The sequence below is a fragment of the Sceloporus occidentalis genome, unplaced genomic scaffold (genome assembly GCF_023333645.1).
Source record: "Sceloporus occidentalis isolate IW3139 unplaced genomic scaffold, rSceOcc1.0.p SCAF_6, whole genome shotgun sequence".
Taxonomy (NCBI): Eukaryota; Metazoa; Chordata; class Lepidosauria; order Squamata; family Phrynosomatidae; genus Sceloporus; species Sceloporus occidentalis.
In genome coordinates, this window is record NW_028316986.1 from 74,570,506 (window position 1) to 75,723,938 (window position 1,153,433).

At 40.0% G+C, this 1,153,433-nt stretch overlaps 3 protein-coding genes and 1 long non-coding RNA gene across 22 annotated transcripts; 3 read left to right on the forward strand and 1 right to left on the reverse strand.

Moving 5' to 3' along the window:
- Positions 1-3,248: 3,248 nt before the first annotated feature.
- PRKN (parkin RBR E3 ubiquitin protein ligase) lies at positions 3,249-941,506 on the forward strand. 2 transcript variants are annotated; one of them, XM_089530072.1, is made up of 12 exons: positions 3,249-3,310; positions 172,340-172,503; positions 280,444-280,684; positions 325,995-326,113; positions 442,001-442,084; positions 473,495-473,610; positions 593,184-593,320; positions 779,762-779,823; positions 790,750-790,899; positions 919,242-919,328; positions 935,023-935,140; positions 939,789-941,506. In XM_089530072.1, the coding sequence occupies exons 1-12, from the start codon at positions 3,304-3,306 to the stop codon at positions 939,896-939,898; spliced, it is 1,395 nt and encodes a 464-aa protein (XP_089386198.1). In that variant the 5' UTR covers positions 3,249-3,303; the 3' UTR covers positions 939,899-941,506. The 2 variants fall into 2 exon arrangements, with proteins under 2 accessions (XP_089386198.1, XP_089386199.1); XM_089530073.1 differs by lacking the exon at positions 442,001-442,084.
- On the forward strand, positions 208,370-233,448 carry LOC149310937 (uncharacterized). Of its 2 annotated transcripts, none has more exons than XR_016281741.1 (3): positions 208,370-208,405; positions 211,960-212,179; positions 233,262-233,448. It is a non-coding gene; the product is annotated as an uncharacterized LOC149310937 (long non-coding RNA). The 2 variants fall into 2 exon arrangements; XR_016281740.1 differs by lacking the exon at positions 208,370-208,405 and adding an exon at positions 208,406-208,463.
- Positions 941,507-974,050: 32,544 nt separating the features above from the next.
- On the forward strand, positions 974,051-1,047,319 carry AGPAT4 (1-acylglycerol-3-phosphate O-acyltransferase 4). 13 transcript variants are annotated; one of them, XR_016281742.1, is made up of 13 exons: positions 974,051-975,205; positions 988,516-988,724; positions 989,535-989,772; positions 1,003,258-1,003,428; positions 1,005,350-1,005,519; positions 1,007,622-1,007,783; positions 1,019,466-1,019,619; positions 1,023,565-1,023,667; positions 1,023,891-1,023,966; positions 1,027,053-1,027,251; positions 1,041,610-1,041,661; positions 1,041,885-1,042,077; positions 1,045,363-1,045,439. XR_016281742.1 is itself a non-coding variant. In XM_089530084.1 (12 exons), exons 3-12 carry the CDS (start codon positions 989,595-989,597, stop codon positions 1,046,967-1,046,969), a joined length of 1,281 nt encoding a protein of 426 aa, XP_089386210.1. In that variant the 5' UTR covers positions 974,051-975,205; positions 988,516-988,724; positions 989,535-989,594; the 3' UTR covers positions 1,046,970-1,047,319. The 13 variants fall into 13 exon arrangements, 12 of the variants coding, with proteins under 12 accessions (XP_089386210.1, XP_089386212.1, XP_089386202.1 ...); XM_089530084.1 differs by lacking the exons at positions 1,041,610-1,041,661; positions 1,041,885-1,042,077; positions 1,045,363-1,045,439 and adding exons at positions 1,046,507-1,046,561; positions 1,046,957-1,047,319; XM_089530086.1 differs by lacking the exon at positions 1,041,885-1,042,077 and having other exon boundaries at positions 1,045,363-1,045,385.
- A 6,535-nt stretch (positions 1,047,320-1,053,854) lies between these two features.
- Positions 1,053,855-1,127,759, reverse strand: MAP3K4 (mitogen-activated protein kinase kinase kinase 4). Of its 5 annotated transcripts, none has more exons than XM_089530089.1 (27): positions 1,127,618-1,127,759; positions 1,102,144-1,102,334; positions 1,098,472-1,099,841; positions 1,092,380-1,092,622; positions 1,091,218-1,091,364; positions 1,088,863-1,089,020; positions 1,086,848-1,086,964; positions 1,086,057-1,086,156; positions 1,085,869-1,085,952; positions 1,084,809-1,085,075; positions 1,083,558-1,083,707; positions 1,079,886-1,080,047; positions 1,079,212-1,079,345; positions 1,077,552-1,077,630; positions 1,077,251-1,077,317; positions 1,074,664-1,074,760; positions 1,072,933-1,073,049; positions 1,071,169-1,071,269; positions 1,069,706-1,069,786; positions 1,068,606-1,068,797; positions 1,065,985-1,066,055; positions 1,064,729-1,064,845; positions 1,063,564-1,063,723; positions 1,061,920-1,062,042; positions 1,060,259-1,060,365; positions 1,057,254-1,057,433; positions 1,053,855-1,054,433 (listed from the first exon to the last, which is right to left on the reverse strand). In XM_089530089.1, exons 1-27 carry the CDS (start codon positions 1,127,647-1,127,649, stop codon positions 1,054,413-1,054,415), a joined length of 4,668 nt encoding a protein of 1,555 aa, XP_089386215.1. In that variant the 5' UTR covers positions 1,127,650-1,127,759; the 3' UTR covers positions 1,053,855-1,054,412. The 5 variants fall into 5 exon arrangements, with proteins under 5 accessions (XP_089386215.1, XP_089386214.1, XP_089386217.1 ...); XM_089530088.1 differs by having other exon boundaries at positions 1,077,239-1,077,317; XM_089530091.1 differs by lacking the exon at positions 1,072,933-1,073,049.
- Between the last annotated feature and the right edge of the window lie 25,674 nt (positions 1,127,760-1,153,433).

Below are 1,153,433 nucleotides of genomic sequence, written 5' to 3' on the forward strand. Positions count from 1 at the left end.
TGGTCTCAAAGTCTTTAGTCCAATGCTCAAACCGCTAGGCAGCGCTGGCTTAAAATGCGTTAATTTATGGAATCCAGAACAGACATGATACAAGTTCTCTTTACTTGTTTTAAAATAACTGATGATTTTCTATCTATCTACAGACACACACAAAAGTTACATAAACACAAATAGATAAAGATGCCAGCCACAGATGCTGGCGAAACATCAGGAAGAAACTCTTCTAGAACATGGCCACATAGCCCAAAAAACCCACAAAAACTACAAATAGATAAATATCAACAAAAATACAAAGCATTGTATTTTGCCTTCTGCCTCTCTTCCTTTCACTGGTATATGGTTCAAGAAAACTATACATCCACTTACATAAAGGTACTGACCAATTTTCTGTATAAGAAATACAGTGTATTGTTTGTTTTGTTTAATTCATGCTCCAGGTATTCTGGTTACAAATTAAAATTGTCTTGACCTCTCTTATAGTTTTAGATCTAATATATATACACACAAAACCCTGAACACCAGAACCTCCCGGCCCTGATCTGTTTTCAAAACAGATTTCTGGCTTCTGATTCATGTTGTTTATGATCTTCTCTCATGGTCTAATCTAAGTAGCATCATTGTTTATGTTCACACATTTGCTAAGTGTAGGGAGGAAAAGAAACAGCAATTCCCTTTTCACCTGCAGGGCCTAGGCCTCTGAGTAATGAATTGTTGTTGTTGTCATCATGTGCCTTCGAGGAGATTCAGACTCATGGCAACCCTAAGGCAAATCCATTATAGGATTTTCTTGGTAATATTTCTTCCGAGGGGTTTTGCTACGGCCATCCTCTGAGAGTGTGTCACTTGCCCAAGGTCACCCAGAGGGTTTCATAGAATCATAGAGTTGGAAGAGACCACAGGGGCCATCCAGTCCAACCCCCTGCCATGCAGGAAATCTAAATAGAAGCATCCCCGACAGATGGCCATCCAGCCTCTGTTTGAAGACCTCTAAGGAAGGAGACTCCACCACACTCTGAGGGAGTGTGTTCCACTGTCAAACAGCCCTTACTGTCAGGAAGTTCCTCCAAATGTTGAGGTGGAATCTCTTTTCATGTAGCTTGCATCCATTGCTCCGGGACCTATTCTCTGGAGCAGCAGAAAACAGGCTTACTCCCTCCTCAATGTGACATCCCTTCAAGTATTTAAACAGGGCTATCATATCACCTCTTAAACTTCTCTTCTCCAGGCTAAACATCCTCAGCTCCCTAAGTCGTTCCTCATAGGACAGCGTTTCCAGACCATTAACCATCTTAATCGCCCTCTTTTGGACACGCTTCAGTTTCTCGATGTCCTTTTTGAATTGTGGTGCCCAGAACTAGACACAGTATTCTAGGTGGGGGCCAAAGCGTAGTAGAGTGGCACTATTACTTCCTTTGATCTAGACACTATACTTCTATTGATGCAGCCTAAAATCACATTGGCCTTGTTAGCAGTCACATCACATTGTTGCCACTGTTTCGTGGCTGAGCAAGGAATCAAACCTTAGCCTTCAGAGTCGCAGTCCAACATTCAGACAACTAACGGATATAGGAGAATGAAATAGTCTTAAGCGCCCACGCAAATCGAGCCAAAGAATATAGAGGTGGTTGTTGCTGTTTGCCTTCAAGTTATTTCCTATGTATGGCAACCATATGAACTGATCACTGGGTTTTCTGAGGTTGAAAAAGTGTGATGTGCCCAGTTCCAAGGCCAAGCGGGGACTTGAACCCTGATCCCTCTGTCCCTAGGCCCTCTATTTCCCCTCCCCCCCCAGTGTTGTCACTGGCATTAAAATAATTTGTCGTCATTTTGTTGTTTGTTGTTAATTTGGTTCTGACTTATGGCCACCTTAAGGTGAACCTTTCACAGGGTTTTCTTGGCATTGTTTCTTCAGAGGGAGTTTCCCATTGCCATCCTCTGAAGCTGAGAGAGTGTGACTTGCCCAAGGTCACCTGGTGTTTTTTTTCATGGCTGAGGGAGGGAGGACTCGAACCCTGGTCTCTTCCTCAATATAGATAATATAAAATGACTTGTTATTTTCATTATTCATTATTATTATTATATATTATTCATTTATTATATTAAAGATTATTTATTATATGAAATAATATTATTTAATTTTATTAATATTTAATATTTAATAACGATTACTTATGGTGACACTAAGGTGAACCCTAAGATAATAATGACATTTATAATTTTTTATTATTATATATTTTTATTTATTATAGTAAAGATTATTTATTATATTAAATAATGTTATTTAATATTAGTAATAATTAATCTTTAATAAATCAATATTACTTATAGTGACCTTAAGGTGAACCCTAAGGTAACAATGACTTGTTATTTTATTATTCTTTATTATTAAAGGTTATTTATTATATTAAAGAATATTATTTAATATTGATAAATAATATTTAATAAATAAATATTACTTATTGTGACCCTAAGGTGAACCGTCAGGTAATAATCTCTTGTTATTTTATATTATTCTTTATTATTATATGTTATTTATTTATTAAATATGATTTATTATATTAAAATATTATTTAATATTATTAATAAACAATATTTAATAAATCAATATTAGTTTTAATAACCCTAAGGTGAACCCTAAGGTAATGATGACTTGCTATTTTATTTATTTATTTATTTATTATTATTATTATTATTTATATTAAATATGATTTATTATATTAAAGAATATGGTTTAATATTATAAATAAATAATATTTAATAAATAAGTATTACTTATGGCAACCCTAAGGTGAACCCTAAGGTAATAATAACTTGCTATTTTATTATTTTTTATTATTTTTGTATATTTATTTATTTACTATATTAAAGATTATTTATTATACTAAAGAATATTATTTAATTATATTAATAAATAAAATATATATTATTTATTATATCAAAGATGATTATTATTAATATAAAATAATATTTAATATTAATAATACTCTTTAATATAATAAATAATATATAATTTTATTTATTAATAATATTAAATAATATTCTTATTAATCATATTGTTTGTGGAGCCCTTATCTCCCCCCCCTCCCTTCCACGTGACGTCACCCGCCTAAGCAACCACGGCTGCCCCTATCACGTGAGGCCTACCTAAGCGTACACACAGCCCAAGGTGAAGGAGGAAGAACTACATTTCCCGAAGAGCACCGCAACAAAGCCCCGCCCCTTCCACCTTTGGAGCCTAGCTGGTCTGCAAGGCTGCGTTGGAAGGTTTTAACACTTCCAACGAGGGTGGACGGGGCCCCAGCTATGATAGGTGAGTGGGACCCGGATGTAGCGCGTTCTCTCTCTCTCTCTCTCACTTCCCCCCTCCCCTCCTGACAGAAGGAGGGAAGCAAAATGGAGGGCGGGGGGAATGAGGCACAGATGGGGTGTCTGCTCCCAAGTAGTCTAAACCCCCTTCTGTGCCCACACACTTGTATATATGTCCACACACGACCTTGTAGCGCCTCAGACCCGCTTTGGAGGCAATGGAAGGTTTCTAATGGCATTCCTAATGAGTCTAGCTGGGGTCAGGGCTGCATCCACAGTGCAGAATCAAATAATCTGTTTTGGCACCACTTTCACTGCCAGGGCTCCAGGCTGTGGAGCTCTGGAAACCTTTGGTGCCACAACAAACGACAGTTCCCAGAATTCCATAGCCTGGAGCCCTGGCAGTGAAAGTGGTGACAAAACAGATTACTTCTACAGTGTGTTCAGTCCCCAGTCAGCCGAAACCCACTGAATGCCCTTGGGCAAGTCACACTCTCTCAGCCTCAAGGAAGGCAATGGCAAACCTCCTCTGGACAAACCTTGCCAAGAAAACCCCATGATAGGATCCCCATAAGCCACAAATGACTTGAAAGACACATAACAACAACAACAACAACAACACCATCCAACCATCTGCAGATACTGTGCCATTTCGGCTTGGAAGAATGTATTTTCTCAAGACAAGACCTTTTATTTGCTTGTTTTCATATCGTTGCAACAAAAGTGAAATATCCCCATATTAATTCCCTGCTTCCCTTGCTCTTGCACTGGCAGCTGTGCTGCTGTCATTTTTAAAAGTCAAGCAGATAATGATTTATTTATTATTTATTTCCAGTATTTATACCTTGCCCTTCAGCCTTAAAGGCTCTCAGAGTGGCTTACAGTTATTAAGGAGAATTGGCTGGCATCTTCAGAGAATGGTGGCATGGAGGTGTGTAAGGTATATATACTGTGTGACCCTTGGTTGAGAGGAAGTGATTTACATGTTAATTATATATATCCCACTCTCTTCCATGCCAGCATTCCCTGAAGATGCCAGCCACAGATGCTGGCGAAACGTCAGGAATAAACTCTTCTAGAACACAGCCGCATAGCCTGAAAAACCCACCCAAAACTATGGATTCCAGCCACGACAGCCTTCGACTTCATATCTGTATATAAATTACAAAGAACCAACCTCGATTTTGCCATTTTATACAAGGGACACCATTTCACTATGGCTCTGTATTTACTGAGACTTGAGCATCCATTCATTTTGTTATCCACGGGGGTCCTGGAACCAAACCCCAGCAGATAGCAACGGGTTTGGCTCACAGTTCAATAAAAGTTCACAGCAAGGGACCACGGTATTGTTGTGTATCTCCAAGGGCAATCCTAAAGCCAAGCTATCATAGCAAGTTTCTCCAAAGGGGGTTTGGCATTGCCACCCTCTGAGGCTGAGAGTGTGTGACCTGCCCAAGGTCAGACACTGGGTTTTATGTTCAAGCGAGGACCTTGATCTCCAAAGTCATAGTCTTAACAGTCAAACCACTACACTATCCTGGTTCTTGTTCCTATATTAATAAAATATAAATATAAATAAAGGATATAACCAATATAATAACTTCCCCACAGCACTGGAAAAGAGTAGAGGGGAGAGAGAAAGCCCTTCCTGAGAGCTGGGGAGGGTGGCAGTCCAAGGCAGCTGTGCCTGTTTTTACCTCTTCTCCCTTTTGTTTTCTCTGGTCAGGACGAGGAGCAAAACCTGACCAACCCAAATGACCTCAGCCATCTTTTTCTCACCTCTCATGGATTATTCTTAACTTTTCAGCAAAAGGGCCCCATATGATGAAAAAGCTCATCCCCCGAGCAATGAGAATTTCCAGGCACTTACACATATTGTGAACCACTTACATTTTATTTCCAATCAGCACACAACAGTCACAAAGCATACAGTAGAAAAGGTTTCTTTAACCCTGGAGACATCATTATGGAGCACAAGACCACAAAGCTGAAACTAACCTGCCACCACCCAGTTGCAGCATATTTGTAGGCCTGGATACTTGAAAGCAAACCTCTCTGTTCAGTAAGGTTTGCACCAAGGAAATTGTGCATACAATTGCAGCCTTAGACACCCCCATACCAGATGAAATAACTAGTATATAAGTATGCAAATAGATCTTGTGTAGCACCTTTGAGACTAACTGAAAGAAAGAAGTTGGTAGCATGAGCTTCTGTAGACTTGAGCCAAAATTTATGAAAGCTCATGGTAACAACTTTCTTTCATTTAGTTTCAAAGGGACTACAAGATCCCTTTGCATACTGATTTTCTAGACCAACACAGCTATGTCTTTGTATTTAGTATAGACAGTCCTAGGTCTCAAAGAAAGTACCTCTTTGTGTTGCTAATGGGATTTAAATTTTATTTCCTGTACTTCAAATACTTTGTCTCCCAGTATCACATGGCCAGAAGGATGAGTGGCCTGCCTGCATGGATATCCTTCCATACACAGAAGAATAACTACAACAACCACACCTTGACAAAATGCAGGCCCATGACTAACATTGTCAATAAAATAAAATAAAATCCCCCCTGTATGATTTTTAACACCATTGCCCGATGAAGAAACCAGTGGAGCTTCAAAAGCTTGTGACATGTATTATTTTTTTTACATTTTGGCTGGTCCCATAAAGATATCATTGTTTTGTGGATTTGTGGTATTATTGTACATTAGTATGGACAGTGTTAAGACTGTAATGGTTCTTCTAGACTGGTCTAAGGAAGTGTGAGTTCTTGCAGTATAGCTCCTCCAGTTTTGTAAGTTGTCACCTCTGCTATTTCTTGTTCAATTCTTTTGGGGTGCTGTCTGTAATGAGAAGAAATTGTTCTTTGATGCATTTTAATTGATCTATATGTTTTTAGGTGTATTTTGTGACTTGATTCATGGATCAGAGCTTCACAAGAAGATTTTAAAGTGGATTGGAATGCCAAAGAAATGTTTAGAGAAGCTATAACTGTTGCTTGTTTTTATTACTTTGTGTGTGTGTCTTTGACAGATTGTACCATATTGGTTTGTTGAACATCCCCAACCCAGAGTAATTTTTTTTCTTTTTATAAGTTCCTGTAAAAGTATTAAGTGAAGCTTTTTTCCTATATAATGGTTGTCTTCATTTCTGTTCAGACTATTGTGTTGCATTCTGGAAGAAATTTGTTGGGAGTCTGGCTTTCAGTAATAAAGCTTTTGTGTGTACTGTATTTCTGTTCTACAGTAAATAACACAGAATAGAGAGGGAAATTATATGCACCTAGGTACGCCATGCATTTGTTGAAAGTTAGTCTTGCCAGTCTGTTGCATCTTCTTTCACTGTCATTTATTATTATCCAGGGTAGAAGCATATCTTCCTTTCTGGAAAGCAATGGAGAAATATCACCTTTGTGGGATATTTTATATTGATTGCAACTCTGATATGTCAGACAAGGGAAACCAATTGCTCTGTAGATGTTGGATTGTGACTTTGCATAACCAATAGTGAGGGATGATGGGAGTTTTGGTCTTTTGACACAGGAGGGCTGCACATAATCCATACTTGTGTTATATGCAGGGTGGATACATTTAAACATAAGAACTGTGAAACAAGTAACAAGGTTTTTATTCATTCATCTCCTGAACAATCATGAATATTGATTGGTTGCTATAAAAATTACAATACATATGTTTGTGTGTGTAAGTACTTTCGAGTTGCCTTGCTGACCTATGGCAATACCATGAATTTCCTAGGGTTTTCGTGGGCAGAGGTGGTTTTGCCTAAAGCTCCTATGCCTGCAACTAAATTTCATGCTGCACAGAAACATGTGGTTATTTGAGATCTAGGGTAGACACACGTCTTCCTTTCCGGAAAGCAGTCTGCTTACTGTTTGCACTACAGAAACAATTATTCCTTTTGAGCTATTCATATGTAAGGACAATACATTGTACCAATTACTTGAAGACTAAGGTTGTTGTTGTTGTTATTATTATTTTCTAATATCCCTCCTTTCTCCCAGTATAGGGACTCAAGGAAGCGAACAGCAGATTTAAAACAATACCATTTAAATACAACACAACATTAAAGTGTAAAATATAAAAATTAAAAAACAATTGCACCATTTTAAAAGTTAAAACAGTTACAAGTTAAAATAGAATATATTAAAAATACAAACCTTAAACTTTATATTGTACAACATTCCCAGTTCTTATCAGTTTGCAAAGGTCTGCCAGCACAAGAATGCCTTTACTTGCCGCTGGAAGGACAGCAGGGATGGTGCCATCCTGGCTTCTCTTAGGGGGGAGTTCCAAAGCTCGGGAGCAGCCACTGAGAAGACCCTCTCTCTTGTTCCCACAAATGCACCGGAGAGGGTGGTGGGACAGAGAGAAGAGCCTTTCCAGATGATCTCAATACTCTGGTGGGCTCATACAGGGAGATAGGGTCCCTCAAATAGCCTGGACCCAAGTTGTTTTGATTCTGTATACCCTTACTTTGGAGTGAGACCCATTAAATTTAATCAGATTTAATTCTGAGTAGACATGCAGAATGCCCTTTTCATGTCCAGAACTTTACAGACACAAAGGATGATACTTTACTGCTAGGACAGTATTTTACCAAAACATGAAAAGCATGTGTCCTGATGAAAATCTGCTCTAAACATTCATAATTGTAATGCATGGTGTATTGTAACTTATAGTACAGTGGGTCTTTGTTATCCACTGGGGTTTGGTTCCAGGATCCTCCTTGGATAACAAAATCCATGGATGCTCAAGTCCCATTAAATGGCATAGCAAAATGGTGTCCCTTATATAAAGTGGAAAATCAAGGTTTGCTATTTGGAATGTATACTTTTAAAAAATATTTTCAAGCCATGGATGCTTGAATATGTGGATAAAAAATCCGTGAATAAAGAAGTCTGACTGTATTTGCAGTGTTAGGATTCAAAAGTAACATTTTTGCCTCTGTTTCATTTTTTAACATAGAAAAAACAGTGTGAGTCATGTTAGACTTACATGAATGTGTAGCTATGTATACATTTAGTATTAGAGTCAAATATAATTTTGGACTGGGTTATTTGGGGACATGTTTACTGGAATCTTACATAAAATATGATTTAAATTAAATAATTTTAATAAAATAATTTGCATTGTGTATGATCATGTGAAAGGTTTCAGCAAATGAACATAATTATAGAGTTTACTTCCTGAGTTTATAGCTACATGTTTGTGTTACAGTTCCAAGCATAATGCGAGTTTCAGGGCAAAAAAGAAGAAATGTATTTGAAATTTACTATTTGAAATTGTTTTTTCCGGTAACCTATTTCTAACCAAAGAATTGTTAATGCTGATGGAAGTTTAACGTATCTTTGTATGTTATATGTATTATAACATACTGTATATTTTATCATACTTTGCCTGTTTCACATTTATTCACTTCCTGCATATAGCTTAAGAGCCAATGTAGTGTAGTAGTTTGAGCTTCAGATTCTGACGCTGGAGACCAGGGTTCAAATCCCTGCTCATTCATGAAAATCCACTGAGTGACCTTGGGCAAGCCACATACTCTCAGCTTCAGTGGAAGGCAATGGCAAACAACCTCTGAACAACTCTTGCCAAGAAAACCCAAGAAAAACCTTAGGGTCTCCGTAAGTTGGAAATGACCTGAAGGCACACAACAGTTATGGCTTCCTGGCCATAGGAATTAATTTCCCAGTTGGTGACATTCTTTTCTATAAAATATGCTCAGGTCCAAATTTAGAATTTACAGGATAAAAATTAATACCTGGAAATTTACTGCACCCAACAGAGATAAATAGGAATGACTGTGTTCAAGGGGGAGTGATATACATGGGGACAAGGTTTGTAAATATGTTGCTTGGACTGTATCTTTTCTTCCCACAGTTGACAGCTTACATGAAATAAACCTCTGGGTAGCTATTATCACTTATAAATAATATTGGAAACATATAATAAAATAATTCGTTGTTCTTTCATTTGCTATTGAAATTTGGCTTTTTCCTTTGCTGAACAAAAACAGAAGAGATGGGAAATATTCAGTTATCGGTAATCCAATTTAAGAGAGAGAGAGAGAGAATTTCAGGATATGAAAAGAAGACATTGGCCTGTTACAGACTGCCAAAATAAAGCTGCTTTGGGTCTCTTTGGAGGTATGCTATTTAAATGATGCATGGGTCCTAAGAGTCCGGAGGTCGCGCCAAAGCCACACTCCATTCCTAAGCACTGGAGTGCAGCTTTTGGTGCAGCTTCCAGATTCTTAGGATGCATGCATCATTTAAACAGCATACCTCCAAAGAGACCCGAAGCAGCTTTATTTTGGCAGTCTGTAACAGGCCATTGTTTCTCAAACTAGCCTTGATGAGTCCCAGCCAAAACAAACAAACAAACAAACAAACAAACAAACAGTGTCACCTGCATTTGCCAGACATTAGCTTTGAAGATATTTAGAAATTCCTGTAGGCCAGTTTTCAAATTGTTTTTCCTGCAGAAGCCCATGGAAATATTTTAGGGCAAAACACTTTGGACTGTTTTGAGAAATCAAATCTTCTGCCGATATTGAGACTGTTTCTCTCTTCCATGTTGAATCTTTCCCTCACTGCTCAGATAGGTCTGCCCCCCACACCTGTGCCTTATTTCTAAAATTGGTTCCTTAGTATTGATAGAGCCATAGCGGTGTAATGGTTTGAGCATTGAAATAGCTCTGCAGACCAAGGTTGAATTGCTACTCATCATGAAAACCTGCTGGGTGACTTTGGGCAAGTCACACTCTTTCAGCCTCAGAGGAACAGGGACATAGCCAAGGGGGGGGGGGTTCTTGGGGTCCGGACCCCCCCCCCTTCCATTAGAAAAATGAATGGTGTGTGCTGCTGTGCCGCTGCACCCAAGCCCCATTATAATGGTGGCACTTAATCTGGACCCCCCTTCCTAAAATCCTAGCTATGTCCCTGAGAGGAAGTCAAAGGCAAACCCCTCTGAACAATTTTTGCCAAGAAAACCCTGTGATAGTGTTGCCTTAGGGTAGCTATAAGTCAGAAATAACTTGACGGCACATAGCAACAGAAAAATTAGCATTGACATGTTTTGTCAGTTGAGGAATTGGTCCTGTAAATACAGAACAGGTGACAAGCCTATTTTTATTATCTTCACTACTCCTGTTAGGTTTGCAGGCCCTGACACTGCAGTCTGAGACAAAACTACAACTGGTAGTATTCTTCTGTCAGCTTCTGTGATTTAATACTAGGAAAGAGCTAGCAAATCATTCTGTTGCTTATCTCTGTTGTTTAATATTTCCTGCTGCCAAGGGTTCACAGCCAATGATCTTTAGGATTTCTGTTTATGTTTCTTTACACAACATGAACATTTTGCTTTTCCAGGCTTCATCTCTGCCTTTCCGTCCCAGAATAGGTTTGGAATTTTTCAATTTTTTTTTAAAATCCTGCTGTCTGAAATGTTTTTCCCTCCGATTGTTGTTTTTGAATTGTGTTTAAACTTTTCAGGTGCTTTGTGTGTCTGTACATCAGAAGTAACATATTTTCCTTTCTGTCGGTTGGTGATAGACATTTATCAAATTATTCTTCCTATAAGAAAAGACTGGAAACATCATGGGTCAGCAGGACTAATTGTATTTGTCTGTGTCATTTCTTGGTTGACACACTAAATAGGAATCATGTATGGAAAATAATTGCAAAGTGCTGCACGTTGCACCTAAATTAACTGCTTAGATTTTTTTTAAAAGTCATTACTTGTATGTCACTGTATTGGGGCATTCATTTTCTGATAATTTTGAGAGCCAAAGCAAAATATTTTGCCACATATTAGTGAGATGTTGGAGGGCTGGCTTTAAAACTTTATACCTTCAGTGAACCAAACTTTTTCTGTGTTAAATGTTTGGTTAGGCAACCCTTGCATGTCAAGTGGGTAAACTTATGATTTTAATTGCAATGGTCCTGGGGTCATGCTCTGGAAACTGCACTATCAGCACGTTGACTGTTGAGCCGTGCATAGCCCATGCAGTTACAGACGGCCAAACTGGAAGATGCTAGTGAGATGCAGTTATAGTTTCTCAATACTGGCTTTGTATGGTTTTACTGAAAAGAGGCATCAGAGGCTGTGATCTGAAGCAGAAGAATGACAGGTGTCTGCTTAATACTTGTCCTTCTGTCATTCTTATCTCCTATTGATAATCTTCTTCCTGGAGCTGCTTTGCTGTCTATGGAATGAAACTATAGGGCCACTGTGGCTTTTCAGTGCCTCTTAAATCCATGAGGAGAAAATCATCTTGGGAAAAGCAGTTTTATGCATCTTGCCCCCCTTCCTGATGTTCTGATCCTGACTGCTGCATCTGGCAGTGTTTGAAAAAAAATATGTCTTCCCCATATTGCTAATCTCTACATTCCTTATCCCTATCCAGTTTGCCCATTACTCCTATCCTGTTGTACAGGGAAATCAATAATGCTGAATATCATGTCTTTTGAGGCACTGTATTTGCTGTAATTGACTTCTTCCCCAATTTGTTGCCAAAGAACGTCAATGATTTCCTGGTACACAGTGTGAAAACACTGGATTTCGGCCTAGGAAGGAGGCTGAAATCAGAGCATGTCCACGACACACTTGATGAACCTCTGCTGCGCTCAAACATCTGCAAAGACTCTCTTTGAGGATTAATTATAAACTGTTTTGTATTCAGTAGCATCCTTTAGCTAAATGGAAGAAAGTGTTCCAGCTTAACTGGTCCACAGCTTACAGTCCAAAAATGCTATGGCAAGTACAGTGGGAATTTTTAAAATGTCACAAAAGCACAAGAAGACTTCAGTAGAAGTTAATCCACAGATATAGAACTCCCTTTGGAAACCTGCTAAAGCTCTGGTTTTATTATCTTCAGTAATTGTTAGAAGACCTTTGCGTTTGGTTACTTGGAAAAGCCAGGATTAAGCTGGTAGAAGTGTAAGGTTATAGTACTGCTTTGTGTTTAATGTTTTATTTGAAATGTCAATGTAATTCTGTGTTTTTCTGTATTTTTATTTCTCTGAACGTTTTGATTTGAGTTAACATGCAAATATAAATCATGTCAGGAACAGTTTATTCATATTTCTTGGCAATTTAGATTACAATTCTGTATCTGCTTGTTGTTAGTTGTTGTTGAAAGTTGTTTCTGACTTATGATGACCTTAAGGCGAACCTATCATGGGGTTTTCTTGGCAAATTTCTTCAGGGATAGAATGTAATAGGATCCAGAAAAATGCAAACCATGTCCTTTCCCTAAATTTTGAAAGGGCAAGGGGCATGATTTAGAACTTCAGCTCATGCTAAAATAATAAAAAACAGTCTTCAAGGTACTGCCACCTTTTCTCCTTCTCCTCCCTTCCTCCTTTTTATGCTGCAAGAAACTAACATGGCTACTGCTTTGAAAGGCAGAATGTGGAATCAAATATACAGTTTCTTAAAGAACTGTATAAAGTAGGCATACACACAATGCATATATAAGTACTTGTGCAGAATGTGCATGGGACTGTTAGTTATTTTAGTCATTCTGTGTAGTAGTTGGAGGTGGAGAGATAGGGATGAAGCAGATGGCTCACCAAGAGCGACCGCACAGCCCTCTTCCAAAAGATGAGAAAAGGAGAGTCTGTAAACTTAGGAAGGAGATAAACCAAACAGATGTGGCGAGGTAGAGGGCATGCTCAGGTTAGAAAACAAGAGACCAGAAAAACATGAATAACATGGCCTATGGGAAAATAACTGTTCTAAAGTTAGGAAGATGAGCAGAAAGCATAATCATAAAGGAAAAGAAAATGATGCACAAATAGTATCTAATCCAAAGTGAAGGAAGTTATTTCCCATAGTTGTGCTATGGATTTCCCAGTGCTTTCCTTTGACATGATGCTTTCCTCTTCAAGGCTCTGGATAAGCCAATTTGCAGTTGGGCCAGAATGACTTGATTTCAAGAGGAGCTTGGCAGAAAAAATGACACTTGCATGTTCAGGAGATCTTATGCCTTTTGCACATAGTGAGAGTCAGTGATTTGTGTTAGTAAAGACAGCCAGGAGCTATATCTGTTGATTTCTTACCATAGAAGCCCAGGTTCTACCTCTGAAGAAGAAAAATAGAAATCTTAGAATGAGGATGTTGAATAAATCCTCAAATTGATTCTGGTCAGCTTGAGAGAACCAACAAATATTGCAGAGAATAACATGGTTGCCAAGCTGTAGAATGTCATGTGCTACTGAACTAATGGTTGCTGCTGACAGGTTGCTCACCTTTTAAACTGGTACAAGAGAGGCTGTGAAAATATTTGGATCCAGTCCCACCTATCCTCAATGAATGATTGACATTGCCAGGACTAACATGGATGGGTAGCTGGGCCTTTGGCAGGGCCATATTTGCAAACCTTCAAAGGATGCAATGTACATGTGGAGCTTTGGCTTTAGGATGCTGGCTTTGGGACTGCATGCATCATATCTAATATGTATAATGTCTCTGGAATTCTTCTTACATTCTTGTTTATTCAGAGTATCTGTACCTGGACTATTGGTTTGTTTGTTTTCATTAGTATTATTCTGTTGCTTCCTCCCCCCAATTTTCCCCTTTAATAAAACAATTGTGTCCATTTGTCAGGACACTGATTTTATTTTTATCCATTGCTATGTACATTGATGCACTATCTAAATAAAAGGTGTTCTGTGTTTGCAAGGCCAGATTTCTATGCAGTATCCTCTTGTTTATGATCAAGATGATGATTAAGATTATCTTTCCATCACTCCTTCTTGTTCTAGTATGAATTTTCCTGTCCTCCTTCTGCTGTCCAAAATCACTGGCCTTAACCAGGATTCCTTCTCACTGCTGCAGTTGATTAAGGACTTTGGGGACAGTGTGTTCAGGTGCCAAAGGCAGTTTCTTATCATCAGCTTTATGTTTGTCCCTGTCCTTCCTCCTACCCCCTCCCAACCTCCCATCTGGGTTCCTTTTAGATTTTAATTTTCTAATGAGTTGAATAACTCGGGGCATATGTAAGGTTTGCATTTCTTGTCTTTCCTAATTCAGTATTCTCGGTGGAATTTATTCAATAGAAACATATGTTCGAGACCTCAGAATAATTACAATATCTCTAAAAGCTTCATAACCAGATTACAGAAACGCAATGTTAAAAAACTTGATTTTCATTGATCCAGTCCTTTCAAATCAGTTTGAGTCTTCTTTTTTCCTTCAGCAAAAAACAAATGACAGTACAGTGCCAAGGAGTATTTTGCAAGATGTAAGCTAGAAGGTATTTTTTCTTGTATTCTTTTATAAGGCCTCTTCCATTATTTTGGTCTTCTTCAATTATGTGGTTTTAATTTATCCTCTTTCCATCAATTTGCATAAATAATTGGTATTTAATCCACTGAAATCTCATGGGGCATTTTTACATTGTTTCCTGACATTGCCTGAGGTGAGCCTGGGGCGTGTGGAAGGTCAGGTCTTTCCAGTGATGGTCCTTGGACTCTAGAGCTCCAGAGTTACAGAGAAGGTAGTAGTGGTCAGTGCCTCACTAAAATAAGGCAGAGTTTCAGCTTGCCAGAAGGAGGCAATTATAAAACTATTGCTAAGAAAGCCTTCACTGGGTCCCACTATTCTGGATAATTATCACCAGTGTCTAACATTTGAATACTCTGACATCTAAAGTGCTTAAATATCCCAAAGGCACCAGATCCCACTGGATCTTGGAAGCTAAGCTTAGTCAGCTCTGGCTAATACTTGGAAGGGATACTGCTATGAAAACCAGGTGCTGTAGGCTATATTTCAGAGGAAGGAATGGGCAAAACCACCTTTGGATATTTGTTGCCTAAGAAATCCCCAAGAAATTAATGGGGTTGACGTAAGTCGACCTGCAACTTGAAGGCACATACTTTCACTCTTTCTCTCCCACTCTCTCTGCCCCCCCCCCCCCTTTCCATTTTGGGATAGTGTTTTGGAGTGTGTGGTGGCCTCCCAGCTCCAGGGACTCCTTAATGAAATGGATTATCTATCTAGATCTATTTCAGTCAGGTTTCAAGTGTGGATATGGGACAGAGATGGCTTTGGTCACCTTGGCAAATGACTTATACTGGGAACTAGACAGGGGAATATGTCCCTGTTGGTTCTGCTTGATTTCTCAGCAGTTTTCAGTACCATGGGCCATGGTATCCTTCTGGCCTGCCTTGCTGGTGTGAGATTAGGGGGCACCTTTTGTTTCTAATAGGATGGTCGAACCCAGAATATAGTATTGGGGTACTCTTATTTGACCCGATGATCATTTGCCTCTGGGGTCCCTCAGGTCTCCATTCTGTTCCTCATACAACTTAATGAAACTGGAGGAGGTTGTCCAGAGTTTTGGAGTTTGGTGCCATCTGTTTGCAAATTATGCTCAGCTCTACTACTTCTTTTCAGCACAATGCAAGGAAGCTGTTCTGGTCCTAAGCCAGTTTTTGTCATCAGTAATGGACTGGATGAGGGCAAACAAATTGAAACTTAATCCAGACAAGACAAAATTTCTCCTGATCAGTTGAGAGTCAGAGAGTGATTCAGCCAGTGCTGGATGGGGTTAAACTCCCCTGAAGAAGAAGGTTCACTCCTTGAGTGTACACCTGGATTCAACCTTGAGCTTGGAAATTCAGGTTTCAGTGGTGCCCAGGAGTGCATTTGCACAGTCAAGGGTTGTGTGCCAGTTGTGTCTGTTCCTTGAGATGTCAAATCTGGCTACAGTGACACATGTCTTTATTACATTCCAGTAGAATTAATGTAATGACTTTGAAAAGTGTTTGGAAACTTCTGCTGGTCTAAAAAGCTACAGCCAGATTGATTTCTGAGAATGGCTACAAAAGGCACACAATTCCTTGGCTGCTGGTCCATTTCCAGGAACAATTCAAAGTGTTGGTTTTAATCTGTAAAGCCTTACACAGCTCATGTCAAAGTTATCTGAAGGACTATATTCTCCTTTATAGACCTGTCCCTGTTTTGAGATCTGCTGTGGAGACCCATTTCTTTCTTCCTACAGGTACATCAAGGGGTCATTTCCACTTGCAAAATGCCTGGTTTTTGAGTCGAATAGATGTTGGATCGCATAATCAATTTGAACTGAAACAAAGTTCACACTACATTTTCCATGACCTCCATGCTCATTTAATGGTTCATGTTCACACTTACTTTTGCACCCCAACAGAATAGATTCTCAGTCTCGGACATGTTCGATCCATCCTGGGGCTTTTTTTTTTTAAAAAAAATGTTAATCATATGATGCACATGTGTGCAGTGATGCAAGCACTCGGAGGTATGGCCGTGTTCATTAGGTGTCGCTGTGTCCATTTGCCTCTCTGTATGTATGTGTTCATGTGTGTATGTGTGTGTGTAAGATGCAAACACTCCTCCTCCACCTCCGCTTCCTTCTCCTCCCCACTTTCCCTCCATGCCTGGGAATGGGCTGCTAGAAGCAGACATTTTTTATTTCTATAGGAGCAACAGGTGATTCAATCAGAAACACATACCACATCTTCCTTCCCACTTTCCCTAGTTCAGCATGCATGCATGCACACACATACACACACTTTCTCTCCCTCCCTGCCTTAGGCCCTTTTACATTTGGCTCCCCCCTACTCTTGAACCCCCTTCAACCACCAATGCCAGCCATGCGTCCCAGGGGAGAATCCCACATGACGCTGACGGATCCATGCATCTCAGGGGAGAATCCTCTATGACACTCCTGGATCCATGCATCACAAAGGAGAATCCCCTATGACACCCATGAATCCATGCATCCCAGGGAAGAATCCTCTATGACACCCACGGACCTTTGCATCCCAAGGGAGAATCCCTCATGATACCATCAGATCCACGCATCCCAGGAGAGAATCCCCCATGACACCATCAGATCCATGCATCCCAGGGGAGGATCTGCCATGGCACCCACGGATCCATGCATGAGAGGAGGGAACTGGCGGTTTGCCAAGACCTGTGGTGAGATGGGTATCACTCCTCTGCCCACCCTCTGTCCATTGTCCCTCCCTCTGGATGTCCCAAATGGGATCAGAAATGCATTCACATTTGTTCACAGTGGTTGCAATCCAGTTCTTTTCAAAAGAACGTGCAAAAGATCTGTATTCAAAAAACCAGGTTCAGGAGGACTTGTGCTGGTTCGATCAGAATCAGCCAGAACACAATTGGATTTGAAATCGACTAGAGTGTGAACGAGGCACATTTAAGCTGGCTTGATTCGATTTGCAAACCGGTTTAAATCATAGTGTGGAACAAAAACAAAAACCTGGGTAGAAGGTTCATTTTTAATAAAGCTATCCTACCCAACAGTGAGAGTTTGTATGTTTTCCAGAGTTTCCTTTGTCTTCTCCCAGTTCATATTTTATTTCATGGAGAAAACAAATAGACAACTTTATATTTGCATTTCCTAAAAATTGTTGATATATGAAATGAAAGCATGGAGGGCTTGCTATACCCAACCTGGAATACTATTTTGCAGCATTTCAGTTAATCCAAGCTATCCAGCTGATTAAGAGATCTACCTCTACACTTTGGATAGAACTAGAAATAAGCATAGAAAAACCTCAATCTGTCAGCCCTTTTTTCCCTAACATCTCAGCCAGAACTCTAAACAACATAGAAAACCCTTTTTTTTTCAGACATCACTTTTAGTTTGGAGGAAATGGTGCTCCTAGCCCTTCCCCAATTAGACCATTCTTACTACACCCTTCCTTTTTTAGCCCAGATAAATTCACACAATTTAAAGGATGGGAAGATAAGGGCATCTATACCATACAGGACTTATTTCAGAATTCTAGACCTAAAAATACAGAAAGTATTTTAAATGTGTTGTTGCCTCTTAGACCCTCTTGGCTCCAAATTCAACAAATTACCTCATTTGTGTCCCAACTAGTATGGTCAGGAGAAACCCCTAGATCAGTTACCATACTTGAACAAATGTGTACAATCCCAGGTCCACCAGTTAAGGGAGGTTCAGCTGCATTGTATAACTGCATGGTTGAAAACCCCTATGGGAGGGGTACTGGAGTTGGATATACAGTCGGTTATTTCAGATACAGAATGGCATCATATGTGAGCATGTCCTCCTTATATGTCTAAGTCATCTGCCCTACGGGAAAACACATTGAAAATGGTATATAGATGGTACCTGACCCCTGTCCAGCTAGCACAAATGACAAAGAAGACACCTTCTTTGTGCTGGAGAGTTTGTGGGGCAAGAGGTACATACATATGGTTGGAGTGCCCAATTGTTCAACTATTCTGGACACAGATTGTTCAGTTGATGTCAGACATTACTAAGCAAAAGGTTCAACGCACCCCAGAGTTGCTTCTCTTGTCAATATTTCAATTTGATAATAAATTTCCCCATCATAAAGAAATTGCAGTGCGCCTGCGTTAGACATGGGTGCGCTTTATGCAGACTTGAGCATACGCGCTCAAGCCGCAGGGCATGCGCAGGGCGCGTGGGGAGGTGCGTCCCATTCAAATGAATGGGTGCGCGCCCATGGCGCCTCGCATGCTCCTGCACTGCCATGCCGCCACACATGAGCCCCATTCAAATGAATGGGGCTCCAGCGTAGGCGCAATTCACCTTAAGTGGGGGGGGGGGTCCGGAACGCATCCCCCCGCGTAAGGCACGGGCCCACTGTATATCCTTTTCAGTTGCTATAGCTAGATTAATCATTGCCAGAAACTGGAAAACAGGTCATCTGTCCATGGATCAATGGTGGATGAAGTTCTGGGAAGGATGGTTAATGGAGAAGCTTGCAGACGATGCCAGGAGAACCTCTAGGCAAGGAACTGCAACCAGTTGAAGGAAAAGTGGTTAGCTCTTATAGAATATATTAACTCCAATTCCCATGCTCATGTTCCACCACAGCACCACAGGAGATTTTGGTTTGGAGTTTTGAATGAGACCTCAGTTTTGTAAATCTGTATTTTAGCTTGTGTTTTTAAAGTAGAATGGTGATATAATTGTGTTTTACCTTTTGTAAACAATAAAATTTAAAAAATCATAATAAAAAAATCATAATAAAAAATTCATAGTGTAAACGAGGCCCAAGTGAGAACACAGGAGAGGGCCTTCTCAGTGGCTGCAGCCAAGCTCTGGAGTTCCCTTGCCAGAGGGCTTAGATTCGCACCCTCCATACTCTCTTTCTGTAAACAGGTGAAGACTGTTCTGTTTTGACAGGCCTTTGAGGACTGTTTGTTTAGGCAGGACGGTCCTTTTACAGTGTGCTGGATTTTCTATTTGGTTCAGTTTTGGTGTGCTGTTGTGTTTTTAATGGTTTATATTTTCAACTCGTTTTAATTCTTTGTTAGTTTAATCATTTCTTAACTTTTGTAGTTTGTGAATTTGTAATGTTGTTGTTGTTGTTGTGTGCCTCCAAGTTATTTTTGACTTATGGCAATCTTAAGGTGAACCTTTCATGGGGTTTTCTTAGCAACATTTGTTCAGTGGGGGTTTGGTTTTTGCTCCTAGACTTGTGGCAGGGGTGGTGAATGCTGAAAAGCTTTTGCTTAAATATACTTTTCTTCAGACCAATTTAAAAAGTTTTGTTATATGCTGCTCCAGCCTTCACACTAGGGTTTTTTTTTAATGTGCTCATTTTTATCTGTTAGGGTCTGAGTTGGTGATGGTGAGAAGTGATCCATACAGGACTCATAGGCAGTGTATAAATTAGTTACCAGAGCTTGGAGGTAGCACGTTATAAGACACATACTCACTTTTGCAGGGGAAAGTGATAGGGAATGATAAATCTACAATTCAAAAGTGACTTAGGATATTACAACACAAGCCCCTTCTCCTTGTAATTGCATCAGTTAATAAAAATGGAAACATGCTTGTTTCAGCGCAGCCACTATTACATATCTTATCAGTCACATGATTGGGGGTCCTTCTGCCATTGTGCTCTCTTTTGCACACACACACCCCTTATCCCCACCTCCCTGCCCTATGGCCTATCCAGCAAGCCTTTTGTTTTGTTTTGTTTTTAGTTTTCTGAAGTTCTGTTAATGTGATGTCAGGTTTGTTTTTTAAAAAAGAAAGAGGAAGGAAGGAAGGAAAAGGGGAAAAAATAGAAAAATTAAAGGCAAACAGCCAGCTTAGGAATAGTTTGGAGGGGAGACAGAGGGAGAGGAGGTGACACTGACACTATGTGATTGCCAGTATTGCAACTGTCCTGACAGTGACATTTTGCAGCTGTGGACTAGTGCTACTGTGAGCTCATTGATGGGTTTCCCCCATCAATGAAAAGGGACACCTTAACCACACTTCAAGGATACAACAGATAAGGGCTGGAGCCCTGGTGGCACAGTGGTTAAATACCTGTAATCCAGCCACTCACTCATAAGGTTGTGAGTTCAATACCAGCAAAAGGGCTCAAGCTCGACTCAGGCTTGCATCCTGCTGAGGTTGCTAAAATGAGTACAGTACTCAGCTTGTTAGGGGAAGTTAGCTTACACTTTGTAAACCACTTAGGGAGTGCTTAAGTGCACTGATAAGCGGTATAGTAATGTACTTGCTATTGCTTGCTATATAATAAGTATCACCAAAGCTACTTTTTTCTGACTGTAATTGGTGTTTAAAAGCCACATGTAGTAATCTCCATAATGAACAAGAATGAAGTTATTTTATTGGTGTTAACAGGAGTCTGTAAGCTGATGCCCATTGACCACATGTGGTCCCCATGCACTTTTTGGGTTTTTTTGTGCAGTTCCCAAAAATTCTGCAAATGCCACCCATTTGAAGACTAAAATTGCCCCAAATGAATGAATGAAAGTTTATTTCTAGACCGCTATTCCTTAGAGATCATAGCGGTTTACAAAATTTAACATCAAAAGACAATAAATCACACAGAAGCAGCAGATACCATGTTTTCCCGAAAACAAGACACTGTCTTATATTTATTTTTCCTCAAGAAGACACGCTATGGCTTATTTTTAGGGGATGTCTTATTTTTATAAGCCATTGTATTCATTTTAACTTTCTAAGAATATGTGAAACAGATGATTTTGGAACTCTTACAGAATGCTATCAAGTACATACAGTATTTGCCCTCACTTATTCTAAATCATTCTAGACTTTCTCTGTGGTTATGACATGCTTTTATCTGGTAATAATTTCACTTTCCATGCTGAGATAAGGTGAGACTGACTTGATTTGGTGACTGCAGGTGGTATATGAAGTGTTTGTAAAGAGAGGAACTTAATGCTAAAGAATATGAGCTAAAGAATTAACATCAGTCAAAGTATAGATTAACTTTGAAATTTGTAAATGAAAAAGTGAGATTGAAGCAACTTAATTATATTTAATTTTTGTTAACAAAAGTAGATTGACTTGTTAAAATTATATTAATGACTCTTAAGAATAAAGTTAATCGGTTATCTTTTAATCAAATAAGCCACAATGCTAGAGAGGTAATAGATTGTACATTGCCCAGTTGGTTTCTTACTCAATTTGTGTGTGCATGCCTTCAAGTTGCCTGTCGACTTGTGGCAACTCCATGAATTTCATAGTTTTTTCTTAGGCAAGGAATACTCAGAGATAATTTTACCAGTTTCTTCCTCTGAAATATAGCCTACAGCACCAGGTATTATTTGGTGGTCTCCCATCGAAATACTAATCAGGGCCCACCCTGCTTAGCTTTCAAGGTCAGATGGGATCTTGTGCCTTCAGGCTATTTAATCACTAGTCTTCCTACATTCATCAAAAAGCCATCTGCAGCTTCTAGGTCTGATGCCATGTGATGGTTTTGTGGCTTCATTGACATCTGAGCAAGTGATTCTCTCAACAACAGCTCCCACCTATATCAGCTTTCCAGTCCAATGCCCATTTTATTCAATAGGTGTTTTTTTTAATTCATGCAACTGTGCATTGTTAGCATTTAAGGCTTCGCAATGGGGTTGAAAATTTATCTATCTGCCATGTGTTGGAATAAATTCTAGAGCAAGTTTCAGCTTCAGATTCCTCATCAGTGGAGGAAGCACAGCAAGTTTCAGCTTCCTCATCAGTGAATCTGCTGCATATTTTAGTCTGAACTTTGAAGAAGCCATCCACAGTTGTGAAACTTATCTCCAAAATAGGTGCAGCACCTTGGAAAGCTTATTTAACATTTGGTCCAAAAACTGGAATTCATTGACTGTCCCACTGTCTTGCCCCCACTGTGAATAGGGCAAGCTTACACCAGCCCTGTTAGGATTTAATGTTTTCCTTAGGCTATTTTAACCTATTTCTCAACCACGTTGATACCTAGATTCACAATTTAAATAAGATCCTAAATAAAATAAGGGGGTGGGAAATTAGGAGCCAACATTAAAACAAAAGGAAAATGTTTTTTATTTTTAAAGCCTGCTGGAAACGTTATATTTTAATATGCCTGTGTAACAGGAGCTATACTGTGGTCCCCCTGATTCGCAGCCTTGGCACTCGTGGTTTTGGTCATTTTGGAGAGGGAAGGAAGGGCAGGAATTTCACAAATAGTCAAGTCCCATTGTCCCCAATGATACCATTGGGGACAATGGGACTTGAATACAGCGCGCCCGTGTCATACGCAGGTGTGCCTTATGCGGCTTGAGCATACGCGCTCAAGCCACGGGGCGCGCGCGGGGCAGAAGCAGCGGCGCGTCCCATTCAATTGAATGGGCGTGCGCGCCCGTTGCGCCCCGTGCGCCACCGCGCCACCATGGACGAGCCCCATTGTTTATAATGGGGCTTGAGCATAAGCGGAATTCGCCTTATGCAGCGGGATCCGGAACGGATCCCTGCGTAAGGTGAGGGCCCACTGTATTTCCTAAATTTTGTACTGGGGGGCAGAACGTATTCCCCATGAATCCGTAGGGACCACTGTATATCCAAGTTCTTTTATACTATGTTAAGAAGCTGCCTAAAAGATGTCAGCGCAAGAGATGGGTAAGTAGCAGCCTATTTGCCCTGAAAATTAATCTGCTGCCTAGACTATCCCAACTACATGCTAGGGACCCCTTGAGGAAGCCTTAAGGTTTTCACCAGCCTGGGAAAATGTTGCACCCATCTAAAATTCAGAGACCAGGAAGATTATGATGGTATCCTTGCCCCATGTTTCTTCCCGAGCCAAAGGAGATGTTGCAGTCTTTCCTCGATCTATGTTCATTAAAACTGAATTAAATATTCACAGCATTCTGGACGTTTCTGTTTCTGGTTTTCGCTGCTTGACTTCAATTGAGAATTTAAGGTTTGCAGAGGCATTGACGAACTCCACATTATTATTTCTAGCAGCATATCTGTTCTGTAAGTCATCTGGTTGTTCTTTGTAACACTAGAACTTGTGTGTTTATGCAAACGTGGCCTTTCCTGACCAAGGATTCCTTTGCCTGTTTAATACTGTGTGGCATCCATCATCATGCACTTGGCCTTCCACTGGTACAATGGACTTCTTCCCTTCCTGTAGTGCTTCAACACTGCCCATCTTAAATTGCTCCAGAGGGTATACCATCCCTTGTGAACGGTTTTTGGGAGGGCCATGGAGCACTGGCACTGAAAAGAGAGTCTCTTCCATCAACCATGTCTTTGGATGGAAGGACAACACTGGATGTCATCTGTTGTTTTTATTTGGCTTTTTCTCTTGCCTTTCCATGCTTCTCCTTTCCGTGCCCCATTTAATTTCCCGAAATAGCAGATTAAGCTAAAAACTTTCTCCAGTACTTTTAACAGTTTTCTCCCAAATTATCTTACTGGAAGAAAATACCCATCTGTTTCATTCCTTAACGTAGCAAAATTCCTAAGTGAGCTGTGTGACGGAGACTGGCTGAGTTCCACACAATGTGGTTGTTGGCCCCAAGCAAGATGAGTACAATCTGCTTTCTTTAGTTCTAATAAAGGCAGAGATGAGTTCCTTCATTTGCTTCTTGATTTTGTGATGCTTATGTTTTATGCCCTCCTTCTTTATAATAGCAGCCTCCCTGCTGCTCACCCATATTTGTATCTGTACAGGTAGGCATCACAAGCAAATTTAAATACCAAGTGCTGCAATGGAATACCATTTTAACTCAGATTTTGAAAGCATATTTATAGGCTTTTTGCTGCTTGACTTCAATTGAGAATTTAAGGTTTGCAGAGGCATTGACAAACTCTGCATTATTATTTCAGCAGCATACCTATTCTGTAAGTCATCTGTTGTTCTTTGTAACACTAGAACTTGCATGTTTATGCAAAGGTGGCCTTTCCTAGCTGACTGTTCCTTTGACTGTGCACACTATAGGGGTTAAGCTCTGTTTAGGCATGATATTTTCTTGCCGCATGAAGATTTTTTTTTAATCTTTTCATAATGTGTTCTCTTTTCATTTTTTTTAATTATAATATTAAAAACAGAGTCTCCAGACTATATGTACTATGCTAATTTAGCATGTGGCATATTAAAACCAACCAAAACACTGAGGTCATTGTCTTATGGGTGCTTCTTTAAGAGATCAATGCCCAGTCTACGTAAAGAATTCCAGGATATTTCAATCCCATTCTTGGCTAATTGTCTTGGGTCTTTCACAGGGCATGAGAAAGATTTTGGAATTTTGGCATTTTACCCACCAAAGATAATACTACTGGTATATCGGAAGATACATCTCCAGGGGAATGAAGCATGGAAAACAGAAACCCAGACACAAATTGGCCAGAATTTAAAAATACTTCTCTAGCTCTGACAGTGAGGAATTATCATTGTCCTCTCCCTAAAGGTATGGGGAGAGGTAGCTGAAGAAGTCTTCTTAAACTATGTTACAGATCTAGCAAGTGTTATTTGCTCCGCCGCCGTCGCCCTTTCCATCTGGGCTGGGCGGCTGAGGACTTTGCCCGCTGCCGCCGCCGCGGCATTTCTCCAGAGGGCGGGGCCGGTGGGAGCGGCCCCTACAAAAGCCGGCCTGCCGGCTCCCCCCGAAGAGGACGCCGCTGCCGTCGCCCTTTCCATCTGGGCTGGGCGGCTGAGGACTTTGCCCGCTGCCGCCGCCGCGGCGTTTCTCCAGAGGGCGGGGCCGGTGGGAGCGGCCCCTACAAAAGCCAGCCTGCCGGCTCCCCCCGAAGAGGACGCCGCTGCCGTCGCCCTTTCCATCTGGGCTGGGCGGCTGAGGACTTTGCCTGCTGCCGCCGCCGCGGCGTTTCTCCAGGGGGCGGGGCCGGTGGGAGCGGCCCCTACAAAAGCCGGCCTGCCGGCTCCCCCCGAAGAGGACGCTGCCGCCGTCGCCCTTTTCCATCTGGGCAGGGGTGGCCTAGAGGACTCTGTCCGCCGCTTACACCATCACGGCGGAGTGCCTGTTATTGGGGTCTTTTTAGAGGGAGGGAGATAGAGAAGGGCTTAGTTATTTTTTTTTCTCATCAGGGATTGATTGGGCTACGTCCTGTTTTTTGCTGCTGTATACTATCTAATGTATTTCTAGATTGCTTTTTTATTTGTTTGTATAGGATGGATTTATTGTTGTATTGTACTACATGCTTTTTATGCTCCTTGTAATTGTATTGTGAACTGTATTGTATTGTATTTTACTTGTTGTAAACCGCCGTGATCGTGGGAACGGCGGTATATAAATAAAATTTCATTTCATTTCATTTCTCCCTTCAGCCATCCCAGTGGTAGTCCAGAAAAGTCACAAAGATGGTCGCGATTTCAAAGCCCACAGTGGCCCTGTATGGTGCTGTCTCAGGGTTACACTTGAATTGCTTAGATTTTCCTAAAGTTACCCTTGACTTTTGTAATGGCCTAAAGTGCCATCAATGACTAGAAATATTAGATTTCTTTGTTTCCTTTTAAATGGAACTATTACACTTATTGAGTTGCTGTACATCATTACTTGAAAATTAAAGCACTTGGAGCTTCAGTACAATTACATCAAGATTTTATATATTTTGTTGTTGTTTTTTAAAAAAAAGCTGTGGAATTTTTTGTGCAACATTTTTTTGGTGCTTTGGCTAAGTGTAGCTATTAAAATAAATGTGCTCATTAAATAGTTCTGCCCAACTTCCATCTGCTTCCAAATATGCTGGCTGAAGCCTTTTACTTGCAACTAAAAGTGTAAAGTGTATAGGATACTGTATGTTCAGGCTCCAATTACATCTTTTAAAAGAAAATCATCTCCCAAAACACAACCACAGAAACTACTTTGTACTGTCCACATCACAGATGCAAACTTTTGTTTTCTCAAGGGACACAGTCTTCTTTAATAATAATATCGGGGCTGGAAATCAGTTTTTGCTAAATAAACTGATGTTCCCATGATTGCTCATGTTGGAGCCATCAAGTAGTGAAGGCTTCCCTGTTATGTAGCATGAAATTTTTTATCAGCAACATGTCTGGAAAAAGCTGAATCACATTACCACGTATGTCAGGGCCAAAATCCTGAGCTTCCCTCTTCTAACTGAAGATGTGTAAAAGAAAAAAACACTAGATATGATAATTGAATCTTATATAATCTGTTGTTTAGTCTCTTTGGTGTGACTCTTAGTCTAAAGTGATGCAAAAAACCTCAAATTGCATACACATCAGTGGTATCTGAATTACTTATGTGTTGAAGTATGAAGGCCTGTATGAGGGAATACCTAGGGAGCACAGGAGAGCAGGGAGATTTTTTTCTTGCTCCTTATAGGCATTTTGGGAGCTTTTCCCTGAAAAATTGTGTGTGAGTGTGTGTGATTTTTAACATGATCAATATAATAATAATAATAATAATAATAATAATAGGATTTATTTATATGCCGCCCAATCACTGGGAATCCGGGCGGCTTACAACAGAGGGGATAATAGATGGTTCCCTGCCCTCAGGCTTACAATCTAAAAGACACGACACAAAAGGAGAAGGGAATGGTGAGGGGGAGGGGATGAGGTCCAGCATTCTTCTCTCCCTCTGAGGCCTGGACCAAGGCAGATGGACTGGAGAGAGGGCTCTTCTTCTTCCGGCTAGCCCTGGTGGACCTGGGCCTGCCTGGTCAATTCCCTCGCAGGCTGGAGGATGGCAGTTATGGAGGGAGAATAAAAAATATAACATTTAAGATAAGTTGTTGCTGCTTTACTGCTTGCCTTGTACATTCACACAGTGTATTTTAAGCATGCTTGGTGTTCGCAAGAAATTTTAAAATGCAGAACATCTTCAGATATTTGGTCCAAGGACACATTGATCCCTCTTGCAATGTGCTGGCAAGCTCTACCCATGATCGTAGCTTCTGATTTCTCTTGCTTCTTGCATACTTTAGATTCTTCCCTTTTACGCACTGTGTGCAATAAATGTGTCTGTGTTTGGAAATGTACTAAATCAACTGGGACAAAAACATGGAAGGATGCACATCTTGGCAAATCTTCAGCATAAAGGTGGAAAATGACAGATCAGAAACAGAAAATGCTAATAGTGATATTTCAGAAAAGGATGCTGATTACCCAAAACTTCAAGCAGTAAAATGACTATTTGGTGGATCTTTTGTCTCTCTAGAGGCCTGCTAGAGAGATGAACAGTTAAAGTTTTAATCCTTATGAAGAAGTAACATTTTATTTGCCATTCTGTGATGTAAAGAGTGTATGATGCCTTGTATACAATGCAGTGTAATCTGATGAAAGCATTGTGTCCAGACATTAACATGTCTGTGTTTTTTTCCTAAGGGAAAAATGTATGTTCGTATATCTATGATTCCGTGTGTGTGTGTGTGTGTGTGTGTGTGTGTAGACTATACATGATGTATCCTAAAATATTACCAGGCAGCCTGCTTACCAGTATTCTCCATTAAAAATATACAGAGATTCCGATTCTTAAAGCTTAAGTAGGGTGTTGGTATTAATTCTGCCTGTCTGGATTTCATCACCATCACAAGTTGGACATCCAGGCAGCCAGAAGGTGATAACAGGACCTCAGACAGAATGCAGATTATCTGATAAATGGAAAGGTCCATCATTCTCCCAGTCTAAAGAGAGAAGGGTGAGAAATCACATCTGTTTCAAAATGAACTCTTTATATTTTGATATTGTTTATGCTCTTTTTGAATCCTTGTTAATTTAATGCTGGCGAATCATATATATTCACATTCTTGTACCTTATTGTGAATTATTTTTTTTAACAGTCATATTTGCTTTGTAAATTGTTTACAGTATTGTGGCTATACAGAGAGTTGTGTATCCTGGTTGTAACTGCATGTTTTTCACTCATTTCCGAGTCTAGTTGCTTTTGAATTATATGGCACATATCACTAATACCTTTATACTGTGACTTTATTATTATATATTTGCTTTACATATTGGTGGGCTTTTTAGTTGATATTCCCCATCTTTAGGATAGTTGACTTAGGTAAGTGACCTTCCTGCGTTGTTGTATTGTTAGTTTCAAAAAGACAGAGAAAAGCATAATAGAAGTGGGAGTTGTTCTCCTTCTCGTTTAACAGAACTTGGAAATATTCAATAAAATTGATAGATAGTAGATTTAAATCAAAGAAAAGAGTATCTTTGGCATAATGCATAGTAACAAAGAAAGTCTGTTGCTTCAAAATATGATAACTACTAGCTTCGCTGCTCTTAAAGAATTAGATAAATTCATAAAGAGCTGGGCCTATCAGTGCCAATTAGCCATGATAGCCAACTGAAACAAATATGTTCACAGACAGCAGATATCAGTACGTTATCATGTGCTATGGATAAAGTCCTGTTGATTTCATCTCTAGTTTGCAGGCTTCCAGAACAATCTAGTTGGTAACTGGAATGGCTAAAATTTGGTCTGATCCAAGAGGGTTCTTCTTATGATGATATAGCATATAATTAACTCTGCTTTAATTCGGAAAACATGAGTAACTGGCAAGCGTATCCTGTGGAATATTTTTCAAGGGGGTGACTTTTATTTCCATGTTTAGAAAGGAATACAGTATTATTTCTGTTTTCTGAGCCATTTTAAAAAACTCACTCATTTTAAGGACTTGGTTTAGGTAACAAAAAGGAAAGAAAAGTTCCATTTAAAGACTAGAAAGCACCCTGCAAAGTATTTGCCAGGTTCATTATGCACATGCAGCCTACAGGAGGGGAGCAGCCAGAATTCACCCTTAAAATGTTATGCACACTGTGTTGACAGGCTGACAGGCTGACATGACAGCATGGGATTCAACCTTGGATTTTCTCTGCCAAAACTACAACTCTCAGAAAATATGAGACTGTCTGTAATCAGTGGAGTGAGTCTTTGAAATCAGGCCTGATCATATATTGCAATAGTGGATGGCAAGAAGACATCTGATAGAGAAGTCATGGTAGTTTTATCCTCAAAGATCTCTCTCCTTCTCCCTCTCAAACCATTAACATGAATGTCTGAGCTGTGATGATTGCGAATTGAAAGACAGACCTGTAATATATTTCTGAGGCAATGGGAGTAGAACAATATAGTAAATTTAAAAAGACATTTTATATGTAGTGTGACCTTTTTAAATTTTTTGGTTGCTGTGGAGATTTTATAGTTTAATCTCTGCAGTTGACAGTAAAGATTGTCAGGGACTTTTATACTGTAAACTGGAAACCACTTGAGCATGACAGATTTACAAAACATAAAACATTTCCACTATGGCTTTCGGATGCTAGATGAAGGTTGGGTGGGTTGCTTCTTGGAGAACCATTTATTCAAATAACAGCAGTTGAAGATGCCCATTCTGCCAACTGGATTAACCTGGATTATCATTTGTTCATTTATCATTCATATCATTGCTCAGTTTCTTAATTTTATTGACCATTCATAGACAGTGCTGTGAATACACTCTTATCAGACATTAATTACAGAAAAAGTATTTTGATAGCTGGTTCGCTTTCTGGAGTTTTTATGTTTTCTAATTATTTGAGGTTCCTATGCTGTACTGTAAAAGTACATTAATAGATTTTTATTGTATTTTCATTACTTGGTTGTGGTCTCACATTATGGTAAAATATTAACATAATTTCATCTTCTTTCAAGTTGCCATGGATTCATTATTTTCATGCACTTTTTAAAAAAATAATTGTTTAAATTAATAAATACGCTCATCAGTTTAGAGAATCTCCTACTCTTGGGGATAACAAGTGCTATTGATTTTAGCTGCTTTTTATTTCCCAAAGCATAACAATTCTAAAATATTTTCAGTTGATTTACATTTTTCCCTTATAGATTATTCTGCCTTGCATTGCACATGGCAGATGTGGATAAAATTAGCTATTATTGACAGTTGTCACAGTTTTACTTAACATTCACTTAAAAGCACTGGAGATCAGCTTTGTACCAAAACAGTCAGATCAAATTTCAATTAGGGCTGCTTGTGTTAGCATGCTCTTGTTGTTGCTGCTGGTAAATATCATACCAGATATAAGTGGGTTGCACTATATCTAAGCATAGAAATGTCTCTTCTTCTCTTGGACAATTATTATTGTCATCATCATCATCATCATCATCATCATCATCATCATCATCATCATCTATTTATATAGTGCCATCACTGTACATGGCACTTTACAAGTAAAGGAACAACAAAACAGTTCCCTGCCCTTGGGCTTACTATCTAATTGAGACATGACACAAAAGGAAAAAGGAATATCAGTGGGGGAAGAGGTTAAATCCAGCAGATACTGCCTCTTCCTCCCTTGACATTCAGGGCAGCGGCAATTGGGATGGAGAGAGGGCCTTTCATCTGTTTTTAGTCCTGGACAAGTTGGATCTGTGCCTTCATCTTCTTCTCCTCTACATCAAGAGCAGTGACAGTTGGGATGGATGGAGGGCCTTTCATCTGCTACTTGGTCTAGCCATAAGAGCTGTGCCTCTTCTTCTCCCTCTCCACATTCAGGGCAGTGGCAGGTCGGATGAGGGAGGGCTTTTCATCTGTTTCTGGGTCCAGGAGCTGTGCCTGCCTCTTCTTTTCTCCCTCTGAGGCCAGGACAGTGGCAATTGGGATGGAGCAGGGTGTTCATCTGCTTTTGGAGGGAGTGGTGCCTGCCTCTTCTTCTTTCCTTCTGCAGCCAGGGAACTGGCAATAATTTTTTTTTAAAAATCTAATCAGCTCAATCAGTCACTTTTCTACGAAAGCACTGAGTATGAGGTTAGTAGTTTGGGGATAGTTATTGTCACAGCAATGCTAGCACAGAATAGCAACTTGCATTTAAATAAAAACTTCAATGTTTTCCCCATAAAGTATTTTGTCTAGGAGTAAAACCTATCTCTGTAAGTGACATTTGATGAACACAGGATTTGTCAGCCCCTTCTGTGTGTGTTATGCTTTAGGTTAGAGTCAAAATGGCTGCCTCTCATTACCCCTACCCCCATATTTGCTGAAGGTGAACTACGTGGGCTCATTTTGGTTTCCAATTTCAGGAGTTTTAATCTTCATTACAACTTCAGAGAGAAATGAATTTAGAATGCCAGAAGAGGTTCCTAGTTGTTATTGTTATTTTCACAGTCTATAATTTGTATCCCTAATCCAAGAAGGAGGATGTGAGGGAAGGAAGGAAAGAAGGAAGGAAGGAAGGAAGGAAGGAAGGAAGGAAGGAGCCTTGCTATTACCCTTAAGTCCAGATGACATGTATCACTTTGCTTTGCCTACAGTATCATTAAGTCCCTTTGTGGCTTGCCAGAAATGTTTCCTGAAACAAGGCAAAGCTCAAAAATGGGCAAAAAAGGAGCCCATACTTTCATAGGATGATGAGAAATCTACTGTAGAGTCTAGATCTCTTTGTTCTTATGTTACCTCTAAGGAATTTACTTAGAAACAAGTCTCACTGAAAGTGCTTCCCTCATCATGCTAACTTAGGAATTTATCACACATGGAAAAAAACAGGGAGCATAGAGGGATGCTCCCATCAATATCATGCAGTTTGTCAAAGATTATCACACAATGTTGCATGACATCGCAAATATCTCACAATTATCTTGTGAATTATGAGCTTGCCAACTTGAGATGATATGGCCTTTAACTGTTGTTGTGTGCCTTCAAGTCATTTCCAATTTAAACAGTCTCTAAGGCAAACCTACTACAGTGTTTTCTGAGGGCTGAGTGTATATGACTTGCTCAAGTTCACCAGGTAGGTTTCCATGGCTGAGCAAGGATTCAAACACTCATACTGCTATTTGGTGTGAGCTCTTTGATAGATTACATGCTAATTAGTGACTATTACTGATAAAGGCTGAAATTGTGCATCTGCTTTGTTTTTCTTTTACTTGTAAAATCCTACATACAATTAAGGTGCTATGTAAATAGATGATGATGATAGATAGATAGATAGATAGATAGATAGATAGATAGATAGATAATTGGTATACATATGTCTGGCATCTTCAGGGACTTTCAGGAGTCCTTGGGAGGTCCCTGCATATGATATCTTTGTATCATGGCCAGCTACGGGAAAACATTTGGAAGTGTCTCTACGAGAGAGCAGTCGCCTTCCAGCTTCAGCCGATCTTGGATGACACCGATTTTCTGGACCCATTTCAAACCGGCTTCCGGGTGGGCTATGGGGTTGAGACTGCCATGGTCGCCTTAGTTGATGACCTCCGTCTGGGCATGGACAGGGGGAGCGTGTCCCTGTTAGTGCTTCTGGACATCTTAGCGGCCTTCGATACCATCGACCATGGTATCCTTCTGGGACGCCTGAGGGAGTTGGGAATTGGGGGCACTGCTTTGCAGTGGTTCCGTTCCTACCTCTCGGGCAGATCCCAGATGGTGGAGCTGGGGGACTGTCGCTCCGATAGGAGGGCCCTGACATCTGGTGTCCCTCAGGGAGCGATTTTGTCCCCTATGCTATTCAACATTTACATGAAGCCGCTGGGAGAGATCATCCGGAGACATGGGGCGTGGTGTTATCAGTACGCTGATGACACCCAGATAATTTTCTCTATGTCTCCGACTGATGCAGTAACTAAGGATGGCATCTCTCCTCTAGATGCCTGCTTGGCGTCGGTAATGGGCTGGATGAGGGAGAACAAACTCAGTGTGAATCCAGGGAAAACGGAAGTACTGGCGATAGGTTCCCCGGTTTCGGGTGGTGAGATCTGTCACCCGGTCCTGAATGGGGTCACGCTCCCCCTGAAGGACTCGGTGCGCAGCTTGGGAGTACTCCTTGATTCGTCGCTCCAGCTAACTTCTCAGGTGGATGCGATGGTCAGGAGTGCTTGTTATCAGCTACGGCTGATATGCCAGCTGCGTCCCTACCTGGACCGAAAGGACCTTGAATCTGTTGTACATGCTTTGGTAACCTCTCGATTAGACTTCTGCAATGCGCTCTACATGGGGCAACCCTTGTACCAAACCCGGAAGCTGCAATTGGTGCAGAACATGGCAGCCAGACTGGTCGCTGGTAGTTCCAGGTCGGACCATATAACACCTATTTTAAAAGACCTTCATTGGCTGCCTATTTGCTTCCGAGCTCAATACAAGGTGTTGGTTTTGACCTATAAAGCCCTAAATGGCTTGGGCCCAGGGTACTTGGAGGACCGCCTCTCCCCATATAATCCGCCTCGCACACTCAGAACTTCCGGGACCAAACTGTTGGAGGTCCCTAGGTCCAACTTGATACGGACCTCACAGAGGGCTTTTACTACTGCTGCCCCTTCTCTCTGGAATAAGCTCCCTGCAGAGCTTCGCTCCGCCGCCTCATTAGCTATCTTTAAGACACAGCTGAAAACATATCTATTCCGGCTGGCCTTCCCACCTTAGATTGTCTGTTTATTCTCCTGCTCTCCTTTTCCCTTTCGACCCCGGACCGTTGTAAACTCCTTTTCTCTTCTCCTTGCCCCTGACATGTATATTTTATTGTCTTCCTGTTCCCGTTTTTGTAGTAATGTTTTTAACTGTTATATTGTATTTTTATCTTGTATTGGAATGTTTTAATAATTTTGTAAGCTGCCCTGATCATATCTATGGAAGGGCGGGGTAGAAATAAAATTTATTATTATTATTATTATTATTATTATTATTATTACTAATTTCCCACTCTCCAATAAAAGCTGATGGGGAGGGGGATGTCATTTTAATGGTGGGTTTGAAGACGATTTTATCATTACATCGGTAGCAAAGGATTCCTGCCTCTGCAACAACCAAAAGAAATAGGTTGTGATAGCTCAAATCAGCCAACATATTTATAGAACTAAAACATTAAATAATATAATTTATCCCTACTAATCTGCCCCTTGGATACACAGCTATCAAGGAGGCTGAGAATCAAAAAAGTAGACTCTGATCCAAAATAAACTGCAGAAATAATCCAGTTTGAGACCGCTCTCACTGCCCTAGCTCAGTGCTAGGGAAGTCTGGGAACTGTACATCTGTGAGATGTTTAGCCTTCTCTGTCAGAGAGCTCTGGCGCCACAATAAAATGCAATTGTCAGGATTCCCTAGCACTGAGGCAGAGCTGTTAAAGCAGTCTCAAACTAGATTATTGCTGCAGTGTGTTTTGGACTTCTGTCAAAAGTCTCTAGACTCATATGGAATCTTCAAAATGGAGATACCAGACTCAGGAGGTAATGTCTCCATAAGGAAAAGAGAACTGGCCATTCCCATGGTAAGGATGATGAAGAAGCTCCAGAAGGGAAGCTACAGGACAGTAGTAGCAGTGGAAGGTGACACTGTTGGTGGGTCTCTTAGAGACAACAGCAGTGTCACTTTAGCTAACTTGATAGTACAGTGCAGACATAGGCGCGTTACACACCGCCATAAGGGACGTCCTTAGGACATCCCATTTTGAAAAAGGGGCGTCTCTTCCAGATGCCCCTTACCCTATCACGGACAGAGTCCGTGACAAATGACGGTGGCCGTTCCACACGGTCGCCGCCATATTGACATAGCGGACGCTGTGCGTCCACACATCGCACCCCGGAAGTGGCACCGCGAGTGCGCGACTAGCACCTCACGACGTCTTTTCCGGGGCCCAGGAAGGAGCACGATTTCCACGCTCCTTCCTCGGAGCATCTGGGACTCGCGCGGTTTGGCCACTGCGGCTCCCGGATGCTGCAAGCGGCGGTGGCGGGAGACCACCTCAATCCGGCAGTATGTAACCCGCCTAAGTCACTGGTAAAACACAAAATAAGTCTTTTGCAGTGCGTGCTTGCCTCTCATGTATCTGTTAGTGATTCCTACCTTAATTCAGCATTAAAATGGTAGAATACAGAGAGTATTAATCCTGGACTTTTAAGAACTGAGTCCTCAAAGGCCCACCTTGGATCATAGAATCACAGAGTTGGAAGAGACCTCAAGGACCATCAAGTCCAACCCCCCTGCCATGCAGGAATACACAATCAAATTTTGGAAAACCCTATCAGTTCTAGTTTCTTCCATATTCACATTTTTTAAAAAAAATCCCATGTTTTTGCTTATCCTTGTAAGAAATAAAGTGATAAGAAACTCTCACCTATCTCTGCCCCTAGCTGATGGAATGCCTTCCTAAGCTAAACTTCCACAGCTATGCCTGGTTTTTAAGAGGCCATTTTAAAAGTACTAGTTTTCCTAGCTTTTGATTTAAAATTTTGTATTGTGTTTGCTTTTGCTATCATATTTGAACTACTATTTTATTGTATTTTAACTTGTTTAATTTAACAAATTAGTAATACACAGTCTGACAATAAATACACTGTTATGCATTGTAAACTACCTTGGAAAGATTACAGTCTTGAAAAGCTGCTAGGAAGTGTGTTAACTGATAAATAAAATATTATTACTGAAATCTGGCCTGCTGAATATCTTCTAGGGCTTCCAGCCTAGGAATTCTTTAGAAACTTACTGTGAGTTCTTCCATGAAATGATCAAAGTCTGCAGGTTGTAAAACATACTCCAGGAGTGGGCAGAATTTCTCAGCAGACCAGTCAATGTGAACTGGCTTCTTGCATTGTGAACATTTGGGAGATCACACATGTAAGCTATTGTAGATACTTTGAGAACAAGAATAATTACAACACTTAGGGGGCAATCTATGCCACAGGGCTCATGGAAGGCTGCCTCGTGTTTTGTTTGGAAAGATGCATTTTTCTTCCTTTCTGCTTTTTTTCCCATGTACAGTTTCTTCAGTAAGAATGGTGTTCCAAGAGAGATGCCCCTGTCATGAACCAAGGAGGTTGCTGTGAATTATTAATAACTAGCCAAGTCTAATGTGGCTTTCTAGTCCCCTGAAGGAACGAAGATTGTAAACACTGTAAAACCATTGTGTTTGCCTGGTCTTGACAAATTGGGAGCATTTAAAAACACCCGCCCACACACCAGCTGCTTGTTAACACTGAAGGGAAGAAAGGTGACTTGGGAAAGCATCAATACTTAGACATCTCTGAAGGACTGGAAAAGCTTGTATCAGAAATATCAGGGAAGGGTAACTTTGAGCTTGAAAGTGTTATGCCAATACAGATTTATCACATTAAACTTTACTGCTCTATTTTTGGTTAAACAGCTAAAAATAAATTCCATGCAATTGTGTTGATGCTTAGACTATCTTGTACAAGAGGACAAGGAGTGAGAAACGTTAGCCCTGCAGCAGTTATCCCAGCAATTGGTCATTTTTGTTCAGGAGCTTAAAACAGCATTAAGAATCATAGCAATACTATGGTGTAAAATGTGAGCTGTAGCAAGAAGAAAGAGTATTGCTCATCCTTGGTATCTGTCACTTGGATCTTTAAATTTGAGAAAGGACAAATAAAAAACATGGTTACCTTGGTAGATGCGTAAGTAAGCTATTCATTTAAAAGATATATGCACCATGTCTCATTTGTATGAGAGAGTCAATATGATGCTGTGGAGAAGGATATGGGTTTGGACATGAAAGCACAGAGTCAAATGCACATTTGATTCTGAAGTTCACCTTAAATAAGCAAATAAAATTACAATTTAAAAAGATCTTAAGTAGCAGTTATGTGCTTTAACTGGCAGTATTGCACAAAAATGGCAAGTAGTAGCAGTCCAGAAATGTGGAAATCCTACTATGTGAAGATGTACAGTAGCTGTTCTCTTTGTTCAGTGTCCATTTATTTTTGTACTGTAAATATGAGCCTTTCATATTTAGGCTTAACACTGAAGCATTTTTGTTGAATTAGCTTGTTTGTACATCTATCAACAAAGTCTTGTGTACTCCTCCAATTTCTAAAATAAAAACTGCTTGGACACCCAGATATAAAAGTCCAGCTCTCTACTGATCAATCTGTGGAGGTGGCTGCACATATTTAATGGAGAGATAAGCATCATCTCTGTACATGCAGCAGTTCAACATAGACTCCAGTCAGTGTGAGAAGATCCAAAGGGCTTCTGTTGTTGTAAATCTGTTTCATAAACATTGGTCCAAGAATACAGCTTTACATATAAATCTGATTTCCTTGCTTAGATTTCCTTAATTGTAACTGTGCATTATGTGTGTGTATGGAGGGGAGGGGAGGAACTTAGGCTAGTCACTTTTGTTTGTACCTCTCTCAGGGGCTGTTCTTCATCCTGTTCTAATCCTGAGTGTCTTGCCCAGCAGAAGAAGGGCTTGGCTGGGTTTGGCTATATGACTTGGTGGCGACTGGATCTCCTCCTTTTTATGCTGACAGAGTAAGGCTTGTCACTGATCTGATGAAGAGTCTTCAAGAGGAACATGTCAGGCTGTTCCCGCTGTCTAAAATGCTGGAGATGACAGTCAGAGACTTAGCTCTTTCTTCTGACCTGTCCTACATAGAGAACACCCTTCCAGAGTACCTCACCCTCTCCTTGCTTTGCTGTCTGTTAGCCACAAAACAAAGGCCTTTAAAAAATTTCCTGTGCATTCTATTCTCTGAGCTTTAATTGTAAAATGTGCTGCTTTTAATGGCTGCTGCTGCTGATCTAATTTTCTAAAGTTGTGTGTGTGTGTGTGTGCGTGCGTGCGCGTGCACATGTATATGTATGCGTATATATGTCTAAGGTATTAATTTTTTGGCTTGCTTATGTGTGAGAGTCAGTATGATATGGTGGCTAAGGAGCTGGGTTTGGTCATGAAAGCCCAGGGTCTTATATGTGTGTGTATGGTGGGGTTATTTGCTCATCTAACCCAATATTGCCTAAAATGATTGGCAGCATCTCTCTAGAGTTTTAGGGTCACTTTGGAGGTATGCTGTTTAAATGACACATGCATCTTAAGAGGCCAAAAATTGCACCAAAGTTGCGCTCCAGTCCTTAGGACTCGAGCATGGCTTTGGCACTGCTTCCGGTCTCTTAGAACACATGCATCATTTAAACAGCATACCTCCAAAGTGACCCGAAACACCTTTATTTTGGCCTGTCTGTTCAGGCCCCTTGTGATGTTTTCGGAGATTGCAAGGTTAGTACCCCTGACCTGCATGTAGAACATCTGCCGTGCCAATGAGCATGCCCTGGTAGTGCATGTTTAATGGATACTCATATCTACATTGTATGATGCCAAGCAATAAGAGATTATGTAGTGAGACACTGATATCTCAACACCAGGTGGCCCATCAGATTTGGCTACCTAATGTTATGGAGGAAAAACAAAGCACTTGCATTATGCTTACACTGGAAGATACATTATTACCACACTAGAGATGCCAAGTCCCTTCTTAGAGAGGTGACCAGAAGGATGGCATGGTTAATGGTACTGAAAGTCACTTGAAGGTGTAGCAGAACCAACAGCAACATGCATAGCCTGTCCAGTTCCCTGTATAGGTCATCCACCAGGGCAATCAGTGCTCTCTCAGTCCTACAGCCAGTCCTGAAGGCAGATTGAAACAGTCTTTTTGTGATCTTCCTGTTTTATTTCTTCATGTTTTGGTGCTCATACAATACTACTGTTCTTTTTACCAGTTTTTTGGTTTCTTGACAACTTGTTTTAAAGGTTACTATAAATCTGAAATGTTAAATGTCACATTGGTATTAACTCTTGCCCTGGGAAATCTTTTCTATTTTTAATTATAAAAAAAATATTTATCTGTTTTTTAAAGCTTTTAGCTTGTCTCTGGCTGGACAGTGGTCTGAACGGGGGGGAAAAAAACCAATCTTTTTTTTTAATGCACCCCTGCAGTTTCCAAGCTTACATAATCTTTGACTATTCTTTGTTTTGATTTTTTAAAAAGTTGTCCCTGTTAATGTCAAGAGTGGAAGCTTTAAAAGTTGTTTTTACAGCTTCGGTTGTAATATCATTTCACAAACATAAAAATGGATCCTTCACCACCCCTTATGTCATGGATGATATTAATTTGCACAGTGTTGTAAATGTATGTGACATTTTTAATTTTTTTATTTATATATCGCTTTCCCAACAGATCAAAGCAGTTTACAAAGATGCATAAATAATGACATAAATAATGACATTAGAAAATATACAACTAAAATTCAACCCCTTACCTTAATTACAGTTAAATTAATCAAAATACAATTAAATTACGAATATTAAAGTCTATTAATATATACTCTCAACTCAATATCAAATATACAAATACAACAACAGCAGCAAAAACTCATTACAATAGAATAAAATATAAAATAGATAACAATTAAGGCAATACTATTAAATATTATCAAATACTATCAGACAATACATTTGGCGTTTTACTATTTGTTTACTAACTAAAACATTTTTTATTGAATTGTACCACGTATAAATCTATTTTGAGCCTGATTTTAAGCCCCCCCCCCCTTTAATTTTAGGAATAACTGATTAGTCTAAACAGCAGAGCACAACATGCTAAAATCAGAGAAGCTCAGCATACTTCATCAAATGCAGTAGGTCTTTTTTAGTGTTTGCAATATGTTACTAAAGTATAGCCCGCTTATTTAAAACAAAGACCGTCTATTCGTTTAAAATAGATTGGAACCTCATCAAGAAATGATGAGAGTAAATCAAGAAAATTAAATACAGCAGGTAATGGAATGCCAGCTGCACAAGATGTTACAGTAGATGAAGTTTCCAATGATGAGAGCATGGTGTATTATTCAGATAAATTCTGTATTGTTAGATGTGAATGTTCTAGTCAGCAGAAAGAAACCATAATGCTTTCATAAGAAAGTTCGTGCAAAAGAGGCCCCCTGAGAGTGAACAGCCAGTTGCTGGATACAATTAAAATGTCTGATCTATAGAATAAGGTACAAATCTTTATTTGGATTTTCATTTGGCTTTGATCCTTTCTTTATTAACTTGAGTTCCCTTTACAGAAACAGGATCTCACCGATGTCAAGACAGTAATGTTGCTCTTCTATTATTATTATTATTATTATTATTATTATTATTATTATTATTTGCATTACAATAAAAGGTGAAACTGTGAAAGGAGCCAGCTTGTCACACATCATAAAATGTACAGTTCTGACATTTTAGATCCAACCAATGTTAGATATAAAGTCCCATAATTTGTATGTTGCTTTGAGCTTTTTTTTTTGCACAAGGCAGAATAATTTTTTTAATAACAAATAAAATGACCAAGGCATTCTATAATTGTTATATAAACATTAAAAGAACAACTAATGGCTGGAGCACATGAACTACCCAGAGCTTACAGATTTAACTAACTGGTTTACAGTAGAGAAAAACAACACAAACATGTATGGTGAACTACAGCATATAAACTTTTCTGGCTCAAAGGCGCTGTCATGGAGGAACTTTTGTTGTTAATTGCTGTTAAGTCAACTTCAACTTAAGGTAGCCCTATGAATTCCAGAGCTCCAACTCACCCTGTTAGCAACAGCCCTCCTCAGGTCATGCACATCCAGAGCTGTGATATCCTTGATGGAACCTATCTACCTGTAGTGCAGTCTTTGTCTTCTTATACTGACTTCTACCTTACCAAGCATTATGGTCTTTTCTACTGCGTCATGTCTTCTCATGATGTAAGGGCTCTCTAATATGGCAATCCCCCCCCCCCCTTCGAGCTTCATCCTTTTCTTATATCTGATGTACCTGAAATGTTTAGCACCTCCTTGCATTCTTTATATTATAAGATTATGTCCATTATAGCTACCATTTTATACTTTCCAAAAGTTTGCATCAGAGTGCACACACCCATTTTAATGCCGCTGTGTTCGTACTCTGCAATCTGAGCATATATTCCAGCCCTCTGGAAACTAACTGCCAATTGATGCCTTCAGTCAATTGGTCAGTCAGTCAGTCAGTCAATCAATCAATCAATCACTTTGCTTTTCCTTCAAGACTGCGGTCCCATTCACATTAAACAGCTATAGCACTATGTTTCCAGTTTAATGGCAGTGGGGTTTGTAGTTTAATGTACTGCATCTGAAGAAATGGGGTTATACACACAAAAGCTCACGTCAAAATAAAAACCAGTTAGTCTTAAAGGTACTGAAATATTTCCTCCCCCTCTCCTTTTCTCCCCCTTTTATGGAGCACCAGAGATCTTTGGATGAAAGTTCTAGGTGCCCCTTCGCAACCCACAGGAGGGAACTGTGGTTGCTAAAGTGGAAAGATAGCTTTATAATTTCTGGAGTGTGAATAGGTGGTAGGGAGGTAGTGTTTAACTCTTTCTTCACTACATTTTCCTCTCTCAAATTGCATCTTCCCAAATGTGCAGATTAGAGTTTTCAAGAATAAGTGCACAACCAGACCCCTAGATGAGGTATAGCAGAAAGAAGAGCCAGTTGGAATACACACACACACACACACACACACACACACACACAGAGTTACAGTTACCAGGGGTTAGTGTCGTCCAGTGGCGGGCAGATGGGCGAGATTGCCTTGGCCTCAGGAGGTCCATTTGGGATCTGGCTTACCTGCAACCATGCAGATAGTCTTTGACAAGCTTAACCATGTGAATGTAACAATTGTATTAATGTTATATTAATATTTTTTAAATATAAATATAAATATAAATGCTTTATTTATATACCGCCCTTCTTCCAATCAGGGCGGTGCACAACATAATAATAACAAGTACAATGTACAAAAGCAATAAAAACACATTAAAATATACATTAAAATCACATACTATCAGCTCATCATTGGCCATCGGGGTGGGGGGACTAACTGGGACTTATATCGGGGAATGCTCGCTTAAACAGGAAGGTTTTTAGGTCCTTCCTGAACTGGGCTAGGGAGGTAGCCGAGCGAAGCTCTATGGGCAGCGTGTTCCAGAGGGACGGGGCCGAGATGGTAAATGTCCTCTTTGCTGTAGAGGCTAATCTTGCCCCAGGTACCCTCAGTAGCTGCTGCCCAGAAGTTCTGAGTGTGCGGGGTGGATTGTATGGGGAGAGGCGGTCCTCAAGGTATCCTGGGCCCAAGCCATGTAGGGTTTTATAGGTTATAACCAACACCTTGTATTGCGCCCGGAAGCGAATAGGCAGCCAGTGCAGATCTTTAAGTACAGGTGTAATATGACTGGCCCTGGATGTACCAGTGACCAGTCTGGCTGCCATGTTCTGTACCATCTGTAGCTTCCGGGTGTGGTACAAGGGTTGCCCCATGTAGAGCGCATTGCAGAAATCCAATCAAGAGGTTACCAGAGCATGTACTACTGTTTCAAGGTCCCTCTGGCCCAGGTATGGGCGCAGCTGGCGGATAAGCCAAAGCTGATAACAGGTGCTCCTGACCGTCGCGTCCACCTGAGATGTAAGGTGAAGCGACGAGTCAAGGAGCACCCCCAGACTGCGCACAGAATACAGTACTTGTACAGTACTCCTAAACTGATAATTGGAATTGCTTGAATCTTGCCTTTGTGTATAGTGTAAAACCTGTCCTTCATAGTCTAGAATTGAGATAATCGAGGCCCACTATGGCAAAATTGAGAACCTTTGGTTTAGAAAAATAATAAGTGACAAAGAAGGAAAGGGAAGTATTATATAGACTGAAGTGTAATAGAACTCAATAGCAAAGGTGGGCAGAAGACTTAAAAGGCCTTATGGGCTTACTGATGATGCAATTCCTCTTCCACTCTACGGTGACCTATACCTTAATGCTGCAGGGAGTAGAGGAGAACTGAGACTGAATATTCTGTTAGTCTCCTATATTATCATGCACTTTTTGTGTCCTAAATTACTGCATTAGTACAAGGTAATACAATGCCTGCCCCTGTGTTTTGAGTGTACATATCCAGATACGTATGGTTACTCAATATTTTTACTGATGGATCGAGAGTCATCAATAAAACATGAGAAAATAAAACAGTCCTACAGAGTCATCTTTCCTGCTACAGAGACTTTTATGTTTCAGCTGACTACTAAATGATTTCAGTGTGTTAGCAATTGTATTTAAAACCCACATTCAAAGATTCTGCTAGTGTAAACCAGTCACTCACCTAATCCATAATCCAGTATCCAACAGTAAAAAAAACAAACCCAAATCCTCCCAGGTAGCCAACCAATACAGTATAAAGGTAGCAGCATCTCTTATGTTATTTATTCCCAGAGCACTGATTTTCAGAAATATACTGCCTCTGAACATGGAGGATCTGTTCACTTATTTGGACTAATAGTGGAGCAGTTAAAGGTATCAAGAACAGACATCACCAAGTTTTGTAGCACATTGTTTATCACAGACTCATAGAATCGTAGAGTTGGAAGAGACCACAAGGGCCATCCAGTCCAACCCCCTGCCATGCAGGAAATCCAAATCAAAGCATCCCCGACAGATGGCCATCCAGCCTCTGCTTAAAGACCTCCAAAGAAGGAGACTCCACCACACTCTGAGGGAGTTTGTTCCACTGTCGAACAGCCCTTACTGTCAGGAAGTTCCTCCAAATGTTGAGGTGGAATCTCGTTTCCTGGAGCTTGCATCCATTGCTCCGGGTCCTGCTCTCTGGAGCAGCAGAAAACAAGCTTGCTCCCTCCTCAATATGACATCCCTTCAAATATTTAATTGTATATAATTTTACAAACCACTTCATAGTCTTTCATTAGATCTTGTTTTAATGAAAAAAATTGATTTGATTCTGAAGATGTTTTTCCTGTTGCAAGGTAGTTGAGGTTGGAGTGTTACCAGTTTTGGGCTTCAGTAGCACTATAGACCTCTGAAGGTATGGGGTTTTCACAGTTGAGTGAACTGTAGACACTATCATCCAGTGCTGCAGTCCTCCTTTTATCTTGTTTTTCCTCATTAAAGGCAAACATGATCCCTATTTTAATGCCCTTCTGTGCACAGGTCCAGTTGCTTAATTCTTTTCTTGATGTCTTCCAGCTGAACAGCAGGGATCTCCCCATTATTAAAGCCTCAAACTAATGTTAAACCTGTGTATTGAATGAAGCAATGATACAGAAGATGTAATATGAAAACTGAAGATGACTGATTTTGTGCAGAGCTGTGGAGTCAGTGCACCAAACTTTGAACTCTGGTTCCTCTATTCTTCTGCTGTCCAACTCTTCATAAATGGCAGATGCATATTAATTGATAATAACAAATTTATTGTAGCAAAATGGTAGCACAAGGAACCTCAACAGCACCATGTGAATCATCAGGCTACTCAGATTGATTGACAGAATAAAAAATAATCATATTTGAGTAAAATTTCTAAACAAGAAAATTTTCTGAATTCCTATGAAACGGAATATGCAATAAACTAGGCATTTAATAATTGTAAGATTTTTTAGAAGTTTTAGCTGGTACATTTCTACCTACTCCAACTCTACCCAAACCTGTTTCTAACTCCTATTCCACAGCCCTGGCTGTGGGGATCTGTAGGGGAAAAATGAAAGAGAAATAGGATCAGCTGTGTTTCACAACAGGAATAATTTGGAGCCCCTTTCCAAAGCCCCAGAAAGATTTGAAATAAAGACTGGGCTAAATTACTCCAGCTTTATCATTCATATTAAAGTACAGTAAAACAAATGATAAATTGGCAGCTGCAGGCACCTGTTGGATTGTTTATTTACATTGACACAAAAGGACTCTAAAGATTAAACAGTGATAGTAATTACTTTGCGTTGAATCTGATGTCATTCTCTTAGCTCAAAGCATCTGCTTCTGAAAAAGCTGTTTGCATTCTTGCAACAGTGTCGAACCTAATAGTTCAATTCTGTTTGTGCTAGTTGTTGCACAAGGGTTTTTATAACTCATTACGATTTCATTACACTAAGTAACATGCCCACTGGTTGTTCCACTACTGTAGATGTGGGAATTTTGGAGACTGCCAAAAGTCATTGGACTCTAGTTCCTGGCCTCTTTCACCAGTAAAGTCAATAGTGAGGAATGCTAAAACATGCAAGCAAAAAGTGAAACAGTAGCACCTCTTTCATTTTCCCGCTTGATTTCTTTTTAGATATGTTGGATTAAACATTGGTGTCTGAATTACATGGTTTACTCTTGGTTTTCCTGTGTGTTATTTAATCTATACCAAATGATAGTAGAAGGCTATCCTCATAGATTCAGCCAATGTGAAACTGCAGTTTAATGCCTTCCTTTTTTACAGGGTTAGTTTCTTTCACCTTCACTGCCTTGTATACTCAGGTAGAGCTGCTGTTGTTTCTTTAATGTGCCATCAAGTTGACTTGGACTTTTAACAACCCTGTGAATGCGAGCCCTCCTAGAGATCCTGATGTTAGCATCTATACTCAGCTCTTAAAAACTCAGGGCCATAGTTTATTTAATTTAGCCAATCCACCTTTCCTTACTGCCTTCAGTGTTTCACAACTTTATTGCTGATTCCAATGAGTCATGTTTTCTTATGATGTGTCCAAAGTATGAGAGACTCAACTTAGGCGTGGTACACACCGCCTAAAAAGGGCGGCCTGCTGGCGCCTGATTTTCCTCCATAGGGAAGCTGCAGCCGCCAAACTATACGGCTTCCCTGCAGAGGAAAAAGAACCCACGAAAAGCAGGTTCTTTTTACGCTGTGGTGGTGGAACCAGTGCACCACTGCCGCATTGGTTACATAAGTGCCATGTAGCACCATGCAGATGCTGCGTGCGCTTATGTGATAATGGCGGTGCCCATGTATACAGGGCGCTACCATTGTTACATCCTTGTCACGTGCTAGGGTTGCTGGGAGTGTGAGCGCTCTGCCCCCAGGCAGCCCTAGCACATTACTCCGACTGATGTCTCTGACTGATGCAGTAACTAGGGATGGCATCTCTCCTCTTAATGCTTGCTTGGAGTCGGTAATGGGCTGGATGAGGGAAAACAGACTCAGCCTGAATCCAGAGAAAACGGCAGTACTGGTGATTGGCTCTCCTGGCCCGGGTAAGGAAATTTTTCCACCTGTCCTAAATGGGGTCACGCTCCCTGTGAAGGACTCTGTTCGCAGTTTGGGGGTGCTTCTGGACTCGTCGCTTCACCTTACTGCTCAGGTGGATGTGGCGGTCAGGAGCACCTGTTATCAGCTTCGGCTGATACGCCAACTGTGACCCTTCCTTGGCCGGGTGGACCTTGAAACTGTTGTACATGCTCTGGTAACCTCTCGATTAGATTTCTGTAATGCGCTTTACATGGGGCAACCCTTGTACCAAACCCGGAAGCTTCAGTTAGTGCAGAATATGGCTGCTCGGCTGGTTACTGGATGTTCCAGGGCCAGCCATATAACACCAGTCCTAAAAGATCTCCATTGGCTGCCTATTCGCTTCCAGGCCGAATACAAAGTGTTGGTTATCACCTATAAAGCCCTAAATGGCTTGGGCCCAGGGTACTTGGAGGACCGCCTCTCCCCATACAATCCGCCCCGCACTCTCAGGTCGGGTGAAAGACATCTTTTAAGAGTTCCAGACGCTCGATATGTATCAGCTCAGAGGGCTTTCTCTATTTCAGCCCCTCAGCTCTGGAACTCCCTCCCCAATGAGCTCCGTACTTCCACCTCCCTCGATGCTTTCAAGAAGAACTTGAAGACTTTTTTGTTCCGCCAGGCTTTCCCCCCGTGAGCCTTGTGGTCATTCTCTTCCCCTTGGCAATGTTTTTGTGTATTCCATTCTACACAGCCACTTGTATAGGGTGTTGTTGGTTTTTACTGTTCTTAATTGTTAACTTTGTATTATTGTCATGCTGATGTTTTAATTGTCTTACTCTTTGATGTACACCGCTGTGATCGCTGGAATAGCGGTATAAAAATAAATTATTATTATTATTATTATTATTACGAGGACGTCACAAATGACCCATGTGTACCAGGCCTTAGTCATTTTGGTTTCTAGGGACATTTGTGGGCTTGCTGTTTGCTCTTTTGTCTTGTCTTGTCTTGTCTTGTCTTGTCTTGTCTTTTTTTTTTTTTTTGTGGTTCACAGTGTATTGAAATTTAAAATGAGTTGACTTTTTCTGTCAGCTTCATTGTCCAGCTTTCACATATGTCACATATGTCCGTAGGAGAACATTCTACATTTTGATTAGAGGCATTTTAGCACAGTAGCTCACTGAAACTGAATCTAGTAGCTTTTAGTAAGTAGTGTGCAAGAGGGCTTCAATGTGATATGTTTAGCCATATTTCTGGGGCTGCATATCGGAATAACTTATTATTTTGGACCTATGGGGCAAACATGCATTACAGTGATATACCATGATAGTAAAGGTGTAGACCTTAATCTCATTCAGTGTATCAGTGGATAGCTGTTGAGCCTAGAACATTGTGCTGAGGTCTTTTGGAGTCTTGACCACTTCTTTGTTACTGTTAACTAGCTCTCTCATCTTTTGCTCCTCCCAACTTTCTTGCTTCTTTTTAGCTTCTCTTGTGTGTCTCCACTTTTCCTTGATCAAGTCTCTTTAGCAATCCTTTCCTTCTGGCAACCAAATTGTAATGAGCTTTGAAGACCCCAATGACAGCTCAGCCAGCTGCCTATGTTGGCTTCCTATAACTGCCTTTTTGTTTTTTCTAGATATCCAAGTATGCCAAGGTATCTTCCCTTTGTCAGGGTGATTACATTATTTTGAGTCCTAAACTGTGTTGGTCAGACTTAAAGCTGGAGGGAAAACATGTTGTGCTTACCCCAAAGTGTGTCTCACCCTCGCACCCTATCCACTCTTTTCAAACCATAATTCCATGCCTCTTGTCTCTTTTTTTATTGTCTCCATCTATAGAAATAGCTTGGTCCAAGTGCTAGGAGACTGTCATGGTAAATAAAAGTTCCTTTGTTTCTGGGAGTCAGGTATGCTTAAAATAAAAGCTATGTGCATCCTCAAACTAATTCTCCAATGAGTTAAACTATAGCATAAAAGTTAAGTAAAGGTAAAGGTAGTCCCTTGACATGAATGTCTAGTCATAACAGACTGTAGGGGGCGGTACTCATCTCCATTACTAAGCTGAACAGCCAGTGTTTTCTGAGGATGACTCTTGTGGTCTTGTGGCCAGCATGACAGCACCGAACGCTGTTACCTTCCCACTAAAGTGGTACCCATTTATCTACTTGCATTTGCATGCTTTTGAACTGCTAGGTTGGCAGAAACTGGGATTAGTGACAGGAGCTCACTCCATCATGCAGCACTCGGGCTTCAAATTGCCAACCTTCTGATCTTTCAATCATCAGAATTGGCATCTTAACCACTAAGCCACTGCATCCCTACTTATAAAATCTAAAGTGACCCCAATATTTCCATGCTCTTTCATCCAAATGTATACATACAAGTCTATGTACATACATGGCAGAGGACAGTAAATGACAATGACAATAATGCAGCCTGACTTAAATTTTAATGGGTTTATTGGTATGTATGTGGAAGAGAACATGGTCTAAAGAGAAAATAAAAAGTAAAGCTATTACAGCTAATGACTGGGCTGATATAACACATAAAATGCCCCTTTAATGCTTTATTATATTGCAAGACAATCTTAATTATAGGAGTCTTTCAGGGATAAATAAAAGTCAGACTTTTAGCTTTATCAGATCAAATACCCATCAAGTCCTGCTTCCCACAATGGCCAGCTGGATGCCTCTGGGTAGCCCACATGGGGCATGCAGACATTAGCCCACTCCCAATTTCATTCCTCAGCAAGGCCCACAATCCAATACCCTTTGAGTAAATATGATGAGTGCCTAAATTCAGTTGAGGAAGTAACAGTGAAAGCACACAAAACCAAGCAAATTCAATTACCAATGGAATTTTCACTGAAATAGTTTGCTTCCTTTTACCATGTAATCCTTTATTTAATACAGATCGGCAGTCCTTTGAGAACACTGTTTATTTTATTTTATTTATTTACTTTGTACAGAGCCAAGCTTTGATGGATACTAAACAAATAACAGCTCAGCAACTGACCTTTTGAAGGACAAAGTTTAAAGAGATACCTTTAGATCTGAGTTAATATTTGTGCTTATGCAGCATATATTTTGTGCTATTAATAACTATTATTATTATATTTTCATCTAAAGAGTGAAATTCTTTCAAAATATCTGAGTATATATTTTATTTCTGCTTTAACATGGTCAACATAGGTGAAATAAGAAGAGACAGACTTTGCTTTTAATTCACTCTGAGGGTGTTTTTGGGGAGATGGGAGGCTCAGAAGAAGAATCTGACCCTTTTGTATTGGTTTGCTGGAGTATTTGTCTCTTATGAAAGCCAATACAATCAGCAGAGCCAGCATAGATAAAGAACCATATAGGGTTGTTTTATAGTGACAGGTCTGTTTTGTGACCATGTTCTGCAGGCAGACTGGAAGTGACAGTATTATTTACTTTTGTTGCTTGGGGTCCAAAGAAAGAATAAATTGCTATTGATTTTTGGAACATTATAGTGAAGTGTCTGAATGCCTACAGAATAGTTGGGTGTCAGGACAACTGGAGAGATTGTATAGAGACTAACTTTTAAAATGAAAATTTGTTTTCTTGTTAAACTGTCCAAAGCTTGACTATGGATATTGTTTCTATTTTAGATGTTCCTATTGTAGAATTTATTTTTTAAAAAACCTTAATACTGTTATGTGTTGTATGTGACAGAATATTCCAGCATAAGCGTGATTTTTAGTGTTTGTGTCATATTAGAAAACACATCTGAGCATTTCTTGCTTAAGAACACCCTGTGTTGACAGGTTACTTGAAGGCACGTTGTTGTTGTCTGTCTTCATGTTGTTTCTGACTTACGACAACCTCAAGGTGAATATATCATGGAGCCCTGGTGGCACAGTGATTAAATGTCAGTACTGCAGCCACAAAGTTGTGAATTCAATCCCAGAGAACTCTAAGGTTGACTCAGCCTTCCATCCTTTCGTAGGTCGGTAAAATAAGTACCCAGCTTGTTGGGGGCAGTAACCTTAACTTTGTAAACCACTTAGGGATTGCTTAAGTGCATTGATAAGTGGTATAGAAATGTACTTGCTGTTGCTATTGCTATCACTGGGTTTTCTAGGGAAGAGAGTACATGACTTAGCCAAGATCACCCAGTGGGTTTCCATGGCCAAGTGGGGAATCAAACCATAATCTACAGAGTTGTAGTCCAGTGCTCAAACCACTACACCATGCTGACACACACAATTGCTTCATTAAAGTATTTTCACCACTGATTTAACAGCTGTAAGAAAAAGCATTTTGAATAAATTAATGCTGCTATTGTTCTGTAGATAGCATTATACTTTCCTAAGAGGCTGATTTCTATAGTAGTTGTTCATTTCTAAGGTGGAACAATTGCATGTTGTTGTTGTTTTCTGTTTGGAGAAAAAAAATCCTGTTTCTTTCTTATTTTCTTGCCATTTTCAATAAACATGTCATTTTCCACACATGCTTTCCTTCCCTCCGCATTTTTAAAAACTACAGTTTGATTTATTTATTTTATAACATTACTACCTTGCAGTGACACCTTCTGGGAGAGGCATAAATGAAAGACCAACAGTTTACCCATGGCTGCTGCCTCTGAGGTCTTTTTCTTAACAGTATGCACCCCATTTAGCAGCTTGGGATGAGTCATGTTTCTGAACTTCCCTTGAGGCTATCTGTTGCCACCCCTTTCTGAAGAAGCCAAATTCTTCATCAAAATCACTTTTTTATTACTTTTTATCATTTTCCACATGTAGACAACATATTGACAACATAAATTACATAAAAAGCTACACATAACAGATACATACACATTTACATATTCACTTACTAAACACCACAACATGAACATAACCCTTCCCTCTACAGAACACTGTCTAAAATTACATGTAACATATACTATACTTCCTACTACCTGTGTTCCTTCAATTGTTACTTATTTTTCTGTTTGTTATATCTTATGTTGTTTTCTAACTGCTTTCTTCACATAAGACAATAATTTCTGTCTATAAGCATCAAAATATGATTTAACGGTTTTCCTACTCTGCTTGACCATCATGCAATATATTTTGAGTAAATTCTTATTTCTCTTCCTTCATAACTCTTATTAATTGAAGTAGTTGAAATCTTGTTGAGAGAACAGTTTCTGTACACACTGATAACCCTCCCAAATTACAACAGTTAAGTCATAAAAATTGTCTGTGCAATCAATGCTTTTGGGCATGCTTTGTCAACAGACATAGGCCTGTTACAGACTGCCAAAATAAAGCTGCTTTGGGTCTCTTTGGAGGTATGCTGTTTAAATGATGCATGGGTCCTAAGAGTCCGGAGGTCGCGCCAAAGCCACACTCCATTCCTAAGCACTGGAGTGCAGCTTTGGTGCAGCTTCCGGATTCTTAGGATGCATGCATCATTTAAACAGCATACCTCCAAAGAGACCCGAAGCAGCTTTATTTTGGCAGTCTGTAACAGGCCAGAGTCATAGAATTATACAGTTGGAAAGGTCCACAAGGGCCATCCAATCCAACCCCCTCCATGCGGGAATACACAAAAACACTCCTGAAAGATAGCCCTGCAACCTCTGTTTAAAGATACCCAAAGATAGATTCCACCACCCTCTCAGACAGTCTTTTCCACTGTCAAACAGTTCTTATAGTAAAGACGTTCTTCCTAATGTTTAGGTGGAATCTCTTTGCTTGTCATTTGAATCTATTGGTTCATGTTCTAGTCCCTGGAGCAACAGAAAACAAAATTGCTCCATCTGCTACATAACATCCCTCAGATATTTAAAGATAGCTATCAGGTCACCTCTTGGCCTTTTCTTCTCCAAGCTAAACATACTCAGCTCCTTAAGAGAAACCCTAGCAGTTGGAATAATTTGATCTGTAGGCAATTCTCGGTAACTTTTTAAAGACAAAATGTAAGTTTTTCTATATTAATTTTTGATAATTGTGCATGCTTCCATTTCTTTTTAAAATTAGGTTAAGAAAATATTTCCTCAGCTGAACTATATTATATGACTGGAGGAACAATCCTTTCAATGCTCTTATGTTCAGAAGAGGGAGGGGGACACCCATTTCAGGATGTCATTCTCCTCTGTGTAATAGTTCCTTGGTACAGGTTGAGTCTCTCTTATCTAAAATTCCAAAAGCTGAAATATTAGTGTCACCTTTGCTTTCTGATGGTCCAGTGTACATAAATTTTGTTTCATGCACAATTTTTAAAAAAATAGTGTGTTTAAAATTAGCTTCAGGATATGTATATAAGATGTATTTGTTGTTGTTAACTGCCCTCAGGTTGGCCTCAACCCATGGCAACCCTGTGGATGAGACATCTCCAATCATCCACTAGTCTGCTTAATTGTTACAAATCCACACCTGTGACCTCTCTGATTGAGTCTATCCATCTTGCATGCAGTCTTCTTTTCTTTCTGATGCTCTTTATTTTCCTGGCATTATTTTTTCTAATGAGTCATGCTTTCTCATGAAAGAAATGTACACAGTGTAACCAACCCCTTGAAAACCATAGTACAACAGTCTCAGTTTGATCATCTTGGCTTCCAAGGAAATTTCTAGCTTTATCTGCTCAATGACCCATTTGTTTGTCTTTTTGGTGTCCATGATATCCTCAGCACTCTTCTCCAACACCACAATTCAAATACATTGATTTTCCTTTTAGCTGCCTTCTTCACTGCCCATACATGGTGATAGGGAGTAAAATGGTTTGGATGATTCTGATTTTGGTGCTCAGTTGCATATCTATGCTCTTTAGGATCCTGCCTCATTCTTTCATAGCTGTCCTTCCCATCCCTAGTCGTCTTCTTATTTCTTGACTACAGTCCCCATTCTGATCAATGTTTGATCAAAGGCACGGGAACTCTTACAAAACATAAATGAATTTCATGTTTAGACTTGAGTCCCATCTGGGTATCTCATTATGTATGTACAAATATTCAAAAATCTGGAAAACTCTGAAATCCATAACACTTCTGGTTTTAAGCATTTCTGATAAGGAAGAATCAACCTGTAATCCCATTTTTTGAGTCTGCATTTGGGATAGGAAGAAGAATGCACATGAATAAGAGAGAACTGAAGCAGAAGGAGACAAGCTAAAGAGTGAAATAGAACAATGGCTGCCATGTAGGTAGCCCATTGTTTACCAACTCATTATTTTAGTCCCTTATCCAGGTATTCACCTGGATAGAAGAGAGTTTAGTAATCCATGTTGGATTCTGTATGTCAAGGAGAGCATAGGTGGGTGATTGTTGTTCTTATTGTATGCCTTCAAGTAATTTCTGACCCTAAGGTGCTTACTTTGCAATATTTTTTTCAGAGGAGGTCTGCCATTTCCTCCTCCTGAAACTGAGAGCATGTGACTTGCCCAGTTTACCCAGCTGACTTCATGGCCAAGCTGGGAATTGAAACCTGGCCTCCAGTCATAATCCAACACTTAAACCATTATGCCAGGCTGGCTGTCTATAAATGGATGTAGGGGTTTCAAAATCATGCTTCATATTCAAGTCATGCTCTGCCTCTTGTCCCCCCCCCCCCCCCCAATTGCTATTATTCCTATAGGATTTCAGTGATTTGTACACTGTCTTTGCTTAAGCATACAAGGTTGGCATACTGAAAGGAGTAAGAATTCTATCAGACCTTTATCAGATCTGTGATGGAAGTTTATCATCATCTGATTGCAAAGAATTAGGTTCTTTAAAACATAGTTCCAACAGTTGCTGGAATCAAATGAGTTAATGTGACTGGTTGGCAATTGTTATGATTCAAAAATAAAATTACTTTGAAAAATGTGATTTAATTGAAATCCCATTTAAAGGGTAAAATTATGTTATTGATTATAATCAAAATGTCTCAGACGCTGATGGATTAATCAATTCCTGTATTCATCGTGTTATAAATCTTTTGGAAGTAGTGGAAGAATATAAATGAGATGAATCTTTTTAAATTATTGTGGCACATTATTTTTTATGTGTAACTTTTTTCAGTCTAGTCATTGTGTCTGAATGGAAATAGCTTTTAAGTGCCACAATAGAAGAATAGCACATAGTGAAACATACATTATAAATCAAGTTGAAATCAAACTGCTTTATGCCAATAACAAGCATGTTTAAAAACATAATGACAAAGTGTTTTGTGGTTTGTTGAAAAATGACTTTGGTAGCAATTTTGTTGGAAAACAATGCTTTTAGTAAACAAATACATAAAGTATATATGTAAGTGAAGAATTTAGTTCATTTTTGTGAAGTTTATTCCTGACCCCATTGCGTTTTTAATGCATACAATAACTTTAATATAGGAAATATTATATAATTAGAATAAGTGCACATCATAACATTGTCTTACCAATAGTCCATATATATTTTAAAGTATTGTTTGTAAACAGTTTTATTTTTGTAATAAAATGAACTCTTTCTATGAATCTTGATACTCCACCAATTGTTATGCTCCGTGATTTTTGAGAGTTTTAGTGGCCTGCTTCCACCTATTGTCCTATGCCAACAGGACTATATTTTGTGTTTTTATAGCAAAATCAGTGTGTGTTGATTTTCTTTTCATAAAACGGGATTCCAAAAAGTAAAAAAAATGTAATAGAAATAGGAACTCAAAACCTAGAATGCTCTTACATACGTAGGTACACTGAAAGCTGCCTTATATCAATACACCCCATTAATCTATTTGGCTCACTACTCTGAACTGTGATTGACAGCACATCTCCAGGAGCTTTTTCTAGTCCTCTCTGGAGGTCTTTTGTATTATCTGATGATTTCCTATCCAGCTCTTAAGATCTGACCCTCGCTTAACTTCTGAAATCATATGAGATTACCATGTTCACATAAGTTTAGTGCTTTGGGCCCCCAATTAAAGCACTCATTACATTTTCACACTGGTCTAAAAGGTGTTACATTAAAGCAAGTCCCACTTGGTTACATTAAAGTAAGTCCCATTTATTTTTGTGGAGTGTATTTCAATTTAGAAAAATGTATCTTGCTGCCTTCTTTCAGTTCAAAATATATTCAGGCATGTTGCTGTGTCCATGTTCTAGAGCTAAAGGGGTTCCCAGAGGGAAGACACAACTGGAGTTTTATGTATATTTTATATGAGATACAAACTATAGTGGGATCTGGAAAGGCAGGCTCAAGAACTGTAGAGCATGAGCAGTTTTGCCTACTGCGCCTGCCGTCTCCTTGCTCTTTTTCCTGGGGTGGAATTATGTATCTTGGATGCACCATGAATTTAATTTGTCTTTTTCTTTCCAGCAAGATGCAGTGAGTCAAAGAGAACAATGAAAATTAATTTCTTGTTTGTCTTGGCTACATCTTAGAAAGTTAATTCTTTTTTGTTTATGGCTCTTTTATGTATGTGAAGTCTATATGTCCATTTACTGAGGATCCTTTATGTATGTTATGGTTGTATGTCATTACAAGTATTTCAGATGTCATAGATGAAGTAGGTCTATTCTGCTGTTCTTTAGTCCTGTTTAGTCTCTGCCATTTACCAAGTCAGAAAAATCATTCAGAACCTGTGGAAAAATGTCAGGCTGAGCCAGCATGTCCCTACTAGTAGCTTTGCAGCTGTTAGGACTACATACTTGCTTAAAGTATGAAAGATTACTGAAATGAGAAATCTTACATTTAGTTCTAGTTAAGGTACTTGGATTATGCTACCCTAGGAATGCCAGAGTTGAGGGAACAACCCAGTTCTCCTTGCCATACAGGAGGAGCATGTAAAGGAGAAGAAAGTCAGAAAGAAATGTACACAGTGTAACCAACCCCTTGAAAACCACAACCATAACCAAAACCAGTCCTTTGCCAAACAGAATGGGCAAAACTGCAAATGCATGTGAAAACAAATATCTTGTAGGAAGAAAATGAAGAACCTGCAGTGTACTTTCAAATGGTAACCAGGGAATTCAATTCTAAGTCATCTAATGCTCTGAGATGATTTACTGCACACTAAAAGAATTTATTTCTATAACATTTTCTGTAATTCAAAAACTAATGAAGTTTTTTTTTTTGCTTCCTCTGGGAAGGTGAATATATTGGAATGTCCTCCAAAACATAGCCTGCGTCTTTCTGAATAAAACTATGTCTCAGTGGATGAATTTTAATTATTTGCTTCTTTCCATGTTAGCGTATTGTTTTTCTGATTTTAACAGAGAATAGAAATTAAAGGTGCCATATCCATATTCCTGCATAATACCAGTGTGAAAGCTATGAAATATAAAACACTATAAGCTGTTGTAGTTCCATTATGTCCATGCTGAATTGAATTCAGACGTTATCTGTAACCTTTGGAGTTCCCTTTGTACTTCAGACATGTGCAGTAGATCCCACTTCCTAACCCTGTTTTTGTTTGTGTATGAAAATAAAAAGTATGTATAAAAATAAACAATAATAAATAACAAAATAACCAAACACACACACACTTATGTAAGTCTCTTTGCAAAATTAGTCATATGTATACTTCTGTCATCAAAGCCTACAGATAAGATGACCAAATTACCATGGAATGAATGCTTTCTGCAATAGAACTGGTGACAAAATAGTTATTTTTTGTGCTTTGGGCTCTTGTGGCATTCTATGGCAGGTATGCAGAGGGAGAACATCACAGTCCAGCAAGTACTGTTCCAGGTGCTGGTGATCAACTGTTTGGGAGCAAATATAAGTGGTGGCCAGTTGGCCAAGTGTAAGTGCAAGTCTGATGTAATACAAGCAGGGCTAGGAAGGAAAGAGGCAGACCCATGGAGCCAAAGAAATAATAAAGCCCTACATCGCTTGGGTCTAGCTTACTTGCGGGACAGCCTTCTTCCATATAATCTGCCCCTTATTATTATTATTATTATTATTATTATTATTATGTTAATAATAATAATAATAATAATAATAATAATATATTTATTTGTATCCCACCTCTTCCTGTATTGAATCGAGGCGGGTAACAACAAACATAAGAACAATAAAAATAGAACACAACAAATCACAAGTAAAAAAACATAGCAAAGCATATAAAATCCAATTCCATATCTCCCTCCCACCTTAAAATAGCATTAAAAACAATAATTCCCAACTGGAGAGCAAACATTCTGAGGAGGTCAATTTGGGAAGGCCTGCTGGAAGAGATCCATTTTTATTGCCTTTTTAAAGGCCTCCAAAGATGTTATATGGCTGATCTCCTCCGGCAGGTCATTCCAGACTTTTGGAGCGGCAACAGAAAACGTCCTGTGGGAAGTCGATACCAGTCTGGTTTTCTTGGACTGCAAGAGATTTTCCCAGAGGACCTGAGAGTGCAGGAAGGATTGTATGGGAGGAGGCATTCCCAGGTACGCTGGACCCAAGCCATGTAGGGCTTTATAGGTAATGACCAATACCTTATACTGTGCCCGCTGTACATACAGACAATAAAATTGATAAAAATGAAACCTGCCCATGGCGTACATTATACAAAATACATATAAAACAATAGCTAGTAATACAAGATAGAATTAGATAAAATAAGGAGGCAACAGATTGAGAACATCAGAGATCAAATAAAATAAAATATCAGATAACAATCGGATAAACAGTCACACAATGCCTGGGAACGCTTTCCTGAACAATATAGTCTTCAACTCAGTTTTGAAACTGGTTAAAGAAGTGATGATCCTTGCTTGTGGGGGAAGCAGGTTCCAGGAGTGAGGGGCAGCAAGTGAAAAGGGATGAATGCGGGACGGGGCAGTGGAGAGCCTGGGCTGGGACAGCAGACCTTGACTACCAGAATGGAGGGTGCGAGTGGGAATGTGGGGAGAAAGAAATTCAGATAAATAAGGGGGAGCCAGCCCATGCAGAGCTTTAAAAGTTAACAACAGAAGCTTATACTGAATACAGAAGGGGAAAGAGCGCCAGTGAAGGGATGATAATAGAGGAGAAACATGGTCAGAGCGGTGAGTGGATGTAATAATGTGTGCCGCTGAGTGCTGGACTGAAATTAAAGGATGGAGGAGAGAGAGAGGAAGCCTTGCCAGAAGGAGGTTACAATAATCTAGTCGCGAGACGACCAGAGCGTGGACCAGAGTCTTGGCAGTAGCGGCCGAGAGAAATGGATGGATTTTAGCAATATTGTAGAGAAAGAATCTACAGGCCTTGGCTGTGGCCTGGATCTGGGGGATACATGACAGAGAAGAATCAGAAATGAAGCCAAGACTGCAGGCTTCCTGGACTGGTCAAATCGAGATGTCGTCAACAGAAACAGAAAAGGAGTATTGAAGGGTGGACTTAGGTGGAAAGACAAGAAGCTCCATCTTGGACATGTTGAGCTTCAAACGTCAATGGCACATCCACTGTGAGACAGTTATGAGACAAGATGAAACTTGTTGTTCAAGCCCCGGAGAAAGGTCAGGGGTGGAAAGATACAGCTGAGGTGTCAAGGGATGATAGGAAAAACCAAAAGAACTGATAAGTTTTCCTAGGGACAATGTGTAGAGAGAGAACAGTAGGGGACCCAAAACAGAGCCCTGGGGAACGCCAACAGATAAGGGAACAGAAGATGAAGTCTAACCACCTGTGACCACTGCAAAAGATTTATCTGACAAGTAAGATTTAAACCAATCAAGAAGAACAGAGTCCTAGAACCCGAGGTCAGAAAGTATATCAACTAGGAGACAGTGATCCATGGTGTCAAAGGCTGCAGACAAATCAAGAAGAATGAGAACAGAGTAAAGGCCGTTCGCCTTGGCCCGCAAAAGATCGTTTGAGATCTTCGTGAGGGCTGTCTCTGTAGAGTGCCATGGGCAGAAACCAGACTGAAGGGGATCTAGAATGGAGTTGGCTTCAAGAAACTCAAAACAGCGAGAATAAACGACCCGTTCCAAAACCTTAGAAAGAAAGGAAGAAGATAAACTGGATGATAGCTAGACAAAGAAGAGGTGTCAAGAGAAGTTTTTTTTCAGAATTGGGGAAATGAGAGCATGTTTAAAGTCTGAAGGAAGGAGCATGTAGAGAGAGAGAGATTAAAGATATAGAAAAGTGAGGGCAGAAAAGAAGGGGCTATAAAGATTAAAAGATGAGAGGGAATTAGATCAAGAGAACAGTTTCCAGGTTTGGAAGAGTTCACCAACGTGGAGAGTTCGTCCAAAGAAACAGGAGGAAATACAGAGTTTTTTGGTTGAAGGTGCCAGAAGAATAGTGGTAGAAGACAAATCAGGAAGAACTATCTCAGATTGAATAGTGTTGATCTTGGTGATGAAATAGTTGGCAAAATTGGTAGGGGAAAATAATTAAGAGATAGGGGGAGAGGAATGTTTTAGCAAAGTGTTGAAGCAGGAGAACAAACACTGTGGGTGCTTCTCGTTGGCGCAGATCAATGATTTGTAATAATTCTGTTTTGCCATGGACAGGGCGCGTGAGAAGGATAAAAGGACGATTTTATAATGAATAAAAATGGCCCACTCCCTGGACTTTTTCCAAAGACATTCGGTTGCTCAAGAGCAGGACCGGAGGAATCTAACAATGGGAGTAAGCCAGGCCTGGGGCCTAGTCATAGAGGAAGATGCGTGTACAGATACAGGGGCAAAGTTGTCAAGAGTTGAAGAAAGAGTGGAGTTAAATAAAGACATAGCTGAGTCAGCAGAGTCCCCAAGAGATAGAGAAGAGAGAGATGAATCCAAGAACTGACAGAGATGGTCACAATTAACAGACTGAAGATCACGAAAATAGCGTTGAACAGTATGACGAGGAGGTGGGACATAAGTAAGAGTAAAAGAGATTAAATGATGATCAGACAATGGAAAATCAGATGTCAAGTAGTCAGAAATGACACACTTAGCAGCAAGAACTAGGTCCAGACAGTGACTGAAAGAATGGGTTGAAGAGTTGGAATGAGGTTGAAGACCAAAAGAAGCTAAAAAGGAGCTAAAGCAAGACTTTGAAGGGTTCTTGGGATCATCAAGGTGGATATTAAAGTCACCTAGGATCAAAGTGGGGACTGCATCTGATAGAAAAATGTCAGCCATGACTCAAAGTTTGAAAGGAACCGGGTAGCAGAACCACGAGGGCAATAGATGACTGCAACCTGGAGCTGTACAGGAAAAAAGAGTCTAATGGAGTGAGACTCAAATGAACAGAAGCAATAGCTAGGGGAAAAAGAAAGAACTTGAGACTGGCAGGAATTAGACAATAAGATACCAACCCCTCTTACTCAACCCTCAGGGCGGCCTGTGTGGATGAAAGAAAGAGCCCCAAAAGAAAGGGCAGCGGAGGTAGCAGTGTCATGGGCCAGGAGCCAGGTTTCAGTAAGTGCAAGAAGATTAAATGATCTAGAGAGAAAAAGATTGTGAATTGCTGTCACATTCGGAGCAACAGAGCGACAGTTCCAGAATGAACAAAAGAATGGAAGCTGGGAGATAGGAACAGGTCGAATAGGGACCCACATAAGGCAAATACAGCGTATGCTTGAGCCCATTGAAAACAATGGGGCTCGCACATGCAGTGCACTGTATTTGATAACAAGCCTGCCATAGCGAGTGGAGATTGACAATCACAGATTTCTTTTGACTCACAGATCTGCCGTCATGCATGCAATATGTAAATTGATCCCCTGAGTTCCATATCCTCAAATCAGACCCTGATTTGGAGACATACTCCTAGTAAAGAAGCTATATGGGTAACATTATTGGTGTGTTAACGTTTTTAAATATTAGTTGAGTTTACTTTCCCACTCTAATTTGAGATTTACCTTTCTTCTGTAGCCTTCTTGGGATGCTACTCATTTTAACTTCAGCAACTGTTCCATTTTATCAGCTGTATGTACGGAAAGTCCCTTCTATGATGTAACAGGAAAGCAAGGAGTATGACATCAAGTGTGTTAAATATAGTCTGCTGGTTGTTTTTTTAAAAAAATGCATCAATACGTTAAGAACAAGAAGAAACACAAGTTGTCACTTGAGGTCTTGCTGACAAAGTCTGAGGTTGTGCTATGAGGAGATGTGTTGTAGCAAAGCTTAACATTAGTCTTTTTTACTAACACAACATTAATGACTTTCCGTCATTATTGACTTGGACTTTGTTTGTAGTGGCTAACCTACAGGTGAAAGGCTCCACATCTTATTTCCAGTCCCTTGAGAGATCTACTCCTCCACAATTTAATTTGATGGAATGCAATTATTGGCCAATTGATTTTCATTGATTGTGCTATGGGCCATAAACATGGTAACGCTCCTGTAGCTGCCAGCCGCCTATTCCTCTGGGATGTTTCCTAGACAGAATCCTGAGCAACCAAACAGCCATTTGTACACATGCCTTTGTCCTGAAAACTGCTGCTTGTACAATTATGTAAGAGTTGTACAATTATGCATGTAGACATGCAAGGTAGAAATGAAGGGAAGGCACAAACCCAGAGGCAAAGGGGAAAGACAGCTCAAAATTGCACAGATGTTGTTTATTTGTCCTAACTTGTTGCAACAAAAGTCCTCTGCAAAATGTATAATAATATTTTTAAAAAATGGCACCACTTAAACAGAGAGTCTTTTTGCACCACCATCATCATCACCCCACCTTTTCCCCAGTTTGTGACTCAAGGTGGCTTGCAAAAGTTAAAACAAATGCAGCTAGAAGTTTTGATTGCAAAAATGTTAAAAATATAACTATCAATAAAATTAAAACCAGTTTAAAAGCAACAATTAAAAAGAAAACAACTACTAGAGAACACAGCACATTATACAAGGACTTTTGTCTTTCACTATTCAGTGAGAATCCTTGATGCTCATTGGCAAGGGGGCAACAGGTTGGATAAGAATGGATTTAATTTCTTTACAACCAAGACTAGTTCTCAGGCAGATTTTTGGTCTTCCTTTCTCCATACTTCCTCCTCAGTGTCTAAGAAAAACAAGGTTGTAAAAAGAGAAGACAATGTACCCTAGCCAAAGTTGGGATAGGTAATGTCTGTTAAATGGACAGAGAAACTGGCATTTTGTCAAAGGAAGGAGATGAATTTTGGAGGTTTTGTAATCTAATAAAATCAGAAGTGTTCTGGTACTTTTCTCTAGAGTTCTGATATAGGAGATTGGATGTAGCTCTATGCTGGAATATACAGGTATACCTCAGTTAATGAAGAAGGTGTGTTCCCGGACATTACTTCTTTAACAAAATATTTGATTCCAAAGGCAGAAATAACATTGAGAAAATATGGATAGGTTCCTACACCACCAAATCAAAAGGGGAAAAAACAAAGAAAGAAAGAAAGAAAAAAGAAAAGAAAAGAAAAGAAAAGAAAAGAAAGGGGGCAGTTAAGTCTGTTTCATCAAATGTTTTATTCCAATATGCATGTGTGAAATTAAACAAAAGGTTCAAATAAGTGTTCCATAAGGATAAAAAAACACCAAACAACCAAACATTTTGAACTTTGAATCTTCTAGACACTACTTGAAAATTTCTTCCAAATTATAACCAGGGCTATTCTGTCTTTCATAGTCTCTGCTTTTCTTATGGTTTCCATTTTGGTGGCCAGCCTGATAGATCTGTATTTAATATGCTGAGAGATAGTTTGTGAGCCAGGCTTCCCTGCTTTTCCATTTTCTTCATGGTCTGCTGTTTATGCCTGCCTCCTCAGTAAGGGATTCTGGAGACAGCTGCTGCTTACTTTCTCTCTTATAGATTTACAGAGTTACAGCAGGACTGGCTAGAGTAAAATCCCATTCTTTCCCAGTTCAAGCTTTTATTGTAGTCTTTAATGCAGACACACCCCCTGCTGCAACCAGACACTGATAGTCTATGTTTCTCCAAGCCTCCTGCACCATCTTCAAAATAGCAATGCTTTAAAAAAAATCCAGCTATACAAAGGACAAGTAAGAAAAGGATGGGCTGGTGGGGCTAACAATGGCCCGATACAAACGGGACTATTGGGTGCCCTTGTCACATGCTAGGGGTTGGCCGAGGGCGCTCTGCCCCCACGTGTCTCAACCCTAGCACGTGATGAGGGCATAACAATGGTGGCACCCTGTACAGTTGGGCACCACCATTGTTACGTGCAGGACACCTAGCGTCCGCACATCGCGGCACCATTATGACATCTCCAGTGTGCCATTGGTGCACTGTGGCATCATAATCATGCCACAAGAAAAACCTGCTTTTTGTGGGTTCTTTTTGCTCCACAGGGAAGACCCGCAATCTGGAGGCTGCAGATTCCCCACGGAGCTAGACACCGGCAGACCACCCTTTTTGGACGATCTGTATCGGGCTATAATTTTGTAAAAAGGAACTTATTTAACAGAGGCTTTGTTAAGTGAGATTGTGTTTGTTGTTGATAAGTTCCCTCGAGTTGACCTTGACTCATGGTGACTCTGTGAATGATACATCTCCAGGACCCCCATCCTCTACTGCTCTACTCAGATATTGCAGGCTCAGGCCTATGACCTCTCTGATTGATTCTGTCCATCTGATGTGCAGTCTTCCTCTCTTTCTACTGTCTTCTACCTTTCTTAATATCATTGCCTTTTCAAATATGTCATACCTTCTCATGCTATGGCCAGGGTACAACAGCCCTAATTTAATTATCTTGGATTCCAGGGAAAGTTCAAGCTTGATCTGTCTAAGGACCATTTGTGTGTTTTTTTGGCCATCCATGGTATCCTTAGCACTCTTCTCCAGCACTACATCTCAAATTAATTGGTTTCCTTTTTATCGTCTGTATTATAAATAATAATAAATAAAAATTTTATTTGTATACCGCCCTTCCAAAGATCAGGGCGGTGAACAACAAATTAATAATACAGAAACCAATACACAAATACATATTAAAATACAACCATATTAAAATCAAAATTAAAACCCCATCAGCCAGCTGCCAATTGCTGTCGAAGGGGGGGAAGGCTAACTGGAGCTTACTTCGGGGAATGCTAAACGAAATAGGAAGGTCTTTAGCTCCCTTCTAAACTGGGCCAGGGAGGTGGCCGAGCGGAGCTCTATGGGCAGCGTATTCCAGAGGGCCGGGGCGGTGGTGGTATATGACCTCCTCGTTGTAGAGGATAGTCTAGCCCCTGGGACCATCAGTAGTTGCTGCCCAGATGTTCTGAGGGTGCGGGGCGGAATGTATGGAGAGAGGCGGTCCTCCAGGTATCCTGGGCCCAAGCCATGTAGGGCTTTATAGGTTATCACCAACACCTTATACTGTGCTCGGAAGCGAACGGGCAGCCAATGCAGATCTTTAAGTATAGGTGTAATATGACTGGCCCTGGAAGTACCAGTGACCAGTCTGGCTGCCATATTCTGTACCATCTGTAGCTTCCGGGTATGGTATAAGGGTTGCCCCATGTAGAGTGCATTGCAGAAATCCAATCTAGAGGTTACTAGAGCGTGTACCACCGTTTCAAGGTCTCTCTGGGCCAGCTATGGGCGCAGCTGGCGAATAAGCCGAAGCTGATAACAGGTGCTCTTGACCGTCGCATTCACCTCAGCTGTAAGGTGAAGCGGCGAGTCAAGAAGCACCCCCAGACTGCGCACGGAGTCCTTCACAGGAAGCGTGATCCCGTTCAGGACAGGTGGAACCACCGCCATTCCTGGACCAGGGGAACCTATCACAAGTACCTCCGTTTTCTCTGGATTCAGGCTGAGTCGGTTTTCCCTCATCCAGCCCATTACCGACTCCAGACAGGCCACGAGAGGAGAGACGCCATCCTTAGTCACTGCATCAGTCGGAGACATAGAGAAAACTATTTGGGTGTCATCAGCGTACTGATAACCCCGCGCCCCATGTCTCCGGATGATCTCTCCCAGTGGTTTCATGTAAAAGCATGGGAGACAGAATGGCTCCTTGAGGGACCCCAGATGTCAGGGCCCTCTTATCGGAGCACACGTCTCCCAGCTGCACCATCTGGAACCTCCCAGAGAGGTAGGACCAGAACCACTAGAGCGCAGTGCCCCCGATTCCCACCTCTGCCAGGTGCTCCAGAAGGATACCATGGTCTATGGTATCGAAAGCCGCTGAGATGTCCAAGAGCACCAACAGGGACACGCTTCCCCTGTCGATGCCCAGACGGAGATCATCGACCAAGGCGACCATGGCCGTCTCAACCCCGTAACCCGCCCGAAAGCCGGTTTGAAACGGGTCCAGATAATCCGTATCATCCAAGATTGACTGAAGCTGGATTGCAACCGCCTTCTCGATCACCTTCCCCAAAAATGGCAATAGCGAAACTGGCCGATAATTATTATGCTTCAGGGGGTCGAGGGAGGGCTTTTTTAACAGCGGTTTTATAGTGGCCAATTTTAAGCTGGATGGAAATTGCCTGTCCCTCAAAGATGTATTTATAATCTGGTGTAACAACGTGGTTACAACTGGGCCCCCCTGAGCCGCTAGCCATGAGGGACAGGGATTGAGGAAGCAGGTTGTCTTCCGAACGCTTCCAAGGATCTTGTCCACATCATCGGTACTTACCAACTCAAACTGATCCAGTTTAATGGAGTCCACGGAGGCTCTGGATGCCTCTACCCTTGGTTCTGTCCTAATGCCGGCGTTAAGACCTTCGCATATCCGAGAGGTTTTATCCGTGAAGAAGTTGTTAAATCGGTCACAGCAGGCCTTAGAAGGTTCAAGGATCTGGTTCAGTGTGGGAGGGAGCTGAGTTAGCTCCCTAACCACCCTGAACAACTCTGCTGGACGCGACTCCGCGGACGCGACACGAGCACCATAGAACGAGTTCTTAGCTGCTCGTATCGCCTCTCCGTAGTCCTCCAAAAGGTGGTCTAGGAGAGCCTTGTCGGCTAAGCGTAGGTGTTTCCGCCAGTGGTGCTCTAGTCGTCGCAGGTCCCGCTTCCTTGCCCGGAGATCTTCCGTATACCAAGGCTTACGTTTGGAAGCAGGCCTGAGAGGGCCCTTGGGAGCGATGCTGTGTATAGCCCTAGAGAGACCGGTATTCCAGATACCAGTCAGGGCATCAACAGAGTCGCCGTCACTTCCAACCATGTGCCCCTCTAGGGCTTCCTGGAACCTTTTGGATTCCATCAGCCTTCGAGGGTGGACCATCCTAATGGGTCCACCACCCCCGGGGGGGATCTGGGTAGAGGCCTTGATTTTTGCCTCCACGAGGAAATGATCCGTCCATGACAGGGGGGAAATTTTGGTTATTTCCGCCCACGGATTTTCCGCATCCATACAGAAAACCAAATCCAGTGTATTACCCGCAAAATGCATTGGACCCGCAATCAGCTGGGACAGGCCCATGGCCGCCATGGTATCCATGAATTCCCGAGCCGCACCGGATGGAACGTAGTTGGCCGCGAAGGGGATGTTGAAGTCACCCAGGACTAGCAGCCTGGGTGTCTCCAGCATCAGCTCCGCGACCAGCTGTGTCAGCTTGTTAAGGGAGTCCGTTAGCGCACGGGGTGGCCGATACACCAACAGAATCCCTAGACTATCCCTAGCCTTTAGGGTCAGATAAATACACTCGATAAAGAAAGTCTGTCGGATGTGGTTCCTGGTGAGAGACAAGGTGTTCTTATGTATCAAGGCCACACACCCCCCGCCCACCTAACCTGGGCTGGTCCTTCACCGAAAACCCGGCAGGGAGGGCCTGTGCCCACACAGCATCCCCCTCAGGCCCGAGCCAGGTCTCGGTAATGCAAGCCAGGTCAGAATCACTATCTTCCACCAGATCGTGGATTATGTGGGTCTTGTTGTTGATCAACCTGGCATTGCACAGGAGCAGCGACAGGGTTTGTGGCACGGTTGGAGTGACCCTCAGGTCCCTTTGGTTGGGAGGGGGACCGGAAGGAGAGATAGATATGACGCATCGATCTCGCCTTCTTCTGTAACGCAAGTCCCTTCTCCCACCGCCATACCTCCCCTTGCCCCACACTACCTCAATAGGAGCTCCGCTCATACAGATGTTACCTTCCTCCTCCCCAGCCAAAGCATTCCCCGCATCCATATCCTCCCCCTCCCCTTCCCTCACAATTAAAAGAGCAGAGGTCAGCCACTTCAGGCATCCTCTGCTCTAAGGCTGACATAGGCACAGCCTCTCCCAACCCTTGCGCAGCCGAAAATGTGCAGCTGCGCAGTTGCGGAGCTGCGGAGTCCTCCAAACAGTTTGTGGGCGGCCTCTCTGGGGCGGTGTGCAGATGCACACCTCCGACACCCCAGAGAGAGCCGCCCAGCAGCAGCGCAGCCCCTGGCTTAGAGTCCGGTAGGATAGGGAGGCGTGGCGAAGGAGGAGTCCAGCAGGCTGGTTTTTCAGCGTGTTGCTGCCCCAACACGCCCCTCGCTCCGCCTTCCCCCCAGGTGTCACAGGTCTGATGTTTATATGCTGTTGTTTATATTTGTAAACTTGTTTATATTTGTAAATAAAGTTTAAAATGAGTGTCAGAAGTATCCCAAGGATCAATTTTAAGTGAAACTAAACCTAGAAAACTACTGCATCCCTGGAATCTCTCACTATTTGAGAAGACAGGGTGAGCAGAATAAACTTGAAACTCATGCAGAATTTTTTATAGTGCAATTAATGGGTTAATTTTTCATTATATGAACAAATTGAGGTCCTGAGACTAGAGCCACTTTAAATGAGCAACAGGGGACCTTCTTCTTTCTCTCTGCTTCTAGGACTTGGAAATGTCTAGGTCTAGGATAACTGCCTCCAAACTGGTATCCTCCAGAGGTTTTTCACTGTGACTTCCCATCATAGGTCATCTTATCTGGGGCTGTCTGTTGTCCAAAATATATGGATATAGCCCAGACTGAAAAAACATTTGTCTAGGTACAGCTTTATTTGGCAATGCCTTTTACAGGCCAGTTTTGTCTGAAAGGTATCCTGCCCCCTCCTCAAATTGTGAGTTGAACACAAGGAGTAATATCCAACTGTATTCTTTCATTCATGGAAGGATCTTTGATCCAGTGGAGGGTTCTCTGTGTTGAAAAGGAAGGAATATGGTTTTTTGTTAATTTATCATCTCCTTTGAAACTTTCTGTACCTCTCCCAATGCTCTAGGGGATGGGAAGACCCTCTCGGATAGTAGAACAGGAATAGAAGGGCATTTGCAGAAAACGAGCTCCTCCCACTCAGTTCATAATGAACTAATATTCTATGACCAGAATGACACCATTACATAACTCAAGCTTTCTGTATTAATATTGGTAGCTGGTTTGGGGTTTTGTAAAGTTACAGTTGTTTCTAATTTGCCTCTTCTGCCCTTGCCTTTACCACCCCAAGATTTGGCAAAACTGAATGCATCCCATCATTTTTTAAAATTTTTTTTTTGACTGAATGCTAATTGAGTGAATTTTCCCCAAGTGTTTGGATACAACTGTGAATTCCCCACAAACATTTTGATAAGAATTTGGCAAGTTGTCTATATATGCTCCCAAATACAAACTTAACACTTCCTTTTTTAGGTGCATATATTACTATTCCACTTTGTGAATATAGTTCTATTTTGATTTTGCATACCCAGTTTGTAACAGATGGAAGAAAGAAAAATTTGATTTAAAGGAATTAAATGATTTTGTATATATACACAAGAAGACAAGTCTTAAATGTTTAGGGATTCTGCATGAGTGTTTTAATGGAAATACGAATTACCATGAGGGATTTTCCTGGCATATCAAGAAATGAGTTGTAGCTTTTCCTTATTAGCAACACCTGAGATCATTTCACATATTGCTGATTAATATATATGTGTGTCTCTCTCTGTGTGTAATTTATCCCTAGTATGTGAAGTAACACCATCTAATTTGAAGTGGGGGCATGATACCATTCAGTTTGTGGAATGTCTATTGAGTGAATTTCACCAGTTTCACTCTGATGCCTTTAATTATTTCCAGCGGATTGAGGCCACCTCTTGAGTAGAATGGAAGGGCTTGTTAGCATGCCCTACACCCCTCTCACTGGAATATGAGGTTTCATATTTTTATATTTGATATTTAGCATCAGTCATGCTTTTAAATGGTCATGATGACCTTTGGAACAGTAGAGGGCTTCACATGTGAAAGCCATGCAGGACCAAACACACGTTAAAGACCTAGACAGCACTACAATAAAAGTTAACTTGGTTTTCTGAGCGCTCCAACTTTCTGAGCACTCCAACCCAGGTTTTCTGCATATCTTCCTACAACAGGGACTGAGTGAATCCATTGCAAACCAGGTAAAGACCATATCTTCTCCCCACCCTGGGCTTTGTCCCTATTCACTCCTTCCTCTCTGACTGTCCAGGGGTAGTCTCAAATTCAACCAAAGTTTTGTCCCTTGAAAGTTAAAGCCATCAGTCGTTCCAGACTCCTATTGTCAATTCCGTGGGAAGACCGTTAAGTGTTTTGTTACACTTTATGAGAATGTTAAATACCTCTCAAGGGTGCAAAATGAGATATAAAAGGCCTGAACAGACAGGTCAAAATAAAGCTGCTTCAGGTCATTTAGAGGTATGCTGTTTAAATGATGCATGTGTCCTAAGAGGCCAGAAGCCATGCCAAAGCCATGTTCCAGTCCTAAGGACTGGAGCACAGCTTCAGTGCAGCTTCTGGCCTCTTAAGATGCATGTGTCATTTAAACAGCATACCTCCAAAGTGACCCGAAGCAGCTTTATTTTGGCCTGTCTGTTCAGGCCCTAAAGTTTCTGGTTCCTGTGCCCCTTCAATTCATTTTCAACTTACGGTACCTCTAAGGTGAAACAGTCACCAGGTTTTCTCGGCAAGAAATTTTTAGAGGGGCGTTCTCTTTGCCTTTCTCAGAGGGTGAAAGAGTTTGGCTTGCCCAAGGTCATCCAGTGGGTTTCCATGGCTGAGCAGGGATTCAGATCCTGGTCTCCAGAGTCAAAGTCCACCACATCACACTGGCTTTTAATGCACATAGGGTTCACTAAAATTCTAATATACAACTGTTGCCAGCTCATTTAGAGGAATAATTGTACACTGTCTTTTGCCAGTTGTATAAGAGTTTAGAAAGTGACTGATATAGTTCATGTCTGCAGTCACTAAATGGATTCCATTTTGAGTGTTTAGCTAAAAGAGTAGTACTTCCTTCAACTGAAAAGGAGTGGGTTATTCAGGATAGTAAATGTGAGCATTGTAGTTGCAAGTGAGGAATATGTATTGGCAACAAGGAAAATGGAAAATGGAAATCCTGACCAGAACATGGATCTTCCAGTTTTTTGTTGTTTTCATGTTGAAGGTATTTGCTACCACATGAAGTATTATAGTGGCCCTTGGTTATTTTAATTTATGAACTGGTGAAGGCTACAATCCTAAAAACACTTATCAACTGCACTGAATGTAATAGAACATACGTTGGAGTGAGCATAGAGAAGCATGAAGAGCCGGCTATTCTATTCTGGATTTAAACAAACAAACAAACAAACAAACAAACATGAAATGTATAATTTCGGATCTCTCTCATCTGAACAGAGGGACAGCATGGGGCTTGATTTATGCACAAGCATAGTATGGCTCAATTAGTTTCATCTTTTGCTAACTCCTTTTAGGGTTTCTAAAGTTTTTGAATAACTGCACAATGTAAAGTGATCAGCTTGACCAGAGAATATCCATAAATCAATGAGTAAAACATAAAATCTTTCCCCTGCCCTCCCCACAGCTCTACAAATATAACATCATTTGTTAGGTTGGTTCCTTTCTTTAGAAGAGATTCAATTTCCAAGCCTGGTCTTCTTTTATTGACAGTCTTGGCAATGAGAATGAAGGCGGTAATTGAGGCAGCAGCTGCTACGGTGAGGTTAACTGTCCACTAGGCGCTCGGACCCCTTGTTGATGCTGATATGTGAGCAATACTGTCACACCATTCTTAAGAATCAGATTGATGACCAAGTCCCTGGGGAAACTCACTGCTAACAGTATTTGACATAGTGACCTATTAAGGGTTTGCTTTGGGCACTTTTCTGTTTCTTTAAAGATACTTATCTCCATGTAGCATGGGACAGGTTGTTAAGTGCAATTATGGAGTTGAAATGGAATCTACTCTTACTGACAAAGTTGCCATTCCTAAAGGCTGACAAAACATTTAGGTTCTGTCATCATAACCTTAACAGTGGAGGAACTTCTTCATTTAAATGATAGTTGACTGTTTATATACAGCATGAAGGGAATTGCCATAGCATTGCAGTCCATCATGACATGATTCCTCCTGGACAGCAAAGACCAATTCTTGTTCACATTTTTACTCACCTGTCCCCCCCCCCCCCAAAAAAAAAAAAAAAAAAAAAGAATTGGCGATCAGGATTTTAGTAAAACTTTATAAGTAGAAAAGAAAGAAATTCCCCAGAGGTGAATATTGTTGAACTCCAGCATTGTGCAGAATGTTTGTATGTAATGCAGAATTACCAGTAGGCAAGATGTGTGTAGATCTATGGGTGCCTTACACAGCAAGCAATTTCTTAAAGTGAGCTACATCAATGGGCCTATGTACTTGTCATAAGGAAATAATCTGACAGAATGGAATTGGAACTGACAACATAGGAGTTATTTTACTCATTTTTTAAAAAGAAAATTGTTGAGTTGGCACATGTTTCTCTGTACACATTTTAGCTACACGTAGATTCAGCAAGCTGTGTCTCTCCATACTGAGGGAGAGAGAGGCAGGCTAGCTCCACCAGGCCTGCCTGGAAGAAGACAAAGCCCTCCCTCCGGTCCATCTGCCTTGATCCAGGCCTCTGAGGGAGAGAAGAATGCTGGACCTGATCTCCCCCCCCTCACCATTCCCTTCTCCTTTTGTGTCGTGTCTTTTAGATTGTAAGCCTGAGGGCAGGGAACCGTCTGTTATCCCCTCTGTTGTAAACCGCTCGGATTCCCAGTGATTGGGCAGTATATAAATAAATCCTATTATTATGAAAAAGTCATTTATGTATTAGTCCCAAAACAGTAAAACTGTATTTTGGAAATTTCGATGGGCATATTTGATATTTAAATGTCTTCAGTGACATATCTCAGTTCCAGATCATCCTTCCATGTCTATATATCACTGTTCAGAAGATTTTAGTAGGGGAACTGATACATGTATAATATGTGGGTAGTATACTGTTGTATCGATCATCATCTCACCCGCAATTAAAGAAAAGATTAGAAAGAGCATTTAAACAGTGAAAAGAGACCAAACTTTCTGCAAAGAATGAAAAGTCCCTGGCCTCCCCTCCTCTCCACTTTTCCCTCCCTCTCTTCCCTCCCTCCCTTCCTTCCCTCTTACCTTTCGGGCTGAGTGCCAGTGCCAGAGGCCTTGGAGGTCTCTGGTGCAGCTGCTTGGCCTCTTCGCCACCATGGGAAAAGCCCGGTGACAGTGGCGGAGGCCAAGCCTCGGCCTCCTCGCCGCCGCCATGGAAGGGCCTGATGGTGGTGTTGGAGGCCTCTTCGCCCCCAACAGCATCGGCACCGGGCCTTTCCCGTGGCGGTGGCGAGGGGGTAGAGCCGCTGCGCCAGAGGTCTTCAAGGCCTCCAGCGCCGGCACCTGGCCTTGCTGCCTCCACTGTGGCAGAAGGGCCGGATACCTGTGTTGGAGGCCAATAGGCTGCCAGCACCGACACCAGGCCCATCCACAGCGGCGGTGGCGAGGATGCTGGGTGACGGTGCTGGAGGACTTGAAGGCCTCTGGCGCTGCTGCACTCCGCCTTATTGCCGCCACCAGCAGGCCTTTCCTGCGGTGGCGGCAAGGAGGCAGAGCGCAGCAGTGCCAGAGGCCTTCTAGTCCTCCAGCACCATCACCCGGTGTCCTCGCTGCCACCGCTGCAGAAGGGCCGGGTGTTGGTGCTGGGGGCCTCTTGGCCTCCAACACTGCCATCGGGCCCTTCCGTGGCGGCGACGAGGAGGACGAGGCTTGGCCTCCGCCACCGCTACCACCACCCGGATTTTTCCATGGCAGTGGCGAGGAGGCCAAGCTGCTGCGCCGGAGGCCTGCAAGGCCTCCAGCATTGGCACTTGGCCCAAAAGGTAAGCAAGAGGGAGGGGAGGGGGGCAGGGAGGAGAGGAGGGGAGGCCAGGGACTTTTGTTCCCAATGGCGGCGCACGTGCACGCGCGCCACCATTCGGAATAACTTCTGGATTTGCTATCCGCGGATGCTCAAATCCACAGATGGCAAATCCGCATATAAGAAGGGCCAACTGTAACACTAAGAAACCAGACTCCATTGGCAGATATCTAGTCCTGCTATTGGTGCCTCTCACCTACTGGATCCACCTAGTGGATCTTAAGATGAAGTTCCTAGAGTTTTCTCTTCCAAATGTGATTCCTGTTCCTGTTGCATGGGCATTTTTAACTAGTCGTTGGTCCTGGGTTTATTATCATTATCATTTGAAGCTTAAATCAAATCTAGCCGGACAAGAAGTCAGCAGTGATTTTTACATGTAAAATAATACCAAATTAGAGAGAGTTATGTAATATTCTTCAAAAGCTTTATTTCAATGAAGAAAGAACTATTATACCAGCACATTATACGAGCACCCTGAGCATTCCTCTCTCTGCCCATACTTTGAAGAGCAAAAGAGGTGCTTTCCTAAAATCAGTCTGATAGTTTGTGCAAGAAACTGTAGGAAGGTGTATGATTGGTACTGGTTTCCCCCCTTAAATCTTCTTTTCTTGCTTGCTTTCTCTTTAAGAAATGCTTTAGTGTGGGATAAACTGCTGCTAGCCTCCTTAGATTTGTTGTATGCATTTGCTCAGTAATCTTCATACTTGCTGTTCTTCTCTCTATTATGTGATTGATGATATGTCTTACAGTAGAAGTCTAAAAGCAGCCTAAAAATAAATGGCAAAGTGATTGACTATCTTCAGTAGGATTTTGCTTGAAGAGGTAAAGTAATTTTAAGAGTAAAACTGAAAATGCTTAATAGTTACTGTTTGTCCTTGATGCGGAGAGGTGTGTGTAGGTATATAGTTTTGAGATTTATATTTGAAAGAAGGAGGTCACTTGCTGTGCACTTGAAATAACTGACGGGCCTGTCCAGTGAGTTCATATAAATATTGTGTGCTCTTGCAGGTCTTTTTCGTCTGCTATACATAGCAACCCATTTCTGCACTCATATTTCTAGTGGTTTTTTTCCCTGTCATTTCTTCTGTTCTCTCCTTGTCCCATCCACAACCTTTCTAGTTCGAATACTTGTGACTCTAGGGTCAAGCGGACGGGCAGGAAAGGGCTGCCCGAAGCTGCTTCTTCCCAGAGCGGGCTGAAACCCAAGGCAGCCTGCATGCATACACCATGACTGCACGCATGACATCAAGCTGTGCTGCTCATTTTTTCTTTTGTCTCCACCAACCATGTGCATTTTTGCAAAAACACACCCCAGCAACTGCCTCCTGCCTAGATGCCATCCCATTGGCTGCCCAACCCCTTTGATAATGCACACAGTCGCACCTACAACCCTCCACTGGGTATTGGAACAGAAGTGTGCCCAGTAAAACACTTGCAATGCACAATCATGCCCCCCTTCACGCCCCCTTCACCACCCCTTCACTCCATGCCCCATCTTGGACTGTCTGGTTTGTGTATGTTTTATTTATAGCCATTCCGCTTGTCACACTTTCACTTTTTTGCATTGCTGCCCTGACTGCTGGCTCTGTCCTTTTAAAATGCACATTTATAAGCCACTTGAGGGTTAGGGTTAGGATGGAGCACTCCTTTGGGACAAGTCTCACATTGCAGCATTTATATGCGTGATCGAAGGTATTGAAGGTGTGCACTTTTCCAGAAAGAGCAGTTTCTTTCAGCTATTTTTTAGTGCAGTTTTTCCCCCCTTAGCACAACCACAGCATGGTTTCTGGCCACTTTGGGGCTTGTATCATCTAAACACCAGGCCCCCAAAGTGACCTGGCCCATCTGTTTGAGGCCTCTATTACCACTGTCACTCCTCTGAGTGGGCCTGTCAGCATTATTTATTTATTTACTTATGCTCACTGTTCTTATGCCCTGCATTTATCACCTGATTCAGGCAACTCTCAGAAAATCATATACACTCGTCCCCCGGGTTACGAAATTAATTCGTTCCGGCGCCATTTTCGTAACCCGGGGGACTTTCGTTAGCCGAATCCCCATAGGCGCTAATGGGGAAAAGCCGCGGCTCCGCCGCGGCTCCATTTAAAACAGCGCCGGCTTTTTTTCGCAAGCCGGGGAAACCTTCGTAACCCGGAAATAATTAATTAATTTTTTTTTTTTCGTATCCCGGGATTTTCGTATCGCGGCGCGTTCGTATCCCGGGGTACCAGTGTACAGTAATTGTGGAATCAGGGCCAGAAGGGACGGCAAGAGACATCTGGTTCAAATCACTGCTACGTAGGAATACACAACTAAAGCAATCCTGAGAGATGGCCATCCATCCTCTTTTTAAAGGATATGCTGCTACCCTCAGAGGCACTTTATGGAAGATGAAGTGGGTTGGACAACAACTGGAGTGTGCCTGGCGAAAAACTCAACTCTTAACTGACAGAACTTGTCATAGGAAATTTCTTCGTGACTATACAGAGGCAATACATGCCGCGCAGAAATCCTTCTCCTCTGCATGTATTGCATCTGCAGAGTCCCATCCAGCAGAGCTGTTTAGGGTGGTAAGGGAACTGACACAGGTTCCATCTGTGCAAAACCAATTACTTAACCCAACAACAGCCTACTGTGACACGTTTAACAACTTCGTTGCAGATAAAATCTCTCAGATAAGAGCCGTCTTAGATGCCAGTATTGGAACAGAATTAATTGACGAGGTGTCCAGCAACTCGGTTGATGTAATTATAATGGATCAGTTTGAATCGGTGAGTTCAGATGACATGGACAGGCTTCTTGGTAGAATTAGGAAGACAACCTGCCCTCTTGATCCTTGTCCTTCGTGGCAGGCCATCCAGGGGGGAGATGCCTTGAGGAAGTTTCTCAGAGACATCATCAATGCATTCCTTAGGGAAGGTCATGTTCCATCTTGTCTGAAGGAAGTGGCGGTTTGGCTGCTCCTGCAAATACCTTCCCTTGACCCCCTGGACATGAATAGCTATAGGCCAGTTTCTCTATTACCTTTTTTGGGCAACGTGATTGAGAGGGCAGTTGCTCTTCAGCTCCAAGCTGTCTTGGAGGAAACCAATTATCTAGATCCATTTCAAACTGGCATTATGACAGGATATGGAGTTGAGACTGCCAAGGTCGCTTTAGCTGATGACCTTTGTCTGGACATTGACAGGGGTAGTGTGACCCTGTTGGTTCTACTGGACCTCTTAGTGGCTTTCGACACATTAAACCATGACATCCTCTTGGATCGCCTGAGAAGGTTAGGAATTGGAGGCACTGCATTGCAGTGGTTCTGTTCCTTCCTCTCGGGCAGATTCCAGAGGGTGATGCTTGGGGACAGTTGCTCTACAAGGCGCCATCCTGTCCTCAATGCAATTTTATAAATGAAACCGCTGGGAGAGATTATCTGGAGGCAGGGGCAGGGTGTTATCAGTACAGATATATTTCTCCATGTCTCGGTCTTCAGCTTTGACTTGAGATGGCGTCTTGCCTCTCAATGATAGTCTTAAAGCACTCATGGACTGGATGAGGGAAAACAGATTAAAAATGAATCCAGACAAAACGGAGGTACTCACAGTAGTGGCCCTGAACCCAGGTATACAACCTCCTGTCCAAGATGGGGTCACACTCTCCTCAAAGGACTGTGTTCACAGTCTGGGGGTGTTCCTGGATCTGTCGCTCCAGATGACGAATCAGGTAAATGTGACGGTCAGGAGTTCCTGTTGTCAGCTTTGGCTGATATGCCAGCTGTGCCCATTCATGGAAGTTAGGAACCTTGAAACTATGGTGCATGTGCTGGTAACCTCCCGTCTTGATTTCTGTAATGCACTCTGCATGTGGCTACCCTCGTGCTTGGTCCGAAAAATGGCAGCCAGATTGGTCACAGGGACAACTAGACGAGACCATATAACACCAATCTTAAGATCAATTCACTGGCTGCCCATTAGTTTCCAGGCCCAGTACAAGGTGTTGGTTATCACCTTTAAAGCCCTAAGTGGCTTGGGTCCAACCTACCTTTGGGACCACCTCCTTCCATACAATCCACCCCGCACACTCAGGTCCTCTGGGAGGAATTTATTGCAACCTATAAAAACTAGGTTGTCTGCAACTGCCCAGAGGACCTTTTTGGCAACCGCTCCCAGATTATGGAATGGCCTTCTGGATTAGATCCATCATATAACCACCTTGAACAACTTTTTAAAAAAGCTGTTAAGACGGATCTCTTCTGGCAGGCCTTTTCTGAATAGATACCCAGCCACCAAAAAGAAAACCTAACTGTTGGACCCTGATTTTTTTCTGCAGTCACTGTAGCTTGTTGTTTATTATTTTAAGTTATGTTTTATATTGTAAATTGTTTAATTGTATTTTAAGGGGGGTAGGATTGGGGGATATGGACTGTATATTTTAATGCTGTAAGCCGCCCCAATTGTGTTGCGTAGAGGGGTGGGATAAAAATAAATTAATCCACTGTCAAACAGTTCTGTCCATCAAAAAGTTCTTTCTAAAGTTTAAGTGGAACATTTTTTCTCCCTATAATCTGAATCCATTGCTTTGTGCCATAGCTCTCTGGAACAACAGAAAACAAGCTTTCTCCATCTTCCATATGACAGTCCTTCAAATATTTAAAGATGACTATCGTATCTTCTCTCAATCCTCTCCAAGCTAAACTCCAGGGAAAACTGTACACTAGCTACTTCTGGACCTACTGCATATTTACTGCTTTGGATACAATGCCAGGGTGATACAAAAGAGGACAAGGTTCCTGTACCATAAATAATTGAATAGCTGAGGTCTTTTGGCTAGCATACTGTATGTCTTTCTTGTCCTGCTATGAATCTCTTCTGAATGCAGTATGCCTCCTCCCCATCCCCGGTGCATCTAGTCATGATAGAATGGGCATTTCAATGCCGCTTTAATGAAAAATGGCAGAAACTAGGAATAGGTGGCAGAGGGTGGGGAGAAAGGGCTAGATTCAACAAAACAAGGAATACAGAGAAAGAGAAAGAATTTTTAAAAAGTCAGCTGACAGATCATGCAGCTAAAGCAGTCATGGTCGGAGGCAGGGATGGCCAATTGTAGTCCCCCAGATGCCATTAGATACTAACTTCCATCAACTTCAGCTAACATGGCCAGTGAACGAATGAGGGAGCTGTAGTCCACCATTTGATGGAACAATCTGTTGGGCCCATTGAATTAATAAATGCCAAGAGGATAATTGTCCCAAAATGTGTACTATTATCAGCAGCCCCAAAGTGTTACAAACTGAGAATCAAGTGAAATATCTGGTGGCCTGCACCTCATAGGCTTGTGGTGTGTGACATGCAATCTTCTGGTGGTCAAGTGTGTGGTGGACCTACTAGTAAAGCCCTCTTTTTCATGACTGTGGTCCACCACCAAATGATGTGTACACACAGGGTAAAGAATGGAGCTGCTGATTACAAATGCTAATGAAGTTGCAGCACTTAATGTTGCTTGTGTACACAGCTGTTTGCAGGATAAGGCACTTGCATCATTCTTTTTCTTTTTTTTACTGCTGTTTGCCCTACTTCTGAAATTACTTTTTTATTATTAAATGTTCCAATTGATTTTTATGTGAATGAAGATAAATAAGGTTGAAATGAAGCTAAAATAATAGAAAATAGAAGATATTAGTCATTTGGGCTACTTGCCTGTCAATACATTGCTTGATTTGGCTCATTAGTTAAGAAAATGGGGATTTATACTGCAATACTTTGTAGGAATTGGAGACAGAGGGCTTGAGGACAAAAGAACAAAATCCTTGTTTTCTGAATTAGTTTTAATGTGCATAAGGCAAGCTTAAATATACTAATGGTGGTAGTTGTGCATGTTAGATTTTTGTTTGGCTATTTCTTTGGGGTAAACATCCAGCAGTTGCATTAACAGTTGGAAGAGGAAAATTCAGATGGTGATAAATGATTGGTAGAGATCATAATACAGTGATAAAGTGCCTGTTTTACATGTATGAGAGTCTTCATTGTTGTTAACTGAAAGGTATTATGAGGAGGGAGTCTGCTTTGTGGTCTTGGAGAAACACTGCCTGTCAGATGGTCTGATCCAATCAGATGTACATTTTGACCAGATGTAAAAATGTGTTTGGTATATAAACAAAATTGGTTTGAGATGCCTGTATACGTAGGGCTCCTCAAGAGTCAAGATGTTGATATAAGCATTTTCTAATGTAATTTGTTTAGTAAAATGTCAGTCAGAGGTGTTTATCTACCTGTTTATTTTGTTATTTTACCTTGCGTGCAGACACACACACACACTCAGGACAACTGACTCCACTCCCATTTTGTCTTTGCAGCAATCATCTGAATTAGGTTAGGCTGAGGGATATTAACCAGCACTTGGAACAGTTATTGATGATGGGCAGATGACTTCCCCCAGCTCCTAGCACCCAGGTTAGCTATCGGTCCCACTAGTTGATGGATTTGGGAACCTATATTTGCACAAGTCACTTCTTCAATTTTGAACTTTTCAAATGTGAGATTTGGTGTTGAAGAAGAGTGCTGAGGATACGAAAAGGACAAACAAATGAGACCTTGAACAGATCAAGCCTGAAATCTCCTTGGAAGCTAAGATTACTAAATTTAGGCTGTTGTACTTTGGCCACATCATGAGAAGGAATGATTCATTAGAAAATACAACAATGCTAGGAAAGGTGGAGGGATGTAGAGAGAGAAAAAGACCAGATGGTAAGACTCAATCAAATCCAATTTCACGGTTTTGAACCTGAAGGACTTGAGCAGAGTGGGTGAAGATAGGGAGTCTCGGAGATGTCTCCTCCACAGGGTCGCCATGGGTTGAATTCAACTCAGTGGTAGTTAACAACAAAAATTTCAAGCTTTTATATTGAGTGACCCAATGTCACTTAGTGGGCTTTATGATTTGTAACCATGGAGAAGAGTTAGACTATGGCCTGAAACAGATGGGCCAAATAAAGCGGCAGGATACTGAGCCGGCGCCATTTGTACTGGGACCATGGCATCCACATGTGACTGGGCTGCTACCACAGTACTGAATCAGACCACCAGAAGAAGCAGATTCTATCCACTCCTTTTTGTCCCAGTTCTTTGCAAATGAAGCAGCTTAAGCACGGGTTCAGGGCATGCATCATATAAATGGCATGCCTCCAATGCAGCCTGAAGCTGCGTCATTTTGCCTGTGTGTTTCAGGCCTATGGTAGCTAAAATTGTCCAAGTATAAGTGTGGCAAGTAGACTAAAAATGTCCTTCGAAGACATCTGCTGAAATGGCAGGGTTGCTGCCATGCAACAGTTTTTCTAGTGTGGGGCTGCATGAACCTTCTGTAATTTGCTGCCTGAAACAACTGCCTTACCTTGTAAAAGGTAGGCTCACCCTTGTGGATTTTAATTTTATTTAAGCAGGTTTTTTCCATTGAAGCAGAAGCTGGATGCAGTTTACAGGGAAGAAGGAAGTATATTCTAAGCCAGATAATGTTTTTTTTCCCCCTAAATCAGTCTTATTAAAATTATGGTCTGTGGATAGTGTTGATCTGTTGATCCACACTGAATTTCCAACAAAGAAAGGAATAGTTGTAGCCAATGGACACAAATATAGTGCTGCTCCCTGGCACACTGGGAAAGAAAATCTGCTAGCTCCCCACATCAGATAGCTTAAGAAGCACTGCTTTGAGGAATATACTAAGTAAAATATGTTATAACAAATCTTTATCCAGTAATGTATGAAGACCCATGTTCTCCAATACCAACTTACCTAGGCTTCAAGATTTCTGTCTTAATCTTTCTGGCAGTGGAAGAATGGGATGCAAGAGAAGGCCTTCTAGACGTCTACTCCAAGGCTCCTGGATGCCTTTCATAGACAGAGCTTCCTCCTAGTTGTCCTTCCCTTGGCAGATGAAGCCCTCGGAGTGTAGTGGAGTCTCCTTCCTTGGAGGTGTTTAAACATGGCCATCTGTCGGGGATACTTTGATTGAGAGTTCCTGCATGGCAGGGGGTTGGACTGGATGGATCTTGTGGTCTCTTCCAACTCTACGATTCTTTATTTTAACACATTTGGGATTTTTTTTGGGAACTGAGTGTTTATAGCAAAATAGCTTTTAATCGTGTGCTGTACTTTTCTCTATTTCTTGTCTTTTTAATAGATATGTCTGATTAAAATTGAATGTCCTGATCAGTCTTGAATACATATCCCATTTATTCTTACCATAAATGTAGTCAACATTAGCTCTTGAGGTTCATGGTAAGAGAGGAGGAAGCAACATTTACAGTCCTTTAATCAGTACGCTGAATTTGTGATCAGTACCATGGCAGATGAAGAAGTCTTGCTGAAGTCTTTTGGATGGCTGACTGACAGATCAATGCTGGAATCAGTAAGGAATTGCCAAAGTAATGCAGTTGGAGTGTGAAATCCAGCTGAAATACTTTCCTGTAGGAATGAAATCAACTTGTTAATGGACAAGCCAGTAACTGTTAATAGATTTGCTAATTAGCCTGGGGTAACCCCTTAATGATTTAGACAGTTTGATGTATTAATTATTTCACAGCACTTGCAGTATACTCTAATATAGTGACTTTTTCTTAACTTAAAAAAATCAGTATGCAACATAGAAAATACACAGGAAAGTTCACTTTTTTATTAGTTTACAGGCTGATATTACCAAATGTAATGGGATGATGACCAGGTCCAGAAAAGATTGGCATTGTTGCATTAATGAGAAGCTTGACTGTAAATATCAGTAATGCCTCTGTAGCAAATCTGTTTTTTTAAAAGAATGTACAGAAGTAGACCAGCATAAATAGCAGTAGGCAAACTGTATATGCATGTATACAAAGAACCATGCACAACTTCTTTCTTCTATTTACAAAGTTTGTGAGTGTTGATATTTACATAGCCCAAGCCACACCACACATATAAGGGTGGTTCAGTGTGGGTGCCAGTGTAGTTCCCAAACCCAGGGATTTGCTCATTCCAATCTAATTCCAGATCAAGGGTGGGCAATTGTTGCCGATCAAGAAGCTGTATTGGCCCTCCAGTGGATGTTGGGAGCTTGCCCACGCTTGAATAAAGTGAAAACAATTTTGCAACCCCCCCCCCCCATTATTTAGGGACAGGAGAGCCATTTGTTTTCATAAGGAAGTGACTTTTAAGTTACTTTCTGATGAAAAAAATTAAAATGTGACAAAATTGTGCTATGACAAACTGTTTGTTCTTTAGTGTGTGTTTTTTAAAAAAATCCAGGCATGTTTTTGGATGGTGGGAAATCCTTAGGGCCATAAAAATGGTATTGGAACCACAAATGACCTGCAGGCTTCTCTACCCCTGTTTTAAATAGAATCATAGAAGAGTTGGAAGAGACCACAAAGGCCATCCTGTCCAACCCCCTGCGATGCAGGAAATCTAGAATTATAGAATCGTAGAGTTGGAAGAGACCATTGATGAAGATGTTGAATAGCACTGGGCCCAGGACAGAACTCTGTGGGACCCCACTGGTCACTTCTCTAAATCAAAGCGTCCCCAACAGATGGCCATCCAGCCTCTGTTTAAAGACCTCTAAGGAAGGAGACTCGGCTACACTCTGAGGGAGTGTGTTCCACTGTCGAACAGCCCTTACTGTCAGGAAGTTCTTCCTAATGTTGAGGTGGAATCTCTTTTCCCGGAGCTTGCATCCATTGCTCTGGGTCCTAGTCTCTGGAGCAGCAGAAAACAAGCTTGCTCCCTCCTCAATATGACATCCCTTCAAGTATTTAAACAGGGCTATCATATCACCTCTTAGCCTTAACCAATAAAATCCTAGTACTACCAATTAAAATGGTATTTAACAGGTAGAGAACCTTCTTGCTCGTAGAACTTACAATTCACTCTTTCTTATGAAGTGTGTACACACATCTACCTGGTTGTTGTTAGGTTACCCTGGTCCTGTACAATTTTAATAATGTTTAATTAAATGTAAGACCACCAAATATAGTGGCACTAACTTCCAGATTCACATGCATGGGACTGTAGCCTTATTTTCCCTTGCTAAAAGTGGGTTGGGTGAGATTGGTGAAAGCTGCATAAAGCTGGCTACTGACTTGACTGGCAAAGACAAAAACAACTGTTTTTACCTACACAGGTAGAGGAAGAGAAGCTATTTTTGGTTAGAAAGTTAGCTTAATAAAAAAAAAGTATACAAAAGGGTAAAATTAATAATAATTTCTTCAGTTAAAATTTTATTTTGTTCATGCTCAAATGCAACAAATTAGATTTAATAAAGATATATGATAAATCAGTTGTAGTGTATTTAGCTGGGTTACAGCCCTAAGAGACACAGCTAACATTTTCTGTTGGATCCCACTGCATGAATTAGTAAGCATGTGCACACAAAAACAAGAAATTAGGTTAATATTCATGTACTTCATAAAGCTTTAAATTTTAAGGATAACAGCTCTTCTAAATAATATAACATACACTCTGTGTAATTAAGACCTATAGTACTATTAAGTTTAGAATCAAAACGTAATATCATTATTAAGAAATATTGTTTATAAATATTCCTTGAGGATAAAGAGAAGTTAAAATTAAGATTCCTTGGACTTCAGAGGCTGAAATATCAAACACTTTCAAAGAGTGATCTTGAAAAGATGCAAAATAATTAATATGCCATGGTGAAATGCATTTTTCTGCTTGGTTATTTTATTAGATATTAAAGGAAGTATTGCTAAAAAATTTTTTAAAAAATTCTCTATTCCTTACCTTTATTTGCCATGTAATGTTGGCTAAAAAGGTATACAAGTAGACATATTAAAGCAGCTCCAGTTACTCTGAAAGGTAAGTTTTGTAAAATGAACACTAGACAAATAATGGTAACATTTACGTGGCTAAGATTTGATTTTATTCCACTAATGAATAATGAAACAAATGAATAAAGAAGGGATAGTTTACGTTTTTGCAAAGGTTGGTGATCCCCACACTTTTTCATTGGTTTTCAGCTGATAACATTTCTAATGTAATCTAATAATATATCTAAATGAACATCAGTTCCATTCAGATAAATACCATCTAATATTTATTTAATAATCAGTCCTATTCCCCTATGTGTGGTCCATAGTTGCCATTCTGCCTTGTGCCCCAAAGACATTCAAAGGAGTTCAATATTTCTTTTTGTGCCTGAATTTGGAAAAAGGATGTTGCGATGATGAAATGAAAGAAAGGAATTTTAATCTGTCTGTCTGTCTAGCCATCTCAGGTTAGAAGGGGGGGAAATTATTTATTTATTTATTATTTAGAAGAAAACTAGTTTAAAATCATATTAAACCATGAGTTAAAATGGTTTTCATAGAGGTTTTGTTTGGCACTGATAAACATTTTAAGCAGTACACAGGGCATTTTAAAAGCCACAGAAATTGGAGAGTGGCAGGATAAATCCACATTTAAAGTACAGTAGTGTGATGGGCCATTACTGTTCTCCTGTAGAGTTCAGAATAAAGTATACATACAGAATATTAAAAAAACAACAACACACAAAACACTGGAGGCAATACACAGAAAAGTTCTACAAAAGAGATGAAAAAACGAAGGACTCATGGGATGAAGAGCCATATGAAGATGAATCTCAAATTATAAAAAGTGAAGTAGAAGCTGTAATAAGAGAAATGGGGAAAAACAAATCGCCAGGAACAGCGAACTACTACAATATACACTGACAGAATCAACTCAAGTCCTTACCAGCATATGTCCCCAGATATGGAAAACAAAATGGTGGCCAATGGATTGGAAACAATCAATTTACACCCCCATCCACAAGAAACTAAAGATGGGAGCAACTGTAGGACCATAGCATTAATCTCTGCTATTCCCTTCCATAGTTAAAGAACACTGAATTAATTCATGTTTTTGTGTTTTCTTCCCCTGCCACGTCTGTAGTATCTTGACTGCCAACATGAAAGATCGCTAAACTGAACAAAGTTTACTGTAAAGTAGGAAAATTTACTGAGTGTTCAAATGAAATATTATTTTTACATACTTGTTTAATTAGGCTGGTCAGAGTTTTGTCTGTAAAAGATTACTGTATATCATGGGCGAGTTACAATTTGATCACTGACAGTTTGATACTGTTGTTGTTGTTGTGTGACTTCAAGTCATTTCTGACTTACAGCAACTCTGATGATAACCGATAAGAACCTGCAAGAATCCTAAGATCTGCAGGAGAAGGCTTTCTCTTGGCCCCATCAAGATCACAGGCTCTCCTGGTGAGGACATGAGAGAGAGCACATTCTAGCACTCCCACCCTCTGGAATAATGCCCTTCCTTGGGAGGCTAGGCTGGCCTTTCGCAACCAAATAAAAAAACATTTTTATGCCGGCAGGCTTTCTGTACAAAATGTATAGCAGAGTGGTTTTAAGAAGCAGGTGGGTATTTAGTCTGTTTTTAACTTGTGTATATTTTATGTTATTTTATATATAGATGTTTTAATTGTTTAAATTCTATAACAATTTTTAAGGTTTTATCTGTGAGCTGCCTTGGGTCCCTCTGGGGAGAAAGGCGGGATATAAATGAAATAGATAAATAAACAAACCTATCATGGGGTTTTCTGAAGCTGAGAGGCTGTGACTCACCCAAGGTCACTCAGTGGGTTTCCATGGCTGAGCCAGGAATTGAACCCTGAACCCTAGAGCTGTAGTCGTATAATCAAACCACTATACCATGCTGGCTCTCACAATCTGACATACAACTTTTAATTTCATTTTGTATTTTTAGTTCTCTGCCATATATATTTTTGCTTAGATTTTATGGGATTAGTATTTGTGTACAATATTCCCCCCCCCCCAAGCCATGGTTTCACTCTTTTTGGTTTTAGTTACCTGAAGTCAGTTATGGTCTGAAAATATTACTGGTATAGGGCTTGGTACTATCTGTGGTTTCAGGCATTCACTGGTAGTCTTGAAACATATTTCCTGTGGATAAAGGGAGGCTATTGTAGATGCATCTATTTGCACCTTGGTCAGTAGTACCAGGATTCAGATAACTATATATAAGCTTATTAAGCTAAGATATACATAAAGTATGACTTGTACATCTAGCATCTTTGGTCCACCCTCACAGCAAGCTGCAACAAGGTTGGACATCTGTGATAAGCTATCATGTTGCATTTAAGATGGACCAGGATGGACTGGTGTTTATTAGCGTTATAAGAAGTTTGTAACCATTGTTTGAAAGTTGCTTTAAAATCAAGTAACAACAAGTAAAGCGAAAGCAAAATGAAGAAAGAAAATTGTGGCAGTTATACACAGCTGTAATGGCTTTTAAACCTAACACTTATACACACCAAGTAATAAGTTTCATAGGAGGAGAAGGGAAATTTAAGCCTGTTTAGCTACAACAAAAAGGCTTTCCAATGTACATTTTCCACGAAGCCTCTTTTGACTAATATCTGCTCACAGTACTATCTGTCTCTATCTCAGAGCAACACAGAAAATGCAGGCTAAAGATTTCCATTCAGTTTATAACAATTAAGCTGTCTCTAGTGTGAACCTCTGAAGAAACCAAAAATAGGGTACTTGTTACTCACATGTTTCTACATATGTTCTACATATTGATTTTTTTTTCTGTTTCCTTAGTTTTTTCCCTGTAATGTCTGTCTGTCTACAAGTTAGGAACACACTCCATGAAAGCTAATAAATTGATGTTTTTCCTTTCTTTTTAATTTTGTTTTGTTTCAAAACTGCTTCTTGTTCTAGTTGGGTTTGAGGTCTATTAATATGCATGTACTATACTTTTATAAGTACTTGGAAGACAAAAGGTGTTCCTGACATTTCTTTGAGCTTTTGCTATGTTGTTATGCAATTCCTATTTTGCATTTGAATGATTTACTTTTATTACAGTTAATTGGTTCCCACGTGTAAAGAAGCTGAATATATCATTACATAGCAAGTAATTTTCTTTCATTTTATACTCTTGCTGTGAATAGCATTTGTTTTTAAAAATCAAAGATATTATCTGTTCCTCAATAGAAAGGCAAAGTTGTTTCCACTGACAGTTCATTATATTGCATTTTACCAATACTAACAACTGCGGGATCAGCTATCACTTTCTAGTTAACCCTGTATGTTCATCTAACATGGTGGTTTGTACTTAAGAGGAACAATGTAAGAGGTAGATTGACTGTCCATGAAAGGGATCATGGGCTGGAAAAAGAAAAAAAAGTTGGGCTTTATTAGAAAAGCAACTGAAAATAAAAGTAGTAATCTCACAGAGCCTTTATACAAACCTGTGGTGGAGCCACACTTGGATACTGTGTACTATTCCAGTTAAAAAGGATGTTGTTAAGCAGGAAGGGGGAAACATATCAACACATATGAGGAAGTATCCATTCCAGGTTGTTTTCCTGGTCTCTACGAAAGGGTAATCTATACAATCTGGCACAACTGTATAATTACTAAACATCAGGGGTCCATGTGTCTTAGCAGTAACTAAGAGATTTACATCCCATGTACCTCCTCCTATGAGAGAACTAGGACTTTGTCAGCTATATTTTACTTCAAGATTTCGAGTTTGGGAGACAAACTTCATGGAACCTTCATCAACCAGTGCCTGCTCTGAATTGATTATATGTGTATCTCACCTACTACAGAAATGTTTAGTACATAAAGGAACACCTAAATAAATTATAGTTGATTTTTCTTTGGCCGTGTGAAAAAACATAAGTCTGCTGACTCAGACCAAACTACTGCCCAGCAGAACATTCTCTTTCCCATAGTTGTCAACCAGATGTCTCATGGGAACTCAGAAGCAGAACATGACGGCAGTATCTTTTTCTTGCTGTTGTTCTCCAGCAGCTAGTATTAAGAAACATGCTACCCCTGATCCTGGAAGCAGTGACAGCCAGATAACTGATAGTCTTACCTTCCATGGATATATCTTTACAAGGTGGCTGGTCACAACATCTTGTGTAGAGAATGCCATAGTTTAACATGCCCCGTGTGAGGATGTACTCCCTTTCATGTGTCCTGAATTACCATCCACCTTTGTTAAATAACCCTGGCTTCCAGTATCCTAGGAAAGGGAGAAAAAAGATCTTTATGCTTTCTCCACACATGCTATAAACCTCTATAAACATGGTATAAACCCCTATGCTATTTTTCCACCCCTTTGTTTTACACTAAAAAGCTTTAACTCTTGCATTATTTCCTTTTGGATCTCCTTTTCAGCAACTTTCCACCCTTTTAAAGATGGAACTATCAGCATTGTATACATTATTCTAAGAGTCTGTCACAAAATATGTACCCAATGGAAACACATACAAACTTAATTTTGTCTACACACCACCCCCCAAAATCTCATAGAGTTGGATCTGGATCTCATTGCATGCCACAGGACTACAGCATTTATTTCTTTATTTTGTTTTTATGCCACGTTTCTCCCAAAAAGGACCAAAGGCAGCTCACAAGATAAACCCATTTTAAAAATGATTAAAAAAACAGTTAAAACAATCTAGTCAAAACAATATAAAGTTAAGATTAAAAAACATACACATAATCAAAAACACTTACCCCATATAAAAGCCACCCTGTCATGATTTTTAAAAGTCTGCCTGAATAAAACCATTTTTACTTGCCGGCAAAAGGCCAGAAGGAAGATAGCCATCCCAGCCTCCCATTGAAGGGAGTTCCAGAGGGTGGGAGCAACCACCAAGAAGGCTTTCTCTCATGTTCTCACCAAGGGAGCCTGTGATGGTGGCAGGACAGAGAGAAAGCCTTCTCCTGGCGATCTTAGGGCTCTAGTAAATTTGTATGGGAAGATACAGTCTCTCAAATACTCACACTCATCCTTACACATGTCCATCAAAGACACTACTACCTAATTCTGGGAGAGCCTTGTGTGTCTCTGTGCCATAGTTTACCCATTTGATGTAGTCCACTAAACCACTATACACAGTGATGGTGAACCTTTTCGGGGACGAGTGCCTCAACTAAAAGTTTTTCCAGCACCAGGTGTTACCTGGTGCCAGGGGTGGGACTTCTACCCTTTGGGGGCGGGACTTCCAGGGTGGGACATCTCTCTCGAATCTTTCTCCAGAGAGACAGTTGGAGGCCGGGAAACATATGGGAGGAGAAGGAGGAACAGGCGCACACACCTGTTCCACCTTCTCTCCACTGGGTGCCAGGCCAAATGGCATTGCATGCCATCTCTGGCACATGTGCCATAGGTTCACCATCACAACTCTATGATAACAATGGAAGGGCTGTTTTGGGAAGAAAGGGACAGGGAAGTCTGTTTGTGCCAAACCTGTTTCATTCCTCTAAATGAGGACCTAACATGCATTATTCATATCACAGAGAAGTTGAAATGTGGAACACAATTGGGTTTAATGTTGAATAGTTTGATCTTCCATTTTGTCCTTCAGGATGATGATTCCTAGCAACTGGCAGTAAATATTGCATAGTATTCTATTCTGAACATTCGAAGAAAGAAATAATTGTAATCTTAAATCTTTATGTGTCATTTAATGTGTCTGTTCACAACTCATGCTGATTTCTGGGGCCATAAAGGAATTCATTTGGGATAATCTCTCCTCCTTCATGGTAAAGGCTCCTTGCAGTAAAGCAGAAATACCTGCTTAAAATATATCACTGACAGCAATAACCAAACCATCAGTAAGAAGACAGTACAAACTTAAAACTAAGAAATACTGCTGTAATGTATCTTGGTGCCTTTAAAAAAAAGTTCCATTCAGATTAACTAAACAATACAGAGACAATTAAGGGAAAACGTGACACCACATATTCAATCCAGAAAGACAAGAACAGCAAGTTTTGGTGTGATCAGAACTTGACACTTCTCATTTTGAAGACAGCACATGAAAGAACCTGTAGCTGTTGTTAGTTTTTGATTTAAATCACCAGTCCAAAGGATAATTTAGTGATGAAAGCAGCAAGGTTTTGCTAAATAACATTAGAAATGAAGTTATTTCTAAGAGCACCATCAGTTGTATGTACCACATTTCTCCACCTCACCATGATTAGATTCAGAAGGAGACAAAGGAACCTGCTGGGATGTTGATTGCCTTGGGACACTTTATTTAATTAGTCCTAGGCAAGGGACTTGACACTTTTTCTAGTGAGAGATTCAAAATGTTCCTTCCCACAAAAGGAATCATTTATGAGCATACTCCTCCATCTTTCTATCATATTAATCCAGCCCACTTTTGTAATGTCATGAAACAGAAAAACAAACTGCTCATATCTCATGCAGCATGTCATGCAGAGTATGGTTTGTATCATCCACCTTGAGGTTTGTTTGTTTCCACAATGAATTGATGATATGCTAGTAGCATCACCAGGATGACAACTGTGATTTTTTTTTTTGGGGGGGGTGGGGGAGACTACATGCATTCATGCTTTTTCCCTTTTAAAGGCTAAAAAACACTCAGTAGCAGCAGGATATAAGAATACACTTTAAATGTTCACCTTAAAATGTACTTTAAAAGTTCAGAAAACAAATACAGAAATAGACTTGGGATAGGATCCTTAAGAGAAAAAAGGTTGGAAACAACTTGGTGTTGGAAGCAGATAGGTAGCTTGGTGATATATAGCTATGCACCTAGATTCATATAGCTATAGATATCAGTCACCTTATAATTTTTGTTGTGATGCAGATAGGGATTGATAGGCACAATCAAAGGCCACCCTTTGTTTGTGACTAAGTGTAGAAGAACTGGAGTAACAAATGGCTAAATAATATCCTGCCACCTCACATTGCTTTTCAGTACATTGCATCCTTGCATCTGTCATGGAATATTTGGATAGGTATCCATATTATTCCACTGGCATAGTAACTTTTTGTCATCTCTTTGCTTTAATTACAGTGAAGAATTAGATCTGCATATGGCTCCCCCTCCCCACTATCAATGTGACTAAGGTCCCTGGATTCACATCAATGGGGGAATGCTATACTATCAGATAACATGACTATGGTGGACCTAAACAAATGGAGGCTTCAGGACAAGTGTTTATAACTTATGTCCCTGTAAATCAGGGACCAGGAACTTCCACAGACCAGGGGATCCTCATTTACATCACTGAAACCTGTAACCAGGGGAATTAATTAATGAACTGGGTTACGCAGCTGGGATGTTATCTCTGTGTTTAGGGAGGTGCAGAAACAACAAGAACTGCAGAGAAAGACTCTCAAGGAACTGTATTTCATGTGTTTCTCAACCTTCCTAATGCTGCAACCCTTTAATACAGTTCCTTATGTTGTGGTGACCCTCAACCATAACATTATTTTCATTGCTACTTCATATCTGTAATTTTGCTACTCTTTTCCGATGGTCTTAGGTGACCCCTGTGAAAGGATTGTTCGACCCCCAAAGGGGTCATGACCCATAGGTTGAGAACAGCTGATTTAGGGGAAAACTTTCACACAATGTACATGCACACACACATGCATACATGAACTGAGAAATAAAGAGATTAGTGTGGAACAGGATGAGGCTTCACTAACGGAGATACTTGCCTGATGAAATGAACTCCTCTTGATATAGTTTTGGAGATGGGGGAAAAGGAACCCTGTGACTTCCATGGGGGAGCAAGGAGGGCTTTTAGAAGGAAAACAGACTGAGCTTCTATCTGAACCCAAGCTAGTCCCAATGAACAAAGGAAAGCCTGGGGCTTAAATAGGCTTTTTGGGCCCTGGAGCAAAGTCCAGAGGCTTCTTGGCCAAATGGTAGGTATCTTTGATATGTATGGTGTCACTTTGATGTAAGGGCTTCTGAAAGGGAATTAGGGGGTGTAGGTGGGCAGATTCCTGCATCCGCTGGCTTACAGGAGGTGTCAGATTGATATGTTTACTTCGATCGGAACCATCCTATTGTTTTCTGACCAGACTCTTTCTCACGTCCTTGAGGCAAACATCCCCATGGTGACTCCTTGTTAGCTACCTAACTTGCTCACTTGTTGATCATGGCATCCACTTAGGGTCATAGAGGCAGATTTCCCATTAATTCTCATATCAAATAGGGAAGGGTAAGTGAGGGCTGATCACCCCTGTAACAAAATTGTTGGGAAATGATCTTTGCCACCATTGAATTATCTTCATTTTTAACAGTTAAGACCTGCTTTGTTGTTATTGTTGTTGTTTGATGAAACCAAAATATGAAATCTTTGTTTTCAAGGATTGTTCCTTGTTTTCAATATGTTTTGTGTAGCTGGGCAGCTGACTTTTCTGTTTCAAAGCTTTTAGGTATTAGGGGACAGGAAGGATTGTGTGTGCCCTCTCACAGCGTTTCCTCTTATTATACATTTCCATTGAATCCTCAAACTGTTTTTGAAACTAACAAATGTATGCAGATAATTTAGGCTGGGGGAGCATCTTTAACCCTGGAAGTGAAATTTTGGTTCTTAGCAATGATGCTGATGGAGGCATAGGCCCAAGCCCAGTTTCTATTTCCAACCAAAGTAGAATTACTGAATTAAGAGAATTTGTGTGCTATTCAGTAGCTGATTCACTGGGACTGCATCCGCACTACAGAAATAATCCAGTTTGACACCAGTTTAACTGCCATAGCTTTATGCTGTGGAATTCTGGGATTTCTAGTTTCATGAAACATTTAGCATTCTCTGTCAGAGAGCTCTGGTGCCACAACAATGTGTAGTTCCAGGATTTCATAGCATACAGCCATGGCAGTTGAAGTGATTTTAAACTAGATTACTGCTGTAGTGTAGATGCAGCTTAGGTCTACTTTAGTTCAGACTAGCAAATGACTTTAGGCTATTATGTGTAGTATAGAAAAATTGTATGGACTGGAATATGCATACATGTCTCTGTGGATCAGGTAATGCAGCTCTTGATAACAATTCCCACTTGATCAATTTTTCACCACTGTGACACCCCTCCTCCCTTTTTAAAAGGTTCTCTAGGTCCTGAGAGCCATGAGATTTGTTTAGCTTTGCTTTTGGTTAAATAAAAGATGGAGCTGTCTTTGACATACAAAACCTTTTTAAAAATTAAAATGTTTAGAAGAACGAACACTTTTGTTAAAATGTTAATTAAAATCTCATTCCTGTTTGTTCTTCTGTGCTGCTTTATCAATTTAGTTTTTTAATGATAAAATGGGATCTCTACAGACTAATTGAAAGTGGCAACAAATTCTGCATCAAATATATTAGTTCATTCAGCTCCATTAGTTCCATTAGTGGATTTCCATTTCCCTGTAGACCTTCCAGAACCTCTGGAGATGCCACTAAATTATAGTTTGCATGTGCTATTTAATAATGCTCTCTCTTAAAAATCATACAGTTTAGTTGTTGCATTATAATAAGAGCAACATCAATGTGTTTCTGAGCTCTCTGAGTTATTTTCAAGCTTAATTAATAGTGCTTCATTAAAGAGACAGAAAGATGGAAAGCTTCTGAATGACTGCTTGCTCTGTACTCCTTCAATAGATAAACAATATGAAACACAAACAGACAAAATCTAGTATCCTAAACCATTTGTTCAGCATCTCACATTTGCCCAAGTGCAAATTTTCAATCTTTTGAATTGCTGAGCCAAGTGACCTGTAACAAATGAGAGATAGGAAAGCTAGTACCAGTACATTACGTTGCCATAATTTTTTTTTAAAAAAAGAACCCTGACATTTACAATGAAAGCAGCAGAATTTAATTCTAAGATAGTGTTGAGATTTGTAGTACATTATTACACTGAAAACGTTGCCTTAAATTTTCATCTTCCTTGCCCAGTTCCTGTTTTGAGGAAAAGACTTTTGTCATCATTTCTATAGGATTGTACGTCTGCTGCTAACTACCAATGCTATATAATATTAAATATCCCCCTCCCTCCCAAAAAATCTAAAGAAGAAGATCTCTGTGCAGAAAATACTTTAGTTTTAAATCTACCTTTACACAAACACATGATGTTACAACATAAAAGTAAACTACCCCCAAAGTTTACACACCAATTAGGGGACAGAGCATCCTTTTATCGGCTATTATTATTATTATTATTATTATTATTATTATTGTCACTACTACAGCAAAAACTCAGGGACTGTGGAAGTTGATTGGGTTGCACTGCAATTTCCAGATCAGATGTGATCCATTTACTGTGCTTTACTCATCTCCTGTATATATGTTTAAATTATGCATATATATTACAACCCATGACTAACCATTAGAATATAGGAAATGGACTACATTAGCGTGTATAAAATATTTGCTAATCCCAACTAGATTTGTTGTTTTGAAACAAACTGCTGAATGGTAAATCAGTATCTATGGAAATCCTAAAGATTCGCATAGGTCTTTCTAGCTGGGACTGATAATTTAGTCAAATGTCTTTTCAGAAGACTATTAATACTACGTTTCAAAAATCCTTTAGGGTGTTTTTTTAAAGTGAAATACTGAAAATTTCAGACTAGATTCCTGATTATCATTCAAAAATTACAGAGGACTATTTTTGGACATAATCCCCCCAGCAGAAGCATAAATTATTTTTAGCAGTGTTTTGAAACAGGAAATAAACTTGGCAGTATGTCATTAACACATCAGTTTTCCTTCACATGATAGAAGTATTTTCATGTTACTAAAATGAAAACCCATCCAGTAATTCAGGTAACAGTGGGGAAAAGTGTTCTTTATTTTTCATTGTTCTTGTCACTATACACCAAGAATTTCCTAATCAATCTGAGTCGTCCAATAAGTTTTGTTCTTAGGTTGCCTTTAAAAAGCCTTGTTTTATAGGTCAGTTGTTCTGTTTATTTTACAACCTGAACTATCATTAAATAATCATTTTATATACATGTTTTGTATGCTTTGGTATTATAGATAAGAAATTTGAGAAAAACTATTCAAAGTACCAAATATAATATTAAAAAATGAACAAAAATATTATGGTATATTTGGCTTGGTTTTCGCTGAGTTTGTTAGGTATAGTTTTGTTTTCTAGATCCTTCTTTGTTTCTTTTGTGTTGGCATATTTAATACCTTGCTTGCATATAGACTTATCAGATAATTAGATTCACATACTGTATGAATAACTTTTTGATGTTAATATTCAGTCAAATAATACCGCAAAATATCCCACAGAGATTGTATAAAACAATACTGATAGTGGACACTACAGTATTATTTTATATAAAATAATTTAAAATATAATTATTAATCAGCATTGCAGAATTAGGTTCAGAGTGTATTGTCACAATTCATTTTAATAACTGTTGTTCAAAATTACTCTAAAAATTTTTTGCAGTAATTTCCATACAAGCCTATCAAACGCTTTTTCAAAATTCAATATGAATGCTGTAAAAAGAGCCTGATTTCTTTCATATTACATTATATTAAGCATTTCACAATTATTAAACAACTTATTTTACGTATCCCAACTGATTAATGACACTTTCCAGCCAATGTGGTTAAACTAAGTGGCTAACAAAACTATTAAAACGTTATCATTATAGTTTAATAAATGAAATTAGTTTGTAAGCTGGCACATTTGATTTATCTTTTCATGTTTTGGGATTTAAAGCATTCCCTGTTTTAATGAATTTATTACTTCCTTTAGGCAGCAACTCTATAAGGATGGCCTGAAATTGCTTATAAATGTCAGGAATGGATTCTCATGTACTAGCATTTTATAAGCATCTTAAAATGGTAATTGCTTGATTGAATTCTTATGAAATAAATCTGCACTATGTTTATCTGCATTGCTTGGGTATGACAATCTTAATGTGTTCTTTACGTTATTAAGAGGGTCTTTTTTATATGCATTGTTCTGTGAACAGTTCCATTCTTGCTTTATTAGAAAAAGTAAAAAGAATGATCTCTTCAGTTTAGGACTGAAGCTGTCTTGAGTTTCACTTTGGGAAAAAGGCTAGACAAAAATTTTAAAAAACAAATATAAATAAATAAAGGTCTTCTTGTGTTTTTCGGGCTATGTGGCCATGTTCTATAAGAGTTCATTCCTGACGTTTCACCAGCATCTGTGGCTGGCATCCTCAGATGCTGGCGAAACTTCAGGAATAAACTCTTATAGAACATGGCCACATAGCCTGAAAAAAACACAAAAAAAACTATGGATGCCAGCCATGAAAACCTTCGATTTCACGTCTTCTTGTGGCCTTTGGTATTTACAGTAAATCTAATTGTTCCTTCTTAATTGCCAATTATTTGTCTAATAATAAGGGATATCTATATGCGCATTGCTTCTCAGGATACTGGTTGGCTCCAATAAGCACACATAAGGGAAAGGAGGAAGCTGACTTCCCAGGTTCCTGAAAAGGCTCTTTGAAGGGTGGAGATGATGCTGACTCAGGTGGATTATGGTGTTGGAAGAATGAATCCTCCGAAAGTGACCTCTATCAGTAGTTATTTACATCTCAAAGAATTTCAAATTATGATCTATGCATAAGAGGCCACTGACTTATGAACTTCTGTGGCATAACAAAGTGTTTTCAAATAGCACTCTATGCCCTGGCTGGTTTAGGATGTGTTCTGCTACTGCCAATTTTTCAACTTAGAATGTTTCGAAAATACTAAACATTCCATTCTGTATTCATATTATCAGAACTGATATCGCACAGAATTCCAGAGGGGTGAAGCAGATGGGCAGGAAAGAGTGGCCCAAAGCTGCTTCTTCCTAGATTGGGCCGAAACACCATTGACCATACCACCTGCTCTCAAGGCAGTCCTCATGCGCATGCCACAGCCACACGGCGCAGCATGAAGGTATGCTGCTGGGTAATTTTTTTATTCCCCCCCATCCATGTGCACAGTCATCCATGTGCACTAGTGACGATCTGCTGCATATATGCCATCCCATTGGATGGCCACTCTTTGATTGTGCACATAAGTCGCACCTGTGACCTTCCACTGGGACAGGGCATCAGAGCAGAGATGTGTCCAACAAAACACTGACAGCGAACAATCCTGCCCCCCCCCCCCCAATATGCCCTCTTCATCCCCCTCTTCACCCCATGTCCCGTCTTCAGCTGTCCGATATATACAGTGCTTTCACTGACAGCCGCTCACCATAAAAGGCAATGGTGCTCGCACGCCGCAGGCACAAAACCCATTGTTTTAAATGGGGTTCAAGCATCCACGGAATTTCCCTTATGTGTGTGTGTGGGGGGGTCCAGAACAGATCCCCCACATAAGAGAAGAGCTCCCTGTATGTTGTACTTATAGCCATTGGAGGTGTCACACTTTCCCTTTTTTGCATTGCCATCCCGACTGTTGGCTCCATCCTTTTCAAATGCACACCTGCATTGGTGCATTTACACACTGCTTTAGGGTTAGGTTAGGATGGGCCACTCCTTCGGGACTGGTCTCGCACCTGAGCATTTATATCCATGATCGAAGGTTCACATAGAGTGGTATATTTCTGCTTCTTTTCAGTTCAACTTTTCTTCCATTACAGTGGGCACAGTACAGTTTTTAGCTGTATCAGGGTGTGCGTCATCTAAACAGCACACCCCCAAAGTGGTCTGAAACCACTTCTTTTGGCCCATTTGTTTGAGACCAGAGTTATATTTCTGGAATACATAATGAGAAGTAGCAGTCCTCACTATGGTACATAAAACAAAAGGAATCTTCTCAGAGAGTTTTGAACTCAAGGAAGTTGACTTTTGGTAAGGAGATTTATTGCTTTCACATTTCAACATTAACTGGCCACTGTACTGCTCTGTATCACCTTAGGCAGCCCTTTCAAAATTTAAAGAAAGAGACATGATTTCCATCTTTGTGGATCCTATTACATTCCGTCCCACTCACACAACTGCATAAATATACTTTATATCTGAGTATTTATTATCTCTCTGTACCACATCTGAGGAAGTGGGCTTATATCCACAAAAGTAAATGTGAAAATAAAAACCAGTTACTTTTAAAGGTAATGCCCTGGATGCAGGTGGCAAGGCAGAAGTGGGTGGTTGGTGGCAAAAAGCTTGGGGTTTGGGAGGTTTTCAGATTGCTGGATTAGTGTCCGGAATTGCTGCCAGCAAACACACATATGCTGATAACAGAGTCTTTAGCCCAGTGACAGTAAAGCAGAACTTACACAGAAGTAGTCTGAATGCAGTTCAAGAAGACAAGCCGAGATCAGGATTCCAGAGATTCACCATGCCGAGAGTCAAGCCAAAGTCAGGATACCAGGAGACAGCGTGGTCAAACAGTCTGAGGTCAAAACAGCCAAGAGATAACACAGGTCCAGTCCAAGGTCAAGGTAACAAGAATCCAGATACTAGGAGCTAGTGCTAGCAGCAATCACACCGAGGGATCATGCAATAAACTCTAGCAACAAACTCAAGCCTCTCTCCCACTTAAATCAGGAAAACTCTCCCTCAAGCCACCTGAGGCTGGTTTGCTAATTGTCTTTCTGCAATCCTTCTGGATCTGCGCCTGCAAGCACTCTCGGCCCTCCTCTCTTGATAGGAAGGCACCTGCAGGCAAGCCTCGTCTCCAGAGTCACCACTAGGCTGTGGCACCATAGGAGGCTTCTCCTCAGCACTAGGACCTGGTTAGACCTCCTGCTCTGGGGCTGGGGAAGCACAGCTGGAACCTGGCAGAGTAGAACTAACACCTGGCGTAGCCTCAATCAGCCCTTGCTCTGGAGGAGGCTCATCCTCCTCATCATCCTCTGAGAGCTCATCTTGGCTGGCCATGACAATTAGTAATGTTCAGTTTTAGAGTTAGCCTTGTGCATTTTTTAATGTATTAGCCTCAGGGCAAGGAGCAGGTAAAAAACCCAGAGCCATGTCTGGGGAGCAAGAAACACTATTAGTTTGAGACACTATTTGTGTAGAATGGATTCTGTAGGCACAGAGGTGATCGGCAGAGCTCTTTGAAGTAGGCTGCCTTTGCAGAAGCCTACTGACCTAATAGGTTTGTTTGGTAACTAAAAAGAGCTCAGTGTATATTGAACTTATTGCATAAAACAGATTTCCTCCTGATTTTTGAAATTTAATTTCATACTTTAGAGGAGTGCCCTGCAGAAGAATCTTACTCATCTGTGTAAGGACAATTCCTAGATGCCAGTAGTACCCTGTCTGTTCATGATAACCCTCCTGAAGTTGTTTAATTTCCCTTTAAAACTATTTAATTAATAACCCCATAGTGTCCTTCAAGCATGGCCAAGATCCACCAGTAAATTTGATCATTTGCAGAAATCCTTGACTCAGTACCTCTCAGTACCTCTCTAACAACAGGGTTTTTTTTTAATCTATATGCTACAGGAGTATACCAGAAATGTGCCTTTCTGCTAACTAAGCCTTGATTCATATATTTAAACAAATTTTACATTATGGTAGAAAGTTGTTCTATGTTTTCTTTCTTTTCATACTGATAGTGCAAGCTGTGAGTTGTTTTTTCCAAACTAACTCCAGCATCTTGTTTACATGAGCTTTTTCTTTCTAAAATAGAACATTATTATTTGTAGAAACAGCCATACAGCACATTTTCACTCCCAAAATGTTGGGGTTTAATTTTTAAAAAGAGACCAATATTTCATCCACTATCTGCATGATGAATATTCAATTCTGCAATTTATTGAGATATGTCTAAGTAAAAATCAAATGGTTGGTTTTCATATTAACCTTAAGATTGGAATATTTCCCTCACGAACAGGGTTGTACTGGCAAATTTTCATGTCACTTTTTCTAGACAACTAAGAGTGTTTTGACACATTCAGATTCCATTGAGAAAATGATCTACTGCTGGAACATTTTAATCATTTGGAATATTTTGTGAAAATAATTGTGCAAAAATCTTGGCCTGAATCCTGTTACATACAAATATATAACCTAGATTTACCTATTAATAACTGTTTGGTATTCATGAACCCTAGTTTAAAGAACATGTAGGGACCATGAAAGTTCCCCAATCCCCTCTTACTGGGGGGGGGGGGGCAGCTGTTGCGATCAAAAGGGGTCCATTCTGCCATTGCTGAGGAAGCAATTGGCTGATATTTCTACAGCCCCCCCTCCCCCGAATGATCTTGGCATGAGGGGGAATTGTGACAGGAACCCTGCTTCTGCCTGTCACAAAAGGGATCACTCATGGGAGGGAGTGGGAATGTTAAATGTCTTCCAAGTGACAGCAGGACAGGCTGTGGAGCTGTCCATCTGTATCGCCTCTGACTAAATGCCAGAACCAGATCATAATCTTTGGTCTTCCCGAAAACTGTTAATTTATGCTAATTGACAAATTTTGCCTTTATAGCCAGATGCTAATAGGATACATCTGTAGTGTTTCTTATTAATAATTACTTAATTTTTAATGTTGTAGCTTTTGAGAGGTAATGACACATCAGAGATTATAAAAATTTCTTCAAAGCCCTCAATTTTAAATGTATGAAGAAAATACTTCATTCAAAAGCTAAATCACCAGCTTTTCAACCTTCTTGAATTTTTTTAGATATTGGTAAATGCAGATCAATTAGATAATAAAAGATAAGGCTAGTTGAAAATTTCATTGCACAGATAAATCCTTTTAAATTAAGAACACTGACAGTGTCATGTGTCCAAAGTGCTCTGATGATAAATTGCCTACTTGCTCTGAATTAAAGTTTGTTCTTCTGTTTTCTTTTGACTGCTTTTTCATACTGAAGAAAATTATAAATCAATAAATGATGATCCTTCTGTAGAAACATTTGCCAATCTACAATAGAAAGTTTGCCATCAGTATTACTATATTAGATATTTAGATGAGTGAAAATTCTCATTTCTTCCTTTAGAAAGATTCCCCCCCCCCTTTGGTCCTAGCCTAAAAATCTTACCTCACAGTATGACTTATTTAATAAAATATGATGTTTTACTGTGAATAACTTTTCAAAATAGAAACAGTATGGTAAAAGGTGTGCATAAAATGATAAGGGTTTGGGAAAACTTGAATAAGAATTTTAAGATACAGTTGTTCAAATTCTTTAGTGGCTTTTAAAGTGATTCAAGCAATGGCATATGTGGCAATGACTTAATTCCAGTTTCCCTGGCTGAAACTGGTTTCAAGGAGATGAAGGGCATACCATTGAAACCTATTCATGTGACATTCCAGACATTTGATCTCTTATTTAAATTGTGCTGGATTGCGTGTCTTGTGCAGCATTAGCATGCTAGGAATTCATGGCCTGGCAGTTAAATATGTAACAGCTGAGGGCTAGTTGAAACCAAAGCCATTTATGTGGATGCTGAATATACAAGCACACCAGGACTAAAAAAGCAGCAGTTTACTACCCCAACAACCCTGAAATATTTCTGGGATAGTAAGAGGAACTTATGGAGGTGATGATATTTTGCCTTTTTTGTTAAATCCTACCCCCATGCTGTTTTGGCATGCCCGCCTTTAGTACTGTAATGTCTTCTTGGCTAATTATCTCTCCTCAGCCCCCAAATAATTCCAATTAACCAGGGTTTGTTCTGTTAAGGAAAATGCAACATGGGATATACAGTAGAAGACATAAAACATGTATGTGAAAGTCACTGTGACTAAGCAAAAGCAATTAAGAAGCCACACAGGTGTAAAAGCTAATGTAATTTAGCAGTCCTAAATGCCAAGGACAGAAATATAGAATGTATAATTGAAAACACCTGAGAATCATTAAGTGTACAAGGTGAAATGATGAAATTCTTAAGTATGGGTTGAACTATGTGAACCAATCAAACGAGTGTACACGCCCACTGGGTGGAAACTGACTAAGTGGGTGGTGTTTGACAAAGGCTATAATAATTGCTATGTTTGCCAATGTATTTTGTGGGTAGTTATGGAGTGTTTTTGGAGTAGTTTGGAGATTGTAGAGATTGTGATTTGTAGGGCATATAGTATTTTGTATATAGTAGAATAAAGTAGATCTTTTGTATAAGGCTACTGAGTTGTCTGGTGTCTTGAGTGAAGATACAAGAGCCAGCAGGATCCTGGAGAAGATTGGAGACTTCTCAGGAAGAAGAGTGAGAAAGCTTGGAGAGTTTGTCAGGGTCTTCAGCCTATTCTCTGAAACTCTGCTGCTTTGGAAGAAAGCATTAACCACTGACCAAAGCTGGTCAGCTCCGCTGCATAACAAGGTGGTGAGTTAGAGCCAGAGGTGAAGAGCTACAACTCCCATCATCCCTGACATGTTCAGGGCCATATTGCGTACTTTGGGATTGAAAGATAAGAATGTTTCAGCTACACTTCTTTCTTGCTGTGTTTTCTCTAGAATGGTGACTGAAAATGCAGCACTGCATCCTTCACTGGGATGCAAATTGACAGATAGGTAGAAGCACTGGACTTCAATGGTGTTAATCAACAATGTAAGTCTTGCTCAGTCAGACCAAGATGCATATAATCTAGCAGTCTGTTTCACAAGCCATGTCATGAAGGCCTTCTCTTCCTGTTGTTTATTCCAGTAAAATGTGTCCTTGGTATCTGCCGGGGTTTCGTTCCAGGAACTCCCATGGATACTAAAATCTGTGGATGCTCAAGTCTCATTAGATACAAAGGTACAATAAGATGGTGTCCCTTATATAAAATGGCAATGTCAAGGTTTGCTTTTTGGAATTTATATGTTTTAAAATTATGGTGGATGCTTGAATCTGTGGATAAAAATATCCATGGGTATGGAGGGCTGACTGTATATGTGGACAAAGTACCTGCCACTATCTCTAAATTTGACTGACCCTGAATAATGGAGAGGGTTCTCCTGAACTTTTCATTTCTTTCCAGAGCACAGAGACATTGAGGTGAAAGAAGTAATGAATTCAGAAAACTAATACTTTTTTTTTTTACCGTACAGTTAGTGGCATGAGTAGCAGCTACCTAACTCTATGGGTGGAAGAGAATGGCTGTCTTCAATTAAAGAAAACTTGCCATGTTAAACTGATTCCCTGGAATACCAAATTGCTGGGGACGGGTGTGATCCCTTAGCCGTATGTGTTCCTGTAAGCAAACATGCTGAGCAAATGTTACATGCTTTGGATGATGCATTAAATGTGTCATTTTTATCCAGTGAATGTTTTCTTTTATAGGAAGAGGCTTTAATTTCCACTGTGATAAGCAGGAAGTAATTTTTTAAAAAATTCAAGCATTAAGCACATATCAATGACAAGTGTGACCAAACTTGAAACTAATCTGTTCAAAGGCCCATTAGGTCTAAATTCCACTGGGATAGTAAACAAGTCATGGGTCTATTCCCCTTCAGATTGGTGAAAAGGGAAGAAATGTGCAATGAATTCTTGTTTGCACAATAAAAAAAAAATCTTTTGAAGAAGAAATGTTTTGTATGAGAGAACATTCAGTCAAATGAATCCACACCCGATATATGAAGAAGAGCTTTTCTGGCTGGGAAATTCTGGGAGACGTAGTTTTTTAAAAAAATCTTTTCCAAGCTCTGGCCCAGACATAGGTTTTTCCATTTTTACAGGATGTTAAAATGTGCAAATGTTGCTACCATATACTTAAAATGGGGATTAAAACCCAGAAGCTTGTACAACACCAACAGTCTTGAGGTGAAAGAACTGCAGACAGCTGTGCTCCCCCCACCCCATCCTCTAGCTTCCTACTGCATAGTGTCTTGTAATCCACTCAGGGAAATCTTGTTACATTTACAGTTATTAAAGGAATTTCCCCAAAGGGAGGACATATTTGGGCTTAGAATCTGTTGTTATTTGGTTCATTCCTGGATATTTGATTACTAAGCTCAAGGGTGGTAAAGTGATCAGCCAAGGGTAAATTATATAACATTTTATGGGAAGTATGCAGTGTTGATAAATTTCTGAGTGCTATCCCTTAACCACATTGTAAATTACCATACAATGGACAACCTATTTGTAAAACTGTCGCTGAAGCATCTTCACATTCAATGTAGGATATGCTTACAAATGTGTTGTATTGAAAATACCTAGGTAAGAATGTTTTGTGCAGAGTAATCCTGCTTTGCTTACTCAGAGCTGGCACTGAGAGCTCAGAGATGGCAACCAGCTTTCCACAATAAGAGATGACAGTATAAGGGTTGATCATCTCTGTTTCCTTCCTCTTTCCTGTGAATTAATGAGCACATTCATCAAGGCATATTAAGCAATTTCAAATTATTTTTGTTGGAGAATGCTTCTCCTTTTCATTCATGGAGCTGAGAATTGACAAACTCATAAATCATGCAGAGAGCAGCAAACACTGAATGCTAGTCAAATTAGGAACTAAGCAATCTCACATAAAAAAATTAATGAAAATAAATAGGATTGTGTTAAGTAAAATAGGTTTGCATTAATAACCAAGTGAAAGCATGTCAGGAAGCTGTACTGTCACAGCACATTTGAAATGTAGCATAAAAATGACATTGCTGCAAGACAAACATGGTCAAATGCAAAGTTATAATTTCTGCCTTATGGCCATGTGTGCGGTCCTTTCAAGAAGTGAATCTGGAATTGTATTGATGGGTTTATCCCTGAAGGGCCAGCCATTGCTACACTTGATTTGAGTCTTACATAGTCTGATTTTCCTGGTCACAGCATTAGAAGAGGAAAAGAGAAGTGGAGGGAAATGAACCAAACAGGGAAATGTATATTTATCAAATTAAAGCTTTAGCATGTTGCAAATCTGTGGCTAGGAACTGGGAAAATTAATTAAATATAAAGCCATTATGGTCCTGAGGACTTCTTTTCCTCACTCTGTATGTCTAGATCTTTTGATCATGTAGTTTGGTTCCAGACTATCTAAAGGACTGTATGTCCCTAAGTACTACTTAGCAAATCCCTGCTTGTTTCTTAAGCCTGGGAGACCTGAGTACCACACACTGCATGTTAGAACAACCAGACAATAGCAGGGCAATTACAGATTAATGTACGTATTAGTCCCTGCACCATTTTGCTCCCATAATTCAGTTGTCTTTTGGAAGCTCTTCAAGGACCTTCCAGTCTCAGTGGGATGTCAGAAAAAATATCTTCACTCTTTCTTTCAGGTAGGCTCAAGATCAGAGGCGTGCAAAATATTGGCCGCCTACGAAGTGCAGTCCATACACATTAAATGTGTCAATCCACTTGTCTACTTACTTGCATCTTAGTGCACTTCATATATGTCATGTCTCCCAAAACATGCCACTTGTATTTGTATTTAAAGATTCATTCCCATTTGCAAATATATCGCTAGACTTTTCAGTGCTTTTTAAAAATGCTCTGTTTTGATTTGGCAGTCATCAGGTGGTGTTAAAAGTTCTTCTTGCAATGAATTTGTGATGTTTCATTCATATACAAAAATGAGCATTTGGTGGAATGTATGTATGGTCTCACATTATAGTGTTAAAGTATAAAACCTGGTACAGGAATCCCCTTGTTCCACTCCTGCAGAAATGTATTCAGGAATCCAGCAATATATGCAGTAACGAGAGCCATTGGTATTGCTAGGCTGGCACCATTGAGAGTAGAAATACAGGGAAAAGGCAGTTTTTCCCTAACAGTGGTACATCCACCACCAACAAGTTACACAAGGGAATTCAATGAATCCTAGAAGCAAGTGGAGGAAAACTTTATTCAGCAGTCTTGCAAAAGATGCCTTTTCAGCAATTGAATATCAAGTACCTGTCTCTCACATTGTTTTCAGCTCATTTCCCCCAGTTCTTTTCACTGTACACCATACAATACTTCTTTCTACTCTATGGAGGACAGTGATAATAATCTACCTTCCTTTCTTTTCTTTTGTAAAGCAGAAATCTAATGTTCCTTTTAAACAGAAGGCGTCCCTTTATGAATTGGAGGGGGGGAAGAGCCAACAAACCCATGCAAAGTCTGTCTCATGAAAACATCTAGTGTTCTTCTTTTACATGAACATTTAATTACTTGTTGGTGATATAGTTTGATTTTAATGTCTTTCATGGGATCATTCCGTATATAAACAATTTTTTCCATTAGATCCTCTCTACTGTAGTTTACCTTTCTTTAATATTTGATTCATAGATGCCCTTAAGTTTAAAAAAATATTGTTAAAATTACGTATTTTATATATTTCAAAATATATTTTTAGAATACCAAAAGACTTTCTCACTGTTACATTGGATTGATGGAGGGGTAATTAATATTTAAAATATTATTTTATTAATGTTTCAAATAAGTTTATATGATCCTGAGACTATCCTCCCACCCTCCCTCCCTCCCAGCAGTATCATTGACTGCACCCAGCTATATCGTTGCCTAACTATCACCCAAATGGTCATCAACTCTCTGCCCTTCGATTCTGAAATTATTTCCATTTACTGTAGTTTTTTGCTTTGTGTCTGAAGAAGCAAAGAACACTCTGGTTCCAGTCATTGGCCATAAAAATATATGGTTTGATGGGAGATTGCAGCCCAGCATACTTGCAAAAATACCAGGAACTGCAAGAATACTTTGAAAAATTTCCTCTGCCCTGTCAGGTAAAGAAAAAGCAGGGGACAGGACCTGCCAGCACTTCTCATTGCTGCATTTACCAACTAGTCTGAGTTTCCCTTTAAACAATAATCCTGGGAGGAATAAAAGGTGCAGGACTACATGCCCTCTAAAGGGATGGTGATTGCTTCTGGGTTCCCTATACTTACCAAAATTCATGGAACCCGCAGGAAAATTTCAAATACAAGTCATAGAAAAAAACATCTACATTATAAACATTTGAGGAAGACTGGGTCAAGTTCACTTCCTACTTGAATGTTTATTTTTTTTTTAAAAAAAACCCTATGGAGATAAAGAAAGAAATGAGCAATAAAGTGAAAGAAACCTGCTCAAGGTTAAGTGAGCCACATTCATACAAGTTGTGAAACTTCTCACAGAAATGCTGTGTAAGGCTCCTCCTGTCTGTTAAAAGTACCTGTTCCCATCTTCTGGAGAGGACAGTACTGGAGAAGTTATTGAAGATCACACATGTGCCTTCTTTGAGAGGCAATTGTTATGAATGGGACTTGGTTTTCCAAAGAGCTGATAACTTTAAATATATTTTGAAATCAAACACACATCATGCTTAATGGTGATTTTATTTTTAAGTTTGTAGTGTTCTCAACCAAAACTGAAACATTTTTAAAGACAAGGAAGTTTATCACCCTGGGGTGGATTGGGAACGGAACAAAAGGGACTGGGAAAGAGTGCAGAACGAGTGGAGGACACATTTTACTGCACACAAAAGTCCCCATTCCGTTCCGTTCCCTTCCGTTTCCCTTCTGTTCTGTTTCCCATCCGTCCCACAGGAGGCAATTTTTGAGAACAGTTACTGAACAGTTCTCAAAAATCGCCTTCTGTGGGACAGATGGGGAACGGAATGGAATGGGGACTTTTGTGTGCAGTAAAGTGCATCCCCCACTTGTTCCAGACCCATCCTGGCCCCTTTTGTAATGCAAAGGCCTGTTCCAGGGGCCTGTGCGATAAACTCCTAAGACTCAAACCAGCATTCATTATTTCAGATCCTTATTTTTCAAAGATGGAGGTAACTTCCTTGAGACAGCACACAGATGGCTGACAACAGAGACTATGCAAGTTATTTCTCCAAATGTCTCACCATCTAGGACAGTGATGGACATCATGTGGCCTCCATACTGTTGAATTGTAGCTCCTGGCATCCCTCATCACTGACTATGCTGGCTAGGGCTGCTGAGAGTTGCATTTAGTAGCATTTAGAGGGCCACATGATTCCCATACCTAATTTAGAAACTTTAGAGCAACATCTTAAAGGCTGTCTCAATAGCTGCAGAATATTCTTGATAGTTGTCCATGACTGAAAGCACAAGGATGATCTGTGGCAAGTAAGCAGAAAAGAATTGTAATCCTCTTTCTCCTCTGCCTCTTTCTTGGGTACAGGAACTCATTTTGGTCCAGCACATTGTTCATTGGGGAGGTATGAATAATTTGGGTGCTTGCCTTACAAAAGCTCATGATGACAAAATATAAGCATCTCTGCTCCAGGGAGAAAAACATACAGCATGAGCTAAGCTTTGTAGCTTAGATGTTTGTAAATGTGTAGTTTACTGTGACATTTTTGTGTGACAATACATAACCTTTCTTCAGATAGTATGAGATCTTTGGCAAAATAAATCATTGAATATTATGAATAATATCTTGTTAGTCTGTCAACTGAAACTGAAAAGATGTGAAAGAGAAGAAGAGTTCTCATGAGGAAACTTACTCCAGTTAATAATAACCAGTAGCTGTAAAATTGGTACAAAGATTTGTAGGTAATTAGCTAAAAGGATGATAAGACCATATGGCCAGGCATTATGCATTTCTTTTTTCATGTAAAAAAAATTGCTACAGAATAGGCTTTCCCCCCTAATTAACTTGTGTTATCCTTTGATTTATGCAGTGTGGTCCATACTAAACTAAAATGTAATTTGTAAATTAATGTAAATATATCAACACTGTTGGGTTATTTTAAGTGGCATTTTTATTTCCAGATGGAAAAGCTGGGGGGAACTATTATTTAATCTAATTGTAGGTGGCAGAAGACCTGCTTATGTGTCATTTTGAGTATGTTTCGGGCATTTTACTCATGTACTGTATCAGTGACCTAAACTGATAAATTGAAATAACATTTTCAGAAGTGAACATTTCACAAAAGCAAAATTTGAGGATCTTTGACTGAATTAGATGTTACGTCTGGTGCAACTTACATTTACTAAAAATGTATTCACATACATGAAATACGTACAGATTTTTTAAATGGCATTCTTAGGGAGTAGTATACTTAGAATATATGCTTGCTCTTGCTCTTTTAGTCTTGCATGAAAGGACAAATAAAACTTTGCTAAAATTACAAATGGGTTGTTTGACTATTTGAAACCCACAATACAGTAATATGCAAGTTTTAAAGTTCTCTAGAATCTCGTCTTCGGGCTATGGCATATGAAAAAGTAGAGAAAGGCGTGTTACAGACCGCCCCTTTTGGGCGGCCTGTAGGCGCGCCTTTCCCCGGTGTATCGGGGCCTCAGCGGCTAGAACGGCAGCCGCTGAGGCCCCAATCTGCTGCTTTCTGGGCCGCGGCAGCAGGAAGGAGGAGAAAGGGGCTGCTTGGCCCCTTTCTCCCTTGGGTAGCTGGGTGCAGCCGTCTGAAGGCTGTGCCCAGCGACGCAAACCAGGAAGGAGCTCCGTTTCGGAGCTCCTTCCTGCTCCGCGGAAAGGGCGCATTAAGCGCCCTTGCACGGAGCGATTGCGTCGCGTCCGCACCGCCTCGTTTGGAGGCGGCACGTTCGTGACGCCATCATAGCTGTGGCTGTGTGGAACGGCCACCACCATTTTGTGCGTGCGGAGTGCGTATTAGGGTTAGGGGGTGCAGAAGCACCGCCCCTTCCTAACCCTAGTACACGCTCTGCATGTACTTTAATGGCGGTCTGTAACCCGCTGAAGAAAAAGAAACAGACACTGATCTTTGTTTTCTTGCTTCCTGCTTGTAGTACCAGTTTGTGATTAAAACTTCTGGGGAACTTGAAAGCCTACATGTTATTGTGACATTTCGGCTGGTTGTAATAGGTATTTCTTAAATGTGCATTTTCTGGAGCTCTTTCTTCCCCCTCTTTTAGCCCAGATCTCTATGGCTGCATCCACAGTGCAGAAATAGTCCAGTTTGACACCACTTTAATTGCCATGGCTCAAGGCTATAGAATTCTGGGAACTCTAGTTTGGTGAGACACCAGAGCTCTCTGACATAGAAGCCTAAATGTTTCACAAAACTACATTTCCTAGTATTCCATAGCATTGAGCCACAGTAGTTGTGTCAAACTGGATTATTTCCGCACTGTGAATACAGCCGATGTGTGTTTAAATTGCTTTAAATATTTGTTTTTTGCTTTTCTTTTTACAAGGGCAATAGTCTAAATTTTTTAATTCTTGGATCAGAAACTGTTTAATTAAAACAACATCAATTTGTTTAAAGGCTAACCATGCATTGTTGTATGGGAAAGGATTTTGTAGCACAGCTGAGACTAACTGAAAGAAAGAAGCTGATAGCATGAGTGTTTGCAAACTTGAGCTTCCTTCCTCAGATGCATTTGGTGGAGTGGAAAGCCCAGGGACAGACCTATATAAGTCATTTGTGTGTGAGAATGTTAATTCAAATTCAAAATCTTGTGGGTGTGGAAATGAGGTGGCAAGTCCAGTTTTAACTATGGTTGGTGGACAAAGGCAGCAAGGAAACTGTTGCCTGCAGGTAAGGACAGTAGATGAGTGTGAGAAACAGAGAGGGATGAACGGGTCAAGGGGGCCCTTATGAGGATGGGGGGTTAGATAATGTTAAAATGTGTGTAGTGTGCTAGGAAACCATTATCTATATCCAACCCATTTCTGATGGACTGTACTCTGTGGATAAATTCCAACTCTGCTGTTTCTCATTTCAGTCTTCCTTTGTAGTTCTTTTGTTCAAGGAACGCTTTCCTGATATCCATGTGTGTTTCCCCATCTTCCCACAGAGAGAGAGAGAGCACAATCTTGCAGAAAATAAATAAATAAATAAATACATCCTAGGCAAAATTTTGTGGCTTTTCATGCAATATTGCTGGGCAGTGGGGCAACACAGAAAACAGTAGTCCTGCGCACACACAAACACCTCCTTTTTTTGTCTATGTGCTATTTTTAGTGCAAGCTTTTAAATGTGTACTCACAAGATTGATGTTTCTTTGCTCAACCTGGAAACAGTGTTTAGTACACCAAATAACATACTATCTATGCTATACTGCCGTAGGAACCCATATGTAGAGATCCCCCCTTCCAATATTTGTTATGTAAACATATAAAGTTACAAAGAATTCACCTTGCATTTTCCTGGACAGTGACTTCTGAATGGTAGATGAAGGATCAAGATAAGAATTCGGGGTCAAATACATGGATAGGAATACTCCTGTGTTGTTTCCTTTTTACTTACATGAACTCATTTTGACATTATGGTATAACTATTACTCTTTGAAATAAACAGTTGCTGACTAAATCAGCTTCATAATACTGAATTAGTCTGCACACACATTTCAGAGTGCAATGGAAAGGTTTCAGCCTCAGAACCTCATGCTGAATCAGTGAACTGAAAATATTCTTCTGGGTACAAATGACAGAATGGAAAAGAGTTCTGTTGATTAATTTTATCCAGTAGAGAAACCACTGAAGAATCATGTCCTCTGTCCTTTCTAACCATTTTTGTTTGAAAATGAAAACAATGGGCAAGAGTTACATTATCATGTGGTTCACTTAATATACTGTTTATGATTTCAGTATGTAGAGAGATCTTGTAGCACCTTAGAGACTAACAGAAAGTTGGTTTGTCAGCATGAGCTTTTGTAGACTTTCATAGACTCTACGAAAGATCATGCCAACTTCTTTCTTTCAGTTAGTTTCCAATGTGCTACAAGATCCCTCTACATACTGATTCCAGAGACTAACACAACTGTATCTTCAAATTCTGCTTTGTTATTGAGTAGCAGCTGCTGGAATATTTTCTCAATGACCTCTTATATACCATGAAGAACTTGAAGGAAGTTCTTACGCAGGTCAAAGAAGAATGGTAACCTGCAACATGGTTCCTTAGGGAGTGGCTCTTTGTGTACTGTATATACTCATGTATACATTGAGAAATTTAGGTAAAAAAATTGATCCAAAAAACCTGGGTTGACTTATACATGGGTCAATATGGTATGTCGACCTGAGTTTCTCCCCAGTCAGGCTGCGGACAGCCCAGCTGAAGAGAGGATGGAGAGGGTGACCAATCACCCTGAAGCCTCTTCCCAGCTGGACTCTCTCCACCACTTATCCTTTGACTTATGCAAGGGTCATATAAAAACCCAGAATGTTGGCCCCAAAAGATGACCTTGACTTATACACAAGGTTGATGTATAGTCAAGTATATACATACTTCTTAGAATTTGCTTTTTTGATAATGTTTTCATTATATTTCTAGAGTGCATAGCCTGGAAAAAAATACTTTTGGGGACCAGGATTCTAGTACTTGCCCTGCTGCTTGGAGTATTGTGGGTACTATAATTGAAAAAAGTCATTTTTCCAAACTCTGAGCTAAAGGAGGAGATGGCCCTGTAACAGAATAAGAACTGCTACATTAGCACAGGTAAATCTCCATAAACACCTTGTAAGCCAGTCCATGGACACTGGCGATGATAGTACTTTGCTGGGTACCTTTTCTTGCATGTTCTGTTCGTACACTTCTAATGTTTTGAACTCTTTAACATGTTTTATTGTTATTTGCAAGTCTCCCCCCTGAGATCTTTGATATAGGTGTGGGGGGGGGGTGCACATGCCTTCAAGTCATCTGATGACTTATGGTGACCCCATTAACTTCATTATGTTTTCTTCTTCTGAAATACAGCCTAAAACACCTGGTATTTGTTGCTGGTCTCTCATCCAAGTACTAACTAGGGCTGACCCTGCTTAGCTTCCTAGTTCAAATGGGATCTGGTGCATTTAGCTTCAATATAGGGCAGGATATAAATATACTGGTGTTGATGGTGGTGATAGTGGTAGACAATACATAACAACTTTTGCATTTTAATAGGTAAGTTTTTTTCCTTTCTATTTTGGTTCTGTTTGAGAACCAGAATACTTAAAATGCTGACTGTGGAGAAGAATTCTACTAAAATCCATATGATTTGTTTTCAAGTACATCCATGTAGGATTGGGATGCCACTCTCAGTAAAGAAAGATCTTTTTTTCTCTTGAAAAAGCTCCAATTATATCTACTGTATCACCAAACAATTACTTATTTCTTGATGGAAGTTTTCAAATAACAAAGAAAATTCTTGACAGAGCTCATATTTCCTTTCTCAGTTTGAAATATATATTACTGTTTGTTTCTATATTTCATGACAATCTTTAGTGATAGCCTTGCATAGAACAAAAATAGTTGTCTATAGAACAAAATATTAAAGGACTATCATCCATAGAGTAACACATATGGCTACGCTATTGACAGACCCTACTGCCAATTCTTCTTCTCTCCAGCTTTTATTATGTTTAATATGCCTGCATTTATTCCTTATCAGGTCCTCAATATAAAGCATCAAGATAGCCCACAAAATCAATATAAAGACATATCTCAAACAGCAAACATCCTCAATGCAATACTTTGAATGGGAAGTGATTTCAGGTGTTCATCTAAGATTAGAGTTGCCAGAACAGCTATTTCTAATTCCCTGAAATTTCCGGACCAAAACCTGAGATGTATAAGTGTGGGTGGGCATGCGTGCATGTTAGTTCTGGTGATGTCACAGGAGATAAACCTTGTAGACTAATTGCAAAGCAGTATACATGTTCATGTATGCACAAGAGAATGAGATAACATAGAACATAGAAGCAGCAGAGGAGAAGATGGAGAGAGCCATGAGCTGGCAAGGGAGGTTAGCTGATGGTGAAAGTGGGCATAGGGAGACACAATTCAGGGAAAAGCCCTGAATTGAGTTATTGAGTAATTTGACAACCTTATCCAGAGCTAACAAAACAAAACCCCAAACTTTTTAGTTGGTGGGAAATTGTGACCAAGAGCAACAGCCAGTTTCTTTGTTCCTACTAGGGCTCTCACCCTGCACCCACATTCAACATGTGGGGAGCTTTTCTAGGCCCTGCACCACTGCTGAAGCTTACAGAAATCTCACACATGTCTTGCTGGGAGATTTTTCCAGGCTGTTGCCACTTGTGATAGGGCTTGTGAAGAAAAAGTTCATGATGCTTATGCTCTGCTCACTGCCTTGCTCCAAAAGGCACAATGAGCCCAAGTGCACATGCCCACAGTTTCTCCTTCACTATCTTGCATGCCAGTGTTGAGCAAGTACAGCATTTTGATATCTTCACACTAAGCTGCTGAGTTCTGGTGCAAGTGGCTGCTGTGGGGGAAGATGGGATTTAAAGTCACTACACAGAGTAAAATCAAAATCTTCCTCCTTAGCACTGCTCAGCCTGAGATTAGTCCCACTGCCTGGAGATCCAGAGAAGCATAATAATGTCCTGAATGTCCAGTGCCCTAAGATCAGCCAGCTCCATCTAGATTGCTTAAACCCAAATTCTGCCCCTACCAGGCAACTGATTTGAGGAGAGACAACATTGTTCCAATTCTTCAAGCATGTATTCCATTTCCCTGATACCTCCTCATTTGCAGACAGTTTTGAACCCTTTCACTAACATGTGCTTGAAGGATACATGTGCACTACTTGCACCTGTAGCAGAGAACTGTACATCGGTTTCTAAGCACTGCCATCACTTGGACACCATAACTTCTTGCTTTCTTGTCAGAAATAGTCATGTTTGTGAGGTAGGATGTTACCTTTCCATTTCCCCATCTTACATGGAAGTCGGAAGGCCAATCCTGTGATTTTGTAAAAATGTACCTGTTTTGTAGCAGCTATAAGAAATTCTGAGCAACCTCAAAGCCATGGGTATTAGGAGAAGGTGAATTCTGCTGTCTGTCTCTGTTAGAATATTAGAATCATTCGACCCATTGTATTCCCCATCACCAGGTATGGATGTGAGAGCTGGTCAGTGAAGAAGGTGGATAGGAGGAAAATCAACTCATTTGACACGTGGTGCTGGAGAAGAGTGCTGAGGCTGTCATGGACAGCCAAAAAGGCAAATGAATTCTTGGACAGATCAAGCCTGAACTCTCACTGGAGGGTGAGGCTTTTGTACTTTGGCCACATCATGAGAAGGCAAGGCTCATTAGAAAAGGCAATAATGCCAGGAAAGGTTCAGGGTGGTAGAAAGAGAGGAAGACTACACACTAGATGGATACTCAGTCAGGGAGGCCACGAGCCTGAGTCTGCAGGACCTGAGCAGAACAGTGGAGGATAGGGAAGCTTGGAGATTTCTCATCCATGGAGTCATATCATAGAAAACATATGTCATTCATGATGTTATAATACCACTGTTTACTACTTAATTTTCCTGGTAACTCTATTGCAGTTATCCATGAGGTTGCCATAGGTCAGGGTCCACTTGAGAGGAGTTAACAACAACAACTCTCTTCCTGCTATTGTTGTTGTTTATGTCTTAAGGCGACACTAAGGTGAACCTATCACAGGGTTTTCTTAGCAAAATTTGTTCAGAGGAATAGTTTTTTGTGGGTTTTTCGGGCTATTTGGCCATGTTCCAGAAAAGTTTCTTCCTGACGTTTCACCAGCATCTGTGGCTGGCATCTTCAGAGAAACATCAGGAAGAAACTTTTCTGGAACATGGCCACATAGCCCAAAAAACGCCACAAAAAACTATGGAAGCCGGCCATGAAAGCCTTTGACTTTACATTGTTCAGAGGAAGTTTGCCCTTTCTTCCCTCTGAGACAGTGTGAGACTCACCAACATCACCCAGTGGATTTCTGTGGCCATATGGTGATTCAAACCCTAGTCTCTTTAGTTGTAGTTCAATGCTGAAATCACTACACCTTGTTATCCCCCTCTCCATGCCAATAGTCCTCATCCCACCCCCAAAACCCCTTCTGAAGCTGCTATTTGAATTTCTAGTGATAAACTCTCTGGCATTGTTCCTTGAAGCCTTTGGAAGATCTGCTTTTGTTCTGGCAGAACTCCATGTCCTATTTCCTGATTGCCCCATCCATTCAGAAATGGAACAGGTGGCTCTGTGTACCAAGTTCTGTTTCAGTCTGTTTCTTCTGCAATCAGAACAAACTTAAAGCTTTTTCTTTTCTTTTTCTTTTAGCAACACATATGAAGTGCCAAATATCTGTTTTTATGATTAAAATGCATTTTCCCCCTTTTGTTTAGGCCAATTTCATTGATAAAGTCTTTTGAAAAGCATTTTATATTTCTTGCCCTGTATTTTTGGAAAACTTAAGATGAAGCAGATGTAATCATCATTGAAATGTAACTTAAAGCTTGAAAGCTTGCTTCACATAAAAGGATGCTAAAAGACACAAGAAAGTGCAGCCATCAAAGTATATTCTTTAGTTTTTAATGTAGTCATTCTGGGAGTGTTTCCCCCTTAAATTAAAGATAGTTAGACTACACAGGCATATGTTGTGCTTGCTTGATTTTCCCCATCCCTCATCTTTCTGTGATAACTATATTCAAATACTTTCGAGAAGCCAATTCTCCTTCTCTTTTGCAGATAGGAATCCATTTCTCATTTTTGCAGATAGCAACATTGAGTGCTGGCCTATGGTCCACTTCTACTGAAGATATTTAAAGATTCCCCCTTTAATTCTCAGAAGACATTTTGCTCAGTTTAATCAGACTATCACTGACAGAAATAAGTCTTCATAAACAGTTTTAGAAATATTTTAAAGTTCCTATGACAATACTTGTTCAATAGGGGGGAAAACAATCACAAAGGCCTTCAAATTTGTTTGTCTCTAATAAATATCAAGATGTAGGAGTTCCTGGCTATTCCAAATGCTTCACATATTTTACCTCACTCAAAGCTGGTCTTGGAAGTTGGTCTTGTAAGGTAATTTCTGGACATCATAGACTAGAAGGGCTGACCACTGAAAAGAATCAGCTAGAACTCTGCCAAGCCCTCTATACACATCCTCAGACATGTACTCAAGTGTTGGGGAAAGTTCACAAAACTTTGGGACTGTTGTGGCTCCATGGACACAACAATGGGTTAGACCACAAATAAGGAACATGGGGATCATAGCAGGACAGAGTCTTCAAATTTGGAAGGCAGCAAGTGCTCAGTTCTCTTAGAAGCCCCAAAGCCATCTGTTCTCTGCTATGTTCTTAGTAGTAATTCCTGTATTGCCATATTGTTCTGAATGTGCAAGGAGTGGGGGAGCCATTGCCAGCTGTAGTAAACCTGCCCCTAATAGGGTAACTCCAGATATCTACCCAATTTCCAGCATTCGTGTGGTCATTGGGTGGCCTATTTGTATGTAGAGCAATAGGCAGCTATTCATTGTGGCAATATTGGGTGGGATTGTGGCAAGTAGTCATGTCAAGATTTGTCTGGTGGCTGCTGTACATAAGCTGCGTGCCTCCTTTATCTCATCAACACTCTGAGGTCAGATATTGATTAGGCATGTTCTTTTGGGGCAACAGGGTGAATGGAAGGCAAGATAGATATTAAACATAGATTCTGCTTTCCTCTATGACCGTACCTCATCCTGTTAATGCCCTACCTTCCATTTTCCTGCACTATTCCGATTGCTTCTCCAAGACTCCCTGTTCTTACTGCTCTGCTTAGGTCCAGCAAATTCAGGTCCATGGCCTCTCTGATTGAGTCTAGCCATCTGTTTTGTGATCTTCCTCTTTTTCTGCTACCTTCTGCTTTTCCTAGTGCCATGCTTTCTCATGATGTGGCCAAAATACAATAGCCTCCGTTTTGTCATCTTGGCTTCCAGAGAGAGTTCAGGCTTGATCTGTTTTAGGATCCATTTGTTTGTCTTTTTGGCTCTCCACGGTATCCTCAGCATTGTTCTCCAGCACCACATCTAATATGAGTTCATTTTCTTCCTGTCCACCTTTTTCATTGTTCAGCTCTCACATCGGTACATGGTGATAGGGAATATAATATCTTGGACAATTCTAACTTTAGTGTTTAGTTGTACAGCGAGCCTGCGTAAAACACTGATGTGCTATACATGGCTTTCAGCATACACTGTGGTGCACGTGTGCAGCTGCACTGGTGCACACCACAAACACAAACCTCATCACTTCTAATGGGGCTCCAGCATACCCGTTTTTTCCCTTACATGGAGGGATCCAGAACTGATCCCCATGTAAGGTGAGGGTGCACTGTATATCTTTATACTATGGGATCTTGCTTTGTTCTTTCATTGCTGCCCTTCCCATTCCTAGTCTTCTTATTTCTTGACTGTAGTCTCCATTCTGATTAATCTTTTATTCAAGGTACATGAAATCTTTAATTATTTTGATTTCTTTATTATCTAGGTTGAATTTATGTAGATCCTCTGTGGTCATTATTTTTGTTTTCTTTATGTTCAGTAGTAAGCCTGCCTCTGCACTTCCATCTTTTTCCTTCCTTAGTAATTGTTTTATATGTCTGTCAGATTTTCTGCTAGTAGTATGGTGTCATCCGCATATCTTAGATAGCTGATATTCCTTCCTCCTATTTTCACTCCTTCTTCCAATTCGGAACCTGTTCATCATATGATATTTTCTGCATACAAGTTGAACAAGTATGGTAATAGAATGAGACCTTGCCTGATCCCTTTGCCCATTGGGAACCAGTCTGCTTCTCCAAATTCTGTTCTATCAGTAGCGTCTTGTTCTAAGAAGATTTCTCATCAGGACTATCAAATATAGTGGCACTCCCATGTCTTTAAGAGCGTTCCATAGCTTTTTGTGATCTATGCTCGGGGCGGCATCTGAGCATGGCATTTAGACTCTGCATGCTCTGACGCTGCCCTCACACCACCGGGAAGTTGTGCGGCTGGCTGCATGTGCAGCAACCTCATGGCATTTCAGCGCCGCAGTGTTTACACGGGCCACATAGCAAAAAGACCAAAAAGCCATGGCAGGTGCCTATTTCTCACCCCCAAAAGGCACAGCATTTTTGGGGGGCTGGAAAAACGCTGGATTGGGGCCGTGGAATTTGGTTGCTATGGCCCCAATCTGGTGCTCAAAGACAGTCATCTGCTTCAGCCCCAAGTAAGACCAAGAGGAGAGATCCCAAAAGAAGTCCCAGCTCCAATCATCATGTCATATCTCCTTGTCTACAAAGATGGTGTTCCTTGTTGTTCATTTGCAGCCATGAGATACACTTTGGAAATGACAAAAGAGGTACTTCTAATGGGCACTCCACATTATATCCTTCTCAGCCTTTCTCAATACTTTAAAAACATGTTTTTGTCCATTTGTTTTGAATATTTTTTAATGTTCTTTCCATCCCTACAGTAAAGGTAGGGACTTAGCTTTGGAATTTTTGTGTTTCTTGAAACATGAATGAATTTACAAAGTTTTAACTTTGCCCTTAAACTGAGCTTTCTTCCAACTTTTATCCTGGAACCTTAAACTACAGATATATCCCTTTATGTCTAGAAGGATCCTTTTAGCACAACAATTGTCTAATCATATTTACTAATCAGTAGGATTATTCCTTTTGCATACTAATTCCAATGCCATTTAAAATATTTTATATTTTCTTCTCAGAAGTCTTATGAGTCATGTAATTTAGCATTATACAATAATTTACAGCAGCATATGCCACAAACATAACTAATGTCAAAAAGATGCCAATCAGCACAGCCAAGTTAAACCTCCTGCTGTGGGAGTACTTTGCACAAAAAAGTAGGCATATTTTATGCATTATGTAGACAATGTCCTACTGTATATTTGTGGTTTGAGGACTTTATTATTAGCAAGAAGCTATCAATTAAAATCAAGCAATAAACCTTGCTGCTGTTCCCTGAGGCCCATGATAATATTTGCAAAGAATGCATTTTTTTGTTTTTAATCATCTCATTAAGATATAATGATCCTCTTGCATTATCATATCAAAATAACTTGTTAATTGGTAGGCATGAAGTAAAGAGTCATCCATTTCCTATCCATGTATATTTACTGTGAAACAATTTGAAGCTAGATACGAATAGAGCTAGGAAAATACTACATTAGTCTTATTGGCTTTGTTCTTGGCATAACAAAAAGTGAACTCAAGACTCAAATAATGGTGGGAACATGTTTTCTTGTTCTTTTGATCATATCTGCATAACACTGAGGTCTTAGAATGTTTTAATTGCAGTAGGAACCCCCCCCCCCAATCAGTATATTTATATTATGAGATTCCATACCCTGACAAAGTGGGATACAATTAAATGCTTTATTATAATAATGCCAAAATCAGATAGAGGAAAGTGAGATTCCACTACATATTTGATCTTTCTGAGGGCTGAGTTTGTTGATGTGTCTATATTTTTTCTTGTTAAAGATAAAGGCCCAGGAGTATAATGGATCATTATTGTCAGATCATCTTGTCTGTAGTTGCTAGTTCTAAGGATTTGAAGCCCTAAGGTTTTAAACTCTTTCTCTGATGATGATGATGATGATGATAATAATAATAGATCCAAATCCTAGGATGAAAAGATAAACTTGATGGGTCTAGACATTTTTCTAATTGCATCGAACCCTCAACGTCAGTGTGAGTCATCGGGTTCTCTCATTGGACCCATCAGGTGCTATTTCCCAACCCAGCACATTCCTCCCCCTATCAGTCACTACTCTCAGGCTCTGCCCCATGAGAGCCAGGTATGAGTCATAAAGAGCTTGGCAACCCTAATATAAGCCATGTAGACCAATAGGCCAAAGTTATAACCCATCAACCTTCATAAAGACTTTCTTGGTCAGGCTTGTTTAGAGCTTGGGAAGTTAGTTTTTCATAGAACAGCCTCAAAATTAATTTGTTGCTATTGCTAGCAATAGCAATAGCAGCTTCATTTATATAGCACTTCATACCACCTAAGCAGTCTCTAAGCGGTTTACCACTGTGAGCTAATTGCCCCCAAAAGCTGGGTACTCCTTTTAGCGACCTTGGAAGGATGCTAGGCTGAGTCGACCCTGAGCCCCTGGATGGGATTGAACTCACAATCTTGTGGTTTGTGAGTGGCTGCAGTACAGGCATTTAACCACTGCACCACCAGGGCATGATGTAGTGAGGTGATTTTAGTAAACCCTTTTCTGACTTGATATATTATTGACTTTCTTATTTATATTTATATCCTGCACTGTATTATTAGTTCTCATTGGTTGTATATATGGTGCACCCTTCCCATCTGTGCAGGTTCGGCTCTGCTCCCCCGATGGTAAATTAGTCAATGGTCGTGACATGCACATGGATGCCTTAGTGCATCTGAATGCATGTTCTGCCATTGAATAATATGGGGCACGGTGATCTGTGGGTACTCAAATCTGCAGGTTTCCAGCCTGCTGAAGAGTCTACTGTTTTTAAAATTAATTTAAAACCATTTAGAGTAACTCAAAAATTAAACAATAAGGAATAATTTTAACAATCTGAAAATTTTGAACAGCTTAGGAAATGTAACACTATGACGTACAGTGTGGCTGTGTCATATGCAGGTGTGATGTATGCGGCTTTCAACATACACTAAAATGTGCGCTGGAAGAAGCCTTGGCACGTCCCGGAAGGAGTAATGGTGCTGCGGGTATGAGCCCCATTATTTTTAATGGGGTTCGAGCATTTGCAGAATTCCCTTTATGCAAGGGTGGGGGGGAGAGATCCGGAACTGATTCCCTGCATAAGGAAAGGGCCCACTGTAGTTTAAAGCCACCTACCCGTATAAATTTGGGTAATACCATGTTTAAAAGATATGTACTAACTTGTCTCTAGAATGAAGCCAGGTTTGGTGCCAGTTGGGCCTCCAAAGGGGAGGGGTCCCCCCTCCCGAATTGGAGTGCTAAAGCAAAGAAGGCTGTTGCTTGTATCCTCACACAACATATTGCTCCTACTAGTTTTTGTTATGTGCTATCAAATTAGCTCTTACTTATGGTGCTCTTATTTCAGGGTTCAGATGAGGTTTGTCATTGCCTTCCTCTAAGACAGAGACAGTGAACTTTATTGCACAGGGCTCCAGGCAGGGACGAGAACGGGACAAAAGGAGCATGAAAGGGAACGGAATGAGTGGGGGACGCATTTTACTGCACACAAGGAAGTTCCTCACTCATTCTGTTCCCCGCCCTTCCGTTTCCAATTCGTCCCCAGAGGAGGAGATTTTTGCGAACTGTTTTGAACAATTCTCAAAAATCGCCCCTTCTGGAACGGATGGGAAACGGAACGCAACGAGTGGGGGACTTTGCATGCAGTAAAATGCGTCCCCCACTCATGCTTCACTTGTTCCTGGCCCCTTCCGTTCCGTTCTTGTCCCTGCCTGGAGCCTGTGGTGCGATAAAGTTCAATGTAACATACCCAAGGGTTTCTGTGGCTGAGTGGAGAATCATACCCTGGAGTCATAGCCCAGCACTACATTACAGTGGTTGTCAATCCTACTGATTATTTGTTACTTTAAAAAATCCTTATGTTTTATTAGTAAACCTAATTTATTTATTTATTATTTTAGACATTCATTTACTCTGGGGTACTTAACAGACAGGCAGCTTGTAGAAATGCAGTGCAGGTATTCCATCATTTTTTACTTTAAGAGAGAAAGTGGGAAGTTGACAAAAGAAAGATGATGACATCTGGACCTTCTGTTAAAATCTGTAAATGAGGGAAGGCAACTGTACAATAAAAGCATCATCTCCCCCCACTCTCTCTCTCTCTCTCTTTCTCTCTCTCTCTTTGGAATTGGAGGGTTTGTGAGAGATGAAAGGAGTAATCCTTCACAAACAAGTGCTTAAGAACTATTTATAAGAACAAAACTTTGTAGAATTTTGTTACTTTTCAGGATGGTCACCATTAGTATTTATAAAATAAAGTAATTCCCCAAAGAAAAACAAGGTCATGGAAGCTGACTTAACTTGTAGCTCATGTTAGTTAAAACTGTCATCACTAGCTATACCTTTTATTACGTCATTTTGACAACATATCCTTGGTTTAGTTGATAGTATTAGCTTTGTGCTGATGCTGGCTTGGATTATTATTGTTGTTTTTATTCATTTAATTAATTATTTGAACCTTGGATTCCACTACTGTTTTTATTGGGTAAATAAATTTTATGGATGCTTTTAAGCAGGAATGTGCTTTCTTAGCTTCTGGAGGACATTACTCCATTAATACTGGATGAAAGACTTGTAGGCCCCAATGTTATTAATGTTTCTGTGGTATTTGTTTGTTTTATTTTGTTTTTTTATAAAGTCTGTATTGTTGCCGTTTTTCTGGATATTGCTGTTTGGCCACATTTTAATGTTCCTGTTTGCCAAACAAAAGCCTATAGTCCTTAGAACAGGGATGAGCAATAGTTCAAGGTTGTGGTACCTTTAAAACCAAATAGTTTTTATGTGGTGGCTCAAGTGACTAAGATGCTGACTCTGTTGATTGCAAGATCGGCAGGTTGGCGGTTCGAGGCCCAGGTGTTGCCTGATGGGGTGAGCTCCCATCACTAGTCTCAGCTTCTGCCAGCCTCACAGTTCGAAAGCATGCAAATGCAAGTAAATAAATAGGTACCACTCCAGTGAGAAGATAAACAGCATTCTGTGCAATCATATTGGCTACATGATCACAGAATAATCTCTGACAACGCTGGCTCTTCAGTTTAGTAATGATGATGATTACCATCGCCTATGGTCAGACATGAATTGACAACCTTTACCGTTTACCTTTTGTGGATATAAACCCACATCTTTGGATGCAGTACCAAGGGGATATAACCCCCCCTTTTTGGATGCATCTGAAGAAGTGAGTTTATACCCACAGAAGCTCATGCTATAACTAAAACCAGTTAGATATTAAAGGTGCTGCCACCACCACCCCTCTCTTCCCTACCTGTATCTTAGAACATTACAGTATTACCATAACTGAAGTACATAGTATATAGTCTGGTGGTTTATAATGTGGCTGGAAAAATAACCATGTGTATCATTTTTTGTAGAAAATCTGACTTTACCAGTTTCCAAGTCTCTCTCTTTACCCATCTGGAAAAGGTGGGAATTAGTTTGTTTCCTGTTGACTGATTCACGTTTTAAAAAGTGATCCATTTAAAATGCATTTCCCAGAACCAATTTACCATGCTCATCTGTAGATCTTAATAGTGCCAATTAGTGGAGAAAGGGAATGAGAGGAAATTCCCTACTTACTTTATCAGACATAAAAGCAAAGTTGTATAGAGATAATGTTCACCTATTACTAGTCTGGAAGAAGTGGAGGTCACGGCTACAGTCTTGCTTCGTTAAAATGAAATGAATTATTCTAAAGATGAGTAGGAAAAAGACTCACTATAGCATCTCTATTCATGCCTCCAGAAGAAGTCCCAAATTTTGGCAACTGTATTCCTGACTGAAATAATGATATGATGCCCATTTATACAATCAGAGTAGCCACTCAATGAAAGGTGGGTATGTTTCTCTTGCTATGCCAAGACTACAATATGTATGTTTAAAAGCAGACTGAGCAAGAGTCCTGATAGTATTTAGCTTTGTGTTTGCAAAATAACCTCTATCACAGACCAAGACAGTTTGCTAAGAATGCTTGTTTCAAAAGCTATATAAATTGACTGATGAAAGTACAATTCTTACAAGATATTACTGAATATAATAAAATTATTTCAGGACTCCATGGATACATTGCATTACTAAAGTATAACCTATAAATACAACTAATTTTATTTATTTAAAATTATGAATCAATCACAAAATCCTGTGTGCTGATATTGTTTTTATATAATGCAAATGCATTGATACTGAGCCAATTCTAACTCTGTACAGTCAGGTAATAACATTTGTTTTATTTATATATAAGGCATACACCCGTTCTTTCTGATGTGCTTTTTCTCCACTTTTTTTTTTAAAAAAAGATTATGGATCATTTACTATTAATTAGTAGTTTTAATGTGTAGGTAATAATATTCTCAAATCAACATGATAGCTGCAAGAACAAAACATCAGTTCCTTTGATTGTACAACACAGCAACCATGCAGTGAGAATAGCATTCCCATTGTTTGGCCAGAGTGTTTGATTTTCCATTTTCAAAAGAACCACTACCACAACAAAAACCCTTTATAGATCTGATGGGTGGTTTTGCATATGTAGTTCCACACATGCTAGGATTCCACACAACACAGTGCTTTGATAGTTGAAGGAAACTTCTTCAAATTTAATTCTCATCCAAGAAGTAAGGAATATTTGGCATTAAATTCAGCTAGTTGGCATAAATCATGCACTGATCTTATCAATGAATTCATCTTTTCAGGACATAAGAAAAGGAAACAGATCTACTTCAAGCTTCACAAAAATTAGAAACTCAATTGTCTTTGTTTCTAATGAAGCACCCACTCCAAGTTTCTCTTCCATGACATATTTTTGTTAATTTCTTTAAAAAAAAGATAAATTGTAAAGAAGTGAGGTCAACCTAAATGATCAAGAAAGCATTAATAATTCATGGTGAATTGTTGTGATAACCAAAACCCCCTCAAAACTGTCAGTGGATAGCCATTTAATGACAATAGATATAGTATAACAGCTATACTATAGCAAAATACATTGGTTGTTGTCCTGCAATTCAAAACAGCTCTTAAGAAGCAGATTTTTAAATTAAAAGCAACAACACTAACCTCATTTCTTTGAATAAACAGATAAGGACCTATTCAATGTGTTTCCTGTTAATTATAAAAGTACATCCCACTTTTTCTATTTGTCATTAGCTTACTTCATTTGCTGAAAACTGAGTTCAAAGCACAGAAGAAGTTTGCACTCAATGAGCTTGGCAGGGATGAGAGGAGAGTAAGCTCAAACAAAAAAAAAAAAAATGCTGCTCCTTTCCCTAGCTTTTGTATTCTTCCCCATCAATATCTTTGCCATCGTGACCATAATCTGATGTTGTTGTTTGACCACACTTGTCTTGGTTTTCACCTGTGAAATATTGGAGGGTATGCTATGTATGTCACTCTTGTCCTTTGTATCTTATTCCAGTGTTCTAGTTTTTATCATATTAGCAGAACATGTTGAGATGTTTTGGAACATGGCTCAGGATGTTTTATACAAGTTTAATTTAACTGGAAATCACTAGGAACTTATCATTTCGTTGTTGAAGCAAATTGTTTTCTTCAACATGTCTTCAAATTGTTTTCTCTTCCTCTTTGAGGCCTTATGGTCACTTTCTGATTTTTCTCCTTCCACTGTAAGTTGCATAAATAAGAAGGTTGGTGTTTTGCCAAGTATTAAACAGATCAATAAAGTCAGATTTGGGTCACAAGTGTATTTTGCCAATTGAGGCTACAATCCTATGCACATTTACCTGGGAAGAAATCTCACTGAACCCAATGAGACCGACTTCTCAGTAACTTGGATAACACCTCAACATCTGTATACAGTAAAATAAGACATCTACTCTCTTTGTTGTAGATACTGAATGCTCAAAGCCTGTTTTACCATATGAAAAACATCAGTTCATTCTGAACCTGCAGCTATAGTCAAGGTAACATATAATAGCAGGGTTTTCCTACAAGCTAGTACAGAGAACAAACATTTCTGTTAGGCAACAGTGATGTTCAGTGAGTACATAGCTTCATTGTAGTTGCAATTGTGCAAGAAGAATATGGCAAAATCTGGCATAAAAATATGCATTAGATATGTGTGTGTAATTCATCATGTCTCAGGAGCTACATGAGCAATCAGCTTTTCCCTTTTGTGGTCTGTATTTATTGAGCTTGAAAGTTGGGTTTGGTTATAGAGTGAAAAATTATGACTTTTATGTGAGAAAATGAAATCTCATTGAAATTGAAAAGGCAGAAAGCGTAGATTATAGGTATGAGAAACCTTAGTTTAATAGACATGGTTCAAAGAACTCTAGTAACTTTTCCACTACACAAAAATTGAAATTGTTGACAGCAACATTTGCTTCCTTATTATAAGTATTTAAAAAGGAGTTGATAAATGCAAGAGCAAGGTGATACAAAAGGGCTTATGGTTGCATGAGGTTGTGAATTGCAGTTGTAGATGTTCTGGGGCCTGAGCAGATGTGGCTGAGCCCAGGCTATCCTGCTTCTGGTGCTCAACTTGGTTAGTCCCACAGTTGGTGCAGGGATGGGTAGATGTTCACACACCTGTCCCCACACCAACCTGGGACTTGGGCTCACCCCTTACCTTGCAGTGTGCAAAAAATCTGAGAAGCCCCACAATTCGTTCAATGTGAAAGAGGGGTGTCTGGCTGCAGGTGCCCTATTTCTGCATCTGCCAGGATGACTACGGGGGCTTCCAAGATGATTCACTTGCTGGCAAGGTAAGGAGTGTGTATGTGTGAGGAGAACTGTCAGGACAACCAGGTTTTCCTGCAAGGTCCCCCCCCCCCCCCGGAAACTCTGTGCAAAACCACCACTATTTTACCCTGGAATAAAGTATGTTTATCCCAGAGTCAGATTGGATCCTGTGGATCCACGTGTGTACTGGTGGGATTGGGCCCAATCCCACCACAGTGGTTTTGGCCTGCATGATCTAAACAAGCTGACACCATGCTGGGGTGAAACTGGGCCATTTGGCCCATGAAGACAACCCACTGGTTCCATGTCAGCAGCATAGTTTCATGAGGGCCCCATTCCCACTTACAGAGAAATCGGTGTGCTACGCGAATCGATGGAGCGATTTGACAGCAGAGCGTGGTTCCCACTACATTTGCCCCAGTCGCATTTTTTCCCACTGCATTTACCCCAATCACATTTTCTCCCTGCAAAATAATCTACTTGTGGTTCACATTCACAAATGAATCAATTCAAAATTATTCGGTTCGAGTCAGCTGAAGGGGAAATTTGAATTGATTCCTATCCATATAATTTTGTAGTGTAAGCTTCTGTCATGCGCAGATTCGATTTATTGAAAAAGAAACAGGAAAAATCATTGTCAAAAAGACATGGGTTAAATGGGTCTAGCGCATGGGCCCCCTCTCAGAATCGCTTCAGCAATTCAGATTAAGTGGGAACCAGGGTAATTTGAATTGGTTCAAACTGATTCACGATCTGGTTTAAAAGGTAGTGAGAATGAGACCTGAGGGTGGTAAAGAGATTCTGGTGAATTATAAGACAAACCCATGGATTGCTTTTGGGGGAAAAAACTTGCATATAGTTAACCCTTCTCTGCACCAATAGTTTGCTTTTAATTTTATTTTGGCAAGATGTATTTTATTAGCATTGTAATTGTATTAGGAACTATTATAGTTGGTTTTACAGTAAAGGAAAAAATAATGCCTGCATATAAATTGGAACAAGGATTGTATTTTTCACAACAGTATTTTTAAAAATATAATATAATGGTAGCTTATTTTTCCTTGCAGCTGTATACTCCAGAGACAGCTGAGAAAAATGTAATAAAGTTACAATTTTTATTTTGGAAAAAAAACCATTCCCTTATTTTTGTACACACACACACACACAATCTGAATGTTATTTTATTCATTTCTTTTTAAAATTAGACATCTAATTTTGTAGTGTAAGCTTCTGTCATGCATACACTGAGAGAAAAAAATTGTCATCTTCTACTTTTTAAAGTAAGAGTAGCAGCAAGGTCCCCAATAAGAGCCATAATACAGCAGAAATTTGGATATATTTTTGTCATTCTTATATTGACTTGTACTTCTTTTAGAAATTAGCACTCTTATTTCTGTTGGAGTTTTAAAGAAGTAGCAGGACTGGCCTTATTTTGATACCAGTCTTATTTTGGTACCTGGTTGGTATACTTCAAAGTGACAGAAAATATTGTAAATATATTTTATTCTTACTTGGAATGCTAGAATGGTTGTATCAAATACGTTTCTAAATATATTAGCAAGACAGTAAATAAAAGAAAACATACAATAAATGTATTATGTGTCTTCAGAAAATCTTAAAATTTTCTCATGTAATTTTGACAGTCTTGTATATGTGCTGTACTTTCAAGTCATTTTCAGTTTATGTCATCCCTAAGATGACTCTGTCATGTGGTTGTCTTGGCAAGACTTGTTCAGAGGTTTGCCATTTCTCTGAGGCTGAGAGAGTGTGACTTGCCCACGGTCACCCAGTGGGTTTCCTGGCCGAGCAGGGAATTGAACCCTGGTTTCAAAAGTTGCAGTCCAACATTATTATAGGCTTGAGACAGACCTCCCGAAAATGCCAAACCGTGTGACGTCCCTTGGGAATAAAAAGAACCCAGTTCTTTTTGCGGTTCCTGGGTTATGTCGCGAGTGTGCCCTGGTGCACTCATGATGTAAGCAATGCGCACCGATGTGCGGACGCTGCGTGTCCCTTAAGTCAACATGGTAGCACCCATGTGGATGGGATGCCGCCATTAGGCCACTGCCGTTACACATTAGGGTTCCAGACCGTGCAGTTGCTGCTCAGTCTGGAACCCTAGTATTGCCTCCACCACGCCGCTTCATCAATACTCTGTGAAGGCTATCTTTTGAAGTTAATATTATACTTAGAGTCTGGTTCCAAAGAAAAAGGAGGAAGGCCTACCAAATGTGGATTATTTATCAACTGAACATAATGTAATTAATTCAATATTAACTATAAACATATACAATAAGAATCTTGGCTCTTTGAGACACTTGACACTGGTCTTTAATATGATACAGTGATCATCTAGCAATAGTGATAAATGACCTTCAACTACCTATTTCTGCAGTCACAGTAAATGCAAAGAAGGAAAATAGCATATTTCCCTTAACTGTCATCTTCAATTTTAATGAGCATAAATACCACCAAAGGCTGCCATATTTAATTTTGTCAGTACTTTATTCTGGCTGCAGGCCTTTAAATGGCTTCACCATTTAAGAGATGAAAAATTAATCTTAGAAGCTGGAAAACTGTAGAAATCTCATATTTCAGAAGTCATAAAAAGAGGTATCACAGATAAAGGAAAGCTAAGCAGATAATGTATTTCATGTATTCTTTCCCCAGTAGGTTCTGACCTGACTTGAACTTTCAGCATTGTCAGACAGTTTTGTTTAGTGCAATGAAATAAAGTGTCATCCATTCTAGTTATACTTTATATCCATCATCAGTTTCCAAAAACAGTTTATCAGTAGTATTTCTTCTAATTTTGATATTTCATATAATCAGTATACCTTATGTTAACTATTGTCCAACGTTTTAGTACTGCTTCACATAGGCCGCACCCAATTTTTGGAAGCAGTCTTTAGTACAAATACTACCCAGAACCTGTGGCCTTGAGAATTTGCAGAGGCTTAATACAAAAGTGAAATGATGATCATAAAGGCTGCATCCTGTCGTATTTTGGGATTTGTAGTTAGGTGCATCGTTAGAGCTCTCTGTCAGAGAATTTTAAATACCTAATGAAACCACAAATACCAGGATTCCATGGGTTTGAGGTATGGCATTTAGAGTGGTACCAAACGCTGTATTTACATAGACTCTGATGTGATGAAACTGGTAGCCATGCGGGCATCTGTAGTACCTAAAGTTGTGCCCCCCCCTCCTGAAGGATAATAATTTCCCACATATGAGCTAGAGAAAAATTGCTGGATTGAACCAAAGAGTTATTTTGATTCTAGCCACTTGTTTTTCTTTTGTGGTCAACCAGATGCTGGGGGTGGGAAGTGGGTACAAACAGGGGAAAAAGACATTAGTTCCCCAAGAACTAGTATTTATATACATACTTCTTGCTTCTTAATTTACAAATGTTAAAATCTCACAAGAAAGTTTTCTTTTTAAATGCCATAATGTTGACTTCAACTTATGGTGACACTATGAGCAAGAGACCCCCAAGTCATCCTATCATCAATAGCCCTGCTCAGGTCTTGTAGACTCATGGCTATGGCTTCCTTGATTGAGTCTATCACCTGTAATGCAGTCTTCCTCTTTTTGTACTGCCTTCTCCTTTATAATAGTTTATTTATATTTTCCTGCCTCTCCCAGATGGATCGAGGCAGGATTATAGTAAAATGCTTTACAAAGCATTATTCTTTTTTCTAGTGAGTCATTTCTTCTCATGATATGACCAAAGTACAACATTCTCAGTTTAGTCATCTTGGCTTCTCAGGAGAGTTCAGGCTTGATTTGCTGTAGGGCCCATTTATTTGTATTTTTGGCAGTCCATGGCAACTGTAGAATTCTCCTCCAGCACCTCTTTACAAATGAGTTGATGTTCATTTTGGCTTCCATGGAGGTTTCAGGTTTGATCTGTTGAAGGACCCATTTGTTCATCTTTTTGGCTCTCCACAGTATCTTCAGCACTGTTCCCCAGCACCATATCTCAAAATATTTTTATTTTCTTCTTATCAGATTTCCTCACTGTCCGGCTCTTCCATTCGTACATAGTAATGGGTAATAAAATGGCTTTTATGATTCTAACTTTATTGCTCAGTTGTATATCTTTACTCTTTAAGATCTTTTCCTAGTTCTTTTATAGGCGGGTTACAGACTTCCCGAAAGAGGCGGCCAGGAGCCGCCTCTTTTTTTCATGTAGCCGCACTGCAGCAACCAAATTGTGTGGCATGATTGCGCGAAAAAAAGGAGCGCTGAAAAGAGGCTCCTTTTTGCATCACCGTAAACAGCTGGCGGTGGCGTGAGCACGTTGCTGCCACGCGGCTCCATCTAAGCACCACGCAGCAGTGACATCATAGCTGTGCGTGCCGTCTGGACGGTGCCACACAGCTATGGCATCATGGCGACGTGCTAGGATTGTGGGGCATGTGCATGCACCACCCTGAGGCAACCCTAGCACGTCGCCATGATGCCGCAAAGGGCCTGTCTGTACAGGGCCATAACTGCCCTTCCCATTCCTAGTCTTCTTCTGGTTTCTTGACTGCAGTGTCCTTCTTGTTTGATCCAAGGCATGGGAATTCCTACTATTTAATGAATATACACCAAAATAAGAACAGTTCCTTTTCTACCCTGTAAAATGTTTTGTGACAAGGTTGCTCCATAGTATCATTGCACAGACAATAAAACTCAGCTACTGATGAATAGATTTCTGGAAAAATGAAGAACTTTGCATTTAATGTTTGTTACCTCTTCAGTTCATCATCTTCATTTACTTTAATGGAAACATTTGGCATGTGTTCGCAGAGCTCCCTACAGTTCAATTGATTTGAAAGAGTCTAGGTCAGATGCTCACTAATTGTGACTTTTGGTCTGGAACACATAGTGTAATTAGAAATTTCCTTAATGTGGTAGTTACTATTAAAGTCAAGCCGCTTGATCACTTCACACTTGTTATATAATTGTTACAGTTCTAAACTATGCATGCAGAACATTTTGAAAACTCCTGTTCTATTAATGTAATTAAAGTTTAATTTAAATTTGCAGCAATTTCCTTTGCCCTGTAGCAAAAGTCCCAGTTTAAGTTTTAAAGTCTCTTAGAGCAGAGGAATTTGTATTTTGCTGCTCATTATTTGCAGTTGCAGTCATGTATGAGAATACTCATAAATACACAAAGGTGACTATTGCAGCATTTTCTCCTGCACAGAGTAACTGATAGCTGAACACTCAATTAAAACTACCATGGCAAAGAGAAATAATCTGCTACAGTACTTCTTCATAGGAGAACATCTTTTCATAAAAGCAACCAGATTTGAATTTATGTATGTTCTGCTCACTCTTATGCATGCTATCTGGAACCACCAGAACCACCAGTGTGACTTCCTTTGGAACTATTATTACAATTTGTTGTTTCTGCCCCATGAACAATTTTAAAAAGTGGCTGATTTTATAGGTTTGAATATGTAGTAAAAATTAACTAAATTCAAGGTTGTTTGCCCAAGTTTTCTAACATTTATTCCATTTGGTTTTATCAATTAGTTGGTTGATTTTTAAATGTGTGCATCTTCTCCAGTAGTGCAAAATCACCATGCAAAATATAAAGAGGTGAATTTACCACCCCCTTTTAACATTTGAAGTGGATAGAATATTGTACATGGACACTTCTTTTATCATAATTTGATTTTGGCATGAAATAGATTTTAATGCTATGTCTTGCAGTTAGGTTCTGTAATCTGATATTTGCCTAGACTGACTTTACAATAACTGTACAAAATATCAAAACGGGATGACCTACAAATTTAGATTTTACTGATTTTTTCACTTCTCTGATTTCAAACTGATGTTCACATCAGTTTGCCAGCATGAGCAAACTGGTCCCAAAAGTCCATATAAAAATTCATCATTCATTATTCATTGTTTTTTATCAGGGAAATGGCACAAGGAACAGGAGAATATTGGTTTCTCTATAGGTCCCATGGTTCAAAAACCTGAAGGAGAAAAAAAAGATGTTGAGAGGACATTTTTTCTTTTAATATCCTTATTAGACAAAATTAATCGTGTGACAAAGAGGGAGAGAAATTCTAGTAGTATCTGCTTCCTCTGCATTTGCTGAAAATCCTCCTCATAGTGTACAAAGCCACAATCATCTGGGCATCAAATCAAATCTTTATACATCCTCCCATTTAAGCTGGGTTTTATACTTAGTCTGTTTTCTTATTTTAGCCTCATCTCAGCTGTTTTACCTTAAGGACTGTGTGTTAACTGCTTTTATTCTATATTTTATTTTTGTATGACTACTCTTGGCCATACTAGTCTTGGTCATACTCTTTGAATACTGCCTGTTCTTTTCAAAGATAAAAGTTCAAGAGTATTCTTAGTAAATAACTATAAACTCCACGCTGTTATGCTCTCTCTTTCTGAGTCGCTTTCTCCTTTCCCCTCTCCTTTTTTCTATTTCAAAAACAAAACAAAAATAAAATCTTGGAATGTATTCAGACTAGAAGAAATTGACAAAAAGAAAATGAAACTAGGGTTATAACATACAGATTATTACTATATAACATCTGTTGGTTAAAAAAAAAACACACATTAGTGAATAAAGCATCCAGGAACAGAAACCCAAAACAAAAGAGGACTCATTGATTTTCTCCAGACAAACAACTCTCTGAAATGAATGGTTATTTTAGATTCGTTTGGAATCTTCTGGAGCATTTGTGGGGTGGAACTGTGTATTGAAAGGAGACCTTCAGTCAGTAAGTGAAGATACTAATAAAAGGATCAGAATAACCCCTCTCTGGAGTGCATAAGGGATGATTAAATACTGTTTTCTCTGCAGCCACTATAGTCTACTTAAATACTGGATGGTGTTCAGTTCTTACCCCCCTTTTAATACTACAGTTATTTCTATTTTATCATACAGTTGATCTCGGTCTCTGCGGACTTGACATCTGCAGATCTGAACATCCATGGACGGCAAGCCCATGTTGTCCCGAATAGTGGCATGTGCCCATGCCTGTGTCACCATTAGGGACATCCCCTGTTGTCCCATTGTGGCGTGTTCATGTTGCTGTGTAGCCATTAAGTTCCATTGTCCCCAGTGGCAGCACAGCTTTCCGTAATGGGGGCACAGCCATGGGCATGCACCAGCATTGGGGAGCATCCATGGATTTTGGTGTCTGCGGGAGGGTCTGGCTCCCCGGTGGATACTGAGAGATGATGGGATTTCTTTACAATGTCATTAATATGTCAGTTTCTCCCCTAGAGTCTGGTCCTTATCATTTAAATGTGGGTCCACCCCAGAGTGAGGCTAAGATAGTTAATCTCTTTACAGGCTATTGATAATAAATAGTTTCTGGATATCAGGCTTTCACTGCAGCACACCATAGATGTCCAGTGATGGAGCTCCCCTGCCCCATGGAGCAGAATGTCCACAGTATCCAGTGACCCCTCAGCTGCCCTCCCCAGGAGCTTATGCTTGGTCCTTTATTGTTACACACAACAAACTTTAAAAAAACTTTCTTTTCATGAAAATAAAATGCCCATTCCTGGAAAACTGAAAACCAAGGAACACCAAAGAACACTGCCATTGCCATTGCCAAACATGAGGAATATATTCATATTTTTTATTTGAAGGATAGATAAAACAAGATAGAATAGCAAGGATGTGAAGAATCATCATCTCTCTTTCTCTCTTTTTCTGTCAAAAAGGCCTTTTAACTCTTGAGATAGTTTGCCAAGGAAAAGGAAAAGAGCCATATTTGGATTTCTTTTGAAAATATAGTTTGTGGGGAATTTCATTTGTTTTTTATTTGCATGGAAAATATATATTGGGGTAGGAAATATGTTTCATGTGCAAAAATATGCAGAAGAGACTATGTATTTGACACAAAATATATTAATTCCAGTGCAAACATATAATTTTTTTGCAGGTGAACATAGGCCCGTTACAGATGGGTCTGTAGTACGGACTGGGTCCGTATTAGGGTTAGAAAGGGGCGTCCCTTCCGGACGCCCCTAACCCTAATACGGACCGAGCCTGTACAAAATGGCGGCGCCCGTTCCACACGGGGGCCGCCATCTTTACGTAGCTGACGCACTGCGTCAGCACGTCATGTGGCGCATATGACGCTGCAAGTGCACCATTGGTGCCTCGCGGCGTCATATCCGCGCCGCAAAGAGAAACGCCATTTTGGCGCTTCTTATTTGCAGCGCGGAGGAGCTTCGCGGTTTGGACGCTGGGGCTCCTCCGTGCTGCAAATGGCAGTGGCGGCAGACTGCCCCTTCTGGGCAGTCTGTAACGCGCCATAGTTTCTGTAAGCAATTTGAACACATATATAAAATCCTGCACAGAACAAATATTTCTTGTGCAAAAAGTGACACTTTGTACAGGGAGCAATGTGTTTTGCATAAAACACACTGTCCCTTGTTAAAAATACTAGATTTTTTTTTTTACATGAAACACATTGGTCCAAAACACACTGCAGAAATAATCCAGTTTGCGACCGCTTTAACTGTCCTGCCTCAGTGCTTGGCAATCCTGTGAACTGTAGTTTATCATGGCACCAGAGCTCTCTGACAGAGATGGCTAAATATCTCACAAAACTACAGTTCCCAGAATTCCCTAGCATTGAGACAGGGCAGTTAAAGCAGTCTCAAACAGAATTATTTCTACAGTGTGTTTTGGACTATTTTCTGCTGCAAAAAATGTTTTCTGCACCAAAAAACCACATATATATTTTTCCACAAACAGTTTCTCACAACCAGAGATCCAAATTATGAATGTTGCTCAAAATTTTCACCAAAGCCAACATATGCGTGCAGAGTGAGGATAAAGTCTCTTGAACTATTCATTTTTTCATGCAGTAATGAAATAAATAATTGCATTCAAATAACACAAAAATTACTGAATAGTAACAAATGATCATATGCAATGAGTTAAATGCCAATTGTTAACAATTTGGGATTTAATTTTCTGTTGGTAGTGGTTTTCTTGTTCACATTGTTCACAAGTTCAGCCAGGATCCCACAAACAGCTTCAGTGTCTTACATACCTCCTTTATGCTTAGGACTGAAACTCACTAGCCACCATTACATTCAGTTATACTAGTTCATGGACATAGTAACTATGTGCAGCAGTGCAAATCACCTTCTGTGTGATGGTGTCATGTGCTCAAAGGGCCTACATTTGTTTAGCACTGTCCATATGGGATGAGGTGAGTCTTGATGCTTTCCCTGATTCATTGTGCATGTGTATGTATGCTTATCATTCTTTCCTCCCTTGCTGCCTCTGTCAAATGTTTCCCCCTCCTGTAAGAGCAATCAGATATTCAATAGCTATATTGGGTGATTGAGGAAAATTACAATATATTGTGTGAAAATTAAGGATGGATGTCTTCTGCTTAGATTATACACAAATTTGCATTCACAAATTTAATATTCATCCATGTAAGAGGAAGAAGGGGAAAGTCACCTTGGGTGCTATGACAATAGTATGTTTTTGACTGAGTCATATTATGCCATATACTTTCTACACAGTCTGATTATTAAAGTGTATTGAAAAGAAATGTGAGTGTAAGTTTTAATGGCAGGAACTATAGTCCTGAATTCAGTCACTACTTCCAACTAGAATGAGACTATTATACCCATTGAATTTTCAGAAAAATTCAATCCTTATTCAGCATTTGATTCAGTGGGACTAGCAGTTGGATTTAGACCCAACGCTCAGGGCTAGTCTACATTAGGGGCAAGAGTCCAAATGGACTCCTGCCTCCTTGCCCCCCTCCCTGCCCCGGAACCACCTCATGTACCCTTTTCTCCGCAGGAATTTTGGGTTGATTGGCTACATGACCTGAGTGTCCTTGTGGGGTTTCCTTGTGGGGTTTCCCCATTGCTCTCACCCCACCATTGCCACTGTTCCAATCATTGCCACTGCCCCATTGCCCCCACCATCACTGCCTCTACTACCATTGCCACCTTGAAACCTTGGGGCCAGTTCCTGGCCCAAATGGTTTCCCTCCTCCTCCCTTGGCAGTGCTGGCTCAACTGGTGTACCCACCAGTCTGAGGCAAACAAGGAGCCCAGTGCTCTGGACACTCCGTTTTGATGCAAATGTCTGAGAGCTGCTACTGGGAGGAGGGGATGTATGAAAATGTTAGAAGGTGGCAATGGGGGCAGCAGAAGCAGCAGAGGTAGAGGTACAAACTGCAGAGAAAACTTGAGATTGTAAAAACTTCACAATAAGGTAGTATACCCCGAATCTAGGGTGGATGAGGCCATGCACAGTGTGGACTGATCACCCCAGATTCAGGGGAAGAGGAGCTTTTTAATGCATTTTAAAGACAATTGTGTAGACAATTCTTTAGATATGTGTTGCATTTTGTAGCTATGCTAGAAGCCAAATATCAGTTACTGAAAAATATGCTCTCTGATAGCTATGATTTGTTAGCTTGTTGATCAATAAACTGGTTGTCTGTGCATAAAATTTTCTCAGTTTTAGAAACCAGTAGGCAAAAACCAATAACAGTAACGCTATTACTGAACTGATGAAATATTCTTATGAAAAGAATTCCCTACATGTGCTTCAAATAAAGATAGCATTATATTTGCCATTGAACACCACTGTTCTATTTATTTGTTTATTCCCTCTAAAACAACACTGTATTAATCTTTGATTGGGTGATATTTTATAGATTTAAATAAATACATTTACTGTCTCTGTTATAAGGTATCTTGCCAGGATGGTGTATATCAAGGATGGTATAGAACTTAGAAATAACAATATGTTTTTGGACAACAACCCTGAGTATCTCTGCTGGCCATGCTGACTGGAAAATTCCAAAAGCTGTAATTGAAAAATATAACTGCTCCAATCTCTGCAAAAGTATATTCCCACATATAAAAAGTCTTAACATTATCAGTTGAATAATCTGAAATGCATATTTTGCCATTTTGTAGCATGCATTGGACAGCTGTATATTAATTATCCCCCAAGCCTACTGTTAAAAATAGGACATGAACATATTGCAATCTTTTATGTAATGCAATTAGTAGCTTCTAAATGCTTAAAGTAAACAGTCATATTTCTCCTTTCATCATCTTTTTTCTTTACTTTTTTTAAACATCATTTTTATTAATATGCTTGCCATACCTTGCTCCCAGGACCTAGGTGCAAAATCTGACACAGAGCATGAAGCAGAAGGACAGGGGGATGTGCCTTGTGCAGACTATGATAACAGACAAGGGAACAGAAGGACAGACTATGATATAGGCAGGGAAACAGAAGCAGCCCAGTGCTTGAAATAGACAGTGACACTCTCCAACAGCCACAAGACACAGACATGGACTCAGTAATGCATATCATAATGAAACCTAGATGAGAGAAGGAGGATTTGAGACATTTGTATCAAAAGAGCTAATCAAACCCACCTCAGCTGTTTTGGACTACAACTCCCATCAACCACATGAGCATAGGAAATGATCGGGGATATGTATCAGAAAATGTATGAGAGTTACAAAATATTTGAATTTGTTCAACGACAGAAAAGCATAGATAGAAAAAAATGTTTGGGGATTGGTTTTGTTCTTGTTGTAACATGGCTTCAGGTTGATTCCAGCTACTGGCAACCCTATCCAGAATTCTTGGCAATACTGATTCAGAGGAGGCTTGATATCATCTTCCTTTAGGCTGAGAGAGTGCAGCTTGCTCAAGGTTACCCACTGGGTTTCCATGGCTGAGCAGGGATCCTAACCCTGGACTCCCAGAGTCCTAGTGAAAAACTCAAGCCACTATACCATGTTGACTCAGATATATATTTTTATCATTAATCAAAGATACACTTCTAAGTAAATGGCAATGCTTTTGAAAATCTTACAGCTTCTTCTGCTTTACATACATTTTTTAAAAAAAGACATTCAATGTTGATATTTTCCTTTCTGTCCTAATATAATTCATCTGATAGATTTGCCACAAAGAAAGACATTCAGTAATCGTTTGGCATGGAAGATATTCTGCCTTCCTAATTTGACTGACAGGAGAAATCCTGTTCTTATATTGCTGTCATGTGGTTTTTATCAGTAAATAACACACATTTGACTGTAGCTGCAGACATTAAAATAGACAGCTGTGTCTTTTAAAATTCTTCTACGATGCACCAGAGACATCTCTTAAAACAATGAGATTTTCATGTGTTCTGCCATTCTGAAATAACCCTTTAAATAGTTTATTAATTGCCGGGTGTCATAATCCATACAGTAGATAAGCTAACAAGGTGAAATGGGGTTGTGGTTGTAATGTTTGAACTACAGCTTTCTGCCTGTTGGGATGGAATACAGTTGCTCTTTCTATACAATACTATTTATGGAGAGTATATGACTAATGCATATATTAGTTGAAAAGTTACTAAAATGTGATCAGTTTTTGGTTGCATCTATTTCTTGTTGGACTTCCTGTCCACATATTTCTGAAATGTCATACTTGGCTTTCAGAAATACACATTTCTGTGTCAAAAATAGCTTGCCATCCATACAGAACGGAAGAGCTCTGTATAAAGTGAGACTCTGTAAAAGGCAGAAATAATCCAGTGCTGCCTGGCAATTCATCTTAAAATTGTCTAAATGTAAGGTTAATACAGCTTGATTAGGCTGAGAGAGGTTGGCTCATTAAGCTGTCAGGATCAGATGTAAAAACAGTGCATGGTTGTCTACTGTTTGCCTGCCACTTTAGTTGCTTTTGCCTGGGTTTCCAAATGAATGTTGAACTATCCTTCACTTGTTTGAATTGCAGTCATAAAGTACCATAGGGTTGCTTTCTCTGCTCACAAAACTGCCAGGGTGTTTGGCTCAAACACCACACTCTACTATATTAAGATAACTTTCCAACTTCTTTCTATATTTGGCAACATTTTGCCATTACCTTTGAGGTACTTCATTAAAAGTTTAATTCCCATCAGTGTAATTTAGGCCCAAAAACCACTATAGAAATAATTCAGTTTGAGACTCAATGCTAGGTAATTCAGGGAACTATAGTTGTGTAAGACACTTAGCTTTCTATGTCTGAGAGCCACAATAAAATACAATTACTAGGATTCTCTAGCCCTAAGCCAGGGCAGTTAAAGCGGTCTCAAACTGGATTATTCCTGTTGTGTTTTGGACCTTAGATTTAGTATAAGAGAACAAAACTGCAAAACTTGTGACTTTTTCATTCAAAGTGGACGTAACCCTCCAGCCATACATGGTGGTCAACTGAGCAGTAAGTTGTTCTTGTTGGACTGGGAAAAAAGTGGGATTTTTAATCTTCAGTGGGAGGGCAAAATTAAACATGTGCCAAAGGACCTCAGATCATGCCCCAGGCATTCAGTGAAAGAATCCAATGCACAGCTTCAGGCTACACGGATTATGGGGCAGTACAGATGGACGACTCCGTGCTGTCCGGTTTTGCCCCGTGTCTGTGCTGCAGCATTCCCATGCTGCAGCACAAACACGCCACAAAAAAAGTGCCGCCTAGAGCAGCATCTTTTTTTGCGATGCCGGAAGCAGGAAGGGGCGCTGCCATGATGATGCTTCCTGCCAGCGATGTCTGGTCGCTGTATGGCGGCGATGGTGGCATCATGGTGGCCCCATATGGATGGAAGGCTGCCATGATGCTGGCATCCGCACATATTAGGGTTCAGGAGCTCATGGTTGCTATTCGCTCCCAAACCCTAAAATGGCGGCCACCACAGCACAAAGCGCTCATGTGTACTGGGCCTATAAGAGTTTGGTAGTAAAAACTGAGCTATTTTTTCCAGTGTATCCAGTGGCTACACTACAGTTTATGATCACACAACCAGTTTTGTAAGTAGAGGTGCTTCAAATGTTGCCAATTGCAGTGTTACAGGTATGTTGTACCTTTGACTTCCTGACTGTGGGACAATTCTAAAGTTACCTATATAGTGTTGTCAGCTTTTCTGCATAGACATGTTTCTTGCCATGTTAGTAACATTTGATTTGGTCTTTAGTTCTTGTGTTACTTTTTGCACTGTTGTTCAAGCATATGTTTGAACACTCTCTGTGTTTAAACACCTGGGGTTCTGTTAAATTATTCAATAGTGAAAAGGACTTCTACTCATGAAAGGTGAATCATCTGATTCTCACTTGTTCTCTTTCCTCCTATAAGCACTGATAACTGACAGAGGTCCAAAACATACTGCAGAAAAAATCCAGTTTGAGACCACTTTAACTGCCCTGGTTCAGTGCTAGGGAATCCTGGGAGTTGTAGTTTATTGTGGTACCAGAGCTTTCTGACAGAGAAGGCTAAATGACTCACAAAACTACAGTTCCCAGAATTCCCTAGCATTGAGCCAGGGCAATTAAAGCAGTCTCAAACTGGATTACAGTATTTCTGCAGTGTTTTGGACCAGAGTAATGGTTACCCAGACAAAGAGAATAGGAGCTAGAAAAGGGAAATTCCAAAACTGATTTTTATTTGACAATGACAATACAGTAACTAGAAGTAAATTTCCCTTGTGGTCTCAAAATAATTTGTCTAAAATGTTTCGGTGACAACAGGGGGAAGTGAATAAATCATGATGGCCCATTGCGCTACGTATTTGGAAAATAATCCCTGCGGTCTTCAGGTAGAAGTGAGATATAGAAAATTTCCACCTGGTGTCAGAAAAATACAGACAATTCCTGAGTTAGCTGAGTTTTTTGTAAGCTTTCTGTAAGCTACATTTTAAATGAACACAATCGTAGTTAGATAGTTCTTGCTGAGAAAAACTATCTATCACATATGTTCTGTTTGCACTATTTTCAAGAAAACTAATTTCAGTTTTATCAGTTTAGCAAAGTGCCCTGTGCATAGTATTATATTTAGTTTTCAAACAGTGTCCTAAGATACATCTGCCCTCTTAGTGACTGCTTATTTCACTTCCTTATGGAAAATGTGTTTTTTCTTTAAAAAAAATAAATTATGATAGGAAATTGTGTTCCAGAAGATTTTCTGCTACCCTTAACACAGCCGAAACTGATTTTAAATGTTTCTTTCATTTCTGCTTACTAAGCGAAATGTTTTAATGTACCAATAGCCCATAAGCATTTCAACTGAAATATTTAAGAAAAAATAAAGCATACTTAATGTGATCTAAGTTACATACTGCAAATAAATTCAGAACTTTACATGAAGATTATTTTTATTAGTATACCTGTCTTGAACTGTTTACAACATGCATTTCCCTTACATTGTTTGTTTAAACTTAAGAGAAGAAGGCACTGGATAATATGATGCAGTTGTCCATTCATCTAGAAGAATTATCTCATTGTCATTGAGGTCATTGGAACACCTCCACTTTCACTGCTGCTTTCTGTAGAATAACTTGCTCTACTGTTCACATCTTCCCAACACTGTATGGGCATCCAGTCATTGCTAACATCATAGAGCACTTTTTTTAAAAAAAGAAAAGACAATTTTCCAAAGGGAAAAAAATTGACTGGAAAATATCCTATTCTCTAGTTTTTTGTGGGATTTTCTGGATATGTGGCCATGTTATAGAAGAGTTTATTCCTGACGTTTCGCCAGCATCTGTGGCTGGCATTTTCAGAGAATGCTTACCTGGAAGAGAGTGGGTATATATATACTGAAGATGCCAGCCACAGATGCTGGTGAAACATCAGGAATAAACTTTTCTGAAACATGGCCACATAGCCCGTAAAACCCACAAAAAACTATGGATACCAGCCATGAACGCCATCGACTTCACATCCTACCCTCTGTTATTGGTAAAGTGTTATGCTAATGCCATGAGCATTTTAATCTTTCTTTTCTTTTCTTTTCTTTTCTTTTCTTTTCTTTTCTTTTCCATATCGTTTCCAAGGGTGTCCCAGCTATCAGGATCAGATTTTCTGAAGGTATGGAAATGATAAAAGGATAGAGTAATAGTTAGCAGAAATGGGGTCCTTGACTTTGACTGAGTAGAGTGGCTTTTTACTAGTGCAAAGCTATTCTCAGATGCTACTCATAGGCTGGGTCAAGAGAAATGAGGGCATTATTTTCACATAGGTGCTAAACCCCTCTGGGAAGTAGGGGTATATAGAGTCCTTATACATACCATGAGACATTAGAACTGGTACTTAATTCAATCTCAGATATGCAGTCATCAGGTTGACAGTTGCTTATGAACACTGCCATATGAGTCTCTCTTTTTGTGACAAGATGTTTCTGGGTTTGGTTGTGGCAGTGCCTTAGTACACTGTTACAGTACATGTGGGGAATCAGTTCCGGACCCCCCTGTGCATACCAAAATCCACATATACTCAAGTCTCCTATGTCCCCAAATGTCCGCCGCCATTGGGGACAAAATCCCTTCCCTCCCCTCCCCCCTTCCTCCCTCCCTTCCCACCCTGCCTCCCTCCCTTCCCATCCTGCTTACTTACCTTCTGCTGCTGCTGCCGCTGCGGCAAAGGACAGGTTGAAGGCCTTGAAGGCCTCTGGTGCTGCTGCTTGGCCTCCTCACCACCACAGCCACCGCCACTGTGGGAAAAGCTGGCTGGCGGTGCCAGTGCTGGAGGCCAGGCCTCGGCCTCCTTGCTGCTGCCGCAGAAGGGTTGAGTGGTGGTGTTGGAGGCCTCTTGGCCTCCAACACCACCACCGGGCCTTTCCTGCGGCAGTGGCGAGGAGGGCGAGCAGCTGCGCCAGAGGCCTTCAGTGCTTCCTGCATCACCACCCGGCCTCCTCACCTCAACCTCTTCGCTGCCTTGGCCTCCTATCCACCACTGCCGTGTGGAAGGGCCAGGTGATGTTGGAGGCTTCCAACACTACTGCCACCTGCCCCTTCTGCAGTGGTGGCGGCGGCGAGGAGGCCGAAGTAGCGAGGAGGTGGCGGTGTTGGAGGCCAAGCCTCTTGTTTCCTACACCACCATTAGGTTTTTCCTGTGGTGGCAGCAGCATCGTCAGAGGCCTTCAGTCCTCCATCAACACCACTTGGCCTCCTCGCTGCCTCAGCCTCCTCGGCACCACTGCAGAAGGGCCGGTGGCAGTGCTGGAGGCCTCTTGGCCTCCAACTCCGCCACCCTGCCCTTCTGTGGTGGCAGAGGTGAAGAGGAGGGTGGTGGCAGTGCTGGAGTCTTTGAAGGCCTCTGGCGCTGCTGCTTGCCCTCCTCGCCACCGCCACTGCTACAGGAAAGGCCCGGTGGTGGTGTTGGAGGCCCTTCCACGTTGGTGGTGAGGAGGCCGAGGCTTGGCCTCCAGCACCGGCACTACTACTTGGTTTTTCTTGCGGCGGCAGCGGCGAGGAGGCTGAGGAGCAGCACCAGAGGCCTTCAAGGCCCCCAACACCGAGACCCAGCATTTCTTGTGGTGGCAGCAGCAGAAGATAGGTAAGCATGGAGGGAAGGAAGGAAGAAGGGAGGGAGGGAGGGAAGGAGAAAGGGAAGAGAGGAGGGGAGGGGAAGGACTTTTGCCCCCATGCGTGCTGCCATTGGGGACAATTGCTGGGTTTGCCATCCTCACATGCTCAAATCTGCACATGGCAAATCTGCGTACAAGGAGGGCCCACTGTATAACAGGGCTGGGTGTTTGGAGTTATATGGGAAATACTCATTGACTGTCATATTTGTTCCTGCAGACAATCAAGCGGATAAGCAAGGAAGAGAGAAGCTAGGTGGGTTCAGGAGCATTGCCTTCTGTCAAAAATGAGAAACCAAACTACACTCAGACTTTTAAGTTCACAGGAACCCTAACTGGCTATTTGTGTCACTTCACAATTGCTGAGAAAGTAGCTGCACTATGACTTTTTATCCAGGTGTGCTGGTGGTGTCTAATAGGAAAAGATTGATGGTCAGCCTCTCTGTGGCGTTTTTGGAAGGAGAGTTGAACATGGGTGATTTTCTGGTTCTAGAGCCTTATGCTTTTGTGAAGGCTGGTCCAGTCATGCAGTCTTCCTGGGATTGCATTTTCAGATGTTTTCATCAGATTGAATGTGTTGATTGCGGATTAATCTTTATGAAATGAAGGGGATTTAAGAATTGCAGATGTAGTTTCAATAAATACCAATCTTCTGAAAGCTCATTGTTCCAGCCTTCTTCAAAAAGATTTATCAACACGTAAAGATTTTGAAGTCTGTCTTAGAAGAAAAACCATTATAAGTAAGCCAAATACATATTATTAATCAATGAGGTTCAATTGTTTTCTTATATGTCTATGTTGTTCAGCAGTTTTGTTAAGTTTGGTAACCAGTTCCTTTGTGCAGAGTAAATAACAGTTCTAGACATACACAGTTTTAATCCACAGCATTCTAGTGATGGGTGATAGCATCATAATAAAATGATGTTTTAATAGCTTTCAGGGTAGGTGGGTGGACAGATGTATTGGCTGCTAGTGAAAAAATTGGTATGGCATTTTTGTCATTGCTAGGTCGTGCTTTGAGAAACAATATGATTTATATTAAAAATTGCAAAAGTCTTCAGTCTTTTAGCTAGAATCATTTTTATTCACACCAAGAGTCAATTCCCCTTTGAATGGTTGTATTTCAATTTTGTTCACTGAGATTCTTAAGCAATTCATCCAGGTGTACAGGCTATCGAAGACATCTAAGAAGCCATAAAGTTATGTTTGTAGTGGAGAACAGTTGTTCATCTGTTTTAGCAACTGACAATAGATATATATCAGTACTGTTGCAACTTTCTGGTAGTAACATGTTAAACAAAAACTTCTCTCAAGTGTCTGCTGCCTTAATGTGAAAATAACACCCATCACACTTGACAAATTAGCATGCAATAATAATTACAAGAGCCAGAGTCCTCTGGCGAGTTAAAAGTAATGTTATCTAGGTTTTGTTTTTTTTTACATAGTGAGAATTACTTTTCAAAATAGTAAGCATAAGGTTAACTACTGGGAGAACTTATGTATGTCATGGTAACTAATACCTTTTTTTAAAAAAAAAAAAATCTCTGTTGCATATTAGCTATTGTTAGCTATGTAGAGCAGCGGTTCCCAACCTTTGTTGGGCCGCGACCCCCCATTGCAGTCAAAAGTCCCGCCCGTGGCCTCCCTGATTGGTTGGGAGGCCAGGAAGTGATGGGACTTTCGGCTGCCTACAAGCCCCAGCAGCCTTTGCGGCCGGTAGTTCTGCCCCTTCCTGGCCTCCCAACCAATCAGGGAGACCACCGGCGAAGAAGGGGCTGGACTTCCAGCCGCAAAGGCCGCTGAGGCTTGCAGTCCCAAGGGGAAGAGGAGGAGGCGGCCCCGTCCCTATCCCCTTCTCCTCGCAGGTGCCTTCGCCGGCACCCGCAGAGTGAAGAGGAAGAGGAGGCCCCACCCCTGTCCCCTTCTCCTTGTGGGTGCCGGCACTGGGGAAAAAGGGAGGAGGGGGAATCCCAACCTGGCGACCCCTGAGAAAGGGTTGAGTGACCCCAGGTTGAGAACCTCTGATGTAGAGGAAGGAAAAAGTTTCCTAACCTTGAAATAAAGGCATGACCACATTTCTCATTTTTGTAACATTTGAATATTGGCTCTATCAAGAATGGCTTGTGTTTTTATTACTGAAAGCAAAATCTTTTTTCGGGTTTTTTTTTTTTTTGGAGGGGGCCAAAACTTGGCTGAAATAGCATAGTGGATTCCTTTACCCCACTTAAAGCCAGAAAATTAAATCTCAACTACTCATCAAATTGATTTTAAAAAAAAACACAACAAATTGATTAATTATGGAGCAAGCAGTACAAGTTTCTCAAGAACATATGATCTTAATGAGAATGATAAAAATGTCATTCTCTCAAAGAGTGGTTAGTGTGTGCATCTGTAACACAATGGGAGACATTTTCTATTTTTTTTAAAAAAAAATTTGGATGCTGTGACTCATTTTGCAGACTTCCAGGTTGGTATTAGCACTAGTTGTTATTTGTCAAGGCAGCTCCACCAAGTTTACAGGCAGATAGCTAGACCTCTGCTTTGAACATTGGGTCAGGAGTCCTATATGGCTGTATGATCAGGAAATAGCAAAAGGCTGTAGAACATTTGGCTTCATAGCATATGGCAGCTTCTTACCCTGCCATTGAAGGCAACTCCTATCTAAATCAGAGGTGGGATTAGGAAAAGAGAGGATACAATGAGATACCAATGATTAATCCTTTTAGAAAAGATTAATCAGAGTAGTGAAATAGCTATAGATATATATTTTTAACATACAAAAATGATATTGTAAAACAAATGCTTATATTCCTTCCGAACAATGCTTCCAGAGATGTATCACAGTATTTAGCATTCTTGCATGTTTAAAAAATGCTTGATGCAGATCCACAAATTACCAAGTTTTATGAACTAAATCTACTGCAATTCTCATATCATTGGAATCAAACTAAATATAAGTATATGGTATGCATAAAGGTGAAAATAATTTTTCCTGTCTTGGTCTTTAGATTTTTTGTGGGGTATTTGGGCTATGTGGCCATGTTCTAGAAGAGTTTCTTCCTGACGTTTCGCCAGCATCTGTGTCTGGCATCTTCAGAGAATGCTTGCCTGGAAAGGAGTTGGGTATATATATACTGTGTGACCCTGGGAAGGCAGGAGTGATTTGCATGTTGATTATTCTGTTGCTAATGGCAGGCCTCGGGGTGGGAGGGTATGCAAAAGAGGATTAGTGTCTGCTTGATTAGTGCTCATTGTCTGCTGGGAAACACAGTATATATATATATACACACACACACACACACCCAACTCCTTTCCAGGCAAGCATTCTCTGAACATGCCAGCCACATATGCTGGCGAAACATCAAGAAGAAACTCTTCTAGAACATGGCCACATAGCCTGAAAAACCCACAAAAAACTATGGATGCTGGCCATGAAAGCCTTCAACTCCACAGTGGTCTTTAGACTTGATGCATTAAACAGCATCTTGAGCAAATGTGGATTTTCACCAACTATCCTGATACAAATGGGCATTGCAAGGGCAAAATTAGACTTTAGACAACACATCTGGGATATAGAACTGCAGAACCACAGGAGTAAAGTCAGGAATATCCCAGTTTTAGGAAATTTGGAAATGACCTTTGCAAGGCCAATTTATTTGTCCAGGCTAACAGTGCTCAAATTTAGGGCAGCCTTTACTGCAGCCCACTTTAACATTCTTCCTTCAGCAGTTTTGGAAGGGCAATATAAGAAGCTCCATTACGGAAAGCGGACATGCTCATGTTCTGACACCTCAGTGGACTCACTCCAGCATATTGTGCTGTACTGCCCTTTCTACCAAGGTGTGTGCTCCTCTTTAATTCACCCAATTCTACAAAAATTTCCAGGTCAAACAGCTAATTATTATTTGATACTATTGCTTGAGGATGCAGATCCACAAATTACCAAGTATATGGCTCAGTTTTGTGCTGTCGACATTGCTACACTCAAACAAATTATTAAAGATCAGTCTGGTGGTTAAATGATGGAATGAGATGTTAAAAGATCATTTCCTTTATGTCTCCTTTATCTTGGTGTGCAATGTTCTTTGTTTACATGCACATTTGGATTTTAATTTGATTTTTACAATTTTATGTAAGAATGTTTATTGATAATGCTTATATAATGTTTATCAATAATATTTATTGATAAAGTTTATATAACTTTGGGATACTTTAGTCAAAGACCGTAAATGAATAAATGACTTGATGCATCAGCATGAAATCATAGTGATACCACAAAGTAAATATGTTGTGATAACCTAGTCCTAGTAATGTTGCTTGAAAAACGGTTGCTCCAACCAGTCTCTTAAATTGCAGAGGTCATAGTGGAAAAGGTATCACCTCACAGGAAGTACTGTAACACTGCACCATATTTTATTTGAAAGAACAACAACCAAAAAAATAGTATAAAAACATATTTTATCTGATAATCTTACAAAAATCAGTCATTGATTCCATTCCTCGCAGTATAAATGTCAAATGTTTCAATGGAAGCGCCAAAAATTGGGCCTTGAGAAGGTTTTCATATCCAAGCCAGACAATCTGCTTTGATAACATGACATTCTACTGTTACTACAAGGATATTTACTATTACAGGAGGATGTGATGGAGAAATAGTGATTTCTTGTCTGACACTTCTTTCTGTCTTCAGTTCCAGTTCTGGATTTTTTGTGTTCATAACAATTAGGAGACCATGAAAGCTTATATTTCCATATTGCCTCTGGGCTTCCACATTTCTGTAACAGGACAGGATTACTATTTTGAAGTCTCCAGATAACGTGATCTGTTCTGGCTTCCTGGATAGCTTCTGTTTAGCAATGTGTGTGGTAACATTAAGGGAAAATCAGGTAAGAAAGTATTACATCACTTTAGAAAGGCATGCACAGCATCTTTTAAGGCTATGAAAATCCTATGGGTTTCTTGGTATCACGTATCCCACAATTTGAAGAGACAGGTTCTTGGTCCCCTTCCTCCACACACCATTTATTTTAAAATGCATTTTTAATCTTGCTGACATTTAAATTGTGCTTCAGGGAAAGTATTAAGAATCACAGTCCCATTGAACTGAGTAAGAGGGAGCATGTTCAGTCCTAAGAACCTTTGCCTCCGACAGACTCACCATGGAATCATATTGCACTCGTTTCATGTCTGAAAGATTTTTTTTTGCAACCATAATTGCTGGAAAGCCATTTAATTTTTATTACATAATTACTGTTATCCCCCCCCCCCCCCCCCCAGTTCTAGTGAAACAGATAGGTCTTGTGTGGAACTGTACTTCTCCTTGTGTCAAACACTGTGTTTGGTTGTATTGCTTAGTTTTCAGAACTCTTACTTTCAGTCAGACTTTACCGTTTGCTCTTTGGATTTATGATGTGATTCTGGAGGTAGTTCTTGTTTTATGGCATAAAGAGAGTGTGTGAACACATTGCTCAAGGTGAGTAAGGAAGAATAGGTAATTATAACATATCAGTAAGGGACTGGCAGACAATTTTGTGTCATATTGGAAACTAGTTTATAAGTAGTGGTTGTTCATTTAAATGTACAGAGTGCACAAAATAGCCATCTTAAGGGTAAATGAATGAAGTAAGAGCAATATTATTTATTTTACTGCTTACTACTTTATCAGTTTACAATAGTACATTACTATATTATTTTTCTTTTTTTTTTTGTTTTTCAAATATATGTATGCATGTCACTTTGCTTTTATTACAATTGTGTAATGCAGGGTTTGATAGTTGCAGCAGAACATATCCCTTTTTGGGTCAGACCAAGTGTCATCTTGTGCAGCTTTCTGCTTCCAGTATTGATCAGCCAAATGACATTGAAAGATCCCCAAGCAACACAGTGAAGATGATGGATCTCAGTCTATTTATTATCTGACTTATCCATTATTGAAACATGCTTCCTTTGAACATGGAAGTTCTGTCATCCTATCATGATTGACCAGAGGGACTTCCATTGGCTTACCTGCAAGTAGGAGGAGCATGTTTGTACATAGTAAGAAGGAGGAACATGTTTTTTTATTTACATTTTTACATGTTGCCTTTCTGCCCACCAAGTTCACCAAGAAAATGCAGGTATTAAAAATAGGCACTGAGATGTTGGTGGGATTTGTAGCACTTCATTTCAAAACTCTCCTCATATCTGTGGGTCAAAAATATGAATCATAACACCACTGGGATTGTTGAAAGAAAAGGTTTATTGATTTCTCACTGGTGCAATCCTAGCTATGTCAAGTTGCAAAGGACGCTGAACAGTAAAGATGGATAGGGCTACAGGGGAAAGTGTTATGGCAGCTGTGTGACTAGGTACAGTGGAAAATGGGCAGGTTTAGGAGTTGACAAGAAGAACAAAAGATTTCTAGGTGAGCGAGAGACGTGTTTGTGCATTGGGGAATTGTTGCATTCCATACATTCCATTGCTTCTTGGAAGAAGTGCTTAGATCTGTTTATTATGATTTATGTTAAAATGTAGCGATAAAAAGTTTGTAAAATGCATCACTTTTTTGCATAATATCAAAATATATGTTGTGAATTTTGAATGTTGCCATTGAAATTGCTTTGGTACCTTCTGGTTAAATCCTGAAACTGCACCCTTGTGAGCTATAAGGTAACCCAAATGCCTCCAATGATGTGCCGTGAAGATTTTACAGGAGAGGCCAGAAAGGACAAATCCTTTGAATTGCTTATTCAGGTATTTTTGGACCCTATTCCATCACCGTGGCTTGGTGGTATTCCTTCGGCGCTGTGGCATATAGACGCAATGCTGGAGGAGTGCCATGACATTGTGCACTGTGTCTTGGCACCCTGGGGGCGGAGTAGTGGCGTGCATCATGACTCCGCCCTCAGACCGGCCTTAATGGCTGGTCTGAACAGGGCCTTAAACCATGAAATGAGAACCCACAGTGCTCAACTTATGCCACTTGTTTTTATCCATGAGAGTACAGATATAGAATATTACTAATTTTGTTTCTGGAAAGTCTTCTTCCCTTTAAGTAAATCTGGATCTAAAAACACCATTTCTCTTTTTTTGAACTATTTATTGTTATTGTTAGAACTTCTTTTTTTTTGGACTACTGCATCTGCCTGGTCTCTGTTTTTGGACTACTGCAGAGATCCAGCATGGCATAGTGGTTTGAGTTTTGGACAATGACTTGAGATCAGGGCTTGAATCCCAGCTCAGCCATGTAAACCTTAGACAAGTCAAACTCTCATAGACTCAGAGAATGGCCATGGAAAACCCCCTCTGAAGAAACATGCCAAGAAAACCTCAGGATAGGTCTGCCTTGGGTTACCAATAAGTCAGAAATGACATGAAGACACATAACAAAAACAACATCATTTGCCTGGTCAATGGGGTAAACTATAGTGAGATTAAGAAAAGTGTTGTATGCTCTTTATTAGAAACAATACAGTTGCAGTTCTTTCTAATGCTTAATCCAGATGCCATCTAAAAATGTAACTTTCTACAAGATAATTTCTCTTTTTCTTCTCCCTATTTCCTGTCATTCTTTTGTTTGGTTTTTTGTTTTAAAAAACGTTCCCTTGCTCCCATTCTAGAAGGAAAGTTCAACTAAAAAATTTCAAAACTTAAGCTCTAAGTTGAGGATTCAGAATAGGATTGAACTGAACATGTGCAGAGGGGAAGCATGTCAGTCCCTCTCCACTGCTCTCGTCTTGTAAACGTCCTCCCCCTCAAAAAAATAGGGTTCTGGATTTCATGGAGAAACTCCATGTGTCGCAGAGGCTGTCCATTTCAGACATCTCACATATGGAAACCTGTTCTCTCTGCTTTAGCAACCTGTGAAGGTGCATTTCATAGGCATCAACTTCAAGAAAATGTGTTTTTGGATGTGTAATCAGCTTACATCAATAAATATACTTAGCTCATGTTTATATCCAATGTCAGGGGTGGACAACTGTGAGAAGTTAAGAGACTTCCTCCAGGAGATCTTGGAGGTTCATACCCCCATTGTATTCTCCCACCCCCCAAAAAACCTTTTTGCCCCAAAACAACCTCTATAGGGTTTGAGGAAATTTTTCACTGTGTTTGCAGCTACCCTGCATCCATTTTAGGCCCAGGGATGGCCTTTTTGATAACAGGAAGTGGGCAAAAGTAACTTCCTGCATTTCCTGTTTTTAAAAAGTCCTCTCTTGGGGGTCTTGGGGACCACAAAAATGTCTCTGGGGGCTGCTTGTGGCTCACATACTGTGCTTTGCCCAGAGCAGTCCCATGTGCTTCTTTTCTCTCTCTCCTCCCACTCTTCTTTCTCAATTCTTCACAAATATGCTTTAAAAATCAAATAAACTATATGGAAGGCCAGGGACATTGCTAATGTGCTTGTTTTGATGTGTTCAACTAAAACCTATTCTGAACATTTGAATACCATATATACTTGACTATAACTTGACTTCATGTGCAGTGGGCCCTTGGTATCCACTGGGGTTTGGTTCCAGGACCCCCTGTGGATACCATAATCTGTGGAGGCTCAAGTCCCATTAAATACAATGGCATAGTAAAAGGGTGCCCCTTATATAAAATAGCAAAATCAAGGTTTGCTTATTGAAATTTGTATATTTTAAAAATGTTTTCATACCGTGGATTCTTGAATCCATGGATAAAAAATCCATGGATATGGAGGGCTCACTGTATAAGTCAAGGACAGGTTTTGGGGGCCAAAATTAGGGATTTTGATATGACCCGTGGCTAAATCAGGGGTTAAACTTAGAGGCATGTAACAAAGGATGTAAAGGATGAAGGAAAGTTAAACGATGCAAAACAGCTTAGAAAATTCCAGCCCGCATTACTGTTTGTGCTCATCCTGAAGACTGGTGCTTCTTTTGGGGGTGCTTGGGACTGTACTCTTGCCTTTTGCCACTCCATTCAGAAAAGGAGATGGTTTATATATGTATGTATATATATAGTACAGTACTTACATTGACCCATGGATAAGTCAACCTAGGTTTTTGGGTCAATTGTTTACTAAAAATTCTAGACTTATACATGAATACATACAATGAGTTCTTAACATTTACAACAGTCCATTTTTCTTTGCTATTATCAAAGGTCGCCCCAGTATTATACATATTTGACTTAACTAATTCTCTCTTGCTTGTCTCACTTTCCTTTCACTGCCTGCCTGTATGTGTTTTTCCACATTTGTGGCAAGTTAGAGTCTGGATTATATTGGCCAGCTTCACCACAGTGAAGCTTGACTCTGAGTTGCTAGACTCTGTCCCAAACCCTGAATTGTTTTCCTCCTCTTGTTGGCTGAATATGCCAAATAAATGGTACAGTTTGCTTAATGAGCAGGAGAATGTTTGCCACTCTGATTTGTGTTCTTGTGACTTAGACAAGGAAGAAATCAATTGGCACCTTAAACAAAATAATATTGAAGACTGGTCTCTTGTAGTTAAGGGCTTATTCAGGGAGCAATAATAAGATCGGCCTTGAGGAAGGAGATCAGAAACCTGTCTAAAATACCTCCTTTTGATGCTTGCAAGCTTTCTGTTTAGTACAATATATAAAATTACAAGGAAGGTTCAGAGCTTTTGATTAACCCATCACTGTTAAACATAATTATTTTGAATTTTTTATTTTATTTTTTTAACCTAACAGCATGTAAGTTTCATTATTTGTGGGTTTTGTCTCAGACCCACAGCCATTATATGCCTATTGGAAAGAATGGGAAGAGTTCCAATCTTTTGTCAGATTCTAGTGTTAATAAGAACATTTTGATTATTATTAATGTCACCATGTATTTTTGCAATTTGTAAATAACACAGGGTGGTTTTTCATTTTTGGACATTTAATTTTTTGAATACTGATTTTGTGTTTGTTTCTGTGTTATAAAGAACATTTTGTATCATCTGTCTAGATGAGAGATGATGGATGGATAGTGCTGGCCACATGGTGTTTTTCCCATCTCTCTCTCTCTTCCAGTTAAGGATCTAAAGTGTGTCTCTTTATGAATGGCCTTAGTGCAACAGTAAATCAGTTTTAACTAAAAGCATTTTTAAAATACAATTTTATGCACCATAAATAGTGATTCATGCCATACTGAATAAAGTTGTAGGTCTTTGGGCAGCAACAGAAAGTTGCATATTTTTTGTAGCTTGTATTTTCTGTGATTGTGGGGCAGGGAAGAGAGAGAAGATATTTGAAGCTCTGTTTACAACTTGGCGTTGCTTCCAGCATAAAACTGTAATTGAATATAAAAGCATTTATTTTTCCACCACAAAGTGTTTCTTATTCAGATAAACCTGTCAAGTTGAGGAAACGAGCAATAATCTTGGATTAAAAGCGCATGACCCAGAAATCTTTACAAGTAATCTTACAAAAGGCTTCCCTCATTGATTAGTGTTTTAAGACACTTATTTTCCCTGAATTTGCTTTCCTCAGAGAACAGTACAAAAGATTTCAGACTCCCAAGTTTATTTAACAGTCATGCCAATTCTAATTAGGTTGTCCTTGTATTCTCATCTTTATAAGACAAATGTTAAAACACAGGAAACAGGAATAGTGTGACACTCTAGATACTGCAACTCCCATTGTCCCTAACCATTGGGTTTGCTGGGTTTGGGTTGGTGACAGTTGCATTCTGACATCTTCTGGAAGGGCACTTGTTCCTCACCTCTGATCTGGATGCATATCATAATATTCTCACTTATGTATGTTCTCCTTTTATAGGTGCAAAATGGAGAGGCAATCCATTGGAGTATCTTAAGTAAGATGAGCACATAGGCCTTCATTCAAGCTTGCATGGGTATGACACCAGTGGTAGAGTTTTGTATCACTGAAGCAAAGGGAGCTTTCCTAAATGTTTTGATAAGGTGGGCTACTGTTCAGTACTTTTCAAATATTCTTTAAAAGGCCACCACTGCTGCATGAAATTGCATTTTTTGTTCTGGGTCATGCTAGATTTTTAATGCAGACACTCTGAAGTGCTAAATAATATTTTTGTTATGCTTAGTCAACAGTCACTGAGTATTCACTCATCAAGGGAGCTGTATTGCTGCAGGCTGAGAAAATAATAGGTCTTTCTAAAACAGTATAATCAAAGACTATTCCTGCATTTTACAAAAAGGAGAAGAAAGAAAAATCCTTACTCTTTTCAGTAGGATTTTTTTTACCCATTTCCGCAAAGATGATTGGAAATCTAGCTGATAATTCAAGTACAGAAATATGGCTTTTTTTTTTTTTTTTTTTTTTACAAAATAAATAAATAAATAAATAAATAAATTTTATGTGGAAAGTTTGGTCCTTTCAGCTTCTTATAGTAGGATCAAATTCATTTTGGGCTCAGCCATACTATTATCATGAATTTTGTAAAAAAAATTATATTTTTTAAAAAAAGACAAACTAGTTTCAGAGGCCACCAATTGAAATAAAGTAATGACGCAGGGAAATGAGTTTAACAACTCTTCTTTCTGCCAATTGTCTGCTATAATATTGTAGGTTGGGGGATTTTTACTATAAATCATCCGAAACTGCTTTTCATCCTTCAGAAGGAAAATGAAGACCCCATATCTTTTCTGTCACAGGTAGGGATGCCATATCCCGCCTGCAGGCGGGGCAGTCCTGTTTTTTGTGGTACCGGCCCGGTCCCGGTCCGGTTACCGCCGATTCACACCTCTTCCTCCTCCTCCTCTGCCTCTGCCTTGGCGCGCTCCCCCTCCGTGCACTGCGGCAGCAGACAGGCAGCCACCTCTGCCTCCTCCTCCTCCTCCTCTGCCTCCACCTGAGCTGCTTCTATAGCCCCGCGCGCAGGCGCACAACTGCCGGCGAGTGCGCACTGCTGCCGGCCGGGGCCAAGGCAAGGTCCCAGCTCGGTCACGCAGAAGCGCACGGAGGCGGAGGAGGAGGAGGCGGAGGTGGCTGCCTGCCTTGGCGCACTCCACCTCCGCACGCACCGGCAGCAGGCAGGCAGCCACCCACCACCTCCTCTGCCTCTGCGTGCTTCTGCGCGACCGCACCAGGTGCTTGCCTTGGCCCCAGCCAGTGGCAACGCGCAGTTCCCCCCGCTTGCGCGCCTGTGCGCGGGGCTATAGAGGCACCTCGGGCCCTTGACGCTGGCTGGCCAATGGCAGAACAGCGGGGGTGGGGCTGTTTCCATCTGCCATCTGTCTAGGAATAATGCCAAAATGTCCTCCATTTTGATCATGCCTAAGAAACATGCATTTATATTAACATTTTTTAAAAAATCATGAAATTTTTTCACGTGTCCTCCATTTTTTTAAAAAAATTTCCTACATTTGAAAATGTTATCCTACATTTGTCCTACATTTGTCCCAGTTTGGAGGTCCTGACTTATGGCAACCCTAGTCACAGGTGGGATAGCTGCAAATAGGGTTAGGTTATGAGCTTCTGCAGAAACTCATCTTTTAGTCGTTTTGTGCTGGAATTCCTTTGTGTAATCAAAGAGACCCAGCATGGTGCAGTGATCAATGTTAGACTTTGACTCTGGAGAACATTTAGCCATGAAACCCACTGGGTGACCCTGGACAAGTCACACTCCCTCAGTTTCAGAGAATGGCAATTGCAAACCCCATCTGAAGTAACTGAGGAGGTGGCCTGCTAGTGAGAAAGCAGAGCAGCCATTTCTTGAAAGGTCAGTCAGCTCCAGAGTCAGATACTAATGCTGGAAAGATGGCAACTTAGGCCCGTTACAGACGGGCATAAAGTATGGACGGGGTCAGAACTAGGATTAGAAAGGGGCGTCTAAATTAACAATTTATACAATAGAAAGTTAGATTCCTTCTTACCTTACATCTACAGTTATTTGTGTGATGAAAAAGAAAATAATATTTGGAGGATGAAAGAATCAAGCCTGATAAGCACATCTTTTAGCATTTGAGAAGGTACTTAACAATATTGTTAACAGAATTAGAAAATCAAGTATGTTCCTTTGTCATCTTCAGCCTGTTAGAAGCCTATAAATGTAGATTTTGTTACAATGTATAACCGGCCTTTGGACTTCTTAGGTTTCACCAAGAAGTTATCAGAATTGAGCAATTGAGCAACAAACCAAGAAAACACTTAAGTAAAAAGAGATAGAAATGTTCCTAATATAGACTTATCACCTTAAGTGGTGTTTATTCAGAGGAAATGTGCTTTCAGGAGGCATTTTCCAGTCCAGTTAGTGAGAAGCTTCTTTCATTTTTCTTCGCCTTTTTTTTCTTTTCCTTGGACTAGCTCCATTTTGTACTCAGCAAATAAGGCACCATCTATTGGGTAATAGTGATAATGATCTGACATTTATTTAGAGCATTTTATCCAATTGGTTCCCAAATGGCTTTATAAACTGTCCCAACTGATTCTGCTAATTGTGTACAGTATATAAGAAGCACTTTACTCAGCATTATAATGTAAGTACTGATGGATCAGTTAAGAGTCTGGATTATTTTCTTTCTGTAGCTTTAACCTAGTTGCTATGTTGTCAAACTCATAACATGATTGTTGTTTTTTCTGCTCCAAAGGAGAAGTAGATATAGACTACAGAGAATTATAGCTGGAAATCCAGTTCTCCAAACATGATTGATAGATTACAATGGAATTTCTGGAATTCTGTTTGAGGTTTTGCCTGATACCTTCTGGAAGGTTCTGTGAGCAGAGAAGCGGGCAAAATGGGGCCCTCCAAATGCTGTTGGATTGTGACTCCCAGAATTACTCACCACTAGCTAGATGTGCTGTCTAGGCCTGATGCAAAATGTAGTACTCCAACATTTGGAGGTCTGCACTTCACCCACCCTGCTCTGGAGGCCTCTCATTTGTAATAGGACTATAGGTATCTTCATGTGCAGGCAGGGTTACCAGTCACTTCAGCTTGTAGCTTGTTCAGCTGCACTTGTTCTAGAGCAGTAGTCTCCAAACTGTTCTCTTTAAGGGATTTTGGACTTCGGATCCCAGAACCCCAGATAATTGGCCAACGTGGCTGAGGCTGAAGTCCAAAATCTCTTAAAGGGCACAGTTTGGGGACCACTGTTCTAGGGGATGGGTGCCTGTCTGTTTGAATGATCAAATGTTCCTTATGTTGGATATCAGTCTTAGTTGCCCTAGAGAGGGTATGGATCGCTTCATAGGCCAATAAATACACTAATCTATATGAACCACCATCTCAACAAAAACATTAGGGTACCCCATCCAACTATAACCACTATGAATATTAGATACACAACTAGATTTCAAGTCAGACCGTGCCAAACATTTAATCTACATTGGATGAAAATCCATCTAGACATTTTAGGATGATTCAGTAACAAACAGACAAACAGGCAGAAACATACATTTGTTTATTTAGATAGATAGAGACAGAAAGAGAGACAGACAGGGAGATTCAAAAATCCAGCTAAAATTAGAATTTCTTTCAGCGACAAGTAAAACAAGTGGTAGACAGTGCATGTAAAACACTGTACTAGTGAGGTGTCAGTATGGTGCCTGGGAGATGGAGGGAATGTGTTGGCAGCATGGCATGTCAGGTTTTCATGTTTGGGGAAATGATGTGGGAATTATGTTCTTATTTGCAAGAAATAAATTTAGTGGAATTCATTTTACAATATTTTAGCTTGTTTTGTAATTTAGTTTGTTTAGAATTGAGTTTATCATTTGAAAGCTGTTATTTAATGCCCGCATTGCCCTATTTTCTGGACAACCTTTTTCCAATGTATGTATAAGAGAGAATTTGCTGGAAGTTTATATAAAACTGTCTTGTCAACATGTAAGATCCATATCTTCAGCTCAATAACATGCCGTGAAACGATGTTATGGGAGCATGAGACACTGGATAGTCTTGGATTGGGGAACCTGTAGCCCTCCAGTTCCCATCAGCCCCTTCCAGCCTGGTTAATGGTGAGGGATGTTGTGAGAAGCAATTCATCAGCATCAAAAGATCACAATTTCTCTGATCCAAGTCTGGAGAGCATATATTATTTGTGCATTGAAAACAAGTAAGATTTGCTTATTGGTAAGTCCTTATTGTGAAAGGAATTATTATTTTGGGAAGTTGTATTATTTACTGGATAGACCTCAGAAAACTTCTGTATGGAACAAATCGAAATGGCACACTTAACAATTTTGCAAATGCATGTTATTTACATAATCCTTTTCACAATGATATACATAATGTTGTCATGATCAGTTTGGGTTTAGTATTAATTAAAAAACCAATTTGTCTTCTAATGGACCTTAAAAGCTCTCAGAGTTCCATTTCCTCCTGTCTTTGTTTACAGATTATGACCCAAGAGGCTGTTGATAATGCCTCTTGCATTCATATAGGTGGACTGCTCAAAAGCCTGTCAGATGTTCACTAATCAAAACTGTATTTATCTGTACTTACTTTAAAACTGCTGTTATTGAAAAACTGGCATCATGCCTCAAAGGTCCATGGAGATTTCATCTCTTCCATATTTTTGTGGAGGACAATTTTAAAAACCAAATAAGATGTGGATATCTTATTGTCAAAAAGGTACTTGTTTTTCACTGAGAAGCTTCCTGCACTTCTGATTTATCACTTTAGTACCAACAGGGAGCTATTCTGGGGCTTGCCTCATGTCTCTTGTATTATTCTTTCAATTGTACAGCAACAAGTTTCTCCTGGAATTTAGATGAAGAGGTTTTGAGCAAGCAAGGCTGGGTTTGCATGATAGCTTGTATACATCAAATGCCTAATGCCCTGCTGCAAATGAGGGAGAGCCAGTTGGTGGATTTCCACTTGGCAGATCCAGGTTCCAGTTCCCAAGGAGGCATGAAACTCACTGGGGCCTTGGGCCAGTCTGTCTCTCTCAGTGTGGCCTGCCTTACAGGGCTGTTGTAAGCTTCATTGAAAGTCATTGGAGGAAAGGTAGGCTATATATGTAAATAATAGCACTCTCTGTGTGTGTGTGTGTGTGTGTTTGTGCATGTGTGTCTACTTGATGGCCATCTGTCAGGGATGCTTTGATTGAGAATTCCTGCATGGCAGGGGGTTGGACTGGATGGCCCTTTTGGTCTCATCCAACCTTACTAGTCTATGATTCTATGCATAGTTGTGCAATCCTCATAATGTGATGTGGTTAACTGACTTGTACAACTGTACTGTCAGGTTGTCTATGATACGTATGCCAGATCCCCATCCCCAAGAGGGATTAAGTATAAGATCCCATCCCACTTTATATTTGCCCTTGGAGGTTATACTCCATTTATCTGGTGAAGGTTTGTACCACATGGTCTAAATACCCTAAAAGCAGTAGATCCCATCTGATCTTGGAAGTTAAACAGGGTCAGCCTAGGGTTGTCATAAGTCAGGACATCCAAACCGGGACAAATGTGGGACAAATTTTACCTCAAATGTAGGACATATTTTTTTAAATGGAGGACATGCAAAAAAATGATCAAAATGGAGGACATTTTGACATTATTCCTAGACAGATGGCAGAAACGTACTTCCCTTTCTGGCCACCCTCCCCCCCATTCCAAAACACACACGACAGCACATTTGGGCATTGAACATGTCTTTATTTAACATGGCCTCTTGCATATTTCAGAGGCTTATTGCATAACCAAACTCTTTGGGTTTCACACTGAACATGGGTTCACATGGCTATGCATATTGAACATGTCAAGGTGGTTTAACAAGAAGTGGATTTGCCCCTGGTTTCAGGTGTCTTGCACCAACTATACTTCTCAGAAGTGTCTACTATGAGTTTGCAAAAATCAGAGCAACTTACATTGGCCATGCCTCAGAAGCTGGCTGATATCATCATCATCATCATCATCATCATCATCATCATCATCATCATCATCACCATCACTATCATTGTTAAAAGAAGGCAGACCTGTTAGCATTAAAAGCACTGGAAATACACAGAAATGCACTTTGGAAAGTCACACTGTCTCACCTTCAGAAAGAGTGAGTGCATGCTTCAGAAGCTGACTGATATCATCATCATCATCACTATCATTGTTAAAACAAGGCAGACCTGTAAGCATTAAAAGCACTGAAAATAAAGACAGACTTGTATACACTGGAATGGAAATGGCCCTGCTACTCCTCCTCCTCCTCCTCCTCCTGCTACTCTTCCTCCTCTTCCTCCTCCTGCTACTCTTCCTCCTCCTCCTCCTCCTCCTCCTGCTACTGTTCCTCCTCCTGCTACTCTTGCTCCTCCTCCTCCTCCTGCTGCTACTCTTCCTCCTCTTGCTACTCTTCCTCCTCCTCCTGCTACTCTTCCTCCTCTTCCCCCACCTCCTGCTGCTGCTACTCTTCCTCCTCTTGCTACTCTTCCTCTTCCTCCTCCTCCTGCTACTCTTCCTTCTCTTCCTCTTCCTCCTGCTCCTCCTGCCGCTGCTGCCTCGCTGGGCCTGGGCTGTCCCACGTGGGGAGCAAATAGAGGAGGAGCTCCTCCTCTTGATGCTGGCTGGCCAATGGGGGCAGACTGGAGCTCCAAAAGCCCTGCCCCTTGCCAGCAGCCATTGGCCATCCAGCCCCAGGAGGAGAAACTCCTCCTACTTAGCCCTGCATGTGGCCCTGCAAGAGTGTGCAGGGCAACAGGAAGTGCCGGCGGGCGGCAAAGGCCACACGCGGTGGCCCTGTAGCGGTGGTGGCACACAATGCACGCGGTGACATGTGGTGCATGCAGAGTGTGCAGCGCAGTGCGCACAGCGCAGTGCAAAAGCCTCAAGAATGGCTACACGCAATGGCTGGTGCAGCAGCCGCCATAGCCTCCTGCAGCAGCGGCCGACCCGGGGAAAACCTGGGTCCGTCAATGAACTGGGACGGGATGACCTCGACCGGTTCAAAAGCGGGATTGTCCCACCCTCAGGCAGGTCATGGCAACCCTAGATCAGCCCCATTTAGTATTTGGATGGAAGATCACCAACAAATACCAGATGCTCCAGACTATATTTCAGAGGAAGGAACTGACAAAGTACATATCCCTACTCTAAGAAAACACTATGAAACTCATGGGGTTGCCATAAGTTGACAGGATACTTGAAGGGACATATTCATCAAGGTGTCACAAAATGTTATCTCTCTCTCTCTTTTTTAGCTTTGTTTACTGTTGCCTCCTCCACTGGCCTCAACTTAGAATTTTAGTTTTTCTAGGCATGGACCTGTCTTTTATTTCATCACTCTGTAAAACTAAGTGTACATTGGTTAGTTCCATGGATAAACATAGAAGTGTCTGTTTTGTCTACTAAGAGTGCATCCAGATCGATTTAAAAGGCCAGGAAGTCCCATATTTTATTCCTGTTCTATCCTATTTTGTTTTGGAGATCCATACACATTTTACTTATCCTGGAATATTTCTGTCACCTCCTGGTATGATCAGAGACTTTTCCTACTATTTCCCCAGGTCAATTTATTTTAACCCAGTGTAAAATTTGAAAGAACAGGGGAAAAAATCTGGGATTTTTCTATCAGTCTGGATGTGCCCTAAGTGGTTTATTTTAACATGGTCTTTCATGGGTCTCAGTTCATTTCAGATGCATTTTTCAATGTGATATCTATGTAGGCTCATGCTAGAATAAACCAGTTAGGTTCTAAGGTATTACTGGAATATATAACTCCCTTGTTGAACTAGCTTCATCAACTATTGATTTGTTTTTGGGCACAATTCAGAGTGCTGGTTATGACCTAAAAAGCTCTATATGGCTTAAATCCAGCCTAGATCCAGCCAAGATCCAGTATAAGATCCTCAAAGGAGGGCTTTTCTTCTGTCCCACCACATCCATGGGCCCATCTGGTGAAACTGGCTTCCTCTCTTTCTTTTCAATGGCAAGCAAAGGCATTGTTATTTAAATAGACATTTGATGGTTGTAATTGTAGGAAGTCTTTTTATGGTGTATGCATGTGCTGTATTTTTATCTTTAAGGTCATGTTTTAAAAATGATTTTTAAAATCATTGGCATTTTAATATGACATCTTGTTTAAAGGTGTTTTGACTTTTTTTTGGTCATCAGTTTATTTTTTTAGCTTTATCTTGTTTAAGCCTTGCAAGATGCCTTGGATTTCGTGCTGGGAAAAAGCAATGCAGGTTGAGTCTCCTTCATCCCTTATGTATACACAATTTCTTTCATGCATAAAAGTATAAAAATATTGTATAAGATGACATTTAAGCTATGTGTATAAGACTATGTGTTTATTTATGAAACATAAATGAATTTTCTGCTTAGACTTGGGTCCCCTCTCCAAGATATCTCATTAAATATATATATATATATAAAATCCCAAAAATAGGAATTCCAAAATAAAATAAAAAATATCCAAAATCCAAAACACTTCTAGTCCCATTCATTTTGCATAAGGGAGACTCAACCTGTATATAAAATAAATTAACTAACTGACTAACAATACAACATTCTTTATGCCTTTTTATACTGGCATCACCCCTAGCATGTGATGGGAGCATCAAAATGGTGGTGCCCTGTACACACGGGCACTGCATTTTGACGCGACAGACACTTAGTGTCTGCACATCCCGGCATCACAAACGCGCCGCAAGAAGAACCCGCTTTTTAAGGATTCTTTTTGCTGTGTGAAGGAGCTGCGCAGTTTGTCCGCTGCGGCTCCCTCGTGCAGCAAAACAAGGCACGGATAGACCGCCCTTTTGGGGCAGTCTGTATCCCGCCATGGTGAGCTCTTTCAATACTATTATGCTTCTTTGTTGCTGTATCATTTCATAGGATCAGGTCAATGTGGAACTATATAGATTTTATTGTTAAAAGACACATTTGGATCTTTATAGGTTTACAACAACAATAACAAAAATGAAATGGCATTCTTCCTATCCATCAAATTTAGTCTATTTTACATTGCAAAGTCTGTGCATGTTAAATCACAAGCTTTGGGATATTTAGGAACTTGATTCATACTCTATAAAATTTAGATTTATAAGGTGGAACAGCTTACAGAGCCATGCACTATTATAATGCCATGGTAAGTTATTCAAAAAATTAAGATTGCATGGCAATGGCATACTAATTTTTTTGTGTTGATAAATTATAAAGTCTTGCTTAGATGGCAGTTTCTTCTTCTCCCCCTCCCCCATCCTAATACATTTTTAAAGCTATGCAAATTTGTGTTGCTGTCAGTTGTATTTCATGATACTATTACTTTCTGTCCTTTGGATGTCTGAGGCATATGGTTGACTGTGTATGGGTAAATGTGTACTATGTTTGTTTTTACTGCTTATCTCACCATGTGGCTTTCTCCTTTAAGAAGCAAATCAAGGTTTTTGAGGTTATAATTGTGCCTTTTCTTTTCAAAGACTACTCAGAACAGCTTGTTTTTGAGTATAAAGTGTTCCATCAAAGGATTTTTGTCCCTTTTTCAGAATCTATTTGTTAAGGTAGGGATGGGCAACTATGTTCCCACAGGTATTTTTCTTCTTCTAAAGCTTTTGTCATTCTTTGCCATTGGCTAAAGTTACATGGAGATATAGGTCAAAAACATATCTCCTATTGCCTATTCCAATTGGCTCTCATAGCATTTCAGCATTGTAGGGTTCACTCTGGTCCCGTAGGCAGTGCAGTTCAGTGGGCTGCCAGTGCAGAATATCCACAGCTAATGTATCCTTGACAGCTGGTTCTGAGATACAGTAAAAACCAACAATGAAGGAGAGTCCACTACCTTCTGAGTAGCCCTTTCTGTTGTTGAACTATCCTTTCCATCAAGTTTTTCTTAATGTTTAGTGAAAACCTCAATTTTTGTTATTCATTCTGTTGGTTTTGTGTCGTAAAGTATGGAGAGAATGAAAACAATCTGAATCAATCATGTATGTGCCATCCCTTCAGAGATCTGAAGATATCTGGCTATCATATTCCCCCATCAAATTGTCTCTTCTCCAGGAATCACCTGCATCATCAGTGCAATAAACATTTACAGCTCAGTCCTATGCATTTTCAGAATCTTTGAAAATGTTGGTGGTGGGGTTGTGAGGGTCCCGTAAGTCTATTTGCGCCAACCCTACATTCAGTGCAGGAAATTCATAGCTAGAACGTTCTATACAGATAGCTGTCTACTAAACTCTGCCTGAGATTCTCATAGAAGGAACAGCTTACAACCATTCTAGGTAATTGCTTCTATTGTTAAACTGTTCTTATCATTTTCTCAAAAATATGGTCCACTGAGTTCAGCTAGAATGATTTTTAGGGCAAAGTACTGTGTAAACTGACTTGGAAACAAGTTTTACTGACTGAAGGATTAGCTATAAGTCTGTAAAATGTCAGAAAACTCTGACCATTTAGCTTTCTTTTTGCTTTACTCACCCACCCACCCACCCCCTTCAAATTTGGCCAGGTGGCATCACACTGAGAACAAACTATTCTGTGTAGAAAAAAGCTACTTACATTTTGTAATATATCTATTGGGTTTTTACAGAATAAGTGTTAAATATCTTGAACGCACCTGTTCCTGGCAGAATAGAGTTACTGTGTCCCAGCAACATCTGAGTAATGTAAACAGGATTATTATGCTGTTTTCCCATCCCTTTGTCATCTACTAGTAGGAAATATTCGACAAAGATGAATATTCTGCTGGGAGTGTTACATATTATGCAAATATGGCCCTTTTTATTTTGCTAAAGTATTAAATCATTGAACAACAATTCTTCTAAATTTGTTGAGCAGCAAAAAATCCATGTACTGTTTTGTGGTACTGAAAGCACAGTAACTCCATTCTGAAAGCAATATTAAATTGCATAATAGATAGTGGTAAATAAGTTGAAAATAGATACTAGCATTGCTAACTTGAGGGGTTGAAATTATTTTGTCAATGTATTTTATTTCTAACAATAGTTGGCATTGTTTTGGGGTCAATGCCCACGTCTGACATTCCAGAACCAGAACTGTCTGAAAAACTGTACCTACAAAGGGAGGTGTGTCCAGAAGCAAAGGAGGCAGAACTATAACTTAGTTCTTTCCTAAACCATAATTTCACTAAAGTTCCTTTACTTATCTATTATCATCAGAGTTTGAAAAGATACTTCTACTGTTAGTCATTACTCAGTTTTCTACCTTAGTCATTATTGTTGCTTCTTGCTCATCTTTCCTTGTTGCTTATTATAGTACTCATTGTTTTTGTCATTACTGTTTAGTTCCTTTTTAAAAAGTACCATTTGCGAGAGTAAAAGAGAGAAAAAAGAAAGGCCTATAGAAAAAGGTTACCAAAAATGCAGCATTCTGGGCATTTTAACTCTCCCAAAGTAACAAGTAAACATTAGTTGTTACACATGGAAACAATAATAGCTTTGTTAACTATTACATTACTTTGCAAATGGAACACCATTATGCTCTCATTACTCTCCCATGACACACTGCATTATGTATTTTTCTAGGTAATGCATTAGTTCTGTGTTCTGATCATTAGTATCCCTATATAGCTAATAGTGTTAGTATTTATATTAGCATTGGCATTAATATTTACTGCCATTTTCATCTATCATCATTATTAATTTTCTTAAATTAGTTCCATTTACCACTCATCCAAAACACAGATTTGAATTTATCTAATCCAACAACAACTTTGGTATTGCTATCAAATTAATCTAGTATCACAAGGAACAGCAGCACAGTCACCACCAATGTTTCCAAAACTGGTATGGCAAGAGTGCCTCAGAGTTATATCCAGCTCATGCTCAGGCTCTTATACTCTCTCAGTCTATCAATTATCCAGAATTCTGAAATTCAAATTAATCTAAAAAACAAAACATTTTCATGGATAGCTGAGATAGTGATACCTTTGCTTTCTGATGGTTCAGTGTCAACACACTTGGTTTCAGGCACAAAACTGTAAAAATATTGTACAAAATCACGTTCAGGCTATTTGTATAAATGTATTTGAAACATAAATAAATTGTGTGTTTAGACTTTGTTCCCATCTCCAAGATGCCCCATTATGTATATATATGGAAATACAGATATTCTGAAATCAACACAAACAAAAAACACCCTCCTCTAAATCCAAAACAATTCTGGGCCCAAGCATTTCCACTAACTGAAACTCAATTTGTATTAAAATCTAACAGAGTTGATATCAGATCAGATGCTTAGATGAAAATTGGTGAAGACCAAAATGGTATGAGAAAGCTAAGTAGAATAAAAATGGTGGGAGCAGAGGAAAATAGAGATCGTGAATGGGAAGAGCAAGTGCCAATGATCACAAAAATCTTGTTTTCATGATATATTAATATGATATAATATAATATATTTAGCTTGTCGAAAAAAAATATTGATTTAAGCCATATAACCTGTTGTGTTAATGCTATTTGTAAGTTGTCCTGAGATCTTTTTGATATAGGGCTGGGTGGAAATATTTTAATTAATAAATAGTGTGAATAATCCATGCCACCTTCATTGTTTGTTCACTCCGTAGCTGAGGCCTTATATAAGGTCTCTGTTGCCACGGAAGGGGATGGATGGGATGGGTGGGATTGACTTGCTGTTGTTCTCAGCATATTGAGCCTACATATTGCTGACTACATAATTTAAAGTATCCCATCCTGATATGGCACATTCTTAATCTTTATAGGCGTTTCAGGATGAATCAATAGTGTTAATGTATTTCCTGTTTTAATGCAAGTTAATAAATATAGATCTTTGACATCTTGTATACATGGAATCCTAGGGCCCCAACGCTTCCTTTTTAGAAGCAGTGCTTTTAATGTTCACAAGGAAATTAATCAAAACCTTGCAGATTTTCATTTCAGTATACTGATTTTATAAAGTAAGGATTAATTTTATAAAAGCAGAATGTGGTGCTTTAAAAATAGCTTGGACTAGTCATGAATGGGTATGGAGGCAATATGTAAAGGATGCTGACATTTACAATGTATCGTCTCTCACTTTGGAACAGCAACTGTTTGGTAGCACATATTGTTTATCATATACCGCTTTCAGCAAACAGGTCATGTCACATAATGTAACATGGCAAAAGTATCCTTAGGCTATTTTTCAGGATGGTGGACTTTGCATCTAAATCACTTCTTAAGAGTTTGCTCCTTAAAGGAATCCTATTATTTGCTTATGAGGAGGATAACTGACAAAGATGTGGCATATAGACTTTTAAAAAAAGAATTGCTGCAGGGAAGACAGTGGCAGGTCGAACTATGAAAAGCTCACAAGGGACAGCTATCTTTGAGATGTGGAAAATCTTTAAGCTTTGCTCTAGCAGCCTTTCTTTAATGGTTCACAACAGAAGTCAAGCAGGCAGGATATCTCTTATGCTAACATCTAAGAACAGATTTGGGGGGGGGGGAACCTGCAATAAGAAATTAAATGTACTTAAATATTTACTCTGTGTCCTAATTTACATAAACTGAAAGCCTAAGTAAGTTTAAATAAGCCAGAGGTGTTATTCTGGATTTGTTTAGACTTTTAAAAATTCAGCACTTTTCATTAATCAAATACTACCTTAAGATAAAATTCTTAACATTAACCCGAAGCAGAAGCACCAAAAGGATCATGCTGGGACCACGCCAGCCGTGATTGTTCCAGTATTGTGGTGATTGCATGTGCCTGGTCCTGATCTAGGTTGCCGTCCTGAATTGGGCTGCCAGAAGGAACAGATTCTATTTGCTCCTCCTTGGCCCATTCTTGTTGCTCGGTGCAGCGTCAGCACAGCTTTAGGCTGTGTTTGAGGTATGTGTCAGGTAAACCGCACACCTCCAATGCAGCCTTAAGCTGGGTCATTTTGCCTGTGTGCTTTGGGCCATTATGATACTGTATTCTCAAAGAGCTGGAGAAAGGAAAAGAGTTTCATGAGTCCTTTTGAAGAGGTCCACCTACAGTGCTGTCTGAAAGCATGTGATGCTACAAACAACAAATTCAGGGATAGCTCTGTTGGCCAGTTAACAAAGTACAATAAGATCCAAAATCCACAAAACAGTGATACTTTTACTGAGCCTAAAAACCAAAAACAAATGTAGCCATGTTGTCCATAAGAAAAAAAAAATCCAAAATAATGCTTTTTATTTTTGGCCAGTCAAAATGGCATCTGAAAAACCTAGCCTTAGGAGGGAGCTGATTATGTATGGAGATGAGTATATGGAGAGGTGATATAGCAGACATCTTTGAATATCTGAAAAATTGTTATTTAGAAGATGGAAAAAAATTCTTTTTGCTGCTTCTGAAGATGGGTCTTGAATCTTTGTATTCTAACTAAAAGAAAGGAAATTTTGACTAACCATTAGGAAAAACTTTCTGATGGCAAGAGCTGACTCCCTCAGAGGATGGTAGTTTCACTTGTGTTGAAGGTTTTGCAACAGACTGGATGGTCTTCTATTATGCTTTGGCTTTGTAAATGCTTTGCAAACCCATGCTTTGGCTATGAATTTCCTGCAGCTGTAGAGCTTGGTTTAGATGTCTCCTGGGATATTGTTTCTAACTCTATAATTCGATTATTATATCGGCAAAATTGATATTTTTTTATCCATCTCAGGGAAAAGTATCTTTCTAACCAGAAAAGTGGTGTTCAAAGGTTCCAAAGATTGTTTTGCAACTCTCCTCTTATATACTGACTCCCTTGGAATACCCTCATTTGATAAAAAAAGAAAATAAAAGAATGAATAGGCTTTCCCAGAAGTTTTTAGAAACAACAATTCATCTTTTAAAAAGGTCCAACAACAAATTCAGGGGTAGCCGTACATTGTTTTAATATAAAATACACATTTTTATTTCACAAACCACAACTATTTCTTGATTTGCTTTAAAAATGTTTTGGGGCATTTTGGGCAGTTTGTATGTTCCTCTCCTCAAGTGTCATAGGGGCAGAAAATTAGACTGCATACACATTAATGCTTTGTGCCACATGCTTGGACAACCTTCATGGTTTAAGCTAAAAAAAGAAGACAAAGCTTATTTTTCAGTAAGACCTTAAGTGTTCACCAATCTTATGCAAGTTACAAGGAAATGCTGTGGTCTGTAAAGATTCCTAATTTCCAGACTGTCTGCTGAGCAGAAACAATGGATACAGCTTTAGGAAGGTATTTTAAGCTGATTGAGAAAACAAAGGATGTGTGGCAAGAATTATGGCCTGGACACACTTTTTGGTAGTCTCAGTAATGATTCTCCAGTCATCTCTTGAATGGTTTATTCTAGAGAAAGCAATAATCATTTCATCTAGTTTTGAAAGTGTAAAATATTTTGCACGTGTTCATATATGCTGTAAACTAGAGAATTCAGCTGGAAAGATTAGCTAGGATCTAGAAAAGCTCATGTGTATGTGTAGAAAGTGCTTCAACCTTTCTCTTCAAGTAGGTGTCCTCTTATTTTTTAGGGTCTTTCTCTGGAGGGTTGGCCAACCCTCAGAGGCTCTTGAGGGTGCACAAGTAGCTCCTACTGGAAGGAGAAGACTGAAAAGTGTCATTAGAAATTATGTAAAAAGTGGTAGGAAAATGGATTTCCTATGTATTGGTAATCTCTAATGATGATGCATCCCATGTTGTTTTATATCTTATGAAATGAGGAGGGAATCATGGCCTGAAATACATGGGCCAAAAGTGATGACTTTGGGCTGATCTGGGGTGTGGTGTTCAGATGACGGACATCCCTGGATTGAGCCAAAGTCGTGCTGCAGCTGTCAAAAGCAGCCTGAAGCCAGTTAGGAAACAAGCGCCCATTTGGGACCGCTCTGGCGCTGACCTCAGGACCATGGCATCAGGTCACTGAAGTCCCAGGCCAAACTACAGTCCCAAAATGCACTGATTTATGTGCAAAGCAATGTGTTATTATAGCATTAACTCTTTTTTTTTTTTTTGCTTTTCTAATGGCCCAGAATGTGAAAAATCTCACAAAAGTTACCTGTTTTTTTAACCAGTTGCCAGTATATCTCAAGACACCTTTTGTCATGAAGAATGAGAAAATGTATAAATATTCCTTTTATCTCTGTTACAAACATGTGTTCTAGGATTGGGTTGTAAGGTGCAGTATCTGCATATAAATAGGTGTGGAAAGGACAGGAGGAGAGCTTCCATGTGTCCCCACTTTGCTCCTATGCTTTTCTATGATTACCACCCATGACATCTATAAACCTGGAAACTATAATACATGCTTATGTATGTTATGTAACCTTACCATGTGAATGAAAGTAGTGAACAGCTTATTTGCCAGACCCTTATGTATGCCCTGGCCAATTGCTATAGCTCTGAGTTTGACAGTAATTTTTGGCACCACATGAGTATGTTAGCAGGAGTTATGTACTGCAGTTATTTAACTGAACTCTGAGAAAGACCACATTGCTCTAGAAAAGACTTAGAAGCTGCAGGAAGCATATAATTTTCTCTCTATCATTATTTTCTAGACAATTGTCTCCTCTCTAGGAGGCCAGCATCTATGAATTGGTATTACTGTATTTTAAAAAGCTTTTTTCTTTCATTTTCTCACCCCCCCTTTCACCGCTCCAAAAGGCTGCTGTAATACATTGTCTCGCAAGCATATTTGTGTTTTTGTTCTTGCTTGATAGTATATTTTTGAGTGGATTAAGAGAGAATAAGGTTGCAGATTATATATTTAGATCTCTAAAGTACAAGAATAGTTTGGCATTAGTGATCATTCTGCATATTGTTAATAAAGCCTGCTTCATTGTGCATAGGAAGTATAAGTTAGGTTGATATCTGAAACATCATGCTATATAATTAGCTACCTAATTAAGTAGTAAAGAAAATTACATACTGGGAATTCTTATTTGGAATTGTGTTTCAGAATAATAAGCTGCACTGTGACACTCTTCTTATTTTTAAAATTACAAAAAACAAAAACAAAACATACCCCACATACTACAATTTTACAGTACCATTGTGCCTGTTGTCCATGTTTAAGAGAAATGTTGTTGCTTGTGCAATTCTCAGGTTATCAGACTTAAAAAATAAATATCCAGGCTTTTAAAGATCTGTCTTTCTGTCTGTCTTTTTCTTGTTCTTGGTCAGTGTTTGTCAGGTTCAACTCCAGCCATGGTTTCCCAGTGGAGATTGATGCAGACACCAGCATCTTTCAGCTCAAGGAAGCAGTTGCTAAGCGACAGGGAGTTCCAGCTGACCAGTTGCGAGTGATTTTTGCAGGGAAGGAGCTCAGGAATGACTTGACACTGCAGGTAAGTCTCCCTTGGTAGTTTTGTTTCTGGGATGCTGCCCGCTTAACTGCCTCTCCTGCGAACGCTGCCAATCTGACATTCACGCCTGAGATCTAATAGAATAAATAGTGCCTGGGGATTCCTTGAACTTTACTCCACACTGCTTCATTAATTCTGACCTTCTTAATTATGCATTAAAACAGCAAGCTGAAAAGACGGGGAGGAAGAAAGACTATGAAAAGGAGGGGACAGAGCAGGAGACAGAGCTGTGCTTAGTGAATAAATGTTTACGGACTACAGGAGCAAGCTATGCACATTTTCTGTATCTGTTCAATTTCTACATTACTTATTCCATTTGAATCTTAATGAAGAAGGATGTGAATAAATTGTTCTAAATCAGTCTGCTCAGTCATCACGTTGTATTGAATTTGTAACCCAATTGTGACCCCTGGAGGATAGTTCTAAGGCTGCTCTTGCTGCTGGGTGAGAGTGTCTGTATAAAGTGCATGTGCTGATGAAATACGACGTTTGAGGGCCTGGTCGCAGAAGCCACTGAGGTTCCCCCTGAGGCACCTGCACAACAATAAACTCGGCATACTGAGAAACAAGCTGCTGGCGGATGGGAAATGTGAACGCTGCTGAGTTTGTTGTAGCTGAATTTTATATCCTTATGATTAGTTACCAGTCGTGACATCATTAAAATGGAGATAGCGGCAGCTTCTGACATAGCTTTGTCCACTAACCCAATCGGAAAAATAGGGATACAGTTGGCCCTCTGTATCTGTGGATTCTTTATCCATGGATTCAATCATCCATGGCTGGACAATATTCAAAAAATATATAAATTCCAAAAAGCAAATCTTGATTTTTGCCATTTTAGATAAGGGATGCCATTGTATATAATGGGACTTGAGTATCCATGGATTTTTTATATCCATGGGGATGGTGGGAGTAGTCTTGGTCCTGGAACCAAACACCATTGTAATGTTAGTGGCCTGACTCACAGGGCCTCTAGCTGGCAGAGTGTATATGAAATCCATGTCTTGTAAATCATGAAGTCCATGTCTATATCAAGAAATGCTGGGAGATGCAGTCTGAGAAGCCATCGTTTTCCCATTTCCATTCTAAGTCATGCTGTGTATTATGACTGCAAAAGGAAGCAGATTGTCAAGACAGATGTAGAATGAGTAGAATTTTTAAAAGGCCAATTAGAGATTACTATCTATGTTGTTGCCTTCATTGTTCTCAGTGTGTGTGATGCTTTGTTCAGTTGGAAGCATCCTTTGATCTGAGCAAAAAAACAACATGTAAAGATTTGGAAATTTCCATAAACCTGGAAATTGCCTGCCTTTTCTGGCAGGGAGGGAGGTATTCTTATATTAGCACCAGGAGTGCTGTGTTATTTTTATTCCACCATCAGAGTTAGGGATGGAAATAATATCCACACTCCACACCCTAGTAGGGAAGAATAATAGCCCATCAAGCATTTTGTACACTTTTCTTCTGCTATTCAATATCCATAAGTCTAGCACAAGTATTATTCTTTAGAGGAAGACACAAGTTTTCATGGAAGAAAAACTGTTTTTTAATCAGAAAATAGATTTCTTATGGAGAAAACGTTCCAGTGCAGAAAATAGTTTTGTTGTACAAAACCCCACATGTTTTTCTCCACATAATAATTCTACACAAGGCCTTGAGGACATGTGAATATGAAGAGTATACTGCAGAGGAATATTAATTTTCTTTCTGCAGCAGGGAAAAAAAAAACTACTTTCACTTGTCATCCTCACATGTGGGGATGAAATAATGGAAGGTTTGCATCCATTATCAAAAAATAGGTTATGAATGGGATAATGAAGAATACAATAAAGTAAGGGACAAGAAGGACAGGGAAGAAAGGAGATGAAGGTAGATAGAGATAATACTGAGCAAATGGAGTTCAGTGGACTTGGCATGGTTCCACTTGAGTCTGCAGCGGGACAAAAGGGCTGAAGGCAGAGGCTTCATGGAGAGGTGAGTTTTGAGATGGAATCCTATAGGGATACTGAGAAAGGAAGCCACCATACACATATAATTCTACTGTGGCAACATCAGTGAACCAGGAATGTTCTGCAATCACCCAGGTAACTACAGTACATATAAAAAAATGGGGGAAGGATTGACCATAGGCAAATTCTTTTTTCTAACCAGCAGAAGTTAATTGGCACTCATGTTTACAGCTGGGGTGGGGGCAGACATTGCTATGCATCAAATGGCTGCTGCATCTGGTTGCAGAGAGACAGGCTTCTTTATTGACATCCTATCACTTCCCTCAAGCCTGATATGATGTTTATCGCTTTGTTAAATGCTTTAGGGAATTTGGCCTCACAAAAGAAACTATAGAAATGCAAATTGCTCCTGTTGTTCTCCAGTGCATCTCCTGCTGTTGAGGCACATATTCCTCCCCTAGCTTTTATGTGTCTTACTTAAACAACAAACAAACAAACAAACATAAAAATCCCCAGAGGCATGTGCTGCCGTGTCCCTGTCTTATAAAACTGTGTTGTATGTAAAACACAATAGTTTTTATATAGAGAAATATATGGGAAGATTTTTGTTGTTGTTGTTGTTGTTGTTCTAAATGCTCGGTTTTCAGGGTGACGTTATTCTTTCAGAAATTTCTTACACCTGTCTCTTCTGCTGCCAGTGTTGGTGTCAAAGTGTTACAATTGTTGTGTAATTGTATTGAGCTGTTTCTGGGTGAAATGTAAACTGTTGTGTGAGTTTACTCAAAATAGAGAAATGCCAGCCTTTTTTTGGTATGAAACAAGAAGGCTAGAGTGGAAAGCTTATCAGCTTTTGAGTGAGGTGGCTCATACCCAGTGAGTGTGCTTCCTCACATTACTTGTGATTTTCTCTTGAATTTATGAGCTTATTGCTTGGTCGATAACATGCTGCACATACACAGTAATAATTCTTTGCAGTAAAAACTACTCCTGCCTGCCTACACACCTGTTGAAGAAATAAAATTCTCCGATATTTCAGCTGCTGCCCTTGCTGACTTTAGCAGTAAAACTTTCATACTTTTTTTTAGAGGCTAAGGTCACAGATCGGGAAGGGGGAGAGTGACTCCAAGCCTCATAGAACCAAACTTTATTGTGCTGTTTTTGAAAGAAGTGGGGGTGGGAAGTCAAAAAAATTCTCTCTAGATAGAATTATAGTATACTGTGCCACATATTTGTAACTTCAAGAGACAGTTGTACTGTTTAGCTGCCATGCAGACTTTTCTCACAGTCAGGGGCAGACACACTTGAAATGACTCACAATAGGAAACAAACTTTATGGTTTGCAATAAGACTTTACACAACATGGCTGACTGAAGAAAGAGAGGCAGGGAAGAGAATGCAGAGAATCATTGTTTTTACAGATGAGCACTATTACCATCTCTGGGCCATAACTCCCAATACTTCTCAGTAAAAGTACCATTAAATATAAGGTCAGTGGGCCCTTGTAGCTAGCCATTGGTTGAGCAGTGTATTCTGTATACAGAGTCCATTCTCTAGGACAGGCTGTTCTTCTTTGTCTTATCCTGTACCCCTGCATATATTGTTAATAATTCATTTTTTAAAAATGCACAACAAGCATTCTCATGTTGTGAACACCCATGTTCTGTATCGGGGATGGGAAAAGTGTAGCCTTCCAGGTATTCTTTGACCGCAACTCTCAGCAGCCATGGGTCACAAGTTAGCTGCCCCAGAGTACACTGGTGCTAAACAAAACAAGTGACCCATTTTGCTGGCAGCCACTTCTGGTTCACCAGTGTCTTGCCTGTCTAGATGTTGGCTGAACATGTTTTAACTGAGTAGTGATGTAAATTTCTCTCTCAATTCTTCCTGTCCCTGAAGAAGAGCGGTAAATTTTATCACTCTTCTTGCTCTGCTGTGGAGAAAGCAATATTTCAACTTGATCACCTCTCACAGATAAGTGAACAATTGCTGAAAAATTCCCAAAGAATGTGGGCTATAAAACACTAAACTATCTTTCCCTTCCTAACTTTTCTTGCAATTAGCAGTTCACATAAAACTCAATTCGCAGTGCCTTAACAAGGAAGGAGGATGACCTGTATGTATTGTTACAGTGGAATTTCCTCTTCCTCTCTCCTCCTAAAGCCTAATGGAATAATTCAAATTATTGTCTTGACAGTTGGTAACATCTTGTAGAATGTAAAACCAATGACACAGAAACAACAACAATGTAAAAAAAATCTGATGTAACTTTAAAAATCAAATTGGCAAATTAACACAACCAAAATGGGGATTATAAAGTTATCTAGGTGATTCTACTGTAGCAGTGTATGCTTATGTACAATGTCAGGTGCTTGTAAAACACACACACATACATATATATATTATGATTTGAGGCTGTAATAGGTCTTTTAGTGGTGACTGGAGAATGCCATAAAACAGGTGTCTTTCTGTTTCACTGTGTGCAATAAGGAAGGATGGCCTGTGTTTATTTTTAGAATTGAATTTCTCCTTCTCCCCCTCCCCTCCTACAGCCAAATGGATCAATTAAAATTGCCTTGACTGAGACATACAATTAATATGAATGTATCTGCAAATTCTCAAACTTTGGTTGAGAAGGAACCAAATTTCAGAGCTCATAAATACTTGAACTGAGATCAACACACACCCCATCCCATATGTTTAACAAAAAGCAATGAGCTTTTGTCACATTCCTGTATCTGGCTTTTCCTCAAGATGCCTAATACTGTGTTTCTTTCCCTCTTCTATTTAGATGGGCTGCACTTCCCTCGTAAAATCTTTTTCTCTACTCCATTTTACTTCTCAACATGTACCCCTGTTTCTGGAACTTGACAGCATTGTTACAGGATGTCTGACATCTCATGCCCCTGAAGGAATGGAGCAAATATGCAGACCTCTTTCCAAACTGATTCTGGGGGTGAGGTTTGGTGGGTTTAGAAATGTGTGTGTGTGTGTGGGGGGGGGGAGGATGTTCTTGCCTGAGGGGAAATCTGAAGAAAGAACATGGTTCTGTGAAGACTTGCATGCTTTGTGTTCATAATGTACTCACCCCAACCCCCTTCAGAGTTTTATTCCCAAGAAATTTGCAATGGTGTTCTACATGAATGGCACGAGCCTTTTCCAGAAGGTTATTGTTGTATATGTTTTCAAGGTAGGAACAAGGTTTCCTTTAGTTTTTCTCCACACATATCCATATTTAGTATCTCCATCCCAAAAATAGTGGGGGGGGGGGGAAACATCTATTATTGATGGGTTGTCTCGGAGCAATTCAAATGGACTGACCAAACATCTGAATGAAATTCCATTGATAAGATCACAATAGAACATTTAAAATAAAATAACATCTTGGAACATGCCACATTATACTTCACAGATTCTTGGGACAGAATCTAAATAATTGATAGTGCAAAACTCCATTGATAACAACTTGTAGAGTGTAAAACCAAGAACAACAACATAGTAACAACAACAACAATGTAGAAAATTCTGTGGGGCTTTAAAATTCAAATTGAGAAACAATTAGAACACCAGACACAATTGTGAATGTGAAAGAGAAAGCTTTTGTTACAGATGTGGCAATGCACAATTGAAAACTCTGGCCCTTTTCATACAGAGGCTTACCGTCGGCAAAACATTCCTGAAGGGTTCCTGAAGCACGAACATGGGATAGCTGGTCGCGCTTCTTAATTGTCATTGAGGCATCTCGTTTCGTAGAGTAGCCATTTCTTGAATAATGGAAGTTCCCGTTATTCAAGAAATGGCTGCTCCATGAATGCTTTGACAACAGGAGAGAAGCGGGACGCCTCAAAGACGACTAAGAAGCACGACTGGCTATCCCACCTTCGCACTTAAGGAAACCTTCAGAAATGTTTTGCTGGAATTTTAGGAATGGTAAGTGCCTCCGTGTGAAAGAGTCCTATGTTAATCTGCACTGATCTTTTGAAAGAGGACTCACTCTGTGTGTGTGTGTGTGTGTGTGTGTGTGTAAGTATATGTATCCAAATGGCTAACATGGATTAGTAACATGTTTTCTTTTCACGTGATCCTTATGGTGATTTTTAATGTCCTCACATGGATATTTATTACTTCCTTTATTTGTTTCTTTAAAATATGTATCATACATACTAATGTACATGTCAACTTCATTATAAGTCGAGTGAAGATTTTATGGCCCAAATCATGGATTTTTATGTGACCTGTGGATAAGTCGAGGGTAAAATTTAGGGGCATATAACAAAGGATGTAAAGGACAAAACAAAAGAAAAACACCACTTCCCACCCTCCTTCTCCCTCTCTGGACTTCTCCTGATCACCAAACACCCCTTCCCTGTTGCTGCAAGAGATGGTTTTAACATTAGCTTGAGAAAGGAGGGAAGTGGAGGGAAATGGGGTGCTCTGTGATCAGAAAGATCCAAAGAAGGAGGAGGAGGATGATGGGGAGAGAATCACCTCTTTCACACACACTCCCTGCCTCAGCAGCTCTTTCGGAGATCATTGCCGAGGCAAGAGAGAGTGGGGCGTCAGCAGTGCTTCTTTCAGAACTTTCTAAGCAGTATTACTACATTGACCTGTATATAAGTTGATCCAAGATTTTATGAGCAATTTTTGGGCATAAATTTCTCAATTTATAGTTGGGTATATACAGTATTCTTATTTGAAATTGTCCATGAGAAAAATAAATGGGAGCTGACAAATTGCAAAACTTTATTTTGGGCTAAGGTACAGATATAAGAGTTTTTCGATGCATTCCTTCCTTTGCTGTTTGTTGTTATGTGACTTCAACTTGAGTCTGACTTACAGTAACCAAGAATTTTCTTGGTCTGATTTTTTTTCAGAGAAGGTTTACCATTGCCTTCCTCTCAGGAGGTGACTTGGCCAAGTTTGCCCAGTGGCTTTCCATGTTATTTCTTTGTTTATTTTCTTGGCTAATCAGGATGAAAACCTTGGTCTCATTGAGTCCTAATCCACAATGGTTCATTGTATTCTTTCCAGAAATAGCTACTCTGGAGGAAATATATGTTACAATAGAACACAGATGCATTATGACAGTAGAGGCTAAGTTAAAGGGAATAGTTTTTGCCACTCAAAAAGTAAGATTAGGAAACATCCAATTATTTCTGAGGAACATAGCAAAAGAATAAAAGAGTTGGTAGATTCACCAGAATCATTATATATATCACTCACAGAAATTTCCCCACTAATTAAATGCCCCTCAGGAAGGAATTCATGCAAAATATATCATAATCTATTTCAGTCTGCTCAAATAAAAACAGTTTGCATTCCTGCTATTTCCTGGTATAAACTGCATATTAACAATTAGGTGTTATTCTGGCAGTAATATTAACCACGGCTAGGCTCATGTTTTACTAGGATATGAAATTTGCCTCAATATCAGGTTTTAAATAATGGAGGTGCCGTCTTTCTAATGCTGTTGCATTGCATCGCATCTCTTGTATTCCTTGCCATTAGCTATGTTAACTAGTTCTGATGGAAGTTACAGTCCAACAATATTTGGTGGACCATACTTGGCTGAACTTGGCTCTCAGCTCTTCTTAACAGGGAAATCTGGCTAGCTTTAACTTTGGGTATCATCAGTGCTGATAAAAAGAATTAAACAAAATTGAAAAGGAAGGGTAAATTAATACCTGGGGGAAAGAGGTGTGTGATTTTACAAACTACTCCCAATTTCTTTACCTCAGCTAAGAAGCAAATTAACATTAGACCTGTTCTTTGTGGTCTTTAGTTGTGTCTAATTTTAACCATGTTATGTGTCACCTAGACTTCCACTCCTGGAAGAGAAATGAACTAAAGGAAAGAAGGAAATGTTCAAAGAAAGGATGGACCAGTTTTGCATTTAAGGAGGTCAGGTATTTTAGTTAATATAGAGGAGAGTGTTAAATTTCTTAACACTTTTCAAATTAACTTTTTTTAAAAAAAATTACAAAACTGCTGTGGGAGAAAGCTGATAATTTTACATTATAAACAACATAATATGGTCAATATTTAACAGAAATCCACGATCCTCAAACAAATACATTCCAGACAGCTGGGTTAGAAATGTTTCCATTATTTCAGAGATGAAATATTGTGCTTTGAGCACTGAGGAAATGAGGTGCTTCCCACAGCACAAGCTGTGGGACACAGGCTCAGGTAACTGGCCCAGATCATTCCCTGAAAACAAAATGAAAACAGCAGTCTAGCATTGAGGGGAGCACAACTATTGAACACTCTCCTTAAATAGGGTGGGACCTCGGTATCCGCAGGGGATCTGTTTAGGACCCTTCCATCACAGACACCAAACTGCAGGATCTCAAGTCCCATTGTCCCTAATGGTGATGCATGCATGCAGCCACACCACTGTTAGGGACAATGGGACCTCAGGTAAGCCTCCATTGTCCCCAATGGCAGTGCTTGCATGCAGTCATACCACCATTAGGAACAACGGGACAAGTTCCATTGTCCCTGGCAGCCATATGCACACACTGCCACAAGGGATAATGGGGGCTATCCCTAATGGTAACATGGCCATGTACATGCCCCTGCATTGGGGACAACAGGCAGCTTGCTGTCTGAGGATGCTTAAATCTGTTGATGGCAAGTCTGCAAATACCAAAGGCCCGCAGTATTGCCTGAGATCTTGGTGTTGGCTGAACTATAAAAGGCAGTTTTGTACACCAGCTAACCTTGCTGAGAACAGCTTCACTTCTCCTTCAAGTACTCATAGAATCACAGAATCATACAGTTGGAAGAGACAACAAGGGCCATCCTGTCCAACCCCCTGAAATGCAGGAAATCACACTCAAAGCATCCCCAACAGATGGCCATCCAGCCTCTGTTTAAAAACCTCTAAGGAAGGAGATTCCACTACACTCCCAGGAAGTTTGTCCCACTGTCGAACAGCCCTTACTGTCAGGAAGTTCCTCCTAATGTTGAGGTGGAATCTCTTTTCCTGTAGCTTGCATCCATTGTTCCATGTTCTAGTCCTTGGAGCAGCAGAAAAAAAGCTTGCTCCATCCTCAATGTGACACCCCTTCAAATACTCAAACAGGGCTATCATATCACCTCTTAACTGTCTCTTCTTCAGGCTAAACATACCCAGCTCCCTAAGTCTTTCCTCATAAGGCATGGTTTCCAGACCTTTCACCATTTTGGTGGCCCTCCTCTTGACATGCTCCAACTTGTTAATGTCCTTTATGAATTGTGGTGCCCAGAACTGGGCACAGTATTCCAGGTAAGGCCTGACAAAAGCAAAATAGATGGGCACTAGGCTATTCAAGTTGATATTGACAGCTTTATGGCCCCTGGACTGTCTAAGGTCCTGGCCATGGCTACTCTCTAGAATCCTGACTCTGATTTATAGCTTTTTTGTTACAGGCTATCAGTTCCCCTGTCAATGAAGGTTACTAGCTCTAGGCCTCTGGATGAGGATGGTTTATCAGTCTTCATCAGCATCACCTAGACTTCATGTTGATAATTGAGAGCAGGACAAAGATGGACAGATTGCCAAATGCACAGCCCTGCTAAATGCATTGCTGGGCAGCAGATGGTCTGGGGGGAATAGAGTAAAAATAAGTAAGTCCATACTCATATGTTGGGCAAATTGAATGGCTTTGGATCTCCTGGGTCCAGAGTCTCCCTGAATGCATCCCTGTTTGCTCCCCGTCCCCATTATCAGTTTTAGAACACCAGTGGCAGATTGGAAAGGATAGTTGGTTTCCATGTCTATCTTGTGGAGAACTGTGAGAATAGCCTGAGGAATTTCCTCTCCTAGGGCAAAAAGAGAGAGCTCTTCTGTCTTGTGTACTCTAAGATACCATCCCAGGTTTATAGGACTACAGGCCTGAGGATTTTTTAATTTTTTTATTTTTTGTAAATTTACCATTTACCTTTTAAATATTTGTGGTGTTGTATGTTTTCCAGTTGTTTTCAATTTATAGCAGCCCTAAGATGAAGCTATCACAAGGGTCTCCCCTCACCCAAACTGTGTTCAGAGGAAGTTTGCCATTGCCTTCCTCTGAAACTGAAAGAGTGGGACTTGCCAGGGTCACGCAGTAAGTTTTCATGGCCAAGTGGGGATTTGAACCCTAGGATTCCAATTCAGCTCTCAAACCAGTACACCACACTGGCTCTGTTTAAATATTTGCAATTTATTGTGTCCCTCTTAATTCTCAAAACAGCTTTGGTACTTGACTAAGAAGAGGAGAAAGGTAAACTATGAAGTTTTTGGTAATAAAGGCTTAGATATTTTCCTTCCATGTAATAAAACATTCCCTCTATGTTTGAGAGGGTGTGGGGAACATATTGTCAAGAAATAACTTGAACTAATTCACCTTCATCTTGGTTTTAATGAAAGAAGTGACATAAACAAGTTCTGACGGAATCCATGTGTGGTAATTCAATTGTAACATTCTGGTGAGAAAACTAGAGGGTTTAAAACAGTAGGAGGCAGTGTGAGTTTCTGCTGTGAGATGAAATTAACATAATTAAGTAATTTGGAAAGTTCCTTAGTTTTTTATGTTTGAACTTTGGGTTGTTAATATTCTTTCTGCATAAACCTCTGAAATAGTTTTTCAGATTGGTCCTTCATTGTTATGAAAAGGAAGGTGCCCAGAAATGTCATATAGACTACACCACCCTTTGCTTTATAGCAGTCCTGATTATCCAGCTTCCTGAAATCCAATATACTGGTCAAACACTATAACCCAGGATCTAAAGAGCTAATTGTAGTTACACTGAAGACCACAGAAAACCCCAGTGAAATCTGTTACTCTTTTTCTTTTGAAAAGCAGACCCCTATCTCCAAATCATGCAAACTGCCTTTGAAATGTCTCTCTCTTTCATAAGGTTTGACAGGAGGCCTAATGAGCTGCACTTTGAGAAACACACAGCCAAAGCTCCCTTGAGCACAGGGAACACATTGGTCTACTGCATTGGATCCAGGCCTATGAATCCTCCAGTCAAATTACGGCTTTACTTCAATGCAAAAGTCTTGAGGTGTCCAGGGGATAATCTGCAGCTCTTTCCTTAGTTACTCATTCATCTCTTTGTCAGCAGCTCTTGCTTTGAAAACAGCCAGAGGACACAGTTCAGTCAGTATGTTGACCACCTGCACAAACCAAACAGCATGAGAGAATCATGCTGCCAATGTGAAGATTTATTTTTTATTCTTTAAATGAGCTCTTTATGAGCTCAGGCCTTCTTGCTTACTCAGTCATCCCTTGCACCAGCAGTGTGGTGTTAACACCTGCAGTCTTTCTGTGACTAAAAATAACAGAATTGGTTCAGATGACTTGTGAAAGTTAAACTCTAAATTCTGAGGGACTGAGTAACTCATGTGTTAGCTAAATCTATATAGGTACTTTAGATGACACATTAGTTAATGTGAAACATTAAGTCTGAATCTGGAATCACTTTTACACTTCTTCCGAGCTAGTTAAGCCTTCCCCTTCTTGGATCCTCTCCAGAAGTTGTAGACTACAATCCTCATGATCTTTGACTACACCATTGTATTCCACACCATCTGGAGGCATACAAGTTGGGAAAGGTTGATGTATTTGCTAAGAATTATTAGTTCTTCCTTTGTTGCCTACCCTCCATTTTCACAAACAGAAAAACATACACAAGCTGTTTCTCTGTAATGTGCTCTTTCTCTCGGACTACTCAGAAACGTCTTGATAATTTAGAGTTGAGGTAGATTTGAGTGAACTTCATATTTTTAGCATGCATTTAGAATATTTGAAATATTAGAATTAGTCTGGCAATAACCACCTATGAGATCACATTGGCCAGTTAGCCAAAGTCCATGGCAATGCTATTACAGTTTTTCCTTGGGAGGCAGTTTATTTAAAATGTAATATTTGAAGATACTGTCCTTAATAACACAATTGTGTGCAATGCACTTTTTCTTGTCTGAAATTGAATTTTACTTTGTACTTGGATGTGTTTCCACAAAATAAATGACTAGAGTCATCTGACAGTGAGCAATCTTGATTCACTGGTGATTTGTTGTTGTTAGCTGAGAGAAACAGATTACAGAAGTTTAATTGAAAGGTTTGCCTAGGAATGGCAGCACAGAACAAGTTCGGTACAAGCTGGAATAGCCCTGATCCATGGCTGATAAAGCCATTAGCCTCCTTGTTTCTTGCTGTATGTGAAGAGGCATGATATGATTAGAAAGTTCGCAGGCCCTTCTCTCTGAGATTGCATGATGTCCCCTCCCCCCAAGGCCATGCATTAGCCATAGGTATCTAATCTGGGCAAATATGTTTTTCTGGAAACTGGAGGAAAGCATCCATATGGTATGGGAAACTGATGGAAATGATCCTCCTCAGTACATGATCAAAATAATTCAGTGTGTTTCAATACTGTAAAAGTTTAATTAAATTTTAACACTTATTTTGAATTGTATTGTTCGTTTAAATTGTGAACTGCTTTGGGTCCCAGTTTTGGAAGAAAAGCAGGATCTGAATTATTATTATTACTATTACTACTACTACTACTAATAAGAAGAGAAATATTGACCTAAGGGCCGAAATCCAGCTTTTGGTCCCAGCTGCCCCAAAGGGGCGGTTTGATGCCAACCCCTGATAGAACTGAGTGGGCACCATGGCAAATGCACACTGTTCATTTTGCCGCTGCAAAAAAGAAGAGGCAAATTGCTGCTCCTTTTTGCAGCAGCTTTTCGTGCCCCACCGGGACTTTGCAATGCTGCAGCAATGCACAGTGGCTAAATGCTAAATGATAGGAAAGAACAGCACTGTGAAGCTGGCACACGTGCAGCTTCCCAGCAGCATAGGCGTATGTGCTTTCTGAACGCCATGCCCCCATGCTGCCATGAAGCTGCCGTATTGTGCCTGCCTGTACCAGCCCTTGGTCTAGTTATTATTGAATTCTCAACAACCTCGTCTTCATTCTGAATATTTGTTTGTGTAGACACTTTCAAAAAGCAATTTTTTTTCAGGCAACAATCTTTATTCTGACAAACTGAACTCAACATTTACCAGGCTAATGCTCTGCTTTTTCTGAACTGATTTTTAATTCAATAGTTTTATTTTCATGGTTTGTTTAACTGTTTAATTAACATTATGATTTGCTTTAAGTGTGGTTTATCATGGTGATCTTTTTAATGTTTTTACCAGTACAGTACCTGTTTTGCATTTTTGTTTTTCATGTGAATCTATTTTAATTTAATTATGAGCCATATTGAGTCCCAGTTGTGGGAGAAAGATCAGATATAAATAAAGAAATATTAAATACATGCATGCATACCTTTCAGTATTTCTTGATGTAAATCAGAGGTGGGCAGAGTTAAGACCTATGGGCTACATACAATCCACTAAGCTATTTTTTTATGATTCCCAGATATAATCTTTTCCCAGACCCCCAATGCCTTCTAGAACATGTGAAGAGAATGTTTGTCATGTTTTTGGGCCCCCTGAGTCATATTAGGCTGCAGAGCCCCCCTTTTTTTGTAAAACAAAAAGTGAATGTAAAAAACAACCCAAAGGTCCAAAATATCGCCAAAATGCATTCTTGTCCCTTAGAGGGCACTTGAGGATTAAACTGATTTTTTTTGTGGGGATGTACATTGGGGACACAGCCCCCAAGGTCTCCTAGATGGGAGCTAATGCATATATGACACTGGTTGTTTCTTTGTTTCTGTGCCTGTGCCAGTATAATGGGCACGATGTGCTTCCTTTCTGGTGATACAGTTATTACAGTATCATCAGTGCCTCTGTTCTTTGCTCTTAAAATATATAAACAGATGAAACGTGAAAAAGTTTTAAAAAATTAAGATATTATTGTCAGTTGTAAGAACATCCAGTTTTTAAAGGGAAGCACAGAAGTGCCAAAGTCTCTTTGTTATACACTCCTGCTGTACCAATTACCCTGATCTCAAGATGTATAATTGGTTATACATTTGACCCACTTATTCTTGAACGAATGAACTCAACTGATATTGGTGAAACTGTTCCATAATTCAGTGGCCTTCTGCATAATTTAAATTCTTCATTTTATTGGTCTATGATCTATTGTTTTCAAATTAATTATTGTCTAACATCAACCATTAGCTTTACTTTTCAGCTCTCTCACTCTCTATTTGAATTAATTACATTATTTTGGATTAAGAATGGCTTTTCGTCTTAACATGTACCACACGAGTATTTCTTTTGTAATATTTAATGGTATTCTAAAATTCATTTGTATTCTTATCTATTTAAATGAATTCCAAACAGGAGTGAGCAACAAAGAAAGCACCATATACTTAAAACTTTGAAATACTCTGGTGTTTCTGAAAATCTGAAATCTGAAAGTTGGACATGTGGGACAGACATTATTTGTAATCACATTGATGAAGACCAGACAACTGAATTGATACTTTCTAGTTGTGCTTTTGACATAACATGAGATAAGAAGATTTAATAAGAGTATTAAGTGGTGCCTCCAGTATCAGAGGAGCCTTTAATATTGGGTGCAATACAGAGCCATAATGACTAGTGACTTCTGTGAGTCTCAAGACTAATTTGCTAATTTGTCTAATTTGCTTTTAAAGAGGACCAAATTGACAACTATCACTATGCTTTGTGATTGTGAATTCTATAGTTTGACTAAGTGTTGTGTGAAGGGTAATTTGTCCTGAATCTCTCACCATTCAACTTCATTAGCTGAACCTGGATTTTGGTATTATGAGACATGGAAGAAACCTTCTCCCTATTCACATCTCTAACACCATGTGCCTTTTTATATACCTCTTCCCTAACTCACCTGTTTCCTGGACAAAGAATAAACAGCCTTTCTAATTTTGGTTAACCAAGCAAAACATTACTACATTGCTGTAATATATATAGAGAGAATTCTGTTGTTGAATATCTTCACTTGGGTTTACTGTGGCATTTCTTGAATTCTTTGTGATTATTTTATATAGCCATTTCTCTTTAAACACCCTTCATGTTTGTTGAAAAATACTGCTATAGTAAAGTCACAAAAGCAGTGTGGGTTATTGCATTTTTTATTATCCAGTTTTTTGCGGTAGATCAACACCATATTGGCAATAAGATAGAAGAAATTAGCTTGACAAGATATGAACCAATCCTGAAGACATATATCTTTGTTCAGTTTGGACAAAGCACAGCCCTTCATTGCTAGAAGCAAGAGATTTTTCTGTTTGTCATTTTGTACAAAAGCAATTCAGAAACTGGACCTCTCTAAGAAGCATCTATCATTTCTTTTCTCAAGTGAAAAAAGAAGATATTTACATTTAACATGTTTGTATTGTTCCATAATAGTTGAATCCATTTCTACAGCCACATGTTCTGTTCTGATTTCAACAGAAATAGTATCTTCACATTCACTTACACAACTATGCTATTTTCAGAAACAGAGTATGTAGCTTTAACCTTTCAGTCATAAACCATAATAGCCTATAGCACAGAATCTTGAAAGGAAAATTATACAACTATGGATACAGAATTTGGTACCTCTTCCCTTGCTGTTAGGGCATAGCCTTCACTGCTTACCTAATCGCAGTTTGTACATATAACAGGTAACTTTACAACAGGTCATGTACTGTTAAGAGTCTTATTGCACGAGAAAACAAATGGAAACAGGGCCAGAGTAGTGGCTTTCTCTGTGCCTTACTACAGGATGTGGTAGTGCTTCAGTTTCTCTACCTGCAGAAGAGGGTTGTAAAAGCACATCTTTTTTTCTAGCTGGAAAATCAAAAGACATGCTTTTACAACCATTTCCTATGGGAAGAGAAGTGAAGCACTGCAATGAATTTGATAAGGCATAGGGAAAGCCACTAGTCTCTGTCTCTATTTTGGCTTTGTTTTCTTATGTGATAAGGCTCTAAGTGTACTTTCAGCAAGAGTCTCTTATTCGAGGCATAACATACTATTGGATATAGCTAGTCTGGTTGGTTTTATTTCACTTCTTTTCTCTTGCACAACCACTCTTGAAGATACTGGTCTTGAAGGGCCTGTAGTTTTGTCCGAATATATGCCCCCATCCACCCTTCATACAACAGTTGGTCACAGAAAGGCTAATCACCACTGAAATGTCAGAGTCTTGGCTTGCAAATACAGTATGTGCTATTTACTTGTATTGCAAAATCCAAAAAAAAATAAAATAAATAAATTACATTCCGAAACATTTCTGGTCACGAGCATTTTGAATAAGGGATACTTAACCTGTGCAAATAAATGTTGTCACAAATATGAAGACTCCTTCGAAACATGCACAGATTATCTTCTCCATCTCACAAGGAAGGAGGAAAAAAATATGGTTTCTCATTTTCACTTGTGTGAATGAGACAAGTCAGGATTTACATCCTTAACAAGGCATAAGGTTATTATTGGTGATACATTTCAATCTATAGAAATGTTTAGTGCTAGTATACTATATGTGCTTTTTGTGTGTGGAAAAATCAGCCTTAACTGTACAAGATACATTAAAATGTGTGTTGTAATTGGTTTTGTGAGTCTCGTGTTACCATTGCACAGAAACAGAAATAACTTTCCTTTCATGTGTTAGAAAAAATAATAATTTTCAGTATTGCTGGAGCAGTTTTGAAACCAGTCCATCTCTATTAGCAAAAAAAGGTCTCCATTCTTAGTCATCTCAGCAGGTGCAGGAGTAAACAGTGGGGAGCATCTTTCTCACAGGGAGCAGGTATTCATGCTGCTACAAAAGAAGACATTCTAGCACTGTCATCCACAAGGGGAAAAAATCCATCTAATCGGTATTATTTTAATCAGTGACAACATTTCATTGGACACAGTGCTAGTTGCTCAGTTAAAAACCTTTCTCAGGAGTGGAATAAAGGATCGGTCTTTCTAGATTTATTCCTTTACAAAATTAGGGGCAGATGTGACTTGATAAAAGTGAATTGTACATCCTTGTCCTTTCTTCACAGAAACTGTACCAGCTTGGTTAAGGAACGTTCTTAGAACCACTGGTAGTTGGTAGCCTCTGTGGTAGTGGGGTGATGAATCCACTTCAAGCTAGGTTTCTTACTGAAGGTAGCAACAAGTAATTTCAGCCATTTTCCTTCCTGCTGCAAAAAAGTCTTCCGAAATCATGCAGATTTTAAAGGCTATTTGCAATTCAGGATTTGTTATGTTGCAAAATTCCACATGGTTGTTTTGCATAAAAATCAGCACCAGAAAATGCTGTAACTGGGGATTTATTCTGCGTAAAATTTGCACATAATTGATTTGTATAGAAAACAGTATTTTCCATGAAGGAAGAAATATATCTGCTTTGAAATATTATTTCCCACACAGAAAAGGCTGTTTCCTACCCAGAGAAGACTGATTTCTGCACAAAACAACCCCATGTGAATTTTGCGCAGAATAAGTCCTAAATTGAAGATTCTCATCAGTCCAGGTTTCTTCTCATTACAGTTTCTCAACACTTAAAAACATGTGTTTCAAACATTTTTTAAAATATTCAAGTATATTTTTCCATCCTTACTCCCAACAGCCAATAATATCTGCACACTTAATTCTCCTTCTTTGCTCCACCTATGTAACTCACACAGAATCATGTAGGCAGGCAGGACTTTGGGATGTAAGAAGGAGGCTCACCTCTGTCTCCTGCATTCCCACCCAGTTCTGATGTCTATAATCTTATTTAATGTATTTATATCATTCCTTTTAGAGCAACCTTGTCACAATTGTTGATTTACAACAGTTACTAAATATAACATTTCAAGCAATAAAATTTGAAAAAACAGAACTAGGGAATTATCAAAAAACTAATATATGAACCTAAATAGATCCATCAATAAAGTGCTTAGCACAATCAAAAGGTTTTTTTTAATCTGCTTAAAAGCTGCCATTGTGTGTACATTTATCATTTTACCCAACAACTTGTGAAGATAGGTTGGTGGTTACATGTTACAGATCCTCTCTGCAGCGGCACCTTGGTTGTGAAACTCTTATCCAGGGTAGTCAAGATGGCCCCATCTCTTTAAAACTTCTCGCAGGCAGATAAAACAGTGCTATTCTGCATGGCATGCTCTTTTAACTTTTCAAAAATAGATTCTAATATTATTTTTAAATTGCTTTTTAAGAGCATTTTAATGTATTTTAAAATGTTTTTATCTTTGTATTGCTTTAATTGTTTTTATTTGTTAATTGCTTCAGGAATCCTTGTGGGCTGGGAGGCAATACAGAAATATTTTAAATAAAATAAAATTAGGGTATTAGGAGGAGATGAACAGATTTACATGCCCAAGGAGTCATTAGGCTCATATGCCTTAAACAGCGGTCCTTCATGCCTCACCTCATTTCCTGTTTGAAACCAAGAGTTTCCAGTGCTAAGTGTGTAAAATATTGAGTTAGACCCTCCTTAGAGGGGGTTTCCCCCCTTTTTTACATCTTTCTTTGCATTCTCAAGTCATTGAGCTACTTTGGAGGTTGGTCAGTATCATAAACTAAATCACAATGAAGACAAGCACAAATTTTAGGAATGTTCCTTCATGCTGCTTTGCTGCATAGAAGCCTGGGGCATGGTGTCAGTACTCCTTGCAACTTGTTGGTGCCGGCAAAGGTCAGGCATGCCTAGAGAGCACAGTACTCTTGAGCAGCTGGTTACACTAGGATGATTGGTGGAAGCAATCTAACCCAGGGTAACAAAGCTATAGTACTCCATTTGTGGCCAGGAAAGAAACACGGTCAAACTTTTTAATGAGTCAAATTAGGTGCTGATCCTAAACACACCTTATTGGAAGTAACCAACCTTCATGGCCTGCTTGTGGGACTCCAGGGGCATTTGGCCAGCTGCTGTATGAAACATAATGATAGACTGCATAGCCTAATTCAGCAAGGCATTTCTTATGTCCATGTCTGCCCATGGATAATGCTTGTCATGCTCTTGTGTGTTATCAGCACCTACTATTCTCTTCAGGAAGGGAAAATGCTGAAATTGCTTAGGATTGTCCTACTGCATACAAGGGTTGCATCCACACTGCATAAACAATCTGGTTTGGCACCACTTTAATTGCCATGGCTCAGTGCCATGGAATTTTGGGAATTGTAGTTTTGTGAGCTATTTAGTTTTCTCTGTCAAAGAGCTCTGGTGCCCCGCCAAACTACAATTGCCAGAATTCTATAGAATTGAGCCATGGCAGTTAAAGTGCTGTCAAACTGGATTATTTACATAGTGCAGATGCAGCCCAGGTGTACAAAGCCCTTTAACATGTTTCTTTAGTCTTTTGCATTATCCTGCTGGATTACCAGAAATGGTCACAATCCAGAGATGGGTAGATGTATTTAAGCCTTCTCCGTGTGTTTTATCTCTAGACTCCTTCCTATGCCTTCTGGCTAGTCAATTTTCAAATGTGCCCCATGTTCCCATATGTCTCTTGTGTTTCTGGGTGTATATAGGCATTTGAGTGAATGGACTATATTACTGAAACAGATACGAAAAACCACTCTTAGAGTATGCCTTGGTATGATCTGATTGGTTACATTTAGGATGGAGCTGTAGAAATATTTGAATTGGTGCCACTTTATTACCCAATTTGGTTTCTTTCTTTCAAATGTTCTTCATGTAATAAACTAACTAACTAACTAACTAACTAACTTGGTTCAGAAGTAGAATTGGAACAGAATCTGAAATCGCACAGGCTCCCCTTCTGACTGCCCCCAAGTCCCCTCCCACCATTTGTATAAACCATTGTTTGCTGTTCCATTTAGTTCAGGCAAACATGGTTTGTACATACCATGTTTTCTTCCCACCTAACACATAATTTGAATAAACTATTATATTTTGAATCTCCAGTTTGGAAATACGTTACAGTTTTCTCAAATAAGGGAAAAATGGAGTGGGGAGGATGCACCAGCCCATTGTTTGGTTATGCTGGCAGTGTTACATATGAACTGATCTAATATATGCTCTTTTAGCTTATTTCTGTTTTATTATCAGATTGCTTAGCTGCAACTTGTAGTGTTTTGAAAGCTGGGCCAGAAGGCATGTTTGCATCCCACTTGAGATGGTGTGTTCCCAGACTGCACAATTAATCATAATGCATCTGTGAATAAACTTTTGATGAAACTGTGGATGATCTGTTAAAATAAATTATAGTACTAGACCATTGCACTGTTTCAGAAAGTTGCAGCTTTCTTTAACTAGCAAAACTGCTATTGTTAGTGAATTAATTGTTACTACTATTCTGCCTCTAACTTAAAATATACATTTTAAGAAATTCTCATGTTTCCAAATATCTGTAAAATGCCAAGATAACTGGAATTGTTGCTTTCTGCAATGCAATAGTTCTGAACCTTTAGTCCTCCAGGATTTTCAACTTCAATTCCCAGAAGCTCCAGTCACTTTGGCCAATGGTCAGGTATTCTGGCACCTGAAATCCAATACACCTGGATGGGTAAATGATGGATTTAACCACTATGTGTTGAGAAACTAATTATCAAATGATCCTAGAGGCCTAGAGATCCTAATAAAATTGCATGATGCTCTGATTGATCAGGCGCTTGCATCATCAGATTATTATCATTATTTTTAAAAGAAGGCATTTTTGTTTTGATGCACGGAGCACAGAAGGATGCTACTGTTTTGTGATTCCCAACTGCATTACCAATAAAATTATATTATAGCCTGAAAAACCCACAAAAAACTAAAAATTATATTATGTAGTTCATAAGCATTTTTTACATTCCAAAGGGCTGATAAAAATGATTAGCCTGGAATGGTGGCTTGTTATGAATGTTTCAAGCAAATAACTTGCTTTGTTACATAACAATGTGGTAATTACATGAACAGATTATTCTGATTGACTCTTTGGGGCATTGAAGCAGACATTAAATAAAATGGTGGCTGCACTGCACATTTGCTCTGTGATTTTAATGTGTAGCAATCTTCATCTGAAACATCTGCTATAATGAACTTGACATTTGCACTAATGACAGCATCAGTTTACTTAATGTCCTGCATTACATTTGCTTCCCCAAAGAGTTGTCCTTTTGTCAAAGGCGAGGGCAGATTTGCTGCTGTTGTTTTTAAGGAAACACATGTTGCTACTTTGGGAAATAGGAACAGGAAATGACAGGATTTATCCATGCAGGGCTCTCTCAAATAAAACATTCTAAATTTGGTGCTGAAATGCTAGACCAACATGCTCTGAGTGCAGCAGTGCGTGGAAGCAATTGATGAAGACAGACTCAAATCCCAAATGCTCTTGATTGATTTCTTTTTTAATGAGAGCTGGAAGAGAGGATAACATTCTTAAACAAAAGAGAATAGAATAGTCAGTGGAAGGAAGAATCCAGAGTTCAGACCATTATGGGTAGACTTTTGGCACCGTCAAGCCAGACTGAAGCCCTTTAAAGTCCCACTGAGTTAAGCAGAAGGGTTAAATCGTGGCACTAACTATGATAGCTAAGTGAAATGCAGTCAGCATATACGAAAATGATAGATTAAATTGGGAGAGGTCTGTTGGACTCATGCCTTGTACTGCCTGGAGCTATCTATCTCACCACTGTTGGAACAGGATATTAGATAGCCTATTCCTTGCTTCAACCTGGGAGAGATACTCATATTTTACATTTCTGGTTACATTTCTACTCTTGAAATTATGTCACTCAGTGATGTCACTATGGTTAGCCTCGGTGCAGTAACTCATAGTGTTACACACACACACCCATTGACTGCCTCCCATACCACAACATACAGAATACTTAGTAATGTTTGTTGTACTAATGCTACTCATAAATTGTAATTCTAGTATATCACTGAATATAATGGCAATTGTGACATAAAGAATTAATAAAATGAAAATTATACCTTTAAATTACAATATCATACAGACAGCCTAAATGTATTTACATGTACATTGTTCCATGTGGTCCAAGTTAAAATTTGGTAAGATATGATGTTTTTAAAAAAAATGTAAAAGATAATGTTTTAATTTTAAATTTTGAATTTTATTTTTTAAAAAAGAATTTAAAAACATGAGGCCTCTCTTTCTCTTTTCTCTTCTGAGCCTCGCCTCACTCACACCATCTCTTCTGCTGCGCTCCAGCATTTTAAAGGGATGCAGGTGAATGCCACAGCTTGTTTCTGCCAGAAGTCAGATGTTTGGGAAGCAGAGGTGTAACGCTTAGCCCCCCCCCCCCCCCCCGCCGCTTAGGGCATTACTTGCTGTGGTCTTCATTCTCTGCACTTCTTGATCGTGATGTCACTTAAATGAGATTAACATTTGACTAAATTGTGGCCTTTAATTCTTACTCATAGAATTACCGTCTTCATGTGTTTTAGAATACTCTTAGTCCTCATTCATACAGGCCAGTTTTTTTTTTTTATTGAACCATTTGTAAAGTACTGGGCCCTCCAAAGGAAAGCATAGCACTAGGTTGCCTGGAGGTCATAGGAAGAAATGTTTCTCCTACGATTGTCTCTAGCCTTATCTCTAGGGAAGAACAGAGATGCCTGGGTATCTAGGCAGTATTAGAGACTTTAGAGGTATTTAGAGGCTTTAGAAGTATTTTAAGTGATGTGTTTCAGCTGATGTTGTTTATCTGTTTATTGTTGTTCTGCGCCTTGATCCATGAGGAGAGGCAAGTGAGCAATTATTATTATTATTACAGATTTGAATTAAACTTCATTAATCCAGTTAATAAACAAAATAACACTGAAATGCATACCACCAGAGTCCCATTAATCTATATGCCATACATGATCTTGGAGCTATATGTGATCTTGGAGATTAGCACATACACCCATACTGTTTTATATTGCAAAGAAAAAAGAGTGTGTATACCCTTAAGACAATTTCTGCTTTTCAGAAAGTGCACTTTTCTTCATTCAGATCCACAATAAAGATATGCAACCATACATTATAGTAGAAGCAGAAAGAGCTGCCTGCTATATTAGTGTTCTATTTGCAGGATTTGTTCGATATAGACACACAGTGATTAGATGCATCTGCATTTGAAAACAACAACAGTGACAGAAAATGTTCATTTTTCTTGGCTACTGAACCAAATCGTCTGACTGTCTGAGAGGGAAAGGTTCGAAGCAGAGAAAACTGAATGTAAACTGATAGACTGTTTTTGCTTTTATTTTTTATTCCAACTTGCATCATGTTTGCATATTGCAGTGCAGAAGAACATAAAGTGCTGCAACTTAACAAGATGTGATGAGGCAAGGGGAAAGAAACAAATAAGCCTTCATTGTGACATCAGTTTGATTGCTTGGATGTTGCATAGAGATTTGTAATTGCAGAGAGCAAAATATTGCCAACCTTGTGCCTAGGCTAGCAAATGTATTTTTAGCTCAAATAACAATTTCTCAAATAACAGTTTTAGCCAGCTAAAAGGCGATTATTTTAGCCAGAGTGGATTTATGCTAATATCTGCATACAAATGTAAACTAAATGCAGTCTCTCAATTTTCTGGGTGATTGAATATGCCATAAAGCAGGAGCTTGTGGATATTAGAGAATATGTTGGGACTGATTCCTGTCCCCAGTTCATAAAACGCTTCCCTCCTTTCGATCAACAGACATTCTCTGTTAGAGATGATGAAACTGTCACTCATAAGGACAACCCATCTTCCTCCATAAAGAATACTTTTTGGAAGGTTTAGAATTGCTGAAAATATGCATAGGATCTTTGTGCTTAACTAATGCTTACACTTAAGGAAACATTAAGGTAATAGTTTAAGAATATTGGTAAGTCATCTTGTTGATGAGATGGACAGTCAGTTAATAAGTCAGATAATTAATAGTGCAGGATATATAAAAATCTACATGAATATGTATCCCTGTAATTTCTCATTTTCAAACATTTTCATGTTGTAGTCAGGAAGGTACTACCAAGAATGATGCAGTGTACCCAGTTTATTTAGGTCTATTAACATGCAAGAAATCACTATGTGAAATAATCTGCATTTTTGTCATTCTTACTGCATGCCTGGAAAGGATTTTCTTATACTCAAATGCTGTTGCACTCCAAACTAGGGAAATGAAGACAATAACTGTATTTTAGAAAATGTTCTAAGACTTAGCAAAGGCTTTTACAAACTGCCCTAATAATGCCCAGGTCTGACATATCTGTCCTAGCACTTGCTTTCCCCTTCCTTTTCACAGCACCCACTATTCTGTTCTGAAAGGAATAAATATATATTAAAAATCAACAGAGACTGACTCTAGTTATTTTTTAAAATATTGCCACAGAAGAAAGAGCTCAAAAACTCTTCATGTGGAATGCTTGTTTTTAATTGAAAAATGATTGTTAATCCATTCCTCTCAGGCTTTAATTATACAGAATGTTTCATCCTCTCACAACAAAGTTGCGACAGATGATGATGTTGTTTCATAACTGAAGAACAACAGGCTGAGAATGATTTTTCAACAATTGTCCATGTGGCCGTGTCAGGATTGTAAAATCCAGCTTTAGTTTTAAAATCTAATCTTAATCCAGTGGTGCAGGCTTTCACAATAAATTGACAAGAAATACTTAAAAGAAATGCAAGCATTGAATCTACTTAGCAATGTCACTTTTTGGGCAGAATGGTTCTATATTTATTGAAAATTTATTGTTGATTATTATTATTATTATTATTATTATTACTGTCTTAAAATGGGAACAAACTATGGTTTTACATAGAATTTCCTGTGTCCATTGATGATGTAACCAACAAAGAGGTTCAAAACTACCAGTTTATATAGCATGGACTAGAGCCAACTTTATGAAAAGCATGAAGGGTTATCAGAGAGTAGAAGTGTGTCAATAAGTACACTCACACATGGCTAGAGAAGAACAGTATAAACAATGAAATCAAGTGACAACAACAATAAGCTTTGCTGGCTCTTAGCTGCTTAGGAGCTAACAGAGCAGTTTTCTCTGGTGGTAAAGTAAGCTTGCTGTGCGATTTTCTGATTGCTTCTACTCAGTGCTACAAAAGTACAGTATAGTGGTATAATGGGCATTATACTAGTTTAACACACCAACAGGCGTCCAGCTTTATGTACATATTCTGAACAACAGAAGTTGATCCAGTTAGAGTTATCACTCACTCACTCATTCATTTATTTATTGTCAGAGAACAAATATGAAAAGAAAATACATAAAAGTAAACACAAATGCAGCTAAAATTCATTAAAATCTACGCTAAATACGAATTTCTAACAGTTTCTATCTAATGCCCCCAAATTAAAAGCTGAAGAAGGTAAAATGTTAAAATTTCATACATAACACACTTGAAAATATAACTAAGTTTTCTACATTAAAAATTTCCCCTGATATTTTTCTGCACAGGCGCAGAGTCTAGCAACCTTCTCTGTAATCTCCATGTAAAACTGGATTGATTAGTCTGGAGTGAGTACCATGATAGAACGAGCAATGCAATAGAACATGATCAATTGACTCTATTGCTAGATTTAAACATGGGCAGGTACGTTTGTCATATGGTATCTTTTAATATTTACTAAAGTTATCACTTGACTTATTTTTTGTGGATTCTGCCTTAAAAAGCAGTATGAACATGGCAGCAATATCTGGAACATTCTATATATTCCATTCTATATATTAATACTTAATTTAACTTTAAACTCTAGACTGCCACACATGGAAATGTGAAGAACATTCATTTGTTTGAGGCTGTTGATGTTTTCTCAGCATTTCTGTAGTTCTTTCAGTGGATTCTGCCTTTTTCCTTTTAAGCACAATCCCACGGTGTGTGTGTCTTGATCTTGCTGCAGAAATCCATTGAATAATTCCTTTCCACTGTTGTTGATAAATTCTTTTGCTTAGCATTGTATTGTTTGTATACTAATTTCTAGTGCTGTCCACTAGAGAACTGATGTTCCTATTTACTGAGCCTGCAGTATACATAAATGGTTCCTAAGCATGCCAAACTTCAGAAATAATAACATTATTTCAACATAGAGGTTATTTGTATCCTTTTGCAATTCAACCCCTTTTGTAGCCCCCCACCCATTTTTGATAGACTGGAAAGCAAATAAAGAGATAACATTTGGACTGGCAAAAACAAACAATGCAATTACTTTCTCTCATTAAAAGTCTATTGCATATTTGACAGGAAGGTCTAAGACATCAAAGAATATGTTAAGGAACTGAGCTAATAGAAAAGAAACCCCAGCAAAAAGAAATCAATTTCATTAATGGCTGTCTTCCATTTTTATTGCTTTCAGTGTTCAGTTTTTAAGATTGAACAATGAACGCTATAAAAATGAAAGACAACTAAGTTTACTTAGCTGATTAAAAGGATACCCATAAATTATTCTCAGTATGTTCCTAAATCTGGAGAAGAAGTGAAAGTATAAAGTACAGTGTATAATGGAAAGTGGAATGATCCTCAGGGATTTCATGGCTTTCTGAAATGCTTCTCCCAAAACAAGAATTGGCATATTGTATTTCTTTTCTCTAATGTGATCTGAAGTACTCTGCAGAGATGATGTGCTTGCATATTCTGGCCAACAGAAGTTGATCCAGTTAGAGTTATCACTTGACCTACTTTTAGTGAATTATATCTTTAAAAGCAATATGAAAATGATAGCAGTATCTGGAACACACTTTATTGTGTGAAGTTGAAGACTTTCATGGCCGGCATCCACCCAGGACAAAAAATAAGCACAATATAAAGACTGGTAGGCTGGGCAATCTGGATCTGTGAACCCTACTTCTTGGAAGATGAATTGAAGCACCTAGATCGGGCTCTACAGGCTAATGGTTACTCCAGCTCAGACATCAGAAGGGCTGCCAGACCCAGAAATACCCAGAGGAGGGAAGACAGACAACCACCCAAAGGGAAGGTATTTTTACCATACATCAAAGGAGTCACAGAAAGAATAGGGAAACTGGTGAGGTGAGGAAACACAACTTCCGAGTGGTTTACAAACTGACCAAGAAAATCCAGCAAATGCTGCGCTCAGCAAAGGACAGGAGAGACCCTCTCACAGCCACAGGAGTTTGCCATATACCATGCAGCTGTGAAAAAGTCTACGTAGGAATCACCAAACGCAGTGTTCCAACACGAATCAAGGAACGTGAGAGACACTGCAGCCTGGGTCAGCGAGAAAAAAAAGCAGTAGCAGAACACGTTATAAACAACCCTGGACATAAAATGCTGTTTGAAAACACTGAAATTCTGGACCATGCCAACAACTATCAAGTCAGAATGCACAGGGAAGCCGCTGAAATCCACAAACACCTGGAAGTGAACAACAGGAAAGTAAAAACCCTTAAAGTGAACAAAGTTGGGCTGCCAGTCCTAATAAACAGCAAAATCAAGATTCAGCAAAGGCAAATGCAAAACTACCCAGGGTCAGGGGTTTCCCTAGCAGACAGTGATCACTAATTAAACAGATACTGATCCCCTTTGCAAATCCTCCCACCCTGAGGCCTTGTCATCAACAACAGAACAATACACTGATTAACATGGAAATCACTCCTCCCTACCCAGTCACACAGTATATATACTGTATACCTTACTCTCTTCCATGCCAGCATTCTCTGAAGATGACAGCCACAGATGCTGGTGAAACATCAGGAATAAACTCTTCTAGAACATGGTTACATAACCCACAAAAAACTTTATCATCGTTGTCTATGGCCCTTCATTTGAGATGTGGTGCTGGAGAAGAGTGCTGAGGATACCATGGACAGCAAAGAAGACAAACAAATGGGTCTTTGAGCTGATCAAGCCTGGAAGCCAAGGTGATGAAACTGAGGCTATTGAACTTTGGCCACATCATAAGAAGGAATGACTAATTAGAAAAGACAATAATGCTAGGAATGATAGAAGGCAGTGGAAAGAGAGGAAGACCATATACCAGATAGATAGACATAATTAGGGCTTGAACTGTCGTAGCTCAGTGCTATGGAATCCTAATATTTGTAGTTTGTCTGTGGTTCTTTGGGCTGATTTTACCATTTTCCTTTTAAGAACAATCCTTATGATGGATGTGTTTCTTGATCTTGCTGTAGAAATCCATGAGATAATTCCTACCTACTGTTGTTGATAATTTTTTTTGCTTAGCAGTATATAGTTTGTGTGCTATCAGACAATGAACAGCTGAACTATTTAAAGTCTGATTAAAAGAAAATGAAGAAAAATAGTGGTACAGAGTCTTGGAGAACAAAAAACTAACTTTGGGTAGATGTCTACTGTCTTACAGGAGAATGACAGAAAGAAGTTAAATTCTTAGCAGTGTATCTCATCTTTAATAAAATACAATGTACAGGAACTAGGTTTAATTGACTTGAGTAGGATCCTATACCTTTAATGGCTGTGTTGAAACAGGAATATCAGAGGATGTTGCTTGTTACCTCCTCATGTGATGAGCATCAGTTGCCAAAAATCTCTATTAGAAACACAGAATCATAGAGTTGTAAGAGACCACAAGGACCATCCAGTCCAACAATCAAAACACTCCTGACAGAAGGCCATCCAGCTCCCATTTAAAAACCTTCAAAGAGGGACTCTACACCACTCCAAGGCGGTGCCCAACAACTCTTACTGTCAGGAAGTACCTTCTATACAACCACTGAAACTACAGGAGCCCTCTCCAATTTATACTCTTGCAATCCTAGAATCGTATAGGAAAGCACGGTACACAAACTTTGCAGAGAGATCACCCTATTTGTAAGCTTCTGTGCCACGTCCCCTACTGAGGTTTCCCAAGCCTTACAAGCAGTATTTGGGAGATGTAGGAATCTGCATTGGATTGGGAGGATGGAAAAAACATTAGGAAACACCAATGGATGTGCTGTTTGCTCACTCCAAAGCAAATGTGAATAAAAGTCACTGTTTCAAAAATATACGGGTGTTTTGTTGTTGTTGTTGTTGTTGTTAGCTACTTCAACCCATAGGATCCTGTACATGAGACATCTCCAAGTCTCCCTGTCCTCCACTGCTCTGCTCATTTCCTGCAGACTCATGCCTGTGTCCTCCCTAATTGAGTCTAGCCATCAGGTGTGCATTTCTACCCGTAGAACGATAGAAGTCTCGCCTCCAATTACCTTTAATTTTAGCTAATTTTATATTGTTGTTTATTTTATATTGTTACTATTTTTAGTTTATTACTTTTTATGATTGGGAGGGGGTTTGGGGTAGGCGATTAAATAGAAATGTGAATTTTAACTGTATATTGTACTTTACTATTGCTCTGTTTGTTGTAACCTGCCTCGATCCGCAGGAAGAGGCAGGCTATAAATATTATTATTATTATTATTATTATTATTATTATTATTTCTTCTACCCTCAACCTTTCCCAGCATTACTGACTTTTCCAATGAGTCATGCCTTCTCATGATGTGGGGAACAGGTGTTGGGGATGCTAGGGTTGTCACCTAAGACAAAAAAGAACAGTAGCCCCCCAAAATTTAAGGACCATTGTGTTAGATTATGAGTTTAACAAATGCCTTGACCTTTGTACAGATAAACAACTGGAGGAATTCCATTGATATTACTTTCATGTTTAAACTTTGAGTACAAATTTTGTAAACAGAAAGCTAAACCATTGACCTATTCCAAAAGTTGGCAGTTAACTGAGAAATTGGCTGTAATTGCAATGCAAGATAATGGCCAGGAATACCTCTGTAAGAAAGAAAGGATATTTGAAAATATTTGAAAAATGGTGAGAAAAAGGTTTCTTGAGTGTTGGGAAACTCTGATCAGGAGAATCCTAGAACGATCAGAATCTTTGCACTTTACATGTGGGAGATTTCTTTTTGTGTGTGTGTAGAATGTTTTAATGCATTTTTAAACAGAAAACATTATTTTTTATAGAGAAAACAACACTCCTTGCTCTGAAAACAAATTTTATGCACAGAAAGCAGTGGAGGAAATAATATTTATGCACAGAACATACTGTTTTCTGTGCAAAAATGTGGTTTTCTGTTACAAAAAAGCTGTTTTCTCCACTTAAATCTTGATTTATTGTTGCAGAAAATTCCATATGAATTTTTAAAGCACAAAATAAGACCTGAATAGTGAATAGTCATTAAAAAATTGCAGTTTTCAATTATTCCTGGAATAAAAAGAAAAGTGGTAAAAATAATTATTTTTGCCTAAGAGAATGAAATTTATGAAGATTTTACATCCTTCTGTATTGGGAACTTGGACATTTAAAATGATTATTGCTTCATTATGATACCTTATACACTGCATCACAAATAGCTTACTTTATAAACAGGACATGAAGGGAGTGCAGTTTGCTGTGTACTGTCTTATTGATACCTCCTTCCTGAATTTGTGGTTGTTAACTGCCCTTGAGTTGACTCTGATTCGTGGTGACCCTATGGATGAGATACCTCCAACACCTCTTCCCTCCACTGTTCTGCTTAGGTCCTGCAGATTCAGGCCTATGTCCACCTTGACTGAGTCCATCCATCTGGCATGCAGTCTTCCTCTCTTTCCACTGCCTTCTACCATTCCTAGCATTATCATCTTTTCTAATTAGTTATTCCTTCTTATGATGTGGCCAAAGTTTGACAGTCTCAGTTTCATCACCTTGGCTTCCAGGGAGAGTTCAGGCTTGATCTGTTCTAGGATCCATTTGTTTGTCTTTTTGGCCCTACATGGTATCCTCAGCATTCTTGTCCAACACCATATCTCAAATAAGTGATTTTCTTCCTGATCACTCTCTTTACTGTCCAGTTCTCACATCCATACATAGTAATGGGGAATACAATGGCTTATATGATTCTAACTTTAGTTGTATTTCTTTACACTTTAGGATCTTGTCTGGTTCTTTGATATATGTCCTTCCCACGCCTAGTCTTCTTCTGATTTCTTGGCTTCAGCCTCTTTTCTGGTCAATATTTGATCCAAGATAAGGGAAAACTTAAATTGTTTCAACTTCCTCATCATTTAGGTTGAGTTTATGTAGATCCTCCATGGTCATTTCTTTGTTTTCAGCAGAAAGTCTGCGCGCTCTCTCTCTCTCTCTCTCTCTCTCTCACACACACACACACACACACACACACACACAGGGTTGATAATCCTGTTTTTTTTGGGGGGGGGGGGATGGCAAAGAATTGCTTCAGTTCCAGTTGGCATAAATATCTCCTCTATTTCAGCTTATAAACATCTGGATATTAGTACCTTTTTCCTCCACATAATCTGTTGCAAGAAAAGACTTTTGAATAGGAGATGTCAATTCAATTAACACTCTTGGTTTGGTGAATTCTCTCCCACTGCTACTCGTGGTTAACAGTGAAATAGAGCTGTGCATATGTACCTAGACATCTTTCCTAACAGGCTTTTCTTGCTCTCTTTCTCTTTTCTATCATTTATGTTTTCATGCATGAGACAATGTGATTTGGGGGCAAAGAGAAATGCAGTTAACAAATATGCTGTGAAATTGAAGTTGGTGTTTAAGTGTTGCAGTGAAGCTGGTAAGTACAGGTACTGGAAATGTTTCCCCACAGAACCATTTGAGCCACATTAGAGATGAGTATGGGTTGTATGTGCATCCAACTCTCACAGCTAATTATGAAACAATAAGTGTGACATTGCAGTATTTGAAAAACAGAAATAGATATATTAAAGTGCCTACTGATTGACATCTATATACAATCCTGCTTATTGGATTTAACCAAATCTTTCTTTGAAGTGTTGTTAAGGGTGGACATGGATGTTTTCATGGAATTTCACATTAATTCACAATTGATTGTTCTGTTTTGGACAGCTATTGAATAAATAGTGTAAACCAGGCTATTTTAAATGTAAATAGACATAAGAAAAAATATGCATGCCTTGCTGCAAAGTCATGCTTCATGATTCAGTATTTTGTAGAGAATTCTATAGCAAAGCATATATAAGGAAAAGTTTCCAAAAACACAATACATCAGGAGGCTGTTCTAAGCAGATATTGACAAAGCTAGAATTTTATCCCTTCTGTGGGACCAAGTTTATGGATTTTTGGCAGTTTCTTTCAGTATATATAGTTCTACATAAGTTAACATTTTTCACTTTTCTTAGTTCTGCCACTGTGTATTATTTGTTATGCATTTTATTGATTGGTTCTCTCTCCTCCTCTTTGTGTGTGTCTGGCGAGCACTGGATTTTTGTCTAGTTATGTCAAATGCCTCGCTTTTGCTTTATCTATGCAGCTTACACTATCGTTTTTGTGTGAAATTTTATCTTCTCATTCCCATAAAAGTTTTATATCTTCTTGTAAATGTGTGCTTTAGCTAAATGCTAGTTTTAGTGATAGTCAGAGTTCCCACCAGAGTATGTCTTTCAATACCTGTTGGTGGGGAACATGAGCAGGAAGATGCTATTTCACTCATGCCCTGCTTGTGGTTTCATGTAGATTTCTAGCTGCCACTTTAAGGACAATAATGCTGGTCTAGATGGAACTTCGTATGAGCCAACATGAATGTTTTCTTCATGTGTAAAGTGAAACATTAGTGCATGAATCTATGGGCTTCTACAGTGAAATGTCTGTGGAACTGGAACACAACTTTGATGAGACAAACAAATTCCTATGTGACCTTAGGTTTCCTTTTTCATTTGGTTAATGCATGTATTTCCCAGCTTTCCTCCAGTCAGGAACTCAAGGTACTATCCATGGTGCTTCTAAGCAATCTCCATTCAGCCACAGACCTGCTTAGGTTTATTAAGGTGTTATGTGTGCCTTCAGCCTGCACCTTAGTACATCAGATTTCTACTAAAGCAGAACAAACTCACTAGCTATTCATCTGTTTAACTTCAGGCAGGATAGAGAGAGTTTTTTGTGGGTTTTTCGGGCTATGTGGCCATGTTCCATAAAAGTTCCTTCCTGGCATTTCGCCAGCATCTGTGGCTGGCATCTTCAGAGAATGCTTTGCCTGGAAAAATTGGGTGTATATATACTGTGTGAGCCTGGGAATGCAGGAGTGATTTGCATGTGTATTGTTCTGTGCTGATGGCTGGCCTCAGGCTGCCTGAGGAGACAATGGTATGATAAGATGTTACCATTGATGGAACTTGTTGAAAACAAGTTCTAGGCTTCTATGAAAGATGATTTATAAAGAGTGCTGTGGCTGATCTTGGGCAAAGGAGTAACTGTCATTTGCCAAATTGGTATGCTAGTGGCCCATCACTTAGCCTTGTTATGAAAATGAATGACATAATGGAGTGTGACTATTCAGCCTGAACATTAGTGGGATGAGTTACAAACCAAAATGAAAAAAAGCAGCAATCAACTGAACATATACAGTGGCTAAAGCTATAATCTTAAGCACACTTGTTTGGAACGAAGTCTCACTGTAAGCAATTGAATTTAGAAACATCTACAGGATCTGGCTGTATGTATGACACATAGGGATATAAGAAAAGTGTCAACACTTTTGAATTCATTAAAACCCAAGGGTGTGTTTTGTAATATAGTCAGTGTTTTGCCTTTTTTTGTAAAAACTTTTTTTGTGCTATGTTATAGCATGACTTTATGGAAGTTGGAATAAACATTAGGAAACAAAGCAGTAAAAATGGAACATAGTTCACTCCTCCAGCATTGTTCCTTTCCATGTCTTACTGCCACTTTCCTTGTTGTAGATGAGCCACAGTTACTTCTTAGTCTTATTGGAAATTGAATCTGAAGTGCCAAAGATTCCCAGAAGCTTGGTTCATATCTCATCGATCACAAATAAACAGGCCAGTTCTATCTGGTTATTCATAGCAGCAACAAACTACCATAAATAAATGTCAGCCTGGATGACTGTGAAAGTAATTCAGAGTATTTTATAGGCATCTACTGTATATTCTGAAATCTCATCTGAAGTCAGAAACAGCTGTGCATGCCAAATGCCATGTGGGTTTTTGATGCTAAATGTATGAATCAAAATAAGGGGAATGGAAATCTCCCAGTATTGCTTGAATGCCATCATTGAAGTCATGACACCTGCCTATCTCTCATATATTAAATCCATAATGTACTTAATGTGAAGTTCAGTTTCCTTGTGCTTTCTTGGCTTGTGTTATGTGTGAAAGGAATCAGGTTTTCCCCACTGTAGTCCCTTTTTAGCATCTTTAAATATTTTTCTCTGACTCCTACTGCTGACATATTTATGTAATGTCAGTACTGTGTGAGATCCTATATAGTAGATGTTTACCTATCTCTACTAACACCTAAACTTTTGTGTGTGTGTGTAAAGAAAGAGAGCCAAGATGACCAAAGACAAAGATAGAATAGGACCTGGATAAGACCAATCAAAGCTTGGTCTTTTTTTTTTCAGTAGTATAAAAAGCTGTTCCTGTTGATGAAGCCTGTTGAAAACAAGTTCTGGGCTCAGATGAAAGATGATTTATAAAGAGAGACATATGAAGTCACTTAAAGATTCTTTGAAAAGCACAAGGAAGAACTTGTAATAGTACTAAGAGGAATAAAACCGGCAGATCTGATATATTAGCTGGCCAGAATACCTGGACACTATAGTAGGAGCCTCAAAACATCATTTAGCCCTACTCTCCAGTAAAGAACGAATGCCAATGCTATCCAAGATACACCAGGTCAGTTGAAAGATAGCTTCTGTAGATGCTGGAATTAAAAGCAAATTAGCACCACCTTGCTTTTGTGGAACAAATGATCTTGAATATGGGAAAAACAAACCTGAACTTCATTTTAGTTTTCTTGTGTCTGCATAGGAGAACAACATGGGATGGTGGAATGGAGTTGGACCACCTGTACTGTCCATGAGCATCAAATACCATGACTGGCGTGTCACATCCCCCTCCCCCATGTTTACATTGTGAATTTTCTGTGTTTAAATGTGGGCTTCTCCTTTACAGACTTCAACACTTGCAAATGGTTGCTCTGCAGATTTGTCACATCCTTTTTGGGAGACAGGGCTATGCATCAGAGCCCATCATGTGTTCAGCTACTCAGGAATAGGGAAATCCCAATAGGAGTGTAGTTCTTTTTAGGCCACAAAAATCTCTGTTACAGTTCAATTTGGAGAATCACTTACTTTTGGGAATTTACTTACTTTAAATCTCCTCCCCACCTTTAAACACAAACAGCACTTATTTTCTATAGCAGCCATTAGAATGCACCAAAGGGCTATTCGGTATTCCTTGGAAGGGAACAGTCTGAAATTGAACTTTGTCAGGTGTCAGGTGAGTAGCAGTCTTGGGAAAGGTAGTTTCAGTTCACTGTTAATGAAAAAAGCTGATAGCTGCTACAGTAATAATAAATAAAGAAACCCAGAACAAAACAAGTTGGAAAGAAGAAAAAGCCAACTTCACAAAAGAAATGGGAAATGGGAAAACGATGTTTAATGTGTACACTCACGAAAATAGCTTCAGCTCCCCCCCCCCCCATTCCTCAAATAATACAGGATGGGAAATAATGCATAAATGACTGATGGAGAGGTAAGGTGTCTTTATGATGAGAAACGTTTTCCTTTTGTGAAAAGACAGACAGCCTGGATCGCAGATCAACCCCCACGCTTCACACCTGGGCATGGCAGAGAGGAAGAATTGTCAGTGATTGCTTCTAAATGTATCATTTAAATCATTATTTCCTTTATGTTCTTTTTTGCCAACAATATAAATGTACATTTGTGGGGAAGAGAAGGGGATGAATGTGACTCCCATCTCTGCTTTTTCATGCCAGCAAAACAAATGAATTCATGGGGAAAAATGATTTAGGACTTGAAAGATGTATTCTCTGTTGCCCTAGTTTATGGAGTAAGAGCGTTACATTGCAAACTGCAAATTGGCAGTCAGCTATCATAGTTGTGGCCTTTGAAAGTCAAACGGCTTTATATCTGAGCTTCAGCTATGTTGGGAGAAATTTAAGCTGCCTTTCTTTTTCAACCCCCCTCCCTCCCCCTTTTTCCTTCCAACTTAAACGTCAGTCATGAGGCCATTTTTTTATTACAAATTATAGAACACATCAGAGAGGGGCTGATTTCCCTGCGTGTTAAGGTAATCCTTTAAAGGTCACCGTCTAACCAATGTGAACTTCCAAGATAAGGTGCTGAGAGTGGGTATTTCTTTTTCGTGTGTGTTATTATGCGATAGGATATTTTGAGAGCTTACTTTGAAGTCTGAAGTCCTTGCCTGCTGGTTCCCTGTTTGCAAATGCTGACTTATTAATGTGTTGTTGGTGAGACATGTACCTGTTCTTGTTCCATTGGCACAGAATCAAGTCTTTTCGGTTTGTTTATGATTGAGATGGATGCAAAGGTAGTAGAGTGTGAGAAAGGAGTAAATAATTTTAATGGATAAAGATCAGATGGCCCTAGCAACACTTGAAATTGCTTTTAGATGAGGAAAAACTTTGGATTTTCTGTTCTGCTATTGTTGTATTGAGTTCAGGGCCATCACTAGGGGGTTGTGGGGGGCTTGTGGACCACACTGGGTGCCCCCTCAAGGGGAGAGGTGAACCACTGCTTCCCAGAAATGGGCTGTAGCATTTGTCTGCATCCCTTTAAAACCCTGGAGCTCAGCAGAAGAAAAGGCATGAGAGGGGTGAGGCTCAGTGGGTGGAGAAAGCAGAGGCCTCATGTTTTTATTTATTTAAAACTATTTTTAAATTTTATTTAAAAACAACACATCTTTCCAAATGTTCACTTTAACCAGATGAAACTATTTACATATAAATACATTTAGGCTATGCTTATGATGTTGTAATTTAAAGGTATAGTTTTAAATTTTCTAGCTGTTTATGTCACAACTATTGTCATTACATTCAGCAATATATGGGAATTATAATTTACAAGTAATATTAGTACAAAAGACATTACTAAGGCTTCTATATGGTCTGGTATGGGACAGCATCAATGGAGGAGTGGCAGCATGAGTTACCACACTGGTTGGCACAAGCCCTAGTGATGCCACTGATTGAGTTGTGTGCTCTTGTACCATGTTTGCATTGCAGTCCTGAAAATAGGAACCAGGCCATCAGACTGCAAGATATAGCTAGATCATATTTTATGACCCCCTGCCCCCCAGTCCTATACCTTTCTAGGAGAGCTAGTCATGTATGGATTAGCAAGCAGAGTCAGTGGGAACATACCTTTTTCTTCTATGTAGACTCTCCAGTAGAATCTAAGTAGAATCTTCTAAGTAGAATCTGGAAGAAGAGAAGTGTTGTGCTAGTAAATTTGCTACCACTACACCCTTAGGCAGATATGTTTTCATCCTTTGTGGATAATTTCTGGCAACACATGGGGAGGGATCACACAAAATGAGAGAGGAGAAAACAGTTGTGATTGGTTTCAGTGGAAGGACTGTCAGGGCAACAAAATCAAAGATATTCAAGGATTAAGTTTTAGGTAAATATTTTTCCTAAGGAATTGACAGTTTTGGGTGGGGGAGTCACAGCAGAAATTGCAGTGCTCTGCAAGATTTTATATTCTGGCAAAAGAAGATAATTTGGAGCAGGGTCTTATTAGCTATCTTAAAGCACATGGAAGTTCATTATATTATTCTATGATGATGTGATCATTACCCATGTAGACAGCATTTGAGCCAGCGAGATGGATAAAAGCTTTAGTGTACTATTACTGATCCTGTGATTCATCCAGTCATTCTCCAATCCCAGTCCTACCCAGGAAGCCCATTAAACAAGGAATTAGGAAGGAAATCTCCTTACACTTATTCTCATCATGGCTAATAAGTGGCATTGCAATAAAAATGAAACCTTATTAAAGCTGTAACATAGTGTAAGTATTTGAGGAAGGAAATGAAAATGTGAAATTTTAGAGCCTGATAGACTTTTGGCATTACTAACACAAAGTCCTAGAGCATAAAGAAAAATGGGGCTATTTAACATCAATTCCTTTAGCAAAAATCAGATTCACTTCTCATTTTATAGTAATTCATGGAGATTAAAAAACAGCCTCTCTAGAATTCTCTGTGGAATGAGATACTGCTAGGATGGTAGACCATTTGGGAGGGAAAATGTAATACATCCAACCAGTCTGGTGATAATGGTTATTTCCAAGCGCACATGTAGTTATAACATGTTCTCTTGACATAGGAGTTTATTGTGTGGTTTAAAAACCTGACTTATCCCTAACTTGTTGAAGTCTCTTTCGGGATAAAGTCAGGTGTTATCACATGTAAAATGTTGTGGATGCTGCCACCTGGCTGAATCCCGGCTAACGTCTGGCTAGAAGCTGCACTCAGCTGGCCGATTTGCAAAGCCAGGATCTTCCTGGTTTTGAAAAAGAGGCTGGCAGAGCACAGTTTCTAGCCAGAGGTTAGCTGAGATTCAGTCTGGCAATGGCAGCGGCAGCATTTTGCATCTGATAATAGCCGACTTTATCCCAGAAGAGTCTTCAGCGCAGCAGGGGTAAATTGGATTTTTAAGCCATGCAATAAACTCCATAGAAATAACTTGATTATTATCATCAGTGATTTGATTTGTATAAATATATAGGATGAAGAACTGTTTTGGCCTAAAGGCCAGACTCTGTCCTGTGGCATCCCCAGGAGCTGGATAATGGCAGGAGACACACACCTTTCCTCTGGAAGCCCCACCCCTTTACCAAACCCCTACCCCTACACCATTCAATCCCTGAAAGGGCTGGTTCCCTATGCCAACAGAGCTTGGAAACTGACGTTGCAAAAGCCCTGGTGCGCTGGATGAGGATGTGATTGAGATCAGAGTTCATTGTTCCTGCAAAATATATTAATAATACTAGCTTGTTGATTAAAAATGGGAGTCCTCAAATGAACCATTTGTTTCAGTAGGACCAATTCATCAGTCATGAGCGTGTTCTTGGAACTCAGTTCCATGGGGATGAGTTGGATTTCTTCAGTGCATATAACAAGTTGGGGCCAACTTCTTTTCCACCAGCAGGAGTGTTTTCTACACTGAGTTCTGCTCAGAATGCTCCTGCTTCATGGAGGCAGTCTTAGAGACATTCTCCTCCACTGTTTGGGAGAATTGGGGAGTGGGCACAAAACATAGGGAACTGCACAGGAAGAGGGGAATGAACAAAGTTTTCCACCTCTTCCATTCGACCAGCAGAATTTGCCTCACTGGTTTATGAAAAGGAGGCAGATTCTTGATTTGCTTAGGATTATGATATTTAAGACAAAAATAAGCTCACAGTGGTCTAAGATCTTTGATTTTATAAATACAAGTTCTAAAACTTCCTGGCTTTCCCCACCCTCAGGTAAGCTGAGTTCAAAAACAACAGTTATTAAGGAAATAGCTTAGAGCAAGAGTGATGTTTACAAGCAATCGTTTTTTCTGTTATTTGAAGGGCATTCCTGTCCAGCTAATAAGATGAATTGTCTTATTTTATAGCTAATGTCAGAAGAAGTAGATGAGATGCCAGAGTTTCTGATGAGAATATTTTACTTGTGATGAAAAGTACTATCCAAATGTTTGCTGCTGCATCTTCTGCTGCTTTTTAAAAAACATTTTTAGCAAAGCTCAAGGTTGTTAGGCTATTGCCTTTTAAAAGTTGGCATTTATCAACCTTCTCATGAAGATCAAACTTTCCATTTCATGCAAAATGCAGGAAAATGAATGCAACTAAAGAAGACGCTGGTTGAAACTAAGCACTACTAATACATTTCCTGACTAGGTGTGGAGCCAGTGGCAGCTGGTGGCTTCCATTTCAATATGGCAGTGCATCTGTTCTGGGTTTTAGTATGAATTTTATTGGAGCTATCCAAATTGATGAACTCTGTCCCCATAACCCTCACCATTTGCTCACATAGAAGCTCTCGTGTACTGAGGTAAGGAACAGTGAATCACTAAATTGTTTTCTGGTCTTCTTCCTTTCCCCATGTGATAAAATAAACTAAGATATTGACACAAATATATACACTCACAGAAAGAGAGTAAACACTTCTACTACCATAATGTTGCTAACTAGATGTCTACTGCAGGTAACATCCTGCAACCAAACATTGTTATTTGGCAAGGTGGCTCCAGATTTAAGAAATTAGTTGAAAGCTGTCAGTTCTTTCAAACTTACAAGAGCTAACTGCAAAGCTTGGACTTGTTGCTTTTGATGTTTATTTGTTACTAATAATTTCCAGCTAGGTCCTTAAGTGAGCTATCACCCCTTTCCTGCTCACATTATGTTCATAAAACTCTATGCACCTGGCAGTTAGTTAGTAGATTCCCTGTCTGTGTGGGGTTGAATCTGGTCCAGTTTTTAGGTCAGACTTTAAAGGAGCTGCTTGATCTGCTGAATGCTGTCCCCCAAATGGATCCAGCACATTGAATAGCTCCATTTAAGTTTAGACTAGAAGCTAGAATTCATTCCCTGCCCCATGGATATGGAAGTCACCATCCACTGCCACTATCTATGAAGCAAGTAATGCTAAGAGAAAATGGTTGTCCAAATGTCACCTGGTGAATTTCATGCCTTAGGGAGTATGTGAACCTCAATTTTCCAAGTTCTAGTCCAATGATGTCAATATAAAACCAAATCACGTAGGCTCTCCAAAAGGTCTACAGTGTGATCCTCTGGTGTTGGGAGTCCTTGTCTGCAGGCCAAGAAAAAGAGCAGCCAATGATTACTCATCCTCAAGTTCAGACTGAAGCTGCACCTACACTGATGAATTAATGCAGTTTAACACTGCTTAACTGCTATAGCTTGTTGCTGTTGAATTCTGGGGTTTGTAGTTTTGTGAGATATTTAGCCTTCTCTGTCCTAGACCTCTGGTGCCACAACAAACTTCAAATCCCAGGATTCCTTAGGATGGAACCATAGTGGTTAAAGTGGTGTAAAACTGCATTTATTCTTAGTTGGCACTTGCAAAATTTTCATAAAGTCTATGTCATAGGCCCCATACAGACAGGCCAAAATAAAGCTGCTTCAGGTCACTTTGGAGGTGTGCTGTTTAAATGACGCATGTGTCCTAAGAGTCCGGAAGCTACGCCAAAGCAGGGATGTAGCCAAGGGGGGGGGGGTTCTTGGGGTCCGGACCCCCCCTTCCATAAGAAAAATGAATGGTGTGTGCTGCTGCGCCGCCACGCCCAAGCCCCTTTATAATGCTGGCACTTAGTCTGGACCCCCCCTTCCTAAAATCCTGGCTACGTCCCTGGCCAAAGCCACGCTCCAATCCTATGTATGGGGCCATAGGTGTTGACCATAAGGTAATATCAATGCTTCTTCATGCACTTATATTCAGGAACTAGCCTGTATTAAAACTCAAGCTGGAAAATACAATACAATACCAGCTTAATGTATCCCTCATTTAGCTGAGGAGGATTGGACATATGACCTAATTGTTGTCAAATACCAAAAAAGGGTAGGGGGGAACACCCCAGAAGCCACATTCATACTTGTGTGCATCCATTTTAGAGCATATATATATGTGCAAGGCAAGAGACAGCAGAGAGACAACTCACTGCATTCCATCCTCCACTGCCTCAAACACACAAATTTCCTTTATGTTACTGTCACTAACTTTTTAAAGAGGAAATGTATGCCAGGACAGAGCTTCAAAAATTGTGGTTGTTTGGCAATTCTCAAAATCCCCAGCAGGCATGTCCACTGGCTGGGGGAGCTTTAGTCCAAAAAGTAGCTTATCCTGAGTCCAGTACTTAACATAGATACAAAAGGGAGGCAGAATCAGAGTGGTACCTTTCTGGTATATTTGTGTATTATCTCAAATAGGATTCTCCTATGTCAATTGTCATATTTTCCTTGCTTGGGTCACTTGCGTTCTCAGCTCTTCATTTTATCTACTCCCTACTCAAGCAATTCAACAATATGACTTCTGTTTCTATTGGATTTCCTCTTTGGTCTGTGTCTCCAAATACTTGAATTCCCATGGGACTATTTTCAATCTCGTTCATAAGTGGAGTCGATATCACTGTTATCTTGCAAATATAAGAAAATTGCTCTGCCTGTGTATTCTAAAAGCTGGAAGTGGCTGGATTTGCCAGGAGAGCTGTCATCTGCTGTGCATTACGTCTCTGTGAATGTCAGCCAGGCCATTTTATAAACAGAATCTTTACATTGCAGTACAAAAGGGAATGAAAACCTTCTCAGAGATGCTTGCATAGCATGTGTACTTGATGATACTGTGTAGTTTTTCTTTTGATTATGTATTTTCACTATTTTTATTTTATTTTATAAAATATGCCATACATATAAATATAACATACAATAAACATAACTTAACATAAGATAAAAATATAAATAAAATCAATCAATCAAACAAAAAAGACAAAACCAACATAATACATCATATAATAAGAGTTTTTTCATTTTCTTAATACAATATCTTTCCTTCTCTTCTAGCTATGCTGTCTATGCTATGCATATTATTTGTACTATTCCTTATCACATATTAATGCTTTTTTATTCTATCTTAAGTATTTCAATCAATCTGAGTTCCAAATAAATATACAATAGTTACTCTTATTTAATCCTGATAACCAATAATTGACATTTCTTCCCACATATTATTCAGATAATTTATTACCTGTTCTCAATTCTTTGCAAATTTACCTGAGCTTTCATATTTCATTAGACATGTCAATTTGTCTAATTCAGCCGTCTCAAATAATTTTAGTGACCATTATTGTATTGAAGGGATTGAAATCTGTTTCCATTTCTGAACTATTATGATTTTGGCTGTCGATGTCATATAATGCAATAGCCTAGCATCTTTATATTTTATTTTGTCATATATCATGCCTAGTAGATATAGTTCTGGTTTCATTTGGATTTTCAAATTTAGAATTTTTTAAAAATAATTTTTATTGAATTTTTTCATTTATATTACATTGGAAAAAACAAAAAAGAAAAAGAAGAAAAGAAAAAAAGAAACTATAAAAGTATGGTAAAATAAAGTAAAGTTTACACTGATATTTGTTTATACACTATAACATGTGAATTCCTAATCTTTAATAAAGAAAAAATTATGTAGATACATATATATTTCCGTGCCTTATGTACCAGCGTCTTCTTCTTTAACTCATTGTTTAAACAGGTCCTACTCTGCAACAGTGCGTCATACCTGTTGCCATAGTCTTTTAACATTTTCCCATTTGTTTTCGTACTCTTGAATAGTTTTTCCTGCTGAAAACATAGCCAAACTGTCCATAATACAGAAATCACACACCCTTGTTTTCCAGTCATCCATGGAGGGGATTACCTTAGATCTCCAACTTTTTGCTAATGAGATACGTGCAGCTGATATCATGTATAAAATTACACTAATCATATTTGGAGTCATTTTTATTTGAATCATATCTACTATATTAAGTAGATTGAGGCGGGATCACATCAATGTCACATTATGTGTGTTTATCCAATATTTCTTCACCTTATCACATTGCCACCATAAGTGGAAAAAGGTTCCGATTTTGTCTTTACATTTCCAGCATTTGTTATTGTAGTGTGCCTTCATTTTGGATAATCTGGATGGGGTTAGACACCATCTGTGGAACACCTTGAGATAATTTTCTTTTAGTGTGTTATTTCGTAAATTTCTGATTATTTTTCCAGGAGTGTTCCCACATTGCTAGTGGTATCGGTCTTCCTATATTCCTCATCCATTTTATCATACTTTTTTTATATAGTTTCTTCCTTCATTTCAATATCTAGGAGATGTTTATACATCTTTTTTATAAATCCTTTCCCCTCCTCCTAATAGAATTTTATCAAATGGCTTCCATTCCGATTCTATTCCAACCTTTTTCTTATCTTTATGGAATTCTTCTTTTAGTTGATGATAGTGTAACCAATCTATTAGTCTCCCCTCTTGTGCCAATTGATCTCTGGTTTTGATTTGGGGGTCTCCTTTTGTGAATGTCAGTAGATCTACATACTTAATCCATCTTGCATTATATGGGTATTCCTTTTTATGGAAGGCTTCTTGTGGAGAAACCCATTTGGGTATTTTGGAATAAAAGAAATTTTTATACTGCTTCCAAACCCTAAACAAAGTTTTCCTAATGTAATGCATATTAAATTCTTTGTCCACACAGGAGAACTTGTAACATAAATATGTGTGCCATCCCTGTTTCATTTTAACACCTTTCAAATCTGTTATCTTTCTGTTTTAGAATTTAGATTTTTTTTCAATTATTTAGTGCATAGAATTCCAATATTTTCTAATTTTAATACATGACCACCAAAGATGATAGAATGTTCCTATTTCTTTTTGGCATTTCCAACATTTAATGGTCACTTGTTTATACATTTTTGATCATTTTTCAGGTGCATTTTGTATACATTTTCTCTACTATTTTTCGAGGATGAGATTTTTACCATTTTTTTCCATACCTTTTCCCACTTGTTTAATTCTGTTGTATAGCCAAACCTTTGGTCCCATTTAACCATTGGATCTTTCATAATTTACTCTTCTATGTCCCATCTTAAAATAATTTTATATATTTTAGATATAATTTTCTTGTCTTCACCTATTAGTACTTTCGCCAGTTCTGCCCTTTTATCTTTGATTCCATGAAATTTTATTTCTATTTTTATTTTCTCTCTGAGCTGTCTATAGAACAACCAATGACATAGAATCCCATTTTTATTTATATCTTCTTGTGTTTTTATTGTATATTTTTTCTCTTGAACTGTAACCATATCACCATACGTAATCCATTTATCTTTCATTATATTTTCTTTTTTATAAAATGCCTCATGGGCAGAAATCCATAATGATGTATATGATTAACATCTTGATCTATAAATTTTCTAGAGTTTCAGCAGTATTTTTCTAATGACATCACCCACAATATTGTCCTACGTTTCTCCTACATTTTTTCCCATTTGTCCCGGTTTGGAGGTAGACAGTTATGGCAACCCTACATAAAATACATTGAATTATTGTTATTTTGCAAAGAATCCATCAGAAATGGGAGGGGCATAAAAACTGCTGGACTTTTCATTCTCATACAAAGGTGACAATTCTCATAGTGGGTTTTTGACACTTATCAAGCACAAGAAAATTGGTGAATATTCTTTCCATCCTATGAAGGTGACAGCATTGCGTTGAGTTGCTAAGGGAAAGCTAACAGATTGCCTTGCTAGAATCCAAGTGCAATGTGAAAAAGTCTTTATTTGTCATTTTAAAAAGAAAATTGTTGCCATCGATCCTGTTTTTGCTTTTAGTTCATTATTTTAGTAATTCAGTTTTCTGTCATTCAAGGCCAATTGAAATGTTAGAAACTGTACACTACATTTAAACAAAATTAATAATACTTGAACATTAAATACAAGATGTTCAGACCTCTGTGAAACTAACATGTGCCTAAATATGAATTGGCATTTACCTTTGTTGGTAGATAAAATTTATTTATCCAGACTTGACTGCTAAAATAGGCCCTCTGTTTTTTAATTTTTTTAAAAAAATCTTTGATGGAATGTATTACCTCTATCCTTTGGCAATCTGATACAAAGATGAACAAAACTCTCCTGGTCTTTGAGGACACAAAGATATGGTAATAAATATATAGGAGATGGGACTTTTGACCAGCCACATGTATTTACAGTAGTGTGGGGTGAGGCAATTTCAGTAGCTGCTGGGGCTGGCATGTGGGAAATACTAATTTTAAACTCACTGATGTACTGTGGTGAAGAGAAACCCAAGAAATGTTATGATTGAAGTCAAGTGCTGTGACTAATCCATATCATACAGTCTGGAAACTGCTCAAAAATAAATATGGTGAAGGCTAATAATATTTTCCCTTTCAGGTGCTGGTGTGTTATAAACACACATTTCTGTTGCTTCTGCAATAAGATCAGTTATCTTTTAAATTCAGGAATCAGGGCCATACTTTGTTGGAGCTCGATTGCATCTCTTATTATAATTTCTCTCTGTCAGAACCAGAGATCAAAACCAATATATTGGTGTTAGTTATACTATTTATGCTTCTTGTTAAAATGGGAACCAGAACATAAAATACTTTCCCCATAATGAAATTAAATAATAAAAATAGTAGAAGTAGTAGTAGTTGTTGTTATGCCTATTTCCAGATTGGGACTGAAATGGCTTCCAATGATTGAAAATAAATTGTTAAAAATCCACAAGACACAACAATTAAATGTAATTAAATTATTTAAAAATTTTTAAACCAGGTTAAAATATACAGCCCGCCCTCTGTATCGGTAGACTTGCCATCTGTGGATCTAACCATCTGCAGCAAGCCTCCATTTTTCTTAATGGCACCATGCTATTAACAAAAACAAGACTGAGCATATGTAGATTTGGGATCCATAGGTGGTCCAGAACGAATCCCTGGTAGATACAGAGGTCCAACTGTATATCATTAAACACACACCCAAACACAATAATTAGTCATATCCAGGGCATTGTGTAAGATAAGCCTTATATCATTATTTATCAAATGTCTGTGAGAATAGAAAGGTCTTTGCTTGTCTGCAAAAAGAAAGCAGGGAGTGTGACAGTCTAACCTCTCTGGGAAAGGAATTCCAGAGCCGGGGGGGGGGGGGGGGCAGACACTGAGAAGGTACTTTCCCATGTTCATACCAGATGTACTTGTAAGGGGGGTGCAACAGAGGAGTGGTACAAACCACGCAAAAGTGCAGTGCTGGTGCCGATTTTAGGGTTAGGCACCGCGTTCCCAGATCGAGGGTAAACTTAGGGACATGTAACAAAGGATCTAAAGGATGAAGCAAAGGAAAACAATGGTAAAGAACTTACAAAATTCCAGCAGGCCTAACTGTGCTCATCCTAAAGGTTGGATGGATGCAAAAGTAGATGGGGGTCAATGCTTCCAGGACAGATTATGCTCTTGCCTGTCACCAAAGGATGTTTCTTTTTTTCCTTTTCTTTTTTTAAAATAAGAGTTAAAGTACAGTATTTACAATATTAACGCTGACCTGTGGATAAGTCGACTCAGGTTCTTTTGACCAATTTTTCAATTAAAATTCCTAGATTCCTAGGTTCTCTACAAAGATGCAAAGGGTTCTTGTAGCACCTAAGAGGGTATACAGACCAGCCATTAAGGCTGGCCTGGGTCAGAGTCCAGGCATGGTGGCCACACGATGCATGCCCTGACTCTGTCCCCAGGCTGGAGTGATGCTATTCACTGCACCACATGGCGGGCGGCATCTCGGTGCTCCTCTAGGGCTGCGTGTAGATGACACAGTGCCAAGGGAGCACCAAAAATATGTGGTGCCGGTGGCTATAGCACCATTTCCATGGCACAGAAAGGAGATGTGTTTGCAGTTTCTTTTTGCTCTGTGAAAAGGCAAGATCAGGGCTGTGTGCTGTTGCCTCGGCCCTGATCTGGCACTAAAAGCAGCGGCTGCAGGCCTCCCCTTGTGATAGTCTGTACAGCCCCTAACTGTACAAAATAAGTTGTAGCTTAAGCTTTTGCAGACTTGGTCTACTTCCTCAGATGCATGGGATGAAGTACTGCCAAGAAAGGACCTTTATAATCAGACTATATGAATATAAAGATCTTTCCCCAGCAACATTTCACTCCATGCTTGTAAGACAGTAGACCAAAGGGCGAAGCAGACACACTGCCCCTGGGAAAGCTGAATGCCACAGCCTCACTCCAGCATTTTTCCACCCCCAAAAGAAGCTGCAAAATGATTCTCCTTTTTGCACTGGAAAAAAGCCACCCTTTTTGCCACTGCCATGGATTCAGTGCTCCTGCAGAGTGCAGTGTCTAAATACTACGGCTCCAGAGCACCGAAAAGCTGCCCCCCATGTGGTCAGTGGGGCAACAGGATGTTGGCTTTGGGCAGCGTCAGGGTGTGTGTCATTCGTATTTCATGCCCCCATGCTGCAAGGAAGCCAGCTTATTACACTGGTCTGTACAGCCCAAAGTCTATAAAAAGTTATACTACAACTTCTTCTACACAGTTTGCCTCAAAGATGCTACAAGATCCCATTGCATACTGACATTCCATACTAACATGGCTGTGTTTCTGAATTTGACCTACAAAGATTCTTATTTGTTGCTTCTTTGGAGTTTCCAAACACTTGAGAAAAATGTTTGGGGTGATTTTGGGAATATTTTTGAATATTTCCCTCCTCTATGAGCACAAGCCTCTCTTTATTTCATACATATCCAGCTACCTCTTTTGGTTCTGACTGATATACCTTCAACATATCACCTGCCTTATTTTTTTTTCTTCCTTTCAACCAATTCATTATACTGACCATTTTCTTAAAATCTTGTATTTAGAATAATAGTGCAACTTAAAAGGCAGCGATTCAATTGGATCAAATATGATACTGGAAATAAAATTGCTTCTCTGAGTTCTGCGAGAAAAATTCTGATCGACTTTTTGCTTGCATCCACTTTGCTTTGTAAATGTAATAGTGAATTCTGCCTGGGTGGATTATCATAACTAGACATTTTTATCTGGTAAATCCTTTGAGCGAACTTAGTTCTACAGTAAGCAATTTCTAATCAGAGCATTTTGATGTCAGCTCAGTGGCTTCTGAATTGGATTTACTGGAAGTGTTATGATGTGATAGCTTTCTTATTTCCAATAAAAATTGCAACAAATTTATGCAGGCACCATTTTATTTGAATAATGAGGACAAAGGTAACAATTTACTTGATTGTACATTAATACTTTTGACTTTCTGGTATTATTCTTACAGGAAAGAAAATGGGTCACAGAACTCCATCTTTGTGCTAAAATGTGAATGCTTTTTTTTTTTTGGTAAAATGTGATGATAGAAGAACAACACAGCAAGAATATTTCCACATTAAATGCCACAATCAGCCTTAGGGGACCACATGCTTTCCCTAAATCTGCCTTATTGGACTACAGAGTCCTGGTCCAGTAAGTGCTGGGTTCCTTTCCTGATTTGTTCCAACATTTATTGAAGCAGTAGGAGCTGATGTCGTAGGCAACAGAATAAATTCTGAAGGCCAGTGTTTCTCAGATAATAGTTGGGACTCACGAGTGGGTTTCACTCCACCTTTGTGTGGATTTTCCTGTTTTGTTCCATTCTGTAGCTTCCCCATAGCCATACTACAGGCTCTTACTCAAACCTATACCAACAGAAGAACTTTATTTGTGGGAGGAAGAGTTGGTTTGAGATCCAGAGTGTTACATGCAGAGGAAGGGGAGGGCTGATTTAGGAGAACTGCTGAGCCAAGCCTTTCTTGGGCATGAATTGGCCCTGGCTGGGTCCAAAACATGGTGGGGGTCAGACATGGTAGAAAGGCCCTACACATCCCCTAGATGACATTTTTGTGTTTTTTTTAAAAAAAATTATTGTTTTTACCTCTTAGGAAGTCTATGTGAGCTAGAAAAATGGCCTATGGGACTACATGCAGCCTGCCCAACTTTGGTTTATGTTGCACCTAAAGAGTGCAATCCTAGCTGCTGGACCCATGGGGCTGCTGAATCTGCAATGAAAACAAATCACTCCCAGACAAGGGGTATTGATAAGTACTTAAGAGTAATCCTCTCCTGGTTTAACTTTGAGCCAGCATTGTGGTCATGTCACCAGGCAGGTTGAAGCAAAGGTAATTCAAAACAATGGAGATTTTAGCCTGAATCTCATTGGAGCTGCCAACAAAAGAAGATCCATTCACACGTAATGCAAATCCTATTGAGTTACTGGGTTTATTCTAGTTATGAGTACCAATAGGATTCAGGCCTTAATATCACAGTCTACTTTTGGTTTCTGTGATGAATTTTACATACTTGATTATATTGGATACAGGGCATTACTATCAACACAGCACATAAATAGCAATAGCAGCTACATACTGCTTCATACTGAACTAAACAGTCTCTATGTTTGCTCTGGGGCTAGAAATATCTTTATTACTAGAATAAACCCATTGACTCAATAGGTGTGCATTAAGTGTTGTACTAGGGGTATGGATCTACATCAGTTTTGTTCTTATGGGAAAGAATGAATAATTTACCATTTCTGCTTGCTGTGAGAAAGTTGTAAAATTGGTAGCTATTGAAGACTATTGATAGTTTGGGACTTGTTCTGTGAAAATTGCATTTTTCTGTACACACAACAAGCTTCATGTGCAGAAAAAAGCATTTTCTGGGACCTGCAGAGAAAAAGCTGTTTTCTGAGATGAAAATAATAATTTCTGTGCAGGATAGTGTAGAAAATATTATTTTCTGGGGGTAATGGTGGAAACACATTTAAGTGCACTATAAGTCTTGAACTATGATGAATCTCATCTAACTAGGTTTCTCTTCATCAAAATTTCCCAACATTTAAAAAATATTGTTTTTTTTGACCATTTACCAAAATGTTTTTGAATGTTCTTCCCATCCCAACTGTGTACACTATGGTGTCATACTTCATACACCAAACATCCACAGTTTCGAAGGATGTTTTAACCAAAGACTTACAAGTCAATGCCATTCTTTTGAACTACATTACCTTTAGTGTTTTTGTAGTGACCTTTCAAGAGTTTACATGCATGTGATTTCAGTGGTATAGGCTGATTTATAAATAAATATAAAATGTTTTGTAAAAAGGGGAAAAAACCAATCCCCCATCATTTACAGTTGGAAGAAACTATTCTTCTGAATTCTTGTGACTTACTTCCTTAGCTGACATCTGATGCTTGCTGAAAAATCAACAGCTTAGACAGAAATTCAGAAGACAGTCTGTCTGCTTGAATTTTTACTTTCAATTTTTGGATAATCAAGAAGTCAGTTATTCTAATAAAGATGTGGTGACAGAAAGCTGGCTGAACATGGTGTCAAGCAATATTTTCTTTGTGAATAAGTAGCACCAGTGTTCATTATGATGTCCACAATGAGAGAATAACTTTGATTACAAGAAGGTTTGATTATGTGGAGTAAATTTCCAAGTCAGTTCTACCCCCTTAGGTAGAAGAAGAAAAGCAAAAACAAATCAGCTTTAAAATAAAACATTGCTTTGCATGATGGGAAATTGTACCGACAGCACATCCAAAAGACTTGCCTGCTTTTCCAGCACTCATTCTGTTTCTTCTATAGAGAACGGTTGTCAAAATAGGAGTGCCCTTCCCAGCAGCATCTGATGACTTCTACAGGAGAGCGCACACTGGAGCATTCATTAGGAAATGATGATGATGATGTGCAGTACACAAGTACTGTAGGAATTTCAGAGACAACAACAAACTGGGATACTTGTTGTAACAGTATCATATATAATAATGCTATTCATCCCCCTAATATACTAATGGAATATAAAAGAATATATATACAATATATTAGGAATATAAATTGATTGGATTGTTTGATACAAAGTGATATTAGGGATATAAATTGATGGGGGATTACTTTGTTTTGAAAGTGACTGAAAATTAGAATTACTCTCCCTTCTATCCCATGTCTGTTTAGATGAGTTGCTTCTGATTAGCATATCTGTGCTTAGACACTGAGTTTCATGTATCTGCTGCATAGATCCTTTTATACTGGGCACAGACTCCATTAGAGTCCAGCTGATGCAAAATGGATCCCTCTGAGCTTTTCCACCTATTCCTTTCCCTTTTCCAAGTTTGTTATGGTACAGCATGTGTATTTTTTATGAAATATGATGATGACATGAAAGTGTTCAGGGATTAAAAGGACTCTGAGATCATGGAGCCACTGTGGTTGGAAGACTGTAGCTCTATGGTAGAACATGTATGTTTTTATGCAGAAAGTCCTTGGCATCTTCTGCTCGTGATAGGAAAGATTCCTGTGTGGTAATGTGGAACACATGTTGCATTCAGTGTCAACAATATTGATCCCAGTTTAACACTGTCTGGGACCAAGCACATCATAAGCCACCTCTCCAAACTAGATATAATAGTTGTTTCTAAAATCACACCTGAAGGAAAATTGTTCCATTGCAAAATAATCCAGACATCACTGCTAACCAGAATGTCTTTTAAAAATAGGACCACAATTTCAAGGGAAAAGTTTGGAGGAAATGATATTTTATAACTTAGGGATAATATGAAAAACCAAATGGTATTAATGCCAAAGGAAAAGGCCTACATACAAGCAAGATTTTTATAAGGTTCGAAAGAGTGGAGATTTGGATCCAAATTTGGAGATACTTAAAAGTGGATTTCATCAGGAATTTAATTGTTTTTGTTACATGCCCTGAAGATGGCTCTCGTTTATAGCAAACCTGTGAATGAGAGACCTCCAAGAGGCCCTTGTATTAATAGCCCTGATCTTGCAATCTCAGGGCCGTGGTTTCCACAATTATCTATTCACCTCTGATGTGGTCTTCCCATTCAGTCATAATTTAAATTCCCTTAAATTGTCTATATCAAGTCCTGAAAGAATTTTTTTTATAGCTTCAGCATTCTCTTTCTCTTTAATACCACTAGCAGTAGGGATGTAAATTATCATTTGTTTTATGCTCATACAAGAACATGAAATGACTATTTTTTGCTTCTTATCAGTGAAGTAGCAAAACATTTCACCAAGCCTTGACAAGAACTTGTGAATTTGCAAAACTGTTTTTTGCAGAAATTGTATAATTGTGCAAACGTATAATAGCTACTGCCTTGTTGCATAGGTTTCTTGAAAATTAGAAATGCATGATTGGTTGGTGGTGTCTTTTTGGTCCACCAGCCAGTTCTTTTGTCAGACAGAATGGAGAGGAAAAGAAACCTTAGCTTTACAGAAATGTATTTTTACAAAGTGATGGAAGTGCAATGAAAAAATTGAAATTTTTGGTTGTTCTCTCATGAGAGGTGAGCAATTTCATGTGAGTTAGTAGGCTCTCAATGTGTCGATTGTTTGCTAACCCTTCCAACAAGAGTAAGACAATGATATTTAATCACATTCATAGTCAGTAGTACTTGTGATGGTTTTGTACATTCCTCTCAATTGCTGCTGCTTCTTTTTTTTTAATGATTTTTATTCCGTTTTTCCACAAGTAAAACACATTATCATGATTTTCTGTTATATATATATATATATATATATATATATATATATATATATATATATATATATATATATATTATCTTCTTATCTATTTCCATATATAGTTATACATACCTATTAATTTTTAACCTCTCGATATCTCTTTTAGTTTTCTTACTCTACACATATTGCTGCTTCTTGACTGCAGCATTTATGTCTACTTTAATATTCGACTAATAAATATGTATTAATTTGAAAAGATGCCTCAGTGGTATCAAGTACTGAGCCATAGCTGCGGTGGACTTTTAAGAGCAAGATGAGTGGGTTTTGAAGTCTGTTCCGCATTAGTACCTGAAATTAGAAATTGCATGACAACTTAACTTTGAAGCTGTTTAGCCTTGATGTCATTTTCAGAAGTCCTGCCAATAGTAACTGATTTTTTCTGATGAGTGCTTTTAATATGGTGAACCACTGAGTATCTTCCTTGCAGCTGTGTCAGCTTGCATAGAAATTAGCAGGGGACTGCATAAACAGGATATAGACCCAGGCTGGCACAATATTGCTGTTGTTTTGGTGTTCTTATCAGACTTGTCACATATAGTATTTTTTTACTCTGATCAAAACAACTGAATAGCAGTTTCCTAGAAGGGCAATCTGGAAATGGTGTTTGTTTTGCATCAGGATATTGGCTTTGAATCAAATAAAAAGAAAGAATCCATTTAAGTACCCACTCAGAATTAAAGTGCTGTGCTAGTACCACTATTGTTAACGGTTGAGAAAACATTTCATTATAAGCTTCTCTTTTCAGATGCACATGGCTTTCTGAAAAATTATCCTTCTAGCTGAAATCTATCATGGTTATTCTCCGTCAGGAGGTGGTTAGACTTCTTTTTAAAAAAATAAATAACGAACGTTGCTTAGTGGTCTCTGGCTGAGAAATATTCAGCATCATCGTTTCACTTATACTTTAGGAAAAAGTATAATTGGAATACAGAAAGATGCCCTTCACACTTAAACATTTGGATAACTCTTCTCCACCCCCATTAATACACTTTGACATAAGTGTTAAAGCCATTATGTGCACATTCATTCATGTATATCTAACCACAGAACTTGTAACATAAGTCTCGCCTCTTAATGTCAGCATTATGGCTGCTTACAGATGCCTGTCTCTTCATAATTATGGCCTCTTTGCTGAAATTCGAAGTAAAATTAACAGTATGATTGGATCAACCAAAATTATATCTCGTCCAATATTCTGTTCCCACATTGACCAGTTCTTTGCCAACGGGAAGCCCACCAGCAGCATATGAATAAAATGGCTTACTTGCTAATTAGCTTACTTGCTGTTCACCGCTATGATCTTTGGAATAGCGGTATATAGATAAAACAAATTATTATTAAATTATTATTATATGAATAAAATGGCCTTCCTCCATTCATGTCCCAGTACACCTGATACTCAAAGACATGGTGTCTCTAAGGCTAATATTCAGCCTTAACAATTAGCAGCCATTGAATCTATCTAATCTGCTTGTAAATTCATCCCAGTTGGTTGCCATACCTACACATTGTGTTACTAAATTCCAGTTTAACTCTGTGCTATGAGAAGAAGTACTTCCTTTTGTCAATCCTGAATCTACCACAACTCTTCTTCATAGAATGGTTCCAGATTCTTGGAAGAAAAAAAAATATCCTTAGCCACTTTCTCTATAGTAAAAATATTCTTTATACATCTACTATGTTGCCTCATACTTGTCTTTTCTCGTAAAGCAAGAAGGCCTGTATATTATAAACTATCCTCACAGGGGAGTGGCACTGTTGGGCACCATCTCCAGATATATCCTTTTCAAGGTGCAGTCACTGAAATTGTAGACTAAGGATGATGTTATGTGGATTGTTCATCTTTTGCACATACTACTGTATTTTGTCCACACTATTTGGTATTACTGCTCCTTGGTGCATGGGATAGGGAGGGGTGAAAATATTCCAATTTACTTGGGTAGGATTTTTTAAAATCTGAATGATCATTTTAAAAGTATTTGCATTTAAAAATTGCTGCCTAACTGCTGCCCATGAAATGTCAAAAATATCAATTCATGTGAGATGTAGTGCTAAAGCAGAGTGCTGAGGATCCCATGGACAGCCAGAAAGAGTCCTAGAGCAAATCAAGCTAGAAATCTCCCTAGAAGCCAGGATGACAAAACTGAGGCTGTCATACTCCAGACACATCATGAGAAGGCATGACTCATTCAAAAAAACAAAAACAAAACCAATAATGCTAGGAAAGGTGGAGAATAGAGAAGGTGAAATAGAAAGCTAGGAAAACCACATGCTATATGGATGGATTCTATATAAGAGGTCACAGGTATGACTTTGCAGGAATGAAGCAGAACAGTGAAGGACAGGGAGTCCTGGTGATGTCACATCCACAGAATTGCCATGGGTCAAAATTGACTCGAGTGCAGTTAACAACAAACCTAAGCTTTAAGATGCCACAGTGGCAGTGCAGTGACTGTTGTGAAGCTAAAAGTCAATCTTCCCTATGCTCTGCATTTTCCACTATATTATATGATAAAGAGAAACACAAATACTGTGTGCCAAGGAAATGTGCAAACAGACAACCCTGAACCTGAGCTCTTTAGCACTGATATAGCACCATGGGAAATAAGAATAAAATAAAGTTTCTTCTGTATGTCCCAAACACAAATACAAAGCAGTTGCAAGTTAGCTAGGACCCAAACTGACAACATTGCTATTAGCACATAAATGTACACAGTGATGTTCTGTTGTGGATCCCTGCCTGAATTTGCTGTTTTCAAAAAGTTGTGATATGTGTTTCATTGTGACACTTGCAAGCTTCTACACATTCCTTAAGCAACATGCTTGAGCCTGTCAAACATGGCGGAAAGAATATGTAGTGATGGCTTCATTAAACAAATGCCCAGTGAATAAACTCAGAAGTCACTCTTCAGACTTGGAGTATTTATTACTTATATTCTCTCAGCCAGAACCTAGGGGAATCATATACTACCTACTCTGGAGCATAACAAAATATTGTTTCAAAATTCACCGCATTGTTAACAAAAAAATAAGAGTGAAATGTTTTCCAAAATATTAATAATTATCAGACTAGCTCTCTGAAACAATGTGCATCAATATGTGTCCATGGCTATATAATTTTTATGATGTTGTTTTATCCAGACCTTTCAGAATGACATAAATGCTCTCCCCATTTTTCTTTACAACAACAATTTTGAAAAATAGTATGCAAAGGGATGTTGTAGCACCTTTGAGACTAACCGTGTGGAAGAAATTGTAGCATGAGCTTTGTAGACATGGTCTGTTTCCTCATAGAGTAAAATGTTGTCCAGGATGGACCTTTATGACTAGACTGAGTGAATCTGAGGAAGGAGACCAAGTCAACGAAAGGTTATGCCACAGCTTCTTCACATTTAGTCTTAAAGGGGCTACAGGATCCCTGTGCATAATGATATTCCAAACTAAAATAGGTATGTCTCTGAATTACACTCCCTTGAAAAATAGGTTAGACATAGATAGAGACTGGCCCTCGGTTAACTTCAGGTTTGAGAAAAATTTTGAACCCTGACCTCCCTGCTTTATATCTGGACTTTAGGCACAGTGCCATATAGATGTTTGTGAATTTTACATCCATGTAGAAAATATCATCTGTTTTTAATCTTTCACTTCAATATTATAAAGCAGAAGTGCAGAAAATTTGTCCCACAGTCTGCATGTAGTGTCCACAGGATGTCTTTAGGCCAGGGGAACCCCAATTTTTTCTTATTCCCTCCAAAAGTTTAAATCATAATGTATCACAATACCACGGGAGGCTGGAGGGCAATTTCTGTTTTAGATTCAGAAGAGACCCTTTTTAAAACAAGGAATAAAACAAGTTCACCTAGAGCTGTTTTGATATACACATAAGGAGATAGGGAGTACAGGGAATGGTGCAGCCTTCCAGAGTCTCTCAACTCCTAGCAGTTGCCCAACCCTTTTCTAAAGTCTTTTTACGACTGTATTTTGTAATGCATATTTTTACAATGTTTAAGAAGCAAAAAAAAAAGCACTGTCACTATTAAATATTTTTGTTTATCTATCATAAGAGAATGTATAAAATAAAGTTTGTCAGCTTTCCAGTTGCTCGAGTTTCCAGAGTTATTGTGAGTCTTTATGTCACAAGATAACTCCTGAAGGAAATTTACTAGTACAGTATATGTTATTAAAAGGGAAGCTCATGAAAGGGAAGCGCATGTTTTCAAAGCTATTAGCCTTTGTGTTCCCTCTGGCAAATTTACTGTATTGGACCACCCAAATAATCTATGTACATTAGCTTCCAGGCGCAATACAAGCTGTTGGATCTCTGTATAAATTGGCATTGCAACCATAGATCACCATCTAGAAATTGTGGGAAAGGGTTACTAAATTACTCAAACACTTATCTTGGGTCACCAGGGGATGATCTGACAATATTATGTTTTATAATAGTGAAATTATAGTAATTATCCAATGAGAGGATAAAAAGAATGCTATGTTTTCTTGAAAGGCTGTTTTCTGTCTTCTGTGCAAAGCAGATAATTTTAAAAGAAACTAATTGTATATGATTGAAAAGATTTGATACTCTTTTTACTAATGCCCTGAAGTGGGAATGTTTAAAGCTGTTAATAATTTATTTCACGATTAATTATTAATCAGAATATGAGACATTTACATTAAACACAACCACACTGTATTCACATTTACATAATCTATGTGCAGCCTACTGACTGTTTGCCCCAACAAAAGGTAGCTTTAGTTGGCCTGAGAAATACAAATATTTGCTATACATTGGTTGCAGCCCTACTCCTGCTCATGTATGCCTTTGAATAAAGCCCTTGGACTGGTTTTTACATACTTATGTGCAATATTTAATAATCATCCAAACTACTGGCATTGACACCCTCCTCCTTTTCTTTCAATGCTGCTGACTTCTAATCCAACAAAAGTGAGCAGAAGGTCGGATGAGAGTTGGTGATTGTTCTCTGCAGCCTGTTGAACTTGGCTGAAGAACTTCAGTCTTTCCAGAACTGATTCTTAACATTTGGCAAAAAGGCAACACATTACAGGGCAGCAAACTGTTATTCATTGTTTTTGGTAATTGTTCAGGGGCTGTACAGGCCACCCCTTTTAGCCCCAGATTGAAGCTGCAGCAACTGCACACTGCAGCCCCGATCTCGGCTTTCTGCAAAAAGTGGCTCCATAGCTGCCTCTGGCGTGGCTTTTCGGTGCTCCTTTGGCACTGCATCATCTAGACACAGAGCCAGAGGAACACTGTGATGCTGCCTACCATGTGGTGCAGTGCATGGCATCATACTTGCCTGGGGGTGGAGTCAGGGCATGAGTCATATGGACAGCACGCCCTGACTCCGCCCCCAGACTGGCCTTGATGGCCGGTCTGTACAGCCTCTCACTTGCCAGAATAAACTGCTCAGCCAGATTGACTTAGGGGGAGAATAGTTGCACTTTTTATTCCATCTCAGTAAGCAAATGTCTTGTGACAGTTTTCTATTGAGGGCCTAGCTTCTGGCTTGTGAAATCAAAAGGTAATACCACATTCTCTTCCAGACTGTTTTTGGTGGGCAATTCTCTGGGAACTCTCTGTAAGAGCCACTGTTGATTCCTGGCTCAAGCTCATTGGTGCCTGTGTCCGCCACTGCTCCATATGCCATCAGTACTCTAAGACCATATCCATAAGGGCCAGAATAGTCTAGGAGCAACCCTGAGTATTTTGGCCCCAGAACTGCCCTGACATCTCCATTATCTTGGACACTCTGTTATGAAGCTGGACAGCTGTTGGCACTCGCATCCCACTGTGCCAGTCAGCATCACTGCTGCTAGTACAAGCCACTCACTCTGAGGTCAGAACCAGGTGCCCAGCTTCAGTCATATGGCTGAGTGCCTTATTCTGATCTCAGAGCAAGTGACTTGCACCAGTGGTGGTGGCGGCCCTGGATAGCATAGTGTGGGATGCATTGTAAACAGCTGTCTGGAATCTTCTGGAAAGATTTGACACAAAAGGTGATTAAAAAAACCTGGCTGAGTGTCAGAACTGGGGCTTGGGTCCTGTGTCATCCAGACTGGTTGTCCTGGGAACAGAGGGAGGACATTTTCTTTGGCCCGTGTATACAACCCTTACGCTACATGTCTGTTGGCACATCTATTCTGACAACACCATTATAGGTCCTGATAATGTCAGTAGTAATATCAAGGGCACATTCACTTGTTCATCCTCCAGTGTCATATATGCCATTTTTTTCTATCAAGCTCTTTACATTTTACATAAGTGAAACAAGACAGTCTTTATGCCAGAGAATAAAGGGACAGAAATTGACATAAGAAAGCACAATATCCCTCAAAACAGTGTCAGACTACTTTAGTCTCCTAGCACACTCTACTAGTGACATCAAGGTGGATGTTTTTTGTTGTTGTTGTTTTTGAAGCAAGGGGATTTTTTTTAAAAAAGCCTGGAAAGAAAGATGGCTGAAGTAAATTACAGGCTGTCAACAGAGGTCTAAACAGAGATGAAGGTTTCTTAACACATTATCCACACTGATATGCTGTTTTCATTAAAGGTTCACAAATACCTTTCTTGAAGAAAAAGTACCTACCTGTTTTATAACTATATTTCGACCCACCCCCCCTTTTTTTTGTTGCATCTATAGCCAATTTTATATATTTACAAGAGAAAGAGTTTTTTCACCGCACTTGCATATCAGGCTGCAACATATAAAAATATCACCCTCCTTTGTCCTCTTAACAACATCCATCTGCAACTCTATTCCACCATTCTGTTTAAATTTCTATCACATCCAACACACGCATGCACACACACACACACACACACACACACACACACACACACTGTTTGTATAAATGTCTGTCTGCCGTGAAGCTGTATTTCATGTATCTGAAATGTCAGCTGTATTACATGAAAGCTTCTGCAGAGACAATTTGGACCCTTTCCTTTTGTCCTTCTGCATTTTTGGTCTGAGTTGCCAGGGCAGTGAGACTACAGTGACTGAATCTCTTAATCAGGTGGTAAAGCCTCAAATACAGTATGGGACATTGCATATTTGTGGGCTCAAACTCCTTCCCCATATGAGGGCAATACAGGCCCCAAATCCTGCATATTTCCATTCAGTGAGTCCAGCAAAATCCTTGAGCATTCAGTATGTAGCAAAATGACCTCAAATTGCACATCAAATGCTGTGGGATTCTTCCTGTCATGAGCAGCTGGTGTCTACTCTTCTGGTATGCAGCTCTTAAGGCCCAGGTGACAGATGTGAGTTCCAGGCTGCTGTGAGATTAGCGATCTCATGGGGACCCAGAACTCTCATGAGAGGCCTTCCTCTCATGAGACTTGAGGCAAACCTTATATATCCTGCCTCATCCAGGCTAGGTTTGAGTTGACATGGAAACTAAGAAGACAATCCTACACTGCTATATGGAAAATCTGTCAACACATGTAGAATCACTTTTCTCCAGATTCTGAAAGGTATAAAAGTAAGTTAACCGCTAACAAAGTACATTCTCAGCCAGATTCAGCTTTTCAAGTAGATTCAAGCTAGAATCAGGCAGAACTGATCAAAACTTTGGAAAAAGCACAGTGTTAAGACTTCTCGCTAAACTTATTTCATTGAGTTCAAAAGTTTTAGTCGAACCTCATAAAGGCAGGCTAGCTAGCAAGATAGTGTTCTTGATGCCAACTTTGATGAGTCAGAGACATCCATTTTATGGTCTAGAAGTCCTGTTTGGTGTGTGTGTGAATGTGCATGCACTGGAAGTGGCTTATGCAAATAATTTTTCAAGCTTGGAGGACCAGGGTTAAACATGACAGACTGTTCATTTTTGGACGTAGTGCAAAGTGGTGGTGTCCACTTTGAAAATGGCTCACATCATCTGGAGTTTATATGTCTGATTAAATTACCATCTGTTGTTTCCTATTCCCTTAGGAAAGGCAAGTACAGCTCTACTTCCCAGGTTTTACAGATCTGAGAACAATGAGAACATGGAGCAGTAATGGGTTAGAACAGTGGTTCTCAAACAGCAGGACAGGACCCTCGGGGGACACATGAGAATTGCTCAAGGGGGACACGAGATTTGGAGGCTCTGTTCCCTCCTCCTCCTCCTCCTCCTCCTCCTCCCAAACTTTGTTATGTTTAAACTTATGCATGCATTGGGTTAAATATTGAATTTACTTAAATAAAACTGTTCTAATTTGGATGATGTGATTTCCTTACAAAATGTTACAGCATCAATGTGCAAATAAAAATACACACACTAAATAAATAAAATATTTTTATTCATATACTGTGTTGGATGTGTGTGTGTGATGTCTGCCTGTAGATGTAAAGGTGGGGTCCCAAGGGTAAAAAGTTTCAGTACCACTGAGCCAGAATGATCTTGTTGTACGCCTTATAAGTTTATTGACATTCATTCTAACATATAGTGATCTAAAAATAATTTTCTGCCTGCTATTACCCTGGAAAATGCAAACTCAGCTCAAAGGAGGGTTTGAAAGACTAACTTCGTCTTCCATCTGTACTCCCACAGTGAACTCCCTCCCACACAGCGGCAATATGGAGTATGTGTATTCCTAAGGATCAAACATTCAGGCTGTAGTGTGCATTTCAGCACCAGAAATCAGTAATTGTGTAGTCTTGGACTTTAAATTTTGCATCAGTCAGAGTTAAGCCCAGCAAGTGATAATAGATGTGCACCTGCTGATCTTCCAGCTGCCAGAAGGACATGATACGTAGATAATGTGGTGGCTCAGCTATGACTAATTTTTTAAAGGTTTATGTGATATTCTTGTGCAAATAATATTTGGAATCTTTCCTTGTATTTTCAGTCCTCTTTGGATATGCTGTAGCAATTCACCTGAAAATGCCTCATAAATTCAGCTAAAACAAGATTGAAGCATATTTCCTAGCTCCTAGCCCTGCAGCTCTGCAGTGGCGTAGTGGTTAAGACACCAGTTCTGATGATCAGAAGATCAGAAGGTTGGCAGTTCAAGGCCCAGGTGCTGCATGATGGGGTGAGCTCCTGTCACTAGTCCCAGCTTCTGCCAACCTAGCAGTTCGAAAGCATGCAGATGCAAGTAGGTAAATAGGTACCACTTCTCAGTGGGAAGGTAACAGTATTTGGTGCAGTCATGCTGGCCACATTAGCACCAGAGCAGTCCTCAGGCAACCCTGGCTCTTCAGCTTAGAAACGGAGATGAGCATTGTCCCCTACAGTCAGTTAAGACTAGACACTCATGTCAAGGGACGACCTTTATCTTTACCTGTAGCCCTTCAATAAATGTCTGAGTATCTGTTTTCTGTTATTTCTTTCCACAGTGAAATTGAAGATTTGAAAATGCTAGAAAACATTTCTTGAATTGGTAACTACTATGGTAGCAAATCTAGGGTATCTCATTTTAGCTCATTGCCTCACTCGCTGATTTTATACATTGTTGTTGTTGCTGCTCCTGCTGTAGTAGTTGTTTTTCACATCACACAATATGTGGCAAATAATCTCAGCCTTCTAATAATATTATCTACTAATTCATGGCTTGTGACAGTCCTTCAGATGTCCTTATAGTTAATAGGACTTGAACAGAAATGTAGTAATATTTTTCAGAGTATCCATAACTAATAAAAATAATGAAATGGTGGCAGTGCTAGATCAACATCATATCTGTGGGGTTTGTGTGGGTTCCCAGTGTAAAAAGATACCTGAAGGAGTCCTGAGTTCATTTGTAAAATCTTTGTTGTTGTTGTTGTTGTTGTTGTTGTTTGTTGTTATGGACCTTTGAGTTATTTTGGATTTATGGTGACCCTAAGGCACTATTATGAGGTTTTCTTTACAAAATTGTCACAGTGGTTTGCCATTGCATTATTTTGAGGCTTTGAGATTGTGACTTGCCTAAGGTCACCCAGGTTTGCATGGCTGAGTGGGGCTTCAAAGCCTGTTCTCCAAGAGTCTTAATCCAGTGCTCAAACTGCTAAAATGTATGGGATCTCAGCTTCTACCTGGTCATTTTCTCCAAATTTGCCTTCATGGGCTCAGAGGGAAGACATTCAGCAAGTGAAATCCTGCTCTGTTTGCCATCCCAGGAAATACCTACCTCTGCCCACTGATATATTACCCCCCTCCTGCCATCTGGGGCCCTTTCACACTGCACAATTATATCACTAGGATTCCACATTAAATGTCATGGCAATATCCTATGGAATTTGGGGATTTGCAGGTTTTGGAGAGTTCTTTGCTAGCCAGAGAGCTCTAATGCCTCACTAAATTACAAGTCCCAGGATTCCACAGGATGTTGTCATGTCATTTAAAATTGAACCATAGTTTTATAGTCAAATAATATGAAAGGGCAAGCGGTTTCTTTCTACTAATTGCCCTCAGTGGCCCATATACTAGAAGTTAAAGCTTGGCTGTATGTCATGGAGGAAAAAATGTGGTCCATAGTCCATATGGGACTTGCTGTTCCATTTTTAATGCCTGTTTCCCCTGAAGACCCTCAAAGGCTCCAGTTCCTTTTTCCCCTTTTTAGGGGGAATAGGTTGGTATTTCCCCTGAAAATCACCTAAAGCACATTAAAAGTGCCCCTAAATATAGCAGTTTGCCTGTCCCCTTCCACAATTACATAAAACCAATAAAAATAGCCAAGAATGAGCCAAACCAAAAGTGATGGCATGTCACTTTTGGAATCTCCAGAAATACACCAATGTGGCCAACTGGGGGTGCATGGGGCAACCACTTGGCACACTGCTGCATTTGTTCACCCCTGCTATTTTGGTGTCATGCAATTTCTTGATGTTCCTCTGCTCACCTCTGACCTGGCAATTTGTTACTCACACTATACCTGATTCTATTGGTCTTCTCAGGATATTACCCTGCAAGCTCCATGGACTGTCTGCATTCCTGGCAATGTCCATATTGTCTGTCCCAAAGTGAATGCTAAGCATCTCTCAGGCTGAAGCCCTATAATGATTGCTTTGCCTGCTAACTTTCCTCTTCTTCTCATCAGTTGCTTTTTCGACCACAGAGTGTCACCCGTATAAGTGAGTGAAAGTCCAAACACTGCTGCTGTCCTCAAAAAGAAGAAAAAAGAAAGACCATGGTTACATGCTCCAGTCCAGCGTATGCCTACATTTATGGAAGACTGTGTCCATAGATGTCTCTTTCTGTCTGCCTCGGTATGAGACAGACTGTGTCCATATGCTGCTTCTGCGGTTGCTACCTAATCAGTAGAAGAAAGAAAGGTCTCACTCCAGCCTCTTAGTACTATCACCTAAGAAAACAGGCTGTCCATTGTGACATCATATTGATACTGTCTGAAGGAGAGAGAAAAATGGGCTCTCCCTCAGTTGTTACGTATCTGGAGAATCAAGCAAAGTATTGACAGCTACTTCAATAAGAAAACAAAATTGATTCCAGCTCCAGATAGGAGTTTTCTTAACTTCCTGCCCTCAGAGTCCACATTTTTAAAAAAGATGTTAGATGGCTTCCCAGTACCTCCTGTTGGCTGTCAGTGAAAGTACAGTATATTCCTGCACATTAATGTTTGCCTGCCTGTTATTTCTCTAATGAATGGGAACCAAGGAAGGACCATCTCAATCATCCCTGAGAGAAAGGGAAGCCTCAAAGTACCAACTTGAGAAGTGTTTTAGTTCTATAAAGGGCAACATATGATTAAAACTATTTGTGTGTCTGTAGATTAAGGAAAGGAATCATGCTGTCCTCCAGATGTTTTTGGACTTAAACTCTGATTACAAGTCATCCTGTCAAATATTAGATAACCTAAGTCCTTGGCATCATTTTCAAAGCACCCAAGCAATTTATACTATCATGTTTGTAGAAATGAAGTGAAGCCTCTGCTTCATTTGCTAGAAGGTATTAAACTGGTACGGTATCTTCTGATGTATTTCTAGAGCTGATTGTTAGGAAATTTCTAGCAAATACAATGAAGGCTTTCTTTTCTTTTTTTCCTGTCTTTTTGAAGAATGGATGTGCTTATATAGCGTAAAACATCTGTAACAAGAAGCTCAAGATCAAAATTTAGACAATTTAAAAAAATTCCATTGAAAAAATTAATACAGTATAGATGTGCTCAGGCTTGAAGCCAAAACAACTATATTGAGCTATCATACTTTGGACATATAATAAGGTGACATGACTCACTAAAAACAAACAGCAGCAGCAGTAGCAAGAGCCACAGCAACAACTATTGTTGTTGTTCTTAGGGATTTAAGGCAGATTACAACAGTTAAAAGAAACATAGGGCCGATACAGATTGGCACAATATGCCTGCTTCCAGGTGGCATGGCATGTGCATGACATGTGACCCGACACCGCTCCGAAGCTGGCATTATGCCACACCACTGCCCACATGGGGGCAGCTTTTTGGCACTCTGGTGGCATGGCATTTAGATGCCGCACACCGTAGGAGTGCTGAAAAGGCACTGCCGTGGCAGAAAACCCACCCTTTTTCCAGCACAAAAAGGAGCAGCATTTTGCTACCTCTTTCTGCACCGGAAAAAAAGCTGGAGTTGCGGCCACAGTGTGCGGATGCCACACCATCCACCCAGCTCTTTCAGGAACGGCATCACACCACCCCTTTGGGCCAGTCTGTTTCAGCCCATTGTTAAAAATAGTTAAAAATTAACAGCATACAAAGTTTAAAAGCAATTAAACTATCATAAAAATTGTAACTAGTTAAAACAAATTCAAACAGTAATATAACAAATAAAAGTCCAGGACATTATACCAACTCTGTTTCCCCCATAAAAATCAATTCCAAAAGGCCTGTTAGAACAAAACGATTTTTACCTGTTTGCAGAAAGATAATAAGGATAGCCAGTGCAGTGAAGAAAAAACAATAGAGGCGGGATACAGACGGGCAAAAAGGGGTGTGTTCATGACGTCATGAAGGTAGAGCCTTCAGACGGCCCTTACCTGAATGCCGCCATGAACACGCCGCCCGCACGCCCCAAGCGGGAAGAAGCGGCATTAAAAAGGTGCTGCTTTTCCCCGCTTCTTTTCTGTATGATGTGCAGCTGCGCAGCTCCGTCTGTAAGCTGCTGCACAGGTACGCCAGAATTGTTACGCTGCTAATTTAAGTTGCCCATTTAAAAGCTCTGTGTCTGCTGCGTCACATAATGAGTCGGGGTCCTGGAACATGCGCAGTTTGCAGTCAGGCTTTAATTGCAGCGTCAGCTGCCATGCAGGTGTGGAAGCTGCAGCACAGCTGCAGCGCATTTTAAGACTCGTAACCCTAACCCTAACCCTAACCCAAGAGCAACATGTACGCATGCGCTGCTAGAATCGGGGAAAGTTTGGAATTTAAAGTGAACCCCTACACACATTCCTGTGCCATTTTCACCTAACAATAAAAACCCCTAAAACTTTAAATATTTACATATGTACAAGGGAGGTGATGGGGGATGGCAGGGGGACAGCAGTGGCAGCGGCGACAGCTGTGGCTGTGCATTGAAGATTCAGCAAGAGCGCGGGGATCAAAGGAGAAGAGGCATCCATGATGCTGGTGACATTGGCAACGTGCAAGCGGACAAGGATGCCAACACCAGCTGATCACCAGCTGGCAGGAGACCACTATTGTTCTTGGGCAGGGCGAGGGAAAAAGTTTTAAAGGGGCTTGGGAGCTTTAAATGTGCACATAAGCTTTCTGCCACCGCTGCTGAGTGCCGCAGCTGCGCAGCTGCGCATCCACCAGCCGGCAAAAGAAAAAAAAAAGCCCCGTTTTTGGCCGCCCGAGCAGAAGCTGCCTCTTTCTTTGCAGCGTCCTCCGAGGCGGCGGTATGGAAACTGTGGTTCAGAAACGGCCCCAGGTGAGGCGTCTTCACTACCCCCCATGTGGAAGCCCCATACACCTGAGCCACGCCCCCGGGGCGGGCGGTCTGGAGGCTCCGTATTCAGCAGAATACACCTCCAAGACATCTTCCCCTGCCCGTCTGTATCCCACCAATGATTAGTAAAGTGGGAGGGAGTAGGAAAAGAAAAAGAAGGCATCACAGATGGAGAGATTTAGTCAAGGAAGCCACAGCTTGGAGTCTGTAAGATCTTAACATAGCTGTTATTAACCAAGTGTCCTGGAGGTCTCTCATTCATAGGGTTACCATAAGTCATGCCCAAGTCCATGATGTCCACATACTTGGATTTTTTTTAAACAACAGCAGCATATGTTCATGTAGACTGAGGTCTACTGTTCCATTTTCTCCTTCAGCTCAGTAAACTCTTTTCTGTCCAATAAGTAAAGCTATTTACATGTTGTTGTTGATTTTAAAAAAACATATCCAGATATCATGCCATGTACCATATTCAAAAGGAGATTTTCTGTAATAGAACTTCTGTCATACTGGGCAGTAAAATTGAGTTGGCTCCCTAACTAGTCTCTGAAATGTTTGGCTTGGCAATGTCTGAATAATCAGCTGAAATGAAAAGTGGGAAGTACTACTGATGAAATGGCAGACATCAGTCATTCCAGCTTTTAACTGTCTGTATATTTGTTTCTTTTTTCCAAGAGAGAGAGAGAGAGAGAGAGAGAGAGAGAGTATGAAAGTGAATTAGCATTTTGTTGTGAGTGTTTGTCAATTTAGTGCTTAACAGTTGGCATAAAAATGATTACCAGATGGGTGCCTTGAAGTTTTAAGGACAGGAAAGGCTGTTTTTATATAATACTTTGCCTTTCTCACAAGCATATCACTTGAAATATACTACAATGCTATGAAAGTATACTGGGAAAGATGTCTCACCAAAATCCTCCTAGTTCTAGAAATTGTGTTTCAGAATTCATTTGCCCAAGTCCATGATTCCCCCATGCTTGAATTAAAGCACTGCAGAACTAATGTAGAATAAATATAATTGCCCAACCCAGTCTTTTTTGACTTTAAGACTGAGGGTTCCTTGCTGTTTATCAGCTAATATGTATCTGTTTGGAGGTCCTTCTCACCTTCTGGTTATCTGGGTTTCCAACTTGTGATCAACAGTATACTCCAGACAGACAGATTTAGCATCAACACTCAACAACTCTTAAGTATTGAACTTTCAGTATTATTAAAATGGAAGAATAAGAGTCAGTTTAATATTCTTTTTTTTTGGAGAGTGGGGTTCCCCCCCCCCCTAATAATTTTATTTAAATAAGACAAGAATTTCTATACTGAAAAAATACAAAACAAAAACCACACATTTTCTCATGTAAAGCAATATTGTGTGGTAATCTGAATACTGTTTAGCACAGTGGCTAGAAATAGCAGTACAACTACATACAAAACGTCTGAAACAATCATTTGACAACTTTCTACAGCTGTATGTACGATATATTAGAGATCAACAACTGCTGGGAAATTTACATAGCAAAGCATTAGCTGTAACATATTTGATTTATTAGTAATATTATTTTAAGCTACAGTATTTTTTAAAAATAGCCATAGTAGTAAATACACAAAGACACACACCCTTGGGGTGGACCATGGACTTTTCATTATCTAGGCACATCACCTGTATACTGAATTTACATTTCTTGTAAGCATCCAGACCTTTAACATTATATTAACATCTTCATCCAAGTCTTCCATGTCTACTGCAGTAAACATCACTATGATGGTACTATATAGAGTAATAATTGTAAAGAATTGAACCTATATATGTCTTCTGTATCTTTGGTAGGCATCACAATTAATTCCAACATGTGTTATATATTACTGTAGCAGGCATTTAGCCAGATAAGAAGTACCTATGTAGTACAGTCTAGCCAATGTAATATAAGAGCAGATGTCCTTCCCTCTTACCAGCATTTTAAGGCTATTTATAAGGTAGGAACAGTATGAGAAGCATGAAAGCTGTCATAGACAGAAAGGTGTGACTATGTTGAAGGCTGTCTAAAAAGCTGAATGTTCATGTGTCAGGAGCTTTTATACTTCTCTTAACCTCTCCTTGGTCTTATCACCACCTATCAAGTGAGCAGTAACTTCTTCTCAGCCAGTGGGAAATGAGATATACTGTTATGATCATTATTAAACCTTATTTATAGAGCACTGTAAATTTACACAGTGCTGTACATACAATCAGGTAAAATAAAATAAAGTAAACCTGCCTATGGTGTGTATTCTACAAAAATAATTTAACACAATACACATTAATGCAGATTAACATTAAATAATGAAATATAGCAAGCATCAAATAAAAAATAAACCTATGATAACAATCAAGTGATGTATGGGAATGCTTCCCTAAACAGCATTGTCTTTAACTCAGCTTTAAAGCTGGGTAAAGAGGTAATGAATCATACTTGGGAGGGAAGGAGGTTCCAGGAGTGAGGAGCGGCCAGTGAAAAGGGGTGGATCTGGGCCGGAGAAGATAAATCCTTGGCTGGAACAACCGACCTTGATTCCCAGAATGGAAGGAGCGAATGAGAAGGTAAAGGGAAAGCAGCTAAGATAAATAAGGAGGGGGCCAGCCTATGCGGTGCTTTAAAAGTCATCGACAGCAGTTTGTAACAAATACAGGACGAGAGAAGGAGCCAATGGAGGGATGACAATAAAGGAGAAATATGGTCAAAGCAGTGAGCAGAACTGATGATGCATGCAGCTAAATCCTGGACAGAAATTAAAGGATGGAGATGAGAAAGATGAAGCCTCACCAGAAGGAGGTTACAAAAATCCAGTTGCAAGACTACTAAGGTATGGACCAGGATCTTGGCAGTGGAGGTTGAATGAAATGGTCAGATTTTAGCAATATTATAAAGAAAGAATCTACATGCCTTGGCTGTAGCCTGAATCTGGGGGATACAAGACAGGGAGGAAACAAAAATGAAACCAAGACTGCGGCCTTCCTGCACAGGTTGAATAGAGATATTGTCAAAAGGACAGAAAAGGAATAATGAACGGCAAGCTTCGGTGGAAAAACAAGAAGCACAGTCTTAGACATATTGAGCTTCAAGAGCTGTTGCCGCATCAACTGAGAAACAGCTTCAAGACAAGAAGAAACTTTCAGTTCAAGACCTGGAGAAAGGTTAGGGGTGGAAAGATACATCTGAGTGTCGTCGGCGTACAGACGATAAGAAAAGACAAAGGAACTAATGAGTTTGCCTAAAGAGATTGTGTAAACAGAAAACAATAAGAGACCCAACACAGAGTCCTGTGGAACTTCAACAGACAACAGGACGGAAGATGAAGCCTGACCACCAGTGACTACTGCAAAAGATCTGTCTGACAGATAAGATTTAAACCAAATAAGAACAGAGTCTGAGAACCCGAGGCCAGAGATAATATCAACTAAAAGACAGTGATCAACGGTGTCAAGGGCCGCAGACAGATCAAGGAGAACAAGAATAGAATAAAGGCCATTAGCCTAGGCCCACAAGAGATCATCCAAGATCTTCAGAAGAGCTGTCTCTAGAGTGCCGTGGGTGGAAACCAGACTGAAAAGGATCTAAAATGGAATTAGCCTCAAGCCCTATTAACTAAGCCCTGTTAATGCCAGCACTGATTCTCCAATCCAATTAGAAATTGTACTGGCCCTCTGTATGAGGCCACTAAGTGACCAATCTGACCATGACCATACTGGTTGTCTGCCAACAAATGATTACGTCATCCTGATTAACACTAACCAATGTAGTCTGCCTTCATCAGACTCTTTCTTTTATCTTTTTTTGTTTTGATTAAGATAGTCCTCTTCTGCTACAAGAAGCCTTGTAAGATTGCACCCATTTAGCAGCTGTAGGGCATACAGTGCCACTGTGTCTCAGTAGTTGTAACTGTTCCTCCTTCTACATATGTGTATTTGGATCACAGCCTAAAGCACATTATAAATGCAAAAGGAGCATACCCCACACTCTTATTTAGTTTCCTTTAACTTTCCTTTCTATAAAGGTTTTTTTTTTTTACTGTTATTATTTCAGAGGAGAGGAAACCAATTGTGGGTAAGGGAGATATTTTTTAATCTCTTGAAGTTTCATTCTAGTGACCTCAGGCAAAAATGATTCTCCCTATTTAACTAGAAGATTAGAGCTGGGGTCTGAAATTTGCATATCACAAAAGGTGTAGCTCTTTGTAAGTAATATTGATCGCTTCCTGTCCTTAGGCGATTAATACAAAAGGAAAGAAATTGTCTGCTTTGGGATTAGCATTTGGGCAATATCTTTTAACACAACAAAGTCTAGAAATGGTATTCCTTTAATTATATTTGACTTCTGTTCCCTGGTTGTTGGTGAATCTCTCTTCCTGAAGGGCCATTATCCAACTAGTATATGAGAATCCGGTTTCTGAAGCAATGCTAATACTTCCACAAAAAGTTCTTGTTACTCCATATGCTTTGCATCTAAATTACTACAGGTTGAGTGTCCCTTATCTGAAATGCTTGTGACCAAAGGTGCTTTCAATTTTGGATATTTTTGGATTTTGGAATACTCATATTTGCATATACATGCATAACGAGATATCTTATAGATGGGACCCAAGTATAGACACAAAATTTATTTGTTCTATATACACCTTAAAAACATAGCCTGAAGGTAATTTTATACAATATTTTAAATAATTTTGTGCATGAAACAAAATTTGTGTACATTGAACCATCAGAAAGCAAAGGTGTCACTATCTCAGTCACCCATTTAAAAAATTTTGGTTTTTGAAATATTTTGGAATTCCAGATAAGGGAGACTCAACCTATAACTGTATTATACTGGATGCGTAAGAGTACAGATTTCTATTTCCCACTGTTTACTGTGGGAAGACTTCAGAAGAAACATATTAGCCATTACTTCCCTGTGACCTTTAATGCAGTCCTCAGTGAAAGGTCTTTGTTTATCTATGCTTCCACAAACTCCAGGTGGTCTTTTCTTTGTATATGTTACAGTCCAGAGCTTGGCATGGTAATAAATACAACATGTATCTTAAAGATAAATTTACTTCAATGTTTTTTGTTTCCTTAATAAAGGAAGAATATAAGCCCACACACACATATATTCATTCTCTCTCTCTCTCTCTCTCTCTCTCTCTCTCTCTCACACACACACACACACACACACACACACACACACACAAGTTATCCCAGGTCTTTGCTTAGTCGAAATCTCTCCTGCTGTTCAGAATAATAAGTTGTCAGCCTGTATTTTCATTTATTCCCAATATCATGCACACTAGCTCATGAATTCTGTGGTCTGCACATTTCCTGGTCATTTGTGGCTACTAAACTACTGAAAATCAATCAATCAATCTAAACTACTGACAAGCATGCAGTAAATAACTTAGCTGTCCTTTTTTCAAAAACCATATATACAGTGGGGCCTTGCTTTATGCGGGGGATCTGTTCTGGGCCCCACCCCCGCGTAAAGCAAAAAACGTGTAAGTTTGAGCCCCATTATATCCAATGGGGCTCATGTTTGCTGCGTGGCTGCACGTGCCATTTGTGAGCCCCATCGGTTATAATGGGGCTTGTGCTCGCTGCGTGGCAATGCACGTGCACAGGGCACTCACCCGTTTCCCAGGCAGCTTCAGGGTATGCTGAAAGCCACCTATAAGGGCTCACTGTACAAACAGGGATCTCAGTTGCTTGAGTGGAGGCTGATACGTAGCCAGAAATGCAACTACAGTGCTCCCGTGCCATATGCGGACGTGCCATACGAGGCTTTAACCTTAACGTAGAAGGTTAAGCCGCCAGGGGATCAATGGTGCGCATGCGGCACCAAACTCAGAAGCGCTCCCCTATTGCAATCAATGGGGGATGAGCTTACGCGTTTTTTTCCCATACGCAGGGGGATATGGAATGGATCCCCGCATATGGAGAGGGCCCACTGTACCTGTAGACAAGACAGAAGTATCAGCAGGCCTTGTAGAAATACAGTAAGTCTTCAGGAGAGAAAACTCTTGTGATGAAAAGGAAAGGAAATAAAAGCTCTTGTAAGGAATCTGAGAATAGCCCAGTGAGAATTGTTTAATGAATCTGGAATGTTAAAATGACTTCGGAAGGAAAATACAAACTGGTGGAATGGAATGGAGTGGAGTGGCTGGAATCTTGAATAACAATACTTGACACTGCAATGACTGAATATTTGAATTCTGGTGTGCATGTGGTAAACTTTCAATTTGTTCCTCTTGCTTATTTAAGGCTCTATTTGCACAACAATCCAGAAGACAGACGTATCTGTGTATATACATCCAAGTATATTGTGCTGGGGGGGATCCTTTCTGATCCTCCCAGACACAAGCCTGCATATTCAATGGTATAGAACAGGGCTTTGAAAAAATTTTTTGGGGGACTGCAATGCCCAATATCCCCCACAGCTCCCGCAGTCTTTCAGCCTGTATCATTTCAATGATCTAATACAGACCTTCATGGTACATGGAAGTTAATAGAAAGTATAGTGCCCTGCATTGGCAAATGTTCTCAGCTTAATGTTTTATATGCCTTTTGATATGCTCAGCTTTGTAATTGTTTTCTTTTCTTTTCCTGGAATTGTATATACAATGTGACCATCTTTTATATTACTTTCATTTCCCCCAGACACTGGGCCCTGTGGAATGTTATTAGAAAATATTAGAATTATGCTGATTTGCAGATAAGAACTCTCACTGCAGTCTACTCTGCTTCAGTGGGCAGGGTGGCATTGAGATCCAGTTGGCCTCCTGAGAACAGTTTTGCTCTTGGTGCGAAATTGCTGATGTACTGGTAGAAAATGGAAGGTAGATATTATCTCTTGCTGTTGACTCATGCTGAGCACAAATGTCAAGGGATTATTCCAATAGTGTGGAAATGTTTCTCGTTTGCCACAATCTGTTTATATGATTAAAACCAAAATGTACTTTGCAGTACAAAAAAAAGTATGTAGGTTTCCACTAGGAAGAGTCAGAATCCATGACAAATTAGAAAAGGTGCATCATCTCTTAGTAGCCAGTATCATGTTGCTTGGAGCCAAAAGTAGTTTAACAGCCTATGAGAAAATTCCTTCTATCTATCAAGACAACAATTGACTGCTATTAATGAGAGTTCTCCCCCTCCCCCTTTATCTTCAGGGAAGTGAAATCAATGCTTGATACCTTAATATATTCTTTTTAGGAACAGTTCTTTCATCTGTTGCAGCTCTCAAGCTATCAAGATAGGGATGGGTTATTAACATCATTTTAAAACTGCAGCTGCTATTTGACTTTGGCGGGGTACAGACCGCCGCTTTGCGGCGGTCTGCCGCCGCCGCCAGTAGGTCCGCGGGGGAGCCGGAGCCTTCAGACAGCCCAACTCCCGCGCGGACCGAAAAAGAAGCTCCAAAATGGAGCTTCTTTTACCGTCGCGTTTGCGACGTAGCGAGGCGCCAGGGGCGCGCTCGCTACGTCACAAGCGGCGCAACGCGTACGGACGCTCAGCATCCGATACGCAAAGATGGCGGCGCCCATGTGGAAGGGGCGCCGCCATCTTGTACGTATAGGATACGTACTAGGGTTAGGGGGATGCGGAAGCACCGCCCCTTCCTAACCCTAGTACGTATTCTATACGTACTAAATGGCGGTATGTATCCCGCCCTAGTATGGTTTTGGAAGGTGTGGCATGTTTTATTTGAGTTGGTACACAATAGCCAGAATCCCCCAAGTAGCAGTCTAATGTAAAAATAAAACCCACAAGTTTTCAAATGTGAATGACTTATGTCATCTGGCAAATCAGAGTGTGCTACTTTGGTCACAGTAAAGAGGAATGGGATCCCTATTATGGTTTGCTTATTTCTCCACACTGGCCCCTTGTGGTGTACACTCTTCCTCAAGGTCCTGGTCTTAGGGTCTCATAAATAATTAGTGCAAATGTTTGTTTAGATATTATCTATGAAGAATTGTGATGTGAGATTCTCTCTCTCTCTCTCTCTCTCTCTCATCTGTCAAGCTAATCTGTCTGTCTGTCTTGCGTATCTGATATGAGCCTGTGAGCAAAGAGGCAAAATGTCAATGAATATGTTATTGTATTGTAGCTTGTATTTTTGTTTGTTTGCATTGGACTACAGATAACACAAATAAATATTTTGGATTGGATAATGTTATCTAGTTTGTGAATAAGGTGGGAAGGACAAGGAATGCATTACTTTAAAAAATAACATTCTAGGCTCTGATGAGCACTGCTGTTTGGCTTACATTCAAGTCAGTAAAGCCTTTTCTTTGATAGGGTTGGCACTCAATTCTGCAATTATCTTGAAATCTGTTGGCACAGCATTTCTGGGCCATCTTGGACTGTTCTTGGGTGATGCTTCCTCTTGGGAGGGGACAGACATGGAGGATTTAGAGATTTTTTTTTAACTATAGGGTTCTTTTAAAATATAAGCCACTTTGAGTCCCAGTTTTAGGAGAAAATGATGATTATCATGATGATGATGATTCAGAGGATTCCATTAAAGCTAAGCTAATAGAGGCAATAAGAAATAATATTGCTGCATTTTGATTCCTATTTAGGTAAAAGGGAATCACCCACATAAACAAAAGAGGTGTTCAAAGGTTTCAGGGAACTCCAAGCTTTGCAGAAATGTAGAAGGACAGAAAGAGCCAAATGTTTTCAGCATTTGGCTAACAGCTGACTACAGATTTCCCTGCAGCAAGACCCAGTGGTGTCCATCCCCACACACATATGCACAAAACAGATATTAATATAGGACATGGAGAAGAGGTATCACTGAGAGGCACACAAAAGAGGTCTAGCATGCACAGATCAGTACCATTGTCATTTTTAATATGTATGTATGTATAGGCCACTGGGTGATATTGCAGGGAAATGAATAGTCATCATTCATATGGTGTTATGCTGCGCTCTGTATTTTTCAAATAGTTCATGCTCTACAGTCCCAATTGATATGTACTATGCTGTGTCGAAGCAGTTTTTGCTGTGCATGGTTGAAGGTGAAGTTCTACAAAACTGGCAGAATGTTGATCTGGATCTTTTGTTATGACTTGTTGGAATTCTTTCAAACATTTTGTGATAATTTTGATATCTTGATCCATTGCTGTTGTTGCTATTGTGAGCCTTCCAGTCATTTTCAACTTACGATGATTCTAAGGAGAACCTATCATGGGTTCTCTTGGCAAGCTTTGTTCAGAGGAGGTTTGCCATTGCCTTCTCTGGGGCAGAGAGCATATGACTTGTCCAAGGTCACCCAGTGGTTTTCATGGCCAATGTGGGAATCAAACTCTAGTGTCCAAAGTTGTAGTCCGACACTCAAACCACTATGTTATTTTGGCTGTCATAGCTTGATCTATTGCTGCATTAAAAACCTTTGTCTTGATTGAAATAGGGAATGTATTTATTTGGAAGGTTGTAGTTGAAGATCATTTGTGTCATAAGGTTATCAAAGCAACTGTTTTTTCTATATCCATCTCCGACTACCAAAAGCTCTTTTCTGAAACAAATCAAAATCAGGTGTAGTGAATTTCTTGGTGTCTCCTCTATATGTGCTGTCACAATGTCTCCCAAAACCTCTTTGGATTGCTAATCGTGTGAGAACCTGTCTTTAGAGATGGATAAATGCCACCAGAAAAATACATTCTTTGTATGCATTAATGTTCCTTTGAGGTATCTAGCCCTTATGCAAGGCAGTTACAGCAATACCTTACTTTACTAGAGGATAGATGCTTCAGATTCTGTTGGTGGTCATTGTGTTGTGCACATAGCTGGAGAGTAGCTGGCATTGATGGCTCTTCCCATTACTCATGGAAGGTGTGTGTATGTGTGTGGGGAGGTATATAATTCTCTTTCTTATTTTCATCACACAACACTTCCCTGTGTCCTGAATTCTTATTTGGATAATTGGTGCCTATTTTTACAAGCTGTTCCTCAATTAGGGACACCAACTCTATTAGGGACTCCAACTTCCTTTTCCCCTCAAGTGTTTGCCAAACTTGGTTCCTAATATGTTGTTGGACCATCATTCCCTGAATCCTTGACCATTGGCCATGTTGGCAGGACCTCATAGGAGACCAAGAACATCTAGGGATCAAGGTTGGAGAACCTCTACTCTAGAGGTTCAATTAATATCTGCCCCATTTGGAAAGCACTGTCCGGCCTTTTGTTCAGAGAGGCTTTCATAGACTGTGGTGAAGCTAGTGGTGTGTCATTTTACTGCATCACATTGTAAATTGGAGTATAATTCTATTCCATGATGTTACAGTTTCAGAACATTTGGACAGGGTATGCTATAAATAAATGAGTGCAAGCATGTGTGTGGTTTTTATTTCAAAGTGTTGATATCAGCCTTGTATCCTAGAAATGCAGAATACCAAAAATGTAGATTGTTCCTTTCTGTTCTGTTTGCTGATGGCACTCCTCATGAATTAGTTCACAAGCAAAATATAGATCTTGTGTTTTGATTTTAAAAAATACATAGCTTGATTATTAAATCATATTAATCTGGAAATGACCATACTGCCACAGTAGAAAGAATCTTACTGTTTGGATGAATGAAATCAATTTGTTGGCTTGGGAAATTAAAGTTCTCTAGGAAGTGCCATAAATCTTCATGATATATCTAAATGCTTTAATTTTTAGCATTTGGATATTAAATTTAGTTGAAAGATTTTTTTTTTAAAAAAAAGCATCTCGTGTAGTTAAATAGCTTGCCAATGTCTGTACTCCGCACAAATTTACATATAAAAGTTTTTCCTATTAATATTAGCAATAACATTCACTGCTTCAAGATGCTTTTTGATGTACTTTGTACAAACAAAAAGGAAATTGGTTTGACAAAAAATGGCTTGAAACTGTAACTAACTGTTCTTTTCCCACAGTACAACATTAAGTTTGCTAGTGTGCTAGATTTTCTCTTCATTTTGCATGTATTTCAATGTGCCTTTGGTATTTCTCAAAATGTTCTTTAACAAGTATTTTCTTAACAGACATTTACAGCTTTCTATACATAAACTAGGGAGTTAAAAACTAACACAGAAACATTGGTCAACCATGCTAATATTCTTGATATGCAGAGTTTCCTCTCTGAGAGACCAACGAAAGACCATACATGAGTCTACAAGATGACCTGCTTATACAGACTGAGTCTCCCTTATCTGGAATTCCAAATTCTCAGTTCCAAAATTGTCCATGTGGGTGGCTGACACCTTTGTTTCCTTTGTTTCATGCACACAAGTATTTAAAAATTTGTATGTAAAATTACCTTCAGGCAATGTGTTTGGGGTGTATATGCACCATAAATAAATTTCATGTTTAGACCTGAGTCCAAGATATCTCATTATGTATATGTAAATATTCCAATATCTGAAAAAAACAAAAACAGAAACCCTGAAATCCAAAATACTTTGGGCCCCAAGCATTTTACATAAGGGAGACTCATCCTGTAGAGGGGCACCAGAAGGGGGGGTGCACCTTTGTGGTTTGAAGGACTACTCCCAGGATTCTATATGGTCTTGTTAATTCATATATTACTTCAGTAGTTTCAACCATGGATAACCAGATGCTGGATTTCCACTCCCAGAATCCCTGACCATAGGTCATGCAGATTAGGGATTCTGGTAGTGGATGTCTAGGTACCCAAAGGTGTACATAGAATCATAGAGTTGGAAGAGACCACAGATGGCCATCCAGTCTCTGTTTAAAGACCTCTAAGGAAGGAGACTCCACTACACTCTGAGGGAGTTTGTTTCACTGTTGAACAGCCTTTACTGTCAGGAAGTTCCTCCTAATATTGAGATGGAATCTCTTTTCCTGTAGCTTGCATCCATTGCTCTGGGTCCTAGTCTCTGCAGCAGCAGAAAACAAGCTAGCTTCCTCCTCAATGTGACATCCCTTCAAATATATAAACAGGGCTATCATTATCACCCTTTAACCTTCTCCTCTCCAGGCTAAACATCCCTAGCTCCCTAAGTTGTTCTTCATAGGGCATGGTTTTCAGAACCTTCACCATTTTAGTCGCCCTCCTTTGGACACACTCCAGTTTCTCCACATCCTTTTTAAATTGTGGTGCCCAGAATTGGATATAATATTCCAGGTGGGGCCTGACCAGAGCAGAACAGAGTGGCACTATTACTTCCCTTTATCTAGACACTATACTTGTAAAATAGCATTGGTCTTGTTAGCTGCCCCATCGCACTGCTGACTCATGTTCAACTTGTGGTCTACTTGGACTCCCAGATCCCTTTCACATGTAGTCTCGGTTCAGTCAGGTGTCACCCATCCTATATCTGTGCATTTCATTTTTCCGCCCTAAGTGCAGTACCTTACATTTCTCCGTGTTGAAATTCATTTTGTTAGCTTTGGCCCAGCTTTCTAATCTATTAAGGTCATTTTGAATTTTGACCCTGTCCTCTGGGGTATTACCTACACCTCCTACATCCCTACATTACTTCTTCTGTGGGGCTACAACTCCAGTTTGGGATATATTAGCATGTATAAGAAATGCCTCTATTGTCTTAATCATTTTAGTAACTCCAGGTCTTTTCATTAAGATGATAATGGCTCTGTGTAGCTATTTGTCTGTAATTGTTCACCTTGGTCAGCATTACTTAATGAAAATTCAGGGTGGTGTGGTTTCAATGATGCACAGACTCTATGCACTGCCCTTTCTGTGGCAGTACTGACAAAAGATGATGTGTGGCCATGAATGACAGTTTGAAGATGATTAGTTTCAGCACATAAATTATAGATTAAAAAATTGGTCATTGCGCCAGGCTTCTTTACAAGCTAAAACTCTCCATCGCAATGCTTATGGTAACAAACTTGTCTATATTTCCCCATGAGAAGATTATTTTCTTTCTCTCATCTTGTTGGCCGAGGGAATTAGCTGGTCCATAAGGATCAGTCAAACTAGTTAATATCCTTTCCTTGCACAAAAAGAAGAAAATGTGGAGGGCCAGATGTTGTTTCAAAGTTCTTTCTAGGGATAAGTAACTGATTGAACTTTGCATCATAACAGCTGGGTATATTAATTTGTCATGTTGTGGGGTTGATAGCTGTGTAATTATGACAGCATCCCACAAGTTGAGGTTTCAGGGGGCTTTCTGAGAATGTCACAGTGTGTAATTGAGTTTGCCTGTGATCCCAGGGCCTTTCTTAGAAGAGGATGAGCTCTCTTAAAGGGTTTATCCTTTAAGACTGAAGTAATAAATAAGGTATTTCAGCATTCATGTCCAGACAGTGGCAGTTATTAAATGGCATGACTGATGCACTAAAGACAAATTAATTTGCTTGTAAGCCTGTCTTATTTTAATCTTTGTACAGCACCTTTCAGTTTTAGATGCTGTGATAAGGCTGACAGTAAGAACAATCTCCTACACTGCACAGGGGAGAGATTTGGAGTGGCCGTGTGTCCTATTTTACTGAGGATCTGCTTGAATGACTCTCAGAGGACAGTGCTCTGTTTGAAGGGCTGTCTATGTCATTCCTTGAATATCACATCTCCTGTCATGTTTGATCTGCTGGTATCTGACCCTGGACTAGGGATGAAAAGAATATTCAAAAATATTGGGGAAATATCTTTCTTGAGTGTTGGAAAACTCTGAAAAGAATCCTGGGCTGATGAAAATCTTCACTCATGTGCAAAATTCACACACATTTTTGCACAGAAAACGATATTTTCTGTCCGGGGAGAAATGTTTTCTGCACAAACTGTTAATTCCAAGCAGAGTAAATTCCATAGTATAGACTTTTATGAATTTCCTGCTGGAAATATGTTGGAAGGGGGTTTACCCCCCCCCCCAAAAAAAAAAAAACCCTCACATGAATTTTGCACAGAATAAATCCTGAAATGTGACTGATCTTCAAAAGCTACTACTGAAAATGAACTGAAAAGCTACACAGTTTTTGAAGATGTCTTCACAGGAGGAAAAAAGATTACTTGTGGAGTTATTAGCAAAAAAATTATACCTCTACCTTGAACTGCTACCTGCCTTTGGCTTTAGGACCTCCTTTCTTGACATTCTTCACTTTTTCATATGCCTTTATTAGGATGCTATATATTTTTACCTCAACACTGTTCTCAAGCACTAGTATTTTCAGTTTTAATATAATGTGCCTTCTTTTTGATAATGTATTTCTTTTTTTTTGGAAACAGAAGGAAACAGGAGTTTCTGCATTGATAATAATGTTTCAGCATAGAAATATTCATTCTTGTGCGGAAAATGTTTTCTATTCAGAAAATGCTGTAATCAGCATTATTCTGTGTAAAATTCATGCATGGTTGATTGCCATAGACGACAACATTTTCTGAACACAAAACAGCATTTGTTGCACAGAAATTACTATTTTGTCATTCTGTTCAACACAGAAAATGCAGTTTTGTATGCAAAACAACCACATGTGTATTTTGCACAGGATAAATTCTGAATTGTGAATAACCTTTGAAGACAGCATGGTTTTTGAAGGCTTTCTCACAGCAAGAATAAAATTTCAAAAATTAACGATTGCTACCTTTTGAGAAGAAACTGAGGGCTTATCTTCCTCACCAGAATACTCAAGGCTGGCCCCAGAACTGCCCTGGATTTCTCCTGTTATCTCCACTCTCTGTAGCAATGCTGGTGACTGATTACACATGCATCCCCCCCACTGTGTCACCCACTGCCACTGCTCATGCAAGTTGCTCCCTTTGAAGTCAGAAATGAGGCACCCAATGTTGCTCACATGGCTTGATGGCTCATTGTCACTGCAGACAGAGTTATTTGATACAGCTGCAGTGGAAGGGATGCCTGTGTAGTCAGTCACCAAGTGTCGCTACAGGGTACTCTGGGTTTTCCTGCAAAATTTGGACAAAAAGGTAAGTTTTTAAGTAGGTGCTGAATTGTAAAGTACTCTGTGACTGTCTTTGCTCTGTGTAGCAATCAGCCTTGGTCTGGTTGCCCAGACTGTGTTTGGGACAGAGGGATGGGGCAGATTTGGTGTGGAACGTACATTGTGAAGCTAGTTCACCCTCAAATTTGGGAACTTGCTCTGCATCATTAAGGCAGGTCACCATGAGTATGAGGGGAGAGACTGTTCTATTTGGCTCATGTAGACAAGTCTTTAGTGAAGAATTACATCTCTGACGAGCATCATCTACCTGGGTTTGGGATTAGAGTTTTCCTTCTCCTAGGATGGTTGCCATAAGGCTAGAGAGCCCATCCTGCCCTTTGGCACTCTTGGTCAGACCCTTCGGTTGTGACCTGTCTGGCATGGGAGGCCCTGCCAGTGGCTATTATACCACCTCCAGCATAGCTCACAACATCATTAGGGTGCGCAAGCCTCTCCCCCACGACAAGGGGGCGTCAATGGTATTTGCCCTTAGACAACTGCAAGAGAAATGTAGAGATCAGAACAAAGGCCTCTATGTAACATTTGTCGACCTCACCAAAGCCTTTGACACTGTGAGTAGAAAAGGTCTGTGGCAGATCCTGGAACGACTAGGATGCCCCCCAAATTCCTCAAAATGATCATCCTGCTACATGAAGGCCAGCAAGATCAAGTCAGATATGGTGACGCTCTCTCAGAGCCCTTTCTAATAACGAATGATGTGAAACAAGGTTGTGTTCTCGCTCCAACTCTATTTACAATCTTCTTCAGCATGATGCTCCAAAGGGCTACGGCAGATTTCAAAGAAGAAGACGGCATTTATATACGCTACCGTACTGATTGGTAGCCTGTTTAACTTAAGCCGCCTGAGGGCCCGCACTAAGACTCTAAACTATCTAGTCCGTGAGCTGCTTTTTGCTGACGATGCTGCCCTCGTTGCCCATACGGAAGCAGCTCTGTAGCACCTAACATCCTGCTTTGCAACAGATGCAGAGCTCTTTGGACTGGAAGTCAGTCTGAAGAAAACGGAAGTTCTCTACCAGCCGGCACCTCAGGAAAAACACTCCCACCCCCACATCACTGTAGGCACATCTGTGCTTAAGTCCGTCCAGCAGGTCACCTACCTGGGAAGCATCATCTCCTCAGATGCCAAGATTGATAAAGAGATCGATCACAGACTGGCAAAGGCATATAGTGCATTTGGAAGGCTTGACAAAAGAGTCTGGAGTAACAAACACTTGAGGCGAAGCACAAAAGTCAGCGTATATAGAGCCATTGTACTGTCTATTCTCCGCTGTGGGTCTGAAACATGGGTCACCTATCGCCAACACCTACGACTCCTTGAACGCTTTCATCAGCGCTGTTTACGCACAATTCTAAATATACACTGGACTGACTATGTGACAAATGTTGCTGTCCTTGAGCAAGCAGGGATCACCAGCAATGAGGCCATGCTACTGAGGATGCAGCTGCGTTGGGCAGGACATGTTTCTAGGATGAAGGACCATCGCCTCCCAAAAATAGTATTTTACGGTGAATTCGCGACAGGTCAGCGTAAGAGGGGTGCCCAAAGAAGAGATACAAGGACTCCCTGAAACAACATCTCAGGCTTGGCCAAATTGATCACCAACAATGGTCTTCCCTGGCCTCGCATCGGGAGGCATGGAGACGCACTATCCATGATGCTGCAGCCTCTTTCGAAAGCTCACGCCAAACGAATCTTGAAGAGAAATGACAACGCAGAAAGAACCGCAACCCGGAAACATCACCCAAGGAGACTTTCCGCTGTGCTTTCTTTAACCAGACTTGTTTATCCCGGATTGGCCTTTTTAGTCACCAACGCACTTGTACAAAGCACGGATGAGTCTTTCCTGAATCTTTGTTCGCAAAGCAAAGCCAGAGAGAGAGATTGAGAGAGAGAGAGAGAGAGACATCTCTGAACAGTATGTGTATGTTACCATTTGAGTTGGCATGGTTTGAGATGTATTTAAGTCTATCTGTCTCTCTATCTTACATTCCATTCATTTTCGAACAAACAAACACTGTTACTGAAGGGGATTTATGGTTGGTTTGTGTTCAGGTGTGCCTTGAAATGAAAGAATAAATGTTTTCCTGAACTGTGCATGGAGATTATTTCAGAAATCAAGAGGATGGTGTTTACACAAACTATCATGCCTTCTTGAAACTGTATGGACAGCTTTCACTGACTGAAAAATTGTTCCCATCTGTCTGTAACTAGAAACTCAGAGTTGAGAATTTTTTAAAGGAATGAACAGAATCAAAGCTCACCAGCTGAAATTTATTATTTCTCTTCCAGAAAAGGTGCAGATGACCCTTAAAGTGGCAGGCTTCAGGGCAGAATGCACAGAGCCAGCCTTGACTCAGATACCCCATAAATAGTATGTTCTCTAGAAAAGATAGAAAGATGTTTTTATCTTGCAAGAATAGAGTGACAATAGTAGTTTGGCAGTGCAGTATAAATCCTTCTTGAACCTTAAGAAGGAGAGCAAGACACAAAACTCATACTACTCTGCATAAAGTAGTGCATTTTTAAAAATGTTGCTAATAGCAACGTTAGTTTGAGAATAATAGTATAATATGTGAAGTGCAGAATAATTTTCAAATGAAAATGCAGTGACCCCCTCTATTCAAGAAGTGTCTGTGTACATGGCAGTACTCTCTCTCTCTCTCTCTCTCTCTCTCTCTCTCTCAAGTACAGTACCTGCTCCTTGGTTTGACATATTCTTTTATTGTTTTACCTTGGCTTTCTGTTGAAAATAAAATAAAATAAAATAAAAGCAGAGCTGAAGTTAACTCTATGAATATGTTATGCAGTCATTGAAGAGTTCCCTCCCACTTAATTTTCTTGCTTTCAGGTTGGACCCAATGAACAAGGAGTCTACTTGGAATGAGAAATGTTACTGATTTGGAAGGAGAGTAATGACAGTTGTACAGGAAGTGATGGTCATTGGTTGAAGTGGCTTGGGAACTGAAGCTTTTCTTTCCTTATCATTGAATAGAGTAAATAAAAGCTTCTCCCTCCCACTTACTAGCTGATTCTTTTTTCTTCAGATTGTCCCAAGATGCGGATTTACTAAAACCTGCCAATAAAAACTGCCTACAGTCAAATCTGGGATTTCTCCCGTATTCTCAGGAAAGAATGTCACTGAAGTCAAGTGCTTAAAAGAAAATCAAATGGAAAGATTATAAATTTTGTTTGCCTCAGGAAGGAATTAAAGAAGGCTTTAAACATGATTCTTAGCTAATGCTAAGATTTTATTTTATCTTTACAAAGGAAAGAAATCTAATGCTTTCTTGCCAGTCTAAACTTAACATCAATCTTAATATACATTATGCCAAATAAGTAAGGAATAGCCTTGGTTAAACAGTTGCAGATCATGCATGCATTTCCTTTTTTCTAATAATTTCTCAGATCCACATTTGTAGAGGAGACTGACACTAATAATGCATTATATTTGATATGTCCATATGGTAGCTTCCTGCATGTTCCATTTAGGGCTAATTCACACTATGAAATAACCCAGTGTGGAAACTTGGTTATTTCCAGGTCATTCATATTTGCACTGAGTGCAGTTTCCATGGGAGGGCCAGCAATCCCCCCTTAACTGAGTACTTTTGAATCCAGGGCTTTTATCACACCTTTTAGAAAGAACTAATCTTTTTTAAAGAGCCACAAATGAGAGCGTGTTGTCTATTTCATTCAGAAAACTCAGGAAGGGAGGAGTTATATGCAGAGGGATGGAACATACACACCTTACTGGTCTTGCCCTGCCAGCAAAGCTCCATTGTTTTTCCCTCTCCGCTCTCAGTTGTGGGGGTGAAGAAACTGGTTCTATAGATGCGGTGGATTCAAACTTCCCATACTTTGGAAAGTTGTCCCTTTAAAGTGCTGCCAGGCCTTTTTCCTCTTCTGCCAGAATATTAGTCCCTTTATCTGCACCAATGGCTAATTCCCAGAGCAAACAAAAGCTGGGGAGGAGGTTCTCTTCCGAACATGATGAGATGGTGGACTTTAAAAAAAATAAAATTTGACACTTATGTGCACTGTTGCTTTTGAATGGCTGCCATTCTCTATCAGTATGAAAGTACCTTATGACAAAGATGTGCATCATTTGATTGACATTTTAAAAAAAACACAACAACCAGAGAAAGATCAAATGCATTCAAAATGGAGGCTCCATTTTAAATTGATACTACGGTAATGTGAATGTCAATAGGATTAAAATGCCACAGAAAATTTGATCATGGTAAATGTAGTGGGAATTTTTTTTTAAAATAATTTTTATTAAGGTTTCAACATTTAAAAACAAATAAAGAAAACTATTTGTATCCAATGCTTATAATATTTAACAGATCACATCATACAAACCTTATCATCAGTACTTCCTAACCATCAGTTCATTTCTGCTTATTTATACATAAATCCATCCTTGCTTAATATATCTCAACCATAGTTCAAAGTCATTATTATGTACATATTTATCACCCTCTATTTATCCTGCCCAGCCATGGTCTTTGGCTGCTTCGCAAGAGGAGGCTCTGCCTTAAGTTATAGTGGCCTTGGGCTTTACGTAACATTTTGTCCCTTAGTTAAGTTCTCTAGTTCATTAAATCAATAACAACAAATATAAAATATAAAGTAGAGAGGGCATGTATCATCTATAATATTTCTACTCCCACTACTACATTTCTCCCCCATTCTTTTTGAAGAGAATTTATAACAACAGTCCAGTCTTCTCTGTACTTGCTTGGTGATTCATTACGAAGAGCATCTGACAGTTTATCCATTTCCATCATATCAAGCAATTTGTGGATCCAATCTTCTTTGTGAGGTATCAATTTGGATTTCCAGTTACGGGCATATATTATTCTTGCTGCCGACAACATATAAAAAATTATTTTGCCAAATTTCTTTTCCAAACTTAAATCTATTATGTTAAGCAGGAATACATCAGGTGAAAATTTAAGCCTTACATCTATAAGTTTTTTAATTTCAAAGTAAATCATTTTCCAAAAGTTAACTGCTTGCTCACATGTCCACCACATATGATAGAGAGTTCCCTGGTTTTTTCCACACTTCCAACATAAATTATTACTACAATTGTACATTTTACTAATTTTTACTGGAGTTAAATACCAGCGGTAAAAGACTTTATAATAATTCTCTTTAATGGTTTGACTACAGGTATATCTAAGTCTTTTTTTCCAGGAATATTCCCATTGATCTAAAGGAATCACCACATCAAAATTTCTCGCCCATCTAATCATATTATCTTTGATTAACTCATCTTCTGTTTGATAACTCAGGATACATTTATACAATCTTGATATTGGTGCCCTTTTATCTGACAAAAGTTCTAACTCAGGATCTGAATCAGTATTGCCTATTCCCCCTTGTTTCTGATCCATATTGAAACGTTCTCGCAACTGTCTATAGAAAAACCATGAAATGTCGAGGCCTTGATTTAAAAGACTTTCATGAGTTTTAATCTGCTATTTCCCATTCCGTAGAACTATTAAGTCTTTGTAATAAATCCAATCGTCCTTTTTATTATTATATTTAAAAAAGGCTTCCTGTGGGGATGCCCACAGTGGGATTTTATCGCAAATTAGCCTTTTATACTTTTTCCATATCCTCAATAGAGGACCTCTTACAAAATGGTTACTGACATCCCTATTTGCTCTCTCCTTATCATAGAAAAGGTACGCATGCCAACCAAACCTCAAGTTAGTGTGTTCCAAATTTAATAAATCCTCATCAGTTAAACTTATCCATTCTTTCAACCACAATAAACATGATGCCTCAAAGTAAATTCTCAGGTTAGGCATAGCAAGTCCTCCTCTATCAACTGCATCTTGTAGGTATTTCATCTTTATTCTCGGCTTCTTACCTTTCCATACAAAATTTGAGAGACCCTTTTCCCATTCTTTAAATGGTTTCTCATTTCTAACTACTGGTATTGTTTGAAACAAAAATAGAAATTTGGGGAGAATATTCATCTTTATAACTGATATTCTTCCCAATAATGATAAGCTCAAATCTTTCCATCTTCTTAGATCTTTTATAACACAGTCCCCCAATTTCCCATAATTATTAGCAAATAGTTCCGAATTTTTATTTGTAATCCAAATTCCTAAATATTTAGTTTTTTTATGCACTTTTATCCCAGTAATTATTTCAAGTTTTTGGGTCTCGCTTAAAGTCATATTTTTCACTATAATTGCCGTTTTGTTCTTATTAACCTTTAAACCAGATATCAGTTCAAATTTCTTAAGTTCCCTCAATAGCTCCAAGGAGTCATTTAAAGAATCACTTAATGTCACCATAAGGTCATCAGCGAAGGCCTTCAGCTTATGCTCTTTTTTTTGGACTTGGATCCCTTTAATGTTTGGATTATTTCTTAAAGTTTGCAACAAAGCCTCGATCACCAACAGGAAAAGAAGGGGTGAGAGGGGACACCCTTGCCTTGTACCTTTCGTAATACACAATACCTCAGATCTTTCCCCATTTATCCATAATCTTGCCCCTTGATCCTGGTATATTGCTCCAACCCATCTTATATAGTTATCACCCAAGTCAAATTTTCTCATTACACATTTTAGCAGAGACCATGAGACATTATCAAAAGCCTTCTCTATATCAAAAAAGAAGGCTGCAAATTTCTTGTTAATATACACTTCATGATAGTCAACTAAATTTAAGTAATGCCTGATATTGTCTCTAATGTATCTTTTTGGTACAAAGCCCCTCTGAATGTAGTGGGAATTTTGATTCAGTATTGCTTCATCAAATCTCCCCAGATCTCCTCAGTACAAAAACATGAGTGTGAATGACCCCTTAGTAAAAAAGAAACTGTAGAGTGCCAAAAGCTCACATACCAGGACATACTGGTGATGCTATTCTATTTTAACCATTTCCAAATGAGCAAAGACCCCCTCATTAGTTTCATCCTGTGGAGTGGATGGGAGGAAGAAGAAGAACACAGTGGAGGCCCATGGTTATCTGGAACATGAGAGATCAGAGATATGAACTCAATTGGGGATTGGGAAAGTTATTCCTAAAGGTATATTTTTGGAAGGTCACATACAGTTGTCCCTTAGTTTCCATGGGGATCCTATTCCAGACCTGCCCACAGATGCCAAAAATTGTGAGAGCTCAAGTTTCATTGGTTTTAAAAGCATGCACACACTGACAGTGGAGTGAATGGGGTGGGACCATCTGCAGATGCTCAGATCCATGGATGGCAAGCTCAAAGTAAGGGCAGGCTGACTGTACTACTTTCTTCGTCTTTGGTTAGTACTGGTATACCTCCATTAACAAACTAGATGTGTTCCTGGGCATTACTTCTTTAACCAGAAAAAAAATGGTATCAGAGGAAGAAATAACATGGAAGGAATAGGGAGATATTCCTGCATCACAAAGTTGATGAGAAATTCAATGTGTTTCAACAAACTTTTTTATTCAGAATTACTTGTATGAGATAAAACAACCAGGTTAGGTAAGGCTTACACAAGATAACAAAAACATGTTGAACCTTCTAGAGACCACTTGAAAGCTTCTTCCAAAATGTTTCCAGGTATGACTTTTTTCTTTTACCACCTAATGGAATAAATTTAACCAGGCTGCTGTTTCCATCATCAGTGAAAACTGGTTGATTTCACAATGCATCACAGTCACACACTGCCTACTACTGCTTTGACCCAGGTGAAAGATGGGTCCATAGTTGCACATACCTTTCATACTTTGGTCAATTCAACTATCTCATTTATAATTTGATTTACACTACAAACTAAACCCAATGTTAGTCATACCTAGGACACCATTTGAAATAAATGGGACTTTTTAATTGCAAGTAACATTGGCTTATTTCAATGAGTCTACTATGGGCAAAATTAATATTGGCTTTAGTTTAACATGAGAAAACAGTAGAATATGAACTATTTGATTGTTTCATTGGTCCATACCATTTTAGTGCCTGAAGTAAAAACATAAACAAAAATAGAACCAAACCTCCTATCTATTTATTTTATAATTATAAAGCCAATTGTTTATCACAACATGAGCAGAGCCATAGAATCAATCTAAAATTGCACTAGCAATTGGATTAAGCCTGTATAATTGACACTTGGCTCTTTAATGGTAACCTGAAAAATCTGCTTAATGGTTCAGGATGATTACCTGAATCGACTTGTGACAGGACTGTTGACCTTATCCAAATGTAATTGGCTTATGAAGATGAGGAATTTTCTCATACTGTTCCTTCTAAATATAAAAGTAACTTCATATCATAATAGTTTTCAATGCATTAGAATTTCAAGGACACGTATGGAAATTTTCACAATTGTATTTTTATCCCCTTTAAAAGCTTGATGGGCATTTCAGGAATGCACCAGGAAATTACGTGGTCTGTAAACTCTTCTGTGTCCTTTCTTGGAAGTGGATTGTAGTAGAGGCATCCCTTGACAGAAGGGGGGAGAAGCAGTGCAAACATATTTGTGGAAACATGCTCTCATGCTTTCCTCTTTTGTCAGTGTATCAGGCACAGTGGAATCATTACATGTGTTTCTGTTGTTTGGAGTTCTGCAGGGTCATGACACATCCTTCAAATCTTTTTTTTATTTTCCTGATCGATGGAAATGCAGCCACAGTGGAGTGTAAAATGATATTCATGTATCTTTTGCCAAGAAAAAGAGGGAGATGTGAGGAAGGAGCTTTTGTGATAAGAGAAAAATCAGAACAAGATTGCTTTTGATAAAAGATTGATGAAGAGGCGTTCAGAGCTTGCAGGAGAAAACATTTGTGAAAACAATTGATGTCAGGAGCTTTGATAAGACATGCAAAAAAATTTCATTTTAATATTTATTGCCTGTTTGTAAATTGATAGGCAGTTGTTGCATGATGAGGTCATGAAAGGGGAGATTGGTTCAGGGAAATTCATTATTTCTGTCCATTGTTTTCTCTGTTTTGATATTAGATGGCCCTCCCATCCCCCATATTTTTCTAATGTAATTTTCTGTCACTCATAAAATACATTGGACACCTCCCTAATGCATAAGGGGAGCATTGCAAGAGTTTCCTTATGAATGTAGGTCTGGCTAATATGTGGCTCAATTCACAGACTCTGCTTAACTCTGGTCTATATTAACCATGATTAGGAAACCAAACTATGCACTAATCTTCAAAACAGCAAAGAGACCATGGTTTAAAGTAACAAAGGGTGAATCCCCCTTAGCTTTATTACACTGGAAATTATAAGAACCATTGGAGAATGGGAGGAAGCTGAGGAGGACCTGGAGCTGACATCTTGCAACTATTTTTATTGTCCTGCAATTCTTCAGGCATGCTCACTTCTTCAGGGCTAAATGGTCCGTACAGAGCTGCTATTTGGGGATAGTAGTGGGGGGATGTATACAAGTGAACAAAAGTTGGGATTTCTAAAAAAACAAACAAAAAAACCCCCACAAAAAAAACCCAGAGAATAAGGTGTCCCAAGTGGTTTGTAAAACTGCCATGCAAATATTCACTGGTCTTGTTTTGCATTCCAGGCACTGTAAGAATTCTGTGTTGTTTGAGCATTATGAACTGGGGGACTTGATATTTAGATCTCATCATTTCTGAACTTTTGCAGCACTGTCAGTTTAGAGATGCTTGACTTTTTTCTCAGTAACTCAGAACTCATCTTTGTTAGTTCACTTCCTTCTCTGTGAGAGAAGGACCTCTGGAGCTGGAGGAAGAGAGCTAACTGGTTTATCAATTTAGATGTCATGCTAAAACAGCTGTTCCACAAACTAGGGTCTTATGAACCAATTTCATACTGTACTTTCTCATTCTGATTTTCTGGCTTAACCATCATTCTCTGTAGTGTCTGAATAAAAGTCTAAAGATCAGTATCAATATTCCATTAACCAAAATTAAGACTATAGTTACAAAATCAAAAGAAGACTAGTACCTGGAAAAGCAGCTGGGAAGGAACTAGATAAAACTTTGAGGTGTAAAAATATATGATTGAACACCAAAGTCGCAATCATCCATGCTACAGCATTTCTAATTTCTGTGTATGGCTGTGAAATTTAGACAGTGAATAGCTGTAGGATGTGGCAGGATACCAATCGTATGGTTCTAAGCATGTCCAGCAATTAGTTTTTATTATGTTTCCCCTGGATCTAATATTCCATGCACCTGCCAGTTTATAAAATAACATAAAAACTATTTTGACTTGAATACTTTGTTAAACTGATGTGATTACTATTCAGGCTGCAAACTACAAAACATATACTCCATAGTTGTACTATTATGACTTCTCCATATTCTTTTGCTATGTTTTCGTTCCTACTGTCAGAGTTCTGAAAATACTGGCAGTCCTGAGCACACATAATTTACCATTATTACAGCTGGAATGGGTAGATTCACCCATACAATTATTGTATAATTTGATTGGGAAAATCCACTTACATGTTAGTAATGACAATGGTTGAAACTAATACAGTCTTTGCTATGTGTAATGCATTTTTATTTTATTTTTTTAGAAGAAGAAGAAGGAAATATTTTTTACAGATACTTGCTGGTTTTCTTGCTTATGTTTAAGGTATGCTAAAGTGGTACACTTAGATCTTCAAATGATGTTTCTTTAAATATAATAATAAGCAAACGTTAAGAATCAAATTCTCTGTCTGATTTCAGCCTCTGTACCATTGCAGTGCAAAACCTTGGACAAAACAACTGTAAAATACATAAATGTATTGTTATGATTTGAACATTGACTTGAGTTCAAGCTGTTAACTAGAAAGCTTGACTCTGTAGTGTGAGTGAGCAACATTTATCAATCTGATTTCATACAGCCTGTCTTTAACTAATTTCAAGACCTTAATTCTAGTTGTTAGTTTAGCTCTCAGGCAAGAGTGAGCTGTTTTTCTTCCAGCAATCCATGGGTGGAGGTAAGTAGGGATATATCAGAAGGACAGAGTCAAAGATAAAATATGTTAGTGGCAGGAAGAGAGATAAAAGAGGTAGCCCTACCTATTTTTTGTTCTGGCTCTGGCCACCACTGGCATATAGATAGATTTATACATGTGTGCACATGCCCATCAATAGAAGAGAAGTTGCATAGTGCTATTCTATTCAGTAGACCAAGAACAGGAATCAGGCAGCCCTCCAGATGCTGTTGGACTCCAACTCCTTGACAGCATAACCACTGAGGAAAGCCAGGAACTATAACCCAGGAACAATTTAAAGGGCTGCATGATTCCTAGCCCTGCAATCAGGTTATTCAGAAATTTGAATTTGAGCATTATCGCTTCCTTCTTTCAGCAGCAATCTTAAAACTTTTATCTAAAGGGAACCTTTTCCACTTCAATCACCTGCTGAAAAACCTCTCAGTTACTACAATAGACATTCAGCATATGTACCCAGTTCCTTGATCTGGTGCTTTCCTTCCCAGCCATTTTGACTGGCAATATGTAAGGTTGTTGGATAATCATGCTGATACAACCAGAGCTCTTGAACAATTTCAACAGATAGAGTACTTTAGAATTTGGGGGAGGGGGGATGAGAATATTTCCTCTCCTATTTTTTAATTGTTCCTTGGGTTTTCTCTGTCATGTGTTCATTTCTGAAGGGTTTGGGGTGAATATCTAAAAAATTAGGTCCAAAACTGAAGCATGTGCAGTCTAATGCAGCTGTCTGTCTCTTTGGTTTATTTATACCTCCCATATTACTTAAATTCATATGTATACGAATAAAACACTTTTTTGAAATAAAAGCATTTTAGGTGTGATTAGATATATTCTGAATTTGGGCACCACCTCCTTACAACATAGGTTATTTAAAACAGAAAACATTTGTTACTGTTATAAGGCTTCACCCCACTGATACAAAGGAAATGGTAAAGAACAATTACACAAAAGAAAGCTCCACATATTTTTCCCCATTTTCCAAATGTAAATATTTCAGAAGTGAAGCTGAGGCTCAAATTGTTTGTTGGTATAATTTCATTTATAAATAAATAAATAAATAAATAAATAAATAAATGTCAATGCTTCAGCCCCACTTTTGCATAATGACTTTTATATCATCATCCCCCCCTTTTAAACCTAAATAACCTCAGGGGAGTATAGCAGGAGAGTTGGAGGGCAGCAGAAATGTTTTCATGGTAAAGCTAAAAGGCTTCTTTCTGTTCATTGGGGTTCCTTTGTCTTTTTATATAGACCATTACTCTCCTGCTCTGATGCTCAAAAGCATTTTTCATGCCTAAATGCCTGAATGAGACTTCCTAAGCTATATTGTGTAACTTTTCATTTAATGTATGATCTGGGAAGAGGAAGAAGAAGTCAATGGGATTGTTTTGTTTTTATAGTTATACTTTCTATAAATGAATCTTGTTTATATTATTTTTATATTATTTTTATAAGTGAAATATCGATATTATTTTAAAATCTGCATTTATCACAGCAAAGAATGTTAAAACAGATTACAATTCCTAGTTGTGCACATGCGTGTGTGCGCGTGCGCACACACACACACACACACAGCAGCAGCAGCAGCAGCAGAAAGAGGATATATAAAGAGGTACATTTTTAGGGATGAAAGTCAGCATAGTGTTTTGATTTGAATGTTGGACACGCAGTCTGGGAGACCAGGACTCAAATTTTGTCACAGCTCCAGAAACCTATTGGATCACATTGGACAAGTCATACTCTCTCGGCATCAGAGAAAGGCAATAGTAAGCATCCTCAGAAGAAATCTTGTTGATCAAACCCAATGACAGCTTTGTCTTGGGGGTCATCACTAGACAGAAAAAAAGATCTCAGCTGCCTTTTTATGGATATTTTTGACTCATAAAGAACATGCTCGAATCAGTCATAAAATTATAGGACTGTGAGAGGATTCTGTCTAGTTTACTCCCTTACATGACTGCTCTTCCTCTCCAGAAACTGCAGTAGATTGGCCCACATAATCCAGTGTACCATAAGCACACACTATCCATAAGCAAGGTTCATAAGCCAGGTGCGAACTGTAGGACCAACAGCTATCTCCCACAGAAGACACTAGATCTCTTTCTGAATTTGGGTTATATAAAACATTAGATATAACTATTGTGACTTTTTCTAATAATGCACACCAGTACAAACTCATATTGTATCAAATACAGAGCTTGTAGATAATTACTTATATATGACTACTGACTTGTGATTAATTGATTTCTTCAGATAACCATATAACTGAATGTAACATAGTGACTGATAACCTTTTGCAGGGTAAACTGTGCTTAGTTACTTTTACAGTTACCGGGGGGGGGGGGGGGGTTGGTCTCTCTAAATGGTAGAGGAGGAATATCACATGGTTCAAGTGTGCTGTCTGGTGGTCTGTTGTGACTGTTCAGGTGATGACTAGGTGAAAAGGAGTGTATTTTGTACCACAGACAAAGTGCATCTAGCATTCAGATTTTTAAAAATAACTGTTGAAATATTTTTTGAGAAAGAGGAAAGTAAAACATTTTTAAATGCAACTATATCAACAACTGAATTGTGTGTGTGTGTGTGTGTGATTGGGTCCAGACCTGTAACTAAGTACTTTTAAAAGGAACATTCCAGTCTTGGAGGAAATTGCAAGAACTGGTAGCATATGTCATGTGGTATTCAAAATAGCACTGCCTGGTGACTAGGTTTATGGCAGTCCTTTTTATGTATTAACTATTGTAGTTGTTATGTTTAGATGATTTAAGTTCTTTGGGGGCATATAGTAACAAAATAAAAGTTATAGTTGTGTTCAGTCAAAATCACAAAGGAAACTGCCTTGATGAAGACAGCATACATCATAGCAATGCAATGGCATTCATTGTTAATTTACTCCTATAAAACTGCCATTGATCAGTGGCCTTCAACATAAATATTGAAATGAGTTAGAGCCTTATGGGTTCCTCTGTGGTATAGAGTGCAGAGACTACCGTGGGGTTGGAAGGGAAGAGAATAATAAGCTGGCTAACTCTGCTGATAGGTTTCATGTGAATTTAGTACTCATTTTACAGTTGTTCTGTTCCTTTTAGTATCAGCTTGATAAGTTGTTAATGTCATTGTCAAAACACTAATAGCTGCCATCATTCTTTGAATCTTGTGGCAGAATGGGGTGGATGATTGGTCTTAGCAGAAGCAACCATAAATTAAGCACACTCAGCTTTAAAGCTGGAAATGTTTCTAAATGCTCTCAATATAAAATTCTTCTAGATTTGATTTTGCATTGTGCAAATATTAATTTTGTTCCAGTCCAAATGCCATCAAAATTTGCTGAGGTTTTCAGAATATAACATTCCAACAGGAAGAAATAGAAAAAGAATGCTGTTCAGGATTTACTTTTCATAAGAAAACCAATGATTGTCTTTTATAAATGCACAGATGCCACACAGGCTTTGGAAGGGGGAGACCTGGGTTCAGGTTTCTGAACAGTCATTTAAAATAACAGGCAAGATAGTTGTGCTAATCAAATTAAGAAAATGCCATATAAACTGTCCTGAATTCTTTGAGGAGGGGATAAAAATTGACAATTATATAGGTTTTATGATTATGACAGAGCCCTGGATACAGAGCAGTGGGGTGAGAGTGAGAAATTGGCTCCTATCCCCAGGCAGTTGCCTGATTGTGGTATAATCTATGGTCAGAGGTTTGTACTCTTTAACAGAACAGTGAATGCATGTAAGACTTTAGGAAGTTCCATCCTGACTGTGAGACTAGAGGTGGAGATATACCTTAGGAGGACCTAAGAAGTACTGCTTCTCTGTGCTAGTGTCTTTCTGCACCACTGATTTGTCATGCCAGTTGAGAGACCACACTGTGCATGAAGAGAATAAACTGTGGGAATCCTCTCCTTACTAGTCTACCTTCTACTTTGGGTTCCAAGCCGGGAATAAGTGAACACTAGGCCTGAGCAGATGGGCCAAGAAAACACGGCCCCGAGCCTGTGCTTTCCTGATACCAGTGCTCACTCAGATTGGATCCTGGATTGATGCAGGGACAGGTGGGTGTTCACACACCCATCCCTGCTCTGACCAGGAATCCAGGACCAGCACGAGCTTCTTGCCTAGAGAAGAGAAGGTTAATAGGTGATATGATAGCCCTGTTTAAATATTTGAAGGGATGTCATATTGAGGAGGGAGAAAGCTTGTTTTCGGCTGCTCCAGAGAACAGGACCCGGAACAATGAATGGAAGCTACAGGAAAAGAGATTCAACCTCATCATTAGGAGGAACTTCCTGAGAGTAAGGGCTGTTTGACAGTGGAAGTTAGAACACACTCCCTTGGAGAGTGGTGTAGTCTCCCTCCTTGAAAGTCTTTAAACAGAGGCTGGATGGTCAGAGCTTCCTCCTAGACAGAGCTTCCTCCTAGTTTTCCTTCCCTTGGCAGATGAAGCTCTTGGAGTGTAGTGGAGTCTCCTTCCTTGGAGGTGTTTAAACATGGCCATCTGTCGGGTATGCTTTGATTGAGAGTTCCTGCATAGCAGGGGGTTGGACTGTATTGCCCTTGTGGTCTCTTCCAACTCTATGATTCTATGATTCTTAACTTACTGTGCAATCACTGTGACCGAGGAGCCCCCCAGTCACTGAATTTAATGTGAAAACAGGGTGCCTAGATGCACCCACCTGAGCAGGTGGCCTGTTTCCATGTCAGACGTGGCAATATGGGAGCTTCTCTGTTGGAGCAATAGTAAGCAAGGTAGGAAGTATGGCAGAAACTCCATGCAAAACCAGGTTAATTATCTCAGGATAAAGGCTACTTAACCTGGGATCAGACCAGATCCTCTGGATCTGTGTCTGGACAGGCGGGATTGGGCTTGATCCTGCGTCAGGGGTTTTGGCCTGCATTGTCTAATCTAGATGACGTCAGGCCAGATGGAACCTGGGCCTTTAGGCATGTGCAGACAACTGCATAGTTTTATGAAACTCTTCATGCCATACAAAACTTGCCTCATGTAAACACACTCATTATTTTGTTGGTAAAGGACTGGCCATTGGATAAATCCATCCAATTTCTTATCATCCTGAGATGATCACTGGTATTTAACACCTTGATCATTTTAATATATATATATATATATATATATATATATATATATATATAAAATATATGAGAAGATTATTTCACTTACACTCTATATGAAGGTTACACATCAACACACACACACACACACACACACACACACACACACACACTTCCAGTGCATGAGGTGGATTAAACCTCCTCCTACTGCATTTTGATATCACTTCGTGCCAATCTGCTGGGCCCAGTGGGATATGTGTGATTTAAATAGAAAAGACAGCATGTGGGCATAGCTCTCCTAGTGACTTCTCCATTTAAAGTGTATTGTTTTGTGGTCTACCAGCCAAAGATTTAAATGACCAATCCCAGTGCTTTGTAGAACACTTGTACTACAAAGGAAAGAGTGTCATCTCTTCACACCTTCTTTCAGACCATTTGTACAATGACAACAGCACTGTAGGAGACAGAATTGGAGGGACGGGTGAAACAGCATGGGCACCTTTAGCAGGATGCATAATAGACTTTAATGAGCTGCAACTTGCCCATATATTTTTGCATGTTTATTTTAATTTTAATTTTTAAAATTTAGCCATACATTGATTATAGTTACCCTCAACCCCACTACTCTACAGTGGTGTCACTAGCGTGTGGATGGTGTGTGTGTGTGTCCAGCACTGGCTGACTCTCCAGAAGGGAAAGTGACACCCAGTTGGACCCTTCCCCCCACATTCCCCCCATCTGCACTCCCCCTGTGCTCCCCCTGCACTCCCCTCTGCATGACATCCCTGTGTGTCTCATGCTGTCCCCTTGCTCCCTCCTCATGCTGAACGCCATCTTCATGTGCATGCTCCCTGCCACACACTGTCTGGGGATGGCTCTGGGGGAGGAGGGAGTGGCACTGGGGGAGGGAGCACATGCAACCCCTGGCAGCTCCACCCCCAGAAACCCCACCCCAGAAGCTCTAGCCTCAGGAAGCTCTGCACCCCACACCACTTGGCACATAGTGTGTGGATACCACTGCTTCTCTATCCCTGCACTGATCAGTCACCATGGACATAGCAAAATTAGTCCACAGCTTTAAATGAGATGTTGGTGGACTTTGTATAGATAAGTGATTAGTGTCACAGAGAGAACTGGTACTTTCCAGTACAGTTTCCAACAGCCTCACATTTAGGTGGCACTTCCAGGAGCCTTTTGAGTCCCATTTTCATTAACTTGTTCTGTTGAAGACTACAAACCTCTGACTGTATGCTTATAGGAAGGGTGGGCAACTGCCTGGGGAAGGGGCCAGTTTCCCCCAGCCTCCTCCTGTGAGTTGCACCTCACACACAAACAGCAAGCACCTATTTTCCTCTGTAGTCCCTCCTCAAAATGGCAACAGGAGGTGCATGCCACTTCCTGTTGCCATTTTGAGAGGGGCAATAAAGGAAAACAGAGGTATTTCAGGGTAGTGTGGAATGTCTGGTACATTGGGTACATGCAGGTGTTTTGACATTTTCTCCCATATTTGGGGAGTTTTTTGTATGGTTTTCAGCCCCCCCCCCCCAACAACAACGAAACAAAACCTGAAAATCATGCAAGAATAATATGGATGGGGGCTGGAGGACTGGTGAGGGGCTTCAGGGACACAAACACAGGTATCAGAGGCCCCATGTGATCCATGGCCCACACTCAGCCCTCCTGGTTTATATAGTTTAAAAAGAGAAGACCATGGTGGTGTGAGAAGTGACATGGACATGGAGGAATGGGGAAAGAGGATGAGCAGAGTGCAGTTGAGTGTTCTGAAATGCTGTTTTAATTTGTGGTGAAGGTACAGAAATTCCAGTGCCAGAGACAGTAAATTCCAGGCAGCAGAGGTAACAACAGAAAAACTTAGATGCGTTAGCCTGAGCTTCAGCTAAGATGGAAATATGGGCAGAGCAAAGATGACAACAGAACCAATAAAGAGAAAGAAGAGGTTAGTATTCACATAAGCATCATGAAAATATACTCTGAATTGAATTTCTGAAACAGAAAGGAGTTCTGGTTGAGCTGAAGTCAGACAAAGCAAGTTCAGGTACTGCCAGTTAGGTATATTTGTTATCTTCAGTAAATGATTATCTCATTACGAAGGCAGTCATCAGCAGAAAACTAGAAGAGCAGCACACGTGCCTAATGAGCAGCATTCGTGCAAAACCTTTGTAATCTGTTACCTTCAGTATTGTGCAGTGGGTTAGATTTTTGTAGCTCATTTTGTTCATTTATCAGTATTAATCCCATGGTTCTTGATACTGCAAGGGTGAACAATTATGCCGGTGTGAATGTTGAAAGAAGGACATTTCAAACTTCTCAGAATCATGGACAGCATTTTTAATGCAACAACAATGAATCCCCCACTGTGTATTCTCCAAAATCATAGATTAGATATAGACTAACCACAGACTCTTTGCCTATAGTTTGTATTTCTGGCCATCCATTTTTTCTTTCCATTATGTTGAATGGTTCTGTGGATTCCCAGGGGTTGAAACTTTATCTGAGAAGATTTCCTTTGTGGTGAAGTAGTGAGGACTCTTGTGTTGTCCTTGTTCATACCTCTTATAATGGTATTGTCCTTGTTCATAGCTCTACAGATGGATTGGACTTTGCAAATATAATTCAGTCCAACTGTTTCTCTTTCTAATCTTCCTTTGTAATTTCCTTGTTCAAGGACTGCAACCTGTAGATCCCTTACTGATCCAGGAATATTGAAATGTTCAACAACTGGTTTGGGGGGGGGGGGTACTGTAATTTCTATTCTCAGATTTGTGTCCATTAATCAGCTTGTGTAGGGACTGTCCTGTTTGTCCAGTGAAGAGTGCAGAGGGGCATTGCTGGCATAGGATGGCATATATCACATTGGAGGAAGTTCAAGTAAATGTACCTGTCATGTTGTGAGTGAGATTATTGGCCCCTGTAATATTACATACAGAGTTTGCATCCAAACAAAGTGAGCTCAAATGCATAAAAGCTCATGCAAAAAAAGCACCCAAAAACAACAAACAAAAATCAAAACACCAGTTTGTCTTAAAAGTGCTACCACATTTCTTTTTGTTCTTGTTCCTCCTCCCTACTTCCTCCTTTTTATGCTACAAGAGATTAACATGGCTATTTCTTTGAAAACTACTACATGAGTCCCAATGTTGTCTGTGTTCCTACTGTCTTGCTTTTGAGGAATGTGCACTTGACTGTTCTTCCACAAATGTGGAGGGAGTTATCTATCTCAGTTTACCTGCTGTTGAAAAAGAAAGAGCATGGGTAAATGACATGTATATATATAGTTGTGCTTGGATTTACTCCACAGGTTTTTTTTAACTGCAATTAAACATACCTCTTCACAGTTCATAGGTTGTTGCAGCAGTGTGTGTGTGGTGAAGTTTGGAGAACAGATGCTAAAGGCTTTGCCTTTATTAGGGTGTATGGCTTTTTCATGTACAATTCTGTAAATTACCATTTGGAGAGATTACTGTTGGACCTACAGCATACATATTCCACACATTGCCCCCCTATGCAAATGGATGTTGTAGCAACTTTGAAACTAACTGTAGAAGAAGATGTAGCACAAGATTTCATAGACTTGGTCTACTTCTTCAGTTTATGCTACACCTTCTTTTACACAGTCTCAAAAATTCTACAAGATCCCTTTGCATACGGATATTCCCGGCTAACATTGCTATGCCTCTGAATTGTCTCACTATTCACTGTTTGAGCCCCCGAATTAGGCTCTTCCTGTATACTTTTAAGATCTCTCCTTTCCATCATTTTAATGCTCAACATATCAACCTCTGGAATCCTATCTTTACTAACAGAGAGTGATTAAAAATGCAGACTGCCTTACTGGTACTTTGAACATCCATATTTATAAGTACTGCTTCTCCTACAACTTCATAATTCCATATGGAACCAACAGGGAGACTGAATGTGCAAATATAATGGGGGAAATACATTGTAATAAACAATACCTCTCATTTGCAGATATTCCTTTACTATGTAAAATCTGGTAAGCAAAATCTCTTGATATAACCTGATTTAACAAATCACTATGTAGTGTTTTTAAATGTATTGTTTAGCAAAAGAGTACAGCATGCAGTAGGCACATTCCACATAAATGTGTAAATACTTTACACAGCCAGTATGGTGCCAGCAGTGGAGGGTTTTGATCCTTGAATGGCAGCTACCTGTGCTCCATGAAAACTCATTTTGAAACTAGCCATTTGGCAGGAATTAGTGTTCTACTGTTAGCTTCAAGTAGATGAACAAGAAGCTGGAGATACCCCACTATGTGTATTTTATTGAATTGTTTGGATCCTTGTCCAATATTATTAGGATTCTACTAAACGAGCAAAAAAATCCTTCAGTCCACACACAGCAAAAATGGATTGCATATCTGTTCATGCATTAGCAATGTAAATGCATCGTATATTGCTAAATCAAACTATGTTGGACTGCAACAGGGGCCTAGCTTCCCTTTACAATGTAGTGTTTCATTCATGAAAATGGTCCCTGTGCAACAGAAACCAATTCTTCCTTCATCCTAAAGCCACTGGCAATCTTTCATAGAGGGTCCTGAAATCCTCTCACACATATTTTTGGGACAGGTTGACCAGACATCCTCCTTTCCCAGGACATATTCTACATTTCAACCTTCTGTCCAGGAGGAATTTCAAAATGTCCTCCATTCTGAACATGACTAGGAAACATCACCACCACCACCATCATCACCATCTTTGAGATATCAGTATTAATTTTGCCCACTGTTCAAGGTTCATTTCTAGTTTCAGTCTTCTAACTTTCTGCAGAAGCACAAATAATTTGCTCCTAAGAAGAGTGGAAAAGGTCTTGATTCTAAGGGATCTATTTGCATATAGTGCCTCTGAGTTATTGAGAGCCTCATGATTGCATGTTTTTAAGGCTTGCATCCTTTAATTTGCTATGAATTGCCATTAGAGCTCCTCAGAAAGAAATCTATAAAACTCTAGTGGCATTTTGAGTTCAAAAAAGCAATGAATAATTTCCGCTCATCAGATATTGCATATATATGTACATTTTTAAAAGTTGCCTTTTTATGGTTTCCTGGCCGACGTTTTAAATAAATGGAAGTAGAGAACTGGGAAAGATTATCCAATGAAAAATCGCATACAAATATGCTGACACATTTCTTGGGATTTTATGGCATGATTTTGTTGTGTTAATAATACTCAGTAAGCCACAGTTCTGTGCCTTCACTGTACAAGCATTCCCTGTGGGAATGTAGCCCACTTAACAATAAATTGACCGTTGTCACATTGGTCCCTGAAAATGTGTTGGATTGTATACTGTGCTAATACAGTAATTTACTGCAGTTTCTCTCTCCCCCCCCCCCCCCCCGCCTCTATATATTAACACTTGGCAAAAAGTGAATTCAGACCAGCTAGGGATAGTATGCACAACATCATGAAAAATAGACTGCATTCAGTGTGTGCTAGGGATCTAATTCCGAAAAAGACTATCTATAATTTGTATAATTAAATCCAGGTCTTCCATTAAATATTGTCAGTAACTCAGCAAACCCATAAAAACACCTGACTTAATCTGAACTTTTGTACTTTGTACTAATAGAATCCGATACTAGATAAGGTGTTCTGTTTGCTTCATATATTTGAGTCAGTGAATGGTTCTTTTTCTCCTTTGGGTATTCTCAAACAGTTGCTGTATATTCACAGTATATATAAGGCTTCTAATGCGTGTAAGCCTCTATTTTAAGCTATCCCATCTTTCCGAGCAAGTGGAAGGGTGTCCAGCCCTGTCCCCTAAGTCTCATCAGTATGTGTATGTGTACATATGTGTGTGAGAGAGCAGGAGAATGTCTTATCTATCATGTTCTTGGTCATTGGCGAGGCATAAAAGAAATCGTAAAAAAATGCTTGCATGCTCACTTTTCCCAATTGATTTTCTTTCTCTGCACACAGTTTCTAAGCTATGACATAGACTCTGTCCTTTAAGTACCAGAGGGCACTAATAATAGCACAACCAGATATGGTGGGCTTTTCTCTCATGTGAAGACTTCATATGTTTGCTTCTTTTTTTACAGTCACCTTTACTGTCTTTGCATTCTATCCCTGACAATGGATTTTCCATTAATATGAATGTGTTGTCTTCAGTTTTACATAAAAACCTATTTTATATGTCACAGCTTCTTCTGTTGTAATAGTTTCAGCTCTCCAGTAGTCATTATTAATTTGTCATTTATTATGTAATCTAATTGAGACATGGAAGAATAAATGTTTGCCTATGCAGTTGGGGAGAGGACAAGAAAAATAAAAAAATGGATGGAGACTGCTAGGCCAGACTTTATGTAAGTTCTACTGCTTACCTGTTTTAATGTGTTTCATTCTAATTTAACTAGCAATGGTGGAACTATTTCCATGCTGTATATTAGTTATTCTTGTGTGTCTACAACAAAGAAGACAAATACTGGGTTTATAGAAGGTTGGTAACCACCCAGTGTTTTACTGCACCAATAAAATGATCTGTTGGGCCAGGTTATCAGTTTTGGAGTCTAAAAAGCTAGTATGTGCCAGACTGATTGAATGAATTTTTGTGCCACCCTCTTCCAAAAAGTTCAGAGCAATATAGGCAATATGTTATTTGTGCTTTGACCTGGCATGTACTAGTTCTCTACTATCCTATTTCCTATTCCAGATTCCTCCGGATGCCCACACCTACAAGGTTTCTGGCTTGGCTTTGCCAACCCATTCTAGCCTTCCACTCTTGGGATAAAGTATTATGAAATCAAAAAGTTGTAATCTTAGATCTTGCATCCTTCCGAGGTCGCTAAAATGAGTACCCAGACTGTTGGGGGCAAATTAGCTTACTTGCTAATTAGCTTACTTGCTGTTCACCGCTATGATCTTTGGAACAGCGGTATATAAATAAAACAAATTATTATTATTATTATTATTATTAGATGGCTTATATTGTCAAATGTCTATAAAATGTAGTTCTTCTTTGTGATCTCTGGGAATCACACAATTGGATTATCCTGTGCCTGCAGAGTGTATCTTCAGAAAATTCTAGAGCTATTGCATGACCATTCCTTAAGTGCATTTTTTTTTGGGGGGGAGGCTGGGGCCTAAAGCATAGTGTGCAGCATGCCATGTACCCGCAAGACGTTTCTCCTTACTTCCCCAGAGTTGAGGTACTTGGCAACACCCCATAAGGCTCCAGAGATTGCTACTACAAAGAGAAATTGAGCGCTGCATGCTCCACAGGAGCGTTTTACACATTTGTTATGTGCCTCTCAGTTCCAGCCAGTATGTGTGGCCTAAGATAGTTCTAGTACTGGCTTTGAGTGTGCATATGCATTATTTTAATATACCCTCTCTATTATTTTAATGTGGGAGGGACCTTCTGATAGGAAAACCCAAACTCCCCACAATTTCATTTTCAAGCAGCCTGGAAAAAGATTCAAGAACTGCTTGCTCCGGGAAGCACCCATGTGTTCATAATGCATGGAATTCACAGGAAACTGTTCTGTAAGTCTCCCCAAAATTAATTGTATTTGGGAAATATACTCTTAGTGGATTGAGTCCAATATCATTAATTTAAAGGTCATTTAGAATAAGGATTCTGTGGATTTTGTATTAATGAAGTAACCTTGAATTTTTATTAATGAATTAACTGATATTGAACTATTTAACTGTGGTGTTTTTAAAAAAGCTCTTTAATGTTAACATGAAGTTTGAAAGTTAAAACTAAGTATTAGCATTATTTGATTAATAACTCAGCAGAGTCATTGCTCTGGCAAGTCTCTGTTGAATGGATTATTACTTTCTTGGGGAAAGAGTTATTAAATTCAATTTTAAGCATCAAATGTGTTTTCATGTTTTAGAACTTTATGTAAGAAATCAATATAAATAGCTTTTCTAAAATAATTGAAAGTGTGGTGGAGGGATGGGTGGGAAAGTTTAAACTCAAAATAAAAACAAAGACAAAATGCCACATGTGTGGTGATGGAGAAAAGCAATATTGCAGAGTGCATTAAAGCATAAAGTAAAAAACCTGAAAATGAGAAAAAAATGGAAAGAGGTTGCCTGTTGGTCATATTGAAAAGGGAACAAACATGGCAATTTGGACAAAAGGCAGAACTCGTTAAAGAATACAAAATGACTACCTCCTTGTTGAGTTCCATGTGCCACAGCATCTATTGGAACCTACAGTATCCTGATGTCATACACGCAATTCAGGTGCTCTTTTTCTGTGCTTAACCAACACATGAGGCTGAGGATAGAAATACTAACTGCACCCCAGTGTATGGAAGGGAACCTAGATGTATAAGCTCCCTTTTAATGATAGAAACCAGGGTATTGTGGTGTGCATTTTCCTGATTCTGAGTGTAGCAACATTAAGTAAATCCTTCTTTGTGTGTTAGTCATGTGTAGACATGTAATCTGGGCCTGCTAATCTAGTTGTGTCTCTTCCATCTTATGAAATTTAGAATTTTTTGTGGGTTTTTCAGGCTATGTGGCCATATTCTAGAAGAGTTTCTTCCTGATGTTCCGCCAACATCTGTGGCTGGCATCTTCAGAGAATGCTTTGCCTGGAAAAAGTGTGTGTGTGTGTGTGTGTGTGTGTGTGTGTGTGCGCGCGCCTGGGAGCCTGGGAATGCAGGAGTGATTTGCATGTGTATTGTTCTGTGCTGATGGCAGGCCTCAGGCTGGGAGGCTAATGCAAAAGAGGATTAGTGTCTGCTAATTGGTGATCATTATCTGCTGGGAGTAGTATCACCAATTAGCAGACACTAAACCTCTTTTGCATTAGCCTCCCAGCCTGAGGCCTGCCATCGGCACAGAACAATACACATGCAAATCACTCCTGCTTTCCCAGGCTCCCACAGTATATATATACCCACTTTTTCCAGGCAAACATTCTCTGAAGATGCCAGCCACAGATGCTGGCAAAACCTCAGGAAGAAACTCTTCTAGAACATGGCCAAATAGCCCGAAAAACCCACAAAAAACTATGGATGCCAGCCATGAAAGCCTTCGACTTCACATATGAAATTTACGTTTTGTACACCTGCATTTGACACATAGAAGGCTTTATTCAGTGCATGAATGGTAGGGTAGGGTAAGGGGACACCCATGTGTATGACACTGGGAGCACAGCTGCGTGTGGGTTTGCTTGCTCTTCTATGAATGAATGTCATCCTCACCAACAGCACATGAAAAGAGCTTGCATCTTTAATAACTGAATTAATTGATAGGTGTGAAACTGAGATTAGAATTCCCATATATTGATTAAAAAGAGAGACTGCAAAAATTAGGAAAGTTTTTTGTACTAATAGTTACACATTCTCTTACAAAGGTTTCTGTCCATGTTTACTAGGATTATGAAAACAAAACTGCACTAAGAAAAATATAGATAGTTTTTTGTTGGTTTTTTGGGCTATGAGGCCATGTTCTAGAAGATTTTTTCCTCATGTTTTGCAGCAGCTGTGGCTGGCAATTTCAGAGAATGCTGGCATGGAAGAGAGTGAGGTATATAAAGTTAGTTGAGAGGAAGCGATTTGCATGTTAATTTGTGTATTGTTCTGTTGTTGAATGGCTAGGGCTCAGGGTGTCTATTTAATTAATGATCCATTGTCTGCTGGGAAAACCCCCTCACCCTGAAAATGGCCTTTTTAAAAATGTTAACAACAACTTTTTTTTCTTTTTTCTTTTTATTACACAAAAATATGATATATACAATATACGAATATGGAAACCAAACAAATACAAACATAATACACAACAACACACGGATACATTAAACATACATGCTTATTCATTACCATTTAAAATTCTCTTCAAGTACTTCCAGCAACCATTATGGTACTTAGCTATCTTAACATATACTATATTCCACCACATCCAGCTTGAATTTCTTAGCTTTTGTTATCCTGTCTATCTATCCTAGGATAGAAGCCGAGTATAACTGTATAACTCAGTTAACAACAACTTTTGAGGGCCATGGAATGGAGATGGGATTGATTCCCAGACTACTCACCCCTTGTTTAGTATCACATCCATTGCAGATGTTTTCTCCTTGTGCAAGATGTCCTGCACAATATGTTCACCCAATGTGCAGTTCAAGGCATTGGCTTCAGCCCATTCTTCCCCATTAAATGTATAGAAGTATCTAGCCCTTTTGGTCCTCTAATTGGCATAAGCAATCCTACTTTTTGCATTTGACATTTGCCACATTTTCTGAATCTCCTTTATTCTTCTTTGAAATTATCCTTGCAATGAATGGGAAGCTATTTAGAAAACAGAACTTGAATATTTGTGGAAATTGTATTCTTATTTTTCAGAGCTGCGACTTACCCCAACAAAGTATTGTTCATGTTGTTCAGACTTCGCAGAAAAGGGATCAAGGAGGGATTGAGACTGGAAGTGAAAATGTTTGTGGTGTTCTAACAAGTGATGGAAGAGAAGCCAAAAGCCTCACTCGTGTGAATCTCAATACCAACCTTCTCCCTTCTAACTCAGCTGGACTTGCTGTGATTTTGGACACAGGAGGAAAGAGCATCTCTTCTCCATCTGACAATTCAGGTAATGTACTGATTCAAGACATTGCAAAATACAATGCAGCCCCTGCCCCAATGACTTTGTGTGTTTGCTTGTTGTGTGCCTTCAAGTAGTTTCTTACTTATGGCAACCTGCAGGTGACCATATAATGAGATTTTCTTGGCAAGATTTGTTCAGAGGAGGTTTGCCATTGCTATGTCCTGAGTCTGAGAGCATGTGACTTACCCAAGGTCACCCAGTAAATTTCATGGCCTAGCAGGAGTCTCCAGAGTCATCATCCTGACTGTACCACTACAAAATTGTAGTCTCCCCTCCTGCTTTTGTGAGCCATATGTGAAAAACTCAGATAAGACAATTTTCAGAGTTCTTTTAGCCTAGATCTTTGCATTTAATCAATACAAGCTATGCTGCTCCTGGATTTCCTTGATATCACTTTTTATAGTACCCAGATTCTGTTTGGGAGCCAGTAACCAGCTGTACTGCTATTCAAGTATATTTATTTGCCTTTTCTTAATTCTCAGTACCATACCACCAGTGAAATGTGTTGTTGTTTTTGTCTTGTCTGTCAACCCTTGTGGGATTCTCACCTTAAATGTTGTTATTAAGTTTGGTCATTGAGGACTGGTCCATTATGTCATTTATTAATGCCCAGTTTTAACTGGCCCAGGGAATTAGAGATATGGAGTGGTGATGTGCATTACATCTGGGGCTACCTTTAATTTGCTCCTTTAATTTAATTTGTAATATGTTTTGCCCATTTATTTCCATTGTTATATTATTATTGTCTAAAGATCTGTCAGTGTTGTGTCACATTTTATGAAAGAACTGCCTACTTTCTTGAAAAAGGCTTCAGATTAATGAGAGGAACACAGAATCTTGGTGGGGACAACAGGGGGCTCATTCCCACTTACATTTAAACTAGTTTCCGATTTGCCTTCGCTCTGCATTGGTAAATTGATTCCAAAAGGTCGGTTCCCACTATGAAAGTGGATCTTTTCATTATCCCCTTATAATCGCTTCTTTTTTGGCATGATTGCCATGCTAACTAGTTTGCGCTGCTTCAAAATGCATGTCAATCATCTGTGCATCATCAATGATGTAAGCAGCAGCCCAGGCAGCACAGCTTGGGTATATATATTAAATAAATTAATAGAAGATTCAGTTCATTGGGTTTGCAACTACTTGCCTCACTGATTGCAAGTAGTTGCAAAATCAATGAATTGAATATTTTGTCAATTTTATTTTTTAAAAAAATTGATAGAAGATTTGATTCATTGGTTTTGCAACTACTTGCCTCAGAAGTAGTTGCAAAATCAATGAATTGAATTTCTATCCATTTTTTTTTTTTTGAAAAATAATCATGCGCCCATAGGTCATACCACAAGCACAAAGGCAGTGCTGGGGGGGGGGGGATGGTGGATCTACCAAAAACTGAGTAAGGATGCTAAACACTCCTCTGCCATTAGTCCCTCCCCTCCAGAATGATGAGATTCAGATCTGTAATTCCCACTTGTTGAACATGCTCCAGAATCAATTGTTCCAAAAAGAAGTGCTTGAAAACTAACATTTGGAAAACCTTTTTTTTTTTTTTTTTTTTTTTTTTTGCATTTGCTTCACTTTATTGTGACAGAAATGGATCAAAGCGGGATCGGAATTGGTTTCAAATGTGAACAGCAGTCATATAAACCGATCAGCAATTTGCTTTAATTCATAGTGGGAATGAGCCCAGGGTTGTTTTATGTCAGGTTGAGGAATGTGAAACCTGCAGGCCACATGGGGCTCCCAAGGTCAGGTTTAAGGCCTCCAGGCCCCCCTCTGCACCCCAAAAGTTATTTGATTAAAAACAGATTTAGGAGTGTGGGGAGGCAAGAGGATATGCATGGCCCATCAAGATCATCTAACGTTCAAAGGGTCTCCACCCCTTGGCCCTTAAAGCAACTCTTCCATATGGGTTGAATTGAGTTTGTAGCACCAAGCGGCTCTGTTCTGATACTCGCTTAACTTGTAACCATGAAACAAAGTAGCAAGATAGCTGGGTAGCTGCAGCACCATGCATAGTTTTAAGTGAAGAGCAGAGGTTCAGATGAGCTGAGCATGAATGGGAGACATTTTAATCCATGCCTCTAGGTTAGACCTTCTGTACTATGCACCTTGGCTGAAGAATTGTACGATCATAGAGTCAACAATCTGTTGTTGACTCAGCAAGCTTTGGCTCAGTACATTGCCTTTCCTGGAGATAATTACTTTTTTAAAAAGTAGAAGATAAATGTATAATATCTACTTCAAATTATGACCAAGTCTAGAAGAGACCTTTAGAGAAACTGCAGGCGGTCATACATAACTGGCCAATGAGGGAATTAGGCAGAGGAATGAGAAGGAGCATATAGCAGAAATTCAACCTGTTTGCAATGCTGTGTTCTACAAATGTCTGGCCCAAAATGGACAGAGGGGCAGTACTGAATTAACTTTCCAAGATTCTGATGTGTGGTTCAGTTTTGTTCCTTTATACACATATTTAGCAACAGAGAGTTGCTATTTCAACTAAAACATCCACAAAATAAATCCTGTTAGTTGTATGCTAGCCCTCCACTACTTGGACTAAAGAGAGACAGGGAAAAGCAGTTCAAAAATAGTACCTGGAATATACGGAGATGGAAGAACCAGAGGTATAAGATCACATTCTTTGGTATGCTTATAAATCACATCCAGTTTTTACATCCTTATAGACAAGAATTGAAGAACAAATATACTTACCCTCAGTTGACCCACTATGGCTTATTCTACAAATCTGACATATCACCATATGCTTAACATAAGAGAGAACCCCAGAAATGAAGGCAACTATCAAAGGCGTAACTTTAAGCTTTTCAAACAATTATTTAAAAATTGCTGCCGACTAGATATAAAGCTGGGGCCTAAATACCCTAAAAGAACCAGATCTTGTCTTACATTGGAAGCTAAGCAGGATCAGACCTGGTTAATACCTGGATGGGAGCCAACCATTGAATTCAAGGAGCTGTAGGCTGTGTGAGAGGAAGGAGTTGGTAAAATTACTTCTGAATACTTCTTGCCTTAGAGAATCCTATCAGATTCATGGGGTTGCCATAAGTCAACAGGTGATTTGAAGGCATGTGTGTGCACATGCGCATGCACACACACATACACACACAAATATAAAGCTGTAGCTTAACTTCCTGGAATCTGGCATGCTAGGAAAATAAAGTGACTATTAAGATATTAAAAAAAAAAATAGACCTCCTGTATAGTTGCCAGATTTTCCAAGGTCTGTTCCAGTAGTTTAGTTTGATCTCCTACATCAAAACTAAACTAAACTAAAACAACCTATTTGTCAAAAGCTAGTGTGATGGAATAACGTTTGTTAGCAATGGTTTTACTTTCTGTTTCACCAGCAGTTCTTTTCTTTTCTTTTTTTAAAAAGAAAAACAAACATTATAAAGAAAGAGAGACCAGGGAGTTTTTACCATGTGATAAATTTTAACTTAAAACTAAGTTCTTACTCTTCTCCAGATCTCAAAAGCTTAATAATGATCATGCCAGTCAGCTTTCAGAATGGATAGCAGAAACAAATTTCTGCGTGTCATTGGGAAGTACTGGAATCTCCATCACCAGAGTTGTAAGAGATGGATAGGCAAAGCTTTTACAGGATTTCCTCCTCTGTCCTGAAGCAGTGATCTATGAAGTGCTATAATCGATTCGTAACAGTACTCTGCAGTGAGGGTGGCAGTGAATTCTCTAGCAACTGCAGATGATCTTTTAATAATTTTTTCAAAGGCATGTAAGAGCCATCCAGTGACTGGAGTAACTGTACATGATTTTACGAGGCATGCACCATGTGTACAAATCACAAGAGGGTCATCGGTTGCTATAATTGAGTTCATCAATATCTTCCATCCAATTAATAACAAGATTTTCATTTAAGTACAAATCAGTACCTCACTTTAAGGATGCATACCTCAGAGACAGAACAACTAATGAAACACCTGGGGTGTCTTATCATTTCAAAAGGAGCATGTTATATTGAAATTTCAGTGTTGAGATTGGGGTGTCATTTTTTAAAAAAAAAGGCTTTGTGGTATATATTCTATATTGTCCCTTTCACCAAATATTCATCCAGCATATACCTGTACAGCTCTTGATTTCCTCCTGAACAGGTGTAGTGCTGGTGATGGATGTTGCTTTAGGGATATAAAATGTTCATAAATTTTCTCATCCTTGGTGAGAACGGGTGCCTTGCTTGAGATGATGAGACCCTCCAACTGAAGCTGCAAGACTTTTCACCCTTTTTCTTTTTGTCAGCCATAGGCAAAGAGGAATTGGGAGAATATCTTGTCAAAACAATGTTTTGTTTTGTTTTTTGCATGAAAACCTTCACTTTTATTTGCAAAAACAAACAAACAAACAAACAAATAAATAAAAATCCCAGCTTGCAAAAGTATATGTATGTTTAAACAACTATAGTGCAAGGATAAAGAAAAATGCAGGAAAATAGAAAACAACAACCAAAAAAGGAAGAATGAGACACTCTTCTAGAAAATCCAGGAATTCAGTGAAAAATTCATACCTAGGCTAAGTATGTTCTAAGCTCAGAAGAGGAGCACAATATATGAATGGATGAAATAGAAAGATGAAGAAAGCAATATATGGAAGTGCTATATGAAATGATGAATAACACATGGGAAAAGGAATCATATGAAGACAAACCTGCAATTTTGAAAAGTGAGGTGAAAGCTGCACTCAAAATAATTGGGAGGAATAAATCACCAGAAACAGATGGCAATCTAATTGAATTGATACAGTCCACACAGAAAGAATCAGCTCTAGTTCTAACTAAAATCTGCCATCAAATACAGAAAACGGGACAAATGTTATGTTCAAAATTCTGCAGCAGTGAATCCTACCATGTATGGAGCAGGAAATCCCAGAAGTACAAGCAGGGTTCAGGGAAAGAAGAGGCACCACATTGCAAACATACACTCCAGAGAATTCCACAAGAAAATCTGTATGTGCTTTATAGATTCCAGCAAAAACTTTGGCTGTATAGAGCATGATAGAAAGAAAATCAACTCATTTGAGATGTTGGAGAAGAGTGCTGAGATTACCACAGCTAGCCAGAAAGTCAAATAAATGGGTACTAGAGCACTTCAGGCCTGAGCTTTCCCCAAAAACCAAGATGACCAAACTGAGGCTGCAATCCTTTGGCCACATCATGGGAAGACTCAGCTAACTGGAAAAGAAAATAAAGCTAGGAAAGGTGGAAGACAGTACAAAGAGAGGAAGGCCACATGTTAGATGGATATATTCAGTCAAGAAGACCAGGTCCCCGAGCCTAAAGGACCTGAGGGGAGCAGCTGAGGACAGGGGGGCTTGGAGGTGACTCATGGAGTCACCATGAGTCAAAGTTGACTCAACTTTATGTATTAAAAAACTGTAGCATCAGGTGCTGCCTGTTTGTTATGATATAATGTAAAGTCGAAGGCTTTCATGGCCGGCATCCATAGTTTTTTGTGGGTTTTTCGGGCTATGTGGCCATGTTCTAGAGTTTCTTTCTGATGTTTCGCCAGCATCTGTGGCTGGCATCTTCAGAAGATACTCTGAAGATGCCAGCCACAGATGCTGGTGAAATGTCAGAAACTCTGCTAGAACATGGCCACATAGCCCGAAAAACCCACAAAAAACTATAGTTATGATATAAATTACATTAATCACAGACAATTTGAGATTAATTCCTGGCAGAAACTAAGAGGAGAAAGAATTATTCAGTGTACACACACACATCAACAAGAACACATTATACAAAAGAACCGGGGGGGGGGGGGAATCATGGAACTTTTCATTCTTGCACATGAGAATAAAACAAGGAGAGATTTGCTTCTTTGTACCAGATAAGTTTAGGTTAGGAATATAAATCTTGATTTGGTTTCTCCTGGCATAGTAAATGTGAAAATGCAAACATTAATTTTTCTTGATACAATAAAGTGAGATTACAAAATGGTGAGCTTGTGGAGAGACATTAGAGAGATTTTTCATAATTCTGAAATTGTGTTTTTTGGCATTTCTGCAAATTTGCAAAATTAAAAACGGAGATAAAGGAAGTCTTGTTGCATGGGCAGTTAAATATACTATATAGTGGTAGTGAGTGGGCTGTTTGCATCTTTTTGACTAATCAGCCTGATATTTTATCCCCTTGTTCTCTCTCTCTCTCTCTCTCTCTCTCTCTGTGTGTGTGTGTGTGTGCATGCATGCTGAGCTACAGAATGTAAAAAGATGCCATTCTGCAGTGCAGAGATTTTTTTGCACAACTCATAAAAAGTACAACAGAAAAAGGAAAGGCTTTGTGTGTCAATCGCACACTGGACGTGAGAACTCTTGTGGGTATTGGACAGTTCTCAGTAGGCCATCTTGCTATGCTGAGATGGCCTGTCTTCACTAAAATCTTTCCAACTGCAAGATGTTTTTGATCCCTAGTCTAGGTTTTTCACAGCACATTCACATTTGGTTATGTCCTATATTTCTTCTGGTTATTTCAGCCATAATGAAGCTCCCTCTGACAAAGCGCGCATCCCAACAGCAGGCTGACAGCATGGCAGATACATATGGGCATTTTCTTCCAAACTGGTTCAGTTTATGATTGAGCCCCGCTATTTCTTGGTTGTCATGAATAAGACAGCCTGCTGAGTGACATTTCTGCCTCATTGGTGGTGGATGACAAGCAGTGTCTGATGAGATGTTTTCTTTTCCTCAGGATATTCCAGGTTTTGCTATGATTTAAGGGAGAAAAACACATGGATTTCATTTCATTACAAAGATGATGTAAGCATACAACCATATGTTCCAATGGTAATTGTGAAATACCATTTCTGGGCTCTCTGGGGTAGTTTAGTGGAGAAAGAGGGCATGGACATTTGATTCCTCTTTTCTCCTTTGCCTCCTGTTTGATTGAAGAGAGGTGGAAAGAAAAATAATTTTCATGGTGCATCCATACATGGAGGAGAATGTACCTGTGGATCCCCATTATGATTATTTTGAATGTCTGCTGCAGTGATGATGGATTATTTATTTATTTATTTATGGAATGTGTGTGTATATGTGTGTGACTGGGATGGATCACATAGGTGTTTCCTTGTTCACAGGAATGGGCAGGAGGGATGGGGATGGGACAGGAGAGTGTGTTCCCTTGCTTGCTCATATGGGCAGGTGGGTGTAGGATATAGGGTGGGAGAGTCAGGAGGGAGGGTGTGCTTTCCCCTGCTGTGACAGGCAGCTTGGAAGAGGATGGGATGGGTGTTCCCTTTCTCCTTCCTTCTGCCTCATTCCAACCCCTTCCCTCTCCTCCTGCCCAAGCGAGCGAGTGAGTGAGCATGCATACAGCCAGGTGCTGCTACCATGCCAGTACAGGTACATTTTGTGCATGTGAAATATGGGGGGGGGGGGGTAGAGATATTCAGGTATTTGCTACTGATGCAGGGGCCCTGTGACCCTAATTCCCGCAAATGGTGTGGGCTGACTGTAACACTTTAACAGAAATTTGGTATTAGACGCTGGACTAACATGGAAGAATAGGAATAGGAGAAAATACAAGCAGTTGAACATGCATCAACAGACTTTTTGTTCAAATTATTACTTTGCAAGTTGTATGTTGATACCTGTATTAAGTATACTGTTCTTAGATTAAATATGTTTAATGACGGGGCCTAATATGTGACAGTCTTCCACAGCTAAGGAGACCTGGTAGTGCAGTGGTTAAATGCTGGTACTGCAGCCACAATGGTGTAAGTTGGATCCTAGAGGAGGGCTCCAAGATCCACTCAGCCTCCCATCTTTTTGTAGGTCGGTAAAATGAATACCCAGCTTGTTGGGGGCAATTGGTTTAGACATTGTAAACTGCTTAGAGCAGTGATGGTGAACCTTTTAGGGACTGAGTGCCCAAACTAAAAAGTGTTCCAGCACTGGGTATCACCTGGTGCCAGGGGCAGGACTTCTGGGGGGATGGGACTTCTGCCTTCTGGGGTGGAACCTCTGGGGTGAGACATCTTTTCCCCGCCCTCCTGGGCCTTCAGCTACCTCCGGAGATAGCTGAAAGCCTGGGGGGGGGGCAAGGGGGAAAGAGGAGAAACAGACTTGCACCTGTTCCTCCTCCTACCCCCCCCCCCAATCCTCCCGGGCCTTCAGCTGTCTCACCGGAGACATCTGAAGGCCTGGGAAGAGGGGGAACAGACGCATGCCTGTGAACATGTAATAGGCTGAGACATATCTCACTCCCTGAACGTAACATACAGGCTCTATAAGCTCCCCCTCCACAGCTATCCCATGCCTCTTGGGGGGTCGATAGGACTGCAGAAGTGTCTGGGTATGGCCCCGTCATCAGATGCAAAGTTAATTCAACAGGTTTCATGGCTGCTGTAATTATTAAATGTAGCAAAGATAGCTATAAATAACTGCTGTTAGATTTCATGACCATGTGTATTCAAAGGATTGTGCACAGAAACGATTGAGACAAATACTGGGCCTGCTCATTGTTACATAATATTTCTATGGCACATTCCTCAAATTATTAGGGACTCTTTAGAAGTACTAAGATCCTATCTTCTCTTATTTAGATTATTAGAAAGCATTTTTAAAAATGTTCTGTGTCTTTCCTTTGCCTGAAGCAAACAATCAACTCAAATTTCTGAACTGGTTGTCACTTTTCTAAAACTTATACTGTCAAATTAGTTCCAGGTCAAGTAACAGAATGATGTACATCTTCTCTTGTCCATTTTAATATGGTATTAGGCTGAACACTCTTTGACTTAAAATAAACAGATGGGTCTCCCCTTTCCTTTCATCACTTTCTTGTGAACAGCATCAAAATGTGAGCACTGATCCATCCAAAATGGCCTCCACATAAGCATCTGTATTGCCATCATGAAACATGAACATATATAAATTTTCATCAAGTGAACCAGACAAATAAGACAATGGCATTGTTATTATTGTCAAAAACTGAACATCTTAGAATTTAGTACTTCAAATGTATGTGTGTGCATGTGCACATGTGGACACAGACACCTGCTTTTATGCCTTTAACACATTAACCAGCTTTTCTTTATGCATAGAAACAACTTGTGTGGAAGCACCCATATCTTTGATAGAGGAACAGTGGCATACATTTTGAAATTAAATGTACTTTTTGTCCATTTTGATCAGTGTGAGTCAATAATGGCATGGGGGATAGCTGTAGCTTCTACAATTTGCATAAATTAATTGGCTCATTTTTGAAAGCTTTATCAAGCTGTAGGCTTAATTATGAGTCATACCAAACGGTTTATCACAAGCCTATATTTTGTTGTTTTCATGAACAGATATAGGCTACAGGTTATGAGAACATGTCTTCACTTTTTTTCTCTTTTTCTTTTAGCATTGATGTAATTCAGGCTTGGCAGACTGCAGTTCTTGTTCCATGTACCCTCTTGGTGGGGAATCTATTCCTCTCCAAATAAAGAGATTAATTAGTTCAGTACACAACAGATTTATGTAATTCCTGTAAGTATAGCCCTTGGGGATCCATGTTTCTCTACAGGGAAGGAGTAGAAAAATCCCTTTTGTCCTGACAAAGTAGCTGTAGGGGACTGAGAAATGTGTATGTGAGGGACAAGCCAAGGCAAAGATGAGAAAGAAGAGGCTCAGATAGGTGTGTGTGTGTGCACATGTGTGTGTGTATACATTACAGTTTTGAATGTTTGTTTTTATATCTCTTATGCTATATAAGCCCCCATGCATGATCAAAAAATCCCCAAACTTCACATATTCTCAAATGCATGGATGACATACAGTTTCCAAGGCTGCTTTCGAGACCTGCAAGAGCACATTGCCTTTAGGAAGAACTTGAATTTATTTTATTTAAAATGTCCCTCTAGCAGCAGCTGGGGGCAGATTCACTATGTTTCTCATATAATTTTATAGGCTGAGCTTAAAACAACAAATAGAAATGGCCCCTGCTTTAGTTGCCAATCTCAAAAAGGTGTCATCAGAGCCTAAAACAGGTGGTGGACTGGGACAAACATGATGAAGTTGCTAGAAGGCATTAGGGCATTTTAAGTGAAACAATTTAATAAATCTTTGGTGAGAGTGGCCCTCCAAGGGCCAGAGATTCATATATGCAGCTCTTGGATCCTAATTTCATCTGATGGAACCAGAATGAAAACTGTAAATGTTTTGGATCTGATTCGTCAGGTACCTCAGGGTGCTCCTCAATGATTACTTGGGGTATTTCCCAAACAGTTTAGATTCTGATATTGTATTGGTGCAAAATAAACCATTTTTGGCCAAACATCATATTGCAACTTAACATCCAGAAACTTAACATTCTGTGCAGGTTCAGGACCAACTGGACGACTTAGGCTTTTGGGTGGGTTTTGTTATTTCATGATCCATTTCGCTTCAAACCTGTTGTGAAATAAACTTTAAGAAACCTAGATGTTACTAGTCAAATTTTTGAGTCGTGAGTGAAATAATCAACATCAAACAGACCAGTCTGAGAGTATCTTAAGATTTTGGGGCATCAGCCCTGTGATTTAAGGCCACATCCTAGTGATATTTTGAGGAGAGTGAGCCAGGTAAACCTATTCTAGAGCAGTCTGCAGCATGGCCAACAACACAAAATAATGTATGTGCATGTGTGCATGTATGCACACACACATACACTGAGTAAAATTCTTCCCAAAGTCCTGTTCTCATGCTGAGTTTCCTCCCCTTCCCTCTGAGGACTGGAGAAGATGTGTCAAGCCCTGAAATGTGTCTGAGTCCTGAGATGTGGAAAGTTTCAGCTCTGAGAAAGAAAGATGAATAAGGGCCAGTCTTATGTTACCTTAGTGGTGAGGAAATTGTCATTGTCTCATCTAAGAAGGAAATCCTCAACTCCTAATTGTTGGATGTGCAACAACATGGCTCATTAATTGTAAAGCTTGCAGTCATTAATGGTATGTTATAACCATCTTCCACGGAAGGTAAACCATGAAAAAGCTGTTAACTTTGCCCTAAGATATCTGGATCTTTTCTACACTAGGGCCCTTTAATACGCAGAGGCAACACACTTCTGCTATCTGCTGAAACTGGAAGTAAGACTTGTGGTTCCACCTGAAAGCCAGAATTGTGTATTATCACACTTCATAACACTTCAGTCAAAAGTAGATGGAATATTATAGGCATAACCACTTTCTCATTTGCATCCTTTCTTTTAACTCTCACTTTCATTTCTCCCATTTATTATCTAGTTTGCTACAATTTGGATAGTAACCTGCTTGAAAAGAGGAAATGGTTTTATTACATCATTCTTATGCCAGATGCATCAATAGAGCTATAGGAGTTTCTGTTGTTGTTAAACAAAACAGCATATTTGTGGCACATTGCATTACATTTGGCTCAGATTACACTTGTAAAATGCTACAGTCACCCCTCCTTATCTACGGATTTTTTATCCACAGATTCAAGCATCCGTGGCTTGAAAATATTCCCCAAAAGTATAAATTCTAAATAGCAAACCTTAAGTTTGCATTTTATATAAGGGTCACTATTTTGCTGTGCCATTATATTTAATGGGACTTGAGCATCCACAGATTTTGTTATCTATGAGGGCTCCTGGAACCAAACCTCAGTGGATAACAAGGGCCTACTGTAATTCTATCCCATTTTGGCTGAGTAAAATACTGGTAAAGGGCATTATCTGCTTTAACAGTTTTTTTTTTTTTGAAGAATGGGAATGGCAACATTGAGTAAAAAATTCATTTCAGTGGGGAAATAAATCTATTCTGGGTTTTAGTCAGAACTTAACTGGACAAATCCAAGGTGCTGAAATATGTACCAAAAATATGTTCAGAGCCATATTTAGACTTCAAACTAAAAACCTAGAATAGGTTCTTCAATCTAATGCCATACAATCTGGTACCCTACCCATTCATCTAAATGCACAACAGAGAGACGGTGTTTCTGTTTTGCCTTCATAAGCAGTCTGTTTACACTGCAAGTTGGGGTTTGATTACCTTTAATGTGTATATATCTGGGCAGTAAGCCACAAACATAACACATTTACAAGAATGGTTACTTTTAATTAACTCATCACTCCTATTATCAGCAGGACACTATTGGGACTATATGGGCATTCTATCTCTTTTTTTAAGTTAGGAGAGAAAAAGAGACAATGTTTTTCTCTAAAGATTTGAAAATAACTTCAGAAACTGTTGCAATCATCATGTCTTCTACCAGACTTACTTATACTCTCCAATGTAATTCTGAATCTAAAATCTGTACCTCCCCTTTCCTTTGACCTTCTGGAAATGGCAGGAAGTGCTTTTATAAGATATAACATAATGGAACCTTTTCAGTAAAGGGGTAAATTGAGCCTATTTCAGCAAGCAAAAAGCATACTTGGCCATTTATTGCTGGGTGTGCCAATGCTATTTACCTTCTTGTTTTCTTTATTTCATTTCTGTCCAGACAGGAGTGTTATTTTCATTGGAGCCAGAAATTCAGTTGGGTATTCCTGACATCATTGCTACACATTCGGTGCCAAATCTATGCAAAGATAACTAAGGGCCCGAACACACAGGCTAAAATAAAGCTGCTTTGGGTCACTTTGGAGAAATACTATTTAAATGACATACGCTTCTTAAGAGGCCAGAAGCTGAGCCAAAGCTGTGCTCTAGTCCTTAGGACTGGAGCGTGGCCTTGGCGTGGCTTCCGGTCTCTGGGACGCATGTGTCATTTAAACAGCACACTTCCAAAGTGTCCTGAAGCAGCTTTATTTTGGCTTGTCTGTTCAGACCCTAAGTTACATCTTAGGGCCACAGAGGCACCTCCAAATAGTAAGAAAATGAGAAGGTCTGTTTATCCTGGGCTTACTCAATGTGATTTTAGATCAAAATGGCCATTCATTGCTGGATTGCAGTGGCAACCATTTGTGAACAAGCTGTCTCTTTAACAGAAAGCAAGTCATTTGTGTTTTTGAGAAGGAAGTGTTTGTATTAAATAATGACTGGAATTGCTATAAAATAAATTAATTTGCAGTTAGAGAACAACTATGTGTAAATACACGAAGTGGATCATGAATTTATATAGATTTAAAAAAAACAGCAGAAAACCAATTATGAGGTGTAAATAGGAACAGATGTTTAGTTGAAAGTCAATTTACATTACATTGGTTATCATTTACTAAGAATTCCCTTGCTTTGTTTTTATAGCACCAGTTCAAAAAATGGTGCATTTTCTACTATGGCTATATATGTACCCAGTGTCATATTATTTATTTATTTGTTTATTTCATTTACATGCTACTTTTCTCCCAGAAAGGGATCCAAGGCAGTTTACAGATAACTATTAGTACAGAGTAAAATTCATTGCACCATTGTTACTGTGACTGAGCAACCCAGTAAACTATTCAGGGCAAGAATAAAGTGTGAATGAGAAATGCAGGAGCACTTGTGTTGAGCATTAAAGAAATTCAGTCACATTTAAGCATTGGCAAATTCTTTATTAGACCAACCAGAAGTCATGAAGAACATTAAGCTAGTTTTCAAAACTCACTTGGTTCTTCGTCAGGCGAACAAAATAAAGCAAAGGATATAAAACTCAAGTTCTTGTTAATTCATAGGTTTGCACATCTGCACCTTGTGTTTGTGGATGTTATGTTATGTTATTTTTATCTTGCCTTTCTCCTGAGATGGGACCCAAAGAGGCTTACAACAAGGCTGAAACAATATAAAACTTAAAACTTGCTAATATGCTTAGACTGTACTGTGTTCATGCAGGCAGAATGTTCGGTTCCCACTTCTCTTTCCACTTCAAAAATGAGATGGAGGAACAGGAACAAAAACGGTAAAGGATGACCATAAAATTTCAGGATTCCACTGCTGCAATTAAGTCTCTTTCTTTAAAATCTGTCCTAACCTTGTCAGGGATCTCAGAAAGATCCAGTGTTGCCAGGTCTGGAGACAGATTATGGTGTGGCAAAGAAGCATACCAATAGAAGCCCATTTGAATTGGTTTTCCTTATTCTTGAAAATCAAGTCTTCATATAAGATGAGCTCTTGCCATGGTAAACATAATTGGAGACATGACTAGGGGTGAAATTTACCCAGTTCACATTTCTTAGAACTGAACACATTTTGCAGCCAAAAATCCATATTTTCCAGAGCTTGTGAAAAGCGTTGTCTGGTTGAAAGTAGGTTTAATGACTTAAACAAACAAACAAAACTCCTGTGTTTTTAAAAATGGATTATTAGAGGATTTTTTTTTTTTAAAATCTGGCTATTACTATTTTGCAACCCTTTTACTGGAACAACAATGATTGTTTGAAAGTAAACATTGGCAGTTTATTGGCAGTTGTTGATTGTTAGACCCGTTTCCAGTGTCAGTTGCTTCTTTTTAATCCCTTTATTTTGTAGTGTAAGGAATGCCATTCAGAAACAAATCCTCCAATTACCACAAGTTCAGCCAAAACAGCTTGCTATAAAAGAATACTTTTTAAAAGAACACTTTTTAAAACATTTGTTATTTAAGCTAATGGCCATAACATCCAAACTGCATTTTTCTACTTAGTTTTTTGATTTAGTCCTATAATGTGACGATCAGGAGCGCCTGTTATCATCTTCGGCTGATACGCCAGCTGTGCCCTTTCCTGGAAGTAAAGGACCTAGAAACTGTTGTACATTCACTGGTAACTTCACGACTTGATTTCTGTAATGCACTCTACATGGGGCTACCCTTGTGCCTAGTTCGGAAACTTCAACTGGTGCAAAATATGGCAACCAGGCTGGTCACCGGAAAAACTAGGAGTGACCGAATAACACCCGTCCTGAAATCTCTTCATTGGCTGCGTATTAATTTCCGGGCACAGTACAAGGTGTTGGTTATAACCTTTAAAGCCTACATGGCTTGGGTCCAACCTATTTGAGGGATCGTCTGCTTCCATATAATCCACCCCGCACCCTCAGGTCCTCTGGGAGGAATCTATTGCAGCCTTTAAAAACCAGACTAACTGCTACCTCCCAGAGGGCCTTCTCTGCAATTGCTCCCAAACTATGGAACGGTCTGCCAGACGAGATCCGTCAAATTGCCAGCTTAGACCGCTTTAAAAAAGCTGTCAAGACAGATCTCTTCCAGCAGGCCTTTCCTGAATAAAAGTGTCTGGCCACAGAATGATTGCCCCTCACATCATGTATTAGCCCACCGCTCTGTCCTCATTATATTTTTATTGTCTCATATAAACATATTTTAATCTCCAATTTTAATTGTATCATGCTTAATCGTGTTTTAAGGGGGGGATTTGAGACATAATATTGAATGTGGATATTTTAACGTGTTGTGAGCTGCTTTGATTGTCTCGTCACAAAAAAGCGGAATAAAAATAAAAGTTTTATTTATTATTATTATTTATATTGGTGTAGTCCTATACATTAAAGCAGAAACAAAAATGTGGTTTAAACAAACAAACAAAGTATACACCCAGTATACACCAAAACAATCCTGTTTGTGAAGTGTTCTGTGAATTAAAGAGGAAAAATGTGTTTGTGGAGACAACAGACAGATCAGAAACTTGGCACTAGCCAATGGGAGCAAAGCCAGGAAAAAGTGGTGGCTGCTCCCAGGAGTGAGTATATAAGAGGCAGGAGCAGATTTGAAAGTTGTTGAAATTTAGTATGCTCTGAGGGGTGGAGAGATATTGAGACTAGGTTAGGCTGCTGTGAGGTCATTTAGACAGGGTTTTATGTACCCAAGAAAGGGACGAAGAGTGTCCATAATTATATTGTTGTAGTGTCCTGTGGGAGACATAGAACTTCATTGCACGGGCCTTGTAACGGGCCCATTGCATGCTGAAAAGGGGGCGTTCTGGAAATGGGATGGGTCCCGGAAAGCATTTTACTGTACAGAGGAACACTGCAGCTGCTGCTGGGCGTTCCAACCATGTCCCCGATCCGTCCCAGGGGACGCGATTTGGGAGAACGCTTTTGAACAGTTCTCCCAAATCACGCCCCCTGGAATGGAGTGGGGACGCGATTGGAATGCCCGGTGGCAGCTGCGGCGTTCCTCCATGCAGTAAAATGCATTCTGAGACCCATCCTGCTCCCAGAACGCCCCCTTTTTAGCATGCAACGGGCCTGTTCCAGGGCCTGTGCGATGAAGTTCATAGTGTTTGGTGACTAGTGGAGTCACAGGTAACCAGAAGTTGAATAAAGCTTCTGTGAGAACTTAATCTGTAAGGGAACATATATAAAATTATAAAGAAACAATTACAAAGGCAAGCTAAAGAAGCTGTTAAACTGTGTAACTAATAAAATATTTATACACTGTATCCATTGTGAACACCATCCACTAAAAGAGATACTGTATTCAGCCTGACTTGCAAATAAATTTCTTACTTTGTTTCAACAAGTAACTATCTGAAGTGATTTCAGAAACACATTAAAAACACTACCAACATTAAGAAAAGTCTTTTAGGTTTGGGACACATTATGTAGTGGGTGTGTGGCTGTCAAAGAATAGTTGGTGCCAAGCTGGGGGTAAATTTGAAAACTAGAGTGCTGGCATCTAAAGAGTGTTATAATACAGGAGACAGTTAAGAGAGACCCGGGTTCAGTGGGATAGTGGCCATCACCTTCGCATAATTGACAGCAGCGGTGGGATCAAAAAGACCCATTGTGTTGCCATCCAAGAAAGTAGTTTGGTGGGTGAGTCTCACTGTGACAAATTGGTGGCAACGGTGGCACAGAATGAAAAGGAATGAAGGGTTTTGAGAGATTTTGGAAGCGCCATGTTTTCACCTTGGCAGTGTTCAACAGCATGTGCATAGCAGAAGGGTATGAAAAGAAACTGTATGATTCAAATGTACACAAGCAAAAGGTAGTCAATAGGTGCATGAGTTTCTCATGCAAACATTTTTTTTTTAAACAAGGTGATCCCTTGAAAATGAGGAACAAGGAGGAAACATCAAATAGAATCCAGGCACAAGTATTTTAGTAGAAAAATGAGCTTCAGAGATCTGCCCATCCGTGATTGAAAGGGGCAAGTCTATAGCTTTCCAATAGTATATGTATGAAAGTGTGACATGCTGAGGTGACACGAAGTATTACCAAGGTGTGTGACAACACAGTTCAATAAATTAAAACGCAAAAATTGAACTTGTTTAGTCATTTCTAATTCTGATCCCTTTCCTTGTCCATACTCTTTAAACAGTGGTTTCCACTACTTTTTTTAGTAACACTGGCAAAGATATAAGGCATTATGTCTTAACATCTGTTCATATATGTTTTCTTTCTTTGCCCTTTCACTGTTATAACACAGGGATGTAACTCCTCCCCTTTTCCATCCTCTGCCATGATTCTTCTCATTTTGGGACTTTTAGGGTAAAAATTATATGAAGTGTTTTCCCCATAGAAATGCAGTGTTTTATACAAAATACATAATTTTAGCACATATCAATAGTAAATGATACCACTTTCTTTTATACAAATTAGATTTGTGCACAAAACACAAGGTTTGTGCAGAATACATTTTTGTGCAAAAGGCTTTTTTTTCACTTCCAATTACTACTACAGACAAAACCCAATAATATTAGTTTTTTTCACTCTCTCACGTGGGCAAAATACGTTATAGTAGGAAATTTTAAAAACATTTTACAGGGTATCAAAGCATATGGAGACAGGAAGATCAAAAGATTGTGAACGTTCTTTATATTCTTAGTATAATGCACTTTCAGGGTGGGTCAGAATACCATGGGCGCTTTCATACTACACAATTATACAACTACAACTGCACTTTTTAAAAATTAATTAATGCGCAACTACAACTGCACTTTAACCATCTTGCTTCCATCCTATGAAATCCAGGGATTTGTAGTGTAGAGCAGGTCATTTAGAATTTTCTGCCAAAGATCTCTAGCAGCTCACCAGATTGCAAACCCCATATTCCACACTGCAGACATGGCAGTCAATGTGAAATAATAGAGATAGTGGTTTTCCCTACTTTTATGAGTAATATGGCAAAGATAATGAAGTTTCTAATATAAGGTGGTGTGAAAGGGCCCTAAGCTGCAGGTAAAGGGACATCTGCTGTTTTCTCACATTCAGTGTAGTGTTTGTGCACAGTTTTACAGTAGTTGCACAGGCTTGCAGAATAAAACTCCACTGATTCTGACTGTATGTTCACATCTGAAATAGCTTGCTGAGCATGATCACCTGCTGAGTAGGCATGATGATTGAATACACAGCATAGATATTGCCAATGTACTTTATCTAAAAATAGGCTGAAATGAAGTCTGTAGGTCTTCTCTAGGTTCTTATAGAAACATTTACTCTTCTGTGCTGTGTCCCCCCCCCTACCCTTTACTCCACATATATGTTCAGATTTGTTAAAAATAATGATTCACATACAAACAATTTAATATTTTTAAATAACTAGCTGGGTTTTTTTAATGCAGCTTGTTCCTCCCTATGAGAAAGCTGCTGTTTTCAGGGGAAGAATCTTAAATGTCTAGACTTGACAAAGCAGTAAATCACTCTAAACTACTATCGCAGCCATGAAAAAAAAAAGATACTTAAACTCAATTTGGCAATACATTTATGTAGTCTGACTGTATCTGTCTGTCTGTCTAGTCAAGAAGATGGTTTTGCATTGCAACCAAACAAGACAACATTGACACACTGTGGCGATATACTATGACAAATTGCCATGACATAGATATAGACATAATAATTTCTGTCTTGCTGGACAGCTATTAAAGTGTCAGCCTACAAAAATGAATGAGATATCGATGGCTTTAACAGGGATTTCTTTATAGAACAGACAGCCCTTTTTAAAAATCTGTGTAACATCACTGCAGATACAGGATGGTTGTTTTCCTCGTCATAGTATAAAGTGTGGCATCGCAAGTGAATTATGGTTACATTTCTCTCAGTTCATTTTTCTGAGCCTCATTATTCTCTGCTGTGAAAAGTAAATAATCTTTAAAAGCAAGTGCCACAGCTGAAGGAGTTTCACTGTTTAATAGGGTATCCTGTAGGGGAAGAAATGCTGTAGATCAATGTAAAGTGCAGCTTCCACCAACTCCATCTTTTAGGATGCATCTACACTGTAGGAATAATGCACTTTGACACCACATTAAGTACTGTAGCTTCATCCTATGGGATCCTGGGATTTGCAGTTTTTACAAGGTTGTAAGCCTTTTAGTGCATCAGAAAACAACAAATCCCAGGATTCTGTAGAATGGAGCCATAGCAGTTAAAGTAGTGCCAAACTGCATTATTTCTACAGTATAGACACACCCTCAGACTATGATCTAGACTTATATTAATGGATAAAATAATAAAATGTTTGCCCAGGTACAGTACCAATGAGTTTAGTGTTCAGATGGGCAGTGTTATTATTAGTATTTTCTTGTTTTTTTGCCCATATAGTAATGAATGTATATTTATTACAGGCCATTGCACCACTCTGAACACACTTATACTGCTCACTTTTGGAAACTAATTGGGATATAGCCTGGTTGGCACTTGGATGGGAAACCAACAGGGATTTCTATATAGCATTAAGAAAGAAGCTTTCCTGATGCCCTTGAGAACCATTGCTGTCACCAGAGTTTGCAATACTAGACAGACTAGTGATGTGCTCCCAGTATAAGGCAACACCCTCTTAGTATTAGTATCCTATCTTTCTCTCTAGACAAATCCAATATACCAAAACCGCTCAAAGCATTAAGATGTAATTTGGCTGTCAGCAGTATAAATTATAGAATTGAAAAAAATAATTGAAAACTCCTGGAGAACAGGAGAAGTCCCAGCAGACTGGAGGAGGGCAAACGTTGTCCCCATCTTCAAAAAGGGGAAGAAAGAAGATCCAAACAATTATCGGCCAGTTAGTCTGGCATCAATACCAGGAAAGATTCTAGAGCAGATAATTAAACAGGGAGTCTGTGAACATCTAGAAAGCAATTCCATAACCACACAAAGTCAACATGGGTTTCAGAGAAACAAATCATGCCAGACAAACCTGATCTCTTTCTTTGATAAAATTACTAGCTTGGTAGATGAAGGGAATGCTGTGGATATAGTATATCTTGATTTCAGTAAGGCCTTTGACAGGGTTCCCCATGACATTCTTGCAAACAAGCTTGTAAAATGTGGGCTAGACAAGGCAACTGTTAAGTGGATTTTTAATTGGTTGACTGGCCGAACCCAAAGGGTGCTCAACAATGGCTCCTTTTCATCCTGGAGAGAAGTGACCAGTGGTGTTCCACAGGGCTCTGTCCTGGGCCCAGTACTGTTCAACATCTTTATCAATGACTTGGAGGAAAAAATTGGGGGCATGCTTATCAAATCTGCAGATGACACCAAATTAGGAGGAATAGCTAATACTCCAGAGGACAGGATCAAAATTCAAAATGACCTGAATCGACTAGAAAGCTGGGCCACAGCTAACAAAATGAACTTCAACAGGGAGAAATGTAAGGTATTGCACTTAGGGCGAAAAAATGAAATGCACAGATATAGGATGGGGGACACCTGGCTTAAGGAGACAACATGTGAAAGGGATCTAGGAGTCCAAGTAGACCACAAGTTGAACATGAGTCAACAGTGTGATGTGGCAGCTAAAAAGGCCAATGCAATTTTAGGCTGCATCAATTAAAGTATAGTGTCTAGATCAAGAGAAGTAATCGTGCCACTGTATTCTGCTTTGTTCAGGCCCCACCTGGAATATTGTGTCCAGTTCTGGGCCCACAATTTAAAAGGGATGTTGAGAAACTGGAGCGTGTCCAGAGGAGGGCGACTAAAATGGTGAAGGGTCTGGAAACCATGCCCTATGCGGAACGACTTAGGGAGCTGGGGATGTTTAGCCTGGAGAAAAGAAGATTAAGAGGTGATATGACAGCCCTGTTTAAATGTTTGAAGGGATGTCATATTGAGGAGGGAGCAAGCTTGTTTTCTGCTGCTCTAGAGAACAGGACCCAGAACAATGGATGCAAGCTCCAGGAAAAGAGATTCCACCTCAACATTAGGAGGAACTTCCTGACAGTAAGGGCTGTTTGACAGTGGAACAAACTCCCTCGGAGTGTGGTGGAGTGTCCTTCCTTAGAGGTCTTCAACAGAGGCTGGATGGCCATCTGTCGAGGATGTTTTGATTTGGATTTCCTGCATGGCAGGGGGTTGGACTGGATGGCCCTTGTGGTCTCTTCCAGCTCTATGATTCTATGATTCTATGAATTTATGAAATATAATTTAAAAGCAGTACAATATCCCCTCCCCCCAAATGTTCAGTTCTTGAAAGCCTGTCAAAATTATAACAATAGTAAAAGTCTTTGCTGATCAACAGAAGGACACCAGGGAGGAGGCCAGTAAAGTCTCCTTTGGAAGGGAGTTCCAAATCCTATGTACCAAGGGAGTACTTTTCAAAGAAAAAGCCATGTTAGTCTCTTGCAGCATAAAAGGAAGAAGGGTGGCAATGGAGAAAGAAATGTGACACCTTTAAGGCTAGTTTTTATTTCAGCATGAGTTTTCATGGATATAAGCTCACTTTTTCAGATTCAGTACAGAGTCATACTAAGGTCTCAGGTATAAAGCTTATTTATACATTTGTGGAAGTGGGGTAGAATGTAATAGGATCCAGAAAGATGCAAACCATGTCCCTTGCCCTAAATTTTTAAAGGGATGATAAGGTAGTCTTCATTTAATAAAGAAGACAGGAGCTCAAATTATTTCAGCAGCATTATAATTACTCAAAACTTTCAGTTTCGTATAAAAATGAAAATTGGGTGTATTTGCTACACTGCAGACATTCTAGCCAGTATTCCTAATTTGTCTTCCCCACAACAGCCTCTGCAGCATATACACACGAGGGGTATGAAAGTTTCACCTGATCTGACACATGTGGGAAATTTAAATTGTTTCCCCATAATTTAGTAATTTCCTTAGATATTTCCACTACTCGCTCCTTTCTATCTTTAATTTCTGCTCAAGAAATTGGTATCTTCCAATAATTTGTGTTTGCAGTGGTATTCTGCTTTTATTTTCTAGAGAAAATTCTTCTAAAGGCACATTACTTCTTTTTTTAATGGGACTGCTGAAATTGAACAAGATTTTTGGTCCAAGTATGTTTGTTCTTCTGCATGGTATTGTAACTCTTCATGTGCGACATTGCTTCACACTATTAAAGAAATAAGGTTTAAACATGTTCTAAACTGTTTAAATTATGTTTATAAAGCTCAAAATAGGAGTTCTATAAATGTATAAATTGTAAAATTATGAATAATTGAATATAACTGTGTATATTGTATACTTGTATAGCCAGTTATACAATATATACTACATTACTTAATATACTTCATATGCACTGTAATAACAAATTTTTGATTGGGGGGGTGACCTTTTTTTTTAATCTTAGGGGAATTAACACCTTTTTATTTATTTTTAAGCAAAAGTTCATCGATTTATGATACAGAAAACAGTTTTTTTTAAAAAGTTGAAATTTCATATGCCTAATACACACTATACCATAGTGGGTATCCAAATGAATTCCTTCATCTTTCTCCATGACTTTGTGTGCAGACCTCAAGATCTGTGGTGAACAGGCACTTCCATTGCTTACATTAATGCCTCAGGAGATTACTACATGGCCTTTTAAACTGAAATTATAGTTATACAGTAACACTTTTGGCAATATTTATCACATGAAGTCACCTCTGACCCATTGTTGCTGTGTGGTTAGGGGGTCCTTGTTCATCGATAAGGGAAACCTGTCAATAACTCCCAATCGCACAGCAGTCTCAGGACCCTCAAGTGCAACACATCACTGCAATGACAGTTGCAAAATTGGCAGTCACATGGTGTCACAATCTCCTCCTCTCCCACTCTGCCTCACTATTCCCAAGCAGCCTGATTCACTTTTGAGGGTTATTTCTTTCCTCCTCTTCTCCTTTTTTAAAACTTAAATCACACTGTTAGAACTATGGAATTGTGTTTTAAAAAGTAAAATAAATAAAATAAAGCAAAAGGCATGCTAGCTAGGGCACAGGGGAGGAAGGTTAAGGGGGAGTACAGAAGAGAGCTGTACTGCAGCAGCCCCAGTCCTACAATTGCAAAGATGCGCAATAATGGCTGCACATGAAACTGGCATGTTTCTGTTTTCATTGATTTGCATGATTGTGGCAAGAACAGGGCTTGTGTGATAAAGTTCTCAGTCACCATATCATTTTCTACTCTCTGTCAACACTGCTTTTGCTAGATATGTGAGTGAGGAATGATGAGTCACATATATACTCCAGATAATAAACTGTGAGACAAGGTGTCTCCTTCTATGGATGCCCAGTAGGATTGATGTGAGTAGCTGAAGATGAATTATAGGATTTTTCTCATGTACCCGTGTGTCTTTATATATACATTCAGATCTACTGGTATTTCCATTTTGAGCACTGTATTTTTGACAAATAAGTGAATTTGATTGTTAGAAGAAGCTACACACACACAGATACATATACACATACCTTTGTATTAAATATTACTTTCCTTTCCTTATGAACTGCTGTGCCCAGGATTGTGAAAAATGCTTCCAAATGCCATTTGTCTCCAAGATCTACAGAGAACGCTGCAATTATGATTCTGTATACACTCTGTGAGGTTTATCATAACAAGTCATTCTAATTCTTGCCTTCTACACCTCTTTCAAAAAGTAACCAACAACCAATTGGTCTTTACCTTCCCATGAATCAGTGCACATATGCAATAGCTTTTGGCTACTTTTCCAGCATTCACAGAATCATTTAAGTTCATTCTGTTGAATTTTGGAAGGAGATATATCAAAGGATGTATATCAGAATATGCATTATAATTACAGTTTTGGTAATATGGGATGTATAGCCCTATTTCAATTTGCTAAGGGGAAATTCCATAAAATGAGGTTTTCTACTACCTGGCTATCCAACCGAATGTCACTGTGGGACTTTGAAAATCAGGGACAGGGCGATTTGGGCCAATAATGACTTAATTCCTTGAACACTGCTCTTTGTGCAAAAGTTCATTATTTTTTATTATTTATTCCTATACCATGTTTCCATGGAAATTTTTATCAGCATTTTTATCAGTATAGATATCCTGGTATTTGTCCACAATAACCTTGATAAACCAAGCAGTATGTCTCTCCGTGCTGCATTTTAAACATAAACACAGATATAGTATGCATCTCAGAAATACTGATATGCAGATGTCCTTCTCCATGACAGATGTCATGAATAATTGATGTTGTCAGTTACAGTTTATTAAGAGTTTATAATACCATTCATAACATACTTACTAATTTATAACCATGTCTGTGGCTTTTATGTTCTATCAAGTATTTATCAGTGACCCTGATGAGGAAGTGTTACAGATTTTTGTGAATAATTTATGTGTTTAATATAAAATTTAATGCTCCAGATCTCTGTCATGGCCACATTAAGCTTTATGGCATTTATTTTGTTTCCCATTTTAATTATTCAGGGGAAGGAATCTTTAAGGTTCACTGAGAGTGAATTTGGTAACCCTTCCCCATCCCCAACTATATTTGGCACTGTGGGTTGCTATAACTTGTATCCCTTAGGAGTTTTGTTTTTCCTTTTAGAACATATGCAGAATTTCCCTTACATGATGCTTTCAAGTAGTGTTGTCTATAACACCCTTAATATTAGATTTAAAAAGTTTAATGGTGTTAGCAACTTGAGGTCTGGTCCACACAGATCCCACTCAAACCAGATTCTGGCGTAACACAAAGCCACTTGTGTAACAAGATAAAACACATTTTATTGATTATATAGCAGGAGTGAGAATGATGCAGCCCTCTAGATGTTGCTGGACTGCAGCTCAAAGTATTCCTCACCATTGACTATGTTAGGTAGGGCTGCTAGGTCTTGTAATCCAACACCATAAAAAGCATCATAAGATTCTTATCTCTGTATGTTCTTGATATGTGGATGAAGAATATGACTGATAACACCTATTCCACAGAAGTGTTCCATAGTGTTGCTTCAAGGATAGTCAGTCCTCCTTTCTTTGGCAGGTAGCATGCTTCTCACCAACACCTAAGTGTGTACTCTTCCTATAGTATTTCATAGGTCTCTCTCTAGTAGTCATGAGAAATAAGGCTGGAAAAAAACTACTTGCTCTAGAAAACAGGGTTTCTACTTTTTCAAGAGAGGGTGAACAGCATTCTTCTCATACGTAATAGTTAGAACCAGTCTTATCAGGAAATGAAGTAAGAAGGCATAATTACTGGTTTGCATTTGTAGCTGTGAGTGCCTGACATCAGCAGGCTTTGTAAAAGTCTTACCTTTGTAATTAAGATGTATTCATGAAATATGGCAGTGCAGGTTTATTCTGTGCCAAGAATGCTGAAGCATGCTGTATAGGATGTCAGCTCGTTTTCCCTGTAGAGATTTGATCCAGGTTATCTAACTGATCATATCTCCTGATATGAGCCTGTCCAGCCCCTGAAATCTACAGGAACGGCCCTTCTCTTAGCCCTGAAACCTTCAGGTAAGGTTAGTGGGAACATGAGAGAAGGCCGTCTCAGTGGCTGCCCCTACACTTTGGAACTCTCTCCTTAGGAAGGCTAGAGTGGCCAGCTTCTTTCTTTCCTTCTGTTGGAAGGTGAAGACTTTGGATACAGTTCATCTGGCCCTGGAGAGCTGAATTCATTTGGTGTAGCTTATATCCCTATACTATTTACCTGTTCTGGGCTACAGTTCCATCATTGCATTGCATCTTGTATCCTGTTTTCACCATATAGAGCACTATTTTCCTTTTGTGAGAAGACTGAGGCACAGAAGGTGTTGAACAGTTACTCCTTCTCTCTGTTGTCTGTTCGCATTTCATTGTCTTCTCTGCACAATGACCCCACTGTCGTTCCTCTCAATCCAAGCATAACCAACTATTCCCACTCTCTTTTATTGGTTTTCATCTCTCTAGCAAGCAAGAGCTCATTCTGAGTTTTGGCTTTTCTCACTTTCTTCCTAGAGGCTTTTTGTTTACATTCTTCTTTAGTGTTTTCCCTCTTCTAATTATTGTATATATCTCTTAATTCTCAAATAATCTAAAAGTTCTTTTTAGTAGTAGTAGTAGTAAAAGTTATTCGGTCATTGACCAGTAGTCACAGAATATAATTACAGAAATTCACAGTAAAAATTTGCGGGTGTCTGTACACGGTTATGAACAGTCACATCATACACACTTATCCAACCATTTAAAATCATAATAAAAAACTCTTGCCACTTCAATAAATAAATAAACAAACAAACAAACAAACAAACAGGCAAATCTGGTGCTAATCACCATCTCTCCTGGAATTCTCCTAAAGTCGTACAAACTACACATGATTATCTTCATGGATTTCCAGTGCTCTTACATTAATCTTTATGTCTATAATATACACAGATTTTAAGACATAAGCAAAGTAAAATAGCAGCCTTATTGGTATACGGTGAGTATAGCCATAATCTGAAATATTATATTCCCACTCTTTGTTAACAGTCATTAAACTCGGGCAAGTCCAGGCCGAATTTCAAAGCCTCCCGGGTTCTTTACCTGAGTGTCTTAATCTAACAGATTTGCAGACTTGCCTATATTAGGTCCCATTTACCATTTGGGATCGGAGTTTACATATAATATAACAGAACTTTGCTACCCTGAATATCACTTTGGGTATCTGGCTATTTAATAATTTGCTGATGTAAAAAGCATCCGGGTGACCAGGGTATTTTCCCAAAAGGGGGGCAATCAACTGGAGACAGATATCTTTGTAAAACTGACAATATAAAAAAACATGTTCAATGGTTTCAATCGTGCCCGTATCGCACGGGCAAAGATGGGATTTATAAGGCACTTTCCTAAACCTGCCTTCCAATACTGCTGTAGGTAAAGCATTGAATCGGGCCAGTGAGAAAGCTCTCCTAAATTTAGGGAGAGTAATTTGGAACAAATACACAGCAGGTGAAGTAACCCGAATTTGTTTGTTGGCTACAATATATTTAGGGAAGGCAGCAGTCTCTAACTGGCCTTCAATGTCCAGCAATCTTTGTTTGATAGTCAATTTTGCAATATCTAGATTTAGGTTCAAAATAGTATCCCTGGAAAACCCCAATGTGTTCAGTTTCTTGTTTATTTCTGTTTCCCAGGAAGCTTTATAGGAATCAGCCAGGACAAATTTGATCAGCCCTCCTGGGTTTTTATTCAATTTGAGCCAGTATGTGAGAATATTAATCCACATACTTGTCTCCAGCTTACTAACTCCCGCTTCCCTTCTAATAACTGCATTTGGTGTACTGCGAGCTACTTGAAATATTTTCCTTAGAAACTTCGATTGAGTTTGTTCTAATAAGGTAGGGTCTTTATAGGGTCCTATTTGCACTCCGAAGAGTAATTGTGGTTTTACTTTAGCCAAAAAAAGTTTAATTGCAGCTGGGATAAACTGGGCTCCCTTAGAGAAGAAGTACCTTTGGATGGCATTTATCGATCTTTGGGCATTTCGGGTTACATAATCCAGGTGAGCTTTTCTGCTCCCTGTGGATTGGAACACAATGCCTAGGTATTTAAAGAATTTGACCTGTTCAATAGATTGCTCTCCTAACCTCCATTTTCTCATTTTTGGATGTTTAGCAAAAGAAAGGATTTTGGTTTTGGTGTAGTTTATAGTTAGGTTTTCTTCCATACAATAGGTAGCTAAGGACTTTAAAGCTCTTTTAAGGCCAATTGGGGTCAGGGATAAAATCGCTGCGTTGTCGGCATATAAAAGTACATTTGTGTGTCTATTTGCAATCTTGGGGGGGGTGGTAAGAGGGGTTGCTCAAAAATGGTATTAAAGAATTTATATAATAATTGAACAATATTGGTGCCAAGACACACCCCTGCCTGACTCCATTCTTGACTTGTACTTCCTTGGATACGTGTCTTTGATAACTACATCTAACCCTCAAATGATTATTTTCGTGCAGCTTAACAAGCAGCAAAAGAAGGTGTTTATCAATCGTGCTGTTCATTAGTTTATCCCACAATTTAGCTCTGGAAACGGTGTCAAAAGCCAGTTTGAAATCTATAAATGCTACATATAATGGTTGTCCTTTACTGGAATATTTCTCAATTAGGTGTTGCAAAACCAAGGCATGATCTAGTATTGACCTTCCAGCCCTAAACCCCGCCTGCTCATCCTTCAGGATCCCCTCTGTTTCCATCCAGACCATTAATTTGTCTTGCAGGTGTTTTGCATACAGTTTGCTAATCTGGCTGAGAAGACTAATAGGTCTAAAATTTGCAGGGTCGTTTCTTTTCCCTTTTTTGTAAATTGGGACTATGGTTGCAAGACCCCAGTCAGATGGTATCCTCCCTGATCTTGTCATGCCCAGCCTGGAAGATGGCTTGGAGGACTCAGAGGATGAGCTAGAGCCTCTGGGATCTGAACCTATAACGGAGGAGCCAGAGCCCCAGGGGCTTGAACCTGTAATGGAGGAGCCAGAGGCTGGCCCTAGTTCTGCTGGAGCAGAGTTTGTGGCCCCTCCAGAGGTTCAGCAGTCAAGTTTGCCTAGTGCCGAGGCTGTGGACATGGAGGAGGATCTGGGCAGTGTGCCTACCTTCAATGAGCGTCGAGCTGAAAGAGAGGGCCTTCGAAGATCTCGGAGGCTTTATCAGAAGCGTCTTCGCAATCAGGCACAGCTGAAGGCCAGCTCCTTGCCTTTATAAACACCTGGAGCATGTGTGGTTCTTTGCCAGTGGATATCTGACTCTTTTAGAGGAAAGACTCTGTCTCTGGCTCCTTGGCTTCTTGTCTTGAATACCCGGAAACCTTGACCTTGGACTGCTTCATCGACCTGCCTATCTGTTGCCCTGAACCTTGGACTGTCTGACAATTCTCTTGGTAATCCCTTTTGGTAAAGCTACTGCATCTCTCTAGGACTGACTTTGCTGTGCTGGGAGAGGGTTGTTTGTTTGGGAACTAGCTGCCTTATCAGCCTTTGGCTGCTTTCCCGGACAGATCTGTCAATAGCCGTAAAAAGTGTGGACAACACCAGGACCCACCAGCTCAAGTTATTTTTTAGTATTTCGCAAGTGATAAGGTCTACACCAGGGGCCCTTGCTGGTTTGAGTTGATTTATCAAGCTCTTAATTTCTGAATGTGAGACTGGCGGCCAGACGGGGAGAATAGTAGCTTCCAACATTTGTCCTATGTGTGATTCCTCAGTGTTTCCATATAGCTTAGTAAAGTGGTTTTCCCATATGCTAGCTGGTATCTGAAACATGGAATTTTGCACATTTTTGGGAAAGGATAATGCAACCTCTTTCCAGAAAAGAGTGGAATTCTTAATACTGGCAACTGTTATTAGTCTGTCCCAGGAGGCTTGTACAGCATTCCTTTTTTCCTCTCTAAGTAATTTTTGTAATACATTTTTTGCCTCAAAAGGTCTGGCAAAGAGCATTGTGATGGGTTCAGTTTATATTGTTTAAATTGTTCTTTCAATGATGCCCATGCCTCTCTGCAATCGGCATCAAACCAACTTCCCTGATCTTTTGTTTTATATCTATTGGTGCTATTTTTAGGGACAGATAGAAATGTTCGAATTAAGCTTGTTAATTTGTTAAAGCTTAGCAGTATATTGGTGTCCGCTTTGCCTTCTACTATATCATTGTGGAGGCTTCCCACTGCATCACTACTGAGGAATTTTGTAAGGGCCTTGGCTATATGTGGAGACCATTTGACCCGTGTAGTATAGATTTCATCAGGCTGGGCCAGATTCTGACATACAGGCAGGAACAAGCAGTCAAAAGGCTTTAAACTTAACTGTACAGGAAAGTGATCGCTTTCAGGGCGAACAACAACAGAGAATTTATGTATAAATGGGACTAGTTCTTGCGAAGTCCCTATATAGTCCAGTACTGAAGGTCTATTGCCCATCCAATGGGTGTATTCTGCTGGATAGTCATCATTTGTGGAACCGTTCAGGATAACTAGATTTAACTCCTCAAAGGTTTTTGCCAAATATAGACCTCTGAGGTCGCAGATTGTATCCTTAGACTGGCGACGTAACAATGGGTGAATAGTTGAAAATGGTAGTGGTTGGCAGTTAAATTTGGAAAATAAAGTAGCATCATTTGCACCAGTTCTTGCATTGAAATCTCCCGCCAGTATAAGATGGGTTACCTGTATAGTGATAGTGATGTTTTTAACAAAACCTCTCAATTTGTCCCAGACCTCTTTTATCTTGCCTTGCCCTTGCAAGGGCGGTATGTAAACATTAATCAGGCATGTAAGATGATTCTTAAATTGTAATACTGTTGCTAAGGCATATTGGTCTAAGGTGGCTATTTTATATATCTGTGTTTGTAATGAAGTGGATATTAGGACACCTAATCCTCCACAAAGCCTACCGTGACCTTTACCTGGCACTGCATCCAAAACAATTGATTTGTAACCCTCAACATACAGTTCTTCTGCTAACCAGGTTTCTTGGAGTAGAATAATGTCATGCTTGTTAATAAAAGCCATAAAAGAGGGATCCTAGATTTCCATCCAGCAATATTCCATGAGATTAAAGTTAATGGAGTGGGGGCCGATGATGTTATCTGTCAATCAGTTGTATTAGCAGATGGATCAATGTCTTTTGACCCACTCGTTGGGCTGGATCTTCTCCTTTTCTTATTTGTAGATGTTACTAAACATCTAGAAGATGGTAATGGTGTTATTGGTTTATCAAGTAGATTTGTCTTACAATTAGGAGATAGATGTATTAATGGTAAGGTATTATCGGCTGCGCAGAGAAAAGGATGTCTAGGGGTCCCACACATTAGCGATATCAGGGGTTCCTCGGAGTAATCTGCAAGTCTTTTTAGATCCTTTTTGGGTGAAGTCAATGTATCAGATACTGGGCAGGTAGAAGGTAAAAGTTCATTGATGGACTTAGTTGCAGCTGCTACTGAGCTTAGTGTTAACTTAACATTTTCTAACTTATACAAAATACGTTGTTGTTCTTCGGGAGAAATTGAGTTGAAAAGTTGAACAATTTCCTCCTCGTCATCTAATATATTAGCGGAGATTTGTTTGTTTGTTTTATTTCCCTCTTTGCTGGTGACTCCCTTGCTATCAATCTTCATTCTTGGTGCAGTTTTCAGTAATGGTAGGACATTGGTGTTGCGTAATACCTTCGTTGGAGTGATTGCAAATCTTTTTAGCAATCTTTTGTTGTCAAGAATCAAAGTTGGAATAAATGAATTCCTAAAAGTCAATACGATTCTCATGGTACTATTCCATGTTGGCAGCCAAAAAATTTCAAGAAGCTCATTGGCATACACCCTTCGTTGTAACAGAGCAGACAGTGATTGAAGTGCCATTCCTTTATTGCGCCATCTGCCACTGTTATATCAGTTATTTGCTATTTGCAAGCCAATCTTATTTTCCTGTATGATTAATTTGTCTTTGGTATTTGCCTTTTGTGATGAGTTAGGTTTCACCGGTTTGTATAGTTGGAGTTCAGGTTTAGAGCGATCGATTACTTCCTCTGCTTTCTCATGTTTGTAGGTTGGTTTGGGTTTGGGCTTGGGTTTAGATTTCTCCAGTAGATCTTTTATCCCATCTATTTTCTGGTTAATACTTGTCAGTTGTTCAAAAATTGCAATTACTGTTTTGGCCGTTAGAAGACAGTTCTTAGCTACCAATTCTAGGTCTGTCTTCGCATCTTTTGTGGCATCAGGGATTGAACTTACTCTATGAGTAGTGCTTTCATTAAGCAATAAATTTTCCTCCTCAGGTGTGGATGGAGCAGGGGAACTTAAGAATGAATTTGAAATATAATCAATAGAGGTACTATCTATATCCTTAAGTAGTAGCAAATCTTCCATTCTCAGTTGTCTGAGAGTGGAAGCTGCTTTTGAAATTTCTGAATTTCCTAATTTCCCCTCTGGGTTTTTCTTAATGTTCCTGCCTCTCTTAGATTTTACGTGTTCAGTTCCTATGGTTGCTCTCCTCTTTCTTTTAAGATTACTTTTCATTGTCATCCTTTTCCTGTCACAATCTTGTTTAAATTTATATACTTATCGCCGCCGCCAAGTGTGCCGCCGCCAAGAGGCTGGGGAACGCTGGGGCTTTTGAGCCCTGGTTGTGCTGCTCCTCCCCTGCCCTTGGCCGCCGCCGCCGAACGCCGCCGCCGCCGAGAGGCTGGGGAACGCTGGGGCTTTTGAGCCCTGGTGGTGCTGCTCCTCTCCCGCCCTTGGCCGCCACCGCCGAACGCCGCCGCCGCTGCGAGGCTGGGGAACGCTGGGGCTTTTGAGCCCTGGTGGTGCTGCTCCTCTCCCGCCCTTGGCCGCTGCCGCCAAACGCCGCCACCGCCCTTCTTTTTATATTCACCTCGGTTTCTTTAGTCACCTCCCATTTTTCTTCCTTTCAGAAATTACCGTATTTGCAATTGTGCCTTCAATACCTCCTCTTTAAGAAATGCCTATGTATCATGAACTGCATTCTCTTTGAACATTTCTGAAAATAGATCCTCACTAACTATATCCCCAAACTTTAAAAAATCAACTTTCTTAGAGTCCAGAGTACCTGGGCCTCGAACTGCCTATCTTGCAATCGTCAGGATCAGCATCTTAACTACGGAGCCACTCTGTCTCTTTTGATACACCCGTTTGATTCATACATCAATAATAATAACTCTCCTGGATGTCGATTCTGTTACTGCTGCTGATCAGAAGATAAATTGGGAATGAGTGAGATAAGAAATAGTGGACATAATTTATACTATGAGTCTAATGGCTTTGACTTTGGGGGGAATTAGTAAATGATTTAAATAATAAGACCAAGCCTGTAAAACTGTGCTTTTGTATTTTAAAATAGTATACTTTGAAACTGTAGAATTCATACTCTGGGGAAAAGCGCTCAAAGAGCATTACTGTACCAAAAAAATGTTTATGCAGTTGTGTGTACAATTCAAATATTGCCAGCAAAGAGTTTGGTGGGGGGTGGCTGCAGAAGAGCAGGTAACCAGCAGTAGTTGGAACTAAAAGAGAGTAACAAATCTGGTTCTGAAAATAAAATTAATCATGTGCATCAGAAATCAGCTGTTAATTTCAAGATGAAGAAAAAACAAAACAGAGGACCAAAGTTTTGCAGCTGAAGATCTTGATACTTAACTTTACTAAAATCTTTTTCAGCTACTATTGGAACTAAATCACATAGTTGGCATGTGATGTATTCTTTTTTTGAACAAATCATGCTCAGTGGTTCAAGTAAAATGTGATTAATCACTTTGAAAAGAATTCTGAATGATTTTAATGTCATAGCAATGTTCTTAATAACTTGGATTCAAAAATTTTATTTAACAGCCTTTTCTCACCATATGGTTTGTGACAGTTTTTCATATTAATTAGGTATCCATATGGAAATAGTATACATTAGTATATAATTAATGTCATTTTAAAAAAATTATAGGAAGTTTTGAACAAGCCTAGCCATAATGGGCTGTCAATCATCCTCATCCTCATCATAATAAGCAGCAGCAGCAACCAAATTCTGCATCAAAAACTTCACATTAAGTTATTATTATTATTATTTTTAATCTCTATGATGATCTCATTCTTCTCTTTTTTGGCTGGGGCCCTGTTGTTTTGTTGTTTTTTCATTGCTTCCTATTGCGTTGTTTATTTTATTTTTAAGCCACCTTCACAGATTATTTGATAAACAGGATATAAATGTCTATACTAAATAAAATATAACCTCTTTTAACAAAGTGTGTTGTACATTTCTCTTGCATTTTATATGCATTTTAAACTGATTTAAATATTTTAATACAATTGTCTTTTTTGTTGTTGTACCTTCAAGTCATTTGTGATTTATGGCAATCCTAGTGCTAACTCATCTTGGCAACATTTGTTCAAAGGAGGTTTTGCCTTTGTCTTCTTGTGAGGCTCAGAGAGTGTGATGAGTTTGCCAAGGTTACCTAGTGGGTTTTCATGGCTGAGTGGGAATTTGAATCCCATTGTCTAGAGTCATAATCCTGGGCTCCTGGGGCGTTGGCCTGGCAGAGGCCTCAAAACCTCCGCTTCTGCCTTCCCCCACCACACACTCCATCGGTCCCTCACTTGGAAGAGGAGGAGAGGAGGCACCCGTGTCGGCTCCTGGGGCGTTGGCCTAGCAGGCAGTCATGGAGACTGTTTTTTTTCCCTTCCTTTGAACTTTGATCTGTTATAATTGTTTTTTAATTAATTGTGATAAATTGTAGTTTGTAATTGTAATTTTTGATTTTTATTATGTTATATAGATTATGGTTTTTGACATATTGTAATTGCTATTTTTTATGTTTTTTCTATTAGGTACTATGTTACGTTTATATTTAATTTGCTTAATATTGTTTTTATGTGGACTTGTGTTGAGAGGTTGGGAAAAGGATTTTCTTGAACCTTGTTTGACTTGTAATGTTCTTATGTTTTCCTATTGATTACCACTGTATGGATATTGCTTATTGTTATTGGCTGCTTTATATCGCTGGGGGGCTGGGAAGGGGTTAGTTTGTTGTTATTGTATTTTTATTGTATCTTCACTGTTGTTAGCTGCCCGGATTCCTTGTTGATTGGGCGGGATAGAAATAAATAATTTATTATTATTATTATAATCTAATGCTCAAACCACTACACCACACTGGCTGTCCATACAATTGTCTATTTAATGCTTTTTAACTTTTGCACCATATATTATTGTATTTTGTTTAAAAGCTACTTGATAAGCCATATGGGGAGAAAGGCAGGTTATACATAAAACAAAATAAATTTCTAATAGAAAAAATAATAGACATCACATTTGAATTAATATTGTTTCTTTTCTCCTTTTTGCCGGAGCATGACACCATACCACAACATACTCCCTCTGGATCTCCCTTCTTTATTTAAACACATACTAAAGATTTTATTTCCATTTCAGTGCATTATAATTAATTCAGTCAAGGAAAAATTAAGTTTTATTAATATAATGATTCTTTGACCTATCATCTGCTATGGAGAGATTGATTCACCTTGGGATGTTAAAAAGCCAAATTAGATTACTGGCCTGAGAGAACTTTAGTTTTGAACTCTTCAGTTTAACGATAGAGTCAAATTAGTTTCCTTAGCTGTTTTAAAACTGATTTAAAAACCTCTCAGAAGTTTGATGGCATGGAAATAACATCTCCATAATTTCTGAAAATCATCTTGTTCAAATAGGGCCTTTTTGAAAGTAAGTGAAAATCTGCACTTTGGTTTCCATATGAAATATAATTGTTGTTATTGCATAAGTGAAAATAAGCCACCTAATACAATGGCTCAATGGCTTATTCTCTATGTGAGAAAAGTTGATTTTAAAAAGAGGAAGAAAAGAGACCCCTACCATATTTTGTCTGAACACCGTAGGGTTACAATAATGGAATGCTAATTATTTGTCCTGTATAAGCTATTCTTCTGTAGGTGATCTCCCTTTTGTTTGAGTTCTAATCTTTCCTAAATCAGGGGCCAAAGGCAGAAGTATGACAACCTAGAAAAGAGGACATGTTTGTGGTGACTTCTTGCTTGATCATCAATCTATGAAGATTAGGTCTTAAGTGTAGATGCCTAAGGTGTTATATGACTCTAAAAGAATTATCTGATGTTTGGTGACAATGGAACCTGGATAAATCTTGAGGAAAGAGATTCTTGTCTTCTTGTCTTTCTGAGTGTAACATACAGAGCTACCAACTGTTTAAACTCGACACTTTGATGCACCTATGGGTTTTCTAATCTATTTATGTGTGAACACAGGTATGACATTGAATGACTGTCCATCATAGGTGATAGACATTCATATAAAGTACAGCGCGCACTCGTCATACGCGGGCGCGCCTTACGCGGCTTGAGCATATGCGCTCAAGCCGCGGGGCGTGCGTGGGGCAGAAGGGGTGGTGCGTCCCAGTTAATTGAATGGGCGCGTGCGCCCGTTGTGCCCCGGGCGCCGCCACGCCGCCATGCATGAGCCCCATTGTTTATAATGGGGCTTGAGCATAGGCGGAATTCGCCTTACGCGGCGGGATCCGGAATGGATCCCTGCGTAAGGCGAGGGCCCACTGTATAGCCATCATGTTGATTCCCAGAGGCTTTGGTTCAAAAGGTCAAACATTTTAATAATGCTATGACCATTTGGTGTCAGTCTTTTATACAGTTGAACCTTAGAAATGGGAGACTCACAGGATGTACAAACTGATCATTAAGGCCAGCTTGTAGGTGGAGTTGGGGTGTGACATCCACACAATGCATGACCCAACTCCACCCCCATGCTTACATGATGCCGCACACCGTGCCACATGGCGGGTGGCAACACAGTGCTGCTCTGCTGCTGCATCTAGATGATGCAATGCCAAAGGAGTGCTGAAAAGTCACAGTTCTGTGGCGCAGAAAGGAGCCGCTTTTTGCAGCTCTTTTTTGTGTTGTATAAAAGACTGACACTAAAAGGTGAGATCGGGCCTGCAGCATGCGGTTGTCACAGCCCTGATAACAGAATCATAGAGTTGGAAGAGACCGCAAGGGCTATCCAGTCCAACCCCCTGCCATGCAGGAAAACTAAATCAAAGCATCCCCGACAGAAGGCCATCCAGCCTCTGTTTAAAGACCTCTAAAGAAGGAGACTCCACTACACTCCGAGGGAGTGTGTTCCACTGTCGAACAGCCCTTACTGTCAGGAAGTTCCTCCTAATGTTGAGGTGGAATCTCTTTTCATGTAGCTTGCATCCATTGCTCCAGGTCCTGTTCTCTAGAGCAGCAGAAAACAAGCTAGCTCCCTCCTCAATATGACATCCCTTCAAGTATTTAAGCAGAGCTATCATATCACCTCTTAACCTTCTCTTCTCCAGGCTAAACATCACCAGCTCCCTAAGTCCTTCCTCATAGGAGATCTGGTGCTAAAAGGTGCGGTCTGTACAGCCCCTCAGTGTTACAATCTCTTCTTGGATAGACTGATCACCAAGAATTGCTTGTTCCCATACACATATATGCATCCAGTGTAACTTTGAAATAAACCTTAACTTTGTGTCTACGTGCATGAATACACTAGAGCTTGCATTTAAAAATAGGATTGTAATTATTTAATTGGCAATTGCTGTATCTGTAGATTTGAACAGAGTACCAGTTCTATTAATGTAAAAATAAAAAATAAACAGCACAAAATCCTATCGTGGTTGATTGAATGAGGGAAGAAGACAAGGTTGTAAGGTTGATACTGCAGTAGCTCTAGTGATTGCTAGCACTGTGTGGTAATTACATTTTTTTGTGTTACTTCCACTTCAGAGTTGGCGTTGTATTTCAGGCAGATTTATTTTCACCTGCTCTCATCCTCAAAAACAAAGAGTGATAATCTCAATCAAGGCTATTTGTGGAAAAATTAATTCTGATGATTCTCAGGAAATTGGGACCGTTAATGTTAGATTGTGATTTGTGTAGCTTGTGTGATATGGTGCAGTCATATATATATATATATATATATATATATATATATATTTTTTTTCTGATTGCTGTTGTGCTCACTGCTGCCATTCTTACTCCATACAGAAGCCCAGCAACATGGCTGCAGAAGTTTGAGATTGTTATCAGCCCATCTACACAAAATGGCAGAATGTTTGTGAGAAATGTCCATTTATTCCCGTTCTGAAGATGTTGACACTCCTATTATGCTCTCAGTATTCTGTAAGAAAGACAATTGGCAAGTTATTCTGGATCTCTGCACAGGTCCTCCTTTTTGCAGGCTTCATCTACCTCTATTCCAGACATATTTCTGCTGTGTTAAGTTTAATGCTTGTGATTTCTTTTTAATAGTATTCATGAAAGAGACTGATAGCACTGGGGCTCAAGCTAAGCACAGTGGTAGCTTCCCCACCCCCCTTTGGTGCCAAGTTTTATGATGTACTGTAAATAGGAATTACTCCACAACTCTCTTCTCTGCTGTCACTCTTGTTGCTGGGAAACATGCACACAGTTTCCTCAACCTTTTCACTATTTCCTTGTCACTTTGCAGTTTAGGATCAATTAAACATTTGGGATTCAAATATAATAGTTGCTTTTTTATGGGGGATGTATAGAATAATGTATGTCACTCATTAAATTGTCTAATTAATAGTGCAATCTTGTCTGTGTTCACTTAGAAGTGACGTTTGGGATTGCAACCCAAAGTGGGTGCATAGAATAGGGGTACATATTGCATAGAATACACTCAAGATATTTTGCTGTCTTAAGCGATGACAGAACCCTCCTTCCTTGTCCATGTCTAGTTGCTTAGTATCCAAAGACAGTCAAGTCATGGGGTGGGGCAAAAATATAGTAATCTGTTCTCATCCCTGGCAATATAATAACAAAAGAAATAACTGAAAATGTGCTGTCCCTTTTGTGTAGTCCAAAATCTGCTGCCTAAGGTATTTGCTGCACTCTGTCTAATGGTGGGGCTGGCCCCACATCCTTTTGGAAGGCATATGTTATACCACTGAGCTATAGTTCTGCACTTCAATTGGGATTAACTCTTGTGCAAATGCACGCTCTGCACGTTGTAAATATTAATGCCATTTTTACTAAGTTTATCTGATAACAGAAAGTTTGGCACTTCTAAAAAAAATCTAAAAGGTTGCATGCGTGTCCCCCCCTATTTTCTCCCCTTTCAAAAACAAGAGAAATTGGCAGAGGTACTTGCAGTTTTGATATGATTTGCAATATTGCTGTTTCTCAGCTAAAATGAACACAGTTGCCCCTCCTCATGACATCTTCTCATTTCACTGTTCATTCCACTTATTGGCATTGGTAAATGTAGTTTATACCCTGAGCTGCAGGTAAATTAATTACAGTAACTCTGATCTGGCACACACAACAAGAACTTGCCAGTCAAATATTTAATGCCATCACATTTTAAATTAGTTCAATAAATTGAAAAACCTGTAACTTGTCAACTTTTCTGCTTTATTCTGTGCCTTACACTGAAAGATTGCCTTTTCATTAAGGAAGCAGTAAATTAACATTTAGTGGCCTGACAGCTTGCAATATGCACAAAAGTGGTCACAGCATATTTTGGGAGTATTAAATTAAATTGGGGCAGTTTCAGCATAGGAAAGCAGATCCCCATTGGAAACTGGGCCTTCTTAACCAGTGAATGGACAGGTGAGGGGGCAAGCAAAGAGAGAGAAACCTGCCCCCCCTCCCAGCTTCTTCCAAGCCTATTCTTTCAAGCTAGCAACATTGCATATGAAAATCTTTTTATCTGTATTTTTAATTCTCATCTTCCAGCCTTCTTCATGGGGAAAACAGAAGTCAGATTCATCATTATCCATGGGAATGGTGCCTGGGGACAGTGCTGGTACTGCTGAAAGGTCTTGTCATGGGCAGCCAAGAGCAGGACTCGGAGGAGGAGGAGGAGGCCGTGGCTCCTCAAGCGCAAGAGGAGATTGAAGCTATACTAGATCCCAGTTCTGCCCTGCCAGACCCCAGCCCTGATCTCCCAGCCCCAGAGGTTGAGGCCAGGTCCTAGCTCTGTGGGGTTCCCTCCTGAGGCTCAGCAGCTTAGTATTGACCCTGTGGAAGAACCAAGCATGGAGGTTCCTTCCTTTAGGCAGAGGAGAGCTGAGAGTTCTTGCATGCATCGATCCAGGAGGCTTGCAGAGAGGCAATCTGCAGATAAGCCACAGCTGGCACAAAGGAGAGTGTCTCTCATTTAAGCAGCTGGAAAACGCTGACCCTTTGTCCGAGGTTATTGAAGAATCCTTCATTGTGATTGCTGTCGGCACTGGCTCCTTGTTTCCTGAACCCTTGTCTGTCTTGAACCTACGACTTTGGAATGAACTGGACTACTGCTACCTTCTGGCTGCCCTGACCTTGGACCAAACTGACTTCAGTGACCTCTGGTATCCTGACCTTGGCTTTGTTTGCGGCTTGTTTTTCTCGGACTATAGAAAGGTCTGTAGACTGTTTCCCAGCTCCTAGTTAGCTTTCTTGCTGAGCCATCACTATCAACGTTTGTTTGTGTGTGTGCTGCCCACAGTCCAGGACAGGTCTTTACAGAAGACCTTCTATGACCTCTTCAAAGCTTAACTATACATTATGTAATCACACAGCATGTTGAATATGTGAGAGCTAGCATGGTGTTGCGATTTGAGCTTGAACTGTAACTCTGGAGAGCAGGGTTTGAATCTTCACTCAACCATGGAAACCAACAGGGTGACCTTGTGCAAGTCACATTCTCTCAGCCTCGGAGGAAGGCAAAGGTAACCTCTGCCCTGAACAAATCTTGCCACGAAAACCGCAGGATAGGTTTGCTTTAGTGTTGCCATAAGTCAGACATGACTTGAAGACACACAACAATAAATGTTGAATATGTGGTGTCCCATTTAGGAACTCTCTCTCTCTCTCTCTCTCTCTGGTGGGATGGAAGCATAAATGGAATGATTCATATGGGGGCCACTGCACGTGAGTGAAAGAGAGTTAAACTCAACTCCGCCATAAACGTTTCTGCTACAGAGACACAGAGACTTAAAGAACAGGAGGAAAACACCAGTTGGTGCCTCAACTGAGGGGGAGTTTTTTGCCCAAAGTCTTTGCATGAATCCAGGAACAGTTTTTCTTTGGGGGGGGGGAGGGGAGAGAAGATGGCTGGGGATTCCCTTCTTCAGCTGGTGGGGAGAACAAAAAAGTATCCTGTTGGTCATGGCAGCTGGACTGTGGAATACAGGGTAATTAAAAAAGAATGGTGCCAAACCAAATAACAACAGCGTTACTTTTGCACCATTCTTTTTTTGATCACCCTATATTCTCTTTGTGGATTCACTGATGTACTCATTAGCTGATTTTAGACATCACTGAAAGCTGGTTTTGGTTCATTTTACCATCTGAATGAGCTTTTGTTCTTTTTCTTTTACAGTTTTTGTTGTTCTTCAGTTATGTTCCCTACCTTTTTGAAATGATTGGCTGCTCTGTGAGTCTGAGAAGACAGGATACACTTTTCATAGATAAATTAGTGTATTTTAAGTATTTGGCAGGGATGACTGTTTTTGTTGTTGTTTTAGTTGTAAAGTGCCGTGTACTCTGATGGAGCTATATTAAAACACTGATGATGATGATAATATTCCCTCTTCTGTATGCTTTGTGCTGTCTACTGGATCAAAATTCTATTTTCTGTGTACCAAGCAATGACTCTGCCTTTTATGACATTCCCCATCAAATTTAAATACTTGAAGGGATGTCATATTGAGGAGGGAGCAAGCTTGTTTTCTGCTGCTCCAGAGACTAGGACCCAGAGCAATGGATGCAAGCTGCAGGAAAAGAGATTCCACCTCAACATTAGGAGGAATTTCCTGACAGTAAGGGCTGTTCGACAGTGAAACACACTTCCTCGGAGTGTAGTGGAGTCTCCCTCCTTGGAGGTCTTCAAACGGAGGCTGGATGGCCATCTGTCGGCAATGCTTTGATCTGGATTTCCTGCATGGCAGGGGGTTGGACTGGATGGCCCTTGCGGTCTCTTCCAACTCTATGATTCTATGATTCTAAATGGTTATTTAGTGAAACTTTTCCTTGAGTCACACTCCACAGACACCATCAAAATTTGGTGTCTTGACAAATTAAAGGGTTTTGTTCAATGTGTTTGGCCTCTTCTGACATAATCCTTGTTTCTTTTTATTCTGTGTTTGCCTCTCTCTCTCTCTCTCTTTTTCTTTCTCTTTCCTGCCCATACAAACTGTAAAACATAGTCAGAAACCTTGTGTCATTTTTTTGTTTTGGACCACACTCAAGCTCAGGGCACCAAATAGATGTATAGTGACTTTGGGCAAGTCACATTTTTTCAGCCTCCAAGGAAGGCAATGGCAAATCTCTAAATAAATATTGGCAAAAAACCTCCAGGAAAAAGTTGCTATGAGTCAGAGCTGAGTTGAAGGTGCAAAACAAAAACTATTAGACTATTCATTCATGCAGGATGGGGTGGGAAGCTTTGTAGCAGGCTTTGCCACTCACAGCTGGTTGCCTATGTCTTTTGATAGTGTCACTTCTTTGGTTTTATTCAAAGCTTCCATCTTGTTTAGGCAGGACTTGCTCATTAATTTGTGGTCAATACATCTGACAACTTTAGTAATCTGTGTATGTTAGTGTACACCTTTCTTTAGGGTGGGAAGAGGCTAGGAGACTTAAGCACATGAGATATATGGTCATTTGTTTTATAAATTTAATTTTCCTTTAAAATAGTGGGGGTGGGGAGTGGGTTGTGATCATGGCATAGGAAGAGGGGACTATTAAATCTTTGCTTCCACTGTGGTCCCAGTTGGACTTTCCCCACATGATGTTGTCAATGAGAGGGAAGATCCTATAGGACTAATGGGAACGATATATAGTTTGGCCCTAAAAACTGATTTGGCTTGTTTAATCAAAATTTGCAAAATCTGACAGTGGAAAAAAGTGCAGCTGACATATTTGTCCATCCCTATTTTCATTTGTCACTTGCCCTATAACTAGTGTTTTAAGCCAATACAGAATCCAGTAAACATCAGATAAAGACACATATTTAAAAGCAGCAGTACAGCAATACATTAAAAGCAGGATAAATATCAAAGCAGTATGGACTAAAGGAGTTATAAAGATGCAGCTTTAGAATTATTTATAAAGCCTGCAGGAGTAAAATAGTGTTTGTGAAGCACTGAAAAATTAGCCAGGTTGGCACCATAGTGACCTCTCCACATGAGAGGCACTCAGCAGTTTGGGAGCCACCAGGGAAAAGGCCTGGCCATGAGTAAACATCTGCTGAACTACAGTATTTCGGGAACTCAGAACAGTGGTTTGGATGGTGATTTTAGGACATGACAGGAACATATGAGAAAATAAAGGTTAATAATAATAATAATAATAATAATAATAATAATAAATCTTTTGTATATTGAGATGCTATCAAAGCTGTGTGTGACTGGAGGTGTGATGTAACAATGAAAGCACTGAAAGTACGTATTGTCACCTAAATTGCCCAGTGTTTCTTCATTTACACAAAGTATTAACATTTACAAAAAAGTTTTTTTCACAGATTGTGTAAATATTTTTGTATGTATTGCAACTGGTTCTGCCTTGCTGGATGACTGTTTGCATTTTTTTAAATCACTAAGCATTTATGCTTGCTCTCTCTCTGTGGTTTGCTTAACAAAAGAGGAAGATATTAGTTTTGTGCAGAGGCTTGTTGGTCAAATTGCTGGAAGACCGCACCGCAAAAGGCACATGTCATTTTACTTCCATGAAGGAGGAAGAAAACCTCATTGCAGTTTCTGGTATTTTGACAGGGTGTCTCATTGAACTGAGTAGAGGTGCAACACATTTGTTAACATGCATATCCTTAATGGAAAAATGCTGTCTTGATACACAAGACACTTGGCTGAGGAAAAGATATAACAGTTGTGAGATTTTTCACACTTTGGACTTCTTGTGAGAAAATTTGGTTGTACAAAAATACTTATTTTCCTTAACAGTAACCGTGTTTTGTACAAAATACACAGTGTCATCAGTAGAAATGCTGCTTTTGCACAGAAAACATGTTTGTGACCAAAACCACTGGAAACCGAAGTGTATTTTTCCACCAGTGAATTCTTCGTAGTGAATCCCAAGAGAATGGGAAGCACTAAAAAAAAACTGCAGAGAAACCTTTGCATTCTCATATAATAGGAAGGATATTGCTGAAGTTATTCATTCTTCCATCTGAGAATGAAATAAATGAGGATTTACATCCCTAACATTGAGCCACCCATTGTTATGAAGGATGAGCATTTTATTGAATATGGTTTACATCTTTAGTGTGAAGATGGTATACTCTGAGCTTATTGCAAAAGGGGTATGGATTTTATCAGAAGATATCAGTATATTTGCCTAATGGCCAAATATGTTAAATAAAAATACACAAAATAACAACATACATTTTTATTTAGTACATATGACCATTAGGCAAATATACTGGTATTTTCTGAAGTAATCCATATCCCTTGTGTATTGTAATTTGTGTATAAATATAAGAATCTGATGAGACTCACTAGGCTAGAGCTTGCTGATGCATCCAGGGGAACCTGGAAGGATAAAACAAACATTCTATGGGTGCATCTACTCTGTAGAAATAATGCAGTTTGACACCACTTTTAGTGCTATAGCTCCATCCTATGGAATCCTGGGAGTTGTCATTTTACAAGATGCTTAGCCTTCTCTGTCAAAGAGCTTTGGTGATACAACAAACTACAAATTCCAGGATTCCATAGGATGGAGGCATGACAATTAAAGCGGTGTCAAACTGCATTATATCTACAGTATAGATCCACTCTATTTCTTTAGATCCAACTGTGCTGAAAAAGAGGGAAGGCAACTCACCAGCCTATTGGCCTCAGCTGGGAAATCTGCAACAGCTTGGAAAGAGTGTGGCTGTAGGAAGCTACTTTGGAAATGAGTTAAAAGGGAGGGAGAAACAAGCAGAAGAAGCCACCATGGGTTTGCAAGCAAATTTGCCACGTTGAGTGAACCCAGGCCCAGCAACCCTTCCTGTGACTACTGTGGGAAAAGCAACTACCGGATACGTAGCCCAGTCAAAGGAGAAGAACCAGGAGTAGTTCTTGTGCCCATTGAATCCAGAGGTCATGGGCTTGGTCAGCCATTGTATATTTAGATACTTGGAATTTTAGAGCCCAGAGGAAAGGTTTACTGCAGGGGTTCTATGCCTTAGAAGAAGAAAAAGGCCAGAGACACATAAAGGGATGTTATGTAAAGGTGCCTTTGCAAACAGGACCCACTGTTGAATGGCTGGGGGTTAGAAAGCCCTCATTGAAGCAACTACAGAAACCTCCTGCACCACAGATCCTGGTATAGGTTATTGATTTCCAAGAGCAAGATTTAATGTTTCCTTATAGGGGAGTGAAGGCCAGCATGATATAGTGGTCTGAGCACTGAGGAGCAAGGATTGAATCTCTACTTAGCCATGGAAACCCACTGGGTGACCTTGGACAATTCACACTCTCTCAGCCTCAGAGGAAGGCAAAGGCAAGCCTTCTCTGAGCAAACCTTGCCAAAAAACAAAACAAAACAAAAACATGTTAGTTTGCCTTAGGATTGTCATAGATCAGAAATGACTTCAAGGCACATAACAACAACAACCCAGGAGGATGCCATATTAAAACCTAAATATTTTCATTACTAACCGCTTTTATAGTTAATTGCGAGAAATACCTTGCTTTATAGTCTGTTTCCTGTCTCCCCCCCCAGTCCAAATTTAGTGTAATGACTCTGTAACGGTTTGCTTCTATTTTTCTTCCCAACAGGGAATTCTTCATACAACAGTTTTTATGTTTTCTGTAAAAGTTTCTGCCAAGCAGTGAAACCTGGGAAGCTTCGTGTTCGTTGCAGAACATGCAAACAAGGCACACTGACTCTGTCCAGGGTAGGTAACAGTTTTCTTCTGAAAAGTTGTTGGCAGGCTTTAATGATAGATTGGAAAAATTTAAAGCTGAATTCAGTGAGATACAAAGTACTAGGTAACATCTTGCATGGCAGCCATCCATCAAGGAGGATCCTTGACATGAAAGGAGTCTTAGCAAATATAAAATGATGCGCTTACCCTGGGGCCCTTTAAATACTAAAGTGTTATAGCACTATGATCCCACTTCAGCTGCCATGGTTGCATCCTATGGAATCCTGAGGTTTGTAATTTGATGATGACTTCCTCTGCATTATAGTTTGCTGGCTGAAAATTCTACCTAAACTGCAAATTGCAGGATTCCATAGGATTTTATCATGGCCATTAAATTAGAGTCATAGTGCTATAACTGTAGTTGATGTTTTCTTGTATTTAATCATTTGTGTTTGGTGACCGGATATCAGTGGTTTGATGAGTAAGCTCCAGTTTTCACTGCAAACTTCTTGTAGCATTGGAAAGAATTGGGTAAAGTGCTAAAGCTATTTGGCAGATTAAATTTGGCACCTTGGAGAGTTCATTTAAAGTCTGAACTAAGACCAGAATGCATTTATTGTTTTACTGCCATGAGAACCACTGACCACCAGTGCATTTAATCATAGGCCTAATTCCCACTTAACTGTTAAACCAGGTTCTGAACCGAATCTATGATTCGTTTCGGCCCCAAACATGGTTCCCACTATCTTTTCACCAGAAAAAGGCCAGTGCCAGAGAGGCTGTGGGAAGGCCTGAGTGGAGAGGCCAGGCCACACGACGGAGAAGGCCAGGCCATGTGGCGGAGAGGCCTGGGGGATAGAGGAGGTAGGCTGGGGAGAAGGCTGGGGATGGAGGGAGGCATGACCGGGGTGGAGAGGCCAAGGAAAAGCCACTGCCAGTGGGAACCACGGCAGATTAGAATCCATCTGGTTCCCACTTGGGCTGGATCTATTTATTTCTAAATAAATCAATTCAGCCCCCAAAACATCTTATTTTACCAGCATCCTTTTGATGCGGGTTAAATGGGTAAAAACCATGCTCCCCCTTTCCAAATTGCTTCAGCAGTTTGAATTAAGTGGGAACCATGGTGGTTTAAACCAAATCATTTGGAATCACGATCCAGTTTAAACCATAGTGGGAATTAGGCCATAGTGTTTTATTGATTTTATATGAATGAATAATATGCTGGTGTTTCTCTCTCTTATAAAAAGTGTTCTTTCTGCCTTATTATTCATATACGTGTGTGTGTGTTGTCTCTCTCTCTCTCTCTCTTCTGTGCCTTCATTTGTTTTTTGTTTTTCTTTCTTTGTTCAGTTCTGCTTAGTGATTGTTGTTTCTACTGCTAATTCTTGCACTGGAAATTTTTAAGATGAGTTGTATTAAACTGTATTGGTTTTTCATTTTAATTTGTAATGTCGTTTTATTGTCAAAACAAGTATAAACATTTTAAAAATAACAATGCTCCAGTGAGATGTACTCGAAAGTTAACATACGTTAGATCTGGCAGCACATGGAACAAGGTCTTGATATGAAGAAAAACCTTTCTGGTCTTCAGTAGATTTGTGATCATGCATCGTTTTATGAAATTCTGGCCAACAATATTTGGAACTAGAGATGATGCATGTGTGTATAGATAGGAAGTCCTCAGAAATCATATAGAGAAAAATCTCTCTCTATTTCTGACATTTATTGTGGCTATTCCACCTTTTTAACATTCTAGACTTTCTTCATATCATTTTTTTTAGCCCACACCAATATGTTTCCTTTTATATTTTTGCTAAATGTGTGCATTGGATTTGTCAAAGGTCTAGATAATGTAGTATGTGTAAACTGGTCATTGATTCTCCTGATAACATAAGACTACAGTAGCCTCTCCTTTTTCATAGGAGATCTGTTCCGTACTCCCTCGCGACAATGGAGTTTTGCATGTATTCAACCCCCATTGTCTTGAATATAGGCATGGGCACATGGTGGCACCCAACCTTGGATCCTCCATATCTTGGACTTAGTTTCCAAAATTTATGAACATTGGCTATGCTGGCTGCTGTTTCTGAAAGTTGAACTCTAAAGCATCTGGAGGAACAAATGCTGAGAACTACTGTGCTAGAGAGATGCTAGACAACATGCCTGGGATCTCAGCTGTATTGTAATTTCTAACCACTGTGACCAATATAAATCAGTCTGTCCACTTAGTTTGACTGTAATGCAAAATCACAACAAATTAAAATGAGTCTAGTATCGTTCCAGGTGTATATATGCCCTGCAACTCCCTTCTATTATGGCCAAAAGGGAAAAAACCCCAAACAAAACATGGGAGCTTTCCATATCCCATTTAGATTGATTATACTCTAACATGCAGTCTGAATCTTCAAATGTGATTAATTTTAACTGTATTAGTAACCAGCTTCCTAAACTTTGGTTTGAAGTTGGCCAGTTTCTAGAAACCAGAAAAAAATTACCACAGTTCATCTAGGTTCAGTAGACATGAGAAGTTGCAACAGGGAGGGTTTCATACTTTTCAGACCTCTACTAGAAGAGGAAGTGGGGAACATGTGAGCCTAAAGCTCCCTGCATCTTGTTCTGAAAATGCTAAATTGTAGTCTAGGTTTAGATACACAACAGTCTATCTTTGAATGTGAAAATGGGCATTGGTATTTTTTTTAAGTATTTCCACAACTGTGGGTCTTAGCAATCCTGCTGTAACTATTCAGCTGTGTCTTTGTAGCACAAAGAATAATATTTCATTAGGGTCGTGCCAATGTAAGCATTAGTAATTTGCCCTCTGAATTAATCGAATAGGAGTCACTGAAGCTCAGAAACTCAAAAGCCATATTTCAGGTCTGTGCATAAAGGTAAAACTGAAAGATGAAGTGCATATTGATTTTCTGTTTCTCTTATAGTTTTCATTGACTGTTTCAACTTTTGTATATGTTTCAGTAATTAGGTGTTTCCACGACATCTAATATATTTATGGATTTACTGTAGTCCTTGTTATGGACCTGTTCTCTTGCCCGAAACAATCTGCTCAGCAGTTTTGGAATTTGAATATTGGCTTGATTTACTATGAAATTGGCATTGGATTCCTGTTTTTTGTATTAGCAGTGAAGTTGATTGCTCTTGCACTCTACATGTAAATGTTTCCTCTGGAGAAAGAGACCTCTGAGGCATTTTTGTTGTTGTTGTTCCTGATACATTTCACTAATATTCTGTTTAATGCTGGCTTGTGCTGCAAGGTAGAGACTCCAATTTCTGATTTGCATGGAGTGGGGAAGGAGGATGGTGGGAAGGTGGCAAGACTCATAGTTTGAACCTTGAACATACTCAATCTTCAACTGGAAATACATCGTCTTTTTAGAGCATGGAATGTGGTTACTTTTTATTCCTAACAAAAAGAACTAAATCTCCCAACGTGTAAGACCTAAGAATAGGCTGAATTACATTATAGTAATTTATTACATATACACATAGAATTTTACAGTAACGTACAAAACCAATGTAACAATTGATATTAATATGAAGTTTCAGACTCATAACTAAACAAAATTATATTGGTATCCTATATGATAAACATATATTTCCTGCCTCTAAAGTTACAACAGTATATCAGTGCCCCACATTATAATTATATAATACCAATTTTACAAAACAAACAAACAAACAAAAACAGATAAGTCAAGTTATTCCTCACAAACAGCCAGCAGAAAACCTCTGTAGGCTGAAATATGGGATGAGGGTGACACATTTCTTCTGTTCTGTACCTTCTATTATTTTACTTGTGAAAGTGGGCCACTCTACTTCGTCAGCAGGAGTGGCTAGACATGGCCTGGCAAGCCACCTCACTTCATAACTGGAAAATGGAAACTAAAAGTGCATGCAAATAAGTAGTTTGAGATGACAATTGAAAAAGTTACAGCTGAATAAGGCACTTTTAAAAAATATTTAACTTGATTTTCACCAGCCTGTTAGGACCAATGCTGTTTGGTAACTCACAGCTGCTCAAGTTCCTCTTATGGCTATTGCTTCATCTGTACTACAGAAATAATGCATTTTGACACCACTTTAACTGATATGGATCAATGCTATGGAATTCTGGTATTTGAAGTTTGTTCTGGCACCTGAATTCTCTGACAGAGAAGGCTAAATATCTCACCAACTTAGAAATCCCAGAATTACAAGGTGTCGAGCCATCACAGTTAAAGCGGTGTCAAACAGCATTATTTCTCCAGTGAAGATGCAGCCGATGTTGCACAAGTAGGATGATTTTTACAGGCATGTAAAAAGAAAATGGGATTCTAACCCAGGGTAAAGAGAGTGCTGTTTTGTTTTGTTTTAACCCAAACCCTCTACTTTTAAAAATCATGTTGCAGGTCACCTTGAGCCCATGTTCTGGCATAAGCTAAGTAAATAAATACATAGTTTAAATAATTTTGGAAATGACATGATAGAAGTTGTGTTCCTGGTCTATATACTCATCCCACTGTTATGCCTAGTTAAATAGGGTTGGGAGTTCTTTGCAGTGTTTCAAAAGCTTGCTGAGTTTGATACAGTATTTGGGGGAGGTATACATGTCCTTCTTATATGACAACTTAACCACTATGATTCTTCTTCAGCCACCATTAAATTTTTCACTGAATGAACCCCCAACTCTTTCTCAGTGCAAGGTGGGAAAGTCTTCTTTAACTATGCAACCTGTTACATAGGTCCAAAACACATTGCAGAAATAATCCCATTTGAGACTACTTTAACTGCCCTGGCTCAATGCTGGGAAATTCTGGGAACTGTAGTTTTGTGAGACAAACATTCAGCTTTCTCTGTCAGAAAGCCCTGATACCACAATAAACTACAGTTACCAGAATTCCCTATTACTGAGACAGGGCAGTTAAAGAGGTTTTGAACCGTAGTTGTTACTTGAGTCTTTGACTTGAATCCTGTGATTAGTCCCAACTAGAGTAGAGCAATTCCAGTTGGATCAATGGAGACTTGGTAAAACTATATGTATATAAGTTCCATTGATTCATTGGGTATATTAGAGTTGAGAGTAACAACTAGATTTAGCATAAAGTGGCCCATTTTCCAGTTATGATAAGCTACACAGTCACTGCTCAACATGGGAAAAAAGATCCTGTGAGTTCACTTTCTGTATGTTACATCCTCAAACACTTCTTGTAAGCTGTTCATTTCATAAGCACCACAGCAGATTGTAAGCCAGTATTTGTTTCGGTGACACTCTCTTTTATTGGCATGAAAGCAAAACCTGTGCAAAATCCACATTAAAAATGTTGGGCAGAATTAACTTGCTTAGGCAAGTTAATCCTTTTTGGGTTGGTAAGCTGGGAACGGACAACTTAATTGAATTGAACTTCATGAACACTCTCTTTCTGGCATGAAGACTGACATTTTAAACATTCATAAGTATCCTTATTTTAAAACCTTCTTTAACTGTCATGCCTATTTGCATATTATTATTTTAAGAGGTGTTGGGAATGAATGTAACATTTATAGAACCAGAGAAATGCCAAAGAAACCTCTCTCTTCCTCCTCTTTTTTTAATAAGAAAAATAACTGTGACTTAAAGCCTGGTTTTATGAGTATTTCATGACCTCCTGCTGTATAAGAGATTTATGCTGAATTGAATTTAATTGTCAGGAAATATCTCTAGCAGTGTACAGAAAGAGACTTACTGTACGTTCTGTTAAGGCATTATAACTATATCTATGCTGATAAATGTCATTGGCTTCCTACTCATTGAGAACAGATTCAGATATGGTATTTCAGAACTGAAACAGAAAATGCATGTGAATTTCACTTAATTGTGCTCAGCTTTGTTTTTATAACATTATTAGCTTAAATGTCTTCCTCTGATTGGATACCTGTTACACTACTTACAAAAATATCCAAAGGTGCTCAAGCTTTCCAGGCTATACAATGAAAAATCAAGCCTCGATTTGGGAGTAGGGAGGTGACAGCCGATGTGGCATAGTGGTCTGAGTGTTGGAGTATGACTCTGAAAACCAGGCTTCAAATCCCGGCTCGCCATATAAAACCACCTTTGGCAAGTTATACTCTCTCAGCCTCAAAGGATGGCAATGACAAAGGTAAAAACCCTCTGAAGAAATCTGCCCCCCAAAAACCCCATGATGGGTTTGCCTTAGGGGTGCCATAAGTCAGAAGTGACTTGAAGGTACACAACAACAACAACAACAAGGTGGGAAATAGTTGGGAAGTGTACTGGTCACAATTCTTATGGTGAGTTTTATAGATACTGGTATGACAAATAGGCTAAAATGCTATGAACATTTGTATCAGTGAGGAACTGAACACATTGGGCTAACATGAGCCATAATGAGAAAAGTGCATATTTCATATGTCAAGCATAAAGCCTAGCTAAGGCAGAAAATGAAAGGAACCCTGCATTAGTTTGCAGCAGGTTCCTCTGCTTCAGTCTTCATTCCTAGGTAAGTATGTAGAGGATTTCAATGTCAATGTACAGTAATAGTTTGTTTGATAGGTAAAGAGAGGCTCTCAAATATGGCTCTGTGTTTACTATCAGTTCACTAGATTAAGCATATAAAGATGAACTCTTGACTATATAACTCACAAACCATAGAAGGTAGTTTTGATGGAGAACAGTTGGATCTAGCTTTATTCATATTTCGAGTAGACCAGTTAAAACCAATGGATTGAATGAGTTTCATGACTAATGTAAGTTTTGCTGACTTGAAAGCTTATTGATTTCAATGGGCCTTCTCTAAGTATAACTAAATCAGGATCCAGACAACCGCATGCACTGCATTTGTATTTATTTTTGTGTGTTCTCTCAAATGTCAGAGCTACAGCCTCTGAATTCATGACTTCAACTAAATAATAGTTAACTGGCCAACAATATTACAATTTATAGAAATAGTTTATTCTATCAAGAAATAAGGTGCAAATACTATTTCTACTATCTTAGAGGTGTTGATCAAAAGAGAGAAACTAAGTGGATTCTGATATGAAGGTGCTCATATCTTTCATCAACTAGATGAAAAACAACCCTTTAAATTGTGCCTCAACATGACTTTGACTGTGTTTGTAGATTTTTCACGCTTCCTTCCCAAGAGACTACTGATGTGTTTGTGCATAATACTGTAGATTGAAATTCCATAGACACTTAAACAAGGAAAGGCAGCCTCTCCTGGCACTATCATTGAAGTGTGAATTACACACTTTTAGTCAGACTAGACTAGACTAAAACATTCTTAGTTGTGTGTGCTGAAGTAATGTTGACAAGTTGTTCAGCATATGATACAGCAGCCACGGTTTTTAAAGAAATGTCGAATAAGGAGCACTGGGGGCTGTGTAACAGGACATTTTATTTGTGAATGTAATTGACAAAAGAGGACAGTAGTCATGCAAAGTTCATTCCATAATACGTTTTAAAACTATTTCTTCTAAAGGGAGTGACACTAATCCCCTACTGTGCCCAACTACACTATTCAGCACAGTTCTCCAATGTGCTGCAGTTCTGGCTAGAAGATTCTGGGAATTGTAGTAAAAAAGGTAACTTTTCCAAGCTCTGATGATAACTTGGACATTGGACTGAAATAATGAATTTTGCAAACAAAAACATGGAGAACATCATAACTGCCATATTTGGGGGCTGGGTTATATGAAACACAGCACATTATTCTAATGAACAAATTCATCTGTTAAAAATCTTTGGAATTCTAAAGAAGACCTGGATAGTGAATACATTATAGAATCAGCAGAGACCAAGACAGGCTGCATCTCAAGATGTCTTAAGGGTGGGCAAAATGTGGCCCCTGGGCTGCATGCAGACCTTGGGACTACAAATGCAACCCAGAGGACCTCCCCATAAGTTCCTAGATTCCCCCAGTATTTTAAAGGTTCTGGTGGATTAAACTCCATTTAGGGTGATTTTGTTTGTACCCAAATTCCCCCAAACATCCCAAAACCACCCAAAATGACAACAGTTTGCTCACCTAACCTTCCCTGGCCTCTGGTCCTCCCCAAAACAGACCCCCCCAAAAGAAAAAAAATCTGTCCCAAATTGAGCACAGTGGTTCCGTTTCCTTGAGTGTCCTGGAATGTGCTCCAGACAGATTCAGGAAGGAAAAATTACCCCTGCCTTGTTTGCAGCTGCCCACTCCTGTGTTAAATATAATACATATAAAGGGAATTTAAACAGGCATTGTTTGAAAAGCTTGACAGTTAGATTTTTCCTAGGACCCAACCCTCCACCCTGCAGAGAGATGTTGTTTTTAGCCTTATCATTTCTATTTATCTATTTTCTAATAATGCTAAATATTTTTAAATGTGTTTGTAAACAGCTTCAATTTTGCTAGATTAAGTTTCATGTAGACTTAGTCATGGAAACCCACTGGGTGATCTTGGGCAAGTTACACCCTCTCAGCTCCAGGAAACCCCATGTTTGCCATAAATAAGTAATGACTTAAAGGCACACAACAACAACAACAGGCATATTGTTGTGTTTTGTTATATATGGGGATTTTGAAACCTATTTTGATTGTGTCTTTTATTTCCTCCAGTAAATAATAAGCCACATGACACTTTAAAAACTCTCCCTTTTTATTATTAAACTCATGCAGTTGTAATTCCTGGATTAAGTCAGTGTGAGGGAAATACTGAGCTTTGTTGCTGGAGAATAATATTTCACCACCATTTTTTTGTGTCTCTTCTGAGCACTTTGGCTCAAAAATCTGTTCTTTCTTTGAGAAAATGAGCTAGCAAATATCTAGCAAACTCTTTCTCCCATTTTCAGTTCCACTTGCAAAGACCCTTTCTTCTCCCCTTTTCTGAAGCCAATGCAAATCCATCACGTAGTCTCATTCTCACTCACTCTCTTCTCTTTAGGCTAGTTGTCCAGTTAACCAATAAAGACACTCAGCCCTCCATATCTGTGGATTCTGCATCCATGTACTCAGCCATCCATTGCTTCAAAATATTTTTAAAAATTCAAAAAGAAAATGTTGCCATTTTATATAAAGGACATCATTTTATTATGTTATTATATATAATAGACTCGAGCTATCACAGATTTTGGTATCCGTGGGGGGTTCTGGAACCAAACCCTAGTGAAAACCAAGGATCCATTGTGGTGTTTTGGTACCAAGTAGCACATTTTTGCTTGTAATTCATTAACCAAGGGAACAAGTCGTGAGGTTTTCCAGTGAATGATTTATCGTATTGAGCAACTGAGTGTAGTGTGTGGGTGTCAACATGATTATATGCTATAAGATGTTTTAAAATTTGGCGCAAAGACCTTTTTTTTTTTTTTTTTACTTAAGGAAGGAGCCTAAGAGAAGACAAATGCATTTAGTATTTCATCAGATCATATCATGCTGTGATGTAAACCTTTCTTGGAGCTCAGAACACTTTTCTCCAGTCTAGGTGGGAACAATAAAAATGGAAGAGCAGAAAAACTGAAACAGCTAATTTATTTGCAGATTATATTTCCCAAAAGCAAATAACATTTCAGAGCCAGATGAATGCCTTGCTAAATAAAATAAGTTTTAAAATACACAGCCAAGAACAATGATGTGTTTTCCTTCTTGAAAACTCTGAAATCCTACCAAAAATATGAGAGTATTGTTCCAAAGCCTATTTCATTTTCATTGACAGTAAACCTCTTTAAAAAAAATAGTTCCCTCTGCACTAAAGTATAAAAATAAGTTCTGATTATATTGATGTACTGTGAGCTAGTTTGTTGAGTACTTCGAAATTTCATCTACCGTTTTGTTGCTACAAACTGGGGTTACTAACTTGGTAGAGTTAACTTTCTTTTAGTGACTTCCATCATGAGATGCAGAAATGAAGCAGGTGCAGCTTTTCTCATCACTGCATCTCTTTGCCTGATCATTAGCACATGTTCAAAGGTGCCTCACTGGTGGTGGGTGGAGAGAAAATGAATGTGTCAAAAAGAAAGATGACAATGTTACTAGAGAGGGATCAATTATAATTGCTGTTCATTGATCAATGAAAGCAGGAACTTGAAGCTGTCTTTGGATCTTAAAGCTTTCCTCTTTCCATCACTTTCACTCTTAAATGAGTTGTTTGCTGTTGAAATACCTGAAGTAACACCACTGTCTTTCAGTTGAAACATATTAATCCTATACCTGGGCAGTTGTCACCATTATTATTATTACTATTGCTGTTGTTTCTGTCCCACCTTTTTCTGAGAGTGGGATCAAAGTGGCTTACAACAGTTAAAATGACATAATGAAAAGTCCACAAGAGAAAAAGTGAAAACAAGATTGAATGATCAAAAAAATTAAAACCAGATCAAAACATATGTCATTAAACATATCTTTAAACAGACACACCAGCATAACAATTAGCTATATTCAGTGCATTGTGTAAGACAGGCCTTATATAGTCACGCATCTAGCCATTCATTATGTTAGGACAGAAAAGTCTTTACTTGTTTGTGACAAGAAAATAGGGAGGGTGCCAGTCTAAGTTCTTAGGGAAGGGAGTTCAAGAGTCTAGAGGAGGCCACTGATAAGGGCTTTCCCCTTATTCCCAGTGGAGAGAAAATGAATGTGTACCAATGAGGGTGGTGGGGCAGAGAGAAGGGCCTCTCCATGGCTGCTACTTTGCAAGACCATGGGCTAGTTCATAAGGAAGAATGCAATCCTTCAGATTACCTAGACGGGAGCCATGTAGGGTTTTAAAAGTCATAATTGGGAGTTTTAATTTTGGCTGGAAACAGACCAATAGCCAGTGGAGCTGTTGCAATAAGGGGGTTGTGTGATACATGTGGCCAGTCCGAGTTAGCAATCTGGCTGCAGTTGTTTGGACCGTTGAAGTTTCTGAATACCCATCAAAGGAAATCTTAGATAGAGCAGATTACAATACTTCCACAGGATGTAAGTAAAGCATGTGGCACTGTGGTCAGATCAGACATCTCAAGGAATGGGTGCGGCTGGTGCACAAGCTTTCACTGTGTACTCCTAGCCACTGCTGAAATCTGGGCTTCCAGGCTCAGAGTTGAATTCAGGAGCACATCCAAGCTGTGAAACTGTGTCTTCAGGGTGTGTGTGTGTAACTCCATCCAGCACAAGATGAATCTTTGTTCCCTGATCTGCCTTTTGACTTTTGGATTCGGTGTCATCTGTATACTGATGGCATTGGACCACAAAACTCTATAGAAAACCTCTCCCAGCAGTTTCATGTATATGTTAGATAGCATAGGGGGACAGAATTGAACCCTGAGGGATCCCAGAAGCCAATAGTCAAGGGTCAAACAGGAGTCTCCCAGCACTACTTTCTGGGTTGCCCCTCCAGGAAGGAATGAAGCCTCTATCAAACAATGCTCTCAAGTCTCATTGTTTTCCCCGAAGCATATGAACATCCAGGTGAACAAAGCCATCAAATCTGAAATGCTTTCTTCCCATGAGTAATCTACACTTCCTCTTGAAACTTGAGACAAAGGATCTCTTCACGCTCAAAGCAGTAAACCAATCTCTCTGCCTACTCCCTGTTGTGTCTCCAGACAAATTTCCATGTCCATTCTTCTCAAGAATATCCTGATCTAATCACTGTTGTTGTCACACTAAAATTAAAGCAATCAACCAGTCCAGAATTCCATTGTCAATTCCTAGGACAAGTTATTCAGCCTTTGTTATCTGGTCAGCTAGCCCATTTGCTAGGGCTAGTTTTAAGGTATACATATGGTTTCAGAATCTAAGTTCTCTACACACAAATGACACACAGCCCAGTCCACATACACACTTGGTATCCCCCTCTGTATCACCCTCGGACCTTCCAGTCTGAGCCACTCCAGTTTTCATGGTCTTCTCATTGGACAGGTAATTATAACCCCACTGCAAAGCCCTAAAACTGTGCTCTCCCCTTTCCATATATCCATTTCAGTTAGCAAATCACACCAGACACAGAATACAGAGCTATCTTGTGTGTGTGATTGTATTCTGCATATTTTCTAAATAAAAAATCTTCTTAATTCACATAAGATCTGGAGTCCTCCTCAGTTAGTATTGATATACACTGGTGCAAATGGTCCAAAGGTTACCCAAGCCTCTTGCAAAAGTTAATTTCCCCAGCATTTGAAATAATACTGACAGTTGGTGGGGACCTCCCAATCCCTGATACCTGTTCTTTGGGTAACAGTAGCATTGAAAGCCGTTGAGCACTCCAGCAGAGCCAACAGTAACACATTTCCCTGTCCAGCTTGTGGTGTAGATCATCCATCAAGGTTGTTAATGCTGTCTCTGTCCTATAACCAATCCTAAAACAAGATTGAAATAGTTTTAGATAATCCCTTTCATTTAGAAAGTGCTGGAACTGAGAGGCCACCACATGCTCCAGAGCCTTGCTTAACAATGGAATGTTACAGACTGGATGACAATTATCCAGAATTGGTGGGATCCAGGGATAGCCTTTTTAGTAATGGTTTTATAACAGACTCCTTCAGGCAAGCTGGAATTCTGCCTTGTTTTATTGAGGCATCAATTACTCCTTGTATCTGCTCAGCCCATCCCCTCTAGCTTTTTTAATAAGCCAGGAATGATAAAGATCTGGAACACATGTGGTGATCCTCATATCCTCAAGAATACAATCTGCATTCTTGGGTTGCAGAAACTAAAAAAACCCTATCCATTACTGCTGGACAAATAGGGGGAAGAGTTACATCCCCTGGATCTGTATCAATTATAGCAGGGGTTGGCAACCTTTTTGACCTGGGGGCCAGGTTGCTGTCCCTCAGACAACTGGGGGGCCGAAGCCAAAAAATAAATAATTAAATATTTTTTAAAAAATCTAAATAAATAAACCGGGACAAATGTAGGACAAAATTTTCAAATGGAGGACACTTTTTTAAAAAATGGGGGACACACAAAAAATTGGCTGATTTTTTTAAAAAATGTTAATATAAATGCATGTTTCTGAGGCTTCTATAGACAATTGCCCCCCTTGTCCCCCGCTTGTCCCCCTTGCCTGCCACTTGCCCCGCTTGCCCACCTCCTCCTGATAGGCCAAAGGCCCCGGCGCCAATCGGTGGCAGGACCGGGCTGGGGCCGGTCCCAAGGCCTTGCCGGGCCGGATCCGGCCCGCGGGCCATAGGTTGCCTACCCCTGAATTATAGCATCCAAGTCAGAACAGATCTAAATGATTTTATTTGCAAAGTGCTGGGCAAGTTGTTCACAGTAAGCTGTCAGATGATCTAGATTTTCCTCTGCTAGGCCTGTGTGTAAAAAACTCCTGACCATTTGAAATAGCCTTACTGGCAGGCTTCCTACATATGCAATAGAGGCAGAGAAGAAATTTCCCTTTGCTTCTTCTATTGCCACAGAGTAGACTCTCAGATAAGCTGTCACCTGTGTTTGGTCAGATGCATGTGTAGTTTTCTGCCAATGCCACTCTAGTCTCCTTCACTGCCACCAACTGCCTGGAAAACTAGGGAAGCAGTTTGGCTCTAGTCTGTGAGAGGGGTCACTCAGGAGTGATCATGACCGCTGCCCTGGCCATTCCACCATTCCAGAGGTCAGCCAGGACTTCAACAGGATGGTTTGTCAAGGCAGCAGAGAACTCCCCAAGAGCCACCAGGACACTATCTGGATCCATAAGTCTCCTGACATAGACCATCTTAATGAGTCCCTCACCATTGCAGAGGTTCTGAGTCCAGTAAATCTGAATCCTACCAGGTGATCTGTCCATGACTATAGACACTTTCTCCACTCCCAGATCACATTCCCAGACATTTCCAGATCACATGTACCCCATCCACTACAGAAAACAAAGTCCAGAGGATGCCCAGCAGCTTGAGTAGGGCCAGGTATCATTTGGGACAGACACATGGTTGTCATGGCAGACATGAAGTCCTGAACTGTCCTGAACCAATGGGGCAGCATGGATGTTGAAATCCCCCAGCACTAAGATTTCACTAACCCCAAGATCACCCTGACTGGTTCAGGAAAGTTGCTTGAATTGGGGGGATTGATTCTGATGGTCCAGTTTGGCAACACATGTCTTAGGAGGCTAAAGTTGAGTGTTTTGAGATGTACAAATCTGACCATAGCTGATCTCTGGGAATCAACAGTGTACGGAAGAGGAGTCTTGGAGCTTTTACAAGCTGGTTGTGACACTTCTGTATGGAAGAATTTGTTTGTGGCATGGGTACTTTGCTGATCTAAATCGTAGAAAATTGATTTGTTCTGTGATGCGTTCCACAGCACACAGTGTGGGATTGTAGTCTGTTGTTGTAGATGATCATTCTAGACAAATATGAGTTGTGTCCCATGCTGAGTTTTATGATTTCCAAAATGTTAATGGTTTATCTGTTTTCAAACTAGCAATAAGCACAGTAACAATAGCAATAACTGCTTTCTTCCATCACTCATAGACATAGGGAGCAATCTTGTTAAAACTTAGCTACTGTATAATGCATTCATCATTTTGGAATCTTTGTATTTGTTGCAGTTTTCAAAGGGACAGTAGCTGTAAGCCTTTTTTTAATAATCCACAAAACAACAAACAGACTTGAACTGGGGGAAAACTTGTATAAACAACATACAGACTTGAACGTGGGGAAAACTTGTATATTTCACTGTTAGCATATTCATTCAATTTTCTTTTCAGATTTTTTTAAAGAGTAGTTCTGGCAAAAAAATAATAATGGCATAATGAAATATTGACTGGAAATATCAACAAACTAAATTTAAAAAATGAAGGCTGCTTCAATGTAGTATATTTGTATAAAAAAGAGCTTTTGTCTTATTTTCAATTTGCTGATAGGTTTTAACCTCACAATGATTTCTAGCATGCATTCAGAATTATTCTCTTGATGTCATTGCAAGCTGGACCTGTTGTGCCCTATTTGTCCAGCCAACCTAATTAAAAGGCATCCGAGAAGCGAATTATTTCAGTGATGCTCAAAAATGACTAAGATGTTCATTTAGTTTGTGGTTTGCTTTCAAAACTGGCTTTTGATCTTCTCCGTCCTTTGGTGCAGAATAGGAATGCCCAAATAGTAGTAGGAATATTAGACTCAACTTCCTTTCAACAAATTAATTTCTAGCAGAGTAATCTGTTAGGTGAGGTGGATGAGAGAATGATGGATCATTAGTCACTTCCAAAGCCCTGCCAGCTCAAGTTACCCAGGGAAACTATTCTGTTTTCTGCATCTCTGCTAGATTTTAAAAATGACTGAGCCAGAGTATAGAAAACTTTTAACTATTTTAGTGTCTCCATCATCTGCTTCGAAGTTCTGTAAATCAACTCTTGTCATATTTTAATGTTCAATTGTAACCCTGCCTTTGAACTTTCATCCTTGACTTTCTTCAAGTCTTTGCTGTTTTCTGCTAATAGCCAAGTGTCATCTAAATATATTAAATTGTTCATCACATCATAGAATTTGAAGGGGCACTATGGACCATCAGGTACAGCCTCCAGCTCAGTGCAGGATCTCCAGCGAGAACATCCTCAGCAGGTAGCTGTCTAGCCTCTTTTTGAAGACTTACAGAGAAGAGGATTCCACCCCCTCTCTAGGCAATTGGTTCCATTGCCAAACTGTTCTCACTGTCAAAAAGTTCCTTCTAATGTTCAGTCAAAACCTACCCTCCTGTAACTTAAAAACATCAGACTTGGCTGTGCCATCTGGGGCAGTAGAGAACAAGCCTGCACCCTTCCCAACTAAATATTCTCTTTTAAATAATTAACTAATACAGTCATATCACCCATAGTCTTCTCTTCACACCCAGATCTCTCAACCTTTTCTCATATGTTTTGTTTTCCATACCTCTTATCATCCTTGTTGCCCTTCTCTGGGCCTGCTCCAACTTGTCCATATTTAAAACAAGGCATCCAGAACAGAACAGAACAGAACAGAACAGAGTACACCAGATGAGGCTAGCAAAGAATATAGGGGGAACTATTACTTCCTTTGACTTGAAAATTAATACAGGCTAAGATAGTATTTGCTGCAGTATCACACTCCTGGCTTATGCTCAATTTATAATCAAGAATGATCCCAAGGTTCTTTTCACATGTTGAGCCAAGTATCCCACATCCTATATCTGTACATTTGATTTTTGTGGCCTAAATGTAGAATTTTTCATTTCTCTCTATTGAATTTCAGTGCATTAATTTCAGCCCAGTTTTCTATTTTACCCAGAAAACTACCACTTCAAGTTAGTATGGAAACAATACTTGCTGTTAATTGGCCCCAAAATGGTTTTCTTGACACTCAGAAACATGGTCAGGAAGAGTACTAGATTGGTGAGAAATTTGCATGGTTTTTACCAGACAGACACATATTTCAAAGTGTTTCCAGAAAATGTTCTGTGCAAAAATACATTTTGGGTGGGGGGGACACTATGTCCAGACAGCCCCATGTCTTTTTCTTTTTAATATAAGGGTGTGTTGTTGTTGTTTTTTGCTACACAAATAAACAATCTTGCACAACTAAAATCTTACCTATTTTTTAAACAACTCAGCACACATGCACAATAAAAATATAACCACATGGTTTTGTTGTGCAAGATTGTTGGTTGTTGTACAGGAAAAAAACAACAACCTTGCACAAAATACATAAATAGTAATCTGGAAAAAGTGGGAGGTTGGTTGTGCTAGACATCCACAATTCTCCCCTGCCCCCAAAATGTGCATTTTTGTGAGTATAATTTCCCCAAACATTCCATGATGTGTTATTACTGGGTGAGAAATGGGCAGAAATATTCATTTTCTTGACATAAGGGAGAAAACTAAAAACATTTTATCCAAAATAGTGAATATCCACATCCTTACCTCAAAGACATCTTTTTATCTCTCTGTATTGGGAAAGTTATGTATGATATTTGCTCCGAAGCCCTGATGAATCTTTTCATTTTTCATTTTATTACCAGAGGCATTCAAAGTGACATAAATGCTCCTTCACTCCCATTGTTATCCTTACAATGATCATTTGAGGTAGGTTAAGGTGAGAGGTAGTGACTGAAATCACCCAATAAACTAGATAGATGAATGGGGTCTTGGGCCTTGGTCACCTAAGGGCTGATGCAAAACACTCTAAGCACAATACTGTGCTGCGTACCATGTGCCAGCTAGGGAGAGAAAATGGGGATAAATGTCATACAATTTGAAATTTCCCTGTTAATCTAAGACATACAGATTAACTATGAACGTTCAATTTATTTTTTAATGTTTAACGACTTAAGTTGGGTTTGCTTTAATGCAGTCTTCATAATCAAATGGCATGAATGAACAAGTTTACTTGCCAAATGAACATCTTGTGCAAAAATATACAGAATGTTATGGTAGCTGGGTTTGACCTAAAAACAAACCCATATGGATTTGCTCATTTTCAAGGGCAGATTGTTGAGACTGTGAGTCTCTCACTTAGTCACAGTTTGTATTCCTGACCATATGGTTGCCAATTCTAGACATAGAATGGGAAAAAGAAATAAATAAATGTGTAGCCTAAAAAAATGAGGAGGGAAAAGGAGATGATTTTCATTTTCTACTCTGTTTCACAAGTGCTTTATCTTCAAGTAACATATTCAAACTTAACAGGGGTTAAGAAAGAATCAGAATGATTTAAAGTGAAAAACATCAAACAGGTTAGGAGGTGGAGGAACCAACTTTTCACATCACAGTAGAATCAGTTGGGTTTCATCTACATTTTCATATAACATTTGGATTAGTTTGTTTTCTCTACCTATTAAGAGTGAAATCATTTTTATATAATACATCATTTGCAAGACCTAGAGCTTGCAAATGTATGTTTTTGGGGCCAGCACTCTCAGAGTCCTCCAGCTGGTTTGGTCATATAGAATGCAGAATTTTGGGAGTTCTAGCCCAAATGCCATTTTTGCTTGCTCTGACAGGAACGTCCAGCTTTGATCCAAAGGAAATTTGTGATCTAAACAACTGCATTACATAATCTTCATCTTTTTATAGAATTCATTTGTTCCTGCTCAAAGCCTTTACAGTCATAACTGAGGTCTAAGAATGGCACCATCCCACATTCTGCTGATTGTATTTTTGTAAGGGAAAGGGAGAAAAATCTTTCAAGGCTTTGATAATGCATCCCCATCATTACCCTTTTGCTGCCTTTAGTTTGGATTTGATGCATGTACCTGTATTCCTCTATGCATAGTTTCAGCTCATAGATATAAAGAAAGGCACTCCAAATATACTGAAGGCACCAGATCCCATTGGAACTTGGAAACCAATAAGGATCAGGCCTGGTTGGTACTTGGATGAGGGGCATGAAGGAATACCAGGTGCTGTAGGCTATATTTCAAAATAATACAATGACAAATCACTTATGAGTATTCTTAAGAAAACTCTATGAAATTCATGGGGATAGCAATAGCAAGTACATTTCTATACCACTTACCAATACACTTAAGCACTCCCTATGCGGTTTACAAAGTGTAAGTTAATTGCCCCCAACAATCTGGGTACTCATTTTAGCGACCTCGGAAGGATGCAAGCCTGAGTTGAGCTTGAGCCCTTTTGCTGGTATTGAACTCACAACCTTATGGTTTGTGAGTGAGTGGCTGCAGTACAGGCATTTAACCAGGGCACCATAGGGCAACCTGAAAGCACATACATACAAGTGACACAACAAGGGGTAAAGGGTAAAGTGAAACTAAAAAAAGAAGACCCAGTTGAGTTGGCAAGGGGGTTCTACTATAGCTCACCATTGTACATGAAGTTGAGATGTGGGAATTGTTGCCTTGGGTCTCCAGTACTAGAATGCCCTCCCTTTGGAGGCCCAATGAGCACAAATGTAGATCTCATTTCAGTGTCAAGTTAAAACTCAACTGTTCACCCAAGCTTTAAAGATTTCACTCATCGTGTCTTCGTTTTACTTTGTAGGCTTGTGGATTTTCATTTAATCCTATCCATTTTTAGTTTATTTTTTTGCTTTTTAATTGTTTAAGTACTGTGTAAATTTTGTTTTCTTGAGTGTGCTAAGATCTGGATTATTAAGATTTAGGACAGGATAGAAATATTTTAATCAAGCAAGCAAGCATGCAAGCAATAGTATATACCGGTATGTTTAATTGTACTTACACCATGCAGCAGCAACCTGAAAAGGTAAAGTGACATACATGGTCATCTTGCTGGGGAGCAAATGGCAGAGGCCTTGAGAATGCCATTGTATATAATAGGCTATGGCAATTCATCCATATTCTAATGTAGAATTTCATGTAACAAGCTCATTGTATCTAACCATGAGGATTTCAGCCCACCTGATGCTTAAGCTGTACACCTGACAATCTTAACTGATGCTGATGACTAATTATTTCTCACTAATATTGAGATAGACACTTTGGGCTGGATCACACTTCAGCACCAGCAGGAGTATTCTCAGTCTTGCTCACTTCCTCAGAACATACCCTAGCCTCTACTTCAGGTGTGGAGAGCCTCTGGCCAACCTGATATTTTTGGATTTCAACTCCCATCTGTACCGTCTAAGGAGATCAGTGGTCAGAGATGTTGGAAATTGGGAAGACCAGTTTTCCCAATACTACTCTATATTATGTTTTCACAAAGGGTGGTCAATAATGGCTTCACTTCATTCTGGAGAGAAGTGACTTTCGGGATGCCACAGGGTTCTGCCTGGGCCTAGTGCTATACAACATCTTTTTCAGTAACTTAAATGGTCGAATTGGGGGGGGGGGGGATCATATCAGATTTGCACATGACACTCAATTAGGAGGAGTAGCTAATACCCCAAAGGAGAGAATCAACATTCAAAATGATCTTAACAGATTAGAGAGATGGATCAAAACTAACAAAATGAATTTCAATAGAGAGAAATATAAGGTAGTGCACTCAGGCAGAAAAAATGAAATGCTCAGATATAGGATGGATGACACCTAGCTTAACAACAGTACATGTGAGTCCTAGTAGACAAGCTGAATATGAGTAGAGTAAACAGTATGATGCAGCACACAAGAAAGCCAATATAATTCTAGGCTGCATCAATAAGAGTGTAGTGTCTGGATCGAGGGAAGTAATAGTGCCACTCTACTTTGTGTTGGCCAGTTCTGGGCACCACAGTTCAATTCAGGAGGATATTGATAAGCTGGGTATGTTTAGCCTGGAGAAGAGAAAGTTAAGGTGTGACATTAGAGCCAAGTATAAATATTTGAAGGGGTGTCATATTGAGGATTGAGCAAGATTGTTTTCTGCAGAGAATAGGACCCAGAGCAATGGATTCAAGCTACAGGAAAAGAGATTCTATTTCAGCATTAGGAACAACCTCTTGATGGTAAGAGCTATTTGACAATGGAACATGCTGCTTCGGAGAGTGGTGGAGTCTCCTTCTTTGGAGGTTTTAAAACAGAAACTGTATGGCCATCTGTCCGGAGTGCTTTGATTGTGGATTCCTGCAAGCCAGGGGGTTGGACTGGTTGGTCCTTGTATTCTCTTCTAACTCTGCGATTCTATTTTTCTAGTTCTTGTTGTTCTGTCCCAAATTTGTCTCATTGAACATTTCTGCATCCAGGGGCACATGTGCCTTTGTTCAGATAGATTCCATATGTAAACCATGGGTAAATAATAATAATAATAATAATAAGTTATATTCTGCTTTTTCTTGAAGGAATCACAGTGGATTTCAACAGTATAAATAAAACATCAAACAATTAAAATTACATTTAAAAAACCCCAAGACCCCAACCCACCCACCAATCATAAAAACAATGATTGACTCATAAAAAGAGATTAAACATCAAAAAATTTAAAACTATCCAATAGGAATACATTCAAATTTTGGGCACATTAGCGGGAAAAAACTAATCTTTCTCTAGAGGAGGGGAGGGGACGGAGTGATAGTATCAAACAATTTTGGTATCAGTAGTAATAGAGGTGTCAATAGAGGGGGAGGCAGGTCTAATGGATCTAACCTAGTTTGGGAAGGCCTGCCAGAAGAGATCCTTCTTAATAGCCTTTTTAAAGGCTTCCAAGGTGGTAATATGGCGGATCTCGTCCGGCAGGTTGTTACTGAGCCTGGGAGCGGCTGATAAGAAGTTCCTCTGGATCACCGCTGAAAGTCTGGTCTTCTTAGGTCGTAGCAGATTCTTCTCAGAGGACCTAAGTGTGTGGGATGGATTGTATGGAAGTAGGTGCTCCCGCAAGTAGTCAGGATCCAAGCCATGTAGGGCTTTAAAGGTTAGAACCAACACCTTGTACCTTGCCTGGAAACTGTTTGGCAGCCAGTGGAGAGATTTTAAAACTGGTGTAATATGGGCAGTTCTGGATGTGTCCGTGACCAGCCTGGTTGCCATATTTTGTACCAATTGAAGTTTCCGAACTTGGCACAAAGATAGCCCCATGTAGAGTGCATTGCAGAAGTTGAGTTGAGAGGTTACCAGTGCATTTACTACTGTTTCAAGGTCTCCCTGCTCCAGGAAGGGGTGCAGCTGGCGTATCAGCTGAAGCTGATAGCAAGTGCTCCTGACCGTCGCATCCACCTTAATCTATCAGTTGAAGCGACGAGTTCAGGAGCACCCCCAAGCTGCGGACAGAGTCCTTCAGGAGAAGTGTGACCCCATCCAGAACTGGCTGGCATAACTCCATTCCCAGATTAGGGGTCCCTATTACAAGTATCTCTATCTTATCTGGATTCAATTTGAATTTGTTTTCCCTCATCCAGTCTTAAAATAGGCATTTAGAGGAGAGACGCCTTCCTTAGTCACTGCATCAGTCTAAGACATAGAGAAATATATTTGGGTGTCATCAGCGTACTGATAACACCCCGCCCCATGTCTCCAGATGATTTCGCCCAGCGGCTTCATGTAAATGTTGAACAGCATTGGGGAGATAATCGCCCCTTGAGGGACGCCCGACTTGAGCTCCCTCTTGGCCGAACAACTGTCCTCAAGCAACACCATCATCTGGAATCTGCCTGAGAGGTAGGACCAGAGCCATTGGAGTGCAGTGCCCCCAATATCAACTCCCTCAGGTGTTCCAGAAGGATACTGTGATCTATGGTACTGAAGGCCGCTGAGAGATCCAAGAGCATCAACAAGGTCACACTTACCTTGTTGATGCCAAGATGGAGATCATTGACAAAGGCGACCAGAGCAGTCTCTACTCTGTAGCCTGCACTAAAACTGGTTTGAAATGTATCTAGAAAATCCATTTCTTCCAAGACCGCTAGGAGTTGAATGGCGACTGCCCTCTCGATTACCTTACCTAAGAATGGCAAAAGTGAGACTGGCCTGTAATTGTTTCTGTCCAGGGGGTCAAGGGAAGGCTTTTTTTTTAATTAGTGGTTTAACCACAGCCTGTTTAAGGCAAGATGGAAGACAGCCTTCCCTAAAAGATGCATTGATTACATTTTTTAACAACATCTTGATGGTATCTCCCCCCTGGATGGCTAGCCAAGATGGGCAAGGGTCAAGTGAGCAAGTTGTCTTTTTCATACATCTCTCATTGATATGCATTCTTTTTTACTATTGGATTTTTGGAGGGGTGGCTGTTAGAATTTGGGCTTCTTTAACAAGGAGGCTCGATCATATTTGTTTTCTGTGGGTAGTGTTTTTGTTATATGCACAAACTTAACCATTTGTGTTCATTTCAGGAACTATGATGGATCCTGAAGAATTTAATAAAAAATGCTACTAGACTAATCTTAAAGTTTTTGCATAAATGTTTGGGTGAGGCTGTGAATGTTTGTAGGTAATAAAATTCCCTCCTCTGTGGGCTACATTTTGTTTAATTTATTTTTGCCTGTTCTTTTTCACATGGAACTCAGTTCAAAAGTGAGTAAGAGGTGAATACAATGACACCAATTATATTACCATTGCCCAATGTCCTAGTTTAGCTTTCCCCTAGTGTTTCCAGCAGTGGATTTCAAACTTGGGAGTGAGAGGTGAACTGCTCAATAATATTCTGCAAAAGTGTTAAATTTCTCACCAACATGCATCTGTTAAAGGTTGTTCTTGTGCTATCTATACTTCTCCCTCAAGACCATGTGCATCATTTCCATAGCATATGCTGTTCTTAACTGCCAAGATGTGACAGCACCAAAGTCATTTCTGAATATGCTACATGTAACTTGCCAAGCCTGTTGTGTTGAAAATTTGGTAACTTTGAAGGGAGATAAAGATTCTACTTTGCAACTAAACTGGTTTCTTATACCGTCTGTACTAAGGCAGCTTTAGGAAGTGCCATATTTTTTACTGTCACTTTCTAAACGATTCCATGCAGATGAGATAGAAATTCAGTTGTATTTTAATGTGTACCTTCCTCATTCTCATTTCCCAGTCTGGTATGCAAATACATATTTTTCCAAATTTTTCAGTATAGTTTTCTATCAGGTAAAATATCTTACAAAACTGTATGCTAACAGAGGACACCACTTGCAAAATGTATACATTGGGCTAAATTGATCCAGTTATGAACATGGAAATGTTAGAAATCCAGATTTGACAGAACCTTTACATAATCTGCACATATTAGATATTTTAATAAACATGTTGTTATTAAGTGCCATCAGGCCGGCTTTGACTTCTGATAACTCTATGAATTACACATCTCCAGGAGACTCTGCTGTTAAGAGCCCTGCTATGGCCTTGGAAATTTAGGATTGTGGCTTCCTTGATTGTGTCTTTCCACCTGGAATGCGGTCTTCCTCTTTTGCTGCTTCTAACTTTCAACTTTATCTAGCATTACTATCTTTTTAATGAGTTATGTCATCTCATAACAGTTCCAAAGTACAATATTTATTTTATCTTCTAGGGAGAGTTTGCTTTGCACTCAATGTTTTGGTCTTTTTGGCTATTCATGTTATCTGTAGAGTTGTCCTCCCTCCAATACCACTCTTCTCTTCCTTCCAGCTTTCACACAGATATATATCAAAAGTACTATGGCCTGGATGATTCTAACTTTGGTATTTAAAAGTTTATATTTGCAGTTGCAATCTTATCTAGTTCCTTCATGGCACTCCTAGTCTTTTTTCTACTTTCTTTATGGTAGTCTTCATTTTGATTTATGACTAAGCCAAGGTACAGAAAATCTTTAACTATTTCAATGTCTTCATCATCCCTTTTAAAATTATATAGTCATTATTTTTGTTTCCTTAATGTTTGACTATAGCCCTGTCTCAACACTTTCTTCCTTGACTTTCCTAAATAGTATTTCAAAATCTTTGCTGTTTTCTGGTAGTAGCATGGTATCATCTGTATATCTAAAAATTTTGATTTTCATTCCCCCAATTTTTATGCTTCCTTCACTGAAGTCTAATCCTGCTTTCCATATGATATAGCATGTGTATAAATTAAACAGATAGGGTGACAAAATAGAGTTTTGTCTGTCCCTCTTGCTAATGGATGTTATTATGGTTCTTCACATTCTGTCGAGATAGTGGATTCTTGTTCAGATATAAGTTATGCATAAGGACAACCAAATGTTGTAGGGTTCCCATTTCTTTAAAGGTGATTCACAGCTTTCTATGATCTGCACACTCAAAGCTGATTTTTATCTGAAATTTTTCAGTGGGTTCATTAGCCAATACATATTTGCAACATAATCCCTAGTGCTCTTAATTTTCTGGATCAACTTTGGATATCTGGCATTCCTTACTCCATATATGGGCAATTTTGTACTAAAATATCATCACTTTGCTTTTATGGAAGACTGAGGCAATGGCATGATGCTTATTAAAATCCCTGGTGAGTACTTTTTTTGGTGGGGAGATGGACAGGAATCCATATAGACCATTTCCACTCCATGAGACTTTTTTGTCTTCGAAATGTGCTGTCAGATTTTTGTTAGAATTTTGATGAATACTATCTCTGTAGCTTGAAACTATTGGTATGCATTGATTCCCGCTGATTTATTTCTCCCAGCTTCTTTGAGAGACGTTTCGACTTCTGTTTCCAAACTTATTGGTTTATCAACAAAAGCTTTTTTGTTCAGGGATTCTCTTACCCTTTCACTCAGAATTCTTCAGTGTATTGCTGCCATCATAGGTTTTTCTTTTTAAAAAAATTTCCTGATCATATGATGTGCTCCCCTTTGGCTCAAATAACACTCCCACACTTTGTTTAAATTTCTCTTTAATTTTTCAGATCTACATTTAATGAATGTGGTGGGTGGTAAATAATTTATTGGTATGTCCTGCCATTATTATATGATTGTCCTATTTTGAAATACTTTTTTTAACTAGTGCAAAAAATCATTATACTTTTGTCCCTCCATATTCATTAGGGTTAGGGGCACAAGACCCCCGTGAATATGGAAAAACCTCAAAAAACAAAAACACCATGTTTTTACCTGAGAGGACACCTCTCTAGGAATCTCTAGGTCCTCCAGCACAACTCTGTGGTCAATGTCCGACAGACACTGACCATAGAACTGTGATGGAGGAGCTACAAATGCCTATCAGAGTATTCTCTCTAGGAATTTCTAGGTCCTCTAGTGTAACTCTGTGATCAACATCTGCCAGATATTGCCCATAGAACTGTGCTGGAGGAGCTACAAATGCCTAGTGGAGCGTTCCCTCTAGGAATCTCTAGGTCTTTCAGTGCAACTTTTAGTTAAAGTTGACCATAGAGGAGCACTGGGGGACCTAGAGATTCCTAGAGAGAACATATTAATCAAATCCGTGAATAATCAAAGCCACAAATATGGAGGGATGAGTGTATATGCAAAGCAACATTTATTCTGATTCATTTTATTGTGTGTCTGTTCCTTTTACCTTTGTGTTGTTGCTGCCACCAGATTTTGAAACCTACCTTTGCAACCAAAAGGGCAAGGAATATAAACATAAATAAAGTGTAGCCTCTACAGCTTTAATAAAATTGCCTTTGTATGACTTGAAGCTTCGTTTTTTTAAAAAATCCAGCCAGTCTAATTACTCCATAACATATTCTTCATAGTTTGAATAAGTCTTCAAAAACTTCAAAAATCAGCTGCCAAATAAAACCATTCATTACTTAATAACAAAGATTATTTAAATGTCTGTCTCCTTTGCCTTACTCTGTCTTTTCTTTCCCTTTCTATGTTTTTCGACCACTACAAATTTTAAAAGGACTGTGTCTAGCTTTTTCCATTAGTAATTTATTTATGTCTACTCTGGGGCTACAGAATATAGTGGGAGGTATGAGAATGATTTTGCACAGCAATGTTTCAGGACAGTAGTAGTATAAATGGCACTAGGGTAGCAGTCTATCTTCCCATAGGCTTTAATTAAAAAGCAATAAAACAGAGAAATGTTTTTTCCCATTTTGTTTTGCTAGTATTTAATATGCTGTAGTTCTTGTCATCATCTTCCTCCTCTTGAATATTGTCACACATTTGAAAGCCCTATAATTACTAAGCAAAACATTGGGGTTTTTTTTTATTTCTCTTGTCTCCAAAACGTATAGAAAGTATTGCTCAAATCTACAGTTTGTGTTTATACATTGTCACATATCAAATGTGTGACAATTTCAACCAAATTAAATCAGCCAGATTCTAATGCTTTGAACTTGAGTTATAATGCAGGATCAAGTAGAGGTTTTGGCTCCTCAAACTGGATGAAGCTGTTGTAAAATTCTGAAAAGCTGTTATTAAATAAATAACTATATATGATTTTTTAAAAAATAAATAAATAAATGCATTTGCTGGATGTAAACAGAGCCTTTAGAGACAAACTGTAATTTATTGAATGAAATGAATGCATTTCAGATGCCACTCTTCCAGTATGCTGATGGCACCCACACTATCTCTCGTTCCAGCTAATTCCAAGGAAAATGTTTCAACATTAAATGAGTGTCTGCTGTCTGTAATGCACTGGATGAGGGTAAACAAAATAAAGCATAATTCATACAAAACAGAGATGCTCCTGGTCACTTGAAAGGCAGATTGGGGAACAGAAATTCAGAGTGACTGGGTAGCCTATCTTCTAATTGGCAAATTACCCAGGAATGAGAAGGTTGGAGTGCAAGGGCTATCGGGTAGTTATTGCAGTTCTGGTCAGTCACAGGTTATCCAAATAATAATAATAATAATAATAATAATAATAATAATAATAGGATTTATTTATATGCCACCCAATCACTGGGAATCCGGGTGGCTTACAACAGAGGGGATAATAGACGGTTCCCTGCCCTCAGGCTTACAATCTAAAAAGACACGACACAAAAGGAGAAGGGAATGGTGAGGGGGGAGGGGATGAGGTCCAGCATTCTTCTCTCCCTCTGAGGCCTGGACCAAGGCAGATGGACTGGAGAGGGAGGGCTCTTTTCCTTAATCGAGGCTGGGCCCAATGGTGTTGGGCCTGTCCTTTCGCTCTCTCCCAGGCCAGAAGATGACAGTTGGAAGGAGGGAGGGGAGGGCTCTTCCTCTTCAGGCCTTATGGCGTTGGACCCTGGGTTGCCATAATTGTCCACTATTACCAGGGACAAAATGTAGGACAAATTCGAGACCAAACTGTAGAACAACTGCAGGACAAAACTCAGCCCAAAATGTAGGACATTTAAGGTCCTCCATTTTTCTTAAATGTCCTGCATTTTGGGCTGAGTTTTGTCCTGCAGTTGTCCTACAGTTTGGTCTAGAATTTGTTCCACATTTTCCCCTGGTAATAGTGGACAATTATGGCAACCCTAGTTGGGCCTGTCCTTTCACTCCCTCCCAGGCCAGAAGATAACAGTTGGAAGGAGGGGGGGGGGCTCTAGGGTGAAAAAAGAAACAAGAGGGTGGTCATCAGCCAGTCCAGATATTGTTGCAGCAAGTCAGTAGTCCAGATAAACAAAGCCAGCAAGGAGTAAAACAGAGTTGTTAATCATCCATAGACCAAGAAAACATTAGCAATAGGAGTCCTGATGGCACAGAGGCTAAATGTTAGTACTGCTGCCAGTATTGCACCCACAAGGTTGTAAGTTCGATCTCAGGGCTTCAGGGTTGACTCAGCCTTGCACCCTTCTGTAGGTTGCTAAAATGAGTACCCAGCTTGTCGGGGTCAATTATCTTACATGTTGTAAACCGCTTAGAGACTACTTGGTTCTGTATGAAGCAGTATAGAAATGTAAATGCTGACATGCAAAGAATACTACCAGTTACCAAGACAGAATGGTTGCAAGCAACAAAGATGGCAAGGAGCTGCTGAAAGATTTATAGACAGCTGTCTCAAGTCAGTGTCTCCTATTTAACTGCCACTGGGGTAGGTATAGTCTCTCCTTTTCTTCTCCAACATCTTATTATCCCTCTTTAAATGACAGCAATGTGTCCTCAGCATCTGCCACCTCATGCTGAGGCACCGCAATGTCTCAGCCCCAAGCTCCTTGGATTCAGTGAGGCCACCATCATCAGGAGCTATGCATTTTTGGAAAACTGACTCCTCTCTGTCTGACTCTTCTGACTCCAGGGAATATTTCCACAGTAAAGATTAGTGCACCAGCTGTGCCATTACTTGAGAAGTCAGATCTGGCTACAGAGAAATAAACCATAATTACATACTGTTTGGACTATTGTAATCTCGAGTGTGGAGACTTAGAAAACTGTTGGGAAACTTCAGGAGGTCCAAAGTGTTGCATCTACTGTGTTGACTGGGGTCGTTTACATAGAACATACAATCACCTTGCTTTACATTTCTCTGGCAACCATTTTATTTCTAAGCACATTTCAGGATATGGAAAGTGTTTCTAACATTGTAAAGCAGCACAATGTATACATTCTAAGCACAGATGTAAATTTTATGAATTTGGTATTGCTGTGATATGTATGGTGAAACTAAGGTTGTAATTTATCTAGCATAACTGTGTAATGTAACAAGACCCAAGGATGATTCAACAGAGATTTTTTTTTATTTACTATAATTTCCACTCTGAAATGAGAGAGAAAAAAACAAATCTAAAATGTCATTGCATGGTGGCTAATGGATACATGAAGCTGACATAAGCCTCAGTTGCTGGTAAATGGCTATTCCTTTCCCCTCCCCTACCTCTGCAGTATTATAAAACTTAAATGCCAGGCTAGTTTTATAACATTCCTTGAAAAGATCTAAGCTGAGCTTTCTCAGCTTCAGTGAAAGCATATTTGATGCCTGTTTTTAAATGCCTGGAAATTCCGGTTGATAATGGAAATGTTGACAGATAGATGACTGTAGCACCACAAATAGCCATCACATAATATTCACAGAGATAAAGTGGTGATGTTCATTTTATTTGCCATCTTGCCAGATCTATTAGTGCTGAAATCCTTTCAGTGCTATTCTATCACTCTGTAAGCTTCTGAAATACTATTTCAATCCCCATGTGGTTTTTTATTTGTTAAAAAAATAAAAAATAGCAGGGGTAGGAGTCGGAAAAGTACCATGCTTCAGAAAGTGTCTGTACCCACTGGGATGTGTTGTGACAAATGTCATAAATTTCCAAGGGTTTATAAAGTATGAGTGAATTTCGCCCACGAATAACATTATCTACTCTGTTCATTAAAGTGGTTTTACTGGATATGTTGAAAAAGAGCTTTATAAAAAGTGAGAAGTTGGGGCTGGGAATACACCATTTCCCCTCCTTCTCCTTCTGTACCCCTATTCAGATGTGCACCAAAATATGTATAGAAGGTAATGTGAGTTCTGGGTATGTGGCATACACATAAGCTCCACTTCCGAGACATTTTTGTGTGGCTGGCAAAAGTAGAGAGTCATGCTTATTAAGGGTGGGGGTTTACAGATCCTTGTAATAGCTTTGGCTGAATGTGGTTAGTGAGCTCTTGTGATCGAGAATCATGATATGGCTGAACAGGGTTACAAAACATTCAACCAAATATAATTAAAAATTATGTGCAATCTTGCACTCAATGTGCATAATACAATAATAATAAAATTTATTTCTATTTTCCTGCCTCTCCCAGGTGGATCGAGGTGGGATTACAACCCAAAAATAACAATAAGATACAAGAATAAAACATATAATTTTCAAGCATTAAAACAGTTAAAAACAGTACAGTCAAACAATTGCTGGTGTTGGTTGCATGGGGACATGTGAAGTTGGCATACATGCTCATATCCCTGTTAAAATATATTTCTAATTTGTATTGAAAATGTTCAGATGTGTCAATGGTTAACTAAGGTTTAAAATGGTTCCTGTTGCAGGCCAGAAAGCCTAGGCCTGGAAGAGCAAGTCTTCAAGGACATTGCCTGAGACATAATATAAACAAAATGTATTATTGTTATGGTCTTGTGTAGTATGGTGACTTCATGAGAAAGAGGTGTGTCCACTTGGAGGGAAAGTTGATCTTGTGAGAGAACAAAGACTGATGTCACATTCAAGCTTCTAGCATGGACTCTGAAAGAGAATAGATGTATAGTAGCCTGCTGTAAAGTGTAAATAGCAACAAAGTCAATAAACCCTCATTTGAGTGAAAATCTGTGTTGAAGTTACTTTGGTCCTGAGTAGCAGAGAAGACTGCATCTGTTCCAGTTGGTACCAGTTCAAACCACCGGCAGCACGAGACATCAACCATCCCAAAGATCTTTTTCTCTAACAATCCCTACCCACCCATGTTAGTGTTCCACACATGCAGGCAAATGCCTGAACAGAGTACACATACAAATTAGTTTTTAAAAACAAACAAACAAAGAAACAAGCCTTGACACAAATAGCACCAGCTTCTAGGGAGGATGCTCATGAATTGTATCCAAATATTCATCTATCCCAGTGTCTTAAATGTCCACAGAATGGGACTGCATGGTTTCCATATAGGAGAAACCAGGAAGAAGAGGGGTGGGACGTATAAGGATTTCACTGCAAGCTGAAGAGCTGAACTTTGCTTTGGTGCATTTAAGTTTAGAAGTATGAAAAATATCTCAGTCTCATTTTCATTGCATTTCCCTGAATTCTACCAGAATTGCCTTCCTTTCCTTGTTTTGCACTTAGTGGCTACACTTCATGTGTTTTGTAAGAAAACCTATGCACACGTGTCTATATCCTTTTCTTGTTTTCATTGCATTTCATTGTTTATACATTTTATTTAAGTTCCACATTTCCCCCATTACGTATTTTCATGCATATTTTTCAATTGTCCATATTTCAGCTATTTGCTAAAACATTTTATTTCATTTTCTTTAAATATCAATTTTTCTTCTATTGTTTTCTGTGCACTTGACTCCTTTGAAAGGCATCATAACCCTCTCAGATGTACAAATTCTTCTCACAGATAGTGTTGAGAGGTGTAAAAGGCTACTTTCACCAAGACTATTGAATCCAACTGATTTGTTTCCATTCTTTTTTTAGGTTATGCTAAATGCATGTAGTGCATTTTTATTTTATTGTTTCTGATTCTGTTTAATAATTTGTACAGTGGGAGGTACATCTTTCAAGATGTCCAGGTAACTTATGGTTTACTTTGTTGATATCCACATGAATTGAAAACTAACTTGCACATTATTTTGTGTGTCAAAGTGAATTCAGTTTGTATAAGAAGAACAAATTTGTTCCCCTCAAGCAAGCTCTGCCTTTCTCATTAATAGCTTTCTGGCTATGTTTGGCTAGTTGATCTTCCAATGATCTAGTACAATGCCACTTCCATTGTCAGTCTTGCTTTGAAGATCTATCGTGGACATCAGCAATCACCTGGTGGTAGAGCAGCAGTAAATGCTGCTGCTGCTTAATTGTGATAGTGGATTCTCACAATGGTATTGGCAAGTATTGCAAATCATCAGAAACAGTAAGATTGGGGTCACACATGGATGGAACTGTTGGCTAACCAGTAGTGCCTTGCATGGCCAGAAGCTGTAGAAATCTGTGAATGCAGGCACAATTCCAATCAAGTGAATGTTTCTCTTAATAATTCCACCTCTTGTGTAGCCCCTAGCATCAACCCAGCCATCTTGTTCTGGACAGCCCTTCTTCTCGATACTATGGAAGCACCTTGCAACTTAAGGGCTAGCCTGGAAGAAGAGACTCCTCCCTCCATAACTGTCATCTTCTGGCCTGAGAGGGAGTTGACCAGGCAGCCCAGCTCCATCAGGGCTAGCCTGAAGAAGAGACTCCTCCCTCCATAACTGTCATCTTCCGGCCTGAGAGGGAGTTGACCAGGCTGGCCCAGCTCCATCAAGGCTAGCCTGAAGAAGAGACTCCTCCCTCCATAACTGTCATCTTCTGGCCTATGAGGGAGTTGACCAGGCTGGCCCAGCTCCATCAGGGCTAGCCTGAAGAAGAGACTCCTCCCTCCATAACTGTCATCTTCCGGCCTGAGAGGGAGTTGACCAGGCTGGCCCAGCTCCATCAGGGCTAGCCTGGAAGAAGAGACTCCTCCCTCCATAACTGTCATCTTCCGGCCTGAGAGGGAGTTGACCAGGCAGCCCAGCTCCATCAGGGCTAGCCTGAAGAAGAGACTCCTCCCTCCATAACTGTCATCTTCTGGCCTATGAGGGAGTTGACCAGGCTGGCCCAGCTCCATCAGGGCTAGCCTGAAGAAGAGACTCCTCCCTCCATAACTGTCATCTTCCGGCCTATGAGGGAGTTGACCAGGCTGGCCCAGCTCCATCAGGGCTAGCCTGGAAGAAGAGGCTCCTCCCTCCATAACTGTCATCTTCTGGCCTATGAGGGAGTTGACCAGGCCAGCCCAGCTCCAGCAAGGCTAGCCTGAAGAAGAAGAGCCCTCTCTCCGGTCCATCTGCCTTGGTCCAGGCCTCAGAGGGAGAGAAGAATGCTGGACCTGATTCCCTCCCCCCCTCACCATTCCCTTCTCCTTTTGTGTCATGTCTTTTTAGATTGTAAGCCTGAGGGCAGGGAACCATTATCCCCTCTGTTGTAAACCGCCTGGATTCCCAGTGATTGCGCGGTATATAAATAAATCCTATTATTATTATTATTATTATTATTATTATTATTATTATTAAAGGGACAAGCTGGGAAGAATTGTCTTCCCCTTTTCTTTCCATGCATTGTACGCTCAGAGGTCTAATCTTGGCAACTCTTGATCTTTGGAAGTCTTGATCCAAATCATTTTTGGTTATGTAATAAAAGGTGCAGGCTATCTTCTTTGATAGTCTTGGAATGCTTTTATAGTATTTGTTTCAGAATCGGATTGCTTGACACTCTGAACATCTTTGAGTCCCACGATTTGAATTCAATTGCTCTTCTATATTAAATATATTTTATTTGTTAAATTTATCAATTTCTTTCTTCTTTGAGAAAATCAGTGCAGTGTTAATAACATGCTCACACTTTTTTTTGTTCCTGTAAAGAGCCCTGGGAATTTTCCAGAACCAGAGTAACAGCTTTGAGGGTAATTTTCAGTGGGAGAATATAAGAAGGAAAACAACTTCACCTTCTTGTGCTGTATTCTGTAGGACTGCTGTTAGTTTAAAAAAAAACAGGGAAGAGGAAGGTAAATCCCAGCCAGACAATGAATTTAGCTCTGTCTGTAGACCATCTCTTATATATTCATATTCATGTGGGAGCCATGATTGGCTGCAACTTTCTCTTGTTGAAACAGTGATCTTGGATTGGTCTCTGTGTTATGTGTGAAATGGCACTGATTGAAGGCTATAGACTATGTACCACATATTCATTCTTCAGTGTGCAACTCTCTAAAAAAGAATTATTTATTTTTTCCATGGTTCCAGCCTACTCCATGGCTATCTATTAGGAATTTATAGGCTGTTTTATTTCAAGCTGCCCCTCTGGGGCTATGCAATAGTTTTAGGAAGCATCCTGTGAGAGCAGCTGTTTCCCCTAATATCCTTGGGACTATTGACTACCTTGAAGAGACATCAAAAATTGCAGAATGCCTCAGTGCCTGCCTCTCAGCGATATGGGACAGCATGGTCCCCCTGGGGCTACAATTATGAATGCTGGCTGGCAAACTGCTCTGTGGCACTTCACTGGAATTGTTGGGGTCTCAGGGGAGTCCTACACAGCACATTGCTCAATTTGCCTTGACAGGTGCGCTTTGGCTTATACAGCTTTTCTAAAGCTTCTCAGTCTTCATCTACAATGGTTTGCTTTTCCTTTGAATATAGACAGTTTTGTCTTCCATTGGGTGAGCAAAGATTTGGTCAACCTCCTGAGCACTTTCTGGCCCAAACAGCATCCCATGCCTATATATAATAATAAATAAAATTTTATTTGTATACTGCTTTTCCACTGATCAAAGCGGTTTAACAACATATAAAACTTACAATATAAAAACCACCAATACATTAAAAACACAGTAAACTTTAAACCATATCTCATGCCAACTCAACAGTGCTGTCAGGAGGGGGGAGGGGCATTCAGGAGTCAGGAGTCAGGGGTATGCCTGCTCGAAGAGGTACGTTTTCAGCCCCTTCTTAAATTGGACTAAGGAGGTGGCCGAGCGGAGCTCGCCGGGGAGCGAGTTCCAGAGCTTGGGGGCCGAGGTAGAAAAGGCCCTCCTGGTGGTGACAGACAATCTAGCATCCGGAACTCTTAACATATGCTTCCCAGCTGATCTGAGTGTGCGGGGCGGATTATATGGAGAGAGGCAGTCCTCCAAGTACCCTGGGCCCAAGCCATTTAGGGCTTTATAGGTAATAACCACCATCTTGTATTGCGCCCGGAAGCGAATAGGCAGCCAATTAAGGTCTTTTAAGACCGGTGTTATGTGACTGGTCCTAGGTGTATTAGTGACCAGTCTTGCCGCCATATTCTGCACCAATTGCAGCTTCCGGGTATGGTACAAGGGTTGCCCCATGTAGAGCGCATTGCAGAAATCCAAACGAGAGGTTACCAGAGCATGTACTACTGTTTCTAGGTCCCCCCGGCTCAGGTAGGGACGCAGCTGGCGTATCAGCCGAAGCTGATAACAGGTGCTCCTGACCGTCGCATCCACCTGTGGCGTGAGGTGGAGTGACGAGTCAAGAAGCACCCCCAGACTGCGTACTGAGTCCTTCACGGGAAGCGTGATCCCATTCAGGACAGGTGGAAATACCGCCATCCCTGGGCCTGGAGAACCTATCACGAGCACTTCCATTTTCTCTGGATTCAGGCTGAGTCTGTTTTCCCTCATCCAGCCCATTACCGACTCCAGACAGACAACAAGAGGAGAGATGTCATCCTTGGTCACTGAATCAGTCGGAGACATAGAGAAGACTATTTGGGTGTCATCAGCGTACTGATAACCCCGTGCCCCATGCCTCCGGATGATCTCTCCCAGCGGTTTCATGTAAATGTTAAAGAGCATGGGGGACAGAATGGCTCCTTGAGGGACACCAGATGTAAGGGCCCTCTTATTGGAGCAGACGTCCCCCAGCTGCACCATCTTGAACCACCCGGAGAGGTAGGATCGGAACCACTGGAGCACAGTGCCCCCGATTCCCAACTCTGCCAGGTGTTCCAGAAGGATACCATGGTCTATGGTATCGAAAGCCGCTGAGATGTCCAAGAGCACTAACAGGGACACGCTACCCATGTCCATGCCCAGACGGAGATCATCGACCAGGGCGACCATGGCAGTCTCAACCCCGTAGCCTGCCCGAAAGCTGGTTTGAAATGGGTCTAGATAATCCGTTTCATCCAAGATCGATTGACGCTGGATTGCAACCGCCCTCTCGATCAGCTTCCCCAAAAATGGCAGTAGCGATACTGGCCGATAATTATTATGCATCAGGGGGTCGAGGGAGGGCTTTTTTAGCAATGGTTTTACAATGGCCAATTTCAAGCTAGATGGAAATTGCCCATCCCTCAATGATGTATTAATTATATGGTGTAACATAGAAGTTACAACCGATCCCCCCTGAGCCGCTAGCCATGAGGGACAGGGATCGAGGGAGCAAGTTGTCTTCCTAACACTTCTAAGGATCTTGTCCACATCCTCGGTACTTACAGACTCAAAGTGATCCAGTATAACCGAGTCCATGGAAGCTCTGGATGCCTCTACTCCAGGTTCTGCACCAATACTAGCGTCGAGACCTTCCCTTATCTGAGAGGTTTTATCCGCGAATAAGTTGTTAAAATGGTCACAGCAGGCCTTAGATGGTTCAAGGATAGGGTTCAGAGCAGGAGGGAGCTGAGTTAGCTCCCTGACCACCCTGAACAGCTCTGCTGGACGCGACTCCGCGGACGCGATACGTGCACCAAAGAATGAATTCTTTGCTGCATCTGTCGCCTCTCCATAGTCCTCCAAAAGACGGTCTAGGAGAGCCTTGTTGGATAAGCGCTGGTATCTCCGCCAGGCACGCTCCAGCCGTCGTAGCACCTGCTTCCTTGCCCGGAGATCTTCCGTATACCAGGGCTTCTTTTTGGAAGCAGGTCTAAGAGGGTGCTTGGGAGCGATACTGTGTATAGCCCTGGTGAGAACAGTGTCCCAGATGTTAGTCAGGGCATCAACAGAATCGCCGTCATTCCCAACCATATACACCTCTAAGGCTTCCTGGAACCTTTTGGGTTCCATCAGCCTTCGAGGGTGGACCATTCTAATAGGTCCGCCACCCCCGGGAGGGATCTGGGTGGATGCCTTGATTTTTGCCTCCACCAGGAAATGATCCGTCCATGATAGGGCAGAAATGTTAGTTATTTCCACCCACGGAATTTCTATGTCCGTACAAAAAACCATATCGAGTGTATTACCTGCAGAATGCGTAGGCCCTGAGACCAATTGTGACAGGCCCATGGCTGCCATGGTATCCATGAATTCCCGAGCTGCACCAGATGGAATATTGTTGGCCGCGAAGGGGATGTTGAGATCCCCCAGGACCAAAAGCCTGGGGGTTTCCAGCACCAGCTCCGAGACCAACTGTGTCAGCTCGTTAAGGGAGTCTGTTAGCACACGGGGTGGCCGGTAGACCAACAGAATCCCTAGACTGTCCCTGGCCTTCAAGGTCAAGTAGATACACTCAATAAATGAAGTTTGATGAACATGGTTCCTGGATAGAGACAAGGTGTTCTTATGAACCAAGGCAACAACCCCCCCCCCCCCCGCCCACCTAACCTGGTCCGGTCCTTCACTGAGTACCCGGCAGGTAGGGCCTGAGCCCACACAGCTTCCCCTTCAGGCCCAAGCCAGGTCTCAGTAATGCAAGCCAGGTCACAGTTGTTATCTTTGAGCAGGTCATAGATAATGTGGGTCTTGTTTTTGATAGACCTGGCATTGCACAGGAGCAGAGACAGGGTTTGTGGTACGGTTGGAATGACCCTCAGATCTCTTTGGTTAGAAGAGGGATAGGAAGGTGAGATAGATATTAAGCATCGATCTCGCCTTCCCCTGTAAAGCTGATCCACTCTTCTACCGCCATACCTCCCCCTGCCCCACACTACCTCAATAGGAGCCCCGCTCGTACCAAGAGAGCTACCCTCTACCTCCCCAGCCAAAACACTCCCCACATCCATACCCTCCCCCTCCCCCCACAGTACAACAATGAAGGCAGAGAGAAGATACTCCAATCATTCTCTGCCGAGTAGCTGGCGCGGGTTTGTCTCCCCTGCCTTCCGCGCAGGCACAATTATGCGCAGCTGCGCAAGTGCGCTGAGGTGGAGTCCGGAAAAGCAGTCCATGGGCGGCTCCTGGGCCGGTGCGCAGATGTGCACCTCTCACAACCCAGGAAACCACCCGGCAGCAACAGCAGCTCCGCACAGCAGTCCAGGGGCAAGGGGGCATGACGGAGGAGGGGACCAGGCAGGCTGGCTTTATACACGCCGCAGCCCTGACGCGCCCCTCTCCCCGCCTTCCCCCAGGTGTACCGGCTTCTCCCTCGGTCCACAGGCAAGAAACGCAGAGGTGGAGTCCGGAAAAACAGTCCGTGGGCGGCTCCTGGGCCGGTGCGCAGATGCGCACCTCTCACAACCCAGGAAACCGCCCGGCAGCAACAGCAGCTCCGCACAGCAGTCCAGGGGCAAGGGGGCGTGACGGAGGAGGGGACCAGGCAGGCTGGCTTTATACACGCCGCTGCCCCAACGTGCCCCTCTCCCCGCCTTCCCCCAGGTGTACCAGCTTCTCCCTCAGTCTGCAGGCAAGAAACGCTGAGGTGGAGTCTGGAAAAGCAGTCCGTGGGCGGCTCCTGGGCCAGTGCGCACCTCTCACAACCCAGGAAACCGCCCGGCAGCAACAGCAGCTCCACACAGCAGTCCAGGGGCAAGGGGGCATGCAACTGCATGAGGTCTTGCTTCTGGGAGCTTTCCAGAACTAGCCACTCAGACTCTTCAGGAAGCTGTTGAACAACAATGCTTCATTCCAGATAATGTCCATATACTGATGAGCAAGATTTTATATTTCAAGAACATTTAAGGAACTTGCCGATGCACTCATAGAACCTCTATCATCTTTGAGAAAATCTGTGGAACAGATGGATCAACACAGAGTGTCTAGAGTGGAGAGGCAGCTCGGGAAGATCAGGGGTTAATTTTCTTGCTGGAACACTATCTGCCCCAAATACCAAAAATTGAAGACACCCCCTCGCCCCCCAGAAATCAGTTCCTTAAATGTGCCCAAAAGTAAAATCTAGCTTTGAAGACTTCAACTGAATTAGGTACTTCTTGATGTCGACCTACTCATCAGCAATCTTGATCCTTAACTATGACCTGAATACAATTTTGATTTTACAAAGCAAGTATTTTATGATGACCAGACTGGTGGTATACTGTAATCTATTTGAACAGTTTGCCAGGAAACAGCTGATCTAGCCATTTCTAAAGGGTTCAAAGGCTGCAGTTCAGCCTTCTGAGCCATGGAGCACCAAGGCCTCATTTTGTCTATCTCTGGTCTAGAACAAATCCTGCCAAACTCTTTTTTATCAACTTGACAGTATAGTGATTGTCATGGTTGGGAGATTTGGGGAGTTGTAATCCCCACAAGTAACATTTCCAAGTTCTGATAATCATTAACATCTTTTCCCCAGAAGGTAGTTGCTTTTCATCAGTGATGTCATTAAAGTTGGCATCATCCCGTGTGGTAACTCATGGTGTCATGCCCCATTGACTTCCTCCTATCTCACACCATACAGAATCATTAGTCATTCTTTTTTTCTAATGTTAATCATAAATCATAATTCACATAGATAACTGAATTCAATGTCAATCATTATGAAATAAACAACTAGTAAAATTAAAATTACACCTTTAAATTACAATGTCATACAGCTTAAATGCATTTACATATACATAGTTTCATGTGGTAAAAATTAAAATTTAGTAAGATTGATGTTTTAAAAGAAAATTAAAAATAATATATTTTAAATTATTTTTTTTAAAAAAAACAACCTAAGGCCCCTCCTTTCTCCCCCCACTGAGCCTTGCCCCACTCCCACCATCTCTTCTGCTGCCCTTCAGCATTTTAAAGTGATGCAAGTGAACACCACAGCCCATTTCTGTCAAAATACAGACATTTGGGGAGCAGTGGTGTCACCATCTCTCAGGGTGTCACCTGCTGCAGCCCACATTCCCGCACCCCACCAGTGATACCTCTATTTTCCAATGTGTTTTGTAAGATCACCATTAGTTCCCCCTCTTCCTTGATATACAAAGAGCTTTATAGTTATAGTTAGTGCCAATTATCCGTGTCCTTTGGTTTCACTCAGATGTTTTCCTATGTATGCCGATTGACACTAGGTTGCAAATGAACATTGCCTTTCCAGTTTTGTATAATTTATTTTCAAAGGATGTGTCCTTGTTTCCTACATTATTAACTGAAAATATGTTGAGCACCCAGCAAAACGGGGAATAAATGAGAAAGTATGCTTTTTGCTGGGTAAGGTTAGCTATACTCACTGCCCACCCTTTCTAAAGGCACTAAGCAGAAGGTATATAAAATTCTCACTCCCTGATAGTGTGTTCTTTGTTGACAGCCCCATTTGACTGATTTGTCTTTGAAAGTATTGTACTGGGTTACTGTGCATGCACTGTGCTGTGTGGACTATGATCCTTATGGATCATTGCTCTGTTTAAAATGACTTCCAAATTTTTTTCTGCCACTATTTGTCTGTGCATCTAGAAGATGTAGTGGGATTTTGTCACTCATCTACTTGAAAGGTTTTCTTCCTTGCCTCCTCTCTCTCTACCCCAGTCTTTTCACCCTGAAGCGACGTCATTAATGTTCCTGCAAATCTTCTTCTGGTGATGGATTTTAAGTGTTATTTTGGCTACAGAAAAGCAGCAGGATATGTACTTTAACAGGATCATCATTAGGAGGATGTGATGGAGGCTGTTGACAGTCAAAACACTGATTTTGATTAATGAGGAATAAAGATGAACTACAGTTCATCATGGCTTCAGCACTTTACCATCTTCTTCTTCATCATGTAATTAATGGTATTTCAGTATCACTTAACAAATGTTACCAACTCACTCCAACATTTCATTTTAAATATTAGAATTCTTTTTTGCTGGATGTCTATTTTCATACCTGCCTTTGCTCCAGTTACTGGGTAGATTCTCCTGAAGATCCACTAACTACCAGACAGATTGAGAAACCCCACCTTTTCCTTCACACTGTATAATAGGAGAGCCCACCAAGAGGCCTGTACAGTCCTTTTGGTGATAGCTGAAGAGGTGCTTGGGAATTCTGACAGCCAAAGCCCCATTAATTCTTGCCATCATCTACCACTGACATGTTTTATCAGCATTGTCATTTTGCCTGCAAGCCCTTTACTTTAAAACAGATTTCACACAATGGGGATTATGAGAGAGGGTAATAATGGATGATTATTCATAATATCTGTATTCAGTATTCTTTCCCTTTCCCTTACTCTGTGAAGTCACACTCTAAGTGAGATGGATAAAGTTCAAGGGTGAGTTGCTCTTAGTACAACAATAACACCCACATGTGGCTTAAAAGGAGTTAGTGTGAGGCCAGATCCTAAGTAAACAGAATTGCAAATGCAGCTATCATGGGAGTTGTGTGTGGGAGCACAAATATTTCTCCTAAGGAGCTACATCTAACAGTCAACAACACCCCTTTCTACTCTTTCCATGGTACACCATTTCTATCATCTGCCCATCCAAATCTGCTTCAGTTTCCCCCAGTCCTGATGGAAACATGGGTGGAATCCATTTTCCAAGTGGATTTTTGTTCTGCTGGTAGATGGACAGCATTGGATACAAGCTGACAATTTATAACCAAGTTCCTTCTGTATTGCAGAAGTAAGTTTCCCATCTCCACAAACAACTGCAATGCCTTTTAAAGATATAGCCATGTTAGTCTGGAAAATCAGTATGCAAAGAGGTTTTGCAGCACCTTTTAAGACTAACTGAAAGATAGAAGTTTGTAGCATGAGGTTCTGTAGACTTGAGCCTCAGATGGCATTTTAATTACCTTTATTGCACATTATATTGTTTCAGTTCTGAATTATTGGGGAGACTGCATTGACAGGTGGTACAGAAATATTTTTGATGGTGGCGGTCATGGTGATGAGTGCAAAAGTTTTCATTTGTTTGAGATGCTGCAAGTCTATTCTGAAATGGCACCAAATGGAACAGCAGCAAATACTGCAGTGCAGAATTTTCAAATCTGTGTGCCTGTCACTTATATCTTTCTGTATGAAGGGTTAGAAAACTTCCTGAGAATGAAAAATTTCAAATGTTTTCTCCTCACTGGGCAAGATTATGGAAATCTATGCACATATGTTCAATAATAATTCACATTTCAGGACTTATTTTTGTTCTGAAAACATGTAGATTTTCAGCAAACCCCCCTCCCCCAATATTTTATGCTAATGCAGTATAATGTTTTGCATTGCATAGTAATACAATGTATCTGTATTACATTTGTGTTATGTTGTCATACAATACTTCTCTTGCGTTGTTGTTGTTGTGTCCCTTCAAATAATTTGCAACTTATGGCAACCTTAAGGTGACCCTTTCATGAGGTTTTACTGGCATGTTTCTTCAGGGGGCGGTTGTCACTGCCATCCCCTGAGGCTGAGAGCATGTGTGTTTCATGGCCAGGTGGGGAACTGAACCCTGGTCCCAAGAATCATAGTTCAAAACTTAAACCACTATGCTATGCTGCTGACCAAAAAAGTATTATTCTTTTTGCTCTCACAAAGGGGTGAAAAATCTCACTGTGGTTGACAATATTTTTTACAGGATGTCTTGAGTGACGAGACACTCTCATTATGGAGAAGAAAGTGTTGAAATGTACAGTCCTACTTCTATGATACTCCATTTGGTCTCCCACTACTACACAATTTACTATTTTTGTCCTCTCAACTTCCACCAAGCATTCCATAACGACAGATAGCACTCAGTAGTTAAGGCTGTTTCTGCAGTCCTCTCCCCAAAATATGTTATTTAATTTTGGTAAACAGTCTCATTCTATGAACCTGCGATTGACTTCCTCTTGTGTGTGGACATTTTGGCTGTATAAATATCAGTATTCATCTTTGAACTTCAGTAATTAAGGAGGTGGTTGCATGAATGTCAGTCACATATTTGATTGTTCAGCAACTGTTACAGGGGTTCATTTGGGAGAAACCCCACTGGGAAAAAAAATGCCAAGAAAACCCCATTATAGGGTCACCTTAGGGTTGCCGTAAGTCAGAAACAACTTGAAAGCACATAACAGCAACAACAGTTCTACATGTACAAGCAAGTGTATTTATGTATATTGTGTAAATCTTTGTGGCTGATGCTTAGATATCCATGGAAGGGCGGGGTAGAAATAAAAATTATTATTATTATTATTATTATTATTAGAATAACTGATAACCGTTTGTAACATCAGATTGATAACAGTGTGTAACAGAAATTTCTTAGAATTAATTCATTACATTGAGAAAGTTTCAGTGGTACTTCCTCCCCATGTGACTCCCAGCGATGAAGTGCTCTGAGACCTGCCTTTGTCATCTAAAGAAAAGCAAACAAATGCTAAGTGCTAGCATATCTAGGAAAATAATCTTGTCAATATGTACAGTAGCCGATGCTATAATTTGACAGCTATCCTTTCAGGAAATACATCTACATCTTTTTATTTTAATCTCTTGTTCAAATTATAAGGCTGTCATTCAGCAAGATCACTGGGATGCAATTCACCTGTTAGAGAACAGTAGTTAAAGGTCAGCATTTTAGCAGACTGTAACAGACGGTTGTGGAATCATTGATTAAATCCCTTCAGATGATGTTCATCTAAACTGGGGTGAGCCTTCCCACAGGGGACTGCAAGACCTGAGAGGGCTACAACTCTTCTCCTAATGCACCACTACCAATTAAAGAAAAAATATGGAAAAGGCCTCCAACTCACTGTAAGGGATATGTGGACCACTTTTACCATCTCTTCCCTCCAGCCTGTTTTAAGATCAGGAGGGGTATTTTTTTAATTGATTTTATATCAAATAGTTTGAAACCACTTCTGGTTTTGGGGTGGAAAGAACTCTCCTGGTCTAAAAGAACTTTAAGTGGGACAGGCTGTCACAAGTGTCCTCCATTGCCCCTAGAGGACATGGGCAGACCTTGGGGTGGTGGGGACATGGGGGTTGGGCTACACAGGAGCCCTGGTAGGGTTCATGCATGCCACAGGCTGCAAAAACAATACACAACTTTTCTGCCACAACTTGGATATTTCAGTCAATTCTCCTACAGATTGTGCAAAGGCCTATCATCAGATATCAGCAAGTGTGGCTTGTTATTGTTATTAGATGTAAACTCTGCAGTCCCCATTGAGAAAATTGTTTGCCATCTCAAAATGTTTTTGGCTTTCCTCACCTTTCTTGAGATGTTTTGCCTTTCAGAGAGATCTGGTGACAAACTAGGGACGTGAGGACCATGATTGAGAAAGGATTCCAACCTTACCCAAATGATTTTCACACTCAGTGGTACAACTGAGAGTGTAACACGTTTTCTGATTTTATCTGGTTTAGTGGCTTCACAGCCTTTTCAAATAGTTTTCATTCAGGTACTTTTGTTAGTTTCTTCCAACACAAAATAGAAAAGTTTGCTGATGGTGATGAAAAAATCCAGCAGCATCTTTGAGACTAAGGCGTGTTACAGACCGCCCAAAAGTGGGTGATCTGCTGCTGCCGTCATTAGACGGTGAGGCTTCCCGGTGCAGCTAAAAAGAAGTGCCGAAATGGCACTTCTTTTTGCCACCCGGAAGTGGTGCCCTGAGGCGTGCACTCGCGGCGTCACTTCTGCCATGCGACGTCCGGATGCTGTGCGTCCGAGACGTAAAGATGGCGGCGCCCGTGTGGATGGGTGCTGCCATTTACTACACGCTCCGCGCATACTAGGGCCGGGGCCGATTAGGAAGGTATTATTATTATTATTACTTAAAACCATAATAAAGCACTACTTAAGTGATACTTAAGAATTACTTAAGCACTACTTAAGCATAGTCTGATGCAATCCTCAGGAAAATTATGAAAGCAATCCTAAAGATAGCCAGTTTCTTGGGGCTGAGGGGAGTTGTTTTGTTCATGATAAATAGTGAAACTCCAGTTTTTATTTCATATATGGAGTGTACTAAGAAACCATCAAATAGCTGTTCTGAATGAAGAAATTACAAGGGAAGATTGAAAAGAGAAATAGCTAAATTGGGATATATTCATAAATTCCGATTCATCAGCAAAGGTATGAACAGAGATAATAGTTTCTTGGCACACCACATATATACATATTTAGATCTGCTCTACTGCTCATTTATAAAACACTTCTCATGTACAAATCACTCCATAATTAATTAATTTAATAAATGATTTAATTTAATAAATTATTTAATTAAATAAAAATAATTACAAGTCCTGTGCATAATTACATAAAGGCAAGTGTAATTACTTAAGGTGGTTTTAACTATATGGCATGAATGAAGCCCTCCAGGAATTGCTTGACCTCCCAGCAGCCCTAGCAGGCATAGCCAGCGGTAAAGAATTCTGGACGTTGCCACTGAACAATATCTGCAGGGTCACATGAATCTCGCTCAGCAGGATGCCTGAGATCCAATGGCCAAAATTCTTAGCAACGAGTTTAGTAACATGTTGAATCATTCCTTGTTGAAATCATTGAAACTGCTTGTAAGTGGTTTCATGATTATAGCCATAATCTTAATTGAAACAGTGGCTTTAATGAGGTTATTAGGAGGAATGGAGGTTGCAGTTAGGACATGTGATACTGCCAAAATTTCCCTAAGCTTTTGGGTGGAATAATTGCAGTTGGCAACACTCTCATTAATCATAGCTAATGGTAATGATAGCTCCCTGTGGTGGCTCATGAAGAGGTGATGGCCTTAATGAAAGCTGTCTTACAAGGTAACAGATGGTGGATACATTTTAGTATTTTAATATGAAATTGCTCAGTTCTTTCATTTGAGAAAACACTCCAAAATAAGAATTTATTTTTGTATACAGTGTAGCAAAGCAAGAATTAGGTCTAACCTCTGTTAGCTTCTTGCAGTACCATTGGTTTAACAGGTATGTTTCTCTCTCTTTCTCTCTCCTCTCCCAAAAGAATAATGGGAGACATTTGATAGCACAATCCTAAGTGTGAATATGTATGTCAGAGGCATTAAATCCTCATCCACTTTCATAGCATCTCTGGTTCTTGTTGACTGTAATGGGAAGAGAGGGCAGACCTAGCTTGCCCTTTTTGGACCATCATTCCACAGCATGCATTTATTTTGTATTTTTTTAAAACTTCCTTTGAAAACTGGAGATTAAGTGGAAAGAGCATATTCTGAGATGCTGATAATGATTTGTTAAAGAGTCCAATGTATTTCTCTCACAAAGAATTCTTCTGGAGTTTTATATGTGTTATTTGAAAAATAGCTGAAGAAAACTCTTAGTTGATGATGGCGAAAGGTCAGGAAGAAACTCTGCTAGAACACGGCCACTTAGCCCGAAAAACCCACAAAAAACTATAAAAACTATGAAGGCCATGAAAGCCTTCAACTTCACCATGACAAAAGCTGGTTTTTATATAGACTGAGTTTCCCCTATCTGAAATGCCTGGGACCAGAAGTAGTTTGGCTTTCAAAAAATTTTCAGATTTTGGAATATTTACATATACACACTGAGATATCAGGGAGATGGGGCCCAATTCTAAACATGACATTGATTTATGTTTCATTTATACCTTATACACAGCCTGAAACTGATTTTATACACAATGTTTTAAACAAAGTTGATGTGCACTGAATCATCAGAAAGCAAAGCTGTCACTATCTTAGCCATCTCTATGTATAACTTTGGATTTTGAAGTATTTTACATTTCAGAATTTTGGATAATTTGGGGTAAAGGAGAGTCAACCTGTATGCATATAGCTGAAGAAGAAGCAAACTAAGCAAACCAAACACATTTCAGCCAGAAGAAGACTCTTTGGCTGAAATGTGTTAGGTTTCTAATAAAGAATATGCAGCATCCTCAGGTGTGTCCTATCTTTTAATGGATATTGGTTACTGGTTCATTTCCAAACATGATTCAAAGTGATGGTTATGGCCTATAAAACTCTATATGACTTAGAAACAGAGAATCTACAAGACTTTGGCGGGTTACAAACCGCCATATAGTACGCGACGAGCGCGTACTAGGGTTAGGAAGGGGTGGTGCTTCCGCACCCCCCTAACCCTAGTACGCGCTCCGTGCGCACAAAATGGCCATCTTGACGTAGCGGACGCACTGCGTCCGCAGGTCGCATCCCAGAAATGACGCTGCAAGCGTGCAACTAGCACCTCGCGGCGTCTCTTCCGGGGCCTGAGAAGGAGCGCGATTTCCGCGCTCCTTCTCTGCAGCGTCTGGGAGCCGCACAATTTAAAGGCTGGGGCTCCCGGATGCTGCAAGAGGAGGCGGAGCCAGACCGCCGCTTCTCAGCAGTCTGTAACCCGCATTTATCTCCGTATATGAAGCTGCCAGAGTCTTAAGATCCACACAGGACAGCTTTCTCTTGGTCTCACCATAATTACAGGCCCATCTTTGTGAGGACACAAGAGACTGCCTTCTTGGCCGTTATTCCCAGGCTGGGAGATTCCCTTCCACATGAGACTAGGCTGGTCTCCTTTTTGTTCTCATCTGCTGATAGGCAAAGACCTTTCTATCCAGACAACCATTTAGTGATTGGTTGCAGGGAATCATTGTCGGGTGTGTGTGTGTGTGTGTGCACGCCGTGTTTTTAACATTGCTTTTTAAAATGCTTTTATAGTTATTAACATTTTTATAGTTATTAACAGTGGCATTTTAATCTGATAACTTTAATGTGTTTATCTTATTTCCTAGGGTTTAGGGTTGGGTTTTTTGTTTGTTTTTGTTGTTTTGTTTTGCTTTTTCTTGGTTTAGTATTTTTGTGAGCCACCTTGAATCTCACACTGGGAGAAATGTAGGGCATTATATAAACAACCTCTTCTTCCCCTTCTGGCCATCTAAAGGGTCTGGAGTAAACCTACATAGCCATGTGGGCAGACAGTCTCACTCTGATTATCTTGGAAAGTAAGCTTTTCAAAATGTGGAGCACAATTTCCTTCCTGCTTTTATTCCATTTCTTGTCCCTTGTGCAGATTTAACACCTTTATTTAACCATTCTCTCCCCTCCCCCCTTTTTTCATGAAGAATGGAACTAAATGAAAGCATTGATGGCATATTATTTCCCTTTTTGAATATTTTTTTTCCAGAGAAACACATTTTTCCTGAATTGTGTCAGTCTTAATTGACACTTGCTTTGCCTTTGTATACAGAAGTTTAATTTCTTCTTGGAGGAAAGTATGTGAGTTGTTATTTATATAGATTGCATATTTCCTTACAGACGCTTCTGAAATTTAAGAATCTAGGTCTAGCTTTCTTGTGTTTTGTTTTGCTTCCATGGCCAGTTGATGAGACAAACATTGCTCGCTAAGTCAAAATTAGCAAATATGACTGCAGGGGCTTGCGTTCAGATCTGTTCAGTTTTATCCCATGGATGCTGCTTATGTTGTTAAAACCTGGCTCATTTAACTGCCCAAAGAAGCTCAAAAGTGATTTTAACATAACCTACTTTGTAAACATCCAATAATGTATTTACAGTTTTAAAATACCTGCTTGAGCTTACTGTTTTATAGTGGAAAGTTAGGTTGATTTAAGAATAAAAAGAAATAATTGGAAGGAGAGGTGAAAGCATTGCTATTGCAAATTGTGTCTTTTAAAGAGTTTCCACTAAGATCTGCAGATTCTTTTGGAGAAAGGATGTGAGAGGGAATGTTAGCATTCAGTTTACAAAACAGGAAGGTGAAGAGCATCCATCATCCAGATGGATGGCATCTCTAATTGAATTCCATTTTAATTTGAGCTGTTCAATAATGCATCACGTTAGTCATCTAAGTTGTGTCTCCACGTTAAGTTGTATCAAGAATAAGATAATAGTTTATTACAACTAATCAAACTATCACAGCAAAGTCTTGGGTCAGGCAGTTGTGAAATGATGGAAATTATAACCCATAGTTTCCTAGCGGAATGCCAGCAGAAAAGCTTGCTGCAAGAGAGTTTTTTTCTGCAAAACTATTTTAAAGAATATGCAAAATAAAAGATCAACCTTTGGATAGGTGTTTATGGTTTTTCCATCTTTTTCCTTACTACAAAAAATCCATTAAGAAGTGGAAGATGAAGTAGGTGTACAATACGTCTTAATTAGTGGCACTAGCAACTGTCATTTTGAGAGTACCTGGTAACATTGTATCAGTGTCTGGTAATTTTCTTCCATATCACCTCTCCACCCGGCTTAAAAAAAATACTGAGATCACAAGTAAAAAAGTGAATTGTGATAAACCATTTTCTAGCTGAAAGCTGTAGCTGTCAATTTCAACCCTTGAAGCATTTTCATCTCCCCTCCTTTCTGCTGACTCCCCCCTCCCCGTGTTATATAGAATATGGAGACACTTAAGGGAGAGTAAAAAAAAAAATGTATTAAATTGCTCAGAAAAAAGGAAAAAACACCAAACAATCCCAAACCCACCCCCCTGATCTCTGTAATGGTTCTGAAGTTCTGGAACTAGTTCAGCTTATGTCAAACCATTTGAGTGCTGACTGACTTTACATTCAGAAATGATCTGGTGAGACCTTACATTCTTGCCCACTACAAAGCCTTTTCACACCAACCCTGCATAGCATCATAGAATCATAGAGTTGGAAGAGACCACAAGGGCCATCCAGTCCAACCCCCTGCCATGCAGGAAATCCAAATCAAAGCATCCCTGACAGATGGCCATCCCGCCTCTGTTTAAAGACTTCCAAGGAGGGAGATTATCTTGCTTCACTCTGAATATAACCATCAGAGCTTGGGAAAGTTAATTTTTGGGTCTACAGCTCCCAGAATCCCGCAACCATTGTACCTAGATACACAGGTGTTTAAAAGATCTGGGGTTTGTAGTTGGGTGAAATTGTCTGGCTGAGCATTCATTGGCTAGCCACTCCCTAGACTTCAGATACCAGAGGCCCTTTCACACTACACAATTCTAGCACTGTGATCATACTTTTAACTTCTGTGCCCACATTCTGTGACTCCCGGTGCTCTTTCACACTACACAATAATTTCACTATTATTTCGACTTTAACAGTCATAGCTGTATCCTGTGTAATCCTAGAGTTTGTGAGACACTGAAGCTCTCTGGTTGAGAAGTCTAAATGTCCTTCTATGTCAGCCAGTGTGCTATAGTGGTTTGAATATTGGACTGTGGCTATGGAGACCAAGATTTGAATCCCTGCTTGGCCATAGAAATCCACTGAGTTACCTTGGGAAAGCCACAAACTTTTAGCCTCAGAGAAAGCAAAGAAAAACTGCATTGTTTGCTCTGAAAACCCCAAGATAGTTTTGCCTTAGGGTCACCTTATGTCAGAAACAACGCAACAACAGACTTCAAATCCCAGAATGCTGTCGGATGTTGCCATGGCAATGACAGTGGAATCATAGAACTTTAATTGTGTAGTATGAAAGAGCCCCAGGATTACATAGGATGTTACCATGGCAGTTAAAAATGGAATCATAGTGCTATACTGTAACTGTGTACATGCAGTGAACAAATGCTAGCCCATATCCTATGCTAGCCAACAACAATAGGATTAATGTGGTGGATGGGCAGTTGATAGATACAGATTCATTGGGATGTATAAAATACCAGGGATAAGAGATGATTCTGTATACATCATTTAAAAGTGCAGAAAACTGCAGGAAATAATTGAGAGTGGCATCCAGTTGTTAGACCCAGTGATTCAGTAGGTCTACTCTAGTTGGGATTAACAGTTGGATTTACCCCTGACATTCTCATTGAAGAAGTATTGTTTTTCGTATCAGCCAGCAGTGGCACAGTTAATGGCCAGGTTTCTGGGGAATCACAGTCAAAATAACATCTGGGGACATGAGCTTGGGAACTATTAAGCTATAAAGGAAGATGAAATAAAAGAAAATGAAGAGTGGCAATACATTTTGAATATAAAAGGCTGTTCTGTTCCATTTATTGACTGTTCAAATAAATATGAGCTCAGGCTTCACCATAGTGTTGTTTTCAGCTGATTTGTAGTTTTGGATGCTTTTCACATGCACATACACACTATCTATTGCTGATCACTAAAGGTAGCCTTCCCTTTAGATCAGCAACATTGATGCTGGTTCCCCTTTTCTTTCTACAGCATTGTGCAACGTACTAACACAGCCAGGAACCAAACAACAACAATAGAAACCCAGGCAGAATGAAGATAATTTTGTGAAATCACCCTTACATAGAGAAAAAACAATAAAAATCAATGAGCCCTCTTAGAGAAGAAAACGATGAAATAGCAGGAGAAGTTGAACCATATCTCATCTATAATGCTTGAATTCAGCGGTTTGCTATAGGTTGGTCCCAGTCTCCCTTCCCCTTTGCTTGTTCCTTTTCAATACTCATCTCTTTGCTGGTGACACTTAGATCAGGCTTGTAATTTTAATGGACAGCAATGGTAAAATCTATGTCACTGATGTGTTTTAGAATCTATACACCTTTTCAGAATGCTTTGAACTTTCCCTCTTTCAGTGTATTATTATTTTGAATTTGATGGTTAGAACTTGGAATTAGTACTTTTAGTTGAATATAAAGATATAAATGTGTTGGCCCCTTTTAAAACTGCTGGTGCATTTGCAGCCCATTCCAATAGCTTTCGGAATGAAGCTCCTCGTACAAATTCTTAAAGCTTCTTGACAAACTTAGTACCAGGCAGTTTCCTAGATATTTAAGGAAACCTTCTCCTCCTTAAGGGCAATACATATAGCCCATGATTAACCTGCTTTCCTTCCCACAACAGGATTTCTCAGAGGAACACGCTTCAGCGAAGGCCTTACTGAAATAAAGATATGTGGGAACATGGAGGATCAGGGACTTGGTTTTCAGACTGCTGCAATTACGTGAAGAGACCGAATTTGCAAAAGAAATGTAAATACGGTAGTTTTGCGAAAATGCTTATTTCTTTAAGTTTACTGAAATCAGCTCTCTTAAGTTCTAGAATGCGTGTCTGACTATGCCTGGCTTCTCCTTTTCACTGTATGACAAATAAAAAGGGCTTTTGGGGGCATGTCTGCAGCAAAAGAAAGAAGAAGGAAATGGTAGGGGCACTACATGGAGAAGATTGTGAAATGTTAACAGGGACAGAGAAAAGGCAGAATTACTCTACACTTTCTTTGCCTCAGTCTTCTCACAAAAGGAAAAGGGTACTAAATCTGAGGAAAATGGAGCAGAGAACAGAATAGGGGAAATTCAGCACAGAATAAGTAAGGAGATAGTACAGGAATAACTGGTTAATTTAAAGGAATATAAGTCTCCAGGACCAGATGAACTACATCCAAGGGTATTAAAAGAACTGGCAAATGTAATATCGGAGCCATTGGCAATAATCTTTGAGAACTCCTGGAGAACAGGAGAAGTGCCAACAGACTGGAGGAGGGCAAATGTTGTCCCCATCTTCAAAAAAAAAGGGGGGGGGAGGATCCCAACAATTATTGTCCAATTAGTCTGATATGAATACCAGGAAAGATTCTAGAGCAGATAATTAAACTGAGAGCCTGTCAACATTTAGAAGGGAGTGCCACAATCACAAAAAGTCAACATGGGTTTCAGAGAATCAAGTCATGCTTCTAATCTCTATAGCTCCCTCCTTTCTGCCCTCACTTCTCCATATCTTCAATCTCTCTCTCTCTACAGGCTCCTTCCCCTCGGACTTCAAACATGCTCTCATTTCCCCAATTCTGAAAAAACCTTCTCTTGACCCCTCCTCCTTGTCTAGCTATCGTCCGATTTCTCTTCTTCCCTTTCTTTCTAAGGTTTTGGAACGGGTTGTCTATTCGCGCTGTCTTGAGTTTCTTGAAGCCAATTCCATCCTCGATCCCTTTCAGTCTGGCTTCCGCCCAAGGCATTCTACAGAGACAGCTCTCACCAAGATCTCGAATGACCTTTTACAGGCCAAGGCTAATGGCCTTTACTCTGTTCTCATCCTTCTTGATCTGTCTGCAGCCTTTGACACCGTTGATCACTGTCTTCTAGTTGATATCCTCTCTGATCTTGGGTTCTCAGACTCTGTTCTCGACTGGTTTAGATCTTACTTGTCTGGCAGATCTTTTGCAGTAGTTGCAGGTGGTCAGACTTCATCTCCTGTTCCCTTATCTGTTGGAGTTCCCCAGGGCTCTGTTCTGGGTCCCCTTCTGTTTTCTCTCTACACACTGTCCTTAGGAAAACTCATCAGCTCTTTTGGCTTTTCCTACCATCTGTATGCCGATGACACCCAGCTGTATCTTTCCGCCCCTGACCTTTCTCCAAGGCTTGAACAGCAAGTTTCGTCTTGCCTCACAGCTGTCTCGCAGTGGATGCGCCATCGGCGTTTGAAGCTCAACATGTCCAAGACGGAGCTTCTTGTCTTTCCTCCTAAGCCCATCCTTCAACACTCCTTTTCGGTCTCTGTGGACAACATTTCTATTCAACCAGTCCAGCAAGCCCGCAGTCTTGGTTTTATCTTTGACTCTTCTCTGTCGTGTATCCCTCAGATCCAGACCACAGCCAAGGCTTGTAGATTCTTTTTATACAATATTGCCAAAATCCGACCATATCTCTCCGCCTCTACTGCCAAGATCCTGGTCCATGCCCTAGTGATCTCACGACTGGATTACTGTAACGTCCTCCTGGCTGGGCTTCCTCTTTCTCACCTCCGTCCTTTAATCTCTGTTCAGCATTCAGCTGCACGCATTATCACTTCCACCCACTGCTCTGACCACATCTCTCCTGTGTTGGCATCCCTTCACTGGCTCCCCCTCCCTTTCCGCATTCAGTATAAGCTCCTGCTGTCCACGTTTAAAGCCCTCCATGGACTGGCCCCTCCCTACTTATCAGGCCTTCTTTCTCCTCACCTTCCCACCAGGGCCCTCCGTTCTGGTAGTCAAGGTCTGCTGTCTCAGCCCAGGATTTCCTCTGCCCCATCCCAGATTCGCCCCTTTTCACTTGCTGCCCCTCACTCCTGGAACCTTCTTCCCCCACAAGCAAGAGCCATCACTTCTTTAACCAGCTTCAAAACGGAGTTGAAAACCATCCTGTTCAGAGAAGCGTTCCCAGGCATTGCATAATTGTCGCTCACTATTTGATGTTCTTGTGGTGCCTGTTTATTGAACCCTTTCCTGTATTGCTATGTACTGTATATGTATTATCCTACTTGAGAGTATGTATTTTCCCTGGAAAATGATTAACCATCCATTATGAAGCCTCCCCCTCCCTCCAGTCCATCTGCCTTGGTCCAGGCCTCGGAGGTAGAGAGGAACTGCTGGACCTCTTACCCTTTCCCTCCACCACTCCCTTCTCCTTCTGTGTCATGTCTTTTTAGATTGTAAGCCTGAGGGCAGGGAGTCGTCTAACTAAAAGATTGTATGTACAGCGCTGTGTAAATTTACAGCGCTTCATAAATAAAGGTTAATAATAATAATAATAATAATAATAAGTCAGATCTCCCCCCCCCCCCCCGCCCTTTGTTAAAATTACCAGCTTGTTAGATGAAGGGAATGCTGTGGATATAGCATATCTTGATGTCAGTAAGGCCTTTGACAAGTTCCCCATGATATCCTTTCAAACAAGCTGGTAAAATATGGGCTAGACAAAGTAACTGTTGCATGGATGTGTAATTGGTTGACTGGCTGAACCAAAAGGATGTTCGACAATGGCTCCTTTTCATCCTGGAAAGAAGTGACTAGTTGGGCCCAGTGCTATTCAACATCTTTATCAATGGCTTGGATGACAGAACTGGGGGCATACTCGTCAGATTTGCAAATGATACCAAATTAGGAGGAGTAGCTTACACCCCAGAGGACAGGATCAAAATTAAAAATGACCTGAATAAACTAGAAAGCTGGGCCAAAGCTAACAAAATGAACTTCAACAGGGAGAAGTGTAAGATACTGTCTTTAGTGCAGAAAAATGAAATGCACAGATATAGCCTGGGGGACACTTGGCTTAAGGCGACTACACGTGAAAGGGATCTAGGAGTCCAAGTAGACCACAAATCGAACATGAGTCAACAATGCGACGTGGCTGCTAAGAAGGCCAATGCGATTTAGGCTGTATCAATAGAAGTATAGAGCCCGAACAGACCGGCCAAAATAAAGTTGTTTCAGGTCACTTTGGAGGTATGCTGTTTAAATGCTGCATGTGTCCTAAGAGGCTGGAAACCGTGCCAAAGCCATGCTCTAATGCTAAGGACTGGAGCACAGCTTTGGCACAGCTTCTGGCCTCTTAAGATGCGTGTGTCATTTAAACAGCATACCTCCAAAGTGACCCAAAGTAGCTTTATTTTGGCCTGTTTGTTTGGGCCCATAGTGTCTAGGTCAAGGGAAGTAATCGTGCCACTATATTCTGCTTTAGTCAGGCCCCACCTGGAATACTGTGTCCAGTTCTGAGCACCACAATTAAAAAAAGATGTTGACAAGCTGGTCCGTGTCCCGAGGAGGGCAACCAAAATGAGGAAGGGTGTGGAAACCATGCCCTTTGAGGAATGACTTAGGGAACTGGGGATGTTTAGCCTGGAGAAAAGAAGGTTAAGAGGTGATATGATAGCCCTGTTAAAATATTTGAAATGATGTCATATTGAGGAGGGAGCAAGCTTGTTTTCTGCTGCTCCAGAGAACAGGACCCAGAACAATGGATGCAAGCTACAGGAAAAGAGATTCCACCTCAACATTAGGAGGAACTTCCTGACAGCAAGGGCTGTTTGACAGTGGAACACACTCCCTCAGAGAGTGGTGGAGTCTCCTTCATTGGAGGTCTTTAAATAGAGACTGGATGGCCATCTATCAGGGATGTTTTGATTGAGAGTGGGCTGAAATTTTGAATTTTTTAAAAAAATTAGTGTTTTTGCATTTTGCGTTTTTGCCCCCGTGCCCAATCCAGAGGAATCGTGTACCCAATCTAGGCATCCCGTCCCTGATCCATACTTCTCTGGTACTTTTTGAAAGAATGGGTATCTCAGAAGCATGGTCACCCCTGAAATATATTGTGGGAAACAGACAGAATTTGGAAATTCTTCCTCTTCCTCTTCTTCTCCTTTTTGAATCTACAGCTTCCAGGATCCCCCAGTCACTATCTTTCAAAGTAAGTCTTGTTTCCAAGTGCTGGTACTATAGGGGCACTGCTGAGGGGGGAAAATAGGTGTATTCTCTTTTATTGGAAGTCCACTAGAGGCCAGTACTTTGAGTTGTGCAAGAGGACTGTTTTCTTGGGCTGTGACCAGTCTGCACACTTTCCTCAGAAGTCAAGCTCATCTGGAACCATGAGCTTTTTTATATGAAAGCCATTATTAGAGGCTTAGCATCTTCTATACTCTTCAGTATCCAGAAAACTTCCCAGATATTTTTAAATAAATAAATAAATAAATAAATAAATAAATGAAACAAAAGTAAGCTGGCATTTTTAAAAAGCATCTTAGGCAAATGAAAATACCTTCAGTATCATATTCTAAGTTGTCCTAGATCCAAGCCACTCATTCCATAGTTCAGAGTCAAAGGAGAAAAACCTCTGCTGATAATTATTTATTTTGAACTGAAAGTTATTTTGGGAAGTGCTGGGGGGGGGGGGGAAGAGAGCAAAAAAGTGATAGCAAATACATAAAAGGAGAGCTGACATATGTTTGGATCATATGTTTCCTAAGTTTGACTAAGCATGAAATTTCCCTTTTGGGAAGGTGCCTTTGGGTACTGAAGAATGAACTGATGTTGCACCTGTTCACTTAAAGGCCACCCACATCCTGAATAACCTGCTGCAGGGTTTGATTTCCCCTAATCTTTTTGTCTGTTGAGATCTCTCTTTGTCTATCATCTGTCTGTCTAAATGGCTATTGGCTTATTTTAATTTTAGCATGTTTTATCATTTTAGCATTCCAGCTATTTTGGTACAAAAATGAGTGCATCCTTTCTTATTCAGAAACGGCTTACATATAGACATAAATAAAAAGAAAATGAGGAAGGGAACATCAATATATCGTCTTTTCACATTTGAGCATTTGCATATATATTTTGCTTTGGGTTCAAATGAATATTCAACATTATTCAAGGACTGTAAGAAGAAAAGAAAACAAGAGAAAATAACTTTAAAGTAGTTTGCTTATAAGCAAGGGGGAAATATTATTAGAGTCTATATTCCAAAACAAAAGGAAAAGTACGTCCTGGTTGGGATGTAAAGAATAATCCAAATATTTGAAAAATGCTTGAAAAATGGGTGTTGGGTATCAGGGAACCTTGCAAAGGAAAATTTTAGATGGGTGAGATGTTCATGTATTCTTGTACTACCTCTTTACTTATTCTGTCTGCATTTCCCCTACTGCATCGTCTGCTCCATTTCCCTCATGTTGAGCACTGTTCTCTTTTTGGAAGAAGACTGAAGTAAAGAGGGTGCTGAGTAGTTCTGCTTTTTCTCTGTTCCCTGTTAGCACTTCACCATCTTCTCCATACAGTGGCTGTAACATTTCTCTGTTTTTCCTTTCATTATGGTCATAACAACAAAAAATCTTTCTCCCTACACTAATTGGCTATTTGTTTGAATTCTTCCTTGGTACTTTCTCTCTTTCTCCATTTCTTGTACAAGTCCCTTTTGAGTTGAAAGTTCTTTAGACATTCATCCCAGTTTCTTTAGACACCTCCCATTTTCTTTCTCATTGCCACCAGTATTTCCCTAGGTTTACTGAAATCAGCTTTCTTAAAATTAGGAATGCATTTCTGGCTATGCTTGGCTTCCACTTTTCACTGTGTAACAAATTCCAGGAGAACATGGTTATTCACATCAAAGGATCCTGCCATTTCTACCCCATCAATCAGTTGTTGACTTTCTAACAGCATGAAGACTAGTGATAAAAATGTTTGTTCTTGCCTTTAATAGTTTAATAGTTCACTAGTAATGGCTGAGTAACACTGCTAGAGCTCAGAACCCTTTGGGGAAGAAGTCCATCATGAGTCATCCTGTTGGTTGTGTGTTTCTTCCTCCATGGTTTCTCTCTGTATTCCTTTCACCCCAGCATATGCCATGCTTTCTTTCTGTACTCTTTTTGTTTTCATCACATGCTCACACTTTCCTTCTCCTCACCGCTGCACCTGTCCCTCAACTTACTAGGTATCCTTTTTTTGTTTATTGTTTTAAACTTAAGAATTGTGGGGGCACACTGTAGTGTAAAGCTATTTGGGACCCTCTGGGCTGTGGCTCTCAGGAACTGCCTCCAGGAATTGAACCTTAGAAGCACCACCAATAATTTACAGAACAATAAACTTTTGTTATTAATAAAATAAAATAGAAAGTAAAATGAACTGGTGCTGAAATCTAGTATAGGTAGAATGTAATATAAATAATTCTCAATAATCTATGACACTGTCACCTTTTCTCATGGTGCAGGGTTATGATTCTCCAGTATAGCTGATAAACACTTTCTGTGGTTTTTCATGCTGGTACAGGTTGAGTCACTCTTATCCAAAATGTTTAGGACCAGAGGTGTTTGGGATTTTGAATTTTTTTGGATTCTGAAAAGGATTCTGGATTCTAGATATTTTTTGGATTCTGAAAATATTTGCATATAATGTATTTGTACATAATGAGATATCTTGGATATGGAACCCAAGCTTAAACATCAAATTCATTTGTGGTTCATATACCCCTTATACAGCTAGTCTGAAGGTAATGTTATACAATATTTCTTAATAATTTTGTGCATGAAACAAAGTTTGTGTACTACTAAACACCAGAAAACAAAGGGATCACTATCTGAGATACTCATGGAAAAAGTTTTGGTTTTTGGAATATTTTGGATTTTGGAATTCCAGATAAGACTCAACTTGTATGACTTGAAATTTTAGGACCTTATTTGCTGATAGCATTTATGAAACTTGCTCAACATAAACAGATGTGATGAGCTGGTAAACCAGTGAATAAAATGCTTTTCCTTGGATATTCTGCTCAGTATGAATGAAGCAATGTAAGCTTCCTCTAGCAATAGTAGTTATATAGCGAGGCAACATTTTATTAAACTATGCTTTACTGTATATAACACATAACTGACTGGATACATACCATTTTTCCAGTCATGTTAAATGCTTATGGAGCATTGTCCTCCATTCATATCAGCTGAAAACCTAAGTCCTTATTCCTTCCCTGTCCTCTAGCTGTTAAAGGACCAGTATGAAAATCCCTCATAAATGTTTCTTTATAAAATAATAATAATCCTGAATGTGCTATCAAATACATATTCCTGAAAACACAATGTAATATTCTGTTTGTTTCTGTTTTTTGTTTTTTTAATGAAGAGATGCAGTGTTGAAAATTCACTGTACATGTGGGCGATGAGAGTATGATGGTCCATTGGAAGGAATTTTGATTCATTAGCCCTGAGCTGAATTTATCTTTCTTCTAGTAATTTTTTGGTTATTATTTTTGTCTCTATGTGGAATATAGACTCTTGGTTCAGGGGCAAAAATAACTTCTTGCTGCAATATATTTCAAGTGACACATTTAATCTCTGTGTAGTGGACTAAATTGCTTTCATTCTGAGCCAGCTGTTTAAAGGTATTCTCTGGAAGGGCTTCAGGATGTTTGGCACCTTTCATAAACAGTGATAGTTGTCACTTTGCTTCCAGTAACAGTGCTTTGCTGTATAAAGATGGCAAGAAAGCAAACCTAGTGCCACTCTTCTTTTAGAAGAGAGCCAAGGAAAGCAAAAACAAACAGCTCTCTGTGTACCCATGTTTGACTCTCCTCCCTGTGCCATTCTTTATCCTTTCACTTGCCAAATTGTTTTTCTTCTCTCTACCACACTGACCACTTCTAAAACCAAGCCCAATTTATATTGCCAAGACAGATGCTATAAAATGAAGGGGGAATATGGCAGATGTCGAAAGAGTTGTACCTTTGCAAATGATTAGCTGTCATAACATGGTTTGGGTTTTGTTTTTGGTGTGGAGTTTTATATTACAAAAATGCTGGATTTGATGGGGCAAGGGAAGCAAGGTGCCTTCTTGCCTTTTTGCAGAAAGATTTAATGCCAGTGAGTTTAAGGCTTTGTGCTGTACATCTGGAGGGTACAAGAAAGAGGTCAAATAATTTAATTCCAATATAGTATGATGAAATCAAAGGCAACAGGAAGTGATTCACTACTGTGAGTGACTTAGTATTTCTCTCTTTATCAAGCTGATGTGACTTTTACTTAAAAAGGTTGCCCAAAGGCATAGGGATAGAATCTCCATATTCAAACTGGATTGTCTTTTTCAGAGAACCTTTTTACTCTATATATGTTTAGACATAAACAAATGCCTGGCCTAAGATGCAAGATGTTACTGATGTTTTAACTCTAAAAAAGAACAAATGTACAAAAACTAAAGTATGAACTTGAGATATAGATCTGTTTTCCTTTGAATTTGCTTAAACTAATAAAAAAAGTGGGATATTTGGCTTAGACTATAAGGTGTAAACTGTTTAGGTGTAAATGGGAATTAAGCTTGTGTGTGTGTGTGTATGTGATTTTTTTTTTCATGCTTTTGCAATGATTACAATCTCCCCATCCATTAGATAAATGACTGAAGCATTCTAAGAAGGGGGGCCGTGAAAGTGTTATCTATCCAGCTTCCCTATTCTTCTTCTTTTTTTTTCAGAAGCAGCACCATATATAAAATAGGGAAATGGAATGTGAGAAGCATGAGCCAAGGGAAGCTAGACATAGCGAAAATGGAAATGCAACACATGAACATAGCAGTACTGGGGGTGAGAAAGTTAAAATGGACAGGAATGGGCCACTTTGAATCAGACAACCACACAGTGTTCTACTCAGGGAATGAAAAGACAAGAAGAAACGGGGTGGCTTTCATACTAAGAAAAGATGTTGCAAAAGCAGTCAGAGGATACAATGGCGGGATACAAACCACCATATAGCACGTATTGTATACATACTAGGGTTAGGAAGGAGCGGTGCTTCCGCACCTTCCTAACCCTAGTACGTATACAATACGTACAAGATGGCGGCGCCCCTTCCACATGGGCGCCGCCATCTTTACGTACTGGACACATAGCGTCCAGATGTGTCGCGGCGCTAATGACGTCACGAATGCACCCTTGGCGCTTTGCGACGTCATCAGTGCACCGTGGAAAGAAGCTCCGAAATGGAGCTTCTTTTTTGCTCTGCGCGGGAGCCGCGCAGTTTGGCTGCTGCAGCTCCCACGCGGAGCAAATGGCGCCGGCGGGGGAATGCCGCAAAGTGGCGGTTTGTATCCCGCCAATGCAAAATCAGACCGAATCATCTCAATAAGGCTCCATGGGAAACCTATGAATATCACCATAATTCAAATATATGCACCAACCACTGAGGCAGAACAAGAAAAAATTGATAGGTTTTACAAAGGAGTATAGGAAGAAATTGACAGCACACCAACACAGGATGTCAAGCTGATCATTAGAGATTGGAACGCAAAGGTTGGAAGTAAAGGAGAATCAAAAACAGTAGGCAGATTTGGACTACGCAAAAGGAACCAAACAGGTGAGCCAACAACCTATTCATTTCAAATACATTTTTCATACAACCAGAGAAAAAGTTATACATGTGGACATCATCATATGGCCAACACAAAAACCAAATAGATTACAAAATTGGAAGGAAAAGATGGTGAAGCCCCATACTGGTGGCCAAGACTAGACCAGGTGCTGCTTGTGGCACAGATCACATATACTCATTTCAAAAATAAAAGTAAAACTCAAGAAGAGAACAAAACCAGTCATCATACCAAAACACAGTTTAAACAACATTTCCACAGAATTCATTGACAATATAATTAATAGATTTGCAGTACTAAGAATAACAGATTGTGAACTGGAAGAGCTTTGGTCTGAAGCCAGGGACATAATAAAAGAAGAATGCATAAAGACACTTCCAACAGACAAAAGCAAAGTGAAGAAACCATGAATGACAGATAAAATGCTACAAGCAATAAAGGAAAGAAGAGAAACAAAACAAAAAGGAGATAGGAATAAACAAAGAACCATGAATCCAACAGTACAACTAGTGAGCAAAGGTAAGAAAAATTACTACAATGACAAATGTAGAAAAATAGAAGACAACAACAAAAAGGGAGATCGAGAAACCTATTCCACAAGATATGAGAAATCAAGGGAAAGTTCAAACCAAGGACCGGGACACTGTATGACAAGAAATATAACATAATTCAAGGCCAGGAAGGAATAATAGGACAACGGATGCAATACACAGAAGAGTTATATAAAAAAGATGACAACATAAAGGATACATGGAATAAAGAGCCATATGAAGATGGACCCCAAATTCTAAAAACTGAGGTGGAAGCTGCAATAATGGAAATGTGAAAAAACAAGACTCTAGGAACAAATGATATTCCAATAGAACTGTTGCAATCCACATTGACAGAGTCAACTCTACTGCTAACCAATGTAGGTCAGCAGATATGGGAAACAAAATGATGGCCAACAGAACTTGGAGAAACAGAATGGTTCCCAACTGGCAAAGGGGTCCAAAAAGGCTGCATCCTATCACCCTACCTACTCAATTTATATGCAGAACATATTGTAAGGAAAGCAGGCTTGGAGATGGAAGAGGGAAGAGTGAAAATAGGAGGAAGAAATAACAACAGTCTGAGAGATGCTGACGACACCATAATACTAGCAGAGAACCTCACAGACCTGGAACAACTACTAAGGAAGATCAAAGAAGAAAGTATAAAGGCAGGTTTACTGTAGAACATAAAGAAAACAAAAATAATGACCACAGAGAACTTACACACATTCAGACTAGAGAATGAGGAAATAGAAATATTAAAAGAGTTAGATCTGGGATCAAACATTGATCAGAATGGGAACTGCAGCCAGGAAATCAGAAGAAGATTAAGAATGGGGAGGGTGGCTATGAAATAACTAGAAAAGATTCTAAAATGCAAAGACATACAACTCAGCACAAAAGTCAGAATAATACAAGCCATTGCATTTCCTATTAGTGTGTATGGATGTGAGAGCTGGACAGTCAAGAAAGAAGACAGGCGGAAAATCAACTCATTTGAGATGTGGTGCTACAGAACAGTGCTGAGGATCGAATGGACAGCCAAAAGGACAAACAAATGGGTCCTAGAGCAGATCAAGCCAGAAATATCCATAGAAGCCTAGATGGCAAAGCTTACACTGTCATACTTTGAATATATCATGAGAAGGAATGAATTGTTGAAAAAGCTAATAATGTTAGGAAAGGTGGAGGGAAGTAGAAAGAGAGGAAGGCCGCATGTTAGATGGATGGACTTTATTAAAGAGACCATAAATATGAGTCTGCAGGAGCTGGGTAGAGCAGTAGAGGACAGGGAGGCTTGGAGATGTCTCATCCATAGGGTCACCATGGGTCGAGATCAATGTAAAGGCAGTTAACAACAACAAAGCATGTCCCACTATTCCAATGAGAAACTGGGTTGTATGTAATTGCTTGGGAAGCCCATGGTTTGAATAGGGAGACTCACTGCAAAATGATACAATGAGGCAACTTTGCCCAGCTAAAGTTATGAATTACTGGAGAGTAGAAATCACTGGGATTTTTGTATGGAGAAAAAGCATCACATTGATTATTTTGTTATTTCTTACAGTGAATGTTTGAATGTTTGTGGAAATCTCCCTTCAAAAATAGCAAAGATGTAAAGAGAGATCCACTCTCAGAGATTATACCAAAAGTGGAGAGAGCTTCAACTTCATAAGCTTCTTCCATGTAGTAGGAATAATATTTTTAAATGGTCAAAAATATGTTTTCAAGTGTTAGCAAACCATGATGAGAAGAACCTTAGACTGACCAGAACCTTTGCAGTTTGGCACTTATTCTGTGCAAAACTGGCATGTGGTAGGTTTGCACAGAAACAGCATTTTCTGTGAAGGAAGAAGCATTTTTTGCAGCAATATTGTTCTCTGTGCAGAAAATGCTGTTGCCTCTGCAAAATAAAATAAATAAATATTTTTTAAAAATGCTGTTTTCCTGCAATATTTTGTGTTGAGTGAGTCCTGAATTGCAAATAGGCTTTCAAAAAATTGAGTGGGTTTTGAAAATTTCATCACAGTGGGAAGAAAGTTGGTTAAAATGTTTATAGCTTCCTTTGAGAAGAAAATCAGTGAAGAAATATATCCCTGCCATGAAGCTACAGAAAGATCTATAGCTGGTGCTACTCTAACATCAGAACTTTAGGGTTAGAGAACACACAAAGCAGACCGCTTTTTTTTTCTTTGCAAATAGGGGGAGAGAGGTGTATCTGAAGATTCTAAATCCTTCCTATGCTCACAACACAGCCTTAGAATGGGGTAGAAGGCCCTTCCATTGGAATTAATAAGTACGTAAGGAGTTACAGGGAAAAAAGAGGTGTCCTCTTTCTTCCCTTCTACCCTGCTAGCATGAACCTGAAAGTATTTGGCTAAAATGTTCCTACCACCACCTACCAGTAAGACTGCCCTGCTCAGGATACTGATAAATCTGTTTTGTATATTGTGCCTACCATGCAGTTATGTATAAATAAATACTGGCTGTATAAAATGTAATCACATTTCTCCCAGTTGTGGTGGTTTCTCATTCCAGCCAGAGTATTTTGGGTTGAGTTCTGTGTCAAAATATTTTATCCTGCTACATGGCAGGCACTCTTCTGAACTGTTTGAAAGCATGCTGGGCAATGGTTTAGTGTTAAGGTGTAGTACAAGCTGTGGGAAAACCCTTCAATTGTTGAGCACACAAGAGCATCTCATTTCCTAATTCAGGCAGAAATCTTTTCATGCAGCTAAATGTAATGCACAGGATAATCATTATACATAATGAATACCAGCAATCAAGAAGAATTGATGTGCCGGGACCTTGGGGAGGTCCACAGGATGCATTATGTAGACTGATCCATCAATCATTCCTGTCAGTGGTGGCTGCTGAAGTATCCATGGCAGTGGATGTGGGAGAGAAGAAAATACTCAAAGCATCAGCTGACAAGGAACAATTCAATCAGAATGGTGGAGAGTTAGTAACGTGGGAATGTAAGAATGGTAGACAAAAACACAACGTTTTTAAAATAAAGTTAGACCAACAATGCCAGTTTTTCATTTCTGTCGTTATGAATGTCCATTGCCAATTGCCTACTTGTGTGGGCTTTTAAAAATTATTTACTTGTTTATTCATTGCAGTTGAGAAAGATAAAAGCAAACAATTGTTCTAGTAATGTGTCACTATCTATACAGCAAGGGAAAACTTAGTGAGTTGGTTTATTTTCTTGACTTGAAGCCCAATGACATTATTCTGCCTAATCTTCTAGTTCTGCTTAGCCAAAAAGTAGAATATTATTTATCAGCCATTGTCTAATGCCCTCATGTTTTGTTTTGTTTTTTTAAATTGCATTGTCCAACATAGCAACTCTCGCGTATCTTTTGAATTCCAGGTAAGTGTCTAGTGTTGGTTTCAATAGTCAGTAGGCAAGATTTCTACATTAGTGCTTAGAAGTTTGCACTTAAAAATAAAAATAAAAATCTCAAATGTCCTCTTGTAGAATTCTTGGTTATATTCAAAGCTGTTTTTACATACAATTGCCATCCAGATATTAGACTGCAAGGTGAGGAATACTGGGAGTCGGGTTCTAATGACATCTAAAGGGATACACAATTCTGACACTTTATGTATATATCTCATATTAGAACAGAAGAGCTGAGCTGGATCTGATCACAGGTTCATAATGAGAGCATTTTGTTCTCATTGTGGCTAACCTGATGCTTACAGTCTCCAAAGTTTGTTATTCAGAGGCTTACCTCTTTTGATGATGGTTGCAAGCTGTTGATAGCCTTCTCTTTATACAATCCATCTAATCTCTTTAAAACTCCCAAAGTTGGTGTGAGACACTGTGTCAGTGAATTCTGTAATTTTGCCTATGTGCTGTGTGAAGGAGCACTGTACTTTTGTCTGGAGCCTAACTTGTGCCCCAGGAAAAACTAGGTCAACAGCCAGTCCTCCTACAAGCACCTTCTTCATCTTACAAGCTACTTCTTTGGCTTATAGACTGCCAGTAGCCAAACAGGGTGTGCTGTCCACACATGGTAATGGAAGGAGCAAACAAAAATAGCTTACAGTACAATTATACTTTCACTGTGGCAATAAATGGGCCAACTGGTGGTGAGAGCAGAATGTTTATTTGTTCTCCTACACCCATAAGTAATGGCAGGATCAGATTTACATCAAGTCAAAACAGCCAAGTACTCAAACAGAAGAGAGGCGGTGGTTTTCAGCTGTATAGTGTGATCTTTAAACCTGCAAAATCATTATCTTTGCCGTTCACCCTTGTGATAGCATGCCAGTCTTGAACACATTGGCATGTAAATATTTACTTTTAAATCAGTGGCAATTGTGCATAGAAATGAGTCTAAATTATGTCAAGAACCACATAGCCTGTCCTAAATGGCACAAAGGCAATGGTTGTACTTTGTTATTGGGGTTTAGTTATAGTGTCGTTTCATGAGGCAGCAACATTACTAAGCCGGGGGAGCCAGCATTGTCAAAGACGACTCCATGGTCATGTGGCCATCATGAGTGCATGGAACACTGTTACCTTCCTACCAAAGTAGTACCTATTTATCTACTTGCACTTTTACATGCTTTCGAACTGCTAAGTTGGCAGAAGCTGGGACTAGTGAGCTCACTCTGTCACGTGACGCCTGGGTCTTGAACTGGCTATCTGCCAACCTTACAATCATCACAGTTAGCATCTTAATGCTAAGCCATCACATCAGTAAGTGTTACTGGCAGCTTAATTCTGGTGTCCTGTAAACAGTTAAGGGATATATAAACACCTATTTACATTTTAACATGACTGAAAATAAAATGATATCACAATTTTTAATCATGAGCAGATTTCATTGGAATTTTTTACTGAATTAGCTTGAGAAATTATCAGACATTGTACTTTGCTAAATGGTTTATTAACAAACTTTGGTGATGGCATACTGTTTATCTATTTTAGGAGTAATTTAAAGAGCTATTCTGAAATGAAACAAAATTATTTAAAAAGTGGAGAGCGTGGCTCTGTAGTAGAAACATATTGCATGTGTTATATTGTTAAATGAGGCAATATAATTAATAAATACTATATTTTGTTGGTGAATATGTCTTTCAACAGAAAAAATATTTTGATCGATAGGTGACAGTTGACTGTTGACAGTAGGGATGTGCAGTTGGTTGAGTAGCAGTGGTGTTTATTGCTGTGTGTGTGAGCTAGGTTTGGAGTTCTTAACCAGACTTTGAATTGATTATGTCATATATATATGTATGCTGTATTATACTGTATATATATTATAATCAAAGATAAAAGCCTCCAGGAACTTTGGATGAATCAACTGTCTGTGATTGTTTACCTTTTAAGTTTGAAAAGTGGTCAGTGCACTGCCAATACCAATAGCTGGGGTGGTGGTGGTGGTTGTTTTTATACTCGGCTGTGTACATTGTTTTTGCCTGTAGCTGGATGATTTTTACCCAGACTGTGCCAGGAGTTGGCCTTGCCCAAATATTATTACTGGCTGACAATTGGCTATGGGCCCAGTATATCCCAGTGTAACACAGTTTAGACCGGTAGATGCCAATATATCCCAGGACAGACTGGAAAGGTCATTCCTGTTTTCTAGCTCAACAAAGAGAGTTCTGATTTTGTCTAGATTATCTTTGATATCACCACCAACTTTCATTTTGGTATTGTACAGTCTTTTGGTTAAAATCAACTTAGATACACAAGAATTTCTCTGATAAACATTCTTCAGACTTGTCCAGCATTCTAGTGCTGTAGCTGTGTTCTTCACATTCACTAGTTTATCTGGTGATAAAGACAATATTATTGTAGCTCTCGCCTTCTGATCAGTTTGATGTTGTTCAATACTTCACAATTGTGCCGGTGGTTTTTGAACGTAGTCCCACAAACTTTCTCTGACAAGAAAACTCTGTATCATAACAGACCAAGTGTGATAGTTTGAGCCATCTAATTTTGCAAAGCTTAATGTTTCTGTGTTGTAAGGCATGTCTGCAGGCTATTTCCCAGCACTTCTATAGAAATGAAAAACACACAAAACGCTTTGTCTTCAGTGAAAAGATAAAGGTCATTCAAAAATAAAATCCAAAACAAGCCAAATATCAGATACCAAATGCCAAATGGCTGCCTGTTTTGTTTGTTTGTTTGCTTTTTGAAAAAGCACTCAGAGAAAAGCAAAAAGCAAACCTCTGTAAAACAGTTTTTTTCCTTCGGTAAAAGCCTTTCCTGTGGCTAAACAAGCTGAAGAGTGACCACCAAGCCTCTTTGAGGTGGTACATGGAGATTTGGCCAAACTGTTCAGGCACAGTGAGGAAAGGGCCAAATACATGTGTGTATTGGTGGTGTATTTCACCCAGTATGTTTTTCTGTATTTGCTAAAGTCAAAAGATGAAGCATTTTCCAAGTTTAAAGAATGGGTGGCAATGGTGGAAAGAAAGTTTCCCTACAAGGTGGTTTGCTTTGTGTCAGATCGAGGTGGGGAATTCCTGCGTAATGTATTCTAACAGTGGTTGAGGAAGAAAGGTATCCAACACAAGCCCACTAACCCCCATAGCTCTGGAGAAATAGAATGGGGCTGTTATAGTCCATGAAAGACTGCATGATGGTGGATGCTGAAGCGCCTGCAAACATGTGGGGTAAGGCAATACTGTGTGCCAATCATATTCTAAATAAGTTATGTAGTCTGAGCATAAATCAGACACCCTACTACAGGCTGTATGGCAGGGAACCATGTCCGAAATACCTAAGGATATTTGGCCAGTATGCAAATACACTCATTCCCAATGCTCTGAAGTGCAAGGGTCAGCCAAAATAGAGAAGGCTGAAATTTGTGGGCTACACAGGGAACAAATACAGGTTTTCCCTGGGCAGTGGACAGGTGCTGTTTTCAAGGAGTGCAAATTTTGAAACACACAGTGGTTGGAACAAGGTCCATGCCAACCAAGAGGTTTTTGTCCATCTATTAGATCCATAGGAACAAACATCCACAAATGGAGGGGTAGAAATCCCTAACACCACAGAACAACAGCAACGTGGAACATCACATGACACACCCGAACCTACAAAGTGGATACTAAAGACAAGCTTAAAGAAGATCAAGGAGGGGAAATGGTTAAAAGTGCTTATTATGATGTTTATTATGTTGATATATAACTATTTTGAATATATTTTTCTCTATATGTGAAATTATAATAAATATTATTAAAAAAATATAGCAGAGACTGCATGGCTGCTTCTCAGGGGTACATTACCTGTGGAAATCTGCATCAACATTGTGTTGAACCAGATGTGGTCCTTTCCAACTATGTTTCTAGTCAGAGAATCATGGAGTTAGAAGAGACCACAAGGGTCATCCAATCAAACCTCTGCCATACAGGAATACACCAACAAAGCTCTCCCAACAGTTGGCCATTCAGCCTCTGTTTAAAAACCTCCAAAGAAGGTGACCCCACAACACTCTGAGGCACTTATTCCACTGTCAAACAGTTCTTACTGTCAGGATGTTCTTCCTAATGTTCAGGTGGAGTCTCTCTTCCTATAGCTTGAATCCATTGCTCCATGGCCTAGTCTCTGGAGCAGCAGAAAACAAGCTTGCTCCATCCTCAGTGCAACATCCATTCAAGTATTTAAATATGACCATCATGTTCCACTTAACCTATTCTTCCCCAGGCTAAACATATCCATGTCTTTAAGCCACTCCTCATATGGTGCCCTCCTCTAGACACACCTCAAGCTTGTCAGTATCCCTCTTGAATTGTGGACCCAGAACTGGACATGGTATTGCAGATAAGGTCTGACCAAAGCAGAATAGAGTGGCATTATTATTTTCCTTAATCTAGACACACTGAGGTTGATGCAGCCTAGGATCATATTGGCTTTTTTAGCTGATGCATCACATGTTTATTCATGTTAAGTTTGTGGTATACTAAGACTCCTAAATCCCTTTCACATGTATTGTTGTCATTCCAGGTGTCACCCATCCTATATTAGTGAATTTCATTTTTACTATTTAAGTGTAGTATTCTCCATTTTTCCCAGCTAAATTCATTTTGTAAGTTTTGTCCCAACTCTTTAAACTGTTAAGGTCATGTTGAATTCTAATCTTGTCCTCTAGGGCAGTGATGGTGAACCTTTTACAGACCGAGTGCCCAAACTGCAACCCAGACCCCATTTATTTATTGCAAAGTGCCACGTCCCTCTGGCTTTCTAGTAAGAAACTCTGGCAAACTCTGTGCTAGGACGACAGCATGTGTGCCCACAGAGAGGGCTCTGAGTGCCACCTCTGGCACACGTGCCATAGGTTTGTCATCACTGCTCTAGGGTATTAGCTATCCTTCCTAATTTGGTACTATCTGAAATTTGATAAAAAAGGAAGAGATTATTCTGGAATAAGGTCTAGTCCTAGCAGAATTGTGAAGATGAATAAGTGACATCGCTCTGATTCTCCTCACAGAATGATATCTTTCAGAATCACAGGCTGTAGCAATGATATCATTATAAAAGTATATGCAAAGGGATATTGTAGCACCTTTGAGACTAACTGAAAGAAAGAAGTTGACAGCATGAGCTTTTGTAGAGCCTGTTTTCTCAGATGCATGTAAACTTCTTTCACTACCAACTTTTTTCTTTCAGTTAGTCTCAAAGGTGCTACAAGATCCCTTTGCATACTGATTTTCCAAACTAACACAGCTATGTCTTTGAATTCTACCACCATTGTAAAGCAGTAGCAGTGATATGGATGTTGAAAAGCCCGTTTGCCTCCCAAATGGAATGGTGTACTTTGAAAATGGCATTGGGCCAAGCATAGCAGGTGTTCATAATCCTAACCAATACAGTCTCATCTGCTCAGGTCCCCTGACATGGTATTCAATTGTACATTTGATTCACTGAATACCCCCCCCCCCCAACTATATAGGGATAGCAATTGGTTGTTTTTGGCTGGAGTCCTAGAGTCTCTTTATCTGGAAACAAACCCCATCAAATTCAATGAAACTCTGAGTAGATAGCACTAGATGGCTCTGCTGTAATGTCTTCTCATTGTTTATTCCCTCTGCAAACCATTACTTGATTTGCACAAATATCTAAATATTTTCACAGTTATGGTCCATGAAAATACTGTCCAGATAAAAGTAAGTTCTCCCAATGCAAAATATTTTAGTCATTTTTAATTACATGTTTTGCCACATAGAATGCTATCACATTTAATTATAGATAGCAGAAGCACAAAACTGGAATTCATTTTGGATTACATTTTACTATGATTCTCAGCTATTATCCCTAGCCAACACAAATATTAAAGGATTAATGAGACTATTCAATATGTAAATTGTTATAAATGCCGGTAACAACAATTAGCCTTCATTGAAATTATATTAAAAAACAAGTGTATAATAACAATATACTATTTGGAGTGATCAAGATTCTGATCTCATTTTTGTTAATTCAGTATCATCCCTTGTAGATTGGTGAAAATAGTTGTGCCTTTGTTCCATTTATGGTAGATGATAATTTTTTTCCATCTTCTCCCTGAGAAGACAGATATTTTAATGGACAGACTGGCAATATAGCTCCCCCTCAGCTGAATTTAAGATGCCACTCTCCTTCCCTGACACTATTTTTTGGAATGGTAGTTTTGTATTCACCTGGGGTGAAACAATGGTTTAAGCTCTTCTAAATCCTCCTTTCCAGTAAATGGTCCAGGCTTCATCTTTTAAAGTTCGGTCATTGTAAAGAATGTATATCCACATTTTAACAATAACAGAAGGAAAGGGTCTCAACCACAGATAACAGATATGCTCTGAGACAATGTTCCATGTATCTTGATTTTCCTGCCAGAATTTGTAAAATTACTTTTAGTAGTGCTCCATGCATGTTTACTTTTTGGTTACAAATTGTGATCTGCTATTCCTTTTTTATTTCTTGTATTCATGATCATTTGTTGTGGACATGGGCTGCAAATATTATTTGCAGTAGTTATTTCTACTTCATAGCATTTTTGATGCTTTGGTTATACATTAGTAATATAATAATATTTATTTACTTATACCCCGCTCTAGTGAGTTGCCTTTATTGCATCCACATTCTAAGACACCACATCTCCTGAGCCAATAGCAGCCAAAGGCTTTGTTTTCCTGAGGAAAATCTTGTAACACCATACAACTTTCTATACTAAAGTTTTGTCTGAAATTGTAATAAGGAGCTAAAGGATGAATGACATGGGTAATCATGGGCAAGGGCTAAAGTTGAGGGGATGAACATATGCTTTGCATGTGCAAGTTTCTAGACTCCTTGACGACTCTAGTTAAAAATCTCAGCTGGGAATCATGAAAGACCTCCACCAAGAGATCTGTAACTCATCAGAGTGCAACAACACCAGACAAAATGAACTAGTGGTGAGACTCAAATAAGGCAACCTTATTATGTTTACCTTGTTGATGCTTTTATTCTTTCTACTACAATTGGGAGCTAACAATGATGAAAGGAGATTCCTAGGATGAATGGGAACAGCTGGGCATAGATGGACAAGGAATGGTAGCTATAAATCAGCCTGTCCTTTGGCTGGTTGATGCACAAGGTAATCAGCCATAGACTGTCAAATGGAAGTTACCTATAAATCAGCCTTCCCACTGGCAGACCAGTAGTACGTAAGAACACACTGGGACTGCGGAACTTGTGTACTTCCAAAGATGAAAAGCTACTCTTGAATTTTAGAGTCCACATTTTTTGTAGACCTGACTACCAGTCCCAGGTCCTGTTCTCTGGAGTGGCTAAAGATGTTTAAAGACCTTGTCCTCATGCCTGGAACCTTGACTGCTTATTTATATCTAGTTGGATTGATTGCTGGTGGAAATCTGGAGGTCTTTAGCAGTATAGGTAGTGAATCCTTCAGAGATTCTGACTCAGTGGTTGTTGCCTTGTGGTACTCCCATGTTTTCTGGAATGAGTTCTGGGCACTTTCTCCTTTTACTTGTTTATTTTTATATTAGCTAAAAACATTAAAACTTCATCTTCTTCTCTGATTTTAAGAGCACCAACTACAAAAATCCTCAAAGGCAGGCAAAGGCAAACCACCTCTGAACAAATCTCACCAAGAAAACCCCATGATAGGTTTGCTTTAGGGTCACCATAAATGGGAAATGACTTGAAGGCACCCAACAAAAACAACAAAACCAAAAACAATCAATTCAACAATTTAAAGCAATAACATTAGTTATTAAGACATAAAAGAGCGCCATAAGATTAATCTACTACAGAAATCAAAACATCTAAAATATTTTTAAAGATGTGGAATGGAACAGAAGATTGACCATTTGTTGTGTTTCTAAAAACAAACCTTTTCTGGTAATTCATTAATGAAGTAAGATAGGCTTTCCCTCTACTGAGATGTGAGTCACTGCTTTGAAGCAGTGAAAACTGGAAGTTGTGTATACTGACATCCTGTAGCCAACAGTATTGTATTGTATTACGATTTTACTGTACACCGCTATGATCATCGCGGAATAGCGGTCTGTAAATAAAACATATTATTATTATTATTAACAGTGGAGAGCCAGTTAACAAAAACCCAGCCTCTGCTAATTTGTCCATCAAAATTATGGACAGAATTAAATTATCTCCTATGTAAACTGCATCCTGTATCTCATGAGTGTAAAAAACAAAAACAAAACAACAACCCCAGAACATTTTACAAATTCAACAGGCTTATTTGGTTTATGTGGACAAATGCTGATTAACATGAAGAGTAGACAAAAGCTTAAATCCTACTGAGAACTAGTGTAGCAGAAGATTCTGCCAGCATAATTTCATAGGACTGGGAAGAGAACATAAGTGGCCAATCTGGTGGGAAGAGATGAGGTGTTCCCTAGTGTCAGACTGGGGGTTCCATGGACAATTGCACTGCTAAGGAACCACTTGTGTGTCCTGGATTTGAACAATACTTTACACAGCATATACGTTAACTATTTGCTTTCAGAAGAGGTGGTGATGACCATAAACCAGGACAGCATTTTTTTAAAAAAAGAAAAAAGATTAGACTAATTATGAAGGATAAAGATTTCACTGAGTACTAGTCATGCTGCCTATGTATTACTGCCAGTAACAGAGGCAAATGATGCTGAACATAATCTATTGGGAAACACAAGCAGAAGAGTGTCATTGCACTCATATCCTGCTTATAGGCCACTGCAGGAATATGATTGGATCCAGCATGGTTGGACTGGATCCAGCATTCCCCACCTGGAATACTGTGTCCTGTTCTGGTCACCACAATTCGAAAATGATGTTGAGAAACTAGAGAATGTCCAAAGGAGGGTGACTAAAATGGTGAAGGGTCTGGAAATTGTACCCTATGAGGAACGACTTAGAGAGCTTGGGATGTTAAGTCTGGAGAAGAGAAGGTTAAGAGGTGATATGATAGCCCTGTTTAAATATTTGAAGGGCTGTTATACTGAGGAGGGAGCTAGCTTGTTTTCTGCTGCTCCAGAGAACAGGACCCAGAACAATGGATGCAAGCTACAGAAAAAGAGATTCCACCTCAACATTAGGAGGAACTTCCTGACAGTAAGGGCTGTTCAAAAGTGGAACACACTTCCTTGGAGTGAGGTAGAGTCTCCCTCCTTGGAAGTCTTTAAACACAGGCTGGATGGCCATCTGTCGGGGATGCTTTGATTGAGAGTTCCTGCATGGCAGGGGGTTGGACTGGATGGCCCTTGTGGTCTCTTCCAACTCTACGATTCTATGATTCTATGACTCTTCATTTGTTCTTTTGGCATAAACTGTAAAATGATGCTAACCAATCTATGATTCCTCCATTTTGCTACTGAGGAAAGAGCTTTTGGAATGGAAAAATAATTTACTTGGGAACTGAAGATAAAGGCAAGGCAAATTGACTCCACAGCTCAATGCCTACTTGTAAATGGATTCTGTGTTGTCCAAAACACAAACGGTTTGACTGGGCAATGGTTCAATACAGCTCTTCAATTCTGGATGAGGGGTAATTTTATTATAAATCAGTGCCATAATTCTAATATGTATGTTTATTTTGAAAAATCAAACCAGTATTTTCAGATTTAACTATGTTGTTCTGTATATGAAGAGGCATAGTTTTTTGTGGAGACGTTAATTGTACCCAGATTTCCTATGGTAGCTTTTTAAATAAAGAAGATAAAGAACAGTGGAAACATGGCTATATGAATGGTAATGCTATTGTGAAAGCTACATTAACTTGCTATTTTATCTAATATGTTTGCTTGTTCACTTGTCCAATTATGCTTTCATTAGCCAGCTAGATAACGTGTTACTTAAGCATTTAATTTTCAGTTATATAAGGCTGCAATTTACAGGAAAAAGCATTTGCATCTTGTCATTTTGAATTCTTTATTTGTTCTCAGAGCAATATCTCCTCAAAAACCAGTGTGTTCCCTCCTTTGCTATTCACCAAAGTCAAAGGAAGTTACATATTTTTATGTTAATCTTACAACTTAGGCTGTAGGCTTTATAGTGCAATCCATGCATGTTTATTTAAAGTTAAACTTCCTCCCAAGTACACATTACAGGAAATCACCTAAATGGTGCAATCCTCAGTGGACTGCAGAAGGGGCAGTGAAGTGTTGCATTATCCAGCCACCTTCAAAGCCTAGCCAACCTCCATCACTGAAGGCAGGAGGTAGCACAGCACATGACAGCAAATAGTTCTGTGACTATTCTCCCCCCCCCCCCCATTTTTTTAAAAAATATTCCCCTCAATTCAGCAGCATCCTGCACCTGACATACTTTTTTCTTAATTTAAACTATTGAGTCAGTAGCGGGGTTGTGGACTGCACCGGGTGACACCACAGAATGGGGGTGATACTCAGCGAGCACCTCCCACCTCCCTGTCATGCGCCCGAGGGAGAGGGCCTAGCTCCCCCCTGTCCCTGTGCTGCCCTGGGAGATATTGCTTTGAGGACAAATAAAGAATCCAAAATGACAAGATGCATGCACGTTCCCCTGTAAATTGCAGACTTACATAACTGAAAATTAAATGCTTAAGTATCACGTTATTTAACTTGCTAATGAAAGCATAATTAGACAAGTGAAGAAGCAAACGTATTAGATAAAATAGCAAGTCAAAACATCATGAACAATACTGCAGAATAACTATAAGTCAATGTAGCTGTTACAATAACATTACCCATTATTGTGTGTGTGTGTGGGGGGGGGGTCAAAAGGACCCTGTCCCAACTCCCTGCCCTATGTGGCTTTACTTGAGAGTAAACTGCATGAGGCAGGGATGGAGGGGCACAAGGCCTTTTTCCTCCCTGACCTGTGTGGCTTTAAATTAAGCTGTGCAGGGTGGGAACTGGGGGCAGCTAGGCCCTCTCCCTTGGGCACATGGCAGGGAGGTGGAAGATGCTTGCCGAGTGTCACCCCCATTCTGTGGTGTCACCCCCTTCAGTGGTGTCACCCAGTGCAGTCCACACACACACACAATCCCTCTAATGATGCTACTGCTTCAGTTGTTACAGTTAAGAAGAAAGTCCTGTATGTCAACTTGGTGCTTGCCTAGAGCCATTTTGGAGCCGTCAAGGGGATTGGAATCCTGAAAATCCAATGATTCTTCTATCCTGTCTTCCAAATAGTCCATTTCAGGGTCTACCCCTAATGAAAACACCAGACTTCGTATTTATACTCTTGGAACTTTTGGTGGGTGTTTTGGGAGCTGTGTGTGTTCACTGGTGAGGTGGGATGGTGAACCCATCCAACTCTCCTGCAGTAGACAATCTGAGTTTAATACATTAATCCCTGTGCTTTCGGTGCCCATACATTTTTAACAGACAAGATTTCTCTGTTGAAATAAAGGACAGAGTTTGAGGGCTAAGAGGCAATTTTCTTCCCAAATCCTCTCAGGTCACTGCCCCCCCCCCCCAGCAAATATAAATATCTCCATTTTCCTTTACAGTGACTTTCAAAATCTCAGTTTCTTGTCAGTTCCTGTTGCCATTTTGCGAGGGACTGCAGGGGAAAGCTGAGGTATTTGGGGATAGTATGTTGTTCTGCCATGCTTGTAGGGGTGGGGGGTATTTTCACAGTGTTTGATATATTTGAAGGGGGATTTTCTGTATGGGTTAACACTAACATTGCCTAAAAATCACACCAAAATTTAAAAAAAAAGGGGGGGGGCAGTTGGGGGAATAGTGGAGGCTTCAAGGGCCACAAAAGTTGGGCCATACATTTCCTACCCTGGTTTAAATGCATGTAAATGGTCTTCTTTCTTGAGCTTGGACTTTTTTCTTTAGGAGTGAGAAGAAAAATGGCTAGATTGCTGCAAAGGTGGAGATAGCAGCATAGTTCATCCATGAGTCTGAAGAAGGTATGTACACAAAATGTGTACATACCTCTGGATTTAGCTATAGCAAAACTGGGAGGACCACCGAAGATCTCCAGCTCAGTGTTATATGGCAGAAGCAATTCTATTTTAATGCACACTTCTGTGTGTTTTAATTGTATTGTTTTTTAATTTGTAATCCGCTTTGTGTCCCAAATTTGAGGGGAAAGTCGGATATAAATAAATATAATAATATAATAAATGTATCCATGCAGTAACCCCTCCATTGCCATGATCACCACCACTATTTTCTGTTTGTGATGAAGAATACTTTTGGAATATCTTCCCCATAAAGCCCTGGCTGTCATGGCCAGCCAAGATCAGCTCGAGGAGGATGAGCCTCCTCCAGAGCAAGAGCTAATTGAGGCTACACCAGGTGATAATCCTGCTCTGCCAGGTCCCAGCTGTGATCTCCCAGCCCCAGAGGAGGAGGCCCAACCAGGTCCTAGTGCTAGTGTGATGCCTCCTGTGGTGCAACAGCCTAGTGGTGACTCTGGGGAGGAAGCTTGCCTGGATGTGCCTACTTACAAACAGAGAAGGGCTGAGAGTGCTTGCAGGCGCAGATCCAGGAGGATTGCAGAGAGGCAATTAGCAAACCAGCCTCAGGTGGCATGGGGGAGAGTTTCTCTTATTTAAGCTGTAGAGAGGCCCCAACTCAGTGCCAGAGTTTATTGCATGATCCTTTGGTGTGATTGCTGCCGGCACTGGCTCCTTGTATCTCCTTGTTGCTTTGATCTCAGAATGGGCTGGACCTTTGTTATCTTCTGGCTGCTTTGACCCTGCACTGATTTGACTACTCTGACTCCTGGTATCCTGACTTTGGATTGGCTTTTGGACTGCTCTGACCTCTGGTATCCTGACTTCGGCTTGGCTTCTCGGACTGCTCTCACATTTACTCCTTGCAAGGTCTGTGTTCTGCTTCCACTTGCTGTGCTAAGCCATTCTTATTGATGTGTGTCTGTGTGTGCTGGCCACAGTCCAGGACACTGGCAAAAAAAATTCCTCATATTTTTAATGCTAAATATATTACAGATGCAAGGTGTTGTTGCGGTTTTGTTGCTGCCATCCTACTGGTGGAGAGAGTGAAGCAAGTGCAACAATTTTGTGCAGCTGCCAGTCTGTCATTTGGGATGATTTCTAGTGCTGGTATCAACCTCTAAAGACCAAGTCAACACTTACTGCAAATATTTTTAAATCATTGCAAAATACTCGACTATTCAGAAAAATATCTTCACTGCACATCACACATCGGTGTGCTATCACCTCTGGTATTAGTGGCAGTATGGGAACTGGAATGCAAATGTTCTCATCCTTCATGAGAAAGAATTTCTTGGCACATCTTGACAAGCTACAAGAGTTTTAAATATTTTTTGCTATTAAAATTCTGGGACTTATCTGCATATAGTATTATCTGATGGGTAAACATTTGCACACAGTATTCACTGATTGGGTAAACATTGTATTTCTCACACAAAATACAATGATTTATGTTCAAACAAAATTTCACCAAAAAGACCTGGAATAAAGGGTGGAGTAATCATTGACAAATGTGCATAATCTCAACTAGTGGGGAGAAAATATTTGAAATTCTTCCTTCTCATATGTAAGAATGAAATAAGCTAAGATAACATACACACTGGGAAACATGAGATAGATAATATAGTTACACTTGAGTCCTACTGGTAGTTTTCCTGTCTCAGGTGGTCCCTTTGTGAGCAGAATGTTGGATTCGATAAACTTTTGTTCTGATCCAGCTGGGGTGTTCTTATGATATAGAAGAATTGGTAGTTGTGTCGCTAAGGTACTTTGGCATGGACACTTTCAAGATTCCATATGTTCTAGTTGTGGAGCATGTGGAGCATCTTCACATTTGCTCAGTATTTCACATCTGAGAGATGTTTGGAATGGAATAGCAATTACTTCTTTTTTTTGCCATTTCTATGAGAGGAGTGAAATATGCCACAGTGTATTATAAAATAATTGACCAGTTCATTATGTGGAGGTTAAGAAACAAAGTACAGACAAACAAATCCTCCAGACAACAAAAATATGGTAATTTATTTAAATTTAATTGATTAAAAACCAGATGATTAATCAACTGAAAAATGTCTAATTAGTTGACAGTCCTAATTAGAACTAGTAACAATAATGATTGTAAGTGGCACTTAAAACAAAGTTTCCTGGTTTTGTTCTGTTTCCTGCTCCCCAAGTAAACCTAGCAGTGGTATTTTGTGTTTTATTTGTAACAATGTCAAGAACAATAGCCAGGTTAGTGTGTTGAGACAAAACAGCAGAGTCAAAGATGAGTAGTGTAATCATGACGTAAGCTTTCATGTTGACTGTAGTCCAGAAAAGCTTATTCCATAATAAAGCTGTTCGTCTTTAAAATGTCACAAGGCTATACTAGCCTTATTTGAATTGCTTTTTTCTTCTTATACTCAAAGAAGTCACATTGTCTGAAGAACCACAGCAGTTAATATACTATAGGTTACTAGGTGAGTCTATAAGGCACTGTTCCACATTCTGTTGTTGTTGTGTGTCTCCAAATCATTTTTGACTTATGGCAACCCTAAGGTGAAGCTATCATTTGGTTTTGTTGGCAAGTTTCTTCAGAGGGTGTTTGTCATTGCCATCCTTTGTCATTGTCATTCCCCTTCCCCCCACCATTCCCTTCACCTTTTGTCTCGTGTCTTTTTAGATTGTAAGCCTGAGGGCAGGGAACCATCTATTATCCCCTCTGTTATAAGCCGCCTGGATTCCCAGTGATTGGGCGGCATGTAAATAAATCCTATTATTGTTGTTGTTGTTGTTGTTATTATTATTATTATTATTATTATTATTATTATTATTATTATCCTCTGAGGCTGAGAGAGTATGACTTGTCCATGGTCACCCAGTGAGTTTTTATGTTTGAGTGAAGATTTAAGCCCTGGTCTCCAGAGTCATAGGAGATTATCACATGGAGGCTTACTGTCTCTGAAATGTCACTAAATCATCCATAAAGTGTGAGGGTGTGACCGCCAGTTGTGCTTTTTCTCCGTGATTAAATCATCATGGAGGCGTCCCATCATTAAAGCGTTTGTGGAGCAGACATTTTTCTGCATAATGGGAACTTAACATTATGCAGAGAAATGGCTGCTCCATGAATGCTTTAATGACAAGATGCCTCCATCATGGGGAAAAGCGTGACTGGTGATCACACCCTCACACTTTATGGATGATTTAGCTATGTTTCAGAGATGGTAAGACACCATGTGATAAAGTCCAACAGTCAAACCACTACACCACACTGGTCACCCCTTTCATATCCTATGCATAGACATTTACCTGATGTCTCTGGAACACTTTCTGTAATAAAACATGTTCTAAATGTCCAGAGGGGCACAGTGTTTCTGGAATACCTTTTCTTCTCAAAGCCCTTCACCACTGCAAGCAGTAGTGATACCATTTGTTGTTGCTGTGTGTCTCCAAGTCATTTTTTGATTTACAGCAACCCGGAAGATGAAAAGGTCTGATTAGGGAAATGTGTTTTGTTTCCCCATGAATCAAATGGGGAAATTTGTTTCCCCATAGATGAAAAGCAGGACATTACAACTGATATCACTAGTTATTACACCATGCCTTATTCTTGAATTTAAACCTCTTTGTATACATAGGAGCTGTAGTAAGCCCGAGGGCAGGGGACCGTCTAATTAAAAATAATAATTGTAAGCCGCTCTGATAGCCTTTAGGGCTAAAGAGCGGGGTATAAATACCATAATACATACATACATACATACATACATACATACATACATACTATCCCCTAAGGAAAGGGACAAAGAGGTCTGAGGTGAGGATTGCTATACCAGTTGATGTCACAAATCACATTGGCATCTGATTTTTATCTCAGCAACACAGTCCTCACAAGGATGAACCACAGCTGAGCTGACTAAGACAGAAGAGATTGTGGGAAGGAGGCAGGACTCAAAAGTCACGTTGAGGCAGCAGACACAACCTAAGAATCAGGATGGAGACCAGAGCAGAAAAGAGAAGGGAAAGAAAAACATAAGGTAAAGCCAGTTACAGTACAAACTGAATTTGACACTCTAGGCAAAAGAGGTTTCCTACCTTGCTTTAAAAGGTCTTGCTGCACCATTTAGACACCAGTCCTCAGGCCCATTAAGATTGGTATCTGAGGCAGGTTGTGCCACCCAGCCAAATGGTAGGACTGGCCTGGCAGCTGAAAGGGGAAAAGAAGGCTGCCGTATATCTGTGAATCTCTGAAGTTATATTTTCATACACTGGGCATAGGGAATCCAGGCCCGTAGCTAGGCCTTTAGGGAGCCTGGGGCCCTCAGTGGGGTGGAAAGTTTGCATGCTCCTGAGTCCTACTGTGCACAGTGGGTGCCCTCTTGGTGCACCGCTGTTTGGGGCCCCGGGACAGTGGCCCGGTTGCCCCAGCCTAGCTATGGACCTGGGAGAATCCTTTTGTCTTAAACATCAAATTCCAGTGGTTGTTAGAGACTTTTCAAAAGTGAGTGGGGCGAAAGGAATGGGGCAGAGCCAAGCGAAGTAGGCAGGGCCCAGTGTAAATCTTACCAGTTTGTTCTAGTGCAACAGCTCAAAGTGGCCAGTGGATCAGCTGGCATTGGTATGCATGTATGTGTATGAATCTAATTTGGATTTTACTGTTGCTTCTCCCATAGGAGCCAAAGGAGCAGCAGTCAAATCCAGAGAGGTTTTACTGCTTTTGAAGCAGTGGATCCACTGGCCACCCCTGCACCTTTCAAGCATTCAGAAACCTCTGTAATAGCAAACCAGTGTTCTTGTTCCATACAAAAATCCTGACAGTCTGCAAACAAGAACCCCTTTCTATAGAAAGACCTTCCAGGATGGAAAACCGAAGCATCTCTCATGGCAAAACTTTCCCAGCTTTAAATAGCTCTTTATGTCTAATTGAAGATAAATTTTATGGCCCAGTGGGGGCAAATTTGGCCTGTAGGCTGAAGCTTTCCTTCCCTTTTCATATTCATTGTCTTAACTTAATGAACATAATACTGCTTTTGAAATAATTTGCTTCTGGTACAGTTTGACCCAGTTGTGGCTTAAATCAGAGCCAAAGAATAAAGGCGGCAGTGTATTATTCTCTTACACTGGTGAAATCTCATTGACTCAGTGTTTTCTGCACAGATAGACTAGATGGTCCTTGGAGTCTCTTCCAGGTGTACAGTTCTATGGTTCTCTGAATACAGATGGACTTAAAGCCACTGCCTCTCCCTCTTTTTATTTTATTTATTGTCAAGCTAAATTTTCACATAAATCAGAAGGCATTCAAAGATGTATGTTTATCTTGGAAGATTAAAATTAGACTCCCTAATGTAAAGTAATGGCAGTTAGCATTTCTGGCCTAATTACATATGACTTTGACTAGCAACCACTTTATTTTTTTCAAATAAATAAATAAATACCAGGCACTGAGGGCATCAGTATTGCCACCTTTAAGCTTTTTCAGTTGCATTGCTTAAGATTTATTTATTTATTTTTGCATTTTTGGAAAGCTGCTACATAATCTTCCTGAACATAATCTTGAATTTTTCCTAAATATAAGCAATGTAAGGGCTTCTGTTACCTATATTCTTTTTATAACTGGAGTGTTTTTATTAGATTTTGTTTGCATTGTATTGTATTTTATGTATTTTATGATTGTTGTACACCGCCCTGATTTTATAGAAGGGCGGTATATAAATAATTTATTATTATTATTATTATTATTATTATTATTATTATTATTATTATTATAACTGGCAGTGCAACTCTTTGCATGTATGTCCAAAGGGAAGCTGAGACCTACTCCACAGGGTTAACTGTGAATAGGATTGTTCCATGTTATGGGATGCTAGTTTGCCAGCTCAAGAAGCGCAAGGCCTTGGAAGAAAGGCAAAACTGATCAGCATGCAATGGCATGAAAAGGCACAGGTCAGCTGGCAGTGGAGGATGGCAGCAACCTAAGTTCCTTTATGATTCAGACCAGACAGCACACCTAACCACTGGGAATTTTTATAGGGATCATATCTTATTACATGACATGTTCAGGGCATCTGTTGCCAAAGTCAGTTCTTTGCTGACTTGGTCTGATATTCCACACCCTAGTAAGTGTTTTATGGTGGCGGCACATGGACAAAATCCTTACATGTTATCTCTCCAGGCCACAGAGCCAAAACTGTTTGTAAGCTCAAGTGCCAATACCTAATATGAGCTGTTGTCCTCTTTTTCAACACAGGAAAGCATCAGTTGGGGAGGAGAGACATGCTTGTGGAGGAGAGATTATAGAAAGCATGAAACAATATCTGAATGTGTGTGTGTGTGTGTGTGAGAGAGAGAGAGAATGTTGGTCATTTTCTATTTTTTTAAATGTCCATTTTCTTTGCCCTTGAAAAAAACAACAAATCAAACTCCAATCAACAAATGAATACATGGGGAAGAAGAAAGTTCGTCTGGACACACTCTCCTTATCTTTGGCAAACAAACACTCAGCAGTGTCTCATGTGCCAGGAGTTATATCCAGAAACTCATGATGAGCTAAAATTTGTGTCTGGCACCAGAGAGCAGAAGGTCTGGGCACCAAAGCAGGAATCTCAAATGCATTGTGCCCAGGTTTTTTTTATTGACAAGCATCTATAGCTGTTGACAGTCAGCAGGGTTGGCTCAAGGCACATGCCCAGGGGAAATTTAATTGCCTCATGTACTTCATTATAGGGATAACTGTGTGTATGGGTGAATAAAACCTCAGCCAAATCTGGTAAACTTATTTCTGGCATGGCGCTAAATTGCACTCTCCGTACTCCATCTGTATTTGGCAGTTATAGAGTCTCAAATGGAACACTTAGAACTGGCTATCTTTTAAAAAACATGAAAAGATGTTTGATTAGAATGTCTATGAACTATAAAGACATGTATTGGATGAGACAGAAGGATGAGAAATGGAACTGGATAGCAAAAAGAAACGTGGTTACACATACTTTGTAACCATCCTACCCATTAGAAGTAGAGTTAGGAAAGTTCCCCCAAGACAGATTTGAAGTTGGATTTGCAATTACAAGCAGAAGTAGAAAACAGTTGTGAAAAGTTTACTTTGTCCCCTGAATTCTGTTTGCCCTCCCCTCCTTTTTTTTTGTGCTGATGGTGAATATCTTACATGTACTCATTCTCCTTCTGTCCTCCCTCTCCATGTAGTAGTTACAGGGGGAACCTAAGACCCTTTACACTGCGTCTTCTTTTCCCTATCCTCCTTTTAATCCTCCTCCCTTCATTTTGTCCAAGAATTCCTGTAAATTAGAGTAAAAAATAAAGCTGGCTTTGGGTGGGGTGGAGGCATGGCATATGACTCCTCACAGTACCTAGTATCATCTTCTTGGAATGCTAGAATTATTGCATCCACTTACTAAACTGGGACAAAAAGGACATATAGAGATCCATTTTTATTTCGCCTCTCTTTCATTCCCCAAATAAAGGCCGTTCCAGGTGATACACTTACAGCTGTATCCTCCCACATGTAACTATCATGACTGGATGCTATGAATCTTATGATTTGTAGTTTGGTGAGGCATTTGAGCTCTCTTCCCTGAACTTTGTAGCCCAAGGTGTTATTTGTACTTCTGAATGGGCTGTTAAATTTGAGACGTTGGAGTGGCTTTGGTGTAAAACACATTCAGCAAATGAAATACTTTCTTTTCATCTTCACATTTAATTGTAAGGATTGAGCAAAATACGAACTTTGGTCATAAAACTGATAGTAAAGGAGACATTACCACCTAATGAAAAATATGCCATGAATCATTCATAATTTGATCGATAAGAATAATTCACACTTGGCTGGATTTTATGATGCTCAAAAGAATGCAATCAGCCTTGATGACCTTTAAGTACTCCTTACAGGTATTTTAGAATGTTATCCGTACTCTACAAGGTCTTTAAATTCTTACGTCATTTGGGCTTTTGAAAGACAAACTAGTGCAACAAGACCTTTCATATCCATTGTGTGATTTATCAGATCATTCTGAAGTTTAGTCTCAGTTTTATGGATTAATACTTTTTAAAAATGATATGCTTCCAGTGCTGAAAATAGTTGTGTTATTCTCTAGGTGTTATTAGGAAGCTCATGATACTAGAATGAAGAATATGCAGTATGAATTGGTGAACAATTTAAAAATATTTTTTGAAAAACCTGTGTAGGGTTTCGAAGGCACATAGGAGTAATCTGCTCAGTATTATCAATTCTCCTTCAAAGGGATGATGGTAGACAATAATGCATTGTTTAAAGATGGAAGAATAAAAATCGAGTTATGTAACTGAAAGGCTCAAATGTGAAACAGAAGCATAGCTGTTTCTCTCAATTCAGGTTTTAGGTATGTTTCAGTGCATTGCATGTTCTTTTTGAATTAGATTCCAGTTGATTAGGATTTCCATCAATTTCATTTCATTTCTACACTGGGTCCTTGGTATCTGCTGGGGTTTGGTTCCAGGACTAGTAATTCCCAAACTTTGGTCTTTGGTGTCCTCTGTGGATACAAATATGCAGGGATGATCAAGTCCCATTAAATATAATATAATATAATGGCATAGTAAAATGGTGTCCCTTATATAAGGTCGGGAAAATCAAGGTTTGTTTTTTGGAATTTATATGTCTTTAAAATATTTTCAAGCTGTGGATGGTTGAATCCATGGATAGAGAAATCATGGATATGGATGTCCAACTTTATAATATATGTAGTCCAAGACAGTATGGTATAGTGGTTGAGTGTTGGAGAAGTACTCTGGGAGATCCAGCGTGGAATTGTCACTCAGCCCTGATAATCCACTGGGTGACCTTGAGGAAATCTCACTCTTTCAGCTTTAGAGAAAGGCAATGCCAAATCACCTCTGATTAAAACTTGCTGAGAAGACCTCATGAAAGGATTACCATAAGTAGGAGTTGTATTGTATTGTTTAGGATTCATCATAAAGACTCTTGAATAGTTTTTGTAAAGGAGACTCAAGAAAGGCAATAGCTGCCTAAATCTGTTTGTTACATAGTGCTACTTATGACTCTGGAAACAGGGATTCAATTCCCAGCTCAGTAATGAAACCCACTGGGAGATCTTGGATAAGTCACATGCTCTCAGTCTCAAAGGAAGTCAATGGTAAAACTTCTACGGACAAATCTTGCAAAGAAACCCCCATGATAGGATCACCTTAGCATCTCCATAAGTCAGATACAATCTGAAGGCACACAACAACAACAAACTGTATATGTATAACACTACAGTAGCCCAATGTGCAGGGAATCCGTTCTGGACCCCCTCCCCTGCGAAAATGGCTACTTGCAAATATTCAAGTCCCATTGAAAACAATGGCACAGGGGCCACCATTTTGCCCCTCCTCACTTGTCCCTCCTGTGAAGAGCGAGACCATGGACTCCAAGTCCACGAAAAGGGAGGGACAACTGTATATGTATATTGATCACAACTAATGTAGGACTGTTTGTAGAAGATCTAAAATGGTCCCACTGACTTTAAAGCAGAACATGCATGCATGAGAACTCCATGGAAAATAAAACATTATCTTGGATATATTTCAGTAAATCAAGTGAAGGAAGTAATAGGCTTTGGGGTTTTGTTTTGTTTTGTTTTGGTTTTTTTTTTGGTTTTTGTTTTGCTTATCTCCTTTTTTAAAAAAAAAAAAAACTTGTGGGTGTACTATCTTTGTGCTAGAAATGTCTGGTTGTGTCTTTAATCTCTCATGAATTAATCTTGCTCCTTTTCTCTGATGCCATGAAATAAGTGTCTAGCAGGAGAGAAAATAAAATGCACAGTGAGCTGCCAGTATCTGTGACTTAGACAGAGCATTACTGCCCCCACTTTTTTTGGAAGGGGGAATAAGGAACAAAATTAATAAAAGAATTCTGAAGCTTATCACAAAGGTAGACACCTGATCAGGCGGTAGAAGCCACTGGTGGGCATAAACCAACTGTGCTGTATAGTCTAGAAGATGCTGTCCAGCTGAAATCTAAGACAATAATTAAAAGTAAGAGGTGGGGGTACTGCTATTGATAACATAATAAGGTGGAAATGCAGCTTCCTTTGTAAGATTGATTTTGGACCTGCATCTAACATTTTCAGGGAGAGGAGAAAAAGAAATCCTTTGAGCCTGAAGTTTCTGATGTCTGTTCTCAGACCAGAAAAGGAATGCTTTGTTGTTTATACCACTTTTTTTTTTCAAATTGGAAGTTAATCAAACAAGTTGCTTTGGAGTTATGGGACTTAGAAAAAAGTTTTCCCCTCTACTTTTACAATAAGTTTTTCTGTTTGCCTCTGCTTGTTCTCCTGCTGATTCTTCCCCAGCTAATTTAACAGTGTGAACCAGAGGCTCAGTATGCATTCAGTCCCTAAATGCACTCTTGCCAATAAATTTGTTGCAGATGTGCACAACTTGACTTGCTTTTCCAGCTCACTGCTAAAGATATACGCCACACATGTATAAAGTTTAGCATCTCCCACTGGGATAATGGGAAGGCAATATGGTAAAAACATACAGAATTCTCCCCTCCCATTCTGACCTCACACTTCTTCCTCCCGTACATAGATTCCCATGTGTCATGAAAAAGGTATGTTTTAATACTGAAATTACATCCACATATTTGTGAAAAATTGCAAACTTTTCTACTTTTCTTTGGATGTACACTCACCCTGAAAAGTCCAGGTATTTGCTACTTATTTTGTTACTTGTTGGCCATTAATAAAGAGATCATCTTGTGCGTGTCTTGATTTTTGTATCCTATTAGACGAGTATAGCATCAAACATTAGGGCCTAAACTTTACCAGCTATTGTATGATAATAAAGAATGATTAGGCCAATTGAATTTAAAACTTTATTTTCTGGCCCCTGTCATTGCAATATTATTAATTAATCCCCACAAATCAATTTAACTTGCAAACTCATACTCAGCAGATAAGATGTATTCTTGCTCCGTAGTAGAAAGCCTGATGAGTGCTAGCTCACTGAAATCTCTTCAGCTTCTGTTGCAGTCAATGTTGTTGTTGTTGTTAGCTGCCCTTGAATTGACATCTGCTCATAGCGAGCCTGTGAGTGAGACATCTCCAAGTTTTCTGTCCTCAACTGCCCTGCTGAGGTCCTCCAGGCTGAGGCCCATGACCTCCCTGATCAAGTATAATCATCTGGCATGTGGTCTTCCTCTCTTTTTACTGCACTCTACCCTTCCCAGCAACATTGACTTTTATAATGAATTATGCCTTTTCATGATGGGTCAACATACAACAATTCCAACTTAGGCCTCAAACAGATTACCAAAAGGGCCACAGTTGATCCGAGGGTGGGTTATGCACATGACACACATCCGATTGCTTGAGGGCAGTGCAGGGGTCGCCAAATGCATCCCAATACTGGCCACAAAATGACCAATTTCTTACCTATCCTTTTCACAGCCTGTTCAGGACCGTGGTGGTGGTCAACCTTGGGACCGCGGCATCTTGTTGCCGCACTCTCACACCACTCAGGTCATGTGCGCCACTGGTCTACTCAAAACCTATGTCACCTGGCTTCCAGGGAGAGATCAGGCTTGATCTGTACTAGAACCTGTTTGTCTGTCTTGGCTATCCAAAGTATTCTCAGCACTCTTTTCCAGCACCACATCTCAAATGAGTTCATTTTCTTCACTGTCCTGCTCTCACATCTGTACATAGTGATGGAGAATATCATGGATTGGATGACTTTTACTTTAGTGCCCAATTGTATATCTTTATTCTGTAGGATCTTGTCCAGTTCTTTCATAGCTGCCCTTCCCATTCCTAATCATCTTCTGATTTCTTGACTGCAGTTTCCATTCTGGTCAATATTTGATCCAAGGTATGGGAACTATTTCACTATTTCAGTTTTCTCATGCTCTAGAATGAATTCTTGTAGATCTTCCATGGCCATTATTTTTGTTTTCTTAACATTCAGCATTAAGCCTACTGTGGTGCTTTCCTCCTTAGCCTTCTTCAGTAATTGCTCCAGAACCTTGTTGGTTTCTGCTAGTAGTATTGTGCCATCTGCATATCTAAAATTGTTAATCTTTCTTCCCCTGATATTCACTCCTCCTGCCTCTGAATTTAAGCCTGCTTGCTGTGCAAACAATAGTTTCTGTATACAGGATGAATAAACAGGGTGATAATATGCAGTTTTGCCTGACCCCTTTGTCATTTGGAAACCATGCTGTTTCTCCATATTATTTTCTAATGTCAACCTCTTATCCTGAGTACAGGTTCAGAGTGGGCTATGTGCAATTCATTAAAAATCTCAATATTGTAAGTGGGAAGTAGTTCATATTGCTTTGATTTGAAAGTAGATGTGAGTATTGTTTTTCATTTACTACAACTTCAGCATCAAGGAAAATTCTCAGAAAGATTGGTAGGATGTTTGTGAAACAGACATTTAGTATTTTATCCTAGTTTTCAGCTCTCAAATATATTATATTGTAGGACTGGATGGAATGTAAAGCCAATGTAAAAGTTAATTTGAATTTGTACTCTAAAGGATAGATGGTATTGTCCAGAGCTGCATCAGAACTATGACTCTGAATTAGATACTTAACACAAGGGATTGCAAATATTAACCGAATAAGCAAGAGCATTTGATATCATGCTATGGTGCTTCACTTTGCCCTTGCCAAAAGGCTCCCCTCTTTTTACCTATGCAGTTTGATAATATAATTTACTTTTTATCTTCCCCACATTCCCTCACCAACAAACCAACACAAATCAGGCCACTGTGTACCATTAGCAGGAAACTGGTACACTATAGAACAACAAGGTAACACAAACAAGACAGTTGAAATCAAGTTCTAAAGGGACTTTGTGAACTATTAGATCCAGGCAAACATTCTACATGGTGCTAATACAATTGTTACCACTGGTTAGACCACAAGCTTGAATAAAAACTTTCAGCTGTTGATTTTGTAAACTAAGCAGGCTGTGCCCTTGAATTGCTGGCTATCTCAGTTCTTGCCAATCTTAGACCCAGTTATGTGACCTTGATGGTGTGTCTGCTATCACAAAAGATTGCTTGGCTAGTTCCATTGTCACTGTAGCATGACATAAATTTGGGGATCAGTTTGGTTTCCAGTGCTAGCATCATATGCACACACATGTTTTTATTATCCACATGATCAAAACATACTGAGGAGTATGGAGTTCAGGAATGGGGTGTGTAACTATAAGTGTGCATCAAATATTGGAATCATAGATATGATCTTATTCCAGATTAGATCTTTGGATATTTTGCAGTACTTGGATTTAACTGTACTGTAATTAATTGATTGCTTATATCAGTCAATGAACCAGAAGCACTTATTTTTTTAATAGGGAAAAAAGTTTGTTCTGAGGCACCCATTTTTGTACAGTCATGAAAAATCATGCTACCAGAATTTTGGTCATATTGTGATGTACCTTTTCTTTCCTTTTCTTTCTTTCTTTCTTTCTTTCTTTCTTTCTTTCTTTTTTTGAATCATTGAAGCACAGAAGTTATCCCTTTGGACATAACTGCCATATTTCTATATAATTGTAGTGGGAAGTGAACTCTAATTTTTGGATGTATCTATTGAGACAATCCATTTATAAATCTAAAACATCTGTACTGTTGAAGGCTATGCAGCTTTAGTGGCACAGATACTTCTGGTGGGAATATGTTGACATGATCACATTATGATGATGGCTACATTTTCTCACTTCTGATGATAGGGCAAACCCTTGAAGGCCATTCTTTGTCAAGATAAATATAATTTGTTTTTTACTATCAGCAATCTCATTGACACAGAAGGCATAGTGCAGGCTGTGAGGACCTCACTTGGTGCCTGAGCAGTATAAATTAGTCAAATATAGTTCAAGTCCTTGACTGAGATCACAGTTTGCACACACGTTTTTTGAGAATGCTATTGAGTTCTGAATAATCACTGCCAACTAAAGAACAGTGATCTTTCTCCATAGCTCACTGCAGGATACTCAAACTTTGTTTCCTGTATCAATAGAATTTATGGAAATAAACACAGAAATGAAATTAAAGTAGTCCATTATGTCTGTAATGATTTGCAATACTGGCATAACAATTTCCCATCCCATCTAGGCCATCTCCTGCCCCATTTTGAAACTAAGGTAATATGGAAGAAAGAAAGGGAGAGTGAAGAAGGTGTTACCAGTAACACTTACCTTCAGGAGCTTGAGGAATTTGGAATGGGCTGAGGAAAAGAGAAACATACCAATGAAGTCAAGCAACAGAAAGTTGGTACCATTTTAGCCATCATAGGGCTGTGGTGAAGAATAAAACTATGAAGCAGTTTCAGAGCCAGAATGGTGTAGTGTTTTAAGTGTTGGACTACAACTTTCAGAGACCAAAGTTCAAAGCCACATGCAACTATAGGAAGCTACTCTGTCACAATCTCTCAACCTCAGAGGAAAGCAAAGGCAAACCCACTGCAAGGGAAGCCATCAGCAACAAATGTTAGTATCTCAGAAAGATTTTGTTTGAATTTTTGGGTGTTGTTCTCTTTGTTGTTGTTGTTGTTGTTGTTGCAGAAGCATTCTTCTTTATTTATGATTCTCTTCATGTACTGGTGCAGCTTCTCCAGTAACTACCCCAAGATCTTCAGAATTAATTATTGTTTTTTTGGTGTTTGCTTTCTTAAAGCACTAACTTTAAAACCCCATTGTTTCCCTTTGAGTAATCCCACAGTTTGTCCCATATTCTCAGCCTTCTTATGATTTTTACAGCTGTCTTACAGGAGCAGGTTGCTATATTTTGAGCTCTGGAATTCCCTCCCTGTTTGTTTTAAAGCAACAGTTGACAGCTATTTGGGATCAAGGGCTTTAAGTGCTTACTAGTGTCCTGAGTCCTCATAAACGCCACAATCAATCCATTTCGATTTGGTTTATCTTCTTTCAGCAACACACAGTCTTTTCTCTATGTGAAAGTGTGCCATGACATAGCTTCATTTGAAAGAATCATCCCATCACTGTTGGTTATTGTCCCTTTCACTTCATAGTGAAAGCTGTTTAGGGTGGTAAGGGAGCTAACTCAGCTACTCACCGCCCAGAATCCCTTATTAGAACCTACTATATCCTGCTGTGATGCATTTAACAACCATTTTGCAGATAAAATCTCTCAGATAAGAGCCAACTTGGACACTGGCATTACAGCAGAAGTGATAGGCGAGGTGTCCAGCAACTCCATGAACAATATTATACTGGATCAGTTTGAGTCTGTGAGTACTGAGAACACGGACAAGCTTTTTGATAGTATGAAAAAGACAACTTGCTCTCTCTATCGATGATCTCCGTCTTGGTATCGACAGGGGAAGTGTGACCCTGTTGATACTCTTGGACCTCAGCAGCTTTTGGTATTCTTCTGGAATTCTTGGGGAGAGTTGGGAGTTAGGGGTATTGCACAGCAGTGGATCCGATCCTATCTCTCAGGCAGATTCCAGATGGTGATGCTTGAGGACAGTTGCTCCTCAAGGCACCATTCTGTCCCCAATGCTATTTAATATTTACATGAAGCTGCTGGGGGAGATCATCTGGAGACAGGGGGCAGGAAGTTATCAGTATGCTGATGACACCCAGATATATGTCTCCATGCCTTGGACTGCTGCAGTTACTAAGGATGGCATCTCTCCTCTGAATGAATGCCTTAAAACTGGATGAGTTAAAATAGACTAAAACTTAATCCAGGTTAGATGGAGGTATTCACTATAGGGGCCCCTAATCCGGTATATATCAACTGCTCCAGGATAGGGTCACACTTCCCCTAAAGGACTGTGTTTGCAGCTTGGGAGTACTCCTGGACTCGTCCGTTCAGTTGTCAGCTCAGATAGATGTGACAGCCAGGAGTGCTTATTATCAGCTTTGGTTGATACGTCAGCTGTGACCCTACTTGGAGCCATGGTACCTAGAAACAGTTGTAAATGCAACGGTAGCATCATGCCTCGACTTCTGGAACATGCTCTACATGGGGCTACCCTTGTGTCAAGTTCGGAAACTTCAATTGGTTCAGAATATTGGAGACAGACTGGTCACCAGAAAATCTAGAGGTGGCCACATAACAGCAGTCTTAAAATCTCTTCATTGGCTGCCTATTTGTTTCCAGGCACAGTACAAGGTGTTGGTATTAACCTTTATGGCTTAGGTTCAGATTACTCGTGGGAGCACGTTCCTCCATACAATCCACCTTGTACTCTCAGGTCCTCTGGGAAAAACCTGCTGCAGCCAAGGAAGACCAAGTTGGCTGCAGCTACCCAGAGGGCCTTTTCATCTGCTCCTCCTAAATTATGGCATGGCCTGCCGGAGGAGATCCTACATATCACCACTCTTGATGCCTTTAAAAAGGCTGTCAAGACAGATCTCTTCCAGTAGGCCTTACCTGAATGATCCTCCTAGTCCACTATCCTAGAGGTCTTGCTCAATTATGTCTGTTTTACATTATTTTAATCTACATTTTATAACTGGGTTTTAAAGTTTTAAATAGGGGAATAAGGGGATTATGTAAATTTTAAGTATGTATGCATTTTGTATTTTATGGTGTATTTTTGTTTTATATCCCACCTCGAACCTTTTGGGAGAGACAGGAGATGATGGTGATGATGATGATGATGATGATGATGACGACAACACAAAAATACACCATAAAATATATAACTGAGGACCATAGCTTCTAAATGACAGCATACCAATTTAGTACATACAGCTACATTTGGGTGTATGCATGTGTTTGTGATGGAATAAGCCCAGTCCTACATATCTGTATGATGTCCTCAGCAGGAAGTGCACAACCTAGATCCCTGATAGATGTTGAAAGGGGTGGGGAGGCAGGAAATGGAGTTCTTAATTTGTAGGTATTTACACCATTGCCAGTTTCTTTCACGGTACAAAGGCATTAGGGAAAGTGACAGGAACAAGTTATGAGCCATTTACTTGGGCTATCTGGAGGGATTTAATCTCACTAGGGTCATGGAGTTGAGTATTCACTGGGAATTGGTGCTACTGTGATAGGCCATATCTGAAGGCCTGGAGTGCAGAGATAAGAGTTTAAGTCTAGCTGGAATTAGAAGCAATAGAATTAGCTGGATTGGCATGCTGTAAACCTTTTGGTTCATATCCTGAAATGCCTCTGGATAGCTGTTCAAATCTCTTCCAGATTGAATGCTGGCTTGGGGACTTATGTGCAAGGCAAACATTAATAATGTCAGGGACTTTCTTGGTGTGTGCACAATAAAATCAGCTGTATGTAATTCAGCATGCATTCTTGTGCTTTATTTTTAAAAGTGTGAATACATTTTTTTTCTTGGAAGGCTCATTTTCAGGTTGACTGCTTCCCTCTTTTAAAAAAGGGTTGAGAAAATGTCAGTGGTTTTATAGCAAGTTAGGCAAGTTGAGAATATGTTTGGCGTATGCATATCACTTTGAGATAACAGAGGTTGTAATCTAGAGAAGTAGGAAGCATTCAAGCTACAATAATTTATCTCCACAGAGTTAAACTCTGTTGATGCACTCTCCCAAGCACACCAAGTATGTGTTTTAAAATGAAATTTGAGCATATGAAGCTGCCCTATTTTCATTGAGACCATTGGTCCATCCAGTTTACTGTTGTCTACTTTGACTGATAGTAGCTCTCCTCTAAAGACACAGGCAGTTTCTGCCACTCTCCTAAATCCTGCTGTTATATATGTTATATATGTGCCAACTAGACTTGCTAGGGGTTAAACATAGGCCCTCATATATTGAACATTCCTGTTTTACCACTGATATGAATGGTATCACGCTAGCTCAGTGCTTAGCAGCTTAGATAGTTTCCATAAACCCATATTGATTTGGTGATCATGAAGGAATATAATTGTGTAAAGGTAATGTTACCTGGGAGAGCAGCATGATGTAGCTGTTTGAGCATTGGTCTATGACTCTGGAGATCAGGTTTTAATTCTCTGTTTGGCCATGGAAATCCACTAGGTGACCTCATGTGAGTCACACACTCTCAGCCCTAGAAAACCGCAAGATAGGTTTGCCTTAGGTCTGCCATAAGTCAGATTTGACTTGAAGGCACACAACAACAACGACAATATTGTATGATTAGAAAGCAGTATTTTACAATTTCATTATGATTTAGAACCAAACCTGGGGGAGGGTGTTCTCTTGTGGTTGCAGTCATTTGGTTGTGTGGTTCATCTCATGAGGAATCTCAGTATGAGGCAGTGGTAGACAACAGCTCCATTTTATCAATATGGTGAACCCATGATGAGTTTTATAGGATATGCTGTGGGTTTTAGTTCTGGGCCAATTTTTGGAATCAGATTCAGCACTTTGGGCAGCTCTTCTAAAATACTGTTGTGAATAGCTTCTGTAAAGTCAGTACACCACACATTGCAGTGGAGCCACCAGCCACAGCTTCTGTGTCCTTTACTGTGGAAGACTTTTTGACTTTAATCAAGCTCAGAAATAGCTAAATATGAGCTAGTTACAAATGAGCAGTTGCTTGTCATTATTTTGTTTCTCTAACAAGTATGCTGTAATTGTATTACATTGATATTGTAACTCATCATGAAAACACTTCCCTTTTTGGAGTAATTATCTTTTTAAGTTATTTTTATAATTACAGGAAAGTGGAAAGGAATATCACATGGTACAACTTCTGGCTTGTGTCTCATGCTCTATTGCAGTTATTGCAGTAATAACAAGGTGGATGGAGAAAGACTTTGTACTATAGTCTTTTCTATACCCTAGAAAATTCAGGTGTAACATTAAACAAATAACTAAAAGTTAATTAGTTTAGCTTCATTAAAAAAAATGGGAAAGTAGCTATAATAATAACTATGGGAGCTCAGAATCATATTTTTAATTAATTACTTCACTCTGTTGTACAAAATATGTTTAATTTGCATATTTTGTATTGGTAGCCTTTTAAAAATTACTCATAGTTCTCAAAAGGTGAGCATAAACAATATAAAAATGGTCAGTGGTCAGTTTCTCACCTGTTAATATATTTTATTATCTGTAGCAATAAAAGCAGAGGACTTTTGTCATTCTGTCCTTCATAACAGTAGAGCATTGATTCTAGGGGGGTACAGCATGATATCCAGAGCAAAGTAGTGACAAGATACTTCTCCTTGTGCTCTACCTCTCTATTTGTGTTGAGCTCAGTGTCTGAAATATTGGGTTACAGACAAGACACAGAAATTGGAAAAGAAGAATATTTTATAATAAAGTGACAAAAAGTTTTTTGCTATGGTAGTTGGCTCATTTACTTTCTGTTTTTGTCTTTAACTGTGGGTGCTTCCAGAATGATTTCACAAAAGAGATCTTAAGAGAAGAGGAGAGGTCGTAGTATAACCTCACATATCATTCTGGAGTGAGTGTTCACTACTCTCTTTCCTAGTTCTTTTCCTTCTCAGCTTACTAATTTTTTCCAAGGGTCTCACAAAGGCTAAAGTTCTTGTAGGGTGTTAGAGCACCACTTTTACAGGAAAAGTTGGATTGTTCTCACATTGATTAAATCTTGTATGTGTCCTGTCTTCAGTGAAGAGAACTTTGCTTGAAATAGTGCCTGAAAATGTTGTGGGAGGATGTGTCATTCTCACTGACTATAATGAAATAAGCCCCTGCAGAACTATCCTTGTATAGCGCAGTGACATGCATCTATATGCTGTGCATCGCTTACATCAAGACAATGGCATAAGACCATGGATGCTTTCATGTATTTGATAATTTGTCTTTGATTCCATGTGTTGAACGAGTTATCCCCTAAGAGAGAATCTGCCACCTGCTTTCAGTAACAGACATTCCCTAGGGCATTTGTCAAAGGGACATTTCTTCTCCTCCATTTCTTTCTTCCTTCTTTAGCCTTAGGGACTGGACATCAGTGTCTTTGAAACAGAGTGTTAATGTGCATAATTTTGAACTTTATTTTAGTTTTAGCTGCCAAAATTATGGTGATGTCTATATTTTATTGAAATATTGGGCTCCGACAAGTGGGATCATGGTTTCTTCAGAGTTTGACAGTTGGAAGCATTTCTTTTAGATACCTCAGCTGAAAAAGCCATTTGGATCTAGACATATATGCCACTGGCCATTATTTTCATTCATATTTTTCTGTCCCCCCCACCCCCCCATCCTTTAGATGATTTGAAAACTGCCACCCACAGTAGCATGGCCTTCAGTTTATCAAGGAAGGGAAATTATATTCTTCTGCAAATATTCATAACTGAAGGGGACCTGCTTGTCTTTCTGGACTGTGTGTTTGCTTGGTAAGAAATGCAACACCTCAATAAGATCAAAATATTCAAAAGTGATATTCCGAAGTGATCAACTTGTATCCCATGTCAAACATTTGTTTTTATAGATTTAGTTTTTCCCTAGGTACTTTCTCCCCAAACTGATGTAACACCATTTACTTACAGAGGATAAATAGGAGTGGTCAAACATAACATTTGAATCTTGAGGTCACATAGGAAAATATCCTTTGTGTCTGCACAATGTTGATGAGGTTATTTTATCAGCTGTCTTCCCTGAATATATTTTAGAAAGCCATGTAGGTTCATGTTGTATATGATTTTTGGTTGTTATTGTTTTTAAAAACACTTGAAGTGTTTTAAATTTAAAAAAAATTAGTCAAAATTTCACAAACAAATGCAATAAAAATACAAAATAGACACCTGAGCAGAGGTGAGAATATATTATGTTCATTGCATTTGGACTTAAGGTCCTCTTCCAAAATATCAATGGCCTGGGACAGATGGGCAAAAAGGGGCGTGCCACCACCGATACTAGGTTCCGGAGCGCATGGCAACCACACACTCTGGAACCCTAGAACATCACAGTCTAATTGCAGCCTCCTGTCCACACGAGGGCTGCCATCTAGATGTCACTGCGCATTGCTTACAGCACGAGTGTGCCATAGGCACACTCATGACATGCGTGCGCCACCCTAAAAGGAACCTGGGTTTTCCAGGTTGTTTTTGGGGTGGGGGGACACTGGGCAGTTTGGCTCCTGCGGCGTCCCTCTGCAGGCAAACAGGCCGCCGCCAGCCCGCCCTTTTGGGGCAGTTTGTACTGGGCCAATGTCAGTGGCAACTATATGTGATTTGCTGAATTCTGCCTAGTTTTGAATGTTTTCAATCCAGTCATTTCATGCCTCCAAAACTGGAAAGTTGGGAAAAATAATAACATACTAGATGTTACAGGGAAATGGCACTTATTTCTAAAGATGCTTTCTATCCTTGAATAAATGTAAAGGTGTTATTATTTTTTTCCACACACTGAAGCCCTTCTCTGATCTACAGCTGGGGAGAAATGTCATGTAAACCAGTGGTTTCTAAACTTTGGTCCTCCAGATATTTTGGACTTTATCTCCCAGAATCCCTGACTGTTGGTCAAGGTGACTAGGGCTTCTGGGCAATGAAGTACAAAACACCTGGAAGATCAAAGTTTGGGAACTACTGATGTAGACCTTCAGTTGCTGTTGGACTGAAACCCCCCAGTACTGAATATTATGGCTAAGTCTACTGAATTTGCATTCTAACAGCATGTGGAGTAAAGATGGAATGAGTATTCAAAAATATTTTTAAATGGTCAAAAAATTATTTCTCAAGAATCTTGGACTGACAAGAACCTTTGCAGTTTGGGACTTATTCTGCACAAAATACAGAAATATTACTTTCTGTATAAAAAATGCTGTTTCCTGAAAAACCTCTTCTAGATTTTGCCCAGAACTGCCACAGTGGAAAGAAAATAGCTAAAATTAGTCAATGCTTGTTTCAAAAAACAATTTAGATTTCTACCTCTGCCCTACAGAAAAAAAGATTATCAAGCTGCCAGTGTAAAACTAGGTTATACTACTAAACCCAGGATTCTTCAACTCTTGGAATAATTCATATGATTGTTTAGGTAAGCTTTTTGCAAGGAAATGCTTCCAAGAGTGAGAAGTAGTTTGCTAAGAACCTTGAGCCCACCAATCCCCCCTGCAAATGGATGCCACTCCCATCTGGTTTTCCATGTAGCTGAACTACTTTCAGTCTCAAAGTTCAATTAAGGAAAAATAGTAATGAACAAAGGCCAAAACAAATCCTCTGGCATATGCACATGTGCATGAACATACATCCATGTACATGGGGTGGGGGGGGGGTAATCACATTTGTAGGGGGCAGGTAGTGGAAAAATTCAGCAAATTTCTTGGACTGTCAAAAAGATATGGTTTCCCTTATAATTCACCCCATTAGGCTTTCCCCCATATTTACTTTATGCATTGAAATGTATAACTGTTTCGAGTTCAATACCAGCAAAAGGGCTCAAGCTCGACTCAGGCTTGCATCTTTCCAAGGTCACTAAAATGAGTACCCAGATTGTTGGGGACAATTAGCTTACAGTTGTAAACCACTTAGACACTGCTAGTTCGGTATGAAGTGGTATAGAAATGAAGCTGTTTTTTGGTTTGTTTTGTTTTTTAAAGTCTTCACCTTCTGATAGAAGGACTAGATGGAGAGATTCTAGCATCCCTAGTGAGAAAGTTTCAAAGTCTAGGGGCAGCCGCCAAGAAGGCCCTATCTTGTGTTCCCACCAACCATACATGTGAAGGTGGTAGGACTGAAAGAAGAACTCTCCTATAGAGTTCAACATGTGGCCAGGCTTTTAAGAGGAGATTGCCAGTTAGCATGGACCTAAGACATATAGGCCCCTTAGGGTTATATCCAGCACTTTGAATTGTGCCGGAAAAAGACTGGCAACCAGTAGAGTTGTATGATCCTTGTAACTAGCCCCTGGTAAAGCCAAGAATACCAATTTTAGTGTTTAAACCCATTTTAATAATTTCATAATATTCATAAAGAGGCTGTAGGGATTGCCTTTCCAGATTTTTTGATATATTGCCTCTTCTGTATACTTAATTGTGGCAGAAATTGTTTACATGGAAGTGAGTTGCAAGTTATTTGTAAGACAAGGTCAGTAATTATTGTTGTTAATAGTATAAATGCAAATTAAAGTTGTTCATTTGTACATTAAGTTGTCTTGGCAAGTTTATATGCAAATATGTCTCATTACAAATGTTTTAAGTAAAGATGTGCTTAAGATTGAGAATTCACATGCAGGGAGAGGGAGGGATTAGTAGCATTCCTCGGGGTTGGAGAATGATTGAAAAATCTTTATTAACAGGTTTTATTTTGTGAGGTTTTTTTCTTAAGTGAATTAACATAATACAGTGTTATCATTAATATTAATATTCTGCATTTCTGTATATTTTTCAGAAGAGTACTGAACTCTATGCTTTATCAAAATAAACATTTACATGCATGTTAATATTTGAAAAAAAATGATAATTATTCATTCATAATGACATGCTTTTTGCTCCTTTCAAGATAGGAAATGGAAAGCTAGTTTTAAACATTAATTAGTTACTATTATACAGTATTCCCAAATAGCACCACAAGTGTTTAGTTGCCACTGTGACTGCTTTTTTTTAAAAAAAGCAGCACTTAATTTTCTAATATCTAGTTTCTCAAAAGTAACTAATAGCTATTTAGTTACTTTTAAAAATCTGAATACTAACAGCTATTGGCCTTATTTGCACTGCAGAAATAATGCAGTTTGACACTGTTTTAATTGTCATAGTTCAGTGCTGTGGAATTCTTGGTTTGTCGTTTTTTGTGAGATTGAGGGGCTGTATAGATTGGCCAGAAGGGCCAGCATCGGGGTGGAATGAGGGCGTGGCAGTCGCACACCACACACCCTGACTCCACCCCCAAGCCATCATCAGATGGTGGACAGCATTGCAGCGCTCTGGCGGGTGGCAACTACACTCTGCACACTAAAAGGAATGCCAAAATGTGCCACCTCAGCAGCAAGGGCGCCTTTTTTCTATTCCTAAATGGAGCAGCATTTTGCCACTTCTTTTGTCGGTGAAATAATGACATATCTGCACTGTGGCATGTGGTTGCTGCTGCCCAATCTGGGGGGGCAAAGGGGTGGCACAGAGCTCTTTTCTATCAGAGCCTAGCTGCCACAATAAACTACAGATCCCAGAGTTCCATAGCATTGAGCCATGGCAGTTAAAGAGTTGTCAAACTGTATTATTTCTGTGGTGCAGATGAGGCCACTGTCCTATACTACAAAACACACTTTCCTACTGTCTGTGTCTCAGCACCCACAATACAGCATGAAGCCATAACACAAGGCACAGCACAAACTAATATTTGTAGATAATAGCATAAGAGATAAGATTCTCTTATGCTATTTTTGAAGACATAGCCCTGTAATTATAAAGTAATATAAAATTACATTTATACCACAAATGAAGTGATATAATCACTCATCGGCCTCATTACCACTTACATCTTGATTTGCTTCCTGCACCGATTCCTGAAACTGGTTCAGCAAACAACATGGTTCCCACTGTGTTTGCTCCGGTTTCAAGAATTGGTGCAGGAAGCGATAGCCGCGGCTTCCCCACCATGTCTCCCTCCATCCTTCCTGGCCATATTGGTGGCAGAGGAGAGGCCGGGGCAGAAGGAGAGAGGCAGACCGGGAGGACAGAGGACTGAGGATGGAGCATGGAGGTATGGCCGGGAAAACCGCTGCCAGTGGGAACCAGGGCAGATTTGAATACGATTTGGTTCTGCCCAGTTCCCACTTGGACTGAATCAATTTCTTTCCAAATAAATCGATTCAGTCCAAAAAATACCCCATTTTACCAGTGTCTTTTTGATGTGGGTTAAATGAGTAAAAATGGGTAAAAACCATGGCCCCCTTTTCTGAATTGCTTCAGGGATTCAAATTATGTGGGAACCATGGTGGTTTCAACTGGATTGAGATCTGGATTAAACCGTAGTGGGAACAACCCCATCAGGTCACAACTGAGAGACATAACTGTGTTAATCTGGAAAATCAATATGCAAAAGGATCTAGTAGCACCTTCAAGACTAGCTGTTCAAAATAAATTGTAGCATAGGCTTTTGTAGATTGGGGCTAAAACAGAAAGCCTGAAAGGAGCCTCTGGCTGCTACAGCACCAATCGCACTGGGACCTCAGCAACTGGATGGCACTCTCTCAAATCGAGCCATGACTGCGGACCCAAATGGGCCTTGGGCAGAAGCAAATTTTAGTCCACTCTTGAAAAGTCTGGCTCCTGCTGCCTTGCCACAGCTTTGGAGAGGCTTCTAGAGCCTTGGTCTATTTCCTCAGATGCCTGAAAGTGCATGGAGCAGATGCAGGGTCTTCCATGCATCTGAGGAAGTATACCAAGGCATTGAGCAGATGTGCTAAAAAGAAACATGGTGGGGCTGTGCTGGTGCTGTTCATGCCAGGGCTGCAGCGACCACATGTATCGGGCACTGATTTGGGCCACTGCCATGGTTTTGAACTTGGCCAGCAAAAGGAGTGGCTTTTGTCTGCTCCTGTTTGGCCTGGTTCTTTGTAAAAGATGGGACCTTGGCACAGTTTCCGGTGGCACTCAGGGCATGTATCATATTAATGCTATTCTCCGAATGCAGCTGGAAACCAGTTTATTTGGCCTGTCTGTTTCGAGTCCAAGTTTATGAAAGCTTATGTTACAATTTATTTCATATAGTTAGTCTCAAAGGTGCAGCATGGTCCCTTAGCATACCAAGTTACAGTTGTCATGCAGCTTGGTTGTGACTTATATTTTACAAAGAAAGGGGGAGTGAATTGCATTTGCAACTACTTAATTTCCTTGTTTTGCTGCATTTAAAAAATGGAAGTTGTGGGAAAGGGATGCAGAATTAGACTGATTCCAAGGAATAGTTAAGTCATGGTCTGTCTCTTCTCCTCTTAAGGAAACCAGTGAATGAACTACTGAGTGAGCCAGTACTATTAATGGTGCGGCTTTTCTTTAATATGTTCCTCTGTGAGAAATTATGGTGACATTTCATTTTTGTCTTATTGCCTAGCCATTCTTCCATATAAATAAATTTACTTGAGTGGAGGAATAACAACATATCTCTTGAAAACAAACAGAATTACTTGATTTGAATATTTATATCTGCCTTTCTGCTCCACTTCCAATGCCCCTCAACAGCTACCAAAAGCTACCAATTCAAAACAAATTTTCAACAATAAAACACAAGCAAGAGGAAGCAGATACAACTTTTACAAAGCAAAGCAGTCAGTTTGTGTGTTTATTTGTTGTTGTTTTTTAAAAAACTACTCACACAGTGATGAGGTCAAACGCTGTTGGAAGCAATACATTTTAACCAGGGTTGGAATGACAGCACAAGAAGTTAGACTGATTCTTTGGACTGGCAGTTTTATGGCCAGGACATCATAACAGAGCCTTTCCAGCTGACCCAAGTATGTAGGAAGAATTAGGTTGGGAGAGGCAATCCTTTAAGCAGTGGTGGATATGCCCCCATACATGCATTTAAATGATCCAGAAAATAATCCAGCCCTGATGACCACATCCTGAAAGATAAAAACCTTCAAAATATTTGTGGTAGTGGAGTCCAAAACTTTAAGGACTGGTTTGTGAATATTAAAGACTGCACAGGTGTATTGACAGCAAAATTTCAGATCAAATGTGTAACCGCTAAAGTTATGCCAATGAGGACAAGTAATGGAGCAGTCTAATGTTTTCAGACTATTCGCTTTACAAATCATTGTTCTAATAGTCTGTTTGCAATTATATGCCAGTTTTGCCCTCTCTCCCCTGCTGTTTAGAGATCTGGGGTGGTAATATTATTTTTACAATCACATTTAAGTATTTTGTAAGCAGTAAGTATGTGTCATGCTATATGTGCACTATGTCAAGCAAACCCCAATGTTTAGCAAAACATTTTTATTTATTTATTTCACCTATGTTCTGTCCTACCTCCAAGGAGCTCAAGTCAACATGCACCACACACACACCCTTTTATTCTTATGATCCCCCTGTTGAGAGCTAGAGTCTGGTCCAATCTCAGCCCATTTCATTGCCTGACCATGGGATCTGAACCTGAGCTTCTCCATTTATAATCTGATACCTCCAGTTTAGTTGGCTTGTCTTTCCTCACAGGTGCTAGGAACAGTATAATATAAATCTATAATGCTCTTCTAGGAATACTTCCTCCAGGGGTATCATGACAGAAACCCATTTACCTGTGTACAACAGATATTGGATAGGCCCATCAAATCATTTTTTTCAAATATGTTCATGGGGTTAGCGTTACCTTGTTTCATCTCAAAAACATTCCACAGGACAGTTTTGTGATAGAAATGGTAGTTTTATCTGACACTATTTGTGATCCTCTCTTTGCTCTGGATAAAACAAACAAGACATATATCTACAAGACAGCTGAAGAGACAGCTTAACATATCTCTTTAAACATTCAAACATAAAATAAAGGACAAGGAATGGAGCACAGTGGATGAGAGCTGCAGTAGTGGTTTCTTTCTCCCTTGTTTCTTGTCTTTTCCCTCTGGTGTTCCTTCACACAGATCCCCCCACCGCCAGCCACCCCTGAAAAATAGCTAGTGATGTTTTTATATATGCTTTGCATAGCTGGAGTGAAAAATTTTCTGCAAAGTTCAGGCAAACATTTGGGAACAAAGATATAATGTTTATACTATGATAATGCACAAACATGCATTTAAAATCTAATGTATGTGTTATCTCATTTAATAAATATAGTCCAGTTGGATTAGCAATTATCAAGATATAAAGGATAGTGAAATAAATGAAGCTTTACATGATAATATCTATTGCTATTCAAACACAGTTCCATGCTCTGAATTTAAATGAGATCTCCTATCATGTAACAGTTAGAAGCCCATCATGTGGTCATTGCTTGACTCTAACCTGGGTGTTGAAAGCTTAATTTATGCTGCAGCGAGATTATTCTTTACACAGGGAATTTAAACAGATGATGATAATCGGTTGGCCCTCCTAAATTAAACCTGTTAAGAACACATAAAAATGAATCACCCCATTTGGAAGCCTAATTTCTTTTTTGTACTGGTATTGTATTAGAAAAAAGTCAGTCTGTTTTTGAATATGTTATTTCTTTACAACTTGGAAGAAAACACATTGTGGAAGTAACAGGAGATTGTTGTTTCAGCTTTGTTGTTGTTGTATGTTTTCAAGCCATTTCTGACTGATGATGACCTTATGACAGGTTTTTTTGGTAAGACATCAGAGTAATACATTTGTGAAGTATTTTGTGCAACATCCCCCAGTAAGCCAGTGGCTGGCATCCTTTTCAGCAGTTACAATCTCATAACTGCTGGGGATTCATGTTTATGGTCATTAATGACCAAATTTGACCACAAAAACCTACCCTAGCAGCCTTGCAACTGGTCTGAAAATGACGCTTGTCCTAGGTTTTCTCTCCTGATGTTCTCTGGAACAGAGCTCAGAATTCCTTGTGTGTGTTCAGGGACACATTTTAATCCTACTATCCTTGCATAATAGTTGCTGGATACCATGTGTACTAAACTCTTCCTTTTGGGCTTCCCACAGGCATCTGTCTGGCCACCGTGGTAACAAAATGCTGATCCAGAGCAGGCTTTGGTCTGATCCAACATTGGCTCAATCCGGCTTCTTATGTTCTTATCCCTTTCATTTAAATAAAATATTACTTTAATAGTTTTTTTAATATCATGCTGCATCTTGATGTCAAGAATAACTTTAATTGTCCAATCTTTCTCTAGCATACTGTCTTGCAATGGTTTCATTTCTTCTGTCTTGACATTCTAGCTTTCCTTCATCTGATGTAGGTACATACACAAGGAGTGCCACCGGAAACTGCTAGATCAGACACCACCTTAAATTCTATTTCAGATGCTAGTCAAATATCAGATGCTTCTGGGAAGCCCATGACGAACACCTGAAAACAAGAACTCCAACATCAAATTTTTCCAACATCAGTTGCCATGAAAAATTCATTGCAGTGTACAAAAGTTTGGTTACCATACTATTAACCAAGACTTTGGATTATTTAAAAGTGTTAGCAGCAGCTTTGGTGTATATACAGATGGAATGGGGTTTAGGTAACAGTAAAATGGATAGGAAAATAATCAACTCATTTGAGATGTAGTGCTGGAGAAATACAGCGTACAGCCAAAAACAGAAACAAATGGGTCTTTGAATATGATGATGAAACTGAGGCTGTTGTACTTTGGCCACATCATGAGAAGGCATGATTCTCTTGAAAAGATAATGATGCTTGTAAAGGTAGAAGGTAGTAAAAAGACAGGAAGACTGCACGCCAGATGGAAACATTCCATTAGAGATGTCATGGGCATGAAGCTGCAGCACTTAAGCAGAGCGGTGGAGGATAGTGAAGCTTAAGGATGTCTCATCCAATAGTGAGTCTTGGCTGATTCGAGGGCAGTTAACAACAAACCAATATGGTAGTTATTTCCATCTTTCTGGAACACTTTTTTTTTCTTTTCAACAATTGCATAAGACTTTTCTCTATTAACTAATGAGGGACTTGATCAGTAGCTTTTGAAAATCCATGTAAACACTGTCTGCTGCTTCATATTTATTCCAGTGCTTGTTGACAATCCCAAATAAATTATAAAAGGTCAACAAGGCAAGGCTGTGCTCTTCTTTTGAAGGAAACCATGGTGATTCTCCCTAAAATGGATTCCTTACATTTAGCAGTTTAGCCTTACCAAAGACTTCTTCTGATTTACTGGGGATAGATGCTAAGCTCACCTCCTATAGCTGATTTTCTAGATTTCTCACACCCTTGAATATGTTTTTTTTTTAAAAAAAATAAGAAGTTGACCTTAAAGCACTGTGTTAAGAGAAAATTGATTACAGTAGTACATATTTTATTTTGTAGTTCAGCAATTACACATTTCATTTCTTTACGGAACTATCCAGTGAATATCATCCATTCCAGTGACTTGTAAATTAACCTTTATAATTGTATCCATTGTCTCACCACTCTTCAACCTAATCCTTTAAAGCAAATTCTAAACAACAGTGGCTCTGTTGTGATCTTTGTGGCATTTTTTGTGCTGTAGTCCAGTTTACACCTTTAATAATTTATTAAGCTTCTCAACAACTTCCCTGACCTAATATACTGCAGAACCTCATTGTGGGGCTAATTGGGAATATTTCCAAACCATTTCTGCATTATTGGTAGCACATGGGCTGATTTTAGGAGTGACTAGCTTGTACAGGCTGTACACATTGTACAGGCTGAGTCTCCTTTATCTGAAATGCTTTGGACCAGATGTGTTTTGGATTTGGTTTTTTATTATTAAGTTGGAATAACTGTATTAGCATATACATACATAATGAGATATCTTGGAAATGAGACCCAAGTCTAAACACAAAATTCATTTCTGTTTTATATACACTTTATACACATTGCCTGAATGTAATTTCACACAATATTTTAAAAAATAACATAAAACATAAAAAAGCAAAGGTGTCATTATCGGAGCCACCCATAAAAAAGGTTTGGTTTTTGGAATATTTTGGAAGTCCAGATAAGGGATACTCAATGTGTCATACCAAGGCAAATTCCCTTCAGTTGGCTATACTTATCACGTTCATCTGAAAGCTTAATTTACATTAAGCCTGTTGGAGCTAGCCTGCCTCTGTAGTAGGATAATACATATAAAATACATAGCAATACAGGAAATGATTCAATAAAACAAGCAACAAAAGAACATCAAATAGCAAGTGACAATTATGCAATACCTGGGAACGCTTCTCTGAACAGGATGGTCTTCAACTCCGTTTTGAAGCTGGTTAAAGAAGTGAGGTATTTTAAAAGGCATTTCTGTGATTTGCACATAGGCTTTGGTTTCCTGTTTATGTTCTCTAATTTCTTTTATACGGGAAATAAATAAATTTCACTAGTTCCTTTGCCTTCTACCGACATCATTTTGGATTTCATCAATCCCTTTTGTAACCTGTGCTGTATCTTTTATTTAACATGCTATCATAGTACTTTTAAATAGACTTACTGAAGAGAACTGACCCTTCTCAGACTTTTTCTTCCATAATTTGGTTACTAACTAATCATCTCATTTTTACTGAACATTTCTCTTTTAAAATTAGATAGAATATAGCTAGACTGGATGGGATGTACCCCACTTCTAGTTTTTATTAATTGACATCACATCAGCTTTGACTTAAGGCAACCATATGGAGGAGAGACCTCCAAGACACCCTGTCATTAACAGCTGTGTTCAGGTCTTGTAAACTCAGGGCCGTGGCTTCCTTCATTGAGTCTATCCCTCCTGCCATTAAAATCCAGTGTGCATTGTTGTTATTATTATTATTATTATTATTATTATTATTAAGCTTTATTTACAAAGCGCTGTGCATACAATCAGTTAAAAATAGAATAAAATAAAATAAAATCAGCTTAAGGTGTACATTCTACTAAAATAATTTAACAAAATATATATTAATACATATTAACATTAAATAATAAAATATAGCAAGCAACAAATAAAAATAAACCTACAATAACAACCAAGTGTGAAAATCCTATTTCCAGTTTCTCAAAGGCCAAAAATAATATCGCCCCCCATTTCTGGGTAAAGAGGGTGCTTTGTTCTTGTGGAAATTCATGTTTCTGGAAGCAGAAATTTCTGTGATAATGAAAAAAAATAATACAGTGATTTTTAGCTTTGATGGCACAAAAAAATCAGCAGCTCATTGTGCCATGTGGTGGTGGTGGTGTGCCTTAAGTCATTTACAACTTATGGTGACCCTAAGGCAAGCCTATCACAGAGTTTTCTTGGCAAGATTTGTTCAGTGTGGGTGACCTTTGCCTCCCTCTGTGGCTGAAAGAGAGTGACTTGCCCAGGGTCACCCAGTGGGTTTTCATGGCTGAGTGAGGATTGAAACCCTGATCTCCAGAATCATAATCCCAAACTCAAATCACTATACCATACCACACGTACCATTGCATATATGTTGACTTTTAATAACCTTATTGTCATTACATAGTATAACCATACACTATGTTTCACATTGGATCTTGGGTAATGCTGAAGATGTTAGTCATATGCCTGCATTTTGCTGTTTTTGTTCTCAGTTTAGATGATATGGATGGGTATATCTTGCAGGTTGGCACTTCCTCCTTCTGGCCATGTGGCTACTGGGAGATTCTCAAAATCCAATAAATTTAACATTCATTTGCAAAACAAAATTGATGGTGATGTTGTTGATGATGATAATTAGCTCTACACTTTCTTTTTAAGATTTTCTCCAGCTCATAGTTCTGTTGATATTTCTGCTGCGTTTAAACAATGTATTAAATTTTTAATTGTATTTTGTCAGAAAGGTAACCCAAACATTTCTGAATAAACAATAAAAATAAATTCGCAGAGCATTTTAATGTTTTATATCTTTCATGTACATCTCCACTGATATGATGATATTTTAAAATGATGTACAGCACTGTATTGTTCACTGGAGAAAACTATCAGGCAGAGGAAGTATGAAACATTTTAAAAGTTCAGTCTTTCTAAATGCTTCAAACTATTTGATGATTCATTGACTTTCAAGTGCTGACCTGAGTTTCTGACCTTTTCCTGGTTTCACAAGTTAAAAAGCTCAGTTCAAGCACTGCATTTGATTAATTTCTCATTCGGCTGAATTTCTTTAGTACACTTCTCCTGTTATTGTTTTCCCCCTTTCTAAAATGGTATCTGAAACCTGCCCAGTTCAACTTCAGTTCAAACACAGCTACTGCATATCATAATGAGTCTAAAAATGTGAGGTGAGTCCTCTCATTGGACTAAGGGCCACATGAAGATGGAGCCCAAAGGTTAGGCATAATTTTCTGAAACAGGTAGCACATTTCTGCTTTATCAACTATGGCCTGGTAATATTGAGTGCCTCGCGACAATACACTACACCAATATACACATTGTTTTTATAGAGAGCAGTGAAGTGAGATCTAGTGTAATTCTGTGGTTAGAGGGGTGGAATGGAGCTCAGGAGATCTGGGACTCATTTACAATATGCACAAATAGCACTGTTATTCCACTGTAACCATCTTGGTTCTGTCCTATGGAATCCTGGGATTTGCAGTATAGGGGAGGGCATTTAGAATTCTTGGCCAGAGAACTCTGGCGCCTCACCAAACTACAGATCCCAGAACTCCACAGGACAGGACCAAGGTAGTTAACATTTTAAAATAGTGCTGTCTTTGTGTAATGTGAATGAGCTCCATGATTTGAACACCTGATCTGCCATGGAAACCTGCTGGGTGACTTTGGACAAGCCACCCTCTCCTTGGCAGGTTACAGACCGCCCATTTGGGGTGGTCTGTACCTGCCCCTTTCCCCGGGGTATCGGAGCCTCAGCTGCCAGAACGGCAGCCGCTGAGGGCCCAATCCGCAGCCTGAAAAGGGGTGTCCTTGGGGCTTCAAGGCAGGGAGGAGGAGAAAGGGGCCACTTGGCCCCTTTCTCCCTTGCTTCGCTGGGCGCAGCCTTCTGAAGGCTGCGCCCAGCGACGCAAAGCGGCGCCGCAAAATGGAGCTCCTTCCTGGTCCGCGCTAAGGGCGCACTAGGTGCCCTGGCGCGGAGCGAGGATGTCACGTCCGCGCCGCCCCGTATAGAGGCCGCCGTCATTTTTTACGTGCAGAGTGCGTATTAGGGTTAGGGAGGTGCGGAAGCTCTGCGCGTACTTTAATGGCGGAGTGTAACCCGCCTTTGTCTTCAACAAAGTCAGTAGCAAACCTCCTCTGGAAAAATCTTGCCAAGAAAACTCTATGACAGAGTTACTGTAAGTAAGATCAACCTGAAGACATGTAATAACAAGAACTGAATCCTTACCCACCCCATTGTGTAATGCTATTGGGGAGAAGGAAGTGTTACATTGATCTTACATTTCCCTGTGCATGGTTTCTGGACAGAGATGGGCAATTAGATGATATCAATTCATGCTCAAATCCATAATTTAAAAAAATTTTGGTTTTTGGAAAATTACTCAAATTCTCCTCCCTGCCACCAGGGAAATGTCAGGAAGCATTTTCACCATTTTTGTTTTTAAAAAAATTATTTTGGGGAGTATTGGTGGCCCTGGGTATATGAGAACCACAGGCTGCACTTTTCCATGCTCTTCTTTTAAGAGGACATAAGCATCCTTCTCCTCTATTCTTAGTTCAATGACACTGTGTTTTGTTTTTTACTGTCCCACTCAACAGATATTCAAACACAAGCAGATAAAGAACCCCCAGAACATGAAGTGAATTTTGAAAAGAGGAATAGTTGAAAACATTGGAGAAACATTTTCTAACAGGATAGAATCAATAGGTCTTTATATATTTAATATTTTGTGTCTTTTATTTTAGTAATTACCTTGGGTTGCAGCTTCCCACTTTCCTAAATATCAGCATTTTTTAAAACTTTAAATAAAGGAAATCCATATTTTTACACAGAAAACCTTACACAGAAGTGCAAAATGGAGTTGAAATGTTTTAGAGATCAGAGGATGAGCATGTCTGTGCTCTTAAGCATTGCATCATTTCCCATATATTTGGCCTGGGGTGTATAATATTTGTTTGTTTGTTTAATAATAAAATATTTTTATATCAAAAGATCTCAGGGTGGCTTGCAAAAAGCATTAGAACAAGTGACACAATTTCAAACAATAAAATAATTAAATTACCTATGGCATATTAAACTTCTGTAATAAGTTAAAAACAGATTTAAAATATTTTAAAAGTCTTTAAAACTATGTACACCATATTTGGGATGAGTTAACGATGCCCAAACGATTTGATGAACAGGCATCAAGTTTTAGCTAGGCACCAAGTTTTGACCTAGTGCCTAAATGACATTAACTTTGGTGCCAGTCGGGCCTTCAAAGGGGAGACATTCAGTAGTTGGGCTGTCATGGCTAATAAAGCCCTGTCCCATGCTCCAACACAGTGCATTGATCTCATGCAGGGGGACCCCTCCTGCAATAGCATTTAATCCTCAGGCAGGCACATATGGGGAGAGGCACCATATGTGAATTTAGTTCTTTGCCTCCCCTATTTCTTCCAGCATGGTCCTTTATGCAATAGAAGTTGCCAACTTTCTATTACACAGAGTTTTTAGAAACTTTTTTTTACAAGTTTTAGTTATGCCAGTTTCCTTTGCAAAACAAAACTATGACATTTTCCTTACGAACTGGAACGTACTCTAGTAGCCAGCTGAGAATCTCTACAAAAGTGGTTGTCTTTTTAATCTTGCAATCAGGAAGCTTTTCCTTTTCTTTGATTAAAGTAAGCTGATAATTGTAAGTCATGTAATGTGCAGTGGATTTCAATAGTTCATTTGACTGGCTGATTACAGGTTGATAGAATTCTCTAAATCTTAGAGCGAACACAATAATCACGCTTGAAGTGCTCCTCTCATGTGGGGAGGGGATGTTTTGTTTTGGTGCAGCTATTTAGTACCAGTCTGGCTGATATAGTGTCATCTTTTTCATTTTTTTTGTCTTGAGTTATTGTGAATATCACACATTTGTTGGTGTTTTGTTCTTTCATTTCAATGCAAACTTATAGTGACAATCTCATAGGGTTTTCTTTGCAAGATTTATTGAGAGTAGTTTGGCCATTGCTTTCCTCTGAGGCTGAAAGAGAGTGATTTGCTCAAGGTCAGCCATTGTGTTTTCATGGTCAAACAGGGTCTCCCAGAATTCTCGACTGCATCTACACGGCAAAATTAATGCAGTTTGACAATGTTTTAACTGCCATGGCTCAATGTTAAGGAATTCTGGCATTTGTAGTATTGTGAGATATTTAGACTTCCCTGTCAGAGCCTACAATTCCATAGCATTGAGCTATGGCAGTTAAAGCAGTGTCAAACACTCAGATCACACTGGCTTCTAATATACACTTTGCAAATCTTCATTATAAAATGGCCTGGTAGGCAGTGGCATCGCTAAGGTTGATGTCACCCGGTGTGGAAACTCATGGTGTCATCCCACCCAGAGAAACAAGTCATGCCAGACAAATCTAATCTCTTTCTTTGATAAAATTACTTGCTTGGTAGATGAAGGGAATGCTGTGGATATAGTATATCTTGATTTCAGTAAGGCCTTTGACAAGGCTTCCCATGACATTCTTGCAAACAAGCTTGTAAAAAGTGGGCTAGACAGTTACATGGATTTGTAACTGATTGACCGGCCGAATCCAAAGGGTGCTCAACAATGGCACCTTTTCATCCTGGAGAGAAGTGACCACTGGGGCCCCACAGGAGTCTGTCCTGGGCCCAGTGCTATTCAACATCTTTATCAATGACTTGGATGACAGAATTGGGAGCATACTTATCAAATTTGCAGATGACACCAAATTAGGAGGAATAGCTAATACTCCAGATGACAGGATCAAAATTCAAAATGAGCTGAATAGATTTGAAAGCTGGGCCAAAGCTAACAAAATGAAATTCAACATGGAGAAATGTAAGATACTGCACTTAGGGCAGAAAAATAAAATGCAGAGATATAGGATGGGGGACACCTGGCTGAATGAGACCACATGTGAAAGGGATCTGGGAGCCCAAGTAGTCCACAAGTTGAACATGAGTGAACAGTGCGATGCGACAGTGTCTAGATCAAGGGATGTAATAGTGCCACTGTATTCTGCTTTGGTCAGGCCCCACCTGGAATATTGTGTCCAGTTCTGGGCACAACAATTCAAAAAGGACATTGAGAAACTGGAGTGTGTCCAAAGGAGGGCAACTAAAATGGTGAAGGGTCTGGAAACCATGCCCTATGCGGAACGACTCAGGGAGCTGGGGATGTTTAGCCTGGAAAAGAGAAGATTAAGAGGTGATATGATAGCCCTGTTTAATTATTTGAAGGGATGTCATATTGAGGAGGGAACAAGCTTGTTTTCTGCTGCTCCAGAGAACAGGACCAGGAACAATGGATCCAAGCTGCAGGAAAAGAGATTCCACCTCAACATTAGGAGGAATTTCCTGACAGGAAGGGCTGTTTGACAGTGGAACAAACTCCCCCAGAGTTTGGAGGTCTTTAAGCAGAGGCTGGATGACCATCTGTTGGGGATGCTTTGATTGAATTTCCTGCATGGCAGGGGGTTGGACTGGATGGCCCTTGTGGTCTCTTCCAACTCTATAATTCTATGATTCTATGACTTCCTCCCATTTCACACCATACAGAATCCTTAGTAATGCTTTTTTGCACTAGTGTTACTCGTCAGTCATAATTCCTATCTACCACTGAATGTAATGCTAATAGTTGTGATACAAACAAGTAGCAAAATTAAAATTATATCTTGAAATTACAATATCATATGCACAACGTAAATATATTTATATATACATAGTGAAGATTTAGTTTAAATGTGATGTTTTTAAAGAACATTTAAAAAGAATATTTTTTTAAAAAATAACAAACATCATTTTTTTAAGTTCAGATTTTGAATTTTGAAATTTTAAAAAACTCTGGGGCCTCTCCTTTCCTGAGACTTAAACAGGTTGCGTTATTTTGAATGACTCTTACCAGATTAAAGACTGGTGCAGGGAAGAAATGGATAAGACCACAAAGAAAAGGCAATCCTTTTATTCCATCACCTTCATTGTAGTAATGAAGAACCAAGACATGGTGAGGAGTTATAATTGACTTGCTTGTAACAATTTAATTTATACATGTATACATTTAGAAACTTGTCTTGTGCAGCAGTTGGGGTGTTTTGCAAACATTTAGATTATATTTATATTTCTTTGTTTCATGTTAGTTGTTTCATTTATACCTTGGCATCCTCTACATGGTGCTCAAGGTAATTAACAACAGTATGATGAAACAGACTATAATGAAATACAACAAACATTAATAAAAATCAGTTTAAAAACAAAACAAAGCAGGCAAAACAACAGAATAACCGGTGGAAGCCTAAAACCGTGTATTTATGGGATAGTTTATGGCCCAAAGATCGCACTAAATAAACATGCTCTTGCCTACAGTATATGGAGAAGGTCATCAGAGGCAGGCCTAGTTTGGTTTTTCCAAAAAAATAGATGTAACTAACAAAACATGGTCTCAAGTGTCTACCAGAATTGTTTCAGGTGATGGATGTTCAGGAAGAGAAGCATCACTCCAGGTTTTTAAACTTCAGGACAGCAATGTCCAAACTCTGGCCCTCCAGGTTTTTGGACTTCAGCTCCCAGAAGCCTCAGCCACCTTAACCAATGGTCTGGAATGCTGGGAGATGAAGTCCAAAACACCTGGAAGGCCAGAGTTTGGACATCACTGCTTTAGGAAGACGGGGTCATGGAAGAATGTAGACTTTTAAATATTGGAGTCCTAAAGTCTGTTGGGATTTGGAGACAAGATATTCCCTCCCTCATTTTTTTCACTAAAACAAGTGAAATCAACAGTGAATATTATCTGCAATGAAATCTCATAAAAACAGCAATTGAAATGCCAAAGCACACAGAAAGATGTATCATCACACAGAAAGGCCTCTCCATGATTCCCACCCGCCTAACCTGCCATGCCAGGGTGACTTGAAGGAGGGATCTAATCAAGATTTTCAAAGATAAGTCAGATTTATATAGGTGAAGCCATCCTTTGGATACTTGGGCTCTAGGCTATTAGAAACTTTAATAAGTCAGATACAGTGCTTTGAATTGTACCCAGGAGTAAACTAAAGGACAGTTAAGGATCTTTTATCACTGGCAAATTCCATTTAGCATGGCAAGTCCTGGCTATTGGATTCTAAACTATATTTAAAACAGGTGGAAAACTGGACTGCAATTCCCAGCATTCCTCTCAATTGGCTATGCTGGCAAGGGCTGCTGGGAATCACTGTCCAAAAACATCTCAAAGGTCATATGAGTTTCATCCTTGATTTAAATAATGCTACATTTGGTTTATGTGGTAGGAACAACTTTGACAATGATACATTTGGATTTGGTTTACATTTTTTATGTTTTGTATTGCATATTTCTATATTATGATTTAATATTTAATGCATCTCATGTACATTTTGTTGTATGCTCCATATTCATTATATTTGTATCTATTCGGGGCTTTCTTTTTCTGTTCCTGTTTTTAAACTATGATGTTTTTCCTTGTGCTCCTTTCTGCCTGGAACATTCAAAAGGAAAATATACAATTTCTTTCAAACTGCATTTTAAAATGTAATTTTCATTTTCGTTTTTCTTTTGGAAAGGGTCCTTCTTGCTGGGATGACGTTCTGACTCCAAACAGAATAACTGGTATTTGCCAATCCCAAAACTGCAGTGGAGAAATAGCGGTAAGAGATTGTGAAAATGTAATGGCTATAAAAAAAAGTAGACTGAATCACTTACAGAAATTAAACACAAGGACTACATAGTCTTGGGTTGTGTGTTTTGATTGAATTGAGATTTATGATCACAGGTCATCAGCTGAGTCAAACATAACATAGCTTCAACATTTTAAAATTACACTGAAGTGAGTTCTGTTGAGATGGAAATCTAAGTTTTCACATATGAGTGTATTCTTGTATTCCTAAACTTTCCTATAAAAACCTCCCAGCATTGTTGGGGTGTGAAAATGATCTTTGAGGGGAAAAATACTAAGATAAATGCCTGTTTGAACAAAAAATTCTACAGATGTCCTTCCCACACAACAACATGATTGAAAATCTCCTCTGCTACATACAAATGCTACTGGTTGGCTTGTAATTTGTATCCCATCCTTGCCTTTGAATTTCAGGACCACCTACATTTGTCCATAGTCGTATTTTTGATTAATTTTTGGGTGTCTTCTTGAAGAAACACAGGTGAGGAATGAGGAGAGGATCTAAGAGAGTGCAGTCAGGGTAATAGCACTAAACAAGTGGTTTCATACATCCCATGTATTACCATTAATACAACCAAATTTACAATGCATCAGGGGAGTTATCTGAGCCAATTCAGTTTTCCTGTTCCTAGAAATATGCAGATAGCCTTTGGAATTTTAAGAATGATGGCCACAGTCAAATACAGAATTAACATCGATGTCATTATATATAGTGAATGCTCTCCCCAGATAAGTATTGACATATATGGTAGGACAAATAACTGATTCTGCACTGCAGAAATAAGACTGTTTGTCACATCTTTAACTGCCCTGGCTCCATTCTATGGAATTATGAGAACTGTAGTTTGTTGTGGTGCTGGAGGCCTTTGATAGAGAAGACTAAATCCCTCACAAAACTGCAGATCCCAGAATTCCACAGCATTGAGCCATGGCAGTTAAAGTGGTGTCAAACTGCATTATATTGCCAGTGCAGATGCAGCCTAAAACAGCTTGAAAAATAATTTTGAAATAACAGCATCTCAACCAGTCCTTCAAGTTTTCCATAGTGTTAAATACCCATAGCTAGTTCTCGCCTATATTTGCCAAAGCACAACAGATGATTTCTCTCTGCTCATACTGGGCCTTGCACAGAATTTTAAGATGTACTGTAATATATTTTAGGGATAGTGGCTTTGGAGCAGCGTTCATCTTGCCTCTAAACTGCCTTTTGCTGACAGGAAATTAACAACTATTGGGTATAGTCAAAAACTGTCACAAGAAACCTGATGGTAGCTAAACTCTTCAAGCATTGTGGTGTAATCATTAGGCTACATAACCCCTAAATGTGTTTTCATTAATGATTTCATCTCCTGATTATCATAAGAGTAACTGGATTTGTAGTGGCTACACATGCCACTATGGATAATTATAGTAGGCTAAATAAGTTCTGACTAGATCTTTCAGCAACATTCTCTTGTGATGATTTATAACTACTCTTAAAAAAGGTTAAAAGCTGTGTTTGAACCTCTTGTGGAAAGGTTCACTTCTGAACTATTCCTGGGTATTGCCTGATTCCTGCCTGATATGGAGAATGAAGGCAGTTAGTTTGTCAACATCTTTCCCCATAGCATTTTAGTGCTTCCTAGCAAGAAGACTTCCTTACAGATAATCCTTGATTATGTCATGTAATCCTAACTTTAATCTATGATTAGAAATAGAAATACATCTCAGTCCAAAGGAATAACCTTACCATGTCATCATAACCAGAATCCAATTGCCATAATCTCCTGGGCATGTGATACCTTTATCCTGTAAGATACTGAGTATTATGAGGGTATGGTTTTTAATATCACATTTACACACTATCATACAATGTTGATGAGGGTGCTGTAAATATCTATAGTAGAGTCTTAAACTGCACAATATGGTTACTGTATTATCACAGTGATCTGGTTTCCTGAGAAATTGTACAGACTCAGCCATCAGAGATGCTACAGAGTTTTTCCTAAAGCAAACTTGGGAACTCAGTTGGGATGTTGCAGCTCAGGCAGGACATTCAGGGAATGTTGAGGGAAGTAAATACAGTGTTGAGATTAAGGTGATGGTTTCTTGGAGGTGGTCTGCACATCCTCAGGTTGCCCTGAAATTTTGCCTAAAACAGATATTTCATGGATAATGTATATGTTGTTCACATTAACCATATGATGTATTTTAAGGGCAGCAAGGAAAAGTATGTAGTGACAAGACTAGTGGGCATTTTAGAGGTATGCCACAATTCTCTATTTGACAGTTAAATAATGTTGCTGATGAAAGCCTGTGTTAAGAGATACCATATTTCTAATAAATAAAGCATTCATGGTTCACATCAAAAAACGAGTTCTTTGGTTAGAAAGAGAAAATCTTGTCCAGGATACCCACTTCCTGCAAAAGAATATACAAAAAAGGTTGTGTCACTCATTTAATGAGAAAAGTTGTCACTAAATGAGTGACACAACCTTTTTTGTGCATTCATTCACATTTGTTTCTCTGCCTGTTTGTGGTTCAGGAAGAGTTCCAATCTCAGATGTACCTCTTGATCACTCCTGTGTCTTTGCTGTTGTTTTTTATCCCATCAGATCAGTTATATCAATCTGCAGCTTTTATTCTGATTTTGAAATACCCTCTCAAATCAGGACTCTGCAAGAACAATTTGCTCCTTTCAAGTCTCCTGTGAGATAGGGAAGAAGGTTGGAAAGAAAAGAGTAGGCAGAGAAAGAAGAAAGAGGTGGATTTGCCTACTTTAGGCTTTGGATTTGCTCACCACGGGCAGTGACCATGACAGATTGCCCCGGGATAATGTAGCTATGACAGAAATAAAATGTTGCCTTGTCCTAGGTAGATGACTTGTACTTGTCATGAATCCAAGAGAGCATGCACAGAACAGTTGTGTGCAGGTACTACTTTAGAAAAAGGAAAAATCATACCAGTGAACTGTTTGGTAAAAATAGGGTACTGAAATGGAGGCACCTGAATTATGTCCTGCCCACTCTTGCTTCTTACTTGTATCTGTACAGCAACTGTGAGGTGGTCTTAAGAGGAGTAACCAACATTCAGGACAACTGCAGAGAGGTTCACAGTGTACAAAATAGTAATTACACACATGGGGGAAAAACCCCAATACTAGTGAAATCCACCCAAAATCCTTTTCTTTATCCTATTAACAGCAATGCATGAACAAAAATCAAAGGCAGCAGTCTCACTTAATGGCAGTAATTCAGATTTGTAGATTCGTAGGACTCACACTCAGAAGTCACATACTTGTAAGTCATAGGACAAATGATCAAAGAAATTTATAGTTTACAGTTGTGTACAGTATTTATCTTCTGTTCCATTGAAGTTTTGCTTCTTCTGCCCTGGCAGGCTATTGAGGATGGGCAAGAATTCCATTCCATTCTGTTTGTTGGTAAGAATTTGTCAAAATTTGTACATGTCTTCATATCTATGGTGAAATAACCTTGAGATTTAAAAAAAATGTGGAGTTCTCAGTCATGTGGAGAGCTCCCATGTGTGGAAGAAGCCCTTCAGACAAAAGACAGATAGGGCTAGCTTAATCACCTCTTCACCTGATTCAAAACTCTTTAATGAATGAGTGCATAGGGTTATTGATGAGAGCCAAGAGGAAATGCATTACATTTTTAAAATGTGCATAATTTGGAATCCAGTGTTACAGGACCCTATTTAAGTATCTACAGGGTGCTATTAAGGTCATAGGATCCTAAATTAGGATGATGAGATGCCTATTTTCTTCATACATTTAACTAAGGTCCTGTTCACATTTTCACCTTCATATAGTGATATGAATTTGTATTATATATAAGACAGTGCATGAAATAAGCATTGATTATTAAGGTGAAAACTGGGAGCAATTATACCCCATCCTGGTTTGAGCTGATAGTATTCACCCAGCAGCTTTTCCATGTCTGTGCAGCAGTAATAATAATTAAAATATATGGTGCTGCTAAAAGTACACAACTGAGCACAATTTTGAGAAGCGATGGCCCATCAGATGTTAGGGATTTCAAGTCTCAGAAGCTCAAGACAGCATGGTCAAGGGCTTGGGAGAGTTGCAGTTGAAAATATTGGCAAGGCCAAAGTTTTCATGCCTTTGATTTGGAGAATTTACGTTCTTTTAACTCAGATGAAACAATATATTTCCTTCATGCTAGTGTTAGTGATGTTCCTAGCTAGAGTGCCACTTGGTGTAGAGGCTGTCACCCAGGAAGGGTGAATGTTCGTCCCTCCTTTCCTCTGTTGCCGGGCTTCCTCCCCAGGGTGAAAACCCAATGATAGAGCAGCCGAGAAGGGTGAATGTTTGCTCATCCTCTCCACTGTCACCAGACTTCCTCTCCAGGGAGGCAGCTTGGCAATGGAGCAGCCAGGAAGGGCAAGTGTTTGTCTTTTCTGCCCTGAAGGGAGAGGAGGACCCAACTGGGTGTCATCCCTCCTCCAGGATGTCACCTGCTGTGATCTGCATTCCTTGCATACTGTCCCAGTGATGTCACTGGCTTCTGTGCTTAAAAATGCCGCTGTACTCCACTACTGAAAAAAAAAATATGCCGCTGTACACACAGAGGTCTCACTTACATCAGAAGGCATGCTTTCTGAGTAAACAAAATAAAACCAGGTTGTAACTTAGACTGCAGTCCCAAGTTTGCTTTCTAAGAAGTAAATTCCACTGAACGTAGCAGAGACTTCTGTGAGAACCTATTTGTGGGTAAGAAAATGATGAAAATTTGTTCACAAAACAAAAGGGATCTTTGGCTCAAGTCTTTTTGAGCTCTGAAATTGCCTGCTGCTTAAGGTGTGATAATTTTGGGATACGTCATTTGCAAATAAAGTAACAGGGCAGGCACTTCAATGAGAAATTCAATGGGTAAGATGTTTTTATTGCTTAAGTACTTTATGTAAACATGGTGTTACCTGCTCAAGCTATTCAGATAAGGTATTAAGTTGAGCAGGTAAACCCATGAAATGTCATTCATTCTGCTTCTATAAAAGCAACAACAAGGTCTCTTTTATAAGAGCAGTAAGATGTTACTTTATAATTTCAGTGTTTCTTTAGTGTGGAGTGCCCTGTCTGAGTAAACTGAGAGAAATGAAATCTTATCAAGACTGGGGAAATCAGTCCCATTATACTTAATGGGATTTACTTCAGAGTAGACCTGTCTAGGCTTCTGTTTCCAGAGATGTATAGTGCAATCCAAACACCTTGTCTATACATAATGAAGCATCTGGACTTTGCCTTTAAGTACACAATTCTAAATACTGTATAAGATTCCACAGATTTACAAGACTTACTTCTGAGTAGACCTATTTAAGATTCTATTATTAGTGGCAGGAGGACAATAGGATTCTACAGATTCACAGACAGTGCATCTACACTGCAGAATTAAAGGAGTTTAACACCACTTGGCAGTTAAACTGGTGTCAAACTGCATTAAATCTGCAGTGTAGATGCAGCCTTGCTTATGTTGTTGTAGCTCTGCATGCCTCCATACAATAACTGTTGCCTCGATAATTACTTACTAAGCATGCAAGGAGCAAAACAGAAAGAAAAGGGGGAAGCATTTCAGCCTGACTGACTAGCTAGCCTAATATATATAAAAAATGCATGGATCTGTAAGTTTGCCACCCAAAATGGAAATCATCAAAAGAGTTGAGGGAGCTGAAAGGAGAAAAAAAAAGCATTCCAGGATTCATTTTGAAAGAATCTTTCAAGTGGTTGGTCTCTAGAAGATTACCTAGCCTGGTTAAGTACAGTGGGCAATGGGAACTCTAAACTGATCTAATAATACAAGTTAATGAATGATAGAGGGAAATGGGGGGGGGGGATTGTTTTCTGCAAGAGAGAAGGGGGAGATGGAAGCTGAGGAGAGAGGGAGGAGGAAATCTATTCTAAAGATACTGGGATTCTCACAGAAGAAGCTCAAATGTTCTGTACACTGATTTGGATTGAGACACTTCCTTATGGACTGGGGATGGGCATGGTGGTGAAGAGATGATGTTTTTCTAGTTCTCAGCATTAACTAGATCCTGATTATTTAGCCTTGCGCATCCCATTGATTTCAGTGCAATCAATGTAGCCTACACATTCTAAAGCATGCTGGACCAATCTTGGTTCTTTATGATTTTTTGCATGAAGAAATAATCATAATGCAAATAAAATAAAATAAAATAAAATAAAAACCTTGAATTACTCCATAGATCCAGAGGAAAGGTATGGGAGAAAGCAGGTGTCTGGTGATGGTAGCAATGGCTCTGATAATCTTGCCCCCCCCCCCCCCGCCCCCATGAGTAAATGTTCTGAGACAGTGTTCTTGTCTTTGTTCTAAGTCTGTAGAAGCCAATAAAGTTTTATGGTTCATGCTGCTAGTTGCAAGAGTTTAGGGAACAAAAGACAGCTGATTATTATATAATCTTCTCACTGCACCACCAAAATTGTGGGGGAAGAGACAGAAGAGGGTTTGTTATGTGATCCCCCCCCCCCCCCCCCAATTATAACTTTTGCTTAAGGGAAATGCCCAAGCCAAACCACATTGTACATCCAAACAAATAACCTCAATCAACCTAGTATGTGAAGATTGAATGTGTGGTCACTGTGATAACCAAAATCTTTAAGAGATTTTGGACTTCAGCTCTCAGAAGCCTCAGCCATGTTGACCAATAGTCTGGGATTCTGGGAGATGCAGTCCAAAATCTCTTAAAGAGCACAGTTTGGATACTAGTATCTTAGAATAATAAATAGCCTGAATACCTCCTTAACCAAATGGCACAGCAGCATTTTTCCAAGCGCTACACATCAGGATTCTGCTTTGATTTTTTTGAGCTTCCCATGGAACTGATTGTTGTTTCTAAAATGTCTATACATATAACTTGCATCTTGTAATTTACACCAGTTCTTAAACTATTCCCTGGAAAGAGATACTCTGCCAAGATGCCAAAATATCCCCAAACCTGATTCAATCCTTACTTTGCTTGAGTATGAAACACAGATTTCATTGGGGCAGAACCCTTTTCATCCCCCACCCCACTCCACCACACCGTGCCATTTGATAAATGAGCTTTTTCTTACAAGGTTCCAATGTTATTTCATTCAAAAGACATCTAAAAGCAAATTATGTATGTGCTTTCACTACAACAAAATCACAATGAAATAATTTCCAGTCTTCACTTAACTTTTCAGAAGGTAGAACAGGACAAGATGAGAGGGACTGCTGCCATCATAAAGGGTGGCAGAACGGGCTGAAAATTTTCAGGGTTTTTCCTTTTCCCCTCTGCTTCTTCTTCCTCAGCATGTTCCTATGCAGGATGTGCAAAAGGCCAAAAAGGCAAGGAGGGACACTTTAGGAACAAGAAAATTGAGGAAATATCTGGGTTGGAGGGTTTTGTGTCTGTTAAAGCCTCAACATATACCAATTCTGTGAAAGTTAAAGGCATCATCTACTGGCTTGACATAACCCACTATCCAAATAGCATTAGTACTGCAACTTGAGCAAATGTTCTCTTGGGATTTTCTGCTTCTCATTCTTCAGGACTTTGTCAGGAAAGGTTCAGTTTCCTATGAGGGGAGGAGGGGGGAAATAAAGGGGGGAATTTGCATCACTATCAGTGAGATCAGGCCTCTCTTTAACTCCTTTGGAAATTATGGGTTCCATAATTTGTATTATGACTAAAATATATGGTGCTTCCAATACAAGCTGTCTATAGCCAGTTATAAATAAAATATTTCTACTCTTATAACCTGATGGATATATTCTTCTTCCTTAAAGTTTAGTATTGCTGCATACATTTCTCGCCGGGTGAAAATGTCACCATTCTAATTTTAAAACTTTAAAATGTGTAATGAGAAATTACTGTATTGTTAAAGGCATTATCACGTAACACTGCAGAGTCCTCCTGATTGTGAAATGAATGAATGTTCTGTATCTCATTTTTAAGAGCCAGGCAATTAAGCAGTCTCTTTTCCATAGCTAAGATGTGATCGCATGAAAGGATCATCAAGAGTCTCTTACAGAATCAGGCTTTTGAGAAGGTGAGCAAAGAGACGAAGCCGTGACCTTGCTGAGAATCACTTTGAAGTAATTCAGCCACAAGGGACTCATCAGCCCAGTGTGACGCACTAGAGAATATATCAAGCTATGAGATTTATCTGGTCTCAGTGGGGAAATAGTAGACATGGGGTTCAGATAAGTCAGAAAGTGTTACATTCTTGATCTTGGGGCTCATGCAAATGGCATTATTATCTAAATGTGCTCTTGATCTGGCACTTAACTAGTTAGTTACATGGGAAGTGCTTTGGTAAACCTGGAGGCTGCTACTGCTCTATCTGTTTTAAGAGGCTGCTAACAAATCTGGTCTTTAAAAGGATGATAATAGTTAGATGTTAGGATCAGGTCGTGGAACATGGAAATGAAGTTGCCTCTTAAGTGTTAAGACTCAAAGAGCTACAACTAGTTAAGCATTTAAATACCCCCTAGACAATTTCTTTACTCTGAAAGGAAACAGTAACAAAGCAGGTACTGAAGCATCACTGTTCTGGACCCAGACATCACCTGAGTGCCACAGGAGGGCCCTCAGTGTGTACTTACCTCTCCCTCACACAGGTTTCTTTCACACTGTAGTTATACATCTTTGATACCACTAACATCCATGGTTCCAGCATATGGAGTCATGGGATTTGGTGGGATGTGAGGTATTTTGAATTGTCTGCCAGGGTCCTTTAGTACCTTACTAAACTATAAGTCCCAAGATTCCATAGGATGCAGCCGTGGCAACTAAAACAGCTTATAATTATGGAATGGGGGGGGGGATCACAGATGGTGTAACTTAAGAGCCAAATGTTCCTAGTAAATAACTCATCATACCATGTGTGTGATTTATTGTGATTTTTTCACATGATCTTTTTCTTTCTTCCTTTCTTCCTTTCTTTCTTTCTTTTTCTTGAACCAGTGTGGTGTAGTGGTTTGCATGTAGGAGATCAGAGTATGATTCCTTTCTCAGCCATGGAAACTTGCTGGGTGATCTTGGACAGCTCACACCCTCTCAACCCCAGAAAACCACGTGATTGGTTCACCTTAGGGTTACTATAAGTTGGAAACAACTTGAAGGCACAAACAATGAGAAGCACTTTCCAAAAGTCTCTTAATTTATTTATGAATTCCACCGGTAGAACTTTAAGAGTTCTGATGAAGGCAGTGGTGACTGGTGTCTCCCATGTCAGTGAAGTGGTGAATCAACTCTAGGTTTTAGTCTGAAGTGTAATGGTCCTTATATTAGGAATAATGCCCAGAACCTCAGATAGCTCCTCTGACATCTGAACTAAAATCCACCCCAATGAAAATAAAGCAACCAGCCACCAGTGATTGTGTGGAGAAGTACACAGTTCTCTATCTATCTCTGACCTCCCCCCCCCCCCCCCGATGAATGTATGGTGAGCTCTTGGTATACATTGGAGTTTGGTTCCAGGACCCCCCATGGATAGCAAAATCTGTGGCTGTTCAGGTCCCATTAAATACAGTGACATAGTGAAATGGTTTCCCTTATATAAGGTTTGCTTATTTTAATTTATATATTTTTTTAAAAAAATATTTTCAAGCCAGGGATGGTTGAATCCATGAATGAAAATCTGTGGATACAGAGGGCTGACTGTCCCTCCATTCTATTTGGGGACATTGGTGGCAAAGATAATACTGGTGGTGGTGGAATCGCTGAGAATTAGTGCTACTTCCTTTCCACTTGCATTCACCAAGACACTTCCCACCATCTGAGTTGTAATTTTGTCAGTGCCGGTTTAGCATTCATCCATGTGTCTTGGTATGTTGATTTTGGAGTGGTGATATCTTTGTTTGTTTGAAAAGGCAATAACTCTCTAGGTATCTGTGGGATTATTACAAGTTGAATTGGTGGTTTGAGGTAACACTCTTAGTAAGGGCCTAACATTATAGTGAGTATCAGTAGGTAAAAATAACCCATCATAACCATTGCAGTGTCACTGAGATCACTTACGTCTCCAGACAAGAAGCTTTGGAGGATGCATGGATGTGTAGCGATTTATGTCCAGTATCAGTCTGTCTGAACACCTCCTTGAAGTGCCCTGGGATGGCTTAAAATGTTATAGTGGGGAAAATAAATAGATTCCAAGTGGCCTGTTATCCACAGTCTATCATGTCAGTGGTCTGTAACAGTGTCTTTCTGAGCCTGGGCAGCCTGTTGTGCCAATCTACAATTAATCTTCTGATCAATGATACAGTTTACTGTAATGTCTCTTTCTGGAGCTTTTAAGGCTCAGTCTGTGAATGAATGCTCTGATAGCTCAGAAGTCATGGTGCATTAGCTGAAAAGCATCTTATGTCCATATTTGTTGATCCGTGTTTTGCAAATTAGATTTCACTACCAAAAAATATTTTTAAAGGTGAGGTAACATAAACCTGGCCTGCTGCAGGGTAGGGATCTGTGAGATTTGAAGACTATGGTGCATTAGGCTAATCTGGACTTCATTAGAGCTGGGCTGCGGTGGGTAAAGCATCTTACCCTATGAAAGGACAGGACTCATTCTGTCATGCTTTTACTCACCATTGCTTACAAGGCTGGTGGGCAAGTCGTTAAGGACTGAAAGTTAAATTGGAAGCCTGTCATGTTTTTAAAAAGAAAGTCTAATTGGTAGATTTGTTTCTGTGTAGGCCTGCGTCTAATGAAGGATTTTGATGTGGAAAGGAATTCGGGATAGAATACCTGCTTTTTTCATGATGGTTTATCTTATGTTGTTGATGATTCTGATCAGCTTCAGTAGTTGTTGTTGTTCTTCTTTTTTTAAAAAAAAAATATTAGTTAGAAACACCAAACAATCTGAACATCAATTAAAGTAGTTGTTCTTGTTCCTCCTTAAAAACCAATCTTCCTTGGAACAGTGTTAGGTTCAAATAGCCATTCACATTCAACTGTGCCTACCGTTAAAATTACCTTCCTCTCTCCTCCAAAAATACTAACCTGTTTTTTTACTCTGAATTGTTGTTCGTAGGAAACAGATGTGGCATGTTATTCCTCCTTTCAAAGTCTCTAGCAGCCAGTTCAGTTTGCAGCCCAGAAGGGCTGTAGGTTGGTGGAGGAACTCAGGAGCAGATCCTGCATCCTCTAAAGGTTGTCTTGTTCTTGTTGTTTTGTGACTGCTTGGCTATAGGCCTACTCTTGGAAGTGAACCATCCTAGCTAATGAACAGCAACCCCCAGCACTACCCACAATGCTAAAAAATGTTGATTTAGTGGGTATACTCAGATAAGGTATTCCAGTAGGATTGTGATAAATGCTTGTCAGAATACAAAGACCCTTACATACTATATAGCAATACAATTCCAGTTTAAAGGATATAGTTCCAACATGTGGAATCCTGCGATTTGCAGTTTAAGCTCTAATGTCTCATGAAACTATGAACTCTGGGATTTCACATGATTCAGCTATGGCAATTAAAGTGTAATAGTTGTGCTACCTAAGTACAGAGTGAAGGGGCTCAAGGTATTGGAGATGGGTGAACTACCTTCAGATTGATTCAAAAATAGGCCAGCCATTTCAAACATCATGAATGACTGAATGAACATACACATCCTCTCTTGTTTACCCCACAATGTTTATATGGCCTTCACCTTTCATGAACTAAATCCTGGGTGCTAATTGCTGCTAAGACAATGGAGTTTATCGCACACATGTTTGTAAACGTTCCGAGGTCTCAATGGTAACAGAATGGAACGGATTTTATCGCATAGCCTCGTTACTGAGACGTTTGCAATGGGTTCCCGTTCCGTTCGCGTAAAATGTCCCCGATGATTTTCTTCCGTCCTCCCTCACCAGTAAACGTTATGAGAACGGAAAATCCTCTGTGTGCGATATCCTAGGCGTTCCAATTGCATCCCCGTCCGATCCCTACAGTTATGACGGGCCATCATGATATCTGGACAACCACCACAACGTGATAGCCAGCCTCTCTTCTACAGAGATTGGCTTCCTCATACGACTGGTGCTTCTCTGTAGGTCGGGCTGGAGTACTTCTACCAGATCAAAAAAAATTGAACGTTTCATACGGAAATGTGTCTCCCACATGTCATCATCCCACAAAGTCATCACCTCTTCACGCCACCAATTCTTCCTAAGAATTGGACGTAACCACCATCTCTGAGGTGATGGAAATGTGGATAGCCATTCAAGGAGATCTGTGGGGGGTGCGTCCTCTACATCCATGAGCTCAGCAAGGGCATGTCTGAGAGCAACTTTTTTAAAAAACAAGCGGTACATAAGTGTCCTCCTTCTCCATTCCTGCTCCATTATCAGGTAACGGGAGATGGTATGGAGAAGGACCAAAACATGAGAATCCATCTTAGGATAGAACACACAGGGAACGAGAATGCCCCAAGCTCCCTTTGAAAACCGCGCACAATTTTCTTTGTAAACTGCGCATGCGCAAAGACAGGGAATGGTCGTGATATCCGTTCACAGCGAGGTCCAAAAACGACAACAGGTCGTTTTCTCCCTTAGTGGTGTGCGATAGCAATCGTTCTTTTTGCATTCACATAACACTAAGAAGACTTAATGCGATAGTGTTCGTCGTCAGCCCGTTTCCTGATCTGTCCGCCTTGTCAACAGGAACGGAACGGGAAAACTGTGAGTGCGATAAGGTTCAAAGCCAAGCAGGACACATTCAAATGGTTTGCTGGCACATGTGAAAGCCCCCTGATCTCCACTTTGATGTGATCATTTTAAAATACCTTTTTAAAATATTTATTCACTACCTTTGTTTTATTGAGCTTCATATGTAGATATTGTAATCTCTGGTTGATATCATTAATCTATTTTGAAAGGTTTTGTAAATGAGACAGTTAACTGTTGCTTGAGAGCAACAAGTGTTGTTGGTGGTCATCTTGAAATTGGTAGCCCTGTCTTGCAGTGTCAGGTTTGTTCCATTCACACTGGTGTCACAGAAATATTCTTTACTCTGAGCAGGGTGTGACCACATAGTGCATGTAGGTTTGCTGTTGCTCTGTCTTCATTGAATTTCCCTGCTAGACAGTTAGTTACTATAAAAAGAGGTACTTCTCTTTGAGAAAGAAAGAACTGAGCAACTTGAAAGGTTGGCTGTGACATCCAAAGACTGCTGACTCATTCTTTGCAGCCAAAGATTTGATGATGGGGGATTTTGTTTCCACGAGAGGATAGCAGTAAGTGTGACAGAGAAAATATATCTCAAGCAATTATACACAAACCTGATAGCATGAGTCTCAGCAGAGCAATGAGCTTATCTGCTGCAGAGAAATCCCCATTAAAATCTAAGCAGCTGACTATATTTACAATTTGATTCTTTAAATGAAGTTAAACTCCTCTAGTAATGCACTTCCTGATATACATGAATGCTTACAGTGTTTGTTTGTTTTTAAAGCAACATAATGTATATTATATAGTGATTTAGTAGCATCTTTCTGTAGGGAAGCTTCTGAAAATTCTCTCATCCATATTGCTCCCCATATTTTTATATGAGATCTTCCTATGACATTAATAAATATTCTGTTGTGTCCGTGGCATGGTGTCATATGGAAATACTCCCAAAACACTCAGCTCAGTGATCAAATTTTCATTGGTTACAGCATGCAGAGTTTGGGGTGTCATAGGCATTGTTTAAATCTGTGGGCATCTTGACTGCTGATCACCAGCAATAAACCAGCCTATGTGCTGGGATAACATTGATAGGAGTGACAGGAATATTGGCTCTCCATGGTGTGAAATGATAACATGGGCCATCTTGCATGATAAATAGATACCCCACCCTTCCAAGCTAGAATGGGGCACTGAACAAAATTCCTTTTGGGGATCTTTTGGTGGGGAGCAGCCTGACCAATTCCTGTTACTCTACTTGCTATAGAGTGGTTCCAGCCCCTATGATATTAAAATACAAGCACCCTAAGAGTAAACTATGGTATTTCATGCAAAGGATTCTTGTAACCCTTCGAGACTAAGGCCTCAAGCAGACAGGCTGCTCCAGCTGTGAACACACCCTGAGCAGCATGGGACATGGTGACCAGATGCCGTGGTCCTGAGGTCAGCTGCCGCAGTCCACAATAAACCACTAGCAAGGACTCCTTTTATTGCACTCCTTTTGTGGCTGGGTTTGGGTCCCCATAGGCGGCTGTGGCGCAGCTTCAACCTGATCCGGGGGCATGGTTTTCAGATGACACACTGGTCCAAAGCCAACATTTGGGGCCTATCTGTTTCAGGCCCGAAGCAGATGGGCCAAACATGCCAGCTTCAGGCTGTGTTGGAGGCGTGGGTTGTAAGTGACACACACTGCCGCCGCCCCAATGTGGCTGGAAGCTGCATCGAGCTGATCCCAACCCAGAAGAGCCAGCACAAAATGGAGTGATGAAAAGCAGCTCCTTGCTGGTGGCCAGGTTGAGGACTGTGGCAGTGGCCCAGACCGGGGCTGGGCACATGTGGTTGCTGCAGCCCAAACACAGTGGACGCCAGTGTGGCCTCACACCATTCTTTCAGACCCATCTGCATGACCCCTGAGTGAAAGAAATTGTAGCATAAGCTTTCCTAGACTTGCTCTGTTTCCTCAGAAGCATGACCCAGGCTGCATCTGCACTGTAGAAACAATGCAGTTTGGCACCACTTTAACTGCCATAGCTCAATGTTGTGGAATTCTGAGGTTTGTAGTTTTGTCAGCTATTTAGCTTTCTCTGTCAGAGCGCTTTGGTGCCATAACAAATTACAAATCTCATAATTACATAGAACTGAGCCATGGCAGCATTAATTCTGCAGTGCAGATGTAGCCAGACTTAACACAACTGTGTGTCTGAATTCTATAATATTGCAATTAGGAAGGCAAATTGAAGACAGCCTTAAATTAAACATATTAATTTAAATATATTTATAATTTTAATGTGTTAAAGGGAGATAGAATAAATTCTGAGGACAGATAAATATATAATAAGAAATCATAAGAGGTTTGAAAATAAAATTAAAATAGTATAAACTCAAGACATTACAGTCCAACAGCACCTAAGGCTACAGTTCCATATTCAACTAGATGAGAATAAGTCTCATTGAATCCAGTAGGATTACAAGTATTAGATCCTGTCTGATCTTGGAAGCTATACTGGGTCAGGCCTGGTTAGTTCTTGGATGGGGAGCTGCTAAGGAGTACCAGGTGATGTAAGCTATATTTCAGAGGAAAGCAATGGTGAACCACCTCTGGGTATTGCTTGCCTAAAAACCATATACCTCTGGAAAAATGCACAAACAGATGTGAGGGTCTCCTTCTACTTCTGTATCACAGCAGCTGATACTGGGAGGTATACTGTGCCTGATCGTGGAGGTAATATGACACCCTCATGAGTAGTAGCTACTGATAGTTTTAAAAGTACTAATATACAGGAGGATGGGATAAAGAGATATAGGAGGGTTATACAGATTGGCACTTTGTGCCGGCCTGTGCGCCGGGTGAGGGCTGAGCATCTGCACACTCCAAGCCCTACTGCCACCGGCGAGGTGGCTTTGTGGCGCGCCCCAGTCTACACGGCATGCGCCATGATGACACACCTCTGGTGCAGCACCTAAACAGTGCAGCATGGAAGAGGCGTCATCATGGCGCACTGCCATGCCTATGAATCCTTTCCAGGGAGCAAAAACAACCTGCTTTTCACTGCTTCCTTTTGCTCCCTGCGGAGACCATGGCATGTGGTTACTGCAGCCCCAGTCCGGAGTGAAAAGGGGCGGTGTCTCACCGCCTGTCTGTACAGCCCCATAATGCACTAAAAGGATCATTTTTTACCCCAACATTTCTCTGTTTGCACCATTGTGTCCAGTATTTGGTGACATACTGTACAAAAGAGAAAGTCTGCTAGGACCAAACTGTGCATATATTTACTGACGTATGGTAACTCCCAGCCACATTTTAGAGAAACTTAGAAGGAAAGTTGGAAAACAAGAAATACATTACTTTCCCATTAAGCAAAACTTTGCTAGAAGTTAAACTCATTTCCACTACAGCAAAGAAATATGACAGAACAAAAAACTCAATTCTGCCTTTCATAAAATATGTATCACCTTTTGTACAATCCTAATACATTTTGAAATGACCCATTTTGCAGTACTCTTTTTAGTTTTAGAGCTTTGCTGGAATATTTGTTTTTGCGAACTCATACATACCACCTGCTATTGTAAATCAATTTTTATCCCATTTTAATTTGATTTTAAAAACAACACTAAAACGGCTTCTATTGCACAGTTAAAATTAGAGCACAAAGAAAAGCTCTAAATTGTGTGGGTCCATGCAAATCAGTTATGTAAGACTTGAACAATTTATCTGTCTCACTATGCTGAATGCAACTCACCCAATATGGTAGTTTATTTGTATCTTATGAAACTCAGATGAAGAGAATCCTGGATTGATAATAAAAAAAAAAGCTCACAGATTGGGAGTTATTCTGCACAAAATCTGTACATGGTTTTTGCATAGAACTATATTATTTTCTACACTGAAGATGTTGAAGTTATGGCGGAATAAGTCCTCAGCTACACCCATTTCTGGGAAGAAATCTCTGTTTTCAGAGCAAAAAGTGCGGTTTTTGTAAAGACTAATTTGTAAAGTCCAGTTTGAAGAGATGTGACTTCACATCCTTTCTAAAAGGAATGGGAATTAGAGTTTACCACAGTTTTGCTGGAACCGCATTCTATAATCTATAAGCAATACAGAACAATGCTCTCTCCCACATGCCCATTCAGTGAGTCTCTTCAGGTGATGGTACTCTCAAGGAGACTTTGACTTTGTCATCTCGGCCTCAGAGGGAGTCATCAGGCAGACCAGCAACATCTTGGACTGCCTGAAGGACGAGACTTCTCCCTCCTTTAACTGTATTTTGTTTTGTATTAAGATTTTACTGTACACCGCTATGATCATCGCGGAATAGCGGTCTATAAATAAAACATATTATTATTATTATTATTAACAAAAAAGACAGTCCCATGGATAGCCAGTCCTTAAGTTATTGAAGGGTTTAAGGATAACATTTCAGCATCTTGAATTAGTTTTGGAAAGCAATTGACATCCATGACAAGTCTTTCTGTTTGAGGATAATATGATTTTGATAGTGTTCACATGTTGCACCAGCTGAAGCTCTCATGCACTCTTTCAAGGGTAGCCACACACAGAACACATGATAACAGTCAAAATGTCATGTACCTAAAGAATAGATATGCAATGGGATTTTGCAGCACCTTTGAGATGAACTGAAAGACACAAGTTGGTAACATGAGCTTTCGTAAAACCTACTTCTTCAGATGCACCAAATGCATCCATTTGGAAGGAAGTAGGCACCAGTCTATGAAAGTTCATGCTACCAATGTCTATCTTTCAGCTAGTCTCAAAGATTCTGCAAGATCCCTTTGCATACTGATTTCACAGACTAACATAGTTATGTCTTTGAATAAAGAATGGATTATTGTTGTTGCCAAGTCAGCAGAATTCAGGTAGTTGCTCACACCTGCCATATACTAAAGGCCACAGGGTTGAGCAGCGACTCCTGCCTCTCCATGCCATCTTCTGACTATGATCCAACAGAAGGATTAGAACAACTAGAATACAATGTATGTAGTTCCCAATCTAGTCAAGTCCCAAAGGATTTCATGGTCAGTGATGATAAAAATGCATTTTGCTATCTACATGGAACTGTGAAGCTAGGATGGGGTGTTAACTGCCAGTAGGGCACAATATCAAAAGCATCTTGAAATTGCAATGTGGAAATCTTGGTTGACTTTTCTTTAAGAGAGAAATCTCCCTTTGTTTTATTTTTAAAGCTGTGCATGAACCCTTGAACAGAAAGGGCAAAGCCTGAGTTTTAAATTAACTTCAATTTAATATCTTTAAATTCAAGATATACTGTACCCAAAAAAATTTAAAATGTGTTCAGCAGTTCTTTTGCACTCGGAGAGGCCTGAGGGAATTGGATGGACTATGTTGAGAAGTTGAAATTTCTTTCCTGGCCTATATACTTCATGAATGTGTCATATGAAGAATATACTGGTGCTAGGAAATATATACCAGTAGCCAAAGTCTCCCTTATCTGAAACCCCCAAATCCGAAATACTCCAAAATCCAAAATTGTCCACATTTTGGCTGAGATAGTAATACCTATGGTTTCTGATGAACCGGTGTATACAAACTTTGTTTCACACACAAATACTAAAAGTATTACCTTCAGGCTGTGTGTATAATGTGTGTATAAAACATATTAATTTCATATTTAGACTTGGACCCCATCTCGAAGATATGTCGCTACATATATGCCAATATTCCAAAATCTGTGAAAATCCAAAATCCAAAACACTTCTGGACCCAAGTATTTTGGATAAGACAGATTCAAACTGTACCTTTATTTGTCTGAGTTAATGTTTATGATTTTATAGAATCATAGAATCATAAAGTTGGAAAAGACCACAAGGGCTAACCATTCCAACCCCCTGCCATGCAGGAACACACAATCAAAGCACCTCTGACAGATGGCCATCCAGCCTCTGTTTAAAAACCTCCAAAGAATAATTCCACCACTTTCAAGGCAGTGTGTTCTATTGTAAAACAGCTCTTACTTTTGTTTGTGATTTTAACTGAAACAGCAGTCTGAGTGGTGCCACCTAAAATCCATAAAATTTGTTTCACATTTGGATCCCTGGAAAACAAACCATAGCCAGCAATGTTTGGGGTAGGAGGAGGCAAGGCTGGAGATTCCAGATTGGTCTCATGTTTGTATGAAAATATTTGTTGCTGCTGCTAACTGCCCTCAAGTTGACTCGACTCATGGCAACTCCATGGATGAGATATCTCGAGACTGTAGTTTTCATGTGGCACACAAGAGGTGTCTGACAGAGAAGGGTAAATGCCTCACAAAACTACACATCCATTAGAGACATTTTCTTAGAAAGTCCTTTCTGAGGGGGTTTGCCACTGCTACAATTTGAGGCTGAGAGAGTGTGGCTTGCTTAAGGCCACCCAGTGTGTTTACATGGCGGAGACAGCCTTTAAAGGAAAAGCGATTCCACCAAAACAATAGGAGGAACTTCTTGACAATAAGGCTGTTTGACAGTGGAATATGCTGCCTTGGAGAGTGGTGGTGTCTCATTCTTTGGAAGTCTTTAAAGAAAGTCTGGATGGCCATCTGTCGGGAGTGCTTTGACTGAGACTTCCTGCATGACAGGGGGTTGGATTGGATGGTCCTAGTGGTCTCTTTCAATTCTATGAATCTATGAAGATCCTCTATCCTTCACTGTTCTGCTTAGGTCTTGTACTTTCAGACCCATAGCCTCCCTAATTGAGTCTATCCATCTGATGTGTGGTCTTCCTCTCTTTCTACTGCTCTCTACCTTTCCCAGCATCATTTCCTTTTCTAATGATTCATGCCTCCTCACAGTGTGACCAAAGTATGACTGCCTCAATTTAGTCATCTTGGTTTCCAAAGGAGAGTTCAGGCTTGATCCTTTCTAGAACCCATTTGCTTGTCCTCCTCACCATCTATAGTATCCTCAGCACTCTTCTCCAGCACCACATCTCAAATGAGTTGATTTTCTATCAGCTTTCTTCATTGTCCAGCTCTCACATGTGTACATGTTGGTGCAATGGTTAAATGCAGGTACTACAGCCACAAGGTTATGAGATCGATCCCAGGGGCTTCAAGGTTGACTCAGCCTTCCAACTTTTGTAGGTAAAATCAGTACCCAGCTTGTTGGGAGCAGCTTAGAGAGTACCGAGTTCACCGTTAAGCGGTATAGAAATGTACATGCTATTGCTGTTGCTATTGATAGGGAATACAATGGCTTGGGCTACCCTCATTTTAGTCTACTGAGTTATATCTTTACATTTTAGGAGCTTGTCCAATTCTAAAAATGTTACTAGCCTGAAAATGTCATCAGTGGAAATAATTAGGTTTGGTGAAAATCATATCAAAATAAATGTGCTCCACAGACTAAAAAATGAAACAAAACTAAATCAGAAATCTGATGCATTTGTTTGGAAGGTACCTCAAGTAATTGACATATTGGGTCCAAACTTTACAGTGCTCATTGTTTTGATCATATTTAGATAGCACACCTAGTTTGGTTTCTCTGTGATCAAGCATACAGATAACAGAGGGACAAACATTTTTAACTTCAGCGTGGCTATGTACATATTTTGCCTTATAGGTCTATAGATCCCTTTCTTTTCAGTTTCAAGATATTTCTGCAATTATGAATCTTGGTGCTGTATCGTTTCCTTGACTATTTGGTTAGCATGTGTGAAAGATGGTGGGGGTAATGAATTTGAAAATAAAGGGCAGTATTTCTTTTCAGCTATGAGAGGCATAACCAGAAGACTCAATCTCTCATTTATTTGAACTTTTCTCCTTTGTGGAGTCCCTTTGGTGTCTTAAATTGGCATAAAAATTCAAATATGATTGCCTATGGAAATTAAACTTGGAGGAATGGGTAGATTCTCTACAGGAGACCCTTGATAATAAATTTGAACAGTTGGATTCTATTCTAAGGACTGAATTGTACATGTAAGACCCAGAAATTAACAGCGATGTCTAGCCTAAGATGATACATTTTAAATAGCTTTTCTGATGCCAGGATTTATTTGTTGCCCATATAAGCACTTCAACCACGAATATCTTTAACAATCTATATGATAATGTAGTGGATTGGGTAGAACACAGCTAGGACGAATTGAGATTTAACATGTATTGCTTGCATGCACCTTGTCAGTTAATTAAGGCTGGATTGAACAAACAATGACCTCTAGCTTTAGTGTTGCAGCAGAAATAAGATGTAGAATGGCCTCATATATATCTGGGAACATGAACAATAAGTAGGCCAATCAAGGTTAGTGGAAGAGACCTCATCTCTTCTTCTAGGGAGAGCTTGCTTGAAGAGGAAGACTAACCAGGCTTACCACACTTAAGAGCCATCTGTGGAAGAGACTGATGTAGACCTGTTACACTAGAGAACAGATGTACCCTCCCATGGGCTGAGGGGAGATTTATTCACAATTTATTTCTAAGCAGCTAGCTACCTATTGATTATTTCTACATTTATTGTGGGATAACATCCCATGCATCCCATTCTTGACAATATCCGGCCCTTAGGGCCTTGGAGGGGGAGGTTACAGTTAACTGGCAGAGTGGCTCAGAAGACCAATTGCAGAGCCAAAGCTGTTAGTCCCAAAATTTGTCTCTAAACTGTATATCACTGAATATTTTTAGGAATTCATTGACTTATATGTCTCAATCCAAATCTTATGAGATCTGATGGACCCAATCAAAAACAGGACTGAGAAAAGCTCAAGAAGTATTCTGTTGAAGTGTGGTCCAGTCTTGGGCCATGCCCTAGATCAGAGAAGAATATGCTTGTGCCGTTTAGTCAGAGAGAGATGTGTGAGACTGAAAGATGATTTTTTGACATGATCTATCATATCATACTCAAGAGCCACAAGTCACAGAGATCCTTAGGCAGCATGGGAGGATACTTGTAGGAAGGGTCAAAGTAAGACAGTAGGAACAATGGCTTATTTTACTTCTGGTAGGTTTGTGGTAGGTGACCCTGAGGTCACTCAAGGCCACAGTTTCTGATGTAGCATTATACAACATCTGTTCATCAGAGCACAAATTTTAAGCAACCAATAACCTTTGCTTTCCATTCCTTTCAGTCTTTAAATATGTGACATCAGAGCTTTTGGAAATGAAGGAAGCTTTGAATTCACAATGTGCTGTTGATATACTAGTGTGAATTTCTGGGCATTTTCTTTGTGAAATGTATCACCTAAATTTTTTAAAGCCTACTTATTAACTACTCAAATTAAGATTAAATTGGATTTACAAGTTTTTAACAAAAAACAAGGGCAAGAAGCAATAGATAAGGGTGCATAGCACTACGGGGTGGAGAAAGAGTTTGCATGCTGCCATTGCCTGTGTCAGAACCTGAAAGATGAAAACAAAGAACATCAACAAGAAGGACAATTAAATTAAACTTTGTCTTCTTTAACTGATTTTGAATGTATGAGTGAAATTGACTTTGTGCAATTAATTCATGAATTTGCAGGGGGGAAAGCGATAGAAATAAAAATTTAGAATCAATTGACCTAATATTTGTAGCCTTATTGTTCTGTTAGAATAAAAAGATCAAGGTAATGACAGATAATCCCTTTATTAGTTACTTAAACATTACAAAATAGTTAGCAAGCTTGTGGGACTTTCAGGCAGAATTGCTATTAAACAAATCTGGGGATATTATTATTATTATTATTATTATTATTTTCTTATATCCCACCTTTCTCCCAATATAGGGACTCATTTTTCAGAAATATAGGCTATGTAGTAGTAATTTCAGTTTTTTAAAAAGGCATTTTTTCCTGATTCATGAAATTGTGTATATGGCATGTGGTGCTGATATGGGAACAGAGCCCATATTGACAAGTGTAGACCAGACCACCCAAAATGATGTTTTGGACCCTGGCTGCAGTCCTTTGTCTTGTACAGATATCTTCCCCTCTTCCCATAATATAAAAGTTACTGATTTTTTTCTCCTTCTATTTTCTTATTGTTCAGACTGGTCCTTCAGCTACAAGGTTTTAGTATAATGGGACACTGTAAGTGGTCTTCAAAAGCAAGTCTAAGATTTCTGTGAGCCATCTATCCACCACAACCACTTTCTCCTGAGCCTATTCACCACTGTGGCCAAAAACAAAACAAAATAATGTCAGAAATATGACAGAGGGCTTGTCTACATTACTGGTAGGTCCTGAATTCCCCCTAGGCTTGCTGCATGCTGCTTGCATTACACAGGCCCAAACCTGCAAATCAGGTTTTTCCAGAAAAGCTTGGACAATACACAGCGACAATGGTGGAACCTATGATCATCCCTGCCAAGTTGCTTTGTGGCTACGAGTTGCTTTGAGGTCAGAATGAAGCTTGGCACCTTTTTCTGGCATCAGAATGCCTGTAACGATGCTGCCAGCTAACTTGCAGACGCCACATGGGAAGGCAGTTGCCCAGAGTTCACTAAAACCCACAGCAGGCAAGGGGAGATTCACGATGGGGATTTGGGGCCAGAATATTCTGGGAGCAACCCAGAGTATTCTGGCAAATGTAGAGAAGCCCAGAGAGGGATGAGAAATATGCCAGCTTTCATGTGAAAGAGACTGTAATCTTTCCCATCATACCCAGTTCTGCTGTCGGACAGGAATGAAAAAACAGATCTGTCATGACCAAAATGAGAGCCGCATTGACATCAGCAAAAAGTAAGCCAATTTTCCCCCTCTACCTTCCCCTCTACTTGCATGTTACGTAATGCCAGGCTCACAGTAGTAGCTGAACGCTGAGAAACCATAACAATTTATTTGATTTTTGCCCCTTTCATATAATATCTTCCTCATTGTTCAGATTTTACAATTCAAATAAACTTTGCAGTGCAAATTGCAGGGTGAGGATGGAGTGTACAAATGGTCTGTGTACTTGGAGATTCAGTAGCATTCCAGTTCTAAAACAGAGGGAGAGTTAAAATAGTAACTTGGGTCTTCATAAATATTATGTAACAAGCTGCTGCTGATAATACCATAGACCTCTCAACATTGAGTCTTTTCAAGCAAACAGGTATAGCGTTAAGCTTTTGGGCTGCTCAGTAGGAAGGTTTCTAAAGCACACACACAAAAAAACTCAATGCAGTCATAGATGAAAAATATATATAAAAAACATAAGAGGAATGTGAGTGTCTCTCTCCACTGTCTGCGTTCTGTCTGTGCATTGACTGACTGAACCCACTGCCCTTTTCAGAATGCCTCTGGCTAAGAAGAAGAAAGACCTACTATTTATGATGAAAAGCTCTTTGGATTCAGTCTCCTTTGCCAATTCTTCTTCAAGGCTGTTCAAATCCAGTACACTTGGTCTCAGTTCAACTTTGGCCTTTGTGTGGAAGAGGGAGAGAGAGATGGGGGAATGTATTTAACACTTTAGAGGTACTTCTGAATGAAATGCTAGGCCCAGGACGGAAAGGTAAGTTCTGTGTGCAATAATTTCACCATATTTCCCTTTCCCAGCAGAATTACAAAAATTGCTAAGGTTGTGTCTGTGGCTCTAGGTAAGATCAGACTTAGTCAAGGGATGTCACTTTGGGGCCTGAAATATTATGTCCCAAAGGTGCAAAGGGGACCATAGCTCAGTGTTGAGCATGTGCTTTTCATATTTTAGAAGTTCTGACTTCAACCCCTGACATTTTCATTTAAATATTCTCTCATAGCAAGTGTTGGGGGGTACCTCTTTGTAAGACATTGGGAAGCTGATTCAAGTCAGCATAGATACCCTTTATTTCATGGACCAATATAATGACTTGGTGTAAGAAAGGTATATAGCTTGGTGAATTAATCTCAGATCCTATCTAACGTTCAAGGTTTGTTTGACCTAACAGCAACCTTTTTTGCAACACTGTAGTACTTTATCATCAGAATGTACTAGGTATCAGCTGTAGAAAAGTGAAAGCCTGGTGGGGGACAGCAAAATATGGGGAGAAGTAATTCTGGTTTTGTCAGAAGGTTTTTGTTTAGAAAAATGGAGAAAACACATTCTGGAATATATTCTTTTACTGGATGACCTTGGGCGAGTCATGTTCTCTCCTCTTCAGAGGAAGGCAAAGGCAACCCCCCTGAACAAATCTTGCAAACAAACAAACCCTTCTATAATAGGGTCACTGTAAGTCACAAACAACTTAAAGGCACACCGTAACAACTACACTACAAATAATATTCCAAACATGATCATTTTATGCCAACCAAAATTAGCTGTACTTGCAGTCATGCTGGACACATGATCACAGTGTAGTCTCTGACAACATTGGCTCTTCAGCTTAGTAACGGAGATGAGCACCACAGGGATGTAGCCAGGATTTTAGGAAGGGGGGTCCAGACTAAGTGCCACCATTATAATGGGGCTTGGGTGCAGCGGTGCAGCAGCACGCACCATTCATGGTTCTAATGGAAGGGGGGGGTCCGGACCCCAAGATCCCTCCCCCTTGGCTGCACCGCTGCCTATGGTCGGACACGACTTGACAACCTTGTCAATGGGGAATACTTTTACCTTTATCTTTTTAAAGAGTGCTAACCTTGCCTTTTTTCATTATTCCCCAAAAATTCACATACATGCAAGAGAAAAATGTGTTTCACCCCATGATTTCAAATGTATGGAACCTATGACTCTAAGAAGCTGTTTTGATGATAAGAAGGCCTTTCAGTGTAGAAGGTCTCTTGGAGATATTATTTTTATGGAAACTGGCACCACAGTGGCGAAGAATATGTGTGTCTGCCATGACTTTCACCACCAAGGATATTGCTACAGCAAAGAAGAAATGCACACACTGCAAATAGTCCAGTGTTGTCTCAAGGTACTTTGGTACTAGAAGTTACAGTTTTGGTATTGTATGTGTCTACTCTGTTGTGCTTTTTGTTTCCTCCCAAACTTGCAAGTTCAGAAAACTTTTAAGCACAATCCCATGTTTATCTTCACAAAAGCATGTTGCTGTGTGTTCAAGGCAGAATTACTCCCAGCTAAAAGCCTCACTGTAACTGATTACTTTGGGCCTCCTCTCACATTCTCTTCTCTTTCTCTCTCACACATACCTGTGACTACACTCTTGTCTCCCAGTCTAACCTAGCTCACAAGATTGTTCAGAAGTTTAAATGAGGAAACAAGAAGAGCATGTCAGAACAAGAGAGAGACAGAAACTATATAAATTTAGTCCTTAGAACATGAATGAGACAGAGGCTGTACAAAATGAAATGAATTTCCTTTCCAGTTTAAGTATGGGCTAATTTCACTTCTCCCCACTTATTAAAACATCCCTTTGAGAAGAGAAAACACACACATTTCTCACTATTCCTCTTCACCAGTCTTGTGGGGAAGGGAATAGACCAAAAAGCTCCATTGTTAACTATGGTGAGCATGAGATGAATTACATTTTGAGGTCTGTTCTGCCAAATACCACACAGAAAACAGAGACTTGCTTCAATTGGGCCCTGGGCTAACACTTCCTACAGATACCAAAAGTCTGATGGTTAGCTGATAAGACAACTGGGCTATACTAGACTAAGTTCTTTGAGGTTTGAAGATAATCTTTTAATCAGCAAACAAATATTATCTAGAATTAATCTACTAGGAAAATGTCACTGCTGTATGTGGTATTCAGATATTTATAGCAACATTGTTCTTTTAAAACCAACCAGCAAACAAAAAGCTGTAGGATTATACACAGAACATACACATCACTTGGCTGCTTGACAGAAACTAAAAAGTGCCTTTCTGTTAATAATTTGAACAGTACTCTAAGCAGATAGCACAATTATGATTGAAAATAATTAGCAATATTCTCACATAAAATGCAGATTAATTGCAAAAGATGCAAGTTATAGTGTCTGGTCTCTGGAGATAAGTACACATCTAGCTGCAGTTTCATAGAATGTTCATGTGATAGAAAAGTGGTTCTTGTTATATACTATTGTTTACTTCACCAACTATGAAAAGCCATGCTGGAAACAAAAGCAAAAGTTCCCTGGGACTTACTTTTCACTCTGCAGCCAACTCATTTAAAACAAAACCCACTTTATACAGATGATGATGATGATGATGAGATTGCCTTGCTCATATCTCAGTCATGATTTTTTAGAAATGTCTGGTGCATCTCTGCAGTTACAGCATGCTCTTCTCTTATAAATTTTGCAAATATAGGTACGTGAATTGAAAGGCCATTTACTTTTCCCTGTGCATGAAAACATATTTATTTAAACTGTGCTTAAGAAATAGATAGTCCTCATCGTCATGAAGACTAAGACCTTGTTTTCATGAGTCAAAAGGCCCATCCTTCCCCACTCCACATTCTGTCAGCATCCTGTTTGGATGGTACACAGGCCAAACTGTTCAGCACCAGAAATGAGGGGGATTAAATGGATTTAAATAATCTACTTCTTACTCCAAATCTTCCAGGAAGATGCGGAGCCCTCTGTTCCTACAATGGGGAGGGGGGTGTCTCTGGAGGCCATCCCACTGAACTGCCCAGTGTATCCACCACTGTCACCAATTGCTTGCTCAGGACAAAGCACATTTGATTGTCACTGGGCTCCTTCTTCTGACCTCAGAAACAAGTGATCTGCCAAGGTGGCAGACATGTTGGCAGCTCAGCAAGATGCCCATGCAGATAACTTTCCTGGTGCAGAAACAGAGGATCATGTAATGTGGGGAGCTTTGTACAACTCTGGGGCCAGGATATTCTAGGCTGCCCCTGTAGTATCATGGCCCATGCCAACAGGGCATAATAACAAGATTGATTTCAATATTTAGATAATGTTTTCTTCTTAAATAATCCAGCTTCTAAAATTGATAACAGATTCATCACTTCTAGAGAGGGCAGTAGGATAACGTGGTACCAAACCCTGATATATTTTGATGACCCTTCCTTATCTATAAGTCTAAAACTCTTTAAGAACCTAAATCTTCTTGGTGGTAGAAAGGGAAACAGCAAAACATAGGTGTTCCTGATGTTATAGCCTACCACCAGGCATTTGTGTATCTTTAGAGCTAAATGTATCCAGAGAACCTAAAACTGAGCAGGTTTATAGCCTTTCCCAACAAGGGACCACCCAGAAGTGTTTTGTCATCCTTCCCCACTTCGTACCACTGAAATGTGTTCAAATATAACCTCCATCACCTCACTAACCATTCCCCAGCACTTCTGAGTTTTATCAAGTTGGGAAAGGCTGTGGTTTGTATTGGGAAATATGAAAGATAGAACTGTATCTCTCAGACATATGAAATTGGCAAAGCAGAAACTGAACAACCAGACCCATGTCCTCCCTTACAGGGACTTTTAGAGAACAAAACTTTAAAAGGATCTAAACTGGAAATACTTGTCCACAATCAAACATATGGCATTATCGAGGAGAGAAAAGAAAATGGCTGCAGGTTAGAGGGATACAGGATGAAAAAGCATGAAGAAAATAAATAAACAGGGAGTCATCATAGTTCAGCTGACAGTTAGTGAGCATAAGCATGAAAAGGTTACTAACTGACACAGTATGGCTGTTATTGTTTCTACTTTTCTAAGACTTTATTCCTGATTTGTGTCACTTCTTATTTTGTGTTTTATTTGCCTGTTTTGAAATACATAATGCTTTCCCGGACTCCTTTGTTCACTCCATATCTTTTCCCACCAGGGTGATTTAGGTAGGGGGAGTAGATCCCATGCTATATAGGTTACTTTTTAAACCCAGCCCCTGGACTAAATCCTGTTAGTAGTCCCAAGTAGAGTCAACCCATAGAATCAATTGTTAAATGATAAAAAAATAGGAATTGTACGCAAACGCCTGTGTTTATCCTGATCTGTATGTGAATATTTCACTACCTATTACTTGTTCAGAGCATATTTGAGAAATTGTTAGTTCTCATCAGAATATTGGGCTTCATACTAAATAGCCTCTGGCTTGATTCAAAATAAGATCCACTATCAACTCATTAGACTGGGAAGTCTGTGGGAAGTCAGGAGGGATATTAGATTTAAGGGTCTTGTGCTGACAAAAGGATTATTTTAGTATCTAATTCTTTACTAACATTCAGTTAATGAAAGCCCCTGTGCCTGTTATAGAACAGGATTTCAAAGAATAAGTCCAGTTCTGCTTGGGTAGATGCATTTGTATATTGCTGTGCTATACAGATGAAAAGTAATAATGTACAGGAATAGCAGCAGTATATGTTTTTCAGTTTAGAACTATAATTATGGAACATTTTTTAAAAATGAAGTTAAGTTGGATGGGTAAGTCTATTTCCAGTTCATTTGACTTTCTAGTGTTGTTATTCACATGTTTATTTTGTCCAATTTCATCATTAATTGCATTTAAAAAAAACCCTGCATTGTCATTACTTTATATTTAGTTTTCCATAAAATGCAGATTTTTAAAGCAAACTGCCAAATTTCTAGCTATTTATAGCTTGGAGAGAATGAGGGTCATCCTTTGGATAAATTTTTAGGTGTCAGGCAAAGCATGTGCCATGCATATCATTAGTCTTTGAACCATAATTTGTTTCATTGGATAGTTGTAGGAATATTTTTCATACCCATATCCAGATTATTAAAAAAAATTAAGATGGGAGGAAGAAACAAAAGATTTGTGAGTTAATTCCTTTCTCTTATCTCAATGGATTCTCACCTGTGTGTCCTTACAAATGCATGCACAAAACACACAAAAATGAAGATAATCTAAGCACTGTAGTCTCTTTCTTTGACATAATGATGATTAGAATATACTGTGAAAAGCACCATAATGCTATAAACATCTTAAAACACTTAATGCATTTTAACATTTAAAAAGTACACCCTCTGAGGTCAGAGAAATTTACTCCCAGTTTCCTAGAGGATTGCAAACTAAACCAATCCCCTTGGAAAACATCACATTAAATAAATCTTACCACATAAAACAACCACAATACTTCCTGAACCAAGTGGTCTCCTATAACTTTCCAAGATGGATTTTAATTCTCAGAAAGGGATTTAACTGCTAACATTAAAACTAATTGTCACATCAACAATTTATTTTTCAGAACCCGATAAAAATGGGCATGCATGAGATCCCAGATATCATCTGTGCTGGACTGGTGGCCCATCATAAGGCAAATGTAACTGTTCGTGCAGTCAGTGTGTTCTACATGACTCTGGCCATGCTGATTAGCATGAGCTTTGATTGAAAGTTGTTCTTGCTGTTTATAACTCTAGCAAGTTTTGAAAATACCAAGTTGAATTAATAGGAGTACATTCTACTTTTTTAAAATTTTACTTTAGAGCTGTATTTTTAATTTGCAGCCCTGTTCCTACTTGTGACAAGCAATATGGAGATTGTAAAATACTTACCTAGTTGCCTAATTTTTCATCCAGAAAATTATATTTCTTATTAAATGCAGTGCACACTGTGTCTTGTGTGTATTCTTTATTCTCGGTTGTTGGGATGTTTATGTGCTGTGTTTGCTACTTGTCATACCCATAGAGGTAAACAAATATTTTGGGTACACTGCACAATGAGTCTTTTTGCACTTCAAAATTTTATGCAGACAGTCTCAAGTGTTTTTACTTCTTTGACTGGGCTATTTTCATTCTGTTGCCATGCTTTTGTCATAATTTCAGTACATTCCTAGGGAGGGAAGGAATGCTCCTCACCAGTATCACAGTAATTACAAAATTGCTATACAAATACCTTTCGTCTTGGCATACAAGATTTCAGCCTGTGTTTGCACATCAATGTTTTTATTCTTCCCTTTAAATATGAGATCGAAGCAGAATATTAACTCTGTGGGAGCCTGAAGGTGGAATTTTGGTGATGGGGATTGATTTCATTGAAGTTCTGTTTTACTCAAGAGCCAGTGTGGTACAGTGGCTTGAGTGTGAACTATGACCCAGGGAGACCAGAGATTGAATCTCCACTTGGCCATGGAAACTTACTGGGTGGTCTTGGGCAAGTCATACTCTTTCAACCTAAGAGGATCAATAGCAAACTCCCTCTGAATAAATCTTGGTAAGAAAACCTTAGGACCACCATATATCAGAAATTACTTGAAGGCATACAACATTTTATTCACTGTGTAGAAAATAGTAGTGAAACTTCCTTTGAAGGCTGGGAATTGTACACTGTTATTTCTGGTAATCCCTGGATGTGGGCAAGTCTGCTGTCCACCAAAGATGTCTATTCATGAAGTGAGGAATGCATAGAATGAGGAAAATAATTTCTCTTTATTACTATAAAAAAATATAACGAGCACCTAGAGAAAAAGAACACAGAAACTAACTTAATATTAATTATTATACAAAATTAAGGGGAAATGTCCATGTTGGTTAATATACAAGTTATAGCACCTCATCATAAAATCAATAAAAGGACACTAGACCTTAAAAAAGCAGGTTGATTTTATCCCCCATCTGTCTTTGTGAGCGAGGAAACCGTTGTCTGTCACTCCTTGAAGGATCAGTCCTTTCGAGTCCCTATCCAGTATTTATTCTTTGTTAATCACCAGACCAGGATCCAAGAAACACAATCTAGCCCAGAATTTATAACCACTGCTACATTTTCTTCCCTCAGATTATGTCCAAAGAAAAACATATGCACCTTGTACAAAGATACTGTGAGGCATTCTTTCTAAAATATCCCTAATGAGTATCCTCTTTTTCTACTGGCAGTAGTGATTTATCTACTGCCTCAGACTTCACTGAGACTAAGATAAAGAGAAGACATGAAGTGCAGGTATGTAATCTTCCTTTTATCTCTTCTTCAATATTGCAGGAATTCTACTTTAAATGTGGAGCACACCCAACCTCTGACAGTGAGACATCTGTGGCACTGAACCTCATTACCACAAATAGTCGGGGCATCTCATGTATAACCTGTACAGATGTTCGGTAAGTCAGTTTGAAGAATGCCAGCCATACTTGGCTAGACAGAAACACTGCATTTTTTCAAGCATTTGCTTTTTATTCTTTACATTCCCACTCCCCTTTTATGGTTTTAATATTATGATGAAATATGTCTGAGAGGTTTAAAAAACAAAAAATAGGGGTTTTTTTTAATAGCAGAAGTGACATCTCTGTTTCTCTCACTGAATGGATGTATAAAAGGTTAAGGTAAAGGTAGTCCCTTGACCTGACTGTCAAGTCGTAACCGACTGTAGGGTGTGGTGCTCATCTCTGTTTCTAAGCTGAAGAGGCAGCGTTGTCTGAGGACTGCTTTGGTGGTCATGTGGCCAGCATGACTGCATCAAACACTGTTACCTTCCCACTGAGAAGTGGTACCTATCTATCTACTTGCATTTGCATGCTTTTGAACTGCTGGGTTGACAGAAACCGGGATTAGTAACAGGAGCTCATCCCATCAAGCAGCACCCAGGCCTCGAACTGCCAGCCTTCTGATCTTCTGATCATCAGATCAGGCGTCTTAACCACTAAGCCACTGTATCTCTTATGAATGGATGGATGAAATGGCTTAAATCCTATTGTTAGTCCCAGACAGAATAGACTGATTGAATCAGTGAGAATTTGCTAAATCAACACTTGTAATTCCACTGATTTACTCGAGTGAAGATTAGCAATTAGATTTTGGGTTATTATGTTAACTTGCTTTCCCAATAAACCCAATTAAGAATAGCAATCAGGATGTTGTAGACCAATGCTTGTCAATCTTTGGTCCTCCAGATATTTTGGTCTTCAGCTCCCTTATGTTCCAGCAACCATGACCATGGTCAGGAATTCTGGGAGATGAAATAACAAACATCTGGAGAAATACAGTTTGAAAACCACTGTTGTATGCATTTATATATGTGGTAGTAATTTTGGTGAATCAATGTGTAGGATAAAAATAGTTTATATTGTCTCACAGAAACATTTATTCTATGTTTGTTCATTTAATACAGCAGGCCCATGTTATCCACTAGGGTTTGGTTCCAGGACCTTCCTATGAGAATCTGTGGATTCTTAAGTCCCATTATATACAATATGTTAGTAAAATGGTATCCTTGTATAAAATGGAAAGATCAATGTTTGCTTTCTGAAATTTTCTTTTTGAGGGGAATATTTTCATGCTGTGGATGATGCTGTTTCATGCCATGGATGCATAATCTGTGGATACAGAAGGCTGACTGTAATAAGACAAGATTTTTGGTTTCTAGTTTAATGTCACTTAATCGGTACATGCAGTCCATTCAGTTTTCTCATTTGTGAGACCAGGTAAATAAATTAAAAATTAATAACAGGTTTGAACATGAGATTCTAGTCTCTGATCCCAAACACTTCAAGGCCAAAAGCCCAAAGGAAGCTGGGCATTGTTGTTGACTTCTTTGGGACACACAAGCTAGGATCTCAGATTCAGATATCAGAATATGTTATCCTTTTCTGGTACCAGAGTTCAGCTCTCCTTTTACTCAGTCACACAAGTACAAGGCACAAATGGATTGCACGCACTCCATAATGCTCATTTTCAGTAATATCAGATAATACAGGAAATCTGGCTTATTGTTATGTGTGTGCAATTTTGTTTAGTATAGACAGCTGTTTAGCTGTTTGTAAATATGTGTGTGTGTGCGTGTGTGCGTGTGTGTGTGTGTTTTATGCAAAATACTATTTATAAGGGATAATTTCAGCTTGCAGACAGTGTGATATTTAAAGGGCTAAATTTGAGATGAAAACTAATGTAGTATAGTGGCAAAGTGTGATGGATTGGAAAGTCCCCAGTTCAAATCTGTCTAAAGTTATCAAGTCACTGTATGGTAGCATGCCCTAATTTACAAAGGCCATCCCTTTGTTTAAAGACACCTTCAGTTTGAAAATTAGCCAAGATCAAGTCCAGTTTAAACAAACAAACAGCTTCATTTATATACCACTTCATACTGAACTAACAGTGTCTAAGCAGTTTACAACTGTAAGTTATTTACCCCCCAACAATCTGGGTACTCATTTTAGTGACCTTGGAAGGATGCAAGCCTGAGTCGAGCTTGAGCCCCCTGAGCTGGGATTGAACTCGCAACCTTATGTTTTTGAGTGAGTGGCTGCAGTACAGGCATTTAAACCACTGTGCCACCAGGGCTCTGTTTAAGGATCATGACCAATATAAAGGGAGATATCAAAGATCTTGAAAATTATCATCAACAGTTAGCAGCCCACACTGAGGAAGTTCAAAAGTCACCTGATCACAGTTTGCCTTACTATGTTGAAATGTAAATTATAGCAATTACATATATGTTTACATTTGTATATAGGAATTATTATATGCAGATTGTTTGCAAATTCATTTCTTCTTATGTCTTCTCTTTTGGTGAAGCATTTACTTTATTCTAGTGATGTGAAAGTGGCCACCATACTAATGCCACTATACTAATGTTGTTCTTCAGGCTTACCCTAGCATTTGCATGATGGAGATAATAATACTGATGTATCCTAGTACTTAGTTGGAAAGATGTACAGATTTGAAAACTCATTTTATCCTGCCTTTTGACCTCAAAAATAGGTCCCAAATTGGCTTACCATTATAATTTTAAAAATGATCAATCCCATCTTTCTTCCAAGAACTAAAGGGACTAAAGAGAGCATGCAGTGAAACAAAATACAATGAAAAGACAAAAAGTATGAACATAAAAGATCAAACAGGTGATTTAAAACAAGCCAATAAAAGAGAACAGCATCAGATTAAAATTGCCTTCTTCAGTCAGTGAAATCAGTTGCCAAAGGGTAGCCTAAATGAAAGGTTTTTGCCTCTCAGGAGAAAAGAAAATTGGAGGCCTGGGGAGGCAGCCTAAATCCCCTAGGTTGGAGAGATGCAGAACCTGGGCACCCCACGTCTTCAAGATAAACCTCCCTCATGTTCTCATTCTAAATGTGTCTCTGTGGGTGGCAAGCCTGAGAAAAGGGGTTCTCTTGAAGATCAAACACGCACTAGCTTGTATGGGGGAATACAGCCCATCAGATAGCCTATAGCCAAATAGCAATGGACTTCATAAATCCTAACCACCTATTTGAATTGTTCCCCAAGCAACAGATCAGTAGCCAATGAAGCTGCCATAACATGGGATTTGCATATTACCTTGCCACCAGCTCCAGTCAGCAGTCTGACTTCAGCATGTTTCTGAATGTTTTTCTAGCCAGCCCCACATGGAACATGGTTCTCAGCCTCTGTAACCCACACTGCATTTGAACCAAACTGACTGTGACAGCCCACATGGTGCCCGCAACTTCCAAAGCCTGAGACATAGCATTGTACCACCATGAGAATATCAGCATTGTTGCCTATGGGTACCGTACTGTGGACTATGGAACAAGGAAAGGGAGGCAAGCACTGGAGTAAGAAACACTGAAGATAACCCAAAGCAGTAGATGCTTTTGGTTGTCATCTGCCAAAACAAGCACACAGTCAAATAAGTTGTTTCTTTTTCAGCCATTTTTAGTTCTTTTGTATTTGTTTCAACTTTTACTATCATTCTTATGAGACAAAGTAAAAATAGACGAAAAAACCTTTTCTTTCCATCATAAAATATGTTTTCCCCATCTTTTCCCAAACATTTGAGATGCTTCCATTAAGAAAAAGTTGAATGAAGCATTTTGATGGCAGACATGAATGGCTACCAGAAACAAGTGAGGATGGAGTGAAACTGCCTCCCCTCTTTCCCCAATACCTTCAACTGCTGTTGACAGCAGAGGTCTGGTGACACATCTCATAACTGATAACACACCACAGAATCCTCCATAAATATTTATCATAGCTCTGTGCTACCTGGCTTGCATTTTACAAGATTAAAAAGGCTTATGTTAAATAAAAACAATGTTTTCCCAAAAGATCAAGACCGCCAGTAATAAATCTAGGAGGAGACAGTTTGTCTACCAGGAAAAGCAAAGGGACTTTGTAGAAGGGTATATATACTTTGAAGATAAATAGATGTTATTTCCCCCCATCTCAGGCTCAACACAATATAGTCCATTAAACTGTTTTTAGTGCCTCTGATGCTGCCTTGACTGTCTGCTGACAGTAGTGTGCTGTAGAAAATGAGCCTTTCTGATAGGTTAAAAGATAAGTCAGCTTTGAAAAGAATGGTGGGATGTCCATCACTTCACAGATATTTGAGAGTTATAAAACTGTCATACGTCTTTTCTACAATTCATCTTTCAGGCACACTATGCTGAATCACTTCAACTGTTGTGCTATCCCTTAGGTCCAAAGTGCCACCCACTGCCTTTGAGGTGTCTTGCCTTTAAGGCTAGCAATATGTTTCCATTTAAAAAACAACAACTGACACTAATCTCCTCACTGAGAAAAGAAATGTTAGCCTCACTATTTTTGTTAAGTGTGCTTTGATTTTATGTTCAGAGTGCCTATATAAAACATCACATCCTTTTTGCTCTGTATAAATTAACCTGACATAACTCAGCCACAAATTAGGTTTCACACTCACCAGGGCAGATTAAATCCCTAGAAGAGAAGGAAATTGCAGACGTAAACTTAGTTTTTGGTGTCACACTAGGAGGTGTGGTAGCATGGGTGTGGGGCCCCAATGCAGGGATTAGTGAAATAACTGAAAATCATGTGACAACAGGGTGTTGTACAGTCGCCGTTCTGTTTTCACGGACATGGAGTTTGTGTCCCTCAGAAATACATGAGGGCCAAACAGAGGGTGACACAATGGGGCACATGCCTGAAGTGCATGCATGGTGGCACGTGCAATAGGAACTCCAATATCAGCAGTTTCCCTTTTCGTGGGGAGTGGCGGTGGAATGGATCCCCTGCAAAAACAGAGGGATGTGGAAATTAAAACTCTCTCTGTTGGGAGAGGGAAGGCGAGAACTTCCTTGCCAACTCCTGAGTTACTGAGAATCTGGCAAATCAGCTATCTCTATTTATGCAGTAGGTTTTCTTTGCCATCCACCCCATTCACTATATGTTATTCCAGAAAGTGCCTGTCACTAGAGTAATGAACTCTTATAGCAATGTTAATCCATGAAGGACTCTAGTCAGTGCTAGAATACAGATGCCCATTTTATTTCTCTCTTATATTTCAGGCTAATATAGGTATCCTCACTAGAAAGGTTTTTTTAAAAAAATGCAGCACCAAACCCAGCCAAAAATGTTAAACGTAAGCAAAATCTAGCATTGGGGAAATCCAAAAAAATCTTCCTTCAGTGTTCTCTTAATCCTTTGGAACAGAATTCAAAAATGCAGGAGAATTGAATGTTTCCCAGGATAGCATTAGCACTTTAATTCTACATCATTTACATGCTGTCTCAGCTAAAAGCCTTTTGAAATATCCTTTTTTATATAGGACATCTATATAATATATAAAAATTTATATGGAACATCTATAGAGAAGAAGAGGGAAAGACAGATACAACTGGTTTAAACAGACCACCACTTTATTGACAAAACCTTCCAATGTCTCTCATAGCCATACTACAGACAGTGGCCCTCTCTTGAGGTTTGGAAGGCATGTGGGAAGGAAGCTAACTATGAGAACCCACAGTATCTGCAATTTTTTTCATCTGCCACCAACAGCTAAAACGTGAGGCCTTCAAAAACAGTTTTATCCCAAGGCCTCTTCTGGTTCACCATCAGGGGAGTCTATCTCAGATCACCTTTACAGTCATAGTCCTTGCCAACAGTTCCAGTGTCCATCAAGCTGTATGTGTGGCATATATTTATTCCTATATGGTGCAAGAAAGCCTGAAAAGCCTGAAAGCAAAGTCTAAAAAGCAATGTAGTTTAAGAAAATTGTTTCTCAGCTCCATCAATTGATGTGTGACAGCTAAACCATAGCAAGGAATATTGAGAAAGATGATTAAGAAAGGAGGGAGATGAGGTTGGAAGGCTAGATAAGATTGGCCTACACTTATTATTGAGCCCCAGTGTGTCATCCAGGAGGGGAAAGAGGGAAGAAGTTCCTTTTCAGAACAATTGCTAGTCTCACTCTCCAGACTTGGAGACAGAAGCAAGACAGGTTTTTTCAGATCTGTTGCTTCTTTTTTCAGGAGGGCCTGTCCTTCTTTATAATAGATAATTTTATGCCCACACATTGAGGGTGGAAAAAGTGCCAGTCTGTGGGATAAATGAAGTCCCACTGTCTTGAAATTTAAAATTAAAAAAAAAACATTTCAATCTCATATATTTCTCTATGCCCTGTACACCCTGTATAGAAAATCCTATTAGGACATTGTCCAGTTTGCTGTAGAAGGCACTGGAATGCTCTCTGCACTTTAATCTGCTTAGCTTCTGTAAACTACCCAGGTTTTAATCCTGGATCATATCTCTAAATCCCAGTACTACCCAGTCTGATAAATACAGACATAATCCAAGCAACCCATACAAAATAAGCAATGAAAATGAGTGATTTGTTGAAAGTACCTTACAGTTATTCAGATTTACACAAAGGAAAAGATTCTGTCTTTTTGGTTTGGTTTGAATATATTTCAACCTGTTATGTTAAATAATGTTAGCCACTGGCACTTCCCTTTGACCTTGAGATTTATTGGTTAGTATCATGACTGGTGGACTGGTTCCATTGATTTCCTAAACTGTTAGTTTCTGGTAAATGTCAGCATCTCTGCTAACTTGTTGAAAGCAAAGAAAGATAAACAAGATCCACCTTAAACAAAGCATGAAGGGCCATTGCCACACTTCAGCTGAAAAATTTATAATTCAATACACCATTTGTCTACCATGGATTTCTGTTTATGAATGTTTTCTTGTAGCTGTCACTGAATTATGCAAAAAGATCTTGCCAGGTTATGCTAAAATGCAGAGTTAGTTTACTACAAAGTAGAGCTAGCATGTAGTGGTTTGAATGTTGGGCTAGGACACTGGGAAAATAGGCCTCAAATCCCTACTTGACCAAGAACATCTTGGGCAAATCCCACTCTCTCAGATGCAGAGGCAGTCAAGGGCAAACACCTCTGAACAAATTCTGCCAGGAAAAGCCTGTGATAGGTTCACCATAAGTCAGAAATGACTTGAAGACACACAACAAAAACTATAATGTGAAATAAAATGCTTTTTGGTGCTTCTTGTTAGCTGCACTACAAGAAAATAAAAAAAAAAAAACAGAGAATTGGTAATTGTTATCACATGTACACATTTTTCCTTGTAGCATTTCAGATAATGGGCTGATATTTTAGGAAGCTCTTAATTGGTTCAGTAAACAGCAGGAACCTAAAACAAATAGTGAATACTGCAGTCCTGGAGGAAAAATGTGTTTGTCAACTATCTCCAGTGTAGTTGTGTTTTATTCTTTTTTTTTTTTAAAGAAAAGCATCAAAAGGGCTTGGCATACCCCCAGGCTCCTGTAAACTCGGCTCTGAAATCACAACAGTGTTAAGCAGCATAAAAATAATATGGGCAGAAGCAAAAATGCATCATGCTGTCTTTCAGGAACCAGGTAGTGTACAATTCCTCAAGGTGCTATTATTTTTAGCATCCCAACAGATGTGCAGGTATAAAAGATATGTAGGGCTTGCCCTTATTTATCACAAAAGAAGAATTCCCCTGAAAGTTGAGCTTTTGGCTGTTGTTTGCTGATCTGGTATGAATGCATCTCATTCTGTTGAGCATGTCAGAGAAGGAAGGAAAGGAAGGAAAATTGTCCTTGTGGGAATTTTTTTTTAAGTAAGGAATTTCTTTTTTATCTTAAAGCACGAGTTGTAAGGGACCTGTATTTTTCTAGCAGTGACACAACTAGAACTACAAATCTCATCCAGATTTTCAGAACCTTTTATAATTTCAGTCTGATTTGTTCCATTCTTACAGATCTGTAAGGACTGGATGCTATTACGACTTTGAAATGAATGTGTGTATATATATTCCTTCAAGTCACCCTTTGAGTATTCCTTGCATAAGAAAACCCTATGAAAAATTCATGGGATCACCTGTTGTTCCCAATGGCAGTGCAAAGTGCACATGGCCACTAGTGAAGCTGCGTGCACATTGAGAACAACAGGGCTTGCTCAGATCCACTGATGGCAAACTCATGGATGTTGAGACCCCACTGTACATGCAATAGGAGAGCCAGCATGGTGTAGTGGTTTGAATGTTGGATCATGACTCTGGAGAACAGGGTTCGATTCCCAGCTTGACCATGGAAAAGTCTTATGCTCTCAGCCTCATGAGAAGACAATGGCAAACCTCCTCTGAACAAATCGTGCCAAGAAAACCCCATGATAGGGTAATCTATTAATGATATTTCCATTTTTCTTCATATAAAGGATTTTTTTTTAAAAAAAAATCTAAATGAGAGGAAAACTGTAATGGAGAGAGCCTTCTGAGTCCTTCTCTCATAAAAGTCTAACACTGAGTATGCAACCATTTTGTACAGAATTGGAAATGCTACTTTTTAAAAGTGTGCTGTATAGTGTTGTATTATTCTCTGCGTGTTCATAGTGTTCTCTGTGTTTGTAATTCTTGCACTTATTAAATTAGATCAATGCAAATGAGGGGAAAATTTTGCTTCAATTAACTTTTGAGGAATTTTCAAACTGCATATTCAGAATGGAAAGAACTTAAGGTTTTAAAAGTTTGAATGTGGGAAAAAGCAACATTGTCATATTTTCCAATCCCTGGCTTCTCCAAAGAATCTCTTTGAACTTCCGTTCTTGTTATCGGCTATATTTTTAAATTAAACCTGATACTTGGCATTTCACTGACAGGCACGAGGAACGGATTTTCTTTTTAAACCACTCTGTGTTCTTTAAGTGTTTTGATGATGCATTTAGCTTCCCATCTGATCATAACTTTCAGGAGAAGATTGGCTACCTAAGAATATATTGTGGGCTGCAATTGCCATATTTTATACCTTAACAATTTATGAACCTTTTTTAAAAAAAGAACTCTTAAATCGACTCAGGTTCTTGAACAGTATTTTTGAAGTGTCTGTGTTTTAAAGGGGTGATTTTCAAATAGCAGATTGAAGGTTGCTAGGTAGATGGATGTGGAGAGATGTGAGAGAGATCAGCTGCCAATCATGGGCCTCATGGATGGTTCCTCAATAAATGTTCAGTGAATTGTCTTAGGCTGCATTTGCATGGGAGAAATAATCTGGATTAACACGATTTTAACTGCCATGGCTTAATGCTGTGGAATTCTGGGAATTGTAGTTTGTTGTGGCACCAGAGCTCTGAAAGAGAAGGCTCAATGTCTCACAAAACTACAATTCCTAGAAATCCACAGCATTGAGTCATGGCAGTTAAAGTGGTGTCAAACCGGACTATTTCTCCTATGCGGATGCAGTTTTAGAGGCTTTGAAAGCCAATGCTTAGAATTGAACCTGCAGTTGAAATCCTGCCTCGTACTTTTTCCTCTTACATGCTTATTAATGTACTCAGACTAAAACTTCTCAGGACTAAGAATAATTATCTACCAAACTGATAATTATAGTGGACTAAGTTATGAATGAGGAAAAACATTCTGTATATATGAACCAATGTAAGCCGGTAAACTTTGAACTAGATTTTAAGTAAGCAAATGGTAAAAAATATATGAATTACATTTTTGTTTTTTGTTGGCGATCTATAAAAACTTTGAAGTTATTTTAATTAAAGTAAAGAAGCATTCTAAGGTATTTACTTTGAGTACTACTTGTTATATGCCATTGTTTCTGACTTATGGCAATCCCAATGGTTTTCTCTGCAACATTTATTCAGAGGTGATTTGCCTTCCTTTGAGATGGAGAGAATGTGATTTCCCCAAGGTCCCTCAGTGACTTTTCATGATTAAGCAGGGATTTGAACCCTAGTATCCTAGAGTCCTAGTCCAGCACTCCAACTACTATACAATACTAGCTCTAAGTACCACTTACTTTCCACTAAATATGAACAGAATTTCAGGCTATGTTTGTAGTATACATTTATTTGAGACTAAAGTAGTTCCAAGTAAAGATGAATAAGATTTGTAGGTCTCTGTAATCTTATACATCCTTGTCCAGACACAGGTCCAATTGACCATAGTATTTCGTTTTGAGTTAAATATGCCTCGAAAGTGTGCCTAAGCATCCAAATTGCTTCTTTAAATGTTGATCTTCATACAGTAATTGCATAATGGCTGAGGCTGATAAAATACCAGCCACTGTATAAAATTCCAGATGTCCCTCTTCAGTCTTTCTGTAGGTACTTTTTTTTTAATGTAGTCTGTTAAAGCTTGGTGCACAACCTTCATTTGAGGGAAACTACAAAATCCATGCACTTTGAGGGACTGCTATTCACATTGCATTTGGATAGCGTTTTGTTGGCTGGTTTGTTTTGAAGAGTACTGTGCCAATTCCATTTTGGAATCTCATTTTTAGTTTCATCAGTTTCAAGACCATATGGATACAAATTTTGCCTCAGGAAATAAGTATGGTATAAAACCTGTTCAAGGCTTCAACTTATTTTTCATATCATTCTCTGTGTGTAGATGAATGTACTTTTTTAAAAAATTGTCCATAAACCATGGTTCATTATAAACTGAGAATACCAGCATGATGTAATAATTTGAGCACTGGACTAGGATTTTAAAGAACAGGGTTTTGAGAAACCATGGATGATCCTGGGAAAGTCACACTCTCTCAACCTCAGAGGAGGGCAAAGGCAAATGCTCTCTAAACAAATCTTGACAGGAAAACCCCATGATAGAGTTACTGTAGGTCAGAAATGACTTGAAGGAACACAACAACAAGCCAATGTACTGTTATGACAGTACCAAAATTGTAGAGAAAATACTTTTTTCTGCAAGTCACATGTATTTATATTTTCCTAATGGATGCGTCCAGATTTTCCAACTTAGAAGTGAAATAACATGGCAGAATCTATGGTCAAGGCTACAGTATCACTGAGTATCTGGTAAGACATGAAACCAGATAATTAGGGAAGTTTGCACAGAGCAACTCAAGTATTTACAATGTGTTAGAGAATTATTATCTCTGTCAAGCTATGAAGTCTGCTCTTGTGTGAGAACAGATAATGTCAGCATCTTGTCTGAATTTTACTTCTGAAAGTGTAAGATCATGGAGCCCACACAGATAGACTGACAGTTGGAATGAACTGTCTTGCTCCATCAAGTGTCTTTATCACTGTGGCAAGTGAGAAGGATGATTTTTTTAAAAAAAAACAAACAAGAACAACAAATCTTCAGATGAAGACATGTCAGTAAACGATGTGCTCTGTGGGCTCTATTTTCAATTTATGATGGAATCAGCCTTCTCTCATGTTGACACTATACAGATGTTGTGGGCTACAATTCCTCAGCCCCAGTGGTTGAAGATGGTAGGCGTTGTAGCTCAAGATATATGGAAGGCACCAGACTGGAGGAAGCTGAATTACCTTATGAAGCCTTGATAAGTATATGTTATCAGTTATCTCACTGTGTTCTAACCTGAAAGTCTGTAATGTCAGAATAAAGGAACACTGCATTTCACTCTCTCTAAGAGGTGCTGATTTACAGCCCTCCCTCCGCTCTCGCAGACTTGAGATCCACATCCCTTGACTATCCGCAGGAGGTGAATGGAGGGGGTTAAAATAGAGCGTGTGCCATGTCACATGCCCCCATGCTTCCACAGGGCTGTGCCTCCATTCAAGGCAATAGGGCTTGGATATAGGCGATTTTCCATTTTTGCACGGGGATGGATCCCCCACGAAAATAGAGTAGGGACTGTATTATGTGTGGATTCCTATATCCATATGCTACATTTCTGTCATGTTGGAGATGTTTTTGACATGTTTTAAAATTTGGGATGTAAAAAGTATTTCCAAACTGTCTTATCCTCAGTGAGAAAAGGTATCAACACAGTTGTCTTGAAAATGGCCAACTGCTGTTTGAGTTTTCAGACATCAAGACCATTGTGGGGAGGTTCATTTGTGCAAAAAACATTTTCCCCCACAATCTTTTTGGTGCTAAAGGCATAGTATCTTCTATATATAAAACAAGTTTTTATGCAAAAACTTTTTTTTCATAAGAAGGTCCTAAAATGTGTAACATTTCTTATGATATTGCCCAGTGGGCCCAAAAGTTTAAAATTAGAGGAGCTGTACATTCCTGCTTAAAATAGCTCAGTATTAGTTTCCCACCTCCCTGCTTCTATGTGAATCACAAAATCACCAGGTATACTTCCTCCCATTCCAATCTAACTACAGCAAGCAAAACTTCCTTCCAGATATTAAAGTGCACACCTTTTCCATTGTGAAAATTCATCTCTACAAAGGAGTATGTCATCTCTGAAAAGAGTAACACTAATAATTTTTAAGAAAGTGACACATAAATGAACTAAATTAGCCCTATTAACTTTTTGTGGCTCAGTGCATTTTCCCTTTTTCTTGAATCAGATTTTGATAAAGCCACTTGCAAATTAATTTGGCTGCAGGCCCAGATTCCTCAGGGAAGTGAATGAGGTGATAATAAGTCTTTCCACATTAATATTGTTTGTGACATATTAGTTCAGATTCAAAAAGTATGAACAGAGGAAGTGAAACCTCTCTTTCGGTAGGCAAATTTTAGTTCATGTGTCTATGTTAATCAATTGTAAGAAACAGAAAAGACAGATTAAAACTGAGATTTTATTGTTTGTTCAGGTTGTACTGAGCTCAGCAGGCTGACTCACTCAGATCTGAGGATTTGCCTGAACAAAATAAAGTCACTGATATTACAAAAGACAGTTTATGCAGATTTGAAAGATAGCAAATGGATGCAGAAATTGACATTAAAAATACCCTTGCATATCCCTTTAGCTGGTAAGCAGACCTTTCTCAACAGGAGATTATAGATATAGATAGATATAAATATAGATATAGAAGTGCACAGGGTAGAAGGAAGAAAAGTCACCTCTCCCCATGAAGTAAGGTCCTAGCTATCTAGCATGGAAAATGCGGAAGATGTTTCCAGCCTTTCAATAAGTGTGTAGTACATCCCTATCAAAGTTAGGCTGGTAGACCAAGGCAGCTATAAGAATGTTTCTCTACAAGTTTGTTTTCTTCATTTTATTAAAGTTTAGCTCATAGAAGAGACCCACTTGGTCAACTGAAAATTATGAGACCTAATATGCTAGCCTACACATGTCTCTATGTCAGGAGTGGTGAACATGAAGTCTGAGCATGATGCAGCTCTTTAGCACACCCTATGTTTCCCTTTATGCTCTTGGAACACCCCAGATATTAAAAAACCTGAAATTTTGGTTACAAAAGCATGCCCCCCCCTCCAATATCAGAACTTTGAGATGTGGCTGTGGTTTAGCACTGAAATTTTTTTCAGGGGAACACTCTGAAACTGTGAAAAGCAGCAGAAGAAATAGTCAGAAAAGTAATAATGTGTCTCATCAAGGATATGGCAGACATAACTGAATGATAACTTCTGGTGCCAAATCTTCTGCTGGAGAATGACAGGTTGGAATTTGATGCTATTTTTGATCAGCAACACTTGTGGTGACAGAAACCTTTATTTTGCTGTTTTTTTTTTTTAATAAGGGACATCATTTTAATACACTATTGTATATAATGGGACTTGGGCATCCATGGATTTTGATATTCACGAGGAGCCTGTAACCAAACCACAGTGGATACCAAGGGCCCACTGTATATTAATTCCACAAAGATGTCTGATGTTGTTTAGTCTATGTGAAGAAAGATCTTAATGCCATCCTAGTGGCAATCCAAGTAGAATTTCCCCCACTGTTAGTACTCTATTTTAAGAGTTAGCAAAATAATAGTAGCTACTGAAGTCACTTAATGTTTTTGCAATCTTTTTGAAATCATTTAACAAAATTAGAATTAACTTTAAAAGAAATATGAAATATGCTGACACTGAGTATTTCTATTTGTTATTTAATCAAGAGAGATTCAAGCATGTAACTTTCCATTTGACGTAAATTGTATTCAATGTTTTTAATAACCATTTTAATCACACGCTATTACAGGTTGTTGAGGAATACATTTTTTCCCCTTTTGGTTGACATTTTAAAAAAAAGCAATGATATATTTTCATTTTTCCATTATTGTGTTGTATAGAATAGTGTGTTCAGTCCATTAAAAAAAATAAGCATAAAGTGGTATGAAGTCATTTTGGGGCCATTCAGACTACCTTTTACCCCAGATCAGGAACCAAATTATGCACGTGAAGTTCATATTTGCCCTGAATCTCCCACAAGCGACTCCGAGGCTTCCACAACAATTTTGTGGCAAATGCCCCTTAGCGCAGGTCATTTGGAATTGGGGTAAAAGCTGTATCTTTTGAAAAAAACTGGGTTCAGCGAATATGAACTTGCCCCCAATCATGATCAGGGCAAGGTCAGGGTCGAAATTTAGGTCAGGGGGAGGGCATTGGGCAGAACATTCCCTCGCATTCATCAGGGCGAAGGAGGAGGAGGAAGAAAGAGCTGGAGGAAGGATGCAAAAAAGGGCAATCAGGGTGACAGGATGCAAAGGGCAATCGGGGTGACTGACGGGGGATGCAAAGGGCAGTCAGAGGGAGGGCAGAGGGCGGAACTGGAGAAAGGGTGGCAAGAGTGACAGAGGAGGATGAAGGAGCTGGGGGGAAGAAGGGGGCCATGGAGGGCAATTGGGTTAACGGAGCAGGAGGAGGAGGAGAAGGAAGGAACCAAAGGGTGCCAAGAGAATCGATGATGGAGGAGGAGCAGGATGAGGATGAGGATGAAGGAGCTGGGGGGAAGAAGGGGGCCATGGAGGACAATCTGTAATGGAGCAGGAGGAGAAGGAAGAAGGAGCAGGACGAGGGATCAAGTTCAGGGGAGGGAATTAGGTCAGAGGGAGGGCACAGGACGGAACAAGCTTCCCTCTCACACCAAGCAGCTTTTTTTTCTCTTTTTTATTTTTTAAAAATTATTTTTGACAGACTATGTTCATGTTTTTTGCTACAGGTAGATAGATATATAGATAGAATGTGCCTGCCTGCCTGTTCACCTTCCCTTTCATTTCCTTGCTTCCAGCAGCAAGGCACTTTGCAGGAGGCTTTTTTTCTGTGTGAATGCTACAATGCGAATGTTACAAACGTTTCTCTTTCCAATGTGACAAATTGATACAGAATGCTTTTGCTACTGTCTCTAAGGAATTCAGGGGTAGCTGAGGGAAAGTAAAGAATGCATGACATTATGGAATGGCCTGCTGGACGAGATCCGTCAAATCACCAATCTAGAGAGCTTTAAAAAGGCCATTAAGATGGATCTCTTCCGGCAAGCCTTACCGAAATAAAATGCTTGGCCACAAATAAGACTTCCCATTCAGTAAACTCTGCCCATGATGATTTTTATTTAGCTTAGTCGGTTTTAATGTGTAGTTTTTAATCTTACATTGTTTAATCTTGTTTTAAGGGGGGTATTATGTATATATGGATGTATTTTAACCTGTTGTACGCCGCTTTGATTGCCTGGCAAAAAGCAGGATAGAAATATCATCATCATCATCATCATCATCATCATCATCATCATCATCATCATCCTTTTATGGCATTCGGAGGTGAGGAATTAATTTATTATTATTATTATTATTATTATTATTATTATTATTATTATTACATGTGTATGAGGCACACTGGGGTGGCAAGGAGGGAGGATGCAGGATGCAGAGATGGCATTAGATTGCATTTTGGGTTTGAAAACAGGGCCAAGGGAAGATCCATAACCTGCAGTGACCCAAATACCCACAACACACACACACAGGAGGTTTTTAAATTTGACAAAATATGCACATACTGGCGCCTGGTTTTTTTTTAAAAAAGGAGGGGGGAAACACACTTCTGATTGCCCAATGGGTGCAGGAAAAGTCACCTATGCGAAAGCAGAAGTAAATTTGATTGACAGCAAAGGTGCCTTCATTTTAAACCAGTTTCTCCTCAGGAGCTTAGAGGGCATTCAGGATTAAAATACCCTGATTCAGGTAGTGAGCACTTGCGTCTGGAGGGATTCAGGGGCTGGAATCTTCCTAGTTCCTTCCAGCACAAAAAGGTCAGTATGAATGGGGCCTTCTTTTCTGTATTGTTAGACTGTTGTCAAAGGTCCATTTAAAAAAAAAAAAAAAAAATCTTGTTTGTTAGTTCACAGTTTGGTGTAACCCACCAAACTATAGTGCAGCACTTCTGGTCAAGTAGCTCCATCCCAAGACCAATAAATTCAAAGTTTCGTTAAAATTTTGGTGGTTTCTTATTGTCTTTCTTTTGATCAGTAGAGTCCAAAGATAAACAACAAAAAGAGATTTGCTGAAAAGTCTAAATCTGTCATTTTGGGGCAGATTTAATTAGCAATCCCAAAATGTTCATGGGTTCTTAAACTGACATTTGTTGTGTGCTTTTCATACAACTTTGATTTTATTTCACTCCTCTCACTCATAATCCTTTCTGTCACAGTAATGAGAAGAAATGATATAAAGGAACTAAGGAGTAGTGTAGAGATCAGATCGCCCAGATACATTTTGCTAACCCTACTGAAACTTCAGTCTCTTTTAAAATGTCTTAGATATTTTTTAGAGGAGGAACTAAAAAAATTGCTATAGATTTTTGCTGTAGGCAAAATCTGGGTGGCAACTGTGGTGATGAGGTATCACAGAAATGTGAATTGTGAAGTGTAATTTCATTTATTTAGATCCCCTAGACTTGATATCATTCCTTTTGGGAAAAGAGAAGCTGGGCAAGGCTGGTTACAGCCAGCCAATCACACCTCATGGAATGCTACGAAGGAGAGCTTATGGGTAGTAAGAATAATAAAAATTGAAGACTGCTCACTGCTTTACCACACTGAACCCAGTGATCAACACAGTCACTTGTTCAGTATAGTGGTCACTTTGAAGCCCAAGTAACAGATCCAGGAAGAAATCCTAAGGCAGTGATGGAGAACCTTTTAGAGACCGAGTGCCCAAACTGCAACCCAAAACCTGCTTATTTATCACAAAGTGCCAAGTCTCTCTGGATTTCTAGTGACAAACTCTAGTGAACTTCGTGGTGGGATGATGATGCGTGTGACCACAGAGAGGGGTCTGAGTGCCACCTGTGGCACGTGTGCCATAGGTTCGCCAGCACTGTCCTAAGGGTTAATAGTGCAAGGTGAGTCATAAGAGCTCAAGGATTGGAATTGCGGGGTCAATCTAAGGAGGGGTTCTGTCACATCTATTTTCCCCATATGTTAAGCTTCTTGGTTCTAGAAATGAGTACATGCCATGTTAATCCTTGTCATATATATCCTACGGACAAATATATGTTGTCTTGCTGTCTATGGATTCCATAGATAGCAAAACATATGTTTGGTACATGTAAACTTCTTAGTTGAACTTGGGTGGGTAACAGAGTACTTGTTATTAATCATTGTTTGCAACATTGCATGGGAGCACTCAGCTCTAAGTCCTGCTGCTTTTGTGCAATCATCTGAAAATGGATTTAAAATGAAAGCACCACATAGCACTTAATATTTAACTGTATTATCCCACGTTGTCTTTTCCCCTAGCCAAAAACCTTCTGTGCTGTTCATTCATAAGTTTGCTTGTTTATTTGTTTTTTTATATTCTGGCCTCCTCTCTATACTGAGAGCCAAGGGAACTTACAAAGCAACTAAAAACAAGATACAATTAAAATCACAATAAGTTATCATTTTAAAGCTCACTTAAACAGATTAGCATATCAACAACATTTCAAATTAAAAGCAATATAAATGCACATAACAAAAAAAAAAGAGCAAGTACGACATCCCCTCTCCCATTATAAGTATCTTTCTCACTAGCCAGACAATTATCAGAAGTATGCCTAAAGTGTTTCCCTGCTGGAAGAAGGACTATGGAAGAGGGCCAGCCTAAGATTTCGTGGAGAGGGATTCCACAACACTGGAGTAGCATTTCCTTACCAAATATCCTTTCCAAATATGTTTATGATGCTAGTGGGACTGAGAGAAGTACCTTCACTTGAAATCTTAAAACTCAGGCAAGCTTTTTGGGAAGGCATGGCCCTTGTTAGAAATTAGAAGTGTTTTATGTTGCTAGAAAACCATAGCTGGCATCCTGGTAGTGCATCATGATAGCATAAGTCCGAACTATGCCTTTGTAGCTCATTTTTTAAAATTTTTTTGTCATTACAGTTTTTGTAATTCTGCATTTGACTGTGAAACAAACAAAATCTTCCCCAAACCCATATTTTCTCTGCTGCATGGCTGTTACATTGTGGGGGAGAGTGACCGTAGTGGCAGAGAAGCATCCAGAGATTTGTATACAGCCAGACACATTCAGGGGTCTCCCATGGATCTTCCAGAGGTCACTGAGGCCAATGTCATAGTGGTGTTTCCAGCTATGAAAAAATAGCTGGATGCTCCTCTGTTGCTCCTCTGCTCTCCATCTGGCAGGAAGTGGCCATGTTGGATGGTGGTGGTGGGGCTGCACATAACAAAAGGGGAGTTTGGGGTAGTTTGGAAAGGAGTTTCATTGTAGTTACACATGGACAATATGTCTCCCAAACCAGGTTCATGGCTGCATATTTTATTATTCCCTTACGCCAGTGGTAGAAATTGTGTGGCTCATGGACTACATACAACCTTTTTTGTGTAAAGAGGTCCAGTGTGGCCTCTAAGGCCATCATACTCCAGCAAACCCTTGTTACTCTCCAAATCCCAACCTCTGGTGTCATATTCTTTTTCTCCAGCTCAACTTTCCCTTCAAGGAAACAAATGTATGTTCCTTGAGAATCAGTTCATTGCACACTCTGAGAACATCTGAAAAAGGCACACTGGTCCTGCAAAAGCCTCCCTCCCCCAATAAGTGCACTTATTTGAAAAATACCTTTTTAAAACAGGATCCTAACACACACACATTTTTCTTCACCCGTTAAATGGCAGTTTCTCTCAGTCAAAAACAAGGGAGTTATTTCACCAAAACTGTTGAATAAATTTGAGCCTAAGAAGAATGTGGAGGAGAAGAAACACTTATGTTTCACAAATGCATACTCAGAGCTTCAGAACAGTTGAATTAAATCTGAATTTAGGATAAGCAGATTCTCATTAAAGTTAAAGAAAAAAGTCAAAAGAGGGGAAAAAATATTTCAAAGCTACCCTCACAACCCCATCCTACAACTCCAAAAGTGAAGAATGAGAAAAATGCCTTGCTTTCAGAAGCTTGAAACAGCAAAATTGCATGTACACACAGAGCTCTTAAGCCTTTTCAATTTCTTTCTACCTAGCTCCCTAGCAGGCCATCAGTTATAAAACAGGGAGAAAGGGAAATGGAGGCATATATAACATCAGTTGACATCATACAGAAACCCTATTTGCAAGTACCAAGACTTAAAGTTTATGAAAATTTTAATGAGATTCTTGCCATCCATTGAAAGTAGAGATATCATGCCAATTCCATTACCCTCATCACATTACAAAAGGAAGAAGCAAAAGGAAGAAGAAGGAAACAGTAGGGTCACTGCGTGCAGAAGATGGCAAAATGCTAACAGAAGACAGAGAAAAGGCAGAATTACTCAACACTTTCTTTGCCTCAGTCTTCTCAGAAAAGGCAAAGGGTGCTCAACCTGAGGATAATGGAGCAGAGGACAGAATAGGGGAATTACAGCACAAAATAAGTAAAGAGATAGTACAGGAATACCTGTTTAACCTAAATGAATTTAAGTCTCCAGGACCAGATGAGCTACATCCAAGGGTATTAAAAGAACTGGCAAATGTAATATCGGAGCCATTGGCAATAATCTTTGAAAACTCCTGGAGAACAGGAGAAGTCCCAGCAGACTGGAGGAGGGCAAACGTTGTCCCCATCTTCAAAAAAGGGAAGAAAGATGATCCCAACAATTATCGTCCAGTTAGTCTGACATCAATACCAGGAAAGATTCTGGAGCAGATCATTAAACAGAGAATCTGTGAACATCTAGAAGGCAATGCCATAATCACAAAAAGTCAACATGGGTTTCAGAGAAACAAGTCATGCCAGACAAATCTAATCTCTTTCTTTGATAAAATTACCAACTTGGTAGATGAAGGGAATGCTGTGGATATAGTATATCTTGATTTCATAAGGCCTTTGACAAAGTTCCCCATGACATTCTTGCAAACAAGCTTGTAAAATGTGGGCTAGACAAGGCAACTGTTACGTGGGTTTGTAATTGGTTGACCGGACGAACCCAAAGGGTTCTCAACAATGGCACCTTTTCATCCTGGAGAGAAGTGACCAGTGGAGTCCCACAGGGCTCTGTCCTGGGGCCAGTACTGTTCAACATCTTTATCAATGACTTCGAGGAAAAAATTGGGGGAATACTTATCAAATTTGCAGATGACACCAAATTAGGAGGAATAGCTAATACTCCAGAAGACAGGATCAACATTCAAAATGACCTGAATAGACTAGAAAGCTGGGCCACAGCAAACAGAATGAACTTCAACAGGGAGAAATGTAAGGTACTGCACTTAGGGCGAAAAAATGAAATGCACAGATATAGGATGGGGGACACCTGGCTTAAGGAGACAACATGTGAAAGGGATCTAGGAGTCCAAGTAGACCACAAGTTGAACATGAGTCAACAGTGCGATGCGGCAGCTAACAAGGCCAATGTGATTTTAGGCTGCATCAATAGAAGTATAGTGTCTAGATCAAGGGAAGTAATAGTGCCACTATATTCTGCTCTGGTCAGGCCCCACCTGGAATATTGTGTCCAGTTCTGGGCGCCACAATTCAAAAAGGACATTGAGAAACTGGAGCGTGTCCAAAGGAGGGCAACTAAAATGGTGAAAGGTCTGGAAACCATTCCCTATGAGGAACGACTTAGGGAGCTGGGGATGTTTAGCCTGGAGAAAAGAAGGTTAAGAGGTGATATGATAGCCCTGTTTAAATATTTGAAGGGATGTCATATTGAGGAGGGAGTAAGCTTGTTTTCTGCTGCTCCAGAGACTAGGACCCGAGGCAATGGATGCAAACTGCAGGAAAAGAGATTCCACCTCAACATTAGGAGGAATTTCCTGACAGTAAGGGCTGTTCGACAGTGGAACACACTCCCTCGGAGTGTAGTGGAGTCTCCTTCCTTGGAGGTCTTCAAGCAGAGGCTGGATGGCCATCTGTCGGGGATGCTTTGATTGTGATTTCCTGCATGGCAGGGGGTTGGACTGGATGGCCCCTGTGGTCTCTTCCAACTCTATGATTCTATGATTCTATGATTCTATGATTACAAGATATCCCACATAAGGAGGAAAACACATGTAGCCATGCATTTACCCCCCCCCCCCCAACATACACATTCATTAAAATAACTAATCAAAACAAAGTAACTTTAGTGAAAACATTTCCCCACAAGATTAATGTTGATATTCACTAGATAACCCTATTAACCACATCATTTGTCACTCATCATCACCATCATCACCATCCTCCTCCTCCTCATCATCATCACCATCATCAGATTGGGATGGTGGGGATGATGATGATGATGATGATGATGATGATGATGAGTGACAAATGATGTGGTTAATAGGGTGAGCTGATCCATCTTGTGGGGAAATGTTTACAGTAAAGTTACTTTGTTTTGATAGCACTTCTAATGTTTTAGGATGTCTGTTGTATTTTTTTATTAATATGTTGTTCTCTAGGCTGAACAACTCAATTTTGACTTTTCCTCATAATAAATGGTCTTGAGGCCCTTTCCTCATAATACTTGGTTTGGTGATCTTTACTGCCCATCTCTTTCACACACTTCCAGTTCATCAGTAAAGATAAAGGGAATTAAAACAAAATATATACTTGGAAAATAGGTCTCCAGTAGCCATATAGCAAAGTCTAGGTTCAGAGTTTAGCTGAAGAGTACCTCTATTTGTAGGATGTTAGTGTCAAACAGAATAGTTATCACCGTAAGTCTCTCCTCCTAGGGATAGCTGACTAGCCAGTGCTGCTGACAAAAGTTAAACTCTGGTTTGATCTAGGAAAGCAATTATTGCCTCTTTAATAAAAAGGCAAAACTAAGAGTCAAAGACTACAGAGAGGTGCACAAAATGAATTCAAAATGCAAAAGATGTGCAAAATATTTTTAATATAATGAATATACCCTGAATAGGGCATGAATTGAAAAAGGCAAACATAAATCAGAGAACAAAGTTTAAAGCTGAATTTTTTCCTCCTCTTTTCTTTTTATCCTGACCTGAGCAGTCAAGCGAAAGTGAAAGGGATGTTCAGGAAGAGAAAGCAAGATTGGCACAAGACAAGCACACAGAAGGGTCAATTGTATACATTTCCGCTTTCTTTCTTGGCCAGTTAGTTATCAGCAGTTTCTTCTGAAGGTCATAGAACTTCATAAAGATGTGTGGATACAGCTTTTGTGTGGCAGCATGATCAGAAAATAACCTGGCACTTATGGGACTGCTTCTAATCACCTTTGTGACTAATGGCCTTTGATTTGCTAACCAAACCCTGTGGATACCTATTTAGATGTAAGGTCCACTGAGTTCAGTTGCTCAACATTTTAGAGAAAAAGGTGTGTTACATCATCTCGGGGATGTTAGAGAATACTTTCTCAATATACTTATGACACTGGGCTACCAAATTACATTTCCAGCTTCTCCATTATGAAAAGGGCATGGTGATTTGGTAAAGAAATTTTCTTACCAGTGTAGAAAAAGTACATTAATAGTCATCCATGGGAAGCAGAAAAATGAATAAGCATCTAGATGAGTTATGGACTAGGGTAGGCCTCTAGCATAATTGCTGGAAAGACACTAGCCTTATTCTGTGGTTCCCCCTTACACTCAATTCAAATAATGTGAGATGGAGAATGGTATGAGTCACTCCATTCCTTGCATCATCTCCCCACTCTTCCATGATCCTGATGAGTTACTTCAATTGCAAGAAAACCCAGATACATTTCTCAGACAGTTAAGAATTTTGATTATATGGTCATTCATTTTCAGGATGTGGCAAAACAACAACAACAACAAAGTTGAACATGTGACTGAGTCATTCTCGGAGATCTAGAAAAAGTTTCTCTCTCTCTCTCTCTCTCTCTCTCATTGTACTAGAACACAGAGTCCTGCACTGAAGGCAAATTTTGGGACTTACAGGCAAAAACCTTAATGGGACCCCACCTCCCTAGGTAACTATTGGTGATTCTCTAATCTGCCCTTTTCTAAGTAAGGTCTTAGAGTGAGTGGTGGCAACACAACTCCAGGCTTTCCTGGATGAAACAGATTACCTGGACCCATTACCTGGACCCATTACTTGGACCCATTACATGATTATGGGACAGAATCGGACTTGGTAGCAGAATGGGGGGGGGGGATTAGGTTAAAAACAACAACCCACTCACCCACCCCCTTTTGAAAACAGTTTTTGTTTTTGGTTTTAAACCACTGTTGTTACATTAATGTATAGGACTACAACAACTAGGACTAAATCAGAAAATTAAGTAACAAAATGCCATTCAGATATTATGGCCATTAGCTTAAATAATAAATGTTCTTTTAAACGTGCTCTTTTAAATTGTTTTGGTTGAACTTATGTTAACTGAAGGATTTGTTTCTGAAATGGTATTCCTTGCACTATAAAATAAAATGATTAGAAAGATGCAGCTGACACTGGATGCTGGTCTGACAATGAACAACTGTCAATGAACTGTTACGTTTAAAAATTAAAATGTAAAAATTTAAACAGTCGTTGTTCCAGTAAAAAGGCTGAAAAATAGTAATAGTAGCCACACTTTAAAACAAAATCAATGTGTTTTAGTGTTGTTGTTTTTAAAATCATTTGGTTTAAATCTGATTTCAACCAAGCCTGTCCTTAGTTAAGCTGGCCCCACTTCTTTTATGTTTCTGGTGGGCAGCCAAACAATGCTATTCAGTTTTTGAAATTACTGTTTCAACTGTTTCAAAACTGGATTCCAGGACTGTTCTTAGATTGCCTTTAGGAATTTGTAACAGATATCTTAATGTGTTTTGAAAATGTTTTTAAACTTTGTATTGATTTAACTCATTTTTATTTGATCATCACCTCAGGAGCTCTTGTGGATTGGGAGGCGATGCAGAAATACTTTCATTTAAATAGATAAATGAATAAATGAATAAACAGACAAACAAATGAATAAAAGATTGTACTTCATAAAGTTCACATTTTAACTGTGGAATTCACTTCCATGAGATGTAGTAAGAATCCACACTGCAGAAATAATCCAGTTTGACACCATGTCAACTTTCATGGCTGAATGCTATGGCATTCTGGGAATTGTTGTTTATTGTGACACCAGAGCACTCTGACAGAGAAGGCTAAATGTCTCACAAAACGCCAACCCCTGAAAGCTGTACCACCCCCCAAACAAGAGTTCCCGCCATGCCACCCTCGTGGCTGTCCTGAGCAAGAGTCCAATCCTGACCAGATGTAGCTGGCAAATGCCCCAGATTTCCACCTTCCCATCTTTTTTATTCAGTCCACTGGCAAGTTGCATCCCACCTCAGTTATGGCAACCCTTTTCAAAGGTAGCTGGAGGCTGGGGAAAGGGTGAGGGGAGAAGTCCCATCCATAAGCCTCACCTACGGAGGGCAGAAGTGCCACCCCTGGCATGCAGCCCCGCCTCCAGAGGGCAGAAGCCCTACCCCCCGCATGCTGCCTGAAAAAGGTTTGCCAACACTGGTATGCAGTTGCACTCAGGTGGTGCTGGTTGAATTTCTTCTCATAGACAACTGGCTACCACTCTGTGAACAAAATGCTGGACAAGATAGGCCTTTGCTTTCATCCAGCATGACTCTTCTTATGTCCTATAGTGAAACAATAGAGAAGGAAGCCAGCGGTGTAGCTCGGCTCTGTAGATGAAATCGCCTGTAGGATATTAAGCTTCTGCATCTATCTGTATTATGATGTCAGAGCACAATCCTAGTTTTATCTATGCATAATCTGTTAGAGAGTGTTGAGTAAGCAAGGTAGGTTAGGTCTAATCTGCACTGCAAAATTAATGCTGTTTGTCTTTGCTTTAAGTGGCCTGGCTCTATCCTATGGAATCCTGGGATTTGTGGTTTGTTGTGGCACCAGAGTTCACTGACTGAGAAGGCTAAATATCTCACAAAACTACAAATCTCAGAAATCCGTAGGCTAGAGCCAGGCCAGTTGAAACGGTGTCAAATTATTTCTGCAGTGCCGATTAGACCTGAGAGTTGCCTTCCCAGCATTTCCTGGCCAATCACTGAGAGGATCTTTCCCCTAATTATCCTTACTTTCACACAGTATTCTCCAGAGCCCTGGCCCAAATGTAATGATTCTCCAGTGGTATAGTGTTGTTTTTATTTAGAAAAAATGATTGACCTATGTTAGCATTAGATGTAGAGTAAAACCCTGGGAAAAAATACTGACTTTTCCTGGTAGACTTCAGCTGTCAGCAGTATGTTTTAACCATTTCTCATTTTGCTGACATTGTGCCACCGGTAATAGAATACCAAAGGACTTCCTAGCCTCTCTTCTTGTTCACTTTGTTTTTAAAAAACTGAGCTTGCATTGAGTTTTACGTGGGGAAATGGAGAGAGACAGACTGCAGAGGAGAATTAATTCCTTCATGTTTTTTCAACAGCTTGCAAATCAGTGTATTGTAACTTTCACTCTGCATGCAAATAATCTAACTTCCACTGTGGCTTCAAGGAACTCCTACATCCCAGCACACCAGGAGATTTCAGTCTGTGCCATTTTAGTATCATTTGAAAGGTGGGAGGAAAGCCTCATTTGAAATGCAATTGGTAGTTCTTGACTGGAGGAAGAAGTTCCGTCAGGCCATCAGAGTATAGAAATGCATCTTGATTCATTCTTATCTAGTTTTTTTTATTTCATCTTTTATTTGGTTTATGAAATACATTTCTCGGTGCATACCATTAGAGTCAAATATATGAATTGAAATCATGTCCATCTGAGACAGTAATACATTAGAGATTGCACATGTCAATCTGTTGTTTCTTGGTCAAGAGAGAATAGGCAAGGGAAGGTCTCTTACTAATATGATTTTTGCGGATATAGTATTGTGCAAGCTTGAGTGTCATGCGAAGAGGGCTTGTATTGAAATAATGCTGGCTGGTCTCTTTACTGTGATAAGGAGATTTTGGAGCAGCTGTAGAATTATTTTCTTTTCCTTTCATTCTCTTTCCACTCCAGCATGAAGTCCCCATCCCACATGCCTAAGCCATGGTTGATCATAGCATTGGTACTCTTATCTAACCATGGTTGATGTTAACTACATGTTTACACAAAGGTCCAGAATACCTCATGGCTAGCTGTCTCATCCTCAACTACTCTATTATAATGTTACATTATACAGAGGTTGTTAACACAACTCAGATTGTGTGGTAAAATGGCCTTTTGCATCCATCCAAGAGTCCCTTTTAACTAGAGTTGGCTGGCCAGTTTCAATGCCTAACTGCTTCATATGGGGATTCCTTCTGCAAAGAGGAAAAATGGAAATGTTTGAATCCGTTCTTCATCTCTTAAGCCCTCTTAACAAGATGCCCAGCAGTACAATTTCATCAACACTGTTTTAAGCAGAATTTCCCCAAATTCTCATCATTTGAATGTGGGAGAAAACAAAGCTGACAGGTTTGTCAGTGTCTAGAGTGCATTTGTGTTTGCCAGCACAATACAGTAAGGCTCTTCCTTCTGGAAATTTGGTCATTCTTGAGTTTGCTCTGAACATGTATAAGGCTGTTACAGATTACAAAGAAAACATAAGTCAGAGAAGTCTAGTCCAATGCAGAGGCGAATGTACAGCACCATGAATGAGCTTTCTACAGTGGCTCCAATTGAAGGATGATGGTTGTTTCCAAATTTCTAGAACTAGTAATGGTCAGGGAAGATGATATAGATCCACTGCTGCTGTGTGAGCTAGCTTGGTGATATTTTGATGGTCCTTCTATTTTTTTTTAATTTGTGCACTCATTTATTGTTAATTATGATGGAAACAATAATGCATTAACCAAACATAAGTAACTTGGATTAATCAGCTGCTTTGCAGGCAGACACTTGCTCAATTCCCCGGAGTTCCCATCAGCAAATTGTAGTAATGATGCTGATTTGCACAGTGCTATTGTTTCAGCTGTAAATACCTGAATTGATTACCCAGGAGCCCCCGCCTCAATGTAGCCTTGTTTTTGCTTTGTTCTTTATTATGTTAGGTATCCTGCACAGCAGGGGGCCTGTAACCACGACAGAGTCACCTTGGGACTTCAAGTATGGTAATCTAAATGAATTCTTTGTTGCTGTAAATTACAAACAGAAAAACAGCCGCCTGCTCCCACATTTATAAATATGTATGGGTTCTCTGCCGTCATGAAATTATTATGGTGAGGGATAGATCAAAGTGAATTAGCACCTGCCAAGTAAATTTGATAGGTCATTTTGCACTTTAATTTTATTCTTTTTCCTGTGCATCATGACACTGAACCAAAATTAACACTGCTGTTCTCCGTTACTGACCTGGATGGCAACATTTTTAATTGCTTAATGAGAAGCATTTTCATGTAAGCCATTTGAGCAGGCAACTAAACAGACAGCAGAATGTGGCTTCCAGAACTGTAAAGGAAGAAATTAATACCTCTTTCTCAGGAATAAGGATAGATAAATCAGTCTTTTTTTCTGGCCAGTGTCCATTTTTCATATGTCATAAGTCTCTTCTTCCCATTTCTGTGTCAGTCTGTAGTGTATACTAATACTAATACTAATATCTTACCCACCTCTCCCAATGGATCAAAATGAGGTACAACAGATTACAGTTGATTAAAATAATCAACAGATTAGGCAAACAACATATAACACAAGTTAAAAAAACAAAACTTATTAAAATAATGTATAAAAACAGTACATATTAAAAAACAACAACAGTCAATTCATACTTTAAAACTTATAATTTAAAAAGCCTTTGGGTAGGCCTGCCAGAAAATGTAGTGGTTTGGGTGTTGGACTAGGACTCTGGAGACCAGAGTTCAAGTCCCTGCTTGGCCATAGAAACTCCCTGGGTGGCTTTGGGCAAGTCACACACTCAAACCCCCTCTCAACAAATCCTGTCAAGAAAACCCTCTGACAGATCTGCCTTAGGCCAGAAATGATTTAAAGGCAACAGGAACAAATGTGATATAAAACAAACAATCATGAAAATGAATGTATATTTGCATATGTAATTTTCCCTACAAGATGCATTTTGTATACATTTCCCCCTGAAACACATTTTTTTGTATTAACTGGATTTTTTTTTAATGCATGGTTTGAGCTGAGAATTGCATAGCAAATTTTGGAAAGGATACAGTTTTAAAGATAATTCTGTTCTGATCCATTGATTAGATTGGGATGTGTGAACTAGGTTGGTTTGTTTAAAATGAAGAGGAAAAAGGAAACTGTCTATTCCTATTAAGAAGGAATAATTTCTAGATCACAATTGTTCTCATCTGCTCACTTTTCTCTCTCGGTCACTGTAATCCAATACTTCTTAAGTTTTTAAAGACACATTTTCTTCTAACAGCTGACCAGACCACTGTGGTTTGATCTTTGACCACAAAATAGAGTTCACGTCAGTCATGAAGTAAGTGGTTTTGTACTAAGTAATTACAAACACAATCAAAATTATATTAAATAATGATAATGATTTAAAACCTTTATCCTGTTCTTTCATTCATCTGAGCACTTAGAGCAACTTACAAAAGAAATAGAAACATAACATGATATTAAATGAAACCACAAATTAACAGAATTTATCTGATGTGTTCCAACGTACAGTTCCAACAGTCCAGCTTTGAAAGTTGTCTATTTATCAAGCATGGGTGTTTTAAAAAATGAAATCTATAGATACCACCCGGTGTTGTATGAAGGGATTCTGCTTACACCAATGAACCTTCTATTGTCCTTGTCTCCAGGCAGCCCCTTGTCGTCCCCACAGATCTACTCCACAGGGTCATCGGAGCCTTTAGAGAAGATTCTGGGAGCAGGGTCTGAAGAAGGGAGTAGGAATTACCTCCTCCCTGTTCCATTGGCAGAAGCCTGTGTGGCCAGTCACATGGGGTGTCCAATGGGATGGTGTCTGTGTGGGACAAGGGTTGTAATGGGCAATCACATGTGTGTGTTCATATGATGGCGTACATGGGGGGGGGCAAAACAAATAATCGTCCAACGCAGCTTGACGCTGCATGGTGCAACATGATTTTTTTCCTCTCTATCTGCTCAGCACCAAAATTGCACAGTAAACTCTTGGAATCTGCTAGGATTTGGTTCCAGAACATCTGTGGATACCCAAGTCCCATTAAATACAGTGACATAGTGAAATGGTGTCCCCTTATATTAAATGGTAAAATCAAGTCTGCTTTTTTGGAATTTATATTTTTTAAAAAATATTTTCATGCCTTGGATGGTTACATCTATGGATAAAGAATTTGTGAATATGGAGGACAAACTGTACTTAATCATTAAAACTAACCATTAGGCAACTCCATGATCTACATTACATATCTCCAGTTTTTCCCATAATATAACCTCAATTTAAAACTCAATATATTTCTTCAAGACAAAATTATTTTCTCCTTTTAAATGAAAGAGTAATGTATGTATAGTGATCATATCAGATCATTAAGATTAATGCATAAAGAACCTACTGCAGCCAAAGAAAACCAGGCTGGTGGTGACTTCCCAGTTTTTCAACTGTCACTCCAAAAATTTGGAATGACCTGCCAGAGGAGATCCACCACATTACATCTTTGGATGCCTTTAAAAAGGCGACAAAAATTGATCTATTCCAGCGGGCCTTCCCAGACTGACCTCAAAAACTTGAAACAGAACTACTCATCTGTCCTTTGCCCCCCCCCCCCCCCCCCGCTAGCTATTCCGGCCAAACATTTGTTCAATTTATTGTTATAAACTTGATAGCACTGTGTGGAATTTGTTGTGTTGGAATTCTTATTGTAGCTGGTATGATTTATTTTTAATTTTAGGAATAGAAGGGAGGGTCAAGGAGGTTAGGGAATATCTATTATTGTTTATGTAACTGTTATATTAGTCTGCTGTTAACCACCTCGATCCTCAAAAGGGAGAGGCGGGATACAGATACATATATTATTATTATTATTATTATTATTATTATTATTATTATTATTAATCAATCCCATATCAGCAACATTTAAGCCATATTTAATCTTTAAAGGTAAAGGTAAAGGTTTCCCCTTGATATGACTGTCTAGTCATAACTGATTGTAGCGAGGAGGGTGGTCTCATCTCTGATATTAAGCCGAAGAGCCAGTGTTGGCCGAAGATGATTCCAAGGCCATGTGGCCAGCATGACTGCATGGAACACTGTTACTTTCTCACTGAAGTGGTACCTGTTTGTTTACTTGCATTTGCATGCTTTCAAACTGCTAGGTTGGCAGAAGCTGGAACTAGTGATGGGAGCTCACACCATCACGTGGCACTTGGGCCTTGAACTGCCAACCTTCCGATTATCAGAATTAGCATCTTAACCACTAAACCACCACATCTATATTATATGTTAATCTTAACATTGCGTGTTTTTTTCGTGAATCGACAAAATACAAATTGAGGCGAACCACTCACAATTAACCATATCTACCTTTGGAATAGTCTTCCACAATCATATCCCCACCTGATTACAACCTCCTTAATGATCAGTTGCTAGTCTTTCCCCTGCAGTCTCCTCCCTGGTCTTTTTCATCACAATTTTGGCATTCTCATTCATAATTTTCATACTGTCATTGTAGCTTTTCTGTCATTGTAGCTTGATCTTCCTCCACTAGTTTACAGGAACCTTCCTCTTCATCCCATGAGTCCATTGTTTAGCCTCCACCATCTTCCTCCAGAAACTTAACTTTAGATTCTTCACTTGATTTCTGATCTGGTTCCTTATCTGATACCAGTACCACACAATCATCTTCTGCTTCTTTTCCATCATTTGGTAATATATCTTCCAATTCTTCATTATCCAGATCTTGAAACGATTGATTCACCTCTTCTAACCCACAGTCTTCAGATTGTTAAAAACATTCAGTGTAATTTTGTACCTCAAGCCTATCATAAAGGGCCTTTGACCTAACCTTTATCATTCTTCTTATTTCTATTATTTCCCTAAGTACTGTTTGAAAAAAAGGTTGACTATACTGAGCTCTGAGGGATTCCCCTCTCATTTTTTGAAACACACTTTTCTCCACATTCAGAGCTGAAGCACCTGAAAAAAGACAAACTTATCAAATTCCTCCCCTTTAATTCAGTGTCTCATTTTGTTGAAACAAATATGCAGTGGCAGGGACGTATCCAGGATTTTAGGAAGGGGGGGTCCAGACTAAGTGCCACCATTATAATGGGGCTTGGGTGCGGTGGCGCAGCAGCACACACCATTCATTTTTCTAATGGAAGGGGGGTCCGGACCCCAAGAACCCCCCCACTTGGCTACGTCCCTGGCAGTGGGCCCTTCTCTTGCATGGGGGATCTGTTCTGGACCCCCCCCCCCCACGTAAGAGAAAAATGCGTAAGCTGAAGCCCCATAAGAAGTAATGGGGCTTGTGCCCGTGGCATGCCATAGGAGTGCACCCCATTACTCCTTCCAGGGCACGGGAGGCTTTTTTCCAGCACACCTTCCAGCGTATGCTGGAAGCTGCATATGGCATTCCTGCATATGATGCAGATGCACTGTAGTTTCTCACATTGTCTCCCTTTTGTAATCCAAACTTAATAAATCATTATAAAAGAAAACCATTAGATATTTTAAATACCATTGTTGCTAACTCTTTTGATCACTACAAGTTTTGCTGTTTCCAGCTCTATTTAAACGTTATGCCAATAAAGAAAATGCAGCCAAAATAAAACTTTAACCTTGTCTTTTCTTACTTCCAAAAGGGGGTAGCTTACTTAGACAAAAATATCCAAGGCAAATCCAAGATTTCTTTATCCAAATATTAAAAAAAACAAGGTCTAAAGATCAGCTGATAAAGAAAAGGAACATTTTGGATACAGTATTCATAAAGAGCTTCTCAACCCTTTAGGTTTTGCAGATGGTGGTTGGGCATGATGGTGAATCCCAGCTCCCCACACCTAGCAGTTTTACTAACCACCTCTTACAGTGCCACAGTAACTGATGGGTAATGGGGCCCTGTGGGTAATCCTTTGATCTTCCCTTGATCCAGGAAGATAAATGGCCAATTAGAGCTTTTGTTATTGTTGTGTGCCTTCAAGTTGTTTCCGACTTGTGGCAACCCTATCATAGGATTTTCTTGCCACAATTTGTTCAGAGGAGGTTTGCCATTGCCTTTCCCTGAAGCTGAGAGCTTGTGACATGCCCAAGGTCACCCAGTCAGTTTCATGGGTGAGTGGAGAAATGAATCCTGGTCTCCAGAATCATAGTCCAACACTCAAACCACCATCCTATGCTGGTTCTCTGACTGGAGCTTACGCTCAGTTAATTACCTCCAGGAAAGCCACTGCCATTTCTTTCCGTGAGAAGCGCTGCAGAAAGGGAAAGTTTCAATCCACCATCTCCCCTTGAAAGTGAAACCTACTTATGTTATGACACACCAGACAAGTATGGGTGGCCAAATGGAACTTTGCAAACCATGTGTTGCTTCCTACTTAGGGCCAAGGGAAATGGGGGGGGGGGGGGTTGAAGCACTTTCCAGGGCACAGGACATTAACAGATAGACTGTGTGCAGTTTAAAAGCAAGACTCTTTCTCTGTCTCTCTTTGGGTTCATAAGCCTAGTAAGAATCTGGATGGAAACATCTGGATTTTTTTAAAGGCACTGGAATAACATTAGTTTGAATTTGTGTGAGCAGCTTTTGAACTTAATCTAAATTATGTTGGACAGCAAGTCCCACTATCTCTTATCATTGGCTATGCAGGTTAGGGATGCTTGGAATTGCTGTCCAGCAACAATCATGTGTCTACAAATTGCCAACACTATGGCTTACATAGTTCATAAAAATATCAGCACTGCCTTGCATAGGGTTTTGCAACAGATGATTTTTTCTTTTCCGCTCTATGTCAGTTTTTGCTTTGACCTTCCCTTTGACGCAGCAGCATATGTAAATCTCTTTGAGACTCTGTGGTGTCTCTTTAAAAGAAAGTTTCTCTCTTCTCTCTGATTCTAAAACAGGACTGTAGACTTTCCAGAGCTTGTGACACCCTGTCACTCATACAGACCCACAGAGGTGTGTCCTTGGGCTCTGTGTAGCCACATCTGCAACAGGCTTTCAAAGGACTTCCCTTTAAAATCAGCTCTGACTTCCTAGGTTTTAAATCACTTTCATTTCAAAGTGAGGTCTCCCAAGGAGACATCTGGTGCCCACCTGCCTATTCTAATTCTTCACTTTTAGTGTCATGCTTCAAACAGGGCTCTCATTCATATCCTGTACGATACTTTCATGATGACATGATTTGCACTGAAACAATCCATTTGACACATTGGTATGAAATTTATTCACTTCAGACTGTCCACTCTAACTAACACAATGTGTGTGCAGAACCCCAAACAAAAAGTATGTGCCTAGTGTGGGGTTGTCTGAGAAGTTTTAAGTAGAAACTTCAATGTGATTAGGCCTGGCCCTTAAGATGAATCATCTTCAAGGATTGTACTCAATAATGTTGCAGTGATTGTGGAGATCAACACTCTCCACCCTCATACTGCATGTTTTTGGTCAGTAAAATCAACCAGGCACCAAAGAAGCAAGAAATGAGTCATAAGGGAGCAAGTGTTACTGCTCACTTCAGTTCATGACATGACATAACATGTGTTTAGAATATTATTCTTCCCCTTGGGTTGGAATGGAGTAAGAAGCTTAAGTTGAAGCCTAGAAATAGATATAACAGTAGCACTATTTTTATATTAGCTGTAAAGTGGATAAATATGACCTTAGTGGAATTGGTTGTGTAGAAGTCATTATGGTTGTTTTAGTTTCATCTGGAAAGAGTAAGACATTGGATAGAAAATGACATGCAGACATCTCTTACGAGTGACAGATTTAAGCTGTCTTGGATATAAACTTTATCTCTCCAGGGTGATAGCCATGATAGTTATTTTGTTGTTGTTCTTGTTGTTGTTGTTTGGATTGTTGGTTTACACATGCCCAGCTCAGAAATGACAACTCCCAGGTTATGGAAGGTAGAGAAGGTAGAATGTCGTCCTCCCAATTTTGTGGCAGCTGAGCTGGGTTTCTCCCAAGAGGCTTTTAAATGAATTAGTACATTGTTTTTATTTCCTTTATTGGAATGGTTTAATTGTGTAAACCAGTGATTCCCAAACTTTGGTCCTCCAGGTGTTTTGGATTTCAGCTCCCAGAAGCTCCGCATAGCTTGGCCAACAGTGAGGAATTCTGGAAGCTGAAGCCCAAAACATCTGGAGGACCAAAGTTTGAGAACTACTGGTTTGAACAAATGTTTTTTAAATGTTTCAAGTTTCAGTTAATTTATTTTATGTTTGTATGGTACCTGCCTTATTTGATTTTACTGTTAAGGCACACTGAGTCTCACAGTCTTTAGACAAAATTGCAGTACAAATGAAAAAAGGAGTGATCAATCAGTCAGTCAAAGTAGTAGACTATTGACCAAATTCAAACCATTCATGCATAAATCAATGATGTTTTTTTTAAAATTAAAAGAAATCTGAGTTTCAGACACATGGAAGACAAAAATGTTTTCCTTTCCTCTGGTCTTCTTGGTGTGATCTATATATCATAACCTCAAGATACTTGAATTTGTAGTATAACATTGCACTAGTTGCTCTCTCTCTCTCTCTCTCTCTCTCTCTCTCTCTCTCTCTCTCTCTCACACACACACACACACAGAAATTTAGAAATTATTAGTGGTGATTTAGAAATTTGTTGGTAAGAAAATTGATTTGGAAAAATGGCTTTCGATCTTAAGGTCTTTTATTTTTGCTGAAAAAGATGTCATCTTGAAATGGAGGCAAAGACATTTGTTATCATAATGGAAAGGATAAATAATATTCTGAAAACAAACCTCATGTGGCAACAATACATGCTCTGATTCATCAGTTAATGTGTCATGTTAGGCTTGGCTGCTTACCCCATTATCATGCTAGCAGAATTTCTAGGCTTTTTAGAAGGCTAAAACTTAAAGTCATCTGCAGTGATGACAGAAATGCAGGAATGTTATTTGTCAGGCTTAGTTTTCATACCTATTGACCATGTGTAAATATTGAAAAAAAATTATTAGTCAGAATTTACTTCTGCTTTGCAAAATGTACACAGAAATAGACCTTCATTGTACAGCTTTGTTACCCGCACAGTGGAATGTGCTGAAATTTCAGCTACTTGCCATGTTTAGTTTTTTTTTCTTCCCCTAAACAGACTAAACAAGAATGTTTGCAGCAAAAAGTGTCCCAGCCAATCTGCTGATTTCTGTCCCTTTGATGTTTTTTGTCTCAGCTAATGTAACACGATGGGACAAGAAATGTCCTGTTCTGGTTTCAAACAAAATCACAATCCAGAGAAGAATAAATGACAAGCCCTGGTTGTTGGTTGGCTGGCTCCATTCAGCAGAAATCAGCATTTTTTCCATGAGGGAGACACTGGAATTAGGGCATTCCTATGTTAGGGCATTTCACACTATAGAAGAAAAGCATGTTTTGTTTTATCCTACATCATTTTATTTTACTTTTCTCTTGACTTGTGTTTTCTGGCTCTTAATATAATGGTAGAACCACTTGATTCAGCACAGAAAAGCAACCTTTGGACATGCAATATTTTTGTATCCTCCTATACTTTAGATTTCTCAGTATGAGTAAGAAAATTCACCGACAATTCACATTCATTTCTCCTTATGCATGAGGTTTATAATAATGTTTAATTTTTTAAAAAATAAATCATGATTTTAATCCAATAAAATAAATATAAATTTGGTTTGAGAAATTAAAAATCTGATCCAGTAGACTTCCTAATCAACCCAGTGGTTTTAAAACAGTGCAAACACAAAACAAGTAATAGACTAACTAGTACATAGGAATTTAAATACCTAAAGAAATCTAGTACTCATTTTTCCCCCTGAGCTCATGTGTATCATATGAGTGTGTGTGTGCATACATGCTACCAAGCTTGGATTGCTAGGAATTTTTCCCCCCCAATAAAATATTCTAAGAGAGGTGATTCAGCCCATAAGAAGCTGAATGGAGAAGCTGTGTAAAGACTGAGTAAACAGCAAAGGTTATGTTTGTATAATTCTTTGCTATGGTAGGATAGTAACTACACTTGACATAGAGCATCCCCTACAGGTACAAGCTAACCCCAAGCATGGCAACCATCCAAGAGGAAACATCTTCCTATTTTCATTTTTCCCCACTCTTTAAGGATTTTAATTATGTTCCTTAATTGTATATATGTGCTTTGTAAAGGGGGAATAATTTTAAAGAATCTTGTCACCCCCACCTTTTGTAGCATTGTCATTTCTGGCATCCATTTTAGTTTGTGTAGAAATGTGAACATAAATATATGTCACCCAGACTGCATAAGAAGCTTTACAATCATGAATGAGTTGAGATGTCTGACTTTGCCTGCCCTTGCAGGTGGCAGCAGTCTGCTGAGATGCCAGATGACAGTCTAAAAGAAGAGAAACGGGAAGGAATTATTAGAATAGAAATAGCTTTTTCCAGGCAGTAAGCATTAAAAAAAGGTCTTGCTAATAAAAAGAAAAATAGTTGTACAGTCTTGTTGCTCTTCAGACTTACAAATATTCAGAATGCTGTGTGTATGTCTGTGCCTGTCTGTATGTCTGTGTCCACCTGTTCATACAATCATCTATGCTGTTTTCTGTTTTAATTGTTAATTTGGGATTGGATGATTTTGTTCAAAAAGCTGCGTACATAATTTTGGTCATGGACGTCATTCCCTGGAGCCTTCACTTCTACCATCCCCTTGAAATAAATGAGAAAATGCACAAGAACAAATGAGAAGCTGCACAAAAGCAACAGCAACCATCTACTTACCTTCCTATAATATGACACACCTTAGCTGCTTCAAGGTGCATTTGTCAAATTTCTTTTCAAAGAATAATGTGAAGGCTAGTACGAAGTCAGATGTCAAGGCTACATGAAATGCAGAGATAATACAGTGTGACACCACTTTAACTGGCATGATTCAGTGCTATGGAACCCTGGAATTTGTAGTTTATTGCCACACCAGAGCTCTTTGACAAACACAACAGTTAAAGGCCCAAAACAGATAGGCCAAATAGAGCAGCTTCTGACTGCTTTAGGGGCATGGTGTTTAGATGACACACACCCCTGAAGTGGCCAGAAACCTAGGGTGGCCTGAAGTCACCAGCAAAAGGGGTGGATTTAATCCACTCCTGCCAGCAGCCCACTTTGGGAGCGGGCCGTCCAGTCATTGCAGTCCCAGAGCAATCACAACCAGAGACGCCAGAGATCACTCCTTCTCGGCAGTCTGCTTTGACCCAAAATGGTGTCAGATTGCATTATTTCAGCAGTGCAGATGCAGCCGAAGTCTTACCGCAAGAGTTTCTTTGGATGCTCCAAATAAGTGTCCAGAAAGGAAGTGTGCAAGGTGTTCTTGAGCCATGTATTTCTTTACTAATCATTTATGGGATTTATATCCTGCCTTTCTCCCAGAATGGGATTCAAAGTAGCTAATAGTCTAAGCTAATGTTTATACTCAGGATATGTGTTTGCTAGTACAGTGCATCAACTTGCACCTTCCATGGAGACCCATAAGTGATGGGAAAGGAAGCTCAAATCACATGTGTTTCTTCTCTCACTTCTGTTTTAGAGAACTTATGTGCTGCAGAAATAATCCAGTTTGACACCACTTTAACTGCCATAGTTAGTTTGTTGTGGCACCAGAGTTCTGCCCTTCCATTCCCAGAATTCCCTAGCATTGAGCCAGGACAGATAAAGCAGTCTCAAACTAGATTATTTCTGCAGTGTGCTTTGGACCTGAGTTGCCATCTTTACAGATAGCCTTAGTATGGTCTTGAAAAGGCTTCATCTTAGTAAAGTATCATTTACCATCCTAATGCTGTAGGAGCAGATGGAGTAAATCTGAATGCGGGTAGGATATGATTATGAGATCTTCATTTTTGTTTTCTAAATCTGCTACTATATTACATTGAACAACATGGACCAGGACAATTGAAAGCTAAACTTGCATTTAATTTTGTTGAATTTCATTTTCACCATGTGTTTCAGAATGAGTAATTACAGATGACAGCAGTTTCAAAGCATGAGTTTCTGCTGGTAAAATGGGAGGGGGGACCTCATCAAGTTCTATTTCTCAGTGTCAATCATAATCAGCTGCTTTCCTTTCCTTTTAAAAAAAAATCAACAAGGAGGTAGAAGGAATGTAAAAAGATACAACCAATATGGTATAAGATCCAAGGTTATCTCAGCTGGGAGCAGATGAGGTTGCTGCAGAACATTCAAAGATTAAAACAGGGGGAAAGGTTAAAAAAGACCAGCTGGCTTGGTAACGTATTGCTGTTCAGTGAATGTTGCTACTAAATTGAAAAACAGGTTCAATCTGCAGGTTTCCAGGAAGCTACAGATAGGAATGCATGCTAAATGTGGGAGCTTTGACAAAGAATGAGAGGACATGAACTGTGGAATGCTGGAGCTGCTGTTAGCAGCTGTTGATCTGCTTTTGGGGCCAGAGATTACATGCAGTTACAGCATATACAATTCTAGAGGAAAACATTAATTAAACCAAAATATACTATTGGCTGTGGATGAGGTCTCATGTTCACCTGGAAGCGTGAAAGCCCCCAAAGTGCTGGGGCTGCCTGTGTCATGGGGATATTGTGAAAAAATGTGGATTATGCAAAAGACGTTCATGCTGAGGCTTTGTCTGACACCTATGTCCTTGGGAAAGAGGATGGGATTTGTTGAAGGAAAATGAAATAGAATATAGTTTTCCCTGAGTTGTTGGAATATCTCACCAGAAGTGGCCAATGGTTCTGTTATTGTTGGACAGGGAGTCCACCCTCAGTTTTTATGGCAGCCCTCACATTTCATAGCAGTGCCACCACAGCTGCTCTGGGGTGGACAGAAGCTATCCAGGTTCTGCACTCTATTCCCAACACCATTTAGCATTTGTTTAGCTCCTGTGCAGACCAGAGCTGCTGTGAAGGTACTACTCTGCAACACTGGAACCACCAGTCACCTTTGAGTCACATATTACCAATAAATAGCGAAGAAACTATGCTGGCATGGCTCCTGTACCACAGGGGTGATGTGAGTACTAAACCTGAAGAAGATTTTGTTTCATTTATCTCATATCTTCATTGCGCATAAGATTAAAAAATCTGCAGGGTAATTGTGAAGGGTCTCATAGCACACTGGTGTATAGGTAAGAAAGGTGTGTGTTTACATGTCTTCTCATGTCCACCCAACTCAGGAAGGTAATTTAAAAACCAGGCATTTAATATGTAGTGGTTTGAGCATTGGGCTACAACTCTGGGAGACTGGGGTTTGAATCCCCACTCAGCCATGGAAATCTAATGGGCTGACCTTGGGCAAATCACGTTCTCTCAGCCTCAGAGGAAGGCAAAGGCAGCCCCCCCTCTGAACATATCTTGTCAAGAAAACCCTGAGAGAGGGTTTCCTTAGGGTCACCATAAATTGAAAATGATTCCCAAGACAAGGAATTATTGGCATTTGATTCATAGGTTTATAGAAGATATCTTCAAAATAAGTATCCCTTTTGAACCAAAATTGTTTTTACTGAACATGACGCATGACATCAAAAACATTAAGATAAGCAGAGTTATTTTATATATGGTTACGTGTGCAAGAATGTCCTTTGCACAATATTGGAAAACACCAAATATCCCACCGATCGAGTAATGGCTGAGCAGACTTTACGAGGCTAAGAATATGGACATATTGTCTGCTTTACTAAAGGGAAAATCTGTAGAAAGTATGGAAAAAGAATGGAGTGTATTGAATTTTATTGAAGGAAATGTGTTACTAAAAAGTTCAAAGAAATAAGGTTGATATATAATTGAAAAACGGAAAGCACCATGCGAATTTAACATTATAAGTTATAGACCAGGAACAAGTGTATAGCTTACAGTATATAGTAACATCCAGATATAAGGGAAGGAACAAATAGAAGGATAACAATATGGATGATCAGATGTAAATATTTGTTATATGTTTAATTGTTTAAATGTGTAAATGTTGGTTTTAGTAGGGGTGTTCCTAGGGTTATGAAGTTTCTTCTTCTTTATTCCTTAGATGTTGTAATAGTCTATTCTAAATAAAAAAAATTTAAAAAAATTGAAAATGATTTGAAGGCACACAACACTTTAAAACCATACATAGCAATTGGTACTTTCTGACATTGAAATTCCTTCTCAGTTCCTTGCAAGTGAACTCCAAATTCTTCTCATGATTTGTTATGTTTGGTCCCTGGAATTTATCTTCCTTGTTCAGGTTTTGACATGTTAGATATGAAGCCCACTTTCTGACAAGGACAGTTTATGGAATCTATACATTTTGCTTTCCAAACAGCTGTTTGGTTCCTTGCAACAGTGTGTGAATATCAATTTGAATATCATTATTTATGTCTTTTATCTAGCTCTGCTGAGCTAGAGGTTCTCTCTTTCTCCCACCTGATAAGTGTTCCAATAACTTGGCCTATAAAACATTGTAGCTATACAGGAATGATTGGTGTTATATAGCCTATGTTATTTTGTGCCTCCTGGAATCAAATTTGAATTTACATTACGTAGCTTGTGACTTTCTCAGCTACAGCTGTGCCCAGGTTTTGGTGAATATGCCAGAAGCATCATAACATTTATCAGTAAGTGCTGTAAATTAGGGTGAAAATTGGCCATTATCTAAGATTTTCCATGAGAGAGCTGAGTAAATGTTTAGCATTTGATAAGATTTCCCACATGCATCATCAGGTTTCTGACAGTTATCATATGTAGTACACAGCAGGTCTGTATATATAGCTCAGAGTTTCAACATCTATAGAATTTAAATAAATATTACATGGCAGACATAGGCCATCTTATTGTAGATAAAATAACAATTGTAGCTTGTTTTTATATAAAAAGTTCCTCATGTAACAAAAAACAGTTTATAGGAGATAGATGGTAAGTAAATAATAATAAATAAAACTTATTTCTACCCCATTTTTGTTAAAACAAAGTGGCTTACAATGTTAAGGAGTAAGGAGTAATTCCACATAGAACTAGACATCTCTGCGTGGTCTATCCTTCTGGATTTGACTCTGTATGCATACAAAGATAGCACATGGGTGGAAAATGCACCCCAGGACCTACAGGTATTCTCAGCACTGAATGGTTTCTGCTTGTGCCTTGTTGCTAGATAAGCTTCACATGAGCACAGATAAACAGATGATCAGCTCAGCTTTTGGTTTTATGCTGGTGTTCCATTTAGGAACTCTCCAGCCTCAGTGGATGATGCTTCCTTGAAGCGTCATATCATGGCCTTTGGAATAACTGGAATAACTTCTCTATGATGTTTCAATAAAACTGTGATCAGTGGTCAAAGTAAAAGAAGCATAATATCATTCAAGCTTCATCCAATAGTGTGAATGCTGATTATGTGGGATTAGGAATAGAAGTGGTTGGGTTTCATTCAGCCACATGAGATACATAGAAGTGTAGTGGAGTCTCCTTCCTTGGAGGTCTTTAAGCAGAGGCTGGATGGCCATCTGTCGGGGATGCTTTGATTTGGATTTCCTGCATGGCAGGGGGTTGGACTGGATGGCCCTTGTGCTCTCTTCCAAGTCTATCATTCTATGATAGAAATATGCGCCCCACAATTGGATGCATGTGAAGAATTATGATGGCCGTTTGGAAAAATGTACAGAGCTGGCAATGGTGTGATGGAGTAACTCCCATTTATCTGGTTGATATTATACTTTTCAAAGATCAGTGTACTGAAATTATAAAATAGGCTTGGTATGCCTTGCATATCTGGCCCTTAGTACTATTATGTTAAATTTAATAATAAATCAATGTCATCCTGCTTATCTATTGGAAGGCTATTATGAAGATGAAGTTTTTGCATATCACATTAATGGTCCAGGCTACATCTGGAATACTTATTGCTCAGTATAACCAACAACACACATAGAAAGACAGACACCAGACTGCAAGTCTCTTTTCAACTGACTTTACAGAAATGAAATTTGAGAAATATAATGGCTAGGTCAACTTTTCACTTAATCTATGAGTTTGCTTAATAAAGAGTGGAGCCTTCCAGACACTGGTATGCAAGTGCCCTCAGCACTAGTCAGCATATTCAATGGTAAGAGATAAAGAAGTTGTAGTCCAGCATTTGAAGGACTACAAATTGCCTGTCCCTTGGTTTACTCTTTGATGCACACCACCACATGCAGTGCTGTGGAGTTGATGTGCAAAAGCTTCAACTCTGACTCCTATATTTTTCTACTGACTAATCTTGACTTTTCATAAATGGCAACTGTATATTAATTAGTAATAACAAATTTACTGCACTACAATGGTAGCACAAGGCATTTCATCAGCAACACATGAATCATTAGACTACTTAGTTTGCTAGAACCTAAAATGTATTTATTTGGTTAAATATAAAATTATGGATTTACCACATATTGTTATAATATTATACGTTTTTGTTTTGAAGCTGGTGCCAGAGTCAGTACATTTCTGCCAACTCTGACTCTGACTCCACCTCCACCCAAAATTGCTTCCATCTCTGACTTCAGTTCCACAGCCATGCTTGTACACATGTAAAACATGCTTTGTTTTATATTCTGTGCTCATTTAGCATTTTTCTGGCCTCCTCATCTCACCCATTTTTCTCTCCATTATTTAGATGCCCTTCCCCCCCCCCCCCCCCCATCAATATGTTTGCTAAGTTTGGATAATAAAGAGCTGTGGAATTTGGGATGTGCAGGGATGAAAAGTACTACAGTAGTCTTGCTTTAATTTACACATAAGACATACAATTCAGTGCACTTTAAATAAAAATAAAATCAATAAATGAGGACCTGAACAAAATTCAACATACTGTATATTACAAAGTCTCTTGTGGCTGCTATATTATAGGCTTTGTTTTCTAATTTTTTTTATATAAAAATACCCAAACAAATATGTTGCCACTAATTTAAATTTTAGACTGACTTTCTGTATTTAAATGACATAGTTTGAAATTATTTAGTGGCATGTTCCTTCCACATCTGCAATAGAATTACATTTAAAAAACCCGTGTCAAACCCTTCCACCACTCTTTCCCCCTTCCTTGGTGGGCATATACTGTCTAAATTAGCCAACAATTTCCTACTTGTGACAATGATTACAGTCTTACTCCAAAGATGGATTATCTCCAGTTCTGTGGCAAGGATCAAATGTGCAGGTCTTGCCCCTTCACTTCAATATAAGGATTCTTCTGTATATGAAATGGTCCACAAGCCAGGCCTTGGTTAAAATGAGGAGAGAAACTTTAGCTAAACAGTAATGCTGTGCATACCTAGGACCTCCCTTGTGTGAGCTGCTCTCCTGAACTGGACTTTCCATGACACTGATAATTCTATTCTCTGTACTCAGTGTACAATGAACAGTGTTAAGTGAAGGCTAATATTTTCATCCAACCTTATTTCTTGACTAACAGCCTCAACAGATCATCAGGGCAGAGTGGGGGCATGGCATCCACATGACGCATGCCCTGACTGTGTCCCCATGCCGGTGTAATGCTGCAGGCCCACCACATCACAATGCTCCTCTGGCACTTCGTCCAGATGATGCAGCACCAAAGGAGCACTGAAAAGCTGTGTCTCCAGCGGCTAGGGCGCCTTTCCAAGGCACAAAAAGGAACCACTTTTTGTGGCTCCTTTTTGCACTACGGAAAGGCCAGATTGGGGTCATTGCATGAAGTTGCCGCAGCCCCAATCCGGTGAAGAAAGAGGCAGCTGCCTCTTGGGAGAGGTCTGTTCAGCCCCCTATTCTGCCATTGTAACAAGATTTTCTTGGCATCTGGATGTCTCCTTGTGTCCTTGTGATTTCTGTTTTTCTTTCTTGAAGCTTGAGAAGGATTTTTTATTTTGCTACAGGATGGGCGATAGGTGAGGGTCAGGAGAAGATTGAACTCCCTCCTTCTTTTCTCTGTGCTTTGAATTTTTCTAACACAAACAAACTGCTGGGGGGGGGGAGCTTTCATTGTAGCGTTCCTCTGAACAGCTGAAATAGTCAGGTTAGTCCCTCAGGGTTTCCATGAACACAGTTGCGATGTCATCAACAAAGGAAAAATAGAAAAGTGAATGCAGTTTTTTTTCTTGCTGTTCCTCCAGCACTGAACAGCTGCCCTTATGCTTCTACCTCACATTTCTGTGTATTTATAAAGCAACTCCACCGATGTCCTCTTAAAAGAGAAGAACCATTTAAAAGTAATTCAATGGAACATTGCTTATTCTTAACATAAACCCATATGCTAGGAAAATTTGGTGTGGAACTTGGACAAGGCAGGCAGGATTATTATTATTATGTTTATTTATAAAGTGCTGCAAATTTACAAGGTGCTGCACATACTAAGTAGCAAAATAAAAATAAAAGCCTGTCAGTGGCATACAGTCTAAAAACAAAAGAAAGAATTTATATAATAAATAACATGTCATTAAACCCTGGTGGCGCAGTGGTTAAATGCCTGTACTGCAGCCATTCACTCAAGACCACAAGGTTACGAGTTCAAGACCAGCAAAAGGGCCCAAGCTCGACTCAGGCTTGCATCCTTCCGAGGTCGCTAAAATGAGTACCCAGACTGTTGGGGGCAAATTAGCTTACTTGCTAATTAGCTTACTGTTCACCGCTATGATCTCTGGAATAGCAGTATATAAATAAAAATTTTAAAAAATAACTGTAAACAATAAACTATCAAGAAGTAGACATCCATACATATTGCCAGCAGCCAAAGATCAGATTGTGAGTTAGACAGCTTCTCTAAACAAAATCATCTTTAATCCAGATTTAAAAGTTGTTAACGAGATAATAGTCCGTAGGTGTGTGGGAAAGAGATTCCATGAGTGGGGAGCAGCATGGGAAAAGGAAGGATCCAAGCAGAGGATTGAGTTAACAGCCCTGAGTAAAGCATGAACAGAATGGTTAGGGGAAACAAAAGCTGAAAGATAAGGGGGAACCAAACCATGTAAAGCGTTGAAAGTTAACAAAAGGAGTTTATAGTGAACTCTGAAAGGGATAGGGAACCAAGGAAGAGATGACAACAGAGGGGTAATGTGATCAAAGCGGTGGGATGAAAAGAAGGCAGCAGAATGTTGCACCGAGGTTAAAGGGCCAGGATGAAAACAGAGGTAGTGTGTGTATGCCATCAGGATGTTCCTCTTAATATTTAGGTGGAATATCTTTTCCTGTAGCTTGAATCCACTGCTTTGTATCCTAGTCTCTGGAGCAGCAGAAAACAAGCTTAGTCCATCCTCAATATGACATCCCTTCAAATATTTAAACATGGCTATCATGTCACCCCTTAACCTTATTCTGGCTATATATACCCAGCACCCTAAGTAACTCTTCATAAGGCATGGTTTCCAGATGTTTCACCAATTTGGTCACCTTCCTCTGGACACACTCCACCCTCTTAAATTGTGGTGTCCAGAACTGGACACAATATTCTAGGTGAGTTCTGGCCAAAGCAGAATAGAGTGGTAATATTACTTCCCTTGATCTAGACACCACACCCTATTGATTCAGCCTAGAAATGCATTGGCTTTCTTAGCTGCTGCATCAAATTTTGACTCATGTTCAGCCTGTGGTCCACTAAGGTCCTTTTTGCATGTAGTGATATCATCTATCTTATCTGTGCATTTCATTTTCACTGCCCAAGTGTAGTATCATACATTTCTCCCTGCCTACTGTTCCATCATCCAAGTCATTGATAAAGATGTTGACTAGTACTGGGCTGAGGACAAAACCCTGTGACACCCTACTTCTCACGTCTCTCCTGGAAGAGGAGAAGCCATGTTGATCTGCAGAATAGTGTCCCAAATAATAAAGCACAGGAATGGGACCCAGGCATGAGCCTGCTGAACATGAAACACAGTGCTAGGATGAATGTGACAAGTTGTTCTTATCATGAATATTATAGGATTTAAAAAGCAGTGGATTTTGGCAATAAAGCACTACAAGAAGATATGGGTGGTTGCTTCTCCCAACTATTCCTTGTTTCAGAGGCAGCATTCTCCTTCCTTACATCATAGGATTTCATAGCCATGCTCCACTAAATTATTATGCCCACCCAGCTTTCCTTTTGTTTTCCTGTGCAATGCATAGTGTGCTCTTTCTTCAGTTCTTTTTCTGTGAGTGTTGTAGCCCTATTCAGACATGCAAAAAGGTGTTAAAGAAACATGGGGGAAAGGAATGTGCTGTGCTCATCCTCTCCATCATCTCCTTAGCAGCATGGAACATGATGGCTCTAAAAGTGAATGACATATCTATAGGGGGGATGTAAGCCCCAAGTTGGATTTTCCAGTGTTCTTGACCACATGGAGACTTTCCATGTATGGGGGAGGCTGTCCTCTTCAGAACCACTCATTGCACACAATTAAAGTGATTGGGGGGGGGGTGCTAGCACACTCCTTTTCTCATGTCTTGTTCTTAACACATTTCCTTATGCCTGAATTAGGCTTCAGTGGATAGCACTTTAATCTTCGTTGATTAGAAATCAATTATACTATAGTTTTTCTAGGAGATAAGATTGTGTATCAATTTTCTCACTGCCATTAATGATTGTTGGAAGCACCCAAAGTCACCAGTCCCCCCATATATCTGGAATTAGGGCTAAACCTCGTGGTCTACTTTCTGGGTGGACTTGTCAGCCAGTCTTTTATGGCCAAAGAGGCCAAAGAATATGCTGATTCAGTGGACAAAGTTCTTAGGATGGATTATGTGAAATAAAAGCATAAGCTGTTATATAAGAATAAAAGAAGAATTTTGCTGTATAAGATCAAAAGTTTTTTAGTCCGGCATACCATTGGCTAGTGTCCAAATTCATTCCTTTGGATTTCCTAGGCCATGCAAGGCCAATAACCAGGGCCTGGGACTAATAGCCATCTCCCGCTGTTCCTGGGGCATTGATCCTGGAAGTAGGCACATACTCAACAGCCACTGATTATCCTCCATCAATTTATCTAAGCCACCTTTAAAGCCAGCCTCAGTCAATAACCCTTACATCCATCTGCCAATTTCACAGTAGTGATGTGTCAATAACTATTCCATTTTGTTTGTCCTGAATCATCCCAGCTTCACTGCAGCTTCACTGGATGGTGAAAGAGAAAAAGAAGAGAAGCAAAGGGAAAGAGAAAGTGAAGGGGGAAAAAACTAAAAAAAACCCTCTCTCTGTCCACTTTCTTTAATTTTTATATTAAAAATGCATGTAGAGGGGGGACAGTGGTAACCTTTCCTCACAGGGGCATTGCTCCTGGCTCCTTGATCATCCCTAATTCCCCTTGTAAAAGTATTTTTGCTTCCTTAAGGATCAGTGTCTCAGTTTCATGTTGTGAGAGGAGTGGTGATGTTTTCTTGAACATTTCCTAGGCATACAAGTAATTCATTGTGTAATTTTTGCCATTTCAGCCCTTCTGTTAATAATAGTGGTGATAGTTCTGGTTTCCAAAGCCTGCCAGCAGATAGACTTGCAGCTTGTGACATTTATATTGAAGCAATGAGAAACAACAAGAAGTGTACTCTCCATCAAAGAGCACAGTGTGTCTCTGCTGTAATATGTATCAACTCTGCCTCATAAAATGATGGATGAGTCTTAAAGATAGAAGTCATCAAGAAATTGAAAAATTCAGTACATACTGAAAAATCAAAAGGGAGAGATAGCTACCTTGCATCCTCACCACAATATGAAGAGCTACACTAGCTTACTAATAAAAAAATTCAGGAATACATTTCAGACAGAAAAATAGCACTACCAGGTCCAAATTTAGGCATATTACCATATTAATCTTTAAAGATCAGGTCTGTGTAATTTGCAAGATCCCTTTCTGAACCTGAGTTGATCTAGAAGAGATCTTATTTCACTTTTTCTTTTATTCTTATAATAATAATAACAGTAGATACTAGTGAAAGCTTAATCCAAATCAAAAAGTCGGGATTACAATAGATTATAAGATACTACAAAGAGTCAAGTCAGCTTTATGTATAATTATAAAAAGCTTTAAAATACTTTAAACATTGATTCTTACCCCCCCCCCTCCAAATGCTAGTATAGTCCATATACAAAACCATCTGCCAGTTTCTCTCATCTCAGTATATAAATTCTTGCTGTGGGATGTCTGCTGGCAAAACAGGACTTAATAAGCTTCCAGAATGGCAAGTGTGCACATGGCTAGACTTAATAAATGATACCATACATCCACTTGAAAGAAAGTTACCCAAGTATGCTGTTTTGGTGACTTTACCTTGATAAATTACTCTGTGATACATAGGGATTTTTTTAAAAAACAAATACCTTCTAAATTTCTTGTTGTTAACATGATCAAGGTGTCTTGACACATTGAAATGCCCTATCAAGAAAAGGTCAAATGCTACAAGATTTTTTATAGTTTGGAGCTTCTCTCCCTCCCTCCCATAAAATAGCAAAAGCCACTAAATTTCTATACCGCTACACACTGAACCAAGCAGTCTCTAAGCGGTTTACAACATGTAAGCTAATTGCCTCCAACAAGCTGAGTAGTCATTTTGCTGAACTTGGAAGTATGCCAGTACTCAGACTTGGACATAATGGTCCAAAACACACTGCAGAAATAATCCAGTTTGAGACTGCTTTAACTGCCTGGCCTCAGTGCTAGGGAATCCTCAGAATGGTAGTTTATTGTGGCACCAGAGCTCTGTGACAGAGATGGCTAAATGTCTCACAAAACTACAGTTCTCAGAATTCCTTAGCACTGAGCCAGGGTACTTAAAGCGGTATCAAACTGGATGATTTCTGCAGTGTGTTTTGGACCAGTATCTAGTATTAAACAGTTCTGATCCCAGGGATTTATTTTAATGACCAGAACAGTATTATATGTAAAGTCCTTGAAATTCCCCTCCTGGTTACCTCAAATTCCTTCTGTCATTGATATTCTTAAACATTTGGGAATAAGAAATCATTTCTATGCACTAAGAGATGTTTCAGTGGATCTAATTTCTGCCAACCCTGGGCTGAATATCAGTAATTCAGAAGTTACTGTTTTGGATGTACTGATTTAATTAAATCAGGTCATAAGCACTGAGGGAGGGAGGGAAGGAAGGGAAGTAGATAGAGCCTAAAGACCTATTCTTCCTTCTGGGCTCTGAAACTGTAGTTTAGAAATCTGGGAATTGGACATCTTGGCTGGTATTGCCTGAAAAGCCAATTACATGTGGATAGATGTGTTGCACTTCATGATGGAAGTTCACAGTTAAGGACAGGTTAATAACAGTGGCAGTATTGGGATGTGATTCTGTTTTTATTCCAGTGTCTGAAGTTTTGATGGATCTCATATGTACAATAGATGTGCTGGTTGTACACTGATGTGTTTTGGGTTGTTCCCCCCCCCCCCCCCAAATATAGGTTCAGAGAACTGAACCAGGCCCAAAGGATGCCTCCTGTTCAGAAAGACTTTATGATATTTTATTATTTTAAAAGTGTATGTGTATATACACACAGTTTCTCTCTGTCTGGTCCAAAACACACTGCAGAAATAATCCAGTTTGAGACTACTTTAACTGCCCTGGCTCAATGCCAGGGAATTCAGGGAACTGAAGTTTTGTGAGACATTTAGTCACAGAGCTCTGGTGCCACAATAAAGTACAATTCCCGAGGTTCCATAGCACTGAGCCAGGGCAGTTAAAGCAGTCTCAAACTGGATTTTTTTTTCTGCAGTGTGTTTTGGACTTCTTTCTCTGCATCCACAAAACAGAAATAATCCAATTTGATACCACTTTAACAGCCATGGCTGAATGATATGGGATTGTGGGATTTGTAGTTTTGTGAGATATTTGTGAGAGAACTGTGGTGCCAGAACCAACTACAGTTCTGAGAATTCAAGCAGTTAAACTGGTGCCAAACTGGATTATTTCTGCAGTGCAGAAGCAGCCCCCCTCTCTCACACACACTCATACTCTATCGTCGTCGTCGTCGTCGTCGTCGTCGTCATCATCATCATCAGAGAATTAAAGCAACAACTATGCTCTACTTTGTGCACAATGAAAGCACTGCTTACATAGGGGCTATAAAGGTGATTTATATTTAAGAGGGTTATTATCATAAGTGAAGAAAAGATAATTGACAATATCTTTTATTTTTCCATTGTTATTTCAGTTTTGACAAAACTTTCTTAAGCGGTGTTATGAGATTACCTCTTAAAGAGGACGCTGAGAATTTAAATCAAGAGAAACTGCCTATTTGATTGTAGTTATCCGTTGGATATGCTGGGGACGTTGTGAACTACCTTCTATAAAGGTTAAAGCTTGATGGATAGTTTAAATGAACAAATGTCTGTCACTTTTGAGCAGTGGGAAACTGTGTGTTGGGTGGATTCATAATGCTGTATCACAAGGACATGGAGAAAATCACCTGAGCTTCAGGGTGAGGAGGTGAACATGTCTGTTGTACAGTTGGCTGTCTGTATCCATGGATTCTGCATGTATGGATTGAACCATTCACGACTTGAAAATATTAAAACAAAATCCAAAAAGTAAACTTTGATTTTGTCATTTTATATAAGAAACACCAGTGTTATATAGTGAGACTAGAGCACCCATGGATTTTGGTATCCATGGGGGATCTTGGAACCAAACCTCAGTGGATACTTAGAGCCCACTGTACCATCCAGAGATTGTTCCACGTAGTTCAATTTGAAGTTGCTGCCATGTAACCAGTCTTGCCCCTGTATTTCAGCACAATGTGACTTCTAAACAGTGGCAAGCGGATGTGGGAAGAAAACAGATCTGGCCTACGATGCAAAATAATGAAATACTGAGAACAGATTGAATAGAGGTTTTGTTTTGTTTTGTTTTTTATGCTGAGTGTAACAGCCCCCTAGCTTGGGATCTTACTTAGAAGTAAATTTCATTGAAATTGTCATGGCTTAATTCCATGTAGTTCTGCTTCAGTCTAATGAGCCAGAGTGTTGTGCCAATGGCATAAAAGCTGGGCCAGGAAGAAAAACAATCGTAGTTCTTGAATGATTGGAAAACAAGTTTAAATATGCAAAAATATACTTTGGTTTTTGTCTTTTAATTGCATTATATAAACAGGGCATTTTCAGGCAAAAGCAAAGCAGCTGAAATAATACTGCAACCATGTTGTATTGTCTCCATATGGATCCACAGAGGCAGACCTGCAGCTGTATATGGCTAGCTCAGCTGTTTCAATTTTATATTTGTTAGCTTGCAGTCAAATTTTAGGAGAAGATCATCTGTTTCACACAGACGATATAGTGTACAGGCACTAATCCTCACCTATAAGAGTCTGAGTGCTTTAATCGGCACTGGCAGCATTGGCCTCAGGTGATTTGCTGCTTTTCAAGAAAGGGTGAATAGCCATCCTTTTCTGTCTTCAGTTACCTGAGCAGTTGCTAACTATTATGGCCCTAAGTGAATGTTCATATAGTCCAGAATCTGTCCCTGAGAGCTACTGCTGTGACACTTTGTATGAATAATAACTGCGTTGGCAGTTATACTCCCTGGAATAAAAATGATAAGGCAGAAACAAATTTCTCCCTGTAGTGCAGTCTGGCAGAACAAGGTGCATTACTGAGCCTTTATACCTTCCTTTCAAACACTCTGCATTTCTCGTCCTCTGTTTTTCTAAAACAGATGTATGGAATATGGTCTCCCCAAGGTAAAACTAAATTGCAGCATTTCCTTATGTCATAATTCTCTTCTGAATTCAAATTAGATTTCAACATTTTAAGAGATCGGTTTATTCAAATAGAAATTTTGGTGTCAGTCCAGCTGAAACAGCAAAAAAGCTCTGTGATGTCTTGTGGACAAACTCATTTATTAAGGTATAAATGTTTGTGAACTTCCATCCACTCCACTAGATCTCTACAAAGAGTTACAAAACTATGTGTTAATTTTGCTGCAAGAGCCCAACACTGGAAAATGACCTTTCTGAAATCAATTGTGATCATATCTTGCTGAAACCAGTAGAGCAAGATAATTCTATTCTTTTTATTGTGATGGCCTGAACTACTTAATTTCAAAATACCAAAATAGGATTATATCACAACTAGTGATGTAAAGCTTTACCTACTTTATTTCTACATGCAAGAATAAATAATTTCAGCAATTTTCAGCCCCACAGAAGGTGCATCCAGACTGCAGGAATGATCCAGTTTGAGATCACTTTAACTGCCATGGCTCGATATATGGTATTCTGGGAATTATAGTTTGTTGTGGCACCAGAGCTCTCTAATAGAGAAGGCTAAATGTCTCATAGAATCATCCATTTGGAAGACATCTCGAGAGTCATCCAGTCTAGCCCCCCTGCAATGCAAAAAGGCACAATCAAAGAACTCCTAACAGTTGGCAATTCAGCCTCTGTTTAAAAATCCTCACCAAAACTGCAATTCACATAATTCCATAACATTGAACCATGGAAGTTAAAATGGTGTCAAATTGGACTATTTCTGCAGTGAAAATAACACAACAATATCATGATATCAATGTAATAAATATTATGATAACAATATCCTAACAACTTTTATCCAAACGATGCATTTAGTCCTTCAGTGTGTGCTTCCAATCTGTGAAATACACATTATATCATTTTAAAGATTGAGCTAGCAGCTACATCTTCCCCCTCTAAAGCAATAGTTCTCAAACTTTGGTCCTCCAAATATTTTGGACTTCAACTCCCATAAGCTCTAGCCAGCTTGGCCAACAGTCAAGAATGTTGGGAACTGAATTCCAAAACATCCAGAAGACCAAAGTTTGGGAACCACTGCTCTAAAGTAATTTAAGGAGACGTGGCCTAGATTTGGTACTGCTTGCCTAGTTGCCAAAGTGATTATGTTGAAATAAATAAATTAATTATTTCTGATCTGTTGAAATAAATGAATTGTATTTTCTCCACCCAAAAAGGCCAGGAATGTTATGTGTTTTCATCAGAACATTATCCATAAAGGTACTTTATGAACTTTTACTAGAAAATTGTCTTGCATTTTTTTCTTATGATCATGTTACCTTAAAACTTGATATTGTTTTTTTCCTATTTATTTAAAAAGCCAAATTATAAAATTCTTAGAATACCAAATGCCAGTTTATATTCATGTGCAAGGAACCCACAGATTTATGGGAAAGCAGTTACAAATTCTCTTGTCATTTCAAAGTGTATGCTAATGAGACAATATGGTAGACTGTGCATATATATTCTGCACACTGGTGTAGTCTGACCTTGAAATTTGATAGGACAGTATTTCAGGAAGGTTAATTTAAATGGTGTTACTTTCACTATCGCCAGCTTGGCACAGTTGAAATAGCATCAAGAGCATTACAGAAATAAAGAAATATGGCCTTGGCCCTATTAGCTACCACATTACTATTTATGGACTTACCTAGTGCCATATATGGAATGTAAGAGTGCTAGTAGAGTGCTAGGAGAAAAAAAGTTAACTGGAATTACAATACACTGTCAAATGCTATTGCCATCTCATTTGCTGCTAAAGAAGTGGGTGTCCTAGACATCACCTTCTTTGCTGGATGACTATCCAGCTATATTAGTATATGCGCTTACTAAATATTTCTTTTCTTTATAGGTAAGTACTGGTGTTTCATAGTTTATACTGTAGTTATGTTTTTATTGTTGTTGCATTTTCTGTTCACGTTTTAGAAAAAAATTACTTATATGTAGCAATAAGGATTTGTCATCCACATAATGTATGCTTGTGAAGAAGAAAAATAGCATTGCTTAAATTTGTAGCAATTTACTTTTAATCCTTTTGCATAGAATGTAGAAGTGCTTCTGCAAATGTGTTTTATGTATGTGCGTGCATGTGCGCGCCTTCAAGCTCTTGACAACTTCTGGTAACCCCATAAGTTTCATAGGGTTTTCTTAAGCAAGGAACACCTAGTGGTAGTTTTGGCAGTTTCTTCCTCTTAAATATAGCCTATACATGTTGAGTATCCCTTATCCAAAATGCTTGGGTCCAGAAACATTTAGGATTTTTTGAAGTTTTTTGGATTTTGAAATACTTGCATATACATAATGAGATATCTTGGAGATGGGACCCAAGACTAAATATGAAATTCATGTATGTTTCATATACACCTTATACACATAGCCTGGAGGTAATTTTATACACAATATGTTTAATTATTTTGTGCATAATACAACATTTGTGCATGCTGAACCATGAGAAAGCAAAGGTATTGCAGAAACCTAGGTGGGCAATTTTGGATTTTGAAGTATTTGTGATTTGGAATTCCAAATAAGGGATATTCAACCTGTACTCACAAAAATTGATCACACATAACTAGTACATTGGCAGAAGTTAATGGAAGCAAGCTGTGTGTGTATCCTTAGCTGGATGAGAAACAGGCTGCATAAAAAGGTGCTGAGAATATGATATGTGTCTAGGTGAGCTTTCTGCCGGGTCTCTGCATATGGAGGCCTGGACAAAAAAGTGGTGATCACACCAATCACTTATGTGTTTGTGTGACTGAAGGATAGGTTTAGCTTCCTGAAACAGTTGATTGGTGCTGCTGCTTGGAACAAAAGACATGCAGGTTAATGGTATCTGCATTTTGAGGGTAATTATATGAAGTGCATAGATTAAATCTAGAGGAAACTCTGCTGATTGTCCAGTCTTGTGAAAGACTAGGACAGTGCTATTCTTACAAGACACTTGGGGAGAAATTAGAGGATAGGCAAAAACGTAAGACAGGTTTCCAACAAAATTGGAATTCCTGAACACAAGGATGCTTGTGGAAGTTTTTCAGGACCTTGGACAGAAACCATTGAGCCAAACAATTGGTGCACTGAAATTCCACTGAGAGCTAACCAACTACACTTCTCATGGATTTTCCTTTTGCCATAAAGTGTAGGGTAGGGGTGTAATTCTTTGCTAATTTTGTGGTTGACGGAATCAACAAATAATTTTAGTGTTTCATAGCCAATGTTTGTGTTTAAATAATTTTAGCGTTTTTCTTCCTGTTGTGAGAAACAGTTTGAAAACTGCAATTGGAAATTGCACAAAATTTGCACTTGGAACTTTTATACAGAAAACAGGATTTTAAGTCTGAAACTACAGAGACTCTCATGAGTCATGAATTCTCCTGTCAGGGTTTCCTGATACCCAAGAAACATGTTTCTTGACCATTTAAAAATATTTTGGAATAGTCTTTCAGTGCCGATTTCACAGCATTAAATGGCAGCCTTGCTCAGGCTCACTGGGTGACCTTGGGCAAGTCACACTCTCTCTGCCTCAGATGATGGCAACGACAAACTCGTTCTGAAGAAACTTGCCAAGAAACCCTGTGATAGCTCTGTGGCCTTAGGGCTGCCATAAGTCAGAAACAACTTGAAGGCACACAACAACAAGAACAAGCTTCGTGGAGGTCAATATACTGAACCCTTGGTGAGGGGCTACAGCCTCTACATGCACATTTTAGAAACTCCTGCAACTTGGAAATAAGGGTCTCTTGTTATGTGGTGAATCTCATCTCCATTGCCTGCTTAGTCAGGTCTGTCCCTGTGTCTTTGTCACTGTTGGATTTCAGCGTCCTGGCAGTAAATATTAGTAGTGATTTTTTAAAAAAACAAATTAAGGAGGGAAAAGGCATAATAGAAACTGAAGACCATCAAGACTTGTTTGTTGTTTAATCACAAAGTTACTTCAAATAATATGTTGAGTATTATGGCAATTAATGTGTGTAAGTTTACTCACATTTTAATGATTGGTGGCAGGGGCAGAGGATTCACAATCTTCTGTTCACAGTGCCACCAGTGGCTGTCAGCTACTAGATAAGGCACCCGGGTCACTTGCTGGGCACTTGTTTGTCCCACAATGACAATTACACCAGCAAAGGGAGGAGGAGAAAACTCATTCAGGCCAGGAACTGGCCCAAGGTTTAAAGGTGACAGCAGGAGTCGCAGACGTAGCCGTGGGAGCAGTGGCAGATTCAGCAAACCCCATAGGGACATTAAGGTAGTGTAGACTATCTGCCTGATGTCCTTGTGGAGAGAAATTACATGGGGTGGCTCCAGGAGTCCATTCAGACTTTTGCCTCTAGTGTAGACTAGCCTTCATTCAGCTTCCCACCACCACCACCCCACCACCATCCACTGCACAGCAGGGGCAGGGGCAGGGGCAGGGGCAGGGGAAAGACAAACAAGGACCATCACAGATGGCTATGTCAATTACAACTATATAGTGGCCAGCAGAAGGGAGTGGGGAAGCCAAACAAGAAGTACCATTGATGGTTGCTTTGGCTTGCAACTGACCTTATCATGGCTATCATTACAGGCTCCCAATATTTTCCCTCTTCCTCCTACACTAGGCCAGGATTCTCCTCATCAATCACCTGGAGGAGCTTCCTCTGATGAGGAAAGGGAAAGATTCCAGATCCCTGGCTCCAGAAAGAGCTGATAGCCCTGCCTTTGAACAAGGGAAGGAGCACAGCCTTGTCTTGGAAGCATCCCATGTGGATCCTGACAAGGAGGCAGAGATATTGTGCCTGTCAGAATATCGGAGATTAAAGTGTTCGCAGGACCTCCCATGGCATCCTTTTAAAAAAGACAGATGAGCTTATGAGTCCAGCTGTGCTCATTTATAGCTGGCTGTAAATCAGCAGAATGAAGGCTGTCTCTTTGCTGCAAGGCAACAGACCTGTTATCTCTCTTCAACATTGGCTGCATCCACACTGCAGAAATAATTCTGCTTGACACCATTTTAACTGCCATGGCACCAGAGCTCTTTGGCAAAGAATGATGCGTTTCTCACAAAACTACAATTCCCAGACCAGCCATGGCTGTTAAAGTAATGTCAAACTAGATTATTTATAAAATGTAGACGCAGGCATTGTGGCACAGTCGGCCCTTCTTATACATGTATTTTTTTATACATGGATCCATGGTTTGAAACCATTAAAAAAAGTATAAATTTCAAATATCAAACCTTGATTTTCCATTTTTTATAAGGGACACTATTTTACTATGTCATTATATTTAATGGGACTTCAGCATCCATGGATTTTGTTATACACAGGGGATCTTGGAACCAAACCACAGCATATAACAAGAGTCCACTGTACTTTACATTCCCTGACCTTCAGCTTGTTCCTTGGACTGTTCCCTTCAGTGGTTTTCTGCTTGGCTGTGGACCCTTCTTGGATTGCTTTTGTACTTACTGTCCATGCTTGTACTGTTTCAAACTCTGTTTTTGACTGTAATCTGGCTTGACTTCTCCTTTGCTTTTACTCTTGAATCATTGGTATACCCTCTGGGGCAGGCACCATTCTGAGAGAGAACAGTTAGGGCTTCCTGGTACTTGAGGAGACCCTTTCCACCAAATATTTTAAACGTTCTTTCTATCCTCATTTGTGAAAATCAGTTTTCCCTGTAAGTTTCATGGCACTGATTGAGGACCAAACCAGCATGTGGCTCTCATATAGGGTGAATCTAACTTTTAACACTAGGAGATAACATTAGAAAGGCAAGGGATGGGAGTTAAATCTGCTCCTCAGACTTTGCTCCTTTAAGATATTTGCCTATTCTCTCTGTTTTTTCTTGTTCCTGGTAACACACAAGGTGGTAATGGTATTTTTCATATTTTCTTGCTATTAACTTACACTAATTTTCTAATACTTGTTATTCTTTAACTTAATTATTAGAGGAAACTCAAACTCAAATGTGAGTTCCTTTCCTTGGTGTTATTCAGCCACAGAGATAGTTAGCTAATTTATTTCAGCCTATGTACTTTCTGACTCTGCATCTAAACAATGCTCCACAAACTTGGTGTCAAATTCTCACTGAAAAAAACCTGACTGTTCCTTGTGGATTAAAGTGTCACCCAAATATAATTTTAAGTGCTATGTATATTACAGTTTACCATCCTCCCCCTAAAGGTCCCATCATTTCCTTAGTGTCTTTCCCCCTCTTGTCTTTTTCACAGACCTCTGGCTTCTCCATCTGTCTTTCACTGAAGTTTCTCTATTTTAGGCCATATATTATTTTACCCCTTCCACTAGTCATCCTATTGCTGGTCTCCATGTTTTTCAGGTTTCCTGCTTTCTCAAACCTTTTAAAATTTTGTCCCTACAGTTCTTCCTGTCCCAGTCCTATTATCATTTAAAACTCAGCTGAACTGTCCTCTCATATGTACCATATAATCCCCATTTTAGATTTCCTGGCAGATATTACGTCAGCTCAGCTAATTGGTTGCTAAAGATAGTGATGAGCAAGCTGTACTCAATTCAGTATTTTTTTAAATTCAGTATTGCAGTATTACTCACACACACACACGGGAGGGGGGAACCCTCAGGAAACAGTATAAAGAAAAAGTCTCAAGAAAATTTATTGTAGTGTGATATTAAATGATTGGTTTTCCTAAGTCCTGGGCCCTAGTTACTGTTCACACAGAGCTAAGCAGTCCTGCTAAACGGAGATTATTATTTTTTTAGGATTGGTGGACAAACAGCAGCTGCTTTGAAGGAAAGGAAGAAATGTATCCCATGTATTTGCCAGATCAAGATCTGGAAAGCTCCGCTACCAAAATGTTTAATATTATACACAGTTTCTTAATTTTAAAAAGTATAGCTTCTAGTAGTTGAATGTCATGTTTTCATGGCTTCCTTTAGCTTTAAGTGAAGGTTTTTTTTTTAAATGCTTAGTTCCCCATGGATTTTTTGTTTGTTTGTTTGTTTTTTGAGTCTGCATGTAAATTGTATGCTTATACTGACCACCAGGATGTCTGGGGCTGTATCTATACTTCAGGAATGAAACAGTTTGACACCATTTTAACTACCATGACTCTGTTCTACGTAATCCTGGTATTTGTAGTTTTGTGATGCACTAGAGCACTAGACCAGACTCACAACTACAAATACCAGGATTCCACAGCAGGGAGCCATGACAGTTTAAATGGTGTCAAACTGCTTTATTTCTGCAGTATGGAAGAGCTGTGGGAGGAAAATCCCTGTGTCTATCAATATTCAACACTGAAGTTTCTCTTTCTTCCTCCTGCTTTCCTTCCACCAGTATCTAGCTTCTGCTCCTTGGTAACTATGTGTGACTTTTGTTATTGGTCTCTTGTTTCCTTAATAACTTGTTTTCTCTGTCTGTACTTTCCTCATGACGTGTGTCTCCCATGTAATGAGATCCTTCTTATACCTGAGTAAACTGCTATCTGTTTCTTTCAAGCATCCTGCTTCTAAAATCACTGTCTGGAATCATGTTGGTCAGACCCATCTTAAGTAGACCCACTGAATTAGTTGCTGAATGGTTAGAAAAAGCTTTAGAAGACTCCTCCAATGTCCAGTGGAGACAGACTACTGAGTAGACTTCATTTTTCTAAAAAACAAACAAACAAAAAAACATTGTGCACCTCTCCTTGATTTTCTAGTTATTGAAACGCACCCACCATCACCTCCTTTTTTTCTGTTAATGTTGGCTCCAAGGCTTGAGATGTGACTTAAGACTTGACTTGAAATTATCTTGCAAGGACTTGAGACTTTACTTGAGACTTGAAGGCAGAGTTTTGAGAATTGAATTGAGACTTAGAGTAAAAGACTTGCATATATCACTGCCGGTCACTTTATTTTCAAATCTGAAATCATCTGAACATTATAAGGGGGGTGGACTGTATGTATCTGTTCCACAGTAGCACATCTCTCAGCCATTCAAAGTAGAGGTTCCTCCACCACTCTCTTAACAAATAACTCCACCTCTTACCATGTTGTTACAGGGGTTTTTTAATGTTATCACATGTATTTGTAAGGGGTGAGGGGCTTGTTATTCTCAGAAAAACCCTGTGAGATTTATTATGAGAGAGTGATTTATCCAAGGAATCACTTGTAGAGTAGGATTATGAACCTGGGTTGCAAGCATTCAAAGTTCAACACTCTTATCATTTATATCATAATGTCATTTTCTTGATCCCTCTCTGTCTGTTGTTACCCTTCATTTATGTATTTTAAAAAAACCAACCTGCTTGTTTGACTTTATTGTTATTTGCATTCAGAAGAATCTAGGCAGAAAGCCAACATTGTTTTATTTTGTGCATCTCTTCTGTAATACCAATCATTTCCTCCCTCCACTGTTTCCACCAGCCTTTCACTGGGGATGTTCTGCATGAATCTCGAGTGAAAAGACAGGGTCAAAAGTGTACATCTATCCCCCCCCCCAAAAAAAAAAATCTCTTTGTTGCATCTGGCCTATTATCCTCTCCATTACATAGGGATATAAAATAGTGCTTCACTTAATCCATGAACAATTCTTTTCTGTTTCATTTATATTGGAGGGTAACATAACTTGGAGTGTGTGTGTGTGTGTGTTTATTTCCTATCTTTGGTTCTTCTTTTCTAATTTTGTTTTAATTTAATTTATTTTATTTTTTTGATGAGCAGGCTTTTTGTCCCACATTTTGCCCCCAAACACTTTTGACAGCCATCGGGATGTTAATCCTGTAATTCCCCCCACACACACACACACAATAGTCTTTATTGAATATTGTGAAAAATATACAGTAACCGATGGTGAAAGCAAAACCATTACCTACAATATAAAACTTGTAAATTATATTATAAACATCTATATAAATCTATCTTCTTCAACAGTCTTCAGATCTGGACTATATTAATCCAAACCTTTCCTTATCAGTGTTATAGATACCACTTAGTTCGAATATCCTGATTTTGTTTATCTTAAGGTATCTATATTTGGTGTTAAACCTTACATTTCTTTATTTTCTTGTCTAATTCCCCCTCTGAACATACCTTGTGATAAGTATACTGTTTCCTTACAGTTTCATTTCCCATCTTTTGGCTAAATTCTTTTTAACTGGGTCCCATTCTTTTTTCCTTTCTATTATTTCCTTAGAATCATCATTAAGTAATCCTGTTAAACAGTCCATATCTTTAACTTCTAAAACCTTTAGAAACCAAGCATCAATAGTGGGTATATAAGAGGATTTCCAATTCTTTGCCAACAGAATTCTGGCGCAAGTTACTAAATTCAGTATTAATCCTGTAATTTAAAGAAATTCAAAATGTGTAGCTGGTTAACCTGCTAATAAAACTTTTAGTAAAACAGGGAGAGTCTTAGGGAGGGATGTAAATCTTCACTATTTTTCATTCACACAGGCAAGAACAAATACTTTCAAAAGTTTTTATCCTACCCATATGGGATTATGAACATTTGAATGCATTTTTGGATTTTTCTCATTTTGGATTTTTCCCAATTTTTTGGAATTCATTGCACAAAATTATTATATTCAAAATATCCTATTTTCTGTTAGGAATTTTGAACAAATGAGTCCCCCCCCCCAAAGAAAGTCCCTTCCCCCAATCTTGCATTTTATTACCTATTGGATAAAACAGACCAGCAGCTTGGAGCTGCTTCTGGCCACTCCAGCCCAGTTGGCCCCCAAAAAGTGCAGGACATTGACAACTGGATGGCCCCTGCTCTGAAACTGAGCCAACTGAAGGGGCCTCTGGCAGGAGCGGCTTTTCGCTGCTTCTTTTTATGCCAGCTTTCCCCTGCTCAGTGCATCCACAGCGCAGTTTCCAACTGCTTCAGGGTCATGTGTCTGCATGCTCCGCCTCACCCCAAAAGCCCACCCCAAAAGCAGCTGGAAGCCACCTTATTTGGCCTGTCTGTTTTGGGCCAGTGTTTCTTAGACTGTTGAGAGACTCTTTCCTGTTTGGTGAAAGAAAAAATGTGTGTATATCCTCCTAGGATTGAGTGCCATGGAATTTGTGGGACTGAAATCCATGTAAATATGCAAAGGACAGGATTGTAAGATAACTTTTAACCATGGAAAACTTGTCAGCATACCAGCTTTCTTTAAAAGCTGCCACAATAGTGGTCTGAGCATATGGATTTGGTTTTTATTATTATTATTATTATTATTATTATTATTAAAAAAAATATGAAACTGGGCTCCTCTGTTGTTTTCAGCCTCAAGTCTAGAGTTAGGTCCAAAGCACACTGCAGAAATAATCCAGTTTGAAACTACTCTAACTGCCCTGGTTTATTGTGACACCAGAGCTCTCTGACAGAAAAGGCTAAATGTCTCACAAAAACACAATTCCCAGAATTCCCTAGCATTGACCTAGAGCAATTAAAGCAATCTCAAACTGGATTATTTCTGCAGTGTGTTTTCTACCTCAGCTGGTGCAAGAGCACAAGCAATGGTTTATACTCAACAGAAGCCAAGGGAATTATATTTCAAAGCCAGAGATCAACTAACAGCGAAACAACTTCTGAATTTCAAGTGGTAGCAATAGAGTTTGGTGGCTTTTTGTGCAAGATCAAGAAAGATTTGGAATTATTCAGTAGGGAGACTGCCAAGGCTCCTCTCATCCTCAGTCAGTCCTGACTAGCTGGACTTGAGCTCATGAGCATTATTAGATAGCTCTAAGTATCTTCACTGCTGTGTGAGAGTCTGATCCCTGCTCTCCTGGAAGAATGAAAATCAAGGTGGACAAATGCTCTGTCTTCCTGCAGAACGGGGCAAGTCTATCTTAAAAGTTGACCTCCCAGTCTGGCAGAAGCTCAAGTAACCTCTGAATACCATATGACAACTAATTACATTCAGAACTTGGAAATATGGCTATATTAAAATATTGTGTTAGTCTTGGGAAGTGAAAAGTAATTCAGCAGTACTGGATTAATTTTTTTTTTAAATGTTAGCTGTAGGAAATTGGCAGCTTTAGTCTTGATCTCTTTTATTATAACATTCCCGTGTGCATTTTATTATTGCATTTGTATCCTACCTGGATACAAGAGGTTTACAAGCAAGTTTAAGTTGTGATGAATAGTAACTTCGTGACAGGGGTGTGTGAAAGCCAAATCCATGCTGCCCCTGAAATGGGCTGACATAGTCATAGTGTGAGACACATTTGCAACTTCCAAGTCCTTTTTTGTTCTTTTTTTTTTTTTTTAAATCCAGACAGATTTTGGGTTACTTTTCATTCAGAAATGGTCCCAGGCACCATCAGCTGCTAGTTTCAATCACCCATACCAGAAACCCCACATTCTACCCAAACAACTTACAATAGCTAAAATTTAAACAAACTGGGAGTCTTGAGCCAGTCATTCTTTTCAATCTGTAATTCCTCACAGACTTTGGAGAAGGAAGGACCCTAGATTCTTGGAGAATGGCAACAGGGGTAGCAAAGATATATAGGACATATAGGAAAATACTTACATATAGGAATATGCATTACTCTCACAAATTCAGTTATAATCTATAATCTAACAGCAGAACATACTGTAGTCACAACATTCAGGAAAACTGAGTTATCTAGTGAGAGTACTTAGATCTGGCTCAGTTTTGGCCTTTGAACTCTGCTCTTGGTAGATGGACTGAATTCTTCTGCCTCCTTGAATTCCATACAGGAAGAAAGGCAGGATGTAATTTAGTTAATAAAAATATAGGGACAATGGCCCAAAACAGAAGGTTGAAAAAGCTCACTTCCAGTTGACTTGGGGGTGTGGCAATCACATGACGCATGCCCCCAAGCTGCCTGGAAGCTGCCCTCAAGCCACCCTAACCCAGAAAACCTGCCCTGAAAAGGAGTGGTAAACCCCCCCCCTCCTATTCAGAGGGTTGTCCAGAACCACAGTGGCGGGGTGGATTGGGGCCATGTACATGCAGTTGCCATGGCTCCTGGGTTAGCAGCTCCAGGGCGGTGCCAATCCACCTTTTTGGGGCGGTCTGTTTCACCCCATCATGAAACAAGAACATAAACCCTAATAATCAATTGTATTTTTAAATAATTAAATAAATTGTATGTATCTGTTATTAAATCTCTTTAATGTTTGCTTCTGTTTGTTTTTGCTAGCCCATACATGTCTCACCACTGCACAACATAGTTAGTTATAGCATTTCCATTTCTCATCAGCTAACTTTTCTGCACAATGAAGTGCCTCTTGGGGCACGGGGATTCTTACATTGCCTTATTCCTCCCTTGCCCCAAGGTCTTTCTATAATATCTTCCTGCCAGCAACTGTTCCTTCCTTTTCTCTGTTATATTTGAGGTGCTGATCTGTGACCATAATAATGATGAACTGAACTACCTATTTGTAAAGGCAGTAGGCTATACATAGCAGGTACTTGGATCTAACTATAGTGGCATTCCACCATTCCTCTTAATCACCTACCCTGTGGTTTTGCTGAAATTCAGACATACCAGCAGAAAGCAGGACTAGGCATGTGGCAAGAATATTAAGAATATTTGAAACCCCCCAAAAAAACCCCCCACGTTTTTCTAATGTTAAGAAACCCTAATGAGAAGAATCCTGGACTGATGAGACTGTTCACAGTTCAGGATTTATTCTGCGCAAAATTTGCACATGGTTGTTTTGCCCCAAACCCAGCATTTTCTGCACAGGAAACAGCATTTTGTGCATGGAAACTAATATTTCAATGTAGGTATAGTAATTCCTGCACAGAAAATGCTCCTTCCTGCCCCAAATCTGTAATTTGTCTCCGTAAAATTTGCATAGGTTGATTTGCATAGAAATCAACATTTTTATGCAGAAATATTTATATGCATTCAGAAAATGCTGTTTCTTGCACAGAGAATGCTGTTCTCTGTGCAAAACAACTACATGTGAATTTTGCACAGAATAAGCCCCAATTTGCAAATCATGTGGTTTTTGAAGACTTTCTTGTAGTGGAAAGAAATTTGCTGAAATTACTCATTGCTATCTTAAAGAAGAAAGCCAGAGAAGAATTGCATCCCTATGCTTTGGTAAACCTTCCCTCCAATCCACAATTCTCTATCCTAGATCACACAGCAATGGGACAGTTGCTGGAAGACAACCCACTTACTGCTGAAATCTCTTGTGACAGCTATTTAACACCTAATCAAGTGCTAAGCTGATAAATAATGCATTTCTTGGCATCATTCAGACCTTAATAAACATTGTAAAGAGTTTAGAGTTCCCAGCTTGTCTTTACAACTTTGCAGCATTGCAAGTCCTGTTAGCTTTAAGTCAGTTGTTGATAAATAGTTTATTCTTTCAAGCAGGATCAGGCATAAACAAGTATAAGCAGCCTGCTGGCTGTGATAAGCAGCCTGTATATTGGAAGAGCATTATTAACAAAAATAAAATCACGAGAGTTAAATAAAGCAATTATATAAAATGTAGATTTTGCCCTCAGAAAACAGCCAAACATTTCCAGTGAAAATCAGAAGTATTTTTCTCATAAGCTTCTAAAGTAGAAATTGTGCACTGGGCTAACTGATACAGTAGTTTTGCTTTGTAAGGCAGCAGCATAATGCTACTCTTTGGAAACTCTTCCAGTTTTCTTAAAGCATCATCAGTGGCTTTTCTCAAGTGGGATTCACCTGCTTCCAGTGTTACTTTCAGTGCAATTTCAGAGTTTCTTAAGGATGTGCAACCTCCTTTTCCCTGAACTTTCTTCAATTTTATTAGAACTTGTTTGACTTGGTTCAACATCCTTCAGATGTGTCATCCAAGTGAGATCTACAGACTTGCCTCTGGTTTCACTGTAGGCAAAACTTGGCAGAAATTGCAAGTAATTTTTTTGCAGGCAACTTGTAATGTCACTTGTAAGCATCATAGCCACAGACCCCCAATACTCTTTGGAAGGAACTGTAGCCCACCTGGTCCAAGGTTCAATCTCCAATTTCTAATAACCCAACTGAAAAGATTTGAGTAGCTGATTGGAAAAACCTTTTTATAAAACTCCATAGCTACCAGTCAATACAATGGTCTGGATGGATGTGTGGTAGTTTCCTTTGTTCAAATGATAGACTCCCAAATGTCAATCATGCTAATTGCTACAGTGAGCCCTTGGTATCCTCTGGGCTTTGGTTCCAGGATACAAAAATCCATGAATGCTCATGTTCCATTATATACAATGACATAGTAAGATGATGTATCTTATATAAAATAGCAAAATAATGGTTTACTTTTTGGAAGTTTTGTTCTGCACATTTTCAGGCCATTGAAGGTTGAATCTATGGTGACAGCATACATGGATATGGAGGGCCAACTGTACTCATTAAAGATCCCAATAAGATACATGCAGCCATATAATGCATATATAGAGTGTATGTTTGCATCACATAATAATAATAATAATAATAATAATAATAATAATAATAATAATTTGTATACCGCCCTCTGGCAAACCAATCCGGGCGGTTAACAACAGTAAAATATAAAATATGACAATTAAAAACACTTTATCCCTCCCCCCCTTAAGACAGTATTAAACAGTATAACATATTAAAACACAATATCAATGCATAAAAACAACAATTAAAAACTAAACTAAAAACCCTGATATCCCTCTGTTGATCCTCAACCATCACTAAGATGGGGCCACGGGAGGAATGAGGGAATCAGGGAACCTGGGCCGAGATGGTTAATGTGGAAAGGCCGGCCAGAAGAGATCTGTCTTGACCGCTTTTTTAAAGCTGTCTAATGATGTTATCTGACGGATCTCATCCAGCAGGTCATTCCAGAGTTTGGGGGCAACAGCAGAGAACGCCCTCTGGGAGGTCGCCGCAAGCCTAGATTTTAGAGGATGTAGTAAGTTCCTCCCAGAGGACCGGAGAGCGCAGGGAGGATTGTACGGGAGGAGGCGGTCCCTAAGATAGCTTGGACCCAAGCCATTTAGGGCTTTAAAGGTGATAACCAACACCTTGTACTGGGCTCGGAAGCTGATAGGCAGCCAGTGGAGGGACCTCAAAACCGGAGTAATGTGGTCCCTCCTAGATGTTCCTGAGACAAGCCTGGCTGCCATGTTTTGAACCAGCTGTAATTTCCGAGTCAAGCACAGGGGTAGCCCCATGTAGAGCGCATTACAGAAGTCAAGGCGTGAGGTTACCAGTGCGTGCACAACCGTCTCGAGATCCCTTACTTCCAGAAAAGGGCGCAGCTGGCGTATCAGCCAAAGCTGATAACAGGCACTCTTGACCGTCGCATTTACCTGATTTGTCATCAGGAGCGACGAGTCAAGGAGCACCCCCAGACTGCGAACACAGTCACTGGAGGAGAGTGTGACCCCATCCAGGGTTGGAGGTTGCAACCCAATTCTTGGTTTCGGGGCCGCTACCATGAGCACCTCCGTCTTGTCTGGATTCAGTTTCAATCTGTTTTTCCTCATCCAGTCCATTACCACCTGAAGACATTCATTGAGAGAAGAGATGCCATCAGAATTCGAGGCCGACGAACGAGACAAGGAGAAATAGATTTGGGTGTCATCAGCGTACTGATAACACCCAGCACCATGACTTCGTATTATCTCACCCAGCGGTTTCATATAGATGTTAAATAACATCGGGGACAAAATAGCCCCCTGAGTAACCCCACAAGTGAGGTACCTCTTACTGGAGCTACAGTCCCCGAGTAGCACCCTCTGAGACCTGCCCGAGAGGAAGGACCAGAACCACTGCAAAGCAGTGCCCCCAATACCTAACCCCCTCAGGCGGTCCAAGAGGATGCCATGATCTATAGTATCAAAAGCCACTGAGAGGTCTAAGAGCACCAACAGGGTCACACTCCCCCTGTCAATGCTCAGACGCAGATCGTCGGTCAAGGCAACCATGGCAGTCTCAACCCCAAAGCCTGTCCTAAAGCCAGTTTGAAATGGGTCTAGATAATCGGTTTCATCCAAGACAGCTTGGAGCTGAAGGGCAACCGCCCTCTCGATCACCTTGCTCAAAAATGGCAGCAATGACACCGGCCTATAATTCCTCATATCCAGGGGGTCTAGGGAAGGTTTTTTCAGGAGTGGCCTAACTGCTGCTTCCTTTAAACAAGATGGAACATGTCCTTCCCTGAAGGATGCACCAATGATATCCGTGAGGAATCTCATCAATGCATCCCCCCCTGGACGGACAGCCATGATTCGCAAGGGTCGAGAGGGCAAGTTGTCTTCCTCACCTTACCAAGCAGCTTGTCCACGTCATCAGTACTCACAGATTGGAGCTGATCCAGTATGACTACATCGGCGGCATCTAAGGCCTGTCGACTCTGTTTCAACAGTGGCATCTAAGTTGGCTCTTATCTGAGAGATTTTGTCTGCAAAGAAGTTGTTAAACGCGTCACAGCAGGCCGTCGTCGGGTTAAGTAAGGGATTTGGCGCAGGGGGCACCTGCATCATTTCCCTCACCACCTTAAACAGCTCTGCTGGACGGGACTCTGCACCCGCAATACGAGCAGAGGAGAAGGCTCTCTTCGCTGCACATATTGCCCCCCGATAGGAACGAAGAAAGTTCCTATGCCGAGTTCTGTCGGATAAGAGTCGAGTCTTCCGCCACCTGCGCTCTAGCCGTCGTCCAAACCGCTTCATCTTCCTCAGCTCTGGCTTGAACCAGGGCCTCCGATTTGGGGCGGGATGGCAAGGGCGCTTGGGAGCGATCGTGTTGATAGCCCTGGTAAGATCGGTGTTCCAGGTGTTGACCAGAGCATTGACAGGATCACCGCCATTCCCAACCATTAAACCCTCTAAGGCTGTCTGGAATCCAATGGGCTCCATCAGCCTTCGAGGGCGGACCATTCTAATGGGTCCGCCACCCCCGGTGGGGCAGATATTGGCTCTAAGTTTCGTCGTGACCAGGAAATGATCCGTCCATGACAATGCGGAGGTACTTACCACCTCCGCCCACGGATATTCCTGTTCCGTACTGAAGACTGCATCGAGTGTATGACCTGCACAATGTGTGGGCCCTTTGACCTATTGGGATAGGCCCATGTTTGTCATGGTCTTCATGAACTCCCGAGCCGCACCTGTTAAACTGGTCTCGAGCGGGATGTTGAAGTCCCCTAAAACTAAGAGTCTGGGGGTCTCCAACAACAGCTCAGAGACCAGCTGTGTCAGCTCAGTCAGGGAGTCTACTAGACAACGGGGTGGCCGGTAGACTAGCAAAATCCACAAACTATCCCTGGTCTTCAGGCTAAGGTACATACACTCGAAATGGACTGTGTTCCAGACAGGTATCCTGGCCAAGGTCAGGTGGTTCTTATAGACTGGAGCCACTCCGCCCGCCCCCGCCCACTTCCCCTCACCTGCTCACTGACAGAGTACCCAGCTGGGAGGGCCTGTGCCCATATTGCAGTGCTATCCTCTCCCAGCCAGGTCTCTGTGAAGCAAGCCAGGTCGGCATCTTCATCCAGGAGGAGGTCCTGGATGATATGGGTCTTGTTTTTTACCAACCTGGCATTGCAGAGGAGCAGAGTGAGGTTCTGTGGAATGGTTGGTCTGCTCTCCAAGCCATTCTGGGAAACAGAGGGAACTGAAGACGGGATAGCTTTCAGACAGCGATCCCGTCTTCTTTTGTAACATCTGTTCCCTCTATCCCAACCATACCTCCCATTCCCCAGCACAACTCCAATGGCCGCCCCCGCCACATTCCCGGCCTCAGGTGAGATGGTAAGAGGTCAAAGCCCACTGAATTGGGAGGGTGGTGGTGTTCCCTGGGCCCTCAAGGGAACCCACTGCATCCGCAACTCTCCCTCCGCCACAACCACCACCGCTGAGCTCTGCTTGAGGAGTCCCAATGGTATGGGGAAGCTAGCTGCTGGCTCTGGCTTCAGGGCTGGAGTAGTGTTCCTGAAGGGAGTGTTTGGGGAGGGTATAAATGTCTCACCCAAAGCCACACCCCCTTTCCTCAGCTGCTGTTGCCTCTGCCTTTGCCTTTGCCTCTGCTTGGAGTCCCAATGGTGTGGGGAAGCTAGCTGCTGGCTCTGGCTCCTGGGCTGGAGTGGTGTTCTCTATAATACCTGTCCACTAACATAATGTCCATCCATCCATCTATCAAGGAAATACATTTCTCAGAAACTCACCAGATCACATGGAGGGTGAGGAGTTGCAGATAACTGGGAGAGAGGAAGGACTTTTCAGTTTTGGGAGCAGAAACACATTTGTGCAGTGTTGAAAATTCATTTGTGTGATATATATTGTGTGTGTAGATTAATAACTACTAATAAATTGGAAAACTGTATGCACTTACCTTGGAGGAGGCCCAGTTGAATTCAGTGAGAGTTCCTGTTTAGATTTGTATTGGAAATCTCAGATCAAGTTCAAAGGAGAAATTTGGTTGGATTTGTTGAGGTGCCTATTGCTGTAACTCCGCTCATTTCTCATTTTGACTCTGCACATTTCTCGTATTGAATTTCTCATATTCTCATGCTGGGTTTCCTCCCCCCCCCCCCCCCCAGCCTTCTGGATGATTTTTGTATTGTATTGTTGGGATTGTTACAAATTTCAATGTTTATTCTAGGAGGCTTGTCTTAGAAGAGAGTTGCTTATTTTCTTATAACAATGTATTATGTAGTCGTGTGCTTAAACATCAAACAAATATATATCATTTGTACAGTGCTGGAAATCCATTTGCACAATATATTATGTATATATAGAGAGATTAATGGCTGGTATATCTACTGTAGTTATATCTATTTTTTAAAAAAATATGTGCTACTTTTCTCCCAGAGTGGAATTTATCAACAAGTTTTGGTAAGGAGAGGCAGCATGGTTTAGTCATCTGAGTGCTGGATGACACTGGAGACCAGAGCTCAAATCCCTGCTCAGCCACAGAAACTCACTTCTTGGGCAAGTTGCACTCTCTCAGCCTCAGAGGAAGGCAAAGGGAAACTCCCACTGAACAAATCTTGCCAACGAATTCCCATGATAAGTTTGTAAAGGGATTGTGATAAGTAAAGAATCAACTTGAAAACACACCTCACAGCAATTGGTAAAACAGAATTTGAACATATAAGCAGAAGAAATAGGCTAATATATTTGATATTTTTTAATGTGTGTTTTTGAAAACCAGAAAACCAGTTAGCATGTCAAGATCTCCATTCCTCATTCAGACCACTCTTTTTGACCTTGAGTCTTTTGATGCATTTGAATAGTTATTACCAATTGGTGGAAATAATGTATGCTAGAATTCAAGAAAAGTTCTTTTCTGAGCAGTAAAGTAAAATGAGCAAACTGTTCTCCTAGGAAGGAGATGTAAAGCTCTGAATAATCTTTTGGCTAAATATTGTGCGCTTAAAGTCTTCCTAGTGAAAAAGTACACAGTTCCAGTTTCTTCACATTCATAAATCTATTGCTTATTTTGCTGTCCAAAATCCAGATAGTAAACTTTAGAGGTAATTCCCCTCTCTTCCTGCATGTATTTCTTTTGCCATTCTGATTCTTTTGAAATGACACATTAGGGCTGAAAATTAACATAGCATGGATATACAAATTCACAGGCTTTCCTTAAATAATAGAAATGACCCCAAATTGTTTTACTGTAAATGTGGAGAAATATTATCTGTTGTCCCTTGTTTATATTCAGGAAATAAATTCAGAGATAGCTATGTTCGCCAAAGCAAAGTACAATAATATCCAAAATCCACAAAAGAGTGATACCTTTATTCAGACAAACAAAATATAATAATAATAATAATAATAACAACAACAACAAGAATAACAATAGCTTACCTCTTTCCCACCTCTTTTCAAGATGGGGTACAACATGTTAAAGCACAAAACAGAATTTCAAAAGAAAGTACATAAAACCAATGGTTAAAATACAGTACTGTGCTATAAAAACATTAAAATATATTCATATAATATATTCTTTAAAATATACCAGTTAAAAAGTCATGATTCAAAAGTGACTGGGTAGGTCTGCCAGAAGAGATATGTCTTTACTGCTGTTTTAAAAGCAGTCAGCATTTTCAGCTGTCGCATCTCCTCCAGCAGACGAAAAAGTCCTCTGGGGAGCCAGTGCCAGTCTAGTCCTGGCCGACTGGAGCAAACATTTCCCAGGGAATCTGAATGTACCGGTTGGATTGTACGGGAGAAAGCGATTCTTTATATAACCTGGACCCAAACTATCTAGGGCTTTAGAGGCAATAACCAACACTTTGTACTTTGCCCAGAAACTAATTGGCAGTCAATGGACCAATTTTAAGATTGGTGTGATGTTATCACCCCTGGATGTACCTGTAATCCATCTAGCTGCTATATTCTGAACCAGTTGGCATTTCCAGACTTGCTACAAAGGTAGCCCAATGTAGATGATACACGATTCAAGCTTTCAAAGCTCCACTGGATTATTCATCAGGCAAAAGTATTAAGAATCATATACTTGCTGCCAAATGTAGTCCCATTTTTTAAAAAAAATGTTTTAAAATGTTGTTGGAGATAGAAACCCCAAATAGTAAAGTCTCAGTCTTTATCCAGTGGAAAGAAAATGCATTAATGGAAAGTAAAGGAGCTAGGGTTAACTGTCAACCCCCGAGGATAGGATGAGATGAGAAGAATAATTGATCAGTCATAGTGCAAGCCATATATTTGGAAAAAATTAAAATGGGAATTAGGATAGAATAGTCTTTTTTTAAAACAAAGTTACTTATTTTCTTATAAACAGCCATAAAAGCTTAGAGCATGGCATAGCATGAGCCAGAACTGTACACATTTCAATCTGCAGCTCTGACAAGATTCTTTCATCTCCTGATGTTGAGGAATCCTGCTGTTCTAGCATTTGGGTCTCTGCTGAATAAGCTGCTAATTGTGTTGAACTGTGAGGTTTGTGTTGTGGTCCTCTAGAGGCTGGACTAAAATCAACAAGCTCATTTTTCATTAGTGACCTGAGCTACTATGGGAATGCAGTTCTGAAGAATGAAAGGCTGTAATGCTTTAACAACACTGCACTGTAGTCAGCCATTCCTCTCCTGCTGCCCTTTTCTTCTTCTTTCCATTTTCCACAAGATTATTTTTGCTCATTCCTGAACAAAAAGCTTTACTTCAAAAAAAAAAAAAAAAAAAAAAAAAAAAAAAAAAAAAAAAAAAAGGGGGGGGGAGAAAAAAAGAATGCTACCTCTTTTCAGAAACAGCATCAAGAAAAACTATTTTTAACCCTCCTCCCAAGAGACTGATATTGAAGGTATGCCAAAACTATAGTATCATCCCACCAAAGAAACTTGAATTTTGTTATACATAAATATATCTCATTTCCTCTTGTCTGTATTTACCATGGCATTTTGTTTTGTTGGTTGCTATTCCTGAGAGAAATCTGCTTTTGGAGAAGACTTTTGGAATATATTGTTTAAAAACACACATGTGAAACTTCCTTGTGTTTCTAGATGTGGGCTCTTCAGTTTTCTGCCCTCACCTCCAAGCCTCAAAGAGGCAAATATCTTGAGCTGGAAGTATTTTAGATCATGTAATCTGCATGTAAGCACAGGGATGCATATACACATACATGTAAATGCAATAACGTTTTAGGAAATTGATCTCATCTCAGTTGTCTTCAGTCATACTCCTAAACTGATACTTGGTTCAGAATATATTTTTCAGCTACCCTGTGTCATGCTAGTTGGGTAACAAAATCAGTCCAAGAGCTATTGCAAATGATTGAGTGAGACTGTCAAGAACTAGGGGGCTCATGGATGCCAGTGTCCATGCTGGTCATACACTGGGCTATTGTTCATTCAGTGTCACAGAGCCCCTTCAGACTGATGCTGTGTGTCAGCCATGGAGGATATGGCCAGCATATCACCATCTAGCAAGCAGAGTTAGTGCATTTGTTCTTGATAAGATCTTACATGCATTCCTTACCTGGATTTCACATTTCCCAAAAGTTCAAATACAGTTCTCAGATAACCCCCCCCCCAAAAAAAAAGTATCAGTATGTATTTAGAAATGTGTATTTTGAGAGAATGCAATTTTTGCATGAGTTGTTTCCTCCAAATTGTATATTTGGAAAACAAACAGAACAGAGACATGTGAATGCAAGTGAAAGTTACATGAAATAGAAATACACTGATTTGCCCATTCTTATGTAATGCTATCTCATACAAACAGTGGCATTTTATAAACTGTTTAGCTGCTACATGCAATGCTGCAAGTGTAGAGCAAATTAATACAACATGCACTAAGCAGAGAGTAGTTCCCCAAAATGGGTTATGTGGCTGAAGACCCCAAATAAGAACTTGAATCCAAATGAAGTTATTACAACCATGAATGTTGTTTTTCCATCATGAAATGTTGATGTGTATAGTATTTTGTGTATTCTAAATTTTAGGGACTTAGGTTTCCAGGTCTGCTGGGGGCTAGGGAGAGAGAGATAGAGAGAGCATTGAATAAGTTCTTCCTGTCTGGCTTTGCCAAGAGATTTCTACTTGCCATTGTGTTGATGTTGCTGTGCAGTTGCAGAGCCCTAGGCATCTGCATGTGTGAACAGATTCAAAAGGGCAGCTCTCAGATTTGGTGAAAACGCTGTCATCTTGGATCAGTCTTCTGAAATCTCAGATATGCCTCTGCCTCTGCAAATCCACCATACAAGGCACAGCAAATACAGCCCAGTGGTTGAAGTTCCATATCTTTTATTTTTTAAAAAAATTAACATGCATGTATCTTGTGTTTTGCATAAAAAAAGTTTGCTGAAATCCATGAAACTGCTCTTCTTTATTATGGTGCAGGAACCCATCTCTATTCTTTCCATGTCATTCCTCCCTATGTTACCAACTTTTCTGTAAGATATAATGCACAGGAACACATCTACTTTGTTGCTATACCTGTAACTTCTTTTGTTTTAAAAATGGATGTGGATTAGAGCAATAGGACATGAAAGGTAACTGAACTAAGAGGGTTTTTTTTAGGATCAATTTATTTTGAGTTTGTATTTTTTAAGCCATAAGAATGCAGGCTGCGTAGAAGCAGAAGTACCATTTCCTTGTGTTTTCTTTTTGAATTTCAGATAGGAGCATACATTAGTATTTAAAAAAATACTCCTAAGAAATTGTTTGTTGGAATAAACTCCCAGCAGCAGTTTTTGCTTTCTAAAAAAACCCACAACAAAACCTCTTTATTTTTTTCCCTTGTACCTTTTAACAATGTCCTAGACAAACTAAAACAGACATTTAAATAGAAAGTGAAGAGGCTTTCCAGGCAAGGAACCAGCATACATTATTCATCAGTTGCTTCCTCTTCTGATGTGTTTGTTATTTCCTTTCTTCTTTAACAGAATAAAGGATATTAGAAGTGGTATTCACATTACCTTTTCTTCTTTAGGAGGCTCAATACTGCAACAGGAAATCCTTCAATGAGGGTGGAGTCACAGTGACATAAGGGGGGGAAAGGATGGGTATTCAGAAGTAACATTTCTTATTTCTGTACAGATTTAAGCCCAACACTCAGTTCTCTCTGTTGATCCTTGGGCATGGATAAGAGCGAACCAGGGTTATGCTCTTGGTTGGCTGTTTGGATGGTTTGGTTTTTAAAAACTTGACTTAAGATTGGAGCAGCAAGATACAAACTTGTAAATAAAACAACACTCTGAAATGTGATACTTAACTGGGAGTAAGAACCTAACAAATCTTATTTTCATTAGATGTGTAAGATTGTACCATAAATTGAGTTGTCATGAAGCTACTAGTTCTGTTGCTTCCATTAAGACTAATGATTATGGGCCCAGACAGTCAGGCCAAAATAAAGCTGCTTTGGGTGACTTTGGAGGTATGCTGTTTAAATGACACGTGCATCCTAAGAGTCCAAAAGCCATGCCAAAGCCACTTTGGTGGAGGTTCTGGCCTCTTAAGATGCATGTGTCATTTAAACAGCATACCCAAAGTGACCCGAAGCAGCTTTATTTTGGCCTGTCTGTTCAGGCCCTATGTTGTTGGATTGTCTCTTCTCAGTCCTCATGAGATCTCATCTGGCTCATAGATTGTCATGCTATCATGTGTGGGTTCAACAGTTGGGGACTGGCTTTGTTTACTGGCTCCCAATTAGTTTTTGAGGTCAATTCAAGATTCTGGTTTTGACCTTGAAGCCCTTCAATGGCTTGGGGCCAGGGTGTTTTGAAATAATATTTCTTGGAAGTAAATACTTGACATGTTTGAATACCCCAAAGTTACCTGCATTCCTTTCATAGTGCAAAAGGAAATCTCATGTTAAAAAACCTTGCTGACATCAGCAACTAAAATCCAAAAATGTACTTTACACATGGATTGTTTAAAAAGAAAAAGAAAAAAAACACACATATCTGCCCCATTTGAACAACAAATTGGATTTTGTTTCCAAAAAAGGATATTGCAGCTAGGAACTGGACAATTTATCCATTTCATTTTCTTTTCTTTTTTTAACAAGTTTTATTTAAAAGTTAAAATACAGAGATGAACAAAACATTCATAAACACAAACACAAATTAAACTGACCTTTCCCCGTTGAAATTCACTTTATGTCTCCTATTGTTACTAATTCTCTTCTCCTGCTGTTATCTTTAATATTTTTGATTACTAAATATAACTGAAATTACAATATATTTCTGATTTCCATCTGTCTACTACCATTTGGAAATAAGTGCATTAATTTAGGTAGTATATTTATTGTTATTAATGACTCTCTTCCTAAGAGAGAGATCTGTAATCTTGACCATCTTGTTAGATCTTTCTGAATTTCCTTCTATATTTTATTGTAATTATTATCAAATAATTTGGCATTTCTTTTTGTTATATATATTCCCAGGTATTTCACTTTCTTTTAAATCCTGAATTTGTCTTTTTTCTCTTTCAGTATTTCCTCTTCTTTTCTAGACATGTTCATTGTTATAATTGCAGTTTTATCTTGATTAACTTTAACCCCTGCTATGTTTCTGTATTCCTGTAAAGTATATAATAACTTATGTATACTTTTTAATGGGTCTTTTAGAAAATATATTACATCATCTGTGTATGCTTTAATTTTCTGGATGATCATTTTACTCTGATTCCTTGTATCTCTCGGTGTTCTCTTATCCTGATGCTTAGTATTTTCTAATATAATTATGAATAATAGCAGTGATATCAGACAACCCTGTCTTGTACCTTTTTCTATGCTAATATGTTCCATCTTTTCTTCGTTGATTATAATTTGTGCTTTCTGGTCTTTGTATATTGTCTGAATCCAACTTTCAAACTTCTCTCCCATATTCATTTTGTTGATAACCTCATGCATAAATATTCAGCTCAATAAAGATCATCACTAGTCATTTTTTGTTATGCTTCTCAAAATATTCTAGAACATTTGGGCCCATTCTCATGTTGTTTTCTATGTATCTTCTTGGTAAGAATCCATTTTATGGATTACCTTGTTTGTGATCTTTTTTAATCTTCCTGCAATGATTGATGTAAAAAATTTATATGTATTGATCAATGAAATTGGTCTATAATTCTTTACTTTGTGAGTATCTCTATCCTCTTTTGGTATTAATGTTATGTATGTTCCTTTCATGAATTGGGGATGCTATTTCTTTGTATGTCATTTAATGTGTTTAATAACAGAATTGTTAGAGCCTCTTCCATTTTTTATACAAGATAGTTGAAATGCCATCTGATCCCAGAGCTTTTCCTAACTTGATTTTTTCTGTTGCTTCTGATATTTCTTGCTCTGTGATGTTTTGATTTAATTCTTCTTTCTAATTCTTTCTAATTTTCCATCAATTGAATTGGGTTTTTTGCTTATCTAAATAATCTAAATAATTTTCTTGTTGTTTTCATCTTTGTTTGCATTTTTAGATAATGTTTCAAAATACTTTTAAAAAATTAAAAAATATTTTCTTGATTTGTAAAAAAAAATCCTCTTTCTCTTATTTCTGTGATTATTATTTTCCTTTCCTTATCTTATTGGCTAGAATTTTACTAGGTTTATTTCCCATCTGAAAATGTTTTTGTTTTATGCTTTGTAATTTCTTCTCCATATCTTTTATTGTTAAGACCTTCAGTTGTTGTTCTAAGATTTGCATTTCATACTTTAATTTTTTGTTTCCTCCATTATTCCACGCTTCTTCTTTAACTTTTATTTCCCTTAATATCTTACTTTCTTCTTCTTCTTTTCTATTCTCTTCTGAGTTGTATTTTATCAAAAGTCCCCTGGTTACTGCCTTTCAGGTTAACCACATTGTTTTTGTGTAATCTCTTCCATCATATTTTCTCTATAGTAATGTTTAAGCTCTTTTTTGAGTTTATCAACAATAGTTTCCTTTTTCAACAGATGTTGTTTTAATCTCCAAGTATATTTGGTCTTTCTCTCTCTTATCTCTATAGTTATGGGATAATGATCCAAGATGATCTTATAGAATATCCATTTTTTGAATTTTAGGTTGGAATGTTTTTGTAATTATGAGTATGTCTATTCTCGACATTGAATTGTGTATATCCTTTAGATTGTTCATATTTTACTCTCCACACATCAAACATTTCATATTACTCTACTAATTTGAAAAATAATCTGGGAAGTTTTCCTTGATTTTTTCTAATTGATTTCTTCCTATTTGATATTCTATCTTGTTTTGGCTCAATAACTGAATTGAAGTCTCCCATTATCAGGATATTATCATTTTCTACTTCTCATGGTTCGTTTGTGATCATCTCAAAGAATTTGTATCTTTTTTCTAGAGGAGCATAAATCCCTACTGCCAAGATATTGGATTCTTTCAATTTTAGTTCCACAGCAACATAAGAACGATTTTTGTCCTTAAAGATCTCTTGTTAGTTATTTTCTTGTTTATGTACATTATCACACCTTTTATTTTCTTTTTCCGATTGCAGATGTGTAACAATTTCCTAAGTTGAGGTTTCTCAAATATTTGATATCTCTATCTCTGAAAGTGCTTTTCAACCTGCTTTCATGTGAAAGTTAGTCACACTATCACTTTCACTAGGGGTCAGAACAGGCCATGGACAGAATAAGGACAAGGGAGCGATCCCTATCCTGTCCCCCATGTGATAAACTCCAGTGACAATATTGTCTCAGTATAGGTTATATTTGGGCAAATTTTAATGAACAACATCTTTTGACTGTACAGTACAGATAATTCATATAAAATAATTTGCTGGAAACTATACATATAATATATTGTTTTTAATCATAGTGTAGCTGAAACTACTCATCCAAAAAGTGAAAATTTCAAATCTACATTTAAAAACTGGGATTGATTGATTGATCAATTGAGTGGTCAGTTGCACTGATTTGTAATCCATATTTTTATACTCACTGAAAAGTACTTGTTACATCCATCAACTCTCTTTGGCTACATCTGCATTGTAGAAATAATCTTTTTTGAGAGCACTTTAACTGCCATGGCTCAGTGCTATGGAATTCTGGGAATTGTAGTTTGTTGGGGACACCAGAGTAGATCTCTGGTGATGTCAAACTGGATTATTTCTGCAGTATTGATGGAGCCTTTGTTGCCTGTTCCATGTTTACATACAGCTATGGTGTATGTGTGTTTATGTGCATTTGCATGTTAAAGCAATTAAACATATTGTCTAGAGTTCCAGTTCCAATCTATTACTTGTTTCAATTATTTATCTTTTGCACAAAAGAGATGTCTATGTCTCTTCTTTACAGTCTTGGAGAGATATATTCAAATATGGTGATTTCATGCCTAAGCATATGAAAAGCAGTGTTGTGCAGTGGACAGACAGGTAAAGAGCTTAGAGCCCACTGTGGACTATAGTCATGCTTTCATTAGGAGATCTTGTACTTGTTGCTTGTTTTTCTGTCATAGCCCCTTAGCTTTGATTTAGCTTTAAACTCACATCATAGCAGACTAGCACTTAGCTTTGTTGTGAGAAAAAACAGTGCAGATACTCATGGGACTTTGATCTATACCTGGTAATGCCCAATTTGATGTGAATTATGTAAGAAAGATGAGCAACAGAAAATAAGGTGAGATGGGTGGCACAATTTCTAACATATTTGCTCTGATGGTGTCATTACTGTGGATGTAAATCTTCAATTATTTTATTCTGAATGCAAGAAGGGGAAAAAATAAAGATGCCTCTTCAGTACATGGAATTATGAGAATGTTTGATGATTTTCCATCTTTTGGTACTGCTTTATGAAATGTTATTTTGTACAAAAAGCATTGTTTATTTTTCAAAACTTTATCCTGAAAGATTTATCTTTTGTGAAAATATAACACAACTTTCTGAGGGAAGACAACAGTATTTTTCACAAGCTACCATGCTTTTTGTATATATTTTTTAATTTTTAAAGTTACATAATATGAAATATTGTTTTAAATGGTGAAAAAAATATTGTATCACATTAAGTCAGATCAAGACACTTCCTCATTGAGGAAAATAAAATTGGGGCATTTTTTTTAATATCCCGAGTCATTATATATAATTAACATTTTCCCTGGTAGTTGTTTTACTCCAAGCCCCACACCATTTTTCTAGTCAACTTCAGTAATATCTTTAATTGTCTACCTTATATTTCAAAGTGAGAAAAGGAACAGAATATAATTTAATTATCTGACATTAGCACAATACTCAGACAACCTGGCCTGGAAGTAATATGAATGAAAGGTGCTTAAAATAGTTCCACAAACTCTCATTGTTTAATTTCAGTTTTCTTATTAGTTTTTTTTTAAAAAAAAGGCACAGTTTCTTGTGGACATTAGCTCCATCTAGAGGTAGATTGTAATGTTTCTGGCAATTTCATTGTTTGCCAATATGGTTGAGCTTACAGGAGGGATGGAGAACATCGAAGGTATCCATAAAGCTGAAAGATTCAAGGCTAAGGCAGAATGCTGTATTTTTTTTTAAAGAGGGGGTTCCTGTGTCTAATAACCCTCAGAATGGTGGATGTTTAACAGGTATAGTTATCACTATGTTAAAATTTAAAAATAGTTGTGTGCCAAGCTACATTTCACTGTAGGCTCCTTTCCCTTTGAACTGTGCCCAATATAATGAGGATCTGAAGTTGAAGGCTTTCATGACCTGCATCCATAGTTTTTTGTGGGTTTTTCGGGCTATGTGGTCATGTTCTAGAAGAGTTTATTCCTGACATTTCGTGAGCATCTGGGGCTGGCATGTTCAGAGAATGCTGGTGTAGAAGAGAGATGTGTGTGTGTGTGTATACACATACACACACACACACACACTGTGTGACCCTGGGTAGGGAAGAATTTCCATGTTAATCTGTGTATTGTTCTGTTGTTGGTGGCAGGGTCTCAGTGTTCTTGTTGCTTGTTTTTCTGTCATAGCCCCCCTGCGGCCCTGCCATCAACAACAGAACAATACAGAGATTAACATGGAAATTCCTCCCTACCTAGAGTCACACAGTATATACAGTCTGCCCTTCTTATATACAGATTTTTTTATACATGGATTCAAGCATCCATGGTTTGAAAACGTTCAAAAAAGTATAAATTTCAAATATCAAACCTTGATTTTCCATTTTTTATAAGGGACATCATTTTGCTATGTCATTATATTTAATGGGACTTGAGCATCCACAGATTTTGTTATCCACGGGGGGATCTTGGAACCAAACCCCAGCGTATAACAAGGGCCCACTGTATATATCCAGTTCTCTTCTATGCCAGCATTCTCTGAAGATGGCAGCCATAGATGCTGGCAAAATGTCAGGAATAAACTATTCTAGAACATGACATAGCCCTAAAAACACAAAAGAAATTATTAATGAGGATCATTTTTCAGTTTCTTTTCCTTCCTTTCTTTCTTTTCTTTTCTTTTCTTTTCTTTTCTTTTCTTTTCTTTTTTTTTTTTTTAGATATCTGGTTTCAGGAGTTACATTCACTCATTGGTTGCCTGCATGCATAGTGTTATTACTGCAATATGTTATAAAAATGAAACGTTTGCTGGTGAAAAGTTGGCATGTTAGGTTAAATTTGTATGTGAAAGCCAGACCGTTCCCCTCCCCTTTCTCCAGCTAGAGTGGTGGGAGAAACCACAACTGGAAGAGTTCCTCTGGCAAACTTTAGGTTTGGGTGGCCAAAGTGGAATCCTCCACATATTGTTGGACAGCAAGCTCCAACCTTCCTCACTATTGGCCATCCTAGGGCTGATGGGAACTGAACTCCAACAACATCTGCAGGACCACAGTCTAGCAAGTTGATGCCTTCTTGAGAGAAAGGTTAAGGTACTTGCAAATTCACTAATAGAATACAAAACATGAAGAGTTGTAAGGCAAGAAGCCTTATAGACTGTTTGTTGTTGTTGTGTGCCTTAAAGTCATTTCCAACCTACTGTTGTTTCTGACCTATCACAGAGATTTTGGGCTGAGCATGTGTGATTCATCCAAGATCATTCAGTGGGTTTCCATGACCAAGCAGGAAGTCAAATTCTGATCTCCAGCATCATAGTCCAACTACTTGCTTAGGTCTAAATCCACCTGCTAGTCATGAGTGGACTTGTGAAATCAATGGAAACTTGGTAAATAAGCACTCTCATAAGCTCCATTGCGAACTGATAAAGAGTGGCTTTGTGACAACTACTGTGAAAGCAGAAATATCAAAAAAGAGTTGAGATCACTATTGAAAGTGAGCCAAGCCAGAGACAGCGGATCAAGTAAAGTCATGCAAGCTTTTCTTTCAGTGCACACATAGTAGTGGATGTATCATATGCAAATATACACAAACAGAGCTGTTGTTTTTGTTTTGTGCCTTCAAGTCATTTCTGATTTATGGTGACCCTAAGGCAACCCTGTCATGGGGTTTTCTTGGCAAGATTTGTACAGAGGAGGTTTGCCATTGCTTCCCTGAGGCTGACAGCATGTGACATCCTCAAGGTCACCCATTAGGTATAATGGCCGAGCTGGGACTCAAATATAGGTCTCCAGAGTGATAATAATATAGCAGGTGAAAACAAATAGACTGAAAAATTCACTGTTGCAATAGCATTATCATAAAGATAAGCTTCTGAATCTTTCTCACTCCAACAAAAGCCATTTTATTTTAGGAAAGCAGCTAAACTTCCAATTGCCAAACATGAATTGTATTTTTGAGCCATTGTTAAATGATGAGTGTTCAGTGGAAACTTTGGGATATGTTATCATTAAGGGTGTGTAACTCCCCCCTCCCTCCATGTCCATCATAAGTCTTGCCATAATCTACTTGGAACTTCTAAATGGAAAATAATGAGGGGGTGTTTTTTGGGTAGGCTGACAGAAAGGGGGCATATACTTTTCATTTGAACATGTAGAGTGCTAAAACTCAATAATTCTTTGTATTGTGTTTTCATAAATTGATAGAGTTGAAACAGACACCAAGGGCCATTCAGTCCAATCCCCTGCCATGCAGGAACTCACAGTCAAAGCACCCCCAACAGAAAGCCAGCCAGTTGTGCTTTTTTTTTTTTTAATGTCCAAGGAAGGAAACTCCACCATTCTCTGGGGCAGTGTGTTCCACTGTCTTACTGTAAGGAAGTTCCTTCTAATGTTGAGGGGGAATCTGTTTTCCTGTAGCTTGAATCCATTGCTCCATGGCCTAGTCTCTAGAGCAACAAAAAAACAAACTTGCATCATCCTCAGTACAACATGCCTTCAAATATTTAAATATAATTATCATATCATCCCTTAACCATCTGTTTTCCTGGCTAAACATACCCAGCTCCCTGAGTTCCTCCTCATAAGTCACGGTTTCCAGATCTTTTGCCATTTTGGTTACCCTCCTCTGGACACACTCCAGTTTGTCCACATGTTTCTTGAATTGTGATGCCCAGAACTGGATACAGTATTCCAGGTGAGGTCTGACCAAAGCAGAATAGAATTGTACTATTATTTTCCTTAGTCTAGATGCTGTACTCATACTGATGCAGCCTGGAATTGCATTGGCTTTCTTGGCTGCCACATCACTTTACTGACTCATGTTCAGCCTGACTCCTAGATCTTTTTTGCATGCACTGCCATCAAGCCAGGTGTCACCCTTCCTATAACTGTGCATTTCATTTTTACTGCCAAAGTGTATTATCCTACGTTTCTCTTTACATTTGGAATGTAGATCCTCTATGCAAAATTCTTCTAGGGCAAATTCTTGAAATGGAAGATATTTTTTGGAGTTTATAATGATGGAATTCTGAAAAAACACTCAGTGTGGCTATGGATGATTCTGTAATTTGATAAGACATGTCTGATTTCAAATAAATGCTATGTTCCTATAATATTCATCCTCAACACATTAATGCCTACCTGTATTTGCATGGTTGTGTGAGAGTCTTATTACCAGTAGCTGTTACTGAAATCTATTTGGAATACTGGGAAAGGACACCTGTGTGCCATTCACAGGTTACTTTGGACATAATTTGTTACTTCCACAAATTAATCACTGGCGGGGTGACATGTTTGGAAATGGTCTTAAAAGACTCTTTCTTCTATTATCATGTTGTTTCCAAAGATGCTATAAATGTTGCAGTTTTGACATTACAATTTCATATTACATTTGGGCGAGAAGCATTTCTATGATGAGAGAAACAGCCCTTCACTTGACACTGGAATCAAGGGTATTCCAAAGCTGACACCTCTGTTATAATGGCACCAGGGAAAGGGGGGGGGGGGAGCTATTATAATAAAACCCATCAAGTTGAGATTCACATGGGCTGTTTCTCACTACTCTTTTCCTATAACATAGTCAAACTGACAGTTTGGAGCTCCATCCTGCTTTTTCAGTATGATGCACAGGGGACAAAAGTAAAACCTTTAGCTTCTGGCTGTCAGAACGATAGAAGCAGAAGAGCATGGCTGCCTAAGGGTGAAAACGAATAGAGGAGGTAAACAGATGCAAATTGGTATTAGCACTTTTCTAGATCTGTTTTTAACAGTGGAGATCAGGATGCGCTCTGTTTGGTTGTGGGGAGAAAGGGAAGTCATATTAGAATGCTAGAGTTGGAAGGAACAGCAAGGGCCAACTAGTCCAAAAGCCTTGCAGGAATACATATTTCCTAGAAATATGTCCATCAAACCTTTGTTTAAAGACCTCTGAAAAAGGAGAGGCCATCACCCTCCAAGTCACTGTCAAACAATTCCTAGAGTAAATAAATTCTTTCTAATGTTAAGGAAGAATCTTAATTTTTCTAATTTGAATCCATTGGTTTGTGTACTTGTCTCTGGAGCAGCAGATAACAAGCTTGCTCAGTCTTTTACATGACATCCTTTCAGATATTTAAAGAAGGCTATCATGTCACTTATCATGTCAGTCAGTCTTTTATTCTCTAAACAAACCCAACGCCCTGAGTCATTTCTCATAAGGCTTGTTTTCCAGACCTTTGATCACTTTGCCTTTTTCTGGACATGTTCCTTCTTGAACTGTGGTGCCTAGTACTGAACACAGTATTCTAGATGAAATCTGACCAAAGCAGAATGGAGTGGCATTACTATTTTCCTTGGTTTGGAGACTATGGTCCTGTTAATGCAACCTAGAATTGCACTAACTTTCTTTGGCTGCACATTACACTACTGACTCATGTTTAACTTTTGGTCTAGTAAGGTTGTGTCTCTACTGCAGATATAAAGCTGTTTGACATCACTTTAGCTGCTATCGGGCAATGCTATGGAATTCTGGGATTTGTAGTTTGCTGTGGCACTAGAGCTCTTACTAGAGCTCTCTGACACAAAACTGCAAGTCCCAGGATCCCATAGCATTGAGCCACCATGAGTGGTGTCAAACTGCAATATTTCTGCAGTGAAGATTCAGCCCAAGACTTCTAGATCCCTTTTACATGTACTGCTTTAACGTCATCTGTCCCCATCCTATATTTGTGAATTTCATTTGTCTCACCTAGTTGTAGTATATTACATTTATCCCTGTTGAAATTCATTTTGTTAGCATTTGCCCAGATCTCCAGTCTGTCAAGATCCCTTTGAATTCTGATTCTGTCCTCTGGAGTAAAATTTGGCGCCATCTGCAAATTTGATAAGGATTCTTTCTATTCCACTATCTAAGTCATTTATAAAAATGTTAAAACAGCACTGGGCCCAGGACAGTAACTTGAGACACCCCACTAATAACTCATCTTCAGGATGAAGTGCAACCATTGATGAGCACTTTCTGCCTTTCATTGACCCATACTTTAGAAGAGATAATATGCTTTCTAACAGCTAATTGTTTGACAGGTGAGGTCAGAGGTAATTTCCAGGACATTGTGAATACACAAATAACATACCACATGGAGAGAGAGTTTGAGCATTATCTATTCAACCAGCATTGTATTTTCCCATTAGTTATGAACTGAAGCAAATGCAACACTTTTGCAGGCCAGACTGCACTACCTATGCAGAACAAGGACATATTAGTATTTTTAGAGCAACCTAGAAATGTACAGGGATAAAAGAAGATGGAAGAGACAAAAGCCTCATAGGAACACATCTTTCTCTGCCCACATCTAAAGGATGCACATGGGAAACCTTTTCAGCCAACATTTCTCTGCACTTGAAACAAAGCTTGTATAAGAAGGAAGTTCCTCCAACCTTCCTGTACATACACTGAAAGGAACCAGACTTCAGGTGTGCCACTGAGCAATAACATATAATAAGATATTGAATTCAGAGACATCGTTGTGTTAGTCTCGGATAATAGTGTGCAAAGGGATCATGTAGCACCTTTGACACTAACTAAGCAAATGGCATTGTAGCATAGGTTTTTGTAGACTTGGTCTACTTCCAAGTCTACAAAATGCATCTGAGGAAGGTATTGTAGCATAAGCTTTTGTAGATTTTATCTACTTCCTCAGATGCATTTTGTAGACTTGGAAGTAGACCAAGTCTACAGAAGCTTATGCTACAACATGTTTTACATAGTAAGACATAAAGCAACTGAACATATGGTAGGAGGGAAAGTGAAAGGGAGAAGATGTGGAGAGAAGGGGTATTCTAGACTCAGGAGTGAGGAAGAGGGAGCTAGGATTGGCATATAATAAATAATAAATAAAACTTATTTATATCCCACTTTTTGTTTAAACAATCATAGCAGCATACAACATTAAAATGATACAACAATATATACAATATCCTACCTCCTTAAAGAGGAGAAAGTAAGATGTGTGAGGGAAGGGAATCTTATGTAGAAATGCTTGTGTACTGGTTCTGTCCTGCTTCCAGTTCACTGGCTCCACTCTGCAGCCAGAAAAGAAGTAAACATTAATTTGGGAGATGTGATTTCCCCACACTGGCCTTTGTGTACTCAGTTCCAGTGGCTTTACATGAAGCAGGAGACTGGGATTTTCTGCCCACAATGAACCATAGGGATAAGTGAGAGATGAATTTTGTGTGTACTACACACATGGGTGTGAATGTACACATACATCATGAACACAAACCTAGTAGCTGTGAGGGTGGAGTACACTTAGGTAGAAAGCAAAGCATCAGGTATATAAAAAAGTGTCCACAATTTTTCTTGTCCTGGACAAGAAAGGAGGTCCTGACACACAGAGGTACCAGAAAATTGAAAACCATTGTGACATTTTCAAGCATACACAAAAGTGAAAATACAGTGCGCCCGCGCCATACGCGGCCTTGAGCATACGCGGTCAAGCCGTGGCGCGCACGCAGGGTGGAAGGGGCGGCGCGTCCCATTCAATTGAATGGGCACGTGCGCCCGTTGCGCCCCGCACGCACCCGCGCCACCGCGCACAAGCCCCATTGTTTCCAATGGGGCTCGAGCATAGGCGGAATTCGCCTTACGTGGAGGGCTCCAGAACGGATCCCCGTGTAAGGCGAGGACGGACTGTACCATTTCTTTCTCAGAAGCAGCAATAATGGCAAATAATTTCGTTTCTGTAGAATTTTTGTGTGTGTCCTGAAAGAGAATTCTTTTTTGCTTAAAAAAATTGGCCAAAACCCTGCAGAAAGTAATGCTCCACATATGTTGGCCTGCACCCTTCTAGCTCCTGGAAGACAAGTTCCAAGAGCCAGAGTGCACTGCTGGAGTCACGTATTGACTTGGGGGAAGGATGGCAGGACACATTCAGATAGCACCCAGCTGCAGTTCTGCAGCTAGGAGAAGAGAGCTGATATAGCCATCCCAGGTCTCCAGCAACTTGCTTGAGATCAAACAGGACATCTGTAGGAGGGCACTATGGTACCATGGGACTGTGGCAGTGCACTCAGGTACTTTGAAGTTGTTTTGGAGGCTGGACATAGCCTAAAGATGTATTAAATGCTAGGGATTGAAAGAGTATTAAAATATTTTAAACATTGTTGAAAAATGTTGAAAATCCTAGATGGGAAAGAATCTTCAAAGTATGGAATTCATCCAGGTAAAGCTCCCCAGCAGGTAGCTGTCCAGATTCTTCTTGGAGATGTCCAAAAAGGAGATCCCACACCTCTCTAGGCAATTAGTTCCTTTGTTAAACCACTTTGGCTGTCAAGAAGTTCCTTCTAATGTTCAACTGAAATATATTCTGCTGTAACTTCAAACCATTAGACCTGATCATATCCTTTGAGGAAAGAGAGAACAAGCCAGAACCCTCCTCTCTGTGGCAGCTCTTGAGATATTTAAAGAATACAATCATGTCATCCCTCAGTATTCTCTTCACCAAGCTGAACATATCCAGCTCCTTCAATCATTCCTCATTTGTTTTGTTCTTCATACTTCTTGTCATCCTTGTTGCCCTTCTCTGAACTTGCTCCAACATGTCTACATACTTCTTAAAACGAGGCACCAGAAATGTATACATTACAATATTCCAGATGAAGCTAGACTAGTGCAGAATATAGTGGGTCTATTAGTTCCTTCTACTTGGAAACTATACTTCTGTTAATGCAGGCTAAAATAGATTTCACTTTCTTTACTGTAATATCACAGTTCTGGCTCATGTTCAACATCTGGAATAACACATACAAGATTTTAACTCCCTCAAATTTCCAAAATGTGAAGAGAATTACTGTATTTTTTTTGAAAAGCAACTAAAGATGTCTTACATGAGAAAATAAAATAATAAAAGATTCACATCTCTATATGGTAATTTGTGTTGGACTCACACTTGACCACTAAGTGCAAACTCAGGTCTCTCTCAGTTTGGAAAGGGTGCTGTCTAAAGATAACATAAAAACAGTATTCAAACAGAAAATACACAGACAAATGTTCATCCAGTTGTGAATATGCAGCATTTATAACTGGATTACCCTTTGCAGTTCTTCAGGCTAAATAGCTATACAGTAATTACAGTGTAGGGAAATTTAGCTCATAAACCCATCCATGTTTATGATGATTAAGATCCTTCTCTTTCCCTGCACCCCACCCACATTCATGTCACTGCAATGAAAAAACTGGAGTCTTGTTGATGAGCAAGTCACAGCAAATCTACTGAGGAAAAGTAGGGAAGGTAGCTTTGGAGTGCTTCTTGTATTTGTCTTTGCTTTGAAAATGACACTGACCATACAGATATATTAATTTTCAGTTCTGTTATTGCACCTTTGTTATAGGAAAGTCAAAGTGTCTGAAAATCAGTTAGTAATAATTCAGAGCAAGGAAAAGGCAGTACAAAGACAAATCGTAATGAAACTGAATTGTAATAGCATGGGGAAACCTTCTCCCATATCAGTTTGCTCCCTTGAAACCCCCAGAATATGACCGTTCTGATGGTCTGATAGTGTGTGCACATAGAGAGAGCCTTTTATGTGATAGCACACTTAGTTTGGAGGGGGATTCCTTCCCTGTTCTGCTCCAGGATGGGCAAGAACCAGTAGCATGGTCTGCAAATTAGGTCCAAGGGTCAGTCAGGGACTACACCAGAACTAGACAGGCCGGCAGGCAGATAGGCAGAACAGAGAAAACCCAAAAGCAGTAGATTATTGCTTGACAAACAAATCTGTGTGTGTGTGTGTGTGTGTGTGTGTAAAGTAAGTCAGTTAAGGAACCAAAGTCAAACAACAATCCAGAGTCTAATCCTTCAAGTTCCAAACAACAAATAAGCAAGGAAATTCTATCCCAGGGGCAGCCTCAAGTGTCCATGAGGGTCTTCAGTCCCAAGAGGCATTCCTTGCCAGTCTGTGGTTCTGGGGATTCCTTCTCACTAGAGGATTTGTCTGGAGAAGCCATAACATTTCCATCTGGAATATGATGGGCACCCAAGAATTAGGTGATAATCCAGTAGTGAGATTGTTTGTCGTACTGTTGGTTATAGTTCTTGTATTTAACTTGTCGTTGTTATAATGAATGCTGTATACTGTCTTGAAATTTGTCCAAGAAGGTTTATTTATTTATTGCATTTATATCCTGCCTTTTTCACAAAGTGGGATTCAATTTTTTTTTAATACATACCTTTGACATTATGTTTATGCTTATGTTTTGCCACAGGTTGCACAGAATAGAAAGGGAATTGCATTTTCTCCTTAAAACTGCCTTCTAAGAACACAGAACATAGAGTTGCAATGTTTCCTCCCACTGAAATAGTGGTGTGTTAAAATAATGAATCAACAACAACATTGCTATGTTGAACCAAACAGTTCTACTAGTGCTTGTTTGAAATTATCAAAATCAGGACATTTATGCAGAAACATTTTTTTAAAAGGAAAAAACAATTTCAGTTCTCATGGAAATTTTAGTAACATATGTGATGGGAGGGGCTATTTTTGTCTGTAGCTCTATTCTGCTGTTCACAAAACAGATTAAAATCAACTCACAACAAGGGGAGTGTGCTAAACCCACCCCCTCTGCTGTTGCTATTCTCAGCAACAGGCTGCACAGGGGCCCACTAGTGTACATAGCAAGACTGGGAAGTATGTACACTTGCAGATAATATTGAACTGCCAGCATTCTTTCATCATTGGCTATGCTAGCTAAGGTAGTTGGAAGCTGCAGTCCAACAACACCTGGAAGGGCACATGTTTGTCATCCTTGGCAAGGTTCATTATTATGATGAGAGGCTCTGTGTTCTCCTCTTCAGACTGTATCTTTCTTCATTTGAGGGATGATGGGATGAGGTCTGGCAAGCTCATTGCCTCAAATTTTGCTTCCCCCCTTTTAAGAATGCCTGCATGCGGTGCATTTGTATGTGTTCTGTTTGTATGTGTGTGTATGTAAAAGAGTTGTACTGCATCCTCTTTTGCACTTTTCTGAGCCTACATCACTGTCATATTAGGCTAAGCAGAATGGAGCAGATTGTTTATTTTGGTTCAGCTGTGCTTCAGGCTGTATCATCAGATGCAGCTCCTACAGTGACAAATAGTAATTGCAGTGTCACAGATTAAACAAGGGCACAAAGGAGTCCCTCAAGCCTTTTTTGCCCTTGTGAGAAGGAAAGGATTTTGTCTTTTTCTCTTTTATGAAATTATTGTTAGTTGCATGACCCTGTGTGTGTGTGTGTGTGTGTGTGTGTATAAAAGCTTGGGTTTCAATATTCAGAGTACTGTTGTTTTTTTAAAAATCCTCAAAAATATGTTAGTCTCCCTCACCTAGCATTAAGCCTTTATATCCTTTAGATTAAAATTTCCCATAACTGCTGCACAGTCTGGCATGATGCATTGTTTGGTCTGTGTTTAATTGTTACCTCATTATGTGATTTCTAATTCATGTAAAATATTTTCAGCTAATGCATCTCCAGCTAAGCAAAATCCATCATAAAATTATAGCAACAGAGAGACCCCCCTTTTTTAAAAAAATGCCCTTGTGCGTGGTCACCCTGTCGGCATCTTGGAAGGTGTTTTCTTCACTCAGAAGAAAAAAGGAATGTCAATTCTGACAATCATAGATAGGCTCCCGCTTTTGAAATATATGTGACTCGTACAGCGAGTGACCTTTTACTGCAAAAGGTGTCAGTATAAATAACTAGAGCAAACATGAAAAGCGGGATGCTTTAGTAAGTTGAAGGGAACGGCTTAAAGGTCTAAGCAGCAGGTTTGAAAAACCCCTGGGTGAGATTGTGTGTTGTGCCTCTCACAAGCAACATGCAGTATTTGCTGTGAAGGGAAAGCTATAGTGGTTTCAGTTGGCGACTCCCCAGGGTAGGCTGTTGAAGGTTTCTGATAAGATTGTACTTGGCTTGGCTGCAGCCTTCCTTTGTATATGGAAAATTAAACCTTATGGACAGACTTGCAGCTCTTGACCAGTGACAGCTGGTGGCTTCCATGCTAGTGGAGGGTACTTCCACTGGGTTGTAATCCAGAGTTTACAGGAGCTGTCTAAGATGATGGTCTGTTTCGAGGATAGAGTGCAGTACCTCAAGGAGTAATTTGCTCCCAGACCTTTTTGAGTGGAAAGCAAAAAAAGTGAAAATTGTTGACACAAATAAAGCACAGAAGTATCTCTTTTGCCTCACAACATTAAAGTAGCCACCCACAGCTTTAGGCCAAAGTCTATGCTTGTCCATAAATTAGGGACGGACAATTTTGGAAGGTCAGGGGCCCTACAATGGGACTCAAGTGCATTTGCTCATTATGGTTTCCCAATAAGCTATGGCAACATCTCTCATTACTTTAAAAAATATGTTGGAGAGTTTAAAGAGATCCATTCATTGGTATCAGTTTAACTTCTTTTACAGCCCTGAGCCCAATGGCATTTAGAACATTCTCAGTGAGGTCATCATTCTCTGAAAACTACAACAACCCTGTTCTTGTTGGCTAAGAAATAGTACTGGCCCAAGTATTTAAATGGTATTTATACCCGAGCCTCCTTATTCCAAGCACAACATTCTGCCCATTACATAAACAGATGCACTTACTGTGCCCATTCAGAAGTGATTTCCATTAACTTCAGTGAGAATTGGTTCCCCATAAATGTGCATACAATTATTTTAAAAAAACCCCACACATATATAGTCTTCTTGTAATAACTATAAGCGTAATTTATGAAAACTGTTTTAATTAATAGTTAACATTGTTAATTTCATTTAGAATTTCAGTTATTTTACCATTAATAATTATCAGTGCTAATTGAGTTAATAAATAATATTTTAACAATATATAATGCAGTGTTGTTGATATTTGCCATCAAGTTAACTTTATCTTAGATTGGAGAACCTCAGCCATTAACTGTCCTGATCTTGCAAACTCAATCTGATATATTACTGTTATAGTACTATATTAATATTATATTAATGTGGTGATGATCGTAATTATGGTTATAGTTTACTTTATAAAATTATTGTACTTTATTATTACTTATCATATGTATTAACTTTAAATGTATGAATTTTAAATTGAAATTATCAAATTTAAGTTTTACAGTTTTCTTTTTAAAAATTCAGTTTTATCAGTAAGTCACACATACTGATATGCCTAGAATACTCTAGGCATCTTCCACAATACTTTTGTTTAATAATTTGATAGCCAACAAATTTGATTTCTGTCTCTGTAAAAATATTTCCCAAACAAAAAAGGAAAAACAAACATACAAAAAAAATCCACACCTGTCATAATAGGTAGTTTGTGTAGACTGTAGGACCAGAGATTAATGGAAAGTAGGAAGAGTTTCATTCAGCACATTTAACACTATACCTCTATTAAACTGAGACACTGAATATTTCAGTAGGATACACCTGCAGGCAAATGCAGTATGCCCTCCTTATACACGGATTTTTTTTATCCATGGATTCAAGCATCCATGGCTTGAAAATATTTCGAAAAAGTATAAATTCCAAATAGCAAACCTTGATTTTCCATTTTATATAAGGGACACCATTTTGCTTTGCCATTATATTTAATGGGACATGAGCATTAACTGATTTTTTTTATCCACGGCGGGTCCTGGAACCAAACCCCAGCGAATAACAAGGACCCACTGTAGATCATATTTTATTATTTCTTAGAATACTTAATACTGGAAGTGTGTTTTATATTTCTTCAGTACCTTGTTGTTGTTATTGTTGCTGTGTGCCTTCAAGTCATATGGTGACTTATGGTGATGGTAAAGTGAACCTATCACACTAAGGTCAACCTATTCTTGGCAAGATATGTTCAGAGGAGGTTTGCCTTTATCTTTCTATGGGGCTGAGAGAATGTGACTTGATTATGGTCACCCAATGGGTTTCCATGGCTGAGTGGGGCTTCATATCCTGGTCTCCATACTCATAATCCAGTGCTAAAAGCACTATGCCATGCTGACTCTAGTGCCTTGAAAACTGGACTATTGTTGTGCAGATGTAAGAAGATGAGAGACAGAGGAGTATAGAGTGCTCACAGGAATGAAAGTATTCCTGTTGTATACATTTTAGAGTTTGCTGCTATGTTAAACCAAACATTTCCACTAGTGCTTGTTTGAAATTATCAAAATCAGGACATTTATGCAGAAACATTTTTTAAAAGGAAAAAGACAACTGTCAGCCGACAAGTTTAGGTAGAGGAGCTTTTCTATTGCTGTCTTCCCAGGCTACGTGACATAGATATTTCTACACTACAGTCACTTCCTATTTGACTTTAAAAGCAATATGTGAAGGGAAAATGTAAGCAGCTGACATGTCATATGTGCTTGGCAATATGTCTTTTATGTAAACAGCATTGCTTCTGATCTGACAAACCTCACATATGTGATCCGCACATCATCAGTTTCATGGCCATCCATAGTAAGGCCAATTGACAAGGACAAGGTTCTTTCTTCCAGAATACAAGGATCCTATGTAGTTGCTATTTATAAACCTGTGCTGCTTCAGTGTTCCAATAATTCCTTGGTGCCTGGTGATTTAGGATTCTTGAAGGCTTCTGTTTCTTGATGGTAACAGAAGAAAGGACATAACTTCTCATTGTTTTTAACAAATCAGGCTAGGGAAAGGGAAGGCAATTGGCTCTCCTCTTATAGGTTTTCCTTGCAGAGAGATCACCATCAGCATGGTCACTGTGCTATTGATTATCATGGAGTGGAGGAACAATCACTGTGCTATTGTATAATTAAAATGTATGGACTTTGACACAGACACCTTGTGAACCATTGCATTAGCCCAGTAGCTTGTGAGAAACAGACTGAAAGAATACAACTAGCACAAGAACATAATAAATGGCATGACTCCACTGTCAATTTATTGATCCCTAGTTGTGATACAGTTGGTTAGAGCAGTTCAAATGTACTTAAAATGTGAACTTGGAAAGATATTTTAAATTTCTCAGTTCCTAAATCCATTTAAGACTAGATCTGTGAAGAGGTGGGAAAAGATTTCTCAAGGAGCACCATGGTCGTTTGAAGATCCTGGTCAATCTGGGTTTCTCAGATCCTTGACCTTCACCCAGCAGAGTCTGGGGAAAGGTGGTCAAGAGGGGTCATTGGGTGGAAGAGGCAGGGCCACAGAAGTCTTTCTGTATGGAATCTTTGGTTGCACTGCTGGAGATGGACCTGCAGTTAATCTGCTGGATTTTTGGTGTAATATTTCACAGAAATGCTAATACAGTGGTCCCTTGGCTTACGCGTTTTTTGGCTTACGTGGGGGGAGGGGGGTCCAGAACAGATCCCCCGCATAAGCCAAAAATGCTTAAGTTTACTCGGGCTTGTTGCACGGGAGAGTGCATACGCCATCGGAGCACTCTCCCGTCACATGGCTTCCACGTAAACAGGAACCTGTGTATGGGGCGCCCACCTATAGCATGGGTGCACTCTAGTCATTATAAAACAGTTATTAATTTTTTTTAAACAATCATTTTAAAGTAGAATTTCAAAGAAAGGGAAAAGAAAAAGGAAGGAAGAAAGAAAGAGAAAGGTACATAGGAAACAGTTAAGTGCTAATATAGGAAGCTTGTTTTGTTTTTAGTACCAAGTGGAGCAGAGCAGTGCAATAATGTAAAATTCTTGTTCTACTTGGCAGCTATAGAATTTAGCCTCCACAATTAGACCAAATAGGCTGATAGGATCAGACGGTATGAATATGTAGAGATTTCTGCTACACATTCTCAAGGCAGGGGGAGACAGGGGGAAACCTGTTTAAAGGTTTAATAAGCCCAAAATGACTCATCGCAACACTTTTACTGAAATGTTTCCTTTACCTCCTTTATTAATTAATTCTCCCACAAGCTCCATTGTCTTTTTAAGACAGTTATTTTGTGTCAAAAGAATGTCCTTTGACATATCACAGGGTGAAATATTCTCTTGTGGCCATCTTCAAATCAAGGAAGGACCTAGCAGGAAGAAAAGTTCAGGAATCACAATAGAAGTAGAATTGAAGGCAAGCTTAGCAGAATTAAAAGGACAGTCTGTGTTATTAGTATTAGTGTTATTCCATATATATCCTGCCTTTTCCTAAATATTCAGGCATAAGACAGCTTACAAAATTTGAAACAAATACATATAGAAGAACTTACAGAGATATAAGCAAAAACATATGCTGAACACTGAATACATTTAAAACAAATCCATTAAAATACAAAAGATAAAAATCCGCAAAACAGCACTCTTAAAAGCCCTTGCACTTATTTCTTTATATCATGTTGGAATAGAAGATCATCCTAGCCATCAACTCCCCACCCCCACCCCCGGGACAGAGTTCCAAAGCCTGAGAGCAGACACCAATAAGATTCTTTTCCATGATCCTTTTGAATGTGCTGAAGGAGATACTCGGACCAAGAAAACTTTCTCCTTCAAAGATCTTAGAATGGGAGGTGGGGAGGAAAGATGCAATTGGGTATTATCAGAACAATGGTAACACCTGACCCCAACATTTTGGACAATTTTTTCCAATGCTCTCCAGGTCCCACCCCAGCAAGCAGTCAAGAAGGACACTGTGGGTGGTGGCACCAAAATCTGCCAAGAGGTACAGCAAGATCAACAAGAGGCAACACATTTAAAATCCTCCTCATTCCAGTCGAATAGAATGTGGTCTGGCCACGTGCGATCTGCAGGAGTTCAGGCTTTTGTCCCCCTCCAAAAAAAAAAACCTTTCTTAAACTCCACAGAAAAGGGGTTTGTGGTTTTTAACCAGGGTATCTATGGAAATCTTCAGAAATGGGCTTTATTACATACGTGGCCATCTGTCTGCTTTGCATGCATTAAGACAGTTGTGCATTTTCAGAAGAGGGGGGGTGAATAGATGTTAATTTGCACAGGAAAGATAATTAACCGTCAATGTGATGTGTGAAAATGGACATCAGTTCATATAGTATGTGTATGTGTAGACTAGCCCAAGGACATAATTTCTTGGTCCATTTCCTAGCATAGGTCATCCATTGAGTTTTCTGTCTTAAAACCAGGTCTGAAGCCAGACTGAAATGGATCCAATTATTCTAGATCCATACAGTCTCATACAGGAATTACTTTAAATTCTCCAGTACTGCCAACCAATTCTGATGACTGGAAGATTGGAAGGTTGGGACTTTGAGGCCGGAGTGCTGCATGATGGGGGTGAGCTCCCATCACTAGTCCCAGCATCTGCCAACCTAGCAGTTTGAAAGCACGCAAATGCAAGTAGATAAATAGGTACCACTCCAGTGGGAAAGTAATAGTGTTTAGTGCAGTTATGCTGGCCACATGTCCACCGGAGTCGTCTTTGGACAACACTGGCTCTTTGGCTCAACAACGAAGATGAGCACCACCCCCTATAGTCAGTTACGAGTAGACATTCATGTCAAGGGACTATGTTTACCTTTACCTTTTATATTTTTGAAAACAACAGCATTTTAAACCCCCCTCTATCATTTTAAACATATTTTTAAAATTGCTTTCTTTTAACTTTTGTTAATAATGGTAGTTTAATTCTATTTTGTTTACTTTTTCTGTGTTTTTAACTATAGACTTATTCACACTACAGAAATAAAGCAGTTTGAAACAACTTTAACTGCTGTGACTCAATGTTGTGGAATTCTGGGATTGGTAGCTTTGTGAGTTTTTTCGCCTTCCCTGTCAGAGAACTCTGGTGCCCAACCAAACTACAAATCCCAAAAATCCATAGCATGGAGACATGGAAGCTTCAGTGGTGTCAAACTACTTTATCTCTTCAGTGTGGCAGCAGCCTATATTGTAATTATTTTAATGTGTGAATTGCTTTGCATTCCAATCTTAGATAGGTTTTGAATAAAGATAATAGGACAGTAATAATCCATGGATGGATGGATGGAATACAGAGGCTTTTCCTATCTACACCACTACCTTCTTCCAAAGAGCCAAAAGAACCTTAAGAGGAGGATTTGTGGTTTCACAACATAAACAACATTCTGCTCTGAAGCTTACACAGATTCGCATTCTGCCATAGGTTGCTGCTCAGAACCATCAAAAATTGTCCAGGACATTATAATTCTTGAAGTAACCCTATAATAACTACAAATTAAAATAAAAGTTGTAGGCTGCCTTTTATTTTTTTAAAGATCCAGATGGAAATTTCTTAAGATTAAATTGTTTATTGTTTATTCTTTTTAATTTTTAAACAATCATAAAGCCAGTCTTCCCCTCCTTTCCAAAGAGCTTTTCTCTGTCTAACAAAGGTTCTTGAGAAAGTAATGCATTACAGTATAGTTCAATTCAGTTTTAATGCTTTAGCCAGTGGCTATTACAACATGCTGCAATTAGATGCTCACTTGTACAATATTGCCCAGATAGCAAAACCTGCTGTAAACTGAATGTCTGAAATAAACTAAGTGAATTATAAATGCAGTAAGTGGATGAAACTGTTTAAATTATTTTGTGCAAATGATCAACAGCATTACTTAAAACAGAATTATGTAAATTTGACCCAGCCCAGGAAACAAAGCCGTTCCAATATGTTATTTTGTAATAATCAAGCTTCCTACAGCTCATTTTGCTGTTGATTCAGTACTTACAAACCACCTGAATGACTTCTGGAAGAAGTGGATTTGGTTTCCAAGAGTTAGGTGCCTGCTTGTAACATTGGTACATATAAGTGGAAGGTGCTGCATATGTGACATTAGGAGATTGCCTCTTGGAGCTGGAGGAGGGTTTCATTTGCTTGTCACTCATGTCCCATGCCTGCCATGGTGGAGAAGCTTTTGAAATTTCACCCTCTCCTCCAGCAATAAATATCACTAAAAATAAGAGACAGTTTTACATCTCATCAGGAGACAAGTAAAACATTTTAAACAAAGTGGGAACTGATCAAATTAGTGAAGATATTCATTAAAAAAGAGTTCCTGTTTTGGGTGTTACTATACTTTATATATGTGAATAAAAGAGAATTTTGAGGGTCATGTTAAAGAACTTTTGTGAAAGCAACAGGGTTTGGATGCTTGGTCTGCTGAATGTTCACTATGTCTGTGCAAAATTGCACTGCATTAAATGGAGCCTCCATATTGAGAAGCAATATGACTATCTTTTTCAGATGCTAAAGATGAAAGTGAGAAAAGGGAGGGTAGCCATTACAGTCGCCCCTTGGAACTCACAGGGGATCCATTCTGGACCCCCCTGCCCACGAATTCCAAATCTTGTGTATATTCAATCCCCATAGGCTTGAATGGGCTGTATGCATGTGGGTTGCATGCTGCGGGCGCATGACCCATTAAGGTTAATGGCAGTCGCCCCTCCATGGATTGTCAATTTCGTGGATTTCTGTACTTTCAAGTCCCAGTTGTAAGATACTACAAAAATCTGGATGCTGTTGGAGGCAGAATGCTACTTAGGTTACATGAATCTTGGTCTAAACAAACAAAGTAATTCTTACGTTCTTTTTTTTAAAAGGTAGATTTTAAAAATAGAGTATTCCCTTGCGTTTTGGAAATGAGATTTAATTTTGCAAGAATCTCTCTTGATCCAAAGATAATATCTAAACGTCTTCAAGGTTTAAAAATTAAAATAAAAGACTATCGATTGATTTAGAAAAATGAAATTGAATTTCCTGTTCTTCAGAAAATAGTTTCAGAAATAATAAGAGCATTTTTTTGTTTCAAAAATGTTATTATTATTTTTTAAAAAATCTTTATTTCTTTTCCAACTAAGTGGTTAAGACGCTGACTTTGTTGATTGCAAGATTGGCAGGTTGGCAGTTCAAGGCCCAAGTGCTGCATGATGGGGTGAGCTCCCATCACTAGTCCCAGCTTCTGCCAACCTAGCAGTTCGAAAGCATGCAAATGCAAGTAGATAAATAGGTACTGCTTTTGGGTGGGAAGGTAACAGCATTTGATGCAGTCATGCTGGCTACATGACCACCAGAGCAGTCTTCGGACAATGCTGATTCTTTGGCTTAGAAACGGAGATGAGATTGCCCCCTACAGTCGGTTATGACTAGACATTCATGTCAAGGGACTACCTTTACCTTTTACTTAATACAACAGTATCAAAACTACACTTCCACAACAAATACATTCATCCTCCTCAACAAAAGACATGAATTTAATAAACATCCCATATAAAGAAAAAAGCCCAACAATAAATATTTACAGGCAGCTTTTAAAATTATGACTTCCTCTCTTCCTCTCAGTTATCTCTGTATTGATCTTTACTTATAATTTTGTGTATTTTTTTACATGAAACTCTACACACTTGAACTTAATATACAAAGTACAAATATAATACAAAAAGGATAATTATAAACCATGTCTTATTGCAGATCAAACTGGTTAGAAATATGCATTTAATTTAGCATCACCTACAAATGTAAATATAATTAAGTTTAACGTACTGTTGTTGCTTCTTGTGCTTCAGAGATATTAAAACAAATGTAAATTCCAAGAACTACATATTTTACCATTTTAAATCAAAGAAGTATTTTTATGTCAGCTTAAAAATGTATGATTGAACATTTTAAAGGGCCTGCAGTATTTTAAGTACATTCCCTCAGCTCAGTTAGAAATAAACTGGGCTCACAATCCAATGATAATTAAGGATGTGCAAGTTCTGTTGATTTCATTAGTGAATTCCTACTGAAGTAAATTGAACTATTTATCAGATAGCATATGATCCAATTTTCTGCAAGGCAAAAGGAAGAGACTGGGTCAGAAGAAAGAATGAGGCTTCTCTTCTACCAGTAACAGAGAATACACAGTCAATTTTGGGCTATATAATAACTAATAATCCACAATATACACAGAACTTACATTTTCATACCTTCATCCTGGCTTTGGAAGTGTGTTAATCTCATAGTTTTCAATAAAACTTCTTCATGAAAAATTGTTTAGTTTCATAGTCCATTTCAGTATTTCCTATTACCTTACAGAAGTTTTATTTCATCATTACTTTTCTGCCCTCTCCATTTTACTTTTGCTTTTGGTCTATATTATTAAGTTTTAACTTAGCTTGTTTTTATTTGTCCCTTTCCAGCTGCTGACCAGCTCTTTTTTCTCTGCCAGTTTCCACACTCATTTGGGCTAGAAAGTTAAATATCTCACAAAAACTACAAATCCCAGAATTCCATAGCACTGAGCCATGGATGTTAAAAGCATTAATTCTGCATTGCAGATGCAGCCAAAGTTTCCTAGAAGAAAATAATAGAATTATCTCATAATACTAAAAGGAAGGAAAATCTGCCATGTTCTCTTCCTGTCTTTACATATCTGTTCTGTGAAGTGCCTCCATTTTTCTCCCCCACACAATACACACACACACACACACACACACACACACACAATAATATGTAATATGTATTATCAAGTTGGACTCTCCTGAAGATCTTAATTGAATGGATTCACACCAAGACCATCAGTCCCTTGAACAGCCAGGCTCTAAGCCATTTAGGGCTTTAAAGACTGAAACCAGCAGCCTTCAGAGCAATCTACAACCAGTGTAGTCTTTCAATATCAGGGTAATTGAACTTGATTCTGTGCACCAATTAGTAGCTTAGCTACTACATGTTGCACCAACTGAAGCTTCTGGATATTCTTCAAAGGTAGCTTGAAACAGTCATGGTGTGATGCTGATAAGGCATGGATGACTTTTGATAAGTCAAGCTGTCTCAGGAAAGACGAGTTGGTGCACTAAGTAGAATTGTTTAAAAACACTTCTCATTACTGCTACCACCCAGGAGTCCAGGGACAGCACAACGTCCCTATGAAATTTCCATCTTTGATGGCTCCTTGATGTTGAAGCAATAAAGTAAAGGGGGTGCGCATTTGAAGCAGCCCTCAAATCAGTTGTAGAATGAGTATAGATATCTCTTTTGAAAGTACTAACTAGAATGGTGAGCAAAAAAGACCATGCTGATGGTGCATATATTAGTTGCTGTTTTGGTAACTGAGAACACACAGAGAAATTTTTTTGTATGTTTTGAAAGTAGTGGGGATTTGAGGTTTATGTTTGCTGTGTTGAAACAAACATAGTTGCCAGAAGATTAGCTGCTTTTGTATGTCATAGAATCACAGAGTTGAAAGAATCACAAAGGCCAACTAGTCCAACCCCCTGCCATGTAGGAATAAACAATCAAAGCACTCCTGACAGATGGTCATCCAGCCTGTTTCCATGTTTGTCATATATTTGTAGCTGGTGTTCCTTGTATGCTTTTCATACATGCTGTTATTATTCATTGCAGACACGTGAGAGAAAAAGGTCAGTTGGATGTAGCTTTGTTAAGAACACTGACAACAGTTTCCTTTTCTATGAACAGATGTATAGAAGTTGAATTCTTCCTCTTCCCTCCCCTTTTCAAGCCATGCTGTGAATGTAGGTTAGTGTGCATCTGTTCTGAACTGTTCATCATCTTCACTTTACAATGATCTGTCAGAAACCAAACATGGAATCATTCAATGAATATGGTATTTTAAGCAGAGCATCTTACAACTATGTGATTGTCCAATGTGCAATGTTAGTAATCCAAGCTATGTTCCTTGTTTTGCTTACTCTGAAGTAATCTCAGATTGGAGTGTGCTTTTTGAGGATTTCACTGCAAGATGGCAGTGGAAAATGAGGCATGTAAGTTTGAGTTGTGGGTAGAATTTGTATGCCTCTTTCAGGATTTTGCTGTGCCTGTGGTTCCTGAGTTGTTTGAAACTGATTCAGATATCCAGGGGAAAGTGTCTGGTCAGTTTTTATGTGACTAGAAAGGGTGTGGGGAACTTTTTCAAAGTTCTTCCTGGTAAAATCTCTTTCCTAGCACATTGGGAAAAGAATTGTAGCACAAGACCTGGCTGTTGGCGCTCATGCTTCTGCAACTGTCCTTCTCAAGGAGATGGTCCATGGACCAGTACTGGTCCAAGAAGCCATAAGCTGATGTTCCTGACTGAGTTTGCAGAAAACAGAGAAAATAGACAAATTGTAGGCAATGGGAACAAATATGGCACTGTTCCCTAGCACACTGGGTGGTGGTGATGGGAAATTGCCAGTCCTTCATATCAGATAGTTTGAGATGCATTAAGTAACCTAATGCAATGGAGCAGGAAGTAAGGCCACCTACCACCACTAGTAACACTCCTAGCTAGAATGGCTAGTTGCAGCAGATAGCCTTATTTCCTACATCATTGTGTTAGCCTTCTAATTATTTCTCAGTGAAGGCAGCAGTGGCTAGGCTCTGTTTTCATTCCATTTCTTCCCTCAACCAATATTACAGACCCAGGCCAAGGGCAAATCTAACTTGGCCCTGGGCAGGACACTTTTTTGATATTCCACTCTATGCATCACCTTCCCAGTGGTCCCCACAGAGCTTCATAAAGGTAAGATGCAAACAGACAGCATGAAGAGCAGTGATGGTGCTGAAAGAAATTCAGCAGCCAGAGAAATAATCCAGTTTGAGATTGCTTTAACAGCACTGGCTCAGTGCTGGGAAATCCTGGGAATCGTAGTTTACTGTGGCACCTGAGCTCTGATAGAGAAGGATAGATGTCTCACAAACACTACAGTTCCCAGAATTCCCTAGCATTGAGCTAGGCACTTAAAGTGGTCTGAAACTGGATTATTTCATCAGTTTGGATTGGACCTTTGTTAACGAGCAATTTACTACTGGTGCTCACTTCAGAACCAGCTTCTGTGTTTCTGCACTTATTCAATTAATCTGATTGCATGAAATTTTTCTTTGCATTTAACCTTTTTAAATGTTATGTTCACATAACAGTGAATGGGCTTCAAGTGGGGTAAACATTCTGTTAAACATTAACGGTTATTCCGTAGGGAGGTATTATAGGGAAACTTCTTTAAAAGTCAGAGAAGTAAAAGGTTTCTGTCAGTAGCAGTAAATTTGCACAAGTAAAGCTAGGATGGGCCCAGGAGGGGGGCACTGAGAGTTCAACTGACAGCTGCCTCATGTTGGTGTCATCCAATAAAAATAAATTGTGACGTGTGGCTATATAAACAGTTATTGGGGCAATATAAGTGCGTATAAAGGAAATAAAGTATTAACTTCTGTTGTTATTACTCCTCTCCTATTTCTCTATAGAAAATTCATGAGGTTGGGTCCACTGTCGAATGCCCATTTATACGATTTGGTGATAGCAAATGTGATTTGGGGGTTATGTGTGTGAACGTAGCTTGCTTGCTTTTCCAGAGTGTGGATGTATTTGTTCATTTGCAGATTTATTTCCAGCAGTGTGTCTCATCTTGAAATATGCTCAGTAACCTCCTGTGGATGTTAACACATAAAATTGTTTTGGAAGAGTATAGAGATCCATCCAAAATTGAAAACGATTTTATGGTGCTTATATGGAAAGCTTTTTAAGCTAGAAGAAGATAGCTAAAACTAATAAAAATACGCTAATGGGAAACTCTGGGGCATTTTAGAATAAATATAGCCCTCTTGGGCGAAGGATGAGCAGCAGGTTTTTATTTATTCCACAGCAACAAACTCTAGGTGCCTATTTCTGCCTCATTGAAAGTAATCCTTGAGAGTCAACCATATAGACATATCCCTCTTTTTTATTATTTTGCTAAGATATTTGATAGAGAGGTGAGAAAAATCCAATCTTCACCTACAAATGACCCCAGGGATTTTCACAGGCTCAAGTACACACATACACACACATGCATTTCCCCTTTACAAATATCTGCAGGCTAGCTAGATCCGAAGTGTTTCAGAAATATAATGTCTGCCTCTTTTTCTTTTTTTGTAATGAAATGACTAATAGATGTGGCATTCTGCTTAACTGTAGAGTGCTTAGTCTGTCCTCTCTTCCCCAGTTCCCTTCAGCAGAACTAAAAGGCTATGGACTAATGAGGAGAAAAACTAGCCCAAAGTTTTCATAAGCAGGCAGTGAAAGATGCATCTTTCAGTTCTCTATTGTGTTTGCAAATCATTCCTTACGCTAAAAAGCTTTTCCATTCTTGGCCACTGGACTGACTCTCAATACATTAATAACACCTGTCACAAGATTTTGAGATGTACTCAAACAATTTATTTCCCAGTGGGGCTCTTATCTAAACAAGATCAGTCTTTGTATCTTTCTACATTTAGTCAGGTTTCTGTTGCAGCATATCTGACTGGTATTATCTATGGCTTGCTATTTTCATTTGGAGGTGATAGAGCAGAATTAATGTATAGAATTATTAATATCTCACATCACAGCTGCTCTTACCTTACTTCTCAACAGGTCCCTACTGGTGATATAAATCTTTACCAAGGTATAGAAATAGGTTTGGGACACAAGGGAATAATGAGAAATCAGAAATATCGGATTTGGGATTTTACTCAGTGAATGAGTAAATGAAAATTTCCTTTAAAAATGGAGTGGGCGGATAGAAGGATTTGTTTACAGGAAGGGCATCTATAACTATTACTCTTCATATTTAGAATATGGGGAGGTATTCAGTGTCTATATTTCCTGCAACTCATTTAATTTATTTTCTTCATTGCACTTTTAAACAGACAAATAATTAGGGCTCTCTGGACATTATGGAACATGTTATTAGAATGACTAAAGATGGCAGAACACAAAGCCACCAGGAAACCAGCAAAACAAAATTAAAATATTTGCTTGTTTTCATTAACTGCTGTGAAGTCAACTTTAACTTATGCAGACCCTATGAATGAAAGTTAACTGAATCACCTTATCATCAACATTCAGGGCTGTGACTTCCTTGACTGTAATGCAGTCTTCTGAATTACTAATACTATCTGTAATGCAGTCTTCCTTTTTTCCTACTGCCTTCTACCTTGTCAATCATTATCAGCTTTTCTAGTAAGGCATGTCAAAGATTTTCATACCTGGCTCCATCGTTGGTTAAACATGGCTTGAACATCCTTAAAAGGTGGAGAAAGGATGCATGCCTGGAAGCCAGGCACACGCTGCTCCCTTCTTAGCATCCCTCAATCATTGCAAAGAGAGCAGATTTCCAATGAATACACTTTGCATTCATAGGAAATCCGCTTCCCAGGAACAATTCAGGGACGCTAAGGAGGGAGCGACGATTCCCTGATGATTGAGGAAGAGCACCTGGCTTTCAGACACATGTGTTTCCTCCATCTTTCCAGGACGTTTGAGCCATGTTTGACCAGTGATGGAGCCAGGTATGAAAATCTTTGTCTTCTCATGATATGTTCAAATACAGCACTACGTTTCTGTGGCAATGGGATTGCTTGCTCTAGTAAGGAAAGAGGCTATGCTGACAGTAGCAGTATCATGGACATGGACATCTCCTGATAATCAATATAGAAATATAATGAGATTGGAAGCAGAAGAAGAGAAGCTTCATTCTCTTTGCAAAAACAATACCAAGAGGAGATTGTGACACATACCATGAACATCCACACACCACAATTTATTTGATCCACATACTTGATCAAAGAAACACCAAACTTGATATGTTACGTATCTTATGAGACCAAAAGTGAAGACTTTGTAAGGTTTTCAAACCAATCCATTTTTATTGCCCCTCTCACAAACATTTTCTCCAAGATTATTTCATGTTGGCTCCATCAGCCGTGCCTCTACATAGTTTAGGTTGATAAGTCAATCAGTTTATCATTTCCTTATGAGGGCAGATCTGGTCCTTGTGACATATGCCTTAGTTACATGTAGATTAGATTGCTAAAGCTGCATCTGCATTGCAGATATAATCCAGTTTGACACATGTGCTATGGCTGAATGGTATAAAATTCTAGGAACCGTAGTTGTGTGAAGTATTTAGCCTTTTCTGTCAAAGAGCTCTGGTGCCACAACAAACTACAGTTCCCAGAATTCCATATTCCAGCATTGAGCTGCAGTGTGGATGCAGCCTTAGTTACAAGTGGATGGGATGACTTAATTATTTTCCATGTGTTATATTTTTAGAAAACCAATTCAGTTTGTAAAATCACAACCTTTGTACAATATGTTGAGGTATGTCTTCTATCATGTCTTCTGTGCCATAATTTAAAGTGATAATAAATTATCATAGAGATGTTGCTAATTTAAGTCCAGGCAGCAAAAGTTTTTTTGTCTGTTTCTTTCAAAGGCCTTGTACACAAGTAGGGGTATAAAGCTTTGTTTATATCATTCTTAGAAACAAGAAGGAATATTTCAACATGTTTGTCCCCGTTGAGGAAGAAAATAAGAAAACATCACAATTTCTGAAGATTATTCACAGTTTTAGCTTTCCCAAATGATTACTGTGTGTGTGGTGCAGGGGGAACAGAACTGGTCAGAAATCAGGGGGAAAAACAGGAAATTTGCATTTTTGTGCAAAAAGTCATGCTTTCTGTGCAAATAAAGTCATATGTTTCCCAGATAAAATTCTATTTTCTGTATTAGAAATAAATTTCCTGCATAGAATATGATCATCATTGGTGCAAATACACCCCACATAGCTGACCAAGGAGGGATTTCTTGTGAAAAAAGACATGATCTGCAATGAACTATTGTTCAGATTTTCATGTGCTAATATTCCTGACACCTCTTTTTCACAGACGATGAGAAAATAGACAAATACTCTTTCTTGCTCTTTCTTTGCTTCAACCAAGCAAATGACATATCAGAGAAACATTGTCCACAGGTAAGACCGTTGCATTGGTACAGTGTAAGCCTATGTACATTTGCTTGGAAATAAGCCCCATTGACCTCAATGGGACATCTTCCCAGATAAGTAAGAGATATGGGCTCATGTTGCTGGGAGTAAATCTAGCTATAACAGCAGCTGTCTGCTGAGCACTTTATCCAAGATTGAATTGCTAGACTCAGTTAAGGGTTCATCAACAATGTAGATGGTTGCCTTAGTTGATGATCTAAAGTGTGATCCAGTTACTGCTCTTGGACCTCTCAGCGGTCTTCGATACCATTGACTGTGGTATCCTTCTGGAAAGTCTGAGAGAGTTAGGTATCAGGGGCACTGCGTTGCAGTGGTTCAGGTCCTACCACTTGGGAAGGTACCAGATGGTGATGCTTGGGGACAGTTATTTGACCAAGAGGGAGCTCAAATCGGGCATCCCCCAAAGAGCAATTCTGTCCCCAATGCTGTTTAACATTTACATGAAGCCACTGGGTGGGATCATCCAGAGACATGGGGCGGGGGGTTGTCAGTATGCCTCAAATATATTTCTCTATGCCTCAGACTGTAGCAGTGACTAAGGATAGCAACTCTCCTCTTAATGAATGTCTTAAAGTGGTAATGGTCTGGATGAGGGAAATCTGACTAAAACTGAATCCAGATAAGATGGAGGTATTTGCTATAGGAACCCTGAACCCGGGTATGGAGATATGTTCACTGGACGGGATCACACTTCTCCTAAAGGACTGTGTTCGTAGTTTGGAAGTGCTCCTGGTCTTGTCCCTTCAGTTGACAGCTCAAATAGATGATGATGATGATGATAATAATAATAATAATACTTATTATTATTATTATTATTATTATTATTATTATTTATACCCCACTCTTCAGTCAGCCTCTCGATTGGACTTCTGCAATGCACTCTACACTCTACTTGTACTTAACTTGAAAACTTCAGCTAATTCAAAATATGGCAGCTAGGCTGGTCGCCAGAAAATCAAGAGGCGACCATAGAACTCCAGTTCTAAAATCTTTATACTGGCTGTCAATCAGTTTCCAGTGATTACCTTAAAGCCCTACATGGCTTAGGTCCAGCTTACTGACAGGAACATCTCCTTCCATATAATCCACCCCGCACACTCAGGTCCTCTGGGACTAATTTACTACAACCTAAGAAGACCAGGCTTGCTGTGGTTACCCAGAGGACCTTTTTCATCAGGCGCTCCTAAACTTAGGAATGACCTACCGGAGGTGATCCATCATATAACATCTCTTGAGGCCTTGAAAAAAGCCATTAAGACAGATCTCTTCCGGCAGGATTCCCGGACTGATAAGCAGGCCCTCTCCATTGTCCCACAACTGTGCTTCTTTTACTCTCCCTTACATTGCCTCGTTTTAAGGGGGACCAATTTTATTGTGATTTTAATAATTGATTCTATGCTGTCATTTTTAAATTGTGGATTAGGGATTGTGTTGATTAATGTATTTGTTTTATTTTGATTGTTACCCGCCTCGATCCTTCAGGTGGAGGCCAGCTATAAATAAATCATATTATTATTATTATTATTATTATTATCCAGTATTTTTAAAATAATTTTGTGTCTGAAACAAAGTTTGTGTACAATGAACCATCACAAAGCAAAGGTGTCACTCTCTCACCACCCATGAGAAAAGTTTTCATTTTTGGAATATTTTGTATTCCAGAATTCCAGATAACAGAGCCTCAACCTATTTTATCATTGTTATTGACACTATTATTATTCTTAATGTTTCTGTTTATTCAAATTGAAAATTTGTCCACTTTAAAAAAAACCTGCCTTTCCTCTCTCTGTTTTAAAAATCATTTTTATTAGATTCAAAACAGCAAGTGGTCAAGTAATAAGGATTAGTAATGGGGAGGTTTTATTTAATTCAGTTTGTAAGCTGCTTTAGTCAGTGAAATCCCTCAAAACACTGAGATTATATTTTTAATGCTACCGACACACTACCTTGACATCTACAGTATATGAGATTTCACTGCATATTTTAAAAGAAGATTATACATTTGTATATGGTATATGCAGTAAATCAGAATATTATGTCAGCTGTATCCCTCCTGTATTTGAAGTTTTTCCATGTAGTATTTTTGGATTAGATAGAAAAAATTAAATGATTTGCAAAGGATTAGGTGGAAGACTTCTTTAAAAAAACAAAACAAAGTACACATGAGGAGTCAAACTGGGCAATAAATACTGTATAGCCTATTTGAATACTGTAGTAAGCATTTTTATTTCTTCCAGATTAACAGGAATCCCTACATTTATTTGCTTACATTCTCTGTTAATTTTACATTTGAGTTACTCATTGGTGCTGTCATTAAGCATCAATAAAGGATGCATGGAACTCTGATTCCAGGAACTTCCTTAGCTCACCTTTGCAGTAGGAAAATGCTTTGTGATTATAGTGAACAAAATCAGAGGCATACATAGAGCATTACAGAATACAAAAAATCATGGTCCGTCAAAATAAGAGGGACTTCGTTGGCAACAGCTGCAGAAGAATTCTTGATACCTTGAGTGAACCAAGACTGAAAAGTCTAATCTAACAGACAAAACTGAAAAGTCTAAATTTATCTTTTCCTGTATTTATTTGGTATTTAAAAGAACCAATGTAAAATTTTAACTATACACAGGCTAGCTTACAGTGTATCCATTTGCTGCATCAGATTGCCTTTAAATGGATTAAAATAATCTTCTGTGTGGTTCATCTGTTTGCTTGCTGTTCCTGAAGTCTCAGTTCAGTCATTTTGGCTTCTAGGGAGAGTTCAGGCTTGATTTGCTCTAGGACCATTTTATTCACGGTATCTGCAGAATTCCTGCAGCACCACATCTCAAATGAGTTGATTCTCTTTCTATCAGATTTCTTCATTATTAAGATTTCACAACTATAGTTGTCCCTCTGTTCTCGCGGATTTGAGATCCACAGTCTTGATTATTCACGGATGGGCGACTTCTGTTATTTTCAATGGGCCATGCTCCCTGCAGTGCACGCCCCACATGCGCTTGTGGGCACATGCCCTATTCAAGCCTATGGGTCTTATATATTGGCAAATCTCCATTTTCGGATTGGGGTCTGGAACGGATCCCCCATGAAAACAGAGGACCAATTGTACATTTAAATCAGAAATACAATGCCATGGACAATCCTGACTTTGATATTCAGTGACATAGCTTTACACTTGAGGATCTTGTCTAGTTCCTTCACAGCTGTCCTTCCAAGTTTTAGGAGATTATCGCATTTACTTTTTTGCCCAATCCAGGCATGGGATGGGATTGGGATGGAATGTGGGAAAATGAGTGTTATCACACACAAAATTGCTACCATGCTGCCAGCCAACCACCACCTGTCTCTGAGCCAGCCCATTTTGAAGGACAGAAAGCTTCAGTACTACCAAAATCGATGGGCTTGAGGAAAGGTAGTGGTCAGTCAGCAGCACAGCAGCAATTTCACTTGCAGTAACACCCATTTTCCCCTGTTGCAGACCGATTCCATCCCATGCCTGGATTGTGCAAAAAATGTGCATGCAATAATCTCCTTAATCTTCTTTTTGATTTCTTAATTGCAGTCTCCATTCTGATTAATGACTGAGCTAAGCTATAGAAAATCTTTCAATATTTCAATGTCTTTGCTGTCTACTTTAAAGTTATGTCAATTATCTGTGGTCATTATTATTTTTTCTTAATGTTCAACTGTAAACCTGCCTTTGCACTTTCTGCCTAGACTTTCTTCAGTAATTGTTAAAGACTTGAAATGTACACCCAAGGAAGGGGTTGCCTTCCGAGTCTGGTGTGCCAGTTGCCACTGCACTGCACTCAGAAGGTGGGTGGCTGGGGGGGTTTCCTCCTGAGTCCAGTATCAGACTCAGAAGGTGGAGAGGCAGCTTCAGCAGTATTTGGCAGGCAAGGAGTTGGAGGGCAAGGCAATTCGTCCCTATTCCCACACCAGCTGACACCAACCCGAGTGTCGCCACCGGGATAAAGACGAATCTGGGGGCAGCTAGGGCCTGAAAGGATGGGTCTGTTTTTCCTTCTCTCTGTGTTGTTTTAGTCTTTCTGGAATTGTGTGTATGGGTTGTGGAAGAGAAAGAGAGGTGAAAGTGAGTGAGTTGTCAAGCACACATAGGTGTGTAAGTCACAGTCCATGTTGGCCACAGCAGCTGCTTTGTGACTGCTCTCTCTCTCTCTCTGTGGCAGGCATTTTGATTGCTTTCATGGTAGTCACTGAAAATACTAAGTGTGCCAGTGAGCTCAAAAAGAATGTGCCCTCCTCACTACAACTAATCAGAAACTTTTAAAGGTGATAGTAGTCTACAATGAATGCACAATCTTAACCTTATGAGTACTTGAAAATCTCCTTTTGTTGTCTTGTTTAAACCTCTTACCAATTCTTTTCTACAACTCCTAGAATATATAAACTCTTCAGAGCCACAGCGTTTGGGGGGGCATGGCTTATAACACAGCGGAACAACTGCTGTGGATTTCTCAGTAAGTGTGCCACCTTCACTAAGTGGTGAGCAGCACAGACTCATCTGTATGTCTCATAAACTGTACAGCAACTGAGAATGATTAAACTGCCCTCAGGCACCAAATCCAAGTGACACTGTTTCAGAGCTATGCCATGACACATTTTAACTGTATTTACAGTCATCGCTGTGCTCCAAGGTGTGAAATACATAATGTAATAATGTGCTTAGAGTGTTGGCTTGTGACCTGAGAGATTCAGTTAGTAGTGTCTACTGAACCATGAAGTGCCTCTCTTTCAGGCTAACTTCCTTCACAGGATTATCATGAGAAATGGGGAGGAGAAGCGCTGTGGACAGATATTAGCATGCATCCTCATGGACCACCCAATGGTTCTTTGGAGGTCCAAGATGATGATGTCATTGCTGAGCATCTAGCCATCTGTATCGTCTGCATCTGCACTGTAGAAATAATGCAGTTTGAGACCACTTTAACAGTCATTGTTCAATGCTATAGAATTCTGGGAATTGTAGTTTTATTAGACATTTAGCCTTCTCTGTCAGAGAGGTCTGGTGCCATAAGAGACTACAGTTGAGCCATGGCAGTTAAGGTGGCATCAAACTGGATTATTTCTGTAGTGTGGATGCAGCCATGGACATTTCACTGCCTCTGTCCCACCTCACCTCCTCTCTCCACTTGCCAGTAAATGGCCATGTTATGAGTCTGCAACAACTTAAAAAGTGTCAGAACTGCCCACTCCATTGAGTTCAATAAATCAGCCCTCTGTATTCCAACAGCAAAACTTTATTCTAGAAACTGAAGAAGTTAACAATATGACTTCTACAGACAGAACCAACATAATTTCCAAAAATAAGCACAGAAAAACCTTTATCGATTGGATTAAAGCTATTTACTTTAAACAGGAAGCCCAGATCTTAGTTAATGGAGAAAAGATTGATAAGATCAATATACAAAATAGCGCAAGACAGGGTTGCCCACTCTCTCTGCTGCTATTTTTAATGGTGGTAGAAATTCTTAATATCAATATTAGGGAAGAAGTCAGACTAAGGGGGTTCAAATTTAAAGGTCAAGAATTTAAGTTGAAAGCTTATGCGGACGACTTGCTTATTATTTTATCAGATCCTAAGACCGACTTAGAATTTTTGTTAAATACTATGACAAAGTTTTGTGAAATGTCAGGATTGAAAATTAACATAAATAAAACATCGGTATTAACTATGAACCTGACACAAGAAGAAAAACAATGGATTAATGAGGCATTTGGCTTTCAAATATGTAAAAAAGTAAATTATTTAGGAGTTTGGTTGACTGTAAAAAATGTTGATTTATTCAAAAATAATTATGAAAAGGCGTTGGGAGAACAACCTAAAGAAATGGGACAAAATGAATTTGTCATGGCTTGGGATGATTGCCATGGTAAAAATGAAATTTTTGCCAAAGTTTGGTTTTTTCCCCCCCAAACTATCCCCATTATTATAAACAATAAGCCATTTAAGATGTGGCATAAAGAACTGTCAAAATTTATCTGGAGTGGGAAAAAACAAGAGTAAGGTTTAAAGTACTGCAAGATTTGACCCCAAGGGGTGGTTTAGCATTACCTAATCTCCAGAAATACTATGAGGCATGTTGTATGGAATGGCTGATGGACTGGTTTTTCTTAAAGGATAAAAGAACCCTATGCTTAGAAAGTGTTGATTTACGTTTTGGTTGGCATGGGTATCTTTTCTATGATAAACATAAGGTGCATAAAGATTTCTTAAATCATTTTGTTAGAAAGTCATTAAAGACTATATGGCTGAAGTATAAATCTAGATTATGTCTGGGGTTCCTGGAATGGACCTCAATCTATGAAGCATTCCATAGAGGGGAGGGAATTTTAAATGATAGATGGACCACATACACAGATTTCATAATTAAAAAGACGAGGGATAAGCACTTGGAATTTAAATCTCTGGATCAGTTGCAAAAAGAAGGCTTTTCCTGTGGTTGGTTGCTTTATCATCAGCTTAAAGAAAGGTTTCTGATAGATAATAAACTAAGAGGCATAAAGCCAGGGTACCACAAATTTGAAGAAATTTTGTTTTCAGAAAATCATCATAAACTTGCTTTATTTTATAAGTGTTTTTTAGAATGGGACTTGGAGGAAGAGGTGATTAAAGAGCAAATGGTTAAATGGTCCCAAGATATGAAACAGAACATTTGTTTAGACCAGTGAGAAAAGTGATGGAAGTGCAGATTAAAATATACTTTATGTAATGACTTGAAGGAGAATTTTTTAAAGATGCAATTTAGGTGGTACCTAACCCCTGTAAGACTGGCAAAAGTCTATAAAGGCACCTCTAATAAATGCTGGAAATGTGGGCATGAAATTGGTACTTTCTACCATATCTGGTGGAACTGTAAATGGGCTAAGAAATTTTGGAGATCAGCCCATGCTGTTATTACGAAAATTACCCAAGGCAAAATCCAGATGGATCCCAAATTTTATTTACTTAGTATGTGTGATAATGAGGTAGTAGAAAGTAAGTTTGGGAAATTTCTGTTTTACGCAACCTCTAGTGCTAGGATTGTTTTTGCCAGTAAATGGAAGACCGTAGACTGTCCATCTATTGATTCATGGCTTACTAAATTATTGGATTTGGTGCGGATGGATAAACTTACCACTATCTTAAGAGGTCAAGATTAGGAAAAATGTGATAAGATTTGGAAACCTTTTTATAACTATATTAATTAATGTAAGGTAAAGGATGACAAAGATGCTTAATTTAGCCTTAAGGGGATGCTAAATGGGTAAGACAGTATATTGATGTTAATATAAAAAGAAAATGGATTAAGTTTACTATAAAGCATTCTTTAAAGTTTGATGTGATCAAATTAACCTATAACAAAGTAGAAATGGTATTTGAGATAAGTTAAAAATGGCTTGGTTGGAATTCAGGAAACCAATTTATGTATGTTTTTGTTAAGATGTATGTCAAGATGTAAATTTATTTAGTGTTTTGTTTAATTTGTATTTTTTATTTTGTCTTCTGTTTTGTCTTAAGGTGTAGAAGAAATGGATGTTTTTTTAATGATTTTGGAATAGTAATGCTATGTATGTTATGTTGTAATTGTTGTTTTAATCTAATAAAAAATTTTTTAAAAAAGCATAGAATAAGTAATGTGCTTCCCTGTAAATTTTTGGGCTTTACCTTGGTTTGTTCATAAATCAATACACTCTTGTACCCATTTTGGTTTGCCCACCCCTCTCATATACTTTTACTTTAATCCCTTTCAGACTGACCTTGATAGAATTTGATACCACGTACACATGTATATATTCTCTAGCCAAGCAATTATTTTCTCCCAGAACAAACACTACAACTCCAATTAGCTAAACATCCTCATTTCTATTATATGCTGGTCTCAATTGATAATACCTTTAACATGTCTAAATATACTTTTATAGATTATATGTGTTACCAATATGAAATAGCAGCGGCAAGCAAAACAACAGCAAACCATTACTTAGGACAGGATGTGGCAGAATCCTGACAAAAGATGGGTTGTTGGGAGTTTTAAATGTACAGAAGCCTTGGGAGAAGGATAATGCAACATTGCATAGGAACCTTCCTTGTGGTCTGCATGTCATGGGGTGGAGGGAGGGGATTGTTGTCGCTGTGTTTGTTGGACAGCTGGCAGTAAAGAGAGCAGACACATTTGAATACTCAACTCTAATGTTAGCAGCTGCATCAAACATGTTCTGTTTCTGGGCACTCACTGAGAATAAATTAAGAAATTATGCTTTAAATAGCCACTTTGCTATTCTTGTTGGCCCAGCCAGGCTTACTAGGCTTGCACTGGCTGTGTACATCCCAGTAAGGCCTCTGGTACTTTTGTTTCAGGATCATCTGTTGGAGCAGATGTTGTTGACAAAAATACAATATTTAGCAATCTAAAGCAAGATTCTGTCTCCCATTACTCTTAGTTTTGCTGCTGTGTCCTTTTCTATTAAATCTGAAAGTACAAATGGCTGTTGAAAGTTTAACCAGTATTTGTGATCAGTAATCAGAGAGGGTCAGGTGTGCAGCTACAAAAGGAACTGTGTTTCCAGTATTGGGTGGCAGTATACCTGAATAATGAGATTAATGGAAAACAGGAAACTTGTCTTAGATGTGGTTGGTGCAGGAGTTGGGAACATTTGGTTCTTCCTATGTTACTGGATTTCAATTCCATAATTTCTCACCATTGACAGTGCTGCTTAGGACAGATGAGAGTCATAGTGCAGTAATACCTGGAGAACCACATATATCCCTACCCATGTGCTAGCAACAAGCACTGATACAACCAGACTGGAACAGGTTTCTTAGTTTACCATATTGCAACAATGGCAGAGGACACAATGTATGGAACATGGGTATTTGGGTATCCTTTGCTTCTTGGTGTAGGGGAAAGTCGGATATTTGGATGTCTTGTTTATGGTCTTCCCCTCCCCCTTAAAACTCCCTAATACTACCTGTGTAATGTACCTTGTCATTAATACTCTGTTGTAGCAGTAGAACTGAGCAGTGGCATGGTGTACTCGTATAATAGAATATCTCTCTGGATATAATTTATTCCTTAAACTGTGTCATGATGAAGGATGGGTGAAATTTTCATTTCAGTTTGTAATTATGATCACAATTTACCAAACTTTGCAAAAATGTAAATGTGCTAGAAGGAGAGACTGGCCCATTCCTACCTCATTGTTAGCTGCAAAACTGCTGGACATTCAGTCCTCTTAGGTAACAGATACCAGAAAAGACAATTCTATTTTTATTGTGAATATTTTGTGTGTTTACATTATGTATTTTTCAGATATAACATTATGCTATTTTTCAGGAGATAAGCTGTCTTCTGAGCAAAGCTGGTGTCCCAACTAGATTCCTACTAAATTATATTTTTCCCACAATACTTTGTCCACAGTTTTGTTGATACAAGAGCTGGTAGTGTAAGCTGCACCAGTGTAGGAATTACTTCAGATCGGTTTGATTCTAAATAGTGTATTTCCAAGTGGAGTCCCTCACATGGATTGTTCTCACCAGTGGAAAAGAAATGGAGGCAGTTTTGCCCAATCCCTCTGCAGCTGCCTACAGCCTTGAAAATCTACTACAGGGGGATAAACTGGTGGGGAGGAGGCTATTTTATGTGTCTTCCAAAAAACCCACCCAAGCTGCACCACCAAAATTTGATGGCAGTTTAGGAGAACCCCAATACATCAAGCAGGAACTTTTCACAACATAGCTGGATGAGGCACACCTATGGTAGTTCCTACGGACGCAAATGGCCCCCAGACCTCTGCTCTGGAAGACATATCTGCTTGACTACAGTTGCTTCTACTTAAAGAGACAGACTAAAAATCCAAGCTATTGTGTCTCACTGATTCTATAGTAGTGCTAATGTGTAAACCTGATTTGTTGCTGTTATTGTTGTGTGCCATAAAGTTATTTCTGACTTATGGTAACCCTAAAATTCTGTAGAATTGAGTTGTGGCAGTTAAAGTGGTGTCAAACTGGATTATTTCTGTAGCTTAGATGCAGCCATGGACATTTCACTATATCTGTCCCATCTCACCTCCGCTCTCCACTTGCTAGTAAGTAGCCATGACATGGAGTTTTCTTGATAAGATTTGTTATATCTGAGGAAGTAGACTGAAGTCTACAAAAGCTCATGCTACCAACCTGTCCCAGTTAGCCTCAGTATACAGGAACCCTTTGCATACTGTTTGGGGGATGGTTGCCTTTGATTTCCTCTGAAGCTGAGAGAGTGTGACTTGCCCAGTGGGTTTTCATGGGTGAGCAGGGATTTGAATTCTGGTCTCCAAATTCATAGTCCAGTGCTCAAACCACTTCACTATACTGGCTCCAAATCTGCTATATCAGAATATTATTTTTTCTGCCACACAGGAGTGTTTATTACTACTGCAGTCTTGATCCAGATTGTGTAGCTCAACATTAGAATTTCACTGAAAGGCATGGAAATAAAGCCATTTTCATGCATTTATTTTGGGGATAATGATTCATCCTAGGGATAATAAATGCATCTCAATGACATGCTCCACTGATCTACATGCATTCATTATCTTCAGGATGAAATACCTGAAATGGGGTTTGAATAGATTTAATTCCATATACTTGTCCTTGGTTGCGTTATGTTTCCAAAAATATTGGGTTTTCTTCCTGCATTACAGTGTAATTCCATCTCAGGTTCTGCATCAATTTGCGGTTTCTGTGATTTTACCCTAGCCCTCAAAAATATGTATGGATTAGTTTTTGAAGATGGTACTATAAATACAGTCTCTATAATATTTCCTTGCTACAAATTCATTTCAACATTTTCCTTAAAAAAAAAAATTGTACAGACTAGGTTTATTGCATTACAGCTCTAAACACTGATGCTATCATGTCTGCTTAGTTAGTATGTAACTGTTGGCCTGAAGCGCATTTGTACTCCTAACCATGGGAGGCCATTGAATCAATGGAGTTACATAAGCATTAACTCACCATTCTGTACTTGACTCAAAGGGTATGTTCTAGTTGAAATTACCAATAGATTCAGATCATTGTGTATAATTGTAATAAATAAAGTTGTTTGAGTAAATGAATTCAGTGATGATTTAGGAATATGAACATATATCAAGACATATATTTAGGAAATGAACATATATAGAGATATATGAATATTTATCAAGATGACTTTAGGTACTAAAGAGTGGTTTTGTTTTCTTGAGCTCAAACCTTGCCTGCCCTGCACTTGTGGTAATGGGCATATAACTTCTTTTTAGCCTCACCAGTTTGCCCTTCTGTGGAATGAACAGCTATTCTATGAATAGACTCCCCTCCTTGTATAATAGTTGGAAGTCATATTTGGAATTTTGCCCAAATGTCAAGGGTATCATCACAAGATACCCTTGACATTTGGGCAAAATTCCAAATATGACCATTGAATCCCAAAAGCATGGGGACACTAATATGTTCCCCATTAAAAGGAGATACATGTTGTCAAAGCAGTTATGACAAGCTCTTAGAATGGAAGCCTTTAGCCAGATACTGTGATACTTATGGTCCATATAAAGTCAAGGACACTGTTATAATGAAACCAGATTTATGTAGGAATAGCCATACTGGAATAAATTAAGGCAAAAGTATATCTTTATAAGATAGCTCGGCCCAGCTTCTGCAAACCTAGCAGTTAGAAAGCCTGTAAAAGTGCAAGTAGATAAATATGTACCACTTTGGTGGGAAAGTAACATCTTTCTGTGCAGTCATGCTGCAGAGTCATGCTGCTGTCTGACAATGCTGGCTCTTCGGAGATGAGCACTGCTCCCTACAGTCAGACACGACTAGACAATCTTGTCAAGAGAAAACCTTTACCTTTACCAACGTCTTTATAATCATTTATCCTTTTTTTTTTTTTTCCTTTCAGGAGTCCTGTGTTGGTATTCCCATGCATTCATCGCCATGTCATTTGCCTAGACTGTTTTCATCTGTACTGTGTGACTATGCTGAACAATCGCCAGTTTGTCCATAACCCTGTTTTTGGCTACTCCCTTCCATGTGTGGGTAAGTGTACCAGCCTGTGTGTGTGTGTGTGTAATTTGACCATACAATAGGGAAAATTATTGGCTCAAAAGTAAATATCTTTGTGTCACTTGCTTTGTATAAATTCATGACCTTATGATTTATTTTAGCTACTGGGTTTGGGGAAAAACCTCTTGTAGCACTCCACTTCCTTTGCAGTCCCGAAACTTCCTTCTAAAGGGCATTTTATTTTATAAGCATATGCATACATTTTTTCACATTAGTCTTTCATCATCATCAAGTGTTAAATGATGATAGCTATGAAGTGCAGAGGAAAAAGAAAAGCTGAATGACCTCCACATCTCTTCTTTCGAGTCAAATAAGTTGTTAACTTCATTGGCCTATCTTCAAGAGCTAATGGGAAAAGTACTGCAACAGGAATTTCAAATAACCTTTCTGGCTTGCAAAGTTATCTCTGCTAATTACCAGTGTGCTGAATGTAAGGCTGATCTCCGAAAGCATTTGTTAGGCTGGGTATCCTTTCTGCTTTGCTAGAGAAAACAACATGGATTGGAAGCAACACAAAGCTGACAATTCTGAAGCAGTATTTGCTGGGCAAATAAATTTTGAAAATTGTGGATATGTCATTTTTGACAGTGGATTTGTTAGCAGTAAATTGTTTCCTTGGAGGACCTGTGACCTTGAGGATGTGCTTAGACTCCACCTTTCAGCATTGACCACACTGCCAGGGGTTAATGAGAGATGGAGTCAGAAATACCTGAAGATCATAAGTTTCACTGGTTTTAACTCAAAAAGGCATTGAATCTAGGGTTTGGTTAATATTTATTACCTTTTATATCACCTCAGGCTGTGTAGTAGTAGTCAGAGTTAGACTTTAAGGCACTGAATAGAAGGGGAATGCCTAGCTCAGGCAACAGTTTATAGGATTTCAAATGTTCAGGACAGCAAATTGTTTAATTTTTTAAAGTACATATAATATTTTTACCAGTCCTACAGAAAATGAAACTACCATCTTGATTGTCTTCCTCATGTACCAAATTTCCTTGGTCTGACAGTGTTTCAGCCAGATACATCATTTGTGTGGTTTCTGTCACATGGGGCATAAGCTCCATGACATAAAAATAACAGTGTATTATATTTTTGATTGAAATATACATTGTTATTGTTGTTGTTTTAGTATAGATCCTCTTTGCTCTGTTTCTTGTTCTTCTGCACCTTCAAGTAAACTCTGATTTGAAGAATCACACATAAGGCTTTCTAGGTAAAACTCATTCAGAAGAAGTTTGCCATTCCTCTATGGCGGAGAGAGTGTAAGTTGCCCAAAGTCACACACTTCATTTCCATAGTTTTTCGGGATTCAAACCCTGGTCTCCCAAAGCACTCAAAATACTATACCACATTGGTTGTTCAGTTGGGTAGTCATCTCAGCTGAGCTTAATCTTTCAATGATGGAATTAATAGTCATTTCTTGTATTTATTGCTCCCAAGGTTTTCCAGACATTAGTAACATTTTTGCATCCCTGTTACATTTTATTTCCAACATGTGTTTAACCTCCAGAACATCTCAACCTATGTGCCTATCTGTTTATCATAAATAAATAAATAAATAAATAAATAAATAAATTTGCTTAGGGTCTACATAGATTTTTATAACAACTTTCCCAATTTTTTTTTTAAAATAAAATCCAGCCTTCTAAGCCTGTGCTTGAAGGAAGAAAAAATGTTGGAGGTAGGGCTATGTCCAGTTAAATTTGATTTGACCATCGCTCCATTCAGGTCCATGAAGTTGATATGTGATCCTGTTATCTGCCACAGTGGCTAAAAACAAATTGTCTTCTTTTTGCTATCAGTACCCAATGCCTTTTGTGGTATTAAGAATTAAATTATGGTGATATCTTATATGAGAATCTGTCAACATGCACCATGGTCAGATTTCTAGGGCAGCAACAAAAGGGACACTGAAGTCCTTTCCAACTGAAATGCATGTTCCGTAGAAGAAGGTTTTCATTTCCATGATTTATGACAAGAGCAAATTAAAATATGAAAAATGCTTGGCATTGGGTTAATGGAATGTTCTCAGATTATAATCACCTCGAATACAGAGTAAGGTCCATAAGAAATGAGGGCATATTATAATATTAATGTAATAATAGTTTATGGTTGCCTCATTTCAACAAAGGAATTAAGTTCCTTGCTAAATCAGAATCACTGTAAGACTACACACTTGTGCTTGTTATTTACTCAAGGGCTTTATGTAAAGATTTACAATTAGCTAAGTATTGCAGAAAAAGAGTATGGATTATATTTTGATATTCACTATGTGTTTAATTGTGTTTAATTGTAATAGATATATAGTCCATGGAGTAAATATTTCATATTATAGTGTGCTGGAGTAATAAGCTAGTTTGTTGTTAACTGCTCTCTAGTCAATCTCAACCCATGGCGACCCTATGGATGAGACATCTCCAAGACCTTCTGTCCTCCACTGCTCTGCTTAATTACTGCAAACCTATCCCAATGACTTCTTTAATAGAGGCCATCCATCTAGCATTTGGCCTTCCTCTCTTTCTATTTCCCTCCACCTTTCCCACCATTGTTTTTTTTTTCAGTGAGTCCTCCCTTTTCATGATGTGTACATGAAGTACAACAGCCGAAGTTTTGTCATCTTGGCTTCCAGGGAGATTTCAGGCTTGATCTGCTCTAGGACCCATTTGGTTGTCCTTCTGGCTGTCCATGGGATCCTCAACACTCTTCTCCAGAAATGAATTGATTTTCTTCCTGTCTCCTTTCTTAACTGTCCAGCTCTCACATCCATGCATAGTAATAGGGAATACAATGGTTTGTATGTTTCTAACTTTTGTGCTCAATTGTATATGTTTGCATTTTAGAATCTTTTCTAGTTCTTTCATAGCTGCTCTCCCCAATCTTAATCTTCTTCTGATTTCCTGACTGCAGTCCCAGTTCCTATCAATGGCGGGTTATAGACCGCCGCTTTGAGGCGGTCTGCCGCCGCCGCCGCCGTTTGCTCCGTGCGGGAGCTGCAGCAGCCACACCACGCAGCTCCCGCACGGACCGAAAAAGAAGCTCCAAAATGGAGCTTCTTCTTGCGGCGCCTCTGTGATGTCGCGAGGCGCCAGGGGCGCATTCGCGACGTCACAGACACCGCGACACGTTCGGACGCACAGCGTCTGATACGTAAAGATGGCGCCGGCCGTGTGGAACAGCCGGCGCCATATTGTACGGACAGAGTCCGTATTAGAGCCAGGGGCGTCTAGAAGAGACGCCCCTTTTTTAAAATGGGACGTCCTGTGGACGTCCCAAGTGCCGGTCTGTAACCGGCCAATGTTTGATCCCAGGTATGAGAATTATTTTACTATTTCTATTTCCTCATTGTCTAGGTTAAATTAGTGTAGATACGCCATCGTCATTATTTTTGTTTTCTTTATGTTCAAAAGTAGGACTGCCATTGCACTTTCTTCCTTGATCTTTCTTAGTAGCTGTTCCAGGTGTGTAAGGCTCTCTGCTAGTACTATGGTTTCATCTGTGTTCTTTAGTTGATATTCCTATTTTAACTCCTCCTTTTGTGTCCAGGCCTGCTTTTCTTATAATGTGTTCTGCATACAAGTTGAACAGATAGGGTGAAAGGATACCACAGTTTTACTTTTAAATAACAATGTTGTTCATAGTTGTAATCTTTTCCCTTAGTGTTCTTTAGAAACACTAACAGAATAACTTCCTTGTCCTTCATGGACTGATTAATTAATATATCTGCTTTGAATGTTTTGAAATGGAGTTATATCAGCTATCATCTAACCACTGTGTAGCCACATTGCTAACATTGATACAGAGTTCAGAAAAGTTACTTTTTTTGGACTACGCCTCACAAAATTACCAAAGGTCATGTTGGCTAGAATTTGGGGGAAGGTAACATCCAAAAAAGTAACTTTTCCAAGCCTTGTTCAATAGGTTTAGGCCAGAGTGACTTGAACATGATATGTCTTAGTTCTCTTCAAGTTTCATATGTTGTTCAAATGCCTTCACACTAGAGGAAAAGTTGTAGTTTTGCCATTAATATACTCTAGTTTTCTTAAGTGTGCAAATTACTGCTATTCATTCTGGTTTTCTTATGGCAAAAATTATGTAGCATAATGATCATCTCCAGCAGTTTCCATTAACATTTAACACTCTGCTTATGATGTTATCAAGAGAATGTACTACAGGGTTTTTAAAAAGAATATCCTTCATTGTATCAATGTAGAGGTCAAAACACCTACAAGAAAAATAACAGGATTTACTCCATTGGATCACTGTAGCAGAGAAGAGTGGTGTGTGATCAGTGATGCATAGTAATTTGACAATAACATGTGCAGTGAAACTGTATTTCATACCAGTAGCATTTTTCTAATCGATGTGCTTTAGTGGTAAATCTGTTGCATGTACACTAAAGGAAAAATAGGCACAGTGTTGCTTTGCAGGTGTTATTAGACTACAGGTGCATTTACATTGTAGAAATAATGCAGTTTGATATCACTTTAAGTGCTGAAGTTCCATCCTATGAAATCTTGAAATATGTAGTTTTATATGATTTATAGCCTACTCTGCCAAAGAGTCTTGGTGTCTCACAAAACTATAAACCCTAGGGTACTGTAAGATGGAGACATGGCAGTTAAAATTGTTTCAAACTACATTATTTGTACAGTGTAGATTCACGCTACATCTGCCAGTATCCCTCACTTATAAACAGCATGTGAACTCCTTCAGTCCTCTACATCTTTGTAGTTCTGGCCCATGTGTTCCTGCATGCTACCTGTTATCTCTTCAGGGTTTGTTGATCCCTTTCTGGTTTCTTATTCTGATTTTGTTCCTTTCAAGAAGGTTCTGCCTGGCCTGCTATTCTCTAGATTCCTCTTCTGTTCTAGACTCTATAGTGTGATCATCTCCAGGAATAACTGTCAGAAATGTTCTCACCACTTCATGTGATATGAGAACAGGTCAGAGACTACACCACTGCTGCAACATCCTTACTGTGTTACATACAAAGCTTTGGAAGAGTTAACGCTTTTGGTCAGTTGCCATACTGGTTTGGGGGGGGGGGGGGCTGTTGTCCAAAAAGTAACTTTTCCAAGTTCTGGTTACAACATAGATTAGCCATCCTTGATCTAGTGACAGTGGTTGAATGGGAAGTTCCTCAAGTTGGTTTTTTGAGAAGAACTCCCCAAAGCTGGCAAATTTTCATGTAAATTCCATGTAAATCCAACTGAAAGGACTTGAGACTAAACATACAATACTCTTATATGGGCTTTGGTTCTCTGTATTCTCAAGGATCTTTCCTCCTCACCTGGTTCCTGATCATTTTGACTCAAGATGTCAGGACTGAACGTGTAACATTGTGCAAGGAAAGCATGTGCCTTGCACTAAGTTGTTGTCCCTGGTTGTTCCTATGATAGAGTAGAATTCGTTATATAATATCTATTCCATCCAGTTTGGAATAGTATTGGTCCTTCTACCTGCTGGGCCATGAATATTTTAAAATAGTTAGCCAGATTCCTGTATGGATCAGGTGTGACTCTAATCCATTGTGTGTATATTGACACCTGAAGTCTGCAAACTAGTTTTATTACAGCGTTTAAGTTATGATCGGTCAGTAGCACAACCTAGATGATGTTCTTGTCTTACAATAACATTATGATATCATATTGTATGCTGCCCTTGTCTATCCCATCCCTCAGAATTAATGAGGTTGCATGCACAGAAATTTCTGTGAGTGCTGACCTCTAAATATCTTTAAAATAATTAACAGGATGCTTAGAGGGATAGTTCTGCATATGCATGAAAGCCCCCCCCCCCCCACCTTTTTTTCTTACATACTTAGCCAGTAGGAAGGGTATTGAAATTTCACCTCAAAACTAAGTCATGTAGAGAAAATACGTAGCATATTTTAACCTGAACTTTAGTGCCTTGGGTACAAAATAGGATGATAACAGTATGGGGTTACAGCCCATGAGGGAATATAAATATATAATAAGCTGGGAATGGCAAGAAAAGAATAGAGGGGCACAGGCTTCAAGATTTTACAATGCTGCAAGCATTTTTCAAAAACAAACAAACAAAAAAAAAAACCAACTTTGTATCCATTTGCTCCTGAAGAATAAATAAAGAAAAAGAAGCCATTCCCATGTGAATCATAACATGCTCAATGTTAAGTTCATGATAGAATGACTGATAATTCAGGATACCTGCTGTTGGAGCTGCTGTCAAAATGTGAGAGGAGGAGCATTTGAAAGCCATGTAAGAAGAACACTGTTGAGAATTGGTTTGGGCCATACATTGCATGTATCATTTTGTGCAGGAACATCTTGGGTCAGGAAGCTATATTTAGTGATGTGTTCGCAAGATGTTTGATCCTTATGGCACTCCAGTAAATGGGTTGGTCTGATTATCTCCCATATTGCAGATTGGGTATGAAGGTTAGAAAGACTGGCTTCTGTAAGGTAGAGATGTGAAGGAATTCTTGTAAAATTACTCATTCTTGATGCGACTGGTTGTTTCAACATACCAGCATCCTATCACAAATTTGCTGACCCTTGCAAGAGTGGTCATTTCTTGAGCAAAGAACAATGGCAGGAGCAATTTTTGTTTAGATTTATACAATTTGTGCAAAGTATATCTATGCAAAACTAGAATAAAATCCAAAAACTACAAAAGAGTGATAACTTTATTGGCCAAACAAAATGCAGAAAATGAATCTTGCAAGCCTTTAAACCTTCATTGGCTTCTTCAAGAGGCAAAGATGTTAAAAATCATACAGGGGGGAAAGGTGAAGATATTAGACTCTCATGCCCACATTCTGACTCAGATGTTATTCTGTTGTCAGTTAAGGTGGTATTGAGTGATTTCAGTGCACAAAGAAGCCACTCCTACAGTTTCAATTCAATTAGCAGCAGAAAAGTAACTTTCCTTGAAATCCAGCTGTCCCTGTCCCATGCAAGGCTAGCTGCTTCTTTCTTAGGCAGAGTACATTGAACTTCTCAAGGAGTTTCTCTACTTTCCATTTGGAAAAAGCTTTTGGTGCTGTACAGGTAAAACTTGCCCATTTTAATCCAATGAAAGAGTTTTACTTTTGTTAGAAGTAGAAACCTCAAAGAATTAAGTCCCAGTTCATTGCTTCCTATTGTTAATATTTCTCCGATTGGGGAAAATTTTGGTATCTTCAAAACCAGGAAACATATTAAGGGATAGCCATATTGACCATATAGCAAAATACACTTGTCCCTCCCTTTTCACAGACTTGGAGTCTGCGATCTCACTCTTCGCAGGAGGGACAAGAAAGGAGGGATAAAATAGCAGCACACGTATGCATGCAGCCCTGTATGTACGCCTTGGGTACATGCACCATTATTTTTAATGGAAGTCAAATATTTGTGAGCCATTTTTGTAGGAGGTCCAGAACAGATCCCCCGTGAATTTGAAGGGGCTATTGTACAACATAAGCCAAAATCTACAAAAGAGCAGTAACATCTTTGCCTGATGACGAAGCTAGAAAAGCTTCAAATGCTTGCACGGTACATTTTCTGCATTTTGGCTGGCCAATAAAGATATCACTCTTTTGAGGATTTTGGGTTTTGTTATATTTTGCTGTGGTTTTAATACTGTACAGTGTGCTTGTGTCATACGTGGGCGTGATATACATGGCTTTCAGCATATGCTGAAAGCCACTCCATAAGGAGTGGCACCATACCCCAGAAAGAGTAATGGCGCACGCCCACCACGCCGCTGCGGGCACGAGCCCCATTCATTTAAATGAGGCTAGAGCATATGTGGAATTTCCCTTATGCAAGGGGGTCCAGAATGTATCCCCGTGTAAGGAAAGGGACCACTGTATTTGGTTATTTGTTTTTGGAAGGCATTGTCCAAAACTTCAGTCTGGCTGAAGGAAGTATAGTAGATACCCTACTTAGGTCCCATTCCCACTTACACATAAATTGGTGTGTGATCTGAATTGATGGATCGATTCGACAGCGGAGCATGGTTCCCAGTACATTTGCCCCGATTACATTTTTCTCTCCAAAATAATACACTTGTGTTTCACATTCAGGCATGAATCGATTCAAAATGGACCTGCTCCAGCTGGACGAAGGACAAAGTTAAATGGATTCTGATCGACATGTGGTTCACACTTGCATAGATTTGATTTATTGAAAAAGAAGCGGAAAAATCAGCATCAAAAAAACGTGGGTTAAATGGGACTAGCACATGGCTCCCTCTCGGAATTGCTTCAGCAATTTGGATTAAGTGGGAACCGGGGTTGTTTGGACCAGTTCAAACCGATTCACGATCCGATTTAAAATGTAGTGGAAATTAGGCTTTGGACTTTCTTTTCCAACTATGAACTTCATTACAATTTTGAAACTATATGTTTCATAATGTGGCTTCCGTTAAACCATTTTTTCCCCAAAGGAGAGTTATTATGTTAAATAAATCAGTTTTTATATCATCTTTAGTGGAACGTTAAAAGAAGATGAAATGTCATTTGGCATGGTTGAAATTGCTTGCATTAAAGTTTCCATCTTAGTGTAGTTTTTAATGCTATTTCAAAACAAGTGTTTCTTCAGTTAACAATCAGCAGTCAAACTCATTTTGAGACAACTATCTTGATGATAAGAAATTGCATTTCAGCATTATGGTAACTTTAACATAACGACTACTTATACATAGGTTTATGTTTTAATGGTGGCCAGGCAAATGGAAAAGGTTGTCTGGGAAATAAAATTTTGGTAGCAGTCCTATAATCAAGTCCAGGGATAAGGTTTAAAAAAACCTAGGGCAGAGATCCTGTTAATTCTTTTGGGGTTTAATATGTTAATATGTTTCCATATGGTTAAAAAAAAAAGTTCAGTAGCAGAAAATTAGAGTTGTTTGTTTTTCAGCACAGGTACAAGAGCACCTGGCTGCTCTGGAAACAATTTCAGTGGCTATATAGTCCATTTTGGATTGCCAGTTGTTTTAAAAGCAGTTCTTAATGTCATATGATTATTTTTGAATTTTTTAAGCTCACTTTAATAATGGTTATTAATGAGCAAATTTATAACTTCGGTAAAAGAACAGCAACAGAAAAAATAGTTTCTCATTGTTGTTAGATTTGTGTTCTTAAATTTGCTAGTAACTCCAACCTCTGGTGTTAGGCTGTATCTGCACTGCGAAAATAATCTGGTTTGGCACCACTTTAACTGCCACGGCTCAGTGAAATTGAATTCTGGGAATTGTAGTTTTGTGAGACATTCACCCTTCTCTGTCAGAGAGCTCTGGTGCCACCACAAACTACCGTTTCCAGAATTCCATAGCATTGAGCCATGGCAGTTAAAGTGGTGTCGAACCAGATTATTTCTGTAGTGCAGATGCAGCCTTAGTCAGAAGTAGATCAGGGAAGCTGCTAAATTTGCATGGCACAGATTTTCTTGTTTAAGATTATAAATTGTCATTCTTTATTCACTTCATGAATAAATGTCCCCTCATTTATCATGTGAAATGCATTTCCTCTGGAAGGCTGAAAGGCAGATCAGGGAATATGGACTTTGCCTCTGCTGGACAGGGTTACACTCCCGCTGATATCACAGGCTGGCAGTTGGGTGTGTTCCTGGACTTAACTCTGACTCTGCATGGCAGCAATGGCCAAGAATGCATTTACACAACAAAAATTAGTGCACCAGTTGCACCTGTTCCTTGAGGTATTACATTTGGCCATGGTGACACATGCCTTGATTACATTGTTGGCCTACTGTTACATGGGGCTGCCTTTGGAAACTGATCGGAAACTTCAGGGGTTCAAAATGTGATGGCAAAATGCTGACTAGGGCCAGTCATAGGGAGCATATAACACCCTTGTTAAAACAACCTTACTAGCTACTGAATCATTTCCAGTCACAGTTCAACAGGCTGGTCATGACCTATAAAGCCCTATGTACTGTAGCTTGCGTCTAGGCTATATGAAAGATCGCATCTCCCCATACAAATCTGCAGCAATTCTAAGATCTTCAGGGGAAGGCTTTCTCTTGACCTTTCCATCATCACAGTCTCAGTGAGGACATGAAAGAGAGACTTCTCAGTGGCTGCCCTCATCTTTTGGAACTCCCTTCCATGGGAGGCTAAGCTGGCCCCCTCCCTGCTTTCCTTTCACTGGCAAGCAAAGACATATTTGTTCAATCAGGCTTTTAAAATTTAATCAACGTCAGAGAGGCTTTTATATGAGGTGTGTCTTTTATTTGTGCTTCTTTTAATAATAATAGGATTTATTTATTTATTTATTTATTTTTATTTTATTTTAACTTTTGTGTGTTTTATGTAATTTTATATTGTTTAGCAAGAAGAGTTTAACTGTTTTTTAATTTTTCTTTCAAAGCTCTTGTTAACTGTTTTACCTATGAGCCACTTTGGGGCCAGGAGAAAGGCAGCATATAAATAAAGAAATAATAAAATATTTTGTTTAGATCATGTGAAATGATATCAAATATTAATATCAAAGTTGAATGTGGCACTTGCTCTTCAACTTCTTTGTACATAGACTGATCGTCTCTTGTTGTTACAGTTTTTTTAAGTAGTGTCTGAACATGTGTAACTTTACATGTACTAAACAGCAGGTGAATTGGAGGTGGGAAAATACAGGGCATCTGCCAGAGGTGGGAATTAGGTGGTCTTCAGGATGTTTTTGGACTATAGCTCTCATCAGTCTAAGTGAGCATAGCTAATACCTTGGAATGCTGGGAGATAACGTCCAACAATATCTGGACATCTGTATGATGTCCAGAACAATTTCTGTACAGAACAATGTGGGAAGCTTTGAGAGAGAGAGCAAAATATTTTCAGAAAGAGACAGAAAAATACTTAAGGTTTAAATGAGAACCTGTTAATCAGCGATTAATGCTCTGAATGTCAAATAATATACTATATTTATGATTTTGGATAGGGCTTGAGTAAGATGTAGTACAGTGATGGAAGAAATGTCCAATAAAAATAAAGGCAAGGCAAGGCAAGGTTTAGAAATTCTTATAACTGTCAACATTATAATTATATAGAGCAAAATACTGCAAGAGTGATCACAATATCAGTAGCTTTAACTAAACAGGGTTAGATGGTATTTCTGATGAAATAACTAAAGGTGTATTGCACTAGTCTATAAAAAAATAATCAATAAATTTTTTATTTATATCCCACTCTTCTGTAGCAAGACAATCAGAGCGGTTCACAGTAAAATGTCCACATACAATGTAATACATAAAATTACAATATCCCCCATTAAAAAAGAATTAAATATATTACAATTAAAAGAGTTTTAAGATCAGTTTATAATAAACATGACATTGGCAGGGTGGTAGTAGATATGTAATCTTTCAATATGAATATTAAGATTCCACCCCAAGCCTCCAAAATGAACTAAGTCAGTTTATGTTTACTTGATGAATGCATGTTTCTTAAAATTTTGCAATCCAGTTCTTTGCTGGGAAATACAGAAGAAAAAGTTTTCTAAGTATTTATAAGCCAATTTTCATTAAGAATTTAATACAATATTTGCAGACTGATTAAGAAGCAACGTGTAGCAGAGTGAGCACATGTGAAACTGACTAATGATATGGAGTGTGATCCATTCATTTCTTTCCATCATCTAACAGGTTGTTGTTGTTGTTGTTCCTTACTAAATTTCTGTATTGCTTCCTATATCCAATAATCTGACAGCCTAGCATAGCATCTGCACTGCACATATGTACCAATGTTTTTTTAAAATGTAATCTGTTCAGACACAAGCAGTGTCTTCATTTCGGATGTTTAATTCAGAGAAGCTCAGCTTCAGGTGTAGTGAAGGTGCCTTTATTTGTAGTTAAATTATCACCTCTAGAAGTTGACCTTAAGTTTGAACACCATATATAAAGGTGGAGGTGAGAAGCATCTAATCTTCCATCAATTAGGGTTCCTAATGAGCTGATTCATATCTGTAAGCGATTACAGTGAGCAGAAGTAGTGTTCATATGGGGAAATCCTCACCAGGTGCTAGCTTCCTCCTGTTCATTTTTAGTAGACAGGCTCCAGGGATGAAATGGGCTGTGTGCATAATCTTGCAAACCCTTGATTAATATTCCTAGATTCACTTTTTGAGCTTTGGTCTCTTGCATGGCATCATTGCTACATCATAGAACTGGTGAAGGATGCTCTCCTTTGACTAAGAGTTGGCTTTAATTAAATTTCTCTGTCTGGAAAGTGAAAATCTAATTTTCTTTTTGACATTTTCTATATTACTACTTAGACAAAATTATGAAAATAATTAATCCCTGTGAAGCAGACTTCAGCCTTGTAAGAGGTATGAAAATATTGCATATAAATAATACCACTAATCACCAATCTGTTATAATTTATTTATGTAGGTTCTTATTACAAATCTTAAATCAAATTTGTTCTTGATGTAGCAAATGATGCCAAACTACTGTAAAGAGTAGGTGTATATCAAGATTTTACAGCTATTTTGAAACTTTTTTGTTCCATCTGTAATAAATATATTGTTAAATGTGACTGATTTCCATCTTTTTTCAAAGTAAGACAGGCAAGATTGACTAGTGGAAGCTTTGGATTATATTTGCACAAAATGCTAAATCTGGAATCACAGAATCATAGAGTTGGAAGAGACTACAAAGGCTATCCAGTCCAATGCCCTGCCATGCAAGAGTGAGAATCAGGTGTCCCTCCTGGAGTTGCTAGATTGGAATTTTCAGTATTTTTCACCAGCATCAGTACTGTCTAGGTCTGCTTGCAGTTATAGTTGTTGGGAAGTTTCAGCATGGCCACACTTTAGCTCAGGCTCTGTGTCAAGAATTGGGCCTCAATGAATAAGCAAATACTGCAACTAAAGAAGCTATCTATTTGGTGAGCACTCTGCCTGGAGTGAAAGTTATGCCACAGCACATCCCATCCTGCAGCTTTCTGATCAGTGGAACTGCGTACAAGTAACTTGTTGTATAACCTCTGCTGAAGACTGGTTTGGACCTTTGGTTTCACAGATAACAATGTCACTATGTCCATATGCTTCAGTAACTGGAAAGTTACTCTCACACAAGTACAGTTTATACTTCTGTAAATGACTTGGCTGTTATTAGAAAACTATAAAAAGTGTGGGAATGGTCTTCTTAGACAGAGGACTTCTGGGTACAGATGGGCTGCAACTCACAAAGACCATGAAAAATATTTCTGGCAGCAGCTTAGCAAGTATGGTCAAAAGGGCATTAAACTAAATGCTTGGGAAGTTGGAGATAATAGTTCAGTCATCAGCCCAAGGGCAAGCCCTAAACATTAGGATGTAAATTCAAGAGGAGAAGTTGAGTGAGAGGATGGGAACCACAGTAAAATAAAAGGTGAGGGCAAGTGAAGGCTCCATACAGACAGGCCAAAATAAAGCTGCTTCAGGTCACTTTTGAGGTATGCTGTTTAAATGATGCATGTGTACTAAGAGTCCAGAAGTTGCGCCAAAGCTGTGCTCTAATCCTTAGGACTGGATCGTGGCTTTGGTGTGGCTTCTGGATTCTTAGTAGACATGCATCATTTAAACAGCATACCTCCAAAGTGACCCGAAGCAGCTTTATTTTGGCCTGTCTGTATGGGGCCAAAGTTTTAGGTCTGTGCATCAATGCCCAGAGTGGGAAACTAACAAGATGAGCTTTGACATCTTAAAGATAAATTACGGCTTTACAAGTATAATTACAGCGCAGTGAAAAATGATGGTATTATCCCTCATCATGTTGCAACTGGAATCTAACGTCCTTACTGGGAATTTCCCATCCTTTCTGTCTATGAGCAACTGAGGAAAGAACAGATTATTCATGGAAACCATTAATCTTTCATTCTACCGCTCAACTACACCCCCAGAACCATCCATATCACCAGGCAACATACCTTGATGGTCTCTGCCTTGAAATTTCTCTGCTTATGATTTGCCTCTTCCATGCTGAGCCGAAAGTTGAAGAGGAATTCTTTTGTATATGGCATTAGAATTTGAGTACCACACACTTTCCATGCCTGCAGTAGTCAGTGACATCTTGGTATTGAAAAGGAAAATCTTCATGAATTTGGTGCAGCTGAGGTCATGTCACAGGATCTTGAAATTGGCTCTCTGGGATTTCATTGAGATCATCCTTCCTTTCTTTTTTATGGTGAGACTGAACAGCATTTGGATTTTTCTGAGGAATGGAGACAGGAATGCCTTCCCTTTTTCCCTCACTGTAATGTCTAACAAAGAACTTGGAAGGGGGAGATGTGCATAAAAGTTGTTCATCTCAAAATACAGTGGGTCCTTGATATCCACTGGAGTTTAGTTCCAGACCCCCTCCCCCATACCAAAATCCATAAATGCTCAAGTCCCAATAAATACAGTGGCATAGTAAAATGGCAAAATCAAGTTTTACTTTTTGGAATTTATATTTTTGGAAATATTTTCAAGCCATGGATAGTTGAATCCATGGATAAAGCATCCTTGGATATGGAGGGCCGACTGTACAGTGGAAATGCAACATAACATAAGAACTGCATAGGTCGATCAGATGTCCCTCTGGTGTGGTATTGAATTTCAACAGTGGTCAATCAGATCCCTTGAAACTTCAAAAGTACACCCATTTCATCTGTTTTGTAATTTCCAGAGTTAGTATTAGATACACAGAAGAGTTGTCAGTTAAGCTTGTGATGATCTAAAATCTACACTAAAGTGCCACAAATAAGAAGCCATTTCGTTTCTGATTTCCTCCCTGTGTATATGATGGTGACTAACACACCTTCAGAAACAAAGAGAGTTGAGCTTTTCAGTGAAATATGGTAGCTTACACTATCAGATGTTGATCTTCAGTATGCAAGTAACATCAGGCTGCAGTAAAGACAGGTATTACAGAAGTATACTTTGTAATATACTGAAAGGGAGATTATATTTGCTAGAGCTACTGTTCGGGAAATAATAAGCATTCAGAGAAGGGGAGATTCTAACTATATATTTAACTGCTTTGAATCATTCCATCCCCTTGGGAAAATAGTATGTCTTTCTTTTTTTACAGGCACTTAATTGTTTCTTTGCTAAATAAAACCAACTGTACTCTGCCTCTAAAAATTAGAGAACTTTTGAAAATTTCAATGTGTAAGAATAAAAAAAGAAACAATTGCCAGATCTGTGGAGCACAACATAAATGAAGGATAATACTGAATTATGCCTGTCTATTCAAATGTAAACCCAGCTGAATTTTTTGTGGAACTTAATCCCAGGAAAATGAGTATTGGATTACATTCTGAACCCTTGAATCTGAGGTATGTATGAAAAAGAGTATTGGGACTGGCATAAGGATTAAGAGAGTTCTGTTGAGAGTACAGTAAATTGTATTATACTGGCCACTGGAAATTCTATTAGACTGCTATAGAATGGTATATCCACATTGACAGGCAGATGAGAACTGCAACATAAGCAACCCCCCCCCCCCCTGGTCTTCCTGCCTATCACTTGTTTCAGTGGCTTTAATTAGCAACATTTTGCATTTTCTTATAGTTATCTGCAGAACTATGAGGGCAATCTTTATTTTATTTTTTAATTTTTAAATGAAAGGAACCTGAGTATGCTTGGTAATGGATCAGAAGATGGCTTTCCTGATTTGCCACTGCAGTTATAGAGTCCCCCTGGACTATCTTACATTTTACTTAAAATTAAAGCTGTATTCATGGAACTGACCCAAAATTAAATGCTGAAAAACAAGCAAACCACCAATATCTTGCTCCAGTTGTGATGCCTAAAAAAATAAATTGGTGGTAGGTGTTCCATGCTCTCTGGGCACTCTGATTTACTGTCCCTGCCCAATAGAAAAGCACACTTTTTCATTTCATATGAAAGGGTACTGTCTGAAACTAGAACTTGCTCTTGAAACTGGAACTGTAAATTGTGGTGTGATAATAGTGTATGTGTATTCTCAGTGGAAGTGTAAACCGTACTTTGCATCTGTGGATGACGACTAAATATGATTTAACTGTGAAAGTGGAAACACCAGGAGAGGGCACAAGAGAAAAGGGAAGTGCTGTTATATCCTTGTTGTTTGTTGTTAATTGCCCACAAATCACCCCTGACTGATGGCAGATGAGTGATGGTGGGTGAGACATCTCTAAGACCTCCTATCCTCCACTGCTCTACTTAGGTACTGCAGGTTCAAGCTTGTGACCTTTCTGATTGAGTGTATCCATCTGGTGTGTGGCCTACCTCTCTTTCTACTGCCGTCCACCTTTCCAAGCCTTAATGTCTTTTCAAGTGAGTCATGCTTTCTCATGATGTGGCCAAAATACTACAGCCTCAATTTCATCATTGTGGCTTCCAGGGGGATTTCAGGTTTGATCTGTTCAAGGACCTATTTGTTTGTCTTTTTGACTGCCCACCGTATCCTCAGCCCTCTTTTCCAGCACCACATCTCAAATGAGTTGATCCTTTTTCTGTCTGTTTTCATCAGTGTCCAGCTCTCGTATCCATACATGGTGATGGGAAATATTAATAAGTGAGTACATAGTGGGCAGCCACCTGCAATTTTTCCTAACAGGAGATGAGTAAACCGTCAAGGTGATGTGAGCCAACATTCTTGTCCAGTCATTGCATCTTTTTATTGTGGACCTCATAATTGCAGTTTCAGTTTATCAATCACCTTTGCTAGATTGCTCTTTAAATTCTGCTATATCATTATTATTATTATTAACCTTTATTTATAAAGCTTAATAATAATAATAATAATAATAATAATAATAATAATATAGCAGAATTTAAAGAGCAATCTAGCAAAGGTGATTGATAAACTGAAACTGCAATTTCAGATAATCATTCAAAAAAGAGTGCAACTCTTTTTTATTCTCTCTTGTAGTTCTGTATTGGCAAAACAACTAGGCACAGGCAGATTTGGGTAATGTGTGGCCTGTTGTTCTGTGCTACAGCTATCCTTCTCTCTATTAACAGTTAATGCAAATAGAGGAAAAGTTCAAAATATGTTAACACCTAATGGTTTTGGATTTACTTTGAGCTAATCAGAATGGCTATTATTTTTTCTGAGCAACTAGCTTCTTAGGAAATCTGCTGAGAGACAAAAGAGGATGGTAATTCTTAGAAATAGATCAGGGATTGTTTTTTTCCTAGTTGGTCTTTAGCATTCTGTATAGCTCAGGTTGGGGAACATGTCACCCTTCAGAGGTTGTGGGACTGCAATTTCCATCATCCCCCATCACTAGCTGTGCTGGCTGGGGCTATGAAAGGTTCAACCCAACAAGGGTTAGAGGGCCCTATATTCCCCAACCCTTGCTTATAGCAGTCAGCCAAGGGCCCATTCCTTCACCTTAAATGGTCCATTTCCTTTTGGGAAAATGCCTATCACTAACATTCATTTAAGCATGGGAAATGCTTGCATGCGAACAGATATTCTGTACCTTAAAAATTATTCAATGCAGACATAATAAATCCTGCTGCATTATGTGATATTGTGCCTGACAAAACGCATCTGTTTTGTGGCTTAGAAAAGATCAAATTAAGAGATTTTTGAAGCAGTTTGATAGATGGTGATATGTATCACTGCTGTAGAGATTTTTTTTTTAAATCTCTAAGTGCTTAGGCGATATAGCACTTCTAAGGTGTGGTCTTACTCAAACAAGCTATTTTGATAATGAATGCTGCAGATTACATTAGAAATCTATTGAACAGCCATTTGAAAACCTCTCAGTAGTTTTTAAAATACTGTTAGAACAGTACTTTAAAGTGTTGCATATCTCATTCTCTTCAACTATACAGTCAGCCCTCCGTATCCATGGATTCAACCATCTCTGGCTTCAAAATATATTTTTTAAAATATTCCAAAAAGTAAACCTTGATATTGTCAATTTGTCACATAGGCGCGTTACTGACCGCCCCTTTGGGGCGGCCTGTAGGCGCACCTTTCCCCGCCAGATCGGGGCCTCAGTGGCCAGAGCGGCAGCCGCTGAAGCCCCAATCCGCTGCTTTCCGGGCTGTGGGGAAGCGGCAAAAGGCCCCTTCCCCGCAGCCTGGAAAGGGGTGTCCTTGGGGCTTCAAGCCCCAAGGACACCCCGCAGCGGCGGGGAGAAGGAGAAAGGGGCCGTTTGGCCCCTTTCTCCTTTGGTCCGCTGGGCGCAGCCGTCTGAAGGCTGCGCCCAGTGGACCAAACCAGGAAGGAGCTCCGAAACGGAGCTCCTTCCGGGGTCGCGGAAAGGGCACCCTAGGCGCCCTGCTGCGACCCCAATACGTCACAACCGCGCCGCCTCGTTTGGAGGCGGCGCGGTCATCACGTATCGATGGCGGTGGCCGTGTGGAACGGCCGCCACCATTTTGTGCGCGCAGAGCACGCACTAGGGTTAGGGCGGTGCAGAAGCACTGCCCCGTCTTAACACCAGATCTCGCTCTGCACGTACTTTTTAGCCTGTCTGTAACGGGCCATAAGGAACACTTTTATATTGTGCCAGTGTATATAATGGGACCTAAGTATCCATGGATTTTTTTTATCCATGGAGGGTTCTGGAACCAAACCCCCATATACTAAAGGCCCACTGTATTTACTTAGGGTTCTAATTGACATTAAAGGTGCAACACATTTAGGATTAATGCAACATCCCTTAGATAACCTCCCCCAATCTGAGACAGCTCTCCCTAGATGGATAAGACTATATTTCCCATCATCCCCAACAATACACTCATTGATTGGATAGGCTGTGGAGAATAGGAGGAAAAAGCTAGTTGTCTTATAATGTGTCAAATTTCACAAAATAAAGTATTAGAATTGAAACTGAGCATTTTGAGTGAGGCATCACAACTTATAGAAAGCATTAATCACTGAAAAATCAGGGTCTGGGATTAGGAAAGCAGTCCAAACAAAGCTATAGGGTGCTAAGAGCAGGCCCAACTTTTCTTAAGGGTTGATTGCAATGCATGAAAACTGCAGTGTCTAGAAACAATGAAATATTGTGAAAAATGCAAAATGGCAGCCAACTATCAATACATTTACGGCTGCTATTGCTACATGCACAGGCAGATAGATAAAGAAAGATATGCATTCCCTTCCCAGAATAGAGAACCCGGCCTCAGAAAAACGTCTGGGTATAAGATACTGCCGCTCCCAATGATTATTTGCTGATGTGATGTTGTTGACCTTCTGGTCAGTTTTTAACTTGTACAGTGCGCCCGCACCATACGCGGGCGCGCCATACGCGGACTTGAGCGTACGCGCTCAAGCCGCAGCGCGCGCACGGGGCGGAAGGGGCGGCGCGTCCCATTCAATTGAATGGGCGCGCACGCCCGTTGCGCCCCGCACGCGCCTGCGCCGCCGTGCACGAGCCCCATTGTTTCCAATGGGGCTCGAGCATAGGCGGAATTCGCCTTACGCGGAGGGATCCAGAACGGATCCCCTGCGTAAGGCGAGGACGCACTGTACGTTTTTTGTTTGTTTTTAATTCTGCATTGGATTTAATACTTTTTTAAGGAGGGGAGGGCACCAGGGATTTTATATGTGTTGTATTTTTAACTTTGTTAGCCGCCCCGATTGTTCTCAGAGGGGCGGGATACAAATAAATTTTTTTATTATTATTATTAGTAGTAGTAGTATTACATAAAAGAGGAAACTAAGAAACAAGCAGTGCCACAACCATCATTAATAATAAACTCTAATCCCAATAAATAGTTGAAAAATTTCTCCTCCCTCCCACTTGAAAACTTTGGTGAAATGTCCTAATTTCTCTGCTCATGAATTGAGAGGACAGCTCTGCTTTGGATTCAGAGAAGAACTTTGGATGTTGTGTTGCATCTGAACTGAACTAGACTTTGCATAGGCAGTAGACTTTCTCATGGATTTTACAAGGGTTTTGCAAAGCTGGTTCTGCATTTGCATGTATACTGAGTATGCCATGGTTTGCCATCTACCACTCATGCAAATATGTGTGTTTGCATGAGTGGTAGATGACAAACCATGGCATACTCAGTATACATGCAAATGCAGAACCAGCTTTGCAAAACCCTTGTAAAATCCATGCAGTAAACAAACTATCAGCCAAACAAGGGATATGCAAACTGTCAAATTGCTGTTGTGTGCCGTCAAGTCATTTCCAATTTATGGTGAACCTATCATGGGGGTTTTCTTGGCTAAGGTTTCATTTAGAGGTGCTTTCCCTTTGTCTTCTTCTGAGGCTGAGAGAGTGTGACTTGTCCAAAATCACCCAGTGGGTTTCCATGGCTGAGCAAGGATCCAACACTCAAACAATTACACCATGCTGGCTCCCCACTTTACTTACTATTTAAGAAAATAACATGCCAGACTCCTCCAGCATAATGTTAAATACTCTTGTGTTCTCCATTTTTTAAAACTGTAACCCTTTTCCCTTGGTCTGGCAGATGATGCAATGAAATGCAATTGCATTAATGCCCAAGTGATTTACTGCAACAGTCATTGTTACGATTATATGTCAGATCCCACCATGTTATGACAGTTGTGATTGACTTATTGATGACTCCATTAATTTAGTTGAAAGGATAGACATTTCAGTATTGACTTTCTAGGATATTCATGTATATGTCTGGCAGGTTGAAAAATATCATCTTGTCCAATTTACAGGTCTTTGGAATCAACAGCCTTCTAGTCATATTAGCTTTACCCATTATTAGGGGATAAAACTCAATTAACACTTCCAGTCTGTACTATGAAAAGAAATTTCCCCAAGGTATAAATGTGTTGCTTAATAGTATTCCTAGCCAGTTATATCCTGTCTTTATCCAGTATGTGAAAGCTTTAGGCATATTTAAGTAATATGAAGAGAATTGGTTTGCACTTCACATTTTGTAACAAGTCAGTGTATAAATATATGGCTGTCCTTTGGAAATTTGGTCAGGGCAGTCAAGCTATTCTCATTAATCATCTCTTGGTTTTAAATAAAGTCAGACGTCTGTATTGAACAAACTTAAAAAATACGGCACATGGAAAGAATATTGTATTCAAAAGAAACTTTACCATTTTAAATATTTTAACACAGTTGAGTTCAAAAATAGGTTTTCTATGAGACTGTCAATCAGCCCAATATTTGCTATTAAGAATAAGATATATTTGAAAAGCTAAGACACTGTGCCTGTTACTTGTAGCAAATCTTTTGCCTCTTTGATGTTTCCTTCCTTTTACCACTTTACTCCTTCTAGGAGTAAAGGGGTAAAAGGGTTTATGTGACTTGGATTAACAAAAGTGTTTCTGTTTTGTGTTGTAATTTGCACCTTGACTATATGGGATACCCATTGTACTAGTGGTCCTGTTCAATATTTGCCTATTGTGAATGATAATTTTCATAGAACACATTCCTACTAGACTCTATTTTGCCTCAAATCTATTAAAAGTGAATATGGGTTGGAAAGGATCAGTGCTTGTTCGGTACTTTGTATGTATGGGGAAGGATGGACATGACTATGGCAGAAATGGAGTAATGTGATCTGTAGATTTAATTCAAATAAACACTGAAAGTCACTCCCAATATCTGATAAAGATGTGAGGAAGAAGAACCTGACTAGCAATCATAATTTTTAGATTTCTTTCTGTATCTTTTCATAAAGCCCTAATAATTTATTTTGCTGCAATTGTCACTGGAGAGCTTCACCAAATTCCATTAAGTTCTGCTATTTTGCACAGTAAATAGCCATGAAAATGCCGTGGTACTTAGTACAAATCCTTTGTCCCCTGCTAACACCTTCTATTACAACCGTCTAATTACCGTGTTCAGCAGTAACCTTTGGGGACTTCCATAGGTAATTAGAACTCCAGAGCTTTCCCACAATAATCCAGGAAGGACCTTTAACTAGAAAGGATTATGTACATCTAATATTCTCACAACCACATGTTCCCTACAGTGAATTGTTTCAATTAATATTTGGCAATCACATAGAAATTCACAAAGGTATATGCATTTTCTCTTCTTAGGGACATCTTGAGATGAATGAGTTACAGCAATAGTCACAGAAGGAATTCCTGGGTGTGCGTTATTTTAAACACAAGTCTACATTTAATTCTAGGAAACCTTTCCTCTTGCATCTTGTTAAAATCACCTTCTGCAATGTTTAGACATGGCCATCAATAAGCAAGTGGAAAGTGCTGTTTCCAGGTTGTCATCACTAGACATGTATCAAAAAGTCTACTCAAATATATTTAATAAAAATTGCTATTACTAAATGGTGCTCATATAGTGTATATTGGGAGCACCATTTAGTAATAGTCCTGACTTAAGTAAATCCATTAAAGATGAGTGAAACTTGTTAGTCTTCACTTACATAAATCCTACTAATTTAAGGGGTCTGCACTTGTGAAGACTAGGATCAGATCTAGCTTGATGTTTCATGAAATGTTGGTTGCATTTCCCCACACCTTTCTGTTGTCTACTTTCATTTTCTTGGATTTTTTATTACATACAAACACTTTTCAGATCTCAAAAATATCTACAGATTTAAATTCTCCCATTGGTGTCTGCATCTCTGCCATGAGTACAGATGACCTTGAGTGTGGACAGCTTTGGCAAGACATTGGACTAATTAATGGGGTATGAGGTTGTATCAATGTCTACTAGTCAAGACAGCATTCTCTCTCTCTCTCTCTCTCTCTCTCTCTCTGTGTGTGTGTGTGTGTGTGTGTGTGTGTGTGTGTGTGTGTAAATTAAACTCTTGGTATTTAATGCCTTATGATTTCAGTACCAGCTGCTGAGGAACACAGATGGAAGGACGGTATTTCACTCTCATCTTGTCTCTGCCTTCTCATAAACATCTGCTTTACCTCTTGTTAGGGCAAATAGTGGAATGCACAGGCCTTGGTTTAATCTATCTTGGCTATTCAAAGTGTAAAGTACAAAGTGTTAGTTGTTACCTTAGAAGAGAAGGTTAAGAGGTGATATATGATAGCCCTGTTTAAATACTTGAAGGGATGTCATATTGAGGAGGAAGCTAGCTTGTTTTCTGCTGCTCCAGAAACTAGGACCTAGAACAATGGATGCAAGCTACAGCAAGAGAGATTCCACCTCAACATTAGGAAGAACTTCCTGACAGTAAGAGCTGTTCGACAGTGGAACACACTCCCTCAGAGTGTAGTGAAATCTCCTTCCTTAGAGGTTTTTAAACAGAGGCTGGATGGCCATCTGTCAGGGATGCTTTGATTTAGATTTCCTGCATGGCAGGGGGTTGGACTGGATGGCCCTTACAGTCTCTTCCAACTCTATGATTCTATGGTTTGGGTCCAGGTTACCTACAGGATCACCTTCTCCTATATCAGCTACTCGCTACCCTCAGGTCCTCTGGGGGATACTTAATTCAGTCAGCCAGGACTAAGCTGACAACTGTTACACAGAGGACTTTTCCTTTAGCCACACCCAGGGCCAGAGCAGACAAGCAGGAAAAATCAACTCCATCCTGCATTATCTGAAAGGGTCAAAACCGCACTGTCTGCACTGCCTGCACCAAAGGTGACCGAACACCCACGGGCAATCAAGCCATGCCATGCAATTATTATTTTTCTACCACCTCTCATCATGCATGTGCATCATCACACAAACGCACCACCAGTGACCTCCCAATACTTCTCCCTTTCGGCCCATATGATCGGCCATTTTGTTAGACACCTGCCCATATGATCAACCACACAGTCACACATATGATGCACTGTCTGTACAGTGCATCAGTGTGCTCAGTGGCAAAGCACAATCATGGAGACTCCCGTCCATGACCCCTTCACCCCATGCCCCCCTGTTGGACTATCTGGTTTGTGTATCTTGTATCTTTGTGTATTCATCACTATAGTAGTGATCACATTTTTCTTTTGCTGCAGTCCTGCACTAATGCCAGACCTTTATATGCCTGTGCAAAGATATACATTTTCCACCTTGAGTTGGAGTATCCTAGCTTCTTTTTGCTCCATTTTTTAAAGCCATGGAGCATGGTTTCATTTTGCTTCCCAACCACTTTCACCTCATTCGTTGTCTAAACCTGCCACCTTCAAAGCGCCTATAAGCTGCTTTATTTTGTCTGTGAGTTTCACACACACACACACACACACACACACACACACACACACACACACCAGACAGTGGGATGACCTGCTACATTCACTGTTGGGGTTTAAAGCAGCACCAAAAACCAGTGGTTTTTTGCAGGTCTTTCCAAATGATTTTTAAATTTAGGAGTTTGAAAGTATAAACTGATTATTTTTAGTATATATTGGTTTCATATGCTCTTTTATGTGTGTTTTTTAACTGGTGTTATGTTTCTTGTAATTTAATTGATTGTTGTTTCCCACCTTGATCCTTAGGAAAAAGAAAGTAAGAAATTACCACTGTTACTACTACTTCTACTAATACTACTACTACTTTATTCTTATATTCTCAGTGAGAAGTGCATGAACTCACTTGAGTTACAATAGGGTATGGCTTCTGTTTTATTTTCTACCTGTTTGCATAGAAACCAATCAAATACTTAATCATACCATCGTGTCAGTCAAAGTGCTCAAAGTGTGCACTTTTCTTTGGTCTTATAGGCTTAATCCTCGTTCCATTATTCCTTGCCACTACCAACATGCATGGATGTTATCATTATTTACTCCCTCCCTGCTTCCATGCACATACAAATGTGGCCATAGCATGTGTATTCTGGTTTGTATGCTCTCTCATTATATTTCATCTATAATAGTAACTCTTGCAGCAGGGATAGGGGAAAGATGAAAAGAAGCATTTAGGAGGGCTCATTGGGCAGGTAGATTAAGAAAGCCAACCCATTTTCTTTGCATTAAACTGTAGAAGAAGATAATATTCAATATCCATTTATCATAATATAGAATTTTTGATTAAACCTTTTTTAATATACCACAGCAGTATGGGTGAATTTTTTGTTTTATTTTGTTTTGTTGTGTTTTATTTTATATGCTGCCTGGCAGATTATGGAAATTACTGCGAACTTTAGCAAAAAGTAAAGTGTCATTTTGTTATATGCTTACTAAATTAAGAGGAAAATCCAATTTGAAATTCACACTAATTAAAGTAAAATAGGCTCTGTTGAACTCCACAGCATTTCCAAAACATTTTAGAGAGCAATACTTCTCTGAAATTTAAACAGACCATAAATTGCCCCAATTTCCACTAGTTAGCTCAACAGCTCCATTTCTTTGAAGCCAAGATTCACAGTGAGATAATTTTTGAAATGTTTCTCTGAAGGAGAGGCTTGAGACCCTCAAAATGCTTATCTTCCTTTTTCATTTAATGACAAAATGTGTCTCAATTAGATTACATGGCAAAAGTCCCAAGTCCATAAGATGATCATTATGGAATTGTAATGGGAATAGGTTTATCACTGTCTTTCTCCTCATCTCAAGTTTCTTGGAGCAGAACAGAAAAAAAAATTGTACTTAATATGAAGATACCTGGGCTGAAAAAACATACCATGCCTGTTACTTAATATGGATATTAGTTTGTAAGTGGGTAGTTATTGGTGTGTTAAGATGCAAATTAGAATCACAGAGGTGGAATGGACTTCAGTGAGGGAGAATCCCATCTCCTGCTGGTGCAAGAATCCTGCTGCAACAGCATGTCTTCTGGGATGACAAGTGTGCCTGTTGTGCAAAGGGAATCAGTGTGACGCTATGCACAGCATTATGGATGGAAAGAATATTTGAAAATATATTTTAAATGATCAAAAATTAGTTTCTTGAGTGTCAGGAAACTTGACCAGAAGAATCCTAGATGGTCAAGAATCTTTGTAGTTTGGGATTTAACTGTGCAAAAATAATGCTCTCTTTTTGTTGCAGAAACAGCAATTTCTGCACAGAAGATAAGTTTCCTGGGCAGAAAATAATATTTCTGCACAGAAAGTGCTGTTATCAACTTTCATGCACCTAAAGGCCAAACTATGCTATAAATTCACACATGTGTCACTAAAGCCCTGGCACAGCACCACAAACAATTTTTAAAATGAAAGAGTGCTTGAGGATATGGGGAAGATATGGGATATGGGTCCTCATCTGGGATAAAGGTGGCATACAAATGAAATGTATTTCTAAAAAAGAGTAATTTAATTCCAAGAAGTAAAAGAAAAGGGTAGCACCTCTTCATTCTTTTCCTTCTGCTGCTTATCTGTTCTAAAAGCCAGCCTCATCTAGATGCTTTTCCTCTGCTTGACTTTGATTGCGTTCATACTTTCATTCATTAAATCATTACTGACATGGGGATCAATGGTTAGTAGTCATGATGAGTTCATATTACTTCTAATGGTTCTTGCTATCAGTTGCTGGGGAATACTAGTCCAGTTTGCTATTGTACTAGCTGTGGTGGCTATATGCTTCCAGTATCAGCAATATGGGTCTTGGGTCAGTTGTTGGGAAGCTCAAGTGTGATGATGCTATTGCACTTAAGTCGTACTTGTGAACTGTCCATTAGCATCTATCTTGTTGGCTACTATTAATCTAGTCCAGCATGGTTCTTTATGTGTTCAGATAAGATGGGACTCAAATGATTGGATGGAGATGTGAGATCAGTGTTGGATGGTGCCCACTAGAAAGGCAACGTGCACAGTATGAAAGTTCTTCTGGACGTAATGCTATTTTTCTAAACACATGTGGCAATGATGCTCTTATTCACTCCAGCTGTTTTGCCAGCTGCATCCCTATTTTCCAGAATTGGCCATGCCTTGATTAGACCCTGATTACATCTTTTGTAAACTGTAATAAAAAGGATTTTACCTTTAAAGATAATGTAAAAGATACTATGGAATATTAATGCTCCAACAAAAATACTGTCCGTATGTTCTAAAACCAGTACTATCCAGAATCCTAGCTCACTTATAGCCAAAGAGTGTGTCGTTACAATTTCCTGCGGCTGTAAAATTAGTGCCAATTTCTTCCCAGGCTGAACTGGTCCTTGGAAATAAGATGGGAGCAACTGTGTTTTGGAGGAGCTGCTACATAGATATAGCTTTGTGAAACTTGCTAAGCACAGTGAATGTCATTCTTTTACCCTCCCCATGCTTCTTTGTTGCTTTCAGAAGTTCAGAGTAAGAGAACTGGCAGCTCCTCAATGAAATAACTGTTAAGCTCAGATCAAATGGCAAAACTGTGAATCTGCACATCCATTGTATTTTCAAGTAACCAGTGAGAATTTGAATTCATCTTGTCTGACTAGCTTCAGTAAGCAGAGGTTCTATAAACAATGTCCATCGCTAATGGGATATTTTGCTTCCCACAAATCTCCTGCCAAATTTATCAGTTTATGAGCTTGGGTGGTCCTCCATCCCAAGTTCAGTGGAGTTTCTTCCCTACCACCACTACCTCAATCAAGGTGGTTCTTGATGGGTTGGGGGGGATTTTCATCTGTTTGGACATGGAGCATAGCCTCTTTCCAAACTCACAATTTAGTATACTGCGAGGAATATATCAGCCAGAACTACTGGACTGTAAACAGCATAGTGTGGGCACACTGGGGAAAGATGTCTGTTCCAAAGTGTGATCATTGAATCCATTTAAATTATGTGGTCCTTTTTAGTCAAATAATAATAGCAATGAAAAGATAATGTGTTTAATAGAAAAGGGCAGAGAGTGAGAACAAAGAAAAGAAAGCCAAAAGGAGAAATTATTAAAATGTACATAGTCTTAAATAAATGTGTATGTGCTATATTGTTTCTAAAAATAATGTAAGGTGAGGAATTAATATGTCATACTCCCCAACTGCCCTGATTTGGAAGGGACTGTCTTAATTAATTCTCTGTCATCACACTATTTAAGATGATTTTAAAATATCCCATTTTCTCTCTCTTCCTCTGACTTTCCCCTTGATCCCTAGCTTACTTCCATTGGTGCAAATTGACCTCAAAGTGCAAAAGCAGTTTGCTTCAATTAACTCAGCCAGGGAGAGAGGAAAGGAGGGATGGAATCTTTGTTGTTGTTGTTCTGTGCCTTCAAGTTGTTTACACTTAATGGCAACCCTAAGGTGATGCTGCCATGGGGTTTTCTTGGCTAATGCCTTTTGTGTAGGCTGAGTGGAAAGCAAAATTGTGCAGCCTCTCCCAGCTTTTGTGTCCTTCCCCACTAACTCACAATAACCATTGTCATCTTGACCACACTCTGATGTTGCTTGACAACATGCATCCCAATTTTCATCTGTAAAATGTGGGAGGTTATGATATATGAACACCTTGCTCTTAGTGTTTTATTCATCATTCTAAAAATATATATTCCATAATCATTTTTTCACTTTTTTCAGAAAACATTTTCCCCCTATTTTTTCCCTTATTTCCCCAGACCTTTGACTCTCTAGTCTAGACTCTAGACTGGGGTGGGAATCACATTACCCTCCCAGTATTTCTAGTCAGTATAGCCCATAGTGACAATTGCTGGGTGCTAAAGACTGTATGATTCTCACCTCTGCTCTCAATAAACACCGGGGAGGGTATATTGGGGTTTTAAATTTGCAATTTTATCTATCTGTCATCTGTCTGTCTATCTATCTATCTATCTATCTATCTATCTATCTACCTACCTACCTACCTACCTATATTGTTTATCTTTCAAGTACAAATTTGTGATGTGTGCTTTATGAAAATACATTTTTTGCCTTAAGAACTTAATGAAGTCTCTCATATATATATATATATATATATATATATATATATATATATATATATATGGGATTTATTGTTGTCTGAATCCCTGCTGTCTAATTTTTTTAAAAAAAGAAAACCAGAAAATATTTCTGTGTTAGGCCTGAGTGATTTGTCTTCACTTTCTTTCTTTGTTTCTCTGACTTCAAAGGACAACCTAACTTATTTTCAAGACCAAGATGATAAAAGGAAGGTGAAACAGAAATAAATATATTTTTAAAAGGCCTGCACAAGCATTGCATATTTAGTTTTTAAAGGAAAGGCACTTCTTCTCTTCTTTTTGATAGAGGTCTGAAATGTATGTGGCTTTTGCTTTGTTACTCACACAAGATAAAAACAATTTTGGATGTGGGTGCTTGTTTTATCCTCCTTATTTATTCCTCAAGTGGGATGAAATGATTTGTATATCCTTTCAGATAAAGCTTCTAAGCCAGAGCTTCCCTGGCATTGATCTCTCTTTTATGATGGAGTTTTCCCATTCAGTCCAGTGGAAATGGAAATTCTGGCCATGAAAAGTGATAAATCTGTTGCAAAAACATATTGGAAAAATTTCTTCCCCGCAGCTGTATAATTAATCACTACCATGATACCAAAAGTATATATCATAAAAATAGATCATAGAAGAGCTATTCTCTCATGAAACACTTACGAAACAAAAATAGATTGGTAAAACAATCCTAGAACAATGGGGAAATGGTAACCTGCTATGAAGTTCTGTAGAAATGTTGCCAAGTCTACCAGTCAGGAACTGGGCCAACATGTTGAGGGATCCAGTAAACTCACAAAAGGAAAGCAACCCATAGACAGCATATCCCTCAATACTTCAACCCTCATGGCATTGGTGTAGTAACACTGATAATACAAATATCTGGCCATATCTACTAGCAGAGGCTCAAGTCCCCCTTTTCCTACTCACTAGCATAATTTTAAACATGAAACACAAAGGAAAGGGTATAGAGATATGAAGGCCGGGGTTGGGGGAAGATTAAGAATTTCCCCCTTAAGCCTTTTTCCCACAAAAAATGAGGAAAAGATTTATGAATATTTTTTTCAGAACAATGAAAAAAAGTTTTATACAAGTTATTCACATATTTAATGCCCCAAATCAAATCTCAAACCTATGTAAAAGGTAGACATTTTGTACAGTATCATATTGTTAAAATTTCTAATCTTTGTTTCCTTTTCTGTCTGTTATGTTTATGAGGATGAATGTGTAGTTTTTCCTGACTCCGTGGAGAATGTGTAGACACAGAGTACTTTTTCTCTATGTTACTAATATTGCTGGTTTCTCCTGTTTTAGTGCTCATGCTGTTTCCTTTTTGCTAGCTCCACAAATTGGCAACAATTGACAACATGTTTCTTATAGAGCCAATTATAACCCAACACAAACTGTTTAAAAAGTAAATTCAATTTATATTTATATTCTGAATAAATCGCACTTTCAATACATCAAACAGAATAATATTATGGCAAACCAAGTACCTGGGGGAGGGGGGCATGTACACATGTGGATGTATGTGTATTGCCTTTTAAGTTCCTAAAGTAACAAAGTGACTTTCAGCCCATAAAGAAAACAAATGGCATTTTTCAATTTTTCAAAAAAAATATCAATTTTTTTGTCTGGGGAAAAATGGAAGAATTTTCTCAATGACTTCAACATTTTGCACAATTTTTACATTTCTAGAAGGGAGGAAAGGCCACGTTGCACATCCTTCTGAGCAGAAGGCCTGGGAAAAGCATATACAGCCCTCCTCAGGATAAGCACTGAACATCCAGTAAAAGGACGTTATCAGACAAGGGAAATTGGAAATATAATCCAATGGCAATCCGAACACAATCATGGGGTTTAATGTTATTGCGTGATAGACTACCACATGCAATTTCAGGCAATGAGAAATCACTCCGAACTCAATCATGAGGTTTCACATTATTGTGTGAGAGGTGATCACACACAATTTCGGGCCATGGCAAGCTATTTTCAGGCAATGCAGTCAGCTCAAATGCAATTCAAATTTACGTAAATTCGCTGAACTAGCGAATTCACGTGAATGCGTTCTGGCCCCACTTTCTTTTTATTCAAAATTAAGAGAAATTCCTCCCGTGTGATAAACTCCAAAGAGAGGGAGTAAAGCCCCTCTTTAGGATTTCCCTGTTGCAGCTGAAATGCAGTGGCTTCACATCCAGAAAAGATATCCAAGGTAGCAATGTTGGCCATACAGCAAAGTACAATGATATCCAAACTCCACAAAACAATAATATCTTTATAAGGACAACCAAAATATGCAAAATACATGTTGCAAGCTTTCAAAGCTCTGCTGACTTCTTCATTAAGCAAAAATATTAAAAATCATACAGGAGAAAGAATCACTAGGTAGAGCCAGGGGAAGCCATGCCTCAAAAGCCATGCATTAGCCATTCCTGATTTATCCATGAGCCACATCAATGAACACCTGTGCCCAACCAGAAAAAGTGGCAGTTCATTTTACTCGACCTCAGGGTGCCATTCTGTCCCCCATGCTGTTTAACATTTACATGAAGCCGCTGGGTGAGCTCATCCAGAGACATGGGGCAGGTGCTATCAGTACGCTGATGATGCCCAAATCTACTTCTCTATGTCTCGGACTGTTTCAGTGACCAAGGAGGGCATCTCCCCTCTGAATGATTGCTTTAAGTCAGTAATGGATTGGATGAGGGAAAATAGACTTAAGCTGAATTCAAACAAAACGGAGGTACTCATGATAGGTAGCCCTAACCAGAAATGGAGTTATGTTCACCAGTCCTGGACAGGGTCACATTTCCCCTAAAAGACTATGTTCGCAGTTTGGGGGTGCTCCTGGATTTGTCTCTTCAACTGTCACCTCAGATAGATGGAACAGCCAGGAGTGCCTGTTATCAGCTTCGACTGATACGCCAGCTGCGTCCCTACCTGGAAGAGCAGGACCTAGAAATGGTTGTACATGCGCTAGTAACCTCTCATCTCGATTTCTGCAATGCACTCTACATGGGGCAACCCTTGTGCCACATTCGGAAGCTTCAACCAGTACAAAATATGGCAGCCAGACTGGTCGCAGGAAAATCTAGGTTTGACCGAATTACACCTATCTTAAAGCTGCTACATTGGCTGCCTATTAGCTTCCGGGCACAGTGCAAGGTGTTGGTTATTACCTATAAAGCCCTACATGGCTTGGGTCCAGCTTACTTGAAGGAATTCCTCCTCCCATATAATCCTTCCCGCACACTCAGGTCCTTTGGGAAGAACTTACTGCAGTTGAGGAAAACCAGACTGGTGATGACTTCCCAGAGGACCTTCTCCATTGCCACTCCAAAAATCTGGAATGACCTGCTGGAAGAGACTTGCCATATAACCGCCCTTGAGGCTTTCAAAAAGGCCATAAAAACAATTCTTTTCCAGCAGGCTTTCCCAAACTGACCTTTGTCCAAACGAAAACAAGTCTGATCCTCTGATTAAATCTCCCCACTGTTGCTTTTTGTTAATTGATTTTAATTTTTTATTGTGATCTGTATTTATATATGGTTTTATTTTGGTAATTTTATTCAGGGAGGGAGAGTGAGGGTTGGGGGGGAGTCTGGGGTTTGCGTTGTTTGATTATTTTGTAGTGTATTAATTTCTGTTGTTACCCACCTTGATCCCCAAAAGGGAAGAGGCGGGATATAAATAAATATTTTATTATTATTACTATTATTATTATTATTTTATTATAATTAATGTTTTATTACCCCAGAGTTAAAGCCATCAGCATTTCTGGACTGCTCTTTTCAATTTCATGGAGAAAACTACCTCTGCAGTTAGTTCTAGTATTCATAGGTGAAAAGATCCCTGAAGTTACCCTCCTATCTCAGACCTCCTTTAGAGCTATAATTTCCCCTCAGATTCAAGGCGGCACTAACTACTAGTGGGGAACCCCTAACATTCCCCCTCCCTGCAGTGTTTAGGGTAACATATAGTGCCCAGACTCATAATGTATGTAAATGCTGCCAGCAACTGCAGCTTAGGCTTCCATGTCTAGAGATGTGATTAATCTGATCTTGGTTTTCTTGTAGAGTTACAGCTGGTACAGATGGCTCAAAAAAGGACAGCTTGAGCGCTGGATCAGGACTGCAGCAACCATATGCCACAGCCTGAATTTGGCATTTTTCTGGCCCAAAAAGAAGCAGCAAAAGAGGCAGAAAAGAGCTGCCCTTTATGCTGCTGTGGCTCTTCTATTCTCCTACGGCGTGTGGCGCCTGAATGCCATGCTCCTGGAGTGCCACAATGCTGTTCATCATCTGGGTGGGTGGACAGCATGACACCGGTTTGAGGGAGATGTTGAAGCATGTGTCATCTAAACGCTATGCCCCCTAACCAGCGCTTACTGCTGATCTGTTTCCATCCATAAAAAGAGTTATTCAAGGTTCTAAGCCTATTTAGGGGACAGGGTTCTGTACCTTGAAGATGTACTTTAAAATGTGAAATAAAACCCAGAGTAGATTTACTATATGACTGACATGGAAGCCAGTGACCATTTCTGAAGTCTACAGATTTCACACATAATCTCATTTGTATTTGCCAGAATTCTGCATTAAATGCCTTTCATGTTTCTAATTTTTCAAAATGGAGGGAGGAGGACTGGTAATACAGTAGAGTCTTGGTTATCCGACATTCAGTTATGCGATATTCTGGAAGGAGGAGGAGGGGAGAGGGGGAGTCTGGATTATTTGACTATCAATCGGCCCATTTGTGTCGGATAATAGAGACTCTACTTTAAATAAATTTGTATTTGAAAATGGATAATTGCATTCTGGAAGAAAGTGGAATATTTCTTTTAAGAGAGGTATTATATTGACTTTTTCTCCTTCCTTCCTTCCTTCCTTCCTTCCTTCCTTCCTTCCTCCCTCCCTCCTTTTTTTTTTTTTGGATAATGTGAAGAAAATAGTTACAAATATTACTTTTTCTTCCTTTGTAGCAGGTAAAGAGGGGTTACCATTTCTTTCTGTATTTTCAGTTCTTTTTTGTGCCACAGTTCCTGCAGAAAATCGACTGATAACACAATAGAGCTCATAGTAGTATGTCTTGTTTTAAGGAGGTAAGTGAATCAGCCATTGCAAACTAGCACCTCTCTTGGCTTGGGACATAACATTTTTCAAACTACTTCCATTTTTCATCCTATCACTGTTAGTAAGTCAAGATATTTATCCTATCATGTAAACCAGCCATGGGAAGTAGATCAGTGAAGTAAACTGGGGAGATTATAGCATCATTCAAGTGATTAAATGGATTTCTCTTCTTCCCACATGTCCCTGCACCCAAACATCCTTATCTTTAGGATTAGATAATATATTAGAACTCAAGATAAGTATACTTTAGTTCGCTGAGGATTTCACACATTTCAGGACACAAGGGCAGCATGTGGTGCTTGGCTGACTTCAGAATGATTCAAACTTTTGTACTGCATATTAAATCACTGGAAAGAGTTTATGTTGTAGTACGGTTAAGAGCATGGTATAAATATTATTGAGAAAGCAAGAGTTGGAATTCTTTTCTTAACTATCTGCACAAGCCAAATACATTCAAGTATATTTGAGTTGCAAAGTAAGTTGGAGATACTGAGCTCTATATATGCTGACCATCCGATCCATATATATGGTGACAGATCTGTAAATGATGGCTCACAAGAGTTCAAAATATATTTTATTGGAAAATACCCTGGAGAGGGGAAATGGTTGGCTGCTGTAAGTTATTCCTGTTTGCCATCCTTCACTTCCAATATTTGGCAACCCTAGGTTCTATCAAAGAGGTTTCTCCAACCCCTAGCCTAACCCACTGATCCCCCCACTCATACCTATGACCCAGCCTTCTGTTCACCCTCTATATCTTTTTTTATTTTTATTTTTTTAAAAAAACAAGATTCAAATTAGCCTGAATCCTAAATCCTTTTGTCAATGCCAAATATTGTGTGTTGACTCATTATTCAATAGGTTAATTGGTGGGTCCACTCTGGTTGAGACTAACTAATAGGATTCAGATTCCTGTGGCTGTATCAGTTGGCTAGGGACAAGAAATTTATGGAAATATAGATGCATGATATACACATACCAAATGAAAGAGTGTGACACTACATTAAATTAATTTGTTTTTGAATACTTTCAACACATGTTGATAATTCATGTTCCTCTCTGTGCATATGCATGCACACCCACATATGTATCATAGAATATAGATTCTATGAATTTATGCAGTACAGAGGCATTTCTTGAATTTACAACAGCATGTTAATGCAGAGTCCAAACTTTTATTAGATCTGAAATTGAGAAAGGGGTAGAATGGAAATGGAGACTCATATAAAAGAAATTGCATTCCTTGTCTTCCTTTCTGTATATAACTACAAAACTTATGTACATTTCCCAAGCTTATTGTTGTACTAGACCGTGATATAATTGATTATTTGCAAAATGGTTACCATGCCCAGACCACATGTAGAGTTAGTAATTTACAGTGGATCACTTATGCTATTTGAAGATGTCTAACCTACAGTCAACTTCAAATGTTAAAGAAAAATCCAAGGGTATAATAAAATTCTCCTATAAAATGGCAATCAGTGCAGAGAACCAGATCACATTGTTACTGTCCTGTCCCACAGGGCTCTGTCCTGGGGCCAGTGTTATTCAACATCTTTATCAGTGACCTTGATGATAGAATTGGGAGCATACTTATCAAATTTGCAGATGACACCAGATTAAGAGGAATAGCTAATACTCCAGAGGACAGGATCAACATTCAAAATGACCTGAATAGACTTGAAAGCTGGACCAAAGCTAACAAAATGAAATTCAGCATGGAGAAATGTGAGGTACTGCACTTAGGGCAGAAAAATAAAATGCACAGATACAGGATGGGGGACACCTGACTGAATGAGACTACATGTGAAAGGGATCTTGGAGTCCAAGTAGACCACAAGTTGAACATGAATCAACAGTGTGATGCGGCAGCTAAAAAGGCCAATGCAATTTTAGACTGCATCAATAAACATATAGTGTCTAAATCAAGAGAAGTAATAGTGCCACTGTATTCTGCTTTGGAATATTGTGTCCAGTTCTGGGCGCCACAATTCAAAAAGGACGTTGAGAAACTGGAGCATGTTCAAAGGAGGGCGACTAAAATGGTGAAGGGTCTGGAAACCATGCCCTATGAGGAACGACTTAGGGAGCTAAGAGAAAAGAAGATTAAGAGGTGATATGATAGCCCTGTTTAAATATTTGAAGGGGTGTCACACTGAGGAGGGAACAAGCTTGTTTTCTGCTACTCCAAAGAACAGGACCCAGAACAATGGATGCAAGCTACAGGAAAAGAGATTCCACCTCAACATTAGGAAGAACTTCCTGACAGTAAGGGCTGTTCGACAGTGGAACACACTCCCTCAGAGTGTAGTGGAGTCTCCTTCTTTGGAGGTCTTTAAGCAGAGGCTGGATGGCCATCTGTCAGAGATGCTTTGATTTGGATTTCCTGCATGGCAGGGGGTTGGACTGCATGGCCCTTGTGATCTCTACGATTCTATGATTCTATAATTCCACTTGCCCACTACAGTCAGCTCACTTGGTAAAACATCCTCTATATTAATCCCAAATACATTTTAGGAATCCTTTATGTACTCTGAGGCTCCTGCAAACCTCAAACCTATAAAATAAGCACCGTTTAAAATTCATCTTTCCTTAGTCCCACATATCATACTCAGCAAAAGGACCAACAACTATAATTAGAGACAACCTTATCAACTAATTTTGAATTCCTGCCTGCCTGTCCTCCCACACATGCTACAGGTTGAGTATCCCTTATCCAAAAGGCTTGGGACCAGAAATATTCTGGATTTTGGATTTTTTTTCTGATTTTGGAATATTTGCATATACATAATGAGATATCTTGGAGATGGTGCCAAGTCTAAAAATGAAATATATTTATGTTTGTATACACCTTATATACGTATCCTGAAGGTAATTTTATACATGATATTTTAAAAAAATTTGTGCATGAAACTAAGTTTGTGTACACTGAATAATCAGAAAACAAAGGTGTCATTATCTCAAGCCACCCATGTGGACAATTTTGGATTTTGAAGTATCTGGGATTCGGAATTCCAGATAAGGAATATTCAACCTGCATTGGTAAATATCTTTTGACGTTTCCTTTTGGTAATAACTCTCAAGACAATTAAGACTTTGTTTAGACATAAGAAAGTGAGGGAGAAGAGTATTTGAGCTGGATCCATGTAGGCTAGGAGTAGCCAACTGTGGAAGGCTAGGGACTATACATCTTATACAGAAGAGAAAAAGCAATAACTTGAAAATACAGAGTGGTAATTTTGAGTTAAATCTCAGGGTAAACCATGTAACCACCAACCAAATGGAACTCCAAATAAAGTTGCCTGGAACATTTGTGGAATATCCTCTTTGAAAAATAGTTGGACTTCTGTTACAGGATCTTTGGATGAAAGAATGCTCTAGAACAGTGATTCTCATACCTTGGTCCTCCAGATATTTTGGATTTCAGCTCCCAGAACTCCTGATTGTTAGCAAGTTGGCTGGGGCTTCTGGGAACTAAAGTGCAAATCTCCTTGAAGACCACAGTTTGGGAGCCACTGATCTAGAGCATCCTTTTATCCAAAGATTCCCTAACAAAAGTCCAACCATCTTCCAAAGGAAAATATCATTGCTCTAGAGATACATTAATTATTTGTCACAACTAGTGTCCTGCTAATCAGTTGGTCAGTTCCTGTGAGAAAGGACCTTTTTGATGCTGTTACTGATTTTGTCTGAAATGTTTTACTGATCAACAGAGTTATAGGAATAAAATATTTCTTCCACTTTTAAGTTATGGGTCCTTTTGGCGTTTAGCATTTGCATTTTGGGATACATACACTCATCTTTTGGTGTCATTTAATATCAACTGCATTGTATGTACTGTAGTGAAGAATACAAGACACTTGCTTTAATATCTGAAAGTAGGATCAAGCCTTTAGTTGATGGGTCAGGACAGAAACTCATGGCTGATTCATAATGTTGCTTCATACAGTCAACAGAGACTAGAATTTTATTCCCCACAATGCCAAAAGCTATGTTCTTTGAATGTTGAACTGATTACATTAGGGCACTGTAGTGTAAGTCAGTAGATAGCATTTTACTATAGTTCTGTATTTTCAGTCCATTGTCCTTCAGACAAACATGTTCATGCAACGATTGTACAAATATATTTTTCAGTGGGAAAAAAACTAACAGTAATAATATTTTTACTACATTTTTTATCAAGTATATTTTATTGAAACTAGCATTTTCTGTGATTTGGAGGTCTCTCAACCCTAGGATTGCCATAAATGGAACTCAGATTTATGGCAGTTAACAACAACAATTTTATGGGATTAGATGCATCCACACTGGATAATGCTAGCACTTTTATTCAACTTAATAGACTACTGGGATTCTGAGGAAGTCTGAAGAATCTTAGAATTCTCTAGCTCACTACACCATTAGAGCTCTCTTCTAGATATCTCACATACTACAAATCCCAGGATTTCATGAGATGGGTCCAGGACATTTAAAGTGGCAAGAATCTTATATAATTCTGTCATGTGGATAAACCTAATGATTTCAAAACCTAGACATACTGTGTAGGATTAGGTATGCCTTTGTAAGTTCAAGTACAGCTGGCCCTCCGTATCCACAGATTCTGCATCCACAGATTTAACCATCCATGGTTTGAAAATATTCACCAAAAATCCCCAAAGCAAACCTTGCTTTGGCCATATTATATAAGGTACATCATTTTACTATCCCATTGTATAAAATGGGACTTCAGTATCCATGGATTTTGGGTATTCATTTGGGGGGGGGGGGTTCCTAGAACCAAATTCCAGTGGATACCAGTAATGACACTATAATGACGTGGATCTAGAGATGCACCAGCAAAAATCTGTTTGTACAGTGAGATCTTCCTGCCTTTTTTTCAATTGTAGCTCAGTGTACTCCCTCAAAATATTCCGAGGGGTTGCAGAATCCTCTATAGTGGTATGAAGATTGTACCAGGGATTGTCAGAACTGGGTGTATAATTTTGTTCTTGCTGAAGTCCATTCTGTTCAGAGAAGAATACTTTTGAATCCAAGCTTCTATAATTAGAATGTGATAGACTTTTTCACGCATGCATTTATTTAAATCTTGTTTCCAATTGCTACTTGTCAGAATTATTACCTATAAATAGAATCTGTCATCCATTTGTAGATAGCAGTTGTGACACACAATCTAGTCCTCAATTATTTGATGATTTTAGAAATGAAATATCTTTTAATACCCATTCTCTAATAAGCACTCTTCTTTTGGCTGCTAAATGCCCCTTCCAGAAAACTGGAAGGAAAATATTATTATGAATATTTCAGCATTGCTAATTGAAGTCTGGCCCCTTTAGAGATATTTGTATACAACAAAGAAATATATAGATTCGAGCCTTTTAGAAGAGTAGGAAGCCATTTGTGGAGAATTAGAATTGTCATTGTCAAGAGGTTAAACAACTATACATATTAAGACCTAGATGGAGTTATAGTATGATCCCTGTTTATAGTTTCTTTGTCATTCTTTAAATACTCTTGAGATTATTGCCTGAGATCCTGCACTTGGAGACATACTACTCGCACATAGCTACGGTATATCTTGCAATGTGACCCCTCCCTACCTAAAAAGAGTCACCTTTTCAGTGTGACCAGTCTCACTAAAGATGGCAATTTCCTTCTTTGTGAAGAGTTGAGGGAGTACCAGAGACGCATGTCACTGTTTTCCTTTGGAGAGTGCCCTGCAAGGGCATTCTCTGGGACCTCCAGGAGGCCACTGGCCATCTCTGAAGATTATATCCTTGCTATTCATCCAGCTAAAAGAAATGGTTGGATTCTTGTTTCCTGCCCTCTCCACAGAGGTGGCTATCACTGTAAAGGTGTGTTGGAGGGATTTTGCTGCTGGAACAGTATTTGGACCTCCTCAACAACCAAAGAAAAGTGGGTTGCAGTGGTGTAAGGTGAACTTACGCCATTGTAACCCACCAACAGGATGCCACACCATGCCTTTTTAAATGAAATGTGTTAGGCAAGAAATCCTTAATGTCTTCACTTCCACTGTTGCAGACATGAACATGATAATTTCAGAGGATCAACCTCTGTCCCTCTTTTCACAAACTGAATTCAAACTACTGTAGCTTAATTGATCTTGCATCCCAGTTTCATCTACTTTTTGGGAAAACATAAATAAGACCAGAGCCAGGTATCATTACAAAACAAAGTGAGAGCGGTGAGCATAAAGCCGGGCGTCCGGACCTTCCTGCCACACCCCCTCTGCCTCCTCGCCGGACACCGCCGCCAGAGCCGCGCTTCTGCCGGGCGGCCTCCTCCCGGTGGTGTCGGGAGGAGCGCCGCCCATGGACTGCAAAAGGGGACCGCTGCGGGACTCCGCAGCGCTACCACCGCGCAGCTGCGCAACTGCGCAGCTCTATTGGGCTAGGGAGGGTGTGGGTTAGCCTTAGAGCAGAGAATGCCTGAGGTGGCTAACCTCTGCTCTCTGAGTTGCTGGAGGAGGGTGGGGGGAGGTCATGGATGCGGGGGATGCAGGGGCTGGGGAGGAAGGGGATAACATCGCCTTGAGCTCCCATTGAGGTTGTGTGGGGCAGGGGGAGGTATGGCGGTGGGAAAAGGGACTTGCGTTCCAGGGGAAGGCGAGATCGATGTGTCATATCTATCTCTGCTTCCGGTCCCCTTCCCAACCTAAGGGACCTGAGGGTCGCTCCAACCGTGCCACAAACCCTGTCGCTGCTCCTGTGCAACGCCAGATCGATTAACAACAAGTCCCACATCCTCCACGATCTGCTGGAGGACCAAGGTTGCGATCTGGCTTGCATTACCGAGACCTGGCTTGGGCCTGAAGGGGATGCTGTGTGGGCTCAGGCCCTGCCTGCCCGGGTTCTCGGTGAAGGACCAGCCCAGGTTAGGTGGGCGGGGGGGGGTGTGGCCTTGATACATAGGAACACCGTGTCCCTCACCAGGAACCACATTCGTCAGACGTCCTACATTGAGTGTATTTACCTGACCCTAAAAGCGAAGGACAGTCTAGGGATTCTGTTGGTGTATCGGCCACCCCGTGCGCTAACGGACTCCCTTAACGAGCTGACACAGCTGGTCGCTGAACTGATGCTGGAGACACCCAGGCTACTTGTCCTGGGCGACTTCAACATCTCCCTCACGGCCAGCTATGTTCCACCCGGTGCAGCTCGCGAATTCATGGATACCATGGCGGCCATGGGCCTGTCCCAGCTGATTTTGGGTCCCACGCATTGTGCGGGTAATACTCTTGATCTGGTCTTCTGTTCGGATGCGGAAAATCCGTGGGCGGAAATAACTAATATTTCCCCCCTGCCATGGACGGATCATTTCCTGGTTGAGGCAAAAATCAAGGTCTCTACCCAGATCCCTCCCGGGGGTGGTGGACCTATTAGGATGGTCCACCCTCGAAGGCTGATGGAACCCAAAAGGTTCCAAGAAGCCCTAGAGGGATACATGGTTGGAAGTGACGGCGACTCTGTTGATGGCCTGACTGGTATCTGGAATACCGGTCTCTCGAGGGCTATACACAGTATCGCTCCTAAGCGCCCTCTCAGACCCGCTTCCAAACGTAAGCCCTGGCATACGGAAGATCTCCGGGCGAGGAAGCGGGAACTGCGACGGCTAGAGTACCGTTGGCGGAAACACCTTCGCTTAGACGACAAGACTCTCCTAGACCAACTGTTAGTGGACTACGGAGAGGCGATACGAGCAGCTAAGAATTCGTTCTATGGTGCTCGTGTCGCGTCCATGGAGTCGCGTCCAGCAGAGTTGTTCAGGGTAGTCAGGGAGCTAACTCAGCTCCCTCCTGCCCCGAACCAGATCCTTGAACCTTCTAAGGCCTGCTGTGACCAATTTAACAACTTCTTCGCGGATAAAACTTCTCGGATAAGCGAAGGTCTTGACGCCGACATTCAAGCAGAACCTAGGGTAGAGGCATCCAGAGCCTCCATGGACTTGGTTAAACTGGATCGGTTTGAGTTGGTAAGTACCGATGATGTGGACAAGATCCTCGGAAGTGTTCGGAAAACGACCTGCTCTCTCGATCCCTGTCCCTCATGGCTAGCAGCCCAGGGGGGACTGGCAGTGACTTCACTGTTACGCCGAATCATTAATACATCCTTGAGGGATGGGCAATTTCCATCTGATCTCAAATTGGCCACTGTAAAACCTTTATTAAAAAAGCCCTCCCTCGACCCCCTGGTACATAATAATTATCGGCCAGTCTCGCTGCTGCCATTTCTGGGGAAGGTGATCGAGAGGGCGGTTGCAATCCAGCTTCAGGCGGTCTTGGATGAAACGGATTATCTGGACCCATTTCAAACTGGCTTTCGGGCGGGTTACGGGGTTGAGACGGCCATGGTCGCCTTGGTCGATGACCTCCGTCTGGGCATCGACGGGGGAAGCGTGTCCCTGTTGGTGCTCTTGGACATCTCAGCGGCTTTCAATACCATAGACCATGGTATCCTTCTGGGGCACCTGGCAGAGGTGGGAATCGGGGGCACTGCGCTTCAGTGGTTCCGGTCCTACCTCTCCGGGAGGTCCCAGATGGTGCAGCTGGGAGACGTGTGCTCTGACGAGAGGGCCCTTAAAACTGGGGTCCCTCAAGGAGCCATTCTGTCTCCCATGCTATTTAACATTTACATGAAACCGCTGGGAGAGATCATCCGGAGACATGGGGCGCGGGGTTATCAGTACGCTGATGACACCCAAATAATTTTCTCTATGTCTCCGACTGATGCAGTGACCGAGGATGGCGTCTCTCCTCTCGTGGCCTGTCTGGAGTCAGTAATGGGCTGGATGAGGGAAAACCGACTCAAGCTGAATCCAGAGAAAACGGAGGTACTTGTGATAGGTTCCCCTGGTCCAGGAATGGCGGTGGTTCCACCTGTCCTGAACGGGGTCACGCTCCCTGTGAAGGACTCCGTGCGCAGTCTGGGGGTGCTTCTTGACTCGTCCCTTCACCTGACTGCTCAGGTGAATGCGACGGTCAAGAGCACCTGTCATCAGCTTCGGCTTATTCGCCAGCTGCGTCCATACCTGGCCCAGAGGGACCTTGAAACTGTGGTACACGCTCTGGTAACCTCGAGACTGGATTTCTGCAATGCACTCTACATGGGGCAACCCTTATACCAAACCCGGAAGCTACAAATGGTACAAAACATGGCAGCCAGGCTGGTCACTGGTACTTCCAGGGCCAGCCACATTACACCGGTGTTAAAAGATCTGCATTGGCTGCCGATTCGCTTCTGGGCGCAATATAAGGTGTTGGTGATGACCTATAAAGCCCTAAATGGCTTGGGCCCAGGATACCTGAAGGACCGCCTCTCCCCATACATTCCGTCCCGCACCCTCAGAACATCTGGGCAGCAATTACTTAGGGTTCCCGGGGCTAGGCTTGTCTCCACTACCAGGAAGACATTTTCCATCGCTGCCCCGGCCCTTTGGAACACGCTGCCCATAGAGCTCCGCTCAGCCACCTCCCTGGCCCAATTTAAAAGGGATTTGAAGACCTTCCTTTTTGGTAATGCATTCCCCGATTAAGATGTCCTATGGACCTCCTTCCTCTTCACTGGCAAGGGGACTGGCTAACTCGGGGCTTTTCTGTTTTTATTGTAATGATATTGATGTTTTTAATGTATTGTTTTAAAATGCTGTAAACCGCCCTGATCTGTGGAAGGGCGGTATATAAATAATTTTTTTTATTATTTATTATTTATTAAAACATCCAGACTATCCCACATGAAGCATGATAGGCAAGTCCCTCTACTCCTTTGTTTTTGTTGTTAATCCAAACTGTCCATCTTATCCTCCCCCACTTCTTTTTTTTCCTGTTCTCCATCCTTTTCAGCTCTGTCTTGAAAGAGGGAAAAAACACACATGTTGATTTGTGGTTGGTATCATCATCTGAATTGCAATGCATGCAGGTTGCTGCTGTTTTGTTTTTTCCTCACCTGACAAAAGATCTTTTTAGTGCAAAAGCAATCTGGCAAATTAAATTAATATGTGCTGAATTGCTGTTCGAGTGGGGGTGGGAGTGGAGTGGAGGAGAAATCCTTTCTTTAGTTGGAGAAAGATTTGACATGTACACATCTTTGTACTTTCTTCCTGACATAAGAGCAGTAAAAAGTTTGTCTTCCTGGTTGACTACTGCTTTATTCATCTGTACCACAGTCTAAGCCGAATCTTACATAGGGGATGGCAAGGAAAGTTATAGGTATTAGTTATGTTGTTATGCATGATCATCAAGTGTAAACCTATCATGCCAAGCAAGCAGTCATTGTTGTGGTCTGAGTGGGGGTAGATAGTCATTTACTGCTTAACCTTGGTGAGAAAACAGTGATTAACAACCACAGATACAGTGTTGAGGTACACATTCACATATAGTTACTGATCTCAGCAGAGATTCTGCCAAAACAAGAAATTCTTAAACAGGATTAAAGATTTGCCCTAGAATATGTAGGCGTTCAGATAAAAAGCGGATGATTCTGGTTATTAACTTATTCTTAATTAAATCCTTAAATATCCATTTTGAACCTGCTGCCCCCATATTCAGAAAATCTCCTTTCCCTTCTTTTCCTCCTGCCTCCATTATTTATAATGGATAATATTTAATGGCTTGATGAATGTGGTGTGCCAGATAAAGGTCAGGAGCTTAGGCTTACATACACATCATAAGTGCTCCCTCTTCTGTCCTAGAAGAGATAATGCCAGCAGTCTTTTTGGGGAAGGGCCAGCAATGAAACAATATCACAGCAGGGTAACTAAGATTTCAGATCTCCTCCTTCTCTTCCTCCTTCTTTCCTTCCCTACATCCCTGCCCCCACTTTTCACTTTTCCTTTTCTTTGACATGAGAAAATAGGCCAGTAATTTAGTAAAGTTTTAGGCTGGCCAGGCTGTGCTGACAGCTTTTTATTCTGCATGGCCATGTGCCATTTCCAGCTACAACTCTGTCTCACAGTATTGGTCTTGCCTTTATAAAGGGAACATTGTGTCCTTTGGAAGTGCTGCTACTGGCTCAAACCCTGCTCTCTGTGTGAGAAGAGGAAATGCACTGTCCATTCATAACTTAGCAACACTTGGCAGAAATTATGCTATGTTCATAGCAGCACAAACACACACACCCATGCACATACACACAAAGCACAAGACTGGATTCTAGACAGGATTTTGCACACCACACTCTGTGATGGCTTGGATAGATTTCAGGAACTGTAAAGCTCTATTCAACCCAGTTATTTTGTTTGTTTGTTTGTTTCCCATGCTGAGAACAAATGAGGATTGTTTAGCATTTAGAAATTGAATTATTCTTTTACATGCTTTCCTTTGAGACATGATATTATGTCAGTACTTGGTGGCATGTATTTGCCATATGAAACAGTTAGAAACATACAAATTCATACAAATTGAATCACCCCAGAATCCTAACCACTGGATCTAGTATACTATGTATTTCCAAAACAGCAAAATTAGATTTTATGTGTGTTCGTGCATAACAGCATAGCTTTCAATGGTTTAATGGTTTCTTTTACTGGGGTGGTCATGGTAGTTGCTGCAGGCTTGATTAGACTTCTCAGCATATTTTCTTGAACAGAAGTATTTCTTCACAACTTAACTGGTACCATGTTGGGTGGATACCAGGCATACCTGGGGCTAGATTATTAGGAGCATCCCTAACCATTACCCAGAGTACTTGAATCTAATGGGAGTTATAAGCCACCACCATCACCCTCCCCCCCCCCCAAAAAAAAAAAAAAAAGGGAAGAGGCTTAGGTCAATCAAAGAAAGATTTGTACTATTCCATTCAAATGCCATAATCTGGAGTGCAGAGTATTAAACAACAGTAGAGAGAAAATGCACTATACTCCAAAGAGTGCTATACAAAATTGATAGTAAATGATGAAGCCATTCAAATAGTTGCTGTTAAATTGGTCATCCCATTCATCTCTGCAGGATTCTGGTTTGTATCCTAGTTTAACTTAATGGGATAAATCTTCTGTGTATAAATAGAAATGGATGGGTAATTACTGCATCTGTCACAGTAGCATTTTTCAGACACAGCTATCCTTGTTTCTGGTTTGATGTGTTTTTAACTTCTTTTCCCCATCACTTTATTAGGCAGTTTTGAGATTTCATGTTTCAGCAGAATTTTTTAATATATTCTTTATTATTTTATATAAAAAGAAAACTAATAACAATACAAGTACAATATCAATGACTCCTCTTTAAAGTCTTCTTATCTTCCTAGACCCACATCGATTCTTCCTTGTCTTCTTGAAATTTTGAAGAACTCACTTTTCTTCTAAATTAAAATACCCATACTCTCTGGTCTGTATTAAGCAACTACATATTAAGCTAGCAGACATAGATAAAACAAGATGCAACTGTTCATCGAAAGCTACCAATTTTCCCATCTATCATATTAAAGTATAATACATATATAACTCTCCAGTTCTCGGCTCCTATCCTATCTTAAGTGGGTGACTCGTTATTTCTTCTACTGACCTGCGTTCACCAAAAACATAAAAAGACAGAATAAAGGAGAACATTAGTATCGTAAATATATTATTATCCAATCAACAGAGAAATCAAGCCTCAAGGAGGTTTAGGTTCAGATTCCATTCCTTTCCCCACCTGACTAAAACCTTTTTCCAATCGTCTTCTCTTTTGGTCATATTATGATTTTGAGCCTTACAAGATAGTCTGTCTAATGCCCTGTATTCATTAATTTTCTGCATCCAATTATCCCAAGTTGGGATCGCATCTCATTTCCACAATTTCGCTATTTCTATTCTGGCTGCTGTCACAAAATATAGTATAATTCTCCAATACTGACCTTTGTTTTGGGGTTTTAAAACTGAGGTCATATTTAATAAGTACAATTTGGGATTCATAGGGAATTTTATTCCAAATATTTGCTGATTTGACTCATGTACTACCTTCCAAAAATTTTGGTATTACCTCACAATGCCACCAAATATGAAAAACGGTTCCCTTTTCACCATCACATCTCCAGCATTTACCCTGTGTTGATTTGTATATATTTTTTTAAATTTCCATGGGGTATAACACCATCTATTCAATATTTTCATATGGTTTTCTTTTAAATCCTGTGCAACCGTAAATTTGTTTGTTCTATTCCAAGCATTTTGCCATTCCTCAATTTCAATTTTGCATCCCAAGCCACGCGGGAAAAAGAGTTCAGCAGAAATTGACATGAGAAATCTTTCCATCCCTACTCATAGTTTTTGTTGTCACTGTTGTATGATGAGAGTTATAATTCATTCTTTCAAAAACAGGGATAGACATGTGAACCACACTTATGCCAGTGCCCGAAATGGAAAATGGTTTTTCAATTAGAAAATGGCAAAGCTTCGATTTACAGTAATTGTTTAAGTGTTTAATTAAATGGCGTACTCCATTTAAAGGTCACAGCAAATTGAGTTTTTCTAGAGAATAGTGCCTTGGAATGTTTATGGAAACAACTATTGATGTGACTGACTTAAAAGATTAAAAAAGGAAGCAAAGCAGACTGTGTTTATCATTCATGCCAAAGGTAGGCCTCACTTGTGCTTAAGAGATAGGCAACTTGGCTTCGTATTTTGAATAAGTACTTTATCTTTTTACTCATAAATGCCTCAGCTCTTATAGTCTTAGAATTAAAACAGGGCTTAACATCCTACACACACACTATCTATCTATCTATCTATCTATCTATCTATCTATCTATCTATCTATGCCAGGGAAATAATTGCCAGGCAAATAATTGGCAAATCAGCTTAGAGTTTTTGATATTTCATGACAATTATTTGCCTGGCACACACACACACACACACACACACACACACACACACACACGCCAGGCAAATAATTGTCATGAAATATCAAAAACTCCACAATTGATTTGAAAACATTTCTTTTAAAAAGGAAGGTGCTTGCTTTTCTGTATGTTGGTGTGATTTTCTCCAGAAATCATGGAAGTGAGAAATGGTGCCTTTTTTTGCATGGGATTGGGGAAGAACTGATGTTTCATAGTCCTTCTAAATCTTGGGCTTCCAGTTTTGTAGCAATTATATTGAATAGAACAGAAAAGGTTTATAATGGTGAACCCAACTAAGAAGACTCTAGGAAAAGTTCTGGAGAAGACTCCAGGAAAGGGAGCATTTGGTTCTGGTTACTTCTTTGCTAGTAATGCCAGTACAAGTTGATGTAAACTTCTTTTAGTGTAAGATTATGATAATTTCTGCTTGTGGAAGCAAGAGAGCTTTCTATGTGAGCTTTTCAAGTTTCCTTTTATGAGTATGAGATAGAGTAGGTTTGTGGCCTTGTTATAGCTTTATATGTTTTCCCCCTTGTATTTTGAAGCAATGCATTTTGAATATGAGTACTGAATGACATTATTTTCCATCTGTCCATGGAGGAGAATGCACTCAACATTATTATTAGCACTTCTTTGCATAATGATATAAGCCTCATGAATGTAAAATATTTACCCCTTTAAAATGTTTGTCATACATTGTGCTAGATATAAAAGCTTTAAAATACAGTGGGGACCTTGGTATCTGATGGGGTTTCATTCTCCCCATGGATACCAAAATCCACAGATGCTCAATTCCCATTAAATACAATGGTGTAGTGAAATGGTGTCCTTTTATATAAAATAGAAAAATCAAGGTTTGCCTTTTTTGGAAATTATATATTTTTGGAATATTTTCAAGCCATAGATGGATAATGAATCCATGGATATGGAGGGACAATTGTAGTTTTCAAATATCAAATTTTGGGTACATCTACATTGTAGAAATAATGCAGTTTGACACCACTTTAAATGCCATCCTATCGAATACTGGGATATGTAGTTTTACAAAGTATTTGGCCTTCTCTACCAATGAGTGGTGGTGCATCACAAAACTACAAATCCCAGGATCCGGTAGGGTGTCATGACAGTTAAGGTGGTGACAAACTGCATTATTACTATAGTGTAGATGCACTCAAAGATCACGTTTCGGTTCTTTATAGTAAAATTCTAGACAGAGCATGAACTATGGCTCTCAGAATCTCTCAGCCAGCATGGTCACAGTCTGGAGTTGTAGTCCCCAATATAACATTTCCAAACAATGATACTAGGATGCTCATATCTATGAACATGTCTAAGATCAGTGGTGCGAATCATGTGACTCTCCAGATGTTGTTAGATTGCGACTTGCAGAATTCCTCACAATTGTCTGTACTGACCAGACCTACTGGGAGATGGAGTCCAACCACAGCTGGAAGGCTTTACATTGCCCATCCCAATTTGCATGATATTGAATACCATACCAAGAAGAATCTCCTTAAAGTCCCAATTGTCCCAACTGCAGTAGACCCACCAGACTGGTTAAAACTTGTTAAATTAACACTTTTATGAATTCAGTTGGTAAAAGGGTCAGGTCTAATTTGCTTTACATCAGTAACAAGAACAAAACTCTAGTTGGTAGTATAGGACTCCATATACCTTACATCTGTTTCATACTTTTAAAATGTAATTATTATATTTACTGGTAAAATAATGCTATTGATTACCTGAGTAGGAAAATGTAAGCCATAGTCTGCAGAAAGCTTTTTCCTGATCAAGTTCTTCTGGTGTGAATGGGGACATGTGGAGCACATGTCATTATTCAGAATCTAGACACTAGCCTCATAGTGCTTAATAGAACTCTTTTCCAACTACTCAGTCTTCTTTTTATTTTGCACACCATTTCTGGATATACTACTGCATAAATAATGACCAATGGTGTTGTTTATAGTAGTCCTGTGATCAAATAGCCATTTTCCTTTTGGGGAGCTTTAAAAAATGATATTTAGGCAGGCTATGATGAGGCACATTTTTTTTTTTTTTGGATACCAACATTTTCCAACCCTAGCTTCTTCCATCATCAGTTACTTTGGCAGGATATAGACCGCCCATTTGGGGCGGCCTGCACCCGCCCCTTTCCCCAATGGATCGGGGCCTGAGCAGCCACAGTGGCAGCCTCAGAGTCCCGGATCCACCGCTTCTCCAGGCCTTAGGGAAGTAGCAAAATGCCGCTTTCCCATGGCCTGGAAAGGGGTGTCCTTGGGGCTTCATGCCCCAAGGACACCCCTACAACAGCGGGGAAAGAGAAAGGGGCCACTCGGCCCCTTTCTCTTCTGCATCACTGGAGCAGCAGTTTAAAGGCTGCACCAGCGATGCATAGGGCAAAAAGGAGCTCCATTTCGGAGCTCCTTCCCACGATGCTGAAAGGGCGCCCCAAGTGCCCTGCAGTGTCACGGGGACGTCACTCCCACATTGCGCCATTTAGAGGCGGTGCCCATGTACACAGGGCACTGCCATTATACCACCCCAGTTATGTGCTAGGGTTAGGGAGTGTCTGTAAAGGACGCTCCAAGGCAACCCTAACATGTATCCAGGCCGGCGCAAAGCACCGGTCTGGATCCCATCTTCGTTTCCTTTCCTCATCAATCACGTGGATGATCACAACTGACCATTTCTGTGGTGCTTTTTGTCTATTAAGGGTTTTGTTAAAACCAGTTCCAGTTTTCTGCCCACCACAGGGATAATAGCAACAAGAAGAACAACTTCCATTAAGATTTTAAATTTGGCAGGATTCTGCAGTCCTGATGAAAACCATCCTCACATGCCTACTATTCAGAACATTTAGAAATTCAGCATTGCATATTGTTTAACTGTAACAAATATCAAAGAATTGGGCAATCTGCAATTTTCACATATCTCATTGAAAAATAAACAAAAATAATGTTTTTCTAGTGTTAATGGTTTACAAGTTTCTCCCCATTTTGGGGTGAAACTGGAAATAAATTTCGATTTCAGATTACAAGTCACATAACTGCCAGGACACAATTCTCTTGAATGTATGATGTTGTAGATCAGTGGTCCCCCCAGCTGTGCTCTTTAAGGGATTTTGGACTTCAGCTCCCAGAATCCCAGACCAACATGGCTGAGGCATCTGGGAGCTGAAGTTGAAAATCTCTTAAAGGGCACAGTTTGGGGACCACTGTTGTAGATGAACATACAGAGACTTCTGCTGGATTGTACTGGAAGCCTCTCTGGTCCAGCTGAATGGAAAGTTCACAAAGTAAAACAGAAGCACAATATTCTTCCTCATGATTTTCCTAGCAACTGGTATTAAAAGATTGAAGGTAATAAATAGTTGTCATGATGACAAGCCACAAAATTTGTCTAATCATCTTTTGGAACCATCTTCATTGATACCATCACTACACCTTCTAGTAGCAAATTACATAGTTTAACTATGCACTTCTCAAAGAGGTACTTCCATTTGGCTGTCCTCAAACTCTTACTATTCAGTGTGAAGTCGAAGGCTTTTATGGCTGGCATCCATAGTTTTTTGTGGGTTTTTCGGGCTATCTAGCAGAGCTTCACTGGATGGTGCATTATTATAAGACAGGGAGAAAAACTTCTTTCTCTCAGTTCACCTTCTTCACACCAGGGATAATTTGATACATATACTATGTTACCCCCTTATTGTTTTCCAATCTATTTTTTAAAAAGAACTTTTCTGTATAGGAGAATTTCTCCAGCAACTTGGAACATTTACAGCTAAGAGTCTAATGTCACTATAATATTATATCTAGTGTAAACCTTCATGACTGCACCTCTCTTCATCAATTGGCACTTCATTAAAATTTGTGTCAAATACAATTTTTTAGTCTTTAGGATGCCAGTGTACTCTGATCCCATTTTGTTTGCTCTTTTCTGCATCTTTTCAAACTCTATGGCCCGTTACAGACCGCCCAAAAGGGGCGGTCTTGGGCTGCTGCCGGTTGCAGCGTGGAGGAGCCGCAGCAGCCAAACCGCGTGACTCCTCCGCACTGCAAAAAAGGAGTGCAGAAATCGCACTCCTTCCAGCAACCCGGAAGAGCCGCCGCAAGTGCCAAAGTGTGCACTCGCGACAGCTCTTCCGGGTTTAGATGTCCGGACGCTGCACGTCCGTTACGTCAAGATGGCTGCGCCCATCTGTATAGGGCGCCGCCATCTTGCTGTACGGAATACACGCGAGGGGCAAGGCGCGTCCGGAAGCGCCGCCCCTCACGCGTATTCCTGGCGCAACGACGGCGCCGCTTAGGCCCGTCTGTAAGTCGCCTATGATATCTTTTCTGATGTAATCAAAACTGCATAAAGCATCCAAAGGTGGACACATCTGATAGTGCATGTAATGGAGGCATGGAAAAAATAGGAATGCCTTTGATGACATGTCTACTTACATTATTATAATTTGAATGAAACTTCCCACTCACAAAAAAGACGCACCATCCCCCAAGACAGAGGACCAGTTTTTACCCTCCGCTGTTTTGTATCCAAAGTGTTAAGAGAAGCCCAGTATTTTCTGTTTCCTTTGCAGCTCTGTCATGTCTGATGCTAACATTCCAGCTACTTTGATTAGTAATATGGTATAGGAAGCAAGTAATGATTCTTGTCTGAAATGCTCTGTAATAGTTTTTCCAAATTACACTGAAGTGATTTTTCCTGCCTTCAATCCCCAAGAAACCTTGCAGATACTATAACGGGCAGTGTATTTCATGATTATTAAATGTTATTTTGTTTCAGAAGTATAGGATTAGGTGTAATTTATTCCTCGTAGATCCTGTCGGACATGACCCTGACTTATTCCTAATCAACAGTCAAGGGCTTTTAGTTATTAACAGCATATTCTACAGCTATTATCTGTCATTTAGAATGAAGAATTCAGTACAATTGAAGAGATTGGAGGCTCTTTGTGTCCTTTATTGCTTTTTCACTGTATAAAAATGAACATTTTGTGTCTCGGGCTGCAAATATTCTGACACGGTTGTGATCCTGAGCACTGTGTTTTATAGGATGCTCAAGGTAACAGCACTCAGATCTTTTTGCTTACTGTCTGTAAGGGTGTCCTTCAGAGAAATGCAAGGACCTTTAAAGTGATTTCCAAGCTTTCAGTCTTCCTCTATCAGCTGCTTAGTGCCTCAGGCTCATCTAACTGTGATATATGGTAAATATTTTCCCTGGCAGGGAAAATGCTCAGCGCTATTTCTGTACATTGATTGAACACATTAGGCTAATATTTATCCATTTGAAACCTGGAGATTTAGCAGTGCATCACTTAATAGCTAGGCACCGATTATACAAAGTAATTATACATGAGAATATCAAAGAATATTAAGCCTCTGGTGGAAGAATCATCATAAATGGTTTAATGGTGATTAAATCTGGGAAAGCTGGAGTTGTTCATGCTTCTTATTAAATTTAAATAGGCACATGATTCCCTTTGCATTACAAATAAATAGGAGTTCCAGCATCAATCCATCAGTTCAGTGACACATGGAACCCTGGAGGGTGGCCTCTTGATTCCTTGATAGAGTCAATTTTATATGTTGCTGATTTGTATGCTTCAGGTAAACCATTCTACATGTTGTTGTTTTAAAGTTTGGATAAAAATGATTGGAAAAAGGTTGACAACTTCCTTTCTATCTTTTCAAGAGATGCCTGCTTCAGCAATTACACCATCTTAATACTGCATTTTCATTGTAACTTTTCTACTTCAATAATATATGTGTGGTGGGGTGTTTATCTGTTGCACCAAAAACAACAAAAAGTTGTGGCAACTTCAATCGTAAAGACTAAAAAATAGTATTTGGCACAAACAGGATTTACTTGACACAAACATGTATGGACTTCAGCACACTTTGTCAGGTAGAACCATTTTCTTTCCAAAACTATCTCACTTTTCAAAAAATAATCAAGTTTTGTTTAAATCTTAGGTGCATGAACAAATGAAGAAATAAAAACTACACAAATAGTAAAACAAATATCAAAAATGTAACAGTTGGTAGCAAGATATACAAATATAACAGATAATATAAGTAGAGTTATCAATCAGGTAAACTTTTAACGCTGAGATAATGGTTACAATCATAGTTTTTTTTTCCTATAGAGATCCACATCAAGCTGGAGGAATATATACCTGTTTATTATCCTGTACAAATGTAAGAATAAGGACTTATTTATGCTAAAGATATACACTGGACTCACCCCACTCCCACTGCAGTCTGTCCAGACAATGTACAGCCACAACCATAGCAAAATGGTTATTTTAAGATGTTAACCTAGTTCTCTTAGCTGTTTAGACAGCTGAGTTGGGTCCAAAAAAACAAGAATGCTAGGAAAGGTTGGGGGGGATAGAAAGAGAGGAAAGCCAAATGCTAGATGGATGGACACTAAGAGGGTTGCGGGTATGACTTTGCAGGAACTACGTACAGCAGAGGAGGACAGGGAGTCTTGGAGATGACTCATCCACAGGATCGCCATGGGCTGAAATTGACTCAAGGGCAGTTAACAACAACAATAAATATGGGCTGGAGAGGAAACACCATACTGTCTGTCTCAGGTTGCAAAATATCATGGCATAACCTGCCACTCGCTCTTGTACTAAGTTCCTTGAATATCAGCCTTTTGGGTATGAATATGAATCCAGCATCCAATGACTTATACATAATTAATTCTCTTGTAAGCATTTAAGTTACAAATGGCAGCATCTATTGTTATTTATTGTCACTTTTAAATACCATATTACCTCCTCCTCTCCTTGTTCCCTCCTGCTGTATCCTCACAAATGTCCTGTGAGGTAGTTCAGTCTGAGAAAGTGTGTTTGGCCCAAGTCCAAAGAGGCCCTTGTTTCTGTTCCTGCATCTTCACTGGTGCATCTGGTGGGAAAACAGAAGAACCCTCTTAGTGGCTGCTCCAAGGCTCTGGAACTTTATTCCTTGAAAGGTTAGATAGGCACCCTTCTTGCTATCTTTCCATAGGCAGGTGAGAACCTTTTTTGTTGTTGTTGTTTGATTGTTTGTTTCTGAAGGTTTTTAAAGGTTGATTGATCAAGGGGAAGGGTCCTTGTATAATATGCTGTATTATCTATTTGTTTTCTTTTTAATGGCATGTTTTTAATTGGCTTTATTTTTATTGGTAGTTTTTAACTTCCACAAGAGGCAGATTTTTATCTTAGTGTATTTTAACTGTTGTAAACCACTTTGTCCTGAATTAGGGGAAAAGGAAGGAGAAGGAGGAGGAGGAGGAAGATAATCTCTCCCAATGACTATTGTGGCTCAGTGGGAAATGGAAGCTGGATCCCTTATGTTCCAATCTAGTCTCTAGCCACAACACTAAACTTATACTCAGTTTTGTGCGCTGCCCTTTATGTCTTTTTGGACAACTTCAGAATTAAAACTAGAATGAATGAAGTCTTCATTCCATACCTACTCTTTGTCCTCTTCTTTCCCACCTCTGAAACACAGCATACATGTTATTTATTACTTAGATGTGTTCCAGTTCATAAATTAATTACTTGACTATTTGATCTTGTTAGCTTTAATGTAGATGGAATGCCATTATCAAGTCACAATAGCTGGCTTGACATATGATAGAATAATTTTACCTCTACAATTAGTTACATTTCCCTTTTGTCCGTGAAGTTAATATTTAAACTGTAGTTCATGTTTGACAGGTGACTTTAAAACCAACTTGGTAAACTTGCCATTTTCTCTCTTTGTCACTCTCTATTTTATCAGTCCTACTGATACAACATGTAACCAATGTGATGAATACAGCTCCTGTAATTGGTGGCATGTTATCATTACTTATAAAATGTGGTGTGGATGTCAATGTACAACAAGGGCAAAAATTATACTTATATATCTAAAAAAATATGAAGTAGCTATGTACAGAGCACTGTAGAAATCCAATATTGATTAGTGCCGAGACTGACCTAAACATAGTTTTGTGTCCCTTTTGAGCAACTCTCACTCCTCCTCCAGGGTCCTGCCCTAGAATCTGAGATCCATAGGCTAAATGGTACAAAATATTATGGGAGAGGGGAGAAACCACAAAATTTATAAATTTTGCCAAATGTCGCAGCCATGAGATCTGCACCACAATTCACTCTAAAGGTGCGTATTGCAGAATAAATTACTGGTACGTGTTCAGATGTCAGTTTACTATGTTACTCAAACTGTGGGGAATTGGGGGGCCCACTGACAGTGACAGCACTTCCTTGGTATTTGGGGGGAATAATTAGCTCAAAAGGAGGCCTTTGAAACACACAAAACCAGTACAACCTGCAAGGTTAGCAGGAAGAACAGTGTGGAAGGCAAGAAAATGAGGGACCAGGAATTCCAAGGAATAATCATTACCAGTCCTGAAGGGAGGATACAACAGAAGATGGAGAGTGGCTCAGACAGAGTCTGAGAGCTACAAAGTGGGTGAGAAAGACCCTCTGTGCACACAGGACCTGTGGATAAACTGTGAGCGCAGACTGCGTGCAAGGAGGCTATTTCTGAGGTTGATATTTATAACTGATTTCATAGCCTTGAGAGGAACTTGGTGCTATCCTCCAATGTAGCAAAGGCCTGATGGATTTCCTATGGAATCAACAAAAAGACTCCAGAATGACTGATGGCTTTATCTCCAGAGTGACAAAACACTGATCAGATTTGCGACATCCCCTGGATAATCAGATAGGAAGGGTGAATAGGGACACAGCCTTAACTGCTTTGCGATAGGGGACTCACTCCATCCCCATTGCAAGAGGATGTGCGGAAAGCTTGTGAGAGGATGCAATGATCAGCAAATCCATTCTGCATTTATCGTAATATTACATAGGCCTTCCACATGTCCTTGGGTTGGTGTGCCTTTCCCACCTGAAACTTCTTAGTTTTCTCAAGGTCACCATGACTACTCAAAAATATGCCTGACTCTCGATATCAAACATGAAAATATGAAATTCCATATTCAGCGAGAAGGGTGTAGGGTATGCTAACAACCATTAGCAGTGCATAATAGAACAAAGGCCATTGGGTAGCCTCCATGCTTTCGTACCATTTCATGAAAGAGGGGAGAGGTAATTCTGACAGTAGCAGTCTTCCTGGTGTAGCTCTGTCTCTTTAGTCCATTTTGAGAAATCATCATAATTGTGCCATGGTACACCTGGCAAAGTCGAGGAAATAAAACTTAAAGGAAAAGGTCCATCTGTGCTTTAGCCCTGCAGTATGAGCATTCCTAAGAAGGGAAATTCTTCACACCACACATAAAATGCAAAATGTACTTTAAAGCAAAATTTTAATTACAGTTGTCACTACACAGCAAGAAAGCTGTCACCAGCCAGAGGCATGAAATCACATAATTTGACAATGACAGGTAGCAAGCCAGATGTAAGAGACTGTAAACAAATTCCCAGCCTGCAAGAACGCTGTTTTAATAGTTGGGTTTTTTTTAAAAAAAAAAACCAGACATACATACCTCTTCATTTTTAAAATTAAAGCAAGTTGGTAAATATTTTAAAAGTAAACTTTCCTAACCGATTAAGCAATATTATGTTACCATGGGGAGTTTATAGCTGAATTTAAGTTTTCAAGATTGTCTGTGCAACAATACAAATGATAGCACCTTCCAGCTGGAAGGACTGTCAAATACGTAGTAACCTACCAAACATTTAACTTTTATTTTTAAATAGATTTTATAGAGTAATTTTTGTTGTGATTTACAAATAGAGACATTCTTCCTCAGATTTTTAACTATGTAAGACTTTCTATTGACTAAATAGCAGCAATACTTATAACATTAGAAAAGTAAGGTTACTGTGGCTGAGATCCATTTGAAAAGCTCCCCACTACAATTAGTAAAAAAAAACACCTTTCTCCTGCAAGCCCCAATGCCTGAAAAAACTGGCTGCATAGGGCTGGAAATCCCTCTAGAGGAAGGTTTTAGTATATTCAAAGGCTAAAAGACAGAGAGTGTTACCAGTTCTGGGTTCTGGCAGTGGGATCCAGCTTAAACATCCAGTTGATTCTTGCCAATAAAATTAGTTATATTTTATTTAGTATTTATCTGATGTTTTTTTTTAATTTAAACTAAATTATAGGTGAAACTAAAAGAACCCATACAAAACAATAAAAACATCATACAATAAATAAGGAAACAATGCCTCACAATGATACAGTCACATACTTGCAATTCAGTGTAAATAAAAGCCATTGGGTCATATTTGAAATGGAAATAAAATGGTTTTGAAGGGTTGTGGTAGTCTAATAGTATTAAAAGCTAAACTACCCACCGCAATGAAACCACATGTAAAGTTAGATTGATGTGCCTCCAGACAACAAAATACCATGGGAAAGGACTGCTCTTCAAAGAAAGAAAAAGGGTCAGGTAAACACGATTCACCTTTCCCATGTTCACTGTATTATTCATTGGCATGCCTCATCCCATCTGCTTCTTTTTTATTTGTTGGCATACTTCATCCCATCTCCAATCCTTGGAGAGGTAAAAGCCACCACATGTATCTTGAACCCTTGTCCTTCTTGGCTTATTAAACAGGCCAGAGGAGGACTGGCTGAGTGGGTAAAAGAGGTACTCAGTGCCTACCTACAACAAGGCAGAGTTCCATCTTGCCTAAAGAAGGCAGTTGTGAGCTTCTGTTAAAAAAAGCCATCCCTGAATCCCACAATAATGAATAATTACCAGCCAGTATCCAACCTCCCATTTTTGGGTTAGGTATTAGAATGTGAGGTGGCTTCCCAACTCCAGGAGTTTCTGGATGAAACAGATTATCTAGAAACATTTCATTCTGGTTTCAGGCCTGGCTATGGAACAGAGATATCCTTGGTCGCCTTGGTGGATGATCTACGCAGGGAACTGGACAGGGGGAGTGCGTCCCTGTTGGTTCTCCTCAACCTCTCAGTGGCTTTTAATATCACCGACCATAGTATCCTTCTGGACCGCCTGTCTAGGATGGGACTTGGGGGTACGGTTGTACAGTGGCTCCATTCCCTCTTGGAGGGGCAAAACCAGAAGGAGGAGCCATTGGCTTGTGGGGTCCCTAAGGGTTCTGTGTTGTCCTCTCTGTTGTTTAACATATACATGAAGCTGCTGGGAGAAATCACCCAGAGTTTTGAAGTGTGGTGTCATCAATATGCCAGTGACACTCAACTCTACTACTCCTTTACACCTCAGTCCAACAAGGCTATCCTGCTCCTAACCAGTGTCTGTCATCAGTAATGGAGGGGATGAACGCAAACAAGTTGAAACTTAATCCAGATAAGTCAGAGGTGGTCTTGGTCAGTCAGAAGGCAGATCAGGGAATAGGGATCCAGCCTGTGTTAAATGGGGTCACACTCCCTCTGAAGATGCAGCTCGCAGTTTGGGGGTACTCCTGTACTCAGCTTTTAACCTGGAGGCCCAGGTCTCTGCAGTGACCAGGAGTGCTTTTGCACATTTAAAACTTGTGCGCCAACTGCACCCGTTCCTTGAGACACCGGATCTGGCCTCAGTGGTACATACCTTGGTTATATAACGTTTGAACTACTGTAATGCACTCTACATGGGGCTGCCTTTGAAGAGTGTTCAGAAACTTCAGCTGGTCCAAAGAGCTGCAGCCAGGCTGCTAACAGGGACAGGTTATAGAGATCACACAATGCCCCTATTGGAACAGCTCCACTGGCTGCCAGTCTGTTTCCAGGCACAATTCAGAGTGCTGGTGATGACCTATAAAGCCCTATATGGCTCAGGTCCAGGCTATTTGGCAGACTGTATCTCCCTATAAGAGCCACCCCGGGCTCTGAGATCCTCAGGGGAGGCCCTTCTCTCCATCCCACTACCATCACAAGTATGGATCGTGGGAACATGAAAGAGGGCCTTTTTCGTGGCTGCCCCTAAACTCTGGAACTCCCTGCCCAGGGAGATCAGAATGGCCCCTATCTTGTTATCCTTCTACCAGCAGGCTAAGACCTTTGTTTAGACAGGCTTTTAAAACAGAACGTTTTTAAGGCATGTGATGGGGTGTTGTTATATTGTTTTAATGTATTTTAAGCATTGTAATCTTTCTAAACTTGATTTTAGCTTTGAATTTAATTATTGTAGTATTTTAATTCTGTTTTAATATACTATTTTTGTATGTTTAACTGTATGGTATTTTCTTAATGTTGTAAGCCACCCCGAGTTCCAGCCTTGGGAAAAGGGTGGGATATAATAATAATAATAATAATAATAATAATAATAATAATAATAATAATTCTACTTGCCAGTGTTGTTCAATTATCTTTCCTTAGAAAAATCAGTCTGTGGTGGTGGGGAGGGGACAGGGACAAAGGAATTGAGGGTTGGGGGGGGATTTCTGGCAGAGAAAAGAAGATGTTGTGTCTCCAGATGGCATGTATTCTGCTTGAGAGTGTTTTGGCAGCCTTCTAGTGAAAGGCTGTAATATATGAAGCAGTCTTCAGAGAATGGACAGTGAGCTATAGAGTAAGTCATCATCATTTGGTGCTTCTTCTTGAGCAATTGCATGGAGTTGTCTGCTCAGTCTGTCATGTTGGATTCAAGATGCAGGAACCAAAATTGCCATTTACACAAAAGTCTACCCTAATGACTAGTCATTAAAAATGCTTTCCAAAATAAGATGAAAATGCCAGTTATTTTGTTAGCACACTAGGCTATTGAGTGCTGAATGCTTCCATTTTCTCAAAGTCCTCTGATTTCTAGTGATGAATTTTTCATTTCCATATAGCTTTTAAAACCAAAGTTAATCATCTGAATGCATATATAGGGATACAGTATAAATGACGGATGGCCCTTCTGCTTACAGAAAGAATTCATTTTTCATGGCTTAATTGTAAATGCCTGACATGATGTGGTGTTGGGGCGGGATATGAAATCTGTTATGGGTTATGTCATTGCAGCATAGATTGCATAGGATAGTATTTATGTGACCTAAAGTACAGCTTTATGAAATGATCAAATCTTTGTTGTTGTTTTAAAAGAGTCAGCAGTTTAGCTAAATGCAAAGCCAGTACAATAAATTTCATCATGTTTGTTATCATCACTGTCTTGAATATTTGGCATTTTAAGAGCAACTTGGTAGAGCCAGTGTGATGTACTGGTTTGAATGTTGGACTTTGGAGACCAGGGTTCAAACCTGCTCAGCCACGGAAATCTACTGGGTGATCTTGGGCAAGTCGCATTCTCTCAGCCTCAGAGGAAGGCAAAAGTGAACAAACCTTGCCAAAGAAACCCTGTGATAGGTTTTCTTTAGGCTCATGATAAGTCAGAAGTGACATGAAAGCATAAAACAACAACAATAGCAACAACAACAATAACATCAACTTGGAAGACTTTGATGACATGAAGCTTCTTCAAAACATGAAATGCATTGTGTTTATGAGAAGTGTGCAGAGTACAATGTGAATTACTAAATTACTCATGCTTGATTCGACATACTGTTATCATCTGTGAGAGTTCTCACCTTCATGGTGAAAATACTTGTTGGCATTGAGTGTCTTCAAGTTGTTTCTGACTTCTGGCAAACCTATCATAGAAAAGGTTTGCCTTTGCTTTCGTCTGATGCTGAGAGAGTGTGACTTGCCCAAGATCACCCATTAGGTTTCCATGGCTAAGTGGGGATTGAAACGCTGGTCTCCTGGAGCACTAGTCCAACACTTAAACTAGTGTACACTTAAGCCACTTCGTGTCCAGCATTTAAACAACTTCTCATGCTGTCCATGAGAATAAAAGGAACATTTTCACCCCATTAAATTTTCTAGAATTTGGACAAAATATCTCTTTGTAAAGCTAGTGTCTTGTCTCTTTGTGGGACAAAGTGTACAAATGTGCACAGACAGAGGAGAGGACATAAAGAATGACTGTTTGATGAAGAAGACACAACCAACCATTCAAATGTTCCTAATGTTTAAAAGTCCTTGCAACAAGTCATCAGCTGTTATAGTTTAGCTACACAGTTGACAAAATTTATAATTTGTAGAATTTGTGCAAAAAAATTCCTTTCAAATGCAAGCATTCTCTCAAGACTTACAGAAAACATCTTGATCTCTCACTCGTGGCGATATAGATTTTGCAGTTTCTTGTTCTTGGATGTGAAAATGGGGAGAGCCAGAACTTATATCCCTAGAAAAGGAACTATTGTATGTACTAGTTGTAAGTAGCTATTGCGCAGATGCAAGCCTAGCTGGAAGCACCCTTTGGCAGAACTAATTTGTTCTATCAGAGAATGGGTGCTATGGCAGTATTGTTTCTTGACTTGTGAGTCCTCAGCTTAGGGATAACACATCATAATGTGAACATCCTTTGGAAAGAAAGGGACATCTGTATTTTGCTCTTTAATTGGTTCTGACAACAACAGTAGCTGTCTCAGAGTTCTAATTCTCTAACATTAACTAGTTTAATGAGTATTATAAAATTAATTGCATTTTTCCTATTCCTAAACCAATTTTGGGGGAAATGGCAGAACATAAATGCTGGTGATGAACATGATGTTTATTTAGCATAGGGGTGGGAATCATGTGGTGCTCCTGAGGTTATTGGAATGTATCTCCCATCATTCCTCATCACTGACTCTGTTGGGCTAGAGTTGCTGGGAGTTACATCCGCACTGCCCCGTATAGAGGCGGCCCGGCTGTGACATCCTCATGGCGGCAGCCGTCTGGAACGGCCGCCATCGTTTTTTACGTGAGGAGCGCGTATTAGGGTTAGGGAGGTGCGGAAGCACTGCACCTCTCTAACCCTAGTACTTTAATGGTGGTGTGTAACCCGCCAAAGGTATCTTGTTGCATCTTTGGTACTAAATGAGTGAAAGAAGTTGTAGCATAAGCTTTTGTACATTTGGTTTACTTCCTTAGATGCATGGAGTGAACTGATGCCCAGGAAGGGATTTATAGAAGCACTCAAAGTTACTACAAGATCCCTTTCCATATAAAGGTTCTTTCTGGGCACCAGTTCACTCCATGCATCTGAGCAAGTAGACCAAGTCTTTAAAATCTTATGCTGCAATTTCTTTTACTCAGTTAGTCTCAAAGGTGCTACAAGAACCCTTTGCAAACTGATATTCCAGACTAACATGTCCATATTTCTGAAATATTCAGCATAATTGTCTCTTCTTATTTGGCACCGTTTAAGTGATATTTTGCTTTTAAAATGTAAGAAGGTAAAAAATAGTAACAAAAATTGAAATGACATTATTACAGATTAAACTATCATAAAACATAATAGTCAAACTCTTAATGTTGTTGAAACTATAATTGTTTTAAAAAATGAAACATTGTTAAAATTTATATTTTTTAAAAAATTATGGATAATGAAGTAAATGTTGTTAAATTAATTCCAAACTCCATTTTGTCAATTAATGCAAGAAGTTTGCTTGGATTTATTACATTGTGGGAACAGCAGAACACTCCAATACACTGCAGTACCTAACTAGGAACAGTTCATTTTTACAAACTATCTGAAATACATAGAACAAAACATACCTTATATCCAAGTTTCACTTTTGTTGCTAGCTCTTCCCATAACTTAGGTAGGAGCAGAGAGCCAACATGACATAGTGGTTTGAGTGTTGGACTATGACTCTGGGGACCAGGATTTGATTCCCAGTTCATCCATGAAACCCACTGGTTGACCTTGGGCAAGTTACATGCTCTCAACCTCAGGGGAAGGCAATGGCAAACAACCTCTCAACAAATATTGCCAAGAAAACACTGTGATAGGTTCACATTGTGTTGGAAATTATTTGAAGGCACACACCACCACCATCAGTAATAACAGCAGCAAACTGCTTCCTAGGTTTTAAAAATGCTTATATTACTAAATCAAATGATGTAAAATTTCCTGAATTCAGTAGTACTGTTGTGAAGGATTTTGCTAGAACTGCTGCTGCTGCAACTTCTGCTGAAAAAGATATAGCAGGGCTCAATCTAGATATTCCTCATGAAGCAGCACTCTGAACGTAATATCAGCAGTACTAGTAGCCACAGTGAAGTGGTTCTAACCTTCCAAGCAATTGTATTAACATTGCAGCTGAGAAATTGCACTCCACTAAGCAAGAGCAAAACAAACACATTGGCACTTCAGCTACTAAAGTGAAATGGCTTTTTAAACATTTGCAACAGGCCTAGTAAAAATACATTATTACAAATCCCTTTTATAAGGATGCCTTTGTTTTGTTGTTGTTATCCACCCTCGAGTCAATCTTGACAAGTTAAATAGATAGGGTAATAAAATGCAGCCTTGCCTGACCACCTTGCCAATTGAAAACCATATTCTGTTTCTTCATATTTTGTACAAATTTTGTACTAATTGTATTAGTATTGTGTGCTAATTGTCCTGTGTACAAGTTACTCATCAGGGCAATCAAATGTTGTGACAACATTCCTTAAGTGATCCATAGTTTTTCATGATCTGTACAATCAAAGGCCTTGCAGTAAAGTACATCTGATTTTCTTTTGAAGGTCTTTGGTACACTTAATTATTCTATGTATGAGATCCATTTGCAAAGTACCCACCATCAGAGATACACTGGGAGTTTATAAGATACAGTATAGAGTCATTTTGTTAATGGCACCTCAAATGTGGAATTCTCTCCCCCAAGTTTTTTATTGATCCGCCTCCATCATCACCTTTAAGAGTCAGACAAAAATAGTTTCCTTCTGGCTTGCTAAACACTAATTTGTATCCAAGCTGCTATTCTTAACTGAAGGATTGTCATTTAATTCTTATCCCAGATGTTACTGCTATTCTTATTATTCTTGTTCATATTGTTTTATTGTATGTGATCACATTATACTGTCTGCTTCTTTAAGAACCTTGATTATAATTATAAAAGATAAACAAACCATGGCTGGTCACATGCAAAAAACATATCTGTCATTCTAGATTCTTGACCAAATGAAGGAAATGCCATGGATGCATTTAGCCTTCTCCAATGAGGGCTAAAATTGAGGAGGTGCTAGTGGTACATTCAGACCCAACCACCTCAGTAGCCCTTCCTCACTATTGTTTTCTAAAAATTAGAAAGAAAGAATGAGAGACAGAGAGAATAGATTTGTTGTTGTTGTTAACTACCTGACTCATGGCGATCCTGTGGATGAGACATCTCCAAGACGCCCTGCCCTCCACTGCTCTCTGCTTAGGTCCTGCAAATTCAGTCCTGTGACCTCCCTGATTGAGACTATCTATTTGGCATGCAGTCTTCCTCTCTTTCTACTACCTTCTACCTTACCTAGCATTATTGTCTTTCCTAATGAGTCATTCTTCTCATGATGTGGCCAAAGAGAGCTTCAGTTTGATCATCTTGACTTCCAGGGAAGGTTCAGGCTTGATCTGTCCAAGGACCCATTTGTTTGTCTTTTAGACTGTCCATGGTATCTTCAGAATGTTGGCTCTTCTCTGTGTACTGCAGGTCTACAGTGACAAAAACAAACAAAAACTAGGCCCAAACAAAGATGCCACTGTCTGTGGTGCTTGACCTTAACAGTAGCTCACACACATCAGAGTGCAGAAGCACAACCCAGTATGCAGTATTTGGCAACAAGGCACTGACCAACCTGAAATGAGGCACTGACACAGTTGACTTCTTCCGAAGTTCTTGTAGGCTTTTATCTTCCTGTTGCAATCTGTACAATTTATACAAAAAAAGCTCTGACTTCAGTCAACATACATTTATCTAATATATTTACAATCCAAACTAACACACCAACTCCTCTCCCAAATCCACTATCCTCAACCCACACCTGCTCTGGATTCCAGAGTCCTTATATACATAACTAACAACTAAGGACACCTGGTGTTGCTCACCATTTACAGCCATATAATTATTATATAACATCTTACAGCAGTGATCCCCAAACTGCTCTTTAAGGGATTTTGGACTTCAGCTCCCCGATTCCCAGAATATTGGCCAACATGGCTGAGGCTTCTGGGAGCTGAAGTCCAAAATCTCTTAAAGGGCACAGTTTAGGCACCACTGTCTTAAAGGGACATTTTACCCAACACAGCACTGTCCTTCAGCACCACATGTCAAATGAGTTCATTTTCTTCTTATATGCTTTTTTGCTGTCCAGCTCTCACATTTGTACATACTGATGAGGAATACAATGCCTTGAACAATTCTGACTTTAGTGCTCAGTTGTATATCTTTACTCTTCAGAATCGTGTCTAGTTCTTTCATAGCTGCCCTTCTCATTTCTAGTGATCTTCTTATTTCTTGACTGCAGTCAACATTCTGATCAATATTTGATCCCATGTATGGGAAATCTTTTAACTGTTTTGATTTCCTCATTGTCTAGGTTGAATTTATGTAGTATTGTATTCATTAGGAAGCATCTTTAATTTCATTAGGGGCTAGAAGATGCAGCTAAAATTGATATTTTTAATGATCTGGTGAGAAACCCAAGCTTTTTTTTTTTTTAAATTTCCCAGTACATCATGTTTTCATCCATTATTCACATTACTTTAATTCTATTACTTTCAAGTGAATTTTCACTGTGGCAAGCACAAGGTGATCTCAATTCCTATTCATTGTCGAAATAACTGTAGCATTTTAAGTACATTTTACTATGTCAAAAACCTTACAAATCATTGTAATCCTTTGTTTTCCCTAGATGATGAATATCCTTTGGAGAGACAAAGTGACTCCACCTTGCACTCAAGTCTAATGGCTTTTGAGATTCTAAATTAGCACATGCCATTTTAATGCATACTGTTGCATTCTACAGCATGTTCGTTGCATTAATCAAAATGTCCCCTTATTCCCATCAGTGAAGGGCATCATTTCATTTAGACACTTACTGGAATAGCCTCTTGAGGACCAGCTTGTGTAATGTTTTTATGTTTTGTCCTCTGCCCTGAAAAACTAGTTTCACAGGAACCTGTTACTTACAAAAACCTGTTATCCATCTTAGAAGTAGCAGGCAGAACAGTGAACACTTGTAACGCTTTTTGATTCCCATATACTCCATGGGCTCCATTTACTAGACATCCCAAAGATCTTAATGCTTTTGATTCTTCTTCAGTATAAGAGTAACATTTGACCCACCAACTTACTAAAAGAGATACTACAGAGAATATGCCAGAGAACATTTTTTTGCCATAATTCTTACTGATGCTTTTTATCCTATGGTAATTATATGGCTTGTTATAATAATTGGGGGCAAAATCTCCATACTTTTCTGCACCTGAGATTCTATAATACTATATTTTATTTATGCCTTGTCTTTCCATGAGTGGCAGGAGGGCAGCTAGCAACAATAAGGTGTCATTTATAAACACATTGGTAATATTTGCTGGGGGGGAGATAGCCAACAACCATCTATTCAGATTTATTTCATACTAAGAAAAAGTATTCTCAAAGGCTGGCAGCTTGTGAATAAGAATGCCTTTGCCAACAAAAAGTCATCAAATACTGTTCTAGTCTGAATTGATTGAGAGTTCTAGAGCTGGGAGCAACCACTGTGTAGACCCTCTCTTGTGTACCTGTCAGAGGTGCCCCCAATAAAGGCAGGGCAAAAATAAGGGCTCTTCCCAAATACCTAAAAACACAGACAGGCACTAATGAGAGAGAGCGTTACAAAGAGGGAAAAGGAATTATCTGGGACTTTTTCTCTCTCTTAATATAGAGAAGTTGAAGTGTGTGATCTCTTAGTTGTACTCCCAGGATGTGACCTTTTGGTGGTCTTGCCTATCTGATAATATCTGAGACAGTCATAACAATTTATGAATCCTCCATATTGCAAAGTCTTACGTGTCTTTCTGAGTGAATAGCTTTGGAATAAGGGTGTAATCTTCACTAATTTCATTCTAAGGATGCAATGAATAATTTCAGCAGTTTTCTTCCCATTCTCCAAAAGTTATGCTCAGGAATATTCACAATTCAGAACAAAATTTGTACATCATATTATTTTCACAGAAAGCAACATTTTCTTCTCAGAGAGCAGCTTTTTCAGAAAATACTATTTTGTGTCCAGCAATTGCTGTAGTAGTTGAGGTGGTATTCTACAAAAAACTTGTATATGGGGGCTTTTTGACACAGAAAACAATGTGTGAATTTTAAACAAAATAATTTTCAAATTGCAAATGTTCTTAGGATCCAGGATCCTACTCATCAGGATTACCCAACATGTGAGAAACACACATTTAAAACCATTTTAAAAATATTTTAAAAATATTTATTTCATCCCTACTTTGGAACTGAGCTGGAAAAAGAAGCAAGATTGCTTGCTTTTTATTACTTTCAATACCAGTTGAGTGTTGAATAGGACTAATACACTCATATCATGCAGACTTCAACCATTCCTTTCTGAGAAAGTTTAGAGTAAATCAGAAAAGGTGTGGTTTCCCCACCCCATCTTCTAACTGAGGAATTGGAGGGTGTTTTTTTTAAACCTTATACTTGTCAGTCTATAGTTACCTAGAGCTTCTTTGAGTTTACCATTTTGGTCAGCTGGGGGCCCAAACAGACAGGCCGAAATAAAGCTGCTTCAAGCCACTTTGGAGGTATGCTGTGCTCCTGTCCTTAGGACTGGAGTATGGCTTTGGCATGACTTCCAGCCACTTAGGACGCATACAGCATTTAAACAGCATACCTCCAAAGTAGCCCGAAGCAGCTTTATTTTGGCCTGTCTGTTCAGGCCCTGGGTTCCCAGATTGTAAAATACAGTATTGCCTGCTAGAAAGGTTAGCATCAATGTTCTCCTTTAGGATATCTTAAGCTTTGGACTTTTAATAAATTTATATTACAAGAAAATAACCATGTAGCTTTAAACTCTATTGTATATTTATTAAGTACACAATTGGCTTATACATTTACACATTCCTTATGGGAGATCATCAAATAGGTTTCATACTAAAGATTTTGCAACATTAAATTGTTTCTGTCTTAGGCGGGTTATAGACCGCCGCTTTGAGGCTGTCTGCCGCTGCCGCCGTTTGCTCCGTAAGGGAGCTGTCGCAGCCAAACCGCGCGGCTCCATTACGGAGCAAAAAAGAAGCTCCAAAATGGAACTTCTTCTTGCGGCGCCCTAATGACGTCGCGAGGCGCCAGGGGCACATTCGCGACATCATTAGCGCCATGACACGCTCAGACACACAGCGTCCGATACGTAAAGATGGAGGCGCCCGTATGAACAGGGCGCCGCCATCTTGTACATATTCTATACGTACTAGGGTTAGGGGGTGCGGAAGCACCACCCCTTCCTAACCCTAGTATGTATAGAATACGTACTAAATGGCGGTCTGTAACCCGCCTTAGAATCATAGAATCATAGAGTTGGAAGAGACCGCAAGGGCCATCCAGTCCAACCCCCTGCCATGCAGGAAACCCAATCAAAGCATCCCCAATAGATGGCCATCAAGCCTCTGCTTAAAGACCTCCAAGGAAGGAGACTCCACTACACTCCGAGGGAGTGTGTTCCACTGTCGAACAGCCCTTACTGTCAGGAAGTTCTTCCTAATGTTGAGGTGGAATCTCTTTTCCTGCAGCTTGCATCCATTGTTCTGGGTCCTGTTCTCTGGAGCAGCAGAAAACAAGCTTGCTCCCTCCTCAATATGACATCCTTTCAAATATTTAAACAGGGCTATCATATCACCTCTTAACCTTCTCTTGTCCAGGCTAAACATCCCCAGCTCCCTGAGTCATTCCTCATAGGACAAGGTTTCCAGACCTTTCACCATTTTAGTCGCCCTCCTCTGGACACGCTCCAGTTTCTCAATGTCCTTTTTGAATTGTGGTGCCCAGAACTGGACACAATATTCCAGGTGGGGCCTGACCAGAGCAGAATACAATGGCACTATTACTTCTCTTGATCTAGGCACTATACTTCTATTGATGCAGCCTAAAATTGCATTGGCCTTTTTAGCTGCCGCATCGCACTGTTGACTCATGTTCAACTTGTGGTCTGCTTGGACTCCCAGATCCCTTTCACATGTAGTTTCATTCAGCCAGGTGTCCCCCATCCTGTATCTGTGCATTTCATTTTTCTGCCCTAAGTGCAGTACCTTACATTTCTCTGTGTTGAATTTCATTTTGTTAGCTTTGGCCCAGCTTTCTAGTCTATTCAGATCATTTTGAATGTTGATCCTGTCCTCTGGAGTATTAGCTATTTCTCCTAATTTGGTGTCATCTGCAAACTTGATAAGTATTCCCCCAATTTTTTCCTCCAAGTCATTGATAAAGATGTTGAACTGTACTGGGCCCAGGACAGAGCCCTGTGAAACACCACTGGTTACTTCTCTCGAGGATGAAAAGGTGCCATTGTTGAGCACCCTTTGGGTTCAGCCGGTCAACCAATTACAAATCCACGTAACAGTTGCCTTGTCCAGCCCACATTTTACAAGCTTGTTTGCAAGAATGTCATGGGGAACCCTGTCAAAGGCCTTACTGAAATCAAGATATATTATATCCACAGCATTCCCTTCATCTACCAAGCTAGTAATTTTATCAGAGAAAGAGATTAGATTTATCTGGCATGACTTGTTTCTCTGAAACCCATGTTGACTTTTTGTGATTATGGAATTGCCTTCTAGATGTTCACAGACTCTCTGTTTAATGATCTGCTCTAGAATTTTTCCTTGCATTGATGTCAGACTAACTGGACGATAATTGTTGGGATTCTCTTTTTTCCCCTTTTTGAAGATGGGGACAACGTTTGCCCTCCTCCAGTCTGCTGAGATTTCTCCTGTTTTCCAGGAGTTTTCAAAGATTACTGCCAATGGCTCCGATATTACATTTGTCAGTTCTTTTAGTACCCTTGGATGTAGTTCATCTGGTCCTGGAGACTTAAATTCATTTAGATTAACAAGTTATTCCTCTACTGTCTTGTTTGTATAGTAGAGAGAAAAGCCTCAAAAGTACCAGAAATCCCAACAGATTCTTCAAAAATTCGTACAGATGTTTCATCAAAGGAGGAGTGGAATTTTGAAACAAAGTCTAAAAGGAAGCAATAGGTTCATTTTACCATGTTGCTGTGCCTTCCATTTGCAAAACACAAGCAATTTAAAATGTACAGTCAAGTCACTCAGTTGGAAACAACATATTAATTTTTATACATAGGGGGAGTATGAACCTGCCTTTTTTCTCATTTAAAATAAACGTAAGGGGGAGCAGTTTGACAAATGAAGTACATAGGGAAGGTTTAATGCTCCAATTGGATCCATATTTGCACATGAGGCAAATTATGGGTTGTTCAGAGCTACATGGGATAGAAGTTCTGTCTCACCTTCCAGCATTACTACCAACAGTTGAAAACATAATGATAAAAGAAACAGGAAAGTGTAATGATTTAAATTCCGAAATATAAACTATATGATAAAATGGAACATATTCCACCCATAAGTTCGAAAGGTCCTAAATATCCATCTGTCTTATTAAAATGTTTGAGGTGACATCTCTTTCAGTCTGATTAATGTGGGGCAGGGGAAATAGGAGACAAAATAAGGTCTGGAAGGTCACATCGTGATTCCAGACTGTGCTTTTCCAGCAGTAATTTTGCACTTTGGTGGTATAGCCTTGCACTTTTTAATCAATTTTACTTTGATGTGCTTTGTAAGCTATTTTGGCTGTCAAGGGATTTCTGCCAAATTCTTCCTCTGTCTGCAGGCCTCCCCCTTTTCTCCTGCATCCTGCCACCAACCCTCAGGAGTAGATTTTCAGGGACATATAGGGCTCCACTTAGAAGGAGAAGTCAACACACATATCTCCTCTATACACACATATTGGTGTCTGAATGTTAATTCTTCTGCTCTGTTAAGAAAAGTTAGAATCCAAACAATAGTTATAGTAAATGGGGGGTAAATATCTCAAAAAATGTACCTGTCCAGAACACAGTAGCAATGAACTGCTTTGAGAATGAATTACATCAGTGAAGCTAAAACTGAGCTATTTTGAAAATCTAATTTGTGTAACTTCCTGCCTGTGCCAAAAATAACTAAAACAAAGTTGTCCAAATCAAGATTAATTCCACCACTGCCATGTGCCTCTTTTGATTATTTTCCTTTAGTCACCATCCTGTTTCACTTTTTTTTGTTGCTACCCTTTCCTTTCTGATTCCCTTGCTCATCAAGAAGTGACAAGGGGTGTGTGTGTACTAATCTGATCTGATTAAGGGTTTCATTAGATTAATCCGATCACATTAAGGATCTCTGAAGGGCCCACAAATTCAGTTATGATATCCTAGTATCTCAACATCTAATATTCTAAAAATGAAATTACCAGAACTCATCATTAAGCATTCTCATCACAGTAACGATCAAGATTATTAGGAAAATGATCAATGGTTTTGATTTTTTTTAAAAAAAAATGCTTAAGCTGATTGACTGTCTGCTCTGGAGAGTATCCTGTTTACAATCTCACTAACTTTAGGAAAGAAGAGAAATGGTCAGGCAGTGAAAATACAGATTATTGGGATAATCAAATCAGTAAAAGATGTTACAATATTTCATTTATTTATTTATTTATTGTTGTTAATGTTGTGTGCAGTCAAATCCTTTCCCTCTTATGGCTACCTAAAGTGAACTTATCACAGGGTTTTTCTTGGCAAGATTTTTTCAGAGGGGGGGTTGCCTTTGCTTTCCTCTGAGGCTAAGAGAGTGTGATCTGACCAAGGTCATCCAGAAGTTCTCCATGGCCAGGCAGGGATTTAAACTCTGGTCTCCCAGGATTGCAGTCCAATATTCAAACCACTACACCACACTTAGCCATTAAACATTTTGTAAATGTAAATGTAACACAGTGTAAAAAAAAACCCAAGAGAGTCCCTGTCCACTACCATCTGCAGGCTGAGTATCCTAGAAGAGGAATGAAAAATCTCTGGGCCATTGTCCAAAAGCAAGGGATTCTTTATCTGCTCAACAGGCTCCTTTATCTTAAGTTACTGATCAGAGATAAGAGGATGTTTCAAGCAATTTAATCATTAAATAACTTGCTTATAACAATTACTGTAATTTTTATAACTGTACCACCCTGAATACAATTGATTTTGATTGATTCTGGAAGATAAGCAGAGCCAGGGCTACATAATATTTGAATGGGAGACCTCAGGAAATACCAGGCATCTCCAGGAAGAGCTATAAAAAACTGATACTTAAATCAGTGGAGTTGCTGATTATAGTGGGCTGGTTTCAAGGCAGCTCCATAGCCTGCATAAAAATGTATGGGTTTTTTAACATGCCTGAAGGGTATAATTCAGAGACATAGCCATGTTAGCCTGGAATATCAGCATGCAAAGGGATCTTGTAGCACCTTTGAGATTAACTGTGTGAACAAAATTGTAGCATACTCTTTTTTAGACTTGGGGCTCATTCCCACTTGCAGTGTAAATTGATTTCTGATTCACCGTAGCTCCTTGTTGGAAATCAATTCCCAAAAGTCCCTTGTTCCCACTATAAAGCAGATCTTTTTCTTACCCCAGTGCAATCACTTTTTTTTTTTTTTTTTTTTTTTGGCACTGTTGTTGTCCCCACTAGCTGTGCCGCTTCAAAATGCCTGTCAATAATCAGTGATGGCAGCCCGGACTTATGACAAGCCTGTTTGGGGGGGGGCAGAGAAGGCCTTGAGGCTGGAGAGCGACTGTGGGTTGTGAAAGGGCTTCTGCTCCCCCACCAAGCCCCCCCCCCCCCAGCTCCCCTGCCTGGTACTGCTGTTGCTGAGACATCAGTGGAGGGAACAGGTAGTGGAAGCCGGCCTTGTGAAGGCCAAGGAGGAGGAGGGGGCTGAAAGGAAGGAAAGAAAGAAGAAGCCAGGGATGCTGGGAGAAACTGGGGGTGGAAGGTAGAGACTGGGAAAGGAAGGCAGAGACCAAAGGAAGGAAGAAGCCAGGGACATTGGGACAAGCCAGGGAAGGAAGACAGATATTTTGGTTGATTTTTTTAAGTAATCGAAAAATCGACAGAATGGTTTATTAACGTAATGCCTTTGCAATAAAAAAACACCCAAAATAAAAGGCAGCACTGGGGGTGGAGGTGACATCTCTAGGGAGGGATGGTAAACACCCCTCTGCCATTTGTCCCTCCCCTCAGAATGAATAGATTCTGAGCTGTCATTCCCACTTATTCAACTTGCTTCAGAATTGATTCTTCTGAAAAGAATCACATATAAACTACTGTCAGGAAAAAACAGAGTTTTTTGCGTTTGCTCCACTTTATTGCTACAGAAATAAGGATCAGAATTGGTTTCAAATGGGAATGACAGTCATATAACCTGATCAGTGATTCAATGTAAATTGTAATGGGAACGAGCCCTTGGCCTACTTCCTCAGTTGCATGAACTAGCTCATTCTATGTCTCTGAGGAAGGAGACCAAGGGCCAATCCACACTGCAGAAATAATCCAGTTTGAGACCACTTTAACTGCCCCAACTCAATGCTAGAGAATGCTGGGAATTGTAGGTTTGTAAGACATTTAGCCTTCTTTATCAGAGAGCTCTGGTGCCACAACAAACTACAATTCCCAGCATTCTCCAACACTGAACCAAGGCTATCAGGTCCAGTACTGTGTTAAGTGCAGGATCTCCAGCTAAAGCATCACCAGCAGGTAGACTCCTTTGGAAGACATCCAGAGATGGAGACCCCACCACTTCTCTAGGTAATTGGTTCAGTTGCACAGCTGCTCTCACTGTCAAGAAATGTTGGTCCCAGAACAGAAGACTCCACTTGAAGGCTTCTTCCAGTTTGAAGCACAGCCACAGATGACAACCCTTTGAGCATGGTCTGCCAACCAATTATGGATCCATCTGATGGTTTTTCCATCTATTCCATATTTAGTTTGCTAATCAAAATATCATTTGAAGGGGGGGCTCATCAAGTTTTTTTTGCTGAAACTCAGTTAAATGACATCCACAGCATTCCCACCATATACTAAACTAGTGACCTGATCAAAAAATATAAAAGTTTGGTTTGGCAGTATTTGTTATTGACAAACCTATTCTGGCTCCTACTAATCACTTCATTGTCATTAAGATACTTGTAGATGGATTCCTTTATAACCCATTCTAATATTTCTCCTGATATTGAGATCTAGCTGACTGGCCTGTAGTTTCCAGATTTTCTTTTTCAACTTTTCTGAAGAGAGGGACAATGTTTGCTCATTCCCAGTTCTATGCCACCTCACCCAGTCTCCAAGATTTCTCAGAAATGATGGCAAGTGGTTTTGTGAATATGTCAGCAAGTTCCTTCAACAAATTTGAATTGTGCCCAGAAACAAACTGGCAGTCAATGACGGAGTTATATGTTTTGTATAACCAACATCAGTCACCAGCTACCAACTCACAACAGTATTTTTCTTTGACAATGATATGAGACCAACAACCCAAGCTGCAGTGTTCTCCGTGCTAACTGAGTAGAACAAGGTGAGAGGATGTACTGCATTACTCAGATTATGATACATATTATGATGCTTCCATCAGAAAAGGCCATCTGCCCATTTTAGATATTTTAGTGGTAAATAATGAAGACAGTTTAAACATACAATGCAAGACTGATTATGATTCTCCACATTGATTATAGATTTATCTTGAAGAAGTCAAGAGTTACCCTATCATTTGAATATATTTTGAGACTATAATCTTTAGCTTGTCATCAAGATTATTTTGTTAATCAAAAATGGCTGATCAAAATTAAGTCTAATATGATTCAGTTTTAGAGTTTCTTGCTTTAACGTGCCCCCCCCTAAAAAAAACTCCCAACAGCTCCTGCTCTGATACTTACTGCTGCAATTCCTGTTAGATTGAGTGTCTCAAAGACTTGGAGTTAGTTTCTGTAGAAGTTACAACTGTATAGCCTTGGCAAGTTAGCAGCAAAGTATACAATTAATTGCACCGTTTGTCACTAAAATATAGATTACTCTGTAGGAACGCCTGTCACCTCCCTTCAAACAAGTAATATTTAGAGCGTTTACATGTTATGCACAAGGTGCTGGCAGTGCCCACAAGATAGGTTGTATGGTATGATTAAACAGCAGGCCCTGTCACCAAGGAAACAAAGACTTGAATCTATGTGCAAGCAGCCCTCATTGGCAAATAACAAATGTATACTGTGGGAAAATAAGTAGTTATAATATTTGCAAATAGGATAATAATGTATGTAATAAAACCTATAATTTAATAACTCTGCCCTGTGAGGACACTAAGACTTTCAATACCATATTACTTGATGTCCTTTGGTAGTGGTTGTGGCTCATGGGGAAAGATGCAGAGCAGCAAGAATGAATCTTCATCTCCCAATCTCTCAATTATCTGGTCTCATGTTACTTGCTGTGTTGTCCTGTCTTTTCCCACTCATTTATTCTAATTGTATATACTCCCACTGTGTTCTTTTTGCTTACCCCTTTGCTGTTGGATTACCTTCTTCAGCCAGTACTGCCACACAAAATATCCTAAAGGAATTGCAATGAATTTAACAGAACATTTTTGAAAAAGTAGTTATACCTTTGTGGAAGTAGCTGTTTTGGCAGCGGTTGTGAAACATGTAAGGGTTGTTGTTTTTTTTCAGAAAAAAAAGTCTTTAAATTCATCGATGCTGTATCTAAGAGATTGTAAGATTGTAAGCCTGAGGGCAGGGAAATGTCTAACAATTTGTAAGCCGCTCTGATAGCCTTTTGGCTGAAGAGCGAAATAATAATAATAATAATAATAATAATAATAATAATAATAATAAAGCAGTCCATACTCAACACTTGGAAATCCAAGGTCCTCAGTGTATTTTTTAAAAAAAACTCTAGGGAAGAGAATTCAGTGCATGCAGGCTTTTCTTCACTTTTTAAAACTTAGCCATACAAGCCATACTACCCATAAGCAACTTTTTATCTTACTTGTGACAGAAAAGAGATTTAGAAATACTTAATTCTGTGTCAGAATGGGGTGCCAGCTTTTCAAAATAGCTTGTAATTTATCATGTGTGAGAAGATTGTTCAGAAAAATATGATGGCTCCCTGGAGGAGATTGTTGGTGACACAGACAGGTGTCACCAGAAGTTCATCAAATACCCCTCTGCAGGTACAAGAAGTACTCTGCTGGTACTTCTTAATGCCAGTACATGTCTCATAGCTGTGTAGTGGTTGGGGGAGCGTGCTAATGCAGTTTCTGGCAATAGCTTTACATCCAGAAAAAAAAAGATGTCACCAACTAGGCATCACTCAGAGGGTGAAGTCTGCTCCCTTCTGCAGGCTACAGAACTGCTGTGAGACAATCCTCTCCTGGTGACATTTTGCAGTCTCCAGTGGTGTGATAATGAGGGGTATTGCTTTTGACAAATAAACATACTTACAGTGCTGGGTTGGAATAGAAAAGGCCACAACTTTTATATATTTTCAGCTGTAGAAGGTTTGGTCTGTATGGATCAGATCCCTACAACCTGCCTATTGGCCAATAAACATCAAACTCAGCCTGTGTGCTGAGTGTCACTGAAGTGATGGAAATGGGATTACACGTGGGCCAAAGTGTCTGTCTGGATCCCTGCCACCAGGAGATGAGGCTGAATCTTCCACCCCTGAGGTGGGTGAGGCCTATGTAGACTTCACCCCTAAGATCCCAGTAGCAATAGCTAGATCCTATAAGGAAAGAATCCCCTACTCCAGGCTTGAACAGCATGTAGTCCTCATCTGCTTTCAAATTGGGTCCAGTCTCTTGACAAACTCAGCCCAAACATTGCGATAAACAAAAAAGAACCTAATGACATTTAGGTCAGGTAATGTTATTTAAAGCACAAAACAATAAGAGGGAAGGTTGACACTGAACTGAGACTTGGCTAGCCAAGAAGGAGCCCATATGCCTCCCTGGTGGCCCAGAGTGAAACCTTCACCCTCTGTGGTGGAATTTAAACTCCAGAATATCTACACCAATGTGGTTGGCTGGTTGTTCCTGCTACTGCAAGGAGTCCACGAAAACAGCATAGGCTACTGGGAGGTAGATCTTGATGCAGGAAGAAAATTCCACCAGGCCTCTGCTACCTGCCTCCCTGCTGCAGATTGCAAAAATGTCATCGCAGTTAAATCTGGGGCTATTTCTTTCTTTCTTTTTTCCCTATTGAACAAATGCAGCCAGATGCTGCCTAGGCATCCTCAGCCTCTCCAGCTACTAAACAGGCATGAGGGTAGGCACTAGTAAAGAGAAACAAAACTCAAGGAAGAGAAGTACTGCAGAAGTGTAGGACAAAGACAAAGGAGGATTAGGTTCTGCTACTCCCTCCACCTTCTCTTGGGATGACATAATCTCTGGATGGCATCAAAAGGTGATCTACAAATGAGGCCGTTGTTTACCTGTGTTTACTGAGACCCAAGTTAATTGAAAGTGAACATAAATGTATATAAATCTTTTGTCTCATTGTAGAGCTACAGAAACAATCTTTATACAAAATTGCCCCTCAATATGTTTTCTCATTATGTTTAACTATGTGACAAGTCTCATAGGATAATTTCGACCAGGATAATATTTTGACAAATTAACTATTTAAAACAAAATTCTGAATAATATATTTTTCATTCTCCATTCTAAATCAACCTGTGTAAATTTGCCCTGATCATTGTTAAGGCTGCATGATGCTTAGTACTTGAAAGAGCTCCTCACAGGAACTAATCAAATTCTGCAAGAATTTGACCCATAATCTTCTGTGCTCTTATTTTGTTAGCCTGATATAGCATATGCATAAAAATAATTTAAGTTCAAGAAAAGCAATTAAATTCCAACTGTTGAGCACTGTTGCTGACAGTTACTTTGCCCACAACCTTAGACTCCAAATAGCAAGCATTTTAAACAAAATTCTCTAGTAATTATTGTGAATCTGAATGTTTGTCACTTCTGAAGTTGCCTTATATCAGCTTACCAAACCTAGTGCCTTCCAGATGTGTTGGGCTAAAACTCTCTGTGCTCAGCTAGCATGGAGAATTGTAATGCACTACTTCAGAATATAATCAGATTGAAGAAGGCTCCTGAATAGTGAGGCAATCCATTGGTTCATCTAGGCTAGTGCAAACTTATCTACTGTACTATGCATTACAGTATCTATTATTCACTGTTATCATTGGGGCAGTACATACCACCCCTTTCAGGGCGGTCTGTGGGCACCTGTTTTTGGTCCGCAGCAATCAAACCATGCGGCAACACTGCAGACCAAAAAAGGAGCCGCCTAGAGCGGTTCCTTTTTGGGGATGCAGCTCTTATGACATCTCTTCCTGTGCATGACGTATGGGTGCTGTGACGCCCACACATCATGCACATTTCCCCCATGTGGGCGGGGATAGCACTGTAATGGCACCGCCCGTACGTCATAGGGCTCGGCAGCATTTGTTTGGTGCGTGCTGCCAAGCTCTACTATCGCCGCCAGGACCTCATGTCCTGGCGTTCTGTACTGGGCCATTGTGTACTTTTAGTAGTAGGGCTTATTTTGTAAGTCACAGGAACAGAATAGTCTGGGTGAGTTAGGGGTAAGAGAATAACTCACTAGAACAATTACATAATTAACTTGTATACGTTGTTTAATCACATTGTAAAAGTCAAACTAAATTTTAAAGGTGGGTAGAATATTCAAACAATGATCAAAAACATGCTTTTCAAGTGTTGAAAAAAACTGATGAGAAGAATCCTGGACTGATGAGAATTTTCACTGTTCAGAACTTATTGTGCACAAAATTTGCACATGATTGTTTTGTACAAAAAACCAGAATTTTCTGTGTAGGAAACAACATTTTCTGTGTGGAAAACAATATGTCAATGCAGATATATTAAGTCCTACATAAAAATGCTGTTTTCTGTACCAAAAATGTTGAAATTCAAAGTTTATTCTATATAATAATTAATAATTTGTTTTATTTATATACCGCTATTCCAATGATCATAGCGGTGAACAGCAAGTAAGCTAATTAGCAAGTAAGCTAATTTGCCCCTAACAGTCTGGGTACTCATTTTAGCGACCTCGGAAGGATGCAAGCCTGAGTCGAGCTTGGGCCCTTTTGCTGGTCTTGAACTCACAACCTTGTGGTTTCGAGTGAATGGCTGCAGTACAGGCATTTAACCACTGCGCCACCAGGGCTCCTGGATATAAAAATCGCACATGGATGATTAGCATTAAAAACAGAATTTTCTGTATAAGAATTCATATTTCTCCATTGAAAAATTATTTGCTATGAAGAAAATGCTGGGTTTCTTTTTAAATTAGTTTTTATTAAATTTTATAAAAGACACATTACATTGCACAGTTACATTAGATATTTAGTACTGTTTTTCCACCCTCCCCTCCCCAATTCATTACATACAGTATTTATGTAACTTCGGCGGGATACAGACGGGCAAAAAGGGGTGTATTCATGACGTCATGAAGGTAGAGCCTTCAGACGGCCCTTACCTGAATGCCGTCATGAACGCGCCGCCCGCACGCCCCAAGCGGGAAGAAGCGGCATTAAAAAGGTGCTGCTTTTTTCCGCTTCTTTTTGATTTGCGGCGTACGTGCGCAGCTCCGTATGTAAGCTGCTGCACCGATACGTCAGAATTGCTACGCTGCAAATATAAGTTGCCCGTTTAAAAGCTCCGTGTCAGCTGCGTCGCATAATGGGTCGGGGTCCGGGACATGCATGGTTTGCAGTCAAGCTTTAATTGCAACGTCCGCTGCCATGCAGCTGTGGAAGCTGTGGCACAGCTGCGGCGCATTTTAAGACTCGTAACCCTAACCCTAGAGCCACTTGTGCGCATGCGTTGCTAGAATCGCGGGAAGTTGTAAGTTTTGCCGGCGGATGTTTTGGTTGTAGAAAGTGATAAGGGAACGTTTGGAATTTAAAGTGTCCCCCTACACACATTCCTGTGCCATTTTCACCTGGGAACGGGCACAGTTCGGCTGCTCCTGGCACAGCTGTGTGGCGGCTCCCCTTTGCCACCAGGCAGGATGGCATAGCCATCCACCAGCACCCCGAAAAAAGGCAGGGGGACGTCTTGGTCTCATACTGAGACGGCTGACCTCATAGCTATATGGTCCCAGCCAAACATTTTGCAGAAACTGGAGCAGTCCTACCTGAATGCTGACACATATCGAGAAGTGGAAGAAGCCATGAGAGCTGCTGCACTGGTACACCAGAATTGCTATGCCGCTAATTTAAGTTGCCCATTTAAAAGCTCCATGTCTGCTGCGTCGCATAATGAGTTGGGGTCTTGGAACATGCGCAGTTTGCAGTCAGGCTTTAATTGCAGCGTCCGCTGCCATGCAGGTGTGGAAGCTGCAGCACAGCTGCAGCGCATTTTAAGACTCGTAACCCTAACCCTAACCCTAGAGCAACATGTACGCATGCGCTGCTTGGAAAGTTTGGACTTTAAAGTGCACCCCTACACACATTCCTGTGCCATTTTCACCTAACAATAAAAACCCCTAAAACTGTAAATATTTACATATGTACAAGGGAGGTGATGGGGGATGGCAGGGGGACAGCGGTGGCAGCGGCGACAGCTGTGGCTGTGCATTGCAGATTCAGCAAGAGCGCGGGGACCAAAGGAGAGGAGGCATCCATGATGCTGGTGACACTGGCAAAGTGCAAGCGGACAAGGATGCCAACACCAGCTGATCACCAGCTGGCAGGAGACCACCATTGTTCTTGGGCAGAGCGGGGGGAAAAGTTTTAAAGGGGCTTGGGCACTTTAAATGTGCCCATAGGCTTTCTGCCGCCGCTGCTTAGCGCTGCAGCTGCGCATCCGCCAGCCGGCAAAGGAAAAAAAAAGCCGCGGTTTGGGCCGCCCGTGCGGAAGCTGCCCCTTTCTTTGCGGTGTCCTCCGAGGCGGCGGTATAGAAGCTACGGGTCCGAAACGGACCCAGGTGAGGCGTCTTCACTGCCCCCCGTGTGGAAGCCCCGACACCTGAAGCACGTCCCCGGGGCAGGCGGTCTGGAGGCTCCGTATTCAGCAGAATACACCTCCAAGACGTCTTCCCCTGCCCGTCTGTAGCCCGCCTTCATTATATTTGTAATATAAATTGGTTTGTGATCCAAATTATTATTATTATTAAGTTTTCATTCCTGTGTCTTTTTCTTCTTCCTTTTACTTTGCCTGTTTGATACAAGAGATTTGTGGTATTTTTATGTATTTTTATGGTTTGATGTTCCTTCAAATTTTGTTAGCTTTGATATTCTCTTAAGAGGTAATTCTTGGTTTATTATTCAGATAATTGTTTTCTTAATTATTATGTCATTTCTCACAGCTTCAATTGTTTTTCCAGTATTTACAAATATTTGCCATTCTTGTCTATGTTTTTAGAAATCATTTCCATCAATTACACATGTTAGCTTGTCCATTTCTATAGCTTCTATTGTTTTAAACATCCACTCTTCAGTTGAAGGGGCTTTTGCATTTTCCCATTTTTGAGCTAATAGTATTCTGGTTATGAGATCATATACAAGATTCGTCTCCAATGTTTGTTTCTGTCTTTTTGTTTTATTTTATGAAGCATGTTAAGTAAATAAATTTCTGGGACAAATACATATGATATTTTCAATATTTTTTTGAATTGCCATGTGAATTTGTTTCCAAAATTGCTCAGCAACTGGGCAGGTCCACCACATGATCCTGGATTTCTTTGACATTTCCAGCAGATTATTGAGTGGTCTGTATAAATTTTTGCTAGCTTGACAAAGGTCAAATGCCATCTAACTTCCATTTTGAAGTAATTACATCTGATATACTCTGATTTCTCTTCATATCGAATATCTTTTGCCTTTTAAAAAATGCTGTTTCCTGTGTAAAACAACCATGTGTGAATTTTGCACTTGAACTGCAAATAGCCTTCGAACATGGTGTGGATTTTTGTAGTCTCTAACAACAGGAAGAAAGCTGCTAAAATTACTTGTTGTTACCTTCAGGAAAAAAAATACTGAAGAGTTACATCCATAGATGATATGTTTAGCACATTTTTAGAAAAGATGCTCTCTCGAGTGATGAAAGGTATTGTTGGTTTAATATAGGCTTATCTTGCAGAACTGTGAGGAAAGCCCAATGTGTGATGAAGCATGTGTTAATTGCGGATAATACACATTCCCTTTGCTGTAATGTATAGTTTGACCGTTATTCCCATTTTCTCAGTCCTGTCATCATTTTCCCATCATATCCCCGACTGCTTATTCTGACTTACTCCCTCCACAACATGTGCGTGCAGAAACACACACACACACACACACACAGAAAGATTTTATCCTGGCTCCCTGGAAACTAGTCACACTTAAATTCTGTCTTTTTCCAACTAACCACTCTTACACAACAGAAGCAAGTAGTAATTGTCATTGCATCATGATACCTGTAAATGTGGTTTTTCTAAACTGTGGGATATTGTCCTACCATGGTTAAAGAACTGGAGTCCTAACCACCCTGTTAAGAATTTGACCAACAGATAGATAATATATTTTAATGTGTACATATCAATTTCCCTTTCTCCAAAGAGAAAAGAAACAAATGTTATTTGTAGATAAATTACATCAATACAACAATGTATATTTAACAGAGATTTGGAATATCCCGATCACCCAGTCTCACACGTCCACATCAGAGCTTGTAAAACTGCCCATGTTGACTGGGTGGTTTGGGGAATGACAGTCCAAAAATAACATTTCAAAACCTCTGTCTTCTGTATACATGCAGGTGCCAGAGCATGGAAAACTGCCTGTGCTGCCTAGATAGGTCTGGGGATTGTAGTCTGAAACATAACTTTTAAAATTCTCTGTCTCACACATACATACAAAGGGAGGTGGGGGGGGGGGATTTTGTGAAAGGAGGGGGAGAGGGAAGGAGAGTATAGCATGATAGGAACTTCCTTATGCTGCTATTACCACATCAGAGATTGTGTGTGCGTGTGTGTATGTGTGTGTAAGAGAGAGGGAGGGAGGGCAGGAGAGGCAGAGAGAAAGGAATAATCATACTGATCAAATGGATTGAGTATGTATCCATTTCAAGTAGAAAGGAGTCATGTAGTTGGCCCCCTTCCCATATTACTGCAGCGTGCACACAAGTCCATAAATGTGTGAGAAAACATTGCAAACATTGTGGCTTCATGTGTGTGCATAGGAGACATTGTGACACAGTATTAGAATTGTATTTTGTTTTTTAAAAACAACTTTCAAAATCATATTTTCTTTAGCATGTTTGCATGTGATAGTGTCAGAGTCTGAAACAATTAGGGAAAGTTCAATGTAGGCCATATAAAAGTGGCATGTTGTTGAGTAACTCCCTATGTATGCAGTAACAATGTATATATAGGAAAGCTCCACTAGTTTGAGAAACCAATGGGGGCCATTTAATTGGTTGCAAACATGGTATCTTTAGCTGACCGAGTGGCAGGCGACTGCCAGCCTGTTTCATTGCAATTCAGATTCCTATTATTGCAGATGAATTAAATTACCTTTTAAATATTAAACATATATTATGGTCCCTGGAACTTCACAAAACAATCCAGTGGATTTAGAGTGGAAAACTGCAGAAGAAAGTTAATTAGGAATTATATGCTTAGCTTCTGGATGCACATTTGTAAATTCCAGACATTGGAACTTTTCTGATTTGAAGGAGATTTATAAGTGGTCCTCATTAAACAGATAATATAATTAGTTTGATGTGTTGCTCAGCCTCTCCCAGATTCCCTTTACAGATGTGTATGAAAAGCCCTGCCCTGCATCTCTAGTGGAAATTATTCTTATAGAAAAATACTGCATTTTGTCCATTAAAAATAGCTGCACAACATTTATTATAGGATATTTTGCCCAGTACATTATTCTTTCAGAGAAAGGATTATAATCTGACAAGGTAATGAGTGAGAGTTGTGGTCTTTTCATAAAACCTGTTTAGGGGAATTCATTTTATTCTGTCTGGTTTGCATGTATAAAAATCAGGTAAATAAAAATCACTAAGACATAAGCTGTACTTCACAGATGTAATCTTCGAAAAAAATCTTTGTAGTATGAGTAACTTTAAAACTGTAAATCCCTGAGCAAACAGATACTTTTATTGGAACAGTCAACCTTCTGTATACCTGCTTTCCATCAAAGCTCAGACCTCCCGCTGTGAACTCTCTCTCTCCTCCTCATGGAGATGGCAATTGAAGGAAATGGCAATTCAAGATTATACTGAGCTGTGCATTGTCCACTCACTTTCCATCCATGTTCTGCCTTCTTTTAATATTCTGTATAATCTGTCTGTTTGTACTTTTAATGAACTAATTTCCACAGTTTCAGGGATCCATAAATTATGGCCTGGTACATAGCGCCAAGAAACGGTGTCCAGATGGCGATTCTAGGGTTAGGGACCACACACCAACTGCATGGTCCCTAACCCTAGGATGTCACAGCAGTGGCATAATGGTGGCCTCCCATCATATGGGGGCCGCCATCATGACGTAAGTGACATGCAGCATATAGACATCGCTGTGCCACACAGTTTGACTGCTGCAGCATCCCTCCACAGGAAAACCGGCTGGCTCCAGCCCACCCTTTCAGGTCAGTATGTACCGGGCCTATGCCTCGGCCTAACTGCCAAAATGTATTTATGTCAGCCAGCAAGGATGTACCAGGAGCACCTCTGAACACATGCAGAGTATCTTTCCCTTTTCATTTAGCACGAGGCAGCCAGTGCCTCCCAGTGAATTAAGAAAGACTAAATAGTACAGATGGTATTGGTCCCTTTAATCCTCTGTCCCCTGTAGCTTTCCCTCTGAAAATTAAGCATTTTCCCCACACTTTCCTGACAAGCCACAACATAATCTAGCAAGCATCTGTTTTCAAAAGTATGGTTTCCAAAGCTAGGAAACACAATCTCTTTCTTTACCTCAAAGAAATCTATTCCAGATTTTCCTCCCTTCCTTGAGTTGGCTTCCCTTCATAATACAGATTTGCTTCTTGCAAAATACTGTGTGGAAAATGTTTATTTTTCCCCTGGAGAAGAGGGTGCTTGTTAAAGGGCAGCTACTCACAAGTAAATATGAAGAATGACTGTAAAAGGAAAACAGATAGGGAAACAAGAAGATAAATAATTGACAATTTGAACTGCAGAGTCTGAAGGGACTGCAAAGATCATCTATTCCAACTGCTTGCCATTCAGGAGTATACAACTAAAACAATCCCAATGTCCATCCTATCTATGTTAAAAGACCTCCAAAAAGCAGAGACCACCACCTTCCAAATTATCTTTGTTTTCTTCCATCCCCTCATTTTACAAGTTTACAGTACTTTGTACCCTTTTAAAGAAAAATCTATCTACTATAGGACTGAATTTGGAAGAGCTTATTAACTGAGATATATTTGTAATAAATGTAATCAAAATAAGAGAGGTGGGGTAGATGGCAAATGCTGGAGGAGGGAAACAGGGATCTTGGGGTTTGAGGAGCAACTTTCAGTTTTCTCTGAGGCCTTCCCCCTGTTCTGGTGGTGTTTTGTTCAGACAATGCATGGCCCAAACCCCCATTCTGATTTGAACAGTCCAGATAACATCTGGCACGTTCAGCATCAGAACCAGAGTATAATAACCCTAATATGCATTAAAATAAGTTACCTCTTATTCCAGATCTCCCATGAAGATCTGGAGCTCTCCATTCCCATGCTGGGGTGGGTGTCTACACAGGCCTCCCAGTGACCCTCCCTGTGCATCTTTTGCTGTCACCAGTTGCTCTCTCTGAGGTTACAATAAAGTACCCAGCCATGGGATCAACTCTGGGCACCTCATTCTGAAATCAGAAGCAAGTGACCCACTGCAGGGGTGGATATGCCAGGCAGCTCAGCGGGAGACCTATGCAGGCAGTTGCCTAGGCACAGGAATGGAGAGCTAGGCAATGTTGGAGGTCAGGCAGCCCTGGAGCCAGGATACTCTGGGATAGCAGCAGAATATCCTGGCCAGTGCAGGCAAGGCCTCCATTTTTTCTGGTATCCTAATTTTGCTATTGCAGTGCCATCACAAAAGATGGTTTTTACAATTTCCAGTATTGCCAACTGATAGTTTTTATTTAACACATTAAGCATTATAGTCTAGATTCATCACCATCATCATCATCATTATTATTATACTTTTTTCAGTTCCTTACAACTAGCAGATTAACTGCAGCTGGTTATCTTTATGAACCAGCTCAACCAAAGCCACTCCTTAGGTCCCCTGGTAAACTCACTTTAGCAGCACTACAAGAAGCTGCACAGATTTTTAGAGGAGGATTCTAGGGTTTAGGTCTTTGGATTAGTCAGTTGCCCAAGGTGGTCAAAAGAGATAAAAGGTTCACCTTTTCTCCATGCCATTGTTGCATATCTTGTATTCCCCACCTCACATGGCTCAGTGTGTGGAGTATTGTAATCTGAAGATGCAGTTGTTTGAACATCTTGCCTTAGGAGTGGTATTAGGATTGCCAGATTGGAAACTGAAATTGGCTCCTTTGCCTTTGATATTCATGCAGAAGAGGACATTTCAACAAGTGTTACTTATCATGAAACCAGGTGAAAAGCAACACCTGCTGAAATTCCATCTTCTGCATGACCATTAAAGGCACAGGAGCCTCTCCACTTTTCACTCTGGCAATTTATAGCTAAAAAACTATAAAATAAAGGTGATACTGTTCAGTTTGGATTTTAAGGCTTTGTAATCTATTGTAATTTTTCAATTCTGACTATTTTCCAATTTTATTGTGTGAACTTTGCCCCTTCCTTCCTTCCTTCTTTCCTTGTTTAATAGTAATACTTCTGGGGGGTGGGGAGGGAAGCAACAGAAGAGCAGGAAAATTCATATACACTGACAAGCATGAATAAGATCAAACCTTTGCTCACCTGAAGACACATTACTGAAGGGGGGAAATTATGCTGGGTGAAAAATTCTGTTCCAGAATTTCATCTGATGCAATGTTGAGCTATGTGGCAGTGAGTCTTTATTTGCTGATAAAATGGACAGATACCACATAGCAGTGAATATGCCTTTTTTAAAACCCACCCCATTACACCCTCAATTTTTCTGTCAGTTGTTTTCTGATAATACGATTTACAGATCTTCTTGAGCCAACTGCACATGCTGAGACTTTCTAATATTTTTCGAGTATCTAGCAATTTTGCAAGAGTCAATAAGAGGGAGATGAAATCTTTGTGCAGCAATTTTTTGTTATCCCCAGAAAAAATAGAGAGTAGAAGCAGTTCATTACAGTATTTTACTGGCTGACTGGTCAATGGTATCAGCACATGTTGAACCTGCTTCCAGAAGTAGGATATTACTAGAAAGGTAATCCACAAGTGGAGTGGTGATCCCACCTCACTGCATCCTTTCCAGCACAAAGGAGAGAAATCCTTGGCGGGTTATAGACCGCTGTTTTGAGGTGGTCTGCCGCCGCCGCCGTTTGCTCCATAAGGGAGCTGTCGCAGCCACACCGCGCGGCTCCCTTGCGGAGCAAAAAAGAAGCTCCAAAATGGAGCTTCTTTCTGCGGCGCCTCTGTGACGTCACGAGGCGCCAGGGGCGCATTCGCGACATCACAGGCGCTGCGACACGTTCGGACGCACAGCGTCCGATACGTAAAGATAGCGCCGGCCGTGTGGAACGGCCGGCGCCATATTGTATGGACAGAGTCCGTATTAGACCCAGGGGCGTCTAGAAGAGATGCCCCTTTTTAAAAATGGGACGTCCTATGGACGTCCCAAGTGCCGGTTTGTAACCGGCCCTTGTTATATCTAAGAGCTTGGCACAGGATAGAAGTCAGCAGTGGACTGACTTCAACCGTGCAGAAAGGGACTTAAATGGTGAAGAAGCCCAGATTCAGTTCCACTGAGGGTCTGAGTCAGATAAATATAGCCCAGTCATCCTATCATAGGCTGTGAACTGATATGTCAACCAACTGTACAACTATGAAACCTGGCCTTTAGAAAAATGCAGACATTTCAACACCAAATTATTCTTACCTGGGAGGTGAGCATTGCCCCAAATCGGTCACTAAGCAGCTTCAAAAATAAAAGAATTCAAATGCAACTCCAAGTTGGAATAGCAACCTATATTGTTGTTGTTTTGTTTTTGTTTTGTTTTGTTTTGTTTTTTGTAGGGGGGTGATTTGAAGTTCCCTTTGTGAATCTCAAACACCCTCTGCAATAAACTTTTCCAACACTTTTTGCCACTTGGCAATTTTCTTCTGAGTGGTATTGAAGTAAAAAGAGTAACTTGAACAGAGTGTGTCATTTTATTACAGCCAAGAAACAACAATTTAAATGATGGCCAGAGCTTCAATTTTTGCCTGGCCCACTGGAGGATTGGCTGGTGATTTCTATATAGTGTCTGGTTTGTGCTATTCTTCTTTATGTCGTATAAATCTTTCACTTCCTTATTTCTTGTGCTTTTGTGAGTTTTATGATACTTTATGTTGTTGCTTTATAAATTGTATCTCACCATTGGTGACAGGCAGGCAAAGAGTTCTATTAATAAATGTAAAAAACAAATAGATCAAAGTTTTTATCATCCCCTGGTCTTTTAGAGTGTGGATTTTTTGAAGACTGCTTCAGTTTTATTCTGCTGTTGTTATGGCATTGCTTCTTTTCTGGTTGCCTTCCTGCAAGATATGTGACTTTCTCAGTGTTGGTAGTAGATTTTTCACACACATGCACATACACACAAAACAAGTGAAAAGAAATGGTCTACTTCCCAACGGAGTTTATTGCCTTTCTGTAGAGTACACCAGTGCTCTTGTAAGAGTATTAATAAAAAACATCATAGAATCATAGCGTTGGAAGAGACCACAAGGGCCATCAAAACAAACAAACAGTTTCATTTATATACCACTTCATACTGAACTAATGGTGTCTAAGCGGTCTGCAACTGTAAGCTATTTGCCCCCAACAAGCTGGGTACTCATTTTAGCAACCTTGGAAGGATGCAAGCCTGAGTCAAGCTTGAGCCCTTTTGCTCATATGGAACTCGCAACCTTATGGTTTTGAGTGAGTGGCTGCAGTACGGGCATTTAACCATTGCACCACCAGTCCAACCCCTGCCATGCAGGAACTCACAATCAAAGCATCTCCAACAGATGGCAATCCAGCCTCTGCTTAAAGACCTCCAAAGAAGGAAACCCCACCATACTCTGAGGGAGTGCAATCCACTGTTGAACATCTCTTTCTGTCAGGAAGTTCCTCCTAATGCTGAGGTGGAATCTCTTTTCCTGTAACTTGCATCCATTGTTCCGTGTCCTATTCTCAGGAGCAGCAGAAAACAAGTTTGCTCTATCCTCAATATGACACCACTTCAAATACTTAAACAGGGCTATCATGTCACCTCTTAAACCATATCTTCTCCAAGGTAAACATACCCAGGTTCCTAAGACTAAAATGACATGACATTTTAAGAATTTCCCAGTTCCTGAGATAAAACAAATCTCATCACATTAAAATAGATAACTCAAAGGAATGGAATAAAATATTTCAGAGTGGCAGGGTGATTTTTTTTCATGTAAAAACATTTTTTATTACACACTACTGAGGTGTGTGCAGTCCAACGCAGTTACAATACTGAGTAACTCAAAGGAATTATTGGCTTGGATCTTAATACTCCATTGGGTATGGAGTGGAGCTGCACTCACATATTTTTCACCACCATCCCTCCCCTGCTTCATCCCTTCTAAAATAAATTCAGAGCATGTGGATACCCCCTAGGATATGCACGGTTGTAGACAGGAAGAAAATCCAGCAGAAATCTCTGCTGGTTTAGAGTCCCTTCTGCCAATAGAGGGAACCCTTCTATTCACAGAGCATTCATCAGGATCCAAATCAGTATGTTTTTCTTCTGGGGAATAATGCCTGGGATAGAATTACATATATAAATAAAATTATTTATTGTCCTTACTTGTAACAAGTTATTCCACAGGCCTTTAAAAATGTTTCATTTTAAAACTTTTCCAGTGGGCCCTTGGTATCTGCTGGGGTTTGGTCCTAGGACCCCCGTGGATACCAAAATCCATGGATTAAGTACAACTGGTGTGGTAAAATGGTGCCCCTTACATAAAATAGCAAAATCAAGCATTGCCTTTGAAATTTGTATTTCTTTTGAATATTTTCAAGCTGTGGATGTTTGAATTCATGGATAAAGAATCTGTGTCTAGGGAGGGCTGACTCTAATTAGCATTTCCTTATTTATATTCCCACTAGAAGCTACCAATGAATGAAAAGCAAGAGTCACATGGACAAAGTTCTGTATTTATATGGTATGTGCATTGATGGACTCTGGTTTTCTAATGAATCCATGGAGCAGGGGCAGATCTAAAACGTCTTAAAAGGCTGCAGCCAACCTTGGCTCTTTTAAGAATATACCTGTGTTATGTATGAGTCTTTCAAACGTGTGTTCATCTCATTCACAGTTTGCATTTCAGATACATGCTTAGGTCTGCACCTGAGGAAAAGCCTTAGCATGTAGAGTGAGGTGTTCAGTGTTTGCATGATTTTGCTGCTGTTTCTCCATCATGCCATGTTTTAATTTAAAACATGCTGTGTTTTAAATTGTAAATTGTTTAATTGCATTTTTAGAGGGGTGGGATTTGGGGATACGGGAATGTATGTTTTAATGTTGTAAGCCGCCCCAGTTGTGATAGATAGATAGATAGATAGATAGATAGATAGATAGATAGATAGATAGGAATGAATAAAACAAATAAAAGTTTAAAATAGAAAATTGGTTAGTCTACAACAGTGTTAAAAGCAGTTAAAAATAAAATATTTTATGGCTGCCAACATCCCATTTGAAAAACAAAAACCTCTCATACAGCAACCCTGCATAAGTAACAAAGGCTTACCTGAATAAAAAAGTTTTTCTGTGCATATGAAATGGAAGATAGAAATCCTAAAGAATAAAACCAGTGATGCTAAATGCTACAGAGTCCTACTTCTAGACTCTTGCAGTCTACCTCCCGATTCTAATTCTGGGAGACACTGAATAACCTGCCATTTTTTTTACTGGTGCATGGTACCCAAGTTGAACAAAATGAGACTTCCTTATACTGTCTCAGCCCATCTCACACCATTTCTCATATGATGACCTTGAAAAGGAAATTGGCAGAAATTTAGACTTTCTAAAGTGATCATTACTATGTATATTGCATCTAGCCCAGCCTATCAAATTTCCAGCACATCAGATTTTACGCTTGTATAAAAGATCTGGCAAATGAAGGCCACTCATATTGCATGAACATCAGAACTTTGGCTTTGCCCACTCTATGAATAAATGTTAACAACAAAGGCAATCTGTGATATGTATCAAAAATAATAATATATTGTGATTAAAAAGACTGACCTTTATCTATATTCTGTGTTACAAACCATTTCAGTTTCTTCTAAAGTGCAAACTCTCCAGCTGTTATTGTTATTAGGGACATGTTTTCCCCTGATTAACTTTTCAAGGATAATTTCTAGTTTTAAGTGATTAACTTTGTTACCCTGTTTAAGTCACTTGGCTGGATTCACGGTAATTTTATTTGAAGCAGACACAAAGAAAAGTGATCTCCTTTTATTGAGATGTAAGGATATAATGTGCAGTAATTGGCTAGAAATGCCAATTAATGGATTAGCACTCATGAATTTTGATGTCAGCCTGCATCCACTTATAAGCAGGCAGGGTATTGAAAAATAATGAAAAATAGAACTTACACTAGTTGTTATGACTAAACGGTGCAATTACCTGGCTTTCATGGATGACTGGTTGAGCCATCACTCTGAATGCAATGTTGTATGCAAAATAATTTTTAAGCAGAAAATTCCTCTTTGAGGGCATAGAAGACTGCCTTGTTATTTTCCTTTTCTAAAAATTTACCATCCTTCAGTTATTAACATTACTAAGGCAAGGGAAAAATCGCCTGAAAAGGGTGGCCTGCTGGCGGCCTAATTTCCTCTGGAGGGAAGCCACAGCCGCCAAAATGCATGGCTTCCCTACGGAGGAAAAAGGACTCGGAAAAACCAGTTTCTTTTTGAGCCACACAGGCAACGTAACGAGTGCCACATGGCAGTGTGCGGATGCAGCATGACACTTATGTAACCCTAGAATTGCACACTCCCTAACCCCTTCCTTTTGGTTCACATGGGAACCAATGATACTGCAAGACACAGACTTCAGAACATCAGAAGGGATTACGAGGCGCTTGGTAGGAAGCTGAAAGGAATGGATGCACAGGTTGTCATCTCGTCTCTTCTGCCAGTTGAAGGGCACGGTCCAGGAAGGGAGAGGAAAATAGCAGATGTGAACAACTGGCTTCGCAGATGGTGCCACCGAGAAGGATTTGGATTCTTCGATCATGGGCTGCGGTTCCATGAGGAGGGACTTCTTGCAACAGATGGGTTGCATCTCACGCCAGTTGGAAGAAATGTTTTTGCCAACAGTCTCAAGAACTTGATCAGGAGGGCTTTAAACTGAGTTCCATGGGGAAGGGAGACAATATTAAGGAAGGCGAAAGGGATGGTGAAAATAATCAAACTGACATAGAGGAAACAAGACAAATAGTTCAAGGACCCAACAGTGGGAGGCAAAAAAACTTGCACAGGCAGCAAGTAAATGGGACCCATGGTCTGTGATGTCTCTACACTAATGCACAGAGCATGGGAAATGAGCAAGATGAACTTGAACTAGTACAACAAAGCAAATATGATATAATAGGCATCACTGAAACCTGATGGGATGTGTCTATAATTGGAATGTGGAAACAGAGGGGTATAACCTTTTTAAGAGAAATAGGCCAAACAGGAAAGGAGGAGGAATAGCACTATATGTCAGAGATATTTACACCAGGGAACAGATCCAGGACATCAATCATGGAAGCCAAGTGGAGAGCATCTGGATAAAAATTAAAGGGGAGGGAAACAACAAGGATGTTACGGTGGGAGTCTACTACAGACCCCCAAGTCAGATGGAGGAATTGGATGATGCCTTTCTAGAACAGATGACAACACATTCAGAAAGGAGACATGTAGTGATTGGCGACTTCAACTGCCCTGATAGTGGCTGGAAGTCAAACTCAGCAAAATCCTCAAGGTCTAGCAAATTCCTCACTTGCTTTGGAGACAGTTTCATTGTCCAAAAGGTGGAAGAGGCAACAAGGGGGTCAGCTATTTTAGATCTGATCCTAACCAACAAGGATGACTTGGTTAATGGGGTGCAAGTGGTGGGATTCTTAGGTGGGAGTGATCATGTTCTCCTGGAGTTTGTTATACAATGGAAAGGAAAAGCCAGGCATAGTCAGACACACATTCTAGACTTTAGGAGAGAAGTATTGAGGGTGATCCCGTGGTCAGAAATACTAAAAGATAAAGGAGTTCAGGACAGATGGGACTTTCTCAAAAGGGAGATACTGAAGGCACAATTTCAAACAGTTCCAGTGAGAAAGAAAAATGGGAGGTGTCTCAAGAAACTAAGGAACTTTCAACTGAGCTAAGTTTTAAATGGAACATGTATAAGAAATGGAAAAGGGGGGGAATCATGAAAAAGGAATTCAAAGAAATAGCAGGCATGTGTAGGGGTAAAGTCAGAAAAGCTAAAGCGCAGAATGAACTCAGGCTTGCTAGAGAGGTTAAGAACAATAAAAAGGGCTTTTTTGGATATGTCCGCAGCAAAAGGAAGAAGAAGAAAACGGTAGGGCCACTGCGTGGAGAAGATGGCAAAATGCTAACAGAAGACAGAGAAAAGGCTGAATTACTCAACACCTTCTTTGCCTCAGTCTTCTCAGAAAAGGCAAAGGGTGCTCAACCTGAGGATAATGGAGCAGAGGACAGAATAGGGGAATTTCAGCACAGAATAAGTAAAGAGATAGTAGAGGAACACCTTGTTAATCTAAATGAATTTAAGACTCCAGGACCAGATGAACTACATCCAAGGGTATTAAAAGAACTGGCAAATGTAATATTGGAGTCATTGGCAATAATCTTTGAAAACTGGAGAACAGGAGAAGTCCCCGCGGACTGGAAGAGGGCAAACATTTTCCCCGTCTTCAAAAAGGGAAAAAAAGAGGATCCCAACAATTATCGTCCAGTTAGTCTGACATCTATACCAGAAAAGATTCTGGAGCAGATCATTAAATAGAGAGTCTGTGAACATCTAGAAGGCAAATCCATAATCACAAAAAGTCAACACGGGTTTCAGAGAAACAAGTCATGTCAGACAAACCTGATTGCTTTCTTTGATAAAATTACTAGCTTGGTAGATATAGACTATGTGGATATAGTATATCTTGATTTCAGTAAGGCCTTTGACAAGGTTTCCCATGACATTCTTGCAAACAAGCTAGTAAAATGAGGGCTAGACAAAGTAACTGTTACATGGATTTGTAATTGGTTGACTGGCCAAACCCAAAGGGTCCTCAGGAATGGCTCCTTTTCATCCTGGAGAGAAGTGACCAGTGTGGTCCCACAGGGCTCTGTCCTGGGCCCAGTGTTATTCAACACCTTTATCAATGACCTGGATGACAGAATTGGGGGCATACTTATCGAATTTGCAGATGACACCAAATTAGGAGGAATAGCTAATACTCCAGAGGACAGGATCAAAATTCAAAATGACCTGAATAGACGGGCCAAAGCTAACAGAATGAAATTCAACACAGAGAAATGTAAGGTACTGCACTTAGGGCGGAAAAATAAAATGCACAGATATAGGATGGGGGACACCTGGCTGAATGAGACTACATGTGAAAGGGATCTTGGAGTCCAAGTAGACCACAAGTTGAACATGAGTCAACAGTGCGATGCGGCAGCTAAAAAGGCCAATGCAATTTTAGGCTGCATCAATAAAAGTATAGTGCCTAGATCAAGAGAAGTAATAGTGCCACTGTATTCTGCTTTGGTCAGGCCCCACCTGGAATATTGTGTCCAGTTCTGGGCACCACAATTCAAAAAGGACATTGAGAAACTGGAGCGTGTCCAAAGGAGGGTGACTAAAATAGTGAAGGGTCTGGAAACCATGCCCTATGAGGAACAACTTAGGGAACTGGGGATGTTTAGCCTGGAGAAGAGAAGGTTAAGAGGTAATATGATAGCCCTGTTTAAATATTTGAAGGGGTGCCACACTGAGGAGGGAACAAGCTTGTTTTCTGCTGCTCCAGAGAATAGGACCAGGAACAATGGATCCAAGCTGCAGGAAAAGAGATTCCACCTCAACATTAGGAGGAACTTCCTGACAGTAAGGGCTGTTCAACAGTGGAACAAACTCCCTTGGAGTGTAGTGGAGTCTCCTTCCTTGGAGGTCTTTAAACAGAGGCTGGATGGCCATCTGTCAGGTATGCTTTGCTTTGGATTTCCTGCATGGCAGGGGGTTGGACTGGATGGCCCTTGTGGTCTCTTCCAACTCTACGATTGTATGATTCTATGATTCTAGAATTGGCCCTGGTACGCCACTTTATGGACGTCTGTACCGCACATAATTTACAAATTCTGGTAATATCCCTAAGTATGTGTATACAGGGTCGAAGGTGCACATTTTCCAGCCTCAATAGGAATATTCTGGATTCTTTTTGCCTGGTTTTTAATCTGTCAGAAAGACTTCAATCTGGTTTCTGCCTGCTTTAAAAGTGTGCAATGTCTAAACACCCTACCTTAAAAGTGGGTTGAAACCGCTTTATGTGACCTGTGTATTTTACCCCTTCATGTCAAAGATGCCACAAGATCCCTTTGCATAATGATCCAGGCTAAAATGGCTATGTCCTTGAAAGTGTCTTCCAGTGAGCCCTCTTCTTTTTGTAGTTTTCTGCATGAGCAAAATGACAGAAATTGAAGTGGCAACTCTTAAACCCAATCTTCTCAAACAGGGACTGCAGTTTCAATTTTCTATGGTGCTGTACAGACCGGCGCTTTGCGCCGGCCTGCACACATACTAGGGTTGCCTCGGGGCGTTCTTTCCAGACGCTCCGCAACCCTAGTATATTGCCGCGGCATTGTAATGGCGGCGCCCTTTCTACATAGGCACCGCCATTACGATGTCACGGCTGCGCCGCCTCCAAATGGAGCAGCCCGGACATGACATCTTGGCGCTGCTGAAGGGCGCTTGTGGCGCCCTTTCAGCAGCACCAGAAGGAGCTCCATTTCAGAGCTCCTTTGGCCGTGCATATTGCTGGCGTGGCCTTTAAAGAGCCGCGCCAGAGATACAAAGAGAAAGGGGCCGAGCAGCCCCTTTCTCCCTTTCCCCACCACTGTTGGGGTGTCCTTGGGGTTTGAAGCCCCAAGGACACCCCTTTCCGGGCCAGGGGGAAGTGGCCTTTTGCCACTTCCCCACGGCCTGGAAAAGCGGCGGATTGGGGCCTCGGGGTTGCCGCTGTGGCAGCTGAGGCCTCGATCCGTCGGGGAAAGGGGCGGGTGCAGGCCGCCCCAAAGGAGCGATCTGTACATCGCCTATATCCAAAGCAACATTTCATCAGAAATATTGTGGGTTTGAGAGTTCCTGATCCAGAAATGTCTGAACTATGATTCTAATTTCAGCTCCGATATCCATGGAACCAGTAAACACAATTTCATTTACCCATGTCTGAAAAAAATACACTTTCTCTAAGCATTTTTTAGGTCCTCCAGTGCAATTCTATGGTATGCTTCTGGGAAAAGATGACCATAAAATACAATGATGGATCTAGAGATGCCTACAGAGGTGTTCTCTAGGTTCTCTTGCATGTTATCAACCTCTGATGGAAGTTATTCATTTCTGTAGGGTTTGCTATTATCTGTGGTTTCCTGTTCCCATTCTATGTCAGGGAACTTGTCCCCTGTAGATATGGGATACTTATTGTAGATATATATAGGCCACAGGCAATGCATACCAGTGTGTTTACATGTTGTCCTTTTAGGATTTTATATAGCCCCTGAAGAAGGCCTTAAGATAGAAAAATGCTATTCTGAACAGTAGGCCAAAACTAGTTTAGTCTTATATTCTCTCACTTTGATCCAGGTCAAACAATAACAACATGAAAGGGTTTAGTTAATTATTCACTCTTGTAAACATGGTTTTACCAGCGACTGTGCCTTTGTATTATGATAAACATGCATAATTAAATTGAATTTAGTATGTGAAACACACCTCAGTGCTGTGATCTACGGCCCAGAGAAATGCCAAAATGAGTGATTAATTTTTCTATAATCAATTCCAGAAATGCTATACATAGGGAATTTATTAAATAGAAATTAAATAATGGAAAGGCTTCACTTGCATTCAATTGATAAGCCAGACCTCAAGGCTAAAAGCAGAATCCTGACAAATGGTAGGAGCATAATGATGGATGCAGACAGTTAGGGTGTGTTTTATAATGGATCTTTGCAGTTTTGATGTTGGTCTACTTGGTACTTGGATTTGAGGCTAGGAAGATAGAGTGTTTATTCAGAGATTCTGTTTCTGTAAACTGAAACATTGGTCTACAGGGCTTGTTGCTTTTTGGAAGTATAATTGTGCTTAAAAGAATATTCATTTCAGGTGGGCACTGCAGTGCCTTCATATATTTGTTTGAATTAATGACAGTGACATTGGACTTGATAGAAAAAGCAGAATTGGGGCATGTAATGGGAAGAGAAAACAGAATAATCTAACAATGTATTTGTTAAAGCAATCTTGTTAAAATTCTAGCTTCTTCCCTAACACGCAATAACCTCCTAAAAGATTATCGTAATAATTCTGTGTTGTACTAAGTGAGACAAAGTGAGGATTAGAAAGGCTTATTGAAAGAAAGAAAAAACATTGGCAGCTAAACCATTTTACTTTTCCACTTCTCAGATATCAGGAACTTAAAACGTGAGGAACTGTACTTTACAGTTAATCTCTGTAGGAAGGCTTTTCCTGTGTAAAATGAATATAATTCTGAATGGAGGTTTGTCTTGCTCTCTCTCTCTCTCTCTCTCTCTCTCTCTCTCTCTCTCTCAACACAGAATAGATAAGGGGCACCAGAATGCAAAAGTTGTTTCAGGGATGTAAATGACTGGAGTGAATTTCCAGTTCTACCACCCAGTTTTTATGAAGCTTGGGAGGAAAGGTGGCATATGGCGTTTGGTTATTTTAGGATTTTACACACATGGATCTGAGGGATTGTAGAAGATGGAAGGTTTTCTATAGAGGACCATGTGTTGTGTATTAAAATTTGTATGGTCTTCACCCACAGGTGACAGATAGCTGTTAACCTTTTCCATCCAAGTCTATTTAGGTGTGGAGAGTGATAAAATATGAGTAACTCTACAATAGTGGTTCATGCAAGCAAGCACGTAGCAGTATGTTTCAGTTGGTACACTGCCTGAACTGGTAAGGTGGGTTATAGTCTAAGATCTTATTATAATTTGAACTTAAATAGAAATAAATTGAGGTAATAACTTCACAGCAAAAATCTGAATAACAAAACTCAGGGTCACAAATGTTCAAGGAATGGGTTAAGACTTCTTTTGTCACACATGAAGCCTACCTGAAATTACACTTGACATATCTATCGCATGGTGTAATTGTTCTAATGTATAAATGCAAATCAGGGTATTCATTTTCTGTTGTGTAGGTGTCAGCACAAAGCTTTTAATACTTCATACTCTAAAATCATTCCTTTAATGATTGAACTGAATTTTTCTTTATGTAAATTATATATAACACACAAGGTCTGTGGTCATAAACAAGGGCAATATTAATATAGAAATTATTTTAAAAACACATTGTAATGTTTTTACTCTCTCTTCAAAGAATTCTCAAGGTAACAAAGCATTTCACTAAGTTGTAAGAGGTCATAGAAAATGTGTAATTTGTTAGGCAGGAGAACTGAGAAAACATTCCCTGGAAATGACACTTGCAGTGCTTACAATGTTGTATCAGATATTTACCTATTTAGAGCGAACTCATTAGTACATGTTTATGGACAGTCTACTAATGATGTTCTCAGTAATGTGACTAGTTTAGATGTTATGCTCTCCCTTGCATCTGTTGTGGCCCTGCCTGGGGTTAATAGGGCAGAGATGGGGGGAATTGACAAAGAGCACCACACAGTAGCAAAACCCCTCATTGCTGCTGGGGGAAAAAAAAAACTGGTATGAGTGGGGAGAGGAAAATCAACCTGTATGAATTGGTGGTATCCCCAGTACCATTAGTAACAAAAAGAAGCAGAAACAATTGGTCTAATGCGAAGCAGAGGTGATAAAAAAAAAATCATTGACCACTGGACCAAATCTAGCTATATAAGCCCCAACAGTTTCCATATTGCATGACAGTCTGAATCTACCCTTTGTCATATTTGCTGGTGTAGCTTGCACAGTTTGTGATTGATTTGTGATTGATTAATTTGGTTACACAGAAGATCTCAGATTTAATTTCTGACAGTTTTTCATGGTAGCAATAAAAGGATACGTAAACAATGAGAGAAGAAAACCCACTTGCTTATTGAAATGATTTTCATTTCACCAAGTCACATAGCATATTAAATTCTTCAGATGCTTGAAAACAGTGTGATCTTTATTGTTCAATTAAGTTAGGCTTTTTAATACACTTGATGTCTCTTTAAATAAAATGAACCAAAAAATTGAAAAAGTAAGATGGAAAATGGGATCCAATATATATATATAAGATGTGCCAGGAACATATCCCTAATCAAATGTGGTTAACGCTTGAGCAAATAAACAATGCAGACTTATTTGCAGAGGGAGGTTGAAAGGCTGAAAAGTATGAAGCAAGCACCTCATCTAGAAGTTAATTTCTGTTCATGAAAACTATAAAAAGATGCCTGCATCAGCAGTTCAAACATTTAAACATCTTTAATATCTATACAGATTTCAAAGCTATTTTGTATTTCATTTTTCCCCTCCCACATCCTTTCATTTCCACTCTTGGCTGTTAGAAACTGAAGCCCTTAGTTCTTGGGGGAACCATTTAATTGGCTGCATTGCTATGTAGCTGCCTTTTATCTCTATTAACTTTATTTAGGTTGTACGTAACAATTGATTCAGCTCACTGTTTACAGATTGGGGGGGGGGGGGTTGAAGTCCTTCTGTAGCACTGATAAATGCTCCTTGATACAATAAATAAAAATCACACCCATCAATTGGTGCACTGACATTAACTGATTGACTGCTGACACTAAAGGATATTTGTGCACAAAATAAGCAGCTATCATTAAATGAACATCTGTATATAAAACATAATTACACAGGTGAAATGGCACTGCAAGTCTTGGATGGAGTGCTTCCCATATAAACATTCAGTGCTTGGCCTCTCCCATTCAAATGCACTTGATATACACCCATTGAACTTAGTGGGGTTTCCTTGTGAGCAGACATACATAGGTTGCTTTGCACTAACAAGTCCTCTTAGTCTCAAGTGAAGTAGACCTACTGAATTAATTGAACTTATATTAAGTGATGGTGCAACAAATTCCCTGTAGGTTTACTTTACTTGAGACTAACAATAGGATTTAGGCCTAAGTCTTCAGTGTGAGTGTTAGGATGTGACTCTGAAAGCCAAGGTTCAAATCTCTGCTAAGCCATGGAAACTCACTGGGTGATCTTGGGCAGGTCACATTCTCTCAACCTCAGAGGACAGCAAACACAACTCTCCTTTGAACAAATCTTGCTAACAATACCCCATGACAGGGTTGCCTTCGGGTCGCCATAAGTTGGAAACAGCTCTGAAGATGCCAGCCACAGATACTGGCGAAACGTCAGGAAGAAACTCTTCTAGAGCATGGCCACATAGCCTGAAAACCCCACAAAAACTAAGCTTGGAGGCACTCTACACAACAACAAAAACTGTAGTGTGAAAGGTCTGACTTCCATTGTGAATCAATTTATATGTAAAGAAATCAGTTTAGTATGCATTCGACGAGCAAGCATTTTACTGTAGATGTTGACATAGATGTAATGGCCCTGAGATGCACATATTCTTCTTTGTCTATGGGTGTGTTAATTGCAGAAATAAAGCCATTTGACACCACTTTAACTCCATGACTCAATGCTATGGAATTCTGGGATTTTAAGATTTTTTTTTAAGTTATCTCCCTATCAGAGAGCTCTGGTGCCCCACCAAACTACAATCCCAGAATTCCATTGCACTGAGCCATGGAAGTTAAAATGGTGTCAAATGGCAGCGTGGCAGCAGCCAAAGTCCTTTAATTCAGAAATAGGTGATTTTTCATTTTACATGGGAAAAATACTTTTATTTGTTTCAGGTATATAACGGCCCAGTTCTAAAAGATTTAGTATATCAGACATGTGCACTGCAATCATCAGCCAGGCTTTCAGCTTCATGTTTCTTTTTATTCAAGTATTCCTATTTAATTTGTGCCCCCCCCCCATTTTGAATACTCTCATTTATCTGTGTAATGTTCCATGTCAGTTGTCTTACATAAGCTCTTTGCTAATTATAAAATACCACATTGTTCTTAATGTTGCGAAGAGTATTAAGTCATACTTGGTGTCGCTAGCATCACTGTGTGTGTGTGTGGGGGGGGGGGCTGAGCCACACTGGGTGATACTCCAGAAGAGGGGTGAAACCCCAGGATGGGACATGACACCCATTCCCTGTCCCTGTGGGCATTATTTTGGCCCACGCAAGGGTTCCTCCAGCCCCTGTGGTAGCTGCTCAGGCCCAAACTGCTGATTTTTTTAAAAAATGTTAATATAAATGCATGTTTCTGAGGCATCTATAGACAATTGCCCCCCTTGCCCCTGCGCACGAGAGGCCAAAGGCCCCGTCGGCAATTGGCGGCAGGACCGGGCTGGGGCCGGTCCCAAGGCCTCGCCGGGCCACATCCGGCCCGCGGGCCGCAGGTTGCCTACCCCTGCTCTAATGACATGTTGAAATGATCTATAACTGCTCATCCTACCACTGCTCGTTTACAGATGATTTGAGTATGGTATGTACATTCACTTGAAAAGTAATTTTACATATTCTTCCTTAAACTATACAAACTCTGTCAAACCTGCCTATCAAATGGCAGATGTGGGATAAGGGCACATATCACATGCAATTACTCCATTTTCAAGTAATCTTAACTCTGTTTACCACCAGTCTGTCTCCATCCTTGTTTGAAGAGAAATATAGTAATTAATCTGCTGAAAAACTTCTCCCCAATTGGACTGGAAAGGTAAATATGCCACGGGAAATGTTGTATAAAGATTTTTCCAGTTCTGAGTTACCCTCTAGTCTTGGAAGATGTTCTGAGCCTTTTGTGTTCAGATGTTAATGAGTCATTAGACTAAAATATTGGTTTCAAAGCTCAAATATAACAAATAGTTCACTGCCTGCAGTTCAAATGCTTAATTAGGGAAATTTGGCAAATCTTATAGTTATTAATTAGATTTATTTTGTGTGAACCCTTGAGATAATTCCTCAAATCACAGTTGATCTATTAGTAGTCCCTTGCTGTGTCTAGCTCCCATGATGTTACTTGTTCAGGACTGAAAACTGGGAGCTTCTGATTAAAAAGTATTCTAGAGAAATTATTGCAGTGATATCTAATGCCCATCACAAAGGGCATTCAAGAATTTGAACTCAGTTTACCCAGAGTAAAGTAGCAGATAGATTCAGATATTACACAAAACTATAATATGTAGAAACAGAATATTAATTTAACGATTTCACAAACATTTGTTGATTGTTTTACTGTAAGCTTCTCGGAAGTTATGAAGTGCTTCTGTTGAGATGTCATGTTTGAAGTAATGTGAGGTTTTCAATTTCTTTCTGTTTTCTCTTTCTTTCCTCCTGCCATCTGGCCTCAGTCAAACATAGAGTTAGAAATCCTTAAGCCCACTGAAATCAGTGGTCTTAAACGTGCTTAACTCAATGTTGAATTGTAGTCTCTATCTATATTAGTTTGTAATCCATAAGAGCCAAAAGGGTGATGCTAAGGTAAGCAAGGGAGTGTGGCTCAATAGCTGCCCAAGAAATGTATTTCAGGGAAGATCTTGTTTAGTCCAACACCTAATTTATTGTCAATCATTAAAATCCTATTTATAGTATTTATGGATAAAATGCCACCTCATGTAATTCAGAAAGTAGTTATTTTCTCTGTATGGTGATGCGTACTGGAGAAGAGTGCTGAGAATAGCATGAACAGCCAAAAGGACAAACACATGGGTCCATGACCAGATCAAGCCTAAAATCTCCTTGAAAGCCAAGATATTCAAATTGAGGCTGTCATACTTGGGCCACATCATGAGAAGGCATGATTCACTGGAAAGAAAATACTAGTAAAGGTAGAAGGTAGCAGAAGACAATAGAGCACTCTAGATGGAGAGACTCAACCAGAGAATTCACAGGCATAGATTTTCAGGAACTAAGCAGTGCAGTGGAGGATAGAGGGGCTTGGAGGTGTCTCATCCAAAGGGTCTCCATGAGTTGGAGTCAACTGGAGGGCAGTTAACAACAACAGACGTTCCCCAAAATATTGAACAACTGAATTTGATTATTCCAACTGCAATTCTGAGCCCAGTGTGTTCTGGAAACTCCACTAGGAGTTCAACAGAATCTAACATTCACTATCAGCCCTCTCATGAGCTTACAGATCCAATTAGATACACAATTTGGTTGCATCTTTGGTTTGTTGTCAAGATACAGGGTACTAAGGAAGGCCCTGGCTCAGTGCTAGAGTTACATATATTACCTAAAGAAAGTGCCATTTTCAATCCATGGTGTGTCTTGTATGGTGGAAAAGACCGTTGCTTGAAACCCTGGAGAACCACTGTCACTGTCACCAAAATAAAATGAGATGTAATAATAATAATAATAATAATAATAATAATAATAATAATATTTATTTGTATACCGCCCTATGGGAAACCAATCCGAGTGGTTGACAACAGTAAAATATAAAATACAACAATTAAAAACACTTTATCCCTCCCCCCCCTTAAGACAGTATTAAACAGTATAACATATTAAAAACACAATATCAAAGCATAAAAACAACAATTAAAAACTAAAACCCCTGATATCCCTCTGTTGATCCTCAACCATCACTAAGATGGGGCCACGGGAGGAATGAGGGAATCAGGGAACCTGGGCCGGGATGGTTAATCTGGAAAGGCCTGCCGGAAGAAATCCGTCTTGACAGCTTTTTTAAAGCTGTCTAATGATGTCAACTGACGGATCTCATCTGGCAGGTCGTTCCAGAGTTTGGGGGCGACAGCAGAGAATGCCCTCTGGGAGGTCGCCGCAAGCCTAGATTTTAGAGGCTGCAGTAAGTTCTTCCCAGAGGACCGGAGAGTGCGGGGAGGATTGTACGGGAGGAGGCGGTCCCTGAGATAGCTTGGACCCAAGCCATTTAGGGCTTTAAAGGTACTGGGCCCGGAAGCTGATAGGCAGCCAGTGGAGGGACCTCAAAACCGGAGTAATGTGGTCCCTCCTAGATGTTCCTGAGACAAGCCTGGCTGCCATGTTTTGAACCAGCTGTAATTTCCGAGTCAAGCACAGGGGTAGCCCCATGTAGAGTACCCTGTACCAAGGTATAGTTTGCTATAAGGCAGTTATTTGCCTTATACCCCAAAGTACAGGTTGAATCTCCCTTTTCTGAAATGCTTGGGACCAGGAGTGGGATTTCAGATTTTATTTTGCAGATTTTGGAATATCTGCATATACATAATATGATATCTTGGAGATGAGACCGAAGCCTAAACACAAAATTCATTTGTTTCAAATGCACCTTATACACATAGCCTGAATGTAACTTTATAAATAATATTTTAAATAATTTTGTGCAAGGAAAAAATGTTTATATACACTGAACTATCCAAAAGCAAAGGTGTCACAATCTCAGCCACCTATGTGTACAATTTTGGATTTTAAAATATTTTGGATTTTGCAATTCTGGATAAGGGCTATTCAACCTGTACTGCAAAACTGGTCTTGAAGCAAACAACAACCCACAGGTCATTTGCTCTGCTGCACGGTTTTATCGGTCAAGGCCATAGCCCCCAGCATATTGAACTTCCTTCAGGTGGTGGTATCTTAAACCTATTCATGACATTTATATTCTCTCTCTCTCTCTCTCTCTCTTTGGTAAAGTACCTTCACTTTTTAAAGAAAACCATTTTATATGTTTAAAACAATAAGTAAATGAATGAATCCATTCTCATCCTTGCAGATAGGAAATTCACTGATACATGCTTAGCCAGCATTGTCTGTCACAGGCAGAGATAATAGTTCTTGCACAGGCTTACTTTGAAATATCTTCATATATTCTATTTCCATAATAAAGAGCAATACATGAAAATAAATTATTGATTAAGAGGCCTGGCTGTCATCTTGCAATTCTGATTATTAGCCACACACAGCATTTTTATTCTCCTTTTATTTCACCAGAACAATTCAAGGCTGAACCATGTGGATAAACTGACCTGCTGGTTGCCACTTATAAAGTTGTTGGGCTGATATGAGAGAGTGGAGCATTGGGGTTAAACTGAAAGTTTTCCCACTTGAACTTTAACCAGAGAACAGAGTCCAAAATAAGAGAGCCTTATTACCCAGGCAAAAATAGCCAGTTTTGTTTTATACTAGTACAGATTAATGCGGGCTCATCATACATGTTTGTGCCACCTTGCTGAGCATAAAATAACTTCCCAATTGCTCTTAATGCTTCTGTGGCTGGTCTTACGCAAGCCTTTGAATGTATCTATACCCAGGTAGTTATAGCAGTTTGAGTCCACTTGTCCTGTCATGGCTCTATCCTGGAGAATCTTGGGTTCTGTATTTTAATGAATTACTTAGATTTTTTTTTCCTAGAGAGCACTAGCCCTGTAGAACAGGGAAGTGCCATGGGAGCTCTCAGTTATCTGTCATAAATCCCATGGTACTGTATGATAAAGCCACATCAATAAAAGTCCTATTCAAAGTACTATAACTTCATAGATACATTTTTTTTCTGGGGATGGTTTGCTGAATTGCTCCACAAAGGCTGTGAAGCATCCTTAAAAGTTAATTATCCAGATGCCAGTTGGTGGTTGGTTCCCTGGTATTTCAGAGGTTGCACAGCTAAGACCAGATTTCCAGGCAAAGGCATGGAAAGCCTGCACCTGTAATCTCTTTCCTGGCTGCTCTCATACATACTGTATACCCTCTTTCCCCATGCTGACTTGCCTTCCTCTTCCTCCACCCTCACTCATTTGCTTTCCTCTGCTTGCTCTTCCTTGTGCTCTTTCTACTCCCCTTCTACATTCCCTCTAGGTGCCACATTTTCTCCCATTAAGTTGCAGATAAGCCTTGGGCCCAGTGGGAAGGAAAACACAGTCCCACCTGGCATCTTAATTTCTGGCTGAATGGGTCAAGAGGCACACTAAGGGATTCAATATACTGGACAGGAGCACAGCTTGAAGTGCATCTAAAAAAGCCATTAAGGAAGAAAAAGAAGAAAAGCTGTCATTGCCTCAGAAGGGAATATAAGAGTGATTGATAGGTTGGGGAAAAGTCCAGAGAGAGAGAAAGAGATAGCGTAAGAGAGGAGACAGAGGAATACTTATGGAAGGTGGGGGAAGGGGGGAAGAGCAAGGGGGCATGAATCTGCCCCTCAGAGGACATCTTGCTCAAAGGCTCCTCAAATCTTAGGTCATCATCATTTATATTATTGTTGTTAACTGTCCTCAAGTTGGCCCCAATTCATAGAGACTCTGTGGATGAGACATCTCCAAGAACCCCTCTCCTCAGTTGTTCTGCTTAGGTCCTGTAGATTCAGGCCCATGGTCACCCTGATTGAGACTATTCATCTGGGTATGGTCTTCCTCTCTTTCTACTGCTTTCCCTAGCATTATAATCTTTTCTAGTGAGTCATGCCTTCTCATGATGTGAGGAAAGTGCAATAGTTTGGCCATATTGGCTTCCAGGAAGAGTTCAGGCTTAATCTGTTCAAGGATCAATCTGTTTGTCTTTTTGGCTGTCCTCACCACTCTTCTCCACGACCACATCTCAAATGCATTGATTTTCTTCTTATCTGCTTTCTTCACTGTCCAACTCTCACATCTGTACATGGTGAGGGAGAATACAATTCCTTATATGATTCTAACTGTAGTGATCCAGTGTTTGATCCAAGGTACAGAAAATCTTTAATCCTCATTGCCTGGGTTGAATTTATATAGATCATCCGTGATCATTATTTTTATTTTCTTTATATTCAGCAGTAAGTGAGCCTTTGTGCTTTCTTCCTTGACCTTCCTTAGTAATTGTTTCATGTCTATAAAGCCTGGTCCAGGGGTTTGCAGATGCGTTTTGCCTGGTCCACCAGTGTTTTGATTGTGCTTCTCTTTTGTCCTGCATCTGTGAACCCCATTTCTTGGAAGATGAATTGAAGCACCTAGACCGGGCTCTACAGGCTAATGCTTACTCCAGCTCAGACATCAGAAGGGCTGCCGGGCCCAGAAAAACCCAGCAGAGTGAAGACAAGCAGCCACCCAAAGGGAAGGTATTTTTACCATACATCAAAGGAGTCACAGACAGAATAGGGAAACTGGTGAGTAAACACAACCTTCAAATGGCTTACAAATCGACAAAGAAAATCCAGCAAATGTTTCGCTCAGCCAAGAACCAGAGAGACCCTCTCACAGCTGCAGGAGTTTACTGCATACCATGCAGCTTTGGACAAATCTACATAGGGACCATCAAATGCAGTGTGCAAAGAAGAATCAAGGAACACGAGAGACACTGCAGACTGGGTCAGCCAGAAAAATCAGCAGTAGCAGAACATGTTACAAACCATTCTGGGTATAAAATACTGTTTGAAAACACTGAAATTCTGGAGCGTGCACTACCATGTTGGGATGCACAGGGAAGCCATTGAAATCCACAAACACCTGGATAATTTCAACAGGAGAGAGGAAACCCTTAAAGTAAACAAGGTTTGGCTACCAGTCCTGAAAAATAGCAAGATGAAGACTCAACAAATGCAAATGAGAAATCTCCCAGGGTCAGGAGTTTCCCAGCAGACAATGAGCACTAATCAAGCAGACACTAATTCTCTTTTGCATATCCTCCCAGCCTGAGGCCTGCCATTAGCAACAGAACATACACATGCAAACTACTCCTGTCTTCCCAGGTCACACAGTATATACATACCCAACTCCTTTCCATGCCAGCATTCTCTGAAGATGTCAGCCACAGATGCTGATGAAACATCAGGAATAAACTCTTCTAGAACATGGCCACATAGCCCGAAAAACCCACAAAAAACTAAACATCATGATGTTTTGCACAAAAAGTGTATTTCTAGAAAGTGGGTAGTTTTGGTTGAAATTGTGGGTTTGTACAAAAAAATCTGGACAAAACTTCCCCATTTTTTTTACAGAATAATATTGAGAAAGAGGGCATACTGTGTAAACACTGAACAGAAATGTTTCTTTTCTTCTATACTGGTGATAGAACTATGGAAAGTATTCATTCTAGCATGCAAATATGAAGAAGTTAAAGATTTATAACTCTTCATGACAGCCTACCATCAAAATAGTCAGCTTGTGTGAGATTTTTCTCATTTCAGGCTCTTTTTTGCAAAATAATAATAATTAAAAAATGATATGAACAAAATGTTTTGCAGAAAGTGGATTGCTGGTTGTGAAAAAACAAGCAAAAACAAGTAATTTTGCAAAAAGCAAATGTTTTGTGCAGTTGAATTTTTCACAAATCTCTGGCTAATCAATGAAAAATACTCAAAATCTTTTATACTCTCACCTGGCAAGAGACAAGATTTACATCCCTAACAATACATGGGGCTGCATCTTAAATAAATAGATCCACCTCTCAGTCCTTCCAGTCTCAGAGGCATTGGTGAGGAAACAAGAGAGGGGCTTCTCAGTGGCTGTACTAAGGTTGTAGGATGCCCTCATAAAGGGAACTAGGCTGACTCTGGTCCTGTTGCCCTTCCGGTGACAGAGGGAAATTTTAAATGAATGACAGCCATAATGTCCATGTGAAATTGTGTATTATACTTGCATGTTACACTTATACGGATCATTTATGGGTCTACACACCTACTTAACTTCAGCTACTGAAACAAGGAGCCCTGGTGGCGCAGTGGTTAAATGCCTGTACTGCAGCCATTCACTCAAAACCACAAGGTTGCGAGTTCAAGACCAGCAAAAGGGCCCAAGCTCGACTCAGGCTTGCATCCTTCCGAGGTCGCTAAAATGAGTACCCAGACTGTTGGGGGCAAATTAGCTTACTTGCTAATTAGCTTACTTGCTGTTCACCGCTATGATCTTTGGAATAGCGGTATATAAATAAAACAAATTATTATTATTATTAATCAGGCACTCCTTAGCTATTGACAAGATACAGCCACTTAACACTGAGCATGTTCAGTGGCAGCTGGTGACTCTTATGTAAATGGAATGCTGGATCTGTTCTGGGTTTTAGTTCAAAGTTTAATGGAGGAATCCAAAGTAGGAAAGCTGTTTTGGAGTCAGCTTGGGGATGGATTTTTAAAGCTCAAGAGAAAAAATAAGGAAGGGGCTTTTCAAATATTAAAAAAAAATCTGGAGAACTTTCCTCAAACCCCTTTCTTAGTTTCTCCCAGTCCTTGAATACACTCACCTCCCAATGCCATGGGGCAAGCTGGTGCAGAATAGCCAGGAAAGGAGCCTGAAAGGCTACCCCTTAAAAACAAAACAAAACAAACAGCTTCATTTATATACCGCTTCATACTGACCTAGCAGTGTCTAAGCGGTTTACAACTGTAAGCTAATTGCCCCCAACAAGCTGGGTACCCATTTTAGTGACCTCAGAAGGATGCAAGCCTGAGTCAAGCTTGAGCCCTTTTGCTGGTATTGAACTCGCAACCTTAGGGTTTTTTGAGTGAGTGGCTGCAGTGCAGGCATTTAACCACTGTGCCACCACCTACTGTGAGGTGACCAAAAGAATCCTAGAAGGCTACAACCTCCTGATCCTTGGATGCCATTCGCCCACTCCACCCCTCCCAATGTTACATGGGAGCAAAAGTTTGCTTCCCCTGATGCTTTCTTGCCATACAAGACCTCTTTAAAAGTTTTCAAAGATGTATGGCAGCAGACAGAAAATTGATTATAAGTTATTTGAGCTCCCTTTCAGGAATGAAAAATCTAAAGAGTACATCCCTGTTTTGGGGATAGCGTTTGGAATTTTGGACAGCCCCTTTAAACTTGATAATAAAAGCTGGGGATTATTCATTGCCTTATAAAAAAGCCACTTGTCACCACTGGATATGTTAACATTTGGATATGCAGTTTGGAGTGTTGTTGCACCTACATTAGTCTTATAGTTTAATGACAGATTTAAGGCCCAGTATCCTGAAAAAGTTCATATTTTCTTAGCAGAAGCTCTTATCTATTATTGGAAAGCAAAAAGGACAGCAAGGTTTTCTTTTTGCATCTGTAAGTTACCCGCTAGTATTTTATTAATCGTAGCTCATAACATGTTTGCTTTTCTTATTAGTTTTCTCTTTGAGTAAGAGGAATAAAATAAAAATCATTCTTCTTCTATGTTCTTGTCCTTGACAGTTTAATCACAGAAATGCATTTCAGCCCTTTTGACATTTATTTATGGTAATGCAATTGATTTGGATTATGTAACCTCCCAATGAAAACCCAGGGAGCTAATATTCTTTCAGAATTTATACTTAGTAAATTTAAGTGGATGAATGGAGGACGGATATTGGCACGACACAAACATTCATGCATTATGTCTTGTAGATGTTGGTAAAACCCAATCCACTTTTTATTTAAGGAGACAGGATGCAGAGTCCCATTTCCTGTTGTAGATGGTCATGGTCTGTTAGCATTTCTAGGTGGCGTCCTGTTGCTGCAGTTGCTGCTTGTTTCAGATAAGAAATTGTAGTGGAAATGTTGGCCTTTTCAAGAAAGAGAGTTAATTCCTAGTAAAATGTAATCTATAAATATCACAAGATAACATAAAAATGAACATGCATGCTTAAAGATGTCAAAACATTGCTTCAAGAAAAATAAACTTCACAAGGCTCTGTCTCTTTAAAAAATCATTTGTTGAATCTTTTCAGTGTGTCCTCTTTCTGATAAAGTCATCAAGGGAGGTCAAAATCTAATTTGCCTTGTGTCTAGTGGTGTACTCTGAATTTTTTCTTGTTTACTGACAAAAGTCAGTTCAGTAAAAGAGATTCTGCAGGAATTTGTTATCAGATTCATACTTCCATGAGTTTACTTACCCAGTCCCCCCGCCAATGGTTGTACTTATAGATATTTCTAGACAATAAAAGGGCATGACTACCTACCAGATCTAAACATGTAAGTCAGTTGCATCTTCTTCTTCAATACAGTGTGCAGTTCCACCAGTGGTTCACAGTGTTCATCATAACCCAAGAGAATGTCATGTCTGAAGAAGAGTGAGGTTAATTTGTGAGGTAAATGCTAGGGAAAGATAAAGAATTAGGAAATGCAAAGAGGAATCCACATTTATTGACATATTAAAATCTCTCTCTCAAACCCTATATCACAATGTCTCAGGGGGGTATGCAAATAAAACCAATTTAAAATGATTTAGTTATGCCTGCACTGATTTTTGTTATGCTCAGGACCCACGCAGTTGCTCAAAGCAGCACCAGGGCAAGCACCTATTAAACAATCTTTATGACAGGAACAAGGATCAGACTGAACCCTTTTATGTTTCTGTCGAGAAATGCCCTCTCAGACTCCACTCTTTCCTTGCAGAACAGAGAAACTTTTAGGGGTGTGAGCTGAACTCAGGGTATGTACTTGGTAGTCCAAGGCTGAGGGTCTTGGTGTTTGGGAATTTCTGACACCAAGTACTCCACCACTTCAGCCTTTACCAATGATGCTCAAAACCGTTGGTTTCTTAGCCTTTAAGGCGGGATACAGACCGGTGAAAACGCCAGCATGTATACGTACTAGGGTTGCCTCGGGGCGTTGCTTATATACACCCTGCAACCCTAGTACGTCCTTTGTATGTCAAAATGGCGGTGCCCTATCTACATGGGTGCCACCATTTTGATGTGACCGACGCTTAGCGTCCTCACGTCGCATCGTGGCTGTGACGTCCTGGCTCTGCTACAGGGCGCTTGTGGTGCCCTTTCAGCAACACTGAAAGGAGCTCCAAAACGGAGCTCCTTTCGCCACATGTATCACTGGCGTTGCCTTTACACGGCCACGCCAGCAATACGGAAGAGAAAGGGGCCGAACGGCCCCTTCCTCTCTTTCCCCGCCACTGTTGGGGTGTCTTGGGGCATGAAGCCCCAAGGACACCCCTTTCCAGGCCACAAGGAAGCAGCTTTTTGCCGCTTCCCCGAGGCCTGGAAAAGTGGAGGATCGGGGTCTCTAGGGCTGCCACTGTGGCCGCTCAGGCTCTGATCCACCAGGGAAAGGGGCAGGTGCAGGCTGCCCCAAAGGGGCGGTCTGTATCCTGCCTAAGATTGTTTTCAGATTATTGCTAATCTTCAAGGTCATGACAGTTTGCTTATAGATTAGGAAAGAGTAAGAAACTAGATACCTGGATTTCTTGATTTCTCTTAGGTAGATCCATCTCATAGACAACTTTTATAGGAATAGGGGGAGGAATAGAGGGCTTGACCTTATGAAGCACAACATACAAATGTGTGTAGGAATAATTCTTATTGAATTCAGCAGGAGTTAACCTCAGTAGATATGCCTAGTGATGGCACTATCAGCCACATCAATGCCTGTGTAGATTAATTTAGATTTATTTCAGTGAACAAAGATTATTGGTGGTTTATTTATTTATCAAGATGTTTAGTTTAAGTCTGATTTTTAAAAATATTTAAAATATATTATTTATTTTGCATTTGTTTCTAATTTTATTCAGAATGGAGAAACAAAAACATTGCAATACAATTAAAGAATTACCAATGGCACTATCAGGTGTTGGTAGCCAATTCATCAAAGATACTAAAGATGCTTGTGACACTTTAAACTTTCATGTGCTTGTTTGGTATATATGCTTTTTATGGACTCCTGCTTCAGATGATTTAAAACTGTAGTTTGTAGACCATGAAAGTTTAGGATAAATAAAAATTGAGCCTTGAAGGCACCAGGGGAGTCTTTTGTTTTTGTTTTTTATACCATAGACCGACATGGGCAACTTCCATGGAAATCAGATTTACCAAATCCTGGGTATCTTATTAGGTAATTTTTTTAAATTGGGTTTTAGAGGCTTTTTAGAGACATCTTTAAAGGGTCTGTACATGTTAAGAGCAGAAACCATTTCTCTTTGAATTTTGCTGAAAATGGTTAGAGTTTGATATCAATTTTAGTTAAATAGAGATTTTAATTTTCCATTAAGTTGAAAAGGCCTGCATAGGTCAAAAGATTCTCCTTGTAGAGTGGTACTTATGGATTAGTTTATTTGCCATTATTTAAGATTGATGTGTGGTCTTCAAAAAGATTGCTGCACACATTCAATTTGCTTTTCTTATAGTTTTAAACATATTCATATTTTTCTCTTCCTTGTAAGGTTTGCAATGACATATGAGCACATTGAAACAATGTGGACATATTTTGAAACCCTGGGGATACTTTGGAAGATATCTTTCACTCCAAAATCAAATGGAGAACCCCATCTATTTCATGATGTTTTACCGCAGTGGTTCCCAACCTGTGGGTCGGGACCCCTACGGGGGTCGAATGACCCTTACACAGGGGTCGCCTAAGACAATTGGAAAATACATATTTCCATGTGGCAATAAAAATAATTGTATGGTTGGGGGTCACCACAACATGAGGAACTGTATTAAAGGGTCATGGCATTAGGAAGGTTGAGAACCACTGTTTTACAGCAATGTTTTATTAAGGTGGGCTCTTTCATATGTATGGAATCACATATTTCTTCCCCATCTTTAACCAATTTTTCTGGTGATGCAAATGTGCTTTCATGCTAGAGATGGAAACAATGTTTGAAAATGTTTGGAAAATGGTAGGAAAATGTGTTTGAGTTTAAGAAAACATTGACTGATCATAATCTTTACAGTTCAGGACTTAGTTTGCACAAAATTTGCACGGAAAAAAAATTCTGCACAGAAAAAATTATTCTGTACATAAAGTGTTTTTTTTCTCATCACATGCAACTTTTGCATAGAATAAATCCCAAAGTGTAAATAGGCTTTAGAAGTGCAGTTTTCAAAGCTTATTTGACAGTCAGAGCAAAATCGCTAAAATTACTCATTGCTTCATTCACTAATAACAAAATTAGTGAGGCATTACAAAATTAGTGAAGGATTACTTTATTGAAGAGTTACATGATTTCATGTACACATATTTTAAAAAATATTTATATCAATATACTGATCACTCATTTGCATGGATTACTGGGAGGATGCAAAGAAATGGAAACAAACTGTGTATGAACAATTCCAAAATTTGCACTCTATCCTAAACTTAACCCTAATTGTGCATATAAATGCCCTATCACAGGAGTGCATTTAGAAGGGACAAAGCTGCCATACCCAAGTGGTGGGGGTGGCAATGCCCGAAAGAGAAAGCGTGACACTTCTCATGGAGATAAGTGAAACATACACAAACCAGACAATCAAAGAGGGGGCATGGAGTGAAGGGGGGCATGATTGTACCTTGCCAACAGCTGCATGGGTACACCTCTGCTCTGATGCCCTGTCCTGGTGGAGCGTTGCACATGCAGCTGTGCAGGTTCACAAGGATGGCCATCAAATGGATGGCAGTCGCCAGTGGTGTGTTCCTGTGACTATGCACAGGGATGGAGGGGGGAAACACTTTAAAAAAAGAACCCAGTGGCACGGCTTGGTGTGGTTGGTGGGGACTCAGATCACTGTCAGAAAAGGCAACTTCAAGCTACTTTTTCCTGCCCATATCTTTCACCCCAACATTTGTTGAGAAACATGAATCGGCTTTTCATCCTGTTGCTTCAGGACACGTAAGACTTTTTCGTCTATAGTGATGGTAGACTATTCAGCTTTCCACTGAAAGCTGCTCATTTTGTCCAGAAAATCATGTAGATTTCTGAAACCTATGCTGCCTCTACTGAGAATTATGTTATTTCCCCTGAAAAGTGTTCAGCTTTTGACACAGAAAAGAAATTGTGCAACATTCAAACTGGCAAAGGCTGAAACTTCCTTGGTCCGAATTGCTTTTCCTGCTGTATAACATTACTTGTCTCCTTTCTCCCAGATAATTCCAAATCTAATTGTAAACTTTCAGGTCACTTAAAATTCTCCCTCCATCTTTCTCTCTTTCTCTTCCTCTCTTCCTGTCTCTCACTGTGTCTCATTTTCTCTCACTTTTCCTACCACCCCAAATTGTCCCAATGTTGAACCACCTTTTTTAAAATAAGGATACATCATGAAATTCAGTTTTTGCATTTTCCACTTTTCCCAAGTAAATAGCAGAAAATATAATGGGTTGGGATTTTTTTTCCTCAGAAAGCTTGCACTTTTTCTGTGCATAATGAAGAGACTATGATTGGAGCCTCTTATTGTAATGCTGCACGGTTTCTCAGACAGATGTGCAGTTCTCAAAAAGAGACCACTTTTATTGCACCAGAAGGTTAGGTTTCTTGAGGGTTGAGAACTCCAAATTCAACTCCGGTCAGGAAATCGGTAATTTCCATTTGTTCCCTAAACTATACAAGTGTATTTTGTAATATATGTAAGTGCTATAAGTACATGTGTATTTGGAGTGGAGGGTTAAAAGAAAAGAGATTTATGACAAATAGGTATTTGTTATAGTTTATTATGATAACATTTGTGTTTTTTTTAAAAAAAAAACCAAGACTATCGTTAGCCCTTGGTTTATGCATATCCAGAATGATGAATCAAGGGTAAGAGTAATGTGAAGTTGCAGGCCCAGAAGGCCTCACAATTTGCTATGCAGGCTAGGGTTGCTGGAGCCTGGAGTCCAACAACTTCTTGTGGGTCATGGTATTCCCATCCCATACCTACATAGTATAACCATGTGCTTTTTCCTCCCATAATATTTTGTTTATGGGTCACCTAAGAACTAAATGAGAAGCTTTTCTGCTTCATTTTTCTCATTTTATATTCACTATGCAGCTCTATGTCAGTTCACTTCAGTGAGGAAATCTATAAATCTCTGTTCGTTCCCTAGAAAAATCCAGATGTGTCTGTTATTTCCTGGAGGCATTCACATAAGCTCTTAACAATCTTTATTTAAAAGTCCATCGTGGTAATTGGTTTGATTAATTTTGAAAGAACCTGGACAGTCTGTCCCATTACATTAATGCTGCTGACTTTCAACAGATGTTTTAAGTTGGAAATGTTGCTAAGGGAACTATTGCCAGAATTGCAGTAGTATCATAAAAGCTGCATTTTGGTTACAATAGTTTTAATGGCATGGAAGCTTTGTTATATGAGCAGTTGTGCCAGATTTATCTTCCACTCGCCCTCCTGTCCTGTGAATACCTTACAGAGCTTCAGTACCAATGAAGATATTGTAGAATTAGACAACCCAATCCTATGTCACAGAAGGTATATAATTTAGTGAATAATCCTGGAGTCTCTCCACCATTTGTTTTAACTCCTCTTCCTGATACCAAGGAGGACTTAAGCATTTTCTACTTCCCATATATTTAACCTCTTTCCTGAGCAGCTTTTAGCCCCAAGAGCATTTTACAAAGCAAACTTTTTAAAAAGCCAGAACGATTGGCAAGAGGTGGTTATTTTGAAGGTTATCGGAGAAGCCACATGACAAATAGCATGCAGGGAATGGCTGGACTCATTGCTGAAGAGCCAATTTGATGACAAAAGACATGAGTCAAATGATTGACACTACAATCCTATCCATGTCTACCCAGAAGGAGGTTCCATTGAGTTCTCAAGGGCTTACTCTTAGATAAAGGAGAAAATAATAAGCAAAAGGTAGTAATTTCTGAAGTTAAAAGATTGGCATTCTTTGACAGAATGGTGTCCAACAGTTTGCCATGGCATTTCTATGAATTTTTATTGAGTGAATCAACAGTGTGATACATTTGTAAGATTTTGTAAGGGTTTAAGTCTTTTCTAAAGGACAGCCATTACATGAAGATTACTGTTAACCTTGATATGGCAAGCAAGTGGAGCTACTGGCTCCCCATTCAATGGAGCATTGAATTTGTTCTGGATTTTAGTCCCTATTTTAAGGGAGCTGTTCAAAGGGCTAACAAGTCCAACAATGTGAACTGCCCCATTCACCCCAATGGCAGCGTGTGCATGTGGCCTCACCACCATTAAAACCAATGGGACTTGAGGTCCCACGGTTCTGGCATCTTAGGAGGGGGGAGTCTGGAATGGAACCCTTGCAGATACAAAGGACCAACTATATTAAACTGTAAGTTGACCTCATGTACAAGTTTTGGGGCAAAATTATGGTATTTGATAAGACCCATGGATCAGTTGTGTGTAAAACCTATGGGCATAAAACAAAGGATTTAAAGGACAAAGGAAAGGAAAAACAATGTCAAAGAACTGACAACATTCTGGCAGGCATAACTGTTTGTGCTTACCCTAAAGCTGAATGGATGAGGAGGGAACTATGGTAAATCATGACTGTAATACGTGGGGAGGTGACCAGGCACAGATGGGGCTAAGAAAATGCACACATGTCAAAAAGGAGAAAAAGGCAAAGCAAAGAAAATGGTGAATATATTAACTGATTATAGCCTTAAATTTAATGCAGTGGTTCCCAAATTGTGCTTTTTAGGGATTTTGAACTTCAGTTCCCAGGATCCCATACCATATTGGTCAACATGGCTGAGGCTTTTGGGAGCTGAAGTCCAAAATCTCTTAAAGGGCATAGTTTGGGGACCACTGGTCTAATGTAATAACTTTTAACCCAGAACAGCTGACAGATACAAATGCCTTATTCAAATCCTTCAAAACCTGAATCCTCATAGTGTCAAAAAAGTGCCACCATCACCATTGCCCCACCCAGGCACTGAAAAAGGTAAGAAGCAGCACCATGTTGAAAAGACTAGAGGTGGTTGGTGTTTCTTTAGGAGCTCTCAAGATGGACTAAACTCTTGCCTTTCACCACTATACTCTGAGAAGTGGGTGGTTTATTTTTATATATATAAATGTTAAAGTACGGTACTTACCTTGACCCACCGATTAGTTGACTCAGGTTTTTTGGATCAATTTTTGGATGAACATTTTTAGATTTAAGTTTCAGTATATACTATAGTGACTTTAAAGTTTTGACTAAATTCAGAACATATTCACTGACCCAGCTTCGACAAGAGCCACCAACCACCAGTGATGGCAGGCATGCAGGGAGTTGCTAAGTCCAAAACTTAAGACTCCTGTCGCTTTAAGAGTTGTGCAAGAGGCAGAATGTCAACAGGTGTACCACAACAGTAATAGGAGAAGTGTCTCTCATCTTTAGCAATTTCCCCTTCAATATCTGGACTGCCAGTTGTACAAATGGCAGAGCTGATTATATTAACATCATGGTGTAAGTTGGAAGCCTAACAAAAATTGCAGTATCATCTGAGGAGGCTCCCCTAGGAATTTGATTCACTCATTGCAAAAGTGATCGCTACTACAAATCTTTCAGTGTGGTTGCTGCATCACATGGCTGCACAGTGCTGAAAATCAGCTACATGGATTGGTCTTATTGGGAAACATCCACACTGTGACTAACAACGACAGCCATATGGGAACCACACCACTCAACTTCATCATGGATCCTTAACCATCTTGATGCCATAATGTCAACAAAGTGGCAGAAGAGAAACTGTGCTCAACGTGCATCAAAGCATCTATTTCAGAAATCACACAATCAGTCTCTCTCACACAGAGAGAAAGCAGGCCTGGGAACTGTTTCACAATGTCTTGTCTTCCATGTTGTTGTGGTAATTTTGTAGGTGCATGACTACATCTACATATGGCTTGGTTTCTTCCTATAAGAGATTTTTAGGTCTTATCCAGGAAGGAATGGGTTACCTAGAAAACATCCTGATTGAAAGGGGCAGCTGGGAGGCTTTTACAAAGGTAGTAAAAGCACTTTACTTTACTTTTGTTTTCTAGGATACCTAGTCATAAAAAATAATTAGATAGTGCTGAAAACCTGAAATGCTGCAGTGACTTGGTTGGACCCTGACTCAATATAAGGCAGTCCCTTGAATTTATAGTTTAGATTTTCTGTGGGTGCTCAGGTGCAAGATGGAATGTTATTATTCTTATTCTGAAATTGACTTTCGCAGAGAATATTATTGTTTGTTTGTGATTAAACTTTCTGCAGTTTTCCTCACTTTAGGCCTCATCTATATTAATGAAAGGAATGTGTGAAGAAAGAGCTACAGTTAAACTGAATTGGTTCTCAGTTGAGGATAGTCCTCAATGGTTGGTGGTTTGTTTGTTTGTTTTAATACAGACATAGTTTGCTTTATTTCAAGATTTATTAAGTGGCCATGCTGCCACAGAATCTGTTCAAAATATTTTTGTTTCACAATTAACATGAAAGAAGATTTGCTGCTTAAGAAGATATTAAATTCACTATTCCTCACAGTAATTGTGTTACTTTGAGTAAGATTATTTCATCTCCTTGTATGGCAAAGATCTTCTTGTACAAGCAGGCATTTGCTTCTTGAATTTTACCCAGTGTCACATTTATATTTGCCCTTTGTTTTTATTATATCTTGCTGTTTTATTGCAATTCATTGCTTTTGAGTGCTGTTAGATCAGGGGTCGGCAACCTCCGGCCCACGGGCTGGATCCGGCCCGCGGGCGCCTTTCCGCCGGCCCCCGGTCCCTCCTGCCGCCGAAATCGCCGCCGAAATCAGCCCGCCAAGGCAGCGGGACCGGCCCCAGCCTGGTCCTGCCACCGATTGCCGCCGCCGATTGCCACCCCGCCGCAGCTTGGGCGCCATCCTCCTCCTCCACCACGCATGGCCGTGCGGAGGAGGCGAAGGAAGAGGAGGGCAGCGAGGTCTGGGGCGGAAGAGGCGAAGGTGGAGGCGGTGCCTCCTGCGCGCGGCCGCGCCACCTTCCCCGCCTCCCCGCTGCCGCTGGCTTCCCTCTCGGCCTGGATGGGGCCTAGGCTCCACTCAGGCCGAGGGAGAAGCCGGCGTCGCCGCCGGCTTCCCTCTCGGCCTGGATGGGGCCATGGCTCCGTTCAGGCCGAGGGAGAAGCCAGCGGGGCCGCTGGCTTTCCCCCCCGGCCTGCCTGGGGCTTAGGCTCCACTCAGGCCGAGGGAGAAGCCGGCATCGCCACTGGCTTCCCTCTCGGCCTGGATGGGGCCATGGCTCTGTTCAGGCCGAGGGAGAAGCCAGCGGGGCCGCTGGCTTTCCCCCCCGGCCTGCCTGGGGCTTAGGCTCCACTCAGGCTGAGGGAGAAGCCGGCGTCGCCGCTGGCTTCCCTCTCGGCCTGGATGGGGCCATGGCTCCGTTCAGGCCGAGGGAGAAGCCAGCGGGGCCGCTGGCTTTCCCCCCCGGCCTGCCTGGGGCTTAGGCTCCACTCAGGCCGAGGGAGAAGCCGGCGTCGCCGCTGGCTTCCCTCTCAGCCTGGATGGGGCCGTGGCGCCGTTCAGGCCGAGGGAGAAGCCAGCGGGGCCGCTGGCTTCCCCCCCCCCCCCCCCCCCGGCCTGCCTGGGGCTTAGGCTCCACTCAGACCGAGAGAGAAGCCAGCAGCCTTGCTGGCTTTCCCCCCCTGACCTGCCTGGGGCCTAGGCTCCGCTCAGACCGGGAAGGAGCAAGAGGAGGAGGATGAGAAAGCGGAGGAGAAGGAGGATGAAAAAGAGGAGGAGGATGAGGATGAGAAAGCGGAGGAGGAGGAATTGGAAAGGTGAGACTTTTCAGGTCTGCCTTGGGGTTTTTTTTATTAATTTTTTAAAATATACAATACTTATTTTTGTTTTTTTTTATTTCAGTATTTTTATTCTTGCTTCTTATTTTATTTCAGTATTTTTATTATTTCTTTTTTATTTTATTTCATTATTTTATTCTTGCTTCTTATTTTATTTCAGTATTTTATTCTTGCTTCTTATTTTATTTCAGTATTTTATTATTGCTTTTTTATTTTATTTCAGTATTTTTATTTCTTTTTTATTTTATTTCAGTATTTTATTCTTGCTTTTTATTTTATTTCAGTATTTTTATTATTGCTTTTTATTTTATTTCAGTATTATATTATTGCTTTTTTATTTTATTTCAGTATTTTTATTGCTGCTTTTTTATTTTATTTTATTATTTTATTATTGCTTTTTAATTTTATCCAGTATTTTATTATTGCTTTTTTATTTTATTTCAGTATTTTATTCTTGCTTTTTATTTTATTTCAGTATTTTATTATTGCTTTTTAATTTTATCCAGTATTTTATTATTGCTTTTTTATTTTATTTCAGTATTTTTATTTCTTTTTTATTTTATTTCAGTATTTTATTCTTGATTTTTATTTTATTTCAGTATTTTTATTATTGCTTTTTTATTTTATTCCAGTATTATATTATTGCTTTTTTATTTTATTTCAGTATTTTTATTACTGCTTTTTTATTTTATTTCATTATTTTATTATTGCTTTTTAATTTTATCCAGTAATTTATTATTGCTTTTTTTATTTCATTATTTTTATGATTGCTTTTTAATTTATTTCAGTATTTTATTATTGCTTTTTATTTTATTTCACTATTTTATTCCTGCTTTTTATTTTATTTCATTATTTTTATTATTGCTTTTTTATTTTATTTCAGTATTTTTATTATTTCTGAAGGTGAGACAGTGTGACTTTCCAAAGTGCATTTCTGTGTATTTTCGATGCATTTATTGCTGAAAGGTCTGCTTTAACGATGATAGTGGTGGTGATGATGATGATGATGATGATGATGATGATGATGATATCAGTCAGCACACCCCTCCTCCTCCTCCAGGGCTTTGGCGGAAGCCCCGCCCTTTGTGTGTGGCTCCGCCCCTGGAGGGTGGAAGCTCCACCCCTGGCATGAGGCTCCACCTCCAGAGGGTGGAAGCTCCACCCCCTGCTTCGGCCCCCCAGTTGTCTGAGGGACAGCAACCCGGCCCCCAGCTCAAAAAGGTTGCCTACCCCTGTGTTAGATGCTCCAGGTGGTGTGTAAGTGTTAGGAGGGCAGGACTTGTGTTTTGGAATAAAGAAACAAGTAGTTGGGCACTTTTGCACAATATGAGAAGGCAAAATGGTGTTGAGTTCTAACATGCTCAGGAAGGAAGCAGTGTGTTGCATGCCGCCCCATCGCTCTCACTGCAAGTGAGAGAAGCTAAGCAAACCATGGCCATTTCAGTATGGAAAGAGGTCTTGTAGCACCTTTGAGACTAACTGAAAGAAAGAAGTTGGTATCATGAGCTATTGTAGATTTGAGCCTACTTCCTTAGATGCATTTGATGCATGTCCAAATGCATCTGAAGAAGGAGGCTCAAGTCTACAAAACCTCATGCTACCGACTTCTTTCTTTCAGTTAGTCTCAAATAATGCTACAAGAACTCTTTCCATACTGGTTTTACAGACTAACATGACTATATCTTTGAATTTTACCACTATGGCCCTTTCAGTTGTGGTTTGCTTATAGTGGTTTGCATACTGGCTTATTTCATACTGGCATGTCAGAAGAATAACGTTTGTTTAAGATGATTGACAGTATCTGGTTTCCTGGGGGAGAGTACATAGATTGTTGGGGCAATTAGCTTACAGTTGTAAACCACTTAGACACTGTTAGTTCAGTATGAAGTGGTATATAAATGAAGGGTTGTTGTTGTTTTTTTGTTTGAGAGATAATGTGCCTGAGATAAACCAGATTCCTGCATTTGATTCACGGCTAAATAAATCTCTGATTTCTTAAGCCATTTCTTCTTACAAGAAAACAATTGAGCCTCATGAACAAGCATACTGCATTGTCTTGCCCAGTCATAATTTTATAGAATTCTAGTTTGTTATTCTCTGAGCTAATGGCATCACTAGGGTTCCATATCTTTTTCAGGATCTCAGATTTTAGATTCTGCTTTATCTATCTGTGGTTACACTTGGTCCTTCTGCTAGTCATACTCAATGCACTTGATAATATATATTGTACTATCATAACAGCAACCTCCTGTCCAACCTACTGATTTTATTGTTTCCTGTTGTTGCACTTAAACATATCTCACTGTTTTCATAATCCTTTCAGCAATTATATAGTGGCCTTTGGGATCATAGAAGTGTCCATCTTTGTATAATATGAGCCATGCTGTGCCAAGCTGCATATAAGCCAAACCCTTTCACAGTGCATCTGTTATGAACTGCATAAATTCAAGCTGTTGATGTGTTCGGTATATAGGTATTTTCTGTAATAAAATTAAGTAGATTTGTGTCTAATCCAGTATTCTTTTTAGTGAGATCTAACAAATTCAGATGTTTCATAGAAAGGTGTTGTATGATTCTAATTTAGGAATGCCTGCTCTCATGGAAACCACTACTTAGATCCCAGTTGTTAATTCTTAATTTTTATCCTGAAGTTGTTATATTTGGACTGACAAAGATGGTAAAGGGCTGGATCTTTTTTCAAAATGAGAGAGAGGGAGAGGGAGAGAGAGATTTCATTTATAATGTTCCGAATGATGCTGAATTTTCTTCCAGAATCCCATCTCTGGCATTCTTCTGGATTGCCATCATAATTAGTACTAATAGATATACTCGGCATTATAAGCCTGATCAGGTTCATCTGTGTTCAGCTGCATTGCCTAGTTTTGAACAGTACATCTTCTTTGCTTGCCCAAACCTCTTTTCTGGAGTTTGGGGTAATTCAGGTTCATTATTATCCCATACCCTTTTAACTCTAACTGAGGATGCTTCTAGTGGAGGCTTTGTTGGGTGCAGTCTATGATCCCTGACAGTTTCCAATCCCTCCTTTAAACTTTGGACTAAAATCTGGGGTAGGTTCACTACCCCACTGATGTGGAAGAGACCAGCTGCTACTGCTGGGCATTCATTACCTGCATCATTCAGAGCTGTTTATACGAAGTCCAGAGACCTTTTAGCTGCAACTTTTATTGCATCTGTTCCTGGGAAAATCACTACCCATATTTTGCCTTTAGGAGGAATCTCAGTGATGCTGTTTTTTTAAACCTTACATTTCTGTAAGTTTCATACCCCTTCCCTTGTTCCTTCCCTGTGTCAAAGGGAGGCATATTTTTAAAATGGAAAGCATATTGGGTGGTTTGCTGTCAAAACAGTATGGAAGGTTCTCTTCCATATTTCATGCATGTCTCATATTCACAGTATGAGTCCCATTCATTGGCAGCAGATAGGAAATCTAAAGGCACACTTCTTTTTCCTATCTGTTAATAGCGCATTTCCACAAGTCTCCTGTATACAGGCTGAAACCTATAGCAAGAGGAGTTAATCTTATCTGACTGTAAGATTCTCCTGCTCCCCACTTTTCAATTACAGAGATGAAAATGGGGCTTATGAGTTTTCTCATTCTTTACTTGGGTATGTGACCACCATGTGAAGTGTAAAATCTTTTGAAAATTTTGAGTGTATAGAGTATGTTATATAGGGGGCAAAGTTTTATATGTTTTGTATGTATGGCACATATCTAATTCCATCTCCATTGACTGTATCTTTAAAATGCCCCATGTATCATATGTGTCAGATAACTCATTTTGGCTACCTGCTTTGGTCTACAGAGAGATTAGCTCCATTCTGGGCCACACCAAAAGCAATCTAGTCAAATTTTCTGTCTACACAGGGGTCAGCAAGATGTCTATTTAGAAAACGCACACAGTTGTTATTATTAACTGCCACCAAGTAGACATTGACTTATGGCAACCCTATGAATGAGAGATTTCCAAGTCTTCCTATCACCAACAGCCCTGCTCAGGACTTGCAGACTCGGGACTCTGGCTTTCTTGATTGAGTCTCTCCACCTGGAATATCACCTTCCTCTTTTCCTGCTGCTTCTACTGTAATAAGCATCATTGTCTTTTCTAGTCAGTTGAAGACAAAAGGATTAATGGCACATGGGAAGAAGAATCATACAAAGATAAAGCCCAAATTTTGGGAAATGAAGTGAAAGTTGCATCGAGAGCAATTGGGAGGAATAAATCACCAGGAACAGATGACATACCGATAGAACTACTGCAGTCTACAGAGACAGAATTGACTTTAGTTCTCAGTAAAATCTGCCAACAAATACCAAAATCAAAATAATGGCCCACAGAATAGAAACAATCAATATACAATTGGCCCTCCTTATCCATGGATTTTTTATCCATAGATTCAAGCATCTGTAGCTTGAACATATTCCCAAAAAGTATAAATTCTAAATAGCAAACCTTAATTTTCCATTTTATATTCTATTTATATTCCATTTTTATATAAGGGATACCATTTTACTATGCCATTGTATTTAATGGGACTCAAGCATCCACAGATTTTGTTATCCATAGGGGTTCCTGGAACCAAACCCCAGCAGATAACAAGGGCCCACTGTACATTCCTAACTCCCAAAAAGGAAACACAAAAGATCGCAGTAACTACAGGACAATTGCATTAATTTACCATGCAAGCAAAATCATGCTAAAAATGAGAGAGAAAGAGAGACAGAGACAGAGACAGAAATGGATTACTCTTAAAGAACTGAGTGTGCCACTACATTTGATTGTCCTGGTGTGTAACCTATACTCAAGACAAGAGGCAGCAGCTCCATCCTTTTTTAATGCACTCCTGCATCGGGATGTTTATATGCACAATTAGGTATAAGGTTAGGATAGATCACTTCTTTAGAATTGGTCTGGTGTCAGGGCATTTACATGCACACGTGAAGGTGCACATTTTCCAAAAAAGGTGGGAAAATTCAGCTTCTTTTTGCTCTGGTTTTAGCCCTGGAGCACAGCTTGGACATGGTTTCCACCTGGTTTTGAGGTGTGCATCATCTAAATGCCCCATCACAAAACTGGGCAGAAACTGATTTATTTGGCCCTTCTGTTTATATGTTTTTAATTGCATTTTTTTTTATATTATGAAGCCACTCTGAGTCCCAGTCTTGGAAAAAGAGTGGGATACAAATAAATAAATAAATAAATAATAGTGTTTTTAGCTTTTAATTTTGTAATGCCCTACATTTTTCTTGAATGTCCTATATTTTGTGATGCCTTGTCCTCCTTTATAGTTATGACATCTGATCACCCTGATCTCAACCCCTAAATACATACGGCAGTAAATTCCATATTGCTTGGCAGCCGACACATGTGTGAGAGACTAAGCACTCTGAATCAGGAGTTTTTGAACAGGAGTCTCCGTGGTATTTGTGGAAAGCAAGTCAGCTTCTGTGACCAATCCAACCATGTTCCTGCACTGCATATTGTTGAATAGTCTATTTTTGGTCTATTCAATACCAAATGCAAAACTGGACTTTATGTGCATGTCTGTGTAATTACCTTGACCATTATTGCTTCCGATAAGTAGTGGTCAAACACATCCTAAAGGAGTTATGCATTTGCACCCTCAGTTACAACTTGTAGCCATCTAGTTTCGACTCACTGAGTACAGCAATAAAATATAGCAATATTATTTCTCTTCTGAGAGCAGATCTATCACTGTACCCCACTCAGAGCCAAGAAGGAGTGTTAAGTGGCACATAAATTTGTCGGTGATGACTGGCTTTACTAATGGGCTTGGTTCCATTGGCTAAACACCTCATGTCATTAGAGAATAAGAGTGTTCTCCATAACCTAAAGAGTTTTGAATCAATTCCAGGTAATGTCTAAAATACAAAGCCATTTATCATACTGCTAATGATATGTATCCAATTTACCAAATCCTTTTTGCTGCTATCTACTACATAGTGTTCTTCCTGCCCCCTGCACAAAATAAGAATTAATGCACTTTATTTGTCCAATATAGGAAGGTAAATAGTATGCAGAACACTCCCATAAAAACAGGACCCTCATTTTTGTGTTCATTTTTCTTTCTCATTTCTGTTTTCCTTTAGAGCCCTTCTCATTTTTCTCATTTTCTTCCATTCTTTTGCAGTGTCTTTTCTAAAATCCTGCTAAATACTTGCGGCTTGTCCAAGAAAGTGTGCTTTCATAAGCCTTTCATCTATTCCTATGACTATTATAAAGAATACAAGATAATCAGTTAATTTCTTTTAGGGTTAAAAGTAATGTGATTTTCACTGTGGATGTTGCCATTTCAAGCAGGCAAACAGATCCTCTGGGGGGAAAAATCCAGTAGCTTGTGTACAGTATTCAAAGCAATAGTATAAAGTCTGTTTCAGTGTAAAAAGAAGCAAGGGTAAAAGACTTGTGGCACCATTAAGACTAACCATTTTAGTTCAGCATACGTTTCATTAGACTATCACCTTCATCACATTCATCTGTAGAAGCAGTCAGTATTTCGCAAAAGCATATCTGTACTGAAATAAATTGGCTAGTCTTAAAGAAATAGAGCACAAGACTCCTCCTTCTTTCCCCTCTTTATGCATAATATATGTCTGTTCAATGCATTTGTTCCCCATGTCTCCTGTTACCTGCATCTTTTTTGTGTGCATGCAATTTACTGCAGGTTTATTCTGCCAAACAGGAATTACAGAAATAATATTTTCATTTTGCTGCAGGGATATTATTTTAAAAAATTGAAAGCCACTTTTCAAAAAATGACCATTTCCTCAAAGCCGTAATAATATAGTAATGTCACAGTACTCCATAACACACAGGTTGCAGCTATGTAGAGATTTAGTGAAATGCAAATAAAGCCCTCTCATTGTCCTCACCCTGTTTTCTGGCCCTGTCTCCTTACATTGTCTGGTTCTTTTGTTGCTTGCTACCACTGTGTGCCAAGACTTTCACCACTTCCAGATCTAGTTGCACATGTTTAAACATGAATAGCAAGTATAGAAAATGGATGTCTTTGTATGTCTGGATGATCAGGATGTAAAGAATACTTCTAAATTTTCTCGTCAAGAAAAGGAGTTTCATGACTTTGAGTCTTGAGTCTTCTTGAGCCATCAAGAAGATGGCTAATCACCAAGAGACTTTGCACATTTCAAGACTCTTTGGTGAATACAGTGTGAAAAATCTCTAGAAAAGAAGACACATTTTGATGTGGCACTAATAAAAATCATAAACAAAACATAGACAACTAGGTAGTTTGCTGTTACAAATAAAAAGGAAATCCCTTACTCACTTCTGTAGCATCAAGCTATATTCTGTAAGGAAGAGAGTGATATTGACACACACAGCCTACCATGTGACCATATTCATGTATGTAATAATAATAATAATAATAATAATAATAATAATAATAATAAATTTTATTTATATACCGCTTTTCCAAAAAGATCAAAGCGGTTTACATAGAGTTTAAAACCAATTACAAAACATCATAAAATGGATAAAACCAAGAGCACTAAATACAATATACAATCTAAAAACAATCATCCAATCAATCAATAGGGTGAGGTAGAGAGTCAATGGGATCAGAGTTTCCAGGGGGGAAGACTTGACAGAAGAGGAAGGTTTTAAGCCTCTTTTTAAATGTTTCCAGGGGGATGATAAGACGGAGCTCGTCGGGAAGACTATTCCAGATTTGTGGGACCGCTACTGAGAAGGCCATCTGGGAAGTAATAACATATTTAGAAGGTGGAATTTCCAACAAGTTCTTCCCAGTTGTTCTGAGTGTGTGGGGCAGATTATATGGGGAGATGCGATCCCTCAAGTAACTCAGGCCCAAGCCATGTAGGGCTTTATAGGTAATAACCAACACCTTGTATTGCGCTTAGAAGCGAATAGGCAGCCAATGCAGATCTCGCAGAATAGGTGTTATATGGTCAAACCTGGACGCACCGGTGACCAATCTGGCCGCCATATTTTGTACTAACTGAAGCTTCCAGGCTTGGTACAAGGGTTGCCCCATGTCGAGCGCATTACAGAACATCAAAAGGGATTACGAGGCGCTTGGTAGGAAGCTGAAAGGAATGGATGTACAGGTTGTCATCTCGTCTCTTCTGCCAGTTGAAGGGCATGGTCCAGGAAGGGAGAGGAAAATAGCAGATGTGAACAACTGGCTTCGCAGATGGTGCCGCCGAGAAGGATTTGGATTCTTCGATCATGGGCTGCGGTTCCATGAGGAGGGACTTCTTGCAACAGACGGGTTGCATCTCACGCCAGTTGGAAGAAATGTTTTTGCCAACAGTCTCAAGAACTTGATCAGGAGAGCTTTAAACTGAGTTCCGAGGGGAAGGGAGACAATAGTAAGGAAGGCGAAAGGGATGGCGAAAATAGTCAAACTGACACAGAGGAAACAAGGCAAACAGTGCAAGGACCCAGCAGTGGGAGGCAAAAAAACTTGCACAGGCAGCAAGTAAAAGGGAACCATGGTCTGCGATGTCTCTACACTAATGCACAGAGCATGGGAAATAAGCAGGATGAACTCGAACTCTTAGTACAACAAAGCAAATATGATATAATAGGCATCACTGAAACCTGGTGGGATGAGTCTCATGATTGGAATGTGGAAATAGAGGGGTATAACCTTTTTAAGAGAAATAGGCCAAACAAGAAAGGAGGAGGAATAGCACTATATGTCAGAGATATTTACACCAGTGAAGAGATCCTGGACATCAATCATGGAAGCCAGGTGGAGAGCATCTGGATAAGAATCAAAGGGGAGGGAAACAACAAGGATGTTACAGTGGGAGTCTACTACAGACCCCCAAGTCAGACTGAGGAATTGGATGATGCCTTTCTAGAACAGATGACCACACACTCAGAAAGGAGAGATGTAGTAGTGATGGGCGACTTCAACTACCCTGATATTTGCTGGAAGTCAAACTCAGCAAAATCCTCAAGGTCTAGCAAATTCCTCACTTGCCTCGAAGACAATTTCATGGTCCAAAAGGTGGAAGAGGCAACAAGGGGGTCAGCTATTTTAGATCTGATCCTAACCAACAAGGATGACTTGGTTAATGGGGTGCAAGTGGTGGGATCCTTAGGTGGAAGTGACCATGTTCTCCTGGAGTTTGTAATACAGTGGAAAGGAGAAGCCAGGCATAGTCAGACACGCATCCTAGACTTTAGGAGAGCGAATTTCAGTAAACTTAGAGAAGTATTGAGGACGATTCCATGGTCAGAAATACTAAAAGATAAAGGAGTTCAGGATGGATGGGAGTTTCTCAAAAGAGAGATACTGAAGGCACAATTTCAAACAGTTCCAGTGAGAAAGAAAAACGGGAGGTGTCTCAAGAAACCAGGATGGATGACTAAGGAACTTTCAACTGAGCTAAGTTTGAAACGGAACATGTATAAGAAATGGAAAAAGGGGGAAATCACAAAAAAGGAATTCAAAGAAATAGCAGGCATGTGTAGGGGTAAAGTCAGAAAAGCTAAAGCGCAGAATGAACTCAGGCTTGCTAGAGAGGTTAAGAACAATAAAAAGGGCTTTTTTGGATATGTCCGCAGCAAAAGGAAGAAGAAGGAAACGGTAGGGTCACTGCGTGGAGAAGATGGCAAAATGCTAACAGAAGACAGAGAAAAGGCAGAATTACTCAACACCTTCTTTGCCTCAGTCTTCTCAGAAAAGGCAAAGGGTGCTCAACCTGAGGATAATGGAGCAGAGGACAGAATAGGAGCATTTCAGCACAGAATAAGTGAAGAGATAGTAGAGGAACACCTTGTTAATCTAAATGAATTTAAGTCTCCGGGACCAGATGAACTCCATCCAAGGGTATTAAAAGAACTGGCAAAAGTAATATCGGAGCCATTGGCAATAATCTTTGAAAACTCCTGGAGAACAGGAGAGATCCCAGCTGACTGGAGGAGGGCAAACGTTGTCCCCATCTTCAAAAAGGGGAAAAAAGAGGATCCCAACAATTATCGTCCAGTTAGTCTGACATCAATACCAGGAAAGATTCTGGAGCAGATCATTAAACAGAGAGTCTGTGAACATCTGGAAGGCAATGCCATAATCACAAAAAGTCAACATGGGTTTCAGAGAAACAAGTCATGCCAGACAAACCTAATCTCTTTCTTTGATAAAATTACCAGCTTGGTAGATGAAGGGAATGCTGTGGATATAGTATATCTTGATTTCAGTAAGGCCTTTGACAAGGTTTCCCATGACATTCTTGCAAACAAGCTTGTAAAATGTGGGCTAGACAAAGGAACTGTTAAATGGATCTGTAATTGGTTGACCGGCCGAACGCAAAGGGTGCTCAACAATGGCTCCTTTTCATCCTGGAGAGAAGTGACCAGTGGGGTCCCACAGGGTTCTGTCCTGGGCCCAGTGCTATTCAACATCTTTATCAATGACCTGGATGACAGAATTGGGAGCATACTTATCAAATTTGCAGATGACACCAAATTAGGAGGAATAGCTAATACCCCAGAGGACAGGATCAAGATTCAAAATGACCTGAATAGACTAGAAAGCTGGGCCAAAGCTAACAAAATGAAATTCAACACAGAGAAATGTAAGGTATTGCACCTAGGGCGGAAAAATAAAATGCACAGATATAGGATGGGTGACACCTGGCTGAATGAAACTACGTGTGAAAGGGATCTAGGAGTCCAAGTAGACCACAAGTTGAACATGAGTGAACAGTGTGATGCGGCAGCTAAAAAGGCCAATGCTATTTTAGGCTGCATCAATAGAAGTATAGTGTCTAGATCAAGAGAAGTAATAGTGCCACTGTATTCTGCTCTGGTCAGGCCCCACCTAGAATATTGTGTCCAGTTCTGGGCACCACAATTCAGAAAGGACATTGAGAAACTGGAGCGTGTCCAAAGGAGGGCGACAAAAATGGTGAAGGGTCTGGAAACCATGCCCTATGAGGAACGACTTAGGGAGCTGGGGATGTTTAGCCTGGAGAAAAGAAGGTTAAGAGGTGATATGATAGCCCTGTTTAAATATTTGAAAGGATGTCATATTGAAGAGGGAGCAAGCTTGTTCTCTGCTGCTCCAGAGAACAGGACCCGGAACAATGGATGCAAGCTACAGGAAAAGAGATTCCACCTGAACATTAGGAGGAACTTCCTGACAGTAAGGGCTGTTCGACAGTGGAATGCACTCCCTCGGAGGGTGATAGAGTCTCCTTCCTTGGAGGTCTTTAAACAGAGGCTGGATGGCCATCTGTCAGGGATGCTTTGAATTGGATTTCCTGCATGGCAGGGGGTTGGACTGGATGGCCCTAGTGGTCTCTTCCAACTCTATGATTCTATGATTCTATGATTCTATGATCAACTATTCAGTGCATACATGCACACATAGAGAGAGGCCTGATGTACAGTAGTCTAAGCTGGAAAGAACAGACATTATTCCAGTTTGGGAATGTACAGGATAAGACTCTTCTATCTTAAAGGCCAGACACTCAAGGCAGGAATGTGTACATGACATATAGTTGGCCTATTGTTATTCCCCACTCCCTCAAGGCCAAGTGTCTTTTGCAAACCTATATAATATGACACCAGCCTAGCAAGTGTCAACACTTATAACACTTTCTTATCTTCTTCCATCCTTCCTGCATTGGTAGGGAGTGTCACTTTGATAAATTCAAGTTTGAGGTGTATAAACAACAGCTGGTCAGATTTAGTTTGACCTAGAGATGCCTCAGTTTCCTCCACAATGAGGTATGGTCTCACTGAACCATACTACAACTTTTGGTCCCTGTCTCTAGTCTTTCCCCTTTTCTTCCTCTCTCTTTCTGGTCCCAGAAAGAGACTCATTGTCCATGCCTTCATTGCACTCAAAGGTATGCCAAAAATGGGACTGTAACATTTCCTCCCATTTCTTCCTATGTGTACTCTTGCTCCGCTTCCTCCTTTTAACCAAGGATTTATGTGGTTCCAGGGAGGAAAGGAGCTTGCTATCTCTCTCTCACTCAACCTACCCCCTTCCTCACAAAATTACCTGGGTCCAGTACCAACTCCCTTGCCTTCCTAGGACTATTTTCTATGTTTTCATCTTCCTACTCTCAGTTGCCAGGACTTCAGTGTAATCTGCACTGGTAAAAAAAACAAAACCCTGGCTTCTAATTGCTTTGAAGCCTGGCTGTTTAGATGACACACAAAGCAAAACCAGCAATGCGAAATGAATCTGCACTCTAGTGCAAAAAACTGGAGCAAAAAGAAGCTGGGATACTCTGACTCAAGATAGAAAATGTACATTATTGCTTCAGCATATAAACAGCCCGGTGCCAGTACAGGAGTGCAGCAAAGCAAAAACATGATCACTAATACTGTAATGGATGTAATTACAAAGTACAAACCAGACTGTCCAACAGAAGGGCATGGAGTGAAAGAGCATGTATGGAGGCCCCACTCCATGATTGTCTGGGCATGGACAGGGGGAGCGTGTCCCTGTTAGTGCTCTTGGACATCTCAGCGGCCTTCGATACCATCGACCATGGTATCCTTCTGGGACGCCTGAGGGAGTTGGGAATTGGGGGCACTGCTTTACAGTGGTTCCGTTCCTACCTCTCAGGAAGATCCCAGATGGTGGAGCTGGGGGACTGTCGCTCCGATAGGAGGGCCCTGACATCTGGTGTCCCTCAGGGAGCGATTCTGTCCCCTATGCTATTCAACATTTACATGAAGCCGCTGGGAGAGATCATCCGGAGACATGGGGCGCGGTGTTATCAGTACGCTGATGACACCCAGATAATTTTCTCTATGTCTCCGACTGATGCAGTAACTAAGGATGGCATCTCTCCTCTAGATGCCTGCTTGGCGTCGGTAATGGGCTGGCTGAGGGAGAACAAACTCAGTGTGAATCCAGGGAAAACGGAAGTACTGGTGATAGGTTCCCCGGCTTCTGGTGGTGAGATCTGTCACCCGGTCCTGAACAGGGTCACGCTCCCACTGAAGGACTCGGTGCGCAGCTTGGGAGTACTCCTTGATTCGTCGCTCCAGCTGACTTCTCAGGTGGATGCAACGGTCAGGAGTGCCTGTTATCAGCTTCGGCTGATACGCCAGCTGCGTCCCTACCTGGACCGAAAGGACCTTGAATCTGTTGTACATGCTTTGGTAACCTCGCGATTGGATTTCTGCAACGTGCTCTACATGGGGCAACCCTTGTACCAAACCCGGAAGCTACAATTGGTGCAGAACATGGCAGCTAGACTGGTCGCTGGTGCTTCCAGGTCGGACCATATAACACCTATTTTAAAAGATCTTCACTGGCTGCCTATACGCTTCCGAGCTCAATACAAGGTGTTGGTTTTGACCTATAAAGCCCTAAATGGCTTGGGCCCAGGGTACTTGGAGGACCGCCTCTCCCCACATAATCCGCCTCACACACTCAGAACTTCCGGGACTAAATTGCTGGAGGTCCCTAGGTCTAACCTTACGCGGACCTCACAGAGGGCTTTTACCATTGCTGCCCCTTCACTTTGGAATAAGCTCCCTACAGAGCTTCGCTCCACCGCCTCTTTAGCTGTCTTTAAAAAACAGCTGAAAACATATCTATTCTGGCTGGCCTTCCCACCTTAGATTGTCTGTTTATTTTCCTCCCCCTTTTTTTTCTCCTTTTCGACTCCGGACCGATGTAAACTTTTTTCTCTTTCTTCTTGCCCTTGACATGTGTATTTTATTGTTTTCCTGTTCCTGTTTTTTGTAGTAATGTTTTAACTGTTATATTGAATTTTAATCCTGTATTGAAATGTTTTTATAAATTTTGTAAGCCGCCCTGATCATGTCCATGGAAGGGCGGGGTAGAAATAAAATTTATTTATTATTATTTATTATTATGATTGTGCTTTGCCAATATATCACTGGGCACACCAATGCACCAAAGCAACATACAGGCACATGCAACTGCAGGTTTACAGGCGGGTGTCCAATGGAATGGTGTCTGGACAGGAAGAGGGAGGCAATTGGGTCTCAGGTGGTGTGCTTGTGTGATGGTGCATCTGCATTGTAGGAAGGCAACAGAAAAATAGCCACATTGCATGGCTTCACACTGCATGGTGCAGGCAGCCCATGGGTATTCAGTCTGCTTTGGGAACAGCTGTGTGGACAGCGGGATTTTGATCCACTTTCAGAAATCCTAGGATCAAGCCACTTTTTTCTTAAAGTCTCCATAAATCAAAAACAACTTGAAAGCACACAACATCAACAGCAGCAGCAGTTCTGTAGATAAGACTATGGCCCTATCCAGACCGGCACTTTGCACTGGCCTGGATGCGTGCTAGGGTTGCCTCGGGACGTCCTTTACAGACACCCTGCAACCCTAACATGTAGCGGCATCATTATGATGTCACGGCCATGCCACGTCCAAACGGCATGGTGTGGGCATGACGTGTCCGTGCCACGTCAGGCCGCTTGCGGTGCCCTAACAGCTTCCAGCTTGCGGCGCTGGAAGGAGCTTCGAAACGGAGCTCCTTCCCAGAGGGTGCTTCGTTCCCAAGGCAACTAGGTTGCCGCGGGAACGGCACCAGGGAGAGAAGGGCCGATTGCGGCTCCCAGGGTGTCCTGGGGCATGAAGCCCTAAGAACACCCCTTTTTGGGACCAGGGAGAAGCAGCATTTTGCCGAAAAGCGCCAGATTGGGGCCTCTGGGCTGCCGCTGTGGCTGCCCTGGCCCCAATACGTGGCGCAAAGGGGCGGCTGCAGGCCGCCCCAAATGGGCGGTCTGTATCCCGCCTTTGTTATCTGCTACCCAATGAGTGGTGGATATCGGTTTCCATGTTGGAGCTGAACGTGTCAGTCCACCCTGGATTTTAGTCTGAGTTTTAAAAGTGCTATCACAGGTGTTGAATCTATATTGGAAGTCGGATTCATTTTCTGGTGTAGCTCCTTTTGCATTTAGACTAAGACAAAGAGCATATTCACTGGCATAGAAGCCACCAGCCACCACTGTATGTAATCATGCTCTTTATCCTACTTGGTAGTTGTGCTATCTCTTTTTGACAGCATGCAACCAATATTTTGCATGACTTTATTAAAAAGATGTTAAGGGAATCCATGTTGTTCTTTGTAAGCAATTTCTCTCCACTGAGGAGATATGTTATGCACTGGTGAAATTCATAATCTACATGGTTGAATTTTAAAAAAACCACACTGCTCCCAACTTCGAATCACTAATATGCTTGCAGGAAGACATGTGCTGAGTACTTGGTATAGTATAGGGAAGAAAATAATACAGGAGGGAGAAGGTGCTGCTCAGTATTGCAAAGGTATTATTGTCTGGATTCTGATATATGCAAGCTATCACAGGTGTAAAGTAATAATACGCCATTTGGGGAACAGATTGCACCAGCTAGCACAGCCGCACTGCTGAGCTGGCAGTAGGCTATGACGATGTGCTGCTGCCCAAGCTCTGGTGCCTGAACCTTGGAATATCTTTGCCAAATTGACTATTATCAAGACAGGCTGTTGCTATGTTTACTGTGCATCATATAAAAATGCCTTAAAAGAACAAAATACCAGTGTTGTTTTAATTCTTCTTTAAAACTGCTGGAATATTTTTAATGAAAATTCAAAAGCTCATTTTGATCAGTAGTTTGTAGCTCTTTTGTGTTTTTTTTTAAGTAGTGTTGGTTATAGCTCTTTCCTTTGATAATGGAATTTTGTTTCTTCCTCCTGCTGTCCCCAAACCAAATTACTGTAACAAATGTACCACTGTAACTCTCCCCAACTGTCCACAACTGGAGGTGAAAACAAATCCATTGAAGGAAAATATTAATATTTGAAAGTCCATTTGAGCATCAAGGAGAATAAAAAGTTTACCATGAAACTTTGGTTGCCCATTCAAATCTAATCTAATGCTGAAAAAACTGACAAGGTTTCTGGATCGGCATTATCCCTCCCTCCCTCCCTCCCTCCCTCCCTCCCTCTCTCTCTCTCTCTCATTAAAATTGAGCAGCAGAGACACAATAAAGCACAATGCTGTTTTGTTAGAAACAAAGGTACTTATGTCTACTGGCTACTGGTCTCCACTGCTGGTAATGATGATCTGGCATCTTCCCAGAAAAGCAAAGCCCAAGGCTAAACTGAAATATCGGGATAAAGGCAGAATGCCATTTCTTTCTGTTAACAAAGTAGGGTCCCCCCCCTCCTTTTCGTTCATTTTTCTGGAGGCTGTTGATGCCTAATTCCAAAAGCCAGAGAAATTAGCTGAGGAAACAAGGGAATAATATACCCTCCAACATTTCACAGATCAAAATGGTAATACATATGGCCAAGCAAGATCAGAGAGTGGTCAAGATAGCAGGTTATTAACTAGGAAGACCAAATAAGTTAGGAGAGACTACACCAGTTTGCTTTTGGCTGAGCATACTGGGAAGGGCAGAGCCAGTATGGCATAGTGGTCTGAGTGTTAGGCTATGACTCTGGAGATTAGGATTCGATTCCCAGCTCAGCCATGAAATCCTTTGGCAACTACATGCTCTCAGCCTCAGAGGAAGGCAATGGTAAAACCACCTCTGAACAAATCTTGCCAAGAAAATTCCATGATAGGTCCACCTTAGGATCAGCATAAGTCGGAAATCACTTGAAAGCATACAACATACACACAATACATTGAGAGGGCAAGATTCTGTCCCCTTCTCTCCTCTCCCCCCTGTTGCTGGATTTTCTTGGTTGGTCTGTATAGCATCCAAGAATGGCAACGTTCCTTCCTTTTCTTTTTCCATTGTGAATTGAATATTCAGGTGGAGGGACCCTCTCAGAGACACAGGAGTTTATCATATACCATGTAGCTGTAGACAAGTTTACATAGAGACCACCAACCACAGTGTTCAAATACTAATCAAGGAATACTTGATCAAGGATACCAGTCCCTAATATTCCATCCTTGGGCAAGGTTCTGGAGTGAGTGGTGGCCTCCCAGCTCCAGAGGTTTATGGATGAAATGGATTTTCTAGATCCACTTCAATCTGGCTTCAGGCCTGGCTATGGGAGGGAGACAGCTGTGGTCGCGTTGGTCGATGACCTCCGCAGGGAACAGGACATGTGTCCCTGCTGGTCCTGCTAGATCTCTCAGCAGCATTCGATACCATCAACCATGGTATCCATCTGAGCCGCCTCTCTGGGATGGGACTTAGGGACACTGTTATGTATTGGTTCCGGTCCTTCTTGGAGAGGTGGACTCAAAAGGTAGTATTGGATGACTCCTCTTTGACTCAACCACTGGCCTGTGGAGTCTCACAGGGTTCTGTTTTGTCCCCTATGTTATTCAACATCTACATGAAACCACTGGGAGAGGTCATACAGAGTTTTAGGGTGAGGTGTCACCAGCATGCAGATGACACCCAACTCTATCTCTCCTTTCCATCTAATTCCAAAGAAGCTGTACTGAACCAGTATCTGTAGTCAGTAATGGACTGGATGAGGGCAAACAAATTGAAACAATCCAGACAAGACAGAGGTGCTCCTGATCAGTCATAAGGGAGATCAGGGAAATATTGTGAGCCACCTTGGGTCCCTTTGGGGAGAAAGTTGGGATAGAAATTAATTAAGAGACACTGCAGACCGGGCCAGCCAGAAAAACCAGCAGTAGCAGAACATGATATAAGCCATCCTGGGCATAAAATGCTGTTTGAAAACACTGAAATTCTGGACCATGCCAACAACTATCAGGTCAGAATGCACAGGGAAGCCATTGAAATCCACAAAGACCTGGACAATTTCAACAGGAAAGAAGAAACTCTTGAAGGAAACAACGTTTGGCTACCAGTCCTGAAAAATACCAAAATCAAGACCCAGCCCATTCAAATGAAAATCACCCAGGGTGAGGGGGGTCTCCCAGCAGACAATGTATCATTAATTAAACAGACACCCTGAGGCCTTGACATTCAACAACAGAACAATACATAGATTAACATGCAAATCACTTCCTCTCATCCAACAGTATACATACCCCACTCTCTTCCATTAAGATGCAGGCCACAGCTGCTGGCGAAACGTCGGGAATAAACTCTTCTAGAAGATGTCCTCATAGCCAGAAAAACCCACAAAAAACTATGAATGCCAGCCGTGAAAGCCTTCGACTTCACAATAGCAAGTTAATTCATTGGTCTTGATCCATTAAATAAGTGAATGACTGATTCTGATTTATGCACCCCAATTTTTGAACTGACATTGGCATACTAGATAATGTTTTCTTCTTTGCAGGAGCACAATTGCAGCAGGAAGTCTGTAAATACTCAAAAACTGACAGAAAAATGTGTTAAATTATTTCCTATCACAGCACCTTTGAGCTTTGTGACAGGAAATAATTTTACCCATTTTTCTAGGAGTTTTTGAGTATTTATTTATTTACGGTATTTATACCCCACCCTTCAGCCCTAAAGGCTCTCAGAGCAGCTTACAACTATTATTATTATTATTTTTAATTAGACTTGCTGTTGCAATTATGTCTGCTGCAAAGAAGAAAACAGGCATTTGGTAATTCAGCCAGATGCAAATGAGGAAAAGTTGCAGCAAACCTGAAGACGCGGGAGAATAAACACAGTAGCTGGATTGCCAAGGAAGATTTCTTTTTTGTTTGTTTGTTTGATACTTTTCCAAAGCTAAGCAGACTTTCTAGAGGCTTCTGAATATATTCCAGGATTGTGAATTCTATCTGACTAGGGAATCCCTCTTATCTACCTGCTTTCCTTCTAGATCACACAGTGTTGTTTTTGAAACAGTGTCTGTATGCCGAGTCAGCTTTAGAAACTGCTTTAGAAAGAAGTTTGATGTTTCAAGAAGTAAAATACTGCCGTGTGATATTTGTCTGTTATCTTCCTCATTTCTGTACTCATTTCTATACTCTATCTAGGCATAAATGTCTGTAATTATCTTAGTATTCTGAGTTTTATTTATTTATTAAATTATTTATACCCTTCCCTGTATCAAGATATCTCAGGGTAGCTTACAAATAGCACTTAAACAGGTTAAAAAAACAGGTTAACTACAATTAGTTAAAACAGATTAAAAAAATTAGAAGTTTTAAAAATTATATATAATAATCTTTGGGTTGAATTAGTGAGTTTTAGTGATATCTGTCCCATTTTTGCATGTTTTCAGTACTATATCACTAAAAGAAGTGCCTTTGTTTTACCCATGTTTCCAGCATCAGGGGAACATGACAGGATTGGATTTCTGCAATGTTCATGTGGGTGCATTAAGGATGCATCTACACCCTTTTCTTTTCTTTTCTTTTTGGACATATAAAGCATATACTCCATACAAACATCAGTAGTCTTTTAAGGTACTACACAAATCAGAAGGTTTTTTTTACTGCAGTAATGTAGCTACTCTTTCGGAGGTTTCCATGAGTTGATGTTACTGGACAGCCAAAAACTTAGGAAGCAACAGCAGGAAAAAGTATTATTTGCCAAGGTTATTAAATAGCTTTCTAAGGCTGGCATGCTATTTATTGGCTCACTGTTTAATAAACTTTTGCATGGTGTCAATTAGAAAAAAATTGCAAGGCAGTGAACTGCTGAGGCTTCTTACTCCTGACCCTGAAAAGTTCTGATCCTGAGTGTAGTTAATTAACTTGTTGAAAGAAATACGGAGAAATCAAGATCTTCGTTAAGGTCGTCTGGATGTTTAGTTTTCATAGGTAAAGCCTAGCAAAGTACCCTTTTGTCTAGGAGCTTACCCTCTCCTTTTATGTTTTCTGTAGTCCAGAATTGAAGATCAGTTACACTATATTGTTGTGTTTTCAAATCATTGACCATTGTTGCATCTGTCAGTCGTCTTAAGTTACTCAGATGTTCTCCTGTCCTAGTTTTCAGGGGCCTAGAAATTTTTCCTATATAAATCATTTTGCAGGGACATGATATAGCCTATATCACATTTATTGCATTACAATTTAGAAAATTTTGAATCTTAATTTGTTGACCCATAATTGTGAAAAGATGTAGTTTTTGTTGTAACTTGCAGTAGACACAGTGACCACATGGGAAATGTACTTGTGGTTTGGTTTTATTCAAAATAGTTGATTGTTCATTGTGATTTTGGTTGTAGTTGTAATCTGTAGATATTAGTAAATCTTTTAATTTTTTTGTTCTTTTAAATGCCACTCTTGGTCTTTGGGATAAGCGTGGTAGATCTTAGATGAGGTGCCAGTTGGCATGGACCATTGCTTGTAATTTCTTCATGATTCAATAGTAAGATTGGATGTAAGTAAGATTCAATGTTGTGGGTTGGATGTCTGTTTTTTGTTCTTATGGTGCAGATGTAATAGGTATGTTTTTGTGAAATTACTTTCTGCAAGACTGTGTTAAGTATTTTGGATAGATAATCTCTGTTCTGGAGGTTTTGGTTACAATGTTTACGTCTTTATGGAAATCTTCCTCTTCTGAACAATTATGTTTAATACTTAAAAACTGTCCATATGCTAAGTTGTTGCATAGGAGTGCTGAATGATGACTGACATACCTGACACCTTTGCTTTCTGATGGTTCAGTATGCATAAACTTTGCTATGTGTGCAAAATTACTTAAAATATTGTATATAAAATTGCCTTGAGGCTATGTGCATAGTGTGTAGATGAAGCATGAATACATGCAAACATACGCATTTCTGCCCTGGTCTAGGACACTTCTCTGCCTCTTTTTTTTTACCATTGAAGGACTGGTCTTCAAACATCACTAGTAGCAATAGCAATAGCAGATACCTTTCTATACTGCTTATCAGTGCACTTAAGCACTCCCTAAGCGGTTTACAAAGTGTAAGTTAACTGCCCCCAGCAATCTGGGTACTCATTTTAGTGACCTCCTTGGAAGGATGCAAATCTAAGTTGAGCTTGAGCCCTTTTGCTGGTATTGAACTCGCAACCTTATGGTTTGCTAGTGAGTGACTGCAATACAGGCATTTAACCACTGCGCCACCAGGGCACACCAGGTGTGCAGATACACGTATAAATATCTACCAAACAGATGTGCTCCAGCTATGCGCACAAATGCAGCACTCTTTTAAAAATTGTGAACAAGCCACTTGAATGTCCCATTTTAAAAAAATTGTCACTTTCTTGCAGGAATGACCATGTGATCACTGGACTCTGTCTGTCCTACCTTAACTACCACAAGTTCCTCCCTCCACCACCAATGCGAATCCACCAGTCACACATCCACTAATCCCTATTTTCCAGGAAAATCCATAGAAAATCTAGATTCTTTTTTCTGTGGATTAAAGCCCACAGATGCCTAAAAGCCCTCCTCCCACTGCAAATTGGTCAGAATGTCATTTGTCCAAATTGCCACCAATTTGGAGTGAAGTTTTTTTAATAGTGTAGACAACCCCTGAGTTATAGCTGTAAGCCAATTTTTGCACTTTCTTCCTTAACTTTTGTCAGTAGTTATTTGAAGCCTTTACTATTTACTGCAAGGAATGTGGTGTCATTGACATATTTTAAATTACTGATCAGTTTTACACCTCCAGTTTTACACCTCCAGTTTTCACATATGCTTCCATTACTATTTTGGCTAGAAATATGAAGTCATAAAAAAGAGGGTGGTCTGCCTGCGCCTTGTTTTGCTGCATGAGGAAACTGCAGCAGACAAACCGCACGGCTTCCTCATGCAGCAAAAAGAACCTGCAAAAAACCAGTTCTTTTTGCGGCACGATTGTGATGCTGCAGTGCACCAATGGTGCACTCGCGACATCAAAATGGTGTTGCGGCGTGTGGACGCTAAGTGTCCGTTGCATCAAAATGGTGCTGCCCATCTGTACAGGGTGTCACCATTTTGAAGCCCTTGTCACGGGCAAGGGCGGCTGGAAGCACCGCCCCATTGTGCCACCCTATTGTGCCCGTCTGTCCCAAGTCTTACATTTGTTCATGTGACCACACGTTTTGTGTGCAGTTCTGGATACTTAGAATAGTAGAAAATGGCCTTTGTATTTTATTGTTGAGTGGACTGAATTCCAACCTGTCTTGTGATCAACTCTAGATCAGTGTTGTGTACAATGATATGTGATGCATTTTTCACATGGATCCAGTTGTCTGTATCTACATGGATGCTGACATCACCTATAAACCAAAGTATGAATATCCAACTTGTGCTTAAAATCATTTCTCAAAGTGGAGATTTGAAATATCTTTAATTACAGTTATGCAGGTAAATTGTGAATACTGTTTTAATCTTCTAGATGGCTCTGAGGATTAAAATTAGATTTATGCATTTGTGTAATAAAAGTAATGTTGTGAAAGAAAGCAGTTTGAGTGTGCGAGAGATAATTGCATTTGTGCGAGTTGCCTTAGGGCAACCCATATTGGATTGAGCTCAGCACTAGATATTACACTGCTGAAACAGTTTGCATTTTTATATAGCTTGCAATAGAATTTAGATTTTATGCACAATTAGGCATGTATTGATGTATAGTTTGTGTGTAGGCTTAGGCAATAAAACAGAGTGTGACTCTCCAGAGTAGGTGGGGTTTTTTTGCATTTAGTAAGAGTGAGAAAAGTAGAGGAGAAATTCAGGCTCATGAAACCAGAATTCCACAGCAGAATTCAGCTAGTTAATTGTAGCTATCTGTTGGTTGCAATCCAGTAGCTTTCAGTATCAATCATCTCTGGTGTGCAACCTGTCCATCACTTGTGCTTTATGCAAACTTTGGAATAGATTTTCATCTAAATACAAATATCTCTCTCCATCACTCTCTACAGTCCTGGATTCCATTTTTATTTTATTTAATTTATATGCTACCTTTCTTCTAGAATGGGACTCAAAGCAGCTCAGATAAAACTGATTAAAAATTTATCAACAATTTTTAAAGAAATAATTAAAATAATTTCATTTTAGTATAAAATGATGTTAAAAACATAAATAAACACAGCAATCACCCCAATAAGGAGCCTCCCTGAGAGTGATTACATATTAAAAGCTTACTTGAACAAAAACATCTTCACCTGCTGGAGAGGCAGGGCATTCCAGAGAGTGGGAGCAGCCACTAAGAAGGCTCTCTCTCATAGCTGCACCAAGCAAGCCTGTGATGGTTCCAGGACTGAGAGAAAGCCTTCTGATGGTTAACTTAAAGCTCTTGCAGGTTCATACAGAGAAATATGGTCTCTGAGATAATAAAGACCCAAGCCATATAGGTCCAGAAATGAACCAGTAGCTAATGAAGAGTAAAAATAATACCCCCCCCCCCCAAAGGGAGTTATATGCTCCCTGTTATTGCTCCCAGTCAGCATTCTGGCTGCGGTATTTTGAATCCACTGAACTGTGTGAACAATTTCCAAGGCAGACCCATGTAGAGTGTCTTACTGTAGGCCAAACAGGATATAATCAAAGCATGTGTCACCATAGCCAGATTTGACATCTCAAGGAATAGGTGTGCTAGTTTTAGCTGTGCAAATGCACTTCTGCCCACTGCTGAAACCTGGGCATCCAGGCTCAGAGTGGAGTCTAGGAGGACACTCAAGCTGTAAACCTGAAATTTCAGGGGGAGCGTAACCCCATCCAGCACAGGCAATGTCCCTATTCCCTGATCTGCCTTACAACTGACCAGGAGCACCTCTGTCTTGTCTAGATTAAGTTTCACTTTGCTTGCCTTCATCCAGTACATCACTGACAACACACCCTGGTTCAGTATGGAAACAGATTTCTTGGAATCAGATGGAAAGGACAGATAGAGTTGGATGTCATTAGCATTTTGGTGACACCTAGCCCCAAAATTCCAAATGACCTCTCCCAGTAGATTCATGTAAATGTTAAACAGATTGGGGGACAACACAGAACCCTGAGGAGACTCCACAGGCTATTGGCCAGTGCATTAGAGTCCCCCAGCACCACTTTCTGAGTTGACTCCTTCAAGTAAGACTAGAACGACTGCATAACATTGCCAATTCCCATGGTCAATGTTTTTGTAAGCTGCTGAGAGGTCCAGCAGAACCAACAGGAGCACATTCCCTCTGTCCTGTTCCTTGCATAAGTCATCCATCTAGGTGACCAAAGCTGTCTCCATACCATAAACAGGCCTGAAACCAGGTTAAAATGTATCTAGATAATGTTTTTATCCATAAAGCCCTGAAGCTGGGAGACCAACGCACACTCCAGAACCATGCCCCAAAATGGAATGTTAAGAGAGTTGTCAATAATTGTTCAAAACAGTGAGATCTGGGGAGGCCTTTTTTAGTAATAGCCTAACCACAGCAGTGTGACTAGATGTCATAACTACAAAAGAGGACAAGGCACTGCAAAAAGTAGGACATTAAAGAAAAATGTAGGATATTACAAAATAAAAGCTAAAAACAGTAATATAAATATAAATTCATGCTTCTTGCTCATGCTCAAAATGGAGGACATCAGTGGTAAAGTGCAAAGATTTTGGCGCTTTTAGAGGCCATAGTCTGTCACATGTGACCCTGAACAGCATGGAGTGGCAAAAGGAACTAAAAAGAAATTCCCCATTTGACACTAAAACTGTCCACATGAAGAAGGCAGGCATTATTTTAGAGGAAAATTGTGTTTCTGGGGTGCACAATTCTTATAGAATTACAGAATCATACAATTGGAAGGGGCATCATAAGCTATTGAGTCCAATCCCCACTTCAACGCAGGCAACCTAACTAAAGCATCCCCAGCATATAGCTGTCTAGTCTCTTTTATTCATTTATTTGTTTGCTATCTTTCTTCCAGAATGAGATTTCCAGAGATAGACATTGCCACCTCTCTCTTTCTCTGGACATCTTCAAAAATAACAGCTACCTGCTGGGGATGCTCTAACTGGAGTTCCTGCATTGAACACAGACTGTGCTCTCGACAGACCATATTTTATTGTTAAATGGGTGCTCTTTTAGTCAGCTTTGGATGGCCCATCGGCTGTGTGTTGCTCACTCTTGTAACAGACCGTAGTTCTAGGCAATCTTCTTATCTGTCATTGACATATTTATTTTTAAAAAACAGAAGTATTTCATTCCAAGGCATAATACAATTTTCTAGCAGGAATCCTGCTCTTCATGGAATGCCAAAATAGATCCCACAGGTATTATGTTCTTGCTTGCCGAGTTAAGCCCCACAAATAATTAATTGCAGGCTTTTAGATGCTAGCCAGTCTACACTTTGATGTGTGAAAAAACTAACATTTTGCTTCAACTGGAGTCTTGGTGTTAAGAGCACAATCATTAATTGCATCAAGATCTCCTCCTGAGAACAAAGGTAAAAAGCTATCCCAAAGTATGCTAAGGCAGAAGAAAGAGATTATAGAGGAGGTATGTATTAAGCACCAAAAAGTTGATTTCAACATAAAGAAAAATGAAAAAGAAACAGAACCAATCCACAATCTGGACGATATTGTTGTTTGAAAGCCTTCAAAGCTATTTTCTCAGGTACAATCTGATATGTGAAAAATTGTGAACATGTAGAGCCAACAATTCTTTTTAAAATCTGCTGTACCTTCAAGGACCAAAGTATACCTGAGCTCATCCCTTTTCACTTTTGCAGATGTTCACCATGATTCAAATATGAAAGGGAGGCAAATATAATAGGGGCACTATCAAGGGAAAATGTAATCTGCTACACACTCAACAATTTGGGGAAGATGGAGGTGAACTCTGCTGAACTGCTTTTGGGTTTGATTTCAGTGCTTTAAAAAACTGGTTTGGATCCAGGGTTTTTTTTTGTGAGCAGAAGTCTGCTCAAACAGTGGGTGCTCTTGTCATTGGCTCCCTCTTTCCCCTATACGGTTTCCCCCTTTTTTAAAATCAAGCAATTGGACACAGAGGTTATGAAAAACATACATTTGGAAAGCTGGAAGATGTACAGTTGGAAAATAGGGGAAATGGAGAGAAGCTGTCCACAGCAAGTACAGTCACCCCCCATATCCACAGAATCCTTATCCATAGATTCAAGCATCCATGGCTTGAAAATATTCAAAAAATATATACATTTAGAAAAGCAAACCTTGATTTTGCCATTTTATATAGGGAGCACCATTTTACTATACATTGTATTTAATGGGACTTGAGCATTCATGGATTTTGGTATCCATGGAGGATCCTGGAGCCAAACCTCAGTGGATAAAAAGGGCCCACTGTATTAGAATGAAAATTGATAACAACATGAGCATAAAGAAACTAGGTAGCTGAAGAATATTCACACATTTTCTTATTCTCCATGAGAAGGGGTACTTGAGCACATTAAGGCACCCCATCAAAAACATCTCTCCCACAAGATTTTTCCTGGCCACCATCTCCCGCCCGCCAAAGCCAATGGCTGAGTTTCTTTGAGGTCAAATATGTATTTAACTTTCTGAAATAGGCAACATGGAATCTTTAATGTGCACATTAGGATTTGTAGGAAATTAACTACCATCTAGCTTGCTCATAATCAGACATTTTTGTCTTACTGGACTTTTCTGTCCAGAAGTCCAGTAAGACCTGATTAAATACAACCTTGTAAATTCCTTTAGCATAATAAAATCCTCTTCCATAATGAAGCTAATGTTAATGGTAAAGGGAAAATATGTGCTGACTGGATCTAAGTAATGATTTCCTAAGTATGGCTATAAATCAACAGGAGTGGGCATTGCTATAATATCTTTGAAAGAGAACTTATATCAATTAATCTATACTGTTACTTAGGGAATTGCATGATGGGCCACTGTGCCACCTTACATGCATACACTTTTATTATATCCAGTGATTTGTGTTACACTGTTTTCTGATGTCTTAACTCTTCCCACAAATCTCACAGAGTCCTTAGAAGTAGACTCAGAGCTAGTCTGTGAATAGTCTTCTGAATAAAATAAAATCATAGAATCATAGAATCGTAGAATCATAGAGTTGGAAGAGACCACAGGGGCCATCCAGTCCAACCCCCTGCTATGCAGGAAATCACAATCAAAGCATCCCAACAGATGGCCATCCAGCCTCTGCTTGAAGACCTCTAAGGAAGGAGATGCCACTACACTTTGTTCCACTGTCGAACAGCCCTTACTGTCAGGAAGTTCCTCCTAATGTTGAGGTGGAATCTCTTTTCCTGCAGTTTGCATCCATTGCTTTGGGTCCTAGTCTCTGGAGCAGCAGAAAACAAGCTTGCTCCCTCCTCAATATGACATCCCTTCAAATATTTAAACAGGGCTATCATATCACCTCTTAACCTTCTCTTCTCCAGGCTAAACATCCCCAGCTCCCTAAGTCATTCCTCATAGGGCATGGTTTCCAGACCTTTCACCATTTTAGTCGCTCTCCTTTGGACACGCTCCAGTTTCTCAATGTCCTTTTTGAATTGTGGTGCCCAGAACTGGACACAGTATTCTAGGTGGGGCCTGACCAAAGCAGAATAGAGTGGCACTATTACTTCCCTGGATCTAGACACTATACTTCTATTGATGCAGCCTAAAATCGCATTGGCCTTGTTAGCTGCCACATCACACTGTTGATTCATGTTCAACTTGTGGTCTACTTGGACTCCTAGATCCCTTTCACATGTAGTTTCATTCAGCCAGGTGTCCCCCGATCCTATATCTGTGCTTTTCATTTTTCCGCCCTAAGTGCAGTACCTTACATTTCTCTGTGTTGAATTTCATTTTGTTAGCTTTGGCCCAGTTTTCTAGTCTGTTCAGGTCATTTTGAATGTTGATCCTGTCCTCTGGAGTATTAGCTACTCCTCCTAATTTGGTGTCATCTGCAAATTTGATAAGTATTCCCCCAATTTTGTCCTCCAAGTCATTGATAAAGATGTTGAAAATTAAGCCCTTGTTTGTTTACCTCTAAAGCAAGTTAGCAGGGTGGGTGACTTCTTTACAGAAAGTGAGATAACCATTCTTATGGCTGTTTATCATGTATTCCCTGCTCCTTTTCTCTAGTAAAACAATGGTCACACATAAACATAAATTATATATTATAAGTACCCCATCTGGATATTCCAGAAATTATGAAACTAACCAAAGGGTAGGTTCTGTATAGTGAGACATATCCTGTTCTGAGTAATTTCATGTCTGCGCCTTCCTTTTTCTTTATATAGCAATGGTGATGAATTGCAGAAACAGGTTCAGGTCTTCCACTACTGCTGCATATTTATTGCTGGGCTCATTCTACTTTAAACATTAGATCTTAGACTCTGACTCATAGTTAAAGGTGTATTGAATAAAACCTTCATAATTCTGTCTGGTTCAAAAATAAATGGGAGGTGGTGTTTGAGGTTATTTGGAGGTAGAGTCAGTTCTTAGCATTTTTGACTGGTGGACATCTTTAAACGGTAGGTTTCTTTTCTCATCTTGCTTTTTAGTCAGATTCCTCGCAGCAAACTAATGTTATTCCTGAACAGGTGTTCACATACCCTTCTCTGTACTGACCCAAGACCTGGGGCTGTTCCTTTCCTTACGAATGTGTGAACCATCTGAAAAGCCCACCAATCTGCCATTCTAATGCAGATACAGGGCAGCTGGCTGCACCCACATGGCAAGGAGCCCTATTTCTGCATCAGACGGAGTGACTGGGACACTTCTCAGATGGTTTGCACTCTGGCAAGGTAAGGATTGTGGGAGTGGGATGCTGTCAGAACAGCCTGGTTTTGTCGCAGAATTGCTTAGAAACTCAGGGCTGTTTTACCCTGAATTAAAGATTCTTTACCCTGGGGTTAGACAGCATCCTCCAAATCCAGAATTAGGCCCAATCCCACCATTGAAATTTCAGCCTGTGTTGTCTAAACTAGATGTCACAAGACCAGGGAGAACCCAGGCCATTTTCCCCATGTGTACAAGCCCTTAGTTGATTTTTGCAAATATGGGAACAAAATCCTACAGAATCCTTAGTTCAACCATCTGCTGTTATCGTAACAGTGTGATAAGAAAGACTGACTTGCCTCTTCAATTTGGAGGCAATGAAATGGAAGCAGCCTGGTGTGCAGAGACCCACATTGCCATTTCATCTAAATAAGAGAAGTAGCATTTTCTTTACTTTTCTTCTATTAATCACTAACATTTTGCCTTGAGTATAAACAACGCAAGTGTGTTCTAACAAGTTTTCATGCTGCTTTGTTATAAAAGATTCAAAAAGATCTACCCTAGTAGCAATTATTTTATTTTATCTGGTAGATATATAGCATCTAGAATAAAACACATAGATCTGATCCCAGATCAAATAGATTTGGAATTTATATTAATATTGCTATTGGGGTGAAGAGGAAATAGTTACCAGCTTTTAGCAGCTGCTGAATGTTTCTTTTTCTACTAAATTTTTAAACATGCCAAATCCATTTTGCAGTCTAGCCAAAGTGTGGAAAATTACTTTTAAAGATTAATTACTTGTAGTCAAAAATAACTACATATAATTAAAGTAATTTTAAAGTAACTTTTTCCTTTTTTGTTTCTCAAAGGTAACTGAGGTAGCTGCTTTTTGCAACTTTTAGGAGCTTTTAAATGCTTCAAATCATAAACCTAAAGTAAAAAACAACAATAAAAGCACTTGTTCTATCTATTTTTCTTTCTCCTCAATATGCTCAACAGCAAACAAGGCAGGAGCACAAGGCAAAACATGAGCCTACACTTGTACTAAGTGATATTCCTCCACCTTTCATTGAGACCACACCCCTATAACTATAAAAGTGCTTAAAATTACAATTTACCTTTTTTTAAAAAAAAGAGTAGATTTAGCTGTTTTTAAGTTGTCGTTGTTTTATAATACAGATTGAGTATCCATTATTCCAAAATCCAAAATTCTCCACATGGGTGGCTGAGATAGTGACACTTTTGCTTTCTGATGGTTCAGTGTACACAAACTTTGTTTCATGCACAAATTATTAAAAATATTATTATAGAAATTACCTTCAGGCTATGTGTATCAGTTGCATTAGGAACATAAATGAATTTCATATTTATACTTAGACCCCATCTCCAAGATATCTTAGTATGTATATGGAAATATTCCAAAATCTGAGAAAATCTGAAAAACTGCTAGTCCCAAACATTTTAGATACTCAACCTGTATAGTTAACACCTCTGATACTGGGTGAAGGAACGATTGCAAGTAGCGACTTGTTAGTTGCTGGTTTTCAAATTCTAATACTGACATGAAACAAAATGGTGTGTGTATGAGAGAGAGAGAGTGAGTGAGTGAGAGAGAGAGAATCCTATTAAATGAAGTCTAGAATCTTATTTTACAAATAGAAGACCCTGATTTTATAGTGCTACTTTGAAACCTAAATATGGCTATATCTGTCCATCCATTGTGTGTCCCCCTGCATTCCCCTCCATTAATCGCTTTGTCTTTTTAAGTCTCATTGCATTGTACATCTAATAAGAACATAAAAGGTCTAAGAGTCACATTTTTAAAAGCTATCTCTGTGGCATGAGAATGTCATCCATTGTAACTGAAATGTGTTTATATATATTTTTAAATACCTAGGATGAAAATGCATTCCCCACCCCCTCTTTGCTTTACAAAAGATTTTTAGTATGTCAGAGTATAAAATTTTGAGTGGATATAAAACATACAGTTGAGGGAGTTGTTACAAGTAGGGCATAAGGCCAACTCTGGATCAATGATTGGATTAACAACCCAGGAGTCTAGTTTCACAAGTTCCCTAATGGCCTTGAAATGCTCTTTAAAGGTAATCCACATTATTATACTGTTGCTTTTCAACAATAAAAAACAGAATTTCATAATCAATTGAACAGAGAACAAGTCTTTGCAAATTCTACTTGGCTATTTTTCTTTGATTAGCAACAGTAAATCTTATTCCCCCACCCCCAAAAATCATGTTTTCCCCAACGTGGCTAGAATAGATATTTCATTTGGCTGTCAACTGAAAATCTTATGATTCTGTTATATGTACAAGATTTCAGCAAGAGCTGCACCCAACCATTATGTAACTAGATGGCAAACCAGTATATAGCTAGATGGCAAACCAGTAGACGGAGGCATGCTTTGTCGACACTGTCACATTAAGAGTTAATTATTTTTTTTAAAAAACCAACAACCTTGGAGCAAAACACATGCTTTTACCAGTCCTGCAAGAGATCATACTTCCAATCGATATTGTTGGGAAATTGTATTAAGGTCCTTCTTGCATAAATTCTTCAACACGGCAGAACTGCAGCATTAGTCCTTGCAGTTGTCTTTCTACACCTTCTATCCTGAAAGCCAGGATATTCAGCCATGTAATGTGGGTTGCTGTTAAATTGTGTGTATTAGTTAATGTAGTAGTTTGGAAGTTTTAGAGTATAACTTTTGTTGTTGGGGAATGATGGGAGGAATTGTGCTGGTTTACACACTTAGTCATGGTGCAAAGGGAAGATTGTTGCCTGGTATTGGAAAGTGCAGATGTCGGGGAGGTTTCCTTTGATCAGAACTTTCTCAGGAGAAAAGGAAAACAGGTGAAAGACTGCAACTGGAGAGGGTAGGTATGTTTAAATTTGTAAACAAATCAAAGTAAAGTCCACAAAATGTTAGGACACAACATTGACAATTTTCTTCCAGTACCTGTATATGATGACAGTTCTGTCTACAAACGTCTTCCTGCTAATACCTATGGTTACTGGAATCAAGTTCTTACTGTTTGAAATACAGAAGGCAGGTTCTCTGAACTGCAAGGGGGGGGGGGAGGCAGTTCTTGACATCATGATGGTTTGAGTGTTGTACAATGAAGATTTTCAGACCAGTACTTAAACACTTAAAAGCCTGACACGATTCCTAAACATCAGGGAATTGTCAGCTCCCCTCCAGCGTCCTGAATCGTTCGGGGAGCAGCAATTTCCTATGAACAGAAGCTTTCTGTTCACAGGAAATTTCTGCTCCCCAACAGTATAATATAGTTATCAGAACTGTTTTTACATCTACTCAAAGTCCATTCAAGTAGAACTCGTATAGAAGCAAATTTGCCCTATAGATGTCCTTATATATTATCCTTCCAGAATTTAATATATTATCTTGAATTCTCAAGAGAAATACTTGCTAAGGGAAGCATCCATTTATCCAAGGCCATTTGAAAGACTTTTTTATAAATAACACAGTCAAGGGCACCAACAATCGAACAATCCATTGAATGGGGGGATGGGCCTCCCCCCAAAATGGCAGAGGAGGCACACACACTTGTGCTTAGATCAGAGGCCACCAGTGGTTAAGAGGCAGGTTGTCAATGAGACTTTGGCGCGTTCCACACGCGCCAAAAGTACGTAGTAGGTACGTACTAGGGTTAGGAAAGGGCGTCCTTTCTGGATGCCCTAACCTTAGTACATACCTAGTATGTCAAAATGGCGGCGCCCTATACACATGGGCGCCGCCATTTTGATGTCGCGGACGCTTAGCATGGTGCAGGAATGATGCCGCAAGTGCGCCATTGGCTCCTTGCAGCGTCATTTCTGTGCCGCAAAAAGAACCTGCTTTTTTGCAGGTTCTTTTTGCGGCGCCGGGGAACCACACGGTTTGTCCACTGCGGTTCCCTGGCACAGCAAACACGGGCGCGGGTAAAGCGCCTTTGTCTGTTTCTTTCCAAATATGACAACATTTTTGGATGATGGTAAGAATTGGTTGGCGTGAATCACATTGTGTGTGTGTGTGTGTGTGTGTGTGTTTGTGTGTGTGTGTTACAGAGAGAGAGAGAGAGAGAGAGAGAGCTGTCAAGGGCACAGCACAGAAAGTTACATTCAAAATGAATAATACAATGACTTGTTCAAGCCATCCTTAAGGGAGCAGTAGGAAGAGGATGTTCAAGGTCGGTTACAAATGGCTTTTCTCAGTTAAGGATGGCTACAGCATATCATTGTATTCATTTTTCTAAAACAGTAACTTTCCAAACTTCGGCTGTTTTCAAGAGCCACTGGTTCTTCGCAGTAATATGGTTTTGTTGCTTTATGCCATACCAATGCAAGAATGCTGATCTCTTCATTTTATTACAACACCCTATATTAGCCTTTCCACAAAACACATTAGCAGAGAGATACTAGTGTTCAAACCTTCAGAGAGTTAATTTATAGATCTAGAGAGAAGGAGAGAATAGCGCTGGTCAAAATGTCAGAGTCAGCACTCAGTGGTGTAGTGCTTTTACCTGTGTAGTCATGACCTTGAGCAAGATCCAGGATTAAAGGTGAGGAAAGTATAAATCAATGTCTTGGCACAAGTTGGTCACCATTTCCCAGCAGTCTACTAAGCCTTGGAAGAATTTAAATTACTTTGAAAGATGCTGAAAGGGCGAACAGATGTGGTGTCCTAAAGACTCCAAGTCTGCAAGGCATCTTTTTTACTGATGTTTTCATCTCTGTTACCTTTTATGTACTTTGGTGGCATCCTGTTCATGCAAGCATGCTACACCCAGTTAATATTATTTTCATTGTGAACTTTATTGCTACTTTTAACGTTTGTTCAGTGGTTATCTGGTTTGATAATATACATTTCCCTGCAAAAAAAAAAAAAAAACCAAACTTTTTTAGTGTCTGTTGTTTTTAAAATTGATACTATTCATATTCAATGTATTATTCTTTCTTCTAATATATTGCTCTGTTCTAGCATTATCATTGTGTTCCTATTTGTGATAAAGATTTATATTTTTATTTCCCTTTGTACTGAATAAATATATACATATGGATCTGCTGAATACTGAGCAAACAGTCAGACCACCAAGGCAAACAGAATGTACTGTGGCTGTCAGTGGTGTTTCAGGGCATCAAGCAGAATTTGTCAGTCTCTAGAGATATGAAGGATTAGACCAACCTTTGCCTCCAGCTGTTTTGGACTTCAGCACCCAGAAGCCTTTGCCAGCATGGCCATGATGAGGGAATTTTGGAGACGAAGTCAAAAACATCTGGAGGACCAGAGGTTGAGAACTACTGGACTAGAGCTTTGATTCTCTCTGGGCTATCCCCCTATCTCAGTTCTTCATGTAAAAGCTGTCACTGATGCATGAACTGTGAAGCTTGAATTGTAAGCCCCAACCTACTGGATGTACTGAGGCACATCTTCTGGGACAATGTAAACTGTAGTCCAAGCATCCCGTAGCACAGACAAATGACTCCATACTCACTGAACACCAGAAGCACCAGTGGCTCCATTGCTTTAAGGCAGTGGGTTGCCATTTAATTTCACATGTTGCTAAACCCAATTTTCAAAATAGTTCCTGTAACTCCTATAAAACCTACTTCACTCATCTCACCAAAGCTGTCATGACTAGTCACGAGGAGGATTTGGAAGACGATGAGGATGTGGCCCCTCAGATGCAGGGGGAACCTGAGGCTGAGCCAGGTCCCAGCTCTGCCCTGCCAGCTCCTGGAGAGTTGGCTCAGCCCATCCCATCCAGCCCATCCCGGTTTAGAGGAAGAAGGATATGGCAACCCTACCTCCAGTGGACCCTGTGGCTCAGCAGCCCAGCCTTTCCCTAGCAGAGGTTCCAAGCATGGGAGACATAGAGGAGCAAGATACTGAGGTACCTACCTTCAGCCAAAGAAGGACTGAAAGGGTGTGGCTTTGGCGTTCCCAAAGGTTAGCTGAGAAATGCTCATTAATCATCCAGTAGCTGCAATAAGAAGCTGGCCTGATATAAACACCTGGCAGACGCCAAGCCTCTTTGTCACAGTCTATCTGCATTTCTTTGGTGAAAGCTGCTCTCTCTGATTCCCTCGGACTTTGTTGCTGGACTCCTTGCTTCCTAGACCTCGGATAGACCTAGACCTCTTGACCTTGGACTGGACTCATTGACCTGTTCTCTGGCACTCTTGTCCCTGGACTGGACTTGTGGAACTGCCCTCTGGAACCCTGAACCCTGGACCGGCTTTTGGTTTTGCTCTATCGGACATTGGACTGGTATTTTCATTTTGAAACTGTTTCTTTGCTGCCATAAAGCCTTGCTTTTGTTTACTTTTGTCCATTGGCAGCTTTCCTGGACAAAAGCAATAGATCTGTGGTCTTTCTCTGCTAAACCTTCTCACACAACAGAATTGGCAGCTAGTTTGCCCTGTTCTATAATAACTTAGGGGCTGTACAGACAGACCATTAAGGTCAGCCTAGAGGCTAAGTCAGGGTATGGCGTCCATACAGCTCATGTCCCGACTTTGCCACCAGGCCAACATGATGCCACGTGCAGCACCACATAGCACGCACATCACAGTGCTCCTCTGGCACTGTTTCAAGATGTCACAGAGCCAAAGGAGTGAAGAATAGCCATATGCCAGCGGCTGTGGCACCCTTTCCATGGCACAGAAAGGAGCTGCTTTTTGCAGCTCCTTTTTGCACCATGGAAAGGTGTGATTGAGGCCGCAGTGTGCAGTTGCTGTGGCCCCAATCTGGCACAGAGAGAGGCAGCTGCATCTCCTTAGGATAGCAGTTCTCAACCTGTGAGTCACAACTCCTTTAGGGGTCGAACAACCCTTTCACAGGGGTCGCCTAAGACCATCGGAGAACACATATTTCTGATGGTCTTAGGAACCGAGACACCGCTCCTCTATCCGGTTTGGGGGGGGGGGTGTCACCATTAGGCATTAGGAAGGTTGAGAACCAATGCCTTAGGGGCAGTCTATACAGCCACTAAGTTTATGACACTTTTGCCCTAAAATCTTTGCATTAGGTGAACCAAGATAAGATTTCTTTACACAGTCAGAAAGTTCTTTCTACTTTACTTCTTCCTGTGGTAAAAAGGACTCCAAACTGACATAGAAATACAGAGGGCCCCCGTGTAAGGGAAAATCCGCCTATGCTCAAGCCCCATAAGAAATAATGGGGCTTGTGCATGTGGTGGAGCGGCACACCTTTATTTCCCTCCCAAAGCAGCTTCTGCGTAAGCTGGAAGCCGCGTAAAATGTATCCATGCAAGTTGCAGGAGCACTATATTCTCCCATGAGGTTAGACATCCCAGTAAGAAGGCTAGTTCCCATTATAAAACCTGTATTCTTTTGGAAATTCCTGCAAAGGTCTTAAGCATGTCTTATGTTGGCACACCCAAAGTAATATAGAAGTGTACCTTAGTTAACAGAGTAGATATATTTCTGATCACAGCCTTTTTAACAGAATATTTGGTATCAGAGGCAGAAATAACATGGAAGGAATAGGGATAGGATCCTACACCACAAAGAGGAAGAGCAGTTAAAGATGTTTCAGCAAACTTTTTTATTCAAAACTAATTCAATTTTGGTGACCAAACTTATAGAGCTTTGGTTTTTTAAACATGCTGGTTTAGCTTGTGAGGCAATTGTATCTGCTTTTCCCTTTTCACTCTGTTATGCTATTCATGCATGCTTGGTAAGGGATTCTGGAGGCAGCTGCTGTTTACCTTACCTGTTTTAGAGAAGCACACACAGTTACAGTAGGATCAGCTAGAATAGAATCCCATCCTTTCCCAACCCAAGCTTTATAGCATTGTTTACTGCACACATGCTATTGCAGACTGAAAAGACTGTATTTTTCCAGCCCTCCTTCACCATCTTCCCAGTGCTGATGCTGCTAAAAAATGTGCAGATAGAAAACTTGGCAGAAGAGGGAAAGGGTGATTGGTGGGCATAAAAAGACTTTGTGAAAAGCAACTTCATTATCAGAGGTTTTATTATCTGAGGTATGCCTCTCTATTATTCCAAGTAAACTCATTAGCTGATTCTTTGGTGGAGCCTGGAAATCTTATTGTTAAGGAGAATGACTCTACGTGTTATAACTCTCCAAAAATTGAGCAGCAGCGGAGTAACACTTTGGTTCACAGAAGATCCTACCATTGAGCAGTTAAATAACACTAAAGCATGTCATTGTGGTCATTTTCTTTAAAGATAATTTTTCCAGTGCTCATGTCTGTTGTGTCCAACATGTATGACTATCCATTTGTGTAAGACAGACAGATATATATTTCATTTCAGTGAGAGGCTTTTTGTTTGGTTTGGCATTCATTTAAAGGACTTCATTTAAAGGACACATTCAAATAAAGTACTTTGCAGATGTTAAGCTCCCCCACCTGCATTTTTACTGTGTAGGGTTTTTTTTTTTTTTGGGGGGGGGAGGTCTGGTCTTTGTAGCTGAGTAGATGACAACAGTAATAATAAGAAAAGCCAACTGTGATATTGGCTGTATGTTGCTTTGACTTTTAGTTTCTTTGAACCTGAGATTCCAGAGGGAGTATACAGTGATTAAAACAAATTCAAAGCCTTTCATTTATATCTATAAATGAATCCACGAGACCTGTCATAACTCCTAGTTTGTGTTGTTCAGTGGACCCAGCACTGTTTGATGCATGTGTATAATCAACACATTAATACAGTACCATGATTTAGAATTTTTAATTTTGCTAGTTTTCTGTTTGACTTTGGTTGAGTTTCTTCAACTTGATACTGTTGCTGCACCAAGTATCCACTTAATATGGAGATGTGCTTCAAAGGTAACTTGCTCAGTCCCACCAGGCTGTGTTCCAAATCGTATTTAGGTTTCTAAGTGTCATACGTCATAGTTTCAGTGTCTTCATGAAAATAACTAGCTTTTTCTCCAGATCCAGAATTTCAGCGCATTGGATTTCTAGCCCAGGTTCTACCCGCCCCTGAGATAGTACTTTTGATAGTGCCTGGGACTCCCAGTTCCTACAATTGTACTTTCTTTCAAAATAAATGCTCAATACACATCATGTGTAAACGAATTTACAATTCACTGGAGGTACTTTTCTGATTTTTTAATTTTAATTTTAATTTTATTTTATTTTATTTGCTGATGGCAGCTTCAGACAAAATGTACACAAGGGATGAGTGAGAGGAAACCTGCAGCTGAAAAATTGATCTACTTGTGAAGGTTTCATTCATTCATCCATCCATCCATCCATCCATTCATTCATCCATCATTCATGGGTCAGGTGAAGATACTAACTGAGCAGATAGCTGAATGCCCTCTTTTTTTCTTATTAAAAAATAGTTCCCAAGATCAAAGGCTATAAAACAAGGTATTGAGCAATTTCCTTCATCCCCGCACATTCTTCTAAAGAAGAGCAACACAGGCCTGAATGGAGACTTCTGATCAGGTAGCTCCTGTTCACAGTATCAGCTTAGATGCAGTTATCTCCTGGGAAGGAGATAAATGTTCTACATGCAAATGTAAAAGTTGCACTCATCTTATCTTTGATATAAATTAATGAGTTAATGAATGGGGAAGCATTATTCATGGAGTAGCATTTTGTAGTTACTTTCAGTTATGAAAGAAATCACTGCTTAGCCTGACTTTCTTCTTGTTATTTGACCTTGAAATCTCAGTAAGAACAGAAAAGTCCAGCAATTGGCTTCCTCAGCTGTTTTGTTTTCTAATGTTGCATGTTGATGTTCTAGCAAATAAGTATTTTTAAGGATGGGATTGAAGGAAGAGCAATTTCCAGCACTGTACTAACATTGTGAGCTGTTTCCAGCTACTGCATTACCACTCAACTCCTCCAGCAGAACATGTGTTTATTTTTGTCAGCAGTGTACAACAACGCTTGTTATCTTTCCAATGGAGTTTCTGGAGAAAAGAAATGAGTGTAATCAATAGAATGTTAACTGCAATAAAGCAAAGAGCACCCATTCAGTTTTCGGTCAACAGCCATTTGGCCATTATTGCAGCTATTCCAATAATAACTGCAGCTGCCAGAGAGAGGGTTGGATCCACATTTAGGCATCTGCAACAAACAGACCAAGTGGAAGCAGAAGAAGATGTTGGGGAAGGAGGTATGCTGTGCACAAAAGCAACCAGAGACTCATTTCCCCCAACCATGGATTAGCTGTACAGTTGTGCCCGGGAGACACAACTGTACCCAGCAAGCTTCCACTCTTGTCCAAGGGTGACAGCTGTTTCTCCTCCTCTCCTGGGTGGACTTCTGTGGCCACTCAGTAGAAAGGATGGATTGGACCCAGAAGCCTCCAACTGCTCTGTGGAGGAAAAGGAGCTGACCCCTATACCTCACTGAGTACCAGCATAGGTCCATTGGCAGAGATTTAAGCTCCACCAGTGGCTCTATTGTATCTGAACCTCTGTGAGATGCTGTGGAAGTTTATCTTTCTGCCAACCTTGATCCACATGCCAAAATCGGAATCTGAACTAAAGAGTCATGTAAAGCTAATGAATGCTTGGGCTCACTCCCCCCTCCCCCCCACACACACCAAATTCATTTAAAGGTTTTCATTTTCTTTTGCTTTTAAACCTGGGTGCCTCAGTTTAAAACCTCATGTTTTAATTGTGTTTTTAGTATTAATTGTTTTTACCTATACCGTGTTTTAACATATTTGTCTGTGACCTGTACAGCAGCTATACCTATACACACACATGCAGAAGTGAATAAACAAGTGAGCTAACCAACCACAAGACAAGCAGATAACAAAGCATGTTGATGTTGTTGGTGTTATATGTCTTTAAACAGAAAAATATTTTGATTGACATGTGACATTTGAGAGTTGAGAGCTGGAATGTTTGGTTGGTTGAGAGTAATGATTGAAGTGTGCATGTGGATTAGGTTTGGAGCTGTGAAGCAGATTTTGAAGTTGATTATAAATCAGAGGTGTGTGTGTATGTGTACTGTATTATATTGTATATAGTATATATCATAACTAAAGATAAAGGCCTCCAGGATTTCTGGATGAATCAACTGTCTGTGATTGTTTCTTTTAAGTGTGAAAAGTGGTCAGTGCACTGCCAATACGATTAGCTGGGGATTTGTTGTTATACTCTGCTGTGTACATTGTTATTGGCTGTAGCTGGGTGATTTTTAACTAGATTGCACTGGGAGTTGCCTTTGTCCCAATTATTACTACTGGCCAGCAGATGCTGCATACAGTCATGAATGGGGCATTCCATGCCAGTGAGACTATGAATCTGCTTTGTGTTTTACTCTGAATGCTTAAAAAGGCTCAGAACCTATCTTTGAATAGGGCTCAATACCTTGGATAGCTACTTTAAAGTCCACACTATAGCCCAGAGTGTGGAAGTCATCAACCACACATAGCTTCAAGCAGGTTTAAGTTATGACTCCAGTTTAGTTCTGGATTTTGTTTCAGCACCAGCTCTGAGCACCTCATTCTTTGAGATAAGAATAGATAAAATATCCTGAGCCACCACAGACAGCATTTCCCTCACTATGAAGTAACAAGAGAGCATCTGCAAACATCAAAGATTAGGAAGATACTACATCAGAAGATGATATTTCCAGGCAGATTTGAACTCCAGCAGTACTTCTAGGAGGTAAGCTCTTTCTGAGAGTTCAAGTGACTCATGTACACAGTGAACTAAAGTAGGGTGATTGTCCAGAAAGGGTGTAATCTGGCACTTCAGTCCAGATAAACTGTTGGAAAGGTGTGCCTTTTTAATACAAAGCAAGCTTTCCACTAAAAGAAATATCCCTGGAATTGATGCTTAAACAGTGGTACATCATGTGGTCTGCGGTGCACAGCATCTACCCCTCCCGCTTTCACACAACATAAAATCCAGCAGATCCAGACACACCCAAAGCCTATGTAAAGGATCATCAATTGCTTGAAAGTCAAGAATGTTTTTAAATAAACACATTGTAAGTGATGTCCTAATAATGTCCATGCCCTAGTGATCTCACGACTCGATTACTGTAATATCCTCCTGGCTGGGCTTCCTCTTTCTCACCTCCGTCCTTTAATCTCTGTCCAGCATTCAGCTGCACGCATTATCACATCCGCCCACCGCTCTGACCACATCTCTCCTGTGTTGGCATCCCTTCACTGGCTCCCCCTCCCTTTCCGCATTCAGTATAAGCTCCTGCTGTCCACGTTTAAAGCCCTCAATGGGCTGGCCCCTCCTTACTTATCACACCTTATTTCTTCTCACCTTCCAACTAGGGCCCTCCATTCTGGTAGTCAAGGTCTGCTGTCCCAGCCCAGGATTTCCTCTGCCCCATCTCAGATTCGTCCCTTTTCACTCGCTGCCCCTCACGCCTGGAACCTTCTTCCCCCGCAAACAAGAGCTATCTCTTCTTTAACCAGCTTCAAAATGGAGCTGAAGACCATCCTGTTCAGAGAAGCGTTCCCAGGCATTGCATAATTGTCACTTGCTTTTTGTTCTTTTGTTGTGTGTTTTATTGAATCATTTCCTGTATTGCTATGTATTTTATATGTATTATCCTACTAGAGAGGCCCCTTCTCCACCACCTTTCCCTTCTCCTTTTGTGTCATGTCTTTTTAGATTGTAAGCCTGAGGGCAGGGAACCGTCCAATTAAAAAGATTGTATATACAGCGCTGTGTAAATTTACAACGCTTTATAAATAAAGGTTAATAATAATAATAATAATAATAATAATAATAATAATAATGTTTGTGAATAAACAAAGCAAGTATTACTGTGCACGTAAAAGCTAGAGAATGTGTGAAGTGGCTTCCAGCTCAAGGCTAATCTGCATTAATGGATCAGAGATTTGCTTGAAAGTAGGAAAGATGTGGTGGTGGATGTTACAAAGAAAGGCATGTAATGAAGTTTCCAAACACTTTTCCTTAAAAAAACAAAAAGCACCTTGCAGTTTTAAGCAGAGAAGTAGCCATAGGAGTGTGCGTATGTGTGTGCATGTGCCTAACCCTCTTTCCAGCAGCCTTTTTCACTCACATAACCTCTCCCTTTCTGCATTCTCCTCTGTGGAGTTCTAGATAAATTAGTTGAAGGTGTATGTACATCTGGTCCTTTGGACAGAAAGTAGTTTGGACAGATGATTTGGAAGAGGAAATATTAATCACCCCACTCTTACACAAGCTTCTCCATTTGGAGCTGCCTTCTCTTAAAGTTCTTGTTCTACAAAACAAGGAAGCAAGCATTTAGCATAATTCACACTAGAGCTTCCTTACACGTGCTGGTATGTAACATTTGCCCCCTGGATTGAGGGATATGTGGTCAGCTTTCAACCATGGGCTACTTCAAATATCTTGCTTTGATACCAGCATTGAAAATATATTGTGAAAGATTTAGGACTGTAGGAAGGTATGGCTTGTAGAAAATAATTCAAGACAGTTAAACTGAAAGCTGTCTGTGTAAAATTACAGAAGTAGGACTTATGATGGCGGGAGTGGGCGACGAAATAGCAGATAAAACACGCTGCTGAAAAGTGCAAAATGATACCCGCGGGGGAAATTTGATCTTGAGTACGTATATAAATGTCATGCACTAAATTAACAGTTGCTGTTCAGGACAAAAAGTTTGGAGGCATGTGAATAGTTCTCTGAAAACATCAGCTCAACCTACTGCAGCTGCTGAAATGGAAAATAAAAATACCAAATGCAATATTCTTAGGAAAATGATAAAATATAAAAGAGTAGCATCCAAGCTACTTGTTGTATACAGTTCTGGTCACTACAGCTTAAGGTTTAGAAAAAAAATGTAGGACAGCACTCCAAAAGAATACACATGGGTACACAGGAAGGGAGGTTGTCTATTTTTTGCTACCAGCAACAGTGAGTTATCTGCTTAGGGATCTCCTAGTACAACCTGGGGTTTATGGTCTGTTGCTGAAGTATTTGTTGTTGCTGTTGTATGCTTTAAATGACTTCCAACTTATGACAACCCTAGGGTGAACCTATTGTGGGTTTTTTTTTAAAGATACATTCAGAGTGTGGTTGCCTTTGCCTTCCTTTGAGGCTGTGCCCAAGGTCACCCAGTTGGCTTCCACAGCTAAGTAGGGATTCAAACTTTGGTCTTCCAGAGTCTTAGCCCAACACTCAACCCCTTATACCACATTGGCTCTTTCTTCAGAAACTCTGGGCTAAATCCAGCAGTGACACGTTGCTAAGTGACATTACTAAAGTCTTCATTGCAATGAATCTTAATTGCTACTAGGTTAAATCCCATGGATTCCAGTGGTTTGTGCTAAGTAAAACTAAAGCTAGATTATGCCATGTATGTTTCATCCAGTTTCATCATTCCATGCATGTGACAGAAAGGGTTCATCTAAACTTGGCAAAAGCCCCACTATTTGGCTTGACTAATCACTGTAGTTATTTCTTTTTCTTCTTTTTTCTTTTTTGGAAGGCTCAGACTACACTCCTCCTCTTCCAGCCCTTTGATGTTGCTTTTGCAGGTCAAACCACAGCTTTTTACACCAAGAACAGAAGGAGTTTCTTATGAAATTCCCAAGAGCTTTTGAGACAGCCAGGGGTAAATCCTCTATCTGACTTTTTGTCTTGGTTCCTCCAATACTCTTGGACAGTCCCTGATGATGATGGAAAGGATGGGCATGCACCCTTTCCCATCTCGCCATCCCACTACACATATCCTGGTATGTTTGAGGCACAATTGGAAGCAAGGGCATGAACAACTGCACCAAGTTGTGCTCTCCACACACAGAATAGCCTGATATTTACTGGGGCTTTTGGTCATTCAGGATGCAGCCCAAGTCTTTTCCTGATCATTTTCACTTTGAATTGGCACTGGGCTGACTTCACCAATGTAAAGTCTGGTAGAATCACATCCAGAAACATATTTGGCAAGCAGCCACTCTCTATAGATTAACTGAATGGAAACTTTCAGAAGTCGAACTGCAGCGCATAGATTTTCAAGTCTGTTCTTCAGTCTGATCTTTGCTCTTTTGAACTTTTAAACATTTTTTACTCCCCCACTAACACTTAAAACACTAGTGAGAGAAATTCTGGTGCTCTGAATGCATGCTATTTTCTCTTTTTCACTGCTTGTGTGGGTGCTTGTTATTGTTCATTCTTGATCAAACTGCTATAGAAAGATTATTAGGCTGGAGCTTTGAAGATGGTTTGGTTTTGGGCTGTTTGATTGGATAACTGGGTCCTATTAAAGTGAAAAGAATTTAAAAGCAGGCAATAAGCAACATGTTTTTTCCCTTTGTTAATGTGCAATTTACTGATGTCAGCATTTTTAGCTTAGTAATTGAAAGTTCTTAATTAAGAAAAGATCGCAACAAAATTATTGTCATAAAACCAAAATTATTAATAGCTGCTTTTTCTGCCCTAGGTAAAGGTAAAGGTCCTTGACATGAATGTCTAGTCGTAGCTGACTGTAGGGCATGGTGGTCATCTCTGTTTCTAAGCCAAAGATGTCAGGGATGATGGGAGTTGTAGCTCTTCACCTCAGGCTCGAACTCACCACCTTGTTACGCACCGGCGCTGACCAGTTTTGGCCAGTGGTTAAAGTTTTGCTCTAAAGCAGCAGAGTTACAGAGAATAGGCTGAAGACCCTGACAAACTCTCCAAGCCTTCTCACTCTTGCTTCCACAGAAGTCTTCACACTTCTTCAGGATCCAGCTGGCTCTTGTATCTTCACCCAAGACACCAGACAACTCAGTAGTCTTATATAAAAGATCTACTTTATTCTACTATATACAGCTCCAAAACTATCCAACACAACTCCACACTATCAAATACTCCTCACTACTACTACCCACAAAGTACATTGGGATTCATAGCCATTATTATAGTCATTGCAAAATACCACCCACTGTTGTCTGTTTCCACCCAGTGGGCGTGTACATCCACTCTCATTGGTTCTCTTGGTTCATCCCACAATTAATGATTTCATCATCTCAGCCTTGGCCACTTAACAATTCTCAGGTGTGTTCAATTATCCACTTTGCATTTCTGTCCTTGGCATTTAGGACTTGTTAATTCCATTACCTTTTACACCTGTGTGGCTTCTAATTGCTTCTGCTGAGTCACCCTGACTCTCACATACAAGTTTTATTTCTTTCACTGTATATCCCATGTTGCTTTTTCCTTAACAAAAGAGCCAGCATTGTCTGAGGACTGCTCTGGTGGTCATGTGGCCAGCATGACTGCACCAAACACGGTTATCTACCCACTGTGAAGTGTTACCTGTCTGTCTACTTACATTTGCATGGTTTCGAACTGCTAGGTTGGCAGAAGCTGGGACTAGTGAGAGGAGATCACCCCATCATGCAGCACTTGTGCCTTGAACTGCCAACTTTCTCATCTTCTGATCATCAGAACTGGTGTCTTAACCACTAAGCCACACACGTTCCTTTTTTCTGCCCTATGTATCATTTATTTCAGCTCACCTCCACTTATTTATTTTAATGTGACCTCAGCAACACTTACTTAGATTTCACTTAAACTTGATAATATCTTGGAAAGTACATTCACAAAGCAGTGTCAGAAACAAGGCCACCATCTCTTTCTCTCTCCACACTGCCTCTAAAATGTAATTGTTGTTTCCCCTTAAGACATTTAGTTGTAGAAGGCTTAAAACCACAAAATGAAACCTTTTGTGCTTTCTTTTATTGGAAAAAATTTATTGGACTTTCCTCCCATCTAGAATAAATTTTGCCTAGATTGAAAAGAGATGGAAAACACAATTGGCTAAAACTATCTGAGATGTGGTTGATTAAGTGTTATATCATCTGAGTCACTTTTCTCCAACAGCTCTTTCCAATCAGTGATAATAAGGCAAATGGATCATTCTACATTAGATATTTGGTGAGTTGATTTAATACCCTGATTTAGTAGGATAAAGGGCAGACAGTCTCTACTGGGCTATTACCTCACTCAGCATCAGCCACTGAAAGGATGGGAACAAAATCATAACATCACACAGACTATAAAGTAGTGACAAGGACAATTTCATTAAGGCCCCAATACTCAAGTATATGACAGTCTGAACATAGAGGACATTGATGGCAGAAGCCTCTCTAATAGGATTGATTCAGATGTGAAAATGCATGCAGCCAACCAATGGTAACTGGTGGCTCTCATGTCAGCAGGGTCATGAATTCACCCCAGGTTTTAGTTTTTAAAGGACTGTTAATGTTAAGGAAGCTGTCCAAGAAATTCTATTGGTTTATTATTTCTTTATTGCATTTAGATACTGTCTTTCTCCTGATGTGGGAGCCAAGGTGGGTTACAAGCAATAAAACAAAATTTGCTAAAAATGTAACAATAAAAGGAAAACACTGTTAGAACAATCACCTTTTTTTTAAAAAAAATCATAATCTGAAACCCAAAGTAGATCCACTACCCAACTGACATGAAAACTATTCACTATCACTGCAACCAACTGAAGATAAATCTTTCATTGTGCAAATTGCTATGCCTCATTCATTTCTAGTGGTTCAACTGGCCTCAACTTCCATTTGTAGCATTCTTTATGTTTTCCTAACTGTTACATCATGCTTTAGTTTGGTTTTGCTTTGTTTTGTTTCTTAGCACAGAAAACTGGTAAAAGACTAAGAGAGGGAATAGCTGTCCGAAGTCTTTTGATTAGTGGCATTATAGGAGACATCCCTCTGAAAGCACACTGGACATTCCGATAGTGATCACTTCTCCAATTTGCTTTCATGAGTGACGACTTTGTACTGCCAAATGAATGCAGAAGTAATAGTGCATTGGGTTAACTCTTCGTGTGTCTTTGTCATGATACTCTGCTTTTAAAAACTGTAGTTGTGGAGAACCCACAACGCCAGTTGATTTGATAGGATTTAATCTTACCAGCAACTTTTCCTTTGTTTTGGCATAGGGTACCTTTTATTTGAAGGTTTTTGGATATGTGTGTGTGCATGTGTTAATCTTATGATTCTGAGCCCTCAGATCAGTTTCACAGTAGCATATCTCCTTCTTTCCTTACCTGCATAGAACGCTATACAGGAGTTTCAGTGTGTGATAGAGAAAAGTTAGAGTCGATTTGTAGCATCATCTCCAGCTTAAATCTGTGGCAAGGGTATCATTAGTACTTTCAGTTATAGCATTTATGGGGAATATTTGCATGTAAAGTCGCTGAAGTTATCTTCCCATTTCCAGCTTTCCCTCTGTTGTTTAGCTTAGGGTGTTCTGTAGGCCAAGGCAGCTAGTTTAGAGAGAGATGGCAAAGATGTGGGGCTGTTAATGTGGGTGCTTTATTTCTTTGTTGTTAATTTAGAAAGGTGAGGCATGGTGGTAGTAGTAATTATTTTTTTACTCACCTCCCACTATGGATCCCTGTTGGTTAATTATAATCATTCTACACACACGCACATTAATATGGAGTCTGTTAGTTCATTTACAGATGGAGTCACTAAATAATTTGGCTATCCTGGATTAGTGCATCAGTCAAGAAAGACATTCACAGACAGAGCCTTGTTTGAGTGGTGAAGCACAACACAACACAAAAGTGCCAACAAACAGAAAAGGTTAACTTCTTATGTTTCCCAAGGGAAGTTAATGGGAATATGATGTAGATCCAGAGTCACATTGGCTCAGGGAAAGTCCAAACCATCCCAGAGCAAATTGAGATATGACCAGAACCTGAACTCCCAATCAAATAGTGGAGGCTGAGCACCTACCTACCTTCCTTCCTTCCTTCCTTTTCTATCTAATATGGGACCCAAAGGTGGCTCACGATATGAGTCAAAACTAAGTACAATTAAACTATGGCTAGTACAAAACAAATTAATCAAACAGTCACATTGAAAACATTAATTTAAAAGAGTTTTTAAAAGGCAGGTAAACTATATAAATAGTGAGAAAAGTGCCAATGCACAACCCAGATTTAAAGACTGTCTACAACAAATTGCATCACTCAAAGGCTTGGATAAACAGAAAAGTCTTGCCTGTTGGCTGAAAGTAGAGGTAAGGGGTATTATGTACTGATTACAAAAGAATTAAATCCTGCAAAAAATGAACTGTTTTTTGTTTGTTTTCTGTTTGTTTGTTTTTTGCTCTTTGTAATTTGATGTCATTTGTTCTGGATCAAAGACAGCAGAGCAGAGCTTGACTTTGAGGCAACACTATCAAAGGCTATCAGCACCACTGATATTTTAAACCAGCACTGCCCAAAGTTCATAGACCAGGGACTTTGAGAAGTGCTGAACTGGTTTAGAATATATGTGGTGCTCTGATAGTTCATCGACCAGGGATAATCCACAATGAGTTTCCAGGAAAGAAAGAAGCAGTTGTAGTGAATGGGCACCAATATGATACCAGTTCCTGGCATATTTGGGTGGAGGGGAGCTAGTTCCCTATATCAGATAGCCTGAGAAGCACTGTTCTAAACAACTGAACATCACTGCAAAAATTACTATATTTGGAGCACTAAAGATACATTTGACCTAAGGCTGGTCCTATTGGCATAAGGAATTCAGTGGCAATCATGCCCTTGTCTGACTCAAGGATAAAGGGCTACACTATTAAAAGATCAGCTTGCACCATACTTTGGAGAATAATCAAACTAGAAATAAATTAACATTGAATTAGGACTTTATATGTCTATTTTTTTAAAAAAAATAGATCTGTCAAAGTAGATTTTTTTAAAAAAAAAGTATATAAGAAGCATTGTCTGGTTGGTCTGAGGGTTTTCTTTTCTTTTCTTTTACACTGGTTTGGATTAGTTTATACTGATTGTATGCCTCTCACTCATCCCATTAATGTAAGATAGCTTACTGAGAAGAGCATCGGAAATTAACCCCCAAGGCCTCTATCTATCCATTCAATTTGTGATCCTTAAAGGGGAATCAAGTAATCATGTTACATCTAGCTTACCACAACCTGAGTGTGGTTTTTTTAAAAAGGATATGCTGCTATGAAGGATAAGTTTATCGGCATTGACAATCTTTGTCCAGGTAAGCACAGGAACTGAACCACAATTGAAAGTAAATCCCAGAGATGAGATGGGAAGGTAGCGTGAAGAAATTGTAATTGACTCAACCTCTCTAGAGACAGAAAGGGTACATTTCCTCTGAGAAGTGTTCCTATGTCAGCCCCATTAAAATCAATGGAGGCTGTGCAAGAATCACAGCTATATTAACACATTTACGTAAGACTCATGTCTCTGATCATGTTTTAAATATACCTTCTTTGATGGGCACTTGGGAATATCTGACCAGTGCTACAAGGTGAACCTCTTCCACTTGCATCCTTGGCTCTGTTGCTGTGTACTTTGCTCGTCCCTAAACTAGGGAGTTTATCACACGGGAGGGATTTCTCTTAATTTCGAATGAAAAGAAAGTGGGGCCAGAACACATTCACGTGAATTCGTTAGTTCAGCAAATTTACATGAATTCGAATTGCATTCGAATTGACTTCCAGTTGCCTGAAAATAGCTTGCCATTGCCCGAAATTGCATGTGGTAGCCTATCATGCAATAACATGAAACCCCATGATTGCGTTCGGACTGACTTCCCATTGTCTGAAATTGTGTGGTAGTCTATCACGCAATAATGTTAAACCCCATGATTGCATTTGGACTGCCATTGGATTATATTTCCAATTTCCCTTGACTGATAAACTACTAGGATTAGGGAGGCAATAAAGCCAGAGGATATGTAAATACAGGATGCACCTTTTCGAACTACAAGTGCAATTGTGAACTGACAACAACTCAGCAGTCATTCATTTCCATTGGATCTGAAGAAGAGAACTTCAAGGGTTAATCTACCTTAAACTGTAGCATACTTTTACATATGCAGTTTTAGACTTTGCCTCATGGACATTCACACTCTCTCACATACATACACATGCACACTAGTATTGGGGAAATCTTCACAGCTCTTTGAAATTATTTATAAAGTTTAGGGTTCTTCAGGAAATGCAAGTATTATAGGCCCTGAACAGACAGGAACCCAAGTACGTACTCCGTACGTACTAGGGTTGCCTGGGGGCGTCACTTTTAGACGCCCGCAACCCTAGTACGTACGGAGTACGTTCAAAATGGCAGTGCACTGTTCACATGGGCACCACCATTTTGACGTAATGGACACCTAGCGTCCGCACAACGCGGTGCCCAGGTGATGTCAAGAGTGAGCCAATGGCGCACTGTGGCGTCACTTGCACACCGCAAAAAGATTTAGAATTTCCCTTGTCTGATAAACTCCTAGGATTAGGGAGGCAATAAAGCCAGAGGATATGTAAATACAGGATGCATCTTTTCAAGCTACAAGTGCAATTGTGAACTGACAACTCAGCAGTCATTCATTTCCATTGGATCTGAAGAAGAGAACTTCAAGGGTTAATCTACCTTAAACTGTAGCATACTTTTACATATGCCGTTTTTTGCGGCTTCTTTTTCCGCCGCCGGAAAGCCTCACCGTTTGGAGGCTGAGGCTTTCCACCGGCGGAAATGGAGGCGGCAGCAGACCGCCTTTCTTGGGTGGTCTGTATCCCGCCATAAAACGATTAAAAGGAACACATGGAAAGAAGAAAGTGTCTGAGACTGAGATGCAGCAGAAACAGTTTTTTGAAATGATAACTATGATTGTAATTTTGAAGAAGTGTTCACAAATTGCATTTCTCTTTGGAAATGCAAGTAAATCATCACTTGAGTTGAAGCAAATCCATGTAATCATTCTTTCATCAGAAGATGGTAAATACATGCATAATACATACATACCTTAAACAGTCTCCCTGTCTTAAGCTTCAGTATTGTATATTTTTCTGTATCATCACTTTCTCAATAATAAAAAAAACCCTATGAAGTGAATTAATAAAGGAAGGAAGCAAAATACAAGCTTCAAAACTGACACTCAGACAGATAAGCAGCTAAGATGGAATAAAACAACTACAGTACCAGCATATCAAGTATCACGATGAACAGTTACATTGTTCTGGAGCACTTTCACTTTATACAGTCACAGCACTATGATTTCACTAAACAAGAGTTCTCATAACAGAGTCTCATTTATTATCAGTTGGGACTTCTTGTCACTGCTTTTGAATCAAACCAGACTTTTTCCAGATGGCAGGAAGATGAAGGAAACTAGATACACAATTTGACCAATAAACATTTAGTCATCTGATCTTTTCGGTGTCTTCACTCACTATTGGCTCTGGAGACCTAGATGGACATACCTTCTTTTTTTTTAAAGATACAGTGTTCCAAAAGCTTACTCTTTGCTTCCCCACTCAACAAACTACAGACCCCAGGATTCCATGGGATGCTATCATGACAGTCAAAGTGGAATCTTTGTGCTATAATTATGTAGTGTAAAAGGACCCATGGTATTTTAAGCTGACGTCTTATTGGCGTAATAGAATGGTTCAGTGCCAACATATGCACAGTTATGTGATTCTCCTCATCCTGTAGGATGGCACTTCCAGTGTGGCAAGGGAGCAGTTCTTGGTTGAGAACCTTTTTGACTTGTGGAGCCCTTTTTAGAATCAATTTCCATGGCAGAGCCCCTAAGAGGCCTAACCTATGTCGTACACGTTAATTGTATTTAGGAGTAGTGTTACTTTTTGCATCATATTCTTTAATTTCATTCACATTTTATTTCTTTCATTTTTCCTGGAGCAGCCGCAGAGCTGGGCTGGGAAGTACATGTGGAGCCCTAAGCACTCCTCGGAGCACAGGTTAGGAACCCGCTGCTTTAGAGAATTAATTCATTATGTAACTTGTCACAGAAAGTTATGGAAATTGTTACCATAAACATACCTACACCAATGTTAGAAACTTGGCTGTTGTTGTTAGTTGTCCTCCAGTTGACCTCAACTCATGATGACCCTGTACATGAGACTTCTTCAAGTCCCACTATCCTCCACTGCTCTGCTTAGGTGTTGTAGATTCAAGCTTGTGGCCTCCCTGGTTGAATCTATCTATCTGGCATGTGGTCTTCCTCTCTTTCTGTTCCCTTCTACCTTTCCTAACATTGGTCTTTTCTAATGAGTCATGCCTTCTCATAATGTGGTTGAACTACAACAACCTCAGTTTGATTATCTTGACTTCCAGGGAGAGTTCAGACTTGAGCTGTTCAAGGACCCATTTGATTTTCTTCTTATCCACAGATGTTATTTTTAGTGTGTTGGCTTCCAAGCTCTGACCATGCATGGGATTAAGGTAGGGGCAAGTTGAGAAGATTCTCCAATATTGTATTCTGGAGGCTTGTTGGCCACCACAATGCCAGCCACATTGGTTTTAATCAGCTGCCATAATAACTGGAAATAGGTTGTTACAATGCAGATGTAATCTACATTTGTCAAAGAAGAACAGACCTATCCCTGAATCAAAGAAGCAAAAGACTATCTGAATTAAGAAAATTGTCTTTTTCTCCTAGAAACATACTAAATATATTTCTGAAAGAAAGTCCAATTTTAAAGTACTGTTTTTATTTCATATGGAAAGAATAAACGTTGTCCTGTAAAATTCTTTTGACATTCATTGACAAATCTGAAGTACTGCATTCTTTATGAAATACCATTGCATTGCTAATAAAGTGATCCCGCAGCTAGGTTTGCACTGCGTAATTTGTTTCCACAGAGTGATATTGTAATTCTGGCACACTGAAAAATTGCCTCACAGAGAAGCCTGGTTCCATTCACTTCTCATGATTTTTAGCATAGTATTTGTGACCGAGGGCTTCTAAAGGATACTGCCCTAAATTAAGTGGGACATGTTATCTCTATAATGTAGCTGAAACCTCTGTCCAATTTACAACATATATTAATGCTATTTAACTATTTAATCATTTAAAGCCGTAGTGAGAATTATGAGCCCTTCCCAATGTTGTTGGACTCCCAGCAGCCCTAGCCATCATAGACAGTGATGAGCAATGCTGGGAGTTGCAACCAACAACTTCTGAAGGCATCCATGATTCCCAGCCCTGCTTTAAAAAAACTCTGCTGAAAAAGGACTCAAGCTGTTGGGGCAAAAATGAAGGAAACCATTATGCTTTGCAATCATTACATTTCTGTTCAAGAGGTGAATCCCATTGCAATTCAGAGTGGTTTGCACCCGAGTAAGAAAGTGTACAATTCAGTGCAATTGACTTCTTAGTAGACACATGTCAGGTTAAATGGTGAATCAGCAGAGCATACCTGCATACTCTGAAGTAGTTTATTGTAGTCTAGAGCAAAAGATTCTACCTTGGGAAAGAGCAGTGGATGGCCTTTTCCAATACTTGTCTGCTTTTGACAAGCAAGATATATTCACCATTATTACTAATTGTGCCTACCAGGATTTTCAATTGCAGAATACCTGTCATGGTTGGCAGTATTATTTTGACTTTTGGCATTGTTGCATAGGATTCAGTACTTTTTGCTTTAAACCCCCTACTTTATTCTTATACACGTTGAAGTATAAATCTGTAAAAACAGATTTCATGATATCACTGATTCAGTTTTGTGTTGGTCCTTCCTCTGGTGCATTTCAATTTCAAACTGTCAGGTTTTTGTTTTGTTTTCTTTTTTTAAAGTAGTGTGATATCCTGTTATGTAGGAAGGATAGTATGTGTTTAATGGTGGCATTTTTCATAATTATATTGCCTGCAGGGTTACCACCTGTCCTAATTTGATCTGATTAAGGTGAAATGCAAAACTGTCCTCATTTTGCAAAGAAAGAGGAAACAGTGCCAGGTTCCATCACAGGGCACAGAGAAGGAGAGGATGCGATTACTTATGTTGGCAGCGAGGGAGGGAAAGGTAAATGTAAGATGTCAGTAAAGCAGGAAATCAAATGCACAAAAATAATATTAGTCATCTGTAGAGCTTTGTTCTGGTCCTAAAAGGACCAAGTTGCCATACTCTGTCAAATATTTAATTAACTTGGTGCATTATATCAATTTTCTGTGGCTTTTAAAAAAACTCCCTGGATTCAAAGTGAATGTGAATGTGAGCTTTTATTTTATTATACTGGGGGGATTCAGGCTGGATAACTGGCATTTAAAACTATGAAGGGGGGGAATATTCAAGTGAAAAAAATTATTAAGGGGGAAGCTGAGAAAGGGCAGTTTGGATGTCTAAAAACCCCAGTGAGGAAAATCTCCCTCAGGCCCTTTTCTCAGTTTTTCTGTTGCTGTTGTCAGCTGCCTTCAAGTCAACTTGGACTTATGGTGATCCTATGAATAAGAGACCTCCAATTTATCCTATTCTCAACAGCTCTGCTCTGGTCTTGGAGATTCACAGCCACTGCTTCCTTGACTGAGTCTAACCATCTGCAGTGCTATCTTCCTTATTTACTGCTGCCTTCTACGTTTCTAAGCATTATCGTCTTTTCTAGTGTGTCATGTCGTCTCATGATGTGGCCAAATTATGACCACCTCACTGTAGTCATCTTTACCTCTACGAAGACTTAAGGCCTGATTTGCTTTAAGACCCATTTATTGGTCTTTTAGCAGTCCACAGTATCCTTATAATTATTCTGCACTGCTACATCTCAAATGAATTCATTTTCTTCCTTTCAGCTTTCTTCACTGTCCAACTTTCACAGCTATACATATAAATGAGAAATATGATGGCTTGGACAATCCTAATTTTAGTATTCAGTGATATATCTTTACACTTCAGGATCTTGTCTAGTTCCTTCATAGCTTCCATTTCCTAGTTCTAGTCTTCTTCTGAACTCTTTATTGCTGCCTCCACTCTGATTAATGATTGAGCCAAGGTAAGGAAAATCTTGAACTATTTCAATGCCTTCATCATCTAAAGTTGTGTAAACAATTTGTGGTCAATATTTTTGTTTTCTTGATGTTCAGCTATGAACCTGCCTTTGCACTTTCTTCCTTGTCCTTTTTAAATAATTGTTCCAAGCCTTTGCTATTTTCTGATGGTAGTAAGGTTTCATTCTTATTTTAGCTTTTTTCCTAGTCCTCAAATAGTTGCCTCCTGATGTCATATGACAAGCAGGCATTGGAGATCTAGAAGAGGATCCTGGAAGTTACAGTCTCCAGATCCTTGGCTGTCTTCTCACCTCCATGATGTCAAAATTGATTATAATATTCCTTGCGAGAATGAGTGATTTAACCAAGCACATCCTTAATTTTTGTCATCTAGTGATAGAGCACAGAGAATTTGTCATTTGAAACTGTACAATAATATTCCCTGCAGTAAGATAATACAGCAAAGTCTCATGATTGCTTTGATTTTCCAGTTGGAAAGCAGGTGTCAGCATTCACTTTCCTTTATCCAAATTGCAAATGTTCTGTACCCTTGTCTTCTCTCTTTGCAGCTGTTTTGGTGTCATTATTTTTCTGACTTCCATTTGTTGTTTTATTGTTCACTGCCCTTGGGTTGATCCTGACTCATGGCAACCCTGTGGATAAGACATCACCAAGCTCTCCTGCCCCCCGCTGCTTTGCTTAGGTCTTGTGACCTTCCTGATTAAGTCTAACCATCTCAGTTGTGGTCTTCCTCTCTTTCTGATACCATCCCTAGCATTATTGTCTTTTCTAATGCACTGTGCCTTTTCATGATGTGGCCAAAGTATGACAGCTTCAGTTTGATCATCTTGGCTTCAAGGGAGAGTTCAGGCTTGATTTGTTCAAGGACCCATTGATTTTCTTCTTATCCGCTTTTTTGACCATCCAGATCACACATCCATTTGTGGTGACAGGGAATACCATGGCTTGAACAATTCTAACTTTAGTGTTCAGTTGTATATCTTTACATTTTAGGATCTTGTCTAGTTCTTTGATAGCTGCCCTTCCCAGTCGTAGTATTCTGAATTCTTGACTGCAGTTTACATTCTAATCAAAGTTTAATCCAAGATATGGGAACTCTTTAACTATTACCATTTTCCCATTGTTTAGATTCAATTTATATATTTCCTCTGTGGTCATTATTTTTGTTTTCTTTGTGTTCAGCAGTAAGCCTGCCATTGCACTTTATTCTTTAAATCCCCTTAGTAATTGTTCCAATTCTGTGATGCTTTCTGCTGGTAATATGGTGTCATCCCCATATCTTAGATGGTTGGTGTTCCTTCCTCTTATCGTCACTCCTTCTTCTGAGTCTAGAACGTCTCTTCTTATGATGTTTTCTGCATACAAGTTGGACAAAGATTGCAGAATGCAACCTTTCCTTGCCCCCTCTTCCATGATATTTCCCACTTATGCAATTGAACAGTGAACAGGAGTGGGTACATCATGAAGACAAACAAAGGCAATTGACTCTGAGCTTTCTGCATGATTGACAAGAGCAACTGGAACAAATCTGATCACTCGGTGAAAGCTGACCTTCTTACTCCTTGTGTCACTGCAGTGCCCCCAGATAAAGAGCAGGGTGCTTTCTGATGATGCTGAAGTTATTTATGAAAAGCATCCCCCCTCCCTTTTTTTTTTGAGTTAAGATCATATATGAGCATCACACAGTGCAACCTAAGATTATTGCAACACAAGCTGTTGAGCTCTTGCTTGCCTGTTGGACATAGAAAGTACAATTCTGATTCCACATTTCAAGAGAGTTAGCAAAATAAATATTTGCTCTGTCTTCAAATCGTTTTACCCTAAGGTGTTACAGTATCAGGCTATTAGTTAAAAGAAGTGTCCCCTGTTTAATTTCTCTTTTAAAAAATGAATGGCTTTTTGCCTTCTACTTGTTCCATTGTAGCACTGATTCCAGCCTCTAATAACTAGGAAATGAAATTCTTAGGCAGCTGTTTTTTGCTCTGTGGTGACTTTTTATTCAGCTACATTTGGTCTTCTCTAAGAAGACAATCTCTCATCTTAGAATCCTTCACACCACATGCTGAAAACTCCTGACCTCCATCTAGCTTTCTGAGAAAAAAGTCTGATAATCATCAAAGACCCTTTCCAGCATGAAGGTAGACATCCAAGAGCGGAACTTACTTTTGAGATTTCAAGTACATTTTAAATAAAAGATAAAGAAGAAAAATCGTTTCATGAAGTGGGCTGATTGTGCTAAATACCTAGTATGCCAACAGTGCAAAGTGCCTTTCACCCCATATTCATGCCATGAGGTTTGTACTGTAATATTTATGGAAACAGTGCCAGTAAAGCAGGGATGTGTTCCTGAGGAATAAGGTTACAAATACACCTCTTAAAAAAGGCTTTGATATTACTTTGTTCTCTAGGTCTGTTGTGCCTATGGTCTCAAGCTGTGAATGGTAGAGTTCTACCAGGTTTAATAAGTATCCATTTTGTGGCTTTCTGCCCTTTCACGATGGCTGTTTCTGTCATGAGGGGGAACAGAGTCACTGCTGTCATGAAGAGGCAAATACCCTTTTTATGGAAGATGTCATTAGGCAGCTCTGTCAGTAGGCAGGTCTAGTACTGAACAGACTTGTCTAGAGGTTAGACATATCAGAAGTGAGGCCTAGTGAGGCCATTATACCAGCCATTTCCAGGTACAGAGTTGTGAAAAATTATATCTCTATCCAGACAACTGTAGAGAACCAGTATCGTGTAGTGGTTTGAGCACTGGACTCTGACTCCGGAGACTAGGGTTTGAATTTCTGCTCAACCATGGAAACCCACTGAGGGCTGGTACAGACTGGCATGAAAAGCTGACTTCCAGCTGGCTTGAGGGCATGGTGGATGCACAACACACACACCCATGACGTCAGGAAGCTGTCTTCACACTACCCAGCTGCCCACATGGCAGCTGTCATCTGGGTGTTCCAGCAGTGTGATGTTTATAGCTGCACACTGAAGGAGTGCCATAAAGCCACAGCGGAGCAGGAAAAGCTGGCTTTTTGCTGGCTCAAAAAGGAGCGGCATTGTCCGCTTTTTTGGGGGCTGGCAAAAAGGTGGATTGGGGCCACATTGTTTGGTTGCCATGCCTGCAATCCAGCTTTCTCGGGGACAGACTCAAGCTGCCACTTCAGGGTGGTCTGTTTCACGCCTGAGTGATCCTGGGCAAGGCACACTCTCTCAGCATCTGAGGAAGGTAAATGAAAACCTCCTCCAAAAAAATATTACCAAGAAAACCCCATGATAGGTTCATCTTTGGTTTACCATAAGTTGGAAACAAGTTGAAGGCATACAGGAACAACAGCCTGACTTAAGAACCCAGCATAGCTGCCCAACCTTTTCTGGTATGCCTGTTGGACACTTATCCTGACTATATTCATGTCCTAGTTTCTCTGCCCAAGTACAGCCCTCATGTGGAGGGTGTCGTGTCTTGCTGAATAATCACTGTACCATTCAAACCATGCAGTTGATGCCACCTCTGTTCTTTCATCTAGTTATGATTTTAGGAGATCTAGGGTTAGGATGTTTAACTGAATCCATTAGATATTTTAAAACTCTTCATCCCCTGAATATTTTTCCTGGAGTATGGTCTCAAGAATTCCCTCTGTGTCCTCTCTTCTCCTCATTCGTTTTTACTTTGGGGGACCTGGTAGAGTCCTCACTCAGTGAAGAAGTGTGATATGATTCTAACTATGGGAGCTGACAATTATTGATAGGAAATGTTATTATTTATTCATCACTGTTAATTCATTTTGAGCTGTTATATGCCCACTGAAGCTAAGACCATTTTAAAAGGCATTGAAGTATCCAAAATAACCTAATCAGTATGGTTTAAAATTGGCTAAGTAAGAATCATTATGGAAGAACTTTCAGATAGTTACTATTCCTATCCATTACCAACTGCTTATAAGAATTATAGGAGTAGAAAGAAACAAAAAAATCAAATTAAGTTTTGGAGGATAATTACTTCTTGAAATGTCAGTGGCTTCCTTTTCTCTGAGTCCAGACTTTATCCTGTTTTGAATTCTAACCAGGATCTTCTGTCATAAAGCAGTTTGCAGTGCTTTATTGTTTTTAAATGATGATGTCACAGTAACTCAAGGTATGAAGAGATTGGAAATTGCAGATAAAGTGAGAAAATATAGAATATTGTCACTGAAAATCCAAACAGAAATTAAAAGACAGTTTAGTTTATCTTGTACCTCGCTTCTCTTTCTTCTTGCTTCATCCTACCAGTACCCACAGTTCAATCTTTCCTTCCTAATAATTTTCCAGTCCAGCCCTATTGTTATTTGCCATTGTTTATTTGTCTGAATCTTGTGTGGACAGAATGGAGCATTCAACTGGCTGTATGTGCTTTTTATGAATTGATTTTAGTTTTTGAAGGAAGCAGATTTTAAAAGTGGGTAGCACAAAACCCACAGACCAATTGTCTGCAGTTTGGCAAGGTTTATTTGCTTTGAAAAACAGACCATATTCATTTTATTCAAGACAGGTATAGCCGTGTTGGATCCATCAATGGGAATCATGAAAATATGAATTTATGGATTTCAATTCATGTTACGGGGGGGAGGGGGTGTTGATTGGACCATAGTAGGCTTAGGTACATATCAGATAAAATAGTCATTAAAACATTACTTTTAAAAAATGTTGCAGAAGAAGCATATAGTTGAACTGTGGGATTTTTCTACTATGTTCTTTACTAAGGCTACACTCAATTAACTATAATAATAGGGAGAATACAGGTATGCTGCAGAAGTGAAGTTATCCCTTGCTTAATTACACTTCTAAAGTAATTTAGTTATGTCTTTGTTAGTGGCAAAAAGAAATTAAATATAAGTAACTTGTTATTTGTAACATTTCTCTGTGTTATGGAGAACACTGGTACAACAGTGTCCATACAATAATCTGATTTACCATGTAAGATACTGAGCTGCTCTCACTAGCCACTTTAAACATCTTGGCCAAACAGTCTTTCTCAATCAGAATTAAATTGGTTTTGAAAAATCCTACTTTTATCTGATTTGGATAGTCTGTAACACAGCAGTGGAGCAAGGGGTCAAATTATTGAAAGGAAGCTCTTCTGGCAGCATAAAATTCCTATCCTTTGGCCTGAGCTGAGTTTGGAACGAGGAGGAAAGAAAAATAAATTCCTGTGTTTTCAATATATATATATATATATATATATATATATATAAACCCTCTCTAAATTGCCAGCATTTTTCCAATTTCTATTTCCCCCCATATAGATTAGCAAGAAAGTATCTTTGAAGCAAATAGTTATAGCGGTTCATTTACTTTGAGTAATTTATCTTTAAAGCACCCATTAAAATGGAAACAGCTTCTGCTAGCAGAGGCCAGAGCTGAACACAAACAGTCCAGCAGCATTTCCCCTATTGCAGCTGACACACTATGTACGTTGCCAGTAATGCATTTCATGTCATTTGTTTTATCTATTCCATTCTCTAGCAGGCTCTTTTAGCAGGTGCTGTGCAAGCATATTAGATGTTGTACACAAATTGCACTCTTTCTGCTTGTGACATGTATTGAGTGAAGAGACAGCGGGACAGTTAAAACAAGTTGCTACAAGCCTTTCTTAAAAGACTTGTAGGTTAAATTCCAAGCAAATTGAAAGCCAGTGTAAGGCTATAGTTCTGAGTACTGGATTTAGACTTGGGAGCCTAGGGTTTGAAAAAAGCATAGCTTGGGTCCAGTGGGTGGCTTTGGGCAAGACAACCTTCCACAGCCTCAGACTATCAATTTTCAGAGGAAATGTGAGGGACAGGTGTTTGGAATACAAAAGTGCCTTGTCAGAGATTGACTTCAATTCCCTGTTAAGTACAGATGGCGGTGACCCCAGATTTATTGATGTGTTAAACAGTCTTTACTTTCAAGGGAATGTATTTGGCATTGAGGTAAAGGCTTCTTCGATTATCTGTCTCTCATACCCTACAAAGATTGTATCACTGCATCCAACTTAAAGAAGAGCATGCATGACATTTGTTAGGCTTTGTAACAGACCTCACTTGGAATACTGTGTCCAGTTCTGGATACCATAATTCAAGAAGGATGTTGAAAAGCTGGAGTGCATCCGGAGGAGGGCAACCAAAATAGTGATAAGTCTGGAAGCCATGCCCTATGATGAGTGGCTTGGGGAGCTGGTTGCATTTAGCCTGAAGAAGAGAAGGTTAAGGGGGACATGATAGCCATGTTTAAATATTTGAAGGTATGGCATTTTGGAAATGGAGCAAGCTTGTTTTCTGCTGCTCCAGACACAGAAGAATAGATTCAGATTACAGGAAAAGAGATTCCACCTTCTCCTTGGAGAGTAGTGGAGTCTCCTCAAGTGGAGTTTTGTTTTGTTTTGTTTTGTTTTGTTTTTAAGAGAGGCTGGATGGCCATCTGTCAGGAGTGCTTTGTTTGTATATTACTGCATGATAAGGGGTTGGACTGGATAGCCTTTATGGTCTGTTTCAACTCTATGAGTCTATATTTTTTTATTCAGTAAGAAGAACAAATTCTCTACTATAAATATATGATGAGAACTATATAAACTGAGTGTTCTCCCACTTTGGCATAGTATCATGAGAAACAAAATATACTTATAACAATGATCCACAGCATAGAGAGAAAGAGAAAACAGATTTGTGCTCACATATGAAAGTTGGCTGATTTTTCTGGAGGTTTTTTTGCCCTTGGTTTTTACATCCTCAGTGGGGAGATATAAATTTAATATATGCCGAGATATAGCTGCCCACTTAATAGTATTGGAGCAGAACTGAAAGGAAAAGCTGGCCATGCCAACTTTGAAAATTGTTTGGATGGAATGACTTAAGTAAGTTCAGATGCCAACCATAGTAATACCCCAGTTGTTGAATAAAGGCTATATATATTAATAGTTTATGGCATTTGTTTGATATGATTGGTTTATTCATGCAAGACAAATAGAATCATTCAGAGGAAGAAAGGTGCTCAGTTTTGTTTGTTTTTTGTTTGTTTTGAGGAGGTAGAATTTCAGTTGTATTTATGAACTGTGTACAATTGTATACCAATTCCTTTCTGGGCATGATTCGAAGTGCTGGTTATGGCTAATAAAGCTTAGGTTTGAACTAACTAAAAGACCCTCCCTTCCTATACAGAACATAATGATCCTTCATCAGTGACGGGAATGGGTGCTTTGGACCATAATGGTCCTTTGCCAGAGAAATTTAGAGTGAACTATACAGGAGCCAGCACACCCCAACTTGAAAACTCATCTGCTGTAGTTTTCCTGATGAAGAATGATTAATCTGCACAATACATGGAATCACAGGGGTAATTATATAAAATGTGGCAAAATGTTCCTCATGCCTGCAGAGATTTTTTTTTTTGGGGGGGGGGTGGTGGTGTCTGATATTTATTTATTTATTTTGGCCATGTGGGATGGCATGGATGGAGCCTTCCAAAGTCTCATAGGAGGTTAGTGTGCCCCCATCCAACAGATGCCCAATCCTGCCTAAATGGTTAAAGAAACCTAGAGCTCTCAAAAGAGCAAAGTATCCTAGGACTTTCCCAGCATCAGATGATGTTCACAGGAGAAGTATGTGAAAAGTATGCTTTTTGCTACCACATTGTTTATGTGCTAGGGACACCTGCTCTTCAACCCATCCTCATTTCCAGTCATGGGTAATCTTAAATATAAACAAATCAGTTGCCAACTAGGACAGCAATTTATAACCTAGCTGTCACCTTGAGAGACATTGATCCTAATCAATCAGTCAATCAGTCCTTGCCCTCTTTAACCTCTCATTGTCTCTTTACCTGGCATATTCCAATCTTTTTGTTTTCTGCTGTCCATTAACAATGAGACATCTTGTGCTTCAGCTAATCTGAATGCTCCAGACCAATGTCTTTTCCTTCAAAAGAGGACAAACCTTGTGAAAGAGACAAGGTTGCTGCAAAAAAAAAAAAAAACAACAACATTAATTAACTCTAGTAAAATGAAGTCACTAAATCCTTTGGCATCGATGTCTGACACCTTCAAAGTGCTTATGGTGTCACAGAGGTACAATTCTTCAGCAGTGAATCAGACACAAGAAGGATCAAGGTCTTACACTTACATCAGCATTCTAATTAATTTCAGAGGTTTAGAGATTTGAAAAAGGCTGGAGGGATGTATCAGTATTTAAGAGCACTTTGTGATGGCAGTGTATTTTGTTGTTGTTTTTGGTCCTTGTTTCCATTACAAATCATTATGACTGTACATTCATAGATTTCATCCCAATACTTAAATATTTCATTTTTGATCTACATGTAAATCCCAAGGCTGGCTTTAAAAATCATTTAAAAAATTTTAAACACCAACAAATCTCTTGTTACATCAGCACCATTGGCTACTGGTCTGCTTCTGGCTATTATTCAAAGTGCTGGTTATGACCTATAAAACCTTATATAGGGCCGGTACAGACAGGCCAAAATTAAGCTGCTTTGGGTCACTTTGGAGGTATGCTGTTTAAATGACAGACACGTCTTAAGAGGCCAGAAGCAGCACCAAAGCTGTGCTTCGGTCCTTAGGACTGGAGCATGGCTTTGGCACAACTTCTGGCATTTTAGGATGCATGCATCATTTAAACAGCATACCTCCAAAGTGACTCGAAGCAGATTTATTTTGGCCTGTCTGTTCGGACCCATAGCTTAGGTCCAGCCTATCTGACAGACCAGATCTAGCAGATCATATGAGCCTTCCTGGGCCATGGACATCTCAGGAGGGACCCTTCACTGAATCCCACTACCTTCACAGGTATGGCTGGTCTGATAATGGCCTTCGTAGTGGCTGCCCCTAGGCTCTGGAACTAAGGCTAAAATGCTCCTCTCTTTGCAGACCTTCCAATCACAAGCAGAAATCTTTATTATTATTATTATTATTATTATTATTATTATTATTCCAAAAAGTCTTTTGAAACTGGAGGAAAGGCTTGAAGAGGTTGCTATACTAGTTTTATTATTTTAACTGTTCTATTTAAAATATTTTAACAATATAGATCAAATTATTTTTTAAATTCTTTAATATCATTTAAATTTTGATCTTTTGAGTTTCTTACCTGCTTTGTAATGTTATTATTTTTATTATTTTATTTTCTTATATCCTGCAATCCTCTCAATATAGGGACTTACTTAATTGGTAAGCCACCTTGAGTCCTTGTCTTGGACACCATGCCCCGACTCCATCCCCAGGCCAGCCTTAATGGCCGGTCTGTTGAGCCCCTAAGGCAAGGGGACTGGCTAACTCGAGGCTTTTTTCTGTTTTTTTTTGTTTTTTATTGTAATGGTATTGATGTTTTTAATGTATTGTTTTTAAAATGTTGTAAACCGCCCTGATCTGTGGAAGGGCGGTATATAAATAAAAAATTTATTATTTATTATTATTATAAATTTACAAAACCTATTTCACAAATGAATCCAAAAGAGTTTATCTGACCTTTGATTAACAAAATCTTTTATCATTTAGAAAATGTTTTGGTAGAACTCTTCCTTTAAAAAATATATATAAAGAATACACAACACCTTTCCAAAAGGGTTATTTCTGTAGCACTTCCTTCAAAATGTATAATCTGAGAATTAACTATTTCCCAATTCCCCGATGGCTATCATTTTCTAGCAATGGGCCACAGTGACAGAATAAAATGATTAAATGGATGGATGGATGGATGGATGGAAGGATGGATGGATGGATGGAGACAGAGAAAGAGAATATCAAATACATCAGTTGCATTAATTTTTATTAATATTTTATTAAATTCTTAAAATCATTACAATACAAAAACAAAATATAATTCCATACACTAATTAATTCTTCGCATAAATTCTCTTAACCATTTTGTATTTTAACTATGATATTGTAAGTGTGTTTTTTAAAAGCTAGAAGCAGTTTTATATATCACTAGTTACATTTTATCCCATCTTCCCTCCAAAAATGTCAAGGTTATTTGTATAGTTCTCTTTCTCTCCACTTCATCCTTACATCAATATCCCTGTGAGAAAGGTCAGGCTAAGAGACTGACCCAGTGTCACTGAATGAATTGCACAACAGAGAGGGGACTAGAACCTGTTTTTCCCAAATTCCAGTGGAGCATTCCAGCCACTGCTCCACCACACTAGATCTCCTACTGACATACATTTTCTGTACAACAAATCTGTACATAATTCAGCACACACTAACCTGTTTGGGTCTTTTTCATAGCAAGACACAAGGATACACATATTCATCAAGACATGTAATCTTTACACACACACACACCTCCAAGGGTGCACAGTATCCAGTAAACAGGGTGATTCCATTTTCTCCTTTGTTTGCCAAAGGCATCCCCATGTGCCCATTACTCAAAATTATTGACACCTGCAACACATAATGCTTATTTTCTCTAACACACTTTCTCTAACACATTCTTTTCTCTAACACATTTGAATGGAGGGCAAAAAGAAGCAAAGGTGCTTCCCTATAAAAAGCAAAAGCCTGTTGGTATTAGTGGATTCAGCCTCTTCAGATACTGATATCCAAGCCTGCTTCATTCATAAGCTTTGATTTTAGGGGAAAGTAACATGCTGCAAAGATTCCTCCCCTGCAGATCTCCCTCTTTCTCATCATTCTGTACAAGAAAGGCTAGGAAATAAAGAAGAACACAATCCATCAAGTATTCCTAGCATGTTCTGAAATATGGTATAGCTGGATAGTTGGCTAATACAGTATATCTTCTCCAGTTTCAATAACATTTTATGATGCTACTTAAGCTTGGTATCCATCTTTGGTGCTCCATCCCTGTATCTACTGGTTGTATATCACTCCCCTAGAGCCAATGAAAATAAGTTCTAAGCTGTATTTCTCTGTGTTTCTTTACTGCAGCTGGCTGTCCAGATTCCTTGATTAAAGAGCTGCATCACTTCAGAATTCTGGGCGAGGAGCAGGTGAGTTAACATCTGAAAAGTAGCATCATGGTGTTGTGAAAGAAAGATGCTAATGAGACAGCTTCTCCTCTCCCCCGAGAGGTAGTGTATGTATCATGACCCTCCTGGTACCCTGAAATTGAAGAGGGGACACACACATGCACACAGAGTATATGCGTGTGCACGAGTGGGAACCTTTTTAAAAATTCTATCCATCAACCTTGACAGATTATTAATTGGTACATCTGCTATCTGCCACAGCTTTTCAACTCAAGAGTGCTGCTGTAAACAGACAGTGTAAAATGGTAGAAGCACAAGGGGCAGATGAAGTCTGTCTAAACTGGAAATAGACATTTAAACCTTGGTTCTTTCTGCTGATTTTTGCCCATTTTTTGACATTTCTGACCACATTCCTCAACCTTGGCCTGTCAACCCCTTTCTGGATTTTAGAGTTGTAGGTCATGACAGTAAAGACTGATTTATTGGTACATGCCTTCTTTTACATCACACACACACTCCCCTTTTGAATGTAGGATTCATGTGGGCTAATGAAAGCACTTGAATGGCTCTGTAATCAACATTTGGAAGGAACCAGAGGGTGACTAGGGTTGCCAGATCTCATGGCTTGGCCCTGAGTCTCCAGATTTCATGGGTCATATGCAGGGGGAAGGCCAAGGCTCTAGTTTTGGCTAGCTCAACTCCAGATAAGAGGAAAAGTACAAACGTAGTTCAGTGAGGCCTAAGAGCTCTCTGGCTGAATATTCTAGCAATGCCCCTTCCTACACAGTGTGAAGACATCTTTGTGTTTTCATATTATCATGATCAGTGGATAAAGCAAGAGGAACAGATGGTAATATAGAAGATAGCCAAATGGCAGAATGATCAACCAGTGTAATTGTTCAGAGTCAAATGGCAGAATGGGATCTCAGTCCATGGCAGAATATGCAACTGAGAGAACAATCTTTTTTTTTTTTTTTTTAAGCAAACAAACTTCAAATGCTGGCAAACTGGAAAATGAAATCCAAAGTAGATCAGAGACGAGTGCCTTTGTTATAATACATATGTGCATAAATGAAGGACGTTTATAGTGGCATCCCACTATAAAACTTCAAAATATCTTGAAATGATTTAGGACAATGATACCATGTGCTTGAATGAGAGCTCAAAAGTATTTCCACAGTCCTTCAAATATGCCTCTCTTTGTAAAATGTGTTATTACAGATATCTAATGCTGTTGCTGTTTTTCATTCTTTTTCCTTCCTTGATCTGATATCTTTGAGTAGACTTATGATTTTGAATCTCCTTTTTGTGAACAATAAAGGCAGAACATATTCTTAAAGCTCTGTGCAAAAGTAATTTAAATACAGTTAGTGGGTTGTATAAATTAAAAGTTGTAGAATATATTCTCATCAATCTTAGTAATTTTAAAATCCTTTGGCATGACATTTTGATAGTCATAATTTTCTGACCTTTTGCGAGCAAGTAATTGAGACTCTATTCCACCTAACTCAGAGAACAGCTCTAAGGGACCAGGGAAATACATAGTGGGAACTCCATCCCTTCCCAAGTCCTGCCAGCTTTCACAAACCAAGGCGGATGATCACTGGAAGAGGGGCAGCTTTTCCTGATATTTTAACCAAAGATTCCTCTTTTTAAAAACCACAATCGAAGTTGGTTAATTCTTTTATTAGGTCTACTGAAGTATTACAAAAGCAGTGCATACATGGGGCAAGATTTAAAATTATTCAGTTACAAAAGCTTTCAGCTTTTTAAAATTGTTGGTGTTATCCTATGTCTGCTACTTAAGATGCATTTAAACTGCAGAATTAATGCAGTTTGACATTGCTTTAATTTCCATGGCTCAGTGCTATGGAATTCTGGGCTTTGTAGTTTTGCAAGATATTTAGCCTTCTCTTGCAGACACACAGCAAACAACAAATGCCATGATTCCATAGGACAGAGCCATGACAGTTAAAGCAGCATCAAACTGTATTAATTCTCCAATGTGGCAGCAGACTTAGGGCTTTACTGCATGAACCCCATTTTTGCTGCAATCACACTTGGAAGTCAAGATGGGATTGTATCTCTGCCATCGACATTACTGCATGCCTTTGCAATTGTGCAGCTGTGGCTGCTGCTGCCATCAAACTCTCTTCTTCATTCCCTCATAACTCAGTCCTACCCATTTTATTTTATTTTCCACTTTTGTCATGCAACTCCAGAGGTCTCCTACTTAAATTTAAGGGTGTTTTTTGTAAGAAAAAGAGAGAGAGAGAGAGGGATACAAAAAGGTTAAGGTACTTGGGGTGCTTGCGCAATTGCAAAAAAATTGTTCTAACTATATTTGGGGGACACTGCAGCTACAAATTGGGAGAAGGGTAGCATGTGAAAGGTATCGCAAAAGCTGCTTTTGTGTGGCTAATCGTGGTTTAAAAGCCATGTGTAATAATCTCCTTAGTTACATATACTTAAATTAGTAAAGCATACTTAACTAATTAGTGTCTCCTGGCCCAACTTTCCCCTAATCCTAATTTACCAGGCATTAGCCACTGTGAGCAACAGGGGGCTGTTCTCCTGTCAATCGGGATGCAACACACTGTTTTTGTCCCCACTTCCCTCAAGCAATCTCCAGTGTTACAGTGAGAAGCAGAATCGCTGTCGCAATGCTTCCTCACACTTGAGATCACTTGTTGAAAGAGGGTGGAAACATCAGTCTGCTGTATCCCAATCAACACAAGAACAGACTCCCACCATGTACAACAGCTGATGCTCAGTAAATCAGGACAGAGACAATTTTATGGTGCATTGTATATTTCCTACACTACTGAATAGTTAGGGATCATTGTATGAATTAGTTACGGATGTATAACTCCAGTTTATGCATTTGTAACTGCCATTGTTTTTCCTCATCCTCATCCCAACACATAAATATATTTTGTCCATTTGCATGCAAAATGGCTGTTCCAAAATGGCATTGCTTATCTGTAGTCTTATGTGGCACAGTCTCCCCTGCCACCTTAGAATTCTATCACTTTGTCCAACCTTCTCTCTATTAACTTAATTTCACAGGTTTGTAACAGAGTTAAGACTGGTAACAAATATTTATTGTGTGAAAAACAAACCACCACTTATCATACTTCTTCTCCTGTTCCCTTATCTGTTGGAGTTCCCCAGGGCTCTGTTCTGGGTCCCCTTCTGTTTTCTCTCTACACACTGTCCTTAGGAAAACTCATCAGCTCTTTTGGCTTTTCCTACCATCTGTATGCCAATGACACCCAGCTGTATCTTTCCGCCCCTGACCTTTCTCCAAGGCTTGAACAGCAAGTCTCGTCTTGCCTCACAGCTGTCTCGCAGTGGATGCACCATCGGCGTTTGAAGCTCAACATGTCCAAGACGGAGCTTCTTGTCTTTCCTCCTAAGCCCACCCTTCAACACTCCTTTTCTGTCTCTGTGGACAACATTTCCATTCAACCAGTCCAGCAAGCCCGCAGTCTTGGTTTTATCTTTGACTCTTCTCTGTCGTGTATCCCTCAGATCCAGACCACAGCCAAGGCTTGTAGACTCTTTTTGTACAATATTGCTAAAATCCGACCATATCTCTCCGCCTCTGCTGCCAAGATCCTGGTCCATGCCCTAGTGATCTCACGACTGGATTACTGTAACGTCCTCCTGGCTGGGCTTCCTCTTTCTCACCTCCATCCTTTAATCTCTGTCCAGCATTCAGCTGCATGCATTATCACTTCCACCCACCGCTCTGACCACATCTCTCCTGTGTTGGCATCCCTTCACTGGCTCCCTCTCCCTTTCCGTATTCAGTATAAGCTCCTGCTGTCGACATTCAAAGCCTTCCATGGACTGGCCCCTCCTTACTTATCAGACCTTCTTTCTCCTCACCTTCCCACCAGGGCCCTCCGTTCTGGTAGTCAAGGGTTCCTGTCTCAGCCCAGGATTTCCTCTGACCCTTCCCGGATTCACCCCTTTTCACTTGCTGCCTCTCACTCCTGGAACCTTCTTCCCCCACAAGCAAGAAAACCATCCTGTTCAGAGAAGCCTTCCCAGGCATTGCATAATTGTCGCTTACTATCTGATGTTCTTTTGTTGCCTGTTTATCGATCCATTTCCTGTATTGCTATGTATTGTATATGTATTATCCTACTTGAGAGTATGTATTTTCCCTGGAAAATGATTAACTTTCCATTTTGAAGCCAAGCCCTCCCTCCAGTCCATCTGCCTTGATCCAGGCCTTGGAGGTAGAGAGGAACTGCTGGACCTCTTACCCTTTCCCTCCACCACTCCCTTCTCCTTCTGTGTCATGTCTTTTTAGATTGTAAGCCCGAGGTCAGGGAACCGTCTAACTAAAAAGATTGCATGTACAGCGCTGTGTAAATTTACAGCGCTTCATAAATAAAGGTTAAAAATAATAATAATAAATAGTAGTCTTTGCATGGCAAAGATGTCTATCTCTGTGCTTGAAGTCAGTCATGCTTACAAGGGTGTTTCTCATAGCCTGAAAAATTACATGAAAAATGATGTGAGTGGGCATTGCTCAAGGCTCAGTTAAGTCAGCAACCCTCTTGCTTGCATGAAAAGTTGACCTAATAGGACTAATGTCAATGAGTAAATCTTGTATGGACAGGTATCCATTTCTTAACATCTTCCCCAGTCAGCTTATGAAACATTCTGTGTAAGTTGCCATGATTCACAATCCAAGATTTGAATAGCCAATTAAACATAGCAGTGAGCTTAACTGACAGTTTATTTAGATTACAAAACAATGTTTCGCTTCAGGCCAGTTGGAGTCAAATCTAATTTGAGCTCCAAAACATCCCACCTTTAAGAATTCTCTTCCAGACTGCCATTTGTCCAGAACCCCAGCCCACGCTCCTTCTAACATATCAAAGAGGTCTTCTAACTGGCCACTACACTTCCTAACTTTTTATCAACCCATCTTTCCCAAGGCTTTGTTGACCATCAAACACTTCTTCACTCAGAACCTAACAAGCCATATATCTTAACTGCTCCAGCTATTGTCCCCCTGTTTCTGTTTTTGCATTTCAATTGAATTACAGACCTCTCTGCTGTTTGCCCTCCCTTCCTGTGCTTTCCTCTAGTAAACCTTAGCTCTGTTTCTGTATCCCCATTGTACCCATTGTTTCTTCCAAACATTGCTCCATTGTGTTGGCTTCATACGTAGTTGCAGCCGCTAAAACAGAGTGGCTTTGCTCTTGAGTCAGGAAACCAGGTTTGCAGTTCAGCTTCAGAAAGGAAATGTGTGAATTTGTGAATTTGTCTGGGCATAAAATCCTATGGGAATATGGGAAAGACAATATGGGAAAGACTTTCAGTGATGGCACCCATTGCAACATTTTATTTATTTTCTGGCACTGTTGCAACATTTTATTCCCACTTTCAAGTTAGTTTCTTTTTAAGTCTAGGACGTGCTGGATGAAAACACTATCATTCTTTCTTCTCTTTTTAAAATTTCTTTTAGCATTATAGTTATAGTTGTGTGTGTTCTAATCATTTCTGAGGCCTGTTACAGACTGCCAAAATAAAGCTGCTTCGGGTCTCTTTGGAGGTATGCTGTTTAAATGATGCATGGGTCCTAATAGTCCAGAGGTCGCGCCAAAGCCACACTCCATTCCTAAGCACTGGAGGGCAGCTTTGGTGCAGCTTCCGGATTCTTAGGGTGCATGCATCATTTAAACAGCATACCTCCAAAGAGACCCAAAGCAGCTTTATTTTGGCAGTCTGTAACAGGCCTGACTTATGGCAACCCTAAGACAAACTTCTCACAGTGTGTGGGATTCAGGATTTGTTCAGCATGGGTTTGCCTTTGCTTTCCTCTGAAACTGAGAGGATGTGACTTGCCTGAGGTGGGTTTCCATGGCTGATTCAAATCCTGCTTAAACCACTACACCACACTGTCGCTACAAGTTATAGTGCATCAGTTAAATATTACTTTTGCTCTATAGTACTTTAAGTCTGGGAACATACTCTAGTTTTTCAAAACTTTTTGGAAGAGCCCTAATGAGTTCACCAAAATCAATATAATCTTTCCCCCCTCCCAACAAAAAAAATGAAAAATATGGATATAGAAGTGATAACTACTGGGAAAATCCAACAAAACACAAAGACATGAATTGCATGAAATCATGCTTCTTTATTCCAGTCTGGTCTGGAATAGCCCAAAGAAGCTGACAGAGGAGTTCATCATCTTCACCTGCATGGAGTGAGCGAGTGAATGATTTAAAGGAAGGTGAAGAGGTAAGGAGGAACAGAGGCCAGGAGAAACCAGCCAGAGAGTATTCTGAGTATTACAGTACTTCAAAGTCAGGAGAAGATGTATATTATAGACTAGCGGTTGAATAAAGAATTCAGTCAAGGAGAAACTAATCAGAAAATACTCTCATTATTGTAGTTCTTAAAGTCATTATGGACTAGGGTATAAGGAAAGTACTCGGTGATGCTGTGGATAGAGGTCTCTACTGGATCTGCTGCAGTGTGAATTTCCCCATAAATATGTGTAACTTTGCCCTCAAAGTCCTTCACAAATTTGTCACAGCAGGTTTTCAGGATCCTGTTTCAGCACAATTTCAGTAGCCTTTCTACCTTCCAGAACAGCCTGGCTGAGCAGCTTTCTCAGGATACAGTAGTAGCAGCAATTTTCAAAGAAACACCTGTGTTGATCTCTTGCAGCATAAGAGGGAGGGAGGGAGGGAGGGGAAAGAAAGACTAACCAGTTTATTATTTTAGCATGTACTTTCATGGATATAAACCCACTTCTTTAGATGCAGTACAGATCAATATTAAGGCCTTGGGTATAAAGCATATTTTCACCAGCATCTGTGGCTAGCATCTTCAGATAATGCATTTTCTGAAGATGCCAGCCACAGATGCTTGCAAAACATCAGGAATAAACTCTCCTAAAACATGGTCTCAGGCTTGCTAGAGAGGTTAAAAAGAATAAAAAGAGATTTTTTGGATATGTCCGCAGCAAAAGGAAGAAGAAGGAAATGGTAGTGCCACTGCATGCAGAAGATGGCAAAAAGCTAACAGGGGACAGAGAAAAGGCAGAATTACTCAACACCTTCTTTGCCTCAGTCTTCTCAGAAAAGGCAAAGGGTGCTCAACCTGAGGATAATGGAGCAGAGGACAGAACAGGGGAATTTCAGGACAGAATAAGTAAAGAGATAGTAGAGGAATACCTTGTTAATCTAAATGAATTTAAGTCTCCAAGACCAGATGAACTCCATCCAAGGGTATTAAAAGAACTGGCAAATGTAATATCGGAGCCATTGGCAATAATCTTTGAAAACTCCTGGAAAACAGGAGAAATCCCACCAGACTGGAGGAGGGCAAACGTTGTCCCCATCTTCAAAAAGGGGGAAAAAGAGGATCCCAACAATTATCGTCCAGTTAGTCTGACATCTATACCAGGAAAGATTCTGGAGCAGATCATTAAACAGAGAGTCTGTGAACATCTAGATGGCAATTCCATAATCACAAAAAGTCAACATGGGTTTCAGAGAAACAAGTCATGCCAGACAAATCTGATCTCTTTCTTTGATAAAATTATCAGCTTGGTAGATGAAGGGAATGCTGTGGATATAGTATATCTAGATTTCAGTAAGGCCTTTGACAAGGTTTCCCATGACATTCTTGCAAACAAGCTTGTAAAATGTGGGCTAGACAAAGTAACTGTTACATGGATTTGTAATTGGTTGACCGGCCAAACCCAAAGGGTGCTCAACAATGGCTCTTTTTCATCCTGGAGAGAAGTGACCAGTGGGGTCCCACAGGGCTCTGTCCTGGGCCCAGTGCTATTCAACATCTTTATCAATGACCTGGATGACAGAATTGGGAGCATACTTATCAAATTTGCAGATGACACCAAATTAGGAGGAATAGCTAATACTCCAGAGGACAGAATCAACATTCAAAATGATCTGAATAGACTAGAAAGCTGGGCCAAAGCTAACAAAATGAACTTCAACACAGAGAAATGTAAGGTACTGCACTTAGGGCAGAAAACTGAAATACACAGATAGATTTTGGGGGACACCTGGCTGAATGAAAGTACATGTGAAAGGGATCTAGGAGTCCAAGTAGACCACAAGTTGAACATGAGTCAACAGTGTGATGCGGCAGCTAAAAAGGCCAATGCAATTTTAGGCTTCATCAATAAAAGTATAGTGTCTAGATCAAGGGAAGTAATAGTGTCACTGTATTCTGCTCTGGTCAGGCCCCACCTGGAATATTGTGTCCAGTTCTGGGCACCACAATTCAAAAAGGACATTGAGAAACTGGAGCGTGTCCAAAGGAGGGCGACTAAAATGGTGAAAGGTCTGTAAACCTTGCCCTATGAGGAACGACTCAGGGAGCTGGGGATGTTTAGCCTGGAGAAGAGAAGGTTAAGAGGTGATATGATAGCTCTGTTTAAATATTTGAAAGGATGTCATATTGAGGCGGGAGCAAGCTTGTTTTCTGCTGCTCCAGAGAACAGGACCCGGAACAGTGGATGCAAGCTACAGGAAAAGAGATTCCACCTCAACATTAGGAGGAACTTCCTGACAGTAAGGGCTGTTCAACAGTGGAACACACTCCCTCAGAGTGTAGTGGAGTCCCCTTCCTTGGAGGTCTTTAAGCAGAGGCTAGATGGCCATCTATTGGGGATGCTTTGACTGGATTTCCTGCATGGCAGGTGGTTGGACTGGATGGCCCGTGCGGTCTCTTCCAACTCTATGATTCTATGATCACATAGCCCGGAAAACCCACAAAAAACTATGGATGCTGGCCATGAAAGCCTTCAACTTCATATTTATGCAGTTGGAATGTAATAAGATCCAGAAAAATTCAAATCATGGCCTAGCCCTAATTTTTTCAAAGGGCTGGAGAAGGATATACAGGTCTTTCTGATCATTACAGTGATAAATTAATGTTGATGAATCAAAGTAATTAACCTGCATACTGAACAAAGATTTGTAAACTGTAAAATTATAGACAATTTCTACTAGAATCTGATGTGCACAAGGGATGACAGGCAGATAGAGAATTGCCAACATACATTTCATGTCAGCCACGCTAGAGCAGGATTGATGTGGCTGCACATGGTTTTGTTGCTATCTGGAGCCACTTTTCTTAAAACAATGCCAGGAGTTAAGTGGACCATACACCTGATATGTACATATAAGCCTGTTACAGACTGCCAAAATAAAGCTGCTTCAGGTCTCTTTGGAGGTATGCTGTTTAAATGATGCATGCACCCTAAGAATCTGGAAGTTGCACCAAAGCTGCACTCCAGTGCTTCGGAATGGAGTGTGGCTTTGGCGCGACCTCCGGACTCTTAGGACCCATGCATCATTTAAATAGCATACCTCCAAAGAGACCCGAAGCAGCTTTATTTTGGCAGTCTGTAACAGGCCTCACTTTTCAAAGGCTCACATTTAACACTCCTTTGAGGTTTAAAATTCAAACCAAGAAGTATGATTCTGAGCAGAAATCCTATAACTTATGAAAATAGCATATTTCACAAGAAAATAGTTAATAGTGATAGGCTTGTACAGACTGGACTACATACTTTTCAGGAGGAAAGGGAATTAAGAAACATATTGAGAATGTGCTTTAATTCCAAAGATAGGAGGCAGCACTGGATAATGAAATGTGTCAAGGCATTTAGCAGCAGCTTCTCTTTTCAGATTCATCTATTTCCTTGGGGGCTTTTTAGTGCAAAAATAATAGTTCACAGTGCTGTAATAACATAATGATTCAGCATGGTTTCTATACCCATAGAGCCCATAGAGAATGTCAGATTTCTTTACAAAATATGATTCTCCCCCCGCCAATCCAATTCAGTAAATCAATTCTCTTGCTTATGATTTCCAATGACAGAATTGATTTTTTAAGTAGTGTTTGTACATTCGACTTAAAAGAGAAGACAAAACAGCATAGCCAGTAATTGAGTACTACTTGTCACAGCTAGCAAGGAAGGAGGGGAGCCCACATTTTCAAGTCCTACTTATAGCGGAAATAGAACTTGGGACAGTCAGAATCCCAGAGAGAAAATAGCCAGGCTGGGGGGTCTCTGAGAGTTGTCATCCAAGGCCAGAATCATGGTGATGCCCTACACTAGGAGTTTCATGTTTTTCAGGATCCTGCATTGGAGGCAAGGAAAGCCTTGCAAGTTTACTTGCTTCGAGCAGCTTATTTCTCTGATGCCTGACTTCTTTCACTGCCACTGGGTCTACACTTTTTGCCCTTCTACTGTCACCACCTATAGCAGCTTAGTTACATCAGTGTTGTGCTCCAAGGGATTCCATGCCCCCCCCCCCATAATAACTTCTTCAAGCTGTATTGAAATGCTCTTTTGAAATGGTGCAAATCTTTGTAAATTCTGTTTTTGCAGGCAAGAATCAATAATTTTACTATTTTTTTACTGCGGCAAAGTCATCAAAATTACACAGTCTTCAAATATTAGTCACACTTCAAAGAAATGCACTTTGGTTTTGGCACAGAAGGCTACTGAAACTGCTTCAGGACTTGTTTTTTGTTCCGAAAGCTTATTTTCTGCATACAAAACTTGCTTTGTGCACAGAAAATACTGTTTTCTATTCAGAAAACTGGTTTTCTATGGAAAACATTATTTTCTGAACAGAAAAATACTATGTTCTTTTGTAAAAACAACAACAACAACAACAACAACAACCATGTGCATTTTTTGCTCAGCATAGACCCCAAACTGAAAAGATCTTGCCTGTATAGAATTCAAGGTTTCTCAATATGCAAGAAATCTGTTTTGTTCTTATTTTTTGTCATCATTTCCAAATTGTTTTGAATATTATTTCCATCCCTAGCTTTTAGTACTCATATGAATGAAACAGGAATGACAGATATATTGCAGTTCTTCAAAGCTTGTTAAACTTCACAATATTTTTTTCCGCTTTTCAGTACAACCGTTACCAGTGTTATGGTGCTGAGGAATATGTTCTGCAGATGGGTGGTGTCCTGTGTCCCACGCCAGGATGTGGTGCAGGGCTGCTTCCTGAACCTGAAGAGAGAAGGATTGTGTGTGAGCCAAGCAATGGAATGGGCTGTGGGGTAAGGACAGTAAATATTGTTAACAGTTCCATAGAAGTCAGTTGAGATGCTTATGGCAAGAAAGATATGATCTCTGAATTTATCTCTCATGCAAATGACTCTGAATTTCCTTTCTACATAATAGAATTCTGTGGATCCCAGCAATCCATTTTAATTTGGTGCTGCAGTGCAAGAATGACTGATTTTGTCATCTAAACTATATCTGTCCCAGATTGCTTTGCTTTACTTGGCATGTAAGGATGCTGATCTAGGTGATTATTGTAAAGGAGAGGGGCTGTGATACTGACAAGTCAGAAAGCTTTGACTCTTTTGAAAATCCCTAGTAGTCAGCAAAATGGTAAGGGTTTCAAAGCTGAGGGATTTGCTATTTTATTGACAGCACTCTCTTTAAACAAATTTGAGGGGGGAGGATGGGTGAGAGAGTCACGTAAAAATGGCACTGCATATTTTCAGCAAATCAGCAAAGATTAATGCAGATATCGGATAGATGTGTTGAATGGAAGTTGGTTTTAAGTTGTTGGAACAGAACTGGAATACATACAGCAAGAAATTGCCTCTGCCTCCTATCTAGTTAGGGATATACAAAACACTCATTCTTGATTTTGTGGCATTTATTTGAATTCCTGCATTTGTGTCCTGTCCTTTGTTCATATTAGGCTGTGTTTGTTTGTTTCTTTAACTCACATGGAGATTTTTATTTCTTTTTCCATACATGTTTTCTGTCACATACAGGCACACATTTTTCCTTCCTGGTTCTTTCAACTATCTGCAGTTTTTTTTCTTGTATCCAGCTTTTTAAAGTGTAAGATGATTATATATTCATTTTATTCCTCTGAAATGTATCACAAGCTTCATATAAATGGACAGACATCTGAAGCAAGGTACACGCTTTCTTGAGTTTTGAGAAAGTGCAAAATGGATCCTTCTGGTAAAAATCTTAAAAGTACCCAATTTATTTTCCATCCCTGTAAAAAGTTATGTCAGCCAGCAAGTAACATCCTGCATTCATCAAATGAGTAAAGTTAAAATGAGGTTTAAGGCTGTTTCATGGTGCTGGAACTCAGGATATGCAAAAAAAAGTTTCAGTTAGCCTATGCTTTTAGGACAAGAGAGAGAGAGAGAGAGAGAGAGAGAGAGAGAGAGAGAGAGAGCCAGTGTGGAATCCTGGTTTGAGTATTAGGGCTAGGTTTATCTTGGAAGCCACAAAACACCCCAACCTATACCTTCTTGGGTTTAACTTTCCCAAGACAGAGAGATCCTCTGCCTTTTATTAGTCACTGCTATCACTCCAAATTTAAGATTTGACAGAGAGGCATCTGAGGGCTTTCTCCCAGGGAGATGTCTCCAAAACTATGGCGGGTTACAGACAGCCGAAAAGCGGCGGCCTGCACCCACCCCTTTCCCCACCGGATCGGGGCCTCAGCGGCCAGAGCGGGAGCCACTGAGGCCCCGATCCGCCGCTTTCCAGGCCGCGGGGAAGCGGCAAAAGGCCCCTTCCCCGAGGCCTGGAAAGGGGTGTCCTTGGGGCTTCAAGCCCCAAGGACACCCCGCGGCAGCAGGGAGGAGGAGAAAGGGGCCACTTGGCCCCTTTCTCCTTTGCGTCGCTGGGCGCAGCCTTCTGAAGGCTGCACCCAGTGATGCAAATGGCAAAAGGAGCTCTGTTTCGGAGCTCCTTTTGCGGCCGGGGAAAGAGCGCACTATGTGCCCTGGTGTGGCATGATGACGTCACGTCCGTGCCGCCCCGTATAGAGGCGGCGCGGTCATGACGTTGTAATGGTGGCACCTGTGTGGAACAGCCGCTGCCATTTTGTGCACACTCCGCACATGCTAGGGTTGGGGGCGTCCGGAAAGGACGCCCCTTTCTAACCCTAGCACGCACAGAGCGCGCACTTTAAGGCCCGTCTGTAACGGGCCTTTATCTCCTTTTTACAGAGTGAGGGAGGAAGCTGTAAACCCAGAGCCTAGATTCCCTTGGTGGTTGATCCTGCCATTCTAAATATGAGCACACTGAGCTTTCCTAAATAATGTAAATCTTCTCACAACTCTCTCTCTCTCTCTCTCTCTCTCCACACACACACATAACAGAATAGATGGATGTGTTAGCAGAGCTTACAACTCACTGTAAATTACCCACCCACCACCAAAGCATATAATGAATTTGCAGTAAACCTACTTAAAGGTAAAGGTAAAGATTTTTACTTGACAAGATTGTCTAGTCATGTCTGACTGGAGGAGGCATTGCTCATCGCCGTTACTAAGCTGAAGAGCCAACACTGTCAAAGATTACTCTGGGGGTCATGTGGCTAACATGACTGCACAGAATACTGTTACCTTCCTATATAAGTGGTACCTATTTATCCACTTGCACTTTTACATGCTTCCAGACTGCTAGGTTGGCCGAAGCTGGGCCTAGTGGTGGCAGATTACTCAGTCACACAATGCCTGGGCCTTGAACTACTAATCTGATAACCTTGAAATCCTCAAAGCCAGTATTATTAACTGCTGAACCACCACATCTGTTTAAATTAGTGTGATATTTGTCTGCCTTCCTATGGAGTTTATAAACAATGAAATAAAAAAAAAAAGAAGAGGGGGGAATAACCTGATTATGTCTAACTAGACATCCTAATCTGTTCACACCTCTGTGGTTTAAGTTTTAAGTCATTCCTGGAGCAAAAGTGTCCCTGGAACCACATGGCTAAGCCTCAGAGCTCCACTAGCCTTCACAGCTCCTGCTCCTCTTGTAGCCAGCAAACCCAGTTAACTTGTTCTGGGATCCTGTTGAATCAATACACAAAGAGGGGAGCAAGCTAGAACTGCCCCCTCTGCATCTTATTCTGTCACTCCCCATATGAAGTAGGATAGGCCTGCACAAGAGAGCTTCTTCTTACCCTTGGACACTCTCCATACTATTGAGGATTCTGGACAGTTATCAATACATACACAAAGTCAGCCTTTCCCTTACGTGGGGATCTGTTCTGGACTCCCCCCCCCCCCACGCGCATAAGGGAAATACCGCACTCCTACATGCGGGTGCAGCACATGCCATTGCTGCTTCTGGCGCACAGCTTCAGCGTAAGCTGAAAGCCACGTATGGCATGCCTGTGTATGACGCAGGCACACTGTTTGTAGCCATGGTTTCTATTTGCACTGAACATCACATCTAGTCTGACCTTTAATCCAGGAGACACAAAATCATTAGGTGTAAATGATGAAGAATGCTTCACACCTAATTTTTTGGTTACGTGTTTGGATTTGGTAGAATCCAGTTTATCTGAGGCTTATGCATACTTGTTTATTCTCAGTACTTAATTAAAAAAAAGTTGGGATACCGTCTATATTTACAAGTACTGCATCTCCTCTTAAAGGCAAAGGACAATAGTTATTTCTTTTAATAATCATTTGTATAAGTAACTGGGAATCCATCTCTCATCACAGGTAGAATGAAGGAAAGTCAACAAGAGATTAATTCTGTCTCTAAGATGCCTGCATGCCACCTGTATTCTAATGAACTACACAGTGCTGCATTTTGCTTTTGTGGACCTTCAGGAAGAATAAATCTGTTCAACGTGTGTCCTCTCTAAAGTTTATTTTGACTCAGATTGGAATGAGGGGGAAAATATTTTGCAATTCTGAATGCTGCTTACCTAAGAATGATTCCTCCATCTGGCTTTGCTGTTAGCTAATCCTTTCTATATACTTCTTTTTTTATTTTTACTCATAAAAATAGTAATTTGATTTCCCAAGGTGTTGCCATAACACACTGTTCTTCCACCTTCATTGCTATTCATCAGACCAATCCCTCTTGCTTTCATAGCTGTGATGTAAAATGCTGACATGTTTAACACAGGAAACCAGAAAGAAAATATGGAAGCTGTTACACTTGGTGCCAACTAACCTGCTTGCTGAAAAAGCTGGAGTAATCAAGGCTCATGAGAGCATGATAAATAAAGCATCTTTGTCTTGTTCTGTACTAGACCAGTACATTGCTTCCTATATATCAGAAGGAATGCTTACTGTTTGAAGGGGAAGAACTTCCATATCCTATCATGTCAGGGCTGAGTGCCAAGCAAAAGTACATGATTTGCCTATTGCAATGGATGCTTCATCAGGTACATGTGTAGTTCACAGTTCTATTAGTATGCAGAGTACTAATTTTAGAATACAACCCCAATAACAAGGTTATTGATAACCTATGCTGGGGTGTTTTTTTTGTTTTGTTTTTTAAATACTGGTAGGTGCTGTCTGTGCAACTTGATAAAATACTGAATAGCATATAATGAGGCTGTCAAACTGAGTTGTTAGTCCATTTCACCAATCTTGTTTTGGGTCTATTTACTTATTCAGTGAATATTGGTAATTTACAATATAAGAACTCTTCACTCATTACTATGAACTGCTGTCACTGCTTACTGCAAATTGCCAACATCTAACTTTCCACGTGAGGTATGTTTATCATGACCCTGAGCTGAGGTTCTGTCATTCTTTTGCAGGGCTGAAAAAAGTGTGCCCTGCCATTTTGTGCCCTCCCCCCCCCCCCCCCGGTACATTACAAAAATGTTTCAATTTTTTATCTCTCGATACCAATGCAGTGTCCTGTATCACCCTCGGTAAGCAATTGGTGGGTGAATTTGCTCCCCAGAGCTGTTTTAGGCATAGGGCAGGCTTTTTTACTAAGAGGAAGTGACCTGGAAGTTGATTTTGGGGTGTTTTTTTAAAAGCTTCTTCTAGGTTTTAAATAGCTGGGGAGAGCAGGACAAAAACATGAACAATTTGTCTCTAGAGGCCATTTGATAGAGGAGTTCTTTTTGTCAGCAGGAATTTGCAAACCTCCAAGGCCTTGTGCGAGGTCAATGCAGCCCCCTAATGCCCATCACTTGTCCAGCTTTATTGGATGGTATTGTTTCCTAGTTAGATACTTGTAATATAGTAGGGTTGCTTCAGCTGCCTGATAAGTTCATCGGCTCTGTGTGTTCATAGGTCCACCACTCTGCCACTGACAGCAATTCACCTCCAATGTAGTGGTTGACCAAGGCATGGGATACTATGCCATAGCAATGTTATCTAAATAATGTGTCTGTTGAGAATGTGGCCCTTAACAGCAGTGCATTCCTAACATTTTGCAGCTTCAGTGAACATCCTAAACACATAACACAACATGTTGGAATGGGAAAAAAAAGTAAATTGAATTAAAAATTAAGATAGTAATCATGTAGAAACAACAGAATTAGATGCCATTTCTGTACTGAACAGCTGCTCTTTTCTTATATTTAACTTTTTTACATTTTTAAAAACATCCCACCTAAGACTGGAGAGGGTAATTTAACCATGAGAACCTACCAGTGCTCAACACGGTGAAGTCCTAGAAGCCGTATTATCTCAAACACCTTTATCCTGTCTCAGTGGCATCACTATGGTTGGCATAACCCATTGTGGCAACTCATGGTGTCATTCTCCCATTGACCTCCTCCCATACCACACCATACAGAATCCTTAATATTTTTTTTTTACTAACGTTACTTATAAATCATAATTCCATGCATCACTGAATTAATGGCAATACTTGTGTAATAAACAACTAGCTAAATTAGAATTATATCTGAAATTACAATATCATATGCACAGTCTAAATGTATTTACATGTACAGAGTTCTGAGTGGTTAAAGTGAAAATTTGGTATTATGTGATGTTTTTAAATAAAATTTTAAAAGAATATTTACATTATTTTTATAAAATTTTAACTTTTAAAATTTTAATTTAAATTTGTGTTTAAAAAACCTGGGGCCTCTTCTTTCTCCATCTCCATTCAAACTATCTCTTCAGTGTTTACCTAAAACAGGCAATGGAAAAAGAGGAAGACCACATAGACTCAATAAAGGAAGCCGTAACTCTCATGTAAAGTCGAAGGCTTTCATGGCCGACATCCATAGTTTTTGTGGGTTTTTCGGGCTATGTGGCCATGTTCCAGAAAAGTTTCTTCCTGCTGTTTCGCCAGCACCTGTGGCTGGCATCTTCAGAGAATGCTTTGCCTGGAAAAAGTTGGGTGTATATATACTGTGTGAGCCTGAGAATCAAGGAACTCCTGGATCCTACAATATACAAAAAGCTGAAACAAGACCCAACCAGAAAATCACCAGAAAAACGAACACCCTGATCAAAAACTCCTCAGTTCAGCCAACCACAAGACAAAGTTTGTGCAAATCTGAGGCTCACCCACCAAGACTCTAGGGACTTCCCAAGATCCACAAGGATTCCATCCCACTCTGACCCATAGTGAGTACTATTGGATCCCCCACATATGACTTGGCCAAGTTTCTGGCCACTCAATTACAAACCCACTTAGGGCAGATACCCCACTACATCAAGGACTCAGCTCACTTCATAGGAAAAATCAAGAACCTGGAACTAAAACCTGGAGACATTTTAATCAGCTTTGATGTGGTCTCCCTGTTCACCAAATATACCAGCTTCCAGAGCCTTCCAGAACAGTCCGGCCAGAGAGAGGAGAAGGAGAGGAGAATTTTTCGTTTTCTTTAACTCAACAACTCTGCTCAAGTGACATCAGGTTAGAATCAGATATTGAAACAGAACCTTCCCTTTAAGTGTAAGATAGCAGCCAGTACTTACCTTTAAAGAAGTATTCCCAGTAGATTGACTGTTATATTTATTACTAAAGACTTTGCAGTATGGACAACGAGGGATCTGCCGCAGTCACCTGCAACTCTTGTGGGATGTTCCTCTTCTTGCCTACAGAAGTGGAGAACTTCACATGCACCAAGTGCAAGTTGGTAGCACTCTTGGAGGAGAAAGTGCGGCAGCTGGAGTCCAGAGTAGCTACACTTCAGCATATTAGGGAACAAGAGGATTTCCTGGACACAATAGAACTAACCATCTTAGATGAGTACCACGCAGAGGAAGATGCTAGGGTGGAAGAGGTCACTTGCCAAACAGAGGAGGCAGACAGCTGGAGGAATGTCACAAAGAGAAGTAAGCCAAGAAGGAATTGTTCGGGGAGCTTGCAGCTAGAGAATCGATTCGAAGCTCTTTCCCTTATCAAGGAGGATGAAGAAGAGCAGCATGGACAGACTTCAGGAACAGAGCAGGGGAGCCTGAGAGTCCCACCCGAGGGAACAGTCGCTGCTAAGCCTCAGAGGAGGCGTGTGGTCGTAGTGGGGGACTCCTTGCTGAGGGGTACAGAAGCAGTGATTTGTAGGCCTGACAAGATGTCTCGAGAGGTGTGTTGTCTTCCAGGTGCAAAGATCCATGATGTGACAGAGAGGCTGACAAGACTGGTCAAGCCTACTGACCAATACCCCTTCCTTTTGGTCCACGTGGGAACTAATGATACTGCAAGACACAGCATTCAGAACATCAAAAAGGATTACGAGGCACTTGGTAGGAAGCTGAAAGGAATGGATGTACAGGTTGTCATCTCGTCTCTTCTGCCAGTTGAAGGGCATGGTCCAGGAAGGGAGAGGAAAATAGCAGATGTGAACAACTGGCTTCGCAGATGGTGCCGCCGAGAAGGATTTGGATTCTTCGATCATGGGCTGCGGTTCCATGAGGAGGGACTTCTTGCAACAGACGGGTTGCATCTCACGCCAGTTGGAAGAAATGTTTTTGCCAACAGTCTCAAGAACTTGATCAGGAGAGCTTTAAACTGAGTTCCGAGGGGAAGGGAGACAATATTAAGGAAGGCGAAAGGGATGGCGAAAATAGTCAAACTGACATAGAGGAAACAAGGCAAACAGTGCAAGGACCCAACAGTGGGAGGCAAAAAAACTTGCACAGGCAGCAAGTAAAAGGGAACCATGGTCTGCGATGTCTCTACACTAATGCATAGAGCATGGGAAATAAGCAAGATGAACTCGAACTCCTAGTACAACAAAGCAGATATGATATAATAGGCATCACTGAAACCTGGTGGGATGAGTCTCATGATTGGAATGTGGAAATAGAGGGGTATAACCTTATTAAGAGAAATAGGCCAAACAGGAAAGGAGGAGGAATAGCACTATATGTCAGAGATATTTACACCAGTGAAGAGATCCTGGACATCAATCATGGAAGCCAGGTGGAGAGCATCTGGATAAGAATCAAAGGGGAGGGAAACAACAAGGGTGTTACGGTGGGAGTCTACTACAGACCCCCAAGTCAGACTGAGGAATTGGATGATATCTTTCTAGAACAGATGACCACACAGTCAGAAAAGAGAGATGTAGTAGTGATGGGTGATTTCAACTATCCTGATATTTGATGGAAGTCAAACTCAGCAAAATCCTCAAGGTCTAGCAAATTCCTCACTTGCCTGGAAGACAATTTCATGGTCCAAAAGGTGGAAGAGGCAACAAGGGGGTCAGCTATTTTAGATCTGATCCTAACCAACAAGGATGACTTGGTTAATGAGGTGCATGCGGTGGGATCATTAGGTAGAAGTGACCATGTTCTCCTGGAGTTTGTAATACAGTGGAAAGGAGAAGCCAGGCATAGTCAGACACCCATTCTAGACTTTAGGAGAGCTGATTTTTGTAAACTTAGAGAAATACTGGGGAAGATCCCATGGTCAGGAATACTAAAAGAGAAGGGAGTTCGGGATGGATGGGAGTTTCTCAAAAGGGAGATACTGAAGGCACAATTTCAAACAGTTCCAGTGAGAAAGAAAAACGGGAGGTGTCTCAAGAAACTAGGATGGATGACTAAGGAACTTTCAACCGAGCTAAGTTTGAAACGGAACATGTATAAGAAATGGAAAAAGGGGGAAATCACGAAAAAGGAATTCAAAGAAATAGCAGGCATGTGTAGGGGTAAAGTCAGAAAAGCTAAAGCGCAGAATGAACTCAGGCTTGCTAGAGAGGTTAAGAACAATAAAAGGGCTTTTTTGGATATGTCCGCAGCAAGAGGAAGAAGAAGGAAACGGTAGGGCCACTGTGTGGAGAAGATGGCAAAATGCTAACAGGAGATAGAGAAAAGGCAGAATTACTCAACACCTTCTTTGCCTCAGTCTTCTCAGAAAAGGAAAAGGGTGCTCAACCTGAGGATAATGGAGCAGAGGACAGAATAGGTGAATTTCAGCACAGAATAAGTAAAGAGATAGTAGAGGAACACCTTGTTAATCTAAATGAATTAAAGTCTCCAGGACCAGATGAACTCCATCCAAGGGTATTAAAAGAACTGGCAAAAGTAATATTCGAGCCATTGGCAATCATATTTGAAAACTCCTGGAGAACAGGAGAGATCCCAGCAGACTGGCGAAGGGCAAACGTTGTCCCCATCTTCAAAAAGGGGAAAAAAGAGGATCCCAACAATTATCGTCCAGTTAGTCTGACATCAGTTCTAGGAAAGATTCTGGAGCAGATCATTAAACAGAGAGTCTGTGAACATCTAGAAGGCAATGCCATAATCACAAAAAGTCAACATGGGTTTCAGAGAAACAAGTCATGCCAGACAAATCTAATCTCTTTCTTTGATAAAATTACCAGCTTGGTAGATGAAGGGAATGCTGTGGATATAGTATATCTGGATTTCAGTAAGGCCTTTGACAAGGTTTCCCATGACATTCTTGCAAACAAGCTTGTAAAATGTGGGCTAGACAAAGGAACTGTTAAATGGATCTGTAATTGGTTGACCGGCCGAACCCAAAGGGTGCTCAACAATGGCTCCTTTTCATCCTGGAGAGAAGTGACCAGTGGGGTCCCACAGGGCTCTGTCCTGGGCCCAGTGTTATTCAACATCTTTATCAATGACCTGGATGACAGAATTGGGAGCATACTTATCAAATTTGCAGATGACACCAAATTAGGAGGAATAGCTAATACCCCAGAAGACAGGATCAAGATTCAAAATGACCTGAATAGACTAGAAAGCTGGGCCAAAGCTAACAAAATGAAATTCAACACAGAGAAATGTAAGGTATTGCACTTAGGGCGGAAAAATAAAATGCACAGATATAGGATGGGTGACACCTGGCTGAATGAAACTACGTGTGAAAGGGATCTAGGAGTCCAAGTAGACCACAAGTTGAACATGAGTCAACAGTGTGATGCGGCAGCTAAAAAGGCCAATGCTATTTTAGGCTGCATCAATAGAAGTATAGTGTCTAGATCAAGAGAAGTAATAGTGCCACTGTATTCTGCTTTGGTCAGGCCCCACCTAGAATATTGTGTCCAGTTCTGGGCGCCACAATTCAGAAAGGACATTGAGAAACTGGAGCGTGTCCAAAGGAGGGCGACAAAAATGGTGAAGGGTCTGGAAACCATGCCCTATGAGGAACGACTTAGGGAGCTGGGGATGTTTAGCCTGGAGAAAAGAAGGTTAAGAGGTGATATGATAGCCCTGTTTAAATATTTGAAAAGATGTCATATTGAGGAGGGAGCAAGCTTGTTTTCTGCTGCTCCAGAGAACAGGACCCGGAACAATGGATGCAAACTACAGGAAAAGAGATTCCATCTGAACATTAGGAGGAACTTCCTGACAGTAAGGGCTGTTCGACAGTGGAATGCACTTCCTTGGAAGGTGATAGAGTCTCCTTCCTTAGAGGTCTTTAAACAGAGGCTGGATGGCCATCTGTCAGGGATGCTTTGATTTGGATTTCCTGCATGCAGGGGGTTGGACTGGATGGCCCTAGTGGTCTCTTCCAACTCTATGATTCTATGATTCTATGATCTCACAATGCAGTTAGTATGCTGCACAACTGGCAAAGAACAACGTTATTTCCAATGTCTGTTTCCATGCTGTTACTCATTAATATTGTGGCAGGTAAAAAATTCAGGTCTCAGTACTGTCAGCATATAGAAGACTGGAGAAACATTCCCATTATTGACAGCATAGATCATATTGTCATCATAATCAATGGCAGGACACAGAGTGCTAGTCATTTACAGTATATCTATTTGGCTATGTATCAGTAAAGAATATGTGGTTTTAGACTAGGGATAGTAAATGTGCAGGCCCTTGGGGTGTTTTGACCTACAATTCACATCTGCTCTACACAACCTTGCCAGCAATGAGCAAACATGGGAGTTGTGCACATCTGGTAAGTCAAATGTTAACCTCACTAACTAGACCTTAATAATGGCACCAAGACTAATAGTGATTTCTACCAGAGTTCCATCCTGCAGCCGGCATGTGGGAGAGTGGAATCTCCTTCCTTAGAGGTTTTTAAACAGAGGCTGGATGGCCATCTGTCAGGGATGCTTTGATTGAGATTTACTGCATGGCAGGGGGTTGGACTAGATGGCCCTTGTGGTCTGTTCCAACTCTATGATTCTGTGGGTAGATCAGAATGTAATCTTTAGAACTAGTAAAAACAGGATAAATCATGTTATATGTCACATGCCATATACAGTGATATAAGAAATAATGGGGTTTCTGGGGTTTTTACGCATGTAAGCATTTGTATGAATTCAAAATGTACCAAGATGTCTGAGAGAAGTGGTAAACTTATATGCCTATCCATAATCAATTCCTTAGACATTCCTGTGATTGTAAATGTCTGTGAAAACAGTGAATTGCCAGTGACAAGATGGAGAAATTCAAGACCAAAAAGCTTTCCTTGAAGCTGAAGGCTCAACCAGACTTCCTCAGAGTATAGAGAGTTTCCAATTCTTTTTGTTTTCATTGTACCGGCATATGCATGGGTTTACACCCAATCTCCTCTTGAAATATGCCCGTTCCGCTCCCTTTCTTGGGACTTCCCTTTCCCACTGACCATATGTCACAGTCAGTTTCATGCAACACTTGCGAAATTGATTTCTGCCAGTTTCCACTGAGCCTTTTTCACAATTGTTCAGAAGTTATAGTCAAAGTGCTAAAGGACTTTAGCAATCATATAGTGGTTAAACATTAGGATCATGCTTTAGTGCTAACATTGGTCTTTCCCTGTTGAATATGTCCTGCAAACCAAAGCTATATTTGCTTGTCAGACATATTTACTGGGTTTGAGACAGCACAGGTAATGGTTACAGACAAGTGACTGGTGCTTTCATTTTGTAAAGTACTGAGTTAACAAACCAACCTAGAGAGTGCAAATGAAAAGCCTTTGATAATGCCCGGAGCTCCCAAGAAGTACTTTGGGATAAGGAAAACATCATATGGATCTCCAAAATAAAATTGGTTGGAACAAACCTGGGACTTCCAAAGACTTTTTACCCATCTGGAGGTGGGCTGAGAGGAGTATAATTTAATAGAGATAGCAAGGTGGGAGGGAAAGAGAACTGAGCTATCTGGATGGGTGGGAGAAACTCTAGTGAATTTGATTGTGGCATCAAAGACAACGCTGTGACAGAGACACTAAAACTATCTTTGGACATATGCTCCCTTTCTTTCTGTAAAAGACATGGTTTGGGGGAGGGAGATAAGGGTGAATCAGAATTTGGGGATTCACTTTTTCCCATTACAATTATGATGAGATTCTCAAAGATTCCTTTCAGGGCACAAAGGGGCCTTTGCCACTCTCCCGCTGACAGTATATCATTTTCAGCTGACTGCATCTGAAAACAGATAAGACAAATCAAGATGAATCCAAAAATTAACATAATTGAGGACAAGAATGGTGAGCTTTTTTGCTTTGAACAAAGAGGTGCATCACTGAGTCATAAAAGATGAAACATTAATGCAATCAGCCAAGGCTATGGGCTGACTGGGAGTGACAAGAGACCAACGACAGGATCCCAATTATAGAACAGTCTTATCATAGCAATCATCTACATATTTTTCACATACGAGCAGGATTAAGGCACCCAGGCTGAATGATGAATATTGCTAATAACTGTTAAAAAAAAATATGAACATCTAACTAAGCATTTCTCCAAACAGTGCTTTGTATTCCTCTTTTTGTAGCACTGTAAGTGAAAGCTGTATAATCAATGAGAAAAGGTGGGATACAAGATAACGAGGTGGATTAGGATGAGTTTTATTGACCCAGGATTTCTGGTATATGTTTGCTCAAACTTTTGATAAGGCAAACACAAAGAATGTCCTCCTTGCTTGTCATTTAATCTTTTGAAATGGCCAGTAAGCCAGTTTTGCAATGCATTCAGGCATAATAGGATTATAGTAGCTCATAATCAGACAGAAAGTCCCCCAAATGAGCATTGATTAAACAATTGTGACTCTGCAGTCCAGCCTACAATCACAAATGGGCATGGTTTCTCCTGAAGGGGGAAAACCAGGACCTAAGTCCTGGTTCTGCAAGAAACTGCAGTATGGCTGAGAACTGTTATTATTTTTGATTTCCTAAATCTATCAGTATTGTACAGGATTTTTAGTCTGTGTTTTAAGGTATCTGACCATGGCAGAGGGTCAAAATAGGCATTAAGGGAAATTCATATTCACTGGTTTAGTTTGCACAATTAAATTACAGAGATATGTGCCTCAGTAGTTCCACTTGCATATTAGGTCCCTATTTACTTGTCCATGACCAATCACAAAATAAAGCACACCAAATGGAAGAATCCTGGGTGAGGAGAATCATGTGGCATTAAAAATGTCTTTCACCACTTGAGGCATCACCTCTTCAAAAACATGCTTAATGTATCACCTAGTTTGACCCTATGCTTACATGCTTAGGCATGGCTGAAGGCTGTTTCAAACCAAACTTTTAATGGGTGTCTGTGAAGAGATCTAGGTTTCATGCCTGCTAAACTGGTAATTTAACAGCTGGGTGATTTTAAGTCTTCCAGTTGCTGATGGACTGTAGCTCGTATTATCCCCTACCATCAGCTATTTGGGCCAGGGTTGATAGAAGCTGGAGTCAAACACCAGATAGAGGGATACAACTGGTCCACCTTTATTTAAGAGCAGCTGTACGTCACTGATATTTTGTGCAAATGCTATTCAAGGAGATAGGAAAAACTGAGAAATGTTGTAACCTGTCTCCACAGTATCCAAGCATTTGAGACATCATCAGTTTTAGTAGATGTACAAGATGAGGCTTTGGTGTGTATAAGTTAAAACTGTAACAAGTGAAGCAACTCTAAAAGAATGAGATTTCAAGAGCAGTGGCCATCCCTTCACCTTTTCCCATATAATAGGATTAATTAGCTGAGTTGGTTAAATCAGTTGTTTGCCTTCCCATAATTTTAGCAACTGCTTCATTCATACAGTAAGATTGAGAAAAGCGAAACATTTCTAACCTGTTCATCTGAACAATGCATGTCTTAAAATGAATTGTAGATGCAAGCTGATCTTTTGAATACCTTTTGAAAAAGGGTGGAGATCATTATGCACAATCATCCCTGATTATTGGTTGGAACTTGGAACACATGTTTATAAGGCTTGACAAATCCATTGTGAAGTGGGGATGTGAATGCCTCCTAGCATCTTTCCTTCTATTACTACAGCTCAGAGCTATTTAATCTAAAATTTTCATTTTGAGGGCATAAACAGGCTGCCCATATTGGATGTTGGGTGAAATATGGCTGGTGAAACAAAACTAAGTATGGGCTCTGTATAATACACAATCATAGGAGTAAAAAAAATATAGTTCTAAAAATAGAAAATAGACAAAACCCTATTAATTGATTGCCAGAGTAAAACATTTTAGTGCCTTGGCTGGATGAGGATGTTGCTGGGGGGGATCTAAAATTTGTGAAGAACAGAAGAGTTTGGGAGATTGTGTAGGTAAAAGGCTGCTACACAGAGCCAATTCTAGAGGGTAGGAAGGTAGGGTATTTGCCAAGGCCAACAGAGATGTCAGTGCCCAAACTTTCTGCGCAAGGAATCCAGTGAGATCAGGTGCATCCCTCTTTTGTCCAGGTTAAAGCGGCCCAGTAAAGGCGCTCCCTTCAGTGGGGCCCAAATGCATGAAACTATCAGGCAGCTGGGTTCCTATAGTAAATTTCTTGCCAGTTTTCTACTATCCCTTTGAAGCTCTCTGAGGGAGCTAAACAGGCCTGCAAGTTATGCAAAGAAGCCAGAGGGTTATGGTGTTGTACAGATGATTATAAAATGGGCAATCTCTCTGATACATAAAAACTATTTTTAGACATCTTTAAACTGGGCATTGCTCAGAATTTGTATGTACTTATTTCAATCAAAGACAGAAGTAATGTCCATATTAAGGAAGCACTGTTTTTGGACCACCCAGAAAGACACAATAATCTCTGTTTAATCTTTCAAACCCAAAAGTTTCTTCATCAGACATTTTTTTTAAAAAAAGCATGCATGGGTGGATGGGAAGGAAGTGATGGTGTTAGATATACATCATCTGCAAGTTGTTTTCAGATTTTAAAAAAAGGATCAAATTAAGCTCATCAGGCTTAATTCATCAGGCTGAATAGGATTGGGTCATCTGAAAAGAAGACAATAAAAGCAGAGCTCTCCACAGAGAGAGAGAGAGAGAGCAACTGCTCAAATACCTCAAACCTGTATTTATCCCATATGAAGCTCACAGGCCCCTTTGTAGAAAGAGAGTGGTGAGTTCCAGGTAGATTCTGTATTGCCGAGGCTGGAGATGAATTTGCACGCTGGGTCTGGCAAAACAAATTAATAGAATCCAGTTAGAACTACTTTATTTTTGGCTGGGGGGGGGGATATTCATCAGAAAATAAAGTCCCAGACTATTTATTTAGAGAATTGATACTCACCCTTTGGCCAAAAGGTCTCCCTCAGTAGCCTTAGAAATCATTGATTTGACAGTTCTCTGCCCTTAGGCTCACAATCTAAATGTTTATGTCACATAAGGAAAAGGGAATGGGAGTAAAGGAGGGGATTATGTCCAGCAGATGCTGGCTATTCTTCTCTTTCATAGAAGCCAGAGCAATGGAATATGGAGGAAGGGGCTCTAAAAATGTTGTTTATCCTTCACAGGGAATGCTAGATCTCTGGACTCCATATTTGTTTGGCTGCACAATTGCTGAGTGTACCATTTCTGTGTTGTCTAGGGCTCTGGAAGACCTGGGTTTGAATGTGGGGTCAGTCGTGGAAACCTGTTGGGTGACCTTGGGGCATGTCACACACAGTCATCCTAAGGGGAAGGCAATGACAAACCTCCTTTGAATCTATCTTGACTGGAAAATCTTAGGACAAGTAGTTGACTCAAAGGCACATAACAACAGCAACAACATTTTCTTTTCATGTCAACTCATATCCTAGCAACTTTGCACTTAGAATTATTTGAATGTATCATTACAAGATATTTAACAATATCCAGATGCTGATAACCTAATGCAGTTTATGGTATTCTGGTATTTTCCCTGCTCCGTAACTCTATTCCTAGCCATAGATTGTTACTGCTATACAAAGAGCATCATTTTAAAAATGTTCTGAAATGTATGGTGCAGTCACTGCTCCATATCGGGTGCCTGATACATTGGTTCATATTTGAAATTTTAAAACAAAACTATGGAATTATCAGATTCTTTTTTTTAAAAAAAAACCTGATAATATTACTAGTTGCTACAGGATGGGGAAAGCTTGTTTTCTTTTGTGTTTGGTGTAGGAGGCTTATGAAACTTCAAATACCCATCTGAATAGAAAACCAAGCATTTAAAAACATCAGTCAAAAAAGAAATATTTCAAGTGGCTGAGAGTAGACACAGAATAGAAAATGTGTCTCAGTCTGAACAATGGCATTGCTACTGCAAAGCTATATTACAAAAAGTAAAGAAATATAATTAAAAAAACTGAAATTATCTGTGAAAAGAAAATAAAGTGATCCAATTAAACAAGAGACATCTTCAATACATAAAAGGGAATGGTCTGAGTTCGAAGCAGGGCTGTGTTGTTGAGGACAGTGGGCAACTGTAATTCAGAGAGAGTCATAAAAAGTAATCTAGACAACCAGATATACTCTGCTTATATATTAAGACATCCTACAGAAGAAGAGGGGCAATTCCAACGTGGATAATACATCTTTAAAAATGAAACAATGAGTTGGAGCATCATATCCCCATTAATTTCATTCCATCCTTTAGTAACACAAACCAGCCCACCCCTGCCAAGACATCTTATCGTAATTAAGAAAGTAAGGAGTGACCTCTGATGGAGAATCTGTTTTGCTAGTATTTAGGAGATGTCTCAAAAGATACACTGGGACACTTTTTGAAATATATTGGGGTTTTTCATGTATTGATGGGATCAACTGCTGAAGAGACATTAATAAATTGCCTGAGCACATGAGCCTGGGGTCTTGTTACAAATTACATAAAGAGAACTCTTTTTTTCTCGCTCTCAGTTGTATTGCTGTTTTCACTGCAAATCCCAAAAGTGTTTAGAGGACACAGGACTTGCTTGTTTTCGAAAATTGATACCCACCCTAGACAGTAGCCTGTCTCAGAGCAGCTAATATAAATTCAATATATTAAAACCACCTCACACAGTAATCAGCCACATAAAAATATAGCGGGGGGAGGGACTGAGAACAACGGAAAAACAATTTAGTCGAGGGAAAACTATAGTCCATATCTCAACAGCTAAAAGACCTGGGCAAATAGAAAGTGCCCAAATGACACCAGGCTGCTTTCTTTTTACCTCTTTTCCCTTCCTTCCTTCCTTCCTTCTTTCCTTCCTTCCTTCCTTCCTTCCTTCCCTTTATTTCCAGAGCTTGCTAGTGTGGGTGCGTGCATGCTTCTGTACCAGAATATTAATCTCTCTCTCTCTCTCTCTCTGGCTTTGCTTCGCAAACGAAGATTCATCTGCGCTTTGTACAAGCGCGTTGGTGACTAAAAAAGCCAATTCGGGATAAACAGGTCCGGTTTCAGAAAGCACAGCAGAAAGTCTCCTTGGGTGATGTTTCCGTGTTGCGGTTCTTTCTGCGTTGTCGTTTCTCTTCAAGATTCATTCGGCGTGAGCTTTAGAAAAAGGCTGCAGCATCGTGGATAGTGCGTCTCCATGCCTCCCGATGCGAGGCCAGGGAAGACCATTGTTGGTGATCAATTTGGCCAAGCCTGAGATGTTGTTTCAGGGAGTCCTTGTATCTATTCTTTGGGGCGCTCTTCTTACGCTGACCCATGGCGAGTTCACCGTAAAATACTATTTTTGGGAGGCGATGGTCCTTCATCCTAGAAACATGTCCTACCCAGCGCAGCTGCATCCTTAGTAGCATGGCCTCAATGCTGGTGATCCCTGCTTGCTCAAGGACACCAACATTTGTCACATACAACATACACATACAACATTTGTCACTTCTGGTCTCTTTGGAGGTATGCTGTTTAAATGATGCATGCATCCTAAGAATCCGGAAGCTGCACCAAAGCTGCACTCCAGTGCTTAGGAATGGAGTGTGGCTTTGGCGTGACCTCTGGACTCTTAGGACCCATGCATCATTTAAATAACATGCCTCCAAAGAGACCCGAAGCAGCTTTATTTTGGCAGTCTGTAACAGGCCATAGTCAGTCCAGTGTATATTTAGAATTGTGCGTAAACAGCGCTGATGAAAGCGTTCAAGGAGTGGTAGGTGTTGGCGATAGGTAGGGATGTAAAGAATATTCTCCAAAATTCGAAAATTAGTAGAAATATGCCTAATTCGACAATTTCGATAACATTTTAGAGAGAAGAAACTCTGAGCACTTCTTGATCAATGAGTAAGAATTTTTATTTTTAATAATTTCAAAATGAATTGAAGAGACAAGACTGAGATGACAATTCGACCTCCAGGATTTGGGTATTTTGCATAAGAAAAGCTACCATTCATACTGGCTTTTACCAGGGGCTATTTCCTTTGTTAGGGTGATTCCCCCCCATCTTTTCTCACTCACAGCTTTGCTTTGAAAAACAAAACAGAACTAAAGGAGGGAGCCTTCTCCTCTTTACATTATGCTCTGCCATTAAAATTCTCACAAAAGAGAAGAAGGAAGTGGGGCTGACAAAGGGAAGTTTGGCAGATGTTTAAAGAACATTCCTCTTCTGAAAAAACCAGAAGGCACACACACACACACAAAATAAAAAAAATCTCAACAAATAAACAAGAAATGCTAGAGTTGGGGGACCCTCAAGGACCATCCAGTCCACTTCTGCTATGAAGTAATACATAGGAATACATGGGATCCTAGAGGACATGTAGTCTGACCCCTGTTCAACATCAGGATGGCACTGGAAGATGGGACAAACCGAGGGTTTTCTTGGCATAAAGAGGAGTTTTGCCTTGGGATGCCCCTGAAGCTGAGACAGTGTGACCTTCACAGATGAGAAGGGAGGGGTGGGGTGCCAAGTGGCAATGCTCTTCTTAAGTTAAATAGGCTACCATCAGTACGGGAGCGTATATAAATGCCGTCTTCTTCTTTGAGATCTGCCGTAGCCCTTTGAAGCATCATGCTGAAGAAGATTGTAAATAGAGTTGGAGCGAGAACACAACCTTGTTTCACACCATTAATTATTAGAAAGGGCTCCGAGAGAGCATCGCCATATCTGACTTGACATTGCTGGCCTTCATGTAGCAGGATGATCATTTTGAGGAATTTGGGGGGGGGGGGCATCCTAGTCGTTCCAGGATCTGCCACAGACCTTTCTACTCACAGTGTCAAAGGCTTTGGTGAGGTCAACAAATGTTACATAGAGTCTTTGTTCTGCTCTCTACATTTCTCTTGCAGTTGTCTAAGGGCAAATACCATGTCTGTAGTGCTCCTATTAGCTCTAAAGCCACATTGGCTTTCAGAGAGAAGCTCTTCTGCAATAGCAGGGACTAATCTGTTCAGCAGTATCCTTGCAAGGATTTTTCCAGCGATGGAGAGTAGTGTTATACCTCGATAGTTTGAGCAATCCGATTTTGCTCCTTTTTTCTTGTACAGGGTGATGATGACTGCATCTCGGAGATCTGATGGCAGTTCGCCTTTTTCCCAGCAACTCACAAGGAGCTTGTGGAGTTTAGCATGGAGTACATGACCTCCATGTTTCCAAGCTTCAGGTGGAATTCCATCAATCCCGGCAGCCTTTCCATTTTTCATCTGCTGTATGGCCTTAACGGTTTCTTCCAAAGTGGGAGCTATGTCCAATTCCTTTTTCATCAGTTGTTGTGTCATATGTTGAATAGCTGAGTCTTGGACTATTCGGTTGGCACTAATGAGGCTTTGGAAATGTTCAGCCCATCGGTTCAGAATGGAAGCTTTATCTGTGATTAGTGTTTGACCATCTGTACTGTATAGGGAGCTTTGGATCTGATATGTAGGTCCAAACACTGCTTTAAGAGCTTCATAAAATCCTCTGGAATCACCCAGATCTGCACAACATTGTGTCTTTTCTGCTAAGTTGATCCACCACTTGTTCTGAAGGTCTCGGAGTTTTTGTTGGAGTTGACTACATGCAAGGCGAAAGGCTGCTTTTTTTTACATGGCAGGATGGCTGGGCGAGGTGTACCTGGTGAGCAGTTCTCTTCTTTGCCAACAGCTCCTGGATCTCTTGGTTGTTTTCATCAAACCAGTCTTGGTTTTTCTTGAGGGAGAATCCTAAGGATTCTTCAGCAGACTGCATGATGCTGTTTTTGATATGTTGCCAAAGCGCTGTAGGAGAAGAGTCTACAGGATGGTCTTCAAGTTTTGTTTGCAAAATTGCCTGGAAGTTGTCTCTCATGGCAGCTTGTTGAAGATTGTTGACTTGGAGTCTCCTCTTTAGGATGCCACCCCTCTTAGGTTTGAACTTAAAATGAAGATTTAGTTTGCATCTTACAAGGCGATGATCTATTTGACATTCTGCACTGGGCATCACTCAGGTATGACGGACATCGCAAATATTTCTCTGGCGCACTAGGATATAGTCAATGAGGTGCCAGTGTTTGGATCGGGGATGCATCCAGGTTGTCTTCAAGCTATCTTTCTGCTGAAAGATGGTGTTTGTAATAGTCAGCTGCTGTTCTGCACAAAACTCTAGAAGGAGGCGTCCGTTATCATTACAGTTTCCAACACCATGCTTGCCTAAAACACCTTTCCAGGCTTTGAAGTTCTTTCCTACTCTGGCATTGAAGTCACCAAGGATAATGATTTTGTCTTCCGCAGGGCCTTTTTGTATAAGGTGGCGTAGGTCTGAGTAGAATTTGTCTTTCTCCGTAGGGTCGCCTTGCATAGTTGGGGCATATATACTGAAGAGAACAACATGTGGGAGGCGTAAGGAGATAATGCGATCAGAGTGTTCTGTTGGCAAGGTTTTGAGTTTGGAGGCAATGGAGTTTTTGATCATAAAGCCTACACCTGAAAGATGTTTTTCAGTTTTGGGTTTGCCGACCAGTAGAGTGTGTAGCCGGCACCGTGTTCTTTAAGGCTGCCTTCCTCGTGGAGATGAACTTCACTAAGACCAGCGATGTCGATGTTAAGTCGTGACAGTTCATGGGCTATTAGAGCAGAACAGTGCTCAGGACGTCCACTATCTGCAGAATCTTGCATTGTTCTGATGTTTCAGCATGCAAGCATTAGTCTATTTGCACCTTTGGAGGCTGGTGTGTGCCTTTGTCTCTTTGTCTTTGTTTGACCGCATCAGAAGATGCCCGTTGGCTGCAGCTAGCCAACCGGGTTGTTGGGGATAAGCTTTCTTTAGGCCACCTTTTCTAGGCCCCTCTCCATATGGAGCAAGCAGTGCTCTCCTTAAAAAGGCTGCTTGGTCATTCAGGATGCTGCCGAACAAGACTGTCATCCCCAGTCACTTTCAAGCGACCAAAGTCCTGATCCGCCTGCATGCAAAGTTGGGTCTGCGGCTTCCAGTGCATCTTTACACCTGCTGTTTCGTCCCTCGCCTATCGCTACAGGTCTTTTTCGGAGATTGGATGTATCCTTCGAGCCTGTGCAATGGATTTTTCTGGTGGAGCGCAGCGTGCACAGGACTGGCCTCACCCTTTAAACCAGAGGTTCGTCTGCTGAGGCCTTGACAAGCATGGACGGTAGCAGCAAGGTCCTCGGGTCATAGGTTTGGTTAGAGTTTCCTTCTCTTAGATGGTTGACATTACAGGGTTAGACGAGCACTATCTGCCTGGGTTTGGGATTAGAGTTTTCCTTCTCCTAGGCTGGTTGCCATAAGGCTAGAGAGCCCATCCTGCCCTCTGGCGCTCTTGGTCAGATCCTTCGGTTGTGACCTGTCTGGCATGGGATGCCCTGCCGGTGGCTATTATACCACCGCCAGCATAGCTCACAACATCATTAGGGTGTGCAAGCCTCTGCCCCATGACAAGAGGGCGTCAATGGAGAGAATATTAATATATTGTCCAATAATAAGAGTTCTCTGTATAGTTTGCAGTAAAAACTGAAATGATAAGGGCAATAAAACAAAAAAAGAAAATCTAAAACAGAAGAAAACAAGAAAGAGTACAAATAGTACTTAAGATTTTGAAAGTGAAAGGCCTGGGGAAATAGTGAGGTTACTGGAACCGAAAAGATTACAACAAAGGTAGAAAGTACATCTATCTGAGGAAAGCATCAGAAAGTGCTTGCTAGTAGGCATCTGCTCTAACTTATTTGTCAAAGTATAGATACTTTTTTTCCAAGGGAAATGCATTTTCAAAATGGGGAAATCATTTATCGCTTCCTGTTTCATTTCCTGTTCTAGCAAGCCTAGGAGTCATTCAGCATGGACCTTTGTACCTGATGAGTCCAGTCTGAGAGTCTGCAGATTCATCTTACCTTTATACTTTTAGGCAATATATTACCTTGTCCCTGTCTGCCTTTTGTAACAGGATGCCTAAGGAAGGGTATTGGAAGCACTTCTGCACTGATTTGTGCCTATTTATTTGGCTTAAGAGAGGTACGAGCACAACATGGTTTTTGGAAACAGGGACAATCCATCTTTGTAATGTACCTGGGGAGTATTTGCTTCTACTTTACTCAAGAGTGGTCTTTTCACTATATTCCTTACATCTTTCACCATACCCAGAACCATTAATGTTGCTATTGTTGTAATGTTTTCCTTTCAAACTATGCATACAGTCTGTCTCAGTGGGATTTGGAATTAATTAATAGCAAGTGATCCCTGGTACAATTTCAGTCAATAGAAAGCCAAATAGCTCCATCATCATTTGCAGTGTAACATGTAGCTATTGAGTGTATTTTTAACCCATGGGAAGCGTTCCAGATGAAGAGTTGACACATGACAGAAATAAATTGCCCATATAAAATATGTTTGTGTTGCTTAACTGTAGAAATATTATCTATGTAAATTCAACATATTGTATATTACCACATTGTAGGAGAATTTTTGTAATTTCTTTGTATGAATGGACTGTAAGGCGGGGGATAACAAAATAAGTCCTGAATGTTTCCATTAGTATATGAAAACTGTGGAAAAGAACTGGAACTATAGTTCTTCAATCAGCCCAACAAGTGACTCTGGAATTTGTAATTCCCCCCCCCCCCCCCAAATAATGTTTCTAATCTCTGAAAATACCTTCCAGTATCCCTGATGAATGCATATGTGTATATGTGTGTCCATGCACCTGAATCCTATTAATTAGTCCTGACCAGGGCAGACCCATTGAATCGATTATTAAATGTTGAGTTAATGTACAGGTATAGGTAAATCCCACTGATCAATGGCTGGGACTACCAATAGGATTCAGACCTGTCTCAGAGAGAGGAGAGGGCTGTATTTGAGCAGGCGTTGGTCTACCCAGTTCTAAACACCTATGATTGTCACAGCTATTCTACAAATATAGCTTGAAGTTTGTAAAAACAGAGTAGTGCAGAATGGCTCAAATTGTCATTCTCTTGGCCACCTCTGTACTTTTATATTTCCAGTCACATACACAATAAACTTAAAACAATGTACACAGTAAATGAAAGCAAAATATCATCTCTTAAAACAAACAAACTAGCAGGTATTGTTGTAAGACATTTGAATGTGCCTCAAGGAGTTACTCTAGTGACAAAGTATGTAGTGACGCTACCAAGTATGTAATTACTTTAATGAATTAATAAAGGATCTAACTCAGCAGCATATGTACATGCATACATAAATATGTGTGCATGTGTGTGTGCCATCAAGTCACCTGTTAATCTATGGTGATCCCATGAATATCATAAGGTTTTCTGAGACAAGGAATACAGTGGGCTCTTTGTATCCACCGGGGTTTGGTTCCAGGACCCCACATGGATACCAAAATCCATGGATGTTCAAATCCCATTAAATACATTGTGTAGTGAAAATTGTGTCCCAAAGATAAAAATGGCAAAATCAAGATTTGTTTTGTGTAATTTATAATCTTCTAAAAATATTTTCAAGCTATGGCTGCTTGAATTCATAGATAAAGAATTCGTAGATATGGAGGGCCAACTGTACTCATAGGTGGTTGCCAGTTCCTTCTTCTGACACCTGGTATTCATTGGCAGCGTCCGATCCAAGTACTCACCAGGGATGATCCTACGTAGCTTCCAAGATTAGATGGGATCTGGTGCTTTTAGGGCATCTCAGCCATGCAACATATTAATTCCACACATAGAAAGACCAATTGAAAACAGTGTGGCTACAATGTCAGATTAGGGATGGAGAGACTCAGGTTCAAGTCCTAAATTATCCATCAAGCTAACTGGATGATGGACCAGTTTAATGTAGTTCATGGAATGGCTTCAAGAATTTAAAAAAATGAGGATGAAAAAAAAATTAGGAGGGCATAGTCAAGCATAACCAGTGTGAAATATCATTTCCCCCTTAAATACAATCACCAAGAAAAAAGAAAGTTCAGCTCTGTGATCGTCTAAAACAGAGATAAACAAAGTGCAGTGGTTAGTCACTATAAATCTCGGTATTTACTTATTTGTTATAATAATAATTTTTTTTAAAAAATCTAGGGCAGGGTACACACAGTTTTTTAAAAGCAGTTTCTTTCTGCTTTCTCTTCCTCCATCTCAGCCTCTACTGCTGTAATGTGTATGATTATTACCTTAAGTGGAGAAACAGTTGGAGCAGGTGTTTGGGAAAACTTTTTCATGGCTTCTTATTTCAGTCTTTTCATTGATACTGTCTGAATGATGTCAGACATTGTAGTAAACAATGAAGTCTGCTGAATACACAGAGGCTTCTTCACTGAGACTTTTTCACACAATATTGTTTTCTGTTGCATTTTAACTTACACAATGCACTAGACGCTTTTATTGTCAATATAGTGTTATTTCTGTGAAAGGGTACCATTGTATTTTAGTAACATGCTATTACAGTCAAGACTCTGTCATCATTCTTCATCTGAACCATCATTTTCCCAACTTATTTTGCACCTTTTGTTTTCCATGGTCTTGAAGGAGATTTGTTTTGAAGCTATGCACACAAGGAAAGAGATGTTATTATGTGGGCTTGAGACATGTTGTTCAAATCTAACTTGATCCAGATTGTCTTCGAGTGAGGGTTTAGCTGAGCCTGAGATTGCTTTGTAAATGTATAGCCAGCTGAACATTTTCTCTGATTTTCCAGAAATGAGCTAAGAAAGGGTCAAACTAGAGATGATAAAAGCTGGCCACATTGATTGATAAACTGCCTATTCTGTTCATGCATAAAGCTGAATGTGATTGTGGTGTGAAGAACTGAACCTCCCCCAGTTCTCTGCCTTATCCTACCCTATTTTCTATATTCTTTTCTAGCAATCTTCTTCTGATATCTGAAGTGATCTGGGATGAGAGGAAAGTAACTGAAATGAAGTAAAACTGAAAGGACAGAAAATGCTGGGGAGATTTCTCTCCCTTCAGCCACATGCCTTTTTATTGCCACAATTAGGTTGCCTATCTACATGAATTAGACATATATAAAAGTGTATGTGGTTCCCTTATGTCGAATTTGGCCCTAAGAATGCACCTTTTTACTGTTAGTTTAATCCAGCAGTGCCTGTGAGAAATTGCAAAGTATGTTGTTCCAGTATTGGAAATATGTCATACACAACAAATTTACAAGCTGATATTGAGGAACAAGGGTGAAGTTTGGAAATAAGAGTTAAGGCTGAACAAGAACAAAAGGGCCTGAATTGACATCCTTACCCTCAGTTGAATGTTCTAACAGATTACATTTTCTTTGTGCTCCTCCAAGGATCCTTCAAAATAGCACCCCACTTGGTCTAAAAAGCTTTTTATTGCAAAGATTATGGCCTAATTATTTTTAGTTCCTCCTGTTGCCATTTTGTGGTATTCCATACTCACTACTCTACTATAACAGTCAATCTCTCCAGGTTTCTTACTTCTTCATTTAACAAGCAGTTATTTTGTAGGCCCTGCAAGAAAAGGAGTAAATATGTTATGCACTACAAAAGAAGGAGGGATACAAGAACCCCTCTCACACATGACTTCTGTAAGAGGCAAATCATATTGAAAGGAGGTGCATGGTTGCACCTTTAGGTTAACACTATCTTACTTGGTTTTCCTGGTTGTTCTTAACTTTTGCACGTTGGGCTTGATTTTTAAAATGAGAAAGCTACACATGTATCCTTTCATACATGGGTCTTGGAACTTTCCATGCTTGGAAGTCTACATGTGACATCTCAGACATTCACATCAATACACAGATAATAAAGCCAGAGATGGCAAAACTATATGACACGTGGAAATGGCTACAGACACATTAGTTGACCCTCTTTCCTTTCCTTACAGTTTCACCCACCTTATCCATAACAGTGAAGTGTGCAGACTGCCACTTGCTTCCTAAAAACATATTGTGCTGTCTTACTATATGGGCCATTGTATTTTGCAGTGGTGGTTTGTGGCTTCCATACTGTATGGGGTGAGAATCCACTGCACAATGAGATGTCCAGGGCACTGTTGTTTCCTTTTCCCAGATCCCAGTCTGGAGTACGAAACAGAAAGCGAGATGGACATAGAGGGTACGAGACTAGCTCTCAAGAACGAAAGGCAGAACAAAGGGATGTGCCCATGCAGGAGACAAACAGAGTTCCCCCCCACCCAGCAGCCACAAAACACAGATGCAAATCAAGTAAACCCAGACAAGATAGGGAGGGTTTGCATCAGTAAGAACATATTTATAGATAATCCACTGTATTCAGGCAACAGCTGTGGGAGTACTAAAATATAAATATTCCAGCCTTGCCTTCAGGAGTGGTTGCTAAAAACTGACCTTTCTGGAAGTTGTAACCTACTTTGCTCTTGACTCGTGGCTCCTGGGATTCCAAGACCTTTGAACCCTGCTTCCTGCACTGACCTTGCTACTGGTCCCCTTTTGGATTTGATGCTTTGATTGATTGCCTTCCTCTGCTGACTTGGGCTGGCTTCACTTTGAGAACTCTAAATGCTGGGCTAGAAGCTCTGGTAGGACACCTTTATGATCCTATGGAATTCCTTGCCCTGGCTGACTGCCAGTGCATGACAGGTACTGAAACCTGTCTCCAACATAGCTTCATTAGCTTGGATCATTTCAGGAGCAGATTCACTGCCTTAGTGTCCCAGAAGCCACCAGCCACTGATGATGATCCAAGAGTACAATTGTATTACATCTAGATTGTTTTAAAATTTGCTATGTATTTCACTAACAATGTGGTGAACCAATCATCCGTAGCTTCTGATTTCCATGGTGAAATGAAAGTCCCAGTGTCTTCTTTCCCAATTTCTTTCCCAATTTCTTTCCCTTGTCCTAAAATAGAAAGCATTCCAAAATCCAAAAGTCTTTTTGTGGGTGGCTAAGATACTAACACTTTTGCTTTCTGATGGTTCAGTGTATACAAACTTTGTTTCACAAACCTATTAAAATTTTATGTATAAAATTACCTTCAAGCTATTTGTATACAGTGTATATGAAACATGAATGAATTTAATGTTTAGTCTTGAGTCCATCCAGTGTAGCACGGGGGTTTCAGTGTTGGCCTCCGACTCTGGAGACTAGGATTCATTTCCGAGCTTGCTACGAAACTTATGGGTGACCTTGGGCAAGTAACATGCTCTCAGCCTCAGGGGAAGACAAAGGCAAACCGCTTCTGAATAAATCTTGCCAAGAAAACCCCATGATAGTTTGGCTTAGGGTTGCCATAAGTCAACCTGTAATAAATTTACTGGCTACAGATGTCTGGTTCTCCATACAGTTGAACCACCATGAAATAACATTTTAAATTAGGGTGATTGTGTCCTTTTTACCTTTAGAGTGAAATTCAAAATCCACCTTTGCCTTTAGAGTGAAGTTCAAGATCTTATTCTACAAATCTTTATTCATCTGACCTGTGCTGACACACCCTTAATTTTAAATGAATATTTCAATCCTTTTTCAAAACTGATATCACTTTCCATGTATCTAATAAACTAGTTATCTACTGCCTATGAAAACTCAAGTCACAATCTGCAAAGTAGATAAGCAAAGTCTCTGAGGAACCAGAGCACCTGTCTTCTGCAGCTGCAGATTAGCATGGGTACTTTTTCAAAAATTAGTAGAAAAGACTAATTGTAGGGGAGGAATGATGCATTTTTAAAAGGTGCCCACCCACACACATGTCACTACCATTCTTTGTAATGTGAGGCAGTATTCAAAGAAATCTGCCAAAGCTTTCCCTATTTATACCACCTTAATAGGATATCTCTGGCAGCATTTCTTGCTACCTGGATATGAAAGGCCTGCCACCTAGTGTTCCACTTGTTTCTATGTCTGTTCCTGTTTTCTTTCTCTCCTTCAAACTTTGCTACAACAAAAGCCCTGCACATAGAAGTGGATGCCTCCAGACAGCTCAGTGCTCTGTGTTTTACATTTTCTATATTCCTTGATTTGGCGACTTACTAGAAACACCAGTTTTGTGTAGCCCTAAGACGACAAGGATGTCTTATCCTGTGTACTTCTAAAAGCTGCTGCAGTACCCTGTAGGGCATCCTAGCTGTTTGTCCTAAATTGAGATGACAGTGTTGTTCATATTAAATTGCCTTCTTGCTTGGGTTGGCATGCTGGGATCCATATCTATTAATGCAGGACTGTCCAAATGTCCTGCTAGGAAAGCAATTTGTTCCCCAGCAGGGTGCCTGTAGAGCAGCTGGTCTAAGAAGCCATCAGAGGGGATGTTAGGGGTACGTTTTCTATATATTTATTTAATTTTTGATTTAATGGGAATTTGTATTATTCTGTCTCTATTCTCCCCCTCTGCCTGAAATCATCACCAAAGCAGCACATATCTTCGGTCACCTCTCCTGCCTATCTTACAATTCTGTGATATCTTATAATGGTGGTGGTGAAATAGTTTTCACTGCCTGAGCCTCATAACAGACACTCTGACAATGACAAATGTGCTGTTAATGGAATTTGTGAATGTGGAATGCCTTAGAGAGAAGACATAGCTTTGGAGCATTTCTGCTAAACATTAGCTTTGAAACTTTTGCTCCAAGACACGGGAAGCTGGTGTCTGAGCCAGCAGGTAGGAATCTATGCATGAGCATAAACAAAACCATGCCAAAATCTCTGCAGATAACTTGGAGGCAAGTCTGCTTGCAGTCTTTAAGATCCCATATTCAGTTCTCATTTCTGAATCAGAAGTGCTAATACAGGAATGGCAAAGAAGAGATGTGCAACTAAATGGAGGGAATTAAAGAGATTCACACATGACTAGTACAGTGTTGGATTTAGCCACAGAGTAATAATGCTATAATTTAGGGTCTCTGGTTATGAGAGGGCTCCAAATGAAAAATAATACTTGCCTCCTCCAGTCCACAAAAAAAATCCCATTTTCAATATTTCAGTGCTTAGCACATGCTCAGGTTCCGTATTATCCTAGCATAGTTTAGGTTATCAATGCATCTTAATCCACACCTTGATTAGAGCTATGTGATTTTTTTTTATCTATTGTAAATGAAGATTCTACAGTTCAAGGACCTAAGAGCAAAAGGGACCAACAATAAAAATGATGGTAACCTTTTGTGTCCTTGATTATGACTGTAGAATCTGTATGAATTTCATGTTAGCTACATCAGCTAGCATCCTGAGCAATGCCAGCATCATTTGTGCACTCTGCTAATATAGCAAGACAGTTTATGTCACAGCATGGTTCTTGACATTGAAGTCACACAGCAACAGATACGCATCACTATAAGCAACTGTTTTATTCTGTCTGGTAAAATAGCAAATTGGGGCAAAAATATATACCATGTAATTCTATTGGAGCACTTGTACAGGACTGAATGTGGTAGAGTCAGCTTCTGCAATTCAAAGTGCTAGATAAACAAGAATATGCATACTTTTTAAAATAATTAGTTATAGCTATCACTTGCAATTGTTGCCATTTTCAATTTTCAAAAATACAACAAAATCTAAAATACACATCTTGGTGAAACTTTCATTAGGCCAACAAAAAGGCTCAAAACACATTATGGAACTTTTGGAACTCGCAGGCTTCTTTGTCAGGCAGATGTGTTTAAAACCACAGAGGAGAAGTAAAGTGGTGGTGTTGGAGTCATGGGCCTGCATATTGTTTAAGATGTTTCTAAAACTGATTTTTATGGCAGTCCTGGGGGAAAGTGGATGCAGGTAGCCCTTTCTTGACTGTGTGGGAATCAACCATAAAGGTAATAAGGGCTAGGGAACAAAGGGGCTCTACAGACCATCCCTAATGGGTGGCATCCCACCGCCCCTTTCCTGATTGGATCAGGGCTGTGGCAACCTTACACTGTGGCCCCAAACTGGCCTTTCGAGCATGTGGCTCCTTTTTGCACCCTCAAAAGGGTGCCATAGCCATGGTGGCGCAGGTGTATGGCACTCCTTCAGTGCTGCATCATCTGGATGCAGCACCTGAGGTGTGCCATGATGCCACACACCGTCTGGAGTGCCACACGGCATTAGGGTGCCCTGAGGGGGCGGAGTTGGGCATGCATCATCAGGACGCTGCGCCCCAACTCTGCCCCGAGGCCAGCCTTTCAGGCCAGTCTATAAAGGCCCAAAATTACTGTCTCCATTAACAGCAACAAAACAACTGCTTTTTGAGAGCTGTCCTGTGTGATGAAAAAATGTGATCTTTTCTCCAGATATTTTCCTTGCAGGATAATGAGTGCTGTGGAAAATATGGATGTACTTTTTTCATAAGGGTCTATTCGATAGTTTCTGGAAAGTCACTGATAATAAGAAATGCAACACATGCCATTTTCTGACACACACACACACAGATAGGCAGAGTGTTTGCCCTCTCCATACCATTTAAGTGTGGAGGGCTATGAAGAAAACCGTTTGCAAAATGCTAATGAGAAATAATAATAATAATAATAATAATAATAATAATAATAATGTTTATTTATGTTTCCCCACCTCTCCCAGTGGATCGAAGCGGGATTACAGACAAAGTAAAATCACAAAGTATGTGTCTAAAAATTCAATTAAAACCGCTAAAAACGATTAAAAAATCAACGTCAGACAATAACAATAGCATCACTAGCAAGGCAGGGATCATACATAGACAAGAGCATATCATTCATATCCGGGGGGTATTCATATCATATCAAGGGCATATGCTTGACCAAAAAGCTCAGTTTTAACTGCTTTTCTAAATGTTTCTAACGAGGCCATCAGACGGATCTCCTCAGGAAGGCTGTTCCAAAGTCTCGGAGCCATTGTTGAGAATGCTCTTTGGGAAGTAGTAGCGTATTTGGAGGTTGGTATTTCCAATAAGTTCTTACCCGATGTTCTAAGAGTGCAGGGCGGATTGTATGGGGAGATGTGGTCCCATAAGTAACTCGGGCCCAAGCCATATAGGGCTTTATAGGTAATAACCCACACCTTGTACTGTGCCCGGAAGCAAATAGGGAGCCAGTGAAGAACTAATAGGTGTAATATGGTCAAACCTAGATGAGCCAGTGACCAATCTGGCTGCCATATTTTGTACTAACTGAAGCTTCCGAGCTTGGTATAAGAGTAGCCCCATGTAAAGCGGATTACAGAAATCTAGATGAGAGGTTACCAGATCATGTACTACAGCTTCAAGGTCCCTTCGGTCTAGGTAGAGTCGCAGTTGGCATATCAACCGAAGTTGATAGCAAGCACTTCTGGCCGTCGCATCTACCTGAGATGTCAATTGGAGGGATGAGGCCAGAAGTACTCCTAAACTGTGAACTTTGTCCTTCAGGGGAAGTGTGACCCTGTCCAGGACAGGTTGGCAAATTTCCTTCCTTAGACCTGAGGAACCTATCACAAGTATTCCGTTTTCTCTGGATTCAGTCTGAGTTTGTTTTCCCTCATCCAGCCCATTACTGACTCCAGGGAGGCATTCAGAGGAGAGATGCCATCCTTAGTCCCTATATCAGTCAGAGACATAGAGAAGTAAATTTGGGTGTTGTCAGAATACTGGTAACACCGCGCCTCATATCTCCGGATGATCTCTCCCAGCGGTTTCATGTAAATGTTAAATAGCAAAATGGCTCCTTGAGGGACACCAAATACTGATGAAACTAGATGGGAAGGTATCATAAGCAACACTGAAAGATACAAAATGTAAATTGTTTATTTTAGTGTTTGTTGACATGTTAATATATTTGTTTTGCATTTTGTGATTATGTTAATAAAAAGTATATTTACAAATAAAAAACAGGATAGTTGCTAGATAGCCAGAAAACTGTCCATTTCTGTCCCTAGCAAAAATGTCCCTGTAATGGGGTTGGGCTTTGGTGGATGGTGGGGGGTGCCCTATTTCCAATATTCTTTTCTGAATATTTAGTCATTTGGAGACGGTATATTCTATTTTTCTAGTTCAAGGGTTCACAGATCTTTTAAGAAACAAAGCTTGCAATAATAAATACCAGAAATCTACAGCAAAGTTGCCACTTCTGTTTATTACGTTTTGCATGCAATATTCTCCATAGTTGTGAGTTTTGAACTGGTGCTAGAATAACTTTCAGAATAAGACCTATGTTTATTTGGTTAATTGGAAGGATGAAATGAATCATATACCAGTATAACTGAGTGACAACTTGTCTCAACCCCAAATTTTCTTTCTTCCCTGCTGTCCACATCAGTGACCCTCCCAAACAAGCAGGGCCTGATCAGACATCAATTTTCAGCCTTTTGGGATCTAGGGTCTACCCCTAACCCTAGCTTACACCATGCAGGGTTGCCATAATTCTCTACCACAAACCGGGACAAAATGTAGGATAAAATTTAGCCCAAAATGTAGGACATTTAAGAAAAATGAGAACCTTTTGTAGGGTGAAATTTAGCCCCAAATGTAGGACATTTAAGAAGAATGAGAACCTTTTGTAGGGTGAAATTTAGCCCAAAATGTAGGACATTTAAGAAAAATTGAGGGCCTTAAATGTCCTACATTTTGGGCTAAATTTTATCATACAATTGTCCTGCATTTTGTCCCGGTTTGTGGTAGAGAATTATGGCAACCCTGATCATGAACCACTCTTAATTTCCTTTATTGTGCATATCCATTTTCTTTAAAAAGTTAAGGATAAAAATCAAGAAAACTAGCATTTATTTAACAGTAAGAGGGCAGAATATTCATTGCACCAAACTGAGAACAGCACTGTATCAAACACAAAAAAATGTAATGTACGTGCTCTTTCCAACACACCAGAACTATGTGTGTTTCCATGAAAGTGATTCTCTCTCCCCCACCCCACCTTGGTCTTGATCTCTCCTTCCTAGCCTGCCTTTCATCACAAAGGTAGTGCAGTGAGGGGTAACAGGGTGATTTGCCAAGATCCTTCCTGCTTATTCCCATACCACAGTGGGATGATGACACTTTCTGTCCTTCACTGAAACCTTGCCACTTTTTTGTTATTATTATTCAGATGTTTGAGGCCTGCGGCCTTTGAATGGCAAAAAGAAGAAAAGACAGTGCTTGCTTTCTGTTTTGTTGCACTTCCTGTTAAAAATACAAAGAAGGTTTTTCCCCCCATGCAGATCTATTACCCTCTTCTCCCTTCCTCTACCTTAATTATGGTTAATCACACCAGCTTCAGCTCAAGCACTGCAGGAGTAGCACAAGAGGTGTAGCAACCTTGTGTGTTTGTATAAGAAAAGCTAAAACCTCTGTGTTTTGTCTGAAAATGCACAGCAAGTCTAAATCCTTCTAGCGATACTGATGAATACAATTGTAGGAATCATCTCAACCAGACTAAAGTATTGTTTCATCCTTTCTACATTTCCTTTCCTTTCTTTTCGTTTCGTTTCTTTTCTTTTCTTTCTTTCTTTTTTTTTTTTTTTTTGGTGATTAGAAAATTATATTGCACAAAGAAGTGCCTCTGCTCCTAGCATTTGCTATTTACCCTCCTCTTTGGGCTTACTCTGATCTTGACCCAAGGTTAAAGGAAAGTGGGATAAGGCCTGGTAAAATGGCAAACAGGCTGCATTTTCCCATTTGTAGGGGGAATATTTTTAATTTTGTGAGTTGTGGGGAGCTGTAACCTTCCAAGGTCTCCCAGAGTTCAATGTAGCCCTGACCCCAGGTCCATGTCATCAGTTCCAGTTTGTGGTGTGTTCACACAGCAGATACATAAACACACATACATCATTAACCAACCCACCCACCCCTGTTATATGATTATATGAAATGTTGTCTCCAGGTAGGGCTGTACATAAGATCAGTTTGTTGAGCAATCAATGCATCTCAAAAACAACAACAAGCTATTCTTTTTGAGCAAACCCCACAGTTCACCTGTACAGTTTCCATATGGATACCTGTAGCCACCTAGATTTTAGAAAGTGTGTATAAATAAAAACTGGGTAATGGATACTGTACTATTAAACTACAATTTTCACCATCCCTCACCATTGGGTGTGCTGGTTAGTGCTGATAAGAGTTGCACAGACTACTGGGTCATAACAAAGGTCTGTTTTGCCCACCCTCCTGTTTCCTTCCAGCCAGGGAAAGCCAAGCCTTCAGAACAATAGGCTTCTTCCACTGTTTTTTCCCCCAACAGAGTCATCTTTCATATGATCATCATGGCTCTTGCTCATGGCTAATCTTGATGTTTGCCTTCAAGTTGTTTCTGACTTATGATGACCCTAAGGCGACTCCATCATGAGGTTTTCTAGGCAAGATTTCTGCAGAGGTGAGTTGCCATTGCCATCCTCTGAGACTGAAAGACTGTGACTTGCCCAGGGTCACACAGTGGTTTCCATGGCCAAGCAATGATTTGAACCTTGCTCTCCAGAGTCATAGTACAACATTCAAACCACATTTGCTAACCTTATTCTCCATTAAGTTGACTAGTCCCTTTTTAACATATACAAGAATGGAACACAGCAGTAGTCTCTTTGCTTTTTTATTTCCCTCACTCCTAAAAGCATATGGCTGTCTCTTGAGACCCTGAAGCAGTGGCAACTTCCGTGTCACTGGGATGATGAATCAGCTCTGTTTCTTTGTCCAAATATTATGTGAAATATCCAAACCACAGAACCCGGTCCCCAAAATAGGTTGAGCACATTAGATTGCTTTTAAAGTTCCTAAATCCCAGCTGATGCTGCTGTCAAGGGGTTTCAATGGACAGTTGTAGGAGGCAGAAGAAATCTGATTCTTGTTTAAAGATAGCAAAAGTGAGATAAAAGGGTCTGGCAAAGATGACATTCTTAGGAGACTGAATGTTGTTGTAGTCTTATATTGGAACAACATCAGAGAAGCATTAGCAAGATGTAATGTGTGAACATTGTCATGAGGCACAGCTGTCATGATTAAAAGACTGTATGCCAGTGAGCCACAGAGTCTGTGGGAAAAGATATAAATATTCAATGTGCAACATTTGTTGTTGATTTTTCATGTTCCTCAATGGATGTATGAATGAGTACAGAGCGAAGTTACAGCATATATTGGTATAATAGCCAAAGGAGAGCTTCCTCACAGCTGATGAAGAGGTTATCCTTTTCCTTCACTGTGATACTTTGGACCATGGCGGGGGGGGGGGGGGTTGTTGCAAGATTGAATGTTCTTTCATACACAAAACACACTCTCTGTACACAGAAAAGCAGGTGTGAAATATTTCCTGAACACTTTTTCGATTACCAAGCATTTCACCCCAGTGTTTAGAGTACATTTTGAAAGAGAAAAATAATTTCATGAAAAGTACTCTTGTGGCTGATGGTGAAAAAGTGATTGATAGGCTTAACCTTTTCCCATTTCACTGTCAGCCATACACATCCAATGCCAAACAATTACATGTCCCAGCATGACTACCTTTTTATTTAAACAACTATATGATAATACTATAACATTTGTCTTTTGTGCTATGGGAATGATAAGATCTCAGAAGAACTTGGGTGAAGAAATTGAACCTATTAGGCATTAAAATCCCAACTGTAAAGCTTCTAAACACGTTGTAGCACTAGTTAACTTTAAAATACATTCATGTTGTTTTTATTAGATGTGTACGTATAAGCTCTCAGTGTTTTCTCATTCACAATAAGCTGTCACTTTGATAACTACTATGATAACTACTTTAATACAATACGAGTGCACAGTTTAAACCCGATTACTAGTTTTAGGTCTTGCAGAATTTACATTAGTCTTACTATACATTCAAATTTATATTAATCTTAAGCATCATCTGCACTGCAGAAATAATCCAGTTTGACATCACAGCTCAATGCTGTGAAATTCTGGGAATTGTTTTAGCTCTCTGACTCTGAGAATGCAAAATATATCACAAAACTACAATTCTCAAAATTTCATAGCACTGAGCCATGTCAGTTAAAGTGGTGTTAAGATGGATTATTTCATTGAATCATTGAATCCTAGAGTTGAAAGAGACCACAAGGGTCATCCAGTCCAACCCTTTGCCATGCAGGAATTCACAATCAAAGCATTCCCAACATCCAGCCTTTGCAGTGGCCCAGCCAATACACACACACACACACACACACACTGTGTATATAGTAAGCCTACATCAGTTCACCTATAGGGGACAACCTATATCACCAAATTATCCCAAAAAGTCCCCAAATCAGAAAAATCCCATGTGGATTGACCACTTTTTTCAACAGGGTGTCTTGATGTGTTAAGGCACCCTTTCTTGGCAAGGCTAAGGAACAGTTGTGAGAATTGTGGCACAATCCTCTATATCTCAAACTGAGAATCAATAAACTAAGCACAAACAGATCAAAATGTTTAAATCTGTAATTTGCTCAGCACTTTCCCTACAAAGCAACTCAAAAGCATACTCTGTTTTCGTATAGATTATATTACACGACTCTGACTGTAGCTACTTTCTGTCACTGGTCTTTCTATTTCTGGCCAATTGTCTCATTTCACTCCATTTGATGTACCATTCACATGAGATATCAAGAGGCAAAGGGGTAGGTCAGTTTTTGCCAATGAGAAGAATGGAGACTAGACTACAAATACAAATTACCCCACAGGCATCATCAGTGCCTTATCCTGTAGCAAGGGGGGGGGGGGGATTCAAGGTCCCTAAAGGAGCATTTGAAGCTGCTGGCAGGCTTACAAATCTTCACAAAAATGTTTAATTAGCCTCATTTAAAATAAATCCTTGATGTTGTGCAATTCACATTGTACATTAATAATCCTTTTCTTAATTCTGATTGAACGATGTGATAACAAGAACTTTAAGTCTATAGGAAGTTCCTTTCATTGGTCAGCAAATGTACATAGTTTAGATAGAAATCTCATATCATAAAGCACCATCACATGTCCCTCATTTACAAATGAAAGATTGTGAACACTTATCAGCAAGGAAAGACTGATAGAAAACCCATGAGAGACAATAGTGGTTTTAAAGCTTTCCTATCTAATCTGGCTAACATTTACATTAGGAACAATGTTTGGCCCCAGGGGAGGTTTAGTTTAGTTTAGTTTGTTATTGTGGTCTTGTTTTTTGCAAGGATGTTCATGTAATCCTTTTAAGACTGGTGATAATGTTAACAAAGAATATTTATTGCTGTTAACCACTTTCAAGTCAACTTTGACTGAAGGCTGTGGTTACCCTGATTGAGTCTTTCCATCTGTAATGCACTCATCCTCTTTTTCTACTTCCTTGCACCTTACCAAGCATTATAATCTTTTCTAGAGGATTCATTCTTCTCATGATGTGGTCAAAATATGCCAGCCTCAGTTTAGCCATCTTGTCTTCTAAAGAGAGTTCAGGCCTGATTTGCTCTAGGACACATTTATTTGTCTTTCTAGCAATCCATGGTATCCACATAACTCTTCTCCAACACCATATTTCAAATGAATTGATTTTATTCCTATCAACTCTCTTCACTGTCAAGCTTTCACAGCCATACACAGTAATATGAAATACAATTGTATGAATCATTTAGATTGTATGAACTAACTTTAGTATTCAATAATATATCCACAGTTCAGGATCTTAGTCAAGTTCCTTCATAGTTGCCCTTCCAATTCCTAGGCTGCATGTGCACTGCAAAAATAAAGCAGTTAGACACTGCTTCAACTGTCATGGGTCAATGCTACAGTGTTTTAGGAGTTGTAGTTTTGTGAAATATTATTATTATTAACCTTTATTTATGAAGCGCTGTAAATTTACACAGCGCTGTACATACAATCTTTTTAGTTAGACGGTTCCCTGCCCTCGGGCTTACAATCTAAAAAGACATGACACAGAAGGAGAAGAGAGTGGTGGAGGGAAAGGGTAAGAGGTCCAGCAGTTCCTCTCTACCTCCAAGGCCTGGACCAAGGCAGATGGACTGGAGGGAGGGCTTGGGTTCTTAATGGATGGTTAATCATTTTTCAGGGAAAATACATAGCCTTCTTTGGCTCGAAACAGACAGGCAAAAAGGGGGCCTTCTGTGCAGTTTGGAGGTGTGGCAATTAGATGACACACACCCTCAAACCGCAAATTATTTCTGCAATGTATATGAACCCCTAGCCTTCATCTGATTTCTTGACTGCAGCCTCCACTTTGATTAATGATTGAGCCAAAGTACAGAAAAACCTGGACTATTTCAGTGTCTTTTTCATCTACTTTAAAGTTATGTAAATCATCTTAGTCATTGTTATTATTTTTTGTTTTCTTAATGTCCAGCTGTAAACCTGCCTTTGTACTTTCTGCTTTGAGTTTCTTCAATAGCCATTCCGAGTCTTAGCTATACTCTGGTAGTATTTATTTATTTATATTATACCTTTCTTCCAAAATGGGATCCAAATAGAATGGAGTCATCTGTATATCTTAAATTGTTAATGTTCCTTCTCCAATTTTCATGCCTCCTTCCTCTGAATCGAATTTTGCTTTGTGCATTATATTTTCAGTATACATGTTTAACAAACAGGGTGATAAAATGCAGCTTTGCCTGATCTTCTTGCCAATTGAAAACCATTCTATTTCTCTGTATTCTGTCCTAACAGTAGTCTCTTCTCCTGAGTACAGGTAATGCATCGAGACAATCAAATCAAATGTTGTGGCAAATCCATCTCCCCATATAATCTGCCCCGCACACTTAGGACATCCGGGAAGAACCTGTTGGAAATTCCATCTTCCAAATACGTTGTTACATCCCAGATGGCCTTTTCAGTGGCGACCCCACAAATCTGGAATGGTCTTCCCAAAGAGCTCCATCTTGTGACCCCCCTGGAAACATTTAAAAAGAGGCTTAAAAACTTCCTCTTCTGCCTAGCCTTCCCCGCTGAAAAATGAAGTTGTGCACTCCCAATGCCATTGACTCTCTGCCTTACTCTCTTGAATGATTGTTTTTTAGATTTTATATAATTTGTATTTTGCATTTTATCTATTTTATGAGATGTTGTAACGGTTTTATCGGTCTGTAAACCACTTTGATCTAAGGAAAAGCGGTATACAAATAAATTTATTATTATTATTATTATTATTATTATTATTATTATTTAAAAACTTTAAATAAAACATGTTGGAAATGTGGGAAGGCAGAAGGAACATTTTACCATATGTGGTGGTCTTGCAGGAAGGCGAAGCAATTCTCGGATAAAATACACTCTACTATAATGGAAATTTTAGGAACGAACTTTCCAAAGAAACCAGAATTGTACTTGTTAAACATGACATGTAAAATAGGAAGTGAAATTGAAAAAAAAATACTGGAAAATAATACTATACATGATCACAACAGCTAGAGTGCTATATGCCCAAAGATGGAAGGTGAACCAGATGCCCACAATGGAAGAATGGTTTAAAAGAGTATTGGATATGAGAGAATCAGATAAATTATCCAGAAAGTTGAAAGAAGAAAGGGAGGAGGAGGAGAAGGAAGAAGAAGTTATACAATATTGGAAAAGTATAGAATCAGAGTGAATCATGAAGGGAAAGAGAGAAAGTACCCAGGTTTATGATTGTTAATGTACTATGAAGAATGAAGTGGAGAGAGAGAAATGTATTTATATCGGGTATGGGGGGGGGGGGGGAAGAGGGGGGGAAGGGAGGGTTATGTTTGTTAAGATATGTTATAAATGACATGAAATATGTAAGTGTCTATATACTGGTTAAAATAAAAAATAAAAGTAAAAAAAATATATAATCTGTAAAAAAAAAACTTTTAACGATCTATACAATCAAAGTTTTTCTGTAGTCTATAAGGCACAGGCTGAATCTCCCCCCCCCCAAAAAAAAAAGTATTTAATGTATTCCATTATCCAGAATACGTTTATAATATGATCTTTATGTGCCTCTCCCTCTTCTGAACCCAGCTTAGATATCTAGCATTTCTTGCTCTCTATATAGATAGTAAAAGTCTTTGTTGTAGAATTTTGAGCATCACTTTGCCTGCATGAGAAATTAATGCAATAATCTTGTGGTAATTGCACCCCCTAGTGTCCCCTTTCGTGTGGATTGGAATGCATATTATGTGTTTCCAATCTGTGGAATGTTGTTTTGTTTTCCATATTTGTTGACAGATTTTAGCTAGAGTTAGCATGGATTCTGTCTCTGTAAACTGAAGGAGTTCTACTGGTATGCCATCTGTTCATGGTGATTTATTTCTCCCAAACGCTCTGAGCGCAACTTCTAGTTCACTTTCTAAAATTGGAGGTTCATCTTCATGTGGTCCTCCTTTGAAAGAATCTGTCATTGTTGAATCTCTTTTATATAGTACTTATATATATTGCTTCCATCCTCTTTTTATTTCTACAGTGGGCCCTCCACATCCATGGATTCAAGCTTCCATGGCTTGAAAATACTCAAAAGTATATAAATTCCAAAAATTAAACCTTGATTTTGCCATTTTGTATAAGGAACACGATTTTATTATGCCACTGTATTTAGTAGGACTTCCACTTCCACAGATTTTGGTATCTACAATAGGTTCTACAACCAAACCTCAGCGAGGGCCCATTATGCTTGGTCATGTAATGTGTTTCCTGCTGATAGTAGCACATCCTCACTCTTGGTTTAAATTTCCCTTTAGTTTCTGTGATCTTGTGGAAGAGGTCTCATATTCTTCCTTTTTTGTTACCATCTTCTGTTTCTCTGCATAGATTATTATAGTAATTCTCCTTGTCCCTATGCACAAGTCACTAAATATTTGCATTCAGGGTAACCTTTCACTTTTGCCTCTCTTCTGTTTTTGACTGGTTGAAGAATTTCATCTGTCATCCATTGAAGCTTCTATTTCTTTTGGGCTGCATAATGTGTCTTTTTGCAATCTTCCTTCACAGTGTCTGTGACTTTAGTCCAGAGGTCTTCTGGTTAGCCTTAACAAACCAAACGTTTGTTTATTTGTTGGATTTTTATCCCACCTTTCTCCCCAAATGGGATACACATGATCATATTTGACATTATCTTTGAATTCTATGAGAAATCTCTTCAGGTTGTATATCAGCATTAAGGTTGGTTTATTGTTCTTTAGCTTTACTGTAACTTTTGCCATTAAATGATGTGTCCCACAATCTACATCTGGTCTTGTTTTTGCAAAAAGAATGAAGCTTACCCATATTCTGCTTCCAGTTGTGTAATCTATTTCATTTCTATATTGGCCATCAGGTGATCTCCATGGATACAGTTGTTTCTTGAGTAGTTTGAATAATGTGTTTGTTAGGAAGAAATATATATATATCTTCCATATTATTATTATTATTATTATTATTATGGACCTCTGATAAATTAAAGATTTTGGATTTTGGAATCATGATATTATCACTGCTAGGGGCAGTCACCGAGAAGGCCCTTTCTCACATCCCCAGCAACCATGCTTGTGATAGTGTTGGGATGGAGAGAAGGGCCTCTCCAAAGGATCTCAGAGTCCAGGTCAGTTCATACAAGGAAAAACGGTCTGCAAAATAGTGTGGACCTGAGCCATATAGGGCTTTATAGGTAATAACCAGCACCTTGAATTGTTCATGGAAACAAACTGGCAGCCAATGAAGCTGTTTCAGCAGAGGCATTGTGTGGTCTCTGTAATCTGCCCCCTTTAGCAGCTTGGCAGCAGCTCTTTCAACCAGCTGAATTTTCCAATCACTCTTCAAAGGCAACCCCATGTAGAGCCCATTACAGTAGTCCAAATGGGATATAACGAAGGCATGTACCACCAAGGCCAGATCCAGCATTTCAAGGAACGGGTGCAGCTCACACACAAGTTTAAAATATGTGAAAGCACTCCTGGTCACAGCAGAGACCTGGGCCTCCAGGTTCAAAGCTGAGTCCAAGAGTACCCCTAAACTCCAAACCTGTACCTTCAGGGGGAATGTGACCCCATCTAACATAGGCTGGATCCTTATTCCCTGATCTGCCTTCCAACTAAGCAGGAGCACCTTTGTCTTGTCTGGATTAAGTTTCAACTTGTTTGCCCTCCATCCAGTCCATTCCTGATGACAGACACTGGTTTAGGACCAGGACAGCCTCCTTGGATTGAGGTGGGAAGGGGTAGTAGAGTTGCGTGCCATCTGTATATTGATGACACCGCACCTCAAAACTTTGGACAACTTCTACCAGAGGCTTCATGTATATGTTGAATAGCATAGGGGACAGCACACAACCCTGAGGAATCTAACAGGCCAATGGCCAGGGGGTTGAGCAGGAGTACCCCAGCAACCTTTGGTCCTCCATTTGTTTTTGACTTAACACAAAAAAGCCAATCAATTTGGCCAATGGTCAGGAATAATGGGAGCTGAAGTCCAAATCATCTGGAGGACCAAAAGTTGGAAACCATTGTCCTAGGGTGCCTTTTTTGTTGGGCATCCAGCTAGAGGGACATAGACAAATGTTAACCAGCAACTCCCAGCTTCCTCAGCCACTACATAGCTGTGTCAGTGGATGCCTACAAAAGAAAGATGAGTCCCAAGGGCATGAGAGTTGGTACACAAGTGAATTGTTGTAGTGCACTGAATTTTCCCCTGTGCATTGAGCAAAAGATGCAGGCTGGCATTACACCAGCATATGTCATGGGATGCCAGCTACATATTTGTTGTTGAGAACTATCTAGGAGGTCTACAGAACAATGACTACAAAAGGCTGTTTGCATTTCTTCCATTTCTTCTTCATCACTCCCTTCCCAACATCTCCTAAACAAATCAATTCATTTAATTCAAACTCAGTGGGCCTGTGTCTCTCTGTGTGTTTGTATTCCTGTCCCTTTCCTAGCTCACTGTATGCATTTGATGAACTTTGGCAGTTGTTAACAAACACTGTGTTATAGACTGTGCAATGTGACAATAAACCAGCTAGTCTGCAAGATGCTGCAGCTGGAGGTTTGTTTCAACACAATGCTATTCCAAGTTGGCATGTGAGGAAATTAAAACAGCTATGTTAATTAACCTCTTCTGAATCTCTAACTAAAATTTTGTGTCCTGTTGACAAGGCTTATTTAGGTTGTCAGGTATTTCCCTTTAAGAAAAATCTTGACTATTCAGGCAAGTCTTTTAGGGATTTTTTTCACTCCAATTGCCAGATAAGTTGCTCCACTGTATGGAAATGAAAGCAATGCACAGCATGAATATATTTGCAGTATATTCACATGTCACCTATTATGATGCCATGAACCCCTATGCCCAAATAGCCTCTTCTCTTTTTTGTGTCTAGAAAAGTTGAGCAGGCCATTTCCCTGGTGTTTCTGAAGGGCATGCCTGTCATTAGCAGTGACCATAGTATAGCTTTCTACTTTTGAAATAATTTTTGTTTGTTAATTTGTGTGCTGCTTCTGCAATTGCAATTGGCAGCAGAAGCAACAATGTTGGCAGACTGGTCACCATCTTGGATCTTCCGCAATGACCTGAACCTAAAAGAGAAATTGCAGCTGGCACCAAAACTGAGTAAATGGGCTAGATTCATAAGATCTAGCAGGAGTTCTGCCAGAGAAAGGAGATCATTCTTTTGCTAATTTTCCATCTGTTGCCATCTGTTCCTGTTGGAAAGCTGCTTGGGGGGGGGGGGTCTGGAATGGTGTGGGAGGTGGCACAAGGACTGCAGGCAGGACCAGTGAAAATTCCCCCTTGTGTGCATACCGTATGTTCTGTTCACAGGTACTTCTTGGAGTGGGGCATCTCTGCTGGAACTCATTCCCTTCCATAAATGTTAACTCCTCCCTCCCCCAAAAAGAAACAATCCTTACAGGTATACCTCAGTTAACAAAGCCTCTGACAAATAAGCTCCTTTCTACATTTTTTTTACATGAGCCCAGCCTAGCCCCCCCCCTTTCTTTTTTCTAGCAGGAAAAAATTTCCCCCAACATTGACATTGGAAGGATGGTGAAAGAGGACTGAAGAAAGCCTTTCCATGTTTACAAGGTGATCATACTGTAGCTGAGTGTGCTTAAGTACAACAGGCAGTCTAAACATCTGCCTCTGGGATCACTTACTGATCACATGTGAAGAGCAAAATAGAAAAAAAAAGAGGAAAACAGATTAGCCTGCCTCACCAATTACCCTAATGTTGCAAAAAAGGATAGATCTATAAGTTTTACCAAGATTTGTGAAATAGCTTGAGTGTAGAACTGTGACTCTGGAGATCAGGGTTTGATTTGCCACTTGTTTGTGGAAACCCACTGGGTGACCTTAGGTGAGTCGCACTCTCATACAAGCAACTTCCAGCATGAGGGGGATTTGTGACAGGGGTCCTTTTTCTGCCTGTCACACTAGAGAATACTCATGGGAGGAGGTGGGGACATCAAGCAGCTGCAATCAACAAGGGAGCTGACCCCCATCAATCTCAAGCGACTGCTTACTGGGCTCTGGCTGGAATCTACTACATGACACTATCGTTGCAATGCTACATAGTGCATAATGCTTATACAGAATTTCACCAATGTTTCCTGGGCTAGAAACAGTGTTTTCTGTGCATCAAACATTTTGGGGTGAGTGGGAGGAGGTTGCACAAAACCTCATGGGTCTTTCTGTACAGAAAAGTCTTCCAGAACATTTCAGGAAATTCAAATACAAGGAGAATACTGTGTAGAAATATTTTGTGGGGTTTTCCTACTGTGGTGAGAAAACTACAGTAATGATTTGCCCTTGCATGCAAGAATGAAATAGTCAAGGGGGTCATTCAGACCACCTTTTACCCCAGATCAGGAACCGAATTATGCATGTGAAGTTCATATTTGCCCCGAATCTCCCACAAGCGAATCCGAGGCTTCCACAACTTAGCGCGGGTCATTTGGAATCAGGGTAAAAGCTGTATCTTTTGAAAAAACTAAGGTTCAGTGAATATGAATTTGCCCCCAATCATGATCGGGGCAAGTTCAGGGGAGGAATTTAGGTCAGAGGGAGGGCACAGGACAGAACAAGCTTCCCTCTCACACCAAGCAGCTTTCTCTCTCTTTTTTATTTTTTTAAAATTATTTTTGGCAGACTATGTGCATGTTTTTTGCTACAGGTAGATAGATATATAGATAGAATGTGCCTGCCTGCCTGTTCACCTTCCCTTTCATTTCCTTGCTTCCAGCAGCAAGGCACTTTGCAGGAGGCCTTTGTGAATGCTACAATCCGAATGTTACAAACATTTCTCTTTCCAATTTGGCAAATTGATACACAGTGCTTTTCCTCCTGTCTCTAAGGAATTCAGGGGTAGCTGAGGGAAAGCAAAGAATGCATGGCATCCTTTTCTGGCATTCCGAGGTGACAAATTTTATTATTATTATTATTATTATTATTATTATTATTATTATTATTATTACATGTGTATGAGGCACTCTGGGGTGGGAAGGAGGGAGGATGCAGGATGCAGAGATGGCATTAGATTGCATTTTGGGTTTGAAAACGGGGCCAAGGGAAGGTCCATAACCTGCAGTGACCCAAATACCCACAACACACACACACAGAAGGTTTTTAAATTTGACAAAATATGTACATACTGGCACCTGGGTTTTTTTCTTTTTTTTAAAGGAGGGGGGAAAGGGGGAAATCACCCATCCAGTTGCCCAGTTGCTGTAAGAAACGTCACTTTGACAAAAGTGGAAGAGAATTTGATTGACAGCAAAGGAGCCTTTTTTTTAAACTGGTTCGGCAAATGAGAACTCTCCCTGGAGCTGCATGGCATTCAGGGTTAAATTTCCCTGAGTTAATTAGTGGGCACTTGCTTCTGGAGAGATTTGGGGGGAGGAGATCTGGATCTACCCAGTTCCATCCAGCGCAAATAGCTCAGTATGAATGGGGCGAAGGACTTACATCCCAAGTTTTCCTTAAGTATAAGTCATGTTGTGCTGTACCTGTGGCAGGAGGCACTAAGTAAATAAGTAGTTGGCTATGTTGGTTATTACAAACTGAATAAATCAGAGCAGTATTTGAATATGACCAGCCACTAAATCTATAGAGGAGGGCAGGGATGGAGGGAGGCAACTGAGAGAAGTGAACAAATGTATACATGCTTTATACTCTAGAGAAATGCTGGAGAAGAGGCTGATATCTAATTTGAAGATAGGTGAGATATAGAAACCAGAAAGACATGTGACAAGACCAACTGAGTTGAAGACAGGGACCAGAATAATTTGCCCCACATGGCAATAAGAGTGACTGCTGAAGAAGAGAGAAAAGGGAAGAGGGAGGGAAGTAGGGGAATATAATGAGAGTGCATTTATTATCTGTTAAATGAAGGGATGGAATAGGATTTTTCTTCAAAGTCCTCCTGTGCCCTATGAGCTCTATGAGTTCATCCTTAGGATCAGACCTCTAAAACTGCATGCATTGTTCCTCAAAAAATGGATTGTCAAACCATCATTATCCATATGTAAGTGATATAACTAATTCATAAGACTACAGCCATCCAGAGATACATCTATAAGGAGTAACCAAGGCTAGTTATGTGCCCTCACTGGGTTTCTGGAAAACCCATAAGGCACAGAACTTTAAAACAAACAAAAAAATGGGTTGCTCCTGGATACCTCACAGTGGTACAAAATTGGTTAATGTGGCCAAAGAGATGGGTAAGATGTTTTCTGTAGCTTTATGATGAGCTGATGAAACTGAACTGTTTTTGTAAAGCTGAGGTGGGAACTATGTGGTTTCCAGATGTTCTTGGACTGCAGATCACAGTAGCCTTAGCCAGTAGATCCAATGGTGAGAAATTCTATGGAGCTATGATCCAGCAACATCTGTATGGCTACATGATTCTACCCTGCTGTAAAGAGTTATTTTTAAAAAATAAAAAACCAAAAAACCTTATTTTGCAGATTTCCCCCCACATGGAATGATGCTGATAGGATTTGATTCTTCTGTGAAGCTCCAAAAGACACATAGCACTAGAGGGGGTTGTGTGCATATTTATGATCTCAGTCCCTTACCTCGAGGGATGCTAATTGGTTTTATGATAGGTTTTCCAGTAGGTTTTCCTCTGTTTATATGTGTTGGCTATGTGTGAGGGCTCAAATTGTCAATAAAACAGAGGAGGTTATCCAAATGACTTAATCTGATTAGGAAGCTGGTAGACAGCAAGATGTCTATATATTCCAGACCTCCTAGGTCTGCTAATCAAAACAGGGAAGTATCTCCCATGTTCTGTGTGGTAATAGAAAGTAGCCAGTGTATATTGTGAGTTTCCCATGTAAATGAAGTTTCAGCTTGATTTACCATCCCTGACAAAATCAATTTTCTTCAAGCCAAGGTACTAGGGAGATACTCAAAAATGGAAGCCAAGTTGAGCCTCCAGGTAGCAATCCTATCTTTAGCCAGTCTCGTGGCAGCTTAAATCTCCACAGTGCCTAACTATGCATGCAGAATTATTTGGTAGCATCATGTGGCTCTTTTTGCCAAGCTTTTGGAGAGGTCTGGACCCATTAGTTTTGAGACTAGTTATATTTTAAACCTAGCTGGGCAATTGCTGAGGGCCTGCTGTCCATTTTTACCCTTCCTCAGACTTTGTCAGTACATACCCCCAACCCCTGGAACCTCTCTTGAACCCTAAATCTACAATAGTTAGCAAATCAGATCCTCAGAAGTATGATGTGTCATTTAAATTTACCCTAAACCCAACACACACATACCCTATTTTAAGCTAGAAAGAATTTATACAGAGCAGAAAGTGACTGTAAAGATAAACACTTAATATGCTAGCATATTAAGGGAATATATTATTGCCCCCATACCACCTGTAACATATCACATTGTTGTTGTTGCTGTTGTTGCTGTTGTTGTCGTTGTCTGCCGTCAAGTAATTTCCAATTTACAGCAACACTAAAGCACTAAAGTTATTTTTTGTTATGCTTTGTTTGGCAAGACTTGCTCAAAGGGAACTTTGCTTTTGCCATCCTCCGAGGCTGAACCCTGGTCTCCAGAGTCCTAATCTAATGCCCAAACCACTACACCACTCTGGTTCTCACATATTATGTTACATGCCATTTATATATTAGCATTATAACCAGTGTGGGTTCTTTTTTTAAAGACTGGGAACCATCCTTAGAAGTGTATGCCTGAGAACTCAGAGGGGCTGCACCACCACCACCACCCCAGCAAAATCAGCTTTCTTTCTCATACTTCATCTTTCTTTCTTTTTAGAAAACAATTTCCAAACTGTAGTGGAGGTGGGTGGCTTTGCTGAAAGGCTATCCTAAGAAGCTCAAAGCTCTAACAATGTCATTTCCCCTCAGGACATTATACATACGTACTATAATCCTTGAATGCCATACAGGTATAGCACAAGAGTACTCTAAGGCAAGACTTCTCAGCCTATTTGATATAGGGGATTGGCAATTATTTTTTCCAGTGTGCCAAGGCCTGACACTATATTTGTGCCTATTGGGTACCTTTGTTTCTCTCTTTCCTAGAAATGTATTAGTGACCTACAGCCAATGGCTTAGGGACCAGCACCAGTCCATGGATCACCTCATTGAGTACTCTGATCGAAGGCATTTTGTAAGTGTTTTTGCTGCAGACACAACCTATGGGCCCTTCCCACATCTCTGTGTGCCTGCAGTTTCAGGTGGGTTCTAAAAAAATAATTTAAAAATCACCTGGAAATTGGCCAGATTAAAAAAAAAAATCTACCAAGAAGTCTGGAGATGCCTGGAGATGTCAGAATTACATGCAGGCTGTACCTTACTCATGCCTACTGTGAACAATAGTATTAGAACTGTAGTAATAAGCACTGTGACCTGCAACAGGTGATATTGGTAACTGCCATGCTTCTTGCAGGGGGAAAGGAATGTCAGACAGTCTCATCATACGAGGAGAAAAGAACATTGTTATGCCCTTATCATTGTTTATAACAGATTACCTCCAAGCTCTAATAAAATGCAGCTCTTCTTGAAAGAGTATCAGTCACTAAGGATTATAAGTCATTAAGGTTGATGTTCTGCAGAAGATAATGCACTTAGCATTTAGGATTCTTGTCACTAGCCAAGTAAGAAAGAAAAGGTAAGGAAACAGGGTACAATTTTCCATCTGACAGGGCCAGTCAAATTTTGCACATAAAACTTAAACTTGAGGATTCAATAAAAAATCTGGCATAAATGATGGTGTACTGTTTGGCGGAAATGGAACTGAGAGGACATTGAGGTTCCAGGGAATCTTAAAGGGGAAAGCCTCTGAGGTCTTAAGATGTTCTCTACACTTGGTTTCACTCTGCTCTGTTTGTTTTCCTTCCATTTTGGTATAAGAAATACAATGGATTGACTATACATTCTTTTACAAATCAACACAAGAGAGTGGTTGTCACAGAGAGTCATTCTTAAGCCAGGTTAAAAGAGTTGTAGCAGGCTTATAATATTACTGTGTTCCAAGGGAATCACATGTTGTTACTAAGCTGAGGAAGATTGATAATACTGCAGGAGCTAATGGCTAGAAGCAGCTCCTCTGACCTAAATGCACACTGACTCTGATAGGAGCTTGTGGAGAGCACCTCTGGGCTAAGTTAGTCTTGCTGAGATGACTCCCCAACATAACATTTGTCTTCAGGTGAGCAGACAAAATATATCTTTATCAAGGTCATATGTCCAGATATCACTTTTAGATGCATATATAGTTGGTCACAATTCCCAAAGCATTTTGTCCACATCCCTGAGCAATATCACTTGAAACTGATCCAAGATATACCTATCCGTATGGGCCATGAAAACCTTGCATAGGAATACTATAATATCACATACGTAATTACAGATATCATCCATGCATTTACTTCTTCAAGAGGTTTTCAAACATGTCACAGGCAAACAAGCTACAAAATGATTACTTGGTTGTACTGTACTAGGGCAGGAGTGGGAAACATGCTGTCCTCCAGGTGTTGTTGGACTGCAATTCCCAGAATTCCTCACCTTTGACTCTGCTGGCTAGGGCTCCTTGTACTTATAGTTCAGGAATACCTGACAGGTCTTATGATTATCATCCCTGTTCTAGGGGAATAGATTCTAGATTTGGGGTGCTCTAGTTTTGGATTTCCTATTCTGGCTGGACTTTGTGGTTTACAAGCCCCATCCAACTCTAGAAAAGCTCTGGTAGACAATGCTCAGAAGCTTCAGAGCTCTCAAAGAAAGTTGCTTTGCTATGGGTCCTCAAATATTCTTGGAGTATGTACAGCCATATCCAGCTTTTTACCTCTTGTATCCTAGCAATGTTGCCTTCATCTTCAAAGGCTGCTTCCTGAGAAAATCAAGAATGCTCCTGATGACAAAGATGAAATAGAGGTTACGTAACAACAGTTATGTCAGTTGTATGTTTCAGAGATCTAGAAAGCAACTGACAGGAATGCCTACAAGGTTGTCAATGAAGTTATAGTCTGACCTTCAAAATACAACTTTCACAGAATTTATAATAATTCACTGCAGTGGTGATATTATAGATGAGACTGTAATGAACAACACATTGTGACGCAGTAATGGATTTGATGAGGAAAAGCAAACACTTGAATACAGACAAAACGGAAGCACTTACAGTAGAGGGGCCCAAACCAGGTATTGAGTTGCCACCTCCAGTCCTGGATAGGGTCAGGTTCTCCTCAAAGGACTGTGTTCACAGTCTGGGGGTGCTCCTAGAGCCATCACTTTACATGACAAACCAGGTGAATGCAGCGCTCAGGAGCGCCTGTTATCAGCTTCGGCTGTGCCCTTTCCTGGAGATAAGGGACTTGAAAACTGTAGTACATGCACTGGTAACCTCATGACTCAATTTCTGTAATGCACTCTACATGGGGCTACCCTTGTGCTTAATTCAGATGCTTCAATTATTACAGAATATGGCAGCCAGGCTGGTCACCGGAAAATCTAAGAGTGACCAATAACACCCATCTTAAAGTCACTTCACTGGCTGCCTGTTAGCTTCCGGGCACAGTACAAGGTGTTGGTTATTACTTTTAAAGCCCTACATGACTTGGGTCCAACCTATCTAAGGGATCGCCTACTTCTGTATAATTCACCCCACACTCCCAGGTCCTCTGGGAGGACTTTATTGCAGCCAAAAAGGACCAGACTAGCCGCAACCTCCCAGAGGACATTCTCCTTGACCGCTCCCAGGTTGTGGAACGACTTGCCGGAAGAGATCCATCAAATCACCATCCTGGATAGCTTCAAAAAGCTATTCAGACAGATCTCTTCCGGCAGGCCTTTCCAGAATAGTTTCCACCCAGCATGAAAGAACCCCCCATATATACTGCATATTTTATATTATGCTACTCTCGCCTGTTGTTATTGGTTTTAATGGTTTATTTAATAGAGTGATTTTAATAGTAATATGTTTAATTCTTTTTTAAGGGGGAATATGAGATATTTTATTGTGTATTGGATGTTTTTATACTGTATGCCTCTCTGCTTGCCTTATGGTAGAAGAGCGGGATATAAATAAAAGTTTTATTTATTATTTATTCTTTGACTCAGACTTTAATCTGATCCAAAGAGGAAATTCCAGTTCACTCCCACCTCACATCCCATCCATACCCCATTTTTAGCCAGCCAACTAAATCATTTTGTGTGTCCCTTCAGTTTTCATTCACTCTCAGGGCTTTGGTGGTGATAACAAGCCACAGGGACAAGAAAGGGAGGCCAATGTGTGCCAGTGACTACCACACTGCATAACATCAATTCTGTGTTACAAGGTCATAGCTAAGCTCCTTGAAAGCTTGCATAGAATGTTCCCTCTCCCCTCCCCCTCCACATGGTTTATCATGGCCAGAGAGGGGAGCATTAGCATAACCCAGGAGGTGGAGAGAGAAGGAAGGGATTGGGGGGCCAGTAGTGGACAAGATGCCTGGCCATGGAGATCAGAAGTTGGGACAGAATTTGAATTAACTCAGAAAAAAGCTGAAGTTCTTCATAAGCTAGATAGGTAGATAATTATATATCAAATCTAAATAAACATGTTCCAGAAGTAGTTTTCACATTGCTGTTGAAAGCCTGCTGAACCTGTGAGCTATGGATGAGGAGGGCATTTTAAAAGGCCTTATTCTCCTTGCAGAGATTAAACTCCCCCATCCCATCTATTTCTCTTTCACAGCAACAAAAGATGACCTTTCATCTTTCTCTCAACCTTCATGCTGGAAAGTAAAGTTATAGTCAGGCTGCTTAGAGCAAAGCCATGAACCTGCTGTTTGGCATTTCATGGTGAGTTTCATTGCTTGAAACAACAGGCATACCTTTGTTTCCATTTACCTTTAGAGAAAAATAACTAGAATAAGCTTTCCATCTACTATAAGTAATGATGCCATCTCCTCCTCCATACATTTAGAGCAGAATCATTGCTTTTATATTCTAGTTTGCAGATCATAACTAGATTCCTTTTTTCATTAATCTGAGTGAGATGAATTAGCCCATTAAATTGCCTTTTACAGAAGTGAAGTTTCTTTATTGTTTGCTAAAGATCATACTAGTAATTAACTTCAAACAGCAAGGAATGTCAGTGGTCTCAGTGGGAACTCTTCAAAGTATGTTTTTCAAGATATAGTGATAATTATCTATCCTTCATGTACTAGTTCTTTAAGGACCTACCACAAACCTTGTTTGTTGATTAAAATATTTTAAAATGATGTATGTGGCTTGATTAATTCTAATAGTATACTAGCACACATTAATCCGAAATACTAGGGTCAATAGTACAATATGTTGATAATGTAGGGACGTGTCTATTGGGAATAAGTAATAAGTTTTGCCCTAATATTTAATAATATTACAGTTGAGATTCAAAGATGTCCGCTTGTTTACAGGAGTAATTATTCTGTAAACAGAATGGACTTTGATTCAGATTTTTGTTAACAGGAGAGAGGAGATTTGGGAGGTGGCAGTTCCCTTTCCTCCTGCAGCTCTCGTGCAACTTCCTTGTTTTCCAGAAGGTTCCTGGAGTGGACACTGGAGAATCACACAAGTGGAAAGGGGAAGCAGCAAACATTGTGCCTCTTTCCATGAGCACAGGCTTCTGTTGTGTGAAAGACTTCACCTTTAAAACTCTACATGGTTTGGTTCCCGATTACAAACAGGAACGCCTCCTCTCTTATAATCTGCCCAGTATACTCAGGTCCTCTTTGGGACATTTACTCCAGTCAGCCAGGACTAGGTTGGCAACTGTCACCCAGAGGACTTTTTCCTCAGCCTCCTCTAGACTGTGGAATGACCTGTCAAAAAGGATTTGACAGCTTGAATATAGACTGAATTTAAAACAGCATTAAATAGGCCTTCCAATAGGCCTATCCAGATTATTTTTACATTTTAAACTTATTTTTAAAAATAATTTAAAATTATACATTTTAAACCATGGTTTTTAAGCTATGGGTTGATTGTTTTAGTATGTACTGGTCTTGCTTGCTCTTTTAAGTTGAAGTTATGTGTTTTAATTGATGTTATCTGTTATGTATTAATCTGTTGTTGTTCCCCGCTTCCATTGATTCATGGGGTGAGGTGGGTAAGAGATGATGATGATGATGATGATGATGATGATGATGATGATGACTGGAAATCCACTCAGAGTAGAATTGTCATTTGTCTCGGAAAACCAGGAAAATTTCAGATTGAAGGGACTAGAAAATGTCCCAGCTGCCTGGGCTGATTGAAACAGTAAATCCTGGATTCCTCAAGCCACAGGCAGTGACTATGGCAGTGGTGACAGGCACACAGGAAATCATAGAAACATAGAATTGTAGAGTTGGAAGAGACCACAAGGGCCATCCAGTCCAACCCCCTGACATGCAAGAAATCTCAAAGCATCCCTGATAGATGGCCATCCAGCCTCTGTTTAAAGACCGAGGTTAAAGAAATCATGTGAGAAAACTGGCCCTGGAGGGAGACTTTTCCATGCTGGGGGCTCCAGGTAGTACTGCACAGGCATGCCAGAGCTGGAGCCCAGAAGCCAGGGAAGGAAAGGAAAGGAAAGGAAAGGAGGCTAACCAAAACCAGAAACACTAAGCCCAGGAAGTTTTGTGCATTTATGGCTATGCTGCTTGAGCCTAGTACTAGGTAGTGCAGTGGATCATCATCTTCAAGTGGCTGCAAGAATAGCAGGGAGTCCCATATACTCTTTCCCACCAGGTAGGAGCTGAAAGCATTTTTTTAAAACCCTTGAAAAGGTTCACTTCCAAACTGCTCAAACATCAATGAGTGTTTTGGGGATAGGAGTCAGCACCTCTACTTGAAACTTCAAGTTACAGTATTTTATTTTTGTCATTCTGCTAAAAATGTAAGCTTCAACCTTGATCACAGGGTCAAAGCACAGGGATTTTTAGATTTGCAAGAATGAGAATATATGATTTTATATGTTTATTTGTTGGATCTATATTCTGCCTTTGTTTCCAGAAATGGCATCTAAGCCAGTTTATTGTAATACTTAACACACAAAACAAGACCAAAGATAAAATAGAATTATATTAAAACAACTTAATACAATTTAAGGCACAATTTAAAAACAATTCATTAAAAAAACCAGCACCCAACTAGTAACAGCAACCAGTCAATTTTGAAAAGCCTGCCCCTCTCTCTCTCTCTCTCTCTCTCTCTCTCTCTATATATATATATATATATATATATATATATATAGGGAGAGAGAGAGAGAGAGAGAGAGAGAGAGAGAGAGAGAGAGGAAAGGTTTTGGTAGCCAGCTGAATGGTGACAGGGAGATAGCCAAATTTAAACCAACACAAAAGTATGAATTACTCCTGAATTTTGGGAGGCCCTGACAACAAAACATATTTACATATGTGTTTGGGGCTGCAAAGGCCATCCTCTCTCCATTTCTTGCTGGGATTCCCAACCTCACTGGGTAGCAGTAAGCTACTTTGCTTCCCCACTTCACCTTCCTGCCTGTCAAGGGGGGTAAGAAGGGGTAAGGAAGGAAAAAGAGTGAGGGCTGGCAGGACTGAAATGACCAGAGATTTGAGAGGAGGATGGGGTATGTGTGTGGAGATTGATGGACTGGGAAGGGGTTTAAAATCTTGCTGAGGCATCTTGGTGGCAAGGAGAGGGACATAGTGATGGCATTGGAAGGACAGGAGATTGAGAGGAGAATTGAGTGGGGGGATGAGGAGTTGAGATTGATAGTTCATTTGGCAAAGACAGTACAAATACCAATTTTGGAGGTTTCTCAAGAAACAAACTACTGAAATAGCAATAAAAGGTCAAACACAGGTATTTTTTTAAAAAAAAATGTTGGTAATAATCCACCCAATCTGATCCCGTATACTTTTCTCCTGGATTCGTGGAAGATAATTATGTCAACCCTAACTCATAGTACCTTAGGATCTTGCCTAATGTAAACTGAAACACATCCCACATTGTTCATTGGATGTAGAGAGGTCTGTGGCTGTCTGACATGTGAAACCAAACCATACTCATAGATGCTCATCGAGAGACTTCAGACTACAACAGGCCATCGCAAGAATGAAAGAGCTGTTCCATCTTCACATTCCATGGGATGCTGATCTTTTATCTGGCTCTGACAAAACTTGCTTCTCCTTACATGAACTCTTGTCCTTTGGCAACTAAATTAAGGCAATAAACTAATTCCACATAGATGACTTTGCAACTGTAAGTCAGCAGTAATTGAACTACATTTGAACCCATGACCTAGATATGACATGCTCCATTATCAATTCCACACTCCAAATAGATTCCATCTACAGAGTATACTATGCATTTTGGAGATATCAATCACTTTCCTTTGCCAAGATAAGAGTAAAACAATTTCCCAGAACTTTCTTTCTGAGCTTATGAATAAAGGCTTTGATAAATATTTGTGATAGCAATCTCCCATTACTTAACCCTGAGGAAAGATTTTCAGAGGTTTTTAACAGCTTCGTTAAAATTGAAAACATAAAACAAAACTAAACCATCTCAACCAGCATCCCAATTACGAAGGCACCCAATGCTATACTTCAGTGATGAGTGTTCCGGGTGTATCATAAGAACACTAAAATAAATAAAGATGATTGATCTAGATAGTACTCAGAGAAGTAAATTAAATTACCTCTTTTTCTTAGTATACATGAGAAACAGAGGGAAATGAGAAAGTCTGAGAGATTATCTATCTCAGATTTCCACTCCAAGAAAATATGGAAATAGTATATAATAACAAGAATTGGAGATATTGGCATGAATCCTGTTGTTAGCCCCAACTAGAGCAAACCTATTGAATCAATTGGATTTGCTCGTGTTGCTTTACCATTCAACAGTTGATTTAATACTCAGGATTCAAGCCTATATGTTATAAATATGAAATGGTTAAGTGTTTTCTTACAGTATAACTAGATAGTTTTTAGAATCTATCCTATCACTTTTATGTCAACATCACTGAGCAATGAAATGCCATATTGTTTATCCATTCCACATCATAACAGCCAAGTATGATGTTGTATGTCTGCTCATGATGGGAAGTTGCCACAGAGAAGTAGCTTAGTTTTCAAGATGATTTGGAGGATTTTCAAATTGAGGAAGTGGGATTAGTATCAAAAGAAAGCAATTCTCCCCAGAAGTACGGTATGTTGTGCAATTAGAACTGAAATTTAACAACTTACAGATAGGCTCAGTTCAACATCAGAGTGAAATACTGGATTGAAGTAATACATGGATTGAAGGTAGGTAAGACAGGCAGAGAATTAAACTTTGGAGACCCTCCTTTGTTTGCCAACTCTGACAAGGTTCAAGCTAACATTTTCAGCAGAATGGTAAAAATAAAATATTGTAACTCAAGGTTTCAAGTAGAGGTGGAAAACCTATGACCCTCCAGATGTTGTTGGACTTCAGCTCTCAAAATCCATGACCTTTGTGCTAATTGGGGTTGATCAGACTTAGAACCTAACAACATCTGGAGGAGCACAAATTCTATCCCCATGATGAACAGAGCCTTCACAAATGAGATTTCCAAAGACAGTTCAAATATAGGCCAGAAAGGGGCAGGAGGATGCAAAATTGACTCTTTAGGTCTGATGGAAAGTAAATTGCCTTTCCAGTGGCTTCTTTTTGAAGCACCATTACCAAACAGGGAAGTTCATGAATGTCCTGAAAGGTGATATACAATGAGATTAATACATGTACATCCTCCCTATTCAGTATACGGAATGGAAGGCCCTGCTAACAAACCAGGGCTTTAAAAACTTACAGAATTTCTAAAATTGAGGGCTGTTTACAGACCAGGTTAGTTGGACTGAGATCCCTTTGCAAATAACATAAAATGTTAGACATCAGCATACCCAATTTATGTTACATTGATATCAGTGACAACTAAGTGTAAGTTTAGGTCCAAAGCACAGACATTTTGCTATTAGTCTAAGGCAGTATATGATACAGATACTCTTTTTTCTCTCCCTTGTCTTGTTCTCTGCCTGAATCTTTCTCCTTTGGGATTCAAAAATCCTGAACAACAACAGCAGCAAAAGAAAATGATGTCCCAGTGATGTAATCTATTTGACCTCTTGACCCACATGCAAATCACAAAGAACCAGTATTGAAGATAGCGGTATCAGGGGAATGTATTAAAGGACTAGAAAAAACAGTGGTTCAACGTATGATGAATTCCCAGTTTCCCTGCCATTTAGGGTTCCCTGATCTTAGGGCCTAGCCTATCTTCTCTGGTCCTCAGACTGAAAGGGAAAAATCTCAAGGATGTGCTCTGCTTGAAAAGTGTGTGTATTTCCTCATTTGTTAGGCTTATGTGTGGGGGAGTTGTTTGTTCGGGGTTTTTTGTTTGTTTGTTTGTTTTGTTGTGAGTGGCATATGCTGTGCAACTGATACCGAATATATCATTCTTAACTGTAATACCAATGGCTGTCATTTATATCCTCATCTTACAAAGTCCCCAAGGCCTGTCTTACAACCTAGAGGACATTTCTAAGTCTTGGGTTTTGTCCCTGAAATCTCAAGCACTGGGTGTAATTCTAATCTGACAATTCTACTACCACTAGATGCATTTTACTTTCTGCTTTTTACAGCTATTTATTATTGCATTTGAATTCTACCTTTCTTTCAAAGCCCTCAAAAAAAATTAATCACACAAAATTGATGAAGTCTATTAAAACAAGAGAGAATGGTTTGCACAAGGCCTCCCTGCAAGATTCATGACCAAGAAGACATCTGGATCTGGGTTTCCCTTATTGACTGCCAAAGTCCCTCCACCCTTTGTAGCCCCTATTCCATAGAAGTTCTTCATCTCACAGAAAATTGTCTTTTGATTTAGAATAGAACATTTCCGTGGGTACACTCTGTGCTGGAGGCTGCCATCTGAGGAGAGCACAGGAATGGAAAAATTGGAACTTAAGTGAATTTTGCTTCTAGGAGTCTCAGTGGGTAGCAATTTATCCCAATCTGATAGGTTATCAGTTTGATGCCTTGTTTGTTCTGTATGTTTTTGTATTCTGCTTGTAGATAGTTGTGGTGGTTAGTACAAAGCTGGAGAACAGAATTTACGATTCAGCAAAGAAAGAAATGTGTATCTATTTGGATCTTTGGGGGATTTTTATTTAAGAACCTAAGAATGTATAAAGCTAAACACATCTCTTGATATTTCATATACTAAAAATAATTTTTAAAAACTGCTATAGGACCTGGCCATGGATACTGCTTATGAGTAGCCAGTGTACTTCCATCACCAATCCTGTGATTACAAGATACAAGATAACAGATTTCAATACAGATTACAAGATAACTTGTACAGTGCACCTGCGTCATACATGGGAATGCTATACACGGCTTTCAGCTTATGCTGAAAGCCATGCAATGAAGATGAAATAGCCTGTGCGCCCGCTTTCTCAACCTTATAGTTACAAGATGTGCTGAACTCCCACCATTCCCAGATGACAGTCGTATTATGAGTTTTGTGGTGCATATGGAAAAAAATTATAGGTTGGTGGAAGGTACCTTTGAAAGGGAAAAAGAGTACTTTGGAGAAGTCTATAACAAACTCTGCCATTAAAATCAACAGTGTTAACCTCCATGACATTTTCTGTATATTCCATGGTGTGCTCAAGCTAACTTTTAAATTAATGAGTTAGCTAACAGTTACTCAACTAATTTAATGATTTCAATTACTAGTGTTGATAATGAAGTAATTTTCTAACTTCTAGCATTCAACATTATCAAATTAATTTTCAAGCCTAATGTTCAAAGCTCCGTGTCATATTTAATAAGTCTTATTTAATACTTAGTAACTCATAAGCTGACTCTATGAGAATCTAGACATATATTTTCTGTATGAAGAAAGATAACCTCCTTTCCCAGAGCTTTTTTTAAACAGGTCAGTATGCTTCTGACAAGTGGTCCAGGACATGGATAAGGCCAACTGCTGATGCAGACAGAAAATATCTTTCACAGAAAGAAGCGTCTTGCTGGGGACTGAGCAGCACCTAGGGAGGAAAATTATGATTAGTTAGTAACCCAGAGGTGGGCTCCAAACTTGTTTTGTGGCCCCCAAAGCCTTCAGAAATTTCCTCTAAATCCAAAGACCCCCCCCCCCCGGAATAAATTTTTCCTGAAACACCCTAACAAAAATGTTTTTTTTTTTTCTTTTAAATCCTCCTACCTCAAATTCCATAAAAGCAGTTTAAAGTTAGCCCCTGTGGCATTTATGTGACATCACTTCCAGTTCACTGTCAAAATGCTGGTTCAACCCACTGAAGTGCATGTGGCAAAAATTGACCTATCCCCTCCATCATAGAGTTGCCAACTTGTAGCCTCAGTGGACCTGGTTACAAAAACATAGGACCATGTCCTAAATGTTTGGAGATGTCATTTATATCCAGAGACGTTTATTTAAAAGTGGAGTAGGAGACATGGTCCATCACTGATACAATGAGATCTTTTTGCCCAAACTACTAGTAGTAGTGTGAAGGGAGTGAATTTGGGCAGGATCATACTTCAGATGGAAAATATTCTTTAAAAACTCTTCCCCACATGCTCTTGTCTTGATTCTAATCTGCTCCTACTCCAGTGGTTGGAATTTAAAAGAGCGGATGATATATGAAACTTCAAATGATAACGTTCCACATCCTATGTAGTTTCATACCTAGCTGTTCTCCGTCCCTCATAGGAGATGATCAGCTTGAGCTCTTCTGTGAAAATTCCAGAAGGAAAAGCCCGTGAATGCTCAATTCTCCATCTCTAATTTTCCTGGCTAAGTATCTTACTGATGGCATGGAAATTAAGAATTTTTTCTCTTCACCTTTATTGATACCCCACAGCAGGCTCTTATGAGTATATTTTAAATAAGAAATAAAGTGATAACGCTTTTCTACAATGTAGGGAATGGAGGAGAATAGGTTGTACAGTATTTCATGTGCAGATTTCTCACTTATTTTCAGCTGCTTAACAGACTGCCCTGTTAAGGCTCTCATCTCAGAAATCTGAAAAACTAGAGAGTTTTCAAATGTTGCTCTATATGGCAGTAAAACAAGATCTTGGAAATATCTGCATACTTCAAGGAAACCCTGGGTTTTCTGGTGACTTCTGAGAGAATTGTGGATAAATTGACTACTTTGGTACAATGCCTTTGCTGACTGAAAGCCAGAACGTAATTGAAGGTAGAAGAAAATACACATAACCCATGCCAAATACAATATTAGTAGTTCCCTGGTTCCAGAAATAAATGAGATTTTTCCTTTGCAAAAGCACACTGGCAGAACTGCTATGGGATTTGTGTTCTGCCCTGTTTCTTGTAATACCATAATGCTGATAAATAGTATCACCCTTTCCTTCCTACTTCATAGAATAAGCCACTGAGTGTGTAACACCCAGTTTACCCACATCTTCCTTACTATGCTGGGTCTGTCTCCATTACAGGTGCTATGACATTCAATCTCTTTACTGCAGTCATTTATCAGTCTGGAGCAGAGATGTGTTACAGTTGTCATATTGGTGCTTTAACAACCAAGCCTGGGTTGATAAATTTTGTTGATGACTTCCAGTGGCAACAACATGAGGGGCTGATAATAAGGATGTAAAAAGAGTGGTGAGAAGTTACAGCCTTCACTACTTTCTTCTCTACTCCGTTTGCAGGTTCTTCCTGCTCAGCTCTTTAATAATAATAATAATAATAATAATAATAATAATAGGATTTATTTATATGCCGCCCAATCACTGGGAATCCGGGTAGCTTACAACAGAGGGGATAATAGACGGTTCCCAGCCCTCAGGCTTACAATCTAAAAAGACACGACACAAAAGGAGAAGAAAATGATGAGGGGGGAGGGGATCAGGTCCAGTGTTCTTCTCTCCCTCTGAGGCCTGGACCAAGGCAGATGGACTGGAGGGAGGGCTCTTCTTCTTCAGGCTAGCACTGATGGAGCTGGGCCAGCCTATTCTCTCCCTCCCAGGCTGAAAGATGACAGTTAAGGACGGAGGAACCTCTTTCTTCAGGCTAGCCCTGATGGAGCTGGGCCAGCCTATTCTCTCCTTCATAGGCCGAAAGATGACAGTTATGGAGGGAGGAGCCTCTTTCTTCAGGCTAGCCCCGATGGAGCTGGGCCAGCCTATTCTCTCCCTCACAGGCCGAAAGCACATGGCATTCTATCAGAAGAAAAACATCTCATTTTACAATTTGGTCAACCAGATTTTGTCAATTTGGATATTATTATCTGGTTGTTTCTCAGCTTCCTTCCAATACTGGAATCAAAGGCAGGGCACAATGTCATTTTTTTAAAGATAAGATTAAAATCACAATGAGATATAGTAGTATTAAAACAGTGTAAAGTAGATCATCTTATATAAACCATTGCTACATTCAAACCAAATGTCAAACAAGATGGAGGGCAAGTAGAACATTTTGGTCCCATTTGGGAGAAAAGTGGGATATAAGTGTTAAAAAATTAAAATACCCCCCCTGCACGCATGTTTACTCTGCGACCTGCCATTTGCAAAAAATGGACAACTCTTTACCTGCCATCATAAGGATTACAGAGAGGGCCTGATTCTAGCCTCTCATGGCAGGGAAGTTCCCCAATCTCTTGTCTGAAACTGTCAGTCAATGAGGCTGAACTCTGACACTGCTGAACTTTGTCTACATTAGTAATATCCAGCACCCAAGTGTCCCGCATTTACACTGGTGACAGATCAGGTGTGTGTCCAGTAATAATAAAATATAATAAATAAATTGTTTATTTATATACCGCTTTTCCTGGCGATCAAAACGGTGTACAACAGATAAAATTATGACCAAATGTCATGATACAATATAAAAACAGTTAAAATAATATTACAGTATAACAATCCAATACAATACAATTATCTAAAAACAATGCAATTATACAACATTAAAATCGGAAGATATATACATAGCGTAGACAGATTGGGGAGTACTTTCACTACAAGGAGTTGGGAGGATAAGCTGGTAGGAAGAGGTGGGTTTTAAAGGCTTCCACTGTTCCGCTAAGACGGATCTCTTCCGGAAGAACATTCCAGAGAGTGGGCGCTATTGCTGTGTAAGCTCTTTGATGGGTAGTTGCCAGTCTCACCTTGGGATGTTCGAGTAATAATTTTCCTGTTGTTCTGAGAGTGTGGGGTGGATTATGCAAGGAGTGGCGTTCCCTCAAGTAACCCAGGCCCAAGCCATTAAGGGCTTTAAAGGTAATAACCAATACTTTGTATTGGGACCGGAAGCGAATTGGCAGCCAGTGAAGAGATTTTAATATGGGTGTTATATGATCTGATCTAACTGTCCCCGTAATCAATCTGGCTGCAGCGTTTTGAATCAGCTGACGCTTCCGAACCTGATACAAAGGTAGCCCCATGTAGAGCGCATTACAGAAGTCCAAACAAAAGGTTATCAGTGCATGTACTACCTTTTCTAGGTCCTTTTGATCCAGACAGGGACGCAGCTGGCGTATCAGCCAAAGCTGGTACCAAGCACTCCTGGCCATTGCATCTACTTGAGATGATAACTGCAGAGATAGATCCAGGAATACTCCCAAACTATGAACTGTGTCCTTTAGGGGAAGTTTAACCCTGTCCAGGACAGGATGACAAATTTCCCTGTCTGGATTCGGAGCACCTATCATGAGCACCTCTGTTTTTTCCGGATTCAGCCTGAGTTTGTTTTTCCTCATCCAGCCCATTACTGCCCCCAGGCAGGCGTCCAGAAGAGAGATGCCTTCCTTAGTCACTGTATCAGTCAGAGACATGGAGAGATAGATCTGAGTGTCATCAGCGACTGATAACACCGAGCTCCATGGCTCCAGATGATCTCTCCCAACGGCTTCATGTAAATGTTAAATAGCATGGGGGACAGAATGGCGCCCTGAGGGACGCCCGATGTAAGCTCTCTTTTACGAGAGCAGCTGTCCCCCAGCCTCACCATCTGGAACCTTCCTGAGAGATAGGACCAGAACCAGTGGAGCGCAGTGCCCCCGATACCCAGTTCTCTCAGGCATTCCAGAAGGATACCATGGTCGATGGTATCGAAGGCCGCTGAGATGTCCAAGAGCACCAACAGGGTTACACTACCCCTGTTGGTGGCTAGACGGAGGTCATCGACTAAGATGACCATGGCAGTTTCAACTCCGTAACCTGTCCTGAAGCCAGTTTGAAATGGGTCTAGATAATTGGTTTCATCCAAGACCACTTGGAGCTGAAAGGCGACTGCCCTCTCAATCACCTTGCCCAGGAATGGTAATAAGGAGACTGTTCTATAACTACTCATTAATAGGGGATCAAGAGAAGGTTTCTTCAAAAGAGGCTTTACCATTGCCTGTTTCAAAGATGATGGAACTGTACCTTCCCGGAGAGATGGAGAGCAGATTTTATAGCATCTCCTCCCTGCATGGTCAGCCAAGAGGGGCAAGGGTCGAGAGGGCAAGTTGTCCTTTTCACGCACTCAAGGAGCTTGTCTCCGTCCTCGGTACTCACAAACTCAAAATGATCCAGAATAACCTTGTTACCAGAGTCACTGGATGCCTCTACTATCGGTTCTGTCAAAAAGCTGGCGTCAAGATCAGCCCTTATCTGAGAAACTTTATCAGCAAAAAAGTTGTTAAAAGCGTCACAGCAGGCAACCGTTGATTCTAATAAAGGGTTCTGGGTGGTCGGGGTTTGAGTTAATTCCCTAACCTCCCTGAACAGCTCTGCCAGACGGGACTCTGCTGATGCAATCCATGCAGCACGGAATGAGTTCTTAGCTGCATCAATTGCCACTCCGTAGGAACGTAACATGTTCTCATGGAGTGTTCTGTCAGATGAGTTCTGATGTTTCCTCCAGTTGCGCTCTAGTCGTTGCACAGCCCGCTTCATCTGGTGAAGATCTTTTGTATACCAGGGTCTTTTGTTATGAGCAGGCTGGCAAGGCCGCTTGGGAGCAATACTGTCTATAGCCCCGGTAAGGTTCCTATACCAATTGTCAACCAGGGTTTCGACAGTGTCGCCATCGTTCCCAAACATAATACCCTCTAGGGCATCTTGGAACCTTTTGGGTTCCATCAGCCTTCAAGGGCGGACCATTATAATGGGTCCTCCACCCCCCAAGGGGTTTTTGGATAGTGTCAGTCCCATCTTGACCAGGAAATGGTCCGTCCATGACAAGGGGGAAATAGCATTTATTTCCACCCACAGACAATCTCGGACCATACTGAAGACTACATCAAGTGTATTACCAGCACAGTGTGTTGGCCCTGAAACCAATTGGGACAGACCCATGGCTGTCATGGATTCCATGAACAACCGAGCCGCCCCTGTTAGATCTGATGAGACGGCCTCGAAGGGGATGTTGAGGTCACCCAAGACAAGCAGCCTGGGGGACTCCAACACCAGCTGTGTCAGCTCAGCCAGTGTCATGGCCAGCCAAGATCAGCTCTCGGAGGATGAGGAGGAGGATGAGCCTCCTCCAGAGCAAGGGCTGATTGAGGCAACGCCAGGTGCTGTTCCTGCCCTGCCAGGTCCCAGCTGTGATCCTCCAGTCCCAGAGGAGGAGATTCAACCAGGTCCTAGTGCCACAGAGAGGCTTCCTTCGGTACCACAGCCTAGTGGTGAGTCTGGAGACGAAGCTTGCCTGCAGGTGCCTTCCTATCAAGAGAGAAGGGCCGAGAGTGCTTGCAGGCGCAGATCCAGGAGGATTGCAGAAAGACAGTTAGCAAATCAGCCTCAGGTGGCTCGAGGGAGAGCTTCCCTGATTTAAGTGGAAGAGAGGCTTGAGTTTGTTGCTAGAGTTTATTGCATGAGCCCTTGGTGTGATTGCTGTCGCTCTAGCTCCAGACATCTTGTTACCTTGCTTCCTTGCTACCTTGACCTCGGACCGGACCTTTGTTATCTCTTGGCTATTGTGACCTCGGACTGTTTTGACCACGCTGCTTTCTGGCTTCCTGACCTCGGCTCGTCTTTCGGCACGCTTGACTTTCTGCAACCCCGACACCGGCTTGTTTCCTCGGCTTGCTCTTTGACTGCTTCTCCACAAGGTTTGTTTTGCCTACACGTATCAGCATAAGTCAGAGATTGCTGGCAGCAATCCCGGACATAATAAACTCTAGCCACAAACTCAAGCCTCTCTTCCACTTAAATCAGGGAAGCTCTCCCTCGAGCCACCTGAGGCTGATTTGCTAACTGTCTTTCTGCAATCCTCCTGGATCTGCGCCTGCAAGCACTCTCGGCCCTTCTCTCTTGATAGGAAGGCACCTGCAGGCAAGCTTCGTCTCCAGACTCACCACTAGGCTGTGGTACCGAAGGAAGCCTCTCTGTGGCACTAGGACCTGGTTGAATCTCCTCCTCTGGGACTGGAGGATCACAGCTGGGACCTGGCAGGGCAGGAACAGCACCTGGCGTTGCCTCAATCAGCCCTTGCTCTGGAGGAGGCTCATCCTCCTCCTCATCCTCCGAGAGCTGATCTTGGCTGGCCATGACAGCCAGGGAATCTGTTCAGTTATGGGGTGGACGATAAACCAACAGAATCCCCAGACTGTCCTTGGCTTTCAGAGTCAGGTAGATGCACTTGATGTGTCTCAGTTTCGGAACCGAGTTCCTAGTCAAGGTGATGTGACTTTTATGGACTAGTGCCACACCACCCCCTCACCCACTTTCTCTGACCTGCTCCTTCAACACGTACCCGGCTGGGAGGGCTTTAGCCCAGGTCACAGAGCTGTCCTCCCCCAGCCAGGTTTCCGTAATGCATGCCAGGTCGGAAGCTTGCTCATCCAATAGATCATATATAATATGAGATTTATTCTTCACCGACCTGGCATTACAAAGGAGCAAGGTTAGGGTCTGTGGTATGCTTGTCTACCCCACTGTGGCTCATTTAAGCATAGTGCCATTTGTCTTCTAGTCTTCTGAGCTTTGTCTTTAGCATTATTTGAAGAACCTCTGAGGTTCAATGCATCAGTATACCTGAAGCATCTGCTGATAACCATGTCATGGTAATCTCTTTGTCTTACTGCTGTGAGGAGGAGTCTTTTGCTTCATAGATAATATTCATTGCTGGCAACAGGGAGAGGACTACCATTAGGCCAAGTGGGAGAGTCACCTTAGGCAGAAGAGACTGAATTGGGACAAGTGGGACAGCCCCTTCAGGCAGAAGATACAATATTGGCAGTTATTGCATTCCTCCTGAACCTCTTTGCCATTCCCAGTGGTTAGAAGGTAGAAAGCAGTGTGCTAGATTAACTTTCTTGTGCCATCTAAGGGGGCCTGATGTGTGGGCAGTGGGGGGTTGATATTGATGTGTTGCTGGTGTTGAAATAATGGCGTTTGAAGGGGAGTATCTTACCCATCTCAGAAAACAAAATGTTTTCAGCTGTCCCTATCTGTAATTCTATAGCATGCACTGTCAGCACAAATGAGTAATGGTTCTGGGTCCTTTTTAAACAGTAACTTGCTTGAGAATGAGGGACAAAAACTGTTAAGACTTTCTATTCCAGTCTGTTATGTGCAAATTGAGTGTCCTTCAGCATAATGATTATGGAGTTTATACTGGAGTTTTTTACTAAGGACTGTTCTCATGCACTCCATGTGGCAAAGTAGGTATGCAGTGATGACAGTCATGTGGCACCTGCTTGAAAGAATGGAAGACTCAAGAATGATCTCTATGCTATGTTCTATGTGGAACTAATGAAAATCAGGGCCAAGGGGGGCCAACTGGGTTCAATTTTTATCTGTTTCTAAACAATGGCAAAGACAGATTAATGGGAACTTCCAATTAGGATGACTGTTGGGAGCACCCCCCCCCCTTCAGTCTCTCTCTCATGGTAGTAGTGTTGGCAAGAACTGAATATGTACATAATACAGCTGTAGCAGTTTGATTCCATTTTTACAGTCACAGCTGCATCCTACAGAATCCAAGGGTTTTTATCTGAAGATGTATTTATAATTCCCTCTTACAGTGAGCTTAATGCATTGCTCTAAACTATAGCAGAGAATATTAAATCTCCATAGGGTGAAGCCATATCAGATAAAGTGCTATCAGACTGATGTAACTCTGTAGTGCAGATCTGGGTGGCTACACCTGGCACTAGCCGTTCTTCTCAGTGTTCCATGGAGGCGTTAGCTATTGCTCCGGGGCCCTTTTGTGTGCTGGTTGACATATGGCCCTTAGAATTACATAAAACAATGTAATATCTGGAACATTCTACAGAGACGGGGAAAGAGCCATTAAGTCAAATGTCAGTAATGAAACGTGGTATTTTTAAAAGGTTACTGAAATGTGTACTAAAACCAATGATTCTTTCAGCAACAAAAACAAGTACACAAACAAATGAAAATCTTTCACATGCCTAATTGTAATGGGCTGAACAAGATGAAGCAAGCTGAGGTGAGAAGTTACCAGGACAGAAGATGAGTCAAATCCAGAGGCCTGGTCAATAGTGAGATACTTGCTAGTTGGAAATATTGTCTGTTCAAATTAATCCCCAAAATTCATCAGGTCATACTGCCACAGCACAGTGTATATTGGAACGTGAACAATATACTGTTGACAGACATTATGGCAGGATGGGCCTGTTCTGCTTACCAAAGCTCAAGATATCCCTGCTGTTATGCTGAGGTAAGCCTGCCTTGAGCCCTGTCACAGCTATGAGTATGCCTGGGACTGGCATATCAGAACGCTGGCATATTTCCACAGTAGAAATCATTTGTCAAATACTTCAGACATCCACAAATGCTCTGCAACATTACTTCACATCAGGGACTCCGGCTCTCACATCTGTCTCTCAAGACACTCTTGTGGCCCTTGTCTAATTTCACTCAGCAAACCAGAAACTGAATCCCTAGTTATGGTGAATCATACTTCCAATGTGTTCCTTTATTTTTTTAAACACCAAAATATTCTCAGTTCAGTTGCATTGTAAAGAGCTGCCTGTTAATTAAACAGCACAACAATGAGTTGAAAACTAGAAAAATTGCAGAAGTCTTCAGATATCTAAACAAACATAAAGTTGTGGATTCCTTTAGTGTTGTTTTTTTTTTAAAAATTACCCCCATTATTTCATATGTTTTAACACATTGCCAAGTAGCATGCAACACCAAGGGATGCTACACATAGGACCGTTGCATATTGTTGCTGCTGTTAACTTAATTCATCCCAAAGCTATTGGGATCAAGTCAGACTGCCACAGCTCTACATGCCTAATATTAGAGCTATATATGTGTATGGCATGTGTTTTGAATGCATCAAGTCCAAAGTTAAACACTGGCCATCTTTTTTTTTTAATTTGACAAATAGCTGACATGGGATAAATACATCTTTTTCTCATGTTAGTTATCTATTAAGGTTTTTTTTAAAACAAACAAACAAACAAAAGTCTAAAATGCCCAGTTCTGAACCTGGGACTTAATTCTAAACACATACCATACATGAGAACCCCTTGGGAACCACATCCACTGAATGAGGAGACTACAGGAGATACTGAAGGGAAAGGTTGCCCAGTGGGGGGTTTAAGAATAGAGACATAGGCCTGTTACAGGCGGGTTACATACTGCTGAGAAGCAGCGCTGTCCCGCCGCCGCCGCTTGCGGCGTCCGGGAGCCGCAGCTGCCACACCACGGGGCTCCCGGACACTCAAAGGAAGGAGCGCGGAAATCGTGGTCCTTCTCGGGCCCCGGAAGAGGCGCCGCAAGTGCCAAAGGGCGCACTCGCGGCGTCACTTCCAGTGCGCCACATGCGAACGCAGAGCGTCCATTACGTCAATATGGTGGCAGCCGTGTGGAACGGCCGCCGCCATATTGTATGTATTGAATACGTATTAGGGTTAGGGGGTGCGGAAGCACTGCCCCTTCCTAACCCTAATACGTATTCAATACGTATTTTTTGGCGGTCTATAACCCGCCAATGACTGCCAAAATAAAGCTGCTTCAGGTCTCTTTGGAGGTATGCTGTTTAAATGATGCATGTATCCTAAGAATCCGGAAGCTGCACCAAAGCTGCACTCCAGTACTTAGGAATGGAGTGTGGCTTTGGCGCGACTTCTGGACTCTTAGGACCCATGCATCAGTTAAACAGCATACCTCCAAAGAGACCCGAAGCAGCTTTATTTTGGCAGTCTGTAACAGGCCATAGTAATTGAAAACCACTTTATTGAATATGACAGTGCTGGTCCAGATGTCAGAATTCAGTCTAGTAATTTGGCAAAGAATTACACGTACATCTTACTATTTATAACAGTTTTGGAAAAATCTACCTAGCAACAGCAAATAATAATAATAATAATAATAATTTGTTTTATTTATATACCTCTATTCCAAAGATCATAGTGGTGAACAGCACGTAAGCTAATTATCAAGTAAGCTAATTTGCCCCCAACAGTCTGGGTACTCATTTTAGCGACCTCGGAAGGATGCAAGCCTGAGTCGAGCTTGGGCCCTTTTGCTGGTCTTGAACTCGCAACCTTGTGGTTTTGAGTGAATGGCTGCAGTACAGGCATTTAACCACTGTGCCACCAGGGCTCCTTATAAGAACATACAACAAAACATAGGAGGGTTAGGGGGACATATTAGTCAATTATGAAACAGGAGTCATTAAGCCATAATGGAAAATTAGCAAGCACCAAGTAAAAACTATGCTGAACCTTTTCCTTACATTTCAGATAGTTATCATTTGAAAGCACTAATTAGTTGTTGATACGATCAAAATATTATAATGCTGAATCTGCTTTTTCTTGAGATCAGATCTTTATAACTCCTCACCTTCTGATTTTTTTCCTTTTTGATTCAGAATACCATCGCCCTCCTCTGTGTCCATGGATTCTACATCCAAAGATTCAACCAACCAAAACTTTCATACAGAAAAAAATACAAAAAGAAAAACTTGATGTTGTTTTATATAAGGCACACATTTTATTACACTGCTGTATACAATGTAACTTGAGCATCCATGGCGGGTCCTCGAACCAAACTGCTGCAGATACTGAGGGCCCACTGTACTTTTCTTTTAACATGGATCTACATTATTTTGGCCTTATGTTCAACTCCTGATCTTTTCCTCCATTACACAATTTGGAGGGGGTCCTGAGCAAAGTGCCTTCTAGTAGTCTCAGCACTTATGCTCCCCTCCCTTGAGCTTATACAGCAGTGTTGGCAGCAGCAGGATGGGAGCTGTCATTTTCATTTCTTACATGAAAGAGCAGACACCTGTCACACCACATCCTCAAATGGGTTGGGTGACTGCTTATTTTGTCTCTGTGTCTGTGTGTCCCAACCAAGGATCTCAGGATACAATAAAAACATCCAAACAGTTCAAAATAGTATGTATAGTGTGCCTTCAAGATGATTCTCATGTATAGCAATCCTATCCTAGGATGGGTGGATGGGGCAAGATTTATCCAGAGATTTGCTATTGCCTTCCTTTTAGGCTAAGAGAGTGTGATTTATCCAAGCATATCTAGTAGATTTCTATGGCCAAGTAGGGATTTGAACTCTGGCCTCCCTGTGTCTAAAACTCAAACCACCGCACCACACTGGCTCTCTTAAAACAGTATGAACAAACTAAGTAGACTATAAACATATTAAGCAGCTGAATAATTAAGACAGTTTGAAATAAGTTTTAAGTTTAAGATAATTTAAAACTATGTACATGTGCAGATTTGGATGGAACTCATCAGGCCCTAAAAGGCTTAAATAAAAATGGGAAAGAATTACATTCCATCTAATGCTGTACTCAGGAGTTGAGTATCAACAGGGCTGCAGTCAAAAGGGGCATGCTGGAAGAGAGTAAGAAGTTATTCACATACTCAGGGGCAATGGCCTCACTGTGGTTGGTTTCACACAGTATGGGTGACCAGAAAAGGGCTGCAGGAGGTAGCAAACTGCTCTGCCCTCCCTCCTTCCCTCCCACTGCTTCACTTGTCTGCCTCCCCACAGACAGACTGTTGCTGGTGTGTGTGTGTGTGTGTGTGTGTGTGTGTGTGCTGCAGCCTCCGGAGGACCTGTTCAATTTGGCATGGATGCTCACCCAACTGCCACACCAGACTGAACAGAACACACTGAACCCCAGCAGTGGCCACTGCAAAGAGGGGAGGTGCTGTGGCCTCTGGACAGCCTGTTCGGGATCTGGCGTGATTGCTGGGTGAGCAAGAAAAAGGAAAATGCCATTTTTCACTCACCCAGCAACTGTACCGGTCCCACTGGGTATATTACCCCACTGGATGTACACATACACCCAGGGTGATACCCAGTGTGGTCCCTGCACTCTCTGGTGATGCTTCCACTCAGGAGGACTCTACGCTTTTCTGAAGTACCAAAAAGAAAATATAGAGGGCATGCTGAGTGGGGGAAGGATTCTCAAGGAGGATTGTGCATCATCCATAGCCATTCATGCTATGTCTGTTGGGGAAAAGATGTGTGGGGGGAACAGGGAAAGGGGATGGAATGGAGTAATGGAGTATCCCAGAAGAGGATGTGGCAAACTGAATCATTCAGCATAAACACTCTACATTGCAACATTTTGTTGCAGGTCAAATTTGTCTTCAGCATCTTGATCTTAGTTCCACTTGTATACATTTGCACTAGTGTGATAAGTAGATAGATAAGTAGGTCAATTAAATCCAGATCCCGAATGCCCCTTTTAAGAGTTGATTGACAGCTGGCAATTTTTATGTACTATACACAGTTCCTTACCTAGCTGAGGATATATATACAGAAACCAGCATCTACTGCATATGGATGCCCCCTGACTTCATTGGAGTGAATCGGTTCTGAATTTGACATTCAAGAGTAAACTGCTGATCTTTCTCTGCAATTATCATGAAGGGCTAAGGGCAAGGTTGTTTCCTCCATGGATGTATGATACTGTCCCTGAGTTGTGGGGGGTGGCAACTGTGCTGCTGCTGCCATAGTAAGGTAGATCAGGAAAGTGGTGGCAGCTGCAAACTTATTTCAGTCACTGTTTGTCTCCCTCTGATGTGAAATATTTTTTTTTGTTCTGTGAGATGATCCTCATATTCTATATTGGGGGTCAGTTGGTGCATACTTATTTGCACGTACATATAAAATGAATCTAACGTCATTCAAATGTATTCTGTTACAGCACAATATGCTAAAGGGCCACTGCTCTCTAATAATTAACTGCATCGGTTTATTGAACGCTTCTGGCTTTTCCTCCAGTTAGTTTGTTCTGTGGCATCATCCAAGTTAATTAACAGAAAGACCTAATGCTTCTTTTTCTCTGTTTTGCGCCTCACCACTTAATTAAAAGTTAAATGTCCTGCTTGTATTAGCCGGTTCACCGCAGCTCACCTAATAGTTTCTCTTCTTATAACTTTTGAGAACCCTTCAGGGTATAGTTTTTGTATTTAGCTCTACTTTCAACAACAACAACAATATTCTCCAACCCATCAACAGCAGCTAGCTAACACCTTCACGGCTGATGTGAAACTGTGAAGTATAATTTTGTTTCGTTGTAATTATGGATTGCCCCAGTTAGAACAAGAGGAGAAGGCAATGGGAAAGAATTACAAACACTAATTCTACTGAATTTCCAACCCTCTCAGAATTGATCACTGGGTGACTAATAAGCAACTGGCAGCGATACAGTTCAGCAGGTCTTCAGCTGTCTGGCTCTAACAGCTTTTATACTCAGTATCAGAACCATTGCTTCTTGTTGCTGTTCTTAATCACTTCCTCAACAGCGGAGAAAACTGTGGGAGATTTTCTCAGGCTCAGATTTGTTTATCCTTTCTTCAAGCTAGAGAAGATTTAAAGACGTATAGCTGTTGTTTTCCTCTTTGTTACCAGGTTTCCTAGGGAAAACAGAATCCTTTGGAAAGTTGATGGCTACATGTAATGTGGCAATGAAAAATAAAACAAACTTAGAAATTCAGGGTAGATAGTTGTCTACTGGGTTTAGATATGACTTTGGTTCTTCAATTTCATTGCAGTATTTCCAGATAGGTTTGGAGCTTCAGGGGTGGGGCTTTGGGGCAGAGCCAAAAGGGCCCGCTCCCAACTCCCTGCCCCATGTGGCTTTACTTCAGAGTAAAGCTACACAGGACAGGGACTGGGGGTGCTGGGACCTGTCCCTCACTGCCGTGCACCATGGCACATGACAAGAAGGTAGGAGACATTCACCAATGTCACCCCCTTCTGTGGTGTCATCCCCCTTCAGTAGTATCGCCAGTGGGGACTGCACCCCCTGCACCCTCCTAGTGATGCTACTGGCAGAACCCATCTTTGACTTTCAGTTTCTATCAGAAATTCAGAACATGGGGGGGAGTGTTTTCTCTCAAGCTCCTTCTCCTTTTGTTTTAGACTTCCACATGTCCAGGGTCTACATGCTATATTCACAACACTTCCTTCTCCAGTGTTATGTAAGTTATCACAGCTACTGAAGCTGGCCTTCCAGCAATTTGATATCAAAATATAGCTGGATCATGGGGATGTTAGGGCACATACAATTACCAAAATACAGTGTGCCCTTTTTTTATTTGTGAATCCATTCCATTCCAAAATGTGTATGCTCAAGCCCCATTGAAAATAATGGGGTCCATGCATGGCGCAGTGGCACGGCGGCACGGCGGCTTGCGTGTGCCACAGGTGCACGCCCTATTATTCTTAATGGGACGCACCTCCCCTTGTACCCCACATGCTCCCGCGGGCTCCCTAGCGGCTTTCAGCATATGCTGAAAGCTGTGTATGGTGCATCCGTGTATGACACAGGCTATTAAACTAGGGCTATTGTACTTTGGATATGACATTACTCATAGGTAACAATTATAATGCGCAATAAATCAGAAGTCAATAAGAAAAGAAGAGGACCACATGACAGGTATATTGATTCAATTAAGGAAGCCACGGGTCTGAATTTGTAAAACCTGAAGGGTGCTGGTATTATCAGGGTGTTTTGAAGGTCTCTCATTCAGAAGGATGTCATAAATCAAAGCCCACTGGACAGCACATGACAACAACAAAGCTGGGCCACAAGTGTAGCACACACTTTACTACTGCCATCTTATATTGGATGTTATTAAACAGAAGTTGAGTTCCCATCTGTCTGGATTACTTTAGTGGTGGATTTGGGCACTGGTTACAAAATATGGCACTTAGGGTACCTTCTATGACATGCTATGATACACTTCCACACTTGAGACTTAGCCACCAACTCAGCTACTTTCCTTTATCTTTATTCTCCAGTAGTACCACACTCATTCCAGTAACATCTGTTCTCTCCTGAAGAGGAAAAGCTGGTCTTCTCTTCTGCACATTCCTGTAATATCACAGACACACACCACATTCATTCTGACAGCTGATCTGTCTGAGCAACACCACCAGTGCAGAATGTGCGATTTCTGTCAAAAGTGCAGAAAAAGGCAGGAAAGTAAGCAAATGAGAAAATCTGCTTACTCTGGTGATAGCTGCCACTGAAGAAGAATATAACACAAATAGAGGGACTGTTTTTCCTGTATGGGACCTTTAAAAGCCAAGGTTGAGAACTGTCCTTCAATAATAGTATTTGCTTTTTCATCAAATGTATATGCCCTTAGGATTGACCTTCACTCACTTACACAGAGGTTATGATGGCATTAATTCTGCCCTGTTCATCATCAACATTGAAGCAACATACGAAGGAACTCATTTCCTATTTTTTTTCTTTACTTTCTGAATGTCAAATGGCACAGACACAATCAGGAGCATCCACAAAGTCGTCCCCCCCCCCCATACTTGTCACAAAGAGCCAAGTTTTCTTCTGAGAAGCCAACATTTGCAATTTTATATATGCTGTCTGTCTAAATTTATGGTCACTTGAGTAGTTTTGCTGAGTTTAGGTGCCAAGTAATTTAGACAGCACATGTGTTTGTATGGCACTGTTCCACTCTAACTCAGTAGACTGAGACAGCCAAGAGATCATCTGTGGGCATGGAGCATGGCCACAGAAAGTAGGATTTCCAGCCAAGGAAGGCATCCAAACAGCTGTTCATCCCTATGTTCTGTACCTTTGCTTAAGATGGTATATGATCGTTAATCTGCCCTTTTCGATAAGTTGAATGTCAAAATAAGCCACAGTACTTTCAGGAAATGTTTTAATCCCATGGGAGATAGCTCAGCATTTGTGAAGCTAAGGAGAAAGAAATTCTGTTAGCCATTGCCTTACAGCTTCAAAGAGATGGAGAGACAAAAGCTACCCTGTCTAACATAAACAACATGCAACATTTTGGCTAAAAAAACTCCCTGTGGTTGTTTTATATCAAAAACAATTAGTAAGGAATATGAATGTGTAAACCAGACACTTGGCACCTGGTAGCAAAGCTTCTTACATCTCATGCATTTTTATGGAGTTTTAACCTTTTATGATATCTATGGGCACTGATATACTAGAGTACATAGTACCACTACTTAAATTCTAATCCATAGGATAGTGCAACACCGAGTCAATCAGAGTAGGGATAGGGAAATCTTTTAGAGTATGGGACAGACCCATCTAGTATTTGGAATCTATGGAAAAGAACAACCATATTTCATTTTATGTTGCAAGCAAAATCATGGCAAGGCCTTCAGTATTAAATCTTCACACTGTGACAGATGGTTGTACTTCTAACATCCTTTGTCTGTATTTTGGAAATAATGTTGCTCACATTTACGTGTAATGAGAATAAAACTTAGCCTCCATAGATATTAATACATAAAGAAATTACAATATGTGTCAGATTCCAAATCTCCTGGTTGACTGAAGGTGCATCTGTACACCACCTCAACTGCCATGGCTCCATCCTACAGAATCCTGGGATTGTATAGTTTTGAGAGGCACCAGTACACTTTGACAGAGAAGGCTAAAGGCCTTGTAAAACTACAAATCCCAGGATTCCATAGGATGGAGCTACAGCACTTAAAGTGGTGTCAAACTGCATTATTTCTACAGTGTAGATGCACCCTCAGGCTGCTGTCACACTGCAGAACTGATGCAGATTGACAATGTTTTCACTGCCATGGCTTCTTCCTATGGAAGCCTGGGATCTGTGGTTTGTGTCCCACAAAACTACAAATACCAGAATTCCATAACATTGAATTAATAAATGAGTGTTTCTTACTGATAGCTATAAGTGATCACAATTTGATATAATTAAGATAAAAAACAAAACCAGTAACAATAATTAAGTTGAAATAGCTTACAGATAAGAAGCAAGTAATACAGAAAATATACAAATACAGAAATATAAATTCATATTTAATGTATGTGAAAAGCCCCCAGATGGGGAACTATGTGTCCAAACTGCATGCAGTGTAGATGCATCCTGACTCTTGGAGACAGATGAAGGGGGAGATTTAGACATGCAGAGAGATGCAGGGTTTTGGTGTTTGTACATGCTTTCCCACATGCTTGTTCGTGATCTTTGTTCAGGGACATTTCTAGAAAGGAGAGAGAAAAAGACTGGATTTGGCACACTAGTATAAAGTGATACAGCCAGCGCTCCATATCCATGGATTTTTTTAGTCACGGATTCAAGCATCCACGGTTTGAAAATATTCCAAAAATATATAAATTCCAGAAAGCAAGCCTTGATTTTGCCATTTTATATAAGGAACACAATTTTATTAGTCCACTGTATTTAATGGGACTTGAGCGTCCACGGATTTTGGTATCTATGGAGGGTCCTGGAATTAAACTCCACCTGATACCAAGGGTCCACTGTATATGCTCTTAGAGATTAATCATATTTTCCCCTTGGACATTTCTGAATCAAATTATAACTTTGTCAGGGTTGGGGGGAATCAACTTTTCCACCCAGTTTTTTCATGCCTAGCTCCACTTCTCTCTGCTGCTTTTGCGGTCCTCCCAGCACCATGTCTGATACAATCAGGAATCTATCAGGGTTCATAATGTTGCCGTGCTCCTTAACTATTTGTCTACAATGAATTGTCACTGAAAGTTTAGGAGAAGCAATATTGTCCACAGTCTAGCAGAGGAACACTACTAGGTTGCATCCATACTGAGAAATAATCAAGGTTGACCCCACTTTAACTGCCATGGCTCAGTACTATGGAATTCTGGGAATTGCAGTTTGCTGTGGCACTAGAGCACTTTGACATAAAAGGCTAAATGTCTCACAAAATTATATATCCCAGAATTCCATAGTATTGGCCTGTTATAGACAGCCAAAATAAAGCTGCTTCGAGTCACAGTGGAAGTATGGTGTTTCAATGATGCATGCGTCCTAAGAGTCCAGAAGTCGTACCAAAGCCACGTTCCAGACCTAAGGACTGGAGCGTGGCTTTGGTGTGGCTTCTGGACTCTTAGGACGCATGCATCATTGAAACACCATACCTCCACTGTGACTCGAAGCAGCTTTATTTTGGCTGTCTGTAACAGGCCATTGAGCCATGGCAGTTAAAGTGGTCTCAAGATGGATTATTTCTGCAGTGCGGATGCAGCCAAAGTCATGTATCTCAGGCAGTTGGCTCTTACCTCAGCAGTACCAGGATGATTTCCCTATCATTCTGCACTGTGGTATGAAGACAATCCCATTTTTCCCCACAGCCCAGAATGGCAATAGAAATATGCATCCCGGTGTTGCCAAGACAACACTCCATGTCTTCCATCAGTCCAAGGAGCACTCTAAGAGGCAATGAAAACTCTCTCCGCTTCAGGATCAAAAAAGAGACATTGGCCAGATACCTCAGAAACATGAAAATATGTTCCTTTCCTCCCTTCTGCACACAGTGGGGTGTCTACGTTTACCCGTGTGCACATCCACTTCTAAATACTGCCAAAATGATGGCCTTATTTCAAGAGACTAGGAGAACAGATAACAGTTTTCCTTCAAAGAGTCACATTTCAAGCTCAGCTCTGTTCGTTAAGTAAAGGCTGCTCTCTCTTTTAGAACTTGTTTTGTGCCTTCAAGGTGTTTCCAACTTATAGTGACTCTAATGCAAAGCTATTATGAGGTTTTTGTGGCAAGATTTGTCCAGAAGAGGAGTTTTGCCATTGCCTTCCCCTGAGGCTGAGAACACGTGACTTGCCCGTGGTCCCCCAGGATGACCGAGTGGTAATCAAACCCTGGTCTCCAGAGTCATAGTCCAACACTTAAACCACTTCACCATGCTGGCTCTTTAGAACTACATACCTCCATTAACAAATAGGTTCTTCTGACAAAAAAGCTCCTATTCATATATATTTTGCACTGACTCAAGCCCTCCCACTTTCCTTCTTTTCCTCACTCTAGCTGGAGGTTTCTTTTAGCAGCATTGACATTGGGAGGATAGTGAAGGAGTGGTCAAGAAAAACAGACGTCAGGTTGCAGCAGTGTTTTTACAGTAAACCATGCAATAAAACCTTGAAGGAGGGAAAATGGGAATCTGTTCTAGCCAATCTTATTGTAGCTATGTGTGCTGTCTCCAGAATCTCTTTCTGAGCATGTTTTAAACAACAAAACAGAGAGAAATGTGTCACGTAGATAAGCTTGCCTCACAAGGTGCCCCAGTATGTTAAAGGCTGGATTTATTTTTATTTTTTAAAGTCTTGACACCAAAATGGAAATCATAAGAAAAATGGGGGTTGTTGAAAGAAGAAATCACCCTGGGATGCATTTTGGAAGCAGCTTTCTAGTGGTCTCTAGAAGGTTCAAAATGTTTGGTTTACTTATGTGAGACTTACCTAGGGTTGCCATTCATCAGGACCTCCAAACCGGGACAAATGTAGGACAAAATTTTCAAATGTAGGACACTTTTTTTGTGTCCTACATTTGAATAGGAGCCTCGGAGGCTTTCCCTCTCAGCCTGTGAGGACATGGCAATTGCCTTCTCAAAACCCCTTTAATAAAGATAAGAAATACTACCATGTTAACACAATACAGGCACTTTAATGTTAATTATCCTATATTTGCCTTGGGCCATTGAAGTAATTTAGAAAGTTACTAACATCTAAAGGAAGAGTGTATTCATTATTGTCCATCAAATACTAAACCAGTTCTACGATAGCATTTAGTCATGAGATAAGAGTTGCCAATTTTTATTTAATAAAACAAAATGGAAACCAGTACAGAGACAGTTGTTGAGAGATGGATAGAAAATTCAGAGATATAGCTGTGTTAGCCTGGAAAATCAGTATGAAAAGGTCTGTTGCTAGACTTTCTGCTTTACCCCATGCACTTGATGAAGTAGGCGCAAGCCTATGAAAGCTCATGCTACCAATGTCTCGCTTTCAATAATCTCAGAGTTGCTACAAGATTCCTTTGCGTACTGAGATGGATGTGGTGATAAAGATTTAAGATTAAGACTGTGTGCAGGGTGTGTATTTCACTTGAATGAAAGAAACAAACTGTTGTGGTGATGTGGTCACTGCTGCAACTGTGTGATTTAACTGCACCAGAAAACATTTATTCACCAAAAAAAAAACAAAAACCAAAAACCCTAGCAATACACCTCTCTTGACTTCTTACAAATACTATAAACTGGAAGAGTTAGGCCAGGATTGTGTTCAGTTCAGTGCAGGCCATGGCAAGCTCAAACACAGATCTTCAGCAGTTCCACATATAAAGCTTCTTTGCTTGCAGAGTATTCTCTGGGGTTGCATTCATGTCTTCTGTGATGCAAATACCTCCGTCCCACCTACCCTTCACCCCCCCCCAAAAAAAAAAATTGAATGAGAAAGTGTCACAATCCAATCCTCATATTTAATTTTGTAAGGCAGCAGCATTTCCCATTCACTGTCAGCTTGGGAGATTTTTCCCAGCTGCAGGAGTGCAAATGTAAATCCAGAAACCACCCCCACATTGGACAAGTAGGAGAACACATAAAATTAAACACATAGCTCTTTATTCTGTTTGTTCTCAGCATTTTGAAACAATTGGGTGAATGAATAAGCATCTCAGTGGGAAGTTTTAATTTAGCTCTTGGAGTCAAATGACCAGAGCTCTTCAGCAATAGTTTCAAAAACAGGATAGTCCTTGAATAAAATGTACTGGTGCAAAGGACAAACAAAGAGTGAGTTGCATCCCACCTCTGGAAGCCACAGGTAGTCCCTAACATTTGCAAAAACTCATTTGTTTCACCTTTGCATAATCGCACAGCAGTATTTTGTATAGCACATTCATCTGTCTGGCTTGGGAAAATCCTTTTGCAAGGCCCATCTCAAAAAGTGGATGTCCTGGAGAGTCACTGAAGATATTGAAAATTTTCAAAGAAGTTGCTGTGAGAAGTAGCTCTTGCAGGACAAAAAGGAGGAAGGAAGGGGGAGGGGGGAAAAGAAATGTGGCAGCACCTTTAAGACTAACTGGTTTTTATTTTTGCATGAGGTTTCATGGATATAAACCCACTTCTTTGGATGTAGTACTGAGTTGTATTAAGGCTTCAGGTATAAAGCATATTTATACAGTTGTAGCAGTGGGATAGATGTAATAGAATCCAGAAAAAAAGAAAATCATGACCCACCCTCACCAAAGCATGGGGTTGTTATGTTCACATTCACACAGCAGCACTGTGCTTTGGGAGGAAGAGAGGGTAAGCGATCCTGGCTGCCAACTGTTCCCCAAGCCAGTTGTGTGAATGTGCACACACCAGTGGGCTTTGGAAAGGCAGTGTTTGGCAGTGGAGAAAGCAGATCATTCAACCAAGGATCAATATCATGGGAGAAAGTGTGATAAGAAATGATACTAAACTGGTAGGCTTCTATCATGGTTGTGGTGGGACAGCAGGCTGCTATGATGAATTCCTATGTCAAGCATAGATAAAATCCCAGTGATTTTTTGTTTTGTTTTGGCAGTTCCACCTTTCCTGGATGGCCCCTTTTCTGCCACAAAAGAGGTTGGATTATCCTGGAGGCTTAAATCACTTCTTTAAAAAAAGCCCCTTTGTTCTGTTTAATGTTTTAAAAATAGCTACTTTTCAAAACCAGAAGTGTGCCCCCCCCCCAAAAAAAAAAACATGAAGTGGATTTTTGGTAGTTCATTACTACACTTTTTAAAGTGATAGAAACCCAGCATGGATACATTGCTCTTGTGCTCTGTTCAGCTACTTTCTGTATCCAAAGCAGTATATACATGTTTTTTTCTGGCTACAAAATTGACATTGAAACACTTCTTCAGTGGCCAGACACATAACAGTGCTTACAACAGCTGAACTATATTTAGTGTGGTTTCAGGACAACTGTCTATACTGTATAGCTAAGTTGTCTAGACATGGAGCAATTTAAAACTTCACTCAACCATACTAGCTGCAGAATTGTGAGACAGCTGTAACACTGACCTCCCCATATTTGTTGTCACCTCCAAACAAACAGCACCAATTGGAAATCTTTTCCTACTGAATGTTCTATACATGGGCAGGGTTTTGGTTCTGGTCAGGCTGGAGAAAGAGAAGAGTCTTGTATCCAACATATTGCATTCTCAGTCGGAGGTATCTTTACTCACCCATATACATATGTACCATTTAGTGTGGGGTTGTTTGTTTTTTTTAAGCAACCCCATAACCTCATGGTATACATCTAGTAAACATATAATTTGGCCCAATGCAAAGCATAGTTGTAATTAGTATTCCATTGAGATCACACTGAAGAGATCATGTGCAAAAGCTATCTGCCTCTTTTATGTATGTCTGGCATGCTGTTGGGAATTAACAATATTGTAAATTAACTTACAATCACACAGTATAGAATTGTGGCATTGTGCAACCGTCTTATTTCCAAAAGGGAGCATTTTTGTAGTTATGCCAGTTTGTAGGACAGGCTGCTTTTGAGCAATGACAGCACAGGAGAGGTGGGGGCACTGGCTCCCATCAGAACTACAGAAAAATAACCACTAGTTATCCAGAATGGAAGTGGGCTGGCAGTCGTGGGTGCCCTGCATCTGGCCAGAAAAATGTCCCAACTTTCACATTGCTTTGTAGTGAAGTAGGTGCCCCTGCTATGCAGTGGTCTTGCACGGTGCCCCATTTCACATCGTTTTGTAACTGCTATTCTCTAACATGGTCAGCAGTGTAGTTCCACCATCATAAAGTTACTTATTGCAGCCCATGATGCAGGCTCTCAGGCATTATCCTCTTAATCAGTAAAGTTACAACCACAGTGGACATTCAAAGCCTTATCACATGAGAAAACAAAGCCAAAATGGAGCAGGAGAGTAGTGACTTTCTCTGTGCCTCTCCACATAGCATCCTTGCATTTCTGTTCTTTTCTCAAGAGACGATAATAAAAGCATGCCTCTTATTATGCTTGAAAAATGCTGCCAGAAACTTAGATGCCCCTGTGTTTGTGTCCATGTTTATCCATGTTTATGTGTTCTTGTTTGTATAAAATGCAAATGATGCCTATTTTTCTTTAGCTTTACTCATCTGTTTGTCATGGTTTGTACATGCATTTTACTTCATAAAGCAATGTGGACACTCTTTTTATAAAGTATTGTAATTGTGCTTTCAAGAACTATATGTATTTTCTCTATTCTTAAAAATCCACATATGTGCGCGAGGACTTATTTCCTGTTTTTCCTCCAAATCTTCCTACGTATTTCCTTGTAATGCAAAGAGTTATTTACTTGTTGCTCTCTAATTCAATATCTGTCAAAGTACGGTCTTCCAAGCATTGTATCTGGGATCTAAAATTGATTTATGTATTGTGTGTATGAGTGTGTGTGATGGTGAATTTTCCAGAAAGCTTTTCAAAGGAAGGACAAGATGAGTACATTCGCTGCTTTTATTTTAGTGCTGTGTGGTAGGCCCTCTGAATAATAGACCCCCTAATTTCCTTAGTCCTAATGTTATTGTGCTGGAGTATAAAAGCTTGGAAAGTGCAGCCTTGTTTCTTTTCAGCAGCAAAAATAACTACTTTTAGAGAAAAGTGTGCTTCAATAATAGGCTTGTTTTTCTATAGGTTGTTGCTTTGTGGCATTGGTTGAGCACATGCATTCTGCACATTGGACAGTTTCACACTGTGTAAAAATAAGTTGCCATTGCACAATGCCCATTCACTACCTTTAATAATCATTCCTTATTAATGAATAGCCACTGTATTGCGCACTACATGGAAGTGATCTTTGATGAGATAAAATGTTTTTAAGATATTTTCCTCCCTCAAAGACCTTACAGTGCTGAAAGGAGTAGCATGGGAGATGGGAATAGGAGTAGTGGAGCAAGGGGTATGCTTGTGGCTTTTATATACGTGGAGTTGTTATATGCCTTGATTCTGAATTATGGTGATTCAAACATGGGTTTTTTTGTTTTGTTTTGTTTTGTTTTTGCAAGATTTGTTCAGAAAAGGTTTGCCATTGCCTTCCTCTAGGGCTGAGTGTGACTTGCCCAAGGACACCCACCAGGTTTCCATGACTGAGCAGGGATTCAAACCTTTATCTTTCAGAGACATCAAAGAGTATTATCAGTGTCTGCACTTCAAACTGGAAGGAGGTCTCAAGTGGAGTTCTCTCCTAAAGCCATTACTCTTTAATATTTTTATCAATGACCTCTATGATGGAGTGGGAGAAATCCTTATCAAGTTTGCACTCAGTCTGCAAGAAACATGAGAGACACTGCAGACTGAGTTAGCAGAAAAATCAGCAGTAGCAGAACACATTATATAATAATTATATAATTATATATAAAGGGGGAGAGTTGGATATTGGATGTATGTATGCATGTATCAGCTAGTACTATGGGTTTTTTATTTTTATTAACTGTGTTTTATCTGTATTATTGTAATATTGTATTTTGCATTACTGTTATGGTTGTATTGAACTTTGTTACTTGCTTTGTTATTGTATATACATATGTATGCTGTAAACCGCTTTGATCGTAGGAAAAGCGGTATACAAATAAATCATATTATTATTATTATTATTATTATTATTATTATAACATCCTGGCCATAAAATGCTGTTTGAAAACATTGAAATTCTGGACCATGCCAACAACTATCAGGTCAGAACGCACAGAGAAGCCATTGAAATTCACAAACACCTGGACAACTTCAACGGGAAAGAAGAAACCCTTAAAGTGAGCAAAGTTTGGCTACCAGTCCTGAAAAACAGCAAAATCTGGACTAAGCAAATACAAATGAGAAACCACCCAGGGTCAGGGGCTTTCCCAGCAGACAATGGCCTGTTACAGACAGCCAAAATAAAGCTGCTTCGAGTCACAGTGGAGGTATGGTGTTTCAATGATGCATGCGTCCTAAGAGTCCAGAAATCGCACCAAAGCCACGCTCCAGCCCTAAGGACTGGAGCGTGGCTTTGGTGTGGCTTCTGGACTCTTGCATCATTGAAACACCATACATCCACTGTGACTCGAAGCAGCTTTATTTTGGCTGTCTGTAACAGGCCAATGATAGCTAATTAGCAGACACTAATCCTCTTTGCATATCCTCCCATCCTGAGGCCTTGCCATCAACAACAGAACAATACACAGATTAACATGGAAATCACTCCTCCTTACCTAGGATCACACAGTATATATATATATATATATGCCCACTCTCTTCCATGCCAGAATTCTCTGAAGATGCCAGCCAGAGATGCTGGCAAAATGTCAGGAATAAACTTTTCTTGAACATGTCCACATAGCCCAAAAAACCCACAAAAAACTATAAATGCCTTGTTGGGGAATAATCAGGAAATGAACTGAAAATAGAACTGCCAATATCATACTGCCTTTACATAAAACAACTTGGAATAATACCTACAATTCTGGCAAGCACCCCTGAAAAAGAATATTATAGAAGTGGAGAAAGTGCAGAAAAGGGAAGCCAATATGAACTAAAGACTGAAGCAGCTTCCCTATACGGAAAGGTTAGAACATTGGGGCATTTAACATAAGGAAAAAAACAAGGAAGGGAAACGATCAATGTGTGTTAGATAACGTATGGTAGGATAGGGTTCTCTCCTCTCTCATACAATATTTTACAAATGAAAATATTAGAGTGAGGTCAAGAGGCCAAATGATATCGGTGAGGAAAAACACACAAGCTTGGAGAGGCTGCAGAAGTTTGCTTTTGCCTGTGTCTACTGGAAAGAACAAGACTCTGCCTTTTCCTCTCTTCTCCTTTGCTGAGTGCAAATTTCTTTAGCACTCTGAACTCAGTTTACAGCAGCTGAGGATGAAGGGAGAAATGGGGGATGGAGAGATAAAATGGGCATTTTTAAAGTGGGACAACAGAAGTGAGACAACAGAAGATTAATCAGGACTGTCCCTGCAAAATTGGGACATTTGGTGGATATTATACATATAGGTTGAGCATCCCTTATCTGAACTGCTTGAGACCAAAATTTGTTTTGAATTTCAGATTTTTTTTAATATTGAAATACCTGTATTTGCATATATACACATAATGAATTATCTTGGAGATGGGACCCAAGCCTAAACACAAAATTCATTTATGATTCATATATACCTTTACAGATAGTGTGAAGTAATTTTATGCATTTTTAAAATAGCTTTGTGTATGAAACAAAATTTGTGTGCATTGACCCATCAGAAAGCAAAGGTATCATTATCTCAGCTACCCATGGGAAAACCGTGAAGTCGAAGGCTTCAGAAAAGCGTTGGTTTCTGGAGCACAATATTTTGGATTTCAGAATTCTGGATGAGGGAGACTCAACTTGTATTACTATATGGTATTTGTATTTATTTATTTCTTAAGAATTCAACAAAGTTCCTTTTGGGACTGTAACTCGAAGAAACCTCCTGCCAACTTCAACTATCCAGGGGTATCTCATGAAACAATGTATCCATGGTTCATTAGCTGCAACCTGTTTGCATGCAGAGTTGACTTAAATTGTGTCCAGCAAGTGTGGTGTAGTGGTTTGGGCACTGACCTACAACTCTGTAAACTAGGGTTTGAATCCCCACTCAGCCATGGAAACTCACTGAGTGACCAGGGAAAATCACACATTCTCAGCCTCAGAAGAAGGCAAAGGCAAACCTCCTCTGAACAAATCTTGTCAAGAAAACATTGTGATAGGTCTGCCTTAGGGTTGCAATAAGTCAGAAACAACTTGAAGGCACACAACACACCAAATACCATCACATAAGTGATAAGACTGGATGTAATGTTAGAAGTAAGGCTAAAGAGAAATGGGAATGCAAAGCATTACTGGCTTGAGACATTGTTTCTGAGCTTTTGTGGAAATATCAGTAATCTAAAAAAAATAATGTACTGCAAAAGTAAATAAAATTAAAAGACAGATTCAGAAAAAGGAACTGATCATATTAGAAGATAAATTTTGTTACAAATAATGTACTGTTTCAAGCAGAGAATTGCCCATTATTTATTTGTAAACATCATAAATATTGCTTTGTCAACCCTTATCAAGCAAGAAGTCTCATAATAAAATAAATATTCTCTTATTATCTATATCTCAATGGCAACATTTTTATCTCTGTAATGGGTTATTGTACAAAACTAAATGTTCTGGTTTTTCTCCGTAATAGCCAGAAGTGACAGATAAGATCTGTTTAGGTCTAGGCAATGGGGAGAAGTTTAATTTTGCAGCTATATAACATGATGGATACAATAGGTTAGAGTAAACTAGCTAAACCAAGTTCATTATTTCTTTCTGACACAATGGAGTGATCATATGAAGAGGTAAGCATTGGTAGGAAATGATTGCTAGAAATGTACTTCTATAGCCCTGCTTGTCTGAGGAAATATAATTATTAAAATATATTTTCCTGATAAGAGATGCACCAAGAAAAAAAAGAGTCCCGTGGCACCTTAAAGACTTACATATTTACCATGGAATAAGCTGTGAAAACTGCCTGTTTCACCAGGACCAGAAACTATTAATCAGTTCAATAGTAAAAAAGAAAAAGAAAGAAAGAAATAACCCTCTGTGGTCACACTACAATGGTTTTATGAATTATCTTTATCTGTATGTTCTTCATTTCAATACCCTTTGGTCTGACTGTTCTACCCACCCCTTCCAAGCATGGTTTATAAATCTGCAAACTTGAGAACAACCGTTATGCATATGATGAAGTGGGCAATGTCCATCAAATTGTACACCATAATATATATATATAAGTATTCAAGATCTTGAATCTTTGTTGTTTTGCTGCAAGAGAATAGCTTGGCTGCCTATCTGGAAAAAGCTGCAGTGCTATCAACCATATCCAGTCTGTGCTGCTGAAGATAGTGGGACTTGCCACATGTGATTAAATGTGTGTGGAGTTGTACTATAGTCTACACAAACTCCAAATATACCCCGATCTGGGCCTTTTTTCTACATTTGGTACATAATATGGAAAAGGGCAATTTTGATTAGGTTTTTTTGTACTTGGCTACCTGAGCAGGTTCAGATGCCTGAGCAGGTTCAGATGCCTTATCATATGTGTTTTGAAGTGGAACAGTTCTAAGAGCATGTCTTTGTAGCCTTTATGGTTGATGCTCAATATATATATATATACACACACACACACACACACTCATACTTCAGTGTCTATAACTAACTACACTTTTGTAAGTAGTGGCCTACTAAGGTTGGATTTACCATATGGCACCCAAGAAATATATTGTTAATAGGCTCTAAATATACATTTTGGTATTACAGCTATCTAGGTATAGTGAGAGCCAGTGTGGCATATTGATTTGAGCACTGGACAATGACTCTGGAGACCAGGTTTCAAATTGCTTCTAAGCCATGAAAATCCACTAGGTGACCTCAGGCAAGTTGCACTCTGTCAGCCTCAGAGGAAGTCAAAGGCAAACCCCCTCTGAGCAAATCGTGCCAAGAACCCTCCATGATAGGTTTCCTTAGGGTCACCATAAATCAGAAATAACTTGAAGGCATGCAGTAACAACAACGTATATCTCTGGATGTAGTTAAAGCCCCAAATGTTATCATCAAAATTCAGTAAAGCTTAATGAATTCCAAGTCTACATCATGATTTGTCTTGTTGCCACACAGTTTGTCCAATGTTTGTGTGTCTTAGTGGAATATTGCTCTTGGCATGGGGATTGTTGCTTGGTATTTCCTATTGTTTTAGAAACTAGATAAAACTAATGGGAGATGTTTGAATGACTTTCAGCATATTTGTTTTCATCAAGAGGAGAGATAATCAAATCTCCTAGATTGGACTGTGTTGGGTCCAATGATTCTGATATTCAGGAAATATTGCCTTGAGCATCCAGGCCACATAGGAATGATCAGAAAATATCATTCATGTGTTTAACCAATGTCCAGAGAGTTACATTTAGCATGATGTTTTGTTACTTTCTCAATACCTATGCAGTTTCATGTGAAATTAACAGAGGATCGGAAATCACAGACTTGGGCTACAGCAATTTGTTTATCATTCCCAGTTCAGTGCACACTGATGGGAAATGTCTCTGACTTCAAGAAATATAAAGACTATATCCACTTACTTGATTTGATTTATAAAGAACATATCATAGTCCCCCAATCAAAGATCTGTTCTATGCTTGACAAGATTCAAAATTCACAAGAGGCCTAAGATCATTCAGCCATGATATACAGATATTTCCAAAATGGAAAGGAAATGGTGTTGTTGTGAAATGTCACATGGCACATCTAAAAGGATATCAAAATTGAGGATTGGATCCTGAAAAATCATCCTATTATGCAAGAGGGGATTACTAAAGAAGTGGCAAATGCAATGGCCCAAATCTGATAAGTGTACAGGGATGATCAACCTTGTGGAATAATGTGAAGCTATTTAATGTGTGGCACATAAAAGTACCAGCAGGGGCAATTTGTGATTACAGTAGGTAGCATATGGGGCAGAATGTGTGAGATCAAACTGCCCCTAGTCATGTCTGCCTCACATGCATTCAGATGGTTGTGCATTTTTGGCAAAAGGAGATTAGATAGATGCAAATAGATGCAAATTTGCACAGGAAAGTGAAGACAATTAACCATCAATGCAAATGTATGAAAATGTGCACCAATTTGCATAGTACCCTTATATGTAGACTAGATTTAGGATGCAAATTTATCAATAGGAATATCCTTTATCCAAGAAACTGCATACAATTTTTATGGTCATATAATCTCAATTTTGCTATACAGTGAACACACTAGTAAGCGGACAGTCAGGATGAAAATGATATTGCAAATCTTCTGTGTTTGACAAGAAAGTATGCCCTCTTGACATGAGACACCCCACTGAAAAAATTGTCAACTGCTGCAAGATCTTCCATTTCTGTGGTAGAATAGAAAGATCAATGCCTTTTTTTGTCAGTAGCTGTAGCAAAAATGTTACTTTTTTCATGACCCAAACATTATATACTTCACACAAAAGTTTTCTTTTTCTCTTTAAAAAGAAAACACATTTAAATATTAGTCCCACAATGTGCAATGTAAGTGGGAAATGTGCAAAAACACAAAATTCTGACAGGGGGAGCTTTTGAACGTTTTCATTCTCATGTACAATAACAAAATTAGCAAAGATTACCTTGTTTAAGCAGCCAATGTTAAGCAGATGCACCTGGTGTATTCTTGCCCCAAAGATATCCCAAATTCCCTTCAATTACCTGGGCAGCCAGGAGTGATGCTAGGCAGCTGTCTACACACAGGTCCTGCTGTGCCACCTGGCACCTCTGCCACTGGTGTGAGTTGTTCCCTCTGAGGTAGAAAACAATGCACCTAGTCTCAGTCACATGGCTGGGCACCTCACTGTGGTGTTACTGGGTGGCACAGTGGGATGCGTGTCTAAACATCGCTGCAGAGTGCTCCAGATTTTCCTGAAAAATCCAGAGCAAAAGGTATTTTAAACCAGTTTAAGGAAGGGATGGCCCAGATTTAATAATAATTTTAATAATAATAATTTTATTTATATATATGCTGCCTCTCCAAATGGATCAAGGCAGGAGAACAACACAAATTACAAAAAGTTAAAATACATTTAGTGCAGATCGTGAATACTGTTCAAATTTAAATAGTGGCTTTGGTCCTGCGTCATGTGGACAGGGCTCCATGAGGACAAGGGAAAACCGGTTTAAATGTTTTTCCATTAAAATTTAATTTTTGTGACATAATTTTTACATGATTTTCATCCCCCAAACACAGCAAAATATCTGATCCTCATGCATATGTGGCAGTTTGCTTTCCCCTACATTCCAGCATCTACCACCAAGAACCCAAAACCTTGTATCTTCTACCATATATCAGCACAAAATAATGACTAGAAGTGATTCAGTAGCACTTATGGTACATATAGATGCAGAGGTTCACCCTGCAGGGTGGATCAGGTAGCAATAAACAAATAAATAAATGGTCCCTGACCCTCCGTAGTTACCCACTCTTGCTCTAATATATTTTCATCTAGAGTTAAGTGTCAGGGTTGGGACTCAAGGCCACATGAGTTGACAATACGGGAAGCAATAGGCCTCTGCACTAATGCTCAGCGCTAGCAAGAAAAAAAAGACTCTCAGGGAGTCTGGCCCACAAGCAAAGTCCATAACAACACACTAAAGTATTCCTTGACTTCAACAAAGCACAGTTGGAAAAGTTTCTTCTTTAGATTCTATTTCCCCAGTCCCCAGCCAACTTGACACCGGGAAGATGGTGGAATTTGCAGTCCAAAAAAGTAACCATTCCATGCTCTGCTATGGATACTCACTCATCAGCGTAGCTAGGAGTCCTGCCTTGATTGACCGCCATCTCTGCCTTCTCCTCTTCTGCTATTTTCTAATTTGTCTTCAGTTCCACAGAAACTGCACTGAGCCCTTAGAAACTTCAGGTGATAGGAGAAATTATCTCATGATCTTAAATACTTTTGGGCCCTTTAATCACAGAAAAGTGTGTGTGTGTGTGTGTGTGTGTGTGTGTATTTCTTATACTCAGCAGGGTGCTCTCATTGTTTTCAGTCAATCCAAACTGTCATTTCATGATCCTTTCAGTCCAAGGTTATTTCCAGTAAGTGTTTTCCTTGTCATTCGCCATACGGCATACATAAATTCCCAAGCAGTTTCTGCTCTTTTTTTGTTGAATGACAACTTAGCAAAGAAAGTTAAGTGACCCAGAATGAACCCATGCCCATTAGTACTTCCTACTCTTGTGAAAAGATACCCCTCTGTGTCAAAATCCAACCCTTGAGGGTACTTAGTAAACTCATAATGTTAAGCCAACAGAAATACATTTAGCATTTATGCCCAAGGTGATTCAGCCTCAAACTGCTTCTTCTTTGTTTGTGCTGACATTCTTTATTTCTCACCAGCAACTGTGTTCTTGATGTGCAGTGGTAGCTCATGTGCCTGTAACCAATTTTTAAAACAATAACACCCTGTTTCTTTTCAGTGGATTAAGCATCCTTTTAAAAATAGTTACAGAGACTACAGATAATAGCTGCTTAGATTTATTTCCCTTTGAAACAAACTGACATATGTAAACATTTGCATGAGAGTGGATCACAGCTTGGTAAAACCTGCATGTTGCATTCTCTCTTCTTTTTCCCCCTTTTTCTTTGTTTCTTTTTAAACAAGCAGTGATATCTGCCCACAGAAGTTCAACAATAATAAGCAAGGCTTTATGGCTGGGGGATGGGAGGAAATAATAATAACTTTATTACAGCCATTTGGCCAGCACAAGGATGGGAGGAAAAAGAGGTGCAGGCAAAGTACTGAGGCTCAAGGAATGGAGGAACATTGGATAGTAAAGGATAATTCAGCCCCACTCCATAGCTCCTCAAACTGCAGTCTTGTTTATGTGTACATAGGAATTCACGTCCCATTGGACTTGAGTAGACAGATCTAAGGATGGTAGTATTAGAGCCTTTCAAAATTATCATGTCTAGGGAGCTGCCTACATTCTCTTTTTCTCTATGCAGGACAAAAAGTCACCAAAGGCCAAATGTACACAATAATGGTAGGATACCTGAAATCTCTATATCTAAGAGGCCAATCCAGCTGGATGAAGCAAATTCATGAAAGATCAATACATATCACAGTTTTTAAAGTCAAAGTGGCAGCCCCTTAAATGATAACAAAGGAAGGGCCATACTGCATCCGATCAAAGGGGGAACTCATCCCACATTCTGTTCTTAGAGTGGAAAGCCAGGTGTCTCCCTGCAAAACCCATAAGCAAGTCATGAGTGAAATAGCAATCTCCTGCTTATGTTATCCAGGAAACTGTATTTAAAGGTTTGTGTCTACTACCCATAATGGCTATGCCTTGCTTCCTGCATCACAGGGAGTATGCCCCAAATTACCAGTTTCTGGGAAATATCTGTTGTGGGAGACCAGTGTTGCTTGATAGTGGAAAAGAGGGTTGATGCCACTGGAATTAAAATGGCTTACCCATGAGACCTTTATGATCATTTGTGAATTGAAGAGAGCTTGAGTAAACAAATACACAATCTTGGAGCAAGGTCAGGAGGAACACAGTGGGAGGAGGACCCATCTTCTGGGGTGTCACCCGGTATGGGCCATACACCCCTCATTAGACCACTGGTTTTATGCTGGATTTTTACTCCCTGCTGTGATTTTCTCCCCATAGATTGACTTATGTTTTCTAGCTGCACATCACTTAGAGATTCAGTTCATCAAATTGAGATCATATTCACAGCCAGAATTCAGACAGACACATGTCCTGTTAGCAGTGCTGTTAGCTAGCATGTTTCCGATAATAGGGTGTATCTACACTATAGGCCAGTATGGTGGTGGCGGCAGCTCTGGAGAGGTCTGTCCCTGCACTCAGTGCTGGGTAAGGTAGATGGCACTGCATTTTCTGGACAATTCAATTGGGCTGAATTGGACCTGATCTAGCTGTCCAGACACCCAAGAGAGCCAGAGGCACTCCACAGTTCCCTGGAAATTCCAGAATAAACTGTGGATTCTCTTAAAAACTGGATTAATGATTGCTGTGAATGTGGCTCTATGTCATCTGGACAGATTGCACTGGGACTGGGGTGAGTCTGGATGTATATCCTTATCATAGACAAGCCCTTCTAAGGAACTCACCACTGTACACAGAATGCTTTTACCTGTCTTATATGCAGTTAACATAAGATGAGAATGCAAACTATCTTTGAAAACAGTGGTAACTGTGTTCAGGCAAAAAGCCTGGAACAAGATGTGAGGGTAATAAATTATAAGGAAAACAAATGGCACGACAGTCTACTTTCTTAAACAAAGATCATGGAGGAAAGTAGGAAGAGGCACAACCTGGATATTACGCATTACTAATAGAGCTATCCCCTGTAACATATTACCTTTTGCATAACAAAGACATAACAACAGTATTTTTTTTTCAAAAAAAGCTTTTGACTGCTATCGTTACTTTGCCCCATGCAACAAGGAACATTAGCTTATATGTTTTTTTTCTTGTTATGGCATGTGGAATGTCCACAATACTTTTGGGGAGATTCTCTCACATTTTAGTCCATTTTCTTAAAAAGTAACTGGTTACTAATTTTTTTTCTGTAGCATCAATATCAACAAGTCATGTAGAGGAACCTTGATAATTAGTTACAAAGTGAATTGCTATTCAAAAGTAACTTTATAAACTCTTAAAAGAGGTAGGCCCATGGGGTAAAAAAGTTAAAGGTCTTGGGGAGAAGAAAATGGGTCCAAAGGGGGATTTCAATCCTGACCCTAACAAAACAACAACCAAAGCTGAAATCTGAGCTGAATAAAGTATTTGTTTCAAGTTTTGGGGAACAATTCTTCAAATGAAGTATGAAAGCTGTCCCAGCCAAGGTAGCTGTAAATTAAAAATGCTCCAGTTCCCAAGGTTCTGTCAGCTCCTTTCTGGGATGCTACATCTCTTGCTGTATCAAGGACTTTCAAGCTTGACAGGCTACCTCTCAGAGACTTCACTTAATAAGCTGCTAAATTTGAAGAGAGTCGTAGGGAAAATCATGCCATCTTAAATAGCTGGGGGAAAGCATTAATCAGTGCTGTGCTAATGAATTTTTAATTCATACCTGCAGAAGAAACTGACAGTGGCTTCTAATCTGGTTTCAGTAGTGCCTTAACTTAAAAGTTGTGTAGTCACAGATAGTTTATAGAGAAAGTGTGTGTTCACTATTTAAAATGCTTATTGGATGAAAATCAAGATACAGATAAGAATGTGGCACATGATAAAAAAAGCTGTTTGTGAGAGGGGAGGACAATGCTTCTAAGTGTATTTCGGGGATGGGGCATTTTTGCAAAACTGAGATAATTCACCATCCTCTCAGTGCCAAAGTTGTTTTAAAAAATCCCACTAAACAAGAACAAGAAGGGCTGGGCAGGTGAAAAAAGACTTTGTAAAAAGGAGCTTCTTTGACAAAGGTTTTATTAGCTTTGGTACATCTGTATATTGGTCTTTGATGTAAGATAGCTTTGTTTTGATTATTCTTTACCCTCTATTTATGATGAAGATACTACTGTGTAGCTTGCAGTGTTGTATCAGAGAGCGGCAGATGACGATGGACTTAAGTCTTCAGTATGTCTCATTTTTGGTCATTTTTTTCTCATTTTTGTGGCACATTTATATACATGCACAAACACACACACACATGCACTACTAATAAATACAAATGTGCAAATTGGCCTGAAGTGAGATACAAAATTGTTCTCCATAAATTGTTCTCCATAAAGTTGATAAAACACCATTTTGTATAGTGGGATTCAAGCAGGGTTCTGGACATTCTCAAGAACTGTGAAAGACACAGTGCGAAAGTTCCTGCTGACTTACTATTGGGCTATTTCCCAATTGTTTGCCATTGTAATTTCTTAAGATTCTTATGCCTTGGAATACTAGTTGCTGGAGGACAATCAACAGGAGAAAATGACTGTCCTTTTTTGAGGATTTGCTATGTCCATCTGGATGTTTGCTGTAGGAAATATGAGCTATTCTTGTGGCCTGATGCAACAGAGCTCATTTTATGTCTTTCAGTTCTGTTCTCATAAGCTATATACCTGTATTTTTAAAAAAGAATATATTTACTTGTCACAACTGGATAGCTCAACTAAATTCAGGGAACTAAGGCATGTCTTGGTGACAGTATTTCTGGAATGAATGTGCCATACATCTTCAGGTGTGTTGATGAGTCACCTGGAACCCAATCCATCCATATGGTTTCATTAACAATGTGATCAGTGCATTATGTAAGATGCAGGTGATACAGCAGCTGCGGCAGTGACAGTAGTTATGGGAAATGACAAGCTGGGTGTCATTAAATCAGTGAAGCTGTCAGATATTCCCAGGCAGAAGAAAGCGCCTGTCTCATATGCCTCGCTCCTTCTTAGACTGAGTGTAATTTTCTGTGAATGATAAGCAAGTGAGTATTTAAAACCAAAGTCCATTAATTTACAGCCCATGCATAATGTAATCTTTGGCAACTATAGAATTCCACCACAGTGCTCAGCTGATATTTTGATCTACAGAGACCATCCTCTGGTGGATGAAAGGAGTAATTTGCCTTTCATGCCACTTCAGCCTTGAGCTTCATCTGAAAAAGATTGCTTGATTTGGCAGGGGGCAGTGGAGGTACAGAAAGAAAGAAAAAGAAAAGATTCTTATTCAAACAACATGCGGTACTTCTGCAGTGCAACATGGATGCTTTTGAAAAAAAGAAATCCCTTTAAACAGCCCAGCTCATTTAACTTACGGTTTGATCTGTATTCTTCTAAGAGAAGTCATAAGGTCAATGAATACAGTAATTAACTGCACCATGTATTCTCGTAGCTGACACTTCCAATAACATTCAATATACAGAAGAGTCTGAGCAGCAAACTGCCCAGTTTTGGGGGGTACTCAGAGGCAGGACTGTAATATAAATCTGTTTCCTGTAATAAGCTTGAGAAACAAAGTCTCGGATTAGATATGGTGCTCCCATAGGGCTTGGGTCCCAGGTTTTGATAGGAACTTGTGTTTTCATGAAATGATGGAAAGTCTTTGATGTGGTTGATCTCATTTCGAACCACATCATCTCAGCATGTTGCATATTTACTTTTATGCAGGAGTTTTCAAACTCTGGGCACAGGGAGGCTTCCTTAATTAAGAAAAAAAAAACTATTTGATCCTTCCCCAGGTATAAAGAAAATTAAATAAGGAGATCTAGTTCAGCCAGAAGCTCTCCTCTTCACTTAGGAGGCAAGCAGATCAAAGAAAAGGAGGGAGCAAAGTGACATAGTTGTACAGCTTCCTTAAAAGCTCATAAGTGCAATAAGCCCTAAGGAAACAAAAAGTTTGCAGAATGTAGAAGGTTTTCCCACTGACTTTGGAGGCTTTAAGATGAACTTAAGAGACTAGGCACACAGACTTCTGTGTCGCACTGATTGGGAGTGACCAATGTATTGTCACTCCAAAATTTACCATCAAAGCACACCCTGAGGAATTGTTGGGGATGAATCTCCAAGGATGCCTGTGTTGCATTTTGAGAATCATCACAGCTTTTGTCAGGTTATATGCAAGCTCTAGTTAATATGGAACTGGACTGTATTGAATTGATCAAAGAGAGCTGAGTTGGGAAAAATGAAATAGGACAGCCGGGGGGGGGGGGGGAGTTAATAGAAATTAAAATAATGTTTGCAAAGTTTCTTGTCCATGATCAGAAAGAGCACCTTCACATGTCTTTTGAAAAAAATGTTAGCCTCCATGAGATTTTATTCCTTTTGCACAAGAGTGAGGAGAAACACAGATACTATTTCCCAGTCTGTGTGGTGGTTTAAAAAAAAAAAAAAAGCAGGAGTGCAAGGTATTTTTTGTTCACAAAGGGACATACTCCTATATAAATACCCTGGTCATACTGACACTTTCTATTTACGTTATCTCTTGGATAACCGAAAACCAAATGTTCTTCATAAGGTGGCAAAATTTTGCTATATTGTATGTAAATTACGCCCCCAACTGGTTGCTGACGAAAGCTGAAATGTTTACAGCTGATCTGAAATCGTATCTGAAATTGTATACACAATTTTTAATAATTGTGTTGTGTAGTTGTTGGATTGTAAAGTTTTGTATTGGCCAATGACTGAACAAAATTTTTTACTTACTATTTACTTTACATACTGTACAAATAGTCCATTTACTTGATTTTCTGTGAAATTCACTGCAGAAAGTCAAATCAGAATTTTAATTGTGGTTCAGAGATTAATTCCTGTTGTTTATGCCAGCATTTATGCATCTGATGGGCCACATTCAACTATCCTAAAGCAATTTTAGTAGCACACTAACCTTTCTTGTGCATTTACTTTACAAATGGTGGGAAATTGTGTCATATGGCACTCTGATACCTTTTATTTATGTTATTTGCTAGATAATTAGAATCCATATGATGTAATTAAGGTAGCTAAATTCTGTTATGTCATATGTAAGTTATGTTTGCAATTGGTCGATGATAATAGATAGAGTTTGACTCTGCTGTACGCTCCTCGATTTGAATTTTAATAATAGTTAGTACCCATGTCCATCCTTTTTATTACTTGTAAAAGAAAATCCCACTTTACCCGATCAAAAGCTTTTTCCATATCAATGGCGAGTATAGCGCCCTTTCTTTCATTATTAACATTGAAAAATTCTAGGCTGTTCAGAACTGTTCTTATATTATTCCTGATATAACAGCCCAGAAGAAAACCATTTTGTTCTTTCCCTATTACCAATGGTAGAATTTGTTTTAGCCTATTTGTCCAGATCGATGCATATATTTTATAATCATTATTGAGCAGACTGATCAGTCTATAATTTTCCATGTGTGTCTCATCTTTCCCTTCTTTGGGTAGTAATATGATATTAGATATCTCCCAAGTATGCAGAATTCCCTCGCTACTTATCGAGTTAAACAAATCATGTAATGGGTCAAGCAAATCTTGTTGAAAAATTTTATAAAAATCTGCTATGAACCCATCAATTCCTGGGGATTTTCCTTTTTTCAAACGTGAGATAGCTGAACTGATTTCTTGTTTAGTAATCTTTGCATTTAACAGGTCTTTATGTTCCTTGGATATTTTTTTAACTACCCTTGTCTCTAAGTAATTTACTAGACTCTCTTGTTGTTTACTAGGGTCTTCTTTGGTCTCATAAAGGTTACTGTAATAGTCCTTAAAGGCTTCCAGAAGTTCCTCTTGCCTGGTAATTATTTTATCATGAACCCTAATTTTACTTATTAATTTGCTTTCCTTTTCCTTTTTCAATTTTTTAGCCAACCATTTCCCAATTTTATTCGCATTTTCAAAGAAATTTTGCTTAGTACGTTTCAAGTCTCTTACAATTTCCTCCTTATTTTCCTTTTATTATTTTATATTGGTCAATGACTGAATAAACAGATTGATTGATTGACATACTTTGCACTACATCCAATGGTTGGCATCCTATTGGTTAGTTCCAACTGGAGTAGACCCATTCAATCAGTTGTTAAATGATGAGTCAACACATGGATAATTCTGCTGGATTCAATGGGTCTGCCGTAGTCAGGGCTAAAACAGGACTTGGGTCAATGTTTTTACACCCAAAATCACCCTTCAAAGAATGTCCAGAAAGAAGTCCAGAAATGTGAAAAATCATTTTTAAAATGTGCAAAAAAGTTGTAATCTCATGTGTGTGAAGTGAAATAAGCAAAGATTTGCATCTAGGGGCGGGGATGCCTAAAGACAGTAGGGGCTTTACTTGACCGAAAGCCGGGAGGCTGTGAAACATAGAATACACAGGAGTTTCAGGGAAATGGGTCAGAAAACTAGTTGGCCATAGCTCTTCTTGGAATGGATCCTGAATGGGCTCAATTTTCTTTAAGAATAGCACATTAAGGACAGTACAGCATCTATATTTTTTCTCTATCTTCCTTGCAGCATTGAGACTTGGCAACTCTAAAGAAGCACAATGACCAAGAGCCATTGGACAGAATCCTATTAATGGCTTACATGTGTGTAAGTGTGGCTTACATGCATGCAGCTCTCTTTTGGGATGGGGCACAGGGAGCTATTCTCTTGCCCTTCACGCCTTGCCCTCCCCTTCTACAGGTCTCAAACCCAGAGAGGGGCTGCTGCTCTTTATCAGTTGGGAGTGGCAAGGGTGCCAATTCAGAGATGGAGGAAGTAGTTGATCTTAATTCTGAGGGAAAGGGGAAAGACAGTGTAGTCCACTTAAGAACACACCCTGGTTTCTTTTCCCCTCTGAGCTCAGACCAGCAGCATCTTCCTCTTCTGCATTGCCTCCCCTCTTGCTCCCCTCCTGGGTCTTGACAACTAAGGGAGGACACAGAGCTGCATGGGAGAGCATTATGCTGTGTCCAGTTGATGTAGGAGCTCAGTGAATGTCACACTTTCTTTTTAAAAGGTCAGTGTATATCTTGTGTACTTCCAGGCTTCCATTTTCTACTACTCTTAAAGCTTTTTTTTTTTTTTTGACTGACAATCAAAATCAATTTTATTGATTCTGCAGGAGTAAGGAACTTGTGTTGTTTCAAGGCTGTACGTATCAGACTACTGATACGTAAACTTGCCTTATCTCACCTTAATATGTACTCACTTTTTTGTAACCTTTTCTTGTGCACTGTCTCAAAGATCACAGAAACTAAGTGCATTACATGATTTCCTCCCAGACACTCTTATCCCTCTTCAGACTCTAGCAAAGTGTACTAATAATTGGTCATCCCTACACATCGGAGATGTAAAGAATGTGCATAATTTTTTTTTCAGCCTCAACAAGGTTGTCACTACAGCCCCGTAACACTGAAACCTGTAAAATCTTTTTTACACTTATGCAAAAAGATCAGGACTTTTTTTATTTACAAAAATGATAACAGTTTAAGTTAGTGATGAGTAAACTTTCCTCAGTTTAGTTTGGAACTAGGCTCAAATAATGTTAAATGGGTATGAGGCATGCACCAGAATTCAGTGTGTAGCACCACAACTACAGTAAAGACCATACATGATTCTGGCCCACAATCTATTGAGTAGATTGGAGCTGTTAGTCCCACAACATCACAGTCTGCAGCAGAGTAGTATCACACAAGATCAGTATAGAATACAGAGAGAAGAAGACTGTGTATTCCTGAAAGGCGGCAGGGGGTTGAACAGGATGGCCCTTGTGATCTTCCAACATTATGATGCTATGATTCTGTGAAGCCAAACCGTATAAATGCAGGCAGCTTACATCTGTGCTACACTGAAGATATTCTAACCAATGAAGTCCCCCAAGTCAGTTGCCTCCCTTTAAATAAATAAATAAATAAATAAATAAATAAATAAATAAATACAAACCACTTTGCCACCAGTCAGGTTGGTGGATGCTATGAGCCAAGTGGGAATGAAATGAAATTAAAATACAGTAGAGTCTCGATTATCCGACATAAACGGGCCTGACTGATAGTCAGATAGCTAAAAATGTCGGATAATCCAGAGGGTGATTTGTACTCAATGACGGCACACACGCACCCCTGCCACCATTGGAGACAAAAGTCCTTCGCCTCCCCTCCCCTCCTTCCCTGCTTACCTGCTGAGTCCTGCTTCCTCCGTGGCGGAAAGGACTGGGCTGAGCATGAAACTGTCAAGAAGAGGCCTGGGTGCTTGGCCCAGGCCTCTCCTCTGCAGCTTCATTTTCATCAGCCTGAAGGGAGTCCACAGATTCCCTTTGGGCTGAGGAAAACGAAGCAGTGGAGGAGAGACCTGGGTGCTCAGCCCAGGTCTCTCCTCCGCGGCTTCGTTAGAGGCCTGGGTGCTCGGCATTGTGCTTGGCCCAGTCCTCTCCTCTGCAGTCGCAGAGGAGAAGACTGGGCCGAGCACCCAGGCCTCTAGCAAAGCCGTGGAGGAGAGGCCTGGGACAACCCAGGCCTCTCCTCCCCAGCTTCATGCTTGGCCCAGACCTCCTATGAAGCCATGGAGGAGATGACTGGGCTGAACACCCTGGCCTCCTCTTGGTTGCTTCGTTTTCCTCAGCCTGAAGGACTCCCTTTGGGCTGAAGAAAATGAACCCATGGAGGAGAGGACTGGGTCAAGCACCCCAGTCCTCTCCTCCAGGGAAGGAGGGAGGGAATGAGAGAGGGAGGGAAGAAAGGAAGGAAGAAGGAAGAAGGGAGGAGTGATGGAGAAGTGAGGGACATTTGTCCCCAATTATCTGATGTCCCATGCTTCTTTGTGAGCGCGCCACCCATGAGGCACGCTCACGAAGAAGCATGGGATGTCGGATAATCCAGAAAGTCAGATAACTGAAGGACGGATAATCGAGACTCTACTGTAATAGAGTAGCTAGAAGAGTTTGCCCATTTTACAGCTGTGCATGTCTTTAGGATCAGGATTCCCAGTGTTATTGTTACTGTTGTTTGTCTTCAAGTTGTTTCTGACTAATGGTGGCCCTAAGACAAACCTGTCACAGGGTTTTCGTGCAAGATTTGTTCAGAGGTGGTTTGTCTTTGCTTTCCTAAGGCTGAGTGGCTGTGACCTGCACAAGGTGTCCCAGTGGGTTTCCATGGCCAAGTGGAGATTTGAATCCTGGTCTTCAGAATTGTAGTCCAGTGCTCAAATCATTACATCACACTGGCTCTCATTAAGAAGATCCCATGAAAATCTGTACAGAAACACACAGCACTCTTCTTTGGGTTTTATTCATGGCTTAATATTATTCAGACTCACTATTTCAGGCTTCCATCTCTTCTCCAGAACAGTTTTTGAGTCAGCTTTCTTGGTGAAATGTGAGATGGGGTCACCTTTATAAGAATGGCAACATTACTCAGATTTATTAAGATACGAAGCGGGTCTATTGATCTGAGAGAACTGTAATTTGGTAATGGGAGAGCAGGAGGGATATAACTGCCAAGACCTGCTCTCTCTTTAAGCCAGTACTGAAGATTGTATAACATCCAACTACCTATGTAAGGAGACTGGTTTGCTGCTTTGTCATAGTCATAGAATCATAGAGCTGGAAGAGACCACAAGGGCCATCCAGTCCAACCCCCTGACATGCAGGAAATCCAGATCAAAGCATCCCTGACAGATGGCCATCCAGCCTCCGTTTGAAGACCTCCAAGGAGGGAGACTCCACTACACTCCGAGGGAGTGTGTTCCACTGTCGAACAGCCCTTACTGTCAGGAAGTTCCTCCTAATGTTGAGGTGGAATCTCTTTTCCTGCAGCTTGCATCCATTGCTCTGGGTCCTAGTCTCTGGAGCAGCAGAAAACAAGCTTGGTCCCTCCTCAATATGACATCCCTTCAAATATTTAAACAGGGCTATCATATCACCTCTTAACCTTCTTTTCTCCAGTCTAAACATACCCAGCTCCCTAAGTTGTTCCTCATAGGGCATGGTTTCCAGACCCTTCACCATTTTAGTCACCCTCCTTTGGACACGCTCCAGTTTCTCAATGTCCTTTTTGAATTGTGGCACCCAGAACTGGACACAGTATTCCAGGTGGGGCCTGACCAGAGCAGAATATAGTGGCACTATTACTTCCCTTGATCTAGACACTATACTTCTATTGATGCAGCCTAAAATCGCATTGGCCTTGTTAGCTGCCGCATCGCACTGTTGATTCATGTTCAACTTGTGGTCTACCTGGACTCCTAGATCCCTTTCACATGTTGTCTCCTTAAGCCAGGTGTCCCCCATCCTATATCTGTGCATTTCATTTTTCCGCCGTAAGTGCAGTACCTTATATTTCTCCCTGTTGAAGTTCATTTTGTTAGATGTGGCCCAGCTTCCTAGTCTATTCAGGTCATTTTGAATGTTGATCCTGTCCTCTGGAGTATTAGCTATTCCACGTAATTTGGTGTCATCTGCAAATTTGATTTAAGCCAAATTCTTAATTTCCACTGCACTTGTCCTTCTAAAAGTTGTCACTTTCCAGTCTAAGACTAGGTGCGCTTTGGGAGGGGGCACTATGAACACATGTACATATGTGTGTTTTTATACCTGTACACCCCATGAACAGCATGTGCATGTGAAATCTCCTTTGTTTGTTCTGATTAGGCTTCTACTTCAGTAACCTCTGCAAGATATGAATATTGAAAAATGAAGGAGAGATTCTTAAAAGAATAATATATTTTTCAAAAGCATGCTTTCTCTGCATCCATTCCTCCTCCTATTTCCTTTAGCTGTTTGCTTTGATCAGCAGAAGTCAAGAAAGTGGAACTAGATTCAGAGTGGCTTAATCAGAGATAACAAATTTAGTGGAAAAGGGTTGGTGCCTTTAGCTAATCAAAAATACCCCCTTTCAAAAAAAGAAATCTCATTCAATGGCATTTATTTTAGAATGGTGAGGTGAGGGTTAACGATTAAGTATGTGTTAAAATGCCATTTAATGTTAAATTGAAAGCCTACATTAAAAGTATTACAGAATGAAGCTGGAAAATGTTTTCTGTGTTTTTTCTACCACCATGTCTTCAAACTGAGAGAAAAGGAAACAGGAGCGCAATTAAAAAAAAAATTCCCATCCACTCTAATAAAACCCCTTTTCTTGTTCCATCTTTCTCCCTCTCATCCTAATAATTTCATTTCCTTCCCTTTGCCCTTTCTTTACCTTACTGATTCCCATTTGACTTCAATGAGAGGTCCCAGGGTGAAGGACTTCAAAATTTACTTTCCTCGGACAGATGAGATGGCTCTGTGCAATATACAAAACAGGAAAACCACTTGGCTACAAAGAAGACTAAGCCCTTCCAAGCTGCCCTTATTATTCTACAATAAATTACCCACGATCTGAATTCAGTGGGACTTACTTTTTAATAAATATACACAGGCTTGCACTATTTGATTCAGTAAACATCTACCTAAGCCAACCCAATCTTTTGACAAAACAAGAAATAACAGTCAGAAGCTAGTGGAGGTGTTAAATATATATCAGTTTACAACTTGTGAGTTTGACAGATATGATACACACCAGTGGGAGGATGGATATAGCCTAGTGGGACAGCAGATGCTTTATACCTAAAGGGCCTCAACATGAGTCCCTGGCATTCAGTTTTCAAAAAAGGGCAGGAAGGACTTGATAAGTTAACTAGCCCTCTGGGATCATTCAGCCAGCTCACATGAAGGCTGAAACGGGGAAGGGGATAGATGCATCCTCCCCATCTCATTCCGCCTAATTCCATGTTGACAGGGGAGGTATGGAGGAAGCATCAAGGTGAAACGTTAGTAGAAATGTAGAAATGAGATCGGTAACCTTGATAATGCATTATTCCAGATTGCATGGGACAATCAGAAACTGAGTGAGTGGAGACGAGGAGTTGGGAAAATACTTTATGTGTGCATGTTGTTATTACTGTGTGTCTCCAGGTTGTTAGACTTGATGGCCCTTGAAGTCTCTTCCAACTCTATGATTCTATGACATATGGCAACCCTATCATGGGGCTTCCTTGGCAAGATTTGTTCAGAGGGGCTTTGCCTTTGCCTTCCTCTGAGGCTGAGAAAGTGTAACATGGCAAAGGACACCCAAGGGGTTTCCATGATCAAATGTGGATTCCAACTCTGGTCTCCAGAGTCATAGTCAAATGCTCAAACCAGTACACTATGCTGGCTCTCGATGTTAGTTTAGTTTGCTATATTAATTTTATATTAATGCTGTCCTGTAGAACAGCCCATGAATGGTGTAAAAAATAGGTTTCCTTTTTTATACACACCATGAAGAGAAAAGATTCTGAAAGGGCTAGTCTGCAAAGTTTCTTCCTTTGCTATTCCAACTAATGGGACAGTGTGGTACTAACAGACAACCTACAGCTGTGGTTTGTAGGAAGTTGCTGGCTTAAACCCTGCCTGTCCTACTCCATGGGTACCAGAGACCCAGTCACTTGGGCAGACTGGATGACACCAGATAATCTTGGTTTTGCATCCTCCCCGCTTTGGGCCCTTACATGAGCAGGCTGAATATCATGCACAGGGCTACTGTCAATCGGGCTCTACTGAGCTGCATAAACCAATTCTCTGACTCAGGCTTTGGATATTCAGTGTATGCATCAATGATTGTTTGTACTTAATATAACCACCACTGTATGAAAGATTGATGCTGTCTTTATCAGAAACTCATATGAAATCATCCTGAATGTCTGGTTTTTCTATTGTGAAGATCTGTAAGCCAAAAAGTACTGTTAGAATGGATTTGGGTCATAAGTATAAGAACTGATAATAGAAGAACTTCATTCATTTCCCCAGCCTTCCTTTCCTTCTGGACTGCTTGTTCCAGAGATAGAGCAGTTCTTTGTGACATCATAATTCAGTCGCTTGTAAGTAATTGTGATGCTGCAGACAATGCCCTGTGGCATTAACACAAATGAATCAGTAGAAGAGAGTGAAACAGAACAAACCATTATTTACACTCAGATACCTCGCTAATCAGCACACATGGATGGGAAAAAAATATTTGCGAGAGCAGAATAGGGATTATTAAATGGGAGAGAGATTTGAGATTTGTTTGTAGAAAACTCCCTAAAGCACTTGGATTAAAACACAGCTGCATCGCTGAAAGCAAATCAGATGTTAGATTGTATTGCAGGGGTAAACAATGAATATCAGAGTTTAGGTGGTGATGTTATTGTTACATAAGGCACCAGTCGTATTGTATCAGAAATACTGTAAGCAATATTGTGATTTACACTGTGTGGCTTTTGCAAAAGAGAAAATTCAACCAATACAGTGAGGAGGCACAAAACCATTAAGATACAATAGGAAAAGAATCTTGGAAGGTTTCTCAATATTTATTCTGGGGTAATTCCTCCATCTGATTACATTTGACCATGAGGTCAAATAGGGAGTTTTACCAATGTGCTCTACCTGTCACTCAAGTGATTCCTCCGAATCCTTCCACACAGTGACCATCAGAGGTTGTTTGGGTTTTTGTGAATGCATCAATTAATCTTTCATAAATTTGGTGTAATAATACAGAGCAGCACTAAAAGTAGCTAACAGTGTAGTATCTACTGAAACAATCATTTCATGGGGTTTAGTATGCCTCACTCCCAGGTGAATGGGAAGAAGACTGAAGTTCAAAAGCTGGTGGTGAAAGAGTTAAAATTATGCATGCACACTATTGCTATGAAAAGGCACTGGGAAGCCAGCACTCAGTGGCATACCACATATATTTCACACCCAGTGCAGATTATTTTCTTAACACCTACCTTCTTTCTATAACAAGATTAGTGTAAACTATAAGTCAGCATGCAAATTGCTATGAATAATTCGAAGAAGTACTTATTAATACATATTCAACATGGTTTTATCTGTAGTCTTGTGAGAATGAGATCAGTCCAAATTGGATGGACTGTGTGTATAGAGTTAAAACTAGGCAATACGTTAAATATATTTAATACAGTATTCTCCCTTTGTAAACATGAAAATATGTGCATGGAGCCCTCTGGATCCACATTAAATCTCCCCTCCTTTATTTTTTTACCCCCAAAATCTTGCCTGCAAAGGCTAAAAAATGGTAGCGATTCCATTGGTACCAACAGGCAGGTAGGAAGATTTAAATTCTTTTATTTTACTTACACCCAGTAGCCCAAAAAATCTCCAGTAGGAAATTACACACTTATTTACAAGTAATTTTTTTTAAAAAAAGAAAGAATATAATGCTTTTCTGCATGCTGTTCACTTGACATCTCATCTAGTTCAACCCTGAGAAGGAAAGACATTGTGTATACATAATTAGATTCTATTTAGAGGAACATTTAAACTGAGGAATGAAAATCTAGATAATTTCGTCTAATCTATCCATCATGCCATTTCTTTTATGATTTAATGATGAACTTTGTGAGAGAATTTCTGTGCTTGGACAGCATGAAAAACACACCTGACATTTCATTCTGCTCACCTGTGACCTCCCTATTATCCTCTTCAGTAATCCTTGAATGAAACATTTCACGAGCTATTTGCTCTTTCCTGGCTATATAATTATTATGCTGCTTATTGCTTTTGTTTCGTTGATTAATGAAAGGCATTTAATTTTTGAAAGTTTGAGGCTATTTTCTAATTTGGTATGTGTCTGTAAGGCCTATGTATGCATGTTACTTTAAGATAACACTTTCAAGTCGTTGAAGGCATTTGGCTTTACCTCATGGTTGAGAAAACCCACAAGGCATGTGTTATCTTTGAATAACACATGCCTTGTCAAGTCTTCTTGGGTCCATTTTTGAGGGACAAGCTAGCTCTTACATTTGTACTTTACATTATTTTGGCCTTACCCATTGTCTCCCACTCAGTACTGATATGCATGTTATTCAGATATCCCATCCACAAACTGTAATGGAAAAGTTTTATGTGAAGCATAGCCCTTGAATCTGGAAACACACATAGAACAGATTTTGCCTTTCAATGAGAATATTTCAAGACATTCTTCACCCATTAAATATTTTCAAAGTAGCATCCATATATAAGAAACATCTTAGCAGGCTAGTTTGAAAACTTCCAAGGAAAGGAAGAGGTAAATGTGAAAAATTAAGATTTACACAAAATTAAAACTTATATGTTATTTACATTCCAATTCTATATGACAGCAATGGAGAATCTCTTCACCCAGAGGCTGGGTGTAATCCACGAGGCTTTTCCATCTGGCCAGTGGGTTTCTACTGTCATATTAGTAATGACAGCATTTAAATGTAGGAAACTATTGCATGAAAATAAACAATGCTTTGCAGCCCAGGATGGTGTTGGCATAGAACTGAAGTCTATTGTTGCACTGAATGTCGCTGGCAGATCAATGGCCCTTTCACCCTAAACATGTATAGCACTATGATTCCACTTTAACTACCCTGGTTGCATCCTGTGGAATCCTGCAGTTGGTACTTTGGTAAGGCACTAGAAACTACAAACTGGAGGATTGGAAAGCCCACAGTTTGGAAGCAATCGATATACATTCCTATCCACAAAGATATACATTCTTATCCACATAAAAGATTGCAGCAATTATAGAACCATTGCACTAATTTCTCATGAAAGCAAGGACATGCTCAAAATTCTGCAGGACAGATTCCTACCTACCTACCGATCTATTTTCATAGATCATGAAAAACTATGGCTTCTTCTTGAGGAATGGATGTACCACTCCACCTGCTTGTCTTGATGCATAACCTGGAGTCAGGGCAAGAAGCTGCAGTCAGAACTGAATACGGAGGAACAGAATGGTTCCCAATCAGTAAAGAAGCCAGGCAAGAATGCATTCTAACACCCTATCTGTTCAACATGTATGCACACATATATCATACGCAGAGCAGGCTTAGACTCAGAAACATGAGGAGTGAAGATCGGAGGAAGAAACATAAACAATCTAGTATATGCAGATGATACCATACTACTAGCAGACAGCAACAAATACCTGGAACAATTGCTGAAAAAAGTCAAAGAAGAAAGTGCTAAGGTAGGCGTAATGCTGATTATTAAGAAAATAAAAATAATGACCACTGAAGAACTACATGAATTCATCTTAGATAACAATACAGTAGAAATAGTCAAAGAACTCCCATTACTGGGATCAAACATTGACCAGAGTGGAGACTGCAGTCAAGAAATTAAAAGAGGATTAGGACTGGGAAGGGCAGCTATGAAAAAAAGGGACAAGATCCTAAAGAGCAAAGATCTAATACTGAATATTAAAGTTAGGATCATCCAAGGCATTGTATTCCCCATCACCACAGATGTGTACAGATGTGAGAGCTGCACAATAAAGAAGGCAGGCAGAAAGAGAATCAGTTTATTTGAGATGTGGTGCTGGAGAAGAGTGCAGAGGAACCCTTGGATGGCCAAAAAGACAAATATAGGAGTCATAGAACAGATAAAGACCAAACTCTCCCTGAAAGCCAGGAAGACTAAACTGGAGCTGTTGTACAGTGGACCCTTGTTATACGCTGGGGTTTGGTTCCAAGATCCCCCGTGTATAACAAAATCCGTGTATGCTCAAGTCCCATTAAATTTAATGACAAAGCAAAATGGTGTCCCTTATAAAAAATGGAAAATCAAGGTAAATTTATACTTTTTTGGAACATTTTCAAACCGTGTATGCTTGAATCCGTGTATAAAAAATCCGTGTATAAGAAGGGCCGACTGTAGTTAGAACACACCATGAGAAGGAAGGACTCACTAGAAAAGACAATGATGCTGGGAAAATTAGAATGGGAAAAGGATGGCCACATGTCAGATGGATAGATTCAATTAGGGAGGTCATGGGTCTGAGTTTACAGGACCTAAGCAGAGCAGTGTAGCACAAAAGGTCTTGGAGGTATCTCATCCACAGGGTCACCAGGAGTCAGGGACAGCTCAAGGTCAGCTAAAAACAACAGCAACAAGGCACTAGAGCTCTCTGGCTGAAAATTTTACATACTTTCCCTAAACTGGAAATCCCATATTCCATAGGTGATTACCATGTCATTTAAAGTGGAATCATAGCACTCTGATTGTGTGGTGTAAAACGATTGATCCCAGGAAGCTAATGCACTGGTATAAACAATCATGGAGTAGTGTCTTTTGTCCTGGGTAGCAAAGTGTTAGAAGTAACATCACCACCACCATATTTATTTATATCCTGCCGTATTGCCCATAACAGGGGCTCAAAACAGACTGCAAATTAAATATAGCTAAATAACAGTATATATCAAGGATCAGGATTAAAATGGATCTAAACTATTGTTAGAAGAAGAATTTAAAACATAAAGTTGAAAATAATACTAGAACGTACTTTGAAAACTGTATAGTTAAAAGCCCTTTCTTTCCAACTTACCTCTGGCCTTTCCCGATATTCTTTGTCTCTTCCTGTGCAGGACCAGTGCTGCTATGTGCCTTCTCAAATTGAAATTCAGCCCAAATGAGTGACAACAGTTATATATATTGGTTTTAGAAATGACTTGAAGGCACACAGCAACAACAATTTCACAGTAGAGTACGGCAATCATTTATTTCATCGGTTTATTTAAACCATTTATATAACACCCTCCATAAATATTTTTACAAGGGTGGTTCACTATGGAAGTTAATATCAAAACAGCATCAAGAAAGTATATATTAGAGTGGTTAAAATCAATAGCACAATACATGACAGCAAATTAGAACTGTGAAATGAAACATTTCATGTCCAGTGTTTATAATACAGCTTCATTCAAAACTTTAAAATACAAGTCTTTGAAATGTCCCAAAGAATAAAAAGCTACATGATAAAATGAGCTAGAATCATGGAATCAATGAATCTTAGAGTTGGAAGAGACCACAAAGGTCATCTAGTTCGTATCCCTGTCTTGCAGGAATACAAAGCACCCCTGAAAGATGTCCATCCAACCTCTGTTTAAAGACCTCCAAAGATGGGAAGTCTGCCATCCTCCATGCCAATCTATTCCACTGTTGAACACCTCTTAAAGTAAAAAAACAAACAACTTTTCTAATGTTTAAGTGGAACCTAAACTATTTAGATGTTAAAGGGAAAGTGATTAACCCATTTTCCTTTCTTAAATAGGAATTTACATTATATGCGCCTCATCAAACTTGTGCATTAAGCCTGTGTTTAACATGATGAGCATGTCACCTAATCTGACCCTCAACCTGACAGCTAAATAAAAATACCACGCAAACTTCTTTGGGGTGGGACTTCCATAACCAAGGTATTGCAGGTGAAGAAGAAGAAAATAACCCACTTCTTTATTGCTTTTCTTTTATTTCTCATGGAGGTCGTAGTCTAAGGATGAAGAACATTTTAGTATCTGCATAGGATGATATTCAGAAGGTAATACCTAAGCTACTTGACCTCAAGCCCTTATGGACTTTAAAATTTAAGTCAGCACTTTGAACTGAGCCTTGAAGCAATGCAGGAGCAAGTGTAGAGCTTTCAAAGCTGAAATGTTCCCAGAAAGCTGCCCCATTAAAATTCTGTCCACCCTCTTGTGAACTACTTGCAGATCTAGTAGAATAGAATAATGTTGGTAGTGCAGCTCTATGACATGTCAAGCTATGTCTGCTGAAATAACTCATGAAACTTTGCTAGTCATATTAAAGCTCTCTTGTCTTCTGCTTGAAGAAGAATATATGTATCACTACGTATTTTAAATTAAAAGCACAGTTGGGCCTTCTTATACATGGATATTTTATGCACAAATTCAAGCAGCCATGGTTTGAAAAAGTTTTTTAAAAGTATAAATTTCAAATATCAAACCTTAATTTTTCATTTTTTATAAGGGACATCATTTTGCTATGTCATTATATTCAATGGGACTTGAGCATACACGGATTTTGTTATCCATGGGGGATCTTGGAACCAAACCCCAGCGTATAACAAGGGTCCACTGTAACACTATAAAAGCTATGCCAATCTGGTTGAATTTCGGAAGTCATTTAGTAGCATTCATATTAAGATGTGGTGTAGATATATATCCTAACTCATACTGTGTTTTAACATAGTATTCATGTGCCTGTATGATCTAGAAATACTCTTAAGCATGTCATGCATAGTTGCTGTGTGCCTTCTAGTAATTTCTGACTTATGGAGACCATAAGGCAAACCTATCATGGGGTTTTCTTGACAAAATTTGTTCCCAGTGAGTTTGTCTTTGACTCCCTCTGAGGATGAGAGAGTATGCCTTCCCCAAAGTCACCAAATGAGTTTCAGCAGCTGCGTAAAGATTCAAACACTGATCTCCAGAGTCATAGTCCAGTGCTCACACCGTGCTGGCTCTCCATGGATAGTGGCTCTAAAACATGATGCTTAGGATGTACCAAGCTAGCTTCAGCATGTGCTACATCACAAAATGTGGCATAACTAGCATCACAGCAATAATATGGGTTTGACCTCAAGATATAAATCCTTTAGAATTTAAATTGCCAAATACTCCTGTGCTTGCCTATATTTCACAGGCAATACATTATTTACAGAAATGCTATGAAAGTGAGGCTTTCTATAGCAAAGCTAGGTATTATACAGTCAGCCCTCCTTATCCATAGATTTTTTTAATCCATGGATTCAAGCATCCACGGCTTGAAAATATTCAAAGAAATATATATATTCCAAATAGCAAACCTTTATTTTCCATTTTATATAAGGGACACCATTTTGCTATGCCATTATATTTAATAGGAGTTGAGTATCCGCAGATTGTGTTATCCAAGGGTTGATCCTGGAGCCAAACCCTAACAAGGACCCACTGTATTTACAGTAGATTGCACCCATAAAGTAAATTCAATGCAAACAAATAAATAGCAACAGAATGCTATCAAATAATTTGTTGCAATTGTTACAAAATATTGTCTCAAGCAGGATTTTTTTGGTGAATTGGACTTCTTATGTATTTAATGTTTAGGTTTTAGTATTTCTATTTTAAATTTCAAATTATTTCAAATTTATTAAAATCATTTTTAAATAAGGATTTCCTATGGAATCCTGAGATTTGTAGCTTTGTAAGATCTTTGGCCTTCTTTGCCAAAGACTGCTGATGCCTCATAAAACTACAAATCCCAGGATTCTGTAGGATGGTGCCATGACAGTTAAAGCAGTGTCAAACTGCATTATTTCTACACTGTAAATGCACTCTAAGTCCCACTGAGGTCATTTGAATTCATTTCTGAGGAGATGTATGTATTGTTAATATAAGTGGAATTTGCGCTAGTTGGGGGGGGGGGGGGGATTAAGTAAATAGTCAATAAAATCACCTCCAGTTTTCAGTGTCTACCAGCAGTGTTTTCTGTTCTGTGACACTGCACAGCCCTGACACACAAAGCGGATTAGTAAATCAAAAGAAAGAGACAATGAGAAAAGAAAACCAGTAAAACTGATTAAAAATAAGGTTGAAACCAAACTACCACCACCACCACAAAAAATCAGAACTGAAGGGTAGAGGGGAAGAGAATTAAAATTAAGAATGCTTCTCTGTAATATTGAGCTTTGGGGTGGCATTCATGTGTCTGTGAAAAAGAGGGGTTGAAAGAGTATCTGGTGACACTTCAGGGTGCTGTAATTCAAAGTGGATTTTCTCAAGGAAATCCCCTCTTAAATAACAGCGGTCTTTCCTTCCTCTGCTTTTCACAAGGTGCGTTTATTCCTTTTGTTTACATTAGGAAGCAAATTGGAGTCTTGCAGAACAAGATGTTCTGTTCTAAAATAGGAGTAGCTGCAGCAGTTTGCTTTTGTCTAAGTATACGCAGAAGGAGAAAAGCTTTGCCCATTTCTCTTCTCCCTTCTGCTGAAATAACTGAGTTTAAACTACTTTTGCCATATGATTTCAGTTTGCAGTAATTAAAGCAAGCTGAGGATGAAGGCAGACAATGGAACGAGAAGAAAAAATGGGGACATTTTTAAAACACCTTGGAAAGTGGGATGACAGAGGATTAACTAGGGCTGTCCCTGCCAAACTGGGACGGATGGAGGGTATGTATCTGAAGTTAGTGAGATTTTGAATTGCTTAGGTTTGGATGGTTTGTTTGTTTGTGAGGACAAGTTGTCCTTCCTGTGCCATTACAAGGTTATCTTTGCATAAGCAGAGAGAAACATACTGAGAAATCCCTACATGCTTTCCCCCTTGCTTCAAAGTATTTGAAGTTGTGGGTTTTTTTTTTTTTAAGAAAATGCAATTAGAATTTGATGATATTTTTGTTTGGATTTTAATTATCTCGAAACAGATGAAGCACTGGAAGAAAATGCTTGTTTGCCTTACATGTTCATTTTCATTTTATATGAAAAGTATGGGAAACTGTTGTGTACAATCAAAGCTACAGCTATTTGTATTCATCTAACAGAGATTAGGTATAGATGGGCGGTTTCTTCCACCTGTTTTTATTTTTAATCTAACTAAAACTGGAAAGAACCTATGCCTCTTATGCTTTCCTCCTTCCGTTCGTCGTGATTAATTATCTACTTGTACACAGATTCAGGAGTTTTTGATGATAGAATTTGGATTATGTCTCAACTTGTTATTGTTTAATTTACACAGAGCCCTGTAAAAGTACATGATGAGATATTTGCTAGGAAATTCCTTCCAAACAGAAATTGTCTACAAGGGCAGTCCATGGTTCTTTGGCTTTCATTCCTAAAAGTGGTTCCAATAGGAAGGGCTATTAATGTTTAATGGTGATTTAACATCCAATCTTCTGCTGGCTCCCAGAAAAAGATCCCACATTCATTAAAAAAAATCTTTCTATAGTCCAATGAAGTTCTGTGAACATCTATCACTTGGAAGTCTGGTCTTCTATGCTGAATCTAAAAATAATGTAAGATCATTAGATCAAGGTTGAATTTCAAATCTGGCTTTTTAACCACTCTGTATAATTAAATAATGGATAAAGTCCAGTTTGAACATGCTGCTTAAAAACAAGCTTGTCAGTTCCTGTTACATAGAACTGACATACCTGTTTTAACCCTTTGTTTTCATTACATGTCTGAGTAGAAGTTTAGTTGCATAGCAAACTACATGTACCATGACTTTAAGCACTTGATACCGAAGCTAAGTAGGATGGAATTGTTGTAAAATAGAAAAGTTCCATGTTGCATGGAAAGATAGCATAGTGATGTCCCACAGAGATGGTAATCATTAAGCATTTTTAGAACAGTTTTGATAGATTTTGGAGGATTTGCTTATCTGTGAAGCAGTTTGTATTGCCAATATATGTTGAATTATTTCAGTTGGAATAATTTCAGTTCTGAAAATAATTATTTACTGTGGAAATGCGATCACAGTGTTTAATAGCTCAATGGGAACTGTGGAATATGGGAAATGGTGAAAAGTTTGATTGTATGTAAGCCAGATAAACCAAACTCAAGACTTCAGAACAACAGTTCACAAAAGAATTGAACTAAGCATCACATTAATGATTCATGTGGAGATAATTAGACAAATGAAATTAAAAGTAGCTGGGATTCACACTAATCTTTAAATCCTAAGAAAATTTATCCAAAGTCCTATCAAACAAGTTGGAGGACTTGGCTGCAAATCTCCTCAATCATCATTTGAAAAATGATTTCATATACCTTTTGTCATGGGCATAACTAGCTTTTTTCCCCCTTAATCATGGAAAAGATCCTGGCAAGGAATCATTCTGTAGAAGCAGCATCAATAATAAGGTGTAACTAATGTCAATAGGAATCACAAAAAGGCCATGAGAGTCCAAGGTCCCATACAGACAGGCCAAAATAAAGCTGCTTCGGGTCACTCTGGAAGTATGCTGTTCAAATGCTGCATGAGTCCTAAGAGGCCAGAAGCCGCGCCAAAGCCACAATCCAGTCCTAAGGACTGGAGCACAGCTTTGGCACAGATTCCAGACTCTTAGGATGCATGCATCATTTAAACAGCATACCTCCAAAGTGACCTGAAGCAGCTTTATTTTGGCAGTCTGTATGGGGCCCAAGACTCTATGAAACATAGTAGAAGTGTTATTTATTAGGTTTTCTGTGGGGTTTTCGGGCTGTGTAGCCATGTTCTAGAAGAGTTTCTTCCTGATGTTTTGCCAGCATCTGTGGCTGGCATCTTCAGCATTCTCTGCCAATGGAAGGAAATCAAGGAGGGAGCCTTCCTAGCATCCCTAGGGAAGGAGTTCCAAAGTCTGGGAGCAACCACCAAGAAGGCCCTCTCACTTGTTCCCACCAAATGAGTCCAAGAAAGTAAAGGGACAGAGAAAAGGAGATCTCCTGAAGAGCTCTAATGAGCTCACATAGGGAGATATGGTCCTTCAAATAGCCTAAACCCAAGCCATATAAGAGGTTATGGGTTGGTTCTTTCTCTCTCTCTCTCTCTCTCTCTCTCTCTCTCTCTCTCACACACACACACACACACACACACACACACACAAGCTAAGATTGAGACAGTCATACTTCAGCCACATTATAAGAAGGCGTGAGGCCACAGCAACCGCACACTGCAGCCCTGATCCGGCCTTTCCTATTTGCCTCCTGGAAAGGGTGTGATAGCCACAGTGCCGCGGCTGAAACCCACTGCATGACCTTAGGGAAGTCACATGTTCTCAACCTCAAGGGAAGCCAATGGCAAACCTCCTCGGAACAAATCTTGCCAGGAAAAACTCAAGATAGGGTTGCTTTAGAGTCACCATAAGTTGGAACAACTTGAAGGCACACAACAACAACAACATCAAGCACTGTAATTACATTACTTTGCAGTGAATCTCAGCTTGAACTTCCAATCATCACTTATCAGACAGCAGGTATTGCAATCAATGGGGATCTGTTGTTCTGTTGCTTGGGAAGCAGCTGGCTGCTGTTTCTATCCTATCCTGTGATCGATCTCATGTGCGACAGGAAGAAGCAGAACCTCCACTGCAATTCCCCCTCATGTCCAAGATCGTTCATGCAAGGGAGGGTGGGAACAGCAATCAGCTGCTTCTGGATCAACAAGGGAAAAGACTGCTGTCAATCCCAGTGGCTGTTTCCTAGTAAGTGGAAGTAGGGAGACTTTCATGGTTTCTAATTCACTCCTAAACTAGAGCAAGCTTAGGGACCATGAATATGTAATGTTCATGAGTGTCTAACTCCAGATTACACATTTATAACGCCCATTAGGGATTTCTGTTTGAAGTAATAAAAGATGTACACAAAACTGTTAAGCATTTGGGAAATGTATGCATAACGTGAGTATATATTAGATGAGCGGCACACGAAAATGCAGGATGCAGACTTTCAAAAAGAAAATTGTTATATATAGCTACATGCGACAACTCAAAACTTACCTTTATTTGGGGCTGCCAGAGAGAGGAAAGTTCAGAAATGATGTATTTTTCTTTCCTGAACTGCAAGTGGCGTTTCCCCACTACTTTTTACCACTGTGAATGAAGATGGGTTGTGAGGAAGGGGAGAGGTGACCTGATGTCCAAATTTACTGTATTAATTAGTCCAGATCTTTTTCTCTGGTCACCATTATGAGAAAGCTGTTGCCACATTCAGGCTGCTTAAGAAGCCTCTGTGACTTTGAAAGAGCCAGGAGTCTTCCTGCATACTTTCTTCTGGAAGATCTGAATACCATTTCTCTTTATGAGACAGTCTTGTCAGGACCAGTTTTGTGCATATCAGCGTTTAGCAACCCTGGACTGAGTCTTGACTGTTCAGCATGACATTCATTCAGCTTAGTTGAGCATTCCCATGGCAATTAATTTATGTGCCTCTACTGCCATCTTCTGGAATATATATATATATATATGTATACACACACACACACATACAGAGAGAGAGAGAGACAGACAGACAGACACACATACTGCATAGGCACACACATATGCAAACATTCATATACACACAGGGTTTTATGCTACCATGCAGCCATCCTTTGGAAGTGTTATCACTATCCTAATCTGAATTGGATAAATGGAGGGGGGAGCACAAAACAGTTATCATATAGAATATAACAGAAGAAAAATACACACACTCAATTGTTAGCTTTGTTAGTCTTGTTGTAGGAAAAACAACAGAGTCCTGTGTTATGTTAAAGACTAACAAATTTATTACAATATGAGTTTTGTGTCATTTAAACTTTACCATTAATGTCTGCACTTTTTTTGCATTTCAGTTCTCTTCTACCTCAGTGTTTACACCTCTCCCCTAAAACTGCTGACAAACAGATGGTTCCCAATGATAAAAGTACTAAGGGAAGGTACTCACAACATGGCAATGAACACACATAACATTTGTGCACTCTCTTTTATTTCTACCAGTTGGGACAATATTTCCCAGCTTTAGTTATGATTGCAATATGCAGTTCTCATTGTTATTTCTGTCTCTTCTCACTTGAATTTTGGATAGATCTTAACATATTTTTTAATTGATTGGTTTATGAGTTACAGACATTAGAGATGGCAGTATATGGGCTTACAACTCAAGTTTGTTTGGAATCTGCAGATAAGAGAATGGCCAGTAGGGTCATTTTGAACACCTTTTGTACAGTATTTTTATAAATATATCTGGGAGCAAATGCGGTATAAAGCATGACAAAATAAGTGGTGCAGAACTGGCATTTCTTTTTAGACAACACTGATGTTCTGTCACAATGCAGTGGAGGATAGGGAGTCTTGGAGATATCTCATCCACAGGGTCGCCATGAGTCGGGATTGACTTGAAAGTGGTTAACAACAACAAATGTGTGTACTCCTCAGCCTAGGGACAGTGCTTCTCTGCAAAACTGATTCACCTGCCCTTTAAAATAGGTTTCCATCATTTACTTCTTTAAATATGTATGTACTGTGTTTCTGTGTTAAATTTTATAAAGAGTTCATTTCTGGTGCTGCACTGCTCCAATTAATTGTACCTTACCATCTATGATCACTCAAGCATTTTGCAACCCTTTTTGTTTTTAGCAATCTTCATCAAGAAGCAAAAAGCAGAAGGTTTTGTACTCTGTGTGACTGACAGGATATATTCAGCTTTCTAGGTTACAGGTTGTGCATTTCTGGACAACCCATAGACTCTCCCAAACTTGCTGTCGAGAAGGCATTAGGTTGGGGAAAAGCTGACTTAGATTTTCCCTATGGGTAGGCTGTGGTAGATGGTGTGTGTGTTGGCTCTGCTTGTGTTTCCTTTTGCTCTTCTTTCATATGCTAAAAGGAAACTGTGTGGCAGATGATCTCATCCCCTTGCTTTCAATGGAAATAAGGCTGATCTCAGGGCGAGATGGGAAACTGTTTTCACATCTTATTAGATAATGGATGAGATGTAAAATCAGTTCCATGGTGGAAGAACACCCTGGAGGTTGATAAGTTTGTCAGAATAAATAGGCCTTTCCTGACACAAATGCATTAAGCACTCCCCTGTTACAGCACAGCGTGGATTATAGAAGAAACAAGCATCAGTTTAAGGAAAGATAGGCTGGTTGATGGGAGCTCCTTCCCCCTCTTTAAGCCCCATGGAACTCCTCCAATCCATTGGGACTAAAATTAGCATTTGCATGACTTATGGTCATGTATTAATAGTCCCCTGGAACCCCTCCTCTTACATTCTTCTTATTAGTCATGATGGATTCATGAGAAAAATTCAGGTTCAGAGGCAGTATGGCCTCTAAAAACCAGCTTTTGGGAGGCAGGCTGCTTCAAAGGAGAAACGGGACTCAATAGAAATGCAATATTATACAGCAAGGCTCTTCTTAGCCATGTCTTTAATTAAATATATGATAGGTAGAGAATGCCACTTGTTAATGTATATTCAATAGCATTATTAGAGGCAAAGTGCATATTAAGCAACCTCCTCCTCTTCTTCCTCCAAAATTTTCTTAAATGCCTTTTTTCTTAGAAAGTCTCCAGACAATTAAAATCTACAGACAATACAATTAAAATATGCAAATGATAAAAACAAAAATGATAAAATTTGTTGTTGTTTGCTTTCATGTTGACTATAACTTCTAGCAACCCGATGAAAGCAAGACCTCCATGAGCCTTGCATGCTCAGGGCCATGACTTCCTTGAGTCATAGCTACCTGTTATATGGTCATTCTCCTTTTCCTACTGCTTTCTACCTTTCTGAACATTATCATCTTTTCCAGTGAGTCACTTCATCTCATGATATGTACAAAGTATGATAGCTTCAGTTTAGTCATTTTGGCTTCTAGCAAATGTTTAGGCTTGATTTGCTCTCAGACCCATTTATTTATCTTTTTAGCAGTTCATAATATCTGCAGAACTCTCCTCCAGCACCACATTTCAAAGGAGTCAATTTTCTTCTTGTTAGTTTTCATCATTAACCAGATTTCACACCTATACACAGAAATCAGAAATATGATGATTCTGACTACAATATAAAATGACATCTCCCACCACCTCGCAAAAGAGGTGGGTGCAATGAAATATTAACATTTTAAAAACAACCTTAAAGGGGGATTCTCTCCCTCACTTGTTGCTTCTTTTCTAGGCCTTAACTTTATGCTGTGTCCGCACTGATGGGGAAACCAGGTTTACCATCGGGGCTCCCGGATCTGTGGGGAAGACAAGCTGTCCACACAACCGGCACCCACAATGGGCCAGCAGTACTGTCCAAACACTCCCTAGGAGACCCTTTTCCTCTTTTCCCATGGCTTCTGGGGCAACAGCCATCCTATTGAGCATCAATCTGCTATACTATATATATATATATATATATATATATATATATATATATACACCCCGCTCTTTTGCCAGGACTGGGACTCATGGTACTGCCATGCTAATCTGCACTTGTGCAATCAATTGGCATGCTTGTAAAATGAATAGCTCTGGAGGAAACATGCAAACTTGAATGTCAAAGTGCTGCAGTAGGGAGTTGTAAGTTCTCCATTGGAAAAGGTCAGTGGCTTGCCCTCTGGCCTGTGCTTCCCCCCGCCACCTCCCCTGCAGTCTGTACACTCATGTGATTCTGTGGAGTTTTTGCCCTGATTCAGAGCAAATAAGGACTTTCTTTACAACAGATAATCTCCTGAATATCACCTAAAGGAGAATGATACTAAACATCAGTTGTCCCAAATACATGCATTACATCCACTATTCCTTCTAAAACCAGGCTTGTTAGGCCTGGGTTTAGCCAATTATTGCAGGTCAGAAATATTTTTGTAGTACAATGTGTTAGTAGCAGCATCTCAACATATTGAGAGAGACATACAAGTCATATATACAATTGAGTGCTCTGCTGCATCGCTTTTTATTGCTCCTTTAGATTATTTTCCTCATTTTTCACTTGTACAGTTTTATGTTGCTAGCCAGCCTCACCTTTCTTATCATGTAGCTTATAAACACTGTAAATAAATAACTAAAATATAAGTGCTTTTGAGTATACAAAGGCCAGAGGTATTAAAAAGTTATGCGATTAACACATCGTGTGGAGATTCACACATTTTCATACGCATGCAAATGTAACATTAGAGGTAAAGAAGCTTCACTGAAAATATGAGTGGGACTATGGAGACCAGCATCCTTGGCAGATTTGAAGAAGGGGTTGGCTTGTGGGAGATATTTGGTGAGTTGGAAGAAGAAGCTATAAAAGACTAGCAAAACAAAAGGGACTTGTGTTTGCTGTTGCAGAAAATGGGAAACCATTCAAGCTGGAAGGCAAAAGAATGGGTGATGTGGTCAAAGTAATGAGCCAAGAAAATGTTTTCAGGTACTATTTTGATTGGTTGAAAGCCAAACAAGAAGAGATCCCACAAGGTCTTATGTTTCCTGGATTAACTGTGTTGAGTCTTTCCATTTTCCCCATCTTGTCTTTTATTAGTGTTAAGAGACAAATGAAATCTAGCACCTTAGGAACTAACTCATTAATCACCTGGCCCACAGTATTTTGTCTTTTTGTTGCTGTGCATGAAATCAGTTGTTCTTCTGGAGTCGATTACAGCTAGCAAACCTACCAAGCATGCACAGAACACCCATCATAAAATAGTGTTCCAGTCCACAGTGGATTTGATGGATTTTGTGAATCATCATAAGTTCTGCATTCTGATATTGATATATCATGCCTGGCCTCCATCGACAGCTATTGCCTGTGTGTCTCAAAAGGCTTCCATAAGGAAATTCAGCTTATAAAACAGCAAAAAACCAGACGACTGCAGGGTAATCACAATCAGCACTTCAAACAGATAAATTTGTGAATCTGTCCAGTGTCTGTTAAGTAATTCATTTATTCCTGTTCTTCTGCCTCTAAGGTACTCGGAATGGCTTCACTACATAAGGAATAAAAATAAGAAATAAATAAGAAATACGGACATTAAAAACTACCATAAATACACGAACAGGATAAGAACATATGCCTCTTTCAGGCAGGTTTTATAGGAGAAGAATATGGTGCAGGCTGTTCTTCTACCTGCTGGTCCAGAAGATGAATGATGGTATGATGGTTGGACTGAATTAAGGGATGTTGCAAAAGTGAAGGTGGGGCTGGCCACAAGGAAGGCCATTGCGACTTAGTATAGATGTTTAATGAACATTCAGCCGGCTAGAGGGGCAAAGAATGAGAAAACATAAGTTGATTTAATTCAGATCTTGTCTCATGGAAGCATACTGGATGGTGAGCTCAACGAATCTGCCACTGATAATTGAGTTGACTCAGTTAGTAGCTCAAAGGACAGGTACTAGTTGCGAATAAAGTTATCCTGGGCTCCCTTGGTTCCTTGCTTTACAGTTTTCTCACCTCAGGACTGATGAGATGAGGGGAAGCCAGTGCAAATTAACAGGGTCCAGCAGTCTGAAGGGACCTCAGAACCTGACTATATTGTATGTGTTTATACGCTCCAACATGATGAAAATCAGGCAAGTATGGTCAAGCAACATCAAAGTGGGGTCAAGATGGCAGTAGTCATTAATGAGAAAAAACACACAAAGTAGGAGTGGCTGCAGCCGTTTGCTTTTGCCAGAGCCCACCGGGAAGGGCAAGATTCTGCCTGCTCCTCTCCTTGCCCTACTGCTGAGTAAACTGAGTGCAAACTACTCTTGCACATTCAGCTCAGTTTGCACAAACTGAAGTAAGTTGAGGACAAAGGGAGAAAGTAGGAAGAAAAGAGAGAAACTGGAATAATGTAAAACCAGTTGAAAAGTGAGATGACAGAGGAATAATCAGGATTATCCCTGTCAAATCAGGACAGTAGGAGGATATATACATTTTTGTCTTTGCTACAGAACATTTATATAAAGCTTATATGAAGTATGAGGAGGGCCTCTTCTGAGATTTCTGAGATCCTGGGATCTTTAATCTTTTGCAACTCTGCAACTCTCCTTAGAAGCTCTTCTCTTGCAAGACTTGTGCTAGTCTTAATAATAATAATAATAATAAAATTTTATTTCTATCCCGCTTTTCCATGGTGATCAAAGCAGCGTACAGTATGCAATTAAAATACAGACATGTCAATAAAACGATTTAAAATATCATATTAAAAAAAAAACTAATTACACAGCCAGCTGAGTTGAAAGTCCGAGAACATAGCCAAGGTCATAACAAATGGGGGGAGAGTGTATAATATCACATCTCATGGGGGGAAAGCTTGGTGAAAAAAATAGGTCTTAAGGTTCTTTTTTAAGAGATCCAGGGAGGTGGTTGAACGGAGCTCGTTGGGAAGGTTATTCCACATTTTTGGGGGCGAGATGGAAAAGGCCCTTTGCGAGGTCGCCGCATAATGCGCAGTTGGGACCTTCAGCAATTTCTTCCCGACAGATCTGAGTGTGCGGGGCTGATTATATGGGGAGAGGCGGTCCTCCAAGTACCCCGGGCCCAAGCCATTTAGGGCTTTGTAACCAACACCTTGTATTGCGCCCGGAAGCGAATAGGCCTGCCTCACATGTACTAGCCAGTCTTGAGCTGGCCTGGCAACTGACAGGGCTATCATGTATTACTATTTGGAAAACCTGGCACCCTTAGCTGAGAGTACCCCCAAAAAATTCACTGGGGCCCAAACTTGCTCTCAGAAATCCTGCCTGAGCCACTTTATTTCTGATTGTCAATAGCTATACTCCTGGTTTGAGTCCAGCAGTTAATTTCACTGTTGTTGTTGTTGTTGTTGTTGTTGTGTGCCTTCAAGTCATTTCTGACTTATTGTGACCCTAAGGTGGGTTGCCTTAGAAGAATAATCAGGATCTATCATGGAATTTTCTTGGCAGATTTTTTCAGAGGGGGTTTGCCATTGCCATCCTCTATCCTAGTCGTTCCCAAACTTTGGCCCTCCAGGAATTTTAGACTTCAACTCCCAGAAGCCCTGGCCAGCTTGGTCAATAGTCAGGAAATCCAGAAGCTGAAGTCCAAAATATCTGTAGGATCAGAGTTTGGGAATCTCTGCAGAGTCTATCCTAACTTCCAAATGTCCCAGTTTGCCAGGTACAGCCTCAATTAATCCCCTGCTGCTCCACTTTTTTCAGATGCTTCAAAATGTCCCAGTTTCTGTCCATTTTCCATTTTGTCCTCAATTTACTTCAGTTGTTGCACACCACATTTAAAGTGCAAAGGTAGTTTGCCCCAAGTAACTCATGAAGGTGGAGTGGAGAGGAGGGGTGGAATCCTGCCCTTCCCTATAAGCTAGGCAAAATCAAACTGCTGCAGCATTCCCTAGTCATTAATAACTTTTTCCACCACGTGTGTCCTGATGTTCATTTGTGAAATGTTGGAGGGTATGGACTGTACTTTTCTAGCACTGTGTTGCCATAGCTTCAAATATATTTCAATCACTCTTCCTCAGCAGCTCTTAACTGGATAGGGAAGGAAAAATTATTTCCACTCTTCCTGGTCCTGTCATTTGAGGTGAAAGAACCTCCAGAGCTACCAAGAATTTTGCTGCCCCAATGCAAGTTCTCAAGAGGGAGCAAAAACTGGAACAGCAAAATGTATAATTCCATTGCCTCATTCCTCAGCCTTCATATTTGCCATGTAAAAAGCGGAATGGAATGATTCCACTGTCCTGTTCCATTTTGCATAAGCATCCTTTCTGCAGTGCTGCAATGAATTGTGATTTCCTATGGTACTTAAACTGACAATAGAAGTGTGACAGAGTACAAAGTGGAACTGCAAAGATGAAACATGAGGCAGATAAACATTTTAGTGTCAAGTACTGTTGATATGTCTATTTGTTATATGCAAGAGCCAGCTCTGCTTCAAAAAACCAAGAGTGGTTTATCAGTTTGGTTTCTCTGTATACCTAGCCACTGAGAAATGCTTTAGCCTTCTGAAAGTGAGTCAAAACCGTGTAACTCTCAAGTTTGCATTGTTGACTTTTTGTCTTGTTAGCAAGGACGCTGAAATTAATTGGCATGTGTCAAAGTAGGTTTCCTCATTTTAAAGAAGAGAACAGAGGTAATACAAAGATATTTTTATCTATGTATTGTTTAGTTTTTTTTAAAGTTGGAGGAAATGCATCACATGGCTCTTTTGCTCTTTTGCTAGGTACACTAATTTGTCAGCTGTATCATGACTGTCTGAAAAGAGATGGAGAAAATTTTGAAGGCCAGAAGCATAAATGATTACTGGAAATTAACTGAAAAGTTGTGTCTAGGTGTAATTGAACATAAATGGAAAGGAGAAAAATGTGTCCTGGCCTGGTATGGAAGATGGGAATAGAGGAGCGTGATTTGTAAGCTTAGCCCTCAAGTAGTCATGACCCTTTCAGAATGTCCTGCCCTTGAAACTTGAAAAGTGTTGAGAGTGTTTGGGTGATGACTCTCTTCAGCTCTTGCCTTCTATTGATTTTATTGTTGTTTCTACTTATATTATTGTATTTTATGCAATACATCATAAATTATTATTTGGGAGGAATGGCCATAAATTTCTGTACACTCCTTTAGTATGTTTATTATTTCACATGCAGTGCTGGGCACTTGTATAATTAAGTTAAAAGTTTTACATACATAAACAAATACAAAACTCACACACAAACACAAAATACAACACGCACACACATTACTTTTTCATCGCTTGGCTTCTCCTTCCCCTCACCCTCCCATTCTGTCTTTCAACTATTCACTTTCTTCAGTAGGTCACACATTGTGTGGTTTGTTAAGGCTGGAACTTTGAACCAGTGTTCAGGACTCCCATTCTGAGCGAAGGGAGCAAAATGCGTGCTCTTATTCCCCTGATTTTCACAGACAGCACTTCTTGATTGGGATTGGAAAAGCCAAAGGGATTCAGAGATACAATTTTGCAGGAAAATGTCCTGCACATACGTGGGGGCACTCACGACATTTCTGGTTAAGAATTCTCCACTTTTGATTCACTGTGATTTTTCTAGCCAGCCATGTATTGCTGAACTTGCAGTAGATTAGTGTCCCATATCTGAAATAAACTAATCTTTATCATCATTTCCTAGTAACCAAGGTATTTGAAGGGTAGGTGAATAGCATGGGGAGGGGAAAGAAAGAACAAAAGGGTTAAATAGTGACAAAACTTAATTGACTGGGTTGCAAAATAAGCTCCCGTGCATAAAATGTTACCAGATATGTTGGACTCACACTATCTTATCCTCAGGCAATATCATATTATGAGTTCCGTAGTCCATCTGGGGGAAGTAACCCAGGTTGACAGGTCAACAGCAACAACTTCATTGCCAATTTGTGTAAATCCCACATCCTATTCTGGAAACTAACAAGTAATTAATTGATTGATTAGTTGATGGTACTGTAACTAATTAAATGTGTGTGATTATTTGTATTAAAAATGAGGAGTTCATCCTCCAATTTTTCACTTTTAACATGTTGAATTAATTTTCAGATCAGACAAATTCTACTTTTTGAATATTATTCCCATTGAAACAAAAATGTACTTCAGTGTTTTGTTAAGCCAGGAATAGGCAAACTGGTACCTTCCAGATGTTTTGGACAATGGCTACCATCCACTCTAACCAGAATGACACTGGTCAAGGACCATGGGAGTTGTAGTTCAAAACATATGCAAGGTACCAGTTTTCTGTCCCCAGCACTAGGCAGATCAAATTTTGAACTGTCAGCTGACCAAGAATAAATGTACCAAAAAAAAAAAAACCAAGACAGATGTTTCACTTAACCTCTGGGCTGACAAGTGGAATGGGTTGGGGGAATATCTTAACCAGGAACTCCAAAAACAGAATATGGCCTGTTTATTAGCTGAGAAGCCCAGTATGTGTTCAATCTAGTAATGGTTTTGGAGTTCCCATTAAGAAATTTCTGTAGTTTTGATTCTAAGTCATCCTTAATAGGCCAAAACATATCAGGTCTTTCAACTAATAAACATACCATCTTTTCATGCGTCCTTTGTTTTTCTTATGCATTTCATTGGATGATCCACAATTTTTGCTTTCTTTTCCCCAAGGGAAAAAAATTGCCCAGCCTGTTCTTGGCTCTTTAACACAAGCTTAGCCTCCAGAATTTAACAGAAATTTAACAAGGATGTTTGCCCCCTTCTAACTGTTGAAATTTAAAAGCATTGCTAAATGTTCTAGATCAGAAACTGATAGCCCTAAATGAATTTAAGGTAGAGCAGTGTGCTATATAGCAATCTTCTCAGGCCATCTGATGTGAGAGTTCAGTATTTATTTTTTTCCCGATGTGCCAGGCAAGAGCATCATATTTGTGCCCATTAGCTACAATTGTTTGTTTCTTCTCCGGAAATTCACCAGGGACTGGCAGCCAATAGATTGGGCATGAGTCCAGGAATCTATGTCTCAAGTAGATAGAGAATTTGGGCACTGACAGTGACAGGTCCTTTAGTGTGAAATGCAGTTCCTCCATTCTCCACCATTCCCCATCCATTCTCCATTCCATTCCCCAACTTCATTCTTTCTATAAGCAATATTATGCATTTGAAGACCTCCTTAATCTCTAGGAAAAATTATGTAAAATTCACTAGAGGTGTCCTTTCATGTTTCCCCCCAACCCATCCCACTTGCCAGCCCAGAGGTTAAGTGGTGGGCAACAGAACTTGATGACAGTTCTGTCCTAACCTCCTTCCAAAAAGGCTGTTGAAGCCATTTTATTTTACTTTGATCACAGTCATTTGCAAATGATTGTGATTCTATGAACAGAAGGAAAAAGAAGGGGACCTCCTTTGTAATAGAAGTCATCTTATTTCATTGCAGAAAATTATACATGGGATTGTGCTAATGAGGAGGCTGAGTAATAAAACGCATGGTTAGAAGCAATTATGAGAATGTAATGGGGTAAGAGAAACGATAGATCGGCTGGTGTAGAACCCTCTATGACTGCAGTATCATGGCTCTTTTCCTAACGTTTGTTTTATTTCTTCTGGCTTGCTTTCTCCAGTTTGTGTTCTGCCGTGAGTGCAAAGAAGAATACCATGAAGGTGAATGTCTCACTCTCCTCGAAACTCAAGAAGCCACAGCCCAGAAGGTATTCAGCTCCACATCCATAGCGTCTCAGTAGCATCTTGTTGAAAATTGACTCTGACCTAACCTAGCTCAAAGAATTATTTGGGGAAATATAATCAAGAGTGGAAACAGTTATGGCAATTCTCAAACTAGAGATGCATGTGGATGGCTACAGAGGACAGGAGGAACCTTGGATAACTCCATGACATGCCATGGTGGGAGATCCTGAATTAAGTTAACATAGCAAATAGAGCAGGGGTAGGCAACCTTTTTGAGCCGGGGGCCGGGTTGCTGTCCCTCGGACAACTGGGGGGCCGAAGCAGTGGGGTGGAGCTTCCACCCTCTGGGGGAGGGGCCGCATGCTCCGCCCCTGGAGTAATAATAATAATAATAATAACAACAACACTAACAGTTACTAGCATGGAAACTACTAAAATGCAATTCAGAATAGAAGGGAGAAAGCATGCACCACTGTCTCAACCCAGAAAAGCACAAGGAGCTGAAAGGAGTTTTTGCAAAGAGACCACCAAGGGCAAGTAAATAATAATAATACTAACAAGTTACTACTAAAATGCAATTCAGAATAGAAGGCTAACCCCCCTCCCCTAAAGAAGCAACCAACCTCTCTCTGGCTTGCTCTTGCTCTTGGCTCTTGCTGGCCGGCTGGCTCCTCCTTCTTCCTCCTCCTCCTTTCCCTGCTCTTAGGGAGGAGGAGGAGGAGGGCAGAGGGCAAGGTGGAGCCTGATGCAGGCCTGCTGCAGCCCCTGGAGCCCTGTTGGAGTGCTCCAGGGGCTGCACCGGGCCTCCTAATGGGTGCCGCCATTTTGTTTTTCAAAATGGCGGCCGAAGTCTCGCATGACCTTTGCCATCCTGAGGTCACGCGAGACTTTGGCCACCATTTTGAAAAGCAAAATGGCGGCCGGAGCGATGCGAAAACGGCAGGACTGCACAGGGGCCGGCAGGAAGGCCTTGGCGGGCCGGATCCGGCCCGCGGGCCGCAGGTTGCCGACCCCTGAAATAGAGTTTCTCAAGGAGATATGTAAAATTGTATCTTTTTTGCACATTCATAGTTTGCATGCATTCTAGATGCACGTCTGGCTGTATCTTAGTTCCATAAACAGAAAAATATTTATATATTCAGGCAAGAATGAGGATTTAGAGGGTTGCAACCACCCAAACTGCTATGCTAAATGTGGCAAGGGAAGCAAGGAGAAATATGGAAGCATAGCCATCTTTAATATCAGTATGCAAAGGCATTTTGTAGCACCTTTGAGACTGAAGAGATTATCAGACAGGGGAAAAAACTGATCTTCATGGATTAAGTCATGGATAAATGCATCGGAAAATCATTAGCGCAATCGCACTACTTAGCTTGGAGTATGCCTTTTTCTTCCCTGATTTTTCCCCATCTGATAATCTTCATAGTGAAAGATATAGCATGAGCTTTTGTAGACTTGGGCCCTGTACAGGCCGGCACAAAGTACTGGGGGCAGAGTTGGGGAGCAGCGTCTTAATAACGCACACTCAACTCCACCCCCCCCCCCAGGGCACCCTCATGCCATGTGCCGCTCCAGATGGCGTGCAACATCATGACATCCAAATGATGCAGTGCCAAAGGGGCATCGTACAGCCGTGCTGCCACAGCTATGGCACCCTTTGGAGGGCCCAAAAGAAGCTGCTTTCTGCGGCTCCTTTTTGCACAGTCTAGAGGCCGGATTAGAGTCATGGCATGAGACTGCTGAAGTCCTGATCTGGCTGAAGAAGGGATCAGGGCCGTAGCTAGGGGAGGGCAGGGGGGGCAAGGCCCTGGGGCCCCCAGTCAAAGGGGGCCCCACGCCACGCTGCCCTCCCTCGCCTCGCCTCGCCAATCTCTTTCTGTCTTCCTTGCATGGCCCGCCCAGCCTCTCTCTCCCAACAACAGGGAAGTCAGGAAGACTTGAGTCCTGGCCATGTGGGGCCTGAAGGGGAGGTGCCAGGCTGGCAAAAGAGAGCTCTGCCTCTGGAGGAGAGCAAGGGAGGGATGAGAGGCTGCATTAGGCTGCATCCACACTGGAGAAATAACCGGGTTTGGCAGCGCTTTAACTCTTTTTCTGGCTCAAAGCTATAGAACTCTGGAAGTTGGAGCATGTTGTGGGGCCCAGATATCAAGGCTTGAGTGTTTTCCTGGCTCATGGCTATGGAACTCTGGGAGTTGGAGCATGTTGTGGGGCCCAGATATCAAGGCTTGAGTGTTTTCCTGGCTCAAGGCTATGGAATTCTGGGAGTTGACATATGTTGTGGGGCCCAGAGCTGAAAGCTTAACTCTTTTCTGGCCTCCTTTTATAGGACACGTCCTACTTTTCACACTTCTGCCCAGAGGAATTTCAAAACATCCTCTATTTTTTGTAAGATGACCAAATGTCCTCCTTTTCTAGGACATGTCCTATGTTTCAACTTTCTGGCCAGTGAGGAGGAGGAGGAGGAGGAAGGAGCTGTGGGAAGAAGGGAGCCATGGAGGGCATTCTATAACAGAGCAGGAGGAGGAGGATGGAGGAGCCAGGGCAGCTCAGAGGGAGGGGAGGGTTGGAAGGAAAGAGGAGGAGGAGGATTGCCAAGGGAAATTGGGCTGCGGGGCCAAGCCAGAGGAGGGATGTAGGAAAATCAGGCTGTAGAAGGAACCTCTTTTATTTTTGACAATTTATGTGTATGATTTTTTGGGTGACATGTCTGTGTGCTTGCTTGTGCTACTTTCATTTCCTCTAGTTCCTGGATTATTATTATTATTATTATTATTATTATTATTATTATTATTATTATTAGTGTTATAAGAGGATGCTACAGTCAGAATGCCTGAACTGCATTTCCCTTTTATTCCCAATTGATTCCATGGGTCAGTTCCCCCCTTTTTTTAATTTTTTTAAATTATTTTTGACAAAATATGCGCATGTTTTTTTTCTTGAGGCAGATATATATATAGATAGAACGTGGCTAGCAGCTTGTTCCCTTTCCCTTTCATTTGCTCGCTCCCAGTAAAGGGGAAATGATGCAAAGGGCAAGACTTGCGAATGGAATGCTACAATTCAAATGTTACATTTGTTGCTCTTGTCAATTTGGCCAATTGGCAAAATGATACATGTTTTTGCTACTGTCTCTAAGGAATTCAGGAGTAGCCCTGAATTGCTTTTAAGAGCAAACAAAAAATGCATGGCAATCGCATCCTTTTCTGGCATTTCCGAGGTGAGGAATTTTTTATTATTATTATTATTATTATTATTATTATTATTATTACATGTCTAAGAGGCATTCTGGGGTGGCAAGGAGGGGGGGATACAGGATACATTAGCTTGCATTTTGGGGTTGAAAATGGGGCCAAGGGCAGATCATAACCTGCACTGACCCAAATGCCCAAAACACACACACACAAGAAGTTTTTAAATTTGACAGAATCTGCACATTCTGGCACCTGGCTCTTTAAAAAAAAGGAGGGGGGAAGCACACTTCCGATGCCCCATTGAGTGCTGCAAATGTCACCTATGACGATCGTTTGATTGACAGCAGGCGCCTTCACGTTAAACCCGATTTCTGAAGAAGGCATTCGGGTTAAAATGCCCCTCAATTTGTAGTGGGTACTTGCTTACGGAGAGATTTGGGAGGTGCCCCCCCAAATCTGCCCAGTTCCTTCAGGAGCAAAACCGCCAGTGGGAATGGAGCCTAAGGCTGATGGGAATAAAGAGTTCAGTAACATCTGAAGAGTCACTGTTTTCCATTCCTGGTACAGGCAATCTTGAGATGGATGAACTAACAGTCTGAATAGTCCTGTGTCTAATGTGACTGATCAAGACTTACCATTCAGATTGACACAGATGTCCCTTTTTATTAGTATTAGTATTAGTATTATTTATGGTATTTATACCCTGCCCTTCAGCCCTAATGGCTATCAGAGCGGCTTACAATGATTATTTTTAATTAGATGGTTCCCTGCCCTCAGGCTTACAATGTAAAAGATACGACATAAAAGGAGAAGGGAATGGTGGTGGGAAAGGGGATGAGGTCCAGTGGTTCTTCTCTCCCTCAGAGGCCTGGACCAAGGCAGATGGAATGGAGGGAGGGCTCTTCTTCTTCAGGCTAGCCCTGATGGAGCTGGGCCTGCCTGGTCACTCCCTCGCAGGCCAGAAGATGACAGTTATGGAGGGAGGAGTCTCTTTCTTCAGGCTAGCTCTGATAAAGCTGGGCCTGCCTGGTCACTTCCTTGCAGGCTGGAGGATGGCAGTTATGGAGGGAGGAGCCTCTTCCTTCAGGCTAGCCCTGGTTGAGCTGGGCCTGCCTGGTCACTCCCTCGGAGGCTGAAGAATGACAGTTATGGAGGGAGGAGTCTCTTCCTTCAGGCTAGCCCTGATGGAGCTGGGCCTGCCTGGTCACTCCCTCGCAGGCTGAAGGATAACAGTTATGGAGGGAGGAGCCTCTTCCTTCAGGCTAGCCCTGATGGAGCTGGGCCTGCCTGGTCACTCCCTCACAAGCCAAAGAATGACAGTTATGGAGGGAGGAGTCTCTTCCTTCAGGCTGGCCCTGGTGGAGCTGGGCCTGCCAGGTCACTCCCTCACAGGCCGAAGAATGACAGTTATGGAGGGAGGGGTCTCTTCCTTCAGGCTGGCCCTGGTGGAGCTGGGCCTGCCTGGTCACTCCCTCGCTGGCCGAAGGATGACAATTATGGAGGGAGGAGTCTCTTCCTTCAGGCTAGCCCTGGTGGAGCTGGGCCTGTATGTTCACTCCCTCACAGGCCGGAAGATGACAGTTATGGCAGGAGATTATTTAATTATTGTTAGACCTCGTAATGATTTCCCATAGGATTAGAATAGGTGTTACATATCAGAGCACTACTTAAACTATTACCTGGGATCCCAAGAAACATGACAGAGTGAGACAGTACTGTCTGCATGTTGCTCAATCCTAGGCTGAGCCATATACCACAATAGCCTAACTGAACAGACTCTGCAGCCACTGCACGGTGAATGTGTATTTCATAGGGAGTCAGCAAGAAAGCAGAAGCATCTGACTATGTCCCTGTAGCCAGATCCAAATAATTACAGTAGCACTGACACCTCTGGAGGAGCCTGGTGTATCTCAGAACTGATGTCTTCATTTTGCATCCAGCTATGAAGATACAGCCAGATGCTTCTATGATCCCACCCACTCCCCACAAAGCATGGCATGATCTATGCAAGACAGCTGCAGGAGCTTTTCACTACCTCAGGGAGGCTTTGGGTGCTGAAGAGTAAGAAAGAGAATACCAACCTCAGTAACACCCAAAAAAGGGATATACGCACAAATGAGGGAAAATTACATGTGTATATGTCCTTAGCAGGGTGTCAGTCTATGTGTTCTGAATCCTCCTAAAAGCCATTTATGAGAAGTAATAGTACAGTACAGATGGAAAATTGTAGTTATTGTAGCCACTGGATGATAAAAAAAAAAAAAAAAGATTAGATTTCCACAAGTTTTCCTAAACTGTTTGTCAGTAACTTTTAGATTGTACAAGCATTTCCAAACATCATGTCATGTATTTATTAGACATAACTTGATCCTGGATTAAAGGGACATAAAAAATAGCATATCTGAAGTTATAGTCTCAGGATATATATAAAATTGTACTTCTTTTGTGCATTCACATTCATCAGGCCTTGATAGGCATTGTAATTTTGATGTGACCATGCATCCAATATGCACATCTGGCTCTGCATTAGCTCCACAGACAGAAGCATATTTGTCCATTCAGTCTTCCCTTGCTGAATTGGCTATACATATTACTTCAGTATCAAATTTGTTTGTCTTTGGTGATTTAAAAGTTTATGGTCATTATGTATGTAGTTCCTCACTTGAATAAATTTTGGGATTAGGAGATGCACACAAAGAGACATGCTTGCATTTGAACTGATCTTTCCCTGCAGTTGTTTAGAAATGTCCCTTCTTTGACTTCATGTACTTTGATATCTTGCCACTTGGTGGCACTGTATTACTAAAGTAAAGCCATTTAGTGAGTCTTACTCCTTTGAAGTGGTTACTGAATACAATATTTTTTTATTTTAATATGTATTTTCCTACTCTGTAGGAAATTGAATCTGTAGTAATTATTCTTAATGTTTACAAAACCGCTTTCGTTAATACTTTGGAAGTTATCTACCTTTTTGTTTCTAATTTATTGATAAGAAACCTTTTGATCTAGTCTAGATGATATGATGCAGATTATATATACAAAGTGCTTACTAAAACATTAGCAGCCTCTTCATCACCGGACATCCTTCCCTATTCAAGGGTATCATTGTGTGCACATCTCAAAAGTTCTGAAAAGATGGTGTCACTGTAATTCTTATTATTTGTAGAAGTGCCTAAAATAAGTGCTAGGATGGGCAATGGCAGAGGCTATGTTTCACCATTGTGCTCTCCCAACAGGCTGCACTGGTGACACAATCAGCAGTGATGTCATAACACTTCTGGTTTCATTTTTGGCTGATTTCAGATAATTTCCTTGCTTTTTAAAATGGTTCTGAAGTATGTAAGAGGTTTGGGAGGTTATTGAGCAAAAGCACTGCATTTGCATTTGCAGTGGTCTGTCCTGAAAAAGAGCATGGACTGGAGCATGGCTTTGGTGCAGCTTCCAGACTCTTAGGACGCATGCATCATTTAAACAGCATACCTCCAAAGTAACCCAAAGCAGCTTTATTTTGGCCTGTCTGTATGGGGCCTAAGTTCCATCAGAAAACCATTTCATGGAGGCAAAGAGATATGCCAGTTGACAATAAATCATGACTGCAAAGGAGAGTTCAGGTCTAATCATTATAGCATACTAACATCCTCCTTTGAGCAAACAATTATGTGATGTACAACAAGAACCCACTGCACAGAAGAGGAAGACAGATCAGCTATAGTAAAACTGGGATCATGCCTGCCATACAGAATTGGAGCAGGGAATTTCCAAAGAACCACAATATAAAAGTCTATATCTCTCAGCGGGGAAGGCCGCTGAGAGATCCAGTAGCACCAACAGGTCTCCTTAGCTGATGACCTTTGTTGGGCATCGACAGGGGTAATGTGACCCTGTTGGTGCTACTGGAACTCTCAGGGCATTTGACACTATAGATCATGACATCCTCTTGAATTGCCTGAGAAGGTTAGGAATAGGAGGCACTGCACTTCAGTGGTTCCGTTCCTTCCTCTCAGGCTGATTCCAGAGGGAGGTGCTCGGGGACAGTTGCTTGGCAAGGAAGGAGCTTAATTGTGGTGTCCCACAAGGCACGATCCTGTCCCTGATGCTTTTCAACATTTACATGAAGCTGCTGGGAGAGAAATGTCCCAGACGCATGGGGTGGGGTGTTATCAATACGCTGATGACACCCAGATATATTTCTCCAAATCTCAGTCTTCAGCTTTGACTTCAGATGGCGTCTCGCCTCTCAATGACTGTCTTAAAGTGGTAATGGATTGGATGAGAGAAAACAAATTGAAGCTGAATCCAGACAAAACTGTGGTACTTTCGGTATCGGCTCCAAACCCAGGTATTGGTATACAACCTCCAGTCCTAGAAGGGGTCACACTCCCCTCAAAGAACTGTGTTCGCAGTCTGGGGGTGCTCCTAGATTCGTCGCTTCACATGACAAATCAGGTGAATGTGTCAGTCAGGAGGGCCTGTTATCAGCTTCGGCTGATACGCCAGCTGCGCCCTTTCCTGGAAGTCAGGGACCTTGAGACTAGTGATTGGAGAAACCCATGTTTTTCTCCTCGTTCATTGAGACCTTGAGGAGAACTTTTTAAAAAAATATTCTTTCCAGAAATGCCCCTTTCAAAGGGTGATTTCTTCTCTCCCTTTCAGCAGCCAGCGAAATATTTTTCACAGATTTCTCTGAATGACAATAAAAGACAAGGCGAATAATTACGCTAATTACTTTGCATTTCAAACTCAATTACCATGTCAAAAGGAAGTTTGGCAGATGTTTAAAGAACATTCCTATGCTTAAAAAACCCTGAAGGCACACACACAAAAGTGGGGGGGGGGAGCCCAGTCTCAAAAAATAAACTGTGAAGCCCCAACAAGAAATGCTAGAGGGGACCCTCAAGGACCATCCAGTCCAACCCCCTTCTGCTATGAAGGAATACATGGGATCCAACTCTGCACCTCTCCCATGGTGATGCCAAGGTCATGCAATAATAATAATAATAATAATAATAATAATAATAGGCAAGGGCAAGGAGAGTGCAGAATATCCACACACACACACACACTTATAGTGTTACTGCCAAAAGTGTGAAGCCGTATTTATATGTGTACATACACAGCTGTGTGTCTGTGTGTGTGTATACACACACACAAACTGTGGAGCAGCTGAAAGTGTAATGCTGCATGTATATGCTTGCACACACATCTTTGTGTGTGTGTGTGTGTGTGTGTGTGTGTATACACACATACATATAATACACACACACACATACACATACACACACACACACATATATATATATATATATACACACACAGACAAACTGTGGAGCAGCTGAAAGTGTAATGCTGCATGTATATGCTTGCACACACATCTTTGTGTGTGTGTGTGTGTGTGTGTGTATACACACATACATATAATACACACACACACATACACATACACACACACACACACATATATATATATATACACACACAGACAAACTGTGGAGCAGCTGAAACTGTAATGCTGCATGTATATGCTTACACACACATCTTTGTGTGTGTGTGTGTATATATATATATACACGCATACATATACCCACACGCATATATATATATATATACACACACACACAAACTGTGGAGCAGCTGAAAGTGTAATGCTGCATGTATATGCTTACACACACATCTTTGTGTGTGTGTATATATACATACATACATATACATATACACACACGCATATATATATATATATATATATACACACACACACACACACACACACACACAAACTGTGGAGCAGCTGAAAGTGTAATGCTGCATGTATATGCTTACACACACATCTTTGTGTGTGTGTGTGTGTGTATATATACATACATATACATATACACACACGCATATATATATATATATACACACACACACACACACACAAACTGTGGAGCAGCTGAAAGTGTAATGCTGCATGTATATGTTTACATACACATCTTTGATCCAATGCTAAAATTTTACCCTTCTTCTCTCCTGTGAGAATTTGAATGGCAGAGGCTCAGAGCATGGCATAAAGGGCAGAAGGCCTCACCTTTTGTTCTTTTTTGTTTTTCAAAGCAAAGCTATGAATGAGCAAAGTTGGAGGGGGAATCACTTAACAAAGGAAATAGCCTCCAGGATGAATGGTAGCTTTTCTTACACAAAATATGCAAATCCTGGCCATCCGAGAGTCAGCTGAAAGTTTTGTCTCTCCCTTTCATTTCAAAATGATTAAAAATCAAAATTCTTACTCATTGATCGAGAAGTGCTCAGAATTTCTTCTCTCTAAAATGTTATTGAAATTGTCGAATTAGGCATATTTCTCCTAATTTTTGAATTTTGGAGAATATTCTTTACATCCCTACTTGAGACTGTAGTACATGCACTGATAACCTCATGCCTTGATTTCTGCAGTGCACTCTACATGGGGCTACCCTCGTGCTTGGTCCGGAAACTTCAATTAGTTCAGAACATGGCAGCCAGATTGGTCTCTGGTACATCCAGAAGAGACCATATAACACCAATCTTAAGATCACTCCACTAGCTGCCCATCAGTTTCCGGGACCAGTACAAGGTGTTGGTTATCACCTTTAAAGCCCTAAATGGCTTGGGTCCACCTCCTTCCATATAATCCTCCCCGCACACTGACCTTTTCAGCTATTGTGCCCAGATTGTGGAATGGCCTGCTGGACAAGATCCATCATATTACCACTCTAAACAGTTTTTAAAAAGCTATAAAGATGCATCTCTTCCGGCAGGCCTTTCCTGAATAGTTCTCTGGCCATCAGAAGGAAAATCTGATTGCTGGCCTCTGACTTCACCACAGTTTATTGTATTGTTTTAAAGTATGCTTTATGTTTTAAATTCTACATTGTTTAATTGTATTTGGGGGGGGGGGGAGGTTGAGGGTTCAGACTGTATATTTTAATCTTGTAAGCCACCCTGATTGCTTTTTGTAGAGAGGCGGGATATATATAAATTTTATTGTTATTATTACTATTATTATTATTATTATTATTATTATTATTATTAAGTGAGCCACATGAACTACAGGAGCAATCTGAAGACTGGGTGAAATGGGGTGGTATAATAACCATATCTCCAGTGCAATCCAGGGCAATCTAAGATCACAGTATGAAACTACCTATTTCACAGAAATGGGTAAGTAAGGCACAATGACTTGCGGTCCAAACTGTAAAAGAGAGTAGAGTGGTTGGGTTGTGTGGTAAAACATAACCATGGTATTATCTACAGGGCAACATAAAACAGTAGCCTTTGAAATAGAAGCAAGTTAATGCTGATCCCAGTTGAATTGTGAGACCATTGGACAGAAAAGGGAATAAGAAATTTTAAAAAGGAAAACTAACTAAATTGGACTTTAAGTCAATGAAAATATTTTATTCTACATATACAGGGTTGTTGTTCCTCTTGGGTATTCAGTGGGCAGTTGTGGTTTGATACATGTTAGGATTGTGGTCTGGGGAAAAGGATTGACGGTCTGCCAATGAAGAGACAGTCCCATGTCTGGTATATTTTAAGGGCGGACAAGGTTTTTATACCTTTTACAACATAGGCTTTTATTCTAATGTCAACTGATTTGTTTACTTGAAAATTTGGTTTGGGAAGATCAGTACCAGAAATAGCAATATCAACGTAGCAATAGCAAGCACATTTCTGTACTGTTTATCAGTGAACTAGCACTCCCTAAGTGGTTTGCAATGTGTAAGAAAATTGCCCCCAACGAGCTGGGTACTCGTTTTACCGACCTATGAAAGGATGGAAGTCTGAGTGGACCTTGAAGCCCTGGGATTAAACTCACAACCTTGTCGCTGTGAGTGGGTACAGTATCATCATTTAACCACTGCGCCACCAGGGCAGAGGATAATTTAGATTTTCCTCCAAACCTTATATGTTTTTCTCTATCCTTCATAATCCTATATGAATGATGAGAGAGCTCCCAACAACAGAATAAGATCAAAATGCCTCATTGCTGTTAAGAAGAGGCAGCAGACTTGTAATTTCCTAACTAATGTACATCCTTAGACCTGCCAAGTAACCTGGGTGTAACTGAAAACCTTTCATTAATCTTTCATAAAATTCAGCAAAACAGCACAAGGATACAGTTGACAACATCCTTAAAATCATTTAAAATACAAGAAGCAAGCAACAGCACAATTTATTCTCCCTTATTAAGTAAAATCAAAGTGATCAAGAGCAATCAGATATCCAAAAAGCTGGATAAACCAGAACATTCTAGTCTGAAGCCAAAATGTTTAAAGCAAAGCAACTTTCTATCAGCATATAATAACATTTTGTTCTACCTCAGACCAGAGTTTGAAGAAGTTATCTTTTGGGCAAAAGGTCTCAGAATGCTGGCTTGGAGATCCTGAGAAGTTTAGTCCAGAAGAAAAATTTCTCCAAACTCTGGAACAAACATAAAACACTTTCTTTACAAATCTCATCATACGTGTTTTATTATTAATAGCTTATGGTAACATGAATCACTGCCAGTCCAAGTAAAAGGCTAGGGGTAAGGCAGAAGGTGTTGTCAATCTTTTGAAAGGATTTCCCAAAAAGGTTTTCTGAGAATGAAACTAGGAGATCAGATGAATGCCAAATGGTAAATGCAGTTGAAGTGTGACTCTCTACAATGATTTTAAACTTACAATTCTTGCTATTACCAGAAGATGGCGAAAGGATCATGAATAACTATTACTGTTCCAACTGTATTTCCAGGGGTTAGAGTGTTGGCAATGTAACCAAGTACGATGACATCCAATATCCTTGAAACAGTGATACCTTTATTGGCCAACCAAAATTCACAAAATACATGATGCAAGCTTTTGATGCTCCACTGGCTTCTTCACCAGGCAAAGATGTTAAGAATCATACAGGAGAAAGAAAAATATGGCAATGTTAGAGTGATAGGCTTACATTTTCTCAGGATGTGGTGGTTGTTCTCCGTTATATATTTTGTGCATTTTGGTTGTTCCAATAAAGGTATCACTGCTTTGTGGATTTTGGATGTTATTGTTCCAACTGTAGTACTTCCTACTGAATGAACAGGGTAATCTCTCCCTTTTAATGGATCAGCAGCAGGTATGTGCAGTTGACGGCACAAGGTATTTTTTGCAAAGATGGTGGCTTTCTGTAATCATGCAGCTTTGCACAGCTGGTAGCCACAACTTTAAACATTGTTTTCACTGTGAGTTTTTCCAAAACATGCTAGCAGGGATTCTGTTCACCTTTTCTTTGAAGGTTCTCCTTTTGTAAAGCTGCCCAAATTTGCTTTGCTAGAATGATATTGCACAATCACTGTAATGAAAATGGTTTCTGACATGTGCAAAAATTACTGCAAGTAGTTTTTGTGTACATGTTGCTTGGTTGCAGCTGTTACTGTTGAGGATATAACTCATAATGAAATCACAGAAGGGGGAGGAGAAGCAAGGAGGACAGTTGCTGCAGTTGAAGAGGAGGTAGAAGCTGGGCAAGCAAAGGGAAAATTAGCATGTGGCTATGTTAGCTCTAGTTGTGGTAAAGATGAGAAAGAAGGAAGCTGGTTAACCTGATGATTTGGAACAATTGGCTGGTTTATATATGACAGGATGGAAAATGCCATCCAGATGTCATTCTCACCATTGGTCACCATTGGCTATGATGGCTAGGGCTGATGGGAATGATAATCCCAAAACATCCAGAAAGCCATTTATTTCCCCACCATAACTGGTTTTGTGCGGTAGAGGTACAAGGGAATATGAAATATTGTACCCAGAACTTGATTCTGGTTCACTCTGGTTTTGGTCATGCATAAAATGGTCAGAGATAAAAAGTGTGGTCCCTCTTTCCTTCTGAAAGATTTATATTGATGACTTTGGCGTCTCATTTCTACATTTCTGTGATTTAGCACAGTAGAATTCAGTCATAAAACATAAATCCTGATGGCTAAAAAATAATCCCTTTTTTAAAAAGTTGAAGGTGATACTTTGACTAAAGTCAGATTCATCCCTACATGATCTTCCCAGAACACAAGCCTGCATTTTTTTCAGTCACCTTTTATGTATTCTTCTCTTCGTCTCTCTCCCTCCCTGCTTCTTGCTTAAAGGCATAGATATTATTTCCTGTGTGTACATCACACATTATAAAAATCTTTCATACCTGTGCCATTAGTAGAGACTAATTGTTTTAATGCAAAGATCCAAACTACCAGAAATGAAATTTTGAGTCTGCTGAGAATTGGTACGATTAAGGTCTATTACTCAAATGAATTTGAAGAAGGGTATGAAAGGACATCTATCAATATTCTTTTATTAGATTATTTTTATCATTCATGACTCACTCTGGCAACCTAAAATAAAATTGAAAGATTCTATAGTGTAATGATCTATGAATGTAAAGAAAATCTAATAATGTATTTACAGGATGTCCACTGGCTAGCGGAAATGTAATTTACTCCATCAAGGTTATATAAGATAACAGTGCTCTTTCCTCTCCTACTGCTTTGTGTATGTAGAATTTTACATGAAATCTGGACTATAATCTTGGCTATAGATTTCTAGTAAAGTCCAGCTTCTGGCATATTTGTAAGCAAGTTTTATTTTAAACAGATTCCTGGCCCACTATATTTATAGTATTTATATACTTCCCTTCATCCTAGCTACGCAAGACACTGTGCAACAATTTATATCTTAGTATAAGCCATAATAAAACAACAGTAGAAACTCAGAATAACAACTAAAATTGACAAAATAGTAAAAATTAAATGAAAATTCTCTTTTAATTTTTTTATAAGAGTGTAGATAGATTTGACCTTTAAAATATCAAAAAATTCCAAATGCTGCAGTATTTCTGAATTTCAAAATAAGAATGTAAAGTAAGTAAAATGGTACAAAAGTAGTAAAATGGATTTTTTTTAAAGTAATGCCTTATGAAATTCCCTTATCTACACAGTAATTAAACATGAGTAGACTTGACCACCTCAGAACCAAAGAGCTGTTTAGAATCATCCCTTTATACTTACAGCTGCAATTTTTTTTCTTTCATCCAAAAATCTGAGTACCCTTACACATGTAATATTGAGTTCATAGTTTTGTAAAAGGACAGCCTCAACAGACTGGCACATTGTGCCAGCCTGTGAGTGGAGTTAGGGCACCATTTTGGAGTGTGCCAGTCTACACAGCACATGCCATGATGACGCCCCTATGGAGCTGCATCCACATGATGCAGCACCAAAGGGGCATCATAAAGCCGCGCTGCTCCAGCTATGACGCCTCTTGGAGGACGCAAAAAGGAGCCACTTTCTGCTGCTCCTTTTTGCGCTTTTCGGAGGCCAGATTGTGGCCACAGTATGAGGTTGGGGTAGTCTGTATAGCCCAGGAGTCTTTATGATTTCTTTCACATGAGCCTAACCCTATTATAGTCCAGTCTAGACTAGTCATTGAATCAATTGAATTTACCTATGCATTAATAAATGTTCAACCACTGATTCAGTGGATCTACTCTAGAATCCTTATCACATGATACTGTTGTAGTGCTATATTCTATTTTAACTGCCATCATCCTGTAGAATTCTGGGTTTTGTAGTTTAGTGAGGACCTAGAAAGGCCACTTTATTCTGACTGAGAATTCTCAATGCTCCTCCCTAAACAGCAAATCCATAGGATGTTATCATGACAGTTAAAGTGGTATATAGAGCTATAACAATGTAGTGTGATAAGGATCTAAGTAGGACTAACCAACAAGATTCCAGCCATGCAGTCAAGCATTCTTGGCTAGTTCATAACTATTCATCACTGTCCTCAGTGTGCCATTTTATTCACTGGGACTGCAGCAACAGTCACTGTACATTTAACCCATTGCACAGTAGGACAATAAGCTCACACATTGACAGATAGGCAGTCAGTTGTATAATGTCAGTATTCAGAAGTGTGATATAGCACAACCATTGTATAAACTAAGTGGTTATAGATTTGTTCCTCACAAGCACAATGAAGGATCTCAGCCCTCATTTTTTAAAAAAAAAAATGTGACCAGAATATCACTCTGGACTGTAAAAGGGTTGTCAGTTGCTTTACTGTTTTATGTAAAGCATGGGTGAGCAGACTGTGACCCATGGAGCACATGTATCCCTCTGAGGCCTTTTTCTGAAGCATCATCCCTCAAGCTTTGAAGTCAAAAGCATGCTGGTGGATGACAGATAAATCAATGAAACTTTGTTTAGCACTTAGCCAGAAAAGAAAAGGCCTTGTATGAGTAAGCTATGGTCAACTCTAAGCACTCTCTTAACGGTACATTTGATTTTTTTGAACATTAGTTGGTGTTATGTGTTATCTGAAGCGTGCTTCTTCGCAATAGGAATGCAACATCCTTTTAGGGGACAACCGCAATTAATTGGGAGGACAACGCATACCCTGGCATTATCCATTTTTTGCATGGGATCAAGCTGGGGAAAACAGGTATTTGCCCCATTTCTGTGTATTTGGTAACATTCTGTTGACAGTTTCTTGTCTCTTTGCAGGGATATGAGGTTGATGAGCATGCTGCTATACAGGCTCGATGGGAAGAGGCATCCAAAGAAACAATCAAAAGAACAACCAAACCATGCCCTCGCTGCCACGTTCCGGTAGAAAAAGATGGTGGGTTTAATTGAACTATATCCCACAACTGTTGAGATACTTTTAAAATAATAGCTTTACTTAGAAGCTAAAGCAAAATCATATGGTCTGGGTTATCTCTTGTTCCCTCTGGTTTAGCTCAGGAGTCAGGTTTGTATCTGGATTACACAGCAGTTTCAACTCTGGTATCTCCAGACCCATGTTATAATTTTGTGTTATGTCCTTAGCATGTGAAAAATTAATGGATCAGCTTTGTGAACTTGCTAGAATTTTTGTGTGACCTTCACCCCAGTTCCCAAACGTACCACATTGTGTATGCCTAGGATGACTGAACCGTAAGATTTTATTTTAGAATTATCATGAAATGGCAAAATTATAATTTTCCATGCCTATAAGCAGTGGACATGTAAAGTTGCCCTTTAGGAATCTTGTTTTAAATAAAGTTGCAAGATATACAAAATAACGTCCATACTACTAGGAATCTCACTTACACACAACACAAAACCCAAGCCTAATGTTAAGGAAGAGCAAAATAAAATAAACCTAAATAAACCACAGGACATCTTAGCACTGGACAGCCTTCCTTCATAATATAACAGTGGCCCATTCCGCATGGGCGGAAAGTACGTCCGCAGCAGCACATACTAGGGTTAGAAAGGGGCGTCCTTTCCGGATGCTCCTAAACCTAGTATGCGCTGAGCACATACAAAATGGCAGCACCCATTCTACATAGGCGCCGCAATTTTGACGTTGCAGACACCTAGCGTCTGCATGTTGCACGGCGGAAATGAGTGCGCCATTGACGCTTTGCTGCGCCATTTCCGCACCACAAAAAGAAGCCGCTTTTTGCAGCTTCTTTTTGCTGTGCGAAGGAGCCGCGTGGTTTGTTTGCTGCGGCTCCTTCACACAACAATCATGGGCGCCGGCAGAGTGCCCTTTTTGGGCGCTCTGTAAAGCGCCAGTATTTCCTAACATAGTTCCAGGCTGTTTCTTCTTCTCTCCATTCAGGTGTCCACAGACATTAGCAACAGTTCATTTCACTGTTCCACCTCCCTATGGTACTCTTGAACTTGGGTTCCCCTTAGCAAGAGAATGAAAATCTCTAGTTGTAATTTTGCCTACTATACCCATGAGGAGTAGTCAAGGATTTTGTTCAGTCTACATTTCAAAGTAAAATAACTTGATCTTGCATCTCCCATACTAATGTGTGGATTGAATGCAGATGATACTCTTACAGCAGCAGCATCTGGGGGTGCCCATGCCAGTGGGATGCTGACTATGCTCTGGGTTTTCACCTGAAAAATAAACTGTCCAAAGGGCTGGACCCTATCCTCAAAATAGGGTCCCACAGGGTTCTGTCCTGGGCCCAGTGCTATTTAACATCTTTATCCATGACTTGAAGGACAAAATTGGGGGCATACTTCTCAAATTTGCAGATGACACCAAATTAGGAGAGTAGCTAATACCCCAAAGGACAGGATCAAAATTCAAAATGACCTGAATAGACTAGAAAGCTGAGCCAAAGCTAATAAAATGAAATTCAACACGGAGAAATGTAAGGTACTGCACTCAGGGTGGAAAAATGAAATGCACAGATATAGAATGGGGGACACCTGGCTGAACAAGACTACATGTGAAAGGGATCTAGGAGTCCAAGTAAACCATAAGTTGAACATGAGTCAACAGTGTGATGCCGCAGCTAAAAAGGTCAATGCAATTTTAGGCTGCATCAACAGAAGTATAGTGTCTCGATCAATAGTGCCACTCTATTCTGCTTGGTCAAGCCTCACCTGGAATACTGTGTCCAGTTCTGGGTACCACAATTCAAAAAGAATGTGGAGAAACTGGAGCATGTCCAAAGGAGGACAACTAAGATGGTGAAGGGTCTGGAAACCATGTCCTATCAGGAACGCCTTAGGGAGCTGGGGATGTTTAGCCTGGAGAAGAGAAGGTTAAGAGGTGATATGATAGCCCAGTTTAAATATTTGAAGGGATGTCATATTGAAGAGGGAGCAAGCTTGTTTTCTGCTGCTCCGGAGAACAGGACCCGGAACAATGGATGCAAACTGCAGGAAAAGAGTTTCCACCTCAACATTAGGAGGAACATCCTAACAGTAAGGGCTTTTCGACTGTGGAACAAACTCCCTTGGAGTGTGGTGTGAGTTCCTGCATGGCAGGGGGTTGGACTGGGTGGCCCTTGTGGTCTCTTCCAACTTCATGATTCTATGATTCCTTTCACATTCATGCTAAAGCCAAGGGTGGATTCATCATCCCACTGACACGGAAGCCCCCAGCTACTACTCATTTCTCACGACTGCTGGAAAGCAGTATAAACCATTAAGAGTCTTCCAAATAAAAGCCAGAATCTTGATTTGAACTGTGATAATCACAAAAACCTGTTCCAGACACAATACAGGTTTGTTGTTTTTGATTTATTTTTTTACCCACCCTTTCTTCAATGTTATTAACAGCAATTTGATTTTTAAGGGGGGAAAGCTTGCGGCAATGTTTATTCCCATGCTGGTAAAGCTTCAGATCAAAGATCTCCTTTTGACTCTTAAACAAAGAGTCTGTGAACATCTAAATGGCAATTCCATAATCACAAAAAGTCAACATGGGTTTCAGAGAAACAAGTCATGCCAGACAAATCTAATCTCTTTCTTTGATAAAATTACCAGCTTGGTAGATGAAGGGAATGCTGTGGATATAGTATATCTTGATTTCAGTAAGGCCTTTGACAAGGTTTCCCATGACATTCTTGCAAACAAGCTTGTAAAATGTGGGCTAGACAAAGGAACTGTTAAATGGATCTGTAATTGGTTGACCGGCCAAACCCAAAGGGTGCTCAACAATGGCTCCTTTTCATCCTGGAGAGAAGTGACCAGTGGGGTCCCACAGGGCTCTGTCCTGGGCCCAGTGCTATTCAACATCTTTATCAATGACCTGGATGACAGAATTGGGAGCATACTTATCAAATTTGCAGATGACACCAAATTAGGGGGAATAGCTAATACTCCAGAGGACAGGATCAAGATTCAACATGACCTGAATAGACTAGAAAGCTGGGCCAAAGCTAACAAAATGAAATTCAACACAGAGAAATGTAAGGTATTGCACTTAGGGCAGAAAAATAAAATGCACAGATATAGGATGGGTGACACCTGGCTGAATGAAACTACGTGTGAAAGGGATCTAGGAGTCCAAGTAGACCACAAGTTGAACATGAGTGAACAGTGTGATGCGGCAGCTAAAAAGGCCAATGCTATTTTGGGCTGCATCAATAGAAGTATAGTGTCTAGATCAAGAGAAGTAATAGTGCCACTGTATTCTGCTCTGGTCAGGCCCCACCTAGAATATTGTGTCCAGTTCTGGGCGCCACAATTCAGAAAGGACATTGAGAAACTGGAGCGTGTCCAAAGGAGGGCGACAAAAATGGTGAAGTGTCTGGAAACCATGCCCTATGAGGAACGACTTAGGGAGCTGGGGATGTTTAGCCTGGAGAAAAGAAGGTTAAGAGGTGATATGATAGCCCTGTTTAAATATTTGAAAGGATGTCATATTGAGGAGGGAGCAAGCTTGTTTTCTGCTGCTCCAGAGAACAGGACCCGGAACAATGGATGCAAGCTACAGGAAAAGAGATTCCACCTGAACATTAGGAGGAACTTCCTGACAGTAAGGGCTGTTCGACAGTGGAATGCACTTTCTCGGAAGGTGATAGAGTCTCCTTCCTTGGAGGTCTTTAAACAGAGGCTGGATGGCCATCTGTCAGGGATGCTTTGATTTGGATTTCCTGCATGGCAGGGGGTTGGACTGGATGGCCCTTGTGGTCTCTTCCAACTCTACGATTCTATGATTCTATGATTCTATGACATTAGACATCAGTGATAGGAAAGCATTTCTCTTATGACAGCCCTTGGTAGATGGTTAAGACTCATTTCCATCTTTCTGTAATTTTAAACCATGCTGTTTAATAGTACTATCATCTTGCCAGAATCATAGGCTGAAAGAGTTAGAAGAGACCACAAGGGCCATCCAGTCCAATTGCCATGCAGGAACTCACAATCAAAACACCCCCATCAGATGACCATCCTGCCTCTGTTTACAAACTTCCAAAGGAAGATACTCCACCACACTCCAAGAAAATGTGTTCCACTCTCAAACAGCTCTTACTGTCAGGAAGTTCTTCCTAATGTTTAGGCGGAATCTCTTTTCCTCTAGTTTGAATCCATTGCTCCAGATCCTATTCTCTGGGGCAGCAAAAAAACAAGCTTGCTCAAATACTTAAATAAGGGCTATCATATCACTTTTTAACTTTTTCTTCTTCAGACACTTTTTCCAGAAAGTTTTGGGCACCTTGTGATAGGTGCAAAATAGGCTCCCATTTTGTTATTCATTCAGCCCAAGGGTACAGCTTGCTACAAACCACACAAAATTTTGATCTGTGTGGAAAGTTGCCTAAACCTACAAGAATACCATTACCCCTTCCCCCTACCCACCCAACATTAAATAACTTGATGGGGGTGGCTCAAGTGAAATCCATGCAAATAGAGTTCAACTAAATATGTCAGATTTTTTTCACTCTCTTTTAGGCTTTTGCTAATACTAAAATGCCTTCCCATTTTTATTTATCTTGTTGTTTGGTGGTGGCGGTGTTTGTCTTTTCCTCCAGGAGGATGCATGCATATGAAGTGCCCTCGTCCACAGTGCAGATTTGAGTGGTGTTGGAACTGCAGCCTGGAGTGGAACAGAACTTGCATGGGAGATCACTGGTTTGATTGATAAAGCCCCTCTGCCCAGCCAAGAGCTTATGCAACAGCAAAGTGATACTACACAACACAGAAGCACAACTGCAGCTGCTTCCACCACAAGATCATATCCTGATCTTGGTTCTTTATTTGTTTTGCCTATCTGCCAGCTCAAACAATCAATGTCTATTTAGGTGGTCCATATGCTTCCAATCTTGGGATTAAAATCAGAGGGTTCTGGGTTCCTGCTGTCATATGGTAGGATATGTAACCCCTTCACTTCACCAGCAATCACTTGCTTTGGCATGTGGGGCTGTGAGTCTGCTCTTCGTTGTAGGAGTTGTCCAAAATACTGAAACCCATCTCCTGAGTTCAGTACCTTTGAAGTATGAACTAAATCCCAGTTTCACTACCCCATTAACGTGGAAGCCACCAGCTACCAGTGTTCACTTCTGATTTTACTCTCATGGGAATATGGGCCATATTAGCAGTGGCAACTTTTTCTTTAATTGATTTGTTCTTTGCTCTAAGGGTGGATCTCAGTTATCAGATTTGACCAATAAAATATTTACAATATGTGCATAATTGGGCCACTCACCACTGTTTCAATTATGCTGATGCTGTAGCCATTGTCTGGGCTTGGTATGTCACAATCTGCATTCTAAAAGCGTGATTCTTCTACAGTAGTTCCATATTCCCAGACAAAATCTTAGTTCAAAAGTCACAGATATGACAAAAGTGGCATTTGTTTTGTTTTTGTGTGTCTCTTTGCCATTATTCCTCATAGTATGCACATTCTTCAGCGTATGCTAAAGTTAGGAGTTGCTTGATATATTCAGTGCTTAACATATCAGACATTACTTAAAATTTTCATTACGCTTTCATGCAATGGAAAGTATACTTTCATGTTGCCATGTAAGCCTCAGTTAAAAAAATATGTTACTGTTCATATCTTCCTTACAGATTATTGCAGTGCTTGGTGAAGTGTAAGCCTGAGTCTAGAGTAGGGATAGGCAAATGATTTGGGCTCCAAATTTCCTACAGGGGCATTATTGCCATGTTAGTGTTCCTCCAGGCCATTTTAGACCTAGGAAAGCCTTTTTCTTAAAGTAATAATTTTTCAAAAAGAAAGTGACTTTTGGGATACTTAGTGTTGCAGAATGGTCCAGCACACCAAAAATATGGTAAAATTGCCCCCCGCCACACACACACACACACACTAGAATGTGTTTGGGGGTGCTTGAGGGCAAAGTCCCTGAATTTTTGCAGGCAATGTGATCCTTTTCTACCTCCCAGGGGGCTCTAACCTCCAATACATGCTCACCCCTTCTCTACAGTGAGAGGAGTTGCACTGGGTAATTTAATTTGTTTTCTGCAGGGATTTCTGATGTTATTTTATGAAAGTTGCACTAATGTTTTACAATACAATGTTTTACGCATGCACATTCAGGTTTCCTTTGTTTGGATGTTCTGAAATACAGAGATTATATGAAATCAGCAACCATGTTTACTGGTTAATCAAAACGAATTTAAGTCTCCAGGACCAGATGAACTACATCCAAGGGTATTAAAAGAACTGGCAAATGTAATCTTGGGTGGTGTTCAGACCGCCCCTTTGGGGCAGCCTGCACCCGCTCCTTCCCCCGATGGATCGGGCCCCAGCTGCCACAGCGGCAGCCCTGGAGCCCCTGATCCGCCGCTTAACCAGGCCGCAGGGAAGAGGCAAAAGGCCGCTTCCCCATGGCCTGGAAACGGGTGTCCTTGGGGCTTCAAGCCCCAATGACACCCAGACAGCGGCGGGGAACAAGAGAAAGGGGCCACTCGGCCCCTTTCTCCTTGTCTCGCTGGCGCGGCCGTTTAAAGACCACACCAGCGACACAAGCGGCAGAAGGAGCTCCATTTCGGAGATCCTTCCAGCGCCATGGAAAGGGCTCCACAAGCACCCTGCAGCGGCTCAAGGGCATCACCCACGCGCCGCTCCGTTCGGAGGTGGCACACATGTGACGTAATCATGGCAGCCCCCATGTGTACAGGGCGCCACTGTGATTACGCCCCCATCACGTGCTAGGGGTGAGGCCGGTATGGACGCTGCGTCCTCAGCCAACCCCTATCATGTGACGGGGACGACATATCCTTCGGTCTATATACCGCCTTGGAGCCATTGGCAGTAATCTTTGAGAACTCCTGGAGAACAGGAGAAGTCCCAGCAGACTGGAGGAGGGCAAACATCATCTCCATCTTCAAAAAGGAAAAAAAGGGGATCCCAAGAATTATCATCCAGATAGTCTGACATAAATACCAGGAATGATTCTAGAGCAGATCATTAAACAAAGAGTCTGTGAACATTTAGAAGGGAGTGCCATAATCACAAAAAGTCAACACGGGTTTCAGAGAAACAGGTCATGTCAGACTGATCTGATTTCCTTTTTTATATATAAAATTACCAGCTTGGTAGATGGAGGGAATGCTGTGGATATAGTATATCTTGATTTCAGTAAGGCCTTTGACAAGATTCCCCATGACATTCTTGCAAACAAGCTAGTAAAATGTGGGCTAGACAATACAACTGTTAAATGGATTTGTAATTGGTTGACTGGCCAAACCCAAAGGGTGCTCAGCAATGGCTCCTCTTCATCATGGAAAGTAGTGACCAGTTGGGTGCCACAGGGTTCTGTCCTGGGTCCAATGCTATTCAACATTTTTATCAATGACTTGGATGAAAGAATAGGAGGCATGCTTATCAAATTTGCAGATGACACCAAATTAGGAGGAGTAACTAATACCCCAGAGCAGAGGATCAAAATTCAAAATGACCTTAATAAATTAGAAAGCTGGACAAAAGCTAACAAAATGAATTTCAGTATGGAAAAATGTAAGGTACTGAACTTAAGGCAGAAAAATGAAATGCATAGATATAGGATGGGGGACACCTGGCTGAACAAGACTACATGTGAAAGGGATCTAGGAGTCCTAGTGGACCACAAGTTGAACATGAGTCTACAGTGTGATGTGGCAGCTAAATGCATTTCTAGGCTTCATCCATATAAGTATAGTGTCTAGATCAGGGGTTCCCAACCTGGGGGTCTCCAGGTTGGGATTCCCCCCTGCCTCCCCCTCCTCCCTTTTTCCCTGCGGATGCTGGCGCTAGCACCAGCAACCGCAAGGAAGAAGGGCCGGGGTCACCTCCTCCCCTCACCTTCTCCACGCGGGTGCCCTCTAAGGCACCTGCGAGGAGAAGGCGAGAGGGCCGGGGTCGCCTCCTCCCCTCGCCTTCTCCACACGGGTGCCCTTGAAGGCACCCGCGAGGAGAAGGCGAAAGGGCCAAGACTACAAACCCCAACGGCCTTTGCGACCGGAAGTCCCACCCCTTCTTCCCCGGTGGCCTCCCTGATTGGTTTGGAGGCTGGGAAGGGGCGGGACATCCGGCCGCAAAGCCCGCTGGGGCTTGTAGGCAGTCGAAAGTCCTGCCCCTTCCTCGCCTCCCAAGCAATGAGGGAGGTCGCGGGCAGGACTTTCGCCCGGAATGGGGGTCGCGGCCCAACAAAGGTTGGGAACCGCTGGTCTAGATCAAGGGAAGTAATAGTGCCACTCTATTCTGCTTTGGTCAGGCTTCACTTGGAATACTGTGTCCAGGTCTGACTATCACAGTTCAAAAAGGATGTTGATAAGCTGGAGTGTGTCCACAGAAGGGTGACTAAAATGGTGAAGGATCTGGAAACCATTGCCTATGAGGAGAGCTGGGGAGCTGGGTATGTTTAGCCTGGAGAAGAAAGGTCAAACTCACAACGTTGTGGCTGCAGTACTGGCATTTAACCACTGTACCACCAGGGCTTCATAGATGTTAGGCGTTATGGAGTTGGATCAGGAGAAGAGTAAAACTGTGACACTGTAACTACATGTCCCATGCAGGATCTTCGCCATTTGTTATTGTTGCTGCTGCTGCTGTTGTTGGCCAGAATCCTGTATCAACTACTTAATTATGTATATTTTCCTGGCCTGACTGTCCCCCAAACCAGACAAACATCATGGATAACTTTCATATTCACAGCCATTATTTAGTCATGATTGTGACACTATTGCCACAATTGTAACCTGCTTTGCCTAGCATCATCTGTGTGGGGAAGAGATCCACTCTACTAGCATCTGGAGTGCAGGTCGGTGATGTTTACATCAGGTTTCAAGGGGTCAGGACAGGAGAGGCTACTTGGTTAAGTATACTTAAGTAGCTGATAAAGGATTCCAGCCATTATTATTATCAACTGGAATCCATCCACTAAGTCAGTAATGAATGCATAATCTAGCAACAGCAATAGCAAGTACATTTTTATACCGCTTATCAATGCAATTAAGCACTCCCTAAGCAGTTTATAAAATGTAAGCTAATTGCCCCCAACAATCTGGGTACTCATTTTAGTGACCTTGGTAGGATACAAGCCTGAGTCAAGCTTCAGCCCCTGGGCTGGTAACAAACTCGCAACCTTATGGTTTGTGAGTCAGTGGCTGCGGTACAGGCATTTAACCACTACACCACCAGGACTCTAAATGTAATCTAGACATATGCATTTGTGACTATTTCATATTCATGATCCTTGCATCACTTTTAGTTTAGAAGATACATAGAGTTTGTGAAAGTCCCCCAGCTACCTCCAGCACAAGGGGAGAATGCAACAAAGATCACTCTGTGGGTGTGTGGAACCATCAGTCAGCTGCTTCTCAGTTGATTGAAACAGTCCCTGATGAATTGCAGCAGCCCCTGCCTGATAAGTAGAAATGGAGGTTTGACCAGGAGTCACTGCATAACTACATAACTATGATGGTTACTCCTTTGTGACTGCCCAAGTCAATTCTGATCATCATCATCATTCCAATAGAACTGTCAGTACATTGAGCTTGGTAAAGACAAACCAAGTTGCAGCGAACTAACTTCTAAGAAAGCCTATAATGCAGGTTTCAATAAAGACTAGTGAATGTTAAAGGATTGCATGAGCCAGTGTGGTGTAGTGACTTGAGCGTTGGATTATGACTATGGAGACCAGGTTTCAAATCCCCACTTGGGCATGGAAATTCAATGTGTGATCTTGGGCAAGTCACATTATCTCAAGCATCAGAGGAAGGCAATGGCAAACCCCCTCTGAACAAATCTTGCCAAGAAAATGCCTTAGGGCCACCCTAAGTCAGAAATGGCTGGAAGGCACACAACAACAGAGACACCTCTGTACCATATAGACATACCTCAATTAACAAAGCCATTGACAAAGAAACTCCTTTTTACAAAGTTTTTTTTTTATGATCCCAGCTCTTCCCCCTTTCCTCCTTGTCCTCTGTTGAAATGGGTTTTTTAGCAGCATCAGCACTGAGGGGATAGTTGAAGAGTGAAGAAACAGACTTTTGATGTTGAGTTGTAGCAGCATGTCTGCAATAAACAATGCAATAAAAGCTTTAGCTGGGAAAGAATGAGATTCTACTTAGAGCAATCCTGCCATTGCTGTGTGTGCTTGCCTATAGCAAGCAATGCTAGATGTGTCGAGAATCTATCACAGAGCATTGTGTGAACAGCACAACAGAGAGAAACAGGGAAAGCAGATAATCATCCTCACTATCTCCCCTCACTATGGGTGGGAACAGATGGCCCTTTAAAGCTACCATCCGGGCAGCTTCGGAGTATGGCATTTATACGCCACACATTCCAAAGCCACCCAGAGGTTGGATGGCCACCCAGATGAGGGCAGCTTCAAGACGCTCTGGAGACACGGCATTTACACATCACACGCCACCGTAGCATCTTGAAACTGGCTTCGGCAGGGCCAGGAAAGCCAGTTTTTTCCCCTGCCCAAAAAGGAGTTGATCTTTTCTGCTCCTTTTGGGGGCAGCTTCAAGGCAGATTGGGGTCTCAGCGTGTGGTTGCCATGGCCCCAATCCATCTGCAGCAGTAGCTGCTTCAAGCCGCCCCTTCTTCCCAGTCTGTTTCTGGCCTATGTTACAAATGCATTAGATCTACAGCTTTGGCCACCAAAATGGAACTCATAATGAACATGGAGACAAGAGGGGGAGAAAGTCATTCATGGATGAATTTGGAACAAAGCTTTCAAGTGGCCTCTAGAAAGTTTTAATTTTTTTTGTTTGTTTTTGTTTTTTGTTTTTGTTTTTTGTTTATTTGTGCAAGGCTTGGCCTGGTTGTTTCATTTCATATGTGCATATTGTTAATTATGAATAAAATATTTGCTGAAATTTGTTGAACTACAATACTCTTTTTGTGGTGTAGGTACCAATACTTATTATTTCCATAATACTTCTACATCTGGTACCAGATTTTATGTTACAGTAGTATCACCCAACAAAACATGCACCTTGTTAACTGAAGTACACCTGTATTTGGAATACAGGAAGCCTTCACTTGTCTGACAGGTTAGGGACTACAGAATTGTCAGAAAGTGGAATCAGTTGAAATGTGGAACTCAGTCTTATTTTAGCTTGCAAATAAATTTTGATTGCCAAGAAAACATAACACACTATATATCACTTTTGAATGGATGAAAAAACTAAATTAACACACTAGTAAATTAGCTAAATTAACTATATTTCTTTGTTGCATGGGTCAGACTAGGTGATCCTCATATCTCTTTCCCAAAAAGCATCAGACTAGTTTGACCCTTGCAGAAAATAAATCTAAGTGACCATCAAAGTCCTTTCCTGCAGAAGCTGAGCTAGGTAACCCTCAAACTTTCCCACTAGGGTGAGACTAGATGACCCTTGGATGTATTTCCTATGGGGAGTGGCCTAAGTGACATTTGGAGTTATTTCCTGCAAGGGTCAAACTAGATGTCCTTCAGATTCTCTTCTCGCAGGAATCAGGCTAGATGACTCTTAGATTTAATTCCTACAAGAGTCAGACTAAGTGATCCTCGGAATCCTTTCTCACAGGGGTCAGACTATATATGACTCTCAGATTCTTTTCCTACTGGGATGGAGGGAAGAGAGAAACCCTGCTCTTATTGTGGGGAAAACAGGGCTCACTCTCTATGTCATTATACTCTCCTACATAAAGCCCCTGCAGGAGGAAACTGGCAGGTTGGTGGAGCGGGGAGCTGGAGGGATGACAAAGCAAGGAAAAAGAAGCTAATGGCTCCCAGCCTTTTTATTGCCTTCCCAACCATCCCTCCTTCTCTCCTCCTTTGTTTCTCTATTCTTACATCTTTCCCTCCTTTCCCTCCACTGGCTGGAGGAGAAATGGAGGAACAGGAGGATGGTTGAGTAGTCTGTAGGATGAAGAACTGAGGAAAGCCCACTCTTTCCAATCTTGTAAATTATACAGACAGGTTTCATTAATTCAAGGAGGAGGCTGCTTTTTCTGTAGGCAACTGACAAAAGACCAGATCCACAATGAATTAATGGAATGTGTTTGTAATTTGAAACCACTGAAAGAGGGAGGTGTTAAATATGGAGGCCTCTAAAGCTGGGGATGCCTGTATATATAATAGGCCCACAGATTACACTAGTAAAGAAAGTGTCCTTGAAACTAGATGGAAAAACAAAACATTGCAAAGTATAAACTGTACAATTTCTTGATTAAGAAGAAGAAATGGCGAAAAAGAGCAAGGAGCAGGGCATAATTTTATAAAATAACTCCTGATAACAGATCAAGTCCAATAATCTGGTTATGGTTGAAACAATGACAATAAAAAACAGTCAATAATTGACCCTTGCCAGGCTCCCACATCAGGAGATGTGTCTCTGGCACTTAGCTTTGATTCCTCTCCAGGTGCAACACCCTCACGCCCTACTTTTTTGGTGTGACAGCCCTACCCATGGCTATTTCTGTGTTGGGAGAAGGAGAAGCAAAGACTCATCTCAGAGGTTTCAGAAGGTTCTTGAGATAATGCTGGTGTTATCCATCCATCCATCCAAAAAAAAAAAGACTAATAGTAAATGACCATCATGGGGGTTGGGAGGGCTGCCACTCTTAAAAGGAGAGTTTGAGGTATTCAATACAACAACCAGAATTTTCCAGATTCTCATTCCAAAAGAGAGTTTTGATAGTATCAGTTGGACTTATGCCATCATAACTCACCAACAGGATGCAAGCTTCTGTTTTGTTCTGCTAATTCCCACTTAACCTAAGGCCATGGCAAACTCACTGTACCCATACACTTCCTCTACCATCGCCACTTAAAATGTAAATGCTCTGACCACAATAATATTGCACTCTTTCCCCCACATGCTTTTACCATACTCTTTCACCTAGTGAAGAAGCCAGTGAAGCTTTGAAATCAAGCATAATGTATTTTGTGTACCTTCTGGTTGACTCGACAGATGTATTAGTACAAGATGGATTTCAGTTCAATAAAATGTAAAGAAAAATTGCTTCTTCAATAGTCTCTTCATTGATTCATGTCTTAATTGCAGTTCTCTTTAAAGATACATAATAATTAGTCAATACCAGTAATCAATTTCTTTGTGCTACACAGATTATTTAGAGGATATTGAACTCTGATGAAACAAAACTTGCTCTTAGTGATCAAGGATGTCTTAAACTTAATTAGTTATTTGTAAAATGCAACCCTATTACTGCAAACTTAACATACAATGCAATATTTATTCCACTCAATTTGCTCATGAAGCTAATTAAAAATGCTTCCAGTAACAGTTCACTCTCACTATGATCTGATTACATTACAGGTTCATATTGAGAGCCAGCATGGTGGAATGGGTGGAGTGTTGGACTATGTCTCTGGAGACCAGGGTTCAATTTTCCACTCAGCTCCAGAAACCCACTGAGTGACCTTGAGTAAGTCACACACTCTCAGGCCTGTTACAGACTGCCAAAATAAAGCTGCTTCGGGTCTCTTTGGAGGTATGCTATTTAAATGATGCGTGCATCCTAAGAATCCGGAATCTGCACCAAAACTGCACTCCAGTGCTTAGGAATGGAGTGTGGCTTTGGCGCAACCTCCAAACTCTTAGGACCCATGCATCATTTAAATAGCATACCTCCAAAGAGACCCAAAACAGCATTATTTTGGCCGTCTGTAACAGGCCTATGTCCCAGAAAACCCAACGATAGGTTCACTGTAAGTCAGAAAATGACTTGAAGGAATACAGTAACAGAGATGCTTATGTTGCCCCAAACAATAAGTTTGCTGTGATGTTTAAGTTATATGATGCTTTGCTGTAAGTTTTAATTTATTGATTAATCTTTTGATTGAATCCCCTTTGTTTTTAGATGCCACAGCCCTGTGTCATAGCAGACATCTTAATAGAAGAGACTTTCTTTCCTGGTAGTGCTGCTAGAGAAAGCCTCTTATGATGATGCTTAACTCCTACAGTTTTTATAGTACATACTTATGTTAAGTATATTGGCTGAGATCCTGCATTCCTCAGATGGAAAATATTTGTTCCACAAGCACAACTCTATACTGCCTTCCCCAGGAAGCTGCCAAACCCCTTGGGGCTACTGATACAACCACTGAACATGGGGGGGGGGGGGGTGACTCCCTTTCATCCCAATGCAGTTCATTAAAGAGAGAGGAAAAGGAGTGTTGTCTCTGCCATTCTCTCTGTTGATCTGCAGTGGGAACAAGAGGCAGTCTCCACTGCTTGGTCACTTTCCTCTACCCCCTCCATCATGGCCCCATAGGGCTCAGAAGTCATGGTGGGGAGGTTTTGGACAGTAAGAAAGGGCTAGAGTATACGTGTACATACTCTAGTCCTTTCTTACAGTTCAAAACCTCCCCACCATGACTTCTGACACCTGTGGGGCCCTGTGCATAGATTGTATGACATAGGCAGGTTTACTCTTATCTATTTATTGTTTGTATGTACAGCGCTGTGCAAATCTACAGCACTATATAAATAACAACAACAACAACAACAATGGCAAACCTCCTCTGAACATATCTTGCCAAGCCTACCCCCCTCCCATGACAAGTTTGCCTTAGGGTCACCATAAGTCAGAAATGACTTGAAGACACACATGTGCATAGCATGGTAACAGGATTCAGACCATTGTTTTTTAGAATCTGCTATCTAGTTAACAGATGTTTTAATAGATTTTAAAGGGCTGTTTTTAATCAGTTGATCTAAGAAAATAAACTGAACATTCTAGCTGTAGTTCAACTGTAATAGGAAAATGCATCTAATCTAACTTAAGGTTTATACATTACAGATGTGCTTTAAACATGGTATCTCTCACCTCTCTTTCCCATTTCCAGAGCACAGTCTGAAACTAGAGGTCTGGGAAAGCCAAACTAAAGGAGACAATATTGTGTTCTTCAAAGGTTGATCTAGATTCTAGGGGCTTCAGAGTCAACATTTCATCAAGTCTGCACATTCCAAAATCTGTGGGCTGCATCCTGCTGACCATTTTATATTTGACTGCAATGCTACAGTAATGCTGTATTAACAGGATGAGCTTCCACTTCTTATCACTTCAACCTTGTCCTGTTTCCTATAGCAACAGCATGTCTCTGTTTCTGCTATCATGGCTTAGTGTAAATGCAACCCAGGAAAAAAATATGCTGGGACCAACAGCTTGGAAGGATTTTAAATAAACACTGAAGAGGTTCTGCTTTTGTAAATAGGCATGAGGCAAGATGAGAATGTTGTATGCACCATGCAGTGCTATTAAGGGAGTAAAGCCAAAGTCACAGCTTCATGTAATGGTGGTCTTGCTTTATAAGCAGTGGTGTAGTGGATTCTGGATTTCCTTGATAAGGAGTGATTCTGACGTGATCTGTTACTCCCTTTGGACTTCCCTGGTCACTTGAAATTTAGCTACAATCCTCACAGTAACTGCAGGGGAAATGGATTTTCCCAGCAAGGCTGTCTTGTTATGCACTATTCCTATTATGATCCAAAGTACTTGGGAATAGCCTTACAAAAGACCTATTCCTAGTGGAGCTGAAAACTGTTAGAAATAATTTCTGGACTCTCCATGGGAAGAGGCTTGCTATAAGCAGGAGTGGGCACATTTTAGCTGGTGAGCTGCATGCAGATTTTAGGCCCCATTCAGACTGGCATCAAAGATCTGGAAGGAACTGGGCTGATTCGGATGCCCCTCCCCGAATCTCTCCGTTAGAAAGTGCCCACTACAAAAGAGGGGCATTTTAAATCGAATGCATTCTGTGCCTGCTGCCAAAGGTGCCTGCTGTCAATCAAGCGATCGTCATAGTGACGTTTTGCAGGGGCATCGGAGTGTCCTCCCCCCCTCCTTTTTTTAAAGAGCCATGCACAAAATGCCCCAAGTGTCAATTTTTTAAAAACCTCTTTTTTGTGTGTTGTGTGTATGTGTGGGCATTTGGGTCAGATCTGCCCCTGTCCCCATTTTCAATCCCATGCAAACTAATGCATCCCCCACTCCTTGCCCCCCAGAATGCCTCTTAGACATGTAATAATAATAATGATAATAATAATAATAAATTCCTCACCTCGGAAATGCCAGAAAAGGATGCAATTGCCATGCATTCTTTTCTTTCTTTCTTTCTTTCTTTCTTTCTTTTTCTTTTTCTTTTAAAAGCAATTCAGAGCTGCCTCTGAATTCAGTAGCAAAAGCATGTATCATTTTGTCTAATGGACAAGAGCAAAAAATGTAACATTGATTGTAAGTCTAGCCTTTTGCAACATTTGTAACATTCCCCTTTTCTGGAAGGGAGCAGATGAAAACTGCTAGCCCTGCTCTATCTGCCTCAAGAAAACAAATCATACACATATTTGGTCAAAAATAATTTTTAAAAAATATGAAAAGGGGGGTGCCTGATGTGAGCCCCGTTCGTGCCCTGCCTTTGACCTGACCAGACCTGACCCTTTTCCTCCTCCTAGAGGGGCTTTGCCATTGCCTTCCACTGAGGCTGAGAGAGTGTGACCTGTCAGTTCCAACTAAAGTTGACCCATGGAATGAATTGGGAATAAAATGGAAATGCAGTGCAGGCATTCCTGTAGCATCCTCATATAACACTAATAATAATAATAATAATAATAATAATAATAATAATAATAATCCAGGAGCAACAGGAAAGTAGAACAAGCAAGCACCCAAAAAATAATGCGCATAAATTGTCAAAAGAGGTTGATTTCCCTACATGCCCCAGCTTGGACCCACAGCCCTACTTCCCTGGGCAATCCTCCTTCTTTCCGACCCTCACCTCCCTTTGAGCTTTCTCCACCACCACCCACCTCCCTCTGACAATAATCCAGGAGCAAGATGAAAGTAGAACAAGCAGCCTGATTTCCCTACATGCCCCAGCGTAGCCCCGCAACCCAATTCCCCCTGGAAATCCTCCTCCTCCTCCTTCTTTCAGACCCTCTCCTTCCTCAGGGATGCCCACTGACCCTTTCCCCCAGCTCCTTCATCCTCCTCCTCCTCCTGCTCCGTTTTAGGATCCCCTCCATGGCTCCCTTCCTCCCACAGCCCCTTTCTCCTCCTCCTCCTCCTCTTCCTCCTCCTCCTTCATCACTTTCTCCACCCCCCACCTCTCTCTGACAGCTCTCTGCAGCCCAAAAGTCACCCCTGATTTCCCCCTTTCTCCTGTCACCCTTTGCATCCAGCGTTTCCCCTTTTTTCAGCTCTTTCCTCCTCCTCCTCCTCCTCCTCCTCCCCCCCTCCCTTCTGATGATGGGAGGGAATGCTCTGACCTCTGCCCGCCCTCTGACCCTAATCCCTCCCTAATTTGCCCCGATCATGATCGAGGGCAAGTTCAAATTTCACACAACCTGAGTCTTTTGGGAAAAGACGGATTTTAGCCGGAATCTGGATACCTCGGTGTATGGGGCATTTCCTTGTGCAGGCCCCGACATGGATTGTGATGGATTTGGATCCAATATGAACTTCAAGTGCAAGAATCGCTTTCAGACCCAGTTCTGTGGCTTAGTGGTTTTTTGAGTGTTGGACTATGACTTTGGAGAGCAGTGTTTGATTCCCAACTTGGCTATGAAACCCACTGGGTGACCATGGGCAATTTACATGCTCTCAGCCTCAGGGAAAGGCAATGACAAACCTCCTCCTCTTGCCAAGGTCTCTGTAAGTCACAAACAACTTGAAGACACAAATCACACACACACACACACGAATGGAGACATTATGGCTAAAATTCTATATTAGGGCATTTTCAAAGAAATATCTGAAATGGGTTACATTTTTAAAGGCTACAATGCCAAGCACCAAGCATGCTTGACAGAGAGGAAGATCTATTGGACTTATGTCTTGAGAGCTGTGAAGCAGCTGCTTTCACTGAGACTATCAAGTCCATTGAAATTCTTTTCAAACCCTGCTGTAAACACTTTCCATTTCTAAAGTGGATCACCATGACAATAGGTTTAAACCCTTTTTGTAGCTTCCATGTAGCATACTCAACTTCCAGTGTAATGCTCCAACAATCATATAATTTCTGTGTGAAATGTCACTGAGCACAATAGAGCACAAAATCTTGTGCGCGGCTGATACCAAGAGGATATTTGTTCAGAGGTAAGAATATACATATTGTATCATTCATACATACAGAAAAACATACGATATTAACTTATTAATCAGCAATTGGCATAAATACCATAAAAGGCAGCAGATTTTGCCCAATCTTCAAAGCTAAGGAAAGTTGCCATAAGTCGACAGGGAACTTGAAGGTGTGCATGTGCGTGTGTATGTGTGCGCACACACATACACACACATATATACCACAGCTGGCACCCTTTTCAGTAACTGTGAGATTGTGAAGTACACCAAAATCCATGAAACAGTGTTACCTTTATTGACCAACCAAAACACATCAAAATACATGATGCAAGCTTTCAAAGCTCAACTGGCTTCTTCATCAGATAAAGATGTTAATAATCAAACAGAAGAAAGAAAAATATGACAATGTTAAGAGTCAAAACATTGATGATGTTGAAGTCATACACCTACATTTTATCAAGATGTTGTTATAGTTGTTCTTAGTTAAGATGGTACAGCAGGGTATTCATGTAGGCAGAGGCCATTGCTCCTCCTTGGTTCTGGGATCTCTGGGAGACAAAGAGTAAATTCCAGGAGCTAAAATTGTAAAGACCATTAGCAACACAATAAGGGCCTCCTTTTTTTGTCTTTCTCTTGCTTGACTGTTAACTCCTTTGTCTGATGAAGAAACCAGCTGAGCTTCAAAAACTTATATCATGTACCCAATAAAGGTATCACCCTTTAGTGGATTTTGGATGTTTTTGTCTTTTGCTGTATGGCCAACACAGCTACTCCTGGATATATAGTCAGAACAGTAATAGGTACTCATGATCTTTTCACCAACTTCTGGTAACAACAAGAACGGCAATAAAAGTATCACTGTTTTGTGGATCTTGGATGTTATTGTACTTTGCGATATGTCCAAAGGGTACCTGTGGATATGTGAGATAGATTTGTAAACTAGACTTGTGATCTCAAACCGCTAGGGATTAACATTTACAATTGTTAATAGCATAGCATTTACATTTCTATACCGCTTCATACTGAGCTAAGTAGTTCCTAGGTGGTTTACGCTTAGAGCTAATTGCCCCTAACAAGCTGGCTACTCATTTTAGCAACCTACGGAAGGATGCAAGGATGAGTCAACCCTGGAGTCCTGGGATCGAACTCACAAACTTGTGGCTGCAATACTGGCTGAAGTACTGGCATTTAACCTCTGCATCATCAGGGCTCCATAACTGAATTGTTAACAACTGAATGTGCCCTGAAAAACCTAGGCTTCAGACCGGCTGCACTCTAGTACAGTGGACCCTTGTTATACGCTGGGGTTTGGTTCCAAGATCCCCCGTGTATAACAAAATCCGTGTATGCTCAAGTCCCATTAAATATAATGACATAGCAAAATGGTGTCCCTTATAAAAAATGGAAAATCAAGGTAAATGTATACTTTTTTGGGACATTTTCAAACCGTGTATGCTTGAATCTGTGTATAAAAAATCCGTGTATAAGAAGGGCTGACTGTATAAGGATTTCCAAGGTGGTACAAATTGGGACATCAGGAAATGACATCTGCAGTACTTTCCTGCTAATCCAAGTTTTGGAGCAGGGGGAAGGCACTCTTGTCAGTGTAGTTACATCTAATGATGCATAATCTCAGCTCATATTTGTCTTTTTAGTCTCAGCATGAGAAAGAAGATGTTCATTTTTCCTAACAAATGAATCCTTATTAATGAGCATCATTTGCATTAGCTTTCTTCATCATCCCATATAAAAATAGATATTCATTTTCTTCAAGTCTGTCGTTGTTTCCTTATTTTATTCTTCTTAACAAGTCTCCACTTCCCCTCACCACACACACCATAATAAGAACCACTAGTTGGTTGTTAGATTCCTCTTTTTCTCTGGGATTGGATGGTATGAACAGCTTGTTAAATCTAAAATGCAAGAGAATGAAGAAAGTATCTTTGGGGCCCAATAGAAGATAAGAAGGGAGGGCTGCCAGATCTAGGAGTACTAGAAATACTAGGATTCAGAAATAGAAGCATTTCTGGTGGAAGCATGTCTGGTGGAAAATAATGTTAATATTTGAATATTTCCATGGAGCCTGGGAATATTTTCCCCCCAACAACATTAAATTTTAGTATTTTAATCATTAAGCACCATTACTGTTCCTTGTTATTCTTATCTGTTACTTTTTAAAGCTAATTTGAGAGGCATTTTTAGTCAGGTTAATTTTTTAATAATTGAACAGTTTTATATCTTACTCCATAAACTGTAACTGCTAAATCACTGGACACACCATGCTGTTAAACTACTTCAGTCTCTAGACACATTGGGGCAAACTGATGTCCAGATGTTACATCTGCTTCTCCCATTCACCCCAAATACTTCAGGGAGAGAACATGACAAAAGGGAATTCTCATCTTCTCTCATACAAACAATAGCTTGCCTGGAAGTGTACTCACAATGTAGGTAGTTAAGTTCCAGCATTTGTTGCACTCTTTCAGCACCTAGACAACTCTGTAGCTATATACAGACATAGGTGGTCCCTGTTTGGAAAAAAAATCTATCACAAAATCTGTCTTTTTGGACCACCATACCCTTAAGGGTTTTTTTTGTTTTGTTTTGTTTTTTGTTTTTGTTTTTGTTTTGGGAGGGAGGCTAAACTTCATGGCATAAAAATGGACAAAAGAAGTTGTCTTGGGCTATTGATACATCTACTTCAGTATTTCCTTGCCTGCCTTGCAAAATTTCTCTAGGTGTTCAATCAAGAGATTTTTCCCAGCTAGAATTACAGGACCGGACTCCTGTAGCTTCAATAATTAAGATTCCTAATCAGGAAGCGGTAACAAAGTTCCATCAGCATTACTCCTCCTCACTCCCCCAAGCCTACCTTTTAGCTGCTGCAGCCACAGGTATATATTGACTGATGGAGGCTGCAGCTGTGTGTAGAGATGCTACCAGTTGTGTGTCCTTTAGTTCTATGTGTAGTACTGAAGGTGATGTTACCATCAATTCCCTCACTCCTCACCAGTCAATATAAAATCTTCTTGGAGTTGTTGCAGCAGCTAAAAGGTGGGTGGGATGAAGGAAAAGGAGAAAATGTGCCAGTTTTGCCTGATGGAACTTTATGGTACCTCTTCCTGACTCAAGATCTTCTACAACTACAGAGTTGAAAACCATCCTGTTCAGAGAAGCGTTCCCAGGCATTGCATAATTGTCGCTTACTATTTGATGTTCTTGTGGTGCCTGTTTATTGAACCATTTCCTGTATTGCTATGTACTGTATATGTATTATCCTACTTGAGAGTATGTATTTTCCCTGGAAAATGATTAACCATCCATTATGAAGCCTCGCCCTCCCTCCAGTCCATCTGCCTTGGTCCAGGCCTTGGAGGTAGAGAGGAACTGCTGGACCTCTTACCCTTTCCCTCCACCACTCCCTTCTCCTTCTGTGTCATGTCTTTTTAGATTGTAAGCCCGAGGGCAGGGAATCGTCTAACTAAAAGATTGTATGTACAGCGCTGTGTAAATTTACAGCGCTTCATAAATAAAGGTTAATAATAATAATAATAATAATAATAATAATAATACATATTAAAGCCACATGAGCCTTGTTCCATATTCAATCTGGCAAGAATATTTCCTGTCCTACATGGAGATGCCAGGGACTGAACTGGAGCCATCTGCATGTATACCCCTTGTCCTATCCCTCAGCTTTTTGGGCATCACTAGATTTTTAAAATGTAATTATTTGGTATGCAGCAACACAGAGAGAGAAGGAACCAAATCATTCTTACTGACCATGCCTCTAGTTTTAAGGAATCTCCTAAAGTATTTATCCTTAGGCAGAAAGTGTACCTGGAAAATTTCCATTTCAAAGCAGACAGAAGGAGCTAAAAAGATGAGGAAGCTGAAAATACATTATAGGTAGCAATTTTCAAAGAGAAAGCCATGTTATTCTGCTTCAGTAATTTAAAAAAAGTGATGGAGGAAAAGGGGGTCTTGTACTACACTTAAGACTAACCAATTTATTTATTTTTTTAGTAAGAACGTCCCTGGATTAAAATCCCATTTTCTCAGAAAGTGTGCTCAAGTCTTGGGCATAAATGCAGTTACATAACTGAGGGAGTGGGAGCTGAGTGAAATGTGATACAGACAAGGCTAATTATCACATCAAGGCCCAGCCATTATAGCCTTTGTAAGCTAATACAGAGGGCACCAAGGCTTCAGTATTCCAAGTGTGAAAGCATTCTATACTGAGTAAACATCCTCAAACGTATTTCCCTGATTTCCTTTATTTCTTATAAGTAACACCTCTTTTATCTGCCATTCATTAAAGGCATTTGATATTACTTTCTATCAGGTGTGCCTTATGAAAGACCTCCACAGTGGCATCACTAGGGTTGGTATCACCTGATGCAGGTACCTGAAAAGGGGTGCCAGGGGAGGTGCTAGCAGACTGCTTTGCCATCTCTACCCTCCTGATGTAACTTCCTGACAGTGGAACACACTCCCTTAGAGTGTGGTGGAATCTCCCTCCTTGGAGGTCTTTAAATAGAGGCTGGATGGCCATCTGTCAGGTATGCTTTGATTGAGATTTCCTGCATGGCAGGGGGTTGGACTGGATGGCCCTTATGGTCTCTTCCAACTCTATTATTCTATTATGCCTTGCTCTCCTGTCATCAGCCACCCATCTGCCACCTGGCCACATCCAGAAAGGTCTGGGCTAGCTGGGAAGGAGTATGGAGCAGCAGGAGGGAGAGGATGGTAGGTCAATGCTCTGCAATCACAGCATCCCCTTCCTCTTCCATGCCCTTCCCTTCCCCCTTCTGCAGAGATGCCCAGCTGGTGGTAGGGGTTGGCAGAGGGTGAGATGGACAATGAGCACATGCCCCACCAGGTGTTCACCCCACTCTGAGCTGTCACCTGGTCCTGTCCGCTTCCTCAAATCACCTTAGTTATGCCAGTGGATTCCCATGACTCCCAATTATCAAGAGTCCTTGCCCAGGCCTTGCAAATGCAGGGCTGTGGTTTCCTTTATCAAATCAAAGCATCTATAATTTTGTCTTCCTCTTTTCCTATTGCTCCCCACTTTACTGAGCATTATGATATTTTCAAATGAGTCATAGAATCAAAGCTGGCAGAGACCTCAAAGGCCATCCAGTCCAACCCTCTGCCATGCAGAAATTGTTGTATTCTCTCAGGATGTGTCCTAAGTATGAGAGCCTGTGTTTAGAGGTGGTGGAGGGGGGGGGGGGGGTTGGCAAACACTGGGATTTCAATTTTGGTCCATTTATTTGCCTTTTTGGTAGTCCCTATCCATAAACCCCTCAACCAGTGTCACATTTCTAATGAGATGATTCTCTTCCTTTTAGCTTTTTTTATGTCCCTCTTTCACAACCATACATATAAGCCAAATACACTATGACAAGAATGATCCTGCCTTTGATATTTAATGATATATCTCTACATGAGGATCTTTTTTTAGTTTCTTCACAGCTGCCTTTCCAAATCTTGGTCTTCTTCTGATTTCTTGACGATAGCTTCCATTTTGATTAATGACAGGCAATGATAATGCACACCTGTATGTGCTTTATCTTGAAAACCCTATGATGAGCCAAACCAGCCACTAAATCCATAGTAACAAATATTTACCTCTCATTGATATGAAACTTGTGCATATAGAGAGCAACATTATCAGCAATCGGTAAGATACAACACAAGAAATAATTAACAAGAGCAATACAATAGCCACATCTTAACCTTCCCATAGGATTGGCTTATCTGCTGGAAAGTTCAGCCTGAAAAGTAAGAGAACATGGTTAAGAAAAGCTTGGATCCTAAGACTGTGAAATTTATCACACTGAGGTTTATGCAGCTCAGATCCGGGATGACTCCTGGTTCAGCTATGCAAATTCACGTTATAACGTGAGTGTTTTATCACACCTGGCTGCCCTTCTGTTGCCATTCTGAATCGAAGGGGAATCAAATCCAAGGCAAGTCACCTGGTGCGGATTCACACAAAGCAGAGTGAATGCACTTTGTCTTACCACACTGGTGCATACCATACAGATTCAACTATTTGAATTGGGACCCTGGCGCATGCTCAGTGGGGGTCTGAACGCATCCTGAACCTTTGCACTTCCAGGGTGAAGAAGGGAGCCTGGTTCCACTTTCACGTGAATGCTAGCCTCACGTGAATGACTTCCTTTTATTTTCCCATCCCTGGCAGCCAAATTCAAAGGGTCCTCCGTGTCTGAGCCCCCATCTATTTCAGCTATATCTACATCTATCCTTGTGTCATTCTCATCTATTTCAGCTACATCTATATCTATCCTCCTGTCATTCTCCTCATCTATTTCAGCCACATCTACATCTACCTCCTGTCATTCTCCTCATCTATTTCAGCCACATCTACATCTATCCTTCTGTCATTCTCCTCATCCATTTCAGCTACATCTTACATCTATCCTCCATGTCAGAGCCCCCATCCAATTATTATTATTGTTGTTGTTGTTATTATTATTATTCACTGCAAAACAATCAGTGTAGAAGATGCACGTTTACTTGGAAGTAAATCCTTTGGATCTGAATGCTAGCCTCACTTGAAAGATTGCTTCATGTTCTATGGGCTTTAGAGTCCGCTTTGGCACCCAAACTAGAACTCTTTTTTGGGAGATCTGGTCCGTCTTGGCACTAAAACTAGCACTATTTCTCTGGGATATATACTTCGTTTCTTTCCAGTGACACAAGCAGCCTTTCCCCCTCCTCACCAGCATTTCCCCTCAGCAGCAATGGAAGCCGGGGGGGGGGGGAGTACAGGAAGCAAATGGGGCAAAATTGCAGCGCAGCATCATGGGAAATGTGGGACCTTGGAGGTTTGGGGGGGGGGGGTTCCCAGGATGGAAGCAAAGTTGCATTCCACACCAGACCAATTCGGAGCGCAATCGAAGTGAGCTTGGAAGCGAATTCTGTGAATTCACTTTTTTTCCTGAATTAATCGAAATGAGGAGTCACTTTGGAATCACTGAGGAAGCGCCATGGAAGGAGAGCCCATAGAAAGGAATTGTGAGTGATAACACATTCATGTTATGGCATGATTTTGCATGTTGGACCCGCAGTCACATCAGATCTGAGCCGCAAAAATCTCCCAAACTTCAGTGTGATAAACACCTGTGAGTGTAATAGGCTTAACATTTACTGAACAGGGCTTTCCCACTTTTGTCTTTACTCTGAAGCCCTCGTCTATACTTAGTGTTGAGAGGTTAATTGTTGGGAATACTACTAGATACAGTGGGTGGTCAGAAGGTAGATGGATTGGCAGAGATTCTCTCAAAACAAAACCCCTTTCATGATATACAATTATAGTGCTATGACTTCACTTTAACTGCCAAAGTAACCAGGATGACTGCTGTGCAATGGCCACAATCCAAGACGTAACCCAAGAGTACAGGTTGAAACTCCCTTATCCAAAATGTTTTGAACTAGAAGTGTTCAGGATTTTGGTTTTTTGGAGATTTTGGAATATTTTTGATATACACAATGAGCTAACCTTAGAAGTGGAACCCAAGTCTAAACATGAAATTAAATTATGTTTTGTATATAATGTATATACATATCCCGAGGGTAATTTTATACATGACATTTTTAATAATATTGTTTATGAAATAAAGTTAGTGTACACTGAACCATCAGAACGCAAAGTTGTCACTATCTCAGCCACCCATGCAGACAGATTTGGATTTTGGAGTACTTCAGATTTCAGAATTCCAGATAAGGAAAATTCACCCTATACAATGGGACCTTGGTATCCACCAGAGATCCATTTCGGACACTCTCCACACACACCCCACCACCGTAAATAGCAAAATCTGCAGATGCTCAAGTCCACATTGTCCCCAATGGCAGCGTGAGCACACAGCCGTGCCAACATTAAGACAGCAGGACCTCAAGTGAAGTCCTGTTGTTCATAATGGTGATACAACGATGTGCACGAGCCACCATTGGTGACAATGCGGGCTTGCCGTCTGCAGATGCTCAAATCTGCGGATGGCAAGACCATAGATACTGAGGTATCACTGTACTTCCACTTTGAAGAATCAGCAAGTGATTCAAAAATCTGTATCTTCAGTCCCTATACAGTTGGCCCTCCATATCCATGAATTCAATCATCAAAGGCTTGAAAATATATATATTTTAAATACTGAAAAGCAAACCGTGATTTTGCCATTTTATGCAAGAGACACCATTTTACTATACAGTTGCATATAATGGGACTTCAGCATATACAGATTTTGGTATCCATGGGGGTTCCTGGAACCAAATCCCAGTGGGTCCACAGGTTAGCTAATTATTAATATTGTAATTATGTCAGCATAATTAGGTGTGTCATTAGGTGTGTCTTATTAGGCATGTCATGGTATTATTCTTAGCATTAACATGCTGCCTGATGAAGATTTATAAAAATCCCAAGGATTTGCTTATTATTTTGTGACATTTTAGTGGTGGGCAACTGTGATGTGTCCAGGGGCCAGTTTTTTGCCCCACAACCCTCAGTCAAAAATGCCCCTCAAAATGGAAGGAAATGGGAAGGGAATGGAATAGGTAATTTAATGTTAAGCAATACAGTGCGCCCTTGCCTTATACAGGGGATCCATTCCGGACCAACACCATCCCCGCGTGAAGCAAATCCTGCGTTTGATGAAGCCCCATTCATTTGAATGGGGCATGTCGCTGCTGCACATGGTACGGCGCAGGCCATGGGCACGCACCCCATTTGCCATATTAGGGCTTGCAATTTGTGTAACCTCCAGTCCATGTATGGCGAGCCTGCGTACAGTGCGGACATGCTGTATAAGGAGGTTTACAAACATTTAAAGTGGACCAATTCTCCTAGAATCATCCACAACCTCAGTTATGAAATACCCTCCCCTCAGAGGCTCCATTGGTAATAGCCCAAGACAACTTCTTTTGTCCAGTTCTATGCCACCAAGTTTAGTCAAAACAACAACGACAACAACGACGACGACAATGCACATGTTTTTCCAGGGCCAGGTAAAAACATGGGTATATGTGTGTGTGTGTGTGTGTGTGTGTGTGTGTGTGTGTGTGTGTATATATATATATATATATATATATATAAACACCCTTTGGGGTTGAATTGCCTTTATCCAATTTGCATACATGCTATGGTCAGCATTATTTTAAATGTTTTTAACTAGTTATAATTGTTTGAAGGGATAAATGATTTAATATAATTTTAGTCTTTTAAAGTTATAATTATTGTTATTTATTGTCCTAAATTGATTTTATTGTATCCTGAGGTAGGTTGGAGTATAGATATTATAATAAATAAAATAAACAAATTCACCTTTCCCCCCCTCTTTTCTTTCTTGCTCCCCCTCCCCAGGAAAAAGAGCATCAAGTGATATTCTCATACTGTGGATTTGGGGGCAAAAATCATTACTGAACTGAAACATATTCACAAATTCCAGTCCATAAGCAGAGGTATGAACAAGAAGAATGGCTTCATTGCACACTACACATATTAATACAAGAGTCCTTGCTACTGCACATATAACAAAAGGAATCTTCTCAGAGAGAGCTTTGAATCTTGGGGAAAGACTTTTGGTAAGCAGATTTATTGCTTTCACACATTCATAATTAACTGACCATTGTAAAGATCAGAAAGATCTGTATCACCTTAGCCTTACATCTTTCTGGATCCTGATACATTCTACCATACTCCTACCACTGTGTAAATATGCTTTATGCCTGAAGCCTTAATACCACTGGATAATGCATCTGACAAAGTGAGTTTAGATTTACGAAAGCTCATGCAGAAATGAAAATTAATTATTCTTAAAGGTGCTGCCACATTTTTTTCCTGCTCGCCTTCTTTCTTCCTTTTTATGCTGTAAGAGACTAACACAGCTACATCTTTTAAAACTAGCAGATTATATTCTACCATCTCAAAATGTCTTCCAACCACTAGGTAAACATATGCAATTTGCTTCTTAAATCTCTAATTTTGGTGATATAAAGATCACAATCATGCTCTTTATTTCTGTTCTCTGTCCAATGAATCTGCATTTTTCAATCAGGGCTTGCAAGAACAGCAAATATCAATTTGTCATTTCTCCCCTGAGGGTATTCACATCAACATATATTAGGGAAACAACAATGAGTCTTGTGGTACCTAAAAGACAAAGAAATTTATTAGTATTTGAGATAACACAGGACACTTCCTTATTTTTACTAAATGTTTATATTCTTTACCATGGGGGAGAGGGAGTCTGTTTTTGCTTTTTGGCCCAGTAATCCTAGAAATGTCTTACAATCCATCTCCTACCATGAAAAGCTAATCCAGTTATGTCTGCATGCTTATCAAGTTTGCATCTGAAACTAAATTAGGAGGGGTAGCTATTACTCCAGAGGACAGGATCAGAATTCAAAATGACCTTAACAGATTAGAAAGCTGGGCGAGAACTAACAAAATGAATTTCAACAGGGAGAAATGTAGGATACTACACTTGGACAGTAAAAATGAAATGCTCAGAAATAGGACAGGTGACACCTGGCTTGACAGTGATACATGCAAAAGAGATCTAGGAGTATGGTGGACCAATTTTAGGTTGCATCAATAGGAGTACAGTAGGCCTTTTGTATCTGCAGACTTGCCATCTGCGGATGTCAGCATCTGCAGATAGCAAGCCCATGGGGGGGGGGGGATAGAAGAAGAGGAGGAGGAGGAGGCCACGGGGGGGGGGGGGAGGAGGAAGAGGAGGTAGGAGGAGGAGGAAGAAAGAATCAATGGCCGCAGGAACGGAAAAGGTGGCCACGAACAGCCTTGGCCCCAGCAACTTGTTTCCACAAACATTTTGAATAAAGAATACTTAACCTGTATAACATAGTAAAATAATTGCATGATATATTACATAACAAGGAATAATTTCATACCTTTTTGCAGTGTAAGTCATTTAATTACTTTGCTGGGGTTGTTAGAACATGCCTACACCACTTTTAAATAACTGAAAAGCAACTATTATAGCTGCATCTCAATAGCAAGTGAAAAAATGTGGGTTTCTTTCCCCTCAAAAGATTGTAATTATAATATTAAGGAAAAAAAGTTTCTAAGGAGTTATGCTTGTAAAAATTGCAAAAAGAGGAACTGGTGAACCACATCTGAATGTCCTTTGTCCTGAAAACCCTATGGTGGAACACATCAGATTGAAGCAAGAGGTAATGCAGGAAGACGAGAGTCCCAAGTCAGATGTCACTCAAGCAACTACTGGGAAAGAGTAAGGGACAAATAGCATAGCACTGTGTGTAATGATACAACTGGGTTCAAGACAAAAGATGTTCAAGTCTGCTATGCTTGAAAGGAAAGATTTAAAGGAAAGCCCAAAACTTCATAACACCTGTAATAGGAACATGGAATGTAAGCAGTATGAATCAGGGGAAATTAGAAACTGATGGCAAACTATCAAAATATTGTTTTTGTAATAATCACAACTAGGAGAGTAACTATCTACCTTTCATGGCCTCTGAACTATAACTTTAATGAATTACTTTAAAAAATAACTTCCAGTATTCTATTTACAAACTCAGATTACCTCAAAACTATATGAACAATGGTTGCAAAACTGATATGACAGACCTCTCTTCCTGACTAGCTAAATAAATTTATTATTCAACATTAAAGTAAATATTTGTCCTGGAAGCAATAAAAGAGCAGATCAATGTGGTGGATTTTTGAGATAAAAATCCTTCAGCTTCTCCAAAATAGTTTGGAATCAGATGAAAGAAACAGATTTCCTATAGCAAACAAATTTCCCCACCCAGATGAGATTGGATTGTGATTGTAGGGTTTTCATTTCCCTCACTAACAGGTGGCATAGCTGACATGCTTCCGCAATCTGCTTTTATTTTATCAAATCTCCTTCTCTGCTGTGTTGGGGCATCTCTGGCACAGAATACACTCTGTTTCTAACACACTGTAATGAGATATGGACAAACTTTTGTGATTTCTCCACAGTTCTTCTGTTCTTATTTTACAGTTTTATTACATCTTGGGCCATTTTTAAGGTGCAGTCTGAACAACTATACTGCAGCTCTGAAACTGCAAGCTAGATTCTCCTACTTGAAACTCATTGTTAGCAAATGATTTCAGGAATGCCATGTTCTGATTCCTAGACTCTACAGACAGCCAAAATAAAGCTGCTTCGAGTCACAGTGGAGGTATAGTGTTTCAATGATGCATGCGTCCTAAGAGTCCAGAAGTCGCACCAAAGCCATGCTCCAGCCCTAAGGTAATATGATGTTGATACCATGCACAAGTTAGCAGTTTGTTCGCTGCATTTCATGCTAGCTGAAACTCTTCAGGATGCTTTTGGAGATTAGTCTTACCTACAGCATATTACAGTAGTTAAGAAACAATGCATCTGAGGCATGGATCTCTGTTACCAAGGCAGGTCAGCTCAGGAGAAGTTATAACTGGCATACTAAGTGAAATTATACATAGGCATTCCTTGTCACTACTATCGCTTGCAGGTCTAGGGTCAGTTGACAGTCAAAGAGGTTTCCCAAATTTTACTTAATCACCATATGAATAAATTTAGATAATGAACAACAATTCCTTAAGTCTATAGAGAAATGTGCATGACCGAGTGAGTGCTTCACTGGACTTTGGTTGCCTAGGTTGTGATTAGTTTAATAATAATGTTTATGTAGTTTATTGCCTGCTGACCATCATTTTCCATGAAAGTAGAAGCAGCCTATGACTGCTTTCACTCATGTCCTACTGAAGTGTAATCACACATTTATCTTGTCATATGCTATATAAAATGGAGGCAAGGAAGAAAATGTGGCCTTGGGATCAATGTCCTTGCAATACCACAGCATATTTTCAATGTATATGTGTTGCATAGTTCATCAGTTTATGTGCTATAATTCCATTTATATGCATTGTCATATTTGTGATGTCCAGTGTAACATTCAGACCCCATTCCCACTCGCCCATTTGCCTTGGATAGAACTGGGCAGATCCAGATCCCCTCACATTGAATCTGGCCGGAAAGAAGTTTGTACTACCGTTTACCTCAATCAGGGCAATTTACCCCTTCTGAAATTCACATTTGCAGTACCGGTTTAAAATGGAGCCTCCTCTGTTGTCAAATTCACTTGTGCTTTCGTCAAAGGTGACGTATCCTATAGCCATTGGTCAATGGAATTGGTGCTTCCCCCCCTCCTTTTTAAAAAAAATGGCAGCAATGTGTGCATATTCTGTCAACATGTCAAATTTAAAAATCCTGGTGTGTGTGTGTGTGTGTGTGTCGTGTGTATTTGGGTCATTATATGGCAACCCTAAAACGACCCCATCCTGGGGTTTTCCTGGCAGGATTGGTTCCGAGGAGATTTGCCATTGCCTTTCCCTGAGGCTGAGAGAGTGTGACTCCCCCAAAGTCATAGGTTTCCACATGCCAGCCTCTAGCCTTCCCTTCACTTCCAGCCCAATGCTATCTCTGAAGCTCTTGCCTCCCCCCCATGCCATCCTCTTCCCATCACAATAATAATAATAATAATAATAATAATAATAATAATAATATTTTCTCACCCCAGAATGCCATCTCTGCATCCTCTTGCTTTGCTTTCCCTCTGACTGCGACCCCAGAATGCCTTTACATATGTAGCAAAAGCATTCACATGTTGTATCAATTAGCCAAATTGAAAGGGAAACATCTGTAACATTTGCATTGTAGCATTCACATATTACATACAAAAAATTTAAAAAAAAAAAAGCCTCTTGCAAAGTTAAGTACTGTGCCGGCAGCAAGCAGAAGGAAATGTAGCACAAGCACACACATTCTAGCAAAATGTATCAACCTGTAGAAAAAGCATTCACATAATCTGTCAAGAATAAAGAGAGAGAGAGAGAGAGAGAGAAAACTGCCTGTGAGAGGGGAGGCATGTTCTGCCCTCCCTCTGACCTAATCCCTTCCCTGAACTTGACCTGAACATGACCAGGGCCAAGTTCACATCTGCCAGGACCCGTTTTTTTCTCAAAAGATACAGGTAAAACTCTGCTTTCAAAAGACCCACGCCAAGGGCCATTTGCCCCTCAGCGGGTGTGCAAACCTCGAATTCGGGTCTTAAAGAATTGGGGCCAGTATGAACTTCCCACTTTTAATCTGGTTTCTGAACTGGGGTAAAAAGTAGTCTGAATGGCCCCTCAGAAAAAGGCCTCCTGGAACTGTAACAGTTCAGAACGTAGGTGGCCGTTCTCCCATGTAAATGCAGCCCCATGTCAAGGTAACATACAAAAGCAAACCTTCTTGCTTTTGAAAGGGTACATGTCTGAGGAAAGACTATATATATATAAAGCTGCCTTGTACTGAACCAGATTATTGGTTCCATCAAGCTCAGTACCGTCTGTTTTGTCTGGCAGCACTCCAGAGTCTGAGACAACCGTCTTTCATAGCTCTTATTTAAGGCTTCAAACATCTTGGTGCACAGTCAGGTTTTAAACCACATTTTTTAAAAAATGCTTAAGACCTCATAAATTTTGCTTTCCACTCATCTTTGTGCCAATGACAGTAAATGTTTTCACTTCATGTAAATGCCATGTGTCACCAGTCTGTCAGTTTTGCTTTCTTCTCCATTTAAATTTTTTTCAATGTCAGTTTCTTTCCATCTGAATTATTAAGTCAAGAAGACGATGGTGGAGATGAGACAAACAGTTTGGGAGCAGGAGGCTGCTAGAGGAAGGAGCAGAAATAAGATCCATGGCTTGACCTTCACCCTCACGCTTCAAAGAGTGTGGTACAACAAGAAAAGCCTTCACATCTTTCCAGGAAAGGGTGCTGCCCAGTGTCAGCCCCTCTGATTGTGCCACCTGGTGTGGTCTGAACCCCTTGCACACCTACAGTGATGCCACGGAAAAAGAGAGCAAGAAGTGGACCTCCTATGGAAGGGTGTTCCACAACCTGGGAGCTACCATGGAGAAGGTCCTCTCCTGGGTCCTCACCAAACAAGCCAGTGAAGATGGTGGCACCAAGAGAAAAATACAGTGAGCAAATACTGTCAGTGGGCATTTGAATTAGTGTCTCCCTTGTATATCTGATACTCTAAATATAACTCTGCACTGACTCTTTAATGGCGTGGAGCAGAGACATAGCCGGGGGGGGGGGGTGTCTTGGGGTCTGGACCCCCCCCCCTTCCATTAGAAAAATGAATAGTGTGTGCTGCTGCACTGCTGTACCCAAGCCCCATTTTAATGGAGGCACTTAGTCTGGACCCCCCCTTCCTAAAATCCTAGCTACGTCCCTGTGTGGAGTAGGGTGGGGATTATGTGTAATGACTTCAAATCAGATGACTAGACTAGATAAAAGGGCTCTTCAGACTGGCCATTAAAGCCAGCCTGGGGGTAGAGTCGGGGCATCACTTCCACATGAGGCACACTCTGATTCTGATCCCCAGGGTGCCGTGACATTGCACACAGCTCCACATGGGGCCTGGCATCACAGCGCTCCTCCAGTGCTGCGTCCGCATGACACAGTGCCGAAGGAACACCATAAAGCCATGGCTATCGTGCCCTTTCCAGGGTGCAAAAAAGAGCCAGTTTTTGCAGCTCCTTTTCGCACCCTGGCTGAAGAAGGACTGGCTGGAGGCCACAGTTTGTACATCCCCTAAGTCTTTACCCCTGCTCCATTGATGTTTAGCCTTGGCTTTTTGTGGGAACAATTTACTTAGCTTACGTGATGTGAAAGAATTGCAATGTGAGAGAACTATTATGAATCTTAACAATAGTCCAGTTACTGCAGTGTTCTATCTACTATCAGCAGCCAGGTGGAATATTATGGTACACGCACAGCCTGTAATGTTATTGGTGACACTGAACCCATTAATCCCCAGCATCTGGTAAGCAGAAGCCTACTGCCTCTAAAAAAAAAACCCTACAACTTTCTTATCATGATTATAGGTAGTAGCCTCCTTGTATATCTGCCTATGTTCATTTTTTAAAGCACTTTTTATGCTACTGACTATTACAACATCCTGTCAATGGATTTTAGCATAAATACTCTTGTGAAGAAGTCCTTACTTTTCTTTATTTTCATTTCATATTCTGTAAATTTCAATAAATAGTCCTGTGCTTTTGCATTTTGAAAGTAGTGTCGCTTTTCTTCGTTTCTTCACAGACTCCATCTGTCTTTAGCATCTATCAAAACTGTATCTTTTCAGTTATTTATTTATTCTATGTAAGTTTAAAAGTTTCATCAATTAAGTACAGTCGGGTCTCCTTATCTATGGATTTTTTTTTTATCCATGGATTCAAGCATTCATGGCTTGAAAATATTTTTTAAAAGTATACATTCCAAATAGCAAACCTTGATTTAAGGGATACCATTTTGCTATACCATTATATTTAATGGGACTTAAGCATCCATGGATTTTGTTATCCAAGGGGGGTCCTAGAACCAAACCCCTACAAGGACCCACTGTAGTATTCTCTAGGCTCACCTAACTTCTCACCCTGACTAATTTGAAATAGTCATAATTATCTTGTTTTCACAGGGTACCTATTGTGAATGACCGGAGTTCTGGACCATCAGCTTCTATCCAAGAATTTAGGAACCAGTGAGATATCATTGGATAATGTAGCATGTTCACAGTAGCATTAGTTCTTGCAGCTGTGCTGTCGTGAATGATCCTATCTATGGCAATTTCATTCAAATGTTTTATCATTCTGCTTGGGTTTGCTCCCAGAGCGCTTATCACCACTGGAACCATAGCAGATTTCTTTTCCCAGAGGCTCTTTATCTCAGTTGGTCGGTCTCAATATTTCACAATGTTTTCCTTGTTTTTATATTCAACTCTGCTGTTCCCTGAGATAGCCACATCTATATCATACCTTTTTCTCAATCACATTTATGTCCAGCATATTATGTTATAATTGTTTGAATCTTAAAATCACACAGGACTTTAATGTCATCATTTTCCACAACTTTTTCAGGTTTATGTTCCCACCAGTTCTTTAGAGATGGAAAATCAAATTCTTTGCAGGGAGTCCAATACATTATTGAAGCCATTTTTATGATGAAGATCCTTGCATTCAGTTTGTGCTATCTTGCTGCATGAGCTAAAATGATGGTCAACAGTCTCATTTTTCTTTCTTTACACAGACAAAATATACTATGTATAGTTATTTTTTCCACATTTGCCTTGATACTATTTTTCTGAAGCACCTGTTGTTGAGGCACAAATATAAGTCCTTCAGAGTTGTTGTTGTTGTTGTTGTTGTTGTTGTTGTTTGTCCCATCCTGTAACCATTTCCAGATGTTCCCTGCTTTTCTTTCTACATTTATCATGTTATGGTTTCTTTTGCCAGACTTTAGCATGACCAAAGAAAAGCTATAATAATCATAATAATAATAATACAAGCAGGGGATCAGATGTCCAAATCACAAAACAGAACAAAGCACCGCGTAATGGAGGACATTCAAGTAAAATGGAGGGACATGACCAAAGAAAAGCTATAATAATAATAATAATAATAATAATAATACAAGCAGGAGGATCAGATGTCCAAACTACGAAGGAGTACAAGGCACCGCATAATGGAGGACATTCTAGAAAAAAGGAGGGACATGACCAAAGAAATGCTCAAAACCCTCATATATAGATTCACGCTTATTGGCCCTTCTCCAAATGGAGAAAAATTTTGTAATGCCTCCTCCTGGAAGAAGGTTGAAATGTAGGACACGTCCTGGGAAAGGAGGACCCTCTGGTCGCCCAGAACTCAGGTCCCATTTTTGTTATAAAGATATATATATTTCTTCCTCTCTCCCTTTTTTACAGGAAAGGCAGGAATAGCGATTAAGAAGGGGGATAATTGTTTTAAAATGGTTTGTACAAAGGAGAGCTGTTGTCTGAGGGAAGGCGAGGTAGAAGTGTGTGTCATTGTCTGCACCGGGAATGCATGAACAATCCGTTTTGAGCTCACTTTCAGTGCCATGGCTCTGCACCAAACAAACCACAATTCCCAGAATGCCATAGCATGGAGCCATGGCACTGAAAGTGAGCTCAAAACGGACTATTTCTGCAATGGAGATGCATCCTTTTGTGTGGGGAAAGAGTGAAGGATACAAATCGAGGGATTTTGAGGAAAACCGGGGATTAAATGTCTCCCTCTTCCTTTCTTGTCTCTCCTCAGGCGCTGAAAAGCGAGTTTATGATGAAAGCAAGTGACATGAGGCGGGGGGGGGGGGGAGAAAAACGTCAGACGAGGAGTCCTTTTTTAGTTATTATTTTATTTATTTATTTATTTGTGAACATGGCCCCACCCTTAGGGTGGAGTCTCTGGCTTCCTTTCTCTTTTCCCCCCAGCCTTGGTGGACTGAGAGCTCCGAGAGAAAGTTCCCTTCTTCGCCTCTCTTTACTGGAGCCAGAGAGCATCTATGTCCACCGCCGAGGCTGCTGCCTAGCGCCAGGAGGAGGAGGAGGAGGAGGTACGCCCCCCGTTTGTCCGTTAGCTGCTTCAACCGTTATTTCCCCCTCACGGTTTTGAATTTGAATCGGTCGGGTGAGGTGTGAGCGTTCCAATGGCCCCCTCCTCCTCCCCCTCCCCCTCCCCCTCACAATACAGTACTTTTCTTGCATGTGGTTTGTGCTGTGGCTCTTTAAAAGCACAGGACTATCTATACTACTATATGCAAGAAATACCAATTAAAAATGATATGCAAATAATAATAATAAGAATAAGAATAATAAATTATTAAATTATTAATTATTAAACTATTATTATTTAATAATAATAATTTTATTCAATTTTAACCGATTGTATAGTGCTCTGTAAATAAAGCTTAATAATAAATAAAGTTTAATAGTAATAATATAATATTTTTAAAAAACCAAAATTGAGGGTAGTGGGATTGACTGTATTTTTGGCTCTGCTGAAGGGAGTCGCCTCCTGGCAAAGGCGGGACTCAGTTTAATGGGATTTGTGGCCACCTTTTAAACCCCCTTTTTAATCAATCCTTACATTCAACCCCCCCTCAGAACTAAGAAGACCCCATTTCTTAGGTTCGCCATAAGCTTTTTAAAAAATGACTTAAAGGCACTTAACAACATCAACAATATTTAATTTGGATGTTTTGGGACTCGATTTCATGGGATTTGTGGCCACCTTTTAAACCCCTTCTTAATTAATCCTTAATTCAGCCCCCCTCTGTATTAAGAAAACCCCATTCCTTAGGGTTGCCATAAGTAAAAAAATGACTTGAAGGCACCCAACAACAACAACAACAATAACATTTCCTTTTGATGCTGGGTTTGGGTGGGGGAGGGTTGGAGAAGAAAGCTTCACATATATTATGAAGCTAGACATCAAGCACTAATGGTGCTCTTGCTTTCCCCAACAATTTGTTTCCTGACATGTTTGCATGAAGGTGAAACCCTACATGTTGGTCCCTTTTTATTTGTGCCATGCAACACGTTTTCTTTCTTTTTTTTCCCTTGACTGTTTCCATGGGAACAGCAAAATAATCATCATTATCCTCGCAGACTGTTGTGATCCTAAATTGCACCTGAGGGAGGAGGCCTGGTTGTGTGTTTGTTTGGATGGATGGATGGATTTTGCAAGGCTGCTTCTGCACATGGCGGTTGCCTTTCCCCTCCTTCCCTTTTGCTTTCTCTCTTCCTCACCATCAACAAAAAAGCACCACAAAGAGTGTGTGTGTGTGAGAGAGAGAGAGAGAGAAAGGGTTGCCTAGGAAACAGATATTTGTGACATCCTATTTATGTTTGGCACACTGAGGTGACAATATTGTTGATGTTGTCCTGTAAAATCATTAGCTGCTAACAAAATACAACAAGGTGCACAAATAAATGCACGCATGCACTTAGGGTCCCCCCCCCCCCCCGACAATCAGTTGAGTCTTCTAAGGTTGCTTCAGTATTTAAACAAAAGTGAGAAAGGGATCATTCCGTGCTACTAGTTAACTGTTGAAAGTTGTGCTTCAATGGATGCGCTTCTCTTCTTTTCTTTCAGGGCTTCTTTTGGATGCTGAGCATGACTAGTTAGAAGTAGACAGATGCAGTGGCAAATCCATTAGAAGTGATGTTTTAGGCATGCCTGTATGGTTTCATCAATTAAAATTTGCTTCAACAAATTGAACATTTCCTGACAGAGAAGTAGAAACAGTTATAATGAGTCTTATTAATAGTAGTACAGGGGAAGGCAAAGGCAAACCTCAGCTGAACAAATCTTGCCAAGAAAACACTATATGATAAGTTTGCCTTAGGGTTGCCCTAATTCAGAAATGACTCGAAGGCATGCAGCAAACAGGCTGAGTCCCTTATCTGAAATGCTTGGGTCCAGAAGTGTTTTGCATCTTAGATTTTTGTTGTTTTTATTTTGGAATATTTGCATATACTTAATGTGTTGTCTTAGAGATGGGGCCAAAGCCTAAACATGAAATTCATTTAACAAACACCTTATATACATAGCCAGAAGGTAATTTTATACACAATATTTTTAATAATTTTGTGCACAAAACAAAATTTGTGTACACTGAACTATCAGAAAGGAAAGGTATCACTATCTCAGCCACCCATGTGGACCATTTTGGATTTTGGAATTCAAAATAAGGGATACTCAGTTAGTAATAGCCAACTAGTGTGGCATTTTTTCCTGCTTGTGGCATTTATTGGCTTTGTACTGTCCTTTTCTCTCAAAAAATGGGACTTAATAAGGAAAGTGATCAAAATAATAGTAAAAACCCAAAGATAATTTTAAAAACAACAAAAAGAAAAAAAGTCAGATAATTACAGGAAAAATCAAAAGCTGTTCAGGAAAAAAACTCCTTTTACATCCACCCAGGTTGACTGCCAAAAGCCTGCCTAATTCTTTTTAAAAGCACTTTGTTAAAGATGTACATATGTACATCTGCAGGAACTTTACTGCTGTATGTTGTTTAAAAGCTGTTGGACACAAACTGAGTTGGAGGAGCCCTTCCAGTTTTCTTCCATCCTTTTATTAACCTACTGATGGAAATGTGTGAAGAATCCTAACCTGTGTTGGGATACATGTTATAGGAGTACAAATAGAGGAAAACAACTAAACATGATACATAGGCAATATATTTTAAGGCTAGACATCAAGTCCTAATGGTGCTCTTGCTTTTCCCAGTCCCAACAATTGTTTCCTGATACATTTGCATGGAGAAAATTGAATGTTCAGATATGGATCTGACAACCTCTGAGTATTCTTTGCCTAAGAAAACTCTATGAAATTCATGAGGGTGCCATAAGTTGACAGGTGAAGGTACGCACACAGAGAGAGCCTAAATACCTGAAAGGCACCAGTTCCCATCTGATCTTGGAAACTAAGCAGGGTCAACTCTAATTATTACTTAGATGGGAGACCACCAACAAATACCATGTACCGTAGGCTATATTTCTGAGGAAGGAACTGGCAAAAGCACCTCTAAGTATTCCTTGTCTAAGAAAGCCCTGTGAAATTTATGGGGTTGCCATCAGTCGACTTAGTGGTGCACGCACACAGTGAGAGACAGACGCAGTAGAAATCTGTACAACTACTCTATTTTACTTTCATGATTCCCTTTAAAAATCTTGCAGTCATTGATATAACATCCAACAGAGTGTTTGTTATTTATTTAGTGAACACATTTTTGTCCTTTTTTCTTGTTAAATGAAGTAGGAAGGAGATAACATGGAAGATGAGGAGGAAGGACTGCCAGAAATGATAAAGAACACAGCCAGACGAGCTCAGAAACTATAAATTGGTTATTATGAAAGTGACTGGAGCTTTGAAGAAACTGTTAACATGAGCTATTGTAACAACAGGTGTCTTGTGATATCCCTCTGAAGCAGCTAGCCTTCTAGACATGAAAAATGAAGGTAATCAGAATGTGGAAAGCCAAACTACATCTTTTACCTGGGAGAAAGTCCCATTGAATTCAGTGGGACTTAATTCCTAAGTAGACATTCATAAAGTTGTGCAGTGAATTCAGGAACCAAAGGTTCTGAAGCAGACGTTGCCAATATAAGGCATATGCTACTATTTTTGCCCTTTCAGGGATAAAGGAAATGAGTAAAGGTAATTTAGTGTGTATAAGAATTTTTTTTAAAAGTATATGTAGCATGGTGACTTTAGTGATAGATCTGATGCTGGCTGTTTCTGACTGGGATTGCTTCCACACTAGGCACATATGATGCTGCTAATAATTGTCTGTTTCAGCTATAAATGAATTAAATATGGGGGCCATATGGCACTTAATAGGGGACTGTTTTCCCTATTAACAGTGCAATCCTATCCATGTTTTCTCAGGAATGCCATTGAATTCAGTGAAAATCAGTTGTGAAGAAGTTTGCAATTTCTGTCCACCAGGCAAAGGGTGACTATAATGGAGGGGATTACCTTCCTGAGTACATAACCAAATATTAATTGCAAGGAGTGCAATTTCACTTTTACTGCCTGGACTTAAAAAAACAAAAAACAAGACATCAACAAACCAGGCAAAGGGAAGTAGGGTTGAAGCTCCCTTATTTTGTAACCTTGTGTAGAATTGTCCTCCTCATTGTATAATAATAATAATAATAATAATAATAATAATAATAATTTGTTTTATTTATATACCGCTATTCCAAAGATCATAGCGGTGAACAGCAAGTAAGCTAATTAGCAAGTAAGCTAATTTGCCCCCAACAGTCTGGGTACTCATTTTAGCGACCTCGGAAGGATGCAAGCCTGAGTTGAGCTTGGGCTCTCTAAAATCAATTTGCTTGATTTCCAAAGTCAATTGCAAGACTTATTTTAAAAAGTAAAATTCATGTTTCTTTATTAGAACGAATGTGTTTGTTTGAGAACAAACACATTAGTTCTAATGTTCTAGTTTTCCTTGGGATTCACCTGTATCCCATGCCTCCTCCTATAGCAATATAGAGCCTAGTGGAGAGTGGGAGACAGCTGAGAAACCACATCTACATCTATCCTCCTGTCATTCTCCTCATTCATTTCAGCCACATCTACATCTATCCTCCTGTCATTCTCCTCATCCATTTCACCCACATCTACATCTATCCTCCTGTCATTCTCCTCATTCATTTCAGCCACATCTACATCTATCCTCCTGTCATTCTCTTCATCCATTTCAGCCACGTCTATATCTATCCTCCATGTCAGAGCCCCCATCCATTTATTATTATTATTATTATTATTATTATTATTATTATTAAAAATTCTTTCACTGCACAATAATCAGTGTTGAAGCTGCAGCTTTACTTGGAAGTAAATCCTTTGGATCTGAAGGAGATAATAATAATAATAATATGTTTTATTTATACACCGCTATTCCGCAATGATCATAGCGGTGTACAGTCAAAATCATAATGCAATACAAAATACAAAGTGACAAAGGAGGGAGAAGTCTCGTCCTTCAGGCAGTCCCTGATGTTGCTGGGTCTGCCTGATCGCTCCCTCTGAGGCCAAGATGACAGTTGAAGAGGGAGTGTCCTCTTCCTTCAGGCAGTCCCTGATGTTGCTGGGTCTGCCTGATGACTCCTTCTGAGGCCGAGATGACAGTTGAGGAGGGAGGGGCCTCTTCCTTCAGGCAGTCCCTGATGTTGCTGGGTCTGCCTGATGGCTCCCTCTGAGGCCGAGATGACAGTTGAGGAGGGAGGGGCCTCTTCCTTCAGGCAGTCCCTGATGTTGCTGGGTCTGCCTGATGACTCCCTCTGAGGCCAAGATGACAGTTGAGGAGGGAGGGGCCTCTTCCTTCAGGCAGTCCCTGATGTTGCTGGGTCTGCCTGATGGCTCCCTCTGAGGCCAAGATGACAGTTGAGGAGGGAGGGGCCTCTTCCTTCAGGCAGTCCCTGATGTTGCTGGGTCTGCCTGATCTCTCCCTCTGAGGCCAAGATGACAGTTGAGGAGGGAGGGGCCTCTTCCTTCAGGCAGTCCCTGATGTTGCTGGGTCTGCCTGATCGCTCCCTCTGAGGCCAAGATGACAGTTGAGGAGGGAGGGGCCTCTTCCTTCAGGCAGTCCCTGATGTTGCTGGGTCTGCCTGATCGCTCCCTCTGAGGCCAAGATGTCAGTTTAGGAGGGAGGGGCCTCTTCCTTCATGCAGTCCCTGATGTTGCTGGGTCTGCCTGATGACTCCCTCTGAGGCCAAGATGACAGTTGAGGAGGGAGGGGCCTCTTCCTTCAGGCAGTCCCTGATGTTGCTGGGTCTGCCTGATCTCTCCCTCTGAGGCCAAGATGACAGTTGAGGAGGGAGGGGCTTCTTCCTTCAGGCAGTCCCTGATGTTGCTGGGTCTGCCTGATGACTCCCTCTGAGGCCAAGATGACAGTTGAGGAGGGAGGGGCCTCTTCCTTCTGGCAGTCCCTGATGTTGCTGGGTCTGCCTGATGGCTCCCTCTGAGGCCAAGATGACAGTTGAGGAGGGAGGGGCCTCTTCCTTCAGGCAGTCCCTGATGTTGCTGGGTCTGCCTGATCGCTCCCTCTGAGGCCAAGATGACAGTTGAGGAGGGAGGGGCCTCTTCCTTCAGGCAGTCCCTGATGTTGCTGGGTCTGCCTGATCGCTCCCTCTGAGGCCAAGATGTCAGTTTAGGAGGGAGGGGCCTCTTCCTTCAGGCAGTCCCTGATGTTGCTGGGTCTGCCTGATGACTCCCTCTGAGGCCGAGATGACAGTTGAGGAGGGAGGGGCCTCTTCCTTCAGGCAGTCCCTGATGTTGCTGGGTCTGCCTGATGGCTCCCTCTGAGGCCGAGATGACAGTTGAGGAGGGAGGGGCCTCTTCCTTCAGGCAGTCCCTGATGTTGCTGGGTCTGCCTGATGGCTCCCTCTGAGGCCAAGATGACAGTTGAGGAGGGAGGGGCCTCTTCCTTCAGGCAGTCCCTGATGTTGCTGGGTCTGCCTGATCTCTCCCTCTGAGGCCAAGATGACAGTTGAGGAGGGAGGGGCCTCTTCCTTCAGGCAGTCCCTGATGTTGCTGGGTCCATTTTGGATGAGTGCAGAAATGATCTGATTTCCCTTATTTCCTATGCTCTCTAAAATACCACCTCCCTGAATCCAATCCACTCTCCTTCCCTTTGTTACAAGTTGCATCTGCACTGGGGAAATAATCTGGTTTGACTTCACTTTAATTGACCTGGCTCAATGCTATGGAATTCTGGAACTGTAGTGTCATGAGACATTGAGCCTTCTCTGCCAGAGAGCTCTGGTGCCTCAGCAAACTAATAAATTATTCCTATTCTTATTCTTATTTTGCAGTGCCCTGTTCTTCTTTTGGGTACTCTGCCTCGAGCCTCGAAGAGAGGCAGGAAATAAATTGTTTTTATTATTAAAGTATTATTATTATTATTATTATTATTATTATTATTATTTTAAAAAATTTCCTTCCTCTCCTCAAGGCTGGAGGCAGGGTGCCCTGTTCTCCTTTGGGTACCCTGCCTCGAGCCTTGAGGAGAAGCTGAAAATAAATTATTATTATTATTAAAGAAATATTATGCAGCCTCCATTCTTGAAGAAGTACCGGAAGCAAATGGAGTAAAATTACAGCGCTGCATCATGGGAAATTTACCACCTTGAAGGTTTTGGGGGGTGTACCAGGACAGAAGCAAAGTTGCATTCCACACCAGACCAATTCAGATTGAAATCGAAGTGAGCTTGGAAACAATTTTTGTGAATTCACTTGTTACCAAATTCACAACAATCAGGAGTCATTTTGGATTGACTGTGGATCTGGCTCAGAAGTACTTCCCATAGAAAGCAATCACATGTGATAATCCATCACGTTTTAACATGAATTTGCATGGTTGGACCAGGAGTGACTTTGGATTGGAGCTGCAAAACCTGTCGTGATATTGTCCTATGTGAATATAGCCAGATTGCAAAATGGTATTGTCATCTTCCAGAACTGGTTTAGCTCCAGATTGTCTGAAAGCCTGTGCCCTCCCCATGTGACTCTATTTTAGTCCTTTGAATTTTAAAGAGGGCTTTCCCTCTGGTCCACCATCATCACAGGCTCATGGGTGAGGACATGGGAGAACCATCTCAGTGGCTGCTTCTAGATTATGTGACTCCTTCCTGAGGTAGGCTTAGTTGTCGCCTTCTCGGTTCTCTTTTCGCTGGCAAGAACTTTCTTTTTCAAGAACCCCTTCAGCCTTTAACTGGTTGGGGTAGAAGGATGTGCTATGTTTATAATACAATGGCCCCTTGGTATCCGCTGGGGTTTGCTTCCAGGAACCACAGTGGTTACCCAAATCCGTGGCATAGTAAAATAGTGTCCCTTATATGAAATGGCAAAATCAAGGTTTGCTTTTTGGAATTTATATGTTTTTCAATATTTTTAAGCTATGGATGCTTGAATCCATGGATTAAAAATCCATGGATACAGAGGACTGACTGTATATAGTAAGTACTTTATGTGTGTTTCGTTTTGTTTTAAATTAATGTTTCAATGTTTTGAGTGGATTATTTAATTTTTTTTAAAAAAAAATTGTATCTCATGTTGTTTTAGCCATTTTATTTTAATTTACAGCGCGCCCGCATCATATGCAGGCGCGCTTTACGCGGCTTTCAGCATATGCTGAAAGCCGTGCAGGGAGGAAGGTGCGACGCGTCCCATAGGGAGTAATAGGGTGCGCTACTGTGGCACACGCGTCACCATACCACCGCATACACAAGCCCCATTCATTTAAATGGAGCTTGAGCATGCACTGAGTTTGCTTTACGCAGTAGAGTCCAGAACGGATCCCCCGCGTAAAGCAAGGGCGCATTGCATATTGTAAACTGTCTTGAGTCCCAATTTGGGAGAGAAGTGGGATATAAATAAAATGAGTGAATAATAAACCTCTGGAAGAACCCAGGAGGGGATGCAGAAGATGCCTTTATTGTTGTGCATCTAGCTGCAATCACATAACCAGATGCTACTCAGCTGTCTTCTGCTCTCAGTCAGCCACTGTATGGCCATTTGGGGGCAGAGAAGGAAGATAGATTGTTAGAAGGGTTTATTATTGCATGAAGAAGGATAGAAGAATTCTGTCCTCTGCAACAGCCAAAAAAAGAGATACACAGGTGTAACTTACATCCAACTTATAAAAGCCAAAAAGATACACAGGTGTAAGTTGGATTTACGCCTACATATGCCACTAACAAGATGCCAGCCATAATATCGTCTTTCTCTTTCTCTTCCTTGCATTATTATTATTATTATTATTATTATTAACTTTTATTTATAAAGCGCTGTAAATTTACACAGCGCTGTACATACAATCTATACATACATATATGCACACACTCTTAAATTTGGTGGCCCATTACCATTGTTTTACATTAATTTATTGCCCCTCTCATGGCAGGAAATAGGAGCTGTTACTCTGAGACTGTTCCACATGACTGCTCACTGTTTCCTATCATGATATTATAGGGAAAAGTGTTCAACACCTTTGTTCATAGCTTGACAATGTGGATGTATATTTTTGCAGTATCTCTGCGAATGTAAAGCTTGCAACCAACTGCATCTATGGTGAAATGATGGTGAAATGAACACAGGTATGCCTCCCCCCCCCTTTTTTTTTTTTTTTTTTTCTAGTATGGAAGCAACATCTGTGGTATCATGTGCCATCTCAGTTGGGGTTTTTTGCCTATTCTTGAGAATGCTCACATATCACTTTTTGGAGGGAAGGGAGAAGATGCTTTCTGCGATGAACTTTTCCTTTCATGGTGAGCATATAGCCTTTCATATGTTATTGGACTGTAACCAGCAACCTAGCTTAGGTAGTGAAAGAAGCATCAGAAGACCCATATATTCAGCATTTCTGCTATAAGTCTTTATCTGGTCTGTAAGGAGTTGTTGTCTTTAAATCTTGAAGAATGATATGAAGACTGGTGGAACATTGGCACATAATGGTAAGAACACATGGATGTGGGGCAGCTGTGATGTGATAGCCTGTTTACTTACTTGTGAGTAAATATGGGTGTTTATTTTCTTTAATCTACCAGCCCTTTCTTCCTTCTTATCGACAAAGTAGACAGATTACTATAAGGCAGCCAACCCAGCTGTTGAAATTGTGTTCCATGTGAAGACCTTGCCACTTAGCTGTGATGTTGCATGTTTTAAAATGCAATGCAATAGATGGAGAAAATGAACCCCAAGCCCAGTTGAAGAACATTGTGGGGGAAAGAGGTGGATCTGTCATTTTTGGAGTGAAACTAACCCATAATGAAATACATTGAAAGATTGGTGGTGAATCTCAATATGTTTATGTATCAGTTACAATTTAAGTCTGTGGTGATTTTAAAAAGTCTTCATAGTAAACAATGCATTGCTTTTGAATGCTTTGTGAATGGCCTTTTTTCACACAACAATCACTGCCTGTACTATTTTCATCTCAATGTTTGCATTTCCTGTTTTGCAGTTACACACACATACACTCCATACCTACCGGTAACTAAGGGTAAAACTTGATGCATCTATTGAAGTAAGCCATAATTTTCTACCTTGATACCCTCCATATGTTTGGGACTTCAGCCACCATCAATTTAGCAGATAGTAAACTGAAGCATCAGGTTGGAAAAGGCTGAAGTAGACTGATCTATGAATGTGCATAATATAATAGTGTTTAAGTTATTATTATTATTATTATTATTATTATTAACCTTTATTTATGAAGCACTGTAAATTTACACAGCGCTGCGTCGCACAAGCTGCAATGCACTAACAGCTATTCTTTTGAAAAGTGTCACCTCAGTCTTTTGTGTTTTTTTCTTTTCACACTTTTGCTATTATAGTCTACAAAGTCACACCTTTTTTGAGTGTGAAGCATAATCTTCTATAATTTATTCTGGATTATTATGCTTTTACATCCCTATTCCAGAAAAGGCATCCAAGGGTCTGAACAGACAGGCCAAAATGAAGCTGCTTCGGGTCACTTTGGAGATATGCTGCTTAAATGATGCATGTGTCCTAAGAGGCCGGAAGCCACGCCAAAACCACACTCCAGTCCTAAAGACAGCATACCTCCAAAGTGACCCGAAGTAGCTTCATTTTGGCCTGTCTGTTCAGGCCCCAAGTTGCCTGTGACAGAGAAGCATAATACACATCATTCCCTCAATATGAGTATTCACAGATCCATACTCACTGGCTACAAATTAAATATGTTTTGATGTAGAAATTTTGGGTGGCTGGATTTCTTGTCAAACTAGTCTAGTTTTCTCCAGTGTTTTGCTCAGTGTTCGTTTTACTTCACTGAGTGTTTTGGTAGCAGAAGTCAGACTGGATTTTTGACATCTTCTCCTTTCATAATATTAATTAAATAGAGCAAAGCCAGCATTATTCAGAAATTAATTTAACTTCTTTGTAAATTTTCAAGATATAACACAATACCAATATTTCCATTACTCCAATACGATTTACAGCATCCACTCTCATAAAGTGATCTAAACTAAAGGCATTAAAGGGGAGTGATAGACCTAATTTTTTTCTTTTATTTTGCTTTCCTCATTAAAAATGAGTAGAATAGAAGGGGGAAAAAAACCCTGTAAATGTACCTTGGAAGGGGGGACAGTGGAGGCTTGGATCCCTCAAGACTCTGCTGGGGGGGCCTACACACTCGCTTGAAATTGAACTACTAGGACTCCTATGTAGCTGAATCCCCCAGGTTTTATCACTTAGAAGTGTACTCAGAGCACTGAGAAATATTAAGTCAGTGATTATCATTGAATCCTCCCAGGAGTAGTAAAGGGTGGCTGCCATCTTATTAACATGGAAATAAGCTACACTAAACATGGGGAGGACATTAATCCATACATTCAGTGCTTCTGAAGGGCTTCCTACTTAAGGATGCTTAAGTGACAATGGACAGGAAGAGTAATTTGCCCTCTCTCTGCAGGCAAAATTAATAACAATCTGCTTGCCATTCTTGAGTCCACCAACCCACCCCTAACATTAAAAACAGTTCTGGGATCCCTGCTATTAAAGAACTTCCCTGCTGGCCTTTTTTGAAAATACTGTATGTTTTTATTTTTCTGTTTCAAATACTTCAGGGTGCAGAAATGTTCAAATGAATCGGTTCCTTTTGTATTATTTTCCTTTGCATCAATTCTTGCAGCTTCTTTCCACCTCCCACCTAGAACCCAGGAATTGCATTCCCCTCCAACAACATGATGTGCTGAATTCTTCCCTTTTGTATTGAATGATTTTGGTTTGTTTTTCCCTACCACATTGTTTATGATCCATAAATTGAATTTCATACTAAACATGATTAACTTTAAGTTAAGACCTGCCCTGGCAAATTCTTACTGTTATTAGAATCCATAGGCAGCCCGTAGGCATGCAGTACATGTTTGCTGCTCCCCCTACAAGTTCTTTGTTAATATTAGAAATGAAAATGATAATTTCTCATCATTTTAGCAGCTGGGTTTCCAATTAATGACAGGAATACATCAGTAACTCTAATTACACTGAACACAGGATAAGTTTGTTCTCAGATGAAACTCTCTAATTTCCTGCTGTTTTATCATAATTGAAATAAAACCTTTTAAAAAAGGAATACAGCAGTAACTAATTACACTGAACACAGGATAAGTTTGTTCTCAGATGAAACTTTCTAATTTCCTGCTGGTTTATCATAATTGAAATAAAATTTCTTTTTAAATGAATACAATTTTAAAAAGGAATACAGCAGCTATTATTTGCATGTCTGACTATTTTAAAAAAAATTCCAGAAAACTGTATATAGAAATAAACTCAGACCTTGGAATTACCTGTCTAATTCACTTGTTAAGTTATTGATTTTCTAGATTTCTTTAGTTATTTGATGGTTCTATATTGTTCAATTAACAGTGAAATGAGAACTATGTTTTAGTGAAATAGGTTGTGAGAATCCATTAGGACAGGTGCCTCTCCCTCTGTAACATTCAGGAAAACATAAGGCTACACCCCTTTTGCACTGAATATGAGGTTTCATATGCCCATATTTTAATATCTAGGCTCAGACATGTTTTTAAGAGGTCACAATGACCTTTGGGACACTTGGAAATTTCCCATGGGAAGGCACACTGCCTGAAGAAGTGGAGGATCTAGATAGCACTAAATAAAGGTTAAATGTGTTTGCTGATCACACTGTCCTCTCCCAGGCTTTCTGTATATTTCCCTCTCACCCCAGGCTGTGTCCCTATTCAGCTTTCCTGTCCACCTATCCAGGGGTTGTCTCAAATCCAATCAGTGTTTTGTTACTCTAAAGTTAAATCCATCAGTTGTTCCTGAATCCTATTGTCAATTCTCTGGGAAGACCATTGTTACACTGCCAAGCATCTCTTGAGGCTAGGAAATCAGATATAAATATTGGCCCCATGCACAGCCAGTTTACTGCTATGGTCCAAGGCTCTGTTGCACAGATGAGAGCTTCACTCTCTGTATTGCCCTGAGACCCTATCTGTGCCACTCTCCGTCTTCTGTGGGACCTCCTCTTCATGACTGGTAATTATCATCCCCTTTAACTCCCCATTACTCACTCTCCAACTTCTCACACCTTTCTGTTAGCTCTGAATGGTTCTCGAAGTTACACTGGATTTGTGTCTTTGCGTGCACTTTTGCACATTTTTAAATAAAACTTATTCACTAACAACAGAGTCTCCCTGCATTTAGTACTAGTATATGTAGGGGTAAAAAAATCCTTAAATTTGTCCAGCCTCTTACAGGCCCCCGCCCAGGCTTGTTTCCCCATTTTCCATGCTGATACTATGACCTTTGAGAGAGGTTCAGAGAGGGAGATGTAGGGAGGGAAGTGGTGCTTTGTTTCCCCCTTTAGATCTTTTGTAACATGCACCAGTGTTTGACCCTCAACTTATCCACGGGTCATATCAAAATCCATGATTTTGGCCCCCAAAACTGTCCGCGACTTATAGATGCGGTCAACGTATATACAGTAATTGTTCCAAATCTTTATTGCTTTTTGCTAGTAGTATGGTAGAGCACTACCAAAAATAATATTACAAATACAGTCAGCCATCCTTATCCACGGATTCTTTACTCCAGGTGTGCTGACTCCTGCAATTTCTCCAAATGCGAGAAACTCAACTGCATAATTTGTGGTATATATTCCAAAAAGCAAACCTTGATATTGCCATAAGGGACACTATTTTACTATGCCACTGTATTGTATCCATAGATTTTGGTATCCATAGGAGATCCTGGAACCAAACCCCAGTGGATTACAAAGACCCACTGTATAGCAAGAAAATAAAAATACAAGAACATTACCTCGAATAAAACATAACATTACTACCAGGGATGTAGCCAAGGGGGGTGGTTCTTGGGGTCCGGACCCCCCCTTCCATTAGAAAAATGAATGGTGTGTGCTGCTGCGCCGCCACACCCAAGCCCCATTATAATGGTGGCACTTAGTCTGGACCCCCCCCCCCTTCCTAAAATCCTAGCTACGTCCCTATTGTTACTGTGGTGCTTGTCTGTATACACATGTCTGGGTGAATTAAGGAGCCAGCATGGTATAGAGATTTGAATATTGAACTAGAGCCCCAGGAGGCCAGGGGTCAAATCTCAATTTGCCATGGAAAGCCCACTGGGTGGGTGACCCTGGGCAAAGGCAGTGGCAAACCTCCCCTGAACAAATCTTGCCAAGAAAACCCTAGGATAGGGTTGCTTTAAGTCAGGCATCTACTTGAAGGCACATAACAACAACACCCAGTATGTTGGTTGAAGTGAGCATTTTCCTATTTTGTTATTATTTTTTTCTGGACAATGCAGCCTGATTAATTTTCACCTGGAAATGCATTTACCTGAAATCTCTATATCAGCATAACATTTGGGGTGAAGCAAAAACTTCAGAGCTCAAACTTCAGAGCTCAAATATTCTCCATCGGAGTAATTCTACTGCTTTGGACTAGATTGTAAAGTGTTTACTTTAGCTGTGCTGAAAGACTTACATGCACCCAATGGGATTTCTAGTATTACTGTTTTCAAGGCAGAGATTTGTCAGTGTGCTTTAAAAACCTCCCCTCAGGTCTAGCATTCTTTCTGTTAATAAACTCTTCACTTTTCAAGGATCTCAGAACTGCTAGCAAATGGTTTCTAGGCAGTCTTCCATCAAAATGACCTGAGAAAAACAGTGATGAAGGGAGCCTAGAGAAAGTGTTAGGGCTCATGCTTCATAAAATCTATATGCCTGTATCCCTACTGTTAGCTCCCACCTCCATTTGGTCACATCTTATACCACAAGTACAAGGAATGTTAGCCCCCTCTACTCCACCCCCATTAACTGAATATTGAGTGGCATCTCTTTGCTTTGGTAACACAGCTATTTTGTAAATTCACATCTGAGCCAAATGGCTCATGGTGATGGAGAGGCTGATTGATTGTTCAACAGACACACACACACACACACACCTCCTTTGACACAGGGCTAGTAGAAAAATTCCAATTTGGAGCATGGTCTTTAGCATGAAATACTTTTTTTTAAAATGCTGCATACACCAAATACATGGCTTCTAGAATTTTGTGATGATTTCTCACATTAGTGATGCTATTTTTGTCACATTCGAGTTGTGGAATTAGGCCAGCATGGTGTAATGGTTTGGGTGTTGGACTAGGATATTGGGAGACCAGGGTTTGAATCCCAGCTCAGTCATGCAGACCCACTGGATGACCTTGGGGGAGTCACAGTCTCTCAGCCTCAGAAGATGGCAATGGCAAACTCCCTCCGAAGAAACTTGCCAACAAAACCCTATGGTAGGTTTCCCTTAGACTCGCCATTAAGTTGGAAGCAACTTGAAGGCATGCAACAAGAAGAACAATAAGGCATTATTAAAATGCAGTAATTTTAATTACATATTTCTAAATGAAAGCTCATGTCATTTTTTTATTTTTGCATTTAGAATCTTTCTTTCCTGTCAGGAACTCAAGGCAATGCATATTGTCCCCCCCCCCCCCTTCCCCATTTTTATTATGAAAAAATACTGTGAAGTAGGTCAGGCTGAGAGATCATGACTGGCCCAAGGTCATCTAGTGAGTTTCATGGCTGAATAGGTTCTGAACTGTGTCCTCCCAGTCTAAGTCCACCAAACCAACCACTATATCATGGGCTGTCAGTTTAGCTGCATCTCCTTAGCTTAACAGGCATCTGCAATCTGATGCTGGACAGCTTTCCCTCATACAGACACGGATAGCAGATGTAAAGTCAAAAGCTTTCACAGTTTTTAATAAAAGGGATACAAAACAAAACTATAGACAAACAAGAGAGGATGGAAATCAGATGTATGTAAGATAAAGATGAATGTATGAAGAAAGGTGAATAAGGGCGAGATAGTAATGAATTAACAATAGACAAACAACAGGATGATATAGCAAGTAGGGGTAGGTCTTAAAGGTGTAGGTAGAACAACTATAAGGAGATAATATGTTTAGGTTGATATTTTGAAAGATAGATTTATGTTATACATGCTAGTTTGTTTTGATTGTATTTATTTTTTATATGTTTAGCCTGGAGAAGAGAAGGTTAAGAGGTGATATGATAGCCCTGTTTAAATATTTGAAAGGATGTCATATTGAGGAGGGCGCAAGCTTGTTTTCTGCTGCTCCAGAGAACAGGACCCGGAACAATGGATGCAAGCTACAGGAAAAGAGATTCTACCTCAACATTAGGAGGAACTTCCTGACAGTAAGGGCTGTTCGACAGTGGAACACACTCCCTCGGAGTGTAGTGGAGTCTCCTTCCTTGGAGCTCTTTAAGCAGAGGCTAGATTGCCATCTGCTGGGGATGCTTTGATTTGGATTTCCTGCATGGCAAGGGGTTGGACTGGATAGACCGTGCGGTCTCTTCCAACTATGATTCTATGATTCTTTTTTTGGTATTAAAATCAAAAATTTTAAAAAAACTTTCACAGTTGATATCCATAGTTTTCTGTGGGTTTTTCGGCCTGTGTGGCATGTTCTAGAAGAATTTATTACTGATGTTGCGCCTGCAACTGTGCCTGGCATCTTCATCCCTTTGAAGACGCCAGCCACAGTTGCAGGCGAAATATCAAGATTAAATCCTTCCAGAACATGAGCTTGGAAAATACATGGTTGGATCATAATTACCAGGCTCATATGACTGCGCTAGCTTGGGGATTATATGGGTTGTAGTCCAAAAGATACATTTTCCATGCTCTATGAGAGAATATTTATTAGTATGTCATTATACATTTTCTAGCTTTCTTGGTCTGCCCATGTGGGAAGAAGATTTCAAGGGCTATAACCTTTGCCTGATGATATCTGTCAAGAAGGTTTATTCCTTTCGTCAGGCATGATAGCAGAGAGGAAGTGGTGAAGGGGCATGGTATTAATATTGGTGACTTTGGAGGAGAAACAAAGATATTAGTGATAACATCACCTATCGCTTTCTGCAGTTCATGCAGAAAGGTAAGTGTACGCTCCTGAGAACATGCTGGCATTCAGGTGGAAAGGGCACATGAAATTCCTAAGGTTTATTGCTGGAGTTTCTAAAGTGAATTTTTTAAGGTCTAAAGAGTAGGCTATGTTTAAATAATATATATATATTTCTTAACCAGGATTTTAGAATCTCTAGAGGTTCTGTGCTAAAGTGCTTTTTCAAGTAAAGTAAAATGCTTCTTCTGTCTGTTTGTGCAGTGCCAGGGCAGCTGAGGGCCAAGCTTTGAAAATGGTTATTTGCTTTATCAAATCATGGGCTGTGAACTCTTACAGCTCTGTAGCCATTATGGATGTGAATAAATCTGTTTTTGAATTATGAAAATAATCAGCTTTTAAAAACTAATATATAGTTATCTAGAATGGTTACAATTCTTAAAAGGTAGGTGCATCACTGTTTTCCATTTTTCTAAGTTTTCATCCTTCATAATCCTACCTATATGTATGTGCTTGGTTTGGTTTGGGTATGCTTGAAAACTCTTCAAACCTGGAAGATGTAGTGTATTTCAGAATACGTTATTGCTAAGGTTAAAGATTAATGAAAGGATATGGCATAGTAGTATTACTATGGCATAGTACTGTCTGAGAGACAGACATAATATCAGGTTTACAGTAATATCTGAGATTTGGCACAGATGAAGAAAATGAATCCATCTGTAACATTTTTGTGTGTGGATGACATGTAAATATTTTGTTGCTCTGATAGAAAATAGATAAAACAAGTGTAATTATTTTAAAAGCTGGCGTTTTCTAATGGCAGGATTCTCTTGTTGCCTTTTTTAGTTACCTTCTGGACTTCCTGGATTTTCATTTTGTGGAGGCCTTGCATTGCCATCTTAAATCATGGATATCGCTGGGTTTTTGAAGTCTCAGTTTATTTTCCACCTTCTTATCAGTTACATATTTATTGCCTCGGGACTGATAATCAACTTCATTCAGCTCTTCACTCTAATTCTCTGGCCATTCAACAAGCAACTTTTCAGGAAGGTCAACTGCAAGCTGGCTTACTGCCTTTCAAGCCGTAAGATATCTTTATATCATTATTTCTGTTTTAGTAAAGATTTGTGTTGAATGAATGTGTGTGCCTTTAAGTTGCTCGTTGACTTCTGGCAGCCCCATTAATTTCATAAGGTTTTCGTAGGCAAAGAATGCTCAGAAATGGTTTTGCCAGGGGAATAGGCAGCTTTTAAAGCTGTAAAACATTCCATACTGCCTTCGCCAAATGCAAATTTTAATAAAATATTTTGATAAAATAATGTCTGGAAGAAAGCATAAAAATTGTAATACTTTATTATTTTCTTAATCAGAAGTGTGTTTTCTCTTTAGACAAAGTTCTCTATCAGCACAAGCTCAGCTTTGCTAAAAGTTTAGTCTTGAAAAGAATATCCAAAGGGCAATTGTACTTGATGCTAAAAGTGATGATATATTACCATAGTGTTCTAGCATACAGCTGAAGTCTTGAAACAGTGCAGTGTAAGATCAGCAATGGCAGATAAGCTTCCATGGAAAACTTTGGGGTTGTACAGACCTGTCCCTGGAATCGCATGATTGGGGCCACAGTAACCACACGTGCAGCCCTGTGGCCCCAATCTGGTGTTTTTCCGGGCCAAAGAGAAGTCATAAAATGTTGCTTCTCTTCTGCACAGAAAAGTGGTGCCAGCCAGCCAGCACCCCAAGCCTAAAGAGGAGACAGGGGTAGCACCTCTCTCCTCTGGATTGTTGGTGCGGCTGTGCGGTTGTCATGCCAATGATGCACACACCCAAAAGGAGCTCCAAAATGGAGCTCCTTCCTGTGACGCGCCCAAGGTGCCATGTGCCCCGTGGGGTGCCGCAGTAACATCACACTTGTGCCTCGCTGTTTGGACGCGGCACACACATTATGTCATCGATGCATGTGCTGTGTGGATGGCCCTGCATCAAGATGGCGCCATCCATATGAACTAGGGCTGAGCGTGCGGTTGCTGTGTGATCCTGAGCCCTAGTTTTGGCCCAAGGACGGTGCTTCCTGCCTGTCTGTCCAGGGCCATTGACTCCACTGTTAATGACCATGTTCTGCAAAGAACAGCATTCTAAGGCTGTGGTTCTTTAGATGTTTTGAACCTCAGCTCCCAGAATCCCTAACCATTGGCCATGCTGGATGGGTCTGCTAGGAGATGAAAAAACATCTGGAGGACCAACGTTGGTGACCAGCGTTCTAAGGCATTTTGCAGTTTGCAGGAGGTGAAGTCCAGATTTAACTTTTAACCCATGTGCAGTGAGAGTTCACACTGGAACAGGGATGGGCAAAGTGCAGCGCTGGGGTTGTAAGTAGCCACAAAGGGTCTTCATCCCTGAGATCTTCAAATTTCCTTGACTGTATCTTTTCTGGCCCAAGAAAATGGGTGGGTGAACTGCTTCTCCTGGAAGTTTCCAAAAACGGATGTGGACAGACATCTGCTTCTGATTTTGAAAAATGGCTACAGTCAGCCCTCTGTATTCATGGATTCTTTATCCATGGATTCAAGCATCCACAGCTTAAAAATACTTTAGAAATATATAAATTCCAAAATGTAAATCTTGATTTTGCCATCTTATATAAGGAACATCATTTTACTATGCCATTATATTTACTGGGATTTGAGCATCCACGGATTTTGGTATCCACAGTGGGTCCTCCAACCAAGCCCTAGGGGATAGCAAGGACCCACTGTATTTTTACATTATGCAGTTGGCTTTTGGTATCCATGGGGGATCCGTTCCAGACCCCTCCATGGATAATAAAATCTAGCTCACATTGTCCCCAATGGCGGCATGTGCACGTGGCCATGCCACCATTAGAGACAGCCCCTGTTGTCCTGTGGTGGCATGTGCACACAGCCTTGCCACATTGGGGACAACAGAACTGAATAGTGGCAAGGCCGCATGCAGGTGCCATCACAAAACAACAGAGGCTGTCCCTAAAGGTAGTGTAGCCGCATGCACATGATGGCGGTGCCCATACGTATTAGGGTTTAGGAGTGTGTTGTTGCTGCATGCTCCCGAACTCTAATGTCGCTGCTGCTGCCACGCCACAAAGCGCCCATGTGTACCAGGCCTAAGTTTCCAGAACCAGATGAACTACATCCAAGGGTATTAAAAGAACTAGCAAATGTAATCTCAGAGCCATTGGCAATAATTTTTGAGAACCCCTGGAGAACAGGAGAAGTCGCAGCAGACTGGAGGAGAGCAAATGTTGTCCCCATCTTCAAAAAGGGGAAAAAAGAGGATCCCAACAATTATCTTCCAGTTAGTCTGACATCAATACCAGGAAAGATTCTAGAGCAGATCATTAAACTGAGTCTGTGAACATTTAGAAGGCAATGCCATAATCACAAAAAGTCATCATGGGTTTCAGAGGAACAAGTCATGCCAAACTATCTGATATATATATATATATATATATATATATATATATATATATAATTACCAGCTTGATAGATGAAGGGAATGCAGTAGACATAACATATCTTGACTTCAGTAAGGCCTTTAACAAGGTTCCCCATGACATTCTTGCAAACAAGCTAGTAAAATGTGGGCTAGACAATACAACTGTTAAATGGATTGGTAATTGGTGGACTGGCCAAACCCAAAGGATGCACAGCAATGGCTCCTCTTCATCTTGAAAAGAAGTGACTACTGGGGTGCCACAGGGTTCTGTCCTGGACCCAGTGCTTTTCAATATCTTTATCAACGACTTGGATGAAAAAATAAAATAAAGCTAAAGAAGAACACTAAACCAATGGTTATGCCAAAATACAACCTGAAGAGCATCCTCATAAAAACAAACAGCTTCATTTATATATCGCTTCATACTGAACTAACAGTGTCTAAGCAGTTTACAACTGTAAGCTAATTGCCCCCAACAAGCTGGGTACTCGTTTTAGTGATCTTGGAAGGATGCAAGCTTGAGTCAAGCTTGAGCCCCCTTAGCTGGGATTGAACTCGCAGCCTTATGGTTTTCAGTTAGTGGCTGCAGTACAGGCATTTAACCACTGTGCCACCAGGGCTCATAGAATTTAAAGATAGTGTGAAAAATAGTTCTGCATTATTAACCCTAATTGACTGGGGGCCAAAAGAACTTTGGGCTGAAGCTAGGGACTTTGTCAGGGAGAAATGGAAAAGGATACTATATATAGTCAGAAAGAGAAGCCTCAATGGATAACAAATTAGACTCTTCAGGCAGTTAAGAAAGATGAGAAGCAAAAGGTAAAATGGGACAGAAATAGCATCAGAACTCTGAATACTGTTATTCAATCTCTTGTGCACATGGACAAGAACTATTATAATAATAAATGCAGAGAAATAAAAAGTGATAACAAAAAAAGAAGAGACCTTTTCCACAAGCTCAGAGAAATTAAGGAAAATTTAAACCAAGAGGTAGAATGCTCTACAACCAGCAGGGGAACATATTACATGACCAAACAGAAATAAAAAGGTGATGGGAACAATTCACAAAACTATGTAAAAGAGATGAAAGGATAGCAGATTCATTTGAGGAAGAACCATATAAAGGTAAACCTCCAGTTTTAGGAAGGGAAATGGAAGCTGCACCCAGAGCACTTGGAAAAAATAAATCATCAGGAACAAATGGCATCTTCTACCTCTTTAAGTGCTTTCATCTAAAGAGACAGAATTTACTCTAGTTCTAACTAGTGGGTGAAACAAACAGTTGAAAAGAGCTGGCTTCCTGGTGGACTGGGGGCATGGTGTTCAGACAGCAGCACAGCCCCAGTCCACCGGGAAGCTGCACAGCCGACCGCACATGCGGCAGATCCATGGCCTTTTGGTGGCGCAGCATTTATGTATGCTGGTCCAAGGAAACACTGGAAAAACCACCAACGCCGCAAGAAAGTCACGCTTTCCCCAGTGCAAAAAGAAGCTGGAAAAGGCTGGCTTGGGGGTGTGGCGTGCGGTTACTTCGGCCCAACCCAGCGAGCAAAGGGGCGGCGGCAAGCCTCTCCTTACCCACCATCTGTTTTGACCCTAAAATTTGTCAACAAATATGGAAAACAGAACAATGGCCGACAGACTGGAAATGCTCAATACACATTTCAGTCCCCAAGACCAGGTATTACAGTAACCACAGGTCCATTGACTGCTTCATGTTCATTTGCTTTTTTTAAATTATATATTTTGAGTATGGGATGGAGATTTTGTGTGGTTCAATTTCCTACTTCTAAAATTCCTCTGCCAGATCCTCAGGTATGAACCATGTGTACATGGTGGGCTTCTGTTGAGTTTTGCTTTCACCAGCAGTGTAGTGACCTGAGAGATGTGTTTCTGTTGCCCTCTCACATACGCATGGCCTGTATTTACTTTGGTCATGCTGGTACCACCTGGTCCCTATGGCATGCCCTCCTGTATTCCTCTCCCTCATTTCTGTATGTTTTATTTTCTTATGCAGTGTGGCTGCAGTGAAGAAAGTTGCAAACTTATGTTAAGAGATCTGTATGCAAGCAAGTATTATTCTTATTTGTTGTTGTTGTAATAACTGTGGACATTTGTTTGGGAGGAACATAAATTGATATCAGTAATGGAAGCTGTCTTTATTTGCCAAAGCGATAATGGTAATGGAATCTGATCTTGTGAAGTTCAATCATGAAAATAAAAAAGCACTAAATACATGCTTGAAAGATGGCATTGGAGTATATTTATGTCTGAGATGAAGTGGTGGGAGGTAGAACAGTTAACCCTTGCAAAAATAGTTCTTTTTTCAGGAAGCTATTGAAAATGTTTGCCCCATATATTGACATCTGCCATTTCTATTGCTGTCTTTGGGAAGGCAGCCAGAGGGCTGCCTGTGTAAATTGGTGTTGATTGCCTCTTTTTCCAAATGTCTGCAAGTGGCATTTTAAAAGATAGCAATCTGAAACATGATTTCTGCTTTCAGTTACTTATTACCTGTAGTTTTCTCCCTCAATGCTTTTGGATGTTCCTTCTGTTTGAGGAAAAGCAACACTCCCCAAAATTCCTCCTCCAAAATACAAAGGGAAAACCATAAAATGTCTTAAGGCAAAGCTTTTGTAAAGCTTCTAACAATATGTTAATCATTTTTTTATGTTTTAACTGATTTTCTACTGTTTTAAATTAGCAGCGTGATATGCTAATTAATTTATTTAGCAATATATTACTGCTTTATTTATATCCCATCCAAGGTTTTAGTTGTATCTTATTATAAGCCCCCATTGATCTCATTGCAGGAGAAAGACAGGATATAAATGTAATAGATAAAAACATTAAAAAGTGGGAAGATTTATGTAGTGTGGTTTCTTCTTGGATAGTATTCTTAGCCATGTCTGAATAGAGATCTTGAGCTCTGCTTTTTACTTTAAATAATGAAATAGTTGGAATTATCCAGATTGTGCAAATTGTGGAGTAAATTATTGCAGAAAGGATCTAGTTTTTTTCATAGTTGGAACATGCCATCCTACCTGTAAGATGATGTACCCCTTGTCAATGGGCCTAAGTATCTAGCAAGCCCCATTTTTCTCTGACATAATTGTATTCAAGCAAAGCAAGACTGTCATGACCATACTAGTTGATTCTCTTGTGATTTGTATTTGGAATCAACAGAAGTTTTTAAAGCAGTTTTCTCCCTGGGGCGGGGTGGTTGACAAAAGAGGAATCATGTTCATGTCACAGCCTTACATTTATTTATTTATTTATTTATTTATTTATTTATTTATTTATTTATTTATTATTTTTTAGAAGTTTATAACCACTTTATAGGTGCACAGAGGAGAACAGCTAGGCAACTTTAAATGCTAACTTTAAAACTTTAAAAACCTTTTACCTTTTTTTGCTTTTAAGACAGAGCTGGCCCCAGCAGAAAGCTGCTGCAATGGAGGAAACAAACAACCAAGGCTGGTTGCAGGGAGCGCCTTTTATATGTCAGGTTGAGAACGGTCTGGCCCAACTTCTGTTGCATGCACAGATTCTCTTCTTTGGTTCTCAAGCTGGTGCAGCTTTAAGTTAAGTTCTTTCACTGATTTCTACAGTTCAGCCACTCTTCCCTCTGCAAAATCAGCCCACCTTTCAGCTTCCCTCAATTTGTTCATCTCCGCTTCATATCTGTCTGGTACCTTTTCTTCCGCGGGACCAAGGAATTTCAAATTTTGGTCCATCAACTGATACTGTTGATGCAGCTCCTGACAGCGGATTACAGTCATTTCTGCCATCTCTTTTGTCTGGTTCAAATCTTTATTTATTATTTCCATATTCTGCTCAACCTCCTCATAGTTTGGCTTCATCATTTTAGCCATTTGATCAAGTTGGATTCCCTGCAATTTGATCATTGCTTGATTTCTGAGAGAGTGATTTTCAACAACCATCAGGGAGGTTGCTCTTGGAGGGTTGCTTCTCTAGTCCTTTCACCCATTCTGGTCTTCAGTTTGGGCTTTGCTACTGCAGGAGGACGGCCAGCAGGGCCAGGAGGTGGACAGCTAGCACGAGAAGACAACCACATTTATCTCTTTTTCAAAAGGGAGCCAAAAAACAACAAATTAGGTTTGTGTAACTTCCACATTTTATCAGAGATGTCCTTCCTCTCTTTTTTCTTTTGAGAACTTGAACCAAGCAGACTCTTCTTGTTGAAACTACATATTTCTATAGCAAACAAGGACTGAATTCTGTGAACCAGCTGGGTAATAGGCTCCCTGGTGACTGTCTACCTAGGAGTGACTTTTCTCCTTTACAAGCTGCTTTGATGGCAGGTGCATTTGCCTTTCAAAGGAAACCAAAGAATAGCAATGGCTACTTGGTGTTGAACAAATGCCTGGTGGTTTTCTTTTTGTTCACTCTTTTTTAACATTGTCTTGGTTCCTTGGTTTCTTTATAAATAAATAAAGACAATGCTAATAACTGTTCTTGTGTATTTCAAAGGGACATTATTCACTGCAGGATAAAGTTACACTATACAAATTGTGGCTTGTGGATCATTTTATTTGGTGAGTGGTAGTAAATTGGTCTCCAGTGGATATTTGGTTTAAAATGGGAGATGAGGTGGGGGAGGAGGAGATGAAGAAAACTTGCCTTTTTCAAATGCCTTGATGTGAAAGAAAGTGAAGAGCAATTTTATAATATTAGAAGACTGAAAACCCCCAAACATAATTAAAAGTTATTTTTTTAAAAAAATGTAGATTCAAAGTATTCAAATACTGTACTTATTTCCAATACTAAAGACACAGGACTATCTAAAATTGGATCACATACTTCAAAATATAATGAGGGATAGAATTTCTCAAATTCTATCTATTCAAAGACCTAGCTGTGTTAGTCTGGGATATCAGGGATGTTGTAGTACCTTTGAGACAATGAGGGGGGGAAGTTGGTAGCATAAGCTTTCATAGGCATAAGCTGCATCTGTGCTGCAGAAATAATGAAGTTAATACCTCTTTTACTGCCGTGGCTCAATGCTATGGAATTCTGGGATTTGTAGTTTTATGAGGCACCAGAGCTCTCTAACAGAGAAACCTAAATACCCCCACAAAACTACAATCCCCAGAATTCCATAGCATAGAGTCATGACAGTTAAAGTAGTGTCACATTGCATTACAGTCTGCCCTCCACATTTGTGAGGGTTAGGGGCGCCAGACCCCACAAAAGTGGGAAAATGTTAATAAGCATGGCCAGCGGTGGGGATCTCCCCTGTCTTCCCCACTCACCCATGCACTCAACCGGCTGCCTGCCTAGGACTGCCAGATGGTGGCTGGGCAAGTAAGGCAAAAGAAGGGAGGAGGAAGAGTGTGAGTGTACTGCTCAGTCCTAGGAAAAAGCCTAGGATGGGGGAGGAGCACATGCCCATCCCAACCGTATAGGTTGGGGAAGAACATTTGCCCTTCAGACACAGACAATCCATGAATAATCAAATCTGTGAATGTTAAATGTGCAAATGTGGAGGGCCGACTGTATTTCAGAAGTGCAAATGCAGCCCTGGTCTACTTCCTCAGAAGCATGGAATGAACTAATGTCCAGGAACAGACATTATAAATAGTTGAATGAATAGAAATGGAATAAAAATGCAAAAGTTGAAGGCATCCTACATAAGGTGACAAGTTCAGTTTTAACAATGGTCTTTGAAGGACTGTGGCCCCATTCCCACTACGAAAAAGTTTGGGTCCTGATGCAATGTAAGTGCCTCTAGTTCCCAATGGAATCCGATTTTGATCCTCATTGGATCAATTCCACAGGGAAAAGCCAAAAGCACGGAATTTCCTGACACTACATTTTTTGCAGTACTTTCCTGAGGAATCGATTCTGAACCGAGGCAAATAAGTGGGAACGCCTGCTAAGAATCTATTCCTCCTGAGAGGAGGAGGAGATGACAGAGAATATTTGACAGCTCCACCATTCCCGTCCCAGTCAGTGCTGCCTTTGTTTTTTGTTTTTTTGTTTTTGTTTTTAAAGATAGATTAAGCGATTGAGTGATTTTGCAACTACTTGGCTTGGCAAGTCCTCCATCTTTCAGGCCTGCCTCTCTCCTTCTGCCGGGGCCATCTTCTAAGGAGGCAGAGAAGGGGCAAAGAAGGGGAAGGAGGTTGGGCAGCGGAGAACAGCCTGACATTTTTGTGTATCCTACATTTGAAAATTTTGTCCTACATTTTTCCCGGTTTGGAGGTCCAGCAGTATGGCAACCCTATATATGTCTTAATGTTATAATGGTATAATAAGGCATGGAGTTCTCCCCACTGCCTGCCCCATTTCTTCCAAATGGGATCTCACTTTTGAGCTCTAAAATCCATATTAATATGATATATAACACAAAGGGAACAGTCAGATTGGAACATTACTCCATGTAAAATTCTTTCGTTTGTAGGTATAGATCCAAGCATAGTGGAAAAATGGGTTACGTATGACTATACAGGCATAACTCAGTTAACAAAGACTCTGACAAAGAAGTCCCTTTTAACAGTCTTCTTACAGGCTCCCAACCCAGCCTGCCCTTCTTGTCTTCTGTCTAGCTGGAAGTCGTGGGGAGGGGGGGGTGTCTGGGGTGTGTTTGTTTGTTTGTTTGTTTGGCAGCATTGTATTCGGAAAGAAGTTGAAGGAAGGCTGGAAAAAGACCTACTTCAGCGCTGGGTTGCAAAAGCATGTCTGCAGTAAACTGCAAAAGCTTGAGCTATACATTTTGCCACAAAATAGAAATCATAAGAAAAGTGGAAGCTCTTGAAAGAAAAAACAACAACAACCCCAGGATGCATTTTGGAAGAAGCTTTCCGCTGGTCTCTAGAAAAGTCAAAATGTTTTTGTTCACTTTTGTAAGTCTTATGTGTCCTGGTTGTGCATAATGTGAAGTTTTGAATTAAAAGTTTGCTGAAACATGTTGAGCTGCTCTTCATTTTTATTGTGTAAGGAACCCAACCCTATTATTTCCATATCATTTCTATGGAGATTATCAGAATGGTGGGACAAAGGACAGGAGCGAAGTGGATGGCTCCCATCCTTATCGCACAATCGGGTGAAAGAATATCACACACGTTGCGCTTATCCGGTCATTATCCTGTCAATCTAAGTGGAATTGTCCTGTCATTTTTGAATAACGGAAACTTCCGTTAATGAAAAATGACAGGGCAGTTCCGCTTTACTGGCGGGATAATGACAGGTTAAGAGCAACGCCATCTGATAGTCTTTCATGCAATAAGGACAGGAAAAGGACATCCCTTTCCCCATGTGATAATCTCCAATCTCTTATACGAAAGTTTCTGTTAAATAAATAAAGCCCAGGAACACATCTGTTTTGTTAACTGAGATATTCCTGTATATTCTGTTAAAAGTCCTTTATATGATTGGGAATGCAAACCAGAAGAGTAGCAAAACTCAGCTAGTCTCCCAGAAAGTAGCAGGGAAGTGTTAATGGAGTTTAAATAAGATTTCTTCTTGAGTCAGGATAAGACACGTTAGTTGCACTCTTTTGAAATATCTAAGTTGTATTGGTCTGTTTTGGCTAAAAGCAAAGGAATCGATACAGTCTTATGAAAAAGTTTTCCAATCCATGAAGAAGTTAAATTGTCCATATACCAATCTATTGGAGGGGTGGCTTGGGCTTTTAAAAGGCAAAGTCTCTTGGAATTTTTAATACATGCTTTCAACTGTGTGAAGTCCACTTCACAAAATGGTTGTTCTGTGAAGATGGGAGCATCAGGAATATTTAATGTTTAATACACTGTTTTATTTCTGGCTTCAGGCATGGGGGAAAACACGCTATAGCTCTTAATATCTTTATATAAGCTAATTAGGCTGCAGTTCTAAGTTAGCTTTATTGCTTTTAGTATGCAACCAGAAGTCCCCCATTAATCAGGCATATACATATGTACATATACATGTGCACACATGCACACAAACACTTCTCATCTCCCTTCCCAAGTTCCATCAAAGTGATGGTTGTTACTGGGTACAGAGCACATTGGTGGGTATGTTGAATATCTTTCCACTATTGTAATACAATAGTTTTATTTTCATTACTTTTCACCTCTAAAAATAACAGGTAGTAAATTACTGTTTTTTAAAAAGTCCCAAGTTCATAATGGTATATTTGCATTTCTACTAATTATTGCATCCTAATTTTCTTCCTCTCCCTCCTTCCCTGACCACCATCCAAGTGTACATTCCTGCTGCTTACACAATGATAAATATGCAGTCATTTTGCTGTTCTGCATAGTAACACCTGATTTAAATGTCACTCGTCAAGTGAACTTGACAGAACTATTTTGAGCTTCAGGCTGGTTTGATGACCTACATAGCATTAATGCTTAATAAGAGAAAAGAATCTTTGCATGCAGAATTGTTTCAGACACAAACGTCCGATGTGGTGGAAGTGGAGGAAAGTGAGCCATGTTTGTACAAGTGCCTATGGCCATGGTGGTGAACCTATGGCACATGTGGCAGAGATGGCATACAAAGCCATTTTTGAGGGCATGCCTGATCCTCCTCTTCCCAGTTATCTCAGGCCTTCAGCTGTCTTTGGAGAGGCAACTGAAGGCCCAGGAGGATGGCAGGGGAGGAGGAGGAGGAACAGGCATGTGTCTGTTTCTTCACTTCCCAGCCATCCTGGGCCTTCAGTTGCCTCCAGAAAGGCAGCTGAAGGCCCGGAGGGTGGGAGGAGGAGAAGGAGGAATAGGCATCTCTGCAGGACTGTTGGGACCCACACTCAGGTTTTCAACAAGCATCAGCCTGTCCTAGCAATGGGAAGGAGACAAACTTGGAAAAAAAGAAGCTGGCCAAATGTTGGTATTTCTTGTGTGGGCACTGTGGCACCAGATTTACATTAATGAGAACTTTTAAAAAAACTTAAGCAGTTGAAATCCAGACATCTATTAGTTTGATGTGAACGCCTATGTTGCCTACTGAAACACACTTATCCTCAGTGGTAGTCTTTTTGCATTGCCTGTGGGGGAATATCATGAGACAGCATGACTCAATAGAAAATACAATAATGCTCTAGAAGTTAGAAGGCAATAGAAAGAGAGGAAGACCACAAGCCAGATGAATAGGCTCAATCAGGGAGGTCACAAGCCTGAATCTACAGGACCTAAGCAGAGCAAAGGAGGATAGGGGATCTTGGAGATGTCTCATCCACAGGGCACCATAAGTCAGGGTCGACTTGAGGGCAGTTAACAACAAAATGATGGACTAATCTTTCCTTTAGAAAATCTTATGCTATGTTGACATTTTTTTAATAATAATAATTAATTAATAATTTGTTTTATTTATATACCGCTATTCCAAAGATCATAGCGGTGAACAGCAAGTAAGCTAATTTTAAAACCAAGTGTGTAGGTATGAAGGATTGTATTTTCATAATGCTCCTTGGTACAACAGAAACAGAGCTCCAAATTGGCATCTTCTGATATTTATTAGAGGAGGATGGCTGTAGAAACACACTCTGTGTGCATGTATGCATGTGCATGTGTCAATTATATGAACAATGTCTCAGTGTTCTGCCCTTGTCACCTTTAGTAGCAGCAAAGCAGCAAGCAAGACTGTTCTGAATAACCTCACACCATTTAATTCCCACATAATAATTACTGTATCATTTTTGTGGGAATAAACTGGTGGCATGATGCACTCACTTAGTGATTCTCACTTATCAATAGCAAGGAGAAGACAAGATGAAAACAAAGAAGACTCAAAGAAAACCTGATAGTAAAATATTTCAAGCCATCTCATCTTACACAGTAAAAAGATGGCACTAGCCTGCTGATTAGCAGTAAATAAAATAATGAAGACAAGGAGTAACCACTAGAATTCTTCATTTTGTTATCCTTTCCTGGGCAACTTTCCTATTAAATAGTATCTACTGCACATGATGTGCTGTCTCTTGAAGCCGTGAAGTTGCAAGCATGTAATCAAAATTATTCATCCAAGGAACATGTCTATCCAATCAGCAACCTGAAATATTAATTACTTTGATTCGAGTTTGTGCTTAAATATAAACATCTGTGATTAAAAATCAGATGCTCTTGATGATGCTTACACTTACAGAACCTGATTAGAAGTCCTTGATAATTCTTTCTCATTGGCCAGTTCAGGCAGAATGCAAAAACCTAATTATCAGCTATGTAAATGAGAATACAGAAACCCTGGATTTATGAGCTGCAAATCTGTTGGTGATATAAGTAAGCACCGACACGCCTGTTTAATAGTTTTTACATAAGGAGTATCCAATACCTTCTTGTGCAATGATCCTCTGTATTCATCCAGCGTGATTGCTGCTAGAGCACACCCCAACAGCTAGTGAGTAGGGGAGAGAGGGATGTCCAGACAGCATCTGGTTGCATTTCTACAGCCAGAAGCATAGATATGGTTTCATCTTTGGAATCGCCCCCCATCCCCTGGTCATTAATTGGCTGTGGAGACATGCTCTAGGAGCAGGTAGGTCAGTTGCGGGGGGCGAGGGAAGGGAAGTATGATGGTGAAGTATGCACCACCAAGAACATGTAGAAGTCTGCTATGGTGTCTCCTCTCCAGCCCTCTTGTATGTTAGAGGGGACACTAAGCATCCATTGTAAAGCTAGCTACATTTCTTCACTTGTGCAACTGTGGTTCGTTTAAACTGAGGGTGGGAAACTTCTTGCAGCCTGCCACCTCGTGGGAGGCACATGTGGCAACATGCTGCAGCTTGTGTGGCCTGCATTATATGCAGAGTCTTAAGAAAAAACACCTTCCATTCCAACATTGAAGGAAATGGTTTTGAGTGGGAAAAACCAAAATGGGGTATGGGACTAGTTCACCATACAAAAAATTTCAACATATGTAAATGAGGCTGCCTAAATTTGAAAGACGAACATGGAACATGGCAATTTTACATATGTGGCTATTGTTCCGTCTCACCTTATCCTCACAACAATCTTGTGGGGCAAGTTAGACTGAGAGAGAGTGACTGATCCAAGGTCACTGACCCAAGAAGTCTTCAATCTGTATCTCGTTGGTCCTAGTTTTGCATGATAACCACTACACCACACTTGCTGTCTCCCTCTTTCTCAACATCCAGTGTGCTGTCAGGCAAGGAGCAGATTCCATGTGTGTAAACTGATCACTTGCAGAGGGTTTTTGAACTACAGAAACAGAACATCTTCAGAGGTTTTGGACTACTGGGCTCCTTTGTACCTGCAAACCTTGATAAAAAGTGCACTCTCCGCATACATAGGGGGAGGCTCTGAAGGTATACTTTCCATCTTCCATCTCTGTTGGGGGTGAGGAAGATGTAGTGGATGTGATTATGAGTTTAGGAATCCTTATAAGTATCAGTATCTTGGTCAAATGTTAACAACTGTTCAGTGGCATAAGAATTGTTAGTGTGTGTTCTATAGCTAAGTTTATGCTTTAGCTTGGCAGTTTAATGGTACATAAGCAGCTGGGAATACACTTATTTGTATTACTCTAATTTCTATTAAAATGGGATATAGGTCTTGCCTGTGCAATCCAGTTTCTTCTGTTTGGTTCTGCCCTATACAAACCTGGGGGTCCATCTTAATAATAATAATAATAATAATAATAATAATAATAATAATTTGTTTATATTCCACCTTTTCCCAGAGGAATCAAGGCAGATTACAACAGAAATGAAATAAAGCAACCAACAATATTAGAACATAGAATAAAAATACAAAGTGCAAACAATAATCAAATTATACTGTCCCCTTACAACCCCCCACCATTACATAATAATTAAACACAATAACAGTTAAAATAGTTACACCATTAAAACAAATTAAACATGCAAAATGAAGTAGGACAACTGAGGGTGGACAAGGCTGTCCTTCTTTATCATCTTTGTCTCACCCAGTCACTGCCCAGATGCCGTATGTCCCCTCTGAGTCCCACATGAAATAAGGGAAAAGCAGCCTCCTGACTCCTCTGCCATCACTGTCTCTGGCTTAGATGGAGGGAAGGCTCAGTGTCCTTGGGGGTAGCATCCAGCTGTAGCTTTTGCCCGACTGTCAGGGGATGAGAGAGAAGGCACAGTTTTTAAAGTCCAAGCCTCTCTCCCTAGTGCATTCAGCCCAGCTGTAGCTTTTGCCCAATGGTCTTGGCAAACACACTTGCCCAGCACTGCTGTGTGTGTATATATACCTCAACTCAGGAGACCCATTATCCTACCAGAAGAATCTGCAGTGTTAACCTTGAAATGGTGTGGGTAGACTTTCTTGTTTGAGACCTCATGTTACTATCTGTTTTGAGGGGAGCCAAGGTCTGTGATGATTTCTTTTGCTATAGACTACCTGCATTGATTTATCATCAATAAAGCATATCCTACAACGCAAAGCGGTTCAGCTTTCAACATCAGACAAGGCCTCAAGGATGCCTAAAGTTGAAGCCAGTTCAAGACCCAAACAGGAAGAAATACTTTCTTCTGGTAAAATAGGAAGTGTTTTCAGAAAGCGCTGGGCTAGGATGAACGCCGTTCTTTGGCAAACTTATGACAATAATAATTTGTTTCAGGAAAATTCTTGGAATCCACAGAGTTTGTTTAGGGTTCTAGGAATGTGTTTTTAAAATCCTTTTAGACAAAGACAGCTTGTGTTACCACTTTTCTCAATGACTTCAGTAAAACCCCTAGCAATGTTTGCATTCATGATGTTTAGTGAAGGTGGTCCTGGATGGATGCCGCATGCATTGCTGCGGGAAAGGAACCCAGCTTTAATGACCTCCAGTGGGAGCAGACCAGGGATCTCTGCGGGCAGCAGTTCTCCAACCCAAGTTTCCATTTCAGGAGAGGTCTATCTTCTTAAATGGTATTTAAAAACACTAGAGCCCCATCCCCTTTTTCAACCAGTGTTCTCCTTCTCTTTATTTATCCTTTCTACAGGAATGCTTTGCATGTTTTCAATTGCTGATGTCAGAACTCTGGAATACTATTCATCAGATCCCCCAAACTGAGTGAGGGATACTGAGTCATGTAGTCCTCAAAGTAAATTTTAATTCACTTGGTGGCACATAATTTGATTAGGGACACTTCAGCTAGTTTTATCATTCCACAAAAAAGGCAAAAGAAAAAAAAAGAAAGAGGGATGCTCTAACAACTGGCAATAGAGAGACATGCCTAATGTGCATATTCATTGATTTGCTATTGTTTGTTCCAGAATTGGTGATGTTGCTTGAATGGTGGTCAGGCACTACTTGCACCCTCTACACAGACCCACAGAATTGCTGCAAGTACGGGAAAGAGAATGCCATCGTAATCCTTAATCACAATTTTGAAATCGACTTTCTCTGTGGTTGGAGCTTTTGTGAACGATTTGGGGTTTTAGGGGTGAGTTTTGACTAGTATTTCAACTGATTACCTTTCACTGTAACTCTGTTTTTAGCCAGAGTTTTGGCAGCTCATTTGATTTCATTCCTTTTGTTCAGACTGTATGGTTTTGCTGTTATTGGTTTGGAAGTTTAGAACTGTTTAGAGGGGAGATGAACTATATCTGAAAATGTTTTTCTTCAGGCTTATACAACTCATGGTCTGTCAAGCACCTCCAGTGGTTGCAAATTGTGACCTGCTAGGTGCTTCCTATTACTCTGTTTCAATAGTCCTGAGTAAGCAGCAAAACAAATATTTATCAAATTCTTAATGAGCTCTTATTGTGTAGACCCTGGTATTCATAATAGTGATGACTGGACTAGACTACAATGGACAGAGTGATATCATGGGCCTGATCTATTTTGCTTCCTGAGGCAGAGTGGCAGATGGACTTCATCTCCCCTGTGGCGCCACACACACACACATGTATGTCAGGGTACATAGTACCTTACACAGGCAGCAGAGTGTACCTTCCTGTCTATAACAGTATATATACAACAAAATAAATAATTCACTGCTATTTTGTGAAACTCTGAATCTGCTGCCTGAAACAGCTATCTTAGCTATGTCTAATGATAGCGCTGGTTTTGTTGAGCGAATGCATTTTGGGGACCCATCACTCCAGATGCATGCTTTACTCTTCTGTGTGAACTGGTTATTCAGTGCCTGAAGCCTTATTATCTTCCTGCCAGCCAAAGTCCAGCAGGTAGGGATGTATAATCAGGCCTTTCTGACTGCTAGTGCCAGGCTGTGGAATGTCCTTTTTTATGAAGTGGTATGAGACCAAAACATGGCTTTCAAAGAAAGCCTTTGTGCTCACATTTAAAACTGAAAAAAGTTATTTATTTAACTGACATGAGTGTTTTTTGTTAAGATCCTGCTGCTGTTTTCATTTGTTAATGACTAGATTCAAATGATAGTTATAGCATAAATTAAAATAGTTCTACAAAATATTATAATAAAAGAAATGGTGCATTGAAAACTCTTATAGAGGATAATAAAATAAAAAGATGTATACCACATATGCCCATGTATAAGTCTAGAAATTTTAGTCAAAAAATCAATCCAAGAATCTACTGTATATACTTGACTATAAGTTGAGAAATTTATGCCCCAAAATTGTCCCTAAAATGTTGGGGTAGACTTATAGAAGGGTCCCAAAGCAAGCAAGCCTGATGCCCCAATCTCCCTTGAACACAAATTCCTTCCCCCCTCCAGTCCGTTTTCCAAGGCTTTGCTTCCTAGTGTAAAAACCTCTCCATTTAAAAGCACTTGCATCTCTCTCAGCTCCATTTTGCAGGCCTTGGCTTCCTAGTGGAAAAATTCCCCATTTAAAAACACTTACTTCTCTTGCTCTGTTTTGAAAGCCTTTGCTTCCCAAGGAAAAACCTCTCCATTTAAATCCAATTTGCTCCGTTTTGCAAGCCTTGGCTTCCCAAGGAAAAACCTTTTCATTAAAATCCAATTGCTTCTCTTTTGCTCCATTTTGCAAACCTTGGCTTCCCAAGAACAACCTCTTCATTTAAATCTAACTGCTTCTCTTTCACTCTCTTTTGCAAGACCTAGCTTCCCAAGGAAAAACCTCTCCATTTAAATTCAGTTGCTTCTCTTTTACAAGACCTAGCTTCCCAAGGAAAAACCTCCCCATTTAAATCCAATTGCTTCTCTTTTGCTCCCTTTTGCAAGACCTGACTTCCCATGGAAAAACTTCTCTATTTAAATCCAGTTGCTTCCCTTTTGCAAGACCTGGTTTCCCAAGAAAAAACCTCTCCCATTTAAATCCAATTGTGGAGGTGATACAGCTGTGTGGACCTGGGGAGAAATTGTTCGCTGGCCACTGCACGGTTGACTACTCTTCCTTAAACTTAATGACTTTTACTGTGGTCATTCAATTCCTACTCTGGAATTGTTTCTCCAGAAGCTAGTGACATTCTCTCCATATATTGAAAAAAAGTGCAGGTGTCTTATTAATTTTACTTGCCTTTCCTTTACCGTATCCTTAGAAGTATTTACTTTTATGTATGACTCATAAATCCTTTCCCACATGCTCTTTTGTTTTGCAGAGTTCGAAAGTACTTGCAAAGAAAGAACTTTCATATATGCCAATCATTGGGTGGATGTGGTATTTTCTTGAAATGGTTTTTTGTAAGCGCAAATGGGAGGAGGATCGAAAGACTGTGATGCAAGGCCTGCTTAATCTCCGAGACTATCCTGAAAACTTCTGGGTAAATATTGGCAGACTTCATTATTAATCATCATTCATTTTCAGGAGGCACAGGTTGTAAATCTTTATTTTGTTCAATCTCACTTATGTGAATGAAAACATTTCCAAGAATTGGTTTCCCACTGGGCAAGATTACCAGAGTTTTTGTACCTTTTAAAATGATTTTTTTTACACTTTAGGACTTTCTGCAAAAACATCTCAAGCTTTTAATAATATGGTGAGTGTTTTGCACACACAAAAAACAAAGTACAACAGAAAGTGCTTTTTAAATCTTGTACAGCAGTGAAAAATCATGTAGCAAGGTTTACAAAATCTTATTGACAAGTTCTTGACCTGATGAGAAAGCTTTTAATGTTGAGGACAAGAAAATATGTGAATACTCCCTATATTACTGCAGAGAAGCCAGAAAAATATTTAGGTTTTCACACAGAAGCAATAAAAATGTAGAACTCTTTGAATGTGGAACATGTTATGTTCTGTATATGTCAAGCTTCATTAAGAGAATGCTATGGAAGGGGCATGATTATGAGGGGAAATTATTTATTGTTTCATAATTAAGGTGAAATGCTTCAGAATATTTGGCATTCATAGACAGTAGGAAAAAGCTTACATTTGCTTACATGTCAGCAAAAAAAATAAGTTGTATAATACTTTATGTATTCACTTTACTACACTTCTCATCCTTTGTATCTCATTTCTCAAAAATGTGGACCTTCAGTCTACATTTTTTTAAAGTTTAATTCTTTGACACTCCCCTGGTCTGTGCAAGACTTGCAGTGCAATCATATGCATATCTGCTCACAAGTAAGTCCCATTGGATTCAATAGGATTTACTCTCAGATAATGTCTGTAGGATTGCATTCTTAACCTATTTGACAGAGTTATATGTTTACTTATTCTAGGATCTATAGTAGTGGTTCCCAACCTGGGGGTCGAATTACAGTTTCAAAGGGATCACCAGGGACCCCCCCCCCCTCAGAGCACCACTACCCAAACAAAGCGCCTCCAAGCTAAGTTCATTAAAGCAGCAGCCACCTCCAGGCCCCTCAGTTGCTTAGCAGTTGCCCACAGCATCCCATTTCCTTCCTCTCTCAGGAACACAGAGCTCTGCAAAAAGGAAGAGAGACAGCACAACCAAAAAGTTCCAGTTTCATTTTGAACCACTGCCCCTCTATAATGGTGCTTTCTGGACAGGTTTCTTCAGAGGGGCTTTGCCATTGCCATTCTCTGAGGCTGTTTTTGTGATTAATCACTATGCTTTACTTATGTTCAGTTTGTAACAATGAAAATATGATTCATAACAGTAGCAAAATTAAAATTATGAAATAGCAACAAAAATAATGTTATGGTCGGGGATCACCACAACATGAGGAACTGTATTAAAGGGTCATGGCATTAGAAAGGTTGGGAACCACTGGTCTAAAGGAACAAATAGCCTGGATACTCTTGTGTCTTGAAATCACTGTGTCTCCTGTTGTCAGGGAACCATTTCTGCCTTAAGCCTATATTGGGAGAAGGGCAGGATACAAGTAGTAAGTAAAATAACAATATTAAATGATAACAAATTCAACATTGTCTGCCAGATAATATGAGCAATTTGCAGAACTCTCCTGCATATTCTAAAGCAGGAATGGCAAACTGAAGACCCATAGGTTACACGTGCCCCCCCACTTCACTTTCTCCAGTCCCCTTTTCCCCAGACTCTCTGGGACTAACAAGCTGCCTCATTGCAGCCACCTTTGCAGGCAGGAGAGGGCAGCTGTCTTCTCACAGAGTGGTACTCACTCGGTGAGAGGCTATGCCTCATGTGCTCTGTGGTTGGACAGTGTTCTTTCCTAATTGTTTTTACAGGCCATGACTGGGTCAGATAACCTCAGATGGAAGGCACCAGTGGAGGATTTCCCACCAAAGCAAATACAAACATCAAGCAAGAGATTTCCCAGATAATTGCAGCAGTGTCATTAAATTCTCTCTTTTGGCCAACTTTAATCCCATTAATTATCTTGCCTTTCCTCCTAATGTTGCTCTTTGCTTTTTGAAAGACTTTTCCACCATTAGAGTAAAAGATGCATTTAACTATCATATGTAGTTTAGTTTTTAGCTGTTTGGTACTGATGGGAAGGACCCTCCCCCCCTTTCATTACTGTACAAGATAAGAGGAGAAGCAGTTGGGGAAAGATTAAAATTCTCCTCTCCCCACATGATGGTCCTGAAACTGACTGGGTTCCTGTATGAGCTTTTACTTTAGAGGAAATGAAAATAGAAGAAAAGCAGTTTGCTAGTTAACAAAACAGCCGGTAAAATCATGGTAAAACCTGAAGACAACATTAAGCTCTCTAAAAGCCATTGAAAAGTCCATGTTGAAGAAATTATGGTGGTGGTAGTACAGTTTTCTGCTCTAAAAGTAACACAACCATTCTATTTAGGGATGCCATATCCCAGCGGCTCCCGGGTCAATCACAGTTTTCAAGGGACCGGGCCTGCCTCGGCCCGGTTCCCCCTAGATCCTGGGTTTGGGCCTGGCCTCTGGGCTGGGCCCACTCATGCGGCCATTGCCGCGGCCGCTAATGCGGCTGGCACTGGCTGGCCACCCGCCTCCTCCTCCTCCTCCTCCTCCTCCTCCTCCTCCTCCTCCTCCTCGGCCACACCGCCCTCCTCCTCCTCCGCTCCTCCTCCCCCTCCTTCTTCTGCACAGCTGCTGCGCTGCCCACAGCACTTGCCCGGGCAGTGGCCAGCAGCAGTGCGCACTCGCCCCTCTTGCAAGCCCACGCGCGGGGCTTAAAAAGGAGTGCGTGTCCCCGAAGCTGTCTGGCCAATGGCAGAAGAGTGGGGGCTGGCCTGTTTCCAGCCCCAGTCTGCCATTGGCCAGTGAGCTTTGGAAAAGGAGGAGGAGAAGGAGGAGGAGGCAAAGGAGGAGGAGGAGGAGGGCCAAGGCCTCTGGCCAGGGGGAGGGAAAAGCACCATTTCCTGGCGTGAAATTCAAATGAGGAGGAGGAGGAGGAAGAAGAAGAAGTAGAGGAAGAGGAGGAGGAGGAGGAGGAGGTGGGTGTCCATTTATTTCCATTTCCCTCAAAGTGTCTTTTTTGTGTATTTTTGGTGCTTTTAATGCTTTTTCGCGTGTCCTCCATTTTAAAAAATGTGTCCTACATTTGAAAATATTGTCCTACATTTGTCCTGATTTGGAGGTCCTGACTTATGGCAACCCTAATTCTATTACAAGTAACTGTTCTTTTGGGCCAGACAAGAAAGATGGGCAACTAGTTGGCAAGATCGTCCAGCTGTTGATATAGGACAGATACATGACTGCTAGTTCTTATTGCATGGCGACCCCTTCAGCCATGAACCTGCATCTGCAGCAGAACTGTATAATGCTTTTTGCAGCTTGATATTTCTCATTTTTAGCAGTTAGGCCTTAATGTTCATTATGCCTTACTAAACAGGTGCACTTTTATAATTTATCTGAAGTTCTGCGTGAATGCATGTCAATTTACAGTGATCATTTGTTTTTTTTGGTTTTTTTTTTTTTTTTTTTAATTAAATTTTATTGAAACTTAAAACAGACAATCAAATATACAAACACCAAACATACACAATAACACACTTACATACTCGATGCATTAACCTACTTACAATGGGGATTCAAAAAGAGAAAATAGTAATAATGATATATTGAGAGATAACCCATCATTAAAATAATACGTTTTTATATAGGGAATATTGCTCTATGATCACTTTCTTTCCCCACTCCTATATTTCCCTTCTACATCTTTCCCTTCTCCTATTCCTTGCTTTACTTCTTAACCATCTCCTGCTTCTTTCCTTCTCATCTTAACTATCTTTGATCCTCCATTGTTTCCTTCTCTTTCCTTCAAATTCCTTCTAAAACCTCTTCCCCCTTATTACTACTTACTTTTCTTTTCCAGTTCCCCATTCCCTACGATTACTACGCCTTCATCTTCACGCTTACAAACCTTCACTCTGTCACTTTCTCCTCTTCTTCTACCACTTACTCTCACCTTCCATCACTTACTTTACATTCTCTTAAACACTCTTCCTCCATCCTCTACCTTCATTCACTTCATTCTTCCCTGACTTCTCTCTCTAATCTTACTAGATATCTTTGTCTTTTCTACTTTGAGTGTCCCTTTTATTTCTTTATATTCATTTCTTTATTTGAAATCAATCCACAGCAGTAATATATATATCTCTCTCTTTTTCTCCTTATCTTTGAACCTCGGATTATTTAGATTTTGTTACTCCCTATTTTTGATCCCCTACGTATCCCATTCTAATTTAATATTTCCTTTTTCTTTGCAATTCTTCAAATCCTACATTAGAGTATTTACTTTACTCTCTTAACTTTGTCATTAGATCAATCTTTCACACGTGCATGTTTCTATCTTCTAACTTATTATTATTGTATTTTAAATCCCACTGTTGCTATTTTTCCCCATTCCTTCTCTAGGTATTTCAAAACTATATTCCATTTGTCTTCTACTTCGTCCACTACATGATCTCTAAGTATTAATGTCATTTTGTCCATCTCGATTGCCTCGTATAGCCTACTTAGCCAATCTCTCCTACTTGGAATTGTTTTCCCTTTCCACTTTTGTGTCAAAGCCAATCTTGCCGTCGAAATTAAATAATATAAGATCTTTCCATATTTCCTATCCACTTCCTCCTCCCACATATTTAGTAAAAAAGTTTCTGGTAAGAATTTTATATTAGTTTGAAAAATTGAATTAATCGTCTCGTGCACTTTTTTCCAGTATTCTTTAACCAATTTACATGTCCACAAACAATGATATAGGGTTCCAGGTTCTTTTTGACACTTCCAACATAGGTTACTTGTTGATTTGTAAATTTTGGATATTCTTTCAGGGGTCAGATACCATCGAAAAAATGTTTTGTAATAACTTTCTTTTAAGCTTTGGGATGCCGAATATTTTAATCTCTTTTTCCAAACCTTTTCCCATCTGTCCATATTTAAGGGATACCCGAAATTTTTCGCCCATTGAATCATATTTCCTTTTACTATTTCATCTTCTTGTTGCCAATTTAATAATAGTGTGTAAAATTCTTTTATCCATCTTGGGTTTTCTTTTTCTATTATTTTTCCGAATTCACTTTTTTTCTCCTCAAAACCTAATGTTTTGGAATCTAATTTAACTCTTTCTCTAATTTGCCAATAGCTAAACCAGTCTAGATTGATTCCTTCTTTGGCTAGTTCTTCTTGAGTTTTAAGTCCCAACCTTCCCATTTCATCTTTCTTCATTATTTTATCATACGTTAACCACTTTGTAGTTTGCCTTGTTTCGCGTCTTTGAATTGCTTCTTGTGGGGAAAACCATGAGGGGAATTTTGTCATAATTCTATATTTGTATTTGTTCCAGGTTTTGAAAAGTGTTCTTCTTATACAGTGTAAATTAAAGTCTTTATTTGCTTTGATCTTATCATATCCCAGATAAGCGTGCCAGCCAAAGGGTAGGTTCTCTCCTTCTATTTCCAACAACTCTCCCTCTTTTAATAGTATCCATTCTTTTAGCCACATTAGACAGCATGCTTCAAAATATAGTTTTAAATTTGGTAACCCCAATCCTCCTCTTTCCGTCAAATCTTGCATAATTTTTAATCTAATTCTTGGTCTTTTCTTTTGCCATATAAAATTACTCAAATCCCTTTGCCATAATTTAAAAAAATTATCTTTGATTATAATTGGGAGAGTTTGAAATAGAAATAGAAGTTTGGGGAGAACCACCATTTTTATAGCTGCCACTTTCCCTAATAGGGACAGATTACATTTTTTCCATTTTTCCAATTTTGCTTTGATTTCTTTCCATACTTTTTTGTAGTTGTTATCAAATAGTTCACCCAAATTACTCGAAATTGTTATTCCTAAATATTTCGCTTTCCTCTCCACTTTTATTTCTAACATTTTCTGCAGTATTTTTTCTTTATTTATTGACATATTTTTTGTTAACATCGTAGATTTTTCTTTATTCAATTTACATCCTGATATTTCTCCAAACTTTTCTAGTGTATCCAATAAGTCTTTTGCACTGTTACAGGGATCATTTAAGAAAACAACTAAGTCGTCAGCAAAGGCTCTGATTTTGTAGGTGCATCTCTTTATTCTTACGCCTTGTATGGCATTGTTATTTTTGATCCTTTTAATCAGTCTCTCAATCATGATAATAAATAATAGGGGGGAAAGCGGACAACCCTGTCTAGTTCCTCTGTTAATTTTAATAAAGTTTGTTTTTTCCCCATTTATTATAATTTTGGCTTTTTGCTCACTATAAATTTGTTTAATCCATCCTATGAAATTTGCACCCAATTTCATTTTTTCTAAAATTTCGAAGATTGTTTTCCAATTTACTGTATCAAATGCTTTTTCCAGGTCTAATAGAAGGAGGCCTAATTCTCTTTCATTATGTTTTTCATAGAATTCAATTACGTTCAAAACCAATCTTGTGTTGTCCCTTAATTGTCTTTGGGGTAGGAATCCTTTTTGATCTTTATCAATACAGTCCTTTAGAAAATTTTTTAATCTGGTTGCCAAAATAGCCGAAAAAATTTTATAATCTATATTAAGAAGTGAGATCGGTCTATAATTTTTAACTAAATTTGCATCTTTTCCTTCTTTCGGAATTAGTGTTATATCTGCCTCCTTCCATGTTTCAGGTACACCTTCTTTTATGATAGAATTTAACAATTTTTGCAGGGGTCCACTTAGTTCTTCTTTGAATGTTTTGTAAAAAAGGGGAGTAAATCCCTCAGGCCCTGGTGCTTTGCCATTTTTTAAGTTATCGATTGCAGTCCTAACTTCCATATTACTAATTGGTTTGTTTAAATCTTCTAATTGATTTTTACTTAATTGTATAAATTCGTCTTTTTCATCATCTAAGTAGATTTGGATTTTATTAATATCTATTTCCTGTTCTTTATACAGTTCTGAAAAGAATTGAAGAAAAGCATTTTTTATATCCTCTTGTTTAGATACTATTTTACCTTCTACTTTTAATTCAGTTATTATTTTCTTATTTTGCTTCTTTCTTAGCATTTCTGCTAATCCCTTGCCTATTTTATTAGCTTGATCAAAGCTTCTTTGTTTTAGAGTTTTTAGTTTTTTACTGATTTCAATTGTGTCTCTGCTTATTTTCTGTTTCTTTAATAGATTTATTTCCTCTAGTATTTTCGAATCCCCTAAATGCAATTCAAGTTCCTTTTCTTTAATAGCTAATAAGTTTGATATTCTCTGTTCTTTTTCTTTTTCTTTTTTATTCAGATAAGCTTCTTGATTTATTAAAAAGCCCCTCGCTACTGCTTTTCCCGCGTCCCAAACAGTTTTGATTTTCATATCTTGAGTAATATTTTCTTTGAAGTAGTTAATTAGCACTTCCTTTGTTTTTTCTATAACTTCCCTATTCTGTATTACAAAATCTTTCATTCTCCAATTGTGTGTTAAAATTTTTGGTGAAAGGGTTGCTAACACTGAGTTGTGGTCAGAGATCGTTCTCGGTTGGGTTTCTACTGTTTGGATAAGGCTACATAATGAGACTGGCATCCATATCATATCTATACGGGAGAGGGATTGGTGTCTATTTGAGTAGAATGTGAATCCGTGTTCCTTATTTTCTCCTATTCTCCACACGTCTTTCAAGTCATAGCTTTTTATCAAATCGAAGAAGGATTGTGGGAGTGTACCTTGATTACTTTTTATTTCTTTTTCAGATTTCTTGTCCATGGAGGAGTTTACTACTCCATTAAAATCTCCCATTAATATTACTTTATCATATTGTAGTTTCTCTATTTCATTATGTATTTTGTGGTAGAACAATCCTTTTTTATCTTGGGGACCATAGACTCCAAGGATTAGACATTTCTCATCATTTAATTTAATTTCTACACCTACATAATGTCCCGCTGGGTCGTTTATTACTTCCTTTGAATAAATATAATTTTTAATATAGATCACTACTCCTTTTTTCCTATTTTTAGCTGCCGAAATATAATCTTTCCCTAACTTTCTAGTTCGTAATAATCTTTTCTCTGTAAATTTGATATGGGTTTCCTGTAGACATATTACGTCACATTTTAGTTTTTCCAAATTGTGCGTTACTTTTTCCCTCTTTTTGGGTGAATTTAATCCTTTTACGTTCCAGGTTATTAGTTTCATTTACTTTATCTAGTTTGCTTCTAAAAGAAAAAAAAAAAAAAAACTAAAACAAAAACAAAACACCTTACCCTTTATTTTCTTTAGTCTTCTTTCACAGTTCTTCCCTACTTTCTCCTTCTGATGTGTTTCCTTTCTCTTTTTCCTCTTCTTCCTGTCTTGCTTCACTTTCTTCTTTTCCCGTTGTAAGATCTGATGATATTAAATCTTCTTTTTCTTCTCTCGCGTCTCTATCTTTCTTCTCTCCAGTCGTAGATCGTTTCATCATTTCTTTTTTGAATTCCTTCCAGAAATTTTCTGCTTTCTCCAACGAATTTAATTTGTATCTTTTCTGATTCCATGTTAGGGAGAGTCCCTCCAGTTCTTCCCATCTAAATGGTATTTTGTATCTCTTCAATTGTTCTGTAAGGAATTGGTAGTCCTTCCGTCTTCTGAGAACCTCTGCGGGGATATCTTTGAACACTTGGATCTCTGTTCCGCGAATCACAAATCTCGTCTTAAAGTTTTTTTGAAGAAAGGCATCTTTCGTTTGTTTACGTACCCAATATAGGACCACATCTCTTGGAAGTTTCTTCGTTCTCGCAGCACTTGAGCTTATTCTATACATCCTATCGATTTCCCCATGCATTTGTTGTACAGGCATGTCCAGATATTTCGCTAGATATGGTGTTAGGAATTCATATAGGTTTTCGTGTATTTGTTCCGGGAGACCTCTCAGTTTGATACATTTTTCTCTTTGCTTGATTTCTAACTTCAAAATAGCATCTTGGTCTTCTTGTTGATATTTATTTAAATCCTCTATTTTTTCTTCCATTTTTCTCGTTTTTATGTCTAACTTCTCTATATTTCCTGTTATTTTTTCAATATCTTTGTTGAGCTTGTCCAAATCCTGTCTTATCCTGTTTGCCTCATATTTCAGTTCTTTCTTTGTCTCTTCCCTTGATTCCCTGATTTCTCGTCTCGTTTCTTCTTTTGAATCCCAAATCTCATTTTTTAACTCCGCATGTAGCCTTTTCATTTCTTCCAACAAATTTAAATTTGAGTCTGAGCTTGAAAGTCTTCTTTGGCTGGACATCGCCGCAGCTTGCATTTGTCTCTCCTTTTCCCTTCGAGTTGTGGTCATTTTCGGTTCCTGCAAAGATCTAGTTCTCCGTTTATACTATTTTATAGTACCTTTATGCCTATATTCCCTCACTCTATTTTAGTTTTTATATCTGTTTTAATGTTATTTAACTTTTATCAATGAACAATTTTTTCTTTCTTTCTCCCTTTTTCTAATTACTGCTGTGGATATCTCTTCAATCAGGTTCCTTAATTCCTAGTTGCTTTAAGCAGTTTCCTTGTAGAGATAATATTGTAACTCAAATTTGACTGTTATTGAGCTTCCCACTTATGTAGATTTACTTTAAATAAGGAGAAGCAAAGAAAACAATCAGGAAATAGGGTCAACTCCTATAAGTTAGTTGTTCAATATATTCTAGACCCTGTTGTATTTTATAAACCTATTGTTTCTGTAAGTTTATTTTTGTCTTTGTTAACTCTCTTAACCAAATCTACCTCTATACTCCTTCCCATAAAAGAATAAAGGGAAAATTAGTTCTACAATAATTTGAGAAGGAAAAGGAAAGAGAGACACAAAAAGAATAAAGTGAAGTGAATTATCTCCTCTATAACAATTGTGGATGCTATCTTTCTCCAAAACAATTTAATTATATCAATATAGATGTAGTCGATATAAGAGAAGGGGAGTGATGAGGAAAATAATCTGTTTTGCTGTTTCCAACCTTTAAACTCCTCAAGGGATTGAAAAGAATGAGAAATACATAAATTCAATTAGTCAAAAAGTATTCAAGTTGATAATTTTTCTTCCAAAAACAAAAGAAACCACTCTATCTATCCCCTGAGGCTGTCAACTTACAGCCACCATATGCTATGAGCAATTGTAAGGTAGGAGCAATAGTGTGTCTTCTCAACTGAGTTAGCTAAGGGCACTTTTCTTACAAACTTGGCCAAAAGAGAGGTTGAGTTATCTGTCGAAAATATATATTAAACTCTTGTTTATACTTTTTGGCCTTTTAGCAGAGACAATGCATTGAAAAGAGTACATCTATATATATATGAAAAAAAAAAACCCTATGATTTTTAGACTGGAGAAGCATTGAACCAACAGTAAGCTCAAACAAAACAATCTTTCTCCCTCTCCCCTTTTCTCTCCCGTCTATTTCCTTGATTTCCTCAGGCAGCAGTTTGTCTCAGGCGGGGGAAGAAAAAAAAGAAAAAAAATAAACAGTAAAAATACTAATCTGTATCCACAACGTTGATATTATATTAATCAGAGCTGCTTTCTTCCTTTCTTCTGGCTTCTTATCCCACAAACAATGTTTCTATCCCGCTGGTAGGAATTTCCAAGCACATGTAGCAGATTCAGTTAGTCAAAGTTTCCCCCCCCCACATCTTTTCAAAGCCATCCAGTTGAATCTTTGTAATCCTTTGTAATCTTAGCTTAATACTCAGTTGCCACAATAATCTAGATTCTGTAGAGTTCAAATGTTTTTATATTCCTCCCTTGAAGTCGCTCTGATGCCTCTCTGCTAAGGATTGCAAAAGACACAGCTCAGCTGCTTGTATTCCTCCTGCAAATGCAAGATGGTGGTTCATCCACCTCCCTTCTTGCTCCGTCCTTTCCAGCAGGAGTCCTCCAAACCATCCAGCAACCAATGCAAAGTAAGATCAACACAGCAGTTAGTTCAGGTTATCTCAACCCAGAGAGAGTGGGGAAAATTTCAAATCGTTTGTAGCTTCTTAAACTTACAGAGACAGAAGCTTGTGAGTGTAGGGGAAGGGAGAGAAGCCGCTGCAGCGAAACCAGGTAAAACAGAGTTGCTGTTTTCCCTTCTCCCTTCTCCCTTCCCTTTTCCCCGCTCAGCGCTTCAGTTAGAGAGTTTTATGGTGTCGTAGAGGATTTAATAGTAAAGGTTAGAGTCTTTAGTAAGATCAAAGACGATTGCAGTAGCTGTTAATTGCGAGCAATAAACAACAAAGGCAGTGTTGGGGGTGCTTGTGCCGCGGCGCGGCTGCTTGATCCCGGCTCTGGCTGGCTCAAGCCTCCTTTTGCTTCTGGCGTTTCCTTACCAGCTGCTCTTTTGCCACTTATTTTCTGGTCGCCCTGAAGCTGTGGAGGTTCCCGATGAGCCCCTCTTCTTCCCCCCTAACTGGGGAGCTCTCTTGGTATGTTTGCGAGTTTGTAAGCTTACTTAGGTCCTGGGATCCGCAACCCTTCCCTCAGCACGACATTGAGAGAAGGCTTCTCACACCCTCCATAACACCGGAAGTCCTCTTACTGTGTGATCATTTGTTTTTGTTTTTCTGGTCAAACTGTCCAGCAGGATACATTAAAACAAAGAATTGGTTTCAGTTATTTCTTTGTCTATTTTTGTTCATGGTGGTATTGCTGCCCATTTATCTTCCTTATCAAGCTGCATATTCCTTTTTTACCCCTTTTATCAGTTTCTGATTCACTGCGAAGGCACAAGATTCACAGAGCAAAAACATGAAATCAGCATGCAGGTGGCTGAAGCCAAAGGCCTCCCCAAGCTCAAGTACCATCTCCTGCCACGGACAAAGGGATTTGCTGTAACTGTCCAGTGTTTGAGAAATGTAGGTAAGGAATGACACACAGAGCAAATCATAAGACATTTCAAATTTCTTTGCACAGGTTGCTATATTCCACAATTAAATAGGTGTCTAGAATTGAAGGAGAAATTGAAATTGGTCTACATCAGCCCCTAAATTAGCCAGCTTTTCTATAAACTTTTAAAGATAGCTCTACTGTTGTTGTTGTATGCTTTCAATTTGTTTCCCACTTATGATGACCCTAACATAGAGTTTTATGGAAAGTTTGTTCAGATGGAGTTTGCAGTTTCCATCCTCTGAGGCTGTTAGTCTCAGCCCACAGTCACCCAGTGGGTTCCCGTGGCTAAATTGGGATTCAAACCCTGGTTTCCCAGTGTCCTACATACACTCATATACACTTCTCCCTTTCCTGTGGAGCAGAATCAAGTGATCTAGGAAGTCCCCTATGTACTTTTCCATTTGAGAACAAACCAGAAAAAATGGTCTAATATCCTGGCTTTTTCTAAAGTCCTGTTAATCGCTCATTAAACAATGATGTGATCATTCAAAAGTGTAATAATAATTCTGTGTCTCACTCTGATCCATGTTGATGGCTAAACTATGGTTTGGCTAATGCGAACACCTTCTGGGTTCCCTTCTCCTGTCCAGATTGTGTTTTCTCTTTGATGCTTGCTTACTCAATACTTTCTGTTGTAATATCTGAAGTGAGCCAATTGCTTAGTGATAACTAAATATACATTGTTTCGGTTCATATGCTGAAGCTATGTTTTGAAATTGCCTTTAATTAACCATGGTTTGGAGGCCTTATTAGCATTCACTATAGTTTGCTGGATTTGACAATCTCAGTAAGTGATGATTTAAGCCAACCAAGAACTGGAGGATGGCATCCTTAGACAGCAGGGGAATAGTTGTCTATGAGACACACGTGATAATCAAACCATGGTGTGATCTTTACATCTGAAACAAGCTATTAACATACCTCTTTTTTCTTTGTTTGAGATTATGCCAATAATTTCTATTTTATCTACTTAAAGGATATACAGACCTGTCCATGTCTTGAGATTCTTTCTGCATTCTGGGAGGTGGAGTTGAAAGAGCAAAGCCATTATTATGAACCCTTCCTATGAGTTCCCCACCTGCCTAAGTCCATATGGCTAACACCTAAAATATTTTAAGAAAGATTCAACTCAGAATGGTTCATTATTAAAAATTGGTACTGATTTTAGATGGAGTTTTAATTGCAGCAAGCTGCTGTGAATGTTAGCATGCTTGTTCTATCTGCCATTCTGGGTTTATGTGAGAGGTTGTCATTACTATGTGATATAAGCTGACTTTTTAAAAACAAATCGGTCAAATGGGAAATACATCAAGTAAATAAATAAAAAAATAAAATTGTTCAACTAGTACTAATCCATCTGAAATTTCTTATTTATATTATAGCATTTCATTTAATTAGGCATATTTGTGAATTTTACCTGGTTCCTTTTAAATAGCCTTCCCTTTTATGTTCTAGTTTGTTGTGAGACACCCAGCAGTTTGAGTATTGGCAAGTGGTTAAGCTTATTTTATATTAATTACTATATTACGGTACAAAGAAATAGTGGGATGTATGTGTGTGTATATACACTGTAAGCAGCAGAAATACCCAGCATTTTATGTTGCTGACAATTTTCACAGAGTGCCTGGATTTTATTTTATTCCTCCTTTCTCTCAATATAGGGAATCAAGGCAGTGAATATAAATTTACTATGATATCCCATATGTGTTCTCTTTTGAGCTTGAGTTCTGTTAAAATTGAGCTCTTCGTCAATAGCTAGTTCACAGGTTTACAGGCCCAAAGCAGTGCTAAAAGTTTTAATTTTTTAATCCCTTTGCTATAATGTTAGACTTGAACATAATATATGATGGTAACTAACCTTACTTACTATTGAATGAGCTGATATTTCATCAGTCTAATTAGATGTCCCAGAGGAAATATTGCATGTCTTAGATTTATAACCAGTGTACACAGTAGCGTGATCTGTAATTTCGTAACCTACACTATTTTCTTCTCTGAGCATGTGAGAATTCAGATTTATTTCCTTTCAAGCTTATGACGATGTAGCCCTCCTTTAAAGGGAGCTCAAGGCCTGTCCTCATTTTTATACTCTGTTATAACATCTGGTGAGGTCTTTTTCCTTTCACTTATTAAATCTAGTGATTCTTTGCAATTGATGTCTTTTGTTATATATTTTCTCCCACTAGGTTATATAATGTGAGTTTTGGATACCGAATGTGGCACTTCCTTAAATTCATGTTATATAACATGAGTTTTGGATACCGAATGTGGCACTTCCTTAAATTCATGTTATATAACATGAGTTTTGGATACCAAATGTGGCACTTACTTAGATAAGCACAGTGTATTTAACCCACCCACTCCAGTCCCAATTGGGCAAACAGCTTTGCTTTGTGTACCTGCTCTTTCCATCTGTTTGTTGGCGGTCTTCCATTAAAGTGTTGTTTGTCTTCAGTTTCTCACTTTAGCAGATACAGTATTATCACCACCATATCTCATATTTCCTCTCCCAGCTACTTCTGTGTGTTTTTTTTCCCTGAAGTCACTTTTAGTGTTATTGGCTTAGGAAGGGAATGTGTTGTGCTGATAGTTTGAGGCAGTTTCATCTTTATATCTGATGGCTCTTAACCCCCATCTTATATTTTGTTCAAGGATATCCATGAATCATATTGTAACTTACATACAAACAGGCACACTTTCGCTCTGATGTGTCATTTGTGTCATGTATGGTGTGTTGTTTTTTTTTAAAAAAAAAACGTATATTTAGAGTTGAATTATATTAGTTGTGGTGAAAGGTAAAAGACTTTATTTAGGTTTTTGGCTCTTCGCAGTGAGAAAATGTCAGCAGTTTCCACCCTGGATGAAATGCTAATAGGAAAAAAAAAATCCAGCAAATCTTTCAAGTCAGCAGGGAAAGATAGCTTGTTGATGATAAGCAGCCCTTTAAAAACTGGTAGCAGAATGAAGAGAACCAACAAGTCTAATTGTGAATTGACTTGGCCACATTGGTCTTGGTTATTGGCAGCTATGAAGGCACCACTGTTCTTCCCTATGAGGGCTGTTTTAACTGGTATATAAAGCTCTCTGATTCAGGTTGATCTCCAATTCGGGTTGTCTGTTGCATTGCAGCTTTGCAGGCCACTGCTACCGTGATTGCCCATCACCTCTAGAAAGTAAAAGCACAACCTCTAGAGGCCTTTTTATTTCCTTTTTTATTTGCTGCATTTTAGAGCCTTTGATATTCTGGAGCTGCCATCTTTTTTCTTCATTTACTCAGACTTTTGACTTGGGGCTCTATCACACTAGACAGGTAAATCACAATTACATCAGTCTTTGGTTGGACATAAAAGGTTAAAATACAAAACCAATAATACCAAATAAAACCAAATGCATTTCGACTACACATCTTCCTCAGTGAAAGCATCCAGAATTTAGTTTTGACTGCTTAATTTACTCCTTACTTACACTGGATGGTTCTGTGCTAATAGACAAATCATTGTGCTGTTACAACAACTCATTTTTTCCACTGATGAAGACATGGAACATTTTTGTGTCACATTGAACATCATGGAGCCAACTTTGGTTGACTTTAGTGACATGATGGGGCAGACTTCACTGTCTGTCTGCCTGAGGTTAACAACAACAAATCCTCTAAATAGTATTTGTGTTGTATTTTATGGATCTGGATTCCTCCTTTTAACTGAACTAAGTTCTGGGGGAGTGGTCTGTGTTGCATCATACTCACATGTGTTATTTCCTGTCTCATAACATTTAACTGTAAACTGAAAACATTTTTTGAAAAAGAGCACAGTTAACACTTTGAGAGAGCTGGTAAACTTTAGCCAATATTCATTGTGATGACTCAATAAAAACGAATCTGTGGAAGCAATCACAGTGTGGTGTCTTCCTTTGCAGTTTCAGCTGTGTATGATTCTACACTGAACTTCAGGAATAATGAAAATCCAACTTTGCTGGGAGTTTTAAATGGGAAAAAATACCATGCAGATTTATATGTCAGGCAAGTATTTTTTTTTTTTCTTGCTATTTCATTTTCTGAGTGATGTATTGCATTTGTAAGCCAAACAGCTGATGTTAAAACTCAAAGTAGCTGATACATCCTTCTGTAGTTTTGACATATTAGTTGTCCACTAATACTTTAATTTTTGTTGATTTGCTACTCTTTAAATGGCTTTTTCCTTTTGCTTCTTCATACTTGTCTTTCTCTTCTTTACCATCTGTAGGCGAATTCCATTAGAGGAAGTCCCAGAAGATGAGCAGGAATGTTCTAATTGGCTTCACAAGCTCTATCAAGAAAAGGTTGGTTTATTATTTAGCAGGTCTTGTGATGATTAAGAGAATAATAATAATAATAATAATAATAATAATAATAATAATATGTTTTATTTATAGACCGCTATTCCGAAATGATCATAGCGGTGTACAATAAAAATTGCAATACAAAATTAGCCCCTACCCACCCCCTCACTCCCTCCAGGCTGGACGATGACAGTGGGCCATGGAGGGAGGGCTCTGTCCCTTCAGGGCAGTCCCGATGGTGTTGGACCCGCCCTCTCGCTCCCTCCAGGCTGGACGATGACAGTGGGCCGTGGAGGGAGGGCTCTGTCCCTTCAGGGCAGACCCGATGGTGTTGGACCTGCCCACTCACTCCCTCCAGGCTGGACGATGACAGTTGGCCGTGGAGGGAGAGTTTACATGGATTTCAGTTTCTTTCGCAATGCTTTTGTTAGGCTGTGTCCTTAATGGTTTGAAAAAACAGCCATTTATAATGAGGAGAAGGGAAGAGGAAAGGAAAAGTGAGACCTCCCTGGGAGCTTAATGGTCTGCTGTTTTCTTTTGTAAAGTACAAAAAACATCCTTTATAGGCTCTTGTATTGCTGATCCAGTAATTACAACTTTGCAGTGAATTGCATACTAGGCATTATGTATGGCACTGTTTCCCACCATTTCCTTTTTCACCCCATTCATCTCCACAAACACAGATCCACAATTCCACCATCCAGTTGTTTCAACGATTGTGCTTCAAATTGATTAGAAAATGTCATGCTACAAAGAGGGGAATTGTACTCAATCAGTCAATTACTTTACCTGTCCCCTGCCTTTCTCCAAAGATTGGGATGCAAGGTGGCTTACAGATAAAAAGAGATACAAATGAAACTACATGCAGCTAAAAATGTACCAAAATAGCAAGGGTAAAATAATGTTACTACCTGTAAAATTAACACCATTTAAAATTCTGCAGCACAGTAGCCAGCGTGGTACAGTGGTTTGATTATTGGAGTACAACTCTGGAGCCCAGGGTTCAATTCCCAGCTAAGCCACGGAAACCTGCTGTATGATCTTAGACAAGTCACATGCTCTCAGCCTCAGGGGACAGCAATTGCAAAGCTCTTCTGAGCAAATCTTGCTAAGATAGGTTTGCCTTAGGGTCACCGTAAGTCAGAAAAGACTTAAAGGCACACAACAACAGCCAGTTTTACAGTTTCCATGTAAAACAATCAGTCTATAAACACATGCTTGAATAGGAAGATCTTCAGCTGCTGATGAAAGGATAGCAATTCTAGCTTCCCTAGGAAAGGAACCCCACAGTGTTGGAATAGCCACAGAGAAAGCCCTCTCCCATGCCCCTACCAAAGGTATGCCTGCAAAGGTGGTGGGACTGAGAGAATTTCCTCTTCCAAAGATTTTAGAACTTGGGCCAAGCTCATACAGGAGTATACAGTCCTTCAGATAGCCTTAACCTGAGATCTCTAAGCTGGTGTCTTCCAAAAATTTACAGTTTTCTTTGCTATTATGGCTTTAAAGAGGAATGGATTTAAAATAAATGTTATGGGGAAATGTCAACCATATTTTTTCCTTGATCACTTCCTTGCAATACAGTTTTTCATACCATTTTTATAGAACTGGAGTGGGCTGGGAGCCACTATTTTGGTTGGCTACGTGTACAACCTTTTTGTTGTTCTATTTCAGATTTTTTTTTTTTGTTAATTTCTTTTTGCATGAAGCACAGATATATCAAGGTTTTTTTTTTTGTTTTTTTTTTTGCATGAGGCACTAGCACAGATCTAACAAAAGAAAAAGTACATACTTCTAACTTTGTAAACTACAATTCTGAATGTTAAAAAGTTAAGCTTCCCTCAAACAGACTTTTAAGAAAGCTGATTTCAGTAACGTAAGGAAATACTGGAAGTGATCCTGTGATCAGGAATATGAAAAGAGAAGGAAATTCATGATGGATGGGAGTTCCTTAAAAGTGAGATATTGAAGGCACAACATCTCCAAGGAGGAGGGTGTCTAAAGAAACCAGGATGGATGTTGAAAGAACTTTCAACTGCACTAAGACTCAAAAGGGACATATACCTGAAATCAGTGAAGAGGAATTAAAACAGATAGCCAGTGTGTGTGGACAGAAAGAAAAGCTGTGATAAAATGCAGAATGAGCTCAGGCTTGCAAGAGAGGTTAAAAACAGTAATAAGTGGGTGTTTTTTTTGTTATGTCCGTACCAAAAGGAAGAATAAGGAAATGGTAGGGCTGCTTCATGGTGAAGATGGAGAAATGCTAACAAGGGGCAGAGAAAAGACAGAACTAATCAACATCTTCTTTCTTCTGTCTTTTCCCAAAAGAACAATGTTCAACCTGAAGAAAATGGAGCAGATGATGATGTAGGGGAAATGCAGCACAAAATAGATAAAGAATACCTGGCTACACTTAAATGAATTTGAGTTTCCAGGGCCGGATGAACATCATCCAAGGGTATTAAAAGAACTGGTAATTTCAGTACCACTGTGGACTGAAAATTGCCCCTGCAGCTGCACACCCCTGACATAAAAAAGTGGAGTGTAGGCAACTGTACATGTTACTTGGACTTTTTTTAAATGGTTTTGTTTTTGTTTTTTGCTGCAGTGTTTCCATAACCAGAGAGGGAGGAGTGCCATATAGCTGCTCAGCAATCAGTCTCTCTGGACAGTAAAAACTACTTCAAAGGACAAGAAAAGCTTAGAATAAACAGCAATATTATTACTATTATTACTGTTATTATTAACAACAGCTGGCATCTTGTTGGGAATTTACAACATAATAAACCAACTTCTAATTGCACCATTGCACTTCTAGGGTTATATTCCCAGAAATTTAATGCTGTCATAGTTGCCCCCTTGGGATCATTGCATAATGACAGCTAAACTGTGACTTGAGTCAGTTCTTCCCTGTGTATACATACATTCTTGGATTTCTGGACCAATTTAGGAGAAAGTGACAGAATGGCAAAGAATTTTAATAAGGAGAGCATATATAATTTGTGCATATCAAAGGAGGAAATGTGTATGTATGGACTGATGTATCTCCTAATCACTGATGTCACTCTCATCTTTTCCTCCTTAATAAGGATTCATTTCAAGAGGAATACTACAGAACAGGAGTCTACCCTGGCACTCCAATAGTGCCACCTCGGCGGCCATGGACTCTATTCAACTGGCTTTTTTGGGCCTTATTGCTGCTATATCCTTTGTTCAAGTTGCTCATCAGCATGATCAGCAGTGGATCATCACTTACACTTGCCACATTTGGCTTTGTTTTTGTTGCAGGTGAGTTGTGTGCAAACTTAATGGTGCATCTAGAGGGGGGAAGTTTATAAGAGAAAAACCCCATACTCTTTACTGTGGCCTTACCCATTTCTCTGGAATATATATATTCTACAGCTAGTTACAAACATAGGCAGTTGGCTTTTGCCATGGTATTATTTTGTGTGGGTTGGTAGAGAATACCCTGCATTAGATGCCTGATAGACAACTCTAGTGAGAGTGCTGGAATGCAGTCCTATGTATCTGTATGTATTGTGCTAACCATCACTAAAACACAATGTCTCTTTTCTCTTCCTCTGAGTTATTCTTGCTTTTTACAGACAGGAAAATTAGTCTGGAATGTGCTTGTGAAAAAAACACATTAAAATATTCTTCTGATCATGGAGTGAAGATGAAGGGAACACAATGAAGCTAGCAAGTTTTCAAATTCACTGGAACCAGGCTAATACTTTTTCACACACACACACACACACTGCCCCTTTCTTTAAAAATTGCTTTTGAGGAAGGTCAAACAATCAAGAGAGCAAACCTTTGTGTGCAACATTCTCCAAGATCCCCCATCCAACCTTTCAATCTTATCTGATATTTAACCTTCATGATAATTAAAAGGCGGCAGTAAGAAATGTTTCCTTGATTTTCTTATACCACAGTGTTGTGTATTATTCAAACACATACTCTTTTGGTAAGAGATTTTATTTCATAAGATTTTAATTCTGTTCTTCTCTTGAGATTCATGGTTGATTCCTTCCCCTTCCTATTTTATCCTACAGAAGGAGAAAAATTCTCTTTTCTCATGTCTGAGAAAGGCACAGGAGCCTTATCTTGCCTTTCTGGCCATCTCAGTCAGTGCATTTCATGGCTGAATGGGGATGTGAAATTGATTGTTCCAGTCTTAAGATGACCAAGGATGCAAAAGAAATGTGTTAAGTTTGTATTTCCCTATGAAAACATTCATTTTTTACCTCACAAGACAGACAACAGGCAAGGGATACAAAACAGTTTGCCCAAGAAATCTGTATATTTCTGAGGATTGCAATGTATTAAAATAAAATTGCACACAAAACCATATTTGAAGAGTGTACACAACTAAAAATGTGTATATTCAGAAAATGTGCACAAGCAGGCTTTTAACACAGGGAAAACATTTGCATTAAATAATTGGGGGTGTGGGGAGAATTTCTCAACCCAATATGGAATGGGAATGGGATTTCATTGGAATTCTGAGAAATGTAGAAGAAATGATGCTGACAGATTTTCACATCTGACCACCACATTGTACTGTTTGAAGACTTCTAAAGAGGGAGAGTTTCTGAGGCAGATAACTCTTACAATAAAAATGTTTAGGTAGAATCTCTTTTCTCATAACTTGAATCCATCAGTTCTTGTAGTTTCTGGAGCAGCAGAAAACAAGCTCACTCCATTATCTGCATCACATTTTCTCAGATATTTAAAGATAGCTATCATATCACGTCTCAATCTTCTCTGAGCTAATTGTATTCAGATCCCTATGTTGTTCCTCATAAGGCTTGTCCATACCTTTGACCATCTTGGTTACCTTCTTATGAATACTTTTTTCATAGCTGCCCTTCCCAGGCCTAGTCGTCTTCTGATTTCTTGGCTGTAATCTCCACTCTAATTAATGATTATGAATTAATTAATGAAGCAAAGATGTATGAGAAGTATGGGAAATCTTAAATTATCTCATTGTCTTCATCATCTACTTAAAGTTATGTCCTGTTAGCATTTCACCCTCTTCTCTACACAGTTGGCCTGTCATTTCCTAGTTCTTTCTTTTGCTCTGAATGTAAGCAACCCCCCCTTTTTTTAAACCTTTCTAGCGAGCCTGAGCTCATTCTGAGCATTAGCTTTTCTGACTTTCCCCCTAGAAGTATTAGCTATTAATTTGTATTTCTTTTGATGATTTACCCCTTCTTCCATTTGTTATACATGTCTCTTTTAAATCTCAGGTCATCTAAAAGTTTTTTGTACACTCACATGTAGATTATGTAGGGAGAGGTGTTCCTGCAAGTAACCTGGACCCAAGCCATGTAGGGCTTTAAAGGTAATAACCAACACCTTGTACAGCGCCCGGATCCTGATCAGCAGCCAGTGAAGAGATTTTAAAACACATGTTATATGGTCAAACCTAGATATACTGGTGACCAATCTGCCCCATGTACAGTGCATTGCAGAAATCAAGACGAGAGGTTACCAGCACATGTACCAATGTTTCAAGGTCCCCCCCCCCCCCCGGTCCAGGTAGGGATGCAGCTAGCATATCAACCGAAGTTGATAGCAAGCACTCTATTTGAGATGACAACTGAAGGAACAAGTCCAGGAATACGCCTAAGCTGTGGACATAGTCTTTTAGGGGAAGTGTGACCCAGTCTAGGACCAGCTGACAAAGCTCCTTCCCTGGATTTGGGGTTCCTATCACAAGTACGACCATTTTCTCTGGATTGAACTTGAGTTTTTTTCCTCATCCAGTGCATTACCGACCCAAGACAGTCATTCAAAGGAGAGATGCCATCCTTAGTCACTGCAGCAGTTGGAGCAGTCTGCTTTTATTGCAGAGAATGGCTGTATTAAACAGAGCAGGAATAAATCTCTCCCAGTTTTCAACACATTAGACAGTAGTTTACATTTATTTATTTATTTATTTATTTAATCATTTAATTCATGAAACATAAAATGGCTTACAAAAATTTAAAACAAAATCCCACTAAAAACTTAAAACAATTAAGTAAGCAACTTTGTTTAAAAAGCACACTATACCATGATTCTCTCAAGGCATCCAAGCCAGGAAGTTCCTAGTTTTCCAGCCTTGAGTGTATACATTTGAAGATGGCTGCTTTAGATAGAAGTTTCTTAAGCCCCATTCACACTATGAAACCGGGTTATTTCCCTGTCATTCAGACTTATACCGATTGTACTTGATGCCGTTTGCGGGGGGACAACTGAAAAGCCCATTCAAACCTGTGCATCTGGGACAAGATCCCTCAGCGGTTCCTTTTTTATGAACTGCAACAATCCGCATCTCTGATAGTGTGAGTAAGGTATCGGATCAATTTGGATCACACAGCCACTGTTCAGGAAATGGAGGCACCTCCATTTTGATCTGGAATGGTGGCAAATGGGAACTTCAGAGCAGATTTAAATGCCATAGAGAGATTTGTTGCCTTAAAACGTAGTAAGAATGGTGAATCAATTTTGAATCAACTCACAGATGCAAATCTCTCTGTACAAAAACCACATGTGTGACTGGCCCCCTTAGTTTGCTGCCCAACAGACACTTTTTCTGAATTAGAGATGGTACCAAGGTCCTCCCAGCTTGTGCCGGTGGGCTTCAACATACGCTCTAAGATCATGCCAAGAACATCATGGGTTGCTCAGGTCTTCAAGGGTCTGTCTGTTATCTGTGTGTGGCCCCACTAAATGGATCAGGTTTTCTGTGTCAGATAAGATGGTGTTGATTTGGGTGTGGAGGACAATTATGTACTTTCATTATCATGACCATATCCAGTTTGGTGGCATTTAGACTGACTGTGACTTGGAACTTTGGCAGATTAATTTATGACAAATTTTCCAGCTTTCTTAACAAAGGCAAAAATGCACGTGGGATTTGTGTGTATTCCTATGGTGCTGAACTGTCTCAGGATGACCAATGTCTGGTGTCTGCATTGTTGGTACTTGCTCTCAGGTTGTTCAGTTTCTGTTTTTTGTTTGTTTGTTTGTTTTCAGTATATTGTTTTGCCATTGTGCAGCTTTTTGTTTGGCTAATTTGGTTTTATCTAGTAAACAGGGTTTGTCTACTGAATCCTACATTTATCAAATTGCAGACTCTGCTTTTGCTGATGCCTAACAATAACAGCCAGGTGATGTAACCCTCTAATCTAGATGTACTGAGTACAATAACAAAGTATCTTTCTTAAGTAATAGAAGGTAGAGCAGCCTTTTAGAGAATGCTCTTTCGTAGACAGTCTGGAGTATGTGTTTGTAGTTCATAGGCTTCTTTGTTCTGCAACATTCCTTTCTAAAATGTTTGCTCATAAGATGTGCTTCGTTCTTGTCAAACCAGACATTTCAGGATTGCAGAGTGTCGTACCTTTCCATTGTAGATGTGTTCAGGTAAGATGCCCCAGGATAATTCAGAGTATTTTGTGAGGAAATAAGTTTGCTTTCTCTTGCCTGTAATTCTTTATTTATTTATTTATTTATTTATTTATTTATTGTTATCTCTTCTCTCCCTTTCTGTGTGAACTTGGCATTCACAGCATGCATAAAAGCAAAGCAAATTGGAATTCTGTTCAGATTGGAACTGTAGTACTTTGTTAGCTGTCATTGCAAAGTTCCTGAAGTTTGCTCCTGTTGGCAAGTGTTTGTTGGCCAGTCAGTTTTTGTAGACAATGTCCCACTTTGCTCTCATGCAGATGAGTGTGAAGTTCAGAGCTAACAAGCATGAATGCTTTATTAAGTCCAGAATTTGTCAAGACTGTAGAGCCCTGTTTTTGTGGAGGGCATTTAACAGTATCAGGCATAACATAACTCTCTGGCCTGAAATAAAAGATTATAGTAATGGAAGCTATAACATAATAATTTTGGATTGTTGGGGGCAATGACTTAAGTGCTTGCCCAATATACCTCTACATAATCTGGGCATCTGAAAACTATACTGTGAATGTGTAGTTTGCACATGGCTCTGAGAAAGGTAAAACTGCATTAAGATAACCCAAATTCCATTATGTTATACATTAAGCAAAGTAAGCACTTATTATTTCCTTATAGTGCATATTCCCTCTGCTAATAAAAGAGGAATGGGATGGAGTAACACCTGGCTATTAAAGGCTAGATCTTCTGAAGAATACAGACAGTGCTTCCTATAGGTCTTACAGAGCACCCTTTCCTGACCCTGTGCAGTCCAGATGACTTTAAGTCCAAATTCTACCATCTCCATGGACTATGCCAGGGGTGAACAAAGTCCAGCTCATAGGCTGCATCAGCACTTGGGATACTTAAGTGCAGCTCACAGACTCCCCCCCCCCAACCCAAATCCTCTCAAACCTATCAGTTGCCCCCCCCCCAAAAAAAAATTAGCTTGTTTTCCGGATGATTTGGGGATGATTTTTTTTTGTCCCCAAACTACCCCAAATCTTCCAAAACTGCATAAAAAGAAAAGTTTTTTTCACCACAAATGCTGGTGAAATGTCGAGAATAAACTCTTCCAGAACATGGCCACATAGCCCGAAAACCCAGAAAAAACTATGGATACCAACCCAGAAAACCCAGAAAAAACTATGGATGCCTTTGACTTCACATTAGACAAGACTGCTCCTCTAATTGCCCCCTCCCCACCTGTCAAACCTTCCCCAAACCAAAACACACAAAATGAAAAAATCAGCCAAAAATTGGCCAGAATGGTGGCTGGAAATGATATCATGTCACTTCAGGCATGCTGAAATGAGCTGTTGCAGGCCGCCAGCCAGCATAGGAAGGACAAATGGTCTGTGCCCTGTTTTGCAGCTGCTCTTCCCTAGACTAGGATCAGTGGGGAATCATCTGACTCTGGAGGACATCAAGTTGCTGAAGGCTGGTATATAATCTGGTATATAATACTTTTTTCTCTGTAAGGAAAGCTTTTAAATATTGATACCAGAATTTGCCACTTAAAGCATCTTCAGCACACAGGCAGAGGGAAATCTTTCTTTCTGAGATTGTGCAGAGGAATTAAAGACTTGCTGCTGGTCAGATGATAGCACTGGGCCAGTTTGCATGAGTATTCTAAATGCAGATGAAAACTGTGTCCTGAATCATACTGGTAATCCTAACTAGAGTAGATCTATTGAATATCAGTTTTTCACTGGTGGATCAATAATTTATGTTAATCCCATTCATTTAGTGGCTCTGTTCTAATTTGACCAAGATGGACTCAAGTCTGTTTTCATTTCTCTCTCTGTGGGCCTGGTCAGAAGAGTTATTCTGGTAATTTCCTGGAGGCTAGTTGCTCCTATCATCTGTTCATCATCCTACCATCAATCACTAGGCAGTTAAGGAGGCCAGAATCATGAGCTTCTGGAAAACAATAAGGAGGCCCCTTCCATTTAATAAAAGATGCCAACTTATCCAGGCTAAAAGAAAAGGCATCCATTAATCTTAGGCTGGCCAAATGAATCCACTCCTAGCTATAACATGGCTATTTTCTATTTAGGAATACTAAATTCAGAGGGCTAGTTTGGTGTTATGATTGTGCCAGCAACAGAAAGGTGTTGTGATCTTAAGGCTTATGTGTCTTCCACCCAGCCACAGTAAAAGAAGAGGGCAACTATTCTTACATTGTGATGAAAGGCTGCATCAGCATTAATTCTTTTTATTGTTTTCCAAACTATCATCAGTATTTGGATTGGTCTCACAAACTTAATACCAGAAAGGGCTAGTGGGTTTTTAAAGGAGGGATCAAAATGATGCTTTTAAATATTTAATAAATGTCACCAACCTATACATTTTTACAGGCAAGAGAATGAGCTGATGTTAAAAATAAACCTTGGAAACAGTGAGATCTATACTTGCGTGACCACACTTATTATGGACTGGTGTGATGGTCAAGGACAGAGCAATTGATTGTTGTAATGGAAGGATTAAAGATGTTCTTCAATCTGTAATCATACGTCTCTCTAGGTAGCAAGATTACAATTTTAAGAGATTATTATTCCTCAACCTCACAAGCAACTGTCATTTGGGTAATTACAGAGAGAAGAAACATTGCTTTAATTGCTCATGTTGCATGGACTACTGCATGTTTAGTGCATGCAGTTTATCTGAAGCTGCTTTGAAAGTGTTGCCTCTTAAACTTTCAAGCAAGTAAGGATCCAAACCATTATTAAACCTTTACAAATAAAACAGACAGAAAACCAAGCAGCCATATAACATATTGATGACATAGATGTTATTGTAGGCATAGACTCTAAAACTGCAGGATCAGAGACTGATTGTATGGGAGCATTAAATACATACATTTGAAGTACACTGCAGTGGGAGTTATGCTGTGAAAATTCCAGGACTGAGCACGCAAGAAAGTTTTGTTATTTAAATATCAACCTGTTACACGGCAGAGATAGGCCAGAACCCTGTTGAAGTATTACGCTGGCATAACTTTGGGATACACCTGTGGCTGTACTTCTTATATACTTGCATAAGGAGGTCTCCACTTCAGTACCTCTTTACACAACAAGTTACCTATTCACCTGCAGACCTGGGACAGCTGCTGACATGGCGACTAGAATGTCACCTGGAACATTTCACAAGTGTGGCACATAATATTTGCCATAATCTCTAATTCATTTAAATGTAATCAATTCATCTATTGATTCTAGAAATTTCCTGAAATGTGTATATTGTGGTAGATAACTTAGGCTAGTATTTCAGCAAATCCTTCATCTATTTACTATGATCCAGTACTATCAGGCCCACTGATTACAACACTCTGGGGTTTTTTACCCATGATTCCTGAAATAAGACTTTAAAAAATGGTATTCATTATGATATTATATGTAAAATCCTGGAAAATCTGTAACATCTATCAGTGTTATCAGTCCTGTTCTGTTTTCTCACTGCGACAAAGAGCATTCCTGTCCAAATCCATTAAAAAGTTTGTGGAAAGAGAGAAAGCACTCTTCCCAATGTGGTGCCTGTTTCCAAAGTAGGAAATATTGGGGCTGGATAAGGAATTGTTTAATACAGCTGGTCCACTGTATCCACAGATTCTTTACCCACAGATTCAAGCATCCACAGCTTGAAAATATTCAAAAATATATAAATTCCAAAAAGTAAACCTTGATTTTGCCATTTTATATCAGGGACAACATTTTACTATGCCATTGTATTTAGTGGGACTTGAGCATCCACTGATTTTGGTATCCACAGGAGGTCGTGGAACCAAACCCCAGTGGATGCCAAGAGCCCATTGTATGAGTGTAATAAATCACTAAAATATTCCAACTAATGGTTAAAAACCAAATATTGAATGCCATGTCTATCAGAGACCTTTTCCAATGCTGACAGAGCATTACTCAGTGGCAACATTGCAGGAATGTTCTATGGGTGAAAGTGGAGCTGTGTTCACACATTGGACTGACCTTTAAGAGATCTGTCATACTGCAATCAAATCAGGAACTCCTTAAATGTGTACTGGATACCTCCTTAAAAAGGTACAAGTGCTAGCATAATGACTAATCAGAATTCCAGCCTGTATATGAACAATAATCCTTCATGAACAGGGCTTCTTCAATAGAATTTTAACTAAAACATTAAGATTTTAATGCTAAATTGATGGAGATGAGAGATAGGAATACCCTCAGCACCCTTAAAACCCTGTTAATTCATAAGAAGCTTAACTTTGAGATGGCTGCATAGTTCTAATTGTCTACAACAAGTAAATTTATAAAACCATTCAGTGCATGAGATACAGATGTAAATATGTGCAAATTAGCTGGTGATAGGAGATTCTCCATGGTAACTGTTGTTGTTGTCCTCTATGCTAAAACCACTTTGAATGTCTGGTAGAAGGGGACCTGGCACCTCCCTCATGACTACAACATGGTTCATGGAAATTGCTTCCACCTGATTTTTGAGGAACTAGCTTCTCTCCCTGTGATGACTGGTCCTCCAATCATCTGGGAACTTCTTCTGAACCATAAGGGGTTAATCGGGGAGGAGGAACATGCTAATGAGAGATGACATCACATGCTAATGAGCTGTAGCATCATAGCTGATGTAAGGTCTAACTGACCAATCAGAGAGTAGGACCGCGAGATTCAAGAACTTTCTATGGGAAATCTTTAAAAGGCCCTTTGAGGCCATGCGCTCCTTTGTCTCTCCCTTGATCCTCTCCTGAGGGGGAACCAGATGATGTCTCTTGGAGTCTGGGGAACACAGACTCGGGAATGCAGGTAGAGATGGCAAGGAGCCAGCTCCCTGATTCCAAGAACTCAAAAGGACTATAAATCCTATCTTCCGTGAGTAGTTAGGAATGTGTTAGCTAGTGCGTTTAGGCCTTTTTGTTATTTTCAACAATGGCTTGTCTGGAATGAACTCTGTAACTATGTTCTTTAACCTGCAAGGCAAGGAGGCTTTGCAAGAGTGATATAAATTCTTTCTATCCTATTCTATCCCTTTTTAAAATAAACTTCTTTCTTAAAAAAACATCTGCTATCTCTATGCTCCTATACACGTGCCTAGGCTCGGCTACTGGTTGTTCTGGGTTGGCAAGAAAGGAAACTAGATCTCTCTCTCTCTATTCCTCACAAGTCCCAGTGTGTGTGAGGAAGGGGTAGCTGTGGAGCTACAATAAAAATATAATTATAATTCATTCACTGGGAGGTGGCAGCGAAAAGTTATTTTTGTAAAGGGATCCCCTGAGAGTAATAGTCACGCACAGGGCTTTGCCTGCAGGGATCATCACATGGTGGCAGCGGTGGTTTTCGGACTGTTGGAAACATTGCTTGCGGGGGCAAGAGTGTATTCCGCTTTTGGAGATGAGATGGCTTTCAGTTTGATGCTCTGAAGAAGTTCTCTTCTCTCTTTCTCTCTATCTCTCCCCACACTCTCTCACTTGTGCTCTACTGACGAAGGGCTAAGGAGAAATAGTGCTGGCTCTTTCACTTGATGTTACTCTGTTCTTTGCTCTGGGGTGAGGAAGCCTTTTCAAACTGAAAAGAGGCTTGAGTTTTGCTTTTCTTTCCTGCTCTCTCTCCTTGGTGATAGGAGGGGGTAGGGTCGGGTGGCTCCTGTTGCCTGTGTGTGTGTTTGAGCTGGTTGCAGAAAGGGGGGTGGCTCTGCCCACAGCATCCCTGTAAACCTAACAGGCAGAGATCAAGCTTGCTAAAAAGCTGTGATCTGATCACTTTGCTAAAGGTGTGCTGGAGACAAAGAAATTGCAAAGTCGCCAGTGATTTTTTTTTCTCTCTTCCTTTTCTCTCTCTTTTCTCTCTCTCCAAGTGAAGGGGAGGAGGGAATCACGGAGGAGTTGCTAGGGGCAACTCAGAGATCCCTTTGATCCTCTTGCCTGGCTGGCAAAGGGCAATCAAAGGTGCCATTAAGTGCTTGGCCTCTTCGCAGGACCAAAAGGTGAATTTCCTGTTTCTGTGGTCTTTCTCTTTCTGTCTGACTAAGAAAGGGGAGGGGGACTTTTAGCCCACTCAAGGAGGGGCTGTTTCTTTTCTCTAGCTAAAGGAAAGGAGGGGTCAGTGGGCTTTAAACAGACCAGTTTTTTCCTGTGGCACTGACGCCTGGGAACAGCATCTAGTGGCAGAGTCGGAGAACTGCAGGGGGGAAGCTAGCCTGAGCTGCTTGTGTCCCTATCCCTCTTCCCTCTCTGACTCACAGCAGACCAGCTGTTCTGCATGCTCAATTCATACAAGCCATTGTGTTTGTTGTTTTATTATTGGCCCTTTCGCGTTATACTTTATAGTTAGTTGTTTAGTCTATGCACCTACGCTCTGGCAAGGTCACTACCATGGCTGATAAAACCCAACACACCTCAAGGGAGGACGAGACAGCTGCGTCTCCGTCTCCGAGCCCGCCATCCCCGACCCACGTGGATGGGTGGACTCACATGATGAAAATTTTCACAGACATGCAGCAGAAAATGTTCGCAGAGATGCGACGTGACATGGCTGAACAACGACGCCAGGATGCGGAGGAGCGACAGCGCCAGCTGACAGTGCAGACCGAAGAATTGCAACGCCAGGTGGCAGAACTACGTGCTGGTCGCAACCCAGGCCAGCCACAAGCGCCGCTGCTGGTGCGTGATGAAGGGCGACACCGACGCTTCCCCACCTACAAAGACGGCGACGACTTTGAGAGTTTCTTGGAAAGTTTTCAGCGGGTATGCAGGACCCACGGTGTTCCAGAGGACCAATACATGAATGAGCTTCGCCCACAGCTGTCAGGAATGCTTCGCGACATCGACGCCAGCATGGCACGGGAGGATGAGCAGAATTTCCACCTCTTTGTGGAAAGGGCTCGACAACGCCTTGGTCTCACCCCGGAAGCGGCGAGGAGACGCTTCAGACAAACGGACAGGAAACCAAACTCATCTGACTTCAACCTGGCTTATGCAGTCCAACGGAGAAGGGAGCTTTGGTTTCAAGTAGCTAAGGCCACCACATTTGAAGCAAGCTGCTTCCTCATCGACTTGGAGCAGTTCCTTGCACATTATCCCCCGGAGGTGGTCCAATATGTGCTGGACAAGAATCCTAGCAACATGCAACAAGCAGCAGAGGCGGCATGCCGGTACCGGGAGTTTAGAGGGGACCTGCCTGCATTGCCCAATGCAGGCCATCCCAAGAAACCCCTGCCTGCTCATCACTTCCCTCGCAAGGACAACTCCCAAGTTCAGCATCCTAAGGCTGCTGCACCCAATCCACCTCAACAGCCTCGCCAGCCTCAACCCTCTCAACCACAAGCGTCTCAACATCCCTCATCGTCTTCGCAAGGTAAACCTAAGGCCAAAGAGGCACCTAAATGCTATTCTTGTGGACAATTAGGCCATATTAGGGCTCAGTGCCCACAGAACTCTAGCATGATACATGTTATGGCTCAGGCCAAACCTCACGTGGCTGAATCTGGTACAACAGTGGATCCTGATCCAACCATGATTCCCGCACACCTCAGACACACCCTGTGGGTGGGTGACAAGGAGGTGGTAGCATACAGGGATTCAGGCGCACAGATCTCAGCCCTGCATCGATCCTTTGTGGACCCTAACCTCATCGACAACGACTCCAAGGTTCTAGTAAAAGGCTTCAGGGCACCACCTGCAGGGATCTTCACACTCCCACATTATAGCCCACATCATTCTGCAGGATCCCCTGGCATTTTTAGGGGGAGAAGAGGAGTCAGGGCATGCCCAGAAGTCTGTTATCCAGAAAGAACCAGCAGTCCAGTTTAAGACAATGGTGGCAGCCCAGATCAGGACCAGGCACATGTGGTTCCTGTGGTCCTGGTGTGAACGCTGCCAGATCGGACTTGCACTTGTCTATTTGGCCTGTCTTTTTCAGGCCAAGGATGACTTTCTTGTGATTATGTGAGAGTATTCTGCCACTTTATGACCATGCTAGCTTTATATTTTTATTTTTATTTTTGGTACATCCATAAAGAGAGGTTGAATGCTGAGGTTTGGTTGTATTGTTATTTTAAAAATAAAATAAAGTGGTGGTAGTAGTAGTAGTTGTTGTAGTAGTTGTCATGTAGAGACGTTTTACTAGTTCTACTTATGTTTCATGCTAGTCTGGAATCCCAAACTATCTGAGTACATTGTAAAATAGTGACACCTGCCCTTTAATCTTACATGTTACTGCACATCATGTACACTTCATTTTTGTACTTTATTTTAATTTCACCAAGGTTTGGCAAAATCCTCACCTTCTAAGATCTTCAGGAGAAGGCTTTCTCTCAGTCCCACCACCATCCCAGGCTCGCCTGGTGAGGACCCGGGAGAGAGCCTTCTCAGTGGCTGCTCCTTCCCTGTGGAACTCCCTTCCACAGGAGACTAGGCTGGCCCCCCACTGCTGGCCTTTCGTAGGCAGGCAAAGACATTTTTGTTTAAACAGGCCTTTTGAGATCTGGCAAGCTTGGTTTTATTGGGAGACGAGAGGGTTGGACTTGGAATTTTTAATTTTAACTCTGCATGTTTTTAAAAATTATATTTGTAATTTTTATATTTTTATGATTTTAATTGTACAGTTTTAACTTATGTTTATATATGTTCGCCGCCTTGGGTCCCATTTTGGGAGAAAAGCAGGATAAAAATAAAACAAACAAACAAATAATAATAGTGAACACAGTTTTACCAAAGGGAGTTGCAAGAAATCCCTCTACTGGCCATAGGAGGAATAACTTCTTTACAAGAAAACAGTTACTCCTGCAAGTGAACTCATTGGTGAATCTGAATGGCAGACAAGGGTTTATAGCTATTATTAGAAGAAGAAAAAGCCCATGTGCCTATTTTCAATTTCTCTGCAACTGTGCTAGTAAATTGTTATTTTGTGGGAAATAATGTATTTGGTTGATATGTGATTTTTAATGTGATTTTTCAGCTATGCAATCTGGAATAGTAAATTGCTTTATACGTCATCTGACTCTTTCAAAGTTATAGGGCAGAGAGTACTATCTGGGTAAATTTGCACACAACATCATCACTGTCATTTCCTGTAATACTGACTCTTACTTGCCTTTTGATTTTCATTCAGCCTAATCATAACTTGGTCACATACAGTACACTTATAGTTTGTAGTAATATTTTTTTTCAGTAGTGACTTCTCTCTAATGCATATTATACAGTCTGCCAATAAATAGGATATTTGCATTTAAATGACCATGGTGTAATCTCAGATTATTTAACTGTTAGGCATTGTAAAATCTCACCACTATGCTAGGTTTTTGCTCTTTCCATCAATTTGCTGATGTGCCATTTTGAGAACTCAGTGGGAAGTGATGGGTCGAACACCACTGTTTTTAATAATAATAATTAATAATAATTTGTTTTATTTATATACCGCTATTCCAAAGATCATAGCGGTGAACAGCAAGTAAGCTAATTAGCAAGTAAGCTAATTTGCCCCCAACAGTCTGGGTACTCATTTTAGCGACCTTGGAAGGATGCAAGCCTGAGTCGAGCTTGGGCCCTTTTGCTGCTATTGAACTCGCAACCTTGTGGTTTTGAGTGAATGGCTGCAGTACAGGCATTTAACCACTGCGCCACCAGGGCTCCATCGTTATTGTGGTACCAGCTCTGTGAGTCTACAATTCACTTTGGAGCAACTAACATTAATCATGAATATGTGCCGCTAAATCTCTTAGAAACCAATGCAACGCTAAACTTCACTGAAAGAAATATGGTTTATGATTAGTTTCTCTGAATTAGGGCCTCCCTGCCACAGCCACCTTTAAGAGAAGATGTACAGGCACACGAGAACAGGAGGGGAGGAAGCATGGACATTTCCCTTCTTTGCACTCTTATCTCCACACCTGTCTCACTCTTTGTTACGGTTCCTATACATACTTCTTTCCTTCCATCCCTCCAAACTGAGGTACTGTATTTGTTTCTCACTAAATCAAGAGGAGTGTGAGCTTGGGTTAATAATTTTCTGGGTAGCCAGTACTACTTAGGTAGGGAGGTAAGAGGTTGTTGGGTCCTACTGCGGAGTGCAGCATCTTTCAACAACTTCAGCAAGTTTCCCTCAGTAGAATGTTTTCTAACATAATAGCATGAGCATGTCCTGCTGACTGAACTGTGCATGTGTTTCCTGTGTGTGTGTGGATGTGTCTGTGCTCTTCTTTCTCTTTCTCTCCCTTCCTTCTTTCTAGGATTCTGCTAGGTGACTATTGGTTTAAGGACCTTGGAGAACGCTTGAAGCTAGTAAGTGACAGCATTTGAGCTCTCCCAGCAGCCCAGATTTCCAAGGGAAATTAGAATAATGGAGGTGGGACTGGATGTGGTAAAGACTGAACTTCTCTGACAAGGTTCTGCCAAAATTCATATTATATTTACAAAATACAAGAAATAAGCTTTCTGTATAGGATGTTCAGAGTAATACTTATGTGACTTGCTTTGTTGATTTTTCTTTTAAAATAATATTTAGGCTGCAATCCTACATCAGGAGACATACATGTCTCTGGAAGCTATGTCTCCATAGCTACACCTGATACTACCTTCATCAGAAACCTGATTTATAAGCCATGCAGCCCCACAACATGCTAATTGCTGAGTTGCTGGAAAGTGAGGGCATCAGTGGAGACACATCCTGCTATTTTTCTTTAAATGCACTGTGACAGGTACCTGTGGGGACACCCAGGGGTTATTGGGACATACCTGGAAATGAGATCCTTGCAGAATGTAGCTGGAAATGTTACTGAATCCAGAGACGGCTGTATGAGGTTGGGGGATCTGCACCACTCAGGCTACAGATTAGAGTATGCTACTGTTACTTTGCTTTGATGAAACTTAAATGCAAAGAGCAAGATGTAATAATGTCCAGATCTTCTTGTATTGATTATTTTTCTTGTTAATTTATTGTAAACCAGGAAGAGAGAACCTCAATTTTTCCTGTTAAGATCCAAATCACTTTTGCCAGTACATGTTGGATCCAACAGCAGTGGACAGGACCAGAGTCAAAATCAGGCTGTTGAGGATGACTCTTGGCTCAGTATTCATTGGGGAGGGGGATCTCCTTCAGTTTATAGAAAATTCAGTCCAGAATGATGAAGCAATCCCACCTCTGTCCCAGACAAACCATTTAAAGGGATATCACATTGTTATAGTTAATAACAACTATATAATTCCAGTTTATTGAGTGGTTAGAGAAAAATGAAGCTTTATATTATAGAATGCAAGGGAAAGCAGGATAAATAGACAAAAAAGATTATGTAACATTGAGACCTAGAAACTAGAATTCATTCCCTGTGGAAAAAAGATAATTGTAGTTCCAGTGGTGATGTGCTCTCAAAGAATTTCAGAATGGAGTGACAAAGCATCTGAATAAGGTTGCCATAGACAGCTGCACAATACCACAGTTACAAAGTGCAAAACTGCTTGAAACATACACCATACAGTCTGGCCGTACCTCATGGATTCCTTGATTCTTGGATAGAATACAAAGCACTGAAGGACCAAAACTCCAGAAAATACATGGTAAACACATGGTAGACTGTGAAGCCAATTATAAAATAATAGTCACCATTATTATTTCACTCTGGATTTTAGTGGGGGCCCGATAAGCATTTTAACCCCCACTTCAATAGTAAAAAAACATTGTTTTGCCTGCAGAGGGTCTTAGGTTCAGTCCCTGCTGTTTCCAGTTAGAAGGATCAGGTAGTAGGTGACAGGAAAAATACCACTCAACCTGAGATCATGACTGCTGCTTGTCATAGTAATTAATATCAGGTGTGAGGTAAATAAATAGCAGGGCTTGGTATTAGTCAGGTTTCTGTGTAGCTCAAGGTGAACTCTTGTGTTTCTTGAATTACCTGCCTCTGATATGATTGGCCAAGCAGGATTTTGAGTACTCTGTCTGAAGTGTATTGACTGTGCTTTGGATTGCTTGCAAATGAGATACCAGTTTCTCCGAGTCTACCCCATGAGATCATTCTTGTGCCTTTCACTATAAACAGAGATATAATAAGACCATTCTAATGTGGGAAGATGGCATGTGTTTTTAGTCATTGTGGAGATTGCTTGCAGTGTGGCCCTTACTTTTAAAGGGCCTTATCCAACATCATATTCAGGTCTGAAAGAGCATACTATCCACTAGGATTGTTTTTGAGTCTAGTCACACATTACTTGCTTTTTTGAATTTAAGCAGGATTTGGTTCTTTCCTGTGAGAAGTCTCTTTAATGTTTCTTTTGTAAATATCAGCTGCATGACCTCATTTCAAGTTTAGTGATTTTAAGTCCTCTAGATTTTCAGTCAAGTAGAGGTACGTTCTCATTTCTGTTGCACTGAAGCCACATTTGTTGTTTGCATAAAGCTATCTGGCACTGTTAACAGTGTGTACAGTTGGTGCAAGGGACTGAATGTCACACCTAGAGTTGTATGAGTCAGATATTTTCTTCTGCTTGGTGCTCTTGTACTCATGATCAATAAAAGGTAATCTGATTATCAAAAAGTATTTGGCTGAGAACAAAATGGAGTAAATGTGACTTAGGACAAGAAGTGGCTCTTGTACTAGTCAGACCCCTTTCTAGCTCCCTCATTGGAACTACTGTCTTGTCTTCTGTTTTCAGTGATACCTTTGATTGCCAGTCCTGCTCTGGAAAGATTGTTACACTATCACTTAATACCTCTTTTAAGGCTCATGAAATCAAACTGGCAAGGCAAATACATAATTCTTTTGGTAACACTTGATATGTTTTCCATTATTTGAAGCTTGAAGAACAAGAGTTTGTTAGGTTTAGTTTTGTTTTTGGGTGAGATCGACTGTAGTATTACTACTGTATGAAGTATAGCAACTAGTATTTTTGCTATTGAACTGTAAAGTTGAATGTTGCATCAACCAATTCTTTGGCATTCATTCATGCTAGAGTGGGTCATCTGCACAGGCAAGAAGCATGCAGTTTTCCAGATGTTGACCCAGCAGCCTTAGCCAGCATAGTCAATACTAAAGAATGCTTGGCATTGAAGTCTGGAGGGTTTCATGATTCCCACCCCTATTCTACAGTATGAGTTCAAAGAAGGGTAGAGTTTAACTTCAAAATAATAAAATAAGCAAACAGCTAGATTGTAACTTCTTTGCCGCTATGGAATGGGAAAAGGAGTCCTCCGTTACTACTTTATTGGGGTCTTGTAGCACCTTTGAGACTAACTGAAAGAAAGAGATTGGCAGCATGTGATGCATTTGAGGAAGTAGACTGAAGTCTACGAAAGCCCATGCTGCCAATTTTTCAGTTAATCTCAAAAGTGCTACAAGATCTTTCTATGTACTGATTCTACAGAATAACACGACTATATCTTTGAATTCTACTTTAATTGGGATTTTTGTTACAAAAGTCTTCCATTTTTCTAAGAACTATTCTTGAGAAGCAATACATCTTGCTTTAAATGAAGGGCTCGCTTTTAAAAGGCTGGGCCATGTCCTAGAATTGCACTGTTAGCTTCCTTTGAAAACCTTCATTCTGCGTCCTCTAGTTTCCAGGAGTTGCTGTCATGTAATGTTTGCCACCTGGAGAAAGTACTCTTGTAGCTGTTGGCTCAGCCACAGAGGGTATATCCATTTTTGATTGGAGATTAGTAACATCTAAAACAGGATTGCCAGTAGTCTTTGTGCATCAGAGTACTTGACAACCAGCCATGTTGCTCTTCTTCGCTGGTAGGATTTAACCTTGTATTCTTAAGCAGAGTTGCTGTACGACACCAACCAAAAATATTTATTGCTACCACAATTTCCCAAAGACTGTAATGCTCAATCTTTTTTTGGCATAATGTTCTAAAGTGGCAGAATATTAATAAGGCAAACCAGGGTATTTAAATCACACTGCTCTGTGTGAGGAAATTTGCTAACGGTTACATTTCTTTCCTAGATGGTTCTTAACATAGATCTCTCCTAATATTTTCCTTATTTCAGCTTCAGTTGGTGTTCGATGGATGATAGGAGTTACAGAAATAAATAAAGGGTCAACTTATGGCAACCATGGTCACAAGGGGAAACAAAAGTGAAATCTCCAGAGACTGCTTCACACCCAAAGGGAACTCAAATGCCTGTTGGAAACTGTTGTGTGTATCATTCCCCTTCAAACACAAGTATGAGGAAGACGGCCATACATTTGCTGAAATCGTACCCTTCTTTCCCCTTTGCTCCCTCACTCCTGTGTGGGGTGTTAGTCAATATTATGCCCATGATTCTAGCATTTTTCCTATCAGGTTTTTCACAGGATCTCTCTCTTGAAAATTAAGAAACATAAAATATGCAAAGAGACAGTATAACAAGGAAGGATCCAAAGGAATTAATCTTTGGCTTATCCCCTTACCCCATTTCAGTGGATTAATAGTGTTGAATAAAATTTACTTTCGTACAAGATGACTGAACTTGTTTGCATGTAAGAACATATATTCTTGGTGAAACAAAGTAAAGGCCTCTCTAGTCCACTATCCTGTTTTCAGAGGCCCCACAAGTGCTTCTAGGAAGCCCAAGCACTTTCCTGCTTGTATTCCTTACCAGATGTTAGTGAGGATCATGTTCTCTTTGATTTTGGGGATAAAACACAGCCACCATGACTATTAGCTACTGATAGCCTAATGGCAATTATGTATATATATTTAAAGCTGTACAAGATGGAAGGTATTTCTATATCATGTGGAAATCATTTCCATAGATGTGAAGTGGTATATCCTGCTGCCTGCCCTGAATCTCCTAATATTCAAATTCAGTGAATGACCCCAGGCTCTAGTAGTATGAAAGAGGGATGAAAGTTTAAATTCCAATATTTTTTTTGTTTTTATTTTAAAAAGTCTCATTTTTTATTCACCACCACCACCCGGCAACCTAAAAAGTTCCAACTTCTGGGATCTTTCTTTGTTATGAGTGTGTTTCAGATTTGATCACTTCATTTGCTCTTTTAATTTTCCAGCTTTACAGTCCTTGAGATGTGACTGTAAGAGTTGTGCATGTTGTCACACCACGATTTCTATAAAGATATTAATGGTATGGAGAGTTATATTTTCAGTCCCTTTCCTATTAATCCCCAGCCTGGAATTTAACTGTTTTACAGCTGCTACAGCCTGGAATGAGAGCCAGCATGGTTTGAGCATTGGACTACGACTCAAGTAATCAGGGTTTGAATCCTCACTTAGCCTCTTTATATTTGTTAAGTTTAATCACATGGTCAACCAATTTATCCAAAATGAAACACCTGCAGTTTGGTATTTGGACATGTGCACAGATATATGTACACATTTGAAAAACACACACTTGAAAAATGTCCACAAAAATACACAAACTAGCATTTTAAGGAAAATTTTCTCATGGGTGAGTTAATCTTGAGTAAAGGTTATATTTACTCTGTGCAAGTAAAATGATCAACACTTTTTTGGCCTTGTCAGTGGTGGCAGAAACCAAAAACTTAAACACACACACACACACACACACACACTTTAACTGGGACCAGAATCCTGATGGGGAGTGTTTTGTATTCACAATCCCTACATATTCCTTACTTTAGAGGGCATAACTGAAACCGTGGAAGTTCTCCAATCCACACTTTCCAGGAAGTAGCTGCTGTGATTGATTGTCCCACCAGCACCTAACCTCAGGTGAAGGATCTCGACCATGACAGAAGGATCTCCAGCATGAGAGGAGGGATTGCGATGGAGTCCTGCCTCTGCCTGTCACACTAGAGATTGCTCACAGGAAGGAGCTGGAGCATCACTCAGCTACTTCACAGCTTGTGAGGACAGGGGTAGGACTGTGCCAAGAGTCAATCCATACCCATGTAACTACAGCGTTTATGTAACTCCCTGATTCCATCCAAAATCCATAAAAAGACCTGAAATGTGAAAAATTGGGCACATTCAGACTGATTAAAGCAAACAAAAATTTCCAAGATTTTGTTTCTCTTCTTTCTCATTTTATTTTGGAGAGCCATACATATTATGGTTATCCCATAATATTTTCGGATTCCAGCCGAGACTTTTTATACCAGTTACTTAGGTCAGTTTATTTTAACTCAGGCATTACATTGGAGGACCTAGACATTCCTAGAGAAGAGTTCTCTCTCTCTTTTTTAAAGGAGTCACAATTTTTATTTACATATTTTGTTCCATTTTTGCAGGGGGAGGCTATGTCCCTAGCCCACATGAAGGTGGGAGGCCAGTTGTAAATCAGTTTACATCCTTAGCACAGATCAGTTAAATCCATTTAAAAGAAAACAATGGCGGGGTACAGACGGGCAGGGGAAGACGTCTTGGAGGTGTATTCTGCTGAATACGGAGCCTCCAGACCGACCGTGGCTCAGGTGTATGGGGCTTCCACACGGGGGGGGGGGGGGCAGTGAAGTCGCCTCACCTGGGGCCGTTTCTGACCCGCAGTTTCCATACCGCCGCCTCGGAGGACACTGCAAAGAGAGAGGCAGCTTCTGCACGGGCGGCCAAAAACGGGGCTTTTTTTTTCTTTTGCCGGCTGGCGGATGCGCAGCTGCGGCGCTCAGCACCGGCGGCAGAAAACCTATGTGCACATTTAAAGCGCCCAGGCCCCTTTAAACTTTTTCCCTCGCCCTCCCCAAGAACAATGGTGGTCTCCTGCCAGCTGGTGTTGGCATCCTTGTCCGCTTGCACGTTGGTAGTGTCACCAGCATCATGGATGCCTCCTCTCCTTTGGTCCCCACGCTCTTGCTGAATCTGCAATGCACAGCCACAGCTGTCACCGCTGCCACCGCTGTCCCCCTGCCATCCCCCATCACCTCCCTTGTACATATGTAAATATTTAAAGTTTTAGGGGTTTTTTATTGTTAGGTGAAAATGGCACAGGAATGTGTGTAGGGGTTCACTTTAAATTCCAAACTTTCCCCGATTCTAGCAGCGCATGCGTACATGTTGCTCTAGGGTTAGGGTTAGGGTTAGGGTTAGGGTTACGAGCATTAAAATAGAGTGCAGCTGTGCTGCAGCTTCCACATCTGCATGGCATCTGACGCTCTAATTAGAGCCTCGGTGCAAACTGCACATGTTCCAGGACCCCGACTCATTATGCGACGCAACAGACACGGAGCTTTTAAATGGGCAACTTAAAGTAAAGTAAAAAAGTAAAATTTTTATTTATATACCGCCCTTCCAACAGATCAGGGCGGTTTACAACAGATTAAAAACAATACAATAAAACAACAAATCCATACAATAATTCTATAAAAACAAAGACAGAAAAGCCCCGGATTAGCCGATCCCTTTGCCAGTGCGGACGAAGAAGGCCTAGAGGACTTTAATCAGGGAATGCGATCCCAAACAGGAAGGTCTTTAAATCCCGTCTAAATTGGGCCAGGGAGGTGGCTGAGCGGAGCTCTATGGGCAGCGTGTTCCAAAGGGCCGGGGCGGCGATGGAAAATGTCCTCCTAGTAGTGGAGACAAACCTCGCCCCGGGAACCCTAAGTAATTGCTGCCCAGATGTTCTGAGGGTGCGGGGCGGAATGTATGGGGAGAGGCGGTCCTTCAGGTATCCTGGGCCCAAGCCATTTAGGGCTTTATAGGTCATCACCAACACCTTATATTGCGCCCGGAAGCGAATGGGCAGCCAATGGTGATCTTTTAGCACCGGAGTTATATGGCTGGCCCTGGAAGTACCAGTGACCAGCCTGGCTGCCATGTTCTGCACCATTTGTAGCTTCCGGGTTTGGTATAAGGGTTGCCCCATGTAGAGTACATTGCAGAAGTCCAGTCTCGAGGTTACCAGAGCATGTACCACAGTTTCAAGGTCCCTCTGGGCCAGGTATGGGCGCAGCTGGCGAATAAGCCGAAGCTGATGACAGGTGCTCTTGACCGTCGCGTTCACCTGAGTAGTCAGGCGAAGGGACGAGTCAAGAAGCACCCCCAGACTGCGCACGGAGTCCTTCACAGGGAGCGTGACCCCGTTCAGGACAGGTGGAACCACCGCCATTCCTGGACCAGGGGAACCTATCACGAGTACCTCCATTTTTTCTGGATTCAGCTTGAGTCGGTTTTCCCTCATCCAGCCCATTACTGACTCCAGACAGGCCACGAGAGGAGAGACGCCATCCTGAGTCACTGCATCAGTCGGAGACATAGAGAAGATTATTTGGGTGTCATCAGCGTACTGATAACCCCGCGCCCCATGTCTCCGGATAATCTCTCCCAGCAGTTTCATGTAAATGTTAAATAGCATGGGAGACAGAATGGCTCCTTGAGGGACCCCAGTTTTAAGGGCCCTCTCATCGGAGCACACGTCTCCCAGCTGCACCATCTGGGACCTTCCAGAGAGATAGGAGCGGAACCACTGGAGCGCAGTGCCACCGACTCCTACCTCTACTAGACGCCCCAGAAGGATACCATGGTCTATGGTATCGAAAGCCGCTGAGATGTCCAAGAGCACCAGCAGGGACACGCTTCCCCTGTCGATGCCCAGACGGAGATCATCGACCAAGGCGACCATGGCCGTCTCAACCCCGTAACCCGCCCGAAAGCCAGTTTGAAATGGGTCCAGATAATCCGTATCATCCAAGACCGCCTGAAGCTGGAGTGCAACCGCCCTCTCGATCACCTTCCCCAAAAATGGCAGCAGTGAAACTGGCCAATAATTATTATGTACCAGGGGGTCGAGGGAGGGCTTTTTTAATAAAGGTTTTACGATGGCCAATTTAAGATCAGATGGAAATTGCCCTTCCCTCAAAGATGTATTAATAATCCGGCGTAACAATGAAGTCACAGCCGGTCCCCCCTGGGCTGCTAGCCACGAGGGACAGGGATCGAGAGAACAGGTTGTCTTCCGAACACTTCCGAGGATCTTGTCCACATCATCGGTACTTACCAACTCAAACCGATCCAGTTTAATAAAGTCCACGGAGGCCCTGGATACCTCTACCCTAGGTTCTGCTTGAATGTCGGCGTTAAGACCTTCGCTTATCCGAGAAGTTTTATCTGCGAAGAAGTTGTTAAATTGGTCACAGCAGGCCTTAGAAGGTTCAAGGATCTGGTTCAGGGCAGGAGGGAGCTGAGTTAGCTCCCTGACTACCCTGAACAACTCTGCTGGACGCGACTCCGCGGACGCGATACGAACACCATAGAACGAATTCTTTGCTGCTCGTATCGCCTCTCCATAGTCCTCTAACAGTTGGGCTAGGAGAGTCTTGTCGTCTAAGCGAAGGTGTTTCCGCCAACGGTACTCTAGCTGTCGCAGCTCCCGCTTCCTTGCCCGGAGATCTTCCGTATACCAGGGCTTACGTTTGGAAGCGGGTCTGAGAGGGCGCTTGGGAGCGATACTGTGTATAGCCCTCGAGAGACCGGTATTCCAGATACCAGTCAGGGCATCAACAGAATCGCCGTCACTTCCAACCATGTGTCCCTCTAGGGCTTCCTGGAACCTTTTGGGTTCCATTAGCCTTTGAGGGTGGACCATCCTAATAGGTCCACCACCCCTGGGAGGGATCTGGGTAGAGACCTTGATTTTCGCCTCAACCAGGAAATGATCCGTCCATGGCAGGGGGAAAATATTAGTTATTTCCACCCACGGATTTTCCGCATCCGAACAAAAGACCAAATCGAGAGTATTACCCGCACAATGCGTAGGACCCAAAATCAGCTGGGACAGGCCCATGGCCGCTATGGTATCCATGAATTCGCGAGCTGCACCGGGTGGAGCATAGCTGGCCGTGAGGGAGATGTTGAAGTCGCCCAGGACAAGTAGCCTGGGCGTCTCCAGCATCAGTTCAGCGACCAGCTGTGTCAGCTCGTTAAGGGAGTCCGTTAGCGCACGGGGTGGCCGATACACCAACAGAATCCCTAGACTGTCCCTCGCTTTTAGGGTCAGGTAAATACACTCGATATAGGACGTCTGTCGGATGTGGTTCCTAGTGAGGGACACGGTGTTCCTATGTATCAAGGCCACACACACACACACACCCCGCCCACCTAACCTGGGCTGGTCCTTCACCGAGAACCCGGCAGGCAGGGCCTGAGCCCACACAGCATCCCCTTCAGGCCCAAGCCAGGTCTCGGTAATGCAAGCCAGATCGCAATTTTGGTCCTCCAACAAATCGTGGAGGATGTGGGACTTGTTGTTGATCGATCTGGCATTGCACAGGAGCAGCGACAGGGTTTGTGGCACGGTTGGAGTGACCCTCAGGTCCCTTAGGTTGGGAGAGGGACAGGAAGGGGAGATAGATATGAGGCATCGATCTCGCCTTCCCCTGGAAATTAGCGGCGTAACAATTCTGGCGTACCGGTGCAGCAGCTTATAGACGGAGATGCGCAGCTGCGCAGTATATAGAAAAGAAGCGGGGAAAAGCAGCACCTTTTTAATGCCGCTTCTTCCCGCTTGGAGTGTGCGGGCGGTGTGTTCATGGCGGCATTCAGGTAAGGGCCGTCTGAAGGCTATACCTTCATGACGTCATGAACACACCCCTTTTTGCCCGTCTGTATCCCGCCATTATGATATATTGAATGGCTCATTCTTTTAGCCGTTCCCTAAGAAATTCCAGCCACTGTCTCATCCATCTGCAAGTTCCATCTATGGAAGAGCTTCATTACACAGCTAGCAGGGGGTCTTTTTTTGACAGTGATGTTCCAGCTTGGGTATACCCTCCCAATGGATGCAAGCCTGTACTAACACTGTATTCTTTTTGGTGCTTGATAAACAAGGGACTTGGGATTGCAGGGGGAAGGAAGCCCCATGCATTTTAATTTAAAAGTGGCTTATATTTATAATGGCTGCATAACCATTACAAAAAAACATCCAGGGTCAATGTGCTCACCCCAACAAATTCAGCCGTGAAACACCTGAGACATTTCACTGTTCCTAAGTTACATGGCTATGTGCCCTCAATGGATGTGGTCATAAAAGTAATAGAATTCATCCTGTGGTATTAGAATACCTGCTTTTCCCCAATCCTCCATCATCTCTCTGAATTTCCCAAATACCTTTGCACAGGGCTTGCTGTTATGCAAATGCTTAGCATGCTGTTCTTTTTTATTCACCTGAGGCAGTTTCCCTGTCAGCATGAAAATCAATTTCATTGTAAAGATGTTTAAAATGTTGACACTTGTCCTGGGGAGATGCTGAGAGAAAAATGTCGCCACTACCTCTGGTGCTCAATGTGTGCTTCTGGATCATTCCTAAGAACATAACTGATCTCCAAAGACCTACACACAAACTCTTGGAACATATAGACAATCCAAGAAATTACTTATGCTAAAGATGCTGTAAATCTAATACTTCCAGCACTTTCTACCACCTTACAACAAAGTAGAGAATGTATAAAGCTCCACATATTGTTCTCTAACTCTGTGGTATAGTGATTTGAGCACTGAACTATGACCCTGGAGACTAGGGTTCAAATCCCAGCTCAGCCATTGAAGTCCTCAGACACCTCCATCTCAGAGGAAGGTAAAGGCCTCTGAACAAATCTTGCCAAGAAAACTTCATGGTAGGTTTGCCTTAGGGTCTGAAATAATTTGAAGACACATAACCATAAACTCCAATCAAACTGAAGCAATACTGCCAATGATGACAGATGATGGGCATTACAGTCCAACAATACAGAAGACTACATGTTCACCATCCCTGCCTTAATGTACAATGGAAACGGATGGTACATGATGGAAAATTAGTAATAGTGCTTCTAATAGTATAGTTGGCCCTTCATTTCGGGGGGTCCATTCTGGACCCCTCACCCTAAGATGACAAAGAAATAAGACGTCAAGTCCTGTTCTTCCCAATGATGGCGTGGCGAGCACACAGCCCCAGTGGCGCAGCTGTGTGTACATGCCACTACTGGGAAAATGGGGCAGGGCCATTCACAGATGCTCCAGTTTGTGGATGGCAAGTCTACAGTTGGGAAGGTCCGACTGTAACACATTATTGACCAAGGGCCAGGATGCTCTATGTTAAGAAGAGGAACATACTACAAGATCAAGAAGAAACAAAAAGATGATGGATGCAATACACAGAAGAGCTATATAAAAAGATGAAAAAATGAATGACACATGGAATGAAGAACCATACAAAAATGAACTCCAAATTCTAGAAAGGAGATGGAAGTGGCAGTACGAGAAATGGGAAAGAATAAATCACCAGGAACAGATGATATTCCAATTGAACTGCTCCAATCCATACAGACACAAGCAACTCTAGTGTTAACTAAAACATGCCAACCTTGATTTTGCAACTTTATATGAGGCACAGTTTTACTGCCCCACTGTGTATAATGGGACTTAAGCAGTCATGGAGTTGGGTATCCTTGGGGGATCCAGGAAGCAAACCCCAGCGGATACCAAGGACCCACTGTATTTAGAAGGAGAGGGAGAGAGGATAAAGAGAGATTAAGGTGTGTAAAATTGCACCCGTTGAGACTTCCCCATTAAGCTGTAGTTCAACCATGAAATAAGGAATAACAGACATCCTAAAATAAACAATTTATTGAGAAAAAGCTTTTTAAATTTCATCAATCAGCCTTTGCATAACAAATCTGAAGCTAGCCAATAAAAAAAACAAAACAAAACAAAAAGTAGAAGTTCACAGTCAGTGCACTCAACAAACAGGAGATAAAAACAAGGTCCAGAATGTCTGATAACACTAACCTTTGTTTTTTCTTCTTTTCTTTTTGAACCTTGAAAGTTCAAAAAATACTACATATTAACATTACAAGTTCTCAAATCATATGAGAAACGGTGGAGAAGGGACAAAAATAAGGTCATGGTCCATTCTACAGTAGTAATGGCACTTTCACTGAAACATGCAGCTTCTTTAAAGTCGTGGGTGCTGTCACGAGAGCAAGGTGTGCCAAGGGAAACATATAAGAGCAGCAGAAGAAGTGACAAGGATCACTTGTGCAGTCTTCAATCATGGTTAGGTTTTGAGTTTGTACACTGTGTTCAACAGTCTTTATGTAAATATTACATACAGTAGTGATTAAGAGAGATTTCACCAGAATCCAAGAGGCCAACGTGTTGTGTAAAACTTCATTCTTCATCTGTGCACACCTGGGATGGATTAGAGGAACGGGAAGAACAGAGAACACAAATTCAAAAAAAGCCCAGAAAGGTTATGCCATTTTTTAGAAGAAGGGGCACTTTTCATTCATAGGCAATGATCTTCTGCAAGTCAAATCAGGAAGTCAAAAAGCAGTTACCATCTTGATAAAATTAAGTCACTCGATTTGTATTTCTTCAATTGTTTTAGTCCTTATATACGTGAAGAAGTTACTTAAAACTTTGGATTAAGTGGTCTATGCACTACAGGGATTACATGCCTAAGCAAACAGCAAGGGTTTTTATAATAAACCAATTAGGCTGCTATAAACTAACACTATGAGTTGGACAGTATTCGGATTAATGCTACACCTACTAGGTTTAAAGATACATTTCAAAACCCTGACACATAAGCAAGAACCGTTAACCCTTCCCAGCTCAGAACAAGTATGTTGATACAGCTCATCTTTTCATTATACTGTAAGTACATAGATTTGCCTTTTTTGATTTTTTTACTAAAAATGAACAGTTCTTAATTACATTTTCTTTAAAATGTTATCTCAAACATAAGGATGAAACCACAACTTGACTGGAGTCACTACAAATTTCTGTACATATTCTCACAGGCATACTGTCTGAATATTCCATTTCTTGTGGGACAAGGGAAAACAATAACATCTTTTAAAATCTTTGACTTGTCTGAAATACTATTCTATGTCTGCTCTTGGTTCTCTCACTTCAGTCAAGTATACAACCATATGATAACATTTTAATGAAGAAGGGAAGGTCATGGAGCTGACTATTACAGTGGGCTCGCCTCATTCACCAGCTCTGAATCTGCGGATTTAATCCCTTGTGGACTGCAAATAAATAAATAAAATTAAAAATACTTGAGTTCTCTTCCAACTGACATGAGAAGCAGTCCAGGACAGCAGTGGAGGTGGCTGGCTGGCTGGCTCCCTAGGATCAGAGGAGAAAGAGGTGGGCAAGTACAAGGCTGTATAGTAGTAATATGGTGTAAGGCAGCAGCGGTGCCTTGCCGTGTCCACCCACCCCAAAACATGAGGCTGTTGTGTGCATGCTCACTTGCACGCACACACAATTTTCATGTGCCAAACAGCCCTTATTGCTGCGACCACCACTACCCCAAGCCTCCTGAAGTTGTTGATGGCCTTGTGCTCTCAGGAGGCGGGGGAGAGATAGCCTACCTGAGATGGCAAAGAGTAGTGAGCATACCTCTCCCCTGTCTCTGGGGAATACACAAGCATGCATACAACAGCCAACAGCCCCAAGCTTCAAGAGGCATGTGTGGCAGCAACAGCAGTAGCAACATGGTAAGGAGACAGGGGAGAGCTTGAAATGCTTGAAGCTTTGGGAAGGGGATGGTGGTGGCAACAGCAGCAACAAAGTCCAGCTTCTCATTTTTCCTGCTCCCCTACCTCCAGGAAGCATGCGAGCATCCACACAACATCCTCAAGCTTCTACAGCCTCACACATCATCAGTGGAGCAGGGAGAGAGAGCAGCTGTGTCAAGACGCCTATGCCATATTACTACTGTACAACCTCACACTCACCCATATGTCTCTCCTCCAACCCTGGAGAGTTTGCCAGCCGCCCATCTCGCAGGCCTGAGTATGTGCCTGGTCACTGGGGCTTGCTGCTACTTCTGCTGCTGCCCTGGGACTGTTTGGCCAGGCTGTAGAGGTAAGCGAGTGAGCCCTATTTATAAAGTGGTGGACGATCTGAGCACCCACATTTTTTGATATCTTTGAGGAGTCATGGAACCAAAGCCCTACAGATATGGCAGCCCCACTGTATTGCAAACACCAGAAGTAACTTTTGATATGGAGGAAAAAGAAATAGTCCTGTCTTCTGCCATCTTTCCTCCTATTCTGTTAACTCTCAGTGACTCCTGCATCTGTGTACTGACACATACAAAACGCAGAAGTTCCCAGCAATTCCAATAAACTGAGAGGCATTTATGAAAGCTGTTTAGACTAGAACAAAATAACATTTGCTAATACTCAGGCCTGCTGCCTCTTAATTCCATCCCCTCAAGTTTTCAAGTTCCACATGTTTCTTGCCCAGACAGCATTCCTTCTTGGGACAGTTTTGGGTCAAAAGATTTGTTTTCTCCTAGACTTTTTGTATTTCTGCAAACTTCTGGGCTCCATGTGGATACCTCTCACTTATGTGAAGGTGGCATCATTTTAGCTGCATAAGCAATGATACTCCAAGCCTATGCCTGGAGTGCATTATCATGTATAACATCATCTTCACACTTAGTCTAAGATTACCGAACTGATTTTCAGAAGTTACCTGAATGACTGATTTCCTTTTAGAGTTCCTTACTGAGATCCCATCAACAGCTGTTACCACACAAGAAGCAAGGCCAAAACTGCAAATATGGGAACATAATACAACTGATTCTACAGGGACATAAATGCCTGCCATTCCATGTAATATCCTGGGCTGGATTTTACAACTAATCTTGCAGAATAAGGAGGGAGGCTGAATTTATACATCTTCCATCTCACAATGAAGTACTAGTGCCACCAAGATCTTCATTACAAGGTATAGTTACAGCCAAGGGCTAGTGATCTGTTCATACAGGATTGCATCCAGAATTGACTGACTTTTCAGAAATTTATTTTCTGTTGTCCTTGGAAACAAGACATGTGGAACCATCATATGCAGACCAGAGCTGAAATCCTCAGCTCTTGAATTTTAGTGGTTATAGTTCTGTTCTATCCAGGTCCTAGTCAAATGCATTTGTCCTGTGCACCTGATCATCATTAGTAACAAGAAAAAAAAAACACAAGCATAACCAACCTTGACAAACGGATGGTCGAAGAGCTGGCTAGCTGTCCATCTCATCTTTGGATCGCTTTCCAGGCAATGAGAAAGAAAGTCCTTCCCTTCTGGACTTATCTTTTCTGGTATGGGAGGTTTGTGGCCCATTCCTACTCGATACATGATCTGGAAGTTGTGTTCAAATTCATGCCAGGGCCTCTGTAACAAAGTAAGAGCACCACTGTTTAAAATCTCTGCTTCCAAATGGATTGGTTCACACATGGTTGGTGGCGGCTCTAATACGCCATTTCTCCTCAGCATTAACCCTAAAGAATAAGTCTGACTTCAAATATTCACAGGCAATTCCATGGTTTTTTGTATAAAATTTTGATCAAGATGTAAATGTATAGCTATGTCTCTATTCTGTTAAATAAACATACAGTTGTCTCTCCTTTCTCATGGACTTGGGATCCATGTTCTTGGTTACTCACGGAGGGGCAACCTCCATTATCCTCCATGGGGTGCACCCCCGTGGTGCACATCCCCCGCATGCTTGTGGGGGCATGCCCCATTCAAGCCTATGGGGCTTGAATACGTGCGAGTCTCCGTTTTTGTGGGGGGATCCAGAACAGACCCCCCCCCACACAAAAACAGAGGGTCAACTGTATTTAGAGTAAACACACAGTATGTACACTAAAGAGCATTATATAAACTGTTCCTGTAACCTAAGCCAAAAACGTAATTGGCATAGATGACTCTATTGCATGCATCTCTCACACACAGACAAATGTAATTAAATGTAGGTAGGTAAATGATAAACATTATCCACAATGGTGAGTAAAACAATAAATAAATAAATAAATAAATAAATAAATAAATAAATAAATAAAGTAAATAATGGCAATTTTGAAATGAAAGAATAATTTTCAATGGGTAAAGTCTTTATTCTTTTAAAAATGCACTAAACAGCAGTGGTTGTCTATCTTTGGTATTGTTTGGGACTTCCAAACTCTCAAAATTGCTGCTTAGTGGCTGGGCTTTCTGGGAGTTGAAGTCCTAAACATCTGGACTATAGGCTGCATTAGAAGCTAGGGAATTCTATGAAACTAGTATGGTGCTAGTAAGTCAACACTATTGGGATACTGTTATATAACAAGGTATGTCCCCAACAAATTAAATAAAACAAATGTGTCTTGTTTAATTACAATAGTTAATGGAAGTTTAAAAATAAGAAAAAGAGTATTTTCTAAATGTATTAGTTTTGTTAAGCATATAAAACAAAATGCTATTCCCTGCCAATTTCTCTAAATGCAAAGGTGGCCTATTCAGTAAGTTAAATATAAAATGGGGCTTCAGCTTTGATTTAATTATTTTAGGTGAACCTTCAGAATACCAACAGCTCAGAACACGATGGATGTTTCCCTTATATGCAACAGAAAAGCAATGTTCTGTTGCAAATTATAGGGATTTTAACATTCTAAGTAACCTATACCATTACATACTTGATAACATATGGAATCTACTTAGTAAATCAAAATTTTCTACATTAAATATATGGTGTCTGATTCATATACCTATTGAAGAAGGGGGGAATGATAGCTAAACACTTCTGCAGCCATTCATACAAAATAATGTACATATTTCCCCTGCAAAGAGATTAATCCAATTGAAGACAAATATATAAAGCCATCTTGAGTTTGCTCTGTCTATTCTGACCAACTTCAAGATGGGGCAACATAGCTAGGAAATATGCAAGTCTTTAGGTCTGAATATTCTATTCCTCTGCCACCTCTTTCCTCCCTTGTCAAGCTTGTTGCAATAAGCCAGAAAGTCTTTCATTAACCATGGCTTCCTGTAACATCCTAAATATGGGGCATTATAAACAATGAAAAATACCACTAGTAGATTCAGAACAATCCAGAATCTTAGACAACAGTTTGAAGGTGATTGTTACAATCCTGACCTCTCCAAACTTGGCAGGTATAGATTTAGATATATCAGGAAACTATGATTATCTGAAAATTTCCTGACTTGTATTACTGGTGTGTCAATAAGGAAAGAAGAATAGGGTAGTCGGGCCAGTCAACAAAGGTTATTCACATTTTGGCTTACTGAGCCAATATACATACATGCATCAAAAGTGCACCTTTGTGTGATAAAGGCAGGAGAGGGTCTGTGCAAATAACCCAGAGCTTTATAGGGCCCCAGAAAGTGTCCAATTTCCTCATCCATTACTTTTAATAATGAAACAACAATGCCAAGTTACCAGAAGTTTTAAACACCATTCCTCTTCAAAAAATTCAATAATTTGAGAACATGCCTTTTATATGCCTGCATAAGCCTTTAGATCTACCAACATTGCCTTCCTCTGTGTGCAACTGTTTCAAAGTGTACACTATGTGGGAATGTGGGAAGCAGCTTCTGAGCTGTGGCACTCAGTTGTGGACCATCTTATGCTAGGAGAACCTATAGGTTCCAATGTTGCGCTGATTTTGGCCAAAGTTAAAATGTGAATGTTTGCCCAAGTCTTTGGGGCTTAATAAACATGGACTTGTGAAATCGGACAGTGGATTTTATTGTTCTTGCATAAAACATCTTTAAACTACTTAAACCATTTCTTGGTTATTTTTGGTGGCCATCCTTTGGATAAAGAAGTTCTTTGGAATTTAAAACACGATTAAAGACATATGTCTTCGAGCTGGCCTACCCAGTTGATTTTAAACTATGAATTTTAAATCAGTATATTTTAATGTGGATGACTGTAATGTGTAATAGTCGTTTTAATCCTATGTTTGTGTGTTTTAACTTATGTTAGGTTATATATTTTAATCCATGTTGTAGCCTATTTCAAGCCCTGGGGAGAGACCGGTAAGATGATATTATTATTATTATTATTATTATTATTATTATTCCTCCTCCTCCTCCTCCTCCTCCTCCTCTTTAGGGAATGAAAGAAATATCCTAACAAACAAACAAATGAGGATATTTTAAACTTTCATATAGCTAGTACCTACATTTTGCTTTATCTCATACAATATGCTTACCTTCCCTGTGACCATTTCAATCACAACACAGCCTAGACTCCAGATGTCAGCCGCACGCCCATGACCTTCTCCTTTAGCTCTAGTTATCACTTCAGGAGCCATGTATGCTTTGAAACAACATACATGATCACATCAGTTTATGCAACAAAAGGAACAGGAGATGTCTAAATAAAAAAAATCATCTGAGAAACCAAAGCATGGTCAACAGATCATAGTAAGCTATTCTTTGCTAGTAAGCACAGTTTGCTTACTGGATGTGGGAAGTCATTATTGCTTACTTTTAAAACTTTTTCACATGTTTTAATTCTCTCCCTCCTCCTTCAGGTTTCCCCTTATGGAAAACTGATTGGGGGGGGGGGGGGATTACTGAAGTGACATTTCTATATGGAAATACAAATGTTGCACTTTTCAAGACTGCCAATGCAAGGCAGAAATAAGTAAATTGCCTTCAGAAATCCAAATTTCCCTCAGAAATTCCCCTCAGAAATCCATCTCTGGGACATACAACCCATTCTCAGAGAAAAAAATGTACAGAAACATGCCACGCCTTTCAAAATGTGCACAGCTAAAAATGTGTACATTTTTAAATGGGCAAAAATGCTTTCGTTAAAAATGTGTACAAAAATGCATACATTACAGAAATGCATGCAAAAGTGCATACATTTTGGGGGAACGCCCACAAAATATGAAAATTTACATGAAAGGAAAAAGGTGAGCCTTACTGTCCAGTGTGGAAATGGAAAGGAGAATGAGCATACTGATGGGAAACGGAGAAACCAATTGTGAATGAGACTGTGACATTTTCATAGCCCTACATCCAAGTACATGATATAATTTTGTACATACATAAGTACAGGCCATGGAACTAGTGGGATCAAATTCTCTTGATAGTTTTGCAAGACAGACAAGGATTGAAGAAATCATTACCATAAAAAAAAAAAACCTTAGAACTACTACACTTTGGACAATTTAAGCAACACTACTATCAGAGTTCATTTGGTACTTTATAGATAGTGATAGTGTGAAGCATTTGCCCAAGCTCCAGGAGAGTTGGTTTGGATATTTTTCTCTACATCTTCATATTCCCCCTAGTCTGAATCCACACAGGACCTCCACATGAATATCTAGTGTATAAAAGCAACCCCATTCCCTTGAGAGGGAACTGATTCACATGATGCATATGTTTGCTGAAGTGAAAGAGGAAACTTGCACTAGCAGCATTAGTACATGAGTCCCTCTTTCTTATAGAAAAGTAAGCCTGAGGGCAGAGAACCATCTAATTAAAAATAATAACAATTGTAAGCCGCTCTGAGAGCCTTTAGGGCTGAAGGGCGGGGTATAAATACCGTAAATAAATAAAGTTCTACAGAGCCACCATAGTGTAGTGGTTCATGAGACCAGGCTTTGGAATCCCCATTCAGACATGGAAACCCTCTGGGTGGCCTTGGGCATGTTCCACTCTCTCAGCCTTAGAAGAAGTCAACGGCAAACCCCCTCTGAACAAATCTGGCCAAGAAAACTACCATAAATCTGAAGCGACTCCATCACAGAGAACAACACCACAAACATTTACAGTTACTGGCCACTAGTTAGCACTATCCACAAGTGTGGTTTAGGGGGTGATTGTTTTGGGGGGGGGGGGGTTTCATGCTGTCGCTTACCTGCAGTCCCCAAAGTACTGTTTACTTCACCAGGCATTGTCTGTGTATTATTTTTTAATTTTACCGAGCAGCCAAAATCTCCCAGCTTAATCAGCCCCGACGACGTGAGAAAGATGTTTGCTCCTGAAGAGAGAGAAAAGAATGATTTTCTAGATAAGATTTCAAATCAAAGGAGACAAATTATTACAGTAATCAGCATGGATTAATAAACTGAGAATCTATTTGAGATATTAATACTGTGCTGTTGCTAGCAGCTGCTGTTCTCTTTCTTCTTCCCAGGTTTAAAAAACATTTAATTGAGAAGTGGGAGGAAACCCAACCCGGACAAAGCTTTCATAGAGTAATTGGGAAAACTGACCATAGCCTTGTATTTTCTTTTCCCATTTGTGAGTGACTGGCCATGGAGGGAGAGAAAGCAAGTGAGAGTGCATACACTAGCAAGAGAGAAGGCACTCAGACAGGTATACCTATCTGCCTGAACTATCATGTTTTTTGTAGTAGCCTGCAAAGTTGTGAAATAAATTTTCATTTCAACCCTTACTTCATGATTAGCTAAACTCAAAACCCAGCCCAAATGGTAACATGGTGGTATCCAATAATGATAACCATACAGCATTCAAAAATATAGCCGTGTTAGTCTGTAGAATCCGTATGTAGCACCATTGAGACTGGCTGAAAAGAAAGAATAGCAATAGCAAGTACATTTCTATACTGTTTATCAGTGCACTTAAGCACTCCCAAAGTGGTTTTACAATGTGTAAGGTAATTCTAACATTACCACTTGTTCTTCCTCTACATGTTTGTTTTCCATCTTTGCCTGATGAAGAAGACTGAGAGTCTTGAAAGCTATTTAAAGTACACTAAAATATGGATTTTGCTTTACAGCCAACATGGTGACTTCTGCATTTGTATAACATTCACCAAATTACCAAGACTATCCAGCATCACAATGGGTTTGACTTCTAAATATCTTCACAAGCTGAGTCACATATATCTTTAAAGCTCACCTTATACTCATGTCCAGTCACAATCTAATGCAAACTCTGCATTGCCCCCTAAACAATCTTTACATGGCCCTTGAAAGAGAAACCCACAACCAATAATAGCAATAACAATAGAGTAGCAGCTTCAGTTAAATACTGCTTCATACTGAACTAAGCAGTCTCTAAGTGGTTTACAACTGTAAGCTAATTGCCCCCAACAAACTAGGTACCTATTTTAGCAACCTTGGAAGGATGCAAGCATGAGTTGAACATGAGCCCTGGCTAGTACTGAACTCACAACCTTATGGTTTTGAGTGGGTGGCTGCAGTACAGGCATTTAAACACTGCGCCACCAGGGCTTCAAAAGTCTTGTGAGGCCCAGAAAACAGTATCTTCCAGAAACTTCCTATTTGCAACTGATAGGAAAAATGGAAAGAAGCTAACAGTGATACAGTAGTTTACTTGGGATAATCTGAGCTGAGTTTTGTATGACTTCCTCCCTAGAAGCTGTCTGCTGTCTGGGGTCCTGGCCTGGGAGAAAGTCAGCATATAAATAAAATAAATAAAAAATATGCTTTGACCATTTATTTTTACACTTTGGGATGGTATGTAAATCTTCTTATCAACTCAGATTTCTAATTAATATGGGAATCCTGTTTACCTTTGATGTCTCGATGCACTATACCATGTTCATGCAGTACATTGATGGCAGTTGTAATCTGCTTTGTGTAGAGTCTAATGACATGCTCTTGAAGGCCCAGCCTTGACACTTCTTCCAGAGTTCCCTCATCACAGTATTCCATGAAAATGTACATCTCTTCCTGGAGTGGAGGAGCAAACAGGATTACCTAGTCTTGCTACATGTGCAGCATGAAGAATACATTAGGTATGTGCCAATAACTTGTAAATTCCTAAATATTATTCTGTTTAACCTAATAGTTATCTCTGCAGCGCAGTACCCATTTGTACTAGAAATATTCTCAACAGACAGCTACTTATACTGGGGGAAATCATAACTATTTTGCTTTTATGAGCCATGCATACTGTCACCACTAACTACATATGCACTGTAATTGATGTAAGAGGAGAGAAATGTATTTATTACATAAAGCATCAATGGAGTCTCTAATAAACCACCTTTAAAACCAAATATGTTAGAATCATTCTAAGAGTAATGTGAGTTAACTCTTTTCCACCTGTACTGTTTCCCAAATTTAAATTACCTTCTACTGCAAGCTGCTATTAAATGTAGAGAGAGAGAGAAACCAAAAATATAGGTACCCTTAGGGTGCCTCTTATCACCCTGCCTGGCATCAAGTTCAGGAAATAAAGGGATTTTTACTGGGGAAATGGAAAAAGCAGAAAGAATGAATCCTGCCTCAGCCTCAATCCCATTTCCAGAATACTCTGGTAAATAAAAAACACTGGGAAATGGAATCTTGACTCTTCTAATTAAGCACCTACTATAAATCAGAAATTAATCGCCCATCAATCGCTTTCAGAGATCATGCACTGACAGATGGGCCAAACAGAGCAGCGGGAGACTGTGCTGGCGCTGGGACCATGGCAATCGCATGTGCCCAGTCCCAGTCTGGGCCACTGATGCAGTCCTGAACCAAGCCACCAGAAGAAGTGGAATCTATTCGCTCCTTCTTGGCCCAAAACAACACGCACCCAACGTGACCTGAAGCCATGTCATTTTGCCTATGTGTTTCAGACCTTAGATAATGAAATTCAATGTTTATTTATAACATTAAAAAGGCTCAAAGGGTAAATGTATTCCTATTCGTTTATATGAAAATGTCAATAACCAGAGCTTTGCTTACCCTATGGAGCTCTACACCAAAGTACCGAACCAAGTTAGGGTGCTTAATGCCTTCAAATATTTTCAGCTCATCTGCAGTTTCTTTTATTGTTTTATGATCATTTGGTTGAAATCTTATCTGAAAAAAAGTTTTTCATGAATACTGATGCTAATATTGCACAGGGAACAGAGAAACAGATGAGAAAAGCAACCAGGTAGTCACCTGTAAGCCTCTTTAAATATTGCCAGCAGAAAAACAAGTTGAAAGGGTTTCACAGAAAACTACTTATTTATACAGAAATTTCTATCCTGCCATGAACTACACAGAAAGGCTTACATGCCTTTAAAATTGCATTATCACAAAAACACATTATCATAAAAACCAACACACTCAATAAAAATACAGCAAAAATACATAAGAGGCAGGGACTGAAGACAAAACTCTCTTCTAGATAAAACATCAGAAACTCAGCAAATCAAAAACCTACTGGAATAATGACCTAAATAGAACCCTACTTCATGGAACAAACTGTTCCTCACTGTTGGTGCAGCTACTGAAAAGGCCCTAGAGCTTGCCACCATTAGACATGTATCTGGCCTGGTCCTAAATTTAAGGAACAGAAACAGACAACTGTTAAGAGTTAGAGGGTTGCAAAAACCTTTTCGAGACCTTGGAGGGCTGCAAGCTCCTACCATGCTCTTAAAAAATAAAAAATAATATGTTTGCCCCTAAGGGGTATGGAGGGCAATTTCATTATGCTTTTATTTCCTCTGTCCCACTCCCTATCAATTTAGGCCTAGTTCAATAGGAAATGATACAGTTGTCAACTTTCAGTTCAATGCCTGTTAGAAAAAATGCTTCCCTGGGCCTAAAATAGCCAAAGGCCTCCACTCACTCCAAAATGATTTAATTACAGTAGTCCTTACATCCCTTAGTAATGGGGACAGGATTTAGATCTGGAAGGGCCCTGTGGGCCACAAAACGAGCCCCGGGATGCTATTTCCCCACTCCTAGTTCAAGCCATGAAACGCATTGGGTGACCCTGGGCATCACATGCTCTCAGTCTCAGGGGAAGGCAATGGCAAACTTCCTCTGAACAAATCATGTCAAGAAAATCCCATGATAGTTTGGAAATGACATGTAGGCACACAAGAACAACAACAACAACAGCTAATCATAGGTGAAGGCAATCTCTCAGATAAGAAGGACACAACACATACAAGCAATAAATACTTTTTAAAAAGCACTGCATTGTCATTTATGATCACAATACTTACTTCCTTCATGGCCATCAATTCGCCAGTGTCAACACTGATACAGGTATAGACTTTTCCATACTGGCCTTCCCCTGCAGAATTACAAGAATCACAATGAGTCCAAGCCCATAGAAAAATAGTAATGCAAAAACCAACAGACCAGCTATGGAGTTTATCATATGGAGGAAAATTGAAAGTTTAAACAGGGTTTATCCTGTGAAAATCATGCAATTACTATTAAATTGCAGTTACGATTTTCACACACAGCGGTCATTATCCCAGCAATAACCAGGGAATGAACAGGCAATAAACAGTAACAAATGCGAGAAACTCGACTGCGTAATTTGTGGTAGTGAATGATTTCTTGTTGTTGATTGCCTGGTGTGATGACTGGGCCCTCCAGTCATTTGGGGACTTCCCCTGAACCACAAAGGGTTAATCTGGGGGGAGTTACATGCTAATGAGAGCTGACATCACATGCTAATGAGCTGTGACATCATAGCTGACGTAAGGCTCACCTAGCCAATCAGCAGTGCCAGAGCGGCCTTTTCAAGAAGGTTCCAGGAGAGGACTTTAAAAATACCCTGTAGGACCATGCGTCCTTTGTTCTCCATCTTTGTGTCTGTTTGGGGAAACCAGCTGTGTGCATGCACGGAGGCAAGCAAAAGAGCTAGGCCATGAGAGCCAGCTCTCTGCATCCAAAAACTCAACACGGACTGCAAATCCCATCACTGTGTGAGTAGATAGGGAATGTGTTAGTTAGTGCGCTTAGGTTTTCTTATGTTATCTAATAGCTTGCCTGAAATGAACATCTTTGTAACTGTGTTTTCTGACCTGCAAGGCAAGGAGGCCTTGCATGAATGATATCCTCCTATTCTGTTCTACTTCTTTAAAATAAATATCTTTCTTTAAAAGTATCTGCTGGCTCTCTCTGCTCCTGGACACATGTCTTAAGCTCGGTTTACTGGTTGCTGTAAGCTAACAAGGAAGGAATTTAGATATCCCTAGCAAGTCTCAGTGTGTGCTTGGGGGAAGGTTGTTGGGAAAATTCACTGAGTGGTGGCAGCGGAAACAGGACCTCAAGGGGTACTAGAAGGAAAGTAAAAGGGACTCCCTGGGAGTAATAGTCACGCACAGGGCTCATTGCCCCAGGGATCACCACATGGTTGGCAGCGGTGGTTTTCGGACTTTTGGAAGCATTGCTTGCTAGGCAAGGGTGTGCTTTAATCGCTTTTAATCACGACATTGTGTGAAAAACTTGATTGCAATTGCGCGATTTGCACTGGATATTCCTAGGATAATGGTACTTTATTCATGACATTGTGTGAAAATCTTAATCACAAGTGCATAATTTTCACCGGATAAACCCTGTTTACACTTCCAATTATCCCCATGTGATAAATTCCAATGTCTGACCTGCTCTGGAACCTATGTAAACATGTGAGCAGATAACTAATTCCAAGAATTGATAGCCATTAGGGCTGAAGGGCGGGATATAAATACCTAAATAAAATAAAATAAAATAAAATAAATAAACTTTAAGATTTAACTTTAAATTTAATGACATTTTATGGAACTGAAGGTTATAAGCAGCAGCATTCAAGCCACTAGTACTTCTGCACATAGTAAGTAGTTTGGATAAAGTCTTTCATGTATAGTGCGCCTGCGTTATACGCGGGTGCGCTATACGTGGGTTTGAGTTTACACACAGAGCTGTGTAGAGCTGCGCGGGAACGTGTGGGGAGCAAGGGGCGGCGCATCCCATTAGAATGAATGGGGTGCATGCCTGTGGCATGTGTGCGCCGCCGCGTACACGAGCCCCATTCACTTGAATGGGCTCAAGCATATGTGATATTTGGTTTACGCGGGGCACACTGTATATGTGAAATGAAAATTATGCAGACTGCACACAAGCATATCTGAAATGCCTGACAAAATATGGAGTCGAAGGCTTTCATGGCCGGCATCCATAGTGGGGTTTTCGCTCTATGTGGCCATGTTCTAGAAGAGTTCTAGAATATGGCCACATAGCCCAAAAAACTCACCAAAAAGCCTGACAAAATAATTCATTAGTTTGATACATAATGCAGTTACAGATTATGCAGAACTGGCAGAGTGGGATATCTTATATGCCCTTTCTCCTACACCAACATGACATCCAAAAGGGGGAGGGGGGGGGAAATAAGTAAATGTGTCCCAAATGCTTTACTGTTCACAGCTGCATGACCATATGAAATTTAACTTCTACAATGATAATTTATACACAGCTTCGGCATCCAACACATTGCTAAACCTCCTTGTATTGTGAATCAAACTGCAATTATGAATAACCAGATTAATACAGCAATAATAACAGACTAATCCAAATGTGGAGATCTAGTCATGAAAGCTGCATGTAATTTGATTTTATGGATCAGGAACCACAGATATGAATCAGATGCAACTTGGATGGGCATTCCAATTCAATCTTTTCTATATGTACTGTGTTGTTTCCCGAAGTGTACACCCCCACATATATTCTGGCATGAATAGACATATGTGTTTACCATGCTTTAGTGTTGTTATGATCACAAAAATTCCCCTAAAATAGCCAGACTTTTCCCTCTATCAAAATCTCAAGAGGCAGCTTAACAGACACTTACCAATTTTGTTTCCTCTCTGCCACTTAAAAGTCACCTTTCTCAAACCTACATGCATTACATTGTCGTAAGATTTAGGAGTGTCACAGACTTGGCCAATAATATTTTTTCGCCTCATTTCTCGGTACCTCTTCTCTTCAAACAGCTGAACAGATTTCTGTACTGCTTCCATGGGTCCCTGTCTGGAAGCAGTATCTAGAAAAAGAAAAGAAAAGAAAAAGAGTGAAGAGCAAAATCATGATCAAATGCCATTACTGAAACACTGACTACACACAAACTCCTGTCTTACTTCTTGTCATTTTGTGCCTTCCAGTCATTTCTGACGTCTGGTGACCTAAAGCAAACCTATTGAAGGGTTTTTTTGGCAAGATTTGTTCATAAGGGTTTTGCCAATGTCTTGCCCTGGGGCTGAGAGGGAGTGATTTGTCCAAGGTCACCCCCAATGTTTCCATGGCTGGGTGGGGATTTGAACTCTGGTCTCCAAAGTCGTAACTCAATACTCAAACCACTGTATCATGCCAGCTTACTTATTAGTTCTACTAAAATACGATATAATGACATTACGAATGCTTTACAGGGATTGTCTACGTAATGAGCTTATTTACTGAAGCTGATTTATTTACGTTTTTATAACAAGAGAGAAAGATAAAATGTTTTTATATAATCTCTTCTTATATCTCCCCTGCCAACCCACTTGCATTACCCGGCTGTATAAAAAAAGTGCTAGAGACAACAGAATAATCAAGGAGGAAAATGCCACTGAAAAGTGGGGAGGATGATGACCTTCTCCCATTCCTCTCTTCCACGTATTCTCTGCAGTACGTAGTATCAACTGTCTGAGTAGGAGGGGGAATCAGAGGGCTGTTCAGATATTGTTGGATTGCAAGTCCCAACAGCACAACCAATTGTGAGGAACTTAACACAATGACCAAAATCCACTCAGGACTCACCTTTCAGTTGTTGCAACCCCACTCCATAACCATTTAGTGGCTGGAAGAGAACAAGGGCATTGGAGAAGCATGTGGCTATGTCTATATAGCTAGACACAAAACAATGTCATCAACGGCTGGGACCTCTCAGTATTAATTGTATTATCTCTTTACCTTTGGTCTGACTGATGAGTGTCCGAAGCTCCCAACTTCTCCGGGCTGATCCACTTGAATCTCCTCTTGGATAAGATGGTTCTGTGAAATAAAAATTATGTCAAAAATGTGTGGTACTGAAGAAAACCAATGAATTTAACAGATCTTACTGGCCCCATTTTTATTTTCAGACTTGAAGATATTCATCAGACAAAGGTAAGCAGAAAATTGGCCTAGAATTATTGGGAGACCTCTGGATAATCTGCAATGTTTGGCAAGGATTTCTGATTCTCAATTGTTTGATAATATCATTAAGAAAATGGCACAGACACATGGATGGACACACATATACCACTGTATTCTGCTGACATTAGAAAAACCTGAGGTAACCTGAAATTATATTTTGTATTGAAGGGCTGAAAGTCACATTTGGTTCTGCTACTCAAAATACGTATACATTTTTACTCTGGGCCTGTTGCACCAGGCTTCAGTTGATGTAACTCAAGGTCCTAATTTAAAAAAAAAGTAATTCCTCAAAATCTGACATCTGCCCATCCCAAGTTAGGATATGAAGATGTTATTGGGGACTCACAATAGGAGATGCATCCAATCTGTCCTTTTACTATGGAAATGAACAAGACCCATTCTGTTGGTCTGGGGATTAAGACACCCACAGCAGTACTATGGATTAGGATTTCAAGGTCTGTTGATGGAGTTACTTAAATTATGTTTCTATAACCACTGGAATCAATCCAATGATTTTTTTTTTAAAAAACCTATGTTAAGGCTGAATTTATTTTGAATGAATGGAAGGACTAATGGGGGTGAATTAACTAGGCAATACTATAGAACAATTAACATACAGAAATTTAAAGCTACATACCAAAAATAACTGCACACAAGAAACTGATAAATTTTATCTTTAATTTAAAAGAAAAGTGGAAAACAAAATAATAATTTGAAATGAATTAAAAAGAATGTTAAAAATGAAACATAATTAATTCTTATATGTTAAATAAGTTTAGAATCATAGAATCATAGAGTTGGAATAGACCACAAGGGCCATCCAGCCCAACGCCACCATGCAGGGAATACATAATCAAAGCACCCTCAACAAATGAGCATCCAGCCTCTGTTTTGAAGACATCCAAAGAAGGAGAATCCACCACTTTCCGAGGAAATGTGTTCCACTGTCAAACAGCTCATACTGTCAGGAGGTAATGCAGTTTGAATCCACTGTTCCAGGTTCTATTCTCTGGAGCAGCAGAAAACAAGCTTACTCTCCCCTCCCCACCCTTTTTTTTTTTTTTTTTGAAAATAGGGACAATGTTTTTGCTGGGATTTCTCTTGTTTTCCAGGAGTTCAGAATTAATAAACCCAAATTACATGTTTGACAGAATAACATTTTAAAGTAAAATGATTTACTACACTTCAGAAGGAAGTGCATATATGCTGTATCACAGTTTTAATAAGAATCCAATCACCTTCTCGTTCTTCAGTGGGACTTGAGTGGCGGCTTAATGACCTAAACTGAAGTTCAGCAGCAATCGAAGCTAGTCGATCATTTTCAGGAACACTGGAACCTCTGTTTAGAAAGAACATACATGAATTCTCCATCATTTACGATTTTTATTATTCCCCTTTCTATAGTATCGAGGTACTGGAAGCTTAACTGAGGTAGACATTGCCATGACAAATTAGGAAAGCAAGCCACATATTTATAATCCATCTATTCTAATCTTGGTTAAAGAAAAAGGAATACTCAAATTTATTTTTCCTTCTTTGTTTTTTTTCAAAGGAGGTACAGTCGACCCTTCTTATGCACAGATTTTTTATACATGGATTTAAGCATACACGGTTTGAATATGTTCCAAAAAAGTATACATTTACCTTGATGTTCCATTTTTTATTAGGGACACCATTTTGCTATGTCATTATACTTAATGGGACTTGAGCATACACGGATTTTGTTATACACGGGGGATCTTGGAATCAAACCCCAGCGTATAACAAGGATCCACTGTACTATTTGAGTTGAATACAAAGGACCCATTGCAAAAGGACCTGCCGCATTCAAACGTAACGGGGAGGCGTTACAAACCGCCGCTTTGCGGCGGTCTGCCGGCGCTGCTCTTTGCTCCGTGAAGGAGTCGCAGCATACAAACCACGCGACTCCCTCGCGGAGCAAAAAAGAAGCTCCAAAATGGAGCTTCTTACTGCGGCGCCGTTATGACGTCATGAGGCGCCCATGGCGCACCCGCGACGTCATAACCACCGCGACCCGTCTGGACACTATGCGTCCAAGACGTAAATATGGCGGCGGCCGTGTGGAACGGCCACTGCCATTTGTCACGGACTGAGTCTTCTAGACACCCCTTTTTTAAAATGGGACATCCTGAGGACATCCGAAATGGCGGTCTATAACCCACCAATAAGTTGCATTTACATGTGATAATTTATCAATAATCCTGCTGGGAGGTGGTGACCCAGGTCCATTTGATTAGCCACCCCTCAGCTTTTAAAAATGTTGCTGTATGTCACATCAGAGCCAGACACACGAACCGTTGAAGGAAAGATGGGGTAAGGCACACTTTGTTGTGTTGTATGTACTGGATGAAAAAGAAAGAGAAATCTTGTTGGATGCTATACTGTTACACCTACTTTTAAAAATCTGGAGAAACAATTGAGAGGCAATATCACTAGTGCTTCAAATACAATGGTGTTGGTTTTGCTCTGCTTTTTATTTTTCCGAAGTAAGGAGCATTTGAAAGAACAAACTCATAATAGCAGCAACTGTGCACTGCACAGCACTCCAAACCTGTATTGTATCATAGATTTTTCACTAATTTCATGGGTTGTTTTTTCAAAAAAAAATTACACTGCATTGCTTAGAAACAAATTTTACAAATAAAAATTCAACTAATGCATTCTTTTCAATATCAATTTGGTTACAACTAGCAACTATAAAACTGCAAAAGAACTAAAGAGAATGAAATGCATGCGTTAGTGATACTAAAATAAAACCAACAATTTTTTTAAAAAAACATGCATGTCCAAAAATGTATTTTTGAAAAATATTATTAGTTGAATGTATAACATGCATTCCACTTCATTGACTAGAAAAGTAATGAGAAAGTTACACAGAAAACACAACGGAACCAAAAGGAATTTCTGGGATCTAAGTGCAAGCAATTCTGTATGGGTGATGTGAACAGGAATGAGTCTGCTACATTGTGGAGTGGAGCTACCTGGTATCATTTGCACTGCTGACAGGTTTTGGCTGAGCTGAGTCACCACCGATGAGAGCGGGGCGACTAAGAGCAGGGCTGCAATGGTTCCGTACATCGCATGAGACATTCCTTGTGCTGCAGTGAGAAGAAAACTTTGAGAAAAGGAGTTTGGGTCCATTTTTAAATGGAAACTTAAATCAGGGTGACTCAAAATAGCAATCTAAAAAAAGTCAATTTAAAAAAAAATACTATGTAAAATAGAAAGGTGTATATTTTGAGCTTTGAACAGATTTATTAGCAGAGTAAGATTTTAGACTACTTTCTAAAACTATGCTTACAATGGAGAACCTAGATGGTTTTCAGCATGCAAGACAAGATTGATATATAAATGTGAAATACTAAAAACAAAGGGAAAGTAAGACAGAACATACAGTATGAGTGCTTCACAAAGGAACGTGTATGGGGTGGGTGAGGGCTTGGTAGTAAAAGTCTTTTAAGGTGTGAAGCAACACTGTCCAATGACATTAGCGTGGTAGACCTCTAATTTTCTGAGAAGTACATATTTCACTATATTCAGCTGACTTTCACAATCTTCACCCGGGATGGGCAGACAGCAGCCCTTAAGATGAGGAATGATAGTCGTTAAGAGTTTTGGAACATCTGGAAAACCAGATTTTGTCCATCTTAAACAGGAGAAGTGATGTTACATATGCATGCATATATACTCTTATCAAGGGCCAGGAGAAAGAGACCAATACATCAGAAGCATGCCAGTTCTCTGAATATGTTGACAATTAAGAAAGCTAATTTTTACTAGTAGCATTATATTAATGCTAGTATCTGACTAGTATACCTAGCATACTATACTATTCTTATTAATACATGTATGAAGGGTATGCCCATTTGAAGGAAAGTCATGCTGCTGTTTGCAGCCTTTCAAAGAGGAGGAAAACAGGGAGCATCCCTGAGATAGTGAACTCCATCCCCACCCTGCTCAAAAATGTCCCAGAAATAACAGGGCAGCACTGTGATAGTCAGAGGAATAATGAAGGAGGGGGGCAGATCTGCACCAAAGTAACACAGAAGCCTTAGCTCCAGCATAGTAATAGCTAATCGGTGAATCACATATAATGAACAAGAAGCTTTACAATAAAGGATAATGAAAGAAAAAGAAAAATGAAATCAAAATTCATGAAGTAGTTCAAGCACAAGAAGGGAGAAAGTGATGTTGTTCATCATTATGTAATGTCACAAGTACTATTAAATTACACACAGACACATTTCATTTAGCACTCAAGACAGCAAGGATGTTACTACGATGAAGTCAGACATAACACCATGGGGATGAATGTTGGGAAAAATTGATCTCCCTTAGCAAAAGACAGGTGGAAAGGTTCAGATGGTAGTTGCTTTAATTGCTTAAGAAGTATCAGTTCCCTCTCAAAACCAGAGGAGCACAGCCTATGGTCTGGGAAACTGCAGCTGTATGGATACCTTGACACACCTTTCCACTGAACCACCCTCTCACCAAGTCATGCTTTTCCTACTGTAGATGAAAAGGAAACATCAATCTTTATCAGGACTGCTAGGATGTGTATATGTACATGTGTGTAAACGTATGCAAACAGTCATATATGCACATGCACCTGGCCCTTGGCCCAGGTTCCTATGCAGCCCTTAAAGGCCAAGATGGTTGCGCACCCCTCCTCCAACTGATAAGCAATAAAGCTATGGATAAGCTCTTAATACCTGAACCCTTCAGGCGTTGGGATGATGAGGTGAGGATTTGGGGGATCACTATGGCATCGAGGTACTTTCACAGGACGAGGACTATTCCGATGAATTGCTACAAAAAAAGAGGCAGATGGAGATCTTTCAGATGGTTTAAGAGAACCCTCAATGCATGCATGTTATACTACCATAAGTACACTGTACTATCACATTCATGCAATGTATTTTAAGTGGAAGGAACAAAATTGAAATTCACACAGTTAGATTTCTGCAAACGGCAGAAATCTGCATTCTCATGCTAAGTGAAGCTTAAGAAGTCGGTCAAGCCCAATATGAACAGGCTAGTGGCATAGAGATACAGCGGACCATGAAAGAGCTATACTAAGTAAGTGATTTATACTTTCTAAGGTCGTTGGGCATTTTTTAAAAATAAAAAAATGTAGTTTAAAAGAGGCAGAATAAGAAGTTGGCAAAATTATAAAGGCTGCCTCAAAGTGCAACTTGAACATAGGAGAGGTGGTGTGCAAATTCAAATATTTCACCCCTTTTACAGACATACAGATTCATAATGAATCCAGACTTATTTCAACTGAAATAACTCACACTTCCCGTCCATCTCTGATGATCAAGTACAACACAGATATAAGCTGCCTTCATTTCCTCTCCCAGAGTAGTCATTGTTTCTTCAACAAACTAGATAAAGTCTTTTAGAAGCCATTCAAGCTCAGCCACAGGTAATGAGAAGGAACATCCATTAATATCACTGTAACAGTTCTCATTATTTTAATATTTTCATTTGACTGCTACATGTCAGAGCAATATCGTCATTTCTCAACATAAGCAACTCTCTTGCTCATACATTTTCCTGCAACTATTGTGTGGAGCACAGACTGCACATCCCAATGAAACCCCAGGTTTGATTGCAGCAGGACTCTTGAATTCATGTATGCCTGGACATGTTGTGACCAGCCCACATGAAGCCCACCAGCTATGTACAATGTGATCACATCAATCTTGCTTTTGCTCTCTGCCAGCAACTACAGGAAAGTGAGAGATGTGGGGGCTGCTAAGCACTTGGAATATGTGGCTACTGATCTGTACTTGGCTTGGTAAGTCATAACATAAAGAATCTTTAAGAGAAAACCTGGGGACAACTTTCATACTAGTACTAGAAGTGCTGGATTCAATACCTGCAACTAGAAAGGGGTAATTAAATTAAAGAGATAATGTTGGGATGACTGTGTAAAGTTGCATGCATGTATCTGCCTTTCAGTCACCTGTTGACTTATGGTGGTCCCATGAATTTCATGGGGTTTTCTTAGGCAAGCAATACTCAGAGGTGGTTTTGCCAGAACCTTCCTCTAACATATAGCCTACAACACCTGATATTTGTTGAGGGTCTCCCATTCAAGAATTAACCCAGAGCAGGTTCTGCTTAGCTTTGAATATAAAAAGGGATCTGGTGTTTTTAGGGTAAAGTTACCTTTTATGTATTTTCAGTCTGTTCACTGTAACCCAAAGCATATGGCTCAGAAAGAATAGCTGGAGGCTGCTCCAGCCACAAGCGGGCTGGGACCATGGTGACCGTACGGCCTGTTCACAAAGTGGGTTGCCGCCACAGTCCCAAACTCACAGGAATGGATTTAATCCGCTCATAAAAAGTCTGGCTCTTCATGGCTTGGCACGGTCTTGGGCAGCTTCTGGCCACTTTGGGGGCATGCATCATGTTAACACCGCCCCCCGAAGCGTCCAGAAGCCACTTTATTTGGCCTTCAGGCCCATAGTGGGTTTTTGTTTTTTTGTTTTGGTTTTGCTTAGACTTTTGTTTTGTTTTGTTTTGTTTTTGGCAGGAGAAAAGAATATAGATTTGGTGGTAATTAGATCAAAAGTGGATTACTGATCCATATCCTACATGGGTCAGCCTTTGATGAATGCCCAGAAATTTCAACTGAAAAAATGCGGTTGTCTGGAAAGACCTGGAACATATGACTATTATTCTACCATCTTTACTTATTTCCATTTCACTTTGTGCACTCAATCAAAGTGCTGCATCGCCTACTACTATATGGATCTATTTGCTCCATGGATTCATCTGTTGAGGTCCTGTTGTATATTCTACTCATTTCCAAGGCCCAGTTGCCAGAAATGTCCAAATGGCCCTTCAAACTTGCTGTGCACAGACTTTGGAATGACACACCCTAGGAAAACTGCCCCTTGTCATTCCAAACAAAAACTAAAAATCTATCAAATCCAAAGTATGGGTCTGTTGGATTTCTGACTCCTCTCTTTGCCATTTTGTCTGTTTCCTCACTTAGATTGGAATTTATTTTCTCAGTTCCTTGTATGAGGGTTTTTACACTTGTATTTTTTAATTTTTATTTTTGGTTTTTGGCTGACTGATTATTCTGTTTTCGTTGTTGTTATATTCCAGCCATCTTGACTGCCTCATAATGAGACAGATGGCAGAAAACGCTTAAAGGAAATAGTTTAAATTTTGAACTTCAAATGGCTTACTCATAGTTAAAATGTTTATAGATTTCTATTATCTATAGTTGTAAAGTCCCAGAGAAAGAGATTGTAGATGCTGCCTTACCAAGGTACAAACCTGTAACAGGACTGTGAGGCTTTCCAATGACATGTCCAATACATTCATTCATCAGTGCCTGTAAACTCTGGAAAGCAAGGAATAAGCATCATTGGAATACTAAATAATCACACTTTCAAGTGTTACATGCTATAGTTTTCTTAACTGATTGAAAGGAATAGCTGAGGGACACAAATTTAATCAAGGAGGGTGAATGTGGTGAACACAAAACACAACCTTCTTTCCCAGGTGGCATTGTCAACTCATCTTAAATGCAGCCTATAATGCTTTCTAACTAGAAATATAAAAGTGGCTGACATACCAAAAAGTCATCTTCTGGCAGAGCTGAAATAAATGCTGGCTCAATGGCTTGAAGGAAATCAAAACCCTGTGTTGCCCACCTGTAGAGCAGACAAATGTTATTCTTTAACCCCAAAGTTATTCTTTAATACTTATATAAGTCACTCTGTTTACTGAAAGAAGCAATTTCTGTTGCTGCATTACACCAACACTTGCTTTTCTAAATATGCAAGTGTAAAACAAAACCTACTCAAGATTCTGTTCTCCAAAGCTCAATTTTTATGAATATTCATAAGATTATGCAACCCTAACACTCTTAAATTAGAGGGACTTCTTAAAAATCAAATGATCTGAACAGTTCCTGTTCCTCAGTCTAACTACCTCATAAGGTTTTTTCCCCTGTGTGAAAATGAAAAAGAGATTGAAAAATACAAATGAAATTAGAAATAAGAATGTGAAGTCGAAGGCATTCATGGTTGGCATCCATAGTTTTTTGTGGGTTTTTCAGGCTATGTGGCCATGTTCTAGAAGAGATTATTCCTGAAGTTTCGCCAGGATCTGTGGCTGGCATCTTCAGAGAAAGATTCTCTGAATATGCCAGCCACAGATGCTGGTGAAACATCAGGAATAAACACTTCTAGAACATGGCCACATAGCCCAAAACCCCCACAAAAACTGTAGAAATAAGAATGATTTGAGATGTAATACTGAATTTTGACAAGGAAGATATGAGCTCAAATCATGATTTAATCATGAAGCTACTTGGCTGGCTTTTGTCATATCAATAAAAGTCAATTTCTTATATAACAAGGAGATTCACGATTTTAAGTACAAATGCATAGAGAATGCACAATATGGCAAGATGCTTGCACACAGTTATGCCACTTTCCCCAGGATCAGTACACAAATAGTGATGTAACAAAACACATTATTTTATATTCAGGTCTGGTTAATCAAACACCATATCTGAGGTGGCATCCAACCAAGATCGAATGAGCCCAAATGTTTAGAAACAAATGCTGCAAATGATTATGGGTACTTATTAATTAACATTTTTAAAAAAATAATCTGCATATATCATATCCATAAGTCATTCAGTTTATGACAGCAAATGTTCTTTCAAGTAGGTGCACAGCCAAATAATATATGGATCTTACCCTATTTTGGAAAATAGAATCCATAGTTCTGACTTCAGAGAATATCTCTTTTGTCAATAATTTAGTTTCCTGAGAAATATAGTATGTTTAACATGGAAGTTCTTGCCAAAGTCTGCCACACCATCAGACACAACAGTTATCTTTTCAAAATAATGGCAAAAGGAAACACACAAGAGAATGTCTTGCTGGGCAAGGACAACCAAAACCTTTAATCGTAACTAATTAATCTTACCCTTGACTCTTAACAGTTAGTCAGAGACCAGTGAATTCAAGAGGACTGACAGTAGCTTGTAAGTCAAGCAATAAGAGAGGATGATATTTTACACTGTGCTGATTACCGAACACAGCTGGCTTTACTCACACTGTGTGGCAATTCTATCCTTGTTTTCTTTTCATGCAAAATCCTGCTCTGAAAAATGATTAATTTGGACCTTCAAGTATCTTATATTTTACACACTTTATAAAATTAGTGCTATAAAAATACCACAAACAAGAAGAAGCAAAAATATGCTGCTTAATCATTACCTTGGTCTGGTGCCTCGCCCGCTCTCACATTTTGTAAGGACATAATTCATCCACTTCCTTGCAAAACTGATGTACTGGTCCCCAATTTTCTGTCTGAAATCTCCAGACATCAGGCGAATGACTTCTTTATGGTACTAAAATACATTAAGAATATCCTTCAAGGCTCTGAAATAAATGTTGCTATTTACAGCTGTTATTTGCAGCATCATTTTTATGCCTAAAAAGGTGATGTTTTGGTTTTAAAATTCTCAAACAGCTGAACTAAGAGCAGTAATATGTGCAACATAACTACAGTGAGACACTAGTAACAGAATAATAGAATATATCCATGTACCATCTGGCAAACCAAACCTGTTGATATCTGCAGCAAAATGAAACTGTAGAGTCAGATAAAATCAACCCATGAAACTCAACAGAGTAAGTGTTCTCATCATGAGAAATGTATTTGTAAGCATTTTTGTTTTTACAAAATGGCAACAGTTGTATTGACTCTGTTCTCAACAAAGCAAGGCCATGCTTCATTTTTTCCAGAACTGCCTGAAAAGCAATGATCCAATCCACAGCCAACTAGGGGAAAAATATGACAATCTTGCCTAGATATAAATTTTTTCCCTGAAATACAGGCGAGTTCTTCAGCAGCCTTCAACTATCAAAAATATGGCTCTTGAACCTACCTCAAAACCAAAGTTGTAACACTGAATCATGGCTTCCCGATAATATTGCTGCAAAGTAACGGATTCTGACTCATCAACCTCTGCATCAAATTCAGATGTGAACATGCGTTCCACTCTGTCAAGTGCACTGCTTATCTTATTACATAGCTGTAATGCATCACTCTGGAAAGTAGGGTAAAAAAAAACCTCAGCTAGATATTACTTATGTAAAGAAGCATAAGTCTACAGGAACATTAAAAACTAAAATAATAATAATAATAATAATAATAATAGTCCGCTATTATAGTCCGCTAAAACACATACATCAGTAATAAAATACATATAAAAATACATCAATAAAAATACAATTAACCTTAAAAGCTAACTCATTGTCAAGTGGTAATGTAGTAGATTCATAGAATGGTCTGAAGGTATCTCTTACATAAGGTCAGGTGGATAAGCTCGCCGGAAGAGAGCCGTCTTAAGTGCCCTCTTAAACGCCTCCAAGGAGGTAATAAGACGGATCTCTTCCGGAAGATCGTTCCACAATTTCGTAGCAGCTGCTGTGAAGGCTCTCTGGGAAGTTGATATAAATAAATAATAAATAAAATCTTTATTTATATTTCCCACCTCTCCCCATGGATCAAGGCGGGAGCACAACAGATAAAATCAGCATTATAATATATAGATTTTTGCAAACTCACAAATTCTTACAATATGTTAATTACCGGTCAATTATAAAAACAGTATAAAAATTATCATTGCAATCTATGTGCACATCATCCATAGGAGGTAAACATAAACATTTTCAGGGTTCAATCATAGTTGATCAGGTGAGTAAGCCCGCCAGAAGAGATCCATCTTAAGTGCTTTCTTAAAAGCATCTAGAGCAGGGGTAGGTAACCTTTTTGAGCCGGGGGCCGGGTTGCTGTCCCTCAGACAACTGGGGGGCCGAAGCCGGGGGGTGGAGCTTCCACCCCCAGGGGCAGGGCCGCATGCTAGGGGGTGGAGCCTCCACCATTTGGGGGCGGAGCTTCCACCATTTGGGGGCAGAGCTTCCACCCCTGGGGCAGAGCTCATACCCCTGGGGGCGGAGCTTCCACCCCCGGGGGCAGAGCTTCCACCCCAAGGGGCCAGGCCACCTCCTCTTTGCCGGCCCCTGACGGGGAACCAGGCCCTGTCAGAGGCCGGGAAAGAGCCGGCGGGGACCGCCAGCGCTGGAGGCCTCCCCGTCTTTGCCGGCCCCTGATGCCAGAGGCCCGCTGCCGCCGCTGGAGCCCTCCTGGAGGGCCCCAGCGACGGCAACGGGCCTCCCAGAGGACCGCTGCCGCCGTTGGAGCCCTCCTGGAGGACCCCACTGAAGGCAACGGGTCTCTGGGAGGCCCGCTGCCATCGCAGGAGCCCTCCTGGAGGGCCCCAGCGACAGCAACTGGCCTCCCAGGGGACCGCTGCCGCCGTCAGAGCCCTCCTGGAGGGCCCCAGCGAAGGCAACGGGCCTCTGGGAGGCCCGCTGCTGTCGCAGGAGCCCTCCTGGAGGGCTCCAGCGATGGCAACTGGCCTCCCAGGGGCCCGCTGCCTCCGTCGGAGCCCTCCTGGAGGGCCCCAGCGACGGCAACGGGCCTCCCAGAGGCCCGCTGCCGCCGTCGGAGCCCTGGGCCTTCTCTGAGGTCGCGTGAGATTTCGCCGCCTTTTTTTTGCCCAAAATGGTGACAGAAGGTCGCGTGACATTTCACCGCCATTTTCCCCCCAAAATGGCGGCGCCCAGAGCGGAGAAAAGGTGCAACTGGAGGCGGCGGCGGCAGCAGGAGGAGCCAGGGGCCGGCTCAAAGGCCTCCGTGGGCCGCATCCGGCCCGCGGGCCGGAGGCTGCCAACCCCTGATCTAGAGTGTTAATAAGACGGATCTCTTCCGGTAGGCCATTCCAGAGTCTGGGGGCAACAGCAGTAAATGCTTTGTCAAAAGTTGATCTTAATCTGACTTTTGGGTATTCCAATAATTTCTTTTCAGATATTCTGAGAGTGCGGGGAGGATTGTGTAGGGAGAGGCGTTCCCTCAAGTAACTCAGTCCCGAGCCATTTAGGGCCTTAAAGGTAGTAACCAACACTTTATATTGGGCCCGGAAGCTAATCTGTAGCCAGTGCAGAGATTTTAATATCGGTGTAATATGCTTTGATCTAGATGTTTTAGTGAGCAATCTGGATGCAGCATTTTGAATCAGCTGAAGCTTCCGGACTTGGTATAAAGGTAGCCCCATGTAGAGTGCATTACAGAAATCTAAACGAGAAGTTACCAGCGCATGTACCACTGTTTCAAGGTCTCCCTGGATCAGGTAGGGACGCAGCTGGCATATCAATCGTAGTTGGTACCAAGCACTCCTGGATATCACCTCCACCTGGGATGACAACTGTAGAGATGACTCCAGGAGTATGCCTAAACTGCGAACCTCGTCCTTCAGGGGAAGTGTGACCCCTTCAAGGACTGGATGACAAATTTCCTTCTCTGAGCCAGGGTTACCTATCACTAGTACCTGTACCTCCGTTTTCTGTGGATTCAGTTTGAGTCTATTTTCCCTCATCCAGCCCATTACCGACTCAAGATAGGCATTCAGAGGAAAGATACCATCCTGGGTCACTGCTTCAGTTGGAGAAATAGAGAAATAAATTTGAGTGTCATCAGCGTACTGATATGAGCCTAGTTGGTTGATGTTCTAACACATTCTTCCCAGTTATTCTGAGAGTGCAGAGCGGATTGTATAGGTACTCTTTGCCAGTGGACAAATTACTAAATCTTGGGACAATTTGCACTGCAGTCCTAGGTAAAATATTAAGTCTCATTTAATTCTGTGGTACTTACTTCTGAGTAGACACATACAGGACTGCACCATTAAAAATTAAAATGAATCATGGCTTCAGCTTTTTATGGAAAAAGTTATTTAATCAGAAACACAATGAGGCATCTCTCAACACACATGCCAGCATACTCTACCCATCCCCAAACAATGAATATGAAATTATAATCCATGTACAAAATATTTTCAGTTCTTTCATAAATCTGTTCGAACTCTTAAATAATATGCAACACTGGCTAAACAATGAGAATTATAATTGCAGCAATTATCATAATTTGCTAACATTGGCCCGTTACAAACAGGCAGGAAAGTACGTGCGGAGCGCGTACTAGGGTTAGAAAGGGGCGGTGCTTCCGCAACCCCTTAACCCTAGTGCGCGCTCTGCGCGCACAAAATGGCAGCAGCCGTTCCACACGGCCGCCGCCATGAGGACGTCACGACCGCGCCGCCTCTATACGGGGCGGCGCGGATGTGACGTCCTCGCTCCGCGCCAGGGTGCTTAGTGCGCCCTTAGCACGGAGCAGGAAGGAGCTCCGTTTCAGAGCTCCTTATTGTAATACAGCCCTTTTACAGAAAGGCATTTTCACAACTGTGACTTACTGTTACACTAGAACATTCTGATACAGGATTTCATATTTCAAAACTGACCAAGGGAATTATACCTCATCTGTCAAATTTTAAACTTAAGATGTCCTAAAACATACAAACAACCCAGGCAGCATTTTGCAAAGACACTCAACTTTTCGAAAATGAAAAGGCAAACCATATTTTTTTCTGATCTCTTTGTGAAAATGCAACTTAGAATGATGAACAATGCAAAGGAAGATAAATCAGGAAGAGACATACCTTCAACTGCTGAAGAGCTTTAGCAATGACTGGCTGACTGGATGTTTGCTCCTGATGCAAAGAGACTAGCCCTTCAAGAACCTGTTGGAAAGCTTTTCTCTGATTCACAAGATGAACAGGCTGCATGACTACAAGGAGTAGGTTGTCAACCTAGGAATACAAAGTTAACTTGTTGTTGTTGAAAAGTGGCTCCCAATGTTGTATCTGTGAATTCAGTAATGCCTATTTTGAAAGTTAAAGTACTCCCTTAATAACTGAAATATTTCAGTAGTACATCCCTGAAATGAATGATTTTATGGGAAATGTCCAGTTATATGTTTGTATTTTCTAAGGATGTCTCTTTAAAACTCAGCATGATCAAGTGACAATTACATGTCTATCTTCTATACATGGCTTGCCCCACTACACTGGCGCTGCTAGTTGTGAAGAAAGAATCTCTGTATTAAGCACTTTTAAAGCCATTTTCATCTTCCCAAATATCAACAAGTCCATTAACCTATTGACAGCTTGACAGTGTTACATCTGCTGTTAAGGTTATATTGGCCTGTTACAGACTGCCAAAATAAAGCTGCTTTGGGTCTCTTTGGAGGTATGCTATTTAAATGATGCATGGGTCCTAAGAGTCCAGAGGTCGCGCCAAAGCCACACTCCATTCCTAAGCACTGGAGTGCAGCTTTGGTGCAGCTTCCGGATTCTTAGGATGCATGCATCATTTAAACAGCATACCTCCAAAGAGACCCGAAGCAGCTTTATTTCAGCAGTCTGTAACAGGTCGTAGTTCTATATGTTGTTTCTTGAGGAAATTAAAAGCCATTCACAGTTGAAGCTACTGAATAAAGAAACAACAGTATTGGTAATCTTCCCCTCTCTCTTGTTCAAACACACAATGAAAAAGTTGGAGTATTTGAGTTTTGTATATGAGAGCAAGATATGATTACAAAAATGGTAACAAAAGTACTGAAGACTGTGGATCATAGCCTCTAATCTAAGAATAGATTGACAATTAGGCTTGATCTATTCCATGTGAGATCAGGAAAAAATGCCTTGTTTTTTGCAACAGAAGAATTTTACTAAACTAAAGCCCCTGTATGGATGTCTAAGAACAGAAAGTCAAATTCTCAAGTACCCAAGAATCTATACTAATAATATTTCAAATAAAATTTATTAATGAAATACAGCCTCTCTTAACCTTTGGGGTCTATAAATAGTTATCACTCAGGAGAACTTCCAAATATTAAGGAAACTATTTACCGGCATGCTTCTCAGTGTGTCAATAGTTTCCACCTGAGGGACTATTTTAATAGGCTGTCCTTCCCAAGTGCTCCAGCTGTCATCACCTTCATGATCTTTTTCAGTGTACTTTGTCATAAGTAAAAATGGTTCACTTGCAACTTCATCGGAGTCCTTTGAACAGTCTTTTCCAGCAGCTGTATTAAGCAACTGCAAGATAACAGATTTTTCCCCAACAAGACTATCCGGCACAAAAATCTGTAAGTTTTCAAGTCCAGGGATCTGTACCTGAAGAACAAACCAATATGATCCCAGTTATTAAAGCTGGAGCTGCATCAAATTTTCAAAGTAAGAAGGGGGGGATTTTCAAGGAAAGCTATGTAATATCAACAGGGAAAATACTTCTCCATCTCATTTTTTTTCTGTTACTTAATGATCTCAGCCAATCAAGGAACACATAATGAGCAAGACTACACAGTGATGAAGGCCAACCAAAGAGTACTCCTCTTACCAATGTGAGTGGGGAAGAAAGCATTCCCAAATTGCTGTGGCAACCATACAACTCTTTCCTTTTTACCATCCCAGAACTAAGAGACAGGAACATCTCCCAAGTGTCTCAACAACAAGGGGACATATTTCCTGCCTGAATAAACAATTAAAAAGACAGCAATGCAACACCTTGCCAGTGTGGAAATGCATTCTCTACCTCCTTTTTCTCATCACAATGGATGAATACCTCTGCATAACAGGCTTGAAGTCTTCTCTCTGTCTTGCCAAGTGGTTTGCTATGTGCAGGGTATCTTTCTTGGTATGAGTATTCATGTGAACATCAAACTGCAATCTGCAGTAATATGGCCAAAATACAGGTATAGCATTTCCACTTCAGTGCCCTTTTGATCATGTACTTAGTATTCAAGCATGCACAAATCCACAATTCATATATTTGGCTCAACTCCCCATTTAACACATTTTGGCTAAAACCTGGTACACATTTACTCTGGCATAAGCCTCAGTGAATACTACTTTTGAATCAACATTATGGTTACATTGAAAACCATTAAAGCTCCTAGGATGATTTTACCTTCATGTGCTGTTGTGCTTTCAGGGCACTGAGAAACTCTCTCACAGAGGCTGATAATGTGAACTCTGCTGCTATTTCAAGATCCTAGGAATAGGAAAAGTACACTTATTATCAAATCGAATTGTTATGTGTCCCAAGGCCACTGCATGTGATTGTTATTTTAAAATGCACCCATGTCCACTTTTTACCTTTCTTAACCTCTTCGCAAAGCCAAGAGCTTTGGACGCTCTCTCTCTAGCTTCATGAAATAGCTCTTTCAGTGCTCGGCTGGTTTCTATAACAGACCTCCTATAAAAAGAAACAGAAATCAGTCATTCTGATATACCTTCAGCCATGTACTAAAAAAGATATTCTTTTTTAAAACAAAAACTAGATAAAACCTGGCATCTTAAGATGACATATTTCAGTTTTAGAGGTTGAGGCAGAATGCAAAACATAATTTTTTAAAAAATGCATAAAATTGTTCACATGCCCTTGACTACTATTAAGGTTAGAATACATAAACATGAATTTTTAGCTGTACTTTTTTTTAAAAAAAAATAGCTGGCATCTTACTACGTAGATTGTACAAGATCTTACAAGATTGTAAGACAGATTTAGAATCTTTTGGGATTCACATTTATAGTCTTTCTGAACTTACAGAATTTCTGAAATTTTACAGAATGGGGTGTTGGAAAGTGACATCTGCAGTGCTCTCCCAGTCATTGGGCACATGGAGAGAAACAATAGTCCTAGTGGTCTTCTCAGGCGCCTGCTCTCAAATGTGCCCTGTGACCAGGAGAACGATGTAAACATCATTTCCCAGTGTCCTGATCTGCAGCACCTCAAAAACCCTTCAGCTGTCATGCTACCTAGCTGAAAAGGCAGGTTTTGATGGGTGGCATCAACAAACATAGCTACAATAACAGAGCTTCTGTCAGCTAGAGAGGAATTGAAGGAGCACAAAAACAAGACAGAAAATATGAAAACCCAAGAGTACCTGATTTCGTCTGAAGCAGCACTGTCATCAGCACTAGCCCAAAACTCAGCACAGCTCACTTGTAAGCCAGCATCCAGAAAGATTCCTGTTGATTTTAGCAGCACACCCGCAATGTCACTGAAATAAAATTAAATTGTCATTCCTGCAAACATTACAATGGTTATGAAACAAAATTTCCGAAGTACTCAAGTTTACAGGGACACTGATATTAAAGTATTAAAATATAAGAGAAGAGGACAGTAGTTCAGACAAAGGCCCTGTACAGAGCAGAGTGAAAAGCTGGCCTTGGGTGGAGTCTGAGCATCATGTCCAGATGACGCATACTCTGACTCCGCCCCCAGGGCGTCATGATGCTTCTCCAGCGCTGAGTCCATACGATGCAGTACCGAAGGAGCACCATATAGCTGCACTGCTGTGCAAAAAGGAGCTGCTTTTAAAAGGTTGGATCGGGGCCGCGCAGTGAGGTTGCCATGGCCCCGATCCTGCTAGGAAAGGGTGGAGGTCTGTTGCACCCCAGAGAAAAGCTCTTTGAATTCTTATCATTTTTCTTACTTTTTATTTTAAAAAGATGAACAGAATGATATCAGAAAGAAGAGAATATTTAATATGTAGAAAGAATAAGAACGTTTTAAAAAGAATAAAAACTACTAGAAAAATCATTTCTCAAGAGCAAACATTTCTCAAAAATAACATTTTCCTCATCATTTCTTCTTCCCCATTCTGAAAAAAAAATCATTGATTTTCTCTCTTTTATTTAAATGGGTTTGCCTGTAAAGCTCAAATCAAACATGCAGGCCTGTACCAGGGCACTGGCCCGGGACCCCTAGCCAAAGGGGGTCCCAAACAGCGGTGTGCCAAGATGACACCCGCGGTGCACAGTAGGACTAGGGAGTGTGCGAATGCTCCACCCTACTGAGACCTACTTTCTGCCCCAGGGCCCCTAATGGCAAGCTACAGGCCTGCAAACATGTCTGATGCAAACACATCTGATGGAAATGGCAACCATGCTCATCAGTACAAAAAAGCCCAATATTTTTGCATAATTATTTTAAACACACCGGCACAAAGCTATAAGCAACTCTCTTACAAAATGCATTGAGCATATGTACAATAGTATGAAATCATGGGCACAAAATATCTCTTACACACACATGCCAGGAGTTAAATGTTCCACAGATCTGCATTACACCAGGAATTTCCTCTTTCATTACTGAACAAAAACTCCAAGGCGTGGGGACTACAACCAAGAAACATGCTTTCAGAAATATGTTCATGATTCTTTACATCTGTGCTAAACAAGGTTCAGCTTTCCAGATGTAGTTAAGCTACTACTTAAACGAGTTCTTACACTGGTTAGGATTGATATGCAGTCAAACAATTTCTAAAAGGCTTCACATCAACTAACTCCTTTTACATGAAGGGAAATATTTGGCCACAATAGCATGGCAAAACTAATCTGATCTTCATCTGGCACTGCTTTACTCACATACAGGAAAAGCAAATATCTGAGGAACTATAAGGTTTGACATGAAAACATCAGTTTTGCCAGGCAAAATGTGTGCCGCATGTTAGTTCTGCAACTGTTCCCATCCAAAGAAAAAAGATCAGCATGACAGGAGACAATAGTAACTGTGGCTAAATATATTGCAGATAAATTCTACTTTCCACTAAAATTGTACAGACAGATCCTGCTTAATATTTAATTTCTACTAGTCAAACATACATTAAAACTCAGATCAACTTTTCTACTTTGTCAAAACAGAAAATTGGGAGAAGCACGTGTAACCTTGTACTTGGGAGGGCTTCCATTAAAAAAGGAGGAGAACTTTTTTTTTGAGCAGTGGATTCAAAATTTCCAGAAATTTTAATCTCTAAATACTGGAAACTATAATTTCATGTTTAAAATACTGGAATTTCGTAGAAACAAATATTTTTGAAAGGTATTATATTTCCTATTAATTGCATTTAATTTTGAGATAAACAGGCAAGAGAATCAGAATAACAGTGAGTTCTACCAGAACAGTTTTCCAGCTTGAGCTTCACCTCCTCGTATATAAGGAGTAATTTCTTTGGTGAAATTCCATTCTTCTTCCAAGAGATTTTTTAAACTATGAGATGCTTGAGGTAACTGCTGTAACATTTGGATCCAGCTTCGCATATAATCAAAATAAACCTTGAAATAGGAGGAAAAGCAAATTAGACAATAGCTTCAAAGTGTGCTCATGAACTCAAAGAAGTGCTACAGTAAAAACACAGCCTACACATAATATGATGATGACTTTATGAAACGGAACATGGCTTACATTCTTCCTTATCCTCTCTCTAAGCAAGACCTGTTTATCAGTTTTGCATGCACGCATGTTTGTTTGTTTATTTATTTATTTATTTATTTATACATACAGACATACCCCGCTCTTCAGCCTAGGCTATCAGAGCAGCTTACATTTTTTTAAAAAATTAAATATTTCCCTGCCCTCAGGCTTACAATCTAAAAAAACAAAACACAAAAGGAGAAGGGAATGGCAGTGGGGAAGGGAAAAAGTCCAGCAGATCTTCTCTCCCTCTGATGCCTGGACCACGGCACATGGACTGGAGGGAGGGCCCTTCTTCTTTATATGATAGTTCTTGTGGCACAGAATTGCAACTATTGGGGAGGGGGTTTAAGCCAATAACCAGTGAGATTTCAGATGAAAGGGTGCTCATCCAATTTTGGCTCATAAAAATAAAGTTCATTCATGTGCAGGATAGATATAAATCTGATCTCCAGCCATGACATGATCAGCAGCTTCAAAATCTGCCAATCATAAATCAGAGAGAAAGGCACCTCACAATATTAATAGCTTCTAATTGTCTGTGCCTACCATGTATGACTGTATAAGTAAAGGTGCCCCAATCCTAATGCACATACTGTGACGCTGCTTTACTTCAAGAGGTTTTCTACAAGCAGATCTTAATAATATGTATTTAGAAGCCTCTCTGAATTCAGCAGAACTCAGTCTTTAGTAATTATTCCCGAGGAGCTGAGTTACAGAACTGTGGAAAGTCATCTCAGCTCCTCAGGCATAATTACTAAGGACTGAGTTCTTCTGAAGTCAGAGGGACTTCTAAATATATATTATTAAGGTCTGGCTAAAATAATACAGATTCTATGAATAAACGGGAGCCAAGAATTTTGTTGATCCATTCAGTAATCCATCCTTTAAAATGGAACCTTTTCATTTTTAAGTTCATAACGGAAACTTACCATTTACTCATGAAGGTTAGAAATTGTTTAAAAATGTAGATTAAAGGAATGCAAGTAAGTAACTTGCAACTAAATGTAGGGAGTGTATTCCTAGTTGCAATACAACTTCCCCTTGAACAGAGCTAGAGCAAGCCTATGAGCTTCTCAGCATCTCCCAAATACAAAGCTATAACTAACCCCCCCTCCCCCATCTTACCTTCATTTTCTCTGTTTTCTACATTACATCATCAATATTTCATAGACCCTGGGAGTACAGGGCCATGTTGGACCCATTTTTTTAAAAAATGTATCAGTCTCTGTCTTAAGGTGTAAGGCTTATTCTATATAACAATGAAAATGATAAACATTATATATAATGTGCCTTACACCTTCAAAGTGCAATACCAATAGCCTTTGCCTGTAGATTTTACTATGTAACTAATGTGACACAAAAGGAAAAAGAAGAGGGAGTGGAAGAGAAAAACAAGCACTGAAGCATTTGTAGCTTCATTGGATGCTGGATGTTGTTTCATTTGGGAGACAGAGGGAAATAGGCTCCAACTGGTCTTCGGTCTCCTGATAAGTGGCAGAGACCACAGTGTGTCTTCCTACAGTTCTGTAGCTTCTAGTAATCTAAGAGATTGGCTTAGAGTATTCTTTCCAGTAAGGGGAGGAGAAGAAATGCATTTTTCTTCTGTAGCTTATAGATGGGACCAGGCTGATGTATGCATCATTATGTTCTCCCTGAAAGAAAGACAGGCAGCTTCCTGTAGCCTTTGGTATTCCATCTGGTAGCATAGATTACAGCATGCTATACAAGTTAATATAATATTACGTGTCCAGAGATATATTCCAAATATGTAGAAAGCACCACCTTATTTTGGGATGGTCCTTCTTTTGTAAAATGATTAAGAGGCTCCAGCTCACATTTCTTTATTTAATACGCTTATATCCCACTCTTCTTCCAAAATGGGATGCAAGGCGGCTTAACATGGGATCCCCAATGATAAAATAAAAATATGGCTTTTCAAGCGAGAGAAGCTTGTCACTATTAAAAATAAAATAAAAACCATCAGAGAATTTGAAGTCAGATGGACAAGCATATAGGCTTGAGCCAGTAGAAGTTATAAAAAAAATTGCTACGTACCATTAACATCTTATGTAGATCTTCCTCAAAAGAATCAATGTTGCAGTTGTTCTTCTGTAAATCATCTAATACCTCACGTAACATAAACTGATAATATTGCTTCATTAGCAGGCCACCCTTCAAGACCTCTTTACACTCGCGCACTAACTGCAAGGGAAGGATCCATAAATAATGATCAATCTGACATTTTCACATTTATAATTATAACATTTCTCTAGATAATCTAATAGTTTATCTTTGACATTAACACTTGGCCATTTCTGATATAAGAAAATCAAGCAAAATAAAATCTGTAGTTGCAGAGTAGCTAGTTGCCAACAGTACATTTCTTTAGTCTTTAAGTTTGCCAAATATTTTTCAATCCTTTTTTCATTCATCTTCAAAATGATTTTACTCTAAAGAATGCTACACAGACTAGTGCTTGAACACAGATCTCAGCTCAAATCTCATTATCTACTACAAAATATTTGTCAACAATAACTGTTTGACTTTTTAAAAGACCCTAAAACTGCATTCATATTTTTAGACTACTCTGCCTGAACTGAAAGGAAAGAGAAACTCCCCCCCCCCCCCAAAAAAAAATCCACTTTGGAATTCAGCTTGGTAGCCAAACACACAGAAACAGATACAGAGTGTCACAGATTTAATAGACAAAAACAATGAGCTGGAGTTTATTCATAATTCATATTGTAGGCTTTCTGAACAGAAAAGTCTTTATATAACACTGAACAATAACTCAAACTCCTGAAGTAGCCTGGGATCTTAATCTCATTAAATTTAAATAAAACTGATAGCTCCGATAACTCCCCTTCGTTCAACAGGAAAACAATCTGGGATAGGACCATTTATGTCTTCCATAGAATCCTTAATAAGTCCTTATTCTTATCAGAAACAGAAATGACAACATATAGTTTTTCTACTGTATTGCTTACAATAGCAACTCAGGTCAAGTAATATATGACATCACTGTAATGTTTGGTAAGAAAATTGATTTTATATACAATGTTAGAATTAGCTACAAATGCCTTTCTTAATTAGCTTTCAACTATCTTTCCATACATCCAGATAATATTATCAACAATCAGACTGTAGACTCTTTTCTGGAATAATATTAGCTTTACTACAAAGGAAGAGAGGAATAAATAAAACACATGAGGCAAACCTGCTTAATGCTCAAGAGAGATGGCTCCCCAGCAGGTCGTTGTTCCAACCTTAATTTGAGACACTCATGGATAACATTGAGGAGGACCCGGCAAAGAACTAGAAATGCAGGCTCAAAAGATGGTAAATCCATAGCTCTCAGCTCTTCCCACGACACAGTACTACATTTTTGATCTGAAGAAGGCGGAGAATTTGACAACTGCACGTAATCTGAACATAAAATGGGGTCTGGGTATTCTGAAAACTAACAAAAAACAAAACAGACACTATATAACAATTTGAAAGTCTCCCCCCCCCCTCCAAGTTAGCAATTTATCAGAAGTAAATCTCCCACCCACTCACCCCAAATAGTACTATTGTAGCTGTAGATGAAAGCCACAATCTGGAGAAATCATGCCACAAATGCTGAATGCCCTGCAGAGCATTTGAGCATCCTCATAACTACATTGCTAATTAATGACTGATAAGCAATGCAGCACAAAAGTCTCATTAAATATATTATGCAAGTCTTACAGGACATATCTAAAGGATCTAAATTGTAGACTTGAGGATATTTAAAACACACATACACACCCCAAAAATCTGTTTCTCTAGAAAACAGCAAAACATGACCACATAAGAGACCAAGCAAGGAGACACAAGTAAATTGCATATACGCCTCTTAAGTTTCAACAAGGTCTTTTGCAGATCTGTCAAATATCTCCAAAAGGATTGCATGGAATGTTAAACATGAATGAACTAAAGAAACAGCTATATCAATTGTCAAAAATCCTGCAATAGCCTGCCACTTGTCTTTATTTATCAATTTTCAACTCAAATGGTTTTACTTTTGCACCATCCTTTTTGAATAACCTTGTATTACAGACCTGAACAACTTGGCAGTAAGTAGGGGCCAAAATAAAAATAGTCTAAACTTCAGGCCACAGATAATTAATAGTATTAATTAATATTAATAATATTAATTGGAATTAATAGTATTAATTAATATTAATAATATTAATTGGAATTAATATTAATTCTGCCCTCCTCTGCAATGTCCTTAGGAGAGGCTGGGCAGAGGAGAAGCCTTGCAGGGCAAGCATTTGCCCCTCTTCCTCCTCTGAGCAGTGGAGGAGCCTTGCAAGGTGAGTGTTTGCCTGCCCTCCTTCACCACTGCTGCTGCCCAATCTTCTCCTCGGGAGAAAGGATGGCAGCAGAGAAGCCTTGCAGGCAAGTGTTTGCCTGTCTTCCTTCTCCTCTTTCTTCACCACCTAGCCTTTTTCTTGGGTGAAAGCTGGGCAGTGGAGGAGCTTTAAGGGGCAACTGTTGCCTCTCCTCCTCCTCCTCCTCCTCCTCCTGAGAAAGCCAAGCAGTAGGGGGGCCTACCAAGGCAATTGTTTGCCCCCCCCTCCTCTGCATTACCCTCTCCTTAGAGGCTAAACAGTGGAAGAGCCTTGATGTCTTTCCACATCCTTGTGGACCACCCATAATCCTTTGGTGGGCTGCATCCGAGTCCTGGGTCATATGTTGTGCAGGCCTGCTCTATTAGATGGGAAAGTAGTATGTTATAACAATGTCCTTGGCCACTGGCTGGAGATGATGACAGTTTTAGTCCAAAGATCTGCACAGAATAAGGTTGTCTGTCCCATCCCGCCCCGATTGCTTTTTGTAGAGAGGCGGAATATAAATAAATTTTATTATTATTATTTTATTATAAATGTGCAAATCAGAACTAAATTCAGGCATAAGGCAGCCTCTGAAAAAGTGCCCTCTGGGGATCCGCCTCAGGGTAATTTAGCAATAACAATGCCCAGTAAAGTAACTGGGAGCACATATCTTATTTTCTCACAATGCCATGGAACACCTGAGATAGTACAGACCTTAAAACAGATGCCTGCAGATTAAGCCATCCAATGTTGAGGGCCCAGGTAAGATGTGCTCTATTAAGACACATACAATGCAGCTATCCTAAGATATCAGGTGCTGATGCTCAGCTAGACAAGAGGAAAATCCCTTCCTAGATTTCACAAGCCACACCACACAGGGACCTAAACATATTCTGCTTGATTAATAATCCCAGCAGACTCTTAGATGCTCCTTCTTCTTTAGTTAGTAATTTAAACCAACAAAATACAAACATGTGAAGTCGAAGGCTTTCATGGCCAGCATCCATAGTTTTTTGTGGGTTTTTCGGGCTATGTGGCCATGTTCAAGAAGAGTTTCCTCCTGACATTTCACCAGCATCTGTGGCTGGCAGCTTCAGAGAACGCTTGCCCGGAAAGGAGTTGGGTATGTATATATTGTGTGACCCTGGGAAGGCAGGAGTGATTTGTATGTGTACGTTCTGTTGCTAATGGCAGGCCTCAGGCTGGGAGGGGTCTGCAAAAGAGGATTAGTGTCTGCTTGATTAATGCTCATTGTCTGCTGGGAAACCCCTGACCCTGGGAGAGTTCTCATTTGCATTTGCTGAGTGCTGATTTTGCTGTTTTGCAGGACTGGTAGCCAAACTTTGTTTACTTTAAGGGTTTCCTCTTTCCTGTTGAAGTTGTCCAAATGTTTGTGCATTTCAATGGCTTCCCTGTGCATTCTGACCTGATAGTTGTTGACATGGTCCAGAACTTCAATGTTTTCAAACAGCATTTTGTGCCCAGGATGGTTTGTAACATGTTCTGCTACTGCTGATTTTTCTGGCTGACCCAGTCTGCAGTGTCTCTCATGTTCCTTGATTTTTGTTTGCACACTACAATTGGTGGTCCCTATGTAGACTTGTCCACAGCTGCATGGTATGCGGTAAACTCTTCTAGAACATGGCCACATAGCCCAAAAAACCAACAAAAAATACAAAAAGCTAGACAAGGAGAATTTACTAATCCACACTTTAGACATATTAGACAATATGCTAGTGTTGTTTTCTTTCCTCCACCCCCAAAACAACACACACATCTACACACAGAGAGTTGTGACATTTTGTGCACTGGCAGTTAAATGTTGGTCATCATCACACTATAACTTCAAAGCACAGAATCAGATTTCAGGAATGAATATATTATGAAATATATTTTTGCTAAGTATTAATTTCACGTATGATCAACATTTATCAGCTGGCACAGATACCACAAAACATTTATCAGAAAAATGTATTATTGTTTTTTAGAGAGAGAACTCTGTATGAAATAAACCATGTATTATCAGAAGAACAGGCTTACCTGGGCTTTAATCCTCTCAATTAAACAGGCCTTTTAAATTTTATTATTATTATTATTATTATTATTATTATTAAAACTTTTCATTCAATTCCCTGGATTCAAAGGGGAGTTATTCTGAAACAGGGGTCCAGTCAGAACCTCAACCTTTAAAAAACTTTGTAGTTCACTTCTACACACTCATTTCCAAGATACAACAGTTTTAGAAAGGCTTTGTTACATGTCATGTTATTTCATTCTTTGAAGTTATTGCAATATTCATAAAAAATAGAAAAATATAACATTATATAAATTATTACATATCTTTTGTTATCACCAAATGATTAAAACAAAAGCAATAAGTGGGTAAAACAATAGTCCATTAAGTTTGTATTTAAAACATCTGAATTACAAGAAAAGATCCTTAAAATTAGGAGAAACAGTCTGAGAAATTGTTTTGCCCATGGAACAAGTTGCACAGGAAAGCAACACAACTCTTCAGGCCAGTTCAGATCCACTTCATGTATGGGACATGGTAAACCATTTACAAACAGCAAATTCTATTTCAAGGGAAATGTTTGCCTTATAGTGCCTTCTAATATCACTATGTAATATGTTCTAAATGATCTGAAACTACACTATGGTTATCAAAATTTAAAAAGCAATTTGATATAGAAAACACAGTAAGGGAATCATCATAACCATGTGTACATTTAAAATATCAAAGCCATATAGGGTTCACAATATAGATTAATGAAATATGGATATGAAAGAGATTGGTATAGACCTCAACATACACAGATACACACAGTAAGGAACAAATATGTTCTGATGTCTTTTGAAAAGTGCTTCAGTGGTTGTATAAGATACTTAATAAATAGGATTGATGTGCATAGTAGTCACAATGCTAAGATTAGGTCTGTGGAACCCTAAATTTAAGAACCATAAAACTAAATGGACTAACCTTGGTCTAGTCACTATAACTTGCCAAACCTATCTCACAAGATTTTAGGGAAGAAAAAAGAGGGAGGGGGAAAAAACATACACAAGCTGTTCAAAAGAATTGTGGTATGAGGCATATTAATATAATAACAGATTCTTAGTGTTTGCACAATTCATATTTTGAATTTTGACAACTGAACAGATTCTAGGTATATGGCACAATCTCCAGGTCTTACTTTATCGCCTAGGGGTAGTGTGACTAGTGACTGGCGTGGGAGTACGATACTATTCATGTAATACATTACACAATTACAATGACTAATTGTAAAAGAAGATTATCCCACAATTATTATACAACGCAGAGATATAGGGTCACAATAGTGTTTTCCCTCAGAACCTATATAAAATGCATTCTTGAAGCTGAACCAGGGCTAAACCTTCTGCAAACTGGTGTCCATGTGGCTCTAGTCTTATACTGCATAAAGTTAGTTAGAATGAGATTCTCATCTCCCACAAAAAATGTTTTTAGAGCAACTACAATCTTCAGCTCAATGCTCTCATGCAAAGTCCGTAAATTTTATACTTTTTTTCTCGTGGGATTAATGTAGAGTCCTTACAAATCTATTCTTCAAACAGAATTAAACAATTGATCAAGAAAAAAAATTATCCCACCTACAAGTGGGGGAATCTATCCATACTCTCTAATACAGTCATTTCCCCATGGTACCCACTATGCAAAACCTTCTTTGGAAGGGAGTATTATTTTTTGATCTTACACTGACACTACTATGAATGGCGTATATAGCAGTGCGATTTCAGCGTATGCCAACTGCTTATTTGAAAAGAAGATGTAACAAAATCCCTGTGATCGAAAGGATTTGCATTTGCAAGTTTGGGGAAGTGGAGGACTTATAATGCTATCTTCTGAAATGTCCTCTATACATATCTCCAAGGAAAACGTTTCTAGTTATATTCTCCATTCCCCAGCTAATCATTCACTTCTTGAGCAAATCTGTGTGTTATTGGTGGGCAACAATGTATATATTACCTCTTCCTTCCAAAGAATGTCTTGTATACTGGGTGTCATGGAGGAAATGCTGTACTAGAGAGCATGGATAGATCCCCCACTTGTAGGAAGGATTTTTTTCCTTGACCAACTGTTTAATTTGGTTTGACAAAATCTGCTCTGGCTGCAAGTATATTAAGAATTAGATATCAAAATCATTAGTTAAGATTTCTATTGTGCTGGTTTGCTGGAATAATGTTTTAACTTGTTATATTTTTATACTCTTGGCAATTTTTGTTTTATTATCTCTATTTTGTATTTGGTGCCAAATTTTAAAATATGATTTTGCCATCTGGCCCTCTGATTTAAAATATATGGAACTACAATGGCTTATAGCTTTTAGCAATAAATTTCACTTCATTTCAATTACTCATTAACTAGGCACTTCATACTTACAACTATTTACACATATATAATATATATGATTCTGAAGGGAAAACCAGAACAACAGAACTATTACCTGAAAACCCCATAGGAGAAAACAAAGAAAAAAGCCTTCTTACTGACTGCTTCCAGACTTTGACATTCACTCCCTAAGGAGGCTTCATCCTCACTCTCCTTCCAATGGCAAATGAACATTTGTCTGTTCCAAATGACTTTTAGGAATTCAATCCATTTGGCTTTTAATGGTATACTATTTTGCTGGTTTTTATATTCTGTCTTTTAATGAATTTTAAATGGTTTTAATTCCATATATTGTTTAGTAACATTTTAAAATAACTTTAATATATTTCACCAATATTTTTGTAAGTTTTCAATCTGCATTGGTTTTATCATGCTGTACGACACTTTGGATTCCAGAATGGAGGAAAGGCACAAGATATATGAAAACAACAACAACAATGTGGTGGTGGTGATGATGATGAAGATGATGATGATACCAGAGAAAACAAGCAACTGACACATCTATCTTCCCAAACCTACCTCCAACTGCTGATCACTCTTTATCAATGCCATTCGAGCCCTTTGCAAGGAACCATGCATTAACTTGTGCAGTCTTAAAATTAGCTTTCGCAACCCCATTTGTTTCAATGCTTTATCTACAAATGGCCTATAAATAGAGGTCAAACAGTGTCTGCTGCAGCCTGCCTCGCCACTGCACTCTGTGCCAGCCCAGCAGATTGAGTCGTCCTCAGATTCAAGCCTATCAAGTTTTCTTGACAAATGGTCCTGTGGATCAAAGTAAAAATTTGCCCTACTAGGGAAATTATTCTGAATGGCTTGCCTAAGTTCCTCCACACTCTCCTCTGAGATTTGTTCTTCATCTTCACTTTCCTCTGTACAGGCCCATGAAGTTTCTCTATCCTCATCCTCATCCTCTGGGTCACTGTCCCTGAATGGACGAGGGGAGGAGATTTCAAACACTGGCCAGCCAATGTCAGAGAGATCCTTTATGCCTAAAACAGTTCCCATAATCCTTAGTTTCTGGTTTAAGTCTTTTGTAATGTTTAACCAAAGACAGAGTGCCTGCACCCTGTCCTGAAAATCCTTTGCAGCATATTTTTCATAGTCACTTTGAAGGGCCTTCAGAGATGGATAAAGTGCTTCTACATATTCTAGCAGCTCCATTATCCGCTTTACCTGTTCAAATGAAACCCGCTGGTGATGGAGATGTTCATGGTAGCTTGAGTAGCCCATGGCACTAGCTCCATGGGCTGCTTTACATAGTCTTCCCGATGTACCATTAAGACTGGCTCCATTTCCTACACAGGAGAGGTTCCCATAGTTCACTTTGAAAGTAAGGATTTCATTGACAATATCTGGGATGGCTTGTCGAGCTGTGTACAAATAGAAATCTTGGTCCTTAATAGTCCGGCCTGCATGCCAAGCTTGGAGTTCAAGCCAGATCAATTCATTGGATCGGTTTAACTCAACAGAGGAAGTGCTTTCCTGTCCTTTCTGTTCTTTGTCCTTTTTCTTGGAAACTGAGGTAAGCTTTAACAAAAGTCGTAGGGTTTCAAAGAACTTCAAGCGATCTGCTGGGTAATCAGTTCGAGAAGTCTGTCGTGTAGTTTTGGCGATAGGCACAGGTACAGATACTGGAGGCTTTGCATTACTGCAGCCAAGGCTGAGGTAAGGCTTATTGAGATCAACATCTGGAATTGACTTTTTTGGCAAGGACCCACTGACTGAGTCCAACATGAATGAGCACTGTACGTTTTTCTTGTGATCCCTCTCTGTTGTCCTTAAGGTGGCTCGGATCTTTTTCCCCTGCTTATAGCTGTGTTCTTCTGGGTTCTCAATGGTTTTGATACTGTCTTTGCTAGGCAGCTGGTTTGGTGAGCTCATCTTCTCTGAAAATCATAAAACAAAAAGCATTTGTTGAAACCAAAGAGTGGGGCAGAGTTCATTAAAAAAAAAACACCCTACTAATACTTTCTCTCTATTCCTCACATCACTATGAATTTTCAGTTTTAATTGTGACACGCTACATGGATAAAAATAGTCCTAGAGGTTTCTATTCATAACAGTCTGCTAAAATTATACAATGAATTCAGAAATCAATGGGTTTCACATATAACACAAGTGGCATTCAAATATTCGTCCTATGAGTTTTCAATTTTATAATCATAAGCAAAATATTAAAAATTGTGTTTGAAAAGCTGGTCTTTAGTGGTTGCCTCAGTTAAAATGGGTCATGGCAATAAAGCACAGTTAAACCCCACATAATTAAATATGTAGCACAGGTGCATCAGCAAAAGCTCCCAATCACTGTGTATTTGTAAATCTGACTTCTTGAACTCTAGTATACTATAGTGGTGTAAGTGTTGGGCTACAAGTCCAGGACACGAAGCTTTGAATCCCTGTTCTGCCAGGGAAACCCACTGGGTGACCTTGAGAAAGTCACACTTTCTCAATGGCAAACCTTCTCTGAATAAATTTTAGAAACAAAAAAAACCCTACAAGAGCGATTGTCACACGTTGAGGTTGACTTGGAGACACAGTGGCATACAACTGCTCCCTTAATTAACTTCTTTGTGTTACTACTATTTTTTTTTCAAGTGCATAAGAATTTTGTCAAAATGGTCTAGTTCCTTGATGTAGATGTCACACATTTCTGGACTTTTTGTTTTCTACATTCTTAGCTATTCATATTAAACCACAACCTAGCTTAACAACTGAAAAGGTGTATTTTGCTGTATAGCCACAAATGATTTAATAGCAATAATTAATACCACAGGGGGGGAAAAATACTGGAACACATTTCCATCACAGAAATCAAAACAATGCTGAGTCATTTTGTAACTATAAAGGCAGACATAATTATACTGTGGAGTGTTTGAAATAATATGTTTAAGTCCGAAACCATACTAATGGAAACATTCTGCTCTGCTAATTGTAATGATAAGAATTGACTTCACATTATAATTATCTCTTTTGCCGCACACCACAGCTGAAATCAGTGACCAACTGACAGTCCAGAGAAAATAAGGTTGGATGGAAAACACACTTGACATTGCAGGTTCTATAAATAGAAAATAGTGAGGTCGCAGATATATTTTCTAGAATAAGTTTATCAAAAAAGGTTTATTTTAGCGACTGCTTTTTGCATAGGATCATCTTACACATGAGTGGGGAATAAAAGTACATCAGGTCCGCTTGCACTACACAGGCATCATTGGACTGCAAGGGAAGGAGGAAATTACTGTAGCTGCAACCTGTCTGTCTAGCTTAGGTCTTCAGAGTCTGATACAGAGGTATCCAAGATCCTGGGCTGCTCCTCAAATACAACCAGGGTTACAGATATGGCAGGAACAGGAAATCTTTGAGGCCAGCAGGCCACATTTCAGCCCCCTAGGTCCATGTGGGATTAGAAAAAGTGGGGGAAGGTGATGTTGCCATACCTCCTCACTTTAACAGTTTCCCAGAGAAAGCATGGGGAAGGAAAGAGAGATACTAAGCATATTCAGCTGACTCTTTTAAGAGTCAGCATGCCCCAGATGAAACTGAGATGGCACATGGACCACAAAGGGAATCTCACACTTATCTCTGAACAACTGTAACAGCAGAGATTTCTCTCCCCACTAGCCACCAGGGGGCAGTTTGAGAAAGAGCATCTATCATTATTGTTGTTACATATCACAATTGTGGCTATCCACCAATTTTCTTAATTCCCCACATTCTACCTGAAACGTGGTAAGCAGCAAAATGGTATTTTCAAAATGGGAGAACCTAGGGGCTCAGCCATTCCACATCAACAACAGAGCCTTGGGAAGAAAAATAAGTTTCCATAGATACTACATGTGTGATGGAGGAGAGTAGAAGGCTTCACCTCAAGGTGGCAGAAGTGTAGTAACCACCAGACTGAAAGGAAGAATAGGGAATAGACTGACCTCACCTACTTATCCTTCTTCCTGCTCACACAGCATTAACATTCCAGCCACTGCTACACTGAAAGGCTAGTTAGTGGTAGGTAATGGCACCTTTTGATTACTTGTACGATACATTTTTTGCAAGGTAAATGAAAATACAGAAACAGGTCTCAAGTCATTACTTAAGCGAAGAGCATGGGAGAAGTGGCAAGACAGGTAAACATTTTCACTATTGTTTTCACCGGTCTTTGAATACAAACCTACAGAATATTCTTGTACATACCTTTCAAAGCAGAGCGGCTTGTAGGTCTCCCTACATTACTTTTCAGGTGTTTTGTTGACAAGCGTTTCATCTGCCGTGGTGTACTAGGAGGAGAGGTCCCATAGAAGGTTTCAGCACTTGCTTCATCTGATAACTCCTCAGGATCAGACTCTGAGACCTTGCAAGTGACATCTTGAGGCCTGTTCTCCTGTCTAAGAAGTCAAACGAATTAAGATATAGAGGTCAATGTAGAAACGGAAGCCCATTACCATGTCTCCACTTCAACAATGGCAACTTTCCGTACTCTTGCCACTCTTGTATGAAATACAGTGGCTCTCCCAACAAAATGTTTTTCCCTCCCCATTTTTAATAGGACAGTTTGTTTTTGGTTGGAAAAGACTATGTATTAAATTAGGACTGTAAGAATTTTCTGCTACCATTTGCTACCCAACAGGAAGCTAGATATGCTAATATTCTTACAGTTCTCACACACATCCATGTTTGCAGAAAGCAGTATGTATCACAAGTTCCTACAGCATGAATAAGATTAATATGAACAAGTATTAGAAATGCACTTCGTTACTTAAACATGCATATCTACACCAAATGGGTGAGCTTCTTAGAAAATGCACACTTACATACAATAGAGATAGAATTTACTACCAAATCATATATACTGTATATACTCGACTATAAGTCAACCTCATTTATAAGTCGAGAGCAAGATTTAGGGCCAAAATTAAGGATTTTGCTATGACCCATGGATAGGTTGAGGGTAAAATTTAGGGGTATATAGCAAAGGATCTAGAAGATGAAGCAAAGCAAATTTGGGACCATTTGGGACCACCACAGCAGCCCGCTTTGAAAGTGGACTGTGCAGTCGCCACAGTCCTGGGCCAATTGCAGCCCGATCATGGCCAGAGGCCACTCCTTACCTCCCATTTGCTTCAGGCCGTGTTTACAACTACGAAGAAGACTCAAGACTAAGGGGACAAATTGCATGGCCCACAGACTGCACACAGCTCTCAGAAGTTTTGCAGCCCCCGACAGTCCTGGAGGCCCACCACAGACATTTTTTTTTTCAGATGTAAAAATATGTTTTTCAACCCAAAACGTTTTGGTGATAAACTTTGTGCCCAAATGCACAACAGGAAAAAAGGCAAAAAAGAACAGAAAAAAATACAGAAGTGATGAGAAGTGATTTCTGGCTACAGGTAACATCACTTCTGTTTGTCACAATAGAACCATATAATTAGAAGGGATCACAAGGGCCACCTAGTCCAACCCGCTGCCATGCAGGAATACACAACTAAAACACTCCTGAAAAATGCCTATTCAACTTCAATTCAAAGATCTCCTAAGATGGAAAGTCTAACTCTCTCCAAGCAGTTTATTCCAATGCCAAATAGCTTTTACAGTAAGAAGTTCTTCCTAATGTTTGTGTGAAAACTCTTTTCTTGTAAATTGAATCTAGAAGCAGTGATGCAGAAGTCTACTGCAAATCCAGTAGAGCTGAAATTAAACTGCCAACCTGTTAGACTTTGCACTCTGGCTTTTTACTAAAGCCTTCTGGAACCGAATTGATTTTGTCCAAATCTGCAAATATGTGGTTTTAAATTATCTTAAACTGTTTTAACTCATTTTAAACCACTTTGTTTCACATGTTAAATCATTTTAAATTATTTTAGTCTGTTGTAGTTATTCTTACAGTTTGTCAAGGTTTCAATTGATCTTACTGTGCGTTGCTATGTAATCCTCTGGTGTAAGCAGAACGTAAAAATTTAAATAAATAAATAAAGTACTTCAGAAATATAGAATTCATATAACAGTGGTTTCAGAATTAAAACAAATACGTATTCTCATGTCTCAACAGATTGTATTATGCAGATGATGGACTGTGGGACTAGTGTGGGAAGGGGGCACATGTTGCATGTCTGTACTGGCTCCCAAACAAATGATGCTTTGGTCCTGCTTGTGGCTTCCATCTTTTCCCCAATGCTGTTCAACATCTATTCTAGATGAAACCACAGGGTCAGGTCATCTGAGGATACGGGATGCAGGTGATACACATCTCTCTCTTGCTTCCTTGCTGTTTTTCATTTTCATCAGACCCAAGAAAGGAAATAGAAGCACTGAACTAGTAGCTATGGTAGCTATGAAGTTGTCTGACAATGATCCCTAAAGCTTCTACAGTTGGCCCTTCTTATACACAGATTTTTTTATTCAAGCATCCACAGTTTGAAAATGTTCCAAAAAAGTATAAATTTCAAATATCAAACCTTGATTTTCCAATTTTTTTTATAAGGGACACCATTTTGCTATGTCATTATATTTAATGGGACAAGCACCCACTGATTTTGTTATCCATGGGGATCTTGGAACCAAACCCCAGAGTATAACAAGGGTCCACTGTTAAGCATAAAAAAATATAAAAGTCAACCAAATTCTTTAAAACAGTGCCTAACACCTTATTTGATTCTGGAATGAGCTTTCAGATGTGGCTTTTTTCAGCTTTATAGAAAGCCCAACCACTGTTTGGGGCAAATTTATCTTCCAACAGCATATACAAACATAAAGTCTGGTTTCCATGGGGCTTCAACAGGATTCACCTCCTCGTGGCAACCATATGGCCATGGCAACGATCCGCAGGAAAAAGGAACTCCGAAATTGAGCTCCTTGCTGCAATGCCACCAAGCCGCTATTTCTGACCTGGGGTGTTGGGTAACGTCACACAGGCGCCACACAGTTGGATGCGGTGGGCATGTGACGTCATCGATAGGTGCGCTGTGTGGACGGTGCTGTGTACCAATGGTGCTGTCCACATGAACTAGGGCTCGGGAGCATGTGGTTGCTGCGCACTCCCGAGCCCTAGTTTTGGCCCGAGGGCACCACAAGGTGCCCGTTTGTATCAGGCTTATATTTCACTCATTCGTGTTTCATTTGATGTAGTTCTCTCATAGAATAACTTAGAACTGAGTCACTTCTTTGTATCTTCACATAAAGAATGTAGTTGTATGGTAATACAGTTCACCCTTCCATTATTCGGGGGATCCATTCCAGATCCTCCCCCCCCCCCCCCACATAAGGGAAAAACGCGGATGCTCAAGCCCTACTCAAACGAATAGAGTTCGTGCCCATGGCGGCATGGCACCGCCATGCAGGGCACACACCACGGGAGCATGCACCATTGTTTTCTTCCAGCGTGCGCCTCCCTTCCTTCCGTCGCGGCTTCCAGCATATTCTGGAAGCTGTGTAAAGCGCGCACATACTATTTGCATTGAAATATGACTCTGTGGAGACCGGAGCTTGAATTCCTGGTTGGGCATGGAAATCTCCTGGGTGACCTTGGGCAAGTCACACTTTCTCAGTCTTGGGGTAGGCAAAGAAAAACTCACTCTGAACAAATCTTGCCATGGAATCCTCATGACATGTTCGCCTTAAGGTTGCCATATGTTGGAAATGATTTGAAGGCACAGAACAATAAAGTAATACTATTTACATGTTTAATCATGACTCTCATATCTCATAATCATAGAATTATAGAGTTGGAAAAGACCACAGGGGCCATCCAGTCCAACTCCCTGCCATGAGGACAAGTGAAAACAACCAATTTCACCGTTAAATTGCTCTCTCTGTTTTATTTTTCTTTTCAACTTTGGCTAGTGATTACTCCATTTTTAGCCAAGCTTTTCATTTGTAACAGCCTTGGTGTTGCCAGTTTATAGTGTACAATTCAAAATAATCCAAGCTTCTTTCCAATTATTGTTTTATTGAACATCAACTTATGAAAATAGAAGATCACACTGATTTCTCTCCAGGAACATTTATCAGTCTTAAGTGGATTTACAGGAGCAGTTACATTTGGCAAGCTAGATTCTGCACACCATACTACAACCTCATCATCTTTAGTTACTTCTGCAATCATAAAAGCCAACACTAGACAATGGAAAAGCTACAGTAAGAGCTGCATTAGGAAAAATGTGCCTCTATTACACAGGAGCTTCTACTATTCCTACCACAACTGCTGAAACTAGGAAGCCTGATGTCACCATGGGGTGCTACTAGTTTAGCAGCAACAATTTCAGCAAGGACAGCAGAAGCTGATATGCGGACAGAGCAGTATACTGTCCCCTTCGGCACCTGTTGTGGCTATGAGACCAGAGAAGCCATGTGCTTCACTATAGCCCCACAGCTGCTTACGTCATAGCTGCAGCAAAAGGTACAAGAGGGGACCTGTAAAACAACTGGACTGTACAGCTCACCATCAGACAACAGCTAAGGTAACAAAAGTCAAGCCTTCTGTGGTTATAGTAATAATAATAATAATTTGTATTTGTATTTTCATGCCTCTCCCTGCAGATCGAGGTAGGATTACATCAATAAAATAACACAGTACAGATATAAAATACAATCAATAAAACACTGACATTATTATTAGTTCAATAAAATAACTAAAACATCTAGAACATCTAAAACATCTAGAAAACATACATCATAACTAGAAGTGAAGAATTTTATCTTAAAGATCTCCTTTATCTTAAAGATCTCCTATAGTATTATGCTATCATCTATGTTTCCGGCTACAACCAGTGCTATAGAAACAATAAAAACTTGTGCATAAATACTTAGTAGTTACTGAATATTGTATGTGATTACAGACATGCACTGTGAAAATGCAAAAAGAATACAAGCAATGCCCTTGCAATAGGATGAAGAGCTCACATTAAAAGCAGTATGTCCCATTAACATTAAGGACAGTGTTTGCATAAAATAGTTTTTATTATCACCAGTAAACCAAATGAAACCTATTAACAGAACAGTTAACAAGATGTGCATTCTTATAGACAAAATAATGGTGTAAGTAAGACCATTACTGTACTTCCTTTTAGAAAAGCAAAAGGATTTACACTAGATGAGTATCAGGTGCAAAATTCAATGTGCAAGTTGTAAGGACACATGAACTCATGTGAAAATCCACATTACCCTCTCCTCCCACTTATAACATCCTTTGGACAACAATATAATGAATCATGATAAAACATTTTAGATAATGCTGCCCCTACTCTAGAATTTTCAGGATTTATTTAAATGACTAAACATAAAAAGCTAGGTACTGCTCATGATCAAATGTTTTTGAAGCATCTGAATGCACATTTAAAATGTATTAGGCTTTAAGTGGTCATTAATCTAGTGCAAAAATATCTGTTCTGTAAAAGCCTTAAGGTTATTCTAAAGATCACCATGTAAGCCCAGACAAATGGATAAAGAAGATAAATGAGCAAGTTCTTATTTTATGTTTCAGAGAAAGTGAACTGACTTGTCATGTAACCATCTGTCAGGCTAATAAGGAAGGGAGTGGGAAAATCCTCTCTGTCATGATAAAGTCAGCTCAGAAGTGGTAAGAAGGTAGAATAGCTCAGGATAGTTACAGATTAGAAAGAGGCTGCATGGGAGGGGCATGAGCTCTAAAAGAACTAGTAATTACCCTAGAATGAGAAATGACATCAATCAGATTAAATTTCGCTACAGATCTGGGTGCTCAATGCATCATAGAATCATAGAATCGTAAAGTTGGAAGAGACCACAAGGCCCATCCAGTCCAACCCCCTGCCTTGCAGAAACTCTCAATCAAAGCATCACAGTATATGTCTAAAAAACCATGAAGATTTACCCAGTATTATAACTTTGGTTGCATCTGAACTATAGAAATAATGCAGTTTGACACCACTTTAATTCCTATGGCTCAATACTATGGAAGCCTAGGATTTGTACTTCATTGTGACACCAGAGCTCTCTGAAAGAGAAGCTCTCACAAAACTACAACTCCTACAATTCCCAGGAAGATGATGAAGAAGAGGAAGATAATGGCCTCATCTGTACTGCAGAAATAATGCAGAATGGGACCACTTTAACTGCCATGACTCAATGCTATGGAACATGGAAATCACTCCTCCCTACCCAAAGTCTCTCTCTCTCTCTCTCTCTCTCACACACACACACACACACACACACACACCTCACTCTCTTCCATGCCAGCATTCTCTAAAATGCCTGCCACAGATGCTGGCGAAACGTCAGGAATAAACTCTTCTAGAACATGCCCACATAACCCAAAAAACCCACAAAAAACTATGGATACCAGCCTTGAAAGCCTTTGACTTCACATCTCTGAGAAACATACCAAAGTCCCCCTACTGTAATTATCTGATAACCTTCCAGAGGTAGAATAAATGTTTTCTTGATCTCTTCTTAAGCCTATCAGCTGCAAAACAATCCAGGGTGAAAATACCTGAAGACAAAATGGTGAGCAAAATACTGAAAATAATAAATATACACACACACTCCTCCACAAAAAAAAGAGACACAATAGAATGCAGCAACTATAGAACCATAACATTAATCTCCCGTACAAGCAAAATTATGCACAAAATTCTGCAACATCAACTCTTCATACATGGAGAAACAAGTCCCAGAGGTGCAAGTGGATTTAGGAAATCTGACAAGAGGCCACTGTTAGAACAGAATATGGGGGGAAAGAATAGCGTTCAGCTGACAAAGGGGTCATACAGGGATGTGTGTTATCATCCAATTTGTTCAACTTGTATGTTAAAAATATCATATGAAGAGCAGGTTTAGAAGAGGGAGGAGTGAAGTCTGTAGGAAGGAACATCAACAATGTAAGATATGTGGATGACACCATACTACTATCAGAAAACATCACAGGCTTGGAACGATTATTAAGGAAGGTAAAAAAGAAAGTGCAAAGGCAGGCTTACTACTGAACATAAAGAATACAAAAATAATGACCACAGAAGATCTATATATATTCAACCTAGACAATACGAAAATTGAAATACTTAAATATTTCATATGCCACTGTGTTCAGACATTGATCACAATGGAGACTGCAGCTAAGAAATCAGAAGACAACTAGGCATGGGAATTAGACAAGATCCTAAAGAGTAAAAATATACAACTGAACACTAAAATCAGAATCGTCTAAGCCATTATATTCGCCATCAAAATGTGCAGATATGAGAGCTGGACAGTGTAAAAAGCAGATAAGAAGAAAATCAATTCATGAGATGAGGTGCTGGAGAAGAGTGCTTGCAATACCATGGGTAGTCAAAAAGATAAACAAATGAGTCCTTAACAGATCAAGCCTGAAATCTCCCTGGAAGCCAAGATGATTAAACTGAGGCTATCGTACTTTGGCCACATCATGAGAAGGCATGACTTGATGGAAAAAAATAATAATGCTTGGAAAAGTGGAAGGATGCAGAAAGAGAGGAAGACCACATGCAGAGAAGCAAGGGGAACTCTCTCTACATAGAATAACCAATATAATCTAAGGAAAAAGTACAGTTGGCCCTCCATATTTGCAGGTTTAACATTTTCAGATTTGATTATTCAGAGGTTTGACAGTGCTGTCCCACATGGCCTGGATAGGTGTGCATGTGCTCCTGGCAGGAGAGGGGGGGAGCTCATGATGGGCACAGCTTGAAAGAGTATGTGTGCCATCCTCCCCCTGTCCTGGGCTTTTTCTCCCTCCCAACAGGAAGGGGGAAGCCAAGCCCAGGACCACAGCAGTTTGGAAGGGTGCGGATGCTCTTCCTCCTCTCTCCTGGGCTTTGCCCCCCATATTAGAGGGGTTTTTTTCCCACTTTCACAAGAGTCTTGCACCACTAACCCCCATGAATGTCAAGGGCAGACTATATTTAAAACTTAACACTGTTTAGTGTAGCAGTACCATACATGGGTCCTAGAGCAAATCAAACCTAAATTTACTCAAAATGCCATGATGACTAAACTGAGACTGTTGTACTTTGGCCCCATCATGAGAAGATATAACTCATTAGAGAAGACAATAATGCTAGATAAAGTAATAATAATAATAATAATTTGTTTTATTTATATACCGCTATTCCAAAGATCATAGCGGTGAACAGCAAGTAAGCTAATTAGCAAGTAAGCTAATTTGCTCCCAACAGTCTGGGTACTCATTTTAGCGACCTCGGAAGGATGCAAGTAGAAGGTATTTAGTTGAAAGAGAGGAAGACTGCATGCCAGATGCATGGACTCAATCAGGGAGGCCACAGGCTTGAGTTTGCAGGATCTAAGCAGAGCAGTGAATGACAGAGGGGACTTTGAGATGTCTCATGTACAGGGTTGCCATAAGTCGGGGTTCAACTCAAGGGCAGTTAAGAACAACAACAAAGTATTGATTTGTTAATTGCAAGCTGTTTTGAATACAAAGGTAGGACAAGAAATATCTTACATAAGTAAGCAATCAAGTAGTTTGTGTTTTTTAATCCTGATAAATTCCAATTCCACCCTATCTGCAGGCTATTATAGTTATTTCATTGTACGATTGACACCCTTTTTTTAAAAAACAACAACTACAGAAGTTCATCAATGGAAGAAGATCTTAAATGTCATAGTGGGCAGTCACTAGAAAGTGATATAGTGGGTGAAATCACTGAAAATGTATACTTTCTGCCTAAACATAAAAGGGAAAGGAAGAAAAATGAACTGCTTCTAATTCTTGCCATAAGCAGAATTTTTAGAGTACTTAAGCACTTACCAAACTTCTGTACCTCTGAGATCACCAGCTAAATAAAGTCAGTTAACATTTCTGGCAGTTCTTCATGTTCCCACAACAGAAAAATATAATCAGAACTCTTAGTTCTCTCTAACTGGCACAATTAGAAACTAATAAATATACATTTCCTCCACATTCTGTTTTCTCCACAGTTGTAAACTTTAAGAGAAGCACATTCAAATCATTCAGTATTTTAAGACAACCGAACTTTGGACTGACAAAAATCAAGCAACTGTATCTAAAGCAAAAAAGAAAGAACTGCATCCATTTAGCCATCTTCAGAAAAAGTAAAAGTTATCTCAAAGGCCTTAAAGGACAGAGTAGCAATGGCTGACCAACTGTTTTAAAACTATAAATCCAGTTCCAAAGAACCATGGCTTATCAACTAGTGAGCTATAAATCAGAGCGTCAGCTGCAACTTCAAGCAGTCTTTACACAGAACGGGTGGCTGTTTTTCTCAAAGTCCTTTCACTACCAGATGTTTTGCACCCCTCTAGGCCTCTTGGTCACACTGCTTAAAAGCTGAAGGGGCAATTTGGTCTTTGTGCTACTGACTATGCTGTATATTGATTCCCCACCCCCAAGTTTAAACACTGTGAACTTCTGCTCTCCAGTCAGTAGTAATATGCATTTTGTCCAAGGCATGAAAATAATATTTCATAAACATGTTCAGGATATTTTTGGGAAACTATCCCACATTTACTGACACAGGTAAAAAAAATAATATGCAAACTAACCACAATGCAGTATCTTCCTGGTATCTATCATCCTCCCAAATTCAGATTCACTCTGTTCCTACAAAATTCCCTACAACATAATCATATTACTGTATTCCATTTATACTCTTCCTAAAATGTAGCAAATTATTTTAAAATTATGAAGCAATGGAGCCTCTAATGAACAACTGCAGTGTGAAGTAGTCCTATTCACTATTCCAGTCGATTAGCCAATCTCTCTTCCACAATCTGATCCTCCTACCATCTTGTTTTCCATTTTCTTTTTCTTCTTTCAATAATCAGTCAGGATTCCTTTCTCACCAAGTACAATCAGTCTTCACTGAGCTATTTTGGGGCTCTGCCCTCCCACAACTTTTTATACGGATGCAAAATTCAGGACACCCCATGTATCTTATGCATACATGCTGTTTTAAAGACACATGGATCAGTCCTTATCTCTAAACTGTGAAAATAGAAGAAATTATGCAAGGCAGGAACAGATTCAAACTGAGGAAAAATATCTCAAAACAAGAAATAAATTTCAATGTTATTTAAAAAAAAACATAAGGCAAACTTTGCCCAAATGATCTGTGTAAAGCTGACGTCTCTATCTTGCACAATGGCTAGCAAGAAGGGACCAAGAACATCATAAAATTAGAATTCCCAGGCTCACTGTAAGATAATAATTCTCAGTACAGCACAAAGTTGTGCAGGAATGGGTAACAGCAAGAAGGTTCTTCCCAAGGATGCCTTGTTGAAATAGTTACTTCTTGCCCTTCGTCCCCCCCTGCCCCAACTGTACAACTCCATTCCTCTTTTCCTAGGATTTGAGAGATGAACTAAAAACTTCAGAAGTACACTTTCTTCCTTACAACCTTGCCCCCTTTTGGTTAAATAATCAGCTCATAAGCACAACTTCAAGGGATCAAAAAATAAAATAAAATAAAATAGATGGTTAGTTGTCAGAAAATTCCCATTTACTGAGTGTTGAGCTACTGTATATACTCATGTATAAGTCTAGAAATTTAGGTCATAAAATTGACCCAAAAAACCTGAGACGACTAATCCACGGGTCAATGTTAATACTGTATCTTAACTCTTATTTAAAAGAAGGAATCATCCCCTTGTGAAAAGCAAGAGTATAATCTGTCCTGGAAGCAATTACTCCCTCTTCACTCTCATCCATCCAGCCTTAAGAGTGAGCACAAAGAGATATGTCTGCTGGAATTTTGTAAGTTCTTTGACATTGTTTTGTTTTGCTTCATCCTTTAGATCCTTTATTACATGCCCCTAAGTTTTACCCTCGACTTATCCATGGGTCATAGCAAAATCCATAATTCTGGTCCCAAAACTTGCCCTCGACTTATACATGAGGTCGACTTATAGTCAAGTATATACGGTATGTATCCTGCTTCCTTCTATGGTTAGAAGATCTAATATGGGATGAAATGTAATAATGGCCTTCTCTCATGAGCATTCCCCTTCTCGCTTGCATCCCCTCCCCCCAAAAAATCTGTTCTGAAATGCTGGAGACTCCTTCAAAATCAATTTGGAGGTGTAGGTCCAAAACACACTGTAGAAATAATCCAGTTTGAGACCACTTTAACTGCTCTGGCTCAGTGCTAAGGAATCCTAGGAATTGTACTTTATTGTGGCACCAGAGCTCTCTGACAGAAAAGGCTAAATGTCTTACACAACTACATTTCCCAGAATTCCCTAGCACTGAGCCAGGGCAATTAAAGCAGCCTCAAACCGGGTTATTTCTGCAATGTGTTTTGGACTGTAGAGTTGTAGGAAAGAGGGAAGATCATGCAGCACAAGCAGAGGTCCACTTGCACCATACCAGGTGAACACACACTTTTTCTCCCATATAAGACATTTAGTTTTTTTGTTTCCTGTGCTATCATTTTGTCTAACCACCATCAACATTTCATTTTGTAATCGGGTAGAATTAATGATACAACGCTAAAGACAATCCAGAGGAAAGAAACAAGAAATGGTACCATTTGAAGGAATACTTGCAATATCCAAGGTGACAAACCCAAAAAAGGAAAGTCTCATTATTTTTACCTAAAATCTGAATAGTTCTTGGTCCATAGCTTGATGGACTCTTTTCTTTTAGTGAAGAGGAGACAATTACAACAGAATATACAGAATACAATAGAACAGAAGATGTATTTATTTTTGATATTAATATCAACACTTTAGCAAAGGCCCCAGTGAACACGGAAACCTTTGATCATGTAGCAAAGGTCTCACATAGTAACTCAGTTGACATACAATACCAAATTATTTTTTGCCATTATATGAACATATCTTGGACTAATTTCATTCTTCTGTGCTCTTCCTAACTTCCAGTTTCATAGCAAACGGGGTAGCTGCTAACAAATGAAGCAGAAGAATTACAGACAGATCACAGTTTGCCAGTGTAATGAAACAGGAAATTATGCTCAAATTGTGGTTTCCAGATCTGATTTCAAGGCACACTATGGTTTGCCCAAGGCATCGTTTCCATGGTTCAGATACAAAGTCTGTTTTGCAACAAATGAGAACTTTGGAAAAGGTTCAGATTATATTAGAAGAGGAAGAGATTTGGCATTACATCTGAACAATAATGGTCACTTTCGCACAATCTAGAAAAGGGAACTGGGAAAAATACTATACTATTTATTTTTCCCAATCCCCTTTTCTACATGAAAATGTAAAAAGTACCATCCAGAGAAAAATAGCAACTGCCCTATCTGTTAAGCCAGTTTTTGAATGTTCCACACAAAACTGTTCCCTACAGGAAAAAAGGAGGAAAAAAAAGGGGGGTGAGCTAATCCAATGTGGTGAAATTGATTATGGCAACTATGATTTTACCTGTCCAAAGGAAAATAAAGCATACAATAATTATGATGTTCAGAGGTCAGGGTAGGATGCCCTGGATACTTTGTTACAGGGCAGTCTATAAATATCAAGAATAAACATCCTAGAACACTGACCATTTATCCCTCTTACATAGATTTAGGAGGCTTATTTTTCTTACTAAAATTTATTAGTGATCTATTACCTACTTCTCTGTCACCTGCCTCTAGAAAGTAACATTTCCAAACAGAAAAGACCAATGCTTGCTTACATTTCATTTGTATTCTGCAAATGTAGAACCTTTGCAGCTCATGACAGATTTATGGGATTAGATATATAGATTATACACATTACATCATTGTACTCTAAAAATGCAAAATTCTATAGAAATCAAAAGATACAGCTGGCCCTTGGAATCTGTGCCCCCCCACCCCCGCCCCCAGATATGAAAATCAGCAGATGCTCAAGTTTCGTTGTCCCCACTGGCGGCACATGCATGGAGCCATGACACGATTAGGTACAATGGGCTTTAACGGCAGTGCATGCACATGTCCGCACTGCCATTAGAGGCAGCACCCACTGTCAAAAATGGCAAGGACACACTGCCACTCAGGACAATGTAACTTCCTCTGTTGTCCTTAATGGCAGCGCAGCCACATGCACACGCCAACACTGAGGACAACACTGAGGACAAACTTGTATGCCGCTTTGATCAAAATTGGAAAAGCGGCATATAAATAAACTTATTATTATTATTATTATTATTATTATTATTATTATTAACATGGGCTTGCCATCCATGGATGCTTGAATTCAAGGATGGCAAGTCTACAGATACCAAGGGTCGACCGTACCATTTGACACTGATCTCATGGAGCCTCAGTACAACTACCTTTCAACTCATTATGTTGATAAAGCATAGAAACAGTTTCAAACAGAGGTAAGAAGTTGTGTGCCCTCCAAATGTTGCTGATCTGCAAATCCAAGCAATCCTCACTATTGGTTCTACTAGCTAGGGTTGGTAAGATCAACAGTCCAACAACATCTTAAATTGCCGCTCCTGTTTTAAAACTACAGTGGACCCTTGTAATACGCTGGGGTTTGGTTCCAAGATCCCCCGTGGATAAAAAAAAATCCATGGATGCTCAAGTCCCATTAAATATAATGATATAGCAAAATGGTGCTCCTTATAATAATTGGAAAATTAAGGCCCGGTACATACGGGCCTGTGTGACGCCCTTGTCACTTGCTAGGGTTGCCTTGGGGCAGAGCGCCCACATGCCCCGCAATCCTAGCACATGACGAGGGCGTAATAATGGCAGCGCCCTTTATACACAGGCGCCACCATTGTTACGTAAGCGCCACACGATGTCCGCATGGCGCCACGCAGCACTTACACAACAAGTGCGCCCACTTGTTACATCAACCTTGCAGCGTAAAAAGAACCCACTATTCACGGGTTCTTTTTCTGCCAGAGGGAAACCACACAGTTTGGCAGCTGCAGCGTCCCCTATGGTGGAAAAACAGGCGCCAGCAGGCCACCATTTTTCAGCAGTCTGTACTGCGCCTAATGTTTGATATTTGAAATTTATACTTTTTTGAACATTTTCAAACCGTAGATGCTTTAATCCGTGTATAAAAAATCTGTGTATAAGAAGTGCCGACTGCAGAAGCAATTCAATAGGGGGAAATGAAAGCAAACTGCTGATTACAGTTACAACTAATGAATTTGTTCCTAAATAATGAAATTCCACCAATATCCATCCAAATCTTTTCCCTTATCAAAGGGAGAAGACTGTTTTGTCACAGCAGCATAGTCAACATTCTATGAAAGCCAATATTGCTTCGTTACATAACAATACAGTCAGCCTTGACACCGAAAGCACTAATTAACATCCATGAAAACAACTGAGGCAGCCACACAAAGCAGAGCAGTTCTGTTTGCTATGATAGCTGAAGATATATCATGCAACAGTCTATGAGTTTCTCACTGAACAGGCAAATATTCATCTAATGTCTAATACACACACACACACACACAGAGAGAGAGAGAGAGAGAGAGAGAGAGAGAGAGAGAGAGGGGGGGGCACTTAAAAGCTAAGTGACTGTCCTTTGAGTACAGCGCGCCCGCGCCATACGCGGGCACGCCTTACGCGGCCTTGAGCATACGCGCTCAAGCTGCTGGGCGCGCACGGGGCGGAAGGGGCAGCGCGTCCCATTCAATTGAATGGGCGCGCGTGCCCGTTGCGCCCCACGCGCGCCCGCGCCGCCACGCACAAGCCCCATTGTTTCCAATGGGGCTCAAGCATAGGCGGAATTCGTCTTACGCGGAGGGATCCGGAACGGATTCCCGCGTAAGGCGAGGACGGACTGTATTTAAATCAATTAAAACAAGGAACTTGTAGGTCTCTCTGTTAATTTTTCATTTGGGAATATTATCTGTAGTAACATTATCACCTCAATTGTTTTCACAATCATGTCCTCTTTATCATGGATCTTCTGAATTAATCAACAAAAGAAGCATATTAATTTCAATTAACCACAGAAGCTTAATTAATAGAACAATTCCTCAACAGATTAGACTTCAGCCTGGCTGTTAAATGCCCTATATTATCTAGGCCTATATCAATAGAAATAAGAGCTTTGTTCACTCATAATTCAGCTAGCAAAGGTGGTGTAGAGGCCACTTAATACTTCTAATTGGCTCCATATATAGGGTTGCCATAAGTCTGGACCTCCTAACCAGGACAAATGTAGGACAAAATTTTCAAATGTAGGGCACATTTTTTTTTAAAATGGAGGACATGTGAAAAAAATGATGTTTTTAAAAAATGTTACTATAAATGCATGTTTCTTAGGCATGATCAAAATGGAGGACATTTGGGCATTATTCCTAGACCCGTGATGGCGAACCTATGGCAGGTGTGCCACGGGTGTGCCCCCGTTCGCCCTCCCAGGCCCAAGGCAGCGCTGCCTTCGGTTTGGGAAGGCAAGGAGGGAAAGAGAAACGGGGGAGGAGGTGGGTGGCGCGGCTGCGCAGGGAGGGGGGGGAAGGTGGGTTGTGCGGTCCCAGGCTGGGGGCCAAACCAGACCGGGACCGGGAGGGGGCCCCCAAAAGCGGGTTTTTCCCGGGGGCCGCCGGGTTATGGCATCCCTATCCATATAGGAAAGAGGGTTAGAAGCAGGCAGGTGCAAGTTAAGCTGATTTCTTGTGTTTCAGTTCAAAGACCAACACAGACGGTTTAAGACTATCTTCTTCCACTGGATATTATAAAATAATCTCCTAGACAACTGAAAATTATAACATATCAAAATATTTGAAGGAAACGATTAGTAACTTCATTTTCATGGGGAATCCGTTCCGGACCCACCCTACCCCCGTGAAAATGGAAATTCGCAAATATTCAAGCCCCGTTGGCTTGAATGGGCATGCGTTGCCACAGGCACACATGCCATTTTAACCCACCCCACTTGCCAGTCTGCAAAGAACTGAGACCGCAGACTCAAAGTCCGTGAAAATGGAGGGATGACTGTACAGTGCTGAGGCCATAAGACTGAAACCACATATACACAACTATCAGCAGTGACACCACACAGTTTACCGCTGGGGAAACACTTGGTTAGAATTTAGAAATTTTCTGCCCCACAACTGATGACCATTATTCTCCAGTTACAATAGTTCATACCAAGACAACAGAAAATGATTGGTTTTAAACATGACATGTTACATATATTTTAGTGGCCATACTTGGTTGCTCCCTGTGCATTCATTTTTTTAGCACAATGGAATCTTCTGTACAATTCCAATTCACCTACGTTCAGGACTATGAAGTAGATTATGCTGAGACTTTACAGTGCTTTACAATACTTGTAACCTGCTGCATTATTTGGCCATGCAAACACTATTAGTGATATAGCAACTATGCTATAACACACATGCAATACAGAGTTCTGACTTACAGTTTAGAGAGGCTGGTCTTTCTTTCCCAGACTGTGAGAAATACATAGCCATATTGCAGCCTTAAGTATGCCCACCCCTGTACCGAGGTCATGATATAATCATGCATTACAATAGAGAGGAGTAATATACAGCATATCCTTCCCATCTGCAGGAGTTCAATTCTGCGGGCTCCTGCAATTAAAAAGAAATGAGCATGCACAAGACCTATTATAGTCAGTGGGCAATGACGTGCATGTGGCTGCCACAAGCAATAATGGGCAGGGCGATCCATGGATGCTTGAGACTGCCGATGTCTAGCCCACCAATAAAGCAAGTACCACTGTACTTAACTACAGGCCCATCCTAGGTATTTGAAGTATAACATGTAAACATGTTTTCCTGTTGTGTATATCCAGAGGTGAAGAGGCCAGGCAAGCATTCTGGAGAAAATATCCCAAGTCAAAGCTCCCTGTGTTTGTCACAATGAGGGGGTTCTAAGAAGAACTCTCCCTGGAAGCCAAGATGATTAAAGTGAGGCTGTCATACTTTGGCCATATCATGAAAAGGAATGAATAATTTCAAAAGACAATAATGCTAGGAAAGGCAGAAGGCAGCACAAAGGGAGGAAGACACCATGCCAGATGGATAGACTCAATCAGGGAGGTCAAACGCCTGAAGCTACAAGACCTAAGCTGAGCAGTAGAGGATAGGAGGGCTTGGAGATATCTCGTACACAGTGTTGCCATGAGTTCAGGTCAACTCGAAGGCAGCTAGGAACAACAACAAGCCAGCCTCTGAAGATGAATTCAACAGACAGGCTCAAATGCATCCATTTTTTTTTATTTTTTTTTTTGCTCACAAAATTCCTCCTGCAAACTTTGCTACCTAATTTTGAATAACATGAGAGTGTAATGTGAAGCTACAGAGGTAGATGGGCCTCACTGAATTGGTTAGACTATAATCACTGTGTCATACCCAGCTGAACCACTGGTAGACAGGCTAAGGGCCAGGATGTCCATAACATTACAACCTTGAAAAGACAAACTAGCAAGCTTCTTCCTCAAGACTAAGACATAGTGGCAGGGGCTTCTTTGGCCACTGTTTGGTGGATTGGTCCAGAACACTTCAGCCATGCAGCAGCTAAATCAGGAGGGGATGGGCAGCAACTGGTAACTTCAATTTTGATTTTATCCATGAATGCCCACCCAACATTAGCTATCCACATAAGATGATAAATTGCAATCTGCCATGGGGATAGGATGTCAAAACTAAAATGGAAGGGGGCTTAGACATTTATAGGAAAAGTCATGTTACAATCAAATGTTTCTGCACAACATTTACTGGCTTCTGACTTAATATATAATTTAATATATATAACTGTATATCAACAACCTTTTAGTCTGACAAGTTATTCAAATCTCAGACTAGTATATAATTTACATAATCAACTTTGTTATCTAACCTCAGCCCAACTCTAAAACCTTTTATAAATTATATGGCAGACATGTCCCTATGCTAATAATAATAATAATAATAATAATAATAATAATAATAATAATCTACACTTAATTTGAAATAAGAGCAGAGTAGAGATTCATCATCAATATCTCCTCAGCCTAATCTATATTTATTTGTTGGAAATCAGTTGCTACTGCACCATTATAAAATCCAAACCATAGAAATTACTAATATGAAAGATTAAAGTTACTCCTAGTCTGTTCTAACAGGAAATTTGTGGGCCAACTTAATCCAAGATGCAAAATAGTATACAGTCAAGTGTTCCATTTGTATGACAGACGACAAACCAGAGTCTGCCTCTCTGTGCCAGTGACATACTGTAGAGATAAGAAAACGATCTGGTATGCAATACTGACAGTGTTTTGTATAAGCAAAAAAATTCTATAGACACATTCTTAATTTGCATTCTAATTTACAGTTACATAAACAGTAATGAAACCACTTGATTTATTGGGCTTAAGAATTAAGCCCCCCACAAAATCATACAGGCAAAATCTCAGAATAGTACTTCTTATTACAAAAGTAAGTGTCTACTAGGCAGAATCCATGTTCTGCTAGGCAACAGCAGCCTGCTCTTTTGCATTAGCCAATTCCACCCTATTTGGGGGCAGCCACTATAGCAAGCACTGCTGCACAATTCTTTCATGGTTGAAATGAATTGAATGTTAAACATTGGGATCACCCAATGAATCTGATTTATGGTCATTTCAGAAACACAATGCGTAATTAGCTTATGGAATTCACTGACACAAGATATGATGCCACTAGCCTTGTTTAGTTCACAAAAGATAAGTCTATCAATGGCTCCTAGCTATGGTAATTAACTAAAACATCCATGTTCTGTGGCACTGTCTCTGAATGTCAGCTGCTGGGCAGAGAGGCGCTGCCTTTCTGACCTACATGCAGGCTTTCAGAAGCAGCTTGCTGGTCATTATTGGGAAAAAGGATGATGCAGGACTGGATGGATCCTTGATTCTCATATTGACATTGTACATAGGCCTCTCAGAACACAAAGGTAGATTGATGCAGTAGGGATTTTCCAAAACAGGAGAGTAAAACTGAGCTGCTCTGCTTCATATGCCTTACCAAGATGGCAACTCTATGTCCAACCATTTGGCCATAACCAAAAAATCAAAATACTTAATTATGTCTGACTAATCATATCAGAATGGGGCTGTCTAGTGTAGATGCACCTGATAACATCACTGCTGCTAAAGATGAGGTTAGGGTCAAGGTTGCTGGGTGGCATTCGGAAGACAGTTCAAAATGCTTAGAAACCTTAGTGCAATTCAAATTACTCCAGTATGCAGACAACCATCACTTTAGCAAGATTAAAAGTGTAATATTAAGACTAGAGCTGGCAGTATTAATAACAGTGCTACATGATCACATAGACATAAGGTTGATGTTACTTAAAAATGTCATCAGTCACAGGTTAGAACTATGAAAAGCATACAAAATATGTTGCATGTTATAATGGTAGATAGTTTAATATTTTTGAGATGCAGCACCAGCATGATGTGCAAAATGGAATAAGAATATTAAAATTACATTTTTAAACCAAGACAATTTTGCAATACTGGAATGCAAGTAACTTTCAGATAAAAGAAGTGCTGTCAGATAAAGGATGAAGCTGCTGCTCCAGCAAGCAATCCCCAAACCAATGGGCACCAGCTGCAAGAGACATTTCAGCTAAACATTAAGATATTTTTTTTTGACAGAACTATTCTATAACTGAAAAGACTGCATTTGAAAGTGGTCGATACTTCTGAACTGTAGGTTTTAATCAGAGGCTGGATGGCCATCTGTCAAAGATGCCTTAAGTCCAAAACACATTGCAGAAATGATCCAGTTTGAGAATGCTTTAAGTGCGCTGGCTCAGTGCTAGGGAAACCTGGGAATTGTCATTTATTGTGGTACCAGAGCTCTCTAACGGAAAAGGCTAAATGTATCACAAAACTACAGTTCCCTAGAATTGAGCCAGGGGAGTTAAAGTGGTCTCAAACCAGATCATCTCTGCAGAGTGTAAGTTTCAACATTAGCAAGAGACTGGAGTATATGACCCTTGATTCCAAATCTATAATTCTATGATTCTAGGTGCAAACTAGATGTTGTCCAACATCCAAAGATCAGTAGAAGCTGGCATTTTGGGCAGTGTGGAGTGTGTGTATGAGTATACAAATAGCTTTTTGCTGCTCTTTTTTGCACCCTGCAAAGTCCAGATCGGGGCTGTGATGTGCAATTGCCGCGGCCCCAATCCAATGAAAATGGAGGCAGCTGCAGGCAGCCCCTTAGGAGCAGTCTGCACAGCCCCACAGTTCCCAAGAAATCCAACATGACTGACTCCTGTATGTCCTCTGTGCTTCCCCTGCTGCCTTTCCAACTTTTTCTTTCTTTCTCCTACCAACTTTTCTTCCAAGTCTGTCGATCTTTCAATTTCTGTGCTTCCCCTGCATCTTTCCTTCAGCAAACGTGCCTCTGCATCACCACTTCTCCAGTTTCTTCCCTATATCCTAGGACCTCTTGCCTATCCTGAAGGTATTATCATTCTTACACCTTGTGTGAGGTTTTAATTCAAGCCAAACTAACAAGAAGGGCTGCAAGTATTTTGACACTTGAATTGCCTAAGCAGTTGGAATGATCACACCAAGACAGCCATTCTTCACTACACCAAGCCAAATACAAATTTCACCCAATCAGGGGTGGGGGGTGGGGGATATGCAGTCTTCCTTTTTAGCAGTCATTCAAATATGAATCCTGTAGATGTGGATCCAACCTCTCTCTGCAACTGTTGAAATGGACCCTCTTCATTTATGAACTGACTGTAGACACTGCTAGAGTTTTAAAAGGAGGCATTTCCTGAATGCCTGCTGGTGAGAAATAAATGAATCAACAGGATGTTATCTAAGCAAGAAAAATAATTGCTTGGGAATTACCAAGAGTTATGCAGCAGTCTGACAGTCAGCTAGAAACCTGAAGACATCCGACTCATGAAGTTATTTTCATTCTCATCTCTAAAGATCAATTCCCACTAATGTGTAGTTATGCAATGCAATGATCACATGAAGTTTGCAATTATATGTGGGCTCCACCAAAAAGAGGGCAGTCATTTCAGACAAACAACACCACATATTCCCATACTACTGAAGCTTTGAAATTTCCATGTATGTTGTCAATTTCCCCCTGCTAAGTTCCAGCAAACATTACCAATGCTAGGATTTGATGCAGGTCCTTAGTTCAAAATTTCTTGCAAAGTTGCCTAGGGCAAACCATAATCTTTTAGCTTAATCATTCTATCCCAAATGGCTATTCAGAACCCTTCATGAAAAAATAAAATATTTTTTTATTATTATTAGAAAGGTTAGGGGTTACACATGAAGACACACAAGGCAGTGACATGCTACGTATTGCCTTTTGGAAATGGAAGTGCATATTAAGACAGTTGGGGAAATAACAATAGTAACATGTGCACGTATGGGATGAAATAGGTTGAAGTCCACAAAACCTTAAACCAAATGTCAGTCTTATGTTAGTCTTTAAGGAGTCACATGGCTTTTTAAAAAACATGTATGTACTTTGGAATCCAAATACTTTCCAGCGTGTGGGAGTGACAAGTCTAGGAAACCAGGTCAGGACACTGAGTGTGCAAAGGGAAAAAAAAGGCAGGGCAGGGTCAGTCTTGCTTTGCACTATACTATATCCTGATTCCTCAATAATGGGTTTCTTTTCAGGCCAAATAAACTAATAATGTTTGAGGGACCTAACTTTGGATGTCACATTCTGACCTCAAAAAAAATCTCTATTAACTCTTTAAATTATTAATTCATTAGTGGTTTTCCTGAACATGGCTTGACTTCATAGAAGTCATCTAACACATTCTAAGTTTTTAGAAATCATTAAGAGGCGGTGTCTCTCTCTGACAGATTCAGTACAAGAGGATTTAGGATTGGAGGAAATGTTTCACATGGCTCTCTGCTGACTGAATTGTTCTAATTTGTCCATTGTCTAGAAACAAGAAAATTGTAAGGTCCTGCCCGATTGTCCCCAATGGATGTGGATGTGACCGCGGCTGCGCCCATGGGGCACTGCCATTAAATACCACAGGACGTGAGGTCCTGTAGTTTTTGGCATCCACTAGAGCAATGGTTCTCAACCTTCCTAATGCCACGACCCTTTAATACAATTCCTCATGTTATGGTGACCCCCACCATAAAAATATTTTTGTCTCAGTTCTTAAGACCATCGGAAATATGTGTTTTCCAAAGGTCTTACATGACTCCTGTGAAAGGGTCGTTTGACCCCCAAAGGGTGAGAACTGCTGCACTAGAGGGCCCCAAATGGAAACCCCAGGGATATGAAGGGCCAACTCTGTGTTCTTTTAGTGTGTTTAGTGCTTGCTGGAGTGCTAAACAAATGATAATTAAGGAAAACATTTTCCTGAACTCCCCATCTTACTTCCTTCTCTCCTGGTCTTCCTCACTCCTGTTCTACTTTCTATCCACTCCCCACTTCACTCAGTCACAGATTTTGAGGGGCTTCTTAAGGCTATTAGCTTGGAGTCAAATTATTGTTAAATCCATGCCTGCTGCACCTGCAGCTGGATCAGCGTCTCCTAGTTGAAATAAACTCATCATTCTCTACCAACATGTAACACCACTCCTTATTAACCTTTATTAAACAATGCATTTGAAGCATGACTGAAATGCACGTGTTGGCAAGGGGTGACTGGGGACAGAAGGAAAAGAGAGATACAAATCAATGAGAAAACTTCATTGAATTATGCTCAGGACAGCCTTTTCCAGCCCAACAGTTTACAGATCTATTAAGACTCCTGCCATTCTCAGCAATAACTGCATTACAGGCTTTGTAGTACATCTGGACAGAAATGCCACGTTGAAGTAAAGCAACTTAAAAATGATAAAGCTCCTGGGAATTCTTAGGAAATCTCATGGTCTGTTCTGAAAACTAACAGCTCAGCAATAAATTAACCAATTTTAATTTAACAAATAAAACTGTATTGATTATTAATGCTGGTGGAAAGAAACAGTATTGTAATTTCTAACATTCAACATTAACAAATTAATTTTCAAAGCTAACATTCCAATTTCTGGGGGGGGGGAACTATTTTTACATGTCCCCACCCCATTTCAAAGACAGTATTAAGAAATGAAGTAGGGTTTGAAAGTGAAAAGCAGAACTGTATTCTAAATATGCATACCAATATTCATTAAAATATTTCAGTGTTTAAGGATGATAGAACAGTAAATTGACTTCTGCCTTTTCCTCTTCCCGTCTGGAATTGTATTGTTAATTTATGCTCAAAATTTCATTATGATATGACAATGTTCACTAAAACTACCTTTAAACAAAATTATGAACAAATTGAGTGATTTGGTAAATGTTCATTATTTGGTAAACCAAACTCAGAGTCTCACTTGCCTACAATAAACATTAGAAGGACAACTTAAGCGAGTACATTTGGGAAGCAATAGGAAACTTGAACCTAAAAATGTTAACAACTTTTATACAGATTTTGCAAAACGATATCTGCTGAATTACTGTAAACAGCAGAACTTCAGAAGAAAAATAAATACCTAGATGGCATGATTTTATGTGAAAGCAAACATAATTGCAAAGGCTGGTTATACTCTGTTTTTATCTAGTAATGGGAGAGAAATTCAGAGGTCCTCAGAAACACTTTGGAACTTCAGAAGTCAGTCCACAGACTTCAGGCAATCTATTCTGCACAAGCATATATTTAAACCAAAGGGCTTTTTTTAAAGTAAGAAACTACTCAGCTGTATTTCAGAGGAAGGAACTGGCAAAACCACTTCTGAGTATTCCTTGCCTAAGAAAACCCTATGAAATTAGTGGGGTCGCCATAAGGCCACAGGCCACTTGAAGACATGCATGCACGCACAAACACACACACAACAATCAAATTGCTATGATACGCCCACTATTGCATCAACACCTGTGTATCATAAAAATACTGTCTTCACAACTTCCTTCTGTCGAAAAGAAGGGCTGAAGCTGCAGCAGACTGCAGGGACTCTCACACCGAATGACAGGAACATTAGCTACGATTCTGTGCGTTTCCTTGAGTGTGCCTGGCTGAACTCCCCAGTAAACATGCACTGCTGCATAGGTAAATTCTGTTTCCCATCTGAGCTATAAAAGGTTGGAAGGGATCGTCTGGGGCAGGAACGCAATAATGATACCTCACACCATTTGTGGATTCATCTTGGCATTTTAATCATTTAATCCCTTCATCCAGACTAAAACACAAACATACCTGACGCTCCCTTACCCCCGTAAACACCTGAGGGTCAATTGTTTAAAATAAATGAGGGTGCATCTACGCTGGCGAAATAATGCAGTTTGACACCATTTTAATTGCCATGGCTCTATCCTACAAAATCCTGGGATTTGCAGTTTTGTGAGGCACCAGCACTCTTTGGCAGAGAAGCCCAAAGATTCCTGAAAAACTACAAATCCCAGGATTCTGTCACACGGAACTACATCACTTAAAGTGGTGTCAAACTGCACTATTTCTACAATGCAGATCCACCACCTGACTAGCGATTCCCCTTGATTGGGAGTGGGAGGTCAGCCATGGATCCGGTTTACTTCAGCCGAGCAACACAACTAAAGTCAAGGCTGCCATCTAAACCTCAAAATAGCTGTCCTTTTGCTGCTTTCCCACCCAAGGCTGCACCTGCACTGCAAGAGTAATGCAGTTTGACACTGCTTTAACTGCCGTGAGTCCTTTCTATGGAATCCTGAGATCTGTAGTTTGGTGAAGCATTTAGCCTTCTATGTCAGAAGAGACGCCTGGTGCCACCGTTGCTGTTGTGTGCGTTTCCGACTTACGGCGACCCATCATCACAGGGTTTTTCTTGGCAGGTTTCTTCAGAGGGAGGTTTGCCTTTGCAAAGAGGCTGAGGGAGTGTGACTTGGTCAGGCTTTCCACAGCCGAGCTGAGGCTGCATCCACACTGCAGAAATAACCCTGTCTGACCCCACTTTAACTGCCTTGGCTCAATGATGTGGAATCCTGGGAATCGCAGTTTGTTGTGGCACCAGAGCTCTCTGACAGAGGCGGCTGCTAACTGTCTCACAAAACTACAATGCCTAGAATGCCACAGCACTCAGACATAGCTGCTAAAGCGGTGTCGAACCGGATTAATTCTGCAATGCGGATGCACCCAACGATTCCAACCCTGCTCTCCAAAGACCTAGGGTCCAAATACACTGCAGAAATAATCCACTTTCAGACTGCTTGACCAGCCCTGGATCAATGCCAGGGAATCCTGGGAACTGTAGTTTGTTCTGGCACCACCAGAGCTCTCTCAGACAGAGGAGGCTAAATGTCTCACACAGTTACAGAATCATAGAATCACAGAGTTGGAAGAGACCCAAGGGCCCTGATCCGGCCCAACCTGCCATGCAGGAACTCTCAATCAAAGCACCCCATTGACAGATGGCCGCCCAGCCTCTTACTGAGCCAGGGCAGTGAAGGCGGTCTCAAGGCGGACTAGTTCTGCAGTGTGTGTTTTGGAGCCTAGCCCGGAGGCCCCCAAACTCTGCGCCCTCTAATAAGACATTTTGGACCCCATCTCCCAGAAGCCTCAGGATTCTGGGGGCTGGAGTCCAAAAGATCTCTTTATTAAAGGGCACACAGTTTGGGGACCAACACTCCAATGTACAAAACCCCAGATTTGCACAGGATGGCGCCAGCAGGGCAGCAGCAAAAGCGGTGTCAAAGCGCATTATTTCTGCAGTGCAGACGCAGCGTCCCTTGCAGAAGCAGCAGCAGCAGCCTATTGTTGAAGCCCTTTCTCCTCCTCCTCCTCCTCCTCCTCCGCCTGACCTGCTGGCCTCCTCCATGGCTCCGTCTCTCATGCGTGGCCCTCGGGCAGCCCCCGGCCCCGTCGCGATGGGTCGCCTCAAGACCCGGCTGCAGAGCCCCGGCCGCGGCCCAGAGCCAGCCCCGCGGCCGCCATCTTGAGACGAGGGCCCCGAAAGAACCAGCAGCAGCAGCAGCCAAAGCCGGGAGAGCACTCGGCGCTACGGAGCGCGGCGAGGGACAAAAGCGGGACAGAGGCGCGCTCTCGCCGGGCAGCAGCAGGAGGGGGAGGAGGAGGAGGAGGGAATGGAACGCCACCCGGAAGCGAGGGAGAAAGGAGCGCGAGCGCGCGCGCGAAAAAGGAGGGGGCAGCGAGTGAGGGCAGGACGCTCTGTCCCTTCTGGCTCCTCAGGGATTCTGCCAGGGAGGAAGGGAGGGAGGGAGGGAGGGAGGGGGGGGAGGAGGAGAAGCCGTTGTTCCCCCTCAGAGCCCCCCCCGCCACCAACGGTCTCCTCATGATAATACAGTACAAGCAGAGTGAACAGAGAGCATGACACACCCCAATAAAAACAGTAATAATAGAAGCAGGGGGACCAGATATACACACCAATAATGATAATGATAACAATAATAATAATACAAGTAGAGTGAACAGAGAGCATACACACCAAGGAGGACCAGTAATTATAATAGTACAAGCAGGGTGACTAGATATCATAACTGCCAAGGAGGATAAATATGAATATAATAATAATAATAATAATAATGTAAAAAACAAAAGCAGGGGGACCAGATGACATAATCACAAAGAAGGGTAAATATAAATATAAATATTTTAATATCATATTAATAACATTATATATATATATATATATATATATATATATATATATATCAGATATAACTACAAAAGAGGACTAATAATAATAGTAATATATAAAAATACAAGCAAGGGGACCAGATATCATAACTACAAAAGAGGACAATTAATAATAACAATAATAATAATATCAAAATACAAGCGGGGGACCAGGTATCATGACCACTAAGAGGACAAATAATAGTAATGATGATGATGTTGATGATGATGTAAAAAAATACAAGCAGGGGGACCAGATGTCCTAACCACAACGAAGAACAATGTTAAATAAGTTCAACAACAACAACAATAATTCAAGCAGGGGGACCACATATCATACCCACAAAGAAGGACTATTATTATTAATATTAAGATACAAGGAGGGTGATCAGATGTCCTAACCACCAAGGAGGACAATGTTAAATATAATAATAATAATAATAACAATAATAATAATAAAAATACAAGGAGGGTGACCAGATGACATAACCATGAAGGAGGACAAATATTAAAAATGATGATGATTGTGACACACAGATAACATAACAACAAAGGAAGACAATGTTAAATAAATACAATAATAATAATAATAATACAAGCAGGATGACCAGATGACATAACCATGAAGGACAAATATTAAAAATGGGAATAAGAATAATACAGGGTGATTAAATGTCCTAACAACAAAGGTGGACAATAATAATAATAACAACAGCAGCAGCAGCAGGATGACCAGATGTCATAACCCTAAAGAAGGACAAGGCAGCACAAAATGTAAGATATTCAAGAATAAAGTGGGGACAAGACCAAGTAAAAGTTAGAAACACTCCTCGAAATAGAAATTCATGCTTCATAGTGAGGCTCAAAATGGAGGACATTCATGAAAAATGGAGGGACATGAGACTTGCCATAAGTCAGAAACAACTTGAAGGTACATGGCAACAACTTGTATTGACCACAGCGGGGCTCAATGTTCAAAGTCTGCTTCACCTTACTCTTCCCTTCCTAAACTCTGCTTCTAAAAATGTAACATGTGTGTACGTGGCTTCAAGTGGCCTGTCAACTTAATGGCGACCCCATGAATTTCATAGGGTTTTCATAAGTGAGGAATCCTCAGAGGTGGATTTGCCAATTCCTTCCTCTGAAATAGGAATACCACCCCTGGTATTCATTAGCAGTATACTGCTTAGCTTCTAAGATCAGATGGGATCTAGTGCCTTCAGGGTATGTAAGATTGGTGGTTGTTAACTGTCATTAAGTCAACTTTGATATGGCAACCTTACAAATGAAAAAACCCAAGTGCCCCTATCATCAACCATCCTGGTCAGGTCTTGCAGATCCACAGCCATGGCTTCTTTGATTAAGTCCATCCATATGTGATGCAGTCTTCCTCTTTGCCTGCTGCCTTGTACCTTACCAAGCATTATTCTCTTTCCTAAGAAGTCATGATATGTCTTCTTATGATGTTCAAAGTACGACAGTCTCAGTTTAATCATCATGGCTTCTAAGTAGAGTTTAAGCTTGATTTGGACCTAGGACCATGTATGGTACCACCACACTAAACAGAATTGCGTTAAATTTTAAATACTTTTTTCCATAGATTATATGGCTATTCTGTGTACAAACTGTTCCCCCTGCTTCTCCAGCCAGATGCCCCCCCACCCTTCAAAACATTCCCGTTTTACAGAAATGATAGCCACCTGTATCAATGATGGAATCATCGTTCAATACCCTTCTTTGGGTTGATGAATTCACCTGGGTATCCCAGTTGAACAGACTTCTTGTGAATCCTCTACTAACAGCCACACATCAATCAGCCCAGAGACATGCCAGGGGTTACTTTCCCCGCCTTTTGCCTTTACAACATTTATCCAGAGCAGGCTAACTTTTCTCCAAATAGCATACAAATGGGTGTGAGTAAGGAGCATAAATCAAGCCTGGAGTGATCAACACTGATGAAACTAGTCAAAGAGCAAATACAGGAGGATAACAACAATGTCAATTCCTTTTTTTTCTTCCAAGCTGTTAGAATCTTGCAATACTTTTTGAGTGTTATATTGAATTCATGGAATTTGATATTCCTCAGGAGGACTGCTTTGTTCCTCTCATAATTTATTAAAGTGGTAGACACTAACTCTGTCGTCCTCCTCATTTACAAATGGGAAATATTAGTAAGCCATAAAATTAGTAGCTCTGTTTTTCATCTTTCGTTAGCTTTTACTCACCGAAGGCAGCACCACAAAGTAAACCATCCGTACAATGTGTGACATGGTCTCTAGCAAATGATGTTTGGTCATAGAGTCTCTAGACTCACTGGGGTTTCTCTCGAAGTATCATTCATGCTTGGAAGAATTACTTTTTGGAATACAGAATTCTCTAGCTAGGATGCCAAAGGTAACTTTTTGCAGTCCAAAAGTAAATTTTCTAAGTTCTGAACATGCATAATATTGCACTGCTTCTTAACCCAATTTGTATAGTATGGAATCTGGCAAATATATCAGTAATGTTGTGGGCAGAACACACTGTCCTTGTGCTCCCTCATAGGTGATTATTACAATTTTCATTATACGACAGCTTACCAAGACTCAAGAACTTGAGGACTGAGAGCTTTCACTTTTTAGAAATGAGATGAGCAACACATGTTCCTTGATTGGTTGTTCTGATGCAACTCTGTCTCCTCACTATTGACTATGCTGGCTTGAACTGATGTGACTTCTTGTCCAGTAACATCTCAAAGGTTGCATTTTCTTCACCTCTGTTGATGAAAGCAGATCTCTGATCAAACTCTAACACAGGTGGTAAGGGAAGAGACAATACTATACACCAGGGGTAGGCAACCTGCGGCCTGCGGGCCGAATGCGGCCCGGCGAGGCCTTGGGACCGGCCCCAGCCCGGTCCTGCCGCTGATTGCCGCCGGGGCCTTTGGGGGGCAATTGTCTATAGAAGCCTCAGAAACATGCATTTATATTAACATTTTTTAAAAAATCAGCAAATTTTTTCGCGTGTCCTCCATTTTAAAAAAAAAGTGTCTTCCATTTGAAAAGTCTGTCCTACATTTGTCCTGGTTTATTTATATATTTAATTTTTAAAAAATTTTTTTAATTATTTATTTTTTGGCTTCGGCCCCCCCAGTTGTCTGAGGGACAGCAACCTGGCCCACGGCTCAAAAAGATTGCCTACCCCTGCTATACACCATGCCTGTGCTTAGTTGTACAGCAAATATGATGGAATGAGAATGATGCAACCCTTCAAATACTGATGGACAGTAACTCCCAGTATTCCTTATGATTGGCTTTGCTCACTAAAGCTGCTGGGACTTGCAGTCCAACAACTGCAGTCTTGTACTTAACTACTGCTCACTAATTCTTTATTACTGGCTATCCTGACTAGGGCTGTATGACTCACACTCCATCATATTAGATTCTGGAAAAGCAGAGTGGAAAACCCTGTACCCTTCACCATGCATACTAAGGATGGTCAAAACCTCTATGTGAGGCTTATCTGACTCTCTCTCTCTCTCTCTCTATATATATATATATATACATACACACACACACACACACACACACACATACAAAACACCAGGTTGACATGTAAGTTCAAAAAGTATGTCAACCTCCACCCCGGCATGCCTGCTGTCATGATTACTTAATCTGTCACTTTGTGGTTTCTGCACAATGTGGTTTTTCTTTCAGAAGCCAAACTACTTGTTGTAGATAAGTGAGCCAGTGGATAAGTGCAAGACAGTGTAATGCAACTGTATGCCAATACAAATCCCCTCCTGAGGATAAGAAAACAAATCTTGCCCTCTTATGATGATGTCTTATTCAGAGCAGTTGTTTTTCTAGTGACAGCCCAGCACAGGATCCCATTATGACAAACAAGTAAAAGATAATAAGAGCTGTTCAGCAATGGAATATGCTGCCTCTGAGAGTGGTGGAGTCTCCTTCTTTGGAGGTTTTTAAACAGAGGTTTGCTGGCCATCAGTTGGGGGTGCTTTGAACTCTACAATTCTATGATTCTATGATTGTGTATTCCTGCATGTCAAAGGGTTGGATTTAATGGCCCTTGTGGTCTCTTCACACTCTGTGACTGTGATTCTAAGTATTCTGCTTGCAGTGTGCCTACTTTATTTCATTACTGCTGTTAATCTGATGTATGAACCTAATAGTGTCACTTTTAAAACCCCACTATTTGATTGCAAAACGTTTGAATTTATTTATTTATTTATTTATTTATTTATTTATTTATTTGGAATAGTGGTGCAAGTGCAACCCTCTAAGGTCTTCTGGGCCTGGCCAATATGGCTCCCTATCCCCTGACAGTTGCTTACCCCCGTCCTAGATGGTAGTACGTACTCAGTGGCAGGGCAAAGGCTCATGTTCTGTTGGCTTATATGCATACAAGTTGCATTTTTGAACCTTTAAAATAAAAGGTTTTTAATATAGGAAGTAAGACCCAAGTTAAAACAGATTCCTATCTTTGGTGTTAACTTTTCGTTAACTTTAAGCCCTCCACCACAGACTCACATGAGAGAAACACTGTAACATTTCACTGCAGAGCCCAGTTGTTTCCTCTGTTTCTGGAGTTCATGGATCTTTGTATAGCTAAAATGGTGCAAGAACCATTCACTCTACATAATTATAGTGCTATATTCTGCTTTTAACTGCCATGGCAACATCACATGGAATCCTGGGATTTGCAGTGTCGCGAGGAGTAGTTAGTATTCTCAGCTAGAGAGCCTGAGTGCCTCACCAAATTACAAACCCCAGAATTCCACAGGATGGAACCAACATAGTTAAAGTGGAATAATAACACTAAAATTGTGTTGTATGAATGGAGACCAGTTCCCATGGGACAGGGAGAGACACTTGCCTCAGATGGCAGATCAGGAGAAGCAATGGACTGAGATTGGAGCACATATTGGTGGCAAAAGCCTCCCTTGGCCTGCTGAACCTCCCTCCTACTCAGATCACTGCAAGGTTGCCTAGTGTTTTATGCTACCTTATATTTAAATGTCATTTAAACATTGTTAGTGGTGCAGTAGCCATCCCCAGAGTCAGTGTGGTGTAGTAGTTTCAATGTGGGCCTAGGACTCTGGGAGATCAGAGTTCAAATCCCACTCAGGCCTGGAAACCCACTGCCTTACCTTGCCTTACAATCTCTCAGTCTAGGAGGAAGGCAATGACAAACCTCAGAATATATGTTGCCGAGAAAACTCCATCATAAGGTTGCCATTAGTCACAGTTGAGAACCAGCATGGCATAGTAGTTTGAGTGATGGGCTTCAACTCTGGATACCAGAGTTCAATTCCTAGTTTGGCCATTAAATCCACTAGGTGACCTTGGGGAAATCACATGTTTTCAGCCTAGGGAAAGGCAATGGCAAGCCTCTAAAAAATTTCCAAGAAAACCCCATGATAGGGTTCCTTTAGGGTCACCAGAAGTCAGAACGGCTTGAAAGAACACAACTGGACAACTGGGAAGTCACAGTTGATTTGAAGGCATGTAACAATAAATAACCTCATCCTTAAATTTTGGCATAGATGGGTGAGATTGGTTACAGTCACACCACTAATGCAGCATCAGAAAGGCAGTAGAAGGAGAAAGATACGGCAACTCTTCAAACCTCAGTGTCTTGTGATTCCCCTGAACTGAATCAGCCATACACAAATGAGAGGACCAGGCTTGGTTTAGGGCAGCCCAGGGTCTGGAAGCACCAAACCATAGACAAAACCTCCTTTGTGGGAAAAAATAAGGGAGGGGGACTCTTCCATTGACAACTGTCATGTTCAATGCCTATTTAGAATACTAACTTTGGATATGGGCTTTTGAGGGGAAACAGGATGGTGGTGGGCAATGCAATGGCCTATTCTGAAGGAGGACCTGGCTGACTACTTGGATGTCTGTGCAGGAACACTTTTCTTTTTAACATTTTATTGCAGGCAGCCCATGGTGTGTGTGTTTTGTTTTTTTTTAATCATTGTAGGTTAGGAGTCTTTCAACCGGATGTTTCTGCTGCCAATATATTATATTCTGAAGCCCATTACTATCTGACCTGCAGAGTTTTAACTGCCAGGCTATGTAAGGAGCAAAAACAAAACAAAACCTTGACAGAAGAGAGAATATGTCTGTCTCAGCAATGTCAGCTCATATTCTCCTGTGTCAGATCCTGCTAGTCTTCAGTGCTATTAAGTCATTGCTATTCTTGGAGTGTTTAAGTCATGGTACCATAAGGTCAGAAATATTCTTGGGATTCATCGCCTCTTGCTTCTGCTAGCTAAAGTATTCATCACCACTTCCTGCCTTGGAAAGTTATCAAGTAGCATGGTGCATCTTGTCTACTTATATAATAGTTTTTAGGTGTTTAAAATTTGTTTGCAAGTAAAGTGAACTTAATGTGCCCATTTTATACTCATGTAGGCACTGTACTACCAAATGTCAAAAACTGTTCCCGACAGCATAGTTTTTCCACAATTACATTAGTGTTCTGAGTAATAGTTAGATATGTATCCTCCCCTTTCTTCAAGGAGCTCAGGCATGGAGGCAAAATGGTTAACCTATTCTGTTTTCACAACAATCTTTTGAGGTATGTTAGGCTGGGAGAGCTATTCCTGAATCACTTAGTGAGTTTTGCATCTCAGCAGATTTTTGACACCAGGGACATGTTCTACACAGGCCAGATAAAACGGTCTGCCCTAGTTTTCACAGAAAGGCATCCAAATGATGTATAGGGCAAATGGGGCTGAAACTGGGCGTTTTAATCACTTCAGGGCAATAATGCATAGAGGAGAAAACCTGGAGCAGCCACAACAGTGTGGTTGTGCATACTGTGATTTATTAGACCAGCATGTCTTCAAAAGGAAAAACTATGCTGGCTATTTGCTGTAATAAATGAAAATGAAACAGGGTGAACTGTGTGGACATTTCTACCAAACTCGCCTTAGTATGCGTAGACAAACCTGTGGTTGCTGCAGATCAGGATAACCCAAAAGTAAACTGGATTTTCCTAACAGACATTTAGGAGTAGCCGTGTTGGCCCCTGATGAAGAAGCCAGTGTGACTTTGAAAGTTTGCAACGTGTAATTGTGCATTTTGATTGTTCCAATAAAGGTATCATTGTTTGGATGTTATTGGATTTTCCTGTTTATCACATGGGATGAGTCCCGTGCAGAAACTAAATTTAGATTGAAAACAACCCACATTTGCCGGATGTTTTTCAGACGTTTGAGTGAAAGAGAAATAATGTGAAAATAACCTGAATGCAAAGTCGTCAAAACCAGCTCCTTTTAACTTTTTCTAAAATTCCGTAAGTACAAAGGAGCTTTCCATTTGCATTATTTTGCATTATTTCTCTTTCACGCCAATGCATCTGACAAAAGACATCTGGATTTTAAAATCCCATTTCAGCAATCCCAATTCGTCCTCTGTGTGATAAACTCCTAGGAAACTCCAGGTCCTTCCTGTCCCAAGTCTGCCCATTCAGTCACCCCCCCCCCTTTTTCTATTTTTTTCCAGGCAGAAATACAATGGGGGGATCAATAATAAAAACCAAAAAGACCCTCCCAAAAGAAGTTTCCAGATTTTTTTCCAATCCTTTGTATCTCTACCAGAGGTTTACCAAATGTTTTTAACAGAACCATATGCTACTATTATATATATTTATTTGATTTTCTCCTGAATGAGACTCTTCCAGCAGACAAAGGGTTTGATCACAAACTTGTCTGTTAGCCTGTCAAATGTACTGTTTGGTCCAGAAGTTACATAACTATATCTCATCTGCATGAGGTCATAAAGCTATAACTACCTAATGCGTTTTTTTAAAACTCGAGACAGCCTATTTTTAGCCACTGTAGCCTTTGGTCAGCTTCTTAATGGGAAAGTGCTCAAATGTAAAATCTAAAGTATAAGCAGTAATAATACATCATTTAAGCAATTTTTAAACAGTTCCCTAAAATCCTTCTAATAAAGGGATGTGAATCATGCTGCACTCCAGATGCTATTGTGACTGCAAATTCCTGCATTCCTTAACCACTGGTTTCTGGGAGTTGCAATCCAACATATCTGGAGAGCTGCCAAGATTCCCAGTCTTATCCTACTGAATCTTCATAAACCAATTTTTGTGTCTCACATTTGCAACTCATGTTTCCTTCAATGAACTCTGACTTTCCATAAACTTTATCACACCTAAAGGCTGCAGTTATGTAGCCTGTTAGTTTACATTGACATCACTCTGACTTAAGCAACCTTCCTATATCAAAAGGTTTGCTGCATTATCACTGTTTAAACATATTTCCCAGTATTACCTCAGTGTCTTTTAGTTCTTGCTTTAAAAAAAAAAAACATCTCTCAGTGTCCAATTCATCTCCCCTGGTCATGATGGAATGGCTTCTGTCAACAGAATGGAAAGCATTGCTTACCCTTCCCTCAGCAATATCCTTTAAAAACTGCACCAGACATTAAAGAAGCATGTCTTCAGAAGATAAAAGGATGCTGCAAGGGAGACGAGTGGAGAGATGAAAAGTTTAATCTACTTTTACTTGTGTAATGTTGGAGCAAATGCAGTGATATGTCACACTCCCTTATCCAGTATAAATATTACTTGGGGAAAATGTTAAACCTGATTTTTTTTTCATGGATCCCTTTCATATATATTGCACAGTGCTACTTAATTATCACTATCTCTGACAATTGGCTCTGTAGGAACAAATTCTGTTATGAAAAGCATGCAAATGGGCATAAGTAAGGCACATGACCTATTCATGGTGACCTTGTTTTCTTTTTAATTCTTTACTCATTCAACTTCAAGACAGACAAAGGCAGTAGTAAAGTTACATTATGAGGTTATCATAAAAGAATGGCCCTTCCTGGAAAGACCACAACTGCAGAAGGAGTCACAGAATCGTATAGTTGGAAGAGACCACAATTGCCATCCAGTTCAACCCCCTGCCGTGCAGGAATCCTCCATCAAAGCATCCCTGACAAATGGCCATCCAGCTTCTGTTTAAAAACCTCCAAGGAAGGAGACTCCACCACATTATGAGGGAGTTTGTTTCACTGTCAGGAAGTTCCTCCTAATGTTGAGGTGGAATCTCTTTTCCTGGAGCTTGCATCCATTGTTCCGGGTCCTGTTCTCTGGAGCAGCAGAAAACAAGCTTGTTCCCTCCTCAGTATAACACCCCTGGAAATATTTAAACAGGGCTGTCATATCTCCTCTTAACCTTCTCTTCTCCAGGCTAAACATCCCCAGCTCCCTAAGTCGTTCCTCATAGGACATGGTTTCCAGACCCTTCACCATTTTAGTCACCCTCCTTTGGACACGCTCCAGTTTCTCAATGTCCTTTTTGAATTGTGGCGCCCAGAACTGGACACAATACTGCAGGTGGGGCCTGACCAGAGTAGAATACAGTGGCACTATTACTTCTCTTGATCCAGACACTATACTTTTATCGATGCAGCCTAAAATTGCATTGGCCTTTTTAGCTGCCGCATCACACTGTTGACTCATGTTCAACTTGTGATCTACTTGGACTCCTAGATCCCTTTCACATGTAGTCTCATTCAGCCAGGTGTCCCCCATCCTATATATGTGCATTTTATTTTTCTGCCCTAAGTGCAGTACCTTACATTTCTCTATGTTGAAATTCATTTTGTTAGCTTTGGCCCAACTTTCTAATCTATTAAGGTCATTCTGAATTTTGATCCTATCCTCAGGGGTATTAGCTACTCCTCCTAATTTGGTGTCATCTGCACATTTGATAAGTATGCCCCCAATTCTGTCATCCAGGTCATTGATAGAGATGTTTAATAACACTGGGCCCAGGACAGAACCCTGTGGGACCCCACTGGTCACTTCTCTCCAGGATGAAAAGGAGCCATTGTTGAGCACCCTTTGGGTTCAGCCAGTCAACCAATTACAAATCTATGTAACAGTTACCTTGTGTAGCCCATATTTTACAAGCTTGTTTGCAAGAATGTCATGGGAAACTTTGTCAAAGTCCTTATTGAGATCAAGATATACTATATCCACAGCATTCTCTTCATTCTACCAAGCTGGTAATTTTATCAAAGAAAGAGATAAGATTTGTCTGGCATGACTTGTTTCTCTCAAACCCATGTTGACTTTTTGTGATTATGGAATTGCCTTCTAGATGTTCACAGACTCTCTGTTTAATGATCTGCTCTAGAATCTTTCCTAGTACTGATGTCAGACTAACTGAACGATAATTGTTGGGATCCTCTTTTTTCCCTTTTTGAAGATGGGGACAACGTTTGCCCTCCTCCAGTCTGCTGGGACTTCTCCTGTTCTCCAGGGGTTCTCAAAGATTATTGCCAATGGCTCTGATATTACATTTGCCAGTTCTTTTAATACCCTTGGATGTAGTTCATCTGGTCCTGGAGACTTATATTCATTTAGATTGAACAGGTATTCCTGTACTGTCTCTTTGCTTATTCTGCGCTGAAATTCCCCTATTCTGTCCTCTGCTCCATTATCCTCAGACTGAGCACCCTTTTCCTTTTCTGAGAACACAGAAGCAAAGAAGGTGTTGAGTAAGTCTGCCTTTCCTCTGTCTCCTGTTAGCATTTTGCCATCTTCTCCACGCAGTGGCCCTACCATTTCTTTCTTCTTCCTTTTGCTGCGGACGTATCCAAAAAAGCCCCATTTATAGTTTTTAACCTCTCTAGCAAGCCTGAGTTCATTCTGCACTTTAGCTTTTCTGACTTTACCTCTCCTTTGGTGATTTCCCCCTTTTTCCATTTCTTATACATGTTCCGTTTCAAACTTAGCTCAGTTGAAAGTTCCTTAGTCATCCATCCTGGTTTCTTGAGACACCTCCCGTTTTTCTTTCTCACTGGAACTGTTTGAAATTGTGCCTTCAGTATCTCCCTTTTGAGAAACTCCCATCCGTCCTGAACTCCCTTCTCTTTTAGTATTCCTGACCATGGGATCACCTCCAGTATTTGTCTAAGTTTACTAAAATCAGCTCTCCTAAAGTCTAGAATGTATGTCTGACTATGCCTGGCTTCTCCTTTCCACTGTATAACAAACTCCAGGAGAACATGGTCACTTCCACCTAATGATCCCACCACTTGCACCCCATTAACCAAGTCATCCTTGTTGGTTAGGATCAGATCTAAAATAGCTGATCCCCTTGTTGCCTCTCCCACCTTTTGGACATGAAATTCTCTCCAAAACCAGTGAGGAATTTACTACAGCTTGAGGATTTGGCTGAGTTTGACTTCCAGCAAATATCAGGATAGTTGAAGTCACCCATCACTACTACACCTCTCCTTTCTGAATGTGTTGTCATCTGTTCTAGAAAGGCATCATCTAATTCCTCCATCTGACTTGGGGGTCTATAGTAGACTCCCACCATAACATCCCTGTTGTTTCCCTCCCCTTTAATTTTTATCCAGGTGCTCTCTACCTGGCTTCCAGGATTGATGTCCTGGATCTCTTCACTGCTGTAAATGTCCCTGACTTACAAGTCTATCCCTCCTCCTTTCCTGTTTGACCTGTTTCTCTTGAAAAGGTTATACCCCTCTATTTCTACATTCCAGTCGTGAAACTCATCCCACCAGGTTTCAGTGAGGCCTATTATATCATATTTGCTTTGTTGTGCTAGGAGTTCAAGTTCATCTTGCTTATTTCCTATGCTCTGTGCATTAGTGTAGAGACATTGCAAACCATGGGTCCCCTTTACTTGCTGCCTGTGCAAGTTTTTTTGCCTCCCACTTTTGGGTCCTTGCACTTGTTCCCTCTATGACAGTTTGACTATTTTCTCCAGCTCTTTTGCCTTCCTTAATATTGTCTCCCTCCCCCACATAACTCAGTTTAAAGCCCTCCCGATCAAATTTTTGAGACTATTGGCAAAAATGTTTTTGCCAACTGGCATGAGATGCAATCCATCCCTTGCCAGATGTCCCTCCTCATGGAGCCTCAGACCATGGTCCAAGAATCCAAATCGTTCTTGGTGGCACCATCTGCAGAACCAGTTATTCACATCTGCTATTTTCCTCTCCCTTCCTGGACCATGCCCTTTGACTGGGAGAAGAGATGAGATGACAACCTGTGCATCCATCTCTTTCAACTTCCTACCCAAAGCCTCATAATGCCTTATGATATTCTGAAGGCTGTGCCGTGCAGTATCACTGGTTCCCACGTGAACCAAAAAAAAGGCATAACGGTCAGTAGGCTTGACAAGTCTTGTCAGCCTCTCTGTCACATCATGGATCTTTGCCCCAGGAAGACAGCACACCTCCCGAGACATCTTGTCAGGCCTACAAATCACTGCTTCTGTACCCTTCAGCAAGGAGTCCCCCACGACCACCACACGCCTCCTCTGAGGCTTAGCAGTGATTTGATCTGGTGGTACTCTCAGGGTCCCCTGCTCTGTCCCCGAAGTCTGTCCCTGCTGCTGTTCCTCATCATCCTTGATAACAGAGAGAGATTCAAATAGATTCTGCAGCTGCTAGCTCACAGAACATTCCCTGGTTTCCCTACTTCTGTGTGTGACATTCCTCCAACTATCTACTTCTGTTGTGTGTGAAGTGACCTCCTCCTCCTCAGCAACTTCCTCTGTGTGTTTCCCATCCAGGACCATCTGGTCCGTTCTGGTTAGGAAAACCCCTTGATCACTATGATGCTGAAGTGTAGATACCTGGGCTTCCAGCTGCTGTACTTTCTCATCTAAGAGGGCTACCAACTTGCACTTAGTGCAGGTGAAGTTCCCCACATCTGTTGGCAAGATGACAAACATCCCACAAGTGTTGCAGGTGACTGCAACAGGTCCCTCAGTGTCCATACTGAAAAGTCTTAAGGAGGCACTGAACAAGACTGTGGACTTCCCCTGTTAAACACCAGTGTAAAGAACCCCTGTGGGCCTGGCCTTTGTCCCCAAACTGTGTTAGCGAGCTCATTCAACTGGGACTCAGGTTATCCTACACAGACCAGACTTCTGGATGTGGATTTTTAAATAGAATTTTAAAAAATACCCACTTAGAATACCCACTTATGTTTCTTCCATAGCTTTAATCCAAGCAAGGGTTTTGAGGGTATCAATGGTATAATGATACTACATTTCAAAAGTACAGTGAACCCTTTGTATTGGCAGGCTGGCGATCTGCAGATTTGACCATCAGCAGATTCCCACATCCCATATCATTCAACTGGGGCATGCACATTGCCATCATTGAATAATATGAGGCACAACCATCCACATTTTTGCTATTCACCGGTGGAGGGGGGACAAAATCTCTACAGATGAGAAGGGTCCACTGTAACATAATGAGTGGGCATAACTTTACTGTTATAATATGTTATGTTTTATAGTTACTTTAAAGGTTACTTTTAAATGACATCAATGGGCATTTTCTGAGGTTTTTTGAAGTGCATTTTTCCATGTTGTTTGCCATTTTCCAACTAATCCTTTTTTTTAAAAAAAGGAATGAAATACAAAAAAAGCAATATAATGTGTTGCAACACGTCATTTTAAAATACAATTAAAAGAAATGAATTAGTTCTTACAAATTATAGTGAGTTACAGGAATTAATTACTTTTTAAAGTAACTTTCTGATTCACAGAGTTGGAACGTAGGTCTTCTTATTGTCAGTGGGACACCACTGAAATCAAAGCACAGTCTCCTGTCACCTTTGTCCTAAGGCAACAGTTTGCATTCTTGGCACACTAATTTTCTGAATTGAAAAAGGAACTTGTTTAGGCTTAATGCCTTCTTTTAATATTGAACTGCAAAACCTGCCCCCAGAGGAGGCAAAGCATTCAGGGAAGTGAGGGTTATAGCATAATGGCAGAGCATTTCCTTTCCACAGAGAGGTCTGTAGGTTCAATGCCTGGCATCTCCAGTTTAGAAAGTGAAGACAGAAAGTAATGAGAAAGACCTCTGCTGGTCAGAGTGGACGGTACTGAACTGAACAGCTAAGTAGGCTGAATGGCTACAGTGCAGCTTCCTACATTCTATGTGTCACTGGACTGGGGCATGCCTCCTGACTGAAAGAAGGCATGTCTCAGAGCAATGACTCATGCAGACATTCAAAGGCTTGTCTTAAAAACAAAACTATACAGGTAAGCCGGTTCTATTGCCATAACATTCAAAGCAACTGAATGATCAAATCACACTGAATGCAGAGCTGCAGCAGACTTTTCCTGTCTCTCTCCCTTTTCCATCTCTTTTGATTTTTGATTCTTATTTAACCAGCAATATTTGAAAGAAAATAACAAAGGGAAAATACCTGTCAACACATACAAAAGATATTTAAAACCACAATGAAGGCGACTCTTGGGTGTTATGTAACTCCAGGATCCACATGACAGTAGCCAATTTGCTCCCTTCTTCCATTAATTAATTAATATTATTATATCTAGGGGTGGAGAACTTTTTTTAAAGAAACCATCAGTTTCAGCCCTCAACAGTTCTAGTCCCAATAGCGATTGGTCAGGAATGTTAGGAGTTGTAGTACAGCAACACTGGGAGGACTGCATATTTCATGTTCTTAGTTTACTGTAAGGTGTGTACACATCTGAGATGGAGAACATACAAAGAACCACATCTATCTGATGTCTCTCTGGAGCTGACATAAAATGAAGTAGCTCTTGTAAACACAGGCTACTGCATAAATGAAGGGCTATTGTTCATTCTCAAAGCATACGGTGTGCACTAATTAGATCCCAGGTTCAATCCACGCTGTCTGCAGGTAGGGCTGGGAAAGATGCCTCTCTGGAGCGCTATTCTTAGTTAGTGTAAACCAGTGGTTCCCAAGCTTGGTACTTCTGGATAGTTTGGACTTCAGCTCCCAGAAGCCCCTGTCAGCTTGGCCAACAGTCAGGAATTTTGGGAGATGGAAGTCCAAAACATCTGGAGGGCCAAAGTGTGGGAACCACTGGTGTAAACAATACTGAACTTGACAAACCAATGGTCTGAGCATGCTCCAGATACACAGTATCTAGCATTATAAATCAAAAGGCACTGTAGGGCTATCTGTCTTTTTAAATGGATTATTTGGAAACCCATCATGGTATAGTGTTTTGAGTGTTGGACTAGGACTGTGGAAGACCAGAGTTTGAATCCCACCTCACCCAGGAAAACCCACTGGGTAACCTTGGGCAAGTCACACTCTCAGCCTAAGAGGAAGGCAAATGCAAATCTAATTTGAATACATCTTGCCAAGAAAACCTATGGGGTTGCCATAGGTCAGAGTCAACTTGAAAACACATAACAATTTGGGAGGATTACAAATGGAAAACATCTAGAGCTGAACCTCTTGTAAAATTCTAGTTTGGAAAAGTTGCCTTTTGAACTGTAACTGCCCAAATCCCCCAGCCAAAATGGCCAGTTCTGATGGATTCTGGGTGATGTAATCCAAAAAGTTTTTTATAATTCCATATTGGAGGCTGGTGACTAAAGAATAAAAAATCCATCTGGAAGCACTCTGGCTTTACACAGGACAGCTTCCAATACTTCAGTCAACAAACCCTCTGACAGACAAGCTCCTTCTTACAAAGTTTTCTTATGCCCTTTTCTTCCTTATCCTCTGTCTAGCTGGAAATTTTTAGCAGAATCTGAATTGGGAGGATGGTGAAGGACTAGAGAAACACAGACTTTTGGTATTGGATTGCAGCAGTACATCTGCAATAACAAGGTAAGCAGCATCTAACTCAGAATCTCTTGGTGAACATGTGTGAATAGCAGTACAGAAAGAAAAGGAGAAAGGAGCTAAGGTTGCCTCACTACATGTTCAAAAAACAAATACAGATCCATCAAAATAGATATCATAAGAAAAGTAGAGGCTGGTTAAAGAAAAAGTCATTTGTGGATGCATTTTGGAAGAAGTCTGTAGAAGGTTCCAGGCTTAACTAACCTGTTTTTTTGTTTTTCATTTCATGTGTATCTATTGTTGTTCTGTGCCTTCACGCCTTTTCCGACTTACGGCAACCCTAAGATGAACCTATCACAGGATTTATTTATTTTTTGGCAAGATTTGTTCAGAGGGTTTTTCTTCTTTATCTTCTTCTGAGGCTCAAGGTCATTTCCCCCACTGAGTGAGGATTCGAACTCTGGTCTCCAGGTTCATAACCTAGTGCTCAAACTGTATTGTTAATTTTAAATAAAAACTTTGCTGAAATATGTTGAACCGCTCTTCTTTTTTCTGGTTAGTCATCCCTTTTCTTTCCATGTTACTCCCTATTCTTCTGCCTTGAATTCCACATTTTCTGCTATATCTACTTTAGTAACTGAGTATACCTGTATTCATGACTTGGGTTATAGTTCTCTAAAGCATTTTTTGACTTGATTGATTTCATCTGATGTCATCCAAATTTGCTCGTGTGAGTGATTTAAAGTTGTTTTAACAAGCTACAGTTCTCACAGTCCTATAGCATTGTTTATGGTAGTTAAAGTGGTGTGAAACTGGATTATTTCTACAGGGTGGATGCAGTCATAAACACACATGCCCATTTCTGCCCAATAAGTAACACTCTGTACTGAGGCTTTATATTTTGATCATTTTATTACACACACACAGAGAGAGAGCTACCACACAGACTTACAGAAAGTAATTCTTATAATAGGGCAAAAGGGCACATAGCCAACATTTTTAATGCTTGATTTTGTAGCCAAAAACCCACACATCAAATCATTACAGTGGCTCGAATGAACTCATCCCTATTTTAAAATCAACATCAGGAAATGTCAGAATTCTTGTACTAGTAAGGAAGACAGGGCCATCTCGGCAAGAACAAAGTGCCAATTTTATTTCAATTCAGTCTTACTAAGGGCAGCCCTAGAACTTGCTTTTAGTTGCTCTAGATTATATGCAGAAGCTTTAATGCTCTGGCTGCAAAACACTTTTCTAACTATTGAATAGATACAGAGAGGAGGATGTTAGGAACATACTGGGACAAGAGCAGCCATCAGGGCTTTCAGCTTGGTCGGCTGAGACCGCAAGAATGTGCAAAGCTGTCAAACTCAGCGATACAGAGATTTTTGCTTTTCCAGCATGAGGCTCATTAGGACTTGGGTCTGTATCAGATGGTAAACTTTTTTTTCTGCAAAGAAGTTCATGTGTATGTTTCTGATGTGTGTGTTAAAATAGATGCTTTTAGCAAGGATGCATTTTTGTATTTATTTTCTCTCCCCCCTCCCAACACTAAACATTAGTGAGCGGGACAAATTAATAGACAAATGTGTCCATTTGAAAACAAAATATAACCAAAATATTTTAGTCAATTAGGCGGGATACAGACTGCCCAAAGCGGGTGGTCTCCCACCACCCTAGTTTGCTCTGCGGGGAAGCTGCAGCCTCCAGACCGCAGGGCTTCCCTGTTGAGCAAAAAGAACCCTTAAAAATCGGGTTCTTTATGCGGCGCCATTGTGATGCGGCAATGCGCCAATGGCACACTTGCGGCATCACAATGGCACCAGGACATGCGGACGCTAAGCATCAGCCACGTCAAAATGGCAGCGCCCATGTGTACTGAACGCCACCATTTTGACGTACAGATTACGTACTAGGGTTGTGGGGCGAATATAAGCAGCACCCCAAGGCAACCCTAGTACGTATGCAGGCCAGCGCTTTCGCCGGTCTGTATAGCACCAAAGTTTCACATTCTTCAAAGGGATGCACGCTTTCATGCACAGTTTTCAAATGTGCACAATTTCCCAACACAAATTTCATTTTGTTTTGTGAACTGCATCACAAGCTTGGAATTCTACAGAAGTGTATGAATTCCTGGTCACAGATAGCTCTTGCATTCATATTCCTCCAACAGTTTTCTCTCATTCTTAGCAGAGAGAGACTTCTACATCAGAAAAGTAGGTTTGCTTTATATGAACATACACTGTAATGCAAGTGCTTTTTATCTATTTTAATTGTATGTTTTTAAAGTCTTTTTAATCTTATTGATCTTTTGATTATATTTTAACTTGAATCTTTCCCATGTTCTGGTTATATCACATACATTTTAATTAGAAAAAGGTGAGCTACAAATAAAGCTCAAGAAGAAGTAATAATAATAATAATAATAATAATAATAATAACAGAAATCTTGGGCTGTTGACAGAGTAAGGTAGAGTTTTGATTTTTAATTTTATTTCCTTCCATTCATTGTTGTCTTGCAGGTAACATTTTGGAGGAAAATGGGACTTTGTGTCACCTGTACCATGTGAGTCCTTGCATGTTTACTGGAAAGTAAGCCCTGTTGAGTTTCATGAGATTTACACGCAAGTCAGCAAGCACAAGACTGCAGCCTAAGGACAGGGAAAGAGAAGCAGAAGTATTTACAGATGTAGGACAAGTAGGACAGAAGCCCCAGAGATTGATTGACAATAGATGTACAGAAGAAATAAAGGGACCTATACAAAGAATTAGGAGAACCAAAGGAAGCCTTGGTGTGTGCATGCATTTGTGTATGGCAGCAGTGAGAGGCAGAGTTGACACCGAGCACCAGAACAGTTACAGGAATATGAAAAAGAAGGCAGCAAGTCTAACAGAAAAAGAGAGTATATGTCCAATGAGAAGCAAATACTGTCCTTTACTTTGCCCTATCCTTGGACCCATTAGTACAGCATTATTAGTGCAGTATCAGGAAAAACAGAGATTAAGTCAGTCAGCAGAAATGTGTCAGGGCAAACTATTTTACTGTGGTATTAATATATTGTCGCATTATCCAGAGATATCTGGTGATTCAGTGACTTTAAATAAATAAAATTACGTTAACCTGGTTGATACCTCACCCTCATTTATTTATTTTTTTTAATTGACGACTAATGAAACATGCAGAAATGATTAAACATTCAACACCTTGCTTTTTAGTGACAGACAAGAGTTCTCATAAGCCAATGGTGGCAGAGTATTAACAAAAAGTCCTTCACTAACATAACATCTGGGCTCCCCTTTTTGTTTTAAAAAAAAAGGAATGGCATCTGTCTTTTGCTAAGAATAGACCATTTCTTCATTGAGAGAGTTTCCCATCACATTTCCCCATCTTCTACAAAGAAGCCTCTGAAGCCACAAGATTCTTTCCTATCAGTCAAATAAATGCCAGCTATTTTTGGAATGGCTAGGGCATAGTTTTATGTTCAGAAAGTGAAGGACTTCTGACAGATGTGCATTTACAACTAGTGGAACATTTTCATCGTGTGCTGAAAACAGATGTTTAGCTGGGGGTTTCTACCCAATTCTCGGAATAAGCTATAAGCACCTAGCACACAGTTGCTAAAAAGAGTTTTTCAAAAACATCAAACAACCACAAAACAAAGTAGCTGTAATGGTTTCTGTTAAAGTTTCTGATTCCCTTCCTCATGGAAATTAATTACAAAAGGCATGTTATCACTGGGGACACACACACTCCCAGTTGACAGATATTTGAGCCAGAGTACAGTCCTCAAGTGTGATGTTCATGCTGACGCCTACTTGCAACATAAGCAGAAAGGTTTATAGGGAGGATGGGGAATGTGCAACCCTTCAGATGTTACTGGACTGCAACCTCCATCATCCCTCAACACTGAATTAATTACAGTTAATTACACACTAGCTACAGATGATGAGCGGTGTGATCTAGCAACCCCTGGAGGGCCACACATTATCTATCTCTGGTTTAAGGGCAATGGGTTCACTGCTTCAGTTGAAAAACTACTAAAAACATTCTTTGTCAATTCCAGCCAATCAAGATGACTTCCTCTAGGCAATGACAGGATTTAAGCAGAATTGCTATATCAACAAACTGTCTCCAGGGCATTGGTAATTTGAACCACAGGAAGCAATGAATATTGTGTTATTAAACCAATAATATCTCAAACTAAGATACTAGGAACAGTAACAGTCAGTGTGACCTTCTTCCAAGCAGAAGTGTGTAAAATTGCACTTACTAGGTAGTTATTTCAAGACTGACCCTTTCAATGTATATTTAATCCAGATTTGCTTATTTTTGAACTAAACCCTTAATTTAAACCCCCTCTTTCAATTCAGTATCCTGCATCCATTTAATTTAAATTAAAAATGCACCCTCCTACCAAAAAGGATATTAATATTGGCTAATAATAATAAAATTCAGATGCAAACCAAATGGAATTAAAACTTGATCATTCTTAAAAGCATCAGGAAAAAAAGAGTTCCCTTTCTATCTTCATTAGCTCAACTACTCTGACTGTAGCATGTTGATATGCTCACTTACTTGAACCATCTAGATTGTTTTAACAAAGTGTTTCTCAAAGCATCACTAATGTAAGAGGCTTGACAGACTGGCACTTGTGCCAGTCTGTGGGCGGAGCTAGGGAACAGCATCCACACATTGTAGCATGCACCGGTCTACAGAGTGCATGCCATCATGGCGCTCCTCCAGTGCTGTGTCCAAACAGTGCAGCACCAAAGGGGTGTCATAAAGCCATGCCACAGCAGCTATGGCGCCCCTTGAGGGCTCCTTTTTGCTCTCTCCAGCAGCTGGATTGGGGCCATGGCGTGAGGTTGCCACAGTCCCAATCCAGACAGTAAAGGGGCTGCTGCAAACCACCCCTTTGCACCTTTTTTCTACTTTGGCTACAAAATCAACTGATAAGGTACCACACTAGATTGCTATGTTCATGTTAAAGCAGGTTTTTTTAACAGCATAAGATTGTGTTCCACAAGGCATCTCAAAGCAACTTGCTGCTATTACTCTTCTCAGAAAAAAAAAGACCTACATTCTAGTAGCACCAACCTAGAGGCGTTCAATAATGCATAGCATCTCAAATTGAATTTTAATTTAAGGCGACAGATACATAACAAATTTCCTTGGGTTGAAACCACTGTAATTTATTTCTGAATAGATATGTTTGGGATCAGTGTGTTAATACAAAATATAAAGATATTTCTCTTTGGAAAGCTGTAATTGGTCAGAATTTATCCCCCACAAAATATACTTTATTTCTTATTTGTGTTCTTAAATATTTTTTTCTGGTGCCATCACTATAAATTATATAGTGACAGCTATTCCAGACTTGGAGGATGCCACAAAGATCATCTGGTCTAACCCACTAACAATACGTGGCATTTGCTACTGCAACATCCCTGAGAGATACCCACATCCAAATTCTGGAGCAAAAGAAAACAAATTGTTCCATCACCATCAAACACTTGAAGATGGCTATCATATCACCACTTAATCATCTCTTTTCCAAACTAAATGTACCAAGCTCCTTCAGCCTACCATCACAGAACAGTTTTTAAATGGATACATTTAGACAATAGTACAGCCGATTCAAAGTGAGCTTGTTTAATTGCAAGTCTAATACAAAGTAGAAGAAGGGTACAAAATCTCTGGTCTTCTGGATGTGTTGGACAACCATCCCTATTTAACCCCTCACAATTAGCCATGCTGGCTGGGACACCTCTGAACCAAAGCCCAAAGCATCTGGGGAGCCAAAGATTTCCCACACTGCTCTAGAGAATCTACGAATGTGAATCATGTGAGCCTCAGGAGTTTGTTGGAGTGCAACTCCTAGCCTTTCCACTGGCTATCGTGTTGGGTACTTACAACAACATCTGAAGGGCCACAGGATTCCCACTCCAGATCTAGATGAGAAAGACTCTCAGAAGCATGTTTGGAGGGGATGTGAAAGAGGGCTTCCTTGAGGTCTGCTCCAAGGCAGTGAAATTCCCTTTCAAAAGAGGCTAGGCTCTGGGATTCTGGGAGAGAAGGCAGTATATAAATAAGCTGAATCATAAGAACAACAAGAAAAACCTCAACAACCTGACCCTCAGGCTACTCTGATATGCCTCCTGGCTGCACCCTTTCAGTGTGTGTGGGTACAGTGTTACTAAAAGAGGCCCAGCCAGGGTTCCAATCACAATGAAAAGTCTGGCATGCTGATAGCTGTGCACAGAGACATCCCCTCCCAATTGATGCCAAGCCCACGTGGATGGGGAATAGGGCCAGCAGGCATGTTGGCATTTGGATTTTGTGTATCCAGCATGACGGTTACAGACCTGGCATCTGCGACCTCCTCCCACTTGCAGGAGGCTTGCAGTCCTCTCCTGCAGTTCCTGAAACGCAATTTGAGAAATGAAGAGCGGCAGCATTTACTGTTTGGAATAAGAGGTAATGTAAACACAATGACTAACAAGAACAACTTATGATTTGGGAAATGCCTGATTCAAATCTTGTCTCTTAACAGTTCAGATAGGGAAGCAATTATTTCTAATCACCGTTATTATCCCATTGATAATAATACTGATCTTTTTTACAAAGTTGTAACAGTCTCTCAGCAAATTAAGCATTGAAGAGCTAAGTACTATTATAATCTGTTTTGTATTTGACTTCCAAAATAGTGGAAGCTCAAAGGGAAAGTCCACAGTTGGCTCAAACACAGCTTCCTTACCTAGTTGCAAAAACTGTGCCATCTTAAAACTATCCATCACCAACAGAAAGAGCCTGCTGAGCATTTAATAATCAAATGCACAACCAGACATTATTTTGTTCTCAGAACACTGCAGACAGCTGACTGAGCCCAAATTGAACATGTATAAACTTATTCAATTTAAATGTGATTTAATGTTGCTGAACACCAGTCCTGGCCTGAAGAATCTCCCCAGCTTGGAAACTGGCATTTCTTTACTTAAGTGTATATTGATCCATCTCTTTTAAAGTATGAGTCCCAGTTCTGCAAGCCACAAAGCATCACAGAGATGTTTGCATTATTTGTTCAATCCTAGTTGCACTTATTCATAAGACAGTCCAAATAAACCCAGTGAGACCTAAGTAAAATCTGAGTAAAATTGACAGATTACCGCACTGCACTCTTATAGTATTGCTACAATCCTCTCCATACTTAGAGTTTGTTTCCACTATGATTTAAAGTGGGTTGCTTATTGGTTTATATGACCGTCATTCCCATTTGAAACTGATTCCAATTGTACTTTGATTGATTTCTGTCGCAATAAAGTGAGGCAAACTCAAAAAACCCTGTTGTTTTTTTCAGACACTAGTTTCTTAGTGGTTCTTTTGAAAATAATCGATTCTGAAGCTTGTTCAACAAGTGGGAACGATGGTTCTGAATTGCATCATTCTGGAGGGGAGGGCCTAATGGCAGAGGGGTGTTTACCATCCCTCCTCATTTTTTGGTAGATCCACCATTCCTCCCCTCTCTCAGTGCTGCTTTTGTGCTTGTGGTGGTCTATGGGTGCATCATTTTTTAAAATAAAATTGATAGAAGATTCAGTTCATTGATTTTGCAACCACTCGCGATCAGTGAGACAAGTAGTTGCCAAATCAATGAATCACATCTTCTGTCAATTTTTGGGGAAAAAATCATAGAAGATGTGATTCAATAGTTTGTGAGGCAAGTAATTGGAAAACCACTGAATCAAATCATATATATGCCACTTACGTCACTGATATTGACATGCATTTTGAAGTGGCCCAAACTAGTGGAGATGACTATCGTGCCTAAAAAGAAGCGACTGCAAGGGGATAATGAAAAGATCTGCTTTCATAGTGGGAATGACTGACCTTTTGGAATCAATTTACCAACACAGAGTGAAGGCGAATCAGAAACCGGTTTAAATCTAAGTGGGAATGAGCCCTTAGATGTACGCCCCTACTAAGCTCCCTTGGACTCACTCCCAATTCAAACCTCTTCAGGCTGCAGACAGATTAATTAATAAGTAATATTATTAATATTAATTCCATCTTCCTCCACCTCTGCCCAGCACTCTTCTCAGGAGAAAGCCAAATGATGGAGGAAACTTGCTTGCCCTTCTCCTCCTCATTCAGACTTCTTGGGAGAAGGCCGAGTGAGGGAGGAACCTTGAGGGGCAAGCATTTGCCTGTCCTCCTCTGCCACCACCTTGCCTTTTCCTCAGGAGAAAACTGGGGCACGGAGGATGTTTGAGGGGCAAGCATTTGCCCACCCTCCTCTTCCACCCAGCTTTCTCCTTGGCAGAAAGCCAAGCAGTGGAGGATCCTTGCAGGGCAAGCATTTGCCCTTCCTCCTCCTCCACATGGCCCTCTCCTCAAAAGCAGGCTGAGAAGTGGAGGAGCCTTGAACTCATTACACTTCTTGTGGGCCACCTGAAATCCTTTGGTGGGCCGCATGCAGCCCCCAGGCCATATGTTGTGCCAGCCTGCCTTAGGATCTGGCATGGCTACTCTTGGCTTTGAAGGCCTTTCCTGGGGTGGGGGATTCTGAAGGCATTTCCAGAAGAGTGATGCCTTCAGCATCTGATACAGCTGCTCAGAGACCAAGGTAGTTTGCACACACAGACACAGACACACACACACATCCCATACGCATTTGGTGACACCACTGATGATGGGGTTTTCTTGGCAGGTTTTATCAGAGAAGGATTGCCATGGCCATCCTCTGAGGATGAGAGAATGTATCTTGCCCAAGGTCACCCAGCAGGCTTACACGGCTGAGTTAGGATTTGAACCCTGGTTTCCAGAGTCATAGTCCAATGCTCAAATCACTAGACCATGTTGGCTGTATGCTATGGAATTCTGAAACTGGTACATTTGTGAAGTATTTAGCCTTCTTTCTCAGAGCGCTTTAGTGTTCCATAACAAACTACACATCCCAGTAGGCAAAGGGATTTGTAGCACCTTTGAGACTAACTGAAAGAGAGAAGCTTCCTCAGATGCAAAGGTTCCTCAAGACTATAAAAGATCATGCTAACAGCTTCTTTCTTTCAGTTAGTCTCAGATGTGCTACAAGATCCCTTTACATACTGATTTTCCAGACTAGCATGGCTGTGACTTTGAATTCTACATATCCCAGGATTCCAGAGGTTAGAGCCATGGCAGTTAAACAGTGTCAAATTCTGCAGTATGGCAGCAGCCATAGTGTCTGTACTGATAGAGAGAAAACATTGTCAGGAAGAAATTAGCCTCAGGAGCCTGGATGGATCAATAACTCTATTCTGAATTTTGCAGCCAAAGTGTTCCTCTTAGAATCACAAAATCATAGAGTTGGAAGCAACCACGAGGGCCAT

What these genes read in the sequence shown, in the direction of transcription:
- MAP3K4 (XM_089530088.1), bottom strand. Translation starts at nt 1,127,649, where the DNA reads ATGAGAGACGGAGCCATGGAGGAGGCCAGCAG. An exon ending in ACACACTGAGAAGCATGCCG is followed by an intron (nt 1,083,708 to 1,084,808) that starts GTAAATAGTTTC and finishes TTGTATTCCTAG; the next exon opens with GTTGACAACCTACTCCTTGT. An exon ending in TGCCAGAAGATGACTTTTTG is followed by an intron (nt 1,077,318 to 1,077,551) that starts GTATGTCAGCCA and finishes CTTGCTTTCCAG; the next exon opens with AGTTTACAGGCACTGATGAA.
- PRKN (XM_089530072.1), top strand. An exon ending in TTCTCCATCTGACAATTCAG is followed by an intron (nt 280,685 to 325,994) that starts GTAATGTACTGA and finishes TCTTCCCAACAG; the next exon opens with GGAATTCTTCATACAACAGT. An exon ending in ACTGCAGTGGAGAAATAGCG is followed by an intron (nt 442,085 to 473,494) that starts GTAAGAGATTGT and finishes TCAATATTGCAG; the next exon opens with GAATTCTACTTTAAATGTGG.
- AGPAT4 (XM_089530076.1), top strand. Translation starts at nt 989,595, where the DNA reads ATGGATATCGCTGGGTTTTTGAAGTCTCAGTTTATTTTCCACCTTCTT. An exon ending in CATGCAGATTTATATGTCAG is followed by an intron (nt 1,023,668 to 1,023,890) that starts GCAAGTATTTTT and finishes TACCATCTGTAG; the next exon opens with GCGAATTCCATTAGAGGAAG. An exon ending in TGGCTTTGTTTTTGTTGCAG is followed by an intron (nt 1,027,252 to 1,037,873) that starts GTGAGTTGTGTG and finishes AAATTTTCACAG; the next exon opens with ACATGCAGCAGAAAATGTTC.